Source organism: Sciurus carolinensis, chromosome 12 (genome assembly GCF_902686445.1).
Source record: "Sciurus carolinensis chromosome 12, mSciCar1.2, whole genome shotgun sequence".
Taxonomy (NCBI): domain Eukaryota; kingdom Metazoa; phylum Chordata; class Mammalia; order Rodentia; family Sciuridae; genus Sciurus; species Sciurus carolinensis.
The window spans coordinates 25,614,946-26,761,214 of NC_062224.1; the positions used below are offsets into that span (position 1 = coordinate 25,614,946).

The following is a 1,146,269-nucleotide window of genomic DNA, read 5'->3' on the forward strand; positions in this document are numbered from 1 at the left end:
CCAGACTATCAGGGCTGGAATTTCACTTCCTCCATAATAAACAATCTTATAGCATTAGTTTCCCATGTGTTGAATGTTGAGAATTTTATAGTAATACTCTTACTCTTAATACTCATAGCAGTGGACTAGATGAGTTAATTCTGTATACTTAAATTTTTTCCAAGTTTTCCTAGCAATAGCTTTTCTTGAAGAGATAGAACTAAATTAAATTATACATTTGTTAGTGCTAGCAAATGTAGATCCCTATTCTTGTCCATGACATTCTATACTCTGAAGAGTTTATGAATGCTAACAATAGGTACCCTAACTTGACACAAAACTCCCTGTAACTGAGTCCAGATAATCAATCTACTCTCAATTTGATGCCATAAAAGAAAGTCCTCATTGGAAAGGGAAGTTAAGGGTTTCCCTAACATGATACTTAATTTGCTCTTTATTTTAGAGCAATAAGTGTATGCATTTAAACACCTAAACATGTCATGCCCATACCCTTTATCATGTCAAGACCCTGCTCTCTCTGGCAACTGAATTCCCTCTCCCAACTGTACTTAAGAAACTTGGTTCTTTATTTCTGCTCAGCCAGGTGTATTTGATTTCTATGTGATGTTACATAAGAAATTGAGTACCTAGTAAAGTTACCTGTTTAACATTAAGTCTTCTAACCACAGCTTGATAGTATTTTAATTGATGGTGATTTTTTTTTCTTTGCATCTTCAGTGAAGTGACTACTTCCTGAATCCATGTGGAAAGCTTCCTAGACCCTTCCACACAACTCCAGTTTCCATGACAGGCAATATTGGGGAACCTATTAAAGATCTCTTCTTTAACCTGGGATATGTCCCCCTTCTTTCCCAACAAGGGGGAGGAAAATATGTGTTCCTTCTTTCTCTGAGAAGAAACAAGTCCTCACCTCTTCCTACTATCATTTTCTTTCTCTTGCCTTTCATTATTATATATGCAAGTTAGCAGTGTTTATTTTTCTTTTATTTTCTTTTTTTTGGGGGGGCGGGGGGTCAGTGATGTTTTGCCCTCCTGGTTGATGCTATGTATATTTTGTGCATGGAAATTTGTTGCCAAAAACTGAAATGGAGCCAAAGGATAATTCAGAGATAATCTGAGCAGTCCTGTTCTTTTCTGTAATGTCACTGGTACTATTTAATTCCATTGTTTTACTTCCATCTTAATCTGATTCTGAAAAGCACACATAGAAAAAACATAAGTATGGGAGAAGATACAACTGAGGAAGTCAATCATGTTTGATGGTATAGTTCTCAGAACTAACAAAGATTATCATTATAATAAACAGGTTATAAAATTTACTTTAAAAGTCAACCAACAATTATTTGTAAAAATGTATTTTGCCTTCAGATGTAGCAAGGAACAAGAAAGAAAATACAGGGAGGAGCATATATTACTTTGGAAAGAGCTGATTACTCATATAATTCTGGCCAATTAAAAGTAGTATACTTTGTGGCCTAATTTGTTGGAGTTTGCCATATACATTTCACTATAGTAGAAGTGTCTATTGCACTTTCACAGTGACAAATTGAGAAGTCATTGTGGAAAAAGTTACATCATCTTTCATCTGACATAAGAGAGGTATCGTAAGGAGTGGAGTTTGCTTCTATTTACTACAGATATAGGAAAGGAGGAGCTGGTGCTTTTACTCACCACCTTAATTTGAGCTACTCTCACAAGGAACAAAAATGACTTAGGAATTGTAAACATGTAGTACTTGTTCTTTGTCCATGGCAAAGATCTGGAATTCACAGGACATTCTCTCCTTTGAGATCATACATCGGGATCATTCTTAACAACACAAAACTCTGAGCAGACATTGGACTTGAACCATTATCTTTGCAGATTTCAAACTGTTTACAATCCCTTATTTCCACCCACCAACCCTCAGAGCTATTTTCACACATTCAAATGCAATTATATATGTATTAAAGGTTCTTGCAATTAATCATCTCATCTTACCTCCAACTCTAACAATTTTTTTTTTCTTAGGAACTGTTGTAAATTAAAACTTGGCTAACAGGATGCTTAAGAAAACAGTATGTCCACTTGGTTTAAAAAAAAAAAGATACAATTTAAATATAAACTGCAGTATTCTGCATCTATTATGATTTTTTAAAAATTATTTCAGGAAATAGTTCTTGTCCATTTTTTCAGGATTTTTAAAACTTTATACAATTGTGATCAGATGAAAGGAAATTGCTGTTAGTGAATTGCTTTGATTTGGTCCTAATATTATGATCTTTCCTCTAGGTCTGTGGTTTCCTCTCCCTCCTCATTTGATAGAGCTAATTGTTTTACTTTGACTATGCAGTTACAACATTCTTTTGTTCATCTTGGCTGACTTGCTCTCAGTGTCAACTGGGATCTTTTTATACTGTTCCAGATAGATATTTCAGATGTGGGGTCTTATAGATTTAAGTAGAAAATTTTATGAACATGGTATTTTTTTTTAATCAAATGAACATTAAAATGTTTACCTACCAGTTAACACTCTTTATTACAGGAGCATTTAACATGCAAGAATACTTATTGGCTCTTAGCCTCATATCAATGCTACATTTATTTTTTAGATGAAATTAACAACAATTATATTTGGCACATTTATGATGAAATAATACACTCTATAAAATGGCATGTGTGTATATCAAAGTCCAAAAATGAACAACTCAACATGGTAGAAAAGAAAATTAATGAAATGAAACAGTATACTCTTTAAAAGGGTAGGGGCATTATCTTACAGTTCTTTTTAAGTAGCACCGATGCATAGTAGAAACATAGCCCTTATTGCAAAATTACTGGACTCAAAGATAGGTTAAACTCTCACGGGGGGAGGAAAATGGGCAACTGCTTGACAAGCACTTAGTGAATTAAAAAATACAGTAAATGTGTTGAAGAATGTGCTGCCCAATGCGTAATAATGAAGCATTTAGAAAATCACCCAAGTGCTTACTGTGGACTTGGTTATCCAGATTTTTCTGAACTGATTAAGAAACCACAGGGAATAGGATTCTCATGTCAACCCCAGGAGAAGCTGTGTTTCTGCAGAGCCTCTGGTGGAGGATGCTACTCTTGGCATTGGTCACTGGGTTTCTCTGCATTGGTTGCTGGAGTGCCCTGAGTTACCCAGGGGCAACCACTGCTGTGATCTAGCCTTTCTGTCTTGTGCTGCAACTCCTTTCTCATCTTACAATCTTCTTTTCCTTTGTCCTCAGTTTTCTCTCTTTTCATTTCCATCTCTTTCTTTTTTCTTTTTTTTTCTTTTTGGTGGTGCTGGGGATTGAACCCAGGGCCTTGTGCATGCTCCATCCTTCATTTCCATCTCTTTGAACTCTTTACTGAGGTACAGTTCACATGGTTTAAGTGTCACCCTTTTAAAAGTATACAATTCACTGGGTTTTATTATTCCCCCAGGTGATAGGACCCAAACTTTCATCTGATTCCAAAAACCCCAAAAAGAAAAACCATGCCCACTAATGATCATTTTCCATTCTCTTCTCTCAGCCCAGGGCAAACACTAATCTGCTATCTGTTTCTATGGATTTGCCTATTCTGGAAACTTCATATAAATGGGGGTCATAGAAAATGTGGCTTTTGTGTATTGCATGACTTTTGTTTAGTGCAATGCTTTCAAGGTGCAGTCATGCTAGCATGTATCGGTATTTTATTCTTTCTAATTTCTAAATGATATTCCATTGAATGGACATAGTACATAAATACTATGGGGAAACTGTGAACATAAGTTGTTGGACATTTGGATTGCTCTTACTTTTTGGTTATGATGACTTATACCCTTATGAATATCCATGTACTATTTGTATAACCTGTGGGGATATACAGGAAATACAACTATTTACCTTTATGAGGAAATGAGAAACTATTTTCCATTGTGGCTACAACTTTTGACATTCTTAATAATGTATGGTTCTTCCAAGTTCTCCAAGATCCTTACCGATACTTATTGTTTTCCTTTAAAAAAAAAAATATAAGCATCCTAGTTGGTGTGAAGTGGATCTCACTGTGGTTTTGATTTGCATCTTCCCAATGAGTAATGATGTGGAGCATCTATTTTTTCATATGCTTATTGTCCATTTATATAACTTCTTTGGAGAACAGTCTAACCGAGACCTTTACTCTTTTAAATTAGATTTTTCTTTTCTGTTTGAGTTGTAAGGTTTTTAACATGTTGCAGATGCTAGGCCCTTACCATATACATGAATTGCAAATGTTTTCTCTCATTCCATAAACTGTCTTTTCATTTTGTTGATAGTTTTCTTTAATGCACATTTTTTTTTCTTTTGGATCAACCCAGTCTACATTCTTTTCTTTGGTTGCTTTTGCTGTAGGTGTCATATCTATAAGCAACCCCTGCCTAATCCAAAGCCACAAGGAGGACTTATGCCATTTTCTTCTGAGAATGTTATCATTTTAGCTTTTGCATTTAGGTAAAGTTTTGCATATGATGAGGAAGGTGAAAATTTATTCTTTTGCATGTAGATATTGAGTTGTCTGCCAAATATTGGAAAAATTATTGCTTTCCGATTGAATGATCTTGGCATCATGGTTGAAAGTCAATTAGCCATCAACATCTTGGTTTGTTCCTGGAGTCTCAGACCTCCCCTACTGGTTTATCTGTTTCCACCCAATTTTTGGTTTCTTATAGCTTTTTGGTTAGCATTGAAATAAGGAAGTGTTACTATTCCAACTTTGTCATTCTTTTTCAAGATTATTTTGGCTATTCTGAATTTCTTGCATTTCCCTATGAAATTTAGAATCAGTTTGTCCATTTCTGCCAAGAGGCTATTGGAATTTTGACAGGGATTGCACTGGATCTATAAATTAATGTAGGAATTATTGCCATCTTAACAGAATTAAGTCTTCTAATCCATGAATTGTTTTCTCTTTCCATTTATTTCGGGCTTTTTGAAATTCAACATTTTCTCCTAGGTTTTTAGTGTTAATATAGTAGTCTTACATTATTTTTTCTTGTACTTACCCCTAAGTATTTTATTCTTTTTGATGCTTTTATTTTATTCTTTTTAAAAAATAAAATTCTCTTAATTTTATTTCTGGTATGTTAATGACTAGTAGGTTGATTTGCTAGGGCTGCCACAACAAAATGTCAGACTGATGGCTTAAACAACAGATATTCTTTCCCACAGTTCTGGAGGCTGAGAGTCAAAGAAAAATGTGTCTATGAGTTCAGTTTCTTCTGAAGTCTGTCTCCTTAGCTTACAGATGTGCAGCTCCTTGTTATGACCTCACGTGGTCTTTCCTCTATGCACCTAGTGTCTCTCTTTTTGTCTAAATTTTCTCTTCTTATAAGGGAGTCAGTCAGATTGACTTAGGGCTCATCTTAAGGTCTAGTTTGACTTGACCTCCTGTATAAAGCCCAATCTCCAAATATCATCATATTCTGAGTTCTAGATGTTAGGTCCTTAAAATATGAATTTTGGAATTGGGGGAGAGAATTCAGCTTATAATCAACTGATATTTATTTGTCTTATATCGTAAAACTTTGCTGAACTCCTTTATTAGCTCTAATAGTGTCTTAATATTCTTTAGGACTTTTTATTTGTAAGATGGTGTTATCTGCATAGTTTCTCTCATGTGTGTTATATCAGTTTTGCATTGTGGTGACCAACATATCTGACAAAAACAACTTAGAGAAGGAAAGATGAAGTTCAGTCCATGGTTGGCTGACTTCAGGACAGAAACATCATGGTAGAAAAACCACAGTGGAGGTAAGCACATGGCAGCCAGGAAGAAAAGGGGGAGTGAGGAGTCAGGGACAAGATATAGTCCCCAAAGGCATGCCTGCAGAGACCCCCTTCTATCAGTCATGCTTGACCTGTCTACAGTTACCATCAAATAGTTCATTCAAATTATTAATCCATGAAATGGATTAATTATGAAATGGATTAATCCACTGATGAGGTTACAGTGTTACCATGCAATCTTTTTCCCAAAACACTACCTCTAAACCTTGCTGCATTGGGGTCCATGCTTTTAAAACATGAGATTTGGGGTAGGGGGAATTTCTCGAGCCAAACTAGATCATAACTTCTAATACACATTCCTTCCATTTTATATTGTTGCCTAAATTACCCTGCTTGAACCACCAGTACAAAGTTCAATAGTAGCATTGAGGGTAGATATGCTCGCCTTGTTCTTGATCTTAGAAAGTTTTAACTTTCTCACAGTTACACAGGATGTCAGATGTGGAGTTTTTGTTGATGCCTTTAATTAGGTTGGGCCAGATACCTCTATTCCTAATTGCTTAGTATTTTGTTCTTTAATTGTTGTTAGATTTTGTCAAACGCTCTTTCTGCATTAACTGATAATATCATGCATTTGTTCCCTTTATTCTCTTTGTATGGTATATTACATTGATTGGGGTACTGAAACAAACTTGCATACATGAGCTAAATTCTTCTTGGTCATGGGAAAAATAACATGCTTTAAAGAAAATCAAGTTCAATTTTCTAGTACTTTTTGGAAGATTTTGCTCTATATTCATAAGGAATATTAATTTGTATTTTTCTTTTCCTGCAATGTGTTTGGTTTTGGTACACAGTAAAACAGGCCTCAGGAAATGGGTTATGAAGTGTTTTCTTCTTTTGCATAATTTGGAAGAGTTTGAAGAATTGGTGTTTTTTTTTTTGTTTTGTTTTGTTTTGTTTTAATCTTTTGGTAGAATTCACCAGTGAAGCCATCTAGGTATGGAATTTTCTTTGTCAGAACTCTTTTAAATTATTAATTCATTGCTTTTACTTATTTTTAATCTATTCAAATTTTCTCTTTGAGCCTGTTTTATTATAAATTTGTACATTTGTTATCTAACTTGTTAGCATATAATTGTTCATAACACTTCCTTGTAATAATTTTTATTTTCTTAAGGTTGGTAGTAATATCCACTCTTTCATTTCTGATATTAATGATTTGGGTGTTTTCTTGTTTTCTTAGTCAATTGAAGTGAAGCCTTCATTTTGTTGATCATTCAAAGAACTTTTGATTTTTCTAATTTTTGAATTGTTTTTTATTATCCATTTCATTTATTTCAATTCTAGTCTCTATTATTTGAGTCCTTTTCCTTATTTTCGGGGAGATTGTTTTTTTTCTAACTTCTTAAAGTTACTGATGTTAGATCTTTTTAAAAATGTGGACATGTATAGCTATCCCCTTCCTTCTGAATACCATTGTCATTGAATTTCACAAGTTTTGATATTTTTTTCATCTTCATTCATTCATATCCAAAATATTTTCAATGTACTCTTGTGATTTCTTCTTTGATCCATTGGTTATTTAGGAATGTGTTGCTTAATTTCCACATAGTAGTGGATTTCCAGATTTCCTTCTGCTATGGATTTCAAACTTCATTCTATTATATAAAAAGAACATATTGTGTTTGATGTCAGTTGTTTCATACTTATCAAGACTTGTTTTATTGCTTTGTCAATCCTGGAGAATGTTCAGCGTGCACTTGAGAAGAATGTATTTGGCTGACATTTTACAGATGTTTTACAGATGTTTACAGATACATAGGATATTCTCTATATGTCTGTTTGATATAGATGGCTTCTGGTTATGTGTAAGACATCTATATCATATTTGATTTTCTGATTACTTGTTCTATCTACTTGAATGTAAAGTGAAATTCCCAACTATTATTATCCAATTGTATTCAGTTTCTTCAATGCTGTCAGTTTTTGCTTCATGTATTTTATGTTCTGCTACTAGGTTCATATACATCTATAATTTTTATATTGTCTTGGTAGATTGATGCTTTTATCATTATTAGATGTCCTTTAATCTGTGATAACAATTTTTGTTTTAAAGTCTCTTTTGCCCCTCTAATATGGTTTCTCCAGTTATCTTGATTACTGCTTAGACTTTATATCTTTCACCATTCTTTAACATTCAGTTTGTGTCACTGAATCTTAAGTCTTAAATCTCATATCTTATTGTCAGCATATACATAAGACTCTTCAAAAATTGATTTTGCCAATTTTCTTTTAATTGGAAAATGTAAGCAATTTATATTTAGTATAATTACTGACAAGGTAGGCTTTATAGCTATAATTTGTGATTGTTTTCTGTAGGCCTTTTTGTTCCTGTAAACCTTATTCTGTATTAAATACATATATTTTCTGTAGTAGCATCTTAACTCTTATGTTATTTCTTTTACTTTATAACTATATTTCTGTGGTTGTCTTGGGGTTTGCAATGAATATCTTAGCTTGTGCTGATCTGATTTTAATTAATCCCAAGTTAGTTTCAACTTTGTACAAACATTTTGCTCGTATGTAGTTGTTACTCCCCCAGACTCCAATTGTCAAAATTACATGTTTACACATCAGGGTCTACATGGATTTATAATTATTGTGTAATGCAGTTTTCAATCAGATAGAAGAAAAATTACAAAAAAAATTGCACTCATACTGTCTTTTATAATTATATATGTAGTTGCCTTTACTTGTGTACTTTTTTTGTTGTTGTTACTGGGGATTGAACCCAGGGGCATTTAACCACTGAGCCACATCCCCAGCCCTTTTGAAATATTTTATTTAGAGACAGGGTCTTGCTGGGTTACTAAGTGCCTCATTTAAGTTGCTGAGGCTGGCTTTGAACTCACAACCTTCCTGCCTCAGCCTCCCAGGGTGCTGGGATTATAGGCATGCACCAGCACTTGTGGACCCTTTTTATCAATGTGGATTAGGATTTCTATCTAATATCCTTCCACTTCAGCCTGAAGAACTCCCTTCTGTTTTTCTTGCTAGGTAGATCTTCTAGTGATGAACTCCATCAGTTTTGTTTATCTGGAAATGTCTTCCATAATCCTTTAGTTTTGAAAGATAGTTTTGATTGAGACAGAATTATTGGTTGACAGGTTTCCTTTGCTCCTCCACCCTCCTCCAACCCCCAGAATTTGAACACACCATTTCATTGCCTTCTGTTCTCCATAGTTTCTGGTGAGTAATCAGTCATCAATACTGTTGAGAATCCTTCACATTTGATAAATCTCTTCTGTCTTGATTCTTTCAAGATTCTTTTTTTTTTTTTCTTTCCCCAAAGTTTACTTTGGATGTGTGTGGACTTTACACCAGTTAGAGTTATTGGGTTTCGTGGACATGTAAATTATTTTCATTGAATTTGGAAAATTTTTGGCCACTACTTCTTCAGACATTTTTTTCTGCCCCTTTTCTCTGTCCTCTCATTCTGGAATCCTATTGTTGCTTTTGCTATTGCCGCACAGTTCTTTGAGGTCTATTCATTTTTCTTTAATCTTCTTTTTTTCATCCCTCAGACAAGAAAATGTCAATTGATTATCTTTTTTTGCTGATTTTTTCCTTCTCCTTACTCAAATATGCTCTTGAACCCCTCTAGTCAATTTTTCATTTCTGTTAAAATTTTCCACTTGAAAATTTCTCTTAGGTCCTTTTTATATAATTCTAATAATAACACATCATTCTCATACTATTTTATGACTTATTGAGGTATAGTTTTCTTTCGTTCTGTAAATATAAATAGTTGGTTTACATCTTTTGGACAAAACCAACATCTGAGTTTTTTGGAGACAGTTTTTATTGATTTCTTTTTCCCTTGGCATGAGTTAAATTTTCTTATTTCTTTGCATGGCTCATAAATTTTTGTTGGGAACTGAACATTTTAAATAATATAATAACTCTGTAAATCAGACTACTCTTTTCCCCAGGGTTTGTTCCTGCCACTTGTTATATTTGTTGTTGTCTGTATAGTGACTTCTGAACCAATTCTATAAACTGTCTGTTCTTTGTCATGTATAACCATTTAAGTCTCTATTCCTTTAACTTAGCTGTCAGCTAATGATTGGAGAGAAATTTCCATATATGATCGAATCAAGTAATCCTCTTGGTTTCTGTAAAGCGGCTGTACATTCATGTTGGGATATTGTTTTCACACTCAGTCTGACAGTTCACAACTCTGCCTTAAGCCTTTGCTTCTGGCGTGTGCATGGTGTTGTGGCCAGTCAGACATGAGCAAACCTTATGCCTCATAAGGTCTTCTCTATTCCCAGGATGTGGCCTTCTGTATTCCCAGGAATATGTTGGCACTTTTCAAAGTCCATATAGGCATCTCATTTCTCAGTTTTCCCTTTTAAGCTTTTTGGTTAGTCTATTACTTGCCCCAGTAGTTATCAACTCCCTGAGCAATCACAGCGGTGAAATACCTGAGCCATAATTAGTTTTTGAAAAATGCCCCCACAACTACCTCCTCTAAATCATCCCCCATGAGGGAGGAAGATTTTAACCCCACAAGCACAAGTCAGTCATATAAATGGGTCTTTCTGGGATACTTAAAACAGGTCAGATAAGGACATATCTTTGTAAATAAGTCATTGAAAGAGCTCCATATCCATTAACTCCAGAGGCTGCCAAGCTGTGCCAGGAATGTAGACTTATTTTTCATGGATACCACTGAACTGGAGAGCAGGGAACATGGCTAGAACATGATAAAAATGCCACAAAATTGACTGTTCTTTTTGAGATTAACTATTTTTTCTCGAAGAAATATTCTCTAGGTTTTTGCAAGCCTTTGCAAAGTTGCAGAATTCTGCCAAAGATGATTCTGATAACTTGCTAGTGAGAGAAAATTTTTTGAGGTTCTTTCTCCACTACTTTTGCTGATAACACCCCTGCACCTTTTTAAGCAGTGTGAAAACTTTTGGAACTTTATACACAAATCTGAAAGAATAAAGGATCACAAGGCAGAAGGTGTTCTATGTACATTTCTAAATGTGGTTTAACTTTAATATTAAAATAAGTTCTTTTAAAATATGGGGAGGACAATTTTACATTGGTATATTATTTATACTGAAGAACTTTTTTAAGATATTTAATAAACATGGTGACTCTCTCCTAGCTTTTATATACCTTGGTTTTAGAATTTTAATATGTCATATCAAAAAGTACTCATCTTTAAGCTCATTAACGTCATGTAGCCTACTCTCATACAGTGAAGCACTGCCAACTATGGCTCAGCACCCCTTTGCATAATTTTAAACTAAGTAATTATTACCTTTTAATCTGTAAGATAAAAATAAGCCCCATACAGGGAATTTGACTTCTGGATCATTAGAAATCTCAGCAAATAATTCAATCTAAATTTATTTTCTCACTTGATATTTATGAAAGTATCTTTATGAAAACTTTTAAAAATGTTATTAATTAGTTCGGTTTCACCTAATAAAAAGATAATGAGTATAATATAATAATCTGAACATTTCTTAAAAGAATATTGCATTGAAGAATTGTTATACAAAGTCATAAGTGACTCATTAAAATAATTAATTTTATTAGATTAAAAACTCTTTCAATACTAATTGATGTCAACCTTAGCCCCACTATTTATTTGCTTCATTTTACTCTTTTTAGCTGGATTTAACCATGTTACTGTGTGACCATAAGATCCCAAATGAACTAAAAGGTGTTTTAAGCTCTCTAATACCTTTTGCTCATTGTGGTAAAATAAATATAACACAGAATTTACCACATTACTGTTTTTAAGCAGTGGCATTAAGAAAGTTGACACTGTCATGCAACTAGTACTACTATCCACATCTGAAAAAATTTTTTTTATCAAAGTGCAACTTTGTACTTGTTACACAACAATTCCCCATTCCTCCCAATTCACACAATTCTATTCTATTTTCACTTTTTTTTTTTTTTTTTTTTTTTTGCAGTGCTGGGGATTGAACCCAGGGCCTTGTGCTTGCGAGGCCGGCACTCTACCAACTGAGCTATATCCCCAACCCCTATTTTCACTTTTGATGCATTTGACTGTTCTAGGTACCTCAAACAAATGCAATCATACAATTTTGTTCTTTATGGTCTGGCTTATTTCATTTAGTATAAAATTCTCAAGGTATATTCATGTTATGTAGCCTATTTCAAAATTTGATTCATTTTAAGACTGAATAATACGTATATGTTACATGGATTTTTACATATAATATATATATCACATTTTGTTTATCCATTCATTCACTGACAAACATTTGTCTAGCCTTCATTTTTGAGACTGTTTCAATACAAGTCATGATATAATTAGCACATATATGTTCAATAAGAATGAGGTGGAAAATTATGTCAATAAAGGAAAAACAAAACATTAACTATGCATTCCTTAGGACATAAACCATATTATAATACCACACTTATGTGGCTAATATGTGGGTAAGACAGAATTCTTCATCTGTTTACCTGGATATTGATATGGTACTGATTGATGTCTGAAAACTGGCATTCACCTGATCTTTTGTTTCATATTAATATTCTTTGTGTAAAAATCTAATTATTCCTAACATTAGATTTTATAAAACATAATGCACACCAGAAAAACTACTTGATAAAGTATCTTTTATGGTACTGATCTTGCAACTAATTAATTTTAATTTGTTAAGAGACAAATCAATTTTCTTTTAATCTTGTTAATTTGGTTTCATTCTTCATTTTAACTTAGTTTTCTGCTGTTACTTATTTCAGAATTTCTCTGGAAATCTAGTTTTCCCCTAGAACTTTCCTTTGGTTCCTTAAATAAGGTATCAATTTTTTTTTTCTTACTAGAGATTGCATTTCCATTTCTATTTTATGTTTCATTTAATGATCTATTAAAATACCATGGAGTTGATTTATGATAAACATTATATTACTGGTAGGAAGGAAATTAAATATCATCACAATTACAAATATGCACCACTTAAATTTCAAAGATGTTATTGAGTTATCACCACTACAGCAACATTTATTAAGGAACGAAGGCCAAACCACACTTGGAATGAGGATGATTAAATAAACATATGCAAGGGGCAGGGTTACTCATGCAATGTGATGCAAAGGCTTGAGGAGGCAATAAAGGGGTGTGGTGAAAACTCTTAGCTGTAAACTACCCACTGAAACTAGATGGACCCAGCAAGTTTCTACACACCCACATAAACAGGCCAATGCCAGCCACAGTCATCTCAGGGATTCTGAACTGTGCTCCTCTTAGTTTTGGCATGAAAAGGAAAACCCCAAATATTATGAGATCACATTGACTTCATACTTGATGCCCAGCAGATATGAATGAATATTTCTAAACTTAAAAACAAATTTCTGTTCCTTCTTGGTTAGTTAAATATCAGGTAACTACTGCAACAGAAGAGAATTAGACGACTGATATATGAGAAATCAGTTTGAAGTAATCTAATGGGCAAGTACCATTTCAATGGAAAAAATTGAAAATAGTTTTCAAGTAGAATTGATGGAAATGACATGGGCAAGGGTATTAAGACTCCTTTCTAACAATGATTAAAAGCAGATAAAACTAGCTTGCATCTTTCAGGAAGGAAAGAGTCAAAATGTTGATGGAGAAGGCATGGTGTTTCAAAGATCCAAATTTGTCATTTAAAATTTTTAACTTGTGAAATATGGTATAGACCCATTCTGGACCCATTCTACTGAAATTGTACAAATTTCAGGAAAAAACGGATAAAGGAAAGCATCAAAACTTTAGTATTATATAGTGAATACACACCTAGTACTGCCCTACTAATTAAACAAACAAAAAAGGATGAGGAATATTTCAGAAAATATATGGGAAAATACTATGTTGATTTAATAATTTGACCAAACACATGAGAGCAACAAAAGTAATATGTAACCTTCAAGGAACACATAATTTTGAGCTTTTCTCCAGATTCCTATTTAGTTTGTAAGGGCCAGGTACTTTTAAATTTTCAGAATTTTGTTGCTGTTGTGTTTTGTTGTAGAACATCAGTATTATTTTATCGTAATTGATCTATTAAAATATGCAGTATGTACTGAAATTCTGCAAAAGATGAAAGAATATTTAAATGCTGGTATTCTATGACCTAGTTAAAATGATAGGCAAATTGCAGTATAATTTGTATATTAAAAGGCAAATGAAAGCTTTAGAATCTCTTAGATTTTTTAATGAATGCTAATGTGCTATTGTTAATGAATGTCTTTCCCACATAACTGGAAAAGTCTATTAGTTTCTTTTAATATTTAGAGGATTCCATTTATTATTAAAGAATCCAATACTCATTTTTTTCCTAGCTCTCCAGAATTTGGCCTGACACATTTTACTACCTGTATGCATTCTCTCCTTCTGATTTAATTCACATTGTCCTGATTAAATCATCCATCATTTTTAGGGAGAATTTTCTCCCTAGATTTTGGGACTGCCTTACTAGCTCTACCTATTTGCTACTTTTTCTTCCTGATATGTCACTTTAAAATATTCCAGTAACTTCCTTAAATTAAATTTTATAATAGCATTTTAGTTTCAGTTCATTCTTCTATTTCTTATACTTCTTGTTTTTATACTTATACTCCATTTTTTTTCTCATCAGAAAATATGACTTAGGCTTTGAAAATTTGGATTTCTGTATCTATTTAGGACCCTCAATAAAATAAACAGCTCTTCCTTGAAAGAAGTGTTATCCTATTGGCATTTTTAACCTGCAAATATTCTATAACCTCTTAAATAAGTGTAAGAACTTTAAGGTGTTGGATTTAGATGATGATATTAGCTACTTATTTTTCTTGTTTTGTGACTAGGAAGTGATTGAATTAACCTGGAAAGACCAAACAAAATTTGAGTATGTGTATAGCATGGAAAGTAAGCAATTATGCTTTTAGGGACCTGAGAATTAACTTTGGAATTTACCTGATGAAGGCTAATCAATACCAAACAAGAAATGTTTGTACCATAGTAAGGAGGAAGTAAACTACAGTTACTTTGGCAGCATCTGTCTGTGGAGATAGAGGATGTATGAAGATAGAGATAAGGAAGTCTATGCCTGAGTGGTGAAGTTTTCCTCAAAAAAAAAAAAAAAAAACAAAAAAAAAACAAGAGGTTGCATTTTAAAGACTTAGAAGGTCTCTGAGAAGGAATGAAAATGGAGCATGGTCTCTATAGCAATGTTCACAGTGGCCTTTTGTGTCCATAGTACCTGTAATGCACACTTAGAAATTTCTTTTCTTGTCCTTTCTACTATACCTTAAGGAAAACAATATAACATCTACATAGCATTTACATTGTATTAAGTAGTCTAGAGATGATTTAAAGAGTATGGGAAGATGTGCATAAGTTAAAAGTAAACACTATACCATTTTATGTAAGGGACTTGAGCATCCAGTAATTTGGGTATCCTGGGGTAGAACAGAGGGATCCTGGGGCACTTCAGGATACTACAAAAGTATCATTACATTAGCAAATGATAATCACAGATAACTGATATGTGAAATAATATACAGAGTTTCTGAAGATAGCATCAAAGAATGATTCTAGATCCAGGACAGAGAGATATATACAGAAAACATGATTTACGGAGAGTTATGGAGTTACAACCACTTAATTATTGACCCTCTTCTCCATTCTAAATGATGCTCCAGAGTCCTAGTATCACCTATGACTTAAGAATTCATTCTTTTAAACTATAAAATTGAGTCTAAAATCAATAATGACAACTTGGATCAATGTCCAAATTTTCATTTTAATAATATTTTATATAAATGTGATTCTTTACAGGATGAACTCATGTTTTATATCCTATAGGACTGAGGCCATCTTGGAAAAAGGAGGCTATGCAGATTGAAGGAAAACCTAATGTTATAATTTTAAATTAGGAAAACAAAGAAAAAATTTATACCAAATTATAAAAAAAAAAAATACTATTCCAGTTAAGGGGAAAGCGAAAAAGATAGAAATCCTAACTGGAGCTGGGGTGTAGCTGGCATGCTTCAGCAAAGGGCATATCAGAATCTTCAAGGGAAAGGAATGAGACTTTTATGTTGACGGAAGAAGGACATGAAATAATACAGAAAATAACATCAGTACTGTATAATGACTAATCTGGGGGTATCACTCACTCAACAGTGTACAGGAGTTAGCATTTAAGTAGCTTTGAAAGGTCTAGTATCAAATTGAGACTTGGGTTAATTTAATATTTTACAAATCTATATTGATTTCTATCATTTTGGACAGTTCCACAAATTGTCAATCATTCGTTTTTTTTAAAAAAATTCCACAAAATATGCAGTAGATACACATCCTCCATTATATTGAAGTCTACTGTATGTTAAAGACACTCCACAGGGGGGAAAAAAAAAAGACACTCCACAGAACAAATCTTAGGTAAATGTGACATGACCCCCTAAATCAGGGCTGCTTGAAGGCCCCTCCAGGACGCTCTCCCACAGTGTCGCCAGCTAGGCTTGTTTCTGTGCAGGTTTCTGAACCACGCCCTGCCTGATGACTCTGATTCAGTGAATCTGACTTGGGGTGGAACGTGGGAAACTAAGTTTTTAATAAGCTCTTTAGCTGATTAAGTAATACAAGTCATCTTCCCATCACACTTGAGAACAGTTCTAGGTTGAAAGTATAACAATGAAGATCCTTTTCAGCACATACAGAAATGCCACATTGTTTTCCCTTTACTGTCTCTCAAATGTTAATAAGTGACAGTGGACTTAAAATCTATCCCATAAAACAATAATGCATGATATTAAAAAAATCTTCTCTAGCATCTTTATTTCTGATGTTGGTTTTATTTGGATTAGAAAGAGGCATACATTACATACAAAGCACACTCCTCTAAAATCAAATCCATTTCTATAATAAGGTCAACACCTTATTATTCAGAAGATGGAAAATAATAGCCCAATTGAGGACCAGCCCATCTCATTAAGTAGCTCCTCCTTGGTTATGAGTTTACAGGTCAGAGAGAAGATCCTTCAGATTGTAAAAAATAGTTTTATCTATATAGGGCTTTTTAGAGGCATTTGTGGGTACTTTTTCTCATCTTTGCTTCATTTGTCATAATAAGTAAAAAATGCCTACATGGGGCAGCACATTGTTCATATATTCCTATTATTTTAAAAAGGGATGGAATTTCGATCTTGGAAAAAGACCAGTTGATTAATTACAAATACAATCTCTTATATGTATCATTTTATCTCAGAATTTTAAATAAATAAACCACATTGTTCCTAGCTTTATTTTGCGAAATGTAAGAAATAAATATCTTATGTTTCCCATATTGTACAAATGCTAGTTTTTAGCCTCATGTAGATTTTTGGTTATTTAGAATATTTTGCAGGAATTAATTCAAAACATGTATTATTTGTACAACAGTATTTTGTATTTTATCATTCTTAAATAAATTATATTATCTATGATCTAAAAATCTCAGTATTACAATATTTAGATTAACCAGGGTCAAAGAATTATTCTTCCAGGTGAATGTAAATGATTTTTAATAAAAACTGAGTGTGATGTATACAATTTGAGATGCAAAAGCTATTAAAAACTCACAGACCTTGAGAAATCTTATATTTGAGTCAGTTTTATTTGGTGATCTGTTCAGTCAAATCCTCAGTTCTGTAATATTCTACAACTGAAATGAATCCTTGTCCTCATAATTCAGTTGTGTTCTGTGTTTGAGTTTTTGCCTAAATTATGACAAAGCCTAACAAAGGGACCAATTCTCAAACTAGATTGTGAAGTAGGCACTCTGGCACCCTAATAAAACAGTCGAGTTACAGTAAAGGAAACAATATCCTTTTTTTATTGCCTTTCTTTCACAGTTCAAAACACAGGCCAGATCTGACTAATTTGGGAACTGTGACAAAATTAATAATGACTTGTAAATGCATAATTGAAGATTTTATACATTTCAGTGACATTTTAATACTTTGTGAATAAAATCAACAGAGCAAGTAAAAAGTACATCTAGAAAAAACAGATAAGTTTCATTTACTACATTTACTATTTAATTTTGCTTTTCTTGTTTTTCTCTTTTTTTTGATTTTTTTTAAATTTTGTACAGACTGCATTTTGATTTATTATACACAAATGGGGTACATCATTTCATTTCTATGGTTGCCCACAATGTAGATTCATACCATTCATGTAATCATACATGTACATAGGGTAATGATGTCTGTCTCATTCCACCATTTTTCATACACGCCCCCTCCCTTTCATTTCCTTCTATATAATCTAAGCTTATATTATTTTTTCCTTTTCCATGAAGGTTCATATATTTGAGTCTAAAAGGGTTATGATCATAAAGCTATAATTTATAACCTTGGTTACATTTCATTTTTTTTTTCATAATAAAAGAAAACCCCAGTGCTGGCTTTGTCAACAGGTACATTAACATTAAATGGGCCTGAGAAGATTCACACTGTCCATGGGCAAGGAGGGTTCACACATTTCTAATTCATTCCATATTTTTCATCTTTGACTCTGGGGATAGAGGTAGGGAAGCAAAATTGAAAAAAGTTTAGGTAAAAGGCCCTTAACTTCTATCACCAATATTTTATTATATAAAAGCACATGTGTTAGTAAATATTAATTTTTGTGTAGGAACATAAGTGTTTATAAGTATGGATATTCATTTCAGAATTATTCACCATAGGAAAAAACAACCTAGAAGTTGAACAATATGGAAATGGTTAAGCAAATGAATAATCGTACAGACTCATGTGATTATGACATATTTATTGGTAAATCTTTATTTTCTGTATTACTTTACTATTGATACTATAATAAAGTACCACAAACTCTGTGACTTAAAACAACACAAATTGATTGCCTTGCAGTTCTAGGGTCAGAAGTCTACAATTGGTCTCACTGGGAAAAATCCAGCTTTCCAGTAGGTTTGTGTTGCTTCTGGGGAGAATCCTCTTCCTGTGAGGCTGCCTGTGTTCCTTGGCTCCTGGCCCTTTCTAGGCATCACCCCAACCCTCGACTTCCATTGTCCCACCTCCTCCTCCTGACTGATCCTCCTGCCTTTCTCTTATAAAGACCTTTGTGATTACATCGTAACCCCCACCCCACAAGTGATCCACATAATCGCTCTGTCTCAAGAGTCTTCAATTAATCACATCTGCAAAGTCTTCTGGGGGGCTGTTTTCAGTCTACCACATTTGGAAAGCAAATAAGGACATATGAATATTTAAAGTGCTTAAAGAGTGCCTGACACAAAACAGGCAATCATGATTTATAAAATCAATGAGTATAAAAGTAAACCTCTCTGTTTCCACAGCCAAATCTAAGCCACCCTCGCCTCTGACTATTGAGTTAGTCCAAAAGTGTCCTGACAGACCCCCAACTTCTGCTCTGCAAGGCAGCCTGAGGGATCTGTTTAACACGTACATCAGATTGTGTTTTTCTTCTGCTCAAAACCCTACATGCATCTCCTTTCATGCAGAATCAAGTTCAAACTCCTTAGGTAGCCCAAAAACCCTAAACTATGGTTTCTCTCAATGTTACCTATGTAAGCAAACTACTCGGTCCCAGATATGACCTGTTGCCATCAGTTCCTCAAAGAACTCTTTTCCTATTAGTGCTCTCAGGTCCTCTTTCATTAGTCTTTATATCCTCAGCAACTTTGTGAACCATAAACACCCTGATTTCCATGGCATTTTCCACTTGAGATGGGATCCAATGAGGTCTGCTGAAACATGGCCAGGAGGTACAGTATAGGAGCTCAGTGCCACGAGGAGGAGAGGCCCTTGCTGGCAGCTTTACACTTTCTCATCTCCTTGCTACATAGCAGCTACACCGAAGGATTAGAAGAAACACTCTGATGACACATCATTGCAGACAGTTTTGAAATCAAAGCGTAGGTGGTGTTAGAACAAGGTGGCTGATAACGTAGTTTTCTAGTCTCAACTGTCATGCTTCCCATAGATGGGATGAGCAAAGACTGGAAGCTGATCATTTCATGTGCTACTCCAATCAATTCTACTTTTTTCTACTATAGTGAATATTTTATTGAAATTACCAGTGTAGGTATTAAAGAACACGATGTACCTATGTTCACTTTATTTATTTATTTATTTATTGCAGTGCTGGGGGTTGAACCCAGGGCTTCATGTTTGCTGAACAAGTGTTCTACCACCAAGATACATCCCCAGCCCCAATTATAAAGAAGCATTTTTTAAAAACTCTAAATTCAAAGAATTTCAACCACGTGAGTCCTATCACCAATTGTATCCTCTTGGTCATTTAAACCTTAGCAGAGACTTTTCCTTTACTTTTTTTGAGAACTATTATAAAAGTCACATTTTTTCTTATATACTATTCAAACATTTCAAAAGGACTTAATCTTCCAAAGCATCTACTATTTTCTATATTTTTGCTCTGTGTTACCCTTTTTTCCCATTATGTAAAGGGCTTTTTAAAAATAATTTGGAAAGGCATCTGTGTTTTTGAAATGTTGCTAAAGTCTGACCGGTTTCATCCACTAATGTTGTACTATTTTCAGACATAGTTAAGTAGCTAGGTTCTGATTATACTGCCAAGCTAATACCACGAGTGTTAATGAGTCACAGTTAACTACTTATCAGATGAATTCATTTTTACTTAGCATTATTTTCTAATTCCATATAGAAATTATATCTTGCGTGAAGTCAGATATATATCCCACATCACTAAAGAGCTGATAAATCATAATGCTTTATGCTGATTTTTTAATGTTACTAGTTTCAATTAAAAAGCCTGAGATCTGGGTTTAACTTGTTGGCTATGTATCCTGGAACACATCACCCATACTTTCTGAGCATCATTTTTTCCATCTGTAAAACAAAAAACAATTCTTGCCTATTTGAGAGGGTGGTTAAAATGAAATAGTATGGAGGCACATTGTAAATACTATGAGCACATTGTACTGTTATCTAAAGCAATTAGAGGTACAGTATTATCTTCTATCTGAGGTATTAAGTGCTTGTATAAGCATTCTAAATTTATTATTTCAGATGTTTAAAACCTTGGGACTGGATTGTTACAATTATTAGTAAATTACACCTCTGCCTATGATCTTTCTTTGCTCTGTGGCCAGTATAATTTTCTTTAAGATGTTAGGCTCTTTCCCATCATTAAATCTACTAGAGTTCTTGGGCTATTCCTGGAAGCTAGCCTCAATAGTGTTCACCTTCCTGGGTTCTTCTAGTAGCCCTAAAAACTGACAAGTTGCTCTTCATCCTAAAACTTATATATTATTTTGTGTGTTGGGGTCTCTGCTGGTCTGATCATGCCCTTCCTTTAGTTTCCTAGAAACCTCTTATAGCAACTCCACTTCTTATCCTGTGCATGACTGAAGACCTCACTCACCTTTTGCCTTTATGAGAGAAGCCCAGGTGCAGAATGTGATCTTTCCTATATATGTCCACTGCTTTTTAAAATACAGCTTTTTTCACAACCATACAATGGTTCCCCATTATCTGAGGTTTTGCTTTGTGCAGTTTCAGTTTCCTGTGGGCTAACTACAGTCTGAACATATAATACAGTGAAATAAGATATTTTGAGAGAAAGGAAGAAGCTATATTTATATGACTCTAACTACTGTCCATTGTTACAGCTTTTCTGTTTTATTATGGAATGTTGTTGCCAATCTCTTATTGTGCCTAGTTTGAAATTAAACTTTATCTTAGCTATGTGCATAGAGGAAAAACAAAACCGTATAAGTAGGGTTCTATAATACCTGCTATTTCAGGCATCCATGGGGGTCCTGGGATGTATCTCTGTGGATAAAGTGGGATGACTGTAGTTTGCTTTTGGAACTTATATTTTATCTATTTAACAATGTTGATGCCAAGCTCACGCTTTCTCGAAATGTCCTTATATGTGTAGAAGCAACAGACTGGCTAGTAATAAAAAGAAATATGGAGGATGAAAAGAAAGAGTGCGGAGAAGAGGTTTTAGATGTTGGGGAAAGAAGTCACTTGCTAGGACAGAGGAGAAGGAAAACAATTCTGGGAGGAGAAAAAGAAATATTTTTTAAAAACAATAAAATATACATAATAAAGAAATGAAGTGATTCCTGTGACTGTTGACTTTTGTTTGCTTCAGGGGTTCCCCTGTATTTGCCCTTGAAGTATTTGAAGGCCTAGACACTGCTGGGGAAGTAGAGAGAAGCAGACTTTCAACACTTCCTGTTGCTTAATCTTCAACTGTAAATTCTTTGAATCCCACTCTTTCTGAAGCATTCCTTTGTTTCATTAAGAAGGCATAATGAGAGTAGGCACCATTCAGTACTATGAGTTCCAACAATCCGCCAACATCTTGTTCATTGTCATCTTTTTAAGGAAGAGGTCTCCTTTCACAAGTAACAAACACATTGTCTTAATTATCTGAGCTTTTGTCACTGATTCCTAAGGCTCCACTGTTGAACACTTAGGAATTGATTAGTACTTTCTAAGAGATCAGATGAAAATATGGAAAGAAAGACAAGTTTGCTTTTAATTTTTAAGGAGTTTTGCAAGGAGAATTTTGAATTTCATTTAGTTGTTTCATGTTTTAAATGTAACAATTTAGTCAAATATAATAGAAAAAATAATTATTACAATTTGCATCATGGCACTAATTATAATACATACCATTCACTGAGTATCTACCGTAGGTCAACCTGATGCTTAATATACATAAACATGTAATCCTCACAGTAACCTGGAGTGAGTAGGATTCTAATACATATTTCACAAATGAAGCTTCTTGCTTCCTAAGTGGATAAGTAATTTGTTCAAGGTTATATAGCCAAATTTTTTTTTTGCGGTGCTGGGGTTCTTCGTGCTTGCGAGGCGAGCACTCTACCAACTGAGCTATCTCCCCAGCCCTGAGCCAAGGTTTTGATCCAGAACAAACACACATACACATTTTTTTTACTATGATATTCTGCAATAGTCAAGCATTTCTAAGATTATCAAATTTCCTCAAACTCTGTTTAACCTTTTTCAGAAAACGAAACAAAAGCATATAGGCCTCTAAATACCTAAATTCCTAGTGGAGGTCAACCAACTCCAACTTCTCAAGCTCATCCTGAGTCATGCAGTGCCTGAGGCTACCTCTAGGTGTCACTAGCAGGCTTAATGCATAAGCAGAAAATGCACAGAACTAGTAGAGATAAGAAATAAAGAAAAAGGGAGCGACAAAGGGGAGGCAAAGTAATAACACTGGCTACCAGAGACCCCACCCCCTTAGATGAATCTACTTCCTGCTTAAAGTATTTTTGAAAAGGTGTGGAAAAGCTCAAACACAGTAGACAAGTAATAGTTGAATATGGGCAGTTTCTCTTTCTCTTTGGAGAATTTTTTTTAAAAAGTTACTTTTTGTTAGACTTAATGATAAAATTCCAATGTTCCACAAAAGTTCTTAAAGTCAGTTTTTGGTTTTAATTTAGCAACCGATGGCATGATAGACCTGCTTAAATCTAATGGGAGTCTGGTGCGGATAAAACTCTTTAAAACTTTTAAAACGGTCTATCACTACCTAAAATGCATTAAGCGTAGGAGAACTGCCGTCCCTGTCAGCCGAGTCAGCATGTTTTATTTTTTATGTTCATATTTTTCACGAAGTGATAAGGGCAAAACACAATAGGATTAAAATAATTACAAAAACCCTGGAGCACATCAATGGTACTATCACTGAAATTGAACCAGAACCTGGGAAGGTTCACAGCTCTTGGCGAGAGCTTAAAATATTTGTCCAACAACTATGAAAGTCTGAATTCAGGGTTCTGAAAGTTGTTTAAGGTCGCTGATGTACAATGTGTAGAAATTAAAACTCTGTGGAAGATGAACACAAAACCCCAGTAACTTCCTGTGATTACCTGCCTTGTCTCCTGGGTTGGATGTCTGATGCCATTTAATGAAAGGACTACTTTTTTAAACCTAAAAGAGTCAAAAGTTTATTTCATTTATTCTTTCATTCATTCTTTCTGTTCTATATTCATCAATTTTATTTACTCTTTGTTAGGAAACAACAAAGCAAATGTCCTTTTCTAGACACTATGGAAAAATCAGAGAGTTCCCTCAAATGAGTACAAACCCTAAACTTCATGAGAAAGAATAGGTTTGTTTGTCATTACTGAATTGCACTAGATATGTGACTGGTCCTGTGCCAGTAAGCTTTCAACAAATATTTGTTGAATGACAGTCTAAAGAAGGAAATGTGTGAAAGAAAGAGAAAAGGAAAAGGAAATAGAGGAAAGTGGGAAGAAATTTTAAAAAGAGAAAAGGTAGAAGAAATAATTAAAAAAAAAAAGGATTCACAGTTAGGGGAACCTTAATAATTAGTCTATTTAAAAAAAAAAAAAAAAAAACTGTCCAGGGTACCCTATTTAATAAGTGAGAGAGTCAAGAATGATATCTGAAATTTCTTATATATTGATATTTGCAGTGTTTTCTAGACAATAAAGTAAAATAAACAATTACGTATTAAATACCTAAGATGCACCCAAGCAGGATCAGGCTTTATAAAGGACAAAAGAAAAAAGGAATTGGATTGTTTGCACAGTTCAATATTTGCACAAGTGATATGTATTATTACTTGGTAGTTCATTTCTAGAATTCCGAGAGTGACTCATATTAATAAAACTATAGCTACAAATACCTCCCAAGAAGTAACAGGAAATTAAAAGAAAAAGGAATCATCAAAGTGAATTTAAAAAACCACCATAACGTTTGCTAAGGTTTGCAATTCTTTATATGATATTAGTCTTGGTTCTTATAAATAAACAGCTTACGGAGCCTCTTTCAATGTCATGAAGCATTTACTCTTTAAGATAAACTGAGGCTTTTAAATACTTCTTTTTCCAAATGCAGTTCTACCTTATCTCTAGTGTTCTTTGGAGGCCTAAAGGTTTTCAGCTTTGATTTTCTAATGGTGCTTTTCCCTGAGGCTGTTATCCCGTAAAAAAGGCAGATTAATCAGCATATGTCAAGTAAGCTGCTCATTTTTCCTGAAATAAGCTGAACAGCATTCCTCAGTTGGGCCAATTGCTAGAAAAGTGCTTTCCCAATACCAGCACAGCAATAGCAACCATCTTGGGAACTTGCTTCAGAGTACTGATTTTCTTTGCTAATTATCTGTTTGGGTTTTTTGCTGGTTCTTTGTTTTTGCTTTGGGTTTTGTTTTGGAGAGAATAATGAAAAAATGTGAATCAGGATGGAAAAATTTTTTCCTGCTATATGAAAAAAAAAAATCAAGCAACAACTAGAATTTATTGATATGACCCTGTTACAGCTATACAGGGGACCGTGTTCTTATACTATAGTATACCAGTTGCTGGAGGTGGGGCAGAGGATTTCATGTTGTAGTAATTCAAATCTAATCTTTTGTAGTATTTGCAAAGACCTAGGTTAGAATGTAGATAACTTTAGTTTATTTCTTAGTCCCCATTTTAGAATCATAAGTTCCTTGCTATATTGTTTGCCTAATTTGTTACCCAAAGTTCCTAGACCGTATCTTACATATTGTAGGTACTGCTACAAAATATTAGTTGATTAACTAATTAGTTAACTTTGGACTCAGTAATTATACACTACAAATTAATGTAGTCACTAAAATAAACTTTTTTAACATTCAAAAGCAATTCATGTTTGCAAAAGAAATATTCAGAGGATAAGAATAGACTGAATGTCATAATAAGAAATAAAAATCACTCAAAGTCTCACAGTGGTTTATTTTTTTATTTTTTTAAATATATTCATCCATTATTACTGAGCATGACCAGGGGTTAGTGATGTCCTATTCCAGGTTTGTGTGGAGACCTTGGACAGGGTTTCCTTAAAAACAAACAAACACTCTATTTTCTAGCAGTGGGAGGCAAATTATAAATGAAATAAGCAAATGAAATGAACAAAGCTAGAAGGAGTACATTCTGGTGCAAAGATCCTGAGGTGGGAAGGAATTCAATGTGTATAAAGCTTTTGTGGCTGGAGCAGAGGGTACAGTGGGTCAGGGTGGTGTGTATATATAATGGTGGCCATTCAGGCTATTGCTAAGAAATTACACTTTTACTTCATGTACAAGAGGAAGCTTTTGGAAGTTTTTAAATTGGCAGCTATCATGACTTTATTGGAAAAAAAGCAAAACAAAACAACTACTACAAAACCCAGCAAATCACAACCTAAACCAAGTCAAACCACCCTGATTTCTATCTGGATGACAGGGAAGCAAAACTGGAAGAAATGAGACCCAACAGGAGCCCTCTGCAATGGTATATGACATATGGCTTACATTAAGGGGATAGGACCGGAGAAGAGGAGATGACAGATTCAAGATGTATCTTCAAACTAGATCTGAGAGGACTGGCTGATGAATTGGATGTGAGGAGGAAGGAAGGATGACCCTGGAATTCTATATGAAGCACTAGGTAGATGATAGTTTGATTACTGAGATGGAAAAGGCTGAGGTCATATGGCAGAGACTGCTGCTTGCCACACAGTATCAATTTTCTCTTTCTTTCTTAGCAACAATTTAGATTTGATTAAATGTTGAAATGCATCCACATAAATCCATTTTTGCCTTCCCTTCTTTGCAACTGTGTATGTGGCTCTTTTGGGGGTGCAGGCTCCAACTCTGGAAAACTGATTCAGGATTCTGGAAGGTAGAAGATGATGCAAGATGCAATTGGGATAGTAGACATTTTTTATTCAGAGGTGGCAGCAGCACCCCAGCCTCCAGCTCCAGCCCCATTTTGCCCCACCAAGTTCCATTTATCCCTGATTCTTTTCCATAGGACCTTTTTTTGAATATGCAGGCCAGATGAACAGAGCACATTGTCGACAGATTACATAAGTGGACATATACTCACGAGCAGGTGTTATGACCTTGAGTACATACGTTGAATCAGGGTGTTCATGACCTTGACTACATGCTAAAAACATAGGCCACTGGAAACCTCAGGGAGGGAACCTAACTATAGTCATCTTGGGTCTGTACTCTCTAGCCCTTGACTGGGTTATGGTCAATGAAATATAGTTGAATGAATTATGTGATATTTTTGGAAAGGTTTAACTGATGTGCTCTTTCTGTATTAAAGGTAAAGGTAAGCATTTATTTATCCTTGTAGATAGTACTTCTATTCTTAGGTATACTTAGCAATATATATATATATATATTAAATAAATATATATATATATATATATATATTTTTTTTTTACCTAGAGGCATACCCAAGGTTGATCAAAATATCATTACTCATATAATTCCAAACTAGAAATGAACCAAAATGTCCATGAACAGTAGAATGGATAAACATTTTTTGGTATGTGCAGTCAATACTTTTCAACAATGAAAACTGCTGCAAATGCCACAAAATAAATGAATTTCACAACTATATTGTTGAACAAAGAGTAAGTACAAAGGAACACATATTCATGATTCCATTTATTTAGAAGAAGTAGAATGAATAGCATATGGTGTGAGGAGTCTTTGGAAAGAAGGCAAGGGTTACAAATGGGAGATGCTGTGGGGAAGTTTTTTTGGGTGCAGGTGCCATTCTGCATCTTGATGTGTGTGCTACAAATGAGTGTTTGCTTGCTTCTGAATTCCTAGCACTTTGCAAATATAATAGGCATTCATTAAAGATATTTCTGAATAAACTTTTGAATTTAAGTTGAGAAGGAGAAGCCTGATCAAGAGAACATGCCTGTTGTTTTACTGCAGTCCTCCTTTATATCTGTAGCTCCACTAACACCAAAAGATCAAGTGTAGATTGTACTTCATTTGTCTTCTTTAAAGCTAGGAAATGCTTGTCAACCATAGATATTTTCCAAATTACAAATATCTAAGTTAGCAAATTCTGAATTTCTGGAAATTTTTTTATTCAGATAATTTCTTCCCTAGTGATTCTCAATTAACTAGGTCATGGGAATGAAAGTATATACCGTAGAAGATGAATACACTAACTTGGTTCCATGTGGTAATAACCAAGAGAGAAAAATGATTTTCATTGGATGTTAGAAATGTAATATTAAAGTTAACTCTGAAAATTTTAGAAGGTACCAGGAGGGAAAAATAGGAAAACTTTAAAATGTCCCTAAAGTACAAGGCTTTTGTGCTGCAGTTGTGCCTACTATCTTTGCTTGGGCTGATATCACAAAATGCCATGGATGAGTGGCTTCAGCACCAACATTTCTTTCTCACAGTTTTGGAGGTGCAGGCAGATTCAGTGTCTGGTGAGAGCTCTTTTCCTGGTTTGCATATCCTTAGGTGAGGAAGGGAGAGAGAGAGAGAGAGAGGAAGGGGAGAGAGAGAGAGAGAGAAGGGGAACAAATACTAGCCTCTTAATAGATTCTAAAGAAATAATTGGATTGCTTAGGAGTTGTTACAACATGACAAATGAGAGCTTAAATATTTCCTTCTTCTAAATTTTCTTGAAAAGCAAACAATGATAAACACTTCCCCAAGAATCACTAAGTCATACAATTCAGAACATTTTAAATTTGTGAGATGTTAAAGCCAAGAAGTATTGCATCTGAAAAATTTTTTTTCTAATAATCTTGTCTCCATAGGAAAGAAAGTGAACAGATTTGAAAGGCAAAGGGGAAAAAAACCCAACAACTTTTCACTTTTATGTTTTGCTTTCCTATAATTAAATTTCAGGACTTCTACTTGCAGTTAAGGAATGGATTTCCTTCTGTATAGTAAGGTTGAGAAGAAGAAAATCACTGGGACTTTCAATAATACTTAAAAGTAGACTCCAATTGTAATAGTACTCCGTAAACATTCACATATCCTAGAAAGGCTGCTAGAAAACAGTTATCTTAGACAACAACAACAAAAATCCTTGATGTTTCATTGCTATAGAGGACTCTAGCTCAAGGTAACCATCCCCTATAAAGTTCCCCTGCTCAGGAACAAGGGATAGAGTGTGATTTAGTTCAATGAAACCCATTAAACTCATTGAAAAATAACCCAAATCATGTGCCTTATTAATGAATATCTACAGTGCTATTTATTATTGTTATTGTTAACTATGGACTGCACATCGGGAGAAACAGTAAGGTCTCATAGTTCATTATACAATTTCTTGACCTACACTGACTTTGACTTCCTGACTCTACCACTTGTAAACTGTGGTTCTGAGCAAGTTGTTAACTATTTGGGGCCATCAACAGTGAAATGGGAATAATACTGTATCTACCTCATTTAACTACAGAGATTAATGAGGTAACACATGTAAGAAAATGCTTAGTATCTAGCACCTCAGTTCTAATAAATGTTAATTGTCATCATTGTTATTTTTATCACTCCTTCTGGGTAATCAGATGGTAGAAAAACTCAAATATTTGTGAACTTGTCCCAAATGAATCCAAGTAATCAAAACATACCTTTGGGCTGCTGTGGGAGCCCAAGTGTGGAAGAGAGACTCGGTATCCAGAAAGGCCTTCTTCCTCACTGCTAGATCTTGAGGGTGCTTCATGCACTGTAGGAAGTCAGCAGAGCCACACTTGCCACTTGAAGGGAGATGAATACACCATGATCTTGAGAAGAGTGACCTTGAGGCCAGGTGCTGCCAGATCATGGTGCTGAGTTAATCACAGGCAGAGGACCCAGGTGAGGCCAGTGGAGAAAACTCCCTCACCTGTTCAGAGTCTGGCAACTAAAAACTTCGAGGAGTTTTAACAACACTTTGTCACACTTGGGCTATCTGCTTGCCCACCCCAGTCATGATAGAAGTCTCAAGTCCTTGCTGGCAACCATGAGGTTTAGGATCCAGCCTCAGCATCTGCTTGGGTTCCTGACTCTACTGTGCGACTTTAGCCAAAGACTTCAGGTTAAGGACTTGTGGTAGGAAAAAGCTGCAAGTCTCTAGATTTAATAGCTTTGATTTTACTAAAGCTGGTGACAAACAGTGGAAATTCAGGCAGTTTATTTTTGAGCACCTGGGAACAATACTGTCCTTGGTTATATATTTCTGAAATACTTATAACTAACTAGTCAGAGGGTGAATGGTAAGCATGGGGTGTAGGGCCATATATTGCCCAGCATTTTTTAAAGGTCTCCCATTTAGCTCAAAATGTCAGAATATCTTGTACATATTGATGAGAAAAAAAAAATTTAAGGATACAGGTTCTAATAAATGAGCCTATACAGCACAGAGTGCTTCTTTGCCAGGACCCCTCTCTCTTCCCCTGCTCTTGGTGCATTCCCTTGCTTCCAGGTTCTTCTAAGTGTGCTTGACTTGCGCTCCAGCGGTGTCTACTATCTTTGCTTGGGCTGCTACCACAGAACGCCATGGCTGGGTGACTTCAGCACCGATATTTCTTTCTCACACTACTGGAGGTGCAGGCAGATTCAGTGCCTGGTTAGGGCTCTTTTCCGGGTTGGCATCTCCTTGTATGAGAACAGGGTGAGAGGGAGAGAGAAAGGGCAGGAAAGAAGAGAGAGGGAACAAAGGCCAGCTCACTAGTGCCTTCCTTGAAGGGCACTATTCCCCTTGTGTCCTCATCTCAACCTAATCACCTCCCAAAGGCCCCACCTCAAAACACATTGGAGATTAGGGCTTCAACAGATGAACCTGGAGGGAACACAAACATTTAATCAATCACATGTACATATGTATGCTTGCTTCCATTTTGCTAGTAGGGTAGAGAGGGAAACATGGTGTGAAAATACAATGTCTTTATCTTCTTCTCCTTTAATTTGTAGGTGGTCCCAATTTTCTAAGCTTCTCCCTCCTTTTCTATTTGCCCCAATATTGAACTTGTTTTGCTACTGAGCCAGTTATGGGACTGTCAGACACACGAATAGACTGCTGTAAGTGGCCTCTAAATGCAAGAGCTGACTTGCCATATGAATGCACACTAGCGCAAACCCTCTCTATCAAATCACTGAGCCAGTATTTCTTAAACTTAGAGCGGGATGCATGCTTTACAGAAGGCTGACAAGAAACAACAACAAAGATTTCACAGAGTATTTTACACAGGCACCATGCATATGGTTGTGGACACAAAGATATGCAAAAGTATGAAGTAATGCAGAGGAAACACAAGGAGTCAAGAGAAGAGATGTGCTCCTTCCTGTTATATAAACGTGTGAACTCAGGACATTTGCTTAACCCCATTGGGTGGGCCTCAGTTTCCACTTTCATATGACAGGGTTGAGTTGATGAACCTCTGAGGTTGTTCCCTCCCCCACTTCTAACTCTTGAAATCAATCCAACTCCAGGGGTCAAATGTATGCACAGGAAACTTGGCCAACAATTTCAGAATATGAAGGGGGTTAAGTGTGTGTTGAGTGTTATCACTATTGTGAGATTTCAGAGGAAAGGACTCTCTGCAGCTGAGGGAGGCACAAAAGGCTTCCAGAGAAGGGAGGACTTCAGCTGGATATTCAAGACAGAGTTAGGCAAGCGGAAATAGGGAGTTTTAATCATTACATATGGTGGTGGGATAGTGGTGATAATGACTGGATGCAGTGACAGGAAAGGAAAGTGAAGAGTCGGAAAACACAAGATAACACTGGGAAAATATGCTGCAGTTTGACTGTGATTCAGCCTTTCCCCACATTTCTATGAAAAAATCTCAAAGACAATGTGGTGTATTGGAGAGACTCATTGCGGCAATGGTATTGTTTATTTTGTAATTTTGTAACTATGTCATGTGTTTGATAGAATGCAAAACTGAAAAAAAAAATTACCCTTTAAAATGTTTTCCATTTTAAGTCATTTTCTTAGAGTAAATAAACTTTAAGTCAATGGATAATACTGAATCCTAAGTGAAAAATATCAAATAATGGTTGTGTGACATATAATTGCTTTGTAGGTCAATACATATTCTTAAGTCAATGGATAATACTGAATTCTAAATGAAAAATATCAAATAATGGTTGTGTGACATATAATTGCTTTTTAGGTCAATACATATTCATCTGGCTCTATCTGCCAGGTTCTGTGATAGGAGTGGGTTAGTAGATAAAAATAAAACATGCTCCCTGAATAGAATAAGAAACTACTAGTTTTGGGCCTGAGAATAACTCAGTCAATAATCTAATTTTAATAGATCTTACTGATCAGAGTGTGCAATTTATATGTACTCTATTCTAAAGAAACCTAAAGCATATTTTACTTTGATTTATTAACACCAAATCAACAATTATTGATATGTAACAATTAATTTTACTCAACAAATAAATTTTATAAGTTCGATTCAGAATATTTAAATTATATTGATCTTTCCTAGCTTGTAGAGGTGACCAAATTTATCATGTAACTGAAGTATCCATTTAGTAGAAAGAAGAGAATAAAAACCTTTAAAGTCTCATAAATGTCTATGAACTCCATTTCCTCATCTACAAAATAAAAAGGTTGTGATAGAATTTGGACATTATTTTCTGTGAGAAAATTTTATGTTGCTATGAATTTGACAGGGCATACACTCAATCCCACCCACTTTTAGAGTGGTTTTTGATTTTCCTTGTAAAAACAAAGGCAGTCACACCAAAAGGCTAACCACCTAGCTCCTTCTCAGGAAGAATGTTTTGAAGGGATAACTCTGATGTACACTTCTCATTTGTTCTCTCTATCCCTTTCCTACCCACTGTTCAAGGATTTTGCTTCTGTATTTAATTTCTCCAGATCTATGAAAATGTCCATTGGCTTTCCCCTACAAACGATGATAAATGTTCAAATTTTAGTTTTCTCACCAGTTTCAGGTGAGCATTAGTTATGATGTTTCCTTATGGGGTGCTTTGGGGATGAAATGGGGAGATGGATGGATGGGGATGGGGTTGTGGGGGTTGAGAGGTAGAAAGAGACTCCTCACTTCGTACCTTTTAATGCTCTCTGGTGTTTGAAGCACATAACTGTAACCTCCTAACAAGAAACCAAGTAAATACCTAACCACCAACAGCACAACTGCAACAAACAAACAAAACAAAACAAAAAATCAAAGTAAAAGTATGTTTCTGGTTTCTTTAGAATAGAGTCCATAATAAGTTACAATACTCTGGAGCTATCAGTAATTGTTATCTGCAAATAACAAATACTTAAAAGAGCAACAATAACAAAACTGGAAAGAACAAAATTTGTTCTTTAGCATTTCTAGGATGATTAGTTATGGAGCTACTGAGAGATGTAGTATGGGAAAAAACTCTATGTCTATAAATCAGGTAAGAAATTTCAATTGTTGACTTTCCCCACATGACATTTGGCTTATATAGCATTTTAAAATTCTGTGCTTACCATATTTTAAAATATTTACCGATTTGCCACATTTTATGCCATTAGTCATCTTTGCCAGCCCCAAATGCCTTGGACGATGCTGCTGGAACTCATTGTATTTGCAGGAAGAACATCAACCCCCAAATTCCTCACAGCTTGAACTGGGGATAGTATTGCATTGTATCAGTCAAGTGTGATTTTACATATGACAATTCACAAAGAAAATTGACATTTCTCAAGTGTTTTCCATTAAAAGAAAAGCTCTTTGTTAATGCTTTCTAAAAGCAAAGAAGGAAGGAGTCCTTCTCATCTTCTTATTACATACTGTTTTTCTAGTAAAGAAAACATTTTACAAACTTCTACTATTCCTGGGTTCAGAGAAAAGTAGTAGATAAAAAGCAATGGGGGCTTTAGTGCCTTAAGTCTCTAGAAAGTCTTCCATATGAAACTTCAAAGATGTTGCATTTATAGTATTACAGTTCAATCTTTGTTTCATGAGTAGGGAAACAAATGCTGAAGAGGTATAGGGACTTCCCTGCAACCAGACTCAGTGGGGATGCACATTTGGGGGTGGACCCTCAATCAGGTCTTTGCTAATCATAGCTGATACAGGGTAGAGGGAATGGCTTATGAAAATGCAGAAATGCACAAATCTACAAATGATTAATCAGCAATGTTAGTTTTTGGAAAGCTTCTGTTATAGTCTGAATGTTTATGTCCTCCCCAAACCCATATTTTGAAACTATCCTCAATGTAAAAATATTAGGGTGTGGGGCTTCTGTGGGGTGATTCAGTCACGAAGTCAGAGCCTCTTATGAATGGGCTCCAGAGAGCTCCCTCATCATTTCCACCCTGTGGGGACCCAGCAACAAGATAGCGATCTGTGAATCAGGAAGCAGAGCCTCACCAGGCACCACATCTTCTAGTGTCTTGAATTTGGACTTCCCAAACTCCAGAACTGTGACATCTGAATTTCTTGTTGTTTCTAAGGCAGCCTGTATATGGTGGACTAACATAGGTTCCTATTTAAGCCTATATCACCCCATAGCCTATGCGGGAGTTGGATCCTATGGCTGGAATGTCTTCTTTCCAGTGTTTCACTTCAGGGGACACAGAAAACAGTGCTTGAAGACTATGAACTTTTCAGGATTATGAGAAAATATTAGAACATGGTATGAATATATCTGCTATGTTTGGATAAGTCTCCCCCAGAGGCCCATGTGTTAAAGGTGCTATTGGGAGGTGGTAGAACCTTTAAGAGGTGGGGCATAATGGGAGGAAGTTAGATTATTGGGCTGTGCTTTCAAAGGGCATATCAGGGCCCCAGTCCCTTCCTATCTCTCTTTTGCTTCCCAGCCACCATGAAGTGAGGGCTTCTTCCACCATATACTTCCACCATGATGAGCCACCTTACCACAGGCTCAAAAGCAGTGAGCCAACCCTTAAGGCACTAAAACCTTCAAAACTGTAAGCCCAAATTACACTTTTTTCTTTCTAAGGTAATTATCATAGGCACTCTGTCACAGTGAGAGAAAGCTAACACAATATCATATTAAATATATGAAATAAATCACAAAATTGAGTTGATAAACATTTAATTGTCTGTAAAAGGCATCATTTTGTCAAAAGCAACTCAACTCATATGATTATACATGCATTACAAATTATACATTAATGTCAGGTCTGGAGGCAATTTTAAGATTTTTGAGGTATCATTAAGCACCTCAAAATACCAAATGCCTATAAGAGACCTAAGATCTCTATTCATCTGTCAAATGCGGGTTCAAGTACCACGTCCTCAGACACAGGGAATGCTATTCTGACTTTCTGCTTTCTCTAGAAAGTTAAGTACTTATTGCTCTCTGTTCTGATGACAGTGTATTCACATTATTCTTGTAGTTTTTGGTTGGTGGGTTGCTTTCTTGGTGTACTTTAACTGCCTGGATTCTAAGTGTGTCTAAATCAGGGACCAGGTATTATTTAGCTCTCTATATCTAATAGTGAATCCGGGCAGGTAAGATAGTATGTGTCCCACAGTTGTTTATTGAAAAAAAATATTTTCTGTTTAGATGCCATGACACCTAAATTCTACCACTATAGGAAATTTTCTGAAATATACCTATGCTTATTATAAAATGCACATAATCTTGAGAATTACATTAGAGTGTATTTCCCAGATCATTTTGCATTCCTTACTTTTCCCCATGACTGGCTAGTCATAGAATATTAGAAACACAATAATTTCCTTTTCCACAGGAATGACTAGCCTGAAACTTTCCAAAGGGGTCTCTCTCCTCCATTCCTTCTTTCTATTTCTTCTCTTGATCACAGTAAATTTTTTCTCTTTACTCCACTTTTAAGGACCCATGAATAAGTTTATTTTACTAAGAACAGATTTCTTAAATGTTGTTTATATAAAAAATCTGAGGCTTTAAGATTTTCTTTCATATGAACCTTTTCATAATTTACTCATAATTCTAAGGTATTTGTTTTCTCTTTCAGTGGAAGGGAAGAAAGGAGAGACAGCATGCTTATTCTCATCTGTAATATTTTTACACTTACCCATTCTTGATTAATTACAACTATAGGCTGCAGATGTCCAGCATAAACTGGATCATTTAATGTGTAATTATAGCTTCTAGATGAAGCCTAGATCTATTGCTGTTATTTTGCATGGACTGGTGCAGTTATGTGCCTGAACAGAATTAAGTTCCCATCCTCCTGGGTCATGGAATATTATCTCAGGGAGGATGAAAAAGAAATCGAAGCCAGCTTGAGGAGAAAGTGTTAAAATAGCGAAAGTGGCACTTTTATGAAAGCTACAGGTTCCTCAAAGGAAGGAAACTGCCGAATGATACTATTAACACCCATAAAAAATAAACTCCATTTTACAAATGATCGAACTGCTCACATGATAATAAGTAATATCATCACTAGAGGATTAAGTTTTCAAGAACTGCTCCATGGCCTTGGTAACAACAACAGACACTTCAGCTTTCCTCATGTTACAAGGACATTTATCTTTTAAACCCTAGAAAAAAGTTTATTGTGTTGAAGGCGTGAAAGGATAAAAGGAAGAAAAATCTATAGTATAATTTTTGCTTTGTTTTGAGCTTTATCATCTTGGCACAAAACTAACAAGGTGTGTTAGTTTTCTGTAAGGATTCCTATTATTCACGACAGCATTGAGAATATGTGGGTGGACTTTTTAGAGACAACAGAAACCTTTATGTAATTGGTTAAGTATAATAATAGCATTAGAATTTCAGCACAGACTTTGAAATAAATAATATCACTTTTGTCTACAAATTATGTAATTGAATTGTGTACTTAACACCTTAATTGGTTGTAGGTTTCTATTTCTTCTCTTTCTTGGAAATGTTTTTCTAATAGGGGTGATAAGTACCAAAGTAATACATTGGAGCTTCCTTCCAAGGACAGTAATTCCTAGAGCTATTTTGTTGAGATCTAGGGTAAGTTTCAGAGCAAATGTTGACCCAGGTGAGTGGCAAAGTCAGAAGCCAGACTTCCAAGATCATTTTTCCTCACTATACCTTGTGCTTGACCTTAGGAAGGCCAGTCATGAACTACATTAAAGTGCACTGACATTATCTGTTTCTAAGGATGACTTTGAGAATTTGAAGAAATTGTACATGGGTGGGCTCTTTGAAAGTGCAAAACAGTACACCAATTTCAAGCTCTAGATTTAAATTTTTCTCCTGCTTTGTCATCCTAAGTATTAAATTTGACATAAGGTTGAAGTATTTTGTTAATTCACAAAACTGTACTTTGAAGCACTGTGATGGCCCAAACTTCAAATACATTAAACACCTTGAACAACCCTAATCCAAAATTCTGAAATTTGACATACTCCAAAATTTGAAAGTTTTGGGTGTGGTATGATGGCACAAGTGGAAGATTCTACACCTGGTCATTCATGATAGCAGTCTAAATTTAGGTACTCTAAAAATGTATAAAATTATTTTCAAGTTAAGCATATAAGATGTATACAAAACAAATAAATTCTGTGTTTAGGCTTGAGTTGCATCTCTAAAATATCTCATCCTGTATATGCAAATATTCCCAAATCTGGAAAAATCCAAATCCGAAACACTTCCTGCTTCCAAGCATTTCAGATAAGGGATACTCAATTGGTGTATTCTGTCTGGATGATTTCTGTTAGTCCACACAGTGACCCTGAAAAATAAATAACATCATAAAGTCATGATTGATTGAGACACTACGTACCTCTCATCTAATCACCCACCAAATACTCTATTCGGTAGCTAGTATTATCTGCACTTTAAAAATGAAATTAAAATAATGTGTTCACGAAAACCAGGAAATCAAAACCCATCTATTTCCATTTCTCATCAGACTGGAGTTACACACCCATATTTGTTGGAAGCAGCAAATGAACTGTGGGTGAGTCTGAACCATCTCTAAGTGGAGGTGAGCCCCTGAGAACTCTCAGGGTAATCTAACCTATCTGGGACAGCTTCATTGCCTTGGCAAAGATCCTGCTCAAAGAGAATTCTGTGGTACCCTGGAATTTATTGACTCAGACAGCGTTAGATTTAAACGCAACTCCCCGGAGTTAGAGAGAGATACCAGTGCCCCAAGTAACCTTGAGGCGCCAGCTGCCGGAGGAGGAAGAATTACTGGTCAGATGGCAAATCCCTAATCAGGTCAGCTTTCCCACAGCCTCCCGCTTCTTTTTTTCCTTGAAAAACCCCTCCCACAATAAATTCCTTTGGTGTGTTTCACTATAAATAAAGCATTGGTGGACTTTTTCCCCTTTGTTAGGATCAGACCCACCAGGTCTTTCTACCCGTCAAGCCCTCACTTTAAAAAATATTTTCCATGTCTTTTGATTTATTTCTTGATGTTACTTTCTCAGACTTTTATTTCCAGTGGGCCACACCTCTGAAGGTTACTTATTCGCTCTCTGCATAAGCCTAGGCTGAGACATATTACCTACTGCTTTTAGAATCTTCGTTGAAATATCCAGATGACCCACATTTAACATGTTTAAATCTGAACCCAATATTTTCTTTCCTGATTCAATTTCCTCCTGCATCCATAGTCTAGGCCATTACATCAATATCCCCTAAGCCAGGAAACTACATTAGTTTACATTTCTCCCTTTCCCCAATACATGGTGGCCACAGAGTCAAGAAATTGCCACATCTATTATAAAAGTGGCTCTCAAAATCTTTCTCATCGCACAGTCATATATTCAGTCCAAATTCAGATAATTCTTGGTCCATATGACATCCTTCACATCAGTCTAGCCGTTACCATTTGCTCCCTATCCAAAGCTATTGATTGTATAGAAACTATAGCTATTTTACTAAAATAATAAAAATAAAAATGTGTGGTCATGCCATTTCCTTATTAAAATAACATCTATGAGTTTTCTGTCAAATATAGACAAGACTCAAAACTCCTATAAAGACAGTGTCCCTTAATAACTCACCTTGACCTATGCTTCCTACCTCACTTGCATCACATTTTTCTAGAAATTATCCAATAATTTCTATTTCTATACTGTTGTTCTGACTTTTATCTTAATGGACTTTGCCAATTTCCTTGCCATAAAAACTTTTAGTCATCTTTAAGATCAGATGTAAATGGTAAATCCCAGAACAACAACCAAAAATCCTTAAAACAAAGAAAAAAAAAAAAAAAGAACTTATTTTAAAAATTAAAATAATACATTAGAAAATATTTGCCTCGGTGGGAGGGGTGGGAGGGGGGGAGGGGTGGGGGGGAGGGGAAAAATATAATAAACATCATTACCCTATGTAAATGTAAAAAAAATAAATAAATAAAAAAAAATAAAAAATAAAAAAAAAAAAGAAAATATTTGCCTCATGCAAAAGACACCACTAAAGGAATAGAAGAAAATGAGAGATGCAGAAAAAAAAATAGTAACATGGCAGATGTAAATTCTTATCTGTAATTACATTAAAAATATAAACTTTCAAATTGAAGGGTAAGGATTGACAGCCTGAGTAAATAAGAAAGTTCAACTATATACTATAGGAGAAAACTTTATTTTCAAAATAGGAATAGCTTGAAAGCAAAAATATTATATATATATATATATGTATATATATAAATAAACAGCAATGACACTAAAATTGGAATAAATCAAAAAGTCCCAAAATATCAAGTGTTGCTACGGATGGAGAGAAAATCAGAGACCTCATACACTAACTGCTAATAATGTCAACTTGTGCTTTGGAAAACAGTCTGACACTTCTTCAGATGACTAAATATAAAATTTTTCTATCACTCAACCAGTTCAACTTCCAGGTGTTTTTCCAAAAGAAATGAAAACACATATCCACACAAAAACTTGTACAGTAATGTTTATAGAGCTATTTATAACAGCCAAAATGTAGAAATGTTCCAGATGTCCATTAGCTGATAAATGAATAACATGTGGTATGTCAATACAAGGGAATATTATTCATCCATAAAAAGGAATATAATAGTGATACTTGCTACAACATGAGTGAATCTTAAAAGAAGCATGTTAAGTGCCAGATGCCAGTCATGAAAAGAACACCTGTTATATGATCATATTCATATGGGAGTCCAAATATGTAAGGACACCTATAAAAACAAAGTAAATTAATAACTCCTTTGGGCTCAGGTGGTAACTTGTGGGAGAAGTGGTAGCTCAAAATGCCTCAGAAAATGTTCTTTTTGAGGTGGTAAAAATGTTCTAGAATTGACTGGTAATGGATGCACACATCTGGGAGTACATTCAAAACTACCGAATTGTACCCATTAAGTGAATTGGTAAAGCACTTGATCTATATGTCCATAAAGTCATTAAAAAGAAATGAGGTAAAATTTTAGTCGTATTTTGAAGGGCCCAGTGTGAGCTAGCATGTCAGCTTGTAGGACCTGGAAATGTAAGGCAAAGGTGAGATCAGTCACTTAGAAACTCTCCCACTGACCTCCATCCAGTGCTCATGAGGAGGTTTGGAGGTAGAGAGAAAGACTGGAAATTCCCCTTTGGTGGCAACGAGGTGATGAGTCAGTGCTGGAGAAAGCTTGGTATACCACCACTTTTATGAACTCTTCTTGCTGCACTGTAGAAGCCTTAAGTTACAGGAAGAGGGGCACCAATCCTTCTCCCCTGCCCCATATCAAGAGCTCAAATAGAAACAAAGCCCACCTCTCTTGTCTTTCAAGGCAAAGATCCATTGCTATGGGGGAAAGGGGAAAGGACATGTATTAATTTGCTAGGGCTACCATTCCATAGATCAGGTGGGTTAAACAACAGAAATTTATTTTTTCACAGCTCTGGAGGCTAGAGGCCCAAGACCCAGGTACTAGGAGGGTTGGTTCCATTTAAGATCTCTCTCCTTGGCCTGTGTTCTTTGTGTGCTTCCAGTTGGCCTGTTGTCTGTGCCTGTATACATCCCTGTTGTCTTTGTTTGTAGATTTCTTTCTTGATGAAGACACCAGTCAGATAGGATTAGGGCTCATCCTAACAACCTCATTTTAATTTAATTCCTTCTGAAAAGTCCCTGTCTTCAAATACAGTTGCATTCTGAAGTACTAAGGGTTAAGACTTTCACATATAGAATTTGAGGACACAATTTGGTTCATATCAGGGTAAAAATTAAAAGCTCTGCTCCTTAGATCAGAAAACTGTCTGGTCTGAATCAATATTCAGAAGAGATCTGCTAATGCTGGGCTAGGGTGGGGGTAGGGGCTAGTTATCTGAGGACGTGTCAGACTCTTTTCCAAAGCACTAGTTGACATTATTACCATAGTGTATGAGGTCTCTGATTTTCTCTCCATCCTTAGCAACATTTGATATTTTGGGATTTTTTGATTTAGTGTCATTTAGTGTTTAGTGTCATTTTATATATATATAAAATATATATATATTTTTGCTTTCAATCTGTTCTCATCAAGGCCAATGCCACAGTGAAGATACCCAGGTGTGCTGAGAGAGCACCAACCTTCAGTACCAGACTCTCAGTATCAGCTTAACCCTGAGGCCAGAGGTGACAGTAAATTTCCTCTGCCACTGCTCCCACCCTGAATCCAGTACCAGCTGAGAAAGAAAAGTAGAGGGACTCATTTTTCATCTCAGACGCGGAGGTACTGCTAAGCATGAGGTGGAGTATGAACATTGAGAAAAAAATGTCTTGAATGTCTCCTTTCAAAGCACCGGATACAACAGCCAACTGCTGGAGATATTTGAAGTCTGTGGGGGACGGAAGGCCGTGAGATCAGCAAGGAAATGCAAACTGGAAACTTCTGATTAAAATACTAAGACTGGGGGCCATCAAATTGTCACTTTCTTGTTCCTAAGAACTGTTTAAGCTGTTTTTCAGGACTCAGGAATAGTATCCTAGAACTGACCTAAAATGACCTTGAGAGCCTGTTGGAACCAAAAGGCTCAGAGGAGTAAGCAGAACCTGAGAAACAAGAACAGGTCTCATAACCTGGGTTAAAAGTGAGGGGTGAGGTCCATAGTTGCAGGGCAGATTAGAATGATGGAGAGTCTGGAAACTTCCCAGTGACAAAGCATCCACAAGTTCCCAGAGGGCTTACTGGACAGCAAGACTTCAGCTAGGACAAGTCAGCCCTACACTTACCTTAACTCCAGGTGGCTTCAATTAACCCTGGATTTGAGCGTGCCTCCTGTCACCTGCTCAATCTGTTAGCCACTTAAAGGAGGCAGGCATCTTTACCAGCAAACTCCTAGGCTTCCCCGGGAGAAAGCCACCACCCCTTTAAAAGATGGTCATGCACCTGCTAAGTGGTTTTTTGTTTTTCAGTCAAAACCCTTTGGAGAAATTTCAAGGAGCCAAGGTCACCAAGTCACTGTCACTCCTTTTAGGCGATCTAGAGTAAACTAGGCTTATTAAAATACTAAACCGAGCATGCCCACCCAGTAGCATAGATGTCCCGCATGTTTTCCTGTTTGAACGTGTAGTTTATGATCTTCACCTGAACATGCTCAGAAAGTACACTTTAGTCTGAGCATGCTCAGGAATTTGCTGGGTTCTTGTCTGTGCTTTCCTAAATGAATATGGATAGACTCCCTCAATAAAATACCCATGCTGCCTTTGGGGAGAGCAATCCAGTACTGCCCTGGATTGCTGGGAGTTATAAACTTTTCTCATGCTTCTATCTTCTGCTCTTACTCATTGGCTTCACACATTGTATTTGGTTACAGTTTGAACTACTATTAAGATCTCTCTCTCTCTCTTTTTTCAAACTGGTGCCACAGTTATCACCTTCTGTGTGCATTGGGCAACAAGTTCTTGTTCAGTATCAATCCCTTAATTCACACAGTAATGTCATAACCAATGACAAGCATGTCTATTTTCAGGCATAAATGTTATTCCACAAGATACCCAGCATTCAATTTAAAAAAGAATATCAGACATACAGAAAAGCAAGAGAAACCAATCAATCATGAAGAGATAAAGTAATCAACAGATCAGTAGTCAAAATTCAGACATTAAAATTCTCTGATATAGAATACCTATGATTCATAAGGATCTTGTGGAAAAGTGAACAGTATATATGAGCGGATGGGGTTTTTAGCAGACAGGAGGAAACCATTTTTAAAAAGCCAATGAAAAAAAACTAAACAATGACATGTATTATTGGAGAAGAAGAATATCTTCTCAGCAGACTAAGCACACCTGAGAAAATCATAAATAAAATTAGGGAACAGGAGCAAGGAAATAATTTCATTAGATGTATCATTAGAAACTCAGAAGAAAATGGAGTTGACATCTTTTCAAAAAATATTTTTAGTCATAAATGGATACAATACCTTTATGTTATTTATTTATTTTTATATGGTGCTGAGGATTGAACCCAGTGCCTCTCATGTGCACCATTGAGCTACAACCCCAGCCTTGGAGGTGAGACATCTTTAATGAAAAAACAAAAACAAAACAAAACAAAAAAACCCTTCCATAAGACGAATATTCAGCAAAAAAAAAATATATATATATTTTTTTATGAATGTAGCCAGGTCCAGTGATGTGCACCTGTAATCCAGCTACTCAGGAAACTGAGACAGAAAGATTGCAAGTTCAAGGTCAGCCTGGGCAACTTAGGGAGACACTGTCTCAGAATAAAAGATAATAAATAAATAAAGGACTGGAGAGGTAACTCAGTGGTAGAGCATCTCTGGGTTCAAACTGAAGTACCATATGGAAAAAAATACATATATAGAGATAGTAGAGATAGAGATATATATCTACATATATTTCTATACATATATACTCCTCCATGCAAATAAAAATTTATAATTTATAGCCTTCTGCTGTTAAGGAAGTTCATTAAACAGTAGAACATGATATCAGGTTGAAATCAGAAACTATTCTAAGAATTTGTGTGCTGGTAAGGATAAAAATAATGGAAAAACATACTAGATTTTTTTTTCATATTTTCAATTACTTTAAAGGATAGTGCAGAAATAGTAACAATGCACTGGGAAGTTTGACATATATAGATTTATGAAGTGTGACAAAAACAGTACATAAAACAAGAAGGAGGAAATGGAAGAATAGTATTTTAAGGTCTGTGCGATGTATAATGTACAGTGTGTACAATGTACAATGACATTTTAAGTTGATTATATAAGTTAATGATGTACATTTTAAACTTGACAGAAATCACTTAATATTTATCTATAGTAGGATATTTAAATATTTTTAAAATAAAAAGTGCTGTAATTTAAAGTAATTAGTGAGAATCTAATGCTTTCATAAAATATTTGGTACAAATGGAAAATCAAATATGTTTCATGAAAGTTTTCAATTATAAAGTCAATAAACTTACCTTTATTTATGCTAGGTTCTCTGCATAACCAAGATTACTATAGTAGAAAATCTTGTGGAAAGGTGAACAATATTTTATTCTATGTATACTCTTCAACACTATCAAATATAATATTAGAAGTTTAGAAGTATTTTGTAAACAGAAAGCAATAAGATGAATTCTTGCACTTTCCTTGCTTACTACGGTAGGAAAACAATAAACTTGCAGTATAAAATTACTTTCCAGAGCATCATGTTTCAAAATGCACCCTTGAAAATCTGCAGTGTGAAAAGCTCCAGGCACTGAGGAATTTTGCATGTAGATCCTTTAATGGGAAGAAAAAACAGTCTTTCTTTCTAATTGTTTTTACTTCATTTTTATTGATACTTTGGATCTACAAGAGGAAAACAGAATATTTTCCTTTTTAGTTGCCCTCAAACACATGTAGTTCCAATACAAAATAAAAATGAGCTTTTAATTCTCATATCAGCTTTGCTATTTTTTTTCAACTTTCACATTATAGTTATTGCTCTCATGTTTATATAGAAACATATCAAACACTGGTTTATTTGCATCAGTTAATGTACATACATTCTTATTTTGGCTCAGTGGTGATCTTATGCTCTGCAATGGAATTAGCAGGGATGGGACTGGTTTTCTGAAATCTCTTTCCATCCCCTTTCTTCCTTTTCATTTCTGTTTCTAGATGCCATAATAGATCAAAGTACCTCAAGAGCACCAACATACTCTCTGTCTTTCCAGTCATGCTGTGATAGACAGTGAGGAAAAGGTAGGCTGAGACAGGAAGATGTTGAGTTCAAAGTCATCCTCAGCAACGGTGAGATGCTAAGCAACTCAGTGAGACCCTGTCTCTAAATAAAATACAAAATAGGGCTGGGGATGTGGCTCAGTGGTCGAGTGCCCCTGAGTTCAATCCCTAGTACCTCCCAACTCCACCAATAACAAAGAATGTTTGGAGCAGTGACAAGAATATCTGTTATCCATCACTCATAAAAAGATGAGCTGAATTGTGGATGCTTTTTCTGTAACACCAGATAGAAATAATCATTTGGAGTCAGGTGTTCCTGTGTAAGATCACTTCTCTCTGGGATGGGGTTTTCAGTGTAGTAGGTGGGTACAGTTAATGGAAGGTTCATCAAATGAGGAATTCAATTTCAAAAGAATTGTTTTTAGTTATTGCAGCAATATAAAATGATCAAGCATTGAAATGTATAATATCAAGCCCTGAAATGGCAGTCCTTTGAATCAGAGATTGACTATTTCATATTTCTATCTGGTGAGAAGCTTAAATGTGGAGAAATACAAATGCTTCAGAGGACCACAAGTAGGTATTTGACAAGTAGGCATCCATTAAGGAAAATTTTCTAGTGTTCTTGAAAATCAGTGAAATTCATTTTCAGAAATTTCTAGGTCACAAAAATCCTTGCCACATGCATTATCTGTCTTCTCATGCTCCTTTGGGAAAAGGCTACTTTGCATCACTTTCATCTGCAAATTTTTATAATTTGAGTTGTAACTATTTATTGATTTATGTGGGTACTTAGGATTGAACTCTGGGTCTCATAAACGAGAGGCATGCATTCTACCAATCCACCTGTTTTAAAATTTCATTTATTTTTAAATGAGAATATTATTTTATTCTATTTAACTACACAATACAATAGCCCTGATTATGATGTACTTCAAAAATGTGCTTCAAAAATTTAATTTCCCAATATCTTTTTTTTTTGGTGGGGGGTACGGGGGATTAAACCAAGGGTCGATCTGACACTGAGCTACCTCCCCAGTTCTTATTTTATTTTGAGACAAGATCTCACTAAGATGCTCAGACTAACCTCAAACTTGTAATCCTCCTGTTTCAGTCTCCCAGGTTACTATATTTATAGGTATGTGCCATAATGCTTGGAACCAAGATCTTTTTCTAATATTAAAAAACTTCAGGGGAATTCATTTTGTAGAAACAGGTACAAATTTATTAGAAACTATTAGGATTTTTGTAGCAAATAAGGCAATATCAAAAACATTTTCTACCAGGCACATTATTAAGAATGAAATAAACAAATTTCACTATGTGAAAGCTGAATAAAAAGGACTTAAAATCAGCATACTACAGAGATACAGCCACATCAATGTTCATTGCTGCTCAATTCACCATAGCCAGATTGTGGAACCAACCTAGATGCCCTTCAGTTGATGAATGGATAAAGAAACTGTGGCATATATATACAATGGAATATTACTCAGCCATAAAGAATGATAAAATTATGGCATTTGCAAGCAAATGGACGAAATTGGAGAATATCATGCTAAGTGAGATAAGCCAATCTCAAAAAACCAAAGGAAGAATGATCTCGCTGATAAGTGGATGATGATACATAATGGGGCGTGGGAGGGGTTAGTTTTAGGGTTAGAGTGAGGGTTAGGGAGGGGGGCAAGAATGGGGGAAGGAAGGACTATATAGAGGGAAAAGAGGGATGGGAGGGGTGGGGGTAAGGGGAAAAAATAACAGAATGAATCAACCAACATCACCCTATGTAAACGTATGATTACACAAATGGTATGCCTTTACTCTATGTACAAACAGAGAAAGAACATGTATCCCATTTGTTCACAATAAAAAAAAAGAATTAATATCATTTAAATGAATACATTTCCTTATTACTTCAGCGGGGGAATGGGTACTAATTTTCAGGCACACTGACATAAATTATTATCATTTTAGATATTAATGTGATTATAGTGTCAAGTTCTATTATAGTTCTGCTTTGATTTGGCATTAAGTACCTTCTACTTCTTGAAAATTGTTTCCATGAGAAGATTAATAATGAAGAGTACTGAAAAACCTTTATTTTAATGTGTTTCCAAGTTTTATACAGTTCTTGCATCTGAAACAAAAATGAATTGTTTCTTGAGGAATAACATATTACTACCTAAGAATATTTCACCATGGAATATTTATTAGGAAAGTTAAAGTTCATTGGAATTGTGTTTAGTGGGTTCCAGGAGATGAAACATAGGCAAAATCGTTACTTATCTTAAAAGCAATTTTAAAAACCTTACTAATTTAGTATTAATTAATCTTTTATTAGTTATAAGATTTTTTTTATCCATCTCCTCATATAATCTGTTCCCATATCACAGAATGTTTTCTGAAAATGTTTTGAAATCATGACAATTTTGTTATGTTAATGATTATTTTCAGAAAACTTAACTTTTTAATGATTAATCCTTGTTAATGAAAACTGCAAAGATGTATTTGAAGAAGGGGTGAAGGAATCATTGGAAACCTGAAGGGATACATTTTCTTAACATGCTCTCTGTCTTCAATCACAGGTAACAATCACATCAGAATCTGAAGTTTACTTTTTTATTCTATTATATTCTCAACCAAATCATAATATATTTCCCACACACATGATCTGTGAACTAATAATGAAAAAAATGTGTGGATACCATATAACAGCTCTGATATGAATTGAATATTTGTGTTCCCTCTGTATTCAAATATTGAAGCCCTAGCCCCCAATGTATTTGGAGACGGAGACGTTGGGATGTAATTAGCGTCCAAAGAACTTGTGAGGTTGGGGCCTTTGTAATGGAGTTAGTGCCCTTATAAAGGGACATCTGAGGTTTTGCCCTCTTTCTCTCCCAGATTGTGCAGAAAGAGGTTATGTGAGCACACTGTGAGATGGGGCCACCTACAGACCAAGAGGACTTAGAACAAAACCTCCTTTGTTAATACCTTGATCTTGTACTTTAAGCCACCCTGGGCATGGTGGTTTGTTATGGTAGATAGAAGGAAGAAAATCACCAATTTCTGCTTCAGTTGGTATTCTTTGTTTGTTAGCAACAGAACCTAACCTTGATCCAACTTAAGCAAGAAAATGGGACCTATCGGAAGAGTACTCGGGAACTCACGGAATTAAAGAAAAAGCAGAACAACCAGAACCTGTGAAGGGTTTGAAGCAGTTTGGCTTTGAGTATCACATAGCAAAAGTAAGTTCATCATCGTTCTAGGACTTTCGATTACATGCCTCAGTCCCTATTATTTTCAGTCCAAATTCCTATCAAAGATAACTTACTGGGCTTACATGGGAGTTGGTTTAATTCAGGATTTTGTTTCAATTTTTAGAAGGAACATCAGTCAAAATTATATTTTTCTTTGCTAAATTCTAGTTTTGACTCTAGCACAAATGTAGATATTATAATTGAAAAGGGAATGATTGTATCAAATAATTTAAATAGGAGTCTATTTCTAAAATATTTGAAATAATTTCCTTTGACACTATTTGCTTTTTTGCATGTCAATCCATACTGTGTTCATTTCTTCCTTGTTTCTATAACTTTTTGAATCAATATTTTCTTTTTTTTATTGTAAACAAATGGGATACATGTTGTTTCTCTGTACATGGCGTAAAGGCATACCATTTGTGTAATCATAAATTTACATAGGGTAATGTTGTTTGATTCTGTTATTTTTTCCCTTCCCCCCACCCCTCCCACCACTCTTTTCCCTCTATACAGTCCTTCCTTCCTTCTTGCCCCCCTCCCTAACCCTAACTCTAACCCTAACCCTAACACCCTCACCCCCCCATTATGTGTCATCATCCACTTATCAGCAATATCATTCGTCCTTTCTTTTTTTGAGATTGGCTTATCTCACTTAGCATGATATTCTCCAATTTCATCCATTTGCCTGCAAATGCCATAATTTTATCATTCTTTATGGCTGAGTAATATTCCATTGTGTGTTTATATATATATATCACAGTTTCTTTATCCATTCGTCAATTGAAGGACATCTAGGTTGGTTCCACAGTCTGGTTATTGTGAATTGAGCAACTGTGAACATTGATGTGGCTATATCTCTGTAGTATGCTGATTTTAAGTCCTTTGGGTATAGGCCAAGGAGTGGGATAGCTGGGTCAAATGGTGGTTTCATTCCAAGTTTTCTAAGGAATCTCCACACTGCTTTCCAGAGTGGCTGCACTAATTTGCAGCCCCACCAGCAATGTATGAGTGTACCTTTCTCCCCACATATTCGCCAACACCTGTTGTTGCTTGTATTCTGTTTTTTTTTTTTTTTTTTGCGGTGCTGGGGATTGAACCCAGGGCCTTGTGCTTGCGAGACAAGCACTCTTACCAACTGAGCTATCTCCCCAGCCCTGATTGTATTCTTGATAATCGCCATTCTAATTGGGGTGAGATGGAATCTTAGGGTGGTTTTGATTTGCATTTCTCTTATTACTAGAGATGTTGAACATTTTTCCATATGTTTGTTGATTGCTTGTAGATCTTCTTCTGTGAAGTGTCTGTTCATTTCCTTAGCCCATTTGTTGATTGGGTTATTTGCATTCTTGGTGTAGAGTTTTTTGAGTTCTTTATAGATTCTGGAGATTAGTGCTCTATCTGAAGTATGATTGGCAAAGATTTTCTCCCACTCTGTAGGCTCTTTCTTCGCATTGCTGATAGTTTCCTTTGCTGAGAGAAAGTTTTTAGTTTGAATTTATCCCAGTTATTGATTCTTGCTTTTATTTCTTGTGCAATGGGAGTCCTGTTGAGGAAGTCTGGTCCTAAGCCGACATGTTGAAGCTCTGGACCTACTTTTTCTTCTATAATCTGCAGGGTCTCTGGTCCGATTCCGAGGTCCTTAATCCATTTTGAGTTGAGTTTTGTGCAGGGTGAGAGATAGGGTTTTAATTTCATTCTGTTACATATGGATTTCCAATTCTCCCGGCACCATTTGTTGAAGAGGCTATCTTTTCTCCATTGCATATTTTTGGCCCCTTTGTCTAGTATGAGAAAATTGTATTTATTTGGGTTTGTGTCCATGTCCTCTATTCTGTACCATTGATCCACCTTTCTATTTTGGTACCAATACCATGCCGTTTTTGTTACTATTGCTTTGTAGTAGAGTTGAAGATCTGGTATTGCAATACCCCCTGCTTCACTCTTTCTGCTAAGAATTGCTTTAGCTATTCTGGGTTTCTTACTCTTCTAGATGAATTTCATAATTGCTTGCTCTATTTCTGTAAGGTACATCATTGAGATTTTAATTGGAATTGCATTGAATCTGTATAGTGCTTTTGGTAGTATGGCCATTTTGACAATATTAATTCTTCCTATCCAAGAACATAGGAGATCTTTCTATCTTCTAAGGTTTTCTTTAATTTCTTTCTTTAGTGTTGTGTAGTTCTCATTGTAGAGGTCTTTCACCTCTTTTGTGAGATTGATTCACAAGTATTTTATTTTTTTCGAGGCTATTGTGAATGGGGTAGTTTTCCTAATTATTCTTTCCAAAGATTCATCACTTATGTATAAAAATGCCTTAGATTTATGTGCATTGATCTTATATCCCGCTACTTTACTGAATTCACTTATGAGATCTAAAAGTTTTTTGGTGGAATTTCCTGGTTCCTCTAAGTATATAATCATATCATATCATCAGTGAACAGGGATAGTTTGAGTTCTTCTTTTCCTATTCGTATCCCTTTAATTTCTTTGGTCTGTCTAATTGTTCTGGCTAGAGTTTCAAGGACGATATTGAATAGAAGTGGTGAAAGAGGGCATCCCTGCCTTGTTCCAGTTTTTAGGGGGAATACTTTCAGTTTTTCACCATTTAGAATGATATTAGCTATGGGCTTAGCATAGATGGCCTTTTCAATGTTAAGGAATGTTCCCACTATCCCTATTTTTTCTAGTGTTTTGAGCATGAAGGGGTGCTGTATTTTATCAAATGCTTTTTCTGCATCTATTGAAATAATCATGTGATTCTTGACTTTAAGTCTATTGATATGGTGAATGACATTTATTGATTTCCTGATGTTGAACCAATCGTGCATCCCTGGGATGAAACCCACTTGATCAATGTGCACTATCTTTTTAATATGTTTTTGTATTCAATATTTTATAATTTGAATTTTTCTAGGGAATTATTTAATTTTATCTAAGCTTTAACATTTGTTAGCATTTATCAGTACAATTTAATTTTACAGTTTCAAAATTGGGTCAGTGTAAAAGTTTTCTTTTCTCATTCTTCATTTTCATATTTTTTTGTTTCTTTGGACTAGTAAGTGGTTTATCTGTTACTATTAGGGCAGCACATGGGTTCTTTATTGGTCTTCATATATGTATATGTTGTAATTTGTGAAATTTCTCCTTTGGCCTTAATTTGTAAATTTTAATGTAACCCATAGTTTGAATTTGTTATTCTTTTATCAACTTAAAATTGAATATAAGAATGTATCAAGTTACCAGTATGTTTACTGGTAAAGAGTCATTAAAGTAACAGTTTTTCATATTCATACGATTTTAGTGACATCTCACATGTAGTTTCTCTTTGTCTCACCCACTCACATACTACAAATTGAGATGTTATTTTATCTCATCTTCCAAATAATTCCAAAGACAATAAAAATATTCTGAAGTTAGATACTGGTAGTGAATACCTAAAATTTCAATTTATTGAAAAACCATTGAATTGTGTATTTTAAAAGGATAAATTGTATGGTTCATGTGTTATTTCTCAAACAATTTTGAAATGCAAAACTTCTTGAGTAATCAAAATAATGCTTGTGTGAAAACATCTAACTCAGAAAAGTAGGGCATTGGCAATGTACCTTTCAGGTTTTCTTTTGGTTTTAGTACCTAGACTTGCAGACTTTGGTTAATATGGTGCTTTAAAAAAAAAAAAAAAAAAAAAAGCATGGCAATAATAATCAAGATTTTGTACAAATTATGTTCTAAGTCTCTGTAGGAGGTTTACTCTTGTGCTTTTCACCTCTAATGAACAATACAATCTAACTGGAATTGATTTTCATGTGAAGTATATGGTGGGTGTAAGGTTTAACTGATATCTTCCTGCTTGGAAAGAGAAGTTTCAGCCCAGCATTAAAATGGCCTCCTTTCTGAACTGTTCCACGGTACCCCATTTGTTGAGAATCAGTTACCCATATATTGGTGTTTCTCTCTGGGATGCTCTTGTGAATCTGATTTTTGATGTATTTCCCTACCATTTTGCACCAATGATTCTACTTTTACTGATGTCCAGTAGAAGTCTTTGTACCACTTTCTGCAAAATTTTCTTGGCTATGTTTAGGTTACTGCATTTCCATATAAGTTTTAGAATCAGCTTTTTAGGACTTCACTCTCTCATAGGAATTTTATTGACTTTCTTCTACACATCAACTAAGGAAAAATGGAACATTGTGTATGTTTCTATTTATATGTTTTTATACTATCACTCAATAATATTTAGATCATTTGTAAGATTTGAAAACATTTTTAATTTATTCTAAATGGCTTCATACATTCATGGTGGAGTTGCAAATTGGTATAGCCACTCTGGAAATTTCTGGAGATTCCTCAGAAAACTTGGAATGGACCCACCTTTTGACCCAGTTATCTCATTCCTCGGTTTATACCCAAAGGACTTAAAATCAGCATACTACAGTAATGCAGCCACAACAATGTTTATAGCAGCTCAATTCACAATAGCTAGATTGTGGACCCAAACTAGATAGATGCCAAGCAACAGATGAATGGATAAAGAAACTGTGGTATATATATACAATGGAATATTATTCAGCCACAAAGAATAATATTATTGAATTTGCAGATAAATGGATGGAATTGGAGAATATCATGCTAAGTGAAATAAGCCAATTCCCAAAAAATCAAAGGCCAAATGTTTTCCCTGATAAGTGGATGATGAGGCATAATGGAGGTGGGGGCGTGCAGAGTAAGAGAAGAATGGAGGAACATTAGATTATGTATAGGGAAATGAGAGGGGAGATGGGGCAGGGGTATGAAAGATGGTGGAATGAGACAGATATCTTCACCCTATGTACATGTATGATTACATTAATGGTATGAATCTACTTCGTATACAGCCACAGAAATGAAAAGTTGTACCCCATTTGTGTACAATGAATCAAAATGCAGTCTGTAAAAATAAAAAAAAATTTAAAAAATAAAATAAGTATATTTTCTGTTATTTCAAAATATATAAATTAATATAATAATTATATATTTCAATTTTAATATATACAATTAATATATTAATATTATATAAAATATAAAACTAATTGTGTATCTAAAAAACTTGTTGAAGTCAATAATTTTTATAGTTAACCTTGAGAATATTCTAAATTTTTAATGTATTGAGTCATATCATCTGTAAACATGACAGTATTATTATTATTTCCTTTTCCAAGCTTAGACCTTTTACTTCTTTTATATGTCTTATTCTGTCATTAGGATCTCCAATAAACAGTTAAAATATTTTAAAAGAAATGTCAATAAGGGTATTCTTAACTCACTTCTAGTGCAAGTGAAAGTTTTCAACATTTTATCACTACATATAGTTTTTGTGAATGTCTTTTATTGCATTAAGAAAGTGCACTTTCCTTCCCATTGTTATACTTTTATTATGAGATATTTTATTTTACCAAATGTTCTGTATGCATCTGATAAATGATGTCATACTTTTTTCTCATTTTGTTAATGTGTCCTATTACACTGATTTTCAAAATTAATTCAAACTTGCATTCAAGGAATAAAAATGAAAACATCTTTCTTTATGAGTAACATTGGCCTAAAGTTTGCCTTTCTAAAATTGGTCAAGGTTTGTATCAAAATTATGCTGTCTCATAAAATGCATCAGGAAATATTACCTTGTTTCCTACTTTTGGAAATTTTTGCATGAGTTTGCTATTATTATTAAACATATTATAAAATATGCTAATGACTTCTGAACCTACAGGTTTTTTTTTTGAAGGAATAGTATTAAACATGGATCAGTCACTTTTTTTATAGGACTACTTAAGTCTTCTATTTCTTCTTATGTTTGTTTTAGAAAATTGCATTTTCTAGAAATTTTTTTCCTCTTTAGACTTTTTTATTCTTGTTTTTATAATATTATTCTTTCAATGTTCACTAACTTTTGCAGTGACTTCACCCTTTCCATTTCTGATATAGGCTATTCGGGAATAATCTTTTATTCTTTGATTCATTTCCTTTGGTGTTTGCTATTCACATTATAATTTATTTCCCAGAGACTTAATATTTTTGTTTCATGAGTGATTTATTATTCTTTCCAAAGAAACAACTCTTAGTCCTATTGATTCACTTCATTTTGTATGTTTTCTGTCTTGTTAATTTCTTACCTTATGTACTTGAATCTATTCCAGTGCTAGCTACATCAGGAATAATTTTGAGACTAGCATCTAGTGCAGGGTAGAAATCCCACAAGACCATTCCACACATTGTGTCTCCATTCTTACTGTCTCACTGTTTTCTCATCTTTCATTGTAAATATTATTTACAAAGATTTGTTGAACAAATTAGGGGCAAGTCTAAGCACAGTGACTAAATGTAAATCTTTTCAATACTTACTAGTTTATGATTATTAATAGGCTAAATGTTTACTTAATATGTATTGTTAAGTTAAAAAAAAAAAAAAAAAAACACTGAATAGAGAACCCAGATTTGTTATTTCTAATCTATTAGGTTGGTATTTCTTTAGTTGACTTAGATCAACAGCAGATAATTATGCTAATTTCCTGAGATGACATCTTAGTAAAGCAACTCTGGGCAAATATTCTGAAGTTCTAAAGAAGTTGTCTCTAAAAGTGTCAGAACCAGGCCTAATAAGCAAATATTTTTAAAATGGGAAAAATAAAATCTCTTTAGTATTGCTTCCACATTCTACAAGAGAAAATGTGCTCTTTCATCTGCTTCACTCTCTCAGAATGTTTAATGACATGTGTCAGTATGAATTTTAAGTAGATCTCAAGTATTATAATTATTTATTTTATGCATGCTTTAATTGATCCATAGGTATAAATTTCTTTGATTCAAAATTTGACATGTACCAAGTTTCATTGAAATTTCACAAAGTGGGTGCTTATAGAAATTGGTGCCATTCCACTTGTAATTAATTAGAGTAAGATCTTGATTTGGTTACTTGTTTTATATGTTAACCCTTGCGGTATTTTTTGTAGACATGTTAGCAACGAAATGAAAGAATACTTTTTAAGTTGATACAAATAGAAACGGAATAACATTAACAATCACAAAGCTGTCACATACTTGAAGTCTTATGCTTTAATGTCAATGTGAATTTTCTCTGGTTTTTATTTATAAGAGTGAAGTTTAATACTATTTATCACAAAAGAAATTTCCCTGAATATAGTAATTGGTTTATCAAAATGCGTGCTTTATGTACTAAGCACAAGGCAGTTGTTATTTAAAGGCAGATTTGAATCTTTTGTTTTCGATGTGATAAATATGAAGAATGATTGAAGGTCAAGAAGATGAGATGAGAAAAGCAAATCATTATAGTTTTTTCAAGGTGCCATCTAAATGTAAAAATGGAATATGTAAAGATGATGTGGATATACTAGAATTATATGTGACATTTATATAGCAAGAAAGCATTATTAAAAGGCACTTTATCACGTAGGTTTGCTGATTTTCTTTAAGCTAAAACACTTTGTCTTATTTGTAATTTGTTATTGTGAGAAAATTGGCAACTTTGAGTTAAAATATAGATACTGGGCAAATCTTTTAGTGCTCATTAGATATGCAGAGATCACTACTGTACAGTATATAGCACATTATTTTAACAAGGTTCTAAACCAATGCTTTTCAAGAGAACTTACTGGGACAATGGAAACACTCGTTTTGTTGCCTAATTCAGAAGCCACTAGCCACAGGTGGCTGTTAAGCTCTTGCAATGTGGCTCATGCAGCTTAAGAACTATATTTTAAATTTTATTTATTTTTAATTAATTAAAATTTCATGTTAAATAACTACATGTATCTAGCAATAAGTATAGCATACATCACATTTCCATTTATCAGATAAAATATATAAAATACTTAGAACAATATTTGGTAGGTTTAGTATTTACTGTTGCTGATGCTATTAATATTAGTTTATGCTTAAAATGTATTTTAGGAAATAAGGAGGTTATTTACGTGAATCCAGTTAAAATAAAGATGTTGTCTTAAATATTTATTCATTAAATGCTTTAAAAATCTGTTGGGATACATTTTCTGGATATCCATCAGTTTCAACAAATTCTATACCAGGGTAAAATTTCAGATGTTGTAATGCCCTAAAGCCGAGTTACATTAATTATGGACTCTGCATCCGGCTTATTGTTCCTTCTTCCATCTTTACCTAATTTTAAAATTGCAATGGTACAAACTTGGACTTATACCAAAGAGTTTTCAGAGGAAGAAAGATGCAAAGAAAAATAGTTTATTCATTCTGAATCTCACATTACAGTTGGAAAACTGAGCATGCGTACTTACCTATTCTGCTTATTGGATAAGAAAAATCAGTTTTATTCTTTTGGTTTCATGTAATTGCCATGTGTATTTTTAACATCTTACAAAATGCTTGACTACAACATTTTAGGGTGTGTATAACTTAACTGGTACCTGTAGAAAAATGTAAATACTTTTCAGACTACTCACATTTTTATTCTTCGTTGATTTTCTATCTTCACTCACAACCTGCAGCTCCCTATACATCATGAATTCTCACAGTATTCCTATCTAACAGGCCATTTTAGTTGAATAATTACTTTTATTATCACTTTCATTAAAAATTCTATGTTTCTTACATTTTTCACATAAGAGCCTTGAATTCTTTACTTAGAACAATCTGAATTTCAACTCAATGCTTTTTAAAGAATCCTGTATACTTAGGCAATGATCTTGAATATGTATAGATGATGATTTTAAGCTAACATAAATTAAACTTCCAAAAATGTATATGTCCCAAAATGTTAGGGGCCAAATGTATAAAGAAACAATGATTGCTGATCTTTTCTTGTGATAATTTTTTTAGGATCAGAAATTTTGGTGTCATTATGAAAGTAGCAATTAGAAGAAGATATTAATATTGAGAAAAACTACACTTCAGGTAGTGGGGTTCAAAAATTCTCAAATAAAATTTAAGGTTGATTTATTCCAAGGTTAATAAGAAAATAATATTTTTTAGATAGTCTGTATTCTCACAAAATAATAGTGAAACTTAGACTGTGTATCACTTCATCCTTCCTAACAATTTTGTACAAGTGCCTACCCCCCAGCTACTTGACAATGTGCTCCACAGATCTATTGTCAACACCAGGGTAAAAAGTGAAGGGTCCTAGTCGATCATGGTGGCCTCCTACCTTTGAAGCGATTGGCTTAGCACCAGGACCAGGTCTATCGTGGGCAATGAGAAGAGAGCTGTTGATGGAAGTGCATGCTGGGATTTCCTGGGTAGTAAAACATGATACACAGAAAGAAACAGACCCTTCCCTGTCTCAAGTTTATTGTGAACATGATGCTGCAGCTTGAATAGCCATAGTCTAATCTGTGGAATTGACCTTAGAATAGAGTGTGGGAAGTCAGACTTGTAAAGAACCAGGGTCCTTGCTGAGGTCATGCAGTTCATACAATAACCCACCAAATAGTTGCCCTATCTCCTGATTTGTGGAATAAATAATGGTTGGTTACAGGGTTGGGGCTGTAGCTCAGTGGTAGAGCGCTCGCCTAGCACATGTGAGGCACTGGGTTCAAACCTCAGCACCACATAAAAATAAATAAATAAAGGTATTGTGTCAATCTACAAATAAAAAAAATTTAAATATTACATTATTTAAGCCATTCAAATAGGGATTTTTCAGTTTCTTGTAGCCCAATACTTCTTTTTTTAAAAGATTTTTTTCTAATACTTCTTAACTCATATTTTAACATTATTTCCTATGTCTATATAAGTGTTAACATGATTATTCAAAACAAATCAGTACAGAAACATTTATCACACATTTTTTCAAAATGCAAATACATTTACTATGGTTATATTGATTAGTATTATAATGATTTGCCCATTTTTTCTTATTTGTATAGCAAGTCAAATTATTCTGGTTTCTATGCTGTAGGCTAAAGAAATTTCAAGACTTCTTTATGTTTAGTGTCTGAAACAACTAGATTCATCACTTTGAGAAATAACCAGGACCGGGATTGTGGCTCAATGGTAGAGTGCTTGCCTCACATGCATGGGGCACTGGGTTCAATCCTCAGCACCACATAAATAAATAAAATAAGGTATTGTGTACATTTACAACTAAAACAATAAAAATTTTAAAAAGACAACCAGTATAAAATCACAGGGAAACAAGTAGAATATTTTATTAAAATACTCAGATATACAATGAAGATAGTTACTGATTCTGATTCCATGAAAATATTCAATATATTCAGTGAGACTGGGGGGTGGGGTAAAGGTCATAATTACACTAGCATTTCACATCTCTTCTGTTTTGTCTTTGCATGAGTTTAGAAGATGCAGTTTTCTATAAACACCCAATATTGGATCAATCTTGATCTTGATGCTACTATTTGAGATGATGAGATACGGTTTCCAGGCTTCCTGATGTTGTGCCATAAAACGGATTTGAAAAGGAGTATACAGAACTCTAAGGAGGAAACACACATTGAAAAGGTCAGGAGTGCAGGCATTAAATAGGATCATGCAGAATGCAGTAAGTTCCTGGTGGATTTCCTGTGGAGGAGCTACAGGAGCATCCCTTAGTCTTTTACCAACACCCCCAGCACATGCTGCTGAACCTCTAACACAGAACTAGCCAGTGTGTTCCCAGGGTCCTCTGGACAGAGGTCCCACTACCTCATTCTCACCTCTGGTAGGATGGAGGAAAGCAGTGAGGCTAGTATTTTGAGGGATTTTTTTTTTTTTTTTTTTTTTTTGATGCTGGTTTCACTAAGCCTACTATATTGAATTAAGTTAGGTTAAACAAAATAAACAAAAGTATTTTTAAAAATCAACAGCATTAAGGGGCTGGGGAGATAGCTCAGCTGGTAGAGTGCTTGCCTTGTAAGCACAAGGCCCTGAGTTCGATCCCCAGCACCCAAAAAAAAAAAAAAAAAAAAAAAATCAACAGCATTAAGACAGTAGAATTCAGGGTTACAGAGTATATCAGAAAGTCTACAATATGGGAACTTATAGAGAACAAACTTTTTTTTTAAGGATAGTAGAATGAATCAGACATTATTATCCTATGTACATGTATGACTACCTGACTGGTACGATTCTACATCATGTTCAACCTGAAGAATGAGAAGTTAAACTCCCTTTTTGTATGATGTTTTAAAATGCATTCTACTGTCAGGTATAACCAATTAGAACCAAAAAAAAAAAAAATACAAAAGAGAGAGGGAGAGAAAATGGAATCTAGAGATTAAAAGAGACTTAAGAGATTTGAATGTATATACCTTACATGGATTCTGATTTTAAAAATACAGTCGTAACAACAAACATGCAAACCCCAACAAAAATCTCCATCCTTATTTGTGAGACAACTGAAAAAGGTTGAACACTAAATGTTTGGTGGGACCAAGAAATTATGGTGAAATTTTCAGGTATGACACTCTGGTTATATTTGTTCAGAAGTCATTTTTTTTTCTTAAAGATACAAGTAAGGTTTTACAGATGAAACTAAATGACATTTGGAATTTGCTTAAATATTTTCCAGGGGTCAGGGAGCAGGTGGTAGGAGAAGTTAAGCATCATTCTTCTGGGTTGGTCATCTTTGATGTTGGCCGCTGGGTGCACAACAGTTCTTTATACTCTTTCAATATCTATAGCGGAAAATAACTTTAACCGGTCTTCTTTGAATAAAGTCTATTTTGTTCTGTTATAATGTCAAGGAAAGCAAACTTAGCTCAATTAATATAAAATCATTTCTTTCTGAAACAATAGAAATCAAAACAGCAACAAAGGTTAGAAGATATGACAGGTTTTCTTTCTCTGCTTTTACTGAAAAGAAAAAAGGAATGTGAAAAAGGGAGTGATTTTTCTTTTATCAGAATAGAAAATAACAAGAAATCGCTTTGAAGTTTCCCAAGAGTCATCGATTGCACTGCCATATGTATACACAGTGAAAACTAGCTGAAAAGCACACTGAAAGCTGTGTCTTTGATTTAGATCTCTTCCTGTGTGTGCTGAGAAGCACAGACTAGAACTCTGGAGAAGCTGTCTTCTCAGTGGAAAATAAAAAATACATATTCTTTATTATTCTTCCAAGCCACTCTTTAATTACTGCAAGTTTGGGAGATATTAGTGTTTTAAAAAATGTAAAAGAATTCCACTTAAATTTCTATAACAGTTGTGTCTATCAGCGATTAAAAGTTAATCTAAGTTGAGGGTAAAAAAGATGACATTTCCTTTTCTTTACTAAAATTGAAAATATGTTTATATTACACCTTCCTACTTAGGTTCCTTAAACAATGTAGGCCTGTATTTATTTATTATTCATTAAGTAGGGACAGACTTCCCTTTTACTCTTGTCTTGATTCACTTGACAAATCAAATTAATTCTCTCTATGTCTGGGAAATATCTTCCTTCTTATTTTTGTTTCCTGCCAAAACAATACTAAACATGTGAATCACATCATTATTGAAGAAAATACAGAAATTAAAAATTCAAGGGTTATATTAGACTTCAACGACATCACCCAGTCTCTGAAACTACTAGAAACCATCTGATCTGATCCATTGCTACTCATTTTTCAGCAACAACAAAATAACAAATTGTTTATGACTTATTTTCATTAAAAATAATGAGAAATAAAACTTTGGTTTTCTATATCCTCGGTTTTACAAGAGAAAGAATCAAAGATAATAGTTCTGAACCCAGATGTAAGTCAACACTCATAGACAGGAGGAAGAGGTGTGTCCTGACAAAACATATTTCATATCCAATGAATGCTCATATTACCTATGAAAGAAAGGGAAGTGATGTTGGTCAAGATGTACAAAGTGTCAATTATTCAGGATGAATAAGTTCTGGAGATCTAATGTACAGCAAAGTCATGATATTAACACTGTATCATATACTTGGGATTTGCTGTGAGAGTAGATCTTTAATATTCTCACCACACACATGAATTGAGCATGTGAGGTGCTGGAGATGCTAATTAGCTTGATTATGGTAATCACCTCACAACGTATTTGTGTTTATTAAAAATCACTTTGCATAACTTCAAAATATACAGCTTTCATTTGTCAATTGTACCTCAGTAAATCTGCAAAGAGATAAATCAGACAATGAAATAAGGAAAGAAAAAAGGAAAGGAAGGAAGAAAGAAGGGAAGAAAGAAAGGAAGGTAGACAGGAGGGAGGAAGGGAGGGAAGGAAGAAGAAAAGAAAAGAAAGGTGAATTTGTATGTAGGTAGCAGAGAGATTTTCCCTGACATTTTTTCTCTAGCCTGACAGGGGAACCCCGCTCCCTGCTACCCCCCCGCAAAGGGCCAAGAAAGATGTAAAGCATTTCCATTTTTGCTTTCCTCTTCGTTATCAGGTAATGACCCTCACTAACCACACTAAGTTTAAAGTGACCACAGAGTGTGATCCTTCCTTTAGTCTTTTGAGAATAAACTAAAGAACACTCAATGAAAAGTTATTGTGAATAGCTGAGTAATTCTCTGTGGGTTAAACTGATTTTTTCCAGATTTCTCTCTTTGAGTATGAACAGTGACCACAAAGCCATTTAACAGTGAACTGACTTTACAAGGAGATTGAAGCTGTCCTGAAATGGAAAATTCTCATTGCACATTTTTAGAGACTGAAACTCCTTTTTTAACCCCCAATCTAAATAACTCCACTGAAACATTTCTCTTAGCCCTGATGCAGAAACACATCCAAACAAAATTAGCTGGGTACATGGGTTTTTTCTCTCTCTGTGTGTATATGCGTGTGTACATATGTCTCTGTGTATTTTTGCCTCTGAAATAATACTCTTTATCATTGCCACTTACCTCTATTTTCTCAGGGTTGCTCCAGTTCCCATAAACTGGATTGACAAAGGCACAGTTACCACTTCCCTCAGTTTTCCTTAAAACACACAGAACCAACAAAAATAAATGTTAATAAATAAGTATTGAAATGCAGCAAAGGAGAATTGCAGGTTGTTGTTTGTCAGAAACCTTTGAGAGACACATTGTCTAGCCAGCATACTTATTTTCATGAATTTATTACCATAAGTAAAGTTTTATTTTTTTATAGGACCCCAAGACAACCAGCAAATGTAATTTGAACTCTGAGTATTTGGATCCAAATAAACCCAAGCAAATAAAAGTGGCATAAGCCGGTCTTAATATTGATTTCTTAAAATATTACTCAAGTAATTCAAATAACACAGCATCAGACAGAACAATGTAATATGTGGCTGAAATGGTTATAGGGAAAGGCCATCAGAAAGTTCATTAGACTGCAAGAGAGCAAGACCACCACTTCGTGAAGATGATTTTCTATGACAGTGGCTATTGTAGAGACCTGTACCATGTGAGCCCTGGTCTTCAATATTTTAGTCAGTAAATTTAAATTTGGGTGTTTTTCAGATTTCTTCATGTTAATGTTTCCTTTCATGAAAATCATAAAAAGACATGTCCTCAGTAATCTCACATATTGGACTAGATCTGTGTAACTCACTATAATTATCTGAGTGCCTAAATGATGAACATTTTCTTTTTGTACTTCTTAGACTCCTCCATAAATAAGTAGCCCTCAGTATTTGTTATAACCAATGAAGAAAAAGTTTGCATCACAGGAACAAAAATAACATAACCAATAACTAAATATACCCTAAATATAGACTTAAAGAGGGTTCCATGCATGCATGTGCTTGTGCACACACATACACTTACACAGACACACAACAGAGAATGGAAGACCAATTTTGGGATAATTGCTAGTGTCTTAAAGGCAACTAGGAGGAAAAAAATATATAGTGCATGAATATTTTTGTCTAACTGGGGAATAATGACAGTCAAATTTGTTAATAATGTACCCCTAAATCCAAAATGAAAAGGCAGTAAAGAGGAAGTTCTTACTTGTTTTATTTTTGTTAAAGAAAATTCCCAGAGGCTTGACTTCCTGTTGTCATCTATCAAAACCACAAGGTCCTTTTCTAAGAAATAATAGCATTGCTGAATCTAACAGTCTAATCTGTGTAATTATGTTTGACTGGCAATACAGTCTCCCTCAGGAGTCAGTGTCTTCTCAGGTTCTGATCTCCACAGTTTTTAAGCAATTGGCTTAAATATGGGACAGATTAAATATTTCACCCTCAGTGAGGCTACATTTTGGTTATTGATGAATAGCACTACATGTAGCTATTTTGTGGGTTATGTGAAAAGTCATAGTTGCACACTTAAATGAGTCAACAAGTATGTGCTAATTCCTTAACCACTAATGGAATACTTATGAGTTTCTCCAATTACACTGAATAAATCATTTTTGACTCTTCCAAGTCGAGTCTATGTTAAGTTCTCAGAGTAGTAAACTCAGTAAATGGTATGGTTAGTGCATTCAGTAGGCAGGGTTATTCTCAAAGTGGAGACTAGGAAGGAAAGAGAGGGCAGTTTGGAAATGTGTCAAAATGCTAAAGCAAGAGCTTGTCAAGAATGATGAACATGAAGTAGGAAAATCAAAACAGAATGGAAATTAGCAAGTAGGTAAATATGGAACATCCAGAGACACCAAGGACTGAGGAAAAAATTAAACTAGGCTGAAATCAGGCATGAAATCAAAAGCAGGAGGAAACTCAGCCATAGGGCTAGACGGGACAGATGGTCCAAAGTCCAGGCAGGCAACTAGAAACTGAAGGGACAGGCTTGGCAGTCGACTGCATAGAATTGAGGCACAAATAGCTTGAAGGGTCTTAATGTAAGGCAATCATTTTGGCTTTGGACTGCTGAGACCCCAGATGACCCAGGCCAAGACTGGCAAGTAGAAGTCAGGTAAACTGATAAAATATTCCAGCCATGTTAATTTACTATCAAAGCTACTTTTCTTTTGAAAGGATTTTAAAGTTTTAAATAATTTTCTATGAAAGTAAAAATATTGAAGGTATCGGATTTTAGGGATTGGGTAACCCCAAAGTAGGAAGATGGCCTGAGGGTAGAAACAGAGGAAAGGGTCAATGTGTGAGTAGTGGAAGATGACAAATTATAAATTCCTCCTGCTTCAAACTTTATTAGCAACCTCAAACTACTTTATTTTTCCCAGATCAAAGGTATGACTCTCCATTCTTGGAAATCTCGGGATTATTATGTTAAGTCTCAATGTGTTTCTATTTATAAGGTAAAATATCACACACCAACCATAGATACTTGCATGAAGTAAAATTTTCATGCCATTCTACATATTTACTATTTTGAATTCTGCTATAATTTTCCATCTTCATAGATCATCTCTTTGATAACCAAATAAAAACTTCACTTAAACAATAGTTCCTTAGATGAAGGAAAACATACTTCTTTGATTATGAACTTTTCTGCCAGTTTTTACCCTGAATAATGGCAACGGTAAGTCTACATCAGGCTAAATTTCACTTAACTCATTGTATCCGTCAATAGGCTCCTAAAGAGATGAGGTTCTAAAAAATATAACCATCTTGGGAAATGAGCAGGTAATTGACACAGAAATTCTGAGGGAGGAAAGAAAAATGCATGGATCGCATTGGTTTGCCCCCCATAACTTCTCATGATTCACTGTACATTATTATTAAGATCCTTTCATTTCCAGTGTGTGCAGCATTTACAATGTGGCTTTCTGTGTGGGCTAAAGGCACAGAGGCAGGCCAGTGCGGAACTAGGATAATTCTGATGGGAATTTCCAATTTTAATTTAGTGAGTATATGTATACATCAAAAGGAATTCACTTCATGACTTACTGACAAATTGTTTCAGTGTTGACAAAAACATGGAGGTATTCCTAATAATCTGAAATTATTGGAAATGGGCAATGAAGAAAAACAAAAAGAATAAAACAAAAACCCATGTATGTTGCATCCAGTAAACAGAACTTTGAGATCAATGTTTAGTTTATATTATTTGTTCTCCAAAGTTTTATTGAGATATAACTCATCTACCATAATATTCACACATTTCAAGTATATAATTTTATGGTTTATGGTAACATGATTTTTATTATTTTTTGTTACTAAGTTTGAAAATTGCAAAATATAGTAACCCCCAAATTTTCCCTTTTAACTGCTTTTAAATTAAAATTCAGCATCATCAATTACTTTTGCAGTATTGTGCAACCATCACTTTTGTTTCCAAAATGTTTTCATCACTTCAAACTGAAACTCCATATTCATTAAGCAATAACTCCCCATTACCTTCTCCAACTAACTCCTGGTGACCTCTAATCTAATTTCTGTGTTGGTGAACTTTCCTATTATAGGTATCCTATATCATTGGAATCCCACATTTGTCTGACTTATTTCACTTAGCATAATGTTTGCAAGATTATCAGATCTTCAATCTGTCCATTGTTTAACAATATCCTACTGTATGTATATGCCACATTTGGTTTTATTCATTTGTCAATTGATGGACACTTAGTTTATTTTCATCTTTCAGATCTTGTGAATAATGTTGCCATGAACATTGGGGGATAAATAACCATTTGAGTCTCTATTTCAGTGCCTTTTGTTATACACCAGAAGTGAAATTTCTGAATCACACAGGAATTCTATTTTAAGTTTTTGAGGACCCACCAAACTGTTTTACATTATTCTGTACCATTTTAGTTCACCTCCATTGATTTGTGAGGATTTCTATTTCTCCCCATCTTTGCCAACATTTGTTGCTTTCCATTTATTACCGTTATTCTTGTTGCCATCCTAGTAAGTGTGAAGGGGAATTTAGCTATCATTTGCATTTCTCTAATAAGTAATGTTGAATCTCTTTTGATACGTCTATTGACTACCTGCAAATTTCTTTGAAGAAAATGTCTATTCAATTATCTGTTCAATTACTTTGCCCATTTTAAAACTGGGTAGTCATTTTGTTCTTGAGTTATAAAAATTCGAGAGATTTATCTCATCAGATATATGATTTTCAAATATTTTCCTCCATTTTGGCTCTTAAGAAGGTTTTGATCCATTTTGAGTTAATTTTTATATATGATTTGAGGTAGGGATCCAAATTTATCCTTCTGTATGTGGAAATCAACTTGTCTATTAAAGAAATTATTCTTTTCCTATTAAATGGAGTCAGTACCCTTTTTCAAACATCAATTGGCATAGATTATATGAGTGTATATTTGGATTCAGTTACATTCCACTGATTTATATTCCATTTTCTCTTGCTAATACCAGTTTCTTTTGTTTACTCTAATTTTGTGGTAAGTTTTGATTTTAGGAACTGTGATCTTCCCAGCCTTGTTATATTTCAAGGTTACTTTGACTATTTAGTATCACAGCAATTTCACATGAGTATAGATTGTTTTCCATTTTTATAAAAAAAGACTGTTCAAATTTTTAGAAATATTTCCTGGAAGCTGTATTTTGCCTTGACAACATTCCTGTCCATGAACTCAGGATGGATTTCTATTTACTTAGGTTTTTAAATTTTTCTTTCAGGAATACTGATTAAATTTATTCCCAAGTATTTTTTTTCTTTTAGATGCTAATTGTCAATGAAATTACTTTCTAAATTTGTTTTTCTGATTGTTCATGGCTGGTAAAACAAAGCACAAATGAATTTTGAGAGCTGATCTTGTATCTTGTATGTTTACTGAATGAATTGCTCAACTCTAGCCGTTTTCCTGTGGATTTGGGACTTTCTGTATATAATGTCATTTGTGAATAGAGAATTTTATTCTTACCCTTCCAATGTGACTACGTTTTATTTCTTTTTCCTGTCTATTTATACCAGGAAAGTTTTCCTTTCTGATAAACACCTTTATCTCTGGCTTAGAGGGACTATAAAACATTCCCTAATATAAACAGAATTCTAATTCTAGTACAATGGGGAAAACTGTCATGTCAATGCTTGGAGTTTTAGAGTAGAATCCGTTTGCCAGTTAATGTGAAAATCTTTAGACTTGGTAAGTAAATAAATGTTTATCCAGGCTGAAAAGGAAACAGAAGTGGTAGTGATCACAGTTGTCACTCTAAATGTTGGAGATTGACTCTCAGGAGGGTGACAAGGGAAGAGTGACAGGACAATGCCTGAGTTACAAGTCTATACTTCAAGAGAAATATCCCTATATAAATACTGTACTTTTATCAATATTTTAATCTACTTTATAATTTATCAATATTATTTACTAAAGTGCCATTTTTAGTATGAATGCATGGTTTAACAATTTTTGTTAATAACAGACACATTTTTTTAAAAAATGCTTTTTTAGTTGTTGATGGACCTTTATGTATTATGTGGTGCTGAGACTCGAACCCAATGCCTCACGCATACTAAGCAAGCGCTGTACCACTGAGTTACAACCCCAGCCCAACAGACACACATTTTAGTAACTTACTAATCTGCCATTTTGTATATCTGAGAAACTAACTGGTCCATCTGGTTAGTCAAATCCACCCAATACCTATGCCCCTCTGCCATCTCATGGGAGTAGAGCTATCACATATGTTCATATGTTAGAGTCGGTTCAGAAAATGGTTAGAGAAAAATAAACTAAAAAAATGAGTAGAAACTTTAGAGGTTAAAGGGAATACCTTGAAGAGGGCCATGGATGGTGTTTACTACTACATCGAGGTAGCTCATGTTATAAAATTTTACTGTCAGTATCATGATAAGTGAAATAAACCAAATCCCCCAAACCAAAGGCTGAATGTTCTCTCCGATATGCAGATGCTAACACACAATAAGCAGGGGAGAGGGAAGAATCGAAGTTCATTGGATTAGACAAAGGGGAATGAAAGGAAGGAAGGCAGGATGGGAATAGGAAAGACATTAAAATGACAGACATGACTTTCCTATGTTCATATATGAATACACGACCTATATAACTACACATTATGTACAACCACAAAAAAGAGGAAGTTCTACTCCATGCAGGTATGTCAAAATACATTCTACTGTCATGTGTAACCAAAAACAACAAATTAAAATTTAAAAAAAATTTATTGTCAAAACCTGTACACTTAGACATAGAACCACAGTTTCTGAAATTGGAATAATTATGACATAGACATTACAGGGATTTGAAGGAATAAACAACATAATTCATCTATCAGATGATATTTGTTGTATATATATGTGTAGAGGAATTTGCTCTCACACTTTCACTTATGAACTAATTTCTATATATTACTCCTGAGAGGCCAGATAATATCTTAAGATCCCAGACATGACTGCCATGAGTCAAGTCCCTGAAGGAAACTGATGCTCTACAATGTGGTCACTCATTCTTTAAGATGGTGGAATGACAGAATGTTATTGATGTTATTTATCATCTTTCAAATTTATTTATTGAAATCTATCCAACATTTCTAGGATATATATTAAACACTGTACTAGGTCTTAGACTTACAAATTTGATCAGTACAGGGCTTCTAGGATTTCTTTTTAGAGGGTGGGAGCTGCTAGATTCTGTCTCTTAGATGAAATGAGATATTTTTGCAATGCCCACCACAGGCTTGAGGCTACTGATAGTTGAGAGCTATTCTTTTGACCTTCTTTGTATTCTTTTCTCCTTTTATAATTTAGAACTTCTTTTAAATTTCCTACTTCTTTCTCCTGTCCCCTGAGCTCCTGTCCCCTCCTATCCTGTCTCCTGTCTTATCTTGCCCCCTCCACCCCCAAGCTTGGAATCAATGAAATCAAATTCAGGTAAGAGAATACAAAGACATAAAAATTTGTAATAATAATGATAATAATAATGATAATACATCTATTCGCTAATTTAGAGCTAGAAAGGATCTTTGCAATCATCTTGCCCATGACTTTTTGTTTTTTAACAGATGGGACGATTGAGAGTCTTCCCTCACTGAACTATAAGTTCTTTTGAGGATGACATATCTGCTTTGCATATCTCTCTGTTCCAGAATGTAATGAAGTGCCAGAAACACAGTAGGAATCAACAGAAGGTTTGCAGAAAGAGGAAGTTAATAAATACCTATGGTCTGAAGGTCTAATGATGGAACTTCATCCAATGATCCCTGTCTGCTCTGTACCCTTATCCCTACACCCAAAAATATCAGCCCCCAGAGAGGAAAGACATTTCATTTTTACTATTCTAGTAGATGTATATTCATATTTAGTTTCCCTTTCCACTTTGCCCAAGATCTTAAATAATCCAGGAGCCTATTTTGTGCTGTCTTTTCCCATTTCTTTTACATCTGGGTATGTGGCAGCCCAGAGCAGTATCTGGGGTTTTCCTGAAGAGGACTGAGGACAGTAGCATAGGCAGAATTTTTCTCTTTCCATTACCTGGACACTGGAAAAGTCATATGACTAGAGAAAAGCTAATGTGATATTAATAACTCATTTTATAGCACTTAAAAGTAAAGATCTGTGTCTCTTATTTGTATCTTGATAAATGAGGTGTATGGAACATCCATGTTAAAATATCAAGGTCATCTAGTGAATTTTCAGGCTATGAAGCATTTGATTTATTACTACTGGTGAAAGATGTTTTCTATTCATAAAAGTAATGTGACATTTTTTGAAGGATGGATCTACATTATGAAATATAATCAATTCTCTGGTGGAAATGGAATTAATTTAATCTGGGTATCATGTTTATTAATGGTGAATCTGAGGATGTCCCAGAGAATTAAATCTCAACTCTACTCTCCCCATTTCTACTTCTGTCATTTCGAATTCTTAAATTTCTCCAAATTTCTAGTTGTAGGACTTGAGGAGTCTTAAGCCTTGCTGAATAGGCTAATCTTTCAGATAAAAGAAATATAAAATACAAATTTCAAATAAACATGTTTCTATGGTTCTCCTTTTACACACCTTTTTTTAGTGTTCATTAAGCATACTTTCTCTGCCAAGAAGAGATCTTTTTAGAAAAACTTGTTTGTTTGTTTGTTTTTAAACCAGGGTGCTATTATTAGTTATTTTTCCCATCTATTCCTAACAATCAGAGTGATGATCTTTCATTTGTCTGTTTTTACTCCCATGTTTTATAACCAAGGAAATAGGGTTTCTTGGTGTGTTTGTCTGCTCCTTGTTAACTTGGAATAAATGTAGGAGACTGGGGCACTGTGGTTCCTATGCAACTGTTGTTGTCAAATGATTCTTGTGCATCATCTTCTCTCCAAACCTTAGACAAGTTTTATTTTACACCTGGTTTCTGATCATTTACAGAACACATTTTAACCTGTCTAAATAGACTCTTTTTAAGGAAAGTTATCTAAATTTTATCCAAACTTTAAAATTTAGAGACAGATTTATGGCACCTTGCAAAAAATAAGCACCATAAAAGATCATAGAGCAAGAAACATGTAGGAAGTTAGAGGAAACTGAGAGCAGACAAATAGAAATGAGTCAGAGGCAATAAATAAACAGGACACAAAAGAGCTATCGTCAGAGTCTATAGATCTATTTAATGTAGGATATAGCTTTGACTTTAAGATTAGGGAATCCAAATTCAGTCCAGACAATCAATTACACACATCACACTTTCAAAAAAGAAACAAGCCAGGTGCTCAGAAGCACATCTAACATTTACTGTGTGGATCCCATTACTGTAATCTAGTACAAAAAAGGAACAAGGTCCCTAGAACATTATTTTAGGAAAGCAGCATGGTTTTTACTAGGTGGTTGCAACTAATGTCTTTCAAAATCAGACTGAAACTTTGCCAAAGTGAACTTTAGGTAAAGCTACATCAGAGAAACTGTTGACAAGGAGGGAGAAGAAACTTCATGGAGATCTTGAAGCACAACAGTGATGTAGAGAATTTAATTTGGGGAACTTTTTCATATGTTCACATTTATGATTTTAAAAAGTCAACATCTATAATTTTTAGTGCACAATTACAATAGGGTACATTAAATCCGTCATAAGAATCTACAGGTAAAGTAAAATTGTACAGGCTTATGATATTAAAAGAAAGAACAAGTTGAGTCTACTCATACTAGTGTGTATGTCTCTAAAATGCCATGTTATCTGACTACTGATAAAGAAAAAAAAGACAAAATCATAGGGAGAAGAAAATGGAAACAATCAACTATATAATGGTCTGTTTTTCCTGCAAGTTAATGATTTTCATTTTTTAAAGAAACAAACAATCTGGGGGAAACAAAAAAAAAAGAAAAGAAAAGAAAAGAAAGAAAGAAAGGAAACAAGCCAATTTGAAAAGGCAAAGATAAATTAAAGGAAATTTCTATGAGCTTAAGTTTTCATTCCCAAATCCTTAAGGACCAAATGTGTGGGTGAAAAAGTTCAGAAAGAATTGAATTTTCACACACAACCAGAAATGCCGCAAAAGGGAGAGGAAAGGATTAATCACCCAGAGCCACAAAGCCAAACAATTGGGATACCAAATTTTGCTGAACTCATTCACATGATACAACAGCTGCCATATTTTTCTGACACTCTTTTCAGGCAGGAAATAAATACACTGACCACAAAACCTGTCACTGTTTAAAGCACTCTTGCTGTGGCAGAGTTCTTTAATGGGAACATGCCCAGGAATATGGATGCAATTAGTATGAATAAAGCTGACCCAGGTTCCTGTAACTTAACCTTGAGGAAAAAACCCAGGCTGCCAGTGGGAACTCACTCAGTCTTGACTCTGTTTCTTGAGTGCAGCGTTAGCAAATTCACAACCACCTAACATAAACCAGATGCAGAGGAGAGTCCCTTTGGACGTAGATTTGAAAGCATGCTTTGAAAATCTTTTCTGACCTAGTAAAATTAGCAGGAGTCATTCATTAGGAAATAATTGGGAGGAAGACAAAGGAAGAAAGAGGATGATCACAAATTATCAATAAAAATAATGAAAAATTAGATATGACTTCAAGGTCTAATAATAAGAGAATGGTTAAATGGTGATACATGCACTTGAGACAGCACCATATAGCCCTTTCAAGAAATGCTTTAAAGACTATTTTGTGGTAGAGGACAATGTGTCTCAGATAATGGTCTGTGGACCCCTGAGTATAAAGACCCCTTCCAGATTCAAAACAATTTTCATATTAATAACAAGACATGCAGGTAAAAAATTCATTCAAAGTTCAAGACAGATCAGTGTTTTTTAATTAGAATTATTCACTGGGTACATTTTCACTGATGGTTTTAATATAGTAGAGGGAAAAATGACTGGTGTTTTATTATTCATCAAAATCATAGTGTGAAAATGTATGTTGCATTCTTTAGGACTATGTTTGCAATAAATATTTTTAAAAGTCACTTTGATTTGGATAAAGTAGCAAACATATTAACTCTCAACTCTTCAGTACAAACCTTTTTTAGCATCCTGAGAAGTATGCATAAAAGGCATTTTTATGGAATATTAAATTACAGGTATATTTTTTTGTGGGAAAGCACTGTGGGAATGAGTTGCATGCTAAACTAACCACTTTTTTCAAGGAGTAACCCTGTTACTAGGAAGAATGATTGACAGATATGGTTATTCTAAGTAGGGCACTTGGCAGACATTTTCATAAAGACAAATAAAGCAAAGCTTGTAAATCAAGGAAAACACTTGAGAATATCTATTGATGAGAAAATTCGAACTTTCAAACAAAAATTAAAAATTTTTAAAAACTCCTCTGTTTTCTACCATAAGTATGATGTTTCCCAATACTTTGAAGACTTGACTGACAGCTATTTTTATTTTATTGCATAATGAAATGTATTAACACTTGACAAACTGCATAAACCACTGAAGTAATATTTTCTAAATGAAAAATGTATGATATTACAAAATCACACATAGGTAAATAACCCATTTCAAGTAGATATAGACCAATAAACTTGTAATGATACAAAAATCTTATTGGTGGTGTTTCAGATTCCACAATACAAATATAATTTAAACATCACAATGTCATGTTTTGAGTAGTGTTTATTCTATTTTAATTACATGCCAAATGATTAAGCTATACCTCTCTTTTTTAAATATACTTTTATATAAGGTTGAATTTTTTATACTTCAACAAAACGACATATTTCAATGGTTTTAATTGCAGAACGAGATATTAGAAACCCATACCAACCCTCAGCAAAATTATGATTTAGTTTGAGAAGCTTTGTTTTACTGGAGGTTTAATTGACTCATTTAATTGACTAACATACTTTTCCTGCACTAAATTTTTGCTAGCTACCTCTTCTGAAAATAGTTTCTTTCTTTTCCTTATCTTCTATGTATGTGACACCTCAAAGCCTCAAAGTTGGTAAAGTTCATTTTCCAGAAAATGTTAATTACCTACACTTTATATATTATAATGTACACTTTCATAATACTTCTTTTGATAACATATAGTAGATTCATTGACATAGTAAATCAATAAATATGATTGAAAATATTTCTCAGTTTTAATTTCTCTAATGGTAAAATTTGATATATATGGACCACATTAAAAATGTTCTTTGGGATCCTTGATAATATTTAAAGCTGTAAGAAAGGTATCTTGAGACCAAGACGTTTGAAAAATGGTCAGCATAGGGAAATAAGGAGAAAAGAAAATCACACAAAGTAATTTCAGATTTCAAGGTGACAAGCGTGTATGTGTGTGTGTGTGTGTATGTACATTAATAAAGTTAAGAAAAAGATACATCAAAATGTTAATGTTGGGGTCAGGAGATTAAATGTTATTAAAAACAAAGCCAAAAACTTTCCCTGGTACTTGGTTGGATTCACTAAGTTGTATTCAGAAGGTGGCTGTATGTCACATTCTCAGATAGGGGACGGTTTTACAACTTGGAAAAGATCACAGGGTGTTTATGTTGCATGAGCTCTTCACCTCCACCCAGGTCTGCTTCTTCTAAGTTATTTACCTAAGAGCTAAGATATCACTCAGGGCTGAGATCTTCAGTTTCCCTTTGTCGCCCCTCTCTTATCATCTCTAGTTGCCTGCTAGTCTAAGGGCGCTCGTCAGAGTTTCCAGATGGGTCAAATTTTTCTGATTCCTGTGTTTATTCTTGAATGCCCTCCAGAAACTTTGCTAACTCTGGGGCCAGATCAACCAGTTCTCTGTACTCTACTTTGTATTCATTGTGCATTTTATTATCAGGATGTATAGTACTTTCTCTTGTTGGCATGAAACATTTTTCCAGCTAAATTGCTGTATGTGAAAACTATTTCCAATTTCCTGATTTAATTCTCTTAGGTACATAGTTTCTTTGGTTGAAATTGGATTGCAATAAGGCTGTCTTCATGATTATCCTTAGCAACCATTTGTAACTTGCTTCTTTCTAAATTGTTTAGACAATTTCAACTTGACAATCTATGTAAGAATCTGCCTAGAAAAATGGACTTAGTGACATTTATTTATGTGCAATCATGTCTCTTACACTTGAAGATTAACTTCCCATGGGAAAATTTATTTATGAAATATAACATTACTCAACTATCCACCATGTACTGTACTTCAGAGCTACTCAGGGTGTGGTTTGTATATAGCTTTGGTTTTATCTATTTATTGTTTCATGATGAGATTAAAAAATCAAGAGAAAATATTTAGCAACATTTACTGCAATTTGACAGAATAATTTTGTATCTGCTAATGCTAAGAATAAGAAATCTGGACTAATATTTTGTGTTTTATTTCATTTTTTGAATATTTATTTAAAATAATATATTTTAAAAGCATTGGCATATGATTGATTATAAATAAAAATAAAAACAACTTTTTCTTACTACATAGTTTGAGCAGCCCCATTTCATAGCAGGATGTGTGCTAATATTATTAAACAATCATTTACCTGGTTGACTTTTACTTTCCATTCAATAAGTTTTTGATAGCTACCTCATCTGAAAATATCCTTTTCTTCTCCTTTCTCCTTAGGAATGTGATACTTCAACATCCCACAGTCAGAAAGGGCTAAGTATTTTGCAACTTTCTCCAACCAGAATGAAGTATTTTTCCATGTAAATTACTCTATGTGGAAACTCAGTCTAATTTCCTTATTGAATTTTTTTAGACACATAATCTGTTTGATTGAAAACTGATTGCAATGTTGAAGTTAATTATCAGCCTCTGTGATTTCCCTTAGCAATTGCCTAGCAACATTCTTCTTTCTCTTTTAGACAATTAATTTTAAGTTGACGACCCTATGTAAGAATCTATCTAGAAAAATGATCTTATTTCATTATAACTCCTGAATATATCAAATTCCTCTAAATATGCCCCATTTTGAATTTATAATACATTTAGTTAAAACTGTCCTGGATCTATGAATAATTTCAGCTTGTAAGACAATTAAAAAAAATTGGAAAAGCAATAAAATTGCATTTATTTGTAGATATTTTAAAACTATTTAAAAATAATAAAATAAATTATCACACAAGAATATAATTAGCTCTTTATATAGATTTCTAAAAATTATTATCTTAGGGCTATAGCACAGTGGTAGGACACTTACCTAGCACGTATGAGTCTCTGGGTTCCATCCTCTGCAATTGCAAACAAATAAAGCAAAACTCTCCCTGTTGAATTCCTATTTATTAGCTCACCATTTTTCATATCTAACTTATGTTTTATTTCGTACTAACCACACTATTCTTGATTACAGTCTGTGCCATTACACACATTCCATTTTCCTGACATGTCTTCCTTAGTTGTTTGTTAGATTGCAATCTATCTGGGTGATACAGCACCTCCCCACTAAGTCCCTCCTCAATCTCCCTACCTGATTACCTTTACCTCCAAAACATAGTTCCCTTCTTCTTTCCTCTGCTTTCTGTGGTGAGACTCTGCAGTTAGCATATGCTTACTGCAACATGGGATGACTTGCTTTCACATATACCTCCTTTACTAGATGTAAACTACTATTAGTTTTTATATTATTAGCAGCTAGCATGGTGAGTAGCACTTACTAGATGCTTAATAAATATTAGCTAACAAATGCACAAATGAATTGCTAGAGTTTCTTATCTTGGTGCTTTTTCTTTTTTTTTCCAAGGATGAAAGCAAACTGGTCTTGAAGGGCTATTGTCAATTTATCCTTTGATTCCTCAGTGAGTTTGGAATTCCAACACAGTAAACAGGATCTGAAATTTTAGGCAGTCCTTGAGAACTTTTTTTTTTAAGGAAAAATGGTGTGACCTAAGATTTGAAAGCCAAGAGTCATTCTGGAGAATAACAAAGCAGATAATGAAGAAAAATTAAGAAACCAATCTCCCCCAATCTCTATTCACTTAGCAACATTAATAAATCATAATATGTAAAATTCTGAATCTCTATTTAGAGGTGCTAAATACATTTGCTACATGCTATGGTGAAACGATATGATTTACTGCTAATAAAACACCTCCCTTACCTTTACTGCCTTCCTGGACTTTATTTAAACCGGTTACCTCTTCGAAGGAACATCTGATTCTCCTTCAATACGTTTATCTACTCTGACTGCTTAAATATGAAGAAACAAATGCAATTTAGAAATCTGTCAGTGGCTGGAATACTGTGTTCTTGCTATGTAAGATTTATAGTCAACAGAAGGAAGATGTTAAAAAGTGCCTGTCCTACTGTCCCATCCTGCTAGAGATATTATACAGGCAAAGTAACAACGATGAAATGATTGTCTTCAAGCCAAATAATTAGAATATGGGACTGTTAGAGATTAAAGTCATCTTTACATTTTTAACATAGACACGATTCCTTAGACTATTTGGAGTTTATGTCCAGTGACAACAGAGTCGAATAAGATACTTAACAGCAACAATAGCAACACACAGAGACATTTCCACACACCAGTAAAGTTTGCATTATTTCATACTTGTGTTCCTGAGACACTGTGTGCACATTGATTTTGTATAATCAAATAATGCCTTAAATGATCAGGTAACTGGTTAAGCAATAGTAGATATTTACTTTAAATGGGAAGTCACTTTGAGTCCATGTGAAATTTCTTTTATGGGGTGTGGGGGTGGTAAATATGACTAACTTTCTTGAAAAGAGTTACTCTTAAAGTCATTTGGAAGTGAGCTCTCTAGAAAAATAGAACAATAAGCAGAATTCTATAAGTAGAATCTGCAATCAAGTTATCAGATATAGGCTGCTTTAAGAGACTTCAGGAAAAAACTCACATACATGACTGTCTAAATTAAACAGTCTAGTGTGAGGACAATATTGAACAGACTGAACATATTCATTTAACAAAGTAAATTTCCTGCCTCCATAAAATATCCAGATATTTTTTGTGCTCTGTTTTTTCCATAGATTATGAATATTTATACTTGTAGGTTTTTGGTACTCTCTCCTATCCCTCATTAAAAGTCTAGGATTTACAATTCTGATCATGGACTAAAATTTAGCCCATCATGGAGCCCAGTAACAACTCTGCCAAGTGGCGTACAGGTAGGTATCAGTTGTCAATTCTTTAGACTTCCTTATATCAACCATATAACAGGAAGATCATCCAACTTTGAAGAAAATCCTTCAATATATCCAACAAGGATATCCCAACTTTTTGAGTCATCTACGAGGATTCTTGTATGAATAAATTCTGGAGCATTAAGGCCAAGTAAAGTATTGCCTCTGGAAAATAAAGTGTTTATTTGGGCTCCAATACCCAAGTGTAGACAGACTGAGAAATCAAATTTTAACAAATATTTACTGAGATGAATTCCTCTCTGCCATTTGTTGAGCTTAGGGATATAAATATGAATAGGACAAGGATCTGCCATCAAGATGCTCACAATCTGTTATGGGAGAAACTAAACTAAAAGTCAGTGAACTGGATGAAAACAAGCTTGAGAACAAAGTACTCTGGAAGCTCAGGAAGGAATGGTTAATTCTTCCCATGGTGACCAGGAAAGGAGGGCAGAGTCACTTGTTTTGAACATGGTCTTTGTGAAAGAATTACTGTTATGTGTTTTATTTTTATGGCAAAGAAAAAAGTAAACCCAGCATTTCTGGAAATTTGTTCTATTCCCCCTTTGATCAATAAATCCTCTGTGTTCACGATTCATCTGGAAAGATGGCAGTTGGTATCACAAATTCTATGTCTTGGACCTATTCAGCCCACAGAGACTGAATCCAAGACTTTGATGTATTATTGCAAATCTGCAGGTCCTACCCATCTGATTTTTCATTTGCCCTACATATTATTTATGAAACACTCACCATATGTTAAGCAAGGGGCAAGACAAAACAAACAATGCTAACCCAGAGATTTTTCAGCAAATAAAATTACAACCTGGTCCCAGACATTGTTAAGCATCAGCCAATTGTGTGGGCAAGACCACCCTGCAGATTTGCCAAGTGGCTCATCTAATCTTGAATTATAAGTTAGATACCTAATTTTTTAAATTAAGTGTTAACTTGGGGAACTGTAGTACAAAGATACTAGTAGTAATTCAGTGAAATTAAAGGTATTCTAACAATTGAAATGCTTAATGCAGTTGCATGATAAGCAGAGAATATTTAGGCCCCCCAAAACTGAGCACAATATTCTATTGCAATCAGACAATTTCAAGACTGGGGGAAAATACTTTAAGATAATTTAATTTATAATTTCTCATATGTAACCAGCATAACACTGGTTGTATAAGAGGTTAATTTAGACAACACAAATATTTTAATTACATAACTGCATTTCATACTAAAGGTATAATAGAAAACATTAATAAATGGCATATAAAATCCATGATTTCATGAATATTTTTATTTTTATTTTTATTTTTATTCATGAAATGATTATGCAAAAATTAATAAAATTAAATCTGTTAGAAAAATATCATTTTAAAAAATACATTTACAATCTAAACTCTAGGAATAGCCCAAGTATGATAGAAGTCTGGGGAAAGCTGCTTTAGTCCAATTTCATCATTTGATATGTAAGAAAATGTAGGATATCAAAACATATTTCTCTATTACCCAAACATATTTTCTTCCTGAGTTTTGGGGTCTCAGCATTATCAACCATGCAAGTGTAAAACCCTGGAATCATCATGAATACTTGCTTTTTTCTGACCCCCTCTAGTGTCAGTCTCCCCAGTTTTCTAGGCTCATCTGAATCTCAGGAACAGGCTTGTGTTTTTAGATTGACAATCTCTATCTTCACATTTTCTAATCTACTTTTAATACTATGCCTTCTTTTTTACAAACCAAGTTATTTTTTGTCATTCTTTTACTTAAGACACTTTCCTGGGTTGTATTAGGCAGCGTCCTGGTGGGAAATTGCTGACACTCAAATTGGAAAATTTGAGGAGTGTTTGATAAACTGACAATTTACAATGATATGACCAGAATATAGAGAAATTATAAAGGATGGTGCAGTACACTGAGACAGTAACATCAGGCTTGTCACCGCCTTAAGCTGGAAGCAGAAAGAAGAAGTGGAACTAGGATAAGACAGTATAGAATCTACTGACAGACTCCTCACTTTCAGCAGCCAGCTGTAGGGAGAAGGTTAGGAATACCCAGACCTTCCTCCCTTTCCTCTCCCAGTATGTTCAGCTTTGACCAAATACAACAAAGTCAGAGGACAAGAAGGCCTGTTGGTGGAATTTATAAAAGCCAGTTTTTACGAATGTCCCTCTCCATTCTATTTTGGAGGATGGATTTATTAGGGTAGACAGAAGATGATGCTTGCCCTTTTGTTTCTCTATTTAAAAAATAAACTGAAATCTCTCTAGTGGGCATTTAAAGTCCTTAACAACCTCTCTACAATATACTTTTACAAGGGTAATCTACTTGATTGCCTTCCCACACTCTATAGCTACTTGTACCATTTTTGAAACCACAAGGTTCCATGTTTTCTTTTATGCTTTGGAACCCCCTTTACTCATTCACAGGTTTCTGGAACTTCTGCCTTCAATGATTCACATTATCATATCAATTCTGGAAGAGAGAATTTAATATTATAGGCATGGATATTTTATTTAGGGACCATGTGCCACTCATTTAAGAATTTCAAAGAATTTCAGATCTAAATACAGATGCCATCTCTTCTTTAGAGCCCTCAATGCCTCCATCTCAATTGCTGGCTACCACATGGCCTTTAGATAATGTATCAAGACTTGTCCTGGATGCCTCTCACTCCGCCTCTAAATATAAGTTCTACCTTCATCAACTATCTGGAGAAGAAAGAAAAGTTTTATGAGTAGTAGTCAGTTTTATGAGCATGGGAAAAATATTTTCTTTTCTTTGAGGCCTCTCTTGTGGCTCTTTCTTCTACTGCTATAGAACAAGAAAACAAGGGTGGGAATTAAGGGAAAATGATCAGAGAGCAGGTTGCTTGGGGCTTCCTTTAAAATAGGAAAGAAGAAAAAGAGAGAAGAAGGAAGTAAGGGAGAAAGAGGAGAAAAAGGAACCACATTGGTGGTCCAACCCTTTTTTGAAGGGTAAGATTTGAAAGATCTGCTCTCAATTTCTTTTTTCTGGCTCTAAGTTAACATTTGACAGGGTTGTCAGAGTGTGGCCGAAATATGCTCAGGGGATTGGGATTTGGGAGTAAAGTTTGTGGATCTCAAACTGTGAAAATAGCTGTATTTCTTGTAGGTGAACACAGGTGTGGACATGTGGAGAGATCACAGGTTTTGTATGCATTATGAAACCACCTTAACCATTATGCTACTGGAGTTCCAGTTTGTTAATGCTATGTATTCATTTCTGGGACCAGGCCAGGCTTACTAGTGACACTCTGGCTTAAAAAGCAGCTGAACGCCTTAAGGCATAGAGTAAGCAAGGTTTCGATTTTTGCTAAGAATAAATATTCATTGCTGGACCTTGGTTGGGCCTATCCAGGGATCTCAAACTTGAATAGCAGCTAAACTTCTGCCTTCAAAGATTCACATTATCATACCAATTCTGGAAGAGAGAATTTAATATTATAGGCATGGATATTTTATTTAGGGACCATGTGCCACTCACTTAAGAATTTCAAAGAATAATCTGTACTCTCCATTGGTATATGGGCAGCAGGTCTAGGATTTGGGATTCTAATCTTTTCTCCTTCTTTTCTTATTAAAAGCACAACCAACCATCATTCTCTTTCATTCTTTCCTGTAATGTTATCCTGTACGATTTTAGTTTACATTTCTATCATTACACTCATCAGAATCAAACAATAAAATTGAGTATGAGCCAGAAAGTTGGGATATTAATGAATTTTTCTTTCTGCCCTCTGAAGACTGGCACAAAAGAAAAAAATAAATAAATGTTTGTGCAATTGAATTAGGAGACCTACCCAAACTTACATGCACAGCTTATAACATCCTACCCAAGAATCCTTCCAACGTGTGCATACTTACTATTATACACTAAATGTATACACTGAAGTCCTAATCATTAAAGTGATGGTATTAGGAGGGGGGCTTCTTCAAGGAAACTAGGTTTACATAAGGCCATGAGACAGAGCCACCATAATGAGATTAGTAAGAAAAGAAAGAGACACCAGGTCTTCCTTTCTCTGCCCTGTGAGGACACAGCAAGAAAAAATCTACAAGCCAGAAAGAGAGTTCTCCTCAATACTTAAATCTCTGGTACCTACATCTAAAATTTTACAACCTTCAAAACTGTGAAAATAAATGTCTGTTGTTCAAGTCACCCAGTCTATGGTATTGTGTTATGGTAGCCTGAACTAATTTAAATTCTGTGAAATTATTTAGAAATATTTCAGGCCTAAACCTTTCAAATAGTTATTCATATAGACACTTTTATTTCTTAATATAGTTAAATATGTTTCTTTATTTTTAACTTTTATTATTTATTAAGTTAGCACAATATTTCAGCAGCATATGCCCCAATGCAGGGTAAGGAACAGTTATTTATTGTGATTTTTGTCCTAGGCAAACACAATAAAGTCCTAAATAGGAAAACAGCAATTGTAAACCAGCTGCAATCAAAAGAAGAATAAATAGTTCACTATTTGTATCATTTAATCTTGATTTCTGGGTATAGATTTGATGATCACATCTCTTTTCTCTTACTATAAACAACTTTTAAGATCACCATGTTTGATGAGTCCTCTAAAGTGTCATGAATAAAATTCCAGTGCCTTTTGGACCAGATGTAGTAGATACCTTACAGAGATCTTTCACATTGATCTTATTGGCCCCTCCTCACCACTACAGGACCTTGAAATGGTCTTCCTGTAGTCATGTGACTGTTATTTGGTCCTGCCCCATATTTTACCCATATGTGTGTGTGTGTGTGTGTTTTGTTTTGTTTTGTTTTGCTTTTTTATCAGAAATGGGAATTCTACCCAAGTTGACTCATCAGAAGGTTTTCCTCTGGAATATGCAATGTGGACAATAAGAGAAAGAGACCATCACTCTACATGCCTGGGAAGGTGATATAGGACTAACACTCATACTTTAGTGAATACCTTTTGTTATAAGGACTGTAGAGGAAATACACCTACAGAGAGAATCACAAAGCAGACCAACAAAAAGAGGCAGAGGAGAGAAGCACAAGAAGAACTGAAGTGTCTTAGGTCTTCCCGAGCCCCCAACTCATTTATTCTTACCCTTGAGCTCTATGAGGCATACTGTGTCTTTCCCCTAAATTCTTTATTTTGATTAGGATGGCTGGAGCTGTGTTCTTTTTCCTGCAATCAAAGTGGCAAGTAGCTAACAGAAGGGTCATGGAAAGTACACTAAAATCCAGGAAATCAAACTTCTAACAGCAACTTTAAATGGCTTGTTCCTGTGCTTAGTATTGTCTAAGCATACAATCTTCATCCTATGTTCTTGAAAAAATTAATTAAAAATTTTCTTTCAAGTTACTGAAGGATCTCATGTGCTATAGATTTTTTTTTTTTGGTACTAGGAATTGGACTCAGTGGCATTTAACCACTGAGCCACCTCCCCAGTCCTTCTTATTTTTTACTTTGAGACAGTATCTTGATAAGTTGCTTAAGGCCTCACTCAGTTTCTAAGGCTGACTCTGAACTTACAATCCTCCTGCCTCAGTCTTCCCAGCCACTGGGATTACAGTAGTATACCACCAGTCCCACATGCAACAGATCCTTTTTATAAAATTTGATAAAAAAATCTTTTGGTTAAAGTTTATTTTGAGAGGATGATAATTTCTTGCTCACATTAATTACTGAATCTTTAGGTTTGGGCATCATTCTCAATGTGAACCACTGTTATTTAACTATCGCTTGGTCAAATGTTTCATATAACTTTAGTTAGTCAAATGTTTCATATAACTTTAGGAAAAACAGACTTGTTTGGAAATTCAATGTGTAATATTTTTATTTGAAAGTAATCAGTGGGTACAGACAATGGTTTTTGGTGATGCTAAGTATAAATACATCTCAATAAAGTTCAGGTAATCTTTAATAATCACACATTGGGTACTAATTAGCATGCAATGCTAGGGTCTTGGGGAAAGGAAGATAAGGATTATAAGGAAATAGATAAGTTGACTATGTAATAAGTGTGGTAACCCTGTTGTTCAGAACGATGTTTTGAGTGACTAACCATGACAGGATGGCAAAAAATGATTGCATGGTTTAAAAAATATACAACTACATAGCAGAGGATTTGAAAAGCCACATGCTTTTGGGGAATAGTGAGATTTTTCTCAAGAGCAGGGTGCAGAAGAGTGGAAACATCAGAAAATTAAACTTGGTTAGCAGTCCTTAAACTTTGTCATGTAAGTGCTCCCTAAAATAATTTTGCAAAATTATGCATCCCCTTTTACATGTTAAAGTTACTACCTAACATTTATAAATTTGATCTTTCTAAAATATTTGATATTGCAAAATTCTTCAAATACATTTTCATAAAATTTTGAGAATTTAGGTTGAACTCCTTAAAATTCCAGAAATTATTAACTGGGCCAACTGACATAAATGACAAAGCCAGTCCTGTTATCTATCCAATTGTCTCTATTAATTGTGATTTATAATTCTAAGTGGAGGGTTGGTAGGGAAGGGTGGTAAGAGAGATGGAAAAGAGAAAAGAAAACAAAGCAGAGCAGAGTAGAAAAGAACAGAGTGGAATAGAGTAACTTGGAAGAAGTTTCTATCTTGTTCCCCTTTCAATATTGCTTGTCTCAAATCTGTCTCTCTGGGGTGGATGCATTCTCATATTATTCTTCTGTGCCCTCCCCTCCCCGGGGGATATCTCTCTGCCATAGATGAGTTATTTTAGTATGATTGATGATAGGTGCTGGATAAAGAGGAGAATACCTGAGAAAAAGTGAAATGAGAAAAGAGATGGGCCGGCCAGATGTACCTTTCTTACTCAGATTCCTTCTGGGAGGGAATGTATGAAATCTGACTATCTGCAAAAAGACTCCTTTGAAGTTGTCTGTGCCACTGACCCTTGAGAAGTCTCTGAGGCCCCAGGGTAGGCATCCTTGCTACTGAAGAGGATGGTGGCAGAGGAGTGGTAGAGGTTCTGGTTTTGCTTGGCCTTTACTGGGACCAGGCTAGTCTGTTTCCTGGGCGGGGTGTGGAATGGGTGACTAAGGAGATGTTAAGAAGACACAGAATCCAGTATGGAGTGATATCTGATTTTGGTAGTAACGGGGAATAAAAACTTTTGTTTGGGATTTTGGAAATCAGAGAGAGAAAATATCACAGAGACCAGAAGAGAACAAGGAGGTAAACCAGAGGGTCAGAGACAGAGATGCTATTTTGGATCTCACCTACTACACTATATGTGGAGCCCAAGACTGGGGTTAACCAATCGAGCTATCTAAAGAATTTTAAAAACTTTAAAGTGCTTCTATTTTGTTGTTGTTGTTGTTTATTTGTTTGAAGTCATTCATTCCCTCCGTATTCTATCAGGTGTCTTCCTTCTTGACCCAGCTCACTTATCTTAGGCAAATTTCATAGTTTTATGGTCACTTTCAATGATTGACATTTAATCCAATTCATTTTAAAGCTACCAAATAATATCAGATTCCATTCTCTATTTGTCTCCTGTCCTTCTTCCACTGTAGACTTATAGTTAAACCAGGGCTGCTGCTTTAAATAAGGAAGAGGGTGAGGTTTGTGGTTTGAATTGAAACAACCCATTTTAGCTCTATGGTAGACACAAAAGGTTGGTTGTGAAATCTTCTTATCAAATTAGTCACCTATCAAAGGTAGGGATATGCCTCCTATTGCCTAATGGGTTAATGTAGTTCTGAAGTGTTAATGTGTGTGTGTGTACCTTTTCCTTGTCAAGATCTCCATGATGCTAGTGTATAGATTTCATGTATATGTGGAAATGAACTTCACTTTGGTCCCTTCCATTATTGAACACCTTGAAAAGACAGCTTTGTCAGAAGAAATACAAATGGGCAACAAATATATGAAAAAAAATTTCAACATCCCTAGAGATCAGAAAAATGCAAATCAAAACTACATTGAAATTACATCTCACTCTGATTAGAATGGCAATAATCAAGAATACAAATAATAATAATAATAAATGCTGATGAGGAGGTGAAGGAAAAGGCACACCCATACATTGTTAGTGGCATGGTAAATTAGAACAACCACTGTGGAGATTTCTCAAAAGACTAGGAATGGAACCACCATATGACCCAAATCTTCCATTTCTCAGTATTTATCCTAAAGATCTAAAATCAGGGTACTATAGTGATACAGATACATCAGTGTTCATGGCATCTTAATTCACAAAAGCCAAGTTGTGGAACCTGCCCAAGTGTCTGGCAACAGATGAATTAATTAAGGAAATGTGATATAAATACACAATGGAGCTTTACCCAGTGATAAAGAAAAATGAAATGAGGTCATTTGTTAGTAAATGAATGAAACTGGAGAACATCGTGCTAAGTGAAATAACCCAGATTCATAGAGTCAAAGGTTAAATGCTTTCTCTCATGTGTGTAATCTAGAACACAGAAAGGGGAAAATGTGTGGCATGAATCTCATGAGAGTAGAGGGAAGATCAATGGAGTAGAGGAAGGAGATTAAGAGGGAAGGAAGAGGGACAGGAAAAGGAGGAAATGCACAATGAATTTGACAAAATTATACTACATACATATATGAATATACCACAGTGAATTCCACTTACATATATTTATCAAGTACCAATTTTTAAAATAAATAAATAAATAAAAGGAAGGTCTATAGAAGAAAGAAAGGGCAATAGGTAGAGAGGCAGAATAAAGGAAGCACTGGGGACTGAAATGGATTAAATTCCATGCATGTATGAGTAGGTCAAAATGAACCCCACTATTATGTATAATTCTAATGCACAAATAAAAACATTAAAAACAAAAAGATAGCTGTGTCTACCTTCAGCCCAATGCTTATCCCAATACCCTTTCCAGTGCTATCACGTTACCTGAACTGGTAGCTCTATGGATAACCCTACAATCCCAATTTATCTCTGTTCTTTTTGCCTCTTCAGATGGACTAAAGGAAGTTTCCCATCTTCTGAGAGTTGTGCAAAACTGGGATATAGTATGACTTGCCACTCTCCTTCCCCGCCATTTTTCCTAGATACTCTATCACCTCATCACCTAGCTATCAGCTAGTGCAGTTTATCACCTAGCTAGTGCAGGACACTATTGGCCACCCCCTTTTATAGTGGAAACTGAAAGTTTTAAACTGAAAGTTGTGTTGATGTCCATCTGCTGAGGGTACACAAGTCAAACACTCTTGTAGGCTCTGAAAGCAGAGCTGAAGATTTTTTTTCACATTTTTTTCTAGACACAACCAATTGTGTCTATTAATTGTCTTGGAGCTCTTCTGTTATTTAGCTTTGGGGAGTACAGCTGGTGATATCTTCCTCCCCTTCTCCATTTCTTCCCTGAGAAAATGGTAAAAACTTCTCACCACAAATACTGGCCTCCTTCAAAGACAATGACTTACAAGAAGCCCTTCTTCCTTTCTTCCAGGTCTTTCCTTAGACTAGAGAGATGAGAGACTGAATTCCAGCAGTGGAGATGATTCTGCTCCCTTTAGTAAGCCTTAGTGAGTTGTGTCTTACTCCAATTATTGGTAGTTTTGGCAGTTCATTAGAAGGTATGGTACTTGGAGCCTTCTACTTGAGGGGTGTGGGCAAATTTCATTCCATTTCTGCAACATTTGTGCCAAAGGGATTGTTCTTTTCAGATTAGAGTTCTGATAGGATGATAAACTCAGCTATATTTCAGCTTTTCATTTCAAATAATGATCTTAGCCCTTATCCTAGGACTTCAAAGGTAAGCTTCAGGATATGGAAATGATGGGCACTAACCTCAAACGGGTTAAAGAAAAATTTCATAGAAAAATGTTCAGCAAGTGGTTGAATGTAGGTTGTGGATCTGGAATTCAGAAAAGAATTTCAGTGTGAGAAAACTGACTTAAATCCATTCACATTCAGATGGCATTTGAAACCTTGAAAGGAAATGACATCTCCCATGGAGAATGTGCACATATGCTTGTGGAAGGAAAGGATATAGATAAAGCTGGGGGTGTGTCAATAAGTGATGGGAAGAAGGGGAGATGAAGGACAGGCAGGTGTCCACAGAAGGAAAATTAAGGTAAGATGGACAAGGAAGTAGGCAAAAATAAAACAGAAATAAAGTTTAACAAAACAAAACAAAAAAAAGAGGTGAGTAGCAAAGAAGAGAAAGAATGCAAATGAATGAAAGAAATAGAAGAGAAAAGAGAGGACGGTGGCTTTGTCAGACTGTGGCATAGAGCTGCTGACATTTGCCTGGGAGCCTCTCAATAGCTCAAAGTATAGGTTTCTAATACGAATTTGGAGGAGAGAAATTTAGGACTCCTTCCAAGGGCTCTTGCTGCTTGTTGGATATGACAACTTGTTTATATATTAGGATGATTAACTTTATGTGTCAGTTTAGTCAGGCTATGGCACCTTGCCTGGTTGGTCTAGATGTTGCCGTGCAGGGTTGTTTTTTTTTTTTTTTTAATATGCTAAACATTTATAGTTGACTGTAAAGTCAACTGATTGAAAATGTTCAAGTAAAGCAACTTACTTTTTTACTCACCCATAACATGGGTGGGCCTCAAGAGCAGAGACTGAAACTTCCTTGAGAAGAAAGAATTCTGACTCAAAACAACATAGAAACCCTTTCCCTGTTCCCAAGCACCTGCGGGCTTGCCTGGCAGATTTTGGATTCAAGGCTGTACCATCAACTCTTGAATTTCCTGTCCTACAAGGTTCCTGCTTGCCAGGTCTTACAACTGTAAGATGTAGTTGTTTAAAATAAGTCAAGCTCTCCCTCTTCCTGTGTTTGAAGAGCTAAATAAAATATCTATCTATCATCTATCTCTATATATATCTAAATTCTGAAGAATCCCAGCTAATAAACATGTCTATTCTAGTACACGAGCAGTATTTCATTTATGTGTCTCTTTCTCCCACTAGATTAAAAACTTTTTAAAGTTCAGATTGCTTCTCGCTCGTGTCTCTCCTCACATTTCCTGACATATTTTAGGCATATAAAATTTTTAAAATGAATACATGGTAAGATCTCCTTAATGATAACAGATTGATAGTCTGGGCAAGGGACACCATAGTTCGGTAATAGCTCTCTTTAATTCATGATATCAAGATGTGTATTTGCTAATTAACATGATTTCAGGCTGGAGATCTGAGGAGAAATTACCAGGTGGGACTACAAGTTGACACAAGGAAAATGATTTGTTAACATGTCAATTTGCAGTAGGTATAAATCTCTGACCCAAAACTCAGGTGTGCAGGAAGTGAAGCAATGCTTTAATTTCTTAAAGTTTTATGCAATCTTATTATGAGCTCTTATTTTGCTGAGTTTATGGAAAAGTCAAGTATTTCATTATTGGGGTGAACTGTAACCTATACTAATGATGAGAAGATGGCTGAGGGGTAGAAAGCTTTGGATCCTAAATATCTCTGTAGATTGTAAGGGCCTCTGAGTTTTATGCATGAGCCCAGGATGCAGATTTTCTTCAGGCACAGCTGTTCTTGGTCTCTTCTTTGAGTATTGCTCATGCCATGGGAGTCTTGGCTTAAAACATCGGTGCTGAGAGGCCAGCCATTCTGTATAAGCCAAGAAAGGATCGCTGTTGAGGTTCTGCTGTTTCTCAGGTACCATCAGGATGGTACACATAGCTCCTCATCTGTTTTTAGTCTGTGAACAATGTCATAGTTTCTCTCTCTCTCTCTCTCTTTCTGGTGTCTTCAAAAAGGCTCCCAACATTATCTTAAGGCTTTTTACTAAAATATATAAGAGTGATCATTGTTAGGTAGCTTTTGTTTCTGCCCACAAAAATAAACCTGTGCAGTATGGAAACATAGGAATTTCATGCATGTAACGCAGGATAAAAAGAAAATACAGCAAGTGAAAAGTTTCAGAAAACTCTTCTGTTACTTATGCTTCATTGAACAATTAAAGGCATCGATTACCTTACTGGTTCTTTTCTGTTTGCAAGACAACACAAGATGGTAAGGATAACATGAGTCATCAGGAATGCAAATCCGATACCCAGAAGTGGCCATATGTCTGGAATTTCAAACAGATTAAAAAAGTAAATATATATAGCAAAAAACATTAAAGACCCCAAACCAAGCCATTTTTTAGTCATAATGTCACCTACTGTTCTGACTGTACAGGACATCTAAAGTAGGAGGATTGAACTTGATGTGGCATCGGTTTCCCTTCCATCCTTGTCCACATCTGGAAACAAGAGAAAATGGGATAGTTGAAAATGAACAACAAAAAAAATAATAATAATGGAAACATAGTTGAGCAGAATTTTCATGAGATAAAATGATGAAAGTCAATAAACAATAAGATACCAGAAATATGGGTAACTTTGATAAGGAACCAAAAATAATAAGCCAAAAGAAAGCAAAATTAAATTTTATTATTTTCATATTATGGTATGGGATGATTTTAAAAATATCTATCCCTTTCTTGACTTTATCAGAAAGAAAGAAACCTGGTTTCCACATGTTCCTTTTTTGTTGTTTTCAAATATTGACTCGTTTTTCACCAGTATCCAATATCATTTACTTAATCATCAATCAACTCAAACCTATCACATTTTTTCCAATTGTGAGCAGATTTAAGTTCTTACAGATAACCAATAAAGTCTATTGAAGTTGTATATTAACATAAATATAAACCAGAGAACATATTTCTCTCTCACAACATAGGAGTGAAACTTCCCGTACCTATATTTGGAATCATGTTAATTATCTCACTTGGTGTATTAGTAAAAAAGTAAAATAAAAAAAAAATCAGACTCCCACCATCAGGGTTTTAATACCTTTGCTTTATTTAGAAATGTAAATGATGAAACATGTAACATTGATATGACTGGTACTCAGAAAGTTCAGAATTGAAAACTAGCTTGTGCCTCTGAGGGAGATGAAATTCATTTCTAAGTGGTAAATGTGTCCAAATTTTTCTGGTACCATGGGCTTGCATATGTGTGTGAAAGTTTATATACACGTGCTTACTTACCAGAAATAATGGGGTACAAATCAAGGTGGGTCTGGCTGAATTTCCTTCCAAGTTTATAGAAAAATAGGATTAAAAACTAGCTTTTGAATGTGTGTATTTAAGAACTATGTGTTAGAAGCAATGCTTATTCAGCACAGACTTATTGTATTTTTTTTTCTCAATCTCTCTTTTAAATGTGGAAAATTATATGCTTAAAAGTAATTCCTTCAAAAAGCAATCAACTTATTTAAATAGTAAAAAACTTAAGAGGTTCTAGGAAGTCTGTTAGACTGTCTTCCTTTGCTAAGTAAACATTCTTTAAAAAGTGGAAACTAAAGACAATTTGATGGTTTTGATGTTTCTCGAACTCAAATTAAAGTAAATTAGAATTTTTTAAGATTCGAGTATTTGGTTTTTATTTTCACAATCCTCAAGACGTGTTCCTTGTCAGTCGCCATTTGACAGCATGAATCCTTTGTGGCAATATTCCACATGTGTACACATTGGTGTGGTTTAAAGATAAGGAACACTTTTACATTCTGAATTAATTTGGTCCCTTTAGATTTTGGAAGTACCACTTCTCTTGTCAGTTTTACAGTAATTTCCACCTTAGGCAAATAATATATATTTGATGTGCCTTTTAACATACATTCCAGTGGAAAGTATCTGGGGATGCCAGTTAAAAAATAATGGCAGAAACCCAAACCCTGTCTATCATCTATCTATTTCTATTGTCCATCTTTTTCTCTACATGTTTCTATATTTATATAAAACTTGGTGAAGTGGACAAGGTAGAAGAGAAGGGAGAAACATTTTCTGAGTTGCATAAAGAAGAAAGTAGGAATACTAACATATGTTTTCACCTTTTATGTTAAACTAAACCTCTATGGAATATCCAATGTTCAAAGTAATGATGACAATTTGCTCCCTAGACCTCTTTAAATTCTCCCAGACAGGGGTCTCCACATGCCTTGAAATGCTATTCTGAGGACAGCAGGAACAGCAAGCCAGAATGATGTTCTGAAGTTCTGCCCATCCATTGAGCAACAGCAGTGAAATAATTTTCTCCTGTCATCCCCTTCAGTAGTGTGGGCTGGAAGGGAAAGCAGAAAATCCTGTCTGTTCTAACAACAGTTGGATGAACCTATTTCCTCCAAGCTGACCATAAATCTCTATTGAACATCATTAAGACATTTTAAGAGGAAAATACTAGAGTCATTTTCTCCATTGTTTTTCATAAATAGTCTGGACGAAGCAGCTTAGGTATCTCACTTAACTATTTTCATTATTACAAAATTGGCATAACACATGAAAATTAGGAGAATTCCTGATCCTCAAGGATATTTTTATTTATTTTTTTGGTAATGCATTGGGTATTTTTGCAGTGACTGGAGGTGAAAGATGAAAGCTTTTGTGGAAAGAAGAAGAAAGGGAAAGAGGATGAGTTTCAGGGAAGAATTCAGAATGCTTGTTAGATGACTGCCAACCAAAGAATACCAGTCCAGGTGGGGACACTGGAGGCATAGCCAGGGTCCTGGGGAACTGGGTGTTTGGTCAAGTGGCTTGGTGGGTGTGGAGAGTACTGTATGCTTGTCTGAGGCTAGATTAATTTCTAGAGGAATCGGACAATGAGAATTACTTTATTAGCTTGACAAGGATGAGAACTGCTCTCACAGGTAATCTTTTAGGTATTTTGTGACTCAACAAAATTGAAATGCAAATGTGGTTTTACCTCTTGTGAAACCCAAAGGTTCATAAAGATCTTTAAAATTATTTAATACTTGTGCTAAATTTGTAGCTTGGATTTTTTCATTTGTTTGTTTTCATTTTGAGAAGGAAAAGAATAATGTTAGATGTGATGCAATTACTTTGAATATTTTATAAAATTCTTTTATTTTCATAATGAATCATTAGAATTGGTTTCACAAAATTAATGGCAGGGAAAAATAATTTTTTTTATTCAGATAATATCCATCTGAAAACACTGCGTTTTTAAATTTATTTAGAGCTCTATGTGGCTCTGGCTTTTACCACTTATTTCATTTCCACACTGGGGAATTTCAACTTTACTCTAACACCTCTAGAAGTTCAAACCACCACCCAATTATAGTGCAAATTCATTTAATCACCTATCTTCCTTCCCTATCTTCTACCAAAATTGTTCAGAATTTCTGATTGGTTGGGATCAAACTCTCCTTGAACTCTGGGCTCTTCCCGTTCTCTTGGTTGTAGGAACTATCCATCATCACCTAGCATTTCTAGTTAGCAGGGATTAGTTCATAGATAGAAATGGATATGTGTCAGTAAGAATTTTCTCACCAAGGGATGCATTTCAATGGATATTTGTGGTAAGAGACTTCCCCTTCTCAACTATGATGTGAAAGAAGAAGAAAGTAGCCTTCTTAAAATCAGGTAGTCATCTGCTTTCTGCAAAAGCCATCCAGAATATAAAATCAAGTGTAGGAAGATAAAGCCCTGGGTAATCACTGGGAGATGGAGCAACAACTTTAAATGGCATCACAAACTCCTCTAATAGTTCATGATTCAATTCTGCTGTACATTTAGACTTTTAGTTACATAAGTCAATAAATTCCTTTACCATTTTGGCCACTTGGAAGAGTGGGTCTTCCATTATTAGCACACACATACACATACATACATGCACACAAACATCAGTTTTCTACTCATCTATTTTATTTGTTAAAGTTCTTCTCATTAAATTATTAGTAAGAAGAAATATTATTCATAAAATAATGAATGTGTACTATGTACAAGGCCCTCTACAAGATATAGAGAGGTTATAAAGATGAATAAGATGTGGTTGAGAATTTATAGAAGCATGAAGTTAGAGAATAAAAATACATTAGAAAATAACTAAGATACAAAATAATAATGAAATATAAAGAAAGTCAAAGAGAAGTACAAAAATAAATGATGAAATAATTGTTTCATGAATCTTTATTTTTCCAGACCCAGAAAGTGAATAATGTGCAATGTCAACTGGGCACTGAAGAAACATGAGGTATAGTAAGTAATATTTCCTTCAAAGAATCAAGTGTTTATATGTATTATATGACAATGGTTCAGAAAAATTGGTCATCCAAGTAGATAGAAATCATCTAAAAATGACTGGATCTGAAGAGATGTGTTCAAATATGAGCTAATAGAATCCCAAACTAACCTTCAGATTTTCCAATTTTTTATTATCACTTCTTTTTCAACAATAATTTAGTTGTGTCATTTTGAAAGATCTAGAAGGAAAATATCTTCAGTATACATTTTGAGTATATAACAAATTAGATTTACCATTTAGCATTAGAAATGGTAGGTTTGTTTCCTTTTTATTAGGCATTTTTATAGTGACACATTATGACTATTAAATTTATGTTTTTCTTTTTCTGTGAGGAGGAGCCAGTATCACCCCACATTTACAGTTCACACTTTAGAAAAGTGCCAAAATAAGCCTAGCCAATAAAAAAAGAGAATACCTGCTGAGCACCTAATATGGTTTAAAAAGACTCTAACTGCTTTAATAGATTATTTTTAATATAACAATGTTACGAAATAGGGATCATTTCCCCATTTCATTGTTGAGAAAATGAAGGCATGGAGAAGTTGTATTCTAAGTAACCCCGGGTGCATTTCAAATGAAATGTTCAATTTTGACTCCTAAGACCATGCTGTGCAGAACATGGTTTGGCTTCCCATACACTTTCTAAAGTTGGAATATAGTTATATGTAATGGAGTTGGTTTTATGACTTTAATCTTTTAGGAAAGCAATACTAGGTGAAATGTCTGGATTTAATGGTCTGAAAATTCCATTTATCACATTTAGGCCTCACCCTGAAACATCCTGCAGAGATGTCAGCTGAGGTGCGGGAAGAGCAAGAAATTAAGTCAGGGTATCTGCTGCTTTCTTGCTATGTGACTTTGGGAGTGTCAACAAATATCTTTAGTTTCCTGTTTATGAATAGCAATAATTATAACCTATAGAATGTGTGTAAGAAGCACATAAAACAATGCATATGTCAGTACATTGTAAAGTGCAAATGCCATGCCAAGCTGTTCAATATACACAGTTTCTCTGATTTCAGGTATAAATTCTGGTCATGACTGTATCTGCTGCCCTTAAGCACCCAGGCCCTAACAGTGTGGTCCTCCTGAGAACTAGATCCTACAAGAACTAGATCCTACAAGTGCTGACTCCAATCCCTCCATGAATTTAAGATTAAAACTTAGAGCAAAAAGTCAATGCCACATCTTCTCATTTCATGACTTGTCGAGAGTGCCATTAATTAATTTTATTTTTTTGTACTGGGGACTGAACTCAGGGGCACTCAACCACTGAGCCACATCCCCAGTCCTTTTTTGTATTTTATTTAGAGACAGGGTTTCACTGAGTTGCTTAGGCCCTCGCTAAGTTGCTGAGGTGGCTTTGAACTTGTGATTCTCTTGCCTCACCCTCCCAAGCAGTGGGAATTATAGGCATGTGCCACTCATATCTGGCAAGAGTGCCATTAAATAAAACAGTTTAACATGAATATTCCTCAAGGATCTTGATGCATTGTCGCCGCCCTTGGCAATTTGTTACCGCCTGCAGCAACAATTGTGCGGGTATTTATCGGAGGTGGACTGGAAACTGAGCCACTTCTATTATCTTTCTCTTTAGTGCGCTGCCTTCTTGCTTGCTTGCTTATTCGCTAGTTTATAGATGATAGAGGAAATGAGGCTTACTTGCTTTGAGAGGAGAGAGAGAGAGAGGCTTTGCATAAGAGAGAAAGAGAGACTTTGCTTAAGAGAGAGAGACTACACTTTCAGAGATCTATATCTTCTTAGTTCTGCTGCTTCTTCTTAAAGGTGCATCCTGCATCCTGCGTCCTTCACTCTGCTATCTAGAGGTGTGGCTTTACTTCTCCGTTCTGCAATGTGCAACCTGCTTTCTGCCATCTATCAGAGGTGCTGCTTAACCGTGCTTATCCGGTTATCCCTCTACTAGCTGCTTATCCGATGGTGCTTCCTATAGGTGTGTCTTATATACCTAAGGCAGCCAATCAGTTTAGGATAAAGTAGCATGGTTGGAGCATGCACTACAGTACTAGTTAAGAATGAGGAACATCTGTTGACCACTAGCACAAAGAAGACATTAACTAATTAGGCAAAAGTAGATCACTCTGTGTTAACACTAATTATGCGCCACACCTCTTAGCTCAACGCCAGCCGCCATCTTAGGGTTACCCAAACATGTCTTCTGCAATGCATTATACAAGTAGGGGAAGAAAAAGCAGATGTTGATGTTCAGTGCTTGCCACGCACATTCCCTCTCAACTGCATGAGGATCCTACCCCATCAGATGCGCCCCAACTGGGAAAAAAGGTAGAGATGCACCCACTTAACCTGAAGGCTTCTGCTCCAACCCACAACCAAACATTGTCTGAGCCACGTGCTAGCCTCTACCAGGAGAAGCGAGTGAAAAATTGAGACGAACTCTTCACAAGTCATCCTTACTATCATGGGTGAATTCATTGTAACAGAAAATGAGTAAGCAGGAGAAGCACTAAATAATCTCTAAGCCACAAGACAACGAAATTCCACAGTGAATACCAGTGATTAATTTGCTTAGACTAATTTCTCCCATGACTAATTAGCTCCAGCATGTTGTATAATATTTATAAGTATTCAATAGAGCCCACCTGACAAAGAAAGATAAACATCCCACTCCATCCTGCATTAGGGCCTGTTTTCTTAACACGAAGAGGAGAAACAGAGAAATAAAATATAATTAGATTCTTTCAGACAAAGCCAACACCCTAATCTTTCCTAAATTCTAACAGGTTTTCTGCTATTACTAGGTTGTTACTGAGGAGTTATTGAAATAGCTCATTTCTGGGTGTGCTTGGTAACACCCATTCATTACTCACTAACACCTGGAACACAAGCTCCTCCCCTCTTGATTGTCATTTGTGTGCAGGCCCCAGCTTCTTTGTCTCTTTGCCAGGGAAAACAAATGAGGAGCTGCACGCTTACTAAGCTGTGTTCATGAGCTAATTTGTTGGGAACTGACAGAGGGTTTACTCTGGCTTTGTAAATGACTTGAATTGTTTAATAAGTCTAAAGCAATAAAATTGTTTTATTTATTTATAACCATCCTAAAAAGTCTGAAGTAAAACACAGGCTAAAGCACAGGTATGTTTATTTCATAAGCATGTTTGCATATTCAAATGTAGAAGAAATTATACATGTCAATGAGAAACCTTATCCAACATTTTCATTGATTTAGGCTAATGTGGGGAGAACATATTTGATTGTACAAGTTCCAGTATTATGAAACTAAAAGAAATCTTAAGCCTATTTTAAAATATGACATTCTAAGCATCAGAGATAAGAATTTTGTGTTTAAAAATAAAAATATTAATAGGTTTAAAAAATTATCTTTCCATGTCCACTTTTTCACTTCATCTCAATCACCAAAGTTGGATCAGTTTTACCTCCTAAATGTTTTTTTTACCTACCTAACCTTCCCCGTTCTGATTCGGCTGTGTGGTCAAAGGCCCTTGTCATTCTGGTATTGAAACATGCTCTTTACAGGATTTCCTGCTTCCAGACTGAGGTCACATCATATAATTTCAATCCTCAGTTTCTTCCATGTCCAGTGTGGGTGAGGGAAAGGGTTTCTATTGGAGGGATGGGGTGACTATAAATTAATCACTAAGATACTTATTTAATAGAAAAAAAAACATAGGAGACATTTCTCTCTTTTTAATCAGGGGCATGACTGATTGAGCCATGCTAATCTGACTCTAATAATATGGAAGAGCCCACCTGACCTTTATTTATAGTCATACGGGTAAAAGGGGGGACCAGGAGGAGCTTCTTCAGTGAGAAACAGGATAGGGTGGAGTTAAGGAAGCCATTTCCTCCAGTGGGTTATCCCAGCCAGACCTGCAAATCTGGTGGTGAGCCACTGCATGGATACCACATACTCCAGGCAATCTGGAACAATCTCTTAATGATTGCCAGTTCCTGTGAGCCAGATTTCCATGTATGACAGCTTGACCAAGCCTGATTTTGCTAGTCATAAGTGGCTTCCTGCACATTTCCTTGACTGAAAACCTCACCACTTTCTTAGAGCTTGCAGAATCCTGTCCAGACCAGGTGATTACATAAGGAGGGGCTCTTCTGATCTGGCCTCTGGATGGTACAACTGGTTTGATCTCAATTCCTCTTTGGCCCCAAACCCTATATTTTTATTCAAAGTTCCTTCACCTAAGGAACACTTTTGGACTTTCCATGACATACATTTTCACTGACTGGAAGGTGGTTTCATTTATCAATCTGGCTAGCTGATATTTACCCCTAGGCACACAGACTAATTGTGTGACTAGACTTACCAACTTTGTCTTCAAGTCTCCCTGAGAATCCTCATGACAGCACATACTCAGGCAGTACTGAAATGTCAGTCCCTTTTAAATTTTTCTAGGCCATAAATTTACTGAAGGTCAGGCCCTTACCTGTTCAAACTTGTATGCTACCATTAGTACAATCCTGTGCATAAGTACTTGCTGAAAAATATTGTCATCACCATAATAGTAGTTCACACTTGGATGATGTGTTACAGTTACCCAAATGCTTTTATTTTGTGCTTAATTATCTCATTACACCTTTAGAACAGTCATTTACAACTTTGGTGTGCTTCAGAATCACCTGGGACATTTGTTAAAACTTAAGAGTGCTGAGCCCCACTTCCAGAGTTTCTGATTCAATAGGTGTAAAGTGACCTGAGAATTTCATTTTTAAAATCTCTTAGGTGATGTTGCTTCCGCTGGTCTGGGGGCAGACCGTCTAAGAACATCCCCTTGAGGTTAAGGATTATTTTACCCAATTTTCAGAGGAAACTGAGGCTCAGAGAGCAATGTTTTTGTAAGCCGTGGATTCAGGTCCTTTGAATTGCTGGCCTTGTCTTCTTGTCACAGCATTGCAACAATAAAAGTGAGGGGCTAGGGCTGTGGCTCAGTGGCAGAGCGCTTGCCTAGCCTGTGTGAGACACTGGGTTCGATTCTCAGCACCACATATAAATAAATAAAATAAAATAAAGGTCCACGGACAACTAAAAACAATATATATATACACATGTGAAATATTTGATATATTCCAATCCCTTATAGATGGCAGTTACATATTATCAGATTTTGTCCTGGGGATGATAATTTGAAAATTAAACCACGTGCATCTTTGTTGCTTTTATTGCAATTCTCTCTTGAATTAGTGGTGAAGTTATGTAGAATAGAAGGGAGGCATATTCACATATTCTTTCAAATATTGCAGTCCAGTAAAAAATTAACATTAATTACTTTTGCATGGAAACTAAGAAGATAAAATTGGTCTTCTGTCTCCCTTTTTTTCAAACAGATTGGTGTTGTAGCTGACATAATTCTAAAAAAAAGTTAATTTCTGAAGTTTATTCTTCGACTTTCCATTTCTCCTGTTTTTTTTTTTTTTTTTTTTTTTTTCATTAGCCATGAAGTAATATTTCCCTGGAGTTGGATGGGAAACAAAATTAAAAAAGAAAGGAAGAAGAAATAGTAGAGAAACTAAATAATTCACAAACTGGGCAGTTTAAAATGGGCTAGAAGTCAATAGAAACTCGTATTTTTTTAAGATGAATAAAGCAAAGGTCTTAAACTTTTGTTGTGGTCTGTAGTCCTCACAAGAAATAGGTTTTTGAAATGTTTCTTCTCTACATGGAGTCTGAATTTCCCTTCAAAACATATATTCTGCCAGGCACAGTACCACATGCCTGTAATCCCTGTGGCTCTGGAGGCTAAGGCAGGAGGATCATGAGTTCAAAGCCAGCCTCATCAAATGAGCGAGACTCTCAGCAACTTTGTGAGAACCTGACTCTAAATAAAATATGGAAAAAGGACTGGGGATATGGCTCAGTGGTTGAGCACCCCTGGGTTCAATTCCTGGTCCAAAAAAAAAAAATACATAAATACATATATATTCTCATCTGAGTTATAGCAAGATCTTAATCATGCTTTCTCTTCTTCATATTGAAATCTACATGAAAACACACAAACACAACATAAGAAGGCTAAAAATGAGAAAGAACAAACAGTGGATTGTTGGGCTCAGGCAGGAATTTCTGTCAACGCCACCACCCACAAAAGGTCAAACTGTGGGGGGTTCTAAGACTCACTTTGACATTTTGGTAAAGAAAAAAAGACCTTTACTTGCTATTCAAAACCAGGAACCTTGCAATGGCTTTCCATCAAAGTGAGAAGGAAGTCTAAATTGTGACCTCTTTGTTTATGGGGTAATTGGTGAGCACCTTCCGTTTGCTAGACTCTCCTCTAGGTTCTAGACCTCACAGTCTACCAGACTACATGCTTCTGGCCTCCAGTCTCACTCAAGATTGTGTTATACCTAAACACACTAAGCTCATGCTTGCCTTAGTGGTTTTACAGTTACTGTTCCCCATGACAGGGGAACTCTGTCCAAATCTTGGAATATTTTCCATTTTCACAGAATTGTGGTTTGGACTCAAGTTATGCTCTCTCGGAAAACCTTAATCAACAAGTCTACTATATATCACCTGCAACAAACCCATCCCCTCCCTTTCTAGCAATCTGCTCACCCACAGTATCTTAGCTTGTAGCATTTGTTATTATCCACATGTGCACACACATCTGTATTGTATCTATATATGTATCTCAAATATATCTGTAAATATATCTGTAAATATCTATGTATTTTGTATATGTATATACATAATATGTACTAAACTATAATGAACACAAATCTGAAAACCTGAATGCAATGAATAATTTTTCAGATACAATATAAATTCTAAAATTAATCTGAGCAGTGCAATAACACATTTGATATTTTTTAAACACCTTCAAACATTTATAAAATCAGGCCATTCTGTTCTTTCAAAGGTTATTCTCATGCTATATATACTGTTTTAGAAAATAAGCCAATATTTGCCTGATGATGGAGCCTCACAGAGAAAACCTGAGAACAATGTCATTTATAAATGCTGCAGTTCTAAGAAAAAAACAGCAATCTGAATATAAGAGCAAATTGTTCTGTGGGATTCAGTTAACACTGTCGCTTGCCTTGTGCTGTTCCAATTCATAAAGAAAAGGCAAATCAATTTGTATAAGGAGACTTATGGGCAGGAAGTACAAATAGAGGAGAAAACCTATTGTTCTAAGTTACCAACAGAGTACCTCCAATAATATTTCCACATCAAATCACTGTGCTGATGAATTTTTAATGCTGTTAATGAATAAGTAATCCCAGTTTTGTGTAAGCTCTTCTGAATATATAAAATGAATAACAATCCAATTTATTTTGTTGCTAATGAAAAATCTCCAAAGATATTTCCTGGTCTAGATCAATTTACTGGCAAATTCTCAAATTTTTGATAAACAGTCTCTCAAGTTTTTAATGATTCCCAGGTATTAATAATATATCATTGTAAATGTGAAAAGATGAAAGTTGAGCAATTTGTTTCATAAAGCTACATATCTCTATTATGTAAATCAAATATAACACATCCACAAAAATCATAGAGTGATCTTACTCAAAGTTGTACAAAAATCCCCAAATAAAATACAGTTGACCCTTTGTATCCCTAGGATTCACATTTGGGGTTCACCAGAAGCAGATAGAAAACATTTGATTAAACAATTCCATCTGTAACTGAACATGTACAGACTTTTTTTCTGGTCATGATTCCCTAACCAATATAGTATAATACTTATTTGCATAGTGTTTACCTGGTATTAGGTATTGTAATTAACCTAGAGATGATCAAAGTATACAGAGAATGTGTTTAGGTTATATGCAAATAATAAAGCACTTTACATAAGGAATTTGAACATCTGTGCATTCCAGTATCCACAGGGTCCTGGAACCAATCCTCTGGATATTGAGGGATGACCATAGAGTAGAAAATCTCTTATTAAGGAGTGTAGGAGCAGACAATATGGTTCAGAATAATTCCACTGTTCACATGTCTCCATTGTTAGATTCCATTATGATCTCTTACACTTCACAGCCTTGGACAAAATGAAGGATGATGGTCTTTAATGTGCAGCACCTGGGGAAGATGGAGCTGGAGAAGACAGGCTGTATTTGGCACAGAGGCAACATCCCTGGAATAAGAACAGGGTGGCGAAGCTAGCGATGGAAGAAAAATGACCCTGTTAAGGGCTATTTGATGTTGTGAAAATCTCATAAATTTTAAGGACAATAGGTCATTTAGCACCTGGCTGGGGATACTCTAGGTGGAGAGGGTGAGAGAGAATTTGTAAAAATAAAAGACAGAGCCAGAGAAGGCAGATGGTACCGATGGCTCTTTACCAAAGAGATGTCGCCCCATCTTCTTAGGTTTCAATGCTTTCTGTCACAATAAATCCTGATAGCAAATGATTTTTTTTCCACACCCTAGCTACAGAGCAAGAGGCATTTCCTGTTAAATTAAAAATGTATACAGTTTTAATTATTTCCCAAGCACTTTCCTGCATTTTTCAAGGAACAACAAATGCACTGAAATTCTTAGGCCATTTTTTATGCCTTGATGACTGACATGTAGCATATATTGGTTGGGTTTATATGTCTGAAATTATGATTCTTGTAGCATGCTGTGTTTGAATATATATCATATGCACAGATTGGCATGAAATAATATATATTTTTGCATTTGATTTACATTGTATATTTACATTAAATAAAAGGGTTTTGATTTAAAAAATTGATTCAAGTAATTGTTACACTGTATGTCCCATGTTGTATACCATATATGATGTACTAAAACATCTTAAAATTATTGTTTTTTTAAATAGATATTTTATACTTGATTCATTTGCTGGAAACTAATTATTGAGGTCCAAAGCTATATCCTACATATTAGGACAGAAGCACAAAAGACAAACTACCTGAGCTTACAAAGTTTACATTTTATTAGGAGAGTGTGTGTCTGTGTGGGAAAAGACAATAAAGAAATATCTAAATGGGTGGTTGCAGTGCCCAGTCACGGGTCTAGTTGGAGACTGTGAATGTGAACAATTCTTTCAAGAAATTTTGTCATGAAATGGACAAAGACAAATCTGTTGAAAACTGGAATAAAAAGTGGGGGAAAAAATGAGGGTTGTTTTGCCTTTTTCTTCAAGGTTAAATCTGTAAGAGCATATTTCTTGGTACTTCTGGAAATGATTCAGTGATGAGGCTGGTGTCTAATGAAGAGAGCAATGACATAGAAGAAATCCTTGGGAATTGGGGAAGGAATGGATTCCAGAGCCCTTAGGGGTGCAGGGTCTTTTCAGAGAGAAAATACGCGACATGACAAGTGAAGGCTTGTTTATAGACTTGCTGATGGAGTGACTTGACAATTTCTGATAATGAATCTCTTAAAGAATTTAAGGGGAAGAAATTGGTAGTGATTTGGTACTGTGTGCGGGAGTCTTGGGCTGTGGGGAGAGAAGAAAGCATACAGGTGAAATAATTTTTGACTTGGAAAGCAACAATACCAGAAATGTGTAGTAGTATTTTCAATTTTGAGTGCCTATTTAAGGTTATAATTCTGAACATATGTGGTGGAGGGAGAAAAGAAGAGGGTGTTTTGCTACATCTATGTATTCATTTAAATATTTGTGAATGGGCTAGGGAGTAGTTCAGAGGTAGAATACTTGCCTAGTGAGCATGAATAGTGTTAAAAATTTCAAGTTACATTAGATGTCATAAGATGCAAAGAAAATATAATGTCAATTTAACTCTTCTAGTGTGACCTCCATTTTTGTAAGTAATAAGATACATAAATGGTATTATTTATTTTTTGTTAGAGCTAAAACTTCCTCTGTATTATATACCTAGCAACTCCTTCCTGCCTCCTAGTAGCCACCTTTGATCAGTCAATATAAGAAAATTCATATTCAAAGTTTATTCTTACTATATAAACAGTATTATTCATGAGTCAATAGTACATTATTATTATGATCATTCAGGTTTTTGAATTTTTTTTCTGAAATTAATTATATAATTTATTTTCATTTCATCAGTTTGCTATATTTTGTGGATAATTCCTAAGTTCTCCAACAGCTTCTCTGGAATACTTATTAATAATTATTAATTATTTTGGTGAAAGTGACTGAAGAAAAAAATAACAGCACATTAAAAAATGAACTCTACTCTCTCATTATCCACCTGAAAGCAGAACAATATTCCCCTGTGAAGTTACATCCTCAGGCTTCCTGTTCTCATAAGGGGAGGCCAACTTACCCCGAGATGAGATGGCACAATAAAGAATAGACACAAACTCAACTTAGTAATTTTCATCTGCCTCTAGTTTCCCTGTATATTTGCATTCCTACAATCAGGCATTCTAGATGCTTCAAATTCTTTTCTTGCACCTAGTCACTTCTCCATAAATTTTGTGTTCTTTTATTTAGGTGCTATATGAGCACAAGTTCTAATCACCACTTTTGATTTTCCAGAATGTATTCATGATGCATGGACAGGTTAATAAAATTCTGTTTTGTTTTGTTTTTTAAAATCTTGTTCACCTATCTTTTGTCAGTTTCATTCACAGGTATCACTCAAGGAACCTAAGATGGGTAGGAAAAAAATTATTTCCTCCACTAAAAAAGGAGTGAATACAATTAATCCTAATAGGCTCCCTTTATTAACTAAGACTTGTAATTTGCTCTGGCTTAAATGGAAATGTTCAATGATAGATGAATAATTAATATTATTTAAAATAACTTTGTTAAATAAATAAAAAAAGTTACAATGAAAAGAAAAGACAAAAAATAGCTTCCCAATGATATTCAGAATATAAGATCCTAATTTTAAAAATAAAGCTATGTTGGCATTAGTTTTGGTTATTTCTGAGATTTGAGTTATTAGCCTTGAAGAACTTATGCATTAAGAAATTATACTAAATAAATAAAAATATTTATTTTAAATATAGAAACACAAAATTCTTCCAAAACATCACAACTGCATGAACTGAACCTTTTTTTCTTATTTAGCTATGGACTTCTTTTAAAAAATAATGTTATTCTTGAGGTCCTTAGATTAATAAGCAAGTTTTGCTTTTGATATATGCAAAGGTCATAACATTTTCATCCTAGAATTGAGTTAACACTTTAAGTCAATTACTCACAAAATGGACTCATCATGAACGCCTAGGAAAGCTATTAAGAGAAGAAAAAAAATAAACAAAGAAAACCATTAGATATCATAGTGCCACCTGAGAATTACTAGATCAAAATTTCCTGAAGTGGGTAATCTTTGTGAATAGATAATGTTTTGGAACTAGTCTTGCAAAATAATACAAAGCAAAAGAAATTAAATTAGATCTCATTAATCACTGAATTAACAATCTAAATTAGCAGGCAAATCGAAAATAGTGACCATGTTTTTGTTTTTAATTTTTGTAATTTAATACTGGAGTCTTAAATGGAGTAAAGGTTCTCATTTTACTTCTTTGACTAAATACAAGATAAAAATCTGGATAAAATATGCAAGTCACCTGTAAGAAGACCATGAAAGGTGGAGAAAAGAGAAATATTGGCTAGGAACCTCAGGAGATCAAGGAACCACCTGGGGTGGGTTTTCTTGTTGTTTGTGCTTATTTGTTTGTTTATTTTTTTCCTTCCCTCTTAGGTATCCCTGCTTAAACAGTAGAAAAGGCCACAATCTAAAAATTCACTGTGGGTAAAAGTTCTCCCTAAAGTCTGATCTCTTTAGCCAAAAGCACTGGTCAAACTGACCCAGCAGAACAGAAACCTGTTAGTCTTATTGGCCTGCTGTCCAAACCAGGGAAAGAACTCTGACATTCCTCTATCTCAACATGGACTCTCTCTTCTGAAATAGTCTGAAAGCACTTCAGTTTTTATGCAGATGCAGGGCATGACAGCTGGTGTCTCTCTCAGAGTGGGGAAATCTCTGCAGATGAAGCATCATTCTTACTATGGAACCAGAATTCTGCTCCTCCTTCTAAGATTCCACTAAGATTCCTGACTCTAGTCAGGCACAGTGGCACACACCTGTAATCCTAGAGACTTGGGAGGTTGAGGCAGGAGGATTGTAAATTCAAGGTCAGTCTCAGCAATTTAGTGAGACTCTAAGCAATTTAGTAAGATCCTGTGGCAAAATAAAAAATAAAAAATAAAAAAACAAACAGGCTGGGGATGTAGCACAGTGGTTAAGCAACCCTGGGGTCAACCTCTGGTACAAAAAATAAAAAAACTAAAAAATTACTGCTCCAGGCCCTCTCAATTCCACATTGACCCCATGGAATGGGGGTCAACATTCCATGACAGGTGGAAAGGGGCCTCTTCTCTTGAAGATGTTTGCCTTCACCTCTTCTACTCCAACCTGTTTACCTCCTCAACTCACTAATCAGCAGATCAAGAGGTATCAGTGAGATTTCAGAATGTGTTTGGTCACTGTCTTTACCCTTACTGCTTTTGTAATAAACAAGATGCAAGTGAGGGGCAAAGCCATTCCCTGACGGACCATTATCAGGAATCGTGTTTTACTAGGTTTCATACACAGCTGCACCAAATAGTGTGAAAACACAAGCAGATGGAGGTTTGAAAACCTGACTTTGCTCCTCAAATAACTGGATGACTTTAGTAAGTCATTTAAATGTGTATTTTTGTGTGTACATATCACTGTATCCTCTCTGTATCTCCAAAATGTTATGGATATTGTTTCAAGAGTAGGAAAATATTTTGAATTCTTTTAAAAGAATATAAGCACAACAACAGTGCTTATTGTTCCTCAATAGCAAATGATGAATAAATGGATATTTCTCTCTCTGCTTTCTTGTCTGCGTAGGCAGCTACTCTGAAATGTAGTTGTTGTACTTGTTGTTTTCCTTTAAAATCAGGTTAGGTAGAGCCTCAATGAATACTTTTGTCTTAAGGTTCTTCTAACTTCCATTCAAGCCTTGGCTTTGCTGTACACATTTTGTTCCAAGTATTAAGTTGATCTACATATTCAGTTATAAATACAGTATATGCTGGTATTGAAAAGTGCATAATCAATAGCAAAAACAGATGGTGAAGGTTTGTTCATTCAAGTTTCTCCTTCTGAGGACTCAGAACTCTATATAATAATTGCACATCTTTCATATGAATGTAGTCTGTGATTTTATTAGTAGATACTATTTTGGGGGTGTTGAAACAAACTAAAAGCTTGAAGGAATGAGTGCATCCATGAGTCCATCAATAGGTTGGAAAGTCAATTCAAAACCTAAAATGTTTTCATTCTGAAGTGCCTATTTTGTCACCTTCATGTTAGCCATGGTACTTAACAGATGCATCAACCACCCCCCCTTTGGTACTGAGGATTAAACCCAGGGTGCTTAACCACTGAGTCACATCCACGGCCCTTTTTGTATTTTATTTAGAGACAGGGTCTCACTGAGTTAAGTGTCTCACTAAGTTGCTGAGGCTGGCTTTGAACTTGTGATCTTCCTGGCTCAGCCTCCGGAGTCCCTGGGATTACAGGCAGGCAGGCGCCACTGTGCCCGGCCAGATGCATCATTTCTGACAACAGCACGTGAAGTTGTTTTCCTTGGTTTGTTCTCCGAAATTACATTCTTGTTCATATTAATTTGCCATTTGTTTTCCTTTCTACCAAAGAAAAGTTGCTTAGTGTATTAGGAATTAGGACACAGGGAGAACTGTAGCATAGCCACCTCCTTCTCCATTACAAAAGAGCAAGCTAGCATTAGGGGGAATAGAGAAATACAACACACTTAACCTTAAACCAGTTCTATGATCATTGTGGCTAATAAGGTTTCCCTTTTATGAAAATGTAACAAAGTGGACAGAACTAATCTTTCTTGAATTAATGCCATTGGATTTTGACAGTAAGGTATTTTGTTTGATTAGATGCTTATGGGAGAAAATATTCAATGCTTTCATGTGATTACAATAGCTCTAGACTCTCAAAAGCAAAGCAAAGCAAAAGAAAAGCCAACAGGACTATTTATTCTCATGGAGAAAAGTGAAGGTAGCTTATACAATTGTTTGAGTATCTTACGATGATGCTTGACTCCTGGAAATACACCTAGCATGTTGTCCTTCAACTTTCATTACATTTACCGTAATAATGACATTAGAAAAGTGTATGCTTACCTTCTAGCCTCTAAGGCCCATGTAGGCAGCAGTAATGCTATTCTGTTTTTTCTGCAGGAAGCACTTAGTGGTCATCCAATAGTATATGTGTTTTGAATTAAATTGTGCTGAATTTCTTTTGTATATAACTCAGAAAGTAAAGTCAGAAACCAAAGACCAAGATTGATATTTCACCTGTTGCCAAGATTAGGGGAAATTTCTTCCAATCATAAATCAGTTAGCTTAAGACAAACATTCCCAAGTATTCAATTTCTGTTGCTATAGCTGAATCCCACAGACTGGATAATTTATAAAGAATAAAGATCTAGTTGGTTCATAGTTCTAAAGGCTGGGAAGCTCAAAGATTGGGCAGCTACTTCTGGAGAGGTCCTTCTTACTGATGGAGACTCTCTGAAGAGTCCCAGGGCAGCACAGGAAATCACATGGCAAGACAGAACGACCTTGCTAACTTGGTCTCTCTTTTCATAAATCTACTAATGCAGTCACATGGCCCCACCCTGAAGACTTCGCCTAATCTTAATTACCTTCCAAAGGATATACCCAGTACCAGTACTTACACCTCTTAATGGGGATTAAATTTCAACATGAGTTTTGGTGGAGGCATTCAAACCACAGCACCAAGCTTCAGGATACTGTGTAACCAGATTTTAATCATAAATTTAGGGTCTGTGCCTCAGAGGGAAACAGAAGCCATTTTGCCACAGTAAAGATGTGCTTTTATCTCCATGTCTGGGAACCTCCAGATAGCAACATGGTTCAAAGATATCAATTGGGACACGTGATGCACAGCAAGTTTTTAGTCTTCATAGGTAAAGATGCTTTACAGGTTGAAACCGGGCATGGTGGCACACACCAGTGACTCAGGAGGCTGAGGCAGGAAGATCTCAAGCTCAAAGCCAGCTTCAGTAACTTAACAAGACCCTGTCTCAAAATAAAAAAAAAATAAAACGGGCTGGGTTTGTGGCTCTGTGGTTAAGTACCTCTGGGTTCAATTCCCAGTAACAAACAAACAAAAAAAAGAATAGAGTTAGGGAGACATCTTCATGATAGCTCAGGCTCAGGTTGTGCACTTTATTTTATAAAATTCGGAATCTGCTACTTATCAAGAGTGAATTGGGACAAAAAGGCAGAGGACAAGAAAAGGTCCTACCTTAGTACTGCAATACTAAGTGTGGGGCTGAAATGGAACCGTACATAAGCACCCGCACACCATGGGATTTGAGAAGGGTGTGCAAATCGCTCAGTTGAAATGAAGCAGAAGCATGCATACCTTATACAGTCTGTGTATAAACTTAATGTATAAGGAATGAAGAGAAAAATAAATATGCAATTTGAAAGTCATGTTAGAAAACATTGAAAAGAACATAATCCTGAAGATTCAGGCAACGATCTACCATAAGAAGAAATGGCTTCTATGAGGCACACAGCTGGTAGAAAGAGAACAGAATGAACAGGAATAAGATAAGGTGGTTATACAGTAATTAAGAACAACTAAGTTTAAAAAATTAAAGTAGAATATTTATCATGGGTAGTGAATATTTAAATAGGTATTGCATGAAAATATTTATTGATAAAGAGAATAAACGTGGGCATCTTTCCATATGTAGAAAATAAATACAACTGCTTAACTGTGTGCTCCAGGGTCCTCATCTATAAAGGCACCTATCTTTTAGGGCTATTGTATTGACTCATTTAATATATGTAAGTGCTTAGAATCGAACTGGTACATATTAAGCATGCTATGAATAGTAGCTATTATCATAAACAAATATTAAGCTCTTAATGTATACAGCACATAGTGCTAATTATTAGAACTATAAAGGCTACAGCAACTGACATTTTGATAAAAAGTTAATCAGATGACTAGTGGAGTAAATATCAAAAGACTTAGATGGAAAAGAGCTCTCTGTCCTAAAATAACCCTGGTTGCTAAAGAGCAAAATGTAGGAAAATACACAGATTAGCCATTTTTATGGTCAGTTTGGTAAACAGGCAGTTTGTACTTTGCCAATTAAAACACTCACAAGATAACAAACCATTTGTCTTCCAAAGCAAACACTTGACTCCATTGATTTTTCATTTCTTTCTTTTAAAAAAATCGTGATTGTTTTTAATGGCATCCCTCTGAAAGGTCCACATGACTATATTATTTTCAGAGGTAAGCCACACAGAGAGATCCAAGGTGCTTTTCAACTGTGTCCAGTGAAAAATAAACAGTATGAAATTAGAGACTGTGCCAAGTTCCATGATAGGTAAATAGAAGAAAGCAATGAAAAAATGCATGCTGAAATGGTCCTTCATTGCTCTTCTGGTCCCATTCCCTGTCCTTATCCTTCTTGATTTACATGTAAGGAAATCTGAGATCAAAGGAGTGAGTTAACCAGGGAGAAATGATCTGGCTTGTGACAGAAGCACCATGGTAGCTTCAAGTATCAAGGTCTCTCAACGCCTTTAGTGTCAAGGTCTCCCGAATATCACAAACTGTTGTTGTCTGAACTATTCTTCATTGGAAAATGGAATAGAATGAAAAGACAATTTCAAGGACCACTTCTGTTCTGTCAGGTTCTGCTGTGAACTGGCAAGAATATCAACAACACAGGCAAAAGATCTGTGTTAGCACATTGTGTGCATTTAAGGCAGCATTACTACCTTGTGCATATGATTCTCAAATCTGTTCTTATCGTAAAAAGAAAAAAATCAGATACCATATACTTTTTCTGGGTACCAAAACATAGCACCCACACAAAAGAGTGAGAGCTCAGTCAACGAATATTAGCTGGTCATTGTGCAAGGAGCAAAGCAGATACCAAAAAGAATAAGAAATACTTCTTCTCTTGCCAAACCTGATATTTATTTGATTCTTTCTATGGGCATGATAGAATTTCAGAGCACTTCTATACTTAATATTTCTTTTCAGTCCTCAGACTATCCCTAGAAAGAAGCTAAGGTAGATATTGTTATCCTGTGTTAAAGATGGAAATGTCAATATTTGCAGAGGTCTCACAAGCAATAATAGCAGACAAGAAAAGTGTAACTCAAACTCTTGGTGACAGTTTAAGATCATGGAGAGTCTTAGTGAATCATGACTTCTACAGTTTGAAATTAGTGGCATATTCATTTAATTATATCATATGTACATATATAATCTATTCTGCTCACTCTTCTTTCTTAATTCCTTTTTTTCTGAAAAACCAATGCAACCCCACTAGACTTCCAGTCTTTACCATCATTTCTTGGTACCTAGGCAAGGGTCCTCCTCAATGGAGTTTGCATGCGTAGATGCAGAGGCCCCAGTGGGGATACCTCATTCCGTTCTGGGGAAGTCATTCTGAACTCTCTTAAGAAAGAGAAATATAAAATAAGAGGCCAGAGGATTGAGTGTGGGAGAATGCACAGTGTTAGGAGAAGGGAATTAATCTAAAGAAGAATAAAAATTCAATACATGTAAAAGAGAGATCACTACAAAACAAACCTTGAAAACAATTCAAAAAGAGAAAGGATGGGATTAAATGATTGGGAGAATGGGATTGGCCACTGAATACCTGCAATAGCACACAAGATCTCAAAGGTCAAGGAATGAAAAGACAGTGCAAGCTTTAGGATAGCAGGTATGGTCTACAGATGGAGATGTTTAGTGATGGAAGAAAGTAACACAGAAGAGATTGCTAACGACTTTGGGAAGATATTATTTGACTTATACCTACATGGGCATTATGTTTTAGTAGCAACTATTCTTAAATTTTCTAAATAAAAAATATGGATGGATAGATACTTTAGAATGGAGTTGCAAGTGTTGTTAGCAGGAAAAACCATTAGAGAAATGAGATTGAGAATGTCATAAAGAGAAGTCTCCCAGAGAAAGACGCTTCCTGAGGACAAGGTCAAGAGGACTGCTGGACAATTTGATGGACAGCTCTAATCAATACATTGTTGTCTGCTGTGAAATCATCATGCTGCTCACAAAGCAGGTAAATAGCTGAGAACCATTTCCTAGAATGCCACGTTTCTATCTCTCTGGGAAGATTTTAAAAGAGCTCATGGAGGCTACAGATCAACAAATACATAGGACAGAAGGTTAATTTGGGTCAGGCAGGAATATTAAATAAATAAAAAGTTTGGCTCTGTGAAATATTGCCAAGATCTGCTGCACCATAACAGTAAAAGAAGTACTGAGAATGAATGGAGGCAATTCAGCAATGAGTGATTGTTGTTTGATATTATTTTAATTGTATTTAATAAAGAAACTATTTATTTATAGAATTAGTAAATTGGAAAGTTGAAATGGACATGTTCTTGTTCTCACAAAATGTAAGAACAATATATTGGCTTTTGTGAACAATATAAAATAAAGCACTCCAAGATCATGGATCCCTTATAGATGGGTTTCAAATATGAAATTATAAATGGTTAGAGTAATTAAACACAGTTTTGAAATCCCTATGCATCTCAAGATTCAGAAAGATAAATATATTTGGGTCAAGTCATTACTCTACTTTTTGATAAGATCTATGAAATGGTGAAGGTTTTTCTTGGTACCAATTTACCAAAATTATTTAACAGCTTCAAGAATTGAGAATTTACTATATGGTTGGTATTGTTTGGGTGTCTTACCACTATTAACCTATTTATTGGGTGTAGTTAACTAAAACGTGGGTACTATGACTCTCTATTTATAGAATTATGAAGAGAATTAATTAATGTGACCAAACTCATGGAGTCAAGTAGCATCAGAGACAGAGACCAACTTAGACATCCTGACCCCAAGTTCTACACACTCAGTCATGACACTCTCCTACCTCACACCAATTACAACAAGCCTGTGACTCTCTAATGGAGCAGACTTTGTACAAATCGTGAGCAGGTAAACAAGACCCTTTCTATCAACCCACCTTTAAAAAATGAGTCTTTCTTCCACTGTTTTTTCTTTTTTCAGCAATGGGTATGTCCTATGTCTAGATATATCTCATGTGCCAATGACAAATATATTTTATCTCAGTTAAGTATGATGAGAATAATTGTGAATAATACTTTTGTCTTATCTCCACAAATATGCACAAGTTTCTTGGATCTCTAGGTTCTCTGATACAAAGGTTATCTTCAAAACGGTTATGCTGAAGAAAGTTAGGACCCAGAATATGCAGAAATCAGGGTCAGAAATGGTGTACAAATCACTTTTCACTTCTTGCCATTCAGAAATGTAGAGGGTAAACTCCTAGAAACAGATGCCTTGAATAATTTTCAGTGTAGAAATTTTTAAAATATTCAACGTATATTTCATTTTTAAAATTAATTTGACCAGAAGACTATAGGAGAATTAAAAAATATATGCACACATTTCTTTTTGATCTCAAATGCAATTTCTATAACTTTTATAGGATTATTCCGACTATAGATTTCCACTATTTGTGATTCTTAACCCTCAGAAAAGGGCAAAGTACTGATCAACTGCAACTTGTTTGTCAGCCTCTAAACAAGTATTTGGAATTATATATATATTTTTAATCTTTAATTTTATTTGTTCTAATTAGTTGTACATAACAGTAGAATGCATTTATACATTTTGATAGATCATACATAAATAGAGTATAATCTCCCATTCTTCTGATTATACATATTGTAGGATCACACTGGTCATTCAGTCATACATGTGAATGAGGTAATAATGTCTGTTTCACTCTACTACATTTCTTCCCCCATACCCCTTCCCTTCCCTTCACTCCCCTCTACATAACATAAAGTAACTCTATTCTTCCCAACCCACTTATTGTGAATTAGCTTCCTTATATCAGAGAAAACATTCAGCGTTTGGTTTTTTGGGTTTGGCTTATTTCACTTAGCATGATATTTTCTAACTCCATCCATTTGCCAGCAAATGCCAGAATATTTCATTCTTATTTAAAGCTGAGTAATAGTCCTTCATATGTATATATATTTTTTTCTTTATCCATTCATCTGTTGAAGGTCATCTAGTTGGTTCTATAGTTTAGCTATTAGGAATTGAGCTGTTATAAACACTGATGTGGCTGTGTCACTGTAGTATGTTGCTTTTAAGTCCTTCATGTATAAACTGAGGAGTGGGATAGCTGGGTCAAATGGTGGTTTCATTCCAAGTTTCCTGAGGAATCTCCATACTGCTTTTCATAATGGTTGCACCAATTTGCACTCCCACTAACAAAGTTTGAGTGTACCTTTTTCCCCACATCCCCACCTCACCAACATTTATTGTTGCTTGTTGGAATTATGTTTTGTGATCAAAGTTATTATTAAAGGAGCCTGGCGTGGCTGTGTATGCTTATAATCCCAGCTGCTTGGGAGGCTGAGGCAAGAGGATTCCAAGTTCAAAGCCAGCCTCAGCAATTTAGCGAGGCTCTAAACAACTCAGCTGGACCCTGGTTCTAAATAAAATATTAAAAAGGGCGGGAGATGTGACTCAGTGGTTGAGCACCCCTGGGTTTAATCCCCAGTACCAAAAAATAAATAAATAAATAAAATAATGAGTCATTATTCAAGAAGAAGTTATTATTAAAGGATTTTTTTTTGCAAAATAAGCAGACCAAAAAACTTGCAATTCTTTACTCTTTAGCAATTCCAACTACCTCAAATCTTCATAAGATTTTTATGCAGCAGGTGGGGCAGGAAGTTTGAAACAGCACATAAATATTCAAGAATCCAGTCCCAGAACACACTGATGGGTCTATCTTTTACATTTCTTTTTGGCATCTAATTCTCTTGGTACTTACTTCCTGATTTTCTCCCCGAATCTGGATATCTTCAACTTCAATTTTCATGCTGTCTCATTTTGTTATTTACTGTATTCAACAGAGAGGTAGATTCTTTGGGGATCTTTGTTTCCTAAATGCTTTTACTTTAAGAACATTGAATTTTAGATTGTACTGAAAAGTTATTTGTTTGCAATGGAGAGTAAGTGAAAGCAAAGCAAGGCAGTTATTTATTACAGCAAATTTTTCCTTCTCAAAATACATCGAGAACAAGAAACTGCACTACTTTGTGCCTCATCTATGTGGAAATATTGATCATGGTCATTTTTGCCCTACCATTGGTGCTCACCTTATAAATCAGTCAAGCACTGACAAAATAAAACGGACCTTCACTTACAGGCGTGAATGATGACTGTGGTTGGTTAAATGTGTTCTGCAACACGTCTTGTTAATAAAATGCACTAAAAAACTCACATTTTTTTTTTGATGAAATTTTTCTTTCCCTTTTCTTAATCTTAGGTTAGTCTTTTATTCATCAAAACTGTTTGTTCTCACTAGAGGGAGTTTGCAAGGGACACATTGCCGGTGGATGCAGTGCATACAGGAGGTGATAAATCATTTTGTCACTTGAAGAAAATCACAAATTCATTTGTTCCCACAGGAGACAATATTATGCTATGGACTCCTACAGCTGTCTATTCTGAATGCTGGACATGTCAGAAGCGACTCTGCATTCATGATAACCCTGATTATGGGTAAGAAAGAGCTTAATTATAAAGCTAACACTTGTGATTACAGTTCTACTTGAATTTAGTCATCTGGGTGATTCTGCTGGGAACTAGGATCATTTCTCAACAACAAAGGAACACCCTAGTTATTTCGACTAAGTTTTCAAAAACTGTAAAGACAAAAAAAGATACAATAATGGGGGGAAGAAAACTACTAAAACAAGCCACCAAAGAATACCTTAGATATTATTCTGAAGTTTATATAGAGTATATGGAAATTGCCTTTGATTTATCTGCATAGAAGAACAAAGTCCCCTAGAAGTACATATAGCACAAAAATAAGAAAAGAAGGGAAAATTTGAATGAAAGACAAATGAACTTTAAACTCTTTCCCAAGGATTTCATCTTGCTTTTTAAAAAACCTTTAAATTTCATAGGAAATAGAACTTAGATCTGAGGAAAAAGTATGCTTAATAATTATCTAGATTTATTCTTGACATACAAAGGATCTGATTTTCATTTTCAAATTGAAAGTAATTTTCAGGATCCCCATATTAAAGATAAGCCATGAGCTTCTAATATTTTATTTTGGACAATTCATTTTTGAAGCACACTGTCATATCCATATTTCATGCACCTGTCCAGTTCACTGGGACTCTTCTAGTCAAGGTTGCTGATCATCTGCTGGCTGCTCACAACTGGACAATTTCTGGACCCTTCCTTACTTTGTTCTTCACCATGTGGCAGTGCTGACAAATCAGGCTCAAGTTTTTTCCTCCTAGGATGTCACAGTTGCAACTCCTCCAGTCATCTCCATTGCTCAGATTCTTCCCTCTTATATTCCTTTCTGCCTTCTACTAGGGGTTCTTGCATTTATACACTGATGACTCCAATACTGAAACCTCTAGCTCTGTGGGCTGTAGATGTGGCTCAGTGGTACTACTCTCAGCATGCATGAGGCCCTGGGTTTAATCCCCAACACCACAAAACACCTCTAGTTCTACATGCTTAGCAGGAAACTTTGTACTGTGACACGTGGCCTGCGCATTTTCTAGCTCTTTATCTTAGAGGTAGATGTTTTTCTCATTGTATTGATGAAGAAACTGAGGTTCACATAGTTTAAGTAACTTGGTTAGATCATACAGCCTGATTTTTAAGATATTTAAACCAACTGGGTGCAATGGTGCATTCCTGCAATCCCAGCAGATTGTGAGGCTGAGGCAGGCGAATTGCAAGTTCAAAGTCAACCTCAGTAACTTAGTGAGACCATGTCTGTAGATAACATATGTATTTTAAACAAGGGTGGGCATGCTGCTCAATGGTTAAGAGCCCTGGGGTTCAATCTCCAGTACCCCCGCCTCTGCAAAAAAAAAAAAAAAAAAAAAAATTCAAACCAAAGAAATTCTGACCAAAAGGTTTAGTCCCTGCCATTGGACTGTATTGCTTCTTTCTCAACAATCTTGCCTAAATCCCAGACATTCCTAAACAACTGTCCACTGGACATGATCACATGAATATTCCACAGGCATTTCAAGGTCAGGTGAATTCAACATCATCTGCACAACTCTCTAAGGTATCTGCCTCTCTTATTCAGAATTATGATTATTCCTAGCAACCTGGTTATACAACCAGTGGTCTGTTATCTTGTCATTCATTTTCATTCATCCCTAGATCTGATCAGTTTTCAGATCTTGCTGATTTATCTTTTACATATTTCTAGATATGTATCTCCTGCCCTGTTCCCATAGTCATAGCTATCATATAAACACTCATCTTTCCTTGCCTTAATTTAAATTGGTCTTTTGACTGAGTCATCTTACTTCAGGGTAGTACTGATCCACTACTGATTCCAGAACATTGGGGAAACCAAAATATTTCTCCTCCATATATAAAGGAATGCTGAGTTGGGGACAATCAAGCTGTGGGGGAAATCTCTACCCTCTCTCTGATTGTCTAAATGCACCACAGAGATTCACAAAGACAAAAGGGCTTCCTAAACTTTTGCCCCACTTTTCCTTCCTAAACACTGAATGTACTTTCTTTACAAAGTTTACTTATAAACTCAGAGATGGTGGGGCCAGAAGAATCTCGGAGCCGACTTTCTTTCTGTAAATTTACCTTCTAACAGGTTTTTCCATCTCTGAAGATTGGGATTGCTTTCCCTTTGTCTTGTCACTTCTCTAAAATTTATTTACTTATTTAAACACTGTTTAAGGCACGCTCCTTAGTCACAGCCTTCACTTGCTTTTCTCCCACAGGACGCTCACTGCACAAGTTGATAAACTTGTGTATTTTTCTCTTGTTAATCTGTCATTTATTATAGGAATCTGTCCCAAGTACAAACTTATGAGTTGAGGGGAAATAATAATGATTTCTTATCTTTGGCATCTTCCATGGTGACAGTGACTTTTTATAAAACTCAGTTCCTGACCCTAACCCTAACGCTAACCCCTCCCACCCCCCATTATATGTCCTCATCCGCTTATCAGCGAGATCATTCGTCCTTTAGTTTTTTGAGATTGGCTTATCTCACTTAGCATGATATTCTCCAATTTCATCCATTTGCCTGCAAATGCCATAATTTTATCATTCTTCATTGCGGAGTAATATTCCATTGTATATATATGCCACATTTTCTTTATCCATTCATCAACTGAAGGGCATCTAGGTTGGTTCCACAATCTGGCTATTGTGAATTGAGCAGCAATGAACATTGATGTGGCTGTATCTCTGTAGTATGCTTATTTTAAGTCCTTTGGGTATAGGCCAAGGAGTGGAATAGCTGGGTCAAATGTTGGTTCCATTCCAACCTTTCTGAGGAATCTCCATACTGCTTTCCAGAGTGGCTGCACTAATTTGCAACCCCACCAACAATGTATGAGTGTACCTTTTTCCCCACATCCTCACCAACACCTATTATTGCTTGTGTTCTTGATAATCACCATTCTAATTAGGGTGAGATGGAATCTTAGTGTGGTTTTGATTTGCATTTCTCTTATTACTAGAGATGTTGAACATTTTTTCATATATCTGTTGATTGCTTGTACATCTTCTTCTGTGAAGTGTCTGTTCATTTCCTTAGCCCATTTGTTGATTGGATTATTTGTATTCTTCGTGTAGAGTTTTTTGAGTTCTTTATAGATTCTGGAAATTAGCGCTCTATCTGAAGTATGAGTGGCAAAGACATTCTCCCACTCTGTAGGCTCTCTCTTCACATTACTGAGAGTTTCCTTTGCTGAGAGAAAGCTTTTTAGTTTGAATCTATCCCAATTGTTGATTCTTGCTTTTATTTATTGTGCTATGAGAGTCCTGTTAAGGAAGTCTGATCCTAAGCCAACAAGTTGAAGGTTTGGACCTACTTTTTCTTCTATAAGATCAGGGTCTCTGGTCTGATTCCAAGGTCCTTGATCCATATTGAGTTGAGTTTTGTGCAGGGTGAGAGATAGGGGTTTAATTTCATTCTGTTGCATATGGTTTTCCAGTTTTCCCAGCACCATTTGTTGAAGAGGCTATCTTTTCTCCATTGCATATTTTTGGAACCTTTGTCTAGTATGAGAAAATTGTATTAGGGTTAGGGATAAGGAAGGTGGTAAGAATGGAGGAAAGAAGGACTGTATAGAGAGAAAAGAGGGGTGGGGGGAAGGGAAAAAATAATGAATCAAACATCATTGTCCTATGTAAATTTATGATTACACAAATGGTATGCCTTGACTCCATGTACAAATAGAGAAACAACATGTATCCCATTTGTATACAAAAAAAAAAAAAAACAAACAAAAAAACTCAGTTCCAACAATGTTCCTCCTCATTTATTTCAGGATAGACCTTACAAGCTTCAGTGTGGAATACATAGTTTTTCATGATGTGTGCCTTTGGAATACTACCTTTTATTCCTCTGAATAGGGGCCACAGAGACTACTTGCAGTTTGGAAAATACATCTTTGCACATTTGGTTCCTTCTTAGAATATATATCTCTTTTTGTATTTGGTAAACATCTATTTATTCTTCAAGAGTCATTTAAAAGCAGTTAATATAAGCAGGGTGGAATAGAAGTTCCTCTCCTGATAAAGTTGAATACACTTGACAATGCTTTTCTAGTTTCCATGTCAGCCAGGGTATCAGCATGTGACACAAGGAAAATCTCTCACCCTGGACTTGAACTTGGAGCTGGTGATGCATCATGGGTATCACTGGTCACATGGTAGTTTCAGCAGTTGTCAGTTTCTGGGACAATATTGCTACAAGCTTAGCTCTAGTGTCAAGTGGCAACAACACTGGTATGCCTTCTCCATTGTCTCTGTGACATGAATTTGGTCCTTGTATCTGACTTCAAAGTGCCTGAGCTTTAGTCTCCAACCCTCCTTGGTTATGCAGAGCTTTTCTTTTCTTCTTCTTCTTTTTTTAAAATCATAACTTCATACTTAAATCCACCCGAATAATTTCTGTTGCTTGTAACTGACAGCTTTGATTGCTGTGCCCAGGCAGGATAAAGCAAGACCCACACTCTGATCTGAGAGCATTCTCTGCACCGGGCAATTATGCACATATCTCATCATATTCCAGCTCTATTGCTTATCTGTCTCTCTCACTATATTAATCATCTTGAAGCTATAATAATTGCCTTCTTTATGTTTTTATCCACATCCATCACAAGTCTTGGTATCTACTAGTGCTCAGTAAGTGTTTGTTTTGAATGAGGGAACTACTTAATGAATAACTAAATAACTGCTGTTTTGAAGTAGTCTGCTTTTCCCCAAGATGCTTTTTCTTCTTAAAATAATGGCCCTCCTTTCAAAATTAATAATGAAACCCAAGTAGGCTAAATTTGCCTATAGTGAATTTCATGATTTTAAGTATTTTCTAAGGATAAATATTTGAGAGATCAAACAATCCTCTTGCTTGTCTGTTAAGAAACCTCTTGGGTTAAATAAGAGATATAAAACCATAGCACATTCCAGCAGCTTCAAGAATGTTCCAGATCTGGTCAGTTTCACTAACTACCATTCAATTACCAAGAACATCAATTTCCTAACCATGATAGATTTCTGCAAATTTACTGTAACTAAAACAATACCTATATTTGGACTTATGATCATTTAATTATTATTATTATTAACAGTAGAAATGATACATGGTATTGTGTAAAATATTTCATTATTGATTTAAAGTATCCCATTTGGGCAAAAGCAGAGACCATCCTCTGGCATAGACAAGAGGTCCAGAAAAGAAGGGGAGACTGGCTTCCTATTGTCCACCCAGGGGACGTGGAAACCACACCAGAGCATTTTCTGATTTTCTGTACACTCTTCCACTATCAGGATGGTCTGCGAGATGAAGTGGCTCCCACTATCACTATCAGTAGAAATTGTACCTACATATTTAACCTAATGGAAGTCAAAGGAGGCTGACTATGGAGGCTGAATGGAAAGATGTTTAAATGTTGTTGCAGAGATATTAGTTGAGGCTCCAATATACTTTTATTGAATTTACAACTATGTTTCATAATTATCACCATTCTCCACCATTCATTCACCTTGAGAACAAGAATGCTGTTGAGGGGTTTTTCAAGATGGTGGACTAGGGGGCAGCTGCATTTCATGTTGCTCCAGGACCCAGGATTCAAAACAGGAGATAGTGAGAGACTTGGGACCAACTCAAAGCTGCTGGGTGAGTCTCTCCCTTTGGGGAGGCTCCCGGATGGGGCGGTAGCCCCGGAACGCAGGGAACTTTGTGAAGTAGAGTTGCTCGGCAAGACGCCCCTCCCCCCGCTGGAGCGATAAACATGGACAACTGGGATCATCGTAGAGGAGGCGGCTCAGCACAGCGCTGGGACTCGGAGCAACCACTGGGGCTCCGGGCAGCTGCCTGAGGAGGAGCTGCGTGGCGAGCTGTTTAGACCCAGAACGACCGCGTCTGAACACCGGGGGGTTGGCCGGAGGAAGAGGAGGAGCGCGGCGGGTCGCTTGGTCTAGGAGTGACTGCATCAGAGCCACAGGCAGTTGCCAGAGGAGGAGGAGGTGAGTGGTGAGTTGATTGGACTAAAAGCGACCGCTCCTGAACACTGGTGGCCTGCCTGGAGGAGGAGCGTGGTGGGTCACTTGGTCTTGGAGCCACCGCTCCTGAACACCCGGGGGGGCTATCCCGAGGAGGAGGAGGAGGAACAGGGCGGGTCACTTGGACTCGCAGTGACTGCCTAGGGCTACGGGCAGTTGGCGGGAGGAGGAGACTCGAAGTGAATTGCTTGGGCTCCTAGTGACTGCGTCGGAAACCCGGCCGCTGTCCAGAGGAGGAGGTGTGTGGCAGGTCTCTGGGTCTCGGAGCTATTGTACGGGGCTCCAGGTGGCGGCTCAGAGGAGGGGCCGCATAGCCAGGTGATTAGTTGCAGAGTAGGGTCCCAGGAGCTAGGTGGCTTCTTGCTGGAAGAGCCACACAGAGACACGCCTAGGGGCGGAGCGAAGTTTCCAGGACTGCGGGCAGATTCTCTGGGAGAGGCAGCCTAAGGAGACTCGCCTGCGAAGGGTGAGGCTCCCAAGCCCAGGAGGTAGGTCCGGGCCCCTGGGAACGTTGCAGAGGAAGACAGCCCAGCCCAGGCGGTAGTTGTAGATTGAGGGGAACCTCTAGGAGGGGAGCTGGCCAGCGAGACGTCCCCACCGAGTGAGTCTTCCCTGCTGGGTGAGGTTTTCCCACAGGGACGGTAAAACCAGAGACATAGGCACAAACAGGACTTGCCTCAGCCCGCAGCCTAGTTCCCTGTTGGATGACCATTGGTCAACAAGTGGAGGCACCTCTGCCCACTAGCAGGGAATATACGCCACCTGAGGGTCACCACCCCTAGAGAGGCAGCTTCTTCGTGGAGCTCCGCATTATCAACTTCCTCCAAGACTTCAGGCTACTGAAGGATAAGAGGGGATATACTAGCAATCTTCAGGGACATTATAAGTCGATAGAGGAAATCTGCAATATCTTAATGACCCACTGATTCCTGAACAATATGAGAAAACAAGGGAAGAAAATACCCAAACAAATCTAGATGTTACATCAATAAAATCCAACGACAGCATGGCAGAAGAAATGACAGAAAGGGAGTTCAGAATGTACATAATTAAAATGATTAGGGAAGCAAACGATGAGATGAAAGAGCAAATGCAGGCATTGAATGATGAGATGAAAGAGCAAATGCAGGCATTGAATGATCGCACCAATCAACAGTTAACAGAGCAAATTCAGGAAGCAAAAGATCATTTCAATAAAGAGTTAGAGATATTGAAAAAAAGCCAAACAGAAATCCTTGAAATGAAGGAAACAATAAACCAAATTAAGAACTCCATAGAAAGCATAACCAATAGGATACAACACCTGGAAGACAGAACTTCAGATATTGAAGACAAAATATTTAACCTTGAAAGCAAAGTTGAACAAACAGAGAAGATGGTAAGAAATCATGAACAGAATCTGCAAGAACTATGGGATATCATGAAAAGGCCAAATTTGAGAATTATTGGGATTGAGGAAGGCTTAGAGAAACAAACCAAAAAAAAATGAATAATCTATTCAATGAAATAATATCAGAAAATTTCCCAAATCTGAAGAATGAAATGGAAAATCAAGTCCAAGAGGCTTATAGGACTCCAAATACACAAAATTACAATAGACCCACACCAAGGCACATTATAATGAAAATACCGAACATACAAAATAAAGACAGAATTTTAAAGGCTGTGAGAGAAAAGAACAAAATTACATTCAGGGGGAACCCAATATGGATATCAGCAGATTTTTCAATCCAGACCCTAAAAGCTAGAAGGGCCTGGAACAAAATTTTTCAAGCTCTGAAAGAAAATGGATGCCAACCAAGAATCTTATACCCAGCAAAACTTACCTTCAAATTTGACGATGAAATAAAATCATTCCATGATAAACAAAAGCTAAAAGAATTTACAAAAAGAAAGCCAGCATTACAGAACATTCTCAGCAAAATATTTCATGAGGAAGAGATAAAAAACAAAGAAGCATATTAGCAAAGGGAGGAATTACCCTAAAGGAACTGTCAAATAAAGGAGGAACCAAGATGTGTCAAAAAAGAAATAAATAAATAAATAAAATTTTAAATATGAACCAAATGACCGGGAATACAAATCATATCTCAATAATAACCCTGAATGTTAATGGCCTGAATTCATCAATCAAAAGACATAGACTGGCAGATTGGATTAAAAAGAAAGATCCAACAATATGTTGCCTGCAAGAGACTCACCTCATAGAAAGAGATACCCATAGACTAAAGGTGAAAGGATGGGGAAAAACATACCATGCACAAGGGCTCAGCAAAAAAGCTGGAGTATCCATCTTCATTTCAGATAATGTGGACTTCAAGCCAATGTTAGTCAGAAGGGATAAAGAAGGACATTTCATACTGCTTAAGGGAAGCATAAATCAGCAAGATATAACAATCATAAACATCTATGCCCCGAACAGTGGCTCATCCATGTATGTTAAACAAATCCGTCTCAATTTTAGAAACCAAATAGACCATAACACAATAATACTAGGTGATTTTAACATGCCTCTCTCACCACTGGACAGATCTTCCAAACAAATATTGAACAAAGAAACCATAGATCTCAATAACACAATCAATAATTTAGACTTAACAGACATTTATAGAATATACCATCCAACCAAGAGCAAATACACTTTCTTCTCAGCAGCACATGGATCCTTCTCTAAAATAGACCATATATTATGCCACAAAGCTAATGTCAGCAAATACAAGAAGATAGAGACACTACCTTGTATTCTATCAGATCATAATCGATTGAAGTTAGAAATAAATGAAAGAGTAAAAAACAGAAACTACTCCAACACCTGGAGATTAAACAATATGCTATTATATGATGAATGGATAACAGAAGATATTAGGAAGGAAATTAAAAAATTCTTAGAGGTAAACGAGAACAAAGAAACATCATATCAAAATCTCTGGGACACTATGAAAGCAGTACTTAGAGGAAGATTTATTTCATGGAGCGCATTTAATAAAAGAAGTAAAACTCAAAAAATAAACGACCTAACACTACAGCTCAAAGCCCTAGAAAAAGAACAGACCAACACCAAAAGTAGTAGAAGACAGGAAATAGTTAAACTCAGAGCTGAAATCAACGAAATTGAAACAAAAGAAACAATACAAAAAATTGACAAAATAAATAGTTGGTTCTTCGAAAAAATAAACAAAATTGATAAACCTTTAGCCACACTAACAAAGACGAGAGAAAACCCAAATCACTAAAATTCGGAATGAACAAGGAAATATCACAACAGACACGACTGAAATACAAAACATAATTAGAAGCTATTTTGAAAATCTATACTCCAACAAAATAGAAAATTTCGAAGACATCAACAGGTTTCTAGAGACATATGAATTGCCTAAACTGAACAAGGAGGACATACACAATTTAAATAGACCAATTTCAAGCAATGAAATAGAAGAAGTCATCAATAGCCTACCAACAAAGAAAAGTCCAGGACCAGATGGGTTCTCAGTCGAGTTCTACAAAACCTTTAAAGAAGAGCTCATTCCAATACTTCTCAAAGTATTCCAGAAAATAGAAGAGGAGGGAACTCTCCCAAACTCATTCTATGAAGCCAATATTGCCCTGATTCCTAAACCAGACAGAGACACATCGAGGAAAGAAAATTTCAGACCAATATCCTTAATGAACATCGACGCAAAAATTCTTGACAAAATTTTAGCAAATCACATACAAAAACATATTAAAAAGATAGTGCACCATGATCAAGTGGGTTTCATCCCAGGGATGCAAGGTTGGTTCAACATCAGGAAATCAATAAATGTAATTCACCATATCAATAGACTTAAAGCCAAGAATCACATGATTATTTCGATACATGCAGAAAAAGCATTTGATAAAATACAGCACCCCTTCATGCTCAAAACACTAGAAAAAATAGGGATAGTGGGAACATTCCTTAACATTATAAAGGCCATCTACGCTAAGCCCATAGCTAATATCATTCTAAATGGTGAAAAACTGAAAGCATTCCCTCTAAAAACTGGAACAAGGCAGGGATGCCCTCTTTCACCACTTCTATTCAATATCGTCCTTGAAACTCTAGCCAGAGCAATTAGATAGACCAAAGAAATTAAAGGGATAAGAATAGGAAAAGAAGAACTCAAACTATCCCTATTTGCTGATGATATGATTGTATACTTAGAGGAACCAGGAAATTCCACCAGAAAACTTTTAGATCTCATAAGTGAATTCAGTAAAGTAGCGGGATATAAGATCAATGCACATAAATCTAAGGCATTTTTACACATAAGCGATGAATCTTCAGAAAGAGAAATCAGGTAAACTACCCCATTCACAATAGCTTCGAAAAAAATAAAATACTTGGGAATCAATCTCACAAAAGAGGTGAAAGACCTCTACAATGAGAACTACAGAACACTAAAGAAAGAAATTAAAGAAAACCTCAGAAGATGGAAAGATCTCCCATGTTCTTGGATAGGAAGAATTAATATTGTCAAAATGGCCATACTACCAAAAGCACTATACAGATTCAATGCAATTCCAATTAAAATCCCAATGATGTACCTTACAGAAATAGAGCAAGAAATTATGAAATTAATCTGGAAGAATAAAAAACCCAGAATAGCTAAAGCAATCCTTGGCAGAAAGAGTGAAGCAGGGGGTATCGCAATACCAGATCTTCAACTCTACTACAAAGCAATAGTAACAAAAACGGCATGGTATTGGTACCAAAATAGAAAGGTGGATCAATGGTACAGAATAGAGGACACGGACACTAACCCAAATAAATACAATTTTCCCATACTAGACAAAGGGGCCAAAAATATGCAATGGAGAAAAGATAGCCTCTTCAACAAATGGTGCTGGGAGAATTGGAAATCCATATGCAACAGAATGAAACTAAACCCATATCTCTCACCATGCACGAAACTCAGCTCAAAATGGATTAAGGATCTCTGAATCAGACCAGAGACCTTGCATCTTATAGAAGAAAAAGTAGGTTCAGAGCTTCAACATGTCGGCTTAGGACCAGACTTCCTCAACAGGACTCCCATAGCACAAGAAATAAAAGCAAGAATTAATAACTGGGATAGATTCAAACTAAAAAGCTTTCTCTCAGCAAAGGAAACTATCAGCAATGCGAAGAAAGAGCCTACAGAGTGGGAGAAAATCTTTGCCAATCATACTTCAGATAGAGCGCTAATCTCCAGAATCTATAACGAACTCAAAAAACTCTACACCAAGCATACAAATAATCCAATCGACAAATGGGCTAAGGAAATGAATAGACACTTCACAGAAGAAGATCTACAAGCAATCAACAAACATATGGAAAAATGTTCAACATCTCTAGTAATAAGAGAAATGCAAATCAAAACCACCCTAAGATTCCATCTCACCCCAATTAGAATGGCGATTATCAAGAATACAAGCAACAACAGGTGTTGGCGAGGATGTGGGGAGAATGGTACACTCATACATTGCTGGTGGGGCTGCAAATTAGTGCAGCCACTATGGAAAGCAGTGTGGAGACTCCTTAGAAAACTTGGAATGGAACCACCATTTGACCCAGCTATCCCACTCCTTGGCCTATACCCAAAGGACTTAAAATCAGCATATTACAGAGATACAGCCACATCAATGTTCATAGCTGCTCAGTTCACAATAGCCAGATTGTGGAACCAACCTAGATGTCCTTCAATTGATGAATGGATAAAGAAAATGTGGTATATATATATATATATATATATATATATATATATATATATATACAATGGAATATTATTCAGCCATAAAGAATGATAAAATTATGGCATTTGCAGGCAAATGGATGAAACTGGAGAATATCATGCTAAGTGAGATAAGCCAATCTCCAAAAACCATTGAACGAATGATATCGCTAATAAGTGGATGATGACACATAATGGGGGGTGGGAGGGGTTAGTGTTAGGGTTAGAGTTAGGGTTAGGGAGGAGGCAAGAATGGAGGGAGGAAGGACTGTATAGAGGGAAAAGAGGGGTGGGAGGGGTGGGGGGGAAGGCAAAAAAATAACAATGAATCAAACAACATTACCCTATGTAAATTTATGATTACACAAATGCCTTTACGCCATGTACAAACAGAGAAACATCATGTATCCCATTTGTTTACAATAAAAAAAAAAGAATGCTGTTGAATGTTACTGTTCATCTTCATAGGTTTAAAGATAGTGTTTGGCACATTTTTAAGAATAAATTAGTCATGACAGGATAAAGACCATCAGTCAATTCCCTTAGAAACAGTTTAAAAGCTACTTTCTATAATTAACTATAATTTTTTTTCTATTATCCATTTGATGAATCAGAGACCATTCCATAGCATTCTTTTTTTTTTTTTTTTTTCCAGTACTAAGGATTAAACCCAGGGGCACTTAACCACTGAGCCACATCCCCAGCCCTTTTTAATATTTTATTAAGAACCAGGTTCTCGCTCAGTTGCTAAGTACCTGGCTAAGTTGCTGAGGCTGGCTTTGAACTGGCAATCCTCCTGTCTCAACACCCCGAGTCTCTGGGATTACAGGCATGCACCACCACACCTGGTCATAGTATCTAATTCTATTCAATGATTTTATGTTGCCTCAGTTTCTCTTTTGTTGTTCTGAGAGATTCTGAATGATGTTTTTATTTATTTATCATGTTAAAAACCTAACATCATGATCATAGTTGAAAACTAATAAACATATACAAACTTAAAATTTTTAATCAATGCTAATAGATGTGATATTATTTATTAACTATAAGAAATGCCTAAAATATTGAATTGATTCTCAAAACTAATGTCTTTCTCAAATAACTTAAGAGCACTCAAAGACTAGATGGAAAACAAAGTATATAAAATACCCATTTTTGTAAAAAAATCTCTATCACAGGAAGGTTTCTGATATTAACATTGAAGACATTCATTGTTCTTAATGAGTATTGAGCCTAAATTGGGCCATAATTCTAGCTTTGCTTGAGATAAATTACTTCCCTTCTGTAAGCTTCAATTTCCTCTTCCATAAACTGAGGCTCTCTAAAGTATTAGAGCATTTCACTGGAAAGCTTTAATGATTAATTAATGAATGAAAATGCCTGGCCTTGACGACTCTAAAAATTTTTACCATCTGGTTATGGTTTGAACATGAAGTGTTCAAACCCAGAAGGTCCTGTATCAGGGCAGGACTATTCACAGGTGAAATGATTGGATTATGAGAGCCTTAACATAGTCAGTCCACCCTAGTGTGAATGGACTGGCTAGGTGGTAACTTCAGGCAGGTGGAGGAGGTGGTCCCTACTTGTGTGCCCTGGAAGGGTACATCTTCCCTGTGGTCCCTCGTCCCTTTCCCTCTTGCCTTTCTGCTTCCTGACCTCGCTATGAGCTGAGCAGTTTTCCTCTCTTGGGTCCTTCCCCCATGATGTGCCACCTCACCTTGGGCCCAGAGCAATGGAGTCATTTGTCTGTGGATGAAGATCTGAAACTGTGGGCCCCAAATTAACTTCTCCTCTTCCAGTTGTTCTTATCAAGTATTTTGTTTATAACATGAAAAGCTGACTAATACACCATCTAAATCATGCAGATACCTTTGTGGAGACAAAAACAGGTCTGTTTTTTGAGAGGAGGATAAAAACCTGTATTACTAGAGTATACCATGTAGAAAGGATTCTTGTCACTCTTAATACAGCAATAATAAGTGTGTTTACTCTAAATGGAGAGCTTACTATTTAAACAGAGCTGTAACATGCAGTTGGCAATAAAGTACCTGAGTGTAGTTAGGAATACAGGAAGAATTTTACTGTCTAGTCTCCCCGTTCATTCTAAATTGTAAAATGCTAACATTGGTAGTCAGCATAAGAGTTTTAAAGCAATCCCAGAAACCTTCTTGAATTATGTAATTGAATATGTTTGAAACAAGTGTTATTCAGTTATTGGGTGCAGTGTTATATAGATATCATTTAGGTCAAGATGGTAAAAAGTATTGTTCAGATAATCTTTACACTTATTAATTTTTTTTCTTCAATTATTGGAAAAACGTTTTGGAAAAGATACATGGACCTGGAGTATAAGTTTTGAAAATACTTTAAACTATGAGTTAATTTTTAAAAATATTAAAACCAACAAGATTTTTCATTTTTTATATCTTGTTTTATAAATGATATTTTCATGTGATTTAGTTATTTTAACTAAATATGTTTAAAGTTATTTATAAAATAATCTTATTTTTATACTTTACTATAAACTATTACTTTTGGTGATACTTACTAAATTTTTTTGTTTGTTCTATCACTTATGGAGAGAGTGGGGTTTAAAATCTTCCACTATGATTGTGAGTCTATTTCTCACTTCAGTTTTGTCACTCTGCTTCATGAATTTTGACACTCTCTTTAGATATTTAGAGAGTAATTGCCCCTTTATGTAATTATAGATACTTCTCTTGAAGTTTTCTTTACCTGGTACTAGCAAAGCAGAGTCAGTTTCTCATTCTTACTGTCTACAGAGTTGATCATCTATTCTGTTACTTTCTACTGATTTGTGTCTTTAAATTTGGTGAGTATCCCTGGTAGACTGGATACAGTTGGGTCTTGCTACTTGCTTTCCATTAGGAGATTTATTTACTTCTTTATATTTTTACTGATTCTTCTAATTCTTCCTGCTTTTGAGTTCTCTGGGTTAATTGAATGTTTTTTGATAATCTTAAAGGGTTCCTCTCAAGGTTTCTCAGCTATATCCTTTTAATTATTATTGTTAAGTAATTGCGCTGGGGTTGCAAATACGCATCCTCAACTGATTGGTTTCTGATTAGGAAGACTTCACACTTCTACTTTCCATTTAAACTTCCCACTTTGCAAATATGATAAACCCGAAACAGTACAGTGCCAGTTGCTCCCTACACCCTGGCATATTTTGCTACCAATAAACAGTCATTTGTCTGTTAAGGAAAAATGAAAAAAAAATCATAACTTTTTTTTTTTACTTATCCCTTAATTCCTATTCCCAGTGCCCTTGCTTTATCCCTGTAGTTCCAAGTTTCCATCTCCTATTATTTTTATTCAGCTGGAATATTCTTTAGCATGTCTTAGAGTATATGGCTGCTGATGATAAATTCTCTGTTGGTGTTTATCTGAAAATTCTTTGTATTTCACATTTGCTTTGGAAGATATTTTTACTGGACAGTTAAAATTTCTTTCATCACTTTACATTTTGATTGTCTTTTTGCTTTTATTGTTTGTGACGGAAAGTCACCTTTTATTTGAATTACTGTTTCTCTGTGTGTAGTGTGTCTTGGTTTCTCTAGCAGCTTTTAAAGTTTTTCTTTTCAAGTTTTGTTTTTAGCAGTTTTGCTGTGACATGTTAGATGTGGTTTTTTACATTTTTAAAATTATTTTTTCTTGCTTGGTGTTTGCTGAGGTTCTTAAATCTGTTAGTTGATGCTTTTTCATGAAATTTGGTCAGTTTTTGTTCCCATGTTTTAAATATGTTTATGTTCAACTCTCAATGTCTTATTAGAAATATGTAAACCATTTTTATGTCATGTTACTTAACATGTCCCTAGGCTCCATTCATTTTATTTGTCAGTATTTTTCCTCTATGTTTTTAAGACAGGATGATTTTATCTTCAAGGTTACAGAATCTTTCTTCTGTCATCTCTATTCTTTTCTTGATTCTATTCAGGAATTTTTTAAATTTTAATTTTTTTAACCTCTCAGTTCAAAGGCTTCTATTTTGCTCTTTGCTGAATTTCTACATCTGTTTTTATATTGACTATTTTTTCTTTAGTTCTTTGAGTTTATTAATAAAAGATGCATTACAGTTTGCTAAATACAGCACTTGGGTATTTTGGTATTAGTTTCTATTGACTTCATTTTTTCTCAAAAGGGGATCACCTTTTTCTGCCTCTCCATAAGCCTGCTCGCTGGCCACTGTGGAATATGTATTATGGACACTCTAGTACCTTTCTCTGAAGAATGTTGATTTCTTTTTTTTCCCAGCAGACAGATGAATTACTGGTTACTTATCTTGAAACTTGTGATGGTTTCGTTTTCAGCTGTGTTAGGGTTTATCTGTGATCTTGAATTTTCCCAAGCTCCTTTAACTTGGCAAGACTCAACTTCCAAATTTCTCTCTCCTGCACATTAGCTATGTTTGGTTTGAGGCTTTTTCAGGATGATCTAGAACAGACATCATTCTGAAGTGCAGTCCTTAATCCTATGGTAAGGCTTCATCTCATAACTGTTTTATGTTTTATGCATCTCAGATGAATGCTGATCATGTCAACAAAGTCAAAATGATGTCTTTTTACTATGACTGGGGTGAACTTCCAATGTCTCTCAGTATTGCTTGGTCTCTAGTAATTATTTTCTATTTGTCATCCCATAACAATTGATCTTTGGTGATCCACAAATGGTTTTGCACTGTGTACATGACACCCACACATTACAGACTTCTAGGTTTTTTCCTGTATGATTCCCTCCTCTCTGGTGTCCTGCTTTGGAAATTCCACTAGTTTCAACTTCTCTAACCATCATGTTCTGCTTAAATACCTGATTTCCATGCCACAGTTGGGGAATGGCCCCCAGGCATGAGAGTCTGCAAAATCATGGGGGCTTTCCCATGATTTAAAATGCACAAAAATGAATAACTCTACCATATATTTCGCTCAGTCTTATAGCTGTTTGCAATGAGACAGCTAGTCTGGTGTCAGTTATTCCATAATACAGTTGTTCCCCATTATTTATGGCTTTCCTGTCCATGGTTTTAGTTTCCCATGATTAACTTTAGTCCAAAAATATTAAATAAAAATTCTAGAAGTATTTCATAAGATATAAAGCACATACCATCTTGAGTAGCATGATAAAATCTCTTGCCATCTTGCTCTGTCTCCCTCATAATGTGATTCATCTCTTTTTCAGAGTGAATCCACACTGTATATACAACCTCCCCGTTAATCACACAGTAGAGATTGCAGTTACCAGGTCAGTTGTTGAGGCATTGAAATGTTTGAGTTCAAGTAAACCTTACACAGTAACCTAACTATATATCACAATGCCTATGTCATTTACCTTACTTCATCTCATCACACAGGCACTGAGTCATCTCATATCATCACAAGAAGAAGGGTAATTAAAGATTATTTAGAGAGAAAGGGAAAAATCACATTTACATAACTTTAGTATAATATGTTGCTATAATTGTTTTTATTATTTTACTTAATTATTGATCTCTTATTGTGCCTATTTTATGTTAAATTTTACCATAGGTATGTGCATATAGGAACAAAGAGAAATACAGTGTTCAGAATTATCCACAGTTTGAGGTATCCACTGAGGGCCCTGGAATAAATCCCCATGGATAAAGGGTAACTACTACAGTTAAAACAAAAGTTTTAATATTTTAGAATTTTAATTAAAACACTCCATTTAGTCTACCTCTTGCAAGTCTTGTTACAGAAGATGTCTCTATTCCAAGATAAACTCTCTTGCTTCACCAGTTGCACAATTTACTTAGAATTTCCATGTATAAATTAGATTACCATAAGTTCTGGTTTACTTGGGTAGCCTTACCTAATTTGTCCTGACTAAATTGAGTCTGCTTTCATATTCATGTGTGCTTCAGTTTAGGAAAGACATTGCTGGAAACCATACATAGCTGTTTATCCTTACTTAGGTAAAACCATACCATGTTTGCCACTTTCTCATGGAAAGCCAATGGCATGTAGTCCCAATGAGACGGGTCACATGGCTTTACTCCAACAGATTGGTATAAAAATTGTGTTCTGGGGAATATGTAAAACATGATAGAAATGGCATACATAATGTGGGGGGACAACAATTCTAATAAAAGAGTTTGGAAAACATTGTTATATTAAGAGAAATACAAACATAACATGGTGCATCCTATAATTTTGCTACATTCTCCTTGAAAAAAACAGAAGACTATCAAGAAATGTCATACATGCAGGGAGCTGCTTCAAGCTCTTACTGAGATTTTTCCAGGGATATGCAATTGTTTCTTTTTGCTACTAGCGTTCTTCTGGTTTTTTTTTTTTTTTTTTTTTTTTTTAATATTTGAGGAGCGCTTCCAAGTCACATGAAGAGACTCAGAATATTTTTCAAATCTCATTCAGCATTTAAAAATTACCTCTGTGCCTTTTCCCTCACGTCTAAGTACCTCTCATACGTCTTAGGTTATTCAAGGCGCGGCAGAGCTCAGATTTAACTTATCTGTTAAGAACAACACATCCAGCATATTTATGTCTACAACAACAAAGTGATACATTCTTCTGCCCCTCTTACTTCACAACCAAGAAGAATGAAAGTCTACTTATGTTATCTCATTCAACACACAGAACAGCCTTATGAAAACAATTATTAATATTAATTTTTTTGGCAGTGGTGGTGATCAAACCCTGGAACTTGTGAATGCAAGGTAAGCACTTCACCACTAAGTCACATCCTCAGCCCCTAGCATTACAGTTTTCTTAAAATACCCATTTTAGATTGTTCTGAGTATCAGAGATAGAAATAAACAAACAGTATCCAGTCATTGTAATTAAGAATCTAACGGTCTAATAGAAGAATTTTTACAACCTACTTTAAGCTTAAAATATTTTATATTCCACAAATATCCTGGGTCATTGGTTAACCAAAGTTGGAAATAATGCTGCAGATGATACAATGGAATGAGTTTTCCTATTAATAATCTCAGCCAGCAACCACATGCCAGCACCCTCCCTAATGAACTGCTGAGAAATGCAATGCTAACCTTTAAGCAGTTTCAGAGAATATAAACAAGAGAAAAACAGTATCATGATTTTAAAACTAAAGAAAATTTGGGGATCACTGTATCCTTATTTAACTTAACAAAACTTTGTTTTTCCTTATTTTCATGAGCTTTTATAAAACTGTATGAAGTCAACAAAGAAAATGAAAATGAGGAAAACCAGAACATGTTTTTGTAGGAAAAAAAAACAAAAGATAAGTTGTTGTTTAATGTACTATTTAGATGTTAAAGAAATAATTTGACTCCTACCCACAGTTTTTTTTCTTTTTGGGGGGGATTTAAATCAGAGGTGTTTAACCACTGAACCACATCCACAAGCCTCCTAATTTTTTTATTTTGAGATAGGGTCTCACTACATTGATTAGGGTCTTGCTGAGTTGCTGAGGCTGGCTTTGAGCTTAGGATCCTCCTGCCTCAGCTTCTGGAGCCACTGGGCTCATAGATGTCTCCACCACACGTGGTTCCTACCCATTTTTTGTATACTGAATTAAGAGGTCATTGTCTAAGATTTTAAAGACACAGAAGAATAGAAGAATCTATTCTTCTATGACACACGATAAAATTATGGAAACTCTCTGACAATTTCTTTCATTAGGATTAATACAGGGTTTACTCAAAGTTCTAACAAAAAATTGCTTACATATTAGTATTACAGCATAACTAATTTTTATAGGATCCATTAAACATACCACATGGACAATAAATAACTTTATGAACTATTGTATTTTTACATGAACCAAGAGGTTAATTATGAGGGTTAAGGATTAACAGCACATTATCGGTGGCATATGCCTGCAATCCTAGTAACTTGCAAGTTCAAGACCAGCCTCAGCAACATAGTGAAGCCCTGAGCAACATAAGTGAGACCCTGTGTCAAAATAAAAAATTAAACAGGTTAGAAATGTAGATTAGTGGTAAATTGCCCCTGGTTAAATCCCCAGTTGCCCCTAACCCTCAGAATGAGTAAATTATTATATTATTTATAGTTAGATTGTGTCCACATTCCAATTTTGCTCTTTGTTAGCATATGACTTTAGGAAAGTTCCAGAATCTACCTTATTCTCCAGTTCATAATCAGCAAGTAGCACCCTCATTGATTTGCTTCCTTGCAAATAAATGAGACAATGGTATCTGACCTATACTATTTAAGTGGGGTGATCCTTTATGTTATGAGATGATATACTATCTGCTAACACAATTGTTCTGATGTTGTCGTGGGATCTTACGAGGAATGAAATCACCTTGTAAAGTACTTGTCTTTAGGGTAGTCCCTATTTGAGCACTCCGTTTCTTTGCTTAAATCAGTTGCTCTGCTGTATGTGCGCCGAAAGTCATGTAAGCACATAAACATTACCTGCCTCCACATTGCTGCATATAATCTAGCTAAATGAACTACTCCCTCTTGTTGATCTCTAATGCTCATAAGCAAAGCATTTGGAAAGTGTAAGTTCCTTTAAAAAAAAAGTGAATAGATCATCTCCTGAGCTTTGATGCAAACTTCAGTGTCTCTTTTAAATGAATTATGATGCAATTTGTTCAAATGAGTTCAAGAGGATTGTATACCACAGAATTCCTGGTTCCTGTACTTAGGGGAACGGTAAGCCTTTAGTGCATTACCTTAGACTCCTCTTTCCTTAAAATCAAGAGCTTGGGGTGAAGAGTTCAGTAAATGGGCATAAAACAGAGCACAGTCAAGTTGGGTTATTGAGGAGAGCCCGTGAAAGGGAATGTTTTCAAAAGTGAAGCAAGCTTAGGCAAAGCAAGAAGCATGGAGCAGAACTCCAAGATCAGAAACAGCAGGAAGTGAGTGCTCTTCCAGAAACAGACCTGTGGCAGAAGAGGGCTCAACAGAATGTAGATTCATGGAGGCTAAGTCAGCCTGCAGAGGGCCAGGAGGGAGGGAGGCAAGGAACCAGGGGAAAAATCATCTCATTCTCCCTCTATCCTCTAATCTCCACCAGTGAATCCCACTGCCTGAATTCAATTAGAAGCCAGAGGGCAAGGGAGCCCGCTGGTACAGTCAGAAAGGTCAAAGCTCCAGGCACACAGTGTGGGAAAAGAAGGGTGGAGAACAGATTTGAACCTTGCTTCAAAGAAGGGGACAGACAGAGTAAGCAGCACTTCTAGTGTTGACCTCTATTTAAAAAATGTTAGTGTCTAACATTTAATGTAGACTGTTAATGGAGTTTGGTGGGATGGGGAGTGGCTAAAATTAGAAGTCCAAATGATGCTGATTTTTCTCCTAAAGTGTCAGAATTAATATGAGCCCCCATTAAAAAATATGCTGAAATCATTGAGCATTCAAATGATGAATGAACTCTGGTTAACTGAATATATAATATACAAAGTCTTATTCATGTAGGCTTAAATATTTTTATTTCACACAGATTAGTAGTAATTACCATACCAGGTGGTATATTTCCTCAACAAAGAAAATATACAAAGGAGATAAAAGATAAGGTAGACTTGATCACTATCCACCAGGGGGTGATAAGAGAGCTATGTACAAACTACAAAATTTCTAGAACTATCAAGTCCTGATATAAATCAAGTTGAACGAAAACATGAGGTAGAGAGAACTTTCTGGAGCCAAGGGTAAGGTACCCTCCCTGAAACCTTTCAGAAACATTTTCTCCCATGCCCTCTCTCTAACCGAACGCCTCTAACCCTCAAGCTGGTGATACAAGAATACCAGTGACCTTCAATGCTTTTACGTTAGACTCTCAAATATGAAGCCATGCAGCACTTTGAATTTTAGAAATCTCATGCCTTCTTATAAAAACATTACCTAAGTTGAACTTGAGCATTTCTATGCATAAAGGGGAGGGGGTATTTTGGGTGGTGGTTGTTCTTAGATCTAATTTATTTAAAGTTTTGTATCTTCCTTTAGAATTAGATTTGTCCAGATGGACTGTATATGTATTTACATAGTCTATTTTTTATACTGTTTATTTTTATCTCTCACTTTTGTTGAGGAACGGGAAGTAGCAATGTAAGAGGGTCAACTGTGCAGGTAGACTGAATTTCAAATAAAAAACCTCGGATATTATTGGTTGGTCTTCATAAGTACTTTCCGTACTTCAGAATGTATTTCGAGAGCAGAGGCACAAAATATTGGTCAAAAATTTAGCCATTTGCTAACTTTGGAGATCAGAGAGGCCAAAACACCTTCACAGAAGATTGATAAGATTAACCACTAGACAGATCAATAGATATTCTGGAACGGTCTGTCATCTTCCACAGTGAGTGGAGCCAATATGGGAGACATAAAACCAAACAAAATTGTTTTGCTGAAAACAAAGTAATCATGAAGTTTTGATGAATTTAGTCTGAGATTGAGTTTGAAATTCATCATTTGAAGATACCTTTTGAAGATATTTACCAAACAGTAAAGATTAGTTTTAAGGAAAAAATAAGTGTTAATTTTTTTTTTTTCACTCAAAGACAATCTCCAGATCCTAGTATTATAAACCTGTTTTGTTATTACCAATAATGAAATAATAGCATTCAGTTTTGTGGGTTGTAACACAACCCACATTTAGCATGTGTGAGTGTTGAATTTACAATTTGAATCTGGGGAAGTCATGTCTAGTGATTGCGAAATACTGTGTAAAAGGCACTTGTGATTAAATTTAGGCTGCTTATACCAGCCATTAAAAATCAACAAGAGAGAGGCAAACTCACAATAGATAGTAAATTGGGAAACATTGCTAAAAAGCTAATTCTATCTTAATAAAGGTTCTTGACTCCAAGAGTTTAACAAATGACTTCTGTCATCCTTGATGATAATTTATATGTTGGATTATATAATATATAATGAAGATTTAGGGTACCACAAGGAGTTCTGAACAAAGTCCAATATTGTACAGGGAAAAATACATTTAAATAAAACCAAATTATGAATGTCTCAGCATGGATGTCTTTTGCTTGAAAGAACCCTTTGATAAAGTACTTCCAACCACCTTGCTTCCTTTTTATATCAGAAGGCTGCTGGTTTTCCTTCCACATGTAAGGTTTCTGATAACCAAAGGGCAATGATGTATGTGTAATTATTGCTTTATACTCAGAATGCATAGTTTAAAATGCCTTTAGTGTTGTTATTACTTTAATCATTTTATCTGAGATGAGACTCTTTTGGGGGGAATTGAGATTTTGAATACTAAAGAAAGTCACTATGTATGACTCACTGTTTATCAGATTCATCAACTAATACATGCTGTCATATGAAAACATGCCCCACCATGTTTTGTACTGTATTGTACTAAATATGTCTTTAGGATATTTATCTGATCAACTTATGCAATAGTCTTTTTATTTTATTTAAACCTATTTTTTTCTTGCATGAGATCATATAGTAAAAATGAGCGTCTGAATTGCATTAAGATGATAATATTAAGGGTAGAAAGCAATTCTTAGATGATTTCAGATTGGGCTTGAAAAAAGAATGAAAACCGTATAGCACAAATTTTTCTTTTTTCAAAGACAGAACTCCATTATCCTAACAAATTCCTTACTTCTTTTTTCTTTTCCTTTGAAACACAAAATTTATTATATAATTTCTATCTCTCACTTATTTTGCTGTGTGTGCCACGGATACAGTTATTTCTGGATCCTGTAGAAAGGAGGAAACTAGATAAGTTCAAGAAATGAAATGACAGGAACGTTTTAACCACAGGGTAACAGTGACCCAGAGAGAGATACATTTGAGTTAGATGCTGTTGGAGACCACTTTTTCCAAAATAGTCTGGTGCTAGGAGACTCCATAAAATATTTGATACAGAATACAGTGAAGGTAGAAAGCAATACCCACAAATGCTCAGATTCAATTAACATTTTGTGAGTCTGTAGACATGCATTTATTTTTTTTTAAAAAAATAAGCACTCTTTCTTTTCCTGTTTCTTTCTTTTACAGGATTGAAAAAAATCATTTGGAAATTACAGTAGGCTATAGCAGTAGAATCCAGTTCTACATAATTTGAACAGGAGAATCCAATGAAGCACTACTCTATTGGGTGTTATAGTCAACGAGGGGCACATGAAACCTATGCATTGCACGAAAAAGAGAGGAATTAATTTCAATCTCATTTGCACAGCTTAGCTGTGAATATAACCTCCATCAACACAATCATCGCTCCTTAAAAAATTCCACCTGTACTGATACACGTGATATATACATGTGAAGCACATAGTGACCCTTCAGGGCCATAGTCACTCCCAGTTTAGTTAATGGTGACTCAAACTAGATTCTGTCCTGTTGAATTAAAAATGTTCAAATTATTTAGATTTTAAAAATGATACTGTACATATAGTTTCTGGTCTGAGGCATATATATTGGAAATAAGGTGAGAGAAAATACTAAAGTCCAATTGCTGTAGATGTATATTCTCTAATTTAGTTGCCACTCTCAATGAAATAATTTGCCTTTATCATTTCTCACACTAATTACAAAAGAAGGCTGGAGATACATGCCTGCTAACAGTTCCTGTGCACTGGAGGCAGGGGCCACTGAGATTTAACTGATTTGACTGACTCAAGCAATAAGAGGCAGGAGATATTCCAGTTATGAATTGTTACTATTTATGATTTACAAATTTTTCAAAATGCATGCAGGGAGCTGAGGAAATGTTGTAGTATAGGGTATGACATCTCCCTGAGTGGGAGACCCAGAGTTATATCCCAAACTCGTAGAGATCCAAGTGATGTGTTTGCTGTATTTGAACTTCATCTCAGCCAGTTTCCTAATTGAGACCATTTATGGATGATTCCATCTTGCTATTTTCTAGAGACATATATACACATGTGTTTTCTAGTTATGGGTTGATTCAATTCTATGTACAGTTGAACCTTCCCCAAGCTTGTGATAGATGATTTTTCTGAAATACAAATAAATACTAAATTGTCATTTACTTTTGGCTGCACGTTTTTTTTTTTTTTTTTGGAAGGAGAAGAATGTTGCTCATTTTTTATCTGATATGTGTTCCCATATCTACACTTCCATTTCTTAATTTCTACTTTTCTGTTTATTTGTATGTCTTATGGAGTATACCCCCACCCCTCGTTATTTCCCCAGGTAAAGCAAAGTTTGAGAAGGGAGTATTCATGAGGCTTTATTTAAAAAGAAAAGAACGACAGCAACAAAACAGCCTTTCTGCTCCTCTGGTCACCCATATAACAAAAAGTAAGTTCAACTGTTTGCTGACATGCCTCTCATGGTTTAGGTCTGAGCTTCCTCCACCAGGAGTCCTGCCAAACAGCTTCCACAGGCAGTCTCCTGTGGGTGGTGACCTCATTGGAATCTGAGAGCAAAGGCTAAAAAATATGTCATAATAACGGCAAATAAACCCTCATCCTGGTGAAGGACTGCTTGTTTCACATTCCTGTGGTAGCTTGCAGGACAGTTTAATAGAATAGTGGGTCTCTTCTCTTGTAAACACCACTTCCTTCAGTCATTCAAGTTCCTGCTTACAGTACCAACATCTTCCAAGTTATTACAAAGGCTGAGGCTACTTGGATTTTTTTCTTCTTATTTATCATCCCTCACTCAGACTCAATTGATTATTAAGTTCTAAAATCTCTTCCAAAATCAATGTTCTGATATTCCTTTAATGCAGTATCATTTTACTTTTAGGTAACCAATAGTGAACCTGAAACTTTTATTATGAATTCCAGACTCTAAGCATTTTCTCTACTTTGACCCCCATCTTCCTTTGTTTTGTTCTGTGCCTTTAACACACTTGAAATGTTTTCACAATCCTTGGAGGAAAACCAGTGAGGGAAAAAAAACAGTGGCTTTTGACCTGTGAATTGATTCACAGCTTTTGTTTACATGTTACCCTATAAAAACCTGCATTTCCTTTTGTTGACTAATTAGGACCCACACTTTTTTGCCTTCTCTCCCGAATCCTTGGGTCTGCCAGGTGTGCTGTTATTCAAGTGTTCATTGGTCCCTTTTCTAGACACCTGAAACTTGTTTGGGAACAGCATCTCCTTTTGGTATTGTATATGGAGGCTGTCTTTGGTCCAGGTGTCCAGTTGTCATATGATTGGTATGTTTGCTTTAAAGGCAATAGAACATTAACTCTACTGAGATGGATTTTGGTAATGTGACAGATAAGGTTAATAATCATCAATGACTCCCCTGTGACTTTCATTCTGGTCCAAGTAGACGTGGTATCCAGTGTTGCCATTAGCAAGAACTTCTTTATGACTAAGTTCTTTATCTGATAACCACTGATTAATTTGGTTTGCTAATATTTTACTTTCAAGTTTTTTACACTTAAGTTCATAAGAAAAATTGATATATGCTTCCTTTGTTCTTTCTTGTTTTGTTTTTTATATCATTCAAGTGATACTTATTGAGCCCTCACTATAAGCCAGGTACATGGGGAACCCTTTAGTCCATCTTTATTCATTGTGGATATAAACTCTATTCTATCTCACCAAATGAGTATGATTTTTTTCCAGTTCCTTTTCTATTACTGAAGTAGTTGGCATAAAATGAGGGTTATTGTTCCATGAAAACTTGGTAAAACTAATTTTTAAAACTATCAGAGATGGAAGTTTATTTTGTGATTATTTGTCAGGTCTCTTTCTATAAATATCTTTTTTCTTCATTTTTCTAAATGTCTGATGTATTTCATATTAAATTTTTAAAAACCCTGGTTTCAATGATCACTTGAATATGTTTTTAATTAAATTTATTTAATGTGGTTAGTTTACTTTTATTTCATCATGTCATTAAATTTTCCAGATAATTACTGATGTTATGAGGTTTTGAAAATTTATTGACCAAGTATTAGAGTAACTTTGTTGTTTGAAAGATGTACCCTATCCAAATTTATATATTCTTATTTTTTTATTTTTAAATTTTATTTATTTTATTTATCTTTTTTTACAGACCGCATTTTGATTCATTGGACCCGAATGGGGTACATCGCTTCATTTCTATGGTTGTGCATGATGTAGATTCATAACATTTATGTAATCATACATGTACATAGGGTAATGATGTCTGTCTCATTCCACCATTTGTCACACCCCGCTCCTCCCTCTCATTTCCCTATACATAATCTAATGTTCCTCCACTCTTCTATCACCACCACTCCCTATCCCCATTATATATCATCATCCACTTATCAGGGAAAACTTTTGGCCTTTGGGTTTTTGGGATTGGCTTATTTCACTTAGCACGATATTCTCCAATTCCATCCATTTATCTGCAAATGCCATAATATTATTCTTCTTTATGGTTGAATGATATCCTATTGTGTATATATACCACAGTTTCTTTATCCATTCATCTGTTGAAGGGCATCTAGGTTGGTTTCACAGTCTAGCTATTGTGAATTGCATTTTTAAATCATTGAAATGTATTTTCCTTGTGATTTGACCAATTTTTGCTATATATATATACTTATTTTGAGACTTCATAGTTATATCCATTTGAGTTCATTATTTAACCTTTATCCCTACATCATACTTTCTATTTCTTTTCATCTATGTTTTTAAGGATATTTTTATTTTTTGTACTGTCATATCATTTTTATTTTGATTAGTTTTTCTTTTCTATCTTTTCCCATTAACTCTTCTTCAGACCTTTTTTGTATGTGTATCTTAAAGCAACATAAAACTGTATTAAAAAAAATATAGCTCATGCTATTAAATATTTTTTATCTTCTTAAATGTATTATAATTAATGATGCTTTTATATTTCTATTTTGTTTCAAGTTTAATATTGTTTTTCTTTGTTTCTCTTTTCCTATTTTTGGGTAGTAGGTAGATTGTTATTTATGTTCTCTTTTTTCCTCTGCTAAAAGGGAAAGTTATACCTATTTCTACTCTTTAATGGTAATACTTACATTTATTTATTTATTTATTTATTTATTTATTTACTTACTTACTTACTTACTTACTTACTTATTTGCAGTGCTGGGGATGGGACCCAGGGCCACACCTGTGCTAGGCAAGCACTGTATCACTGAGTTACATCCCAGCCCTTACATTCTAAGATATAGTCATCACTAATACTTTCCAGATCATTCCTGAAGTTTTTTGGAACATCTATATTCTGAAATTAAAAGGGATTTCAGCACATTTCAGAACCCTTTGAAGCATTCTTTCTTCTTTTCAATGCTATTTCTTCAAAAGCATTTTTAACTTTACTCTTTAAAATACATTTCAAAAAAGAATATTATATTTAGAAGTAATACATTTGTAGAAAGAGCTTATGGACTTTATTTATAAAACCATTGTTTTATTTATACTCACTTTCCCTTTGGGAAAATTGTTTGTTTAAGCTATCACCAAGCAGTATTTATTTTACTAGAAAGTCAATGGGTAGTAAATATTCCTAATCTCTGTATGGCTGAGGATGTCTTTATTCCATCCTCATGCCTTATTAAAAACAGTTTGGGCATAAAATTCTAGCTTGAGATAATATTATGAAACCTATTGTTGTAAGAAAACACCATAGTCAATTAAGTTGTGAAAACTTCATAATTATATTTTTCTGAGATGCTTTTAAATTACTTTCTATCCTTTGTTTTCTTGTAATTTTACTATGACATATCAATGATTTTTAGTTCTGGTTTGCATGTGTTTTGCATACCCATGCATATGTGGGTAGCACTTTGTATATTAATTTTGAGGTCATGGTATTATTTTAAAAATTCTCAAGTATTTTATTATCTCAATATTGCTTTTCAGATGTTCTAGTCTAGGTTTCTAGAAATCTCAGTGATCATGGGTTGTAACTTTTCATATGTCATACATAGCATAACTGGTCTTTTACATTTTTAATCTCTTTGTATGCTGAATGAATATTTTAATGATGTCTTCCAATGTTTTCTCTCTTCAACAGTATTTAAATTAGAATCATATTTTATTTTAAAATTTCATTACTAGGTTTCATGTACAATTTTTCTATAATCAGCTCATATTTTTGCTTTTTATTTTGTTGTCATTTTCTTTTTGTGGATTATCGTCCTTCCTTTTCAGTCTTTGAGGATCTTAAACATATTTATTTAAACTTATTTTTAGTTCAGATTATTTTATTTCATCAGGGATGCATTTTCCTACTAATGATTCTATTACCTTTTTTACCATGAGATTTGCAATTGCCTTGGAGTTTGTGAGCTTATCTTGAACTGGAATTCTCTCTCTCAAGATGATTTTCTGTGAAGTGCTCTTACAGTTACTTTCCTTAGGTTTCTCCACTTTCCAAACAAGTCTTTCATTGTTTCAATGCCTCTTATAATCTCAGGGATCGAGTCTTGCTCCCATAGAAGTCTGATCCAAGTACTCATTGTAGGGTAATCTGTGGTCCCGCTAAGACAGGTATTCAGCTTTATAAAAGGGGGTGGGAAGGGTTAGTGTTGGGGTTGGAGTTGGGTTTAGGGAGGGGGGCAGGAATGGAGGAAGGAAGGACTGTATAGATGGAGGGGAAGGGTGGGAGGGGAGGGGGGGAAGGGGAAAAAATGGCAGAATGAATCAAACAACATTACCCTATGTAGATTTATGATTACACAAATGGTATGCCTTTACGCCATGTACAGACAGAGAAACAACATGTATCCCATTTGTTTACAATTTTATAATAAAAAAAAAAAAAAGAAATACAGAAAAAAAAAAAAAAAAAAAAGAAAAAGCTGCAAGACAATAATTGCACCTTTTCTTCATCCTGACTTCAAGCTGCAGAACCTCATTTGCGCGCCAGGTTTCATGTGCTGGACCTTTAGTCCCCCACTCAACTGGAAGTACTGTAGGTTCTGATTCTTTTATAGGAGTCAAATATCCAGCCAAGTTTTGCCAATTCAACAGTCCTAGAGTCAAATAAGTACTACATATATTTCTTCTTAGAAGGTTTTTACAGCTTTCTTACTTTATAGTACCATATTATTTTTAATGGTTTAAGATCCCTGGTCTAGTTCCCTGCTCACTTTGCAGATGAGTAATAAGAAGACTGCTGGAGGTCTAGCCTATTTATTCTCTTCTTTCTTACTTACAGAACCCTCAGCAATGCATAGTCAAGATGCTACTAAATCTCTATTCTGCAAGCATGGCTTTTGGAATACAACAAAAATGGAAATCAATTTTATCTTCTATGGTCTTTAAACTCACTACAACTAAATAAAATTTCTAGTAGCCTAATGATTTTCCTACCACTTAAGTATGTAAGAAATTTGATGAACACTCTAGGTCATTAAAATCAGTCTCACTTTGGTGATTTTTATGCTCAATCTTCTGGAACAATCAAAACCTAAATTTAGCTGCATTTTTTTGACACCCTTAGCAGAGGTCAACTTTGGGAAAACTGATCACCCTCTGAGAAGAGCAAGTTGGCATTTCCTGTCTCTCAGCTCCTTCTGTCCTAGCTGCTTCTTGTCCATCTGGTGCTGGAGTCTGGGGAAGGCAGTGGTAAAGGAAAGGAGGAACATTCTGATTTGCGTGTCTTTCTAGTTCTCTGGGTCTAACAAGTGTTTAAAGGACAATCTGTGGTTGGTTTTGTTTGTTTGTTTGTTTGTTTGTTTTGTTTTGTTTTTCCAGAGACTGTTTAAAAGTTTCTTGAATTTGAACATTCTTCAACTACTGAGAAAGTTGTCTTCAGAAAGGATTTTTAAAATCACCAGGTGACATTGCTAACACGGGTAAAATATTCTGTCACCAGGATTTGTACATTTTTGACCTACTTTTAAGGAGAGGCATGCAGGGTCTTCCCAATGTTCCAGCGACTCTCTTTTATTGTGCCATGCCATATAGGACAATAACCAGAGCAACTGTCTTTAGACATCTCATACGCCTGGCAGACACTAATCCTATGTGGTCCTCAGTGTTCTAGGAGAGGTCTTTTGAAGTCAATTTCATGGCATTTTTCCTTGAGGGATGGAATAAGACTTGCAGCATGGTCAAGAGATTTTCATAAAGATTTCACTCACTTCTTAAAATTCTTCTCTCACAAGGCTTCTAAAAAACTAGTCTCATAATCTTGATAACATGTTATGTAGTGATCTTTACACCTTAATCTAAATATCCATTTTACTCCTTATCTCAGTCTATGCATCAGAAAAGTGAGATTTTTGTAGAAATTGTTGCATGGGGTCTTTAGCTAAGCTTTTTCCTTTTTTCTTCTTTTTTTGGCCTATGCCCTATTTGATTTGGGATTGTCTGAAAAGCCGTATGGTATGATTGAGTTTTGGGTCCTACGTGGAAGGTTAGGAGAGTCCCATTTGTTTCTGACATCCTTTGTACAAATGAAACAATCTTCGTAATCATTTATCACAAGACTTTTTATTTTAAGAGAAATAATTATTCCCTTGGCTTTGAAGCCACTGTAACCAGATCTCCATCACTAGAAACTGGATGACCTTTCTAGTTGATACCCTTATTAAGATGGAGATCAGAAGATTTGCCCCTCTCACCACGCTGGTCCAGAGTTCCTTCTAATGCCCTACTCTGTGCCTAGGGAGAAAGTCCTCAGTGACTCGCTCTCTGGTCCTTTCTGCTTTGCTGTCTGGCTTTCTGTCGAGAGAGCAGTTGGAGTTGGGAGGATGGAAGGAGAGAGAATTTAGGATACATTTTACCTCTTCTTCCACCTTCTTCACTGTGCCAGTAACTGTGGGGTTCCCCAAATACAGTTCCTACTATGAACCTCCTTTACACCGTTCAGTTTTCACTGGGAACTGGTTACCCAAGATCTGTCCCTTGTCCTTATGGGTTTAGGTTTCTATTGCTAGCAATCCCTAGGGGCCCTGATATCCCATGTTGTTTTTTAGCTTTACCTGTACCTTTGTTAAAACAAGAAGTCACTTCATGAAAGCTTTGCTGTTTGGATTACTGGGGTGAATTCTCCTGGGCCCAGACTGCTATTGCTATACTATTAGTGAGTGTCACTGAAGCAGATAAAAATTTGTCATTCACATATCTGACAGTTAATGAATGACTACTTTTTATATATTGTGATGTTTTTATATAAAAACAGAAACAAAGGCAAGTACCTGTCAATATGAATATATATATATATATATATATATATATATGATCACTAGGCTGAATATTCCTAGTGAACTTATATACTAAAAAATGATATATTTGTACCTCTCATCAACACATACATTTTTATGCATATAAATTATATTCTTTTGGCACTACAAAATTCATAAACAGTAGCGAAATATATTACTATATACATTGCTACAGAAAAACTTCTTAAAACATTTTTAATTCTAACCAGTGGAAAAGAATAATATATGTAAAGCCTTATTTCTTATTACTGGAGTCTTTATTCAAATGAAACAAATTCTCATACTGACACTCTAGCAAAAAAAAGAATGTTTTTCAATTTTATCTGCAAAATGAAAAATGCAGATATTAGAAAATGTTCTCATTCCAAAGTTAGAATTCTCCACATATATTCAGAAAGCATGCCTTGTTAGTCCTTAAAGTTGGTAGACTGTGGTGGCATTAAAATGAAGACTAGCCATGAAGTGATAGTCTATGTCTACTTTGGATTCCCAAATGATAAATTCAAAAGAAATGCATCTTTTAAATTTAATATCAAGTGTATGTTTATATAAAAATATATAAAAAAAATTTAACCACTGATCATGAATAGTCATGGTTTAATCTTTAGTTTGAGGAAATGAACCATTTCTATTACCTCCTTCATTTTCCTGGTAAAAACGAGGAAAACAAATCATTTTATGAAGACTACAAAGGGATTCCCTACATCTTGGAGTTGCAGGACAGCAGATTAGTGCAATAGCAAACATAAACTGGTGCTTTCAGAGGATAAGAAAAGTCCCACGGGACTTTCAAAATTAAAATGCATTGAAGTACTTAGGTCTGTCAACATTTCACTAGTAAGGGGGATAAGTTCAAAAAGTTCTACCTCATTTGCTAGATTTTGTTTCTGTAAGGCAGAGATCAGCCACCTAGCAACAGCACAAAAGATTCTACTCTGACATAGTTAAACTCATGCTGGCTGAGCAGGAAGAAAAGCTGTGTAGGATCAGGGCAGAGTTGGATGGCCTGCCGTTCAGTGCCCCTGGGGAGTCTGGTTTGGGAAATTGTAAAATTCAGTCTGAGGAATGACTTTTTGTCAGCATTCTTAGAAGCTCAGGTCTCTGAGCGCCTCCATTGGGCTGTGTCTCTAGCTCCCATTCAATACAGTGCATTGGACACATACACACATCACACCGCAAAGAAAGAAAAGATGTCACTTTCAACCCACCGCTCCCTCTTTAAAGCTTGCTTGTGCACTCGCGAGGAAAACTGATAAAGCAAAAACAGGGTTGATGAAGATGAAACATTTTCCTATGCAGCTGGTTAGGATGGGTTAAAGGAGTGAGCTTTTTGAAACTCCTGATTCTTATACCATAGACAGCTATCTCTTGTTCTCTCTTTTAAAGCAATTCCTTTGGCATGAGATACTGCCCCAGAAATAACCCTCTACTTTTCTTCTCGGAGGACAGAAATATCCACTTAACAGTCAGGTCATACCAGAGACCTTGGAAAATATCTGGATCACAAATCCCTGTCAGCAATGACCAGTGAACAAAATCTGGGCCAAGTCCTTCCTTGGATAATGGCCTCCCTGGATGAGCCAACAGGTCATGCAGGAGGTACGTACCTCAGATTGCCAAAGAAATGCAGTTTTCAGAGATGAAAGCTGACAGCTGGCATGGGAAACCTAAAAAGAATTTAGGAGCTAAGTGTGCAAACACATCCAGAGGTTTTCTTTCTGGCAAAGGAGCAGAAAAGGAGCATTAGGTATCACTGAGCTTCTCATTTTCACGGCTCTGTGTTAGTCTATGTGATGAAAGGGGAGTCTAGCTTCAGGAGAGAGGCAGGAGAGGAGGGGTTGGTGATCTTGGTGATAGCTCTCATTCCCTTCACCTTCAATCACATTCCTGGTATGTCCTTCCTGCTTGGCTCTGTCTGAGGCAGAAAGTGTGTAATGCTTTGTGACAACAGGGAAAGGAACCTGAGGGAGAGGCACATGCATCTGCAGGACACTTGGTTAAATGCAGCCGGTCGGTACTGCTTCTTACATATTGTAACTGTTTGTAAGAATCTAGTTTAAAAAATGCTTTTCTCAGTGACAAGAACAGTCCCTGTTAAAACAAAAACACAGAAACTGAACTATAAAAATCTCTCTGCCACCCAAAGGCCATCTTCTTTCAGCTCAGTGACGGTTCTCAGGAGTTTGTTTTGCAACCTGCCAGGCTTCTTTGTGTTTTCACATACATGCGTTTGTTTCACATACATACGTTTTGTTTTCACATACACAAAACACTTTCTCCCCCTTGAACCAGGATTTAATAAGCATGTTATTTTGGAGTTTTCAGTTTTCATCTATCATCACAGAAACTTTTCTATGTCAGGGTTTCTAGCTTCCATTAAAAAATGTTGCACAGTATTGCACTGTACCGTATTGAACGCTTAAGTTGGTTTTCAATGTAGTGCTCTTGCTTAACAGCCGGAAATCATGGGTTTATTTTTATATTCCTTATGAATATGTTAGTAGGCTAGCTTCCATGGAGTTTGCTGAGTTAAATTAAAGAATGGATTTTATTACATTAATATTTTGCATAGATACTGCCACTTTCTCTTTCTGAAGGCTTGTCTTTCCTCCTATGCATGTTTTTAGATTCCTTTAAAAAAAAGTAATATCGATCCCCAGTACCACCAAAAAAAAAAAAAAAAAAAAAGGTAATGTGCAGAAAAAAGCCAGTAATTCTACATCCTCATGAACAGTGACTATTTCTAAATGTTGTGGATTTTTTTTTTTTTTTTTTGAGAGAAAGGTCATCTTGACAAGTAAACCAGGAATCCAAGGGTTTACCTAGTACTTGCTTATTGAGACTGAATTATTTTCAGGTGTGTGTTAGTCACTTATATCCCTTTATGAATAATCTTCAAGTTATATTGCATAATTTTTATTTCTTTGAGGGAAAATTATCTGTATTACAGCTAATCATTTCTGCAGTATTTACTATATATTTTTCTCCAGAATTACTATTTTTTTCATTTTGTTCATAGTGTCTTTAACCATATTATAGTTTTAATTTTAAAAACCATCCATCTGGTTCAATTTTCACATTTGTTCATCTTTTCTTTTATGGCTACCTAGAAATGACCTTCATACTCAAAGATTTTAAAATATCCTCTCATAATTTCTCTAGGAATTTTATAATATATCTGTGCTCATACCTTTAATAATTATACAATTAATTCTTGTGTAAGACCTTAATAATATTTCACAACTGGCTAACCAATTGTCCTAATACCAATTATTGTATAATCTAACCCATCCATTCTCATTAACTCGAAATGTCACCTATTTAATACTAATTTCATGTAACTACATTATTCTATTTGAAGGCTATTTTATTCTAATAGTCTGTCTATTTTGTTCCACTTTCACAATATAATGACTTCATAGCAAGCTTTACTATCATCTACAGAAAATACTAACCCTTAATTTAGGATTTTAAGTTTTACATTTATTTTAGGTGAACTTTAAAATCCATTTATCTGATTCAAAACAAACACAAGTATAATATATTGATCATATTTAGTTGACCAATATAATTATTTGATTGTCATTGGCATAATACTGAATATGGATAGTACTGGGAAGTGCTTTGTCCATATTTTTCCTATTCATTTATTCAAGTTAAACATTTACAGTAAGTATAAACCCATATAAATTGTAATTACTACTGCTGCTTCAGAATGTAACTCTTAACTTTTCAATTGTTGTTAGTACTGGTGAAAAAGAAATTAGCCCAGTCTTGTATATTTATCTTGTATCTTTCTACCATGGCTTTTATCATTTGAACAGTACTGCAGTTAATTTGTTTGGATTTCCTAGACAGTGAATATTTGCAGAAATATTTGTGTTTTCTCCTTTTCAGTATATATATATGTAGTTGTAGATGGACACACAATACCTTCATTTATTTATTTTTATGTGGTGCTGAGGATCGAACCCAGTGCCTCACACGCGTAAGGCAAGTGCTCTACCACTGAGCTACAACCCAGCCTCTCTTACTTCTTTTTTGCTTTTCCCATTACCTAAGACTCCTTGACCAAATATACTATAGTTCAAATGCTGGCAGACTTTATTAGATTTTTTTTCTTATTTCTGGTTTTAAGGAAAAAATGTCTCACTAAAAAATTATTTATTTTAAATTGGTAGATAAAATTGTGTATGTATGGTATACAAGATGATGTTGTGAAGTATGTATACAATGCAGAATAACTAAATCCAGCTAATGAACATATATATTAGCTCACATAATTAACATATTTTGGGGGGTGGTGGGGAAAACAATTTACATTCACTCAGCATTTTTCCAAGAATACAACACATTGTTAACTATACTCATGACATTTTCAGGTTTTTGACAGAAAAATATATTTCAATTTTGGAGAAAGAGAAACTACATCTTTGACTTAAATCTCTACTGTGGCAAACAGTATATTCAACTTTTATGACTATTCTGGGGCAATTTTGGTAATTTATATTTTTTTCTATAAAATCGTCTCTGCTACATGTTGAACTTGAAAAAAATATATTTGCATGGCCTCTCAATCTTACAAATATATCTAAATGCTTTCATCTTTAAGTTGACTTTGTAAAATTTGGAATGATTTTCATTTGCAGTGCACTCGAGTGTTCAGAGTATACTCTTTAGCCTGAGGCACTTGATACTATGTTTGAAAAAATGACAACAGATGCCATAATCTTACATTTTGATGATGAGTTTTATATTTTACTTTTTAAAAAAGTATTATTCATTGCTATAGATATAATTAACATAATGCTAGATAAACAAATGGCAAGTAGATTACTAGCGACTGCCAGGGAGACACACACATTTCTAATTATTTTAAAGTAAGTAAAACAATTATGAATTATCCACTTCAGCAATACAAAAAAAATCCTCTTTCAATTCATAGTTCCATCAGGGTAATGAATGTTAGTTTCTTAGCAAATGTCCATTTTCTTCCTCTTCCTGAGAAAGAAGTTATGTAATTTTTTTCAAAGTCATGGACTTATTAAGTGTTAGAGCACATATCCAAACTCAAGTGCACCTGGTTTTAGAGTCATACTTCTGTCCTCCTTTATACACTTCATAAAGTTATAATTCATATACATGTGGGCTCAGGGAAATTTCTAGAGCAGAGATTTTTATGTGATTTGAGACCAAGGTATGAATCAAACTGGTCAGGTAGTCAAAATGGGAAGGTGTAAAATGGGTAAGAGAAACAACATGCTTATGGGAATCAAAGTGTACAATGTGCTCAGGAGGTGCAAACAGTTGAATGCAAGTAAAGCTCAGTTCTAGATTTTTCTCAAGTCATTTGATTCAAATCTATATTCCTACAATCATGCAATCCTAGAATCATGAGCTATCTAGTCAAACTCCAAAGAGGCAACATACTACAAGGTTTGAGAACCTCAGAGGATAGATTCTGGCCCAAACACCTGGGATTGAATCAGGTTACAATCTGTACTCCACCAGTCTCTTGCTTTTTGTCTCTGGGGAAATTACTTACTTCCACTCAAGTCTCACCTCTTTAAATGCCAAATTAGGCATCTTATCATTTGCTTTATAGGTTTATGTTAAGTCCACAGGTATATAAAATTCTAAAATGGTAGCTAACATGCAATTATTGACAATATCATATTCTTTCTGCTATTATTTTTGACACTTGAGTCAAATCAAAGAAAAACTATAGACTAGTTCCAATGTCTTCATTCTCTTTTGACTTGCCCCAGGCAGTGCTTGTTCTAAAGCTGGCCCAAGAGACGATCCTTACCTGTTCCATATTCCCACTGTACTGCATTGCATAGATCTATTATGTTGATGCAACCACTTTCCATATGTGGGCATTTATTGTGTTACCAATTTTTTAAATTATAAAAATGCTTCACAGAATAGGCCTTGTGGACATGCATCCCCAGATTGTTAGAGTTGTACCAGCAGAAAAATATTCCAGAAATGAAATTGTTAGGTCTAAATGTAAATGAATATATGGTTTTGTGAGAGATTGCCAAATTCATCTTCATAAGAATTGTGACAGTTTGCATTTCCACCAGCATGTCGTTCAGAAAAGAGCTGGGAAATAGCATCTCCATACACATTTATTTGATTTTCTTTATGAATGCCGTTGAACCTCTTTTTTTTTTTTTTTCATGTATATAAGTGCTGTGATGGTGAGTTTATGTGTTAATTTGAAAGAGCTAAGGGATGCCCAGATAACTGGTAAAATATACTTTCTAGTTGTGTCTGTGAAGTTGTTTCTGGAAAATATTAGCATTTGAATCAGCACAATGAGTAAAAAAGATCCATCTTTACTAATGTGGGTGAGCATCACCCAATACAGTGAGGGCGGAACAGAATAAAAGGGTAGAGAAAGGTGAATCCATCTTTCCTTCTTGTGATGGATGGAAGGACCACCTTCTCCTGCCCTTGGACAACAGAGCTCTTACTTAGATCCCTGGCCTTGAAACTCTGGGATGTACATTAGCAGCCCCTGATTCTCAGGCTTTTTGCCCTGGACTTGAAGTTACATCATTGAGTTCAGTTTTCAAACTTAGACTGAATTCTGCCATCTTCATCTCTTCTAGTTCTCCAGCTTACAGAAGTCATTTTATGAAACTATTTATGTGAACCAATTCCCATCTGACATCTCCTTTCATCTCTCTCTCTCTCCTTCTCTCTCTCTCCCTCTCTCTCTCCCCCCCCCCCTCTCTCTTTCTCTCTTTCTCTTTTTCTCTCCCATTGGTTGTATTTCTCAGGTGAACCCTAGTCCCTAATATTAACATCATTTTATATATTTTAAAAGGAATATTTTATCAATTGTTTTGCTATGATGTTGGGCTTTCTATGAATTTTAAATAGTTCTTCATTAGGGATATTTAAACTTCTTCTGATACATAGGATGCAAGTATTTTCTCTTAGGTTACCATTTGTCTTTTGATATTACAGTATATATTATATTGCATACATACACCTATATACACACATGTTTATATTGTGTACATATATTTTTTCCATGAAAAAGGTTTTTTTACATATGTATTTTTACATAGTTAACTTGTATCAGTACCTCTATCATTGACTGCATTTGGATTCAAGTAATTGACAATTTTTCCTACAGTCAGGTTATAGACAATTCACTTATTTCTTTAGTGTGTGTGTGTGTGTGTGTGTGTGTGTGTGTGTGTACATGTGTATACGCATGTTTTATTCTATTGGATATGGATTAACATAGGGAAAATTAACAGCTTTATGATGTCAACTCATCTAATGTACCTTTCCTTGTGTGTGTGTATATGTTTGTGCATACATGGTTCTAATTTTAAAGTATGAGTCCAGTTTCATCTTTTGCCTAAATACCTAACTAGATGCCTCAACACTCCCTTTAAAAAGGTTTATCTTCATCCAGGGATTTGAAATGTTATCTTTATCATTACTAAATTCTCAAAGGCATTTGGATGCATTTCTAGGCTTTCTATTCTATAATGCTAGTCTGAAATGTCCGTAATGTCTACTCAAGCACATATACCACAATATTTTAGGAATAAAGGCTTTATTCTGTTTATACTAGTATGGTTATTATAGACCCTCATAACTTGGCTGTTGTTCTATGCTATTTTTCCATAACTTATGTCTAATTGTTTACCCCCACAATTGTGACATTTCTTGTTGAGAGTGTGTTAGAGTTATGCATTAACATGAGAGAACTAACTTCTTTAGGATGTTAAGTCAGTCACCCAGTGGGAGAAATGTCTTCTACTTGTTCATATTTTTGGAATTATTTTTATCACATTGGTTTGCTTTTATTTTATGAAATCTATTTCTATTTTTTAAAAATTTGTTTGTTACTGAGAATAGGAATTTCCTGGACTGGGGAGATAGCTCAGTTGGTAGAGTGCTTGCCTCGCAAGCACAAGGCCCTGGGTTCAAGCCCCAGCACCGCAAAAAAAAAAAAAAGAACAGAAAATATAAAATAATTGAGAATAGGAATTTCTTTTTCATTTTTCTCCTCTAAATAGTTTTACTTTTGTGTATATAAACTATTGACTGATATCCTCCAAACTTAAAGGATTGTTTTTATTGTTGGAATTAATTTTTGTCTTTGATTCTCTGGAATTTCCAGGTCTATTACCATGATAACTTCTTTATATATGTATATATTTTAAAAAATTTATTCAACATGCATTCATTATCATCAGTACTCATAGTCTCTTTTTTATAAAATATAGTTTTTAGTTGTAGATGGACACAATACATCTTACTTAGTTATTTTTATGTGGTGCTGAGGATCAAACCCTGTGCCTCACACATGCTAGGCAAGCACTCTACTACTAAGCCACAACCCCAGCCCTTATAGTCTCTTCTTTTTTAAAATGTTTAAATTTTGATTCATTGTATACAAATAGGGTACACCTATTGTTTCTCTGGTTATACACAAAGTAGAGTCACAGCATTTGTGTAATCAAACATGTACATAGGGTGATAACTTCTTTTTAAATTCTCTTTTCTTTTTTTTTCTTTTTCTTTTTTGTCAAATTGTTTTGATGACTACCTCTGGCACAATATGAACCATCACAGAAGGTAGTGGACCACTTGCCTTTGTTCCACCAGAAGTGCCTTTTGTGGCTCGGGAGGCTGAGGCAGGAGGATCTTGAGTTCAAAGCCAGCCTCAGCAAAAGCAAGGTGCTAAGCAACTAAGTGACAAACAAATAACAACAAAATAACAAACAAAATAGGGCTGGGGATGTGGTTCAGTAGTCTAGTGTACCTGAGTTCAATTCCCAGTACCCACCCACCTCCCCCCAAAAAGAAAGAAGCTGATGAATCTGAAATAATTCCTATGTACAAATATGAATACACCATAATGTATCCCACCATTGTGTACATCCACAAGAATGGGGTCCTAATCAGGATAAGACATATTCCATGCTTGTATAATTATATCAAAATAAATTCTACTGTCATGTATAACTAAAAAGAACCAATAAAAAGAAGCTTCATTTAGAAGGAAGGTATATATATTTTATCATTTTCTTGGATTATAACATTAAATATTAGGTCTGTTCCATTGCTTTGTTTTCCTTTGGAGGGACTCCAAGAAGCTCCTACAAAGGAAAGATGCATGTTCTTGATCTTCCATTTCAACTACTTCCTCTTTGATTCTTTTCAGTTTATCTCATTTTCATTTCTTTGGTCATTTTCCTGCCTTTGTTTAAAATGTCTTGACAATTTTATATTTAAATCTATGTTCCCTTGGAAAATTATTTTTTATTTCATTTAATTTCCTGAGTTCAACCAGTTCAACTGATTGATTCAATTAATTAAATTCATTTCTTTGGTTAACCTGATAATGTTTTGTTGTCCATTTTTGCACCTGATTAAGGAGTTATGGGCGCATTTTAAATTTTATCCAAATACTGTTTTTAAAAAATATTTAATTCAGAATTAATTGAAATTATAGTATTTTCTTTTTGTATCTTTGTTTTGGGAAGGAAGGAAGGAGTGAATTTGTAAGCTGAATTTTTTTTTTTAAAGCAGTGGCTTTGAATAGGTGGAAATCGTATTTGTCTTTTTATTTTGTGGCTGGGGTTAGGAATTTGTGATAGTTTACAATATTCCTAGTTTAAGAGCACCCTCTTCTGTCATTGTAGCAAAGTAGAATTTCTTTAATTGATGACTTTTTTGGAGTAGTTTCTCTAAAATATAAGGAACAGATTGTATACTTAATATATTTCTTGCTGCATACACAGAAATTGCCAAATAGTTCGTTTGTGATTGCTAGTTTTGGTTTATAGTAAAGTCATTAACTTCGATCTCAATACATTTAAGATCACATTTTAAAGTACTTGCTTTTCCTTGAAATTTCAGGACTTCCACTTGCATTCATTCATTTATTCATTCATTCAATCTTCAGTCAACACATTATCCAAAGAGCTTTTGCAATATCATGTATTTATTACATACTGGTAATAAAAGGCTCTTGCAAACATAACCCTTCTTTTCTGAGAGAAAGAGTGATCTACTCTCATATTGCCAGGTTTTAAAGGCAAAAAATGAGGAATTATCATTTCTATTACCGTTTAAACTCCAAGTTAAAGTGCCTTAACTATGAGAATTTTCTAGGAATGCAATTTTGAGATCTCAAAAAGTAATTTTTTCTTTTATCATTTCATTGTGGATTTCTTGTTTTATTAGGACAAATACATATTTTCTGAGCAAACACTTCTAGAATTTTATGAAGGGTTCATTTTGCATCAAATATCTGATGACACTGTCAATGTAATTCCTGAATATAAGAATTAAATGTGTTCTTTACAGTCATAAAGTAATACGAGGTAAAAATGTGAATGCATGTGTACATATACATAAAATTTTGGGGTTTTTTTTAGTGTATTTTTAAATTGATTATGACTTAGAATATTTAGGAATAATTTTTGCCTTCAATTTGTTTTACTATGTTGTTTGAAACATAAACATTTTGCCTGTTGAAATATTTGAGTGTTTAATTCCACATTATTTCTCCTTCAAATGTGTTTATATTATATCTGTTTTGATATTTGTAATGTCACTACTATTTATTTTCATTTCCATTTAACAAATTAATTTGTTCTCATTTTTTGTTTTATTTGTTCTTCATGTAGATCTATTTCTTATTTAAAATTAAGTATACAGAATTAAAGTTTTGTATGACTATATATATTTACATACCTATATATTCCAATTAAACAGTCTGTTTTGATTGACTTTATCATTTTTACAGTTGTGATTGCTGATATATATGAATATACTATTTCTACTTATTTTTGACAAGTACTTTTTGAAATACCTTCCTATTTCTCTCTTTTGCCCTTGCAGACTTACAGTTGTTTATTTTGTAATTCTTTCCTCCTTTCTATATTAATTTGGAATTCATAATATATGCTTTAGTCTATTATTCTAACAGATATATTGATATATAAAAATAATATAAGGATCTAGCTTCTTAGGTAAGGAACATTTTCCTTTGTCCACTCATTGTTTGCATCCTTAGCCTTCAAATTCCACCCATTGATGCTTCTTAAGTAATGGAAAGCCATTGCTTACCAAGTGGTCTCTACTCTCACGAATAACTAATCATAACCCCCCTGTAAATCGATTGTTCTATAAAACTCCTCTGCTCTGGGATCTGACAGGTACCATCTGGAGGTCCTTTCTCAAGGGAAAATCCAAAGGCCTTAGTGATAGGACCCTTATGGAACCGGGAAATTCCTACATTCCTGAATGGCCTGGATGAGAAACAGGCTTTGGTCTTCTCTACTTGTTTCTTTGGCTACCCCCAAGTGACAAGGATAATGAAGTTTCACTCTTGGGTATAAGACAGTAGGGCTTGACATAAACCCACCATGTTTCCAGGGTAACCCTATAGTTACTCTAAAGCATAGTATTCTAAAGCTGAGTTTTCATTTAACCTTAAATTCAAAAAGAAAATCTGTATATAGTAATGAACTGGACACTAACTTTAAGTAGAAATTAATTTGACACTAACTATAATTGGAAATAGTTTATGTTGTTATTTGGTATTTTACTAACATGTTTAAATTAAGGAATTGGGCAAGGATAAATGAAAGGATAGGTATTAGGACCGTATTTGTAAAACCAAGTATTTAAGAATTGAGTGTTCGTTAATAGGACATTAATGAGGTTAGTTCAATTATGATATATCCATACATTGAATATTGTATGCTACATAGCATAAAAAAGTGACATAATAATATTGATGCCTAGGATTCCTACAATATCTTTTGTGTGTCAGGCACTGTTCAGAGTGTTTTACATAGCACCCTTACAACCATCTTATGAGGTTGGTACTATTCGCTCTTTCATTTTACTGAAAAAGAATTAAAGACACAGGAGAGTTAAGTTACTACTATAGAGCCAGTAAGTGGTGGCCCTGGGTTCAATGTACTGAAACAGAAGACTAGGCATGGTATTTCATGAGAGAGAATAAAATCAAGGTGCAATGCAATATGTAAGGTATAATTCACATTGCTGTAAAACACATGAACTTTTGTGTGTGCATATGCTTGTAAAGGGAAAAAGACCATATCCAGGTGGATATAAACCATACTACCAAGGAGGACTTGGGTGAATGTTCTACTTTTTGCCTTATAGACTACCTTTGACTTTTATAAAATGTGTTACAATACACATACAAAACTTTGTACTGCACAATTTTAAAGAAGTACAGTACAAATAAAGATACTATGGAAAGTTTCAAAAGTAATGTTTTCATACCTATATATATAGATAGCACCTATTGCAAGTATTTGTTTATAAAGATGGTCATTGTAGCTATTTTTATTTTTAAAAAGTGTTCTTTGCTTTGAAGAATAATACACTAGAATATTCAATGGACCTCCTGGTGGAGAATTCTTTCCTATAGTTTGCTCCATTGATTTCTTTTCTTGAGTCTCAATCTCCTCTGTCAAATCTTCTCCCCAACCCTAGAGATTTCTCATCTGAGAGAAAACAGTTCTTCCCCATTTGGGTTTCAATTGCCAAAGTTTATTTAAGTCCATAAGGATGCTGCCAAGAATACAAAGCCCTTTGCTTGCTTAGCTGAAACTACTGAAAAATCTGTGTGCTTTCTAGCCTGATAGGGTTAGAGAGGACAAAAATGCAAAACTTCTTACTGTAAAAAGTTGACATCGAGTGCCATTTTCCACTTAGATGACACTCAGTAAACATCATGACGTCATTCTCAATATATCTCAGGAGATCATAGCAACTAATATTATGCATCCTATTCTATCAAGTAATAGCTTAGGATGAATTGATTTTCACTGAAACTGATATGGGAAATTTTTTATAATTTTGTTGAGATATGAAATCAAATATACAATGAATTTGGGAGACAAAAGACTTCAAGAAACTCATTAGTAACTCAATTTCAATAATGTTAGAGCAGGGTCTAAATATATCTTATGATAAAATTGCTGGTGTTTTAATTGGCAGAAGTACTTATATTTTTAGGAATAAACTACTTTTCCTAAACTATAAGTCTTGACTCAGAAGGATGTAAGGGTTAAAATAGGTATTAATCAATGCTTTTGGGTATCTATGTGTTCTGATCTGATTTGAATATCAGCCTTCAATCAGTTTTCTAATAAGAAAAGTAATATATCCATTGGACTGCTAGATTAAAGAGTCACATAAGCAACATAATGGAATATGCATCATTTCCTTTGGAGTCTGAAACACTTTTGCGCAACTCCCTACAGGGTGATAGAAAAAAAAAATCAAGCAATCCTGGATATGCAATATAAGTAATTCCCCAAAGAAATCACAAAACCTGTTTTTGTTTATTCTTGCTTTGAGTATGCAAATGTATTCCTTATCTGTACCTTAAGTTTACTCATAAGCATCCTTTACATAAACCAGAAAAGGGTCTTATTATTTATTTTATCCTTTGTTGTTAGAGAAAAATGGAATTTAAAATAAACAGTGAGGAAGGAGATACAAACCTAAGTTCATCTGCAAAAGGAGAATATCCATATCAGAGAAAAATCTTTTAAAAACCTGATATAAACATTCAAAACGAGGAATAATGAATATTATTAAAATGATATTTCACATAATGGAAAATGATGAAAAGCATGCAAATCACATGAAATCATTGGTATTTTTGAAATACACTCCAATCTTCTTTTTATTTTGTGCAAATAGATAAATACAGATAGCATCACTATTTTTACCTTAATAACCTTATAAATAACCATAAATTGATTGATGTTCTATTATGTCATCCTCAAATAAGTAAGCCAGCTGCCATAAATGTTTTAAAAAAAAATGTTCCTTACCTACAAACAGGACCACTTTTCTCCACCACACAAATCCCACCATTTTTGCAATAATTTAATGGACACTCTAAAACAAAATATCAAAAAAGAATAAGTTAATTATAAATATTATTAGGAAGAAATGTATATAATGGTTAGTTATTGGATTAAACCTAATCTCTGAGAGTAAATGGCTTCCAACTAGGTAATAATAAAAAGAATTCTAGGCTAATTTCCTAACCCCTAACATTTCATCGGGAGTTCTTTCCATCCTGGGTGAGTTCATGCCCTTCATGTGCCTGAGTGAGATGACTTTCTGTACCTTCTTCTCAACTGGATTAGGTACAACCTACCTATTTAGAATATGTCTTCATGACTTATTTGTGATTATACTGAAATCTTTTGTTTATTATAACATTTCCTTCATTCCACACAATAGTCACCACATCATGGCTGATTAATACTTATCATGGGAAGCCTTGTCTTTTTGGTAAAATAAATGACTCATGCGCATGCATATATCCTACCTCTTCATCCATGCAGATGGTGTAGCTCAAGCTAATCCCTCTGGCCCAATGCCCTGTTTCATTGCTTGCATCCCTAGTTCTTGTTTAGCAAGAGCATTTATTTTCAAAAGTGGTTTTCTAATGGGTCAAAAAGAAGCTAAGTATTTTCACATTGCTTCTACTGTGGACATAGTTAGCACTTTCAGCTCCTCATACTGCACTCATTTACACTGCCTCCTTGTATTCTCAATACACAATCCTGATCCACTAAGAACTGCCAATTTTTCTGTTCTCTTAAATCCTGACTTGAAATTCCTGACCTTTTTTTTTTTTTTTTTTTTTTATCACCTCTTTTTCTTGCAGGATACCAGTCTTTCCTTGCTGGGTTACTTTAACTCCAATACTTGGGCGAAAACCTCCACTGTCTTTAATTTTTAATACAACAAAATATTCTGAGTACTTCTTGAATGTCTGGCACTGAACTGGACACCAGAAATGTAATAATTAATAATACTGGCAGCTTAAAATGGTTGCTAGTGTGGCAGACACTGGAGCTGACTGCCTGAGTTGGAATCTTAGCTCAACTTATTAGTTGTCTAGTGCTGGGGAAGGCAGTTAATCTCTCTGTGTTTCAGGTTTATCTCTATAAAACAGAATTAAAAATAATTCCTATCTCATAAGGTTGTTGAAGTTCTTAGAAGAATGCATAACTCATAGTGTACATTTAATAATATAAATACACAGTCATGGTTTCTATTGTGATTGACATTCCAGCCTCACAGAGAATGCAAAAAAGAAAGTAAGAAGGGATTAAAATATGGTATGAAAAGTAATCTGGTGGGATGGATTTATCAAAGGTGGTAGGGGCCCCCAGGAGAATACCTCAGTCAAATATGGGGAGTAAAGAAAACTTTCTGAGGAGAATTAGTAGCATTTATTTAGGTAGTTGTATGTTTGTGTGTGTGTGTGCTTAAAGACCTGAATACTCTAGAAGAACATATAATGTGTTGGAGGAACTGGAGGAATTCCAGTCTGGTTGGATTGTTGATAATATGAAGAAGCCATGACAGAAGGTCAGAGATGCACAAGTTCAGAGTACATAGCCTCTAGTGAGGCTAGGATTTTAAGAAGAGGAGTGGCAGGCTTCATGCTTTAGAAAGATAATTCTGGCTAGAGTGTGCTCAGTTAACAGAAGGGTCAAGATTGAAACTTAAGAGCTCTGTTGAGTCTAATAACGATCTAGGAAGAAATTATGGTTGCTTAATTGAACTGAGTAGGATGGGGTGGAGGATGAGAGTCGTAGGAATTAAAGAAGTATTTAAATGGTGGCAATGTAACATCCTGGTGATTATTTGGAAGAGTCAAAGATGATGTTCAAATTTTTGGTTGGACCACGGACAAGTGATATTTAAATTCACTGAGTAATTTATGGGGAAGGAAGATTTTAAAGGGAAAGATGATGCTAGGTTTAAATGTCCAAGGGAGTTCCAAGTGGAAATATTTCAGGGGTATTGAAATCTGCAGATGTGACCCCAGATGAAATTCAGGTTAGAGATATAAACCAGAAGATTCTCTTCAAATGCCTCCTTTTGATATCATTCCTTTCTACACTTGCTCCTCAAATCATTTTGAGATCACTGTTTAGAGTACCAGGGAGTCACAAAGACATTGTCTCTATGGCAGTAGACCAACCTTAGTAGAGGGAGAGAAACCCATTTACTTGGGCAGAGAAAAGATACTTATCATAAAGAATAGTTAAAAAAAAAAAAAAGAGCAAAGAAAAGAGATAGAGATTCCATTCAGGTAACATTCACTGAGGTAAATATTGGAGGAAAAGGTGTCCTCAGAGAGTAGATTTTCCAGTCAATCATTCAGCACATGGAAAGACATGGCAGAGGCATTAGGAAAGAAGAAGTCAGGGAGAGAAGGAAGTTGTAGTTTGAGGTCAAAATTGAAATATGTCACGTCTAGTATGATTTTTGGTTTCAAAAACTTTCAGCAATTTGCTTTCCCAGGAGCATATTTTCCATCTTGGCCTTTTTCAAACTTCTTTATTTAACTAACTAATCAAAGGAGTAGAGCGTTGAGAATAAGAGTAAAGGGCAGACCCCTCAGGCATGAGTCATGGAATAGAATAGATAGGAAATTTCCTTCATAAACAAGATATGAGCAGGTTGAACTAAAAAAAGCCCACTAATATGATGGAGCATAAGTAGCCTTAAATCTTGTTAGATAAACGTTTATGGTTTTATGGTTATTTTTCTTAAGTATAATTTTAGTCTTCCTCAAATGATGATTTTATTCTATGAAAAAGAAACAAAAACAAAAAACCAGCCAAGCGTCTGATAGTGCAAAACATCAGAATACATAAAGCACAGTACTGCTGCACATTTTCTTCCAGAGCCATTAATTTTTACTTTGATTAGAGAGGGTAAAACATAGGCTTGCTTTATATCAGAATGATTATTTGGGAATTGAAATGCCTTTTCTTGTACTGTACATTAGAGCACCAGATAAAGAACACAAATGTTGAACGGAACAGGGAGGTCAGCCTGGTGTTTTGGAGGGCAGAAGATCTGTAGATTGTTTCTGGAAGAAGTTTTTATGTTTCTGTTTTATATTCAGGTTCTTTATCCATAATATGGAGAGATGCTGTAAAGGCATTTTTGTCTTTAATTTTCTCAAAACAATTTCCAGTATTGAGGCTGGGGAAGGGGATGGATATGACTACTTAGTAATGAAGAGGCTCAGTTTTTCTTATATATAATAAGTAGGGATCCATGGGGGTAGCATTAGAATTAGCACAGGTCATGGCTTGTTTTGCTACAGTAATGTCTTACTGACTTGTTCCCTGTTGAGTTCATTTTTATGATCATGTGTCTAAAAGCCAAGACAACTCACACTGATTACACAGAAACCTTCTGGGCAGAATTCACATTCAGTACCATTCTGGACAAGTTATCATTTTGGACAAGCAGGAACACACATATTAAAAGCAAATGTAACTGCTAAGCTTAAATATGCAACCAGGCACCTATTTTATTTTCCCTTACTGCATACAGAGACTTGGAATGTGTCAATGTTACATGGAAGTTTGGGGGAAGATGTAGAATCACATGAGCCCCGATTTTCTCTCTGATAGCTAGCTCAAGCATTTATGAGTTGTGTGACTTTGGGACTTTAAGTCCCAGGTTCCTCATGTATAAATTAAGCCTCATGTCACTTCTTTATAGGACTTCTGGGAAGAAGGAATTAAATTTACTAAATTTATTTGTGACATTTCTATATTAGTAGATGGTATGTACAAGGTGTTAAATAATTGTTCTCATTCATCTATGTTGGTTGGAGTGGTTCTCTCAACTACCTGGGTAAGCTGATTTCATGACCATCTCTGTCCTCCATCCTCTCTTCCTCTTCTTCCTCTCTCCCCTCTAGCATCATCTTGCTCATTTACTGATGGTTTTCCATGTGTCAGCACTCTCCAAAGAGTTTTACTGTATTCTCTCACTTGAGCCTCATAACATTATGTGGCACATACAATAACCATCTTCATTTTACAGAGGAGGAAGCTGAGACTTCAAGTCATTAACATAACTTAAGAGCAAAGAACCATTTAAACTAGAGTTACATCCTGTTAATCTAAAAATGTCAAGTGATATGCTATTCAGCTCAGAATCTCTATAACTGCATTTGATTCTTAATATGATAGGCTCAGGAACCCCTCTGAGTCATGGGGCATCTATTTGCTATCACAGATAAATAGGCACATGTACAATAATCTGCATAAGGTGTGAAGAGATATAGGGATCCCTATGTGTCCACCAGAAGAGTTTGTGCAGCAAACTAGCTTCCAAGTGGGTAGATATTGTTTTCTTCATCTTGAAATCCCAGCACAGAGACTAGAGGAGATATTGCTTAGTCTCAGAAACTTGAAATGACTCCATGGTACTTGCCTGAGAAGATTTTGTGTTTTTGTTTTGTTTTGTTTAGTTTTTAAACCCTTCTGAAACTTTATTAACCCATATCATCATCATCATCATCATCATCAGTATACATTACAACATATATGAAATTATATTTGTAATATTCCAGTCTACGATTTTATATTTTAATGTCTTTTTGTGTGTTTGTGTGAACTGGAGATTGAACTCAGGGGTGCTTTACCACTGAGCTACATCCCAAGCCCTTTTTACTTTATCTTTTTTTAAATTTTGAGACAGGGTCTTGCTAAGTTGCTGAGGCTAGCCTCCAAATTGTAATTCTCCTGCCTCAGCCTCCCATGTTGCTGGGATTATAGATGTGCACTAGTACATCTAGCTTTAATGCCTTTTTCTAATTCTCTTTCAAATGCATGATTATCAAAATTAGAGTATCACCTTGGCATCAATTTTATTAAACTCTACCACTGCAAATACCTAGCAAAACACTTCCAGTTAAGTTTAGGGAGGCAAATTCTGATCAATAATTTTCTGTTTTATATGCAACTGAAACTTGAAAATAATCTGCCTTTCTAATGTAACTTAGGAAGACACAGGATTCATTGAAATATACTTAACCTGTCTGAGCTTGATGGTCTTGTTAATGTCTTAAACCCTGAGGTAGGTGAGGCCAGACGTTCGCCATCTGTTATGTTACCGTTATGGGGATTACTAGATGCTGTAGGGATTGGGCTCATAAAACTCCATGAAATACTGAATTACCTAAAAGGAATGTGATGTTTGGAAAGAAAGAAGAATATGCAACATACACTGACAAAACTTTGGCATGGATGAGTCTTAAAAGCATCTGTAAAAACAGAAGCATGGACTTTATCCTATTTGATTGATAAACCTCAAGGCATATAAAATGTAAATAGAGAAAACACAATATACTACAGAGTTTATTTCTGAAACCTGTGTTTCACTTGTTCTTTATTTTACTCTAACCCAAGAGCTGTGTCAATATGACCTGCAAATGAACTGTAAGTGATTGGTGCTGGACTGAAATAGCAGAGTAACAAAAACATGTCCTCCAGTATTATCTACAGGTTGTCTATCGCTTGGCATGAGTGGCAAGACTTCTGTTTTTCTGACCCTATTTTTAAAGGTAGATTATGTCAAAGCAGACAATAACTCATAGCATGTTTTGACCTGTGCTCAGAAAGGACTATTCCAAAAAAAAGAACTTACTGTTATGTAAATAATTGGGAGTATCAGATGTCAGTACTCTGTCTTCAAACTTTCAAAGAACAAAACTATCTCACTTACAGCTTTTTTACTCTTTAAAGAGAGTAACCAGATTTCCTTTTGGGTTCCTTTATCTGAAGTCTAAGCATTCCTGGTACAGAAATAATGCCAAAGAGCATTGTTTTTGCAAATTATCTTTGCATATTTTATAACACCATATCTGCTCACTTCTTTATTTCCTATCATATTCATAAAATTCAATGTTGTGTGAGTACTTGCTTATACTTATAAAAAAATAAACGTTTTTTGCACTATGATTTGATTATAATATCATGCCTTTGTCATGTATAGTGTTCTCAGGTCTTGAAGGATAAAATATATTCTTACTCAATTTGACAGAAAATATTTCCAATTTATTTAGGAGCTATGATTATATAAGAATAGCAAAACTATTCACAGTCTTGGCAAGGTGGAGTACAGCTGTTAGAAGAGGTAACCACCAGAGTTCCATTAGAACAGTTCTTAAGATTGAATATATCTTTTATTATTGATTTCTATTATCTTTTAGTTGTGATGGAATTACATTGCCCCTAACTGTTATTTTATGTATCCTTCATGAAATAAAAATTCAATTACTCAGGAGAGATGTTAACAATGGACTATAATAAATTTGATAATTTCAAAGCAGTTTTGATAAAAATATAATCACATCTACACTATCAGCTTTTATTCTGTGTAAGTGCTTCAAGATCAGAAGAAAGAAAAATGAGAGTTAATCTGAAGTATTATAAATTCACTTTAAAATACATGACTTGGACATGTAAATAGGAAGCTCTTATGAAGAAGTAGGGAAAAATACAAGTTCTTAAAATTTAATAATATTATATTATATAGGGTTTTTTTTATTATGGAAACCAAGAAAATTTCAAAGATTACTAAATACTAGCATTCTTCCATTAAATTTAAACTATAGTCTTTTCTTTATAGACTATTGTGTGAAATAAGCATGAGTCCATTATTTTATGTATTTATGATTTTTAAATCTAGCAATTAATATCAACAATTTTCCTGATCCAAAACAAACCACAGAAATTTAATTATCCAGGTAGGGTGGGACATATCTTTAATCTCAGTGGCTCAGGAGGCTGAGGCAGGAGAATTCCAAGTTCGAGGCTAGCCTTAGCAACTTAGTGAGGCCCTAAGCAACTTGGCAAGACACTGTCTCAAAATTTTTTTAAAAATTAAAAATTAAAAAAGGACTGGAGACATGGCTCAGTGGTTAAGCACCCCTGGGCTCAAACCCCAATACCTCCCCCCAAATTCAATTATTCCATGTTTGCTATATTTAGGTCAACTTTTAATATTTTTATACTGTCTGCAGGTTAAGTTACTGGTTAATACTACAAAGAATATTTGAATGTAAATGAAGTACCTGAACAGCTAGACTCATCAAGTTGGAAATCCATGCAGTCAGCAAAGCCATCACAGCGCTGGTGAACTGGGATACAGCTGTCCGAAGAGGTGCACACCAGCGCTCCATCAGAGCAGTTCTTATTGGCTAAAAATAAAGAATAATGACCCTGGTTATAACCATGCCTTTATTTTTTTAAAGCATTTCTCTTAATCAAATAATAAGACAGTTGATGATATTAGTGTTCATTTTTTCTAGACCTATATTTTAGAAAAACAGTTCTTTCTAAGAAAATTTTCATTAGGTTGAAAATTTCTGCAAAAATGTTGTCGGTGGAATCATTTCCCAAATCTGTATTTTTCTAAACTGAATTGTACATAGCTTCCCCCAATTGATGTTGAATGCAATTTTATTTGGAGATGGGTCCTTTTAGGAGGTAATTAAAGTTAAGTGAAGTCATCAGGGTAAGGGCGTAATTCAATATTACCGATGTCCATACAAGAAGAGCAGTACTGGAGACGTGCATGCATAGAAGAAAGGTCATGTGAAAACATGGCAAGAAGACAGTCATCTACTAGCCAAGGAGAGAGACCAAAGGAGACTTCATACCCTCTAGGGCCTTGATCTGGTCTTCTGACCTTCAAAATTGTGAGAAAATAAATTTCTGTCATTTAAACCATCCAGTCTGAAGTATTTTGTCATGAAAGCCCAAGCAGAACAATACAAGAACTATGTTGTACTACACATAAAATGTATTAAATGCACTATAAAGTCTTAATTGATTTTAGGAGTCAGTTAGATGCCTTTGTGGAATTTTCTTTCCTCTTCTAATGTCTCTAATATTAAGTGCAATTAATCGGACAAAAACTGCAATTTATTTTAATGTTCAGTTTCCAAATGGGGCATAAATCATGGGTAGACACTGGAAATCCAGTAGATCTGAGTGATGACATACAATGAAGTTCAATGCACTACTATCTTGTGTCTCTACAGCATCGTGATCATGCATCATGGAAGTACAGTGGTACTTCCAGAGATTCTTGCTGGAAATCATAAAGAGTGTGACCTGACTGCAAGGGATAAAAATATTAATAGGTTAGAGATGCCATGCTCACAAGACTTTGCTTGTTTTCAGAAGAAAAACATCGTTATTGATGTCCTTCAGGAGTATTGACAACTGTTCAATGCCAAGTGAGTTCTGCAAAGACTACCTCCCTTGGATGTTAACTCTGCATTAATTTAATTATATCTTCTGTATCCATTGGAAAGCCCAGTTCTTAGTCCTAAAACTGAATTCTCATACACTTGCTTCCTCTTCTCTAGTGTCTTTAGGATTGAAGCGTACTATGAAACTTTGGTTTAGACCTGTTTGATGAGTGAGAGCTGAAAGAACTCCTCATTTCAGACTGCCATCATGTGTGAAACCTGGTTGGTCTCTGCTGTTTCAGCAGGCCTGAGGAAAGGCCTGATCTATGTTTTCTGCTTCTAATCTGAGTCCATGCCAATGTTTATGTTCATCTTCTCTCTGAGACTTTTTATAGGGCAGTCCTATCTAGCATTGCTATATGTCTGGGGCAGGGAACCTATGTCCAACGATGAACCCACTGCACTATTTTGTCAGAGAGTCTGGATACTTTTCAAAAGCACTGAATAATAATGATATTGATTTTCACTTCCATTCCAACCCTGCTCTTTTGAGTCTTTGGGTACAGAAAAGATAATGTCAAAGGCAGCATTAGACACAGAGCTCTCTGGAACGTAATTCAGTTCAATAAGAACAGCTCTGACTTAATTAATAGTTTCATACATAATACCTTATTTGAACATTTAGTCCATATCTGCTACTAAAACTTTAAAAGAGCTTGGTCTGGAAAATTTCTTGCACTAGAATAAAGAATATTAAGCAAATCTTTTCAAGGAAAACAGATAATTTCCATGACCCGGGAATGAATATGCTCATGCATGGGTCTTGTATTGATTTTATCAACATGTCACTTATTACGTTCTTCAAGTATATTGGGTCAGGAACAATGTTTATTTGCATGTTTTGACACTATTTAGTTTTAAGAACTGCGCATAAAAATTGATTGTATTGTTAGACATGAAAAATTATGTTTTTAAATATGTACTTGACTGAAAATCCTGGCTATGTAACTTTAAGTGATACTCTTTATTGAACAATTGCTCCTAAGGTGCTAGAATATCAATTCACACCAATAACTATTATTGAGTTTCCACTACATGTAAGAAACTCTGCTTTAGCACTTAGAGTAGAGCATGTAGGAGAGAAATTTTAAAATGAGAGGCCAGAATATATGTATGTTTATATATATATATATATATATATGCATACATATATATGTATATGTATACATTTATAGATATATATGTAAAATAAGATAACAAAATAGTCATGATCAAAGTTTACAATGATAATAAAAGACTGCCATAAGATCAAACTTAATTGGCAAAACCTTGGTATAGATAAATATTATACAAACAAGGATTCTTTTAGTTTTGGTAGGTCTATAAAAGATTAAAGTAAGAGTAGAGTCTTGAAATGGTTTAAATTTTAATGTTTTCAGAGAAAGTCATTTAGGAAGATGAGAAGGAAGTCTATAGATGGATAATCAATAAGGTTCGATATAGCAGTTTGCCTTTAGGGAGTTTGAGTCTGGAGGTAGTGTTGATAAACCTATAAAAGAAGGCTAGAACCAGACTGTAGAAATGACTAAGGTCTTAGGAGATGGATTTCTTTAAGGTTTTCGAAAGAGTTAAATCACTTTAAGATATATATTGTCAAGATAAATTACATTGCAAAACAAGTAAACCAGGAAGATGAATAATCTTCCAACTCCTACCAGATGCAGAAATTACTTGTAAAAAATCATATTATTAGAAATGTATATACATGTATCTATGTATATATATATGCATTATTTTTGTGAGTAAACATATTTATGAATATTGTTTTTTCACTGCAAAGGACTGAAAAATCAGTTGTTAGCATCAACTAACATTTTGAAATTCATATACATAGATGATAGATACTATTCATATATCTGTAATGCATATATTTTGAACCCTTGTATTGGAAATACTAATCTGTTCATATTTTCTCATCCAATTTCCAATTTGATGGATTCTTAATTTTAAGTTGACTGTATAATAAAGAGCTATAACTTGTTAGTGACAAAAACACATCTGTGACACAAATAGTAATGAAACATATAAAAATAAGAAAATAAATGGTCTACATTTATTTATTAAAAGTTTTACTTTTTTATTAGAAAGTTAACAGTTTGGGTAGCTAAAAATTGCCATTACTTTTAAATTTAAAAACAAAAATATAAGTTTTGGTGGCATTTTAAAAATAACATTAAAGATAATGGATATTCATAAATTTTCTCTTTAGAAGTAGATAGCAAATAAATTGTGAATACAATTAGTATTTATTGGCATTCAGAAAGCAAAGGACATTATATTAAATATAGAAGAATAAAATGGGCCATTTTCTATTTCCTCTCTTTTATTAATACATATATAATTAAGAAACATTCTAAAATTTATTGCTACATTCTCTTTCAAACATTTTGGTTTGTTTTTTTATTTCTAAATGGTATTTATGTATTTATTTATGGTTCAAAGGATTGAACCCAGGGACTATATTTCCAGCACATTTCTTTTCTTTTCTTTTTTTCTTTTTTCTTCTTTGAGACAGGGTCTCACTAAATTGCTGAGGCTGGCCTCAAACTTGTGATCCTCCTGCCTCAACCTCCAGGCTCATTGGGATTACAAGTGTGCACAACTGCATCCAGCCCTTAAATATTATGTTTGAATGTCTATAGAAATTCTTACTCCAATCCATCATAATTTCAGACAGAGGTTGATATTCTGTCTTACCAAAATAGGTAAAGTAATACAGAACATTTTGTGGCTTTAAGCCATTCTCTTAGATAGTTGATACTTTAAAATCATCTTAGGAAAAAAATCCATTCTAAATCACCAGATATGACACTAAACTTCACAAGACACAGCTACAGGTTTGATAAGAAGGTGAACAGCCTGCCTCCCTGTTTTTCACCTTCTCATTCATCATTAATGTCTCATACATCATTAGGGTCTCCTGAAGCATTCTCTATCTTCTATTCTTGTTCTGGGCCCAGGGAGTCAGAAGCACATGGAGAGTTCTACAAGCTTCTTTAATTTTCATCACATGGTTGTGTCGGCTTAAGGGGTAGCACAGGCAGTAGATCAACAGAGAGGGAAGAGGAGGTGAAGGTGGCAAAGATTAACTGCTTCCCTTAACCAAATGCTAATCTCTTTCTAAAAAAAATGTAAATGTTAATTGACATGAAGATATTGGACATATTTATGGGGTGCCATGTGGCACTTCACTACATGTAGCAAATGTGTCATGATCAGATCAGGAACTGGAATATGTGTTACCTCCAACTTATATCATTTCTCTGTGCTGGGAACATTCAACATCTTCTCTACCAGCTCTACTGAACTACTTATTCTATTTTTGTCAACCATTGTTATTCTGTTCTGCTATAGAATATTAGAAGTTATTCCTCCTACCCTGGGACCCATTAACCATGCTTTCTCCATCCCCTCCTTCCCCCATTCTCTTACCCAATGGATCTTTTTGACTACAGTTTCAGGCAGCTGTTCCATCCTCCCACACCCTTTGGTGTGTGGGCAATTAATGGTCCAGTCCTACTACATCTTGTGGCTTGCTTTGTATACAGGTTCTCTCATAAACCTTCTTAATATAGTCTCAACTATGCAGTATCAATGGATCAACTATCTCTTCCCAGGATATTGACTGATAGAAATACCTGATGAAGTCTTGAAATCTTCCTGATGAAGATTGCTATCAGAGTAGTACCAGAGAAAAAGAGTGACCCTACTTCTGCGCTATCCTTCCCTAGGATTTAACCATGCTTATTTTTTTTAATTTTTTTTTGAGATATAGGATTTTTTAATAGAACTACCATTTCAGTTTATAAAAATGGGCATGTTTTAATGGTAGGACAATATGAACTATGAATTAATTTGTGTGATGGGCTGACATATCTGGTTCCATGAGAATGTTATAGGCCAGACTATGAGGGAAATGACTAAACAGACTCAATTTTGCTCTGAGACTCCATGTTATGTAGGAAATAAACTTCTCCCATGGGAACACCCTGCCTCTGTCCCCATCATCAGTTACTTAGTGTGACGTGTTTAGCAATACAGAATGATGATTCCTATGTAAAGAAAAATTGCTCTCTTTTGATTCCTATTGCTCCTAAACATTGTATCATGTGAAAGGTGATTGTGTGGATGTTAGTAACCATTCTTTAGTTTGTACCTAGATAAGGGTCATTTGACCCACTTCCCCCTCTGTTGATGATCTCATGATGTCAGTTTGTAATTTCAAATCATAGCAACAGACACTTATGATTGATGTGATTTTTGGTATAAAAACCCCTATATCCCTATGGTCAGAGCTGTTCTCCCAATAGCCATTTTTTGGGGCATTGTGTGAGACAGTCAGCCAGCTGGCTTAATAAAGACTCTCAAATTTGGACTTCTCAGTGGTGATTGGTCTGTTCTTAAGTCGCGTCCCATAACATGTGGAATGTTGAACTCATCACAAGTTTGTCTAAATATTCTGATCACTAGAAAGTTTTGTTTGTAAAAGTATAAGGATTTAAAATGTCAGTTGCTATTGATTTTGCTACCAAACCTTGGAAATATCTCGAAATCCTTATTCTGAAAACATATAAACATGTGTGAAGCACTGAAAGCAAATAAACCTATTCATTTATCCTATGCCCCACTCCAACACCAACTTCTCAAAAGTGTTCTCTAACTGATTTCTCTTTTTGTTACTTCCCTTTTGCTCTTCAAAAAGATTAACTTTAGAGATCTGTCCTCTTATCCACAGAAAATTCTCTCTCCAAGATCCTCAGGAATCACTGCTTTTCCTAAATTATAAATACTTAGGCCTAATCTTATTTGATCTCTCAGAGACATTTCAACTTACAAATACTCCCTTATGAATACGTTTGATTTAAGATCATTACTTTTTACTGATGCCCTACCTGTACCTATAACAATAAAAGGATTAAAATATGCTATTCTGACACATCGACCATTTAAGTTAAAAACACTTGAAAGGGATCCAAGATGGTGGACTAGAGGGTGATTGCATCTCCCGTTGCTCCAGAACTCAGGTTTCAAGAAGGGGAGGTATTGAGAGACTCGGACCAACATAGAGCCGTGGGGTGAGTCTCTTCCACCGGGTGAAGCTTGGCTCGGGCGGCAGGCCCGGACAGGGGCAGCTTCTCGGAGCAGGGCAGGGCAGCGAGAGTCTTCCCCAGGTAGCCCTGCTCTCTCCAGCAGCATGCACCATCCACAGCCAGCTTCTAGGAGCAGGTCCGCCCAGTGAGAGTTTTTCCCCACAGAGCCAACCCCAAGCCCCTAACCCAGCGGCGGGCCTTTGCCCGCAGGTGGCTTCTGGGACCAAGGCAGGACAGGGAGAGGATTTCCCCAAGCAACCTTGCTCCCTCAGGCCAGGGCAGGCCCTGTCCATAGCCAGCTTCTAGGAGCAGGACCGCCCAGTGAGAGGATTTCCACGCAGAACCAGCCCCCAGCCCGGCTGGGCAGGTTTCTTCGGAAGCACTGCATTATCAAGTTCCTCCAAGACTTCAGGCTACTGAAGGCTGGGAGGTGATACACTGGAAATCTACCGGGACACTATAAGACAATAGAGGAAATCTGCAATATCTCAGAGTCCCACTGATATCTGACCAATATGAGAAAACAAGGGAAGAAAATGTCCCAAACAAACCTAGATACTACATCAATAAAACCCAATGACAGCACAACAGAAGAAATGTCAGAAAGGGAGTTCAGAACGTACATAATTAAAACAATCAGGGAAGCAAACGAGGAGATGAAAGAGCAAATGCAGGCATTGAAGGAAGATATGAAAGAGCAAATGCAGGCGTTAAATGATCACACCAATCAACAGTTAAAAGACCAAATACAGGAAGCAAAAGATCATTTCAATAAAGAGTTAGAGATACTGAAAAAAAAAAAAAACAGAAATCCTGGAAATGAAGGAAACAATAAACCAAGTTAAAAACTCCATAGAAAGCATAACCAATAGGATAGAACACCTGGAAGACAGAACCTCAGACATTGAAGACAAAATATTTAATCTTGAAAACAAAATTGACCAAACAGAGAAGATGGTAAGAAATCATGAACAGAATCTACAAGAATTATGGGATATCATGAAAAGGCCAAATTTAAGAATTATTGGGATTGAGGAAGGCTTAGAGAAACAAAACAAAGGAATGAACAATCTATTCAATGAAATAATATCAGAAAATTTCCCAAATCTGAAGAATGAAATGGAAAAACAGGTACAAAAGGCTTATAGGACTCCAAATATATGAAATTACAACAGATCCACACTAAGGCACATTATTATGAAAATACCTAACATACAAAATAAAGACAGAATTCTAAAGGCTGCGAGAGAAAAGAAACAAATTACATTCAGGGGGAAACCAATAAGAATACCAGCAGATTTTTCAATCCAGACCCTAAAAACTAGAAGGGCATGGAACAACATTTACCAAATGGATGCCAACCAAGAATCTTTTTTTTTTTTTTATTGTAAACAAATGGGATACATGTTGTTTCTCTGTCTGTACATGGCGTAAAGGCATACCATTTGTGTAATCATAAATTTACATAGGGAAATGTTGTTTGATTCATTCTGCCATTTTTTCCCTTCCCCCCCCCTTCCCACCCCTCCCCTCCATCTATACAGTCAATGTTGTTTGATTCATTCTGCCATTTTTTCCCTTCCCCCCCACCCTTCCCACCCCTCCCCTCCATCTATACAGTCCTTCCTTCCTCCATTCCTGCCCCCCTCCCTAAACCCAACTCCAACCCCAACACTAACCCTTCCCACCCCCCATTATGTGTCATCATCCACTTATTAGCGATATCATTCTTCCTTTGGTTTTTTGAGATTGGCTTATCTCACTTAGCATGATATTCTCCAGTTTCATCCATTTGCCTGCAAATGCCATAATTTTATCATTCTTTATGGCTGAGTAATATTCCATTGTATATATATACCACGATTTCTTTATCCACTCATCAATTGAAGGACATCTAGGTTGGTTCCACAATCTGGCTATTGTGAATTGAGCAGCTATGAACATTGATGTGGCTGTATCACTGTAATATGCTGATTTTAAGTCCTTTGGGTATAGGCCAAGGAGTGGGATAGCTGGGTCAAATGGTGGTTCCATTCCAAGTTTTCTAAGGAATCTCCACACTGCTTTCCAGAGTGGCTGCACTAATTTGCAGCCCCACCAGCAATGTATGAGTGTACCTTTCTCCCCACATCCTCACCAGCACCTGTTGTTGCTTGTATTCTTGATAATCACCATTCTAATTGGGATGAGATGGAATCTTAGGGTGGTTTTGATTTGCATTTCTCTTATTACTAGAGATCCAACCAAGAATCTTATACCCAGCAAAACTTACTTTCAGATTTGACGACGAAATAAAATCCTTCCATGATAAACAAAAGCTAAAAGAATTTACAAAAAAAAAAAAAAAAAAAAAAAAAAAGCTGGCATTACGGAACATTCTCAGCAAAATATTCGATGAGGAAGAGATGAAAAAAAACGATGCAAATCAGCAACAGGAGGAAGTAGCCTAAAGGAATAGCCAAATAAAGGAAAAACCAAATCATGTCAAAAAACAAAAATGAGTCAAATGACTGGGAATACAAATCATATCACAATAATAACCCTGAATGTTAATGGCCTGAACTCATCAATCAAAAGACATAGACTGGCATGTTGGATAAAAAAGAAAAATCCAAAAATATGCTGCCTGCAAGAGACTCATCTCATAGAAAGAGATACCCACAGACTAAAGGTGAAAGGATGGGAAAAAAATATACCATGCACACAGACACAGCAAAAAAGCTGGAGTATCCATCCTCATTTCAGATAATGTGGACTGCAAGCCAAAACTAGTCAGAAGGGATAAAGAAGGACATTACATACTGCTTAAAGGAAGCATAAATCAACAAGACATAATAATCATAAACATCTATGCACTGAACATTGGCTCATCCATGTATGTCAAACAAATCCTCCTCAATTCCAGAAATCAGCTAGACCACAACACAATAATACTAGGCAATTTTAACACACCTCTCTCACCACTGGATAGATCTTCCAAACAAAAATTGAATAAAGAAACCATAGATCTCAATAACACAATCAACAATTTAGACTTAACCGACATATATAGAATATACCATCCAACAAAGAACGAATACACTTTCTTCTCAGCAGCACATGGATCCTTCTCTAAAATAGACCATATTTTATGCCACAAAGCTACTGTTAGCAAATACAAGAAGATAGAGATACTACCTTGTACTCCATCAGATCATAATGGATTGAAATTAGAAATAAATGACAATAAAAAACAGAAACTTCTCCAATACCTGGAGATTAAATAATACACTATTATATGATGAATGGATAATAGAAGACATCAGGATGGAAATAAAAAAATTCTTAGAAGTAAACGAGAACAAAGATACATCATATCAAAATCTCTGGGACACTATGAAAGCAGTACTTAGAGGAAGATTTACTTCATGGGGCGCATTCAACAAAAGAAGTAAAAATCAACAAATAAACGAATTCACACTACAGCTCAAAGCCCTAGAAAAACAAGAGCAGACCAACACCAAAAGTAGTACAAGCCAAGAAATAGTTAAAATCAGAGCTGAAATCAATGAAATTGAAACAAAAGAAACAATTGGAAAAATTAACAAAATAAATAGTTGGTTCTTTGAAAAAAATAAACAAAATTGATAAACCCTTAGCCACACTAACAAAGAGAAAGAGGGAGAAACTCAAATGACTAAAATTCGGAATGAACAAGGAAATATCACAATAGACACGAGTGAAATACAAAACATAATTAGAAGCTATTTTGAAAATCTACATTCCAACAAAACAGAAAACCTCGAAGACATCAACAAGTTTCTAGAGATATATGAATTACCTAAACTGAACGAGGAGGACATACACAACTTAAATAAATCAATTTCAAGCAATGAAATAGAAGAGATCATCAAAAGCCTACCAACAAAGAAAAGTCCAGGACCAGATGGGTTCTCAGCCGAGTTCTACAAAACCTTTAAAGAAGAGCTCATTCCAATACTTCGCAAAGTATTCCGTGAAATAGAATAGGAGGGAACCCTCCCAAACTCATTCTATGAAGCCAATATCACCCTGATACCTAAACCAGACAGAGACACGTCGAGGAAAGAAAATTTCAGACCAATATCCTTAATGAACATCGACATAAAAATTCTCAATAAAATTTTAGCAAATCCCATACCAAAATATATTTAAAAGATAGTGCACCATGATCAAGTGGGTTTTATCCCAGGGATGCAAGGTTGGTTCAACATCTGGAAATCAATAAATGTCATTCACCATATCAATAGACTTAAAGTTAAGAATCACATGATTATTTCAATAGATGTAGAAAAAGCATTTGATAAAATACAGCATCCCTTCATGCTCAAAACACTAGAAAAAATAGAGATAGTGGGAACATTCCTTAACATTGTAAAGGCCATCTACACTAAGCCCATGGCTAATATCATTCTAAATGGTGAAAAACTGAAAGCATTCCCCCTAAAAACTGGAACAAGGCAGGGATGCCCTCTTTCACCACTTCTATTCAACATCTTCCTTGAAACTCTAGCCAGAGCAATTAGACAGACCAAAGAAATTAAAGGGATATGAATAGGAAAAGAAGAACTCAAACTATCCCTGTTCGCTGATGACATGATTATATATATTTAGAGGAACCCAGAAATTCCACCAGAAAACTTTAGAACTCATAAGTGAATTCAGTAAAATAGCAGGTTACAAGATCAATGCTCATAAATCCAATGCATTTTTATACATAAATGATGAATCTTCAGAAAGAGAAGTTAGGAAAACTACCCCATTCACAATAGCCTTGAAAAAATAAAGTACTTGGGAATCAATCTCACAAAAGAGGTGAAAGACCTCTACAATGAGAACTACAGAACATTAAAGAAAGAAATTAAAGAAAATCTTAGAAGATGGAAAGATCTCCCATGTTCTTGGATAGATAGAATTAATATTGTCAAAATGGCCATACTACCAAAAGTGCTATACAGATTCAATGCAATTCCAATTAAAATCCCAATGATGTACCTTACAGAAATAGAGCAAGTAATTATGAAATTCATCTGGAAGAATAAGAAACCCAGAATAACTAAAGCAATCGTTGGCAGAAAGAGTGAAGCAGGGGGTATTGCAATACCAGATCTTCAACTATACTACAAAGTAATAGTAACAAAAATGGCATGGTATTGGTACCAAAATAGACAGGTAGATCAATGGTACAGAATAGAGGACATGGACACAAACCCAAATAAATACAATTTTCTCATACTAGAAATGGTGCCAAAAATATGCAATGGAGAAAAGATAGCCTCTTCAACAAATGGTGCTCGGAAAACTGGAAATCCATATGCAACAGAATAAAACTAAACCCCTATCACTCACCCTTCACAAAAATCAACTCACAATGGATCAAGGACCTTGAAATCAGACTAGAGACCCTGCACCTTATAGAAGAAAAAGTAGGTCCAAATCTTCAACTTGTTGGCTTAGGATCAGATTTCCTTAACAGGACTCCCATAGCACAAGAAATAAAAGCAAGAATCAATAACTGGGATAGATTCAAACTGAAAAGCTTTCTCTCAGCAAAGGAAACTATCAGTAATGTGAAGTGAGAGCCTACAGAGTGGGAGAAAATGTTTGCCACTCATACTTCAGATAGAGCACTCTTTCCAGAATATATAAGAAATCAAAAAACTCTACCCCAAGAATACAAATAATCCAGTCAACAAATGGGCTAAGGAAATGAACAGACACTTCACAGAAGAAGATCTACAAGTAATCAACAATCATATGGAAAAATGTTCACCCCAATTAGAATGGTGATTATCAAGAACACAAGCAATAGGTGTTGATGAGGATGTGGGAAAAAGGTACACTTATACATTGCTGGTGGGGTTGCAAATGAGTGCAGCCACTCTGGAAAGCAGTATGGAGATTCCTGAGAAAGCTTGGAATGGAACCACCATTTGACCCAGCTATCCCACTCCTTGGCCTATACCCAAAGGACTTAAAATCAGCATATTACAGTGATACAGCCACATCAATGTTCACAGCTGCTCAATTCACAATAGCCAGACTGTGGAACTAACCTAGATGTCCTTCAATTGATGAATGGATAAAGAAACTGTGGTATATATATATAATGGAATATTACTCAGCCATAAAGAATGATAAAATTATGGCATTTGCAGGCAAATGGATGAAATTGGAGAATATCATGCTAAGTGAGATAAGCCAATCTCAAAAAACTAAAGGACGAACTATCTCGCTAAGTGAATGATGATACATAATGGGAGGTGGGAGGGTTTAGTGTTAGGGTTAGGGTTAGGTTTAGGGTGAGGGTTAGGGAGGGTGGCAAGAATGGAGGAAGGAAGGACTGTATAGAGGGAAAAAAGGGGTGGAAAGGATGGGGGGAAGGGAAAAAATAATAGAATGAATCAAACAACTTTACCCTATGTAAATGTGTGATTACACAAATGGTATGCCTTACTCCATGTACAAACAGAAAAACAACATGTATCCTGTTTGTTTACAATAAAAAAAAAACACTTGAAAGACAGGTGTAAGCAGCTCACTTCAACTTTTGTGCTATTTCTAAAAAGCAGGAAAGGACACTCTTTAGATAAAAAAGAAAGGCAATGTCCTTATTTTCAGGGACAAGACGTTGAGACCACAGTAATGCAGTTTGGACCTCTTCAGCCTGCCTCTTACCTTTTAAGTCTCCCCACTGAGTTGCATTTTCACAGTTTACCATTCTTTGTTCACTCTGGCATATACATCATTCTAACTGCTTCTCTGGGTCTTCATCTCTTCACAGGTGCTTTCCTGCCACGTAAAATTTATACTTTGCCTTTCTTTTTCATGTATCTTAATGTCAACTCAAGCACTGGACCCAGCTGTGACCCTAAGGGGACAGAGGTAGCTTTCTGCCTCAACAACCGTATCTTCTCAGTGTCTTTTTAAGTTTGTGTTTTCTTACTTGTCCCTTAGAGGTTCCCTTAGATTCTGTCTGCCATATTTTTCCCATCTGTACACATGGCTTCAATCACCATATGTGATGGCCAGGTATTGTCATATATCTTGCTTTATCTTTCTCCTGAGCTCCATATATCCATTTCCAAACATGTTTGGCACATTTCCACAACTAGGACATGTCTAACATTGAAACTACAGTCTTCTCCTCAGGTGTGATTTTCCTCCTGTATTCCCAGAGCAAGAAGTGGTGCATTAGCTGTCCCAAAGCCAAATCAGAAACTTGAAACTCATTTGTGATCGCTTTTTATTCCTCATCATCTGTCTTACATCTCCTCACAATCTTCCCCCCACACCAAGATAGAGTCAAACCCTTTATATCTGAACTTCAACATCCTTTAACCAGTTCCTTTCCCCCCTCTAATCCACTCTATATACCACTTAAAAATGGTTGTGCAGTAAGGGTTTGACAGCTGGGGCTCTTCAAGATCTGGTCTCTGCTTATCCCTTCAGGATTCTTTCTATGTTTCTTTCCCTAACTTGACTCTAGTAATAAAAAATATACTTCACTCTAATGATTTATTCTCTTTTCTGGAACATTCCTTACTTGAATCAAGCATCTCCATTTTACTTGTCTAGTGATGATTTATCTTTCCAAGTCTCTCTCTGAAGTGATATTTTTTTCTTTTTAAAATTTATAGACTGCAGCACTATAGTTGGGAAGTATGCTATGTGCTCTACAGCATGATGTGTTTATCCCTGTCATAGAACTTACCATATAATGTTCACACTTTTGACTTACTTTCTCCTTCAGTGATGTATAAAAGCATCTACAACCTGACCCGGGACAGTGTCATATCATCTGTATCATAAATGAATGAATGAATAAATAAATGTTGAGTTTACAGAATGCCACTCTAAATCAATAGGGGAGCCCAGAAATAAACTATTATGCTTTCAAATGTTTAATAAATTGTGATCATTCAATGCTGTATTCTGTAATTTTGCTGTAGAATTTTGCCTTAGTTGTTACAGTTTGCATCTGGAATGCCCCACAAAAGTTCACGTGTTGAAAGTAATGCAGCAGTGTCCACAGGTGGGACTTTTAGGAAATAATTAGTGAGGACTCTAACCTCATCAGTGGATTAATCCATTTGATGGGCCAATAGTTGAAATGTACCATTGGGTGGTAACTGTAGCAGGTGGGAACTGGTTGAAGGACAAAGGTCACTAAGGGTGTAGCCTTGGGGACTGTATCTTGTCCCTGGCCCCTTTCTCCTCCTGTCTCCCCCTCCTCATCCTCATCCCCTACTTCCTGGCTGCCATGACCTGAGCAGTTTTACTCTACCACACCCTCCTGCCATGATGTTCTGACTCACCAAAGGCCCAGAGGAAAGGAACTGCTAACCATTGACTGAAACCTTGGAAACGATGAGCCAAAACAAACCTCTCCTCTGTTAAGTTGTTTATGCCAGCTATTTTGTTCACATTAGTGTAAAGTTCACGAACATTAGTCTATTCCTAATTTGGACTTGTTTCCCTTTAGAAATAGAACTTTATGTGACCTTCTAGTCAAACTCCACCTTTCTAACAAATACCTAAAATTACAAGGACACAGAACTTTCCTAAGGTTCTCTTTAAAAATAATTCTTAGTTGAAGCCAAATACCATGTGACTATATTGAACTTAATATGATTTATGTCAGCCAAATTACATTACAGCCCTGATGGGAATGGGGAGAACTAATTTGGCTAGGTTAGGTTTCTTCTTTTGATTCACCTCCATTTGCTTACCTTATCTCTAAGAAAAGATTACAAGACCTGGCAAGTTGTCTTCATCACAAAGAGAAGATACAAGTGGAAAAAAACAGGGAGGCAGATCGCAAATCTACAAGCCCAAATCAAAAGAAGGATTTCACTGATTAAGACTAAAGTCTAAACACTCAAAGGCTCTCTCCTTTTTCTTTCATTTATCTTTACTCCATTTCGATAGTCTAAATGCCCACACTAATTAGGACCCTGAAATAGACTTTTATTTCTTTTCCTGCTTCCCTCTTACAAGTACATTCCAAGCTGATTTTTATTATTAAAAAATGTATGATCATTAACATGATTTATGGATCTGTACCCCTATAGCCCTTGCCAAAAGAATATAATAAAATATAAAAATAAGCAAGCAAACAATTAAATAAGATGTTATGTTTTTTGGACCTCACTATGATTAGGTACTCATCTTTAGAAGTATGTAATTACTTCTTAACTAACATTTTTCTTTCTCTATGTGACATGGGTTAAGTATAATAAAAATAGAAGGTCAATGCAGGACTTGGGTTGCTTAAATTCTCAGTGTTCTAAGTTAGTATTACTGACCCCATTACATAGATGATGAAACTGAAATTGGCAGCATTCAAATTCCTTTCTAAGATTGCACAGGCAGTTCATGTCCTTAGGATTTATTTTTCCATGAACCCTTAGCAACATGATGTCTACCTAGGTCTGGACCCAACCCCTACCTGTATGTATTCATTAAAATCAATATTCAGCTATAGTTCTTGATTTGAGTCATCCTGAATCTTTAAGGTAAGAAGAAATCATAATCATACTTTTAGAACCATTTCTATAAATGTTTTTAAAAGATAAATATAAATATACAGAGAGCCATCCTTCATTAGAATGACCTAGATACAAATGGAATAGGAAATAAGAAAGTTGTAACAGAAATTATTGTAACTAGAGTGCTGCTATAAGTGGTAAGTAAGCAAGAGCCACAAGCTTTGTTTAGCAACATAACATAAAAAAAAAAAAAAAAAAAAAAAACCTATATTAGGAGCTGGGGGTATAGCTCAGTTGGTAGAGTACTTGCCTTGTAAGCACAAGGCCCTGGGTTCAATTCCCAGCACTGCAAAAAAAAAAAACCCTACATTATTAATAATAGGATCATGGTAAGACTCTGGAGAACTTTGTTTCATCTGTCAGGCTCTCTCTATCATTTCAAAACAGCATTTCTTCCCTGGCACACTGAGGCAGTGAAAATAACTCACAGCAGCTGGATTCATCTTCATTAAAGTGACAGTCGGGCACTCCATCACATAGCAGAAGGGATGGGATACACTGGTCTGCAGAGCACTGGAACTCCTTATTGCCACATTGCTGAGAGGGCCTGAGAGGACAGTTCATTTCATCAGATCCGTCTAGGCAATCTTCCTGTCCATCACACTTCCTCGAGATGGGGACACACTGGAGTGTGTAGACACATGCAAACTGATCAGCTTCACAGAGTGATGGCTGTATCGTGATGGGACCTAAAAAAGAGAGCAAGTCAAGTCATGTTGGCATTAAGATAGTTTTCTTGGTGTCCAGTATTGAAACATTTCAGGACTTTCTATTTTTGTATAAATATGAAGCATTTTGGTAATTTAAGTCCATTAATGTCCAGTTAGGAAAAATGATCCCTACTATATGCAAGTGTGGAGAGAAAGTATGCCTTATTTTAATCTCACCCAGCAGCAATTTTGAAAAGGAAATGGTGGACAAGAAAATTGCACTTTTAAATGAAAGAAGAAATATTTATTCAGGTAACTTAAATCTGACCATGTAATCAGATTTCCAAGTAAAGATACTTTTTCACAGTAAATCAGGTATTTTGGAAAGATGCACTTATAATTTTAGAATTTAAGGGTATTGTTATTATATCCATATATGGTTTATTTACTGTCTTTTAATGCCTGAACCTGGAGAATCTAGCTCCTGAGACTCTGGTCAGGGTAGGGTCACAGAAGTTGCAGTTTGCCATGGTTTTGTCCCAGTGTATTTTGCTGATAGATCTTGATTCCTGCCCAAAGGCCACACGTTGTCATATCTAACATAGAGATAAAATCACAGTTCAATCTAAAATATTGCACTAGAAGAAATCTTGAAGGTTAACCTGGTTCAAAACCAGGCAATTTGTTTTACACATGAGGATGCTAAGTCCATGAATTTAAGTAGCCAAGGACTCAGTGCTACTTTTATAATCTTTCGTTACATAAAGTTATTCTGTGGCAAAATTTGAGTCTACATTAAGTCAACTTCATCATGGACCAAGATTGTTGGTCCTAGAGTTGACTAACTGATGTTTCTTGAGGTCAGTGAATGTAGATGAATATGGAGGATTTTTACTAATTTATTGGAATATTGCTACTGCGGCTGTTCTTACACTCTGTGTTGTTTTTGCACTAATTATTCATGAACTCATGACTCTAGAGGAAAAATGAAAAACAGAGCCACACAGCAATGGGATCAGTTCAGGAAGTTTGTTTTCTGGATATTTGAAGCTACTTTTAGTTTTGGATTTTATGAGTATAGTTTGTTTTATACAGAAAGATGGTGTGGTGAATTCATTTTAAAAATGAGATTTGAAAATTCCTTTCCTTCCCTACTTACACAGTAATGGAGATATAGCTAGACTCTAGTTAATCTCTATTGTTATGATCAAAGTCATGTGTGGGAGACCTATCTGGACATCCTTCAAGAGTCTGTGTTTATGGAAAATGTCATATGTAAGTGAGGTAGCAATCACATGATTGTGAGACACAATACCATGTTCTAATCTCACTGTATGAGATCATGTTAGCATATACAGGTGAAGTGTTCCAATGAACAAATTCCAAACTCAAACTTATAAAGTAAATTGGATTTAATAAAATTTAAATTTTAGACCTTTATGTGTAGTTCTTTTAATATTTAATGGTGATCAAAAATAGTTTTGTTCACTCTTTTTGTTAGATTAATCTCACATTTTAGGAAGGGCAGACAATCTTCATCATATTTTTTAACAAAATATTTTATGCATTAAAATTTCATCTTTGTTAATTCTCCAATGATTGAAAAAGTTTAACAGTTTTTTTTCTCATGTGATGAAAATCTAGAGCCATCTTTAGTAATATACCTATGATTTAGTTAAGGCAATATGCTAATCTTTTCCAAATAAACAGACAAACAAACCACCCACAAAGATGGTAATTTTATTTAAGACAAACACAGATTCCTATGCTTCCCAGACCCTATTCAGAATTTATGTATTATGTATTTTTTGTGTGTATGTGTTACATATTTTTCCTTATATCAGAAATGCAAATATAAAATTCTTCTTTATTTGGAGATATAAATTGCATTAAATTCCATAATCGTTTTAATCTAAATGTACTCAGAACTATTTGTTCCAGGTTTTTCTGTTCAAGGAAGCCAGTGGGCTTGTACAGCCTACAATTGATCCGGTCTTGTGCTGCTCAGTTTAGCCTTTCAAGATCAAGGTGTGCTTCGCTCACTTGCTCGGCAAGCTGCCAGATTGCAGCTCACAGTTGACTCCAGCTCCGGGCATTGCCCTCCAAAGTTATATACCTTTCCAAGAACATCTTCATTCATTGACTTGTGTATTGGGGATAAGACAGCTCAGGCCCTGTACTTCAGTCTGAGGCGTCTACAAAGGGACAAAGCAGCTTCAGAGCTCCCCACAGCATCGGCTGAGGCCACATTGCACCTGCATCACAGGTTAACACCCTCCACCCCAGCACCACACAATTCTGCTTCCTTCTCTCCTTTGCAGGGGATACTCCCGAGAGAATTTCCAGTACAATTGGTTTGGAGGAATTTGCCTCAAAGTTGGTTTCCTAGGGAATCTGATCTAAAGCACTATTCAGTCTTCAAAATGTATCTTGTTTTAAATTAAATCCCCTCTGAATTGCTTCTCAAATTTTCCATTGAAATATTTCTGATATTTGAGGAACATGAATTTTTCCCTCCTAAGGGAAAATGCCTAGTCAGGTTCCTAGCTAGAAACAATTCTCTATTAGCTCAATATTTCATCTGAGTCTTTTGTTTTATCCAAATGAAAAATTGGCATTATACTACCTATATACATTTTCAGTTTAAATGGTTTCCTCCAGTATTCCAACAAAACTAAAACTCCTGGAAGATGTACTATGCTTACTTTTTGATTTGAGTACAGCTTGCTACGCGCACTCTGAGAAAAGTTGACAGTGAAGAAGGTTCCCTGAAATTGTCATTTTAATGGATTTATTCTTAGGTGTCACCTATGGAGGTAGCAAATCATTAAAGGTAAAATCTCTCATCTAACTCTGTAAAATAGGAACAATATTAATAGTTTTCTTTCTATAATCTGAAAAATGTCCGCACTGCCTTAAATTAATATTACTAAGTGAAAGAAGACGATCAGGCAGGCTACATATTATATGATTTCAACCACATGACATTATGGAGAAGGCAAACTGGGTTAAAGAGATCAGTTACTGCTAGAGGTTGGGGTGAAGGTAGGAGTAGGGGTGAGGAAGAATGAGGAGGAAGAGTACAGGATTTTACAGTAGTGAAACTATTTTATATGAACTAGTCTAAACTATTCTATAAACTATATGAATAGCTTCATTCTCTATGAAACTATTGTTCTATACATGTCATCATATATTTGTCAAAAATCTATAGAATTGTCAATACCAGGAGCGAACTCTAAAGTATAAACTTTGGGTGATAATGATGTGTCAGCACAGGTTCATCTCTACTTTATATAACAAATGTACGACTTTGGTAGTGATAAATAAATTTGGGGAAGCTGTGTGTATATGTGGGGAAACTCTCTATGCTTTCTGCTTAATTTTGCTGTGAATCTAAAAATTCTATAAAAAGTATTTGCATATATATACACATACATGTATATATGTACATACATACATATCTTTCCACACCTTTCTTTCTTTATATATATATAGATAGATAGATATATAGATAGATAAATATTAGTATCTTCTAACTTCTTTAAATCCCTTTTAAAATGCAGACATTTTAAAACATACAACATTTAAAATGCACAATACCTTGATAAATTCAGTGTGCACTAATGAAGCACATTGGTCCTCTCTTACCATGCCCAGCAAGCAGCCTAGACTGGCCACTTAAAACCAATGGCACTGAGGTACAAGGCCAGTGACTACATAGGAAATGGTGGCAGATCAGGCTTACCCATAGTTAGCTTACTTGGGAATGTGTATTATTGTTCATTGTATGAACAGGTTACTCCACACAAGAGTGTAACAAGTTCAGTGTAATCCTGACTTGTGCATCAGGGAATCAAACTGAAATAGCATGGACTGTAATGATAAAAAGAGTATGGGTAAAATAGAAGGATAAAGGAAAGTAATAAAGAAATAGAACTGCTAGTGATTGTGATGGAGAAAAAGATGAGAGGAAAGATAATTCAAAAATGTTAATTCATCTTGATGCCAATGGATTCATTAGGTATCTTAAGGGTGTTTTGTTTTTTGTTTTGTTTTAAGTCAACGTTTCTCAAACTACATCTGATCATGGGTAACATACAGACCCAGTGCTATGGGCAGGAGGAATAAAGAGACTTCTATGAAAACTTAGTTTATAGGCTTTAGGGGAATGTTTCTCAAAAAAGAGGATCACAGATTTCAAGTGAGTTGGAATCAACAATAAAATATATCTCATCTATAGTTTGCAGATGATTTATTCTTTCTGTGTTGGAGATCATTCAAGGCTGTACCAACAATAAAGTTTCTCTGACTCACTTGTATCCTACAAATAGCCTTCCTTCAGTAGAGAACAATGGTGTGGATTTATAGCTATTATCTGGAAATTGCATATAAGGCACTACTCTCCGGGGTGCATTGCACAGCTGGTGTGACAAGCATATGAAAATCAGCCATCATATGTTTCAACAAGAAATGGTTTAGGAAATGCTGCTTTAGAGTTCAGGGCAGTGGTGTGCAAATTAGTTTGAGAAAAAGGATTCTGAAACAACAGAAAAATCCCATAATCAAAGGTACATAGTATCATCAAGAATTGCAACTGAATCACTACAATGGCAATTTGCCAAGTTTTTTACCTGACCAAAGCTCTGAACTCACACAGAGCCAAGACACTCCAAATTAGGGGCAAGTTTTTACCCCTATATGAGAACACAGTGATATCTCAATATCCAATAGAGTTAAATGACATTAGGCATGTGTTCAATAAATATTTCTTACGTCGATGAATAATAAATCAATGGTTTAAATATTAATTATACTTTCCTTGAGAACAAATGTGGAGTTAAACAAAAATAGATGAAATACAGAATGCATTGACTAATTGACCAGTTCTGTTGATTTAATAAACACACTGTTGTAAAAGGGCAGATCAGCAAAACAGAAACTGGAAAGGTCTTTCAAAAGATGACTTACCTGCTATATTTAAATGTGGATCTATGGGTTAGTAATTAAGGCAATCATTCATTTCATATTGATGCTTATGGGCTTTACAAATTGTTTCAGAAGTTTTATGGGGTTTTACATATGCTTACCACATTCCATTTGATTTTGTCCTATGCAGACAGTTCCGATCCCTGACACCTGTGTTTCTTTGTCTTTCCACAGAATGCTAAGTTTCCTTGTTCACTTATATTTAGATGGCAATGAAAATATATTTCTTATAGCAAGAAAAATTATTTCCTACTATTAACTTACCCAGAAATTCAATAAAACATTCTCATGAATTTCATATAAATTCATTAAAAGCCTAAGGTGCCCAAAGACAATCTAATGAATTTTTATATTTATGATTAATATCTTTAGTCAAGGCAAAATTGACTTGTCTGTTTTAAAGAAAAATGACAGGCACATGAAAATTTAGTATCAAAGAGCAGAAATCAGACTGTTGCCAAATATTGCCATAATTGGTAACATAGATAGTAAAATTGATCAGTGTAGTATATTAACAGATTAGTTACAAATTGGTAATTATCTCTGATGTATTTTATTAACAACAGTCAAAAATATCACAAAAAACTATGAGGCAGAGAAGTTTATAGTTTCTTGAACTATAAAAGAATTCTTGGTTTCAGTTAATTTTGAATTGTGATTTTGTCTATATTTCTGCCAGGGTGCCTCATAAAGTATATAATATTATTATTATTATTTTAATTTAAATCCTCTCTCTCATGGGGAGCCAAAACAAAATCATTCTGATGTTCTTATTTAATTGCCATACATCTAATAGCTTTTATTTTCCCAGGAAGATGGAACATGACCTACAGTTTGACTAAGAGTCCTGGTACACAAATACCTGCTGACAGCACATGGAATGTGTGGGCCAGGGGGGCTTGCTTGTCTTCTCAGAAGGCCACGCATAACCAACAAATCAAAAGTCAGACAGAAGAGACAAAAGTAAAAGAAACTGAAAAGTTTCCCAAAGTGAGAACCGTTGTGAAAGCTGATAAGTATCTGAGAACAGATGTCAAATACAAAGTTATAATTATTTTCAAACTGAATAGCCACAGCTAACTAAGACAAAAGCTAAGCTAGACTAAACAGATTGGTGAGAAGCAGCAGAAATGCTAAATGTATAGAGACATACTAGCGTGCATTTATATATGTGGGTGCATGTGCGCAAATATATGTACATATGTGTGAGCACACACAGGCAGGTTACTTGAAATCATGAAGCTACTCACTAGCTATAGAAAGCTTAGAGGATAAATTATGGTTGTGGGCAATTAACGATATAAACAAGAGGAAACTCAATGCCGTGGTTTAATTGTGAGGTGTCTCCCAAAAGTCCCTGTGATAATGCAGGAATATTCAGAGGTGAAGTAATTGGACTGTGAGTTGTAAGCTAATTAGTCCATTTTAGTTTGAATGGACTGACTGGGTGGTAACTGTGGGTAGGTGGGTTGTGGCGGGAGAAGGTGGGCCACCAGGATGTGCCCTAAAAAGGTTCATCTGCCCTGAAGCCCCTTCCCAACTCTCTAACTCTGCTTTCTGGCCCCCATGAGCAGAGTAGCTTTCCTTCACTATGTACTTCTGCCATGATGTTTTGCATCCAGAGCAATGGAGTCAACTGACCACGGACTGAACCTCTGAAACCGTAAGCCAAAATAAATGTCTCCTCCTCTAAGTTGCTCTTGTCAGCTAAGTAACATACATGAGGTTGTGGTACCGTATTCTCAGAGTCTTCTCCTTTCCCTAGTGCATAAAGATGCTAAAGACTTGAAAGAAAATCAAGAGCTGAAGAAACGGAACATGTTAAGAGGCCTCAAAAGACTCTCATTTTTATTCACACCAATATGAGCCATTACTATAGAGACCCAAAAATAGTGATACTGCAGCAAATGACTGAAATGGTTCACATAATAAATGTTCTGTCTTCAAAAACCCAAAACAATCTAAAACTTATGTGAAGGTAGAAAATACATAAAAAATTTGCAGTGTTAGTCTGGTTGCTGGTCATTTCTCTCTTGTATGAGGCATGGAATGCATAGAGCCTCCAGTGGATCACTGATTCCTTACTACTTTATCATTTCCAAATGGTGCTATTGTTCCTAGTCTCACATGACTGCATTCATGTGGCTTCATTTACATGCAGCATTGGACCAGGTTACATACTTGGCCTAATTTAATGTTGTTATTCACTGATGGCCCATACTAACTAGAACTTTCCCTAATAGCTAATGAATTCCCCTAATCCTAGACACTTGACTTCTAACTGTAGGGCCAACTTCATTAAATACATTTCTCTTAATTCGTTCTTCACATTGCTTTTAGTACACATTTCCCAAAGGAAGAATTCTTCTGGAAAAATGGTTTTCCAAGCCCTGACAGGGTTAAGTCTAGTCTTTAGTTGGTTTTCAGTGAATTGACATGTGATTCTGTCCAACCTGTGCTCATGTTCTCCCCCATAAAAACCTCAAGTTGCAGAGGAAAATGATGAATCTTTCAGATGATGGGACATTTTACTCTTGGCTCACTAGCGTGAGGCCAAGGAAAAGATCATCATCAAGTCCTATGGTGGGAAAGCTTTCGCTGACAGAAATTGTGAGCCAGTGTCTCAACACCAATCAATTATTAGATAGATTTTTCTTTTAGTAGAGATGGTCTGAGCGGAGAACAAAAAGCCATCTCTCTATCATAGACCACAAACATGCACAATTGAGGGAAATAGAGGGGTTTAGGCGATCTATACCTGAGGGAATCGTGTTAATTTCACAGGGACTTTAGGAACATGTGTTACACCTGTTAGAATGTTTTATCATGGTTTATCAGAGACCTTCCAGGTATAATTTCTCAATTACCTTTATGATCCAACCAAATAGAACCAGTGAATGTGTGATACTAGAGTTCCAGGTATTAGGGCATTGGCAAAGACAAATATAGGTATATTCAACTTTATAGTGACTTTTAAGGAATATGAATAACAACTTAACCTAAAGTTTGGCATATTGTACGACTATACTTTACTAAAATACACATATCCCCCACACACACACCCACACCCACACACACACACACACACACACACACACACACACACAGTTTCTTTGTCTAATTCCTGCCTTCCTAATAGAAAAAATAAAATATGAACACATTAAATTGTGTTAGGTTATCTTGTCCCATTAAAATTTTGTGATCATGGAGATTGTTGGTCAGACCAGGCAGGCTCAAACATGGAGATGTAAGCTGAAACACATACATGTGAAAGCCCACAGGAGGCACATATAATCAGCATTACAATCAGAAAGATCCTAGAGTACAATCCAGATATTTGAGGCCTTGGATTTTTCTCCAAATTGGCCCATTATCTGCTGTGCTTAGCAGAGAATACCCAGTCTTGTCACTTCTTTGGACCCCTTTTCACCAAAACCCAGTCATCTATTTTGAGCAGGTTTATATTACTGAAAAAATGAAGACTCGTGTATTTATACACAGTCCTGTTTTGAGCCAAGAAAGATTTTTTTTCCTTTCCCATTTCCACCTATTTCCTTTATGAGTAACCAGTCTCTTCTCAGTGAAATGATCTTATGTTCCAAAAACATGTTATTCAAGAAAAAAATCAGTCATTCTGTTGAAGTCATTTGTTATTCTGTTTGAAAGAAAAAAAAATATTTTTGTAAAAATGAATATTTTAGTGAAGCAGTGTCATGTTCTTGTGCTATTTCTTAGGCAACAAACACACTTGTTTGTTTTTATAAGGTTTGGATACTTTTCAGCCAACAACATATGTGTTTTAGGGAATGGGGGAGGGGTCTTAATAAGAGCGATGCTATTAGCCCAAAACAGCCAAACAGGGCCAGAGCCACTCTGGCTGAGAAAAGCTCCCTGGATCTCTCCAACACACTTGGCCTGGTAAAACACGTGGACATGGATGAGCATTTCTGCATGAACATAAGAGTCAGCAAGGGTTATGATAAATTTTAAAAGTGAAGAGGAATTTAGCAATTGATAATTTTTCCATAGAGAAATTCCTAAGTTACCATTTGATACTTTATTTTCTATATGCCTTATATTACGTTTGCATATATTACATATACATTTACACACTATATGAAAAATATAAACTATGCACATATATGTGTATGTAGCCAATATCATTGGTTTGCATAAAAGCATTTGCCTTTAAGACAAAGAGTTGAGACAGTGATTTGTATTTTATCTTCAGGTTCAGTAGGAGATGCTTGTCACACCCAGGCAAATGGGGTATAGTTCATGCTGGGAGAGATTTTTCCATGGTTGTCATTTGGATTTCTTTCCCCTAATTCAACAAAATTCCTTCCAGGCTGATGATCAGCAGGAAACCAAGAAAGAACCACCTCCTAGTCTAACAGGCAAACTCCTCCAAGTATTGCCAAGCAGAAAATCAAGGTTCTGCTCCCTTGAGCCTGCATGGTATTAGCTTTTAATGACATTTTATGGCTCTTGTGTTTTTGCCTTCAAATCTAATATTCTTCTAGGAGTAAGGAGGAATTACTCCATCCTCCAACAAACAGTAAGAGCTTCATGACCCACAATAATAGATTTTAAACCTCATAATATTCCATAATTCAATAAGTCAATTAGGATTGACTGATAATGGTTTTCTTCCAGTGTTTTATACATTCATTACCGCTCATTTTTAAATGAAATCTTACGAACCAAAATTATGAAAATGAGCCATGCATTAAAACCATATTTTAAATAATTTATCAACAATGGCTATCATATACAATGCAGTACACAATGAATATCTATTTCCTACTGACTCGAAGTTTATATTTTTCCCAACCAATCTTCAAGTCAAAGATCATTCATTCTTGTTAAATTCTAAAAGAACAAAACAAAACAGGGTAATGACAATGGGGATTTTTCATTGTAGCAGAACTAAAAATGACAGAAAACAAACCACAGATATCACAAAATAAACTGTAGCATACACTATAGGAGAACTGCAAATTTAAGGCTAATAGCATCTGAAATGGAGAACAGCTTCCTGTGGGGAGGATTAAAGATAAATTCTTGAAGAAGACAGCTTTTGCTCTGTCCTTGAAATTGGTGAAGGATTTACATAGAGGAGAGATAAAGGGCAGGACATTCCCAGACAGAGAAGCAATAGGACTTATGTCAGGGAGATGAGAGGGAAGGGGTAAAGACTAGAGAAAAGGAAGGGGTGATCTTTGAGGGGGTCATTTGTATAGACAGAGACAGACAGATGTTAGGGGTTGTGCTAAAGAATAAGAAACTTACTTAGTAGGCAACTGAGAACCTCAAAGCATTTTTCTTCTTTATAACTTGTATGAATTTATGTACTTTAATTTTTATTAGCTCGCTCTTTCCATATGCCATTAGAGTATAAATAGAATCTTTATTGTTGCTGGTCAACATTATAATTCGGTCTAAATGTTGCAGAATTTACAAGCTGGATGGTGATAAAATGAGAAGACAAATGGCCATCAGCCCGAGAAGCGTGATATGGAAATTAGGTACAATGGAATAACTAACGAAGAGTAAAACGTGGACACAGATTTAGGGTTGGTCCATGGTATGCTTCAACGAGCGCTTTCAACTTCAGTGGACTGACAGAGGGCCAGTTAGTAATTACTCACATTCATGGTAAGGAAGGAGACAGCCCAGTTCCAGTCACAAATATTCAAAGGCAGTGGCATCAGCCAATCTGACCCTCTAATGGCATCAATCTCACTTGCTTCCTGTTCATTTTTCTGACTTGGATTCTCAGACTTTTGAATTTTGGAGCTATCCAATATCCTTTTAATAAATTTACTTTTTGTTTAAGTTAGTCCAAGTCAGGTTTTGTTGCTTGTATAAAACATTCTTTCAGCTATCATGGTAAGTAAGAAAGTTGAGAAGTCTACCCCTACAATATAATCGGGACTAGAAGACTTACTTGCTATATATATGAGAAAATTAGATAAATCAGTTAGGTAGCCATTCCAGAGATTCTACTGAGTAATATAAGGTCACAAAGTAGAATTTGGAAAGTGATCTACAACTGAGGAAAGAAAAAAAAAAAAGGTCAAATCTACTGAGCTTATATACTAGTGCACTGAAAATGAAGAGATGGAGAATTCAGAAACCAAATAACTGGTTTCAAAGTGAGTGTTTAGTAAAAGAGAGGTACTGAAAAGTTGGTTATTTATAACCAAGAGACTCTTGAGGTTTTATTAATTAGAACAAAGGGTACAAATACCCTTCTTATGGAATAGCTTTCATTAGCAATGCTCTCAATTCATAAAGCGAGGTCAGTGTGCTCACTCTAAGCCTCTGAAGCAGCCTCAGCTTCCTGTCCACTCTCTAGCTGGGAGAGAGGGCACACAGGAAACCTGAGCTCCTCCTCTGACCTGTGTGTGCCACAGGCTTCTTGCACTGGCTCATCAGCCATCATGGGCATTTCTTCTCATTCCACCTTCAGTGAAATCATACTGGAAAACCTGAAATCAACCCCACTGGGAATATTCACACCAAGGATACAGGCAAATGCTGCAACTCTGGGATTCTTTCCTACCAGAGCTAGTTTATCAGCTGAGCACCACTGAACATTGCTCATGAAGAGTTCACTCATGGCCCAAGAAATTACTTTGTATACATGAAGCTGCCTCTAGGTCAAAGGAATTCCTTCTAGAATCACAGATTTCATTCCTGAGAGAGTTTTGAATTTGCTTTATACTTCCAGATATACATAGTTATCCCAGTATTTCCCCAGATTACAAAATCCAGAAGAGCTGGGGTCATTATTACATTTACATCTGTAATGCCAATTCAAATCCAGGGTAGCACACGGGAGTTTCTCAACAAATATTAACCAAACGAATGGCAGACTGAAATTCACAAATGAACCAAGTAGTGAGAGTTTTTCTGTGTCTAACTGCAGTGACATTTCTATCTTACCTGCTTTCCCTGGTCCCTAGACCCCTTTGAATTCTCCTCCTCCTCTGTCCCTTCCTGTTATTCTCTGCACCTTCCTTTTATATTCCTAATCCTCTTCCACAAATCCAGTCCCATATTATAAAATGGCAGCATCAGAACGGGATTAAGAGACCATCTATTTTATTGCCCTGATAATAAAATATGATCTATGGAGTTTAACCAGGTCCCCCAAATTGTACAAGTATTTAGTGGAACAGAAATGATTTAGACTCTAAAGTTTAAATTCAGTGTTGTCTTTTCATGACTCAATACAGTCACACAGAGCGTATTGGAAAATTCACAAAACTGACTCTACCTCTCTCACTCTCCCCCAAACAAGGGACTGGGAACAATGACGGAGGTGGCAGTGTGGTGGGTGTCAAGGATACTGTGTGTATTCAACTAATGATGACATTCACTTATTTATCAATTCATTCAACACATTTATTTGTCTACTTGTAAAATATATTTTTTGAATTTCTACTATTATATATGCCTAGAAGAAGACATATATAATAAAACCATTGAACAAAACAAGCAAAGGTCTCTGCCTTTAAGTAATTTGCATTCAAGAGGTTATGCCTGACCTGAAATTGTTCCTTGGATTTTCTGTTCAAGTCTAAAGATATAAAGCAAGAATGGAAGTCTCTATTCTAGAATGTGAAGAGAACTATTATTGTTTATCAGTGATATTATTAAAAAAAAATTTGTAGCTTCCTATTCCCCTTGAATTCCTATGAATTTCATTATTTATTCTGTTGGCATCTTGCTACTTACTGTCAATTTATATTTACCAAGTCAAGATAAAAAGGATGCCCAAGGATAATACATCTTTTCTTTTGAATCTGTATTCACTCTCTGAAGATATATTTTCTTTCCATTCAACAAAAAGAATCTAGGGGAAAAATTGACCATAATGTTAATCTTCCAAACTGGTATTTTCTCAGTTTTTAAAAACATAGCGGCATATCTTGACATTTACTATGTTTATGTAAGGGAGCATCATATTCAGTATATTTCAATAAGGTTGTTAATCTGTGGAAGACTAGATGTGTTAGATCATGTAAGAATTATTTTTAGGTTTTTCAAAAGTGTTTCTTCATATGAAACACTGCAAATAGTTAATGCAACTTGATGAGGAAAGGCATATTACTAAATCCTGATAATAATCAGTTCATGAATGAGAAAAATTGGGTCAAATGCACAGAAGGTAAGGAAGATTTGTACACAGTTCTTTGTTAAAAGGGGTTATAGCTCAGTGGTAGAAGCACTTGCCTCACATGTGTGAGGCACTGGATTCAATCCTTAGCACTACATAAAAAAGTAAAGATAATGTGTTCATCTACAACTAAAAAATAATAAATAAAAAAGGTAGACCTCAATATTACTAGTTATATTAGTTTCCTGGGGTTGCTGTAGCAAAGCACTACAACCGGATGACTTAAAACAATAGATGCTTATTCTACAATAGGTGTAGTAGGCAGAAGTTTGAATTCAAGTCCTTTTCAAGACCATGCTGTCTCTCTGAAGGCCCATGGGAGAAGTTGGCCCATTCCTTTTTCTAGCTTCTTGTTTTGCTGAGCATCCATGGCTTGTAGATGTATTATGTTAATTTCTGTATCCTTTATCACGTGGGGTTCTCTGTGTATTTGTCTGTATCACTTCTCTTCTAATAAGGACATTAGTCATACTGAATAAAGGATCCACTCCACTCAAATATGACCTCCTCTAAACTTGAATGTTAAGTACATCTGTAGAAACATCATTTCTAGCTGGGCACGGTGATGCACACCTGTAATCTCAGTGACTCAGGAGGCTGAGGCAGGAAGATCATGAGTTCCAGGCCAATCTGAGCAACTTAGTGAGAATGTCTTAAAATAAAAATAATAAAAAGAGATGGATATGTAGGTTCCTGGTATAGTTTGATCCCTGGGTTCAAATTCCATGACCACAAAAAAATTAAAAATAAACAGACAAAACCCTTTATTTCCTATTTGAGTCACATTCTGAGGTTCTGGAAAGGCCATTGTTATGATTTAGATCTGGAATATTCTCCAAATCTCACATGTTGCTTGTTCCCCAATGCAGCAATGTTCAGAGGTGGGAATCTTGGGAAGTAAATGTATTATGAGGGCTCTGACTTCATCAATGGACTAATTCATTGATGGATTAATAATTTGAATAATTTGATGACATCAATGTGCAGTGGTGGAAACTTTAGGAGATGGAGCACAGTTGGAAGAAGTAGGTCACTTGGGGCTACTATAGAGGGACATTTTTTTCCCTGCTCCCTTTCTCTCCCTCTTTATTTGTTCCCTGGCTGCCATTGGCTGAGTGGTTTGCTCTTCTACATCATTCCACCATGATGTTCTGCCTCACCTAAGACCCAAAGCAAGGAGCCAGCCAACCAAGGACTGAAACCTCTGAAACCATGAGCCAAAATACATCTTTCCTCTTTTAAGTCATTTGTGTCAGCATTTTAGTCACAGTGACAGAAAGCTGACAAATACAGATAAGGATTTGAGGGAACACGTCATTCAACATAGCAGAAGAGCACACTTCTATGTGGAAATAATCTGATTCCTACCTGTGGTTCACACCTCCTTATGTCTTTTGGTATTCTCCTCCTTATTAGTCAGAAGTGGACAAATGTGTCTTAAGTATTTCAGAACCCATTGCTGCTTTGGATACTTTAAAACTTCCTACATAGTTTTAAAAGTTTCAATATCCCCCCAGCCTTGTGAAATGTTTCTTCATCCTGGGGACAAATGTAATATTCCTTATTTTAAATGACAGAAAAAAAAATACCTTCTATCCTTGGAAACTTACATACAGAAAGCAGACTCTGTGAAAATAAATGCATTCTTCTGCTGACTCAGAATTACTGGAGATGGTTTACTGCATGGAGTCTGTCTCATTTACAAAATGTTGCCCAGGGAAACCTAAAGTGATTAAAGGAAGAAAGAGAAGGGATAATGTGGTGTGTGGGGGCTGCTATTTGTACAGCAATGTTCAAAATGGGAAAGACTGCAGGTAACTTGAGTGATAAATGCTCCTTCTGTGTGTGTGTGTGTGTGTGTGTGTGTGTGTTTATAGTGATGAAAACAAGAGCCTAGTATGAAGTTGAAAGTTAGCCATTTTTAATCTTAGAATGTTAATCTGAGCATGAGAAAAATGCTGCTCTGTTAAACTTATGTACCTGGATGTTATAAGATCTGAAGAAAATCAAGGCTGAGTTAACTAAGGAAAGATGGTCAAAGAAAGTAGTTTTGATGGTATAGAAATTTCCATGTACACATAAATGAATACTAGAAAAAAATCTATTTATACTTTCTTCTTTTGCTTTGTTCAGTAAGCATTCATTTTGACAGGTTCTTATTATCAGAGTGTTTAAATTTTTCAACTATATTTCAGTGGAAAACTGTATCCCATTTTGGGAAGTTTCAATTAATAAAATAGAAATTTCAGAGTTTATTAAAATTTTATCTATTTTATATTTTTTGCAAAATAATGCTTTATTTATCTGGAATTACTAGAACATGACATTGTACTAACACTTTCAAGGTCAGTTTAACCAATGTTTTTGAGGCATATATAACTGCTTTATTTCTGCTTTCTTGAAAGTCTTCAAAAGTTCCGTATGAGTTTGTTGACTGTTTTCTGGAAAGGTAAAATTAATGCTAGAAGACTCATGCTCACATAGTACAAGGACTTTTGTCCCACTACATGATAGAATAATCAAATGCCTGAACTACTCTAAGAATAAATCTTCCATAAGGTTTAATTTGCCTGCTGTTAACCCTGGCAAGTAAAAAGGGCTTAAGTGTAATCCGTTTTCACACTTTTCAGAGCTTCAGAAAGAAGGGTAATTATTAATTGGAATAACTCTTTGAAAAATACAGGATTCAAACTAAAACCATCAATGCATTGGCTTCCCATATTAATTCTAATAATTTCATTTAGGGAAAAATTAAGACAATGATTGTGGTCTAGGGATGCAGCTCAGTGATAGAGTGCTTGCCTAGTGTTTTAGTCAGTTTTTTTTTTTTTTATTGCTATGACCAAAAGACCTGACAAGAACAATTAGAGGAGGAAAAGTTTATTTGGGGGCTCACTATTTCAGAGGTCTCAGTCTATAGATAACTGACTCTATTCCTTGGGGTTCATGATGAGGCTGAACATCTTGGTGGAGATTGTGGTGGAGGGAAGCAGCTCAGGATATTACCAGGAAGCAGAGAGAGAATCCATTAGCCAGATAACAAAATATATACCCCAAACGCATGCCCCTAGGAACACATCTCCCTATCCACCTTCAGTTACCACTCAGTTAATCCCCATCTGCGGGGATTAATTCACTGATTGAGCTAAGGTTCTCATAACACGATCATTTCACCTCTGAATGTTCTTGTATTTGTCTCACACCTTAGTTTTCAGGGGATATCTAATATCTAAACCATAATAAATAGCACACCCTAGGCTAGATACCAAGAAACACAAAAAAATAATTAATAATAAAAATAAGTAAAACAATGATTGTCCAAAACATGTAACTTTTAATTATACTTACCATTACCTTATGACCTCATTTTATAAAATAATACTATTATTTTACGCAATTAAAAAATACAATTCCAAACAGACATTTAAAAATAAAATAAAAACAAGAAAATAAATATCATTCACAATTCCATTTCTCAGTGATATATATTATTATATTTTGTATGCTCTTTCAGGTTTCAGAGATTGGTATCATTTTTAAAGATGGCTTATTAAAATTGGTTTCATATATTCTTTATTATTTTTCTACACTTGTCAATATGTGCTTGTATTGTTTATGTCTTACACTGGTTATACCTTTCATATCCATCAAGATATTATTAATTCTGCCTAATCTATGACATAATTTTTCAAAGTATGAATTATCTATTTAACACTCTCAGAATTTTCCATGATACTATCACAAATCAGGGATGAGGGTATCCGTGCTAGTGCTACAGGACCAATATTTCTTTTTTTTTTTTTTTTTTTTTTTTTTTGTGATTCATTTTTTTTTTTTATTTATTTTTTTTACGTTTACATAGGGTAATGATGTTTATTATATTTTTCCCCTCCCCCCCCACCCCTCCCACCCCTCCCAACCCTCCCACCCCTCTTTTCCCTCTACACAGTCCTTCTTTCCTTCATTCTTACTGCTCTCCTTAGCCTAACTCTAAACCTAACCCTAAACCTAATGCTAGCCCCTCCCACCCCCCATTATATGTCCTCATCCGCTTATCAGCGAGATCATTTGTCCTTTAGTTTTTTGAGATTGGCTTATCTCACTTAGCATGATATTCTCCAATTTCGACCATTTGCCTACAAATGCCATAATTTTATCATTCTTCATTGCGGAGTAATATTCCATTGTATAAATATGCCACAGTTTCTTTATCCATTCATCAACTGAAGGGCATCTAGGTTGGTTCCACAATCTGGCTATGGTGAATTGAGCAGCAATGAACATTGATGTGGCTGTATCTCTGTAGTATGCTGATTTTAAGTCCTTTGGGTATAGGCCAAGGAGTGGGATAGCTGGGTCAAATGGTGTTTCCATTCCAAGCTTTCTGAGGAATCTCCACACTGCTTTCCAGAGTGGTTGCACTAATTTGCAACCCCACCAGCAATGTATGAGTGTTCCTTTTTCACCACATCCTCGCCAACACCTATTGTTGCTTGTATTCTTGATAATCGCCATTCTAATTGGGGTGAGATGAAATCTTAGGGTGGTTTTGATTTGCATTTCCCTTATTACTAGGGATGTTGAACATTTTTTCATATATCTGTTGATTACTTGTACATCTTCTTCTGTGAAGTGTCTGTTCATTTCCTTAGCCCATTTGTTGATTGGATTATTTGTATTCTTCGTGTAGAGTTTTTTGAGTTCTTTATAGATTCTGGAAATTAGCGCTCTATCTGAGGTATGGTTGGCAAAGATATTCTCCCACTCTGTAGGCTCTCTCTTCACATTTCTGATAGTTTCCTTTGCTGAGAGAAAGCTTTTTAGTTTGAATCTATCCCAGTTGTTTATTCTTGCTTTTATTTCTTGTGCTATGGGAGTCCTGTTAAGGAAATCTGATCCTGAGCCAACAAGTTGAAGATTTGGACCTACTTTTTCTTCTATAAGATGCAGGGTCTCTGGTCTGATTCCGAGGTCCTTGATCCATTTTGAGTTGAGTTTTGTGTAGGGTGAGAGATAGGGGTTTAGTTTCATTCTATTGCATATAGTTTTCCAGTTTTCCCAGCACCATTTGTTGAAGAGGCTATCTTTTCTCCATTGCATATTGTTGGAACCTTTGTCTAGTATGAGAAAATTGTATTTATTTGGGTTTGTGTCCATGTCCTCTATTCTGTACCATTGATCTACCTGTCTATTTTGGTACCAATACCATGCCGTTTTTGTTACTATTGCTTTGTAGTAGAGTTGAAGATCTGGTATTGCAATACCCCCTGCTTCGCTCTTGCTACTGAGGATTGCTTTAGCTATTCTAGGTTTTTTATTCTTCCAGATGAATTTCATAATTGCTTGCTCTATTTCTGCGAGGTACATCATTGGGATTTTAATTGGAATTGCATTGAATCTGTATAGAACTTTAGGTAGTATAGCCATTTTGACGATATTAATTCTGCCTATCCAGGAACATGGGAGATCTTTCCATCTTCTAAGGTTTTCTTGAATTTCTTTCTTTAGTGTTCTGTAGTTCTCATTGTAGAGGTCTTTCACCTCTTTTGTGAGATTGATTCCCAAGTATTTTATTTTTTTCGATGCTATTGTGAATGGAGTAGTTTTCCTAATTTCTCTTTCTGAAGATTCATCACTTATGTATAAAAATGCATTGGATTTATGAGCATTGATCTTGTAACCTGCTACTTTACTGAATTCACTTATGAGTTCTAAAAGTTTTCTGGTGGAATTTCCAGGTTCCTCTAAATATATAATCATGTCATCAGCGAACAGGGATAGTTTGAGTTCTTCTTTTCCTATTCGTATCCCTTTAATTTCTTTGGTTTGTCTCATTGCTCTGGCTAGAGTCTCAAGGACGATGTTGAATAGAAGCGGTGAAAGAGGGCATCCCGGCCTTGTTCCAGTTTTTAGGGGGAACGCTTTCAGTTTTTCACCATTTAGAATGATATTAGACATGGGCTTAGCGTAGATGGCCTTTATAATGTTTAGGAATGTTCCCATTACCCCAATTTTTTCTAGTGTTTTGAGCATGAAGGGATGCTGTATTTTATCAAATGCTTTTTCTGCATCTATTGAAATAATCATGTGATTCTTAACTTTAAGTCTGTTGATATGGTGAATGACATTTATTGATTTCCGAATGTTGAACCAACCTTGCATCCCTGGGATAAAACCCACTTGATCGTGGTGCACTATCTTTTTAATATATATTTGTATGCGATTTGCTAAAATTTTGTTGAGAATTTTTGCATCGATGTTCATTAAGGATATTGGTCTGAAATTTTCTTTCCTTGATGTGTCTCTGTCTGGTTTAGGTATCAGGGTGATATTGGCTTCATAGAACGAGTTTGGTAGGGTTCCCTCCTCTTCTATTTCATGGAATAGTTTGAGGAGTATTGGAATGAGCTCTTCTTTAAAGGTTTTATAGAACTCGGCTGAGAACCCATCTGGTCCTGGACTTTTCTTTGTTGGTAGGCTTTTGATGACCTCTTCTATTTCATTACTTGAAATTGGTTTATTTAAGTTGTGTATGTCCTCCTCGTTCAGTTTAGGTAGTTCATATGTCTCTAGAAATTTGTTGATGTCTTCAAGGTTTTCTGTTTTGTTGGAGTATAGATTTTCGAAATAGCTTCTAATTATGTTTTGTATTTCACTCGTGCCTGTTGTGATGTTTCCTTGTTCATTCCGAATTTTAGTAATTTGAGTTTTCTCCCTCTTTCTCTTTGTTAGTGTGGCTAAGGGTTTATCAATTTTATTTATTTTTTCAAAGAACCAACTATTTATTTTATTAATTTTTCCGATTGTTTCTTTTGTTTCGATTTCGTTGATTTCGGCTCTGATTTTAACTATTTCCTGTCTTCTACTACTTTTGGTATTGGTCTGCTCTTCTTTTTCTAGTGCTTTGAGCTGTAGTGTTAACTCGTTTATTTGTTGATTTCTACTTCTTTTTTTGAATGCACCCCATGAAATAAATCTTCCTCTAAGTACTGCTTTCATAGTGTCCCAGAGATTTTGATATGATGTGTCTTTGTTCTCGTTTACTTCTAAGAATTTTTTTATTTCCCTCCTGATGTCTTCTGTTATCCATTCATCATATAATAGTGTATTATTTAGTCTCCAGGTATTGGAGAAGTTTCTGTTTTTTATTCTGTCATTTATTTCTAATTTCAATCCATTATGATCTGATAGAGTACAAGGTAGTATCTCTATCTTCTTGTATTTACTAACAGTAGCTTTGTGGCATAAAATATGGTCTATTTTAGAGAAGGATCCATGTGCTGCTGAGAAGAAAGTGTATTCATTCTTTATTGGATGGTATATTCTATATATGTCCGTTAAGTCTAAATTGCTGATTGTGTTGTTGAGATCTATAGTTTCTTTATTCAATTTTTGTTTGGACGATCTATCCAGTGGTGAGAGAGGTGTGTTAAAATCGCCTAGTATTATTGTGTTGTGGTCTATTTGATTTCTGGAATTGAGAAGGATTTGTTTGACGTACGTGGATGAGCCAATGTTCGGGGCATAGATATTTATGATTGTTATGTCTTGCTGAATTATGTTTCCCTTAAGCAGCATGTAATGTCCTTCTTTATCCCTTCTGACTAGTTTTGGTTTGAAGTCCACATTATCTGAGATGAGGATGGATACTCCAGCTTTTTTGCTGTGTCCGTGTGCATGGTATGTTTTTCCCCATCCTTTCACCTTTAGTCTATGGGTGTCTCTTTCTATGAGATGTGTCTCTTGCAGGCAGCATATTGTTGGATTTTTCTTTTTAATCCAATCTGCCAGTCTGTGTCTTTTGATTGATGAATTCAGGCCATTAACATTCAGGGTTATTATTGTGATATGATTTGTATTCCCAGTCAATTGACTCATATTTGTTTTTGACATGATTTGGTTTCTCCTTTATTTGGCTATTCCTTTAGGCTAGCGCCTCCTGTTGCTGATTTGCATCGTTGTTTTTCATCTCTTCCTCATGGAATATTTTGCTGAGAATGTTCTGTAATGTTGGCTTTCTTTTTGTAAATTCCTTTAGCTTTTGTTTATCATGGAAGGATCTTATTTCATCGTCAAATTTGAAGGTAAGTTTTGCTGGGTATAAGATTCTTGGTTGGCATCCATTTTCTTTCAGGGCTTGGTATATGTTGTTCCAGGCCCTTCTAGCTTTTAGGGTCTGGATTGAAAAATCTGCTGATATTCTTATTGGTTTCCCTCTGAATGTAATTTGATTCTTTTCTCTCGCGGCCTTTAAAATTCTGTCTTTATTTTGTATGTTAGGTATTTTCATAATAATGTGCCTTGGTGTGGGTCTGTTGTAATTTTGTATGTTTGGAGTTCTATAAGCCTCTTGTACTTGGTTTTCCATTTCGTTCTTCAGATTTGGGAAATTTTCTGTTATTATTTCATTGAATAGATTGTTCATTCCTTTGGTTTGTTTCTCTAAGCCTTCCTCAATCCCAATAATTCTCAAATTTGGCCTTTTCATGATATCCCATAGTTCTTGGAGATTCTGTTCATGATTTCTTACCATCTTCTCTGTTTGTTCCACTTTGTTTTCAAGGTTAAATATTTTGTCTTCAATGTCTGAGGTTCTGTCTTCCAGGTGTTCTATCCTATTGGTTATGCTTTCTATGGAGTTTTTAACTTGGTTTATTGTTTCCTTCATTTCAAGGATTTCAGTTTGGTTTTTTTTCAGTATCTCTAACTCTTTATTGAAATGATCTCTTGCTTCCCGTATTTGGTCTTTTAACTGTTGATTGGTGCGATCATTTAATGCCTGCATTTGCTCTTTCATCTCCTCCTTCAATGCCTGCATTTGCTCTTTCATCTCCTCATTAGCTTCCCTGATCGTTTTAATTACGTACATTCTGAACTCCCTTTCTGACATTTCTTCTGCTCTGCTGTCATTGGGTTTTATTGATGTAGTATCTAGGTTTGTTTGGGACATTTTCTTCCCTTGTTTTCTCATAATGGTCAGTTGTCAGTGGGACCCTGAGATATTGCAGTTTTCCACTATTGGCTTATAGTGTCCCAGTAGATTTCCAGTGTATCACCTCCCAGCCTTCAGTAGCCTGATGTCTTGGAGGAATCTGATAAAGCAGCTCATTCGAAGAATACTGCCCCTAGCCCCCTACTGGTTCCACGTTTTGGAACTGGCTCTGTGCGGAAATGCTCTCACTGTGGGCCTGCACCGTGCAGCTGGCCGTGTGGGAAGAGCCCACTGCCGGAGTGTGGAAGACTACCTTGGGAAGACTCAAGCTGCCCTGCCCGGCTCTGCTAAGCCACCTCTATCTGGGCCTGCCACCCGGGCTGAGCTTTACCCAGTGGGCAGACTCACCCGTGGCTCCACTTCAGTCCGAGTCTCTCAATGCCTCCCCTTCTTAACTCCTGGGTTCTGGAGCGACCGGGGGTGCAGTCTCCCTCTAGGCCGCCATCTTGGATCGCCCCGTGAAGAGAGCCCGCAGCCGGAGTGGGCAGAGCCGCCTGAAGAGGTCTCCGGCTGCCCTGTCCTTATCCCTGAGGCTGATTGCAGATCGAGGCTCTCCGCTGGTTCTTTGCAGGAGTACACTGCACTGCAGGGGCTCCGGGACTCGGAGCGTGCTCTGTTCAGACAGGCTCTCACTAGCGGGCCAGTTCCGTTCCGAGAACCTGGAGAAGCTGGCTGTGTGGGCGGGGCCCACCGCCGGAGTGCGCTGGACTGCCTGTGGATGACTCTAGCTGCCCTGCCCGGCTCCGATAAGCCACCTCTATCTGGGCCTGCCACCCGGGCCGAGCTTTACCCAGTGGGCAGACTCACCCGTGGCTCCACTTCAGTCCGAGTCTCTCAATGCCTCCCCTTCTTAACTCCTGGGTTCTGGAGCGACCGGGGGTGCAGTCTCCCTCTAGGCCGCCATCTTGGATCGCCCCGTGAAGAGAGCCCGCAGCCGGAGTGGGCAGTGCCGCCTGAAGAGGTCTCCTGCTGCCCTGACCTTATCCCTGAGGCTGACTGCAGATCGAGGCTCTCCGCTGGTTCTTTGCAGGAGTACACTGCACTGCAGGGGCTCCGGGACTCGGAGCGTGCTCTGTTCAGACAGGCTCTCACTAGCGGGCCAGTTCCGTTCCGAGAACCTGGAGAAGCTGCCCAATATTTCTTTCAAGTTGTTTCATCTACCTTTGGCATTCCACTCTATAACTCGTGTGAGTATACTTCACATGTCAGATAACACATTAAGTGTTCTCCCCAAATCTTCAAGTAAACCCAATGAAGTTGTTTCTTTGGTGATATTTCATACTCTCTGGCACATTATTATGGGGGATTTGTGTACCCCACTTTGAGAACCACTGGTGTGATTTAAGATTTTCTAAAAATATCTGGCTGACTCACCAATGCAGCCTTGCTATAGAAACTGCCCTGAGATGCTGTATTTAGAATGAGAGGAGGAGGCTTGGAAGAGGTACATCTATGATATAAAGTGGCAAAGAGAAGGTGTGTATGATTTCATGCCAAAAGTCTTGGTGCGGGTGGTGTTTTATTTTTTTGAATCATCTTTACAGTAAACTCTGTTCTATAACATATGGGGGAAGAATCAGTTTATACTGAGGTTGATGTTAGTGTTGCTATTCACATCAAGTGTGAGTGTTATAATTACTTTGAAAAATTTATGGCAAAGTTGATTAGAACAAAGTCTTTAACTCTTAACTACATCTACATCTTTAATGTACGAGTAGGATGACTTGGAAATAAATTCCTCTGAATTAACAAATAACTCTACTTTCTGAAGGAATCACTTACCTCCAGACGCACACTGTGGGGTGAAGGAGATGTCATCAAGGGCAATAAAGATATTCTCATTTCCATCCAAATCAGCTTCAAATGCCACCTTAAATGGACTGTTACTGGAGAGAGGTACATGCGCGTATGTCCATCCAGTTCTTTTATTTCCAATCACTGACCATACAAGGATGTTTAGTCCTGATTCCTCAATGATATATACCTAAAAACATAATAACAATCAGAATAAAACCCACAACTCTTCATAATTGGTTGTTAGAGATAGCTGGGCATCCAGCTATTGATAAATGAAAGAATGACGACTATCAGTGTGAAAGCTTAATTCATTGATTACAGTATTTTCTTTTCTTTTATTAGGGGGGTACCGAGCATTGAACTCAGGGGCACTCAACCACTGAGCCACATCCCCAGTCCTATTTTGTATTTTATTTAGAGATAGGGTCTCACTGAGTTGCTTGGTGCCTCACTTTTGCTGAGGCTGGCTTTGAACTGTGATCCTCCTACCTCAGCCTCCTGAGCCACTGAGATTGCATGTGTGCCCGACTTGAATACAGTTTTTTCTATCTATAGAAACTGTGGGTTATATAGTGAGCAATGTATATTATATTATATTTGATTCTGTCATACCAATTTCCATATACCATTTTAGACATGGTCAAAACCAAGACCATCTTAAGAATCCAAAAAGTTAGTAGAGATATAGAACTAGAATGTGTCATTGCTAAGGGATTTCATCTATGTTAGACTTTAGAAAAAGAGGACCCTCACTATAAATGCATATGAGATCATACAAGTCATTTCAGAAATCAAAGTAATATGTAGAAAATATTTAATATTTAACAGGTAGAAAAATCTTCCTGGACTAACTAACATCAATATTCCACAATAAAATTAAAGGATCAATAAATGCAACACATAAAAAAGTGAAATATAAATAGAATTAGCTTTGAAACCAACAACCGTATTAAGTTCTAGTAATTTCTAACAATGAAAATAATTCAGAATAAATCAAACAAAAAATACCACTCTAACATTCTTTAACAAATTCTGTAAACAATAAGAAAAAGGTAAGATTGAAAGATACACATATTATATGTGTGTGTAAATATACATATGTATATATATATAAAATGTGTATGTATCTTTTCAATACATATATATGTATGTATAGGTATCTGCAAATATACATATATAGGGACATACATATACACATATATGTATATCTATATATCTGCATATATCTGTATATATACATACATTTTCTTTTTGCAGTGCTAGGGATTGAAGGCACAGTCTCATGCATGCTACACTCTATGACTGAGCAACGACCTTAGTCCAAGATATTTTCTATATTCTCCTGTACTGAAATTTCAGTTATTTCCTAAGTTGGTTGCTAAGACTATATATATATATATATATAATATATATATATATAATATTTATATATATATACATAATATTTACATATATATATATAAAATATATATATATGTAAAATATTGAATTATTTTGTCTATATATGGTTTGTAATGTACTTCAACAATCATTTACATAACCCTTTCTTTCATGGGAAAAATAAGAACCAGAGAAAAGAAAACATGTAAATAGCAATTTTCTTCTATTGCTATACTGTTTTTTTCCAATAACCTTCTTACCCACTGAAAAACTTTTTCACAAAACATACTTTTTCCCTTTTTTCTTAGTGTCAAAATTTGTATATAGGTAGTATATCTTCTAAAATTTATCCAAAATAATACCACTCATTTTATTACATGCAATGAAATTAAATTGACATTCCAGAAATAGTGCCAAGAATTATCAAATATCCCCAGAAAAACTTCCCAGAAATTAAGCATGTTGCTAATGGCGATCAGTATAAAAATCTAAGATCAAGACATAAATCCAATTGTTGACGGAAGTTAAACAAAATCAAAATAAATCAAGATTTTCAAAAACTAAGTAAAAAATTGAAAAACTTGCCCAAAGTTTAGAAGCCTGAAACATGAGACTTTAACACTCTATAATAATCAAATTGAACATCTAGAAAGAGTAGTTATTTGTCAAGCAAAAATCACTTTTTATATTGATACTGCCCTTAGTGAGACGAACTAACATTCAATATTGCCCCTTGACATCATGCACCCCCACAACAGTCCTCCATGACACCCCTACGTGTTCATGCTGCAGGGGCCAGCAGACACTCTCCGCTGTATCCCTTCCTGATGTTGATCTCCATCTCCCAACCCTGTCCATGGATTTCATCCAAGGTGATAGGTGGTTCCTTGCACAAGGGGAAAGAAAAGGGGAAGGAGCAATATGATCCCTCTCTCCTTAAGACATCCAAAGAAATCATTTGAAATTATAAATCTCCTCTGGGCAGTAGTCTATATTTTTAAGTTTTGTCATGCATTGACAAGAATCTCTGCTTTGAAATTAAATTGTCACAGAATAAAGAATTTAAACACTCTCACACAACACGCACATACACACACAGATTTTCAAAGACTAAGTAAAAATTGAAAAACTTCCCTGAAGTTTGGAAATCTGAAATGTGAGATTTAATACTATAATAAACTGAACATCTTGCCAAGCAGAAGTCAATTTTTGTATTGATACTTCACTTAATGAAATAAGTTAAGATTCACTGTGAAAGGAATTTGGGTCTGTTGACTATTCCAGGTCTCCCATTGGAGCACACATTTCAAAGAGTCTTTAAATTCATCCATTTGTTTTCCATTTCTTAAAAATTAGAAGAAATGAAGTTTTCAATTCAATTCAGAGATAACGGGGCCACTGAACAGAATCTAACTAAAGTGAGCTTTTATTTTTTTCTTGCATAAATCCTGGTTATAGCAAAAGATTTGAAAAGGAATGAATTCATTATTTTCACTTTTTAATGCCTTTTTCTGAAAAAATTCAATGTAGAAAATGAAACTAAATGAACATGTAACCCCGAGTTTTCTGTTTCCCCTAAGTTATAGCATATATGTATTTTATGTATTAATGTGCTTATTTCTACTATTTTTACAATTTATTTTTCTCTTTGCATCCAGTTTTTCAGTTCTCACTCTATCTTATGTGCTCTTTCTAAATACATTTCTTTCCATTGTCTTCTTCCTCTACTTCTCAGAACTCCATCATGACCCCTGTTCCAATCATGAGCATTAAACTCTGGAACAAGTGTCCACATTTCTAATCCCATTGTTTGACCATACCATTACTCTAAATTAATTCTGGTCAACTGTACTAAGTTGGTTCACCTAATTTAGCTCAACGAAAAATTTTCACAGGATTATCAGTTACTTTAACAGTAACCTATATTTACAATTCACCAATGTGTTAAATTGAACAATTCTTTGCTAAGTGTTTCTGTAGGCATAGTGCCAATAGAAAAATTAGGACTATTGTTTAAGAACTCCACATAATGCTGTTTATTCATTATCACTTATGGGAAGTACAGGAAAGGCTAAAGTTATAATGTATATTTCTGTGTTCCAATAGCAATAACATTTATTTTATTCTGATGGTTATTTTTCATGATAACTCTCTAAAAATTTATTTTTAATAACTTTTAAAAATCTATTACTTTGAGCAAAATGGCTAATATTCTTGAAAAATGATTGATTCTAACTTGATTTGTGTCTGATTTCACATTTGAATAAATAAATTTTACTGTAAAGTCAATTCATGTCACAGTAATAGTTTTTTATTTGAAATAACTTTCTAAAAAAAAAAATCAATTGCTGGATGAGTTTACCTGGATATTTTAAATTCTGGTTGAACATGGGCCCAATAATATATCAACAGTTAATATTCTATATTATAAAGTAACAGTTTTTATGCTTATTTTAGAAATAACATAGCATCAAGGAATATATAAGATACTAAATGATAATAAACCTTATGCTGTAATAAAGTTAAATGTATTCAAATATTATAAACAAAGTAACTACTTATAAGGTGGTTCAGGAAAAATTGAAAGAGAACATACTAAGTCAAAACAGGAGAAAATAATGAGGCCATCTAACTACAAATATTATATTTCCAATTAAATTTAAGATTTTTTTGACAAAGCGACTTCTCAGCATTTATTTAGAGATATTCTTTGAAGGAAAGCATTTGACAGATATGAAGAGGTAATAAAAAATAAAAGCATTAATAGTTAATTTCCAGAACAGGAGGGATATCAGAGACCAGCTACTCAGCAATATCCATGTATTTAGGTGGCCAAGGTGAAGGTTTGAGAAGAATTGATTAGTAGTTCCTCTCCTGCAGCTATTCAGAAACTCCAGGAGGCTGTGACATTGAAGGTGGGTCACTGGCACTGACCTGGATTCTTTGAGTGGACACCTCAGGATATAAGAAATACTTCATCCATTTCATTAAGTATTAAGCTCATTAAAACTAATGTATGAAATGCATCGGTGGGAGGAAAATATGACTTTACGTGGCTCCCGGCTGCTCTCAGCTGTTCTGCTAGGGCTCCACTCTTTAATCACCACTGACAGGGCAAAGCAATGAACTGAACTCCAGCTTCATCCTTAGAAGATCATAGTTTCACATGGTTTCATTTGCAAATACACGAATTTTATATGGAAAGAAAGAAAACATCAAAAAATAACAGAAAAGGGAAATTTCTCTAAAAAAGTAAGAGATCCTATGTTTTAAAATAAATGGATAAAGTACAGAAATAATAATAATGCTGCCCATATTAATAAAAAATTAGCCCATTCACTTTATATGAACCTCAATTCATATGTGACTTAAGTTAATTGCACTCTACAGTTCTGGAATTCAAGAAATAGAGATTAAACAATTCATTAAACCTATAGAGCACAAACATGCAATGTTTGGTCCAGCAGGCAAAGGGCTTGGAAATTGTCACTTCAGTTTTCACAACAAGGAAAAAAACAAACAAACGCTGAATAATCTGAAAATCAACAGTTCTTAGAAACCTCAGAGAATTGAGGCTGCAGAGAAAACCAATGCCTCTAAACCTGGAGAAAGAGTGAAACAGACACATTGAATCACAATTATCTGAACAGAAGCGCAGGGCAGATACCCTTACTGGCATTTGCATAGGGTAGAAACATCTAAATTGCAATTGATGAAGTATTGGAGGTTCAGTGTAGACAAGCTTGAAAGTTAAATATTCTAGGGGTGAATTCTTAGGGAAACCCCGCACTTAGTGAATTTTACTTTCAGGAGTCCTACCAGATTCTCACAATGAAGATCAGGAGGAAAAAACAAAACAAAACAACCAAAAAACCTCATGTTTCTGGCAGGAAAAGAAGGAAAGTAGTTAGGAAATCAACAATCATTTTAAATGAAAATTTAGCAACTAAAAGAAGATATTTTTCAGAGTAGAGTTAAAAAATAAGACCTAACTATAGACTGTCTAGAAGAAATCCATATTAAATATAGATTAAAAGTCTTGGGATAGAGAAAGATATACTATGTTAATGCCAATCAAAGAAACCTAGAGAAGTTTTATTAATTTGGGGCAAAGTAGACTTTAGAGAAAGGAAAAATATCAGGGAATAATGAAGAATTTGCTACAGACTAAATGTTTGTGTCCTTCTCCCAGATTCACACATTGAAACAATCCCCAAGTGATGGTAGTAAAAGGTGGGGAGGTGAAGAGGTCTGAGGGATCTGCCCTTGTCAGTGGGATTAAAGCCCCTATGAAAGATATATGCAGTGAGTTTAGGCAGACCTTTGATTATGTTAATACAGTGCTAGAAGCACATTCGAGCTGTTTACAAATTACCCAGTATAAGGTACTTTGTTATTGCAGCCCCCAAAGGACTGAGATAACATTATATGATTTTAAAAGGGTCGATTCTCCAAAATGACACAATAGTCCATAATTTATATGCATCTAATAACAGAACACCAAATACTTAGGCCAAATGCCATAGAACTGCAAGGAGCAATAAACCAATCTACTATTACAGTTGCAGAATTCAACACTTTATCAATAATTGACAGGTCAAAGGGTAGCAGACACATTCTTCTCAAGCACACACATGACAGTCACTGAGATGATGATATTTTGGGCCGTAAAACACATGGTAGCAAATTTAAAAGAGCAGAAATCATATGACATCTGCTCTTATATTACCAAATTAATCTCAAAATCAATAACAGGAAGCTAGCTGAAACATTCTAAATTCTTCGAGATTTTTTTCAGCATACTTCTTAGTAGAACAAGGGTCAAAAAAGTTTCAGGTGAAATTAAAAGATATTTCAAAAAACTGAAAATACAGTAATGAAATTTTGTGGGATGAAGTGAAATAGTGTTTAGGGGAAATTTTATAGCATTGAATGCATACAGTAAACAGAAAGATCTAAATTATGACCTCAATTATTATCTAAAATTCACAATCTAAGCTAGTTCTTTGAGAAGGTCATTGCTAAACCTCCAGCTAGATTGCTTTTTTAAAAAAGAAAAGACACCAATTGTTGATAGCAGAAATGAAAGAGGAGCCATCACCACTAATCTCATAAATATTAAAAGGATAACAAAGGGTTATTATTACCAAATCTATGTCACAAGTTTGATAAACTAGACATAATGGATACAGTAAACAGAAAGATCTAAATTTTTCAAAAGGAACATTTACCAAAACTCACACAAAAATAGTTAATCTGTATTGGAACATTTCTATTAAAGATATTGAATTATTTAAAATCTTCCAAAACAATAGAAAAACTCAAGTTAGTACTAGAAATGGCAAACTGTGCTCCAATATCTCTCATGAATATAGATGCAAAACTACAAAACAATCAAATCTAACAAGGTAAAAAATAATTATATATCACAACCAGGCAGGATTTATTCCAAGTATGCTAAGCTAGTAAACCTTCACAAATCAATTAATGCAATCTATCATACCAACAGACTATGGAAAAAAATTAATATCAAACATGAAGAAAAAAATAAGATGAAAACCAACACCCATTCATGCCACCAACTTTTTGAAGCTAGGAATAGAAAGAAATTCTTCAGCTTGATAAAGGACATCTACAAAGAACTATAACTAACATCTTTCTCTTTTGTTATTTTTTGGTTATGTATAATATTAGAATACATTTTGACAAAATCATAAAAGCATGGAATATAATTTGTTCTAATTCAGTCCCCTGTACTTTCCCTTTCCTTACCCTCTTCCCACCCCCTGTTCCCTTCCCTCTACCCTACTAATCTTTCTACTTTTTACTTACAGTTTTTTTTTTTAATTAGTGTCTCGTGGGTATATGTGATGATGAGATTCACTGTGGTACATTCATATACATATATAGAAAAATTAGGTCCAATTCATTCCACTGTTCTTTCCTTATCCCATTCCTTCTCCCTCCCCTTCAATCCTTTTTGACTACCCAATTGATTTTTCTTCCTTTTTTAAATCCTGTTCCCCATTTTGTATTAGCTTCAGCATATCAGAGAAAACATATGACTTTTGATTTTGGGGGACTGGCTAATTTCACTGAGCAAGATATTCTCCAGTTGTACCCATTTACTGGCAAATGTCATAATGTCATTCTTCTTTATGACTGAGTAATAGTCCATTGTAGACATATACCACATTTTCTTCATCCATTCATCTGTTGAAGGATGGCTCCATATTGTGAATTGTACTGCTTTAAACATTGATGTGACTGCATCAATGTAGTCTGCTGTTTTAAAATCTTCTGTATATATACTGAGGAGTGGTTTAGATGGGTCATAGAGTGGTTCCATTCCTAGCTTTTTGAGGAACCTCCATACTGCTTTCTAGAGTGGCTGTTACAGAATGAGAGAAAATCTTTGCCATCTGCTCCTCATAACTGTGCATTAATATCCAGAATCATATCTTTCTTAATGGCGAAAAATTGAACAACTTCCCACCATAATCAAGAACAAGCAAGTATGTTCACTTTCACTATTCCTACTTGACATTGTACTAGCAGACCTTGATGACATAATACCAGAAGAAAATGTACTGATGATGAAGGAAGAAATAAAACCTTCTTTTCAGATGACATGACTATCTAAAAAATCCTCCAAATCAACAACAAAATAATCTCTGGGAACTAATAAGCACAGGGTTAACATACAGGAGTTAATTGACTTTCTTTTGAATGAGCAAGGAACAACTGGAATTTAATTTAAAACAAAGTAATTTTTATTAGAAGCAAAAAAAAAGAAGAAAAGAAAGAAATATATAGTTATGTGTTGCTTAAGAAGTTGGATATATTCTGAGAAACATGTCAGGGGATTTTGTTGCTCTGAAGATATCACAAAGGGTACATGCACAAATCAGAAAGGCAATGAGCCAGGTAGTGGTGGGTGCCTGTCATCCCAGCAACTCAGAAGGCTGACCAGGAACATCGTAAGTTCAAGACCAGATTCAGCAGCTTAGCCAGGCTTTAAACAATTTAACGAGACCTTGTCTCAAAATTAAAAAAAAAAAATAAAAAGGACTGGGGGTATAGCTCAGTGGTAAAGAACCTCTGGGTTCATTAGGCCATAACATGCTTAAAGAGATCACTGTCATATACACAATCTGTCACTGACCAAAATGTCAGTATATGACATGTGATAGTGTATGCATAAATCTAATAAAATTGATATATGATATACGGTAAATACTAAAAAATGTTGAAAGAATACAAAGATAAATAGAAGGGTAGATGATATTTTATGAGGAAGACTCAATATGGTCAAGATATAATTTCTTCCCAACTTCATAATCTATTCAATTCAATCCCAGTCAAAATCCCAGTTTATTTAGAGGATACTGACAAATTCATTCAAAAGTTTGTAAGGAAAAACAAAAGACCCAGAAAACCCAACATGATATAGAGGCAAAACAAATTCAGAGAACTGCAAAGTACAGAGAAAGCTGTAGTGAAGGAACCAGTATAACATTGGTAATAAATAAGGTAAACAAATTGGTCAATGAAACAGAACAGAAATCTCAGAAACAGACTCACACAAATGTAGTCAATTTGATCTCCAATAAAAATCCAGCAGAGAAGGAGTGATCTTTCCAACAAAGAATGGAAACAACTAGACTCAATGTAAAAAAAAAAAAAAAGAAAAGAAAAGAAAAGAAAAAGAATCTGGTCACAGACGATCTATGTTTCATCAAGATTAACTCAAAATGGTTCATAGATGTGAATATCAATGCAAACTATAAAACTTGTAGAATATAACGCAGAATATAATGTAGGTAACCTGGGGTTTTGTGATGACTTTTTAGATAGAGTACTACATATAAAACATTAGTAAGTTGGATTTCATTAAATTTAAAACTTCTGTTGCATGAAAGATACCAGACAATGAAAAGACAAGCCAAAGACCGATGGAAATATTTTATAACACATATCTCTTAAACAACTGTATCTAAGATATACAAAGGACTTGTAAAACTCAAAAATAAATAATACAATCCTAATTTAAAGAAATGGGAAGATCTGAATACACATCTCACCAAAGAATATATTCAGATGGCAAACAGACACAGAATCAAATGTTCACCATCATAGTAATCAGGGAATTTCAAACTTTTTTTAAAAAATGAGATACCACTAAGCTTATATTAGGAAGGCCTTTCAAATTCCTGACAATACAAAATGTCTCCTAAAATGTGGAGCAGCAGAAACATTTCTGTGTTGTTCCTGGGTATGCAAAATATAGTACAGTCAACTTTGTAGATTGAAGGACTTTGGGATTGGGGAGGATCTAGTCTAAATTTCCTAGGGAACCAGAGGGAATAAATGACTTATCATGTCACTCACTGTCAATTAAGTGAAGTAGAATCTCATGTTTCTCCCTGAGCATTTTCTACCCTAGCAAATTCATCATTATGTTTTAGGACTGAGTAAGCTGTTTCTTACAAAACTAATACCATAGAATCTAGTAGTTGTGCTACTTGAAATGTATCCGAGGGAGTTAAAAATGTGTGTCCACACAAATCCTGCACAAAGATGTTTATAACAGCTTTATTTACAATTGTCTAAACTTATGAACTGTCGAGACAGCTTGGAACAGGTGAGTAAACAAATGTTACATTCATGGAATTCTTATTCAATAATACAAAAGAAATGAGCTATCAAGCCACAAAAATATATGGAAGCTTAAATGCATATTTCTAAGTGAAACAATTCAATCAGAGAAGACTTTAGGAAAAGGAAAATCCATGACAACACTAACAAAAAGGAAGTTCCCAGGGTTTTGGAATAGGGAGGTATGAATAGGTGAAGTAAAGGGTGTTTTTTGGGCACTGAAATCATTCTGAATGATATTGTGGATATACATAATTATACTTTTGTCAAAAGCCATGGAATGCACAACACTGAACTTTTGTGAACTATAGACTTTATTTAATAATAATGCATCAATATCAGCTCTTTAATTACAACCAAAGTACCACAATAAAGATAATAATAGTGGAGACCAGGTAGGCCTGGGGTAGGGAATATGTGGAGATATATTTTATGTGAACCATTTGTTCTTTCTACTTGTTTTTTTTAATAGACCTAAAACTGCTAAAATATCAAGTGTATTAATTTTAAAAATTGATTAAAAAAATACACAGTACAAAAATGAGAAAACCAGTATTGAATTTTCCTTTCATTTTTTATTTGATTCAACCAGTTGCCTACTTAGTTGGAAAAACACAAATGTCTCATCCATTTCAATATCAATTAAAGCAATTATTAAAATAAGCACTTGGTTCTCTAAACACGTTAACCACTGATTCCTTCTCCTCCTCCTCCTCCTCGCACCACCCCCCTTCTTTCTCTCTAGAATTTTGACTATTTTAAAAGTCAGTGACAAGCCATCTTTAACCTTGCCAATGTCGATCATATTCTCTAATTCTATTAAGACCAAGCAATTTTGTAAGATCACAGGCAAGAATTATCAAAGTGCCAGGCACCTGAAGCTATGAGAGGAGGCAATTAGAACTCAGTCATAGCTTTTATAGATTTGGGTTCCAGAATCACAAGTAATAAGAATGTCTTTATGATAGTATAAAACTTTTTTTGCTTTAAAAATGAAAATAAACTAATGGAAACCATCTACTAAGTAAGAGTCATACAAATTTTTTAAAGTTTCATCAAGTTCTGTCTCCCATTTTCCGTTCCTCTGTGTCTGCTTTGCGCTCTCTCCCTCCTTGGTCCATCCTCACCAACCCTAGGAACACTTCCAGGCTGGGCTTTGCATTGTTTTCCTCTGTCAGACACATTATCCAGTGCTCAACTCCATATTTGCATGGTTCATTTCCTTGCCTCCTCCAAGTGTTTGCTCAGAGTTTCACATTCATGATGAGGTCCTTTCTGACCATGGTTTTGAAAATGAACTCGTATCCAGTTATTTCACTCTGCTTTACTGTGTTTCATAGTCTATAATTGCACTCCACGATCTATGTATTATATTTACTAGCTACTATCTGTTTGCTCCACTGTAACCTAGTTACAGAGAAGGCAGGGAGTTTTGTATGTTTTATTTATTTACGTGGTCTAAACACTAAGACCATGGCTAGGCACATAATAGGTGCTCTACAAGCATTAAAGAATGAAATAGGAAAGTGAAGGATTGAATAGATTGAAGGACTTTGGGGTTGGGGAGGATCTTGGAGACCTTCTAGCCTAAATTTCCTAGGGAACCAGAGGGAATAAATGACTTATCATGTCACTCACTGTCAATTAAGTGAAGTAGAATCTCATGTTTCTCCCTGAGCATTTTCTACCCTAGCAAATTCATCATTATGTTTGAAAAGGAAATGTATCTACTTACAAATATCAGGATTATTCGGGTACTGCTGTGAGAGTTTGTAATGCTCTTATTACTGTGCTTACCAATAAATACTTGTTCCAATAAAACACCACCATGACTTCCTTTTCTGGCTTTTGGATATCACTGAGCTAGTTGTACATAAGCTATGGTATATAATATGACATATAAAAAGGAATTAGTGATCATAAATACAAAGTTTGGAACACAGCATGAGAAGGGAATCCTCTGAGTTGGCTCAGTCACAAATGGTTGAACGAACAGATTCCTCTTGTCCTTTTTTCTTTGCCATTCTCATTTAAAAAATGGGAAACGGAAAATTCCATTTGTTTTCTAACACTTCAAAGACAATTAGATGAGTTCACCTGTACGTGAAGTAATTATCCAAATTGTAAAGGACTACCCGAATTTTCTTAAGTGTTTGTGGCATAGGGAGGAAATTCTGGTAATCTCTATCATATTTAAAAAGCAGGGCTGGAGCTACTGCTCAGTGATAGAGGCTTGCTAGCATGGGCAAGGCCCTGGTTTGATCTTAGCAGCACCAAAATAAATAAAAATAATTCAAATAAGATAACAAAATAAAAAGCATATAACTTTCAAACAGTGTTTCATCTACTCAGCAGTAAGAAGACCAAACAGCTCAGGGGCTAAGACACAGATTTTCTTTCTAATTGGATGTGTTGGGCCAAAATATATCACCTTTTTAAACTTCTATTTCCTTCTTTATTAAATGAAAGAATTACTAATATCTGCCCAAAATGCCTATTTTTGGGCTTAATGTAGAATGATGTATATGGTTTGTATCAACACTAAGTATATTTACTTTTTAAAAATTATGTACATGATTGCTATTGATGAACATAAATCACTTATTGTGAAAGGGGGTTCATTTAGTGGGGTGAACCTGTTAATCAGAGATTGATTAGGTAATTTCATTGTGAGGAGCTAACACTTTTTTGTAAGATTCAAAATATAATTATAAGGTGTAATATTAGGTTTTTTGAAACTTTTTTCCTTTAAAAATATTGCTAGTAATATTGTAAACCAGGGAAATGAGAATCAGAGAGTTTAGGAATTTTCTGAATGTTCAACCCTGGGACTTAAAAAGGTGGGTCTCTGACACAAGTTTTCTTTGTTCCAGTTGGGTAATATTTCTTGCACATTGTCTGGTTTATAAGCATCACTGGATGTATCAAAAGAGGAAGAACTCAGAGAAAGCATAGCTACTATGCATGTAGAAGCTGAGATGGCTCTCCAGTATCAACTCCACATATTCAGAAAGAGACAATCTATTTAGAGGAAATCCGAATAAAGCACTGACAACATGCCTCTTCATAGTAGAAAAACCTGCTCATTATTTGGTACTAGCCTAATACTTGCACATTTCTCCCAGTTAGAAATATCCCTATATAGACCATCTTCAAAATGCCTTCAAAACACCCCTCCTTCAAGTGAAGGAAAATTTAAAGTACAACACATCAAGTAGAAATGAAAATGGACCTTTGGGTGGATTTATTTCACTTTCAGAGTGTTCTGCAAAAGTTGTAAATATTTGGAAAATAGTTTCTGGTTCTTACGCCTAACCAAAAACAGAGGCTTACCTATACTCCCCAGGAATGTTCTACTATGAAGACAGGAAAAAATAATGACATAAATCCCCAGAAGCCCTGGAAAATCAGCAGCACAGCTACCATCATGCAGAAACATTCAAAGTTTCTGGAAGTTTTAAGCAAAGTGGGAACTGTTTGATAAATACACAAAAATAGAACTGAAGTACTTGCAAACACCCACAAGTAAAAGAAGACTACACAACAAAAACAGGTGAACTTTTTCAGTAAAATTCTGGAATAACTCAAAGAGATGGGGACAACAAAAAAGAACTGTGCTTAAGTTACCAGATAGTAATTAATCAAAGAATTCCCAAAGAAACCAGGTCAGTATCCTGTGTTAAGAATCGCTGATTCTAGCATTTGTAACCAGAACACACAGGGTGGGTAAATATTGCAAATGTGCAGATCCAACACAGGTGTTTCCAAGAGTGGGCCCTGGGACCAGGGAAGTGAGGTAATGTCCCCAGTGATTGCCACAAAGAATGTGTACCACCCTCAACAAACCAGCACATCATAAACACAAGCCTACCAAAAACAGCTCCTCTTTGACACCAGTGTGACATAAAGTCAGAAAATGAAATTTCTTACAGGGTCTAAGGAACTAAAATACATGTAGTAACACTACTCAATTTAGTTTCATATACATGCACGAATAGAAAAGCAACAGTGAGAAATCAGACGATTGAGGAAAACTATAGAAGGAGACACTAAATTGGACAAAATGCAGAACATCTGGGAAGATTGCTAATAAAAACAATTGGAAAATAAAGAAAAAAAATGTAGTTTATTCCCTTGAAAGATGTGGGTGTCAGTCATATCTAACAGGTGAATAAGGAAGAAAAGCATTCAGTGTTCTTGGAAATTAACAATATGATTGTTCAGATAAATCCAAGGAGTAAACTGAATAGCACAAATGATACAGATAAAATACAAAAAGTGAGTCGAAAATGGAATAAAGTGAAGTCAAATTGAGGTGAAAAATGAAGAGAGCCCACCAAATTTCCAAAGAAATTTATAAACTCCTAGCTTGAAATCTGAGTGGTGTCCTCGTTAGAACAGAATATTTGAACCCAGGAGGAACACTAGGGTTGTGCTTCCATGAAGAACATGTGAGGCCATGGTGAGAAGGTTGACAAGGGAGGTTACAAGTTGACAAGGGAGGCCTCAGGAGAAATCAAGTATGATGACACCTTGATCTTGGACTTTAAGCTTCCAGAACTGTGAGGAAATAAATTTCTGTTGTTTAAGCCACCTACTCTGTGGTGCATTTTTGTTCTGATCACCCTAACAAAGTAATATGTCAAACAAAAATAATCCAATATGGTAGACTGCATAGGAATCAACAAAGACTAATGAGGGAAGATAACTATAAAATGTACAGTTTGATTTAATGTTAATATATTGTGAGGTCTGAAGCATTTTTATGAACTATGGTAGCCAAGAAAGTAGACAAATTATTTATAACTTAGATCTAAAGTTCCAGTCAATTTTAATGCCATATAGGTAGACCTGTAAAATTTTGCCAGAGGCCTTCTTTTATTTGGGAGATGGAATGGTAAGAAGCATGCGATTAATTTTCAATGATAATGGGTAAATATTTTAAATTGATGATAAAAATGGATCTGATTTAGAAAAAGAGACAAAAATCAAACTTCTGAACACTGGGAATAAAGAAGAACAAAGGAAATTTAATCAATCCAACTAAAACACTTGTATAGGAGGAAAGTTGTGAAATAAAAGACAAACATAAAACACCTAGAAATAGGTCTATATTATGATGAAATAGTAACCCAACATTTGTGAGAGGGCTGAATTGATTTATTAAAGAAACCTGGAAGTTCAGATTGTATTAAGAAATCCAGTCATGTACAGTTTATAACTGATATAACTAAATCCAACTATCATGTTATAAATGAAGGGTGGTTAAGAAGTGAAGGAAACTACAGAAGAGACAGTAAGAAACACATATTATTAACAGCAAAAATAGAACTTCCAGAGAAAGTATAAAGAGGGATACTGAATATTGCGGAAACTGTAATTCCCTAATCAGACTAACTGTCCTGAATTGTCAAGCATTCAACAATATAGTTTTGACATATGAAAAGCTGAGACTGATAAAAGCAAAAGAGAGACTTCAAAAATTATGTTTGAGAATTTAAAGCACCTTCCTCCTGACTAGACAAATTAAGAAAATGTGGTTTAATCTATCTCTGTGTTTCTGCCATCTCTTTATACATCTATGTATATCTGTATCCAACTGAGAAGCAATCTTTCTCTCATACATGTAATAACAACTGACATATGCATATATGAGTTTAACAAATCATAATGGAAACCTGTTATATTGATAGGGAGAACAAACAATGGAATCAATGGTTTTGGAATGATTGGATTGTTATCATTCTTACAAAAAACATTATAAATGACTAATCAGTTAAATCTAGAAATCAGAATTCTATAATAACTAAAATAAATGAGAATATTTTGTTATTCTAAGGCAGGAAAGGGCTTCCTAAGCAAGACATTAAAGTCTAAATCTATAAGGAATATAAAATTGATAGATTTCACCAAATAAAAATGTTAAAGAAAACTTGCTTTAGCTTTGAATATGTTAAATAGTTTTTTGAAGAAGTCCTCTATTCAGCTTGGGACCCAGACTTCCAAGCAAAGCTGATTTTGGTTCTTTCTCAAGGTGACTTTACACCTAGCCCTTTTATAGTCAGGTGTAAGAAATGCCTTCTTTTGCAAATTCCCACATCTCGGTCTTAAAACTGTGACTTGATTTTAATTTTTAGTGGTATAACTCTTCAACTGGAGGTCACTTTTCTCTTGCTACTTTCATTATACAGTGAAGGGTAAGTCTAGTTTGAAGGTCAAGTTAAATGAGCTCCTTCTCTTGTCAACCTTTGCTTTTTGTGTGGCGCCTTCCCATCCCACCTAATTTATAATTTAAGTGCAACTTATAGCACCATTTCTTTTGCCATTCTAAGGCTTATTTTTCTACTATCCACGAGGGAAGATACAGGGCACATTTCAGCATAGTTTTCTCTATCTTAGCTGCCAAAGTACCAGTTTGCTGTCAAAATCTACACACCTACCTTTGCTAAACTGTTAGTATATGAGTCCATTACAGGTGATAGAGAATATTCCTGTGCTTGACACTCATAGGTGTATCCTTTCACAGGATCCTTAGTGTCCCCTGGCACACCAGAAAGAAAAAAAAAAAAAAACACCAGACTTCCTCATATGCGCAATAAAACATACCAGGTTAACACATGGAAATCTGATAATATGTAGGGAGAATCTTGCATATATTTTTAAAATTGGAACAAATCATGAAAAAGTATTTTGGTTCATTTTCACTATTGCTTTATAATATTACCAGTGTCACCTCGTATAATTGGCTGCAATGCACCAGTGGACATGAAAGGTTGAGATCTCTTGCCCTAGTATATCGCATTCCATATTTCTGCTTGAAATAGTAAAAAGCTCTCTGACGTAGGATATTTTTTAGGTTTCCTGCAAGTATATTTAGAGGACAAAAATTTTCTCAGTATGCTCAGAAACTATTACTTCTACTTCCCTAATTTTTACACCTGGGGATATTCACTTGTATTATTGTTCCCTCTCTTAAGCACTCTCTAATATTATTCCCCAATGCTGTACTTAATTGCCAGCCTAATACGACTTGTGAAACAATGACCATCAAGTTCAACATAAGTAGGACAGAAAGAGAACTGGTTCATCTGGAAAATCAATTAAAATGTCCTTTAGAAAAGAATAAAATTCTAGAGAGAATACTGATAGTGTCTATCAATAACTTTTATAATAACAATATAAAAACACAGTTTTACTTTAAGCATCCATAATAAACTAAGGAATAAAACAAAAAAGCCCAATCTGTCGGTGACTTTTAAGCCCATGTTACACAATCTAGCACCTATTTACTTTTTGAATATACATTTTCTTATAAACATAAATCTAAATTCAACTTGGCACATTTTCCCTTTTCAAACTTGCAATTGTTTCCAACTCCTTTTTTCCCCATTTCTCTACTCGACACATGCCTGGAAAAATATTATGTAGCACATGTGAATATTGCAAAATGGGCCAGGTCTTTGTATATGTGGTGACGTCCTATGGGAATAACCAGAGCCTTCTGAGTGGCTCATTTTATAAATTATGACTTCACTACACTAAATGATAACCTAGTGCCTCGATTAAGTGGACATAAATCTCAAATGCATTTCCACTATTATTAGGAACTCTTTATGTGCCATATATCATTGATTCATTATTTAATTATTCATGTTATTGTCATTATTTATGGTTGGTGAGGATAGTTGCTGAATGGTGTAGAAGAAGGCCTTTCTTTCTTTTTGCTACTGGTGATTGAACCCAAGGGTACTTTACCACCGAGCTATATACCCAGTCTCTTTTATTTTTTAATTAAATTAATTAATTAATTTATTTATTTATTTTTAGACAGGGTATCACTAAGTTGCTGTGGGCTTAAGTTGCTGAGGTTGACTTGAAACTTGTAATCCTCTTGCCTCAGCCACCTGAGTCACTGGGACTACAGGCATGAGCCACCAAGCCCAGCTAAAGTCTTTTTTGTCTTAAAGGTCCTGTTTACTGCTGGTGCTATGTGTCTCTGTGCTGTACCTCAGAGAATCCATAGTCACTCTGTATTTCAGATAAAGGCTGTGTTAGGATGAGACGCTTTTCCTTCTCTGCAAATTTGTTACTCTGAAATTCACTGGTTTGGGAAAAGAATTTCCTCTTAACACTACCTAAAGTTGTGCAGGAAGGAATCTAAAGCTCTAACAACTCTAACAGACAACTATAGATTCAATAATAAACTGTAGATGATTCCAAATCTACCAGAGAAGACCTCAGTCTGACAAAGAGGATGCAGTCTTGGTGGCTCTTGTCCTTGATTGCTCTTTTAATAATCATCAAAAGCAGCAGAACAAAAGGGTTAAACTATAGGTGACACAAGTACCTACAGTGTCCCCTTCCCCTCTTTACACATGCTGCATGTATGTGAGAACATCTGGCTATTTAAGTCTTCACTGTGCCACGTAATTGTGTGTTTTGTAAAATTAAAGATTCAAGCAAAATTTATACAGAAAACTAAAATATGCAGAACACAAAATATGCAAGGTCTCTCTTTATGAAGTAAATTTCAATAACTATTGGTAGAAAAGTTTTATAAAATGATTTTGGATAATGAAAATGTAAATATTATGCCATAAAATAGCACTGAATGCCTAAGAGACAGGAAGACAGTGGTGATAATCAGAGACTGGGGCCACCAGATCAGAGGGATCTCAGGCCTGCCACCTCTTAGTTCTCTGACTCTGAACAAGTTTCTGAAACATTCTTGATCCCATTCTCATAATTTGTTAAGCTACTTGCTTCATTGGATGTCATGAGTTTTACTCCATTAATATATGCAAAGGACTTCAAATGGTGTGTGGCATATAGGAAACACCTGCTATTATTACATCTGATATTATTCTCAGGTTTCTGCTCTGCTTTTACTATCTCCCTAAATATTATCTTAAAACAAAATTTCTAAATACTTGGCCACCATAGAGTCTTTCTGATAAAATCCTCTTTTCTGTGGCAACAGGGATGAAACCAGATGACATTAAGTGAACTAAGCCAGGTGCAGAAAGACAATTTCTATATGTTCTCACTCATATGCGGAAGCTGGAAAAGCTGGTGTCATAGAAGTAGACAGCAAAATAGTGGTTATCAAAGACAGGGGACAGTAGGGGACAGAGAGGTAGAGAGAGACTGGATAGCAGGTAAAAATTACAATTAATAGGGGGAATAATGTTCTCGTGTTTATAGCAGAGTAGCATGACTATAATTAACAAAAGTTCATTATATATTTCAAAATAGCTAGAATAAAGGATCTTGAATGTTTGCAACCCAAGAAATAATAAATGTTTGAGGTGATGGATATGCTAGTTAACTGAATCTGACCATTACGCATTACATACATGTATAAAAATATTATCCTGTATACTCTAAGTCAATTACTCAATTATTAAGTCAAATAATTAAGTCAAATACTCAATTATTACATGTTGATAAAATAAAACATAAACATAAACCCATGCACACACACAAATTCAATAGTTGGGTTGGGCTGATGGCTGACATTAGTTCAAAGTTTCCTCAGGACCATAAGGGAGGAATCCCCAACAGGGAGGATGCCCAGAGGCAGGAATCACTCACAAGGGTGATTATCAATAGGGAGAAATAGGGAGGAATCAAGAGGAATGACAACAGAAGGGTCAGTGAGCAGCTGAATCCTATGGGTCTCCATGGTAATTATGCTCACATAAATCAAAAATTTGCGATTTCAAAAATGACAGTAGTAATGGTTTCCTGAACTGGAACATTTACATACTAAATGTCACATCTCGTAGGTTTTCCTAGAAACCACTTAGGTCTAAAAATTCAACTCTAAGCTAAAACCCATTTTAGCATGGTAGGCTAATTGTTATGAAGTATGAACAATAGGCTTCTAGAATCCCATTTAGATATTATTAATTCATGTGTTATCAAAGAAACACATTTTAGGAAGTCATTCATTTTTCCCCTGAGAATTAGAAATTCCCATTAATTAAAAAGAGTTATGAAAAAATATAAAATGAGTTTGGAATAATAAAAGTATATTAATCATTCTTTGAGAAATTCTCTTGTGCCAAATTTTGCCTCTTTTCATAGACATTAACTAACTTAAAAGAGATTGCTTTAAATATGGACGTAAGACAAAAACTAGGAAACTGAGTTACTGGGACTAAATTGATCTACATGGCTATTTTGGTCATGTAGACCAAAAGTGACTACTAGCATTTTAAAGAGTACTTTACTTCCATATGTGTGTAGGTGGGTAAAAGACAAAAAAAACCTTGTCCTTTGTAAGTTTTACAGTATTGACAGAACTAGAAAATATGCAATTATTAAGGAAGTAGAAATTGATACTGTTCTATAATTTCCTGAGACTTTGAGTCAAAGGATACTTATACCTATATAAACATTTCATTATTCTGAATACTATCCATTTATTATCAAAAGGTATTAAAGACTTCCTGCTTCCTATGAAATATTTGCTTCTTCTTCAATAACTTGGATAAATCAGAATTGTTTGGGTTTTCGGTTGTTGTTGTAAATGCAATGGGAAAATCCATGTCTGAATCTCAGCTTGAATCTCATCAGCTGTATAAGACATCATTGACTGCCTTAGCTTTATATGACGCACTGCATTAACAGGCTTATAAAACTTAGAAATGCTTTATTTTGAAAATCTCAATATCCCAGTGAAGTTCTAAGTCCAGTTCATTATTTTCAGACATTGCTTTCCACTATATCCTTATGCTCCACTTTAAATCAAGCTACTTCTCTGCCATGGACTTCTGAAATCATTTCTAACTTGTTTTCCTGTGTAACAGACTATTTATGACTTCCCCAAATTCATGTATTGAAATATCAACTCCCAACTTAATGGCATTAAGAGGTGGGGTTTTGGGGAAGTCATTAAGTCATGAGGGTCAGACACTCACAAATGGGTTTATTGTTCTTCTAAAAATTTCCCAGAGAGCTTCGGACTCCTTACACCATGCCAGGTTGCAAAGAAGCAGTGCTATCTATTTACCAGAAAGCAGACCCTCCACAGACATAGACTCTACCAGCCTCTTGATCTTAAACTTCCAGGACCCAGGACAAGCCTTCCTTTTCTCTTTCTCTTTGTTTTAGACTAAATTTCTGTCTCACCAAAATTTTATCAAAAATTATAAAATTGCCAAACCACGAAAAAACACTTTTTCATTGTATCATCTACAGATTGTTAACCATTGTAATGTGGATCCTTCATTTCTTTCTTTAACCTTTCATATATGTACATAGAAATATTTGTTTATACATACACAATTAGATACATTTTTAAAAATGTCATTCTACTGTACATGTTCCTTAATAGTGTGCTTTGGTCACTAATAAATCTCAAGTACTTTTCTTCATCATTAATCATTGATTCAGAACTAACTGCTCCATGATATTTCAGGGTTAAGAGTAAATGAACTACATTTCACCAATTTCCACTAGTTGATGCTCAGGTAGTTTCTAATATGAAGAATAATACAGAGATGGAAACCCTAATGAATAAAATATCATGCATATGTATTTTTATTTCCTTATAATACATAGAAGATATGAACTGTTAATTAAATAATATAAAAAATATAAAGCTTTTAATTGCTAAAATGCTCTTCATAATTGCAAACTGATAGCCTGACTAGCAATGACTATCTATTTCTCTACAACCACACCAATAGTGGATATGACCAATTATTTTATTCTTCTAAGATCTCTTTTCAACATAAAACATAGGTTATTCTTTCCCACCACAATTCCAGACAATATTAGTTTGACTTTTGGCATCAGTTACTTGTGAAAATAGATGTACAGCTTCTCAAACCCTTTACAAGGAGTGTTCTGTCTGCAAAACTTGTCCATGCAATTCCTACAGTTGCAACACATCAGTTAAGAACTACTGCCTGAGAAAATGTGGTAACATGCAATAGTGTATTACCCAAATTAGAGACTATCAGAGAGCACAAAAGTCTCATACAAAAGAATAGCATGTTGATGGAAAACCTCAATCTGAAGAATAGGGAAAATAGACTTCCACTTCATTGGTCCATGCACATGTAAAATTATTGCAGGCTCAGAAAGGGTTCTAGTCTGAGAATTATTCAAGTTTTCCCAGAGCAACAGTTGGAAAAATCAGACTTGTTCCAGTTATTATGATCCATCACTGACATATGATCACCTCATGAAAACAAGTTCTACTCAGTCTCTTTAGTCTCAGTCTCTATGACTTTTTCAATACCAACTAACAAAAAGAGTATTTTATTGGCTCAAGCAAAGAAGGATCCAGGACTTAACTTCTCTTTATTTAACTCTCTGTGCCTCTGTGTGCTACCTTCTTTCTGTCTCCTCATGGTGGAAAAGACTGCCTGAAATAGCCCCAGACTTAGCCCGTATTCTCACAGTGTCTGAGGCAAAAGAAATTCTATCATCCTCTGCATCAAATACTAGAGAAGACTATGACTGACCCTGCCTGGATTGCCCAGAGTATTGCTACAGTAAAGTCACTGTGACCGTCAACCCCATCAAGACCAGTTAGAGCAGGGGATTTTCCTACAAAAAGTAGGTATCTTGCTGACTGCTCATTTCTCTCCATTAATCTTTGCAGTCAACCTCTCTGAAGACTTGCCCAGACCATAAAAGCACTTTTGTACTACAGTTGATACCCTCTACTCTAGAAAAACTTGTAGCCACCAAAAAAAAAAAAAAAAAAAAAAGGCACCTGAAATCAAGACTGAGGTCAACATTTCTATTTTAGAATCTGTTTATAGAAACATGGCTAAAAGCAGGGGGCCATTTAACTGGGTAACTGAAGGGGCCAAGTGACCAGCTGGTGAATAGTGAAAGCACATATGAAAGCTCTTTTTGAATTAAGGAAGCAACGTTTTGTTAGAAAGTGAGTGAAATCTGCTTGTGTTTCATTGAAAGATCCATTGGCCTTTCCATTGGCGTTTGCTTTCATAAGTAACAAATAACCACAGGCTAAGGGCCTCTACAATCATAGCAATCTATGTTTCATAATATGAGTGGGGCCAGTGGTTATAAATTACTCTGGATAGAATTCATCATACACAATAAATTAACCTACTGAATAGACATATATTATATGTAAAAATGAAAAACAATTCAAAATTGTCACATGTTCTGCATTTACACATATATCCCTACACTGTTAAAAAAAAATGACTCTTACTCTGTTGTTTTTACTGGGTTTCGTTTGGGAAAACAGATGTTCACATAGAATAAGTGTAAATTCCCCATTCTTTTTGGGTATTTGCACTTTTACTTGACAAGAGCTCCCTTTTCTGTCAGAGATTAGAATTGATAGGGCCTTTTTACTTTCTCCCTACGACCCATGTTTCTCCTCAGACTTCTTGGTAGACCACAGAGAACCTGAGAAATAACACTGAGAAATGGATGTCAGGTATCTGAAATCATATTTTAGCCTATTGGAAAATTTGCTACACTTCTTTGAGTCTTAAATTTTGTATTATACAATTGGGGAAATATGCCCTTCTGCAACATGTGAATGAGAGAATTAAAATTGATAATGTGTATAAAATTTATATACCCTGTAAATGTGCATATCCTGGAAGATAGTAAGTGCTTACTAATAGATGTCATTACTGACAAGGGAAAATATTTGAGATAAGAAAATAATTCTAGTTGAAAGGACAAGTGATCAAGTAATTACTAGACCAGGACACAAATGTTTCTTTCTAATATATAAACTTTTCATTACAACTAGATCTCAAAACCGGTTCACAAAGATTAAAAAACTCATTAATCTTTCCTAAATGAGCAGTGCACATGCAGCAACTTGTTTCTTTAAAGACATTTACATTTGGGGTAGATTCTTGGTTTAAGTTCATTAAAATGGAACAGGTATCTTATTTTTACTCTGAGCTGATTTCCACTTAAAAATCTTAAACTTGCTTTGTCTTTACTTTGTTATGGAGAGAAAATTTTTATCATCATTATTCTTCACATCACATTTTTTCAGGGTCCCCAGCTAAGGTGTTATTATAAGATATATAAAGAATCTACCCACACTCTTTTATCTCCAGATAATCTTTTAAAAAGCATGCACCATAATTGAGTTCAGGTGGCAGTCATCAGTGAGCTAACTCTTGACTGAGATTAAGATGAATGACAGCATTGCATGCCCAAGACCCATTGCTCCCGCAAGAAATGAGAAATTAATAGAATCAGTATCAGTGGTGTGACTACAGGAAAAAAAAGAAAGGAAGGAAGGAAGGAAGGAAGGAAGGAAAGAAGGAAGAGAAAAGAAAGAAAGAAGAAAAGGAGGTATGCTTAAACATATATGATGAATATTTCAGTGAACAGAAATCTGTTTTCCCCTGTACCTTTAATATCCCCATATTCCTGGGATCGACCATATAGAACCAGAACCGAACAGTGCACATTCCAAGGCTTGCTGGGAAGTATTTGGTGGTAATAATTCTCCCAGTGGATCCTTTTCTGGGGCTGGAAGAATTGATGTACAGGAAGTGCCGTCCACTACCTTGAAATAGATAAATACAATATTTTTTCAGAAAATATAATTTTATATTTTAGAGTATGACACAGAATATGTTTTAATACATGCACAAATATCATTTTTCCCTAAACAAATACATACACAATGAAACAAAACTTTTTGTCAGATAGAAATAACAATTCTTTTCAAGCAAAATAAGAGTGCTGCTATGATTGGGTGATTCACAAAATTCACTTTGGCACATGACTCGTGCATAAAGTGACGAAATATTTGTGTTGACTATGGAACTGTGCTCCTTTTCTTCTAATTTGCTCTAACCTGTCATTTTCAGGTAAATAAAGTATTTTATATGCCGTTCATCGAGCTGGTACAGAGTAGTTATTGGGGACTGGATGATACTGTTTCTTCAACTCATTCCCTCTGATGGATGCACTGACCATAGTAGAAGTGAATGGCTATAATTGCAGTTACTAATATTATTGATAGTTTTTGGCCATTAATAACTTCTGTATTTCTCAACTGCATTAGTATGGAAAAGATACCTGTATTTAAACACAATTGGATTTTTTTTCCTGTTGATATCATTGTCAAAATTTATCAAAAGCTACTATTCCATTTCATGACTAACACTTGGGTAAGGTATACAAATACACATAGTTCCAATTTAAGGCTATTAATGTGTTTCCTAACTAACATTCCTGTGACTTTTTAGAGCTCATAGATTGGCAATGATGCTGCCCTTTCATTTTTGATAACAATTTGTGTTTTCCTTTCTTGATTTAGTTAACCTGGATAGAGGGGTTTGAATTTTATTGGTCTTTTCAAAGGACTGGATTTTAGTTTTTTTGATTTTCTCTATTGATTTTCAATATAATTTCATTGACCTCTGCTCTAAAAGTCTAATATTTCTTATTTCTTTCAGTTTTCTTTCCACTTATTGATTTAATTGGTGGGGATCAAACGCAGGACCTTTCACATGCTAGACAAGTGCTCTGTCATGGAGCTACGAAACCAGAATTCATTCTTTCTTTTATTCAGCTTACTTGGGTCTTAAATTATTCTTCATTTTGTAGTTCTCTAAGCTAGAAGCTTATTGATTTTAGGTCTTTCTTCTTTTCAAATATATACATTCAATGTTAAAAATTTCCTTGTTAAGTACTGTTTTAGTTGAAACCCAGAAATTTTGATATCATGTACTCTTTTAAATCTGGTTCAAAATAATGTTGGATTTTCTTGAGTCTTCTTTGCGCCATGTATTACATAGAAATTTGGTGTTTGATCTCCATGTGTTTGGAAGTTTTACAAGTTTCTGTTGCTCATTTCTAGTTTAATTCCATTGCAGTCTGAGAGCATCCTTTGCATGAATTCTATTCTCTTAAATTTGTAAAAGTGTGTTTTGTAATGTATTGTATCTTGGTGCTTGTTACATATGAACTTGAGAAGATTGTGCATTTTGCTGTTGAATAAAGTAGTCTATAGACATCATTATATCCAGTTGATTGATAGTGCTATTCAGTTCAACAATGTCTTTCCTGACTTTTTGTCTCCTGGATCTGTTCATTGGTGATAGACAGTTTGAGTTTCCAGCTATAACAGTGGATTCATTTATTTCTCCTTGAGTTTCTATCAATTTTTGCTTCACAAACCTTGATGTTCTGATGTTAGGTACTTACATATTAAAGATTGTTGTGTCTTCTAGGAGAAATAGTCTCTTTATCATTATGTAATGTTCCTCTTTATCCTTGATAATTTTCCTTGATCAGATGCAAGTCTTTGTCTAAACTCCCTTGTTCTTTTGATTAATGTTAGCATGGCATATCTTTCTCTACGCCTATACTTGTACTCTGTGTCTTTATATTCAATATAGCTTCCTTATTGACAATAAAATATATTTGGGTATTTTTTCTATTCTGATCATTTCTGTCTTATAACTGGTGAATTTAACCTACTAGTGACTGAAGTGATTATTGATATAGGTGAATTAATATTTATTATGTTTGTTTCTGTTTTGTATTCATTACTCTTATTTTTTGGTTCTTTTATTTTTTTTTATTCTTTTACTGTCTTTTGGTTTAATTAAGCATTGTATGTGCTTTTGTTTCTTTATCTTCTCTTAGCATATCTTAGCATATTTTATTTCTTTATCTTCTCATAGCGTTTTCTGGTGGATGACCTTGAATTTGCAAAATACATTACAACTGATGCAAATCCTCCTTCAAATGTGTTATGCTACTTTATGTTTAGTGCATGTATTATATGACAGAGAATTCCCATTTAGTTCCTCCCATCTCTTAAAATATCCTTAGGCATTTCTATTCCCCTAGATCAGTTAGATTCTGGTAAAATAGTTTCTTTTTAGGACAGGTCTTATTAAGAAGAACCAAATGTTCCACAAATATTTCAAAATAAGTGCTTTTCCTCTTCCCTGACTGAAAGCTGAGAAACTCAGTCTTTCACTGTGAAAACTTGGTGTCTTTCCCAATTTTGGGGTAGTTCTCTAATGGGTCTAAGAAGAGATGTTGATTTTCAGATTTTCAGTTGCTTAGCTTATTTCTTCTTATGGGATGGGAATGATGCCCTCTGGCTTCCTTCCATGCCAGATGGGAACGGGAAATGACTGGCATCCCTTTAAAAAAAATTCCTTATCAAAAATTTCTTTCTACCTCAGCTTTATAAATGCTGGCAAAAGAATAAAAGGAAAGAAAATCTTAATCAAATAAATAACAAAGAAACATGAACTGATAATTACAATAGCAAAATTTTCCTTAATATGAAAGAGTAGGAGTGGCCTTGGTATTTATCCAAAAGAATTAAAATCATCATACTATAGAACCTGTGGTATACACAGGCACTTCAGGGTCTGTAGCAGTGCAATTCACAATAGGCAAGTTATGGAATTAGCCCAGGTGCCCTTTAACAGATGATTGGATTAAGAAAATTTGGTTTATACATGATGGAGTTTTACTTAGACATAAGGAAGAATGAAAATGGCATTTGCTGGTAAATGGATGGAACTGGAGAACATCATATCCAGTGAAATAAGCCAGACTCAGAAAGTCAAGGGTCAAATGTTTATTCTCATATGTGGAAGCTAGATGAAATTAAAGGGGGAAAAGACCAAGGACAGGTGGATTCCATAAAAACAGAGGAGGGATCAGTGAAGTAGAGCAAGAGGATTGAGGGGGATGGAGGAGGAACAGGAAATGTGAGGCAATACGCAATGAATTGACAAAATTATGCTATTGCATATATATACATATACACAGTGAATCCTACCCTTATGTATACCTATAAAGCACCAATTAAAAATAAATAAATAGAAGGAAGACCAGTAGAGTAGAAGAAGGGGAGTTAGGGGAAGGAAAGAGGGGAGGGAAAGGGGAAGCATTAGAGACTCAAATGGAGCAAATTATATTCCATGTATGGATGATTATGTCAAAATGAACCTCACTATTATATATCACTATAATGCATTAACAAAAGCATTTTTAAAAAGAGAAAGCAGATTACAAACCCACATGTATAATATAGTGCCAATTTTGTGAAAAGAAAACATTTATAGCTGTGCCTTTGGAAGGATGTATACCAAAATAGTAAAATAGTCATTGTTAGTGTTGGAATCATGGTGGGGAAATGGATCATGTTTATTTTCTTTTTATGTTGATTGCTTTTTCTTAAAGTTTAAAAAATTTTTTTTTAGTTGTAGATGGACACAAACCTTTATTTTGTTTATTTATTTTTATGTGATGCTGAGGATTGAACCCAGGGTCTTACATGTGCCAGGCAAGCAATCTGCCACTGAGCTGTAGCCCTAGCCCCCTTTCTTAAAGTTTTTAAAACAAGTACTTTTCTGATAAAAATTATGAGATTCATTTTTAAATATATATCTAATGCATGACTTTTCTTTGTTTTAATAAAGGTATACTTCCCCTTTGTTAAAAAAAAAACACTCTTAAAAAGTGTTTTGTTCCAAGGATATCACTTTTTGTTTCCTTAGTTGGAAAATAGAGACGTATGTTCACAAGGCCAAGACATACCTAGAGTTCATCAATCAAAACTACTAAGAATGGGGGCTTAATCTTTTTAAGAACATACTTTATTTAAATCCATGCTATTTTTAATTAAATAAGCATACCTAGGTTCCTCCCTCATCTGGTTGCTTTCTATATACTTTCAGATTTTTGATGCATTCTGACTATACTTTACTAGACAAATTTTAAACATTATCCTAAATAAGAAGATTTAATAAGGTTATATTGGGCATAACCCAATGAACAATAATAAATTTTCTTTTCTGGCTCAATTGAAAATATAGGATCTATTTATTCCATACTGAATATGAAGAAATATTAGTGAACCTGTCTGAAGTACCTAGCTAATTAAATAATACACTTGTATAAAACTACTTTATATTTCATAGCTAAGCACTTAAATAGAATAACATAATAAGAACTAATGTGCTTCAATCTCAAAAGTAGATCATGTTTAATTCGAATTTTGAGTACCTTTTCCTATACTTAGTGCTAACCTGATGTTGAAAGTTAAATATTTACAGAAGCAGGAAAAGCAACAACTGTGTCCATTGATGCAAATTCAATAAATTTTTACAAAAAATTGAATTAGTTTAAAACCTTGTATTTTGGTAAGTTATTCTTCTAATTGCACAAATACATTTTTGTATTTGTTCACCATTTCAGGTGTTTCTTGTGATTAACCCTAATTGTATATTTATTTTTAACAGGTTTTAAGTTTGCACAGCATCTTGAACTAAGTTTAAATGTTCTGACCGTCAACATGACCTACATGCTCCTAAAGTAATTCAAATTACAACAGCTTCAGTGTTTCACTAATTTTTTCATGGTCAGAGATAATATCCTGATTTTAAGTACTGAAATCCAAACACGTTAATCTCATTAACACCCCCACAACATTGTAGGATCTGAAAAAAATATATATACAGATGGATATAGAAACTTTTCATTATTTTATTCTTAAATAGCCATAATTGGTTTCTAATGAAGTTTGTGCCTGATGAGCACTGCAAAATTTCTAAAATCTTGAATTCAGATTGAATATCATCTCCTTTATTTCCTATTTTGCATTAATTTTCCCAAGTATTTAACTTTTGTCAATAGCAACTGTCAAAAAACAACTTGGCAGAGATGTGACATCATTGAAAGGAATATCATAAAATCTAATGTTTTTATTTTAGTCCTACATCATGAAACATGCTGTAAAAAGATAATAATTCCTTGGGGATTATCTACAATTTCACTACAGCAATTATTTGAGTGTGGGACAAACAATGTCATGTAAGGCTCCACATCAAAACTTGCAATTCAATTATTAGTTAGGGGACTCTGGGCTAAGTTTTCAAAGTATATCCCACATAGCCTCTCCTAATTTACATATTCAATTTTGAGCTTACAAAATCCTGCAGTGGCACACAAAAAAAAAAAATCAGAAAGTCAATTGCTGACTGAGGTGTTAATGCATGTCAATGTGAGATTGTATTCATTTTAAAACAAGAAGGCAAAAGTTTAACCACAAATTTAGAAGTCACTATTGCATATTTAGTCTTTGGTGATTTTTAATTTACAAATCTTCCATATCTAAGTTGGACTCTGTAAGCAAACAAAATGTTTCAATGCTATATTTTTTCTTGAGAATTGTAAAGGTAAAATGTTGCTTAGTCTCATGAAATTATTAATAGAACTATATAAATTTTCCAGAAACTATGGACTGTAACACAAAGGTATAGCATCTTACATATAATATACTTTCAGAAATAGACTCATTCTTTATCTAGTGAGCTCAGACTGGACCTGCTTTCAAACATTTATAAACTTTCAGCTGCTTCATTGAGAACTACCTATTTATATCTAGCAAAATCCTTGGGGAAGGTCAATATAGTTTCCCACACAGTTAAGAAACTGTTAAAGCAGAAATCAAATCTCAAAAGTCTCATCTGACACAACATATTTCGAATTTAATGGTAAAACATTAAACCAGTTCACTTTTTTATTTATATGTGATTCTGTAGAATGATCAATAAACACCAAAGGACAGGTATTTATAGAAGTAGAATTCTTTTGCCTATTTATTTGATTTAGGACCATTTTACAGCTATTTGCCATTTTGAAAGATTCTTAATTTTCATACAATAGGTCAAAATGCATTCAATTAATTTTGCAAAATATATCATACTTTAATTAAACACCACCAGATGTAGTAATCTGGAACATGGTGTTCCTTAATATGCCTGAATTTTACCTCTTTCTGTACTCTGTCACAAAATAATTTCTGCACACTTCCCAATTCAATATTACATTTTTTCTTGTACAGGCTTTCTGATTTTGAGTTCTTAAGATTCTTAGGATATGGGTTTTATATTTCACATCTAATCAGCTCAGATCAGGCACAGGTACAGGTTTCCAATTAATATTCAATTTTTACTTCAAAATCTTTTTAAAGTATTATTCACAATTTTGAAAGTTGGGGGTCAGTCCAATACAAGCAGTGTAAATTCAACAACAAAGTGTACTTTGCTTGAAATCACAATGGTAACTTGAAATCAGAGTGCCAAAAATATATTAGCCATATTCAGAACACATCACACGATTCATGGACAGTCTTTGGAGTCAGCAGAGAGCAAAGAGTCTAATTTGTCTTTTATATATGATTGGCTACAACCTTAGTTTTTGAAAATGTTTCATTGAGTTATTGTGTTATAAGATAATAAATGCGACATTTCTTTTTATAAAGGACAGTTAATACTTTTAAAAGAAAGTTATATTTTTACAGGTCCAGTGCCCTAGGAAGAATTATACTCATTTGCACTAGGGTCAAATCATAAAAGACAATTTCCCACTTGAAATGATCTGAATTCACTCCCTGCTTTCAATTGGAGGCAATTTTCATCTTTTTCTTTTTTTCCTGCTCATGAAATAAAGCTGCCTAATGGTTTTTAAAAATGCTATGTAATATGCCTCTCTTTCAAAATAGTAAATTCTCCCTTCTTCAGAATGAGACTTGCTCTGCCTGTCTCACCATCCTCTATAATTTCTGCCTGTCCCTCACTCTAAAATAGAAGGGTACATAATGACTATCAGTTGAAATGCCCTCAATCTCTTTTCATACTTTCATTTCCCCCCCAGATTTTCAAGGTGCTGGTTATTTGCATCTGCAATTTTTCAAGACTGTGAAATGTAAACATGTTCAGAGAGAACAAAAGTTTCTTTGGAACTGTCAAAATGGAAACCACAGATACAGCATCTCTGAAGTGAAATGAAATTTTCTCATGGTATTTAATAAAAATCTCTGTCATGACTTTACTTCCATCTGTTTTCTGAGGAGCCATACAATGACTGGATTATGTTGTTTATTTTTGCCTTTTCCAATAATGTATTCTTTAGGCATTATTCTCCTTTGAGACTGATTATTACCTATTGAGATAAGAAACACTTTTCACCAGAATGTCTCATTTTAATACTATTAACCTTTACCAAATTTGATGCTATAAATTTTCCCTTTGAGTATGCATTAATTGGGTATGAAAATGAATGGGTATGAAAATGAAGCTTGTATTTGTGACATGCCAATATGGATATATTCATTTTATTTTGAAAGCTCCTAATTTACTCAGCAGTAAGGAAACCTGGGTCACAAAATGATATATGAATGGAACTGATTGGCATCTCCTATCTAGGTAGATACAGGGATTCTGAACTGCTTACTTTTCATACTGGAAGACAAAGAACTTCTTCATGTCATTTATCTGTCAAAATGTCTTTGGGAATCTACATGGGCTTAATAACATTTGTGTAATTTGATGTCATTTGCCAATTGAGATAATGAAGGAAACTTGTTTTGTAATCATGCAAGAAGAACTAATAAAGTATTAACCCTTTTCTTTAGGTAAGTTATAAATGGTAACTTATAAAAGAACCTGACTTCATTTAGATTTCAGATCTACTTTTCCTGAAAGACTATAGAAAGCAAATAGAAAAAAATAGTTTTCACTGAAACTGAAAATTAGATTATCTTAATAAATATGGCATCAGAAAAAATTATAGACAGAACTGGCCACTAGTTAAATGTATGAACTGGAACTATAGGCTTCAATTCAAATTCCCCTCTACCCCTTATTAGGAGCATGACCTTGGACAACCTATTTAAATTCTATAAAACTCAGAAGCAATTAGAGATAATTATTGGTAGCACTTTAGGGATTGTGCTAAAATTAAGTGATACACTACATGTAAAGTGCTTATAAAACAGATGCAAATTGGTGCTACTCCCCTGGGAAATTTAGAGAAGGGATATAAAGATGTTTCTAGCATGGAAATAAGTTATTGATTGGATAACTACTACAAAGATAGCATTGTGTCTTCCACTTGGATGTTAGAGGGATGGGTAAGGTAGGATAGGGAAAATATAAAACATATACCAAAGAATCTTACAATAAAAGGTTACAGTGGGTACAGTTTAGACAACAAGCTCTGGTTCAGACAACCTGGATTTAAATCCAGACTGACACTTAGAAGTTTTGTGATTTTAAAAGCGTCACCAAATCCTCAGTGTGTCTCATATTCATAGTCTATCAAGAAGGGATAAGGTAACAGTGCATAGGGGTAATACAGGATTAGCATGAGCTTATGATGCCAAATATTGAAATAGGGTATAGACGTATCTCAATTGATAAAAGAGGGTTTAAATTTGACAGAAGGGAAACGATTTCATAAAAGAATAAAGAATATATTATGAGGTGTATGACAAGTGAAAGCCTTCTATCCTGCATTTATGAAGAAACCTCTACGGAAATTTAAATACAATAAGGGAAACAAACAAACAAACAAACAAAATGATGCCACAGGAAATTTGACCTTATGACACCTACTATTGTAGCAGACCATAAACACATTCTGACTCTTGGCTAGATAAATGTATAACCTCATGCTAAACTCCAATTTACCTCAGTTCCTTTTGCTCAGTATTTAATGTTTGCAGTCAACAAAATATTATGTCATACCAAGACAACGATATGACCCAAGGTTGATATTTTTAACACCCAAAGTCGACCTGAGGTGTGAAAGAACAGATTTAGTGGAAAATAACATATGAATTAAAGTTCAAAATATAATTTGATGCCAAAGTAAAGGGCAATGAAGAGGCGCTGGTTTTTTGAGGGGCCAGAAATCAGCATTTAGGGCTATCAATCCTGCATCAGTGTGAGGAATGGCCTGGTTTAGGAGAATATTTGCATTGTGGATAAGTTTCTTTGATGTTTGCAATAACCCAGGAGTAAAGTAGATGACAGAAATGGGAATGCAAATAAATGGAAATACATAATGAGTTGAGCATGAAGAGCTGACAGAGCTTGAAATTGAGAGAGAATCAACAGTGTTCGTGATGAGGCAGGTACACCTGAGGGTGGACTTGTGACTTGGAGACACAGGCGATCATCTAGTTGGCAGCTAAAAGCATGAACCAGAATGTGGAAGCAAATACTGGATCCAGGCAGGAACTAGCAAAGTCTAGGCACTGACAGAATAAAAATTCTAAAGTAATCAAGAACTTCTAAGAAGAAGTGTCAAAAGAGTCAAATCAGAACATTAGGTAAGAGCCACTTTTAAGTTTGAAAAGGAGGAAGAAAAAAAAATTTAAAGACAAGATTAGGAGAAAAGTATCACTGTAGAAAAAAATACAGGAACTCTCAGAAAAAGCATATGAAGATGGAGATTGATCAACAGTCAAATGCATATCATCCTAAGAACTGGATCACCATGGTCATGGTATCATTAAAGTCCTTGAAGAAAGCTAGATGCACATCCATGAGGCCAAGGACTGTATTGCATGTTATAAATAATTATCTCTACAGTGTCTGTACAGTGATCAGTAATTATTTGTTGAAGAAATAATATTTTTGCAGAAGAAAGACTGTAGGAAAGTAAAGGAGGTGTGAATAGTGAGGATGAAGATATGAACAATGTATATGGAATGACAACTGGATATAAAAGTATACAAAGCAGCAACAGTTAGAAGAGAAGCTAGGCTAAGTGTAGGTGTTTCATTCTGTATTATTATTATTTTTAGTCAAAGTAGTAGAGAACTGTGATACTTGCAAGCAAAAAGTATGATTGTAATGGTAGAATGGTTTAAGAATACTCAAAAAGAGAAGTAAATAGAAGGAAACAATGCTTATGAGAGATCAAAAAGGGTAAATTTAATGGCTCGTTATTTTACTAAGAAAGTCTACAAATCAGTATGCATTTAGTAAATCTGAAAGACTACAGAATGAAACAACCAACCTAAAAGATTTTTAGATTACTTATTGAGGGTTTAATCTTGCCTTCCAAGATTCATAAGAATTGATTCATTAATATGCTTTTCACTTGATATCATATCTCACACATTTTGCCATGATTCTTGTTTTTTTCTTTTATTAAAGCAGACATCAGTTAGTTCTTACTTGATGCAGATAATGAGTACTGTTGGAATACTTTAAATGAATATAGATAAATAAACTAAAATAAAAAAGAGTAAAACAAAATTCAAGATTGTGTTTCTCCAGGGGGAAGGAGTAGAGGGGGAAGGGAGAAGTACTGGAGACTGAATTAGAGCCAATTTTTTTTTTCTTTTTTTTGGTACTGGGGATTGAACTCAGGGGCACTCGACCACTGAGCCACATCCCCAGCCCTATTTTGTATTTTATTTAGAGACAGGGTTTCACTGAGTTGCTTAGCACCTTGCCATTTTTGAGACTGGCTTTGAACTCACAATCCTCCAGTCTCATCCTCCCAAGCTGCTGGGATTACAGGCCTGTCTCACCCGTACCCAGCGAGCCAATTATATTCCATCTTTTTATAAATATGTCAACAGGAAGCCTTATATTATGCATAACTACACACACACACAAAAAAAAAAACAAATAAAAGTAAAAAACAAACAAAAATTGTTTTTTATCTTCTTTATTCTGTGTTAAAACTTCCTGGCTCAGGTTAGCAGGGTGAAGCCCATGGACCATCTGGCCTGTCACCTGTTTCCATATAATCCTTGAATTAAGGAAGCTCTTGTTTTCAAATAATTGGAAAAAATAATTCAAAAGGATAATTTTTATGACATATAAAATTATGTACACTTAAAAATTTAAATACAACTTTTTTTTTCTTTTTTTTTTTTCTTAAGCTTGTTTCTCTGCCTCTGGTGCAAGAGCAGCATTTCTTTTGGCAGCAAAATGGAAATCACTTGTCAGATCTCGGGGATGTTTGAAGAAACACACAGCAGTTATTGATGACTGGGGTTTTCTCTTAGTGTTGTCTAATATAATCAAAATCAAGTCAACCTTCTATCTCAGGGAAAAATAAGTGGAATAGGAAAGACCCTGGTCTAAACACGCAATAGGATTTCATGGAGACAAACACTCTTATTTTACTTCTGGTTAACTAGAAATCAGTGGGTACATTTATTTACTGGCTTTTTGTGTTGAGAAACTAGATCTGTAAAATATGTTCTGAAGCTTATCAGCCAACAGTCTCCCTATTCTCTTTCTTGGTGGTAGTGTGTTATTGGGAGTGAAATATTTGTATTTATAAAAAGTTAAACAAGACAAGGAGAAAGATAATACTGAACGAAGAGGAGAAAATAGCAACTGGAAGCAGAGAGAAAATGTCCTTGTTGTTTTGAGCCATCTGATAAGAACAAAATGCAATAGAAAAAGTGATATCATTTTAACTTTAGACATTTCAGAAAGTTTTGAGAAAGTCTTATTAAGCTGTAGAGAACACTGGTTAGAAAAACAGGCTTTTGCCTCAGACATCCGTGGTTCCCAATGCTAGATCCAACAAGTGCCATTCATGACGCTGGGGGCGAGTTACTAATCCTCTCTGCATATCATTTCCTTCTCCTGTAAAATCCTCCAGGACGTTGTGAGGATTAGATGAGAGAGCCTGGTTAAACCCAGGTGTACCACGATTAGCGCTCAATGAAAAGTACCTACCAAGAGTCACATCAGTTTTTGACAAAATGTGCACTATTGAGGCAGAACTAACAATTTTCTGTTGTATGTTATTCTTTAAAAATTAACAAACAATAAAAGCTTTAAAGATGTTGCAGTTTGTCAAATGATATAGTAAGATAACAAATATCAGTTTTGTTGTTCATTATTACCCATTTTTTTTCTAATATTTCAAGTCGTTCTCCTTCATAAAATCTCCTATTCTAATGTTTAAATGTCTTGGTGATATTAGAAGAGAGAAGTCAGAGAAAAAGAGAAAAAAGAAGCATAAAGAGGGCAAAATGAGAAAAAATATTGATGCTAACGAAGTGCATAAATGCTGTCATGCATTACTTCAGCATGCTGATGAGAAATATTGGCAATGAAAGAAAATAAAATAATACATAATTTGTGGTTATACTAAACACCGAGAGGATTGTTTCTATGTTAAGTCAAATAGATGAACAGTTCTAAAATTAAGTAGAAAAAAGAAAGCTTTTAAAATAATCTGAAATAAATTCTTACATGGTTAAAAAACAAGATCCCACAGTGCAGAAGACCAAACTTCGGGGTAATGCTGTCTCATGCATTGTGAGAGCATAGCACTCAAAACAAATCAGGTTGGTGACTGGTGATGTCCTCCTGGCCATCTTGATGGTCGTGGTTAGGGTGGTAGTAGTGGTGAGATTTGCTGGATTAGCACCACAATCCAATCCAATTATACAAAAAGATAACCTCTTTCTCTATTTAAGGAACATCAGAATATGATTGTATGTTAGTGAAACAACTAACCATTTTATTAAGGAAAATCATTTTGCTGACATGGATTATTGCATTTCAGTACTTGTGAAAAAATTTTCAGGTCCTATAAAAATTAGGTTAAAAACTTAAGATATAGTTCTGGATGGTGTTGTATCATTACATGTGGAGATGAGATATGCCATCAGAGAGATATTATCACATACCTAACAGGGTAGCAGAGATTCTGCAATTTCAAGAAAGTAATTAAATATCAACTTAGGAAAAGAAACTCTCTAATTTCAGCAATAGCTTAGAAAGCTACATTTTTGGACATTGTACTAGTATTATAAGAAGATTGTCACATTATAATCTAATTATTAGATGTACTTTGTGAATGTGTGAGGTAATATTAAGATAATACTTTCGATGAGTTTAAATTATTATATCCCTTTGCTTTTTAGACGTTCTCTCATTTTCACAAACCCTTTACTTATTGGAATTTAAATACATCATCTGTGCAGTTTCTGGTTGTCAGTGTGTGAACCCATATGCAAGAGATTGCCCATCTAAGATGACATCCAGGGATGAATGCTTTTCAATTTTTATTTAATAATTGCAGTGCATTATTTACTTGGTAGAAAAAGCTTTCTCTAAATTGGGGAACACCTTTCTTACATATACTAAGTAAAAGAGTACTGTTCAATAGCAATGCAATGTGACTCACATATGTAGTTTTATAATTTTTAATAGCCACATTTTAAAAAGTCAAAGAAATGATGCAATTATTTTATTTAACCCAATATATCTATATACAAAGCACTAACAAGATTTTTTTTTGTAGTATATCTTTGAAATCCAGTGTGTATTTTACCCGAATAGCACCTCTCAGTTTGGACTGGCCACAATCCCATGCCTCCATAGTTCCAAGTGACTGGTGGCTAACACATTGGACCACAAGGCTGTAGAAGAACTGTTTTGAGTTAGACAGTTTGGCCTTCCAACCTGCTTGCTCAGTCATCCATGCAACTTGGTTGTTTTTTAACCTTTCAAAAAATACAGCATGTTGTACATCATAGTGTTTTGAGAGTATTAAATGAGTAACATATGCAAATCTGTTTTTACCGTTTCTGACTCAGGAAACATTTAACAGATGTTGGCTCTCTTTCTCTCAATACTCTGTAATTTCTCTTTATTTTGTTTGAAAAAAATTCTGACATTTGGATTTGTGTGAATAAATGAGAAGAGCATCTATTCAATGTGCATCTATAGCCTTTGTAAGACCTAGAACAGTTTCATGAAGGTATTCTCATTCTAGCATCTCCCTGTGAATTTTTCTTTAACCCTTCTCTTCACCAGCCCCTTAGCAAATCCACCTTTCCTTTTATTCCCATAGCATTTTTCATCTTCAACTGACTACCATTTTTTTTGTAAAGGTTAATAATAATCTATACTGATTTTTCTACCTCTCTGCTACAAGGTCAGTGACATGATGGCAGAGACCCTTCTCTGATTTGATCAACATGGACTCCAAGTTCCAGAACAGTGCCTGGCAGAAATGGGCTTCAGTGAATATTTGTCAATGAATGAATGATAGTATATCATTTTATGACTGTATCACTCACCTATGTATATTTTGCATTTATTCACAATGTTCCTAAAGTGGGCTGACATCAGATACACTACAGATGTTTCCCTTTTATACTCTTCTCAGGCTTCAATATCTTTATTATTATCAGCAGTGGTAGTTATAGTAGTAATATATTGATAATTCCACCCTTGGAGTATACAAACCACCACTAATCAAAGCAGAGATCTCTCCTGAACTCGCATGATAATAAATTCCAATATATTAATTAATGATCAGATAAAATGAAAGGATTTGCATGTCATATTATTTGATATATCTCTGTATTCCATGAAAACCTACTGAGATATTTTTAATTATTCTTTGTGTCTTTACTTCTACTTGTAAATAACTCTTCTGGATTTTCTCATCCAGTTTTTATTCCATGCAAGATTTTACAAATTTTTAAATTTTACTCTTTATTTTATATATTTAAGGTGTACAACAGGATGTTTGGATACACATATACACAGTGAGATGATTGCTACAGTCAAAAAATCCATTAATCTTTGTGTGTGTATTTGGTAAAAGTAAAATCTACACCTAACAAAATGTCCAGTATATGAGACAATATTAACTGTAATTCTCATACTGTACTTTAGGTCTCTAGATTTATTTATCCCTTTGACCTCCTCCTCATTTTACCTATCCCCTTGCCTATGAGAACCACATTTCTAAGAATTTGATTTTTCCATTTTTTTTTGAGATTCTACATATAAGTGAGATCATGCATATGTTTCTTTGTATCTGCCTTACTTCACTTAGCCAAATGCCCTGTAGGTTCATCCTTTTGTTGCCAATGACAAGTCCTCCATTTTGAACAATATTGCTGAACAATATTTAGTACACATACATACATATATATATGCACACACGTATATGTGTATGCTTTATATATGAGTGTGTATCTATCTATATATCTCTATATCTGTATCTATATCATAATTTACCTGTCCATCCAAAGAAGGACACTTTGGTGGTTTCACACAATGGTCATGTGTGACATGAGGGTGCAGACAGCTTTTCAAGGCAGTGATTTCATTTCCTTTGGCTAGGATTTTTAATTTCTCTGTATTTGTTTTTCACAGTGACTGTACAAGTCCACCTATCACCAATGTTGCACAAAGATGACCTTTTCTCCTCCCCCATGGTTGTTTCCTACTATCTCTTTGGTAATAGCCATCAAGTGTGAGATAATATCTCCTTATGGTTTTGATTGCATTTCCTTGATGAACTGGGATGTTGACAGCATTTTGTCATATACCTGTTTGTTAGCAAATTTTTTGTCTTCTTTGGAGAAATGTGTTTTTGCATCTTTTGCCCATTTTTTCAATCAGGTTATTTGAAATTTTTATTTTTGATATTGAGTTGTGTGAGGTCTTACACATTCATACTTTGTGGGGAACATAATTTTAAACACCTTTATTTTGGAAAATTTCAAATTTATATCAAATTAGAACAAAGATGATGAACTGCTATCTATGCAAAACCCAGCTTCAACAATTTTCAATCCATGTTCAGGTATCTTATTTCCTGTATATTTCCACCCATAACCTCAATTTGATTGGGTTATTGGAACACCATCCTGAATATTGAATTACATTATCTCTAAAGATACACATTTCTATAAGATAAAGACTCCTTTTTGCATAAAGAGTTTGTTATACATCTTAAAATTATACTTTCTCATTAAAATAGAATAGCCAATAGGAAAAATATTTCATATGAATATATATATATATATATATGGGACTATATAGTCCTGATATTTTTGTATAATAGTGCACAATAAAATATACTACTAGCAAAGTGTGTCGAGGTAAATGAGGAAGATGGTTGCTGCTAGCCTCCCGAAGTCTTGCACATGTGCATCTGATCGGCAGGTTTTATCCTAGTACAGAGAAAGTGAGTGGCATAGGATTCCTGAGGCTTGATGATAAACAGGCACAGGAACAGTTTTCTAAAGAGTAACAGACAGCGTAGGTATGACTTTTGTCTAGTACACCCAATTATCTATTTCTTCCAGGGAGGACTGTTCCCTTTTCACATCTCAACTTGCCCTTTCAGTTGTCTTTAAATACTCTGTGATTCTTGATAATCCATTTTGAATTTATTTATTTATTTATTATTTATTTATTTATTTTTTATAAAAAGGAGATTTATTAGATTGGCTTACATGACCAGAAGTTAGATAGTTCACAATGGCCATCTGTAGGCTAGAGAGCTGGAAAAATGAGCAGCTGCACAGTCCAAGAGGCAGAAGTCCCAGAACAAGAGAGATCAACAGTGCTACCCTAGTCCAAGACCAAGGCTTTTGAAAACTACCTGGATAATCACTGGCAGAGTCTGCTTTGGAAGAATGAAGAAGTGAGAGTCCAATATCCGATGGAAGCAGCAATCAAGAACTCATTCGAGAATAACTGAGCTTGCATCTGCATCTGCTTCCTTGTTCTTTCAACTTTTATTCCATCCAAGCCACCATCCTATTGGGCAGTGCTGCCCATGCTTAGGAAGGGGCTCCACTCCCGTTCACTCTCCGTTCCAATCATTCCTAGACATGCCCTCATCGACACACCCAGAAACCTCTTAATCATCAGTATCTCTTAATCCAATCAAGTTGACAATTCACCATTTTAAATTTATTAATGAAAGACTTTATTGTTTATGAAAGAATAAACAATGTTCATAGTAGTTTTACAGAACCGTATTCTGGCAGATCTCTCCTTTGATTGGGAGAGTGAATGGCAGGTGATGTACATACACATAGGCAAGTAGACTTGGAGGTTTCCCTCTGGGGCCGGGCTCTCAGTCTCAGCTTATAAAATTCAAGAGAATTTTATAAGCTCTTACAAATCTTGATGCCCTGACCACAACCTGCAGCAATTGGATCTGAATATTTAAGAGTGAATCCCAGATATTAGTACTTAAATAAAAACAAAACTCCTTAGATGATTCCAATATGGAGTCAAGGTTGACAATAGTGTGCTTGGATCTGAGCCCAAGGCGTAGGCACGCAGGTAAACTGCAATGCCTTAAGTGTTTATTCTTGTACAGTTAGTTATATTTATCTCACCCCAAAAACCTACTATGCTGATCCTATGTAACCCTAAGCTTGAATCTGTCTCTTTTTCAGGTTGTTATTATCTCAAAATCATTCCTTACCAGGAAGATTCCAATTATCTGCATAGCAGTTCTGATTTTTATCCTGAGGGAAAAGGCTACTCCTGTGGGTAGCTGAGTTTAGAAATAGGGGTCACTGGTAAGAAACACACATGGCAAAGCCACTTCCCCATTCTCCCGGGTGTTTTGACTACTGTTTCTAAGTGAATTACCCTGAAGAATTCATCACAAACTTTATTTTTATTTGCATTAGTCTGCTAGGGAAGCTATCATCAAATAACACTGACCAGGAGCCTTAAACCAAAGAAGTTTATTTTTTTCCTCACGATTCTGGAGGTTAGAGGTTTAAGGTCATAGTGTCAGTAGATTCGGTTTCTCTTGAGGTCTCTTTCCTTGACTTGCAGACAGTCAATCTCTCGCAGTGTCCTCACATGGCTTTTCTTCTATCTGTCCAAAGCGTCTCTCTCACCTCTTCCTTTTATTATTGGGATATCAGTCCTGTTGGATCTGGGCTCCACCCTTCGACTTCATTTAACCCTAATAACCCCTTTCACATCCCTATCTGCAAAACAGTCACATTGGGGTTTAGGATTTCAACATATAAATTGGGGTGTGGGACAATTCTTTCCTTAATAGTATCTTTTACTTTTATTTCAGGATATCTGTTATCTCCCCTGGAAAGACCTATAGTGAACCCTTTTCCCTGGACTGAGATTTATGCTGTTTGTACTTGGTTCATTCTAATTCCATCGGCATCTCCTCCTCCTTCCCCTTCTTTTCTTCTTCCCCTTTTCCTACTCTGTTCCCTACTTTCATCCTCCTCCTTCCTCTTCTTCTTTACCTTCTTTTATTCCTCCTTCTCTGTCTCTTCCTCTTCAGAATTCCTCAAAAGTTACTGACCCAAAGATTGGAACTTTTAAAAATGTGTAGCAATATAGTCACTATCTGGTTTTTTGTATGCAAGTGTGTTGTTAGATTAAATATATATGTGTGTGTGGGGGGGGAAGAGAGAGAGAGAGAGAGAGAGAGAGAGAGAGAGAGAGAGAGAGAGAGAGAGAGAATGTGAATAAGAGCAGAACGATTCCAGATTAATAGTCTGGTTGACATGTGAGGGAAGACTAGTTTTAAATGTCAAAGTCCATACCCTTGTGCTGGATACGGGAGTCTCCATGTACTCTCCCAGAGACCAGTGAGAGATGATGATAAAAGCCTAGAATGCAATTGAAGTCAGGGAGCCCTGAACAGGGAATTTAAGGGGATCCATGCAGAACTAGATATAAGAAAGCAAGATACATTAATGTCCTGGAAAGGGACTTGGAGTAGGCATTGTGCTCCAGAGTTTGAGCTCAGGCTTTGTTATTTACTAGACAGGTTTACATTGTTGAACATCTGTGGTCCTCATCACTAATGTAGGAAGTACAGTATCCTGTCTGCCTGACAGAAAGGACAGTTATCATGTCCTAATCTTCTGGACACTGCCAACCAAGTATCAAGGTCAGTTATGTGTATTGAACACATCATACCTTAAATTGCTGTTATAGAAATGAGACTCTTATCAGTACTAAGATTACTAGAGGATTTTTTTTAACTTGGATGGTGAATACATATTTGCACAATAGTAAGCATGTGGGTTTTATATTGGACAGCAAACTCTACTTCAGAAACTTTTCAAACTAGTTAACATATACCCTCAGGTTTCATTACTACCAGTGTATGGTAGTTGGTAAACACTAAGGAAATACTTGGTGTATTAATTAATCCAAAATACTTTGCCACTAATGAAAACAGAAGGGGATATATCTAAGTCTCATGTGACCTACAAAGACTTATCAAGTGTGATTCTATTTGATTTTAAATGCTAGAGAGAACATAAAAATCACAGAAGATGTGACGTCTGAGCAACTAGAATGTATGACTTAATTGCGAAGATTGTCAACTATATTATTAAAAAGAAAACAAAATTATGAAGGAAAAAAAATAAGGATATAGGAGCCTTGTGCATGATACTTTCATTTACTCATGTCACGGAAATGTCACTCTTGCCATTAAATCTTGTATATATTAACTATCAATGCTATTCATAAGTAGACTAGAGAATGGATTGATGATGTTTGTGGTTTCTCTCTACAGCTGGGCAATGTCTCTAAAATGGCTCATAAACAGGCCTGGGACAGACATTGAAAATGACTTTCTTATGTATCTAATTCTTCATCTTGGTAACAATATGTGAAAAGATACATAAATACAGTTTTAATTAACAGCAATGTTGTGATGCTTAGAAATAGACTGCAGGCTCTTTAATCTGTTGGCCTTCTTATAAAGAATTTTGTTTTTCCCAGAGGGTCAAAATTAATTAATGTCCTTACAATTTATTTAGCAGCCCATTGTCTCAGAGATGCTTCAACAAGCTCACTGAGCCATATTTGTGCACCAAGAATGACACAATCAAACTGCTTTGATGAGAGCACTCTAAAAAATATACTGTCTCAATTAGTGATTAACAAGGAAGATAATAAAATATCCTGTCAGAATGATCTTTCTTTATCAGTGAACAACATACTGGTACATGATATTACATAAATAACCAGATTCAAAACTTTTTACATGGACCTCAGTGAACTTGCACAAGTGATAAAATTTGAAAAAGGAAATAAATATTCCCACTAATAGTCTTTAATAAGTTCCATTAAAAGGTATCATTGATCACTCTTCTCGAACAGTGAACGTGACCTTTCTCCTATCTATTGACTACTGTCTTTTGCTCCCTAAGTTTATAATATTTTTGTACCATTAGTAACATTAAACTAGTAGAAATGTGCTTAGTTTTCAAATACCTTCTTAGGATCAGGGAAGATTATTCCAGTTGGATCTGAAGAACTCCAGCATTTGCATCTATAGGTTATTATCTGGAGCTTAGCAGCAAAACTGAAAATCAGCTTATTTTTCATAATTTCTCAAGGAAACAAAACCTATATTCATTCTCGGAAATTACCATAAAAGTAAAAAGAAATCCACTTAAATGTAGATTCATTGTTGTGAATGCTTACTGTAATGGAAATGTTCTAATTCATCATTAAATAATTTTATAAATTTGGATCTCTCCTCAAAGTGGAATACTATAAGGAAAACTACCTACTACAAATATTCACAACATATAATCTTCTTTGACTTTATTTTTTTCAATTACTAAAATAAAAAATCCTGTTTTATTTGAAAATGTGTACATCAAAAAGGAATGGCAGTATGTATATACAAAGATAATACTTATCTTCTTTCTTTAGTGTTCTGTAGTTCTCATTGTAGAGGTCTTTCACATCTTTTGTGAGATTGATTCCCAAGTATTTTATTTTTTTCAAGGCTATTGTGAATGGGGTAGTTTTCCCAATTATTCTTTCCAAAGATTCATCACTTATGTATAAAAATGCATTGGATTTATGAGCATTGATCTTGTAACCCGCTACTTTACTGAATTCACTTATGAGTTCTAAAAGTTTCCTGGTGGAATTTCCAGGTTCCTCTAAATATATAATCATGTCATCAGTGAACAGGGATAGTTTGAGTTCTTCTTTTCCTATTCGTATCCCTTTAATTTCTTTGGTTTGTCTAATTGCTCTGGCTAGAGTTTCAAGGACAATATTGAATAGAAGTGGTGAAAGAGGGCATCCCTGCCTTGTTCCAGATTTTAGGGGGAATACTTTCAGTTTTTCACCATTTAGAATGATATTGGCCATGGGCTTAGCATAGATGACCTTTACAATGTTAAGGAATGTTCCCACTATCCCTATTTTTTCTAGTGTTTTGAGCATGAAGGGGTGCTGTATTTTATCGAATGCTTTTTCTGCAACTATCGAAATAATCATGTGATTCTTAACTTTAAGTCTGTTGATATGGTGAATGACATTTATTGATTTCTGGATGTTGAACAAAACTTGCATCTGGGATAAAACCCACTTGATCGTGATGCACTATCTAGAAGATGGAAAGATCTCCCATGTTCTTAGATAGGCAGAGTTAATATTGTCAAAATGGCCATACTACCTAAAGTGCTATACAGATGCAATGCAATTCCAATTAAAATCCCAATGATGTACCTTACAGAAATAGACCAAGCAATTATGAAATTCACGTGGAAGAATAAGAAACCCAGAATAGCTAAAACAATCCTCAGCAGAAAGAGTGAAGTACGGGGTATCGTAATACCAGATCTTCAACTCTACCACAAAGCAATAGTAACAAAAACGGCATGGTATTGGCACCAAAATAGACAGGTAGATCAATGGTACAGAATAGAGGACATGGACATAAACTCAAATAAATACAATTTTCTCATACTAGACAAAGGGGTCAAAAATACGCAATGGAGAAAAGATAGACTCTTCAACAAATGGTGCTGGGAAAACTGGAAAACCATATGCAACAGAATGAATTTAAACCCCTATCTCTCACCCTGCACAAAACTCAACTCAAAATGGACAAGGACCTCGGAATCGGACCAGAGACCCTGCATCTTATAGAAGAAAAAGTAGGTCCAAATCTTCAACATGTCAGCTTAGGATCAGCCTTCCTTAACAGGACTCTCATAGCACAAGAAATAAAAGCAAGAATCAACAACTGGGATAGATTCGAACTAAAAAGCTTTCTCTCAGCAAAGGAAACTATCAGCAATGTGAAGAGAGAGCCTACAGAGTGGGAGAAAATCTTTGCCACTCATACTTCAGATAGAGCACTAATTTCCAGAATCTATAAAGAACTCAAAAAACTCTACACCAAGAATACAAATAATCCAATCGACAAATGGGCTAAGGAAATGAACAGACACTTCACAGAAGAAGATGTACAAGCAAGCAACAGATATATGAAAAAATGTTCTATATCTCTAGTAATAAGAGAAATGCAAATCAAAACTACCCTAAGATTCCATCTCACCCCAATTAGAATGGCTATTATCAAGAACACAAGCAACGAGGATGTGGAGAAAAAGGTACATTCATACATTGCTGGTGGGATTGCAAATTAGTGCAACCACTCTGGAAAGCAGTATGGAGATTCCTCAGAAAGCTTGGAATGGAACCACCATTTGACCCAGCTATCCCACTCCTTGGCCTATACCCAAAGGACTTAAAATCAGCATACTACAGAGATACAGCCACATCAATGTTCATTGCTGCTCAATTCACCATAGCCAGATTGTGGAACCAACCTAGATGTCCTTCAATTGATGAATGGATAAAGAAACTGTGGCATATATATACAATGGAATATTACTCTGCCATAAAGAATGATAAAATTATGGCATTTGCAGGCAAATGGATGAAATTGGGGAATATCATGCTAAGTGAGATAAGCCAATCTCAAAAAACCAAAGGACGAATGGTCTCACTGATAAGCAGATGATGACATATAATGGGGGGTGGGAAGGGTTAGCATTAGGGTTGGGTTAGGTTTAGGGTTAGGGTTAGGGAGGGAGGCAAGAATGGAGGAAGGAAGGACTGCATAGAGGGAAAAGAGCGGTTGATGGGGTTGGGGGGAAGGGGAAAAAATGGCAGAATGAATCAAACAACATTGCCCTGTGTAAATTTATGATTACACGAATGGTATGCCTTTACTCCATGTACAGAGAATCAAAATGTATCCCATTTTTTTACAATAAAAAAACATAAACAAAACAACAACAAAAAGATAATATTTATCAAAAGTTATATCATTGCACTAGGATTATAAGAAAAGTTTTCCTTTTTATGTATTAATATTCTGAAACTTTTAGGAAAAAGGTATATTACTTAGCAATGGAAAAGTGAAAAAAGAAATCTAGAAGAAAGATAAATATTAAAAATCAGAAGCAATGGTTTAGACTTTCCAATTGGCAACCCTTAAAAGTATTCACCACGTTTTTCACAAGTACATAAATGTATTACCATCATATATGATAGATTTTATGTTGACGTGAAATTCTTGTTTCCATTTACTTATTTTTGGATTTATTCCTGTTCTTTTCAACTCCAACTCTGTCACCCACCTAAGTAATCCATGATAAAAAGCAAGTGTTTATCCTTTTCTCCTTTTCTTCATGTGTAATCATTACGGAAATATTTATGGGTAGATTTATACATATATATAGAAATATGTGTGTTAGTTGTTTGCTTTAGAAAAATTGGATGAAGCTCTATGTCATTTTTCACATTGTTTTACTCATTGACAATATCTCTTGGAAATCTCTATAAATCAGTTATGTGGTACTAAACTCATTTTAGCAGGGACTTGATACTGCATGCTGTGGATATCATGAGTGACTTCTGCTTCTAGACTATTTTGGGTTCTCAGTGGGGGTGATTTTGTCCCCCAGGGGATAGCTGGTGATTTAATGACAGTTTTATTTGTAAAGACTCTCTAGAGAGAGGTATTCTTCCGGAAGCTGGTTGATAGAGACCAGGAGTTCTACTAAACATCTCACAGTATTTAGGAAGGCCCCCGGCAATTCATGTGAGTGCTCCAAACGTCACTAGCCCCCAGTTGGAGAAATCTACCAGGCAGTCTAATCTACCCCTGGCTGGGATACTCTTTCTGTGAGTATTCTTGTGGTCCCTTCCTTTCTCCTTGGCAGTCTTTTTTGGGAGTGGCATTTTCTCCTTGGCTTATTTTGACCATCCTATTTACGTTGCAATCACCAACCAAGGTGCAGACTCTTCACTGGACTTTCCAACCCGACTTCATTTTTTTCTTTTTTCCTCACTGAACTTCTAACAAGCCATATAATTTATTTATTCTTTTTATCATTATCTTTTTCTCTCTTCCCAGAATGCAAGTTCCACTGTGGCTGAGATTATTTTTTTTCTGTTTCATTCACTGATGTATATCCTCCAGAGCTAGAATGGAGCCTGGCATTTGATACAGGGTTTGCAAAAGAATACAAATGATTGTATGAGGCATTCACTTATGTCCCCATTTTTGGCTACGAACATGCCAAAATCAATGTCCTCATGCACAAATCATTACGAGTTGCTTCTTATGTGTCTAGGTGGCAGAATGCTTTTTAAATTGGCTTTAAAAATTGACTAATAGGGTTTTGGAAGGTAGATCATTCCTCTCAAATGCACATAATTAGTCTTTTTTTTTCCTTGCAAAGCATTTTGTTTTTATTTGTTACATTCTAGTCTTTATTCTATCTGAAATGTAGGTCTCTATATGACATAGGACTGGGATTTAATTTCATATCCTTCCAGGTGGATAACCAGATATGCAAGCACCAAATTAAATAATACTGATTAAAAATATTAAACAGCACTAATTCTAATGCCCACTGGATTAGAATACCCATCTTGGCTATAAATAATAAAATAAATTTGCTCTTTTCGTTAGTCATAAAACAGTTAAACCAATCTTACATATTTTTGCTTTGAGAAGTTACTTGAGTTTTTCATTATCCTGTTATTTTTCATTGTACTTGTGGTCCAGTTGTTCTGAAGAATACTGTATTAGGGTCCTCCAGAGAAATAGAACCAATATCATGCATACATAAAAAGAGATTTTTTATAAGGAATTGATTCATAGTAGTTGTGGGGGCTACAGACTCCACAATCTGCAAAGGGGACTGGTACCTGGAGAAGCAGGAAAGTTTATAGCACAGATGAAGTTCTCAGAAAGTATATTTAGGAAATTTCTCACTGAGGAGGATGGTATTTCTTGTACTATTGGGACCTTCAACTGATTGGAGGCCACCTATGGACAGCAATCTGCTTTCCTCGAAATTTGCCAACTTAAATATTAATCTTTTCTGAAAATATCCTCCAGGTGGACACACAGAATTATCACAAATATCTCAGGCTACTTCTCATTCATAAGAAATGCTGTAATTTGTTAGAAGAAAACTTACATTTTACACCTAAGAAAAGTTAGACTCTTAAGTGCTGAGTCTGCAGGATTTCTCAGTAAGAGCAAGATTATTAGCTCACTTCTACTTTGAGTCTACTGACAATGAAGCCATTGAAGGTTGCATTCCTCTCAAATTGTAGAGCAGCAAGCAAAATGTGTCAAGATGTTGTTGGTGCTCACTTGTTCCATCACCACTTACCTCGTCCATCTTCACTTCTGCGTTTCAGAGTGACGGGAATGGTGTTCCCTGACTGTCCATTGTGACAGGAGGAGAACTCTCATCACTATCAATTGCCTGTGATGCTCACCTATTGCACCCATTCATTGGAATGCCACCCACCATGCCTGTCCCAATTGGGTACTTTAGAGATACCTTTAGGGTAGAGTGAAAAAAATCTCTACCTCTTAAAATAAAAGTCCTGGGATTCCTTGCTGTGGCAATGTCAGCTTTGGGTCTATTTAATAATTCAAGGGTTAAAGTAGAAGGGAAATGCTCTCCTTCCATTAAGCCTATGGGGCTCTAACCCCACATGGACATGAGAAATGTCCTCTTACCTTCACACAGTAGAGGCTTACTTGACCTGGGTATTCCTACTGGACTCACCTGGTGTGTGATCTGAGTCCAGACTCAAGGCTTCAACAGGAATTTCGCTGCCAATGTCCCAAACCAAGTCATTCTCAGAGTCTTGAGTCAGACCGCAGGCCATAGTCCAGTTTCCTGAAGTCGTTTCAAAATTGCAGCTTCCGGTTGTACTTGTGTAAAGTCCTAGTGGAACAAACATGTTCATGGATGTGACTAGAGATATTTATCACATTTCCTATGATACTACATTCATGATGATTTAAAATTAGTATTTGCATATATTAATTTTTGTAAACACATGTATATAATTGATGTATTCATAATGGTACATAATATCAGTTATACACTGCAACTTATTTTATCAATGGATTTAGAAGCAGTGCATGAAAAGTATCATTTATGTCTCAAGGTATTATCTGGACTACTAATATTTGTAAGTGACAGATAAAACTGTCTGCACATGAACAATGAACATAGCATTATGATAGTACAGATAATTCAGGTTGAATAAACAGCTTCCACCATCTGGTTGTTCAGTGCAGTCCTTTGGTTGGGTCTGCTGTTTGAACAGCACAGGACTTGAGGTGGGCAGGCATTTACAAAAGGCAAGTCACCTTTGGGAAAAGTAGTAAAAAGTATAGGACATAAAAAGTATAGGTACCATACCAATCACTGGAGCACATTTCAGAGCCAGCCACTAAATAATGAAAGAAATTCTCTTCTAAGTATTGATTGATAACTCATTAAAAATTAAATTGTTCACAATGAGAAAAATTAATAGATGATCACTGAATGTCTACTCCTAGTCATCTGTGAAAAGTTCCATAATAATATCCTGATATCTAGGCTTTCATTTTTCTTTCTTTTTTTTTTTTTGGCACAGCAGTTATTATTTTTGAGCACTCACTGTAAAATCTGACTGTGTTATACAGACAGAATGAATGATTGGGTTATTTAATCAGTATGAATCTACTGAGATTGTCATTGACTTTTCCTTTCTTTTTGAAAAGATGAAGTTGATGTTATTATAAAAAAATTTTTCTCCATAATCTTTTCTTAACATAGAACTAATGTTAGCATAAAGAATCTTAATCAGAAAGAAAACCTTGCCATTACATGAATGCCAAACATATAACAAACAGCTTTAATGTTTTTATACCAACTTTTCTGGACCTCTGAGAGGATTTTTGCTTTTCAACACTACACTTCTTAAGCATTACTGCATCGAATACCTAAAAGCAAACTAATTTTTAATCATATACATTTTTACTATTCTACATGACTATATAATTCATTCATTTTAATATTTTTATTTATGGACTATATGCATTTTATGCCTGTCATGCCAGTATTCTATAATACACAGTAGTTTATAATATGGAGACAAGTAAAACTTAAGTTTTTAGTGGTTAGCCAATACATCTGCAAATACTCAGTATTTTCTAATGCACATGTAAGACCACCATTATGCATCCTTTAAAATGATGTCACATACAAGGTTCTATACTAGTTTACTTCCACATAACTAATTTACTGACATACAAACCCTATGAAAATTATTCTACATCCTTTTTCATGCACTACTCCTCCTGTTCCACCTTACTTAACATGTGCCTTTATTTTCAACTTTAAAGACACCTAAACAATCAGGATAAAGTCTCATATTTCATTCTCTCCATCTCAAAATAGGTCACTTTCCCTTTTCTCTTTCCTAAGGTTAATATACTCATGTTCTCAACTCCTTGTCAAAATACTGTTATTTTATATACCACAGTTTTATTTCCTTCAAGGTTACATAATTTTTCTCTATCTTTTAATTGTAGATTCTCTCCTAATTTCATTTTTATAGCTTGTAATCACAGTCAGACGACCCCTCTTCTTTTTTAAATATACATATATATCTTTACTGGCTTATTTCCCATTCTTTATTTTCATCATCACTCATGGTTTCCTGTGGACCATTACATGTTTACATGGATGACCTGAGTCTACAACCACAATGAACAGCAGACTAATATCTTCAAATGCTCCTTTTTTATTAGCTAGATAAATTGTTCTTATTATTCTCTTTTCAAAAAAAATGTTCTTTTTGATATATTTCACTTGGAATATACAATTGTCACTCGAACCCTAAATCCCAAAATAAACTCATTATTCACCACTCTAAGGGTTCTTCTCTACGAGATCATGACTTCATTTCATAACATGAATCTTATCTCTTTTAAAAGACTCAAAACTTCAGAGTCACTTTTGATTCTGTATTCTGCGATTCACATTTCTAATGTTCCACCAATACCTGTAGAATTTCCTTGAGAACTTGTTGAGTCTCTTCCCTCCATTACTGACCAGTAACCATCACACTGGTTCTAACTGCGGGCTTATTTTAAGAAACTCTCTTTAATGCAGGCTTCATCCTATCAACCTTAAACCCAAACCACATGAGCATTTTTAAGATTGCTCCTGTGTTACTTTCTCTTTCTGAAAATATTCCTTGTTTTTCACACTTTCTGAAACTACTCTCACAAATCACTAGCCTTGAATACAATAACCTTTACTTTGAGGCAAAGTATTTTTAGGATGAAATCTGTCTCATGTTCAAAATGGTCTTTACTCCAATCAAATTTTTCAGAAGATTATATCTTAAAAGTAAACTTGCTTTTTTAAAACATTCATGTTTCAGACTACTTCTCTTTCTCTTTTTTGGATATTTTCTCCAGCATGGTTACTATTTTATGACCATTCTTTCCCTATCTTGTTCAAGATACACTTTTATCTAAGTATCCCCTTTGTTTTGCTCAGGTATGCACAGTCCCTCCTCACCTCCAGAGGTGACTCATGGATCATCTAACCTGCTGTGATGAGATTTTTTTTTTCTCTTTTGTTCCCTTTGTTAGCTTAGGTACAGATTAGGAACACAAATCTAGATAATGAGACTTACTATGGAAGGGACATCTAGGAAAATCTGCCTCATTCTTAAAAAGAAGTCAAAAGGAAGAAAATCTATTTGTTTATTCCTAGGATATGGTTGCAAATATAAAAACTTATACATGGAGTTAATTCTATAGCAAAGAGAGTTATCTGAGAATAAGAAACATAAAGAAGACAGGCATCTGTGCAGTTCCATATATTTGATGACAACACAAGCTACTGAATTAAACAACTTAGAGCTGCCAACAGCTTAGACTTCTTGTTATTTGAGATAATACATTTTGCTTATTGTCTGTATTAGTTAGAAAAGTATTTGGCTCCAAGCAACTAAAACTCCAACTTACAGTAACTATAAACAGACAGGAATTAATTTATCTCAGTTAATGAGAAGTCAGCAAGTTGTCATTTTGAGATAAGCACTGTGGCTCAACTTCGTGATCTTTCATTTAAAATACCTTTTCCTCCCCTGCTCATTCATGGTTGCAAGATGACCATGTACTTCCTAGTACCACGCAGATTCAAGGCACAGAAAGAGAAAGAAAGAGGAAAGGTTACAAAAGAAAGAACATTTTTTGACTATTCTAGTCTTCTTTTTTTATGAAATAGATAACTTTCTCAGATTTCTATATAGAATTCATTGGCCTCTTGTGACTGGAAGAAAATTTGGAGAAGATGGGTTTTGTTGCTGATCACAATGGTGTCAAAAATAAAGTCATTCTGTTATTAAGAGATGAAAGGGAATGAATAGGCACCTAGCAGATGCTGATAGGTTGTTTAAACTGCTCAAGATCAGAAATTCTGCCCTAGGCATCTTAACTAACATATCTTCCTTTTTTTATGCTCTATATCCACTATTACTCATCTCTGAATATCCAACTCAAGTCCTATTTCCCCCTTCCCAGAGCACATCAGTTCTCAGGGTGGTGTTAATTAAAGACACTTACCAGCAGTTACAGTTGTTACCATACATCTGGAAGTCCATTACTTTCTCATTTTGCATTGCCATCTTAATTGATCAGCATTAAGCTACTATAAACATCTCTATGTGATCGGGTATTATTACTGAACCACATTATATACACAAGTGGTTCAATAAATATCCACTGAAAGATGGATGATCTGAAGAATATAATAATTCCTGATAATGAATATGTATCGGTCTTTTCAAAATGGCAGTTACTTTGGAAAAACCTACTTTTCAGATTGTGATATTTGTCATGATCCCTTGAACGGACAAAAAGCATTCCTAACACTCACAACTGGCTTTTTCCCCAGTGGCTTAATACTCAGACACATGGCTATATGATCAGTGCAAATACTGATAAACTTGTATTTTTAAAGACACAGTTCCATAGTTTATTATTTTTAATTCCTTATGTCCAAATAGTCACCTCATTTTGAACATATCGTAATGCATGGTACAGAAATATTAATGCCCCCTCTAATGAAAAGTATTTTTCACTGTGAAATGGCTTCTTGAAACTCTGCAATGAGACAGATTTTGAAGAATCTGGTTATAGTAGGAAAGAGTGACATGACTAAATAATGATGTGGATCCACACTGTAAAAGGGAGAAGAGCACCTACCCATGTACTGACCCAGAATACTATGATGGTTGAATACAGGCAGTAGATAATAATTCCATGGAGGAAAAAAACATATTACCTAACATAATTATTAATTTTTACAAGATAATTGATCTCATTTGTTGGAGACCATGCATTTATGCAAAAGGGGGCAGAAATGCAAAAGAAAATTTATCTTTGTTCATATCATACAGTAATATTTTACTACTGAGGAATAGCACCATTTCTTTTTTGATTGTAATAAAAACATGTAAGACATGAACTCTCATTGACAAATTTTGAAAGAATATAAAAATGAATTGGAAATGGCGAACATTATACATTCCCAAACACTGAACAAATATTTAATTTAATTCAATATATTCATTTATCCAGCATATTCATTATTCTATTAGATGGATATTATTATACTTATTATACAGGTGAGGAAAATGAAATCTTTGAGAATTTAAATAATTGCCTAACAAGTGAGGACTTTAGTCAAAATGAAGATTTCAGGTTAATAATCACAAAAGTCAATTCATTCTCTATATTTCTCTAAAGATCATTTTGAAAATGTGATCACTTATTCCATTATACACAACAGATGATCTATCTGACTGCAGGAATTCAGCTCTAATGCCTGTAATGCATCCAAAAGAACATCAATAAGAAATACTGATGAAGTTGATTTGCAGAATTAATGTCTCCTGTATGTCTATGTGTGCTGTGCAGTTCGTTTTATGGATGTGAACAAAATCCATCAAGAGATTTTAAGAAAAGTAACTATTCTATTTCATAACATACTGCTTTTGTTTTAATAAATTTAAATACTTCCTGCAGCGGTCCATCAAAATTGTGGGTATAACTAACCATATTTAAGTATGTCATTGACTTCAGTTTCTGAAAATCAAAATTGCCCCTATGTGTTTTCACATCAATACCTCAGATAGCTGTGGGAAAAATTAAAATCACATAAGGCAACCTGAAAAGAAAAATGAGAAAAGCAAAAAGAAAATGGGTCTCATTTATATTTGAAAAACCAATATAGTTAGTAATTCTTCTTTATGTTTTCAAGCTTATATTTACATTAGTAATTCTTATGTTTTCAAGCTTATATTTACATTACATATACAGACACGTGAATATAATGCTCACACACATTATTCTTCATTTGTAGTCCCCAAGTAAGGTTATAACATTATTGGAAGCATGTTCTTTATTTTAAAATTAACCAGTAATCTTTTCATTTATGAACAACTTATATAATAAAAATCAAAGAATATTATATTTTAATACTTTTCACCCAAGGTTTTTTTTTCCACATTATAAAGTGAGTTTTTGAAAACTAAAATAAAATCTTATGCATATAGAGGTACTCAATTCTTAGAAAGTTGTTCCTAGCACATAAAAGGAATAGGAATAATTGGAAGAATATTGAGTTTATATTTTTAATACATGTGCATCTTTTAGTGAAACCAACATAATATCTATTATAACCCTGCATGTACATGTGGAAGTTGCCATTTTTTTCTTCACTGGGTTATGGATGTTAATGCCTCCATATTTGAATTATTTTGCCTTAAGAATTTTCATAAAATTGTTCAAGATTTTATTATTTGTGAGTGATTATCAGATCCTCTACTTGCTATGTATTTGTGGAGAAAATGGTGATTTAACAAATATTTAAGACTTTCTTTTAGAACTTCATTGGAATTAATTTTTTTGTAGACAGTATGAGAATATTATCTTGGTGCTTTTAAAAGTAGCTAGAAATAGCACTAGAAAGTGTTCAGTGTATTATGAATATAATAATTTATTTATGAAAAAAACAGGACATTTTATAAAATTACTATTATAATGCTATGGTATTCATATAGTACAAACCTGTGCCAGGCACTTTTGCTTCCTTTTAGAAATTCATTTAAAATTAAAATATTAAATAAACATGGGAGACATTATGCTAAGTGAAATAATCCAGTCACTGTAAGACAAATTTTATATGTGTCTACTTAGATGGGGTGCATAGAACAGTCAAATTCATAGACAGAAACTAGAACGCTAGCTGTCAGAGGTTAGGTAGAGGATTGGAGTTATTAACCAATGGGTAGAATTTAAATTTTATAAGTTCTAGAAATGGATGGTGGTGACAGCTTTACAACAATATAAATGTACTTAATGCTACTGAACCATTGCTAACAATTATTAAAATAGTAAATCTTATGTCACATACATTTTATCACAATTAAAAAAACAACAAATACGTAAAAAAGAAACAATGAAAGAGAATCTTTCAGAAGCATCATCACTATAAGATGTCAAGGAATAAAAATGATATTAAGCTAAGAAACAAAAATTTAAATAAGCTCCTGTGGTAACTCATCTCCAAAAATCCTTCCTTCTCTGTAATAGGTGGCATTTTCCCTTTGAGAGGTTAAAGTCTACTTTCTCTCTTTGAATTGAGCCTAAACTTTGTTATTTGCTTGTCCACTAGAATGAATTTGGTATACATCCTGGAACATCTCAGGTTAAGTCAAAAGGCTCTTTGCTGGTTTTCCCGGGGCTCTTGGAACACTAACTCCAGTAAGAAACTAGTCCCATGTATGATGGCTGACAACCTGTTCTCTGTGGCTGCCATGTTCTGGGAACCTCAAGAACACAGAATACCCTTGGAGAATGAGATGCTCATCAAGTAGGATGATGAGACCAAAGAGTTCCAAACCTGGAAGGGGAAGAAGCTATCATAGAAGTGACTATCTAGTCCCACTATACTAACTCATATCATATAAAATAGAAAGCAACAGCCTGGCCTGAATTACTGACCCACAATAGTTGACCCCAAATGAAACTAATGTATCAGTTAAGATACATGAAAAAATTATTTGGACTTAAATATATCCTATATTTTAAAATGATGTACTTGATTTTATACATGACTTTAAAAAAGTTACTTAAATGAAAATTTGAATAGAAGAATTAGTGGAGTACTTCTAATCCAATATAATTGATAAAATCAGTTACTAAACTGATATTAATTTAATGAGCACATTTTAGCCTCAACTATAAAATAAATCTTTTTTGGAAACAGAACTGGAAAAAGAAATAAAAACAAATGAAACATGTAGACAGAGTTCAGTTTCTGGTCATTTTAGATATGATCTTTTATACATTTCTGCATAAATATTGGTGGAAATTTTTTTGTCATATATTTTGTTACAGTTTTCAATATAAAAGTATAAAGAATGAGAAGGCTACCATTTGGATGTTTATGTAGAAAAGTTGGGGAAAATATTTTCGTGATTCTAAATCTATTCTTGTGCATGAAAAATAAAGTTATTTTCTCAGCCACCAGAGCCCAGGTTTCTTTATTCATAAGTCAAAATCTGAGTAAACTGGCTACAATACATCAGACAGATACACTTACCACAGTGAGCTTCGTCAGATCTGTCAGAGCAATCTGGCTTATAGTCACAGACAAGGTGGCCTGCAATACACTTCTTGTCCTGGCACAAAAAATCAGTGGCTTCTGAGCAAATCTCAGAAGTCTCTCCAACTAAGGAAAAAAAAAAAATTATTTAGTCCATGTTTTCATTACATTTGAAGAGTTCTCTTGTTCTATAGATTCCACACTATTAAATAAGGTAGCGATTTTAACAGTTGTCCAAGATAAGCTTCTATTTAACTGCCTGTCTTTCAACTCCACCTGCAATTGTTCAGAAAGTTACACAAAATTACTTTTGAAATACTTTTTAGTCACTCAAGGGCTGACCATGATTACATGATTACATAAACCCAAACTCTTGATCAAGGTATTAAATATCCTTTATTTTTAATTATAGCTTTACTTAGTTTTCCAGTTTTATTTTCTGGGAGTCTTCTCATAAACATCTGCAGATAAATTATACCCTGCGACTGAAGATTTCACAAGTGTGACATTTAATTTTCATTTTTCCATGCATCTACACAGGATGCCTGATCTACTTAAACAGACCAGTTCCTTTTAGACCCTAGACAGTCAACTGTTCAACATCGTACTCAAAGAAACAACTTTCTTTCTCTCCTCTTCTTCCCTATCTTTTTGTCCTCTTATAATCATTTTATTCCTATATTTGAATAATCTCTACTTACTTAAGAGTTGGTTAGACATTCTGTCTGTCCCTCTAAAAGTCCAAACTCTTGACATTTTCATGGTGTTCTCTTGGGCATGACATAGCACTTAATATACAGTAGGTGCTTATTAAGTGTAGGTTATAATAACTTAAGGTACTGGTTTCATTTGAAGGGGGCCTAGAAAAGTGTATTGACAGAACTTTCAAAGGATTCATATATTTGAATATCATCTTAACTGATATGTAGACAAATGATAATACTTCACAGCTTTACAGTCACTTTAGCTCAAGTTCTAAAATTACTTTTAAAATCAATCTTAACAAATTAAATAAAGGTCAGCAATTTCTTTATTATATAGACTATTCCATAGTCTTGTCTGTTATACCTGGTGTTGGGGTAATTTACTTACAGAAAGAGTACTTCCATGAATGAACAGATTAAAACTCTATAGACTTGAAGAAAAGTATGTATCTATTATCTCCAGATCATTCCCTTAAAACATAGCTAAAGCCTGTATAATTTCTGGGAATAACTTACTAGTAAAACTTAGAAGATATAAATGTGAAAAATGAAGCAAGGGTATCTAAGACAAGAGCAAATATTTAACTATGGGCATTAGTAAGATGAAGACTCAAAGGTCATGTTCGTTGAGTAGTTTATAAAGTTTGCCACATAATTTTAATTAACTCTAGTGAAAAATTATGGTTAACTCAGAGAAGTATGTGGACATTGTTTAGTATGCAAGTATAAGCAATTGAGCTTATTTTATTTGTCTAAGCCATTAAGATGAGAAGCCATATAATTACTCCACAGGAGAAATGCATTTTGACTTAAATCTAAATAACTGGCTCATTAATTCTTTAAAATATGACTAAAAAGACTATATTTCTAAATGAAGCTTAATTTTTCCTTAATAATACAGAATTGCAAAGACATGGTGAGAAATCAAGTCAGTGTTTTGAACTGCAGTACATCAAACAATAATTAGAATTGCTATGGTATATTAGGAGCACGAGGAACAAATAAATTAAAAGAACCTGCAATTCCAAGAAAGGTAAATTTTTAAGACAAGACTATGGTAAACTGAAAAGGTAGATTATTTTAGTTAGTGGATGCCTTGCACATGTTTAGTCATTTATTCCTTTATTCAGTCAAAATGATCAGAACAACAGCTAGTAAACTAGTTGGCAAATATGTGAAATGAAAGACAGCCTCACATCTTCTATAGTTGGTAATATAAGAATGGAAAAAGCATTAGTGCTTTTAATAGAGAGTTGGAGATATCCTGGCTAGCAGCATATGGAATGTAAAGACTACACAATTATTTGTAGAAAAAGGTTGATTATGAGAGTTCTAAAATCCTAAAGCTAAAGCATGATAAATTGAAAGATCCCAGAAAGAACAAATGACTTGCAAAATAATGTGGTCATAAGAAATATACTTTTCATCTAGTAAAAGCCTGGCAACATCAGACCCTTCAACTGTGGACTGGAACAACCAGTAAACAGCTTGAAAGTGACACCAGTTGAAAACTGGCTTAATTCTATTTTGAAACAGAATTTACAACCAAAGAAGTTCTTGACTATATATATTTTGATTTAGATTAAAATAGGTGCTCTCCCCACCCCTGACCCCAGGATGTATTTTACTGAACTAGGTAGAGTCATTCTGTAGATTATATTTACTGGACGTACACTTGTGTGATTGTCTTCTTCAGGCGATGATATTCGGTACACCCTGAGAGTTCAGACTGTGAATGTCACCCAGCTACACATTTTAGGCACCTTCATTTCTCCATATAGAATACTAATCTGAAGAAGGATAGGGAAGACAAAATGGGCACACATCTGGTCCTTGTAGACCTTAATTAACTAATCAACACATTTGATTTGGGAATCAACTGCAAACAAAACAAAACAGAACAACTTGGATTTCTAAGCTGCTATCTACAAATAAAAGAGTAAGTGAAATCTAAACAAAGAACTTCCCAAAGAAATATAAGAAGTCAGGAAAAATATCCAAAAAATTGTATTTGTCCTAACCAAATAAGCATCTAGACGCACAGAGAACACGTGGTTATATAACAAAAAAAGATTTTTTTTTTTTTTTTTTTTTTTTTTTTATGAACAAAGACTCAGAGGTGTTCATGAGTAAGCAAGGGTAAATAAATTAGTCAGCTCTGCCTAGGCATGTTGCTCCCTGAAGCACTGAGAAACTAGGTCTTTTGGTTCTCAAAATGCTTCTAACTTTTGACTTAATACGATAGGTGAATGAGAATTCTGAGTTTTAAAAAGTATCTTGTTATAAAAATAATTTAGATACATTATGCAAAATGTAGGTAAAAGTCCTCTTTCACACAAGTACTTTTAATATTTTGTTGTATTTCCTTTCCCTGTTTTAATATTTTTGGAAAATATAGTAACATACACTTAGAATTTTCTTGTTTATCAAGAAGATATCATATAAATATTTTCCTATTTTGTTGTCTGCACTTTAGTTATTATTAACACCTACAAAATACATTGAACACTGAATATACCTTAATTTACTTAACAATTCTATTGTTAAATTTTCATAAGAGTTTTCAATAATTTTATATTTATAAAACTGTATAAATTATGCATAGTTGGGAATATTTATGTGATTTTTCAATTATGGAATATGCTCAATATTATCTCTCCAAATACCATCTTTCTCTAATTCTCAGTTCTCTGCTCCTTGAATACCCATTAGAAAAGTGTTGGATTTATTCATTCTATCCTTGATGACTCTTAATCTCTGTCACATAGTTGTTTTCTCTTTACCTTAAAGTGTCACATTCTGGTGAACAGACTCACATTTATTTAATGGTTTGTTTTTCTTCTGTGTCTCTAATCTATTTAACTTTTCCTCTGATGTTGATTTTTAATTATAAATTTATTTCTTTTGAGAAGTTAAATTTAGTTATCCCAATTTAATATTCAGACTATTTTGCATGCTTTCTTTTTTCTGTTTTATGATTCTAAAAACATCATAAATCCTACCTTGTCCTTGAAGTTCAAAATTCTCCAGAAATTTTACTATTCATTTGTTGTTTTAGAATTTCCATCTCACATCTTATACTATAGTATGTGTGGTGTGGCACAAGTTTTGGCTTTGGCTCTCACATTTATTTTTAATTCATTCCAAGTCTCTGGACTGGCAACAGATTTCCTTGTGAATTTCCTGTTGTAAAGGGAATTTTTCCAGTCATAGAAAGATTGAGACATTAGGCAAAGGGTTCAGGTCTAGCTCTCCAGTTCTCACGTGGAATTAAAAAACCCAGCCCCAGATTCCATATTCAATGTACAGAGCGCCAAATTGTTTAGCCTTCTGGAAAGTACGTTTTTACCTATAATTCATATTTTAGCTTTTGGTAATTGAACTGGGAGATTTTCTTTTTCCCTTTAAATTTTAGTTAAGAGTAATTAATCAGGTGGATCCAAGATGGCAGACTAGAGGAAGGCTGCGTTCCTTCTTGCTCCGTAACTCCAGTTACAAGCAGAGGATATCTGTTTCTCGGTGAGGCAGTTTTTGCTGCTTATCGATTCCCTGGTGTTTACCCCATTTGTCTGCTGTGATGACCTGCAGTCTGCCAGCATATTGACGCATTTTTTGAGTGTAGATTGCTCACTGTCAGGCACCTATCATCCCCCATTTGCCTGCCTCTCGCCTGTCCATCGCCTGCCTTACACCTATCCATCACCCAATGCAGGAGGTTCACCTCCCAATCGTCCAACAACAGTCAGCAAACTGATCGCTGACCGCCAGTGGTGCAGCAGCTGCCTGCTGTTGCCCGGAAGTTCACTGTTACAGTACCTGCAGGTTGATTACACATGGCTGCCACCATTTTGAGAGAATAGCCAGGCCTCGTAGGACCTCTGGCCAGACTGACTGAGCCCCATCTCCAGGAGCCCTCAACCCGACCAATCACTCCCTGCCTCTGGGACCCTCACATCAACTGACTGCTCCCTGCCGCCAGGAACCCCAGACCAACTGACTGTGCCCTATCACCCGGACCCCAGACCAACTGATTGCACCCGGCCTCCAGGATCCCACAACCACAACAAACACACCCGACCTCCAGGAAACCTGCCTGACCAACCACATCCTGCCTCCAGGACCTCCTGCTGACCACATCTACACCCTGAGCTGCAGCTCCCCATTTGCAAACACATTTAGAAGCCAGAGCAGTCATCTTGGATAATCCTGGAAGCCATAGCTCCAATCTTTAGGTGGGGCAAATCCCATCCTGAGATGCCTGCTGGAGACTTGAAACTCAATGTCAGGTACTTCTCATGCATCAGGCTACTGAACACTGGGAGGTTTCATTACTATATGACTGTTACACTATAGATTTTCTTTTTTCTTCTTATAAAAAATTTTAGGTTTTTATTTCTTTACTTTTCTTGCTCTCTTTTCCTTTTGCTTACCTGTTCCCTCAGAGTCTCTCTCTCCCTTTTTTGCATGCTAACATCCAATTTCTTTTGATAACACTCTCACATTTTCTATTATCTAGAACTTCTGTATAATCTTTTCTTATCCAATTAACAGACACATTCTACATCCCTCTGCATCCTCTTTGTCCTCCATTAGAAACTGCAGACCTTATTGCAAATGTGTTTGTTTTTATTGAAGATAATATTTGAACTCATTCTGTTTATTATGACAATTTTGTTATTGTCCGCATAGGGGCTATTTGGTCTAGGATTGCATAGTGTCTGAATTGGGCACTGCTAATATTGATCTTCCCTTAAAGAAAGGGTTTTGGAAACCTATAGGGCCACTATAAGCCTATAGGGGGAAATCTGCAATACCCCAGATCTGCACTGCTAGAGGGGAAGATACATGAGCAACATGAAAAAACAAGGGAAGAAAATGATCCAAACAAATCTAGATTCTATATTAATAGAATCCAGTGACAGTATGTTAGAAGAAATGTCAGAAAAGGACTTCAGATTATACATGATTAAGATGATTCACGAAGCAAAGGATGAGATAAGAGAGCAAATGCAGGCAATGAATGATAATGCCAATAAGCTGAAAGAGCACCTGCAGGAAGCAAAAGATCATTTCAACAAAGAGATAGAGATTCTCAAAAAAAAAAAAAAAAAACCAAATGAAAATCCTTGAAACGAAGGAAACAATAAACCAAATAAAAAAATTCAATGGAAAGCATCACCAAAAGACTAGACCACTTGGAAGACAGAACCTCAGACAATGAAGACAAAATATTTAATCTTGAAAATAAAGTTGCCCAGAGAAGATGATAAGAAATCATGAACAGAATTTCCAAGAACTATGGGACATCATGAAAAGACCTAATTTAAGAATTATTGGGATTGAGGAAGGCACAGAGATACAAACCAAAGGAATGAACAACCTATTCAATGAAATAATATCAGAAAATTATTCAAACCTGAAGAATGAAATGGAAAATCAAATACAAGAGGTTTACAGAACACCAAATGCACAAAATCACAACAGATCCACACCAAGGCACATTATAATGAAAATGCCTAACATTCAAAATAAAGATAGGATCTTGAAGGCCGCGAGAGAAAAGCCTCAGATTACATATAGGGGAGACCAATACAGATAGCAACCAACTTCTCAACCCAGACTCTAAAAGCTAGAAGGGCCTGGAACAACATATTTCAAGCTCTGAAAGAACATGGTTGCCAACCAAGAATCCTATACCTAGCAAAACTAACCTTCAGATTTGAAAATGAAATAAAATTCTTCCATGATAAATAAAAGTTAAAAGAATTTACAAATAGAAAGCCTGCACTACAGAATGTTCTCAACAAAATATTCCATGAGGAGGAAATGAAAAACAACAATGTAGGTCAGCAAAGGGAGGAACTACCTTAGAGAAAAACCACTCAAAGGAGAAACAAGCCAACTTAAAAACCAAAAATAAGTCCAAATGCCTGGGAATACGAATCATATCTCAACAATAACCCGGAACGTAAATGGCCTAAACTCATCAATCAAAAGACATAGACTGGCAGAATGCATTAAAAACAAAGACCCAACAATATGCTGTCTGCAAGAGACTCATCTCATAGAAAAAGACATCCCTGTACATCAAACAAATCCTTCTCAATTTCAGGAATCACATAGAGCACAACACAATAATTCTGTGTGACTTTAACGCACCATTGTCACCACTAGATAGATCTTCCAAACAAAACCAAACAAAGAAACCATAGAACTCAATAACACAATCAATAACCTAGACGTAACAGACATATGGAATATTCCATCCATCGATGAGTGGATTCACTTTCTTCTCAGCAGCACATGGAACGTTCTCAAAAATAGACCATATTTTATACCACAAAGCAACCCTTAAGAAATGCAAAAAAATAGAGATACTGCCTTGTGTTCTATCAGATCATAATGGACTGAGAGTAGAAGTCAATGACAAAATAAAAACCAGAAATTACTCTAACACCTGGAGACTAAATAATATGCTATTGAATGAAACATGGATAACAGAAAACATCAGGGAGGAGATAAAAAAATTCTTAGAGGTCAATGAGAATGATGATACAACACATCAAAATCTCCGGGACACTATGAAAGCAGTACTAAGAGGAAAATTCATTGCATGGAGCACATTCCAGAAAAGAATGAAAAGTCAACAACTAAATGACCTAACATTACAGCTCAAAGCCTTAGAAAAAGAAGAACTGAATAACAGCAAAAGTAGTAGAAAACAGGAAATAATTAAAATCAGAGCTGAAATCAATGAAATTGAAACAAAGGAAACAATTCAAAAAATTGAGAAAACAAAAAGTTGGTTCTTTGAGAAAGTAAACAAAATAGACAAACCCTTAGCCACACTAACAAAGAGAAGGAGAGAGAAAACTCAAATTACTAAAATTCGTGATGAAAAAGGAAATATCACTATTGACACCACTGAGATACATAACATAATTAGAAGCTACTTTGAAAATCTGTATTCCAACAAAATAGAATCTACCAAAGACACTGACAAATTTCTAGAGACATAGGCTCCTCCCAAACTGAACCAGGAGGACATACACAATTTAAACAGATCAATATCAAGCAATGAAATAGAAGAAGCCATTAAAAAACTACCATCCAAGAAAAGCCCAGGACCAGATGGATTCTCAGCCGAGTTCTACAAGACCTTCAAAGAAGATCTCATTCCAATACTTCTCAAAGTATTCCAGGAGATAGAAAATGAGAGTACCCTACCAAACTCATTCTATGAAGCTAATATCACCCTCATACCCAAACCAGGAAAAGACACATCAAGGAAAGAAAATTTTAGACCAATATCCTTGATGAATATAGATGCAAAGATCCTTAACAAAATATTGGCAAACCGTATCCAAAAACATGTTAAGAAAATCGTGCACCATGATCGAGTGGGGTTTATCCCTGGAATGCAAGGATGGTTTAACAACGGTAAATCAATAAATGTAATCTATCATGTCTATAGACTTAAGGATAAGAATCATATGGCTATTTCAATTGACGCAGAAAAAGCATTCGACAAAATACAACACCCCTTCATGCTAAAAATACTAGAAAAAATAGGGATAGTAGGAACATACCTGAACATTGTAAAGGCTATTTATGCTAAGCACATGGTCAATATCATTCTTAATGGAGAAAAACTGAAACCATTCCCTTTAAGAACAGGAACAAGACAGGGATGTCCTCTTTTACCACTTCTATTCAACATTGTCCTCCAAACTCTAGGCAGAGCAATTAGGCAGACTAAAGAAATTAAAGGGATACGAATAGGAAAAGAGGAACTTAAGCTGTCACTATATGCTGATGACATGATTCTATATTTAGAGGATCCAAAAAACTCCTCCAGAAAACTTCTAGACCTCATCGATGAATTCAGCAAAATAGCAGGCTATAAAATCAACACGCATAAATCTAAAGCATTTTTATATGCAAGCAACAAAACAGCTGAAAGGGAAATGAGGAAAACAACTCCATTTGCAATAGCCTCAAAAAAATAAAATACTTGGGCATCGATCTAACGAAGGAGGTAAAAGATCTCTACAATGAAAACTACAAAACATTGAAGAAAGAAATTGAGGAAGACCTTATAAGATGGAAAGATCTCCCATGTTCTTGAATAGGCAGAATTAATATTGTCAAAATGGCCATACTACCAAAAGTGCTATACAGATTCAATGCAGTTCCAATTAAAATCCCAATGTACCTTACAGAAATAGACCAAGCAATCACGAAATTCATCTGGAAGAATTAGAAACCCAGAATAGCTAAAATAATCCTTAGCAGGAAGAATGAAGCAGGGGGTATTGCAATACCAGATCTTCAACTATACTACAAAGCAATAGTAACAAAAACAGCATGGTATTGGTACCAAAATAGACAGGTAGATCAATGGTACAGAATAGAGGACACGGACACAAACTCAAATAAATACAATTTTCTCATACTAGACAAAGGTGCCAAAAATATGCAATGGAGAAAAGATAGCCTCTTCAACAAATGGTGCTGGGAAACTGGAAATCCATATGCAACAGAATGAAACTAAACCCCTACCTCTCACCCTTCACAAAAATCAACTCACAATGGATCAAGGACCTCGAAATCAGACCAGAGAACTTGCATCTTATAGAATAAAAAGTAGGTCCAAATCATCAACTTGTTGGCTTAGGATCAGACTTCCTTAACAGGACTCCCATAGCACAAGAAATAAAAGCAAAAATCAATAACTGGGATAGATTCACACTAAAAAGCTTTCTCTCAGCAAAGGAAACTATCAGCAATGCAAAGAGAGAGCCTACAGAGTGGGAGAATATCTTTACCACTCATACTTCAGATAGAGCACTAATTTCCAGAATCTATAAAGAACTCAAAAAACTCTACCCCAAGAAAACAAATAACCCAATCAACAAATGGGCTAAGGATATGAACAGACACTTCACAGAAGAAGATCTACAAGCAATCAACAAACATATGAAAAAATGTTCTATATCTCTAGTAATAAGACAAATATAATCAAAACCACACTAAGATTCCATCTCACCCCAATTAAAATGGCGATTATCAAGAACACAAGCAACAATAGGTGTTGGAGAGGATGTGGGGAAAAAGGTACACTCACACATTGCTGGTGCGGCTGCAAATTAGTGCAGCCACTCTGGAAAGCAGTGTGGAGATTCCTTAGAAAACTTGGAATGGACCCACCATTTGACCCAGCTATCCCACTGCTTGGCCTATACCCAAAGGACTTAAAATCAGCATACTACAGAGAAACAGCCACATCAATGTTCATAGCTGCTCAGTTCACAATAGCCAGGTTGTGGATCCAACCTAGATTAGATGTCTTTCAATTGATGAATGGATAAAGAAACTGGTGTGTATATATATATATATATATATACACACACACACACACACACACACACAATGGAATATTACTCAGCTATAATGAATAATAAAATCACAGCATTTGCAGGCAAATGGATGAAATTGGAGAAAATCATGCTAAGTGAGATAAGCCAATCTCAAAAATCCAAAGGGCAAATGATCTCACTGATAAGCGAATGATGACACTTAATGGGGGGTGGGAGGGGGGCAAGAATGGAGGAAGGAAGGACTGTATAGAGGGAAAAGAGGGGTGGGAAGGGTGGGGGGGAAGGAAAAAGTAACAGAATGAATCAAACATCATTACCCTATATAAATTAATGATTACGCAAATGGTATGCTGTTACTTCATGTACAAACAGAGAAACAACATGTATCCCATTTGTTTACAATAAAAATAAATTAAAATAAAAAAGAGTAATTAATGAGTACTTTTAAAACTTATTTTCATGTATCAATAAATCCGTTTCTATAGAATCACTTTCTATAAAGTGAGTTCACTAATTTTTCTGCATTCTAATTGTCAATGTAGGTGGTATTTTAAAAATTATTACATTTTATACCATACATCCTAAAAATAACCCAAAGAAACCCCTCACAAATCAATTTTTCACAATACTCCTTTCCTAGATTACATTTTAGGCTAATTGCATATTGCCCAATGGTATCAGTACTTTAAAAAATAACAAAAACTGACATATATACTCTCTTTTCCTTCTGGTTACATAAAACTTTATAGATATTAATGAGTATCTGAGTGTATTAACTAAAATATAAATATTAAAATGTATGTTTAGTGACTAGAAGAAGCAACACATATAAGCATGTTTTCTTTTTACTTATTAATACATGGATTTTTCATCATCCCTTACTGATTTTGTTTTGATGAGTTGTCTTTAAATAGTTTATTTGATAGATATATTTCAAAAGTTTTGATATTATAAATAACAGATTTACATCTAGTTAGAGTTGATAATTCTGGACAGTAAATAATTGCTAATGGGAAGTTCAAATATGTGGACCAAGATAATCATTTGAACCTGAGTTCTTTAAAAGCTCTTTAACCCTCAGTAAACCATTCAATGTTGGTCTTAAATGACAATAATAGTAATCTCCCTCTTATACAAAGTACACTATGTTTGCATCCAGTGATAGTATCAATTTAAACCTTCCATTTATTCATTTAGAAACATGTTAAACAACTGTCGGACACTTTGAAAGTTATTGAGATAGTTCCTACCTTCGAGGGATTTATAATCTACCAATAAAAACTTACCAAATGGTGTATTTAGTGCTATAATTGAAGATATTTATGGGTTGCTGTCAAAGAACAAAGTAGTCCCAGCTTGTACTGGTGTGTCAATACATATTTAGTACATTTATTCAGAGGGTTGCCTTTCAAATGACCTATCATCCCAGCTAGAAATTGAACCAAACAGAGAGATGAGCTAGAACATAAATAAACATATATGGAGATAATTTAAAGGAAAAGATATAAAATTTCCTTATAAAACTCCATTCTTCTCAGTTTGTTTATAAGCAAGTTTGGCAACACAGTAAAAATTAGTGTGACTAGAAAATCCACATTTATTTAAAGGAAGAACAACATTTGGGATAATAAAAGGGAAGCTTATTTCAGAAAGATCATGCACCCCAAACCTTTATTCATAGATGACTATTTCACTTCAATGTTCTCTTGTTTAGAAAGAAATACCAGGAGCAAGTTTTAAAATAGAAGAAAATCTCAACACTAGGGACAATGTGATATTATATGACCTACATTTTTCAAATGTCCAGAAAATAACAATACCTTTTATCCTTTTTATTCACCATGATTATTTAAATCTATCTTATGTTCAAAAGAATCGCCAGGTTTATAAAAGGTCAGCGTGTATATCAGGCAATTTATGGCAACACATCTGAAATTGTAACCTTAGTGATCTCGATGACAGCAAAGTTCAGTTTGTGTCAAAATTATCAGAAGTGCTATCAGAGTTACTGGGCCGTGTATCAGTGTATAGCAAGAGTTCAGGGAAATATAAAAAAAAAAGTGATTTCATTTACACAAAGGCAAGGTGCCTGCTAAAAGGAATATATCCTGAAGATCAGCTTTTGACGTTTTTAAAATAAAAGGTGACTTTGTAAACCTTTTGATATTTGAAATAAAATTGTAGATAGCAACTTCTCCTTTCTCACATGAAACCCAGATTTTTACCTTTATATTTTTTATATATGGCTATATCTTAAATATCTAGTTTTGTTTATGAATTGTCTATATGACTTATAAAAAAGGTATTGCAGAATCCTAGGCTGTATATATTTCAAATCACTGGTTTCAAGGATTTTACTACAACAAAAATAATGTTTAGAAGACCTAGGAAGAAGGAAGAGGTGAGAGTAAGAAAATAAAACAATAAGACCAACAAAAGGCAGAACCAATGCACCTGACAAGGACCCTGTGATTTTACATGAAAACTTTTAGTAGTCTAATGATTCAGAAGCCCCCAACCACTCATTACCTCTTTGCACCTCCTACTAGTCCACTCAAAAAACCCTGGCTCAGATATTTGATGATTTCCTAACCATCATTTTAAAGGACACCCCATCTCTTTCTATTCTGGACTCTAGAGATACATCTGGTGCATGACCCTCAATTCTCTTAGCCTGCTGGCATTATGTTCTTGGTACTATGCCCACATTTCTTGACATGCCTTCTCTTTTGGCTCCTTTTCAGTCCAGGCCTTCCTTCAAATGCCAGAGGACAATCATGTTTCTGTCTCATTTTCATTCACTCTCACCTAAGGGTCATACTTACTGCCGTGATTTTAACTTTCATCTGGGGTTGACGGGACATCTACCTTCCAATCTGTTCCTTTTGTTAAGGTCTATGGGATTTCTCTATGGCATATCAGATATACTACTAAGGACAAAATTGAGATTTTTTTTTTCTCCCTACTTTACATTCCTCTCCCCCTAGCCTCACAGTACACCTTACAATAAACATCTATTCATGGTCCACAGATGCACAACTTTTTTCATCTACCTTTGCTTTTCTCAAATGTTTATGCCCTCGTCCTTCCTCAGTCATGTGGTGGAGATGGCTGCTTGCAACGTACATGCTTACCCTTTTAATACTGCATAATTATTGCTGGGGAGTGGTTACTTGGATAGACATTTTATTTCTCAGCTCCATTTGAGAAATAAGATGGTCTCTGGTGAGACCATGAGACTGACTTCCAGCCTGTGATGTGTTCCACCACCAGGTGAGGTCATACAAACTGTCACATGCTGCTCCCTATGGTCTGTTCCTGAACTTCCCAGATGGATAGGAAAGTCATAATCTTCCTGAACTTCCCAGATGGATAGGAAAGTCATAATCATTATGGTAGATATTGAAGGCCACAGTCTGAAAATCTGCCAGGGTCCTTGAAAAAAAAAATGCATGAAAAAAGCTCTCCATTAATCTGTTCATTAGGTAATGGCTGTAAAGTGAATAAAAAGTGAAATTCTTAAATTGAAGTGTTGTTTTGGGGTCTATTTCATTATAGTGGTAGCCTAATGCAATAACTGTGCCAACGCTGATGCTGATAAAGATGGTTGTTCCAACCCCTGTGGAAAAGGTGTTACATCCTTTGTTCTGTATAAGCACATCACATATATTAATTCATGTAATTTTATACAACCCCATGAAGTAGGTACTAGAGTTTTTTAAAAAATTAACTTACTTAGGGTCACACAGCTATTCAACAGCAAAGCCAAAATTCATGCTTGGGCTACAAAGCCTTCACGCTTAACCAGCAAATCATTACATCCTTTCATTCTACTCAAATGACCAATCCTATAAACCACAAGTTAAGTGCTGTGTCTTCCCAAACTGACCTTGTTCAGGCCCATTTTATCATCTAGCTCTTCTGGTACTGTGGCCATTCTAAATTTAAAACAAGTTATGGATTTAAAGGATGATAATACATTTTCTATTTGCTTTCTTCTCTACAACAGACAAGCTAAACCCCTTCTGAAAACATTAAAGAATCCTTAAAGAAAGAGGTGTATTATAGTTATCATTATATAATTGACACAGAGCACAGAGTCCAGGAACATTTTGAGTGGGCAAGTTCTATTTGTCAAACTGTGTTATTAAACTTGGTAAAGCTCATTAGGCTTTTACAACAGACTAGGTGGCTCTTTTAAACTGAACATATTCTAATATGCTTAAGTACTAAGGACTAAGTACCACATTTATTGAATTCAAACTATATCATGTAAAAAGATTCCGAGAATACTGTGCAGTTAAAAATGATTTTAAGAACACCCTTAACCATTGGAAATCAAAGAATCAATAAGCTGGGTGATAATGATTGGCACGGCCTAAGACAAATTCAGAGATATGGCATATTCTTTGATTTTGATAATCTATGTAAACACAGACAATGAGGTAATTCATTAATAGCTGAATATAAAAGAAGACCTATGATACAGAATGACAGAAGACAGAAAGGAAAGACAATCCAAGCAGATATAGGCTGAAACTAATGTGGGGTATTGAAACTATGAATATTCCTTGTGAGGAAGATGAATTTGCTAGGAGATATAAAATTGCAAGAGAAGGTGAGAAATCACCCTAGGAAACTCTAGTCATCATCAACAGACATCATTAAGGATGTCTATTCACAAGGGGCATTCCAACTCCAACTTGAAGAAGGTTGTAATGGATGCCACATATCATGTCTGTAGACCTAATTACAATTTTCCAGTTGCTCTACTGACAGGGAAGTACACTCTTTGCTCAAAGTCTATCTCTGTTTCATTGAACGTGAAGTGTAAGAGGAAATCTGTACAACAAAGCATCAGTATCATATACCTCCGCCCGAGAAGGACAAAATAGAAAGTAAGTTCAAATGATCAGTTCATTTTCGTCTCAAGAGATGACTTTTTCTTATGTTCAGGTAACTTTCATTTAGGATTTATAAGAATAATAATGTAGGAAAGGGATATTTGTTCAATTAATTTTGTTACTTGATAAATAGTTGTACATTCTTACTAGGTTGAAAACAGCTTTTTTTATATCTTACCACCAAATCAACAAATATTGTACTGAGTTATCCATATGTATTTTTTCATTTCCAACCACTGTAGAGTAGCAGAATAATCATTAAACTGAGAGTCAATAAATTCCACATTTGTAAAATGCCCAAAGTAACCTGAAATAATTCTATTACTCTGGATCTCTAAATTCTAGGGCATTTTGAATATTACCTTGAAGGTACTAACTTAATTTATTGGATATTGGTACTAACTTAATTTATTGTTTTTAAAATTTATTAATGCAAATACAAAAATGCTATGAAAATTAACCTAAGCATAATTATTCTTTCCAGCTTCACAAAAACATAAGTCTTGTATGAAGTAAAATGTAAGAGAAAAATTCCTTTAACATTGTTGGGCATTAGGAGGTTAAAACTATACTACCCTTGTAGGGGGCTTTGGCCATAGGCATCCCTATCCCAGCATGTATACTTCCACTGGAGTGGAGAAATCAAGTGTCACATACAACCTAAAGGTTTATGTCTGCTGACCTTTTCAAAATGAGCTGGAAAAATCAAAATGTTAACATTCTTAGTACAAACTATATAAAAATAATTAGGCAAAAAAAGTTGGGCTATTGAAATGGAGTATTTGAAAGTGTCCATTGCAATATACAGTGATGTTTCTGAAGTGTACACACTCCTAGGAGAGGGTCACGGATCTTCTATGTTCAATGTGTTAAAAACTGCCACATGGTTAAAAAATGTAACAGGGAAAGTTTTATAAGTTCTAGTCTTTGCAGCCTGGAGTGGTGTTCAAAGCAAATACAAGATGAATGGGTTTCCCAGTTCACAGCAATTGCTCAGTTGATGACTGTAGGTCATAATGTATGCTGGGACAAAGCCCATTCTCATCTTCATAGTCACCTCGTCACCATCCCTCCAGCCCACGGGATACACACCATTCAGAAGGGAAGGCTGGGGAAGAGGCCTGCAAAGACTCTTGTCTTGGTACGTGGGCTTATGTCTGCATAATCAGAGACACCTGAATCTGGATCTCTATAGAGCAGGGAGCATAGACACTGAGGGGCCTTGTCCTCTTAGCTCAACAGACTCCTTACTAAGTGCAATAGGAGTGTTACCCCTGGAGGGACAGAATAGAGTTCCTTACACAGGATGATAAGGTGGTACAACATATTCTATTCTATCAGAATAGACAATTAATCAAAGATAGACCAACAGGATTATTTCATTTTGGATTAACTTTAATCAAGACACCTAGAAATGGCAGGTGTAGGGAACACAGATATCTCAAGGGCAACTCATTAGAGCAAATTTTCATGAGCTCTAACAGCTTAGGTTATTGGAGCCTGCTGTTCCCAAGAAAGGCTTAGGCCCTGGCTTCTTCAATTCTCTGACCTGCCGTTCCAGAATCTTTAGTTAAAAAAAAAAAAAAAAATGTTCTTGATTATTTAGGGTAAGTAAAATTGATATCCAGAATGTGTATTATAAATGATAAATATTAATCATATCTATTGTTAAACTGTGTTGACCCTTTTCTAGAAGTTGGGGGAAGGACTATAGTGACAATCAGCAATATGTGTAATAAAAGAAAAACAATCTCACAGTCAAGAAAATGTATGGCTTTCCTAAAATGATAAGATTCTAGAACCCCTCTGATTTTAATACCATCAGTGGGCTTTAATGAAATACAAGAGCTTTTGAAATGCTGAGCATCTGATTCAGATCTTTTAATTAGCCCCTCTTATCTATTACTTATGTAGTAAGGTCACCTCAGGACACTGTTATATAATTTTCAATTTATGTGCAAGCTTCAGGGTCAAGCAATGATCAAGTTATGTTTTTTCTGAATAAAATGAACACAAACAAGTCTAATCAAAGGATAACATTATCTTTGACCATTTCTATTGAACTTTCTTATATTTGTGAAGTGTGTAAAAATTTAATCTGAAAGCATTTCTCATATGGAATTTCAATCAGATCTCTAGAAATCAATGGGCTTACTGTGGACCAAGGATAACTGTTGAAACTGGAACTCAAGGTGTATGCTCTTCACCTTACATTCTTTACTTCACAGTTATTAAAATACATATTAGCTATTAAAATTTGTTGAAATAAAAGCTCCCTAAAATCTGTCAAAACAGTTTAATCAAGAGAAATTTAACTAACTGATCCTTCCAAACCTCAGATTTCTCATTTGGCATGGCTACTATGTGGCTGATTGATCTAAGCACAGACAAGTGATCAAAGATGGGCTAACAGGATTATCCCATTTGGGATTAACTTTTCTAAGAACACACCCAGAATCAGCAGGGTTGGGGGCCACAGGCTTCTAATAGGCAGCTCACTGAAGCAAATTTCCATAAACCCCTCCTGCTTAGGTTCTAGGAGCCTATTGTTTCCAAGAATAGCTTATGCACTGGTTTCTTCAGTTCTCTGACCCACCATGTTGAAGTCCCCATATGAATAAAAGGTGAATGAACATGAAATGAACTAACATATGCAAGATGCTCTATTAACATTAGTTTTTCCAGTTTTTCTTCCTGATTCTTGATTACTTGTCTTCTTAGACTTTTACCTTCTTTGTCTGTAAAAGGGGTTCTTGAAATATTTAACTAAGGTAAGATACATAGAGTTGGCAAAATGATCTTTAACTTGGAAGATTTTGAAACTTCTTTTTCCTTTCATCATGGGCCAGCATTTCTCCTACCACAAAATGTTGCTTTGAGGAAACATTAATTACATTTTATATTATCATTTACTTTCTAGAGTTATAAATATTTATAATTAATATACTAATTTTCAATTTAAAATGAGCTGCACCCTTGTAATGACTTCAGAGATGACATGGCTATGCTTAATGAATGCATATCATGGCAGAAACCACTGTTCTACAGACTGTCAAAAATTACAGTACATTAAATAACAAAAGCTATGCCTTAGAACAAACAATACTGTGTTACTAATGAGGTTATAGAAAATAGTCTTGCCTATTCTATTAAAAGACTGTTGAAATATATATGGACATATTTACTCATCTATTTTGACTTATATTGGAACTAGAATAAATTTATAAATCCATATATATGTTTATGTATATACATATATGTATATACATATATATTCTGATGTAACAACTCAATGACAAAGCAAAATGGTGGTCTTATTGCTTATATTCATCTTTCTACTCATTTAAAAAATAACCGCATACAATTTCAATGACAACATTAAAAAACAGACTGATTAAGAAAGAGGCAAAGAGGGAAACAATAGGAGTTCATTGGATTAGACAAAGGGGAATGAAGAAAAGGGTGGAGGAATGAGAACAGGAAAGACAGTAGAATGAATTGGACCTAACTTTCCTATGTTCATATATGAATACATGACCAGTGTAACTCCACATCATGTACAAACACAAGAATGGGAAGTTATATTCCATGTATATTGGATATGTCAAAATACATTCTACTGTCATGTATATCTAAAAAGAACACATAATTTAAAAAAGGAAACAACATGAATAGACATTTTTCAAAAAAACTCAAATGAACACATGAAAAAAAAGCTCAACATCACTAATCATTAGGGAAATAAAACTTAAAGCTGAAACAAGATACTACCTCACATCCCCTAGAATGGTTACTACTCAGAAACAAAAAATACAAGTGATGGTGAGAATGTAGAGAAACTGGAATCCCTGCTCACAGTCGAGAGGAATGTAAAATGCTCCAGCCGCTGTGGAAAATAGCGTGGTGGTTCCTTCAGACATTAAAAATATAATTCCAACCTAATCCAGTGTTCTTTCTGGGCAAATATCCCAAAATACTGAAAGCAGGGACTTGAAGAGAAATGTTCATTGCAGCATTATGCATAAGAATGAAAAGATGGAGCAAGCTTTCCACTGAGAAATGAACAAACAAAACCTAATGTGTGTGTACAATGCAATATTAACCACAGAAGGAATGAGGTCCTGTCACAACACAGATGAACCTAGAAAATACCCTGCTAAGTGACATAAGCCATTCACAAAACAACAAGCACTATTCCACCCATAAGGACCCAATCAAAATTACAGAGACAGAACAGAATGATGTTGCTGAAGGAGAAGGGCAGGTGGGAAATGAGGGACTATTGCTTAAAGGGTACAGAGTTTCAGTTCTGCCAGATAAAAGAGTTCTGGAAATAGATGGTGGTGACAGAGGAAGATGAAGTGAAAACATTTAATTTCACTGTCCCCTTAAAATTGATTAAGGTGGTAAATATTATGTTTTATGCACTTTAAGACAATTTTGAAAAAAATAAAAATATATTTGCTGACTTTCTAGTATACTAGGTACTCTCCCAGAAGCAAGGCTACAACAAAATTTTATGTTCAACTTAAATCTGGAGGCATCTTTATTGATAAACTTTGAAGGCTAAAATGCTTTGTCTTGATTTGCATCAGGATGCTGCCATCAAATCTGGTGAATATTATCATCTAGATTTTTAAACTTGTATATTTTTAAAGATCTATGTGAGGAATATGTGATAACTTCATTTTTAGTACTGATTGCATCTAAAAGTGAGGGAGAAAATGATTAAATCCAAAATAAATGCAATAGACATCAGAAAAAAATTAAAAGGATCACAGAAACTGAGTCACTTTTTTGAAAAGATGAATGAAATTCACAATCCTTTGTCTGGACTTACTAAGAAAAAGGATAATACGAAAATGCATAACATTATAAATGAAAGAGGAGATATTGTGTCTGATACCACAGAAATACAAATGACCATAAGATCATGTAATTGTTCACAATTGTATGCTGACAAATTGAATAACCCTAAAGAAATGGATAAATTCCTAGAAAGAGACAAAATCCTAAGAATGAGCCATAAAGAAATGGAACATCTAAAGAGAGAGATTGAATCAGCAGTCAAAGACCTCTCAACCAAAAGAGCTAAGGACTAGATTGATTCACTGCTAAATTCTACCAAACATTTAAAGAAGAATTAATAGCAATCCTTCTTATTATGTTCAAATAATTGAAAAGGAGGGAACACTGCTCAATTCATTTCCCAAGACCTACATTTTGCTAATATCAAAGTCATAAAAGGGAACTATGGGAAAAGAAAATGACAGACCAACATCCCTGATGAATATGGATACAAAAATCCTCAACATAATACTAGTAAGCAGAACTCAGCAATGTACTAAAAAGATCATACACCAAGCCAACTGAGATTTAAACATGGGATACAAAGATGTTTAAATATACATGAATCAATAAATGCCAAACACCACATTAACAGAATGAAAAAATCACATGAGCATCCCAATGGATGCAAAAGAGCATCTGATGAATGATAACATCTTATCATGACAAGCATTCTCAACAAACAGGTAGAAGGAATGCACTTCAATGTAATGAAAGCCATATATGAAATAAATCCCACAGATACCACAACACCCAACAGCAAAAAGCTGAAAAATATTTCTTTAAGATTGGGAGCAAGATAAGAATACCCATTATCACCACATCCATTCAATGTTATACTGGAAATTTTAGGCAGGATGAATAGTCATGAAAAGAAAAGAAAAAACCATCCAAATCTGAAAGGAAGAAGTAAAAATATCTGTTTGTAGATAACCTCATGTGGTATTTAGAAAAACCTAAAACCTCCACAAAAACTATCAGAATTAATTTGAAATCTAGTAAAGTTTTAGGACAGAAATTGACACACAAAATATCAGTTTTGTTTTTGTACAGTAACAACAGATTATTGGAAAATAAAATCTAGTGAACAATCCCACTTATACTATGATCAAAGAAATAAAATAATTAAGAATAAATATAATCCAGAAAGTGAAATATTTATACATTGCAAACTATAAAACACTAATGAAAACAATTAAATATGACACATTAAAGATATCTTATGTTCACAGATTGGAAGTATTAATATTATAAAACAGCCCAGTTATATCAAAGTTATCTATACATTCAAAGCAATTCCTATCAAAATTCGAATGATATTTTCACAGAAGAAATCCAAAAAAATCTAAGAACAAAGCTTCTTCATCACACTTCTTGATTTCAAAATATATTATAAAGCTACAATAATTAGAACAGTATGGCACTAAAAGATTCAAACATATAGCACAATGGTATAGAATAGAGAGCTCAGATGTAAATCTGCACATAGACAGCTGAGTACACATGGGGTATACATCCTAAGGAATTGAAATCAAAGAGACACCTGCATACACATGGTCATTGCAACATTATTCTTAATAATTATGGAAACAACTTGAATGTCCATGGGTGAATGAATGCATAAACAAATTTGGAGGGTATTGTGCAATATGAAACTAGCCAAACCCACAAAATGACAAATAGTATATGATCTTAGTTATATAAGGAATCTAAAACAATTAAATTCATAGCAGTGGAGAGAATAATGGTGCTGGCCAAGGTCTGGGGTAAGGGAGCAAGAAATATGGAGGTGGTGATTAAAGAGTCTGTTTCAGTTAGGCAACATAAATAAGTTATGAAGTTGTTTTATACAGCATAATATCTGTACCTAACAACATTGCATTGGATGCTAACATCTGCTAAGAAGGTAAATCTTATGTTATGTGTTCTTACCATTAAAAACAGCAGCAATGATAATAAAGAGGGTGAGAGGCAACTGGGATATGATGTATGTGTTTATGACCTTGATGGTGGTAACTGTTTCATGGGTGTGTATTTATCCCCAAATTTGTGGAGTTATATACATTAAACATAGCTTTAATATGATGATCATATTTAAATAATGTAGTTTCAGAAAAAAGTCAACTTTTTTATTATGGAACATTGATTTTTTTGCTTGTAACAACTTTGTCGTGCCATATAGTTTCTAAACTGGAAGGACAGCGTTGTAACAAAACTCCTATCTTAACAACATCACAATCTTGAATGAGTTTTTCCTTAGTATCTACTTCCATAAAAGCAAAAATTAGAAATAGAATAAATTTTTTTCTTACTCTAAGAATATTCATCCAAGACAACATAAAATAATTAATGAAAGGAATGAGTTACAATTTCCATGCCTACTGAAGAATCTTAAAAACATAAAGCTCCAAAGGAAGCAAGTTACTAAAATACATGCCATTTTTTGTGATGATTCTGTCTATATAGGACAAAAAAAGTAGGAAAATTAAGTAATATTATTTAGGAATATAATAAGTTGTGCAAAAATTAAAAGAGAGAGTAAATAAAGATCACTATCATTGAAGGCAGGGAATTGATTTCCTCTGACAGAAGAGAAAAGCACATCATTACAGAAAAGTACATGAAAGATTACCAAAGCACAAAAATATACTTAATTCTGTGCAGTAACAAGGGATCATATTTTTTCAGTTGGAAGTGCACATTCAAAATTCTCTTATATATACTACAAGGACTCACAACACTGTGTATTAGAATTATGTGAAGCTTTAAAATATGTGGATACTTGGATCCCACACCCAGAAAGAATGAGGTAATTGCTCTGGTGTGGTGCTTAGGCAGGGAATGTATTTTAAGCTCCCCAAGAGGTTTTAATGTGGAACCAAGGTTGAGAATCACAATCAGTGATGACTTTCACAATAGGATGTAAACATTATTTAAAAAAATATTAAAGAAAAGGAAAGAGCTCAGGAGGGGGGAAAGAGAAATGGAAGAACACAGGAAGGAAAATAAGATTTGCCCCTTGAGAGAAATGATTTGTTATGTGAATTAATATCACAACCAATGAGAGCTAAGAGAACAAAATTCAGCAAAGAATATATTTCAGGAAAGAGGCTTTTTGGGAACCTGGAGAGCCAGAGACAGAATTTTTCAGATCATCCGAATACCCATGGTTTACCCCTCTTTGGGGCCGTCAGGTAAGGAGGTTGTGCTCCTGTGTCCTCTTCCTGACATTTTCCAGCTCCTTGAAAAGTTGCATCCAGTGCACAAGGAAAGTTGTATTTGCTCAGACTTCATTTCAAAGTGTTTAGGATATTAAATTCATATCGAGATATCTTTCAATCAGTGACTTCACTCAAAACCACACCCAGGCTTTAAACAACTTACAGAGAGGATGATCTAGAAATAAACTAGAGTAAAAACCCAACCATTGAGTGATAAAACTACTCTCTTATTTGTATTTTCATTTCTTTTCCTGTTTTCCTTTTAAAAATAGTTCACCTAACACGTTTATTCTTGGTGTGGATTAAAAGAACCTTTTAATACTTTGGACCATGCTTATATGAAAGCAATTAAGAAAATGAGAGCATCCTCCAGCCAAGTGGATTCCTGTGAGTCCTTGATAATCAGGATAATCACCTAATTCCACATTTCTCTTTCCACCAGAGGGGGACAATTAAGAGAATTCTAATTAACCATTAAGAAATAAACAACTAAAACGAATCCAGGGTGTTCCCCCAGTGCAAAGCACAATAGATTTAAAAAGAAATATGTAGGTTATGCAACTAGGAAAGTAAAATGTAGCAACATTTTGTAAAGGGGAAAAAATTTAAAAAGACACACACACACACACACACACACACACACACACAACCTTTAAGGCTTTAAGGCACATTTTTAGAGAGGGACTTGGGAACAACCAAAATTATAAAGCATAATTAAATTTAAACAAAATCTAAGTGGTGCTGACAATATCATGCAAGAACTTTTAAATATAAGCACTGTAGTACTTTGTAGGCTGAACTGTCTCCCTTCTTCCCCCATGTGTGGGATTTCCACGTGCTGAAGTCCCAACTCCAGTATGTCAGATGGAACCATATTTGAACCTGAGGACTTTAAAGGGTGGTAAGAGCTGTCCCCACTTATGCACAAAGGGCGCTTTCCAAGATCCACAGTGTGTGCCCCAAATCAAAGATATTACTGAACCCTACATACACTGTTTTGTTTTTTTTCCTATACATATGTACTTTTGATAAGGTTTAATTTATAAATTAATCACAGAGATTGACAACAGTAACTGATAAAAGAACGATTAAAACAATATACTTAAAGTTTTTTGAATGTGACCTCTCCAATATACTTTATTGTACTACAGATCTTAGCAACTTCAGCATATGATTTTTTTTTCCTTATTAAGTGGAGAACTTGAACTCTTCCCTTTTCACTCAGAAGAACCATGTTGTGGTTTCTCTTGGGTTATCCAAATTGCCAGCATCACTACTCTTGCACTTTGGGGACATTATTAAGTAAACCAAGGGTTGGTTGAACAATAGTGCTGATCCTGGGGTTGGCTGCTGGTAACAGAAACTCCAGAAAGGGAAACCTCCAATAATGGGGTGTACTGAGATCATATGAGTGGACTCTAATCCACAGGATTACATGTGGAGACAGGGCTTTCACAGAGGTGATTAATTGAACTGAGATATTTAGGACGGGTCCTAATGTGAAGACTGGTGTCCTTGAAAGATGAGGAAAGGTGTCACACATGCACAGAGGACAGTACACGAGCACATGGCAAGAAGTTTAAACAAAACAACAACAACAACAAAAAAGGAAAACTCTGACTGAATTAAGTGAATTGTATAAAAAAGTTATCATCAATAATAGCAGAAATAATGTGAAAAGACAATGGAAACCAGGAAAAAATATTCACAATATACCTCATAAAAGGGTAAATAGTTCACAAAGGAAGACTACCTCCAAATCAATGTAAGGGAACAAATAGATCAGTAGAGATGCTTGGCAGAAATGAAGGGGCAATTCTTTTCTTTCTTTTTTTTTTTTTTTGCAGTCCTGGGGATTGAACTCAAGGCCTTGTGCTTGCAAGGCAAGCACTCTACCAGCTGAGCTATCTCCCCAGCCCTTGAAGGGGCAATTCTTAAAAGAAGAAAAAGGAAGGCCTATTAACAAGCATATGGGTTTTTTTTTTTTAATTTAGGTTCATTATTAATCAAAGATTTAAACAAAAAAATATACTATTTCATCTACAAGGATAGGAAAAATTTCCTTGTTAAAAACTTAACTAAAACATTGTTGATGAGAATTTAAAAAAAAAAAATTGATGAATTATTTCACCTAAATTGAAAAGGGCAAAAATTTTTGATGAAAATGATGGGTCATAAGAAATTTTAAGTTTTTTGAATTATTGAGATAAGGAAATACCCCAAAACTGTGGCAAACCAAGCAGTAAGCAACCTCAACAAAGAAATATGGAGAGACATCACAGAATACTGGATTAAGTGGAAATTTGCTTTCTTATCTGAGTTAATTGAGACTATAGTTGTTCCACATCTGCATGTTTCCCATCTGCAGATTCAATCAATCTCTGGAAAAAATTTAAGTCTGCACTGAATATATACAGAATTTATTTTCTAATGATTATTCCCTAAATACAACAGTGATTTATATAACATTTTCATTGTTTTAGGTAATGTAAGTCATCTAGAGATGATTAAAAGCATACAGGAGGATTTGTGGTGGTTATATGCACATACTATACCATTTTATACAAGGAACCTAAGCATCTATGATTTTTTGTTATCAATGGAGGGTCCAGGAACCAATCTCCAATGAATAACAAGGATGTCTATACATTAAACTATTATAATTTTTCATATTCTCAAACTTCCAGGAAGTTGTGGTAAACTATTAGTTCTAAATGCAACTATTTCCTTCCTCTTCCCTTATAATAAAACTTAGTTTTGAATAAATACATTTCCTAGAATTCCTTATGCTTTGATCATGCAAATAAATTTTTGCTAATTAGTTCTAAGTATAATTGATGTGCAACAACTTCAAGGAAACATTTTTAAAGGTAGCTGGTATGTACTCTTTGCTTCCTTCCACATCTTATTTTCTCCTGCCAGCTGGAAGGGAGCCATAATGACTGGAGCTAATGCAGCCATACTGAATTATTATCACTCCCACAATATTTCATGTACTCATCTCCCTTTCCCTATTCCCAATGTACTACTCTAGTTCAGTTCTAAGTTTTTAATGAGACATTGGACTAGCCATTTATTACAAAAATCAGCTTATCTTTGTAATATCCTTCAATGCTTTATAGGAAGCACTGTATTAATATTTGCTGAACACATGATCTAATGGTCTAAGAATATATTTATTGTGTACTTGTTTAAATATAGGCTTCATTATTATGTAGGCATAGTGAGGCCAACAAATGGGGATATGACTCCCACTGAAAAGATTGTTGTACTCACAGATCCCAAGAGGAAGTGGACATTATGCTATGAAAGTCTAGGGTTGGTCTGGAGGCAGGAGATGGGGGAATTCTGGATAAGAGCATTTATTGTTATTGTGGAAGGGGCAGGTTTCCAGTCGGTTAGACTGGATAATTTCAGTAAGCTCTGCGGCATAGTGGCTGCTCCTAATCTCTGGTACCTGGCCCTGGAATGTTAGTGGCAGGTGGATAGTGACCTAAAGTGTAGGAGTTCCATAAAAAAAGTGGCTGGGGTAGCAGACTCTGGACTGGTTGATTTTCATTTGAAAAAAATACACTCAAGAGCAAGTGGCTTCCTCTATCTAGGAAGCATCAGAAGACAGAAAGCAAAAGACATGGTTAATATAACCTGTATACCCAGCTCCCCTTCATCAAGATGGCACCAAGGTTGGGCTCCAGTAGGCATGTATGTACAATGTATGCCTGTTCTCTGACTGTTGTGGTTTGGATATGAAGTGTCCCTCAAAAGCTCCTGTGTGTGACAATGCAAGAAGGTTTAGAGGAAAAATTATTGGGTTATGAAAGCCTTAACCCAATCATTAGATTAATCCCCTGATGGGATTAACTGAGTGGTAACTGAAGGCAGGTAGGGTGTGACCGGAGAAGGTGGGTCCCTGGGGGTGTGCCTATGAGCTATATATTTTGTATTTGGCAAGTGAAGTCTCTCTCTGCTTCCTGATCACCACGTAAGCCACTTTCCTCCACCACACTCTTCCACCATGATATTCTGCCTCACCTGGAGCCCTGAGGAATGGAGCTGGCCTTCTATGGACTGAGACCTCTGAAGCCCTGAGCCCCTAATAAACATTTCCTCCCCTGAAATTGTTCTTGTCAAGTCTTTCAGTCACAGTGGAAAAAAAAAAGCTGACCAAAACACTGACTATGGTTAACTAGTCTAAGGGTGCATTTGACCCAAGATATGATATCTGAGAATTTACAACTATAATAAGAGTCTTCCAGGCACTTAAACTCTGTTCAGTCATGTTTTCTGCATGCATAGGTTGAAATTGAGAAAACTGGTTACACAGAGAGGGGAATGCAATAGATAACGGAGAAGAGACAGAGACCCAGGGACAAAAGGGACAAATGCACAGAGAGATCACCCTTGAAATTTCCTGTCACTTTTCAGTCTCTAGTTTTAAAGTCATCCTGAGAATGATCTGCATTCCTGATCTTGGGTTTCATAAAATTTCTCGTATCCTTAAAAACTCCCTTATGTTTGATGTTATTGGTAATTACAGCAGACCTCATTAACATAGAAATTTCCTAGGAATTATCATGAGAAAGTATAAAGATCCCAAAATTGAAAATTAAGCCAATAGAAAGAACTCCAGACAACACTTATTTTCTTTTTCTGAGCTCCTCTCTGACCTTCTAATCAACAATCTCAAACTCTTCATTTCCCAACAATTCTGAGGCAGTTTTCCAGACAGTTTGATTCATTTGACTCAACTCCTTTGAGATCCATTCTGTATTAAACACCTTCATTCCCTCCTTAATGGCTATCCTGTATGTAGTTTTTTTGACCTTGACTCCCATTCATTCTTCAACATACATTTGTTTCTTTCTATTGTCTTGGTTTACATTTATCCAAAGCACATTTCTGTAAAAAAATGACGTTCACATGCATGCAACTGAGCAATGGAGGAAGTGGGTCCTTATAACACAGAAATCGTGTTGATTGCTACAGGAATTTTCCCACAATGGAACCAAGGCACAGCAGACAAAAACCCAGGGAGTACACTCAGCTGAGCTCACAGTAAGTCACAGGGTGGACTTAATTTGTGTGTCACTCACTCTTCTTTGCTGTGTTTCTCCATATGCTGCCTTGAGGCAGTATTTATTTATTACATGATTCTCCCTACTATTTGGATATTTTTCCTTGTCTCCCAAATTCTTCAACCTCAACTGTTTTATACCACTCTTCCATCAAGATCTCTTACCTCCCACCCACCTCACTTTTCCATAAAGTTGCACAGTTATAAAGTTGTCTATCAGGAATTTGGGGAACATTAAATTGCATTAGGATTTTAATTGTGTCCATATTAGTGCTGTTTGACTATTTAAATATGATTATAGATTTCCCAAACTTATTTTCCCTTAAGCCCTCTTCTCTTCATATTCTTCAAACAATAAATTTTTTAGAAACACACGTTATAGAAAATATTCTCTGTGTATGTCTGTGTGTTCGATCAAATATAATGGACAAGAAAATTAGTTTCTAGTCCTAACTTAATATTTGAGCATATATAAATATCTATGGATTTTATTGTAACCTGTTTATATTTGGTCCAACTAGATATAACTTTCTTGAATTCCACATCTACTTATCTTATGTAGCATACCTGAAGCTTTTATTTCTTTTATTTTAATATATATTCATACCAATATTTCAGGACTGAAGAGTTCATCTTTTTTGTGCCATGGGAAATAAAAACTACAAATACACAAGAATAAATGAAAGTCATTGATAACTATTAATATTTACTTAGAATAGAAAATGAGTAAAATATACATCGATAAAAATTAAAACACTATATTGTCACCAATACTTTATTTAATAGTCTTAATGATCTAGGTAATAAGTGTGGAGAAGTTCACTATGAAACAAATTCTAATTTAGAAATTACATGAATTGAGGATAATGTTAGCATTCAGATTTATAGTTGTCTTCATCTGAATCTAGGGATATTTCAAGGACTATTTAAGACTTACTAAAATGTCTGCTCAAGTAATTACTTTTTCTTAACGTTATGAATGAGCCAAGTTATATCATTGTGCTTAGATAATAATAAAGCATAAACACATTAATTAGAATATTTCATTTGCGATTATGATGATTAAAATGACATCTTCGAATTGTAGACCTTTTAACATTAAAATGCTAATTTTCTCAATTATTGAAAGATAAAGCAGTATCTGATATTTTCTAGGTATATAACAAATGGTTTACTTGAATTCAATATTAAAGTAATTAGATCCATCCATGGCTTTGATTTTTTAATTTAAAATAGCTGATTAAAGATATAATAAACTCAATCACATAGTCGTTTTGTTTAAGAAATGGCATTGGGCTAGGAATAAGAACTATTCCCCTGATTGTATGAGAAGTAAATACTCTAGCTGTGAGGCCTGAGGAAGAGCAATGAGCTTGGTTGGCCACAGCAATGAGGCCTCTCTTCTGAAACCTGTCTCAAATCAAGGGCAGCAGGAAAGGAAAGTGAGGGGGGTTTGGCCAGGCAGTGGCGGGAAGTACAGGGTTAATGCCATAGGACCATCTTCACCTCTTAGTGTGAAATTTTGTTCCTCATTAACCTTGTTCACCTGAGTACTTTCCTCACAAGGCAGGGACCAAGAATGCCAGAAGGCCTTTCTTATCGCATTTAGACTAACAGAATCTGAAGGTAAGTAGACTCCCTCCTACATCTTTAGGTTGAATAAACCTACAAAGGATTAATAATTTGGTTGTCATTTCCTTTCTTTCATTATTTAAGCAAATGCAAACCTTAGGATGTAGCCTGAAGTACAATAATGTACTTGCCTCCAAGGTTAAAATGCTGGGTAACCCAATGTCAAATGCAACTCTGCATATACACAGAATGACTATACAGTAGCTCAAGTAGTGTCCCTCTTTGTAACATTGGAAATTGTATTGTGTGTTAGGATGGACTGTATTGTATCACACATTAAAAAATAATCCATGAATCTAAAATAAATAAATAAATAGAATATATATATTATATATATATACATATATATATATATATATATATATATATATATACACACATATATATATATATCACTCAGTTATACATTACCCAAAACAAGTTGGCTGAGAGAGTGAGAGGGACTCTTCTAAACACACTGAGCCGGACTGGTCAGATACAGATATGCCATCTGGAACAAGAGGTTCCTTGTAATACACAAGGGGGATCTGAAGAGATTTGTTTTTGTATTTGCAATAAAACAATTCTGTAGCAATGGGGATTGCACATCAGGTTTTTAATGCTTCAAACTGGAAGTGATATATATTGCTTCTCACAGAACACTGGCCAGAACTTATTCACATGAACTCATTCTCATGAACTCACTTAAATGAAGGGAGATAAAAAAATGCATATTTTGATAGCAGTAAATATCTCTGTCACATATGGCAGTATGTTAAAGCGATGTAGTATTTTTTTAATAAATCAATGTCAATGATATTACCATTCATCCTTTGTAATAAAGAAACACCTGGGGGGGTGGTACTGGGGTTGAATCCAAGGGCATGTAACCACATCCCCAGCCCTTTTTTGTATTTTATTTAAAGACAGGGTCTCTCTGAGTTGCTGAGGGCCTCACTATGTTGCTGTGGCTGGCTTTGAACTTGTAATCCTCCTGCCTCAGCCTTGCAAGCTGCTGGGATTACAGGTGTACACTACTGCACCAGCCAAGAATCACAATTTTGAATCAATAAAAATCAGTTACTTTCATGGACCAAAATGTCAAAGTTACTAATGTTTTCATCAACATATAATATGTGCTAATTAGTGACCACAAAGAGTCACTATTCAAAGGATACTGCATGTATTGACTTGTTAAATCTTTATAGAATATACACTTATATATGAAACATGTTATTGATGAGAAAATATAAGCAGGATATGTTAATTTTAACAAAATCTTTTTAAACATGACTTTTTTGACTTTTTGTTAATCCATAAAAGATATTTACAAAACTACAGTTACTTTGACTAAAACTAATTTTTTTTCACTTGAGAAGCATTGGGCATTTCAAATAGCCAATAAGTCAAGCTTAATTTAAAGCACCAGGTTTAATTTAAAGATAGGAATTGGCTCTGACATTTAGAGTATATTTTAAATTTTTTATCAACTCAGGCAGAAAATCTTAGCTGTAGGTACAAAAGGTACACTGCAGTGTATTAGAAAACCTAGAATAAAAATAACCCTATATAATCAGGTACAGAAAGAAACTTATGACTTGAATCTGGTTCAAGTTTTATAGCAATTACCGGGTTCTTTTCTTTTCTAATCTCTCCTTCCTCTTAAAAGTTTTCCTGAATCCAAAACAAAACAAGTTTAGAACAATGACAATTCCTTGAATATTAAAAAATTTAAAACGGGGATGTACGCTGTTTTAAATATTTTAACTAATATCACTGAAACAGATATATCTGTTATCACCTATTTCCTTTCAATGCCATTTGAAATAATTGACAAACTAGATATTGCAGGATAGTTCTCTTGCTGGATGTCCTTCAATATTTTGGCAAAGCATGTCCTGTTTCCCAAGGGTATAAACCTCAGGAGGACTTCTTTCCCAGGTCCCTCAGCTATGGTGCAACTGATCCACCATCCTGGGCAGCTTCCCTGAGCAACATGGGACCCGCTTACCATGAACTCTAGGCTTCTTTTGTTCCTTGCTGTCTTATGTAAGTAATACATAATTCATCATGTGTGTGAGTGTTCTGTCTCACTGGACTCAGACAAGTTGGTAACTACTGTACTTTGAATTTACTTTTCAGACATATTGGTGCTGGGTAGCTGCTTTTATCATGTACTTATCAAGATTTTGGTAGTATCCTATCGTACTAGAGCTAAATATGGCTAGGTTTTGGCACCACAAAGCAACAGTAAGGAAATCAACAGAGCTGGTATTACTTAGTATGACTTCTAGGCACCTCACTTTTCCAGTTGTTGGGATTAAATTAAATTTGATGACAATAATGACAATCATGGTGATGCTAATCATATCTAACATTTATTAGGTATGATAATACCTAATAAATCAATGATGAAAAGTTACTGTGCAAAGCACAGGGTATTTATTAATTTCAAATCCTCATGATCACCTAATAAAGTAGGTTTTGTTTTTATTCCCATAAATACAAGGAAGCACAGATTTGATGGGATTTGTGCAATGTCATGCAGCAAGTAAGTGGTAAAGTCAGGATTTAAACCAAAAAGACTCCAAAGTTTGATTGCTCAATCCCTACACTGTGAGAAGTGCCTTAGTAAGAAGCAGACATTTCTGATGACAAGGTTCTTCACGAGGAGAACCCTCACTAGTTCACCATCCTTGTTTCTGCTTTAGCAATGTATTCACCTCTCAGCAAATCCACCTCCCAGGTCCCTAGGCCTGGATTGTTCTTCCCTGAGATATTTGCATAGCTGCTTTCTCATTTTACTTAGGACTTTTCTCAACTGTGTAATCTTTAAAGAGACTGTTTCTGACCACTCTTATCAAGATAGTCATTCTCTGTCACTTCTTTCTATATCATTCAGAACACCTGTCACCATCACAATATTACATATTACTTTATTATGTGCAACTGCCAACAGAATGTAACTCCTCCAGAAAAGGAACTCTTTCTGTCCTCAATGTTCACACTTATAACAAGATTTGAATACATATGCATATTCTCTATGAATCCAGCTATCTGTCCATCCATCCATTTACCCATTCCTCCATCTGTCCACCTTCCATCTATCCTTCCTTCCACCCATCTACCTGCTCATCAATCATTTTTCTACACTTACAATATAAAGTGCTACACATTATTTAATCATTCACTATTAAAAATAAGGCACTTTTGATTACTTCATTAGGGTAAAATGTTTATTATCTTTTCTGCTTTTGTTTCTTTTTCTCATCCTCACTTCAAAAGAAAATCCTGAGCAATCTGAATGCAACACTTGGAACACTCATATGTTGAACAGAAATATAGCTTTTCATCTTACCTAAGTGAAGAGGGTAAGTTTTAAATTCAAACTGTACAGGGTTCTGTTTATACATTTATTTATTCTTGAACTTTATGTGGCAATCACTGTTTTGTGATCTCCCAAGTTCAATTTGAATCCAGAATGATACTGCACTGAAATCATTACCATCATGCCACTATTTTTCACTCCAGATCAATTACTGTTTAAAGGACACTTAGGAGTCATACATACAGTTTTTTAAGAGGAAAAACTGAAAGATGTGAAATTGGCTATAATAAAAGAGGATGTCTTTTCTAAGTATGTGTGAAGACAATGGATCAGACATCTAAAATTGTAATGATGCTGGGTTCTTTTATTTCATTCTGAAGGTATTTCCTTCTTTTCATATTTAAGATTATTTGGGGGGACATGATGTGGTTTTCTGTGTATGAATTTAGAAAGAGACCAAATAGCTACTATCTACTTAGTAGATTTTATGGACTTCTGGATACATTTCCTATTCCCAAAATTATTTCTTCTTTTTCCCTGAACTGAAAACTGGTCATCATTCAATTGAATTTCTAGATTTTCAGTGCAAGGGGCAATATCTTAGATAATTATTGAATCCTATCCCAAACTCCCTGGTTTACCAGTATCTTGAAGGCAGTTTACAGATGAGTCTTGGAAATAGAAAATCCAGGGGTGACACACTACAGATGGGGGAAATGCCAGGAGTCAAGAAAGGGGCACTGAAATGGGAAGTGGAAAAATCCATGTGATCAAACCTTGTGGAACACACACATTTCAGCTCTTCTTTTTTCTTTATTTCAGCCCTTCTTTATTTTTATTTTTTTTATTTTTATTTTTACAGATTGCATTTTGATGCCCGTCTTGGAGGAGCCATAAGCAGTATATTGCAAAGAGCCCAGACAATTGAGAGGTGTTTGCTGAACCCGTAAAACTGAAAGAATCAAACAGAATCAGATCCTGAATGTTGGTATAAAATGTTTCACTTCTTCACTGTTGTTCATGTATCCTTCTTAGCTTACACATATTAACATGCTTACTGTCTTATGCATGGGTCAAAGCACTTCATACAGTTAATAATTATCTCAAGAAGTCTAAGAAATGGAAGCATTATTATTATTACTACTTTATAAATGAGAAAAAAAAAGCAAAGGAAGATTATGGAACTTGACTTTAAAACACAGAGTAGCTGGCAAATAGGTATGCTAGGGTTGACATCCAATAGTATTATTGCAGATCTGGGCTCTTAACTAATGAAATAAAAGCTAATTGGTATTAACAACAAAGCCAATAAGCATCAGGTAAATAACACTTGAATAAATAATATTCTGATTAAAAACTGAGTAGTCATTCAAATTTAGAACTTTTATAATTACAATGATGAAATATTCCTTTCTTTCTATATGAATGCTCTCCTTCTTTGTTCTATGGAATGGTGGTTGCATTTTTTAAAGATTTGTGTGCAAACCATTTGCAAACCAACTTGAAAAAAAAGAGAAAGGCAGATATCAAATTCATGTTTTGTCAATTATTTTTCTATGAATAAGATACTTGTTTCCTTATTAGCTTGTCCAAAAAAAGGAAGAAATGTTTCTTAGTGTGTACTTGGAACACAGGAAATGTCCATGTTTTTGCATTAGTTTTTCTTTTAGAAAATACAATAAATTTGATAGTAAGTTGAAGATAGTACCATCATGTATTTATAATGTTAAAAAATAAAAAGGAATATATCTAGCTTTATTCTGACCATTTACTAAATATTGTTTAATAAACTGAGTTGTAAGTTTATAAATAGAAAGTAAAATATACATATTAAACTCAAATAACATTTTATTTGCAGGTAAAGTAAAAAACCACTAAATATATGGTATGTATATGTGTATGTACATATATATGTATGTGGTATGCATATATTATATTATATATATTATATACCATATATCTTTTCTCATTTACACTCACAATTTTAAATTTTAATCTCAATGATTTTGAAATTTGAAATATATACATTGGGACCTCAGATTTAAGTCAGATAATCATGGAGCAATCACAGATCATGGAGAGAGTTCACAGGTCTACACTGTTCCAATCCCATAGACCTTGTCCAGATCCTGAGGATCCATTAGTTCTCCTAGTGAATAAAATCCTCCTCAGTGTTGGCTGCTACCCTCAAACCACCTGGCTGTGTTTTCCAGTGATTCTGTGAGCTCCTTCCCCATTCTTCTGCCTTTTCCCTTATAGACCCAAGTAGCACATAGGTCTTGCTGCTGTTTGCAGGTTGTTTCCATTGGTTTGTATTTGGGGCTTTAGAGGAGTGTATTCTCAAATAATTTTGTGTGTAGGTTTTTCCACGGCTGTTTGACTTTGCTAACCAGGTGCTCTGTTTTGATGAGAAGACTTGGGAAACACTAAAAGCTATTCTGTCACTTTCATACCATCTTTCAGAATTCTCTGTCATTTCTTAATATTTTAAAGAGCTCCATTGATTTACAATTTATAATTTACAATTTATGATTCATAATTAGATGCCCTTAAGTTCAGCTATATAAAGTCATATATAAAGTTTAACATTTAATGACTTTAGTGTATTTATGAAGTTGTACAAAAATCACCACAAACAATATTATAACATTTACATCTTCTTCTAAAATAAACCTTATAAATCATTCCCTCAGCCATACATAATTTCTAATCCACTTTTTATCTATACATTTCCATAATTTGGACATTTCATATATGAGGTATCATAAAATGGACATTTCATATATGAGGTATCATAAAATGTATGGTGTTTTTCTGTGTTTTAGATGGAATATGAAAGAAATAAACATTATTTTTTAAGTTCTTTATCTCAACTGGAGAATGGTAACAATCCACAATAAATTTTATGATGACCTATTTATATGCGATTTCAAGTCAGTTTCCTAATAAAGGGCAATAAAGCAAGCTTTGAATAGGTAATAAAGTAACTTTAGGATATAGCAAGACTATTCCAAGATCTTCACATGTGTTAATATATTTAATATTCACAGAAACTTATAAAGGGACTCTTGTTTATCATCTTAATTTTACTGATATGAAAACTGAGGCAAAGTGAAATGATGGCATTTCCCCAAGCTAAGTGGCACAGCCAGATTCCACACTCAGGTATTTTGCTTCAAAGACTACTTGTTCCTAGCCAAGTGCCTCTCTGACTTATAGGTGTTCTATCAAATACCATTCTCTTCTAAACTGGCAACAGAGGAAAAGAACTAGGGGCAAAATACTCAAAGCTTCTTCCCATTGACTACAGACATGAGAGTGGCATATATCTTAAAACTAAATCTTGAGCAATCTGAATGCAATACTTGGAATACCCAAACTAGGGGATTTACAAAGTCATTGGTTTCAGTTTCATTCATAGTTTCCAAAAGTTCTCATAATACTTTTTAAAAAATTATTTCTATCTTAAGTAAGAAATACTTTTAAAATACTCATTATTGTATCACACTAAGTTATTGAAAACCAATGGCTGCTTTTTCCTAAAGTGTATTCAGTATAGATTGATCATATTCAACTGCAATTGACAACACAATGGCTTCTTATTGAAAACATAGAATGTTAGACTTACAAGTAATTTATCAATAACTATAAGATATTAAAATACCACCCAGTAAGATGAGTATTGGATTGAGTGGAATAAAATTACTTATAATCATGTTAACTATCAAATTACTTTAAAACAGGGAAGGGAAGAAACAGTGCAAACTTTGACATGAGCCAGGCAAAGCTGGAATAATAACTCTCAGTTCCCTTCTGTCCTGAATCAACCCACCTAGGAAGTATTCTCCTTCCCTTGAGAGGAAGGAATTCTTGTGGAATAAAAACTTCTTTCTTTCTAAAATCTTAGAAAAAAACTTTTGAAGAATTTTTCCTTTTCAAGTTGCCAAAATCATTTATAGATTGAGTTACAAACTATAATAGAAAATCTACATATTACTAGAAAATTGACTAGGAAAGACTTTAAGAAGCATATTCTCACATCTAAGGTTCCCTTTTCATGATTGTATTTGCAGAACCCCATTTCCTTTTGTCATGGAACCCTACCCAAAAGTGCTCTCATCTCAGATTTTGGCTCCTGCATGGCAACAGATACAGAGTTCTGTGCTCCCTGGATCCTCAGGTGCACATGAGTTCTGATCTTACGTAACACATATAAGGTAGCTGAGTAGCATCCACCTTTGCTGGAAAGCAGGATTGGTGGGGGGGGGGGTAAACTTTTAAAGGTTCTATCTCTTGTGAAGCAGAATCCTTTGAAGCAGCACTGCTCATAAAAAGAACAGATGCTATAACATCACTGAAAACCAAAGTCGCATTTTTGAACTGCCTGAGTGAAATGATATTTTAATACGAGAGCAACAATAAAATTAAATAGCATTCAGGTTTAGCTCTTCAGTCCCAGAGGCTCGCCGCCAAGTGAATCAGTATAGCAAACCACAGAAGGCATAATCTTCATTGGCAGAATATTTCACACAGGGCTATTTTGGAAATCAAATGGAATAATTTCCCCTAAAGAACTCTGCAAACTATGAAACTGTACAAATGTATTTATAATTATTTTTGACATTTTCTGCATAGTTTTATAAAGAAAATCTGAGTGTAGTTATACTTCACATTTAGAAGCATGATAAAAGATAGCAATTTTTTTTTCAAGTTATTGTTCCTTCACATGCTGGAATAGCATTTTTAAATCTCCTGAGCATAGTTTTCAACATGAGTTTTGCTTGAATTTATTTCTCATATATGCACTAATGGCCAGCTTCTAATTTTTTTTAACTGGTTCATTTATCACTAATTTAAATTTTTAAAAATGAATGTAATTTTTTTTTTTTTTTTTTTGCTACCAGGGATTGAACCCAGGTGTGCTTAACCAGTGAGCCACATCCCCTGCTCTTTTTACTTTTTATTTTGAGACAGGGTTTTACTAAGTTACTTAGGACCTCCCTGAGTTCCTGAGGCTGCTTTGTACTTGCAATCCTCCTGCCTCAGCCTCCCTAGCAACTGTGATTACAGGTGTGCACCACCGTGCCCCACTGGATGTAAATCTTATAGTTACATTTCACATTGTGTTGAAAAAACAAATTTAAAGAATACTTCTACATGTTAGGGGACAGTGTGGAAGGAAGAGGGAAGTCACTTCTGCAACTAAAGAATGGAGAGGTATTGCTATGATCTGCATATTTATTTCCTCCTCAAATTTAGATGTTGAACTCCTCTAAGGTGATATTATTAGGAAGTGAAATGTCTTGTGAGGAGTTTAGGTCATGGAAACTGAGTCTACATTAATGGAATTAGTACCTCTATAAAATAGGCCCAGGGGAGCTCATTTTCCCTTCCAGGATGTGAGCACACAGCAAGGAAGTTCCATGTATGAGCCATGAAACAAGCCCTCACCCAGCATGAAATCTGCCAGCCCCCTGGTCTGGGATTTCCCAGCCTCCAGAACTGTGGGAAATAGTTTTCAGTTGCTCCTAAGCCACCCAGCTCATAGTATGTTGTTACAGCCTCTCAAATGGACTGACATAGGTGTTATCTCTTAACATGTATTGCAATTTTACAATTATGAAGCTCTACTTGTGAAACAATTTGTATGTGTATAGGAAGTACACTACAGAGCCTTTTATAACTGTGCTTCCAAACAGAAATGCTTTCCAGAAACTTACCAGTTGTGCAGTTTGTAAATTCAATATCATCAATTGCAGCTCCTCCTCCCAGGTCCCTTGTCCTGATACCTTGAAAGATGACTTTAAAGTTCCTCCACTTTCCTAGCAGGATGACAGCTTTTTGCCAGTGATTACCAAGGTTCTGCCTACTTTCTTGCCATACTTCTGAGAGTCCTTTTTCTGTCTGAAATTAAAGAGGGAAAAAATTAAAAACAACAACAATAGCAGCAATAAAAACAATAATAAATACCCAGTTATTTGGCACAAAATGATTTGACCAATGAAAATTGGAAAAAAAATTGGAACTCTGATAAAATGTACATTTTTTTCTCACTAAAATACATTTTTATCTCACTAAAACACAGGCATAGTAATCTACCAATGTTTCCCAACAGCAGTTCTAGTAAGATTAGCAATAAACTTGTTTTGGTATTTTCAGAGAAACTATCATAGCATCCTGCTCAGTTAAATCTACCTGTCCTTTCATGTACACAAAATTCTTAATATTGGATGGAATCTCAACAATTTATAGAGAAGAGGTGGGTTTATAGTTCTGGGTGCCCTATCCCCACTTTCTAATCATATTCTTTAATTATTTAGTTTGCACTTTCCTTCCAGGAGCCTAAATCACTGGCCCAGATAAAGAGAAAAGAGATGGAAAGGAAATGTGGGAAAAATCACTTACTCCTGATGTACTTGGTTAAAGATTTGTGTTGTGAATTGAGCATGGATGGAAAATGGTAATTTCTGAAATAAGCCAGATTTCAAAAATCCTATTATTACATAATTACATTATTTTTCAAAAGTCCTTTTCCTTTGCAAAATTCTTCAATTATAAAAAAGAATTAATTTTTCTAAAACTTTTATCTAAATAACTCCTCTGAATAACTGAGGCTGATCAACTAGTAGTACAATATTTTAATACATGAACAGCCCTAGTGATGTAACAAGCCACAAAATGATACATAATATAACCCTAATGATCCAGTAAAAATCATCCCTTCATTAAATATGCAGATATGCCAGTTGAGCACGTGGTCTAGACTGGGATCATATACATTGCTTCTTTGGTGTTCTAGGACTAGGCCAGTTTGATACTCGGTGATGTAACAAATCTTGATCATGGATATTTATCAAAGAAAAAGAAACAATACATTGCATTGCATTTATGGTTAGTACCCAAATAAAAAGTATTTGGTGCTAGGTCATTGTGTTTTCAGGATGAATATAAGACCATTATCTCAAGCTTGTAATCAAAATATTGGAACAGAGGGGAGCATTTAATGGAATGGTATCCAACAAATGAGATGTCCCAACAGATTCATACCATGCAACTATGAAATACATAATTTACAGTTATTTTAAAGAATATAAAACAAAAGCAAAAAGAAAAATAAATGTTTAAAGAGGGGATTCAAAAAATTACACATTCATGGTTTCAAACTTTTGGGGAATTAGTGTTAATAAATATGATTAATTTCTTGTTCTGTTGAGGGAGAAATAAATATTGTCATATGATTTTTTTGTGTGATAGAAAGTGTAACTATGTATCAATTAACTTAAGATTAACTTTGCAAAACAACTACCTATATATATATATATAGATTCTTCAGTATCTGTCTGAAAACAATGATGAATCTTTACTCGCAGAGTCAAGTGACTTCTACATTGAAGGGGATGGGAAATTCACAATTAATGGAACGTCATATCTTTCTGACAACTAACGAGAAGTTCTTTTCAAGGTTAGTCTTTGATTTGCAGTGATGTTTTAGTGATTTTGAATCAAAGAGATTATTAGTTAAATTAAAGATTAAAGTAGAGGGTATCTGTCTGACACTTAGCAATATTAGAGGCATGAATATTGATGAAAGCCTGTCTTAATTCACAAACTTTATTAACTTCTCCTATGCATCTGTCTCCAGTTATAGAATCACTTATGAGGTATATGAAGGCCCCAAAGATTTTCAATAAAAGGGACATATTTTCTTTAAATCAATGAAATTTGAACCATTTCTTAAATCTTATAACTAGGCTTCTTGTAAAAGAAAAAGAAAAGAACAGACTTAAATATTCACTGTGATTTTATGTGATAGCAAAGAAAACGAGGGTAAACATCCATGAGTATAAAATAGAATTCTAATATATTTGCAATTATTCAACTTTGGATCTAACACCAACTCTTATCCCTATAATTACCAAAGTATTCATCCAAATAAACAAGGAAATGTATTTATTTATCCATCTATTTATTCAGCAAATATTTAATGCTTATATATTGCTAGTTGTAGATTTAGATACTTTGGGTAAAAAGTGAGAAGATATGAAGCCTACCCTGTGGAGAAATTAACCTAATGAAAATAAAAATAAAATAAAAATAAAAATAAAATAAATCACTGTGGAATTGCTTTCTCTCTCTCTCTCTCTACACACACACACACACACACACACACACGTCCTTAAAGAAGAAAACATTTTTAAAAAAGTGATCATGTAGTCAACTTGCAAATATTTCTCCTACTTACAGAGATCTTTATTTATTGATATGCTGATTTTGATTCATTTTGAATGAAGAAAAGATAAAACTCTCTCACTTCTAACCCATGATTTTGCCACTAAGAAGTTCATCTGACATTCACGTGGACTTTATTGCTTTAGTTCTTCCAGAGATTGAACCCAGAACCTCCTGCATGCTAGGCAAGTGCTCTACCACTAAGTCATAACCTTAGCCCTTTAAACGCAAGACCTCAAGAAAATAAACATATGAAAAGTGATTGAACACACTAATAATAGTAAAAAAATAGTCATGAACACCAAAGTGGTTAAATTATAGAAACTGGAGAAATCTTATCTATTCAATTTAATATTTTCAGCAACCCAGAATTGATTTCCTACACAGTGTGCATATTGGCCCCGTGCCTTATGCATTGCACACTTGCCTTTGTAGTCCAAGTGTTAGCACTATTCTTTATACCGTCTTTCCTTTTGGTCATGGGAAAGTAAGTAATCAAAAGTACTGAAAATGTAGAGCCACTTCAAATTATAGAGACATATTAATATAACCACCTGGAATTTCTGTTTCATGTTTAAAGTGAATATATAAATTTTTCACAAAGAATTAGTCAATGCTCTGAAGCCATTTAAGCAATCCTTCCTTTCTCCACTTATATCTTTATCATATTATAGATGCTTGTGGAGTTTCTATGTCAGTCTCTGTTCTGGTCATCCGTCAGTGTCATACCTACTAAGTTCCTTATTACCATTTTCAGGAAAGATTTTAGTGGAGTTGCTTTTTCATGTTGCTCCTAGACATTACATATAATTATATGAATATCTAAGGAGACTGAAAATTAGAGAGAAGAAGGTAAACTTGCTGGGGACCTCAAGTTCGAAAAAAACCACAAAATGGTGAATTGCCTAAATTTTCTTTTTTCATCATGCATCCCAAGTAAAACATTAAAAGCCAGCAAACTGGAAACTCTCTTTCTAGCCAAAGAACTAGGAAAGGGCAAATCTAATAAGAAACAAAATACTTGGAAAATAACTGTTCTGTAACAGCCAGACATCACTGGAAAACCAGCCTGATCTCTACCAGCAGCACAGCAAAGGTTGAGCAGAGAAGTCCAGATTTCCATCCATGTCAGGTTATAACAGGGTCCCAAAGACTTCCCAAGATGTTCTCAAATAAAGGAAAACTAAGAAATTTATCACAGTATTGTGGTCTTATCTTTTTGGGGTAAATGTCATTTATTTCTGCAATGGAACTCTGCTTAAAACAAATCACACTCTGCTAATATTTATAGCCATTTTCATTTCACTTTTTGTGGTGCTGGGGATTGAACCAAGGATCTCACCCATGGTAGATATGTCTTCTGCCACTGAGTTACATTCCTACCCTACAGAAATTTTAATGTTTGAATAATTGGCATACTCTTCCTCAAGTGCTCCTTTATATAAAATTGCCATGACATTCTGGAAATTCGAAAACTATAGAAAGGTAAAGAATTCAGGAACTGCCAGTGGTTTGGGGAGATGGAAAGAGATTTCAATAGGAGAAGTACAGGGGAACTTTTTAGGAGAGGAAAACTTCTTTATATATTATGCAATGATAAATTTAAGCCATTGAGCCTTTGTCAAAACCCATGTCACTTTATAGCACAAAGAGTAAACTTAGGGCATGTGATTAGAAAAATAAAATCACTTAAAAGTGTGAAATATTTCTGGAAAAAATGCAGAATCTGACAAATCAGTCTAAACATGACAAAAGTGTGAAAAACCTCACTGAGGAGTCTTGGGAATTAAATTTGGAAATGAGTGACGCTCATAAGAATAAAAAGAAAAGAAGCTGTACGTAGACATTCTGGAAAGCTGCTTCCCAGAGAGGTATAAATGACTTAAGAGTTCTGAAATCCCCTGAAGATGTTTACTAGAACTGAAAAAATAATTAAATTTTTGGAAGATGATGGGAGACAGGTTTCTCTGTGTTCCAGTGAAATGTTACAGATAAGCTGAGGGAGAAGGCTGCAATGACCCACACGGTAAGGGACTATATTTGAAAATGGCAAGATTTGATATTTAGATTACTAAAGATGCAGATGGTTACATACAGAAATATTTATAGATACATGCATGCATGCAGAAATACATATTTACAGATTAGTAAACACATACACATGTGCATGTCTGTCAGCTGAGAGACCCTACAAGCAACAACATCTGACTTAGTGCCCAGACCTGGTTTCTAAAACCATTTTCCAATAAAAAGAACTGGGGTCCTTGGAGAAATGGCAGATTCTAGAAACTTCCTCAGGAAACACACATGAGCCTGAGCCAGAAAGGAAACAAGGGCTTAACTAAATACCCAAAATGACTGGTGGTATGTAAAAAGGAATACAGAAGTCAACTAAAAGTGGTCTCAGTGCCCAAAGCAAGAACAATTTAAGCAACAAAATAAATAAAGTATATTGGATTACAATGTATTGTGTACAATAAATATCAGTGGATCCATGCCGATATAAGTAAATAATAGGAAGAATGGATAAACCTCCCACACTGAAGGAATCTGAATAATTTGCATAAATATTCCAATATTAAGCAGGTGGAGTGTAAATTCCCACTCCTTCAGTGTAGACTGTACATAGTGACATTCTTTTAAAGAGGACAATGTGGAAAGGAGTGGACAGGAAAACCTGACAAACACTATTTGAGGCCAGGTAAAGTTGATGTTACCAGTTGTATCTCATTTTGGTAGCATGCCTCCTTGATAGATTGTAAAAACAACGGGATGACTGTAGTCTCACTCTCCCAAACCTATTACCAGATCCAGAGAGAAAACAACGGATTAAATACTAATGAATGAACAGTCTGCAAAATATCTGGTCAGTACTTCTCAAAACTGTCAAGATCATCAAAATGAGGAAAATCTGAGACACTACCACAAATGGAGGCCAGGCAAGCATGAGTAATACAAGAGAAACAGGACAGAGGGGTAAAGGAGGAGATCTGGATTAAGTATGGACTTCAGTTACTAATGATGTCTGATATTGGTTTATTTTTTGTGACTAATGTACCATTTTAATGTAAGATGTTGATAATAGAAGAAAAAAAGTATGGGTGTACCAGAAATCCTGGAACTATTTTCAAGATAGTTAAATAAACCTAAAACTGTTCTAAAATTTAAAAAATGTATTAAACAAATTTTTTAAATCTTCTCTTATTACATATTGATTATAGATATTATGAATATTTTATATATGTAAATTATGTAATTCTCATGAGAAATGAGAATTTATCAACTTGCATCTGAGAAAATCAGTAAAAGTAAGTAGTATTTGACCTTTATTCAATTTTAATTAAATACAGCTCAATTCATCATAGTTAAAATATAGAACCAAACTAGAAGCCCTTTAAGAGATGATTGGATAAAAAAAGTGGTATATATATATATATATATATATATATATATATATATATGATGGAATATTCCTCAGCTTTAAAGAAGAATGAATTTCTGGCATTTGCTGATAAATGGATAGAGTTAGAGAATATCATGCTAAGCCAAATAAGCCAAACTCAAAATACCAAAGGCCAGATGTTTTCTCTGATAATGCAGATGCTAATTCACAATGGGGAGAGATAGGGAAAAATAGAGTTACTTTATATTAGGTTGAGGGGAGGAAAGGGAGGCGCAGGGGTAGGGGGTAGAAATGATAGTGTGAAACAGACATTTTACCTCATGTACATGTATGACCGCATGACTGATATGATCCTATAATATGTATAATCGGAAAATGAGAGATTACACTCCATGTATGTATGATCTATGAAAATGTATGTATGCATGCATTCTACTGTCATGCACAACAAATTAAAACAAAAAAAATTTAAAAACATGGTTTCTTTTTATTTTATATTTTGCCTTTGGTGAGCAAGTTTTTAAAATTTAATTTTATTGTTATTTGTTCTTTTTTATGTATACATGACAGTAGAGTGTATTTTGATACGTTATATATATATGGAACATAACTTATTCTAATTAGGATCCCACTCTTGTGGTTGTACATGATGTGGAGTTTCATTGGTCATGTATACAACACATATATAAGGATAGGAAACTAATGTCTGACTCATTCTACTGTCATTCCTATTCCCATTCTCCCTCCCTTCCCTTCATTCCTTTTTGTCTAATTCAATGAATTTCTAATCTTCCCCTCCCTACTCTCCCTTCTTATGGGATAGCACATGGTTTCTAAATAATCCAATAAATAAAACTTTCTTTTGTGTCTTCTAAACCCATGAATTGTTTTTGCCATAATTTTTTGAATTCCATCAATAGAAAAAAAAATGTTATAGGAGTAGAGAGACAGTAGAATAAATCTAACATAATTTTCCTATGTACATATACAAAAATACACAAGAGAATCCCACCATGGTGCCCACCCACAAGAATGGGGTCCTAATTAGAATAAGATATATTCCATGTTTGTATAATTTTATCAAAATGGATTCTACTGTCATGTATAACTAAGAAGAATGAATACAAAAAAAACCCGTTGTATTTCAATAAACAATGCTCACAAAATATTAAGCTATAACTGATATGAAACAAGACTCCATGCCATACAAGAATCTTTCTATATCTAAACAACAAAATAAAATAATTTCATCTAAGTTTCAACTGAAGCACTGTATAGGCCCCTGTTTTATTACCTGACAAAGGAAAGACTAGATTGTAGAATATCTCAAGACACATAGATGGTTTTACTGGCATTAAAATCCTTCACATTTAATATATTTAAAATATCCTTTAAGAAATGGAAGAGTAGCTACAAGTTTGAGTGTCTGTATCTTGCAAATACATATATATATACATATATATAATTAGTTAAGTCATCTAAAATATCAACTATCTGAAAAAAATGAGTACCTGTAATACAAAATTTTAATTTCTTAAATTGCAAATATATCAAAATGAAGTTTATATATGTGACTGCTATTTTGATTCTCAAAAATAAAATGAAAGCAAGTATAGAGTATTTAAAATTTGCATAAGATCTTTAACTTGGAAATATCTTACCATCAGCTAATACAATTGAAGAGAAATATGAAGTCAGTGACTCTAATTTTCACAGAAAATTTTCTACCCAAGAGAATAACTATGAGGGTTAAACAAATTTACTCTTTGGGTAGATGTGTGCAAATATAAACATATATAAAATATTTTACATGTGTTATAGAATTATTTTAAACAGGCAGAAGATCCTCACTTGTTTGATAGAATAGAATTCCTTTAAATTCAAAAAGTTTATTTCCTCACAATTTTCTTCAAAGATGTAGAAAACCAAAATAGGACCCGCAGGTGACGAAGGCATTTTAATGCAAAGCATTATAAAGATCAGTGACACTGAAGTTGTACAAATCATTTTTGTAATTACTTTCCTTTTTTTTTTTACTATACTAATCTTTTTTCCCCAGGATTTCCAACTACAGAATCATAAACTCTTTTACATTGTATAGGATCGAAAATTTAGCTTGTTTCCATTCTCACAAACACACAAATGACATAATTAGCCCTATATACATCTCTATATGCTTTTGTAATATCACAGATAGAAAAGCCCTTTGAAGTTGCTCCTTTAGGATTAAGAGCCACATTATTTCAGGGGATTTTGTTTTTGTTTTTGTTTTGTACTGGGGATTAAGCCCAGGGGCACTTAACCCCTGAGTCACATCCCCAGTTCATTTTATACTTTGTTTAGGAACAGGGTCTTGCTAAATTGCTGAGGAACTTGCAATCCTCCTGCCTCAGCCTCCCAGGCCTCTGGGATTACATGCTTGTGCCACTCTGCCCAGTAAAAGTCACATTCTTTTTTTTTTTCCCAACCAACTACTTTTATTTTTTTTCTCTTATTTTTTTATTTGTTCTATTTCATTATACATGACAGCAGAATGCATTTTGGTTCATTACACATAAATGGAGTATACTTTTCATTTCTCTGATTGTACAGTGTAGAGTCACACCATTCATGCAATCATATGGATGGATGATATCCAGCTCATACCACCATCTTTCTCACACCCTATCCCTTCCCCTTCCCTCATTCCCCTCTGCCTAATCCAAAGTTTCTCCATTCTTCACTTACACCCCCCCCATTATGTATCAGCATCCACTTATCAGAGAAAATATTTGGCATTTGGTTTGAAGGGTTGGTTTATCTCACTTAGCATGATATTCTCCAACTCCATCCATCTACCTGCAAATGCCGAAATTTCATTCTTCTTTAAGGCTGAGTAATATCTGATTGTGTGTATATATACCACAGTTTCTTTATCCATGCATCAATTGAAGGGCATCTAGGTTGGTTCCACTATCTAACTGTTGAGAATTGAGCTGCTATAAACACTGATGTGACTGATTAACTGTAATATGCTGATTTTAAGTCCCTTGGGTATAGGTCAAGGAGTGGGATAGCTGGGTCAAATGGTGGTTCAATTCCAAGTTTTCTAAGAAGTCTCCATACTGCTCTCTATAATGTTTGCAACAATTTACACTCCCACCAGCAAAGTATGAGAGTACCTTTTCCCCATATCCTTGCCAAAATTCAATGTTGCTTGTATTCTTGATAATTGCCATTCTAATTGGAGTGAGATGAAATCTTAGTTTGATTTGCATTTCTCTAGTTACTAGAGATGTTAAACATTTTTTCATTCATTTGTTGAACTATGGTATATCTTCTTCAGTGAGATGTCTGCTCAATTCCTTAGCCCTTGTATTAATTGGGTTCTTTGTATTTTTGGTGTTAAATTGTTTGAGTTCTTTATAAATCCTGGAGATTAGTGCTCTATCTGACTGTGGTAAAGATTTTCTTCTACTCTGTAGACTCTCTCTTCACATTATTGTTTGTTTCCTTTGCTGAGAAAAAATTTTTCAGTTTGAATTCATCCCATTTATTGATTCTTGATTTTATTTCTTGTGCTTTGGGAGTCTTGTTAAGGTCCTAGGTCAATATGATGACAATTTGGGCCTATTTTTTCTTTTATTTGGTATGGGGTCTCTGGTCTCTGGTCTAACTCCTAGGTCCTTGATCCATTTTGAGTTGAGTTTTGTGCAGGGTGAGAGATAAGGGTTTAATATAATTTTGCTGCATATGGATTTTCATTTTCCCCAGCACCATTTGTTGAAGAGGCTATCTTTACTTCACTGTATATTTTTGGCACCTTTGTCGAATATGAGATTACTGTAATTATGTGGGTTTGTCTCTGTGTCTTCTATTCCGTACCATTGGTCTACCTGTCTATATTGGTTCCAAAACCATGCCATTTTTGTTACTATAACTCTGTAGTATAGTTGAAGGTCTGGTTTTGGATGCCTACTGCTTTACCCTTCTTAGTAACAATTACTTAAGCTATTCCAGATCTCTTAGCCTTCCAAATGAATTTCATGATTGCTTTCTCTATTTCTATTATGTATGCCATTGGGGCAGATTGCTCACTGCCAGGCGCATATCATCTGCCATTTGCCTGCCTCTCCCCTGTCCATTGCCTGCCTTGCACCTGCATCACCCACCACACGAGGTTCACCCACCACACGAGGTTCTCACCTCCCGATCGACGGACAACAGTCACCAAACTGATAGCCGACTGCCAGTGGAGCACTAGCTGCCTGCTGTTGCCTGGAAGTTCACTGTTACAGTACCTGCAGGTTTGATTACACATGGCTGCCACCAGTTTGAGACAACAGCCAGGCCCATAGGACCCCTGGCCGGACTGACTGAGCCCCGTCTCCAGGAGCCCTGAACCGGACCGATCACTCCCTGCCTCTGGGACCCTCATATTGACTGCTCCCTGCCGCCAGGAACCCCAGACCAACTGACTGTGCCCTATCACCAGGACCCCAGACCAACTGATTGCACCCGACCTCCAGGATCCCGCAACCACACCAAACATACCCGAACTCCAGGACCCCTGCCTGACCAACCACATCCTGCCTCCAGGACCTCCAGATGACCATGTCCACACCCTGAGTTGCAGCTCCACATTTGCAAACACATTTCAAAGCCAGAGCGGCCATCTTGGATAATCCTGGAAGCCATAGCTCTGATCTTTAGGTGGAGCAAATCCCATCCTGAGATGCCTGCTGGAGACTTGAAACTCAATGTCAGGTACTTCTCATGCATCAGGCTACTGAACACTGGGAGGTTTCATTACTATATGACTGTTATACTGTAGATTTTCTTTTTTCTCCTTATTAAAACATTCTACGTTTTTATTTCTTTACTTTTCTTGCTCCCTTTTCCTTTTGTTTACCTGTTCCCTCAGAGTCTCTTTCTCCCTTTTTTGCATGCTAACATGCAATTTCTTTTCATTACACTCTCACATTTTCTATTATCTAGAACTTCTGTATAATCTTTTCTTATCCCATTAACAGTCACATTCTACATCCCTCTGCATCCTCTTTGTCCTCCATTAGAAACTGCAGACCTTATTGCAAATCGGTTAGTTTTACTGAAGATAATATTTGAACTCATTCTGTTTATTGTGACAATTTTGTTATTGTCCTCATAGGGGCTATTTGGTCTAGGATTGCATTGTGTCTGAATTGGGCACTGCTAATATTGATCTCCCCTTAAAGAAAGGGTTTTGGAAACCTATAGGGCCATTATACGCCTATAGGAGGAAATCTGCAATACCCCAGATCTGCACTGCTAGAGGGGAAGATACGTGAACAACATGAAAAAACAAGGGAAGAAAATGATCCAAACAAATCTAGATTCTATATTGATAGAATCCAATGACAGTATGTTAGAAGAAATGCCAGAAAAGGACTTCAGATTATACATGGTTAAGATGATTCACGAAGCAAAGGATGAGATAAGAGAGCAAATGCAGGCAATGAATGATAATACCAATAAGCTGAAAGAGCACCTGCAGGAAGCAAAAGATCATTTCAACAAAGAGATAGAGATTCTCAAAAAAAAAAAAAAAAAAAAAAAAAAAAAAAAAAAACAAACGGAAATCCTTGAAATGAAGGAAACAATAAACCAAATAAAAAAGTCAATGGAAAGCATCACCAAAAGACTAGACCACTTGGAAGACAGAACCTCAGACAATGAAGACAAAATATTTAATCTTGAAAATAAAGTTGCCCAAACAGAGAAGATGGTAAGAAATCATGAACAGAATCTCCAAGAACTATGGGACATCATGAAAAGACCTAATTTAAGAATTATTGGGATTGAGGAAGACACAGAGATACAAACCAAAGGAATGAACAACCTATTCAATGAAATAATATCAGAAAATTATTCAAACCTGAAGAATGAAATGGAAAATCAAATACAAGAGGTTTATAGAACACCAAATGCACAAAATCACAACAGATCCACACCAAGGCACATTATAATGAAAATGCCTAACATTCAAAATAAAGATAGGATTTTGAAGGCCATGAGAGAAAAGCATCAGATTACATATAGGGGGAGACCAATACAGATAGCAGCCAACTTCTCAACCCAGACTCTAAAAGCTAGAAGGACATGGAACAACATATTTCAAGCTCTGAAAGAACATGGTTGCCAACCACGAATCCTATACCCAGAAAAACTAACCTTCAGATCTGAAGATGAAATAAAATCCTTCCATGATAAACAAAAGTTAAAAGAATTTACAAATAGAAAGCCTGTGCTACAGAAAGTTCTCAACAAAATATTCCATGAGGAGGAAATGAAAAATAACAATGTAGGTCAGCAAAGGGAGGAACTACCTTAGAGAAAAACCACTCAAAGGAGAAACCAAGCCATCTTAAAAGCCAAAAATAAGCCCAAATGACTGGGAATATGAATCATATCTCAATAATAACCCTGAACATTAATGGCCTAAACGCATCAATCAAAAGACATAGACTGGCAGAATGGATTAAAAAGAAAAACCCAACAATATGCTGCCTGCAGGAGACTTATTCATAGAAAAAGACATCCACAGACTAAAGGTGAAAGGATGGGAAAAAACCTACCACGCACATGAACTCAGTAAAAAAGCAGGGGTTTCCATCCTTATATCAGATAACGTGGACTTCAAGCCAAAGTTAGTCAGAAGGGATAAAGAAGGACATTTCATACTGCTTAAGGGAACCATAAATCAGGAAGACACAGCGATAGTAAATATTTATGCCCCAAACAATGGTGCATCCCTGTACATCAAACAAATCCTTCTCAATTTCAGGAATCACATAGACCACAACACAATAATTCTGGGTGACTTTAACACACCACTGTCACCACTACATAGATATTCCAAACAAAAACCAAACAAAGAAACCATAGAACTCAATAACACAATCAATAACCTAGACTTAATAGACATATATAGAATATTCCATCCATCAGTGAGCAGATTCACTTTCTTCTCAACAGCACATGGAACCTTCTCAAAAATAGACCATGTATTATGCCACAAAGCAGCCCTTAGGAAATGTATGCCATTGGAATTTTAATTGGAATTGCATTGAATCTGTGTAGCACTCTTGGTGGTATGGCCATTTTGATAATATTAATTCTATTTAACCAAGAACTCATGAGATCTTTCCATCTTCTAAGGTTTTCTTTAATGTCTTTCTTTAGTGTTATGTAGATTTCATTGTAGAGGTCTTTCACCTCTTTTGTTAGATTCCCAAATATTTTTTGAGACTATTGTGAATAGGGTAGTTTTCCTAATTTATTTCAGAGAACTCATCACATATGAATATTATGCTTTAGATTGATGAGTGTTTTATATCCTACTACTTTGCTGAATTCATTTATGAGTTCTAGAAGTTTTCTGGTGGAATTTTTTGGATCCTCTAACTATAGAATCATGTCATCAGCACATAGTGATAGTTTGAGTTCTCTTTTCCTATTAAAATCCCTTTAATTTCTTTGGTCTGTCTAATTGTTCTGGTTAGAATTTCAAGGATTATTTTGAAAAGAAATGGTGAAAGAGGGCATCCCTGTCTTGTTCCAGTTTTAAAAAGGAATGCTTTCAGTTTCTCTCCATTTAGAAAGATGGTGGCCTTGGAATTAGCATAGATAGCTTTACAATGTTGAAGTATATTCTTACTATTGCTATTTTTTCTAGTGTTTATAACATGAAGTGGTGCTGTATTTTATGAAATGCTTTTTCTGCATCTATTTTTAAAAATATTCTTTTATCCGTCCATGGACCTTTATTTCATTTATTTATTTATATGCAATGCTGAGGATCAAACCCAGGGCATCATACATGCGAGGAAAGTGCTCTACCACTGAACCACAACCTCAGCTTAAGCTTTTTCTGCATCTATTAAAATGATCATATGATTCTTAACTTTAAGTATATTGATGTGATGAATTACATATATTGATTTCCAAATGTTGAACCAACCTTGCATCCTTGGTATGAACCCCACTTGATCATGGTACACTATCTTTTTAATATGTTTTTGAACGTGATTTGCCAGAATTTTGTTAAGTATTTTTGCATCTATGTTCATTAGGGATATTGTCTGAAGTTTTCTTTCCTTGATGTGTCTTTGTCTGGTTTTGGTATCAGGGTGATATTAGCTTCATAGAATGAGTGTGGAAGGGTTCTCTCCATTTCTATTTCATGGAATACTTTGAGGAGTATTGGAATTAGTTCTTTTTTGAAGGTCTTATAGAATTCAGCTAAGAATCCATCTGGTCCTGGGCTTTTCTTGGTCGGTAGGCTTTTGATGGCATCTTCTATTTCATTACTTGAAATTGATCTGTTTAAATTGTGTATGTCCTCTTAATTGTGTATGTCCTCTTGATTCATACATATGGGTGGAACATATGTCTCTAGAAATTTGTCAATGTCTTCGAGATTTTCTGTTTTACTGGAGTATAGATTTTCAAAATAGTTTCTAATTATGTTTTGTATTTCAATAGTGTCTGTCGTGATGTTTCCTTTTTCATCATGAATTTTAGTAATTTGAGTTTTGTCTCTCTTTCTCTTCATCAGTGTGGTTAAGGGTTTATCAATTTTGTTTATTTTTTCAAAGAGCCAACTTTTTGTCTTGTCAATTTTTTGAATTGTTTCTTTTGTTTCAGTTTCATTGATTTCAGCTCTGATTTTAATTATTTCCTGTCTTCTACTTCTTTGGGTGTTAATCTGTTCTTTTTCTAGGGCTTTGAGATGTAATGTTAGATCATTTATTTGTTGACTGTTTCTTCTTTTAATGAATGAGCTCAATGCAGCGAACTTTCATCTTAGTACTGCTTGCACAGTGTTCAAGAGATTTTTGTATGTTGTATCAGTGTTCTCATTTACCTCTAAGAATTTTTTATCTCCTCCTTGATGTCTTCTGCTATCTATGCATCATTCAATAGTGTATTGTTTAGTCTCCAGGTATTGCAGCAGCTTCTATTTTTTTATGTTATCATTGATTTCTAATTTCATTCCATTATGATCTGATAGAATGGGGGGTAGTATCTCTATTTTTTTGTATTTACTAAGAGGTGCTTTGTGGCATAACATATGGTCTGTTTTAGAGAAGGATCCATGTGCTGCTGAGAAGAAAATGTATTTGCTCATTGATGGATGGAATATTCTATATATGTCTGTTAATTCTAAATTATTGATTGTGTTATTGAGTTCTATAGTTTCTTTGTTCAGTTTTTGTTTGGAAGATCTATCCAGGGGTGAGAGAAGTGTGTTAGTCACCCAGTATTATTGTATTGTGATCTGTGTGATTCCTGAAATTGAGTAGGATTTGTTTGATGAACATAGATGCTCCATTGTTTATGATTATTATGTCTTGTTGATGTATGATTTCCTTAAGCAGTGTGAAATGTCCTTCTTTTTCCCTCCTGACTTTGACTTGAAGTCCACTTTATCTGATATGAGGATGGAAATCCCTGCTTTTTGACACAGTCCATGTGCATGATATTTTTTTTCCCCCATCCTTTCACCTTCAGTCTGTGGATGTCTTCTCCTATGAGATGAGTCTCTTGAAGGCAGCATATTCAGGGTTATTATTGAGGTAAGATTTGTATTCCCAGTCATTTTGGCTTATTTTGGTTTTTAACTTGACTTGGTGTCTCCTTTGATTGGCTTTTCCTTTAGTGTAGTTCTTCCCTTTGCTGACTTATATTATTGTTTTTCATTTCTTCTTCATGGAATATTTTACGGAGAACATTGCAGTGCAGACTTTCTAGTTGTAAATTCTTTTAACTTTTGTTTCTCATAGAAGGTTTTATTTTGTCATCAAATCTGCAGCTTATTTTTGCTAGATATAAGATTCTTGGTTGGTAGTCATTTTCTTTCAGTGCTTGGTATATATTGTTCCAGGATCTCCTAGCTTTTAGAGTCTGAGTTGAGAAATTTGCTGATAACCAAATTGATTTCCCCCTGTATGTAATCTGATACTTTTCTCTTGTGGCCTTTAAAATTCTATCCTTATTTTGTATGCTGTATGTTTTCATTATAATGTGCCCTGGTGTGGATCTGTTGTAAGTTTGTACATTTGGTGCCCTATTAACCTCCTGTATTTGATTTTCCATTTTGTTCTTCAGGTTTGGGAAATTTTCTGATATTATTTCATTGAATGTGTTGTTCATTCCTTCAGTTTGTATCTCTGTGTCTTCCTCTATTCTGATAATTCTTAGATTTGGTCTTTTCATGTTATCCTATAATTCTTGGAAGTTCTGTTCATGATTCTTACCATCTTCTCTGTGTGGTCAACTTTATTTTCAAGACTAAATATTTTGTCTTCATTGTTTGTGGTTCTGTCATCCAAGTGATCTAGTCTGTTGGTGATGCTTTCTACTGAGTTTTTAATTTTGTTTATTGTTTCCTTTATTTCAAGGATTTCTGTTTTTTTTTTTCTTTTGAGACACTCTTTTTATTGAAGTAATCTTTTGCTTTCTGCATTTTCTCTTTTAACTGTTTATTGAAGTGATATTTTGTTGCCTGAATTTGCTTTCTTATTTCATCATTTACTTTGCAGATCATTTTAATTATGTACACTCTGAACTCCTTTTCTGAATTTTCTTCTGCTATGATGTCAATGAATTCTGTTAATATAGCAACTTGGTTTGTTTGGGGTGCTTCCTTTTCCTTGTTTTTTCATGTTGTTCATGTGTCTTCCCCTCTAGAAATGCAGACCCGAGGCATTACAGTTTCCACCCTATAGATTTATATTGTCCCTGCAGGTTTTCAATACCTCACCTTTAAGGGGGAGATGGATATTAACAGTACCCAATGCAAACAATATGCAGCCCTAAACCAAATAATCCCTATTAAGACATTAACAGATTTATTGCAACAAAGAGATGATATGTCTGATTATTATCTACAACGAAAACAATAGGTTTGCATTAAGTCTACAACTTCTAATGGTGGACAAAGATGGAATGGGGGAGGAGTATAGGATGTGATGTTTATGAGGTGAGAGGTGAGAATTTAGAGGTATTAGATCATAGGAAGAGTGACAGGGGAATCAAAAGAAGTTGGTTGTTAGCAGGAGAAAAGAGAGACTCTCCTTGAGGAAAACATAAGAAGAAAATAGAGCAAGGAAAAGAAAAAGAAAATTGTAAAAATAAAGGAATCTACAACAAAATTGTAATACACTATTCAAACCTCCCAGTCCTGAGTAGCCTGATGCATGAAAAATACTTGATTTCAAAGACGTTGGGAATGTGAGAGTGGGAAACGTAAAAAGAAAAAAAGAGTCTTGAAGGAAAATTGAACAGTTTTTTTTGTTGGAGTTCACTATCTTCTCTGCTTCCCTTGTCTTCTATTAGGCAGGGTGGTCTGGAGTCTTCTGGTAACTCCAACTCAGGATAGTGAAAGTTACTAAGGTGGGAGGATTAGACTTGGAGGTTGGACTCCTGGAGGCAGGGTATAGCAATTGTTAGTCCCACTGGAAGACTGCACCCCAGGACTCTCCTTTGGGGTCCACTCATGTGACACAGGAGCCTGGTCATAGCTCCTTCCCTCACCTGTGGACCCCACAATTCCTGGTCTGTAATTTAGTCTCTAAACTGTATCTCTCCTGTACCTGCTCTTTCAACTTCCCAGTCAGGAACCTCTCTCCCTGGAGGTCCTGAGGGCTGAGCACTGTGACCTGTGTGCCTGTCATGGAAAGCTGTTCTGTTTTGGTCACATCAGAACCAGGTATTGAGAGCTTTAGGCCAGTCACATAACTGCAAGCACTGGGCTGGGTTGGTGGCTAGGGGCTGGTCGGGAGACTGGGGATTGAAGAACTATTGATTACCAAACCAGTCAGGCCCAGGTGAGTGGTGCGTGCCATACCCGGGAGGGAGTTGTGAACCAGGCTGATGTCAGGTCCCAACAAATGCTGCCTGAGTTGCCCCTGGGAACCCAGTGGGTGCTGGGCTGGTTGGCTAGATTGGCCATGATCAAGATGCCCTCAAATCCTTTTTCAATCTATCGACCACTTGCAAGTCTCTTTCCTGCCTCTGTAGCCAGATGCTGGCTATTAGCAAACCTAGAAGGGATACTTCAGATGTAACCACATACAGGGACCTTGGTAATGTTCTTTTAGGTCCTGACTGTTATCTCTAGATGGAAGTGGCTACATACCAAGTTGGTGGTAGCAGCAGTGGCAAACCTGTAGGTGCCTTGATATTGGGCTTCTAGTTGCCTGTAGGTGACCCAAGAGGAAAGCTGCCCCAACTAAAGATGGTGGTGGTGGAAGTAGAGGTAACCCAAGATGGTGGTGGTGGTGTCCCAAGATAGAGGCTACCAAGAGTTGGTAGATGGAGAGATGCAGTGTGGCAGCCGTTGCATTGATCTTCAGGAGTGGGAGTGGGGCAAATGCTACATTCTTAATAAGTTCTATAGAGACACACTGTAGGTTGCATCTGTCTAAAAAGCAGTCATGGTATCCTCAAGCACAACTCATTTGATCCTTTCCATTTCTACACAGTTATTCATTTTTTCCCTCATGTTCATATGATAACATGAACCATGTTCCTGTCTAGAAGTCAACAATACAACATCTGAAAACTCTTTAGGTCTTCAAACATAGCTAGTGAGGTTAAATCATTTTTCTATTAAAATGACTTAAAGCATATTGTCACATATACTGAGTCTGCACCTCAGAGATGACACAGTATCTCTGGCCCATGCTCACTCTCTCATCCACTAAATGTATCATCAAGATATCCTTCAAGTGTGAACCCATGGGCCCTGATGTTCTGTCTGGTAGGGTAGCTGTGGCATGGACCCGTCTTTGTAGAGGTCGTGCAAATTATGTCTACATAAGTGGTGTGCATATTCAATTAGCACTATCCTTGATGTGCCCATTGAACAAAATGGGTCTATCAAGTGATCTTATGAAATTAATGCCCATAATATATCTGGAGGATGCTAATGATCAATGCAGACAACATGATCTCAGGTTAAAGGGGCTCAGAGGCCTCTCTGCTCAATCTCATTTCCTACCAGTCTTCTCTTTATTTTTCCTGCTCCACTTATTTCCACCCTCCATTACTCCTTCAATGCCCAAGCTCCCTCCCATCTCAGAACATGAAATACTCTTTCATTTTCTCCATTCCAACCTAGCTTATTCCTATTCACATTGCAGTCAAATCCTCACTTCTCGTGGCAGTCTTTATTGACACCCTTATCAGGAGCATACCTTCCTGCCACACACTCTGAGAGCACAGCATACTTCTTAATAGCACTTAACACAGTTGCTGTTATATATATTCTTCCCTGGCATGGAGAATTGATAACTATAAGTCTCTCCTATTAGATCAAGAGATTACAATGATGGGGAAAAATCTGGTAAAAAAGCAGAAACACAGTGCTTTACACATAGCAAGTGTTCAATAAATAATTACAAATGAAATAAATTCCTCCACAAATACATGTGTGAAGAGGAACAGGACTCAATTATATAACTGAGTTTTGGAAAACAATTTGCAAATATATTTATTATAAAAGAACTTAACTATCTATTTCTTTTTCAAACTGTGGACAAGGGCCTTAGGATAAGTCTAGGGGAGGAAGAGGAGACATAGCAGGAATTCACTTATTGGAATTATAGGAAAGTAGTGTTTAGGGACTGGATTTTTCCCTTTAAATGTCTACTTCAGAAAACATTTCAAAAGTTTCACATGTTCCCACTCATATATTCCCACTCATATGACACGGATTTGTTTTAATATTTATAGCAATTTCCAGGTCTCACTTTCCAAAATAGTATTAATTGTCTGTCTTCCCCACCACAGTTTAAAGTCCCAGAGGATACATGAGGACAGGAGCCTTCTTCATCTCATTCACCTCTGGATCCTGCATGCCTAAAAGAGAGCTTGGCCTAGTGTAGACACTGAATATTCATTTGTTTAATGAATTCATGTATATTTAATCTAAAGTCTGTGAATTAAGGTGCTAAATGAAGTTGCTACCACTGGCTAAAAATTGATTCAAAAATTCCCTAAATGACTATGAGACTTTAAATTCTGTTTCTGATATTGGTAAAAACTAATTTTAATGTATTTAAATTACATAACCAAGTTGCATACATGTTAAAATAGCATTTTAAAACTCACCAAAGGGTATTTTTTCCCTAAACAATGAGTTATTACAATTATAAGGAAAGATTCCTAGAACAAACTGTAGTAGATCTAAATCTTAGAAAATACAAAAAGGAGTGAGAATTGTGTGTAATGTTGAATAGGTCATGAAGCTGATTGTTCTGACAAAGTATCTTTCAGAGTGACTCTTGCAAGGTCTTTGCTATGCTCTTTGTATAGAAAAGGCTCACTAACCCAATTAAGATCCCTCTCTATGATATTCAAGATGATTTCCTACTTAGAGGTTGATGGCCGATTTCCACTGTCTTTCACACTACATTTGGTTTCTCAAGGAGGAAAAAAAAAATCATATGGTCGAACATAGAAGAACAATGGGAAAAAATAAAAGAGGAAAGTCCTTAGGAAGCACCTGACAGGAAGAATAATAAGAAAAGGCAGCAAGGTCAAAAGCAAGATGTCAGTTATGAATGGTTCTATCTGTCTTGTGGCATGCTGTCATTCATGAAGGTTGATAACCATTCAATGCAAACAGAAGAACAGCATTTTACAACAAAATTACTGGATAAACTCAGCTCCCTTGTCTTCCTCAAAGAATGGAGAACAATGAAAGAGAAAATAAAACAAATATATGCATGGGAAAGAGCAATCTTTCAATCTCAATAAACAAACCGCAATCTTCAAGCTAAGATGCTTATACAAAATTCTCTGTATGTGTAAAGGAACAACTGTTTACATTGTTTATGAAGCATTAATGAAAATCTTTTAACAAGTATTAAAAGTAAAATTCTCAATATTAATCTTCTGAAAACCAATACTAACAGTAGACACAGAATAAATTTATAAAGGCATTAGTACTCAGCAAAGTATATATTGTGTATGTGTAAGAGAAATTTTTTGATTGAATAAATTATTGCATTCACCAAAACAGAAATTCTCTTTTGTTTTTTCTTAACAATAGACAAATCAAAATATCTAAATTGACTGAAGACTACAAATAGTCTGTCAGTTTTGTCAGATTTGATGTCAAATGAGTTACAATTTTCAAAAAAAATTTTAGATAGTTTTAGACTGAATTGATGAACCGGGTAGTTTGTGGACTGTGAGTCCTAATACATAGCACGGGATGGTTTAAAGAGATAATATGGGTAAAAGACTTCAGATATCCACAAAATAGCGCTTGTTATATTGCTGATGGTGCTGATAATGATGGAGAAGAAGAAGCAGAGATGAGGAGACTAAGGACTTGGGGTTCCGTGAGAAAAAAAAACAATGTTAGCAATTTGAGAAATAAAATGAGAGAAGGTCTCAATCAGGGGTTAGAATTTCAAAGATGAAGAACTCAGAATCTGAGAGATTCCAGGTGGAGATATGTTTCTGAGGTAGTTGCATAAATTTAGAGGTTAAAGGGAAGAAAAAGGACAAAGTAAGGTAAGCATTTGCAGGAATGTTATAAAGAAGGAAGAACTTTGATAAAATTAACCAAACATGGAACATGCAGTAAAAGCTAAGAAAAACTTTTGGAGACCAACCACTCACCTCTTAATGACCAACACCCCATCTCCCAAAACTTCCCTCCCTTCCCCTCACAAGAATGTGGGCAAAGGGGGAGAGTGATATTGGGTCAAACTGTTCTTTATTCTGTCCACAAGGTGGGGTCGTTAACCTAAATCAGTTGACTTGCTCAGAGCTGAACAGATGAAGAGAAAGAGGCCAAGTGCATACAGCTCCTAATGCTTGCAATTCAGGAAATGACCACAAGGAAAATGTGATGTTTGGTCTGCTTGTATGCTTATGTATGTAGAGTTACATGTAGCATACACGTGTTCCCTACTGGGATGAGTTCCTTCATGGCACATTTCATGTCTTATAGAAGTCTTCCTTTATCAAAGTTGCCTAGTACAGTATCCTACTCAGAGATGCTTAATAAAGTAATCAAAACCTTCTGACTTTCCTATGTGAATGTACTATATATGAATTAGAATAACACTAACATAATAATAGCTGTAACTTTATTAAGATTTTAGGTATAGTCTGTACAATGTTAATATCAATCCTGAAATTTATGTTATTAATCCCTTTTACAAACAATGAAACAGAAGCTCTGAGTAGTTAGAAAACTTAAGACTAAGACCACATAGCAAGAAATGCAAGGCAGAACAGAGATGGGACACAGACTTATCTACGTCTGATATCCATGCTGCAACTACCACTACCTAGAACTGGGAGTTGTGTTGCAAAACACCATCTACAAAGCAGGTCTCAAGTCTCTGCTAGAACAAGTGTTATGTGGATTCCTCTTTAAAGGGGCAATAACAATATTCATTTTATCATTTATATTGTGGACATTTTAACTACTGAAATGCCAGAGTAAGAATGAAAAAATAAAATTTCAATTTGGTTTAGTCTCTAAATTTATTATGCATATAAAAATTATGAAAGCCAGCCTCATTAAGGTTTAATATAATAAAGGAGCTGTGCTCATCCCTTAAAGGCTTGGGCAACAGTGCTAAGACTTAAATGCTCATGAATAATGGAATTAATTATCAATATATGGTAAGATATTTACTAAGGACAAGAATACTATACAGAAAGAAAAATTTTTGCATTTTATTTATTCATATCTTTGTCCCAAGGATTAAAAAATGGAGATACTGGAGAATAACAAGATAAAACTAAGTGATAAAACTGAGACAAAGTTCATGTGGTAAAAATAAGTGAATCTTGGTACTATACCATGACTTAGATATTGACCACAGACATTCTTCATGGTCACATTCATTAGTTAAAAGAAACTGCAAATATACACATGCTCACACACTTACACATCTCTATGGGTATAACTGAAAGGAAGGTAATCAGAAGTGTTAGAATATACCGAAAAGGATTGAAAGGATACAGAATTCTCTCCATACACCTGAGGTGCCAGAGTTCCTTCTCATTTATCAAAGACCGACAATTCCAAAACTGCATGTGAGCTTAGCAAGAAAGAATGTCATAACCAATTAGTGATGTCTTTCATGAGAACTGACTGGGAAACAGTGCTTTTTATAGGTATCTCCCTTCCCTTCAACCCTATGGAAGTGACAAATGAACTAAACTCTTCTACCACTTTCAAACTCGACTCATCAATATTTACCTCATTTTGAGCTCAATGGAATATCTTGGAAATAACCCAGTTCTCCACTAATTTGATATATTGTTCACCACTGTGAGCCTCTTTTTGCTCATTTTGACAGCATGACAACTGTCAAATTTAACTTGCAGGTTTTGGTGAGCATTGGGGATTATACTGCCTGGCATATAGAAGGCTTTCATGTTTTAATGTTGAAAATTATTTTAGCTCCAGTTTTTGAAACATATCTATAAAGAGACATGAACATTTATTAGGATTGTGTGTATAACTAATTAGAACAACTTAAAAAAGTTTCTTAAAAATTTTACTCCTAAAATATAAATTGTAATCATTTTAAAAATATCATCTCATTCTATTTTCTTTGGTGAGAAATACTTTGGGTGAGAGAAAAGATGAAGAAAAAGAAAACCAAGAAAAAAATTATATACATTTCAATTTCTCATGGATTTGATCAATGCTTTGGGATTTGGGCAGGAAGTGAGATTAACGAATGAACCGGTAGCCTGTGGATCGAAGGAAACCCCAAAGATAAATATTTACCCAGCAATTGCCCTATTCCACAATGTCCTGGACCAAGAACTGTCTACACTAAACTCATGTGCACTATCAAGAAATGGAGGCCCCTCTCCCTTTCTAGTTCTAACCATCTCTGAAGAAAGCCTGGATCCTTACATAAGGAGAACTGGCAGAGCGTCATCTCCCTATGCTTCTACCTTGCAGTTCACTACAACTCATGGGGAACCACCATGTCCTTCCACTAATCCACACTTGTCTCCAGTTTAAATACATAAGCAGGAATGTATGGATGCACATGTAAACCTGTGCACACACACTCACAGGCACACCACGAAGACCCATTCAATGCTACTATTTCTTGAGAGTCACCAGAAGCCATTTTTCCCCCAATAGGTATGACTCATTAATGATGAAGGAAAGGAAGAAGGGGAAATCATGAGTAATGTGTTAAGATTAAACTGAGATAAGATGTCAAAAGAAACAGCCCAAACTCTATTATTAAGGCCAATACAAAAGAAGACTGATTTTTGAAGGCTAATAAAAAGGGTTCAGGTTTACTTTTCAAATTGTCATTTAATAGCTGTTAAGGGCACATAAGGCTCTCTTGGAAACCAATTCCAGCATATGAAAAGACAGGGATGAGAAAACCCCAGACACTTTTTAATGATGTCATTTAAAACTATAATAATTTAAAAGGCAAACCCCAAAATAATTCAGATCAAACTATTAATAAGGTTTTGGAAAAGTGGTCCCTCTCTTTTGATCCTACCCTCTTTTGCTTTGTATCATTTTTCTTTTTATTTCACTCTTTGGTTCTCTTGACATTCAGTTTTAAAAGGCTACCCTTCTGTCAGCTAGAGACCCACAATTTTCTGGTACCTGATGTTAATTTGGTTGCTGGTATCTGCTGCCAAGCAAACTCAGGTCGGAGTTTTATTGCTTTTGGACACAAGCCATTTCAAGACTTGGAGAGCAAAAACTAATGTGATTTTTAAAGCAAATTTTAATATTTAATGCCAAACACAATTGGAAGACTTTCTGAATTCCAGAGCAGGTAATATAGAATTGTCCATTTCACAAAAGCAACAGAATTTTACAAACTGTTCATTGTATCCTTGAAAATTATTTTAGCTCCAGTTTTTGAAACATATCTATAAAGAGGCAGATCTCATTGTAATGTATGCTTTGTATAGGAAAGTAAGTAATGTTTCCTTTATACTATTGTTTTATAATTGAAATTAGTTAAGATTACCTTAAGGAACAGTCAGCATCAGTCCAGAAATATGGGCTAGAGTACCAAACTCTTAGTTCAATTCCTTTAATTAAATATATATATATCCAAACAAATTCTTGGATTTTTTTTTTAAGTTTTAGTTCAGACCATGCATCTTTATCAATCTCTTCTTGAATTGGTTTCATTTATAATTTTACATGTCATCCCTGCGGGATTAACATCTTACATGAATGATCCATGTGACATCACCTCATTTTGTTCTTGTTAGATTCAGCTTGGCCTCTCCCTGTGTCAACCTGCTCATTGTGAGGATGGTCGTCCTTATGCTGCCTGAAATCAGGCTCCCTGCTGCATCCTGGCCTTCACCAGGAGCAGAAGGAAGTGCTCTGGGGTAACATGAGGCTGCCAATTATATAAGTCTCTTTTCAGCTTTGTTACTAGGAAGGCATTGGGCATCATGTGGGGAGGAGCCCACAACCTTCCTGCTGGGGTTTCAATCCCTGATTTCTCCTCCCTTCATTCTCGGCAGCTGAATGGGTTGTCTCATTTATTCACACATGACAACCCACCATCAGGGTCCCCCAAAAGTACCACCTGCACCATCCTGTCTATACACCAGTAGCTAAAACTATTTAGTTTAAGTTTTGCACCATCATATGCCTAGAATACTCAGGTTTTGTGTTTAGTTGTGTGTGTGGGTGCATGCGGTGGGTGTGCAATTTCTATGTCATATTAAAGTCTATCCTTCTTAAATTTGGTCTTTTGAATTAAAATAAACCGCCTTATCCACAGCATAGCTAATCCTTGTTACATCTGTTCATAGAGTACTAATAACCTTTTGTCCCCAGAGAGATAATTTTTAAGTAAAATTTAGCAAATGGGATTGCATTTTATTAAGGAATGCGAGTGTATACAATATTCTAGGTTTGTGCTATGCAGGAATAACATAAACATTTATAACCCATAAAATTCTTGATGCAACCCATTGCTTAACCTTCTTATAATAATTACAGGCTTCCTCAAACTTCCTTAATCATGAGCACATTTTTTGGTTGATTTCAGTCTCTCCAAGGGACATCTTTCATCATGGCACCATGACTCAGACAACCATGAGTTCATGGCGAGCACCCTATGAACCTGAGAAGCTCACTGGGGACTTCATTGCTTAGGACAGCAGTTATGATACTACTAGAGAGAGGATAGACTGCTTACTGATGACACTGCCCTACCATAAGACAGAGAGAGAACAGATCCAAAGTACTTCCCTTGGGATGCACAAGAAGTACAAGAGTGAAGAATGAAAATGATATCATTATTTGGCATTTTGCATTCTTCATTGAAATTTCCAGCCCAACTTGTGGGAGGTTTCAAAAACATTCCACATTGAAGGAAAAATGAAAATTTACCTGAAGTAAACTTCAGGAATGAATTCTAGAGAGAATGTGAAATCCAGCTTAGAAGATCATCTAATGTGAGAATTATTTTACGTTGTTCTGGTAAACCTTAGATACATCTACATCTTATTATTGAGTATAAAAATGGAATTCTCATTTGTTCAGTTTTACTCTCAATTCCAGTATCTTGAGCCAAAAAGCAATTACTACTTTATGCACAAATAATATGGAGTAACAATTATCTTTGGTGTTCTTAAATCTTCTTTAATATTTTATCTAATTAGTCTTCAAAATTGTTTGTCTTCCTGTTGCTATGTGTTGCTGTTCATTTTCTGTGTGTGACATTTGTAATATTTAAAAGACATTTATCTTGCCAAGATCTTGGTTATTGTTTTGTTTGAAATTCATTTCTCATGCATTGATTACTGTGTCCTGGCATAAAGGTATTTTATTGATCATAAAGCTGAAATGATATTGCACAGTGGCATTCCATCTTAAAGCTCCATAGTCAGTTTTGCTAAATAGTATTAAAACCAACATAAAGACAGGAAAGAAAACTACATAAATGGGATAGAGCACATTTAGAAGGAGTGAGACATTTCTAAAGGTTAAATAAATGGGTTTTCCTTTTCAAAATTTTTTCCTGAAAGAAATGCTGTTTTTCTGCACCAGCTCCTTCTCTAGTCTTCCAGAGGATTTTGTTCATTATGGGGATCATTCACTATCCTTTGTTGTATTTTAATTATTTTTTGTTGCATCATCAAAGGCAACTGGCTACAGATGGGCCCAGTCATCTGCTCCTTGCATTCTTCTTCTTGGCATTCATTTACTAACTTTGGCTCTGATCTTTGAAATCCCTGTACCTAAGCCAAGCTTTCAAAATGTCTTTCAAGTTGAGGGCTTTAACCCTGTAGTCACCAAAGATGGTGGATGGGGGAAGCAATAGCACTCTGCCTTTGAAGAAGATAGAGAGAAAAATGATGATTTATCAAAATCTCTTTTGTGAACTACTGACAATCCAACACTCTGAGAGTGAAAAAAAAAAAAAAAAAAAACCCACAAGGATAATTTTAACTAAGTCAATGTGACTAGAATATATAGTATGTGTTGGCCACAGCAGCAATTATTCATTCACTGTGTTTGGTCACATTTGAAATAATAAAATAAATTCTTTACACCCTTCAGCATGTGAAGCTTTTTAACATTCTGTAACCCTGTGGTAATTATCTAGGGAACATTAAACTGGGTATCTATAATGTCTCAAACTTATTTCATTATAGACTCAAACCAAGAATTTAAAAGCGCACCCTTTTAATTCACTCATCTTTACCTACAATGATCTCAAGTGAATCGAGTAGTACTTGTTATTCCCTCTTTAATTTAGTAATTGTCTCCCTTCATTGCCACGCCCAGCATGATAAGGTCAGGGCTTAGAATCAGAATGTATCAGAAAGCCAGTGCTGAAATCTTGGTTTTCATTGGCAGAATTTCTGAAACACAGAACAAATTCCAGGTTTAAAGTATGCACACACACGCACACACCAAATACACGGCCAGTGACGAGAGAAGGTAACAGGTAGCAGATACATTGTTTGGGCATATTTGAAGGGAGCCATAACTCTTTGAAGCCAGTGATCATACAACAAGATCTTTCCCATTAGCTTAACTTCTGTACCCCACAAGACCTTAGCAATATTTATTTTTATCTTGCAGAGCCAATTATGGACAATATAGAGCCATTCTGCACATAAAATGGAGGTGTAGTCAGGTAAGTTATGTTGAGTAACATAAAAGGAATTGAAACTCAAGAGAAAAGTGGACTTGCTTTTCCAGAAAATGAAATTGCACACGTCATTTCCACATGCCCACTTACTGTTCTCCCATAAGAGAGTCTGTGAACCTTCGATGATATGCCACCCTCTCTGCCCTATTGTATATCTCTTCATCTCTGGAATTTTATTTAAGAAAATGTATTTTTTTATTTATGATATTGCTATCCAGGTTGGTGGATAAAGATCTGACCCAGGTAGCAAGTGTGCGGGCACAAAGACTCTAAGAGACATAATAAGAGGGCTTTAGAAATGACATGCTCCATATCTGGTTGCAACCTGATTAAATGGCTCAAAACCCAGAGCATGAATCTCTGATAAGCATAAGTTAAACATAGAGGTGACTTTAATAAGAAACTTTATTTCCCTCTTCTTCCTATTGGATGTTGAGAACAGTGATTCCACAAATAAGACACCATGAAAGCAAATATATGATTGCCCTTCATTATGAAGATGACTTTTATTTTTCCATGTAATAGAGGACAATGAAAGTGACATGTGTTTATGTCTGATTTATATTTACTTTTTTATTCCTGTTAGCAGGATGGCATTTAGTGCATTGATTCATTCAATAAACATTTATCATGCCTGACCCAAGTCTTATGAATAAAAAAGTTCACTGCCTTTCAGGAGTTCAGCATCTATTTAAAAATATATCCATAAAATACAATACTATACACAATAGCAGCATGAACACAATGCCAAGAGTACTCTTTTTGATTGGTCTATTCCAGAGAAGTAGTAGTACAGAATTGGTTTTGGAGTGTAAAATACTTTTTTTCCATTTAAAAGACATAAGATCATGCTAAGAGGACCATATATAAAACAATGAAAGTGGAAAGGAATATGTATTATTAAGAGAAAAGTAAGTATTAATAGATGAAGAGTGGCTGGGACACAGATCATTCTCAGACAAGTTTTTAGGATCCATTTCCTTATAACTTGAATTTAACTAGCACACTTATTATCTTGTTTTGTCTTATTTATCTGACCTATTCAAACCAAAGATTCAGTAGAACTTCTAGATCTCAATAGATTATAATAAGGACTTCAGAATTGTTATGGTTTAGATATGAGGTGTTCTCTGAAAGCTCCTATGTGAGACAATGCAAGAAAGGAGGTGAAAGGAGCAGGTTATGAGAGCTTTAAGCTAATCAGTGGATAGATCCATGGATACAGATTAACTGGATGGTAACTGCAGACAGGTGGGGAATGGAGGAAAGAGGTGGGTCACTGGGGGCAAGCCTTTGGGGTTCATATTTTGTCCTGGTGAGTGCAACTCTTTTTGCTTCCTGGTGCCATGTCCCCAACTGCTTTCTTTTTCCATACCCTTCCACCATGATGTTTTCTGTCACCTCAAGTCCACAGCAATGGAGTCGGCCATCTTGTCATAACTTTTGGTCACAGTGATAAAAAATAATAAGAGTAATACAAAAAAACCTGACTAAAAGAAGTATTTTCTGGAATTTAGGCAAATCAGTTCTTTATTTGGATGGCATTTTTTTTTTCTTTAAAAGACTACTTCAGCCATGTGTGTTAGTGCACACCTGTAATCCCAGTGGTTTGGGAGACTGACACAAGAGGACTGCAGGTTCAAAGCCGACCTCAGCAACTTAGTGAGGCTCTAAGTAACTTAGGGAGATCCTATCTCAAAATAAAAAGATAAATAAATAGAATGGGCTGGTGATGTGGCTCAGTGGTTAAGCACCTCCAAGTTTCAATTGATGGTACCAAAAAGAAACAGAAAACACAAATGAACAAACAAACAAACAAAAAAACCCATTTTATTTAACAAATAAATATTTAAATATTTGAATGTCTCTCTATACCAAGCCCCATTCTTAATGTTTGGAATTCATGTGTAAACCACACACTCAAAAATTAATAACCACTTTTTAAAAAGATTTATTGTTTAGAGACCATCAGCACACACTTTCCTATTGGTAGTATTACATTACCAAGGTTTTTCAATTCTTAAAATTCCTACTTTTTTCTATTTAGTATGAAAGTTGCCTTAGTGTCTTCTTACAAATAGTTATCAGGTGCAAGTCTGCAGAAATCATTTATTCTTAGGACCCCTTTCTTAAAAGAGCATATTCATGAGTTTAAGAACCCAACCGTTAAAATTATCTCATAATTTGAGTGTGTCCTATTAAGAACAATCCTGTTTTCCAAAATACTCTACATGTTGAAACCACTTGTTGTCATTTATAACATTTACTTAGGCTAATTAACTTAGCCTGAAGAAAGCCTACAGATACATTATATATGAAAATATAAATTGTCTTAGCCAATAGCTGCTCAAATATTAGAGGAATTTTATCTTTAAATGGTTGATTTTTGTCAGGAAGTGAATCCCAATACCATTAACTATTTTTATGGAAAGTTTACATAACCACTTTCATTTAAATGAAAACAAATCCAGCACTAATCTGAAAGTATGATCCTCAGTAGAGGAATCTTTTAATGAATGTGCCATTAATAGGTGTGCTCGCTGGCTGGCAGTCCAACTGGGTGGCCTCTGGGGTTCCTGTCCTCACCAGGCCTCGTATATAACCCACCACCTTCTCATCATCCTTTATATTCAGTTGGTGAGTGATCCTTTCACATCCACAATACCTGATCTGGATGCCTGATTCTTCACATCCCAATTCTACTTTTTTTGGTGTAGAAGGTACATAGCACCACAGACACTTATAAAAAGATATCTCTCACCATGCACGAAACTAAACTCAAAATGGATTAAGGATCTCGGAATCAGACCAGAGACCTTGCATCTTATAGAAGAAAAAGTAGGTCCAGAGCTTCAACATGTCGGCTTAGGACCAGACTTCCTCAACAGGACTCCAATAGCACAAGAAATAAAAGCAAGAATTAATAACTGGGATAGATTCAAACTAAAAAGCTTTCTCTCAGCAAAGGAAACTATCAGCAATGCAAAGAAAGAGCCTACAGAGTGGGAGAAAATCTTTGCCAATCATACTTCAGATAGAGCGCTAATCTCCAGAATCTATAAAGAACTCAAAAAACTCTACACCAAGAATGTAAATAATCCAACTGACAAATGGGCTAAGGAAATGAATAGACACTTCACAGAAGAAGATATACAAGCAATCAACAAACATATGGAAAAATGTTCAACATCTCTAGTAATAAGAGAAATGCAAATCAAAACCACCCTAAGATTCCATCTCACCCCAATTAGAATGGCAATTATCAAGAATACAAGCAACAACAGGTGTTGGCGAGGATGTGGGGAGAAAGGTACACTCTTACATTGCTGGTGGGACTGCAAATTAGTGCAGCCACTCTGGAAAGCAGTGTGGAGATTCCTTAGAAAACTTGGAATGGAAACACCATTTGACCCAGCTATCCCACTCCTTGGCCTATACCCAAAGGACTTAAAATCAGCATATTACAGAGACACAGCCACATCAATGTTCATAGCTGCTCAGTTCACAATAGCCAGATTGTGGAACCAACCTAGATGTCCTTCAATTGATGAATGGATAAAGAAAATGTGGTATATATATATACAATGGAATATTACTCAGCCATAAAGAACGATAAAATTATGGCATTTGCAGGCAAATGGATGAAACTGGAGAATATCATGCTAAGTGAGATAAGCCAATCTCAAAAAACCAAAGGAAGAATGATATCGCTAATAAGTGGATGATGACACATAAGGGGGGGTAGGAAGGGTTAGTGTTGGGGTTGGAGTTGGGTTTAAGGAGGGGGGCAGGAATGGAGGAAGGAAGGACTGTATAGATGGAGGGGAAGGGTGGGAGGGGAGGGGGGGAAGGGAAAAAATGGCAGAATGAATCAAACAACATTACCCTATGTAAATTTATGATTACACAAATGGTATGCCTTACGCCATGTACAGACAGAAAAACAACATGTATCCCATTTGTTTACAATAAAAAAAATAAATAAATAAATAAATATACATTTCTAGATGCAAAAAAAAAAAAAAGATATCATCAAGGGAGGCAAGAATGATAATATCTTTTTATAAGTGTCTGTGGTGCTACATGATCAGTTCTTTTGAGCAGGCCACTAGAACCCTCCAAAATGTTTTATGTCCCATAGTTTAATTTATACCTCTAGGGAAAAGGGGTTGGCTACAAGATTGAATTACTAGGGGAATGAGTCTCTCAGGGTAGGAGGGGCCACTACAATGCTAGGGATGTCACTGTAAAGACCTAGGACTCAGTTCAGATACCTCCTGGTACAAGAGCTGGTGTCTAGCTAGAGAAACACAGTAAAAAAAAAAAAAAAATGTAAAAGAAAAAGAGGAGAAAAATGAAGGAGTCAGGCTCCTCCACTGGAGGAGAGAATAATGTAATGAGGAAATTACAGGATACTAGAATATAGAAAATTAAAGGAAGGAAGAATAAGAAGGAATTTTAACTGTGAAAAGTCAGGGGATTTGGATAGTTAGAAATGTTAATGCTTTCAAATGAAAATAGTTCCTTCAATTATAGTTTAAACAAACACAATGATTCTAATCATAGTGGTGAGTAGTGGTGAGAAAAGTAAAATGATATGAGTTAAAATAAAAGTGACCGAAAAGTAGCATAACTGCTAAGGGCTTAGAATTTGCCCCATGAATTTTCCTCAATGCCAATCTCTCCCTTTGCCCATATACTTCAACACTTCTCAAATAAATTTAATTGTCCTCAGTTAAATTGGCTAACATCCAAAAGTAAATCTAAAACCTGTTTTACTCAAGGCACATTTTCAATTAGTATTAGTTATTTCCAATATATCTCATTAAAATTTTTTCTGTCCACAGAAGTTTATTTTGCCTCTCCCATGTGATTAATTATATTTTTGGTGTTTAAGTCAAAAAAAGAGATTATTTTATGCCTATTATATTAATTTCAAAAGTTGAGGTACCTTACAGTTTAAATAGGGTTTTATAGACTACTTGGTAAAACAAACCATGATTTATAGCATTGTTTCAATGGCAATAAAACTTACAAGTTCCACCAGTTGATTTGCTGATCTATAGGAAGCAAACCATTTATATATTAGGGGCTTCTTGTTATCAATTTCAGAATGAAGTATCTGACTTGTAGTGAAGAGATACACTGAGATACTTTGTGCTCTTTTTGTCATTGTGTGGAAAGCTGTGTGTTTATGAATTTTTGAAGAAATTTCATGAATACCCCAGTTGTCTAGGAAACTGTGAGCTTGTAGAGTGCTTGAGAGAAGAGGTACCTCAGAAGATGCCATTTATCCTACTGATGATCAACACTTGCAAATTGCACTTATAAATTTCTTAAAGAACAGCAAAGGAAATGATTAAGCATGTGAAGAGAGAGAACGGAAGATCTACAGAATGAGAGATCTTTGCCAGCTGCTCCTCTAACAGGGGATTAATACCCAGAATATATAAAGAATTTTTTTCTTTATATATTTTAGACCTAACACCAATGAAAAGAAAAAAGGAAAAGAAAAAAAAAAAAACATAACCCAATCAATAAAAGGGTAATAGAACTAAACAGACACTTCTCAGAAAAGGAAATACAGGCTGGGCCTCATGGTACATGTCTGTAATCCTAGCAACTCTGGAGGCCAAAGCATGAGGATCGCAAGTTCAAAGTCAAGTTCAGCAACTTAGCTAGGCCCTAAGCAACTCAGTGAGCTCTCATCTCAAAATAAAATATAAAAAGGGCAGGGATGTGGTTCTGTGGTTAAGTGCCTCTAGGCTCAATCCCTAGTACCAAAAAAAAAAAAAACAAAAAAACAAAAAAAAATAAAAAAAAAAGAGGAAATAAAAATGTCCAACAAATGTATGAAGACATGTTCAAAATCCCTAGTAAGCAGGGAAATCAAATAAAAACTATCTTGAGATCTTGAGATTTCATGTTACACTAGTTAGAATAAAAATTATCAAGAAAATAAATAATAATAAATGCTGGAGAGGCTATGAGGAAAGGTACATGCCCACACGTTTGGTGGGACCACAGATTAGTACGACCACATTGGAAAGCAGGAGAGAGATGCCACGAAGGAGTAGGAATGGAACACCATATGACCCAGCTCTCCCTCTCCTTGATATTTATCCTAAAGAACTAAAATCAGCAGCCTACCGCCACACAGGCACATCAATGTTTAAGGCAGCAAAATTCACAAGAGCCAAGTTCTGGAGTCAACCTAGGTGCCTGTCAACAGAAGAATGGAAAAAGGGTCAAATGTTTCTTATATGTGGAAGCTAGAGTCAAATAAGGAAAAAATAGTGGGGGAGATTCCAAAAACATAGAAGGAGGGGATAGAGGGGAAGGGAGGAAGGATGGGAACAGAGAGGAACTGCAGAATGAAATTGACCAAATTATGCTATGTACATGTCTGAATATACCACAGTGCATTTCGCCATGATATACATCTATATATAGACTAGCAGTTTAAAAAATCATAAAGGAAGAACAATAGAGAGAGGAAAGGGACCAAGGGTGGGGAGAAGGGAGGCAGTACTGGGAGCTAAAGTGGAGCAAATTATGTTCCATGCATGTCCAATTATGTCAAAATGGACACCAATACTGTTTTATTCAGCTTTTTCACTGCTGTGACTAAATGATCTGACCAGCACAATTATAGAGGAGGAAAGGTTTATTTGAGGGCTCTTGGTTTCAGAGGTCTTAGTCCATAGAAAGTTGACTCCATTCCTCAGGGCTCTAGGTGAGGCAGAACATCTTGGCAGAAGAGTTTGGCAGAGAGAACCTGCTCACATCATCAGGAAGCAGAGAGAGACTCCAGTCTCCAGATACAAAATATATACCCATAGTCACACTCCGATTCCCATCTCCTCCAGCCACACCCGACCACTCCAATTAATCCCATGAGGGATTAATTCACTGATTGGGTTAAGACTCTTACAACCCAATCATTTCTCCTCTGAACCTTCCTGCATTGTCTCACATGTAAGCTTTTGGGGGACACCTCACATCCAAACCATAACAAATATTTCGTATAACACATAATAAAAACATTTTTAAAAAGTTAAAGGTGATTTGCAAAAGAGAATCAGCACAATATGATTAACAGCCCCTCACTTTCAAAACTATTTAGCAGTAGTTGATCGTCATCTAGGATTGTGAAGTCAGACAGATTTAACATCTTTGAATCTCAATGCTGTTTGTATAATGAAGTGAATAACTGCTTTGTAGTACTCAGAATTAGATTCCATCAGGTACACAATGGTGCACTTGTACTTAAGAGGGACATCACAATCACTATCTATTCTTATTTTTGTTTCAACTAGATCCAGTCAATTCAATTTGTATGAATATAATGATGTTGTAAAAGATATCACACAGGGATTTTACCCCCTCCTCTGTGAAATGGAAATGTCTGATGTTCATAGTAAGGGACTGGAATTTGCTCAGTGCCTTAAGACTCTACACTTAACTTTATGATCAGAGAACACAGGAATCACAGATCATCACCGTGAGAGTGAATAGGGTTTTCTTGGAGAAAGATGGCAAGATACAAGCTTGAGGAGTGGAAATGAAATGGTGAACCTAGGGTTTCAGGGAGGCTGACTGCCTCCTGGTGGCCCATACCCCACATCAGCATGTCACTTTTACTATGAGTTCCTTGCAGGAGTCTGGATGTCATTTCTGTATGCTAACAGGGTTTCAGGGTCCACCCGAAAGTTCCAGTTTCCCTACATTTGTTTTAAAGCAGATTTTTAAGCTAAGTATTTTTCCATTATGCAGATAATATGCATTTAGATTTCCTATTAAATTACTGTACAAATGAATTTTCAAATTATTTCCAAAACTGTTTTAGGCCCACATGAGACTACTGTCAGATGACAAATTTTTCCATTTCCCCTTTCCTGGTCGATAGAGTTTTCCAGCAACATTTGCACTAAGTATTTACTTTATGCAGTCACTTTGTATAAACCCAAACCCATTTGCCCTCTTGAAGAGAAAAAAAAAAAATTTCTATTATAACCTCTTTAATACTTTTGCGTAGCTTGTAATATTTTGTAAGCAATGATCAATATGCAATAAAAAATATCTAAAAAATGAGGGCATACTCAGATCTCATGAGACTTATACTTTTTAAAAAATTTTATATATTTCTGTAATAAAATGATAAAATTTTCTTACTAAACTCCAAATCACCGTTATGGTTAAAGAATTCTAGGAAAATAGAAATGTCCTTTGGTTGTTTACTGCTAGATGTTTGGTGAAGGTTGTGTGTGGATTTCACAAACCTCTGAGTCCTTCAACATGAGTGCCAATTGAAGGTTGTGGTTAGGAACTTGAATCTTGGAGCTAAGCTAGCTGTAATTACACACAGCTCAACCTCTTAGGTACTAATGTTAACAAGTTAATAAGTATTCTGGAACTTTATTTGCTCACCTGATAAGATCACGTTATAATAGTGCCTTTTAGGATGAAATGAAATCACATATTTATATTCAGGGAGGAGACTGCCTAGTCCACAGGAAGAGAGAAATAGGACTTTGCTACCATTTTTTGTTCCACATTGCACTGACACATTTATTATTTGCCTCTTATGTGTTATGTATTGTTTGGATAATACTGAAACTAGAGAGTACATGATAAGTGCTCACTGTTGCTGCTATTGCCGATTTATAGGACTAGAAATATGTATTCACAAATCCAACTATTTTAGTTTGTTTTTTGTATCTTTACTTGGCTTGGTAGGATGATGGAGTTCAAGTGATACATTTTTTTATAAGTTTGAATTTATACATTCAGAAGTGGTTCTACATCATCATTGACAATTGCTACAGTATAATTTAAAAATTGTTTCTTCCACATACTGTTACCTAAGACATCTAAAACAGTGATCTGGTATTTAACTTAATCAAAGCATTGTCAAAACTGATATTGTATTAATCATATGTTCATTGAAAATGGCTTCCTGGAAAAATTGTAGTACAATTATGAAGAAAATATGAGTGACCCAAGCTAATCTAAGTTATACATCTTTTCAAGAGGGACTACATGTGGCAAGGAAACACTTAGGGCAAGAAGATTCATTTTTACATGTAGATTTGATTTTTGACAGAGCATGTGTCTAACTAAACCTGTGACCTTTGAACTATAAACTACATGGAATTCTTAAAATATTAAATTAATCATGTATTTGCTGCTAACCTGTGATATTTAGTTCCAACCTGGCTTAAAGTAGGTCCTTATTAAACAGGAAGGAAGGGAGGGAGGGAGGGAAGGAGAGAGAGAGGAAGAAAGGAAGGAAGGAGGAAGGAAGGAAGTAAAGAAGGAAGGAAGGGAGGGAGGGAAGAAAAGAAGTGAGTTCTTTAGCTTCTATATGTTTCCACTCTCACAGTATTGATTATGAAGGTCATTTCCCGAAATGCACAATGTTCACACTTAGCTGAGAGATTTAATTTAGATTTTCAGAGGTTGAGAACTGGACTTGCACTATGCAAGTCATTTGGTTTGAAATGCCTGAGTACAGCCTCATTCCAAAGTGAAAATTATTTCACCTTTGTTTTTAAAGTAGTGAGAAAAAATGTCTGATTTCTAGACTTGACATACATAAGGACTACTTCAAGGTTCATTTAGAGTAGTTTGTAATTAGGGCTAAAAAAATGACTAAATTGAACTTGGGTACAAAATATCAAAAATCATTTACATCATTACTAGCTAAAATCTAAAGTTTCACATGCAATAAAATAGGTGATATGTGAAGAGACAGTATAAAAATAATACATTTGTAATTTTATAAAGAATTATTTAAATAGGGAGGGATAAAATTGACAAGAAACTCTAAGCAGTGGGCAAAGTTATCTATATATTAATGAAAGGATATGCTTCAAACAGATACAGAATAAACTATTAATTGAGTTAAATATGAACTATAGTACACTAAGATTAATTGGGTACCCATCTGATGATAATATCATGAACTTTAGCTTCTACAGATCTGTCAGATTAAGAGAACAGAAATACTTTCATAGATACAAATTATAAAGTTTAAAATGAAACAAAATCATTATTAAGATTTAAGTTTCAGGGGCTGGGGAGATAGCTCAGTCGGTAGAGTGCTTGCCTTGTAAGCACAAGGCCCTGGGTTTGATCCCCAGCACCCAAAAAAAAAAAAAAAAAAGATTTAAGTTTCAAAACATATAATTATCTTAATTAAACTTTTTATTTAGGGATAATTGTAGACTCACATGCAAATTTAAGAATCATAAAGAGATTCCCAAGATACTCTTTTTTCAGTTTCTCCAAAGGTAACATCTTGGAACACCATCGTACGATATCACAACTGGAATATCAACATTAACACAGTCAACAGACATTTCTGTCAATATATGGATTGCTCTTATCTCTCATGTGCTCATGCTGTTCTGAAGAGCTCCACCCACTTCTTTCCCCAATCTTCTTTAACTATTGGCAATCATTTATCTGTTTTCCATTTGCTATAGTTTTGTCTCTTCAAGAATGTTGTGTGAATGGAATCATACAATTTGCAGTCTCTGGGAATCATCTTTGGCTAGTATAATTCTTTGGAGATTTGCCCAGTTTATTGCATTTATCAACAACTTATTCCATTTTATTGCTGAATAATATTTGATGGTATGGATGGACCACTGTATGTTTAACCATTCATTCACTGAAGTTTGGGGCTGTCATAAGTAATGCTGCTGTATACATTGCATGACCAAGTTTTCATGTGAACAAAATCTTCATTCCTCTGGGATAAACAACTAGGAATAAAATTGCTACATCATAACAATAGTTGCATGCTTAGTTTCTTTTTAAAAGAAGCTGCCAAAATTTTCACTAGAAATGTATGAATGACCTAGGATCTGTGTTTACATCATTACAATTTATTTTAACCATTTTGATAGGTGTGTAGTGGCATTGTATTGTGAATTTTGCTTGTATTTCCTAATGTCTAATGATGTTTAATGCACTTTGGTGCTTGTCATTTTTTCCATTTTTGTATTCTCCACAGTGAAATGCCTCTTCATGTCTTTTCCCCATTTCCTAGTTATATGTTGATTTTTTTTTTTTTTCTGTACAAGGGATTGAACCAAGGGGTGCTTTACCACTGAGTCACATCTCTAGCCCTTTTTGTTTTTTATTTAAATACTGGTCTCACTAAATGTCTCAGGGCCTCACTAAGTTGCTGAGGCTGGTTTTGTACTCATGGTCCTCCTGGCTCAGCCTCATGAGATTCTGGGATTATAAGTGTGTGCCACCATGTCCAGCTATACTGTTTAATTTCTTATTTGGTGATATAATTCAATAAGGTATTATTTTCATCATCTGAACATATCACACAATATTTAATGGACTCTATTTGTTGAAGGGATATAATGTGTGATTCTTCTTAAAGAGAGAGTCAAACCTGAAGGGAAGGACTGAGGGTGGGAATTAGTTTGTACTGATGGAGAGAATCCACGTGGGGAAGTTCAACATCTGACCTCCCTTTTATGTTAAGGGAACAACCACATTCAGTTTTCCACCCACTGAGTGACATTCAAGTTGGTCATAGTTTATGGCTTTTGTAAACTCCCTGCTTTGAACACTTTCGTTTGTTTCTCTGACACACTAACAAATATTTTTCTAGAGAATATACAAAGAAGGAATATACTATGTAACAAGATATGTATACCCTCAATTTTACTTACTGCCAAAGTATTTTCCAATATTGTTTTACCAATTTAAATTCCCACCAAGAGTATAAAAATGCTTTCATTGCTTGTTTAACACCCATGGCAATCCCTGATACTGCTTTTTAATTTTTACCCAACAGTTGGGCATAAAATGATCTCACTGCAGTTGTGATTTGCACGTTCTTGATCAGTACATTGGCAGAGCATTTTTTCAATATGTTCAGTGGTCATCTGAATTTTCTCATTTATGTAATACCTGTTTATGTCTTTTCCCTATTAGTCTATGTTTTGATACTGTGCAGGAGTTCTTCATTTACAGATGTAGTCACTGTATGGTGGTTAAGAATACAGGTCATGAAGCTCAAAACCTCATGATTTCATCTGACTCTTAGCCAGATCCTGGGATGAGGATAGAATAAAGTCTAGAGGTAGAAGAGTCAGACTTCATCAGGAAGATAGACCCCTCCCATTTTAAAATAGTAAGCCACACACATGTTCAGAGGTGAGAAGCAGACACCAAGGTTATACATGTGAAAATTTAAAAAATGATCTAATATAGTATTAATCATTTCATTACCCTGCTTGTATTTGGTGCTTTTATGGAGAATTGGCACTTGGGTAACAAAGCCAGGATGTATGCTTCCTCAGTACAGAGTTCCTAAACGAGTTGTGGGTGGCACTCTGTTATGAGAACATTCTGTCTGTGAGGTGTGGTGTTGGTTTAAACTTTCATCCTGTGAGAGAAGGAGGATAATTTTTTTAAATGCAACATGTCCACAGACCTGAATGTTCTTTCTTTGTTTGGAAAACAAACATCCTAGTTGTCTCTGGATATTTGTTTATCATGAGTTTCCTACTCTCTGACCACTTCTGCTTTTCCAACATTATCTCCTGAAATGACAGACACCTTCAACCAGGTCATGGGAAGTAGACAAAGGTGCTCTAAAGTTTAAAGTCAAAAGTGCTGTAAGCTTAAAGTCTGACAGATATCGTCATGGCTCAGCTCTCAGTGAATGCACGAACAAAGCTCTACACACAGCAATTTAAACAGACAACGTGTAAGAACAAACACATAGAGTGAGATCAGCCCTCAAAGGGAAGGGTGTTCAGGTGGAATAGCAATGAAAACTGCCATTTAGAAAGTAACAGGTCACACATTTTTGGATGATACATCTATTATTATTGTCTAATTCATTTTTAACAGAAGAACAAAATAAATATTCTGAGGATTTTCCCCTCTCTTTTCTATGTTCACTTTTCTTGAGGGATTAATAGGAAAAATTAATTTTGAAATGCTTGTTTCTAAAGTACATACTTGACACATTATTATTGCATTTGATGATCCTGACAACTATTTGTAGCTCATATGATGACCATGATTTTATATATGCAGAGAAGGAAGCTTAGAGATGCTAAGTAATTTACCCAGATAACAAGTACTAAATGGTAGAACTGGGATTCAATTCTAGGTCTCTCTGAATTCACAGCCAGTAATCTTTCATCATATCCAGAAGCCTGCTATGGTACCATGTCAATTAAATACTTCGCACTTTGGGAAATGAACTGCAGAGGTCGTAGTTTCTTTCTTGTTCTAGTTATAAGGAGAAAAATGCACCCAAAGACAAGAGTAATCTTTATGTAAAAGGGATGTGTTACCTGAAGATGGAGTCTGTCTATGCATTGGAAGAATAGAACATACGATTTCTTGAAAAGATTCAAAGGAGGATCAAGATTGAAGTAAAAGAGAGCCTGGGAATATTACATTAGAGAAAATACATGTGTATATTTTCTTTCTTTTCTTATTCTGAATAAAGTCATAGTCTGTTTCTAATTTTCTTGTCTTTCCTAGTTTCTAAAACAATAGTTAAACTCAACCCTTCTGTAAAAGAATATGAAGTACACCCGAGCATTACATTGGTATTTTTGTTTGGATTTAATGAAAGAGACTGAAATGCGACATGGTCTTTTCTCACCATACTTCTGTCGAAGGCAGTATGTTCCTATAGCAGATTATCAAGCCAGAGGTCTCATGATCTCAGGCAGCAACCAGAACAAAATAATCAATGGCTCATGCTATTGTCAGGATTTCAGAAGAGAGTCATTGTTGTAAGGCAGCTCTGAGTGAACCACTCAGTCATGGCTCTAAAAATATTCTAAAAAAATATCAAAGCATAGTGGTATTTCAAAGGGAGAGAAGGATAGACTTTCTTGATAGACATAAATATCCAAAAGGTAATGATTTTGTTCATACTGCTTTCTCTACATCCCATTAATATTTCTTATTTCCTTCATCAAAATAACAGGAAGATGTCTGCAGTGTTCTTGTCAAATTAAGAAATATTAAGAAAATTAGGGTAATGTCATATGTTTTAGATGCCTCATTTCTAATGCCTCATTTTCAATGGTAATTATTTTCACAAATTTTACCTTTCATAGGATTTATTTATTTATTTGTTTGTTTGTTTGTTTGGTGACACTATGTACTTTCTGAACAAAATCCTAGTTATCTTCATGAATCCATACATAGGCCATGTATTTCCATGAGTGTACTCATAGAAACTTGTAAGGAAAAGAAATTAGTAAATTTACTGTCTCTTGACTGTATATAGAATTTCATATACTTCAGAGAGATAATGATATATGAGAGGGTATAAATGGATGAATTGCATGCCATGTCTTGTATAATTCTGATTTTAGACTGCCACACTGAAGTTGCTAAAGTTAACAGAACTTTCTTGAAGTACTGCCTTTGAAAACAAAGTATTTCAGAAACAGAATTTTAAGCAAGTTAACAGAACTTTCTGGAAGTACTGGCTTTGAAAACAAAGTAATTATTTCAGAAACAGAATTGTAAGTAATTGCATTACAGATGTGTAAAGTAAGATATAATGTAGACCTACCATTTCCCCCAGAGATCTAAGAAAATGAAATGACTCTAGAGTAGAGATTTGTCAGTCATTCAGAATAACACACTACTGCTTTACCACTGTTGGCTCTGTTCCCTGTCTAGTTATGTGTGCATTATTAATTTTTTTTCCTAGAAATTTAACAGTATGTAAGAAACTTTGAAAGTATATATTTGTGACGGGAAAGTTTAGAGAAAAAGAGTGTTATTTTAAAGGAAGGAACATAGGTCAGAAGTTCGAATAAGAAATAGAGGATACTACATCTTAGCCAAAGATGAATTATCTTGAACTTCGAGTCAACACTCCTCCCTTAATTATTTTACAAACTTTATAGACATATTTCAAGTACTGAATTATCTGTTTAAAATTATTCTATAAGTTCTCCCAATGATGTTTATTAGCACTATATGAATAGAGCACTAATAAAAAAGCAAAAATGCATTCTAAAATCGTTGCTAACTATATATCTGTAAAAATAAAACCGTTAACAGTCTCTCCACAGCTAAGTAAACACAGTAAATTGCAAAGTTTCATTTGTATGCTCCCATCATAATTTGTTTTCAAATGGAGAAACAAAATGCAAAAGGAAAAATGTTCCTCTAATTTTGATTATTTATGTTCTTAATTTATCTTCCACTTAGACATTTTAAAAACTCAAAAGAAACAAAATTTCTTTGCAAAAAGCTTAACTTGTTTAATGTCATTTGAAGCGTTACTTTGTTTTTCAATTTGCATGAGAGAGAAAAAGAGAGAGAGAGAGAGAGAGAGAGAGAGAGAGTTTCTTTTGACTACAAAAAAAAAAAAAAAGGAGCTTCAATTTTAGAAAGCCAATAAGGTCTTTCATTTCAATGTTCTACCTTATAATTTGGGAGATTTTCTGAAAACAAATTTAAATGCAAACAAAAGAAGACTAAAGGGTTTCCTTAACCATTCTCTCATTGTTCAGGAGTCAAATGCACCTCTAACTCTGGTAAGATTTCATTTGCTGAATGACCGCCCAGTGAAGTCAAAGAGAGTCAAAATAACTCATTAAAAATATGACCCCTAAAATCCTTGGGGCTCATGAATGCTGATGAAAAGAAACCCATGAATTCACTTAAAAATATTATTTTACCCTTCTTTATAACCTCAAGCCTCTTTGTCATTTCAGTTGCTAGCACTCAGAATAATGATTCCCCCAGCTCATAAATCTGAAGCACTAAGTATGTCCTCGTGCCACCAAGAGGTGGGCATAAGAGAGGACAAGGCAGGGCACAAGGGTCATCTCTGGGATGCAATAAATAGCACAATGTGAATGGAAAATAAAACTTATCAGCACTTGAAAGCCATAACAAAGGCTTCAGTGATTTATTCACAGAATTTCTAATGGTAAATCCTTAGTACATATGGTCTGGTCCATAAAGGAAATCCATAAATAGGTGGTCTAATTCATAAAAGAAATAATAATTCAGTCAAGTCCACTTTCAATAGCTTTTATTTTTCCATTCTTGAGGGAGTAATATTGACCACTTCATGATACTGGGCTTTAAATCATCACCATGAAAATAGTATTTTTATAGAGAACCTAGATTCCTTCTAGACTGCATAGGTAATTCCATTGCCAGTTCTCATTTAAAACTTTCCTACAAAGCTCTTACTTTGTAAATTATTTTTATTATGTCTACATACTTTTCTATCATTTATATATAACCTCCTTTAGATGTGTTGAATATGTCTTATTGTTTTCCTACGAAATATTGTATGTGCCTACAATAAGTCACTCATAATGGGAACACAAAAATAGACTATAACTGTATCGTGCCTTCAAGACAGTGACAGAGAGCTAAGGAGCACCACGAGAGAGAATATTTAAACTGAGTTTAGAAAGATGTTCAGGATTTGAACATGCTAAGGGGGAGAGAGAGAGAGACTCCGTGTGTGTGTGTGTGTGTGTGTGTGTGTGTGTGTTGGGGAAGAGACCATAGGAAGTAGGAAGAACAGAGTCTTTCCAGGTGATAGAAAATACATTGATTTTAAAAGGGCAAGGATAAAGGAAAAGGGTGGGTAAGGACATGGAAAATAAAAGCATACATATAAATATGTGGTCACATTTGCTTGATGAGAAATATTTAAATACTAAGTTTAGTGATGCATTAAGTTGAAGAGCTTGCTCTCTGAGAAGATGAAGAATGATGTCCCTCACAAGAGAAAGCAGGTTCCCAGAGCACATGGAGAGAGGCACATAGCACCTGGAGCATGCACTCCTAACGAGAGCTGATATTGCCTGCAAGGGTCCAAAATCAATTCTTATGGGAGAAAAATCTCAGCTATCAAAGTAGATTATGTGCTGTCCAAGCTTGATATTATCCCAAAAGGTCTTATTCCCCAAAATTTATCTTGTTGGATTTTCTTAGAGATCACAAGAGTAGCTTTGACACAGAGATCTTAAAAGTGCAAACAGTGTGTGCAATGTAAGTACTACAACATGTTGGCAAACAGATGGCTTTGACTGGCGGAACGTCTGTTGAATGATAGCTCTCTCTCGACTTTATATCACAGAAGTTGACCTTGTGCACTTATTGGCTGCCATTGACTGTTTTATCAATGGTATCTATGTTTGATCCTCTGACTTTTTGTGCAACTTGGGCTATTAGAATTAAACTAAAAATTTATACTTTTTTTATACTTCATAATTTATATCTCATGATGAGATCCAAGATGGCAGACTAGAGGGTGACTGCATCTCTCGTCGCTCCAGAATCCAGGATTCAAGAAGGGGAAGCAATGAGAGACTCGGACTAACATAGAGCCCCTGGGGTGAGTCTCTCCCACTGGGTGAAGCTCGGCCCGGGCAGCAGGCCCGGACGGGGGCAGCTTCTTGGAGCAGGGCAGGGCAGCTAGAGTCTTCCCCAGGCAGCCCTGCACCCTCCGTCGGCAGGCTCCTTCCACAGCCGGCTTCTTGGAGCAGGCCGCCCAGTGGGAGCCTTTCTGCGCAGAGCCAGCTCTGGCACTGGACCCAGCGGTGAGCCCAGGAACGCAGGCGGCTTCTGGGACCAGGACAGGGCAGTCAGAGACTTCCCCAGGGCAGTTCTGCTCTCTCCGGCGGCAGGCTCCTTCCACAGCCAGCTTCTTGGAGCAGGTTGCCCAGTGAGAGCCTTTCCACACAGAGGCAGCCCCCAGCCCTGGAACCAGTAGTGGGCTAGAGGCAGCTTTCTTCGGAAGCACTGCATTATCAAGTTCCTCCAAGACTTCAGGTTACTAAAGGCTGGGAGGTGATATACTGGAAATCTGCAGGGACACTATAAGCCAAAGGGGAAATCTGCAATATCTCAGAGTCCCACTGATATCTGACCAATATAAGAAAACAAGGGAAGAAAATGTCCCAAACAAATCTAGATACTATATCAATAAAACCCAATGGCAGCACAGCAGAAGAAATGTCAGAAAGGGAGTTCAGAATGTACATAATTAAAACAATCAGAGAAGCAAACGAGGAGATGAAAGAGCAAATGCAGGCATTGAAGGAGGAGATGAAAGAGCAAATGCAGACTTTTAAATGATCGCACCAATCAATAGTTAAAAGAGGAAATACGGGAAGCAAGAGATCATTTCTATAAAGAGTTAGAGATACTGAAAAAAAAAAAAAAAAAACAGAAATCCTTGAAATGAAGGAAACAATAAACCAAGTTAAAAACTCCATAAAAAGCATAACCAATAGGATAGAACACCTGGAAGACAGAACCTCAGACATTGAAGACAAAATATTTAATCTTGAAAACAAAATTGACCAAACAGAGAAGATGGTAAGAAATCATGAACAGAATCTACAAGAATTATGGGATATCATGAAAAGGCCAAATTTAAGAATTATTGGGATTGAGGAAGGCTTAGAGAAACAAACCAAAGTAATGAACAATCTATTCAATGAAATAATATCAGAAAATTTTCCAAATCTGAAGAATGAAATGGAAAACCAGGTACAAGAGGCTTATAGGACTCCAAATATACAAAATTACAACAGACCCACACCAAGGCACATTATTATGAAAATACCTAACATACAAAATAAAGACAGAATTTTAAAGGCTGCGAGAGAAAAGAATCAAATTACATTCAGGGGGAAACCAATAAGAATATCAGCAGATTTTTCAATCCAGACCCTAAAAGCTAGAAGGGCCTGGAACAACATTTACCAAGCCCTGAAAAAAAACAGATACTAACCAAGAATCTTATACCCAGCAAAACTTACTTTCAGATTTGACGACGAAATAAAATCCTTCCATGATAAGCAAAAGATAAAAGAATTTACAAAAAGAAAGTCGGCATTACAGAACATTCTCAGCAAAATATTCCATGAGGAAGAGATAAAAAACAATGATGCAAATCAGCAATGGGAGGAACTAGCCTAAAGGAATAGCCAAATAAAGGAGAAACTAAATCATGTCAAAAAACAAAAATGAGTCAAATGACTGGGAATACAAATCATATCACAATAATAATCCTGAATGTTAATGGCCTGAACTCATCAATCAAAAGACATAGACTGGCAGATTGGATTAAAAAGAAAAATCCAACAATATGCTGCCTGCAAGAGACTCATCTCATAAAAAGAGATACCATAGACTAAAGGTGAAAGGATGGGGAAAAATATACCATGCACACGGACACAGCAAAAAAGCTGATGTATCCATCCTCATTTCAGATAATGTGGAATTTGAGCCAAAACTAGTCAGAAGGGATAAAGAAGGACATTACATACTGCTTAAGAGAAGCATAAATCAGCAAGACATAACAATCATAAATATCTATGCCCCGAACAATGGTGCATCCCTGTACATCAAACAAATCCTTCTCAATTCCAGAAATCAAATAGACCACAACACAATAATACTAGGCAATTTTAACACACCTCTCTCACCACTGGATAGATCTTCCAAACAAAAATTGAATAAAGAAACCATAGATCTCAGTAACACAATCAACAATTTAGACTTAACAGACATATATAGAATATACCATCCAACAAAGAGCAAATACACTTTCTTCTCAGCAGCACATGGATCCTTCTCTAAAATAGACCATATATTATGCCACAAAGCTAATGTTAGCAAATACAAGAAGATAGAGATACTACCTTGTATTCTATCAGATCATAATGGATTGAAATTAGAAATAAATGACAGAATAAAAAACAGAAACTTCTCCAATACCTGGAGATTAAATAATATGGTATTATATGATGAATGGATAACAGAAGACATCAGGAGGGAAATAAAAAAATTCTTAGAAGTAAACGAGAACAAAGACACATCATATCAAAATCTCTGGGACACTATGAAAGCAGTACTTAGAGGAAGATTTACTTCATGGGGTGCATTCAAAAAAAGAAGTAAAAATCAACAAATAAACGACTTAACACTACAGCTCAAAGCCCTAGAAAAAGAAGAGCAGACCAACACCAAAAGTAGTAGAAGACAGGAAATAGTTAAAATCAGAGCTGAAATCAACAAAATTGAAACAAAAGAAACAATTGGAAAAATTAACAAAATAAATAGTTGGTTCTTTGAAAAAATAAACAAAATTGATAAACCCTTAGTCAAAAAAAAAATTATACTTTGCTATGAAACCCTACAAGTCATTCAATTTGTCATTACACCAATTCTTGCTAATAAAATAATGTTGACAATGTTTGAATGAATATCTAGTAGCAAAAATGGAAAGTTCATGAAAATTATCTTCAAGGATTTAATTTTTCTATAGTTTTCTTTTACTGTTTAAAAAGATTTAAATTAGTTTTAAATTTAATTCCATTGCTATTACTAATTTTATACTAATTGCTATTTTGCATGTAAATTTGATAATTGCAATATATTTAATGTAAATACTTTACATGAAAAGTTATTAAAGAAATATGGCCAAGAAGTCAAGTTAAAGCTAAAGAGAAGTTAAGTCACATACCTTTGAAAATTACAAAAAACAATACAAGTAAGCAATTGTGTTAAATAACAAAAACAGTCATAGTCTTAGTTATACAAATATATGATATAAATTATTAAGGGGTAAAATAAATGCTTACTTAACTATTTTATTTTTATCAATATTATATCCTTAATTACTATCTGATATTTGGTAAATTCAGGGTTCACTGAATGTATCTTAGAATTTTCTACATCTCTCACTTAAAGTAACCTTCCTTTTTTCCTCTGTTAATCTAAATTCAATTTGTCATTCAAGATCCATTTTAAATGTTTCTTATTTCCTCTATACACTTTAAGTCCACAACTACATTAACAGTTTTTGCATTTCTAAAATATTAGATGGCTTGTTTTATGTAGTTGGCATTTAATTATAAACTGCCTATACAGTCACTCTTTCAATGAATTTTTTAAAAATGTACATAATACCTACTCTGTGCCAGGCACAAGGCTTCCTGTTAGAGGTGGGAGAGTCCATAAGACAAATACAGTTTTTTGCATCATGAAAACCATCTGGTCATAGAACTTCCACTTAAACAGTCATCATGTAGGATAGTGAGGACTGATGACTAACGATAAGGAACGGATGATGTGGGAACACACTGCCACATTGATTTGGTCCCAGAGTGACCAAATAAGTGGAACTCAGAGAGGTTCCAGTACTACAAATGCAACACAGGAAGTCATAGCCACCTTTTCAGAAAAAGAATGATTTTAAATACTGAAAAATGCTCTGATTAGTAGGGTAGAGTTTCTTCTGAGTCTGAAGGAAAGACTCAGGGTCATACTTATGTTTTTTGCATGCAGGGAGCCCATTTTAAACTATCAAACTCCATGACAGCAGAAGACGTACTCAGAAAAACTCACAAAATATGTTTGAATGTATGAATGAACATCAAAGGGAAGAGCTGGCATTGAGCTAGAAACTCAGCACTCACAGAGGAAAGTTGTCCAAATTAAAGGACTGCAGGTTAGAAGCAGTCCAAATTCCAGATAGTTGGTGGTGTGTGATGGCACATGTGTGTAATCCCAGCAACTCAGGAGGCTGAGGCAGGAGGATCATAAGTTTGAAGCCAGCCTCAGCAACTAAAAAAGACCCTGTCTCAAAATTGAAAATAAAAAGGACTGGTGATGTGACTCAGTGGTAAAGAACCTCTGGTTCAAATTCCAGTACAGAAATAAATAAGCAATAGTACATAATTATTTTTATCTTTCACGTAATCCACAGAGGAGGGAAATCACAGCAATGAGCTTTGTTGACATAATTAATAGATTATACGAAAATATTCCTAATTTCTATAGAAGATATGGAGAGAGTCTCTAATCTAGGAAATGTAACTTCACGAGTATTTATTCCTTTTTAACAAGTTTTAAACATCTATTTTTACTGAAATTTATCCAAATTACAAATAGAATAGTGATGCTTCTTCATCCCTTACAGAGCTAAGATAACAAGAGTTTTGGCATTTTAATTGCTCATTCTGTTAATGCATATGAAGGAGAATCACAGGGATTTTCATTCTAGTCCAACTCTGATTGATGATTGGTAGAAACAGACTACCAATCTTAAAGCAGCATCTGATTCAGGGGTGTGAGTCAGAATGATCTGCTCCCTGATAAGCAATTTTCATCTATTTTGGTTGAGGCATGGGTTTCAAACTCTAAAGAAAACGAATAGAGTAAACATTTAAAAATTTAATTGATGAGACCATACAGGGAGTTATGATCAATTGCTGAAAACGATAAACATTTTTCAGGCAATTCCCAGAAAAAAATGAGAATTGAAAAAGGAACGTTTTACTCTGACATACTTGTTTGGAATAGTTAAAATACAAATATTGTCTGTAAGCAAACAAAGGTTGAACTGAATTTAACTGATTCTCAGGATTCCTATATAGAGCAATTCTGCTCCCGACAATTTTACCTACAAATTTTCTGTGAGTAAATGAACAGTATCCATGTGAAGGAATTGGCCAATTGCATCTGAAATTAGGTATTAAACTTAAACTACACCATTGCTTAGCTTCCTTTCCTTCCCTCAGATTTTATGATACATTAAAAAATCAATGGCTGTGACTACTTAGGACATTTGAAGAGACACTACTGAATCTGGGTGACAAATCTCTCCATACATTAATCTACTAGTAGTGATTTTTAAAGTTGCTGACTCTACTTGGCTGCAGGCCTGATGCTGGTCAGCTCAAGTACCTCTTGGCTCTGGCAACCCCTTGCCCCATTTACCCTGTCTGCTTTGCAAGTGACTCCAATGAATGTTACCTTCAGGAACAGTATGTATTTCAATATTTGGAAGCTGTTATTTTTTCATGAAGAAAAAAAATCCTAGTGAAGGCCCATTGTTTTTGTTTTTGTTTTTTTTAAGTTTATTTTTCAGTTGACCAAGATAATTGTACATATTTGTGAGGTACAATGTTATGCCTTTCTTTTTAAAATTTTTTTGGGGGTACAAAGACGCTTTACCACTAATGCTAGATCCCCAGCTATTTTTTAATTTTTATTCTGAGGCAAGTTCTCACTAAGTTGCTGAGGTTGGCCTCAAATTTGCAATTCTCCTGCCTCAGTCTCCCAACATGCTGTGATCATAGGTATGTACCATCGAGGCTGGCACAGTGTGATGTTCCAATGCATGTATACATTATGTAATGATGGAGTGTAGGTAGTTAGCATATCTGTCACCTCAAACACTGATCGTTTCTTTGTGGTGAGAACATTGAGAATTTTTTTCTAGTTCTTTTTAAATATTGGTAACTATAGTCACCCTGCTATGCAAGGGAACGCCAGAACCTACTTCCCCTAAGTGCTATTTTGTACCTGCTGACCATTATCTTCTCTCCCCTTTTTAGGTTCTGGTAGTCACTAGTAAGTAAATGTAAAAACTGACCATGTAAGATAGATGCCCTTATAAAATTTAAAATTCTCCAGGATCCTTATATAGAGAATATTGATTTTCAAGAGAGTTGTAACATAGGTGGAAGAAATATATCTTTATGGTTACTAACTTCAACTAAAATTTGGTATTCAATTTATAGACATGGGAGGCAAATCATGGATAGTAGCAGTACCAGAGACTGTCTCACCAATAGTAATGATAGATGTTTTAATATCATATTACAGTAGCATGAATACCTCAAAAATAGTGTTCTTAGCAATTGTCTGAAACAATGGTAGGTACTTCATTTTCCAGTAGGTCTTGCTATGTAACTAAGTCACAATCCTAATTTTAACCTTTTTTTTTTTTTTTTTTTTGGTGCTGGGGATTTGAACCCAGGACCTTGGGCTTGCGAAGCAAGCACTCTACTGACTGAGCTATATCCCCAGCCCTACAATCCTAATTTTAAGAAAAGGATTTCTAAAAAATATTTTGATAATTACTATTCATTTGACTAGTTTTTAGTTCATTCTTTTCTCATCAATATGTAACTATTAAATGCAACTTCAATTTTTTTTAAATTATATTGGATATGATGGAGAATTATTTAGATAAACAGGATTCTATTATTAAATGACAAGCTGGGACAGTAAACAAATACTCTAATCACAAAAACAAAAATATGGAGGGGGGCAGGAATGGAGGAAGGAAGGACTGTATAGATGGAGGGGAAGGGTGGGAGGGGAGAGGGGGAAGGGAAAAAATGGCAGAATGAATCAAACAACATTACCCTATGTAAATTTATGATTACACAAATGGTATGCCTTTACGCCATGTACAGACAGAGAAACAACATGTATCCCATTTGTTTACAATAAAAAAAAAATATGTTTTTGAGAGGATGGTAACGTAAATATCCTGAGTGGGCCATCACACAATGTTCACAAATACTGAAATATCACACTGTGTCCTACAAACATGTATAATAACTACTTGTCAACTAAAAAATTAAGTTAAAAAGAAAGCAAATAAAACTGCAGAAACTGATGAATACAAAGCACACCTCTCCTCTATCAACATATGTGAAACAGGTCTGTGGATTATTTAATATTTGGGAGAAGGAAATCTCATTTGTATGATTTCAGAACCCCTGGAGAACTTTGATGGACAGTCATCTCTCTACCTCCTAGGTATCAGAGTGTTTTAAATTCTAAGGGCAGGAGTTGAATGTAATGGTAAAGATCACAGATACTGGGGTCAGAATTGACTTTTATTCCTGATTATACAATTTTATGTGACCTGGACTTCAATTTCATGGTTGGCAAAGTTGGGAAAAAAACTATCTCCCTTGCAAGCTGATTTTAAAAGATTAAATGAGTTAATATGGGAAAAAGATAGCACATTATATGGAAAAATGATTCAGTTAGTAAGTAGAAGTTGGTGACAGTATTAATAGCACAGGTGGAAATAGAAATGAGACAAGAGCAACAGTAATAAAAATATATTTCCTTAGAACTAACCATGTGATTTTCTTGTAAAGCAAAAAACTCCTGGGATCAATTAAACTAAAGTGTTAACATATTAGCAGAATTTTTTTCTTTTCGACAAAAGAGACTGTGATAAGGCTGCTTAGGATCCTGCTTGGTAGCAGTAGAGATTTGTGAAAGGTGAAGGACATGGGAAAAGCATTTAAAAGAAAAGTCAAAAAATTAGGATTCATATCCTAGTTTTTTCTTAAAATATTATGTGAACAGAGGTAAGAAATATAACCTCTTACTCTTACTTCCATCTTCTGTAAAATGAATAGCTTATGCCCCAACAAAGATTACCATGTTTGCCAGGATGATTAAAAAATATGTATATAAAGCAGGGCATTGTGACTTCATGATTTTGATAACATACAAGAATGTAGCCTGAAATGCAAAGGTCACCTTTTTATCTATTCATTTGGTCAAATTTAATACTGTTCTACATCCAAAACTATGCAGATCAGATTGTTATGGTACAGAAACAATTCTAAAATGGATAATTAAATCTGGCACTAAAAATTTAGTTTAATTGATATACAGTTCAAAATCCATGTCAACTCTTTGCAAAACTGATTTCTTTCCTATTCAGATTCTATTTATTCTTTTAAATCTATATTCTCTACATCCATTTTTTAAAAATTTTATTTTACAGACTGCATTTTGAGTCATTGTACACAAATGGGGTACAACTTTTCGTTTCTATGGTTATATATGATGTAGATTCATACCATTCATGTGATCAATCATACATGTACATAGGGTAAGGATGCCTGTCTCATACTATCTTTCCTTCTCCTGCCCCTCCCCCCTCATTCAAAGTTCCTCCATTCTTCTCTTACCCAACCCCACCCCCCATTATGTATCATCATCCACTTATCGGAGAAAACATTTGGCCTTTGGTTCTTTGGAATCAAATGCCAGTGTGCCTGAAATAACATTAGATATTCAGTGTTTTGAAGAAATCAAAATAAGACAAAATTAAAAACAAACAAATAACCTCTCCAATGTACCCTAGTAGTTTGCCACATGTATCATTTTCAACTAGTTGTAGATCTCACATGGGGGTTGTAGTGCGCATGAGTGAGAGGTGGTTATTTGAGGGTTGAAGCTTAGAGAGCTCTTGCCTTTAAGTCATTAGATCCTGTGTCCAATTAAGACACACTGTTTGCTACTTTTAGGGCAAAGTTTTTCCCAGCATGACCACAGTCTTCTAAGAAAGCAATGGAAGCCAGTCTTTTGTTTAATCATTTGACCTTTTCCACAGTCTTCTTAGCAAAATCTATGTAGTCATTCCTCAGTATCCTTGGGGGATTGGTTCCCAAGATAAAAATCCATGGATACTCATGACCCTCATATAAAATGAAGGAGTATTTGCATATATTTAAGTACACCCTCCCATATACTTTAAATTATCTCTAACAGTGTAAATGCTATGTAAGTCAATGTTATGCTGTATTGCTTAGGGATGATAATAAAAGTAAGTATGCACACAGTTTAGTATAGGTGCAATTTTCCTTTAATGTTTTGATTCATGACTGGTTGAATCCATAGATGGAAACACATGATAGGGAAGCTGACTGCATTTCCATCTTGAATATGACAATCATTAGATAATATTTCCAGAAAATCAATTTAGAAGTCAGAAAAATTGGATTCATATCCTAGTTTTTTCTTAAAATATTATGTGAACAGAGGTAAGAAATATAACCTCTTACTCTTACTACCATCTTCTGTAAAATGAATAGCTTAGATTAAATTTATTTTGAAGAGCCCAGCCCCACAAGCTCTAAAAGTCTCTGTAACACTAAGCAAGATAAAACAATGAACTAATTTAATTATGGCCTTTCAGCATAACTAGGTTGTTTTATCAGGAGAGCTCTCCTGAAATACATTATTTTTCTCCACTTCTGGCTTGAATATATTATGTGTTCTATCATGACTGCATAATGGATAGTCCTGAATGCCTTCAATTAAATATATTTAAATTCCCCAAAGCATGCAGTCATCTTGATTAAAATATCAACAGTTTATTACAGATGGAGTACTTCCAAAGAAGGGTAATACTCCTCAGATAGCAGGTGTTCCTGCATTTTATTCAAATGGCTAGCTGAAAAGATGCAAAGGTCTTTTGTTTCTTGATGAGGCTAGATGGACTTTTAACTAAAAAAAACTAAACTGTCAAACACAAAGCAAATTTTAAAATTTCACAAAAATTCTTTTAGTATGTTCACATCTGCATGTCATTTGTCCTTAATTAACCCTATCAGAAATCAGGTAACTAGAAAAATAAAATGCAGGGAGTAAGATTAAATATATTTCTAAACCTAGCTAATGTTTATGCTGCAGAACCCTTTTCTACTGCAAAATACTTGTTTTATTTTTGTTTTAAATCTTCAATGGTCTGAAAAGTATGCATTTAAATTTAATGAGAAATTTAATACTGAATGTGAATGAGTTGAAAGGTAGGTAAAAATAAAAATGCTATCAAAAGGGAACATACTACATTAAAAATAAATTCTCACTGAATTCAGAAAAGGCCATTGTCTACTTATTTCTGATTAACAACATTCAAACATCATCCACTGAAAGACAGCAACCAGATTGGTTGTGTAGCATTCCCATCTAAATTTCAGAATACTTGAGTTAAAGTCCTAGTTCATTCACTTGTGAACTTAGACTTACTACTTAACCTCAATTAGCCTCACTTGGCTGACCCATAAAATGAAGAGTAAGAGATCATCATTCCTTCCCATTGACTCCCACTCATAAAGGTTTTGGGTTGGCCCAAGCAGCGAGTGAGGGAAAGCTAACCTATTTAACTCTTTGATACCTTAAAAAATTACCTGTATTTTAAAAAATTATTATTAATTTTGAAAGTTATTAAAAATTCCATATTAAATTTCCATTTATAACTAAAGCAAACATCAAAGGAAAAATAATAGTTTCTCAATGAATTTTTCATTTGTAATCTGCCTATCATCTTGATTTAAGTTACAAATATCACATTGTTTCAATTGCATCTATTTAATAAAAAGTAGCTGTCATTTGACTGACAGTAAGAAATATAGGAAGAAAAGAAGAAAATATGCAATCTGTAAAACAGTACTGCTTTTCACTAAATGTTCTCTAAAGAAATAGCTTTGCTTTTCTGGTGTTTCCCTGTACTCACTCCTTATTACTAGAATAGTTTAGATATCGTATCTCTCCATTCTAAGAACTATTATCCATTTCACTTTTCTAGAGAATTATTTCATGCAATATCCATAGGTCTCAGTTAAACACAATCTCCATTTCATTGTTAGAGTCAGTGTGGAATACTTGGGAATGAAGGTGGGGAAGTTGGTATGTCAGTTTTGGGTGTACACATACCTAGTTTCAAATTCCCACTGTGTCACTAACAGAGTGAGTCATCAAGTGGTTAGGGTTCATTAGCTCTTTAGTAAAATGGGACTCACATTAACTCAGAGGGTTGTATCAAGAGTGAAATGAAATAATATAGATCTGATGTTCAATAAATGGTATCTGCTACTGTGCATAATTGCTGCAATCTGTAATCAAGAGTACCCCATATTAACTATGCTACCATTAAATTATTTTTCAATTGCTGCATGTCTTCATGTCCACTTGCATGCATATATTTCAGATTTCAATTACAAATTCTTCAGATCAGACTTGAAGACCATGCACGTAATGCATCACAGTCATTCTGTCACAGGGTTACTCTTAACAAGGGCCTCTGAAAGGCACCACCCTGTCTTGCTTCATTCAGTGAGATCTAAGCAGGACATGCAAAGACTAAAACGTCAGTGCCCTGCTCTCAAAATTTTGCAATTTGTTTGTTTAAATAGAATAAATATGAGTTATCAACCATTGAACTGTATTCATTCCCAGAGAGAACACTCAGAAAATGAATGATCATGGTAGGCGAAGGTGGTCAAGGAAGATTTTGCAAAAGGTTAAATGTTCCAGACTGTGTTGGACTTGGTATGGGGGGAACACAGAAAGGGACCATCCTGATAAGCAGGGAACACTGAGTCAGAGGGAGCATACCCATAAACTGGAAATATTTTAAAAGATGAAGGTAAAGCAGAATTCCTGCCCCTGTTGAATTGGTCATTTGGCTAAGATGTTTTCAAACTCAAGAGCAAGGAAAAAATCTAACATGGTTCCACACAGAGAAAAGCCAACCAAATGATGATCAAAAATATGGATCATGTTACTGAAATAAAATGATTTTCCTATAACTCATGGATATAAACTTAATACATTTTATGGAAGATTTCTGTCCTTCACAATCCATGTGACTGTATGAGAGTAGGCATAACTGATTGATTGATTTTACAGAGCTGGGGATAAAACCCAGGGCCTTGTCCATGCTAGGTAAACACTCTACCATGGAGCCACAAGCCCAGCTCCAAGAATAAGCTTACAATTTGAAAATAAACATGTGTTCTTTTGTTTGTTTTTGTACAGTAGAAAGACTGGTGTTGAAGAATGCAGTTAAATTTTCACAGGAATCAATCAGAGGAAACGTAGGAGATCTACACGTCTTGATAGGAATGTTAATATCTCAAAATGGCTTAATTTTTCTATTTTATAGTAACATAAAGTTTGTCCCTAAATTGTAAAGACTGTTGAAGAGTAAATATGAATGAAGTAAATAATAAAGCAGATTCCACGGAACCCTGCCAAATCCTCCCACACAGTGCACACCACATAACCAAGTATCACATTTAAAAGAATACTTGTGAAATTCTCCTGCAAGAGCGTTAAGCTTTATGTTTCTGTAAGTTTCCGTATTTAAAAGTAAGAATAAGTTGCTGTGGTTATTTGCTGCATGTGTCTTACTTGGCTGGCTTTTCTGTATGGCTCTAGAAAATCCTAAGTTATAAAGTCAATTCAGGTTTCAATAAAACATGAACTATGCTGCTGTGAGCTATTCAGACACATGAGCAGACACACGATCCTTTGGCATTTGGGTCAGGCCCCTGCCATCAGTGCTGGGGTACTTCATCTTAATCTCATGTGTGATAAAATAGCAGTGGCTACTATATCATGTTTTAAATAAGGTTTGTTGCAATTCTAACTGGATTCTTGAAATAAACATACATGCCGACATACCTCCTATTTGTTGCTGTTTTAACTTATTAAAGAGTAAAGGTATTTGAACCAGGTCTCATTAATATTAATATTGACTGTTATTTTGTTCCCTGAACACTGTTGCTTTGTTATACTAAATTAAAGCTCTGACGGAAACATCCAATTAATCCTCAGTAAGAAAATGCATTAGTGTGTCACAGTTAATAAGCAGTTCAATGTAATCATACCTTGATTATTCTGAGCCATTCAGTCCTTTGCACAGGGTGCTTAGAACCAGAATGGCTATTATTAGTTCCCTTAATGATTACTCATACAGGAGAAAAAAATGGATCGTTGCTCTCCTATCAGATAGACAAATAATCTTTTTCTCTTTCTTTCTTTTTTTTTTTGAAAAAGATAGGGAAGGAAACTAAATAGAAAGAATTAGATTAGTATAATCTTAGTATAAAGGGAATCTCTGGGATTCACAGGGTGTGATGATGAACTCAAAGTTCGTTCCCATGCCCCAATCTACCAAACCTCAGAGCACTTGGGCCATAGGAACAGTTTTTGGGAATGAAATGAGGCTTCTTCTGGCCAGGTCAAAAGATCCATAAAACACTCTCTGAGACTGAGGGCTGCCTGCAGGAGCCTCAACAAGCTCAGAGGCATAGGAGCCGAGATCCTACCTTAATGAGAATCTGAATGGACCCCGTGGCTTTTGCAGATATGAAGTACCAGAAGCTCATGGTGCAGGCAGCACTGGATTCTTGCCAGATGGCACTCTTGAAGTGGGCTTTGTCACCCCGAAGGCCCACTGGTGTGGCCTCCAGATACATGAAGTGCCCTAGAAACAAGGATGGGATTCAGATAGGACCAAAATAACAATGAGGTGATTATTTTAGTTTTTCCATCTTAGTTAGGGTTTTTAATTACATTTCATAAGATCTGAGCTGCCAACACCATTTCCATCTGAAAGAGAGAATAAATCTAATAGCCTTGTCCCTAGCTCACTGACAGGACAATTTCCAACTGTCTGTGCTTTTAGTGAAGTGCTTCACAGTGTGCAGATTAACTGATCTGACAGGATATTTATGCCATCAGATCAACAAGACAGTTATAGAAATCATTTAATGGACTCCTTTAGCTATCCAGTTATTATAAAACAATGCCACAGTTCCCTGTGAAATCTAAACAAGGGGATATGATGTGTTTTCAAATATTCAGTCACCTGATGAGCGTGTAAATAAAATACTGAGAATTTTAATATGCAACATGAAAGGGAAGGTATTGAGTTTATTCTTATGTATCAAAATTTTGTGTATGGAGAGCTGAGTGTTTGAATGGGATTTAGGTCTTCCATTTCCTGACTTGGTAAACCTCGCTTAGTTGATTTTTTAAAACAGACCTATGGAATATCAATATTTAAACATCTTTTCACAATTTTGTAGTACACCCTAGTCTCCCTAGTCTTGGATCTTTCTGATGTTGTTCACTCCTTGAGCAATGAGTCTGAGTTTTATGGCAAAAATAATCCACATCCGATACTCTTAACATATGTGGTTTTGCAGTTACATTTTCACAGTCTCTCCACAGTTTACAAACACCTTTCCCCTTATATACATCATCTCCTGTGATCTGCACAACCTCTGCTAGCTACACAGTGACAATTTCTTGATGTCCATCTGACAAATGAAGAATCTGAATTTCTGAAAATTAAGTGACTTGCTGATGATCAAACAAGTGTATGAATTTAGGGTTATGTACTACAAGTGCATGCCATTTGGGAATGATATCTAATGACAGCATACTTTATCACCTGTCTATCAAAACAGTGGTTGACATTAGAGTTTGGCTACTCACTGTTGTGGGTTGAATTGTATCCCTCCCCACCAAAAAAAAAAAAAAAAAAAAAAAAAAAAAAAAAAAAAAATTACTGAAGTCCTAACCCCCTGTCCTTTTAAATGGAAATGGGGACTTGGTTGATGATGAAGTAAAGATGAGGTTATCTAATCCAATATGATCGCATCCTAATAAAAAGGGGGAATTTGGACAGAGAAAAACACATGCATCAAAAGAAGACAAATATGAAAACATAGAGGGAAGCACCATCTGCAAGCAAGGAACATTTGAGACTTTTAGAGCCAAGGAGAGAGGTATGGAGGAAGGACCCTCAGAAGGAAACAACTCTGCCAACAGTTTGATCTTGGACTTCCAGCCTTCAGCACTGAGTCAATAAATGCCTCTTGTTCAAGACACCCAGTCCTGGCCATGCCCAGTGTTACAGCAGCCACAAACAAACACTGTGTGCTGGACTGACTTGCAGAGTCACCGTGGTTGTCTCTCCAGGTACTCTCATGGAAGACAGGAGATGTGCCTTGTGGATATGATCAGGGTAACCATAACAATCTAATCACCTACCATTTTCATTTCCAAGTGTGTGGTCTTTGGGAGGTCGGAGACTTTGATGAGAGCCAATCCCCAAAACCCAATCAAAGTTTTCAGTCAGGGAGTTCTTCCAGCCACACCAGCCTTTTTCAAAAGTACAGGAGCCACCACATTCATTTTCATCAGTATTATCTCCACAGTCGTCTACAAAATCACAGCTTTGCTCTGCTCTGTAGCATCTGCCATTTTGACATTCCCGATAGCCATGTGGGCAGTAACCTAAAAAAAGAAAAATGGAAAAAGAGGGATGGAATATTCCAGTCACATTCAAGTGAGGTGTAAGACAGAGTAGATTCATTATAATATATATAAAAAATATGGTGTTCTTAAGAAATTGAGGTATCTGACCCCCTATCTCTTTCTTCTAAGCTGCTCCAGAGTTCTGGCCTAAAGATCATTTACAAGTGAAAAAAAATTTAAAAAGTATCACCTTATTGATCCAGGAAAGTACCCCAAAACTCCCAAAGCTGCATTTAAGAATATTAATTATATCTGAGAGTCAAAGTGAAGTCTTCCATTTTTTACCTTGAAACAAAATCTTTAGGGTGCTAAAGAGCTCATGCATTACAGGGAATTTGGAAGTACATTCAGGCATCCATTTACTCCAATGTTTCTCAGAAACCAAACATATACAAGATGCTTCCTCAGAAGCAGCATCATAAATATATAGCTAATGCACGACTTCCAACAAATTTTTCTTTAAAATGTGTATTTATTTGTCAGCTGTTTGGAATTTTAGAAGCAATTTCCCTGCAAAGCAATGCCAGCCATAGATATCTCTTTACAAAATCTAACAGAAAGAATACTTTGGAAGACTGTTGATGTTTATTAGTTATGTGACATGGTTCATACTGGTACTTGATGAATTTTAGGTTCCTTGTCTAATAAGAGAGACAGAGGGAAAAAGAGAAGCAACATCCTAGAGAAGTTAAGCTAGCTAAAGAGATTACTGATCAATGCCTAGAATAATGCCTGGACCTTAGCAGGTGATCAGTAAATATTAGTCAAATAAATGAATGAGTGAAATCAACTGCTTTGGAAATGATAAAACATTTTAACATGGACTTTGAAGGTATCACAATTACACTCTTCCAATATTACAAGAGAACATAACCATGATAAAGAGCAAAATTTCAGAAGGAAAGTTTCAGAAACTTTTCCAACTTGAGACATTAGCTTCACATTTGATCTCTGACAACACGGAATCAGAAATGCTCTTCCTGTTTTCCCTACCTGGCAGGAGAGGAGCTGATAGTACTACTTCTTGCTTTATTTCTTAAGTGGTGGCTCCCACGGCTAGAGGCAAGTTGCCTGATGGTTGAGGCTGGTGTGGTTCAGAGGTAGTGAGTAATGTTTCAGGGGTTTATTGTAAGGTGGTCTGGGAACTTTTTCTGGTAAAACCTCTGCTATAATTTGGGTGTGAGATGTCCTCTAGAGACGCATGCTTTGGAGAGTTGGTCCCCAGGATGGCACTACTGGAAGGTAGTAGAAACTTTCAGAGTTAGGGCTCAGTGGAAGGTCTTTATGTCACTGGAAGTATTACTTTAATAGAGATAGTGGGACTTTAGTCCCTTCTTTTCCTTCCTTCCTTCCTTCCTTCTTTCCTTCCTTCCTTCCTTCCTTCCTTTCCTTTCTTCCTTCCTTCCTTCCTTTCCTCCTTCTCCCAGTCATGAAGTCAGTGCTTTTCCTATGACATTTACTTCTGGTATGATGTACTGCCCATCACAGGCCTTAAAGCAATGGAACCAATCAATCATGGACTGAAACCTTCAAAGTTATGAGCCAAATAAACCTTTCCTCTTTATATGTTGGTTATCTCAGGTATTTGTTATAGTGACAGAAAGCTAACTAATACGACCTTATCCAAACTCCTCTGTCCTGAATCAGCCTCAAATTTTAAACAACAGATGGTCAAGAGGAAAGAAGTAGAAGAGTAGTGGAGTTTTAGATAGAAAATGCTGGGAAGGAAATGTGTTCTGAGGCTTGTACTCATGGTTTTTCCTAGACTGCTTATTAACTGCTTGACTAAATGGTCTTTCCTTTTGCAAACACTTTTAAGATAAGTTTCAACTATGCATTCTGTCTCTAACCAAACTTTTTCTGTCTGGGTTAATTAATTGCTAACATTATCCTTTTAGCAGTATGGGATTAAACTTTTTGTTTAGATGCCTGGTTCATCTTAGTAGATTGGAGGTAAGACAAAAAGATTTGCAATGATGCTTCAATTACACAGCTTGGTTCAGAATGATGACATTAAAGCATTTTCAAGCTACACAGAAATGGAGGTCATTTACATCAACTCTTTCGTTTGGAGATGAGAAAACTCAGGATTCACAAGCTAAATGACTCCTGAATTTTTCCAAAGTAGAAGTGTGATTTAGAAGCAGGTCTTTTGTCTTCTGAATTGTTTTTTAAAAGCCATAGATTTAAAAAGAAGGGTAGTGGATAATAAGAGCATGTCAACTATCTCAGGGACACCATCACTGAGGACCAGGAAAGGTGGGGTTGGCCACTAGATGCATCATTTCTAAAGGAACTGTTGAGAACCTGAGAAATTACTAGATCATTTAATTTTATACAAGTTGGCATTTGTATTGATTCTGTCAATTTCAATTTGTTTGAAGATAAAAAACAAAACTGGTTCTTATGATGCTTTTCTCTAAAGTGACTGAATTAAGCTACAACCCAGTTCTTTCAAAATCAACAAGAAAAAAGTTTGGACAAGTTTCTAAACAGAAACATATAATGAATTCAGACATAAGACACAAATCAATACAGCTAATATTTTAGAATATAATAAAGTTTTACACTTTAAGAGCAAAAATAGCTGCATGAATGAAATATATAATAATTTAAATACTGTACAAACCTAAATTTGAATACAGTTTCTACATTGATTTAAAAAATCACTTTCTTAATTTTTCAATCTATAAAATAATACACAATAATATTTTGGTAAATGCCAAAGAAAATTATCGACTGATATTTTTTTACCTGTTTCCAAAATATTTTCCATGTCTTTGTTTTGTTTTGAAAAAAAAAGAAAAGATAAAAGAAACCAAAAAGAGAGAGAGAGAGAGAGAGAGAAAAGCTAATTAAGAGTAGGGCATGTATCTTTAAGTGATTCTCTTTTTAAAATTCTTATGAAATTATGCAGGTTTGATTTTTTTGAAAAAATAATATATTGCTTATGTTAGGCAGAGACCATGTTGGTAGGACATTCCATTTTGCAAAAAGGAACAAATTATAAAATTTGAGGACCTTCAATGTGTATCCTAGAGTCATCTGAAACAACATGTTTAATCTAAACACTGACTCCTCCTCCCTGAACTTTCACATGAACAGTTTTCTCCATCTCTGGGGATGGCAGCTTTATACTTTGAGTTACTAAGGAGAAGAAATCTTACAAGCAGCACTGTGTAATAATGAAGCTACGGAGTTGTTTTACTTTACCTTTTTTTTTTTTTTTTCATGTTTGACTTGACTACTGACAACCTCTAAGTTTCACTCTTTTCACTCTTTTCCTCCCGCTTTGTGCCTCACATCTAGGAAACCTGATTAAAAAGTCCAAGAGCTGTCTCCTTGAGCAGGAAGTTCAGACATCTTAAGCCCTCACCTGTATGTAGGTCCACCCCACTAATCAACAGAAAAATTCCTAGCCAGCTCCCCTTCCATACTTTCTCAAGTTATTTTGGGACATGCTTGAGAGTAAACTTGGTTTTCCCCTAAAGTCCCATTTTAAAACTTTTCAAGACTTCTTGGTGTGTATATGATGTCATCAGTCTCAATATCCAGCCAAATTTTGGATGTGAGTTCAGTTCACATCTGTTGATGACCACAAAGCCATAGGGAAATAAAGTTATCATATGTAAACTTTTAAAATCTCATTAATTGCTTGTAATCTTTTAGCAGATTCTGTCAATTGCCAACCCTACCATCTATAGATATACTTTGGTCAAAGTCGCTATTATTTTATATGATTTTATTACCTTGCTTTCCTAGCTAATCTCTGTGCCCCTAACCTAACACCCTCACACCACATTGGCCTCAACCTATAATATTTACAAATAATTCTTTCCTTTAAAGAACCAAGTCTTCTTGAAAAGATTGTCTCTTTTGTGCCGAGGAAAACAAAGTTCAAGATGAGCCTGGGATGATGGGTGTGTGCACACACGCATGCCAAAAATCAAGAAAATGCTAAAAAAAAAAAAAAAAAAAAAAAAGAACATCATAGTAAATAATGAGATAACTTCTGTTTCCAGCTATGAGGAAGTAAGATAGGATGAAATTATCCTCCAGCTAAAAGCAATTGGTACCCAGGGCAAAATACATTAAACAATTGTTTCTCAACATTGAACAACAGGAAGCACAGGACTATGATCCCCTAGAGAAAGGACACAAAGCCAGAGCCTATCATCACCGGGACATATGCTTAGAGGTACTTTCCAGGCTTAAGATCTATAAGAGAAAACGAAGAAGAAAAGAGGTTTCAGCAAATAGAGGAGACAGAGGCTGGGATGACTGGAATTTGCAAGGCAGAGCGGTGGAGGAAAAGGAACTGTGTATAGGAAGAGATTCAGAGATGTGCTGAGTCTTTGGCCGAATTCCAACTGCATATGTGTAGGGCAGAGTTCACAAAGAGAGAAAAAGAATAATTTCCAAGAAAACAATAACTAGGAGCTAGGAGCTAAAATATTTCTGGTGTTCACAGAAAACCAGACATCTATGAGTTTCTACCAGCCAGAGTGGATGGTCATTGATAAATACATAGGATATTCAGCAGGAACTCTAGAAAGAATCCATGCTACTAATGGGTCCAAGTAGTCCTAGAATGAAGTATTCTTTAAATTATGGATTGGAAAACTGCAATGCCAAGGTCAAATCCAGTCCAGCACCTGTTTAAGTAAGTAAAATTTCATTAAGACCTAGCATGCCCACATCACAGGTTTACATATTAGAATACGGCTATTTTTAGATTGAGCAGAGCTGAACAGTTGCAACCAAGACTATGTGACCTGTAAGAAAAAAATATCACGCTGGAACTTTATAGAAAAAAATTTCCTCATTTCTATTCTAAACCTGCCCTGAAAGAAAGGTTAAAAACAAGTTCCAAAAGGACAAAACACAACCATGAGCAAGTTAACTTCCTTCCAGGACAAATTTCATCATGCTTGAAAGAAAGAATGTACCAAACTGCAGGACTCAGCAACACAGAATTCAAAATTTCTGAAGTATCAGGAAATATGATCTATACCAGGAAAAAAAATAACTAATAGAGGCAAATGTTGATATGACAGGGAGGGGGTGGTGAGATTGGGAGATGTTGGTCAAAAATTAAAATTTTGTTTAGACAGGATGAATAAGTTCAGGGGACCTATTGTACATTGTGATGACTACAGTTAACACACTGTATTCTTGAAAATCATGAAAACAGTAGCCTTCAAGTGTTCTCACTACAAAATATAATATGGATGTGAGGTAATACACATGTTAACAGGTTCAATTCAGTCATTCTACAATGCATATATATTTTAAATATGCTATACTTGATAAAGATATACATGTCTTTCCAGTTAAAATAAAGAAAAAAGAACATAAATATGAAGCACTGAGAGAATTATCAGAAAACTTAACATAGCTATTATAAATAAGTTCAATGCATTCATTTATGATTTCACAAAATCTATAAAAGGCTACTAGCACTAAGTTAAGCAAGAGTATGTATCATCACTGTACAATGATCAATTACATTTATATATGCTAGCAATAAACTAGAATCTGAAATTCAGAAAATTAAAAATTTTTTCAATAACACACCAAAACATGAAATCCTAGTTATAGAATATAACAAAATTCATACCAGTTCTTTATACAGTGAAAACTAAAAAACATTCACAAATAAACATAAAAACCCCCAAATAAATAAAGATTTTTATATCTGAAACAACTATAAATTATTCAAAACTCATTCTCATCATTTTGATATAATTCTAATCAAATATTTAGAATGCTTTTTTAGAAATTTGCAAAATTATTCAAAAATGTATATGGAAATTCAGAGCTCCTAAATCAACTGAAGAGTTAACCATTTTATAGTACCTGATGTAAGGACATATTATAAAGCTACAATGATTAAGATGAAATGATATTGATTAATGAATAGACAGATTAGTGGATCGGGATAATATCATGATCAACTGATTTTAAATCAAGGAAGTTTGCAGTATTTTCCCAAATATACATAAATTGACTCTAATTATGAGGAGAAATCAACAAACAAATTGAGAGATAGTCTTCAAATTGAAAGCCTCATCCTTTCCAAAGATATCAAGGTCAAAAAAGACAAAGACTGAGCACTCTTTTAAATTAGAGAAATAAACAGGCATATCAAATCTACGTCACTTGGTAGGTATGGATTCCTGGATATCAAAATTTATGGATGCTTCAGGTCTCATATATAATGTGTAGTACTTGCATATAACCTATGTGCATTCTCTTTTATACTTTAAATCATGTAGATTCCTTATGATGCCCAAGATATTGCAAAAGTCATGTAAATAGATGTTTATATTATATTGTTTATGGAATAATGAACCAGAAGGAATAGTGTGTACATCTTCAGTGCAAATGCAACCATCAATAGCCTACCTCTATATTATAAGTCATTAACTACAAAACTTTTTTTTTTCAATTGTTTTTGATTCACAGGTAGTTGAATTTGAGGAGGCATCATAAAAGTGATGGCCACTTTTATGGTCCATCATCCTACACAGGATCCTGAATGAAGTAAAGAAAAAAATTACACGATATTCCCTTGCCAGACACTTATGATCCCAGCAACTTGGAAGGCTGAGGCTGGAGGACTGTAAGTTCAAGGCCAGCCTAAGCAACTTACTGAGATCCTCTCTTAAAACACAATTTTTGAAAAAAGGGAGTTGGAAAGCACCTCTGGGTTCAATCCCAGTACCAACAAAATAAAAATAGGATATTTTTAGCACAGTGGTAAAATGTGAATGATGTATCTGTAAGTAAGATAATGATATGCTAGTATTTAATATACTAATGCCATATTTCTTAATTTGATGACTATGCATATAAGTGAATATCCTTCACATTAGGAAACTGAATTATTTAGAATAAAAAGGCATGATGGTATCTTCAATTTACTCTGAAATAATTCAGAAAATGTCAGTTTTCTAAAAACAAGTGGAAAAAATGATAATTTGTGAATCTCTGTGAAATGTAGACATAAACTCTCCTACAATTCTTAGAACATTTCTGTGAATTTGAATTATTTCAATTTTTTAAAAGTCATTAAAAATGTAAAAATTTAAAAGTTAAAAAAAAAGAAAAACCTCCAAAGGTATCATATTGACCCCCATTTTCTTTCTTATCATTGCCCTTCATCCAAAGACTACCAGAAGCACACCTGTACTTGAATGAGTTGGGTTTATTACTTCTTGCGGTAATGGAGGACACACATGTTAGGGAATTCTGGAGCATTCAGTTAAAGGATTTTAATATAACTTGCTATGGGAGTGAGGCTTTGGTCCAAGGAAGCGAAGGTTTGCTCTGAATAGAGTATATGAGGAAGCAGGGACCATACTATAATTGCTATCTTAATAAGTCTTATCTAACAAAGGCAATATCAGAACAAGCTAGAGTTGTACTTGGTTAGAGTTGGCTTTCACTCGTATTGATCAGAATAGGGTTTCTCTTGGTCTTGCTTTTAGCTGAGACAATGTTCATGTCTGATCTATCTTCAAACATACTCACAAAATGATCTTGATTTTTTTAAAAATTTTCTTAGTTGTAGATGGACACAATACCTTACTTTTGTTTATGTGGTGCTGAGAATTGAACCCAGCGCCTCACATGTGCTAAACAAGCACTCTACCGCTAAGCCACAACTCCAGCCCTGATCTTGTTTTTATCTTGACTCAACATGATCCCAGAATAGATTTGTTTGATGATGAGGACTTGAGAAATTGTTCATTTTTGAACACAAAAGACTAGCCATAAACCTCAGACCAGCTTATAGCAACATCAAGGCCTCATCAATTGTACCAGTCCAGGTCCTGAATGTCAAAGACTGGTTTTCTTTTTCTCACTATGCAATTTTATTTATGTGGCAACAGAGTTAGATGAACCTCTACATGGTGAAACGAAATCAATTAATTGATTATTCTCTTCTGGTTATTCTCTTGACATACACGTCAATCATCAGATTGAGAGATCTTGAAACATTTTAAATGTCTTCATATTTGTGACTTGTGAAATTTTCTTCCTTTTTCCCCCTTCGTCATTTGCCACAAAAATTTAAAAAATATGAAGGTGCGGTGGGGCCTACTTTACAAGCAGCAAGTAATGTTGGAATGTTAGCATGGAAGGAACTAATATTCAAAAAGAAATTCCAGAAAATATTGATGATAGTAGCCTTAAAGAAATGAAGTGGGGGAAGGGGAGAGACTTACAATTTTCATTAAAAAAAAAAAAAAAGAAAAGGAAAATTTAGAAATAAACCTAGACAAGAAAAGAAAGCTTTGGGTCTCAAAGGAGTAAAGCCTAATGTGGGTCCCACCTGGCTTGAAATTGCAGTATGGCAGAGACTGGTTCGTGCACAGGGGGTTTCTGTGTTTCTGTTTCCTGGCAATGTTTACTAGCCCTAGGCTCAGCTCTCAACCAGAAACAAATTGAAAGTTCATCCAAATAATGTTCCTACTTCCTCCACCTTCTTTATTCCAAATAACATCAAATCAAATATTCAGAGTACTTTCTAAAATCTTGATCAACAAGACAAAATTTACATGACCAAAGTTACCACTGAGGGGGGCAAGAATGGAGGAAGGAAGGACTGTATAGAGGGAAAAGAGGGGTGGGAGGGGTGGGGGGAAGGGAAAAAAATAACAAAATGAATCAAACAGCATTACTCTATGTAAATTTATGATTACACAAATGGTATGCCTTTACCCCATGTACAAACAGAGAAACAACATGTATCCCATTTGTTTACAATAAAATAAAAAAATAAAAAACAAAGTTACCACTGACGTTCATTTAAAAAGACATTTTCAGAAGCAATGGCTTATTCCTTCATTTTAAATAGTATCCAGTTTTAATACCTGGGACTTCAGAAATCTTTATATTGTATGTTAACATAAAATTAATTCTTATTCTACAGTGACTGAGCATTCTAGCAAGAAATCCAGTGATACCCAGAAAAGCAAAAGTTCCTTAATGATTCTAACTTGGAGGAACTTTCTGATGCCTTGTTATGAATGATTTGTTCCCACCAACTTTCTAGTTTTGTATGTTCATGCAGGTAAGACATGAGAGTGATCCCCCAAAATTACTATTTTCTGAAATTTTAAACTAGGAGAACATGAAGAAAATCCAGCAAATTCCTTTTTGCTGTCAATAAATGTAAAACATAATAGTTTGTCATCGTGTTTCAGAGAACCTGGTAGAGGCATAGAATATTCCAGGAGAATTGGTTTTATCTTCAGTCTCACAAACGGAGCAGCTTCTATGAGACAAGTTGGAGCTTGAAGTATGATCTTAAGTCAAAATCATTTTAGCAAAATTATATTTTCTGTTTTGTGGAATCAAATTTGTCAATATTTCCTTTTTATGGTTTTAGTAATCTAATATTAAATAAAATTCTCTCTCTTTTTTTACAGTACTGTATGATTTCACTTGTTTTTGTTTGTTTGTTTTAAACCTTGATATACCTGAAATTTCCTGGGGCATTTGGAATGAAGAATGGTTAAGATTTTTTGAGTGAGAATGAAAGATACCAAGGAGAGACTGATGCTAGTATGTATATATACAGAAAAAGAGGAACACACATACACACTCTCTATATATCTACATACATACTACTGTATTTATTGAAAGTCTCTGGAAAGATACACAAGAAATTAGTAATTTCTCTGGAAATAAGAACATAAGCACAGAAGTCATAAAAATTGCATGTGTATTAAACAAACATTTGCTTTTTGTAAAAAGTAATATAGTGGAACTAGAACAATGTTCTACCAGGGGGTCATTCTAGGGCAAAGAAAGGGTTGAAGGAAGCCTGGATAGTTTTCTGGACACCATGGTTTGTGAAGAGTAGAAGACAGAACACTCCACTCTAGATGGCTGTGGAAGGAATCCTGAAGTTAAGAAAGAATCTGCTTTTGTTGAGAAAAGGAGATTTAAGAAAAGATATGCTCTGTGAAAACATCTAGGATCTGTACTAAATTTTTAGTGGAACACCAGAATCCAAAGGTAAAGCAATAGGAAAGTCAAGAGAAGTGATATAAAAGAACTGAAGAGGACCTCAGTAGTTATCCTTGTTACCTGTTTCTCCCTCTTTTCTTATTCAATTGGTCACCAACACTTTCCCATTTTACTTCCTAAATATCTCTTATATCATCCACTTCTCTCAAGGGACTTCAAGGGATAACCATCTCTCTCCTCAATGAATAAATAGCTTCCTAATTGGTTTTTCTGTGTCCATTCTTGCCTCCTGCAATTCCTGTCCTTGGTCAACAGATTGATGACTTTGAAATGCTAATTAGATCACCACCATGCTTCAAAGTCTTTAATGGCTTCCTATCACAAACAGTTTAAAAATCAACTTCATTATCATGACACAGAATCAATTCAAAGTCTGTGGGTTACTCACAGATCACAGTCTCATCTCTTGGCCCGGACTCTCCACCAGAGACAAAATGGCCTTCTTGCAGCCCTTCTAACCACAGACACTTAAACATTCTGGGCCACCTGCCTCCAAGACTCTTTGAAATTCTAGCACATTTCAGCCTCATAGATCGCCACTTCCCTGAAGAAGCCTCGTTTCTGATCCCTCTATTATAAACCTGATGGCACCAAGTACTTCTTCACAGGACTTTAATAAGATTAGTGCTATTTTTGTTTGCATGGCTATTTGCAAATTAAGTATCACTAGTTTGTAAGGTCCATGAGTGATAGAAGATGGCTTCTATTTAGAAAGTACTACCTGCATATTTGCTGAATGAAAAAGAACAAAATGAATGAATGAATGAATGAGCTGAATGAATCAACAGAGAGGCACAGGCCAGTGAGTGAGTGATGGCGTGCTTGCAGATGGTTGAATAAAAGATAGATCAGCACTTTCGTTGTTAGACAAGGATGACAGGGATTGGGGCAGGAGTGGATTGAAGAACTCAGGGATACCAAGATGAGGGCTTGACAGAGAAGTCATCACCTATGACCCATCTACTGCAGTAAAAATGAGCAACATGGGGTTTTCAACATTGACAGCAGCTATTCAATTTCTTCAAAATATACATTTCCAAAAGTTTAAACAAAGTTTTCCCTATTATGTCCATAGAATTCTAAAATCCCAATCCCAATTTAATAATGTCTTTCTATAACTTGATTCTGTTGCTAATGCAGGTAAAACAATTTTGTGTAAAGATAACAGAGATAATTACCAAATATAAAAGGCAAAATAAAATAAAGAATTTAAGCTAAAGTCTATTATTAGGGAAAAAAATCCATAGTATTTATGTGTATAAATGCCACTTCCATTGGTGTAGTATATTCTAAAATTAATTAGGATAAATTATGCTTGAATTTATTTCAGTGCAGATATTTGTGACTTTGTATTTCATAGCAAGTGGTACAAAATTCTTTTAACAGGATTAGCACATGGGCTCCCTGTCCCTAAAATGTTTATCATCTAACTAGGGTAAAACTTTTTCAGTATTTGTGTGTATGTGTGTGTATGTTTGTTAGTATATGCATATGTAGTGCACACATGTATATATTATAGTGCACATTTACTACATATAGGTATGTGTCACACATATGTATGAAATTACTACATATACTTATGTACATATGAATAAAACCTATTTAAAAGCAACAAAAAAGTTATTTTAAGTGAATAATAGAATTAGTCATAATGATAACTATTTATTAATCGCCTCCTATATGATATCTCTTATGTTAGGCATTTAAAAATATTATATCTGATCCTCATAACCACCATCAGGAATGTTGGTTATCTATCTTCATTTTTAAGAGATGAAGTTAAAGATAAGAAAACTAAAGTAAAAATTTCCAAAGCTCTAATGTAGAGTGTGTCTGACTTCAAAGTACCTAATTTTATTAAAACTTATCAAAAAGAAAAAGAAAACAGCAAAATCTATTGACTCTTTATTCTGCTTGGCCCTCTGGGAGAGTTTACTGTGCTTGTCATATAATCATCAAAGTCACTGTACGTTACACATACCAAATATTTATTATCATGCTTTTTAGGACCAGGCAATAAATTCATAATATTAAATAGCTAATCTGATAAAATCAACTCAATCTAAAATATTACAGGAAAAGGCTTCATGTCTTACTCTCATGTCTCCCTTTCAGCTGGACACCATAGCCCAGTTTATATTGCTGTGCCCACTGATAACTCAATACAACAATAAGAAGAGTATGACTGTCACATTGTTTCAGGCAAGAACAACAAAGAGACCTTTGTAAGGCCCCTGGTTAACCCTGAATGGATGGCAGCCTCCATGAACACAGGAGCCCTGGGCCTGCTGTGTCGTGGAGACTCTCCCAACAGAGTGCAAGGATTGACAGATATGGAGTCAGTTTTGCTAGAATCACCAAGTATTTCATCTGGTCAGCTTTAGCCTCTAGAATTGAGGGCAAGTGGTTTGTGTCTTAGTTTAACACCTGAAAAGCTTGTACATGTTTCAAAAAATGAATAAACAGAATTTCAGAGAGACTGGCACAGACAAATTTAATTACTATTTTTATGTTTTATTTATTTTCCATATGAATTCAAGTGACCAAACTGGTATATTCATTGAATCAGTGGATAAAAAGGGATTACTGGTACATTAAATCTAAATATAACTTCAGAACCTAAAAACGGTCTTACAGAGATAATAAGTAGGCACAAAATTACTCTGAGAGTACTGTAAGAGGGTGACTATAAGATAAAATCATACCATTTGCTTAGGAGTAACATGGTACTTCTGACACAATGTTGGAAAGAAATTTCTTCCGTAGATCTTCAATAACATAAAGAATACATTTTAAAAATAATAAATTGCTTTTTTTTATAATTGTTTTATTGTAAACAAATGGGATACATGTTGTTTCTCTGTTTGTACATGGCATAAAGGCATACCATTTGTGTAATCATAAATTTACATAGAGTAATGCTGTTTGATTCATTGTTATTTTTTCCCTTCCCCCCCACCCCTCCCACCCCTCTTTTCCCTCTATACAGTCCTTCCTTCCTCCATTCTTGCCCCCCTCCCTAACACTAACTCTAACCCTAACACTAACCCCTCCTACCCCCCATTATGTGTCATCATCCATTTATTAGCGATATCATTCTTCCTTTGGTTTTTTGAGATTGCTTTATCTCACTTAGCATGATATTCTCCAATTTCATCCATTTGCCTGCAAATGCCATAATTTTATCATTCTTTATGGCTGGGTAATATTCCATTGTATATATATATACCACAGTTTCTTTATCCATTCATCAATTGAAGGACATCTAGGTTGGTTCCACAATCTGGCTATTGTGAACTGAGCAGCTATGAACATTGATGTGGCTGTATCTCTGTAATATGCTTTTAAGTCCTTTGGGTATAGGCCAAGGAGTGGATAGCTGGGTCAAATGGTGGTTCCATTCCAAGTTTTCTAAGGAGTCTCCACACTGCTTTCCAGAGTGGCTGCACTAATTTGCAGCCCCACCAGCAATGTATGAGTGTACCTTTCTCCCCACATCCTCGCCAACACCTGTTGTTGCTTGTATTCTTGATAATCGTCATTCTAATTGAGGTGAGATGGAAAAAAAAAAAAAAAAAAAAGAAAAAAGAAAACTTGGAATGGACCTACCATTTGACCCAGGTGTCCCACTCCTTGGTATTAACCAAAGGACTTAAAATCAGCATTACTGCAGTAACACAACCACATCAATGTTTATAGCAGTTCAATTCATAATAGCTAAGCTATAGAACCCACCTAGGGACCCTTCAACAGAAGAATGAATAAAGAGAATAATGGAGGAACTTTGGATTATGTAAAGGGAAATGAGATGGGGGAGGGGGCAGGGGTATGAAAGATGATGGAACGAGACAGACATCATTACCCTATGTACATGTATGATTACATGAATGGTGTGAATCCACATTGTGTACAACCATAGAAAAGAAAAGTTGTACCCCATTTGTGTACATTGAATCAAAATGCAGTTTGTAAAAATAAAAAAAGAAAAGAAAAGAAAAGAAATAAAAAGAATAAATTGAATCTAGTGGATTTACATTTTTCAACAAGACAAAAAAACACATCAGAAGAGTTTTTATGTCATTATTTCATTATACATTGTGGTTGGGGTCCAGAATGACCACCCATGTCATGTGTTATGTTCAGAGGTGAAATGAGGGGCTTCATTCTCATCAGTGGCTTAATCATTTGAAAGAACTACTATAGGAAGATGGGATATGGCTAGAGGAGAAGGTCACTCTGAGCCATGATGGTTCTGCATTAGTGTTCACTGAACATGGACTGAGAGCTCTCAAACAGGAGCCAAAATAAACATTCTCTTTCTCTAAGTTGTTATTTTATCAGATATTTTGCCACAATGATAAAAAGCGAACAGGCTCTATGTAATAAAAACTGGCCACCACTTCTATGCCACGCACATTTCCCTGTCACAGGGAGTATAGTGGGAAAGAGGACAGGTATTGGTCCTCATGGTATTTGTTCTCTAGAAGTAAAAGATTATGATCAAGTATACAGAGAAAATAACAGTCAAGTTGAACTTCTGGGGAAGAAGGGATATCTGATACTTTGATGGTATTGCTATAGAAATAACATTTGAGTAAAGAACTTAATTAAGTGAAGGAGAAGCCCTGCAGAACAGGGCGAGGGATTTGTAAATGCAAGAACTTATGCAGGTGAAGAGTTTGCAGTTTTGGAAACTGCACACATGGTCAGACCCCAAGGAGCAAAGTACTGCATTTCAGGAAGAGAGTCGGGTCAGCAGGTAGTATCTGCAGTTTTTATGGTCCATTGTAAGGCTTTTGGTTTGCTGTGAGAAGAAGAACCACTGATAAGTTTTTGTCTAGAATTGTGGGAGAGTTACATTAAAAATAAACCTGTGGATGGCACATAGAAAATAGTCTGTAAAGAATAGCATGTGTAAGAGACCCATTAAGAGGCTGTTATAATAGTCTAGTTAGGCAGTGAGTTAGAATCAGACTCAAGGCATTAAAAATATTAAATAAGGAGTGCCTGGAGTGAGTGAGTACACAATAATGTAAACCATTATCAAAAGATAATAGTAGCAGTGTTGACAATAAGAAGTAGTTAAATAGGAAAATATTTTTTTAAATAGAGCCCAGAAAAATATCTGGTAGCTTCAGTGTAGAAAAATAGAGAGATGCTTTTAGGTTTTTTGACATGAGACCCTGGTTTAATTATCTAAGCATTCACTGATATAGGGGATAGATAGAAGTCTGAAGCAGAATAAAGATCTACCTTAGCATTTGTAAAAAAGAAAAATTAGTTTTATACACTCTTTCTATATATATATTAGTATATGTAATTAATATTATATTATATATGTAATTAATTTATTAGTATGTCATATAGATAAATTAAATATATATTAAAATATATACACACATATATAATGCTTATATAATATTATATATATCTAGATATTGTTTATATGAAATGTTCACAGGACATTGACATGTATTATTTTATATTGCCTTCATTACAATTCACTGAGAAGTTCGAAGACCAGGTTCCAATTGTATGAAATGAGAAATTGAAATTGAGAGAAGTCTAAATGGCTTCTAAGCCTACAAATCAGCCAATTTACATCATCACAGCAAATCACACATTGGTAAATATTGACCATACTATTGTATTCATCTGACCTCACAGAAGATAGGTAATCCTAAATCTTCCTCCAAGTGTACTATTGATTAGCCATATATATGATGTATTTATAAAGACAGGAGGCATAGTACTAAATGACTTAGAATAGATTGAGAAATGGATCAAAGACTGAAAGAAATGAAGTAATTAGGATAACCAAAAGCAAATGTAAATTATTTCCTCCTAAAGTTTTTGAAAAATGCAAGAAAAAGTTTAAATAAAAGGAAAACAAGAATCAGTGTAGGGCTGAGGTTGTGGCTCAGTGGTAGAGTGCTTGCCTAGCATGTGTGACGCATTGGGTTTGATTCTCAGTACCGCATATAAATAATCAATCAATAAATAAATAAATAAAGTTCCATCAACAACTAAAAAAAGTATTTAAAAAAAGAATCAGTGTAAAAATGTTCCATTTTTTAAAATATTGTCAAATAATTTTGATGAATACAAGGGAATGCCAGATAGTTTTAGCAATGTGAATCTACTTTTACAAAGACAAGATTAATTGCAGGAAGCAAACTGGTCTAGTTAAATACACAGGACGTAAAGTCACCCCATTAAATTCAATTCACAGGCCTTCAGTGACTCAAAGTCTGGTCTTAATCAGATCACTGAACCTTTCTATATAAAACTTTTCTATTTCTAAAAAGTTCTTAATATATTTGTTTCCTCACTTTCAAACCTGTTTTGAAATATAAGTAAATGATTATATTTTGTTAATTCACTGTATTAAAACGAATTGAGGTTAACACATGCTTGATTAAAACTAGAAAACTTTACTAGTTATCACTTTCACTCCATAGCTAAAATTATTGAATGAGCCTGTCTTATTATATTAAAAATAAATACTACCTTTATTTCATATCAATTTTTTCTTCTTTTTTCTTTGTAGTACTTGGGATGGAACCCCAGGTCTTATACTTACTAGTCAAGCACTTTGTCATTGATATACATCCTTAGTCTATCTATCTGTATATATATATATGTGTATATATATATATATATTTTTTTTTTTTTTTTTTTTGAGATTGAGTATTACTAAGTTGCCTAGACCAGCCTCAAACTTGCAATTCTCCTTCCTCAGTCTCCCAAGTAGGAGTAGCTGGGACTTCAGCATAAATCACCACTCCTGGCTATACCAATCTTAATTAACTTAGGCAAATAAACCTACGTTGCTGTTATAGGAGAGATATGGGATTTAGATGCAGGTGTATCTAACAATGAAGTTTGTGTTCTTTTTCATAACAAGAAGCAGAAGAACATATTGCTATTCTGATAGAAAGCATGAATTACATCCATGTTTTAAGTTATATTAAAGTTTAACTAATAATATAATTCTCCATGTGGTACTGAATGATGTAACTAATGCTAAGAAGGATCAATGATATCAGGAGAAGAAGAAACTACTAGTGATGATTCCACAGCTGAGTTAGTTACCATACTGCCTTAAAAAATAAGCAAAAGTCGTCAGACAAATACAGAGAATGAAAATAACTTTCCAGAAGCTACAAGATGGCACAAATGAGAGGAATGATCTTATATCATTTTTGTAGATAAGAGTTAAATAAGTTTGGGTATTCATCCAAACTAACATTTTTATAGTACTTGATAATTTACAAAGAATTTTTACGTGTGTGCACATATAAAAATATACACATAAGTACATGTGTCTATTCATACACGTGTGTCTAATAATACTTGTTCTGCACAAAAATTCAAGAGCAGCTATATAGAGAAGAAACAAATCAATACTGAAGTCAGAACTCAAAAAAATCATGTTCTGTCACCCCCAAATTCATGTACAGAACTAGTGGAGATATGCTTAAACAGGATACTAAATTGCCTGACACATTTCTTCATTCAACATCTGCCATGAGATTTGGTCTAAAAACTAACAAATCAAAAAGTTTAAGAAGTCAGTCCCAACCTGTATTTCTGGGAATATTTTTTCACTTTTTCCCTAGATCTTTCATTCATACCAGATATATCTCCATTCCTCTAAATACACATGGGCCTTTCTATACCTGAGCCCTTGATTATATTCTTCCTAGTTTTGAATCTATATTGCCTTCTCTATTAAAAACCTACAATTTCTTCAGTTCCAACTAATCCAACTTGATCAATTGTGTCTATTCTTTGGGGAAAATGGGATAAAGAAATTGGTTTCATAGAATAAATAAGAAATCGCCAAAGACATCCACCCCCCCAGTCTGTAGTACCTCTGACTATGATACAGATGGCAAGAAATAAGTGATTTAGCATATGTTATTAAATTTGAATATGTTGGGATGGGAATAGCATTCTGGGTTATCCAGGTGGGTCTACTCTATCACCTAAGTCCTTAAAAGTAAAAGGGGTGGTAGACAATGATCAGAGCAGGACAAAAACTGAAAAGGGGGAAGAAAAAGTTCAAATTATGAGAGAAGACTTTACCCACTGTTGCTGAGTTTGATTATGGAACAAGGGTTCCCTAGATAAGGGATATGTTTGCCGTCCTCAGGTTATGTCTACCATGGAAATGGGGATGTCAGTCCTACAGTCACAAATAACGTAACTCTGCCACAACCTCAATGGTCAAAGAAATGGATTCTCTCCTAGAATTGCTAGGAAAGATCACATTTCTAGGAACACCATGATTTTGATCCAATGAGCTCCATGTCAGATATGTGACACACAAAACTGTGGAAAAATAAGTTTGTGTTCCTTTAAGCTATTACATTTGCAACCATTTGCTATTACATTCATGTAAGCTGAGCATTTTTGCAAGAAACACATCTAAAATGCCTACCAGTGACCTGGTATACTTTGTATGCTAATCAGACTGTCAGTAAATGATATCTGCTATCATCATTATTATCATAATAATTAGTATTGTTATTGTTTTGTTTTTGAGGTCCTTATAACACTTAGAATTATCACAATACTAGAGCAACATTATAACTTATTTTATCATATATATCAAACATATATTGAGTTGAACCCAATTGGAATACCAATCTAAGAAGCATGAACTTTTTACCTTAGGCATAGGGAAGTTACTCAGTAATTCTTAGCGGAGAAGGTTTATGATCATGGTACTGTTCTAGCAAGTTTAATCTTTTATGAGTACAACATCAATTTAAATTGGGAGTGCCCAGAAACCACAAGATTAGTTAGGTCTCAATTAGTTGGCAGTTTTCATTTTGTACTTAATATTAGGAAACTGACACAGAGAGGTGAAGAGACTTATTCAAGGCACTATTTTTAATTCTGAGAAAAAGGCCTAAAATCTGTGTTCAAAATTTCAAGTCCAAGTTTCCTTCCACTATGTAGCATTGCTAGTTGTAGTTCTGAATCCATTAGTGAACTTAATATAGAACCCTAAAAAAGCAATATAACCTACAAACCATTACCCACTTTGCAAAATGATAGGAGGCTAACGAGGGATAGCATCCCCTAGTCCCACTTAATTTCCAAAGAAGTACTGTTTGAGAAGGCCGAAGCTGCTCATACAGTCATGTAACGCTATTCCCATGAATCTGACTACTGTATTTTCTGTTTACATTAAGACTCATTAATATTAAGAATTATAAAGAACATAGAATAAGAATGCAATTCCAATTAAAATCCCAATGATGTACCTTACAGAAATAGAGCAAGCAATTATGAAATTCATCTGGAAGAATAAAAAACCCAGAATAGCTAAAGCAATCCTTGGCAGAAAGAGTGAAGCAGGGGGTATCGCAATACCAGATCTTCAACTCTACTACAAAGCAATAGTAATAAAAACGGCATGGTATTGGTACCAAAATAGAAAGGTGGATCAATGGTACAGAATAGAGGACACGGACACAAACCCAAATAAATACAATTTTCTCATACTAGACAAAGGGGCCAAAAATATGCAATGGAGAAAAGATAGCCTTTTCAACAAATGGTGCTGGGAAAATTGGAAATCCATATGCAACAGAATGAAACTAAACCCATATCTCCCACCATGCATGAAACTAAACTCAAAATGAATTAAGGACCTCGAAATCAGACCAGAGACCTTACATCTTATAGAAGAAAAAGTAGGTCCAGAGCTTCAACATGTCGGCGTAGGACCAGACTTCCTCAACAGGACTCCCATAGCACAAGAAATAAAAGCAAGAATCAATAACTGGGATAGATTCTAACTAAAAAGCTTTCTCTCAGCAAAGGAAACTATCAGCAATGCGAAGAAAGAGCCTACAGAGTGGGAGAAAATCTTTGCCAATCATACTTCAGATAGAGCACTAATCTCCAGAATCTATAAAGAACTCAAAAAACTCTACACCAAGAATGCAAATAATCCAATCAACAAATGGGCTAAGGAAATGAAGGGGCCATTTCACAGAAGAAGATCTACAAGTAATCAACAAACATATGAAAAAATGTTCAACATCTCTAGTAATAAGAGAAATGCAAATCAAAACCACCCTAAGATTCCATCTCACCCCAATTAGAAAGGCGATTATCAAGAATACAAGCAACAACAGGTGTTGGTGAGGATGTGGGGAGAAAGGTACACTCTTACATTGCTGGTAGGGCTGCAAATTAGTGCAGCCACTTTGGAAAGCACTGTGGAGACTCCTTAGAAAACTTGGAATGGAACCACCATTTGACCCAGCTATCCCACTCCTTGGCCTATACCCAAAGGACTTAAAATCAGCATATTACAGAGATACAGCCACATCAATGTTCATAGCTGCTCAGTTCACAATAGCCAGATTGTGGAACCAACCTAGATGTCCTTCAATTGATGAATGGATAAAGAAAATGTGGTATATATATACAATGGAATATTACTCAGCCATAAAGAATGATAAAATTATGGCATTTGCAGGCAAATGGATGAAACTGGAGAATATCATGCTAAGTGAGATAAGCCAATCTCAAAAAACCAATGGACGAATGATATCGCTAATAAGTGGATGATGACACATAATGGGGGGTGGGAGGGGTTAGTGTTAGGGTTAGAGTTAGTGTTAGGGAGGGGGGCAAGAATGGAGGAAGGAAGGACTGTATAGAAGGAAAAGAGGGGTGGGAGGGGTGGGGGGAAGGGAAAAAATAACAATGAATCAAACAACATTACCCTATGTAAATTTATGATTACACAAATGGTATGCCTTTACGCCATGTACAGAGAAACAACATGTATCCCATTTGTTTACAATAAAAAAATAAATTAAATGAAATTTAAAAAAAAGAATAAGAATGATAACTAAAGACAATAGATATAAACAGAGATCATACAGTCTAATGAAATTCTTTGAATCAAGGAGACAAATTTCTCAGGAGCCAAAACCCAGGTCTACCCTCAGTACATCTAACTGAACAAAAATGTCATGGGGATCTGTGCCATACATAATAGAATTTACTTCTCATCATCTATTCCCAAATCTTAGTCAATGAGGAATTTAAATATTCCAATAACAATAAAGTAAATGGTTGTTTGGCCTTATCACTGTTTTTAGAATAATCAGGTTACAAATAAATTATATCTTTTAAATACATTGAGCAAAATATAAAAATCTTTCAAAATAAATCAAGATTCAATTTATATTCAGCTAAAATAAATTATAAAATTCTTTAAAAATATACCTTTTGAACTGGGAAGCTACGTTCTTAGGTATTGACCTGGAAATATGTAGAATAAAAAAACCTGATCCCTGGGGCTGGGACTCAGTGGCACAGCACTTGCCTAGCCTGTGTGAGGCACTGGGTTCAATCCTTAGCACTGCATACAAAAATAAGCAAAGGACTGGGGATATAGCTCGGTTGGTAGAGTGCTTACCTGGCAAGCACAAGGCCCTGGGTTCAATCCCCAGCACCAAAAAATAAATAAATAAATAAATAAAATAAACAAATGAAATAAAGGCATGTTGTCCATCTACAATAACAAAAAAAAAAATAAAATAAAATAAAAGGAAAAAAAAAAAACTGATCCTTGCCTTCTTTGGGCTTAAAATCTTTTGATTTAAAATAAAACCTTGAGGATACGGGAATGTAGCTCAGAATAGAGCCCTTGCCTCGCACTGAGCCTTGTATTTTATCTCTAGCATCACAAAAGAAAAAAAAAAAATTCAAACCTTAAACAGAAAAGACACAGCAAAGTCTCTTTTGCAGATTCCTGGACTAAGAGTAAGAATCCTCCAGAGTGGTTCTTGGGGCTGGATGTGTACTGCCACCCAGTGGACACTAGCAGCTTCTAGTTTGACCACGCCATCAATGAACCAAGCCCAAGTACCCTGGAGAAATTCTTGGAAATAAGGTCCCAAGGTAAGACTTCTTGTACCCTTGTCAGGGGGAGGGTAAAGGGCTCATAAAAATGTGATTGTGATCTTCTTGCATGAGGATGAGACACCTGCAGGTCCAGATGGGTTTCTCTCTGGAATTTACCCTCTACGTCTAATAAGAGAAGACTATTGAGCCTCCGCAACTCTGCATTAAAGTGACTACAACCCAAGATGAGACTATCTGTGCACAGTGTTACCTGGAAGTCTGCGAGAGGTAGTCTCCACAAGTTCTCAGCAGCAGTCCCGTAACTATTTCTCAAAGGAACTCTATTGAGCAGACCTCTTAGGGAGGCAGAAAGTCAAAGACCTAGAATCCTCCAAGCAGAATCTACCTCTCTTTGCCAAAGAGAGTCTGATTAGATGAATAATTTTTTACTATAGTTGGGACTACAGGTTTTCTTTTTTCCCTTTTTTGTCTTATGGATCAATATTTGAGTCTCAGCTGCCATTACTCATAAGAATTTGACATGGGTGTCCAGGATTGTGGACAATCCTGGGATTTTACCCTACATTCAAGTTAATAAGCTAGCTTGTCACAGTTTCATGAATGCTGATAGAAAACACAAGATTCCCTGGTCAGAGATAAAAGACAGTTATTATTCATAGTAATAATGTTAGTCAGAGAATGCCCCCCCCATACCCCCCAGTTCTTAAATTCTAATTTCCACAGGGTGACATGACGGGAAGAGAAACTAGACTGAATTACATGGGAATTTTAAGGAACCAGAATATTTTATAATGAGATGCTTGTCTCCTGCTATAGAGAAAGCAGTAATCTTGACCTTCCAAAGGTGTTAGTAAACCCTACATTATACTTGGGAGGGAGATAAGTCTATATCTTTCAACCTGTTTTTATACACAAATTCATGGAAAGATAGTCCAAAAAGGAGACAAGTCAGTGCCTTGTAAAATGTATAGATAAGTAAGAGACACAAGGAGAATTGCCTCCTCATATTTTGAGACTGGTCCTGCCTTATACCTTATTAAGATTAATAAGTTATTCCTGGGATCTGATGTTAATATCTCCTAAAAAAAACATTGTCATTTGCTTTTTGTTGGAAGTCTATCAGCATATTATCACTATGGGTGAAACAATTAGCCTTTCAGGATGAGGGTATTTTTTTTCTCTGTCTCAGTGCAACCATTGGTGGTAATCAGGAGAGTTCAAATATTTCTAGGCAGCACAGTAAATATGTCTTGAAGACACAACAAGATGGAGGCAAACTGATCTTGGTCTGGTACCAGAGGGATCAAGACAAAGACATGAGTAATGACTGTGAAGGCATTCCAGATGCTATCAGTCGGACATTTGATTCACTAAGTATCACAATATCTTAAAAATCTTGAACCACAGCTACCAGGGCTAAACTCAGTTGGTGACATTCAATTTTACATCTTTAACTGGCCACTCAGGGTTAACATATTAAGTTACTCTACAAATGAATTTATTGTGTTGAAGCCCTTTCCTTTTTTTTTTTTTTTTTTTTTTTTTTCTTCATGGAATGCTGTTCTGGACCTAGCTGTGGCAATAGGTCCACTATTGGCTCTATATAAGATGCTCTTTCCAATTTGGAAGGTCCCACCTAGATGTAATGAGCATTCACAATACTGGGAGGTACAACTTTCATACCAATTATATGCTCAGAGGTGTCTACCATGGCGAAAAGCTGGGAACTGAATGATTTTACCCACATGGTTCAAGTTACTTCCCTTATTTTATTCATTTCTAAATCTAGCCAGTTGAATTACTGCTCTCACCTCTTAACATAGTCTGATATTCGACAAACAGGAAGAGTTTTATCTACGGCTCCCATTACCTCTCTGTCGCCCACTCTGCTGCTGCATTTTACCTTCACTTGTATGCAAGGTCTTTTGTCCCACAGGAGTTGGAGATACCTCAGGCCCACTCTTGGTCTCCCTTTTCCTTTAAGAGCTGTCAAAGGAGTATGCTCAAATCCAGGCTCAGAGAATAGAGGAGCTGCAGAAGTGTTTTGAGAGACATGTGTCTGACTGCTCAGTTCAGTGGAGGAATAATGATCTTGGTGGAAGAATTTGGTTCAATAGAGGCACTTTCTCTTTCAACCAGAAGGAAAACGGTTTGAATCAGATCGTGGATTTCATTTGATTCTGGGGAGGGTCTATCCTAGTCATCTTTTGACTCAAAATCATCAAAGGCCCCTACACAGCATCTCTGAGTACTAACGGCAAAGTTAGAGGTGTCCTCCACATGAGAGGATGGGATGGGTGAAGCTGGTCTTAAAGTTATCATTCATTTTCTGCATGAGGGACTCATCCTCAGGGCCATTATTCTGTCAAATTATGTGAAGGTATGAAGCAACTTTGACCAGCATCCTCCATGAACTTCATGGATTTTCATTGAACCTGGGTAGGTGTCTCCCTGGTAGTTATACAGTAGTCATAGATATGGAAATTCAAAGTAGCAAACTTTTGTTGTGGGGCAGATTCCAGTTCCAACTTCATCAGTGACTTGAAGCAGAAAGACACATATGAGGAGTTGAAATCCATCCTCTAAGAACATAACTTTTCTCTCTCTTCTCACAGAGGCACTAGCCAAGACTAACCAAGATTCTTAGTCTATTACCTAAAGTAGACATAGATCTCCCTTTCCTTCCTTGTATTATAAATCATAAACTCAGTAGGATAGAGGCATGACATCCAGGGATGGTTCTAGATGGGCTGCATCTGCAGTACCCAGGAACTAATGGCCCACTCCTTCTATAGCAAGCAGGAAAGAACTAGGCCCTCTAACCTGAGGTGGAATCAGTCATATGACAATCACTCTGTATGACTGTGATCTAGTTAATTACCTACATGACTAGCTCCAGAAACTGTTCAATATGGAGAAACAGTTCTGTATATTCAGCAAAGAAATTAATTAGAGCCAATGGTAGAATTTCTCTGCTCCAAATAAGTTAAACTTGGGAATAGTGGTTGAATTATTTGTATAAATAATGGTACAACAGAGGAAACTATATGGATGATGTGATGTGAAACTATTACATCCTACTTTTCTGGATTTTATTTAATATTATATAGTAGAATGACCTGGAAAACTTGACATGTTAACATAATTCAATATAAACAAGTATCTGGAAACACAAAAAGCCTTTTTTTTTTTTTTTTTTTTTTAGTTAACAGGTGATTTAACAGAACTGCTTTAAGGGAGCATACAAAAATAACACAAACATAAACCTAAGAACATATGAATTTTCTCCTTTGCACTAAGTAATGACAAATTCCTGCTTATGTGAAATGTATTTATTTAACTCTCTCCTCAACTTGAAGACCAATTCCAACACTATTCTTGACACTAAAAGTCATGAAAATAAGCAAGAACAAAAGGAAATCTCCTTTGTCTTTCCCCCATTTATTTCATAAGACAACAGCTTAAACAGCAACATCTGAGGCTTGTATTCATGCCACATGAAGCGATCCCATGTAGGTTTTAAGTGTATACTAGAATCAGTAAAAACTTTCAATCACACATTCAAAATAAGGACCATTAAATATCATGTATTTTTTATGGATCATCTAGAACCAACATTCCATTTTAAAAATTATATATGAAAAGATAGTGATTATGGCTCACAAGTGGCTTGTACATATAGACTCTCAAAATACTTCATTAAACTGTAATTCAGACCTAGGAATATTCACAATTTTGATGAGAATTGTTTGTATAGGAATAGGTTAGCTTTGGAGAATACCAAATAAGTAAAAAGTGAATAACACAAAAACCAATGAATACTAGTTTAACTATCACAAACATCATCACCTAGAAAACCACTTTGAGAGCTACACTTTGCATCAGGTCTGCAGTTAAAGATGCCTTGGGGAATCTTATGATTTATGTACCTGTGCTTTCAGTGCAATTCCCTAAGTGGGTAAAGGCCATGATTCCAGTTTTACTATCACATAAAACATGTATTCTTTAAAGAGAAGAAGTGAGGAAAGAAGAGAGGAAGGGGGAAGGGAGGGGAGTTTTAAAAAACTTGCTCTTAGTCTTTTATTGCTGAAATAAATAATATTAACAATCAAGAAAAAATGGTAAAATGATATACAATGGCACCCCCAACCATTTCTGTCTTCCAACCCACTTATTTCTGTAGCTGCTTCAGTTAAGAGTTCGGTGTTTAGAGTGTTTTATGGTTTCTCATTCTTCAAGCACATGAGGCTTACTGCTATTTTCTGTTATGGAGTTGCTAAAGAGAAATATTTCTCCTCTATAAACATGCCTATCATTTAAGGGTTCTTTCAGAGAAGAGAATGAATAGCAGCATAACTACCACCAGGTATTTATCTAGAAGTCCATTGACTAGCTTTAGAATAAAAGACACACTACTCTGTGTTAAGTTTGTAAAAAAAGAGCTTCTGAGTTGCATCAAGACAGAGTGGAGCAGCTCACTGAATGTGAAGCTTCCTTTTCTATTACTTTATAGTAAAGGAAAATGCTTCTACTCCAAACAATGGGCTATCCAGAGAAGGCAGGGAGCAATCTATCTTCAAAAGAGATTGGAATTAAGAGAATCTAGGTAAAACTGAAACCTATTTAAAGTTCTGACTGAGAGGGGTATGGGAATAGCAACTATTACGGGAATTTTGATAGGTTATATTTTCATTTCAATTTAGTTCCTCATGTTTTTAAGCTTCCCTTGTGATCTCCTCTTTGATAATTGATTTTACTTAGAAGGGTGTGAAGAATTTTAGGGTGTTTGGAATATTGAAGATGTGAAAATTTTCATTTCTAATTAAATCCCATTGTGTAAAGAGAACATACTCTGTATAATTTGAATTCATTTAAATTTACTGAGAGTTGTTATAGTATTAAGTTTTTGCTGAATATTTCATATACATTTGAAATCAAGACTTTTTTGTTCTAATTGTATGTGAGTTTTCTATTGCTGTGTTGTAGATTGTCACAAACTTGGCTGCTTAAAAAATATTCATTTTATACTATGGCTTGTCCAAGTCTTCAAATATGCAAACACTAAAGCAAAACTAAAAGAAATATGAAGATTCTGGGAAATACGACACAATGAAGATAAGATAAATCTTCAATGACTAGCTGTAAAAAATTAAACATCTATATTTGTCAAGGAATTCAAGTTGTCTTAAAGAAGTGTAGAAATTGCAAAAAATACAAAGAAACAACTTAGTGAACTCAGGAAAATGATACATGAATCAAATGAGAATATCAACTGAGGAAATATGAAAAGGAACTGAATAGAAATTCTAGACCTGAAGAATGTAACTTCACTGAAAGATTAAGTAGAGAATTTCAACTGTAGACTTGCTCAATTAGAAGAAAGAATCAGGAAACTTAAAAACAGATTATTTGATGTTACCAGTTACAAGAGAAAAAAGAAAAAAAGAATGAAAAACAGAAACAGATTGATGGCACACTATTAAGTAATTTATAAATGCATAAGGGGAGTCTATAAAGGAGGCAAGAGAGAAAGAAATGGAAAACTTATATAAAGAAATAATGGTCCCAAACTTCCCAAACTGGGAGAAGAAAATGGACATGCAGATTTACAAAACTGAAAGGAACCAATATGATAAAATTTGAGAAGTATACATCAAGATGCATAATCAAGTTGCCAAAAGTCAGAGATTTTTAAAAGCAAAAAGAAAAAAATAAATCATCATGAGCAAGAGAACCTCTGCAAGTTATCAACAGATTTCTTAGAAGAAACTGTGTACACCTTGTAAAGAGAGTGGGATGATGAATTCAAAAGAGTCAACCAAGAATACTATATCCACCAAAATGGCTCTTCAAAACTGAAGCCAGAATACTGGAGTTTACCACTGCCATGAAAAAGCATGTGGAAATATAAAACTCACTTGCTAAGATAAATGTAGAATACTGTAATGGTAGTTCATAAATAAATTTTAATTCTCCCAAATCAAAAGACATAAAGTAGCTGAGTGAAAAATTGCATCCAACCATACACTTTCCATGATACATTCTAGGTTTAGAAATAAAGAAATCTAAACTGTGTTCGTGGTAATATGTAATAAGGAGGTTCCCCCCAAAATAAGTATTAAAGTTAAAAGAGAGTATTCATAACTATAAATATAAAATTTGTCAATGGATTAATAAGTTCGAAATCTATATTCATTATTGTTCAGCTTAAAATATTTTTTTAAATTTCACTATCAATTTTTGAACTATATTAAAAATTAGATGTATATTGTTTACCTCTAAGAATTTGGAAACTTCCTAGTTACTTTTTATATAATACTTTTAGTTTAAGTAATGACAGATTTTCTATGATTTCAATGATTTGGTATTTGTTGGAGTTACAGTAAAGCCCATTTTATGATCACTTTTAATAAATGTGCCACGGATACTTAAACTAGAATGTATATTCTGATGTGTCAGGTTCAGCACAGAATACTTGTCAATTTGATTAGGTTTGTCAGTTATGTTGTTTAGATCTTCTTGCCAATATTTTATTCTGTGTCTATTAGAATTTGAGAAGTAAGTGCTAAAACATTTGCATTATCATTTTCTGTTTTCCTTTTGCTAATTCAATTATTTATATATTTTTATCAGAGCATTATAGTGATATATAGTATTTGGGTTAATTTTGACAAAATCATGTATGCATGGAATTTGAATTTAGTCTCCATTCCCTCCACTTTCCCTCACCTCCTCCCTCTACTGACCTTCCTTTTGCTCATTTATTTATTTTTGATTGGTACCTTCTACCTATACAAATTCCCTGTGGTACATTTACATATGCTTATGATGTGATTTTGTTATAACATAATCCTCCTACGTACGTATATGAAAATACTTAAGAGAATCCCACCATTATGTATACCCACAAGAATGGGGTCCTAATTAGAATACAATATATTTCATGCTTGTATAATTTTATCAAAATGGATTCTACTGTCATGTATATTAAAAAGAACCAATAAAAAATTAATTCCATATTTCCTCCTTTTCATATCTTCCTTACCTCCCTCTTGGGTTCATCTATTTTAAAGCCAGTATACATTTAACTTCAAAATTGTTTTGTCATCCTGAGTAATAGACCCTTTTATCACAATAAAATATTCCATTTATTGCTAGCTGTTTCCTGTCTTATTAAATATCACTTTGATATTAGTATAAATGCAATCATTACTTATTTGCTTATTTTTTAAAGTAGAGTCATTAAATTTATTTTCTATTGATTTGCAATAAAATTATCTGAGTTTCTAAGATGTGTGTTTGGTAAGATGCATAAATTTGGTTTTGTTTTCTTCTTTTCCTCTAAATTTAGTCTATCTCTAACTTTCAAAGGCACTATGTAAATATCTCATGTAGTTTCTGATATATTTGGGTTTATATCAACTGAAAAATTTTCCTGTTTTATATAATCTCTTTCTTTTATTATCTTCTTTATTATCCCTTTCCCCTATTTACTTATTAGTCACAAATTCTTTTGATATCATTTCCAATATATTTCCCTGACATATTAAAATCATATAACTTTATTAAGTAATTATATTTTAATCTATTTATTTTCTTCCTTTGTATGTTTTTATTTTACATGCATTTAAAACACCCTGCCTCTTACTCACATATGCACATACACAAAAATAACAAGAAAGCACTGATTGTTTCATATGCCATTATTCATTTTAGTTTCCAAATTTATATTTTATGGTCTTTTATTCTCTTTTATATTTCTGTGCTTTTGTCTCCTGCCTGAAGAAGTTTGTTTACTAACTTTTTAGTCTAGTTCTTCTGGTATCAAATTCCCCCAGCTGTTTGACTGCAAATGTGTATATTTTGCCTTTGATTTTGATTTTTAACTTTTTATAGGTCTATTAGTTGGGTTATTGAAGTATAGAATCATATCTCCAGCCAACAGATAATTTAACTTCTTTTCCTACTTGCATACATTTAATTTCCTTCTCTCCTTAGAGTTTCAAGAACTATGTTGAATAGGAGTGGTGAGAGTGGACATCCTTGTCTTTTTCCTGATTTTAGAGGACAGTTTTTTCCTATGATTTTGCCTTTGGGTTTGTTGTGTACAGCCTTATGATGTGGAGGTAATTTCCTTCTATCCCTGGTTTCTTCAGTGTTTTTAACATGAACGGGTGCTGGATTTTTGTCAAGGCTATTTTTGGCATTTATTGAGATCATGTGATTTTTTTTCCCTTAATTTTAATTTGTGATGAATTATAATTATTGATTTGTATATTTAACCAACCAAAGATTTCATCTCATCAATAATTCTCCTCCTTGTGCATGGTACATTTCCTTTGAAATTTATTTTCGTGTATTATTTTCTTTTTGCTCTCCACAAATATTTTTTAAATATATATTTAGTGCATTAAATCCTCTTGTTACCTATGCTCTTAATTATTACATCTTAAATTTATAACTTTTACATATATTTTGTAGACCCTTGCTGTCTAGTGTATCTCTTCATCTGGTTATCTATATTCTTGGACATAATCAGTTATTTTAAATATGTTTCTGATAATTACCAAAACCAGACACTCTTCAGGTCTTTATAGTATCAATTTTTTTCCTTCTTTATTTTTTTTGTTTTGTTTTGTTTTGTTTTCCTGGTAATTCTTGGTGAAATGCTAGACCTTACGGCTGAAAGATTGTAGAGTCTGGAGGTTTCTATCATGGAAGGGTTGCCCTATCTTTTAGTTAATAAAGACAGGATACAATTCAGGACCAGTATCATTAAATGTCAATTTTTGTCTTTCCAGGCATAATGTGGCCTAAATCTCAGATAGCTTATCTGAGTCTTATCAGGAGTCTACATGCAGCTTCTTTGTATCACCTGCTCTAAGAATTGAGAAAAACAGTTTCACATAGGTAGGTTTAGCAATTTGTGATTCCCTCCTGAGACCTTGTCTCTTCAAATTCTAGTTGACTAATGAGGGATTATTGTACTTAGATTCCACAGTATGCACCCTAGGAATTGTTAGACTTCTTAATCTTGATGGCGCCCGGTTATATTACTGCCTAGCTCTGGGTTTATGGATTAAATGTTCTCCTGAATTTTGTTGAAAACTTCAATCAGAACTTTTACAAAAGCATTATTTATTGCAAAAATTCTATGTTATAACATAATATTTAGTTTATGTTCTTCCAGAAGGTGACTCAAGGAAAGACTTTTGCATTTCAGTAGTTTATTTGGGGAATTTGAGAGGGAAAGCCAACTCCAGTAAGGGAATAAGGTTATTTCCACTGGAGAAATGTGAGGAAAGAGCACTTATTTCAGAGGTATTTGCTCTTCTCTACCACATGGGACTGAGAGAGCAGGGTATTTACACATCAGTCATTGATTCCAGCTGCTGGAGGAAAGCATCAATTTCCTGGCACTTGCTAATTGACCAAGACAGCTTTCATAGGTTAAGGAAGCTCACAGTCAAAGCCCTCAGACTCTGGCATTTGGAAGTTAAGGTTTTTGTGCCTTTTAGTGCTGAGGATTAGAGGAGGCAAGAGGCGGGGCAAACTGGCTGCCTCTGCTCTTTACATTTCTCAGTGTTAGGTGATTCTTTTGAGTGGAGACATTTTGTACACACACTTCAATCTTTAGCTCTTTTAGAAAGACATTCTACATTACTGGATAAAACAAAATGCTATCTAGGCAGATATTGCCTAGATAATATTGATAATTTAATCCATCTCTCTGAGATTAATTCCTGTAAGACACAGGCTCATATAAAATAGTCAAGAGTTTCTTGGCCATATTCTGATTCCTGTCAGGGAACTTATGAGAATGTTCAATATTGGTTTGGTGGTGATAGAGTCTGTCAGAATTGTATGGGTCCTTATTTGAATTTTTAATGACAAATCCAGGGTCCTTTGGTGGTGATAGGGACTCTGCAGGGCTGAGAGTACAGAATAGAGAGAGCTGAATTTGAGGGTAGTTATCACCTGGAGCATCATCCTTGTGCTTCAAGTGTTTTGTCTTGTTTTGATTTTTGGTTGGTTGTTGGGGTCACCTTCTGTGTTTGAAATGGTCAGGAACATTATTTGAGGTCCTATATTTGCACCTGTCATGAATGTTTCAATTAACTAAAGTACAGAGCACCATTGCACAATCCCTGGTGTTTCCAGCCACGTGTCCTATTAATACTCCCATCGCCTCCTCTATTCCACACCTCGCTCCAGAGAGTGGTGACTGTTAGGGGGTTTCTTCAGGAACCAACATTATGTCCAAGGAAGGTATAGAGAGCACAGGATGAGCTAGCCCTTTCCTCAGTCTGTGCCTCTCTAAAGTAGACCTTGATGAAGCATCCAAGTGTTACATGGAAACGCTGTTCTTACCCACTTTCCAGAGCTCAAGGAAATTCCTGCTCCCAGCCACAGTATCCAAAGAAGACTTCCTTTATTATTTTAAAATATATTGATCTAAAACATAGCAAGCAGTACTATGCAGTTTTGTGTTTAAATCCTTTTCACCCATTTTCATATTTAATATTTGTTTATTCAATATTCCGGTACGCTTTTTAAAGACTAGGGCATATTGTTCTTTTTATCAAGGTCAAGCATAGAAATGTTCATAAAGATAATTGTCAATGTATTTCATTTTTTTTGATTCAAGATATTTTATTAATATCTACTACAAACAGTAAGATAACTCAATTAGATTAACAAGTACAAAATCAACATATAAAAATCAGTAGTTTGCATTTCATTATTTACATTAGATTTTTTTCCTTTTCTCATTGAAGATGAGTTTTCCTATTTGTTCTGCCTGAAATACAGTATACTTCATTCCTCTAGAAAATATACTTATCATGGGCCTTATTAAATATTAGTCCCATAGTTTCCAGAGAATGGTCTCCATCAATTTTAAAAAGCTACAAATTTGTATGGATTTAGCAATTTATAAATATCTGAAGTTTCTTGTTATTCTGGTACTTATAATGACCAGCAGATTGAATATCACTCTCATTTGATACCAACATCTTTTTTTTTAGTGTTTGAATATCACTATCATTTGATACTAACATCTTTTATCTATTTATTCTTTTCAATTTTATTTTTTTAATTTATTTTTTTTATTTTTACAGACTGCATTTTGATTCATTGTACACAAATGTGGTACATATTTTCTTTTCTATGGTTGTGCATGATGTAGATCCATATCATTCATGTAATTATACATGTACATAGGGTAATGATGTCTGTCTCATTCCACCATTTTTCATATCCCCCCATTTCCCTCTACGTAATCTAAAGTTCCTCCCAACATCTTAAAGGAGCCATATCAAGCTATTATACAAAAATATCACTAATCATCTTAAAGCAATAAAATAACCATAAGATACTAAGTATGGTTATTATTGAATCATTGACAACATCAGGTGCAGATGTCTCTACCTCAACTGCAGATGGTATCATCATGTTGTCTTACATTCCTAGGATAAAACTAGAATGCTGAGTTATCAATACATCCCTAATTAATATAAAAAAACTGTTAAGGAATACATGCTGAGCATGTGTTAAATATGTTAAACCTCATAGCTGTAGAATTTGTAAAAATAAACTATTCCTAATTAAAAGAGATTCCAAAGGACATGGTTAACCCTAAGTACCATTTAAATGAAGCCCAGAAGTAAGCATTCCTCCAGGTGAGGAAAAGTTGGACAGTGTCTCATGTTGCCACATTCTGTTTCAAAGCTTCCATTGTTGATATAATCTTGAATATTCTTTTGCAAAATAATTGCCCAGTACATATATATATATACATATATATTTATACATATATATGTATACACACACACACACATATGTACATCAATGTACCAAAAGTCTTCTTTTATGTTCTAAAAACATTAGATTAAGGAATTAAAAATCACTACTTCTACTGAGCAGTCATTTCTATTAAAGATTCCCAAGAAAGGAACTAGCCAGGGTAAAAACAATATTAATCATGAACAATGTTTTTCTTCCTGTATCTCAACTAACTGTGTTGGCATCTAAGATCTCAGCATGAGTCTATTCCTTTTTACACTTAGAGCAAAATATTTATCTTTACATCTTCCTATTTAATGTCATCAGCATCACTTTGTGCCCATTTTCTTTGCTTTCCAATTTCACACTATTTCTATATTTATGTACATTCTTCTGGCAAAAGAGTTCTTCAGTCGATATTGTGACAATACTCCTGTGTTTGTTGAGTTTAGTAAGAAAAGGAGCTGAGCATTCATTAAGAGTAATTGTATGCTGTTAAACTCACTCTAGCATTCCTATAACAAACATTGATTTAGGTCTACTCTTTGTTCACAGCAATATTAGACACAATGCTTAAAAACAAAGGAAAATATTCACTTGTAAACCTGGTTTTCTCTAGTGCCTTAAAAATTACATCAGGGATTATTTGTGTCTACAGTGCCTTATTTATGTTTGGTTATAAATATTTCTGAGACTTTAAAAAAAATCTGCCATGTCTATCACAAGATTAAAGCATATGCCTCTCTTTAAATAGTCATGCCACCCAGCCCTTCCTGGGTACAACATATTTAACTGATGGCCTTTCTGAAAGGCTCAGCTCATGGTAAAAAGGAAAAGAAAATTAGCTATAAAATTTGGCAGCCTCTTGAGTCTCTGGTAATTAAGTCCCCATATGTATGTTATGTGGGGAATGTTGGATATTTTCAGGTTATTCCTATGCCTTTTATTTCAGGCCTGCAGTCATTTTTTTTTTTTTTTTCCCTATCCTTTTAGCTTGGCATGCTTTCATTAGGCAAATAACTCATACAAAAACATTGCTTTGTAACTCTGTTTATGCCTCTGTCATCGACTAAAGGTTAAATTTACCAAATTGTTCAATCTCTCCCTTTTTTTCATTTGTGTAAGTCCCAATTACACTTCTGCACCTCACAAAGCAAGGCTGTTAACAAGAAGCCACATGCACGTGACAATCCTGAAGGTGGAAGAACTAGTAATATTTTTTGGTAAAATATGTTTGAAGAGGAATTGTGGTTTGCCTGTTTTGTGTGTCTTAATCTGAATTTAACATTTAATAAGATGTCTTTAGTAAAAGTGATACCTACTATGGTGGCACAGAAGTAAATTTAAGACAGGTAATTTATTTTTTTAGCAAATATTGCTAAAACAGTTACCCATTTTTTATTATTCTTTCATCCTCCTGTCATTCTCTTGGGGAAGGTACATCCCCATTTTGATGCAACTATAGCTACTATTTATTTATCTGCAAGCCATCCAGATTTCTAGGGTTATTATGTACTTTAGGATGTAGAAAAGAGACTAGATTAAGCTTCCAAACCAAGTACTACAGAAAATACGGAACCCTCCTCAAGATTTCTCTGGATTATAAGCATTTATAATTAGTGGGTTCTTCATCCACAAAAAGTTCTACCTCTTCTCTTAGTAAGACAATAACACTATGTTGCTTTTAAGTCTGAAATGTAAGAACTGTCTTGATTGTATCCTGGGTTCTGTAAGTCACTAGGAGCAACTGCTTCTACAAGTTAAATATTTCTGTTCCTTACCATAGTGGCCAATGATTAACTACCTTCTGGCATCTTGTTTTAAGAAAAAGCATATAAAGCAGGGCATGTTGGTGCACACCTGTAATCCCAGTGACTTAGAAGTCTGAGGCAGGAGGATCTTGAGTTCAAACCCAGTCTTAGCAAATTAGAGAGGCCCTAAGCAGCTTAGTGAGACCCTGTCTCTAATAAAATATTTTTTCAAAAAAGGACTGAGGATGTGACTCAGTGGTTAAGTGCCCCTGGATTTAATTCCTGGTACAAAAAGAAAGAAAAGAAAAAAAAAAAGAAAGAAAGAAAGAAAAAGAGAGAGATAGAAAGAAAAAGTATAAAATACTTTAGAATAAAACACAAAAGAGGATTATTTGTCCTTCCAGTGTCAGACTGGGGTGTTAACAGACTAATCATTGTTTGATTTTCTAGGAGAATGTACCATTTGGGGATTTACTATTTACTCTGAAGGGACTGACTTTCTGAAATTACATGAATTTATAGCATAGGTATGAAGTTAGGACATTAGCCAGATCTTTCTCTAACTTAAAAAAAAGAACAGAGACTATTCAGTTCTTCAAATACTATATGAACTCACTTTAAGATTTTAATATGTTGCTCATTAAATAAATCTGAAATGTATATTTTCTATATTCCCATGAGAATTGTTTAACCTTTGAAAATTATCCTGTGATGACATAACAATCTCTGTTCCCTATTTTTATCTGATTTTCACACTGTTGTTGAGTGATATATTTTCAAAGTAAATCTCACTGTGGTAGCTGTTCCATAAGACATTCCAATGGCCTTCTGTCTTCCTTGGAATAAAATGGCTTATAATTTGGCTTCTATCCACCTCTAGTGAAGATGGTATTATTTATTCTTTTGCAATCTCTGTGTCTTTTATTATTTATTTATTTTTCTTATTCTAGTGCATTGCCTAAGACTTCTAGTCAGTTGTGGAAAGGAATGTTGAGAGGGATGGTGCTCCACTCCTTCCTGATCTTAGCAGGAAAGCTTCAAGTTTCTAACCATGAAGTATGATGTTAGCTGCAGCTTTCTGTAGATATTCTTGATCAAGCTGAGGAAGTCCCCTCTATTCCCAGTCTGCTAAGGCTTCTGTCATGACTCAGTACTGGATTTTACCAAAACTTTTGCAACATCTATTGACACACTTAAGTTATTTTTCTCCTCTGGCCTGTTGAGATGATGGATTACATTAATTAATTTTCTAAGGTTTAACCAGGTTTATATACCTGGGTTAAACTGTATTTGACCCTGGTGAATAATTCTTTTTATGTATTTGATTTGCTAACATTGAGGATTTTTGCATCTATCTCAGAACAACATTGTTCTTCAGTTTTATTTTCTTGCCTATCTTTGGCTTTTGTATAAGGTAATAGCTGGTCTCATGGAAAGAGCTAGCAAGTATGCTCTATCTTCTGGAAGAGATTGTAGAAGACTGGTTTACTTTCCTCCTTAAATGTTGGGTATAACTTACCATGCTACTGCGGCTGATTTTTTTGTTTTTGTTTTTGTTTTAAGAGAACCAGCATTTATTAAGTGCATAGTATTTTGATATTGTGTGACTTTTTGTTTTGGAAGGGCTTACTTACTGATGTTAATTCCTTTAATAGATAAGTCTTATTCAGAATTATTTATTCTTGTATACATTTTGATGGATTATGTCTTTCTAGGAATAGTCCCATTTCTTTTTTCTTTTTTTTTTAATTTATTTTTATTGTAAACAAATGGGATACATGTTGTTTCTCTGTTTGTACATGGAGTAAAGGCATACCATTTGTGTAATCATACATTTACATAGAGTAATGTTTTTTGATTCATTCTGTTAACAGAATAGTCCCATTTCATCTAGGTTATGAAATTGTGAGCATAGGATTATTCATAGTATTATTTTATTATCCTTTAAATTTGTATAGGATCTATAGTGATGCCCTTATCTCATTTCTGATATTAATAATTTATAAAAAGATTTAATAATAGGTAGCAGATCAAACAAATTTGTTACTAAAAGGTCCCCAGAATGTAATTATTGAAGAAATAGTGTACATTCTTTGAACATTCCCAGAAACATTGAGGAGCATGAGTATAGGATGAACTCTTTTACTTGATGGAATTTTATCATGTGAGTTTCTATGTTAGATATTCAAGTATACTACACAAAGCTACTTCCAGATGCTTCTGGTTATGAAATTAAAAATTCTATTATAAAAACCACAGAGTTATCAAAACTAAGAGACAAGTAAAATATGACATATTTGTGATCATATAACAGTTCTTTGATAAGCTAATATTCAGCTATTCTAACATTAGTGACAAAGTTCCTTTTAATATACCTACCTTCATACACGCATACATGTGTGCGCGCGCACACACACACACACACACACACACACACACTTCCACCTGTCAAAGAATATTAGATGTTAGCATATGCATCACATTGCAGTACAAGTAGATCAGGCCTATTTTGAATTTTGGACTTTAATTTATTTTACAGGTATGCGGGAAAAGATGTTAAAACACTAGTGTGAAGATATCTTGAGTTATTTTTCTTTTTTCTAACACAATTAAGCCAAAGATTCTCAAAGAATTAAAATGAGCCTTAATTGTTAAAGACAAGCATCATTTAAAACACTGGACAAGTTGTTGATACTCAGGGTAGGGACTGAAAAAGTCTTTGGAAAATCAGTCAACTCTATGTTATTTCTTACATACATGTACTTGAATATATACACATAGAAGTTTGTGGGAAATAATCTTCTAATAGATAGAGGGAAATTCAATAGAAACTTCTCTCACTTGTTAATACATTTTCCCAAACTCTCATATTGCTTGTTGTTAAATAACATTAATGAAAGTCTCATTTTAAAAATGAGGTAATAATGAAAATAACCTACTATAAATGAAATACCTACTATATACATGTAAGGAGAGCTATTTATAGATAAAAAACATTTGGCTAATGTGCCTGCAACAAATCTTGTGGCTTAATTCACTACTGGTGTCTTAATTCACTAGTGGGAAATGAAATTTATTGCCAGAATTTGCTCAGCATCCTTTCCTTCAGACTAGGTGCAGTCTGGATCTTATGAAATATGTAAATGATATTTACATATCCTCAATCTTTAATGTAAGAGTATGAAAGCAACAGAGTCATGGTATAATCTATATTGTGTTTTATGAATATTTCATTAAGATGAAATGGCTATGCTTCCTAATATATATCTGACATCATTTTTATTACCTCTGACTCACAAACTTTAGTTCTTCAGATAAAAATGAAAGGGATTGTATAAAGGAAAAATTAAAACAATAAAAAGTGGAGCTGAAATTTTTGTGTTTCATTATGTCTACTCCCTTTTCTTTTCAAATGCTAACTGTGGGAAAAATATTAGTTAAAACCAATTTTGATCTTAGCAGACATTTCAGAAAATAAGAAATTATAATATTTTACATTTTAAACAAATTAAAGTACTGCAATGGTAATATGTAGTTTATAATAAGGAAAACTCTTAATTATTTTAAAAATCTGCCATATATCCCATTTTGCCACCATACTATAAATGTACATGTCTCTTTTTCTGAGAACTTAGTCAATAATAAAGGTCCATTATATTAGAGGAAAAAAGCATGAAAAAGTAAAGGAGAAAAATTCTTCGCAGTTTACTAATAAAATATGCATTGCTGTTGAAAATCCCCATCTCTCAAATAGAAATCACTCAAGGAGTTCTTTTGCAAGGAATATAATGTGAAAGAACTTTAGGGGCTTATGCCTAAACAGAAAATAATTGTATGAGTCATAGGTGCAACTGTGTAGATACACAATAAAAAAAAAATCACTGTGCAATGCATGGAGATTAAGACACAATGACTTGGGTTTATGCAATTTGTACATTATAATGTCATATAGCATGGTAGTATAACTATGGTTGACAATAATTAATGGATGATTTCAAAATAATGACTAAGAGGTATTTTGAATGTTCCCAGTACAAAGGAAGGGGTGATAGATACTCTTGTTTTCCCTGAGCTGATTATTACACATTGTAAATATATATTAACAAGTTACATTGTGTCCCATAAAATACACAATTACTGTCATTTAAAAATAATATATATTTATATATATATGTATATATATATATATTTAAATATCTGGTACATTGTATTATACAATTTGAAATTTTAAGTAACTGAATCTGTACAAAGGCTTGGGCAACCCAAGATACACTGAAAGGTAATGAGCCAAGACATAGCAAGGGCAAAGATAGCAAGTGGGCCTGACATGATGGTGCAACCCTGTAATCCCAGTAGCTCTGGAGGCTGACAGGAGGAGCGTGAGCTCAGGACGAGTGTGAGTTCAAAGACAGCCTCAGCAAAAGCGAGCCCCTAAGCAACTCAGTGAGACCCTGTCTCTAAATAAAAAACAAAATAGGGCTAAGGATGTGACTCAGTGCTTCAGTGCCCCTGAGTTCAATCCCCAGTACTCATAAAAAAAAAAAAAAAAATAGTAGATGGCAGCTGGGTTCAGATCTGAATGATGAGAACATGCTAATCACCGATGACAGTTTCTTCCAAAGAACCAGAGGATTCACAAGCCCAGAAATACACAAGTGTGAGGCAATGACATTGTGCCTAGGAAATTAATGCTTTGTGCTGATCGCATGTGCAGATGTGTGGAACACCGTCCTCAGCCTCCTGTACCAGGTGTGGGCAAGAGGAGTAGGACCAGGGCTTAATGAACACACTGAAGGAGAACTAATGCTGGGGCAGTGTCTGCATTGGTTTCTCCTATGTCAACGTGGGGTACAAGTTCCATGTAATGTTGCTGGCAATAGATAAGGATTAAAAGAAAGCAAAACTCAACCAACCCCTGGATTTTGTTTACCTTCTTCCATACTTTCTATAACATTCTATAACCTCAAACAATCCCACCAAGTTAAGGAAAGGATTCCTGAACAATATCAAAGTCAAACTCTTAATAACAATCTGTCTCTAGTTTTCCTCTTTTAATTTCAACTTTCACTATAAGTAGACTCATTTTCTTACTCAAGGTTTCAAGTCCCATTGAAATCCGCTGACTCCTTAATCAAAACCTGCAGGCATCTTTTCTTTCCTGAGCTGAAGATTTTCTGTGTCCAACAGCTTAAGCTATTTCTCTACCTGAACATCTCTCAAGAGATACCTAAAATTCAAAATGTCTTGAATTTCAGGGTCTGTATTCTTAGCAGCAATTTATTAACTTCTGCAAAGGGTCCAAGAAAACCTTAGATCTATCATGGTCAATTTTTTATTTGCCCATAACCATGAATCTCTATTATTTCTACCTAATAAAGCCCTTCATCCCACTGAAGCCAGAATTAAGGATAGGTAGTTAGTGTAGAAATAGGGAATTGGGTCAATTCGAGGAAATGAAGCCATGAAGCCATCTGCCTCTGGAAGTTGGAGACTGCCCCTGGGAGAATGGAATGTCAAGGATCTCCGGAGCCCATTGATGACCAAATTTACCTGCCTTTATCAAGGACTGCAAGCAAGAAGCTGCTAATTAATGCCCCCTGGGCCCTTACCTGCCTGAGTCACCCTGGCCCTCCCCTTGCCCATGGTTTCTCAGTTAATGCAAAACCAGGCCTAGTCACGTAGGCAGGAAGGAGAGGGAGATAAGGGGGGAGAAAACTGGAGAACAAAAAATACTTTAACCTATAAAAGATGTAGGGTGCACTCACTTCTTGGGACTTTAGAACATCAGCCATGGCCCCCTTCTTCCTGCCTGGAGAAGTCTGTATTATTCCCTTTAAATAAAACCTGCTTAATATGCTTGCCTTGGCATGCTTCTCTAGTGTTCAATCTTCAACATTAGAAGGAGCAGAACTCATTACCAGTAAACGGCGGTATCACCACCACCCTGCCTAAGTTCAGACCTTCATGGTATTTCATCTGGAATATTCTACTAGCATTTTCCTTTCCTCTAATGCACTTCGCATGTTGTCAACCCTTACTATCTTTCTAAAGAACACAGAAATTACATTACTTCCAATTCTAAAATACTTGACCTGAAAATTACAAAACTCCATAGAATTCAAAGATGGAAGTTCACATTCTTTAACATATCATTTAAAATGTTACAGTCAGTACCCAAATTACTGTTTCAAGGTCTAAGAACACACTTGAGAAAACTTGCCATTTTCCAAACACATTATCATTCTCTCTCTCCCTTCCCCTCTCTCTCTCTCTCTCTCTCTCTCTCTCTCTCTCTCTCTCTTCCTCCCTCCCTCCCTCTCTTGTGGCCGGTGAGACCCGGGGCCCAGGGTTACACCACATGCATCCAAGATGGCGACTGGCAGAGAGCCAAAGGCAAGCTGAATGCGCCTTGAGAAAAACAGGAAGCGATTACCATTGGCTGTATGATAATTAGTTCAGCCGCCTAGCGCGTGGACAGATATATCTTACGTGTATGCTTGAGCTCGTGACTGCTTGACCTTTAATGGGATTGGATGGACATATCTGATTACAATTGCTTATGCATGAGACTGCTCATATATTGAGGGTGTTATCCGAATAAAGCGGAAGCTGCTTCGTGAATTTCTGAAGAGTACGTGTCGTTTGTCCCGCTGGTCTGCAGCAAGTGGCAAGTGGTGGCCCGTTCGGGGAGCGGTGAATGGCTCAGATAAGTAAAAGACAGTTTCGCTAGCGTAATTAACAAGAAGGTTTCCCTATTTGAGGAAACGGGTGCCTTAAGGTTTTAATGGAAGGTTTCCCTAGAGAGGGAATGTAATGATAGGCTGTCCCAAGAGACAGCGACATCCTGTAGTAAATGAATATGTGTAAGGTGTTATTTGTGTTACCTTTTCTTATTTCGTTTCTGTTTGTTGTTGTTGTGGCAATATGGACATTAGTTCGTTTCTGACTTCCAAACAACCAAAATTTCAAGAACAGTTAAGAGAAGGGGAAAAAAGATTAGAAACTGTAAAAGAAGAACAATCAAGTCGAGCTTCTGAAAGAGAAAGTAGGTGTTCAGACTCAGAACAGGGATGTAACTCTGAAGAACAGGAGCTGAGACAGAGCTAGAAAAGAAGTTCTCTCAGTGGCATTTAACCCCTACTGTGCCACGCCCTCCAGCGTATAATCCAGATCACCACTCTTTTCCAAGTTGTAGGGGCGCATGTCCTTGCTGCACAGGGGCGGCCCCCAGTCAGTGGGCTGATGTAGGATCTCAATCAGTGTTCCCAATATTCCCGGTATTTGAAGATCAAAACAATCAGAGATATCATCAAATATTAGATATAAAATTAGTAAAACAATTAAAAGAGGCAGTTGTGTCCTATGGAGTACAAGCTGCATTTACCTTTTCTTTATTAGAGAATGTTGCAAGTCAAAATCTTACTCCGACTGGGTAATTTGGGTAATTTAGCAAAGGCATGTTTATCTGGGGGACAATATCTCATGTGGAAGGTGCCTAACCAGGAGTTATGTTCTGATACTGCCCGACGTAATGCAGTTGTGGGAGCAATCCTCAATGGAATCTAAACATGCTGACAGGCCAAGGACCATATGAAGGGCAAGGTAATCAGATTAATTTCCACCCCGATGTGTATCAACAAATTAACCCTCCACTTTTAATCTATCATTATATGGATGATATTTTGCTAGCTCATAAGGAAAAACCTGTCTTAGAGCAATGTTATAATTCCTTACTAAAGTCACTGGAAAGATGGGGCTTATATATTGCCATTAATAAAGTACAAATGACAGACACCAAAAACTTCCTGGGATCTATCATAAATGCAACTATGGTTAAACCCATAAAAATACTCTTTGGGTGGACAAACTTAGAACTTTAAGTGATTTTCAAAAACTTTTGGGTGATATTAATTGGATTAGACCTTACCTTTACCTGCCTCGAGTTTGGGCCCCCTGTTTGATATTCTTAAATTTGATTCTGACCCCCTTTCTAAGCAGGTGCTTACCCCTAAGGCTCAAACAGCTCTCAAGCTTGTTAAAACAGCTATGGAAAAGGTTCATCTTGATCGTATTGACCTAGCTAAGCCTTTATCATTCATTGTCTTGGCCACAAATAAGTTATCCACAGGAGTGTTTTGGCAAAAGGGTCCTATTCTATGGGTTCATATGAATTATGCCCTAACAAGGTCTTATCCTTGTTTACTGATTCTGTGGCAGAATTAATCCTTAAGGCATTAAAAGTATCCCTTTCCACCTTTGGATCACATCCCTCAACAATCACTACTCCATATACTACTGATCATATACTATATCTTATTAATAATTCAAATTCATGGGCTATGGTCTTTACTAGTACTTCTGCTGTGTTTGACAATCATTTGCCATCTGATCCTCTTCTCCAATTTTGGAGCCAACATCCTATAATTTTCCCTAAAGTCACCTGAAAAGAACCTATTGTAGGAGCTACCCTTATATTTACTGATGGATCAAAAAATGGTACGGGTGCTATTACTATAGATAATGTTATAGAAACATTGCTATTTAATACTCTATCTGCACAACAAACAGAACTATTAGTAGCTATAGAAGTATTCAAAACCCACCATGAGCCTTTTAACCTATTCTCTGATAGCAAATACGTTGTTAATGCTATTCAAAATTTAGAATTAACTGGTCTGATTTCCCTCACCTCCACTATTACTAAATATTTACAATGCTTACAAAAACTTATCTGGGACAGAAAAGATCCTTTTTTTTATTGGGCATGTTCGGGCTCATACTGGCCTTCCAGGTCCTCTAAGTTTACACAATGATTTAACAGACACAGCCACCAGAGACCCACATGTCTTTGATGCACTTGAAAATGCAAAAAATTTTCATTCAAAGTTTCATGTCAATGCTTCCACTCTACGTACACGCTATAAAATTACTAAGGCAACAGCTCAGGACATAGTCAAGTCTTGTGCTAAATGTGCTACACTTATCCCTAACCCCTTGTTAGGAGTAAATCCAAGAGGGCTTCAGCCCAATCATATTTGGCAAATGGATGTAACTCATTATTCAGAATTTGGAAAACTACAATTCATTCATGTGTCTATTGATACCTTTTCAGGATTTATTATGGCCTCTGCTCATACTGGAGAAAAAACCAAAGATGTAATAACACACTGTTTACTCTTTCTCCATCCTGGGGGTTCCCAAACAAATTAAAACAGATAATGGTCCTGGATATATGTCCCAGGCCTTTAAACAATTTTGTTCCACCTTTGGTATTCAACATGTCACAGGAATTCCTTATAATCCTACTGGACAAAGCATTGTTGAGCATGCCCATTTAATGCTTAAAAACATGCTTTATAAACAAAAAGGGGGAATAGGGGCATCATACAGATCCCCAAAAGACGAATTATCTGTTGCCTTGTTCATCTTAAATTTTTTAAATCTCAATTCTGAGGGCCGATCAGCTGCTGACCGTCATTCAGAGCCTAATAAAAAACATCTACCTCAAGTGCTCTGGAAAGACATTCTATCTGGACAATGGAAAGGCCCAGATCCGGTGTTAATCTGGAACCGAGGATCTGTTTGTATTTTCCCACAGGACGCACAATCGCCAATTTGGGGGCCGGAGAGATTGGTCAAGGCCTCAACAGAGACCCCAAAACAGGAAGAAGATGAGGAGGCTTCTCCTGCTGATGGTGTTGGCGATTTCTCATCAAGTTAATGGAGGAGACTCACGTGAACTATGGGGGATAGTAAAGACGTGGCCCTATCCTGTACCCATTACCAACTCTTCTATTCTATATCCTCCTATTTTTACAACAATTCGCCACATTTCTCCAGTCTGCTGTTCAATGGAGAAAAGAATGGTTTGGGTTTTTGTCCGTGGGAGGTTTATTGTGTGTTGTATCTGTTCTGTGCATATAGTGTTTATACAAAACGCGTATACATTGGTGCAGAGAAACAGCCATTATTTGCCAAGCTCTCATCGCAATTGATGCTGGCTCATCCCCCCAATCTGGTTAAATATGCTAGACCAGTAGTCAAAGACAGGTAAGATTCATGGGGAGCTCATACCAACCTAAGACAGGAAATGAGGGCTAGAGCCTCATTGTCCGATGACGGGTAAGGATGTTGCTCTGCTGTGGACAACCTAAGACAGGCACGGTCTCTTTTATAAACAGAAAGGGGGAAATGTGGTGGGCGAGACCCAGGGCCCAGGGTTATGCCACATGCATCCAAGATGGAGACTGGCAGAGAGCCAAAGGGCATGCTGAATGCGCCTTGAGAAAAACAGGAAGCATTTACCATTGGCTGTATGACAATCAGTTCAGCCACTGAGCGCGTGGACAGATATATCTTACATGTGTGCTTGAGCTCGTGATCGCTTGACCTTTAATAGGATTGGATGGACATATCTGGTTACAATTGCTTATGCATGAGACTGCTTATATATTGAGGGTGTTATCCGAATAAAGCGGAAGCTGCTTCGTGAATTTCTGAAGAGTATGTGTCGTTTGTCCCGCTGGTCGGAGGCAAGCGGCACTCTCTGAAAATTCCTTTTTTTTTTTCATTATAGAGTGGCCACTTGGCATTTCTACTGGCCATTCTTCAAGTTTCACTTCAGATATTACCTCTGTTCTGTAACATTTTACTGTCACAGAGAGAAAGGTTTTGTTCATTCTCTGCAGTCCTGTGGTATACTGCCCATATGATTAGTGCTTCACTGAACATGTTATATTGAAAATAAATATTTCAAGTACCTTAAATAGTCCCTACCACATTATAAGGGTTGAAAATGCTTCTGAATGAACAAACAAATGAATATGTGAACAGTGTCTCACTATTAAAGAGATAATCGGGAAACCTGAATTACAGTCATGTAAAAGTTTAGCAGGGTACTTAGAACACAGTAAGTAATTAAAATTGGTTTTTATAGATACATATTATCAAAATCATCATTCAATGAACATAAATTCTGACTCCTTTCAAATAACTGGAAAATTAGATAAAAACAGAAGAATCACTTTCTAAAGAAAAAAAAAAAAGATATAACAACACCACCATCAGAATATGTGTTGAAGAATTGCAGTACTGAAAGCAGATTGAATCTGATGACTAAGCAATCAAACAGAACAAAGAAAATACATGATGCAGAAATAAAGGGTGACAAAACAAATACAAGGAGATTTGTCTTAGCTGCTCTTTACTCACTTTAGAATCCAAGCATCCCTGTTTTAGGCCTGTGGTTGCAGATTCTTCAGTAACATCTCTTTAGTGATTACAAGAATACTCCCTGATGCTGATGCTTAACCTGGGTAAGGTTTTTTGTTTTGTTTTGTTTTGTTTTGTTTTTTTGCAGTGCTAGGGATTGAACCCAGGGTATCTCCCCAGCCCTGGAAATGCTGTTTTTGTAAATTTTATGGACTTAGAGTCTGAGAATATACTGCTACAGCATTTAGAAATATTTACAATCATTTAAAATACACAGAAACCTGTTTTTACAGAGATGGAGACTTTAAAAACCTATAAATGAAATCTGTTGAGGTCAATGGAGTTTAGGACATGGTATCAGAGAATATTCCACTTTGCTATTTGAGAAAACAGCAGAAGCAGGAAAGCCATTATCACTTTCTTCAACCCTTTTCCCCTAGAGCATTTCATAAGACCCATCTGTGAGAGGTGGCACCCTGTACCCAGAGAAAAGGATCATCCTTATCTCTGTAGATATAGGTCACAAAAAACAATCCCAGTAAGCAGGAGGTACTAAGTTCCTCCTGCTTACTACCTGATGGTGATCATACCCTTTGTCCTCCAATAATTTGTTCATGACTATCCACCATACATCAAGCCTAGTAATAAAAATACACAAGTTTACCTGTATCTTTGGGTCTTCATTTCTGAAGGATCCCATGTCAACATAAAACATATATTAAATAAATTTGTATGCTTTTCTCTTATTAATCTGTCACTTATTATAGGGTCCTCATCCATGAACCAAGCAACAGATGAGAAAAAATATTTTTTGTAATTTCAAGAAGGTCAGGGAGGGAACAGGAAGAAAATCTAGCAGCAAAACTGCTAAATATACTGAGGAAAGAGAAACATGTAGATACACTAACACAGTATTTCTCAACCACTTTCACCTGGTGTCACACATAAACACACACACACACACACATACACACACACGTATGTTAATGTTTTACACTAGTAAATAGTTGAGACTGATTATAGGAAGCAACCAGACTATAAGCTCTGACTCTCCCATTGCAATAGACTTAATGTCCTTGTCATCTGCCACTCAAACTCATATGTTGAATACCAATACCTAATACCAAGGCAATGGTATTTGAAGCTAGGTCATGAGGGTAGAAACTCAAGAAGGGAGGAATTTCTACTCTTATAGGAAGAGGAAAGAGAGATAGGTAGCTCTCTTTCTGACATATGGAGACATGGTAAGAAGACAAGTGTCTATAAATTAAAAAGAGAACCTTACCATGGACCCGAACTTGTAGGCACCATTCTCAGACTTTTGATCCAAAAACTATGAAAATAAATGTCTGTTCTATAGGCAACCCTCTTCATTTTATAGAAATGTGAGCCAAGATATCCAGTGCTCTTCCTCCTGGCTTGAGGGGGTTCATGGTTCAGCATACCCAATCCACAAAGCAGTTCTCCCTGGAGAATGAGTTGGTCAGCCTCAGTCTAGGGCAAGGAAAGGAATACTTCCAGTGTAAACAGGGACATTTTACAATGACAAAATGTCACTTAATCCAGAAAACATAGCAATCCCAAGTGCTTATACATCTGCTATGGTTTGGGTCTGAACCATCCCACCAACATCTATTTATTAAAGCCCTGGAGCCAGCTTGGCACTGTTGGAAGGAAGTGAAATCTTTTAGAAGTGGGACCTAGTAGGAGACCTGGTCATTGAGGGCACGTCCTGGAAGGGGATAATGGGACCCAGCTCCTTTCTCTTTCTTCCTCTTGCTTCCTGGCCATGAGGTGAATGATTTTGCTCCACTGTGTGCTCCTACCATGATGTGTGGCCTTACCAAGGGTCCAAAGGCAATGGGGCTGATGGGTAATGGACTAAAACCTCTAAAACTGTGAGCCAAAATAAACCAAATTAATCATCTCCAGTATTTGATATAATAATGAAAAGCTGACTAATACAGAGTGTCAAAGAAAACAGAAACTGTTAGAAGAAACAGGCAAATCTTCAACTTCATTTGGAAGCATTACCAGTTCTCTCAGTTATTGATACAAGTGTAAGGATAAAGAAGACTTAAACTCATTCCCAAGGGAAGTAACCAAGCTGGCATTTGTAGTATACTGCAACAAAGGAGCAGAATACACACTATTTTCAAGAACATGTGGAATAGTTACCTAGATGGATCATATCAGGACCATAAAACAAGTCTGAACAAATTTAAAAAATGAAAATCATACAACAGAATCAAATTGGAAATCAGCAACAAACAAGATATCTGGAAAACTCCCCAAGTATTTGAAACCCGAAAGGAGAAGGAAGGAAGAAATAATACAGGTAAGAGAGAGCAGTGAAATTCAAAACAAAGAGTTTAAAAGATCAGTGAAACCAAGAGGTGTTTCTTGGAAAGTATCAGTCAGATTGATGAAACTCCATTTATACCAAGGAAAAAATTAGTGAAAACAAGAAACACATCCAAAAGGAGAAACAAAAGGCAGGATATTACTATGTGTTTTATGTATTTTAAAGGGATAATAAAGGACTATTGTGAATATGTTTATAACAAATTTTGGCAACTTTGGTGAAATACATACATTTTCTCAGACAAATTACTAAATCTAACTCAAGAAGAAACAACGTGTGAATAGCTTTTACATATATAAAATAAATACAATCCTTAGTTACTAAGTTTTCCACAAAGAAGACTCAAGGGAAGAGGATAGCTGGTGAATTCTATCATGCATTTAAGGAAGAAAGAATATCACTATATTCTTCTGTAAATGAGAGGAAAAGGGAACACTTTCACTTGCCCTTTATGGAGTTTCTATCACTCAAATACAAAAAAAGTTGTAGAAGACATTGCAAGAAGACTAGGCCAATATTCTTCATGAACAGAGGCAGAAAATTCTGTGCTAATTAGAAAATAAAATTTGGTGGTATAAGGGATATAATACTTGAGCCAGGCATGGTGGCACAGGTCTGTAATCCCAGTCACTCGGTGTGATGAGGTAGGAAAATGACATGCTCAAAGTCAGCCCCGGAAACTTAGTGAGGCCCTAAACAAATTAGACCCTATCTCAAAAAGAAAAACAATAAAAAGATCTGGGGATATGTTCAGTGGTTAGGTGTCCCTGGGTTCAATCTGAGTTCCTAAATTAATTAATTAAATAAGAAATAAAAGATATAATATTTAATGATCATGCTCATGTGAAAGTGTAAGGAATTTGAATGTCAATTAATAAAAATAACCATAAAGCCCAATAAGGTATATACAAGGGCTTTTCAATGGATCAAAAAGAGAGATTAAAAATAAAAAATAACATTTGCAGCTAGATATCTTAAGACTAAGGATGGACCTTGAATTCTTCCAAGTACAGGAGAACAACATGATCATAGATCTTAGGACTGCACCTGTGCAGTCAAGTATTTATTCCAAAACTGTTATAGAAATACTATTTGAATCTGGAAAATATCTGTTGAATAAAATGGCATCAAATCAAGAGGGTTTGGAATGCACAAACAAGCAAATCCACTTTAAACAACAGATTTCATTTCATCATCATAAGCATCAAAAATGCATCTATCTGATAAATTACAATGGAGAAATCTCTTATCTTCAATGAAGCATTGGGAAATTCAAAATTAATTTCCTCCTTCATTAACACAAGACCTATTATTTAAGGATCAATATGGCTCTAGGTCAAGATGCACAGGAAGCTTTTTATACTGCCTTTGCATAAAATAAAATATCATGTTTGACCATTTCAAGTGTTGAAAAAGTCATATACATTTTAAAAAGTTAAGTAATATTTTCTGATAAAGTATCTAGTGGTGTCAGGAACAGAAAACAGAAACTTATCCAATTATGCTTTAATATCTATATGACATGTTTATTTCAGTATGGAGTTTGTGATAATCCCTAGGGTGAAAAACTGGGGAAAATTATGAATTTAAAGTTTTGGGGTTTTAATATTGGCAATTATCAATGGTGTTATAGAGGAAGGCAGGCTTACTCACATGCAAAATTTTAAAATCCACTCAGAAGAAACTGTATCTCAATATTTGTCAACTTTAAGTTATTTATCATGCTGGCAATGCAAACAAAATACTCAGAAATAATAATATACTATTTCTTGGGATTTCCACATATTATACCTGATATTTTCTTTGGACAGATGTGCCCATTGTAACAAGCTTGTTCTTAACTCATCCATGGTATAGTTATCTATTGCTAGAAATATTGAAAATTTGTCAATGGAAAATACCATCAAACCTTGAACTAGGTCATTGGTTTTTCTATTGAACTGGTTATTGGTTGTGCATCTTCCTAGTATCAAACAACCACCATGGACCATGAGGATTTTGAAATGTGAAGGGCTGCCTAGGAGAGGGAGTTAGCAGAATCTGACTGCACAGGCCATCAGCTAAAGATCATGTGTACATATCTGCATGTGTGCACTTAAACTTCGCTACACAGATGTATTGTTTAAATGCTACCTCAGATCACTTTAGAAATATAGTAAAGCATATAATTGCCTTAAAACTTCGCACAGAGCTTCAGAAAATATACTAACTAGGTTAGCCACAGCCTGCAAAAACAGCCTATAGTAATGGACTACTGGGCTTTGTACCACTCACCAAATCTTTAATGTGAACATTTGTCATGAAGAATATTACATTAATGTTTTAATTTATTTGAAATAGATCATAGTATGAATATAAATTGAAATCTGAGCCATATATTCTGGCAAGATTATACAACACAATTTCTAGAATATAAAAATGCTCTACATATTACAAGAAAATGGATTTCTACATCAGTACTTTATTGTACTATTCATGCAGTCTAAATTACTAAGGCATTTAAAAATAGCAGTGTGTTTATATGTGCAGACTAAGTGGTTGCAAACATTTTAAAAGTAGCAAGCCCATGCACATATTTAAATGAACTTTATTTGGAAAGGCAATAAAGATGACAAAATTAAAGTCCTTTCACAAATAGCTGTTCAAGCAATTTCCTAGTACAAACAATAATTTATGCTAAGTGAATAGTAAAGAATGGATTTCATTCAGTTCAATTGCTTTTGCACTATCAAAGGTGAGAAAGAAGCAGGTTAGTTACAAATTGTTCTGAATTGATAAATGTGTGCTCTTGTATGTTCAGTGCAAATATAACCGATAGAAAATTCCAATTTTTCAATTTCCATCTGACCTCTATTTTCACCCTGAAGCCTGGGCCACAACCATGAAACCATATAAAAACTGCCACAGCAACATCTGGTCACGTCCTCTGTATTGCCCTTCCATGGCATTTTTCAGAACACCAAAGTCTACCAATTATATTTGCAAAAGAACCTGAGATTTTTCTTGTAGTACATTGCATAAAATAACTTGAGTGAGTTTTGGGTGGTGTAAACTTATTTTTCCAATATAAATGTTAGCCAAAAAGATAAAACACACACTGGGTAAAGTAAGACGTGGGCCTGTTATGAAATTTGGGTATTAAAAATTGAGATGTTCTACTAAGGGAACACTAATTTGGAAAATATTTTAAAGTGTGTCTGTACATATAAAGATGAATTTGTCTTCTTCCCGACCCACATTGTACCCAAACAAGTCACCAACTTTTGTGCATCTCAGTACTCTTTTACAAGGGTTTCCAGGTTTAAACATGAAGCCACTCTAATCTCATCTTTGTCTCCTTTATCCATCACTGGTTGTCATGTCAGTCTATCTCCAGATTTTTTATGTGACTGCTCATACTTCTCCCTTTTTTATTATGAATAATAAATTAACCACCACAAACAGGCATTTTGGGACTTGTGTGAGCAATTTCTTTGAAGGGAAAAGGAAGGGCAAAGGAGATCTGAACATTAGCTTTGAGTAATAAATAGGACATAAGGAAGGAAGCACAGCAAATATAGTACATGCTTTTAAGAACTTTTTACTTATATATAGTGTAATTTCATAATCTCTGTAAAAAGATAAAGGAGAAACAAGAAGAAAAGAAAGTAACAAGGAACCCTACCATATTCCAAGCTTTGGTCAAGACATGCTATTTATTATCTTGATTATTTTCCAAATCATCAAATAGAATCCAATAGTCCTGTGGATACAGAGGTAATAAGGACTGTAGAATTAGATTTGGTGACATCCCATAGCTAGGTAGCAAAGTAGAGATCCAAGTTCATGTGTTTATATCTCAGAACTCATGCACATTGCACTAATCATCAAGTACAAGGGTTGCTAGATAATTGAGCCACATATAATCAGGACTCTGAATTTCTATGCCAGCTTTCTCATCAGTAAGCAACGGTCTTTAAAACTACTGCCAAATATTTCAGGGAAATGAGTGACCTGAAAGAGAAGCTAACCCATTCAGTCCCCATTGATTTGCATCCATTTTTTTTTCTTTTAAGCAAAGGTTGATTGCCATGTTATATGCCAAAATAGTTTTATTGTATAACTCCTATTTGGAAGTAGCTGTGGCGTTAAATACAAACTCATATACATATATAAAACTTGACCCTGCCCTCATAGTACTTAAAGTTTATTCAATATCTGTAGATAAATAGAAAATAAAGCAGTGATTGAATTTGCATGTGAACATTCAGAAGAGGAATGCTAATTGTCTTTTTCTTATTAAAATTCATTAAACAATTATTTTCATCCTCCATCATTTAGTAATTAACAAAATTGCCATCGAAATAAGCTCTTAAATATGACTTCTAGGGATTCAATAATAATTTAATATTACTTTTGCTAATAGCCCTGGGTCTATTTTGATTAATTAGAATCACTGATTCCAGATTCAATTAAGTCACATCTTACTAAATATATATGTTTTGCCTCCTCTTGTCCTGGCTATTTTAAGATCTCATTGATAGAGCTGTTAGACCGTGCACATGAATATAGATGAAAGGCTAAGTAAATACTTGTCATTTCCAAAAGTTTAATGGATATTGCCACTGCGTGTGGAAATAATACCATATATTATTGTTCGATTTGGAAAAGATCCAAGTTAAGTGGTTTTACAGTAATGAGAGAATAAGAATCATTAAATATGTCAAATATATACACATTCTTTATTTGACATCAAAATAGACATTTTTCATAAATAATTATTGAATGAATTTAGTGTGATATATAAATACTTATATGCTTGTGATCTTTGCAAAAAGTAATATTTTTCCAAAGGAGAGAGACATTTTCATAATAAAATACAAATAGTGGAGGCTTAGTCTTAAATGTTTACACTATCTCAAGAATATTGATAAAGATGCTAAAATGTGGGATAATATAAAATGATATTATTTTTATTAAACAAATGTCTACTATATGCCAGACATTAGACTAGGCTAATTCATAGAAAATGGGAAATTATCTCTTTTAATTCTTAAGACCCTTAGGACCTAAGGAATAAGTAGTTATTCTCTCTGTGTTGTAGATGAGGGAATTGTCTCAGGTACAATATGGAACACATAGCTAATAATGGGAGAGTTCTAATTAATTCCTAATCCACTAGAATTGGATGCTGGCACTTTCACATTTGACCTCAGGGCACATTATTATTTTTTTTGTAGTTCTATTTAAATAAAAATGTAACTTCAGTTCTTGGAAATTCACAAATTTCACCCAACCTAAAGGAGTCCTATGTCCCCTGATACTCTCTCCATGGGTAAATCCAGCAATAAATGGCTATGGAGCAATTGAAACGTGGTCCAAATGGAGGTATGCTATGAGTATACCATATACACTGGATTTAAAGACAGTAAAAAAAAAAACCATATCTTCCATTGATTTTGTATTGAAATGATAGTATTGGGATAGATTAAAGAAAATATATTAAAATCAGTTTCACTTTTTAAAAATGATCTACTAGAAAACAAAATTGAATATGTGGCTTACATTTATGTTTCCCTGATGTCTTCTAACTCTCTTGTACCAATTTTCATGAAGATCAAAGAAAGTATGGAGGAACTTTGGATTGTTTAGGGGGATTGTGTGAAAGGGGTCTGGGGTGAGGGAAGGAAAGGAGACAGACATCATTACCCTATGTACATGTATGATTACATAAATGGTATGAATCTACATCATGCACAAACATAGAAATGAAAATTTGTACCCCATTATTGTACATTGAATCAAAACATAGTCTGTAAAAATAAAAAAATAAAGAAAGTAATTTGGTTTTTTATTTGTTTAGGCTATCAATCTCCCCCTCCCCACAAAACAAACAAAAAAAGCCCAAAACAACCAACAAAACAAATAACATGGTCTTTCCATAAAATGTCAGAGAATCCTCTGAACGCAATATGAAGGCATGGCTTTTCAAAAGCATTTCACAATTACCGACTTTGCAAAGAGTAGTATTTTACTCTTACCAATATATACATGTATACTTTTTAATTTCTGAATGCACTTAGATACATTCAATATTTCATAGGAAAGTGAACTTCATTGCACTTGTATTTTTCATTTGCTTCAATTGAATGTAAGCAACAGAGCCAAGGTAGCTATGAAAATAATGAATTATTTTACCTCATTTTTCAGAGTGCTCCCAAGAACAGAAATAAAGCCATTCAGGTTTTCTTCTTGGAGTCTTCTACAACAACCATTCCTACCAATTTTAACCCTTTATATAAATGAATACTTTTTCCCTATTTCTATATAATAAAAATAACTTTATCAATATATTAATAACGTATTAACTATTTACATTTCATATTAATCCTTTCTTATTTTTTATTTGTGTGTGCACTTATGTTTGTTTTCTAAGATCATTCAACATACTTTCAATGTATATTCCTTTTAGAGAAAAAATTAAACTAATACTCAAGGTAGTTGCCAGTTTAGTCCATTTCCCTGGATTGTCTTAGGTGTTCAGTTGCGCCAGGTGCCTGCTTCTGCCGAGTTACGACCCACACTCCACCTTCACAGTCTGCCTAACACCATCTCTTCTCTCTCGTGCCATTTGGTCTTCCCACAGGGACCTCTACCATATTCTTCATCTATTCCTTCTTTGTTCAGATTCAGCCACCACTTCCCTACAAACTGGAAGGACCTTTCCCTCCTATGAGTTCCAAGTGTAGTTCCAAAGTTCTGAGCATTGTATGAATTAGCCTCAAACTAGATACAAACTACTTATGTTTTATAGTCTCTACATTCTCACAAAGGTTTGGCTTGGCACTGACTTGTCATACCCAATATTAGAGTTTGCAGGGAGGGATTTTTCCTATTCCCGTTTGCCATGAAGAGTTCTTAAGAAGAAAGATTCTTTTATTTTCTCTTCATTAAAAATTTTGATACAACATCTCAAATAAAATGAAGATTCATAGCATTGTTCATAATTGCCATTAGTTTGATAATTAATATATAACTGGTATAATTCCACAGATATGTTTTTGTTTTCCTCCTGGAAGTTTTTTTAATGACCTTCAGATTTTACTTGTTTAAGATCTTAATATCCCCAACAAAATTAGTTTATTCCTTTTGCATCATATTTAATAGCTGCTCATTAAATGTTGAAGTGGTTCAACAGGAATTAAAAAACACTTTTACTCCCTCACTACTTGGATGCTACGATGAGATAATTTTTATTATGATCATAAAGTTACTATTCCAAAGACCAGATCATTATAACCAGTATAGTTGTGATCCAAACATCCTATCCTAAAAAAAGTAAAGTTTTTCTCAAGGAAGTAGATTAGTCTGAGGAACCTGAAACACATTTGCAATAAATCCATATGAGTATATGTATCCCTCATCAGAATCTTGAAATGTTTCTGTGTTTTCACCCTGAAATGCTTCTATGTTTTCCTCTATGTTATTCCAGAGAGTTAGAAGCTTGTCAGGTGAAGAAACTGTTTAATCAACTAGGAAACATATATAGAGAAACTTCATTTTATCCATGTTAAAATACTCACATTGAAATGAATGGAGAAGTAAAAAACAGAAATTGGAATGTTCTCCATCCTACTTGCCATGTTAAAAGTCAGAGAAAATAAACAAGCTTATTCCTAATAAAATTTTTGTTTTTATTAACTATGAAAGACACAATTTAGGTACCAATGAAAGTGCCCTGTTTTCTACACTAAACTAATGGTTTACATATTAATATCTGTCACATTATCAATTGATGGAATTTGCTCTTTTGTCATTTAAATAATATATTTTCATCTCATACCTCTAATATATCATATAGATTAATGGCACTGGCTATTTTCACTTCTTACAATGTTGTCACTGCATGTATTATATCGAACGTCTGCCAACTCAACATTTTGCTATAATTCTTTAGACAAATTACCAGAAAATATTTTAGGTTAAAAGGACATATGAACATATTCCATCATCTAAACTATTGCAATATATAAATTCAACCACTCAAGTTGACATACTCATGGGTCTGCAAAGAATAAGGCACACAGAGACAGGTCCTGATTTATACTGATCCAAGGAAAATTCTTCAACATTATGATGGGAAGAAAGCAATATGCATTCAGTGGAAGCCATACTTAGAATTGCAAATTGTGAGCTTTTTATGGGCTCCCAGTTTATGATATGATGCTTTCCCTGAATGCTGGGCCTCAGCCATGAACCCTAGCTCTCCATCAGTCACACAATCATGAGGGTAAGCAACTGACGAGCTACAGGGTACTGCAGAGCTGTGCTGTGGGTTAGGTATATTAAATAACCTTTGGATTTACAATATTTTCAACTAAATGATGGGTTTCTCAGGATGTCACACCATCATAAGTCCAAGAGAAATTGAATATAACCACAATGAAGTCTAATTAAAATGGACTAGCTCTGCTCTTGATTTTCTTACATTTTGTTAAAAGTGAATGGAAGTTTGTGTAGGATTGAATTTTTTAATCAAACTGTAAACATAGGAGTCATATTGATCTAGATGGAAGCAGATTAAACTGAGAACTCAGGAACTAGTAAGTATAATAAAGGTTTAAAGAAAAGTTGGAAGACATTTTTATGAGTAAAAGTTTGAAAATAGGTTTTTAGGTTCAAAAGATAGTTTTTTTTTTTTTTTTTTTCTTTATGAAGCAATGAATCTCTGGGTGTTTATATTACAGCTTTTCCATTTTCTTCCTTCCCACCATCTACCCTGCAAAAACACCAAGCAAACACAAATTAAAACATACCTGTTGGAAAAGGCACAGTCAGTTCTTCTTTCATAGAAGGATGAGATGATATACAACTCTCTGTAAGCACAATATCATCAAGTGCAATACTACCATGGTGACCTTTGCCAACTCTACCTTCAAATTTGATTTGGAAGTCTTCATCACCAAACAGTGATAACTTTTGTTTCCGCCAGAAATTGCCTTGTTCTACAGTGAGATTAAGTAGGACCTTCGTTTGGTTTGAGACTGATACTTGAATCAAGGTGAGGACCCCAATGCCAGTTCCATACATGTGATAATAAAAAATGATCTGTAACCAAGAATAGGAATATTATATATTATTAGTACACTTAATTATAACAACTTTATGCTTAATTATATTATAATAACTCATTTATTAACAGATCTGAGAGGAACATTAGAACAGTATATTCCATTGCTCTGTAAGCACTGTAACACAGAGTGAAGTTAGGCAATTCTTGAATTATATATTGTGATGTACAACAGCTTACTAGTACAGTAAGGACTGAATAGACATTTAATAGAAAAATGAACTGCGTTTACTTTCTATGACTTCTAAATGTGAGATTCCTTGAGGTTATAGTTTCAATGTGTCCCACAAAATTCCTGTGTTGGGGATTTAATTCCCAAAAGAATAGGACTGAGAAAGGACCTTTAAGAGGTGATTAAAGGTTCTGCCTTCATGAATGGATTGGTGCCATTATTGGGAGAGTGGGCTCATTATCGACAGAGCGACTTAAATCATTTTCTTAAAATCAGAGAATACTCTCTTATTTCATCACATTCTTGTAAAAACATATTTCAGTTCTACAAGATCCTCAGGGTTTCCCTCTATATAGCAAAACCACCAGAACAGCAATTATCCAAATTTTACTTGAAATGCTAGAAACAGGTCTTAGAAGAACAGCCTCAGGATTTTCCCCTGAGTGAAAATTAATAGAAGTATTTTGCAGGGTTAACATTTCAATGTGTCAAAGAAGAATTTTACTAGATTTTTAGTCATTGTTTTAGAGCAGAAGAAATTCAGGGAAACTTCTGGGGAAAAGAACAGAACAAATGAGCAAGAGAAATTCAGAACTGCTTAGAGGTCTTGTCTTATCATTGCATGAATGAGAGACGGGGTATAATTTTCATAGAGGGAACAGACCCTGAGAATCTCACAGCCACATATATCCTATTGTACTTTAGAGAAAGAAAAACGAATGTGTTTAAAAGGTAAAGAATTAAGCAATATATGCAGGGCATTACTACAAAAAGCCTAGACCAAGAACAGGTACACCAGGTAAAGTGGCTACTCCAATTTCCTAGCTGATAGTCTTCAAGTTTTCATTTATGATCCAAAAATATTTCTTCAATTGATTAACTTCCAATATGAATTCTTTGGCTCTTTGTCCTGGGACGGATACAACCTGGATGGAATTATTTATTTGAGTGATAAATAAAAAGGCCTAGGGCCAATCTTATGGGCAGTATCAACAGACACTGATCAGGCCCAGCTGATCCACTTTCATTTGGATCCCATGCACTCAAAGACAGGGTCGGCTATGTTTCTGCTTAACATCTGTACCTGTGCCACAAATACCAGGTCTATGTTTTGTGTCTTGGTTCATGCTTCTCCATCTGAAGGTCATTTTATGAATGATCCCATCGGATTTATGTGCAAATAAACACACCAACATTTCCATTTTGAGGGACCATACCTGATGTCAAGATAACCTAATCTCAGGGCAACAAGAGGGAATGAAAATCTGCTATTAATTCTTCAAAGGGTGTATTTTTTACTGGAAATTCTCATTATTCATAGATTTGATCTCTTTTCCCATCAATCTCTGTCTGTTTGCCTCCCATCCACCCACCCTCCAAAAACGGAGAAAAAAAATCCAATTTTCTTTGCTTAAAAGTATTCCAGAGGGTGAAAGGACAGAGATGATTCTTCTGTAAATTTGTGAGGTCACTACTTACCTGATACACATATTTATTATATGAAAGACCCAATAACTCTTAGCATGACCTTTCCTTAACTCTCTGTATTCAATCCATATCATAAATATTCACAAAATGAACATCAATTATTAATTTTTTGACTGTTCTTCTATATATACTTCATTATTCTCATACAGGTGATTAAAAAACTGGGGACTATGGTTCTGGGACCAGGGGGAGATAAGGATGAATGAAAGCCTCAGCTAGCATAGTATGAAAAAATAATCTTTTGAACATTTTCAGTAGAAGTATTTAAATAGAAAAGCTTGGAAGTCAAATGAAATTATATGTACATATATTATGTTTAATGTTTAATTATTTTTCCAAGACTAAATCTTATTTGCAATTTTCTATAGATATTTAGAGCTAGATACATAGATTCAACATTTATAAAATCTTGTGTGTCTGAGTTTTATTTCTGAGAAAGTATTCAGTCATTTGTAAGACAGAGGAATCATAAAATGATGTTTGATTAAAACTCAACTTTTAACTAACTAAAAGTTTAATACAATTTCTGTGACTTGTTACTTCCATTCTAGACTACTGACCAAATTCTTTTTCTAAAACTCTCATCTGATTATTACATCACTTTTATTTGTGGAAAATTCTCACAGTCTTAGAGATGAGGTTGCTCTATGGGTATGATACCATAAAATCACATGAAGATCAGACAGAAAAACTGTGATAAAGTTTCACATGTTTGAAGACTCTAACTGGTAGAATATTGAAGGCTGGTCAGTGTGTCTTGTCCTGCTATGGACACAGGTGCTTCAGAAGATTGGATCTTGAAGATAACAAAGGTTTAAGTCATGTAATCGTCTCCTAGTCTGACTTGGTCCACAACTTGCTGAACACAGTTTCTTTTTAGTTTTCACACATTAAGGAATACCATAGTCAGAGCCCCTGGGATCAGATTTTATGGAAACTGCATTTCTCATCATAAATGTAAATAAATAACACATTTGTTTGTGGACCAGTTTCTCAAAAGTGAGTTCTCTGAGTGCTCAGTTTATATTACATGTAAAGGTAACTTTAGTTCCTAACCTAGCTGACTCAAATCTTTTGTGGAGTATAAAGAAACAACTAAGTAGGTGTGAGACGAACGTGGAAACCCCTACGTAGTAGTAGTAGTCATCATATGAGGCTCTTCGGTCTAAGACATCATAAAGTTGAATTTATACTTTTAATACTTCACATTTTCTTGAAATTTCACAAGCTAAGGACTAAGTCACATTTCCTTCTTGCCCACAGAAATTCTTTTTTTAAGAACCAAGTTCATTCTTTCCTTTTCTATGAAATCTCCTTCAACCCCTTTATCGCAATTCTAACCATCTCTAATACTAATTCTTAGACATATTTAATCGCATCCTGCCTATTGTTTTTTTATGATAAAATTCTCATATTCAATAAGCACTAAACTCCCTGAGGGTAAGCAACTAGTATTTTACTTCTTTTGTGTTATCCATGGTCATGAATAATTAACCATGGAATTTCCCATTGTTTTCCAAAATTCCAATATTCATGGGATTTATACATAGGAGAAAATTTTCCAACATTTCTACCAATCCTTCCCTTTCATTCTTTCTTCTTCTTTTCTGTCCCTCACATATCCCAGTTGAACAAGTTAAAATGCATATTTGCATATAATAACCATTCTATTTTCTGTATTTGATTTCATGAACAGTCATTCTCAATATGTCTTGAGTTTTTTTCCCTCCATACCTTGCAGTTTTTGCTTCTCTTACTTATTATTGGGCTTGATATTCTGGCTGTCCTCAAGGGTTGCTGTGGGAAAAAGCTCTTTATAAAGATGTAATGTCCAGATGAATTGCCTAAGGTGTGGTCCACAGCAGGTTCTGTGCTTGTAGGTGGTATGCTGCTAGGTTTCAGATTCCAGTCAAAGTCCTCATCCTTATCCTGCTCCCAGGCACAGAGGTCAAATTCAAAATCACAGCGCCCATTAAAGGTACCTGGAAAACATTTTCAAATTAATTTTAGAAAGAATGGAAATCCACTGTCTTTAAAGTTTGCAATTCAAAAATACAGTGATCTTACTATATCACGTAGTATTTCAAAACCTTACATGCTATCCTGATGGCAGCATTTAAATAGAACATGTTAGTTTGTTCTATACAGCTATTTCCATGGCAACGTAAGTTCATTTCTCCACAAATCTGGTCCCGGTCTCAAAACTTGAGAAAAGATTTTAGCATCATATATGCTTTCTCCTCTCAACACCTATTTTTTGATGTAATGTATTACTTTTCTTTTCTCCTCTTTGCTTCCCAGGTCTTGATACTAAATTCAGGAAATTTATGATTCTGCCATAAAGTTTAGTTTAGGAAATATTGCCCCCCAAAGCTACCATGAATCATAATTATTTTAGAAATTAATAGCTTTAGAGATGAGAAAGTTATAAAATGAAAAAGGCATAAAAGATGTAATAATTTCAATTAACTTATTGTAATAAGTTGCAGAAATTAAATATGTTAAGTTACATTGAATACCAAACTATCTTCCAGGTGTTCTTTTAAGTTTGTTTAATTTACTTTTTCTTCCATTTCCTGCATAGGAGGAATTACACGGACATTTCTTTATAATTCTAAAGTTAGCATTAAGGCTAACAATGTTTGTGCAGATGTTACAAAATACAACACTGTGGTACAAAAGGTCATTTTTCATAAAATAAGTTTGGGACACTTTTGATCATCCTTATTTTTAAGTCAATAGTATGATCCTGAATAAAGCCAGTGAATGATTGATCTGATAAATAGTAAAATGTTCTGTTTAGAATTATTTGAAAATAATAAGTCTTTATTAATTTCTGCTAGAATATGGCAACTAAAAATGAAGATCTGTAAAATAATAATTATATGAAAGATGGGGTCCAAAAGTAAACATACTTGAGAAGAACCTATGGTACAGTGTCAATAAGTATTCAGATAGAGAACTTTCAAAGTTCATTTGAACAATTGCTCAAATTCCTTAAGGTAATTTTATGATCATAAAACATTTGTCACCAAAACACTAGGGTTGGTTCTTCAACACACTGTCCAAAGGAAAACAGAATCCATAAAAATTCCTGGATAAAGAAACTATTTCATTCTATCACATATTACCTTAAGAATTTTGAAATTCTGTTATGCTTACCAGTAAAATAGTGGTTTTCCTTTATGGACATATTCTTATCGTTCTCACAGATCAGAAAAAAAAAATTTTAAACAAAACAAACTCCATATTCTTTGTAGTTAATAAGGTGGAAAATATGAAATGTATAGGTTGTATACATTTCTATGACATTTTATAGTATATAAAATGAAAGTTAAAATTAACATAAACTTTTCTATAATTTGTATAATTGTTTCTGTGTCCTTTTATAGTATATAAAATGAAAGCTAACTATATCACATCTCCCACTAAGAAACTTGCCCAACAATGAAAACAGGTTTAAAATGATCATTTTTAGCTTAAAAATGGTAAAGTTAAGAAAGTGTCAGGATGAATATTCTTTTTAAAATGGTTTAATTTAACAGCCAGACTAATACTAATTTTTAATGTTTTTAAGGATAGAAGATATTTTTCTTTTGAAATTTTTATCATCAAATCAATAGAATGGCATTTTATATCCAATTACTGAGTTTTAAAACTACATTTGAGATGCATTTTATAATTTATTCTTCCTAGAATAGACCATAATCTTATAGATCTTTTAGTTCAGAATACTAAAGTTCTCCTAAATTTTCTTTGAGAGGGCTGGAAAGGCAATCTCACTAAAGTCATAATAAACCTAAGTCAGCACCAAGTTTAGAATCTGAACTATGGTCTTGATTAAGAATTATATCAGGACTGGGGTTGTGGCTCAGTGGTAGAGCATTTGCCTAGCATATGTGAGTACCTGGGTTTGATCGTCAGCACCACATAAAAATAAATAAAGGTATAAAAAAGAATTATATCATGAATTAATTTACCGTCATTGTGTTAGAAAATTTAGCAGCCCATAAGGATCTGATTACCATACAGACCAGTACCTAGAGGAGCCATTCCAACAAAATGTAGCTGCGGAAAACAGATTTGTTTAAAAACAAAAACCCTAAAATCCCTGCTACACGAACCTCTCTCTATAATGTAAATCACATCTTTATTTTGATTTTTATTATAGTTTTGAAGATATGTTGCCTTAGAAAATTTAATTCTGACATATCAGCCGGGAAAACAGAACAAACGATTGAAGTTGTTGGAATTTCACAGCACTGTGGTAAGAGGGAACACCTTTAATTTCGCATTTCATTATTTCCCATGGGTGCCAGGTGAGAAAAGTTGCAAACATTTCTGTGAGCAGATGTCGATTCTTGGCATTTCATGGTGCAGTTAATGCCAGTGCCAGACAGGTGTGCCATAAGGAAGGAAGAAAATTATCACCTTTGTGTATAGCCATATCATTAATCAAGCCAATTTTCTCATTTCTACATGCTATAATGATCAATATCTTCCTAACTGTAAAATATATATTTCTTTTAAAAAGACATCATTATAATCTTATAAGATCCTACACATTTCTAAAATTAAGAGTTCATCATTCTATTTATTTAGTCAACATAAATTTGAGCCTATTCTATAAATTAAGTATATTAAGAAAAATAGAAAACAGACTGGAAAATGGGTGACTGCGTATTGAACATAATGTGTGCCGGTTCTGAACATTCTCTTTATACGTGTCTTCATTTAATTCTCACATCACTGTTTTCATTCTTCTTTTGGTTGTTGAGAAGGCTGAAGTTCAGAGTTAAACTTTGCTTAATATTATATCATGAGAAGCAGAGTCATGAGTTGAAGAGTGACATGACAAGGTCCCTGGAATGTCACCCTTGATAAGTTAGTATGCCTGGCTGAGGTGAGTGTTGCAATGAAACAAATTTGCAAATTTACAAAAACTGCAGCATAAGGAAGTACATGTGACTGTCAGGACATGAGCTAAGCATGCCCTTCCTGTGGGAGAGCCGTGAAGACTACAGCTGTCCTGCTTGGCTTGATTATTCCTGAGGTAGAGTGACACAGTTATCACTTCTTTAATTGTTCATGTGAATACTAATTTCCCAAGAATGTCAGTTTGTCATTCAAAGGCAGAAATTTCTGCAACCAAATGAATGGGATAGATCCTATCAATTATATCCTTCTTTGAAAAATAATTAAAAAAAAAAAAAAAACTAGCACATTAAGGGCTCTGAGAATTTCCACGACATAGGAACTATTTCTTCACACAAAAAAGTATGTTCTCAAATTTTCTAAGGAAATATTTGTTTGCAGAACTTGTTGCAGAATAATATACTAGTGATGCAAAGGACAAGATTTTCAAATTCTGCTATTAAAACAAACTCTAAAAGTCTGTGATTAGAGAAGCTGGCTTCCAATTCTCAGTGGGCACGTTTTTAGCTGCGTAATTGAGAACTGATCAGTTTCCTAGGGCTATTCAACAAACACACAACAGGGTAGTTTAAAACAGTAGAAATGCATGATCTCACAGCAGTAGCAGACTGGGGGACAGCAGTCAGGGTGTTGACAGTACCCTGCTCTACGTAGGAGATGATCCTTCCTTGCCTCTTCATCAATGCTGTGGTACCAGCAATCTAGTGTCTTTGGCTTGGAGATGAGTCATCTCCACCACAACGCCTTCTCTCTGTGTCTTCCCATCCTCTTTCCTCTGGGTCAGTGTCCAAATGTGATATCAGTCACTGGATTAGGACTCCTCTTAATCCGGTCTGATCTCTTTTTATTTCAATTACATCTACAAAAACCCTATTTCCAAAGAAAGTCGCTTCTGAGGTTTTAGGTAGACCTTTTTTTTGGAGGAACACTCACATCCAGATGCACCTAAGTTTGCGGGGTAGGATAGTTTACAACCCAGCGGTAGATTTTTTCCTTTTTTTAAGGTAAATCTTGGACTTTTAAGATGTACATTCATATTCTAAAATAATTACTATTTCACATTCTTTCATTTCATCTTATATGTTACATACTGATCAAAACCACAAAAGAAATAATAGAAAATTTAGTAGTATATATTCTTGACATGTCCTTGATTTTAATAGAAATATTTCCATAGTTTCCTACATTCACTTGATAGAGTATCTTTAGCCTATTAAAGTCATATTCTGTGCATATTGTAAGAAATAGTTGTTTAATTTAAACATATTTTTGGCATATATTAGTTTGATTTTTTTTTCTCAGTTACTTATCTGGTTACATTTAAGTCATTATGTTAAAACATTCTTAAAATGTTGTAAGATGTGCATGATATAATATCTCTGAGTTTAGTTTGCTATCATTCTAAGTTTTTGCATATCTACATGCATAGAGTTTGATCTACAATGTTCTTTTTAATTTTTGGAAGCTTCATTATCAGTGATATATGAACTGCATAAAATAAACTCTATTATTTTATATGGCTGGAATTGTTCCTATGGACATAATCACTTCATTAAAATTTGATAGAACTCAGCAGTATCTATCCCAAGAGACAAAAATTGGAGAACATTTGTTAATAACTTTATCTGATAGTTAATCTTCTAATCAAGTTTTCTACTTTATAAGGTAATTTTGATCATTTTTCTTGAAGAAAATTAACCATTTCATGGATATGTCCAAACTGAGAGTTATTGGTCTTCAAATGATTATTATTTACCCTTTAACGAGGCTAAACTTATGGAATTGTGAGGTTTTTTTCCTTTTTAAAATTAAAATTTGTTGGAGTTCTATCTACTTTTAAAAATAACTACCCTTGTATTTACAATTTGCATTTTCTGTTTTCTAAGTTAATATTTATTCCCTCTGATATTCTTAATATTACCTTATTTTTGTAATTATTTACTTTGAAATAATTGCAAACTTGTAAAAATTAATAATACAAATTATTTCCTATCCACTCTTTAACTAAATTTATAAATGTTATATTTTCCCATTTGCTCCATGTGCATATCTATATATGTATTTTTCAGAAGCATTCAAACATAAATTGGAAGACACTGTGCCATTTTATCAAAGCTTTTTTATTTCTTTCATATTAAAAAGGATATTTTTTTGTACAACTACAGTAAAAATCACAAAGACAGAACATTTAACATTATAAATCTACAGTCCATATTTAAATATCGGTTATCCTAATTAGCTGTATCTCCCCTTGGTTAGAATCCAATCCTAACCTCCCATTTGGCTTCCATGACCATTTAGTCTCTTAATCTGTAAGTGCTTCTTATTTACTTTTCTTTCTTAGCCTCAGCATGTTTGATGAGATGAAGGCAGTTATTACAGAAAGTACTTGAATTGAATTGGATTAGTCTGAGGAATGCTTGTCATGAGACACAGGTTCTGCATTTCAGCAGGAAGACCACAGAAGTAATCTTGTACCATCTCAGCACATCATATCCAGAGGCATACTCTGATTTATCCTAAAATCCATGATGTTTACTTGAGTATCTGATCAGAGTCCACTACATTTCTCCACTAAATGTTACACTTTCTCTTTTAATTGATTTTTTTCCTTTTTTTTTGGGGGGGGGGGTACTGGGGGATTTAGCTCAGGGACTCTTTATCACCGAACCACATCCCTACCCCTTTTTATTTTTTTTTATTTTGAGACAGGGTCTCACTAAGTTGCTGAGGGCCTCACTAAATTACAGAGGCTGACTTTGAACATGTGCTCCTCCTGCCTCAGCCTACTGAGCCACTGAGGTTACAGGTGTACACCACAGTGCCCAGCTAAAATTTAATTTTCAAACAAATATAATTGTGACTATAAAAATATTAAACATTCAGCAATCAGTTATGACTCTCACTATTTTCTTCCTTTCATTCTTTTTCTTTTCTTTCAGTTGTAGTAAGAACACATGAGATCTTCCTCCCAGCAAAATTTTTAATGTATGCTACCATATTGTTATCTATACATCAGCATTAAGTCATAAGGCAGATCTCGACAGTTTCTAATTTCTTCCAACAGTATTTGCAGTTTCAACTTGCACAAAGTAGATTCACAAGTACTTTATGCTTTTTGGCACTACTTACTGCCCTCGACTGTGTTTTAAAAATACTATTATTCTAAATTAAATACATTTTATCCAATAATTATTTAAGAATATCTAATTGGCTCAGCATTTTAGTTTAAACCTTTAGTTTTACTGTGTTTTGGTCAAGTAATATAGCCTATATAACTTACACTACATGAAATTTTTAAAAATTGTCTTCTAATTTGTAACTGATACATAAATATACCTAATATGACTGAAAGAAATGCTCAATTTTCCAAGGCTCAAAGTTCAATATATGTATATTTATTTAACCGTCCCAATCATATTTTAAAAATACTTCTTGACTTATATTTGTTTATCTGATTAGAAAAGCCTCATGGAATTTTTTATAATATGAATTAATAACTGGATTTTCATATTTTTTACTATTCTAATGGCTTTTTTAAATATATTTGGATAAAACTACTAAATTATATCTTTATTCTAGGTTTCACCTTTAAACACTCTTATTTTTGTTATTTTTATTATTTTGGGGGCAGGTACCAGGGATTGAACTCAGGGGCACTCGACCACTGAGCCACATCCCCAGTCCTAGTTTGTATTTTATTTAAAGACAGGTTCTCAGTGAGTTGCTTAGTGCCTCACTTTTGCTGTGACTGGCTTTGAACTCATGATACCCCGCCTCAGTCTCCAAAGCTGCTGTAATTATAGGAGTGCGCCACTGTACTTGGCTCAATTATTTTGACTCAGAAATTAATGTTAAATTGATGTACTACTCTCTTTGCAGTATACATCTTTGTCCATCTTTTAAATATTTTTATGCCATTATCTATGATAGCATTAAGAACACTTCTACATCATGACTAAGTTCTTTATTTTATTTTAGCTCAGTTTTATTAGCTTACTTTTTATGAAACTATCTTTCTAATATATATTATTCACATTACATATTCATCATCGATTTTGCATAAAATTAATATTCATCCTGTCATATCTATTATTTCTTCAGTATTTTCATCTCATTGAACTTTTCTCATTATGTCAAGAAATATTTTGACAATGAATCACTCTTCCATAATATCATATAAAATATGATGTCAATAAAATATCAGGAATATTTTATTTAGGAATATAATTGATATTTCTACACTTCATCTTTGTCTTACCTAACTCCATCCAAATTTTTCTTCTCATTTCTCTTATCACTTTCTATTCATATTAAACACAATTCTTAATTTCTTATATGTTCAATAATGATATTTAATATACATTTGATTTATTTAATTATAATAATTATATTTTAGGAGAATTAGATCACTCTGATGGTCCTAATTTTTGTCTTTTACCAGAATCTATTTAAATAACATGTCACAGCTGTTTTTGCCAATAACATTTGTAGCTCCTCTGTAGCTCCTTCATTATTCTGTGTTGATTTGTGGAAGCCCTCTCCAAGAGGTCATGCACTGTTCATATTCCAATTTCCAGTACATAATAGATTGTAATTAATGTGACCCTTTATGATGAGGTAGAACTACTTCTCACTCCACTTACTGGTCCTAAGATTCTTTAACCAATGAAATGCAGAATAGTCGCAACGGCAAGAAACCCAAAGACCTTTCACCAATTTGCACCCATTTCTAGGATCTTCCTGACTATACCCCTACCCTGCCCCTGTCCTTCAATTACCAGTGCCAGGTTCTCCCTCTTCTTACAGAATCCAAAATGGAGCTTCTTTTTGTGCAATATTGTTTCTTAATTCAGGGAGGCAATTATTTGAAGATAAAGAAAATGCATATAGATATTCTTGTGTTAAAATTAGAAGAGGAAAACTGACTCCTAAGATGTTAACAACTAGTTTCTGTTACTAGAAATCTAATTTTATGTTGACCATTGAAACTCAGAAACTATGTATAGATATATAATATTATTTTCTCTTTTTTAAGTGTAGAGAAAGCACACATTTGTTTCAAAAATACTTAATTGCAGGAACATATTTGAAATATGTAACCACACCGGTCAATTGTCTATTTGTGCTGATTATATTAGTCTAGATAAGCTAAAAAAATTGGTAGAAACCATAATAGAATTTTAATGTGAATAGCAAATCATGACTTTCAGTTTAAAATCTAAATAATGAGGTAAGTGTGATCCAGGGTAACTATAGTGGACAACAGAAGAGACACCATTAAATATGAAAAGTAATCCCATACCTAAATTTCTATCACTTCCTAAAAAAAACAGTGTTTATTGATTGCCAATTTCCCCCTTGTTATTAAATCTAATAGAAGTTTTGGAGTACTTGTTATTTAATTTTTGCACATCTAATATTGACTACTGCTTTCAGAATTATAACTCTGTCTCCTATGACAACAGAGTCTGTGTCTCCTTTTCCTTCTGCCTGTTTTCATCTCCTCTGTAACCATTTTCCTTTTAAATACTAAGGGTCTGACGTTGGATTCTTGATGTTATTTGATGGTTGCTAATTTTACATCTCTGCAGAAATGTCCTTTTTAAACTTAAAATCTATATAGCCAGTTGCCAACTGGATACCTATTTATTGTTCATCAGACACATGTCAAACAAAAGAGTAGAAATGAAGTCATGACCTTACCAGCTTCCTCATCCTTTTGCATCTTTAATTAAGAGTGAATAAAACTGCCAGTTATGTACTTGCCCAACCCAGAAAACCTCCAGAGTTAACTAGTCATCAGATTTATAGACTTATTCCTTCCAAATGTTTATTCACTTCATCTTCATTGAAAGCAACTTGACACCATGCATGTCTTGAATGGAATATTAGTCTCCCTGTGATGTCCCACCTTCCAATTTGCTCCCGTGTACACTGCTGTCAGTGATGTTTCTAAGATGCAATTTTGATTTTATTATTTCTGTAGTTAAATGTCTTCCTAGAACTCTCAAGTTAAAGCATGCATTTCTTTTTCTAATTTCTATTTGTTCTTTTTAGTTATACATGACAGTAGAATCTATTTTGAGGCATTCATACAAACTTGGACTCTATCATATTCTAATTAGGTTCCCAGTCCTGTGGATGTACAGGATATTGGGATTCACTATGGTGTATACATATATGTACATAGCAAAGTTATGTCAGATTGATTCCACTGTCTTTCCTATCCCTGTCCCCGCTCCCTTCCCTTCAATCTGTTTCTTAGCTTGAACTATCAAGTACCCCTGCTTGTCTCTCTGGACTCCTAGCTATTCCTTTCTCTCAGATCAAATGCTAGACAGGCTACATGTTAGGCAAGATAACCATGCAACACACCATGATCGCTCTTGCCTCTGGGTCTTGGCTACCACCTTTGTAATTCATATCATTTGGAACTCTTTTTATCCATTCTTGATTAACCACCTCTTCATCCTTCTTAGACATGATTGGCACAAGACTAACTGAAAAAATAAAAACTAAACTACTGAAACTCTTAGGCCATATCATTTTCTATGGTAGGCAAGAGAGAGGGGAGTTGAGAGGGAGAGAAAGATATATTGTGAATCGGCTATAATCTACTCTAACATTTCCTGAATATTTATTTCCATATTTAAGGGAAAATTTAAGAACTTAAACTATCCATTAAGAAGAGTAGATAACAGCAGTCTTTGGATCATGTATATAAGATGCTATTAAAGAATTCAAGAATATTTTTATTAACTTCATGACTAAGAACGTGAAAAAAGAAAATGTGAAGAGATGCAATGTATATAATTGATGGTAGCTGTTTTCTAATACTTAAGTTTTATTATTAAGGAGAAGTACAAATAGGAAGATGTATCATCAAAAACTCATACTGGGAAAATAGGGACCGATTGATTCAATATTATGAAAAATATTACAATAAGGGGTACCTGACAGTTGAGAAAGCTTTTTATGTGAGGCAGTGTATACTGGTTCATGAAAGTGTTTAGCAGGCCTCAATTCTCCCTTCCCATCTCCACTGTCTACAAAGTCAGGGAAATGATTTCTTTATGTGTGAGTACTTCATTTGTCAATTCATCCAACAGCAATTTGGTAGATGTTGAGGTTGATTTGTCAATAAATATGTGCTAGTAGAGTTCTCACATTTTAATAGAATGGAATAAGTGCTAGGACAGAGAGAAAAAGTTCAAGTTTAATTGTAATTGAGTAAACTAAATCCTTCACACAAGTCTTAGATTCTTATTTAAGAGAGCATGAGCTAATGTCCATGATCACCTCCAACTCTTTATGTAATTCAATTACCAGAACTCTGACAAACTGTTTATAAGGTATTAACAGATGCATCCCTTATTTCTCAATTTTTCTTTATTTAATTGATCCTCCCTACTTAAAAATAATATCAAAGAAAGAGAACACACAGATTACAGCAGCAGTAAAACATGGACTATTATAGACTCTGTACTATCAAAAGTATGATACAAGAGTTCTATGAACATCTGTATATGCATAAACGTAACAACCTGAATGGAACAGACCAGTCTTTGCAAAGCACAAACTTACTTAGTGCAAAGTAGATAATTTAAGTAGTTTTGTAGCTACTATGAAAATTCAACTAATGATTTAAAAATGCCTAAGAAAGAAATTTCTATTTCAATAGATCTCACTTGAATGTTTCTACAAAATCTTCAAGGAACACAAAGCAGAAAATAGAATTAAAACTGTCCCTATTTCAGATGCCATTATTGTCTACAAAATAAATCTCTACTGCAAAAATCAGAACTTTTATGAGCCAATAAGGTCTAAGGACAAAAGAGTGACATAAAAATTAATTTTTATTTATATACTATCAATGAACACATGAGGACAAAAATTAAAAATATAATATCAATTATAAGCCTTCAACTATCAAATATTTAGGTATAAAACTAATATAACATGTATAGGATTTGTATGCTGAGAACTACAAAATACTGATAAAAGAAATCACAGATCAAAATAGTAAACTCACACTATGCTCATTGAAATATATTGAAGATTTTACTTCTCTCCAAAATTTTACTTAATGCAATTCTCAACAAAATTACTTCAATATTATTTCTAAATACAGATGATGTATTTATAAAATTTATTTGGAAAATCAGAGGAACTAGAATAACCAAAATAATTTTAAAAAGTAATAAATGCAGAGGTGTCACTAAATAATGTCAAGATTTATTATACAGTTTTTGTTATCAATATTGTGTTGTATTAGTAGAAGAAAAGACACTTTATGGTAGTGAATTTTCTATTAGTGTAATAAAAATCTTGCATAAAGAATCTTTAAAAAAAAGATTTATTTGTCTCACAGTTTTAGAGGTTTCTGTTTATGATCCATTGATCCTGTTGCTCTGGGGCCTATAATGAGGCAGCACATCATCGTGAGAGAACACGGCAGGGAAAGCTACTTACATGGCATTAAGGAGGCAAAGAGAGAGGAAGAGACCAACATCCCAGATCCCCACTAATGACCCCATGACCTAATAAACTTCCACTACTCGTTCATCCTAACATTCCACTACCTTCCATTGTATCAATCTGCAAACTAAACCTTTAACACTCATGGGCCTTTGGGGGGACATTGCAGATTCAAACTATCGCAAACTTAGATGTCTATTCTGATAGAGAACCCAAAAATAGCTCCAGAAAAGTAGAATGAACTAATTTCTAACAAAATGAAGAAAGCAATTAAACCAAGGGAGTATAGACTTGTTCGTGGTATTAGAGCAACTGGATAGCCACCGGGGCTGGGGGGGTCATTATTGACCTAATTCTAAATCTTACAAATTATAGACATAAACATAAAAGATCATAAACTTGAATGTAATATATTATGAAACTTTAGAAGAAACAGAAGATTTTGGACCTAAGACTTGTTTTTTTCTAGACTATATCTCTATCTATCTATATTATTTTTTATTTATCTTTGATATAAACAAAAATAGTATCAAAAACATGATCCTTAAAAGGAAATATCAGTGCATAGGATTTCATCAAAATTAAAAATGTTTGCTCTTTAAGCAACACTTTTAAGAAAATGGAAAGGCAATCTGAAGCTTGGGAGAAAATAATTCCTGGTCACACATCTGTAATGTACAAAGTATTCTCAATACTCAACATAAAGAGACATTTCAGTCAAAATGATGTACAGATGGCAAATAAACATATGAAAAGATGTTAAACATTACTAGTTATCAAGGAAATAGGTGCAATATTACTCCAGAGCCATCAAAATAGCAAAAACAAAAATATAATAATTATACTACCAAATGCTCACAAGGTCTTGAAGAAATGGGATCACTCAGACATTGCTGGTGGCAATGTAAAATGATACAGCCGCTCTGGAAAACAGTATCATGGTATGCTACAATTTTACCATAGAACATGACTCGGCTATAATAAAGAACAAATGGTTTATACACACAACTTCAATGAACCTCAAGGGGATTCTACCAAGAAAAAGAGTCTCGAAAGGTCACATACTATATGGTTCCACTTGAAAAACTTTCTTAAAATGACAAGTATAGAAATAAAAGAAAAAAGTAGTGGTTTCCCACAGTTAGGGAAGGAATGGTTTATGGGAGATCTTGGTGGAGATGGAAAATATTGATTGTAGTGATGATCAAACAAATTACACATGTAATAAAATATGAAACTATACACACATATTGGAACAACATCAGTTTTTTGGTTTTGTTATTGTACTACAGTTATATAACCACTGAGAGAAACTACATGTAGAGCACACAGAATTTTCTATATTAATTTTGTTAATTTCCCATGAATCCATATCATTTCAAGATTAAAAGTTAAAAAATTAATATCATTTACCCATTATCTTTGGGTTTTATCATTAGGAATTTATGATAGATTTATTTCACTTGCATTTCCCTACTGTTTCCATAAAGTAATAATAATAAAAAATTCTAACCAATACTTTCTGAACTGTGTTTCATGGGAACAAAACCATCATTCTACATGGGGTGTATTTGCTTCCACACAAAAAAGGTTTTAGAGATAAAGTAATCTGAAAAAACTCCACTGATAATGTCAATCTTTTGAAAACTTACAATTGTTATATACAAAAGATTTAGAAAATCTGATTTGGCCCATGAATGATCCAGAGAAACTCCTCACACACAATTTCTTCTTCCATATTGACTATCTCATTTCACAACTTGGAAAATACTATGTTACATAACACACTGGGCAAGTAAGAACAATGATAATTTTGGAAAGACAATGAAAGGTTTCCAAGTCCCAGTCACCACTCAGTTGCAGCCTGCAGTAGGGAGTGTGTGAAGCTTAGGATGGCTGGTCCTTCACAGGGAGCCTGGCTTAAGGACACTGTGATTCCTGACCCATTCTCTAGCAACATCTCCCACAGAAAACAAAAGTTATTCAGAGTCCATGGTCAACAAACTTCCTAAAAACACATTTGTTTTTTTCAAGGTGATGTATCACTTTTTTTTTTTATTTTATTGTAAACAAATGGGATACATGTTGTTTCTCTGTTTGTACATGGCGTAAAGGCATACCATTTGTGTAATCATAAATTTACATAGGGTAATGTTGTTTGATTCATTCTGTTATTTTTTCCCTTCCCTCCCACCCCTCCCACCCCTCTTTTCCCTCTATACAGTCCTTCCTTCCTCCATTCTTGTCCCCCTCCTAACCCTAACTCTAACCCTAACACTAACCCCTCCCACCCCCCATTATGAGTCATCATCCACTTATTAGCGATATCATTCGTTTTTTGTTTTTTTGAGATTGGCTTATCTCACTTAGCATGATATTCTCCAATTTCATCCATTTGCCTGCTAATGCCCATAATTTTATCATTCTTTATGGCTGAGTAATATTCCATTGTATATATATACCACAGTTTCTTTATCCATTCATCAATTGAAGGACATCTAGGTTGGTTCCACAATCTGGCTATTGTGAACTGAGCAGCTATGAACATTGATGTGGCTGTATCTCTGTGATATGCTGATTTTAAGTCTTTTGGGTATAGGCCAAGGAGTGGGATAGCTGGGTCAAATGGTGGTTCCAAGTTTTCTAAGGAGTCTCCACACTGCTTTCCAGAGTGGCTGCACTAATTTGCAACCCCACCAGCAATGTATGAGTGTACCTTTCTCCCCACATCCTCGCCAACACCTGTTGTTGCTTGTATTCTTGATATTCGCCATTCTAATTGGGGTGAGATGGAATCTTAGGGTGGTTTTGATTTGCATTTCTCTTATTACTAGAGATGTTGAACATTTTTCCATATGTTTGTTGATTGCTTGTAGATCTTCTTCTGTGAAGTGTCTATTCCTTTCCTTAGCCCATTTGTTGATTGGATTATTTGCATTCTTGGTGTAGAGTTTTTTGATCTCTTTATAGATTCTGGAGATTAGTGCTCTATCTGAAGTATGAGTGGCAAAGATTTTCTCCCACTCTGTAGGCTCTTTCTTTGCATTGCTGATAGTTTCCTTTGCTGAGAGAAAGCTTTTTAGTTTGGATCTATCCCAGTTATTGATTCTTGCTTTTATTTCTTGTGCTATGGGAGTCCTGTTGAGGAATTCTGGTCCTAAGCCGACATGTTGAAGCTCTAGACCTACTTTTTCTTCTATAAGATTCACTGTCTCTGGTCTGATTCCGAGGTCCTTAATCCATTTTGAGTTTAGTTTCGTGCATGGTGAGAGATATGGGTTTAGTTTCATTCTGTTGCATATGGATTTCCAATTCTCCCAGCACCATTTGTTGAAGAGGCTACCTTTTCTCCATTGCATATTTTTGGCCCCTTTGTCTAGTATGAGAAAATTGTATTTATTTGGGTTTGTGTCCGTGTCCTCTATTCTGTACCATTGATCCACCTTTCTATTTTGGTACCAATACCATGCCGTTTTTATTACTATTGCTTTGTAGTAGAGTTGAAGATCCGGTATTGCGATACCCCCTGCTTCACTCTTTCTACTGAGGATTGCTTTAGATACTCTGGGATTTTTATTCTTCCAGATGAATTTCATAATTTCTTGTTCTATTTCTGTAAGGTACATCATTGGGATTTTAATTGGAATTGCATTGAATCTGTATAGCACTTTTGGTAGTATGGCCATTTTGACAATATTAATTCTTCCTATCCAAGAACATGGGAGATCTTTCTATCTTCTGAGGTTTTCTTTAATTTCTTTCTTTAGTGTTCTGTAGTTCTCACTGTAGAGGTCTTTCACCTCTTTTGTGAGATTGATTCCCAAGTATTTTATTTTTTTTTGATGCTATTGTGAATGGGGTAGTTTTCCTAATTTCTCTTTCTGAAGATTCATCACTTAAGTATAAAAATGCCTTAGATTTATGTGCATTGATCTTATTCCCACTACTTTACTGAATTCACTTATGAGATCTAAAAGTTTTCTGGTGGAATTTCTTGGTTCTTCTAAGTATATAATATATCATCAGCAAACAGGGATAGTTTGAGTTCTTCTTTTCCTATTCGTATCCCTTTAATTTCTTTGGTCTGTCTAATTGCTCTGGCTAGAGTTTCAAGGACGATATTGAAAAGAAGTGGTGAAAGAGGGCATCCCTGCCTTGTTCCAGTTTTAAGGGGGAATGCTTTCAGTTTTTCACCATTTAGAATGATATTAGCCATGGGCTTAGCATAGATGGCCTTTACAATGTTAAGGAATGTTCCCACTATCCCTATTTTTTCTAGTGTTTTGAGCATGAAGGGGTGCTGTATTTTATCAAATTCTTTTTCTGCATCTATTGAAATAATCATGTGATTCTTGACTTTAAGTCTATTGATATGGTGAATTACATTTATTGATTTCCTGATGTTGAACCAACCTTGCATCCATGGGATGAAACCCACTTGATCATGGTGCACTATCTTTTTAATATGTTTTTGTATGTGATTTGCTAAAATTTTGTTGAGAATTTTTGCATCGATGTTCATTAAGGATATTGGTCTGAAATTTTCTTTCCTTGAGGTGTCTCTGTCTGGTTTAGGTATCAGGGTGACATTGGCTTCATAGAACGAGTTTGGGAGGGTTCCCTCCTCTTCTATTTTATGGAATACTTTGAGAAGTATTGGAATGAGCTCTTCTTTTTTAAAGGTTTTGTAGAACTCGGCTGAGAACCCATCTGGTCCTGGACTTTTCTTTGTCGGTAGGCTTTTGATGACTTCATCTATTTCATTACTTGAAATTGGTCTATTTAAATTGTGCATGTCCTCCTCGTTCAGTTTAGGCAATTCATATGTCTCTAGAAACCTGTTGATGTCTTCGAAACTTTCTATTTTGTTGGAGAAACAAACCAAAGGAATGAACAATCTATTCAATGAAATAATATCAGAAAATTTCCCAAATCTGAAGAATGAAATGGAAAATCAAGTTCAAGAGGCTTATAGGACTCCAAATACACAAAATTACAACAGACCCACACCAAGGCACATTATAATGAAAATACCGAACATACAAAATAAAGACAGAATTTTAAAGGCTGTGAGAGAAAAGAACCAAATTACATTCAGGGGGAAACCAATATGGATATCAGCAGATTTTTCAATCCAGACCCTAAAAGCTAGAAGGGCCTGGAACAACATTTTTCAAGCTCTGAAAGAAAATGGATGCCAACCAAGAATCTTATACCCAGCAAAACTTACCTTCAAATTTGATGATGAAATAAAATCATTCCATGATAAACAAAAGCTAAAAGAATTTACAAAAAGAAAGCCAGCATTACAGAACATTCTCAGCAAAATATTCCATGAGGAAGAGATAAAACACAAAGAAGCAAATCAGCAAAGGGAGGAAATATCCTAAAGGAACTGTCAAATAAAGGAGGAACAAAGTTGTGTCAAAAAAATAAATAAATAAATAAAATTTTAAAAATGAACCAAATGACCGGGAATACAAATCATATCTCAATAATAACCCTGAATGTTAATGGCCTGAATTCATCAATCAAAAGACATAGACTGGCAGATTGGATTAAAAAGAAAGATCCAACAATATGTTGCCTGCAAGAGACTCACCTCATAGAAAGAGATACCCATAGACTAAAGGTGAAAGGATGGGGAAAAACATACCATGCACACGGACACAGCAAAAAAGCTGGAGTATCCATCCTCATTTCAGATAATGTGGACTTCAAGCCAAAGTTAGTCAGAAAGGATAAAGAAGGACATTTCATACTGCTTAAGGGAAGCATAAATCAGCAAGATATAACAATCATAAACATCTATGCCCCAAACAGTGGCTCATCCATGTATGTCAAACAAATCCTTCTCAATTTTAGAAACCAAATAGACCGTAACACAATAATACTAGGTGATTTTAACACGCCTCTCTTACCACTGGACAGATCTTCCAAACAAAAATTGAACAAAGAAACCATAGACCTCAAAACACAATCAATAATTTAGACTTAACAGACATTTATAGATTATACCATCCAACCAAGAGCGAATACACTTTCTTCTCAGCAGCACATGGATCCTTCTCTAAAATAGACCATATATTATGCCACAAAGCTAATGTTAGCAAGAAGATAGAGACACTACCTTGTATTCTATCAGATCATAATGGATTGAAGTTAGAAATAAATGAAAGAGTAAAAAACAGAAACTACTCCAACACCTGGAGATTAAACAATATGCTATTATATGATGAATGGATAACAGAAGATATTAGGAAGGAAATTAAAAAATTCTTAGAGGCAAATGAGAACAAAGAAACATCATATCAAAATCTCTGGGACACTATGAAAGCAGTATTTAGAGGAAGATTTATTTCATGGAGCGCATTTAATAAAAGAAGTAAAACTCAAAAAATAAACGACCTAACACTACAGCTCAAAGCCCTAGAAAAAGAAGAACAGACCAAGACCAAAAGTAGTAGAAGACAGGAAATAGTTAAACTCAGAGCTGAAATCAACGAAATTGAAACAAAAGAAACAATACAAAAATTTGACAAAATAAATAGTTGGTTCTTCGAAAAAATAAACAAAATTGATAAACCTTTAGCCACACTAACAAAGAGAAGACGAGAGAAAACCCAAATTACTAAAATTCAGAATGAACAAGGAAATATCACAACAGACACGACTGAAATAAAAAACATATTAGAAGCTATTTTGAAAATCGATGTATCACTTTTATGCAAGCCTATTTTGGATTAGTATTTAAAAATGACTTATCTTCTTTTGTCCCCTGCGGAAGTAATTTGCACTTAACTCTCACTCAAATTGTGAATGTTTATGTATCTATCTCTTTTATTAGACAAGGAGCTCTAAAATTATTCAAGGCAGATCTTGTTTTTCTTTGTTTTTGCTCCAGGGCCAATTATATTGGAGGTACCCAATGCTTACCAAATAAACAAACAAAAAGGAAGCAAGGAACTAATATGTCAAGTAATATGAATGTTAATTATGAAATATATGTTCAGATTTTAAATGACTGTTGACAAAGACTGAAGTGTAGAGTGTCTAACTTAGGATAGTTTGACTTAATTTTTTTCTTTTTTTTAAACTTATGATGTGTGGAAGAGATACACATTCAGTAGAAGCCACATTTCAAATTTTGAAAGACGATCATTTCCCAGGCTAGTGATAAGGCAGTAAGAACTCTCTTGCAACTCCCAGTCAGTCATGCAGTCATAAAGGTAAACAGATAGTACTTTATAGCGTACTGTGTTGCAAAGCTATAGCATATTAGGTATAATAAATACCTTCCCTACTTAAGGATACTTTCAACTGACAATAAGAGTATTGAGATGGAACCCCAGTATAAGTTGAGGAGCATCTATAATTAAAAGATTTTCAGTATCCAAGATAATGTACATAGGCACCCACAGAAGACAGTGCATGCTGTTAAATTCATTTTTGCCACAATTTGGTGAAATTTCTGATATAATAAAAAGTTTCAGATGGAACATTGAACTAAATACAATACAGAGGTTCCATATATACACACACATATAGACTATAATCTTACTCTGAGTAAGGAGTAGCAGATAGAGCATCATGATACCTTCTACTTCCCAATTCAAATTCCTCCTGAAAATTTTGGAGAATTATATCATGACAAACAAGAGAGGGCAGTCAGGATATAAACAAGTCAACTCAAAAATAAATAAATTATAGAAGTCCTGAAGGATAACAACCTGGGTGGTAAAATGATACATATGCATTTATAGAAACCAAAGGACATAGTTACTATTATGGTGCTAACCTAAAAAGGAATGTGTTTTAATTATTGTTGATCTTGAAAACATACTTTTTGAAAGAGCCCATCTACTATAGCACATACCACTTTGCTTGATCAGTTTTTGATTTTTTCATTCAATATCAATTTCTCAATGAGAACTTATATTGCTGCCCTATTTAAAATTGTAATACACTACTACTCTAAGCATTTTTTCTCACTTTTCCCTATTTCTTCTAATAGAACTTATCCCCATGAAATACATACATTGTGCTAATTTATTTGGTTTTTCCTTATTTGTAACTACTGCATTATTTTATTTATTTTGTTTTATGTTTAGGTCATCCATCACTGCCACTAACCAGAATGGGAGCTCTATGAGGACAGATTTGTATCTATTTTCTCCTGCATTATCCCAAGTAACCAGAACAAAAAGTGTGGCATGTAATAGATGGTCAAAAAATATCTGCTAAATGAATAAGTGAATTATCATTTTAAAAAAAATTCTTAGAGAACGTTCAATAAATTATTTCAGAAACCTGAATATATACATGCCCATACAATTTTGACTTGAAATATTTGAATCAATAAAATGCAAATTATTTCCAATGATTAAAATTAAGAAGTATTTGCTCATGTTGATAAGGAAATTAAAGATATAAAACTGCTCACCAGAAAGCTTCTTCAAACTTTTGTATGATTTAGATTGGGGCTTCTAAATTTTAATGCACATATGAATCACCTGAGGATCTTGTTAAAATGTAGTTTATGATCCAGTGTGTCTCGAGTGTGATGGCCAGATGCTGACAAAATATTGTCTATAGACTAAGATTTGAGTTACTAAGTTTGATTTTTCAACAACATTAAATTCTGTACTGACATAACATAAAAATAATTCTCTTTTGAAGAACATTATATTCAGTAGGGGGTGAAACTTTAAAAATACTCATATCTAGGGCTGAATCTATACTCCCAGCTATCCAGGGGAAGAGAGGCACAAGAATCTTTGAAACCCCAGAGTTTGAAGCCAACCTGGGCAATATAGAACTAGTCTCAAAGGAGAAAAATAAATAAACAAATAGATAGATAGATAAAATACAACCCTTGTAATAACTTTAGTAAGACTGCTATTAAGGAATATAGTATGTTTGGTTTATTAATGTCTAATATTCCTTTCCCTCTTTTTCCCAATCTAGGAAGAATATACTTTCCCATTCAATTGATTTGGGGTTTAGGTATGAGAGTTGTTATGGCCCAGGGGAAATTTAGAGGCATGATTCAGGCAGGAACTAGACATATCCTTGCATGTGGGGATGGAGTCCTTTTACCCCTGTTATTTGACCTAAGAAGAGTGTGCCTTAGGGAACGTGGAATATCAGAAGCATCTGAGCCAGGCCAGGGCTTTACTCACACCTTGAGGCTACAAGCTGAAAATGTTAGAATTGATTTTGTCAAAAACCTCATACACAGTCAAAAGTTTACAAGGGGAGTCAAATGCTCACCAAAGATAGCAACTTAAAAATGTTAGGAAGAGTCTCTATAACTTCTTCCACAATATAGATGCAAAATTTTCAACAAAATGTTAGCATATGTTCAACAATGTATTAAAGTAATTATACGCCTGACAAAATGAGATCAATCCCTGGTTCAGGAGGATGAATCAACACTCAAAAACCAAAAAATTTAGTCTATTATAGTAACAGTCTGAAAAACAAACATCATTTAATTATATCAATTTTATCATCAGAGAAAAAGCCTTTGACAAGATGCAACATCTATTTATGATAAAAACTCTCAGAAAACTAGAGAGGGAAACTTACTCAATTTTATAAAGAACTGCAAAAAAGCCTATAGATAGCATATTTAATGGTAAAAGAGAAAAAAAAAAATCAAAACAGAAAAACCCCAAAACTCTAGATGCTTTCTCACTAATATCAGAAGCAAAGCATGAATGTTCCCTTTCAAAGCTCTTTTTGAACATTACACCTGACATATCGGCTAGCAAAATAAAATAAGAAAAGGAATCAAAAGTAAATAAATAAATAAATTATCTTTGATACATAAGACATAATTGTCTATATAGAAAACTAAAAAACATCATCAACAATAAAAGTCTGGAATTAGTAAACAATTCTGGGAATTTCAAGATTCTAAACAATCCTGATTTTAATAAGCAAAGTTACAGTTTTCCAGATTAATATTCATAAAAAGTCAGTTACTTTCCTATATAACATCAGTAAACAAGAATTTGAAATTAAAAAACAAAAATACCATTTATATTAGCATCCCTCATAAAATGAAATACTTAGATAAATGCCCCCCCCCCAAAATAACCTGTACAAGATTTATATGAGGAAAATTACAGAAATGTTGAAAAAAAGAAATCAAAGAATTAATAAATACATGGAAAGATTTTCATGTTCATGGACAGGAAGATTCAATGTGATTAATAAGTCACTTCTTAACCAATTTGGTTTTTAAATGCAATCCAAGTGAAATGCTGCAAGGTATTATGTTGACAAACTGAATGTAAGAGTTCCTATAGAGAAACCAAAAAATAAAGTATGTCAACACAGTAGTTAAGAAGAACAAAGGCAGAAGACTGACATTACTTGACTTCAGATCTTTCAATAAAACCACAGTAATCAAGACAGTATGGTACTCACAAAATAACAATGCTGATGATGATAGATAAACAGATTAATCAAAGAAGATATATAGTCCAAAAATATGCTCAGCTATATTTTCAATATAGAGTCACAAAAATATGTTCAACTGGTATTTTAAAACAGAACAAAAACAAAACAGAGAAAGGATACTTTTTTCAATAAATGGTGCAGAAAAATAGAAATCCAAATGCAAAGCAATGAATTTGGACAAAGACCTCATACCTTTCCCAAAATTTAACTCATAAAATATTATAAATCTAAATGTAAAACACTAAATGATAAAAATCCTACAAACTAAAATATGAGAAAAATCTAGGTGTTCTTTTGTTATGGAAACTTTTTAAATGCAATTACTAAAGGAATAATTCATGAAAAAAATATTGATAAGGTGGGCTTTACTAAAATTAAAAACTAAGGCTTTATGAAAGACACTGTAAAGCAAATTAGAAGACATGCCACAGACTGAAAGAAACATATGTAAAACATACGTGTGACAAACTCTATGATTCAGCAATCATGCTTCCCAATATTTATCCAAATGAGTTAAAAATTTATATCCACAAAAACCCTACACATGCATATTTATAGCAGTTTTATTTATAATTGCCAAAACCAGGAGCAATTGAGATAATCTTCAGTGAGTACACAGATAAATAAAATGTGGTATGTTCAAACAGAATATTATTTCAATATCATTCAAATAGAATATGATTTAGTCATAAAATAAGTGAGCTATCAAGCCATGAAAAGACATGGCATAGCCTTAAATGCATATTAATAAGTGATATAAGTTAATCTAAAAAATCTGACTACTATATTTTTCCAACTCTATCACATTGTATAAAGACAAAACTATGAAAACTATTTAAAAAAATCAATTGTTGCCAGGGGAAAGGGAGGGAACAGACATAGGTACAGGATAGATATTCAGGACAGTGAACTTAATTTTATGATACTGTGAGAGTAGATATATGTTATTTTACATTAGGTAAAACTCACAGAATATATAACGCCAAGAGTGAAACTTAATGCAAACTATGGACTTTGGGTAAGAATGGGGTTATCATGGTAGGTTCATCAACTGTCCCTATTCAAAGATTCTGGCTGAGTGCAATTCATTGTGCTTTCCATTCAGCTTTGTTATGAACATTAAAGTATTAATAATAAAATTTTTAAAGAAACTCTTACAGAATAAGATTACATTTTTTGCAATATATATGTGTGTGTGTATACACACACACATATATATATTTAACAATGCTTTAAAATCCATAATTATAAGGTATTCCTAAACTCAACAACAAAAGTTATAAAACAATCCTACAAAAATGTGTCAAAGATTTTAACAACTACTTCTCCAAAGATGCACAAGTGGCTAATAAGCTCATGAAAAGATGCTCATCATCATTAATCATTAGGGAAATGTCAATTAAAGTCACAATTAGATTCTATTTATACCCACTAGGATGGCTATAATGAAAAATTAAAAAGGAAAAGAGCGGGTCCCAGACCTCTTTCAAGAATTAATTTACTTCATTCATCTTCTCATCCAGACCTATCCTTATCATGTTATTTATACACACACACACACACACACACACACACACACACATATTTTGTATTTATGTGTGTTCCTGTGTGGTTGCATATGTATCTATAGAATAGTACATTTTCTGTTTAACATGAATATATGATATAGAATAATGAAAAACTTTTATTTACTTATGTATAGTAGGTGTCTTAAACATTGCCTGATATGTAGTAAGTAGTTAATGAATATGTATTGAATCAATTTTATATTTCTATCTTTTCTGTTTCCCTTCAGTTTTGGTAGGATTTTTAAAAATTTTATCGGTCTTTTAAAACCCTTTCTTAGAAATATGTTCTTTTTCATTAATTTGTGTTACTAAATAGTGTCTAATATGAGGGTTTAAGGTTAAAAATTTTTCTCTAAGTATTACCTTAACAAGACCCCACAGGTTTTGTTAGGAAGTATTTTATAACTCTTTGTATGCTCTTGCAGAACATTTTCTGATTTTATTGTGATTTTGGGGGTAGACATGAGTTTTTAAAGGTATGTTTCAAATCTTCACCAATAGCGATTTTCTAGGTATTGTCTTGTAAATGATTTTCCACCTAATTCAAAACACATTGTAATAAGAATTTAATTCATCAAAAATTTTGAAATGTGCTTAATACTTAAAAATGGCCATTTTATTATTATATAATGTTCTATGTGTGTTTAAAAATAATAGCTATCTGCAGTTGGTACATAGTATTGTACATGCCCATTAGGTTCAGGGTACTAACCAATTACGTCAATCAAATATCCTGCATCCTTACTTATCACGATGCAGAATTAAATTATTCAGAGATTGCCTAAAGTACTCAATTATATATCAGCAATAAAGTTGTTAATTAAAACTATAAGGAAGAGGGCACAGTGGTGCATGCCTATAATCCCAGTGGCTTGGGAGGCTGAGACAGGAGCTTGTGAGTTCAAAGCCAGCCTCAGCAAAACTGGGCACTGAGTACTCAGTGAGACCCTGTATTTAAATAAAATACAAAACAGGGTTGGGGATGCAGCTTAGTGATTGAGTACCCCTGAGTTCAATCCCCAGTATCAAAGCAAAGCAAAACAAAACAAAAAAAAGTATAAGGAAACAAAAATGTTCATTCTTCAAATGAGTCTTTATGTCAATGGTACTTATGTTCAAATAAAAATTTACCGTTCTTTACAGTTCTTAGATATACAAATAATTTTCAATATCTCCTATATTTTAGAAATGTTATTCAAACTATAAATAAAAATTCATTTTTTTTCTGATAGATTTTGGTTTCAGAGTCTACATCGATCTATAGAAAATTAAAGCAGCAGGTACTTTTATAATTGATTGTTTTCTTCTCCACCAGACATAATCTACATCTTTAAAAAGAGGGTTTTTTCATTCTTTCTGATAGTTCTAGATTGTACATTTCTACCTAATCATATTTCAAAAGTTTTGTCTAGCTGCAATACATGTTAAACCTTAGAATTCTCAAAATGAAAGAAATAAAAGAAAAATAACAAAAAACAAACAGTAGATATTAAGCTCAAATACTTGATTGGTTGCCAGCCAATCTTCTGAAATCAGTTGCTATGGTAATTCTTTTAATTTTTTCTTCCTATTCTTCTGGGCCTCATTAGAACATCAAGGTTTATAGCATATGCAGGATAATAACACCACTCATAATTCCAATAGCAGGTTCTAGCAACTCTATAATTAAAACATAACATTTAAGACCAGTAGACTGGGAATAGGATTGATCTTTTAAATGCACAATAAAAATAAGCAATGCTATATAAAAAGAAATTATTCTTATATAATAAAAACCAATGTCACAATTTAGGTTACTTTTAGGTTTTCATTTCTAACTTTTGTTTATTTGTTCTAAGAAGTTCAGAAAGTTTTCCTTTTTCTATGTAGGGTCTGGAAGTAATTCAGCTTTCTTGCTTTGGTGTTAATGATATGAGTAGGTCCAATAAAAACTTAAAGAGATTTTGTAATTCAGTTCACTAAAAAGTACTTTCTGCTACAACTTTCCCTCCAAAGGGTTAGAGTAGTTTAGCATTTATGTTTCTTATAAAACAATTACTAAGACAAAATTTTTCAATACATTTTTGATACCGTTAATTATCACCATATTTTCCCAAATAGAGAAATACCTAGAAATACTCATGACTTCTGAGCCTGAATATAAAAAGAAAAATTTAGCCATAAATTGATATTTGAAGTACTGAAAATTGAAGTACTGAAAGTCACATTTAATTATATCTCTGAGAAAGATACGTTAGCAGCCCTACAAATAAAAATCTAAAGCATAACATCTGATTTATTTAACAACCTAATAGATCTGTGTGGCATTGAAATCAAAATGGTAATGAAATAACTGTAAAAGCATTTGATGCAAAATTAACTAAAATCTAACAGAAAATATTTAAAGGTAAGGATCAATGCTAGTACAAAATTCAAGATAAGACAAATATTTTGCTTGGCTTATATATGATACAAGTAGATATTTGACTATGATAAGAAATGAGACCCACAATTCAAGTAACAAATAGCTATTCAATTTAAAGAGAACTACATCATCTTTTAAAAACATTGGATTGTAACACAGAAATATAGTAGCTTGGGCAGAGTAACAGATCATAAATCAAAGTACTTGGGTCCTAGGACCAACTTTGTTAGCATTGGTTGTATGAAGTTCTGAAAAAAATCTTAACCATTCTTATTCTTCTTCTTCATCCATGAAAAGCATAATTAATATCTGGCCCACTTACCTCTCAGGGCTTCTGTGAAGATCAAGTGGAGATCAGTAAAAGGACTTTGAAAGTTAAAAGTTCTACAGAAGTAGAAGTTTTTGCTATACTGAATTAGTTTTTGATAACCCTCACCTAGGTTTAGTTTCAAGAAGCAAGTAAAATCAAACTGCAATATCCTGGCTCAGATATTATTATAAGTAATAGTGGAATAACTTGTCAACCTTCTTTTTGACGATTTATATGCACCTCATTTGCAACTAAATGAAGCAGCAATTGGACTGTGGTACACAATTTTATAGGCTTACTGGGATGAGCACATATGCTCCATTTAGCTGAGGGTATTTTAATAGGTAGTGTTTGTTTTGCGTTGATCTCCTACAACAACGGTTTTACATAGCTGATCTAAATCTCCACTGGGAGATCACTTTGTCCATTTGATATATTATTAGAGTATATTTTTGTTTATCAGCTTATCACATCTGATAATTTGCACAAAGAAACGACAACCCTCTGAAATGCTTCAAAGTACAGAGACTCACCAACCTCAAATGAATTGACTTTGATGGATGTTTTGCTTCTTTTTTCCAAAAAATTTCTTTCATATAATAAATATTTATTTCTGTTCTGTTTTTCTTTGAAGACAGCATTCTAATTTAACTCCAATTTAACTCCAGTTACTTCATATATACACATAAAAGTCATCAATTACTTTGAAATAAATTATGGCTCAAAATGAGGTATTAAAGGGGAGAAGGGAATGTATCTAAGCAGATAAATCACCTCGCTGAGATTTAATGCTGAGATGTACCTACACTTTAAATTTCAAAAAGGAACACACCACCTTGAGTAAGGCTGGGGAGACTAAAACATAAGGAAGAACACAGAACACTTGAACTTACTGCAAATATAAGTAGTTTCATCTGAATTATCAGCACAGTCATTCACAAAATCACACAGTCTCTCCTTTGCAATGCAGTGCTTGTTCGCACATGTGAATTCTTCAGCAGTACACTTTCTGTCTGGGCTAAGTAAGGGGGAACAATCTTGAAAGGATACATCATCCACTGCTACATCTCCTATGTAACTGACACCACGTTTTGCCCTGAAGACAATCTTTAAAAAAGAAAAAAAAAAAAAAAGAGTCACTTAGAGTTGAAACTGTCAATCAAGAAGTTCAAAAGATAGAACCAACACATCAAGCACATCAAACTGGACTCTGATAAAAATGCCTCCATAATGAAAGTGATCCAGGAAACTTGAGGCTCATCAAAGGCTTCTGTCATCCTCAACATCCAAGAATGTGAGATGGGCAACAATATTGCCACGTGCCTAGATGGTTAGGAAACACAGCTGAGAAAATTGGCCGGAGTCACTAACCCACTACCCATGCCTCTGCCAGAGCTCAGGTCCAGAACGAGACCTGCTGGTTTCTTAGAGCCTCAGCACACGTGGAAGCAGGAGAACCATCAGTTGACCTAAAAGTACCAAGAGAAACAAAGTACAAGCACATCCTTTATTTTGCTCAGTTCTGTTTATTCTGCAGAGCCAACCACCCCAAAGGATTTGAGAATAAAAAGACATTAAGCCTCAAAGCCATGAGTTTTGCTAAAATCAGCCAAATCTTTGGAGTTGAAGCAATTTTGATTTGCCTTTGATTAATGTATGTGATGAATGGAATCTTACCTGTGCTATTTTTGAAAATAATTTCACATTTATATATACTTCAGTAGGTCAGAAGTGATAAAAAATAACAAGAGATACTAAATTTTTCAGAAAATCTATCTTTGATGTGTAACAATACCTAACTGCTTGGAATGACAAACAACACTGTTTCATAGAACATAAAAAGTCACACATTGTTTATTTTCAGATTTGTAAGTGGAACTGATTTAGTGTTTCTCTTAAATTCCACTGTAAGCTATCTATGTGTGTATGTGTGTGGTGTATGTGTGTGTGTGTGTGTGTGTGTGTGTATGTGTGTGTGTGTATGTTAAAGTAAGAAATATTTTAAAGTTAATTTGAACAGTTAGAGAAGATTTCCCTTATTGATTTTACACAAACTACTTAGTTATTAATCTCCTAAACTTTTAATCAATTCTGAAAACAATGTTTATTCTTGAAAAGAAAGGTTTATAGTTTTTCCTTAAGATAGGATATGCTTTTATATTTGTGTGAACATGAGTGTTCTCTTTACAAGGTGAGAGGACAGAACAATTGAAAACATGTTCCACATTATTGAAAGAAAATTATAATAGTTTTTGAATATTGAATTTACATAAAGGAAAATTGTTCTTCTTAGCAGATGAGCCAGAAAATATTTTTTTAAAAAACTGTAAGATAGACGAGGAGCTTGGAAGTCATCAAGAAGTGAGCTAGAAAAAATGATAGGAACTACAACTCTCTTAAAAGGGAAATTGAGCCCTGGAAAAATATTGATATTCAAAGTGAAAAAGATATTCTATTATCTGGATTGACCAAAAATTTAAATATGTGACATGATGCTTTCTGAATATTAAATTACATTAATTAATGACTGTTTCACAATTAATTTGTTTACCTGCTTTCCTCCCAACAGAATCTCAGTTGTCAATCATGTTCAAATGATTGAATCATTATTTCTCAATGTTTTATATAGTTTGGGTTTGAATTTCATAGACATAGTATTGAACATGATTAAATGTCCTTTAAAATAAGCAATTGTAGTGCAGAGTAAAATCTAGGTCAAATATTTTATTAAATTTGAAGGGCAATATAGCAGAACAGTTGGATTAGAGGTGGTCTGCCTGCGTTTCAAGTCTGTCTCTGCATTTGATACTTAAATAACTAGTGCAAGTTACTTAACTTCCAGGCATTTCTGTATTTTTATCTTGAGAATGAAGGTATAGTTTTAATAATATATGCTTCATAGAACTATTGGGCAAATAAAATGGGTCAATATTTTTAAAGTCATGGAAAATGTACCTAGTATTTAGTAAGTACAGTATATAGAAATTTTCTGATTACAAAATTATCATAATTAAAGATTTTTGTTTAAATTTAAGGGTTTCCAGATAAAACTATACAACTTCCAAGTTCTGCTTTAGTATGCAATTTCTTACATTATGTTTTTACTCAAGGGTTAAAGCCACTAATCTTTCTGAGGCTAATGAAAATGATTATTATACGAATGGAAGAATTGTGAGCAGAATGCTAATTCATCACTGTATATTCCATGAGTTCTAGTGCATTTTGCACATAGCAGATGCTCAATTAGGGCAGAAGTGAGTCACATGAAAAAGCAAGAGTTCACAAGCTATTAGTACTTAAATATTCAAAAAACTTGAGTATAATTCTTTCATCAAATTTTAATATGTGAAAACTTCAAATTTTAGAAAAGTCAAATTCATAATTGATTACACTTGCCAAAATCCCCCTTTAGGTTATTTTGAACATACGTTTTACCATATAAATAATCCATGTGCCAAGAATGAAGAACCAAGAATTTATTGCCTGGGACGGAAACCTGTGTCTGCTAGCAGCAGAACTGTCTACAAATTCTTGCTAAGGATTTTTCTTGCCTCAGTTTAAGGAGTAGAAGACTGAATATCTGGACTACTTTTAATAATAAATTTTGTATTGTACAAGGACATTAAATTGCTATCCATTCTTTATATGTTTAGATTGGACTTCATATCCTAAATTAGCTACAAATGATTTACAAAGAAAATGTATCTATAGTAAGAGGAAAATGTCATGGGATTTACCACACATATCATTCTGGGAAATCGGACATAATGCTATATCAATGTAAACCACTCTGTCCAGCCTGGGTTTCCACTGGAGTTGAAGGGGGCTCACCTATCAGAGAAAGCTCATGTTCATAGAATGTTGCTGGAACATTCATAGCCATCATGATTATCTGTGCTTACACACACAGAAGAGATATTTAGAAAAAATCTCAGCCCTTCTATCTAGAGTCAAGTGATTCTTATGTCATCAAATTAAATTCCAGATAATTAAGACCAAAAGAAAATATTCTCCTAATAAATAGCTCTGGATTCTTACTCTATTTATCCAAATCTTAATAGCAAAGCTTCATCTTCCAAGAAAATGCTCATGAAAGCCATGGCCCATGGGGCTCTCGTTTGCTTGATAATCCATAAAAAATAAAACTTGTACCAAATATCTGGGCACACAATTATTTTAAATGGCAATATTTTAATCTATGTACCACTTGAATTTTAATATAATTTGCATGTCTTAACCCCTAATATTATTGTAATCTACGTAAGGTCAAATGTTGTATAACATAATATTATGACTTTCCAAATAATTTTGAATTATATAACTCTGTTACATATAATAAGGTTCAATCCTATAAAGTGCTTTCAGAAAATTGCCTTTCAAATCACATTTGGAACAATTTTACCAGTCTCTGAGAATATATTTTCAGAATCAAGGGAGGTGTGTTCTTTACAAGTGAGAAATGGACTGGGGAGTAAAATTGCCATTCAAATTAAATGTTCCTAGAAGTATGACTGTCTAATTGGGAGAAGTTAGGGTTTTCTAGAATTGTAAATTCCTTATGGAAAGTGCCATATGGAGTGTTAAATGCTGGGTCTTCATATAACTTTCAAACTGAAAATGGGAAGACTCAAAAATTGCGTGGAAGAAATAAATTAGCATGAAAGAAAAAAATTAACAAAAGGCTTTCTGGACAAAGTTATTGGATTACAAACCTGTGTGTAGGCATGAATGCCTAAAAAGACTTCTACTTTCCTCCACTGTGCTCCTTGCTGTCCCGTTTGAGCCCACACTTTAGAAGTCACATTGCCTTTCTTGATGAGCACCTGAGGAGATAAATCAATAGGTATTGAAATATTTTGTCTTAATAAATTTTAAACGTGGAATTTTCCAAGTTTTTCTTAAAATTTTTAATATCTACCTGAGGTTCCTAAGAGAAAAGACGAGACATTTTTCATTTGATTTTGACTGGAATGGTATAGTACTGTGCCCTCAGGATATCTCAAAAGCTTTGAACAATAAAGGTGTACATGAATATCTGTCAATCAAGCACTAAGGTATCTGGGTACTATTTTATTAGGAACTCAAATACATTAGTTGTATAAGATTTGACAGGAGTTAACAGTTGATATCTTATATACTTAATAATATATGTGTTTAAATGGAAAACATATGAAATTACTTCCTAACATACTCTTTTGAGAAAGACTTTTCTTATCCATTAGGTTAAAGGAGGCAGTAACATTACCATGTAAGTCATTCAGCTAAACAGGACAGATGAGTGATACGCATACATATAGCACTGTAAAGTAAGAGTTCCTTGTCTTACAGCCTTGGAAAGGACAAATTCCCATCAGTACCTGCTATATAGTTTGAATATTAAATGTTCCTCCAAAGTTCATGTGGTAAAGGTGTGGTCCCCAGTGTGGTCTTACCCAGGGGTCAGAAAACCTTTAAGAGATGGGACCTACTAGGAGGTCTTAGATCATTGTTGGAGTGTCATTGAAGGGGATAGAAGGACCCCAGCCTCTTCTTCTTTCTCTCTTTTGTATCCTAGGCATGAAGTGAGCCATTTTGCTCTACAATGAACTTCTATGATAATGTGTTGCCTCACTATTGGCCCCAAAACAATGGGATCAATTGGTTATGAGCTGGAACTTCCAAAACTGGGAGCAAAAGTAAAGTTTTTTTTTTCTATCATTTGATTATCTCAGGTATTTGTTATGGTGATGGAAGCTGATAACTCTCAACTCTAAAGGAGAATTCACATTGGTTTCATTAGACAAATAATTCTGGCTCTTCTTTTAGAATGATACAAAATAGGCCATCAAGAGAGTCACTGATGATAATAGGAAAGAGCAGAATAGTTCTATATCTGAAAATAACCAACTAATAGGGCCTACTTAATACTTCACAACAGACTTTTAAAACTACAGTTTGTACAACCAAACAATTATTCAGATAGGGTTTCTGAAGGTTTTGACTTTAATTTTTTATTTGTTCTTTTTAGTTATACATGACAGTAGACTGTATTTTGACATAACATACATACATGGAGTTGACTTTCAAAAGTGAAAATAATTTTTAATGGGATTATGATTTTCTAAGTTAAAATCACATGACTTTATATGACTAGAACTTCCAAAGTAATTGTTGCTAGGAAAAAAGTCACCAAATTCTTGGCCTATAAAATTCAAGGTAACGAAAAATATTATCAATGTCAAAAAAATAATAATTTCTTACCAATAAAGAAAATGATTTTTGAAAAATACAGAAAATAATATATAGAAAAAAGATCTTTGTATGAATATCACAGTAGTACAAACTACTAAGGAAAAATGCATTCAAGCAACATATTATAATATAACACTTCAGTTATTCAGTCATACATAAAAATACGGATATGTATTGCCATTTTAATTTTCTGTTAGTTGCTTATAAATTTTTAATTCATAATATTTCACTTACTAATATAATATTTTATTCTGAAAAGATAAAAGCATATTTATGATCATTAATATCAACCAAACTACATCAGGTAAATAATTTTCATTTTACTAACCTGTACTGTAGGCTATATTGATTGTTTTGCCTAAAACCAATTTTAAAAAATCAATGCAAACCAAAACATAACTTATAACTTCAATCCATAAGACTATGTGAACACTGAAAGACTATTAAACACACAGGCATATATACACACAAATATACTTTCAAACAACTTTTGGTAAGACATTTTACTTATCAAAGAGTCCTAAATTGATTTATGAAGTTTATTATTTCCAATTTTTATAAAATCTGCCAGCATTTTTGAAGATGTTTATATTTTTGAGAAAACTAATATTTGATAATTGCCAGGAAAATTCTAGAAAATAAACAATAATAAAATGGAAGGGGAAATTCTCAGTATAAAAACTGCAATAAATCTATTGGGAAAGAAGTGGTTAAGAAGCAGGTCAGCAGTCTCTTTCTCTGTATTGAATAAAAAAAAAGTAGGTAACCTAAGTCTCATCTTATAGCAAATATGCTAAACACAAATTTAACTGGCAAAACAAACTAACAGAATTTGAAAGGGAGAGTGCCTTTGTGGCTTGCTTCTAGCAAGATTGCACTGGTCTAAAACTATGCGTGGTAAACAATTCTGGAATTTGTGTATTTATTTTTCAGATATGGCTGCCTGGAAAACAATGCATAGGCTATAAAAATGAGTCTGAATGGAGATGCTACAATAACTAGTTGGCTTCATCTATGTAAGTCTGTGTTTATGCACATTACCAAGGAATCTTATCCTGTCCTCTATTAGTGCATGTCCAGGATGGAAAAACAGGACTTAGGGATCCATATTAAAATTCTAGAAAAATCTCTCCATTTTGCCTGTTTATCTTAGTCTACCAAAAGAAAACAGAAGCTAACCAGAAATAGTCAGTTCCAAAGATATGGCAGGATGAAAATGAGTTTGAACTTTATAAGTCAAAAAGGAAGAAAATGTTCAAGGAATAATGAGGCTTTTTAAGGAGACCTTGAGGCCAGTTTAAACAGACTCTTATGACCTAATCTGGGACAATTTGAGGACCAAATAAAGAATAATAGACTGTAACACATTGACTACAATAGGAACTCATTAGTCCATACCAATATAAAACAATGTGTGGAAATAGAGAAATGAGAATATTATTTTCTTTACAAGAGAAAGGGAAACTTCAAATGTAGATCAAATAATAGAGTTATAAAATCACAATAAGCAATCATCTGAGTAAAATTAATTCAGGTAAAAAGCACTAAGGGAGGCAAAAACTAATGAGAGAATTTGAGTCAAGATCAGGATTTCATATACCCTTAAATGTTTCTCCCCAAATATTAATAAAGGAAACAAAACTAATGGGATTGATAGACATTTATTACTAATGAGATGCAATAAAAAGAATATAATATTGGTGCTGTTACAACAAAATATGCACAGAGTAAATCCAGCTTGAGAGATGATTTACAAAATGATAGACTTCTTTAAAATAGTGTAAAGGAAAGGTTAGGAATCATCCATTTGAAGAGCAGTAGAAAGAAAGAAATTGGTGCAATATGTGAACTGTATTAGATATTTTTGCTGTAAGGGACATCATTGGTACAACTGGGAAATCTTACTGAAAGGTATATGGAATTTGTCTCTGCTATTCATGAAATATTTTATGATCTGAAACAGTTTGATACTTTTTCCTCAAAGAAATAATTTGAAAGAGACTGTCGGAGAATACAGCACTACTACTTTCCAAGAAAACAAGGATGCCTATCCAAATATCACCAAAGTGTGTACATTTGATTGTTATATGCAGAACAATGACACTGAAACTTTCAAGTATAAATTAGTATTACACAGAAGCTGTGAACTCGGAATATAATCATAAATTAAATAAAAATAAAATTACCAATCACTAATGTCCAATTCTGCTAAAGCTTTTCCTCAATTATATCATTATGAAACTAGTCAAGTGTTAATAACTGTCCATTTCTATTTGTTATAAAAAAAATGTTGAAATGACACTGAATTAGGCAGCGTGCATGTTCACAAAGAGAATGAAGGAAACACCGTTGCCTAAGCAGTACCTGAAGAGACCCAACCGTGGCACCATTCATGTGAGTCCAAAACAGCAAGGTACATTTTGGTCCCGTGAGTGAAATGACAGGAGTGAGGATGTCGGCCAGGTCACCAAATTTCCCGTTTGAACTGTCAGCATACAGGTACCAGCCATCTGTGGTATTTCTGTGGAAAATATTTACCAGAGTAAAACAGAAGAAGAAGATCATAAAACATAACACAGCTTGTCACTGACCATATTTTATTATTGTACTATTTCTCCAAAAAGTGCAAAGTTTTATAGGATAATTATGGTCTGTCACCATCATCAGCAATAATTCTACCATTTTGATTTTGAATTCATGGTCCTTGTAATGAGATCCATTGGTAGAAGGTGTATAAATTATGGTAAAGACTGAAATGACCAAATTAGTAATAAAGTAGTTAATATTTTTTAAACAATGGTATTATGAATATCCTCATCTGCCTTTAGAACTAATTTTCATGTGGGTAAATGAGTCCCTGAAACATGGAAAACCTCTAGAGGAGGCATAAAAGAAGAAAATATACAAATAAAAAGGCATGTAAAACAGAAATAAAACTGGAGTTCAACTCATAAGTCTAAAAGGGTTTTGGTTCAAATTTATTCTCTCCCTATTAATCGAACAGGTAATTTTAAAGAGTGTTTTTCCTTTCCTAGGCCCAAAGTATAAAAAGGAAAAAAATATAAACAATTAAATAGAAATGAACTCTTGCAATAAAAGACAAAAAGTTTACACCCCTACTTTAACTATCAATTGGAAAAAGAAATAATAAAACATTAAGACACACTAGGTTATACACAGGCTTTTAAAGTATTAAAGAAGCAATTCTTCATATTTTGAGACCAACTCTCTTGTTCTCTTTCTTTTATTAACTTGATTTCTTTCCACTTTCTAACATAAATACAGTTGCTAGATATGCACAGTTTAAGCTTGCTATTTACTAAATTCATTTTAGTTTGAAAGTTTTATCAATTTTTTGAGAAATGTGAATTATTAATAGCAAATGGGAAAACAGACATATTCATTCAGTCATGACATATTTATTGAGTGTTCAGCCTTACCAGACTTGCCAGTGGCTATCCAAGTCACTGGGGATATAATTGTCTGCAAAAGATTTGACGGGGTCTGGCCTCTAGCCTTGTCATTTACTAGGCAGGCAACTTCGGGCAGGCTAACTTCTCTGAATGTATCAAGTTCTACATTTTATAAAATGGGATAGTTCTATGTAAGATCTTAAGAATTAGCATTAAATATGTGGAACATCTAACGAAGTACCTAGTTGATCTTAGCATTAAGTCAATGGGAGTTGTAATTTGTACTTATGTTTATGTCATTAGTTGTTACTAATGAAATAAGTTTAGTGTCCTACAAACCACAGAGGGTATGAGTCTAGACAGTTAAGAGGCAGAATTATTAGGATTACTATGTTAATTTGTCTTTATTGCATCTCAATGAAAAAAATCACTTTTCACTTTTTATTTTTTGTGGACTTAATATCCCAGTATCCCAGAGACATCAAGAACAAAGACAGACTTAGACACTCAAGCATGCAGAAGTAAGATCAAGAAAACAACCTTACACATTTCTGTGTACATCATTCATTTAATCTGAGAATCTTTAAGTCACTCTCAGACTTATTACAAATTTAAAGATTTTATTATAAAAATGATTTTAAAGTAACTAAAAATCTTCTAAGATACAGCTTGAACTGTCCATTCCTCTCTAATTTTAATGCCATCACCTTAAAGCAAACTCATCTCATCTCTTGCCTAGAATCAAAACTTTGCAATGGGCCTTCCCATTTCCACTTTTGATTCACTGCATCTACTCTTCACACATCACTTGGAATAATCTTTTGAAAAGTAGAAACTGGATTGTATTATATCCACAAATCCACTCCTTCAAATCTACTAATGCTTTGTAATGAACTTAAGATACAATAATAATATTTAATATGTCAAATAAATCTTTATAATACCTTTTCTTTGCCTCCACATGGGATGGGAGTTGAGAAGAAATGTGTCCCATCAACTCTCCTAAACCAGTACTGCCCAATTCCAGCAAAGCACTGTGTATGTGAATTGAAGGTCTCCATGTTTAAATGTCAGTTCTTCACCAATTGATACACAGATCTATCAATATCCCAACACACTCACAACAGAATTTATTTATCAGAAATTGGTAAGCTAATCCTAAACTTCATATAGAAATATGAAGAGAAAGCAATGAACTGTCAATATTATTTAGAAGGAGTATAAAGCTGGTGGACTCAATCAGACTCATTAGGAACATGTAGTAACCAAATGATATGGTATGTTTGTGCTTTGATACTAAACATCAAGATAATGGCAATACACAGACCCTCACCAGTCAGTTTGCTGGCTCTTCACCTTGAACTTCCCAGTCTCTAGAACGATAAGAAAGAAATGCCTCTTGCTTATAGGCTACCAGCGTGTGGTATTTGTTACAGCAGCCTGAGGAGCCTTAAGACATTAAGACAGCAAGAAAAGAAAGCCCACAGAGCTGGAAGAAATAATCCTATAACAGATCTTAATTTATCTGGACACTTATTTTAAGAAAAGTTTCTCTTCAAAACAGTAAAAAAAAGGATACTTTTTATTTATTTATTTATTTATTTTTTTAGTAAATGAACTGAAAATATTAGGTATCCATGAGGGGGAGAAATTAAACTTGATCTGTATTTCACAGTAGTCAAAAAAAAAAAAATTCCAAGTAGATTATATTTGGAGTATGGGAGGTAAAACAAGAAAAGCCCATGTAAGATAATATAACAATATGAGCATGATGTGGGAGTAAGTTCTTAAAAGTATATAAAAATCACTGACTATTAAAGGAACTATTGAAATGGAATCCTTAATTAAGGATTTCTGATTTCCATAGATACCAATGTGATGATCAAAAGGTCAATGAGAGAATGGGAGAAAATATTTGTACCACATTTAATGAAAACAATAATCACTGAGTGTTTCCTATATACCATGAACTAGGTCAAATGTTCATAATGTTTAGATATAGGTATGTATGTGTAATTTACATATACAAAGCAGGTAACTACATATATACATACAATAACTGAATCAGATATCCCATGATGTTAATATAGTTATGCTTCTGTTTGAGAGTAATATCAATTTTGTTTCCTATACCATTCTTTGTACAGGTTAGATCCTTAAAAATCTACATAAAAGAGTTGAAAATTATTAAAACACATGTATAAATAAAAAGAATAAGAAAGTGACAGAAATTGTAGACCAGACAAAATTATAGCTGTCTCTCAGCATCTATGAAGATTGATTTCGGGACCCTTGCTGCCCCAGTCCCCCGGAAATACCATAATCCCCAGATGCTCAAGTTCCTTATATCAAATGTAATCATATTTGGATATAACTTAAGCACATCCTCCTGTATACTTTAAATCACCTCTAAAGTACTTATAATATCTAATATAATGTAAGTCCTATGTAAATAGTCATTATACTGTATTGTTCAGGGAATAATGACAAGAAAATAATTCTGTTCAATAAACACAGATTATTTTTTCAAATATTTTTGATCTGTGGTTGATTCCTTGGATGTGGAAATCCTCACTTATGAAGAGTTGATTAACATTAAAAAAAAATTGGTCACTATTCCAGGCTGGGGCAAAAACAAAAACACAGCAAAAAAATGAAACAATACAAACGAAAAAACAATACAAACAAAAGAACAAACAAAAAGTACCCAGAAGAAAAGATTGAGTAAAATTAATAGATACAGAGACCAAGGAGGAACTAAGAATCTTAAAGTCATAGTTATGGCAATGACAAAAGTGATTAGTCAATGGTTCTTTAAATAGTGCTTTCTTTGTTAATTTCCTAAAAACTATACAAATGAAAAAACAAAATGTATGCTTCACTTCCCTAATCAAATGTCATTCTTAAAAATTCAGTTGCAAGGACAAATATAAGATGACTTATGAAAACAATGCTCTAAGAGTCTACATCCTTAAAATATCCCTTATGCCTGCAATGAACGGGAAAGGGGGAGATATGTCAGGAGATCAATTTGAAAAATGCAAACAGCAGAAGTGCATTTGTGTTTTTATATCAAACTGAGCACACAGCACCAATGTAAAAGTAAATCATTCGGTCGCCAGTGTTACAGGTATTAATTGGGGGCACATGATGTATGTATGATTCCTAATGGAAAAATGAAGAATTACACAAACATTGGCCTGTGTCTGGGATGAGATTATTCAAGCCTGTACCTGCAGAGGAAATCAGCTCCCCTTCTAGAAGGAGCAAAGCCATAATCAGCACAACCCACAGTGCCGTCACCCATAAAATATCAGTGTGTCTCTACCAACCTTCGAATCATCTTTTCTCATACAGAGCAGGAAAGAGGATGTTTTATAGAAACATATCTTTTCCTAATAAAACATATCATAAACCACATTGTAAAGTTTTTAAGAAAGTTGTGACTATGCTTTCAAATGTTTCAAAACAGCCAAGGTGATGATGTACAAGTCATTTTAAAAGTCATTATAAAAAGTATTTGATTTATAATGCATAATAATGTTTAAAAACCACCCTATAGGATAATCAATTTCTAAAGTCTTACAACACAGATTAAGTAAGTAAAAGATTGTTTTTTTCCTTAGTTGAGAATCTCCTGAGGAGTCATCCTAATTAAATTATAGGAGAAAAATACCCTGCATGGTCGAAATTGTTAGTAAGATCATTTAAGATTTGAGTTGTACACATACAGTAGAAGAGTGACATTCTCCAAACTCATTCTTTGGGTTGAGATCTGCCCTTTGATTCACCACAACACTATAGGTTCTTTTACCATAATTGTGTGGAAATGATCTACTAAAAGTTGCCAGAAGCTTTATTAGCTTCTTGAGTAGCAGAAAATATAAGGAATTTGCTATGGTCTGGATGTTCATGACCCCTAAAGTTCATTTGTTGAAATCCTAGTGCCTAAAGTGATAGCATTTGTGAGTACAGTCTTTGGGTTTATAGAATCATGGGTGGAACCCTCCTGATGAGCTTAGTGCCCATCTAAGAAAGGACCCAGAGAAGTAGTTCATTTCTCCACCACATTAAGACAGGTCTGGAAGGCAATGAAACAGAAGGTCCTCATCAGATATCAAATCTGTCTCTGTCTTGATCTTGGAATTCCTGACCTCCAACACTGTGAGAAATAAAAATTTGTTGTTTGTAAGTCACCCTGTTCATGGTACTTAGTTATAGCACTCTGAATGGAGAGTGTACAATGGTGCTTGTATTCTACTGGCTTCCATAGCGTAACCTTAGGATCTATGGTGGACCACCTTCATTGCTCCAGAACTTCTCCACACCCCTATGGCCAACACCATTGTGTGGGATGAACAAAGTCCCTGACCTACCATCTGCTGGAGTGAACAGGCCTCATAAACAAGCCAGACCAATTCCAGGTCTTTTGTGGGACTTTACAATGTAAATTAAGGGAAAAGAAATATTCTTATCAGTCCATATTGTGTGTCAAATCTCTTTACTAACTAACTCCAAACTCTCTATACCCTGCTGTGGAATTTCAGAAAACACAGGAAGGGCTTCCAGGTGCTCTTATTGGTCCTTTCTAAAAATAAACATCTGATTCTATGCTTAGAAATGTATAATACATCTTCACTGCCTCAGAGTGAGGTCCTTGAACTAAACTGTATGTAATTGGCATTCAAGTAAAAAAAAAGCATCATTGTGATAAGAAGCAATGTACTACGCATGCTGTCCATACCAGCAGATAGTTTTTTCTTTCTTATTCTCCTTCCCTCCTTTCCTCTCTCCTGTTTTTTTTCTTCCTTCCTTTCTTCCTTCCTTTTCTTCCTGTTTTAAAAAACCAATTAATTTATTTTTCTTATTTTTTTCTTCCTTACTTTTTTCTTTCTTTCTTGTTTTTTAATTTTTATTATAAACAAATGGGATACATGATGTTTCTGTTTGTACATGGAGTAACAGCATACCATTTGCATATTCATACATTTACATAGAGTAATGATGTTTGATTCATTCCGTTATCTTTTTCCTTCCCCCCCACCCCTCCCACCTCTCTTTTCCCTCTATACAGTCCCTCCTTCCTCCATTCTTGCCCCCCTCCCACCCCCATTACGTGTCATCATCCGCTTATCAGTGAGATCATTCGTCTTTTGGATGTTTGAGATTGGCTTATCTCACTTAACATGATATTCTCCAATTTCATCCATTTGGCTGCAAATGCAATAATTTTATTATTCTTTATAGCTGAGTAATATTCCATTGTATATATATACCACAGATTCTTTATCCATTCATCAATTGAAGGGCATCTAGGTTGGTTCCATAGTCTGGCTATTGTGAACTGAGCAGCTATGAACATTGATGTGGCTGTATCTCTGTACTATGCTGATTTTAAGTCCTTTGGATATAGGCCGAGGAGTGGGATAGCTGGGTCAAATGGTAGGTCCATTCCAAGTTTTTTAAGGAATCTCCACACTGCTTTCCAGAGTGGTTGCACTAATTTGCAATCCCACCAGCAATGTGTGATTGTACCTTTTTCCCCACATCCTCTCCAACACTTATTGTTGCTTGTATTCTTGATAATTGTCATTCTAATTGGGGTGAAATGGAATCTTAGTGTAGTTTTGATTTGCATTTCTCTTATTACTAAAGATGGTGAACATTTTTTCATATGTTTGTTGATTGCTTGTAGATCTTCTGTGAAGTGTCTGTTCATATCCTTAGCCCATTTGTTGATTGGGTTATTTGTATTCTTGGTGAGGGTTTTTTGAGTTCTTTATATATTCTGGAAATTAGTGCTCTATCTGAAGTATGAATGGCAAAGATATTCTCCCACTCTGTAGGCTCTCTCTTTGCATTGCTGATAGTTTCCTTTGCTGAGAGATGGCTATTTAGTTTGAATTTATCCCAGTTATTGATTCTTGCTTTTATTTCTTGTGCTATGGGAGTCCTGTTAAGGAAGTCTGAACCTAAGCCAACAAGGTGAAGATTTGGACCTACTTTTTCTTCTGTAAGATGCAGGGTCTCTGGTCTGATTTCAAGGTCCTTGATCCATTTTGAATTGAGTTTTGTGCAGGGTGAGAGATAGGGGTTTAGTTTCATTCTGTTGCATATGTATTTCCAGTTTTCCCAGCACCATTTGTTGAAGAGGCTATCTTTTCTCCATTGCGTATTTTGGCACCTTTGTCTAGTATGAGAAAATTGTATTTATTTGGGTTTGTGTCCATGTCCTCTATTCTATACCATTGATCTACCTGTCTATTTTGGTGCCAATACCATGCCGTTTTTGTTACTACTGCTTTGTAGTAGAGTTGAAGTTCTGGTATTGAGATACCCCCTGTTTCATTCTTCCTGCTAATGATTGCTTTAGCTATTCTGGGTTTCTTATTCTTCCAGATGAATTTCATGATTGCTTGCTCTATTTCTGTAAGGTATGTCATTGGGATTTTAATTGGAATTGCATTGAATCTGTATAGCACTTTTGGTAGTAAGGCCATTTTGACAATATTAATTCTGCCTATCCAAGAACATGGGAGATCTTTCCATCTTCTAAGGTCTTCCTTAATTTCTTTCTTCAATGTTTTGTAGTTTTCATTGTAGAGATCTTTTACCTCTTTGGTTAGATTGATTTTTTTTGAGGCTATTGCAAATGGAGTTGTTCTCCTTTCAGCTGTTTTGTCGCTTGTGTATAAAAATGCTTTAGATTTATGCATGTTGATTTTATAGCCTGCTATTTTGCTGAATTCATTGCTGAGGTCTAGAAGTTTTTTGGAGGAGGTTTTTGGGTCCTCTAAATATAGAATCATGCCATCCGCAAATAGTGACAGCTTAAGTTCCTCTTTTCCTATTCATATCCCTTTAATTTCTTTAGTCTGCCTAATTGCTCTGGCTAGAGTTTCGAGGACAATGTTGAATAGAAGTGGTGAAAGAGAACATTCCTGTCTTGTTCCCGTTTTTAAAGGGAATGGTTTCAGTTTTTCTCCATTAAGAACGATGTTGGCCATGTGCTTAGCATAAATAGCCTTTACAATGTTCAGGTATGTTCCTACTATCCCTATTTTTTTCAGTGTTTTGAGCATGAAGGGGTGTTGTATTTTGTCGAATGCTTTTCCTGCATCAATTGAAATAACCATATGATTCTTATCCTTAAGTCTATTGACATGATGGATTACGTTTATTGATTTACGAATGTTGAACCATCCTTGCATTCCAGGGATGAACCCCACTTGATTGTGATGCACTATTTTCTTAATATGTTTTTGGATACAGTTTGCCAATATTTTGTTAAGGATCTTTGCATCTATATTCATCAAGGATATTGGTCTAAAATTTTCTTTCCTTGATGTGTCTTTTCCTGGTTTGGGTATGAGGGTGATGTTAGCTTCATAGAATGAGTTTGGTAGGGTACCCTCCTTTTCTATTTCCTGGAATACTTTGAGAATTGGAATGCGTTCTTCTTTGAAGGTCTTGTAAAACACAGCTGAGAATCCATCTGGTCCTGGGCTTTTCTTGGATGGTAGATTTTTAATGGCTTCTTCTATTTCATTGCTTGATATTGATTTGTTTAAATCGTGTATGTCCTCCTGGTTCAGTTTGGGAGGAGCTTATGTCTCTAGAAATTTGTCAGTGTCTTTGGTAGTTTCTATTTTGTTGGAATACAGATTTTCAAAGTAGCTTCTCATTATGCTCTGTATCTTAGTGGTGTCTGTCATTATATTTCCTTTGCATCATGTATTTTCATAATTTCAGTCTTCTCTCTCCTTCTCTTTGTTAGTGTGGCTAAGGGATTGTCTATTTTGTTTACTTTCTCAAAGAACCAACTTTTTGTTTTGTCAATTTTTTGAACAGTTTCTTTTGTTTCAGTTTCATTGATTTCAGCTCTGATTTTAATTACTTCCTGTCTTCTACTACTTTTGCTGTTATTCTGTTCTTCTTTTTCTAGGGCTTTGAGCTGTAATGTTAGGTCATTTAGTTGTTGACTTTTCATTCTTTTCTGGAATACGCTCCATGCAATGAATTTTCCTCTTAGTACCACTTTCATAGTGTCCTAGAGATTTTGATATGTTGTATCATCATTCTCATTGACTTCTAAAATTTTTTTATCTCCTCCCTGATGTTTTTTGTTATCCATGTTTCATTCAGTAGCATATTATTTAGTCTCCAGGTGTTGGAGTAATTTTCCTTTTTTATTTTGTCATTGATTTCTACTCTCAGTCCATTATGGTCTGATAGAACACAAGGCAGTATCTCTATTTTTTTGCATTTCCTAACATAACATAGGAAATAACACATGGCATAACACATGGTCTATTTTCAGGAAGGTTCCATGTGCTGCTGAGAAGAAAGTGAATCCACTCGTTGATGGGTGGAACATTCTATATATATCTACTAAGTCTAGGTTATTGATTGTGTTATTGAGTTCTATGGTTTCTTTGGTTGGATTTTGTTTGGAAGATCTATCTAGTGGTGACAGCGGTGCATTAAAGTCACCCAGAATTATTGTGTTGTGGTCTATGTGATTCTTGAAATTGAGAAGGATTTGTTTGATGTACAGGGATGCACCATTGTTTGGGGCACAAATGTTTACTATCATTGTGTCTTCCTGATTTATGGTTCCCTTAAGCAGTATGAAATGTCCTTCTTTATCTCTTCTGACTAACTTTGGCTTGAAGTCCACTTTATCTGATATAAGGATGGAAACCCCCACATTTTTACTGAGTCCATGTGCGTGGTAGGTTTTTTTTCCCATCCTTTCATCTTTAGTCTGTGGATATCTTTTTCTATGAGATGAGTCTCTTGCAGGCAGCATAATATTGGGTCTTTCTTTTTAATCCATTCTGCCAGTCTATGTCTTTTGATTGATGAGTTTAGGCCATTAATGTTCAGGGTTATTATTGAGAAATGATTTGTATTCCCAGTCATTTGGATTATTTTTGGTTTTTAACTTGGCTTGGTTTCTCCTTTGAGTGGTTTTTCTCTAAGGTAGTTCCTCCCTTTGCTGACCTACATTTTTTTTTTTCATTTCCTCCTCATGGAATATTTTGTTGAGAACATTCTGTAGTGCAGGCTTTCTATTTGTAAATTCTTTTAACTTTTGATTATCATGGAAGGATTTTATTTCATCTTCAAATCTGAAGATTAGTTTTGCTGGGTATAGGATTCTTGGTTGGCAACCATGTTCTTTCAGAGCTTGAAATATTTTGGTCCAGGTCCTTCTAGCTTTTAAAGTCTGGGTTGAGAAGTCGGCTGCTATCGGTATTGGTCTCCCCCTATATGTAATCTGATGCTTTTCTCTCGTGGCCTTCAAAATCCTATCTTTATTTTGAATGTTATGCATTTTCATTATAATGTGCCTTGGTGTGGATCTGTTGTGATTTTGTGCATTTGGTGTTCTGTAAGCCTCTTGTATTTGATTTTCCATTTCATTCTTCAGGTTTGGGAAATTTTCTGATATTATTTCATTGAATAGGTTGTTCATTCCTTTGGTTTGTATCTCTGTGCCTTCCTCAATCCCAATATTTCTTAAATTTGGTCTTTTCATGATGTCCCATAGTTCTTGGAGGTTCTGTTCATGATTTCTTACCATCTTCTCTGTTTGGGCAACTTTATTTTCAAGATTAAGTATTTTGTCTTCATTGTCTGAGGTTCTGTCTTCCAAGTGGTCTAGTCTGTTGGTGATGCTTTCCATTGAGTTTTTTATTTGGTTTATTGTCTCCTTCATTTCAAGGATTTCCATTTGGTTTTTTTTTTTTTTTTTTTTTTTTTTTTTTTTGAGAATCTGTATTTTTGTTGAAATGATCTTTTGCTTCCTGCAGGTGCTCTTTCAGCTTATTGGTGTTGTCATTCATTGCCTGCATTTGCTCTCTTATCTCATCCTTTGCTTTGCAAATCATCTTAATCATGTATAATCTTAAGTCCTTTTCTGACACTTTTCTAACTTACTGTCATTGGATTCTATTACTATAGAATCTAGATTTGTTTGGATCATTTTCTTCCCTTGTTTTTTCATGTTGTTCATGTATCTTCCCCTCTAACAGTGCAGATCTGGGGTATTACAGATTTCCCCCTATAGGCTTATAGTGGCCCTATAGGTTTCCAAAACCCTTTCTTTAAGCGGAGATCAATATTAGTAGTGCCCAAATCAGACACTATGCAATCCTAGACCAAATAGCCCCTATGTGAACAATAACAAAATTGTCAGAATAAACAAAATGAGTTCAAATTTTCTTCGGTAAAACAAACAGGTTTGCAATAAGGTCTGCAGTTTCTAATGGAGGACAAAGAGGATGCAGAGGGATGTAGAATGTGGCTGTTAATGGGATAAGAAAAGAATATACAGAAGTTCTAGAAAATAGAAAGGGTGAGAGTATAATGAAAAGAAATCGGATGTTAGCATGCAAAAAAGGGAGAAAGAGACTCTGAGGGAACAGGTAAACAAAAGGAAAAGAAAGCAAGGAAAGTAAAGAAATAAAAACTTAAATTTTTTTAAAAAGGAGAGAAAAGAAAATCTACTGTATAATAGTCATATACTCATGAACCTCCCAGTGTTCAGTAGCCTGATGCTTGAGAGGTACCTGACAATGAGCTTCAAGCCTCCAGCAGGTGTCACAGGATGGGATTTGCCCCACCCAAAGATCGGAGCTATGGCTTCCAGGATTATCCAAGATGGCTGCTCTGGCTTGAAATGTGTTGGCAAATGGGGAGCTGCAGCTCAGCAGTGGACGTGGTCAGCTGGAGGTTCTGGAGACGGGATGCAGTTGGTCAGGCAGGGGTAGTGGAGGTCCAGTGTGTTTGGTGCGGTTGTGGGATCCTGGAGGCCAGGTGTAATCAGTCGGTCTGGGGTCCCAGTGATAGGGCGCAGTCAGTTGGTCTGGGGGTTCTGGCAGCAGGGAGCAGTCAGTCGATGTGAGGGCCCCAGAGGCAGAGAGTGATCAGTCGGGCTGAGGCTAGGACCCCTGGCTGTTGCCTCAAAATCGTGGCAGCCACGTGTAATCAAACCTGCAGGTATTGTAACAGTGAACTTCCAGGTAGCAGCAGGCAGCTGGTGCTCCACTGGTGGTTGGCGATCAGTTTGCTGACTGTTGTCGATCGGGAGGTGAACCTTGAGTGTTGGGTGATGGATAGGAGTAAGGCAGGTGATGGACAGGCGAGAGACAGGCAAATGGCGGATGATACACGCCTGACAGTGAGCAATCTGCACTCAAAAAAGGCTTCGATATGCTGGCAGACTCACCTCCTAGTGCTAAGTAGCTTTAAAAGCCTTATCTTTCTGAAGAGCAAGAGCCGGCAAGCGGGCCACCTCAGGTGTTCGCTCCTCCTAGCCCCAGGACGCAGCCCGTTGACGCTCCCCAGGGACTCGGCACCAAGTTGCTGTTGCTGCTGTCCCCAAACCCAAGGAGCACAAGAGCCGTGCTGCAGCCTCCCTTACTTTTTTCTTTCTTATTCTCCTCCCCTCCTTTCCTCTCTCCTTCTGTTTTTTTTTTTTTTTTTTTTTTTAATTCCTTCCTTCCTAGCAAGACCTTCCTAGTAAAGAAAGGAATGAATTAATTTTCATTCTGATGAAAGCTCTTTGTCTGTTACATACCTGTAACTAACAATCAACAGATGGTAACTTCAAATGCACTGGTCTATCACTAAGGTCAGAGAAATTTTTTCCATTAAGTAAAAAGTAAATATTTTAAACTTGGAGGGATTTATGATCTCTGTTACAACGATTCAACTCTACCTTTGGACCACAAAAGCAGCCAGAGAACAATGTTTAAAAGAATAATTACAGTCAGATTCCAATAAAATCAAATTTAAGAAATCAGGCATCAAGCCAGATTTGGTCCACAGGCAATAGTTTGCTCAACTTTTTTCTATGGATAAAGTCTCAACACATCAGGATCTGAGGAATGACTTTCTACACCACATGTGGGTTTAATTTTCATACATTACTTTATTCAGTCTCCTAGATTTATGCCCATTTCTTGGGTTCAGGACATTACTAAAAATACATCATGTAATTTCTATTCTCTGTGTCTCCCTTTAATTGGTCTTTCTTCTGGCACACTTAAAACCTTTGCTACTGGTCTTTCTTCTGCAATACTTTAATTGATCCTTCACAATATTATCTTCAAGTCTTAGATTACTAGACCCTAAATTCCTATACTCAAAATTACTTCATGCAAACTTACTCCCTCATCTAAGAACTCTGTAGTAACTTCTACATAATGTGGAAATGTAAATTTAATATGGAATTTAAATGAGGGTTGGATTTCTTAGTCAAAGTTATCTGAAAAACAGAATTGTATCACTGCACAAATCTGGGATAACATTCACTCATGCACACCACACACACATAGAATTTGATGTAAATATTTCTTCTAGAGATATGGACAATTGTCCACTAATCTTTCCTTGGATAATCACACACATGTATTTATAACCCTTATAAAAGTATAAATATTTTGGGATGTACAAAATAAACACAGAAATTAGTTTTTTAAAAAAATTCACTACTACCCTAATGTATTCAACCAAAAATACTATGCCTGGCATATGGGAAGCCTGTAATAAATATGTGTCAAGTAGGTGACTGAAAGAAAAAAAAACTAAACACTTATTATTTTCAGAATCACTTATATAACTATTAAATTTTAATAAAAGTTTTTGACCTGACTTTCAAAACATAGATCAGAGTAATTTGAATCATCAAGAACTTTTAAATATTTTTCAAAATTAAAAAAATATATATTTGGTTATCAGCAATGACTATGACAGAATTTATTCACAGTTTATTGTGAATCAAAATTCTATTTGTCAAACTTGAGGTTCCGCTTAAAATTTAGAAAACTGAAAAATGCACGACCTCACCCCTGAACAAAAGAATATCCTGATAACCTATAAAATCACAATTCTTCATACACTCATCAGAAATAAGCAACTGTCAAAAATCTAAGGAAACACTTGCTCTTTCAAGGAAACCCTGGATATAAATCATTTCTTACTGGGCAGACACCCAAGTGTCATACAAACTGTTAACATTTCCACCAAAATTTGAGTGAAGCCTAAAGCTGAAATGTGTGAGAACTCTTGGGAGTCACAGTCACCTGGAGAATTGGCAACCACTGACAGCCTCTTTACCATTAACCTCATGAGGTATTTATAAGAACTACTCAAGGCAGAGCAAGTAAATAAAGTTGTCCTGGAAGGTATAAGCTCAAACTGTTCTCTCCTGGAAGAAGGGCACAACAGCACTCACTTAGGACATGACAGAAATAAATCTATCAAATTTTATTATTAAAGACAGCATTACCTAACCAGGCACGGTGGCACACACCTGTAATCCCAGTGGCTTGGGAGGCTGAGGCAGGAGAATCACCAGTTCAAAGTCAGCCTCAGCAAAAGTGAGGCATGAAACAATTCAGTAAGACCCTGTCTCTAAATAAAATACAAAATAGGGCTGGGGATGTGGCTCATTGGTGGAGTACCCCCAAGTTCAATCCCTGGTAACAACCCCCAAAAAAGATAGCATTACCTCATCCCTTCAACTAACCAGGAAAATATGCATTGTAAGAATAAAACAGAACTTCATTGAACTATCTGCTTTCATTGAACTATCTTCTTTCCACTCATTTTGTAGTTTAGTAGTTTGAGTTCAAATTAAATATTTTAAAATGCACTATTATCTTTTAAACACATATTTGGTCTCATTCATTTTTGCAGTGATTGCTGGTGAAACAAAATACAGTATTGTTCCTACCTTCTAGGGGACTATAGATTTGTGGTTTTACAGGAGGAACCAACATATAAAGGAATAAATTCAACAGAAGTCTGTTTGAGAGGCTGGAAGTTTTGCTGTGAAGAGCCAGAGAGTATATATTTTACACTCTAGTCCATGGAGTCTTCATCACAACTACTTAAGTCTGCTTTTTGTGCTGCAAAACTAAGCATAGATAGTATATGAATGAATGGACATTTATATGTTATGTTCACTTAAAATGGTATTTCTAAAAATAGGCAGTGGGCTATATTTGGCCTGCAGGTCACAGTTGGCTGATTCCCTCTCTACTATGTAACAATGACTGTAATAATTATCTGCTCCTGTAATAGAGACACAAAGCAGGATACCACCAAGTGCCTTCAGATGTTTCAGTAAACAGTCTACAACTGACACAGCAAAGATAAATAAGGAAATTCCTATAAGGATGGGAACCACAGAGAAGATGAGCTACATCCCTGCCAAAGTCTTTGACTGACCACCACGATGAACAAAAATAACAGTGGAAAGTCGTATAAACACAGCAGAGATATTAGCGGTTATATACTGCGGAGTAAAGTTTACCAGTTTAAATTCAGGCAAGTGAACTCCTTAATAGGAAAACAACAACAAACCTCAGAGGAACATGACAGAATCCAACCACTACAACTTATTATCAACCAGATTCAGTTTTCAACGAAAAGTTGTTAGAAAAGCAGAGCAAGCATGATCCTTATGGATTAAGAAAATAAATAGTCAATAGCAACTCACCACAAGTGGGTCATTATTTTGCATAAGTCAGACAACAATTTTACAATTTATAGTAATATGCATTCTAAGAAATAAAGGAAAATACATTCAACAAATCAAAGAAAACTTATAGTATTGACGAGTAGAGAGGGAATCCTGAATAAAATGAGAAATCTGATGTAACTAAATGTAAATTTTGAGTTGAAAAATATAACCGAAGTTTTACCAAAACAGGAAATGGGATCAGAAGCAGATTTATGGCCAAAGAAGGAATTAACATGAAAATGTATCTGTAGAAATTATTAACTCAGAAAACAGAATGATGGACAAAACTGAGCAAAATCTCAGAGACTTGTAAGAAAATAGCAAACAATCCAATATGAATACAATTGGAATCCCAGAAGAAGAAAAGGGGGTGGGAAAATTATTAGAAGAAAGAGTGACTGAAAAGTTGAATTTGACAGAAAATGATACACAGATCCAGGAAGCTTAATCACTGGGCTACATCCCCTCGTCCTATTATTTTCTACATGTTCTATGTCATGAAAAAATGAGACCCTCAGTGATATTCCTATTTCTTTCCTATTTCTTGACTATTTCATCACAGGACTGGCAGCCCTTGATTTTCAGTTTTACCTCCATTTCAGTAGTGGATAGATTCTAGACAATACTTCATTATACTCTGTTCCCTTACACAATAGCTTCCTGCCCTTGACCTTTACCTTTGGAAAGATATTGGGTTTTTACAATTACCCCCTAACTTTCTCCTTCGGGCACGGATAGTACCCTTCCTTTGGCATCCATTCACATCTATAATGAATTCTAGCATTTCCTATGTGCCTGCTTTTGAAAGGCAGCTTTAGTTATTCTATCCTCTAAAACCAATAAGCAGCCTACTAGTCCAAAGGAATTAAGAAATTCACAAGCAGTCTATTGGGTAATAGGCTAGCCACAGTGAAATGATGACTTCAAGTATTTATCTTTGTCAAGTAAAGGTTTTCCAGTCACATTCTTATTCTTTCAATATTATCAGGATCTTAAAAAATAGGGAAGTTGTCCTATGTTCCAAGTCTAAAAGGTTTATCCATTTGGATGTTCACAAATGGAGACAGTAAATGTTAAAGATTATGCTACCCTGAGATTCTAAACACTTCTGCCTTAGAACCATTAAAAAAAAATCTGGACTGTATTGAACTAGAAATTAATTTAGTTACAGAGCATAAGGAGTTAATTGCTATGATGTCTGAGACTATTGCTCTACTGTGTTAACACATAGAACCAACCCTTGGACTGATACATTCACTGAAAGAACGGAAAGTTGGTCCTAGGTCTGAACCTCCTCACAATCAGACTAATGTGAGATTCACTTTGCTGTGATTTGCCATCAGAGTTCAGTATCACTATTTCAATGCCTTGTTTATTTTGTTAAAGAAGATCATGAATTATCATCTTTGACCTTTGTATTAGTCTACAGATTTGCTCAGCAGCAATTGCCATTATTGGTTATTTATAGTATCCTGGCCTGTGATGGAAAGGCCAGTTGGAATTTTGAATATATAAAAGATGTAGATCATCTTAGAAGTATTTTTAAATGTAAATAAATACCACCACAGTGTTCTCTAGTCAAGTCCCTGTGTTTATAATAGTACAAACACAAAATGTCACCACTGGAATCTATTCTAAGGCACTGCTAGTAACAACATGGAAATGGTATAAGCTATGACATTATAAACACTGTTAAGAGGTAAATCTTTTCTGATTTGAACATAAAGAGTAAATGGCTCTAATCTAGGATAATATAAAAACAACTTTTTTTTCATTTCATAAAATAATTTACTTTCATTTTTACTCTGGATTTTAAATAACGTTGATTCTATTGATAAAAATAATATAGGATGTTCATATTTATGTTTTAGAAATTTTATGGATAAAAATATTGAGTTCTTTTTTTTTTTTACAGTGCTGGGGATTAGAACCCAGGGCCTTGTGCTTGCAAGGCAAGCACTCTACCAACTGAGCTAGATCCCCAGCCCAAAATATTGAGTTCTTGAATGCTAATAATTTACTATTTTAAAAATAATGACAATAATTTTTAAAAATCAACTTTTTAAATTAACTCACTAAAAGTTTTCATAGAATACTAGTTTGAGTTCATGATATCCTGGCAAAGTTTTGGTTAGAAAACTTTGTATTTAATTTAAAAAAGAATGAAAAGTAATCCCTGGAAGGAAATTTAGAACTTAAAGAAAACAAGAGAAAATTGACTTTTAAACCTAGCGATTTCCCCTAAGAAATTCCAGCTCAAGACTTTTCATTTTTCTTCTTTTCTACAATAATTTTTATATGTATCCATGTAAAATATAACCAAAGTTAATAAAAGTAACATATTTGCACATATGAGTTAGGAATATAACTTATAAGGAATTGATCCATATGGTATTAAAACTATACTTCAGAAGCTTAGAGAATTAATTTCTCAATTAATTAATTAATCCTCAAGATGTTACTGTTGTCACCAGTTTCCTTTGCCTGCATCATAAGCTTCTGTTTATCGCACAACAACTGCTTGTCCAAATTCTGGGTATTTCAACTTTGTTTTCTTTTGATCATTCATAGTGTCCTCTCCTTTCTCAGAGACACCTAGCACGAGACCAGAATCATGATAGGAGTTGACTCACAAGGTCCTTTCCCTGGACATGGCAAGAGAATCAAGAGGGAATTAGACAAGAGAACTACTGCTGATGGTATTCTGAGACATGTACTGTAATAGAGATAATGCTCAGAAAACAACTGTTCACTCAGATTAAAGGGGGTGGTTAGGGAGAGGACTATGGAAGACTTGACTCACAGATTAATTTGCAAAGATGACTAGGAGATTGTTGAAAGAAGTCACAATGGCATGAAGTTGTCACAGTTGCAGAATAGATTAGCATGGATGCCAGAGTGGGTGAGCGATGAGGCCAAAATAAGACGCTCAGGTCAACAAAAATGATCTTAAGATCAAGGTAAGGAGATGGTGAACATCTACTTGGAGGTTTTCTAGGTTCCTTAAACGAATGAATTCAAAAGTAAGATGGATTATCTTCTGTTTCCACAGAAAGTTCCTAGTTGAACTTTTCCAAGATTTAAAATGATGTTCATGAACTGCTTTAGTTTTTCACCTTGCATTTCCCATTAATCACCAAATTGCATTGTTTTTATATCATAAATGTATTATAGTTCAATCTAGAAATATAGTCTTTTTAGTCTTCCTAGTAAACTCTTTTTGCTTAAATTCTTTGTGCTATCCACTGCCTGAGCTCAGAAGAATATAACTCCCATCCTACCACCTACTCATCTTAATTCTTTGTACTCCCTATTATTCTGCCACAGGTTATTTAGCAACACCATAAAGAAAAGCTACATTTTTACATTTATTCCCTGATTTTCCTTAATCTATTAATTCTTCTTTGAAAACTTTCAACTTGCTAGTGCATCTAATTTTTCTGCATTCAGGACAAATGCCACCTTTGCATCTGTTCACACACTCTATATTTACCTTCACTGTTCTCTCTTACCCAAGCATAAACTATCATTTTACCCACCACCCAGTACAGCAACTGGCTCAATGTAGCTTCCGTTAAATATAGAGGCTCATCACACTACAATGGATATACTGTAGAGAACACCTCATAAAATAAATATCAATTCAAAAGGTATAAACATGTTCAGATAAATAGATATATTTTGTTTAAACATCCTTCTCATCTTTTATTTTAAAAAAATGAAATACACAGAAAATAATAGACAGATTATATAATTTTTGTTCTGTTATGGTACTAGTCAAAAAGTTAAAGTCACCACATTAAAGATGTTCCAAGTTCTACACTGATTGTTATCTCTTCACTAAAGAAACTTTAATGCCCCAAATGTTGCCCTTGTCAAAATTTATCTCTCCCACTAAAATTCAAGTGGCAAGCAAACACACAAAAGAAATTCTGATTCATGTAGCAATGATGTAAGAACTATTAAATTTAGATTTATGGTAATAGAACAAACTTTAAAGTCCATAATTTCCAATGCATTTGTGTTTCTTAATCCTGGATTGCAAAACAAGCTCAAAACCCAAAATGGAGCATCATTTTTTTTTCAAGGATCTAAAACATGCAAAAACAATCTTAACTGCATACAATATTAACCTATTGTAATACCTTCTTAGTTCAGCTATCCTGATTTATCACATTCCTATTAAAAACACAAGAATTCTTTCATTAAGATTAAATTGCATTCCTTTCTTTCTCTGAATTTGGAGATTTACATTTGTTGAGCTCTTTTGTTCCAAACAATGCACTAAAGCCAGAGGCGCCTGACATAGAAAAGATAAATCTCTATCCTTAAAAGAAAAAAAAAAAAAAAAAAAAACCTCATGGTATACTAGGAGAAATGTGATTTAACTCCTCTGTTTGTTTCTGATGTTATTCTTTTACAGTGCAGGGGATGGGACCCACGACCTTACACACACTAGGCAAGGGCTCCATCACTGAGCTACATTCCAGTCCCAAGAAATGTGTTCTGAAGCCAATAATTGTGATCAGACAAGTGCTTCCATATATGCTATTCATTTCTATGACATCATGATAAACCTACTTTGGGAATAAGGCAATATGTTAACATATTAAATGAGTATAAAAAAGAGAATTGAAATACTATCTTAGAAGAATAAAAGAGTCTGCAGAGGCTATTCTCCCGGCCAGACTAACCTTAAAATCACTCCCAGTACAAATTTATTCTAATAATTCTGTTCACTTCTACTAATCATTCCCCAATGGATTTCTTAACTGTAGCTTTAACAAATCTACAGAAAATCATCTGGAATGTTAGGTATATCTGACTGAAAAAGAAAGATGACAACTGCATTTGGGAAAACTTGCTGCTGAGGAGGGTATTGGGCTATGAATGGAATGTCTTCAATTTTCAGGAAAAAAAACAAGAGCTAAGCAAAAGTCTAAGAATTGCTGTTCATTTAAAAATTAGAATATGAACAATCTGCCATATGCCAGCAATTTTAGTAAGCAATGTATGCATTTTCCAACTGTCCCCCTAACAAATGAGGTAAAGTTTTCTTTGGAATGTGATGGAACTAAAGTTTAGACTAGATAAGGTTTGTAATAAATGGCACAATTCTAATTTAATTCTTTTGCATTCCAAACCCAATTCTCTGTCCAATAAATATTCCCTCTATAGGAAAATACTATGCAAAATGGCATGGCTTTGTCATAAGCTCCAGCATATTATTTTCATTACCAATTTGCATCAAAGAGCTGTCCCCGGTAACAACATTCCTAAGTGTTTTCCCTTAAAAATTGTCATCCTCAGCACTATCTCATTCATACTTACTAGTTATATATTACTAAAACTGTGTTTTATAACTGAGCTTGTCAAATTCTTATTAATTTTTCACATCTCCTAAGCCAAAAAGTTTGAATTACTAGCTGTGTTCAGCTCCATATCTGATGGATGGTCTCCCTTATGACTCTTGAGCAGCTCACAGAAATTGTGTCCCGGCAGAATCACAGCATATGCTACAGACAAGTCATGGAGTTGGGCAGAACTAATTCATCAAGTATCTTTCTTAATGACAAATTAATGTAATACAGATAAAAATCCAGTAGTTCAGATGAGTTTGATGTTTCTATACCTGAGAATAGTTTCCTTCTACCAAAGTTTATATGGTACATCCCAATTATCCATTGAGATATGTTTTAGGATCCCCCCAGTGGATTCCTGAAATCACGGATAATACTAAATCCTATATAAACTATTTTTCCTACACATATGACAAACTTATGAATTAGGCACAGAAATTAACAACAGTAACAAATAAGAACAATGGCTGCAATAATAAGGGGTGCTTGAACACATCACTGAGATACCTAAAGAGTCAATCTACTAACAAAGATTACTGCTAAGTACAATGTGCATTGGACAGCAGGAAGATTCATGACCCAGACAGAATAAGATGGCATAAATTCCATCGAAAACTCAGAATGGCACATAATTTTAAAGTTATAAACTGTTTATTTCTAAATTTTTCTACTTACTATTTTTAGATCATGGTTGCCGCTGGGTAGCTAAAACCATGGACAGCACAACGGAGGAAATGTGAGAACTACTGTAATGGCTACCCATTCTTACACAATGAGTGTGCAATGCATTCTAACTCAAGAAACAATAACACTGTTCATGTCCTCAAGGGCAGGCTCCATGCAACTTAATTGCAAAAAAGTTCCCTTACAATTTCTTATTCACTGACGTGTACTCACAAACTCACTGTTCAGTATGTTTTGATGGGTCTCCATCATTTAACATTTTTGGATATTTTTGAATCATATGTTTCTCAAACAAAAATTTCAACTAGATAAGAATTACTTTCTGTCACAACAGATAGTACTCCATCAATGTTAGCTCAAACAACAGATTTTTTGGCATTTTTAAACAAGAGACATTTCCCTTCTTAATATGTCATTGAATGAGACATATTAAAAATAGATGTGTGCAGCTTTCTGGGGCAGATTCTGTGAAAAATTTCATGCACTCAGTTCCATATATCCAAAGTAATACTAAGAATCACCCCAGTTTGTGGAACCATTGAAGGAAGTAGGAGTCAATTACTTTAACGATTGTGCCCTCTTTGCCCATATTGGTCAATTGAATTGTGGAAGAGTTTCTTTAAAGATTTACTGTACTGTTAACTCCAATTCAAGATTGTTTTGCAAAATAAGAGTGTTTGACAAATAGTCAATAGTTAAAAAAAGAAAAAAGAAAAAAGCTATCAGTGTGATTTACATTTTCTTACTATGGGCAAACAAACTAAATTTGAAGCTTCAAGGGGGGAGAAAGAAAGTTTGTGACCTTGATCACAAAGTGACAGATGTGAGAATCTATGTCAAAATAGGTTCTTTTCATAAAAAAAGTCAATAATAGGGCTACATATTTTTCTATCATAAGTCAATATGCATGTTAATATAAATACAACCGAGGGCATTACACAAGTTGACTACAAATTGCAAATTGACTACAAATTTGCAAGAAAATTTTGAAGAATGCTTTGTTGGCATGTAGGGTTGCTTTTCAATTTGTGACATAACTCTTTGAAATTGATGTTAATAATGTGAAGTTGTGCAAGGTTAAGGAATTTCTTTAGCACATATAAATTTAATTTTGAAACTGATGCTCTAAGAGTTGAGGTTCTCTGGAGAAACAGAACGGGACCCACACACACAGTCTCCAAATAACAACAGTTAGACATGATTTTCAACTTTGCACATTCAGCTAAAACTATAAATTTAAAATTCTGGTCTTTCCTATGCTAGAAGTACATGGTGCAATGCTCTTTCATAATGTGGGGCAGTAACAGTTTGTCATGGCTCCCGATCAGCCATATAATCACGAGGGGAAAGAAAATATTGGTTCTCAGAACTATGTTGTCAATGTATCTTTGATCCAAGTATTCAATAAATCACATAAGACAACCAATAATTTATTATAACACAGGCTTGTGTTAGCTGATTTTGCCAAACTGTACTCTAATGGAAGTTCTTCTGAACATGTTTAAGGCACAGCGATGCTGAGATGTTTGCTAGCTTAGGTGTATTGAATGTTTATTTTTCATATGCTATTTTCACTTTCTGAGGGGTTATCAGGTACATGACTCCACCATAAGTCTGACAGCATCTGTAGACAGGTAGATACACCTGAGGAGAATTATAATTGGATTAGATCATGCAATTTTGGTGGCCAAAAAGTTCCATGATATGCATCTGCAATCTAGAGGACCAGGGCAGCCAGTGACCTAGATGTTACAATTCTCAGTCTGAGGCTGAAGGATTGAGAACCTGAGAGGCTACTAGCACAGGACCAGGAGTCTACAGCTGTGAGAACCCAGAATTCTAAATTCTCAGGGAGATAATGGGTGCATCAGTTCCAGAATGGAGAATGAATTTGCATATCCTCTGCCATTTTGTTCTATCCTGACCTGAGTGGACTGGATGGTGTTTCCCTTCATTGGTGAGGGTCAGATCTTTCTTATTCAGTCCAAAAAATGACAATCTTTTCTGGAAACACCCTCACAAGTCTATCGAGATATAATGCTTTACCAGCTATCTGGGTACCCAGCCCAATCAAATTGACACATCAAATTAGGTATAATATTACATAAATGTCAAAATTCTTCTAAAAATGATAAACCAGTCTTTTGATATGAAATAAAAATAGCATTTTGAGTATTGGACTTTTATATGTATTTGGAATGACTTGAAAATATGAATCTACTTTTTCAATTGTAAATTTTATTAAATCTAGAGAACATTTTTGATGGAAATTTAGTGTTGAAATTTCAATGCAGTATGCAAAATTAGCACTTGGACTATAAAGATTAATCATGATAAAGAAAATAAAGTATCTCAATTGAGCCATAAAATAAAAAGAAAAATTGTTATTATGGTATACCATGGATAGAATCTGAGAATAATTATCCTAAATTAATGAAACCAAATAAAAGCCACACTTGAGGTTATGTTGATTACATATTGAAATGAGAAGCCTGATAGATTGTTTTAAATAAATATATTAAAAATATCACCTGTTTATGACTTTGTTTAATATGGTGAATAGAAAATTTAAAAGCAACATTATGCTTGTGAATTGTACTAGCATAGAGTTTTACATATGTGAATTAATTTGTTTGGTATTTGTATTGTTTAATCTTATGTTTTGCTAATTTTTGTCTATTTGTTTTCTCTCCTTCACAGAGAAGTGTGTCAAAATCTCCCATTTTTATTGTGGACTCGTCTACTTATATCATGTCTTTTAATCATTCCGTCCAGTTCTTATTTGTAATCTGAAAAATAAATTATAAGAGATAGTCAAATTTGGAATTATAAGCTATGTTTGGTATAATGACTGGTTACAAAATGATCTTCTATCTCCAGTGGTATTTTTGACCTAATGTCTATTTTCTCAGATATTGACATTGTTTTATCAGCTTTCTTGTTTTGGTCTTCAGATATTATTTAAGAAAAAAAAAAAAAAACATACTGTTTTCAAACTTGCCTAGTTCTTTTACCTAATGTGTTTATATTTTATAGACACAATATAGTTGGGTTTGGTTTGTTAGTGTTACCTTTCATCCAGTTGGACAATCTTTGACTCTGATTTTAATATTTAGCCTAAACATACTTATAAATGTTGCCATTTTAGGGCTTCATCACACTGCCACATCATTTTCTTCTCTTTGTTCCAACTGTTTTACATTTCTTGCTCTTCCTTTATTCTGTCTGCTGAGTTGCTAAAGGTTTTTTTATGCCACTTTACCCTCTTCGTAATTCTGCCAGTTACAAAATCTTTTAAAGTGAACATTCTTTTAGAAATTAAAGCATATATGATTTCACAGAGTCACAAAACTCATTCCTCACCTTCTTGAATGATGGAATCTAACATTTATTATATTCTTTTTTAAAACAAATAGTTTATTAAGAGATAATTCCTATATCATAAAGTTTATACTTATTAATTTAATAATTCAGAGGATTTTAGTATAGTTACCGTGTAGCCAATGTACCATTATTTAAATCTAATCTAGAATATTTTCATCATTTCAAAGATAACCCCTTAACCATACCAGTTTCCCGTGTCTTGGTAACACTTAATCAACTTTCTGTCTTGGTGGGTTTAATACATTCGGGACATAACAATGAAATAAAAGAATGTGGCCTTGTATTTGGCTTTGTTTAGGAAAAATAGTCTCAGAATCCATCTGTGAGGTACCATATAACTATTTTATTTTATGGTTAAGTAGTATTCTACTATGTGGATGTACTACTCTCTGTTTATCCATTCATAACATGATAGACATTGAGTGTCTGTCACATCTTGGCTATTAGTAATGTTTCATTGGATGGAATTAGAATCATTGCCAAATAATACTGTTATGAGCATTCAGGCACAAGATATTTTATAAATATGTGTTCAATTCTTTAGGTATGTACCTTTGAGTAGAAATGCTGAGTCATATTGTAATTTGGTTTGCTGTTTCAGGAACTGCTCCGAACATTTTACATTACCACTCAGATAAGCAGGAGGGTTCCAGTTTCTCCATATCTTGTTAATGCTCATTACTCATTAATGCCCAATAACACTTCCTACTCATTGATGTGCATTGTATCTTGTGGTTTTGATTTGAAGTTCCTGGTGACTAATGATGTTGATCGTCTTTCATGAATTTGGAAATTTGCATATTTCCTTTGGAAAAATATCATTCAAATAATTTGCCCATTTTAAAGTGGGTTATGTGTCTTTTTTGGTTCAGTAGTGCTATTTTGATATTCTTAGGTACTCTGAATACTAGATCTTTATCAGACAATATGCAAATATTTCCTCCTGTTATGTGTGTTTTCAGTTTCAATTTTTTTTTGGTGGGGGGTGGTGCTGGGGATCAAACCCAGGGCCTTGTGCTTACAAGGCAAGCACTCTACTGACTGAGCTATCTCCCCAGCTCCCTCACTCTCTTGATATTGCCCTTTCATGCATGTAAATTTTTTGTATTTGATGAAATTCAAATTATTATTTCTTAGATTATATGTGCTTTCGGTGTCATATTATAAAACTGATGCCTGATTTAAGGTTATGCAAGTTTTCACTTTTATAGTTTTAAATCCTACATGTTTTTGATCTAGTTTTAATTAATATTTATATGTGACATGAAGCAGGGATTCAACTTTATTCTTTTGCATGTGATTATCCTGTTGTCTCAGCACTGTTTGTACCTTTGAATGGTGTTGGCCTCTTTGCTGAAGATCAGTTGGCTGCAAAGTTTGGGTATAATTCTATTCTGTTGCTCTGTAGGTATATCCTGATTCAAGTACCACACTCTTTTGTTTTTAGTAGCTTTGTGATAAGTTTTGAAACTGTAAAATGTCTTTCTTTATTTCTTTGTGAAGAAAAATTTTGAAACAATGTTTTATAGTTTTCAATATATATATATCTTGTACATCTTTTGTTCAATTTATTCCTTTTTCATTGGTCTTGAAACTTTTAGAAATGAAATAATTTCCTTAATTTCTTCTCTGCACTACTCATTATAAAGTACATAAAAAGACAATTAATGTATGTATGTTGGTCTTGTATCCTATGACCTTGCTGAACTCATTTATTCTAATAGTTTGTGTGTGTACACTTGTGATTCTTGAGGTTTTGCTATACACAAGGTCATGTCATCGTTGAATATAGTTTTAGTTCTTTTCCAGTCAGGAAATTTTTTTTTTCTTTTTTTTTGTGGTGCGGGGAATTGAACCCAGGGTGATTGTGATTGTGAGAAAAGCACTCTATGAACTGAGGTATATCTCCAGCTCCTGAAAACTTTTTACATAGTTTTCTTGCTCAACTGTTCTGACTACTACCTACCCAACATCAACACTAGAACAAACACTGCATACATGCTTGTCTTGTTCCTGATTTTATAGGAAATTAGTCATTCATGATTAAATATGTAAACTATGGAGTTTTATATGTGGTCTATATCAAATTGAAGAAATCTTCTTTGTTCCTATTTTTAAGTTTTTTTTTATTGTGAAATAGTGTTCAATTTTGTCAAATGCCATTTCTATATTTATTGAAACATTGAAAAGAGCATGTAGTTTTTATACTTTATTCAATTAATAAAATATGTTTGTTAATTTTGTATGCTAAACCAATTTTATGTTCCTGGAATATATTCTGCTTGTTTATAATGAGTAATCCACTTCATCTATAGCTAGGTAAATCTGCTTGCATTTTCAGTAATTTTGCATCTGTATTCATAAAGGATATTGCTCTACAGTTGTCTTGTGATATCTTTGGTTTTGTTATTAGAGTAATAATATCATAGAATAAACCACAGAGTGGTTTTTATTGTATTTCTTTAAAAGTTTACAAATAATTACTTTAATTCTTCCTTAAATTTTGATAAAATTTACCAGCAAAGTCTTCTGGGAAATTACCTGATTACCAACTTAATCTTTGCTGTTGTAAGTCTATTCTTATTTTCTACATATTAAGTAAATTTCAGTAGTTAGTGTCTTTCTAGGAATGTGCCCATTTCATTGACATGACCTAACTTATTTGCACACGTTTGTTCACAGTATTACTTAAAATTCTTTTCATTTTGTAGGGTCATTTGCAAAACATTTTCTACCCATCTCATTTTAATAACTTCTTTGATAGTCTTTTCTCTCTTTGCATGGACATTCTAGACAAAGACATGTCAGTTTCTCTTTCAAATGAACCAGGTTTGGGGTTTATTTTTGTCTTTATTATTGGTTATTGAGTCTCTATTTCATTTATTTTTACTCTAATGGAATTTTCCAGCAAAAACTAACGAACAGGTAAAATACTGGTGCTTATCTGGGGCTGTGGCTTTGGCATCCAAACCCTTTCAGAGTCTTCTTAGTCACTAGTTTTCTATTTGTTTTATTTCATTTTGTTTTAAGCAACTGAGATTGCAAGGTTGTTGGTTTTGAGTTGGCTGTGGATCTGAGAAAATGTGGATGTGGTTAGAAAAAGTAAATAGAAACACCATCTTTCTTCAACATTCTTGGATTATTGCAAGACTTTAAATTAGAGAGTTCTGAAAAATGCATTTGACAGTTTCGACAGTTTTTATGGAGAAGCAGATTGCCAAAGGTACTTCTGATGCAAAATGTCCCCTTCTACTTTTTATGACCTTAATTTTAGGTGTTTTAATATTTTATATATTTTAAATTCATAAACATTATTATTTTATGTAGTCTCTATTCATTTAAACTAATTTGTGTTGTCTGTTGGCTTTTCATTTGCTAATGCAATCCTCATTTCCATCAAGGACAATTTCCCTTTGGTTGCAGAATTTCCTTTAGCCTGAGTCTGCTGGTGACAAATTCCCTTGGTTTCATTTGTCTGAAAATGTCTTTATTTTGCCCTCATCTTTGAAGAGTATTTCTTCCCGGGTATAGGTTTCCAGACTCCTTTCCCCATAACACACTGTATCCAGAAATAGGCAAACAATTTGAGCCTGGAAGGTTATCTTCTTCCCAAGAAGACGTATATTTACTTCTGGCAGACAAAATGTCTAGCAGCAATTCATCTCAACTCAGTAGGCTGTGAAATGATAAAAACTGGACATCCAGGCCCCTTCTCCCTGTGAACCAGACTTTTAACCTACCAGCCACACTCGCTGCTCAGTATCTCATCCTCTGCATCAGTTTACTTTCTTGTCTGTTTTCTACTCCTGCTGACATTTAGAAAGGTATTCTCTGAGGTTCTATAGCCCTGCTCCTATCTTACAGCTGAGTAATTTCATTTCTCCCTTGACATCAAGGATTTCCTAAGGTCACACGCACTCTTGAGGGACTGCATTTGCCTAAAACACAATAGAATTTTCCACCTGGATAGCTTTTTTTTCCTTTCTTTCTTTCTTTTTTTTTTTTTTTTTTTGTCTTGTCCTTCTTATCAACTGTCTTGCAAATCATCTCCTCCTAGTAAAAATTTTGTTTCTGGTTTTGGTACCTTCTTCTCCAGGGACTAAGGCACTGAATTCCACTTCCTTTCCAAGCATTTGCTGTTAAGTTTTCATATACTAAAACTATCACTTATCATTCCTCTAAGCTTATATAATTATAATGTAATTTTTACTTGATGAAATGCTATGCTGCTCTTCAAAGTCACATCAAATTAGTTTTCTTTGTACATGATCAAGCCATCCTCGTCAGTGCCCCACCGGCAACATTTACTTTCTTTACTGTCCTTATATTCTATTTTAAATGATATCTTAACTTTTTATCTTATCTAGATTTTAAAATCTTTGCATCTCCTGTTACTTATGTAAATTATTTATCTTAATTGCTATATAAAAATAACTGTTAAGTTGCATTTTAAGATGTCTTCAAAGCAACATTTCTTAGGAAATAGAAGTGAGGTTATAAAGCTAGTTTATGCATTCATGCAGCAGTGGATGCAGTCACTAGATCCTTATGAAAACGTAACTAAACATATTAAGAAAATCTTAAAAATAGCAATGACACCCAAATTTTATTATCCCAAGAAACTACGTTACTTGTGCTGTTATGGCACAAATAAAATATCTAAGTGTTTTTTTAAGTTAACTAAAGAAAACACCATTTATATATATTCCCTCATTTAATCTTATAATTATAGAAGTTTAGTAACTCTTTAATTATTTTATGGTGAAAATAATAATGAGAAAACTGGAATTACTTTATAAAAATGAAAATAATTATTAGTAAATAATAAATGATTCCAATTAAAACAGGTTCACAGAACTACTATATTTCTAATAGTCATTAATATTGCTTGTATTTTTAAAATTTTTTATGTATCTGAATCTCACCTTGTTCTTAAGATTTAATGCTATTTACAAAAATACAGAAAATATTGCAATGTTACAAGAGTATGGGCCTCCCTTGAAACAGAGGCAGCGCCAAGGCCCTGTCTTCACCCCAGTTCTTAAGATCAGGCCAGAAAGATGTCAGAGTGACAGACATGCATTTATTAGGAGGATAGGAAAGGGGAAAAGGGGACACTCTTAAGGGAGAAAGTAGATTCTCTTAGACAGAAAAGGGATGCTGTGCCCTCCTGCCCTCCAGTTTTATTGGGAGTCCCAGGAAATTTTCAGAACTCCATCTGCTGACTTTTGACTGACAGCATGGAAACTACATGGACTACCTCAAAGAGATGGTGTGGTACTCACAGAAGAAATTAAGTCACCCTGTTTTTGTCTTAATTTCCTGCCCTCTTACTCAGTATATTACTCTCTGAACAACCCTCAGCAAGTGTTATGGTTTGGATGTGAGGTGTCCCCAAAAATGCTCATGTGTGAGACAATGCAAGAAGGTTTAGAGAAGAAGTGGTTGGGTTATGAGAGCCTTAAACCAATCAGTGAATTAATACCACGATGGGATTAACTGAGTGGAAACTGAAGGCAGTAGGGTATGGTTGGAGGAGGTGTGTCATTGGGGGCATGCCTTTGGGGTATTTATTTGCATATGGAAAGCGGAGTCTCTCTCTCTGCTTCTGTTCATCATGAGAGCTGCTTCCCTCTGCCACACTCTTCAGCCATGATGTTCTGCCTCACCTGGAGGCTAAGGCGTGGAGCCTCCTGTCTGTGCATTGAGACTCTGAGCCCCCAAATAAAGTTTTTCTCCTCTAAAATTGTTCTTGTCGAGTCTTTCAGTCACAGTTGCAAAAAAGTTGACTCAAATAGCAAGCTTTCATTGTGAAGGTCTTGATGTTTTATTTTCCAGGGGATTGGAGTTTGCCATGGTTTCTGTGATAAGAGAGGGTCTGAACCACCAGGTGGAGTGTGATCTGATCTTGAGACAACAGTTTTTCTCAAGTGGGTATAACTGTGGTGGGGGAGGGTTGACATGCTAAGCCCCCATCTTCCAGGTGCTTATCTGTCAGATATGTGGATCTCAGTGACCCTTCACTGTCTTCTTCTGCTCACCCATTCAATGCTAACTACCCAGCAGTACAATAGCATCCGCTAAGAGTTGCATACACAAATGTGTATACACACATACATATACATATCATATATTTTACATACTTGATATATATGCTCTATAAAGATAAGACCAAGACAAGACCATGATAAGGACTGAGGCACTAAGGAAGTTGAGGATAATACTAGATAACAAATGTTTTCTAGATATTTACAGACTTACTAACATTAAATCAAAATTTGGTCTTAAGCTTTCTGTAAGCCACTAGGAGCAGTGAAGCATTATGAGCAATATAAATCAGGACTTTAAGTAAACAAAACAAAACCAATTGTTCAGTAAAATTACATCATGTGCTCATAGCAGACTGGAAAATAATTTCTCGCAGAATAGAAATAAATTAATTAACACTTCAGTCACATTTTTAAAATAGAAAATGAAAGTCTTACAAAGGGCTATTTTATTTAGCAAATACCCATAAACATCAATTTAATAAATCGATACACAAGTAACCCATAAGATAATTAACTTTGTCTTTTATAAATGAATTCTGATTTTCTTGATATCATAATCCTGACAGAAATTTATAGTTGAGCATATGACTTATATCTAATTCCTCTTAATATTTAAATGTTGGGGGAAAGTCATTAAAACTCCAAATAATCTTAAATTATTCTTGAAAGATTACTCCACAAAATGATAAAAACCTCAGTAGTTGTCTCTACTGGAGGAACCATTTCAAAGTTTCTTGCTCCTCACATAGGAGATCTAGTTAGTAAAGTCAAATTATCAATTTGCCAAGTAAGACACCACCAAGCATTTCATAAAATAACAAACAGCTAGAAATGCTAAAGAATGTAAGTGTAGGAAAGAAAGTACTTACCTTTGAGAGATGTAAAAATGTCCTGCTGGTGGACCCATACACAGGATACAGATGAAAAAGTCGTCAGGAAAGAACCTGATATTTGCAGCCATTACTATGGGACTAAGCAAGAAATATTTATCATAGTTTGTGTTTTTTGATTTTCAGCTTGTTATGGATGGCCGCTTTTCCAAATGCTTTATAAAAATACAGTTAGGTCCACCACAAATACTTGATTTAGTCACATATAAGAAGGCCTGGGGTTATATCTTTTAGTGATGCCTTCAGGTCATGTGCTTCCAACTGCCAGCACCAATTGTAAATAAACTAGTGGTCTCAAAGTGAGGATCCCAGACTAGCAGCACCAACATCACCCGGGAGCTTGTTAAAAATATAAAACCCTAGGCCCAACCCAGATGGCTCAATAAGAAAACATAGGGCTAGCGCAAGATTGTGTTTTTACAAACCCTCCAAATGATTCTGATGTGTATTTGGGAAATGCTGGCTAATTACCTAGCAAATCAGAATGAGAGTGCCTTAATTGGCTCATATCACCAAGATATAAGGAAGAAAGCAGGAAAGAACAATTTGGGGCATTGGACAATTCCTAGAAACTGTTTGTTCTCCTTGTTGCCCTGACTCACACACTTTGCCTATCTTTGCCTTTTGGGTCAGATTAGAGAGTACCCATTTTCTATCTTTTTCTCTACATGCAAAGGCATAAACCTGCAATAAAGGCATATCGAAAGTCCTTCAAATATTTGGCTTTTAGGCAAACTGGACTCACAAGATGTAGACTAGTGTTTAAGAACATGGACTTCAAATGCCTGTGAGATCTGAATGGAAAGATCACAGTTCTCAAGTTTACCACAGGTCGTATCACAGGCAAACTGTCTAACATCTTTGAGCCTCAGTTTATTCAGCTGTGAAACAGTGATTATTACCCCACCTGAAACATTCACTGAGCGGACTCGGTGTAATGATTTATGAGAGTCAATTGCACAAAGCCTGTCATATAGTAAACACTCCTTGAATATTGTTCTCATTTCTAGATGCTTCCCTATATAGAAGCAACTGTCAGTTGTGTGTTGCTGGGGAGGACAATGGAGAACATATACCTACTTACGTATATAAAATCCATTTATAAACTTGGCATTTTCCTCCATCTTCATTAGAAGTTCAATCATCAACTCTTTAGCTACTGTTAAATAAAGTTGTTGGAAGCCAGGAATTTGAACAAGGCACCTGCACTGGGCCCAACAGACCAAACCTGTGCAGAGTTTAACAACAATCACTAAGCTTTGGTTGATTTCAAAAGACCTTGTAGGCAATTAACCAATTAAGCTTTACTCAACTGACTCAGAGACTAAGGTGTAGTCAAGTGAGTTGTCTTCTATGCTTCGCTTCAGTTTCTCTATAAATGCTGTCAGATCACATTTGTAATTATAGTTTTCTACACATGCTTTGGTTCTGGGAACTGCCCGATTCTTGAATTGCTTTGGTCTTGTTTCATTTTACTTTGTTTTTCTATGCTCAAATAAAATTTACTAGATTTTCTCAGTCTAAGGAATTTTCCTTTTAATACTGGTTAGTGATTATTCTTTGAAATAGGCAAGTAAAGATAGATTTTAAGTATAAAAATTTATTTCTGTCCTATTGACATTTACTTATAATTCACCCAAAGTATTTAAAGAATGATTTTAAAATAATTGATCTAATTTAATATCTTTCCATTAGCCAATAGATTTAGATTACCTAAGAATTGGCAAGTAAATTTGTGTATCTATTACGTATATAAATTTGTTAGTATCTATTATATGTAAGACTTTGTGCCTTTTACAAATACGTAGTTTATTTTTCACCAATACATTTTAATAAATACTGTTATTAATTCGTAGAAATATATATGCATGCATTTGTGCGTGAAAAGATTATAGTTCATCTGTTACTTATCATGCCAAACACTGACCTCAGTCTTCCATTATTTGATTAATGGTCTTTATAGCTGAACAAAAATATAAACAGATATTTTAGTTTTAGTCTGAGCTGCCCCACTTGATAACTGAGTCAAAATGTCTTCATAGATAGTAAAGTCACAAAGAACTTGAAGATCATTAGTTTTGAATGATAACAGTGTTGAAAAACCCCTTGGGACTAAAGAACTTATGTTTGGAGTTCTAAAAGCTAGTCCCTGTAAGATGAATGTAAATTGTACCTAGGAGGGCACGTCTGTGCCAGATAGGATTACTAAAGGAAAACTACCTTAGCTCCTAGTTTATGGTTTAATTTGAATATCATATAAACTCTCAGGAATAATTTATATTCCTAATGTCAGAGAACTGTGGATCGCTACGTTAAAGTCACATCTTCCTGCAAATAAATATCTTTTTAATATGCAAAACACAGCATCACATTCAAGCAGAAACTTGTACACCATAAAGACAATGCAGTATTCCTCCTTACTCCTATTCCTATGCCTCCTGAATGAACACACAACAATTGCAGGAGGTAACAGAGCTGCCTTCTCTGCTCTATTAAACCTCACAGTATATTTTTATACTGAGCTTTATGTATACTGTACTCTGTTAACTTTTGTTCAATTTATTTTATTATCTCAAAATCCATAGAGAAGTTTAAATTCAATTTAGTGAATTCCTTTTTAAAGGATAGAAATTTTAAAATCCACTTTTATAGTGATCCTTGGTGATAGGAAACCTTAAATTAAATGAATAATGTTTATAATAAAGGTTAAAATGCCCAAACGGAAAGTAGAACTAAATCTAGCAGGAGCAGGTAAGGAAATGTCTCCATTAAAAATAAGATTATCTAAGAAGTTTGCAGATTTCAATAAAAGATGAGTTTAGCTAACCAGGAAGACACTTTATAAAGCAAATGCAAGGGAACTGCCTGCAAAGCTGTTTTATTTTCCTTTAATTAGGTCCCAAAGTCCCTTTAGAGACAGCTACAAACTCTAGCCCTGCCCTGATGGAGCTATAGGGAATGTGGTCATGAATGTTGACAATGTGTCTTCCATAGGCGTTTTAGTCAGTTTTTTCCAGGTTATGACCAAAAGATCTGACAAGAACATTTTTAGAAAAGGAAGTTTATTTGGCTTGCGTGGTTTCAGAAGTCTCAGTCCTAAATGACTGGCTCCATTCCTTGGGGCCTTAGGTGAGGCAGAACATCAGGGTGGAAGGGTGTGGCAGAAGAAAGTGATTCAGAACATGATACCAGGAAGCTGAGAAACACAATTCCACTCTCCTGGGACAAAATAGATACCCCAAAGGCATGCCTGCAATGACCCACCTCCTCCAGGCACACCCCACCTGCCCTACAGTTATCACCCAGTTAATCCATTAAAGTGGATTAACACACTGTTAAGGCTCCCATAAAGCCCTCTTTCACCTCTTAGCTTTCTTGCATTGTTTCACACATGAGCTTTCATGGGACACCTAACATCTAAACCATAACAGCAGGACAACATCTTTATCCCGGTAAATGGCCTAATAGCTAAGTGTCTGACCAGGTCTCCCTCCAGCAGGAAACTCTCATTTTTCCTGGTAGTTCTCTGTGGCTCTTGTCTGAGCTGCACTCAGTTTATTATTACACAAAGAACCACTCCCTAGGAGAGCCCTAACTGGTAGAAGGGTTGGTTTCTGTGTGTTAGTCTGGTGAGACCTCAAGGAAGCAGCAAAACCAAACCATGAAATAATACAGTTTTATTATTTATAGATCCACAAAGAAGTAGGCAGCATGCCCTGCAGGGTATGAAGAGTGGGGATGCAGTATCCAGGACACCCTCATGAAGCAGAAGGGGAACAAGAGAACAAGGAATGACACCTGTTCTTAAGCGCCATGGTCCCTATCCCTTTGGCTTCCCTGGGGCATGTGCATTACCTAGTTTAAAGAACACATACATGAAGGCCGAAGTTCTTTTCATGACTCTGGAATTAACTATTAGGTTGTACTGTGTTTGGCAGCTATGGGTGTGTTAGTTTGGGGTCAGTGAAATGAGGAATAAGCAGACCACATCACAACCACATCAGGAAGGAAGGTTTTAACTCATTCAGACACATTATGTTCAGAACTAAAAATGAATGTTGTTATGGTTTGGATGTGAGGTGTCCCCAAGAGCTCACATGTGAGACAATGCAAGAAGGTTCAGAGGAGGAATGATTGGGTTGTGAGAGTCTTAAACCAATCAGTAAATTAATCCCCTTATAGGGATTAACTGAGTAGTAACTGAAATGGTAGGGTATAGCTGGAGGAGATAGGAATTGGGGGGTGTGGCTTTGGGGTATATATTTGCATATGGCAAGTGGAGACCTCTCTGCTTTCTGATCATCATGTGAGCTGCTTCCCTCTGCCACACTTTTCTGCCATGATGTTCAGCCTCACCTGGAACCCCAAGGAATGGAGTCAGCAGTCTATGGATTGAGACCTCTGAAACCATGAACCCCAAATAAATTTTCCTCCTCTACAATTGTGCTGGTTGGTTCTTTCAGACATAGCAGCAAAAAATTAAAAACTATCTAAAACAGATGCCGAGGCAGCAACTCTGTTAAATTTATGGCAAAATCATTTTTCTTAGTGCTAGAATCTGAGAATATAGCACAAAAGGAAAAAAGTTAAGGTCAGTGAATTTTCATAAAATCCTAGTAGGAGAAACAAGATAAACTCAGATGAATACATCCAGAATACATCCAGAATATTTTGCTAATGGACTTAACACAAATATTTGAAAAGTAAGGATATTCATAAAGTGTATTAATAAAATAAATTATAACTCTAAAGGAAAAAAGGTCTCTCCACCTCAATACCCATGCCTCCATTTGCATATAGCACAGACTTGGCAGAATTTCTAAAATTTAAGTTATATGATTTTCTCCTTTGCATGCTGATTATAGTAGCCCGCCACTATCTCCAGCAAGTTCTTGTCAAAGATCTCATGTGATTTAATTCTGAGACATTCAGTGGTTTTAAACCTTAATGTGATGGCATTGGTTTGGCAGATCTTTAACATTATCTTTTCTAAGACATGAATTCCATCCATATTATTTTTCACACACTGTCTTCTACTACCATCAAAATATGGTGTCAACTGGGTGTGATCCCAGCGACTCACAAGGCTGAGGCAGGTAGACTGCAAGTTCAAGGTCAGCATCAGCAACTTAGTGAGGCCCTGAGTAAACCAGGAAGACTCTGTCTCAAAATAAAAAAAAATAAAATAAAAGTCCTGGGGATGTAGCTCAGTAGTAAAGTGCCCCTGGGTTCACTTCCCAGTACCAAAAATAAATAAACACATACAAAAATAAATAAAATAATGTGATTCCAATCTCAGAAATCAAAGCTACTTGCACTTCTTTCCCTACAGTGATAACTTTCTTTCATCTATTTTTATTATATGACCACCTTTCTTCTTGTGAATTTCCTGCTTAAAGACCCCTCCTTTTCCTACTATGCCTGGAAATAAATCACAGTATATGGGAGGTGGAATGCATGCTATGAACACAGCAGGAAATTTGTCACGAGTATTCTCAATCGCTTATCTTCTATTTGGACAGAACTCATACCTAAAGAAGCCTATCTCACATCAGATAGTTCTCATTACAGAGATTTAAAAAAAAAAAAAAATTTAATGCAATGTTGAAATTTTCATCAGAGTAAGCCAAACATATGGTCTTATCTAGGATAATCTAGAGAAAATAGGGCAAATTCCATCCTTGTTCCATAGACGTGTTCAGGTAACCCCCTTAGAATTCTCTATTTACAGTCTCAAGTAGGCCTCAAGTGCATTACAGAGACAATTCCCTGTTTTAAATCCTTTGCTGGAACTCAGAGCCAACCTCATCCTTCAACACTCTCTCCGGTACTATAATGGCTGAGAAACATGAACTTATATTTCTCAGAGTCCCTCATTAGCAGGGTTCTGGCTGAAATCCTTCAAAAAGTAGTGAAACCCATGGACTGGAAGATGAAAGAGAAGCCACTTTTGCTCTTCCGATACTGGCAGGCAGGCAAGTGGTCTTTGACAGGAGTGAGACTCTGTAGTCGTTTCTAGGCATTCTCTTTGACTCTCTATTCACTGTTTTCTAGAAATGAGATCATAAACAGTTCCTTGCCATCCTTTCAATTTTCTGACTTTCTGAGATTCTTGGCAGCTTCTTTGACATTGCTCTCCCAACCCTTTCAAAGACTTTGAAAACACCTTAATCCCCTGCATTTTAGATCTTTTCCTGACGAGAATTCCTAAGATTGGTGCCTGTTTTCCTTTGACCAAAACCTGACTAACAATGCACAATCTTTGTTAGTTTATCTACTTTTTTTTCTTTGCCTAGATTATTAATCAGGGACAATGACAGAGCTGACAGTGCTAATAACTTATATCGATTACATTACACTATTGATTCCTACAAAACTGTATTCAATCATAATCCCAAAGTTATATTCAGGCCATCTGTTTCCAAAGAAAATCATGCATTTTGTGTTTTTGATGTGTTTTTCAAAAAAAATTATGAGACAATACTAAATTCCTTCTGGTGGTATGGGATATTAACAACTTGAAGTGGATTTTAAATATTTATTAACAGGTACTCATAGAGAAAACAGAACAGGTAGAATACGTTTGGTTAGATACCAAGACTACAGTGGTTTTTAAAAAAGACTTTCCTTTTACCCTCTTAGAGACTGTGGTCTAGAGAGATACAAATTCCTTGCTTTCCAAAGATTTTCTTTCTCTTTAGTTCATTTACATTAATGTCATTGATAATTTTCACAAATTTTCTTTCTTTAAATCCTGTCTACATGCAAATACCAGAAAAATACTGTAATTCATTTCTATTCATCTTATGATTCACATCCAGCAACAGCTTCTGAATGTGCCCCTCCATGTTATATTCTTTAGTAGAATATTTAAGGCTCTTTTTAATTTAATCCAATATCCTTTCGAACTTATATCTCAAAGTGATAACTAACATTTAACACTGTGTTATGAGACATGTGCTTTGATGAGTTTGAAGGCATTTTCTTATAGCTAACAATAAGCATATAAGGTCTATACTCTAAGCTTATTTTTTTTCAGATAATGAAATTGAAACTCAGAGAACTTGTATCATCATTGAAGCCAATGCAGATAATTAATTCTGGATATGGGATTTAAACCTAGTGCTATTTGATTCTAGAAATGAAGCACTGTAATAAGCTAAGAAATAATCCCCAAAGATATAAGATCCTAATACTAGAAACTTGTAACTGTTACTTTACATGGAAAAGACTATTGAGATGGGATTTACGGAACAATCTTCAGATGGGACAATTGTCCTATATTTCCTGGGTGGACCCTAAATGCAATCACAAATAAGATGATAAACGAGATGGAGGGGCACATTAGACAGAGTATACAGAAATGAATGTGGCCATCACAAATCAATGAATATGGGTGGCCACCAAAATGGAAAAGGCAAAGATTCTCCTCTGGAGTCTTTAGATAAAGCACAGTCCTGACAGGACTTTGATTTTGACCTATTAATTCTGATTTTCAGACTTTTGTCTTCAGGTTTGGGGGAAAACACACTTCTGTTGTTTCAAGCCACCAAGTCTGTGATAATTTCTTATAGCAGTCAAATAAAACTCATACAAGCTCTCAAATAGATGATTCTCCCAGAGAGCAATTAAATAAACTAAAATCAGGACTAAATTAAACATAAGACAAAACCCATATGACAGAAAATAACAAACATCTATTCATAATAACACTGAATATAAGTGATTTAAGCACTTCAAGGAAAAGACACAAATTTGCAGAATAGATTTTTTAAAAAGTTTTAACTATATCTGGTCAGCAAGAGAGTCATCATATAGGCAAAAATATCCACAAGCTGAAAGTAAAAGAATCTAAAACTATGTTCCATGTGAATGGAGTCCTAAAAAAAAGCTGGAGTACCTATTCTCATATCTGACAAAGCAGATTTCAAGGAAAAAAAAAATCAGAAGAGATAAAAATGGTTACTACATATTGGTAAAGAGAACAGTCCAACAAGAAGATATACCAACAGCAAATATTCATGCCCCAAAGGTCAGTGCATGTAACTACATAAAACAAAGACTTCTTAACATTAATTCTCAAATAGACCCCAATACAATAATACTGGGTGATTTCAATACACCCCTCTCACCAGTAGACAGATCATCCAGATGTAAAGTAGCAATAAAGCTACTTGCAACCTAAATAACACCATAAATTGAATGGACCTAACAGATATCTACAGACTATTTCATCCAAAACAGCTGAATTCACTTTCTTCTCAGCAGCTTCAAGACCTTTTGAAAAATAGACTATATTCTACATCTTAGCAAAAAAGCCAGTCTTAGCAAATACAAAAAAAAAAAATAATCCTATGCATCTTATCACGTCATAATATAGTGGAATTAGAAACTGACAGTAAGAAAAATTATAGAAACCACATAAGTGTATGAAGATTGAACAATACTTTTTTAAATGAGAAGTTGATCACAGAAGAAATGAGGAGAAAGATTTAAAAATTTCTATAATCAAATGAGAATAGAGATGGAATATATCAAAATCTCTGGGACACTATGAAAGAAGTTCTAAATGAAAAGTTAATAGTATTGTATCTCTATTAAAAGAAAAGGAAGGAATATTTTGAAGAAAATCTAACACTACATATCAAGGTCCTAGGAAACAAGAAAATAATTAAGAATAGGTACAAATAATAAAGGTTAAAAACCAGAGCCAAAATTAATGAAATTGAGAAAAAAAAAGTACAAAGAACAAACACAACAGGCTTAGTTCTTTGAAAAGACAAACAACATCAATAAACCCTTGTACAAACTAACCAAAAGAAAAAGAAAATCCAAATCAATACACTAAGAGATTAAAAAGGGTGATACCATCACAGACATTTATGCAAAACAGAAGATCATTACAGACTATTTTGAAAATGTGTATTCCAATAATTTAGAAAAATATTGACAAATTTCTAGATACTTATGACCTACCAAAATTGAACCAAAATTATATAGAACCAAACCAATCTCAAACAACATAACTGAAGTAATAATAAAAATCTTTCCACAAAGATAAATTCAGGACAAAATGGATACTCAACTGAGTTCTTCAAGACTTTTAAAGAACTAACACAAATTATTTACAAATTATGGCAATTCTTCAAAAGACTAAGAATTGAAACACAAAGGGGGGGAACAATCCCAAATTCATTCTATGAAGCCAATATCACCCTGATACCAAAACCGGATAAAGCTACATAAAAACAGAAAGAAGGATCAATATCCTTGATTTACATATATGAAAAATCCTTAATAAAATATTAGCAGATCACATCCAAAAAAGGTTAAAAACCAGGACCATCAAGTTGGATTCATCCCAGGAATGCAAGATAGTTCAGTATATGTTAACAAATAAATATTATTCATCACATAAAAAATAACAAAGACAAAAATCACATGATCATATGAATAGATGCAGAAAAAGTCTTTGACAAAATTCACCATCATTCATGTTAAAAACACTGAGGAAACTAAGGAGGAACAAACCTAAATACCATAAAGGCCATATATGACAAACCCTAGCCATCATCGGAATACTCAATAGAGACAAATTGAAAGCATTTCCTCTACAATCATGAATAAGATAAATATGTCTACTCCTATTCAATGCAATTCTTGAAACTAGCCTGAGCAATGAGGTTGAGAAGAAATTAAAGAAATACAGTGGAAAAAAAGAAATCAAGTTATCTCTGTCTTAGAATATCCAAAATCTCTACCAGAAGACTTCTTGAGCTGATGAACAAATTCAGCAAAGTTCCTGGATACATGATCAACACAAAATAATCAATAGCTGTTCTATACTCCAATAAGAGTCCCCTGAGAAATCAAGTAAAGCCGGGCACCATAACCCATGGCCCACGCCTGTAGTCCCAGCAGCTTGGGAGACAGGGAAATCACAATTTCAAAGTCAGCCTCAGCAATAGTGAGATGCTAAGCAACTCAGTGAGACCCTGTCTCTAAATAAAATACAAAGTAGGACTGGGGATGTGACTCAGTAGTCAAGTGTCCCTAAGTTCAATCCCTGGTACCCACCAACCCATCCCCAAAAAAGGAATCAAATAAACTATTTCATTCACAATAGCCTCAAAAAATTACTTGGAAATAAATCTAACTAAGGAGATGAAAGACCTCTACAATAAAAATTATAAAATACTAAAGAAAGATATTGAAGAAGACCTTAGAGATGGAAAGTCCCACCATGATCAGGAATAGGTAGAATTTGTGTCATTAAAATTACCATACTATCAAAAGCAATCTCCAAATTCAATGCAGTACCCATCAAAATACCAATAACATTCTTCACAAAAATCAAAAAAGTCCTAAAACTTACAGGGAAAAATAAAAGACCCTGACTAGCCAAAGCAGTCTGAACAACATGAATGAGGGTAGAGGTATCACAATATTTTATTTTTATTTATACTACAGAGAAATAGTAATAAGAACAGCAAAGTATTGGCATAAAAACAGACAAACAGATAGGAAGGCCAGTGGAATAGACTAGATGACACAGAGAAAAATCCATGTAAATATCTGATCCTTTACCAAGATAAGCAAACGCTTGTTCTTTCTTTCTTTCTTTCTCTTTTTTCTTTCTCTTTCTTTCTTTCTCTCTCTCTTTCTTTGTTTTCTTTCTTTCTTTTGTATTGGGTATTAAACCCAGGGGCACTTTACCATTGAGCTAAATCCTCAGTCTTTTTATTATTATTATTATTATTATTATTATTATTTTGAGACAGGTTCTCTCTACTAAGATGCTTAGGATCTCACTAAGTTTCTGAGGATGGCCTTGAACTTGCAATGCTCCTGCCTCAGACTCCCAAATCTCTGGAATTACAGGTATGTGCCCTGGTGCCTGTCAAAAGGAAAACCTTTTAACATATGGTTCTGGAAAAAGTGAATAGCCATATGTAAAGAAAGAAACTAGGTCCCTACTTCTCCTGCACAAAAATCAACTCAAAGTGGATGAAAGACATAGGAATTAGGTCAGGAAAAGTGAAAATGCTAGAAGAAAACATAGGGGCAACACTCCAGACTCCTTGATAAAGATGCCTCAAGAAATAAAATGAAGAATCAATAAGTTGGCTAGCATTAAATTAAAAAGCTTCTGCACATGAAGGGAACAATTAGAAATGTGAAGTAAAAGCCTACAGAATGGGAGAAAATCTTTGCTAGCTATTCCAATTGGGAATTACTAATCCAAATATATAAGGAATTCAAAAATCTTAACACATAAACACACACACACACACACACACACACACACAAATATCATAACCCACTTAATAAATAGTCAAAATATCTTAAGAGACATTTCTCAAAAGAAGAAATACAAATGACTCATAATTACATGAAAAGAAGAGTTCAACATCCTTAGTAATCAGGGAGATGGAAATAAAATCTACTCTGAAATTTCATTTTACCCCACTTAGAATGACAGTCAACAATAATACAAATTAGAATAATTGTTGGCAAGAATGTCAGTTAAAATGTACATTTATACATTGTCGATGGGACCACAAATTAGAACAACCACTTTGGAAAGCAGTATGATAATTCTTCAAAAACTAGGAATGGAACCACCATATGAACCAGGTATCCCACTACTTGATATTTATCTAAAAGAATTAAAATCAGCAATACTTTGCATACCAATGTTGATAGCATCACAATCCACAATAACCAAGTTATAGAACAAGCCTACGTGCTCATCAATAGATGGATGGATAAAGAAAATGTGGCACATATACATGATGTAATTCTACTCAGTCATGAAGAAGAATTAAATTATGTCATGAGCTGGTCGAACAATGGGACCAGAGAACATCATGCTAAGTGAAATATGCCAGACTCTCAAAGTCAAAGGTCAAATGTTCTCTCATATTCAGAATAAAGAGAGAAGAAATGAATTTAGAAAGGGGATTTCACACAAATAGAATAGAGACAAAAACAGATACAGAGCAGTAGAGTAGAAATAGAAGACCAAGGTGGAGGGAGTTTGGGAGGGAAACAAAATATTGAGGCATAAAGTTGACCAAATTATGCTATGTGCATCTATAAATATAACACAATGCATTACAATTTTATATGTAACTCTAATGCAACAATTTAATAAAGAAATAAATTATTTGGTTAAAGGAAGATCAATAGAGTAGAGGAAGGGGATCAAGGAGAAAGGAGGAGAGAAAGGTATAGTACTGGTGATTGAACTGAAGAAAATTGTATACATTTACGAGTGTCAAAATGAACTTCACTATCATACATAACTAAAATGCACTAAACATTAAAAATATATTAAATCAACTGGCTTATTATTAACCCAAATGACATTCTTTTCCCATAATCATTTTAACATATTAAATTACCAGGTGAAGTGAAGATATAATTGCAACACATCAAAACTATTGAAATACAGTAGAAAATGAAGGCAAATTTTAGATATACTTAGAATGGTGAATGTCTAAGCACAAAAAGGTAAACCATAAAGAATTGGCAGACAATGGTGTGTAACTTAGGAATTTTGAGACATGACAAAATAGGACAAATGGTAACAAAAGGCCAATAAAAACTTGGGGAAAATCTTTTTCATGATAGATTTATACAAATTACTGTGCCTTAAAATATTTTATAAATCAATGAGAAAAAAAAGCACCATATGCTTCAAACCAAGCAAGGTTGTGCAATCAGGAAACACAGTCACAAAAATACAGTTAGAAAAGGTACAGAGAAAACGACAAGTAAACATCATAAGTATCAAGAAATTTAAAAATACAGAATTGGGTGCTATTTTAACTTATCAAATTATAAAATGTGAAAAATATTGAAATATGTGTTATAAAACATACCAGAAAAACAGACACTGTCATATACTGCTAGCAAAAATAGTACATTTAAGTTTATGAATCTAAAATCTTAAAATAAGGATGATAATTAACATGAAAATTGTACTTCATGTGTTTTCTTTCTTCTTAGTATATAATCTGAGAAGTGGGCAAAGCCACATGTTATTCACTGAAAACTGATTGAAATTGGTCATCACCAAAGTCAATTTATGAACAGTGAAGAACTGAATTATTCATTATGGTACCTGCATTTAATGAAATACTATTGGCCCATTAAAAAGTATTGCTGAATAGTGAATCGCAGATTGTATATTAAATTAAAAACAGATTAGAAAATAATGCAGTCAGTATAAGCATTTCTATTGAAAAATACATCTGCATATATGTACAATGCTTATGTCATAGTACTAGGATTATGGGTGCTGTTATTGCTTTTCTTTCTTAGCTATATTTAAATATTTTCAAACAGTGAAAATGAATTTCTCCTTTTGTGGTAAAAAAAAAAGGATTTTAGCAGCTTAAGAGTTAAGAAATTATTAAAGGAATCAACATCTGGCCTTTAACCATGACATTATTTAATTAATGTGTATTATTCAATAAAATCCAAAGCACATATTATTTAAGATAGACACAAGTGGGCTGGGGAGATAGCTCAGTCGGTAGAGTGCTTGCCTTGAAAGCACAAGGCCCTGGGTTTGATCCCCAGCACCTCAAAAAAAAAAAAAAAAAAAAAGATAGACACAAGTAAGCATGTACCTCTGATAGGTTGTTGCCTAGGGGCCCATTCTTTGAGCAAGAAAGACTTTCTATCGAGCACTACATGACTATTCATGTATGTGCTGGCTCCATGTCTAATGAAGCTTTCTCTTCTCAGTGGTTCAGGAAACCAATGCTTAATATAAGAACAAACCGTAATGCTAATTGTGAATACCACAGCCTTCAGGGCAATAAAGATCATTGGTTTGAGGAACTGATGTATATGTATCAATCACTGTATCAGAAGATCATATTGATGGTATAAAAATGATTCATATGGGATACAGCATGTTCATACTTTCAAATTCTTGTCTCAATAAAGATAATTAAGGTAAAGGGCATTTGCCTTTATGTAGTTGAGGAATGTTTCTCTCCAAATTTTGTACAACCAAAACATTTCTTTCTATCTATGACCTAGACTAAACTCACTTCTTGGTGATGTGGGTCACAGGAAAAGCATTTTAAAAATTTACACAATTAGACAAATTTTTAAATTTTTGAATGCAATGTGACTGATATAAAAGTTATAATTTTGTTATATAATCAAAAGTGGACTGTATCTTTAGCAACATAACATGAAGTCACATATTTTGAATGTCTTCTTAAACTTTACCTTCTATAGCAAATATGCTACTTAATCACTCTTTACTTCTGTGTTATTTTAGAATAGGTAGGCAGTCTTAAATTCAAGTCATTCTAACCCATTTTAAAAACTACTTGTAAATTAAACATTTTTGAATAAAATTAAAACTTGTAATTTAATTCACTTAATTAATGATTTCTGTTGAATTACTGATATGTGTAAAAATGTAGAAAATGAGTTCTTAACTCCAGGTCAGTCTAAAATAATGGCATTTTTCTTGTTTCTTAGAGGTATAATCAATGACCTACATTCAGTCTGTGGTAATTTAGTTAGAATGCCATTTGCCTGCAAGTATTAAAACAGTTAAAAAAAGATGTCTACACTTAATTGGGATTTGAAAATTTTAACCTTAATATTTATTTCAGTAAAACAATAAAAACTGGTATTTATTCATTTTTTCAATTAAAAAATTTGGATCTGTCAGATATTTTGTTGGGAGAATATAAAGGCAACTAAATTGATCTATAAAATAGGAGTTAATTTTCTTACTAAAGAAGGTTCTATGCAGACAGTAAATCTGGTAATGATCTCTAAAGGATTAAAGTTTTAAAAATTGTTATTCTAACAGAGCAGAAAATATTACACTATTATCAGTTTACTGAATATCCATATTAATATCCATATTAATATTCAACACTAGATAGATAATTATATACGGAGTTATCACACAGATACGGATTGCACTTTTATGTGACTTTTAGTTTACAATGTCAAGAATGTTCAAACATACAATATAGATAGGGATGTAGGTACACTTGTGGAGGTGGGGACTGGGCCTCATTTGCCCCTGAAAAATTGTTGCCGCCCACGGCAACAATTGCGCAGGTATTTATTGGAGGGGCCTGGAAATAAACTATTTTTCCTATATTCACTAATTTATAGAGGAAGAGAGACCTTGAGAGAAAGATAGGCTTTGCTTAGCAGAAGAGAAACTTTGCTTATCAGGAAGAGAGACTTTGCTTAGAGGAAGAGAGACTTTGCTTAGAGGAAGAGAATTGCTTAGAGGAAGAGAAACTTTGCTTAGAGAGAAAGTTTTAGAGAAAGAGAGGCTTCTACGCTTATCACAGATCTATTTCTTCTTAGTTCTGCTGCTTCTTCTTAAAGGTGCGTCCTGCATCCTGTAAACTAAGGGTGCATCTATCTGAGGTGCTTCTTAGTGATGCATCCCGCGTACTGCGATCTACCTATCTGTGATCTAGAGGTGTGTTCTCAATTCTCCGCTCTGTGATCTGCCTTCCCCCGCTGCCTGCTGCTTCTCTCTGCGAGCTGCTTCTATCTGCTTGCTGCCTTTTCTTCTTCCTTTCTGCTAGTGGCCTCTACTCTGCTTCTTTCAGCTAGCTGCTGCTCTTACTCTGGTGCCCCCTCCCACTGCCCGCTTATATTCCCTCCAGGAGGTGGAGGGCAGGGCCACGCCAGTTGCAATCAGGCAAGGAGCCAGCTGCCCCATCAAGGCAAAGGTTAAAATGAGCAGGCCCGAGCAGGTGCACTGGGGAACACCTATGCGCGCGTTGTGCGTGTGTACTTAACTGAATACAACCAGTGATAAATCACCTGAGTGCGCTTATGTCAATTAACCTCCTCACTGTGTGATCAGGCGCCATCCGCATGGCACAGCCCCCAACAAAAAATAATGATTAGCATGATGAAACACAAAGAAATATCCTAATATCTGTGCTTCTCAAAGAAGAAAATTTAAGAAATTGTGTTCTCATCTGTCTAGCAATTTCAAATGACAGCTCATCAAATAAAGTTTCTCAACAACATGCAATCCAGCCCTGAAATCCCAAAGAGTTAAAATATCTGTTATCCCCAGATAATCAATAAGATTTCTATGTTTGTTTTAGTTTCAGTTCAAAAGAAAGACAAAGTCATTTTAATTAGAACTTCAGAAATAAGAAAATATATAGGCAAAAGTATGAGAAAACACACTGGGTATCATAATGAATGAGGTGAGCTAGAAGGTATCATGAAATTAAGTTTTTAGATTCATTCAGACTAAACCATTTTTTCCCAAACTATTTCCCAATTATAATAGTTACTTTATAATATATAACTTTGATTTTATGTTTTAAATGCAGTTACCCTGGAGCAATATTTTTCTTCTGAAATATTTTGTTCTTAAAAAGTAAAAAAAGTGGGGTTGGGGATATAGCTCAGTTGGTAGAGTGTTTGCCTTGCAAGCACAAAGCCCTGGATTCAAATCCCCAGCACTGCAAAAAAAAAAAAAAGAAGAAGTAACTAGACTTACAGAAAAATGAATCTACTCTGATCAAAACTGGCATCAGGAAGTGGGAAAGCTACTCTTTTTAAGCATTCCTTCCCCTTCCTGCCATGGAAATTCCTGAGGATAGGTATGTTCTCTCATCATCTAGGAATGATAATAAAAATAGATTTCCAACTCTATTCCCAGAGATTTCAATCCAAGTGTTTCAGAATCTGCATTTATTTGTGGATATATATATAGATAATGTGTATATATACATTTTTATATGTGTTTGTATGAGTGTGTGTGTGTAAATTTTCTATGGTCCTTGATCTACATCTTGAGAAATTTTGTCCAAATATTCTACGAGCACAGTTAGAAATCACTATGTATAGGTTTTCTAATAGAAATCATTCTATGTGAATAATGAACTCTGGAGAACTTAGTTTTGCCTAAGGGGGAGACTTCTTCCCCCTAAGAAATCTCATCAACCTCATGATAGGCATTTAGTCAAATAAAATGGATTTTAGGATCAAGGACATTAAATTGTGTTCTCTTTAGACCTCCAGCAGTAGAAATAAATAAACTGGGCTAAACAAAAGCTTTTTCTATGAAATAAAAATGATCGTAAAGCTATGGTACTTAGCTATGAACCAATATACTTAATATTATAGAAAGAATGCCTGGACCCAAAGAGTTGGTCAATTAAATTGATTTTGAAAGTCCGAGTACAAGATTCTGAAATCATGAAATTACAACACTGCCAAATTTATAGTACTCTAAGCATATTTAAGCTTGAATGAACTATATAAGCTCAGATGCTGGATGATCTAAATATATTGATTCAGTAATGTGAAAATAGCAATTAAAAAAAAATTCAGCTGAGGAGAACTACTATTTTTGCCAACCCTCCTAGTAGTTGCTAGAGCATGAATAGGTACAAAATCATTCTGTTTTTATTTTTTAAATAGATTATGGGGTTTTTTCCCCCCAAATACCAAGAAACAAATTTTTTTCTATAAAATGTTCTCTCTCATTGCATAATTTACAGGAAATGGAAAATTCATCCATTCCCAATCTCAAGAGGACATAGAAATTGCAACTGATGTTATCTTCAACAAATGAATTTTGCTTTGTTATTTCATTGAATTACTGTTGAAGACTGTTTTCATTTTTATGTATCATGATTACAATATTAGGAAAACACAAGGCCAGGCATTCTCATATGGGCCCTGCTGAGCAGGATGCAGAGAGAATCCACACATCAAGCTCTGTGCTGCATCTGCCTACCCTTAACAGAAGAGATAACTTTTCTAATTTATATAAGGCATTGAAAGAACTAGCTGTGTGGAGTTGGGTCACTCTCCCAAAAGACAACTGAAAAATAAAAACGCAATCCTAATTTTACAACTCAGAGTTCAATTCCAATGTTCAAAGGCTAGTCCGTTAAAGTATGAATATGGAAAAAATATGTCATTTCAAATTTCACTCCATTTAGCTTATATCATTTCATTTACATGATGAAAAACACACATGCTAATACCCTATGACTCAACTACACAGTGAAAATTTCCCTCCTCATTGCTACCCTACCGTATCTCTTCCAGACATTGCTTCGTTAAGTGTTTAAAGTGGGAGAATAATTTGAAATTAACCAATGTGCTTTTTTCCCTTCTACTTGCTTATAAATGATCTTTCCCATCCTGAGCCAGAAGCAATCTTTGCCTTAGGGAAAGCTGAGTGTGTGAAGAGAAAGAAATAATTGACATAAATTCTTCTTGATTTTTAAGACTGGAGTTTAAAACTGTCTTAGAAACAATGGCTTTAAAAATGTGGCTTTAACTCTGCTGCTTAGAAAAAATATGTGGCTTTAAATTTCTAAAGCCAGACACCAGAAGAAAAAAAGCATCTTCTAAATTAGTATAGCTTGCCTTTAAATATTAAATATATAAAAAAAAACAAAACTTGGAAAACTGAGCTTGGAGTTTTACTCTAAGCCACAGAATAGGATGTAAGGTGCATAAGACTATTTTCTACCACAAAATAAAAAATACCAACACTTCTTGACTAGAGAGGAGGGGAGAGAGAGGAAGACAAGAGGAGATACAGATCTAGAGGTCACTCCCTTCTTCATGATTTATTGTCATGGAGAACACATCCATGGAATGTTATCTGACTACTAAGTATTCCTATTTAAACTATGTTTAATTTTGTGGCTTTTAGTCTGTAATCATAAAATGCCAGACATTTAAAAATAATGCAACAAATGGGAAATGCTAGTGCCTAGGATTCCTCCAGTATTTGCATCTACTGGAGGTGGCGGGTTGAGGGGAGATTCAAGCAAACTACTGACTTATATAACATGCTGACTTAAATCTATTTATACTTCAACATTTACATGTTAGATCCTAGTCCAGCCTACCTCTTTTTTAAAGGCAATATAGATTATTAATGAGATGTGGTTTATTTACATAAGCCATAGAAACTTTCTGAAATTTGCTTTATTGTGAGTCAGAAGCAGCCCAAGGGAAATTGGTATATGAAAATTCCAAAATACCACCTGTCAACTGACAAAATATGATTAAAACAAAGCAGTATTAGTACCTGCTACTGTGTATAGTTTGGACAGATATGCTGCTAACATTTAAATCAAATGATGGTAAAACCAGAATCATTTTAATAAAAGAAAACCATAGAAAAAGAGAACTTAGAAAAGAGGAAAAAAAATCAGCCCAAGAAATTACTGGATAGCAAAGATCTTATAACTTCCATTGAATACAAGGCTATCTTAGCCACAGCAATCAGGGACAGGATAACAAACATGCCATTAGTTTTCTTTGAAGCAGCAACTGCAGAAGTTGGGGGTTATGGAAACTTAACTGTAAACAGGAGTAAAAAGTATGGAGATTTTAAAAAGATTCTCTGTGGAATGGGGATTCCCTTTGTTGTCCACCATAATGTTTCCCTGAAATCAGAATCAAATGAAAAAGGGGGTGATGTTGCAGGACTTGAGCACTGAACAATGTTTTGAACTATGAAATAGGGGAAAGTATCAGTTATTGAAATCTGAAAGAAAAGACCCAAATAAATGATAAATATAAAGCAAAATGAAAGGACAAAGCCCAAAATTAAAATAAATATTAAGTGGAAATATGAAGATAAAATGAACAGGAAACGTTATGGAAAAGGTAATAAAAACCGCATATGAAAAAGAAAACAGAGAAAGATGAGTACTTGAAAGATGGAAGCTGGAAAATTAGAAAAAAAAATTCCACTAATAATTGGAAGATATAATTGAAGTTTAATATTATATTGTATAAATTTTTTAGCTCATAAATTCTCCTAAGTCGACGCCACTCGTTCTTTATCCTCCCTTTTTAAATCAAAAAAAAAAAATCTTTCTTCCAAAGTCGAATCAATACTTCCATCAGTATCTTAGATTCTGACCCTTGTAAACAGGTTCAAATGCACCAGATTAAATGAAAGTGTGAGGGTGGGGGATATATATGTATAGAGTGTGCGTGTGTGTATGTGTGTGTGTGTGTGTGTGTGTGTGTATGTGTATGTGTGTATACAAAATAGCTACATAATTTAAGGTAGGATTTTCTAAATAGAGAAAGTAAGGAAGAAAACATTAGGAAATGACAAATTTAACTACATTAAATAGAAAACATCCATATTTGAAAAATCACCATGAAGACATCTGATAAAACATGATGAATGTATCATCCAACAGTGAAGACTACATCAGGATCACACATATAAACCTTCAAGTTAACTTTTAAGGGCCTTATTCTTAACATTAATGGAGATCCAAGGATTATCAAACAAATGGGAAAAGTCTCTAATATACAAGAGAGACATCCAAACAAACAGTAAAAGAGGGAAAAAAAGAAATGGAGATAACGTAGAAAGGAAAGGTCTTAAACAAGAAACAGAAAGTCATGGTGCTTCGGAAACCAGGGAATCAGCACCATATAGTGTCTGAAGAAATGGGTCAGGAAGACAGCTGTGTTGGCAGATTAGGCCTTGACAGAGAGGCCTTCCATAAGAAGTGGGAGTGGAGAGATGAGCTTATGCATTAGGACAACTGGAAGATAACACTGATGTTGGGGAAAAGAACACTAGGTACATAAAACATCTATGGAAAAATTTTAAAAATGAGGCACTTGTTAATTTTAATGTAAACTAAGATAATATAAGCAATCATCATGTAATATCTATCAATTTCCTATGTGCTATATCATGTACAACCAGAAGAATGAGAAGCTATAATCCATGTATGTATAATATGTCAAAATACATTCTACTATCATGTGTAACCAATAAGAACAAATTAAAAAATAAAGTTTTTGAATCAAGACATGGTTATATATTATTTTGTAAATAAGGACCAGTCACCTATAACCAGTTCCTAATAAAAGTTAGAAGAGCATAGATGCATTGAGTCTTAATGTATAAGAAGAAGATATCTCCAGGAAATTGGATTGGACTGGAATCATTGGAAGAAGTACAGTTATTTGTCATTATAAGACTCATTCCTCCTTCACTTTTTAGACGATGCACATGTATTCCCTGTGATAAAATGTGTAAAATGTGATACACATAATAAAAAGGAAAATAATCAAAACAAAAGAGTTAATCTATAAAAGACACAAAACATGCCTACAAAGCTGTAAAATATTCACACATATCCAAAAATGAAAAAAAAATAACAAAAAAATTAATAGTGAATAAAGAAAGAAATACATTTGATATCTAGTTTGTCCTTGCTCTATCTGCCCCAGCCACATGGTCTTCCTGCAGAGACCCAGAGCAGATCATTTCCATTTGAACTCCATTAGAAGAGTCCATTCGTTGCACACTAACCCCTTCCTTGTTGCCATTTTTCTCTGTAGCACTTGTCTCCATCTGGGGTGCTCTATATTTATTGGTTTAATAAAGTCTCCCTATGAGAGCAAGAATCATCTGTTGGATTCACGGGTTTATCTCCACAGGAACCATATTTCTCCCATGGTAGGCAGTTTTCTTTCCTGTAACTTTACAATTTTAAGGTAAAATAAATTTAACTAGGATGTTCACCAGTTGGGAACCGAGTAGTAAATCATTGATCTCCTTACAGTAAAATGCAAATGAAGCTGAAGATAAAATTTAATGGCATGACTTATTACAAAGTGAAAGAATACACTCATACATCTATGTAGAAAATCTGGACATTTACTTGTATTCATATGTATACAATAAACACGTAAAAGAATAAGAAAAGAAAGTGAAAGGGGAAAGAGGGAAAGGAATTGAAACAGGAAAAGACAAGAATGAAGAGAAGGAAATGGGAGAGAAGAAGGGAAGGATTTGAAGAAGGGGATGATGAACAGATCTTTTTTAGAGCATTATAGTTACATATAATAACTGGGTTATTTTTTTAAAACCATACATACATGGAATTTGCTTTATTCCATTTCAGTCCCCAGTGTCTCCTGAACTTCCCTTTCCTCTTCCCTCCCCCTGTTATCCTTCCTCTTCTCTACTTCATCTTCCTTTTACTCATTTATGCATTTGTTTTTGGTTGGTGATTTATACATACACATAACAGTAGGATTCACTGTGCTGTATTTGTATTGCACACAGAGTGATTTTGTTAAATTCATTCCTCATTTCATCCCCTTTCCTGTCCTTCTTCCTTCCCTCCAGGTCTCCTTCTCCACTTATTTTCCCTATATCTTTATGATATTTGAGTGCCTGCCCCCCCCCTTTTTCCTTGTTTTGCTCTAGCTTCTGCATGAGAGAAAACATTAAAACCTTGATTTTCTGAGTTTGGCTTATTTCACTTAGCATGGTGTTCTTCAATTCCAACTATTTATTGGCAAATGTCATAATTTCATTCTCCTTTAAGGCTGAGTAAAACTCCATTGTGTATATGTATAGATATAGATTTCTTATCCTATTCCTCTACTGATGGGCATCTGGGCTGGTTCCATAACTTGACTATTGTGAATTATGCTGCTATAAATAAATATTGAAGTGGCTATATAACTATAGTATACTAAATTTAAGTGTTTGGGGATAAATACCAAGGAGTAGAATAGCTGGGTCATATGGTGCTTCCATTCCTAATTTTTTAAGAAATCTCCATGCTGCTTTCCAGAGTGGTTGTACAAATTTGCAGTCCCATCAACAATGTATGAATGTACATTTTTCCCCACAATTCTCACAGAATTTATTTTTATTTGTATTCTTGATTGCTATTCTGACTGGAGTAAGAACAGATGATTTTTAAGCAAAACATTAACAATGCTTTTCAAGGTGTGGTGAAATTAAAAACTATTTTTTTTTATTTATTCATGCTTTTCTCTAGTTTCTATGACATGCACAAGAACATTTGTTGCTTTTTATTTTATTTTTTTCAATACTGTATGAAAGAAGACATTTGGAGCTCTCATTTTTTAACTTCAACATTCACCTTTACTGTATAGCACTGACCTACAACACTAATTTGAAAGTTGCTTGATAAATATTTTCTGCAAGAGATGTTAAAAAATATGGGGTTACTTACTTTGTGTGATCTACCGATGGCCTATGGTTTTCTTCCCCATGACGAATACTGTTTCCATTACCAAGTCCCCACCTGAATATATTTGAATCTTGTTGTGAATTTTCTTGGAATGGCAGATACCATCTACACAATTGTTTTCTTTCAAATGTGCAAACTTCCATAACTTGAGAGAACAGAATAAAGAAAAGAAAAGTGGGTCACAATAAATATGTCAATAAAAGTCAATTTCTATCTCTACATCAGTTTCTAACTCTTGACTTCTAAAATAGTCTAAATCCTAAGCACAATTAAAATGATTAACAAGTGGTTTGTATAATCACTAGAAGAGTTTAAAAAATATCTAGGTTTATTTTATTCCAAACTTGATAGTAACAGCAATATGGGAATAACTGCATTTGCTAATAATCTACTCATATGCAGAGGTAAGATGTTAATTGGCTTCTACCAGCAAAAGAAGTATTCTGTTGCAACAGAAGTCTACCAGTCTTCTGTCACAGCACTTTGGTGCTCATATGACTTTCCAGTTTGAAAGAGTATATTCTTCTTTATACAGTAATATTATAGAGCAAAATTTTAGTTCACTCTCTAGAGTGGTTATAGCAAATTTCAAACTATGTAAGTTCGAGGCAATGTGATTTACAATGTTTGATATTGCTTTGTTTACTTAAAAGTTTTTAAGATTCTTACAATGATCATATTCTAATATTATAGAAAATAACAAGCCTAGTGAATTCTTTGGCTATGTCAGTTTTATGTAAGAATGCTTTCTAAATTTTTTCACTCCCTCTGTCCTTTTGCTCCCTCTCTCTGAATGTGAGCACACATCTATCTATCTAAAATTCTCTGTTACTAGAGTAAAAAACTAATTCAATGAATTCAAATGTGTACCATAGAAAACCTGAGGTGCACTCCCCCTTTTGAAAGTCATTAGCAGTAACAGTGCTACTTCCATCATTTAGAAACTTAAGCATAAGTCCCATCTGTACTAAAATTGTTTTTATTATGACCTCTACATATTGATATAGTATTCACTGTTATATATGCATTTTGGCAATGGCCAAATTTGAATGAATGAATCTAATTGAAGGGTATTACAATGCTTCTTCTCTAAATAGTCCCTATTTAGTGGTATGAGGATTAGCTACAAAAAGGGAAATGGATAAAGAATGGGTAGTAAATGGTAATCTCTGAGTTGAGTACAGTAAAATAAATATTTTTGAATAAAAAATATTAACCTAAAGACACTTTCCTGCTTGGGGTCCTGCTAGAAAAGTGAACGCTGATTCTTCTATTATAATTTTTATATTAATAGAACTCACATTAAGAAGTACTCTAAGCCATGTTGAAAATGTTTATGACATTCGACTCTGTTGCTTAAGATCATACTAACATTTTCTTATCTATTTTACGGTTACAGTCAATACAAAATTTAGGAAGTCACTTACCACAGGATAATTCATCTGATTTGTCAGGGCAGTCGTACCTAAAATCACATTTCTGAATTTTTTCAACACAGTGACCATCAGATCTACAGACAAATTCATCATCTGTGCAGTTGTGTGGAGGTAATGTTATTGGCACAGAAGTTTCTGGTGGAGATGGAATGTCCTCTGGCAAATTACCTGAAGAAATAATACAGAGGCATTGTTCAGGTATTCTTCCATTTCTTTAAAGATTTTACACACTGAAGATTTCCAATTATGTGAAAAAAACATTCAGAGCATTCCAAATAAATGTGATCCCCAAAGACTTGGCATGGAAGATCGGCAGGAAACAAAGAGAGTTCTAGATGCTGGTATTGAGAAGCACAGTCAAGGTCTGAATAAACCTTCTAATCCACTAGGTAAATAAACTCTTCTTCCACTGCTGCGATGAATTTAGCACCTCCTCAATTTTATTCCCAATATTCTCCCATATTTAAGACTCAAGTTTGCAGAACAAACCTGAACCAGAAGTCTTCATCTATATGTTTGGAACAACTAAGTTTATAACTTCTGCAATTACAGAAGTTGGAAAATATTTATAGAAGTTGATTAGCTATACATTAAATTGTTTGACAAACATGTATTTGTAACATATCTGGGCCAAGCACATGGCAAATGCAACAAATCTAAATCCAAAATACCACCTTTGCCAAAAGAAATTTTTCTGACTAGTGAACAAAGTAGTCAAATATATTTTTCATAACTGTTCTATTTGATAACTTTTTGACATTAATTATAACTCCACGGAAGCAAAAATGACATCTTTCCTTTCACCCCTGTATTCATAGCACAATTTTTAGAACATTGTGTGTGGTAGTTATACAATCATTGGCAAGCGAATGGATGAACAGATGAATGGATGAATGGAGGAAAGATGAATGGATGAATAAGACAGAATTAATGAACAAAAGTAAAAATTAAAAATGTATTAAAAGAATGCAAAGGAGAAGCATGTATCAGATGGGATTAAGATTTCTTGGCAAGAGGGCACCTAAACTAACAAAATAAGTTCATCTGGTTAGATGAGTAATAATACAAGTTCTTTATGGCAATGAGGAAAAAATACCCTGTTTGATGGCAGAGAAATACATTGACCTGTTTCTCCATAACACTGAGAGAATTTGGCTTGAGGATATCTTGTATATGATTATTGAATATATATGATTGAGTCATTGGATATGAAACTAGAGGATATACATTTACCAGGTCAAAATAGGTGAAACCAATTTGGGAGTTAGTAATAAATTCAAGAGACCTTGGAGAAATATCAAGATACCAAATTTCTATTTCAGTAAATATTTTATTCTGGTGTTAGTGTGGAGTATGAATTGGAGGTAGCACTGACATGGGGAACCTAGAACAGTTATATGATTTCTTTCATTCAGGTAACTAATAAACCAAAGCAGATATGGTTTAGAGGTAAGAGCAAAGACCTGAGAAACAATAAACATTCAGTGTCTATAGGACTTGGGATTTGGGTGATTTGCATCATCTTTCTTTGTTCCCCTTGGGACATGAATCATCCATTTGCCCAGTGTATCCATGCTGTATACACTACCCACCTATTAGTAACTTAGTAACTATGTCAGTTATCAGATTGACTGTCACATTATCACAATGCTTATATTCAAGTAATCCTTATTTTACTCACTAATGGTACCAATGCATAAGAATAGGGACATTTGTAATTTGCACATGGCAAAGAGAAGATGTAAGAAACTTCTTTAATGTGAAAAGGTAAAAGTTCTCAACTTAATAATAGGAAAAAGAATCTGCTGAGATTGATAAGAACTATGATAAAAATAAATCTACCAGTCAACTTGTGAAGAAGGAAAAGGAAACATATGCTAATTTTGTAATCACACTTCAAATTATAAAACATGACCATAATACGTGCTTAGTTAAGATGGAAAAAGGTATTAAATTGATGGGTGGAAGACATGAACAGAAAATGTGTTCCAACTCTCAGTACCATTTTATACCAAAAAGCATTATCCTATACAAAGAATTCAGCAAGGATTCCCCTGAAATGAGAGACCAAGTTATTTACTGCAAGTAGGGGATGGTCACACAGATTTAGAAACAGATTTTGATTAATAAATATAAAAATTACTGGAGAGACTGCATCTGTCAATGTAGAAACTGTTGCCACATTTCTGGCAGACTTGAAGAAGTTGATTAAGGAGGAAGGATACCATCCAAAGCATGCCTTCAATTGTGATGAAACTGAGTTCTTCTGGAAAAAGCTGCTCAAAGGGACCTATATTTAATAAAGTGCACAGGAGACAGTAGGCATAAAAAAATAGAAAGAGAAATTACCTCTGGTGCTATGCGGCAATGCTGCAGGGTGTATGATAAAGCCAGACACAGTGTACAGGGTGTAGAATCTACAAGTTCTCAAGCAAAAAACAATCTCTGTTCACATTCTGACCATATAAGGAGAAAGCATGGATGACAGGCATCTGGTGTGAAATGGTTCCACCGATTCTTTATTCCAGAAGTGAAAAATTATTTGAAAGAGGAAGAGCTGGAATTTAAAATTCTATTAATAATAGACAATGCACCTGGTCATCCTGAATCTGTTTGCTATGAAGATGAAATTTTTGAGGTTATATATATATATATTTTTTTGGGGGGTGCTGGGGATCGAACACAGAGCCTTGTGCTTACGAGGCAAGCACTCTACCAACTGAGCTATCTCCCCAGCCCCTTGAGGTTATATTTTTATCTCCAAGTACAACCTAACTGCCTCAGCCGCATCCACCAGGGCATTATTTAATTTGTGAGAGCCACATACACAACTCGGTATTTGAATACATTTGATCAACATTTGATGAAGACCCTAGTCTGGACATAATGCAGTGCTGAAAATCACTCATTACTGCTGATGCAATAACACACATCTAAGCTGTAATAAATGAACTAAAACTAGAAATTGTAAATACCTGCTGGAAGTACTTATGAAGTCAAGTCAGGAATGGCTTTAAAGGTTTTCAGGGATGACTGGAGAAATTAGGAAAAGTATTCACCAAGACATATTGGTGAAGAAGAATTTGCTAAAAAACTTAATGAAGAAGTTTAAGAATACATTGCAGTGTTAACAGATGAGGAATTGGAAGAACTTGTTATTTACAGAGGAAAAAGGAGGAGGAGGAAGAGGAGCAAGAGGAAGAATAAGAGGAGGAGGAGGAGGAGGAGGAGAAGCAGTATCAGGAAGAGAAGCAAAACCAGCAATGTGGACATTACCAAAATGAGCTAAATTATTTCATATTGAACAGATATTAAAGGAAAAGTAGTCGAAGGCTATCACAGTACCTGAGTCACTTACCACACTTTATTTCCCCACCGAGGCACTGTGACATCTCAAGTCTCATACTTTACAGTATAATAAGGTATTTTGAGAGAGAGAAAAAATGTATTCACATAACTTTTATTAAAGCATACTTTATTAAAGCATATTACAATACATGCTTTGCTTAAGTTATTATTCATTATTGGATAAATTAAACTTTTTGTAGATATATATAAAACTTTTTATAAACTTTTTATATATGTATATATATATATATATATAAAACACACACACACACAAACGCATATATATATGTGTGTGTATTCCAGAACTGCAAAACTATTTGAAAAGAGGAGGACTATAATTTAAAATCCTGTTAATAATAGACAATGCACCTGGTCACCCTGAATCTGTATATAAGAAAATATAGATTATATTGGACTCTGTACGTAATGAGACTTCAGGCATCCACTGGGACCTCTACAACATATCATCTGTGACTAAGAAGGGGACTGCACTATACAATTTACTCGCTCTGATTTTATTGTTTTTCACTCCAGAGAAGAGTAATTTTAGAGCAACTAGTAGATTGAGTGTCACTAGGTTTGTGCAAATTCAAAGTACTACCCACTTGAAAGAAAAGAGATTATATATGTTTCATGTGTAATAACATCTTCATACTTCCAGACTGGTTTTTTAATTGTGCCTATTTATGAGTCACTTTAAACATTAAAAATCTTTAAGAAAATAATATGATAGATACAACCTCACCCCAAAGATGAAAGGAATTGTTATTATAGCATTGTTTGGGATTCTTAGGCTAAGAAAAAAATGGAGAAAAAGAGAGAAATTTTATATAAAACCCATTTTCTATTGTTCCTTTTCCACTACTGTCTCATTGCCACCAGAGACTACTCTTACCCAAATACTATACTGTACCATTTGTATTGTCTATGAATGTTGTCTGATTATTATTTTATGGTGTTAAAACCCATATAATATTAAATTCACTATCTTAATCATTTTAAATATTAAACGTTAAGCATATTCACAATGCTGTACAACAGACCTTCATAGCCTCTTTATCCTGCGAAACTAAGACTGTATCTACTAGATATCACTATCTTCTCCCCCACCCTTGCAAACCACCTATGTCTCTTTTTATGCTTTTGACTACTTGAATACTTGATATGAGTCAGAGCATACAGTATTTGTCCTTTTGTGACTGGCTGCATTTAATTTTGATGACATCCTCGAGGTCCATCCTCTTAGTTCAGGCTGCTGTAGCAGATCATTGTAGCCTGGGAGGCTGACCCCACCACCAGCAGTTTCTGCCATTGATCACCATTTGTTCTGGAGGCTGGGACACTCAAGGTCAAGGTGCCAGAAGACTGGTATCCATTGAGGGCCCACTTCCTGGTTTGCATGTGAATATTTTTCCTTGTATCCTCACTTAGTAAAGTGAAAAAAGAGAAAACACAAGCTCCTTCCTGTCTTTCCATAATGGCACTAATTTCTCTCAAAAAGGTTCCATCTTCATGACCTAACTAACTCCTAAAGGCCTGGTATTTTACACAATCACATTAGTGGTTAGGTTTCAACATGATTGGGGGAACAAAACATTCAATTCACAACATTCACACTGCAGCAAGTGATGAGATTTATGTTTTAAGGCAACATAACATTCCAATATATGTGCATGCTACATTTTCTTTATTCATCTGTCAGTAGACAGCTGGGTTCTTTCAGCAACCACAATAATGATAATAGCAATGATAACACCATAAACATGGGGTGGGCAAATATCCTCAAGATCATGCTATGCATTATGGAGATTCTTCAGAAAACTTGGAATAGAGCCACCATTTGACACAGTTATCCCATTCCTCAACTTTCACCCAAAGGAATTAAATTCAGCATACTACAGTGATGCAGCCACGTCAATGTTTATAGCAGTTCAATTCACAATACCTATATGAACCAACCCAGGTGCCCTTCAACAGATGAATGAATAAAGAAAATGTGGTATATATAAATGTTATATTTATATATATATATAAATATATATAAAAAGATGGAATATTAGTCATAAAGAATGAAATTATGGCATTTGCAGATAAATGAATAGAACTGGAGACTATCATGCTAAGTGACATAAGCCAATACCCCAAAGTCCAAAGGCCAAATGTTCTCCCTGATATGTGGATGCTAACACACAATAAGGGGGAGGGGGAAGAACAAAAGTTCATTGGATTAGATAAAAGGTAATGAAGGAAAGGAAAGGGGGTGGGATTAGAAAAGACAGTAGAATGAATCAGACCTAACTTTCCCATGTTCATATATGAACACATGGCCAGTAAAACAACCACAAGAATGGGATCCTACTTAGGATAAGTTTGACTCCACATATGTGTAATATGTCAAATTATACTCCACTGTCATGTATATTTAAAAAGAAAAAGGAAAAAAAATTAAAAGAGGATCATACATTGGATTATTTTGGATATATAACTGAAAGTGGGTTGCTGCGATTCTAGTTTTACTTTTTTGAGGAACCACCATATGGTTTTCCAGAACGCCTATGCAATTTTACCTTCCTACTAACAGTGTGCAAGATTTGTCCCAGCCCTTCCCAACACGTGGTATTTTACATTTGTTTGACAGTGACCCTCTATCACTTGGTAGTGTTTTATCTTTTGATTTGCATCTCCCTTATGATTAGTGATGTTGCATTATCTTCTCACATACTCCTTGGCCATTGGTACATCTTTTCATTCTCTGTGGTCCCATTCTGATACCCGCTTCCTGTCAGCATATAGATTTAGATTCAAACAAGACAGAAGCCATTCTGAGAATAAACCACCAAAAAAATCATAATGGTGAACATTTTACCCTTCTTCATTGCACCCAGGGGAGAACCCAGAAGGTGAAGTTTGCTCTCAATCACATGAAACTGTGCTGGTGCCACGGCTGTGGTGAAACAGTGACACAGATCTTCCCATGGACTCTCTGTGATTGACTTAATGCTCACTTGAGATGCAGAACTCATTTAACTGGTTTCCATATTTCTCACAAAGCCCACTGTCCATGCATCATGATTAAGTGGTATCTCTGTAGTATAAAGAGGGTATGGGGCTTTCCATTCAGCCTTGTGGATGTCACTCTCTTTTGTTAAGTTAAATATTTAAGAGGCTTGAATTTTTAGAGTAGTTCTAGATTCACAGCAAAATTGAAGTACAGAGTTCCACATACCACATACCCCAATATCTTCACAGCTTCCCTATCAATACTCTGCCTCAAAATGGCACATTTTATCACTGAGTGAACTTCCATGGACACATCATTATCACCCAAAGTCCATGTTTTCCACTGTAGTTCACTCTTAGTGCTATAAACTGTACAGGCTTTGACAAATGTATAACAACACGTATCTACCATTACACTGTCATACAGAACAGCTGCATTTCTCTAAAAATCCTCTGCATTCCATATCTCCATCCCAACCTCTCCTCAACACTAACCACTACCAATCATTTCACTATCTCTGTAGTTCTGACTTTTTCAGAATGTCATATTATTGGAATCATCTAGCATGTAGTCTTTTCAATTGTTTTTTCACTCAGTTGTAAGTATACAAGCTTTCACCCTGTCTTTGGTGTCTCCATTGATAGCTTGATTTAAATTTTTCATATGGAACAATATTGCATTCTCTGAATATGCCCCATTTTATTCATCCATTTACCTACTGAAGGGCATACTAATGTTTTGCAAGTTCCAGCAGTTAATAAACAACCTGCTGTAACTATCTGTGTGTAGGTTTTTGTATGGCTATAAGTTTTTCATTCATTTGGGTAGATACCAAAGTACATGATATCTGGACCTTTTGATAAGAGGATGTTTGATTTTATAGGAAAATACCAGATTTCTTCCAAAATGATTGTACTATTTGGCATTCTCACCAGCAACAAATGAGAGTTCCTGTTCATCCACACCTTTGCTGTCATTTGGTATCACTGGTGTTTTAGATTTGGGCCATTCTAAAAAGCAGGTTGTGTATCTCATTTGTGTTCTGATTTTCAGTTTCCAAATAACATATGATGTTGAGCATATTTTCACATACTTTGTCAACTTTACAACTGCAATGAAGTGTCTGTTCAGAATTTTTGCCTGCTTTTTAAATCATGTTTTCATTTTCTTATTGCTGAGATTTAAGAGTTTTGTATATTTTGGATAAAATCTTTTATCAGATATATGTTTGGCAAATATTTAATCCCAATCTATGAATTATTATGGTGTTCTCTTACCAGCCTCTTTCACAGAGCACAGATTTTTTAATTATTATTTTAATGAAACCCAGCTAATTTCTTTAGAGATTTCCTTTTGTGCTTTTGGTATTGTATGTTAAAAAATTATCCTCAAGCCAAAAGCCATCTAGATTTCAGCTTATTTACCTTCCAGGAATCTTATAGTTCAGGGTTTTACATTCAGGTCTATTAACCATTTTGATTCAATTATTGTGAAAGTAATAAGATCTGTGTCTGAATTCACCTTCCCCACCAATAAGGGATACCCAGGTATCTATTCAGCACTATTTGTCTAAAAGATTCTTTTTTGCATTGTATTTCCTTATTCCTTACTAAGATCAATCAACTACATTTATATAACTCTATTTCTGGTCTCTCTATTCTGATGCATTCATCTATTTGTCCATTCTTTCACCAATACCAAATAGTCTTTAATACCACAGTTTTATAGTAAATCTTCAAGTTGGGTACTATCAGTCAGTCCTCCAGTTTTGTTCTTTCTCCATGATAAGGGCTCTCTCTTCCTGGTTGTGTCCTCACAGGGCCTTTGCACAGTAGAGAGCAATCTCATTTATAAGTTCTAATCTAACCCTAATTACCTCCCAAAGGTCCTAATTCCTAATATCATCAAACTTAGGATTAGAGTTTCAACCCATGAAATTGCAGGGAACTCAAACATTCAGCCCATCACAAAGCTTATGATTGGTTTTGTTTTGCTTTGTTTGCCTATAATTGTTTAGAATAAGGCTAATGTTGGCCATAATGACCAGTTTGTCTCTTTAAAAAAAAAGGAAAACCAACGAAAGCTGCTCATATGAAATAAAAATCGCAAAGGTGAAATGCATTCAGTAAGATGCAGAGATTCGTGTGGTTTGATCTCATCTTCTTCAGCATCCTTAAGCCACAGGGAAACCAAACCACCTGCACATCTGTCATATGCAAGGTTTCCTAAATTGATGGCTGGAGCTCCAGATGGACCTGGAGCTCTAAATCCTTGCTCTGTGAATTCATTGTGACAAATATAATAAATTTCATGCTACACTAATAAAATGTTTTGGATAAAATAGATTTTTAATATTGTTTTATACTAGAAGGCCCTCCCTACTGCCATTCCCACAGTGATGATCTGGTAGATAAAACCAATATTTTAACCTCTCTAGTCCATGAAAAGTAATTAACAGCTTTATATATATATATATATATATATATATATATATATATATATATATAATAACTGTGTGAACTACTTGACTAAAATGCATAGTGGTATAGGTGTATATATGTGTATGTGTATATATAGATTTATAAACATACATATATATGCACAATGCATGTTTTTCCTGTGACCTGTGATGTTAAGAAATATATTTCATTTAAAAAGTAAGTCTAATGGAGGTTTAAAATCAATCCTCGAAAAACTGAAATTTGAGATACATATAACTCCTAGGAAATGGCATAAATTTGTCCTGTTTCATATAATAACAGGGTTATATTTATAAGCTAATAGCACTACATTTAGCATGATCACACTAAAGCGTCTTAGGTTCTCTTTCTAGGACAGAAGATTTTATCGAAACATAACAATTCACGGACTATTATCTATAACAAGTATGTTACAGCAGTTTGCCAAATAATACTTTTTTTCCTGTACCCAGTAGCAAATTATATTTTAAAATACTTTTGCTTTAAAAATATCCAAAGAAATTTTTTATCTTTAGAGATATTCTACAATATTAAAAAGTGAAAGAAAATGGCATGTAGTAGCAACTGGAAATCCAAGTATCTTAATAGCCTTAACCATTTTAAGTCTTTAGCATTTCCCTCAATTAGAGGTGACAAAATTTTTTAAAGTTTTAACTTTAAAATAGGTAATTTTCTAACTTCAATTTTTAAGACCACAATAAAGTTTCTAATTTGAATGCATCATGAGCTTTTTTCAAAATGTTTCTTCTCTATAAATATGCTAAATCACTTTGTAAACCTACATAAAAGAAGCTAAAACAAGAATATTTAAGGTTATAATCACTGAGTCTCACTTTTCTGATTTTTGTCTTAAAATCATATATTTTAAAATATTTTTATAGTTGTTGATGGAACTTTATTATATTTATTTATATGTGGTGCTGGGATTGAACCCAGTGCTTTGCACATGTGAGGCAAGCACTCAACCACTGAGCTACAGCCCCAGCTCCAAATCATATTTAAATGAAAATCTTTCCAATAATGTGGTATTTTCTTCTGAGTCTATTACCTCCTTTTTTAAAAGTGTAGAAGAAAAGAGAATCTCAAAACATGGTACCTTCATGAAATTTGTTATTCTGTGACAAATATAATGGATATGTCAACCAGCTTAGTATTATAAAATAAAAAACTTAGGTGTTATCTTAAAACTGAGATCAATAGTACTTACACTCTGCCTTCCCCTTTTATTCACAAGGAAGGAAACATTAATCTTTGCACAAAGAATGGAGATCTGAACAATAGTTATGTAAACCTAGTGAGACCCTGCTAATGAGGAGGGGTGCCAAAATTTCATCAACCCAGTTCAACAACAACAAAACAACCCATTCAGTGCTTAGTAGGTAGGAAAGACTGTCATACAGTTATTCTTAAGGATTCTGAAAAATTATCATGTTTTACCAATTTTAAGCTAAATTAAAACTGACCTGTTTTAAGATGAGGCATTGCTTTAATAACACTTTTTCTAGAAAAAATAAAATATGAAAGCCTTGAATATGGATATTCACATATTCTAATAATTAATCATTTTAGTAAGTAATGACTAACATGAATGCTGAGTCCTGAGATTTTAAAATAGGATAAAAAGCACATAGGTACACTTTTCCAGCTTTCAAACAATATTTTGTGATGCCCTATAGTGACTGTTTATTTTTTCTTAATAAACCAGCTATGATACTAATCATCCTTGATGTCAGAAAGAAAAGCTCATTTATATATATTTAGTTACATCCTTCCTGTTTTTCTGATGGATGACTGAAAGAAAGAATGTAAATCAAAAGCTTCCTTTGAGATACGAACTTTTAAATCTTAATATCTGGAAACAATTTTTTATTAATAATCTACTCTGAATATTTGAGTCAAAGAAAAGTCCTTTAAATGTGTCATCATTTTCCACCATTATTTCCTCATTATACATTGATGCAAAGAATCATAGGATTTTATCATTAAATTTTCCTATTTTCAATAAAAAGGCACATAATTTTGCCTGAAAAGTCTTTTCTTTAGCATTCATGTAGATTAGACTGAAAATAAGGGTCTCTTTTTATATTGTGCATCCATTAGCAAACTAGTGTAGGTATAGTAATTTAAATACATTCGTTGTTAAACTTTTATGCTATTATAAGTGATTTACATACCAATTACAGTATTAGTATATTTTTTATACTAATATATATTATATATATATATTTATATATATATAATTTACTATTTATACTAATATAATATATTAGTATATTAGTATATTTTTAGGCATAGTTTTTCTTTGAAGGCAATCAAAATATTACTATTAAAAATCATAGAATCACAAAGGAAGATAGAAGAGTAGGAAAAAGAAAAACAATGACCTACAAAATAGAAAATAATTAATGACATGGTAATAGTAAGTTCTTAACTATCAACGATTACTATAGGGGTAAATAGATTAAATTCTCAGATCAACACACATGGAGTAGCTAAATATATTCATACATACAAAATAAATATATTCATACATATATAAGAACAAAATAGACCCCAAAATATGCTTCCCACAAGAAATCCCAGTTTTGAAGACATCCAGGCTGAAACTAAAGGTATGAGAGAAAATATTGCAATCAGTGTACAACATAAGCATGCAAGCAAATGTAACAGTGAAATCCAATAATTTGTACAAAGTATGCTAATAAAAATAAAAATATCCATGACAAACAAGAAGGTATTTCATGCAAATGGATACCAAGAAAGAATAGGAATAGCTGTATGTATGTCAAAGAAACAAAATGTAAGACAAAACCTTGAATAATATCATTATAAGCTCATGAAGAGGATTTAATAATTATAAATATATATGCCTCCAATAATAGAGTATGTTACTATACAGAAAATATTAATAAGTATGAAAGGAAAAATAGAAATACAATAATAGTAGAGGAATTGACTAAACACCCTCCAACAATGGACAAATCATCCAGACAGAAAATCAAAAAGGAAACATTGGATTTGAATCATACTTTGGACCAAATGGACCTAATGAGGATTTATAGAACATTCCATCTGACAGCAGTAGAATACATATTCTTCTCAAGTACCCAGGGTACATTCTCTATGATGGATCATATATTTAGTCACTAAGCAAGTCTCAGGAAATTTAAGAAGTTTAAAATCATATTAAGCATTTTTCCAATCATTATTGTATGAAATTAAAAATAAATGATAGGAGGATATTGGAAACATCAACATGAAAATGAAACAGTGACTACCAGAGATTGACAAGGGTGTGTGTTTGAGGGAAGGATAGAAAAATGGAGGTTAGACTGGATCAGGGCACACTATGTAAGTTTGTTAATAACACGCTGAATCCTCTTAATATGTACAGTTAATATGGGTTAATAAAAAAAAAGAAAAAGAAAAAAGATCTCAAAGAAATAACCCATCCTTACACTACAAGGAACCACAGAAGGAGGAGGAGAGGAAGGAGGGGGAGGGAAACAAACTAAGCCCAGTGTTACTAAAGGAAGGAAATAATAAAGATTAGAGCAGAAATATATAAAACAGACAAAATAAATGGAAAAGATAAAACTGAGATAGGTTTTCAAAAAAGAGAAATGACACTGACAAACCTTTAGATAAACTAAGAAGATAAACATTCAAGTTCATAAAATCCTAAATCAAAAAGACATCACAGCTGAAATACAAAGGATTATTAAGAGATGATGATGAACAATAACATGCCAAAAAACTGGATAACCTAGAAAAAACTGATAAATTCCTCAAAACCTACAACCTACAAAGATTGAATCACAAAGAAATCAAAAATTTGAACAGACTGATTATGAGTAAGGAGACTGGGTCAGTAATGAAAAATCTGTTATGAAAAAAAAATCCAGGGCTTAATGACTTTACCAACAAATTCTACTAAACAATTAAACAATTCATAATAATCCTTATCAAGCTCTTCCAAATACTGAAGAGAAGGAAATGTTTCCAAACTCATTTTTTCAAGACCAGCGTTATCCTGTACCAAGCCACACAGGGACTTTACCAAAAAAAAAAACAAAACAAAACAAAACAAAAAAACCCACTATAACCCAATATCCCTGATGAACATAAATACAAAACTGCTCAACAAAATACTAGTAAACTGAATTTAACAAAACCAAAGGCTCATACACCATGATCAAGTGGAATTTACCCCTAAGATGCAAGGATGACTTAATATACAAAAAACAATAAGTGTGGTACACCACGTTAACAGAATGAAGAATAAAAATCTTCTGATCACTCAATAGTTGCACAAAAACATTTAGTAAAAATCAACACATTTTCATGATTAAAAAAAAAAAGTCTTCCAACAAACTAGAAATAGAAGGAATATATCTCAAAACAATAAAGGCCTTATACAACAAGTTCAAAATTAACACCATACTCAATGGTAGACTAAAAAGTTTAGGAAAATTTTGTCTACCATCAGAACAATACAGAGATACCCACTCTCCCAGTCCTATGTACAGTGCAATAATATAGAAAACAAATAAATAAACGCAATAATAAAGAAAAGTGTCTTCAGAACAAAATAGTACGAGAGGGCCTACCTAGGTGATTACTCAAGGAAAATAAATAAAAGTGATTCAAGTTAGGAAAAAAAGGCAAAAATGTCACTAGTTTATGACTTAATTTTATATATTAAAAACTGTAACACCTCCATGAAAATGAAAATTAACTTGATGGAGGAAAGAAATAGTTCGATGGAGGAACATAAAGAAAAGACAAATACATGGGAAGATCCCCATGTCCATGCATCAGAAGAATATCTATCTTGAGTGAGAAGAATAAAGCTAGTGAAATCACACTTCCTGATTTTGAATCATATCACAAAGTTACAGTCACCAAAAAATAGGGTACTGGCAAAGGAATAAACACTGATACCAATGAAATATAATAGAATGTCCAGAAATAAGTCCTCAACAAATGTGTCAAGGATACACAATGGAGAAAGGATGAATTCCTTGATAAAAGACTGTAGGAAAATTAGATAACCATATAAGAAAAAAAGAAATTCTACCCTTATCTTATACCATCCATGATAATCAGCTCAACATGGATTAGACATTTAAATGTAAGACTTGAAACCATAAAACTCCTGGAAGGAAATATAGAGGGAAAGTTCCATGACATGACTCTTTCCAATTATTTATTTTTATGATATAAAAAACAGTAAGAAAAGTAAAAATAAACAAATGCAATAATATAGAAGTGTCTTCAGAACAAGTGAAACAATTAACAGAATTAAAAGGCAAACTATGGAATGGCAGAAAATATTTTCAAACCATAAATCCAATAAGGAGTTCATATCCAAAATATCTAAGAAACTCATCTGACTCAATATCCAAACATGAAAATGAAAACATACAGCCCAGTTAAAAATTGTGCAATGAACTGAATAGATATTTTCCCAAAGAAAGCATATGATTAGCCAACAGATCTACAAAAAGCTTCTCGACATCCCTAATGATCAGGAAATGTGAATCAAAACCATAATGAGTTATTGTCTCATATCTGTTAGGATATTTTTTTTCAAAAGTCAAAAAATATCAAGTGTTGGGGAGGATGTGGAGAAAAGAAAACCCTTAAACATTGTTAGTAGGAATGTAAATTAGGACAGACATTATGGATAACACTATTGAGGTTCCTCAAAAAATTAAAAGTAGAACTACCATATGATCCAGCAATTCTACTTCTGGGTTCATATCCAGAGAAAATAAAATCACTATCTTCAAGAAGTCTCTGCATGTCTCTGTTCAATGCAGCATGGTTCATAATCACGAATATGGAAATAACCTAAGTGCGTGTGAATGGATGGATGAATGACTAAAGAAAATGTGGTATACAAACTAGAGCGTTAGTTTTAAAAAATCACAATACCCTACCATTGGGGTATTAGCATAATGCCACGTCCAACATGTCAAATTGGTTGGATTTGTCAAATATATCTAATCAGGCAGACACAGCAAGACAGATACTGCCATGATGTCACTTATTTGTGGAATCTAAAAGAGTTACTCACATAACAGAGACTAGAGGGGTAAGAAACATGGGTCAAGGGTTGGGAGAAATCAAGAGGTATTGATCAAAGGGCACAAACTTTCAATTGTATAATGAGTAATTTCTAATGACTACGGTTAATAGTTAGGTATTATATACTTGAAATTTACTCACGCACACACACACAAAGGTAACTATGTAAGGCTACAGATATGTTAATTATATTGACTATGGTAATTGTTTCACATATATTCATGTATCAAAATATTACATTGTATGACTTAAATATATACAATTTTGTGAATTATACCTCAACAAAGATGGAAAAATTTAAGACTATTATCAAAGTATTGAAAAGCCTAATCCATAACTAAGAATGATTTGAAAATTAAATTAGAAACACCTAGAAGATAGAGCATAAAAGAATAGACTTGGAAGAGCAAATGACAATATTTGAGGGCAAAGTGACAAGAAACTAAGTAGTGACATAAAAGCTCCTGGGGAAAAATTATTAAATTTTACTGTTAAAAGGTTCCCATTCAAGTCAATACTATCTTAAATGGGTCATGACAGAGGTAAGGGGAAAAAACAGGCAGATGTGAGAAATATTTGGAGCTGTAGTCAGGATTTGCAACTAGGCAAGTTTAAGAGAAGGCCAAAGGTGATGGTGGAATTTCAGTCAGGATGGCTAGAGTGACATGATTAAAAGTAACAAGGAATCCATGGTAGAAAGAGAAGTTGAATGTAACAGATAGAGATGGAATAATCACCTTTCCAGTCATTTTATATAAAATAATAATCATGAGTAATGTAAAATCTGCACTTTGGAAATTAGGTCAATATTTTGTGTTTTTGTGTATGTGATTTTTGTTTTTTTGGTTAACAAGGAAAAACGCCATAGGTAATCAATTAATATTGAAAGCAAATTGATGTCTATAAGTGAACTGACCAGCATTAGTCTCACCTCAGCTAACATGACAGGATGCTATGAAAAACACTGATAAGCACCAAGACCAATATTTTTATTGAGTCTAATTTGTATTTTGTGTTTCATCTTAGGGTGAGATGTCATCAAATTCCTTTATAAAACCTGTGCCTTCAACAGGCTTTGTGGTTTTAACCCAAAATTTAATTTGTGATGAAGCCAATACAGAAACCACACAGTTCAGAGGGTATTAAAAGTTTCATATTTTTCTTCCAAAACCTGAACCAGAAAATTGGGACTAACGGTCTGGAACTGATATTTCACTTCTGTCTGTGCCTCTGGCAACACCTCCACCTCCACCTTGGAACTATCGGCCACAGAACAGATTTCACAGGATAATTGGGGTTATCAGTTCCAGTGATGATTCATGTTGCCTTTGAGTTCATTTTTTCTCCTCTGCCTCCGAGGTCACAGTGATTCTCATACTGGGAAGGGATGTGGGAAAAACCCTGGCCATTAAAATCAGGGGAGCTTAGGTGATAATCCCATTCCTGCCTTTAACTGTGTATTCTCATCCAGGTCACTTGTGCTAAGTTTCATTTTTCACAACTGTAAAATGGAATTTGTTACCTCTTCCTTATAGCGTTAGTGCATTTGATGAGCAGTATATACTGCTAGTGGTTGACATTATGGTACCAGGATATAGATACGGTGGTTCTGCTTCTTTTATTACAGCTCGGCACCATTTGGGAGGTTATCTCCTCCTCAGTTTTCTCCATAAAATGGGGAAGACTAAGGCACCAATTCTGTTCAATAATCAACATCTGTTCATCTATAATGGACCAGGACCTATTCTAGATTCATAAAATGTAACAGGATTTAGTGAGATAGCACTTGAGTGATTGATTGCATTATTATGCCCATTTACCAGCTCCCTCTCTTATAAGGAATTTCTTTACCACCTCCCCAGGTTCCAGGAGCTGGAGAATACTTACCTACCCCAATGTTACCCTTGACCAAATGGTTTTTTTTTTCTGGCAATGAAAATGGGCAGAAGAGATGTATACCATGCCCAAGTAAGAGCTTAAGTATGCTTTCTTTTCTTTTCTTTCCTTTCCTTTTCTTTTTGTTTTCCCTCCTCTGTACAGAATGTCCCAGGAAGGGGATATGGTCACTTAGCTGTGGTCCCAGACAGGAAGGACATATGGAAAAAAGATACAAGCTTAGAAGCATATATCATTGCTATTATTGTTCTAAGTCAAACTACATACTTGCAGGAAAGAAAGAAATGCTTGTGGTTATAAGCAACAGAGATTTGGCTTTCAATAAATCCGACTGACACATAACATAGTATCTTGCACATAGAAGTACTAATACTTTAGCAAAAAGTTAAAATTGAAAACCAGGGAATATAAAACACCTAAAAAGACAGACATCTCTCTAGCTACCTGTCCATCCAACAAGTATTCATGGGTACTACCATGTGCCAGATACTGTGTCAGCTACTAAAGATAAAACAATGAGCAGGTCCTATTGAATTAACATGAACTTGGGGATGGGAGGCAAGTTGAAATTTAACCATAGAGTGGCAAATGTTATGGAGAAAAATAACACAGGGAACAGACATAGAAAATGCCAAGGAAGAGATGATATGGATATAATGTTCAGGGAAGGCTTTGCTGCAGAACAACCTGTTGGGTAGAGACCAGAAGGAATTAAGGGAGGAAGTCAAGTGGATATCTAGAGGAAGTGTACTCTAGGAAGAAAGGAGGAGCAGGTGGAAAAGTCCTGACTGTAAATTGGATACTGCTCAAGAATTAGGCAAGAGGCCTTTGAATTTGGGAGAAATGAACTGGAGGCACAATAGGGGAAATTGAAGTCATGAAGTATGAGGGAATGGGTCATTTATTCCTTCTAAGCTATTAGCCAAAGTTTGACATTTGCTCTGAATAAGAGAGAAAGTTATAAGAAGATTGTGGTAATAGAGTGACATGATGTTACTTAAGTTTTAAAAGGTTCATTCAGCCTTCTGTTTTTAAAATAGTGTATCTGGTTTGAGGATTGAAGCAAAGAGATCATTCAAAAAGCAACTGCAATAATCCATGCTAAAAGGTGATGACTTGAACCAAGGAGTAATTAGTGAAAGTGATGAGCTATAACTGGTTCTGAGGCTAATGACTGCCTGTGGAGAGCAGTGACTTGGAGCATGATCTCTGACTGCCTAATGGCTGAGTTTGTGCTGGGAACTTCCTGTGCAAAGGTTGAGGTCAAGATTGCCCCAGTTGCTACGATGATGCCCAGCCTGAGGAAACTGTGCAAAGGTAGAGTTATATCAGTCTGGACCTTGAGGTCAGACACCAGCTCCCAGAGAGAGAATTCTGAGCATAACAAGATAACCCTAATATCTCACCAGTGTTTTGTCCTTCAGTCTGCCTACTTTGCAGAAAATTTCCCATAAATAACCTTTTAATGATAAAAACCTATATAATAAACATGCTCAGCTAACTCTGGGTCACTGTTCCTCCATCAGAGGACAGTGTCCCACCTGGTCCCAGCTTTTTCTATGTGTGTGTGTGTGTGTGTGTGTGTGTGCGTGTGTCTTTTCTCAATACCCCATCATCCCTTGTCTGAATTAACAACCATGGCAGAGCATGTCACAGCAGCTACCCAGATTTGTTAACATGGAATAAGCAACTAGAAATAAACTCATTTCCTGAGATAGGAAAGTTAAAGGAGTACAGGAATAGAGAGACACTTGTTCATCAGGTATTTCCTTTCAGATGTTGATGGTAAGCGTAAACTTGGTCAATTTGTCCTGCTTCCTGGCCTTGAGGGTTTGGCTTTCTGTGAGTTCTATGTAAAAGACAACACAGAGGGGTGAAGGCAACCAATTTTGCCAGAATGCTAAGGAGAAGGGGAGACCAGGAAGACTAGAATGATGCCCCTTAGCTATGCCTGGGGAGGGGCTTACCCTCTCCTACCCAGTGATGCTTGGAAGTTTAGTTGTCAGCAATTGAGAGTGCTGTGGGGTGTCAGCCTCTGTTCACTCCATGGAGGAGACTGTGTCCCCTTCTTATGCAATTTACAAGCCTCCCACCTGAGTTCGAGGACCACTCTCCAAGAGTTTAACTTCCAGTGCACTATCCAGAATGAGTTTCCCCCAATGATGTGATTTCATGCCTGGACTGTGCTTAAGTTATTTTCCCTAGTTATCTTTGAGATGCTTATTAGACATCCAGCCTGAGATGTTGAGTAGTATATAAATCTGGAGTTCAGGGGAAAGTTTGGGAATAGAGATTTAAATCTGGGAAACACATATTGTGTTTTTAATAGATATAAATCTATAATATGGGGAAGATGAAATGCTGCCAACACTAAGAATCTTTAAAGTGTACCCCAGGAGTGAAATATAACTGAAGGCAACTGAGAGATGAATAAAGTCTCAAACATAATGTAATTATGTTTGCTTATTTTAAGCAATAATATAGTACCAGTTTGCTTATTTTAACTCCTCAAAGATAAGGAAATTACATTGTAACTTCTGGCATTTCTTCCTAGCATTTTACATGTGATAGGACACAGATATAAGTGACTCAAATATCTTTATTTGTTTATAAACATTTTAAAATAACTGCTAGAAAAGATTTACAATGATGTTTCTACAGTTAATTATTTGAGAAACAATAGAAGTGACGGCATTTTAGGATATTTTGCAAAAATGAAATATTGATTTCCGTGTCAGTTTCTCCAAGTAAACAGGTATAGAAACACATATATCAAAGTGTTCTTTCTTACCTGGGTAGAGGGTACAGTCCATGAAGGATACATCATCAATTGCAATATCTCCAGTGATGCCATCTCCCACAGAAGCCTCCACCAAAATCTAAGCCAAACAAAAGAAAGTTGCTGATGTTGCGATGGGCATTAGGTTATGGACGCTCATAACTAAAAAGGAACTCAGAATTTACCTGAAGATAAGACTTTTCCAAACCTTTAAAAAAACACTTTGCAGTAGTCTCCAAAGTGGTCATCTTGCCTCTTCTTGGCTTCTTCCAGTAACTGGATATACTATTTGGGGGCCCATTAGACCCATGGAGCACATTCTAATTCTGATGAGTTTTAATTTTCTGACATTTCAATATTTCAGATTAGTGCTACTTTCCTATCACTTTCAACCTTAATTCTGGATTCACCTGGTTTTCTTCTGAGCCTTTAGGTGTTTGAAGGCAATTTATTGCTCCCAGTTCCCACTTTGGCTTTTTTTCTATCAGTAGTTTATCTATTTCCAAGAGTCAACTTCCTCATCACTCTAGAAACCCAACTGCTCCCAGGCCAGGATATACATTTTCAAGGGATTTAAAATTTTTCTCACATGGACTTTATTCAGTAACACTTTATGAAATTGGCTAATCCTTATTAGATCTCCTTCGGAGCCACATTAATCACAGTGAACTCGGATGACATTTGTGCGGTTACCAGAGCTGCTATTCCACAAAGCTACAGTAAAGTATGAAATATGGACAAACCACTATAGTATATGGCACATTGTGATTAAGGCTGAGATTTACTATAACAGTATTAATCATGATGAATTATTTTAATACTTATGCTAATGTGTTGCATACTTACTAGGAATCTCTGCATAATTTAATGATAAAGAACTTGTACCAAACTCAAATTTTAACATGTTCTTTTTTCCACTATTATATGAGCATATGTTTCCATTTTTTTCTTCACCAATGCTGTACGTGGGAATTGAAATTATTTCATTTTACAAATTCTATTCTCCACTAAAAGTTACTACATAAATTGCCTAACAATGTCCTAGTCAAAGGGGAGTTATAAAAGGTCAAATTATTGACCTTAAACCTCTTGCTACTTTGCCTCATCATTCCAGGATTTCTTGAGGACTATCAGGACTGTCTCCAGGATTGTCATGAAGGACATTAGTCAACTTGAGAAATGTTTTAGCTTAAACCTGTTAACCTGATATTGCCTGAGGAACATTTAATAGTGTTATTTATACAGGAATGTTCCTGCTGCCTTCCAATGAATCACTCCAAGTATAAAATGTGTTTTTCTTTTTACCACCATCATGATTGAAAGAAATAGTATAGGCAGGAAAAAAAATGGAGAAAAATGCCCAGTACCAAATCACACAATTATTCTCAATAGAGAGAAATCTGCCATCATAATTTAGCAGAACATACTATAATTTTTTTCTTTTAAAGTAAAAAGGATCTGCAAATGGTTAGAAAAGAGGAAAAGGCACAGCAAAGAAAAATTAATTACTAATAATAAATTAATTGGATCAATATTCAGATATCACTCTGCAATATAACATAAACATGTTAACAACTCAGAAGAAATGCCAATAGAAAAGTCACATTTGTGTAAATGAGAATAAACAGAATGACTAAGCTATGTTCTTCATGTTATTCTAGTTTATTAATGAGAAAGGATAAAAAATTGATAACATCCCCACATCAATGGAAGGGGTCATTTTTATACATCTATAAGCTAAATTTAGTGATATGTGTTCATTTTAATTTGTGGGCTCGAAAGTCAACAATTTAAAGTATTGGCCATTTATGAGAATTAAAGCAAAAAAATCTGTAATCCAGAACAGGCCATACCAGGTAAGCAGCACTTTCTAAGGGGATTGTGTTTGTGTAAGTTTATTTCTATTTTAGTTTTCTTCATATTACATGAGAAGCTTATTGTTTCTATCAACATTCATTGCCAGTGGGAAAATACAGAAATAATCCCAGAGAGAAGAGAGTGGGTCTCACTCTATCATATAAGTTAATCATAATTTTTACCAAAACATCTTCAACATGTTAATCCCCTAAGTGTGAGGATTCTTGAGAATTAATGGACAATAGGTTCAAGTTGAGGTGCTAAATATGTCAAATTGTATGTCTGATTTGCAATCTCTGTCTCTTTTGAATATTAACTCAGAAATTCATTAAAATAAAAAAGCCTCTTGGTAATAGATCATACCTCAAGAACAAATTTTTAAATGTACAGGTTTACCTCTATTTTTGCCTATATTTAATTCAAGCTTATATAAAATCTTTGTAAATTACGCTAAGAATCTAGACCTAAGAAAATGGTCACTAAAGAGAATAGGTCCAAGTGTCTCTATTCTGGAAAATTCATTTTCATTTCTGGTGTTTGTCTCAGAAAAAATGGAAGCATAATAAAACACAAACATTAAGCATTGAATGCAAGATAGAATTGCCATTCTGGAAATTAGGGAAGTTGAATCTTATGACTAAGTACCATTAGTACATTACTGAATGACTTAAAGGGCAATTGAAATATCAATTTAGTCTAAATGGCCTGCCTTATCTGTAGAGGCCAATTCTACCTGCATCATAACCATCACTGGCCTGGACATTTTGTGAAGTTGACTAACTCTTCTATGTTGTTCTTTCCATGAGTTGCTGAATGCTTCAAATAAAGATGGATTGGCCTTGTCTCCTACATAGGGACATTTAGCCTCAAACATTAATAAGGCTCTAGGGACTTATCTGAAGTGATCATCCTATATATTAGGAAACTGAATTTTTGACCCCAAACTTTAAATGATATGGAAAGTTTTGTCATCACACATATGCACACATGCACACATGTTAGTTTCTTTAAACGCTTAAGAAAAATGGAAATAATTCAACCTGCCACCCAATTTCAATTTAGCAAACACATTTTAAAAAGAATATTCAATCTGCATGTGATATATCAATTTTAATATAATTTATCTTCATGAAGATTTAAAAGAAAGAAATTGCTGTTTAAAATTCATAAGAAAGCATATTGTCTATGTGAAGCAACTGCCACTCCAATGCATTGGGATGGGAATCCAAACTGCTATAGACACTTTGAAAACTGATCTGGTAATTTCTTTAAAAAATTAAATAATTACATCCACATGACCTGGCAATCTTGCATGGAGGTATTTGTTTGCCCAAGAGAAATTAAACAAATAACAATTCACCAAGTTTATATAAGATTCATTTATAATCTCCAAACACTGAAAACCTATATACTCCTCAACCGGTGAATAAACAAATGGTGGTATATTTATACAAGGGAATACCGCTCAGCAAGAAAGTACAAGTAAAGATACATGCAACAATAGGTGTGAATCTCAAAAGCACTGTACTAAGTGAAAGATGCCAGATTCAAAAGGCTATATGCTTTTATCAGTTCAGTTATCTGACGGTCTAGAAAGGTTAGAACTACAGGGGGAGAAATCAGTGTTGTGTTGCCAGCAGCTGAGGGCAAAGGGGTTTGGACAGACTGCATAAATGAATGGGAGGTTTGAGGGTAGGATGCTGTTATGATTTTTATCTTTAAGAGCTTCCAAAGGCCCATAGGCTAAAGGTTTAGTCACCAACCTGTGGAAATACTGGGAGGCAGTGGAACCTTTAGAAGGTGAAGCCTAAGTGGAAGGAAGGTAGGACATTGGGGTAATGCCTTTGGTGAGGACATTGGGACCCCAGGGTCTCTGTCTGTCTCTCGTCTTTCTTTCTCTCCTTTCCCCTCGCCCCCAACCCCCTTTCTCACTGTAGCCACCATGAGGTAAAGTCTTCCTTTGCCATGAACTTCTACCACTATAACATACCATATTGCTATAGACCCAAAGTGACCAAACTAGGCCAAGTGACCAAGGACTAAAACCTCTGAAACTGTGAGCCAAATAAGTATTTCTTCTTTAGGTAGTTTATCTCATATATTTTGTTACAGTGATGGAAAGCTGAATAAAACAGATGCAAATATTCTCTGACTTAATTGTTTTGCTTGGTTACTCAATTGTGCACACTTGAAATTCATAGAACTGCTCAAGTAAACAGGATGAAATTTACTATTGTAAATTACATGTCAATTAACAAATAAGCATTTATTTTATACTTACTGCCATAAGTCATCGATATCTCAACTTCTACATTTTTTCTCAATTGCTAACTTTGTGCATAGTTATTTACAACCAGTATGTGCTAACATTAAGCATCACAATCTATTTTTCAATTCAGCTATGAAAAATCACCCCTTGTTATATACTAATAATTCTCCAGAGAATAAATATTTATATTTTTTACTTTTACTTCTAAATGGTATCCACTTACTTTTCATTTTGTTTTCCAATTAAGAATGCAGGGGAAAAAATGAAAGGAATTACAATAGCTCTCTTTTACCCTGATTTTATACTTGACTGAAAGCTGATATAGTTAACTACTATAAACACATTCAGACAACTATCCTATATTTTATGACATAACCTGCAATCCTTGAGGACTCCTTGAAAGTCAGCTTGGAGTCGTAAACTTTCTAGGCTAATACTTAGGGAAGGATTTGCTGAACTCAACATAAAAGGGTTTTCAATCATCTTTAGAATTGTTTACATAATCTTGAAACCATTCTCTATGAAATAAAACTCAGATTTGGTCTGAAAAATTTTACGTTTCTAGTTCCATTTCTGGTCATATTGTTTACACAAAATAGTACAGAATAACTGGAGTTTTTCAATTATTATGCCAGATATGAAAAACCATTTATCATTAAATATGGATCATATAAACTGGATTTAAACTGTGGGAGAAGTTAGGCATGGAAATAATAAAAATATAATAGTGGTACTAGTAGAATTAAAAGAAAATTCTGAGACAGATAAGTAGACCAAGTACTGTATGAAGATTGCTTAAGAGAAAAAAACATGATGTCTACCTTATCTGAGTCCTTATTTTAGGAGAAGCATGACAGAAGTTTTATCAATCTTTTGGCATCATATTATATTTCTTCTTAGCTAATGTCTGGCTTTTTAACATACGGTTAGCTAAGAACTTTTGATTCAGAAAAGAAAAATGAGTGTCTAGTTAGGCATTGTGCCAATCATTTCTACAGTTTCCAAGAAGTAAAAAGTTTATGCCTGCCCTCAAGTATCTTACCACTTAGAATAGAGAAAACTAAATAGTGACCCTGGCTTAGACAGGACTCACTGGCATTTAGTTTAACACAGTGTTCTCAAGTTCAATATGTTGCCAATTCTTTAACAGTAGGTTTTTTCACAAAAAGAAGTTGCTCTTCAGTTGCAGCAATCCCTATTACCCACCAAATATTAATGCTAATTTTCAATTACCATTATCATCTTACCCCTGACATACTTCTGTCAATTAGGGTTAGGGTTCATCTACCCTGCCTGATTCTCATAGGTCTTTGAGTTTACAGTTTTGGAGGCCTCGTTAAGTCAGACTCTGTGAAGGGTCTGAGTATTTATGCTTCTTGCAAAGTAACAAGTTAGCTGCAAATATTTCATATACATAGACTAACAGAAGACACGAGACCCCAATTTAGATGATAAGAAGCAACAAATGAAAGAAGTACCTTCCATTGATATCCCAGTTCCCTCAGGGCAACATGACGAGGCCAGATTCACTTGCACATGCAGTGGGTCACACCATATATGAGGAACCCTGACATTAGCAGACTCTAGTTGTCAGAGGTTGCTGGCATATTTGACATTTTTCCTCCAGACAGTGAATGGTGAGAAGAGAGCTTATTTCTACTATGGAATGCATGCAGATGTCTTAAGGTTAAAGTCATTCAATTCTGCTCTTTGCTTCCAGGCTGAACTGTGCTGAACACGAGAAACCCATGCATGGAATTGTCTCCCAACAAATACAGTTGAGTGGTGCTATACAGTTGGAATATTTAATTTGTGCAAAGCATTATGGCTCCCAAATTCTTTCCTCAATATATCTGTATAGTGAAACGTTCAGATAGTGCAGCTTCCTTTCCCCTTACATAATGCCTCATTTTATACAATTTTGACCTGAACAAGTCTCAGTTGTAAGAGTCACAGAGATGGCCACCCCTCTGCTGTTTGCCCAGCTACAATCACACTTAGCAAATCATTTCCCAGGAGGGTCTCAACAGCGTTGAGGGAGAGAGAAAAAGGTAGAGTGACTGAGGAAAGAGAGTCACTCAAAACCCCAAACATGCTTCTTTGTTTTACAGAGAATGTTTTCAGCTAATTTTTAATGGAAAGGCACAAAAATATAATGCTCACAATATGCATACATCATCTTCAAGTATTCAGAGAATATGAGATTAATTTATGGTGGTTTTCATTTCTTATTTGTTTACATATTTATTTATTGGTACTGGGGATTGTACCCAGGGACACTTTATCACTGAGCCATATCCCCAGCCCTTTTTATTTATTTTTTTTTATTTTTACACAGGGTCTCACTAAATTGCTGAAACTGGTCTCAAACTTGCAATCATCCTACTCAATCTCCTAAGTTGCTGTGACCAAAGGTGGGCACTTATAGAGCCAGGCTTTCTGTGGTTATTAAAGAGTTCAAAAATCAAAAAGTTAATTGTAGTTCTCTGTCCATTTAGATTTACAAGAAGGGACAAAAATTATGAAAAGCAGTATGGAGATTCCTCAGAAAACTTGGAATGGAACCACCATTTGATCTAGGGATCCCATTCCTCAGTTTATACACAAAGGACTTAAAGTCAGCATACTACACTGATGAAACCACATCATTGTTTATAGCAGCTTAATTCACATAACTTAACTATGAAACCAACCTAAGTGTCTTTCAGAAGATGAATGGATGAAGAGAACGTGGTATATATATTCGATGGAATATTACTCAGTTTTAAAGAAGAATGAAATTACAGCATTTGCTAGAATGGATGGAGTTGGAGACTATCACACTAAGTGAAGTAAGTCAAACTCAAAATAAAACCAAAGGCTGAATGTTTTCTCTGATATGCAGATGCTAATTCACAACACAGGTGGGTGGTGCCACGGAAGACTAGAGTAAAGGGGAGTGAAGGAAAGGGAGGGGATATGAGGATAGAAAGGATAGTAGAATGAAACAGACATTATTACCGTATGTACATATATGACTGTATAACCAATGTAATACTACAACATGCACAATAAGATAAATGAGAAATTATACCTCATTTATGTGTGATACATCGAAGTGCATACATATATTCTACTGTCATGTATAACTAACTAGAATAATTTGAAAAAGTTAAATGAAATTTTTTTGTTGTCATTGTTATTTTTTCCAAAAATTTTCACCTCCAATATTAAAGCAGTGTCTTTCTAGAACTTCCCTAAGTGGATCTTAAAGGGACAAATGTTGATACATTTAGAACTAATTTGCTACTTGGAAACTGCAAATTCATATGCCATTTCCAAAGTATTCTCTGGAGACTCATGCCATGTAACCTTTCTCACATCTGCTCTATTATTTGAATGAAGACAAATAATTCTGCTTCTCTAGTTATGAGAATTCAGACAGAACCTTTTTGATTGGAGGTTAAAATGAAACACTGAATTGAAAACAGACTGATTGATACTAGAGAGGAAAAGTATTAGAAAAATTGGTTAAAATATTCAGAAAGTTTGCTTTTGTTATTTAAAAAATGATATAATAAGATATAAGATTTCAACCAAATACAATGTAATAATGTCCAAATGACTGTTTCACAAAACAAACTTCTCATTTAAATTCTCATTTAAGGATTGTTCTAAAATTCTTAAATGTTTTCTTCAAACAAATAGATTAGTTCCTTGGCCCATTTGTTGATTGAGACTAGTCTATTTGTTTAAAGAAAACATTTAAGAATTTTAGAACAATCCTTAAATGAGAATTTAATTTTGGCTTTTGTGAGACAATCATTTGGACATTATTTACATTTTATTTGGTTGAAATCTTCGGAAACTATAAAAAATATATACAGGTGATTAATAAACATATGAAAAAGTGTTCAACATCTCTATTAATTAGAGGAATGCAAATTAAAACAACCCTAAGATTTCATCTTACTTCAATTAGAATGGCTATTATCAAGAACACAAGCAATAATAGGTATTGGTGAGGATGTGGGGAAAAAGGCACACTCACACATGCAAATGCAGTTGCAAATTGGTGCAGCCACTCTGGAAAGCAGTGTGGAGATTCCTTAGAAAACTTGGAATGGGCCCACCTTTTGACCCAGTTATCCCACTCCCATAGAACCCCTAGGACTTAAAATCAGCATACTACAGTAACACAGTCACATCAATGTTTATGGCAGCTCAATTCACAATAGCTAGATTGTGAAACCAACCTAGATGCCCTTCAACAGAAGAATGGATAAAGAAACTGTGGTACATAAACACAATGGAGTATTATTCAGTCATAAAGAAGAATAAAATTATGGTATTTGCAGGTAAATGGATAGAATTGGAGAATATCATGCTAAGTGAAATAAGCCAATCCCCAAAAACTAAAGACTGAATGTTTTCCCTGATAAGTGGATGATGGGGTTAGAGGGGTGGGGGAGTAAGAGAAGAATGGAGGAACTTTGGATTATGCAGAGAAAAATGAGAGGGGGAGTAGGGGTATGAAAGATGGTTGAATGAGACAGACATCATTACCCTACGTACATGTATCTTTACATGAATGACATGAATCTACATCGTGTACAACCATAGAAATGAAAAGTTGTATTCCATTTGTGTACAATGAATCAAAATGCAATCTGTAAAAATAAAAAATAATTTCAAAATTAGAAACAAACATATTTGCAGATATTTAGATACCTGATTTTAATTAGGATAGAACATTTCTTTAAGTAGGAACAGAATAATTTGTATAATTTGATAATGTATCATGTTTTGACAGGTTTTTAATTTGAAAGAATTAAAAACAAATAACATAAAAAAATTAAAAAATAAGAAATAAAAAATAAAAATAAAATGGGTGTCCCTGGGATAAAATAAACAGACTAAACTTTTTCTTTTACCTTTATCTTTTTATCTAAATTTTTCTCATTTTTCTTAAATATTATCTTAAGGATAATATTCAAGATAATTAAAGGGAGTCAAACACTATTTAATAAGTAGGTTTTATAAATATTGTTTTGTTTTTATAAATATTATTTTATTATTTTCAATTATTCTTCCCCTTGAGAGGCATTTACCTACCCTCTCTATGTTGCAAATTAAAACTCTCTTAGTTATCTTAACATTAGAGTGGCACATTTCCAAAGTCTGAAGGAGGAGGATTGCAGGTTCAAAGCCAGTCTGGTCAACTTGGCAAAACCCTGTCTTAAAACAAAGAGAAAGAGCTGGGGACATAGCTCAGTGACAGAGTACTCGCCCAGCATGTGCAAGACTCTGGGTCCAATCCCCAGCATCAGACAATTTAAGTAAATAAGTCCTAAGAATAGCTAGCATTTCTCTAGTCCAAAATCCTATAATAACCACCCATGAATTATGATGCATTGATAAATCCCATCAGAAGACTAAGTTTAAATGTTAACTTCCTCAGGGAAGTCTTCTTTGACCACTCAAGTTGAAGCTGCTCCTTGACAAACTCATCTTGGTTTTAATTATGTAACTGCTGTGCATTTAAATGCTGGTCTCTTCTATCAGACTCCAAGGACAGGTTCCAAGAGGGTCACTGAGAAACATACAGTGCTACATACAACCCCTACCACAGTGACTAGCAGGGTTTAAGTACGTGAGTATTGTAGGTAGAAAAAACATGTTTTAGAATAATTAAATAAAGAATTAGTGCATTCATCTATTGAAGGGCATCTAGGTTGGTTCCACAATCTAGCTATTGTGAATTGAACTGCTATAAACATTGATGTGCCTGCATCACTGTAATATGCTGATTTTAAGTCCTTTGGGTATAAACCGAGGAGTGGGATAGCTGGGTCAAATGGTGGTTCCATTCCAAGTTTTCTAAGGAATCTCCATACTGCTTCCCAGAGTGGCTACACCAATTTGCAACCCCACCAGCAATGTATGAGAGGATAAAGAAACTGTGATACATATACACAATGGAATATCATTCAGCAATAAAAAAGAATAAAATTATGGCCTTTGCAGGAAAATGGATGGAGTGGGAGAATATGCTAAGTGAAATAAGCCAATCCCCCCCCCCTAAAAAAAAAAAAAAAGGCCGAATGATTTCTCTGATAAGTAGATGATGATATATACCGGGGGAGGGGTGTGGAGGGAGTAAGGAGAGAATGGAGGAAGGATGAATTATGCAAAGGAAAATGAGGGACAGAGAGTGGGCAGGGGGAAGAAAAGATAATAGAGTGAGAAAATATCCTTACCCTAAGTACAAGTATGATTACACAAATGGCATGACCCTACTTCATGTACAACCAGATAACTGAAAGTTATACCCCATTTGTGTACAATGAATCAAAATGCAGTCTGTAAAAAATTAAAAGCTAAATAAAAATAATAAAAAAAGAATTAGCACAAGATATGCTAGTTTTGTACACTACCATCTAAACTTGACAAACCCTGCTTCCTTCTGCTTTTACAATTCTCCTATGTCTCTGTCTTCCTTACACAAACTTGTGCCTGGATTCCACTTTAATTTCTGCCTGTCTATATAGTTTTACTTAGTTCTTCCTTCTTTTTTCACACCTGAATTTACCTGTGTTTGCATTTCCACATCCTTCCCTTCAATCTTTGGCTATTTCTCAAGCATCACTTTCTATGTGGAATAATAATCTCATTTGTTAGAATTTAATGCATATTAAAGTATATATTATATGTTATATATAATATAGAGGAATATAAATTATATTATAAAGTATATATTATATGTATTATATATAATAGAGAAAGTTTAAAATTTTTTTTAAATCTATCATCTAAACAATTAATGAAGTCTCATAAATTGAATTTGGAACCCAAAGTCCTCATTTTATATTGAATAAATGGGACTTAGAAAGTTTAAATAAACAATGTCTAAAATATTTAAGGAAGCATCAAATTCTGATTTTAAAAATTTTAATGCTTTATTCAAATGTTCACTTCTCACTTTTTCTTTTTATGTTTACTAGGCTACCAGGAGCTAAAGGACAGGGAGGCCATGCAAGTAGTTTAAGACCTGTTCAGGTAGCTCTTTGTATTTAGATAATTTCTTACTTTTGTACAACATTGTAACATCTACTAAATATTTAACACCAATATTACCAACTTATAACATCTCTATATGTCACATTTCTACATTTTTAGGCACTGGATACTCATACAGTTATCCTAAAAATTCCTAAGATAATTGAGGACACCCTATATACTAAATGTTCTCCCAAAATAAATGTATTTACAATTCATATTTTAAAATATTATTGGAGTTAAAATAATAGTTGTTTCTGAAAGAAAAGTCTTAAAAACATTTTGTTCTTTATAAAAGGGTACTTTTCAAATATACCTTTAAAGTACATGTTGTCAGATTCTTGTCTACTTGATGTTCGATCTTAAAATTTTACTTCCTTTATGGGACTGGGGCTGGGTCTGTAGCTCAATGGCAGAGCAGAGTGCTTGCTTACCATGGGTGAGGCACTGGGTTCAATCCTTAGCACCCCATAAAAATAAACAAATAAAATAAAGGCATTCTGTCCATCTACAACAACCACCAAAACAAAATTTTAAAAATTTACTTCCTTGAAATTAAAAGCAGATTTTAAAATTCTTTCATATCACTTTACATGTGGAAAGTAGTTGTCAGTCACCCTAAACCATTGATTCCCAAAGTGGCATTTCAGGGTACTTTGATAATTAACACAATGTGCACACTAGAATGCACCTTATGGGGAAAAAAACTAACTCAACCAAATCCATGATTTAATATGTATTCTTGATTAGGATAAGGCTAACATGTAAAATAGACCTTAACATTTTACCAGACCACAACTTACAAGAATTGCCACACAGGAATAACCATAAATTTTACAGATCCTTTAGTACAATACTTAAGCATTCTTTCAATTGCTTAGAAAAATAATGAATGATTTTTCCCTTTATTCTTTATTTTTTGGATCAGTGGGGCTTTTTACCACTGAGCCACATCCTCAGCCCTTTTTTGTATTTTATTTAGAGACAGAGTCTCACTGAATTTCTTAGGGCCTCCCTAAGTTGTTGAGGCTGACTTTGAACTGGCCATCCTACTACCTCAGCCTCCCAAGGAGCTGGGATTACAGGCATACATCTCTGTACATGGCTAAAAGAGATCATTTTAATTACAGAAATCTAGAGTTAAAGTTACTTAGTGTTTTACCTTGGGACTTTCTCACAACCCAAGTTATACCCTAATATTTAAGAGATTTTTTTACTGCTATATAATTTCCTAATATAGTAAATGATAAGAACATTTTTATGAAAGAAAAATTTGATTACATTGTGTCTTTAATTTCCTGAATTTTTCTTTGTTTTGTTCTTCGTTTGTGAAGAGGTGGCAGTTAGTACAACTGATTACTATTTATGAAAGTTCCTTTTCTATGGAAAAATCATTATTCATCTATTGCATTTGCATGAAGAAATTTCTGGCTCTTGAGTCTGTGAGATTGAATGCATTATCTACACTGACTGTGCAAATTAAATTTTCTTGCTTAATATACTTGCACACGTTTTGCTAAACTCTTTCATGATATTTTCACCAAATCGGGTGACAGCCTTTCTCATTATACACACTTGCATGACAGGGTTCTTGATGTCAGTCAATATCAAAAGAAAAATGAAAAAAAAAAAACATATTGATTCAGAGCGATATCTTCATATCAAACTGACAGAAAATATTCCTTCCTAACTGATAAAATTGCTCATGAGCACATTTTTCAGACTCATCAAGTCTAATTTTTTTACAAACAAAATATCAAATACTTATTTCTGACAAATATGTTGCATCCTCTGAAAACAGGAATCGTTTATCAAAATGTTTCTGAATCCTACTCTGGCAACTCAGCAGGGTAGTCTTTTGCCCCAGTTTTGCCTGAGGAAAATATTCAAGCAGAGTCACCTCTGCTTCATCTGACACAAAACAAGCCTGAATTCTCTTTTTCACTCTTGTCCTCTGGTGTCCAGTCACTGCCTCAGGGTCCTATTTAAAAAGATAAGTTAGTCTCAAGCAGTGCTTCGAATCAGAAATCCCTTTAAAGTACTGGGTCAGAAATCCCAGATCAAATGGCATTTGGATTTTTCTACCTCTTGCTCAAGCCTTCTACAGCAGAGTGCATCATGCCAGCCTGCTCACAGGGACTGCTCCTATGTTTATTCACCTTGGGTCTGATCTTTGGTGACCCAGGCAATTTCCCCCATAATGGAATATAAATTTAAAAATGCAGGTACAGTTACATAAAACAAAAATACAACTATAAATATGTCCAAACTCTTATGCTAGCTGCTCATAAAATTATGCTTGTCAGGAAGGGAAATCTACTTGAATAAAATCAAGATTGGAAGTGTATTTGATAAGAAGATAGAGTGGAGGGAAGGAGATGTTGAATATTCTGAAGAAATAGTAACAGTGAGCTATAGAGACACCTACCTTCCAGTAGAAAGGGAGAGCATTTTGATGCTTCTCTTTCATACAGAACTAAAAACAGATAAAATATCTGCCATTAACAAAAGTTTTTATTAAGAGTATAAAACATCATGACATTATATTGGGCTATCTTCCATTAACTACATTTAAGTTGACATCATTTTAATGCAATTTAAGGAGAGAATATAATCTTTAGGCTGCTACTTAGGAGATAAGGTAGACTGAATTGCCACATTTCCAATTCATCTCAACATATTTTTAAAATGGATTCAGACATTAAATAACTGTGGCACCTAATTTAGACATCATTTAATCTAATATTTCCCAAACATCTTACCCTCAGAATTACTAAGGGCTATTGTTAAAAAGATAGATTCTTAGTGCTCTCCTCTGCAGTTCCTGATACGGTTCAAATAAGATAGAGATTGGGAACCTGTATTTTTTCAAAAGATTACAGGTGATTGTGATAATTAGAAAAATTTGAGAACTATTAATCTAAATCAAATTCTATGTTTCAAAGGAAAAAATATGTAAAGAAATGTAGAGTCTTTTGCTTTATAACTGAGGTATTTATATATACATATGTATGTACAAACACACACAAATAAATATCCTAGAAATGTAAATTATTCTGCCTGGTAGCTGAGAAGAGAGAGAATATATCAGTGTCTCCTAAACCACGTTTCTGTCCATTCAACCATGCTACCTAAAGAATATTCATTATGCATAGATTTATCTATTTTATTGCTCCAAAGGAAATTTGTACTATTTTCATACACTTTTGAGGACTCTAAGTTGTGCCTTCTAGCCTCTTAAGGTGTGCCTTCTAGCCTCTTCTATACCAAAGAAAGCCTTGATAGAAAATTAATTTCAATTGTGATGAGTTCCCATTGGTTTCTGCTCCCTAAGAATCCATTGTTTTCTCTAGTTCTACATGTCACTTATGCTATAAATAAAAACAATGTTGAATCTCACAGTGAACTCTCAGTGTTTAAGGAATCTAAGACTCTTTCAATGAGAGCATTTTGATGCTAAAACAAACAGAACTAGCAAAGCCTAGAAGTCACTTAGTGTACATTTATTTCTACCTGTTTTTCCTCCCTAGATTTTAAAAGGTTTGGTCACAAAATGCTGCAAGCTTATTGAAATCATATCATAATGTAACTTAAAGTCAGCTAAAATACCATTTCACTGCTTCTCTGCTGATGGCCCTGCTTCACTGCCCCCTGTGGGAGATTCAGAAACATCCACCTGACAGGAATAGCTGTACAGTCACTATTGATATCTGTAGTGAGTTGGTTCCAGGACCCTTCAGTATACCAAATCTGCAGATTTTCAAGTGTCTTATATAAAGTGACACCATATATGCCTAAAACCTGGGCACATCCTCCAATAAGTCATCTCTAGCTTACTTATAATACTAAATACAGTGTGGTATGGTTTGGATATCAGGTGTCCCCCAAAGTTCATGGGGGAGACAATGCAAGAAAATTTAGAGGAGAAAATTGGATTATGAGAATCTTAATCTAATCAGCACATTAATCCCAATAGAGATTAACTGGGATGGTGACTGTATGCAGGTAGGTTATGACTGAAGAAGGTGGGTCATTGCAGGTATGCCTTTGGGGTATATATCTTGTCCATGATGAGGGAAGTCTTTCTCTCTCGGCTTCCTTTTACCATATCCTGAGTTACTTTCCTCTGCCACAGTCTTGTTCTGCCATGATGTTCTGCCTCGCCTCAGCCCCAAGGAATAAAGTCTGGCCGCCTGTGAACTGAGACCTCTGATCATGGACCCACCCCAAATTGTTCCTGCTAGGTCTTTTGTTTGCAGCAACAAACAGGCTGACTAAAGCATAATGCAAATGCTATGTAAATAGTATTGCTATATTGTTTAGAGAACAATGACAATGAAAAACAATCTGTACATATTCAATACATATGCAATATTTAAAAAAATATTTTCAATTAGTATTTGTTTAAAATCACAGGTACAGAAACCCCAAATACAGAGGGCCAACTATACTTGCTTTAAACTCACACCCAAACCTAAAAGGTTTTCCATGTGTTAAAGAGACCATGACACAGAATGAGTAGTCAACATTCTATCTGGTCAATTATCTCTGCAATATTTAACTGTCAAAGTCAATCCGAAATCTTTGTATGTGTGTGTGTGTGTGTGTGTGTGTGTGTGTGTATAAAATCTTGGTTTTTTAATTCTATAAGCATGGCAGGAGAGGTAAGAGAGCCTGGGTGAGAATCCAGTCTGGGAGTAAATGTAGTAAAATGTGTATAATAGTATAATGTGATGCAGTGATGTAAGTGTCACCCTATGCAAATTATTAAAGTGTTTCCTTTGACTAATATTAAGGTAGGACATTCAATTCCATAAAATTCACAAGAATCTTAGAGTTAAAAAAGTAAGGTTTCCTTTCCTAAATCCTCACTTTCAGACCCTTTTGCATCTCCTGTCTGGCGTTAATACCCTTTTTCCCAACCTACTGTATTAAGTAAGCCAATGAAAACAAGTATTTTGCTTTCAACCTCATCAGAGAACAATTACCCCACCTCCCAGCTTCCCATAGAGGCAGACTCAAGCTTGTTTTCATTATATATTTCTACAGCCAAATGATCAGGAGGAATTGATAAAATTGTCACTGTGGCTTTCAGTTAATAATCAGTGTGTTCTACCTCCAGCCTAAGAGAACAAAGATCTGAGGATATTGGTTATCTCATTGCACAGTCATCGAAACAAACCTAAATACATATCAATGCATTGAAATTCTCAAAAGTCATGCTCACACTACTAACCAGCAACTCTGTGAGGCAACATGTACAGGGACAAGAACAAATACCCTTTCAGAGGATGACATACACAATCCAAGGTCAACAACAATAGCAAAAATTCCTCCACTAGAATACTGAAAGTATATAATGATCTCATGGAATCCATGTGACTGGTTGCAAAGAACAAGCATCAGAAAACTTGTAAACAAAAAGATATTTCTTTTTAAATTGGAACCCTTATGAAATAAAGTTGGTGTTTTGCTTTGTTTTATTTTTTAATTGGCACAGTCATACCAATTTGCTGGGCTGCTTTTGCTGACATTTGAGTAGTGGTGACAGAGACTCTCTGGCTCATGGAGCCTGAAACATTTACCTCCTAGCTCTTCTGAGGAGTAGTGTGCATTCATCTATATAAATTAAAAATCTCTTTGCTGTCAGAATCAATAACCCAATAACCTTTCACAATCTTTAATTTTTAAGTAAATAATTTTAAACTATAAAATATGTTAATGTATGACTTAATATCGAGAAATTAGACTAAATTGTTTGAAAGTTGCCTTTTTAAAAACTGTATTTACTTTCTTAAAGGTTTTCCAATCGCCAAAGCAAAGTTTAAGAGCTCTGCGCATGATTCAGACCAAAGATTGGAAAATAAATGTGTTAGTAATTGTGATAGATTTTCTCAGTTTTAAATGAATCTTAGCTAAACTTTCAAAATACAAAATATGTTTTAGTAATAGAGTCTTAGGCAAGCTCTTCTCTTAGGGAAAGTTTCTTACAAAAGGAAAGGCTTATTTGAAACAAGAGTTTTAAACATTTGTGAAGTTACATCTCAATCTTTAAAGACAAAATATTTCTATTGACCTTCCTTTTTATGTATCTTGATGGTTTTATAGGTTTGGGATATATAAATGGAATATAAAAATATTTTCCCTAATGGGAGGTAAAATACTGAAAGCAGGTATCTTATCTGATAATTTAGTTCAGGAAAAGAGAGAAGTAGAGACAGGGCAGGAAGGAGGGAAGAAAGATGAAGGAAATAAGAATGCCTTAGCAAGTAGACTGGACCCATTAACAGACTATCAGAGGGGTCCTACGACATCATTTAAGAGTTCTGTTCTTTTTTCTTCCTAATTCTTTTCAGATATAATACAAGTATTTATTTATTTAAGTTTAAAATATACAGAGAACATCTGTGGAATTGCTAAGCCCTACCACTATGAAAAAAAAAAAACACATCAATAATCTGATTCCAAATTTTTTTGCATGGAGGAGATCATACAATTTATTCTTTAATATATATCGCAATAATAAATCACAAAAGTTATATTTATCTTTGCAACTAGAGATTGGATGAGTAGCATCTCCTTCAACAAACTCCCAACCCCACCACCTGAAAGCTTTACCTGCCCAGGTAACTGAGGAGCAGGGCATTGATCAGTGGAAAGTGACTGCTAAAAAATTAAGAGAAACTGGATTCAAACACATATATCTCACCAACTTAGCACAGAAAACTTAATAGCTTAAAATCTTTGGGCCATAGTGTGTTACTCATCTTTTCTTCTCTGACAAAGAATTCTGTTCTTGACCATAACATCTGAGACGCTCCTGGATTTGGCTTCATACTTTTTGAATCTCCTATTGTGTGAACCAAGCATTCTGGAACTACTCAGTGGTCCCTTTCACAACAGACTGCCTCCTCTGTGCACATTTTCATAATCCTTCCCATTTCCAGGGACACCTGGCCCAGCCCTAAGAGGGACCATCTCCATCCACTCTTTAATGAAAGGGACTTAACTTTCCTGTGTACATACATGAAAACACCATGGTGAACCTCCACAAGTACAACCACAAGAATGGGATCCCAATTAGAATAAGATGTACTCTATGTATGTAAAAATGTACTCTATTGTCATAACTGAAAAGAATAAAAATAAAAATAATAAAAATAAAAAATACGTTTTTTCACCTTTGATTAAAAAAAAAGATTTGTATCAGACAAGGTTTTGTCTGAGGTGTTCCTCAACATCGCCACCATGCTGAGTCTAATGTAACTCCCTTCATACTACAGTTATTTGCTTGATGTCTCTGTCTCACTTTGTCCCCTCCAGGGTACACACTCCTTGAACACAATGATGATCTACTATTTGTGTTTGTATCACCATCAAGAATCACAGGGCATCGGGCCAAATATTCATGATCAAACGAGCATTTCTGTATCTATAGACATGAATTAACACTTATTTTATAAGATAGGTTCCTTTTGAACTAAGTAACTATATACAAAGGAAATTACACACACACACACACACACACACACACACACACACACACAAATCACTTGACTTCTTATGTTCCATTTCTTTTAGGCAGTTAATTCATTGTTTACTTTTGGTGACTAAAAGAGAGACACAGGGATTAATGAATATCTCTAAAATATATAATGGTTGGGCTGTCGCTATCTATCAGTAAAATTTAAATTATTTGAAAGCAATTAAAAAAGATTCTGATCTCAAATGCTTTTTAGGGGCTCAAAAATAATTGGAATTTATGGGCACTTATACTGAAAATTGAAGAAAGCATTTTTTAAAGATATGAAAGTAAATTACAACATTCAAGAATAATTATAGAGTTCAATCGATTGTGAATTTAAAAGATGAGATTTATACAATTTTATAATTAGAAATAATTTATAGATCATTTCATTATTGTAATGAAGAAGCAGGTCATTAGAAGTTTAAGCAACATTTATAAGTTCTTTAGATCCATTAGTAGAAAATTTTAACTTCAGAACTCAGGTATTCTAATTTCTGACTTGATGTAATTTTCACTTTATCATATTGTTTCCCAGGATTTGTAAGAATCAAAGGTGGGAAATTAATCTGTTTCACATGTAGAACATCAAATGTGAAACTCAGTCATAACATCATAACTAACACATGCACCTATCGAAAAGAAAACAAGAAAACTGCATATTAAAAGTATCTCAAAAGTTAATAGCTTCATCTAATGAAAAACCTCTTACAAAGGCAACCCCCCTAAACAAAAAATAAATAAAAAACAGGATAAATTCTATGTGAACATGATGGAATATAAACTAATTCATTTTATACCAATGCTTCAGATTCAAGCAAACTGACTTCAGAGTTATTTTCTTATTACATTATACTATAGGTTATACTGATAATAAAATCAATTTTTTCATCTTAACACATGCTAGAAATATAAAGGGTTGCTATGTCGGAGATTAGCAGGAAGAATATTTGTTTCCGAGTAATTTTTTAAAGATTATTTAAGTTTTTCAAAAAAACAAGATTATTGAAACTATTTCAAAGTTTTAAATGAAGTCTTACTTAAATGCAAGGATTCTTCCTCATCCCTAACAGTGGGGACTGAGGGAAATTAGGAAGCATCTTAAGGATCACAAACTGTTAAAGATAAGATGCTATCTACAAAAATTTTCAGGGGACAAACTGGCTGTCTGAACAATGTATTCTGCCTTTAGAACACTGTCAAGGCAAAAGGAACCAGGGTGGGGGTCAGATTCCATTATTATTTGAGCATTGTCACCACTGGATCATATAATTCCTCTGTATGCTTTGCTTACATGCTCTTGACTTTAGATGATACAGCAGAAGTTATGTGACATTGTTCCCTGGTTTTTGGCAATTACAATCTAAATTCTAATGTTAAATCAACAATTTAAATAAAGTGCATGTATCCACAACAAAACATTTCAACTGATTCCTGCCTAGATAAACATCCCACGTTACCAACAACAAAAAGCACATGTCTGTCACTTTGCCTTGGTTTACATTCAAGAGAATTGTTGTTTTAAAGGCAGTTTAAGTCTTACTAAGGCATTTAAACTCTGAAATCACAGTGAAATTCTCAACAACCTAGTTCTACTATTTGTTGTAATTTTAATTTTTTATTTTGACTTAACTTTAGAAAAAGATGCAAAAATACTATTTCTTTTATCCCTTGCCCTACTCCCCACCCCACACAAGGTTTTTCATTAGATGAAACTATTAACTTTTGAGTTACTTTTAATGGCAGATTTCTTGTTTTCTTTTCTATAGGTGCATGAGTTAGTTATGATGTCATGGCTGAGATTCACATTTGATGTTCTACATGTGAAACAGATTAATTTCCCACCTTTGATTTTTACAAATCCTGGGATACAATATGTTAAAGTGAAAATAACATCAAGTCAGGACATCCAAAAGAACCATCAGAATGTCGTACCCACAGAGACTAGAGAGCTCTGGTTGCAGACGCCTTCTCGATTTCTAAAACTAAATTAATAAGAGGAAACCCAAGGAAGCACTGTTAAATATTAAATACAGCCATGACACAGCAAATTTTGAAATAAAATGATTCATCACTAATAATATACTTTTGGTATAAACTTGTCTCGGCATTTTAGGAAAAAAATAAAACTTTAATCAGTTTCTTCTTTAAAAAAATAGCTTTCCTAAATGAACTTATCTTTTCTTTATATAATATTTTCAATATATTTTTACAAGGGTTAAAGATGTTCCCAACTCATGCCATCTGAAAAGCACACAGAATTAAGCAGCCATCCAATTTTTTTTTTTTTTTTTTTTTTATTGTAAACAAATGGGATACAAGTTGTTTCTCTGTCTGTACATGGCGTAAAGGCATACCATTTGTGTAATCATAAATTTACATAGGGTAATGTTGTTTGATTCATTCTGTCATTTTTTCCCTTCCCCCCCTCCCCTCCCACTCTTCCCCTCCATCTATACAGTCCTTCCTTCCTCCATTCCTGCCCCCCTCCCTAAACCCAACACCAACCCAACACTAACCCTTCCCACCCCCCATTATGTGTCATCATCCACTTATTAGCGATATCATTCTTCCTTTGGTTTTTTGAGATTGGCTTATCTCACTTAGCATGATATTCTCCAATTTCATCCATTTGCCTGCAAATGCCATAATTTTATCGTTCTTTATGGCTGAGTAATATTCCATTGTATATATATACCACAGTTTCTTTATCCATTCATCAATTGAAGGACATCTAGGTTGGTTCCACAATCTGGCTATTGTGAACTGAGCAGCTATGAACATTGATGTGGCTGTATCTCTGTAATATGCTGATTTTAAGTCCTTTGGGTATAGGCCAAGGAGTGGGATAGTTGGGTCAAATGGTGTTTCCATTCCAAGTTTTATAAGGAATCTCCACACTGCTTTCCAGAGTGGCTGCACTAATTTGCAGCCCCACCAGCAATGTAAGAGTGTACCTTTCTCCCCACATCCTCGCCAACACCTGTTGTTGCTTGTATTCTTGATAATTGCCATTCTAATTAGGGTGAGATGGAATCTTAGGGTGGTTTCGATTTGCATTTCTCTTATTACTAGAGATGTTGAACATTTTTCCATATGTTTGTTGATTGCTTGTATATCTTCTTCTGTGAAGTGTCTATTCATTTCCTTAGCCCATTTGTCAGTTGGATTATTTACATTCTTGGTGTAGAGTTTTTTGAGTTCTTTATAGATTCTGGAGATTAGCGCTCTATCTGAAGTATGATTGGCAAAGATTTTCTCCCACTCTGTAGGCTCTTTCTTTCCATTGCTGATAGTTTCCTTTGCTGAGAGGAAGCTTTTTAGTTTGAATCTATCCCAGTTATTAATTCTTCTTTTATTTCTTGTGCTATGGGAGTCCTGTTGAGGAAGTCTGGTCCTAAGCCGACATGTTGAAGCTCTGGACCTACTTTTTCTTCTATAAGATGCAAGGTCTCTGGTCTGATTCCGAGATCCTTAATCCATTTTGAGTTTAGTTTCGTGCATGGTGAGAGATATGGGTTTAGTTTCATTCTGTTGCATATGGATTTCCAATTCTCCCAGCACCATTTGTTGAAGAGGCTATCTTTTCTCCATTGCATATTTTTGGCCCCTTTGTCTAGTATGAGAAAATTGTATTTATTTGGGTTTGTGTCCGTGTCCTCTATTCTGTACCATTGATCCACCTTTCTATTTTGGTACCAGTACCATGCCGTTTTTGTTACTATTGCTTTGTAGTAGAGTTGAAGATCTGGTATCGCGATACCCCCTGCTTCACTCTTTCTGCCAAGGATTGCTTTAGCTATTCTGGGTTTTTTATTCTTCCAGATGAATTTCATAATTGCTTGCTCTATTTCTGTAAGGTACATCATTGGGATTTTAATTGGAATTGCATTGAATCTGTATAGCACTTTTGGTAGTATGGCCATTTTGACAATATTAATTCTTCCTATCCAAGAACATGGGAGATCTTTCCATCTTCTAAGGTTTTCTTGAATTTCTTTCTTTAGTGTTCTGTAGTTCTCATTGTAGAGGTCTTTCACCTCTTTTGTGAGATTGATTCCCAAATACTTTATTTTTTTCGAAGCTATTGTGAATGGGGTAGTTTTCCTAATTTCTCTTTCTGAAGATTCGTCGCTTATATATAAAAATGCCTTAGATTTATGTGCATTGATCTTATATCCCGCTACTTTACTGAATTCACTTAGAGATCTAAAAGTTTTCTGGTGGAATTTCCTGGTTCCTCTAAGTATACCATCATATCATCAGCAAATAGGGATAGTTTGAGTTCTTCTTTTCCTATTCGTATCCCTTTAATTTCTTTGGTCTGTCTAATTGCTCTGGCTGGAGTTTCAAGGACGATATTGAATAGAAGTGGTGAAAGAGGGCATCCCTGCCTTGTTCCAGTTTTTAGAGGGAATGCTTTCAGTTTTTCACCATTTAGAATGATATTAGCCATGGGTTTAGCGTAGATGGCCTTTACAATGTTAAGGAATGTTCCCACTCTCCCTATTTTTTCTAGTGTTTTGAGCATGAAGGGGTGCTGTATTTTATCAAATGCTTTTTCTGCATCTATTGAAATAATCATGTGATTCTTGACTTTAAGTCTATTGATATGGTGAATTACATATATTGATTTCCTGATGTTGAACCAACCTTGCATCCCTGGGATGAAACCCACTTGATCATGGTGCACTATCTTTTTAATATGTTTTTGTATGTGATTTGCTAAAATTTTGTTGAGAATTTTTGCGTCGATGTTCATTAAGGATATTGGTCTGAAATTTTCTTTCCTCGATGTGTCTCTGTCTGGTTTAGGTATCAGGGTAATATTGGCTTCATAGAATGAGTTTGGGAGGGTTCCCTCCTCTTCTATTTTATGGAATACTTTGAGAAGTATTGGAACGAGCTCTTCTTTAAAGGTTTTGTAGAACTCGGCTGAGAACCCATCTGGTCCTGGACTTTTCTTTGTTGGAAGGCTTTTGATGACTTCTTCTATTTCATTACTTGAAATTGGTCTATTTAAATTGTGTATGTCCTCCTCGTTCAGTTTAGGCAATTCATATGTCTCTAGAAACCTGTTGATGACTTCGAAATTTTCTATTTTGTTGGAGTATAGATTTTCAAAATAGCTTCTAATTATGTTTTGTATTTCAGTCATGTCTGTTGTGATATTTCCTTGTTCATTCCGAATTTTAGTGATTTGGGTTTTCTCTCGTCTTCTCTTTGTTAGTGTGGCTAAAGGTTTATCAATTTTGTTTATTTTTTCGAAGAACCAACTATTTATTTTGTCAATTTTTTGTATTGTTTCTTTTGTTTCAATTTTGTTGATTTCAGCTCTCAGTTTAACTATTTCCTGTCTTCAACTACTTTTGGTGTTGGTCTGTTCTTCTCTTTCTAGGGCTTTGAGCTGTAGTGTTAGGTCGTTTATTTTTTGAGTTTTACTTCTTTTATTAAATGCGCTCCATGAAATAAATCTTCCTCTAAGTACCGCTTTCATAGTGTCCCAGAGATTTTGATATGATGTTTCTTTGTTCTCGTTTACCTCTAAGAATTTTTTAATTTCCTTCCTAATATCGTCTGTTATCCATTCATCATATAGTAGCATATTGTTTAATCTCCAGGTGTTGGAGTAGTTTCTGTTTTTTACTCTTTCATTAATTTGTAACTTCAATCCATTATGATCTGATAGAATACAAGGTAGTGTCTCTATCTTCTTGTATTTGCTGACATTAGCTTTGTGGCATAATATATGGTCTATTTTAGAGAAGGATCCATGTGCTGCTGAGAAGAAAGTGTATTCGCTCTTGGTTGGATGGTATATTCTATAAATGTCTGTTAAGTCTAAATTATTGATTGTGTTATTGAGATCTATGGTTTCTTTGTTCAATTTTTGTTTGGAAGATCTGTCCAGTGGTGAAAGAGGCGTGTTAAAATCACCTAGTATTATTGTGTTATGGTCTATTTGGTTTCTAAAATTGAGAAGGATTTGTTTCACATACATGGATGAGCCACTGTTTGGGGCATAGATGTTTATGATTGTTATATCTTGCTGATTTATGCTTCCCTTAAGCAGTATGAAATGTCCTTCTTTATCCCTTCTAACTAACATTGGCTTGAAGTCCACATTATCTGAAATGAGGATAGATACTCCAGCTTTTTTGCTGAGCCCATGTGCATGGTATGTTTTTTCCCCATCCTTTCACCTTTAGTCTATGGGTATCTCTTTCTATGAGGTGAGTCTCTTGCAGGCAACATATTGTTGGATCTTTCTTTTTAATCCAATCTGCCAGTCTATGTCTTTTGATTGATGAATTCAGGCCATTAACATTCAGGGTTATTATTGAGATATGATTTGTATTCCCAGTCATTTGGTTCATATTTAAAATTTTTGACACATCTTGGTTCCTCCTTTATTTGACAGTTCCTTTAGGATAATTCCTCCCTTTGCTGATTTGCTTCTTTGTTTTTTATCTCTTCCTCATGAAATATTTTGCTGAGAATGTTCTGTAATGCTGGCTTTCTTTTTGTAAATTCTTTTAGCTTTTGTTTATCATGGAATGATTTTATTTCATCGTCAAATTTGAAGGTAAGTTTTGCTGGGTATAAGATTCTTGGTTGGCATCCATTTTCTTTCAGAGCTTGAAAAATGTTGTTCCAGGCCCTTCTAGCTTTTAGGGTCTGGATTGAAAAATCTGCTGATATCCGTATTGGCTTCCCCCTGAATGTAATTTGGTTCTTTTCTCTCACAGCCTTTAAAATTCTGTCTTTATTTTGTATGTTAGGTATTTTCATTATAATGTGCCTTGGTGTGGGTCTGTTGTAATTTTGTGTATTTGGAGTCCTATAAGCCTCTTGGACTTGATTTTCCATTTCATTCTTCAGAATTGGGAAATTTTCTGATATTATTTCTTCAAATAGATTGTTCATTCCTTTGGTTTGTTTCTCTAAGCCTTCCTCAATCCCAATAATTCTCAAATTTGGCCTTTTCATGATATCCCATAGTTCTTGGAGATTCTGTTCATGATTTCTCACCATCTTCTCTGTTTGTTCAACTTTGTTTTCGAGGTTAAATATTTTGTCTTCAATATCTGAAGTTCTGTCTTCCAGCTGTTCTATCCTATTGGTTATGCTTTCTATGGAGTTCTTAATTTGGTTTATTGTTTCCTTCATTTCAAGGATTTCTGTTTGGTTTTTTTTCAATATCTCTAACTCTTTATTGAAATGATCTTTTGCTTCCTGAATTTGCTCTGTTAACTGTCGATTGCTGCGATCATTCAATGCCTGCATTTGCTCTTTCATCTCATCGTTTGCTTCCCTAATCATTTTAATTATGTACATTCTGAACTCCCTTTCTGTCATTTCTTCTGCCATGCTGTCATTGGATTTTATTGATGTAACATCTAGATTTGTTTGGGGCATTCTCTTCCCTTGTTTTCTCATATTGTTCAGGAATCAGTGGGTCATTAAGATATTGCAGATTTCCTCTATCAACTTATAATGTCCCTGAAGAATGCTAGTATATCCCCTCTTATCCTTCAGTAGCCTGAAGTCTTGGAGGAGGTTGATAATGCAGAGCTCCACCAAGAAGTTGCCTCTCTAGGTGTGGTAACCCTCAGGTGGCGTATATTCCCTGCTAGTGGGCAGAGGTGCCTCCACTTGTTGACCAATGGTCATCCAATGGGGAACTAGACTGCAGGCTGAGGCAAGGCCTGTTTGTGCCTATGTCTCTGGCTTTACCGTCCCTGTGGGAAAACCTCCCCCGGCCGGGAAGAGTCACTCGGTGGGGATGTCTCGCTGGTCAGTTGCCCTCCTAGAGGTTCCCCTCAATCTACAACTACCACCTGGGCTGGGCTGTCTTCCTCTGCAACGTTCCCAGGGGCCGGACCTACGTCCTGGACCTGGGAGCCTCACCCTTCACAGGCGAGTCTCCTTAGGCTGCCTCTCCCAGAGAATCTGCCCGCCGCCCTGGAAACTTCGCTCCGCCCCTAGGCGTGTCTCTGTGCGGCTCTTCCAGCAAGAAGCCACCTAGCTCCTGGGACCCTGCTCTGCACCAATCGCCTGGCTATGCAGCCCCTCCCCTGAGCCACCACCTGGAGCCCCGTACAATAGGTCCGAGACCCAGAGACCCGCCACACACCTCCTCCTCCAGACAGCCGCCCAGTTTCCGACGCAGTCACTAGGAGTCCAAGCAACTCACTTCGGGTCTCCTCCTCCCGCCAACCACCCGTAGCCCTAGGCAGTCACTCCAAGCCCAAGTGACCCGCCCTGTTCCTCCTCCTCCTCCTTGGGGTAGCCCCCCGGGTGTTCAGGAGCGGTGGCTCCGAGACCAGGTGACTCACCACGCTCCTCCTCCAGGCAGGCCACCGGTGTTCAGGAGCGGTCGCTTTTAGTCCAATCAACTCACCACTCGCCTCCTCCTCTGGCAACCGCCTGTGGTTCTGATGCAGTCACTCCCAGACTAAGCGTCCCACTGCTCTCCTCCTCCAGGCAGGCCACCAGTGTTCTGGAGCAGCTGCTCCGAGTTCAAACAGCTCGTCACGCAGCTCCTCCTCCGGCAACTGCCCTCGGCTCTGATGCAGTCACTCCCAGGTCAAGCAACACGCCGCGCTCCTCCTCTTCCTCCGGGCAGTCCCCCGGCGCTCAGGAGCGCCCACTCTGAGTTCAAACAGCTCACCACGCAGCTCCTCCTCTGGCAACCGCCCGTGGCTCTGATGCAGTCACTCCTAGACCAAGCGTCCCGCCGCGCTCCTCCTCTTCCTCCGGACAACCCCCCGGTGTTCAGAAGCGGTTGTTCTGGGTCCAAACAGCTCGCCACGCAGCTCCTCCCCAGGCAGCCGCCCGGAGCCCCAGTGGTTGCTCGAGTCCAAGCACTGTGCTGAGCCGCCTCCTCTACGATGATCCCAGTTGTCCGTGTTTACCGCTCCAGCGGGGGGAGGGGCGTCTCGCTGAGCGACTCCACTTCACAAATTCCCTGCGTTCCGGGGCTACCACCCCATCCGGACGCCTCCCCAACAGGAGAGACTCACCCGGCAGCTTTGAGTTGGTCCCAAGTCTCTCACTATCTCCTCTTTTGAATCTTGCGTCCTGGAGCAGCGTGAAATGCAGCCGCCCTCTAGTCCGCCATCTTGGCCCCCCCCCCAATTTGTTTTTGAAATGTATACCAGCATGCTCTCCTTTTTTATTTTAAATATAATAAAAATTTTTGATAATATTTTTCATGCTAAAATCCTCACTAAAAATATTTAAAATTTTCAAATGCTATATACCTGCTCCATGCATACATATATTCTTCATACCTGCCTTTTTAAAGTCTTCAGGTATTTATTTTATGTACCCTTAATAGTAAAAGAAAGAAGAGTTGTACATGTGAACTGGGTATTTAAAAATATGCTTAGATTGTTAGAAAAGTAAAGAAATTTAATTAGAGACTACAATACAGAGTAGAGTCTTAGCTATAGCGACATCCTAAGAGAGAACTGATTGAAATGTTCTGGAAGAAAATTCTAACCTTTTTGTCAACCCTTCTGAAGTTTGCTACTCAGCAGATTTCTACTGTATGTATATTAAAATAAAAAAAAAAAAACCCTGCTGCTCTGCAGATTATATTTACAGAAGAGCTCCAAACATTTTTACAGTCTTAAGCATAATTTTTATACCTTAAAATCCTTCCAGTTTAAGTGTACAGTTTAATGAGTTGTGGTAGATGAATATCATAACCACAACCATGCACAAGATACAGAAAATTGACATCACAAAATGTTCCCTTCTGCTCTTTTCCAATCCACTGCCTCCCTTACACCTGGCTGTAAGCAACCACTAATACACTTCTGTCCCACGAGTTGAGTTCTCTAATGTGTCCTTTGAGTGGAATCAGATCTTGATGTCTTTGCTGTCTAGCTCCTTTCATTGACATAATGCTCTTGAATTCTTTCATATCACTGTTGTAACATTGTATCAGTTTGTTCCTTTTTCTTTTATAATTTCTACATGGTATTTCACTTAGGCACTTACCACCATTGGTTTATCCATTTACCAGTAGGTAGACACTATCCTCTAAGAACTTCAAGTATGAGTCTTTGGGTAGATGTTTTTATTTCTTTTGAGTAGGAACAGAGTTGCTTGACCATAGGAAATTGCAAGTTTAATGTTGTTATAAAGTGTCAAATGACTGTACCATTTTTAACATTCACCAGTGATGTGAGTACTAATTGCTTCCTATCTACACTGACCCTGAGTGTCAGTTCTATTCATTTCAGCCAGTCCACTGCATGTTGGTGGTACTTCACTATGGTTTTAATCTGCATTTCCCCAGAGACAATTGTGTTAAGCATCTTCTTTTTCTTGCTGATTGGTCACTCTCATTTTTTAAATTAAAATGTCTGTTTAAATATTTTGCCAATTTTATTAGAGTTTTCATTTTTTAATCATTGTACTTTTATACTTATTTATAAAATAAATATATTTTTTCAGGTATATTTGTAATTTTCTCCTAATCTGTGCTTTGTCTTTTTTTTTCTTATTGGTATTTTTTTCATAGTCAAAGTTTTATAGCCCAACTTGTGATTTTTTCTGTTTTCATCTGTGCTTTGCTTTTCCAATCTAGAGCATTGTTGCCTATAACAAGACAAAAAATAATGTTTTTTTCTTCACTATGCTTTATAACTTTTATCTTCACATGTGTATGATACATTTTGATTTACTCTGGGGTATGGTATGAAATAAGTATGAAGTTTATATTTTTCATGTTGTATCTATTTTAATAGCACCTTTTTAAAGACTATTATTTCTTTATTAAATTACTTTAGCAACTTTGATGAAAAACTAGTTGACAATATAAAGATAGATCTCTTCCTTTTTTTTTTTTTTTGGTTTTGCTGATACTATGTCTTCTTTATGCCAATTCTATGCTGTGCTTGTTGTTTTAAGGAGCTTCTAAATATGTCTTGAAATCTGGAATGTAAGGTTTTCTAACTTTATTCTTTTGAAAACATGTTTTGGCTATTCTAGGACCTTTGCATTTCCATCAAAATTTCAGAATAAGCTTTGTAATTTGTCCAAAAAGCCCTATAAAGTTTGACTAGGATTGTACTGAATTTATAGATCAATTTGGGGAGAATATCATCCAATAAGCATTAATGCTTATCCATAAATTCGGTATATATTTCCACTTATTTAGGTTTCCTTCTATTCTTAGAGAGACTTTGTTTAATACAATCAAAAATACAGTGAATTTCTAGGCCTGGAGTTTTTTCTCTGTGAGGTTTTAAATAGCAAATTAAGTTTCTTCAACGACTACAGGATTCTTTGAATTTCTATTTTTTCCTAAGTCAGTTTTGGTAACCTGTATTCATTTCATCTGACTTAATCAATTTAAGCCCATAAAATTCTTTGTAAAACTCCATTACTATCTTTTAAATTTCTATAGACTCTCTCATTCTGCCCCCCATAATTGGTTGTACTGTTGTTCATACTATCTTCATACCTACCCTTTAAAACTCTTCCTGTGTGGTAAGAGAAAGGACAGGCAGCACACAGAGCTACAATGAAAGAAGAAGTGGCTTTCTTTGTTTACAGATGCATGCTCGAATAGAGGAAATGGCTTCTAGCTCCTTGACCATTTAGAAAATGGGCAGAGATCACACATGTTTTATTCTAGTTTAGTGACAAACTTTAATTTTTATATTTCGACTAAAAAAATATTTATTACACTGTATTTATTATCATCACGTATTTGTTATTACAGTTTTATTGCTATCATTTGTATCATTATTATACAACTGCTAAGTATTTCATATGAATTAACACATATAACCTTCATAAAAACTCTGCAAGATAGGCACTATTGTGATATTTAATTATAGATGAAGAATTGGCAGCACAGAGAAGATGAATAATTTTCCCAAGGCTGTGCAGATAATAAATGACAGAGCTAGGATTTGAACTTAAGGTAATTTTACCCCAAAGTTCATAATGCAACCTGTTCAATAGCTTATATTCACACTCTGAGACTTAAAAATGAATATATCATACCAAAAAATACAGTAATAATGTCTAAAATATAGTTAATCTGAGCTATTCAAAATGTAAAATAAAATGCAAGAAGACATTGTGATTTGCATAGACTACTACTACTAATTATTGTTCTGAGCTGCATAAAGTTTACTTAAGAGAATGACACCCATTTAAAACACCACCTCTGTCAGTAATTAGGTGACTAGGGATAATACCAGGAGTTAAGGGACTCTGTCATCATCAGTGGTAGCCAAGAGAAGGAGAAGCTGAGAGGCCAAGTATAAATCTTCAAATGGGATCAAACCAAAGATCAGAAAGGCAGGGGAGAGCAACAGTGAAGAAACACGAGTGTCTTCAGGTTCAAAAAATGCCAACACTGGTAAAGAAAAACAATTTCCTATTTTAAGACAGGGACTAATAGTTCTCTGGATTTTTTGATGCTTCTCAATGGATTATGATTCCTTTGAACTATGTTATAATTTAGATGAAATGAAATCCATGGACACTGTGAGTCAAGGTTGACTCCACACAGAATGAAGGAATTACAGAAATACTGCAGCTAAAAGGATAATCATCAATATACTGTAGTCATAGTAACAGTACATCCTAATGATCATCATAGATAGCATCATGTAAATATATGAAGGGAACTGTAAATTTAGTGATATAGAAGTACATAAATAGCCTACACATGATAAAATGTGCTTTACACAATAACACACATCCCCAATCCTCTAGAATTGTTCTCATTTTAAATAGTCTAATACATCTCCAGAACCATCTCAAATGTGCTAGAAGTTTTCATGGTCAACATGTGTCATCAACTCTTTCTGTTGATGTAACACAATACTGCAGACTGAGTGATGGATAAAGGGCAGAGATTTATTTCTCACAGTATAAGGGACTGGGAAGCCCAAGATCAAGGTCCCTGCATCTGGAACGGCCTTGCTTCCCGCTGATCATGACATGACAAGAGGCTCCACAGAGTGAGAACAAGTGTGTGAGTTCTTGTGAGAGAAAGTACACATGAATGTACAAGTGCTTTTCTTCACTTCATTTGTTCTAATTAGTTATACATGATAGTAGAATGTATTTTGACATATGCATAAATGGAGTATAACTTCTCATTCGTCTGGTTGTACAGGATGTGGAATTACACTGGTTGTGTAATCATGAGTAGCTTTGTGTACTATCCTATGTGCAAGTGCTTTTACACAAAGTCACTCCCAAGAAAACTCGCCACTCCCTTGATAAGGCATTAATCCCTTTGCAAGGGTGGTACCCTAAATCCCTAAGAATCTTATCACCTCTTAATGGTTCTGCCTTTAACATCATTATGGCAATGAAATTTCAACTTGAGTCTTGCAGGGGATGTTCAAACCACAGCAGTATGTAAATGGAATTTATGTTCAGTAACTAACGTATAATTGGAAGGGAAAAGAAATTTTGTCAGATTGTCAGCATAAATAGAGGTTTTTAGGTACATCGCAGAACTTCCCAATAGATCAGAAGCTTAGAGTTACTCAGACTTGCAGACTGGGTTCTACGTTTTTTCCATTCTCTTGAACTTTTCTTCATTTTCCTTCTCTACTCTCATCCCTCTTGGAGACTAGTTCAGGGAACACTAAATATCCTCAACCATTTCACAGTAACATTATTAACATTTCATTAATTCTTATTATTGCTTTTCCCTCTGGATGGTACAGGTTTTATACCATAAAATGTAAAGTACATCTTCTTTGCAAGTACAAAGTAGACCTAACACTTTTTAATTTTAAAAGTTCAAGATTTTATAAAAATGAAATATTTTGTTTTTAACACTACTGAGGACATGATAAAGCAAGCTGGAATGTATACTTTGGTTCAAAATATTACTTAGAAGAGAGTACCATGATTCTCTTCAATGAAACCTAGTTTTTTTCTTTTCTTTTTCCCTTTTTTTTTTTTTTTATGCTGGGAATTGAATCTAGGGGTGCTTTTGGCATTGAGCTATGTAACTTAGCTTTCACAAGATTACAATCAGATTTCAGTTTTGCAAAAGGTGACAATGAAAACAGTTCTAGAAAATAGTCCCTAAATTGGTTCCAAGTGGAGGTCCCAATATAGGACAGACAATTGTTATAACCAGGTTATTAAGTTTCTTTTTAGATCTGGAAATTCTGGGAGGCACTAGAATAATAATTGCTAATAGTTTTATCTTTAAAGAAATATTTTTGCTAAAAATGTTAATTCAAAAATTTGGATATGAACCAAATCGTCAATCTGACACTTTAAGAAAGAAGAATGCATTGTGTTCCTAATCTTTTGTGTATAGATATATTCCATAAAGAATCCTGGAAGGAGGCTGCCCTCAGAGCATAAATAGGTATAGATCACTTTGCTCTCTCAGATAGCAACACAGTATTTTCTGCTGAATGAGAAAAAGTTTGAGGGCATAAATCAAGATACAGCAATCATCTGACAAAGAATTACAAAGAGGCCCAGTACCTTTTTCTTAGTGAACGCTATGTGACGCATCGATTTTCCACTGAAGATAAAAGCCAAAATCATGTGTTATCAATATAAGCAAGCAAAACTATTTGGTTCAATATGTTATAGCACTTTGGAGCAAAAACTTGCAGAAAGAAGGCAAGTCTGAAATGTTTCACACCATTAAGACAAGAGTGGATCAGCAGAGACAAACACATTCAAGAGATATTTCAGAGTTTGTCCCTCGAGAGTGAACAGGGCACCAGAGAGCAATAAACTCCTGCTTTTTTATTTGTCTATCTACAGCGTTTGCCAAAGAAGATTCATACCTGGTATGAAATTTGAACATTTAGTTTTTAACAAATTATTTGAGCCCTGATGATCGAAGACAACTGTCTTCATGTCACACTTTCACAGAAGTATATTTAAATATTTCCCTGCAGAGGGGAGTCTAGCTGGGCAGTTTTTTGCGTATCCAGCAAATTCATGCCAACTCCTAAATGACAAAAAAAAACCCACAGTTGAGATTCAATGTCTTTTGGCATCACACAGCTGGATAGCGTCCTGCCTCCTGGCAAAATCAGCACACTCAGACGTGGCCATCATAAAAGTCACTTCTCCATTTCTTACTCCATTCTCCCAAATCTAGCCAGAGAGATGGGCAAAAGGATTTGGCAGTATCCATCAGCAGAAATGGCCCTAATGGCTGGTGTACATGACACCAGTGACAAGGGAGGGAGTGGAGAGAGATGGTTACATCAAGTTTCAAAACAGGCCACAGATGAGAAGGGTTGAAAACATACTAGAATTAAAACATTCACGTCCACACTTAGTATTTTTCTTGGCCTTTTTACCAACCAATTGACAATATAAAAAATTTCATTCCCTCTTGGGGTTGGAGTTGTGACTCAGTGGTAGAGTACTTGCCTGGTGTGTGTGAGGCCCTGGGTTTGATCCTCAGCACCACATAAAAATAAAAAAATAAAGTAAAGATACTGTATCCATATATAACTAAAAAAATATTTTTAAAAAATTTCACTCCTGGTAACTTAAATATTTTTTTCTCTTCTCCTCTCTCTCCTTCTTTTCAACATAGATTGTATAAATATTTGGATACCACCATAAGTACATTTAATGCTATAATTTCTCTGTATATTTCCAGTTAAGATACTGCACAATATTCTATTACAACTTGAGGGGGTCAAAATATTAGTTTATATCTATGGAAATCATATAAGTCTAACAGGAATAAAATAATGGATTTGAGAAATTGAACTTGTTTTCTGGCCTGCAAACTCTTTAATTTGCTTCTGCCTGACTCTTTCCTCTCTTCTTCCCTAGGGATGGTTCTCCATAAGCTCATCACTTTGCACCACAGTTTGATGAGGAGGTGAGGTAATAAGCTGTGTCTCTATTTCCAATTCAGCTCAAGATAGCCTATGAGAAACTTTAAACTGTGAAACAAGATTTAGTATGCAGTTTATAGGCAAAAAAACTATGAGTGTTGTTCACACAGAATTCGTGCCAGCAAACTCCATCCAAAACTTTTCAATGCAAATTCTAGCAAACTACATACACTTGGAAGAAAAATGTTATATGAAAGACATAAAATTTACACCTTCAGAATTTATGTATATAATTTCAGGAAAAGTGGGTTGAATTTGACATTATTAAATATGGGCCTGCTTTATTTACAACATAACTTCAGAAACATTTTCCCCCTAGGACTGCTGAAAACTGATGTACCATTTAGGATTTAAAGGCATACCCCACACATGCACAACCCAATTATGATTGTAAACAAGATTGGTTTAAATTATGCCATCTCTCTCACTGCAAAACCTGAGAAGAATCTCTCTCTCCTTATTATTGAAGGATATTATCAGAACCTAGTGGAAATCCTTCCAGATTGAATCAGAAGTTTCTACAGAGTTGTGAGATCTAGTTGAAAAATGTTTTCTTTGAAGGCCCATGTTCCCTTCCCAGGGCTACTTCATACATAAATATTCTCTTCAAAAAAAGAGATGAGATCATGTAGGAAGACTATAAATCCTAATTCTTGTGGTGGTACCAAAGAATTAAGAAGTTGGGATAAGCTGGGGTTTGTAACACTTATCAACAACTGCCAGTGATACTAAATCCATGCCAAGAAACTCAACCCTGTAAGGGAAAAAAGCAGAAGGAAGAGAGATTTCAAGTCAATTCCATCTAAGTATTGTATTTTATTTTATTTTATTTTTTTCGAACCCAGGGCCTTTGTGCTTGCAAGGCAAGCACTCTACTGACTGAGCTATCTCCCCAGCCCTCAATTCTGTCTAAGAAAAAAGTTTCTGTCATCAGATTCAGAGGTAGGATAGAAAACCACATGAAGCAAGAGAGTTCTCAGCATTGGTAACACTAGAGTCCACCTGGATCAAATTCTTGGTGAGAAAGTTGTTGGGCTACTTTTAACATAAATAATTTAAAATGCCACATTCTATGACTCTACTATGTGGTGAGTGATCAATCAAGGCAACTGGAAGCATTGTAAAATGGTTTCCTATGAAATCTTCATTTTCATTAAGTATCGAAATACTCATTTAAGTATAAATAACAATGTGACACAAAGGTGAGAGCAGATGTAACAGAGAATCTTCTTGTTAGAAAATTTCCTTTCAGAAGGATCTTAGTCAAGACCTCCTTAGCAGTCTTAATCTGAACTATTTCAAAATAGGTGTGAAAAAGTGTCCCTTCCCTCTCATGTTTGTTTAACAGCCTCTACAATTTGGCATGGCCCAAATGCCCTTCCTTGTTGACGGGACTCCCTCAGGCACTCCACATAGGATCTGTCCTACAGCACGTGGCTGAAATGAATTTTCATGGAAGTCTCATGCTGGTAGTATAGAGAAAGGGAACATGCTGGGAAAAGGAATTAGAAAAGTGTTCTAAGAAATTCTAGGTAACGTTTAAATATGAAACAAGCCTTACTGAACATGTTAGTTACCACCAGCATAGATGAGATAGAGCTATGAGTTCTCCAAGGGGTAAAAGTAAATTTTAAAGAGTACATTTTATGGGACTGCGGTTACAGCTCCGAGGTAGAGCGCTCACCTAGTGTGTGTGAGGCACTGGGTTCAATCCTCAGCACCACACAAAATGAAGGTATCCACCTACAACTAAAAAATATTAAATATTTTTAATATATATTTTAAATATATATTTAATATTTTATTAAATATAAGGTATTAAATATATATTTAATATATAATATTGTATTAAATATAAGATATTAAATATTTTAAATAAAAAATATTAAAAAGAGTACAACTTATAATATTAAGGCTACCAATCCAAGAGTTATTAAAGACAACAGGTACAGGAGTGTAGACCAAGCCCTGAGTTCTACTGCTAGTAAACTACTGTTAGTAGTTCCAGTCTTCTGGTGGTAGTGCTCAGAAATGAATAAAATACTTGCTGGTCATGTCTGAATACATCCTGAAATGTCAGCATGAGGAATCACACATCTACAGGCACAATCACACCCTCAAATTCACACTTTCAAGACTATAGCATCTGAAAAGAGAACTACCCAAGAGAATATCTCTTGGAAAAGGACACATGTTAACATAACCTATAATATCCTCATATAATTGGTGTCCCTGCAGTATTCTACAGGATTTCATTAAGACCAATGTTCAATTTAATAATCCAGTATGGTATATGTATCATTAGTATCAGTGTAGCACATTCTTAAATAATTAGTCAAATAACCCATCCTGCAACAACCAAAGATACTCCAAAAAGCACTGGGATCTTCAGATGTCTAAAGGCCATTATTCTCTGTCATAAAGTTATGTCATAATTTTTTCTGTACCAGAAAAATCCAAAAATGTCCTGTAAAATATATTTAGAGAAAATACGAAAAAATATGCACAATTTCACCTGACTCATGGTTCTAAAATTACCTTTTGGAACAAGTCAGACGTTTCCTGTGGCACATATTTTTTTTGGACTACCAGGGAAGCATTTGGAATAGTCAAAATATTAGATTACTAACTTGTGACCTTATTGAAAAAAAATGAGTTATTCAATGAATCACTGGAATTATTAATGTTTGAAATATTACATTTTGCATTTGAAAATCCAAGTATTCAAGATAATATTGTGACATTTTTCATTATAATGGCTCCTTAGTACTTCTTATCTAATATGTAATTATGTTTAATTATGTGGGTAATGTGGACCAAAGATATTAGTGTCATGATCACTGAAATGGGGATCCAGAAACCTGAAGTCTAGTCTTTATCTTAAAATACCTGTTAAGACATTAATATGACATTTCTGGACCTTAATTTCTTATCAGTAGAGTGAACGATTTAGATCAAATGATCTCTTTCTGCCTATATATTTTCTAATTCTAAGTCTGAGTTTCCACTTGGAAAACAGTCTAAGTCCTGTACCAATTAATGATGGCAATAAAGACTGCTATGTCCTGTGAAATTAACCACATAAATAGTAATGTCATTTGCTCAGAGGGATTTAAAATGCTGGCGACACAGGAATTTTGAAGCTCTAAAGAACTAAAACCAAAAAATACAACAATCTTCACATTTCCAAAGAAGATTTTAAAAATGTATATGAGCACAGTAGCTTATTCACTAGAAGAAAGTATAGTCTTAAATATTCAAGGTCTAACCAAAATTTGACTACTTCAATATAAATCTAAAATGACATTAACCTCAATGTCATAATAGACACAAGTAAATTTTAGGTGAACTCAGCTTTGTTTCATATAAAATGTAAATAATAATAATCCAAACAGAGGAAGTTGATAAATTTTCCTCCTGTTGAAAGGGAAATAAAAAGCTGGGCATGGTGATTCACGTCTGTAATCCTAACTGCTCCTGAGGCTGACAGGAGGATCCCAAGTTCAAAGCCAGCCTTAGCAACTTAGCGCTAAGCAACTCAGTGAGACCCTGGGAGTGTGGTTCAGTGGTTAAGTACCCCTGAGTTTAATCCCCTGTGCTAGAAAAAAAAAAAAAAAGGGCAAATAAAAATTCATAATTACTAAAGCCTCTGCCTTTAACCAGTCATTGTTTACATGATCTAACAAAATTCACCAAATAGTTTCAAATCACTAAGAAACTATTATAAACATATGATAAAAAAACAAAATTAAGTATAAAGAATAATAATCCTAACTTTCTACTTATAAAATATGAATGCAACCATTTAAACAGTCATTCAACTTCTAGACACTACATGAGGTACTAGGGAAACAAAGCTGAAGACTGGGAGAAAATATTTGCCATTCACATACTGATTTCCCTACAGAACATATTTTTTAAAAATCTCAATTCTCTTTAATTAAAAAAAACTTTTTAAAAATTGGGTGAAAGGCTTGAACAGACATTTCAAAGTAGACATTTGTTAGGCAAATAAGTACATGAAAATGTGTTCAACATAATCGGTGCTAGGGAACTGCAGTCCACACTGAGATGCAATTATCTACTTCAGAATAGCTAAAATTAAGAAGACTGATAGTAATATGCATTGGTTTGGTGGTGGAAGAACTGGAACCCTGACACACTGTTGATGGGAATGAAAAATGGGAAACTTTGACAATCTGTTCAGGAGTCCCTGGAAAGTTCCACTTATTTCTACCCTATGACCCAGTCATTCTACTCCTGGTTATTCAGACAAAGGATAGAACAACAGATGTTCATGTAAAGATGTGAACATAATTATTCATAGTGAATTCATTCAAAATAACCCTAACTAGAAATAACCTAGATATCAATCAATATGTGAATAGATAAACTGTGTTTTATCCAAATGAATGACTGATACCTACAGTAGCACCAATAAATCTCAGAACATCTGAGCCGAGTAAAATAAATCACACCAAAAAAAGAGAACATACTGTGAAACTTCCTTTAAATAAAATTTTGGGATATATAAATGAATGTATAGTGGCAGAAAGCACATTAGTGATTATTGAGGGGTCAGAGGGAAGGATTATAAACAGACATTAGAAAATTTTGGACGATGAAGCTTATTTCCATTATCTTTGATTTGCATTTTCCTAGAACTAATGCAATCAAGATAATGAAAATATATAACCATCTTGATGGTTTCAAAACTTTTAATAGGTGTAGTTTATTACATATCAACTGTACTTCAGTAAATCTCAAAATAAAAATTAGTTAGAAGTTTGTAATGAAACTTCATATGTTTATGATTTGCTGAGACTTAACTGACCATGCCACATACAAGAGTTTTGGCTAATTATTTCAACTGATATTAACAAATAAAACTAGTTCTTATATGCAGCATCTACCATCTAGTACTATCATATTTACCTCATTTTAAATGAGTGATCCTGAAAAGTCTTTGGGTTTTTCTTCAAAGTAAGCATTGAATGCTGGGCATAATGCTATGTGAGTTATCTTATAATACTACAGTTAATAAGAGTGTGGGTTATTACTGCTGCTCTTTCTCAGTAGAATGGAAATGGAGAATATCCATTTCTTAATGGAGGAAAAACATCTTGTTGCATAAATTGGACCCTCTTTTACTACTTTGAATGATTCATCCACACAGCATGCAGAATCTCTAATTTCATCATTTCGGGTCTGAATTTTATTTAAAATAAAAGGCTAAAAGAACTCTCAGAGAGTCAAACAGTGCACTCTGCGTAACCCCTGGTGGGTTTCATACTCAATTTTTATATTTATATTCATGACCACAGGATTCCTTTGTTAGTTGCTTGTTTATCTGGCTGTGAAACTACTGCGCTGCAAATTTGATTTTCTTCTGGAAACCAATTCTTGAGTAAATATCATAAGAAGAGTTGATCCACTAAATACTAGTATGGTCCAAATTACAAGTGACCTGATTAAAGAGTAAGAATTAATTTGAAGTGGATGAGCCATTATTAAATAAAAGTTAGGGAAAAAAAAAGAAAAAAAAACCTCTTCAATTTCATTTCACACAATGACATGCATCTTACGTGTATTGGAGCTAAACAGAAAGATAGCACACTACATATGGCACACTGGGTCTCATTTATGTCTCCCTGGACAAATTACCATTTCTAATGTGTTCTTCACTGATTAAATCATGTAAAAAGTGTAGGTATAAAGGTTAGAAGTTCTCAAAAGGAAGTCTCGAGTTTTATTTGGTTACAAAACTGTTATTTAGACTAAGATCTTTAGATAGAGTCAGTGCTTAAATTTGGGTAACAAATAATTTTAATACATGCAAAGAAAAAAACATTTTGTCCAGGGATAAGTAAGAAGATTTTTCCCTGTATAATATACATAGACTATCTGCTAAAGGGATAAATAGCATATATTCAACAACTGCATGCTAAAGTCATATGATATATTGGGAAGGCAAGGAATGACAATTATTTAGAAATGGTGGGTTCCAGCATTAGTTCCAGTTATGCTGTCCACAAGCTATTTGGCCAAGGATAAACAACCCCTCTGGGCTTCTTTCTCCAAAAATGACAAAAAGAATCTCTGACTTTCCAACTTTGGGGAATTGCCAAATTGATTCAAATATATCACATGTGTATCTCTCTCTCTCTCTCTCTCTCTCTCTCTCTCTCTCTCTCTCTCTCTCTCTCTCTCTCTCTCACACACACACACACACACACACACACACACACACACTTCCTTTACAAAACTGTGAAAATAACATATGCATTTGAACTGGTTCTTACAAGCTGGCTTTTAGGTGAAAACAGGTAAGATTTGGAGTAAAAAATATTCCACCAGTAGTAAGGAGATCTGGATTTAAATTTCAGCTCTTCCCCAGAGAAGCTGCAATTTTTGAGCAAAGCATGCACTGGATTTCAGTTGCTTACCTATAAGTAGTTAATATGTCAAACGAAGTATTCAAAATAATAGATTTACGAGTCTGTGCTTTTAGCAGAATCTCAGAGATTGTGCTAAACTCATTTCTTTCCCACGGATTTTTCATTTCAGTAGATCACATACTTAAAATTGAAGGCAACTGCAGCTATTTCATGATGTGTTCATGTTTACAGGTTCTAATCATACAAGATTGGGGATAGTCAAGGAAGAGGCAACTTAAGGAAATTTGGTACACCCTTAATTAAATGATAAATGCATGTCAAAGTAACTTTGACCAAATTCCACTAGCTTTCATCTCAGGATTATAGTGAACTTTCACAATGCTTAGACATTCTGATTCAAATACATATTCACATATGCTTTATGAAACCTATTATCCATACCTGAAAAGGCTGCCGGCTGGAAACGTTGAGGTGTTTCCTTATCCATCTGTTGTCTTGATTCCCAAATATCTGCCACAGCAGCTTTCCCCTTGAGTTACTCCAGATTCGCTGGTAGATAGCCAACCTATGAATGTGCTTTCCAAACATGTGGTAGTATAAGCGGAAGGTACAGCCCTCTGTGTCAGTGGCGTTAAAGATGGGGCTCAGTAAAACAGCCTTGTTTTGGAAAACCTGTGGCTCTGAAGATTCTATGTAGAGATAGTGTCCTTTAACTGTGCCCAAAGTATTATCCTTCATGGGCCCTGTATTAAGTGTTGAAGTTGGACCCTGGTTTCTGGTCCAATCAAAGTCATCCTCTGTCTCTTGTTCCCAGTTACAAATTCCATTCTCAAAGTCACACTGTAGTTCAGGGACTGAAATTGGCATTAAATAACAGCAAGAGTTAATTAAGGACAAAACTAAATGTGATTAAGAACATTGACGGACACTTTTGTCATGCAAAGGCAAGCCATTTTAACTTCAAAAAGCTTTGTTAGTTTTAAAAAAAAGTTTTAAAATGCCAGATGATGTATCAAGTAACAACATTCCATGGCCTTGGACCTTATTTTCCAAATGTTTGTTTTTGCCCCTTCCTCTTCCAGTTCTGTTATCATCACTCTAAGCAAATGATCATGACATCATGGCTGGTGCAGTAAGAAATTTCTGGCTCAGTGCATTTCAAAATCAACTGAACATTCTAATCAGAAGGGAGCATTCTAATCAGAAGGGAACAAATACCAAAGCCCAGAGATACTGATTTAGTTGCTGAGAGTAGTGAAGCCATGCATCAGAATTTTTTTATAAGCTCCCTTAGTGATCCTAATAAAGCTAAGAACAATCATATTTTAGTGAGTCTCAAGATTTAAGAATCACTAGGAGTTCAAGGTAGAATTGCTTACTTCACAAAAAAGCCCCCAAACAAATACTAGTTTATGGAGTGAAACTTACAAATTCAAATTTTTAACAAATATTCAAGATAATTCTTACGTAGGTGATTTCCAAACCTTAGCCTAAACCTATATCCTGCCCACATTTAGTGTCCCTAAATGTCAGTGCCAGAATAACAATCCTTCAGTAGCAGTAGTACCACTTTTTTTCTTTATTCAAAATTCCTTTAATCTAAACTTTAATATCCTCCCCAAGTTAAAATGCACATTACCCTTTGCAGGCAGTATCTTCCTATGCATCCTGAACTCTGACCCTGTCTGTCTTTGCACCTGATGTTCCAACCTCTGCCTTGTTACTCTCTGCTGTATCTCATCAGTGGTTGCCCTTCTTCTCAATGACCTGTAGCTCCTCTGGCCTGGCCTATTTAAACTTCTAACTTCCTTCAGTCATTAGAACAATTTTGACTTTAAAGGGATTGACTAGCCCAATTAAATGTGCTACCCCAATTTCCAGGGCAATACAGGAATATGTTCATTTTTCAAGGCATGAGGATTTTGTTGACACCAAGTATTTGCTTTAGAATAAGTGGGATAAAATACTCAATTGTCAGTATTTGGGCTGAGGGGAATGGATTTAAAATTCGCAGGTAGTTCCACATTTTAGCTTCATTTACATAAGTTAATATTTAAAAAAAATAAACGTCCACTGTCCTTTAACAATTCATCTTCGTAATGGTACTTAGTGCCAAAGGTGAACAAACACCCTGAAACAATAAATAAAAGCGTGTGTGAATGAAAGCAGCCAGGCGAAAACAAATCATCTGTCTCTGAAAACCGTGGAGCAGGCACTGAGACCTAATGAAGGGAACCAAGTGGGTAAATGTCAAATGGGAGATGAGTTTTCATTTGATATTTCCTCACTTGTGACTAATCAAGCCCAGCTGTGACGTGAACTAGGGACATGCAATGTGTTCTCCAGGTGTCTGTCTTTTGCTGTGGAGCAGAAGGAGAATGTCAAGTTGCTGAGTTTTGGACATAAAACTGGCACTAAAGCCAACAGACTTTTTACATTGTCTGTCTTCACACTGACTACACACTCAATCTTCATTTCAGAGGGAATTTGTGTAGCTCCACCCTTCGATGTAAAACCACATCTCTAAACATATTTCAGGAGATACAGCCTGGGATTCAGGACATCCAGTGCATACTATGTAATAAAATCGCATGCCACCTTGCAAAGCTGTGAGAAGCTGCCATTCTCCTGACACCATTATTTCCTTTCCGCAATACATCATCACAAGAAGCAATTCGATGTTATGTTTGTACTCCCAAATTCCTATACTGGGAAATTTGAAGGAAATTTACTTATTTTTAGCAGTAGATCAAATTTAGGATTTAGAGAACAGGAAAAAGATGAAAAGGTTTTTCAAATTTGCAAAAATAAATTAGCTCTAGGGCAAGTTCCACTTCTTATGATGGCCATTGTCAAAATCATCAATGTTAATGCCATCCACTCAAACATCAGTTGTATAAATTTCATGAGATGCATAGTAATTCTGACTTTAATATGCCTGACTTCAATATGCCTTTGATAATATGTGTCTCAAAGTCTGCATACTTACAAAGCTCTCTGCAACAATTTACAAGGAAATTTCTTAATGTAATGTTTCCTATAAGGGTACCAAGCATTCTATGATTCTACCTTGGTTTATAATCTGCTTCCAAGTTTAATAAACACCTAGCTTGAAATTTGAAACTGTTGCTATTTCTGGACAAGGAATCTGAGTCCAAGAAAAAATGTAAACTTTGCTGACATATTTTTGAAATGAAAATAAAATACTATTAGCTTTTCATTCATTTCCAGAAGGGCATTACTGAGGCTAGGTACATTAAATGGCAAGGTCCACATAATCATCAGATAATACAAACTTTACAATTTAAACCAGAGAGCCAAGACTGGTTTTTGACACCTCACTTTCTGATGCCTAGAGTCAAAAGAAGTGTCCAAAATAATCAATGTATTGCCTAAATATTTTTCCTAAGCCTCATCCCTCATCTCCTTCACTGTCAACACAATTCACTGCCATCCCCTCTCCTATAGGCTACTTGCAAGAGTTCCTTGCTGGATCACTAGAATCCAGTCTGCTCCATTTATTATATCATAGTCACAGGAACATTTTAAAACCTGCCAATTTGGTTTTTTTTTTTTTTTTTTTTTTTTTTTAAATCCCCCTTTTAAAAAACCTTTCAAACAAAGCAGATTTCTTGAGCCTGGACTGCAACGATTCGCCAATCCAGCCTCTCCCATACCTCTTTCCCTATGTTATACCCTCTTGCCAGCTTCCCTCACTGGAGCTACACAAGCTGTCTTTCATCTGTCTTGCAGTCACACGTCAGGGCTTTTGGATATACACTTTGACTTATTATTTTTAGAATCTCAGATAAAGCAAATGCTATTATTATATAAGGTCCCAGCACCCCTCTTCATAGCTCCTGGCAGATTTGATGTTTTATATTTATTTACTAAATATTAGAATATCCATCTTTTCAGTTAGACTATAGACTCCATGAAAGCAGAGATTCTGCATAATTCAGTTCTTCCATGGTATCCCTAGGATCTAGTTAATAAATCTCCAAAATAAATGTTGATACTCCTGATTAATTAATAATAATATAATATCTGATATTCACTAACCAGGTAACTATGCATAATGGCACTGAATTGATTGGCTAAAAAGAAAATCGTGAGCTAGTCTAGGTCACTACCCTCAAAATAAGTCAGAGGGACCAAAAACAATAAAACAGAGAAATGCCAAAAAATTTACCACAGTCAACTTCGTCAGCATAGTCACCACAGTCATCCACCAGATCACATAAGCGAAGCTTTTCTATGCAAGCCTTGGTGTGGGGACACCAGAAGTGATCTGGCTCCTCGCAATTCTCAGCAGGCAGAGGAAGGGTACAGTTTTCGAATCTGATGTCATCAATAGCTGATACCCCATCATAAATGCCAAGACTGACTTTATCCAGTGTCAAGTAGAAGGGCTGGGTCAGGCGCCCCAGCTGGATGTTCACCTCTGACCACTGGTTGCCCTGGTTGTATAGCACTCTCCAGAGAACTGTTGAGTCACCAGAGTTTTCTGTATGTAACTGCAGCTCAGCTGCTCCCACTGACAGGCCATAGTTATAAAACCTGAAAAAGAGCAAACACAAGAAGCAGGCATAATTTATGAGGTACCCTACATATTTAACCTTTGAACCCTTCCACTTGGTCAAGAGCCAATTAATAATTGGTTGTCATAAGGGACACCATTGTTTCCCGCAGTTAATCTTGCTGCCTGTTTGAAAGAGCTTATCTGCTGAGGTACATGCTCTGTGGCTCTCACAACCCTGGGAACCTTTCTTAAGGGGCTTCCAGAGAATAGAGGAAAAGTCTGAATTAAATTATAATCAACTGATGGAGGGAAAACATCCCTGTCAATAAGAAAGAAGAAGAAAAAAAAAAAAAAAAAAAACTCATACATGCTCCTAAGTTAAATCAAAATTGTGTGAACTTAATGCAATAGCAATTTTTAAAGTAAAACCAGAACTAATATGTTCAGGAGTATTTCTGCAACCTCTAGGCCAAATTACTGTTGCTAGGGTAATTGATGATTGTTTTTGGTATTTACCAGAAAGAAAGTATGCATCCAGATCCTGTCTGGCTGAAAGTTGGGCTCTGGAGTTTAGCAACTTGGGACAAACTGCTTCTATTCTTCAGAATGAACATAAAATGGCCTATTGGGATACAAAACAAATCATTAGTTAGCCTATTGGAATTTACAATAAGACAAATGTCTCTTAACCCTACACTGAGTAAATTTAGTATACAACTAAAATTATAATTATATAACACAAAAATCAGTGGTGATTGTTAAATTTGCTTTTACAAAAACACTGAATGATATAAAAACAATTGATAACTTTGGTTAATCCAGCCTAAAATATATCTATACCCCATCCATACCATGCATAAAGCAGTCATTTCATGCAGACCAAATATCACTATGAACAGTATTCAGCTGTCCTACTGATGCTTGTGATAGCATTGAACACATCTGTGTCTCTTTCCCATCTGGAGCCAACTGAACAGTACATATAAGTAGTTAGCAGAGCCTCCCTTGCTTCTTACCTTGAGTTGTGTTGTGAGTATGATCCTGAGGTGGGGCCTGTTGCTTAAAAGCAGCAGAAAGATCACTCTGGGAGCTCCATATCCAGTCAAAATTGTCACCAGCAATTGCTTCAAACCAACCGCAACTGTTTGCTTCAAAATCACAACTGGAAACTGAACAACCAAACAGTGGCTCTTAGACTGACTCTCCACAGCGTTCCCACACTTTGAAAAGGTAGATTTCAAATGGAAACAGCCTTACTATGAATCTCTCACTACACCAAGGGGACTACATGAAAGGACACCCTTGAGGGGAGAAAAAAAAAAAAATATATATATATATATATATATGTGTGTGTATATATATATATATATATATATATATATATATATGTATACTTTGATTTGAAAAGTGGATTTCTGTTTTTCATACTAAATATTGAAAAGGCAGAATTTTGTTTCTCAATTTAAGAAATTCAGGTTTTTTTCTAAATATGCTAATAAATAGAATCATTCAGCCTCATTGTTTGTTAAATTATTAAGGTTTTGTTAATTTGTTATCATAGCCATTTTAGTTTCCCTCTTTTTACTAGACTGAAAAGCAACTACTTATAAAAAAATCAGTATTTGAAAAACCCCAGATTCACTATATAATAAACTGTGTAGCCTTCATTTGTATATAGTATTTCACAAATCATTGCATCACCTAATTGTACAACAAAGAAACTTTTTTTTTTCAGGTAAACATGCAGAGAAATGAGTTAATTTCCACAGAGACATTATAGAAAGGATGAGATGGGGAAGAAGAGAAAGGGAAGTTATAAATATTAGCAGTGTAGAATTATAGCTAACAGTTACTAAATATCTTACATAATGGACTCTGTGCCAAATGTGTTACATAGATCCAACTTTCAGAACAACTCTAGGAGACAGGAATTATTACTGTTGTTGCTATATTACAAAGGTAAAAAGTGAGGTTAGGAGAAGTTATTAATCTAGCCAAGGTCATATACTTAGGAAGCTGTAGAGTAGAATGGGAATTCAAATATTATGGGATTCTTTATCTAATATTCTTTCTGCAACTCTTGACTGTAACCACTGCTTGTCATTATATTGGAGGAAGGATAAACCAAAAAGACTTCATAGGAATGTACTAAGTGATGATGTTCAACTGTTGCTACACATACCAATGCAAAATGTCATTGATTTCCATTGATGATGATTACACCTGGATCCTTGGCTATTGTCTGCTTTTATCCAAAGATGTAGTTATAAACTGCATAGATATTACCTTGTAAGAGGAATTAGGAAGAAAGCAAGATGTTTCAGACACAAAAACAGAAAGCAAATTACTAAATGAGATTAAAAATTTAGTAAGTCACTTTACTTAATGATAAATCATTTTATATTTTAAAAATGCTACTTCTACATGGAAAGGAATGAGAGGTAATGTTAGAAACATCTGATTTTTTTAGTTTCTACAAAAAATTCCAATTTCAAAAATACAGTTTCCCTCTAAGAAATTTTCTGCTTGGCCAGTCCAGTGCATCCAAATGTAATCAAAACTCAATAAGAATGTATGAATACACTAAAATAAGTACTTCTAAAACTTTGATTCTAATTAGAGATAGCTATATTTCAGTATGTGGATATAATTAGAAATAAGCAAAATGAACATAGTTTCTTCTATATTTAGAATAAAGATTTCTCAAGTTTAGAAATCTGTAGTGAAGCAAAATTAAATGCTACTCAACAATGAAAAACAATAATGATAAATATTGCAAGTTATGGATAAATATGAAGAAAGTTTAAGTCTTTATTTTTATAGATCATCTCTAAGTATTTAATACACATAAAAAGATAGATATAGACAGGTAGATAGATAGGTAGATATAGAGATATAGAGATACAGATTGTGGGGTTTCAAAGCATGTAGATATTTCAGTCTCCAGGAAGCTGAAGCTTTGATTCCTATTTCATGCAATCTGCAGAAGATGTCCAGGAGTTCTTGTTACACAAAGAAACAAGTTGTTGCTACTATATAGTACCTATCCAGCACAGCTACTAGTAATGGGAAACCTGGCTATCTGTTATCCAGGAAGATACCGCTCTAGATGTAATCAATATTACATTACTACATTATGGTAGTAAGATTTTTAAAAATCACTGCAGTTACATTGTAGATCTCTTACAAAAGACTGTTTAAAGTTGATAGGTTTTTATTTAGTATATCAAAGAAGATGTTCCCCTCATGTTTATTGCAGCATACTTCACAATAGCCAAGAACTGAAAGCCAGATACAGAAAGACAAATACCACATGATCTCACTTGTATGTGGAATCAAAAACAATCTCAGAGAGGCTGAGAATAAAATAGTGGTTACCAGAAACTGGAGGGAGTGGGGAGGCAGGTGGTATGGAGAAAGTTTAACCAAGAGGTAGTAAGTTACTTTAAAGAGGACTCAGAAGTTCTGGTGTGTTATTTACCACAGATAATGGTAATGCACTGTATATTTCAAAGCTATGAAAGGTGTTTTAATGATTACACCACAAAGAAATGATGAAAGTTTGAGGAAACAGATGCTTACCTCAATTTGAACATTACACAACATATAAGTGCATTGAAATATTTCAAGGTACCCCACAAATATGTACAATTTATATGCCAATAAAAACGACTTTTTTAAAAATAGTGATTTTTTTTAAAAAATGCTGTTAAAATTCAAATGTACTTTTTGAGTATACTTTGTTCCTATGTAGATTTCTATACACATTTTAAAACCCCAATCATAAATGTAATATTCAATGAAATTAGTCTCCTAGCTAGCCATAATTGAGTATGTACCTCACTAGAAAGACAGGGAAATTATAACTGTGTATCCATTTCTGACTGAGAAGTGCAATACTATGGATATGTTCTAATAATTGAGATTCAAGGATATCTCACTGCTTATGGATCATTATTGATTTCCTCAATTATTATCATCACAAGCACCATCGTTCACAATAACAATTGCAGTTACTGTTTACTCAGAGTTTAGTGCATAGCAAGTTTTGTGCTGGGGGCTGTTACAGTCATAATAGGATGCCTACTGACAGAGTTTCTGAAAAGTGTGTTTATCTGTTCTATGGCTCTGAGTAGAAAAGCTAATGACTCTACAGCAGTTTTTAATTATTGTGAGAAAAATCACCTGATGGCCTGTATTAATTATGCAAATATAATTACATTAGTTGACCCTGGGACAAGGACATGAGGAGATAGCTGGTGAGCTGCCAAAGAGGTCCTCCCTGCCGTTTCCATAGCATTTCACTGAGGCAGAAGATGATGGATGGATGTAGTTGCCAAGGAAGCTTATGAGGAAAAGAACCCAGAATCAGGTCCCGCTTCATTTCAGATTGACTGTCTTAGAACTTCTCTGATGGTTTAGATGACCCTGTTGAGGTTTATTTATAAGGAATAAGCACAAAATGTATAAAACGCAAGTCTGAGCTCATAATGTGGTCCTCACAAAAACATCTAAAAGTTCATAAGAGGAAATACATCCTGTGATGTCATGTGGTTGAACATCAAACTCTCTCTGGTCTTAGCTACATAGGGAAGATTCCCATGTTAAGTTAAAAAAAGAGGAGAGGGGTGAGCATATGACCCGTGATTTTTAAAAAGTTAGTACCCAGAGTCTAAGCAAGGGTCACCACTGGGATTACAGAGAGATCTGAACCAGCAAGACACCAGTACAGTGTGAGAACCACCTGCTAATATGCATGCCATCTTATTTAATCCTCAGGAAATATCTAAGACAACATTATTATCCCTGTTTTAGATATGAGAAATATAAGATTGAAAGAGGAAGAACATAATTTTTCAATGCTCATTAGCACTTACACAATCCCAATCCAGACCTGAAGTCAGAGCCTATGCTCTTAAAAATGATTATTTCTACTGGTTCATTAAGTAATAATAACAACTTTCAACAATTATTATATGCCAGGCACTGTGCTATGTTTTTTCTCATGGACGATCACGCAAAATCTTAACCTGTATGATTAAAAGACATGCTCAGAAGTAGATTTTAAACTATATAATAATATTAGTTAGAAGTCTATTACACTGATTCTCCTTGTTTCTTCACAAATTTTTCCTCTAGATTTCATGACCCTCCTGAAAGTTGTAACTAAGTTAATTGAGTATTCTAGTATGTTCACTTAGTTCACTAAAGTTGCGCTTTGATTATGCATTTATTATAAATTTCAAATGCATTAATACACTCTTCCATATTTTGGAGCATGTTCTCTATGACTGTAATTGTTTTGAATTTTAGGCTTTTCTATGCCTTCAGATGGTTATATGTTTGGAGTTTATGATAAGGTTGAAGTAACTGAACTCTAGACTTCATCAATAGTTAATATTCATTAACAACTTAAAATGAAATGTAACAGCAAGGGAGTGCTTACAAAATAAAAAAGAGGAAATAAAAGATGTCAAAATAAATGCATAGAAATAATTATAAATCTGCTATAGGAATACCAACTCATAAATAGCATAACGTTCAAGATTACTACATTTTAAATAAGAATGATTAATTATATCATTGGACATATAGTTTTAAAGGTCTTCCTTTAAAGGTCTCTTAATATGGAGATATATTTATGTGTGTGTGTATATAGATATACACACACACACACACACACATACACACACACACACAGACAAAAAGACACTATTGGAAGAATTCTCCATGGGTCTTTTATGTTTCTGCACAGAATTTACTACCCTTTCAAGGACAGTCAAATAGCACACAGCCATGAAAAAGAGATAGTGACTTCCTCTATAAGAGGGAGCAAGGTATCATTCCATTTAGTAATGATAATGTCTCCCTGTAAAACAAAGTTCAAATGAGATTTTTTTTAATGTTTTTTTGTTTTTCTTTTTGATACTGGGGATTAAAGCAATGGGTTCTTTACCACTGAACTATGTCCCCAGTCCCTTTTATTTATTTATTTTTATTTTATTTTTGAGACAGGATCTTGTTAACTTGCTGAGGCTGGCCTTGAACTGGGATCACAGGCATGGGACTATGCTCCCAGCAAAGGTTGAACAAGTTTGTATGAAGCCCATTTTAAAAGATTTGGTTTCAAAAGCATAGCCTCCTTAGTTGCAATGCAAACCCACTTCGTACTTACATACACCTGATCACCTCTGAATTACCCTATTACAAGAAACTAATGGAGAGACAGAAGGACCAATGCAAACATGCCCCCTGCTGTTTGCTCTACCATGAATCATAAAGTCCTTTTTGTGTGACACCAGTCTCAACTCTTCTGCTAGCATCTATGAAACAATAGCAGTCTAACTTGCTACCTCGCCAGCAGGGTAGTATTTCAGATCTTTCATGGTTCTTGATACATATTATATTACCTATTATAATGCCTGCCATTAAGGAACTTAGAACTTAACTGTGGAGAATTTATAAGCAAGTAGATCATTATGATAGAGCAATAACTATCATGTAATCATTCATTTACTACTCATTTGAAAAAAAGTTATTTAGTACATATTAAAAGTATGTACAGGTATAGGGCCTAAGAATGTAGCAGTAAAAAAAAAAAGACAGGAAATAAATTTCTCCTCAGGGATATTATATGTTGGAGTGGGATGATAGGAAAAAAACAAGATAAATAAGCTGATACTTATTAACAGTGATACTGCTAAGAAAATAAGAAAATTGTGTTAGAAAGATGCATTGCAATTTTATAGAACAGAATCAAAGAAAGTCTTCAGATAAAAATGAACATCTAGGTGAACACCTGAAGGAGATGGGTGTAAACAAAGCCATGCAGCCATGTAGAGGACCCAACAGAGAAGGAACTTTGAGGGCAAGAGCCTTAGGCATAACAGGCTTCTCATGATCCAGACGAATCAAAGAGACCTCGAAGTTTCAAGGACAAAGTGGAAGAGGACAATGTGGGGAGATGAAATCAGAGAGGTCACCTTAAGTTTTTGACTTTAATTCTGAGTGAAATGGGAAATAATTGACATGTTTTCAGCAAGTAAAAAATTTAGACTCAATCACTCAAGCTGCTGTATTGAGAAAACACAGAAATGGAATGGGGAACAAGGAAAGAGAATGTTATGTGAAAGTCCAAACAAGAAGTGGCATTGGTCTGGGCTGGGTGGTAACAATGAAGATAAGAATGAATTATTCTCAAGTTAGACATGATAGGATTAATGGATATCAGATGAGGAACATAAGAGAAGTTAATATGATCTCAAAGTCTTTGATCTAAGCATTTGAAACAATGGAGGTATCCTTTATAAAGCAGAAAAGACTGTGAAGAAGTGGGATATGGGGGTTGTGGGGGAAACAGGACCTTAATTTTGGATATGCTATATTTGATAATCCTATTAGGTATTCAAGTCATCATGTCAAATAGAGAACTGGATACATGAATCTGGAGTTCAGATGAGAAGTCCTGGCTGGAGATATAAATGAGAAACTCATCAAAGTGACAAAAAGAAGTTATAAAAGCAGGTGGAAAACCAAGAATTGTACTTAGTGTTACAGAAACCAAGCCAAGTATTTCAATGAGGAAGGTTATACCATCTCATCAAATGCTACTGATAGGTTAGATGAAGATAGAGAATGGAAACTGGATCTAACCCTTTCATAACTTTGACAAGAACAGTTTGTGTTGAATGGGAACAGCTAGGGCTGATTGCATTGGGTTTAAAAGAGAGAATTAGAAGAGAAAGGTGGAAAACAGTAACTAGAGCTAATTTTATGAGGAGTTTTTCTGTAAAAGAAAAAATGATGTGGTAAGTAAACAGAGAAGTGGGATCAAGGGAAGATCTTTTAATATGTAAGAAATAAGAACATGTTTTTATGTTATTGAAAATTCGGGTACAGAGGGAAACTTGTCAGAGCAATGTTACTGAAAAGACAACAGAGATGGGTTCAAGATGAAAGAGCGGGATTTACCAGTGGTAGGACTGAGAACGATGTTCCCAAGGTACAGAGAAAAGGTAGTTTATGGTTGGACAGGAGCACTGTGGGAGCTTGTGAAAGTATTTCTCTGGTTATTTCTATTTTCTCAGTGAAACCAGATATAAGATTATCAATAGAGGTTAGGAAGAGGGAAGAATAAAATAGATTTTTATTGAATGACAGTAAGGCAGTTGAAGGTCAATGTAAGGCCACCATTAAAATATTGGACTTCACAAGAAAGGAAGTGAGTGTATGAGGAAATAAGGGATATGTGAGTATTGGTATGATTGATGGATTTTAAGTATTGGTAGCACAGATATATCATTAGAATTGTGGCATTAAAGGAAAAGAGAAAAATAGAAAGTAAAAATTACATAATCTGTGTTTGGATTAGAGGGGTACTAGTTACTGGTAAGAAACACAGAATCTTTCGTTAAAAAGGAAGAACAATGAAGAACATGGAATCAAGAACCACAGAAGAGAATCAAGTCAGATGGCAAAGCCAAGAACACATCTAACAATCTAACTTGGGAACTCCTGCTGGATTTCAAAATTGCTTTTGACCAGTGATACTTTTTAGCTTCCAAACACATCCCATTTTTAACCAAGATATCATCTGCTATCCCGAGTCTGTTCTACTATTGTCTATTAGGTTGAGGTTGATTAGAGGTAGATACCTTGTCTCTAATTTCACAAGTCAACAAATGGAAGGAATTGTGTCCTGGAGCTGTTCCTAATGCACAACTATGAGAAACCTCCCCAAACCTGATTATACTATCCAGGTAATAATACAGTGATATCAATACATTGTTGAGATTTTGTTGAGTAATTAAACTGTTTACTGAGACTTTAATAGAATGACATCATTGCAAACTCGGGAGAGGGTGAAAATATTTTGCTTATGGAGGAATGACAGTGGTCAGAGACTGAACTATTGTAATAGACAGAATTCTACTACATGGAGAACCCCCATGAACTCCTTCTTCTTGTGTCATTCCAGTGATTATACTGTTACATGGCAAAAGAGATTTTGTAGGGGTAATTAAGGTTGTTAATGGTTGATTTTAAGATTGTAGATTATCTGGAGGAGGCTATCCTAATTAATAAACCTTTTAGAAATGGGTTGTTAATGGTTGATTTTAAGATTATAGATTATCTGGAGGAGGTTATCCTAATTAATAAATCTTTTAGAAATAAATTTTTCTACAAATTATTGCAGATTCAGAGAGATTGAAAGTGTAAGAACTTGAGATGCCATTAGTAGTTTAAACTGGGAAGGGGTCATCTAGACAAGTGAAGAAAACCTAAACTCAAAGCCACCATCAGAAATGATACAATAAAGATTAAAGCAGAAATAAACAAAATGGAGATTAGAAAAATAATAGAGAAAAATTAAAGAAAAAAATTGGTTCTTCAGAAAGTTCAACAACGTTGACAAATTTTTAACTAAGGAAAAAATGACTCAAATTACTACAATCAGAAATGAAAGTGGGAATACTGTAACCACTTCTGAAGAAACAAAAGGATTATAAGAGAATTCCTTGAGCAATTACATGCCAAAAAAAAATGTATTACCTAGATGAAAGAGACAAAACCCACCAAGACTAAATTGAAATGATAGAAAATCTGCATAGACCCATAACTAGCAAAGAAATTGAGTCAGTAATAACTATCTCCCAACAAAGAAAAGTCCTGGACCTGATTTGATAGCTTCAATGTAAAGTCTACCAAACATTAAAGAAAGAACTGACCAATACTTCTCAAACTTCCAAAAGTGAAATAGAAAGGACATCCAAGACTGTTCTGTGAGGTCAGCAGTGGCCCCAAGTCAGGCAAATGCACCCCAAGAAAAAGAAAGCCACGAATCCAAGAGCCTTAGGAAGACTGATGCAAAAACCCTCAACATAAGAGTGGGAAATTTAATTCATCAGGGTATCAAAATAACAGAAATTTTTTTTCTGAGATGGAAGGATGATTAAAACATGAATATCAATATAATAGATTAACAGAATGGAGAAAAGTACATGATTACCTCGATTGATGCAATAAAAGCACTTGACAAAATTCAATCCATGATTAAAATATTCAATAAACTAGCAGTAGAATAAAACTACTTCAACATAGCAAACGCTATATACGAAAAAACCCACAGCAGATATACTCAATGATGAAAGACTGCAAGCTGCTTCTCTAAGGCAAGGGTGCCCCCTTTCTTCACTTTTCTATAACAAAAGACTGGAAGCCCTAACCAGAGCAATTAGGACAGAAAAAGAAATAAAAGGTATCTAAATTAGAAGGAAGCAAAATAATCTCTGTTCACATATAATATGATCTGCAAAGTAGAAAAATCTGAAGTTTCCAAACTACCATTAGAATAAATAAACTCAGCAAAGGAGGATACAAAATTAACATGCAAAAAATGTTTGCACTTCCATACACTAACCATGAACACCCATAAAGGAAGTTAATAAGCCAATTCTTTGTAATAGCATCAAAAAGAATAAAATACATATAAATTAACCAAGGCAGTGAAATGCCTATACATTGAAAAATATGCAACATTTTGAAAGAAATTAAAGAAGCTGCAAATAATGGAAAAGCATCTCATGTATTGAGGTATCCCCCAAAATCATTTAATGTATGAGATGATGCAAGAAAGTTCAGAGGTGAAATGATTGGGTCATGGAAGCCTTAACCTAATCAATACAATACTCCACTTGAAGGGATTAACCGTGTGTAACTGTAGGTGGGTAGGTTGTGGTGAAAGGAAATAGGTCACTGGGGGCGTGCGTTTAGGGTTTAGGTTTGGTCCCTGGAGAGTAGAGCTCTCTCTGCCTCCTAATTTTCATATCCTGAGCTGCCTTCCTCCTCTACACCCTCAGTCATCATGTACTGCCTCTCCTTTGGCCCCAAGCAATAGAATCAGCCATCTACAGACTGAGACCTCTGAAACAGTGAGCCCCCAAATAAACTTTTCCTCTTCTAAGTTGTTCTTGTTGAGTCTTCTGGTCACAATGACAAAAAACTGATTAAAACAATATGATTATAGGTTGTAAGAGATATTAAGATATCAGTAGTACCCAACATGATATTTAATTCCTATCAAATTTTAATAACATTTTTGGCAGAAATTGAAAAATCCATCTTGATATTCACATTGAATCTCATGGTCAAAATAACCTTGAAAAAGAGGAATGAAGGTGAAGGACATACACATTCTGACTTCAAAAACTAATACAAAGTTACAGTAACTGAAGCAGTATGGTACTGGCATAGAGTAATATAGACCAATGGAACTGAATAGAGGTTTTAAAAATAAACCTTTGTATATATGGACAACTGAGTTTTGATAAAGGTGTCATCACCATTCAGTGAAGAAAGGTCAGCTTTTTAATAAATGTTACTGGGAAAAATGAGACATTCACAAGTGAAAGCATGAAGTTGAACTCTTACTTAATATTATCTACAAAAACTAACTCAAAATGCATCCTTACCCTAAAAGGAAGATATAAAGACATAAAGTTCTTAGAAGGAAACATAGAGCCAAAATGTTATGATATTGGACTTGACAATGATTTCATTTATGACACTAAAGACACAGGCAACAAAAGAAAAACAACAGGCTAATAAGACTTTATAAAATTCTTAAGACCTTATACATCATAAAAACTAACTAGTCAGGCTCAGTGGTACACACCTATAGTTCCAGCTACTCTGGATGCTGAGGAAAGAAAATGGCAAGTTCCAGGCCAGCCTGGCCTCTTATTGAGAACCTGTCTCAAAATTTAAAAAGATTTTAAGGACTGGAAAGCCGTGGGTATAACTCAGTTGTAGAGTAACTAAGGGCTCAATCCTCAATATCACCCAGATAAAAAAACACACCATTAACAGTCAAAAGGCAACCCCCAGAATAGGGAAAATATTATCAAATCACATACCTTACAAAGGACCAGTACTCAGGAAATACAGAGAACTCTTAACACTAATAAAAAATAAATAAAAAATGAATCAAGTGTTTGAATATATATTACTCCAGATAAACCTATGTTCAATAAGCACATGAAAAGGTGCTCAATACCACTAACAATTAGGGAAATGGAAAACAAAATTACAATGAAATATGACCTTGTAGCTAGTAGAAGGCAACAATCAAGAAAAAAAGAAACCAAGAAAATAACAAGTGTTTTGAAAACAAAGAAAGTAGAACCCTGTGCACTATCGATACAAATGTTAAATGGCACTGCTGCTATGGAAAATAATACGTAGTGCCTCAAAAAATCAAATCATATGGTGCAGTAATTCAAGTCTTGGGTATGTACTAGAAAGAACTAGAAGTTAACATGGGTATAATTTTATACCCATGTTCACAGATGTATTATTCACCATAGCTAAATATGGAAGTGACCCAAGTATCCATCAATAGTGAATGGTTAAACAAAATGTTGAACATACATACAATGGATAGTACTCATTCTTTTTAAAAAGGAAATCCTGACATGCTACAATACAGATGAAATTTGAGAACATTCAGTGAAATAAGCCAGTCACAATAGGAAAAATACCATAGGGTTCATTTATATGTGGTTCTAAGAGTAGTCCAAATCATAGAAAAAGATAATAGAATGTAAACTGCCTAGACTGAGCAGAGAGAGGAATGGAGAGTTAATAGGTACTGAGTCTCAGTTTTGCAAGATTGAAGAAGTGGATGTTGGTGACATATGTATAATATAAACGTACTTAGTACAATAAAACTTGTTAGCATACTAAATTTTATATTATGTGTATATTATCATAATAAAGAAAATGTGGAGGAAAAGAAAATAAGAAATACTTGACAAGCCACACAAGAAGGAATACAGACAGCATCCAGGAAAGGAAGAAAGACCTGAGCAGATGGCAAGAAATAAAACATGGACCTCACTCTTGGAACTACAAGAAACTCAGTTCTGCCAACAGTTCTTCCTGAAAGATCTAGGAAGTAGATATTTTTCCCACAGCCTCCAGATGAGACCATACTGACAGATATTTTGATGACAGGCTGTGAGACACTGAGCAGAAAACCAATGACTTCATCCTAACCTTCTTACCCACAGAATTGTGAGATACAGTTGTCCTTTGGAGTGGAGGGATTGAGTCTGAGATTCTCCACTTCCTCCCTACCTTTCAGACCCTCATACCAAAGTCCTCAGAGGATTAAGTATTCACTTAACATCTATACATCCACCCATATACTTTCAATCATCTTCAGATTACCTATAATAACTGATACACTGTTTGTATTATATAATAGTTGTTACACTGCATTGTTTAGAAAATAATGACAAAGACAAAAGTCTATACATTCAATATAGAAACATTTTTTTACTCCAATATTTTGATTTGTAGTTTGTTGAACCAGTGGATGCTGATAAGGAGAACCAATTGTAATAAATGAGCATTGTCTTAAGGAACTATATTTGTGGTCCTTTGTTACATAGCAACAAAAACCTGATAGAGACTAATAGAAAGTAAATGCACTGGATCACAGTGGAAAACAAATTCGTTGGCAGTTATTTTCTTCCAATGCTCTAAAGATAACATCCCATGTTGCTGGTTTCCATTCTTTCTATTAGAAAGCTTAATAATTATTCTTTGAAAGTGATTTACACTTTTTTCTAGCTGCTTTAAAGATTTTCCCTTTGTTAACAGATTACAGTAGTTTCACTGTGGTGTGCCAACATGGGTTTTCTTTTTATTTCTTTTTTGTCTTCATGGGGCTTCTTGAAATATGCCTTTATAAACTTTCAATTTTGAAAATTCTTAGAAATATTCTTCAAACATTTCTTTAGCCCCTGGAAACACTGTAATTTCCTTAATGAATTCTGAAAGAAGGCCAGCATTATTTGACCAAATAATCAACAATGTAATTGTGGGTGGAAATGGGACAAAGTCATAAAATAACATAATATCAGGCATACATAATCATAAAAGGGAACCATTAAATAGTGCTACAGATAGGAAAGTATTAATGAACTTTGACTTCAGTTGGGTTTTGAAAATGAGTAAGAATAAGTGATTCACAGGGGACTGAGGAGCAGGATAAGCTAGGAAATGAAAGGTCCCTGTGAATCATAACGAAGCAACTTGAATTTCAGCTTAAAATATTCCTGTTTTAGCTCCTTGGATAATTGGGTTCTTACCAATAAGTACAAAACATTTTAGATCATTAGCTTAGTCTGAGAAAAGATATATTCTAACAAAGATGATATGAATCAAAATTTAACAGGACAGAAAAAGATAACCCCTTTAAAAATGTATCACTAATTTCTACCTATTCTGAGGCAAAGAGTAGTAAGTTATTTAACATATCATATTTCCTGTTCATTTATATTACTATTACTATGATATGGTTTTAATGTGATTTTTATCTCAAAAATTATTCTTTGTCTAACAGCAATCTATTCTATCACTAGAGCACTCACACTTTTATAAATATGATCAGAATATTGGCTTCTATTGTTAACATGAATTCATTAAAACAATTTCACAACTTGAACCCAATGCTGGATGTTTCTTAAAAACCCTGATGAGCTGAAGGTAACATATTTACTTTTAAATACAAATATAACTTAAGAAAATAAATATAGTTCTTGGTGAGTCCATAAAAAAATTAATGAGTAGGTACATATTTACCATTTTCTTATTGAAACATTTGTAGCACACTGTTGACTCCTCATGAAAGACACTAGAGAAACAACTCCAAGTTGAGAATATTTAATTCTCAACTACAGAATGTTCTCTTCCTTTTCACTGTCAGAATCTTCAGTATTTACCAGGTGACTTCAAGTATTTTACATTATCGTCCATCTCTAAAGTTTCCACAATTATCACCACCATTTCTCTCCAGCTCTTGCATCTATCCCCATACCCTCCACCTTCCCTCTGGTACCCCAGATGAACTGCCAAGGAGTTTAGGTATTTTCTACTTGGGCACAAGATCCCATTCTCTAGTGACCACTTAATGGCATCTCTCCAACAAGTCTACTCCCCATAAGTCTAGATAATATCTTTTGACCCCTAACCACAGAAAAAAAAAATTCCATTTTCTTTTATAAAGTCTAAGAAAAAGGTTGTTAAAAGTTATCATCTTCTCCAATTTTCTCTTCCCTTCATTCAGAACTTTATCACTCTTACTAAGGTCTCCAATTACCCCAGACTGTTTTATCCAAAAGTGAATTCTCAGCCCTCATCTTACCAGCAATATTTGGTAAGATGCGTTCTACCTCCTCAAAACATTGTACTCTCTTGGCTTCCAAAACAGTATGTTCTGTGTACATCCCTCATTCTTTTTGAGTTGCTCTTTCTCAACTTCTTTGCAGGTTCTTCCTTTTACTCTAATGTCTGGATTCTTAAATGTTTTATCTTCCTTACTTTGGAGAATTCTTCTAGACTTAGGCTTTTAAAGCCATCTACAAACTGATGTCTACCTAATTTATATCTCTAGACTAAACCTCCTCCTGGATCTTCAGACTCATAGATCTAATTCTCCACCACACATCTTTCCCTGGATATCTAATTGTGATCCCAAATTCAACATATCCAAATGTGAGCTCCAGAGATTTTCCTCTTATATGTTGCTCAAGGTCAGAAATGGCAACATGGTACTCTAAGTTGTTATACACAGAAATATTGGAATCCTCTTTAACTCTCCTCTTTTTCACCTGCAGTATGTCCAATCAATAATCCTTCTGGTTTTACCTTCAAAACATATACATAATCTGCCACTTCTTCCCATGTCCACTACTATCACCCAGGTACAGGTCACCAACATTTCCTCTCTCAAGTTTTGGAGTATCCACCTAACTGATCTCCTCATGGCTTCTATTCTAACCCCAACAGTCATCACTTGGCACTTGACTGGCACTGTCAGCTAGACTTCGATGCTGCTAGAAGCTGGACTGACCATAGCAGTTGAACTATAGAGCTCTCCTGTTGAATATAAAATGTTCACATATCATCAACTTCAAACAAGGCCATTCTATAGACAGAAAAAATGAAAAGAGGGTCAATCTATTCATGTCTGAACACAGACAAAAAGATGATTGTGCAAACTAAAAAGTGCTCAAATATTCCACTGTCCTGACTGGTGCATCTTAACCAGTTATATTCATTTATAAAATGAAATTAGTAAAATAAAAATTGGGGAGAATATAGAATTTTCTTAGGAGCACAGTTATAAAATTATCCTGGTTTTTTAAATCATCCAATCGGGAGCAAATTCCTATTTCCTGGAACCCTTCAGCAAATCATCCAATGTGAGCCCCAAGTCTATAGCATATTTCTCCCAATACCCTCTTGCTGAGACTTTCCAATGTTCCTCATATTGTCATTATTTTTCTTGCTGAGCAGGTATCAACCACAAATTTGTTAAAGGTATTGTTGGTCTTTGATGTTATTGGTGGTCTTTGATTGAGGGGCATCAATGCCCCCTTCTATCTATTCTCAATATAGTAAGCATAGTAAGTCAGATCCTGTAAATTCTGTGTTCAAAATACTCATATGGCTCTTGATCTTACTCATTTAAAAGTCAGTGTCCTTACAATGACCCATAAGACCTGAACAGAATGGTCCTCAATCTTGGTTGTACATTGCCTTCAACTAGAGAGCTTTAAAATTTATGAATGTCTGAGTTTCAAATCCAGCAACTGTCATTTAATTGGTCCCAGAATCATGATTTTCAAAAGCACTCTGGGTGTTTATGACAAGGAGCCAAGGCTGAAAACCACAACTCTAGGTGAGCTCGTCTTGTTTCTCATACTTATTTCCTATTCCTTTCTGCCACCATCCTCTCCTACAGCCACACTGATCCCCTTGGAAGTTCAGGCTTTCCAGGTTCAATCCTGTCTCATTCCCTTAGTTTCTTTCTTTTCCCTGCCTACCTCACTTTCCCTGGAATACCATCGGGGCCTGTTTTCTCAGCTTCACAAGTCTGCCTTAAAGTCAGCTTGTCACCTTGATTTTATATTCAACAGGAGAGCTCTACAGTTCAGCTGCTGTGGTCAGTACAGCGTCTAGCAGCATCAAAGTCTAGCTGATTGAAATTGCAAAGTCCCTCCCATTCCTCAATTCCACACATTCTGCCTATTTTTTTTCCCATTGCACATAGCTCTTAAAATTGCACATCATATATTCATTTATTGTAAGTTGCAGTCTCTTCCTCACTGGCAGAATGCTCCAACAGGAAAGGAGCTTCTTTTTGTATTTCCCTGAAAATAAATTTATTTGGAACAATTTAAACACGAGGCCAAGAGATTATCGGGTAGAGATATGATATGTGTGTATTTGCTTTACTTACTGTAAGGTGTTACAGTGATTCAACAGTGCTTGAAATATAGTGAGAATTCAAAAAACACTTGTATTAAGCCAAAGTGACCTTTCTTTTTTCAATATAAATTTTTGTCATTTTTCATTTACCCCCAAATTCTTGGTTCCATTACAGGGTTAGACTTACTTTGTTGGTATTCCACAATCCTATTGAATAATTAATTCCTAGTTCTTTTTTTTTTTTGCCATTGACTTTATATTTCCTTATTTATATTTAATTATATTAACTTTCTGAAAGGCCTTGATGAATCTGGAATGGAAAACGAAGTGATGCCGCCATTGTGGTTTCAATGATTGGTTCCCACTCTATATTCCCTCCCTGCTAAACCCATCTGAAATTGAAGCCTTAGCTGCTTTATTTCTGTCAATGACTTCAATCATTATTTCTCCAACCCTTTGCTTCCCTCATAGTACCAGAACTGTCAGGCTGCAGACAATGACAACCTTCTCCCTCAACTCTGGAGGGAACTCCAACTCATTCACTTATCAGGTGACTCAAGATAAAAAGTGAAGGAGCATATTTAACTATCCCTCTTTCTTTTTTCCCCAAAATTCAATTACCGAGTATTCCATTGTTGTAACTGATTTTTTAAATTATGATATATGATTCAATTTAGACCATGATAATCTCCCAACGTTACTCTTAAATTCTCCCAACCAAAACCATTTCCTCTATACATACCCCTTCAATTCATTCCACACACTGTATCCAAAGTTTAAAAATAGAAACAATGTAAGTATTCAAACTTGGTATCATATAATTTCTTCTCCATTATTCAGTCTAATTCCCAAAATCTTTAACACAGTTGATGTTTATGATTAAATAATCCAATATTCTCTTTGCATCCTCCACACCATTTCTTCTATCAGGTATTAAATATCACTGTCATTATTGTTAATGATTTGATTGCCCCTTTTATGTTCATATGTTTAGGTTCACTCAATGGGTTCCTTAGTAGAGGAACAACTCCTTATTGTATCTACCATATGAACCAAAGATACTCTTAAAACATAGAAACACTAAAATTTAAGAAACAGGCTATTTTAATTCCTTTCTTTTAAATACCCACGGATGTAAGGAAATTACATTATTTGAGAATCCTATAAAGTTAAATGCCTTTGAAGGCTTAGTAGACAAAATGAAAATGATCTCTGAGATCTGCTTTGCAGTCCCACCTTTACCCCAAAATGTGTGACCACAGACGGGGCCCTGACACTCTCTTGATGCCTCCCTGACTTAGCCATAAATTAGTTATTGCATATAAACACTGTCAGATACAAAATAAGTGCTGTAGAAACATGTGAGTGAAGATGGTTATCATATGGTCTTTGCAAGCCTTTCAGTGGCTACCCAAGAACAGGTACATGTTGACATCAGGAAGAAATCTTAGTCTCCCCAGCTACAGTGGTGAAGGTCCCGAAATCAAACTGGACAAGAGTTGTAGATAGATGGGAAAAGAGAAGGACTGAAGTAGTTTAGGTTTATGAGGAAAAAGTGACAAAATTCTCATTTGTAATTTTGATACTGAACAATGGCCTTCCTGAAAATAAAATAATATCTCAAATGATCTCTAAGTAGTGACACAGAAAAACAAATTACTCTCTCCATAGATATCATTTGTAATATATTAAAATTTAATCTTAAGTGATCATGGAAAAAGAATTCCTTAATAAATAACCAGATTTTAATCTCAATAGAATTTTCAAATGTGAAAGAAGAATCACTTATTTTTCTCTACCATCCTGAATTTCCCTATTTCACAAGATAGTTATCTGCAGCAAAGACTGATGAAAATATCATGGGTTATTTACCAGATTTTATTTGTCTAGAAAAATATTTTTCATTTTTTTTTTAGTGATGAGAGTTTCATAAATGTGAATTAATGGACTTTTTCTCCATTTCTTAGTTTTATGTCATAGAATGATGAGCCTTCTTCAGAATCAACTTCCCATTAGGTTTTCACAATTACATCTTTCTAGATGAGGTTTTCTGATGAGGAAAAAAGTGTCTAGATTTTAAATTTGAGGACAAAGAGAAAAATAGAATGAGAAGCACTTTCACTAATAAAAACAACTAGATAGCCTTTTTTCTATAAGGACTATTTATCTATATGCATTTAATTAAAAAGGAAGGAACTCAAGAAGTAGCAAATGTAGGTTTATTTTGAGATACCTCTTTTTCCTCTATATTTAGGCTACAGAAAAGAACACAAGACAGAGCATAGAAAACAGCAGCTAATTTTTCTTTTATTAAAATAAGAAGCAACCTGTACTTTTAAAGAGAAATGCATTATAGGAAGGTTTTCATTTTATAACTAAGTTTAAATATCTTCAATCTCACCCAAAAAGATATTTTTGAAAACACTTTTCAGGATATAGGCAGGAAAAAAAAATGGCCCCAATGCAAAGATGCACAAAGACACACAAAGACTCTGTCACACACATTCTCTCTCTTTCAAAATATAAAGCAAAAGAAACTGCTCTGGGAAATTCAAGTCCTCTCCCAATCCATTTATGTTAAGAGGGGGGAAAAAAAACCACATCTCAGTGCAGAGTAAAACAATTACTATTGGTCTGTAATGAATACATAAAATACATGGGGATAGCTTACAAAGCATCAATACATACAAAATCACTTGGGACCCGTACTTCATCTCAGAGATGAAAATACCACTGTTAATGCACATATTTCTGCATTTAGCTGATAGAGTGCTTTGGGGAAAATATACAACCAGCATCTAAGTTTGAAGAAATACATCAGAAAAATAACAAATCACTCCTTTTTCTTGATCTGTTCAGCCTGTCTTTCTCAAGCTCTATTGAATTTAGTACTAAATAGGGACTTAATACGGTGTGCCCAAAAGCACATAGAAAAGTAGAAAATAAGAAACTGTTTAGGTCTTTAAAAAAAAAAAAAAAAAAACCACACACAGTTCTGACTAAATAGTTTTAAGACAAACAAATTATAAGTTCAGAAAATGTTATTTGGAAATATTAAAATATCTTTACAACTTACAGTGCTGTGTAAGTAAACCTTGACTTACTCACCTACATTTTATAGCATGGACAAGAACAAAATGATTTATATGTTTCTATGTGGGTATGAGAAAATATATCATTTATATTTCCTGACACACAATCTTCATTATTGAGTGTACAAGTAATTTTCTGGAACTAAACAAAGCACTTTGTAAAGTAATAGTGAAGCCAGAATTGAGGACAGGCAGTTAGTGTAGAATAGGGAATCTGGTTGAATCCAGGAATGGAGGCCATCTGAATCTGGGAAGTTGGAGACTGCCCCTGGGAGACTGGAATGTCAGTGTCTCCAGAGCCCTTTGGGTCATCAAGATTACCTGCCTATACTACCCCTCCCAAAAGATTGCAGACAGGAACAGGAAATTGCTAATTAATGCCCCCTGAGCCCCTACCTGCCTGAATCACTCCATTTCACCCTTCCTCCTGCCCATCTGCTTCTCACCTTTTTGCCATCTCACCAGCATCTCTTGGGCCTAGTAGGTAGGAAGGAGAGGGAAAAGTGGGGGCAGGGATAGCAGGAGATGATCTATAAAAAGAGCAGGATACACTCACTTCTTGGGGTTGTAGAACACTGGTCATGGCCCCCTTCTCCCTCCCAGGAGAAGTCTGTGTTACTACCTTTAAATAAAACCTGCTTCATATGCTAGAATCTCAGCCTAAATTCCATGTGCTCCTTTTAACATTTTTACTGAAAATTCAAGGGGAAAAAAATCATTCTTCCAAATTCTTCCCTGCTCATTTACCTCACCTCAACTCACTGCCAGAATCTTTAATGAAAGGATTCATAAAAACGGAATGAAGAATTAGCATTTCTATGGATAAACAGATTCAAAGCATAAAATTTGCTCTCAAAACATAAAAAAGAAAGCAAATCAAAATAAGACTGTAGAGATCTGGATTTCATTTGATAGTACTTTAAACTGAATTTAGTACAATCGTGACTCTATTGTCCTGAGAGTGATCTTTTATTTTTCTATGCATAACACTGTCTGTTAAGTCCCTGAAACACACTAGAAGAATCAAAAGCAATTAAGTTCATTCAGATTTATGACATGTGAACTAGGGTCTATAACTCAGCAGAACACTTTCCCCAGCATGTGCAAAACCCTGGGTTCATTCCCCAACACTGCCTACCATCCCACAAAATTCAGATTTAGACACAGAAAGTGATTAAAGAAATAATTACCAAGGAGAAAGAATTAAGTATTATATTTTGAAGGATTTGGATTCCTTAAACTTCCATATGACATTCACTGTTACCAACTGGCATCCTAAGGAACTAAGAGTACACTTTCTCCTCCAAAAGTCAAGTCTTGAACATGGGCTTCAAACTTCCTATTGCGCAAATCATTAGGAGCACAACTCTTCATAAAGCTTCTGACTGATATCATTCTCAATGTCATGATGACTTTGAAAAGATAGAAAGGTCACACAGTGTGTGGTTAAGGGTGTGGGTTCTGGAGACAGACTGCCTGGGTTTAGAATGGGGTTCCACAATTACGGACTACGTAGTATTGAACAAATGTGCCAGTTGTAAGTTTGCTGTATCTCAACTCCAAATCCACCCTGCTTTAAGACACCAGAACTGCACCTTGTCAACACTTCTTTTTTGAATAGCTCAGACAATGCCAAACTGGGTTAGTAGTAAAGAAAGGAGTTGCTTCTTTAGGTTCTGTGTTAGTGTGCTTGGGCTCCCACACCTTGGCTGCTATCAATGTAAAAGAAACACATCATAGAAATTCTTCTGTGAGATTTGCAAGAATCTTGGTGGATGACCTCTCCCTTGGCCCACTGGCTTTGACCAAATCTGGCCCATGGCATCCCAGTAGATTATTCCACTGGGCCCTCAGTCATTAAATAAGGTCTGTCTCAGTGTTGGGAGGCATGCTCACTCATTCATGTCTTCCTTGGGTTCTATCTCAGTCCTGGAGGCTAGTCTTTTTTTTTTTTTTTTTTTTTTTTGAGGGGGTGGCTTGTACCAGGGATTGAACTCAGGAGCACTCGACCACTGAGCCACATCCCCATCCCTATTTTGTGCTTTATTTAGAGATAGGGTCGCACTGAGTTGCTTAGCAACTCACTTTTGCTGAGCTTGGCTTTGAACTTGCAATCCTCCTGCCTCAGACCTTTGAGCCGCTGGGATTATAGGCATGCGCCCACACCCTGCTGCTAATCCTTTTTTTAAATTATTATTATTCTTTTCTACTTCTTTCTGTAGTTAGCTGCTTTTACTACCCAATGATTCTTTATTTTAAATTCTTTATTCTTCTATTATTTTCCCTGTTTAAATTATTAAAGTGGTTTTCTGTCTCCTGAATGGACATTGACTGATAATATTGTCTATAAAATGTAGATAGCAGTGCCTACCTCTTAGATTTGGGGAGGGGGTGGATTAAAAGAGTTTATATCAATAAAGTTTTTAAATCATGTACATTTAGTACGTCATAATGCATGTACAAGAACCATTAATCCCTGACAGAACATTCCATAAACAAATAGCTTCATAGGCAGCAATAAAAAGGAAAACATTTTCAAAATTCCCTGTTGAGAAACTACCTTCTATTGACTTCATTCTCCAAATCTCTAGGTTTAATAGCTACTTGTTTACACCTCTGTTCTAACTCTATTTATAATAGGACACTATTAAAGTTAAAGTATTTCTTATTTGATAAACATTTCTTTAATTTTAAAATAAATTTTATTATCTATAGTTAAGTATACAAAAAAATGTTATGGGATACTCAAAGATAGTAGTATGGTAAATCAAATTTACACATCTATCATCCGACATTGTTACCCTTGTGTATGTGTGTGTGTGTTAAAAAACTGTTCCCAAGTTTTCAATTCTGTGAACATTTCGCCAGAATTAAAACATGTGCATTAAAATAGGTTGGAAATCATACATGTATAATATCAATCAATATTATTATTATTATTGTATTACCATATAATTACATTACATATTATGTCATATAATTATGAATTACATACCAAATTTAAATTTTTATGGGCATTCCACATCTGGGCTATAGGACAAAACATGTTAATGGCAAAAGCAATTAAATCTACTCATTTAGCAAGAATCTCAGCTAAGGCCCATATAATATCACAATAGACTTGTTCATCACACATATCTGCTACTTTGTATCCTCTTTCCTATATCTCCCCATTTCCTCTTCTCTAGCCTCATAACTGCTGTTCTATTCTTCCCTCCCTCTCTCTCTCTCTCTCTCTCTCTCATATATATATGACTATAAAAGTTAGATAAGGAAGATCATGCAATACTTTTCTTTCAGTCTGGCTTATTTCACTTAGTACAATATCTGCCAGTTCCATTTGCATTATAGGATGAATAATATTCTATTTCATACTCACACACCCCACAATTTATCAATTTATCTGTTAATGGATACTTAGGTTATTTCCATATCTTGGTTATTATGAATAATGCCATAGAGAGTTGAGGATATAGTTATTTTTACAAGGTGATGATTCCATTTTCTTTGGGTATATACCCAGAAGAGAGATTGCTAGGTCTTAATTTCTTTAAGAACCTCCGTAAAATTTCCCCTAAAAAGGTCACCAATCTATCTTCTTACCAACATAGGGATAGGGGTTCCTTTTCTCACACCCTCACCAGCATTTGTTATCTCTTGATTTTTTGATGGAAATTACCCCAACAGGTATAGAGTGGTATTTTGTTGTAATTTTGATTTGCATTTCTGTGATGATTAATAATATTGAGTACTCTTTCATACATGTTTGGCCATTTTGTCTTCTTTGGAGAAATGTCTATCCGGGTCCCTTGCCCTGTTTTAATTGGGTTGTGTCTCTGCTATTGGGTTCAATGAGTTCTTCATAAATTTTGAATATCCACCCCTTTTTTAGGTATAGAGTTTACAAATATTTCTTTCCAAATCTGCTGGTTACTGTTTTATTTTGTTGGTTATTTTCTCTACAGTTACTGTCCTGTTAGTCCATATTATTGGATTAATCCACTAACCAGGTTTCACCTCTTATAATCATTTCACTTCTGAAAATTCTTGCACTATCTCACACGTGAGTTATGGGGGAACACCTTATATCTAAACCACAACAGAGTCTCTCCAACCCTGTGTTCCAGCACACCTCAGAAATATGTGTATGCTTCTCCACTGTTTTGACTGAACTTTTTCTTGGCTTTCATCTTGAGTAGGTATAATAAAAAAATATGATTCCTGTAAACTTTCCTCCTGCCTTTCTTCCTTGCATCCAATAGAATAGTTATTTAGGTGCTTTTGCAAAAACTAATCCACCACAGACACCCCTTTTTTTCTTATTTATTAAATTTTCAGGATGCTAAAATAACTTTAAAATTATTTAAGTAGAATGCAGAAAGAATGAATATTCTGCTCTTGAAAAGGAAAAATAAAAGAAGTCTTCAAAGATTTAACAATATAAAAAGCTAGGCATGATCTACAGCTTATGGCCATAAAACTATTTATTTATTGGGGAACTATTATCAAAAGACCATTCTTGAGAATTATGTAGTCCTCTGCTATGAATTACACTGAAATGGCAATTGTTTAGAATAAGAGTAAGTAGTACATTATCAAAAAAAAACTTCAGCAAAGGAGTATTTATAGTATATTCTCCTTTAAAATTTTATCTTATTATAAGAAAAATATAAGATTTACCCTCTTAAAAATTTTAAGTGTATAATACATTGTCATTGAATATAAGTACAGTATTCTACAGCAGATTTCTAGAACTTACTAATCTTGAATGTCTGAAACTTTATGCCTATTGATTACTAACATCATTCCCTCTTTCCACCAGTCCCTAATTACCTCCATTCTATTCTTCTATTCTATGAATTTTGACTATTTGAAATATTTCATCTAAGTGGTATTATGCAGCACTTGTCTTTCTGTGCCTAGATGTACTACATGCTTGTTCTTCCTGGGTTCTATCTTGCATTTATTTCAAATATTCTATTTTATATACACACCCAACAATTTATCAATTTATCTGTTGATGGATACTTAGGTTATTTCCATATCTTGGTTATTATGAATAATAACCAAGAGCAAAACTGAACTTTAAAGAGGTGCCTTTGTTCATTGGTCCTGGTTTAAGGCTCATCTGGCTTGCTCTCCTTGGCATTCTTCAGCTTGCATTTGCAACCTGTAGTTGTCTCTCTTCTGACTATCTTCATTAAACAACACTCATTTGAGTAGTATGTATTTACATTCAGAAAGTAAATATGTACACATAAATATCAGTTGGATGAGTTGGTGCTTTTGCTCATAATTGGCTTCACCAACTCTATTAGGGCACTCAGGTGTGAAAATCACAGACCTTGCTGGATGAAATACAGCTCATGTCCTCTTGTGATGCAAACCCAGCTTCAAACTGAGATGAAGAGGATAAAAATCATTCCTCCTCTTTCAACAAATAAGTAGAAGGCATAACTGTTTCACCAGCACTAGTTTTTAAATAGACTGATGGTGAATAAGCTTGATAAGAGGCCAAATCAGAGGACCACCTGCTGGTTTTATCATGTATGCCTTGCTTCCAGTATAAATATGAGGCCACTGCTCCAAAACAGATCAGAAGCCGTGAAGCCATCTGTATGCCAGGTAAGGGACATTTTTAACTTCCCCTTACCAGTCTCTAAATTCCAAAATGGAGATACTAAAATTACTTATTGGACATATTTGCAAAAAGAATAAGAGATTTTTCATTTGTGTAAAATCATTGATCTTTCAGAAATAATTTGGGCAATTTTGGTCTAATTACATTTACATTCTAACCAACTGATTTGGTGTTTGGAGTGACATACACATAAATGCATTCTGAGTTAATTTAGAAAGAGGTATCCATAAGAAAGATCAAGTCCTCTTAGAAATTGGCCAAAATTTGCTTTAGTTATCACTTAAAACTTTTACCCACACTGTGGCTTGTCAGAGCTCAGAAAATGATATATCTAACTACTTTGAATTCAAGGATATTGGGAGGGCCTCAGAAGCAAGGTCACTCTGACCTTTCCTTCCTTTTTGTGGGAGAGACATTATCTGACCACCTACATCAAACCTAAGCGTAAAAATACAAAGTTTCCCTAGGTCTTTGGGTTTTTCTTTCTGAAGGCTACTGTATCTCATAAAACTAATTAAATAAAATTTTTAGGCTTCTCTCATTAGCTTTCTATTGTTACAGGAGTGTAGGCTGTGATCCTTAGGGTGGGTGAGGAAACTTACCTATCACACCTGTCTGTTCCCCACAACTTCTTACACTCTTAAATGTCAACTTTAATGCCTTTCTATCATTCCAATTCTGATGATTTAGTATTTGATCAGAAAAAAGAAAATTTTTAGTTGAACCTAGAAACAAGGTAATGTAATTCTGATTGACACTTAAAAGCTCTTAAGTCCTTAAGCAAATCATGAAATCTGTTCCTTTGAATTCCCTGTATCTATCAAAGCCACGTCCAGGCACAGAACTTAGAAAGGTTTACTATGCATGTAGGACATACATTTTGAATAAAGTAAATGCATATTAACACAAGTTATCACAGAATTATATAACCTATAAAATAGAAGTTATCTTTAATAAAGGAACTTTAATTACAAATACTATTCGCTATAGCTAAACTTTGAAATCAACCTGCCCATCAATGTATGAATGGGTAAAGAAAATGTGGTATATATATATATATATATACATGTATATATATATATATATATATACATGTATATATATATATATATACATGTATATATATATATATATATGATGGAATACTATTCATTCATAAAAAAGAATGATACCCTATTTGCAGAAAAATGGATTGAACTGGAAGTCATTATGTTAAATGAACTAATTCAGATACAAAAAGACAAATACCATACGGTTATCCTCATATGTGGATGTTAAATATAGTTGATTGAAATATGTAATAAGGATTACTAGGGTCTGAGAAGGGTGAGGGTGAGGAGCCTAGAAGAGGGTTATATAATTAGTACCAAAATTTAAATTAGTAAATTCTGGTGTTCTACAGCACACTGGAGTGACTATCATTCACAATAAACTTATAAATTTTATGAATTACTAAAAGAGACTAGCTTGAAGTCTCCAAACACAAATTAATGATTAGGAGATAGAAACATTAATTGCCCTGATTTGATTAGCACATAGTATACATGTGGATTGAAATGCTGCAATGTGCCATGTAAATACAATTACAAGTTTTTTAGCAAAAATTCTTTAAAAAAAGGGAAGTGTTAACTATGCTGATTGGATCACTCTACACTGTATACATCTGTCAGATTTTACCATTGTCCCCTATAAATCTGTATAATAAAATTTTAAGAAGTAAATTTTTAAAAGATTCTCTAATCCAGTCTCAATCTAGAATTGTGTGCTCTGTGTCCTCAGCTCCTGTCAGCACATAACACTTCCACTCAGTAAGTAGGTTGTTAAAGGAAACATAACCGCAGAGAACATGACCTGCCTGATTTTCACATGCAAATATTTCTGCTTGTAGGGATTAAGAAAAATGAAGTGGGACAGCTTTCAGGCCACATTTTTATTAAGACCCAGGGGCAGAGATGGTCAGAAAGAAATATCAATTAGTGTTAGAACTACTAAGTCACTGGAGACACAGTGTACTCCCGGAATCTAAACAAAGAGTGCATTTCCAAAATATCTATGATGATTTTGGACCCATTTTCTTTAATGACAGTCTTTCTTTCCCTTAATTGAAATTCTCTGCAAAAAAAAATTAAGTCAAAGAATAAGCCAAACTCCATCTGCTACTTGAAAATACTACATTTTGAATGTAAACACACAATTTTAAGGTCAAGTTTTAAGATTTTGGCTGTCCCTAAGCCATGTTTTAAACACCTGGGGGATACTGAAATATGAATTTGATTACATGCTCATTTGAAATACAAAATAAAATTAATGGAGAAGTGAAACCTTATAGGAGAGTCTTTAAAACAGGAAAAATAATTATAATTCTTCATAATTTTTATAGTTAAGAATCTGTATGTGACAATTTTAGCTATAAGATTAGAATCTACATTCTTCTTTTTCTATACTATTGAAAGAGAGGCTTAAGCACTAGACAGTGATACACCATATTGCTATTTTATTTTTAAAAATTATATGTTTTAAGTGTCAAGGACATGCAATACACTATACAGCCTATACTATTATTAATGCTGATGTATTTAATATTTTCATATCATGAAGGCCTATTGAATTTCATGCTTGATATTTCAATGATCATAAGGAAAAACGTACCTTTGTTTCCTATGCTGCCCCCTGGGAGAGACTCATATGAAACTTCACATTCCTGGGATATACTGATGTCATCTATAGCAACAGAAGCATTTGATGACAAAACAGTGGCTTCTAAAATTAACTGTAAGTACAGAAAAAATAAAATTAGTAAAAATTCATCATGAAGGTAAAAACTTCCAATCATATTTCTTTGTAGAAGGGAATTCATTTGCCTTTATTCCATTTTCCAATCTAATTTTAGAAAATTGTTTTGACCAGAATATTTAAATTATAATTTTAACTAAGTCATAACTCCTTTGACAGCATCTTATATAACCTTAATATCTTAGGTAACCTTGTTTCAATTAAAAGTTGTAGCATTCATCACTAGTGAAGGACTCTCTTCCACTGGAGCCATTAAGAGCCATATGCATTTAAAATGAGCTCTTTGGGGTAATCAACTATGAGGGTTACAACTCAGTTTAATTGAGATAGGAATTCATTTGTAATGGTTCTGCTGGAGTCCTCTCATTTCCATCTCAGAATATTTAAATATGAGTATATATTATACATACATATATAGAAACATACTTAGTGTGGTAAAGCACACGATCAATAGCCACATACAGTGGTTAATTATATTCATTTGCTAAAGCACTCGGAGGCATCAATTTAAGTGCAATTTATTCTAACACTCTGAGTAATTACTGATATAATTTGTTTTCTTCCTCTTAATCACTCACATTATTATGTTGTTATTCTACCACAAAAGAAAGAAGGAAAAAGGGAATGGAGGAGGAAGGGAGAAAACCAGAACAAATTATTTCTGGAGCCTAAGGACTTGAGTGGCAGACCATCAGTCTAGACATAGCTATTTGGTACACCTCCATACTACCAATTTGCTTGTGTTGGGGTTCAGGAGATACTTCCCCAAAATACAGCACCATGGAGGTCACTCTGCCCTTCCCTTGCCTTTCTGTGGAAGAGCAGATCACAAAGGAAATCTATGATCACTTCCACTAAAAGCTGGTTATAAGACCTCCACATGAAAATAGTACTGTCCCACATCTGAAAGAGTGGAGTCCCACACAGAGAGGCCAAGAGAATTGAACAAATAGGCTTGCTATATTTATTATCATTAGTTCATACATTGTTTTTGTCCAAGCGTACTTTTTTGTAATTTCCCATTTATCATTGAACCTAAACATAAAAATAGAGTAAATTTTATGTGGGTCTTTATTTCTATAGGCCTATGTCAAGTAAAGCTTAATGTTTTGTTTTTCTCTTGCTACTCTGTCTCCCTTTATAGGGGTGTCAGCTATGATCCTTGTGAAGATAAGGAAAGGTATTGTTTTTCTTTCCTATAATTGACATAATATGTTAACAACTAACCTACATTGTAAGTACAGGAGTTAAGAATAAGACACTAAGAGAATCAAAGGAAAACACGCCATTGTTTCTACCAAGAATGTGAGACTGAGAAAATGGGGAAAAAATTTGGTGGAGAGGCAATACTAAGCCTCCGTTACAAGAGTAGCTGAGGACTTTTCCTCAAGGAACTGAGGTAACAGTCCAAGCAAAGGCAAGGAGATCTGAAAGTGCTGGGTAACTAATTGGGTATTATTGGGATGTAGGATTTTAAGAGGACATCCACATAATTGGATAATAGATTAAAAGGATCAATTGCATGAATTAGCACAGCCCAAGCAGAGACCAACATAACAGCATCTATTCAAAAGAGAAACAGCACAGGCTACAAACATTTCAGCCCACTTCCCAGATACTCAGAGGTATACACAAGAAAATCTGTGCATGGATGTTGGCTTCAATGCTGGCTTTGACAGCAAATGACTGGAAACAAAAGCAAATCCATAAATAAATGGTGACATAGACCATGGATACTATGCCCACTAAAAATAAAATACTGAAAGATTAAAATTTCATCATTAATTAAAATTATCAAGTTTTTAAAAGAGAAATGGCTCTTATGAATGTGTAACTGTAAATAATTATCATCTTGTGATTCCAAAATCATCTTGATTATTCCTACTTTTTCTTGCTTATTTTTCCAACCTGATCCTTTTGAGTTGTGACCAAAGGCAATTTCCTTTGGGAACTATAATATCAGTGAATAATAAGTGAGAAAGAGGTTGCTTGGAAGAGATGTTTCAACCATGGATGAAGAAAAAAATAAACACTTTATTTTATAAGATTTTCAAGGTAATTTGAGAATTTCAATTTCAAATTAAATGAAGCTGTTCCCTTCTAAATCTTTGATTTTTGTTTTATCCAATTATCTTACTCCCTAAAAGAGCAAAATGATTTCTTGCTTTCACAAACCACAACAACTCATAAATGTTTCACCAACAAGTGATTACATTTGTACATTTGCAAAACTGAGAGAAGCTTTCCTAGAAAAATATTCATCTAATATATTTATGTATCTTGTCTTATAAACGATCATGGAAATAAATATGAATCTAAGAGGAGAGAAATACAGAGAGAAGTAGACAGAAATTAGAATACAGTAATTTCTGAAAAATGATGTTATCAATGCAAACAACAGCCAACTTTTATTCAGCTCTTATTCAATACAAGGCAAATGCACTTCTTTTAATCTTGTGAAATGGTAGCATATTTGCATTACCATCATTTACTTATTTATTTGTTTGTCGGTTGGTTGGTTGGTTGGTACTGGGCATTTAAACCAGGGCTTATCACTGAACTACATCCCCAGTCTTTTTTTTTTTTTTTTAATTTTGAGACAGGGTCTTGCCAAGTTGCTTAGGGTCTCGCTAAGTTGCTGAGTCTGGCCTTGACCCTGTGGTCCTTCTGCCTCAACCTTCTGAGTCATTGGGATTACAGACATGTGCAACTGCATCCGGCTTGTCCTCATGTTAAAGTGAAAGAAAGAGAAGTTTAGAGAATAGAAGTAACTAATTGAAAGTCACATATCTATTAAGAAAAATATGTAACCTGAGCCAATAATGATTATGCTAATGACATATTGCATTTCTACAATAAAATAAAGAGATAACTGAATCTCAGGAGATACTGTGAAACAGAGCTACCTGGCAAAACAAGATTGAAGAAAACCTTAGACTAAGAAGGCTGAGGACATATCAACTTTACAGAAACTAGGTCAGCTTCTACTTTAGCATTATAAATCTTACCCTTCACTGAATCTTCAAATAATGTCAGGAAATTGTTATTGATTTATATCATTGACTCAAATAAAGAGTGAATATGGTATTAATAATCACTGTGGAAAAATTCAGAGTCATCTTGAGATGATATCTAAAATATGATATAATTGTGTTTAAATAGGAACTAGAAAAATGCAGACCAACTTGAATCAATGGGCTGTACTCAGAAAAAGTATCCCTTTAGATATTAAATGGGAGAAAGCAGGTGTGGTGGCATGCCTAGAATTCTGATTACTCTGGAGGCTGAGGTAGGAGGATCACAAGTTCGAGGCCAGCCTGGGCAAAATTAAAAAAAAAAAAATTAAATTAAATGACTGGGTATGTAGCTCTACAGCAAAATGCCTGACTAGAATATGTAAGATTCTGGGTTCAATTGCCAGTCCTGCAAAAGAAAAAAAAAAAAAATTGAGAACAGCAGTTAGGGAAAAAATAAAATGAGAATTAAATTAATATATTCATGTGAAAAGCTGAGGATAGCTAATGAGCAGATCAAGTTAAAACAGAACGGAAAGATTATTGACTATTTGACCCAAATTCTTCCAATAAAACTCATCCAGGTAATTGAGGGAATATCAAAATGTTAATGTAATGTTCTTACAGAAAAACCAGACTAATTCTTTGTCAGCAAGAAGAATAAATGTCCTACTGGGGGTACTTATTTCCTAAGAAACTCAAAAGCAATTTGTATTCTGTTATGGTCTACAATTGACATCAAAAGAACCACACTGAATCCGAATTTCATGGCTAAAGGGAACATAGAGGTCACAGAGTACAATGCCTTTCTTCTTTCCAATATTTGGATTGGATTGGATTACACTGTATAAATATATTCAGGGCTTAGTTACATTGAATTGATGGCTATACAATGACTAAGGTCACCCTTAAATGACGCAGCCCACTATCTTAAAGTGCCCAAATCCTCACCTTGTTCCAAGAAGACTAAATTTAAATATTTTAATATTTAAACCCTACATGGAATATTTGTAGGTATAATAGCATTTTCAGTTGTGTTCGACAAAAGACTGATGTAGAACTGCACCTCACTAGAATCCTCATGCACATTTTCATGCTTTTAAAAATACGTTTGAAAAAATTAGGTTAAAACCAACATAATATTAGCATTTGTTTTTCCCGCAGAGGACAAACAATGGGCTGGAAATTGACACAAAGAAGTCAAAAGCTACATTTATATACGCAAACATAACAGGTTGCCATTAGTTAATTCTGAGGTGGGAGTACATGTGCCTTCCTCTCTGTATTTAGTGCCAGTTTCAAATATTTAACATATGTACATCATGTTAATGTATTAAATACCATGTGTGTATTTCTGAATGTGTATATTCATGTAATGTATGTGTGTGTGTGTGTGTGTGTGTGTAAAATCTGGACTGTTTCATAAAAAATGCCAATGCATTTCCATAATTCCTTATCTAAAGAGTTTGTGGCCAAGTAGGTTTTGACATTTGTATACTTCAGAGTGGGCTGTTGATATAACAGTGCTAGTGTTTATTACATGATACCCTCAGGAAGACCGGGAATGACATTGTAATCAAACCCATGATTAAATAAACTGCTGAAAGACCTCATATTGATTTAGGTCAGGTTTCATTTTGCTTCTTGATTTGTTTTTCAAAAACTTATTGCTTTCCAAATTTAATTGTCGAAATTACTGACTAGAGATTGTAGACCTACAATGGTAAAATTTGATGATGAAATCTGAGGGAAATTTTTCTGGTGTATATTTTTTTTTACTTTTTTATAGTTTCTAAAACAAACACGTGCTGTAGAGGGTCACCTCCTAACAAGATTAAGAAAGGAGGAGGGTGGTCACAAAGGAAAACTCTACCTTCCCTGGAGTTAATTAAATGCGTGAAGCCCTGTGTGAACTCAGCATCAAAGCAGATTAGAGGGCAAAACCTACAGATGGAGCCGAGTTACCAGGAGGGAACTCAGAAAGGAGTAGCAGAGGACAGTACTGAGTCAGAAACCATAACAGTCTGCTTACAATGACACCACCTAGTAACAGCCTCCCACCAAACCACCGGCCATTCTACCTCCTAGTTAACACACCCTCCCATGATAAGGAATCATCTCAACTTGCAACATAAAGCAGAATCAAAACTCAAACCCCCCCAAACAAAGAAAATATTAAAGAGAAAAATCTACACTATGAGAAACTTCAATGATCATAGTGGGTCAATGGGAGCTTCCAGTGGCAAGCACTTCAACTCAGTGTTTCTCAAATGACTAGTCCTAGCCAATGACATTCTGCTTTCTTCTCTTGATAGAGCTCCTTTTTTTAAATTCTAACTAAATATAAACCTAAAGAAAACCATTTTATACAGAATATTATAGGAGGTCAGGGGTCCAATTGCTCTGATTTTTCCCATCAAGTCGCACAGGATGGAGACTGATATGGAGATGAGTACATGATCAACCTTTGCATCCAATGCTTCCCAATTAAAAGTTAACAAGGGTGGTCTCTCCATTGAATGTGGGAACCCAATCATACATTGATGTCTGAAGATGAGGGGAATCTGTATAGCTCCTTGGAGTGTAAAAACCTCTAATGACTAAGCTTACAAGAGTTCTGTCCAAGAATTTTTTTCCTTCAAATTGAAGGAAGAATACTAACATCTGTTAAGAACCTACTTGTCCCAGACAACATACAAGTAATTACCACAGAAACACTAAGAGCTGACTTGTGCAAGTTCACTCCATGCCAGTCTCTTCTATATGCATCTCACACACAAACCATTCAATCCTTATGGCAATTTTATGAAGTAGAGACGACTCATGAGCTGATGTCATTCCTCCTGATTCCATGGGAAGGAAATTCCCTGCAATTCCATGGGGAGGAAGTTCCCTGCAATGAAGTACTCCTTACTCTTTTGTTCTGGGCGGGGGGGGGGCTGGGGGGGTGGAGAGCAGATGTATGTGACTGGAGATGCTTGAGGAACACACTAGGCATGCTCCACTCACCCTCCTCTTCCACTCAACACTCCCCTTTGGGAGGCAGCCTCTATTCCTCCCTGCTAATGATAAAAGGCTTCCCCTAGAGGAAGAGTCCTATGTTTCTCTAGCAGAGTCTATTGCTCTCTGGGTAAATGTATTTATTGTAACATTAAGGATTATTTTATATATGTGGCTGCAGATTTTAAAGATTTAAAAATATTTTGAGATTCTGCACTAAAATATTTTTTTTTCAGTCTGACTTTTACATTTATCTTAATTGGTCCAGAAATGAGAACCAGATGAGATAGGTTACTTATCAGGGACCCTAAAACCCCAGTAGTCATGCTCCCAGCCCACAGTGATAAAACGACAGAGGGTTTAAGAAACTTCCCAGTGATCATACACCAGGGCCTGAACACCAGACTCCAGAGCGCATGTGCCAAGCCAACATTTTAACTACACTCTCTTTAATACTCAGACTCCCCTGAGTGTTGCTTTTATCACCACTGTGGTTCTCAGAGATTAGGTAATAGAAGGCTCGAAGATAATATTTGAACATAGACTAAAAAGCTGGAGCAGAGACTGGAACATGAATCCCCTCACTCCAAAGGTAGTGTGCTTTCCAGTATGTTCCATCATGTGATCTACTTTCTAAAACTGCTCTTTTCAAATATCATCTGGAAGTGCTCATATCCAGGAGGACAGAAACTGGAGCAGCCCTTTAATAAGCTACGGTGGTCTTCTTTTATTATCAACCAAGAAAATCTCATCAAAGGCTGATCAAAATCCTCAATGTTAATGGACAATAGAAAATGAGGTAATAGGATTAAAATGTGAGAACAGTTCAAGTAATATTTTTTCCCACTACTCTCTATAATCCACCATCTCCACTTAGAAAAAAAAAAATTCTTTTAACTTACTCTTTTTATGGCATTCTATTTAATGCCTCTCTCCATTTTTGTTACTTTCCACACATACGTCTTGAACACTTAAATAAAAAAATGGTCTATTTATCCCTGATCATGAATAGGCTTGCTTTATGAATATTCAATAAATTCATGGGAAACATATGCTATGCTATTGTCAGACAGAGTAACATTAAGTATCTTTAGCTGAGTTGTATTAATTTCTTAAGTGCTTACCTGAAAAGGCAGACTAGATTCTCCAGTTTTTGCATAGAGATCGATTTTTGCTTGGCTCCACTGAGATTCAGAGAATCCGATTACTTCACCTTGCTTTTGCAAATTTCCGTCTAGCGATGTTCTTGTAAAGACCGAGAGATGTGAATGCTCAGATAAATGATACCAAAACCGTACCTGTTGAAAAATGTTTTGGATGATATAAATATTTCATTTACCTACCTCTTATAGTTTTTCTATAATTTAAAACAGCCCCAAAAATAATCATTTTTTCAGTTCTTCCTTCCTCCAAGTGTTCAACCCCAGAAAATGTTATTCTTTACATTCCTCCCTTAAGAAAAGACTGAAGGCATCTACACTATTATTTTTTAACACATTCCAGAGACACAGGTCTGCAGACATGTAAATACATGTCCACATAGTCATAGGTAGCACCATGTTGCTTCCAATGAAGTTTCCCAGGATCCTTCTCTCTTGCCTCTTATAAATTTGATAGGAATGCATCATGATTCAAAGTTACAAAATCAGGTGTTACTATACATTCTTTTTGCTGTTTGAAACACCAAACCAAGAAAAAGTTTCCTTGGAAAATTGCTTCCTCAGGAATCAATTGTACTGAACACTTTTCATTAATTTCTTCTCTGTTGTGACATTATCCAGCAACTTGGGAGTTCACAGGATACTGTTGGTCAATAATTCAAGCAAAGTAAGAAAACATTCTTTGTGAGACCAGCAAGTCTGATCATTTCACTTCCTCCTCACCATCGATGATGACATAATCTAGAGGTTTGACAGCTGAGCTTCATAATGAAGAAAGTGGGGAGGATCATGCCTACTGCTGACAATAGCTCTAATGCAGAATTCAGCACTCACTTATTCTACCAATATTTACTGAGCACTTTCTAAGTGCCTGGTAATATGCCAGGGAACAATGAATTGCCTCAAATTCAACTGGATGTTGGATGATTCACTCTAAAACATGTCAACAAGACTTCCATGAAACCAAGTTCAGATACACTGCATCAATTTCCTCTTCTTCTCACTGTCACTTATAGTCCAAATTCTGCTATTTGGAATGTAAATCAAAATTCAAAGACAAAGCTCCTCAGAAAGGATCCTTATCATTGGCTTCAAAATGACTCTTTTTCAGTTTCATTACATTTTAAATTCCTTTTTTCCCTTCGTCATATGCTTTTCTCCTGTTATATGGACAGATATCAGTGTATTAGATGATGCAATTTATTTCATTGTTAGGATCCATTTCAGTGATGAAAGCTGACAAAATGTTTCCAATGTTCTTCTTTGTCAGTTCAAAATCAGCATTCTATGCTCCAAGGATTTTTTCAATGTCTACTTAATTGCCAGCACCTAGTCAAAAATTCCTTCTGACTGTCTATGTCATTTTAGATTTTATTACCATGCTCACCTAAATTCAGATCTTGACAGGTAAATTATAAATGTAAAGCCAAATGGAAGTGTTTAACTGAATACCATGGAAAAAGAGGATGCATGCTCCCCAATTGCAATTAAATTTTAGATCCCTGCTGAAAGTTTCACATTTTCCCAGCTTATAGATATGCAAAACGGAACTTTAAACCTAGTTGTGCAAGAGATGTGCATGCCCCGTCAGGATTTTGAGCTGTCAAACTGTCACTCAATACCTCACCAGTGTGAAGTTATTTTAATAGTGTACTAAGTATAAATGCCAATGGGATCCACAGTCAACAGGAGAAGAGCTTAGAACTTATATTTAATTTACTCTTCTAACAGATTTGCATTGTAGAGAGTTAAAGTCTTTAGCTTATTATACACCAAGAAATCTCCCATAATCTTTTCAAATTTAATAGTGTTAAAGGGTGAAATCACTGAACAAAAGTTATTATAGCTATGATTTCACCTACATATTCATGAAGCATGCAAACTCTGTGAATCTTAGTCTAATTCACACTAATAGTAGGGAAGCAGACCAGAGACTCCCACCCAGAAGACTCTTACTATAATTAAGTACAAACCCCCACTATATTTGTAACATGTAAGTTTCTCTTCTTGATAGTAAAGCTGTTTACAGAGGGTATCAGCAAAAACTTCTGCAGAGGGCATTGTGACTTGTAGTTTCCTCTTTTTTGTAAGTGCCAGGTTTTAAGAAAAAAAAAAAAAAACAACTTGTGAAACCTCTTTCCAGTTTAAAAAAAACTGGAACAAAAAGCACTTGTCATCTTGTCATGTAAACCTTCAAACCCCTCTTCCCACGGGGTATAAAGTTCAAAGAGTTTCCAGATTGGAGTTCCAGAGAATTTACAGGCAATAGTACCTCTGGACCCTGCAACCAATAAATGGGGTTTCCTGAAAATTCCTCAGGTGTTCAGCCTCTTCTGTCCTACATAATTAGGACTCTAAATCATAAACTCAAAATCATGGTCATTTTAATTTCCTTATAAAACATATTAAGGGAATTTGTAATTGCTAGATAGTCTATTAATATGTATTTAAGAAGGAAGAAGAAAGGAATAAGTGGACTTTTAGTATTGCTTCTTGAGTAAATATCTATAAACAGAGAACAAATCCACTCAATGTCAGAGAATGCATAAAGCATCAGGTGTCCTTAGAAACCCCGGAGTCTTTGGAGGAAAAAATAAATAAAAGCAAAGGAGTTCAGTAGATTAGACAACAGGGGATGAAGGGAAGGGTGAGAGGATAGGAAAAGGAAAGATGGTGGTTTGAATCTGATATAACTTCCCTATGTACATATATGAACACACCACAGTGAATTTCAACACAAGACTGGGTCCTAATTAGAATAAGATACATTTCATGCTTGTACAAATATATCAAAATAGATCCTAATGTCATGTATAAGCAAAAGGAACAAATAAAAATAAAAATGATAAACAATTAGAAAAGGGACACTTAAATATAATGAGTAGAATGGAAAAGGCACAGAAAAATAGGGCTATTTAAATGTAAATTGATTTAAATTATATAAAATGAAAAATTTCATTTCTCAATTATATTAATCACATCTTAAGTGCTAAGTATAGTGAGTAGTTAGTGATTGCCACATGGAACATAACAAAAGAAGTTCCCATTATCATATAACATGGTATTAAACAGAACTATATAGCATGTAAATTAAAATTGAGCCAACCATTCAAAATGTGTTTACTACTTATAATTTAGAAAGGAAATTTTTTTCTAGGTCCATCAAAAAGCAGTCACATCAATGTTTATAGTAGCTCAATTCACAATAGCCAAACTATGGAACCAACCAAGATGCCCTTCAAAAGATGAATGGATTAAAAAAATGTGGCATATATACCCAGTGGAATATCACTCAGTCTTAAAGAATGAAATTATGGCATTTGTAGGTAAATGGATGGAGCTAGAGAATATCATGCTAAGTAGAATAAGCCATTCCCAAAAAAACCAAAGGCCAAGTGTTTTCTCTGATATGCAGATGCTAATTCACAATAAGGGTTGGGGGACTAAGGAAGAATAGAGGTATATTGGATTAGGTAGAGATATGTGAAGAAGGTGCAGGGATATAGGGTTAGGAAGAGTAGTAGAATAAATCGGACATTATTACCCTGTGTACTTATGTTTACACCACCAGTGTGATTCTACATCATGTACAACCAGAAGAATGAGAAATCATACTCCATTTATGTATGAGGTATCAAAATGCATTCTACTGTCATGTATAATTAATGAATTTTTAAAAAGCAGTTTTAAAATGTTAATAAAAAAATACCCAATTTTATCTTAGGTTTTCACTACAGTTTACACATTTTATATGCATTGTGCCTACTTAACACCCTGAATCAATGTATTCAAAGGACTGTCATGTGGTCAAAAGACTCCCAACAAAGAAGGGTCCTTAAATTAAAAATCAGAAGCTCAAATTATTTTATTCTCTTTAATTGAATTCTGATTTTATTTGTACAAAGACAGAAAGAAAGAAAGTCAAATATCAAGACAGTTAGGAAGAAAAAATTCATTTTACTCTGGGAGGGTCCATCCTCACAGGTGACTTTACCAGTCACTGAACACAGTAAGTGCCTTGGAGTGTCATATTCTCAGACGACTGTTGTTTGGTCAGAGGATAGCCCCTCCCACAAAGCAGTCCTAAGGTTCTTCCATATTTGCTTCTGTGAAAGATGCCCCAGGATATTAGAGGTTTTCAAAGATTTCTTTCCTATTTCTCTACTTTCTTTTTCATTCCATTTTGATCTGCCTCCAAGCAAAATTCGCCTCCTCAAATCTAATGCCTTTCCCTCACCTTTCCTATAACCTTTGTCCAATGGCCTCCGCATCTCAGAACTCTAGAAACAGATCATCACATATTACTCTTCATAGTTTTCCAAACCCTCAGTCACAGCACTGTCCCTGGATCACAATGCACCTAGGTCTCGCTTGGTCTGATTTTTGCTATCTCTGAACTATCTTTCAAGAATCTTAATAGTAAGAAGATCTAAAAGAACAAGAAGAACAATCAACAAAAAAGTCAAAAGAAAACAAAGATTCCTGTGGGCTCCTAAAAATTTAACTGGAAATCAGTTCATGTGGGAAGGGAGATCAGCATCCCTCGGGAACCCCTGCCTCTTGTTAGGACTGTCAGGTGTTTAGGTTGTCGCTGTGTTCCTGGCACTGAAGACTAGGGATAGCACAGAACAGCTGAGGAAGCTTCCTATGATGAACCAGAGCTAGAATTTACATTGCTATCATTCTGAGCACTAAAAGAGGTCTTGGAGAATTATTTTTGATTTTGGAATTTTTTTTAACTTCCTTGAATTTGAACCACTTGAGCTCCTCCCTGCATTGGCTGCTGGGAAATTTAGAGTCATGTGTTTCCTGGTCCCAGTAAACTTTGAGAACCCACCCACCTCTCGCATCATTTATCTTTGTCCTGATTTCCTAATACACATTTATATGAATTTTTTATTTTGCAGAAGTATTAAAATAAATTCAAAACAAGTTGTATAATTAAAAACCAAAAGGAATGACGTTTGTACAGGCAGATTGACAAAGGCATTTGGCCCAATGAAACTGAATGAAAAGACAAAGATACAATTTTTTTCTAATTTTAGGTTTTCATTTTTTTCACACCATGGTCTATTTTTATGTAATTTTATTTATTTATATTTATTTTATTTTGTTTTTATTTTTACAGACTGCATTTTGATATGTTGTACATAAATGGGGTACAACTTTTTATTTCTATGGTTGTACACCATGTAGATTCACATCATTCGTGAAATCATACATGTACATAGGGTGGTAATGTTCGTCTCAGTCCACCATCTTTCATACCCCCCCTCCCTCCCCCTCTCATTTCCTCTACTTAATCTAAAGTTCCTCCATTCTTCTCTTACTCTCCACCCCCACCCCCATTATGTATCTTTAAGGTGGGCTTTTCATTTAGAAATCATTCCCTCATGTTTTAGATTCCAATAGCATTTTGTAATAAGTGATATTGTTAGCATCTAATCTGCTTCTCTTGAGGAAAACGAATTTGTATTTGCTGCATTTACTATTATATGTAAGATAAAGAACAATTAGAAGAGGTCTGCTTTCATTGGCATCTACTAGTCACATGTGTATGATGTGAGAAAGAGTATTACATCATATCAAGACAGTTTGCTATGTTCATATACTAAAGCTCATTTACAAATTGAAAAAGAAAACCCAAAGGGAAAACAATAAGCTTACAAACTAACGTTGAAAGCAAAAGCTTCATGTTATCTATCTTCTTATATTTAATTCTAAAAGTAAATTGTATTTTTGTACAGCAACATAAATATGAAGAGTCAAAAAATAGTAAAGTTCACATTCATCCCCATCCTAGTTGTAATTCCTAGTCAACTATAAACAATAACTTCATTTCAAGATTAATAAGAAATAGTAACGTCTGTTTCCCACATTTTATTTGTCCTATCTCCCATTTCAGTGAAAACAAAAAAATGCCAAGTTTCCACCAGTGGCCAAAGTGACTTTGAAGCTGTTAAATTACAGTCCACATCTTGAACAATGATTAGTTTCAGGAACAATTGTGCATGTTCATGCCATGTGTTGGCTCTATACTAAGTACGAGGTAATTCAAGCAAAATGACCTTAAAAGTGTGCTGTTAGGAAACGCAACTCAGAAGAAAACTCATGTTCCTTTAAAGTCCTTTCAGAAAATACCCTTAACTGTATTAGTCTGATATGATGGCATAGTAGGAAAAAAATCACATAATTTCATAAAATGAAGGCTTTAATCACATCAAAGGGCCTAACTCAGATTATCTCACTGCTTTTCTTTATCATTTTATAATAAGAACATTTGTTCCATGAAAACAACCATTATCAATATGTTCCAAATTGGAGGCTTAGCTGCATTTGCCAATTATCCAAAAATGGTAAGACTTTGGTTTCCTTATTCTGTAACTTTATGAAAGAAAGTGCCACATGTTACCATGAACTTATAAAAAGATCATATATGCTGTGGAGAAGTCCTTTGAGGGAAACATTAGCTATGTGTATCTGACTGCAAGTAGCTTCCCCTAACAGGTGTACTACTACTTCCTAAGCTGGAGAGTATGATGTCATCCCAGTATGCCTTCAACTCAAAGATTACTAAAATTCAAGTAGATACTGACAAAAGGGATAAACAAATATTTCTCTGGAAGTCTGTGTTAGCTCCTTGATATATTCTCAGTTTTTAAAATATAAGTTAAACTATTCAGTCAGAATCTAAAGCCTGTGGAGATTAAAGCTTTGGCAGAAGATAAGCTATCAAACATCTAAACTGTCCTGAACATTTTCACTGAGCTCCCATCTAAGGAGATTCCACAACAAGGCTACACATTTGAGCAAAAATAAAGCAAAGTGTCTTCAAGTGGAAATGATGACAAATGGAACATCCATCCCAATAATCATAAATTAGTAGCCATCAGCAAGTACACAGGGATCATCTTCAAAAAGAAAGAAACATATATATTTTTTTCAGTGATGTTCAGTAAGTTAAAGGAATTTCTAATAAGCGTTTAATGTTTGTTTCCCAATATATATAAAGCAGACCAAATTAACACATTTTATTCCTTTGCATTCAATGTCTTTTATGTATACAACTCAGTGGATGACCTTTAAGTTAAGTTAGCCTGTAAAGTACTTTTTAAAGCACTAAGTGCTTCTGGGTTCTTTTAAAAAATCTATATCTTTCTATTACACAGGATTTAATTAAAATAAAGTTGGGAACAGGTAGAGGGCATTCAGATGAGGTGGAAATCAAGACAGGCAGTTGTTTTATTTCTTATTCCCACACAGAAATTGAGGGAAAGACAAAGAAAAAAAAAGAAAGAAAAGGACAACCTATTAAGAGCTCTGAACACTCCCATTCAGACTTACACTAATTTGAACATATAATTAGGTTTATAACTCTAAATGATATGTAATTTATCATCAGGAATGCCTGCATCAACTTTTGTAACACTACATTTATACACAATGAGTTCCGTGTGCTGAAGTATTGATCTCTTCATTATTTTCTGATAAGTAAAGACAAATAGATAAACTGAAATCCTAAAACATAAAGACATGTTGGAACTCTTAAAAGGACTGAAAAGAAAGCAGGCTGAACAGGAACATATGATTTAGGTGTAAGGTTTGTGGAAAGTAAAGAAGTCACATTCAGTGAATACCTACTATGAACTCAGTATTTTGATCATGTTTTAATTCTCACAACCACATGAAGGAGACAGACCCATGGTTTTTGCTCCCAGTATAGAAACTGGGCCTCAAAGAGGGTACACAATTTATGTATCAAAATTAGTAAGGAGAAAAACTGAGACATGAATCCTTGCTGATTCCAAAGCCCTGCTTTATTCTGTATTGTGCTATTGAAATAAAATATTTTAAAGCTTGGTGTGTGTTTATCTGGCATCAGAGGATGAACTGAAAAATAAAATTTCAGTAAATGCAATTATTTTTCCTGAGCACATTTATCTTTTTGCATTCTTTCACCTTACTTTCCACAAGCACTTATTTAACTGATTTTGTGTACTCAATTCATATTGTTGGGTAAAAGAGCAGATCTTGGCAATGTGTATCCATTTCTAGATTCTGGAAAGATCCATGTGAAAAGTATATAAAAATGGCCAAAAGTTTCTTTAAAACCCACCACCCCTTACCAAATGGTGCAGGGTTATATATTGCAAACGGTCTTTTGCATGGCATTTTGTGCTGAGATAGCTTATATAGTTTTTCTCAATTCATCAGGAAAATGGTATTAAAGCATGGCAGACATTTACTAGCAGAGTAACCCAAACTTATTGGTTCACAACCACAGAATAGCCATTGGAAGCTCAGAAGAATGGATTACCTGACATGGAGTAGAGGCAGTGAGCAATTTTGTGAGGACAGGACTTCCAAGCTTCGCCACCCCAGGGGATTGATGTGCCCCCAAATAAATAAATGATCCTGTAAAAACAAATGTAGTCATATGGATACAAGTTCTGTTGTATAAGTCAAACTTCTTTACTCATGTTTCTTATCCTTGCACATATTCAACTATCAATCAGATAAAGAAACTTACACTTTTACTTATTTACCCTTTAGCTCTGTGGATAACCAAAAGCATTTTCAGAAGTACAACATTAAATATCTAAAATAAAATTTGATTGATTAAAAAGAAGCTCTTGATCCAAATCACCTAAACAAACAATTTTCTTGCTTTAACTCACATCATAGAGTTTGAAATTAAATTAAGTGAAGCCTCTAAACTTACAATTATATATTCAAAATGCCCTTATAAAATTCCCACAAGAGTTTCATTTTTAAGTTTCTTCACAGGGTACTGAAGGATCTGAGCCTATGGAATGAGTCTGGTTTCTCCTGGGGCTTACATATTTGACATTGTTGTCTGTGCTAGAGGGGATGAAAGTTTAATTAAAGATCTAATCTGAACATTAACAAAATAACTGCTTTTAGATTTTAACTACAGAGGATGTGCTCATGGCAAATGTACAGGAGGATAACATCTCTTTGCAGCTCAAAAGATCACACATCCTGAGCTGTTGTCAGGAGTAGCTTCATTGAATATTGAAACCTTACAAGGAAGGCTATGCCAAACAGTGTCAAGGTCTGATCCTGCCCTTTGATAATCACAAAGTGATGGGCAACTTGAAAAAGAAAGCAAGTATTTTGACTGAAAAAATACCACATTCAGTGATTTTCTTGAATGTGGATCAGTGCTGACTAAACAAAAAGGAAGGTTTTCAAAATTAAAATGCATTATTTTATAGATCCCTTCACACATTTTACCAAACAACCAAGGGTAACAATATCCACATCTGCCTTGACCTCACTTTTTGAAAAGCATGTACCCCTTTTAATGCAATGGCCTGCAAGTTATACCACACAACCCTCAGAAAGTTAGAAATCAGTCTTTTTAGTGAATATAATGCAAAAATAAGAAACAAACATTACTCTATAACATAAGGAAATAAAATAAAAACAACCCAATGAAGTTTTGCTTAGGAACGGCAAGAGTAGTTTACTATTTGGAAAATCAATTTACATTGCAGAAATGTCCATCTGATGATCATGTGATAATGACAACAGAAGCTGAAAAAAGCACTTGACAATTTTAACTTACAATCATTATATTTTTTTAAATGTAGAACATCATGAGTGAAAGACACATTCTTATCTAACAGAAACAACAATTTTTCAGCAAACATGGCACTTAAGGTTGAACTATTGACAGCTTTTCCCCTGAGATAGGAACAAGACAAGTCGAGCAGCCATCAGCAGTTTTACTCAGCAATTTCCCAGAGGCCTTATCCAGAGAGTGACAGAAAACAGAAAAGAGAAAAAATAGATAAATACAAACACACACATTCATGGTTTAAGATGTAGAAAGAAAATAAAATTGTCTTTATTAGTAGATAAAATAATTGTGAACCTAGAAAATAAAAAAATACACTCTTAGCTATAACAAATAAAATTATCAAGGCCATTGGATACGAGGTCAATATTTTAAAATGTAATTGAATTTGCTATATACCAAGCACAAAGAAAAACATGATTTTAAAAAGGGTCATTTATAATAGCTGCAAAAAACTAGGAAAACATAGCAAAATATTTTCAAAACTTCTACTCTAAAAGTTATAAAATATTACTAGAGATCAAGTAATTAAAAAAACTGGAAACCTTAAGATTCTTTTTCAATGAAATATAAGTAATGGTTACATAGAAGAAATCATTTTATAACCACAAACTGGAAACTATTTTTAAAGAATTGCAATTATTAAAATAATTTTTTTAAAAAAATTAAATTAATTAAAATTTTTAAAGAATTGCAAGTATTAAAATTTGGGGAGAATCTATCAATATTTATTAAAAGTATACATACATATCTTGCTTTAAAAATACAGAAGCCTCATTCCTAGCTACCTACTGCATCAAATTAAAATCATTCTAAGTAAGGCAAAGGGTACAAGAACAAATTTTTCAGCATTGTCATGATATTTATGTCACTGGATGACTACAGTCATTATGCATATCCAGGTTAAAGAAATTAAGCAAATATCATGAATTAGGCTGCTTCTACTTCCAGAGAAGACTAAGTATCATGGACCAGATTTAACCTTCTGATTTCAATTAGGAAAAAAAAATTTTTTTCAGAAACAGATATAAAATAATGATTTTCAAACAGGGAGAAACAAATGTGCCAAGGCACATGGTCGCAAATAGTCTTCCCAGCTCCCTGCCTAGATGGAGTGTCCAGGCTGCTATGAAGGGAGGGGGACATAGGAGAAGCGTGTGGTCTCTCTGAGTTGAAAAGATGGTGTTGGTTCAGTGGGGAGACCCTAGGAGCTGGAGTTCCTAACAGAGTGCAGTTCCCCTATTCAGATTCTGGAGCTCTCTCCTTCCAAGCCGCAAACAGAGCAAGCTCCAGGGATCTGCTGAAATCTCCCCAAATCAGCACCTGAATATTGACCAGTCCTTGGATGAGAGAAAACTACCTGAGGCTGAGGGGAAAATACACTGAAAGGGGCAGATGTTACAAGACATCACCACGGGCCAGAAACAGGATTCCCACACCAACTGGAGTGAAAAATTATACATGGGTATCAGATAGCGTGCTCAAGCCAAATGAGTAAGCCAAAAACACATGTGTGAAAGCTATAGTGTTTTTACTCATCTTCACCAATATTGGAACAATCCAAATGCCTTTCCACAGTTAAGTGGATACATGAACAGTGGTCCATTCACACAACTCAATGCTACTCAAAGATACAAAGGAAGAAACAATTACTGTATTCAACAACAGTTGATTATGTCCCCAATCAAAAACCTCAAATCAATTATACTAATTGAAAGAAGCCAGATTCAGGAGGCTACATACTGTCTGATCCATTTACATGCCCCCAGGAACAGGCAATCTCTCAGGGACAGAATTCTTGTCAGCTGGTGTCAGTGGCTGGGTGTGGAGAGGTGTTCACCACAAAGTGACAGGAGAAATGGGTGGGATGAAACCATTTTGATTCTTATGGTGGTTACACGATTGTCTATATTTGTTAAAACTCAGTGAACAGTACACTAAAAAGGTTGAATTTCACTGTATTAAATTATTCTTTAACATATAAAATGAAAAATATAAATTATACTTGATGATTTGGAGGAAATACCATGAGTTATATTTAGAAACAAGATAGGGACACTATTAATAATACTTCAAATTTTTGTAAAAAAACACAAAAATACTTATGATTTCAAATATGTACATATCTATCAAGAGTAAGTTCTATGAGCACACATAGAAGTAGGAGATAATTATGAGAGTTGCCTATTTGGATGTTTAACAGGATACCAGAAATGGGAAAAACAAAACCAAGCAAAGAGGGAAGAAAAATCAAGACTTAGTAACAACAACAACAAAACCACACACACACAGACACATCAACCCATTCAGTTTTTGTGTAAAGTTTCACATTGAAGGTGCATGAAAAATAAAATAAAAAAAAATACTAAAGATTAGTTTAAAAAGCTGTAATCTATAAACTCAAAGCAAGAATCAAATAGACTAGAGTTCCATTGCCTTAGACATGGAAAATATTGAACTCTACTGAACTACCCTAAAAATTTCCTTTTCACTTCTTCCTGTCTCATTGTGGACCTAATTTTCTTTCTTTCTCATCTGAGATTTAAAACACAACTGATTACTGATTATCTTCAGGTTTTATTAATGGCAATCATGGATAAAGAGGTGTTGAGTCTATGATTCAGATTACATATATGTAATATACGTTTTATATATGTGTATATATATGTATATATGTACATATACATATACACTCACACACACACACATATATATACACACACACACACACACACACACACTAAGTATACACACACACATATTTGAAAATGGTGGCACATGCCTGTAATCCCAGAGGCCCAGGAGCCTGAAGCAGGAAGTTTGCAATTTCAAAGCCAGACTCAGCAACTAAGTGAGGCTAAGCAACTCAGTGAGACCCTATCTCAAAAAGGGGCTGGGGGTATAGGTCAGTGGTTAAGCACCCCTGGGTTTAATCCCCAGTACCAAAAACAAACAAACAAACAAACAAAATATATATATATATATATAATATATATATATATATAATTTTATATAATTTTATAATTTATATATAATTTTATAAATTATATATATATAATTTTTTGCTGGGCCCTTTATAAAGTGAGAAATACTGCAATTCAACCCTTTTACTATGAATGATAGATAGGAGCTCCTCCCAATTTTATCCATTATATTGTTATCTCTCAACATTATTTGCATCACAGGAAAAGATGACTAGGCTTTTCAATATTTAATACAGAGGCTGCATCAAACCTTTCTTTAGCACAAATTATAAATAATAAGATGGCAAATGTCTGAAGGTGAATTATAAGTGTTTTTTAGTCATGTACTTAGTGAGATTCCTGCATTCCTACTAAAATGAACAAAATCTATTCATGTTTATTGAACTCTTACTCTGAAAAATCTTAAGAATGATTTATCTAATTCTCATAATTCTCCATGAAAGTATGTTTATTTTTCCTTATTTTCTAGCTAACAAAACTGAAGTACTTTGCGTGCAGTGTCAACACCATGACTTAATCCAGGGCTGCCCATGCTCTTCATGACCCTACAAGGATAAAGGTCCCATCCGACCACTAGAGTGTAGATTCCCAGCTTCCTCAGGGGAATCACTGCCTTCATTATCTCATTGACAGTTCTTCAACACATCCATATCTTTTCTACCCTCTCCTCTTTGCTCTTCTGCTTTTAGAACAAATATGATTGGTCACATGCTTTAATCTGAGGAATCAGGTCTCCATTATCCTGCAGGCAAATTTCAAATTCCTAGGCACCTCTGCATTTATTTTTATACTCCATGTCTCATCATATGCATCTCACCCAGAACTACACACAGCTCTCCCATCCACTTTTAGTATATTTCCACTAATTAGACCATGTTCCCCACCATCTCCCCTTAATTCCTTACATCTGCCTTCCTGACTGCATTACATTTCCCATCAGTGCTCAGTTCAGGACTCATCTCCCTCAGTAAGGCATCTCAAATTCACTTTAATCAATCTCCATGCCCTGTAAAGCATTTATCATACCCTAGGGCAAACTTTACTCATCTGCTTCATCTACCATGGCTTCCACGCTCAGGTCTAGTCTCTGCTGTGTACTCAATAATGGGTTTAAACAAAGAAAAATGAACCAAACATCATATGAGCTAATGTACCATATAGTTCTAATTTCTGATATTCTCCTTTCTTTTAAACTTTAAACTTAAACCATTCTGCCACAAAATCTTACAGAAAAAAAAAAAAAAAAAAGACTGGCACAAGAAACAACAATCACATGCTATTAAAGAATGACTGTTTAAAGTTGTAACCAATGGATGATCAGTTTCTCTCCCTATTCTTTCACAACAATCCACAAACCCCAATTTCCAATTATTGTAATTAAAAAATCGCCAACATTTATTTTTGACACATTTCTTTGGAAGTTTCAAAAGTGGGATAATGCTCACTGAACTTGAAAGAGGATCGACCATACTGGTATGTGATTACAAAGTTAATATGAAACTATAGCATATGAGCAACAGTATTAGATGCCATAAAAAAGTAAACAAAGAGAAAAAGGGGAAAAAAGTCTGATTTTCTTGGAGTTTCACAAACCACTTTTGGAATGTTATATGTAGTTATAGCTCTTCAATTTTCAGAGGAAATGTAAAAAATATAATGCTGGTTCAAAATATATGAGAAAGAAGTTCGATTGTTTGTTATAAAGAAGTCTCAAGTGTGATTAAATTGCATTCAAATATTTTCAGATTTATTTTATAGATAGTGCTAAATCTCTGCTCTGTTCCCAAAGAGAAGATTAGACTATTTTTCTTTTCTGTTTTGCAAAAAAAAATTGGATTGCTCAAAAGGAAAGCAAGGCTACTAAACAGGATTCCCGAGTAAAAAAGGGAATTATCAGAAAACTTCTCTCCCCATTTAAACCTTCAATCCAACCTTTTAAGAAAACGAAAAATGTTCATTATTAAAAAAAAAAAAAAAGTTCCTTTTTAGAAGCTCAAGTAACAACAAATTTTTAAGTTGGGCAGGAGGGTTCAAGGCAAGACAAACCACAGTCACATTTGTATACTTTGTAGAGAGAAATGAAAATACACAGTATCATTATTCTGCAACAAGAAAGAACAAAAGTTAATTTTTCAAAAGAGGAAGACGTCCTACCATGATTTGTGTTTGCTATGAGATCAGCTTTAGGAAAATGGTGCTCTCCATTGCTCAATCCCTTCACCACCTCCCAGTGGGACTCTTCTGTGAGAAATGGCTCCCAGCCACAGAAACCAGACTCAAAGTCACAGGTGAGATGATTCACTATTAGAGAAGGAAAAGAAAACAGGTGAGCAGAAATGAAGTTAGGTTGTTGGTAGAGCACACACTCTAACCTATAAACTTGGAGGTCAGTATAATCATTCTGCTTTGTAGTAAACATTTTCTAATGATCAGAATAACTTTCCTTTTTCTGATCTCACACGTTTAACACGTTATGTGTGAAGCCTGGCTCTTCTACATGCTTCTATCGACACGTCTGGCACATTTCATCCTAACTGGCTGTGTCCATTGTATTTAATGACACCAGGTGAAACTCCAGAGCTTTTCACAGAGTTACTAATTCACCTGTCAAGTAGAAATCTCCTGAGATGATAGTTTTAAAAAATCCATTTGAAAGAGGGGAATTTAAATTAATCCTGGACACCTGAAGAACTTGAGGTCCGTATCTCAATTCTTTGTTTCATTATTCCATTTGTAACACGTCTTCCAAATTAAATGTCTTGCCATTTTGGAATTGCAGAGAAATTAGATAATCTGAACTTTGCTTTTCTTCTCTTAATTTATAATTAGAAAGTTGGCAAATACTTAAATTACTACACGTACTATTAAAGAACTAGTTCTAAGGGAAGTCCAGGTTTAGGGTAAGTGTAATAGACATCTTTGCCAGTTCTGACATCAAATTAGTGAGGAAAACAGCAGGTTCCAGAGTACTTGGTAATAAACTAGAAATTCCAACAATTTAAGTTTCTGAGAAGTTAGCTCTGATTGCTTAAGTTTCCTTTTCCTAGAATAAGAATCATAGTAACAGCCCATCTTAGGTATTAGTTTTGTGGATAAATTAATATTATTCATTTTAAAACTTATTTCTGAAATTTCCCTTTCATTACACAGAGGCATTTTGTAACCATGAGGAAAGAAAGAGAAATAACATAATCATTTGCTAGAAAACAACAAAGTTTTGAAAATCAGAATGCTGTCATCTTAAATAACAATAGTCACTTGCCACTGCACTCCAAATATGTGTCAGAAATTTTACATATGTTAACTTTCTATCCCACAAGTATCGTGTATAGAAAATACAATTTTCCCCCAAAGAGCAAAATGGAACTCAGAATTCCAAGCAACTGACCTGTGGTAAGTTTTAGTAAATAGCACACCTAGACATTGAACCTGCGACTCTCTGACAGCAAAGCTTAAACTATGAATTGTCCCTAAACGAGGTCCCCTAATTAAAAAGACTCATTACCATGTGCTTACTTCTGACCATTATTTTCAATTTTCAATAGTGTGCCCAATTTGGCTGGCCTATGGAATAAGCTCATCACACCTTAATACTCAAAGGCAGTGAAGGGAAGGGGCAGCATAGACAAAGGAGATGGTGTTGCGGGGGTGGATAAAGACATTAAATAAAGAAGAATTGACTTGGGGTAACCTGTGGGTTGGACAGGAAGTCTGATTTTTAACAGACACAAAGTCAGTAGGAGGGAAAGAGAATCAGACAAAGCAAATCCAGAAATAACTTCCACAGGAGGGGAAGCATTTGGGGTGCAGAAAATGACTTTCGGAGAAAGTGACTATAGCAGCATTCCCCACTGCCAGGGAAAGCAAGAGCTTGTCCTGCCAGAGAAGAGACTTCCAGTGCACCTCTGTGTTGTGACCTGGGAGAGCATCACCAGGGGCACCAGGAAAAGTGGCTGCCAGCTGAGTTTCGGCAGCCTGGAAAGTGTGTGCTCAGTGCTACCTGAGAGGGCGGCCATCTGCTCCCTTCCTATGACCAGGGAAAGATTATGCTCATGCGGCCACATGTCCTGCCTGCAAAAGTGCCCCAATACCCAGCATGCTGCCACCACCAGGAGATAGGAGATAGGGAACTCTAGCAGATGACCAGAAAATTCCCAGAAGGTGCCTGAACCAGAGAAATTGAAACCAACACAAAGAAAATTTTGCCTGGACCATTCAGGATCTGGATCCCAAGGGAGAAATCTCCCATTGTTGCTGGCACTATAGCAGATGCAAGGGAGCATGTGCACTCCAGGCAGATACCAGGTATTTTATATTTAGAGCAATGAAGGTGAAACCTGTGGAGATTTTGTTCTGACACCCTTAAAGTGAATTTTACTAGAGATCCAGACGCTCTGCAGAGACCAGCATCCCCCTGCCACAGGTTTGGGGGAGATAGAGCAATTCTCAAACACCCACCAAGCAGCTCCAAAGTTCCATCTAGACTAAACCCCAATTACTGAAACCTCCAGTTTATAACTGCAATACATCTACCTTGGAAACACAATTCGCCAATACCCAAATTGTGCAACCCCATCCTATACCAGGAGCCTGGAAGCTGAGATCTACCACAACCAATTTTTCCTCCTAACAACAAAGGCTTAACAGCCCCCAATGCCCAACTCAAGGTCTACAAAACCAAAAACAAATACCAAGAGAGAAAAATCCATCCTTACCAACGGTTTCGATCACCACATCAGAAATAAGCCCTTTATTTCTCAGCAAGAATTTTTATTTTCTAATTTCTTTCTTTCCTCATTCCTTTTGTCTTTTCTAAATACTCCATCTTTTAATCTATTTTTGTTCTATTTTCTCAATTTTAGCTTTACAAATTCTTTTCAAACATCATTTCATTGTATTACTTTTACTTTTTTCCATTATGTATGATTTTGTGTGCATGTATGTGGGTGTGTGTTGGGGGATGTGTAGTCACTATGCAGATGGATTGGAAAAGTGTATGTATATTCATATATTTTCACTTTCACTAATTGCTTCCTTTAGCACCTGGTTATTATTAAGTCTTCATTTGTCTTAAGTGGGGTTCAATTATACACGGGTTTCAGCTATTTTGATCTTGTAGTTGCTGGTTTGTCCATATCTCTGTTCTTATCCCTCTTATCTCTCCATCATCATTCTCTTCCTCTACTAATAGTCAAATTTTCCTGTTCTCATGTCCTCTCTTTCTTTATTAGTTTCTATAAATCTTTTATTCCTCCTTTTTTATAGTCAACATCTAGTACCTACCACCTGCCTCTTGTTTGATCACTTCTTTAAAATATTTCAAACTTTCACCTTCCCACCCTATTTTCTTTTTGCTTAAGAAAATGTGATCAAATTAAATAACAGAATTAGATAGTTTATGTATTTCATACACCATTCATGTTGATTAATAAAGTGGATGACATAATGGATACCTAAGGTTGAATGCCTGATCTAGTCCACAATATTTTATTGCCAGTATTGACTGATGTTAAATTCAGATCCTCCATTCCTATATAGGTGGCAATTATATAACAGATGTCAAAGTAGACATGTACATTTAACTCAAAACTAAACTCCCCCCACCAAGAGGGACTGGAAAATGATTGCAACTGTTTAAGGCCAGAGATCCTGCTGCCAAGAAACACTCTCAACCCAGTCAAGCAACAGTGAATCTCACACCACACAAGATCTAACTCCACCTGGGCCTTAACATTACTTTAGCTTATAGAATTGGGGAGCCAAAAACCCCAAACCAAAAACCAGGCCCCAAGGAGGAACAACCAGAGGGAACTTTAGGCCCCACCCCTTGAAATCTACTCATATATCAAAAATATAGAGAAATCCTAGAATAAAAAACTACAAATGTAAGAACACATACATAAAGAAGAAGGGGAATTCATCTCAATTGTTGCTCAAGTCCAGGACCTCTGAAAACATGAGGAAACAGGCAAACAAATCTTCCCCTAAATATCACAACCACCCCAACAAAGGACCCCACAAATATAAAAGTGGATGACATATCAGAGAAAGATTATAAAAAATGGATTATTAAAATGTTCAATGAAGTAAGAGATCTAAATAACAAATTAAAAGAGCAAATACAGGAGACAAAAGACTATTTCAACAAAGAGGTAGAAGTATTTAAAAGAAATCAATCACAACTCCTAGAAATAAAAGGTACAATGAATCATATTAACAATTCACTTGAAAGCTTCACCAATGGTTTAGATTTCATAGAAACTAGAAGTTCAGCTCTTGAACATGGAACCTCAGGCTCTGAAGACAAGATATATGCATTTAAGTACAAAGAATACAGTAAAGGGGAAAATATTGGAACAAGATCAGAATACACAGGAACTCTGGAACAACATCAAGAGATCAAACCTGAGTATCTTTGAGATACCAGAGAACATGGAGATACAAGCTAAAAGTATTAAGAGCATTTTCAATGTGACAGTCAAAGAGAACTTTCCCCCATCAGAAAAGAGATAGACATCCACATACAGGAAGCATACAGGACCCCAAAACTTGTTTATAAGAAAACTTCTCCAAGACACATTATAATCAAAATGACTAACATAGAAAATAAAGAATATTAAAACTGCAAAAGAGAAACAACAGGTCACATTTAGAGGCAAACAAGTCCCACTTCTGACTTCTCAACTCCGATAATACAAGGAAGGAGGTCCCAGAATGAGATTTTATAAGCTCTCAAACAATTGCTAACCAAGATTTCTATGCCTAGCAAAGCTCTCTATCATATTTGATAGGGAAATAAAAAGTTTCTATGACAAGAATAAACTATAAGTATTTGTGATACCAATTCAACACTATAAAGAATTCTGAAAGATAAACCGAACAGAGAGGAACCAAAAAACAAATCCCAAAACTCCCAAATAGATGAAGAACAATAGATGACTAATCATCTAAACAAGAATCAAGACAGAATTAAACATACTAAAAAATCAAAATGGCAATAAACCACAATACATATGCATAACAACAGTGAATATAAATGGTCTCAACTCTTCAACCGAAAGACATAGATTAGCAGAATGGATCAAAAAACAAGATTTGACTATGTGCTATTTGAAAAAGACTCATCTTATAAGAAAAGGCATTCTCAGGATAAAGGTAAAAGGATTGAAAATAATATTCCATGTGAATGGAATCTGTAAATAGTGGGAGTACTTATTCTCATATTTGACAAAGTTGATTTGAAGCAACAATTAATCAAGAGACAAAGACCAATACATCTTGGTAAAGGGAACAATCCAGCAAGAAGATATAATGGATAATAAATACATATGCCCAAAATGTCAATGCACACAATTACACTAAAAAAATACTCCTGGACATTAATCTCAGATATGCACCCAATAAAATAATACTGGGTGACTTCAAATTAGACCATATTCTGTAAACCTTAGCAAACACAAAAATTTTAAAAAATAAAAATCCATATAATCCCAGGCATCCTATCAGCCCATAACAATACTCTTTCAAATTAAGAATGAATCAAAAAAGAAATGAAAGAAGATATACAGAAATTCGTAGAAACCAATGAAATAAATATATAACATATCAAAATCTCTGGGACAGAATGAAAGCAATAGTAAGAGGAAAATTTCTTACATTGAGCATCTATATCAAAAACAATAGATCACAAATAAATAAGCTTATGATCCACCTCAAGGCCTTAGACAAAGAAGAACGACTAACTCCAAAATCAATAGAACACAGGAAATAATAAAGATAAGAGACATAATTGATAAAATCAAGGATAAAAACAATACACAGGATCAATGGAACAAAGAGTTATTTCTTTTAAAAGATAACTTGGATTGATAAATCCCTAGACACAAAACCCAAAACAAAAGAGAGAAGACCCAAATCAACAAAATCATAGATGAAAAAGGAGATGTCCCAACAGACACTTCTGAAATTCAGAGGATCATTAGAAACTATTTTGAAAATTTATATCCAAATAAACTGCAAAATCAAATAGACATTTACAAATTTCTAGGCACATATGACCTGCCCAAATTGAAACAGGAAGATACAGAAAATCTAAATAGACCAATATCAAGTAATGAAATTTAAAAAGCAATTAAAAGCTTACTAACAAAGAAAAGTCCAGGAAAAGGTGGATTCTCAACTTAGTTCTACTACCCCTTTAAAAAAGAGCCCCAGTCTTCTTCAAATTATTCCATATAATTGAAACGGAAGTAACACTCCCAAATACATCCTACGAAACCAGTATAACCCTAATTACAAAAACCAGACAAAGACATATGTAGGAAAGAAAACTACAAATCTCCATGATGAACTTAGATTTAAAAGTCCTTAATACGATATTAGCAAACCACATTCAAAAACACATTAAGAAGATAATACGTCACAACCAAGTGGGTTTCATCCCAGGGATGAAAGATTGGTTCAGCCTATGCAAATCAATAAATGTATTTCATCACAGAAATAGAATTAAGAACAAGAACCATATGATCATCTTAATAGAGGCAGAAAAAAGTCTTTGAAAAATAAAATAAATATTCATGTTAAAAACACCTGAGACACTAGAGATAGAAGGAATTTACCTCAAGATTAGAGAGGCCATATATGGGAAACCCAAAGTCAACATCATACTGAATGGAGAAAAATAGAAAGCTTTTCCTCCAAAATCAATAACAAGTTAAGGATGTACACTCTCACTGTTTCTATTCAATACAGTTCTCAAAACTCAAACCAGAGCAATCAGACAAGAGAGGGAAATTAAAGGAATACAAATACAAAAAGAAGAAGACAAACTATCACTGTTTGCAGATGACATGATACTAAATCTAGAAGACCTAAAATATATCACCAGAAAACTAGTAGAACTGATAAATGAATTTAGCAAAGTAGCAAGATACAAGAACAATACTCATAAGTTAATAGCTTTTTTAAGCTCCAACATTGATTCAGCTGAGAAAGAAATCAGAAAATCACTCCTTTCACAATATCTTAAAAATATGTGTATACATACATACCTGGGAAATAATCTAACCAAGGAAATGAAAGATCTCTACAATGAAAACTATTCAACACTGAAAAGGAAATAGAAGAAGACCTTAGAAGACAGAAAGACCTCCCATGTTCTTGGATAGGCAGAATTAATATTGTCAAAACGACCATACTACCAAAAGTAATTTACACATTCAAGGTTATCCCCATCAAAATTTCAATGACATTGTTTCAATGACTAGGGGGCGGGGGACAGTTCTTAAAGTCATTTGGAAGAATAAGAGACCCAGAAGAGCCAAAGCAATTTTGAATAAGTAATGCAGGAGGCATCATAAAATCCATCTCAACTCAGATTCTGCAGAGCTGTAGTAGCAAAAACAGCATGGTATTGTCATCAAAATAGACATGGAGACCATTGGAATAGAATAGAAAACACAGAGACAAATCTACCTGCTTACTGTCATCTGGAACTTGATACAGGTACCAAAAATATATGTTGGAGAAAAGATGGCCTTTTTTAACAAATGGTGCTGGGAAAACTGGATATCTCTAAGTAGTAGAATGAAATTAGATCCCTATCTTTAACCCTACACAAGAGTCAAGTCAAATTGAATCAAAGATTTAGGATTTAGACCTGAAACCTTGCAACTATTAAAAGAAAACATAGAGTCAACAGTTCATCATATAGGTATAGGCAATGACTTCCTCAACAAGACCCCTAATGCTCAAGAAAGAAAAAAAAAAAAAAAAAAAAGCCATGAATCAATAAGTGGGATGCCATAAAATTAAAGAGTTTCTACACAGCAAAGGAAATAATCTAGAGAGTGAAGAGAGAGCCTATGGAATGGAAAAAAAAATCTTTGCTAGCTACTCCTACCAATATTTAAATGACACAAATTATTTTTGTAAAGAACACAGAAAACTCAATGCCAAAAAAAAAAAAAAAAAAACAATAAATGGACAAAATAACCAAACAAAACAAAGCAGCATGGAGATTCCTCAAGAAAACTAAGAATGGAACCACCATATGACCCATCTATCCCACTCCTTGATATTTATCCAAAAGAACTAAAATCAGCATACTACAGCAAAACAGCCACTACAATGTTTATAGCAGCACAATAGCCAAATTATGAAATCAACCCAGATCCCTATCAATAAATGAATGTACCAAGAAAATGTGGGATATATGCACAATTGAGTTTTAAATTGAGAAATAAAGAAAAATGAAATAATGGCATTTGTCATAAATGAATGGAAATGGAGAAAATCATGCTAAATTAAATAAGCCAGACTCAGAAAAATTAAGGGTCCAAAGTTTTCTCTCATGTGGAAATTAAAACAAAATAAGGTAAAGAAGGCATAATAAAGTGGAAGGGGCTTGGATGTCATAAAGGTACAAGAAAGATCTGCAGAGTAGAAACAGGAGAATGAGAGGGAGGGAGTAAAGAAGGGAAAGGGGAAAATATGGAATGAATCAAATGCAATCATATTATATACATATACAAATGTACTAAAGGGAATATTTCCTTCATGCATATGTAGAAAGCACTAATCAAAAATAAATGCACAAGGGAGTGAAAAGAAAATCAGTAGAGTAGAGGAGGGAGCAAGGGGGTAGGAAAAAGAGGTGAAGAGGATTCAAATCAAATTTTTGTATGTATACTTTTGTCAAAAGGAACCCCAAACAATGTGTAATTATCATAGTCTAATAAAAAAAAAATGGAAGAACCAAGGTTTGCCAGGAGTTACCGGAAGTTTACCAAGAAGCAGAATAGGATCCTTCCCTAGAAACACTAAGGGAACTTGGCCTTGCCAACATCATGATTTCAGACTTCTGTCCCTCAGAATTAGAAAAAAAAAAAATTACATCACTTTAAGTCACCCATATTGTGCCATTTCATTACAGCAGCTCTGAGAAAGTGATATAGACAGCGTCAATCCCATTTTCACTATGAGTTTTCTTTGTGATCTGTTTCATGAAAATTGGTCTTGTGGTAAACCCTAGCCAGGGCCTAGGAAAGATCGTTGTGCCAGGCAGTAAAATAGGAAGGACTCTAAATAATGTGATAACAAAGGAAATGGAGAGGGGAAGCTGGTCACTTCCCATGTCTCCAATCTTTAGATGAGGATCAAAGTAGAGCAAATTTGCTGAAAAATAAATGAATGTACTCAAATAGAAAAAAAAAATTCAAGTAACGTACACAAATGACAATGCACTTAAAAAAAAATCTGCATGTCAAGGAAATGTTAAGATCTCAAAGCCTTGCTTTTTCAGTCATATAATGGACATATGACAAAAGATTTATTTGTCTTTATAAGCAAATATTATTTTCTCCTCTGAATGAATTTCTCCCAAAATAAAAACAATTAAGCTGACTACCTTACAATAATGAAAATGTGTTGCGCATTACCAAATGGTGCACCAATATGGCGAGAAAGTGAGGTTCACATCTACTTAACTGGAAATCTATTGCTCCTGCATGTGTTTTTCTTTTCTCAGTTTTGGCTACAGCGTTCATAGGATACCACTGTTGATAAATGTTACACCTCAAAGGAAAGTCTGTTCTGTTTATTGACCCAGTCATAAGCACCTATAAACTAGCTGTGACTATCTCCTTGGAAATTTAAAGCATCTTCTGCTCAGTGCCTTGGTCCTCTGTGAGCTTTGCCAATGTCTAGGCCACCTCACATTTCACTTAAGTCTGTTGGCGGAGATCGGCAATATTCAAGATTCCCAATATATACCTGACTTCCAAAATATGTTAGGCATGTTTCAATGTCTTAGCTGTGGATTTAGCCAAGAAATTCTTCCACTGATTCCCCAGGGCATACCTAATTCTTAGAGACACACTTCCCTAACTTAGAAATATTCCAAGGATAAAATGACCACATGTCAGACTTGAGCCAGGGTTGGCCCAGTTTCTTCTTCTTGTTCTAGCATAATAATATCTCTTCTTTACTCTTTCACTTCCCCTGCTTGGGTAATAAATTTAATATTGCCCTGTTTGAGGTGATAAGTTATATATTGCTGCACAAAGGAAACAAGTCCATATAAACAATAATCTTCACTGCAGGAGACTGCTGAAGTAGACATTCTAATTCCTCAATAAGGCACTGATTTGAAAAGCATTAAGACCAATGAGAGTGAAAAAGGAAGGACCCACCTGACAGATGCATTGTCTATCTCATTCAGTCACAAGACATGAAAAAGCTTGCAAGTAAAAATAATTTTGGATGAATATATCTTGGAATTTTGGCTTTAGGACAAAAGTTCAAACCATTTCTTTGACTGACTATATGTTTTATCAGTTAAAATGTCAATCATGCTTTCCACAGAACACTAAACATCGCTGTCCTTTGAAAACTGAAATTAATTTTTAAAATCCATCTCCATAAAGATTTGTGACAACAATATAGTGCAAGCACCTCTGTAAAAGTTTTGGTGAATTGCTCAGCTATTTTTACCTCTGACATTTGTTCCAGTACATTTAAAGGAATTTTTTTTTAAAAGCTAAATATTCTAGAACTAAACTGCACTACAAAATATAAGTCCAATTCCAGTCCCTTAAGTTGAGGTTCTTCAATTAATAATATTTCCCCTACATAATTCAAAAAGTCGAAGGTGAAGTAATAAATACCTGAAGAAAGCCAGGAGGATCAAATGCATACTGGCAACTATTAACCACCCATCATATTAAGTACATTAAATATTAGTGAAATCTAAAAACTATGATCTGTGTTATAAATAAATTGCATTACTTATAAATAGGCGTTTTGATGATTTTGTGGCTTTTCTTTTAATTTTCTTTGATTATTGAATAGACTTCATTATCTCTAAACAGAGCATGAGCTATGATGCTATTCACCACTTCAGAAAAATTTCTCTTAGATTTTATCATTTAGAGCAATGTTCTCAGATTAAGAGAAAGCTATCTCTTACATATTTAACCATGGTAGCATATGGGCACAAGAGAAATAATTTCACTGTGGCAGCTGAGAAAAATTCCAGATCATAGAAATTAAAGTATTTATGAATCCTCCAGTTCAGTTCTCTATTATAAAAGAAATAAAAGCTATGTATGGGAAGTGAATGGGGAACATGTCATTAAGTGAGCATGTATTAGATTTTAATGAATATAATTATAAATATTTTGTTAATATTTATTGAAAATTCATAAGGATCATTGATATCTGAAACTATATAGATGAATATAGTCTTTCCCTTCCCCTCAGGAAATATTTTAGTATTCAACAATTATTTTTTCTAAATGTGAGATACTTCTAATGACAATATGATAGTTAAAAATTAAATGCATTGCATTTAATTTACATTTATTTCACTTGAATATTATGCCAATTTCCTTGTGAATATTTACAAGTCATACTAACATTTAAAATTATCTGGAAGTTCCACATTTCAAAAAAAGTTGTTTCCCACAGAATTTCCCAAACCATTTCAGCTTCAACACAGATCTATCCATCCTTCCATATTTTTTGGATCACAGTGGAAAATAATTTATATATAATCTTTTCCACGTATCATTATTGAAAATCGTGTGTGTGTGTGTGTGTGTGTGTGTGTGCGCGCGTGTGTGTGTATGAATATATTTTATTGTGGTGAAACTTCCATGACAAAATTTACTTTTAAATAATTATAAATGCAAAGTTCTGTAGCATTAAGTATATTCCCGTGACTGAGGAACCATTCCACATACATCTTTAGAACTTTTATCTCCTCAAACTGAAACTCCACACCCATTTAACCCCAACTCCATCATCCCTTCCCCTCAGTTCAGCAACCACCATCTAACCTCCTGTTTCCATGAAGCTGACTAGTTTAGGTTCCTTTTAAAAACACAACCATACACTATTTTCTTCTGTGTCTGAATTATTTCACTTACCACAATATAGTCAAGGTTCATCTATGTTGTACTATGTGTCTGAATATTAAATCTATTTCATGTGTAAATTGTTTATCTCATGTAGACCTTTAGATCTGTTTGGCACATGCTATATTTTAATTATTCTGATAGAAGTGTTTTTAAACCTATTTCATATATTTTATTTTTTTCCAAGCTCATTGATGTATAGTGGACAACACTGTATATATGTATATACATTATAATTATATATGTGTGTGTGTGTTGTGTGGGTATAGTGAACTATTTACCAAATCAAGTTAACTAACACACCCATGACCTTTTGTACTTTGTGTTTGTGTACATGTGTGTGCACACATGTACACATGTGTTGAGAATACTAAGATCTGCTCTCTGAGCAAATTTCAAGTGTACAAGAGTAATACTAACTATACCACCATTCTGTACACCAGATCATCAGAATTTCATAAATCTGTTCCTGAAAGTTAGTACCTTTGACCAACATCTCCCCATTTTCCCAACCCTCAGTCCCTGGCAACAACTGTTGGACTTTGTTTCTGAGTTTAATTTTTTCGAGATGCACCTATACATGCTATCATTTGGTATTTCCTCTGTCTGCTTCATTTCACTTAGCGTAACGTCTTCCAGATTCATCCTTGTTGTTGCACATAAAGGGACTTCCTCCTCTTCATTAATAAATAAAATTCATATGTAGCTCCCTTTTTGATTCCCAGGCTGAGGTTGTCACCATCTCTTGACTACAGGGAGTCAGGTTGAGGTGAACACAGGAATGCAGATATATTTGAATCGTCACTGTCTTCATTTTATACAGGATCCTGCTAATAAACAGTAGGAGTCTATTGTTTGGTATTACATGACACTCTTGGGGCCTGGTGAAATCATGAGTGTAGACTTCGGTCTTGAGAGCCTTTTGACTATTTTGCCTTTAGTTTTTATGTGAATGTTTTTATATGCCATCTGTTTCTTCCTTCAGCTGTCCTCATTTTCAAAGTCTCTTTGGCACAGTGGTTCTCAAAGTTTAACATTCAAATGCATCACCTGGGACACTGTTACAACGCAGATTTTCGATCTAGAGAGTTGTGTTAGAGCCTGAGGTTCTGTCTTTTTGAACCTGTTCCCTGATGCTGCCGCTGCTGGAGTCCATGTAGTTACAGGACAGCAGCAAAAACATCAGCAATCCCTGCCACCCTTTCAGTTACCTGTTTTTGAAAAGCCGCTGGGCTAGAAGCTCAGAAAGTACATTTATCAAAATAGTCCCTGAAAGTAAAGACAGCTTGGGACTGAAAGAGAAACGGAGTGTGCTGTTCAGGAAATGCACACTGGTTACAGAGCACCAACTGACAATCTTCGCAAGTTTAGTGTTTACTAAGTCCCCAACATGTGGAAAGTATTCTTGGAGTTCCTTAAGTTGTATATTTGAGCTATACCACCTTAGACATTCACTCTAAAGTGAAATAAAAAGAAAAAAATGAAGGCATTTTGTTTGTGCTCTAGACACTTGGAGATTAAGACAACAACAACAACTTTGTACTACAAATTCAAATTTGTAAAACATAAATTTAGAAGTGTATGTAAAATGTTTCAAAGTGTTTTTAAATTGAAGCTTCTTGTTTTATAAGACTATATATGAATATATGTATATATCTATATGCACAATTATATTAAATTAGTACAAAAAGTATGTATCTATATCAATTCTAATAATTGAATTCTATGTAATTTCCCCAGAGCAAAAGTAATTACACAAATATTTATATGAAAGATTCATTTTGGCATCAAAATATGTGAATACATACACATAAAGTATATGTTATATGACTGTAATTTTATGTCATATCCCCTCTATTGAGTTGATCTCAACCAAGTAAACATGAGAAGTTTTCATTGGACAAGTGAGAGGTTACATTATTGGGGACGCTTAAAAGACCAAGTGAAACTATGTTGAAAAACAGCTATCTATCCTGCATTCACCTAAGGAAATAGCAGGATGATACTGAGATCTACTGTATTGAAAAAAAAAATGCCAGTTTAGCAGTCAATGAAACTTCAATAATGTAGAGGAAATTGAACACTATGTCCAAACATCAAGTGCTAAAATCAACTAATACTCCAGACAGGAATTTTACTAAGAAAACCTGTAAAAGGAAGATAACATAGAACCATTTACTACAGGGAAAAAGAAAAAAAAAAAAAAAAAAAAAAAAAACAGAAGGAAAGAAGTTAAGTTTCCAAATGTTTAATTGCAAAGAAATATGTAGTTTTTCAGTTGTTTAAATCAAGAAGCTGTCAAAAAGATGAATTTCCCCAACAGAAATGAACCAAAATGTCTCTTAAAAAATTTAAATTTAATAAAGCATAGAAAGGAATATGACATATTTCAGAGAAATAAACTCTCCTCACTTTATTCTTTTTGAATGCAAGAAGAAAGCTACCTAAAAGCTCTACTGAGATCACATTGGTCAGTAGCTTATTTGACTTAATAAGTGAGGTGTTTGAAAAATAAATTGAATTGCTGGTTACAATCAGGCCAGAGGATTTCTCCCTTGTTTTCCCATCATCTCCTTGAAGTGTCCCTCTTTACTGCTCTTAATAAAATCCTTACTTCCCCCACCAGGAGAAGCATACAGTACAAAGATCTTTTCATTATAAAGGTGACATTTATCTTACTGCAATATTTCTTCCTGATCAACAAAATATCTCACTAAAATGAAGTGCAGCAGCTAAATAAATGACAAAATTTTAATATATTTTTTAAAAAACCCTTACTTGTGGTACAGTAAGAATAGATTCATTTAGTTGGAAGTCATGGTTGCTAAAAAGACACAAGAATCTGAGTTGCTAAGTTACCTCAGATAAGACCCTTCATGTGCGTTGTAAATGAAATTTCATTTTATTTGAAATATGACTGGGTTTGAATAGTAATGGGATCTCTTGTCATCCTTCCTATCAAAGACTCTTCGTAAGAGGCCTGAAAGGAAGGTGTTGGTCTATTTTTGCCCTCATGACTGCCAACGGTATCTGAAGTGATTTCTATAGTCACAGTGACTGCCTTAGAGACAATGGTAGCCCTTCTCCTCTTTATTCTCTCTCTACTTCCAAGAGGAGAAAGAAAGAAAAAGAAAACATTTAACAAAGGCCAGCAACCCATAATTTGTGTATCCAAAGGGAAAGTGCAGAGGTTCCCTCTCACATTCATCTTTTTCTTGAACCAAAGTACATGTGCATTCACACACAATGACACAACATTAATTATAACTATTTATTTTTTGAACAAATAGGTTCTGCAAACTTAGCAACCAGCACCACAACATGAACATAGACACCACCAAAGGAATAATGCTAATAGTTTTAGAGTGAGAATGCATATTCATCTATGTCATAGAAATTGACTTTACCTTGATAGAAACCAAGGTTACTTAAAATTCAGCAGTGGTGGGGGAAAAAACTGGTCAACAAGTAAACTATTAGTTGACTTACAGCAAGTTGCTGCGTCTTCGTCACTCCCATCAGCGCAGTCCTGTCTTGAGTCACAGACTGAATCTTGGGTGATGCACTGCCCACTGGCACAGGAGAATTCCTCTGCAGAGCAAAGCTTTCTGGAGAGGGTCCCTCCACAGGCATAAACCCATAGCTGGTCAAGTCCAATAAAACTTCTCTGGCTCAAAATAACACCTTCAAAAACTATCTGCAGGGGAAAAATGATCAATTTATGAATTTATGAGCACTTTTAAAAGACAAAAACAAAAGCTAAAAAAGGACAGCAAAAATGAAATAGTAATTAAGAAAAGCTCCTGTTTAAAAGCAACCAAATGCAAATGATAACAAAGTTCCAATTTGAGAAATTTGACCCATACTCCTAAGACTAATGGGCTCTACTAAGGCCTCTGAAACACCACCTAGGATCACACCAATTCAGCATCTCATTTAACCATCTAAATGTTCTTGACCTGCAAATTTGTTACTTGGGCATCATCTTTACAGATCTTTCTTTCATTTTCAAGGCAAATAAAAACACTTTCATTACCTATACACAAAGAGTTATAACTGTATCTCTTTTTTAACTACTAAAATTAATATTTGAATGCATGAAAAGAAATATCAAGAAAATGAAAAGGGACACAATATGAAAAAGACAATTTTAGAGAATATAAAAATCAATCTTGCAGAAAAAACATGAGGGATATATATTTAAGAATTATTTTAGATTGACCTAATTTGCAAATATATTTAGTTTAGAAGATAATGTTGCATCTCAATCATGTTTAATCATAAGAAAACTTTGTTTACTGCTACACATCTTTCCATAATTAGTATCATATATACAATATATGTACACACATATTTTATATATATAATTGGGTTGACAGCTGTGCATTTTCACAGTAACAAAAGATCAGATATGCAAAATTAATAAGATTTGGGTTTTCAAAACTAGTAGAGATTAAATGTAAGTCTCGAAAGTCTGCCATTATTGAAAAACACATTTCATATGCATTTAGAAACCTATAATGACTCCCCAATTTATTTTCCTTACATTTTACTTTCTTTTACTATGAGTCAAATAACACTACAAACTTTAATCTTTGGTTCGGGAAAAGGAATGAAACTCATTGAGTATCTCTTTCCAAAGTTATAAAGATGAAATATCAGCTTAAAAAATTAAAATGGTGTCAAAATATTAACTTAATAGAAAATGATACGAACCTCAACTTTAATGGCCACAAATATGCTATGGTTCAGAAATTCCAAGTTCACAGCATATGGGATTCTAAAAGTCTACATAGTAAAATCTCAGTATTTTGGGGATTCATCCCTTTAACACATGGGAAACATATGAATGTGGTACTACTATAAAGGAATGAACTTGGTTTCTTAAGCTTTACACTGTGATTATTTCATACTCAACTCCAGTACACAAAATTGCAAATTAACTTTTTAAGGGATTAATCAACAGTCTCTCATTAAGCACGTGCATGTTGCAGATATATCTTGGTATAGACACAGTTATCCATGTGTTATAACTCTATGAACTAATATATTCAAAATATATGCATATATTCCACTGATTTTCAATACCACTTGAGTATCTGCTTCATAATGCAAGATGCTTTTCTGGGTGCAATGCATGGAGCTGGGGGCGGAGGTGGAGGAATACAAAAAGAATGAGCAAGCTTTGATCAAGAGTAGACACTCTCTTTGGTTCTTCTGCTCATGGGAAATTTGACCTGCTAAGGGTCAGGTCTAATGAAAAGAATGCAATTACTGTCCCCAAATGTACAAGTGTACATTTCTAATTTAAATATTAATTTAAATTTAACAATGGATGATAAATTCACTGCTGCAAAGCTAAATGTTAAACTTATGATAAAAATATTTGTTTATTTCCTGTGATACCTTAAATGTCTTCAGACCTTCTGGTATTAACACATTGGCTTTAGCCCATTTGCCATGAGTTGATGTATTAGACATCCACAATATTTCTTCTTCCTTTGATTTGAAGAAAAATACATTAGGCACTACTCAAATTCTAGCCTCACATTCATATATGTGCTCTTTGAATTACATTATACTATAGATTTCCTATTTGTATGGTATTAAATACTAGGAAATTTAAAATATTGATGGTAAGAAGGAATAAACAGAACAACATTTTTTAAAAACCAAGAATGTAATAAATGACTATATATTAAAGCTGCTTGGTCATTCAAGAGTATTAACAGAACAAAACTTCAAATGGCATCTCAAAAGAAATAAAGTAAACATACTGGCGAGGATGTGGGGACAAAGGTACACTCATACATTGCTGGTGGGGTTGCAAATTAATGCAGCCACTCTGGAAAGCAGTGTGGAGATTCCTTAGAAAACTTGGAATGGAACCACCATTTGATCCAGCTATCCCACTCCTTGGCCTACACCCAAAGGACTTAAAATCAGCATACTACAGAGATGCAGCCACATCAATGTTCATAGCTACTCAATTCACAATAGCCAGATTGTGGAACTAACCTAGATACCCTTCAATTGATAAATGGATAAAGAAACTGTGGTATATATATATATATATATATATATATATATATATATATATACAATGGAATATTACCCAGCCATAAAGAATAATAAAATTATGGCATTGGCAGGCAAATGGATGCAATTGGAGAATATCGTGCTAAGTGAGATAAGCCAATCTTAAAAATCCAAAAGACGAATGATCTCACTGATAAGCGGATGATGACACATAGTAGGGGGGTGGGAAGGAGGTAAGAATGGAGGAAGAAGGGACTGTGTAGAGGGAAAAGAGGGGTGGGAAGGAGGGGAGGAAAAATAACAGAATGAATCAAACACTATTATCCTATGTAAAAGTATGACTACACAAATGGTATGCCTTTATCATGTACAAACAGAGAAACAAGATGTATCCCATTTGTGTACAATAAAAATAAATTTTAAAAAAAGTCTTTCAAAATACAAAAAACAAAAATAAAGAAATAAAATTCTAAATGGCAATTGGTAATATCAGCAATTTGAATGTTGATTTCAATAACATTATTACATGTTCCAATATTTTCATGATGGTAGAAAGGGAAGGAATAACAGGTAAACATTTAATGTAAAGGTTAAAAAATAGTGTTTAAAAGCATTTTTGCATCATCTCAATTAAATTTTTTTCCATGGGAGAATTCAGTCCAAGTTTCAAAAAACACAATTATTTTCTGGAGATTGTGTTCCTACAGTGTGACTCTTTTGAACATTCTACCAAAAGTCTGTTTACCTCTCGTAGAACATACCATGTTATATACTATATAATGGTCATTTTCTAGGTTACCAAATGTGTAAAACTGCACTATACACTTTGAAGGAAGACATTTAATCAAAATCTATAAGGTGCTCCATAATTGTGTTCATGGTTTTGGTTTCTAGGGTTTATGACCATGCTCTGAAATAATTCTGCTTTTCTTCAGATTTTTAGCAAGCATTCTTTTTTAAAAATTCTTTTTCTTTGCAAATGGACAAAATATCTTTTTATGTGTTCATTTTTATGTGGTGCCAGGATTGAACCCAGTGCCTCACACACGTGAGGCAAGTGCTTTACCACTGATCTACTACCCCAGCCTAGCAAGCATTCTTAATTTGATATTTTCTTGGGAAAGATAGACCAATAGGATGCATTTATTTTTTGTGAATCAATATGGTGAAAACATGAAGAATGACATACATATGTTTCAGAATGAGCTTTGAGACAGGCCTTGCTCGCCTTCTAGTGTGAAACAGAAAATAATCTGAGAAAGTGTCATTCAGTTGTAATTCTAATGACACAGGACATTTTTTCAAACTCTTGTGTTCACCTCCTCACTCGCTTCACTTTAATCACATCCAAGTTTTTCTAAAAATTAATTTTTTTCTACTTAGTCCTATACTCTCTGATGTGTATTCCGAACTTCCAAGTTCTTCATATTTCGTCATATAGTCTAAGTCATTTGGAAATTCACCTTATGTCATTACTCATTCATATCAACTGCTCAAATTTCCAAAGAACAGCAAAGCACAGGAGATAGATGGATTTTTCAGCTCATGGATTCTATGTCATATCAGGATGAATTCATTTAAAAATGTTGAGACATACAACAAAATTCTTTCCAATTATTTCCTGTACGACTTCAGTTATTTAGCATCAAGACCTACACCTCTCCATAATGCTGCTGGTCACATCATTTGGCAAACTGTCCAGCAGTTCCCTTCACATTCGTTTTATGAGAATAATATAGAGAAATTCTTATCGTTCACTTCACAGTGACTGAGTTCCCTCTGTTCTACCTGAAAATGAATAGGCATTGTCTTTTTATTTTTAAATGAGCAGTTATTTCCGAACTTGCTTTTCATGTACTAAGTTAATGGTATATTATGAACGAGATCCAGATCTGTCTTTTTTTCCACCATATTCCCCTGTCTTACAACACAAGCAATGATAAATAAAAAGAGTTAATCACAACTAAAAGAGGGCAGCTTTCGTCTTATTTCTGTTCTTATTTTCAGACTATGTAGGTATTTTTAACAACAACAGAAAAGTAATTCTCAGCCTCAAAAAATTTTTCAAGACTTTTCTAATTTTCTATTATCTTAAAATCAATCAATCGATTAAAAAGACCTTTAAAAATATCTTTGCTCCCCCATACCAGGATCAATAATGCTAATTAACCTTTCAAGAAAAATGTTTATTACCACATCTCTTAGAGATATCAGCTTGTTCTTCTCTCTTCCCCTGGAGAAATCAAAGCTACAAATTCGAGGTTGTTGGTTTTTATTTTCTTAACTACTTTTGATTGTATCCATGACAGAACCTTACAATTTGGTAAAGACCTTCTTTCAAAGAAAACTCATTTTGGCTTTAACGCTGTGTCATGCAAGAAAGCAAAAGAAAATATTCTAAGGCATTTTCTTTCCAGTGTAAACCACATTCATCATCTTTGGCATTGTAAGTGGTACCACAAGCTGCTTACTCCACTATCCATGGCTTATTGGCCAGGAAGCTCTCCTCAAGACAAAGGCTAGGTCATTGCTATGATTATTACTATACAGATAATGGATAGAGTACTAATGTCAGAATAGCTAAGTAATACAAACTAGAAATGCTGTACACTTCAGCAGACTCTAAAACAGTGAACTGCACTTCACAAAGTGCCTTCACCTGTACTTCTGGCTTCCCACTTCTCTGGAAGGCATAAAAATGACCTTAACCATTGTCATTAGATCCATCTTGGTTCATCTACATATTCCCACATTTATTTACAGATACTCAGAGTGAAGAAGAGCATTCTATTCATGGAAGATGTAATGTTCAAAAATAGGGTTTTTTAAATGATAGGTTTGGAATTTTTCTGAAATACGTGATAAAACATCTACTTGTGACTTAAATGTACTTTAATGCACATTTTTACATTAGTAACCAACATGCTCTATATATACAGTACAGCAAATAGGGCATCAGAAGAGAGGATATCTTGTAAAACACTTGGTCTGCCAATGAGTCAATTCTGAATCAGTATTCTAAATGGTACATCCAGTTGGTTCTGATTAACAAACTAGATCAGATCTAGTTGGATTTCTTTTCCTACTATGTGAGGCACAAAAATCTTGGTAACTCTTTTATATGATATGTCACCTAAAGACAATTTGTTTTCAGTCTTTTCTTGTATAGCCCCAAAACCACCAGAAGAATAATATTGTTCATTTTCAGTAATTCATAACTCTATTACATACATATATTGAAAATTTAAATACCCATCGCTGATGTTCAGATTTAATTAAAATTCTCCAAATTAGAACATACATGATTGAAAATTTGATTTAAATTTGGAGAAAAAACTCTTTTGGCATGTAAGCAAATATTAATTACTTACGAAAAGCAGTATCATAGGATCATATTTTAAAGCATCTTTATAATTTAAACTCTACAGAATTATTGTAAGTTATTTTCACTATGCCTTTGTTGAAAGACTAAATTAGAAATCATAGAAGGTTGATCATGGTGCATGATTTACATGGCAGATGGCAATATCTTAAAGATTATTGGAGCATGAATGGCATAACATACCCAGATGAAGTTTAATTTGTGGCTTTTGGGAGGATTGTTTAATTTTTATGAAATTATTTCCATTTATATGAAAAGTTTATAGTGCTTCAGAAAGGGTAGGTAGGTGTTGTTCCCTTCCATCCCTCCCCACACACCTGGCCTAATTGATGGAAAAGGATCCAATAAATGTGTGACAAATGGTTGTCAACTACCACTCCAAAAATGTCATAAAATACACAGAATGCTAGACATTGTGCTTCATAGCAAATGTATTGTACTATCTAGTAAGATTGCTGGTTCAACTTTATGTCTTAGTACTCCAAGAGTATTCCTGAAAAGGCAGAAGAAAGAAGACCAGATATCATGGAATGGTACAAAAAGCAGAAGAAGAGGTAAAGAAAAGGATTCCTACTCAATGTTCAAATATTTTGCCAATTAGCATTCTGATATTTGAGGATTAATCATGATGCTATTCCAAACTTCAGAATAGAAGAGAGCAGAAGAAAATGCTACTAACAGATTGTTAGTGTCATCGAATGAGCACAGACGATGAGTAAACTTTTGTTGAAAAATGAATCTGACTGATAAGAAAGTTTCAATTGCACTAACTCCAAGTATCCTAAGCCAGAGGAAACTTGCTTAGATGTTTTCCTGTTTCCCTTTCTTCAACAGTCAGAAGTCCTGCAGTTATGGCCAAATGTTTCCTATTTACCCTGTGTCTTGTTTATTCGCCTCTATAAATTCATTACTTTTCACAACAGAATTCCTCTGAGTGTTTCATGTATTTTCGCACTTGTAGGGGGTTGCTTCCAGTTAAAGTTAGGTTAAAAGAGCCTGAATTGGTTTATACACTAGTATAATCATTTCAGCCTTCCCTTCACTTAGTGAAATATATTTTTTTAATCCAAATGACTCATTTGTCTGTATTTAATCAGTAACTATCAGTTTTTGAACATGCATCTACTTATACCAAAACAAATAACTTACTTCTAATCATATTTATGCTTCTAATGATATATAGATCTAAAATCCAAAAGGAGTCACCTCAGAGCTTCAGTGCAGAGCTAACAATACAGAATCCCAGATATCTCTTTTTATTAGACTACAGTTCCTTAACTATACTTTCATGAATTTTAAGTTTATAAAATAATATTCTGCCAATCATCACGTGAACTTTTATACATCATGGTACTCTGTAACCTGGCATCTTAATTATTCTTTTAAGAAGTATTGTCAAGACAATGTGTACTTAAAGTCTACAGCCTACACATAACTGAGAAATAGAAGCACTAGTTAGGTGCCAAGAGTAGAAACTGCACTTATTCATTGAATTTGAAATAAGTACTAGCTGCTTCTTACCTCATTATGGTACAATCCCACTCTCAGGACACTGTTTTCCATGCAGTAATAGAATTGAAGGTGGCAGTTCTTGCCCGAGCAATGACACAGAGAGCTGTTTAAAAAAGCCCTGCTGTCTAAATGGCTAAGAGTAAAAGCATGTGTGGCCCCTACAAACACAAAATAACCTGAAAAACAGAGGGAAGAGAAACAGTTTAGGGAAACAGCTGCTTACTGCTGAACAAAATGTGGTTTTTCTTAAGGTTTCAAAACCAGGATTAAAATGTTTTATTTAAGAGTATGTGATGTTTAAGAATTATTACATAAACTACAAATAACAGGTATTTATTTTCATATGTGATTTGTTAAACAATCTCCTAATTCCTAAAATCAAAATTGGATGGCATCTTCAATATTGAAATTCAATGTTCTTTTTTGTTAATTTGTTTGTTTTTTTGTTGATTTGTTTTGGTTCTGGGGATTGAGCCCAGGGACACTTAACCACTGAGTCCCACCCCAGCCTGTATTATTTTTTATTTGGAGACAGAATCTCACTAAGTTGCTCGGGGTCTCACCAAATTGCTGAGACTAACTTTGATCTTGCAATTCTCCTGCCTCAGTCTCCCAAGCCTCTGAGATTATAGGCATGTGCCACTATCCCTGGTCTCACTATTCTTTTTCTTAAAAAAGTCTGTGATATACCATCAAATTACTATCATTTTCTTTTAAATGTCAAAATGAGTTTTTTCTGACTCAAGAATTCCTCCTTTTTCTCCCCAGAATTCTTTCCCCTTTTGATTGTTTTTCTACTTTTTAAGTTTAAAGACATTTTTGTAGTTTAAGGCAAAACAATTTAAAATGATCTCTTTCTTACCAAACAACATGAAAGTATCAGAAAGCTTCAGTACTATTAAGCTGCATCTACAGGTTTTATAACACATAAAAAATATTGCCAATTGATTTTTTTCTCATGTGATATTGAAAACTAATTTAGACTATTCCTCAACTCAATAATATTAGCATTGCAGAAACACAAAGAAGTTTCTATGTTTTTTGTTTGTTTGTTTTCCAAAGTAAATTCTGCAATGTTTCATTTCTTTGTAAGATAATAAATACTCCTGCAATTTCTGAAAACTATAAACTTTAATGAAACTCTTACTCACTAAAAATATTAGACTTTAAACAAAATACTGCAGTAAGTTAACACTCTGATTTAAACACAAAGAAATGAGAAACAAAGTAGAGATCAAAACAAGACAAAACATTTTACAAAGTGAAGAAAGAACAGTTATGCCAAGTGAGGAACAGAGCCGAAGCCACAGAACTCTTAGTCTTTGGCATCAGAAGAAGCTTGTGGTAGCCTGGAGTTGACCAATTAAAGTGTCATAAAAGAGAAATGAATAGAGTCAAACTCAATGAAGCCAGACACTAAGACTAAGGAACCCTATTCACAAAAAATTCACCATCCTGAACTTCAATCACAAAAATGGGCAAAACTCCAAGAATTATCATAAAGTATGAAACCCTAAACTTGTACTGTTACTCAGACAAAGTTTTGAGGAGCTAAGTAGTGTTTACAAACAAAACAAAATCACTAAATAGGAAGGGTTTAAGGCAATCAGAAAGAGCTAGAAAGAATAGAGGGGATGGAAAAAGTACAAATCTCAATTAAAAGGAAACTGCAAATTTTGCAGTTTGGGGACCAGCGTGTAATGAATTTGAAGGTTGTCAGTCTTATTCACTTTACAAGAAAAAACTGAACAAACAGAAAAATCAACAGCTCTCCATAGATCCATCCAAGAAATGAGGTCACCAACCCCATAACTGGAGAGGCATGTGAATACAGAGAATCACAACTTCCTAATGCAGAAACCCAGAGTGCAAAACTCTGTTAAAATCAGAACCTGGTGGGCTGGGGAGATAGCTCAGTTGGTAGAGTGCTCACCTTGCAAGCACAAGGCCCTGGGTTCAATCCCTAGCTCTGGAAATAAAAAAATATCAGAACCTATATGGGAAAACTTGGACAACTGAGTGTGAATAAGTTGAAGAGTTAAAAACTTTAAGGGAGCACTGTTCTGAATTTTACCTCCAGGAGTCCTATGAGGTCCACAGTTAAAATCAAGAAAAGTTCCCTCAAGCTTGCATCCAAGAGAGAGGAAAAGTAACCATTTTGAAATACTCCTAGACTATTCTATTACTCTCAACAAGCCCTGAACTCAAGAGAAACTATTTCATCACAATGTAAATCACAAGGGTTTAGCCAGAATCTAATTGGTTAAAGGGAAATATCCAACTCCAGTTCATTTTAGCCTTTCCACAGGAGCAAGAATTCCCAGATTCAGCTCCCTCCAGCTTTCATTTCTCCCTAAGTTAAGGCAAGGGGAGTCATAAAGAAACACTTTTGAAGGTCATACAACAGGGACTCAGGCTCACTGAAAGATGGAGGCCCACTCAAGTCTACAGAATGTTCCCCTTCCCCTCACAACATACCACCATGTCAACAGAGCTCCTGGATAATAACGGTGGGATACAACTGCAAGAGCTATGTGTCTCAGATCTTATGTAAGAAGTCTACAAGGGAATTCAAAGACTACAGAGAGGACAAAAACAAGAAGAATGTCAGGCAAAATTATATCTATATTCTCAGATATAGATAGCTACAGCAAAGAGTAAGCAGTCTAACACCTAGCCAGATAAAAATAACAGCTCACATCATTTACCTTAATGCTTTGTACACAATAAATCACAGATTTTTAAAAATTTGTTCTTTGCAAAAACATTACAAGGTGTACTAAAAGGCAAAACCACAATTTGAAAAGAAAGAGCAAGCATCAAAACCATACTCAGATATGGCAGGAATATTGGAATGATCAGATGTTTAATTTAAAACAACTATGACTAATATGCTTAATGTTCTAATAGAAAAAGTAAGATAATATAGGCAAAGAGAGGGAAAGAGTCAAAAACTCTAACAGAAATGAAGACTGTGTTTCTGGATTCATTAGTAGACTAGACCTGGTGAGAAAAGATTGATCTTGAGGATATGTTAATAGAACTTCCAAAACTGAAACACAGAAAGAAAACTGTGGGGAAAAACAAAAAAGAAATAGACTAACCAAGAACTGTTGAGGAAATGCCAAAAGGTGCAATGTATGTGAAATAGGAGGATAAGAAAAATAAAGGAACAGAAATCTTATTTGAAGCAATAATAGTTGACTGTGGGTTTCTCCAAATAGTGTAAGTCATGAAATCAAGGACCCAGGAAACTCAGAAAATGCCAGGTAGAATAAATGCTAGAAAAAAACAAACAAAAAGAAAGAAGAAATTCCACAAATATTCAAACTGCAGAAAATATCTTGATAGAAACCAGAGGAAAAAGTATATCTTACCTATAAAGGAGCAAAGAAAAGCAAACAAGGAAAGAATAAAGTGAAACATTTAATGTTAAGACCACCCCCCAAAAAATCACCAACTCAGAATTCTGTTGTCCTATGAAATCATCTTGCAATATGAAGGAGAAATAAAACTTTCTAAAAACCCAAGGAATCTGTTCCTCAGCCCTGCTTTGCAGGAAATAAAAATAGTTCTTCAGAGAAAAAGAAAATACTGTAGGGGAGAAGATTGGATTTACAAGAAGGAAAAAAGAGCATTAGAGAAGAAATATCAAGAATAAATCAATAATTTAGTTTTGTTTTGTTTTTTAATTTTTATTGTCCTAAAAGATAGCAGTTTGGTCAAGAGACCTGCATTACCATAAAAGTACAGGATCATGAATATGCCAGAATCAACCCTACTATTATGGATAGCTCTAATACACTAAATAGAAAAGAAGAAGGGAAACTGAAATAAGGCAAGAAGAGCATCATTAAGCATGCGCACACACCCAAAGTACAGGAATTAAATGTCCAAAAGAATATAAACCAGACTAAACATCGTACACAGAAAAAAGTTGTGTTTCAGGAAGCAGGACTGAAAATAAAACTCAAAACAGACTAAATAGCATAGAAAATTTTAAAAGGGCAGTGAGGTTACAAAGTATGAATTAATAGTGCCTCTTTAGTATATCTAATAAGAACCAAAGAAGGACAGAACAGAAGCAGTGAGGATCACTTGACCAGAATAACACTTTCCTGAAGTGATGAAATCACGTAATGAGCACTGAAAAAATTAAAAATACCTGCGTTCACCACAGTCAAAATTTCAAACCTCAGAAAGAGACATTGTAAGATATCTGTTTTAAATTGAAATAGATTAAGTGGACTCAGGCTTCTCAATGACCACAGTAACTCTTGAGATAAAGAGGGACAATCAACAGGAACTTAGAAGGAAAACATAGTTCATTCTAAAATTGTCTGACCAGATAATTTCTTACCTAAGAGTAACACCAATTCAAAAAGATCTTAAGTTTATAAATACTAAGGGAGTTCATCACTATTGCTCTTTTCTAAATAAAAGAATAATTAATTAAAAAAAAAAAAACAAATAAAAGAGAATCAAGAGGGACAATAGGAACTTTGAAAAACAATAGCAAGAGCCTGGAATGTGACTCAGCAGTTGAGCACTTACCCACCTGCAGGAGGTCCTGGGTTTGATCCTCAGCCTTCCAAAATTACATAAAAATAAAAAGCAGTAGTGAAGGAAGAATACAAAAAATACCCAGTGGTAATGATTATAAGCATAAAAAATTAATATACTGACTTGAAACTCTTCTGAAAATGCTCAACTCTAACTCAAAACCAGAAAAGGGTAAAGGAGTGGTTAAATTGTGTCAAGTTCTTCATCACAGTCAAGAAAACACAGAAATGCTGAATACTTTAGGTTTGGGTAATAAAACTTAATAATGAAGATAGGCGTTAAATTAAGAATAGACATAATAGTAAGATATATAAAGTTGCAAAAAAAAAAAAATCAACGTAGAAGGATAAAAAACACTCCCCTCTCACCTCCAAAAAATGACAATGGGGAGAAAAGTAAACATAAAATACAAATTTGAATATGAAGAAACTCATTGACAGAACTGTGGTGATAAAAAGTCAGTAAATAGACAATAAAAATCAACTGATCCCAGCAACTTGGAGGCTGAGGCAGGAGGCTCTCAAATTCAAAGTCAGCCTCAGAGATTCTGTAAGACCTTTAGCAACTTAGTGAGACCCTGCTACAAAATAAATAAAATCTTAATATTTTTATTTCTGTCTATACAAAACCCAATATCTCCTGACAATAAGAAAATAACAAATTTGCAGACAAAGATAGTTAATATAGTATAATTTTTCTTTCACAGCACTGAAGAAATGATTGCTTTTTCACTTTCAATAGCTACAGCATAAGATACTTCCAATAAAATATGCAATGATCATCAAGACCCCACTTTAACTCTTATCACTAGTTACAACAAAGCAGAATTCTAAGACTTAGACATAAAATATATCATATTTTATTTGCTACCTTCATCATCACTAATAAGATTCTGCTGAGGTGCAGATTCTATTGCTGTGAAGTTGCTGGCTTTTGTGCGCATCCAAGAAATTTGCCCAGCAGATGCTTCTGCTGTCCAGTCACACATGTCAAAGTCAAATCCACAGGGTTGACACACTGCAGAGGGAAGAGAAGGATTTCACTGGACTATTACAGTTCACCAGAGTGTTATGGTTTGGATATGAGTTGTCCCCAGAAGCTCACATGAGACAATGCAGGAAGGTTCAGAGGAGAAATGATGGTTTGTTAGAGTCTTAACCCAATCAGTGAATTAATCCCTGATGGGATTAATCAACATGGCAGGATGTGACTGGAGGAGATCTGAATTGGGGTGTGGCTTTAGGGTATATATCTTGTATCTGAAGAATGGAGACTCTCTTCTTCCTGATGATGTGAGATGCTTCTCTCTGCCACACTCTTCCAACATGATGTTCAGCCTCACCCCGATCTCTGAGGAATGGAGCTGAGCTTCTATGAATGAGGACCTCTGAAACTGTGAGCTCTCAGGTAAACCTTTCCTCCTCTATAATTGTGCTGGTCAGACCCTTTTAGTCAGAGCAGCAAAAAAAAAAAAAGCTGACTAAAACACAGTGACTGCTCAACCAGGGTTATATGTGTTAATGAACTCAGAGGTGCACAGACACACACACACACACACACACACACAATCTGGAAGTTTGATCTGATAAGCTTAGAGCATACCAGATCTCTATTTACCAAAGGTCTTCAGTTAATCCAACCTCCCAAGTCACTGAGTCACTGGGATTACCGTCTTGTGCTACTGCACCCAGTTTACTTTGGAATTTTAAAGGAGAAACATTGTGTGTAATTTCAAGAGGGTCTTTAATGGGTTTTTTTGTTTTTTTTCTTTTTTTTTTTTTTTTTTTACAAAACATCACCTTCAATAAATGTACTAGTGTTTTCCACTGTTTTAATAAACCACCAATTCCAATAGAGTGCAGATATAACTAGGACATTAAGTCAACAAAGGCAAGCATGTGCATAGTCATATGATTTATCTCTGAGTCTCATAAATTCTATCAACACCTACAAAATGGGCATCTCAGCTTAACACTTACTTCTTGATTCTTCATCTGTAGAATCAAATCTACAGAGACTCCTATTTGGATGACACGGTTCCTGCTCAGTATTCAATGCTTCTTGACATGGTAAAACTTCATCTGTTAAATTTAAAGAATGGCAAGCTGTGAGTGCAGGAACTCAGGAGATGCTCAGGTTTCTTTTTTTTTTTCTATCTTATATATTTATTTTTTTAATTTTTTGCAGACTGCACCTTGATTCATTGTACACAAATGGGGTACATCATTTTGTCTCCATGGTTGCATACCATGTAGATTCATACCATATGTGCAGTCATACATGTACATAGGGCAATGATGTCTGTCTCATTCCACCATCTTTCATACTGCCCCCCCATTTCCTTCTACACAATCCAAAGTTCCTCCATTCTTCTCTCACTCTCCACACGCCCACCCCCATTATATTTCATTCTCCACTTATCAGGGAAAACATTTGGCCTTTGGTTTTTTGGGATTGGCTTATTTCACTTAGCATGTTATTCTCCAATTCCATCCATTTATTTGCAAATGCCATGATATTGTTCTTCTTTGTGGCTGAATAATATTCCATTGTGTGTATATACCAGAGTTTCTTTATCCATTCAACTGTTGAAGGGCGTCTAGGTTGGTTCCACAATCTAGCTCACTGTGTTACTCTACTATGCTGATTTTAAGTCCTTTGAGTATAAACCAAGGAGTGGGATAACTGGGTCAAAAGGTGGGTCCATTCAAAGTTTTATGAAGATTCTCCATACTGTTTTCCACAGTGGGGTACCAATTTGCAACTCCACCAGCAATGTAAAAGTGTGCCTTTTTCCCTACATCCACACCAACATCTATTATTGTTTTTGTTCTTGATAATAGCCATTCTAATTGGAGTAAGATGAAGTGAAGCAGGAGGTATCACAATACCAGACATTAAACTATACTACAGAGCAATAGTAACAAAAACAGCATGGTATCGGCACCAAAATAGACAGTCAGACCAATGGTACAGAATAGAAGACACAGAAACAAAACCACATAAATACAGTCATGTTTCTTAAATCGTTAAGGTTCTACTGTGTACTCTCCACCAAACTCCTCTCTATGGTATGGCATCATAATTCCTTAGGCAGCCTTACTTTACACACACACACACAAGCACAACATACATACACATATGTCAGGAGAATAAAACACCCGTGTGGATGCTTCTGTATTTTAACCAGAACTCCATGGTGTCTGGCAAGCCCTAAACACCACAAAAGTAGCTGACCTGCCTTAATTTTGAAACTAAGAGCTTATCATTATAATAGTTAGTGTGTCTGATATAATAGATGGTGTCCTCTAACTGGAAACTAGATCTGCCTTACAACTACTTTCTCTGATGCCTTCTTAAAATGGTGCCTGTATTTCTGGGTTGTGGACTTGAAAAGGACATGAGTGGGGACTCCATGTCCTTCTTGCTCCTATTGCTACTTCCAGACAATTCTTGCTCTCCCCTTCCTAAATACCAACAAGTTTTGACTCTTAATATCAACAAGCACCAGCTTGTTGGAGTCATGTCAGACATTACCTCTCAATTCCTGAAGATTTGGGTTTTGGCTCACTTCATTCATTTCAATATTCATTTTCACTTTAATTCCCAGTTTCTTGATTTCTTCTTATTGATGATCTCAAAGGAGAACTTTGATGAAAGATGTCCTGCCACCACTTCTCTAATTTATTATTGTCATGATGATATTTCCTTATCTTATGTCCCAACCATTTCTCTATCTTTCTAGTTCATTCCTTTTAGTATCTCAACTCTAACAATACAGTCATGTGATGCATAACAACATTTCAGTTAATGACAGACAATTTATAGAACAGTGGTCCCACAAGATTATATCACCCAATGATGCCATGAACATCTTAGCTTATGTAAGTATGCTCCATGATGTTTGCACAACAATGAAATTGCATAATGATGCATTTCTTAGAATGTATGTATGTCACTAAGCATATGACTGCACTTTGACAGCACCAGGACCTACAATTTCAATTCCTTTCATTCACTATCACTTTCTTATTTCTTTTATTACAGATGTTAGGAATTCATTCATCGGCCCTTTCCATGGTTTCCCATACTTTCCTGGCAAAAAATCTGGTAAATACAGCCCTGCACTGAGTTCAACCTATATTTACCACATGGGCGTGGAGAAAGTCCCATGATGAAGCTGATTGATGGCTTCATTCTCGTGCCCGCTCCCTCCATTGGAACATGCCAATCCCAATTCTTCCTTTTTCTTCAATTCCTAGAAATCTATTCAAAACTTTGTATTCCTTCCTTAAAATTTCAGAGATTCCTATCATATCATTATTCTCAACTCTTCATCTTGCTGTATGTTTCACTGGGAAATGGGAGAAATCAGAAGCAACGTCCCCAGGTCTCACACCTCTCCCTACCATGCTGTCCATGTTCCTTTTCTGTAATGGGCCAGGTCATGCTCCATTTGGGGTCACTCTTTGCACCTGTACAAAATCACATCTCCCCTTGCCTATTGAAGGATTCATTCCAGCAATTTTCTTCCCTCTCATCTACATCCACATGTTTACTTTCTCTGTGAGATAATTTCTTTCAACACCCAATAGCCAAAATTCATCTATCTTAAGAAAACCTTCTATTATTGACCCAACCACCTTCAATTAACTTCCAAAAGCACTATTTATTCTTAAGACTCCAATTCTTCTCTACACTCTCTTGACCTATCCCAATGAATATTTTAATCAAGGCAAAATTCATACTATATGAAATTCACCATTCAGACCATTTTACTTTTTGTCATGTGTCTGCTGCTGGTGATTGAACCTAGGAACTCACACATACTAGAAAAGTGCTCTACCACTGGGTTACATGCTCAGCCTTCAGAGAATCAATTTTAAAGTCTAATCAATTTTAAAGTCTACAATTCAGTGGCCTTTTGTACTTTCATAGTGTTATGCAATCATCACCATCATCTAATTCCAAAACATTTTCATCACTATAAAGTGCATTCCATACCCATTAGTAGTCACTCTCCATTTGTTGTCTGGATCTGGTTCATGTGTTGGAGACTTGGTCTGCAAAGCAACAATATACTGATTTGGGGCTTTGGGTAAGTGATTGGATCATAAGAGATCTAACCTCATCAATGGATAAATTCATTAGTGGATTCATAACTGAGTGGAATACTCAGAGGTAGTAGAAACTGTAGGAGGTGAGACATAGTTGAAAGAAGTGGGCCCTTTGGGGAATGCCTTTGAGGACTACACTTATCCCTGGCTTCTTTCTTGCTCTCTCTCTCTCTTTCTCTGCTTTGTGACCACCAGGATGAGTATGCTCGGTTGCATCACAGACCTACAGTAATGGAGCCGGTCAACTATGGACTGAAACCTCTGAAAACCTGAGCCAATATAAATCTTTCTACCCTTAAGTTGATTTTCTCAGATATTTTGTTAAAGTGACAAAAAGTCGATTAACACATTATCCATTCTCTCCTCTCTTTCAGTCCCTGGTAACCACTAATCTTATTTTTGTCACTATGGATTTGCCTACTCTGGACATTGCATATAAATGGGAACGTATACTAAGTGAATTTGGGAGTCTAACCTTTTCACTTAGCATAATGTGTTCAAAGTCCATTCATGTTACAGCATGGATTAGTATTTCATTCCTTTTTATTATTATAATTTTCCCTCTACCATTCCACTAAAACTACATATACCAAGGTCAACCTCTGTATAGCTATATCTAATATTAATTTTTTTCCTCAACCTACTCATTTACTAGTAATATTTGAATATACTTGATCACTTCCTTCTTGAAATATTTTCTTCTCTGTGCACCAGCACACAATTTTTTTTTCTAGTTTATATTACTAGTTGTTTTTACTCAGTCTCCCTTGTTGGTTTTCCCTCAGCTCCTCAACATCAGATTTCTTCAGAGCTCAGTTTTTGATTCTCTTCCCTTCTCTGCACACTCACAATCTTGTTAGTATCATGCTGTCCCATGCCTTTAAAGTTTTTCCTGAATGCTGATGACTAAAATTATACCTGAGGCTCAGATGTTTTGCTGGATATCAGCTCAGATATCCTGGATGCTAACACTTGGATAGCTAACAGGCATCTCAATACAAATCAGATTAAATCTAAGCTTCTGATTTTTCTCTGCCCAAATTTTCTCTTACAACAGTATTTCCTATCTAATATTCAGCTAATGACAACCCCATCCTTCTAGTTCATGCAAGAAATTTGGAGTCCTCCATGACTCATCTCTCTCACATAATATATTTTTCTTCAGCAAATTCTTGTTTATCTGCAAAATGCATTCAAAATCTTATATCACACCACTTCCACACTACCCTCAGCTCTGTCTCAAGGGAACATCTATTTCTGGATTATAGCAATCACTTCTTAATTTGACACCTTGTCCTTGTCCTCTGCCCCATTACTATCTTTAGATATGTAAGTTAGATTATGTCTCTTCTCCCTTGAAACCCCTCCATAGGATTCCATTCTTTGTGAAGAAAACATTCAAGTCTTCCCCATGATCTTACTCATGCAAACTAGGCTTTCTCTTGCAGGTCTTTGCATTTAGAGTTTCTTCTAATAAGCACAGGCTTGTTCCCTCAACCCCTTGGGTTTTCTGCTCAGTCAGTTTGCTTTTAATTGGGACATGATAATGATTCTGTTTTAAATTTACCATCTCATCCTCACCTTTGGAACTCTGTGTCTCAGTTTTATGTTTTCTTGTTTTTAAATATCACCACTGGACACAAAATATACTTCTTATTTATTTCTTATATGTTTCATTTCCTGATTAAAATGGAAAATCCATGAATGTGATGATTACTATTTGTTTTTTCACTGCTGTTTCTCCCATTCCTGAGAAAAATTCATGGCTTAATATAGGTGCTAAATATATATGTATTTAATGAATAAATGACTTAAGAAAAATCTGCAGAAAAATTTTTAAAAATATTATAGGCTCTATATAAATCATTTATATTGTATTTGTGATAAGTCTGAAGCAATTGGTTATGAATATTATTTACTAATACACCCATAATCTGGTTTCTCATCACAGGAGTTTACAAATAATGAATATGCAAATTCTTGAGTGTAAAATACACTGAAAATAAAACAACAGGCAATTAAAACAATGTTTGCAATAAATGAAGCTATGATTGCAATAATGATTATGAAACATTTAAAACTGTAATTTTTGTAGATTCATATAAGAGCTACAAATCTTTTGCCCTTGAGAGATACATAATTAAATATTGGTCATAGTTCAATTAAATGTTGTATATCAGCTCTAATTTGCCACTAGGTTTACAAAATTAAAAAGTGGTATAAACAAAAGTAGCAAAATAGTAAAGGACAAATTGCAAATTGTGCCAATTGGTATCCAGTATCAACTACTTTTAGTATCATTGGCCCCCAAACTGGAAATTATGATCCAAAAACATGGTATGTGTTGTGGTGTGGCATACATAAATAATAAATCTCCCAGACATATCTTTTTATTTGAATTCATTCAATCCCAGGGTCTGAAGCTTTTTAAACATATCACTTATTTATATTGATATTCATATTCATTCATATTTTGCCTCTTTCTCTCCATCTCCCTCTCTCACTCATTCTTACATTGAACCATGGTTTAGGAAAATATTTGGAGGGGGTGGTTAAAATCCTTCATCAATGATGTCTGATGAATAGGAGGAAGCTTTGCCAACTATTTCAAGGTCACCATACCAATGAAGTCACACGTCTAAGGGCTGTCCTCCTTCAAATCTTATCTTGTACAGATTGTGTGAAACTCGCTAGAAACTTGAGATGTTACAGAATGAAGTCCAAGTCTCAAGGCTATTGCAGTAAAAGTTATAATTGACACCCACTTTTGGCCTCAGAGTTTTTAGGATTTCTTTGTCAATTTTTAAAAATTGATAATAGATTTCGATAAATACTTGTTGGGTTTTCACATTTAACCAAAAGTTAAGGAAAAAGGTAATAAGGTCTTTAGTTATTTAACCAGATAATATATACACATATTGTATATATATCATGAAGATTCTAATTAAGGGATGACTTACGTATTTGTGTCATTTTACAAATAATTGAGGCATGGACCTGGAAAGCCAATCTAAAAATATTCACAAAATTTCACAATATTCTGATTATGAGCCACAGCAAGCAATCTTTGTAAAAATTATAATCAGCAATTTATTCAAGAATCAGTGTTATTCAAGAATCACTGATTAAACATTCTTATTTAATCACAGTCACAAACCTTGATTTCTTTTTTACACTTGCAACCTTGATAGAGTCTAAAGCAATTCACTTTCCAATAGATAGAAAATAAATTTTTACTTCTTGGAAGGGGGAGAGGCTACAATGGGAGTATTTGAAGGTGTGGAAGCAGTCTAAAATACTTCTCTAAAAGTATAAAGAGAACTTAATTTTATTTCTCAACTTGCAAAGCATTCAGACACCAGGAAAATACCTATAACTAAGCACTTAAAAGTTGTTTACATTTTTGTAGTAAACAGAAATACACATATACATCTCTCTATATATACTTATATATACTAAAATAATAATGTTTTTTCTCTAGCACATGAATTAAGCAACACATAAACTTCTCACCTCAGTATTTCTTCAACTTTAAAAAGTGAGTATTACTCTTTGATATCTATTTCTAAATATACCTACAGTAAAATTAATATTTGGTTCTTCTCAATGTCTTTCAACAGTGTTTTGTAGTTTCCCAAATACAGATCTGGCATATTTTGTTAGATTCTTAAGAAGTAACTTTGATTCTATTTTATGTGGTTTCATTTTCCTTATTTTCATTTCTAATCATTCATTGACATTATGTGAAAAAAATTTGATTTTGTATTGATTTTGCATCCTGCTACCATGATAAATTCATTTACTAGTTTTAGAAATTATGTAAAAATAAATCTGTGCACACTTTAGCAGCACATGTACTAAAACAGTAATAATACAAGGGAGATTAGCATGGCTCTTGAATAATGGTGACATGCAAAATACAATGTTCTGTATTTTTAAATTAAGTAAATTCCATGAGATGTTATGTATAGAGACATTTCCTCCTTCTGTTCCAATTAATTGCCTTTACTTAAGAATATCACCAGATCTCCAGTATGTTGTTGAATGGAAATGATGAGTGGATCCCAAATTTAGGAGCAAAGCACATCATTGGGTGTGATGTTAGCTGAAGGGTTTTTGTACATAACCTTTATCAAGTTAAGCAAGTTCATAGTTTTGCTGAGGTTTTTGATCATGAATGTATTTTGAATTTTGTCAAATGCTTTTTCCGCATCTGCTGAGACCATCACATCTTTTTCTTCTTCAGTCTGTTAATATGGTGAATTACATTGATTAATTTCCCAAACATTGTAATAGCTTTGTACTCTCTGGATGGTTGCACCATATTATCTTTTTATGTATTGCCGTGACTCTGAGAATGTTTTGTAGAAGACTTGAGACCTGAAGTGTTCTTGTACTTTGGTTTAGATATTTTGTTAGGGCCAAGTCATTCTTGCAAAATAAGGTGATGAGGGTTTTCATCATTTCTGTTTTCTGGAACAGAATGTATACAACTGGTGGCAATTCATCCCTACATATTTGACACAACTTGCCAGTGAAACCAAGCAGTTCTGGAATTTTCTTTAATAAAAATTTTCATTGAGTCTTATTCAACAAACACGAAACTCTTAAGGTTATTGCTTTCTTCTTAGTGATTTGGTACTTGGAGGCTTTCAAGAAATTTGTCCATTTCATTTAAATGGTTGAATTTATGGGCATAGTTATTTTTAGTTTTCCCTTATTATTATTATTATTTTAATATTTGTAGGTCTTTTTCATTAGCTCATATTCCATTTTTGGTATTGGCAATGTGTGTCATTTCTCCTTGTTCTTGGTCAGTTCAGCTAGAACTTTACCAATTTTATTTATCTTTTAAAATGATCAACTTGTTTTTCAATAATGTATTATTTTATTTACTACTATATGTATGTGTAATTTTCCTACTAAAGTGAGCTTTACCTTGATCTCTTTCTGCTTTCTTTAGATAGATAAATTACTGATTTGAGATTACTTTCTCCTTTCTTAACAAAAACATATATATATATATATATGTATCCATATATATATACATTTCTTTCTAAGTACAACTATAGCTATGTTATACTATTATACAAATTTTAGGAAGTTATATTTTTATCTTCATTTAGTTCAAAGGACTTGGTTATTTCAAAGTATGTTTTTAAAAGCACAATATTAAATTTCCAAATAATTATGGATTTCCTGGCTTTACAACTTGATTGCATTATAGTCAGAGTACCTATTTTATATCATTTCAGTTCTTTTAAGATTCTTAAAATTTGTTTTGTGGCCCAAGTGTTACGATTTTAAGCCATATTGGAGCCTGATAAAATTTAATAATACTGATCCCATCTTGAACTTTCTAATGTTTTGTTTGCCATTGATTTTCTATTAGTCTTGATTTCTTAAATGTTACATCTAAATATACTTTATCTCCATTAGTAAGTCTGCCCAGACTGCCATTAAAAAACACCCCAGATTAGGTGGCTTCAACAACAGAATTTTTTTCCCCTACAGGTGTGGAGGCTGGAAGCATGAGATGAGGGGCCTGGTAAGGGTTCTCTTCCAGTACTGTACTGCTGTGCTCAGTGTTCTCACACAGGGGAGAAGGACACACAAGACACACACACAGCAAGAGAGACAGCATCTTCCTTTTCTTATAAAGACACTGTAGTGACCCAGCCACAAATGTTTATAGCAGTTCGATAACAGCTAAATGATGGAACCAACTTAGGTGTCCTTGAGCAGATGAGTGGATAAAGAAAAGGGGAATATTACTATGCACTATTACTCAGGTTTAAAGAAGAATGAAATTATGGCATTTGCTGGTAAATAGATGGAGTTGAAGAATATCATGCTAAGCAAAAATAAGCCAATTCCAAAAATCAAAGATCAAATGTTTTCTCTGATATGCAGATGCTAATTCACAATAAGAGGGGTGCTAGGGAAGAATAGAGTGACTTTATATTAGGTAGAGGAGAGTGAAGGGAGGAGAAGGGTAGGGGGTAGGAAGAATAGTAGGGTAAAGCAGTATTATCTCATGTACATATATGACTGCATTACCGATGTGATGCTACAACATGTACAATCAGAAAAATGAGAAATTATACTCCATTTATGTATGATTTATCAAAATGCATAAATGCACTTTACTGTCCTGTATAAATAATTAGAAAAAATTAAAAAAAATAAGACACTGTAGAAGCAAATGAGGCTGCACCCTTAGGATCTCCCTAAATTACCTCCTAAAAGTTCAACCTTCCCATTACAGTCACAGGAGCTTTAGGACTTCAACACAGGAATTTGGTGGAGATGGAGGATGCAATGTAGTCTCTAGCAGTAAACTTTTACTGCCTTCTTAAATTTTGTCCTTCCCCTCTATTGCTCTGCCCTTGAACCCTTACTGCTGACTATCAATGGCTAGTGTTCCATTTACACATTCTATTCTATTTGTACTAATATGTATTATTTTAATAAATATCAATTATATCAAATTAGTGGATGATTTCATTCAAATTTTCTATACTCTTGCTGATATTTTTATGTACTTGTACTGATTAGTAACATATATATATATATATCAATAATATAGATGTCAATAATATATATATGTCTCCTGGTATAATTTTGGATTTATCTAATTCTTCTTTGAATTCTAATAGTTTTGCCACATAATATTTTGGTGTACTCTTGTTAGTTGTGTACATGTTTAGAATTATATTTTCTTAGTGAATTTACCCTTCATTATTATATAATATTCCTATTTATCCCTATTAATTTTTCTTGTTCTGAACAACAGTGTTTTGTCACTCTACCTTTCTTTGATTTCTATCACAAGAAAACTTTCTGCACCCCTTTATTTTTGATTAACCTTTATCATGTTTAAAATGCATTTTTATAGTCAGAATAAAGATAGTTCTGATTGTTGATCCAATCTGATACCATCTGAGTTCAAAGTGGAATGCTGAGACAACTTATATTCAATGTAACAATTTTATGATTACAATCTGGTAATTTTATTTTTTAGTTGTCTTCTCTGCTTTGATTATCCTTTGTTCCCTTACCACCCTGACTCCACATTTCTGTCTTTTCCATCTAATTCTCTTTGACTTTAGTGTATTATTTCAGCATTTGAATATTCTGATATGTTCAATTTTGTCATTAACTTGTGTTTAGTGTTTGTTCTAAGGATAATGCATCCCTTAGTTTAACACTCAGAGCTGGTTAACATTTCAAATGAAATATACAAGTACTACAGTCACAGAATTTTACATTCCTCACTTTATTCTATAATTAAATATGTATAATTATATATATATACATATACATGTAATCTTTAGGAGAGAAAAGTATTCTATTTTATTTAGATATTTGTGACTTCAGTTGTTTTTCCTTTATTCTTGAAGCTACAAGTTTTCCTCTGGTAAGACATTTTGATTTTGGTTTGGGTTTTGGTTCCACCTGAAAAATTTCCCTAGTATTTATTTTAGAGTAGGTCTTCTGGTGATGAATAGGCCAATGAATAAATGAGGGAATGTACGGGAGGGAACAGATTTGGAGGAAAAAATTATAATTTACTTCTAAACATGCTGATTTTGAGTTTCTGTCACAAATACATTTGTCCATTCAATCCGTAAACCTCTTCTCCTTGCCTTTCTTTATTCCAGAGCCAATATTCACTTTTATTGCCTTCTCTAGTGACTAAAGTCATCCAAGTAACCATTGTCTAGCCAGTGACATGGCCAAAAACATACCCACTTCCTATCTTTGCCATCTTTCTGCCCTAAATTTGAGACGTAAGAACTCTGATGATTAGCTTATGATCATTAGGTAATAAGCATAAGGCAAATGCTAGAAAATCACTTAGTCCTTGACTTTAATAGAGTTGGAGTAGAAGAACCTATGTCCCCAAACTGTCTCTTTCCTCATTTTTTGAAGTCACTTTAAGCAAACCTCGTCTGATTTCTTACATCTAAATGCATTCCTGACCTTATCCTTTATTGGGATAGGTTTTGCTGATTGAAATGCAGAGATTGGTTTGGCTTTGCCTGCAGGCCTCTGATGCTCCACCACCCAGGACAGCCTGAGATTGAAATCACAGGTTCTAGTCAGCTGGGACTCTGATCCAAGGCAGTCATTGCCAAGTACGACAATCAGCAAGGAATCAGGACTCATGGTTCCTAGATGCTAGTCCTGTTCTTTGAACTTGGTGTTGCTCTCTTCACAGAAACTCTCCTCTTATTTAAAATGCAAGCCACATGGTTCGTGACTCCCATGTAGCAGGTCTGGAGGGAAGCCCAGAATCAATCATTCCCCCATGTGATTCTGATGATTAAATAGGTTTGTTCTGCTATGATAATGCCTGAACTGGACTAGAGATTCCCACTTGGAAATTTAATGCTACTTCATTTTTCCATCTCTCACATTCCTGTCATTTACAAAATATAACAGCATTCAAATGCCAATGCTATCCTATAATGCTTTATGCGTTTTCTCCATTACTAATATTCCATAATGCTGTGTTTTCCTTCTAAAAGTTTAAATATGCTTTCGATTCTTTTTTTTTCAGGGGGAGAGAGGTGATTAAAATCCCCCTGCACCCTCACCTCCAGAGAATACACCAGGTGACCTTACCTAAATCTTGCCTTTCTCCAGAAGACCACTTTGCAACTTTTTCAAGATGTGGCATGTTTTTCTAATGCTCCATAAAACACAGGGCCTAAAATTAAGGTTATCATTTTTCTAGATACCTAATTTTGCTTCTACACAATTATTTATACTTCCATGTGCAACACATCTTGGTTCATGACATCCACTTTATCATCACTGATATCCATGCAGGTCTACCTTCCACTCTCATTGAGTTCAGTCTTGGATTTCAAGCTTCTCTAGTCCTGACTCTTCTCATATGGTATGACTTTAACATGCACATGAAAGGCAGAGTCAATCAAATTAGCCTTACAATTCACTGATGCCTCATCTCATTAGTAAATTTCATTTCCACACCATCTCAAATACCTTATGATTATAATGATGTCTAGAACCATTGTCTTAGAAATTGTAAACCTCAACATTCTTCAATTTGACCACAACCCACAAGTATCCCTTGAATGTTCAAATTTCCTGATGTTTACACTCCAAGTACAACTGCTTTTTTTATTTTTATTTTTTACCTTCAGTAGTGAATTTTTAGAGGTCTTTTAAGCGCTTACTACAAAATCTGGCATTTGTCTTCTGAATATTTACTATGGCCCATCTACCTTGGCCTTTATCCCAGTATGTGGATCATGGGTAATTAGGGAAATAACTTTGATTCCCAGGACCAATGATGGAGAGAAAGTTCATGTCAGAAATGATAGTGGGGTCTTATTATGGGCGATGTCAACTCCCAAGCTCCACCCAAGAATGTTCCTGTATAAATTTGTAATGTAAATACAGTTTCAATGGCAGCAAACCAGCGGTAAAGAAATCCCAGCTGATAGCAATTTTCATTGCCTGTTTTTCTTTTGAGGGTGATTAGCTAGACTGGCCAATGAACAGGGCTAGTTTGGCAGGCCCAAATTTCTGCAGAAACTATAAAACTGAGAGGTATAAAAATATTGCTAAAGTGATCAGGGTCAGAAATTAAATGTCTCATTAAGTGTCAAGCACAGGCTGGCTGTGCCCTGGATCCAGGAGACCACGCAGGGTAACAGAAGGGGGAATATTAGGGGAGATGCAAACTTAAGAGCGGTCAGCAGCTGGGTTGGCTTTGCCTGCAGCTAACCCTGTATTCTACACTGATAAATTGAATCTCTTCTGATAAACATAATTTTCTTTTAGTGAAAAGGCATTGAGGTTGATGCTTCAATTATTTACTTCTAAAAACGGGAGAAATCTGCCATCTGTTCCCTGAAGTTCTCTATTTCAATGATCTGTCTTTCCGTTTATCATATTGTGTTTATTTCCTTATATATACTGATAATACGAGGCTAAAAAACATCTTGACATGCACCAGTGTTAGAAGGGGCTGGTACCTTGGTCTGGATGACAAGATACACATATCTGTAAGCTCTACCTTACCAGCAAGAGCGCTGTTTAAAAATCCAAGCACAGATACTGAGATCTGTCTCCGGAAAGCCAACATATCTTTTTCTGGTTTTTAAAATATCAGTTACCACAACTGCCATATTTTTGTATCAAATTAGAACTTGGAACCTTTCTTAACAAAATGGCTAGGATGGTTTGGAAATGGTTTGATTGTGTACCCAAGGGTGCATGTGTTGGAAACTTGGTCTTGAGTGTGTCCATGTTAAGAGGTGAAGAGACCTTAAGAGGTTCAAATTAGTGGGAGGTCACTGGATCATTGGAGACACTACCTTTGGCAGGAGTAGATGTAGATATTGTGGGATCCTGGTTAGTTCTCATGAGAGTGTTGTTTTGAGAGAGCAAGCCTGCTCCCTCCCCATCTTTCTTGCTTCCTGTCTCATCATAAGGCTCTCTCCCTCTTACTTCCTCTTACATACTTTCCTGCTGTTATACATTCACCATGAAGTGATTCTTCCTTAGAGCCCTTACCAAAGTCAATCAGATGGTGGCACCATGCCCTTGAACCTCTAGAACTGTGAGATAAAATAACCTCTTTTCATTTTAAAACACCCAATCACAGGTATTTCATTATAGTAACAGAAAATGGACTAAAATAGCTATCTTTATTCTTTCATTATACTACAATATAATAAAATTTTCAGGAGAAACACCTGTGGTATGTATAGACACATACACACATATGCTTTTTAGATTAAATTCTTATTCTTGTTAGATTAAATTTTTTTATCCTAACCAAATTATAATTTTAATAATAAATTTTTCCTTTGGAAACTGGGTAAATGGGGAATTGATATTATTCAGTAAGGTGAATAAAATATATTTTAGATATATGTGATTTTTCAATGTATTTGTTTCAGTCTTTTTTTTTTTTTTTTTTTTTTTTTTGCGGTACTGGGGATCGAACTCAGGGCCTTGTGCTTACAAGGCAAGCACTCTACCAGCTGAGCTGTCTCCCCAGCCCCTTGTTTCAGTCTTAATTGAAAATAAATTAAAACTAAATTCTCCCTCTGTTTTGTGTCTTGCACTAGAAGAATTAAGATAATTCTCCAAGAAGACAATTTCAAGTATATGAAAGCCAGTTTTTCTACCAGCCTCCTGGAAGGCACAGAGTTAAGAATTAACCAGTCAGTATAAACATTGCTTCAAGATTTCAAATCTGCAACAGAATTACCCCATTCCGTCCTTTATAGCATCAGAGTCTGTGAAAAATAGCCTATCTTCACTTTCAATATAGATCTAATCACTGTTAAACAATGTTTTAGAACAAAGGAAAAGAATCCCACACTAAAACATCAGGCAAAAATAGACAGCAGTTCAAAGTCATGACAATGTTTAAATTGCACTGAATTTATTTTACACAATAAGGATCACAATGAAAGAAAAAGTTCTTACCACGAGCAGGCAAGCAGCCTGAATTGAAAGATACATCATCAATAGCTATGACTGCATCCTGTTCATGAGTTGCAATCATTTGACCTTGAAAGACAACCTGCACAGGGAAAACAAAATAGAACAAAAACACAAAGCAAAGAACATCACTGTGACAGTGTCATAGAGCTCCCACAAATAAGAAACATGCCACTTCCTAGAAGCACTATGAGTGACCATGACAATTCCAAGAAAAAGGAGTCAAAGCAAATACTCTGTAGACCATGAAAGTGTGCAGTCATCACTGTATCACAGATGTCTTGCACAGGTGAGGTAACGTGTTTGTGAATTGAAACAAAGCTTATCTGATTTCTATCCTACAACCATCTTCCATGTTTAGTCCTCATGTATCCTGTCCATATATTTAGCAATTACCAGTTTTTGAATGTAGGTTTCATCTTGATCTCTGGTTCTTAGTATCTTGCAACCACGCCCCATTTTCACTGCCAATTCTCCATTTTTTATTCCCAGTCTTTCCTTGGATGTCCTTGTGTTGTATTCTTGAACATTCTGTGCCATTACTGAAACACAGCTTTGGGATATTGACTGAAAATGGGTTGTTCAGTAACTTGTTAAAAATGACTGACTTTTATATTGTGACATGAGCCAGCCCGAGTCTATCCTGTATGATGAATCCAAGAAATCTAGAAAGAAGTCACTGTCCAATTTCCAATTACCAAAATCAATAGAAAGTTGGGGTGTTGGTAGAGTTTTATCCTGCCTCACTAATGAATATTAATGCTCTTTGAAGCCTCATCCACAGATGTCTTAAGAGCACATACTTATTGTTCAACCTTGCTTATTATAGAAACACTTTTATTTCAGAAACTCAGTGCTACTTCCTAGGTTACAGTAAGCCACAGCAGATCATATTGCTGTGTTGTATTCATTTTTTACTATCTAACATGCCTTTCTAACATATTTCTTTCCAAACAGGAGTTACTTCTAATTCACAATATGCTTTTTTTCCTCCTCAAATTGAACCACCTACCTCACTCATGTTCCAACAGTAGGACTTGAAGGCTGCTACTCTGCAATGTTCAAAACTCCAAAATGACCTTTAGAATTGCATTCTCTTCTGGTGCCATGTCCAATCAGATCCCTTAAGCCTATTTTCCTTCCAGTCCTACCACCACTTCGGTTCCCTCATGCCAAATCTATTGAATTTTAAATTACTTTTTGCTTTAATCCTCTCATTAGGGTTTGCAACAGGTATTCTGCACTTATTCTGTTAAATTACATGTTAATTTGGTAAAATGGAAGAAAAGTTATTGTGAAAATTGGCTGCCATTTAAGCCCTGGGACTCAGTAAGAGAAAAATATTTTTTTTTCCTAGAAAAAGAACTATTTCTCTATGTGTAGAGAGATTTACTAATAGCTACAAAACACAAAACCTATCAGGCAAAAATAAATAGCCTAGCTAAACAGATTTTCAAAAAAGATTTTCCAGGGATTTAGACAAGGATATGAAAAAATAGTTGAAGATACAGGTCCCATGGAGAGCCATGGTCAGAGGCTGTGCTGGCTATAGGTAGTAGCTTTTCTAGGAAAAATGGTATCTCTCATTTTTTTTTTTTTTTTCTAAAATTTTAGCAAAGATTTTTCCCCAAACAGCCACCTCATGTTGGTGGTGTTGGAGCTAATTTTTTAAAAGGAGCAAAGTAGCACCAACAACAAAAATAATAATAATAATCATAATAATAATAAAAACAAAGAAAAAAAGGAAGAAAGGAAGGAAGGAAGAGAAAACACACACACAAAGCAAAGTAGTTCACAAGGGAGATAATGGAGATAGGAGATTGGCAACATCACAGGGATCAATCAAAACCCACACTGATCCAGAGTTAACATGAGACAAATTTCTTTTCCCCTAGGTATTTTAAGAAAAGATGACCCCTGAATGTAGACAGGGTGTCAGTGCCAAACCATTTGATTTAGAGGAAGCTGGGATGGAATATGAGTCCTGGATGTAGGGCCACTTAGATTAGATGAGTAACAACATGACTAGACACTCATAATTATGTGTATTATACTAAGCTGTGGGTATTGGTAGTATGCATTCAATTTCTTTCTGAAGTCAACCTTTGAAACATCTGAAGATTACAGTAATTTTTCCCCATCATGTGCTCATACAGTAAATATTCTTGAATTAGAAGGTAAAAATACCTAGATTATAATTTTGAAAAAAGTGAGGGTAGAATTTTAAAATTAAGGGAACAATTGATATTTTTAATGAATAGCTCATTTTTTGTTTTTTGTTAATAAAGTCTATTCTTTCCAAGTAGAAGGCTGCTGAGAGCTCTTCAGCAGTTCTAAATAAAATATCAAAAAATTACAAGGAGATAATAGCATATTTAAAATGCTGTTTCAGGACTGGGGTTGTAACTCAGTGGTAGAGCACTTGTCTAGCATGATAGACCCTGGGTTCCATTCCCCCCCCGCCAAAAAAAAAGTTATGTCTACAATTCAGGTATTTACTATCATTTAGTTTACCAATTCAAACTACCAACTTGAAAACTAAAGTGATATGTTAGTAACATAATATTTATTCCTTCCTATCCACAAAACCAATATTTAAGATTCCTTCAACAACCACTACCAAATTAAAAAAAAAAAATCTGGGGAAAAGGGAGTAGGGAAGATTTCATTTGAATTTGTAACTGAATTTTACTGTATGTTTGATTTGTTTTATTCTTTGCCTTCTTGAAAATTTTAGGATAATATGAATTTCACTGCTTTTGTCTGCAAGTTTTATAAACGTGATTGAGATTCCTCAGCATCATGAAATGCCTAACAACATTTCTCCCAACATGGCCAACAAAAGACAAAAGAATATTTAATGAGTTAAATGCATCAGATTTGACCCTCTGAAGGCTTTGTTTTTTCTCTTTTCTCCCATATTTTCTAAATTCCCATAATGCTTTAACATGATATGGAAAATTATTATGGTTCAGAGACTAAGTGATTATCTGAAATCAAAATACCCTAGATGCTAATCTGATATGGAATTTAGTAGGTTACTCGCCTCCTGAAGCTCATAATCTTCATGTTAACAATACTTTAAATCATCATTCTACCTGGGAAGATTTTCTTGAAAGGCCTATGTGTACAAAGGACTCAACGTAATTTCTCATACATAGCAAATGCTAGTTATTATTCCTTTCATGTCTTCAGAAACTTTCTGAAATGTTGTCACCTATGCCATCGCTTGTTTATAGAGTTGTATTTTTCCAGAAATTAACCTCCCTCAATTTTATTAAGGGATAAACCTGGTATTTTACAGATGAATGCAATAAGGTCCCTAAATGAGAGCCAGCTCCAGACGCTTTTCAAAAAGTCCATGCTAAGCTGGAATCTAGCTGGGCTTTTAAGTACCAGAAGTCAGCATGGAGGGGAAATTACAGAAAACAGAATAATTCTCAGGGGTTCATGAGTTGATGAGGCAGCAAAGGCTGTGTGGAGATGCTGATTACAAAATTCCCTCAAGTAAGCCTCTGACGAAAGCTTTTCAGGAATAAGATACTAGAGGGTGGCCGGCCGTATTACAAGCCCAGCACATCTCTGCAGCCCACCAAACAGCAGCAAATGAACACCTGCTCTCTTGCTGACTGGAGAAACCCAAAGCATACCTGCAATCTTAAAAGATGGGCACAGTCAAAGGCTCCCAACAGAATCACACAGTCTACTAAGTTTTACAAAGTCTTTAAGGTAGAAGTACTGCTTTCGGTCAGCAAAAAAAAAAAGTATTTTGGGAAATAAATTAATATACTGCAAGTGCATCTGCTGAAGTAGAAACCACTGCTGCATTTAATGCACTCAAATGTATAAGCTGCACGCCTCAGCTACGCATGAACTACCCTGAAGATGACATATTCTAGAATTTTATGTTTTATATTTATCTTCTGCATAATAACCTTAATCATTAAACGCCACAATATTTGAGAATAAGCAGCTAAGGAAATTATTTTGAAAGGTTCAGACCATGAGATCCATCAGGCAATCAGCTTTGCGCATGGGACATCCAAATCTCTATTATGCTGCTAAGAGAAGCCTTGAACTAAAGATATGGGCAGTTAGATTTAAAAAGGCACTAAGCTTGACAAAGAGTTTAAAATTCTTTTATCATCAACTCTGTTTCAAAGTTGAAAAAGGTGTATAAATAACAATAAAGCATACGTGGAGACAGGATTCTCATCTCAGTCCTTCAAGTTTACAGAATTTTGGAAAGAAAAGGCAATTCAGCCAATTCTCCAAAATCTAGTCAATGTGACTAAGTCCCCACAAAAGCAATCTTGGTTTTATTTTTTGCTTTTGTTGTTGCTGTTAAGAAAAGACAGACACAGGAGACCAAGAAGAGAAGGAAAAAAACTTGAAACTTCTCAGTCAGTTAGTAAGAATTATTGGTGTTCAGAGGAGTTCATTCTGCACACCACACCTCACCAAAGCCACAGATGTGTTCAGGGTCCAGGGCCACTAGTACTGCCTCCCCCAAAACATCAAACATCTTCTCTTAACACGGCACAAAGGACCTTCTTTGCCCAGTGTATCCCAAGTACCCCAAAAGAATCCCTCATTTGTAGGAAGACTTGACTGCCTAATGACTTCAATGCCTCTTTCCCCCAACAAACACACATGGATATTTGACTCCAAGAGAGTAAAAAGTCTCCAACTTCAGAATTGTGATTCCTCTTGAGTTGAGGTTCCATTGGACCCCCTACTAAATGGTCTATCTACTTTTTAAAAAAAGATTTTTAAAACTTGCTTTTGGTACCAAGTTAATTTACCAATGTCAGAAAATTCCAAATTTGGTGATTTTATAATGTCTATTAAGAAAACAGACATTACTATATCTTCTAATTTAATCTTTAGAGTAAGAGATCTTGCTTATTTGTCCATCCTAACCCTATTAGTTACCCAAAATAGCTGAAGACAACATTGAATTAAATTCCTTCCCTATTTGAAACAAGTACTAAATTCATCACATATCAGATTATTTGCTGTGGACTGAAATTATTATTAAATCATAAAATCAATAATTATATCATCCTAAATTGATAAAGGAAAACTGTAGGGAGTACATTGATCTATAAACCAGGTTAGGAAGCAAATTCATTAGGAATAAAATACTTTAAAATCCCATTTTTAACTGGAAAATTTTGCTTGGCTGTCCCAGTGTTAAAATATGCAACACTTTTCCAAGAACCTTTGTAATAATCATTAGATTAAGCTTTCCACTGTGCCTAACTTTTATTAGGCTGCATAAAATGTTTGTCTTTTATAGGCTTGCATTGGATTTAATTCTCAAAATTATTTAGGAAAATAAAGACTGTGTTGAATTGAGCTTAACCATGAGATAAATATGACAATTACTCTACTTCAACAACATTTGGAATTAGTATTTAAGTCAAACAGTCTCTTTCCTCATTACCAAACATTATTCTCTTCTCTCAAAAGCATGAGAAAACTCTGAAAGGAAAATGATTCTAGGGAAAAAGAAATGAAAAGAAAGAGGAGGTTATAAAAGCAAGGAAAACAGAAAGAAATTCAAGAAATTGAAAAATGACATTACACTTTACAGATACATTTATATATCAACTTTAACTTATTACAGAAATTCAAGACCTTGATTTAAAACTTTCTTTTATTTTGGGTGACCAACCCATGTGTTCATTTTCAACACTTTAAAGTTCTTGGAGATGCCTTAGACCCTGGCAAATTGAGCTAGTCACTTTATTTTTTATTCACCTGTGTTAAAGATCTGGTTCTTATCATTTTCCCTTCAAAGACATAGTTGGAGCCTGGAATACACATACCTGAAAGCTCTGTGAGCTCTGGATTTTGATGACATTTCTTTCCCATTGATTTTGGAGCCTGGCTGTGTTTTGCCATAAGTTCCCAACAGGACCACTACATTCAGTTTGAAGACCTACCATCAATTTACTACTTACATGGCTAAAAAAGTGATAAAATGTAATCTGCAAAAAAAATAAAGAGAATTAGTACCCAAATGATTACAATACAGAAATCTCTAAATGTGTTCAAAGTATTTAAAATGCTGAGTACTTTCAAATACCTGACAAGCATGTTGGTCATTAGTTGGAAGGAAAACTCTGCTTCTCAAGTCTGAGGAAGTAGCATCCACTCTGGAAACCAGTGAGAGGAAGTGGGCTGAGAGAAGCAAGAGTCAGGGCAACAGAGTCAGAGGGATTGCTGGCAAATATGTTCAAGCCACCAGTGGTGATTCAGGCCCACATCCCTATTAGGCCAATATAATTTTGTTTGAAGAATGAAAAATTAAACCGCACTATTTGCTTTTGTAAAGAGCCTAACTAGTATTTTTACTTCTATATGTTGCCCAGTGAAATAACTAATTGTGATTATATTCTCTACAACATTACTATGGGCTACAGCCCTCAACCCAATTTATCATATCTGATATAAAAAATGACAACCCTGCAAAAGCAGTATCCAGTGCGAACATTATACAGAGCTTGCTTACCAAAATAAGCACTTCAGGGAAGAATTCAAAATAGATCATTTACTGTGCTTTTGTTGCAAAAGGGTTGGATCAAATAGTCCCAGCTTTTTCCAGGAGTCTGAGAAATTATGCTAAGCCCTGACATTCTCGGGTTTGCTACCATGCAGATAAAGCCAGTGACTGTCGCTGTTTAGAAGCCGTAAAATAAATGTTGAGCTTTCCCTGGGCTTTCATAGATTTCCTGCAATGCTTTACAAGGGTTCTAAGTGTATAATCTGAGAAACATTGTTTTCTGCTAACCACTAATTGGTCTATTGCTATTTGCCAAAAACCAGAAAATTAAATAAAAGAGAAAAATGTTGCTAATGATGATTATGATGACATATTTATCCAAGTTATTGAGTGGTATGTTAGAGCTGGATTGGAAATCAAATCTAATTGTCACATCATTAAAAAATTTGATTGTAAAATCATGAAACTTAAAAAAATTCTTTCCTATTCTTATTCCAAAATTATATCCTAAGCAGAAAACTGTGATATCATTGCATATATATATATATATATATATATATATATATATATATATACACACACATAATTAAAATCACTATGCTAAGAATTTACTCTGGAATTATTATATATGTAATTTATACGTAGAGCTGGTAACATGGTGATATAAGTGGACAATCATTAATTTGCTCTTGCAGCAAGCAAAAAAATATTAAGCAAGTAAATAATCAAATAAGCATAATGAGCCATATGGATATATATATTGTTTTAGGCTTAAATAATACAATTAGCAGTGCAAATAGTAATAACATTTAGTAAGTTTTAAATTACTGTTAATAAATATTCAGCTACTTAAAAAAATCATCTGTCAGATATCCAGAAAAATAATTTTCATTTGTAAAGGATATTAATCATATTTATTTTTTAATTTTGGTGTTACAAATCAGCTGTGACACATTAAGCTTTTAAATAATAAATTAGCATTTGCAATAATATTTTTCAAATCACACAAGAATAAATTATTTAAATTTTTAAGCACAGCATTTCATAAACATAAACTGTCATTTGTTACATGCTATAACACTACAAATTATCCTGTATTTAGTCAAATATTAAATGAAGGTTAATCCTTAGGTTCTAGGAGAAAGCAGAGTTTTAAATCTGGAAACACCTTGAGTTCTTTTGACGTTTGCTCTGATAATAAACTTCGTCCTTTCATGAGAAGGAGGAGCAGCAGTAGCGGTAGCAGCAGTGACATTAAAAGTACACCCAAAAGCAAGACCTTTTTTCTACCCTTAATTCCAATTTAGGGACAAGAGCAAGTGTTTTTTAGGGTACACTCTATTTTACCTTGCATCTTCTAATAGAGTACAGGATTCAACTCATAGATGGTGATGTTTCCTGGAGAGGACTAGCAACTAACAAAACATGCTCTGGTTTTCCAGAGGACATTATTCATCATGTTTACTTGTGAGAGAGAGAAACCTTTGGCAACACAGCCTTTTTCACTGATGCCAAGGCTCCATCCTCCTGCTAACTCTGACCATCAGAAAGAGACTATGTGACGCTCTTAAGTAACAAATATGCATCATGTATCCAATATTCTCTCCTACTCTTGAACACAGCATACACCTATTATACACACAAATCACACACACATCCTTCCTCATCACCACATATACTGTCCATCTCCATGCCACACCCTTTTCAGTTACTTATATGATCCATGTGTTTCCATTTTGTGCCTAAATCCATAAAAGCAAATGCATAACATACCTTCGAAACTCATATTTTAAAAAAATCTTTATGATAAAATGTTAATTATTAAAATGACAAAATAGGAACACGAACACCATGATTTCATGTATAATTTTTTAAAATTTTATCTTGGTTGTAGGTGGACTGAATACTTTTATTTTTAATGTTTTTATTTTTATGTGATACTGCCAAGGATTGAACTCAATGCCTCACATGTGCTAGGCAAGTGCTCTGCCACTGAGCTACAGCCCCAACCCCCGATTTCATGTATAATTTTTTTTTTCAAGCATCAGTCAGGATTTAATAAAATTAATAATTGCTATTATTTCATCAAGTACACTCATAAATCTGGAAGTGAAAAATGCAATGTCTACCTGTCAAGTTTAACCACTGTCTCTACCTGTGATGAGATACCAACAGTTTTCTCCATGGTTGTTTTTATAACATCAGTGGAAGTATTGCCACAGCAAAAAAGGCAAAAAAACAACTTAGTATTTTTGAGAATAGTTTGGATTTCACAAACTTCTGGAAAGTAATCTTGGGAATGCCCAGGGCGTGTGGGATATTAATTGAGAACCAGTGCAAATACAATATTGCTTGGCTGAAATTTCAAATACATGTGGAACATGCCTGTGCTTTCTCTACTTGTTTAAAAAAGGTTGATTGAACTGGCCACGGTTCAGCAACTGAGGCAGGTGGATTGCAAGTTCAAAGCTAGCCTCAGCAACTTAGCAAGATCTTGTCTCCGAAATAAACATAAAAAGAACCAGGGATGTGGTTCAGTGGTAAAGCACCCCGAGTTCACTCCTCATACCAAAAAACAACCAAAAACCAAAAAACAAAAAATGATTGATTGATATTTGATGAAACAGTGTCTTGTCATGGGCTTAAGTCATCCTCTTGGCCTCCAAAGTAGCTGGTATTACACCATGCCCAACTAAAAAGATTTATTTTTGCTGTTCAAAAATAACATAAACCTATAATAGAAGACCCACTAAAGCAAATAAATGACAATAAAAATTACCAATAACTTCACTGTCTATAAAATAACTATTAGTTAACTATTAATATTTTGCTATCTATGCTTTCAGGTAAATGCCTATATCCGCATCTAACTATCTAGCATACTTTCTTTTTTTCATTGTTTTTTTCCATCGGAGAACTAACCCAGTGCCTGGCTTTTTAAATGCTTAGGCTAGATGGCTTTAAAAAATATTTTTCTCAGTAACTGAGTATTGGAATGAAATTCTAACATAACCAAGTTGGATGACACAAAAAGGGAGTAGATAAAATACAAAAGCAACAAATATCATGAATCAAGTTTTGAAAGCTAAATCCAATAACTTTGGTAATGGAACCCAGCAACCTTGACCTTCGGGAAAGATAAAAGAGGGTTTTCAGTTTCATTTTCCCAACTCTACATAGGAAGACTTGCATTTCCTCCTTTTCCCAAGTTCTGAGTGATTCATGGGGCTGAATGCAAGCAGAAGACACATAAATCCTATCACATGTGATATTGTAAGTAATTGGCTCAAAGTAGCTAAAAAAAATATTAAAAAGCTTAAAAAAATTGAGCATTTTAACAGTGAGATAATATGAATTCTTAAGAATATTTCCCACAAAACCTAAAAACCTAACTGTAGAAAGAGATCATCACAACAAGATCAGTGCCTGAGGCAAAGGTTTTATAGTGTCCAACTTTATAAAGATGATAAAAGTATGTTCATCATGGACAGAAATATGGTTGAGTTCAGATAACAGAGAGGAAATAATAATTTCAGATATAAATTCCTTCAAGTTGTAATTTCTAATTATTCCTGTTTCTGTCAAATCCTAAGTTTTTTCTTACACTTATTCGTTAAACTCACAAAGCTCTATACTACCAGATAATATTTGTGAAAATTGTATCTCTTAACAGATAAGTTCAAATAGGCATCCCTTGTCACTGTTGGCATATGCTCTCTGAGTGCTGCCATATCAACGTCTGCCTGCCATCGGTGACAAAGGGCAGGGTGAGCCACTTTATAAGATCATAAAACATGTAATAAAACATGGAGATGATGTAGTGAAAATAACAGAGTAAAGACCTCTGGAAATTTTCTCTTCCATACAAGCAATTTTTAAAATGGTAATAATGGCCAGAATTAACTTTTACAGGCCTCTAGATAATAGCCAACCTGGAGATCTTTTAGTCAAGAAACAGCTGAATCTCAGTAAAAATAGTGAGTTTATTTGTTTTATTGTATTCACTTTAGCTTGCACTCGTTTCATTGTACACTTTTGAGTTCCACAGTAACTTTGAAAAAGAACATCCAGCATTCTCATGTGACCTGGAATCATAAAAATTAAAATGGAGTGAGAGTTTGCCAAAGCCTCATTCCCATATAATTTCCATAATTTGACTTGTCTGGTAGATTTGTGACAGACGTCACTTCAAATGCTGTTGAAATTTACCATAATGATAGCTCTCTCATTGCAAAATATTTCTTCATGGAAAGGATTTGCTAAAAACAACTAGTGGCAAGTGTTTTAACTTCACTGTTGTGTGAGGCATGTGTAACAGTTGAGCAAAATGATAAACTAATTATAAAATTCATGGGAATGAGATGTTGACAGGGGCTTTGAGAAGTTCCAATATATTCTTGCAAATCTGAAAGGATGAGTGAGTGCATGGGTAGACCTTGTACATACTCTGGAAAGACCTGAAAATCTAAACTCTCATGTCTAGCTGACCTTGAGGCTTTATGAAATTAGCAAATGAAAACCAGGCAGAGTTACCAGTTCATAGTAGGTGTTGACATTATAGCCCAAGACACACGTTGTTGCCGCCCGCAGCAACAATCCCGCGGTAATTTATCGGAAGTGGACTGGAACTGAACTACTTCTATTATCTTTATCTTTATCTGGGCTTTCTTGCTTACTTGCTTGTTCTACTAATTTATAGAGGAAAAGAGGCTTTGCTTACTTTTAGTTTTAGAGGAAGAGAGGCTTTGAGAGGAAGAAAGACTTTGCTTAGAGGAAGAGAGACTTTGCTTGCTTTGCTTACAGGAAAAGAGACTTTGCTTAATTTTAGAGAATGCTACTCTTTCAGAGAGGCTACGCTTATCAAAGGTCTACTGCTTCTTAAAGGTGGGTCGCTTCTTGGAGGTGCGGCATGCAGTGAGTGGCATGCGGTCTGCGGCCTATGTCCTACAACCTGCGACCCCCGCATTCTGCGATCTAGAAGTGTGGCTTTAGTTCTCCATCCTGCAATCTATCAGAGGTGCTGCTTATCCGAGGTGCTTCCTATAGGTGCATGTCTTATAATACCTATGGCAGCCAATCAGCTTAGGATTAGCACAATTGAAGGATGCCCCTCAGTACCAATCAAGAAAGAATGAGGAATATCTGTTGACCACTAGCACAAAGGAGACATCAACTAATCAGGCAAAAGTAGATCACGCCGTGTTAACACTAATTATGTGCTACCTCTTGGTTCAACACCAGCAACCATCCTAGGGCTACCCAAACATGTCTCTGCAACACGTAGGAATCCTTCAGCAAGTGCTGAGATATTTATTGGTTCTGGGATGCTTTGGTCTGAATATTTGAGGTGTCCTTCCCAAAACATGTGTTAAAACCTAATCACCAATATCATAGTAGTTAAGACATGGGGCCTGTTGGAAGTAGAGTCCTGAGGGCAGAATCCTCATGAGTGGGAAAGGTGTTCCCTAAAAAGCTATCTTGCTCCTTCCACCACATGAAGAAATAGAATGCTGCTATATCAGCTAGGAAGGAGCCTTCATCTGATGCTGAATCTGCTGCCTCCTTGATTTTGGACTTCCTAGTCTCTGAGACTATGAGAAATAAATTCTTGGTTTTTATAAAGCTACTCAGTTTATGGTATATTGTACTAGCTATATTGTTTAGTGACTAAGACACAAGCATTCAAGGAATACTTTCTGAAATAATTTCCTGATCAGTAAGCTGACCAAGTAGAGAACTCAGTGACCCAAGGCAAGAATAAAGACCCTATAGAATTAGTTCAGAAAAGTCACTAAATTAAAGGGAAGAAAATTGAGCAAAAACAAATACAGTAAACAGCAATAACAACAAATCTGGGGGAAGAGTAGGAGGCATAAGATTTTCACTGGAAACATTGTTTAAAATATTAAGTTTAAAAAGTAAAACAACCTGAAAAAAAGAAATAAGAAAGAATGATCCATGCAGAGAGAAAAAGCTATCAATAGAAAGTATCTTTGAGGTAGGCTAATCTCATTGTGATGGACTGACAGATCTGGCTCCATGAGAATGTTATAGACCAGACTCTAAGGGAAACAACTAAGCAGACTCCACTTTGCTCTGAGACTCCATATTACGTAGGAAATAAGCTTCTCCCATGGGAACACCTTGCCTCTGTGCCCATCCTCTTTTACTTAGTGTGACATGTTTAGCAATACAGAATGACAATTCCTATGTAAAGAAAAATTGCTCTCTTTTGATTCCTATTGCTCCTAAACAATGTACCTTGTGAACGGTGATCGTGTGGATGTTAGTAACCATTCTTTAGTTTGTACCTAGGTAAGGGTCATTTTGACCCACTTCCTCCTCTGCTGATGATCTCATGATGTTAGTTTGTAATTTCAAATCATAGCAATAGACACTTATGATTGATGTCATTTTTGGTATAAGAACCCCTACAACCCTATGGTTGGGGTTGTTTTCCCAATAGGCCATTTTGGGGGGCATTGTGTGAGACAGTCAGCTGGCCGGCTTAAAAAAGACTCTCAAATTTGGACTTCTCAGTGGTGATCGGTCTGTTCTTAAGTTGTGCCCCATAACATCATGAGTCAAAGACTTTAAATCAACTATCACAAATATTTTTGAAGAACTCTAAAAACATGTCTAAAGAAGTAAGAAATCATCAGAATTGTGTCCCATTTAAGAGTGACACACCAGCTGAGTGATGTGGCACATACCTATAATCCCAGCTACTGGAAAAGGTAAAGCCAGGAGGATCACAGGTTTGAATCAACCTCAGCAATTAAGCAAGACCCTGTCTTAAAAGGAAAAAATAGAAAGGACAGGGAATGAAGCTCACTGACAAAGCAACCCTGAGTTCAATCACCAGTACCACCCCCACCGTAAAAAAATAGGAACACATTTAATGGCTATACCACTCAATAAAGAGGTATATAATAAAAATCAATAATTAATTATTATAACTGTCATTAATAGGTACATATCACTAATTATGATTTAGCATTGATGAACACAAAATACATAACGATATAGTTTTTGGCAATTACATTACAGATGAAGAAAGAATGGAGTAGCACAAGATCATATTTTTTGGTATTCTCTTGGACCTAGTTGGTATTAATCCATATTCAGTTGCTTCAATTAAGATGTTAAATATAAGCTGTGAATTAATTACTAATAAAATAATTCAGAAATATAAAAATGTGAGTAAAAACTGAGAAAAAAATTAATATGACAACTAAATTATTAACATGAAAGAAGAGAGTAACGTAAGGGAATAGTAACACAAAAGACAAGTCATACAGAAAACAAATAGAAAAAAATGGCAGATTGTAAATCATATCTCATCAGTAATTATTTTATATGTAAATGGATGACATTCTTCAATCAAAAGTCAAAAGTGGCAATATTTTATAAACATACAATCTAACCATAGGCATGAGATAGTTTAGATTCAACTACACAAAGTGACTGAAATTAAAAGGATACTAAACACATACCCTACAGATAAGGAGCAAGAGAGCTGGAACAGCTCTATAAAATTCAGAAAAAATAAGATTTTAGATAAAAAATGTTATTAGAGACAAAAAAAGAATTTTCTATAATTACAAAATAATCAACTCCTCAAAAGATAGAACTAAAGACATATACCTAAAATTGGAGACCCAAAATACATTAAACAAAAACCAACAAAATTGAGCAAAAAATAATGTACTCAATGATAATCATTGGAGACATTAATACTCCACTTTCAAAAATAAAACAAGTTGATAGAATATCAGAAAAGAAATAAGACTTGGACAGCACTATAAACCAACTAGAACTAATAGACTCCACCTAACGACAGAGTGTGTATGCTTCTAAAGTGCACATAAAACATTCTCCCAGGATCTTATGTCATGAAAATAACCTCAATGCATTTCAAGAATGAAAATCATACAAGTAAGTTTTCAAATCATGATGGAATTATTTAAATCAATAACAGAAAGACATGGGTGAGTTTCATAAATGTGTAGAAATTTGATAATACTCTCCTAAATAACAAATGTGTCAAAAAAGAAGTAACCAGAGAAAATAGAAAATAGTCTGAGATGAATTAAAATGAAAATGCAACATGCCAAAATAACTCAATCAATAAATGGGCAAAGGAATTGAACATGCACTTCCCAAAAGAGGAAATATGAATGGTCAACAAATACATGAAAAAATTTTCAACATCTTTAGTAGTTAGAGAAATACAATTAAAACTATACTGAGATTCCATCTCACTCCAGTTAGAATGGAAATTACCAAGAATACAAGTAACAATAAATGTTGGTTAGGAGGTGGGGAAAAGGGTTCACTCATACATTGCTGGTGGGCTGCAAATTAATGTAACCACTCTGCAAAGTATTGTGGAGATTTCTCAGAAAACTTGGAATGGAAACCCTAGTTGACTCAGTTATATATACCCAAAGGACTTAAAATCAGCATACTACAGTAATGCAGACACATCAGTGTTTATAGCATCTCAGTTCACAATAACTAAGCTATGGAACAAGCTTGGATGACCTTCAACAGATGAATGGATAAAGAAAATGTGATATATATACACAATAGAATATTGTTTGGCCATTAAAAAGAATGACTTTATGACTTTTGCCGGTAAATGGATGAAACTGGAGATTATCATGCTAAGTGAAATAAGCCAATCCCAGAAAACCAAAGGTCAAATGTTCTCTTTGATTATGCACATGATAACAAAGAACAAGGGGGAGGGGAAGAACAGAAGTTCAATGGATTAGATAAAGAGGAATGGAGGGAACGGAAGGGGATCAGGGATAGGAAAGATGGTAGAATGAATCCGACTTAACTTTCCTATTTTCATATAGGAATATACCACAGTGAATCTCTACATCATGTACATCCACAAGACTGGGATCTTAAATAGAATAAATTATACTCCATGTATGTATAATCTGTTAAAATATGCTTTACTTTCATGTATATCTAAAAAGAACAAATAAAAAAATTAAATGAACATGCCAAAATGTATATGATGCAGTTAGATCACTGCTTAGAATACAATGTACAGCTGCAAATACCTAAACATGGAGGAACTCTGGATGATGTAGAGGAAAATGGGGCAGGAGGGGGTAGGGGAAGGAAAGATAGTAGACCGAGAAAGACATCATTACCCTATGTACATGTATGATTACATGAATGGTGTGAATTTACATTGTGTACAACCATAGAAATGAAAAGTTCTACCCCATTTGTGTACAATGAATCAAAATGCAATCTGTAAAAATGAAATTTTTAAAAAAGACACATAAAGAATAGAAAGATATAAAAACCAACAATCTAACCTTTCACCTTAAGATGTTGAAAGAAGCATGTGCCTATAATCCCAGCAGTGTGGAAGGCTGAAGTTGGAGGATCATGAGTCCAAAGTCAGCCTCAGCAACTTAGCGAGGCCCTAAACAATTCAGTGAGACCCTGTCTGTAAATAAAATATAAAAAAGGTTGGGGATGTGACTCAGTGGTTAAGTACTCCTGGGTTCAATCCCCAGAACCAAAAAAAAAAAAAAAAAAAAAAAAAAAGAAGAAGAAGAAGAAAGAAGGAGAAGGAGAAGAAGAAGTTGTGTTAAATGAAGAGCAAACTAAACCTGAAGCAAGCAGAGGAAAGAACTAGTGAATATTAAAGAAGAAATAAATGAGTTAGAGAGTAGGAAAAATTAGGAAATATTTTTTAAAACAGAAGTTGTTTTTCAGAAAGATTGATAAAATTGACAAATCTTTCACCAAACTAATAAAGGAAAAGGAGAGAGAGAAGACACAATTTACTGAAATGAAAAGGGAAATGGGGGTAAGAGTGCCAACCTTATAAAAATAAAAGGAATTATAAAGAGATAATATGAATAATATCATGGTAATAAATCAGATAACTTAGATGTGATACTGGCTCCAGAAGAAATAGAAAATCTGAATGAATGACACATAATGGGGGGTGGGAGGGGTTAGTGTTAGGGTTAGAGTTAGGGTTAGGGAGGGGGGCAAGAATGGAGGAAGAAAGGACTGTATAGAGGGAAAAGAGGGGTGGGAGGGGTGGGGGGGAAGGGAAAAAATAACAGAATGAATCAAACAACATTACCCTATGTAAATTTATAATTACACAAATGGTATGCCTTTACGCCATGTACAAACAGAGAAACAACATGTATCCCATTTGTTTACAATAAAAAAAAAATAAAATTGATTAATAATCAAAAACATTCCATAAAGCAAGACTCAAAAATAGAAGCCTTAACTAGTGAATTCTATGGAACATACAAGTAGGATTTACAGCAATACTTCACAAACTCTTCCAAAAATCAGAAAAGAAATGAGCACTTTGCAGCCCATTCAAGAAGGCCAACCCTACCTTAATACAAAACCAAAGACATAGTGAGAACATAATAGACCAATATCTCTAATGAATATGTGACAAGTAGCATGATTATTCACCATGATTAATTGGAATTTATTCCAGGAATGCAAAGTTGGTTTAGCATATGAACATCAACCAATAAAAACATCATATTGATCAAATAAAGGACAAAAACCACATGATCATCCAAAAAGGTGAAGAAAATACAGTTGACAAAATCTAATATGCTTATGTGATTAAAGCACTCAGCATACTAGTTAAGGAAGGGAACTTGGTCTTCCTGATAAATGGCATCTACAAAAAACTTAATAGTGAACATGATACCTAGAGGCCAAATATTGAAAAACATTCCCCTAACAGGAACAACTTAAGGATGTCTGCTTTCGTCACTTCTAATCAACATTGTGCTAGAGTTGCTATCCAGCAATGAAGCAAGAAAATAAAATGAAAAGTACTCAGAATGTGAACAAAAAGTAAAACTATCTCTATTTACAGATATCATGAGCTTATGCATAAAAGAACCACCAAATAATAAAAATTAAGACAAACAGAGCTATACATAAGTTTGGTTAATTGTAGAATATTAAGATTACTATGCAAATCAGCTGCATCTCTCTACACTGGCAATGAAAAACTTGAAAATGAAATTAAGAAAACAATCTCATTTACAATAGCCTCAAAAAATAAAATGCTTAGAAGTAAGTTTACTAAAAGAAGAGCAAGATTTGTGCAATGAAAAGTACAAAACAATGTTGAAAGCAATTAAGACCTAAATAAATGGAAGGACATCATGTGTCATAGGTTGGAAGACTTCATGTTGTTGAGATGGCCCATAGTGATCAAACTGGTCTTTGGATTCAATGTATTTCTTCTTAAAATCCAACAACCATATTTGCAGAAATTGACAAGTGGTGATCCTAAAATTTAGATCCTAAAATTTAGATGGAAATAAGAGAAACCCAGAATAGCCACCCCTGCAATGTCATGAAAGAGAATAAGATTATAGAACTCAGACTTTAGTAGTTAATTTCTTATTACAAATTTGTAGTAGCCAAAGCAGTGTAATACTGGCAATAGAACTGAGAGTTCAGAAAGAGACCAATACTTCTGTAATAAATTGATTTTGAAAAAATAGTTAACCTATGGTTGCATTTTTGTGATTGATAAAATGTTGAACACTTTTTCATACTTCATTTGAGAAGTGTCTTCAGTTAATTTACCCATTTATTGATTGGGTTATTTCTTTTTATTTATTTATTTATTGGTATGAATTATTTTTTTACTTCTCCCTATATTCTGAATATCAATTTTCTGTTAGAATAGTGACCAGCAAAGATTTTCTCCCATTCTGTGAGCTATTTCTTCACTCTTTTGATTGTCTCCTTTGCCGTGCAGAAGCTTTTTAATTTGATGTGTTGGTTCTTGCTATTATTTCCTGAACTAATGGAGTCTTATTTAGAAGTCATTGCCTGTGCCTATGTCTTGAAGTGTTTCCCCATGTTTTCTTCCAGAAATTTCAAAGTTCTGGATCTTAAATTTAAGTCTTTGATCCCTTGTGAGTTGATTTGACTTCATCAAAATTATACAAGCTAGGGGAGGAGAGGCAAGAGACTTCCTAAACTTTGAACGTGCTTTAGAGAAAGGCAATGAATATAGCGAAAAAATTGAAAAAGTAAACATATACCAAAAAAACCCATGAATTGGGACTGCGTAAAGAGAAAAAAATAAAGTTCAGGTATTTGTCCCCAAATCATTCTCCTAATTAGTGTTCAAGTAGGGACAAGAATCCTATGTCTTCAGACTTCAGATGTAGACTTTCTTCTATTTAATCAAATAAAAGGGAATCTTTAAATGTTAAAAAGTTAATTGTAAGCATGAATGGGTGATCAAGAATTATAAAACTTTCTTTTCCTAAAATCTCACAAAATTAGCATGCTCGATTTTTATGGCTGCCATAACAAATGACCACACATTTAGTGGCTTAAAACAATACAAATATATTATCCCACAGTTTCTGCAGGCCACAGGTCCTAGCACAGGGTGACTTGATTGGTTCTTTGCTTAGATGCCCAAAAGGTCAAAATGAAGATACAGGATGGCTGCACTCCTTTCTAAAGGTTCTGGGGACAAATCTACTTGCAAGTTCAGGATTGTTGGCAGAACTAGATTTCATGAGAGAAGTCCCTCTTTTCTTTGCTGGCTGTTAACTGGAGATGGTTCTGCACTTCTACTGACTCCTTCATTCCTTGTCATATTGTCTTGTTTCTCCATCTTCAAAGTCAGCAATTCAGGTTAAGTCCTCAAACTCCAATCTTTCTGATCTTCTCTTCCACCTCATCTTCTCTGCCTTCCTATTTTGTTTTAAAGGACTCATATGATTGATGATATTGGGTCCCCTGGAATAGTCCAGGGTAACCTTTTGATTTTAAGGTTAGCTGATTAGTAATGTTAGTTAAATTTATAAAATCCCTTTACAGAGATACTGTGTTTGATTACATAACTATGAGAGGGGGATCTTGAGAGAGAGTTTTAGAATTCTTCCTAACACAATTAGGTAGAAACTGATTTGGTTGTATTGTTTCACTTTCTATACTTCAATATGTTGAGCAAAGTTTATAAAGCCTAAAAGTTACTTGAATCTCTATACATGTCCTTGACTGATTCTCTTGTAGAATATGAAAAATCCAAGTGAGTACTCATAACAATTTCCAAAGTTCATATGCAAAGCAATGACATCTGCTTGGCAGTTCCCAGCCAATATAATTGGTAAAATTCGCTATCTCCCTTATTTGGCAGAATTTCATTATAGTGACCTTTAGTCATTATTCAAAAATGTATCTCTTTAAATTTATAAATATTTAATTTAATTTCAATATACTATTACTCAGTTTTATGTATTTCTATTGAATATAGATTTGTTTTCACTTGTGGCTAAATTAATTTTAAGAATATATACTCATATAAATTTAACAAGTAAACAAACCATCTGCCCATAAAGATAAAATTCTGCAGAAAAGTAAATGACATAGAAAAACGTTTCTATATTTCAACAGAGAAATTATAGACTGTACCAATTTTAGCTCTCATCAGTAGAATAGTAGTATTTACTTTCAGATATTTCACAGTTTGACTAGTAGATTTTAAGGCAAAATTTCACTGACATAATCTCAGTTAATTTAAGTATCTAAATTGTCAACAATGATTCCCACATTGACATATAATTTAACTTGAAATAAAAAATTAAAATATAAATAGATATTATCCAATACACAATAGAGGTCAAGTTTGTTGAAGAACTATGAAAACCTCATAGAGTTTAATCATTTCAAATGCACATGCACACACATCAAGGACCCTGATACTGTTAGATTGACAATCAAAAACTTTGTGGAAGAAACTAAAGCTTTCTTCAAAATATTGCTTGAGGTAGAACTAATTGTTAAGTGTACCAAATGAATATGCATGCCTCTGAAACCCCTTCTACTGCCTGGATTTGTGGTGCACACCTGTAATCCTAGCAACTCAGAAGGCTGAGGCAGGAGGATTGCAAGATAGAGATCGGTTTCAAGAACTGAGGGAGACTCTCAGCAATTTAGTGAGAGCTGTCTCAAAATAACAATAAAGAAGGGTTGAGGGTGTAGCTCAGTGGTAGAGTTCCCCTGAGTTAAATTTCTAGGGCCATGAAGAAGGAAAGAGAGAGAGAGAGAGAGAGAGAGAGAGAGAGAGAGAGAGAGAAGAGAAGAGAAGAGAAGAGAAGGAGGGAGGGAGGGAGGAGGAGAAGAAGAAAGAAAGAAAGAAGAAAGAAAGAAAAGAAAGAAAGAAAGAAAGAAAGAAAGAAAGAAAGAAAGAAAGAGAGAGAGAGAGAGAGGGAGGGAGGGAGGGAGGGAGGGAGGGAGGGAGGAAGGAAGGAAGGAAGGAAGGAAGGAAGGAAGGAAGGAAGGAAGGAGAAAGAAAGAAAAAGAAAGAAGGAAGGAAAGAAAAAAGAAAGAAGAAAGAGAAAGAAAGAAAGAAAGAAAGAAAGAAAGAAAGAAAGAAAGAAAGAAAGAAAGAAAGAAAGAAAGAAAGAAAGAAACTTCTACTACTCCTCAGTCCCTGCTATTCATCTCACTTCTACTGCCTGTTTGGTCAATAGCGGAAATAGGATTCTCAACTGTGAAGGAGTTTGATTACAGGTGAGGAAAGAACTGAAGGAAATGATACTGATGAGAAAAATCAGTAACTTTGGGGTGACATAATCCATGACCTTCCCAATATACCTATCTAGCCTAATCTTCATTTCCAAACATAGTAACTTTTAGTCATAGCAGATTGCTATATCACTTCCCGAGCACACCTACTATCTCTACTTGGTTCTTAAGTTTGTTTCAGTATGAAATACCATTTCTCTCCCCTCCCTACAAACTGAAATACTACTTACTTTTCAAGTCCATTTTCAAAGGCCCCTCCCTTTTAAATCACAATTTACCCCTAGTCCCAGAGCAGTATGCTCAAACCAATAGTACAACAATTTTTTATAACATATATACCAAAGAGATCAAAAACACTTTGATATGCATTCTTTAAATTAATTGTCTTTGTAGAGTTCATTGCATTTATCATGATGTCTTATATAGTAGGGTTAATAAAAGCTTTCGAATTGAGATTACCAACAATTACCCCATATACAATATATATACACATAAATATGTATACATACATATATACAAGATAGTTTTTCTTTATTTTAGTCTTTTTAACTTCTACAATAATGTTACTACCATACTGAAAATGAGACAAGTAGAAAAATGTGCTAAATTCTACCACATAATACATTTTATTTGTACATTTACTCTACGAATCAGGATGACTCCTTAGTCCCCCTTTATCCACAGTTTTGTATTCTTCAACTTTGGTTACCCATGGTTCACTGAAGCCCAAAATTATTGAATGGAAAATTTCAGAAATAAATAAATCATAAGTTTTAAATAACTTTTAATATAGTATAATTATTCAATTATTACATTTTATTAGTTATTACTAATATCTTCCTGTCTCTAGTTATAAATTAAACTTTACCAAAGGTATATGCAGGGAAAAAATACAGTATAAAAAGAGTTTCAGGTATCCATTGGGGGTCTTGGAATGGATATCCCATAGATAAGGGAAAACTACTATGCTATCAAATCTCTTTTAATTGAAAGTTTACATGAGTTTTTAAATAAGAGTATAATAAAGCTAATTCTTATGTAGAATCAAGGTGTGCTTCATTTATGTTCGGTACAAATGTAGGCAATGCTTTATTGAAATTTCTCTGGTTAAAAATAATACAGATGCTCTCCAACAATGTTGGCAAGACAGACATCCACATGCACTTTATCCTTGTCACGTTGTGGGTTTTTAAATAAGCGCATGGTGCCATGAGAAAAGCTATTGAATGTGTTTTTACTCTTCATATATAATCTTAAAAGTAATGTTTATGTCTTTATCACTAGACTGAAAGCTCACTGGGGAAAAAAATGTGTTCTTCTTTGTACCTAGAATAACATGTGGAGCAAGGTAGATGCTCAATAAAGATCTTCTAAAATAACAAATATCCATAGAAAGGAATTTCAAAACAAGCATATTCAGACTATAAAGGTTGCCAAAAACATGATCTAGAAAATAATAATGTGGATGGATTGTTCATCCATTTTTACTCATTCTTCCTAATAAAATAATCCATCTCACCATCTATGTAGCACAGTCTGCCTACTATTGAGGAATGAACTGTGGGTCTAGGTGCCCTTGAGAAAGGGCAGTATAGAGCAGATTAGGAGAGACTGGTGCTCATCAAATGAAAAACCCAGGGATGAGTATAATGAGCACATGCACAAGGAAATCCTAAAAGCTGAGACTGCAGGAAACTTTAAAGATAAACCAAAGAGGCATGTTTATTTTTAAAGGAATAGAAACTTGGAGGAAGGAATTAAAGTAAGTTAGATTGCTTCAGACTTTGGCTTGGAGTTAGGATGCAGTTGCAGCTGATATGTATGCAAGATTCTTAGAGAAAGACTGCTGGCTGGGAAAATAAAGAGGGAAGCGTAGAATAAACAGGTCTGATCTAGGAAAGAATTCTAGAAAGAAAAGAGTCAGAATAAAAGATGTCCCATTTCTATGAGTAACTCTATCCAAGCCTCCGGGCTAACACTGAAACCTGCAAGTATAGGGAACACTTCTGGAGACTCAGATCAAAAGAACTGAACTGATCCTTGAACAATAGCCCACAACAAACAAGACAGAGTTTACAGCCTGAATCTACGCAAGTTAATCGCCTGCTTAAATAAATCATCCCCACTCTCTGAAAAATACTCCTGAATACAGAATCTACAGCCTTTACAATATCAGTTTTCAGAACGTCCAGTATAAAATCCAAAATTATTTTACAGACAGTGAATCAGGGCAATGAGATCAGATCATGGGAAACGACAATCAACAGAAGGCAACCCTGAGATGAAACAGACAAGGTTTTGAAGACTGCTATTAAAATTATGCACCACAGAGTAAGGAATATACGCTTATAATGCATGGAAAGTGAAGAACTTTAGCAGATGGCAAGAGTTGTAGCTCAGTGGTAGAGCGCTTGCCTAGAATGTGTGAGGCACTAGGTTTGATCCTCAGCACCACATAAAAATAAATAAATAAATAAATAAATAAATAAATAAATAAAATGTGTTCATCTACAAACTAAAAAAAAAAAAAATTAAGGAATTTTAGCAGAGAAAATGTTTGAAACTTAAAATAACAAATTTAATTTGTTAGATTGAAAATACATTTGATTTTTTTAAAAAATTCATAGGATGGGTTTATGAGCACAATGAAGATGACCAAGAAAAAGAATCAAAGAAATTGAAGATGGAGCAACTGAAACTGTCCATTCTGAAAAATAGATAACAAAATCAAAATATACAAAAAAACTCATCTAACAGTGTGTTTGATGACTGAAGTATAAGAAGGAAAGGAGAGAAAGAACTGGACACACAAAAAAAATCTGATAAATAGAGGCAGAATACTTCCCAAAACTGGCAGGAAAAAAAAATTCATTTCAGATTCAAAAAGTTTAGCTAACTAAAGTAGGATAAAATTTTAAAATTTCAAGCTTGAAACCAAAGATAAAGATCAAATCTTGAAAGCATCAAAACATCAAAGGTATAAAACAAACAGCAAAAGCAATTTGAAACTATGAATGTCACATCAGAAAGTAGGGAGGCCAGAATACAGTGAAATAATATCTTTAATGTACCAAAGGGAAAAGAAAAAGACTAAAAAATTCTGCATCCAGTGAGAAGATATTTCAAAAATGAAGACAAAATAAAAACATTCAGAGAAAGAAAACTAACAATTTATCAGCAGCAGAATTATTCAAGCAGAAGAAAAATGATACCAGAGACAAACTCAGATAATCAAAAGGCATGAAAGTATTGCAAATAATAAATATGATAGAAGATTGTTTTCTTGTTTGTTTTTAATACTGTTTAAAGCAAAATATCATGACATTGATTTGTAGGATTTATAATATATGTAGATTATATATGTTGTACAAGTCATCACCTCAGAACAAAATATCAACGTTGGGTTTATTTAAGAGTATGTATGTTTCATAATATATGGATTTTAGAACTTGTTTAACAATAGATCAAAATGACAAAAGCCCTAATTGTTCTCATTTTAAAGTAATTTTAAATACCCAAATAAGAAACCAGCATTCTGTAGCATAAAGGGAAATGTAAACTTTACAAAGAAATTATTTTTTTCTTTAGTAGTCTATATATACTTTAGATTTCCAGTGAATCATACATCTTAAAAGCATCTAGATCACCCTTGATATCAGCCGAATTATTTAAAACTTTCATATTCTTACTACTGTTTTTAAATAGTTACACCATCACTGCAAAGATATATTTGCACGGGTTTTAGTGATACTATTTTATCCAAGTGCAATGCTATACGCTCTTACAAATCAATACTACACTTTAATCCCCCTGCCCCTGAGCTTTATTAGATTCCAAATACTGACAAGAGTGATGTTTTTAATGTCCTAATAGATATTCAAACTTAGCTCTGAAAACTCAAGGCATTGATTACATAATAAAAAATCTTATTTTGAAGCACTAGTAAATTATTTCAAGAGTAAGTGAATCGAAATTGTATTAATACCAATAAAATAGGATTTTGAAATGGAGAACAGGCTTCAAGATAATTTTTCTACAAATATTTTCTAACATCTATTATCTAAAGCCAGAATTTTCTTACTTAAAATTCCTATTAAGGCATACTCTTAATTTAACATTTAATTATATTTATAAAAGATGCATGGCTACTATTAAAATCACCAAGTTTCAATTATTTATGCTGGGCAATAATTTGCCTCTTAGCCCTCTGTAGCTTTTGATATTATTTTCATCCATATTTTACAGTATGAGGAAACAGACCTGACAAATGGTCGGAAGCTAAATTCCTATCTACTCTCACTCCAGAGATTTAAAATCACCCAGATGATGTGATTAAAGGATATATATCCATACAACATCTCATTTTTCTTTAATATGAACTGCCCCCTCGTTTCGTCTCTTGATGAAACTATCCCCAAAAATAAGCGTAGAAAAATGAGGAAAAAAAAAAAAAAAAAAGATTTCAAGATGGCGGGCTAGGGGGCGGCTGCATTTCACGTTGCTCCAGGACGCAAGATTCAAAAGAGGAGATAGTGAGAGACTTCGGACCAACTCAAAGCCGCCGGGTGAGTCTCTCCCATTGGGGAGGCATCCCGGATGAGGCGGTAGCCCTGGAACGCAGGGAACTTTGTGAAGTAGAGTTGCTCGATGAGACACCCCTCCCCCCGCTGGAGCGGTAAACACGGACAACTGGGATCATCGTAGAGGAGGCGGCTCAGCACAGCGCTTGGACTCAGAGCAACCACTGGGGCTCCGGGCGGCTGCCTGAGAAGGAGCTGCATGGCGAGTTGTTTAGACCCAGAACGAGCGCTCCTCAACACCGGGAGGTTGCCCGAAGGAAGAGGAGAAGTGCGGCGGGTCGCTTGGTCTAGAAGTGACTGCATCGGAGCCACAGGCAGTTGCCAGAAGAGGAGCTGCGTGGCGAGCTGTTTGGACTCAGAACGATGGCTCCTGAACACCGGTGGCCTGCCTGGAGGAGGAGCGCGGCGGGTCACTTGGTCTAGGAGTGACTGCATCAGAGCCACAGGCAGTTGCCAGAGGAGGAGCTGCGTGGCGAGCTGTTTGGACTCAGAACGACGGCTCCTAAACACCGGGGGGTTACCCGGAGGAAGAGGAGAAGTGCGGTGGGTCGCTTGGTCTAGGAATGACTTCATCAGACCCACAGGCGGTTGCCAGAGGAGGAGGCGAGTGGTGAGTTGATTGGACTAAAAGCGACCACTCCTGAACACCAGTGGCCTGCCTGGAGGAGGAGCACGGTGGATCACTTGGTCTCGGAGCCACCGCCCCTGAACACCTGGGGGGCTACCTCGAGGAGGAGGAGGAACAGGGCGGGTCACTTGGACTCGGAGTGACTGCCTAGGGCTACGGGCGGTTGGTGGGAGGAGGAGACGCGAAGTGAGTTGCTTGGGCTCCTAGTAACTACGTCGGAAACCCAGCCGCTGTCCGGAGGAGAAGGTGTGTGGCGGGTCTCTGGGTATCGGAGCTATTGTGCGGGGCTCCAGGTGGTGGCTCAGAGGAGGGGCCGCATAGCCAGGCGATTAGGTACAGAGCAGGGTCCCAGGAGCTAGGTGGCTTCTTGCTGGAAGAGCCTCACAGAGACACGCCTAGGGGCGGAGCGAAGGTTCGAGGACTGCGGGCAGATTCTCTGGGAGAGGCAGCCTAAGGAGACTCGCCTGCGGAGGGTGAGGCTCCCAGGCCCAGAAAGTAGGTCCGGGCCCCTGGGAACGTTGCAGAGGAAGACAGCCCAGTCCAGGCGGTAGTTGTAGATTGAGGGGAACCTCTAGGAGGGGAACTGATCAGCAAGACGTCCCCACCGAGTGAGTCTTCCCTGCCGGGTGAGGTTTTCCCACAAGGACGGTAAAACCAGAGACACAGGTACAAACACGCCTTGCCTCAGCCCGCAGCCTAGTTCCCTGTTGGATGACCATTGGTCAACAAATGGAGGCACCTCTGCCCACTAGCAGGGAATATAAGCCACCTGAGGATCACCACCCCTAGAGAGGCAGCTTCTTTGTGGAGCTCCGCATTATCAACTTCCTCCAAGACTTCAGGCTACTGAAGGATAAGAGGGGATATACTAGCAATCTTCAGGGACATTATAAGTCAATAGAGGAAATCTGCAATATCTTAATGACCCACTGATTCCTGAACAATATGAGAAAACAAGGGAAGAAAATGCCCCAAATAAATCTAGATGTTACATCAATAAAATCCAATGACAGCATGGCAGAAGCAATGACAGAAAGGGAGTTCAGAATGTACATAATTAAAATGATTAGGGAAGCAAACGATGAGATGAAAGAGCAAATGCAGGCATTGAATGATGAGATGAAAGAGCAAATGCAGGCATTGAATGATCGCAGCAATCGACAGTTAACAGAGCAAATTCAGGAAGCAAAAGATCATTTCAATAAAGAGTTAGAGATATTGAAAAAAAACCAAACAGAAATCCTTGAAATGAAGGAAACAATAAACCAAATTAAGAACTCCATAGAAAGCATAACCAACAAGATAGAACACCTGGAAGACAAAACTTCAGATATTGAAGACAAAATATTTAACCTCGAAAACAAAGTTGAACGAACAGAGAAGATGGTACGAAATCATGAACAGAATCTACAAGAACTATGGGATATCATGAAAAGGCCAAATTTGAGAATTATTGGGATTGAGGAAGGCTTAGAGAAACAAACCAAAGGAATGAATAATCTATTCAATGAAATAATATCAGAAAATTTCCCAAATCTGAAGAATGAAATGGAAAATCAAGTCCAAGAGGCTTATAGGACTCCAAATACACAAAATTACAACAGACCCACACCAAGGCACATTATAATGAAAATACCTAACATACAAATAAAGACAGAATTTTAAAGGCTGTGAGAGAAAAGAACCAAATTACATTCAGGGAGAAACCAATACGGATAACAGCAGATTTTTCAATCCAGACCCTAAAAAGTAGAAGGGCCTGGAACAACATTTTTCAAGCTCTGAAAGAAAATGGATGCCAACCAAGAATCTTATACCCAGCAAAACTTACCTTCAAATTTGACGATGAAATAAAATCATTCCATGATAAACAAAAGCTAAAAGAATTTACAAAAAGAAAGCCAGCATTACAGAACATTCTCAGCAAAATATTTCATGAGGAAGAGATAAAAAACAAAGAAGCATATCAGCAAAGGGAGGAATTACCCTAAAGGAACTGTCAAATAAAGGAGGAACCAAGATGTGTCAAAAAATAAATAAATAAATAAATAAAATTTTAAATATGAACCAAATGACCGGGAATACAAATCATATCTCAATAATAACTCTGAATGTTAATGGCCTGAATTCATCAATCAAAAGACATAGACTGGCAGATTGGATTAAAAAGAAAAATCCAACAATATGTTGCCTGCAAGAGACTCACCTCATAGAAAGAGACACCCATAGACTAAAGGTGAAAGGATGGGGAAAAACATACCATGCACATGGACTCAGCAAAAAAGCTGGAGTATCCATCCTCATTTCAGATAATGTGGACTTCAAGCCAATGTTAGTCAGAAGGAATAAAGAAGGACATTTCATACTGCTTAAGGGAAGCATAAATCAGCAAGATATAACAATCATAAACATCTATGCCCCAAACAGTGGCTCATCCATGTATGTTAAACAAATCCTTCTCAATTTTAGAAACCAAATAGACCATAACACAATAATACTAGGTGATTTTAACACGCCTCTCTCACCACTGGACAGATCTTCCAAACATAATGGAACAAAGAAACCATAGATCTCAATAACACAATCAATAATTTAGACTTAACAGACATTTATAGAACATACCATCCAACCAAGAGCGAATACACTTTCTTCTCAGCAGCACATGGATCCTTCTCTAATATCGACCATATATTATGCCACAAAGCTAATGTCAGCAAATAAAAGAAGATAGAGACACTACCTTGTATTCTATCAGATCATAATGGATTGAAGTTAGAAATAAATGAAAGAGTAAAAAACAGAAAGTACTCCAACACCTGGAGATTAAACAATATGCTATTATATGATGAATGGATAACAGAAGATATTAGGAAGGAAATTAAAAATTTCTTAGAGGTAAATGAGAACAAAGAAAAATCATATCAAAATCTCTGGGACACTATGAAAGCAGTACTTAGAGGAAGATTTATTTCATGGAGTGCATTTAATAAAAGAAGTAAAACTCAAAAAATAAACGACCTAACACTACAGCTCAAAGCCCTAGAAAAAGAAGAACAGACCAACACCAAAAGTAGTAGAAGACAGGAAATAGTTAAACTGAGAGCTGAAATCAACGAAATTGAAACAAAAGAAACAATACAAAAAATTGACAAAATAAATAGTTGGTTCTTCCAAAAAATAAACAAAATTGATAAACCCTTAGCCACACTAACAAAGAGAAGACAAGAGAAAACCCAAATCACTAAAATTCGGAATGAACAAGGAAATATCACAACAGAAACGACTGAAATACAAAACATAATTAGAAGCTATTTTGAAAATCTATACTCCAACAAAATAGAAAATTTTGAAGACATCAACAGGTTTCTAGAGATATATGAATTGCCTAAACTGAACGAGGAGGACAAACACAATTTAAATAGACCAATTTCAAGTAATGAAATAGAAAAAGTCATCAATAGCCTACCAACAAAGAAAAATCCAGGACCAGATGGGTTCTCAGCCGAGTTCTACAAAACCTTTAAAGAAGAGCTCATTCCAATACTTCTCAAAGTATTCCAAAAAATAGAAGAGGAGGGAACCCTCCCAAACTCATTCTATGAAGCCAATATTACCCTGATACCTAAACCAGACAGAGACACATTGAGGAAAAAAAATTTCAGACCAATATCCTTAATGAACATCGACGCAAAAATTCTCAACAAAATTTTAGCAAATCGCATACAAAAACATATTAAAAAGATAGTGCACCATGATCAAGTGGGTTTCATCCCAGGGACGCAAAGTTGGTTCAACATCAGGAAATCAATAAATGTCATTCACCATATCAATAGACTTAAAGTCAAGAATCACATGATTATTTTGATAGATGCAGAAAAAGCATTTGATAAAATACAGCACCCCTTCATGCTCAAAACACTAGAAAAAACAGGGATAGTGGGAACATTCCTTAACATTGTAAAGACCATCTATGCTAAGCCCATGGCTAATATCATTCTAAATGGTGAAAAATTGAAAGCATTCCCTCTAAAAACTGGAACAAGGCAGGGGTGCACTCTTTCACCACTTCTATTCAATATTGTCCTTGAAACTCTAGCCAGAGCAATTAGACAGACCAAAGAAATTAAAGGGATAAGAATAGGAAAAGAAGAACTCAAACTATTCCTATTTGCTGATGATATGATTGTATACTTAGAGGAACCAGGAAATTCCACCAGAAAACTTTTAGATCTCATAAGTGAATTCAGTAAAGTAGCGGGATATAAGATCAATGCACATAAATCTAAGGCATTTTTATACATAAGCAATGAATCTTCAGAAAGAGAAATCAGGAAAGCTACCCCATTCACAATAGCTTCGAAAAAAATAAAATACTTGGGAATCAATCTCACAAAAGAGGTGAAAGACCTCTACAATGAGAACTATAGAACACTAAAGAAAGAAATTAAAGAAAACCTTAGAAGATGGAAAGATCTCCCATGTTCTTGGATAGGAAGAATTAATATTGTCAAAATGGCCATACTACCAAAAGTGCTATACAGATTCAATGCAATTCCAATTAAAATCCCAATGATGTACCTTACAGAAATAGAGCAAGCAATTATGAAATTCATCTGGAAGAATAAAAAACCCAGAATAGCTAAAGCAATCCTTGGCAGAAAGAGTGAAGCAGGGGGTATCGCAATACCAGATCTTCAACTCTACTACAAAGCAATAGTAACAAAAACGGCATGGTATTGGTACCAAAATAGAAAGGTGGATCAATGGTACAGAATAGAGGACACGGACACAAACCCAAATAAATACAATTTTCTCATACTAGACAAAGGGGCCAAAATATGCAATGGAGAAAAGATAGCCTCTTCAACAAATGGTGCTGGGAGAATTGGAAATCCATATGCAACAGAATGAAACTAAACCCATATCTCTCACCATGCACAAAATTAAACTCAAAATGGATTAAGGATCTCGGAATCAGACCAGAGACCTTGCATCTTATAGAAGAAAATGTAGGTCCAGAGCTTCAACATGTCGGCTTAGGACCAGACTTCCTCAACAGGACTCCCATAGCACAAGAAATAAAAGCAAGAATCAATAACTGGGATAGATTCTAACTAAAAAGCTTTCTCTCAGCAAAGGAAACTATCAGCAATGTGAAGAAAGAGCCTACAGAGTGGGAGAAAATCTTTGCCAATCATACTTCAGATAGAGCGCTAATCTCCAGAATCTATAAAGAACTCAAAAAACTCTACACCAAGAATGCAAATAATCCAATTGACAAAGGGGCTAAGGAAATGAATAGACACTTCACAGAAGAAGATATACAAGCAATCAACAAACATATGGAAAAATGTTCAACATCTCTAGTAATAAGAGAAATGCAAATCAAAACCACCCTAAGATTCCATCTCACCCCAATTAGAATGGCGATTATCAAGAATACAAGCAACAACAGGTGTTGGCGAGGATGTGGGGAGAAAGGTACACTCTTACATTGCTGGTGGGGCTGCAAATTAGTGCAGCCACTCTGGAAAGCAGTGTGGAGATTCCTTAGAAAACTTGGAATGGAACCACCATTTGACCCAGCTATCCCACTCCTTGGCCTATACCCAAAGGACTTAAAATCAGCATATTACAGAGATACAGCCACATCAATGTTCATAGCTGCTCAGTTCACAATAGCCAGATTGTGGAACCAACCTAGATGTCCTTCAATTGATGAGTGGATAAAGAAACTGTGGTATATATATACAATGGAATATTACTCAGCCATAAAGAATGATAAAATTATGGCATTTGCAGGCAAATGAATGAAACTGAAGAATATCATGCTAAGTGAGATAAGCCAATCTCAAAAAACCAATGGACGAATGATATCGCTAATAAATGGATGATGACTCATAATGGGGGGTGGGAGGGGTTAGTGTTAGGGTTAGAGTTAGGGTTAGGGAGGGGGGCAAGAATGGAGGAAGGAAGGACTGTATAGAGGTAAAAGAGGGGTGGGAGGGGTGGAGGGGAAGGGAAAAAATAACAGAATAAATCAAACAACATTACCCTATGTAAATTTATGATTACACAAATGGTATGCCTTTAAGCCATGTACAAACAGAGAAACAACATGTATCCCATTTGTTTACAATAATAAAAAAAATTTAAAAAAAAGATAATAGGCAAAGCAGAAATAGGCACAATGCAAGAGATAGAGGAAAAGCAGACATTCTGTTTATAAAGAAGGCTAGGGTAAGTAAATGGAGGCTGTGAAAAACATTCTGAATACAAAGAAGAAACAATACAGAGTTACTGAAGGGGAAATAGGCCAAATCAGCAATCCACGAGATATAGCAATGGCCAAAGTTTAGAAGCAAAACGCAATATCACTCCTTTTTTTTTTTTTTTTTGTCAAGGGTTTGAACCCAGGGGCACCTAATCACTGAGCCACATCTCCAGTTCTTTTTTATATTTTATTTAGAGATAGGGTCTTGCTGAGTTGATTAGGGTCTCACTAAGTTGCTAAGGCTGGCTATAAACTTTGCATCTTCCTGCCTCAGCTTCCCAAGCTGCTGGGATTACAGGCAGTCACTATCACCTTCTAACATTACCAAATCTATAATAAAATCCCCTGTATTGCAGTTAGTGGTTGATCCTATCGGTAAAACTGGTTTCTTTTTGCGATAAAGTTGGTTTATTCCTAACAAATTATTAAAATTTCTAAACAAATGTATTTTTTACATCAAAATCAACAAAATAAAAAACTTCATCTTGTTTATAAGGAGTTAAGAACAGCAACACCAGAATTATTCAGAATTGTAGTGAACATCTACTTTTTAGGGCCAGGTGTTCTATGATAAGTTTTAACAACAATATCCATTTAGCTCTTAAAAACAACCATCCTATGAACTTAGCATCACTATTCTCCCTCTTATACTCAAAAAAAGTAAATATTTGAAAATCTTACAGGTAAGGACTAAGAGAACAAGGATTCTAATTCACATTTTTAATATTAATATAAACATTTCCAAATTAATATTAAAGTCCTGAATATTTGCTTGCTTTAAATTTTCCCCAGGGTACTACCCATATTTGAATATTTATTGTATTTATTTGAGGAAAATATCGCTGTTATAAAAGAAATCAGTCTTTGATTAGGCAATGTGGTATCTCTCTTTATTTTGTGCAAAAAACTACCAGATGAGAGCAAGCATGGAATTGATTTTTGCTCACTAATATAAATTAATCACTGTGCACAATGTTGAGCAAATGAAATTCATTAACTAAAAAATGAAGAAAGGAATAAAAGTTTGGCTCCAGAACCACTTCAAAGGCTAAAGGGCTGCTGTCGGGGTACTGCAGACCCCCAGCCCTTCGGCGTGGCCAAGATGGCGCCTGGCAAGGTGCCAAGGAAGTGCTGAGAACAAAACCAGGTACCTCCAGCAGACTAATACTCTCTGCCAACAAGTGGCGTATTTTGAGGAAGTTAATGTGATTGGCCATGGGTCCTCGTGGACACTGCATGATTGCTATATCCACACTATTGTGCTCCATTACTGTCCATGCTTTCCCCTCGTGATCTCTAAGCTGATTGGTTGTTGTATGTAATGTAAGGCGCTTGCAAGAGCGGCCCGCGGCTGCTGGCCAGCCAGAAGAAGCAGACTGCAGAAAATAAAGAACTTGCCCTGATCCGGTTTCGTGTTTCTCTGCGGGCAGGGGACGCGATAGATGGTGCCGAAACACCCGGGAACGAGAAAAAATATAAGGGTAAGTTCACATAAGTTTTCAAATCAAGAAAAATTAGTTTGAGAGTTCAAAAGGTGAGACGTCTCGAGGTTCGCGGAGCAGCGACAATTCATTACAGGAGGTTCCCCAGCAGAGGGACAATTCATTACAGGAGGTTCCCCAGCAGAGGGACAATTCATTACAGGAGGTTCCCCAGCAGAGGGACAATTCATCACAGGAGGTTCCCCAGCAGAGGGACAATTCATCACAGGAGGTTCCCCAGCAGAGGGACAATTCATTACAGGAGGTTCCCCAGCAGAGGGACAATTCATTACAGGAGGTTCCCCAGCAGAGGGACAATTCATTACAGGAGGTTCCCCAGCAGAGGGACAATTCATTACAGGAGGTTCCCCAGCAGAGGGACAATTCATTACAGGAGGTTCCCCAGCAGAGGGACAATTCATTACAGGAGGTTCCCCAGCAGAGGGACAATTCATTACAGGAGGTTCCCCAGCAGAGGGACAATTCATTACAGGAGGTTCCCCAGCAGAGGGACAATTCATCACAGGAGGTTCCCCAGCGGAGGGACAATTCATCATAAGAGGTTCCCCAGAGGAGGGACGATTCATCATAAACGGTTCCCCGTGGGAGGGACGATTCAAGTGGTACCAAACTGTGTGCGTGTGTGAGTGAGCGTGTGTGCGTGCGCGCGCCTGTCTTTTGTTTGTGTGTTTAAACTAGTAAACTACCTCGTAGTCATGGGAACGGATCTGTCTAAGATTAGAATGCAACGGCCTCTTAGAGAACTTTTAAAAAAAAAAATCACGGAACACCATTGAAGGCAAACACGGCCTTCAAGTTCCTAGATACTGTAGAGAAAGTCTCTCCGTGGTTTTTAGACGAGGGATTATTAAATCTTCCTCAGTGGGAACAGCTAGGAGAGGATTTGCGTGACGCGGAGAGACGCGAGCCTTTGCCAATGGGAACTCTGGCAATATGGTCACTTGTTAAATCTTGTTTGATACAGCAAGGTAAATCAAAAAACCCTTTTAGGGATTTAAAGGGGCCTTTAGAAGAAGGAAGTCAGATCTTAGAAAAAATTAAAGAGGAACGATCATATTCTCAGACTTCAGAAAGAGTGGGAACATAATATAGTAGCCATAGTCCCCACAAGTATTGGGAGATAATTGTTTCATGATTTTCTACATTCAAACCTAATCTGATTTCTCAACCAGGTAAAAAAAGGGTTAAAAAGTCCTGGGTGATCCTCCCTCCCCCCTGCCTGGCCTTGTCAAAGCCTACAATGGATTATAAATTACAGCAGTCTCAGCGGGAAGGAGGAGGGGTAACCTAAAGAAAAGAAAAAAAAAAGGGGTGTCCGTTTTAAACTTAACTAACTTATTTTCTAGGATTCTTTGTTTGTTTTGTTTTTCTTTAATGCTGTATTTTTGAGCTCATAATTTTGATCCTACATACCTAGGTTAATGATTTTTTTCTTTTTGATCAGTTCTATTTTTTATTCAACTGAAGTTTTTGAACATCTGTTTCATTGCAATGAACATTTACCTATAAAGTTACAAGGCCTTTGATTTTATGTTATCTGTATGTCATGCTGTCTAATGTCATGTTTTGTCAAAACTGAGCGCTCTTAAAATTAAAATTTAAAAATGGATCCAAATACTTTTATTCACATGATTTAAAAAGGTTCAATTTAAATTGGGTAAACTAATGAAAGTAAAATATCTTTAAAAATAACTTACAAGTCTCCAGGCGGTCAAACTAATGAAATGTTAATGTTAAACAATGTCTAATATCAATTGCTTCTAGGACTTTTCTTCAGCAGGAAAGAGGCAACGGATCCTGTTCAGGACACTTGTCTGATATCTTGGTTTTTATAAAATAAATAAATTGGAGTTAACATGTATGGGATTACTTAAATGTGTTTGTAGAGATGTCTGGTTAATTTACAAAGTTAAAATGCTAATTGTTAAATAACATCAAATACTTTTAACTTCTTAAATTACATGGGGTAACATACTTAACTAAGTTGGTTGTATGTATGTAAAACAGCTAAAGCTATTTAAGGTTTTTCCTAAGGTGAAATACTAATGTTCTAATATAAGCCAAAGTTTAATCTATATGGTAAAATGACATGGTAAAATGACAAGGATTTCTTAGAAACACTAATTTACTCTTAACTTTGTGTCTCTTAAGTTTTATTCTTTAGAACAATTAGTCTTGAAAATTGGGGTGTATACAATTATGGTTAAACAACTGTTAAAGTATTGTACTGTGTTACAGAGTCTAAATTTTTCTTTAAAAACTAAATTTGGTAAAAAAAGGTGTCAAGGTAATTGTGAAATGGTTTCTAGTTGTATATTAAATGTGTTCATATTTTCCAGGTATACAAGTTTTTAAAGCAGGAAATTTATCAAGCTGCTATTCTCCAGATAAACTTGTCTGTAATGGTAATTTTAAGCTTATAAAGAGTAAATTTCATTGGGGATTAATTTCTATCATTTAGTGTTCTATTAGAGGACCTGTTATCAATAGGATATATGTAAAATTGGTTATATTTTACATTGAGATAAAAAATTTCAAATGTAAATGTATTTCTAAACATTAGAGCCTGACTTGTTTAAAGGTTAATTTTGTGAAACATGAAAATATTTTGCCACTTTGACACACAAAAGGAAAGTTAAAAGCTCTCTCAGCCTTTCTTTGATTCATGTTTTAGATACAATGTTAAATTGTGTTAATTATAAAGTTTGTATAGACTCAGGAAACAGTATATGTAAACTACTTAATGATATTTAAGAAAGAAGCAAAGATCAACATCAGAATTAGAACACTTAAGATCTATAAAGAGTCACGCCTTACCTGAGATAAGGCTCTCCCTCTCACCTTACTACATGTTAGAGTGACTCCAAAATAAGTCAGACTTCAGCTTATTTAAAGTTATAATCAAAAGATTGGTTTTTGTTGTAAAATTACTATGATCTCAAATAGGAAATATAATGTGGTTCTCAGTCAAAATTCAAGATAGCTATTATACAAGCAGAATATATTTTTACTCTTGCTAATTTCATTTTGTAAAACTGTTACCTGTTAATGTTTTACAAAAGTAGCTGCTTCAAAAACACGCAACCTAGGTAACTTATGATAATAAGCCATCACCTATAAAACAGATAGTGGTAACTTCCAGAACTAATACAGACTCCAGTTAGATAAAAGGGTAAATAACTGTAAAGTTATGAACATTAAAGTTAAAGCCCAGTACTCTCACTCTATGACTGGTAAAACTGGCTTGCTGGATGATTAAGATCAAACTTAGAGATTGGAATTAAATACAGAAGGCAAGATAGGCCAGTATTTGGATCTTTTGCCCTCAGTCAGCCTGAACCCAGGGAATAAGAGGACTTCTCTAAGGAGTGCTGCAACTCTGGGTCACACAACCTCCTGATCAAGGAGATTGTTGAGACTAGAGGATCCTGGACACCCAGCAAAACAGTAAAAACCAAAATATAGCCATTCTTGGGCATTTAAGAGAAATAATAATTAAATGTAACTTAAGATGTACACTTATGTTAGTCCACTAGAATAAAGACTGGAAGCTACAAATGAAAGAAAGATTCTTCAGCAAATGTGCCTGATAACAATCAAGAGAAACTGCCAGAGTCAGAAGTTTTTAGTCAGTTTAAGGCCTGCAGATCTTCCTAAGCTACACAGGTAGACTTAATCTATGTTTGCTCGTATGATTACCTAGCCCTAAGTAACAGAAATATAGAGCTCTCTACTAAACACAGGTTATACCAATAAAGGGATATTTTACACAATCAGATGACTTAAGTAGCTTAACTATATTTTTTGGGATATCTATGACATTAAGAGTTAAATGTTGTGTTTACATTCCTGATAACCTGGACTATGTTAAAGTTCCCAAATAAAGGCCTTGTCCTTTCCAGCCTTTGCTAGGTCTAGTTATGGGAACAATTTCTCAGTTCTTCCACCTCCTGGTGAAAGATTGACTTCTGTCATTTTCATGATACTCAGTGGCATGTTCCAGATGCTGCAACATTTACTTTGTACTAATTTCATTTCAGTACTCATGTCTTTTTGTTCTTCTATCATAGAAACACCCACCCCCAGATGACTTTATAACCTGCTCCTCCCCAACCAGACTTCTACCTCGGACCCCTCGATTGACCCGATTTTTAAAAAAAAGGAACTCCAAACTGCTTGCCCCTCACTGCCCCCTTTCAGCTTCGAAGCAGCCAGAACGACCGACGCCCCCTTTTCCTTAAAGCAGTTGGGAGTTCCTATAGCTAAAGCGGAGAATGAAGCCAAAATTAAGGACAGGTAGTTAGTGTAAAAATAGGGAATCGGGTCAATTCGAGGAAATGAAGCCATAAAGCCATCTGCCTTTGCAAATGTCAAGGATCTCCGGAGCCCATTGATTACCAAATTTACCTGCCTATAGGGGATGTAGGGTGCGCTCACTTCTCGGGACTTTCAAAATATCAGCTTTCTCCCTGCCGGGAGAAGTCTGTATTATTCCCTTTAAACAATCCAAACTATGGTCCTTACTCAACAGTACCAAATGATTAAACAAACTGGTAACCAAGGCAGGATAGACAAATGGGTATAAGATTCTATCCATGATAAACAAAAAGGGGGAATAGAGGAGACCTTCAGGTCCCCTAAAGATAAACTTTCTCTTTGTCTCTTTGTTTGGGTTTTTTTTTTTTTTTTTTTTTTTTTTTTAACTCTGGGTAATAAGGGTAACCCGGTGCTTTACTGGAGCTGCGGCTCAGTTTGTGTGTTTCCACGGAATAAACTAACTTACAACCTCTTTTTAGTCTCTTAGGAGGAACAGTTCAACTATGTAACAAAACAACTGCTTCTCTCAATTGTACTTCAGATTTGTGCTATCTCTCAATGTTAAAATGCTTCTAGGTTCCTGCTGGCAGACTTAATGTGTGTTCCTACCTTCCTACCAGTCCCAGTCTCTGTTACAGATGATGAATTGCCAGTATTGCTTTCCAGAAATAAGAGGGACTTTGGAATCACCGTAGCAGTCATTACCACCATAGTTGCATCAGCAGCAGCAGTCGCCACAGCAGCTGTAGCCTTGACGACATCAGTACAGTCAGCAACTAAGCTTAATGAAGTGGTCCAGCAGACAGCTACTGCTCTGTCTACTCAACAAACAGTGGATCAACACCTAAAAGCAGGACTACTTTTGGTGAACCAGCGTGTGGACTTACTTCAAGAACAAATGGACCTTTTGCAAGAACTGTTAAGCGTGGGGTGTATTTATCATCTGCCGGGACTGTGCATTACACCTGTAGCTTATCATAATCTTAGTTATGCAGCAAATTTGTCTAAACTCATATCTACTCAGCTACGTGCCAATTGGTCTTATAAATTTGATAATCTTACTGCCATTCTTAGATCACAAATTGTTAGCCTCAATTCTACTAGAGTTAATATAGCCCCTATATCTGAAATGCAAAATTGGTTATCCTCTTCCTTCAGTTTTGTAAAGCAATGGGCAGGAATGGGAGCATTGTGTGTGTTAATGATTATTACAATTATCTTCCTCACACGCTTTATCATGCGTATACGCCAAGTTCATGCCAGAGATCGCATCATTTTCCATCAAGCCATGATGGCCTTAGAGGCTGGCAGCTCTCCTCAAGTCTGGCTGAGCATGCTGGATCGGTAGTCAATGACGGGTAAGGAAGGAGGTAACCGCGTACCGACCTAAGACAGGAGCTGTAGCATGCTCTGCAGTTATCCGATGACGGGTAAGGACGATGGTTGACCACTCCGCCTAAGACAGGCACGATCCCAAGCCAGCATTCTTTTAATAAATAAAAAAGGGGGAGCTGTCGGGGTACTGCAGACCCCCAGCCCTTCGGCGTGGCCAAGATGGCGCCTGGCAAGGTGCCAAGGAAGTGCTGAGAACAAAACCAGGTACCTCCAGCAGACTAATACTCTCTGCCAACAAGTGGCGTATTTTGAGGAAGTTAATGTGATTGGCCATGGGTCCTCGTGGACACTGCATGATTGCTATATCCACACTATTGTGCTCCATTACTGTCCATGCTTTCCCCTCGTGATCTATAAGCTGATTGGTTGTTGTATGTAATGTAAGGCGCTTGCAAGAGCGGCCCGCCGCTGCTGGCCAGCCAGAAGAAGCAGACTGCAGAAAATAAAGAACTTGCCCTGATCCGGTTTCGTGTTTCTCTGCGGGCAGGGGACGCGATAGGCTGCACATAGAACTTTCTAGTCATCCTGATTAAACCAATACTATTAGATAGAGCTGAAATCAGTCCAGTCAAAAGCAAAAAAAAATTGTAGAATATATATAGTGTTATCATATTTACATTTTACAATTTCACAAGGTGTCAAATTTTTAAAAATCCCAGTTATCACCTAGGTAGACCTGTTGGAATCCCAGGAACCCATTTATGAGAATCTGCTGTAATATTTCAGAATCAGAAATATTTTTAAAATGATCAAAAAATACATAAAATTAGATAGTATAATTATTAAAATGTAAATGTCAGTCAGGGCTCAACTTACCTAATCAAACACTTGGGACAAAAAAGTAAGGAATAAACAAATGAAGAAATTCAAAGTAATTACCAGACATATCACCATTGTGATCATGAAATGGTGGTGATAGATCAGTCGTTCCATTTCTCTTTTTCCAACCAAGCTTCACACTCTGATCTTGTTTCATATTACAGAGCCCGTCCTCAAAATCACATCTCTCATAGTTTGAGCCTAATGAGAGAGAAAAGAAATTAGCTTGCACAACCTCATTTGACTTTGCATTAGTAAGCTTGTTATCACTGTGACCGAAATACCTGATAATGACCACTTAGAGGAGAAAAAGTTTATTATGGCTCATGGTTTCAGAAGTTCAGTTCATGGTCAGTAGGATTCATTCCTCTGGTCACAAGGTAAGGCAGAATATCATGGCAGAAGGAAAGGACAGTGGGAAACTGCTCAGCTCATGTCATCCAGGAAGCAGAGTGAGAGCAAGACACCAGTGATGAAATATAAACCCCAGAGGCACTTCCCTAGTGACCTACTTCCTTCAATCAAATCCTACTTACCTACAGATACAAGCCAGTACAGTAATTTTTTCAAAACAAACTTTTTTTTTTTTTTTGTACCAGGACTGAACTCAGGGGTGATTACACACTGAGCAACATCCCCAGTCCTTTTTCCTTTTTATCTTGAGACATGGTCTTGTTAAAGTTGCTTATGGCCTCACTAAGTTTGAGGCTGGCTTTGAACTTGCAATCCTCCTGCCTCAGCTTTCTGAGCTGCTGGGATTACAGGCATGCACCATCATGCCCAACTCCTCAAAAATTATTAATCCATCAAATGAATTAATCCACTGATTAAGTTACAGTTCTCGAAATCTAATGTCTCATTTGAGATTTGAGGCAAAATCTTGACTGTAAGTCCCTGTAAAAATCAAAAGCAAATTACATATACCCAATATAAAATGATAAAGTTGAACATTTCCATTGTGTAAGGAAGAAATAAGGGCACAGAAAGAAAAACTAGAACTATACCAAGACAGAAACCCAGCCAGGTATATATTAGGTCCTATAACTTCATATTTAGTGTCTGGGGCAGAAGGTGGTGATACATGAGTTCTAAAGGACTGGGGCAGTCTTGCCTTTATGGCTTTCACAGTTGTAGCCCTTGAGTCCTCTATCTTAGGTTAGCTCTGTCCAGTCAGCAACTTTCCTCAGCAGACATTCCACTTTACTGGCATCTCTTAATTCCTGGGGTCTCCATTTCAGCTCTGGCTTTATTCTCACAGCCTCATTTATCAACCTCTCAAGGGTTACTACAGGAATTATGACCTTGCTACATTCTGCCTGGTCTACCAGGTTGTCCTTTGATATCTTGATGGAAGATTCCATGACTCCCTATCTCCAGAATTCTGCATTCCTGCAGAACCAGAACGGTATGGATGATGCCAAAGTCTTCTGACAGCTCAAGCAGTAGCCAGGTTCCCTTGAACCACGGCTGCAGCACTCTCTACATGACTTTGAAGCTGAGCACAGCGAAACCAATCCTGAGGAAACAATTTCCTAGGCACCCATGTGCAAAGCAGAGTACCCCCAGTGTTTCTTAAGTGAGTTCATTTTTACATCTTGAGTCTGCCATGAGTGTGCTCTGGGTGATTACTGAGATGGCTCAATGTATCTATCCTATTATCTCTCTGCAAAGTACTTAGTTTCTCTTTAGTGATAACAATCTCTCCAGCAATCAGATCTTCCTTAGCCCCAGTTTTCCAAGTGTTTTTATGGTCAACTGCATATTTTTTAAATCTTTCTCCTCTCTCTCTCTCTCTCTCTCTCTCTCTCTCTCTCTCTCTCTCTCTCTCTCTCTCTTTTTCTTCCTCTTGATTCAAACAGTAAACCTCACTAAAAGCTACCAGCATACCCTGATACCACCTGAATTTGGTGTTGCCTTGAAATTTCCTCTGGTAGATTAATTAATCCATCACCTTTAAATTCAGTCTTACAGAAACTTTCAGGATCTGGGCAAAATGTAGACAGGCTCCTTTCCAGGATATATTGTGAATGACCTCTAGTGTAATTCCCCATTAAGTCTTTATTCCTCTCTGAAAACTCATGTGCACAGTTTTTACTGTTTGAATTTTTCTTGACATTCTGGGCTTCTGAACTCTGCTAGAATCACCTATTAAACTCTGCTTACAACATTCTAAACCTTCTCCAAATTTTCCCATACTCTTCCAGCAAACCAGATCCCAGTGCCTCTGAACCACATAGTCAGGTTAGTCATAGCAATGATTCCACTCCTAGTTTGAAAATCTGTATTAGTCAGGGTTCTCTAGAGATATTGAAACTTCAGGATAAATGATTTATTAAAAGGGGATTTATTAGATTGGATTACAGAATCAGAAGTTGGATAGTCCTACAATGGCCATGTGAAGGCTAGAGAGTCAAAGGAACAAGTAGTTGCTCAGTCCTAGAAGATGGAGCCTCAGAAGAAGAAGGACCAGTGATATAGCCCATTTCATCACTAAAGTCCTGGAAACTCCCTGGAGAATCACTGGTCAGAGTCTGCTTTGGAAGAGTGAAGGAGCTAAAGTCTGATTCCTCAGGCATCTTCTCAAGAAGAATCAAGCTTACATCTACCTCAGCTTCCTCCTTCTTCACCTTTTGTTTCATCCATGTGCGGAAACTGTTAGACAATGCTACCCACATTCAAGGCAGATCTCTCCACTCAGTTTGCTCTCCCACATGACAATCATTTCAGAAAAAACCCTCATCAAAACGTCCAGAATTCTCTTAATCTTAGGCATCTCTTAGTCCAATTAAATTGCTAATTCACATTAACCATCACAGGCTTTGCAAGAAATAAGACAATAGTAGAAAAAAGAAAGTTTAGCAATAAATAACAAGATTAACCTAAGGGGTTATTTTTCATAAATCTAAGTCTAATTTATTAATACAAAGTTTTTTGTGGATGATATTCTAATAAATTACTGCACACCAAAAACAATGTGCTAAAACAGAAAGAATGTTACATAGGGTCAGACAACTGGAGATCTACTCCTGATTTGGATTCTTATTAACTAAGTCCCTTATTTAAACCATTCAATCCCTTTCCTTCACTTGAAAGTTTAGAATAACATCCTGCCATCCTATCTACCATCTCCCTTAAATAAATGCTAGGAAGATCTAATGATGTTATGTACATAATAATATTCCCCAACTCCCAGATTTCATTCCTTGAAACGTAAGAAATTATTATTATTACATCTTTAATTCAACCTTGATCTTCCTGCCACTCGGTCATATCAGAATTGTAGGTTTGGGAAAATTAAACCACAGAGGCCTCTCTGCTTGGGGTTTTGATCAAGACAGAGGCTTTTCAGGATCTTTTTTCTTTTTTTTTTTTTTTTTTTCCTGGGCATAAAGAATCCAAGAATTTTGGGAGAAGCAGAAGGATTGAAGCACTTGGTTGTTCCCAATAACCAACCATATATGCTTTATTCCATTATACAATATCTGCAAATGTCACATTCTAAAAATATATGCTCTCAATTGCAAATAGCTATTCCCTGGTTTGTAGGCCTTAGCAACTGTGGAGATTGTCCTTTGACAAGTTCTCTTTCCCTGACTCGTTGAATTGTCCCCAGTGGCAGTAAATGTGTGAGCTAATAGTGCTTGGCAATGCAGTTGCAAGAACATAATCATTATTTGATCACCTTTTCACACAAAATACTGTTTAATAATAATTCTAATAATTTATCTGGTGCATTTTCTTGAGATCATCCATGAGAATTGAGAGCTGATTTAGAATTTTCACTTTTAATAATTAACTAAACCTGCCTCAATGCCGGTGGTCTATTTTATTAACTTTATTCCTAGATTCCTTATTTTTTAATGATTTTGCTAATCATTGTATTGTGTTATAATAACAGGAATCCTCATTGCTATGATTGATTGAAGTTATTTGTTTTGTGCAGTGGTTTATTTATTTCTTATAACAACAGCATGAATCAGGCATTAATCAATTTTAAACTTGAGGAAACTAAGACAATATCTTGTAGACATTAGGTAACTTTTATAAGATAGGACAGTGAGTGAATGCTATGGTTAAGTTGGAATCCAATCTTTTTTTTTTTTTTTGCGGTACTGGGGAGGAATCCAATCTTTTTGATTCCATGCTTAAATTTACAATTTCTCTAAGCCTTTTGGAGTATTTAGAATAGCTAAAATACCCCAGTTATTATCTTAAGACCCCTGGTGATCAAAGGAATCTGGTTGAACAAAAATGAACTAAATTATATCAGTCACTATATCTATATCTATATCTATATATATATATGTGTGTGTGTGTGTGTGTGTGTGTGTGTATGCAACACTTAACAATGTTTCAGTTAATTGGGAGCCACATTTAGAACAGTGGCTATACCATGCAGCCTAGATGCATAGCAGGCTATACAATCTAGGTTTGTGTAAGTATTCTCTATGATGTTCATACAACAAAGAAATTGTCTAATAGTTCACCTCTCAGAATATATCCTGGTCATGAAACAATGCATGATTATATTTGTGTGTATCATTTAATGGGTTATGCATGTATTTACATAAATAGGCATCTATTTTCAAGTTTTATTTTAAGTTCTCAGCAATTTTGCAATGATCTATAATTAGAAAATATTCTAAATGATTTCATCACCATATTTCAGCAATTATGTTGTTTTGATTTAGAATGAGGTGTCCCCCCAAAAGGTCATGTGTGAGACAATGAAAGAAAGTTTAGAGATGAATTAATTGTTAAAAAAGGTTTAACCTGATCAGTGCATTAATTCCCTAACAGGGATTAAGTCATAGCTGCTTTCCTCTGTCATCCTCTTCCACCATGATGTTCTGCCTTACCTCAAGCCCCAGGGAATGGAGCCAGCCATCTGAGACCTCTGAAACCATAAACTCCTAAATAAAGTTTTCCTCCTTAAAAGAGTTCTTGTCAGGTCTTTCAGTAATGGCAGCATAAAAGCTGACAAACACATGTATATAAAATGCACACACATTCTTACATAGGTGACAAATATTTTTTAAAAAACAAGAAAGTACCTCCCAGCACAATGTTTTAGTTGGTAATCTGTTTGCAATGTTCTTTGTTGTTTTTAATATACAGGCTAATGATCATGAGTTCTGGAAGTGTTAAAACAGGGAAAAAAAAAAAGCTAAATGAAGCATTTTTCCCTCTGGTCACAACGGGGATTCATTTTGTTATAAATCTGTTCACATTTAAAACTATTTATTTAAAAACACAATCATGAACTACTGGATTATTCAAAAATCAGAAAACTTTCTAAGTATTCATTTGCACCCTCCCAATAGAGAATTGTACATTTTTACCATTTGAATAGTTCCCTATGTATTGTGGCTGCTCTGCTTTCTCATTTCATATACAATATAGCCACATTCGACTCTGAAACTATTTCCTATAATATAATTGGTTGCCACATAGATTACTACTACCACAACCATCCCTAACATACAGTTAGACCATATAAAGAGCAATGAGGAGTGGCATACAGAAAATCTGGGTAGAATCAAGTTCCTGAACTTTTTCAACTTGTGAAGCTCATCATTTTGTTTTCAATTTTATGATCTAGACAGTTAGAGCTACTGCAAAGAGGGAGGATGCCTCCCCTAAGCATTTTAAATACTGCTTGAAAGGCACAATTAACTCCTGAATTGGCTTCTACAGCATCAGATTCTCTCATTAAAGAACCACTGAAGAATATCCCAGAGATTCCATCTTTAACACCAAACTGGACAGAAAAATATTAAATTATATCCCAAGTAACAACTTGGGCATACGTCTCAGGAAGCAGGAAGTTTTAATTGTGATGATAGTGAAAAACTAAAATAATCCAGAACTAAGGAAAGTAAATGTCTGGGTAAATCAGTATGACATGGAGTCCTTAGAAGAGAGAGCACAGTGTAAGAATTAGGAAAGTTCTAGAAAGCAGAGGGGGAACTTGAAGACGTTAAATCAAACCACACTTAGCTCATGATGTTACCTCATCCAAATTAGGATTTCTCTTCCTTCTGAAACTTCTGTGAGATTCAATAAGTGCTACACATTTTCTATTGTGGTAAGATATACATTACACAAAAGTTTATCATTTTAACAATTTTAAGTGTATAGTTCTGTGTGTATTCACATTGTTATGAAACCAGATACAATTCATCTTAAAACTCTTCATCTTGCAAAACAAAAACTTTATATCCTTCAAACACTACCTTCTCATTTCTTCCTATCCCAGTTCCTTGACAAACACCATTCCACTTTGTCTCTATGAATTTGGTTATTCTGGACAATTCATACAAGTACAGTAATAAAGTATTTGTCTTTGGTGACTTGCTTATTTCACTAAGTGTAATGTCTTCAGGTTAATCTATGTGTCAGAATTTCCTTCCTTCTTTTTTTAAGACTAAATAAGAATGTAAATATAAAATCACATTTTGTTTATCCATTCATCTGCCAGTGGATACTGCATAGCTTTTAGCTTTGGACTGTTGTGAATAATGTTACTTTGAATATAGGTGAACAAATATCTATTCAAGTTCCTACTTCATTTCTCTTCCACCCAGACATGGAACTGCAGTAGCACATAGAAGCTCTACTGTTAATTTTTAGAAGACTTGCCATCTGTTTTCCCAAGTGGCTACAAGATTTTACATTTCCATCAGCAAAGCCAGTTTCTCCACATCTTTACCAACACATGTCATTTTCTACATTTTTGCTTGTTGTTTTTACAATAGTCATCCAAATGAATGTGAAGTTCTGTTAGTCAGCTTATGGTCACCATGACTGAAATACCTGATATGAACAACTTAGAGAAGAATACATTTATTTTGTCTCATAGTTTCAGGTTTTTCCATCTGCAGCCAGTGATTCTATTACTTTTGGACTGAGGTAAAGCAGAACATCATGGCAGAAGGCAGTAGCAGAGGAAAGCTGCTAAACTCCTGTTGGCAAGAAAGCAGGGGGTGAGGGAACCCCGGGACCTGCAACAAGATATAGTCCCTAAAGCCAAGCCCCCATGACCTGCTTCTTCCAACCATGTTCCACCTGCCTACAGCTCTCAGCACCATACAGCAGTGAATTCACCTATCCATGGGTTATTCCAACTGATGGTGCCAGAGCCCACATGATTAATCACTTCTCCAAAGTCCCATCACTTGACATGCTGGACTGAAGACCAAGCCTTCAACACATGAGCCTTTGTGGGATATTCCAGATCTAAACCACAACAGGAGTAATCTCATCACAGTTTTGATTTGCATTTCTCTGTGGTTGGTAAAGTTGAGATTTTTTTTCATGTGCTTATTGAATATTTGTACATCTTCTTTGGGGAAATATCTATTCAAGTATTTTGTCCATATTTAAATCACTTTGGTTTCTTTGCTGTTGAATTGTAGTTCTTTTTTATAATTTGGACATCATATCAATCCCTTGTCAGATATACGATTTGCAAATATTTTCTCTCATTCAATGAACTGCCTTCTCACCGCATTCATAGTGTACTTTGATAAATAATTCTTTTCATTTTAATGAAATTCAATTTATCTATATTTTGTCACCTATACTTTTGGAGTCATATCCAAGAAATCCATATCCAGTATCAAGAAGCTTTCTCCCTTTTTTCTTCCACAAGGTGGATATTTTTAGCTCTAATATTTGGGTTTTCAATTAATTCATTTTGAGTTAACCTTTTGTATATGGTGCAAGGTAAGAGTTAAAGCTCACTCTTTTTACATGAAGATAGCCAGTTTTCCAACCACCTTTTCCTGAAAAAGTCTGTCCTTTCCTCACTGAATGATCATGGCACCAGTCTCAAAATTTACCAGAAAAAATATGTGAGCATTTATTTCTGGGCTTTATATTCTATTCCACTGGTCTATATGATTGCTTCATATCAGCACCATATTTCTAATTACCATAGCTCTGTAAAAAAAAAAAATGTGAATCAGAAAGTGTGAGACCTCTAATTAGTCCCTTTTCCAGATTGTTTGGTCTACTTGAGGTCCATTGAGATTCCCACATGACTTTTAAGATGAATTTTTACTATTCATGCAAAAAAAATTGTTGGAATTTTGAGACATCGTAACAATATTAAATATTCCTATCCATGAATATAGAAGGTATTGTCATTAATTTGTCTATTTAAATCTTTCAGCAATGATTTGTTATTTTCAATACACTCGTCTTTTATCTCTTTTACATAGTATGAAGATCATGTTCTCTGTAAACAGAAAACATGAACAGAGATACTTTAACTTCTTCCTTTCCAATATTTTTTTTTTCCCTAAATGTACTGGCCAAGACTTCCAGTACCATGTGGAATAGAAATGATTAAAGCAGGCATACGTTTTTGGTTCCTGACCTTTGAGGAATCTCTTTCTACCTTTCACCTTTTAGTATAATGTTACTATGGGTTTTTCATGTTACACCTATTATTTTGTTGAGGTCTTTCCCTACTATTCCAATTTTGTTGAGTATTTTTTTTTTTTGGAGGAAAGCTGTATATTACATAGTCATAATTTTTTATATAGAATTCAAGTTAATTTTATTGCTTTGGGAAATTATTACCTTCATGTGGAGAATATATAAAAATATTTTCCTAAAGAATTATCTCCCTTATTCTCAATGTAAAAAGAAATTAATGACCAGTTCCTAAAAAGGATGAAATTAATCCAAAATATTCCAATGAAATGAAAGTAGAATTAAATAATTCTCAAAAATAAATTTAAATGAAAGACTACTATCTTTTGGCTTAGCATTTTGAAAATGTCAATTAGTTTTTATCAGAGAAATTCTTATCTTCCACACTGAATTAATTTTATTCTTTTAATTTACACAGTTTGGAGAAAAACCCTAACTCACAAAGATATGTGAAAGCAAATGGAATTAGCACTTTTGCAGTTCAAACAAGGACTATCCAGTATTACTTAAGCTATGTTCTTGACAAATTGTTGCCTTTAACCTCAAATCATCTTGAGGTTAATATCTTTGACAAGAATTGCGTCATTGATGGTATTTATGTTAATCAGAAAAAGATTATCAAACCATGCTTCAAATTTAACAATGACTTAGGATTAGTAACATTCAAAGGAAGTCTCCAGTGTTTGTTGATGTCTGATAATTTCTCTAGAAGTATTAACAAGGTGTAGAATTCACTCCAGCTTTCAGCAGAATACAATCAAGGATTAGAAGTGTTGCATAGTAGTATACATAGAATTCTGTATTTCAGAGTAGCAGTCAGCCCAGAAAAATCTAATGACTTTTCAGTCATTTCTATTAAGATGAATCCAGGACTTTGAATGAAAAGTTGTATCTGGTGCATGAAGACATTTTCTATTAAATAAGCTAATTGTTGAACAAATAAATTTATGCTTTTTTCCTAAAAAAAAAAAAATTCAGTTTCTCTTAAAAGAGGTAAGATTTCCAAATTCAAGCAAGCATTTTATGATTTACCCATTGGAAAGTAACAATTATTTCTGGGCAGTAGAAAATATTACATTTTAGTCATATTTCTTTAATGGGAATTCACTTAAAAGCTATATAATTCAAGGTCCTTGCTTTTGTAAATTTGGTACAAGCCTTCTCTCAGGATTCCTAACTAACATGCACAGGTAGAAATTATGTTTATTTACAAATATGTTTGTTTGTAAAGAGAAATAGGAGCTTGACATAAAAGCATCACAGGAATTCTATGAGTATACAGATATTGGCCTCAAAATACATTTTGCTTGGGGAAGAAACAGTTCACCATTTGATATTGTAATTGTCAAAATCAAAAAGCCAAATATCCTTCCTGCATCAGCTTGTATATTTGAAGCATAAAACAGAAGAGACTTCCTGGAAAGGCTATGTAGTTTTATCCAATTCCATACTGAAAGAAAAGAATGCAACTGAGGATCCCTCCAATTGTTTAGTCAGTCAGTAAACCAGTAACCAATCTATCTAACACGTATTAACTCTTACGTAGCAATCAGTCTTCTAGAAATGGGAGAGCTAGGGAAATTTTCTGCCCTGATGGAAACAATATTTTGATTTTTTTATGATCTCCTTTAAAATATTAAAGGAACTACTTGTAGTTCAGGAAGATGTTATCCTTTCAGAGAAGCATGCTTAACTCTCTCTCTCTCTCTCTCCTCTCCACTCTCTTTCTCTCTCTCTTTGGCTTAAGAAAATCTCACCAGATTCCAAGGCCCCATCGAGTTCTTCCTAATTGTTATAAGGCTTCTTTTGTTGGAAATGTGACAAGGAATCCGGAAGAACACGATAAAAAATGATTCCAGGAACATTTTAGTTTCTACCTGGAAGAAAGGTTCAATGACCAGCCAATTTCCAGAATGTGCTGGGAATACTTCTTTTTGTTGTTTTCATGTTTTCACAGACAAGAAACGTGCTATTTTTGCGCAGAATCACATTCAGAGATAAAAGGACAATCCACATTACATATGGATTCTCTTTTTTCTTTGTATTTCCATTACCCATTATGAACAAAAACAGTCTGCCACTCTGAAACAATTCTAGATATCAAAATATGTTCAGGAAAATGATTTATATCACACAACTGAGCATACCACCATCCAAGTCATAAAATTTGCCAAAAGTGAAAAGTTCCTAATAGTGTTATTTGACATGAAAAATATTTTATGAAGACTATTTCCCAAATAACGCAAGAAATCTAATAACACACATACAAAAAATAATAATAATAAAAAAATAAAAAGTCACTTCCTGTTCTAGTTCTTTCTGAAGCTCATATTTGGAAGGAAGACTAAGAGAAGCTCTCTTAGAAGAAAGTGTTGGAAGAAAGAGAAAAGTTAGCACATAAATAATAAAAACCCTCATGAACATATTTATTCTAACTAAAACCAAAGATAAAGGTCACACATTCATACTATTATTATTAGTTGAAGTGAGTACTCCTTCAACTTCCCCATTTACTATCTCCTGCTCTCTGAATAATTTTCAGAATTTATATCAGTAAAAAAATTTCAATAAGGAGTTGGTTAATTCACTTTATCTACATATAAAAAAGGTTTACTTTTTGCCAGGCACAGTGGCACACGCCTGTAATCCCAGCAGCTCGGGAGACTGAGACAGGAGGATCAAAGCGAGCCTCAGCAAAAGCAAGATGCTAAGTAACTCAGCGAAACCCTCTCTTAAAAAAAAAAAAAAAAAAAAAAAGAATACAAAATAGGGTTGGGGATATGGCTGGGTGGTCAAGTGCCCCTGAGTTCAATCCCCAGTACCCACCCCCCCAAAATATACTTTTTGATAAATATTCAAAGCCTTCATCAGTTTGTGAATCCAACATTCTTAACTCCCTTCTCCATAAGTCCTATCTACTACCTCCTCTGATTTTAAAGCTACCAGTCACCTTTAAGCAAATTCCAAAGGCCTTTCATCATCCACATTGAGAACAGTGTACGGGTCTGTGTGCTCAGTTTCATTCTTTTATTGTCTTTGTAAAATTTTGTGCTACTGTCCACTTTATCTCATTACAAGCACACACTTTATCTCACTACACACAGCGACTTGTTTTTCTAATCCATCTCAACAGAATCATTCTACAGTTTGTGGGATTCATATATAACAAATCTGAAATTCTTTGGGTCCACAGTAATGTATAAATAAATAAAACTTCAAATACTTAAATGTCATTGAAAAGAAAGACAGTTTGGGAGAGATTCAGGTACATAAACAAATGGTTCATTCTGTTTAGAAAATTTACTATATTTTATAATATCTTTTAAAATTGCCCAGTGCATGAAAACCAGATTTTTAAGTACTGATCTAAGGTAGGCAGTTACTCCTATTTCAAACACAGTTTGCATAGGAACCTAGCTTTATCTTGGATCACCATTAAACAGTTATTATGTGGGGCTATTGACCCCTAGTGTGGTACCTCACCTCCTTCACATTGATAAAATGAGTCTGATGACCTAGAAGAGCTTAAGGACTTTACTCCTGTATGATAATAATTGCTCTAAGATTATGACTATGTACTACAATCATCCAAAGGATCTACAGACATTAATGCAAAATGGTACTGAGTATCCATTGTGATAAAAAAACATTTTACTTTTTTCACAGAACAACCCATTATAGTCTAAGTTGTTATATAGAATTATAGAACAGATCATAGTACACATACGCTGAGTGAAAATTTTAGGCATTTTCTACAAACACTTTAGATGACTTTGTATAAGCTATATGAATCTAGAACCTCCCTCTTTGTTCATTTGAAAACTGAAAACCAGGAATGAGGATCTTTAGAATACGTTATCTAGCATAGGAGAAGTTGAGATTTCTCTGGGCCTGCTTGGAAATTAGAACCCCTGGAAATTTGGATTACAAATTCCAACTCTCAGAATTATGGAAGAGATTCTTCATGACCTTTCCTTTTATGACCCCTAATGCAGCACAGAGGCAGGATTCCTGTGCTGGACTTTCCAGTTTAGTGATTTTACTATATATTTTAGTGTATTCCACAGTTAGTGATGTCTGAAAGAACTTGCAGATTTAGTTCCATTGCTAGAAAACCCAAACATCTTATTTGATAGCTTGAACACATGCTGCACATAGATCTTTACTTTCCTCATCAAATGACCTTCCAGACCACACAGAACCCATCTTCCGTTGGCCCCTGGTCCTCTGTCCCTCCAGTGTTTCTTTTCCACTTCTCCCACACACATGGTCTCACACACATGGATTGGACAGACAGATGATGCTCTCTTCCCATGGTTCTTGCTCCTTCCAAACAAACCCATTAGAGATGGAATCACCTCCTTCCTGAACATCTTATAAACCTGCTTTGAGACTCTCAGAATCTTTGGGTAGATCACTTTGGCAACAAGTCTTGAAATCTTGAAGTCTTTTTCTTTTTTTCACCTCCCAGTATAACCCCCCTCTGCTCTTTGCACCTTGAAGAGTTAAAAATCACTGCAACTAGAATGTAAGAAAAAACAGACATTGTTCAGTTTTGACTAGAAACTGGTTCTTGAATAGCAGACAGGACATAGAATTTGTGCCAAAAGATTTAAGTTGGAAAAACCAGTGGGAGAATGAGATGACCTCACCCCTAGGAGGCTGGGCAGGGGAAGATGCTGGAGAAGAAGATGGGCAGTAGAAACAACATGGAAGGAGGTAAATCGGGGTTAGAAGAAGGGAGGAAAAAAGTCCTGACCTCCAGGGACCACAGTACGGACTGTGTTAATCTGTGTGATGATCAGTATCAGGGAGCTGCAGGGAAACTGAGCACAGGTCAGCAGATAAGCTGTTGCATTCAAAGAAGCACCCCACAAAGGAGCCACTTGAGGTGTCCCCGCTTCAGTGAGATGAGGTCCGTCCCTGATGACTACTGCATGGGTGGGCGGCTCATCAACAAGAGAAGCTGTGGGTACTACTGGGCACACATGTGCATGACCAGGCGTGCACATAAACATGCACATGAAAGAGAGTGCCCTGTCACTCTGCTCTAAAATAAAGGAAAAAGGTCCGTACTCCTGTTACCTAGATGGGAAGCTGTGCTGGGGAAAGACAATTGCCAGGCCCTGAACATGAACAGGCCTGAACAATGATAGGATTTACTCCTGCTACACAAGCAGTTGACCCTACCTTTGCTTATCGAACTTGGATGTGTTATTTTACTAGCAAATTTTCAATTTTCACACTCTGAATACAAAATAACATCTACAACAGAAAGGAAAACAAAATATCTTTCATTAGTTTTGAGAAAAAAATAGAAAGACAAGAAGGAATCCTGTGATGTAGCTTAGATGCCTAATATTACCACCTTGTTCTCATTTCTAGAACACAATACTTAATGGAAAGTCTGGATATTATATTATTATAAAATTATATTTATTTTGACAATAAAAACAATAGAAGCTATTTTAGAGATATCAAGATATACAAAAAGAAAAATCAAGTGTAAGCACAATATAGAATTAGTTTCATCTACTATTTTCTATTCAATGCCAGGCCATATTTTTAAGAACACTTCTTGATTGTAATCATAATTTTCCACAAAATATATATCATAAACATTTTCCCACTTTAAATAACATCAAAATTACGACAGATGGCTGCACAGATGTCTGTAGCATAGCTGTATTATAATTTATTTAAACATGAACCTAATATCATAAAATTAGATTATTCTTAATTCTACCATATTCAATTAAGTTGTGAGATTTTTTTTACATGAACTCTTATAAATTATTTCTTAAAATAAATTCCCCAAATTGAAATCTTTTTCCAGAGTGTATGAACACTCTCTAAACCCTATTCATATTACAAAAATATTATTTAAAATGTATGAGTTGCCAGGCACGGTGGTGCACACCTGTAATCCCAGCGGCTTGGGAGGCTGAGGCAGGAGGATGGTGAGTTCAAAACCAGCCTCAGCAAGTGAGGTGCTAAGCAACTCAGTGAGACCCTGTCCCTAAACAAACTATAAAATAGGGCTGGGGATGTGGCTCAGTGGTTGAGTACCCCTGAGTTCAATCCCCAGTACTGCTCCCCCCAAAAATGTAAAAGTTTATAATATTTTTGTCTACAGTATATAATAATGTTTATCTTTCTCATACTCTTCTCAACAATGACATTCATTTATTATTTGTGCCTATTTCACTTTTAGAAATTAGTGACAGGTCTCTGCTTTCCTTGGTGGTTTATGATTAATGGCGAAGTTGCTCACGTCCTCATGTGTCTTTGTCTTTTTGTGTGAGTTGCCTTCTTGGAACTGTTGCCCATTTTTCTATGAGAAAACGCATCTTTTCTTTGATGTATTGGCCGGGAACACAATTATTTTTCAGATATATTGCAAACATTTTTCTTCTTTCATCTTACTTGTGGTGCTTTCAATACACTGAACATTTTAATTTAAATAGTCTAATTTACTGATTTTTTAAAAACTTCCTTTATCCATTTTCTGGATTAAAAAGCCCTTTCCCATCCCATTGTTTATACTGCACCAATATTCAACAAACACATTTTGAGGATTTGTTACACATCGAAATAGAAGAGAAACTACTTTTCAATACTGATTATCAAGAACTATAAAGATTTTGGCCTTATTGTTAACATTTACCATTTTATGTTTAGAAAATTTTGGTATATAGACCAGATGAGAAATTTATTCCATGAAATTGCCTTATAGTCATTTGTCGTACATAATAAATAGTATTGTATAATGATGAGTATGAAGGGTTCTAGAATCTGACAGAATTGGTCATGTATTCCTGTTCTGTCACTGCATAACTGTGTCCTTTGACACTTTAGTTTTCCTAATCTGGGACTTATTTTCTTAATCTTTAAAATGGGAACAATACCACTGTTTTGGAATTGACGAAGATTAAGTGAAATACCATGTAATAACTGCCTAACAGTGCTGGGCATACTATATGTACTGTATACCTATGAGCAGAAATGATTACTGGCTTCTATTCAATCTCAGCTGACTTCGAATGCCACTATCATGTATTAAATATATTGCAGATATGTTTAAAATTACTAAAAATCATACTTTTTTCTAATTATTAATTCTCATAATGTTGAAGTAGTTTTCAAGATTTATTACTATATTCCAATTAAAGAAATTTCTTTCAAAATCATCTTTTTTTTTCTTTTTATTTCTAGCTATTTTCCAGTTGAACTTCCAAGACACTATCAGGTTCTAATATTTATCCTGGTCAGACTTTTGTACAAGAATGTAATCAGCAAGTAAATTAACTTTATGAAAATATTCCTCCATCTATGCTAAGCCCATGGCTAATATCATTCTAAATGGTGAAAAACTGAAAGCATTCCCCCTAAAAACTGGAACAAGGCAGGGATGCACTCTTTCACCACTTCTTTTCAATATCATCCTTGAAACTCTAGCCAGAGCAATTAGACAGACCAAAGAAATTAAAGGGATACGAATAGGAAAAGAAGAACTCAAACTATCCCTATTTGCTGATGATATGATTGTATACTTAGAGGAACCAGGAAATTCCACCAGAAAACTTTTAGATCTCATAAGTGAATTCAGTAAAGTAGCGGGATATAAGATCAATGCACATAAATCTAAGGCATTTTTATACATAAGTGATGAATCTTCAGAAAGAGAAATTAGGATACCCCATTCACAATAGCATCAAAAAAAATAAAATACTTGGGAATCAATCTCACAAAAGAAGTGAAAGACCTCTACAATGAGAACTACAGAACACTAAAGAAAGAAATTAAAGAAAACCTTAGAAGATGGAAAGATCTCCCATGTTCTTGGAAAGGAAGAATTAATATTGTCAAAATGGCCATACTACCAAAAGTTCTATACAGATTCAATGCAATTCCAATTAAAATCCCAATGATGTACCTTACAGAAATAGAGCAAACAATTATGAAATTCATCTGGAAGAATAAAAAACCCAGAATAGCTAAAGCAATCCTTGGCAGAAAGAGTGAAGCAGGGGGTATCGCGATACCAGATCTTCAACTCTACTACAAAGCAATAGTAACAAAAACGGCATGGTATTGGTACCAAAATAGAAAGGTGGATCAATGGTACAGAATAGAGGACACGGACACGAACCCAAATAAATACAATTTTCTCATACTAGACTAAGGGGCCAAAAATATGCAATGGAGAAAAGATAGCCTCTTCAACAAATGGTGCTGGGAGAATTGGAAATCCATATGCAACAGAATGAAACTAAACCCATATCTCTCACCATGTACGAAATTAAACTCAAAATGGATTAAGGACCTCGGAATCAGACCAGAGACCTTGCATCTTATAGAAGAAAAAGTAGGTCCAGAGCTTCAACATGTTGGCTTAGGACCAGACTTCCTCAACAGGACTTCCATAGCACAAGAAATAAAACCAAGAATCAATAACTGGGATAGATTCAAACTAAAAAGCTTTCTCTCAGCAAAGGAAACTACCAGCAATGCAAAGAAAGAACCTACAGAGTGGGAGAAAATCTTTGCCAATCATACTTCAGATAGAGCACTAATCTCCAGAATCTATAAAGAACTCAAAAAACTCTACACCAAGAATGCAAATAATCCAATCGACAAATGGGCTAAGGAAATGAATAGACACTTCACAGAAGAAGATCTACAAGCAATCAACAAACATATGGAAAAATGTTCAACATCTCTAGTAATAAGAGAAATGCAAATCAAAACCACCCTAAGATTCCATCTCACCCCAATTAGAATGGCGATTATCAAGAATACAAGCAACAACAGGTGTTGGAGAGGATGTAGGGAGAAAGGTACACTCATACATTGCTGGTGGTGCTGCAAATTAGTGCAGCCACTCTGGAAAGCAGTGTGGAGACTCCTTAGAAAACTTGGAATGGAACCACCATTTGACCCAGCTATCCCACTCCTTGGCCTATACCCAAAGGACTTAAAATCAGCATATTACAGAGATACAGCCACATCAATGTTCATAGCTGCTCAGTTCACAATAGCCAGATTGTGGAACCAACCTAGATGTCCTTCAATTGATGAGTGGATAAAGAAACTGTGGTATATATTTACAATGGAATATTACTCAGCCATAAAGAATGATAAAATTATGGCATTTGCAGGCAAATGGATGAAATTGGAGAATATCATGCTAAGTGAGATAAGCCAATCTCAAAAAACCAAAGGACGAATGATATCGCTAATAAGTGGATGACGACACATAATGGGGGATGGGAGGGGTTAGTGTTAGGGTTAGAGTTAGGGTTAGGAGGGGGACAAGAATGGAGGAAGGAAGGACTGTATAGAGGGAAAAGAGGGGTGGGGGGGCAGGGAAAAATAACAGAAAAAAAATAAAAAATAAAGCATTGTTCAATCTCAAAAAAAAAAAAGAAAAAAAAGAAAATATTCCTACTTATACTATTGAAGTGTCATATTAAGAAGCACACTATTAGAATGAGTCTTTCTACATATTTATAATTTCTTCTAATTTTCTCAAGAGAGACCCTACATACTTATTACTAGATTTCTTATGTATACAATTCTGTTGTGCTATAGAATGAATATGTATGTTCCCTAAGATTCTTAAGTTGAAGCCCTAATCCCTAGTGCAATAATATTTGGAGGCAGAGTTTGGGGGGATAATTAGGTCATGAGAATAGAGTCATTGTGATGGAATTTTTACCATGATAAGAAATGCATGAGAAATGTATTGTCTCTCTGCCACATGAGGACTCACAAGAAGGCAACCATTTGCAAGCCAATAAGAGAGTCTTCAGTACAAACTTTGAGTACTTCAATGAACCAATGACTTTTAAAAGTAGTTGACCTTTATGTCATCCTATTGAAGAAATACTGTTTGTTCTTATCATTATTTGGTTAAATATTATCATCTCTCAAATTCTAAAAATGCACTAACACAATTTCTACATTTCACATAGAAACTTAGATATAGATAACATAAAGATATTTCAAAAAAAAATGTTCCTAAATTCAAAAATGCAAAAGAAATTAGGTATAACCTCAAAACTTCATGCTATATCCCATCAAATGATAAATATAAAACTAGATTACTACTCCACATAAAATACCAGCATGAATAGAAATGTTCTGAAGCGTGATACATGGCAATGGAGAAAAATGTTCAATTAAATGAATATATTCTCTTTTGAATCATAGTAAATTTGACTCTAAAGTTAAATATGTATAACAGCTAATTTTAATACCAACTTCAGGTATGCAAAAGGAATTCTAAGGATATTTTCTGGAATTTTAAGTAACTGATAATACTCTAATGATGGTGATCCATTGCATGGGATATTGCTCCATGCCACATGAATAGTACATTTCATAATCTTCTAGTTCATTTGGATCTAAATGGTAGCAACAAAAATAATACTTTCTACTTATTGTTAAGCAAAAATAAAGCAAAGTCAAATAATTTTGAGCAATTGTTAGTAAGAGAAACTAAAGTATCTTTGTATGTTGTAAAATGACTCTGATATTTAAAAAAAAATAAAAAACAAGTAAAAAATAAAAGAGTAAAGGAGGCATGGGAAGAATGTCAGCAAGATGGCAGAATAGTTTTTGTCTTCACGTCTTCTCTCAAGTAGCAACTATCCATAGACAATACCTTTATGGAAATCCCAGAATATGAGAGTGAGGCTGAGACCCTTCTTCAGTTGGAGAACTAAGTCACAGTTGAAGAGTAACAGGAAGAGTTTCTTTAACTGTCGTCCCTTAACCAAGCCAGGGCAGTGCCATACACTGAGGATTGCCCACGTCCATGGTTTCTACAGTGGAACATAGAGAAGGCAGACTTGTCACTGGAGCTATCACCAGGACTAGAGCATCTGGGGTCAATTAGGAACAATAAGCTCAGGGATAGGGCTCACGTATACAGATCAAGGGGATGCTTCTGAATTCCAGATAGCAGAGCTGCCACATTAGTCTAGCCAACACACTGCTGTTCAGGAAGCATGGGCTCTAGGTCTTCCAGGCTTTAGTCCCTAGCCAGCTTCTCCACCCAGCCCTGGGTCTTGCCTTAAGCCATTCCAAAGCAGGTCAGCAATTATCTGAGGATGGGAGAATCTGGTCTTTCCCTTTCCCAGCAGTCACCCAGTGATTCAACCAAGCCACAATGCTCTGCTTCAGCTTCTCAAGGCCTGGAGACAAGTCTGAGTCTATGTGTATTTATGGAGCCTGGACTCTAGCTTTGTCTACACTGGGTGTCTAAGTAAAGACCTGGGAGGCCTCATCCAGTCTCACAGGCAACACATAACTCTTCCCAACTATAGATTCCAAACAACAGCACAGCCAGGGAAGACCTTGCTCTATCTGAGGCCATTGAAGGGCCTAGTCAGCAGCTCTACCTGATACAAAGTCCATCCAATAGTCTTACTGGACCACAGAGAAAACCAGCAAGTTCCACTTGACCTCAGAGCACAGACAGTGGTCCAACTCCAACAGAGAACTGGACACCAATGCCTGTCTGTCCCAGATCATTACCAGAATCCCAAGCTAGCCAGAAGCAGTGGCACTTGCCTATAACCCCAGTTGGTTCAGGAACCTGAGGCAGGAGGAGCAAAAGTTCTAAACCAGCTTCAGCAACTTAGCAAGGCCTTAAGAAATTTGTCAAGCCCCCAAGACCCTGACTCAAATAAAAGTATATTAAAAAGGGCTAGGGATGTAATCCAATGGTTAAGCACCCTGAGTTCAATTTTTAAAAATTAAAAAATAAAATAAAACTCGATTTAGAATAAATAGTAAAGGTCTAGCACCACCAAAGAACAACTGGCTGCTTTCTAAAATGCACAGATGTCAGTGCAAGCACACAAGGATTATGAAAACTCTCAAGTGCTCATAGAACATTCTCCAGAACAGGTCATGTTAGACCACAAAATAAATCTTACCAAATTTAAGAGGATTAAAATCATATCATGCATCAAAGCCTGAAACTGGAAATCAATAATAGGAGAGATCTTGGAAAATTCACAAATATGTGAAAATTAAGCATGCTTCTGAGCATCCAATAGGTCACAGAAGAAATCAAAAAGGCGATTAAAAAAATACCTGAGACAACTGAAAATGGAAACACTACAGAACAAAAGTTATGGAATGAATAAAAGCAGTCTTAAGTGGGAAATTCATAGGGATAATCATCTACGTGAAAAAGAAGATTTCAAAGACACAATTTAACATTATACCTTAGGAACTAGGAAAAGAAGAACAAACTAAAGCCCCAAGTTAGGAGAAGGAAAAAATAATAAAGATGAGTTTTTAGATATAAACATAAGAGCATGGCCAACAAAAGCAAAAATAGACAAACAGGATTGCATCAAGTTAAAAAGCTTCTGCACAGCAAAGGAAGCAATTAACAAAGTAAAGAGATACTCCACAGAAAGGGAAAAAATATTTGCAAAGCATACATCAGATAAGGAGTTAATATCTGGAATACATAAGGGACTGAAACAACTCAATGGCAAAATTAAAAGAGAAAGAAAGAAAGAAAAATAAAAACATAAACAATCTAATTTAAAGTTGGGTAAAGGACCTGAACAGACATTTCTCTAAAGGAGACGAATGAACAGCAAGTATATGTAAAAAGGTTCATCATCACTAATCATTAGGGAAATGCAAAATAAAACAATGAAATTTCAGCTTGCACCTGTTAGAATGGTGGCTATAAAAAAAAAGATAAAATGTGAATGTTGGCAAGAATGTAGAGACAGGGAAAATGAGTACATTATTGATGAGAATGTAAAGTAGTATCACCATTTTAAAAATCAGTTTGGGGATTCCTCAAAAAACTAAAAATACAACTACCATATGGTCTAGCTCTGATACTACTTGGTATATATCCAGAGGAACTGAAATCAATATGTTGAAGGGGTATCTGTGTTCCCAAGTTCACTGTAGCATTCTGCATAATAACCAACACAGAGAATTTACCTAAGGGTTCATGAATGAATGAATGAATAAAAAATAATTTGGTATGCATACACAATGGAACATGATTCCATCTTTAAAGAGAAGGAAACTGTGTCACTTGTGATGCCCTAGTTAAACTTGTAAAACACTATGCCAAGTGAAATCAACCAAGCCAGAAAGACAAATAACTCATGATGTCACTTACATGTGGAATCTAAAAAGGTTGAACTCTTAGATGTTGAAAGTAGAGCAGTGATTGCCAGCGGTGTGGGGACAGGTTGGGAAGTTATTCATCAAAGTTATTCATCAAAATTTCAGATATGCAGAAGGAATAACTTTTGAGACCTATTGCATAGCAGGGAGAATGCATTCAATGTATTGTATATTTCAAAATAATAAAAAGTAAATTTCAAATGTGTCATCACTAAAAATAAGTAAGAGAGGTGATATATATGTTAATTTCATGATTTAATCATTACACATTTTATACATACAACATCCCTATGTGTCCAAAATGCAATCATAATTTTTCAATTAAAAAAAATATTCAGTCAGGTGTGGTAACATGCACTTATAATCCCAGGCACTCAGAAGGCTGAGGCAAGAGGATCACAAGTTCAAGGTCAGTCTTTGCAACTTAGTGAGACTCTGTCTCAAAATAAAAAATAAAAAGGGTTGGGGACATAGATCTGTGTAAAATGCCCCTGGGTTCAAGCCCTACTACCAAAATCATCATCATCATCATCATCATCATAAATAATAGCAAAAGACAAGGAAAGAATAAGGAAGCAGTCAGTATGGGTCAGCGAGCGTGGAAGCAAAAATTGCAATACTAGAAATAAGATTTTTAAAACAATGCACAGGCCAGTACTGCAACATTTATTTACCTGGCTAAGGATGTCAATAAATTCTAATAAGGAGGGATTCTTGTCAACACTAAACATGAACAATTGTTATATCTACAATTTATTTTTCATGTTCTCTATATATTAAGTGCTTTTAATATTGTCTGCAAATAGAATTTATTCCATTTTGAAGATGTGATTTTTCTACCTAATTTCTTAGGGGGAAAAAACAAGTTAAAAAAAACAGGTTCATGTTTTCTTAAGAAGAAGTCCATCCCGCCAAGTAAGAACATTTTCAAAAACCTATTCATAGCGTCAGTTGCAACAGAAATCCAACTTCAACTACGTCAATTTTATTAAGAAAAGTCTTACATATTAATCTATTTCTTTAAAGGTCACACCACTTTAAAGGTGGCATAGATTGATTTTTTTTAAAAAATGTGGCTACTCTATCCTCATTATACAGTTAGATTTTAAAAACTCTATACATTTAGCGCCACAGGTTGTCATGGGTGAAATTGCTAGGCCATCATTATTCCTTCACAACATTATCGCTCTAGCACGGCATACAAAAGAAAGAGTTTAAAGTGAGTTTCCATTTTATCTACAGGTTCTTGCCCACATTTTAAATAAAATACCAAAGTGGAAACATCTCAGAAAAGAAAATGAAAAGCAAAAAAGCCAAAAGGTGACCTCCCAATGTAACATTTAAAATGAAATGTGTTTATTCGACAGATCCATGCCTTTGCTTTCCTCTGAGGCTGAGTTATTAGAATTTTTCATGCAGCTGAGACCTTTCCCACTCCACAGCTTTCTCCTTCCTCACATTAACCTTTTCCCTGAAGCAAGAGCATGCATGTTATCGCAGCAAGAGTGCTAAAGGAAGCTTCATAGAGATTAATAATAGAAGAAGCTTTGCACTTCTTGTCAAACCAACTGGGTGGTTGCTCTTCGCTGCTCACTGAGGAGCAGTGAGGGCTTTCCCGGACAGGCTAGAGCAAGGGACAGCACACCCACATTTAGCCTCTCTGGAAAAATTGGACAAATACAAATGAATCCTGTCCTTGGTTGTGCTTTGTATTTAATAGTTACTAAATATGAACAGCATGATAGATATGGGGAAAAATATCATTAGCCTGTTTCCTTCCACAAGAAGAAATTCTTCAGTAATCCTATTTTATTGTTTTAATGTAATAATGATAAACACGTAAATAGAAGGCAAATGATAACATCGAATGTGTACAGCCTTATTTTAGTAGAAGAAAATGAAGAATTGTTTAAACACTGATTGATATTTTATCTGAATAAAAATAGAAAATATATGTTTGAGCAAAGTGACTTACAATAATAGAATTAGTGACTCCAGATAATTAATTGCATCAATAGCTCTTTGAACCAACAACAACCCTAATGGTGATTTTATGAAAATGTCATTTGCAGGTTATTGTATGCAAGAATGACACTAGTCTCCATTGCCAAATGTAGTGTTCCTCCAAGTTTTAACATCACAGAAAAATATATGTCATTGTCTTATCTGCCTTTGGTAACCCGTTTCCTGTTCATTACTGCTATTCCAGGAATGCAATGGAGTATTTTCCCACCTGTGAGAGTTTTTTCTCACTTTCTGATCTTTTATAATAAAATGCAGATTCAAGATCACAGAATTAGTGAATGGTTCACCCAGGACTCAAATGTAGGTCCTGTAGTCTCTAAAGTCTGTCCTCTTTCCATTATATTGAAATCAAAATCACGAACCAAAGTTGTGCGACAGGTTTCATTGCTACCAACTCCCTCGAAGGTAGTGCTCTATAAATGAAAATAAAATCTACCCATCCAAGCTAAAATTCATTTCAAATATTTCCACATAAATTCAAACTTCAACTCATAATTCCAATCATAGCATTTTATGACTGCATTGATGAGTTTATTTTGAATTTTGCTTCACTAATACAGCATTAAAGCTTCACTTTTGCTTATCGCTCCTTCTTTACAATCAGGATAAACTGACTTGAAATACATTCCACAGTTAAAAATATTACTGATTTCATATTCATTAAAATAATTTTTAAGCATGAACCAGATCTTTATTAAACACTATTTTTTAGTTTCTAATTTATACTAAATTGTTTTAAACAATTTATACTCAAGGCATATAAAATAAAATCCATGCAGAACCAGGAATCTAGATGAATCTCCTGGGCTACCCATAAGCCCCTGGTTTGAAGATGTTCAGGGAACTGAAATTGGAAGAAGAGAATTACACTTACATTGCTGCTCATCACTATTGTCCCCACACTGATCTGTGAAGTCACACACATTGTCAGGTGGCAAGGAGACCCCATTGCCACACTGAAAGGCTTCCGTTCCTTGCTGATCCAGCAGAGAAATGAAAACACAGGAAATCCAAAGGAAACAAAAAGCTCCATTCATTGGGAATGCTGACATCGTGGCCAGGAAGAAGAGCATTACTGTTGTTGTGTATTAAAGATCAGGCAGTTGTAATAGGTGAGTCCATAACTGGAAACATTCTTTTTCTTTTCTCTCTTCTTTGTTTTCCAGATTTGCTTCTTAGGATTGGATACTGTTGGTAACTAGCTGCAACTCTAACAAATGACTCCTCGGGTAGTTACTTGACTCTTTGAGAGGCGTACCTTTAGGAAATATTTAACTTGAGTAATTACACCATTTCTGTAGCTAACTAAACATGGATGTTTATTGCTCTATGTGTGCCATGTTCAAACAATTTATGGTCATGCTATCTCGTGAAAGAAAAATTCAAAAACAAAGGACAAGCACATAAATGGGTTAGGGTGGGAGAGAACCATAATAAAATTCTAAATTACATAGAAATGTTCTACCTTAATTCCTGTGCTCACTTAATCCTATTCATGTAATTAGAAACTTATAATTTCTAAAATATTTTCAAATATTTCAGGTGCCATTTTCAGAATTGCTCAAGAGAATGAAATGGTTTTCCTCTTTAAATCATTAGAACCTCATCTTGCTGTACTAAGAACCATAGATCTTTAAAATTGAAAGGACATTGGATTCTATTTTATAAAAATCACATAATTTGGGTCCAAGGAAATTATGGGATCTGCATGAGAAAACCCAGTAAGTTGTTGTTAGAAAATAGAGCTCAGCTATCCTGCTGCTGAGCACTGAGCTTTCTTCTACAGCACTCTCATTTACCTGTCTGTTCTTTACAAATCAAACACACACTCCAGGGTGCATATTCAGAGTGAATAGTATAGAAGTTGAAATTACATGGAAACATTAAGTATAAAATACTAATAATTGTAATAGTTTATGAAGGTAAACATTCAAAATATTTCTTTATGTATGATTTCTTGAAGGCATTTCAGAGTTGTTTTTTAACTATTTTAATTTTTATAGTGTAACTCCAATAGCCAAAGATAACCCACAAGCCTTTCAGAAGCAGATAGAGAATGTGAAGGGGAAAGACCACAAATTAGGGATAGAGAATATATCTGGGCATTTTTTTTAATGTTATAAAAGTAAATTTCCCCATATTCTAGAAAAAAAAAAAAGTCATGAAAATATTCAGGGTGTGAGCATTTGGGATTCTGGAGGGGAGGGGAGTCTATAATTTTGTAGTCCACATAATCTAGGATTCCCATGTTCTATTCCATTCCATTTTCAGAAATATCTCTTCTTCATAACTTCTTTCATAATTTTCCGTATGGAAAATGAATGCTGATTAATGCCTGCTCTACCTCTTTTTTTCACTTGTCTTTTAAATGTTGATTATCCTTATAGTTCCATGTAAAAGCCCCTTCTCTGTTCAGATTATGCTTTTTCTTCTCTCCCATGATTTCGAGAAGTTTATATTTATTGGTGTCTTCTAAATCTCTACCTGCAGTCTCAGTATACACTTCTCCATCCTGTGCACACGCACACACACACACACACATGCACACACCCATACACATGCAACGCACATACACACCTACCCTAATTGACATGTCTACTTGAATCAATAGTGAAACTCATCTTTCCTTCACCCACACAACCAAACAGCTATTACTCCCATATTCTGTATTTCAATGAATGCTATCTTTGTCCAACTGCCCAAATTCAATATATCTCTGGTCCCTGGACTAGACTCACCCATTCTATTAATCACTAAGTCTTATATATTCTATGTCAGTTAAAGTTTTGTCAGTTCTCATCTCCACAACACCCCAAACTGGATATTTCTACTACCTTCAACTCACTTTCCATGCTTTGTGTGGAGGGATAATTCTAAAGCACAAATCAAATCCTACATATAACCTCCCTCTGAAGTCAGTGCGAATGTTACTGCTCAGTGTGGCTTAAATACGGGCTTACCTTGTTTCCTCCTGGCTTAGGTTTTGCCTTGTGTTACTGAACTATTGCTCTGGCAGTTTTCTAAACACATTGTTGCCAAAACCTCGGTCCTTGTCCCCAGTGTCAATTAATGCCAATTTAATAATGAGGACACGGTTTTGAGAAAAAGGAAAAAGTTGTTTTATTGCTTTGCTAGTAAAGGAGAAACAGAGGTAACTCCTGTCCCTGGGACTGTGATTCTGCCCATCAGGAGAAACAGGGACTTTTAAAGGAGCGCTCCAAAGGTTCCATTCCAGGTGTGCCCTGACCAGGGACCCAGGGTGCTTTGATGGTGTGTTAAGGTTCACTTGTTAATTTGTTCCTTCCTAGATCCTCTGGCAGGCATCCCCTTCCTGTGGAGCACAGATAACTCAAGGTAAGCTTGTTCCTTGCCCCCAGGTTAGGGAGGAGGAGAGGGAAAAGAGGAAAAGAAAAGGTGTCCCTTTTTAAAAAAGCCTAGAGCTATACTCAAAAGTGAAATAGACACTGTCACAATACCCTCTCTCTGGTTCAGATCTGAGACCTCTCCCCGCCCACCCCCAGTCACCAGGTCCATAGTCACTATTTACATTTCAGTTTAGAAGACTTTCTCTAAGGTACCTTGGGTGGCTGTCCCAGAGTGGGTTATTTCATTCCTAGGTTGTTTCCCAGCCTTTAACACTTACCGATTCTAACACCTGCATGTCCAGTGTGGTCACAGTCTGCTTACTTAAGTGACTATTAGCCTGTAAGAACAAAGCCGTTTGTATATTAGGACTCCAGACTTGCTCAGCCTACAAATCTGATACTTTGTATTCTGACCTTCTGATTCACCATTTTCCCCTCCCCCTATGAAAAATCAGTTATATTTCTTTTCAAATATAAAAAGTATATAAAATCAAATACAAAAAATAGTTGTTATCTTTTAGATTATATATATGTGGAGAAATCATGCAATATTTTTATTTCTGTATCTGGCTTATTCCACATAGAATAGAGTCCTCTTTGCCATTCATGTTGTAGCAAATGGCAGGAACCAATTTTTTTAGGACTGAGTAATACTCCATTATACATATGTACCACAATTGCTTTAGTCATTCATCCATCAATGGTCACTTAGATTTTTTTCCCTTTATCTTGGCTGTTGTGACAAGTCTAGACCTCTCTAGGACTACAGGTAATAAAATCGTTTCATATATGGGATTCTTGCTGAGTTAGTAGATTTTAGCTGCCCTTTTTATAAAAACAAAAAAATAAATGGGTAACCATGTGAGATGATGGACTTGATAACTTGTTTCACAACTTGCAACCTTTTTACTCTCTATGTGGATTCCATAACATCATGCTGTATACCTTGAATATACAGTAAAACGTATTTTTAAAAGAAGAAAGTAAAATGGTAAAACATTATAATAAATGTACTTGACTAAGAAAAATTTAAAAATCTTACTTTGTAACTTGCTTTGTCCCCCTAGAATATTTGATTGTTATACTATTAAGTTTATTCTATATCCATGACAAAAAAAAGGGGGTGGGGAAGGGAAAGGAGCAGGATTGTGACTTTTTAACTGTTGTATTCCCAGTATCCCTAGTTCCTAGCACAGTTGCTGGCAGATAGCAGTTTGTCCAAACAAATCATTTCAATTGCTAATTGAATAAAATCCCTCATTGGAGGGATCACAGTCATCTCAACCTTTGCTAGGAATATGTAAATAAATGCAATAAAAATGTGAAAGTTGAAAATGCCACTAGGTAAAAGATAAACACTTTGTATTCAGTGTTACTATCCCTTTTTTTTTTTTTTTTTTTTTGCTGTGCTGGGGATTAAACCCAGGGTCTTGTGCTTTCCAGGCAAACACACTACCAACTGAGCTATATCCCCAACCCTATTTACCCATTTTTAAATCTTGGATTATTTTAAAAGATCCTTTGTATTTTGAAACCTTAACTTCACATAACAAGACACTCCCCAATAATAATAAGTAAGCGAATGATTATACCATGACAAAACTTATTTCTGATTTTCCTCTTTAGAAAAGAAAGGAAGGGAAGGCGGGAGGAATGGATAAAAGAAGGGAGGGAAATGAAGACATAAAAATTAGTAGGAAAGAAGAAGAAAATAAAGGGAATACCAAAGACAAGGCATGTTAAGTGACCTGAGAAGACAGAAACATTTCAATTTTATATTCTGATTCTAAATTCGGGTCACATAGCATTTAATATGTTCATGCTTTTTCATTTTGAAAAGAAAATCATGTATTTTGTTGCTGTTATAGCCATTTATTGCCTAGTTTCAGATGGTAAACTGCTTTATTAACTGTTACCACCTACTAAAAATAACATTGCCCTATGGTGTTTCAAGGGTCATTCATCACTTAGGCAAGACATGGACCCGAATGGTGGCAGTCAAGGTGCATCAGAGTAACCCAGTCAAAGGATTCTATAAGACAAATTTATATTTTGTTTTCAAAAGCTAAAATTAATTTCAACTCACACTACCACTGTTCGTTTTTCTCCAAAGGCCCCAGAGGGGCAAGGGATCCTGACTTCACCTGTGTTGTTTTACACAGGATTTTGAGAGCGGGGAAAGTCTCATTGAAGCCAGCACTCTAACACTGTTGGGAGTTTAATCCACATTGTCACATCAAACTTAAAAATACCCTCTTGTGTTATTCCCTACTCTTACTTCAGAACCTATTATTCCCATATAGCAAGGACTTGTCCATAACTATTCAATGACAGCGCTCAGAGGTGAACCTCAGAAAAAAAATACAAAGTGCCCATGGAGTTGTAATTAAATTTCATTGCCAGTGATTTTCATCATGGGTTATAAAGTTACTGAGTGAGACTTCTAAGAGGCAAAATATTCAAAAGTAACAGAACAAATATCTTAAATACATGGTTTTTCTCTTTAACAAAGACAAAACTGAGCAGTGATTTTACACTAAACATTGGAAATAGGTTAAAGGTTGAAGGGACAGTTGCAGTGCAGAACAAGGCGGTGACCCTGATTTTAAAGAATCAACAACTTAAAGAAGGGTATGTGAAGACATTTACAAAAAAATACATATACACAGTTTTTAGTTTTGCAAAAATAGTTCATTGCATTTCTGTTTACAAAAAGACAATTGTCTGATAAAAAAAGTCATATGCTGGATCAAATGCAATATATTTTAAGTGTATAAATGCTAGACTTTTAAAGGGTAAAGCAAATTTCGAGAGTCAAAAATAGGAGGGAAAAATATAGAATGGATACAACCACTTATTACTCAAAGAACATTCTAAAGAATATTTTAAGGAAAATTCCAGAATGATTGACAGAAGGTATCAAATGCAAGAAGAAATGGTGAGTTGAGACTGGAGCCACGTTTGCAGATCCTAATATTTAAAGATGGACTGGACAATGTGATAAAAATATGTGAATCTTCATAGGAAGGGGAATTAAACAGATAGCCTTACATAAAACCAGAGGAAGAATTTACCAGGAAAAAATTGGGAGCACCTTAAAAAAGCCACTGTAGAGTCCCAAATAGTTTATGATCATCCAAAGAAAAGCTCACAGTAAAAATCAACTATATTGCAGGAAGGGTCTTTGACAGAGTCAATACAAACAAAGGCAGAAAATAGATTCCAAGGATTTTATATATTGACTGTATGTTATAGTGAACATAAAGTGTGTATCAAATATTTAAAAAATAAATATTAAAAATAAAAACAAGAGACTAACAAAAATAGACTTAATTTTATAAAAGACTTATTAAAATGTAATCCCAAAACTGTGTTTCTATGTGTGTGTAAATATGCCACATACAAAATTGAGATGTGCCAATTAGAAACATAATCATGGAAAAGAAAAAACAAAGTAGATGGTATAAACAGAAAAATCGCAATAAATACTAAAAAGAAGTTGGAACATAGAATGACAAAGCCCAACATTTGATTAAATCAAGATTATAGGAAGGATAAAAGAGAAAATAGAGAAAATCAATATTTGAAAGAAAAAATTTCCAGAAAAGAAAGATGGGCACCCTGAGAATAAGGGTATAGGAGAAATAAAAAGAAATATTTTGTATAGATACTTTGTAGATAAACAGAAGAATTCCAAAGAAAATAGAAGCTTTTAAAATAAAGTAGAAAGAAAAAAAATGTTACTTTCAAAGGAAGACTATTTCTACTATCAATTTCTCAACAGTAATGATATAAGCAAAAAAACAGAGGAGTAATGCTTTCATAGAGGCAAGGAAAAAAAGAGTCACCATTAGGCTTAAACTGAATAGCAGCCCAAATGTTGTTTTCAAGGATAGGAGACAAAATAAAGAAATTTGGGGACAAGTAAAAACTGAGAGAGTTTATTCCCAACAGCCCCTAAATAATGGATATATTTTAAATATAAAAAAGCATGGAGATAAAATGCTGGTTCATAAAACTAATTTCAATGTCTTTCAAAACTCAGTGTTACACAGATGATTTTCTCAGATGGCAATGAAAGTTAAAAAATAATGAAATATAAGAAACTAAGAAACAAATTGAAAAAAAAGACATAAAAGGAGAAATTTAGGAAAACAAAAAGAAAACATAGATAAGTGATATAACTGTGAGCAGATGCAATGGAGAGTGGGCCATCTGCTTCTGGAATTTATTCGAGATTCTGGACTTTCTCAAGTCTGGAGTGGCATATACTGCTTCCACTGAAGATCGGAGTGCTCCTTGGCACACTCAAATTTATAATTTATACCTTGGCGGATCATATTAATTCAATTTACTTTGAACAGCTCCAATGGCAGGGTCATTGGTGTCTCATGGTCAGGATTTAGTCTCTCTCTGTACCCAATATTTATTTCTCAAGAATAGAACAGCTATTTTCTGGATTTGTTCCAAAATTAGATCCCAATGTGATTCTCTCACAAAGTTTGACATAGTTTCACAGAGCATATTAATCTTCCACAGACCCTTAACTGCAGTGTTAAATTAAAAACATATTAACTTGTTTCAGGTACCACACAGATTCAAGTTTTCCTTCAAATACAACTTGGTCAAATAATTCAAATAAGCCAACCAATTTTCTAACTCTTCCTTAGAGTTATAAGATACAAGATGGAGCAAATTGGCTTCTAGTTTGAGCTATTTTCACTCCAAGTAACTTCATAAAAGTGTCAAAACCCTATGTAACCAAGGAGCTTATAACTCGGCCTCTGTTACAGATGGGTTTCGCCAAGGTATTTAAGGCAACCTGCTAATACACCCTTATAGATATTGTCAGAGTAATGTGATGTCTATGGTGGCTTAGCATGACCCTGTCCAAGAATGAGGCAATCAAAACACTTGCAGACCTTTACGAATCAGAGCAAGTGATCTGATAGTGCTTTGAGTAACATAGTGAAAGCATATTGTTATCTTCTTAATTGGAAACAAAATATTACTAGAACTCTCTGCTTGTTGGGATAAAGAAAGCAATATATTTTCCATATTGATATCTGTGCAGAAACTTGCTTATTTGTTTCAGTACAGAAACTGCATCTGGAGAAGCAGCTGTTATCAGAGTCACAATCTGATTACATTTTCAATAACCCTCCACTATTTTCCAAGACTCATCCATCTTCTGCAAAGGACAAAAAGGCATGTCAAATTAGCGGTGACAGAAGTTAGTGCTAATGGTGGCACTCATCTCTCTGCTCCCCCAGCAGTGAGGCTATGCTTTATTCCATTTCTTCCTGTGCAGAAAGAGTTAACACAGCAGATCTGAGTGACATCTTTCGAAAGTCTGTTTACAAGGCTGGCCCTTGGCTAGCATCTGGGATCTTGCATTTCAGGGAGTTTCTTACCATTCCTTAACCGTCTCCTCATGCCTAAACTCTTTGCAGAAACACTGCCTTAGGCTAAAGACCTGCTTTTCTTCCAGAGTCTGGAATTTTGGTATGTGCCAGGCAGAGTCTGCCTGTATGATCAACCCCTAATAAAAATCCTGGGCACTGAGTCTCTAAGGAGAATTCCTGATTGGTAACATTTTACCATGTTGTCACAACTGTTTACTGGATGAATCGTGCATGTCCTGTGAAATCCCACTGATAGAGGACTCTGGAAGTTTGCCTCTGGTCTCCCTCAGGTTTTGCCCCATGCACTTTTCTTCTCTACTGTTCTTTCTCTGTATTCTTTCACTGTAATAAATCTTACTCATTAGTACAACTCTATGCTGAGTTCTGTGAGCACTTCTGTATTAGTCAATTTGGGCTGCTATAACAAATTAATTACAAAATTATTTCTCACAGTCCTAGAGAAAGAGAAATTCAAGATGAAAACGCTGGCAGATCTGGTGTCGACTGAGGACTCATTTCCTGATTTGCAGACAGCTGCCTTATTCTATAAATAACATTACCCTGTGGTGTTTCAAGTGTCATTCATCATTTAGACAAGAAATGAACCAGGATGGCAGAGACAGATCATCTTTCATGTCTCTGCTTATAAAGGTATTAATCTCATCTTGAGGGCTTCATCCTCATGACCTAATTACTTCTGAAAGATCCCCACCTCTAAACACCATCACACTGAGGATTCGGCTTCAATAAATGAATTTTGGTGCAATGCAGACATGTAATTATTATTCATATTTACTAACAAATTATCAAAACTGGAGATGGTCTTAGAGATCTCCTGGTTTATATAGAGCTCATTTATTGAATCAGGAATCAATGTGAAGATAATGTCAGTTACAGAGCAGATCTCTGCCAACTACCCATTTAGCAACTTGAAAAAGAGTCCCATGGTGGTTTTCTGTAATGAGTGAGCCCACTGAGAAGTGGACTTAGGCCTAAAGGTCATTAATCATCCAACTTTCCTAAGTATCATTTCTGATCAATGAGCAATGGCGACTTTCTGGATATCCAGGGATTAATGTCAACTTAGAATCAATGTCAACCAGTCATGAAAACTATGAGTATTTCTCGTTTTCCAATAAAACCTTACCATTAAACAGCCATGGACACTAACCCAGGGGTATTGTTTATTGTTGTATCAAACTACACAGGATTTTAATGAAAGACCCAACTATTTTACTTCTGTGGATTTAAAGATCGATTAGCCATGACTTGGCTTTGCTGATATATTGTGGTAATCATGTTAACCTCACCCTTGAGAATTTGGTTATTTGGTTACTGTGTGAGCATCATTTTAAGATATCATCCTTTCTACTTCATTGGAGACTGCTAGAATCCTTATAGTCTCCTCAAGGAATTTCTACACGTCTTACTACACAGGATTTTCTAGGTCATCTCAAGGCACAGGTAATAGAATGTAAGTGAATGTACCACACTAAAAATCTCATTGGATACTTCTTGGTAGTAACTACCAAATATTTTACTGTGCCATTCTTACTTTTTAATTCTTGAATTACTGCTTCTTCATTATTGGCATTTCAAATATACTCAATACCAGTCTCCTTGGAGTCTAGGACTCAATTCAGTTAGTCTAACTGAGCAACCAGAACCTATTGTAGATGATCAAAAATTAACAAATCTTCATCTTCATTCAAAATTGTGTTTCTCCTTACCTGACCTTTGCTCCCATAAATACTCCCCAATTTCTATTGAAAGGATTTTACAAAACATTGAAGTCCTTTTGGTGCATCAGTCTGTTCTTCACAGGTCTGCTTGGAAGTCAGGAACTAGTGAGGTTGATGGGAATGAACTGTGAGCGAAGCTGGTAACTTCTCCAAATGAGGGGATTGCATATTGCTGGGCAGGTGGGACCATGCTCATGGGATGGAGGAAGGGCTACTTCTCTTAGCAAGGCAAGATTAAAGGGTTTAAGAGGTCAGAGGTACCTGCCACTATCTAAATCCTCCTCAATTCCCCATTCTAATTCTTAGGGTCCTACACTCTTATAAACAATGCCATAATTTTTATATTAGAACTTTAATAAGTCTATGAATTCAAACCACCTTTAAAATCAACAACTCAGTTTACAAGCAAAACAGGGTTATTTTAGGAAACCATGAAAGTATTTGCCTTGCCTCAAAGAATTCCATAGCCTGAATTTCATTTTCTTATATTCCTCATTTTTCAGCCACAATGGTTTTCATGGCAGCAACTTGTTCTGCCAAAACCAGACGTCATTATACCACTCAGTCCATATTACCACAAATGAAATTTAGTTTGACATAAAATAGTAGTGCCAAATCCTTTAATGCTGATAGTATTTTCACTGCCTTTAAACCCAATCAGGCCAGATATCTTATCCTAGATGCCAATTTCTTTAAAAAGCTTTATTAAAAAACAACCTATGAGCAAGTACAATACCAACTTATGGTCAGAAAGCAACAACAGATAGCATTCTATTAGGTTAAGGGAAAAAAAAAGTAATATATTACCAGTTTTTAGGTCACTTTACAAATAATAAGCAAAGTCTAGAGGAGTATATTTTAGGAGACATTTCCAGAAATTGCTCAGAGATTCAAAATCACAATTCTGTTTTGGAGTCTGCTTCTCAGAGGACCTGGACTAACACATTCAGTGTAAAGTAAAACCAAGGAAATGTTCATTGGAACTTTGGGAAATGGCTTGGAGAATAATTATGGTCTATATTTTTCATTGTGATGCAAAATTTTTCCTTTTAGTGACCTGCCCAATGGCTTCCAGATATAAAAAATGGTTCAGTTAGACCTATATCAAAGAAACTGAGTTGCTGCTTAATGACCTTCCAAAACAGAAAGCACTAGCCCCAGATGTTAACAATGGTTGATTGTGCCAAACATTTAAGGAAGAAATGATGCCAGAACTCTATAATCACTTTTACAAAATAGAAGGATCACTGCCTAACATTTTATGAGATATAACCCTAACAACCAGACAAAAATGTTACAAAAAAGAAAATTACTCTTCTTTACAAAATTACTTTTGTTTACGTTGTAATTAAGAAAATTACATAAAAGAAAAGAAGATTGATATTCTTAAGAATATAGATGCAAAAATCCTATTTTAACAATGCAAAAAGAATTCTACACAATGACCAACGAGTTTATTTCATATATGCAAGACTGGCTTAACATTTCAAATTAACAAATGCAAACTATCACATCAATAGACTTAAGAAAAGGAAAATCATATGGTCATAACATAAGTGCATAAAAAGCATTCACAAAACTTAATCCCTTTCCTAAAAAAAAATTCTCAGAAAACTAGGACTAAAGAATTGTCTTAACCTAATAAAGAACATCTATCAGCAATTTACCGCTAACATAAGACTTGTTGGTTAAAAATTGTATGTTTTACACTAACTTTGGAAACAAGACAAGGATACCCATTCTTACCATTACTACTCCAAATCAGACTGGAAATCCTAGCAAATGTGGTAAGACAAGAAAATGAAATAAAAGATAAGTGGTTCGAGAAGAAAGAAGCAAAACTGTCTTTGTTTACAGATGACATGATAGCTATGTAGAAACAACATAGAACTAATAAGGGATTACATCAAGGTTTTATGAAACTGGAATAATATACAAAGTCAATTGCTTTCCTATAGACCATCAATGAGCAATTGGAATTTGAAATTAAAATATCCTGTTTTATTATTATCAACAAATAAAACACTAGGGTATAAATATAATCAAGATATGCTCAAGAGCTTTATACAGAAATCTGTAAAATTTCTCATGAAAGAAATCAAAGAAGATCCTAACAAGTGGAAAGATAGTACATGTTCATGGATAGGGATAAACATTATTCCACTTACAGTTCTTCCCAACTCAACATATAGATTTAATGCAATCCAAATCAGAATCCCAGCAAGTTATTTTTTAGATATTAACATGCTGATTCTAAATTGTATTTGGAAAGGCAAAAGTCCAAGAGTAGCTAACACAATAAAAAAGAACAATGTTGGGAGGTATACACCCATAATGGCTAGGAAAATATGCTATTGGTGAAAGAAAAGACAAACAGATCAATGGAACAGAACAGGGACCTTAGAAATAGACTCAGATAAAGTCAACTTGTCTTTGACAAAGGAATAAAGGCAATTCAATGGAGAAAAAGTCTTTCCAACACGTGGGGTTGAAACAATTGGATATACATTTGCAAAAAAATGAATAGAGATGCAAACTTTTGACCTCTCACAAAATTTAAAATTGATCACCAGCCCAAAAAAAAAAAAAAAGTGTAACTCATAAATTTGTATAGAGTAATGTGAATACAACTTAGGGGACTTTGGGTTTAGCAGTTTAGATCTGACACACAAAGCATTATTCATTAAAAATGCATATGTTGGATGTCATTAAAAATTAAAATGTTCTGCTTTCTGAAAGACTATTAAGAAAATGACAAGGGGAATAAAGTACAAAATAAGACAAACCATGTGAAACACATATCTAATAAAGGACTTCTATCCAAGATGCACAAAGAACACTTAAAACTCATCGCACAAACACAAACAACATAATTAAAAATATAAGCAGATGAAAAAGATGTTCAACATAATTTGCTTTCAGGAAATTGCAGATCAAAAAAATGATATCTCATGACCTGCCTATTAGGATGTTTAAAATCCCAAACATTGACAATACCCAATGTTGGCAAAGATTCCTATTTCCTGCTGATGCGATTTCAAAATGGTATACTTTGGAAGACAAATTGGCAGTTTCTTACAAAACTAAATATATACTAAACCACATAATCCCACAGTAGTATTCCTTGTTATTTAAAGAGTTGAAAATTTTGTCACACCAATATTTATAGCAATTTATTCATAATCACCCCAAACTAGAAAAAACAAGAAATCTTTTAATAGGTGATAGTAAAGAAACAATGGTATATCCATCCATTGATAGAGTTAATATCACCAACATAATTTAATAACAAGAAGAAATGAGCTACCATGCCATAAAACAATTTGGAGGAAACTTAAATGCTTATTCTAAGTCAAGAAGTTAGTCTAAAAGCTACATTCTGTGTGATTTGAGAATATAACATTCTGGTAAAGGGAAAATTGTGGGGATTGTAAAAAGATGAGTGGGTCATTGGGACTTAGTAACTTAGAAATGAATTAGTAGAATATGAAGATTTTTTTAGGGTGTTGAAATCATTCTATAGAATATAGTATTGGTGGATACATGATATTATGCATTTGTTAAGACCTATAGAGCTATACAGCACAATGAATGAATCCTAAAGTAAACCATGGACACTAATTAATGACAAACCAGTAATACTGGTTCATTAGTTGTAACAAATAAACCACACTAATACAAGATGCTAACAACAGGGAAACTAAGGTGGTGGAGGGCCTGTAGGGGGTTGGGGTGTTAGAAACTTAGTCTTCTTTCTGTTCAGTGCACATTTCTTTGTAAGCCTAAAATTGTTCTTTATTTTAAAGGCTATAAATACGAAAAGCAAATAGTATGAGTCCAGGAACTGAGCAGGAGATTATGGTTTCTATTGGACCACCCCATCCTTAAGCTTCTGCTTCTCCAGTTTTGCCTTTATGATACAAGATGCTAAGCAGCATTCCCATTTGCTGCCCATCTGCTCTCCCCCACAGTTTCCCCCTCCCTACAGAAAGATTCTAGAGAGGATAGAAAGCTGGGGGTTGGCATTTAGTTAAAGGGGCATCAACTACAGGAGGTAGTAACTAGGTAAGGCTGCTGCAGCCTCCATGGGAATTCACTAGAGCTGCCCTAGTAAGAGACTGAATGCACAGATAATGAAGAGAATATAGGGTCATAGAACTCTGGCCCACTACTTACGCAGCAACCAGTTTAGGAAGCCAAGCTCTATTAGCCATCTCTACAGCTCCCATTGGGTCGAGCCCCTTTAGCTGCCCTTCTGCTCCTGAGAGCCATTATGAGTTAGTGTAGTCTTTTGGTTCCCAGTGGTTGGAATTCAGTACTGAACTTGGTGTAGCTGTTGTCCCTGGCACTTTCCTCATGATCTTGGCAACTGGTGGTGTCCTCTGGGTCCTCCCAACACTTTCTGATATATCTCTCTCTGCCAGAGAACCTCAGGCATTTCCATTTCACTCCCTGTTGGCCATTTCTTTCTCTAAGCTCATAACAGCCACCCCAGGAATGACTTCTGCCAACCTCCTAGGCTCTTGGGTTTAAATCAGATATACCCCAAAAGTTCTCCCAAGTCACTGAATTATTGCCTATTCAGTATTAGGCAATTTCTTTCTTTCTTACTTTCTTACTTACATTTCTTACTTTCAAAATCCATTCCCAGAGGTTCTCTTTCAGCTCTGGATGGTACATACTGGCTAATTTTTGCAACCTCTAAAGTGCATAAATTAATTCTTCCCTCATCGGGGCCCAGCCCATCCATGGACAGGTTATGCTGAGATTCAACTCTAGTTATGGACCTGGGCAACAAAGAGCAGAAGTGAGGACAACTCCTTAGGAAAGGAGGGAACAGAACACCCATTACTTAATGAAGGAGCATTCTCTGCAACATGGGGGACATGCCAGCTCTTGTACTGATCCTCCCAACTTCAACCTCCCCCACAGTTTCCCCCTCCCTACCCCAGGGCAGAAGGGAGTGGGACAGAAGGGGAACCTTCTCTGACCCCTTGATGATGCCACATGATCTATAAGATCTGAGGTTTGGAGGAATTTTACAGAGCAACCATCCTCATGAATTATCATACACATGTACTTTCCCCAAGTTTCAGGATCTCAAGTTTTCCCAACCAGGGCCCTGAACCTGGCATAGCAAACCTACCTTGTTGGGATATTTAAATGCCTCTGAAGTTCTACAGCAGTAACTACGGATCCTCCTGTTTCTGGCTCAGCCAGGTTCACTCTTGCAGCTTGCATTCCATCTCTCTTAGCCTTAATCTACTTGCTGAGGGGCCTCATTCTCTCGCCAGCTCTCTGCAGGGCATGAGCCCCACTTAACAGTAATCAGCCAACGCTACTGTCTTTGAAAATATTGTCTATCCTACTCCTATCTTTCAAATGCTCTAGACATTGCATCCCATTGGGAATTTGCTTCTCAGCACACTACTGATAAAATCTTTACAACTGGGATGCTACCTGGTGCCAGGGACCGTCTGTGCCCCACATACCTCAGGATGGTGATTATTTTGCCCAAAAAGTGATAAGTGCAACAGTCCCATGGAGACTATTCATCATAGAGGAAGAGTCTTTTAGGACCTGCGAGACAGAGGGGAGGCAGGAGAAAGAACTGAGTATGAAAATATGGGACCATAACAGAAACTTCCAGAAACACCCTCTTAACCGTTTAGATGTTCTTTCCAAACTAATGAAACCACCTTAGAGAAACTGCTCTGTGTTATAATATCCATTATTTTTTTTCCAAGCTAAACATAATTTTTGCTGTTAAGCCTTGAAAATATTTTGTTGACAATTTTGTTCCCCCAGGTCTTGGGCATATAGTGTGATGATCAATTTCCTAGTTGAAGAAGAACCATCCAGAGACTCTGGAGTAATCAAAATTGTATGATCTCGCAAACTGCTGGGTTCTATTGCTTTTCTCCACAGTGGGGTGGGTGTTTGCTATTATTGGTTTCTGCCATGAAAAAAAAAAATACAGCCCTATAGAGAGCTAATTGTGCAGAAGCGAAGAGAGGTCAGATTTCCAATAAGCACTAGAGTTTCTCTTTTCAAGGTATCTGTGAGCACACAAACTTTCTCAGACTGTTCACACTCAGGGCTTTTTACATTTTGACATTTTTCCTCTCCAATAACCAAGACAGTTTCCACCAACACAATGGTCCATACTTGAGCTCCTCCCAGCAAAACCAGAAGCCTGGTCTGAGCAAGGCAAGGTCTATCTCTCATACCACCTCAGGAGTGGGGATCTGTATTTCATAAGGATGAGTTGCAAGAACAGATTATTGCATATGCTATGCAATAATCATAAGCAAACAAGGAGACTGAGAAAAAATGAATTGTTTTCAATATCCCTTCAGTCTCTAAGTTCTTGTGATCTTCTTATTGTCATCCCTCCCCCAAACCTTCCATCTCTGTCACTATCCAGACACAGAACAAATATATATATATATTTATTTATTATATAAAGTTTATTAATGTGAGCTCCATTCGGAATTTGGAAGTGGTCTCTTCTCCCTGCTCCTCTTCCATCCAGTCTCACAAACACAGTCTCATGTCATTGTGGCACCCCAGCTAGTGCTCCAGCTCCTTGGCACTCAGCTCTTGAAACCTTTCACCTCACCATCTGAATCTCTTTCTGATATTTCCTAGACTTTTAGAGAGGCACCCTCTGACCCTCTGATATCTCTGATATATTAGTTCACAATGTGGAAAAAATAAGCTCCTAGAGATTTTTCACTACCTAAGGAAGCTTAATAATAAAATTATATATATATATATATATATATATATATATATATGTTATAAATATATATATTTTGGTGGTGGTGCTGGGAATTGAACCCCAGGGCTTTGTGCATGCAAGGCAGGCCCTCTACCAACTGAGCTATCTCCCCAGCCCAAAATAATACATGTCAATGTGTAAAATTTCGAACAATGTTAAAACTTTAAGGATTCCTGACTATTTGGGGATGATAATTTCCTTCAGGACAGATTACATATGAAACCAGACTTAACTGATGTTGACATAGATGAAGAAATTGCTGTATAATATTGATACCAAATACACTAGAGATATTTTGGTTTCCATTCTTTGGGCTGCTAGTAAAAGAGCTTTACCAAAGTTACCTGCAAAAATGGGTGAGGGAAAAAGATTCATTGGAAATGTGCATTAGGCCTGGAATTGTTAAATCAGTTTGTTTTGTGGTACTGGGAAACAACCCAGGGGTGCTTACCACTGAGCCACACACCCAGCCCTTTTATTTTTTGAGGCGGGTATGTGTGACCAAGGCTGGCCTCAAACCTGCAAGCCTCCTGCCTCAACCTCTCAAGAAGCCAGGACTACAGGCACGTGCCACCAGGCCCAGTGAAATCAATCACTATTTCATTGATTACCAAACACTTTTCCAAGTATTACAGGCACAAAGATAAATTGACAAATATCTTGTTTTCGTGTGCTTATCTTCTAATAGAGAATAGGTCAATGAAAAATTAAAGAAGTAGTAATACAGAAAGAAGAAAAATAGAAAGGAAAGAGAGAAGAAAGAGGGACAAAGAGAAGGAGGGATGCAGCAGGGAGAGAAGGAAGGAGAGAGGAAGGGAAGGAGAGAAGGGGGCCACCATCTTGCACCTCCTTGGGAACACTCTTGAGAGTGAAGCAAATGCAGATGTTTCCTGAGCCAAGGGATGATGATGAACAATCTTCTACTCCTAAGTCCCCAAATACAGCTGTGCTTGCTAAATCCAGACCCCAAATTCTTCACTTCATAAGCTGATTTTTTGATTGATTGGATTTCTTTGCCAGGCAACTAAAAGCCTTTGGATGAATAAATTACATTTTTTTTTCTTTTATTGTCTGTCATATGAATTTTGAATTTAATAACTAAGATAAAAATACTGATCTTGAATTTAACAAACATAAGGGGGGAAGGTACATTTTAGCATGAACCTCTTCTAATTACTCTCTATTTTAATGAAGTTTTGTTTTATTATTAAATTTGTCATTTTCTAAAACTTATAACCAAGTTGGTATCTCACATTTTCTAATAAGACGCTATTTAAAAGAATGTTTTGAGTGAGGAGGCACTGAGGAATGACTGATCGAATTGTTTTGTTCATGTACAACTATGTAATAACAAAATCCACCATTATGCACAATTACAATACACCAATAAAAATGGTCTTTAAAAAAATAAAGCCAGGCATGGTGGTGCACATCTGTAATCCCAGTGGCTTGGGAGGCTGAGGCAGGAGGATCTCAAGGTCAAGACCAGCCTCAGCAACTTAGCTAAGTGCCAGGTAACTTAGTGAGACCCTGACTCAATCAAAAAAATAAAAAGAACTAGGAATGTGGCTCAGTGTTTAAGCCCCTCTGGGTTCAATCCCTGGTACCAAAAATGAATTAATAAATAAGAAGTTTTTGTGAAAGGGGTGGGGAACACATAGCTTAGGCTAAGTAACCAACCAGTGTTCACTGACCCATGGATACCAGAACAGGAACAATGGCCGTGCATGAGGTTCAGTGTACACATCAGGATCTCATGCCAAAACAGTAAGGAAGTTAGATGGAAAACAGCCCGCATTCCCCAGGGGCATAAGTAAGACAACACAACCATGTAAGACCTGGGATTTGTCAAGGAAGGAAACAGGAGAAGGCAGCCATCTGCAAGGTTACTGTATCTGGATTTACTTCATTTATTTAAAGCTGCATCCAATTGCAAATGGCACACTAGGAATAAATTCTTTCTGATTTAGTATCCTAGATATTTCCAGGTAAAAATTCATACCAAAGAAAACTGGTAGTGTAGGAAATCCTTAAATTAGGCAATGGCTGAAAACTTAGAAAAAGAATCTCACCGTAGGGTGTGTTTACAAGAGACCCCAGGAGTGTGGCGGGAGGGAGGAGTGAAGAAAAGGGAGGAGAAATGGGTGCTAAGTTACACTAGAAGGACCCAAGGGGCTCTGGTGTGCTGCTGTAGAGTAGTGTGATCACAGATAATGATCATATACGGTGCATTTCAAGGAGCTAGGAGAAAGTATTTTGAGAGTGCTCATTATAAAGAAATTGTAAATGTTTGAGGACATAGGTATGTATAATCTGATTTGTGTGTTGTAGATTATATGTATGAATCTAAATATCACATGGTACTCCATTAATATGTACAACTTTCATGCTTTTATGTATCAGCTATAAATTTTTTTTTATTTTTACAGACTGCATTTTGATTCATTGTACAAAAATGGGGTACAACTTTTTGTTTCTGTGGTTTTACACGATGTAGATTCATACCATTCGTGCAATCATACATGTACATAGGGCAATGATGTCTGTCTCATTCCACCATCTTTCTTACCCCCACCCCCTCCCTCTCATTTCCCTCTACGTAATATAAAGTTCCTCCATTCTTCTCTCACTCCCACTCTCCCATCCCCATTATATATCATCATCCACTTATCAGGGAAAACATTTGGCCTTTGGTTTTTTGAGATTGGCTTATCTCACTTAGCATGATATTCTCCAATTCCATCCATTTCTCTGCAAATGCCATAATATTATTCTTCTTCATGGTTGAATAATATTCCATTGTGCATTTATACCAGAGTTTCTTTATCCATTCATCTGTTGAAGGGCATCTAGGTTGGTTCCACAATCTAGCTATTGTGAATGGCTGGGTCCAGCCCTAGCAGTGGTCAGGGATCCTAGGTGGATGGGAGTCGTCGGCACAGGGGAGAAACAGCAGAGACACCAAGTATTCTGAGGCTGACTCTCTCTATTTTTTCACAAGTCTTTTTATTTGGTTAGTACAAGGAAATAATAAGTGAAAAAAAAATCTTCAAAAGTACAATTTATGAACTTTCCCAAGGAACATATTCTTTCTGCATGATAGCTGAGATCAAAACAACCTTGTTCCCAGCAAGATTGAGGGCACCATGCTCCATTTAACCCTAAATTCCCAGAATGAAACTCTATTTTGATCTTTAAAGCACTAGACATAAGAAAAATACAAATTATATTTATGATTAACCTGTATATTTGTATTATGTAGGTAAAGTATCCTTAAATTTAATCATAAACACTAAGAAAACTATGAAGGCCAAATACCACATCTAAGCTCAGAGGAATACATTCTTATTTACCTATACTTATGATTTTTAGAGAAATTTTTAAACTAAGGAAATCACAGGCTCTTCACAAATTTGAGCAAATTATAATTGCTTATTTATTATTTTATCTATGTATTAATATTAAACTTTATTATATGTTATTTTGTGTCTCAATACAGTGAAACCTCCCCCAGTATGTTTTATAATCTGAATCTAAAGATGTATTGCTTATTAGTATTAAAAACAATTGTATATGGGTATGTGCCATGCCTGTGACCCCCAGGAGGGAGGATAGTTTTTCAACAGATCCCTGTCAATATTGAGTCCTCAATTCCAACAGAACCTTGTCAGTTGTTGGATCCTCTATTCCAACAGAACTTTGTCAAGTGTTGGAGTGGTGGGAAAGAGATGCAGCAGAGCTGCTATAAACATTGATGTGGTTGCTTTACTGTAGTATGCTGATTTTAATTCCTTTGGGTATAAACTGAGGAGTGGGATAACTGGGTCAAAAGATGGGTCCATTTCAAGTTTTCTGAGGAATCTCCATTCTGCTTTCCAGAGTGACTGCACCAATTTGCAACTCCACCAGCAATATAAAAGTGTGCCTTTTTCCCACATCCAAGCCAACATCTATTATTGTTTGTGTTCTTGATAATAGCCATTCTAATTGGACTAAGATGAAATCTTAGAGTTGTTTTAATTTGCATTTCTATAATTACTAGAGATGTTGAACTCTTTTTCATATATTTATTAATTACCCATATATCTTCTTTTGTAAAGTGTTTGTTCAGTTCCTTGACCCATTTATTGATTGGGTTCTTTGTACTTTTGGTGTAAAGTTCTGTAAGTTCTTTATAAATTTTAGAGATTATTGCTTAAATACATTTTTTAAAAGGAAAAAAATTTCACTTAAAAAATAAATGAAGGTACATTTACAAAACCTTCACACAGATGTTCTAAATAATTTAGAAGAATCTCACTCCAGTCTTTTCCCATTTTTGTACTTAAATCACACAGGCGGACCTCTAATAGAACTGCATTCATCCACATGGCAATTACTGAATATCTTCTATTTGGGTGCTGGGTACTAAGAATTAACGATATTCTCCTGATTTCACAGAAAGCGTAAATCCTCAAGAACTGCATACTGACTCATTCTATAAAATATGAGCTTTATATATTCAATCTTATGATAGTCAACTTTCCATAACTCTAAGAAATACCTGAGATAAAGAGGAAATGTTTATTTTGGGTCACAGTTTTAAAGATTCCAGTCCATCATGAATTGTCTCTATTGTTTTTGGACCTGTAACAAAGCACCACATCATGGTGGGGAGCTCATGCATGGTAGAGTATGCTCTCCCATCTTGGCGGCTAGAAAACAAAAAGAAAGAGCAAGAGACTAGGGTCACACACTCACTCGGAGAGTACACCTCCAATGACCAGAAGACCACCCACTAGCCCCCACCTCTTAAAGACTCTCTCACCTCCCAATAGCTCCACGGGCTGGGAGAAGGACTTTAACACACGGGGCTTTGAGGCACAATCCAGATCCAAACTATAGTCGATCTATGTTTACAATTTATCTGAAATTCTGCAGAAGATGCAAAGGAAACCTAGAAGAATGCTATTGGGGTTCAATATCGACCGATCCCCAGAAAGTCAAAGTGCACACACGGTAATGCAAGTCACACAACCAGGTTTTATTCAAAGCAAGCTCGAGCCTGGACCGCGACCAGCCTCTCAGACCACTACAATGGCTGAGTGGGGAGCCCCAAGGGATAAGAAAGCACTCTATTTAAGAAATTTCCAATCATTCACATACAAAGACCTGTACATTATTGGTTAGCATTCGAACAGCTAAACATTTGTTCTCTTTTGGTTGGGTCCCTCCAATTTATTTGAATCTCTCTGGGTCCCGCCAAAACTGAACGGTCCTGGAGGAAGAAGGGAGGAGGGAGGGGGTGAACTACACAGAAGATGAGTCAGGGCTAGGCCTCCCGCACCCCATCCTTGATAGATAAGGTTTCCAGGCAGCTGCCCATTTCTAAGCCTTGATAAACTCCGGAAGACCAATATGTCCTGTTTGTCCTGTATTGGCTCTTGAGGGTAGCACCTGCCTGTATCCTGGTGGTTAAGATAGTTCCTCATTTCTTAGTGTTTGTGCGCCCTTTCCTGGGGTGGGGGGGTTTACGAGTCAGTTCCCGAAATGGCTTGTTCATACAACATGGCTACACAGATGTCACCTTGTTCTCAACAAACCATCTGTTTAAGTCCAGAACGTGCTTTGTCTTCTCGATATGGAAGCTGATATATTTGGTTATAACAATATGCCCAGAGCAATATTTTCAAAAACTTTTGAAAGATTTAGCTCTACTGAGTGACATAAATGGTGCTCTGTACACAAAATGCGGCCAGCTATTGAAACCATGAATTCACTAAACCAAATGAAAAGAATCCAAGTTTTCTAAGGTCATAACGCTTTCAAAATGTTCTTGAAATTTATGACTTTTGAACACTTCTCTTAAAATCAAAAGTCCCAATGGGTTTTATCCATCCCATTTATTTAACTCTTGAATGGAAACTTCATACTCTGGTCTTAGAATGCAGAACCATTATTGCTGTGAGCTTATTTAACTGAAACAGATCAGTCTACATTTTAAGGTTTCTGTTTAATCCCTATCAGTCTAAGGCTTCCAGTCATCGACTGGGAAATGGTAGTGTCACAGTTCATGACTCTAAGGTTCAGACTCTTCTAGGATATAAAAGTAACCTGAAGAAAATGTCCTAGTCTAGCATTTTTGCACAGTTTTTAAGTAGGTGGGTGCTTAAATAGGGATGCCACACAGAGGAAAACCTTGCCTTGTATGAATTTCATGCTAATTATCAGAGCACACTGTCGTGGCCAACTGGTTCTGTTTCCCACCAGAATTGAGGACAGGAATGATATCTTCATCAATGTATCCATGTTGCATAGATACCACCGTTTTAACGGTGACCAGTTCTGCTCCTTCTAATGTTGAAGACTGAACACTAGAGAAGCATGCCAAGGCAAGCATATTAAGCAGGTTTTATTTAAAAGTAATAATACAGACTTCTCCCGGCAGGAAGAAGGGTGCCATGGATGATGTTCTAAAGTCCCAAGAAATGAGCACACCCTACATCTTTTATAGGTTAAAGTTTGTTCTCCAGTTCTCTCCCCCTTTATCTCTCCTTCCTGCCTACGTGACTAGGCCTGGTTTTGCATTAAGTGAGAAGCCATGGGCAGGGGGAGGGTCAAGGTGATTCAGGCAGGTAAGGGCCCAGGGGGCATTAATTAGCAGCTCCTTGCTTGCAGTCCTTGATAAAGGCAGGTAAACTTGGTAATCAATGGGCCCTGGAGATCCTTGTCATTCCATTCTCCCAGGGGCAGTCTCCAACTTCCAGAGGCAGATGGCTTCGTGGCTTCATTTCCTCGATTTGACCTGATCCCCTATTTCTACACTAACTACCTGTCCTTAATTCTGGCTTCAACATGACAAATAACACCATGGAAAATGTACTTATAACAAATTAACAATGGGTACCCCATAAACTGCAGACCTAGAGTTGGCAGCAATCCAGGAAAATATATTAAGAGTCCAAAGAAATAGTCCTGATTTCAGCTAGTCTTTTGATGACCTCTGATATTATTGGGATTTAATGGGGAAATGTGTTTGATAAAATTACAGTTATTTAGAACAGACTGTTTATTGAAGACATTCCAAGCGATTCTAAAATGCATGACGTTAAAATAAAAGTAGATAAGCAATTGCATGTTACTGCAATCTGCTCTGTTCCCACCAAAAGATTAGATGAGGAACTTCTGAAAGCATTCTCCAATAACAGAAGTCAAGGAGAGTAACTGATTATTTGTGTGAACAAACCAGAATTCTATTTTTATGTATTATACTTAGCTTAACAAACATCATCAATGTGTATCTTAAAACTTTAACCCAACAGTTGTACTTCTAAACTTTTTCTGAGAGAAGAAAATTACTGAAAAAGATTATATACAATTTTCATCCTAGTGCTTCTTAAAAGGGGAAAACAAGAATAGTTTAAAAATGTTAAGTTAAAATGGTCCATTTATAAACAGTGACTGAAAAAATCAAGATAATGATCAGGGATTGGATAAAGTCAAGTTGTCCTAAGGCCTATTTTTGTATAGCCTGCAAGCTAAGAAATATTTTCTACACATTTAAAGTATTATAAGACAAACAATAATATCGACAAAATAAAACACACATAAAAACTACACATCAGAGACTGGTTAGTGCTCACAAGTCCAAATAAATCTTTTCCTATCTAGACTTTTACAGAAAAAGTTTACTCACCTCTTACAAATCAGTACACATTGACATGGAAGGATATTTATGCAATGGGAATAGCACGCAAGATAGTATATGCAGTATTTAATTTCATAAAGTGTTGCAAATGCATGTATATAAAAATGTAAATGTCCAGAAGATAATGAGCACAATTCTGATAGTGGATTCTCCAGGGGATAAAATCGCACTTATTCTTTATTCTTCTCATTATAGATGGTTTCTTAAAGTAATGTACATATCTCATTTTTATAATCAAAGGCTATTTTCTTTTTGAAAAATAGAACTTCGTAAAATGTAGTAAGTGATAATACTTTTATTAGGCTTTTATTATATGCCAGGCACTGGTCTCAGGACTTGGCATCCATTTGCTCACATGAATTGTCAGAATAGAAATAGGCAATTTTAAAATCCAATTTTTAAATTTCAAAACTATCAGTGAATTAATTAGCTGTCTATGTTTGCATAACTAGTAATTGACAAAACTGAGGTTCAGATCTTAATCCTAAAACCATGTGCTTAACCACTAGACTGTATTTCCACATATGAATCATGTGTGACCTTGCTTTCCCACAAAACACTTGGGGAAAACTTCTGGGTCTTTTGAATACTATGATTTATAAAATTTGAGATATAGCATTTAGGGAAAAGCAATTCAATATTCTGTTTCACAAATAATATGCAGGACTACTGAAGTTACAGTTCAGCTCCCCATGTATAATGTCCAAAAACTCTGACAATTATATTCAGTTCTGAGTATCCTGCTTGAGAAGAAATATCAACACTAAAGCATTTCAAAGCAATAGAATAAGACAACAAATCTGGATGGCAAAATAATCAAACTGTTTGTCCTAAAATAAATTTTAAAATTCTCAGAAGAGATAAATCATGGGAAATCACCAGTTATCTCCAATGTTTGAAGGTCATTTGTAAGGGAGGGCTGAGTCTTGTTTCCTGTGATCCCAAGGAATAAAAATCGGACTATTAGTTATAAGTCATGAGGAAGTAGCTTTCACCCTTGTACATCTGAAAAGGTCTTTTCTTAACACCTGTAGCAGTAGCATAAAAAGTGGTCTACCACTTCCCTAAAGAACAAAAACAAATGCAAAAATCTGTGATGCTTCTTAAAGAGGATTGGGATTGGGTGTGCTCTTTTGGATGACAGCTACCAATTATAATGTAAAAACAGCCATAGGCAAAAGTGTAAAATTGTTCCACATACTAGATACAGCTTGACAATATAAAAAGTCAACCAGAGACTATCCTGGCAAATACCTACCACTGGATAGAAAATTATCAACCTCTCTGTTCCTAAAGGGAATATGGAAAATCACATTCATTTTTAGCTATTTTAATTTTTCAAGTACGTAGATAAGATAGAAGAGCCAAAATTATCAACCCCAACTCTCAGTAGAACACTACATATTCAAACCCAATAGTTTACTGTCTTTATTAGCATTTTTTTATTATTATTATTCCAGGACTATCCTCAGGGTTATACCCTCAAATACTTTGAATCTCTGTCTCAAAATCTTCTTCACCTTATTGTTTCCATCAATCCTGAACTGTTCCATTTTGATACTTACCCAATACTGCTCAAGTCTTTGCATTCAAAGACATGCTGTGACCCAAGTTCATATTCTCAATGTGTTTGATCTTCTCTTTCCTCTTTCTGGAGTACTGCCAAACCTTTTTGTTACTGTTCTCCTTTTCCATAGTAAGCAATAAACTCAGCTTCATCTCATCATTAGTTAACCTTAGAGTATTTAGAAAATATCTAGAGAAAAGTCACACAAAATAACAAAGATTGCAGAGATAAAAATATTAGGAACTGACTAATGAGAAAAATAATGAACATAGTAAGGTATGACAATCTTGGCAACATCACAAGAAAGATGGACTCTAAAGTGATGAGTCCAGGAAATATAAGATTATTAATAAAGGAAACAAATCGTGTATCCATAGATGTGTGTGCTTAGAAAAAAGTAGCACTAGAATGATACAACTTTCATCATCTAACAAATGACTAAAACGCTCATCCTCCCCATGACACATGGACAACCTGGCATTGAAAGCTTAAAGATAGAATCTAGACAAATGAGTCAGATGTGGAATATACCGAATGCTGTGATTGAATTTTGATGATGCACAATGCTTGACATTTGCCTTTGTACCTGCTCTTTACCCTTTTTTCCCTCTGGCAAGAGTGCAGAGGTGAAAGTGAGGGGAAGAGAGCCACTGGATGAGCTGCTTGTCATATATTACAAAACTTTATAGGCTTGGGTTTCAAAAGCTTGAAAGAGGACAGAAGGTGCCCAAGTGAATAATAAAGAATGAATTCAATGGTAACAAAGCCATGTCTGGTTTTTCTTGTGCTTGTTCTATTCACCATCTTTCACATCTTTCACCCTGAACCACTTTTGCTTCAAACTTTTAAAGGTCTGGATTTGTTAGGAGAGCAGAGAATTACGTTGAATAAAATCCAGAGTCAGAGAATATTTGTTGTGTATGCCGTTGGTTTGAGGTGAGAAGGTATGGGTCAGAGGCACCGGCAGCAAGAAACCAAAAGTTAAGTTCAAGGCAGATGATCCACAAAAGCAAGTAGAATGAGGAGAGAAACAAGATAAGATCAAATCACCAGTAAGAAGCTGGGATCACACTTATATTGAAGGCCACATATCTGTAATAGTTTAATAGAAAATAGAATTAGAAAAGGGAAAAAAAATACCAGCACTTATTTTATGTGAATATAATGGGAAAACATAAATAAATGCTTCTGAAATAATCCAAAGGCATATAATTGGTGTAATTTAACACAGGACATAAATATAGAATAGTCAATAAGAAACATGGTTGTAGAGTAAGATTGTTGTGGACAAGTCTGCAATCTAATGATGAGATATACAATATTTTTATCAAGGATATGTTTAGGTGGGTTATACAAAACTGTGAATGATATTCTTAGAAGAATTGTGCGGAAAGAAAGAAAAGTAACACTCCTGAGGGATATAGCAGTTAGACTGCCTGAGATGGAAGAGGCAATAAGTGAGAAACAAAAATCCATCCACTGGCTCTTACTTCCAGTTAGTGTTAGTTTTGCCCATGGGTTGCACTAATATGTGTGAATAGCACATGTAGGAAGGAAAGTCTCCCAGTGGCACAAAGATAAGGGGCAAAAAAAAAAAAAAAAAAAAAAAAAAAAAAGGAAGGAGAGTATAGGTGGAAGGCAAGCGGAGATGTATCAAGTGACATTAAAGGTCTGGCACAGTGGCACATGCCTGTAATCCCAGTGGTTCAGGAGGCTGAGGCAGAAGGATCATGAGTTCAAAGCCAGCCTCAGCAATTTAGTAAGGCATTTAGCAACTCAGTGAGATCTGTCTGTGATAAAATATTTAAAAAGGTCTGGGGATGTGACTCAGTGACTAAGCACCCCTGGGTTTAATCCCCAGTACCTAAATTGAGAGAGAAAAAGAGAGAGGAGGGGGGGTGGAAGGGAGAGATGAGGATCTGCAATGGTACACAAGAAACAAGGATATACCAGACAAGCAGAAGGCAGAAAATTAAGAAACAAAATTGATTGGAGATGTAACAACTGGGGAGTTTGGGTGAAAGTCAAGAGAGGGTGGAATTTAAAAACAAAATTAAGCAAGGCATTCAAGGGGAATCTGTGATGTCAAATGTGACCAAGAGGTCAACTAAGAAAAGAACCGGCCATGGCATGTAACCAAAACGAGACCAACAGGAAGAGCCTACCTGGAGTTCAAGACAGAATAGGAAGAGAGGAATTAGGGGAAATGATTATGGGTAACTAGAGTAGGTGAAGGAAAGCTGTGGGTCAATGATGATGCTGCTGCTTTTAAGAATAAAGAAATGATAGCATGGTTATATACTTATGAGGATAACCCAGGAGACGGGGGAAATGAAGCGTCTAAAAGGAGGAAACTGCCAATGGATTATCCCTGAGCAGATGAAGAGGGATACACTCCAGTGGCAGGAAGGGGAGAGGCAGGACCAGACTGCCCACAGTCTCTGGAGATGAAGCCTAGTACAGGCTCACCCATGGGTGGAGGGTAGGCAGTACTGGTGGAGGCTAAGGAAATCACCTCTGCATGCTTCAGCTTTCTTAGAGCCAAACTGAGCTCCAGGGTTGGAGAGGAGCCCTGGAGGGCTGTTTCCTGTCTTCTGGGTTATTCTCACAAACATACAAACATTCTGTAATTTCTTTACTCTTAGAAGAAGCAGTTCCATAGACCCACCCATTTTTTTTTTTTCTCAGTCGGTCTTCCATTTTTTGGATGTGAAAGGAAAGGTACAAAATAGTCCTACAGGAGAGAAGGAGAGAGTAAATGCACTAGGGACAACCATGGTAGCAGGACAGCATGAGGAGCCCATAGGGGAATGAGGACGGTCCCACAGAACAGATGGGATGGAGAGACTGACTAAGAGGTCCACTTCCACAGCTTTTGGTCACATGACCTACAAAAGGGAGTCGTCCTTCTATTCCTGCTCATGAAGGAGAGCATTCTGCACTAAATAGAAGATTAGAGAATATAAATATATTAATTATGTATTATTATTCATATATATTACATATAATTTTATTATTCCTCATATATATACATACACACATATATATCATATAGAGAATTGAGTCTCACAGTTTTACATGAAATAACTATAATTTAGATTACCATTAATGGAGTTAAATTCAAGACAAACACCAAAGATCAACATTTATCAAAGTCACTTAGCTCCTCTTTTCTCCCACTTAGTAAGTTTCACATTCCTGTTAATTTTAAGAAAAAAAAATACATTTAAATATCAGGTTGAATCATGTGAAATTGCTGATATTCAGTTGCTGGGCTTCTATAAAAATTATACATAGTTCAACTCATGAGGTTCCTTAATTCCTATCAAGCCAACAGTTGTTGAGCAACCCATGTCTTCTATAGGATGATGTACATAGTGCTTTACAAGCAAGTTTCTTTAAATGCAAGACTCAACTGCCTTTGCAGCCTTTCCATATATTTTTCTGTATCTATTTCAATTTTCTTCCTAGAACCTCATGGCACTCAGACATACACACACACACGCCTTCTAAAAACTTTCTTCTAAAAAAAAAAAAAAAAAAATCACTGGCAAAGAGTATTTTTCTAAATTGAAGAAAGAGGCATCTAAGTTAGTTCGGAGAAGAATGAGCAATGAACTGTCAGAAACCGAGAGGAAAGTGATGGATCCACTGTACAGAAAGATCAATTAAGCCCTGGAGGGAGAGCAGAGAGCCTCAGCAGGGACCACCCCCAGGCTCCAGTCTGAAACAGAGATTTCCCTGAAAACATGAACAATGAACTGCTGGATGAACAATGGATCTCAGGAGAGACAAAGGCCTGACAATAAACAAACAGAAAAATCTTCGAAAATTGTCAACTCTCATTAAAAGAAAAAACCCTCAAATCTAAGACAAAATGACTTACATTGTTACTCTTGCAATACATAATGCAGTGAGTCCCACTCAATCAAACATTCCTTCCATCCTGAAAACTTCAAAACGGTATCACACATTGCAGTTACTCCAGATTCCATCAAAGGAGTCAATTAAAAAGGAACCTAAACACTTCTGAACAGACTTATATACTGGCTGGATAATAATTTACCTTTAAAAATATGGCTATGGTTTCTGAAGAGTGAAAATATCATTTAAATTCAATCTGCTACTTGAATTGCCAGGGAGCCGATGTTTGCTGGATCCCCTGAGCTACCAGTCTTTTAAACAGAGAGAACACCAGAGCTGGTGTGCAGGCTGCGAAGTCTCCCTGGGCTCCATGCTTAAGGGCAGCATTTCACAGACATAATCAATTTAAAAATATGCAAACTTCTGCCTATGTTTACACAGGCACAATTTTATTTTTTAATTTAAAGTAGCAAAACTAAGTTCTATTTCCAGAAAAATTCAGTACCGAATTACTTCATTTTGAAGTTGAGGTGCCAAGATGCATAATGCATATGTAATTTGTGGGCTTTCTACACATTTTAATTGCCAAATTCAAATTGAATGAACTATATTAATGAATACCCAAGCAGTTGCAGTAAACCTTGGCTTAATCCATATTTAACAAGTATTGACAGGCATTTTTTGTATTAAGAAGGCAATAATCACACACCATCTGCTGCCAGTTAAATGGAACTAATTCAATTGTTAAATTACAAATGTAAGGACCAAGTTATAAATATGTTTGATTAAAATGGATATTGGGCAGATTTTTCTTTTTTGGTAGTGTCTGGTGCAGCCGATTCTCAATTATTGCAGGGTGAACAATTCAGTTCCTTTGCTTCTTCCTCTCTCGTGGTTTGCAATTTCAGCATATTAGCACTTTTGCCTGAGAATGAACAAAATAAGAAATAACAAACATACATTTATTCATGGCATCTATGTGACTCCAATGTTAAAAAAACCACACATCATTTGGACTTGTTTAAAAAAACAAATAATGATCAAAATACTATATAATAAGCACCCTTTGCGTAACCACAGAATAGATTTTTCATAATACCATGTAGTTTCCTGATTAATGAATTTCTAGACTTAAGGACATGTGTAGTAGATGAAATTGTTTTCATAAGTTTCTTAATTTATTTAATTGTCTCTAAGTCAATATATAGTCTTAGTCAATTTATAAGAACAGCAAAGAATCTTAGTGACACATAGCAGATACTCTATTCGATTCCTAAGTCAATTAATTACTATGAAACAAAAGACAAAAAATGCACGTGTACAAAGAGATTAGGAAAGAAGATAACAGCAAAAATTCAGATCTCAACAAAGTTTTGAGTGATGGAAAGTAGATGGAGAATTACAAATCACTTAACAGAGAAGTGGAGGATAAAAAGTACTTTTCTCACAAAGATTCTGGGACTCTCACCAACATTTAGTACCAAGGGAAGCAGAATTGAGTAGCAGGAATAAAAATTAGTACTTATTAAATATTATACAAATAGTAGATTCTCAAATCTCTTTATTAAGAGTCAGATCACTGCCCTTTATTCTAGAAATTCCTCTATCTGCCCTATAAAAATGTGAGGACTACACTATGAAATGATATTGGCCAAATTTTATTGTTATATTGTGTGCATGCATGAACATGTAATAAGAAATTCCACTATTGCCAGTTGCGGTGGTGCACACCTGTAATCGCAGCAGCTCAGAAGGCTGAGACGGGAGAATCTCAAGTTCAAAGCCAGCCTCAGCAACTTAGCGAGGTCCTAAGCAACTCAGCAAGACCCTATCTCCAAATAAAATACAAAAACAGGGCTGGGGATGTGACTCAGTGGTTAAGTGCCCCTGGGATCAATCACTGGTACCAAAAAATAAATAAATAAAAATAAAAACCCCACTATTATGTACAAGTAAAGTGCACTAATAAAACAATATGGGGGGGCAGGGAAGCAAAGACTGACCTCCAGGAAATGCTGACTCTCCAATTTGGTTCCAATTGCAACATTTATAATTGAATTGATAATCAAAGATCACTCATACTTTAAGAAGACTCAGTGCAGGATATTCACCATTTGGCTCTCCAGAGACATGTGCTTTCCTTCTCCACCCTGCAGTGTGAACTAAGAGCCTGCGTCCTACAGAGTGGATCAACCAGGCTTCCTTGAGTCTTGGCTGCCAAGTGGATTAGGTGAACAGGACGTAACAGTCATAGCAGTTTGCCAGGGGTACAGAGAAGAAGTCTCTCTCTCTCTCTCTCTCTCTCTCTCTCTCTCTCCCCCCTCCCCCCGCTGGGCCACAGTTTGGCAGGAAAATGATTGAAAAAGGAAACAAAGACTATATATAGCCACTTTCAGGCAACCTTTCCTTTGATAGCAATTATAGCTATAATCCCTCCAAGTTCCATTAATCTCTCTTCTCCTCTGGGCCTGGGGACAGTAACAGCTCCCAGATGAAGTGACTCCTGCTTTTTTGCCAGCCCTCTTTGTTTTCTCTTAACCCTGTAAACAGGTCTTTCAAAGAAGCCTTTTCATTCTCTTGCCTGAGTGTGACTGCTGGTACCTACCAGGAGCCTGATTCAGTCTCTGACTCCGAAGAGGCAAAAGAGACAGATCAAAACAAATAGACAGAAGCAGAGACTTCTGCAAATAGGAACAAGAACAGATGATATAAAAATAATATCATAGAAATAAGAACGGATATTTCTGATGAATATCAGCAAGAACAGAATGCTAGAGAACAAGAATGATCAGAGACAACTCTTTTGGAAGTTAAAGTTTTAATTAATTGAAATAAAAATATAATAGAGAGGACAGAAGATAGATAGAGGAAAGAGAATCAAACAGAAAGTAGAACACAAAGACCCAATCAGAAAAATGAGAGAGAAAGCTGGGTGCGGGGAGTAAATTATTGAGGAAGTAATCTAAGAAATTTAATTTAAGAGGAAAAAGAAGGAGACACTTTTTTTTTTTTTTTTTTTTTTTTTTTAGGTTTGAAGAGCACAGATCTCTAGTCCAAAAAGATCCACAGATTGTCTGGTACATCATCATGAAATGGGAATGTCTCCAGACTAAACCAACAAGATTGAAGGAAACTGACACTAAGTACAGTGTACTGAGAAACTAATGCAGAATATGATCCTGGATGTGGCCTGGGTTAGGAACTATTTTTTTATTTGCTATAAAAGAGAGTTTGCAGATTAGATAATAGTACTAAATCAAAATTCATTTCCTCATCAAGAAAATGGTACTGTGGTAAAAGAATATTCTTGATTTAGAAAATTTGAACTGAAGAATTTAAGGGAAAAGGAACATCATGTCTGCAACTTACTTCCAAATGGTTCAAAATAATAATGTTGTGCAGATCAATATGAAGAGAAATTGATAGAATGCAAGTTGCAAATATTAAAAATTTGTAAGAGGGAATCTGGGTGAAGAATATATAAGAATTATTTGTATTACTTTTTCAACTTTTTCATGAGTTTATAATTATTTCAAAATGAAAAGTTTATGTATATATAATATGCATACACACCTAAATACCATATGTAAAAATTTGCTCAGATATATGTATTCAAGTATGAAAAACATGTTATATGCAACAGATCAGAATGACACTGAACAATGAACTCAACAGCAGAAAGATGAGTTTGAAAGCAATGAATCGATAATGTCAAAATTTTATGGGAACATAATTTTCAACCTAGAATTCTAAAACCTAGAATTTTAAACCCAGTCAAACTGTCAATCAAGTTTCAAGTGTAAAATAAAGACATTTTGAAACATGTTAAGGACTAAAATTTTTTTAAAAATTAAACATTGATGCTGTCTTCCTTAGAAAGCTACATGAGAATATGTTACAGCAAAATGTGGTAGAAAACCGAGAGAGGAAGACTTGGGGTTGAAGATGATTTCTCACATTGGGGTGGGACAGCAGAAGGCTCAGAACAGGGACTATGCAGCAGGTCTGGAGCTATCATTCCAGGAAGGAGCAGAGGTAAAGGGCTGCAGCAGGAGGCTTCCAAGGAAAAGAGAGGCAATTGCAGGTTCATGGATAGGCAAATGTAAAGAGAGAGAGGAAGGGAGAGAGAACGATCGCTCAAATGCCCCAGTCATCAATTCTAGAAAGAAAAAAAAAAAGTTATGGTATACATAAAAGAATAAGATAAATACCAACTATTGGTGTAAACCAAAACTGAAATACAATTACATCAAGACAATAGGGGGGATTGATAAGTGAGTAAAAAGAGACATATCATCAACCACCATATCAGGAGACAAAGTCTAAAACTGATAATCAGGAAGTAACATTTGCACACTGTTTAATAATATCGATGTAATACCAGAACAAAGAGCAAGGCCAAGTGGGGTGAAGAGAGCAGAATCATTATCTAGAGTAAGTTTTGCCTTTTAATATTTAGTGCTTATGTTACTTTAATAAAAATTCACTTAAATGTAAATGTAAGTACTCCATATAAATTTTATCATTTAATGGTAAAATGTACTGATGCCTATATTTATATCTACATATATAAATATATTTTGTCATCTTCAAGAAACTTTATGAAACAAATATCCTGTGGAATGGAAAATCATGATGTACTTTGAAATCATCTAGATTCATCCTCATCCAATTATACTGCCTTAGATTTTACAGAATAGCAATCATTTCAAATATTAAATCACATTATTCTTATAAGTTTGCTTATACTTGTCAGACATAACAACCTGATTTTCTGATTGAACTTTATTGTTACTCTAAATATCTTTAATAATGTATCTTTACTATATCATAACTTAACTTAGGCATATCAAAGAATATAACACTATGCTGTGCTGTGAACTTTCACACAAGATACAGAAAAATCTATTGCTTACATCTTCAGTGTGATAAAAGGTCACCTTCCAACAAAACAATCATTGTGCTGTTTTACCTTGGCATTTAAAGAATTACACCTACCATCCTAGAAATATGGATCTATTTTGAAATCACCTGCTCCAGTTTGCTTAACCTTTTCAAATAGCTAAATCATAAAGTGTGTTGCAAGTAAGGTACAGAACTTTAAAAAAGAATAAATAAGTGGTGGGCAATAAGGCTTGAGGTTGAGGGGAGAAACAACAATACATCCATCACTGAATTCTCTTAACTGAGCAAAATGGGTCATCCACACTTTACAGATGAGGAAACTAAAGTTCAGAAAGACTGTGACTTGCCAGGGATTATACATTGATTTAAATGAACAACTATCAAGCAATCACCATATACCATTATAAACTAAGAATACGAAGGCGATGGTTTTGAAGAAGCTTACAAAGTTAGAAAAACAGATGAGAAAAGGGGTAAGAAAGGGATGTTCTATGTGCTATGGAAACACCTGGAAGGGGCAAATGACCCAGGGGAAGCTTTTCCTGGAAAGTAGGCAGCTGAAGTGAAACCTAAAAGAGAAGTAGAAATTAGGCAAAATGAGTTATTTTAAGGACATTCCAAGAGATAAAATGCAATACATTTAAAGTCAGGACTAACGTGACTCCAAAATCATTTGAATGAAACTGGAACCATTATTTCATCCAAGTAGTACTGTTTTAGTATTTATTGCTAAGTACTTAAGTATGTAATGCATGACTCCAATCTGTTATGGACCAAAGGTTTGTGACCTCCCAAAATTCACACACTGAGGCCCTAACCCCCTATATGATGGTATTTGGGAGGTGGGATTTTCAGGAGGTAAGCAGGTTTAGATGAGGTCATGAGGGTGGTACCTTTATGGTGGATGTGTTAGTTAGCTTTTCGTCACTGTGACAAATACCTGACAAGAACAACTTAGAGGAAGGAAAACTTATTTGGGGGCTCACAGTTTCAGGGGTCTCAGTCCATGAATGGCCAACTCCATTGATCTGGATCCTTCAAGGTGAGGCAGCACATCATACCAAAGGGCCCAGCCGAGAAAAGCTGCTCGGCTTATGGCAGGGTCAGGAAACAGAGAAAGAGGGAGGTGGGAAGGGATCATAGGAAAGATGGACCCTTCCAGGGCACACCCCCAGGGTCCCCTCCTTCAGCCATGCCCCACCTGCCTATAGCTAACTGCCATCAGTCGATTCAAATAAAGATGGACTGATCAGTCTACAGTTCTCATAATATAATCATGTCACAGCTAGATACTCCTGTGTTAACAGAAGCTTTGTGGGGACAACTCACATCCAAACCATAACAGGGGGATTAGGGTCCTTATGAAAGGAGGAAGAGATTAGTGCTCTTCTTGTCTTCCCACGATGTGAAGATATAAAGAGAAGGTGGTCTTCTGAAAGCCACAAAGAGGTTCACCAGGAATCAGGATCAGAATGGGCCAGCACCTTGATCTTGGACTCCCAGTCTCCAGAACTGTGGGAAATAAATTTTTATAGTTTAAACCACCCAGTAATGGTATTTTGTTATAGGTGCCTAAGATATCATCTTCTATAAGGCTCAAAAATCTACCTACCTTGAAGGCAAGATAGAATCACAAAACATATTAATAAGTGTAAAAACAGGCAGAATTGGACCCAGTGAAGAGCAGCAGCTACAGTCAAAATGAATTGGTTTGGGTTCCAAATTCTTCAAGTGACTAAACTCTCCAAGACAGTTTTGCATCTCTAAATTGGTAATCATACTTACCTCAGAGTTGCTGTGAAAACCGAATGAGATAATGAATGTGGTCCCTGTACGAGACTCAAGGAAGGAGAGACATCACTTTAACAATAATAACAGACGCCACAGCACCATATCCCATTGATAATTAGTTGATAAAGAAAAGCATACACTCATCTTTCTTATTAGCATCTTTGTTCTTCTATCCTTTTGGAACAAACTACCAGTTCCTCCAGGTCCGATCCCTCCTCATCTTTTAGCTGACCTCCATTTAATTATCACTTCCTGTGAGGAGCCTTCCAGACCTTCCCTGAGTTTAAAGAGCCCTCTCTTACCCTCCCCCTGTGGCATTGCCTAAGGTCCTTATTTATTTATTTATTTATTTTCATTTCTGACAAATCAATTTTTCTATAGTTTCAAAAGAGGTTAAACTGACAGGAATATAGTACTTAGAATTTTTTAAAAGTTCTTAAATAAATCCAAGGACCTCATGTATGCCAGGCAAGCACTCTACCACTAAGCTACTTCTCCAGCCCTGTACCCTGTCCTCTTAAAGGACTTAACCCTGCATGAAGTTAACCATTTTAATTGCATAACTTTATTATCTGTATCTTTCTAACAAAGTGTAAATGCCACAAAACCCAAGGCATTTCTTATTCAGTGACCCACCCCAATACCCAGAAAGGATATCTGGCACAAAGTACCATGTCACCAAACATTTTAAACACATTAATGAATAAATGCTATTAGATTGAGAAATTAAATCAGATGTAGAAAATTCAATCATATCATAGGGAAATGGAATGTGTGTTCTTTTTATACTTGTGTGTGGTGCTAGGGATTAAACTCAGGAGTGCTTTACCACTGAGCTGTGTCCCCAGCTATGTTATTTTATTTTAATTTAATTTAATTTTATTTTATTTTATTTTATTTTATTTTATTTTATTTTTTGAGACAGGGTCTGCCCAAATGTGCAGGCTAGCCTCCTGAGTTGCTGGAATGACAGGCATATGTCACCATGCCCAGCTCATCTATGTGGAATCTAAATAGTAAGTGTAAGATTCACCTCAAGGAGAATAATATTCTATCCAGAAAGTCAGTGCCCCCAAATTTGGCAGATGCACTCACATAGCACAGGATTTATCTCAATCTTATCATACAGTCCATCAGCTTGAGACTTCTTCATTCCACCCAGTAGTTTCTGACCAGGAAAAATAGTTCCCCCTCAGGGCATATTGTTTTGTTTTGGCTGTAGGGTATTTTTTGACAAATATATATAATGAATAGTACCTAGAGAGTTTTTCTGGTACATAGGCTTGAAAATGAGAGATGCCGAATGCCGTGCAAGACATTGGGAAAAATCCCTCCTATTAAAGAATTTTCCTGACACAGTTCCCTGTACAGCAGAGATACTGTGGGGCTAATCTTCACAGCTTCCTTGGTTGCTAAGGCTGGGAAACTGAGGGTGTTCCCCTTTTTGAACCCCTATACCTGCTTGCTGCCTGGCTGAAGAGTCCTATTCCTTCTGCTCCTGTGTTTATCCTTAGTCAAGAAAGGATTCGTGAATTTTATCTCTTCCAAGAAGTCCTCACATTTGATTTAGATAAATTTCCCAGTTGTAAATCCTATGCTTTTATATCTGCAACATTTAGTGACTATCTGACAAATCAATTTTTCTATAGTTTCAAAAGAGGTTAAACTGACAGGAATATAGTACTTAGACTTTTTTAAAAGTTCTTAAATAAATATCCTAGGTTAGTATTAATCTATGTTAATAGAACTTGTGTAGATGTAGACAGTAGGAAGGGGTGATTTAATTAGGTATTTCATTTACTCCATGCCAATTTTATTGATTCCCTAAAATGTATAGGCACAGGGCTAAGGACATGGGTGACATAACATAAATGGGACTTGATCCTAGCATTAAAGACATTGAGAGACAATTTCCCAGAGGTAGATCATAATACTACATATTATGCTGGCAGAGGAACTAGCTGCCTTTTGTTAGAGACAATTATGGTTTGGATCCAAAATGTGTCCCAAAGGCTCAGGTATTGAAGCCTTGATCCTCAACACAGCAATGGGAGCTTTTGAGAAATAATTGGGTCATGAGGACTCTGATGGCTTCAGTGAGTGATCCACTGATGAATGAATAATTTGATGGCATTATTGACAGGTGGTGGAAACTGTAGGAGGTGGGGCCTAGTTGGAGGAAGTTGGTCCCTGGGGGCATTTCCTGGAATGGTCTTTGGTCCCTTCCTCCCCCACCCCTGCTTCTTGGCTGCTATGCCCTGCCACTGTGATATTTCTGCCTTGCTACTCGCCTAAAAGCCATAGGGTTGGCTGACCAAGGACTGAACTACTGAAAACATGAGCTAAAATAAATTTTTTCTCCTCTGAGTTGTTTTTCTCAGGTATCTTGTCTCAGCAACAAAAAGCTAATACACAGAATGTCTTTTCAATTTTGTTTTTGTTTTTACACATGAAGCAAAGCTTTTAATGCACTGTAACACCTTTTGCTTAGAACTTCAGCTATCATTCCAGGTGAAATTCTGCAATCTTCAGCAATAAATCCTAAGGTTCTTGGTGCTAAAACTTAAACCTCATCCTAGAAGCAAAAGTAACTTCTCCCAGCCCCCAGCAGAGGAAGGTGGTCCCAGCAAGTCCCCAGACAAGAATGGAAATGGACAATGGCACTCCTCAAGGCACAAAGGCAAGGCCAGGCCATGTCCTTCTTGGTTTCTCTGGACCTCAACAGGGCTGCAGAGGCTGACTGGTTGTCCTGGCCAATGATCACACCATGAGTGGTTCAATCCCCTTCCTTCCTCAGACTGTTAGGTGGTGTTATTCCACCGCTCTGGAAATTTTGTGGTAGGCAGCAATCATTTCCAAGGATCTTGTAAAGGTCACCACATTTTACAGTTTTCAACAACTGACATATTGGACACCTCCTGGCATAATGAGTCCGCTCTACCTCCTGCTTGGAGGAGGGCTGGCCTCACACGCGGCTTCATTCTGCATGAGGCCCTGTCCAGTGTCAGGCTATTAATCATTGAAATGTTCATGGGTGAGAATGCTGAGCTTTCAAAGACCACTGAATAGCCAAAAAATTGTCCCTTGTGCTTTTAGAAATATTCTAGGCTGGTTTCAAGATAAAGGCAACTGCATAACTAACTCTCAGATCCACACTCTCAGATCTGACTCTCAGATCAGCGCTCACATGCATGATCAGTATCCTGCTAGCTCACTCCTTAGTTCTGTTTGCTCAGCTCATTATACCATTTTCTATCCAACAAGTTTGTGAGAACACTTATTTAATTGATATGTATAAATTGTACACATTTATTGAATAAATTTAATGTGATATTTTGATATATGTATCATTGTATCATAATTAAATCAGTTGACATATCAATCACTTCAGTTAGTTGTCATTTTTTTGGTAGTGAGAACATTTAAAATCTACTCTTCTACAAATTTAGCAGTATACATTATTATTAAGTACAGCCCCTGCGATGTGTAACCACCATTGTACTCTCTACTTTTATGCATTCACTTTTCTAGATGAGCCTGGGAGACATTGTGCTAAGTGAAATAAGGCAGGCACAGAAAAATTAACACTACATGATCTTACTTACATTTGGAATCCAAAACAAAAAAAAAAAACATTCTTTGAAATTATAAATCAGATACCACTACTCTTTCTTGAAGCCTTTCAAAGGCTTCTGATCATATGAATATAGAATAAAAACATAAATTCTGCCGGGTGTGGTGGCACATGCCAGTAATCCAAGAGACTCAGGAGGCTGAGGCAGGGGGATCACAGGTTCAAAGCCAGTCTCAGCAACTTATCAAGGCCCTAAGCAACTTAGAGACACCCTGTCTCAATATAAAACAATGAAAAGGGCTAGGGATGTGACTTGGTGGCTAAACGCCCCTGGGTTCAATCCCTGATTTAAAAAAAAAAAAAAAAAAAAATTCACAAATTCTATCTACTCCAGTCCTGGGCTACCTTCCCTCCCTCACTCTATTTCAATCACAATGAGCACTCACGCTAGTATTTTCTTAATGCTGTACAGTCTGTTCTCATTAAGTTTAAATGAGAGATATCTTCTAAACACATTATCTGTGGTCCAACAGAGAGTGACCACCAGCCAGAGCTGCTGCAGCCCACAATTCTGTGAGCAACTTTGACACCAAAACCAACCTGAATGACACGCTGGAGCACACCAATGCATAACCAAGTAGATAGAGGAAGCACCCCCTTTCTTCCACTGTCGTATCACTTACTACAATGTGATATTTTCCTGTTTTTATCTTTGATTGTTTATGTCTATCTGCCCTACTTGGATACAGCCTCATAATATTATTGTCTCGATTTTCTTAGGTCTATCACATCATGTTATGAACCTTATTTACTATGCCTCAGATGAACTGAGACATACGGCAATGACCGATACTAGTTCACTCCTATTATTTGGCATTCATTCATAATACATCAGACAAAGTTTATTGTAATAAGCTTATACAACTTTTTGCCAATTGGAAAACATACTAGGTAAGGAGAGGTCAAGTTTGCTACAAATTTTCTCAACTAATTGAGAATGTATGATTTTATAAGCCATATGCTTTTAAAAGCACAGAGTCACCGTACAGTCACAAATTTGCAAGATTCTATGTAATGCAAACAGAAGTACAGTCACCTATGTTTTCTAATACAAATTGTAACTATTAGGACTATTAGAAAGAAATATGGTACCTGAAAAGTTGCTTTAAATTACTGTAAAAATAGCAAAATAGTTTGGTCATACTGACCTTCCTACACAGTTTAGAACCTGGAGGAAAAATCCACATATTATTATTCAATGTACTCTGTGTGTGTGTGTGTGTGTGTGTGTGTATTTGCTATGGTTAATACCAATGTACCACAAACTGAGTGGCTGAAACCACAGAAATTTATTGTCTCAAAGTTCTGAAACCACAAGTCCAAAATCAAGATGTTGGTGGGGACATTCTCCCTCCAAAGCCTCTCAGAAAGGAATGTCCCTTGCCTCTTCCAGTTGTTGGTAGCTCCAGGTGTTTTTTTGGCTTGTAACAGACTAACTCCAGTTCTACTCTATCTTCATATAGTTTTTGTTCCTGTGTCCAAATTTCTCACTTCCTGGATTAAGAATTCTCAGGAGTGAAGGGAGGGGAAGGAGGATGGGGGTAGGAAAAACAGTAGAGTGAAACAGACATTATTTCCTCATCTACATATGACTGCATGACCAATGTAATCAAACAATATGTACAATCAGAAAAATGAGAAATTACACTCCATTTATGTATGATTCATCAAAATGTATAAATGCATTCTACTGTCATGTACAACTAATTAGAAGAAATAAAAAAATAAAAAATAAAGAAAAAGCAAAAAAAAATTAATTATTTTTTTAAAAGAATTCTCAGTTCTTGGATTGAATTTCTCTCAAATTGAATTAAGGGTCCACCCACCTTCTCTGGCATGAATTCATCTTAATTAATTATGCCTGCAGTGGAGGAATACATAAAAAAACAATTGGACAGAAACTAGGATAGAATCTACTCTGAAAACTGAACAGCAAGAGGTGAAGTTGGTGATTTTGCCATCTGTCCTGGGCACATGATTCAGAGTATACACTCTTCCAGTTTGCCAAGATTTATCGGCTTGGAATGTCAGAGGTTAGATTAGGGCATAGAGTCTTCTTTTACGGCAGAACAACCCTAAGGTCCAGATGGGAGTGGAATTCTGAAGAAAAGGAGGAAGAGGGAGCCATGGAGGTGCTGAGCTGCCAAATCTAAATATAAAATTCATTCTACTCCTTGGTATTTTAGCCAACTTTTTAGTTGCTGTGACTAAAAGACCTGACAACAACAATTTTAGGTCTCACAGTTTCAGAGGTCTCAGTCCATAAATAGCCAGCTCCATTCCTCAGGGTTTGAGGTGAGGCTGCACCTCATGGAGGAAGTGTGTGGTGGAGGGAAGCAGCTCAAGACATCACCCCAGGAAACAGAAAGAAAAAGACTTCACTTGCCAGATACAATATATGTACCCCAAAGACACACCTCCAATGACCCACCTCTTCCAGCCACACCCTACCTGCCTTCATTATCACTTGGCTAATCTCTATCAGTGAGTAACTCATAACAATCATTTCACCTCTAAACCTTCTTGCACTGCCTCACACATGAGCTTTGGGAGGACACCTCCCATCCAAACCATAACCCTTGGCTAACTTCTAAGCTCTCTGTGCTTGAGTAAATGGTGAGGAGGACCCAGGAGACTTGGGAGAAACAAAAAACAGCTCCTGGGAACAGAAAAAATAGAACTCAGATGCATCTGCTTTTCACTATGAAAGAGACATAATAGGGAGTTGAACCCAAGTGAATGACTTCTGGGAAGAAAGAAAAAAAATAATTCAAGAGAAAAATAATAAAACACAGATGACTTACTGTATCCATCATAATGTTAAGTTCAATTTAAAAAAAATCATTTTGCATGCAAAGAAACAGAAAAATATACCAATACCCAAGGAAAAAAAATAATCAATAGAAATCACCCCAAGATGGATGACATTTTGCAATTAGCAAGGACTTTATAGCAACTTTCTTACATATATTCAAGGAGGAAGTATTCATCATGAATGAATACATTACAATCTCAAAGAAAATGAAACCATAAAACACATGCCTGTAATACCAGCAATGCAGGAGGCTAAGGAAGAAGGATCACACCTCAACAACTTAATGAAACCCTCTGTGAAAATAATAAATTTTTAAAAGGGAACTGGAGATGTATCTCAGTAGTAGAGCATCCCAGTACTGTAAAAACATGCACATGCACACACACACACACACACACACACACACACGAACAAAGAGCAACCAAATAAAATTTCTAAAACCAGAAAATGTAATAGATGGCATAAAAAAAGTTCACTAGATAGGGCTGGGGTATAGCTCAGTTGGTAGAGTGCTTACCTTGCAAGCACAAGGCCCTGGGTTCAATCCCCAGCACCGCCAAAAAAAAAAAGAATTTACTAGGTAGGCTAAACACATCAGAGACAGCTAAAGACTCAGTAAACTTGAGAATGGATCAATAATGATTATCCAATTTGCTGAAGAGAAATTAAAATGAGAAAAATAAATAGAGAACTAAAAGATATGTGCATGATGTAATGATATCAAGTGATGTAATGTATTGTATTTAAAGTCCCAGAAGGCTAGGAAAGACAAATTCACTTGGGATAAAAAGTAAAATTAAAAAATTAATGACAAGCTTCCAATTTCTGGTCTACTTGAACCTGTGGTCTAGCATGTGAGGAGCTTAGAAGGCATCACTTCAACCTAACAACAACTAAAAACCTGAATAAAAAACTGAATAAACTGAAGAACCAAAAGCTCTTCTTAGCTCCATCTGAAAATGGAGTCACATGGTAAACTGACCCTCAAAATGGAGACACAAACAGGCTAACACAATCCCAACTTACCAAAGCAGAAATAAAGTGGATCCATCCGAGAATAGGAACACCTGAACTGTGATTGATGAATTACTGGAGGCTTGTATCGAGAGCCTGAGAAATGGAAATTCCAGGGGATCCAGGTGGAGGGAAGGAAGCTCATACTTCCTGTCAATTTTACCTTTGGGGACCCAATTAAGCTCTCATAGTGAGATGGGGTGAGGGGATCTACTTGAGTTTCTAGTAAGCAAAACAAAAGTAACCAGTTTTAAATATGTCTGAGTATTCTGCTTGAAACAAGGTCTGCCCTCAAGAGAAACTATTTTAATAAATAACCTAAATAACTGGGATTGACCAAAGTCTAACCTACTCAGATAAAGGGAAATACCCAACTGCAATCCCTTCTAGGCACTCTGTGCCACCCAGGAGGGTATAAAAAAAAAAAAAACCAAGAAACCTCTGGAGGCTTCGGCTCAATAAGACTGAGACCTAATCATGAGAAAAAAGGATAATTCCCCTCCCTCCACACCTTACTACTTCCTGACAAAATGCCTATCTACTGCAGTTCCTTTCAACCAATACATTATGTTCAATCTTCCACAAAAAATTTACAAAGATGCTAAAAGTTAAAAAAAAAAAAAAAAAGTAAAGAAAGTTTTGAAGAAAAATCGAGCATCAGAACTAACTGGAGATTTTTGAACCCCTAGGTAATTGATAGAGCTCTTAAATTATCAGTTGTCTTGAACTTATTGAAATTTATAGGCAGTATATTCTCAAACAGCAGAATATATTTATTTTCAAGTGCATGCCTACATTCAGCTAAATAGACCATATGTTAAGCCATAAAACAATATCAATCATAATTTCAGCAAGAAAGTTTTATAGGATTTAATCAGGTATTTCTAAACTATATATAGGACAACTAAAACAATCCTGCAAACAAAAAACACAGTTGAAAAACTCACACCGGCTGACAACCAAATTCACTATAAAGATCAAGAAATCCATCTGGATTCAAAAGAAACATAGATAAATTTTGGAACATAATATTGTCCAGAAATATACTCATACTTGCAAAGTTAATGCATATTTGATTAAGGTGCCAAAATAATTGAAAGGAAAATCTTTTCAACAAATGGTTCTAGAACAACTGGATATCCAAGTTCTTTAAAAAAGCAAATAACTTCCAACCCTATTTCATGCCATATATGAAAACTATGCTGAAGTCAATCAGAACCCTAAATGTAAAGGATACAATCATAACTCTTAAAAGTAACACACAGAAAATTGTCTTTACAGACTGAGGTTAGGCAAACATTTCTTAGAAAGCTGAACTAACGAGAGAAAAAAAATGCTAGGCTACACTCTCTCAAAACTAAAATATTGTTCATCAAGAGATATCATTTAGTGGGGGGAAGGAAGAGGGATGGAAATAGGAAAAACAGTAGAATGAATTAGAACTTTCCTATGTTCATATATGAATGCATGACCAGTGTAACTCCACATCATGTACGACCACAAAAATGGGAAGTTATACTCCACATATGTATGATATGTCAAAATGCATTCTACTGTCATGTATAACAATGACAAAAAGAACAAATTTTTAATTTTTTTAAAAAGAGAGACATCATTAGAAAATTAATAGCAAGCTACCGAACAGGAGAAAATATTCATTCACAAAATGTGACTGACCAAGGTCTTATATTCAACACATTTAAGGTACTCTTACAATGGATACTTGACAAATGAAAAAAAACAAGTTCAATCTCATTTGCAAATTAAAACCATAAAACATTGCTAATGGAAATGGAAAATGCTATAACTACTTTGTACATGTATTTGGCATTTGTAATATACAATTAAACATGCACCTGTAATTGGGCCTAATAATTATACTCCTAAGTATTTATTGAAGAAAAGTGAAAACATATGCCCCCCAAAAGAATTGTACAAAAATGTACACACCATCTCTTGAAGGGTAGCTGGAAATATTTTATTTCAATTGCTTACAAAATTCTCAGCTAGATAGACCATGTTGGGCCATAAAACAACAGAGAGTCTTATTAGGAGAATGAAATGACAAATTGCTTTATACTCAATCAAATACTGTTCAGCAATGAAAAGGGACTAGCTACTAATACAAACAAAAGCAGGAATGAATGTCATAGACGTTGTTCTAGGTGGAAGCCAACAGAAAGAAATGACGACTCCCTATTAAACCAGATTAGGTTAAAAGAAATCAGAATAGTCATTACCTGACTTGAGGTGGTGGTGACTGTCATGGAAGGGACATGAGGGAACTTTCTAGGACAATGGAAATGTTTGTAACCATGATAGAACTATGGTTTACTTAGGTATAAACATTTGTCAAAAACTACAGATAAGCTATATGCATTGCAATACGTGTGATTTCACCTGAAAAAATAATAATTGAGTACCACTCAGTTATTGTTGAGTAAGAAATGGGTGAACTGGATGATGTAAGAATAGTAGAATGATGGACATTGTTGAGCTTGGTGATTGGCATAAGGGATTCATCATACCTGTACTTTGCATTTGTTTGATATTCTTCATGTTATGAATTTTAATTTCTGTATACTAATACATTCATCCAATAAATAGCTCTTTGTACTCTTCTCAGTATACTTCTGAGCTCTGATGATAACAGCAATCAATATAGCAAACATGACCACTGTAGGAAGACAAATAATAAACACACCAGTAAATAAATAAGTGGATAAGTAAAGCATAAAGCATAGCAGATGGTCATAAATGTTCTAAAGGGGAAAATAGCGGGAGGCAGCAGAGTCAGGGACAGCAGCAGGAGGTGCAATTTTAAATAGAGTGATAAAGGACTGACTGAGAAGGAGACATGTACAGACCATGGGGTCGGGTGAGAAGTGACAGCAAAGGCCCTGAAGTGGCAGCTCCCCTGACAAGACCAAGGAGCAGCAAGGTGGGGAGGAGGTCATTTACAACCTTGTAGGCCAGTGTCACACCTCTGACTCTTAATTACAATGGGATGTGAAACCACTGAAGGATTCCAAACAGAGTAGTAGCTTGATCTTATTTACATTTTAATAGAATAGTTCTGGCTCTTGTGCTGAGAATAAATTTTCGAAGGCCAAGGTGAGATCAGGGAGAACATTCAGATAAAAGAGAATCCAGATAAGAGGATGTTGGTTTGGAGGAGGGCTGTTGCTCCGGAAAGTATGAAAATGGTCAGATCTGCAGTATGAAGTCAAAGCTGCCGAGTTTTGTTAAAGATAATTTCTGGCATAAGAGATTATGGTCAGAATTGGTGGGAAGAAGGAAGCCAGATGAAAGCAGTTGTTATTAGGAGATGGAAGAACTAAGAACACATTTGGGGAGAATTCAGAGGAATGGGAAGCAGGGAATGAGAAAGGAAAGGAGAGATGAGTAGAGGGGAGGGAGGGTTCAGGATGACACAAGCAATCACTGTTTTATGTTACTTCAAATACTTTGCAGAAAACCAAAGCCAGACATCTTTTCTTAACACTACTTCCAAGTTTACCTCTGGTAGCTGATGGTTTCTCATCAACATCATCCCAGTCCTTTCCCTTCTTCTTTTTTGGCTGAATGTTCTCACAGTATGGCTCCCCTCTCCTCCCTCCAAAATGTCTTCTTTTATTTTTCTGCATCTGAATGCTGCTACATGGGAACTTGGTGCTTAGAGCCGCCACAGCCATCCTGTGACATGAGGAAGACAGCCAACGCCGTGAGGATGCTACAAAATTAAAGAAAGAGCTTGGGCCTCCATGACCCATTTTGCCACTGAACTAACTCTGGGACTTCGCTTCTGGGTTTCTTCTTATGGGGGAGAGATCATTTCTGTTGTTTAAGCCACTTGAATCAGGTTTTCCATTACTTGCAGCCCAAAGCATCCCGCCTGAAAGCATTTCCTCTGCACCTGTGGTTCTCACAGCACCATCCCTGTAACAGCAGCATAAGCCTCATCAGAAAGCTTTACAGAAATGCATACCCATGGGCCCCTCCCCAGTCTCAGATTGATACTGATTTGCCTATGGTTGGAGAATCACTGGTCTGTACCTTATTGAGTGGGAGCAGATGAATATGGAAATCTATATTTCATCCCCCCCTACACTCTGTTCCCAAAAAGTAGATTCTATCAGGGGATCACTGAGAATTTGAAAGATCTTCAATTTGAAAGATCAATTTGAAAGATCTCTGCTGAATCTCAGAAACTTCAAACAGTGAATCTATGGTCATAATGATGAAAAGCTTGAAGTATCTGGTGGTCTTTGCCATCATTTTATCCTCCTAAGAATAATTACTCATGAGGGAGAATGAAAACTTAGCCATTGGGAAGAGAGGACAGTTTTAAACCCTGTTATAGACTCGAGAACGGTTCTGTCCCTCAACACTCCATGTCATGGTCAAAGCTAATTTCACAGCCATGGCTAATGCCCTGTCTATATTCATGTTTTAACTATTTCACCTGTAATTCCCATACTTGGTTTCCACTGATAATTTATATATCACTTGCTGGCAGCAGGTAAGTTTTTTAAGCATGGCCAATCACATTCCATAACATTCTGAATTTAAAACATTTGAAACTAATTTAATGGTTATGTCTAGCATTAGATTTTTTAAGTGCAGCAATAAACTCTTATTGCTTTCCTGACTGATGGAACATGTAATACCATTGCCACTGTGTATTTTGACTGTCAAAATGATTCATTATAACCCATATAAAACTTTTCCAAAGAGAGGGAGGTTACATGAAATATTTTGAATAAAAATTTAAACCCAAGGTCACCAAAGTGCTTGAGACACCTTTTGGAATTAATTGGAATGCAAGTGCATTCTCTGAAATGATTTGAAGTCTCTTCCCAAATATACAAGTTGTCGAGAAGTTAAACTTACCACCGTGCTAACTGAGCTGTTACACAATTATCAGTGGCAGTTGTAGTCAGGGTTATGCCAAGCAGGACCTGCACAGATGACCTCTTTAATTCTCTCAGCTGACAGTTACTGGATTAAAAATTGGCATAGTTCAGCCAGCTCTCCACTATTTGTTATGACGGAGTCCCAGACTGCAGACTCCACTGAGCATGCACCAAGCGCCAAGGTCTATGCTACATTAATTTACAAGCCTCACTTCACAAGACTTCAAGAAGAGGACCTCAGAGCTCAGAGAAGGGAAAGGGTTTCCCCACCACTCTAGAACAATCGAAACTCAGATATCTCTGAGTCAAAAGTGTTTCTTCCTTGGATAGCACCATAGGGCTTTGTATACAATAACTGACCCAGTTCTTAAAACTCTCCTATGAGAAACCTATATCCCAACGTGTAAGAAATAAAACATCTTCCATGTTTCATTGTAAATTTTAGACTTCTCCTATTGTGGGGTCAGTACTCAACTAAACCATATGTGATTACACTAATCAGTAAGACCCTCCACCTTCTCCTCCTCCTCCTCCTCCTCCTCCTCTTCCCCTTCCCCTTCCCCTCCTCCTCCTCCTCCTCCTCCCCTTCCCCTTCCCCTGCCCCTTCTCATTAGATTTCTCCTATTGTGGAGTCAGTACTCAGCTAAACCATATGTGATTACACTAATCAGTAAAGACCCTCCACCACCACTATCATCCTCCTCCTCCTCCTCCTCCTCCTCCTCCTCCTCCTCTTCTTCTTCTTCTCCTCCTCTTCTTCTTCATCTTCTTCTTTGGTGGCAGGTAGTGGAGAGGTAGGGAAAGAGTGGATGCAGAAGGAAAGCAGGACTCAAGCACTGGAGGAGTTCCTATTGTGTGCCAGCTATGGTGCCTGATAATCTCTGCACATATTATCTCATTTAATGTCATTCTTTGCCTTCCCGGGGTAGGAGATACTTGTTCCTGTGATGCAGTTGAATCAACTTGGTGAGATAAGCACCCAGAGATTACAGAGGTACTGAAAGGAGCAATCAGGATTAAAATTTAGTTCTGCCAGATGAAAAGCAATTACTTTTCCCATTACATATTTAGGATATATATACTCTGCCCCTTTCCCTATGCCTGGAATAAAACTTTAATAATTGAATTTCAGGCAACCGGGGATCCTCACAATTCCCATGATGTTGACAAATGCCTCTTTTGGCCACCCTCACTTTGGTCCCTATTAATACTGAAAAAGATATGACTGCATCACTCAAAAACTTCATTTTTAGCCAAGCACTTTAACTGCTATCCTTCCTCTATCTCTTCACTACCGGACTCTGTGGCTGAGTTTCACCACTGTTAATTTCCCCTGGGCATCTTTCTGATGGATGTACTGTGAACTGACTAAAGATTAAAAAGAGGAAAACAACCAACAGAAGAAGTTTATAGTATTGTGATTGGAAAAATTAAATGCAACTCCCTTAACTACACTCTCTTTTAAAATGAAAATAATAATTACAGATTAGCTTACTTTAAATATTACACAGGTCTTTATACTAAGAAACTGCTAGGTCATAGCCCTTCATTCACTTATCAGATAGGAACTTTTCAAAATCTAGGATGCACTAAAGAGATTACTCCATATAACAGAATAGGAAGTTTTTCATTAGAACATTTTCCCTCATTCTAACAAGCTTCTCAGCTGTTGTCAGTGCTGATTTATCAGTGCACATTCATCAAAATAAAAGTTTAGACCTCTGCATACCATTAATCTGCAATAATTGACAAATGTAGTCTAATTGATTTAATGCCAATTAAAATTCTGTTTTGAAATATAAAACACTCAGATAAGTAATAAATGATCAATCACCTCACACAATCAGAAAAATCACATTGATTATAAATTATTCAAAATGAAATGGAGTCTCAGTAAAATCTTTAACCCATCTTTATCTGAGAGCTAAATAAATAAGGAAGAAGAAAAATCAAAAATTTAAATGGATTTTTCATGATCATATTGGTACCGTGCTTCAAATTCATATTGTTACTAGAAAATAATACTAAAGCAATCCTTGGTATTTATATTAATTTTGTTATATTTCTTTGAAAAAAATAAAATCAGGAATCATCTATTAAAATTATGAAAATTATTTATTTTGAGATTATATGTTAGACCAGCTACCTTTCCAGGAATCTAATATGCTATGAAATTAATCTAGATAAGCCTAAGGAAATTTTCAGGTAAAACAACAGAATTAATTAAGTACTTATTGGGGGGGGGAAATGGAAGCAAGCATACAAAGTTCAATACATTTTAAGCACTGAACTCTTTTAAATATTTCTCCCCCACTTTCCTGTCCCTCCTCCTCTCCCCTCTTCCTCCCTTTCCAGGCGTGCGGAAGGTGTGGGTGTAGGAGAGAGACATTTGGATGAATGGATGGGATGGATGGGAGATGAGATCACAGTCTTGAAACACTGCAAATACTTGGCATCTGTGGCAGTGGTACCTGTTGGTGAAGTACTGTTCAGATGATAATTCATAAAACAGTTGGATGAATCCAATGGCCGTGTGTAATGGGGTGGATGCAAGCCAGATCATAATTGGACTATGGCTTCTCTTGGGTTATGTTAAATATGCAGGTTTATTCAGTGAAAATCAGATACACAAATCATCTGACACATAATGAATGTGTCACATATTCATATACAGGAATTGATTTATTTAAAAAAAAAAACCTGTGTCAATGCACAATGTTCATTGCAGTTTTGCTCAGCATCCCTAACAGCATCACTGTTATATCCTTGAGCAAACTCACTTCTCCAGGTCCTTTTGGGGTGATATAACCCTCCATAACTGAGGTATAGTTTAATTAGTTACAGTTATTCATTCAGGAATGGGTGAGTGACTCATTTTTTGTCAGTAAGATGCAAGAAAAAGGTTATTGTGGAGTCTAAGAAAGATGTCTACCCCCTATTCTGAAGTGCTTCTAGAATGACCCTTCTGTCTTTCTAGTATTCACAAGGAAACATGTAGCCCTGGGAATAGTTGGCAGCATCATTAATTAAATGACACAAAATAAGAACGAAACTGACACTACCAAAGACAGATCGAGACATAAATTCAATCCTTGATTAACTGAATGAACCACTTTTGCAAATCAGGCTCCAAAGACTCTTTCTACCTTTACTCTTTCTAAAAGGTATATGGGCCAATGAACCCTCCTTATTGTTTAGGTCAATTAGAGGTGGTTTTCTTTTACTTGGAACCAAACTCATTCAAAACGACGTACTAACTTTAATCTAAAATATTTATTCAACTTCTTCTTTCACAAGGGAACTAAAATTTATGAAAAATAAAAAGATTCAGTACATCTAAACTAGATCCAGACAGTAAAATAAGAGGACCCCTGTATCACTTTGTTTTTATTAAGCTACATGATGCAGGATTATTTCTCACCTGTGTGACATGTTCTTTTTGGGTCTTTCCTATGTTCTCTTCATTCTAAACACGTTACTGTAACAAAAGTAAAGGAATCATACAACTGCTCCTGAAGTTTTTATATAGACGTGTTGAGGGGAAAATTACACTGACATTTCATAGACCGAAGGAAGTCTGGCAGGAAAGTATGATGCAGCATGAACTGACGAAAGGCATGTGAATAACTGAGCATGATAAGAGGTGATATCACGTACCCTACCAAATGTTATTTTTATTTTAAAATTTTTCTTTACAGAAGACATACGTGACATAAACATGCAGTGTAAAAATAACAAATGAAAAAGCAAGAAGAAAATGAAATGACATCTTTCAACTGCTAAAAGACTAGAATCTTTTCCCTAATGAAATATCCATCTGTCTGGCTTATTTTACTTAACATAATGGCCTCCAGGTTTATCCATTTGCCATGGATGGAAAAATTTTCCTCTTTTTTAAGGTTAAATATTTCAGTGTGTGTATAATACCACATTTTCTTCATTCGTTTCTCAATGAACATTTAGGCTACTTCTGTCTTGACTATTGTGAATAATGTAATGAATATGGAAGTGAAGACATCACTTCTTCCAGATTCTGATTTCAATTCTTTTTGATAGACAAAAACTGTATGATCATCCTCATATCAGGAATCTAAAATAGTTACACTCACTGTAGCAAAGGACAGTGGTTAACGGGTGGAACAGGGGAAATGGAGAGGTATTGGTCAAGGGGTAAAAGTTTCAATTATGCAAGATGAATCCATCCTACTGTACAATTTGGCACCTATAGTTAACAATACTAAATCATTTGCTAGATCCTAAGTGTTCTTATCACATACATTCTTTGTGATACGTAAAAAGTGGCAGAGGGTAGGAGGGAAAGTTTGGAAGTGCTGGATATGTTTACATATAAATTTAAGTGATCAGTTCATGGTGTATTCTTACCTCCAAAATCATCAATTTATATACATCAAAGATGCACAGATTTTAATATGTCCATTGTGACTCAAAAAGTTATTTTTTAAACTATTGAAACATAATAGTTTTATGGGTAGCAAATGTAATGACCTGTGTCTTCTGAATCTAAGTGAGACAAGGTTATAAGGCTACTGCGTGGTTCTTTTAGCATGCTCAATAGGAAATCAGTTACCCTGTAAGAATTTGTAATACCCTGAAACCTTCCTGCTAGGGAAGTCATGTGTAGGAACAAGATGACTGCCCCACCAGAACCCATCTTTTCAGGTATGCCTGCAAAGGTCCCAGACATATGAGTGAAGTCAACTTGGATACTCTAGACCATTCCATCTACCAGCTAACTATACTTAGAGACTCATTCGACTATATAAATTGAAGAAGAATTAGCTATCAGAACTCTAAATGATGTTCTGATGTACAGAATGCATGAGATACAATAAAAGGGTTGGTGCTTTGAGTAACTAAGTTTTGGGATGGTTTGTTATGCAGCAATAGTAACTGAATCACACAGGCATATATTTCAGTGTAAATTAGTTTTACTTTGCTGTCACTCAATGCATGAATTTGCTTTTACAACAGCATTCAAGGTATTGTTCACGTACGAATTCCAGTCTCCCCTAACAAAAATCAAACCTGAACCTTTTATTTAAAACTTAATATTCTGCTCCCTGGCTGGATAACTGATTCATCTCAAGTCTTCTGTACTTTAAATTATTCTACTGATATATAAAAAGTTCAGCCTTGAAGCAATCACAAATTAACAAAAGGTAGCAATCAAGTTCTAAATGCAAAGAAGAATATCGTGTTTACCCTAAGCATCATTTTGGTGACAGAGAGCTCTCTTCTTTTTGGAGATAAGTTTGCCAACTAAGTTTACTGTATTCACCCTGTTAGACTAATGAAAGAAGTAGACATTTACAATGGATTCTCAGTGGTTGACTTTTGCAGGTAAGTTTCACTGAAAGCATTATGAGATATATAGGAGAGATTGAGAAATTTGGAGTCTGGTCCAATGATAATTCACCTTCTACTATAAATGTAACTATTAAAAGTCTATTTCTGGGTTTTTCAAGATGGCAGACTAGAGGGTGACTGCATTTCATGTCGCTTCAGGACTCAGGATTCAAGGAGAGGAGGTATTGAGAGACTCAGGATTTGAGAGACTCAGGATCAACTCAGAGCTGATGGGTGGGTCCCAGGCTCCCTGACTGGGACCGCAGTCCCGGAAGGCAGGGAAGGCAGGGTGGAGTTGCCCAGCGGGGCTCCTAGGCCAGGGCAGCAGGATTGGGCCACAGGCAGCTTCTCAGAGGAGGGCCTTCCATAGAGAGACTCTGGCAAAGAGGGGGGCTCCCAGGCCTGGGTGGTGGGACCAGACTGCAGGTGACTTCTCAGAGGAGGGCCGCTCAGCGAGAAACTCACTCTCAGGGTGAGAATCCCCAGTCCGGGAGGTAGGTTCAGACCCCAGGGAACATAGCAGAGGAGCTGCCCAGTCTAGGCGGTAGTTATGGAAAGAAGGGAAGTTCTCAGGAGGAGAGCTGACCAGCGAGACATCCCCACCAGGTAAGTTTTCCCTGTTAGGCAGAGGCTTTCCCACCAGGGCGGTAGAACCAGAGACCCAGGACCAGACCAGCCATGCCCCAGCCCACAGTCTAATCCCCCTTTGGCTGACCATCAGTCAACAAGTGGAGATGCCTCTGCCCACAAGCAGGGAATATACCCCACCTGAAGGCCACTACCCCTAGAGGGGCAGCTTCCTTGTGGAGCACTGCATTATCAAGTTCCTCTAAGACTTCAGGCTACTGAAGGATAAGAGGTGAGTTATTGGAAATCTACAGGGACACTATAAGTCAATAGAAGAAATCTGCAATATCTCAGAGTTTCACTACTAGAGGGGTAGATACCTGAGCAATATGAGAAAACAAGGGAAGAAAACGTCCCAAACAAACCTAGATGCTACGTCAATAAAATCCAAAGACAGCATGGCAGAAGAAATGTCAGAAAGGCAGTTCAGAATGTGCATAATTAAAAATGATCAGAGAAGCAAACAATGAGATGAAAGAGCAAATGCAGGCATTGAATAATTGCACCACTCAACAGTTAAAAGAGCAAATGCAGAAAGCAAAAGATCATTTCAATAAAGAGTTACAGATACTGAAAAAAAAAAAAAGACAGAAATCCTTGAACTGAAGGAAACAATAAACCAAATTAAAAACTCCACAGAAAGCATAACCAATAGAATAGAACATCTGGAAGACAGAACCTTAGACATTGAAGAAAAAATATTTAATCTTGAAAACAAAGTTGATCAAACAGAGAAGATGATAAGAAAACATGAACAGAATCTACAAGAATTATGGGATATTATGAAAAGATCAAATTTAAGAATTATTGGGATTGAGGAGGCACAGAGAAACAAACCAAAGGTATGAACAAGCTATTCAATGAAATAATATCAGAAAATTTCCCATATCTGAAGAATGAAATGGAAAATCAAGTACAAGAGGCTTATAGGACTCGAAATATACAAAATTACAATAGACCCACACCAAAGCACATTATAATGAAAATACCTAACATACAAAATAAAGACCTAAACCAGACAGAGACACATCAAGGAAAGAAAATTTCAGACCAATATCCTTAATGAACATAATGTAAAAATTCTCAACAAAATTTTAGCAAATTGCATATAAAAATATATTAAAAAGATAGTGTACCGTGATTAAGTGGGTTTTACCCAGGGATGCAAGGTTGGTTCAACATCCAGAAATCAATAAATGTAATTCATCATATCAACAGACTTAAAGTCAAGAATCACATGATTATTTCAATAGATGCAGAAAAGCATTTAATAAAATACACATCCCTTCATGCTCAAATACTAGAAAAAATTAGGGATAGTGGGAATATTCCTTAACATTATAAAGGCTATCTATGCTAAGTCCATGGCTAATATCATTCTAAATGGTGAAAAACTCAAAAACATTCCCCCTAAAAACTGGAACAAGGCAGGGATGCTCTCTTTCACCACTTCTATTCAACATTATCCTTGAAACTCTAGCCAGAGCAATTAGACAGACAAAAGAAATTAAAGGGATATGAATAGTAAAACAAGAACGCAAACTATCCCTGTTTGCTGATGACATGATTATATATTTAGAGGAACCGGGAAATTCCACCAGAAAACTTTTAGAACTCATGAGTGAATTCAGTAAAGTAGCAGGATATAAGATCAATGCTCATAAATCTAATGCAATTTTATACATAAGTAATGAATCCTCTGAAAGAGAAGTTAGGAAAACTACTACATTCTCAATAGCCTTGAAAAAAATAAAATACTTGGGAATTAATCTCACAAAAGAGGTGAAAGACCTCTACAATGAGAACTACAGAACACTAAAGAAAGAAATTAAAGTAAACCTTAGAAGATGGAATGATCTCCCATGTTCCTGGATAGGCAGAATTAATATTGTCAAAATGGCCATACTACCAAAAGTATACAGGTTCAATGCAATTCCAAGTAAAATCCCAAAGATGTACCTCACAGAAATAGAGCAAGCAATCATGAAATTCATCTGGAAGAATAAGAAACCCAGAATAGCTAAAGCAATCCTTAGCAGGAAGAGTGAAGTAGCGGGTATCACAATACCAGAACTTCAACTATACTATAAAGCAATGGTAACAAAAACGGCATGGTATTGGCACCAAAATAGACAGGTAGATCAATGGTGCAGAATAGAGGACACAGACACAAACCCAAATAAATACAATTTTCTCATACTAGATGAAGGGACCAAAAATATGCAATGGAGAAAAGCCTCTTCAACAAATGGCACTGGGAAAACTTTAAATCCATATGCAACAAAATGAAACTAAACCCGTATCTCTCACCCTGCACAAAACTCAACTCAAAATAGATCAAGAACCTCGGAATCACACCAGAGACCCTGCATCTTATAGAAGAAAAAGTAGGTCCAAATCTTCAACATGTTGGCGTAGGATCAGACTTCTTTAACAGGACTCCCATAGCACAAGAAATAAAAGCAAGAATCAATAAGTGGGATAAATTCAAACTACAAAGCTTTCTCTCAGCAAAGGATACTATCATCAATGTGAAGAGAGAGCCTACAGAGTGGGAGAATATCTTTGCCACTCATACTTCAGATAGAGCACTAATTTCCAGAATATATAAAGAACTCAAGAATATAAATAACCCAATCAACAAATGGGCTAAGGAAATGAACAGACACTTCACAGAAGAAGATGTACAAGTAATCACCAGATATATGAAAAAGTGTTCAACATCTCTAGTAATAAGAGAAATGCAAATCAAAACTACTCTAAGATTCTATCTCACCACAATTAGAATGGCAATTATCAAAAATACAAGCAACAATAGGTGTTGGCAAGGATGTGGGGAGAAAGGTACACTCATACATTGCTGGTGGAGTTGCAAATTAGTGCAGCCACTCTAGAAATCAGTGTGGAGATTCCTTAGAACACTTGGAATGGAACCACCATTTGACCCAGCTATCCCACTCCTTGGCCTATACCCAAAGGACTTAAAATCAGCATACTACAGTGATACGGCCACATCAATGTTCATAGCTGCTCAATTCACAATAGCCAGATTGTGGAACTAACCTAGATGTCCTTCAATTGATGAATGGATAAAGAAACTGTGGTATATATATACAATGGAATTTTACTCAGCCATAAAGATAAAAAAATTATGGCATTTGCAGCCAAATAGATGAAATTGGAGAATATCATGCTAAGTGAGATTAGCCAATCTCAAAAAACCAAAGGATGAATGATCTCGCTGATAAACAGATGATGATACATAATGGGGGTGGGAGGGAGGCACGAATGGAGGAAGGAGGGACTATATAGCAGGAAAAGAGGGGTAAGAGGGGTGGGGGGGGAGGAAAAAAAGCAGAATGAATCAAACACCATTACCCTATGTAAATGTATGATTACACAAATGGTATGCCTCTACTTCATGTACAAACAGAGAAACAAGTTGTACCCCATTTGTTTACAATTTAAAAAAATGTCCATTTCCTTCTCTTAATTTCTTAGTGTGAAAGAAATGAAGGGATTATCACTACACCATCTTTTTTTTTTTTTTTTTTTTTTTTTTGATGGGTGAGGGCTTTTATTTTCCATTAGGTATTTTGGTTCTTTTTAATTTTTTAATTTTTATTTTTTATGTTTACAGACTGCATTTTGATTCATCATACACAAATGGGGTACATCATTTTGTTTCTAAGGTTGTGTATGATGTAGATTCATACCGTTCATGTAATCATACATGTACATAGGGTAATGATGTCTTTCTCAATCCACCATTTTTCATGTCCCCACATTTCTAAAGTTTCCCCATTGTTCTCTCATTCCCCGCCCCCCCCCCACTCCCTTTATATATTATTATCCACTTATCAGGGAAAACATTAGGACTTTTGTTTTTTGGGATTGGCTTATTTCACTTAGCATGATATTCTCCAATTCCATCCATTTATCTGCAAATGCCATAATATTATTCTTCTTTGTGGCTGAATAATATTCCATTGTGTATATATACCACAGTTTCTTCATCCATTCATCTGTTGAAGGGCATCTAGGTTGGTTCCACAATCTAGCTATGGTGAATTGAGCTGCTGTAAACATCAATGTGGCTTCATTACTGTAGTATGCTAATTTTAAGTCCTTTGGGTATAAACTGAGGAGTGGGATGACTGGGTCAAAACGTGGGTCCATTCCAAGTTTATTTCACTTGGGAGCAGAGAGAACGAATGTTGTTTTAATATGTAGTTGAAGATGAAAAACAAAAGAACAAAGTTGAAACACTTTTTAAGTCAATTTTATTATCAGTTCAAGAAAACAAGCACCGTGATATGGTGCACGCCTGTTATCCCAGCAGATCAGGAGGTTGAGGCAGGAGGATCACAAGTTCGAAGCCAGTCTCAGGCACCAGTGAGGCACTAAGCAACTCAGTGAGACCCTGTCTCTAAATAAAATACAAAATAGGACTGGGATATGGCTCAGTGGTTGAGTGTCCCTGAATTCAATCCCTGGTACCGCCTCCACAAAATTAAGAAAAAGAAAAATGTGTGACCAATAGTTACGTTTGAATCAGAAATGATTTTACAGTAAATATACTTGATCTACTTTGAATATACCAGCCATAAAGATGGATAGTTATAAAATTCTGAATAGAATTACTATGTACTTAAAATAGAGCAGCATAGAGAATATTCTATATTTTTTTATTTGGGGCACATGTGTTTAACTCTGTTATTTTAAGTCTTTTGTTTATAGATTAAATAAGGAAAAGCTAATTTTTCCTGCCTATACGCCTATCTAGGCTTGAATTTAGATGACCCCCACAAGCTTTTATGCAATCTTTTTTTTTTTTTTTTTTTTTTTTTTTTTTTGAGTACCAGGTATTGAACTCAGGGATTACAGGTGTGACTTGTGCACTCATTTATAACATCAAGATGAATAATGGAACTCATAGCACTGTGCACAGCTTAAAGAACTCAATCTGTGTTACCATGGCTAGCCCATGACTTCCCTACTAGTTATGAATTCAGTCCATAACCATTTGGTGAAGGATTTCAGAGATCAAAATTGCTTCTTAAGGACATAGTGGGTTTCATGTTTCAAGAACTGTATGCAAAGAACACAAACTTGCAACACCTTTCGATAAGGAGAGAAAAGAAAACTCTCAGGTAAACAGAGATTGGAGTATCAACCTCTGCCCTACACCAAAATCCATCTTAATATGAAGATTAAAAGGCTTTTAAAAGAAAACTCAGACATACAAAAAGAACAGAAGAAGAAATTTTAACAGAAGAGAAATGTCAGCAGAATACTAGGTGGGAAGAGGTGGATGACAGACAGTAACCCACTAAGAAGGCAGTAGAATCTGAAACCTCAGGGCTTGGTAGAGAGCCCAGTGAGAAGGGAACAACATCCATCACAACTCAGAGCCCATAGCATGTGACTGAAAGCTGAAATCGTGTGGGGTGGAAATCAGGGACCTGTTAAAGGAACAGTCCAGACTCTCGCGGTTGATGCAGACAGATGACTGCCCCAAACCCAAAACCAAAGGAAGGAAAAACTACTCCTTAGAGATGTTGAGCCAGAGGCTCTCAGGACTCAGAAAATTAGGAAAAACTGGTTAATAACCGAGGGTAATGGTGTTTAAATTTTAAAATACCATATTTTAAAACTAAAATCGGAGTCAGTTTGCATGATTATGGTGCCTAAGTAGGCAAATCCAAAAATCTGTAGGGCAGGCCATTATAGAGGGTGGGCTAGAATTCTTGAACACAAGCAGAAGCTGCTACTTATAGCTCCTCCTTTAAGGAAGTCTTAAGTTCTGCTCTTAAGTCCTCTCAACTTATTGAATCAGGTGCACCCAGATCATTTTAGATATCTTCCCTGATTTAAAGACAAATGTGGACTTTAATCACAGTAATGAAATTCATTTATAGCAACACTTAAATTACTGTTGATTGAATATCTTGGAACTGAAACTTAACCAAGGTCACACATCAAGCTGACCATCATATCATTATGAGAAGGATGCTTCAATGAAAGACCAGAACACCATCCTAAGGCCTCAATTTGATTAGCAATACCCATGCACACAGAATATCCAGCCAGATTTGTAGGGTTTCATTGATTAAAAAAAAAAAAAAAAAAGATCAGTAATGAGTACTTTAAAAAATGTTAAACAGGAAAGTAGGGATGAAAATAAAGAAAAACTTGAACAGAAAAAATTCGGAGAGAAACAAAAATACTTTTGAAATTATATGTATATTTGTGTACAATAAGAAAATAACTTTTATCATGAAATAAGAAATGAATGCTATTTTAAAGGAATATTCATAGAATTTTAAAGGGAATGTGGCATTTAAAATTTTCATAGCATAAATGAAGATTTTAAAATAGAAACAAAAACTACACAGATTTTCCCAGAGATGAATTATATCATAGATAGGAAGTAGAATAAATTTCAAGGAAACAATGTCATAAAGTGTTCAATATTAAACAACATGAGTTTTCAAAATAAAAAATAACTATGTGCTCCTCAAAATGAGTGATAAAATTCTACACTTGATATATAGCACCAGAAATTTCAGAATACCATGGACATAAAAGATCCTAAAATTTCTCAGATGAAAAACAACATTCATACAAAAGATTGGGATCCACATATGCATGGAACTTATGAACAGCACCCTTAAAAACTAAAAATAATTGTGTCAGGGCTTTAGAACTATGAACTGAGAATCATTTTTAACCTTGACTCTTCTGCAACATTAAGCAAAGTTTTTCAGGGAGAATAATGATATTTTCAGACAAACAAGGTCACAAAACCCTTACTTTCAAAGTGACTCTTCTCAAGAAGCAAATGGATGATTCACTTTACAGAAAGCAAGAGGGAAAAAAATAAAGATATGGGATCCAGAAAGTAGCCTCTACCCAGGAAAAGCAAAATTCCCAGATCATAAACAAGTGCAGAGTAGACCCGGAGAACAGAAGTGTGCACCAGAAGGAAAGTCCCCAATGTCATTTCATCAGATCTCTGGTCTAATCTTAGGAGTCACAATCCCAGGGAGAAGATGGGGTCAAGTGTGTCACCAGACATCCAAGTAGTTCCCAGAGAGAGGACTTAAGTGGGGTTCTTGGCTGGTGATGGAAAAGAACTTCAGCGGCACCAGTTGGAGACACAGTAAAAGGTTTATTTAAGAAAGCAGAGGCTCATTCAAGGGAGAATGTGAGCCATCTTGAGAGTGAGAAGTTTTGGGAGTAAAGCAAAGAACACTCACTCAGGGGAGAATACAGGCCATCTCCACAGGGAGAGAGCAAGATTATAAAGGGACAGTTGCTCTGGATGGATTAGAGGTGGAATCTGGGCAGAGGTACCCATTTCACATCAGTTTTCCCTTGCCTATGTATTGCCCTCACATTACTTTTTGCAGACAGGGATGTGGGTCAAGGGTATGGGTCAAAGACTAGGGCTGAATTGCTCAGGTGTTGCAAGGGTTCATGGGTATTTTGTACATTTCAGGGATTCATGGGCAGTTCTTTTGGTTCCAGTCTATCTTTCCTTTCCTGTGTCCCCCAAGGAGTTTTGCAACTGGGTTAGAGGGAACCATACAAAAGGAGGGAGAAGAGGAAGGCAATTATCTTCAAAGAGAAACAAAATTGTGTATCAAAGCAAATATTATAATAGAATACAAGGTAATTCAATAGCCAAATGTACATGTTATGTACATTTCAAAACTACTTTTCTGACATGTCTTCTACCATGCTGTCAATGGATTCTATTAATATAGCATCTTGGTTTGTTTGGGGTGCTTTCTTCCCTTGTTTTTTCATGTTGTTCGTGTATCTTCCCCTCTAGCAGTGCAGATCTGAAATATTACAGTTTCCTCCTATAGGTTTATAGTGTCCCTGCAGGTTTCCAATACATCACCTTTAAGGAGAGATCAATATTAACAGCACCCAATACAAACAATATGCAGCCTTAAACCAAATAGCCCCTAATAAGATGTTAACAGTATTGATTATTATCTACAGCATAAACAATAGGTTTACAATAAGGTCCACAATTTCTAATGATGGACAAAGAAGATGGAGGAGGGGTGTAGGATGTAATGTTAACGAGGGAAGAAGTGAGAATGTAGAGGTACTAGATCATAGGAAGGGTGAAAGCAGAATCAAAAGAAGTTAGTGGTTAGTATGAGAAAAGGGAGAGACTCCAAGAAAACAGATAAATAAGAGGAAAATAGAGAGAGTGAGAAAATAAAAATTAAAAAAAAATCCACAACAAAACTGTAATATGCTATTCAAACCTCCAGTCTTAGGTCACCTGATACATGAAAGGTACTTGATTTCAAAGATGATGGGGATGTGTGAGTGGGAAACAAAAATAGAAAAAAATATAAAAAATGGAGAAAAGAAAAAGAAAAAAGAGTCTTGAAGGACAATGGAACAATTTTTCTGTTGGAGTTCACTATCTTCTGTGCATCCCTTCTCATCTGGTGGGTGGGGTTGGCTGGAGTTTGCTGGTAACTCCACCCTCAGGAGGATGCCAGTTACTAAGGTGGGAGGATTAGACTTGGAGGCGGGACTCCTGGAGGTAGGGTATGGCAATTGTTAGTCCCACTGGAAGACTGCACCCCAGGACTCTCCTTTGGGGTCCATTTGTGTGACACAGGAGCCTGGTCAAAGCCCCTTCCCTCACTTGTGGGCCTCACAATTCCTGGTCTCTAATTTAGTCTCTAAATTGTATCTTTTCTGTCCCCCGGGTCTTTTGACTTCCCAGTCAGGAACCTCTCTCCCTGGAGGTCCTGATAACTGAGCACCAGGACCTGTGTTCCTATTTCAGAAAGTTGTTCTATATTGGCAAATCAGGACCAGTTGTGTTGAAAGCTGTGTGCCAGCCATGTCACTGCAGGCACTGGGTCAGTTGGTGGCCAGGGGATGGTTTGGAGACTAGGGATTGAGCAGCTGAAGGGCCCTGTTGGCTGCCAAACAGACAGAATCAGGTGCTCTGTGGAGTAGTGGACCAGGCTGATGTCAGGTCCTAACAAGTGCTCCTGAGTTGTGTCTGGAATTTCAGTGGGTGCCAGGCTGGTTGGCTGAATGAGCCAGGATCAAGATGTCCTCACACCCTTTTCCCATCTACCGACCCCTTTCCAAGCTCTCTCCTCCCTCTGTAGCAATATGGTGGCTATTAGCACACCAAGTAGGGATACCTCATATGCAACCAAGCCAGTAGGGCCTGGCTGGATATAAGCGGCCACATTCCAAGTTGGTGGCAGCAGCAACAGCTAAACTGTAGGTACCTTGATAATGAGCTTCTAGTGTCTGGCAGGTGTCCCAGGATGGAAGCTGCCCCAACTCAAGATGGCGTTTTCATTGTCAGGGATAATCCAAGATGGTGGCAGAGGCATCCCAAGGTGTTGGTGGATGGGGAGTCACAGCGTACATCCACAGGGAGCATGGCAGTGTTGGAGATCTGTGCAGGGCTTGGGATGGTGCTGGAGATCCACCTGTACATGTTATTAACATTATATTAACAATACTATCAGAGAGTTGGGTCAGGGAACTGCTTTTTACAGTTATCATCCCTATGGTGATACTTGACTTTTTAAATACTGTAGAGCCATGTTTTTTGATTTAAAAAAAAAAATTAAATTTAAATTAAAAAAAAAAAGAATGAGCTAAATTCTTAAAATCCTTTACAATTTTCTTATTTTATTTCAAATAAGCTTAATTTCCTATCTCTAAAATGAGAAGCTGAGCCAGTTGATTTTCTATGTTCTCACTTATGTTATTTATTCTATGACTGTATGCATCCATCGATGTGATTTATTTCATTCCATGTTAAAAAAGACTTATGAACCTACAGATTCTTCTTACAAAGAAATATGAACACTGAATTCACTTTTGGAGCTGTTTCCCAGACATCGCCTTTGCTGAATTAATAGGTTGTTTTCAAGACCCATCTGTCACTGCAATGGGGTCCTAGGAGGTTCCACAGAGTTGAAGAGACCTCTGCTGGAACCTTCCAGGTTCTTGACCATGTCACAGGAAAGAAGTTAAGGACCTGTCAGGTATGAGTATCAAAGCAAGAGAATTATTACAAAGGGAAAGTAGTGCATAGGATAATGGGAGTGCAGGCAATCTCAGGGTGTGTGAGTTTTCTGTCCTGGTCTGGGGCTTTGACCCATAGGGACAGTAGCTAGGGCGCTGAGTCCATTTGGGGTTATTCAGTGTCACACCAGCTTTCTTTGAGCTTGTGCTGTGTCCTTGCACCTTCTAATCATGCTAATTTCTATACTGCATGTTTCTTTAGTAACTTAAATCTTTTCTGAGGAGTATGCTTCTTACTATTATAATGAAATCAGGGTATTCCTTGGTCACCAGTCTTTAATGTGTATATTTCCTTAAGGATGTTTCCTCCAGGGGCCTTGTGGTTAACTTGCAGCTTTGTTGCTTTTTCAGCCAATCAGCAACCTGCAGACAAGGATGCAGGTGGAAGGACAATGGCTAGGTTGCTCAGGGGTTGTTTGTTCTGTATTCCAATGGTTTATGGGCTTTTCTGTTTTGAGACTCAGCACTGTCGTTGAATGTGTACATTCTTACCTCACATCTAAGCTTCATCCTTGATTATAGCTAGTGGAATATAGCTACTCTTCATCTCCATATCCCAGTTTTTAAAAGACGGTAGACCTTTAAAAGGTGGTGAATGTCCAGCAAAGTTCATACTAGAATGATCCTCTAAGAAAGTGATAGCTCCCTGGAATACGCGATAGTTCCCACTCCTGCACATGCCCATATTATCTCTAAATAACTATCTCTAAATAACTCCAAATATATATATATATATATATATATATATATATATATATATATTCTTTTCCTGAATTCATTAGTTATATTTTTTAAATGAATTTTGCACTAAAAATTATTATACAGTATAAGAAGTCATGCCTGGTTTATGATAAGGTGAATTCCAAAATCAAAAGAAACATGATTTGCTTTTTCATATTACAGGGTAAATTTACAAAATTGAAGGTAAAAGTTTGCTTACTGACTTTATCAAGTAAGATCTAGATGTATTGATTTGATCATTTTGATTGGCAACCCATCTATATAGAATGTACCCTACCAGGAAGATTATCTAATGCTATCTTACATCCTCCTAACAGATACTAAAGCTTAAGAAGGCAGAACTAATTTGGCATAGTCCTGCATAAAATCTTTAGAATATGTGAACTTCAACATTTTTATAGAAAGCATCTTAGAAAGCAAGAGCAATTATATTTGAACCTTCCCATTGAGACAATTAGGCCATATTCTCGAGATGATCGTTCAAATTTTACACATATATTTTATAACTGAATCAATCAACTAATTTTAACCTAACGACTACTTTATTTTTTTCCTTTAAAGTAGAAAACAAATCTAGAAACACAGAGGAAATGCAACTTATGTATATTTGTAGTCAAAATATTCTGACAACATGAGAAGGCTATATTTTATTATAACTATTGTCAAACTTAAGCAAAAACGTAAGCAGCCAGAAGATGTATTAAAGCTAATACTGCAGTCATATCTGAGTATCTCCTTGGTACGTTCTCCTTAGTGAGACTCTATGGGGCCAAGATTAAGTCCTCTACTACATCAGGAAGAATTCCTAATAGATTCCTTCTTTGAAAATAAACCATTACTCTCTTGCTTCTGTATCATGCTTAGAAAGGTAATAGATGAGATTTGATGCTATTGCAGTCTTTGGTTCTGAAATTCAGGACATAATAAATGGGCACCTATAATCTTAGAAGCCCTTTAGTGGTAAAAGTAAAAACCCTCAATCAAATTGGCCCTTAAAACTACATAAAATATAAGAGGAAGTTATTGTTTATGCAGCTGAAAAGTCCCATGCTAGAGCAGCCATAGGACTCCATTTCCATCTCTCAGCTGTACCTCCCTGTGTTGGCCTGATTATCAGATTTCATCAGTGGTTCTGAACTCTGCCAGTTCTGCATCCTTCTTGGAAGCAGGGGATCCAATGGGCAATGAAACACATGCTTGCCTCCCCAGCAGTCCCAGTAGATGTGCCCTTGACTTTGTGAGGTTTCAAGTCCATCATAAAGCCAATCCATTTTACTGTGGCCATTTGTCAAATGTACCCTTTGGAGAAGCCAAGGCTGAGTTTGAGGTCTATCCCCTCAGCACATGAATGGAGAATGAGAGGACACTGTGGTTCTTCACAAGAATGCTAGAGAAAAATTAATGGATACTGCGTGGCAAAACCAAAAGTCATCAATTACGTGCCCATCTGCTCTTTTATTCGTTTTGTCCTTAAATTGTAACTCCCAATTTGCACCGTAAGTCAAGAAAAGATTTTGTTCACCGTTAAACTTCTGTTTTCCACTTCTGTGCCTGAGAAAGCTAATCATCATCTTGATTCACAATTTCACCTAAAACATAATTTCTGTTTGTCATTCCAGTTCATCCTAAAGTAATCTTAAAATGCATAAATGCAATTCTTTATTATGACAATGATATAATATTTTGGTATATTCTAGTTAGAATTTCTGGAACAGATTGCCATTTTGAAGATCTAATTCTTTAATGAAGAACTAAATGTTATAGTATCTCAGTTTCAGAATATATATTAATTTTTAAATAAAACATTAATAATTACTAGTTTCAAAGCATATTTCTACTTTAAAAAGAAATTGAGTTTCTTAGTTTTCAAAGTTTCAATGTATTTTATATTACATCCCTTTGTTCTTCAATTTTATTTAAAGAAATAATTGCAAGCATTCCTGTTTTGGTTTTGGTTTTGGTGATGGTTTTTGTTTTGTCTTGTTTTCTTTGCAGTGTTGGAGATGAAACCCAGGACTTCATTCATAAAAGACAAGTGCTCTATCACTGAGCTACACCCAGATCCATAATTGCAAAGATTAGCCTAATTTTTATAATGAAACATGGCCAAATTTCTTAAAAGATTATGCAGTAATTAAAGCCTAGAAATAGTTTTTAGTATGGCAAATATATTCTAATATTCATTTAATCAGTGATAATTTGGATGGCAAATGACACCTGTATTTTGTTGTTCCATCTCTGTACAAAGAATTGGATTTCAAAACCTTTACATTACATATATTACGTATGAATATTACATTATATATATTACATTATATTTGTTATTCATACACATGCATACACAAAGTATTGTGCATATTGATTTGGGGGTTACGCATAAATTTTATGAAAATTGCTAATATGGTATCCATAAATAATGACAATGAACTATATCTTCTATGACTTTCTAAAAATTCTTCTTTAACATTTTATTATGTCTTTATTTTGCTATCCACTATATAAGCCAATGTTTTGTTTGTTCCAGATCAATTTCTTTCAAAACTTTCTAAGTCAGCTTCCAATTATTCCCTTCTGCTATTCTTTTTAAGGTTTGAACAAAGTGTTTTCATTGTTTCATACTCCAAGTCCATCTTAGAGAAATTAGAAAAAATGTGTATAATCATATTTGTCAATACATGTCATTTTGTCTCTGGTTTTTTAGATGCCATTTGCTTCAGCTTTGTAATCATAGCCCATTTTCAAGCTGCAAATTGTACATTGATTAGTTGAAATTTTTAGGCTTCTCTAAAAAGGCAGCTTCCTGGTGCCTGAAACCAAAAGGAGATTTGCATGATCCTGCATTTAGAGGTCAGAAGCTAAGCTGGAATTGAAAGGTTATTTGTGAGCAGCCTCTCTATTGCTGTCTCTTCCTTCTAAGTCCAGGAGGAAAACAGAATCAACAAATTCCTGAGGTTAGAAACATGAGCCCAGTGCCAACTTGAAAATATTTCAATTCTCCTTATATTGAACGCATTTTTTTTTTCTTAACTTCAGACTAGGAAGAGCACTAACCTATCAGAGCCTTTAAATTAGGTTTCAGAATATATTTTAACAACAGCAAAAAATCTTTTCTAACTGCCTGGCCTAATTAGCTACATAGAAAAAAAGTGAGAGAAATATTTACTACCTTTTTAGGAAAAGATAAACTAGAATTTCAAGCACTCTACCATTTCTACATACCAATCTATTTATTTATAAGGAATCAAATTAATTACTTTGTGTATAGTCCAATTTATTGAAGTATTGGCACTAAGGGATGTGAAGAGAGGCTTCTTTGACTGAAATGATATCAATAGACTTGCTTGTATTTTCTTCCCAGCTCCTGATTGTTTAATAGCTTTCTTTCACCCTCTCTCCCTCCCTTAGAAACATGGTTTCTTTGCCTTGTGTCATTTCATCTGCCACTTAGTGAAATTAAATTTCTATCATGAAGAAGCAACAGCACATCGAAGTTCAAAGTTATGTTGCTTTATCTTTGTTCCTTGTGTCTGAACTTTGCCCTAATAATCCACAGCACTAACTATAACCACAGGGAAGATCACTTCAGGAATAAGAGTTAAGTTAGTGTTGTAAAAGAATCAAAAAACACATTGATAGCGACTTTGATTTTATAGTTGTCCCTCTGTAGGTGGTTCTTATCAAAGTGGCGGTTGACTGGTTATTAAACAAAGATTTTCTGTTTTTTATGTAATCCATTCTTTGGGGAAACTATCTCTTTACTGCTAAAAATTATCTTGGGAATTACTATGTAATTATCATTTCAGATTTTAATAGTGTAGGTAAAGAGGTGATATAAATTCAGAGTAAGAATGAATACTAATCTGGATTATTTATTTTATAAGGAACCTCAAAATTGTGTTTTATATTACCATAAGGACAGAAAAATCTAATGAAATCACTTTGTTCATCTTTCAGCTTCACTCACATCTGTCCTTCTACCATCTCAGACAGTCGTGTTAGTCAGTGTCCTGCTACTATAACAAAATACCTGAGGAAATAAACTTGTAAGTAGAAATGGTTTACATTGGTTTACAGTTTCAGAATCTCAGTCCATGGTCACTTGTCACCATAGCTTTGAGCCTGTAGTGAGGCAGCACATCATGTGGGAACATACTGCCAGGATACAACAAGAGAGAGAGGAAAAGTGAGGAGCCCAACATCTCCTGTAAGGGCATGCTCCCAATAATCTAACTCCTTCCATTAGGCCCCATCTCTTAAAGATTTGCCATATCCCAATAGTGCAAAGACTGTTGACCATGTCTTTAAAACATGAACTAAACCAGAGCACAATCAGAAGAATCACAGTTATCACGCTGTTATTATTCAGTCTTGTTATAGCCCGGGAGTAATCCATACACTATGAAAACAAAAGTCACATCTGTTTTTACTCACAGTTATAGCCCTATCACCCATCAAAATGACTTTTACATAGTAAATAGTTCATCATTTAATGAATTGGTCAATTAAATAAGTATGTAAAGATTGTACTTATTTCACCACATAAAGCATATGTTAATATATTTTGTCATTTTGATCTAAACTTCTTTTGACAACCTAAGTCTTTTATGCACAATATAATAAAGAAACAGATTTGTGTGAAGATTTTTCTATCATCTTAGGATTGTTTCTTCTGTATTTTCTCTCCCTTAATTTTCCTCTGGTTTTGGTTTGGGAGGAAGGGTTTAGACCCTAATTACTAGTCTTGTTCTTCCCTTCCTTGGATGTTCATTCAGAAAGCCTTATCATTTTTTCCATACAACACCATGCTGAATGCCTGAGGGGCTTAAAATGGAATGAGGCACAGTTATTACCACGAAAAGTCACCCTGTGTTCTTGCCCATGAATTTCAGACGTCTTTTGTGCACCTAGTGAGGAAGGAAGGCACAAGACAGGAAAAGAATAGTGGTTTCCAGATGACTTTCTAGTGAGCCAAATAACAAAGTGCTGTATGTACAAGATTTTGCCTCAGGCAAGCATGAAAACAACAGCAAGAAAAAAATACCTGAAGAGGTAAGAATACACAGAAATGAAAAAGCCAGAAGCATCTGACTAGGAATGAAACAGATGCATAATCACCGGCATCATCATTAAAATCACATTTTACAAATGGCCAATCATTTCCACAATCTTAATCTAGGAACATCCTTTTTAACACACATTACCTATATTGGGCTATAGCTGCAGGAGTCTGCATTTATACCAGGAAACTCAAGACAGCCTTGCTCCCACACTGCATTTAAGTTGTTGTTGCTGTTGCTATTATTAACTTAGACATTTATTTTGTTGGGGCTAAATGTAGTCGACACTCCAATGTCCTCCTCATCTGTAAATATAAAAATGTAGAATTTCCAGCATCCTAACTTACATGAATATTGGAGAAATGAAATACAATGGTGCATCTGAAAATACACACATACACACTGACTTGATGTCATTGAAGAGAGAAACCTGAGAGGTCACTACATCAAGAGAAATATTTTTTTTATGAAAACAAAAGAAGTGTCATAAATTCTGCACACCAAAAAAAGACTATTTCAAGTTATTGTCAGCCCCAGAATTTGCTCTTTTCTTCTCCAAATCCTATAAATTCTTCCCACTGGCACAGCATAGATCAGAGAGATCACAGAGCAGAAATTCAAAAAGAAATTTATAGTGGATGGAAAATCATTCCTAGGATAATAGACTGCAGGTACATCTCAGGAACATTAATGAAGGACAGAATCTTCTTATGTAGTTTCTTTGCTGAGAGACTAGGTGACTCTTTAGTAACTTGCAGAGGCCCCACACTTAAATCAGCCCTAATGGTACAACACTGTGCTGATACAGATGCGTGTGGACCCCAGACATGTGGACCCCACAGCTGAAAATATTAAGTTAGAGCTGAGCTTTCCTGTGTGTGTATTAAGAGCTGACAAAAAAATAAGGGGCCATAGGATGCAAAGAAGAGGATCAGAGGTGGAAAAAACAGGATCGAGACACAAAAGCAGGACCACAACAAAGACAATATTGAGTCTCCCACTGATTTTTAAATGCAGTATATATTTGCTTTCTATATGATTGTGTGTGTGCATGTATACAAATTCATACATATTATTCATGTCAATTATGTAATCAATAACGGTAAGGTAATTTCTGAGTAAAAAAAAAAAACTTGTTTCTTTGAGTGGGTTCAGTCATTCAACTGATTTTAAGGTTGGCTTAAGAATTCCTACATTAAAGTGCTTCTTTTTCTTTAGTGTCCTAGATGCAGGGCTAAAATTAAGAATGGCATCAGTTGTCCCATCTGGGTAGTGAGAATATCTAGATAGCTTGCGGAGCTAGGAGGAAGAGGAGTATCAGATAAGCAACCTTTTAGCCATTAGTTCAGTAGCCATGCACTGCACAATACTCACACAAGATGGACTGAACACGTGAAGCTGACCACATATGCAACAGCCTCATTCTCACTGTATTCTAATGTGACCGGGAGAGAGAAGCAAGCTCTCTGTCTCTTCTTATAAGGACAGTAATCCTAACGTGACGGACCTGCCCTATGACCTCATCTAAACTTAATTATCTCCCAAATATTTCCAAATATCATTACATTGAATGTCAGGTCTTCAACATATGAATTTTAGGGGGAAACAACTCAGCATGTCACATTAATAAGGCCCCCAAAGCACACACACACACACACCTAACTCAGATGCATCAAAACAATCAAAGATCTTGGTCCATTAGCCTTCTGGTCTAACTACACAAAATCATCAGATACGAATTTTTATACTAAGGATAGACTTGAAAGTTAACCCACCCACCCTAGTTAGCCTTCTGGTCTAACTACACAAAATCATCAGATACGAATTTTTATACTAAGGATAGACTTGAAAGTTAACCCACCCACCCTAGTTAGCCTTCTGGTCTAACTACACAAAATAATCAGATACGAACTTTTATACTAAGGAAAGACTTGAAAGTTAACCTGATTACAATCATATTTCCTCAAGAATATTACCAAAATACAGTATCCCCAATTCCCAATGCCAATGTAAACTTCAAAAGAATTAAGTGGAATTTTTGTAACAATTTTAATTAGCTATGATCATTAAGTTTTATCCTAAAGAATATTTCTCTTTAGAACAAAACAAAACTATGTAAAATATGAATGAATATAGTTAAATTGGGAAATCATTCACTGTGTAATGGAAGTACCAAATGGGTTTGTAGATGGAAACTAAATGAACTGGAAATGGAGGAGTAATGTACTACGAATGCTATTCTTCATGTACAGTGTTTCTTGTGTCTGATGCAATCTGAAATGACCACCTTGTCAGTATCTCATGAGATAGAAATAGCAGCATAGAGGGGAAATGTTAGAATTAAAATCTTTGTTATCCATGGTATTCACTCTGCTCTTACCATACAAAGCCTAAAGCATCAGTTATTATTCATTCATGAGTATACTCTCTTCCTGCAATTAAGCTATAAGCCAAGTTTCTAGAGAATTAAGGCCATAGCTCAACAGAGCATACCTTTCATTTTTAAACTCATGCAACTGTTTCAACATTAAAGCAATTAAGAATAAATAACAACTACCCTTATTTCATCGAACTAACTCTATAGGTATTTTTCTCCCTTTGAACATTCTTCTCCATATCCACATAGATTTATTACTATCCTGATAGCTCAAATACAATTTTATGATGCCATGTGCTATAGTGTCTTCAAATATCCATCAAAGTGATTTAGAATTTATATGCCATTTCTCTTTGTCCATAACTTACTCTCACCAAACTTTTATATTACAAACGAATCTATGAAGAGCTAGTCCATGCAAATGGTTTTATTTTATTCTAAATTATGTCTGCAAGGTAAACTTCCAAGTGAGACACATTTTCTGCATGAGCACAGAATCGGTAACTGCTTTCTTTGTACACAGTAGGAGCACAATATATGTTTGCTAGTAGTAGTAGGAAATTTTGACAAATATATAAGTAGGCCAAAATAACTTAACGAACAAATGGGAACTGGGTTTATGCATGTAAATTGAGTTAAAAATCGTGACAACTTTTTAAAAAAATTATGACAATTATAGTGGGCCTAAATTATTTAGTTGGTGATATAAAAAGACTCTATCTATTGTTGGCTTAGGCAAATTTGCTTTGCTAGCAAGGAATACTCAGTTTCAAAATCAGATCCACTAAAGTCAACTTTCTCTTAAAGTGAAATACCCCTTTAATGTTTTCAAACCCAATATTTAATTACATAATTCTGACTCGCAGAACAAGGTTTTATTTGAATTTTGCACATAATTCCACTCTTTAATTTATTAATTTAGGCAAGTATTCAGACCTACCATACATAAGGCCCTTTACTAGACAAGTGAGTTTCAAAAAGATGAATATGACCTCTGGTTCTTTCCCACAAGACCTGCTTCACTGTGCACCCAAGACATAGAAATAAGTGCAATAGTATTCAATTTGTATTCTTGAAAATCACAGGGACCATTATAGTGCTCTTTTTATTTATTTTTCTCCAAGGGTGAGACAGATCAGATTCCTTCCTGGTATGATTACTTAGAACTACTTCATCTGCATATTCTTTGTTTCTGACCTATTCTTAGTGACTTTAATGAGTTCACAAAATGACCCATATCTTTCCTAAACCACTGTTGCACCCAAAATCTTCTCTAAAGACCTATTACTCTCTGTAATATATCTGAATATTTAGTAGAACCAATATCAACAGAAAAACAAAGACATCACAGTAATTTGCAGGGCTAGTTAAATGCCAACATTAGTGCAGACTTTTTAAAGAATTATCTGAATCTGAATTAACAATCTGAAAATTGCAAAAGAGATTAACAGAAAATGGAAAAGGAAAAATCCCAGGAAAGGGTAAAATATTAAATTGTGGACTCTGAGTTGAAATTGGAGTTTAGGGCTGTTTATGACAACATAACTTTGAGTGAATTCATGTCTTTTTCTAATTAATATACGCAAAGGTAGCAGATGAGTGTTCACTGTCCTATAATTTTCCATGAACCACAATATATTTATATTGGCAAATAATATAATCTAACTGAACACATTTTTGCTAAGAATATACCAGTAAAATATATTTAAAAACAAGTAAGATACAAAAAATTTTAATGATATAAATATATTCTTCTCTGTATGCATTGTATATACACATAATGAAAATTTTCTCCAAGAATACATATCTTTAAGGACAGCACTCCCATTTTTGGTGCCTAATTAAAATGACTCAATTCCTCATTTAAAATGCTATAAGGAATCTTAGTTTGTGAAGTTTTAAGATTAGCGACTAAGATTTTTCATGCAAATATATTTAAGAATCATCCCTTCAAGGAATGTTTTATTCTCCCCCAGACTCTCCCACTTCAATAAGAGTTAACAAATAAGACCAGTAAGATAAATATGTTTTGATGGGTAGGCCTTCATGGAACCCTCCAAATGGCTTCTAAATGGCCCACATAATTTTAAATTTTAAGAAGGTAATTTTAGAAAAGTCCATTTTTAGGTAATATTAATATTTCATAAATAAATCCTTCAAGAAGTCAACAAAGGGGGTTTTTCAAGATGGCAGACTAGAGGGCGGCTGCATTTCACGTTGCTCCAGGATGCAAGATTCAAAAGAGGAGATAGTGAGAGACTTGGGACCAACTCAAAGCCACCGGGTGAGTCTCTCCCGTTGGGGAGGCGTCCCGGATGGGGCAGTAGCCCCGTAATGCAGGGAACTTTGTGAAGTAGAATTGCTAGGCAAGACGCCCCTCCCCCCACTGGAGCGGTAAATGGACAACTGGGATCATCGTAGAGGAGGCGGCTCAGCACAGCGCTTGGACTCGGAGCAACCACTGGGGCTCCTGGTGGCTACTGAAGAGGAGCTGCGTGGCAAGCTGTTTAGACTCAGAGTGACCGCTTCTGAACACCGGGCGGCTGCCCGGAGGAAGAGGAGGAGCACGGCGGGTCACTTGACCTAGGAGTGACTGCATCAGAGCCACAGGCAGTTGCCAGAGGAGGAGCTGCGCAGCGAGCTGTTTGAACTCAGAACGACCACTCCTGAACACCGGTGGCCTACCTGGAGGAGGAACGTGGTGGGTCGCTTGGTCTAAGGAGTGACTGCATCAGAGCTACAGGCGGTTGCCAGAGGAGGAGCTGCGCGGAAAGCTGTTTGAACTCAGAGCGACCGCTCCTGAACACCGGGGGTTGCCCGCAGGAAGAGGAGAAGTGCGGCGGGTCACTTGGTCTAGGAGTGACTGCATCAGAGCCACAGGTGGTTGCCAGAGGAGGAGGCGAGTGGTGAGTTGATGGACTAAAAGCGACCGCTACTGAACACCGGTGGCCTGCCTGGAGGAGGAGCACGGTGGGTCACTTGGTCTCAGAGCCACCGCCCCTGAACACCTGGGGGGCTACCCCGAGGAGGAGGAGGAACAGGGCGGGTCACTTGGACTTGGAGTGACTGCCTAGGGCTATGGGTGGTTGGCAGGAGGAGGAGACTCGAAATGAGTTGCTTGGACTCCTGGTGACTGCCTCGGAAACCGGGCGGCTGTCCGGAGGAGGAGGTGTGTGGTGGGTCTCTGGGTCTCGGAGCTATTGTACGGGGCTCCAGGTGGCGGCTCAGAGGAGGGGCCGCATAGCCAGGCAATTAGGTGCAGAGGAGGGTCCCAGGAGCTAGGTGGCTTCTTGCTGGAAGAGTCGCACAGAGACATGCCTAGGGGCGGAGCGAAGTTTCCAGGGCGGTGGGCAGATTCTCTGGGAGAGACAGCCTAAGGAGACTCACCTGCGAAGGGTGAGGCTCCCAGGCCCAGGAGGTAGGTCTGGGCCCCTGGGAACATTGCAGAGGAAGACAGCCCAGCCCAGGTGGTAGTTGTAGATTGAGGGGAACCTCTAGGAGGGGAACTGACCAGCGAGATCTCCCCACCGGGTGAGTCTTCCCTGCCGGGTGAGGTTTTCCCACAAGGACGGTAAAACCAGAGACACAGGCACAAACACACCTTGCCTCACCCCGCACCCTACTTCCCTGTTGGATGACCATTGGTCAACAAGTAGAGGCACCTCTGCCCACTAGCAGGGAATATACCCCGCCTGAGGGTCACCACACCTAGAGAGGCAGCTTCTTCGTGGAGCACCACATTATCAACTTCCTCCAAGACTTCAGGCTACTGAAGGATAAGAGGGGATATACTAGCAATTTTCAGGGACATTATAAGTCCATAGAGGAAATCTGCAATATCTTAATGATCCACTGATTCCTGAACAATATGAGAAAACAAAGGAAGAAAATGCCCCAAACAAATCTAGATGTTACATCAATAAAATCCAGCAACAGCATGGCAGAAGAAATGACAGAAAGGGAGTTCAGAATGTACATAATTAAAATGATCAGAGAAGCAAATGATGAGATGAAAGAGCAAATGCAGGCATTGAATGATGAGATGAAAGAGCAAATGCAGGCATTGAATGATCGCAGCAATCGACAGTTAACAGAGCAAATTCAGGAAGCAAAAGATCATTTCAATAAAGAGTTAGAGATATTGAAAAAAAACCAAACAGAAATCCTTGAAATGAAGGAAACAATAAACCAAATTAAGAACTCCATAGAAAGCATAACCAATAGGATAGAACACCTGGAAGACAGAACTTCAGATATTGAAGACAAAATATTTAACCTCGAAAACAAAGTTGAACAAACAGAGAAGATGGTAAGAAATCATGAACAGAATCTGCAAGAACTATGAGATATCATGAAAAGGCCAAATTTGAGAATTATTGGGATTGAGGAAGGCTTAGAGAAACAAACCAAAGGAATGAACAATCTATTCAATGAAATAATATCAGAAAATTTCCCAAATCTGAAGAATGAAATGGAAAATCAAGTTCAAGAGGCTTATAGGACTCCAAATACACAAAATTACAACAGACCCAAACCAAGGCACATTATAATGAAAATACCTAACATACAAAATAAAGACAGAATTTTAAAGGCTGTGAGAGAAAAGAACCAAATTACATTCAGGGGGATACCAATACGGATATCAGTAGATTTTTCAATCCAGACCCTAAAAGCTAGAAGGGCCTGGAACAACATTTTTCAAGCTCTGAAAGAAAATGGATGCCAACCGAGAATCTTATACCCAGCAAAACTTACCTTCAAATTTGACGATGAAATAAAATCATTCCATGATAAACAAAAGCTAAAAGAATTTACAAAAGAAAGCCAGCATTACAGAACATTCTCAGCAAAATATTTCATGAGGAAGAGATAAAAAACAAAGAAGCAAATCAGCAAAGGGAGGAATTATCCTAAAGGAACTGTCAAATAAAGGAGGAACCAAGATGTGTCAAAAAATAAATAAATAAATAAATAAATAAATAAATAAATAAAATTTTAAATATGAACCAAATGACCGGGAATGCAAATCATATCTCAATAATAACCCTGAATGTTAATGGCCTGAATTCATCAATCAAAAGACATAGACTGGCAGATTGGATTAAAAAGAAAGATCCAACAATATGTTGCCTGCAAGAGACTCACCTCATAGAAAGAGATACCCATAGACTAAAGGTGAAAGGATGGGGAAAAACATACCATGCACATGGGCTCAGCAAAAAAGCTGGAGTATCTATCCTCATTTCAGATAATGTGGACTTCAAGCCAATGTTAGTTAGAAGGGATAAAGAAGGACATTTCATACTGCTTAAGGGAAGCATAAATCAGCAAGATATAACAATCATAAACATCTATGCCCCAAACAGTGGCTCATCCATGTATGTGAAACAAATCCTTCTCAATTTTAGAAACCAAATAGACCATAACACAATAATACTTGGTGATTTTAACACGCCTCTCTCACCACTGGACAGATCTTCCAAACAAAAATTGAACAAAGAAACCATAGATCTCAATAACACAATCAATAATTTAGATTTAACAGACATTTATAGAATATACCATCCAACCAGGAACAAATACACTTTCTTCTCAGCAGCACATGGATCCTTCTCTAAAATAGACCATATATTATGCCACAAAGCTAATGTCAGCAAATACAAGAAGATAGAGACACTACCCTGTATTCTATGAGATCATAATGGATTGAAGTTAGAAATAAATGAAAGAGTAAAAAACAGAAACTACGCCAACACCTGGAGATTAAACAATATGCTATTATATGATGAATGGATAACAGAAGATATTAGGAAGGAAATTTAAAAATTCTTAGAGGTAAATGAAAACAAAGAAACATCATATCAAAATCTCTGGGACACTATGAAAGCAGTACTTAGAGGAAGATTTATTTCATGGATCGCATTTAATAAAAGAAGTAAAACTCAACAAATAAATGACCTAACACTACAGCTCAAAGCCCTAGAAAAAGAAGAACAGACCAACACCAAAAGTAGTAGAAGACAGGAAATAGTTAAACTCAGAGCTGAAATCAACAAAATTGAAACAAAAGAAACAATACAAAAAATTGACAAAATAAATAGTTGGTTCTTCGAAAAAATAAACAAAATTGATAAACGCTTAGCCACACTAACAAAGAGAAGACGAGAGAAAACCCAAATCACTAAAATTCGGAATGAACAAGTAAATATCACAACAGACACGACTGAAATACAAAACATAATTAGAAGCTATTTTGAAAATCTATACTCCAACAAAATAGAAAATTTCGAAGACATCAACAGGTTTCTAGAGACATATGAATTGCCTAAACTGAACGAGGAGGACATACACAATTTTAATAGACCAATTTCAAGTAATGAAATAGAAGAAGTCATCAAAAGCCTACCAACAAAGAAAAGTCCAGGACCAGATGGGTTCTCAGCCGAGTTCTACAAAACCTTTAAAGAAGAGCTCGTTCCAATACTTCTCAAAGTATTCCATAAAATAGAAGAGGTGGGAACCCTCCCAAACTCATTCTATGAAGCCAATATTACCCTGATACCTAAACCAGACAGAGACACATCGAGGAAAGAAAATTTCAGACCAATATCCTTAATGAACATCGACGCAAAAATTCTCAACAAAATTTTAGCAAATCACATACAACAACATATTAAAAAGATAGTGCACCTTGATCAAGTGGGTTTCATCCCAGGGATGCAAGGTTGGTTCAACATCAGGAAATCAATAAATGTAATTCACCATATCAATAGACTTAAAGTCAAGAATCACATGATTATTTCAATAGATGCAGAGAAAGCATTTGATAAAATACAGCACCCCTTCATGCTCAAAACACTAGAAAAAATAGGGAGAGTGGGAACATTCCTTAACATTGTAAAGGCCATCTATGCTAAACACATGGCTAATATCATTCTAAATGGTGAAAAACTGAAAGCATTCCCCCTAAAAACTGGAACAAGGCAAGGATGCCCTCTTTCACCACTTCTTTTCAATATGGTCCTTGAAACTCTAGCCAGAGCAATTAGACAGACCAAAGAAATTAAAGGGATAAGAATAGGAAAAGAAGAACTCAAACTATTCCTATTTGCTGATGATATGATTGTATACTTAGAGGAACCAGGAAATTCCACCAGAAAACTTTTAGATCTCATAAGTGAATTCAGTAAAGTAGCGGGATATAAGATCGATGCACATAAATCTAAGGCATTTCTATACATAAGCGATGAATCTTCAGAAAGAGAAATTAGGAAAACTACCCCATTCACAATAGCTTCGAAAAAAATAAAATACTTGGGAATCAATCTCACAAAAGAGGTGAAAGCCTGTACAATGAGAACTACAGAACACTAAAGAAAGAAATTAAAGAAAACCTTAGAAGATGGAAAGACCTCCCATGTTCTTGGATAGGCAGAATTAATATTGTCAAAATGGCCATACTACCTAAAGTTCTATACAGATTGATTGCAATTCCAATTAAAATCCCAATGATGTACCTTACAGAAATAGAGCAAGCAATTATGAAATTCATCTGGAAGAATAATAAACCCAGAATAGCTAAAGCAATCCTTGGCAGAAAGAGTGAAACCGGGGGTATCGCAATACCAGATCTTCAACTCTACTACAAAGCAATAGTAACAAAAACGGCATGGTATTGGTACCAAAATAGAAAGGTGGATCAATGGTACAGAATAGAGGACACGGACACAAACCCAAATAAATACAATTTTCTCATACTAGACAAAGGGGCCAAAAATATGCAATGGAGAAAAGATAGCCTCTTCAACAAATGGTGCTGGGACAATTGGAAATCCATATGCAACAGAATGAAACTAAACCCATATCTCTCACCATGCATGAAACTAAACTCAAAATGGATTAAGGACCTCGGAATCAGACCAGAGACCTTGCATCTTATAGAAGAAAAAGTAGGTCCAGAGCTTCAACATGTCGGTTTAGGACCAGACTTCCTCAACAGGACTCCCATAGCACAAGAAATAAAAGCAAGAATTAATAACTGGGATAGATTCAAACTAAAAAGCTTTCTCTCAGCAAAGGAAACTATCAGCAATGCGAAGAAAGAGCCTACAGAGTGGGAGAAAATCTTTGCCAATCAGATAGAGCACTAATCTCCAGAATCTATAAAGAACTCAAAAAACTCTACACCAAGAATGCAAATAATCCAATCGACAAATGGGCTAAGGAAATGAATAGACACTTCACAGAAGAACATCAACAAGCAATCAACAAACATATGGAAAAATTTTCAACTACTCTAGTAATAAGAGAAATGCAAATCAAAACCACCCTAAGATTCCATCTCACCCCAATTAGAATGGCGATTATCAAGAATACAAGCAACAACAGGTGTTGGCGAGGATGTGGGGAGAAAGGTACACTCATACATTGCTGGTGGGGTTGCAAATTAGTGCAGCCACTCTGGAAAGCAGTGTGGAGACTCCTTAGAAAACTTGGAATGGAACCACCATTTGACCCAGCTATCTCACTCCTTGGCCTATACCCAAAGGACTTAAAATCAGCCTATTACAGAGATACAGCCACATCAATGTTCATAGCTGCTCAGTTCACAATAGCCAGATTGTGGAACCAACCTAGATGTCCTTCAATTGATGAATGGATAAAGAAACTGTGGTATATATATACAATGGAATATTACTCAGCCATAAAGAATGATAAAATTATGGCATTTGCAGGCAAGTGAATGAAACTGGAGAATATCATGCTAAGTGAGATAAGCCAATCACAAAAAACCAAAGGATGAATGATCTCGCTAATAAGTGGATGATGACACATAATGGGTGGTGGGAGGGGTTAGTGTTAGGATTAGAGTTAGGGTTAGGGAGGGGGGCAAGAATGGAGGAAGGAAGGACTGTATAGAGGGAAAAGAGAGGTGGGAGGGGTGGGGGGGAAGGGGAAAAGATAACAGAATGAATCAAACAACATTACCCTATGTAAATTTATGATTACACAAATGGTATGCCTTTACGCCATGTACAAACAGAGCAACAACATGTATCCCATTTGTTTATAATAAAAAAAAAGAAAAGAAAAAAAAAAGAAGTCAACAAACACAAACCTATCATTGATAAAGAGCAAAGATAAGAATTGCATTTGACTCTTCCTTGAAAACCAAGCAAGTAGGAAGAGAGTAAAAGAAAACATTTAAACACTAACAGAAAAGTCCCACCAACCTAGAGTTCTGTAGCCTATGAAATTTTCTTTCAGATGAAAAGGGTATAAAAGATTTTATTCCACAAACAGAACGGAAGGAATTTATTGCAACAGATCTGACATGCAAAAAATGTTAAGAGAATTTCTTTAGATAGAAGGAAAATAAAACTCCTAAGGGTTTTGAATAATTAACAAAAATTGCTTTGGGGGAACATAGATAAGTCGTCTTGGTCAATACTCTAGATTAAAACAGATTATTCTAAAATTTTTTAAATTATTTCTAAATACAGATAAGAATTTCTTAAGTATGTCTGTGCTTTTTTCATTATCTGATATTTTTTCTTTGATAGTGGGAGTTTGAAATGTTGGGGAAATATCCACTATAAAAGGGAAGATCATGTTGTAAAGTCTTAGACACATAGTTAAAAAAAAAAAAAAAGAACAGAAAACACCCAACTCAATTGGGTATAAGCCACTATAGTCCTTTCTTTTCTCAGGTCACTGGAAAGAACATGGGTGGGCAGAACCCAGGAGTGGCCCATCAGGGGCAGTTCCCACTGGCTCTGCTTCCAGGACCCCAAACATTATGTCAGCTTCAACCTCAGGCTGAGAGACAGCAGACTGGCCTCACTTATGAATCCCAGAACAGACAGAAAGAGCAACACTACATCCCAGAAAGCTCTAGCAAATGTCTTTGAGGCTTGTTATTTCAGTTTAGAGCACATTAATTAACCCCTGGCCAAGAGAGTGTCATGAACTAACCAGCTGAAGGTTCCCATCCTGAACTTATCACAGTGATAGGAATGAGCAAATTGCTTTACCAGCATAGATTAATAAGTAACTCCCCTTTGAAGTTACCTGCACACTAAAGAAGAAGGATAAAGTAGATGCTGAGAAACAACCATAGTAATACATAGAATTCTTTATTTTATATCCTGGAGAAAGAACAAAGTACCCATAGTCCAATATCTCTGCTTAAAAAAAGAAAGGAAAGAGAAATTCAAGATGACAGATTAGAGGAAGGGTGCATTCCTAGTTGCTCCATGGCTCAGAATTCAAGCAGTGAGAGTACTGCTTCTCAGCAAGATGGGTCAAAGAAGGATTTCAGCAAAATTTTAATATTGGATAGTCATATTGTCTTGAAGACTCAAATATTTGGGTACACTGAACACAGAACAGGAAATAACACACTGGAGTCACGTCAGTTGCAGCGACAGCTGAGCAGCATTACCAGGTCGTCAAAGCAGGGAGAGATAACACAGAGAGAGAAACACAATGGACAGATTTGGCATAGAAAAACCTATAGATCAGAAAAGCAGCCTGAGCTTAGCTGATCCAAAAGCCGCATGGTGAACTGGTGTTTGAAAAGTGCTCTGTATTTCTCAACTGGCAAATGGAAAGTTGAGGCAGGAACCATCTTGAGGAGGCCATGCTGCACCTACTGCTGGTGAACCCAGGAGAGCATAGCAAACATTGCCAAGGTGCCCCAGCAAGCAAATAATGTGTGGCCTAGAAAGCATCTTGCAGAACATGAGCAAAGCAGGCACTAGGAGGAGGGTATCCAAAGGAATTCAAGTCAGAAAATTGAAGCATAGTTCAACTCATTTTCTCTTTGAGTCTGCTGGCTCACATGACCAACTGAAGAGGGTCAGGAATCTGAATAGGCCGATGTGAATACACTCAGGGACTAAACCTGGGGAAGCTGTGTTCATGGGCAGCAGAGTATGTGGAGGACTTGGCTCACTGGCCTCTCAAAGAGATATCTTGGGAGGCTCCTAAGATTTGGCTTCCCAAAAAACATAGGAATCTGCCAGACTAGCGGTGTGTTGATCTAATCCCTCCAGAGTAGATACCAACAAAGCCCCTAGTGCCTAATTAGACCTAGATCCAGCCACAGGAACATCCCTTATAGAGGTGTAGCAGCCTCACAGTGGGAAGGTATCCATCTGGTCTGTTCAGGCAAAACTCCAATGGAGATTACTTCCCATCCATCCATCCTACTTTATATTGGTGAGAAGAGAAGCCAAGAGCTATTTCAACCAGCTTCTGGTTTAGCCTGCTCCAACTGGCCACTTGATGAGCAACATAAAAAGAGGAAGGGGTTAAGGGGTTAATTAACCCCAGTCATTGTCACTTTCTCACTTTCTCACTACGTAGCCACAGAAGAAATGGAAAGAAGGACAGTTGGGCACAGACAATGACCATCAATTCTCATTGACTGTTTTGATCACTTCATCAAAGATGATCCTTTTATTTATTTATTTTTTGTTATTCTTGATTTGCTGATTGGTACATGGACATATATTCCAATACATATGTTTCTTTTTTCTCATTTTTTAGCATTTTTAATATAGTCATTTTTCTTTGCCTTCTCTTTTGAGGGTTACAGGTTTGGATTTGTTTGTTTTTGTTGTTTTGTTTTGTATTTGTTTGCTTCTCTTTCCTTTATTCTCCTATTAACAGCCAAATTCTCTAGTTCTGTCTTTCTTACTCTCTTTTACTTGGTTTTTCCTGTTTTTTCTCCTCCCTCTTTGTAGCCAGTCCTGGCTACATATCTTCGACATTAACTCTGTTCACATTTTAAACATTCTAAGTTCTTTTTTACCTTCTTATCAGATGATAAGAACTTATGAACTCAAGGAACTATATATTTACCATCTTTTACATCTATTGCAACAACAGTCATGTTGTTGCAATTATTACTACTGTATAGGAGATAGTTGACACCTGCTGTTTATAATAATGCCAGATCTAGATTATTGTTACTCATTGTTTTTGCTGTTGGCAATTATGTCCCCACCATTCCTGTTTAGATGATAAAAATTAGTGTTGTAGATGTCATAGCAGGAACTGCATATTTATTTTAATGCTATATATTGCTTGCATTGATTTTTACTATCATTTGTTTCCCCATTTCTATGTGGTGTCGGAAATCTACAGGGACACTACAAGTTTACAGTAGTGTTGCTGCTGCTGAATTCAACTCGGTCAAAGGACAGAGTATTTTACTCCACAAACAAATTAATACAAAGATTAAAAGAGACAAAAACCCAAACCAACAACCAGGCCCTAAGTAGGATATCTAAGGGTAGGACATTCATTCTTATGGAAAAACAAAAAAACAAAAAACAGAATTAACACAAAGGCTGTGGATACCACACTTATGAGGGAGTCTCAATCTAGATCATTCTAGGACACTTTGGAAAGAGAAGGCTATACACAAGAGGGATGAGAAATCCATCTCAATTGATGCATAGAACTTGATACAAAAACACAAGAAATATGAAAAAACGAGGTAACATGATACCTTCTAAAGTTCACAATTCACAAGCAACTGACTGCAAAAATATTGAGGTGGATGAAATATCAGGCAACAAATTCAAAAAATGATCATAAAGATGATCAATAAATTCCAAGAAAATATGGAAAAATAACCGATGAATTAAGAAAGAAAGTATAAGATATGAATGAAAAATTTAAAACGGAGAAAGAGATGCTGAAAAAGAATAAAACAGAAATCTTAGGAATGAAAGATACAATATATCAAATAAAATGGTTAGCTGAAAGCCTCTCTAATAGAGTAGACCATGCTGAAGACACAGTCTCATAACTGAAAGACAAAGGGACCAAACCTGAACATTCAGACAGCATTAAAGAAAAGAAAATAAGTAACCATGATCAGAATATTCAAGAACTCTGGGACAACATAAAGTGACCAAATTTAAGAATCATAGGAATCAAGAAGGGTTGTTAGATGCAGGCTGAGCACATGGAACCTCTTCAGGGAAATAAAACAGAAAATTTTCTAACCATGAGAATGAGATGGATATCCATATATAGGATGCATTCAGAATCTCAGCTAGACAAGATCATAAAAGATTCTGGCTACAATACATAATAATTTAAATACCTAAAATACAGAGCAGGGAAAGAATTTTAAAAGGCTCAATGGAAAAATGTCAAGTCACATTTAGAGTGAAGTCAATCAGAAATACTTCTGATTTCTCAGCACAAACTCTAAAAGCCGGGAGGACTTGGAATGATGTGTTCCAAATCCTGAAAGAAAATAATTGTCAACTAAGACTGCTATATTCAGCAAAGTCATCCTTCAAAATTGAAGAAGAAATAAAAACCTGCCAGGATAAGCAGAAACTAAAAGAATTCATTGCGACTAAACCCGCACTACCCAAAATACTTAAAGAAATACTTTACACAAAAGAAATCAAAAACAAACCCCAGAGCTCAAAAATTAACAAATCACTTTTGAAGAATAACTAAGCAAATAGGAAATAGGACCAAATTAAACACTAGAAATAAATCAAAATGGAAGGAATTAGTAAACATCGCTCTATAATAACAGTGAATGTAAATGCTCTCATTTCTCCAATTAAGTTATTGGCTGGCAGAATGGATTAAAAAGTAAGACCCAATGATTTGTTTACAATGGATTCATTTACAGACCAAAACAGCCACAGGCCCAAAGTGAAAGAATGGAAATTGATATGCCATGTGAATAAAGCCCCCAAATAAGGCAGAGTAGTTACTCTCATGTACACCAAAACAGAACTCAAATCAAAATTAATCAGAAGAAACAAAGAATGTCACTTCACACTAGTAAAGGGAAAAATCCAACAAAAATATAAAATAATAGTAAATGTTTATGCCCCAAACATTTGTGCACCTAATTACATAAAAGAGACACTACTTCAACTAAAGCCTCAGATAGACCCCAGTACAATAATACTGGGTGATTTGAACACACCTCTCTCACCAATAGATAGGTCATCCGGACATAAATTCAGTAAAATCTCTTTGGACATGAAAAAATATTATAAATTAAATGAATTTAACAGAAATCTATAGATAAAATCTCACATCCCCATCATAAACAAAGTATGTTTTTGGTTATGGAATCTAGAGAGACTGCAGAGGTTGGAGAAGTTTATAAAAAAGAGAAACCCCTATATAATTAGAAAGAAGTGACCCAAATCATGAATTGCAGGATGAAGACCAATGGGGGCCCAAGGAAACATAAATTGCTTATGAGAGAATATGGCAGAAATGTATTACAGATCAATCATTTCTCAACCACTACACACTTAAAGGATTCGTTTTCAAAGATCTAACATCAATATCATTTTACTTTTCAAGTTTGAAATTTTTCAGATTGTTCTATAAATTTTATAAAAATTACTAATTTAATATTGAATCAACTATAAAGAAAAGTAGTAATAGACATGACAAATTTATCCTTCACATGATGTATTAGCTCTTTAGGTACTTATAAAAATCTTACAATTCTTGGTGACCTTCACATTTACAGTAGCACGGTCACAGTAACCTTTCAAATATTTTCTTTATTGCAAGAATTTAAAAGAAGGTAGTAATTAATGTGATTTAATTTTCACTATTTTTGGTAATCAACTTTTACTAGAGGACCAAGAAACATGCCAGAGAGAAACAATAACTTGGGAGGAACATGAAAAAATTCACAAAATATATAATCATCTTCTGCAAAGTGAAAGTTGCCTTTAAAGTAGTGGTCATTTTCTAATAAAGAAAAAAACAGAAAAATTAATTATTCAAAGTATCCTGTAGCTGCTACAATATAGCATTATCTCATACTAATATGGAAGTCTCCTTGAAAAAAATAATACACATTCAACCTTTGACTTTTTGGCACTGGCTTATTTCATTTAATAAGACAGATGCCAGTTCCATCCGTTTACTGGCAATAGCCATAATGTCATTCTTCTTTATGGCTGAGTAATAAATACTCCATTATGTATATATAACAAAGTTTATCCATTCATCTGTTGAAGGGCACCTAGGTTGGATTCATTTGCACGTTGTGCAAATATAAACACTGATGAGACTGCATCGCTATAGTATGATGATTTTACATTTTTTGGATATATATCTAATAGTCAGATAGCTGGGCCATATGGTATCTCCATATGTATTTTTTGTTTGTATGTTTGTTTGTGTGTGTGTCATGGGATTCTTTGTACCAGCAATTGGACTCAGGGATTCTTAAATACTGAGCCACATTCCCAAATCTTTTTATGTTTTTTGTGAGACAATGTTTGCTAAGTTGCTTAGGGACTCACTAAGTTGCAGAAGCTGGCTTTGAACTTGTGATCCTCCTACCTCAGATCTCAAGCAACTGTGATTACAGGCATGTACCACCAAGCTGATCCCATTGGTATTTTTTTGAGGAATCACCATACTAGTTTCCAGAGAGGTTGCACTGATTTGCAGTCCCACAAACAATGTAAGAGTGTACCTTTTCCCCACATTCTCACCAACACTCATTATTTGTATTCTTGATGAATGCCATTCTGACTGCAGTGGAATGAAATCTCAATATATCTTTGATTCGCATTTCCCTGACAGCTAGAGATGTTAAACACTTTTTCATATACTTGTTGATCATTTCTATTTCTTCTTTGAGAAGTGTCTGATTAGTTCTTGTGCCCATTTACTGATAGAGTTATTTGGGGGTGTTTTTGGTGTTAAGTATTTTGAGTTCTTCATATATTCCATATATATATATTTTTTTTTTTTTTACATAGGGCAATGATGTTTATTTTTTTTTCCTTCCCCTCCACCCTTCCCACCCCTCTTTTCCCTCTATACAGTCCTACTTTCCTTCATTCTTACCGCTCTCCTTATCCCTAACCCTAAACCTAACCATAAACCTAATGCTAACCCTCCCACCCCCCATTATATGTCCTCATCTGCTTATCAGCGAGATCATTCGTCCTTTAGTTTTTTGAGATTGGCTTATCTCACTTAGCATGATATTCTCCAATTTCGTCCATTTGCCTACAAATGCCATAATTTTATCATTCTTCATTGCAGAGTAATATTCCATTGTATATATATGCCACAGTTTCTTTATCCATTCATCAACTGAAGGGCATCTAGGTTGGTTCCACAGTCTGGCTATGGTGAATTGAGCAGCAATGAACATTGATGTGGCTATATCTCTGTAGTATGCTGATTTTAAGTCCTTTGGGTATAGGCCAAGGAGTGGGATAGCTGGGTCAAATGGTGTTTCCATTCCAAGCTTTCTGAGGAATCTCCACACTGCTTTCCAGAGTGGCTGCACTAATTTGCAACCCCACCATCAATGTATGAGTGTTCCTTTTCACCACATCCTCGCAACACTATTGTTGCTTGTATTCTTGATAATCGCCATTCTAATTGGGGTGAGATGAAATCTTAGGGTAGTTTTGATTTGCATTTCCCTTATTACTAGGGATGTTGAACATTTTTTCATATATCTGTTGATTACTTGTACATCTTCTTCTGTGAAGTGTCTGTTCATTTCCTTAGCCCATTTGTTGATTGGATTATTTGTATTCTTCGTGTAGAGTTTTTTGAGTTCTTTATAGATTCTGGAAATTAGCGCTCTATCTGAAGTATGATTGGCAAAGATTTCTCCCACTCTGTAGGCTCTCTCTTCACATTGCTGATAGTTTCCTTTGCTGAGAGAAAGCGTTTTAGTTTGAATCTATCCCAGTTGTTGATTCTTGCTTTTATTTCTTGTGCTATGGGAGTCCTGTTAAGGAAGTCTGATCCTAAGCCAACAAGTTGAAGTTTTGGACCTACTTGTTCTTCTATAAGATGCAGGGTCTCTGGTCTGATTCCGAGGTCCTTGATCCATTTTGAGTTGAGTTTTGTGTAGGGTGAGAGATAGGGGTTTAATTTCATTCTATTGCATGTGGTTTTCCAGTTTTCCCAGCACCATTTGTTGAAGAGGCTATCTTTTCTCCATTGCATATTTTTGGTCCCTTCATCTAGTATGAGAAAATTGTATTTATTTGGGTTTGTGTCCATGTCCTCTATTCTGTACCATTGATCTACCTGTCTATTTTGGTACCAATACCATGCCGTTTTTGTTACTATGGCTTTGTAGTAGAGTTGAAGATCTGGTATTGCAATACCCCCTGCTTCGCTCTTGCTACTGAGGATTGCTTTAGCTATTCTAGGTTTTTTATTCTTCCAGATGAATTTCATAATTGCTTGCTCTATTTCTGCAAGGTACATCATTGGGATTTTAATTGGAATTGCATTGAATCTGTATAGCACTTTAGGTAGTATAGTCATTTTGACAATATTAATTCTGACTATCCAGGAACATGGGAGATCTTTCCATCTTCTAAGGTTTTCTTGAATTTCTTTCTTTAGTGTGCTGTAGTTCTCATTGTAGAGGTCTTTCACCTCTTTTGTGAGATTGATTCCCAAGTATTTTATTTTTTTCGATGCTATTGTGAATGGGGTAGTTTTCCTAATTTCTCTTTCTGAAGATTCATCACTTATGTATAAAAATGCATTGGATTTATGAGCATTGATCTTGTAACCTGCTACTTTACTGAATTCACTTATGAGTTCTAAAAGTTTTCTGGTGGAATTTCCAGGTTCCTCTAAATATATAATCATGTCATCAGCGAACAGGGATAGTTTGAGTTCTTCTTTTCCTATTCGTATCCCTTTAATTTCTTTGGTTTGTCTGATTGCTCTGGCTAGAGTCTCAAGGACGATGTTGAATAGAAGCGGTGAAAGAGGGCATCCCTGCCTTGTTCCAGATTTTTAGGGGGAACGCTTTCAGTTTTTCACCCTTTAGAATGATATTAGCCATGGGCTTAGCGTAGATTGCCTTTATAATGTGAAGGAATGTTCCCACTACCCCAATTTTTTCTAGTATTTGCAGCATGAAGGGATGCTGTATTTTATCGAATGCTTTTTCTGCATCTATTGAAATAATCATGTGATTCTTAACTTTAAGTCTATTGATATGGTGAATGACATTTATTGATTTCTGAATGTTGAACCAACCTTGCATCCCTGGGATAAAACTCACTTGATCTGTGGTGCACTATCTTTTTATATATATTTGTATGCGATTTGCTAAAATTTTGTTGAGAATTTTTGCGTCGATGTTCATTAAGGATATTGGTCTGAAATTTTCTTTCCTCAATGTGTCTCTGTCTGGTTTAGGTATCAGGGTGATATTGGCTTCATAGAACGAGTTTGGGAGGGTTCCCTCCTCTTCTATTTCATGGAATAGTTTGAGGAGTATTGGAATGAGCTCTTCTTTAAAGGTTTTGTAGAACTCGGCTGAGAACCCATCTGGTCCTGGACTTTTCTTTGTTGGTAGGCTTTTGATGACCTCTTCTATTTCATTGCTTGAAATTGGTTTATTTAAGTTGTGTATGTCCTCTTTGTTCAGTTTAGGCAATTCATATGTCTCTAGAAATTTATTGATGTCTTCGAGGTTTTCTGTTTTGTTGGAGTATAGATTTTCGAAATAGCTTCTAATTATGTTTTGTATTTCACTTGTGTCTGTTGTGATATTTCCTTGTTCATTCCAAATTTTAGTAATTTGAGTTTTCTCCCTCTTTCTCTTTGTTAGTGTGGCTAAGGGTTTATCAATTTTATTTATTTTTTCAAAGAACCAACTATTTATTTTGTTAATTTTTCCAAGTGTTTCTTTTGTTTCGATTTCGTTGATTTCGGCTCTCATTTTAACTATTTCCTGTCTTCTACTACTTTTGGTATTGGTCTGCTCTTCTTTTTCTAGCGCTTTGAGCTGTAGTGTTAAGTCGTTTATTTGTTGATTTCTACTTCTTTTTTTGAATGCGCCCCATGAAATAAATCTTCCTCTAAGTACTGCTTTCATAGTGTCCCAGAGATTTTGATATGATGTGTCTTTGTTCTCGTTTACTTCTAAGAATTTTTTTATTTCCCTCCTGATGTCTTCTGTTATCCATTCATCATATAATAGTGTATTATTTAAGCTCCAGGTATTGGAGAAGTTTCTGTTTTTTATTCTGTCATTTATTTCTAATTTCAATCCAGTTATGATCTGATAGAGTACAAGGTAGTATCTCTATCTTCTCGTATTTGCTAACAGTAGCTTTGTGGCATGAAATATGGTCTATTTTAGAGAAGGATCCATGTGCTGCTGAGAAGAAAGTGTATTCGTTCTTTGTTGGATGGTATATTCTATATATGTCATTTAAGTCTAAATTGTTGATTGTGTTATTGAGATGTATAGTTTCTTTATTCAATTTTTGTTTGGAAGATCTATCCAGTGGTGAGAGAGGTGTGTTAAAATTGCCTAGTATTATTGTGTTGTGGTCTATTTGATTTCTGGAATTGAGAAGGATTTGTTTGACGTACGTGGATGAGCCAATGTTCGGGGCATAGATATTTATGATTGTTATGTCTTGCTGATTTATGCTTCCCTTAAGCAGCATGTAATGTCCTTCTTTCTCCCTTCTGACTAGTTTTGGTTTGAAGTCCACATTATCTGAAATGAGGATGGATACTCCAGCTTTTTTGCTGTGTCCGTGTGCATGGTATGTTTTTCCCCATCCTTTCACCTTTAGTCTATGGGTGTCTCTTTCTATGAGATGAGCCTCTTGCAGGCTGCATATTGTTGGATTTTTCTTTTTAATCCAATCTTCCAGTCTGTGTCTTTTGATTGATGAATTCAGGCCATTAACATTCAGGGTTATTATTGTGATATGATTTGTATTCCCAGTCAATTGACTCATATTTGTTTTTGACATGATTTGGTTTCTCCTTTATTTGGCTATTCCTTTAGCCTAGTGCCTCCTGTTGCTGATTTGCATCATTTTTTTCATCTCTTCCTCATGGAATATTTTGCTGAGAATGTTCTGTAATGCTGGCTTTCTTTTGCAAATTCCTTTAACTTTTGTTTATCATGGAAGGATCTTATTTCATCGTCAAATTTGAAGGTAAGTTTTGCTGGGTATAAGATTCTTGGTTGGCATCCGTTTTCTTCAGGGCTTGGTATTTGTTGTTCCAGGCCCTTCTAGCTTTTAGGATCTGGATTGAAAAATCTGCTGATATTCTTATTGGTTTCCCTCTGAATGTAATTTGATTATTTTCTCTCGCAGCCTTTAAAATTCTGTCTTTATTTTGTATGTTAGTTATTTTCATAATAATGTGCCTTGGTGTGGGTCTGTTGTAATTTTGTATGTTTGTAGTTCTATAAGCCTCTTGTACTTGGTTTTCCATTTCATTCTTCAGATTTGGGAAATTTTCTGATATTATTTCATTGAATAGATTGTTCATTCCTTTGGTTTGTTTCTCTAAGCCTTCCTCAATCCCAATAATTCTTAAATTTGGCCTTTTCATGATATCCCATAATTCTTGTAGATTCTGTTCATGATTTCTTACCATCTTTTCTGTTCGGCCAACTTTGTTTTCAAGATTAAATAATTTTTCTTCAATGTCTGAGGTTCTGTCTTCCAGGTGTTCTATCCTATTGGTTATGCTTTCTATGAAGTTTTTAACTTGGTTTATTGTTTCCTTCATTTCAAGTATTTCAGTTTGTTTTTTTTTCAGTATCTCTAACTCTTTATTGAAATGATCTCTTGCTTCCCGTATTTGCTCTTTTAACTGTTGATTGGTGCGATCATTCAATGCCTGCATTTGCTCTTTCATCTCCTCATTAGCTTCCCTGATCATTTTAATTACGTACATTCTGAACTCCCTTTCTGACATTTCTTCTGCTGTGCTGTCATTGGGTTTTATTGATGTAGTATCTAGGTTTGTTTGAGACATTTTCTTCCCTTGTTTTCTCATATTGGTCAGCTGTCAGTGGGACCCTGAGATATTGCAGTTTTCCGCTATTGGCTTATAGTGTCCTGGTAGATTTCCAGTGTATCACCTCCCAGCCTTCAGTAGCCTGATGTCTTGGAGGAATCTGATAATGCAGTGCATCCGAAGAAAACTGCCCCTAGCCCCCTACTGGTTCCACGGTTTGGAGCTGGCTGTGTGCGGAAAGGCTCTCACTGTGGGCCTGCACTGGGCAGCTGGTCGTGTAGGAGGAGCCCACTGCCGGAGTGTGGAAGGCTACCTTGGGAAGACTCTAGCTGCCCTGCCCGGCTCCGATAAGCCACCTCTATCTGGGCCTGCCACCCAGGCCGAGCTTTACCCAGTGGGCAGACTCACCTGTGGCTCTATTTCAGTCCGAGTCTCTCAATGCCTCCCCATCTTAACTCCTGGGTTCTGGAGCAACTGGGGGTGCAGTCACCCTCTAGGCCGCCATCTTGGATCGCCCCATGAATAGGGCCTGCGGCCGGAGTGGGCAGATCCGCCTGAAGAGGTCTCTGTCTGCCCTGCCCTGATCCCAGAGGCTGCTTGCGGATTGAAGCTCTCCGTTGGTTCAGGGGACTTGTGGCTGGTTCTATGTAGAAAGCCTCTCACTGGGCGGTCTGGTCTGAGAAGCTAGCCTTGAAAGGCACCTCCCACCGCAGGGGTCCAGGCTACTTGGGGAAGTCTCTGGCTGCCCTATCCTGGTTCCTGAAGCTGCTTGCATGCCAGAGTACGCTGTGCTGCACTGGCTCCAGGACTTGGAGCTTGTTCTGGTCAGAAAGGCTCTCACTAGCGGGCCCGCTTTGGGAACCTGGAGAAGCTGGCTGTGTGGGCGGGGCCCACCGCTGGAGTGTGCAGGACTGTCTGTGGAAGACTCTAGCTGCCCTGCCCGGCTCCGATAAGCCACCTCTATCTGGGCGTGCCACCCGGGCCGAGCTTTACCCAGTGGGCATACTCACCTGTGGCTCTATTTCAGTCCGAGTCTCTCAATGCCTCCCCTTCTTAACTCCTGGGTTCTGGAGCGACTGGGGGTGCAGTCTCCCTCTAGGCCGCCATCTTGGATCGCCCCTATTCCAAATATTAATGCTTTATCTGAGGAGAAGGTGGTAAAGATCTATTCCCATTCAGCAGGCTCTTTCTTCACACTCTTAATTATTTCCTTTGCTATGAAGAAGACTTGTAATTTGATACCATCCCATTTATTGATTTTTTAATGGGAAAACTGGAAAACCATATGCAATAGAATGAAATTAAACCCCTATCTCTCACCCTACACAAAACTCAACTCAAAATGGATTAAGGACCTTGGAATCAGACCAGAGACCCTGCATCTTATAGAAGAAAAAGTAGGTACAAATCTTCAACTTGTTGGCTTAGGATCAGACTTCCTTAACAGGACTCCCATAGCATAAGAAATAAAGAAAGAATCAACAACTGGGATAGATTCAAACTAAAAAGCTTTCTCTCAGCAAAGGAAACTATCAGAAATGTGAAGAGAGAGCCTACAGAGTGGGAGAATATTTTTGCCAACCATACCTCAGATAGAGCGCTAATTTCCAGAATCTATAAAGAACTCAAAAAACTCTACACGAAGAATACAAATAATCCAATCAACAAATGGGCTAAGGAAATGAACAGACACTTCACAGAAGAAGATGTACAAGTAATCAACAGATATATGAAAAAATGTTCAACATCCCTAGTAATAAGGGAAATGCAAATCAAAACTACCCTAAGATTTCATCTCACCCCAATTAGAATGGCGATTATCAAGAATACAAGCAACAATAGGTGTTGGCGAGGATGTGGTGAAAAAGGAACACTCATACATTGCTGGTGGGGTTGCAAATTAGTGCAGCCACTCTGGAAAGCAGTGTGGAGATTCCTCAGAAAGCTTGGAATGGAAACACCATTTGACCCAGCTATCCCACTCCTTGGCCTATACCCAAAGGACTTAAAATCAGCATACTACAGAGATACAGCCACATCAATGTTCATTTCTGCTCAATTCACCATAGCCAGATTGTGGAACCAACCTAGATGCCCTTCAGTTGATGAATGGATAAAGAAACTGTGGCATATTTATACAATGGAATATTACTCCGCAATGAAGAATGATAAAATTATGGCATTTGTAGGCAAATGGTCGAAATTGGAGAATATCATGCTAAGTGAGATAAGCCAATCTCAAAAAACTAAAGGACGAATGATCTCGCTGATAAGCGGATGAGGACATATAATGGGGGTGGGAGGGGTTAGCATTAGGTTTAGGGTTAGGTTTAGAGTTAGGCTAAGGAGAGCGGTAAGAATGAAGGAAAGAAGGACTGTATAAAGGGAAAAGGGTGGGAGGGGTGGGGGGGAAGGGAAAAAAAAATAAACATCATTACCCTATGTAAACGTAAAAAAATAAATAAAAAATAAATAAATAAATAAATAAATTTAGAAATATTTACACCATAAAAAAAAAATTTTATTTCATAAAATTAAAGGAATCTTGTTAATCGAGTCAGTTCCTATGCTGACATGTTAGAGAGTTGGGCCTACGGTTACTTCTAGCAGGGTTTCTGGTCTAATTCCCAGGTCTGTGATCCACTTTGAGTTCACTTTTGTTCAGGATTAAATTTCATTCTTTTACATTTATATTTCCAGTTTTCCTGGCACCATTTGTGAAAAAAGCTATCTTTTCTATCTTTTCTTTAACATACGTTTTTTGCAACATTTGTCTTGTACCAGATCACTGTATTTATATGGGTTTATCTCTGTGCTTTCTATTCTATTCCAGTGGTCTTCATGCCTATATTGGTGCTAGAAACATTGTTTTTGCTTCTATAGCTCCCTAGTATAATTTGAGGTCTGGAATTGAGATGCATCCTACTTCACTTTTCTCATTAAGGATTGCTTTGGTTATTCAGGGCCTCTTATTTTTCCAAATAAATTTCAGAATTGTTTTTTCTAGTTTTGTGAAGAATGTCATTGGAATTTCGATGGAGATTACGTTGAATCTGTACAGCTCTTTGGTAGTATGGTCATTATTAATTCTATCCAAAAACAGGAGTTCTTTTCATCGGTCAAGGTCTTTCTCAATTTCTTTCTTTAGTATTCTATACAGGTACAGGTCCTTTACCTCTTTTGTTAGATTAAATCCCAAGGATTTTATTTTAATTTTTGAGGTTATTGTGAATGGTATAGTTTTCCTAATTTCTTTTTCAACAGCTTCATCATCATCATTGGTACACAGGAATGCAATTGACATGAGTGTTGATTTTATATCCTGCTACTTTGCTGAATTCATTTCTAAGCTCTAGGCGTTTTCTGGTGGAGTTTTGTGTCTTCCAAAGATATGATCATATATCAGAAAATAGAGATAATTTCTTTTCCCGTCTTAATTTCCTTCTCTTGCCTGATGGCTCTGGATGAACTTTCGAGTACTATGTTGAATAGGAGTGATAAAAGTGGGCATCCTTGCTTGTTCCTGTTTTTAGAGAAACTGCTTTCAGTTTTTCTCCATTCAGCATAATGCTGGCCTCGGGTTTGTCATGTATAGCCTTTACAATGTTGAGGTAAGTCCTTTCTATCCATAGTTTTTCTAGTTTTAAATATGAATGGATGCTATACTTTGTCAAATGCTTTTTCCTCATCTATTGAGATGATCGTGTGATTCTTGTCCTTTATTTATATGGTGAATTATATTTATTGATTTCTATATGTTGAACCAACCTGCATCCCTGGGATGAACCCCACTTGATCATGGTGCACTATCTTTATAATGTGTTTTTGTACGTAGTTTACCAATATTTGATTAAGAATTTTTGCACCTCTGTTCATGGAGAATATTGGCCAGAATTTTTCTTTCCATGATAGATCTTGTCTAGTTTGGGTCCCATCATGTTGGTACTGGCTTCTTCGGATGAATTTGACAGTGTTCCCTCCTTTTGTATTTCATGGAATAATTTGAGGAGGATTGATATTTATTCTTTTTTAAAGGTCTGATAGAACTCACCAGAGAATCCACCCAGCCCTTGTCTTTTCTTTGTTGGAAGGCATTTGATAGCTGCTTTAATTTCATTTCTTGATATTGATCTGTTTAAGTTTTCTATATCCTCCTGGTTCAATTTGGGTGGGTCATATGTCTCTAAAAATTTGTCAATATATTCAAGATTTTCTAGCTTACTGGAATATAAATTGTCAAAACAGTTCCTGATGATCCTCTGAATTTCAGTAGTATCTGTGGTGATAATTCCTTTATCATCTCAAATTGCATTAATTTCAGTGTTTTCTCTATTTCTTTTGGTTACTTTACAAGGGTTTATCAACCTTGTTTATCCTGTCAAAAAATCAACTCAGTTTCACTGATTTTTTTTTCTTAATTTCATTGATTTCAACTGATTTTAATTATTTCCTGTCTTCTACCAACTTTGGAGTTGGTTTGTTCATCTTTCTGTACAGCCTTGAAGTGTAATGTTAGTTGTTGTGGTTGTCATTGTTGTTGTTGTTTTGGTGTCTTTCTTTTCTTTTCATGTATGAACCCATTGCTATAAACTTTCCTCTTAGAACTGCCTTCATACTATCCCAGAGATTTTGATATGTAGTATCATTATTCTCATTTACTTCTAAATTTTTAAAAATTTCTCTGATGATTTCTTCTGCTACCTATTCATCACTCAAAAGTACTATTTAACCTCCAGGTGTTATAGTGGTTTCTGTTTTTTATCCTATCACTGATTTCTAATTTCATTCCATTACCATCTCATAGAATACACAGTTTTAGTTCTATTGTTTTGTATTTGCTAAGATTTGCTTTATTACCTAAAGTGTGGTCTATTTTAGAAAATGTTCCATGTGCTGCTCTGAAGAAAGTTAATTTAGTTATTGATGGATGAAATACTATGTATATTTCTGTTAGGTCCACATTATTAATTATATTTTGAGTTCTAGAGAATCTTTATTTAGTTTATGCCTGGATGATCTATCCAGTGGTGAAAGAGGTGTGTTAAAGTCACTGAGCATCATTGTATTTTGGTACTTCTGATTCTTAATATTGAGAAGGGTTTGTTTTATGTACATAGATGCACCATTATTACTTTGGGCAGAAATATTTACAATTATTATTTCTTACTTTAGTTTGATTCCCTTAAGCAGAATGACATGATCTTCTTTGTCTCATCTGATTAATTTTGACTTGAAGTCCACTTTGTCTGATATGAGAATAGCTACACCTCCTGGTTTACAAGGGCCTTTTGAATAGTATGTCTTTTCCCATCCTTTCAACTTCGGGCTGTGAATATCTTTGTGAGATGAGTCTCTTGCAAAGAGCACATTGTTCAGTCTTATTTATTAATCCAATCTGCCAACCTATATCTTTGATTAAAGAGTTTAGATGATTTACATTCAGTATTATTATAGAGAGAGGATTTTTATTTCCTGTCAATTTGATTTCTTTCTAGTGTTTGAATCTGACTTGATTCTCTTTTAATTAACTATTCTTCCAGTGTAATTCATCCTTATGCTGGTTTTCATTTGTATTTTTCATTTCTTCTCCATGAAATATTTTATTGAGTATGTTTTGTAGTGCAGGCATTCTGGTTATGAATTATTTTAGCTTTTGTGTATCATGAAAGATTTTTATTTCATCTTTAATTCTGAACCTTAATTTGGTTGGGTATAGTAATCTTGGTTAGCATCCATTTTCTTTGTTGAAATCCAAATTGATTTTCCTCTAAATGTGACCAGCCATTTTTCTCTTGCAGCTTTTAATATCCTATCCTTATTCTGTATGTTAGGCACTTCCATTATAATGTGTCTTGGAGTGGCTCTATTATGATTTGGCATATTTGGAGTCCTATATGCCTCTTGTATTTGAATTTTCATCTCATTCTTAAGGTTTGGAAATTTTTCTGTTATTATTTCATTGAAAAAATTTGTATGCTTTTAGCTTGTATTTCAGAGCTTTCATCTACTCCAATAATTCTTAAATTTGGCCTCTGGATATTATCCCAGAATTCTTGAATATTCTGGTCATGGTCTTTTAACATCATTTCTTTATGGTCAACTTTATTTTAAAGATTATGTATTTTGTCTTCAAGGTTCAAAAATCAAACTTTGGAGTGGTCTAATCTATTGGTAATGACATTGAATTTTTTATATGGTGGTTGATTATTTCATTTCCAGGAAAAAATATACTTCATTTGAGAAACTGCTCTGGCAAACTATTGATTCTTCTAGTTTCCCATACTTTTAACATTTCCCCAAAGATGTTATTTCACCATCACATTTTGGATGTTTCCTCCAGTTTAAAATTTTAAGTTTTTTTCTGTTTATTAATTGCTAACTCCCACCAACATACAAAACAAAATATATTTTATATTGTAGGGTTCAGTAATGGAAAAGTTTCCAAATTCAATTAAGTTGAGTTTTTCCTTTGAAGATATCCAAACCAATGAAATCCATGGCAGAGAAGTAATTCCACATGGATTTTGTAATTCTAGGATAGGAGTCAATAAACTTTTTCTGTTCCGGGTCAGATAGAAAGTGATTTATGCTTTGTTTGCCACATAGTCTGTACCAAAGCTATTCAGTTCTGCTGTTATACTATCAAAATAGTCTTAGACAACATGGAAATAAATGGATGTAACTGTGTTCCAGTAAAACTTTACTTATAAAAACAGATGATGGACCAGAGTTGACTCATGGCCATAACATGTCCATGCCTGTTCCAGTGTATTACAATAATGTAAAATTCATCAAAACAATCTAAATTTGATGTTTGAAGTTTAAATGAATTGAACAGAATATTTCTCCAAGAAGAAACAATAGTATATTAGATTCAATGATTTCATCTATTTTTCTCAAGCAACAGGTAAACCTATTTACTTTTTAGTCTGGATAGTTCCAAATTATCAGTATAAGGGCTTGTTACCATGACTTCATATGAAATAAGTAAATATTTCTGCCTTTTACTTGAATCTCATAGAAAAACAAATTGTGTTCTATACATACAATGGAATATCATTCAATTATTAGAAGGAATTCAGTGCTGATACATGATAAAACTTGGATGAACCTCAAAAAAATTTTAAGTAAGAGACACCATCTAAAAATGATGAATACCACACAACTCCTATTACATGAGATATCCAGAACAGAAAAGCCTATATAGACAAAGCAGTGTGGTGCCTGCCAAAGACAGGGGAAAGGGAGGGTAGGGAGTAAATATATTGTGGGTTTGGGATGTAATTCTGGGGTGATTAAAACAATTTTTGAAACAGAAGTAGGCAAAGTTTTAAACTATGTCTAGACTTCATCTCATCAGCCCTCTGATCTAATACTGTTCACAAATGGCTCTTTTTCCTGGGAAACCTGCTTATAAGTACACACATGATTTTGTCTGCAGCTCCATTGAAACAAAAAAAAAAAAAAAAAAAAAACATTTCTCTGCTGGTTATTGATAACTAATGTGGTCCCTTTGTCCCTCCAAAGTCCCTTGCATCATGGAATCCCAAAATGACCAGAGTGCCTTCCCTTTACAGATACATATGTGCCACACTTGAAAGGCATTGGTTCTATCTGTATACAGCAGAGGGAAAGTGGTTATCAGGATAATGCTCAAGCTTCTGGCACAAACTAGCACGTAGATCCTTTTATCAACCACTGAATGGGTAAGCAGAAAATACGGAGCAGGGAGAGGGAACGTAAGTAAAAATGACAAGTTCACTTTTGCATATAGTCATGCACTGCATAACAATGTTTCAGTCAATAGGGGACTACATATGCAATGGTGCTCCCATAAGATTATGTTGCCTAGTGACATCATAGCCATCTTAGTCTGTATAGGCACACTCTGTGATGTCACTCGATGATAAAATTGCCTAAGGGTGCATTTCTCAGAAGGCATTCCTGATGACATGACCCCTGACAGTATGGCAATATATACACATGACATATGACAATATAGCGATGTTTATCTGCCAAATGAGAAGTAATGTAGGCAATTAGATATGTTGATCTGGAACTCAGAGGAAAGGTCAAGGAATGGAGGATAATCTAGAAACTGCGACTGTGAATACAGTAAATGAGAGCAGGTAAAAGTGAAGAGGACACAGGATGGAGCTTTGCTGAGTTTCTTTATCAGAAAAAAGGAGGAGCCAGTAAAGGAAACTGAGAAAGAGTGGTTAGGAAAGTAAGAAAGAGAATGTGTGCGTCTCAAAAGAACCAAAGAGAAAAGATAATTTCAAAAATGTTGCGGGGACCAGCTATATAATATAACATTCTGCTGAGACAGCGAGCAAATTGAGGGTTGAAAATTGCTTCTCAAATTAATCCATAAGGAAGGGATTTGTGATCTAAGTCTATTTGATTTTATTCAGCAAAACTCATCACTTAGACCACAAGCCTAGGGGGGCAGTGAATAATTGGGTTCATGTGGAATTGGGACTTTTGCCAGAAGTTTTGGTAAAGGTTAGAAGGGGAATAAGAATTTTACTCATTTTTAAGAATTTAATATTATATATGATTTTATTTTCTTTTCCTTATCTTTGGATATTGTGGTATAGTAGGGAGAAAAAGAGTGAAGAGAGGAGGCAGGAAGGTGAAAATATCTAATTTCTAATTTTGCTTTAGTGCTTCCTAGAGGGAGGACTTAATGGGGATGAAGAGCAGACAGTCAAAGTTCGACTCCACTGCAAGGCAGGGTCCAAGAAGGTAAATAACATGGTGTTCACTGCTATACATTCAGCTTCACACATGGATGGCAGATAGTCAATAAGTGCTTGGGAAATAACAGTTCCAAGCAGAGTGGACACCATGTGCCACTTTATAGGATCTTGGTAAGTGAAATGCAGGTGTTGAGATTTTTATTGTTGTGATTTCTTTCTAATTTGGTTTCGTGGTCTCCCTGCTCATAGTGACCAAAAGCCAGGTGGGACACAAGAAGGTGAAACCAAAGTGCATGAAACAGAAGAAGTATTTTACATAGAGATTCCAGAGTGTGCCAAAGGGAAGTCTGGTGGTAACAATGAGCTCCAACAGTCAAGGAGGAAAAAGAGAAAACCGTGGGGTGCTCTGCCTTTCTCAAGGTCATGGAAATTGTTTTACCCCTGCGACCAGAAGAACTTAGTGGAGGAAGAATTTATCTGGGGGCTTAGATTTTCAGTCAGTTCCTTTGCTCTGGGGCCATAATGAGGCAGAACTTTATAGCACAAGGGTGTGGCAGAGGAAGGCAGCTTAGGACATGGTACCAAGGAAGCAGATAGAGTTCCACTCACCAGGTGCAAAATATATACCCCAAAGGCACACCTCAGTGACCCACCTCTTCCAACCACCCCCTACCTGCCTACAGTTACCACCCAGTTAATCCCTATGAGGGGATTAATGCACTGATTAGGTTAAGGGCTCTCATTACCCAATCATGTCACCTCTGAACATTCCTGCACTGCCTCACAATGAGCTTTAGGGGAGACCTCATATCTAAATCATAACAGGAAGCGTCCCTTGAGTTTTCCAGAAGGGCTGTGGATTGACTGATTTAAAATGAAACTCATGTGAAGGGGAACTTATTTACATGACTCTGATGTTGACCAATAGGTGGTATCGTAACCAGCAGCTTTGAGGTGTGTTGGGCTTTGGGCCAGTGGAATAAGGAACCAGTGGGCTTGGCTAATCACACAGGAAGTAGTGTCTCAGTGAGGCCAAGGGCCATGGGATACAACAGGGTTTCAAACAATTTATGACAGAGGCCTAAAAATAGGAGATGGGGAAGCAACTATAAACAACTTTATGACACCACATGGCTATCCCAAACATGTTTCAGATTACTAAACTATATGTGCTTCTGTGAACACTGAAAGTTCTGTTTTCTTCCATTTAGATCTGATGTAAAGCTAATAAACAGAGCATACACATCGTTTTTGTGAAGGACTCATACTGTATGCATTCAACAACCCCGTCTGTAAAATGCAGAGAAGGCAATATTTTAAAATAAACTGGAAACAATGTTTTGAAAACCTTCGAAGATATCCAAATATTAACTTTACTTTTTAGGGAAACTCAAAGACAATACGAGGGGCAATAACAGGAAACCCGAAAAAATTTTTGTCCCTGGGACATACAGCTACTGCCAACAGTAGACACAACCTAAATGTCAAAGTTCAACTAACGGTCTATTTTCATTTCTTTCTTTTACCTTTGGACAAAACATGACAAGAAATGCTGAAAACACAGACAAAATAAAATAAGCACTAGAAACAGGGTTACAGGGCACAGATTTTGTAATTATCAGGCAGAGAATTAAATGACAACAATTAATATGCTAAGAGCTTAAATGAAAACACAATAGTGAAGGAGAGTCAACTCAGAGAACTGTCAATCCTGATGTCAACCTATGATAAAGCTATTACAATGGAGACAGTATGGAATAGACCAGAAAAGAAAAGAAAAAAAAATAGGAAGAAAAAAGAAAGAGAAATAGGAAAATAGATAAATGGATTGATGGAATAGAAAATATCCAAAAATAGATCCATACAAATATAGTCAACTAAGCTTTGACAAAGGAGCAAAAACAATTCAAAGGAGAAAGGGTATTCTTACCAAAACATGGTGCTAGAATAACTGAACATTCATATACACTAAAATATATTAACACAAATATTAATTCAAACTATAACAGAGATCTAAATATAAAATGTGAAACTATAAAATGTCCAGAAAATCTAGGTGATTTCAGGTTGACAATGACTATCTGGATAGGATAACAAACAGCTCATGGAGAAAAAAATTAAGTTGGACTTGATTAAAATTAAATACACTCTAGTAGTCAGAGTCCTAGGTATTTACCCAAAAGAATTGAAAAATTATATATACAAAAAAACCCTTACACAAATGTCTACAGTAGTTTCATTCATCTATGTCAAAAATTGTAAATAATCAAGATTTTCTTTATCAAGTGAATGGCTTTATTATGGTACATCCATGAAATGGAATATTATTAAGCAATAAAAAGAAATTCTCAAACCACAAACAGGGAGAAATCTCAAACATGCATTGCTAAGTGAGAGGAGACATATACTATATGATTCCAGTCATGTGCAATCTGGGAATGGCAAACTATATGCACAGTAAAAAGAACAGAGGGTTTTTTTTTTTTTTTTTTGTACCAGCATTGAAGAATAGGGTACTTAACCACTGAGTCACGTCCCCAGTCCTTTTTACTCTTTATTTTGAGACAGGGTCTTGCTAACTTGCTAAGGACATTGCTAAGTCGCTGAGACTGGCTTTGGACTTGTGATCCTCCAACCTCTCAGACCTCCTGAGACACTGGGATTGTAGGCAGAGCCAGGGGTTTTTCAGTGAGATAAAACTTCTCTATATGACACTGTAACGGCAGGTACATGATATTATACATTTATCAAAACACTGAATTCTACAACAAAGAGTAGATTTTAATGATATTCCATGAATATTAGTTCATCAATTGTGACAAAAAACTCAAAAAACTTAATAGTAGAGGAAACTGCAGGGGAAAGAAGGAGCTTTTGGGAACTCTGTACTTTCCGCCTAATTTTTCTACAAGCCCCAAAATGCTATACAAATATATTGTTAAAAAAACAAAGGAGTAAAATCAAGGTAATATTTTTGTTATAGAAAATATGTAAGATATCAGGGATAACATTAAAATCACTTTAAGTAGTATCCCTGGGAACAAAGCACTGAAAACTTTTTCTATTTCGATTCTTCAATCCTAGCTATATACTAAATAGGTCGTGCTACATATTTACTCCTGTATTATGCTTTTCCCATTTTACATCTTACCTAATAGGTTTTAGCATGTAAAATAATGTGCAAAAATGACAGTTTGATAGATTTTAGTTTTTAGCATAATTGATTATTCCTATCATTGAATATTTGTGTCTCTAAGCATATATAGACACCTATCTTCACCTTAAAACAATTTTACAGTAAAACTCTTTGTCCATAAAATGCTGCCTAATATCTCTAGTTTTTGTTTGTTTGTTTGTTTTGGAAAAACACATTCCTAAAGAAGAAATAGTGGGACTAACATTCAAGGAATTACTGAAGAGGCTGTTGTGCTCTCTTCTTGGAAAAACATTTACGAACATTTTAACAAAAAAATTAAGATTTTTACATAGAGATACTACTCACATTTGGCACAATGACAGCACATGTCCTTGTGCTCTGATGCTTGCAATTCCTTCTTGTTAATGAAAATGCAAAGCTATTTAATTACTCAAATATTCATTGTTTAATATTCTCAATATTCATAAGTGAATAGTTTCTAAATAGCTATCTGCTTAAGTAAATTTTAAAGTATCAGATTTTCAAACCATATTTTTGTCGACAGTGGATATAAAGCGATAAATGAGATCAAGAACGAACAAAAAAGAGAGTGAACCTTCAAAAGAGCTAAAATTACAAAGTGCCTGGGTATTTTCATTCTGAGAGTGGTCAAAAGGCCTATTGTTAAACATTTTGGTCACATTTTCAATTCAGCCTCTCCAATTATGACAATCACCAGAGTAAAGTTTGCAAAATGGTTTCTATTAAACTTCCCTGTTTTCACTAGCATATAGTTCCTTTAAACAAACTCTGCTGATTTTTACACTTTACCTTTCTAGTTATAGCTGGATAAATATTGGAGAGATGTGGTGAAATAAGCTGCATTAGTTTTACTTGTTAGATCTACTATTGTGACATATTAACAGACTCAAAGTGAGATTTTTATTTTCTTTTCTCATTTTGTTTCAAATGCCTTGTCATGGTAATATAACTAAATGTTGATAATTTGAGGAAGAAATTAAATTGAATTAGGAAATATTACGAAAATATGTCAGGTATGAACTGAAGTGCTATTAGTGTTTGAAAGGTGGCGACAGGTATCATCATATGACACTCCTACTGTAACCCATGATACCAGAAAAATCTATTGCATCCACTTATTACACAGGGAGTACTTACTGCTTACAGAGTACTATGCCAAGTATTAGTCATTATGTGCAGACACTGATAAAAATTCATCTTGGCCTTTAAATAAAATATTTAATGTCCTGATATGGTGATTGCAATAGAAAATAACTTTAAAGTGTCAAAAGACAAAACTACAAAAATAGTTTAATGATCTGAGTTGCTTTATTTTTTACTCTAGAATCATGTAATACTTCATTCTATAAAAGAGAGTAAGTGTTCCAATGAGCCAAGCAGAGGACTTTGGTTCTATAGACCGTAAAGACTGAAGAAAGCAGAATCAAAAATGAACAAGCAGATTAGTCATTACAAAAGTGGGGACAGGAGGCAGAACAACAGAAAAATAATGGATTCATTAACATCAAATTATTTCAGGTTTTTGTTGTTGTTGCTGTTAAAGGATTGAGACAGAAAGAGCTTCATTACCATGCCTGTTGAGACTGGCCTGTTAGGAAATATAGCTAATTTCTCAGGTCAGATAAATAGATTAATGTCAGCGTAGTGATGGAACTTCAGTATGGTGACCCCACTTTGAGTTTTAGCCTACTCTTTTAGGGCCCAGTACAGAAGGTTAGTCCAAAACAATGAACTCCTGTAATTTTTATTCAACCAAGTTGTTGTTATCTCAAATGAAGACACTAATGACCACTGAATTCAAGTGACTCTCCAGGACATATTCAGCTATTTAACATAGGTGAACATTAATATGGGGACATTAAGAAGGAGGCTTCCTGTTGATTTCAAATATTTTACCCTATCCCACCCTCCAAACCTCCACCTTGGAATCACTGGGATTTTTTTTTTTTTTTTTTTTTTTTTGCATTAGATATCATTAAAAAAAAGGAAAGAAAAGGACTAATGGAGATTTCAAAAGAAAAGGGTCAAAAATACATAAGATAAAAAGAACAAAGCTCATTGCATCACTATCATGTTAAGATTTATCAGAGGAAATCAAAGAACTGGGCTTAGCTATAGAAAAGTTCTTCCTTTGCACTTACATTTAAGGAAGGCTGGGTTCCTAGCAGAAGATGCACAAGGAGAAAATGATGCGAAATCTTGCAACTCTTTCAGTGAGGAGCAGGTCTAATAACTACAGATAATCTGCCTTTTTTGTCGAAGAACAACAACAAAACGGCAAAGAAGTGTCTTCTCTATCTTTGCAAATTTGAATCTATCTTTTCATGTTTTCCACCAGGGTTTATTATGCCTTACAGACTAGTCAATAGAAAAGAGGTCTTTATAAAAACTTGCATCAACACATTTTATAGATGTCAATTGCAGCTTTAGTATTCTGCCCTTGCCTGAGCAGTCCCAGGGTTCTGATAACTTTGCATGATCAGTTTCCTAGAGGACGGCCTCTCTCCCTTATTGTAGGTGAAACAAGCCCTGTCTCATGGTTTTCAACCTCTATCTATGGGGCATAACTTTTCTAATAGATCAGGTCAAAAGCGAATGCTCAGGGCTTGGGTATCAACAGGCCCTTTTCCCTATGTCTTACATACACACCAACTTCTCATTTCCACCCCTGACTTTTCTTTGACTTGCCCCTTCTGGAACTCTCTACCTGCTACCTCACCTAGTAGGCTCATCCTTCAAGTAAATGCCATGCTTCCGAATTACACTTGCCCCATGATCCCTAAGTGCACATCATGTTGTAATTTATATACTTCCTTGCCTTCGTGATTAAATTATTCATCTTCTTTTGCATTTCTGAGTATCTAATATGGCAGCAACCAATTAAGAAATCCTATATGACTGATTTAATCTCAAGATAATTCTTTGTTTCATGCATGCATTCCCAGGTACGTGGTGGTCTTATTTGATTAAACATGGAGAATAAAATCACACTGTTCTTTTTATAAGTATAAATTTTAAACACTCATCTTAACATGTTTTTAAATAAAGAAATTGCTGTTCTACTGCACCTCAGAATGATTTAAAATCTTACTGCTTTCATTTCCAGAAGTCAGATAAAACTAACCCTTTTATTTTTGTGTGTGTTTACTTCAGCTCTATTACTCCATTTCTTTCCATATAAGCATAATTTAGCTGAAGTGATCTGTGGGGTATTCTGTTTGGGAAGGGGATAAATAAAATATAATTCTACCTTAGCCTCAAGTTAACCTTTTTTACTTGAATTAGTTCCACGTAGATGCAGAATATACCACAAAAAGATTTAGAGCATGAGATTACATGATTTGCTTTAAACTTGTTTTGTTGGAAGAAAAAAATTTCCTTATAAGCCTAACATAGATATATTTCATTATGGTGTGTCTATTTCTTGATTATGAAAAAATAATTCCCAAATTTGTTAGAAATATTTTATGGAAGTGTCTTTGGATAGTGCCTCAAATAATTCCAATAACTGCAAATTCTTTAAAAAGCATATTCAAAATTGTAGAAAACTACAACTTTTAATAATCATTGTAAACTATAGTCATTTCAATTAATATTGTTATAGGCAGCTGAGCAGAGCAAAATTATAAGCTTCACAATGCCCTTGCCACATTTGACAAACAAAAAAGTAAGACACATAGCAGCTTATTACTTGGAAAGATACTGAAGCTTGAAGCATATGTATTAAATTTGGGCAGTCTTGGTGAAAATGAGAACTGGTTTCCTTATTATACAATCTGACATCCTTTATCTAAAATCGACTGGGATAATAAAGGAAGAGAAACGAGAGATATTTTCTGCATAAAGAACCATATAATCCTTTACCTCATTTAAATAATAGATTTATAATTTTATTCCAGCTAAACTATTCTGTGACACATGAACATGCTTAACAATGCCACATGCTCAAAAACATGCTTGATATTTCTGGAGAAATATGTGCACAGGGACTCACCTTTTGATTTTCATCTGGTCATTTTTATATTTTTTCACGTGCCATTTACTACAAACTTGAGAGTATAACAAGATAATTTTCCAAAAATGGGATGACAAACTACTTTTAATATAAAATCAAGTCAATGAGACTGAACTGACAATACTTAATGCATCTGTGAAAATTTTAAAAGAACTAATGTACACCATTCCTAGAATATCCCATTAAAACAGGACTTTTAATTCCTAGAGATGGTCTTAAAGAATCAACTCAAATTTAGAAAGATTTAATGGAAATATATAATTATACGCTAAACACAGTTGCTTTATTATTGTGTTTAAATTCTTTTCCAAATTCTGAAGCAAATTAGGTAATAGACACATAGATGTGCTTCCCTATTATCTCTATGCTTTTCTGTTTACTTGAAATCTTTCATTATGTGAAAATAATTTCAGGTACTTTAAGAGTTTTCATTCTACAAATATCAAGTTTCTGAAATAAAATTTTTTGAATGACTATACCTCCACAGGCAGATATTTAATACAAAAAAAAAGAATACAAATTTCACAAGACGGTATGTTATACTTAGTACTGTACTATGCACTTATATGTGGAGAAGCAGACACGTTCTTATCTCACCCACCTTGCCAATTTCTACCTCAAATTCTTAAAAGTACGTAAGAACGACCATACTTAGCTTTCCAAAATTATCAAGGCTCTTAAAATGTTAGACCACCTAAAATTTACACAGAAAGTTTTTGAGGTTACAAAACAGAAATTCCATTATTTGGTTCAGCATAAAACAATGATTAAAGATAGGGACCCTCTCTCTAGGAATTCAAAATCAAATGAGGCCATCATAATATTATAGCAGGGGATATTTATGAAACTAACAAGTTTTTATGTTCAGTAACTTGTTAAATAGAATTCACTTTTATTGACCTGGGGGGGGGTGGAATCTTGACCTCCAAAACAAAATAAAGAGGAAAAGGGACCCGCCCCCATCTTTGGAGTTCCCATTCTTACTTGTGAAGGCAGGGAACTTAGTCCCCAGAGAGGGACAGTAACACTATCCCCTTTCTTTATCCTACCCAATAAGCACTATTGAAGTTATCTCTAAATTGAATCCCTCTCTATTCAAAAAATCCAGAATGTTTTTTTTTTTTTTTTTTCTCTGACGGACCCTTCTAATAGTGCTAGTTGGAAACAGATCTGCCTGTTTTATTTTTAGTTTGGCTGTATAATGGGTGTATGTGAAAGAACATGGAAAACTGTGAAATGCATTATAATTAAAGACTCTTCTCACTTGTTATCTTATAAAAGCTATATAACATAAATGGAAGTAGGCAAACACAAAAACAAGTTGAGTCTGAAATAAAAGGCAATTGCACAATGCATTATCTTCCAAGCAATATATTTTCATATTCACAGCCAACATGTGCAGCCTCTGTTAGGCGAATGGAGGACAATGAGCTTTGGGGGACTTTTCCTAAAATGAAGTCCCAGGTAGGCATCCGCTCTCGGATAAGCAGCCCTTCAACAAAATTCTTGTCAGGAATAACTGCAGGAAGCTCAGTTCCTCCACAGACCGCATAATAACTGCCCAGAGCAGTAAATAAAACAGCAAAACTGAACATGCTAACATATGTGTAATAAAACTTCATATGAAACTAGGACAAAAAGGTCAATATTTAGGTAGGTCACTAGAAGTTAATTCTATGTATGAAAATCCCAGGAGAGTGTGAATAACGCTTCATGGATTGTTATTCTTCTATGAACTTTTCTGGTGAGTACTTTATTAGATAAGAAATATTATGATCACATTTACTATCTTAATAATGTATTTTAATAAACCTAGAATTCATTCTCCAGGGATTTAACTCAATATTGATTGACTTTTTTACTATGTACTAGGAATTCTGAATATAAAATCAAACAGAAAACACACCGATTGCCCCAGAATACCATGGTTTCCCCCTTAAACAATGATCTCTCTAGCAAGGTTTGAATTTTAAACTATGAAGATGTAACATTCATTTGTAAAGAAAGAGAGCTTAGTTTGTTCTCAAAAATGATACTTTACATGAAGCATTGATTTTATTTACCCAGCAAATGATTATACTTAAAATGCACAGGAAATTTATCTAACAGTGACGTGTTCATAGGAAAACTGTTGACCATTAACATGTAAAGTGATAGAAATTACAAAATCCAATCATCTATCAACATATTTCATTACTTTAAAAATTGGTTGAAAAAGCACTATTAGATAATAAATATTCCTTTCCTTTTTCCTATGTGCTATGCACTGTACTAGACATGGTGCAAAGGAACCTGACATAGTGCCATCCCAAGGGACTCGCAGTCCAATCTAATCTACTTTCACATGTTAAAATAATTCATTTTAAGGCTTTCGCTGAAAGAAGAATGCAATGTTCTTATTGAAAATAGTAATAATTGACTGTTATCATTTCCCACACAATGCTGGGTACCAGTGATGCCTAAAACAAAGGTCTTTGCTCTTCTTGCTTCCTTTCATCAACAGGCAAAAGCCTATTTTCAATTCAAGGAAAAAGTATATAATGACTCTTTACTTTGGTTGGTGCATTTTTCTTAACAAATACATATTATAAAACTCATTTCATAAAAATTACAGTCTTTTTGGCTTAAAAGGTAAAGAAGAAAATGTAATTTAAAAGAGAACAAATTGTCACCTTGAATTCATCCCAGTTCTCCTTTACTGCCAAATTTTAATTGGCTTCAGTGACTTGTGAAAGGAAAGACTTGGTCATTTTAACCAGATATTTTGAGTAACTTTAACCCACACTCATGGCCAGGTTTTATACAAGCAAATGTTTTTCTAAAAAACAAACCAAAATATTGATATACACACAACTATTCCTAAATCTCCATAGTCTAGTTGCCCTGGACATTTCTTTTATATTTGCTTTTATTGATCAATAAACTTTCACGTTTACATAGAAATTCTCATTCATTGATAAACTGTGGACTGACCACAATGGTCAGTTTTACTATGGATTAGTTGATCAACCTTCGTTAAACAACTATGCATTCAGAAGAGATTGCATTTGACAACAAGCTACACTCTCTGCAATTGATTTATTTCACAGTGTGAACTGGTGAGCTACAAGCAGAAAATGTTTATTGTTTGATTATTCTTTTCCTCAAAAAAACAAATCTCTGATTTCAAAAATGCTTTTTGGGCTTTCCTTCTCAAGACAATAAGACAGATTCTATAATTTATGGGTGTTTTAGCTTACTAAAGTCTGTATATTCTTCCAGTAGTAGTAGAGTGACTGACTCTGCCATAGATAACAATTATAAACTCAAGATGAAATATGAATTAAAATATTCAGTTTAAAACATTGGAGAGTGAGCAAAGTTCACAGAATTTAAGTGGTGGGAATCCTTGAAAGAGAGTAAGTGTGCTGGGAAAAATTATTATTTTGCAGCTCTTTATGTTTGGATATTTCCCTGGCAGAGAAGCTAGAGGGCATTCTGAATGCAGAGGAGGGAGCTCAGGTCTGAAGGAGGAAATCCCCAAGGAAGAGAACTTCAAAGGAGTGGGACCAAATCTGTTCACAAACCCTATTTACCTCCTTGGTTAATCCCTGAACTATATACACTGCAGGGCTCCAGGTGAAAGAAATAGATGGAGACTCATAGAACTGAGGGGAAATTTCAACTGCTTTGCCACCACAGGAAGAACAGAGTTAAGTGTTATAATTTAGCTAAGTTAACTCTCTGACAGAACAAGAATTCAAGATTCTTGATTGAAAGAAAACAACATCCAAACTCCCTACAATATGTCAATCCACAATGTATGATGCACAGCTCAAATACCTGACATTAAAAAAAAAAAGCAAAATCAAAATAAAAACAGAAATAAAATTGTCCAATTATCAAGAGAAAAACCTGTGCATAAACACCAAACCCCAATCTCACACAGATGTTGGGAGGAGTATGCACTTCAGAACACCTACTGTGAACATGTCCAAAATAGTAAGGAAAATATTATCAAAAATAAACAGATTGAGAATGTTAAAATTTGAAACTATGATAATGAACAAAAATGGAGACTACAGTATTAAATTTTACAATGTCTAAAATTAAAATGTGAATGGATAGGCTGATGAGCAGACTCGAAATACCAAAAGAAAAACACAAAAAACTTGAAAAGAGCAACTATGGTTTGGATACGGTTTGAGTGTGTCCTTCAACAGTATGTGTGCTGGATGGTTGACCCTCAATGTGGAGCTGTAAAGAAGTAGTGGGACCCTTTAGAGATGGGGACCTGTGGAAGGTGATTCAGACCTTAGAGGCATGCACTTAGAAAAGATTAACGAAGTTCTCAGGGGACTCTAGTTAGTTTCTGCAAACACAGGTTATTATAAAAAAAAAAAAAAAAGAGCTACACTCTCCCTGGAATCCCTCTTGCTTCCTATCTTTCCATATGACCCCCTTCTCCATCTTACACATCCCCCCGCCCCATGAAGCCATCCGCCATTTTGTCATGTAGTCAGAAGGCCTTCACCAGAGACTAAATACATGAAGTCCCCCAATATTGGACATTCAGCCTCCAAAACTGGGAGCTTAATTAACCTCTTTTTTTTAACAAGGCATACAGCTTTAAGTATTTTGTTATATAAACAGAATAATGAACAAAGACAAGGGATAACTAAAAAATATTCTCATCTAAGGAACAGAAGAAAAAAGTGTATTGAAAAAATGACTAAAACATAACTTCAGTATTACAATGTGGGAGAATACTAGTCATATTATACAATTGAAATTAGAGTCTTAAGAAAAAAGAGGAGAGAAAGGAAAATATTATTTTGAAAGCAATAGTTGAAGTTTTTACTAAATTTGGTGAAAATCGCAACTCAGAGATAGAAAAAATTGCATCAAATACCAAGTAGGATAAAGGGAAAAAGTACACAAAACATATAGGTGCATCATAGTCAGATAGCTAAAAATCAAGAGGAAGGAGAAAATATTAAAAAACAGCCAGAGAAAAATGAACATCACATACAGAGCAGCAATAATACAATAATACAAAATTAGCTGCCTTCAACTTATTGACAGCCAAAACACAATGGAACATCTTTAAAGGGCTGAAAGAATAAAACCATCAATGCAGAATGCTAAGTACACTGAAAGTACCCTTTAAAAAATGCCAGCAATGACTCAATTTTAAAAGTGACAAAGAACTTAGAAATCTATTTCTCCCAAGAATATAAAGAATATATATATATTTTTATATGTGTATACATATACATATACATATCTTTGTATCCTTGATGTATATAGAGCAATATATATTCTTTATATTCTATATATATATGCATATATATATATATATTGCTAATAAGCACATGGAAAGATTTGTGACATTAATCATCATTAGGGAAACAAATCAAAATCACAATGAGATATAACCTCATATTTATCAGGATGGCTACTATCAAAAGAACAGAAAATAATAAATATAGGTGAGGTTGCAGAGAAATTGGAAACTTTGAACCCTATTGGTAGGAATGTGAATGGTGAAGTCAATATGGAAAACAATGTGGAAATTTCTCAAAAAATTTTTGATTACCATATAACCTAAAAATATCACTTCTGAGTATTATCAAAAAGAATTGCACTCAAGATCTGAAAGAGATATTTGCACACTTACGTTCAAAGTAACATTATTACATTATCAATAGACAGACTCAACCCAAATGTCCATGGACAAACACAATAGAATATGTAGAATATTATGCAACCTTAAAGAGGGAGAAAATCCTGTCACATGATACAGTAGGAATGAATCTTGAAAAAATTATGCTTAGTGAAATAAACAGGAACAGATACAAATACAAGAAATGAAATACATGAAACAAAAGAACAAATACAGTGTTGTATTACTATACTCACATGAAGTATCAGAAGTAGTCAGAATCAAGGAAGCAGAAAGTCCAAAGATGATTACCATAGGCTGAAGGGATGAATGAGGAAGAATTAATGTCTAGTGGGCAGAATTTCAGTGCTGCAAGATGAAAATGTTCTAGAGATTGTTGCACAATACTTAACACTACTGAACTGTACACTTAAAAATGGTTAAGATGATAAAGTTAATGTTTTTAACCATCATAAAGGGAAGATGACAGAAAAAATAAATTTTCAGACTTAAAAAATTATGTCTGCAGCAAAAATTCCATGAAATGGAATTCCATGAAAAATTCCATGGAATAGACCATATTCTATGCTATAATACAAGTCTTGAAATTTTTAAAAATATTTAAATGATACGAAATACATATCTGGCCAAAATTGAGTTAACTTGGTAATCAATGGAAAGAAATGTGAAAAATCCTTAAAGTTTTTGCAAGTAAGCAATACTTCTTTAAAGATCACAAGTTAAAGAAATCACAATAGAAATTTTAAAATCTCAAATTAAATGGGAAAAAAAACCCACTACATAACAACATTTAAGTAATGTAACTTTTCATATCACCCTGTTCGAATTGTGCCTAAGAAAAACTAAAAAACTATGCCATAAAATTATTAAACTATACCTACTGCTAGTATTATAACGATAAACTGTTCTTTGCCTCTAAACCAGGAGTCTTATATATTTTTCAAGTGTCCCTTAAACTGTAGCGAGCTTACTGATTAACTCAGCAGAGCGAAATCTCAGACCCCCCTTGTAGTTTTTGACCAATATCTGCAAAACATAGTCTAGAAATAGACCTAGTATATTTGCAGAGTTTATGTTTGACGAAGAATTTTAATTCAGTGGGAAATTGTGACTTAATTTTTAAAAATGGTATTGGAACAACTGGCTTTCCAATCAGAAGACATTGAAAGTAGACCCATTCTTTTACCATATTCATAGAGAAATTTCAGAACACAATACTTAAATGCAAAACAAACCAATTCATGCATGCTATACAATCAAAAGAGATCTTTACCATGGATAAAACACCTAGTATATTAAAAAAAACTTATTTGAGCTATAAAATTTGAAAAGTATATCAGTAGATACCATAACCTCACAGATGAATGAGGAAGCCTGAAAATATTACAGTGCAAACAAAAACACTTAACATAGATAATATATATTGCAATATATAATATAATATAATATTGAATATATAATATATAATAATGTAATATAATATTGAATTCTTAGGAACAGCAAGGATGAGATAAGCTACCTTGTAGAAAATTATACTAAGAATATGGAAAGGCAATTCACAAAAGATTCCATGCAAGGGACCAAAATATGTATTAGAAAAATATTCAATTATAATAGCAGTAAGAGAAGAGCGAATTAAATTTGCTATGAGATATCTTATTTCCAGAGGCAAAAATTAAAAATTATTTTATCATCTCTTGCAGGTAGCATGTAAGGGAAAGGGAATTTTTGAAGGTTTCCTGTGGAAATGTGACTTGTCACAACCATTTTTGAAAAGGTTTTGGAAAGAAAATCTATCAATAACTATTACAAATAATAACACTGCATTTATACCCTTTTAAGACAGCAACCACCTAAAGGTATATGTACAAGAGTGCTAATGGCAATACTGTTAAGAATGACTAAAATTGAGAACAAACTGAATGCCCATTGTCAAGGGCATACCGAACCATTTACAGTGTAGCTGTATCTCTGAACAAAACTTTTTACACATTCAAAGAAAAGAACCAGTAAGAATCAAGCCCCTGAATTTAGAGAGATTTTGAAACTGCATTGTTAAGTAAGAAAAGAAATATAAAGAGAAATGAATATAATAGCATATAATGATTTCTCATATTCATATGTGTGTATTTTATGTGATTGTATAAACAAGAAGAAAATAGTGTTGTTCCTGTGGGAGAACGGTACAGATGGAGGGTCAGGTTGATTTGATGAAGAGGGGAGAAAAGGGGGAAGAGAAATGCAGCAAAAAAAATATGGGCAATGCATAATCTGACAATTTAATTTATGCAGAATGTGTGGGTGTATGACCACTTACGTGTAAAATATAACCACCAAACAAGAGAGGAGTTTGAACAAATTGTAGAAATGAATAGACTCTCCAAGTCATTATGTTAAAAGGGAACATGTATTCATTTCTATTAAGTGAGCTGGCCCCAGATTTTACCTTTGCCCATTACTAGACTTGCAAATTTGTGGAAGTTAAATAATCTCCCTGAGCCTCAGTTTCCTCATCTGTAAAATTTAAATAGAAATGCCATTTATCATTGACTTTCACAGGGTCATTACAAGTTAGATTATAAAAATATAATAAAATTTAATAAATTATAAAATTTGCACTGCACAAGTCATTATTGTCTTATATTTAGAATCATATCACATCTGATATTTCATTCTGATATCTCCATAAGGCACCAATGTTATTACTATGCAGATATTATCCAGCCTTACTTCCAAAGTAAGCAATATTGGCAGCAAAATAGAAATTAATGATAAAAATCAAAGACATGAATGGACAGTAATTTACCATCCACTTTCCCTATAACCACCAGCACAAGCACCATCGTTGCTGCCTATTCCCAAATTTTTAGGTTACATCTTGGCCAACCTGAACTGCATTCATCAGAACTGTTGGCCATGTATAATTTGTATTTGATTATGTTCATAATAAAATGAAATATTGAACAGGTATCATTGTGCATCACTGCGTTCTCATCTACTCAGTTAAACATGGAAAAGCAAGAGTAAATAGGAAAGATGAAGAAACCACCAACAAATCACTGTAAACATCCAAGTGCCACCCACTAACAGAGCAGTCTCTGCTACATTGCAAGTCTTGGATATCTACCGTGTGTTGCCCAGACTGGCTATACCAGCATCAGCTGGAAGCTTTTTAGAAATGGAGCATCTCTGGTCCCATGAAGAATCTGCTTCGTTACAAGTTTCTCTGGGTGATTCATTTGCACAAAGGAAATTCCTAAGCTATGTCTATCAAGGAAAGTTACATATGTCTGTGTATTGATGCTTGAACTGTGGGAAGGTCACGTCAGAAGGTGGTTTTCCTGAGCCAGTACAAGAGTCTTTTCTGAACAGAGTTGGCAGGGGTATGTGCCTGTGTGGGCAGTGGGTGTGGTGGGTTCAAGGGAGGAAAGAGGGAGAAGAACATGGGTAGCATCTGCTTGCTGTAACCCGCTTAGCCCTAGAGATTCATATCCGGGTCCTAAGGGAAGGGATTTCAGGCCAGAATGGAAGGTCTGCTCTTTGGGGAACCCTAGGAGACATTAATTCACTAATAGGGCATTTTGGGTTCCAGTATGTCACAGACGAGGTTAAGGAATTCAATCTTCATACTTCAAGGTGGAATAGAGTCTGGTGATGGTCAAAAGGTGACTTCAGGAAAAACTGCACCGTTGTACCCCGAGGGTGATCATTGAGGGAGAAAAAACATGCCCACATGAGTTCTGTCAGCCCCTAGCAATATCCTGGGCTGCCAGCATCGGTGAGGTAAGATTGGGACAGTGTTGGGAAGAACAGAAGGAGCTGGGTACCAGCAGCAAAGCCTTACTCTTGACTCCCTCTGAGGTGCTGCTAAAGTCATGGGGGAAGGGCTCCTGGGCTCTGTATAAGCGAGGGGTGTTCAGTCAACAATAATGGGTGATTATCTTTTAAGAGATCCCCTTGTACCCTCATGCTACCTCAGGTACCTTCTGAGACTTGGAGAAAAACAGAATATGTTATGCAACAATTCTGATTTTTTCCCCCATATAAAACAGCATCTACATGTGGTTAAAGCATTATTTCTCAGTGACTTCTAAATTTCTAGGAAAAAGAGGTCCTAGGTATTTAACCAATTTGTGCACTTGGAAGCACAAATATAATAGATTGATTCATATACTGCTAGAGGTAATATTTATAGTTAATGAAAGAATCAGCTTTCATTTTTTTTAAAGCTGTTTTTCCCGGATGGCAAAATATGATTGCTAATATGTTATCCTGCTTCAGACTCCATTTTTTTCTTGTCATTGACAATGAAAACATGCTGTTTTTATAGACGGCAGATTTAAAAAAATGTTTTCTACGTTCCTAATTTAATTTGGTGATTATATAATCATTTCTCCTCTAAGGGAGACCAATGGCACTATATTTTTTTTTTCTACTTTGTGAACTAAACTCTTACAATCAAACAGAGAGGAAGCAGGGCAAAGTGTCTATTCATTTATAAGTAAAATAAATTGAACCTTGACTTATTAGGAAATTCAATTTGAGAACAGAAAAAATTACTTTCTTCATATAATGGCTTGGCTTTCTCATCCTTGCATAAATCTGTTCCCTTTAAACTCTTTAGCTTTTAGGCCTCAGCTGTTCTCATTATAGTTAGGAACATTGTCTTCAATTACATGACCCCAAACAAGGCCCTGGGCTCTTTAAAAAGTCATTTTTAATGTGTCAATCTTTATTCTGCACCTTAAGGACTCTTGTAGCTAAGACTGAATGAAACTGCATAATGGCAGAGAATTATTATTCCCAGCATTTTAAACACTGAATGAATAGTCAAACAAAAGAGAATCCTTATCTATGGAAAACTGACTCCAAGAACCTAAAATCACCAGATTTCCTAGATCTCACATATCAATCCACATTCTTCTGTCACATAATCTCTGTTACAAAGGACTTACTGTGCAGGTTGTAACCTCTATTTAGCATTTATTCAACACAAAATTTGTTAAACACCTACTACGTGCAAGGAACTTATCCATATAATGGAGTTTGAGCATGAGTATGATAACATGGAATTGTTGATGATTATAATCTGTTTCAATGTCACTGTTAGTTAATTTCATTTCTATTTGTAGATCCCAGAAGGAAAAAAAAACACATATATTTTTAAGCCATGAATAAGGTATTGAGAATAAGTAAACACAGAATAAATTTCAGTATTCACCTGAAATTATGTACAATTCAGTTCCTTAGTTCCTACTTATTGGACCTACTTCAAACCACCAAGAAAAATAAAGGAGAGATGCTTGCTCTTTGCTCTTCACTGATTGAATAACAAGTCCAAACCCTAACTTGTGGGCAAAACACGTTACCTTCCAAGGCAGAAAGTAGTGAACTCAGCAAACATAGTCTTCTTGTATTTTGGTAAAAGGTATTTTACTATACACACTTTGTTTTCCTTTTAATGAGAAACAAATTTCTAGATTTTCTTGGAAGAAAAAAATTAAGTGTGAATGTGAAATATGTGTTTGAGCATGTTTGTCACAGCGATATTTGTATGAGTGAAAACTAGCCATACTCTCCACATCTACCATGGGATTTAGACTAATACATTTTGGGATGACCATATTATACAATCCTACATAGAATCAGAACCATACTGTATTCAGGTAAATTGTATTAATGACCCCATTTTTTTTCCATTTACCACTATTCATATTCTTTATTCATACATTCCCATGCTTATGTGGGCTGGACCTTGTGATGCGCTTCTATTGATAGGCTTACAGTTAATTTGGTGCCTACAAACATTTGAGAAAACTCCTGTATGTTTCTGCATGAACTCTTGGATCCCTGCCTGCACAATTAGATTATGACTAAGCTAGCCTGCTCACATATCTCAGAGAGAAAAGCCAAGCTTTTCAGTGGAGACCGTCAGAGACCTGCCAGCTCCTAGCCCATTTGCCAACAAGTACATGAAAAAAACAACTAAGATCAGTTTTTAGCCAAAGAACTACCAGCGAACTACATGCTCATAAGAAAAAATAGATGTCTATTTTTGTCTGTTTGTTTTTTTGTTGTTGGGTTTTCCTTTTTTAAGTTTTTAGTTTTTAAATTTTTTTATTTGTTCTTTTTAGATATACATTACAGTACAGTATATTTTACTTACACAGAGTATAACTTATTCTAATTAGGATTCCATTCTTATGGTTGTACATGACATGGAGTTTCACTAGTTGTATATTCATATACGTACATAGGAAAATTATGTTCAATTCATTCCACTGTCTTTCATATTCCTGTCCTCTCTCCTTTCCCTCCTTTCCCCCTTGTCTACTCCACTGAACTTTTATTTCCCAGCCCCTGCATTGTGTACTAGTATCCACATATCAGAGAGAACATTCAGTGTTTGGTTTTGAGGGATTGGCTTATTTCACTCAGCATGATAGTCTCCAGATCCATCCATTTACTGGCAAAAGTCATGAAGTTATTCTTTCTATGGTTGAGTAATATTCCATTGTGTATATATATACCACATTTTCTTTATTCATTCATCTGTTGATGGACATCTAGGTTATTTCCACAATTTAACATGATAGGAGCATGTATTCTTGCTGCTCACTTCATGCCTAGACTCCAAAAAAGAAAAGAGAAAGAGACTACAAGCTCATAATCTGCTTGAAGTCATGCCCCCAATGATCTAAAATCTTTCACTGTGTCCCACTTCTTACAGTTTCTATCATCTTCCAATTGTAATACACTAAGAACTAAGCCTTTAAGCCTTTGGGACATATTCCAGATCTAACATGTAGCATAGCATTATGCTGGTCATCAATAATAGAGATGTACTAATTAACATGTAACAACCATAAAAAACAATAGAGCATTGAGTCATAAAAACAAGCCACAGGAAAATGATTATGAGATTGATTATATTTTATTTAAATATGCCTAATTCAAATGTAGAAAATATATAGTGTAGAAGGACATATTCCAATATTTATCATATTTGTCCCTAGGTAGAGAAGTAGATTGAATACAGAAGCTATTATAAAGCCTTAGTTTAAAAATCTGTATCATCCTCTGGCTTTAAAAAAATTCCTTAGGGAGCATATTTTCATGTTTTACTTATGTAATTTAAAGAACCTCTTCGATTTAAAACATAGCTGTAGGACACGATTGCAACAAAATTCATTTTCTTTCTGCTTACTTCATTTATTAAAAGGACATTAACTTTTGGGTGATAGATATCTTAGTGAAATATCATCTGGCTTGTAGAATACTTTAAACGTCTAGGTATTTGAAAGAGTCTTTTCAGTGCAGACATAAGATAAATAGGAAGATAGCTAGCCTACGAATAAGGAGCGCCATTGGTAGCATACAGTACTTACAAAAATAGGTCCCTGGCTTACCAAATTCTTAACACTATTCAATAGTGTCATTCACTGGGGTGGAGGAGAGCAACAAACACTCAGGATCCTCCTGGACCACCTGTAAGGCTCCACATCACTTGAAATAAATACTGTTTCCTCCATTAGATGTAACTACTATTTTCTTAAGCCCAAAATTGGTCTGAGGCATCAATTGTGGGATATATATCATTTTAAAATATGATTTACATTTGGAAAATAAAGATATAGTGTAGAAGGACATCTTCTACCATTTATCATATTTGTCCCTAGGGAGAGAAGTAGATTGAATACAGAGGCTACAATAAAGCCTAATTTTAAAATCTGTATCATGTTTGCATTAAAAAAAATTCCAAATTCTTAAGCATCTCTATCAAAGAAATTTCAATTATGAGTTCATTGCTTAAGATTGGGGAATCCTAAAGTATTTATAACTCAGTTTGGTCACTTTTTACATTTTTTTGATTCTAAATTTTTAATCTGCTAAAAGGCACCGTTCTACACTTACAGAAGATACTTGTGAAGATCAAACAAGATAATTTCCTCATTCTATGATTCTACCATTAAGGCACAACAGGTAAATCATTCACAGAGTGAGATTTCAAGAAAACCAGAGATTATTTTCCTCACCCTAAATAACATCCCTTCTCATTTATTTTACATCATTGAAATTTTGCTTTAGAGGATCATTTATTTGGTTTAAGAATGTTTACTTGAAATTCAAAAATTCTCAGGAGGGAATTGAAACCTTAATGTTAAGACTAGTGAGACTAACTGTCACTAGCCATGGCATGAGGACTACAATAAACAAGTTATTTTGCAGACCAGTGGGAAATGAGATACTTGAATATAGCCATGCCTAGCACAAAGCTGGCTCATATTAGGAGCAATAAACATTCTGTTGGTCATTCTGAAAAATCCATTCATGCTATAGTAGATCCCTAAAGCCTTTATAAATTACTCCAAAAACACTAGTTCAATCAAACGATATGCAGTCAAAGTTTAGTATCCACAGGAAATGGTTCCAAAACCCTCATGAACTCCAAAAGCCACAGATGCCCAACTTCCTCATATAAAATGGTGTGGTATTTGCATGGAACCTGCACATATCCTCCCACATACTTTAAATAATTTCTAGATTATCAATAGTGCCTACTACCATGCAAAAGTTATGTAAATAGTCATACAGTACTGTTTAGGAAAGAATTATAAGAAAAGAAAGTCTCTACATATTAAGTACAGATAAATTTTTTAAAAAATATTTTCAATTCACAATTGGATGGATCTGTGGATATGGACTTTGTGTATAAGGAGGGTAGAACTAGATTGCTATCAGATGAACTATTTTGATAAATTTATTGAGGCTCTGTCATTCACAAAGTACTATAATAGCTGTAAGTTTCCAAAGTCGAATAAAATAAAAATTACTGCCTCCCCCAAATTCACTATGAGCAGAAAAAAATAAAGAAATAAGTCATTCAACAGTGCATTAAATGCAATAACACAATTGTGCTTAGGGTGCTATGGAACTAGCCAACATGACAAAGTTAGATTTCTAGATTAGACCTATCCAACATGCTGGCCACCAGCCACATGTACCTAGTGTGACTAAAAGACAGAATTTTTATTTTATTTAATTTTTAATAATTCAAATTTAAGTTTTGAGCCATAAGGAGCTCACAGTTTCCATATTAAACTACATAAATTTAAATATCTCTTTCACTACAGAAATTTCCATTGGAAGATGCTGCTCTAGACAAAGGAGTGGCAATTCTTTTTCTATAAAAGGTCAGATATGGAATAATTTATTCTTTATGAGCCATTTGATCTCTGTTATAGCTGCTTAGTTTCGTCACTATAATTAACAGCCATAGACTATGTGTAAACAAATGAATGTGACCATATTCCAATAAAACTTAATTTATGAACACTGATATTTGATTTTCATGTATTGCATTAGTCTTCCTTTGATTCTTCATCAACCATTTGAAAATTTAAATAGACTATGGGAATGATTGGTCCTTTGTGTCACACTGTCTGTACTCTAAGAATGTATCCCAGAGGGATTTTATATATTGAAAACTTAGAGAACTAGCACTCAATGGACTAATTATGTTCTGGAATAAGATAGAGGAGTAGGAAAAGAATGGCCTAGAGAAGGTGAAGAAAAGGAAGAGGAGGAGGAGGAGAAAGGAAGCCTAGAAATGAGGATGAAAGAGTACAACACATTCAGGGAACTAAATAAAACAGTATGTAAGAGAGAGGTTGAGAGTAGCTGGAGATAAATGTGATAAGGGACAGGAGGAACTTGGACACCACTGCAATGTCTCCTCTTGCTGATCTTTGCATTTGGCTCAATAGTCAAGCCCACAGTCCTATAAAAGTTTGCACTGGGCATGAGATTAATGAGGAGGACCTGAACCTGCCAGTAGTCCAGTGTCAGGGAAGTTTCCTTTGGAGGAGTCTTCCCAGCAACCCACTCTCCGGTCTTCTCTGTTCCCACCTCAACTAATGTTTCATGTGCTAAGGAACGAGATCTCACTGGGAATGTGATTCAGTAACCTCATACCCCAAATAGGAACCAATGTACCTTGTAACACTCCTATAGACCTGTGTCTATGGGGATCCAGAGACATGCCCACTTAGAACCATCTTCACCCTTAAGGAGCAAAACTATGGTTTTGCTACTGATAATCTCCTTGACCAGGTACAGTCCATCAATGATCGGTCATTGTTACCATTAACAGCATGACCCAGTAACACAACTGGACATTTCTTCTTTATTAGGTTTTCCAAGGAAAAGAACTAGAAGCACTTAATTCAAGATGAATCCCTCATGAAGAAGGAAAAAGATTTTGTTAATCCTTTACTCACAACTATGCTAAGGAACTTGGTCTTTATCTTATAGGCAACAAAAACCAACCATACTTCATTTTACAAAAAGCATTCTGGCAGCATCACAACAGATGGACTAAAGAGAAAGGGGAGACTTGGATTTTTGAACAATGACAACAACAACAGATGAAAATAAAAAGTGTAATCCAAGAGACCATAATGACCAGAACTAAGGCAGACATGATAGAGAAAAATTTGAAAGGCTCTGATGAAAAATTAAAAATGGGAAGTGAAAAGAGGGATGTCTCAGAGGTAGCTCCCAGATTTCTGTCTTAGAGGACTAGGAATTTAGTGGCATTAGTTGCTGAAACAGAAAATACAGAGAAAGGAATGCAGCCGAAAGTTGTTTTAACTTTACAAGAGAAAATAAGTAGAAATTTCTCACCACCTACGAAAGAAAAACACAAAGTAATCTTGATTTATGTAACTTATTTGATATCTTGACCCAGAAAGGATGATTAATTTTCAGGCTTTGAGCTATCTAAACACGGAGAACCGTGTTACAGAATACATCCTCCTAGAACTAAGCAAAGATGATATTTTTTTCACTCAACTCTGACCTACAAAAAAATCTCTATTAACCAAACCTATTTGATGAGATGTTTTAGAGGCCAACTCATTAACAGGAGGCCCAGTGATGAACCTGATGCTGAAGGGAAATCATTCCTGCTACTTCACTTCTATTCCTGTTCACACTCCAAATCTTGGTGTTTTTTTCTTATCATGGACACATGTGCTTTGTCCTTGAAAGGTCTCTATAGTAAGGGACATAGCCCAGTCATAGCCTTAAGGAGGCAACAGGAAGGTGTCAATAAAAAAACCAAACAATATTCCTTGTCTTGATCACAATTCCTTGGATTAGTACTTCTCCACAGTTTGCCAATCATGGAATACATATGACAGGGTCATGTTTGCAAGGAATTCTAGGATACATGGGAAGGGCCAATCTGGCAACTCCACAACTAACTGGTTTGGAAGCACTGTGCTCGATTACACATGTAAATTTCACTTTCTAGTATTCCCAGTTCCCATTGCACTTGTGACTCATGACCAATCATCACCAATCATAGCCCTCTGTTCAGGGATAGATTCTTCAAGCCCTGATGGGCCTCGGCTTTGAGAAACATCTCTAGATGATCAACAAATCCATTCCTTTTCTGTTCTGGCTGCATGTGTAAATACATTTCAATGTCCCAAATATCAGAAAGGCAGGAGAATAGAATCCATTCCAAAAATGAAAAGTCTTACTATTTTGGCTAATCCTTCACACTCATGGAGACTACAATAATGCAAAGAATAATTCTTTCCTTAAGGGAGTCATCTATTTTTATCCACAGAGTTGATTGGAATGGATTCTCTACAGTATTTAACTCACCCTACCAGCATTTTAGTAGTTCAAGGCAGACTTCCACCCTGCACCCAGAAAAATGGTACCCTCCCTTTGCATTTAATATTTGACTGGCAGGTACAACCCAAAACTTCTCCCAAACTCTTACTGACAGTTAACATGTTTCAATATTTAGATATTTAAAACAAACTTTTTACTACAGGTTCATGGTACATTGAAATCTATAAATTGCTCCATTCAGCTCAACATACCTACTTCTTAGCTACCTAACAGGTTTTTATTTAGCACTTTAAATAGTTCTCTTTTCCCCATTCTATGTTAGGCAGATGTTTCCACATCCTACAAGCTGCTTCCCATCTGACTTCTTTTCCTCCCCTTATCAAGGAAGATAATCTGTTTCTATCAAACTTTTTTTTTATTATTTTCTTTTGTTTATTAGAGAAACAGCCTTTAAAAGGTAGAGAATGGGAATGAAAGAGGTAGGAAGACTACTGGAAGAACTCAGAAGAGATATTAGTTTCAATAATGTTTTTTAAACATCATGTTTTTAATCTTGGGAGAGAATGGGAATCAAGACAAAAATCTACCCTGGGGCTCCTGGCATCTCTCATTCCTGGAGAATGGTCAGCAAGGTGTGTCCATTGGCACAATCACAGCACTTTCTCACAAACGTAAAGGTTGCCTACAGCTTTTATCTGCTGCTTTAGTGTTTCCCTTTATACCTGCAATGGAGGGTGTCTACACGTTAACAGTTCTTACTGCTGAGCAGTAAACATGCATTAGATGTTTCTCTTTGCTACTGTGAGGGGAAAGGGCTTCTCCACCACAGGCAGGAGTCTAGAGACCACCAGGGGATGAATGGGTACTGTAGGAACACTTCTGCACAAATCTGCCAAGATGGGGATGAGAGGGTGAAGGCTAAACCTAAACCTCACGAGACCCTCTCTCTCCAACTGAAGCAAGTTGGGCTGCTGTATTAGCCCTGTTTCTAGTTTTTCTAATCTTGATGCACCAACAGCGGCCCTACACGTGTGTGTTGCACATGTCTTGTTCTAGACAACCCAGTGACATCCTTGAATCGTCTGGCCTTGGTCTTCTACCGCCCTTGCCATCTTTTTCTCCTTAGGAGTCTTCCTCCTAGGATGCACTTTTTAAATATATATATATATATAAACACCAAACCAGAATCCATACCCCAACCATTACTGTGTTCTCACATTCCAGGTCTCTAGATGTCTTCTTCAACGACACAAGGGCCAGATACTATATCACCAGGGAGAGCCTCTAGATCTCAGGTTGCTGAAGCTATTTGAACAAGTCAATCTGAGGCCTACTTACCCTACTTCCTGTGTTCCTTTCTGAGAAACCACCATAAAATCTCTTTCCCCACAGTTCCCTCTTCTCCCTTTGCTTCAAGACCATTTCCAGTGCTAACCCTTGTGATGCCTCATAGTTTGCTATACCCCCAGTCTCTTGGGAAACTTTAGTAATAAAGGTTTAGTAATAAAGATAGTAAGAAACTATCTTTTCACAGCAGGTAACTACTGATCTGTTGGCCTTACTGTACCTTAAATTTTCTATGAATACACTATATTTTAGAATAGCAATTGGCTCTCCCTATAATAATATAGCACAGAGGAGAGAAAAATCCCAGTAACTGAAAGGGAGAATGTATAGATCAGGTGCTAATATTAATATGCCCCTCCCCAGTAACTGTCTTTGAGGGGAAGGCTGGTAGGGAGCTGCCCATCTCCCAGTGGCCCCATGCTGTGAGCATCACCTCATCCTTCAGAGGGACTGGAAAAGGTACCAAGAGTCACACCACTCCAGCGTACAAGCCCGGACTAGCTCCGTTTCTTCTCTAACTTATCAGTTTCCTTTACTGAAACATAAATAAGATAATGGTTTCAAACTCATGGTGTGTGTGAGAATTAAACAAGCTACCAATATAAAAATCCTGATCCAGCACTTGGCACACAATACTTACCCAATAAATGGTTAATACTGTCACTGGTATTATTAATGTCATCATCATTATTTTTAATTTTGAGTCTACTGTCTTTCTTGATACTGAAATGGAACTTCACATACAATCAATTTCCAAATTCTGAATTGTTTCAAAACAAATTGAAAAATAAATAATTCTTCCATAACCTTTAAAAACGCAAGATATATTGCTTCTTCACTCACGAATATTCTGAAAGACAGAATTTCTCTGCCCAGGCAAGAAATCACTAAGTATTCAGTAATAAAAAGACTTGATCTGAGTTATAAACACTTTCTAATAAAACATTTAAACATTAATAAATTTCAGTCAAAAACATCAGAGAATATAAACTGGCTGTATATAGTGTTAGTGTAACATTTCCGTACCCTGGCAGTTAATTTGCGTGTCAACTTGATGGACTATGGGTACCCAGATAATTGGTCAATATTTACTTAGATATTTATTCTGGGTGTACCTGTGAGGGTGTTTGGGGGTAAGAGTAAAATTTAAATTGGTAGATTGAATGAAGTCGATTGCCTTCCCTAACATGGGTGGGCCTGAGTTGAAGGCCTGAATAAAGCAAAAGGTTGACCCTCCTTTAGCAAGAGAAAAATCTCTCCTCCCTGACTGCCTTTGAACCAGAAATCAACTTTTTCTTGCCTTCAGACCAGTATGAAACCACCTATTCTCCTGGGCCTGCAGTTTCTCATCTTACCCTGGAGATCTTAAGGCTTGTCAGCCTCCCTAATTGCATGAACCAATTCAGTTTTAAAAGTTCTGAGTGTGTGTGTGTGTGTGTGTGTGTGTGTGTACACAGATGTATATCCTGCTGGTTGTTTCTTTGAAAATTCCAGAAATACAAATACCCAAGAAACTAATAGCAACTAATAACAAGCCCTTTAAACATATTTCCTCAGTCCCCACAAACAATCCTTAAGGTTCAGGATTTAAATGCATATGCACTGTGGTTCCAGAATCTGTGCTTCTAACCACAATGATGCCCTTTCTCTTTTTTTAAGAAACAAAATACTTTGCTCGAGCTGGACCATCACTGAAAACTCAGTACCACTGTGGGCAGATCTGTGTGACCTCAGCACCATATTCTCATCTTCTAAAAAAATTATTCATGGGAATTTTATAAGAACTAAATATCCAGCTCATAATATGTAAAATGCCTACTATACTCTCCTCACACACAGCTGGTACTCAATGATTGTTACTTCCTTTTCCACTAAGAATGAAATTTCCTTGATTTTGTTTCCATAAACCTGGATTATATTAATTTAGCAGTATTTCTCCTTGCAGAAAGTAATACATGCCTGTTTTCTTCCTTTGTTCTTTTGATGATAAACCTTTCTAGGCTTTCAAAATTAGTAGTAAACATGAAAGCAGCTAAGTTTTAATATCCATATTTCTGTCAAGTTGCAACATGATTTCCCACGTTGCAAAATAAATTTTCATAATTTCATTATCATAATAAGCTGAGAAAGAATTTGCTTTCTGACATTAAAATAATATACCTTCTCTAAGGGCTCTAACTCCAGTTTCACAAACGTGACAGATTATTTTCTTATTCTGTTCATGCTTTATGTGGGGAATTAACTTGCAATTGAAGTATATACAAATTGCATTGTTCTTCATTATTCCTGATGACAAACTACAAGAACTCATAATTTTTATAACATTTAAATTGATATCAATAGCATTAATGTTATGTATACCTTGTATTTCTTTACAGAAAGCAAACTTACATTAGCACCATTACCACATTTCATCTAGAAAGCAGTCAAGGACATACCTACAGGCTCTCTGGCTACAACTGTGGAAGTACCACTGTTTTCCCTGAACTGTTTTCCTTCCTTGATTTCAATTTGTATCTAGCTATCTAAGCAACACAATTCTTTCTTTTTTAAAGAACTTTATTGAATAATTGAAATATAATAATCTGTACATTTTAGCATATACAGTTGGCGCTCCATATCCATAGGTCCCACATTCACAGATTTAGCCAATATTGGATCACAAATATTTAGGAAGTTACATAGATATTCCACATGTACAGACTTTTATCCTTATTGTTATTCCCAAATCAATGTATTGTAACAACTATTTACATGACATTTACACTGTATTATGTATTATAAGTAACCTAGGAATGGTTTAAAGTATACAGGATGATATACATAGGATAAATGCACAAGCACACCATTTTATATGAGAGACTTGGACATTCTTAGATTTTAGTAGCCATAGAGGTCCTGGAACCAATCCCCATGGATACTAAAGAATTACTGCAATTTAATAAGTTTTACCTTATTTGTATATCTGTGAAACAACCTCACAATCACCACAATTAAGATAATGGATGTATCCATTGACTCCACAAGTTTTGTTGAACCCCTTTGTAAATCTACTCCTCTCTCATCCTTTCTGGTACTCTTTCCATCCCCAAACAAGGCTGGAAAAATCTCAAAAGAGGGCTCTTATTGTTAATTCCTTCCCAAAGAACGTGTGCTGAACCTGAGACTTGCTGATCACCAAAACAATGTGGCCACAGTGGCACATGATAATGCAGCACAGATTGAAAGGAGAATCTCCACTTTGCTGGTTTCAAGAAAGGAAGCCGCCACTATGTGAACAGTCATAGGGAGAGAGCCATTAGTCAAGTAACTGATAGCATTCTCCATCAACAGCCAGAGAGTAACTCACGAGTCAGTCCAGCAACCCACAAGGAACTGCTCAGCATTAACAGCTGCACATATTGGAGACTGTCTTTAACCCCAGTTTAGCTACAGATGAGAAGCCAGTCCTGGCTAAACTTTGGTTGAAGACTTATAGCAGACCCAGCTAAGTTCTGCCCAGATTCTTAACCCACAGAAAATAACAACATAGTAAATGTGTGTTATTTTAATAACTGTGTGCTATTTTTTTACATTTTTTACACAGTTTTAGAAAATTAATGTTCCAGGTGATGTAAATTGTGGGACAGCCTTTAGAATTCTGAGTCACTGCACCAGTTTGCAGGGCTGGGTTAGGATTCTCCAGGAGGCTATCTGTGCTCTGAGTCAGGGTCCAATAGATGATATTATTTTTCACTGATGGTGGGAGATTCACAGGCCAGGCAATCAAGGGGTGGAAATGGGTGTGGCACCAGTCACTACTACCCCCTGGTGACTCATTAGCCAAATGTTTGCTTTCTGTTCCCACAACCTTATACTCTGCTGCCCTGGGGTCTTTGTTCAGAGTGAGAAGTTCTTCCACAAGGACACACAACAATGATTCCACTGAACAGGAAGTTAAAACTGCCACCAGTTCATGCTCTTCATGCCTCTGATTGACAGGCAAAGAAGGGAGTGACTAGGCTGGCTAGGGTGAATGTCCCTATCAAAGGAAAATTATACTGATATTCCACAATGGATATAAGGAAGAGTACGTCAAGTAAAGAGATACTGTATACTTTGGATCTTGAGTGTCTCCCAAACACACATATTTTAAAAGCTTGATCACCAGGAGGCGACTGGGAAGTAAGGGAAACTTTAGGATGTCATTTAGAATGCTGAGTCCTTAGGTCACTGACAGCATGCCCTTAAAGGGAATTGTAGGACCCAGGTCCATTCCTCTTCCTCTTTTGCTTCCTTGACATGAGGTGAGCAGATTGCTCTACCACATGCTCCCCAACATCGCCATCTAAAAGCAATGTCCACCAAGTAATGGGCTAGAAAACATCTACAACCGTAAGCCAAAATAAATCTTTTCTCTTTGTAAGGGAATTCTCTCAGGTATTTTTTAATATGGATGGGAAACTAACTAACATACATGACCTGTGATGTAAATGAGTGAAAACTTAGAACAACTCAATCAAGGCAGAACTTCTAATATAGACTCTTTGAAAACAAAAATCTGAGTCACCAGACCAATAAGGAATAACCATCAACTGAGTCTTTGTGAAGACAGAGAGTATGGAATAGACAATGAAGCAAAGTATTGTAAATACCAGCAGTGACCACATGACAAGCTGCTGAAGTGCAGACTGTAATTTTAATGAGTATTTCCTTCTTATGCTGTTAATAATATATGTATGCATAATTATCAGATATCTTTGTTTTCTTTTCTCCTTATTGTCATACCCAGTTGAATAAGATGTATTGACTTCACATCAGAGTGTTTATGTTAAGGCATGCCAAAGAGAAGATAAATATCACTGAAGGACTTTACTTCCTCTTCCTGGAAAAGTATTAGTAAATTTTAGTCATACACAGGATATTTGTATCATGCTAAGCAGATACTGATTATTGCCTTTATTTGAATAGTAAGTATGGTTTAAATATTAAATGTTATTTCTGGGTGTGTCTAAGAGGGTGTTTCTGGGATGAGATTAGCATTTGAAACAGGAGACAAGTAAGACAGATTTCACTTCCCAGGGCAGTGACATCATTCTAGTGAGGACATTCCTTCTCTCTCTCTGCCTGGTTGCTAAACATTGGTTTTGTTCTGCCCTCAGACTGAAACTCACACCACAACCTCTCTTTGATCCTCAACTTGCCAACTGCAAAAATCACATATGCTACTTCCTGATACTCTAGCTAGCTAGCTATCCATCTGCCTAGACTACTGGCTCTGTTTCTCTGGAAAATCCACAATAATGCATCAGCTATCCACCAAACTGCTTTCAATCACCATGGATTATTTTGCATTTTCCAGTTTAACGTCAAAGAAAATACAGAGCATGCACCCTTTTTTTCTAGCTCTTTCACTCACCATACTTATTTGACATTCAACTATGGTGTTGGATGGTCAATGGTTCATTCTTTTTACAGCTCTGAAGTATTCTATTATGTGTATACACAATATGTTATCAATTCACCTGATGAGGGACATCCAACTTTTTTCCACTCTGGGGTTATTTTAAGCAAAGTTGCCATGAAAGTTAGTGTGAAAGTCTTTGTATGGACACACACTTAATTTTTCATGGGAAAATCTTTTAGGCTTGAAATGGCTAGGATCAAATGGTTAGGTTGCATTCCTTTACATTCTCACTAGGATTTGACATCCTTACTAGGACTTGACATGCTTGACCAGCTTAATCTTTAATTGAAACTACGATTTGAAGCTGGGCATGATCTCAAGTTCAAGGTCAGCCTGGGAAACTTAGTAAGACCACTCCTTCACAAATAAGTATTTTTTTAAAAAAAAGGCTAGAAATATAGCTCAGTGGTAGAATACTCCTGGGTATCAATCCCAGTACTGAAAGAAAAAAAAAAATACTGCAATTTAAATTTCTGTACTACTACTGATTTTTAATATCTTTTCTGATGCTTTTTCATTTGTCTGTTTATCTTATTTGAGGAAAAGTCTGTTCAAATTGTCAGCCTATATTTTATTGAATTTTTCATCTTATTTATTTCAAGTTTTTTTAATATACTATGAACACAGGTTTTTTTTTTTTTTTTTTTTTTTTTACCAGCCATGTTAATAGCAAGTATTTGCTCTGAGTATTTTTAAATTCTTGTAACTATGTAGTTCAAAAAGCAAATTGTCTTAATTTGTTGAAGTATAGTTTATCAACTTGCTATTTATTAAATCATGTATTAGGCATTATATCTAATAAATCTGTTTAACTCAAGATCACAAAGATTTTTTTCTTAAGTTTTCTTCTATAATTTTTATTCTTTGGAGACTTACATTTAGTTTGATCATCCGTTTTGACTTAATTTTCGTACATGAGGTATTTACATATGAACAGACAATTTTCCAGGATCATGTCAAAAAAGATTATCATCTCTCACTGAACTCTGCATCTTTGTAGGAAATCATCTATCCATACATGAGTGACTCCGATGCCTTACTCTATATAAACATTATCACTTTACTTGTCTAACTTGGCCCTTTATGTTATTATTCATGTTGTTTTCTCTTGCTTACCTTCTTGCTCCCCCACCATAAAACAGGTGCTTATTCTTAACCGTCTAGCCTCTGTCTCTCCTGTCCAACCTATTTTCCATTCAGCCCATGCCAAACCTTCCAGACCAATCAAATTACTCATCTCCACTATGTCACAATCCCAGGGATCTTAACACTTTATCCTCCTATTGACATAAATCTTGCCACTATTTGATGCCATTATTCATGCCACCATTCAAATTCTGCCTCTATTTTGAGACCAAACCACATCATCAATGATGACTCACTCGGAATCCACAATGCTTAACTTTAGTGGTTTCCAACTGTACATCACCTATTCAGTCAAGCATAGTGATTACCTCCTAAAGTCTACAGAAGCCATGACCTTGTCTGCTCAGGAGTGAAAGTAAACCTGATAACCAGTAAGCGACCATAAAGTATAGCCTTCTTTCTTATTTTGAAAACTTGATGCTAGATGAGAATCTAGTAATGTCATCTGTCTATGATGATGATCAGTAATAAAAAAAAAAATACAAGAAGGGGAGACACATAGCAAAAGAAAGGAAAGGAATTGGTGGGGACATGTGGTGACCGCTTCTTTCTCTACCAACTTAGTGTGCATTCTTTACAATTTGCATTTACAGTAGTACACAGTATTTAAACACTCTCTGTTTCTATGCAGTTCTTTATGACTAAGAACCCTGAGACTTAAACTGTCAAAAGTCCTTAGAAAGTTTGCTGATCTCAAATCCACAGTTTGCACTTCCCATCAGGTGAGGTCAAAATCCACATCCTGAGTACTAACTATATGATAGTTGCTGGGGGGTAGAAGACAAGTAGGAATGGTCATTGACCTTGAAGAAATTTTATTTGCATATGATATTTAAATGAGGTAGAGAAAAAGACCTAATTAGATTTGCTTAAAGTTCAACATTATAAGTTAAAAAACAGATATATGGAAATTTTACTTCTTCTACTGAATGCATTCCAATCCTCCCTAAACAGCAAAACATAATTAGATAATTCCGAAGCAGTGTGTTACAGTACAATGACAAGGACTTAGTGTTCACCTCGTAGGCAGCATCTGTGGAGATACATTTTTTTTCCCTAGGTTTTATCAGAAATATTCTTATGCTATCCTCTTGGTCTTAAAAATCTGCAGTCTTATCTAGGACTAGAACCACCACAGACGCCAGCTATCCTGCTCCTCAGTCTACATCCAAAAGATCTAAAATCAGCATACAATAGGGATGTAATCACATCATTTATAAAAGCTCAATTCACAACAGAAAAACTATGGAATCAGTCCATATGCCAACATATAAATAAACAAAATGTGGTGTATACACACAGTGGAGTTTTAGTCAGTCATAAAGAAGAATGAAATTATGGCATTTGCTGGTAAATGAATGGAAATAGAGAGTACCATGCTAAGTGAAATACACCAGACCCAGAAAGTCAAGGGTTGAATGTTTACTCTCAAATGCAAAAGCTAGACCAAAAAAAAGGAGAAAAAAGAAAAAGGACAGGTGGAATTCCATGAAAATAGAAGAGAGATCAATGGAGTAAAGAAGGGGGCTTGTTGGGGAGGAAAGAGGGAAGGGAAAAAGGAGGAATGGTGGAATGAATCTGACCCAACTTTCCTGTACATACATGCATATACTACACTTAATTTCATCTTTATGTATATCCATAATGCACTAATTTTTTTAAAAGCAATTAAAAAAACCCTGCCACCTTCTAATATAAGCCCAAAATCAGAATCTATACACTATATGATAAGGAAATCTCAGGAAAATTTTAAAGAGAAAAAATATCACACAATCCTCTTTTGTTACTATCCTCACAGAATCTTATCTCTATACACCACAGAAGGTCCATATAATCTGTAGAATGACCGATGATATTAAAATATGGTAGAGAAGAAGCCCTAATTAGATTTGTTAGAAGTTCAATATTATAGGTCGAAAGACAGATATTTGGAAGTGTTACTTCTCATACTGACAGTCCAAACCTCCCTGAACAGAGACCCTGGAATCATGTATACAAGTTTTTGTTCATTTGTTTGCTTGTTTTTAAGATCTATAATTGGCAACTGTTGTGGTTTCACTATGGTTTGACCCCTTCAAAACTCATATTGAAGTTTAATCACCACTGGGAGGTAGTAAGAGGGAGAAAAATTAACTATGGCGTTTATGGTGATTAGGAATATAGATAAAATCATGAAGGAGAATCCCCCAGTTAAAAACTGTGGCTTTATGAGAAGAAGGGGAGAGACCAGAAGACACAGCAGGGTGCTCCCTGTCTATCTGCTTGTGATGCCCTGTGCCTCTTCAGGAGTGTACCTGCACAAAGGCTATCACCTGCCCCTCGACCTTGGACTAGAACGGTGAGCCAAATTAAACCTATTTTCTTTATAATTTTCCAGTCTTTGATAGTTTGTTATTAGCAACAGAAATGAATGGCTAGCAAGGCAATTAAAAACACTGCATGCCAAGACCAAGCAAATCAAGGTCAAGGAGGGGGTGTGAGGATCCCTTTCCCTGGAGAGACTTTCTAATTTCAGAGGTGGCAGATAAGAGGTGGAATCGCTGAGCAGGGAGTTACAAAGACTCCAGGGGCTAGACCACCAAAGCTTGGAATGCAAGACGACTAAGAAAGGATTGAGGGCCTTTTTGTGTGACCTTTCCACCCGACTTGAGCCTGTCCCATCTTATTAACTAAATTCCAGGGGGAAGCAGCTCAAGGGTAAACATAATAAGAGGCCCAGGTGGAAGCTGAAAAACCTTGCTGTGACCTCATCTCTGTAGTCATGCAGCATTCTGTTTGGTATATTCTTTTCTTTTTTTAAATTTTTTTTAGTTGTCAATGGACATTTACTTTATTTATTTATATGCAGTACTGAGAATCAAGCCCAGTGGCCTCACACATGCTAGGTAAGCGCTCTACCACTGAGCCACAACCCTAGCCCCATGTTTGGCATATTCTACTTGCAAAAATTTGGTCACAAGGTTAGTCAGGTAGGAGAATACACTCAATGTCCTGAATTCATTTGGGAGGGTATCTTCGGGGGTTGTTTACTGTCCAAGTTATGGTTGGGAATTAAAAGCATTAACTTATATTGTGTACATGTATGAATGTGTAACAATGAATCTCAATGTTATACACAATTATAACACACCAGTAAAAAATCTTTTTGAAAGAAAAGCATTTACTCTGTTGAAATTTTCAGATGGCATCCCAGCTAACAACCAACATCAACTTCCAACATATGAGGGCACCATCAACACTGTTGGGGGGTGGGGGGTCAGCAGAGAAGGGGAGATGCTGCAAAGGGACAAGGTCTCAGTTACACAGAATGAATAACTTGGTGATCTATTGTGAAACATGGGGACTGTAGCTAGTAATAATGCATCATATACTTGAAAATTACTAAGAATACAGACCTTAAATGTTCTCCCAAAACAACAAGAAAGAGGCCAGGTGATAAATGTGTAAATCAACTTAATATAATCAATTCACAATAGATGAATATATCAAAATATCATGTCGTATATCACAAGTAGATATAATTTTTATATGTCAATTATAACCTAAGAAAGCTAAAAAATAGAAAAATAATTCGTTTGATAACTATCCCTCACAATCAGAATGTGAAAGTTGATTTCAGCATGCACAGAAGAAAAGAAAATTAGAAAATATGGGAAAATACATTAAAATATCGAGAGGATAGACCTGTTATGTAGCTCAGTGGTGGAGCACTTGCCTAGCATGAGTGAGGCACAGGGTTCAATCCTCAGCACCACATATAAATAAATAAATTTTTAAAAAGTATTGTGTCCATTTACAACTTAAAAAATTAAAAAAAAAAAAAAAAAGTAGTTGAGTCTTCAGATGATTCTAGCCCTAGTCATCACTTGACTGGAGTCACCAAAAAGTAAAGAAAAAAAATCTCAAGTGATAATTGTCCAGGTAAGCCTCATTTACCCCCAGAAACATGAAATGATAATAAATTGTTGGTTTATGGCATCATTTTCTGATAGTTTATTATGCAAACATAGCAGAAACATCTTGCTTTTCTAAGCAATGAGAATAAGAATCTGCATTATAAGCTCTTAGTTAACCTCTAAAGGAGCCAAAGAATGACTATATAACTAAAAGCCATTAGGTAGGTGTAATACAAAGCTGCTCCCCACTCTTTCCGTTGCATCACAACCTAGCTTGTCAGTCTGAAAGCTGCTCTCCCCGCCCTTTCCAGTGCAGCCATTTTCCCCGCCTCCCAACTACTTGTCAGTCTGTGAACATCCTAGCTAGCTATTGGTTCATCAGTCAGCTTGCAAGTATCCTTCTCCATTATTGGTCCCCTGTTAGCCCTGCAGAATTCAACTGCTTAAGGGTAGCTTCCCTGCCATCTTTTTTCATGCTTTCTCTCCCCCTGACTCACTTTCTTTCTCCTCCTCACTTTCCACACTCTTTCTTGCACACGCCCTTTCTCTTTTCCTCTCATTTTCTCTCTTACCCTGTAGGGAGACACTCTGTTTGCTTAATAAACTCCCTTATGTGATTTCCTGTGTCCGGTGTATTTTTTGTGGGTTTTCTTACAGCAGGGAAAAGAGGGACAAAAAAATGACTAACCCATTCAGATTTTAGTCCCTACATTTGATGTACTTTTCACACCAGAACAAAGCTCCTACAGTCATTACTAAAAAAAAAAAAAAAAAAAAAAAAAAAAAAAAAAAAAAAAAGATCATTATATTACTGAAATGGTATTTTTACATTATTTGAAATCTGTGGAAGAACAAAAATTTAGAGGAAATAAAATCCTAGGTAAAAGTAGATAAGAGGGAAAAGTTTGTGAGGGAAGCTGATAATAGCCATGTTTTCTTCCCATTGACGTGAGCTAATTTCAGTTCTAGACTAATGATCTGCTTTGTCCAAGCTCCAGGCTTGCCTAAGCACAGAGCCTCTAATGAGGGAAACGTAAACCAGAAAGGCTCTTAGTACTTACAAAGGAAATAGTGTGGCAAATTGAAAACTTGCGGGGACTGAAACAATAGCTGATGTCCTCGTGGGACATTGTGTGCCTCCTGATACTAAAAAGGAATAAGGCGATGTAGGTCACATTCTTCTAGAGGCAGACCAAAATTCTCTCAGTTGCTCCATGCTGAGAAAATATAAACTTGTTGCAAGCACATTATCCAGTTTCTCTTTAAAATATTTGCCACACTTTGGAAAATATGCAGGGTGTGAGCCAAGAGATCTGGGTTTTGAAGCACAGAAGTAGAAATACCACAGTATTTCACACCTGAGGGGAAAAAAGATCAGCCAGGCGCTAAATAAGAACTGTGGGGGAGCTGCTTCCTAAAGACAAAGAGGAAGCAGGGGTTGAGCATGTATTCGTATAACAAAGTCTGCTCTCACCCAGCTCAAATTTGCATCAGATTCCACTGAGGAGATTCGCAGGGAGAAGATGGAACTCTCTGTAGAAATTTAGAAAATTAGGATACTCTGGTTCTGCACGTGTCCAACATAAATACATGTTCAGGATACAATAAAATATTACTATATTTGGAAAGGAGTGATAAAATGTTACCTATTTTAAAAGATATGATGGACATTGGAAACATATATATAAAATCAATGTAAAATTAGCAGAGTTCATTTAAAACAACTGTAATATGTTCACAAAATGAAAGAAATTGTGGCTCAATTAGGATGAAGGGATGAAAAAATTTAATGAGAAATTGGGGTCGACAGAAAGGAATCAAATGTATGTTCTGTAACTGGAAATATAAAAAGAGAATATTCAAACTAAAGAAGTCTGTTGAGAAGTTTAGTAACAGATTGGATTCAGCAGAACACAGCAATCATAAATTGGAAAGTAAGTCAATAAAAATACTGGGTAAAGCATGGTAAAAGGAAGAGATGGGGATGGCAGAGGACATAGCATAACCACCAAATGAGACATGTTAAAAATACTATCTAGTGTATAATTGGTGTCTGTAAGAGCAAGGAATGAACCAGAAACAACATTTGAACAGATTATGAATGAGCTAATTCCAAAGCTTATGAGAGACAGCAATGTCCAGATTCAGGAAACTCTATGAACCCCAAACAGGATAAACAAAAGCTAAAGAGGAAATCATAAAAGTAGATAGAAGTGAGGAAATGTAGCCTTCCTTAAAGGAACAATAATGAGGACAACATGCTTCTCAGCAGGAATAGTGAAAACAAGAAGGAAATGCAAAGGACTCTCCAAAGGAACAAGAAAAAACACCTACCAATCTAGAATCCTATACCAGGTGAAAATAACTTTGTAAAATGAAGGTTAGTATAAGCAAATGTGCAGACAATACCTGAGATGGCTTAATTTCAGCTTCCACAACAAGAGAAAATTACCGAGGGTCTTTCAGGTCAATGAAAATTTATTCTAGAAAGAAACATGAAAATACAAGAGGAAGTGAGGGTCACCAGCAAAAATAAATATAAATGAATAGTGGATATATATGATATGTACTAATAAATAGGAATACTATGTATATAATATATGTGAATAATGATATGGATAAGCATAACAGAGTATTGACTATAGATAGCAAATATTGCAATATTTTGTGAAATTTTAATCTATTACTACCATCAAAAGTAGGATAATATTAAAAGGTAGGGAAAGACTAGAGATTCTAAAGATTTATAACTCCCTTAGCGTTGATTTTCCTGGAGAATTGTTTGGCATCAGTGTCAGAGAAAAATTAAAATTAATACCTTGCATTAATCTGTAGTAAGACAATGATATGTAATTTCTATAGTAACTATAGAAAGCTGTAAAATAATGTATAACTAATTTTTAATAAAGGGAACTTTAATAACATATCTAACACAAAAGAAGAAAAAGGAGGGCTGGAGTAATGGCTCAGGGATTGAGTGTTTGCCCAGCACGTAGGAGGAACTGAGTTTGATCCTCAGCACCACATAAAAATAAATAAACAAAATGAAGTTATAAAAAAAAATTTGAAAAAGGAAAGAAAAGGAATATTACAAAGGTGAATCAAATGAAAATGAATAATGATATGATAATTTTAATCCAACTATATCAGTAACTGCATTAAATGTGGATGGACTATACTCCAAGGAAAAGCCTAGTGATGTCAAACTGAATTTTAAAAGAATAATTATAATTTTAGGTTGCCTACAAGAGACCAACTTTAAATAACAAAAAAATATGGGAAATGGGGCTTAACATCATTCTTACCTTTATTAGCTCAGGAATATTAAAATTAAAACTGTAATGAAACACCAGTAGCTACCCACTGGACTGGCTAAATTTTAAAATGTTGACACCCTCCCCCCAATTTTGTTTATGATGTGGAAAAAATGGGAACTCTCATACATTTCTGGGAAAAGTATAAATTAGTGAAGCAATTGTGGACAGTTATTTGGTTTTATCCACTAAAGCTAAACATAGTTCTTCTTATAATGCAGGAATTTGATTCCTAGCTATGTACCCCTTGGAATAGTATATGCCTGTGCATCCAAAGACATGTACAAGAATGTCCATATTAGTGTTATTCATGGCAGCAAAAATGTTGGGAACAACTCAGATATTAAAAAGTAGACTAGGTTGTCTTTTACTCATATCATAGAATATATGAAATAAACCCAGCTAGTTGAAAAAAATTGAGTGAATACCATAAATATAGTACTAAGCAGCATCTAACAGACTCAAATAATACACAAAAACACATGATCCCATAATTTCAAAATACCAAAGCTAATAAAAATTAAGCAGAACTACAGAGTTGGAGGTCAAAGTTGTGGTTATTTTTATAGAGAAAATAAAAGATTAGGAGGGGACATTAAGAACCTTCTGTGACATTGGGAATGTTCAATTTTTTTACCCGGATGGCAGTGGTTCATTAAACTGAGTATATAAAATTCACTCTTTTGTGATAGGTGTGTCAATAGAGAAATTTCAAAAGCCTTAGATATAGATTTGTTTTTAAGAGTTAACAATTCTTAAAGTTCTAATGGATGAGCTGAGAGACTAAGCAAATATTTTTTAAATAATTCTAGCAGATATCCTTTTGGCAGACAAATATAAAAGAAAAAAAACAAAGTGGGAATTTATAAACAAAGGATAAAAGGACAGTTCCATGGAGGAAGATAGCTATTAATGCAAATCTACGATATTTTCTCCATATCAGATCATAAAATAACAACACAAAAATAAATTAAAAGTTTTAACTTACCATTTAGGAAAATTAGTATTACAAATTTGTTTTCTTATCTACAGAAATTCATTTGACTAGTCCTGGTGACATAGTCTGTTACTATCTAGCGTCCAATCACAAGTTTATGGCTGAAAATTATCTATTTACTTGATCCACACACCAAAGATATTACAGTTAGAAAGGAACATAACATTGATAAGGCCAGTATCTAACTTTTACATACTTATTTAAATGGTTTTGTCTGTATTTGGCTTAACAAATGCTAAAAAGACAAAAAAGAGGAAAGTTGCATAGATTTCACTTATAACTTTCTTACAGAAAGTCATGACTGCACAAAATCAAGTCTCCTGGTCCCCAATTCAAATATGTCAGGAAAGGAGGTACAAGGAAGCAACACTGACCATGTACAAGAATGTGACAACAAATCCCCATCACATATGATTATGATGCTCTAATAAAGATAAATATAAGTCTAGAAAAGCAAATATATCAAGAAAACTTCATTTATTTGCCAAAATAACAATATTTACAACATCTGATATCCCTGGCACAACACTGCAGTAAAGATACAAAAACAAAATACGTTACAACATGGTTTTTAAAATATACGACCAGTATATGGAAATAAGAATAATTAATCTTGGGAAAATGAACTGTGATGTTCTAAGAAACTGCCACAAAATCATATACTTGTGTTAAATTTTAATTAATTTAAAGTAATACATTTTAATCTTATTCAATCAATTCTTTTTAGCCATGTATAACATTAGGGTTCATTAGGGCATGGAATATAATTTGCCCTAATTAAGTCCCCAGCATTCACCCTTACCTGCTGCTCCCTTACTCTGCTCCCCTCCCTAAACTCTACTGATTTTCTGGAATTTATTTATAGTTGTTTTTTTTTTTTTAGTTAGTGTCCTGTGGATATACTGGATATTGAGATTCACTGTGGTATATACATGTATGTGTATAAGAAAGTTTAGTCAGATTCATTCCACTGTTCTTCCCTTATCCCCCCCTTATTCCTCCTTATTCTTCTCCCTCAATCTACCTTACTGATCTTTCCTCTACTTTGACGAAATTCCCTCTACCTTTTATTTAGTTTTTTACTCTCTTTCTCTTTCTTTCCCAGGCCTCCTTATTATGGATTAACTTCTGCATATCAGAGAAAACATTTGACCTCTAACTTTAGGGGACCAGCTTATTTCACTTAACATGATAGTCTCCAGTTCCATCCATATACAGGTAAATGCCATAAAGTCATTCTTCTTTATGACTGAGTAATACTCCATTATGTATATGTATTCATTTTCATCTGTTGAAGGACACCTAGGTTGGCTCCATAACTTGGCTATTATAAATAGCCCTGCTGTAAGCATTGATGTGACTGCATCACTATCTTATGCTGATCTTAAATCTTTTGGATACATATCAAGGAGTGGAATAGCAGGATCGGATTGTGGTTCCATTCCTAGTTTTTTGAGTAATCTTCCATACTGCTTTCAAGAGTGGTTGCACTAACAAACATATGGAAAAAATGTTCACCATCTTTAGTAATAAGAGAAATGAAAATCAAAACTACACTAAGATTCCATCTAACCCCAATTAGAATGGTGATTATCCAGAATACAAGCAACAATAGGTGTTGGAGAGGATGTGGGGAGAAAGGTACACTCATACATTGCTGGTGGGGCTGCAAATTAGTGCAGCCACTCTGGAAAGCCGTGTGGAGACTCCTTAGAAAACTTGGAATGGAACCACCATTTGACCCAGCTATCCCACTCCTTGGCCTATACCCAAAGGACTTAAAATCAGCATATTACAGAGATACAGCCACATCAATGTTCATAGCTGCTCAATTCACAATAGCCAGATTGTGGAACCAACCTAGATGTCCTTCAATTGATGAATGGATAAAGAAACTGTGGTATATATATATAAAATGGAATATTACTCCACCATAAAGAATGATAAAATTATGGCATTTGCAGGCAAATGGATGAAATTGGAGAATATCATGTTAAGTGAGATAAGCCAATTTCAAAAAACCAAAGGACGAATGATCTCGCTGATAAGCGGATGATGACACATAATGGGGGGTGGGAGGGGGTCAAGAATGGAGGAAGAAGGGACTGTATAGAGGGAAAAGAGGGGTGGGAGGGATGGGGGAAGGGAAAAAAGTAACAATGAATCAAACATCATTACCCTATATAAATGTATGATTACGCAAATGGTATGCTGTTACTCCATGTACAAACAGAAACGACATGTATCCCATTTGTTTACAATAAAAATAAATTTAAAAAAAAGAGTGGTTGCAGTGATTTGCAGTTCTACCAGCAATGCATGAGTGTACATTTTCCCTGATATCCTCACCAAGATTTATTACTACTTTTATTCTTGATAATTGCCTTTCTAACTGGAGTGAGATGAAATCTCAAAGTAGCTTTTGATTGGCATTTCTCCAATTGCTAAAGATGTTGCACATTTTTTCATATATTTGTAGGTCATTTTTAGTTCTTCTTTAGAGACGTGTCTGTTTAGTTCTTCTGCCCATTATTGATAGGGTTTTTTTTTTTTTTTTGGTGTTAAGTTTTTGTGAGTTTTTCTGTATATTCTGGATATTATCCTTATCTGAAGAGCAGGAGACAAACATTTATTCCCATTCTGTAGGCTTTTGCTTCACGCTCTTGTTTCCTTTGCTGTGCAGACGCTTTGTAATTTGATGTCACCCCACTCATTGATTTTTTTTTAATTTTATTTCTTACACTTTTGGAATTTTGTTAAGGAAGTCAGTCTCTGTGCCAATATGCTAGAGTGATGGGCCTACACTTTTTTTCAGCAGTTGCAGAGTTTCTGGTCTAATTTCTAGGTCTTTGGTCCAATTTGAGTTGACTGTTGTGCAGGGTGAGAGACAGGAGTCAAATTTCATTCTTCTATGAATGGATTTCCAATTTTTCCAGCACCATTTGTTAGAAAGACTACCTTTTCTCTAAGGCATGTTTTTGGCACCTTTGTGTAGTATCAGATAACTGTATTTATGTGGGCTTGTCTCTATGTCTTCTATTCTATTCCGTTAGTGTTAATGTCTGTTTTGGAACCAGTACCCTGCTGTTGTTCTGCTTTGTTTTTACTATAGCTTTGTAGTGTATACTGAGGTTCGGTATTGTGAGCCTCCAGCCTTGCTCTTTTCTTAAGGATCACTTTGGCTATTCTGGTTCTCATAGTTCTCCAAATGAATTTCAGAACTGCTTTTTCTAGCTCAGTGAAGAATGTTATTGGTGTTTTGTAGGGATTGTGTTGTATGTGTATAGCACTTTGGGTAGGATCGCCATTTTGACATTATTAATTCTGCCTAACCAAGAACATGGGAGCTCTTTCTGTCTTCTAAGGTCTTCAGGGTTCTTTCGTTAGTCTTCTATAGTTTTCATTGTAGAGGTCCTTCACCTCTTTGATAGATTGAATTCCAAGTTTTCTTGTTGTTGCTGTTGTTGTTTTTAGGTGATTGTGAATGGGATACTTTTCCTAATTTCTTTTTCAGCAGTTTCATCCTGGGAGTATAGGAACATAATTGATAAATGTATGTTGATCTTGTATCTTGCTAGTTTGCTGAATTCATTTATCAGCTCTAGAAGTTCTCTAATGGAGATTTTGTTTTGTATTGTTTTATTTTATGGAGGGGTCTTCTTTTTTTTTTAATTATTATTTACTTATTTTTTTATTATTCTACACAAATGGGATACATGTTGTTTCTCTATTTGTATATGGCGTAAAGGCATACCATTTGTGTAATCATAAATTTACATAGGATAATGTTTGATTCATTCTGTTATTTTTTCCCTTCCCCCCACCCCTCCCACCCCTCTTTTCCCTCTACACAGTCCTTCCTTCCTCCATTCTTGCCACCCTCCCTAAACCTAACTCTAACCCTAACACTAACTCTTCCCACACCCCATTATGAGTCCTCATCCACTTATTAGTGATATCATTCTTCCTTTGTTTTTTTTGAGATTGGCTTATCTCACTTAGCATGATATTCTCCAGTTTCATCCATTTGCCTGCAAATGCCATAATTTTATCATTCTTTATGGCAGAGTAATATTCCATTGTATATATATACCAGGGTATCTTTATCCATTCATCAATTGAAGGACATCTAGGTTGGTTCCACAATCTGGCTATTGTGAACTGAGCAGCTATGAACATTGATGTGGCTGTATCTCTGTAGTATGCTGATTTTAAGTCCTTTGGGTATAGGCCAAGGAGTGGGATAGCTGAGTCAAATGGTGGTTCCATTCCAAGTTTTCTAAGGAGTCTCCATACTGCTTTCCAGAGTGGCTGCACTAATTTGCAGCCCCACCAGCAATGTAAGAGTGTACCTTTCTCCCCACATCCTCGCCAACACCTGTTGTTGCTTGTGTTCTTGATAATCGCCATTCTAATTGGGGTGAGATGGAATCTTAGGGTGGTTTTGATTTGCATTTCTCTTATTACTAGAGATGTTGAACATTTTTCCATATGTTTGTTGATTGCTTGTAGATCTTCTTCTGTGAAGTGTCTATTCATTTCCTTAGCCCATTTGTCGATTGGATTACTTGCATTCTTGGTGTAGAGTTTTTTGAGTTCTTTATAGATTCTGGAGATTAGCGCTCTATCTGAAGTATGATTGGCAAAGATTTTCTCCCACTCTGTAGGCTCTTTCTTCGCATTGCTGATAGTTTCCTTTGCTGAGAGAAAGCTTTTTAGTTTGAATCTATCCCAGTTATTAATTCTTGCTTTTATTTCTTGTGCTATGGGAGTCCTGTTGAGGAAGTCTGGTCCTAAGCCGACATGTTGAAGCTCTGGACCTACTTTTTCTTCTATAAGATGCAAGGTCTCTGGTCTGATTCCGAGATCCTTAATCCATTTTGAGTTTAGTTTCATGCATGGTGAGAGATATGGGTTTAGTTTCATTCTGTTGCATATGGATTTCCAATTCTCCCAGCACCATTTGTTAAAAAGGCTATCTTTTCTCCATTACATATTTTTGGAACCTTTGTCTAGTATGAGAAAATTGTATTTATTTGGGTTTGTGTCCGTGTCCTCTATTCTGTACCATTGATCCACCTTTCTATTTTGGTACCAATACCATGCCGTTTTTGTTACTATTGCTTTGTAGTAGAGTTGAAGATCTGGTATTGCGATACCCCCTGCTTCACTCTTTCTGCCAAGGATTGCTTTAGCTATTCTGGGTTTTTTATTCTTCCAGATGAATTTCATAATTTCTTGCTCTATTTCTGTAAGGTACATCATTGGGATTTTAATTGGAATTGCATTGAAATCTGTATAGCACTTTTGGTAGTATGGCCATTTTGACAATATTAATTCTTCCTATCCAAGAATATGGGAGATCTTTCCATTTTCTGAGGTTTTCTTTAATTTCTTTCTTTAGTGTTCTGTAGTTCTCATTGTAGAGGCTTTCACCTCTTTTGTGAGATTGATTCCCAAGTATTTTATTTTTTTCGAAGCTATTGTGAATGGGGTAGTTTTCCTAATTTGTCTTTCTGAAGATTCATCGCTTATGTATAGAAATGCCTTAGATTTATGTGCGTTGATCTTATATCCCGCTACTTTACTGAATTCACTTATGAGATCTAACAGTTTTCTGGTGGAATTTCCTGGTTCCTCTAAGTATACAATCATATCATCAGCAAATAGGGATAGTTTGAGTTCTTCTTTTCCTATTCGTATCCCTTTAATTTCTTTGGTCTGTCTAATTGCTCTGGCTAGAGTTTCAAGGACGATATTGAATAGAAGTGGTGAAAGAGGGCATCCCTGCCTTGTTCCAGTTTTTAGGGGGAATGCTTTCAGTTTTTCACCATTTAGAATAATATTAGCCATGGACTTAGCGTAGATGGCCTTTACAATGTTAAGGAATGTTCCCACTATCTCTATTTTTTCTAGTGTTTTGAGCATGAAGGGATGCTGTATTTTATCAAATGCTTTTTCTGCATCTATCGAAATAATCATGTGATTCTTGACTTTAAGTCTATTGATATGGTGAATTACATTTATTGATTTCCTGATGTTGAACCAACCTTGCATCCCTGGGATGAAACCCACTTCATCATGGTGCACTATCTTTTTAATATGTTTTTGTATGCGATTTGCTAAAATTTTGTTGAGAATTTTTGCGTCGATGTTCATTAAGGATATTGGTCTGAAATTTTCTTTCCTTGATGTGTGTCTGTCTGGTTTAGGTATCAGGGTAATATTGGCTTCATAGAATGAGTTTGGGAGGGTTCCCTCCTCTTCTATTTTATGGAATACTTTGAGAAGTATTGGAATGAGCTCTTCTTTAAAAGTTTTGTAGAACTCGGCTGAGAACCCATCTGGTCCTGGATTTTTCTTTGTTGGTAGGCTTTTGATGACTTCTTCTGTTTCATTACTTGAAATTGGTCTATTTAAAATGTGTATGTCCTCCTCATTCAGTTTAGGCAATTCATATGTCTCTAGAAACCTGTTGATGTCTTCAAAATTTTCTATTTTGTTGGAGTATAGATTTTCAAAATAGCTTCTAATTATGTTTTGTATTTCAGTCGTGTCTGTTGTGATATTTCCTTGTTCATTCCGAATTTTAGTAATTTGGGTTTTCTCTCGTCTTCTCTTTGTTAGTGTGGCTAAAGGTTTATCAATTTTGTTTATTTTTTCGAAGAACCAACTATTTTGTCAATTTTTTGTATTGTTTCTTTTGTTTCAATTTCGTTGATTTCAGCTCTGAGTTTGACTATTTCCTGTCTTCTACTACTTTTGGTGTTGGTCTGTTCTTCTTTTTCTAGGGCTTTGAGCTGTAGTGTTAGGTCGTTTATTTTTTGAGTTTTACTTCTTTTATTAAATGCGCTCCATGAAATAAATTTTCCTCTAAGTACTGCTTTCATAGTGTCCCAGAGATTTTGATATGATGTTTCTTTGTTCTCGTTTACCTCTAAGAATTGTTTAATTTCCTTCCTAATATCTTCTGTTATCCATTCATCATATAATAGCATATTGTTTAATCTCCAGGTGTTGGAGTAGTTTCTGTTTTTTACTCTTTCATTAATTTGTAACTTCAATCCATTATGATCTGATAGAATACAAGGTAGTGTCTCTATCTTCTTGTATTTGCTGACATTAGCTTTGTGGCATAATATATGGTCTATTTTAGAGAAGGATCCATGTGCTGCTGAGAAGAAAGTGTATTCGCTCTTGGTTGGATGGTATATTCTATAAATGTCTGTTAAATCTAAATTATTGATTGTGTTATTGAGATCTATGGTTTCTTTGTTCAATTTTTGTTTGGAAGATCTGTCCAGTGGTGAGAGAGGCGTGTTAAAATCACCTAGTATTATTGTGTTATGGTCTATTTGGTTTCTAAAATTGAGAAGGATTTGTTTAACATTCATGGATGAGCCACTGTTTGGGGCATAGATGTTTATGATTGTTATATCTTGCTGATTTATGCTTCCCTTAAGCAGTATGTAATGTCCTTCTTTATCCCTTCTGACTAGTTTTGGCTTGAAGTCCACATTATCTGAAATGAGGATGGATACTCCAGTTTTTCTGCTGAGTCCATGTGCATGGTATGTTTTTCCCCATCCTTTCACCTTTAGTCTATGGGTATCTCTTTCTATGAGGTGAGTCTCTTGCAGGCAACATATTGTTGGATCTTTCTTTTTAATCCAATCCGCCAGTCTATGTCTTTTGATTGATGAATTCAGGCCATTAACATTCAGGGTTATTATTGAGATATGATTTGTATTCCCGGTCATTTGGTTCAATTTAAAATTTTATTTATTTATTTATTTATTTTTGACATATCTTGGTTCCTCCTTTATTTGACAGTTCCTTTAGGATAATTCCTTCCTTTGCTGATTTGCTTCTTTGTTTTTTATTTCTTCCTCATGAAATATTTTGCCGAGAATGTTCTGTAATGCTGGCTTTCTTTTTGTAAATTCTTTTAGCTTTTGTTTATCATGGAAAGATTTTATTTCATCGTCAAATTTGAAGGTAAGTTTTGCTGGGTATAAGATTCTTGGTTGGCATCCATTTTCTTTCAGAGCTTGAAAAATGTTGTTCCAGGCCCTTCTAGCTTTTAGGGTCTGGATTGAAAAATCTGCTGATATCCGTATTGGTTTCCCCCTGAATGTAATTTGGTTCTTTTCTCTCACAGCCTTTAAAATTCTGTCTTTATTTTGTATGTTAGGTATTTTCATTATAATGTGCCTTGGTGTGGGTCTGTTGTAATTTTGTGTATTTGGAGTCCTATAAGCCTCTTGCACTTGATTTTCCATTTCATTCTTCAGATTTGGGAAATTTTCTGATATTATTTCATTGAATAGATTGTTCATTCCTTTGGTTTGTTTCTCTAAGCCTTCCTCAATCCCAATAATTCTCAAATTTGGCCTTTTCATGATATCCCATAGTTCTTGGAGGTTCTGTTCATGATTTCTCACCATCTTCTCTGTTTGTTCAACTTTGTTTTCAAGGTTAAATATTTTGTCTTCAATATCTGAAGTTCTGTCTTCCAGGTGTTCTATCCTATTGGTTATGCTTTCTATGAAGTTCTTAATTTGGTTTATTGTTTCCTTCATTTCAAGGATTTCTGTTTGGTTTTTTTTCAATATCTCTAACTCTTTATTGAAATGATCTTTTGCTTCCTGAATTTGCTCTGTTAACTGTCGATTGGTGCGATCACTCAATGCCTGCATTTGCTCTTTCATCTCATCATTTGCTTCCCTGATCATTTTAATTATGTACATTCTGAACTCCCTTTCTGTCATTTCTTCTGCCATGCCGTCGTTGGATTCTACTGATGTAACAAATAGATTTGTTACTAGAGTTTTAAACATGAATGGGTGCTGTACTTGGTAAAATGCTTTTACTGCTATCTTTTGAGATGATCACGTGATTCTTGTTCTTACTTCTATTTATGTGGCGAATTACAGTATTGATTTTCACATGTTGAAACATCCTACATCCCTGGGATGAAACACACTTGATCACAAGGCACTATCTTTCCAATGTGTTTCTTGTATGCGGTTTGCCAATATTTTATTGAGAATTTTTGTGTTCATCAAGGATATTAGCCTGAATTTTTCTTTCCTTGCTATATCTTCATCTGGTTTTAGTATCGGAGTGATGCTGGCTTCATAGGATGAATTTGACAGCATTGCCTTCTTTCCTATTTCTTGGAATAATTTGAAGAGGATTGATATTCAGTCTTTTTTAAAGGTCTGGGAGAATTCAGTTGAGAATTCATTCAATACTGAACTTTTCTTTGTTAGAAGGCTCTTGATAGCTGCTTCATTTTCATTTCTTGATCTTGATCTGCTTTAGTTTTCCATATCATCATGGTTCAATTTGGGTAGGTCATTCGTCTCTAGAAATTTGTCAATTTCTTCAAAATTTTCTAGCTTGTTGGAGTATAATTTTTAAAATAGTTTCTGATGATCCTCTGGATTTCAGTACAGTCTGTGGTAATATTTCCTTTTTCATCTCAAATGTTAATTTGAGTGTTTTCTTTATTTGCTTTGGTTAGTTTGGTAAAGGATTTATTGATCTTCTTTATTGTTTCAAAAAAATCAACTCTGTTCATTTTTAAAATTTTTTTAATTCCCAGTTTCATTGATTTCAGCTCTGATCTTAAATATTTTCTGTATTCTACTGATTTGGGTGTTGTTTTTTTTTTTTTTTCTGGAGACTTGAAATATAATGTTGAATTATTTATTTGGTATCTTTCTAATTTTTTAATGTATGAACTCAGCACTATAAACTGTCCTCTTAGAACTGCCTCCATATTGTCCTATAATTTTAGTGTGTTGTATCACTATTCTCATTTGTTTCTAATTTTTTTATATCTTCTATGATTTATTCTGCTATTCATTCATCATTTAAAAGGTATCACTTAATCTCCAGGTATTAGAGTGGTTTCCGCTTTTTATTCTATCATTGATTTCTAATTTCATTCATTCCATTATGATCTGATAGAATGCAAAGTATTATCTCTATTGTTTTATATTTGCTAAGATTTACTTTGTGCCCTAAAATATAGTCTATTTGAGAAAGTGTTCCATGTGCTACTGAGAAGAAAGTAAATTCAATCATTCATGGATTAAATATTGTATAGATACCTGTTAGGTCTCTATTATTAATCATATTTTTAGTGTTATAGAATCTTTACTTAGTTTATGTCTGGATGATATATCTAGTGGTAGTAAAGTTATGTTAAAGTCACCCAATATTATTATATTATGGTCTATTTGATTCTTAATATTGAGCAGGGTTTGTTTTATGTACATTAAAGCACAATTGCTTGGGGCATAAATATTTAAAATCATTTTATCTTGTTATTGTATGATTCCCTTAAGCAGTATGAAGTGACCTTCTTTCTCTTTTCTGATTAATATTGGTTTGAAATACATTTTGTCTAATATGAGAATAGCTACGCTTGTTTATTCAGGAGTACCATTTGAATGGTACATCTTTTCCAATCTTTTCACCTTTTGGCTGTGGATGTCTTTGCCTGTGAGATGAGTCTCTTGCAAACAGCACATTGTTGGATCTTGTTTTTTAATCAAATCTGCCAACATATGTCTTTTTATTGAAGAGTTTAGACTATTACATTCATTGCTATTATGGAGAGATACTCCTTATTTTATGTCATTTTGATGTAATTCAGATGTTTAAATCAGATTTGAATCTCATTCAGTTGACTATTCTTCTAGTATAATTCATCCCTATGCTGGTTTTAATTTTAATTTTTTATTAAATATAATTTATTTAATAATTTAATATTTTATTGAGTGTGTTTTGTAGTGTAGGCTTTCTGGTTATGAATTCTTTTATCTTTCATATATCAGGGAAGGTTTTTGTTTCATCTTTAATTCTGAAGCTTAATTTTGTGAGGTATACTAATCTTGACTGGCATCCATTTTCTTTCAGAGCTAGGTTTATATTATTCCAAGCCCTCCTGGTTTTTAGGTTTGGGTTGAGAAATCAATTGAAATCCAAATTGGTTTACTTCTAAGTGTGACCAGCCATTTTTCTCGTGCAGCCTTTAACATTCTATCTTTATTCTGTATGTTAGGCATTTTCATTGTAATGTGTCTTGGAGTAGATCTTTGATTCTGTCCATTTGGAGTTCTGTATACACCTTGCATTTGAATTTCCATCTCATTCCTTAGAATGAGAAATTTATTCAAATATTATTTCACTAAAAAGATCGCGCATTGTGCATCCCATGGTTTATCCTTCATTTATCCCCAGCATGTCTTAGATTTGGTCTGTTGATATTGTTCCAGATTTCTTGAGTATTCTGGTTCTTGTTTTTTAATTTCATTTCCAGGATTTCCATTTGGTTCTTTTTAAGTATTTGTCTTTATATCCTTTTTTTTTTTTTTTTAGCTCACAGAGAATTTTAACTATGAGCTTTCTAAATTCTTTCTCTGACATTTACTCCACTGTAGTGTCAGTAGAGTCAGTTGTCAAAGCATTACAAGCTGTTTGGGGTGGTTTTTTCCCTGACTGTTTTCATATTGTTTGATATCTGCGCATCTATTGGAATTGTTATCACTTCTTTTAAGCAAGGGTTGGTTTTGTGAGTTTCTAAAGAGCCTGGGTTGGGTGAATATTCAAATATTGATACTTTAACTCAATGTGTGGCCTCTGCTGATTTCAATAGCAGCACTACTTGGAGAGATACCACTGAATCCTATTTAGTATCACTTCAGAGACAAGCCTTGTACTATTCAACCTTATGAAAAATGAAAAACTTGTTGATATTGTTCTCCACAGCTCTTCAAATCCAGGAATAAACTTGTACTAATGTTCTGGAACAGGTCAAAAAATTACTTACTAAATGAAAATAATGAGTGACATATGATCAAAGTTGATGTTATTTATAGTAAACTATGCCAAGCTGATAAAATCCTTGCTGAATCTTAGTTTGGATTTCATTGGGATTTTGGACATGTAGCAGATGTCCATCATTCTTAAGCTGTGGATCTCCTCTAGAGGTGCTGGGGCACAGCAACCACTTCCCATGTTATACTCTATGCTCTTGAGTTGAACGAGATCAACTTTTACATTCCACATATGAGATCATATGATATTTGTCTTTATATGTCTGGCTTATTTCATGTAAAATAATGTTCTCCAGGTTCATTCAGATTGTGCAAATGGAAGTATGTTCTTCTTTTCCTTGCTGAATAGAATTCTGGTGTATGTGTGTGTGTGTGTGTGTGTGTGTGTGTGCGTAATTTACATGCATTATATATTTCCACTTTTTTTATTCATTCATGCAATGGACACTTAGTTTTATTCCATAACTTGTTTATTTTTAATAACACTGCAGTGAACATTGAAGTGCAGATGTATCTTTCAATATAATAACCACATTTTCTTTGGATGTATTCCCAGAAGGGAAATATGTTAGCCCAATTTTTTAAATTTTAGAGGATCCTCCATTCTTTTTCCAAAATGGCTATACCAATCTACAATCTCACTGACAGTACACCAGTGTTCCCTTTTCTCCACATCTTCATCAATACTTTGTCTTTTGTCTTTTGTATAAATGCTAGATACCAGCTGTGAGGTGTTATTTCATTTCACAGATTTGTCAGAAAGTCAAAAACTCCATTATCTCACTGACATGAAGAATTGGTAGAAAAAGTTAATTTCATTGAACTAGAGAGATTAGAATGTGGTTACAGGGACCAGGATAATTAACATGGACTAGGGGTGATTGGGAGATGTTGGTTTTCTTTCAATATTTCTTTTTTTTTTTTTTTTATTGTAAACAAATGGGATACATGTTGTTTCTCTGTCTGTACTTGGCGTAAAGGCATACCATTTGTGTAATCATAAAATTACATAGGATAATGTTGTTTGATTCATTCTGCCATTTTTTCCCTTCCCCCCCTCCCCTCCCACCCTTCCCCTCCATCTATACAGTCCTTCCTTCCTCCATTCCTGCCCCCCTCCCTAAACCCAACTCCAACCCCAACACTAACCCTTCCCACCCCCCATTATGTGTCATCATCCACTTCTTAGCGATATCATTCTTCCTTTGGTTTTTTGAGATTGGCTTATCTCACTTAGCAAGATATTCTCCAGTTTCATCCATTTGCCTGCAAATGCCATAATTTTATCGTTCTTTATGGCTGAGTAATATTCCATTGTATATATATACCAGAGTTTCTTTATCCATTCATCAATTGAAGGACATCTAGGTTGGTTCCACAATCTGGCTATTGTGAACTGAGCAGCTATGAACATTGATGTGGCTGTATCTCTGTAATATGCTGATTTTAAGTCCTTTGGGTATAGGCCAAGGAGTGGGATAGCTGGGTCAAATGGTGGTTCCATTCCAAGTTTTCTAAGGAATCTCCACACTGCTTTCCAGAGTGGCTGCACTAATTTGCAGCCCCACCAGCAATGTAAGAGTGTACCTTTCTCCCCACATCCTCGCCAACACCTGTTGTTGCTTGTATTCTTGATAATTGCCATTCTAATTGGGGTGAGATGGAATCTTAGGGTGGTTTTGATTTGCATTTCTCTTATTACTAGAGATGTTGAACATTTTTCCATATGTTTGTTGATTGCTTGTAGATCTTCTTCTGTGAAGTGTCTATTCATTTCCTTAGCCCATTTGTCAGTTGGATTATTTACATTCTTGGTGTAGAGTTTTTTGAGTTCTTTATAGATTCTGGAGATTAGCGCTCTATCTGAAGTATGATTGGCAAAGATTTTCTCCCACTCTGTAGGCTCTTTCTTTGCATTGCTGATAGTTTCCTTTGCTGAGAGAAAGCTTTTTAGTTTGAATCTATCCCAGTTATTAATTCTTGCTTTTATTTCTTGTGCTATGGGAGTCCTGTTGAGGAAGTCTGGTCCTAAACCGACATGTTGAAGCTCTGGACCTACTTTTTCTTCTATAAGATGCAAGGTCTCTGGTCTGATTCTGAGATCCTTAATCCATTTTGAGTTTAGTTTCGTGCATGGTGAGAGATATGGGTTTAGTTTCATTCTGTTGCATATGGATTTCCAATTCTCCCAGCACCATTTGTTAAAAAGGCTATCTTTTCTCCATTGCATATTTTTGGAACCTTTGTCTAGTATGAGAAAATTGTATTTATTTGGGTTTGTGTCCGTGTCCTCTATTCTGTACCATTGATCCACCTTTCTATTTTGGTACCAATACCATGCCGTTTTTGTTACTATTGCTTTGTAGTAGAGTTGAAGATCTGGTATCGCGATACCCCCTGCTTCACTCTTTCTGCCAAGGATTGCTTTAGCTATTCTGGGTTTTTTATTTTTCCAGATGAATTTCATAATTGCTTGCTCTATTTCTGTAAGGTACATCATTGGGATTTTCATTGGAATTGCATTGAATCTGTATAGCACTTTTGGTGCTATACAGTATGGCCATTTTGACAATATTAATTCTTCCTATCCAAGAACATGGGAGATCTTTCCATCTTCTAAGGTTTTCTTGAATTTCTTTCTTTAGTGTTCTGTAGTTCTCATTGTAGAGGTCTTTCACCTCTTTTGTGAGATTGATTCCCAAATACTTTATTTTTTTCGAAGCTATTGTGAATGGGGTAGTTTTCCTAATTTCTCTTTCTGAAGATTCATCGCTTATATATAAAAATGCCTTCGATTTATGTGCATTGATCTTATATCCCGCTACTTTACTGAATTCACTTATGAGATCTAAAAGTTTTCTGGTGGAATTTCCTGGTTCCTCTAAGTATACAATCATATCATCAGCAAATAGGGATAGTTTGAGTTCTTCTTTTCCTATTCGTATCCCTTTAATTTCTTTGGTCTGTCTAATTGCTCTGGCTAGAGTTTCAAGGACGATATTGAATAGAAGTGGTGAAAGAGGGCATCCCTGCCTTGTTCCAGTTTTTAGAGGGAATGCTTTCAGTTGTTCACCATTTAGAATGATATTAGCCATGTGTTTAGTGTAGATGGCCTTTACAATGTTAAGGAATGTTCCCACTATCCCTATTTTTTCTAGTGTTTTGAGCATGAAGGGGTGCTGTATTTTATCAAATGCTTTTTCTGCATCTCAAAATAATCATGTGATTCTTGACTTTAAGTCTATTGATATGGTGAATGACATTTATTGATTTCCTGATGTTGAACCAACCTTGCATCCCTGGGATGAAACCCACTTCATCATGGTGCACTATCTTTTTAATATGTTTTTGTATGCAATTTGCTAAAATTTTGTTGAGAATTTTTGCGTCGATGTTCATTAAGGATATTGGTCTGAAATTTTCTTTCCTCGATGGGTCTCTGTCTGGTTTAGGAATGAGGGTAATATTGGCTTCATAGAATGAGTTTGGGAGAGTTCCCTCCTCTTCTATTTTCTGGAATACTTTGAGAAGTATTGGAATGAGTTCTTCTTTAAAAGTTTTATAGAACTCGGCTGAGAACCCATCTGGTCCTGGACTTTTCTTTGTTGGAAGGCTTTTGATGACTTCTTCTATTTCATTACTTGAAATTGGTCTATTTAAATTGTGTATGTCCTCCTCGTTCAGTTTAGGCAATTCATATGTCTCTAGAAACCTGTTGATGTCTTCGAAATTTTCTATTTTGTTGGAGTATAGATTTTCAAAATAGCTTCTAATTATGTTTTGTATTTCAATCGTGTCTGTTGTGATATTTCCTTGTTCATTCTGAATTTTAGTAATTTGGGTTTTCTCTCGTCTTCTCTTTGTTAGTGTGGCTAAAGGTTTATCAATTTTGTTTATTTTTTCGAAGAACCAACTATTTATTTTGTCAATTTTTTGTATTGTTTCTTTTGTTTCAATTTCGTTGATTTCAGCTCTCAGTTTAACTATTTCCTGTCTTCTACTACTTTTGGTGTTGGTCTGTTCTTCTTTTTCTAGGGCTTTGAGTTGTAGTGTTAGGTCATTTATTTTTTGAGTTTTACTTCTTTTATTAAATGCGCTCCATGAAATAAATCTTCCTCTAAGTACCGCTTTCATAGTGTCCCAGAGATTTTGATATGATGTTTCTTTGTTCTCGTTTACCTCTAAGAATTTTTAATTTCCTTCCTAATATCTTCTGTTATCCATTCATCATATAGTAGCATATTGTTTAATCTCCAGGTGTTGGAGTAGTTTCTGTTTTTTACTCTTTCATTAATTTGTAACTTCAATCCATTATGATCTGATAGAATACAAGGTAGTGTCTCTATCTTCTTGTATTTGCTGACATTAGCTTTGTGGCATAGTATATGGTCTATTTTAGAGAAGGATCCATGTGCTGCTGAGAAGAAAGTGTATTCGCTCTTGGTTGGATGCTATATTCTATAAATGTCTGTTAAGTCTAAATTATTGATTGTGTTATTGAGATCTATGGTTTCTTTGTTCAATTTTTGTTTGGAAGATCTGTCCAGTGGTGAAAGAGGAGTGTTAAAATCACCTAGTATTATTGTGTTATGGTCTATTTGGTTTCTAAAATTGAGAAGGATTTGTTTAACATACATGGATGAGCCACTGTTTGGGGCATAGATGTTTATGATTGTTATATCTTGCTGATTTATGCTTCCCTTAAGCAGTATGAAATGTCCTTCTTTATCCCTTCTAACTAACATTGGCTTGAAGTCCACATTATCTGAAATGAGGATGGATACTCCAGCTTTTTTGCTGAGCCCATGTGCATGGTATGTTTTTCCCTATCCTTTCACCTTTAGTCTATGGTTATCTCTTTCTATGAGGTGAGTCTCTTGCAGGCAACATATTGTTGGATCTTTCTTTTTAATCCAATCTGCCAGTCTATGTCTTTTGATTGATGAATTCCGGCCATTAACATTCAGGGTTATTATTGAGATATGATTTGTATTCCCAGTCATTTGGTTCATATTTAAAATTTTTGGCACATCTTGGTTCCTCCTTTATTTGACAGTTCCTTTAGGATAATTCCTTCCTTTGCTGATTTGCTTCTTTGTTTTTTATCTCTTCCTCATGAAATATTTTGCCGAGAATGTTCTGTAATGCAGGCTTTCTTTTTGTAAATTCTTTTAGCTTTTGTTTATCATGGAAAGATTTTATTTCATTGTCAAATTTGAAGGTAAGTTTTGCTGGGTATAAGATTCTTGGTTGGCATCCATTTTCTTTCAGAGCTTGAAAAATGTTGTTCCAGGCCCTTCTAGCTTTTAGGGTCTGGATTGAAAAATCTGCTGATATCCATATTGGCTTCCCCCTGAATGTAATTTGGTTCTTTTCTCTCACAGCCTTTAAAATTCTGTCTTTATTTTGTATGTTAGGTATTTTCATTATAATGTGCCTTGGTGTGGGTCTGTTGTAATTTTGTGTATTTGGAGTCCTATAAGCCTCTTGGACTTGATTTTCCATTTCATTCTTCTGATTTGGGAAATTTTCTGATATTATTTCTTCAAATAGATTGTTCATTCCTTTGGTTTGTTTCTCCAAGCCTTCCTCAATCCCAATAATTCTCAAATTTGGCCTTTTAATGATATCCCATAGTTCTTGGAGATTCTGTTCATGATTTCTCACCATCTTCTCTGTTTGTTCAACTTTGTTTTCGAGGTTAAATATTTTGTCTTCAATATCTGAAGTTCTGTCTTCCAGCTGTTCTATCCTATTGGTTATGCTTTCTATGGAGTTCTTAATTTGGTTTATTGTTTCCTTCATTTCAAGGATTTCTGTTTGGTTTTTTTTCAATATCTCTAACTCTTTATTGAAATGATCTTTTGCTTCCTGAATTTGCTCTGTTAACTGTCGATTGGTGCGATCATTCAATGCCTGCATTTGCTCTTTCATCTCATCGTTTGCTTCCCTAATCATTTTAATTATGTACATTCTGAACTTCCTTTCTGTCATTTCTTCTGCCATGCTGTCGTTGGATTTTATTGATGTAACATCTAGATTTGTTTGGGGCATTTTCTTCCTTTGTTTTCTCATATTGTTCAGGAATCAGTGGGTCATTAAGATATTGCAGATTTCCTCTATCAACTTATAATGTCCCTGAAGATTGCTAGTATATCCCCTCTTATCCTTCAGTAGCCTGAAGTCTTGGAGGAGGTTGATAATGCAGAGCTCCACGAAGAAGCTGCCTCTCTAGGTGTGGTAACCCTCAGGTGGCGTATATTCCCTGCTAGTGGGCAGAGTTGCCTCCACTTGTTGACCAATGGTCATCCAATGGGGAACTAGACTGCGGGCTGAGGCAAGGCCTGTTTGTGCCTATGTCTCTGGCTTTTCCGTCCCTGTGGGAAAACTTCCCCCGGCTGGGAAGAGTCACTCGGTGGGGACATCTCGCTGGTCAGTTGCCCTCCTAGAGGTTCCCCTCAATCTACAACTACCACCTGGGCTGGGCTGTCTTCCTCTGCAACGATCCCAGGGGCCCGGACCTACCTCCTGGGCCTGGGAGCCTCACCCTCCACAGGCGAGTCTCCTTAGGCTGCCTCTCCCAGAGAATCTGCCCGCCGCCCTTGAAACTTCGCTCCGCCCCTAGGTGTGTCTCTGTGCGGCTCTTCCAGCAAGAAGCCACCTAGCTCCTGGGACCCTGCTCTGCACCAATCGCCTGGCTATGCAGCCCCTCCCCTGAGCCACCACCTGGAGCCCCACACAATAGCTCCGAGACCCAGAGACCCGCCACACACCTCCTCCTCCGGACAGCCGCCCGGTGTCCGACGCAGTCACCAGGAGTCCAAGCAACTCACTTTGGGTCTCCTCCTCCCGCCAACCACCCGTAGCCCTAGGCAGTCACTCCAAGTCCAAGTGGCCCACCCTGTTCCTCCTCCTCCTCCTTGAGGTAGCCCCCCGGGTGTTCAGGAGCGGTGGCTCCGAGACCAGGTGACTCACCACGCTCCTCCTTCAGGCAGGCCACCGGTGTTCAGGAGCGGTCGCTTTTAGTCCTATCAACTCACCACTCGCCTCCTCCTCTGGCAACCGCCTGTGGTTCTGATGCAGTCACTCCCAGACTAAGCGTCCCACCGCTCTCCTCCTCCAGGCAGGCCACCAGTGTTCTGGAGCAGCTGCTCCAAGTTCAAACAGCTCGTCACGCAGCTCCTCCTCCGGCAACCGCCCACGGCTCCGATGCAGTCACTCCCAGGTCAAGCAACACGCCGCGCTCCTCCTCCTCCTCTGGGCAACCTCCCGGCACTCAGGAGCGCTCGCTCTGAGTTCAAACAGTTCACCACACAGCTCCTCCTCTGGCAACCGCCTGTGGTTCTGATGCAGTCACTCCCAGACCAAGCGTCCCGCCGCGCTCCTCCTCTTCCTCCAGGCAGTCCCCGGCGCTCAGGAGCGCCCACTCTGAGTTCAAACAGCTCACCACGCAGCTCCTCCTCTGGCAACCGCCCGTGGCTCTGATGCAGTCACTCCTATACCAAGCGTCCCGCCGCACTCATCCTCTTCCTCCGGGCAACCCCCTGGTGTTCAGAAGCAGTTGTTCTGGGTCCAAACAGCTCGCCACGCAGCTCCTCCCCAGGCAGCCGCCCGGAGCCCCAGTGGCTGCTCGAGTCCAAGCACTATGCTCAGCCGCCTCCTCTACGATGATCCCAGTTGTCCGTGTTTACCGCTCCAGTGGGGGGAGGGGCGTCTCGTCGAGCAACTCCACTTCACAAATTCCCTGCGTTCCGGGGCTACCGCCCCATCCGGGACGCCTCACCAACAGGAGAGACTCACCCGGCAGCTTTGAGTTGGTCCCAAGTCTCTCACTATCTCCTCTTTTGAATCTTGCGTCCTGGAGCAGCGTGAAATGCAGCTGCCCTCTAGTCCGCCATCTTGGCCCACCCCCTTCTTTCACTATTTCTAATGGTTAGTAATATTGAAATTTTTTTCATATATTTGTTGACCATTTGTATCTTTTTTTTTTTTGGAGAATTGTGTATTTAGGTCTTCGGCCCATCTTTTAATGGGTTATTTTCTTGCTTTTGAGTTAATTGAGTTCTTTATATATTTTGGATATTAACCCCTTGTCTGATATATAGTTTATAAATATTTTCTCCTGTACTATAATTTGTCTCTTTGTTGGTTGTTTTCTTTTCCATGCAGAAGCTTTTTGGTTAGATATAATTCCATTGGCCAATTTTCACCTTTGTTATTTGCCAAAAACTATTCCCAGACCAGTCTCATGGAGCTTTTCTCCCAGTTTTTTCTTATAGTTTCAGAGATTGGGGTTTTCAATCTATGGCAGATCCATTTTGAGTTATCAATCAATGTATTTGAGCCATTGAGTTGATTTTTGCATATGGTATGAGATAAGGCTTTAACATTCTTCTGTATATAGATATCCAGTCTTAGTGACACCATTTATTGAAGAGGTTTTCCTCTCCCCATTGATACTTTTGTCTAAAATCAGTCCAGAATTTAGTTCTGGACTTTTTATTCTGTTCCATTGACTTGAATTTATGTCAGTACCATGCTGCTCGGATTACTATAGCTTCTTAGTATATTTTAAAGTCAGGTAGTATAATGCCTCCAGCTTTGTTCTCTCTGTTCAAAATTTTTGTGCCCATTTGGGGGCTTTAGTGAGTCTATAAGAATATTATGGAGCTGGGGAGATAGCTCAGTTGGTAGAGTGTTCACCTCGCAAGCACAAGGCCCTGGGTTCAATCCCCAGCACCACACACACACACACAAAAAAAAAAGAATATTATGATTGCTTTTTTCTGTTTCTATAAAGAATCCCATTGGCATTTTGATGAGAACTGCATTGATCCTGTGCATTACTTTGGGTAGTGTGGACACTTTAGTAACATTGACTCTTATAACCTATGAACCAGATTATCTTTCCATTTATTTGTATCTTCTTCAATTTCTTTCATCAATGTTTTATAGTTTTCAGTGGACCAAACTTTTACAGGGCTTTAAACAATCTATTCTCTCATACCTCTGAAGCCCAGAAAATGGTAATCAAGGTGTTTGCAGGATTGGTTGCTTCTGGAGACTTTTAGGGAGAATCTGTTCCTTGCTTCATCTGGTTTCCAGTGGTTTCCAGCAATTCTCAGTGTTCTTTATCTTATAGACACTTAACTATGATCTTGGCATCTGTCTTCACATGGCCTTACCTAGGTGTATCTCTGCATCTTTACATAAGCTTTTTTTTTTAAACAAAGAACACAGTCACTGAACTTACAGCCCACCCATTCAACATAACCTCAACTTATTAATTATGTCTAGAGATTTTATTTCCAAATTAGACCCCATATTCTCAGGTTCTAGGTGAACATGAAGTTTGGGGGAGAACAATTCAACCTCAAAGAGTTGTTATGCCCTGAAAGAATAGACTGCATTTCTATACTATAGAAATTCTCAAATTCATTATTTGTATTGTTCAGAGGCCATTCAGGAAGACAGAATCCTCTCTAAATATTTAAAAATAAAAGCAATTAAATAAAAGTAATTGCTTACAGTTGCAATGTTGCTTTTGGAAGAGTGAAGAAGTCAGAGGAATGATAAAGCGACCCAGACATTGGCATAGAAGGAAGACACTCCTAGACTGCCGTGATAAGAAGAGTGGTGTTCTCAGAGTCTAGAAATCAGAATCACCCAGCAGCAACTAGAGTGACCGTGAGTGTGCCAAGTCAACATGGGAGTCCCTGAGAAGAGAGAGCAGCTGTTTGGGGCAGATTGGTTGAGGTGTGGGGACAGAGAAAACAGCAGGTGGAGATACCCTGGCTTCTCTAGCTTCCCACCCAGCCTCCCATTAGCTAAGTCAGTTGGAAGGCAGTATTACAAGGATAAAGGGGACTGCAGGAATTGGCCTCCTTGTGTCCATCAAGAACAACTAAGGAAAGTCTAGAAGGGGTTAGAGAGAAAACAGGCCAGGACCAGCCCAGTCAACACAAAGAAGGGTTAAAGAAAAATCCTCCAGGTGTAATTTTGATGGAGGATTAAAATCAAACATTTTAACAAGGTATGTGTGGCTTCAAATGTTTCCAGTATTGGAGACTTCTCCCTGAGAGGAAATTTTGCTTTACTATTAATTTTTAGAAAACTGACAATCTTGTAAAATGTGTTTCATGGACCTAGGAAAATCTGTAGAAGAGCTTAGTGTACTTTTTGAAGCGTTGGCTATTGTACCCAACTCCATATGATAAATATTGATCTAAGATTCTAAATACCTATTTTCTAATTTGACCTCTTCCTTGGGCTTGGTTTGAGCTTTTATTAAAGCATTCTCTTGTGTGAGTAGCCACATTAATAAATTGAAAATAAAATGTTTCCTATTCCCTTCCTCCTTCTTCCTCATTAGAATTAAGAAAGAGACATGAAAAAAAACCTTGGAAAAAAAACACTATTCATTCATACTCCAACTTTCCAAATAATTCTAAAGTAGTTCCAATTTTTTTTGATTCTGTTACACCTTGAAAGAAAATGTTTCGACCATGCATAGAGCAACAAAGAGTACAAAAACATTATCATTGCTGACACTTTGTAAATTGCTTATAACTAAAGGACAATTCAGTATATAAAGAAAAGTCTTTTAAAAAGATTTTTTAATAAATTGATTAACTCCTAGGGTATTTAAGTCCTTCACATGTTGAAGAGATAACACTTAGCTCCCTGTCCATTTAAAATACTCATTGGTATTGGAGCAGCTTGAATGCAAACCAGTCCCAGGAATGATGCATAGCAAATTAGGATTGTTGGACTTTTAATGATGGTGATTCAACATGCAGAAAAAACAAATTGGGGAGGCTGAGACACAGACTTTGTTGAGAAATTTACGACCTAATACATAATTAACAACATCCTTGGCAGATGGCACAGGGTTGTCCAGTAACTTTTGGAAAATAGCAAGGGATTTATTTAAAGCTGCCCTTTAGATCTTAAAAGTTGACAGACAGTAAGAACTCACAGGCATGGAGTTCTTTACCAGCTAAGCCTTTACTGATTATTTTCCTCAATCTCAGTAAAAGCATAAATACATGGTTAAACCAATGACTAATGTATTGCATAATGATGACATTCATGAAAAGTATCGATGAAATTATTTTTCAATAAAATTATCCAGAGAAAAATAATTTAGACAAATTCACTGTCAAGCTATCTTGAAGAGTTTCCTAAAATTTAAATAAATTACATAATTTCATGCTTTCAGACTACAAAAGAGATGTGTTTGAACATTGCTCTGTGATCTCCAAAGGTAAAAGTGAAGCACAAATTAACAGGCTTTTAAGTCCAGCAAAGTGCTTTCTTTCTCTTTTACTTGTGGAAAGATGTGGCATTCACATTTAAGACAAAAAGTATTCTCGAAGTAAAGAGAGGCAATGAAAGAACTATCTGAAATATAATTATAATTTGTTGATCAAACAAGTAATTTTACTGCACATTTAAGCACTTTGTTACATAGCAATTTAGCAAAATTGAATTATGCCTTCAGTATGAATTGCTAGTTGTTTTGAGGGATGGCTTACACAACCAGGAATGGGTTTGTACAGGTTGGAAAGCTAGGATTTAGGATCAAGTACATCAAGAAACTGAGCTCTACCATTTGCAATCTGTAACTGTGAAAAGTTATTTAAACTAAGCTTTAGTTTCATTATTTTTAAAATAATTGTACCTTATACATTTCTTCTAAGACATAAATGTCATGTGCATATAACCCACTCAAAGCCTGACACTAATTGTTCAGTGTTTAGTCTGTTTTCTGCTGCTATACCAAAATACCACATACTGAAATTTTTATTTTACAAATAGATATTTGACCTACAGTTCTGGACGCTGAGAACTCTAAGATAAAGGATCTACATCTGATGACACCTCTGATGAGGGCCTTCTTGCCATGTCACAGTATGGCAGAAGGTATCAGATGGCAAGAGAATGAGTGAGAGGAAAAGGGAGCCAAACTCCCCTCTCTTGTAACTAATCCACTCTTGCAATAATAAATTTAATCCATTTGTGAATCTATTCATGCCCCCATGTCTTAATCACCTCTCAAAGGTCTCACCTTATAATGCTGTCATGCAATAATTAAATTCCAACGTGAGTTTTGGAGAAGACACTCAAACCACAGAACTCGCTAAATGATTTTACTATGAGGCACAATTTCATAAAATTTTCAATTATCGGGTTGTTCCAAACTGTAGCTAAAACAAGTGACTTCAAATGTTAATCAGGTCAATGCACTTCCAAAGTATGTTCTTAAAATAACCAAAGACAATCTTTTATAAGAGGAGAAAACCCAATAGATTCTGTACTGAGAATTCCGTTTGTTTAAATTCTCAGAAGCTTCTAAGAAATAGGTTATGCTAACGGTGCAGCAGGGCAGACTGTTCTGCTGATGTTGGGTGGAAAATTTGGGTTTAACAAGAGGTAAGGAGAAATATCTAGGGATAAAAGTCTTGCAAAAATTATACAGAAAAATGTTTTAGTCCTTTAAGGTCTTTTATACTTCTGATTTTAGGATGACAACAAAGTGGCTCCTTCAAAACTACTGAATTCACATTGGAGAATGAATGATAGTGAAGCCAGAATTGGGGACAGTCAGTTAGTGTAGAAATAGGGGATCAGGTCAAATCAAGGAAATGGAGGCCATGACAGCCATCTGCCTCTGGAAGTTGGAGACTGCCCCTGGGAGAATGGAATGTCAAGGATCTCTAGAGCCCATTGATTACCAAATTTACCTGCCCTTATCAAGGACTGCAGGCAGGGAGCTGCTAATTAATGCCCCCTGGGTCCTTTCCTGCCTGAATCTCCTTGGCTCTGCCCCTGCCATCTGCTGCTCACTTTTTTTGCTATGTCACCAGCAACTCCTGGGCCTAGTCACCTAGGCAGAGAGGAGAGATAAGTGGGGAGAGAACAGAACAAAGGAGACCCTAACCTATAAAAGATGTAGGGCAAGCTCACTTCTGGGGAGCACTTCTAGAACATCAGTCATGGCCCCCTTCTCCCTTCCGGGAGAAGTCTGCATTATTACTACTTTTAAATTAAACCAGCTTAATAAGCTTGCCTTGTTCAAATCAGCTTAATATTCTTCTCTAATGTTCAAATTTCAACATTGGCGGAAGCAGAAGTGTCCCCGGCAAATGGCGGTATCGATAGTTGGCATCCCTCTGTATCCAAGGATTCCACATCTGTGAATTCAATCAACGATGGATAGAAAATATTCAGAAGAAAAATAATAATGTGTCTATACTAAACATGTACTGACTTCTTTTTTTTCCCCCCACAAGAGTATAACAACTATTTACAAAAGCATTTACATTGTATTTGGTGGAAGAAAATGAAAGAGAATACAAAAAGAAAAAGAAATGGAGACTATAATGTACAAAGCTGCTCTCCCTGCCCTTTCCGTTGCAGCCATTTCCCCGCCTCCCAACTACTGTCAGTCTGTGAACATCCTAGCTAGCTATTGGTTCATCAGTCAGCTTGCAAGTATCCTCCTCCGTTATTGGTCCCCTGTTAGCCCCGCAGAATTCAACTGCTTCAGGGTAGCTACTCCGCCATCTTCTCTCTTGCTTTTCTCTCCTACTCACTTGCTTTCTTTCTCCTCCTTGCTTTCCACTCTCTCTAGAGTGTACCCTTTCTCTTTCCCTTTCTTTTCCTCTCATTTTCTCTCTTACCCTGCAGGGAGACACTCTATTTGCTTAATAAACTCCCTTATGTGATTTCCCGTGTCCGGCGTGGTTTCCGTGGGATCTCTTAGAGACAGACCTCAACAGATCAGCCATGATTTATTAAGCAGCAGAGGGGCACATTTTCAAGAGATAAATGGCGACTGACTGCAATGAGGATAGGGTTAGCAGGGTTGGTCACAGGAGGAGTTTGCCAGTTACTTTTTGGCGGGCTTACTTTTGGCAGGCAGGGGAATTTGAGCAGGTAGGGGAATTGTGAAAAGTCAGAGTCCTTAGTTTCCTTTTTACCTGAGAGGTTCTAAGTTTCCATCTCCTTCATTTAATATTAGAAAAAAACTAGAGATGATTTACAATATATGGGAGGATATGTGTAGGTTAAATGCAAATATGGCACCATTGTATGCAAAGAAATTGAGCATTCTCCAATTTTGGTATGTGCAGGGGATCCTGGAACCAATCCCCTATGGATACTGAGAGAGGACTGTGTCCTAAAAATACTGCAGTTTATAATTATCAGTGTTAAAGCAGTCAAGGGTAGAACAGGAAGAATAGCTAGATAACTGAGGAAAACAGTTGGAACAAAATATTTAAAACAAAGAGGGAAGATGAAAGGGATGTTTTAAGGTGAGGGCTGGTGCACCCATCGGGATCACATTAGTTTTGTTTGTTTTTCTCATCAGATTAAAAGCAGAAGCTCTGGAGTCGGGCACAGACATTTGGATACCTTGGGCTAACCTTCAAAGCCTCCGTTTCCACACTTGCAAAGTGGGAATAATAATAATCTGCTAAGAAATTGCTTCAAAATTTAAAGGAGGTAATGTATGAGAACTCTAGTAGAAGACATTAGTCACTCTAGTGATAACTATTATTCCATTCTGTGTCAGCCATTGATGTGCTTCTATAATTCATGTTGAATTTTTCAAATTTGCATTTGAAAGGAATAATAAAAGACTCTCCACCTCTTGAATTTCCTCCATTCTCAAGGATTATGCAAGAACTATTAGGAACAAATGCAACTAGAAATGACCCATTCATTTCTCTTCTAGTAATATATCCTAGGGGAATAATTTGAAATATTAGCAAAGGGTTTATGTACAAAGACATGAATTGCTTAAAAATTGTGCTTACCAGGAGTTTTTATAACTACAGAAAAATTCTAATACTGCCTAAGAAGAGTAAGATTCAAATTTTTATCTGCAGTCTTGGCAGCTATTCTTAAATGCACAGAGAAAAAGGACAGAAACCAAAATGTACTTTGAAATTGACCTCTACCTTCCAAAAAATATCTCCTACCACAGACTTTTTCCTGTATGTGGTGAAAACTTTTTTAGCTCTTCCAAGCCGTAGGCAGGGACATGGTGTTTTCTGTGCCAAACATTGCCTGCAAGAGTCTCTTACATTGTTTAGAATCTCATGCTTAGTTTGTTTCCTACATATGACCCAACTCCATTAGCTGATACTAAAAATGGTTTGCTACTACAATGGTGCATAGAAATAAATGAAATTGTATTTATTCCATGCACTAGAATAATTTGTTCATTCTCTGGCAAGAAAAATCATTGCTTTTCTCCAATTCCTTCTGTTCCCACTATTTCAGGGGTGTCTCAAACACAGGCTGTTGAATAGTTTCATCACTACTGTTCTATTAATATGCTCAACTCCCTCATCCATTGTGCAACTATGGGAAATAATCCATCCTAAATCAGTTTTTAATTCTATTATTCTCATGACAGATGCCTATTTCTTTATTAGAAAAACCTATACTTTTTGCCATTTTTGCCATAGATTAGTCTCAATTTTTCTGTCATCCCTTCCCCAGAACACAAGATTACTGCTAAATCTGAATTCCTCTCCATTATCATGGAACACAAGCTAGACAAAAATGTGTCAGATGAATAAATGAATAAGCAGCTTTTCTGAATACAATAGCCAGAATGCACCCTTCGTTCTTTTGCAGTCCCATATAATTTAACTTCTGCACATGCGTAGACCCTATCAAACTGCACTGTAGTGTAACTATTTATGCCCCAATGTTCTGTACCAGCTGTCAATTACGTGAATGCAGAAAATGGTTTATATTGCTTTTCTTTGATACGGTAACAATTCATGTTTTTCTCTACTCATGTCCTTGATTGTCTCATGCATGAATGACAGTCTCATCTCTAAATAGGACTATTTTCACTTCTACTCTCCATCAACATATGGTGTGCCTAAGGTGAGTCACAGCTTCTCTAAACTGCAGTTTCCCTGTCTGTAAAAGGAGACTGTTAGAGCAAGTGATTACTAAAACCTCTTCTATCTCCAACGAGCTATGATTATCTCTGGGTCTGAAGGTAAAGGACCATGAAGGCAAAAAGAGTCCCCGTTTCCAAATGACTTTCCACTCAATGCACTGAATTCCATTAATATGCAAGTTTTAAAGTCAGTTTTTATGCAATGCAGGTAAAACTTATTTATATTCAGAGCATTGGGGAAGATTCCATGTAAAACATAAGAAATGTCTAGCATACCAATGAAGTTTCTGTCCTCTAAGGACTCTCCAACTTGAAAAACAGAACAACAAAACCAAAGAATTGCTAGAGGTAAATTGTGTCAATCTTTTATGTCTTAGGGTAAAGACATTAAGGAGCTTCCTACTAGACATAAATAAAGGCTTTTAATGCAGGTAGAGTTTTATAGTCTCCACTAATGATACAGCTCAAGAAAGAAAGGAAAATGCATTAATATGAGATGTAGAATTTCCGAGACTTTTGTATTTGTTTTACTTTAAAAAAACTACCTAATATTAATTCACTATGTACTTAACATACATATTTACTGAGTGTCTACTGCATCCTAGCTCTGGGTTCTGCATCCTCACTTTGTGAAAGTTTTTAAAATTTTTTTATTTGTTCTAATTAGTTATACATGATAGCAGATTGCATTTTGACACTCTGTACACAAATGGAGAACAACTTCTCTTTCCTTTGCCTGTAAAGGATGCAGAGTCACACTGGTTATGCAATCATAAATGTATATAGGGTAATAAAGTCCATCTCATTTCACCATCCTTCCCACCACATGCCCCCTCACCTCCACTCTCCTCACTCCCCTCTGCCCAATCCAAATTTCCTCCATTCTTCCCTACCCTCCCCCCACCATTATAGGTCAGTATCCGTATATCAGAGAAAACATTTGACCTTTGGTTTTCTGGGATTGGCTTACTTTGCTTAGCATGATATTCTCTAACTCCATCCATTTACCTGCAAATGCCATAATTTCATCCTTCTTTAAGGCTGAGTAATATTCCCTTATGTATATTATACAACATTTTCTTTATCCATTCACCTCTTGAAGGGCATCTACATTAGTTCCATAGTTTAGCTATTGTGAATTGAGCTACTATAAGCATTGATGTGGCTGTGTCACTGTAGTATGCTGATTTTAAGTCCTTTGGGTATAAACCGAGGAGTAGGATAACTGAGTCAAAGGGTGGTTCCATTCCAAGTTTTCTGAGGAATCTCCATACTGCTTTCCAGAGTGGTTGGGAACTTAAGCAAATCATTTAACTTATTTGTGGTTCAGTTTCCTCATTAGGTGAATGCAGGTAAGGGCAGCACCCATTTCATGGGTTGTGTGGGTTAAATGCACTAATATTTGCAAAACCACAGAAAAAACAAGCACATAGTTAATATTTAAGTAATATATATTATTCTTGGTGTTATTCTAAATAAGGCACTCTGCTGAAAGTGTTAGAAGATTTAAAAGCTATCACAAAACACAATATTCATGTCTTGCCTCTCAAAATCTTTGCGATTGCAGGGAAGATAAAGGTGCTAAAAAGATAAAGCACTAATGTCATATAAAGATAAAGTTTCATGAAAATTGGAAAAAGAAAGAACTATTTGTATAAATTTCCATTATATCCCTTACAATATCATCTGCCTTCATGTGCTTTTGGTCTCTCCTTTCCCCTCCTCTGTCACCCCATTGGACTCAAAGTCACCCGGAATGTAAGTTCCATTGCTAATTCATCTCTGACTCATCTTGCCTTGTATAAAATGCGATCTAAAGGAATTCTTTAGCAGCCAGATAGAAATGTCTAAGAAGGAATTAGTAATAGCAATCAATTCAATTTCTTAAATGAAAAAAGAGTCACACACTGAGTTTTTTCTTCTTTCTTAAAGAAAATATTCTGATGTTATCTGTAGAATGAACTGGAAAACAAAATTAAGGCAGGAAGTCATTTAAATTCTCCAGTGTTATTAAAAAATTTAACTCAAAATCTTTTCAATGTCCCTTGCATTTTACATATTTATTAAGAATTACAGAAAACACTTCAATTCCATTATTGAAGTGGCCTTATTTGACTCATTATTAAAATGAAATCAGTGCTTTCTAACTGTGAAGTCATCCAGTGAATATTGAAGTTACATAAATTCTTAGGTAAAATTTGTGTTGTAGATACTGTCAGAAAGCAGAATCTGAGAACAGAGACTTAGCTAAGAAAATTCTATTAGGAATTCTATGATTGAGGATTTGACCCTAATGTATGACTTTTCAAATATAATATAGGGCCATGACTTCACTGTTACACAGAGAGAAGAGAATGAGTGAGTCAGTCTCTTCCATTCTGTAGGCATTGCAGCTAGATATCACTAAAAGGTATCTAGCTGTGGTTAAAGGAAAATGTTACCCTTTAGAGATATCCAGTCAGGCCTCCACACCTCCCTCCATGAAAATTTTGAGTCTTTTGCAATGTACTTTCCCACATTTATTTCCTTTTTCACGAGGAGCTCAAAGTTGTGGAAATATTGTTTCGTTTGTATTTCCAAAAATGTGGTGAGACTTGTTGCTGGCTCAACAATATTCTGAACAGTCTATGAGAATCCATTGCATAAAAAATTGGATACTAAATAAAATGCCACTCCCCCAAAACCATATTTTTAAATGCATTGCTAATCTCAGAAGAAAGTTGGGAAAAATTCCCCAAAACAAAAAAGTACTAAAAGTTGGGTGAAAAAAAAAAAAAATGAAGCTAGAAATATCCTGGGAGCAAATACTAAGAACAGGAGTGTGGAGCTTTCCTGACAGAGGTTCTTACCCTGCTGACAACAGGATTAGACTGTGTGCGTCTCCAGGAGAGAGACTCCTGGACATAGAACCCACGGCGCTATCAGGGTGGAAGGATGAATTGGGCAATGTAGTCCTGACCCGAGCAGCCTAAGAGAACGAAGAAAAAACCTACCTGACCCAGCCCCTGATCCAGGAATGGAACAAAAATAGTCTCATAAAAAACTTAACCACAGACCTACCACCACACACGTGTGACTGAGAATGTGTCTCAAGGGTTAAAAGTCTCTGGTACCAAAAAAGAAAAAGAAAAACAAAACGAAACAAAACAAACAAAGAACACAAAAAGAAAATTAATTAAGAATATCTGTCAAAATTGTCCAATGCATCATGTATAAATAAGATAATTTAAGAGGTTCAGAGAAGAGATTGCCAAACTTTAACGTACACGAATCATTGTTCTAGACAGAACGAAGACATGAGGGTACGGGCAATATCTAAAGAGAGATGTCTAAAAGGTTATGAGAGATGTCTAAGAGTTTTCTAAAGATGACAGAAATATTCAAGTAGGGTTTTTAAAAAAGAACTTATGAGAGATGTCTAAGAGTTTTCTAAAGATGACAGAAATATTCAAGTAGGGTTTTTAAAAAAGAACTTACAGTCTAGCTATATAATGGTAAACATTTAGAAAATCAAAGAAAAAAATCCCTTAAAAATCATAAAAGGACAGAAGAATAATACAAAGGAAGATAAAAACAGGAGATAATCAATAGTAGGATTATATGAAACAAATCAGATACAGATATACAATATATTCAATTTATCCTTGTCACACCAATGAGCATAAATTTCACCCCAGGGATTTTCAGGAATAGATAGCCCCAAAGTAGACCCTAGATACATGGAAACATACATAGCACAGAAACGGTTTCGGTGCCCGTTCATTAGGGATGACCTGAAGCTCATATGAGGACATTGAGGAAAACAGATGACAAAAAAAGTGGTGCTGGAATAATTGGTTAAAAACATTTTTTTAAAAAAGTAGAAACAGAAACACCAGCTCACACCATAATGAAAATCAGTCAATTCTAGGAGATTAAAGGCTTACATATGAAAAAATTTTAATTTTAAAAACATATGGGTTATAACTTGACCTGGAACTAAGGAAGACTTTCTCAAACAGAAGACAAAGGCACCTGTCATTGCTGAAAAAAATCAGGAAACTTAACCATTAAAATTAAAGAGTTTTATTTTAACCAAAGATATGTTAAAAGAAAATGTAAAACCAAATCTTAAACCTTGAAATTTTCTTGCAGTTAGTAGTCTACAAATCAGACTACACAAACCATTCTTACAAAAGAAAAGAGATAAATGATGAATTGAAAACTGGAGATAAAGGAGAAATATCAGCGCCTTAATATATTAAGTGAAAAACACATCCAGTCTCATTTTTAATCAGAGTTATGAAAATAAGGAACATTTTACACACATCAGATTGACAAGAATTTGAAACTCCAACTTTTCACATTATTTTATAATGCCCCTTCTATAAAGTGATTCTATTTCTCCACTAATAACTCAGAGCTATTCTTTGTATATTTGCCCCCAAAAATGTTTTGAACAGAAAAAAAAAAAAAAAAAAAACTTGGAAACATGTCACTTGTCCATTGAGAAAAGAGTACCTAATAAAATTACCTTTTTCCTCTTCTACCTTTGTAAAGAGGTTTGCTTGGTTAACAGGTGTATTTCTCCAAAGAAAAGAACCAACTGAGAAAGATTTATTTTAAGAACTTGGCACACATGATTATGAAGGATGAGAAGCCCAAAATCTGCAACAGGAACCAGCAGGCAGGAAGCCTGGGGAAGAGCTTAGTTCCACTCCAAGTCTGAAGGCTTGCAGGCTGGAGACAAATCAAGTCCGCAGGCGGTTAGGAAGAGACCCAGGCAAGAGCCAATGCTGCAACTCAAAACTGAAGCCCAACTCCTGGCAAAATTCACTCTCCATTAAAGCTCAAGTCTTCCATTCTGCTGAGGCCTTCAGCCAAGTGAATGAGATACACCCACTTTATGGAGGGGACTCAAAGTCCATTCGTTTAAATATTAATCTCATCCAAAAACTCTTCACCCAAACATCCAAATTGATGTTGAACCATGTGTCTAGGTGCCCCATTGCAACAGGAGCTCTTTAAAATTGAAAGATTTAAAGAAGTACCCTGTACTATCCTGTTTTCTCTGAGTTGTACTTTCAGCTTCATCTTGCGGTATAACAGAAACTTCTCCCTCCCCCAAGCCCTGGTACCCATGGAACCAGACTTACCATGCATCTCGTACCTCCTGGTCCCTGCTTTTGGTCTTCCCCTGTATATCCCCCAAGCTGTTGTTAGTACTGGGAAGACAGTTTTCTGGACTAGCTGCCTTCCTGATTTGGTCAATCTGAGAATAAACTCCTTTCTTGCTTCAATATCATTCCTGTCTTTGTTAATTAGATTCTAGAAGCAGCAGGTAACCTCATCTGATCTTTTGGGAACCTCAGGGTCAACCTCTGACCAGGGTCCCTGATAACAACATGACCCAGTCAAATTGACATATAAAAGTAACCATTACCAGGTGCACCTGTTTCACATTAACACCTATACACAACTTTTAAAACATATTAATCTCCAAATAAAGGTAATTACAAAATCATACTTTCTTCCTACACAATTGTTAGGGTTTAGATGTGAGATTTTTCCCAAAATCTCATGGGTGAGATAATGCAAGAATATTCAAAGGTGAAATTATTGGGTTCTGAGACCCTTAACCTAATCAGTGGATTAATCCACTGATGTAGATTAACTGGAGTAACTGCAGGCAGGTAGGGTATGGATGGAAGAAGGGGTTACTGGTGACGTGTCTTTGGGTTTATATTTTGTCCCTAGTGAGCAGAGAGTTTCTCTCTCTCTCTCTCTTTCTCTCTCCCCCTCTCTCCCTCTCTCCCTCTCCCTTTCCCTCCTTCCTAGTTTCCAAGGCCTGAGCTGTTTTCCTCTGCTACAACCCCTTCACCATGATCTTCTGTATCACCTCAGCCCCAGAGCTATGGAGTCAGCCAATCACGGACTGTAGTTATGAAACCATATGCTAAAATAAACTTTTCCTCTTCCATGTTGTTCTTGTCAGGTATATTGGTCATGGAGACACAACAGTTGGTTAAAACAACAACAATGCTGCATAGAACCAAAAACATGCTAACCCTTTCTCCAGAAGAGGAAAGGTCTTGAGTGGTGTTGCCTTTTTTTGATTTTGATCCTATGACTTAAATACTATGTCATAAATTTAATAGCACTTAAATACTATGATAAAAAGTCAATATATCTTATGTTACATAATAAGGGAATAAGAGAAGAAAGAAAACAAGATATCATGCACACACACATATTCATAAGAAAATGAGGAAGAAATACTCATGACAATTGTAGTCCTCTTTTCTCCAATCGGTCTCATGGTTGTAGCTGGTATTTTAAACCACCTTTTCCCATTCCTCACTCCAATTCCTTTGCCCTAAAGTAGCACCTCAGGTAGTCATAGTTCGTGACCTGAAGGGTAACCCAAACCTCCACTCCTGAAAGGTCTGGGCCATTGGTAGTCTTGCCTAAATTGGGTTGTTTGTGTTTTCCATTGACCTTAACTACAAGGTAAGAAATGTCCTGGATAGCCTCCTGTATTCTGCCCATACAATTCCTTTCTTCCATTGTGGAAATGCTGTCTAGTTTCCCCTTTATAGTCAGAATCAATAACCCCAGTCAACACTATAACTCCCTTCTTGGCCTGTGACTCAGAGGGTGAGGAGCCCAAAGTGGCTGGTATCGGTTTTAATTTAGAGTTGAGTGAATTTATTGTCGCATGTCCTGGTTGAAAGCCTTCCTCCATCTGAACTGAAGACCCCTAGACCAGCAGAGAACAAAGTCATAAGAACAGAAAGCAAACATTTTGCTAGTGGATCACCAGAGGTGATAGTTAAAGGTGCTACTTCCATTTCCACCCCAGCATTACCGGATTCGTGAATCCTGGCTAGGAGAGAAATAGCACCATATGTGAGTTGCTGATTCAGAACATATATATCCCTCTGGAGAACACTGCTCCAGCCCTGCAAAGTATTGCCACCAGCTGATACTGCAAGTCTTCAAAAGATCATTTCATAATTCTAACAAGACGACTGCTTCAGGATGGTGGAATGTGGAAAGAACAGTGAATTTTATGAGCATAGGCCCATTATATTTCATTTGCTGTGAAGTAGATGCTTGATCAAAAGCATGATGGCGGAGAAGGCATTTTATTTTATAAGACCACAGATGGTAGTTTTGGCAGAAACATTGTGTACAGGGAATGCAAATCCACATACAGAAGGTCTATTTCAATAAGAACAAAATGATGTCCCCTGCATGATGGACGTAGTCCAGTGCAATCAGCCTACCCTCAGGTAGCTGGCTGATCACCCCAGGGAGAGGTGCCATATCAGGGACTCAGTGTTGGTCGCCACTACTGGCAGATTGGACACTTAGCAGTGGTTATTATCAGATTGGCCTTGGTAAGTGGAAGTCATGTTGCTGAGTTCATACATAACTTCTATTTCTGCCACCAGGGCCACCTTGTCCATGAGCCCATTGGGTAATGACAAGAATGGCTGGGGAAAGAGATAACTGGCATCAAAATGGGACATACTAGACTTAATTATTAAAATCCCCCTTTATTAAGGTTACCCTCTAGTGAGCATTCATGTGGGACATAAATATCATCATATTTTAAACCCAATTAGAGAAATCTAGCTAATTATCTTTTCCCTAGACTTCTCTGTCACCAATTTTCCAATCATGTTCCTTCAAACTCCTGATCACCTGGCCAAGCCACTGGCTATAACCAATTAATGAGCACACAATTATGGGTCTGGGCATTTCTCCTTCCAAGCAAAATGAAGAACTACATGTATTACTTGAAGTTCTGCCCAGTGAGAGGATTTCTTTTTACCACTGTCCTTCAGGTACATTCCAGAAAGAGATTGAATTGCTGCAGCTGTCCACTTTTGAATACTGTCTATATATCATGCAAAACCAACTACAAACCAGGTTTAATTTATTCTTCCTCTCTCAACTGATCAGGAGTAACTCTTCTAGAGGCCACAGGTGCAGGATGGAAGAGAAAAGTAATTGTAGCAGGAATAGGGACCACAGGAATTTGGGCCATTTCTTCATGTAATTTATTCCTGCCTTCAGGGCATACTCAGATCAGATCACATGTATTCCTCTTTCAGTTGATGATGAAATGCTACTGTGCATGTCCAACTTTATGACTTGGTATATCAGATAATGCCGAGTTCATAATGGGAAGCTCAGTTTACATAACTGGCTAATGGTTTACATCTGGCTAATGGTTAAGCATTCAGTCTTTTGTGCAGTCCAATTCAGTATGTTTAATAAGAAGATAGTTCTTACTAAGAACTGCCCTTAGGCTTCTAAGAACTATCTTCCAAAAGAAGACATGCTATCTACTTTTTATCGCTGTGACAAAATACCTGGGGAAAACATAAAGGAAGGAAGATTATTTTGGCTCATTGTTTCAGAGGTTTTAGTCCATGGTCAGCCATCTCCATTGTTTTGGCCTGAAGCTAAACAGAACATCATCACAGAAGAGTATAGGGGTGGAAAGCTGCTTACCTCGTGACAGCCAGAAAGCAGAGCAATTGCAAGAAAGGGACTGGGGACAAGATATACTTTTCCAAGTCATACCTCCAGTGATCCACATCCTCCAACTAGGCCCTGCCTCCTACAATTTCCACCACCTCTTGATAATGCCATCAAATTATGAATCTGTCCATGGATTAATTCAGTGATGAGGTTACAGCCCTCATCATCCAGTCATTTTCCAGAAGCCCCACATCTGAACATTGCTATACTGGGGACCAAGTGTTCAATCCTTGAGCTCTTGTGGGACATTCTAAATCTAAACCATAACATTCACACAAGTGGATAGGACTTTGTTTCCACAACCTAAAGACCTGTGCTGTGATTCACTCATAGGGGTCAATGGCACTAAACAGTACCTCTATCTGCCACCAGTGTTTCAAGTATCATTGGATCCATTGGATCACATGGCCCAAGCAGCTGGCTGTGGACCCTGTTCTAAGAGTCTTCTCTTTTCATGAGTCTCATTGAAATATGCTGACTCCAAAATCCATAAAAAGACCCACTAGGCCTCGGACCTCTTTTTTTGGTTGCTTCTGGGGCCAGATACAACATATCCTTCATCCTAAAAGAAATATCTTGACATGTCCTATACCACTGGACCCCTAGAAATTTCACTGAATAGAAGTTCCAAAATTCTTAGACTAATTTCTTTTCTACCCTCTTACATGCAAAAGATTTACCAATAAGTCTGTGTAATTCATACTTATTTCACACTAGAATCATAATGTCATCAGAGTAGTGAACCAGTGTGATATCTTGTGGAAGGGAAAGACTATCAAGATCCCTGAAAACTAAACTATGACATAAGACCGAAGATCTGATATACCTTTAAGGTAGGACAGTAAAATTATATTGTTGGCCTCGTCAGCTGAAAGTGAACACTGGTGAGCAAGTATGGAGGAAAAGGATCTGCATATCACATACCAGGAGATGTGTTAATTTATTCAAGCAATAAAATCACAGCATCTGTACTGAAACTACAATTACAGTCACCACCTTGTTGACAATAATCAACTGTCATTTTTCAAGATCCATTTGTCTTCTGCACAGGACAAGTAAGTAAGTTAGATACAAGTTAGTAAGTGTGGTGGGAATCACCACCTCTGCATTGTTCAAGATTTTGATGGTGTCACTGATCTCTGCAATTTATTCAGAAATGTGGAATTGATTTTGGCTTACTATTTTTCCTAATAAAGTCCATTCTAATTGTTTACCCTTGTCTTTTCTTATCTTTGTAGCCCTCACTCCAAATGTGAAGGACTCAGTGTGGGGATTTTGCCAGTTGCTAAGTATGTCTCTTTCAATTATAAATTCCAGGACTGGCAAGTAACCACAGGATGGATTCAGGAATCCACTGGGCCCACAGACCTGAGCTAAAACTCCATGATCTCCCAACCTCAAGTTCCTATTCTGACTGGGAGACCACAGTGATACTTTAGGTTTCCTGAAACTAATGTTAGTTTACTAAGTGTCCAATAGTCTCCAAAAGATCTGAGTATTACATGTTCCCTCATGCATAGCTATTATGATATAGGGTTTAAGTCATTTTGGAAAAGAATAAAAATATCAGTATATATTTTTAGCAGAGAACTTGTATCATTCTTCAAAGGACTCTTTCCTTCAAGGGGTTCTCTGGGTCTATAAACTTGCTGAAGTCCTGGGACTAATTGAGGACAATGACTCTATTTAAATAACTCAGGTTAGACTTTTGTTCTCTTGACATAGAACTTTTCTGCATATATTAAGTAAGGATTTAGTACTATTCCTAGTTATTTTATCTCTAGGAACACAATGTTTAACTAGCCAAAGGTACAGGTCTGCATGTGCCTAACTCATCTGAAAACCTAACCCAAATATCACCCCAAAAGGGACTGAAACACAAGTCTCACAAGGGTTTACTTTAGAAGGAAGGGTATTGATTTAAAAATGGGAGTTGGGATTCTGAAGTTTGAAGAATGTGTGAGGAAATCATGATGAAGTTGGGAACATTGGGCCACTAAAATCTGATGAGTCTTCCTGCCAGTAGAAGCAACCCCTCCATCGCCAAGAACCCTGCCTTAAAGCTGTGAATATTGCTGACACTCTTTGGAACCCTCCCAAACCACTCCTCTTTGCTTCTCAGCCTATAACTAGAGTCAAGTCTTACAGCCTCCTAAAGATGAGGTACAAAGTATGACCTGTGAGGAGGTATGCTGCACTCCAAAAGAATTACCTGATTTTTAAAATTTGTACAAATAAATTTGTGGAAGATGTGTGGAAGAGTGGAAATGAATGGTGTGAGAAAATGGTTGAAGGAACTTCACAGTAGTTCAAGCTGAACTTATTGATATGGGCTCTAAAGTTACAGAGATTTTTAAAGTTACAGCTCAAAGAGTTAGAAAGAGCTCTAGCAGTTTGGTTGGTTGGTTGGTTGGTTGGTTATTTGGTTGGTTGGTTGGTTGACTGGATGTTTGGTTGAAACATGTAATAAAAAGTGGCCCCCAGGGAATAAATTTGAAATGCTAAATCTGCCTTGTTTTACTGTTTAGACATCTGAGCCTAAATAGGTAATTCATTGACTGGATTAAACCAAACAGTCTCTCTGTAAATTCCAGGAATTCAGAACCCAGACACCAGACACTGTAGTATCGTACTTCATAATAAAGTGTATGATTTTGCACATTTTATCTTTTAAAATCATAATGCATCTTACAGTAGCATGTATATCATTATGTGACATATAGCATTTTGTCTTACTAATACATAAAGTAATGAGACATTTCAGAGTATTGAGAATAGACAGTATAGATCTAGTATGTGTCTCTTGAACACTTGAGTAAAAGACCACTTGTCTGTTCCTGCAACTGCACTTTCTGTACACATAAGAAGGCAATTGTATGAGGAGAAAGGAAATAATGAAGCAAATAAGGCAAAATCAGAGAGGAAAAACATTGTGGCCCCAAAGATAGACAAAAGAACATTTGTCTGAAGTAGTGGGTTCTGCTACATTGGCTCCTGACAATATTTCATTTTTTTATCAAAGCTTTTTGTAACCTAGTGACATGTTCATCTTTCAGCTCTGCAAGTTACCTTCATACTTTAAGTTAGACTTGCACAGCCACCTCTTTCCTCCCCACAACTCCTAAGGGAGACAGGTGAGAATAGATGCCTTTGCTTATGGTTTATATGTGGATTTAGTGTCCTCCAAGTGTCTATGTTTTAGACAATTGGTCCTCAGGTGGCAGTACTGGAAATTTTGGGAGGTAGAGCCTAATGGGAGATTCATTGATCATTGGCAGCATACCCTGGAAAAGGATTTAGGTATTTCTTTTTTTTTTTTTTTTCCACATACATTCTTTAATCCAGAAACTGATATTTCATGTTATCTTGGTAGGACTAATATCATAATTGCTCACACTGCATTTTGTCCTGTTAAAAGTAAATAATTTCATTTTGTTCTCAGTAATACAAAATCATTAAACATTTTGTAGCCACTAGTCTCATAGTCAAGGTATATAATATGAAAGAGCAGGTTGATGAATCTTCCCTCTTTTCAACCTCTATTCTCTGCACCTACCATTCTTTATAAAATGAACATTTCCCCCAAGGCACCAAGCAACTTTTCTGTAGGCTGTACTAATGTCCTTCAAATCTGGAACACAAGAAATTGGAGAGGGGTATAATTTTTGGAGCTTGGATGAAAAATAATTTACAAATTTGTAATTCAGTTTTACATTTGATCGATGATAAATTTTGTGTTAATTTTTACACAGATTAATTTTTCCCCAAGGTATGGAATTACTCCTTTTGGTTTTTTTTTTTTTCTTTTTTTTTTTTTTTCTTTTTTCTTTTTTTTTATTGTAAACAAATGGGATATATGTTGTTTCTCTGTCCGTACGTGGCGTAAAGGCATACCATTTGTGTAATCATAAATTTACATAGGGTAATGTTGTTTGATTCATTCTGCCATTTTTTTCCCTTCCCCCCACCCCACCCAACCCTCCCCTCCATCTATACAGTCCTTCCTTCCTCCATTCCTGCCCCCCTCCCTAAACCCAACTCCAACCCCAACATTAACCCTTCCCACCCCCCATTATGTGTCATAATCCACTTATTAGCGATATCATTCTTCCTTTGGTTTTTTGAGATTGGCTTATCTCACTTAGCATGATATCCTCCAGTTTCATCCATTTGCCTGCAAATGCCATAATTTTATCGTTCTTTATGGCTGAGTAATATTCCATTGTATATATATACCACAGTTTCTTTATCCATTCATCAATTGAAGGACATCTAGGTTGGTTCCACAATCTGGCTATTGTGAACTGAGCAGCTATGAACATTGATGTGGCTGTATCTCTGTAATATGCTGATTTTAAGTCCTTTGGGTATAGGCCAAGGAGTGGGATAGCTGGGTCAAATGGTGGTTCCATTCCAAGTTTTCTAAGGAATCTCCACACTGCTTTCCAGAGTGGCTGCACTAATTTGCAGCCCCACCAGCAATGTAAGATGTACCTTTTTCCCCACATCCTCGCCAACACCTGTTGTTGCTTGTATTCTTGATAATCGCCATTCTAATTGGGGTGAGATGGAATCTTAGGGTGGTTTTGATTTGCATTTCTCTTATTACTAGAGATGTTGAACATTTTTCCATATGTTTGTTGATTGCTTGTAGATCTTCTTCTGTGAAGTGTCTATTCATTTCTTTAGCCCATTTGTCCATTGGATTATTTACATTCTTGGTGTAGAGTTTTTTGAGTTCTTTATAGATTCTGGAGATTAGTGCTCTATCTGAAGTATGATTGGCAAAGATTTTCTCCCACTCTGTAGGCTCTTTCTTCGCATTGTTGATAGTTTCCTTTGCTGAGAGAAAGCTTTTTAGTTTGAATCTATCCCAGTTATTAATTCTTGCTTTTATTTCTTGTGCTATGGGAGTCCTGTTGAGGAAGTCTGGTCCTAAGCCGACATGTTGAAGCTCTGGACCTACTTTTTCTTCTATAAGATGCAAGGTCTCTGGTCTGATTCCAAGATCCTTAATCCATTTTGAGTTTAGTTTCATGCATGGTGAGAGATATGGGTTTAGTTTCATTCTGTTGCATATGGATTTCCAATTCTCCCAGCACCATTTGTTGAAGAGGCTATCTTTTCTCCATTGCATATTTTTGGCCCCTTTGTCTAGTATGAGAAAATTGTATTTATTTGGGTTTGTGTCCATGTTCTCTATTCTGTACCATTGATCCACCTTTCTATTTTGGTACCAATACCATGCCGTTTTTGTTACTATTGCTTTGTAGTAGAGTTGAAGATCTGGTATCGCGATACCCCCTGCTTCACTCTTTCTGCCAAGGATTGCTTTAGCTATTCTGGGTTTTTTTATTCTTCCAGATGAATTTCATAATTTCTTGCTCTATTTCTGTAAGGTACATCATTGGGATTTTAATTGGAATTGCATTGAATCTGTATAGCACTTTTGGTAGTATGGCCATTTTGACAATATTAATTCTTCCTATCCAAGAATATGGGAGATATTTCCATTTTCTGAGGTTTTCTTTAATTTCTTTCTTTAGTGTGCTGTAGTTCTCATTGTAGAGGTCTTTCACCTCTTTTGTGAGATTGATTCCCAAATACTTTATTTTTTTCGAAGCTATTGTGAATGGGGTAGTTTTCCTAATTTCTCTTTCTGAAGATTCATCACTTATGTATAAAAATGCCTTCGATTTATGTGCATTGATCTTATATCCCGCTACTTTACTGAATTCACTTATGAGATCTAAAAGTTTTCTGGTGGAATTTCCTGGTTCCTCTAAGTATACAATCATATCATCAGCAAATAGGAATAGTTTGAGTTCTTCTTTTCCTATTCCTATCCCTTTAATTTCTTTGGTCTGTCTAATTGCTCTGGCTAGAGTTTCAAGGACGATATTGAATAGAAGTGGTGAAAGAGGGCATCCCTGCCTTGTTCCAGTTTTTAGAGGGAATGCTTTCAATTTTTCACCCTTTAGAATGATATTAGCCATGGGTTTAGGGTAGATGGCCTTTACAATGTTAAGGAATGTTCCCACTATCTCTATTTTTTCTAGCATTTTGAGCATGAAGGGGTGCTGTATTTTATCAAATGCTTTTTCTGCATCTATCGAAATAATCATGTGATTCTTGACTTTAAGTCTATTGATATGGTGAATTACATTTATTGATTTCCTGATGTTGAACCAACCTTGCATCCCTGGGATGAAACCCACTTCATCATGGTGCACTATCTTTTTAATATGTTTTTGTATGCAATTTGCTAAAATTTTGTTGAGAATTTTTGCGTCGATGTTCATTAAGGATATTGGTCTGAAATTTTCTTTCCTCGATGGGTCTCTGTCTGGTTTAGGAATCAGGGTAATATTGGCTTCATAGAATGAGTTTGGGAGAGTTTCCTCCTATTCTATTTTCTGGAATACTTTGAGTAGTATTGGAATGAGCTCTTCTTTAAAAGTTTTGTAGAACTCGGCTGAGAACCCATCTGGTCCTGGACTTTTCTTTGTTGGAAGGCTTTTGATGACTTCTTCTATTTCATTACTTGAAATTGGTCTATTTAAATTGTGTATGTCCTCCTCGTTCAGTTTAGGCAATTCATATGTCTCTAGAAACCTGTTGATGTCTTCGAAATTTTCTATTTTGTTGGAGTATAGATTTTCAAAATAGCTTCTAATTATGTTTTGTATTTCAGTAGTGTCTGTTGTGATATTTCCTTGTTCATTCCGAATTTTAGTGATGTGGGTTTTCTCTCGTCTTCTCTTTGTTAGTGTGGCTAAAGGTTTATCAATTTTGTTTATTTTTTCGAAGAACCAACTATTTATTTTGTCAATTTTTTGTATTGTTTCTTTCGTTTCAATTTCGTTGATTTCAGCTCTCAGTTTAACAATTTCCTGTCTTCTACTACTTTTGGTGTTGGTCTATTCTTCTTTTTCTAGGGCTTTGAGCTGTAGTGTTAGGTCATTTATTTTTTGAGTTTTACTTCTTTTATTAAATGCGCTCCATGAAATACATCTTCCTCTAAGTACTGCTTTCATAGTGTCCCAGAGATTTTGATATGATGTTTCTTTGTTCTCGTTTACCTCTAAGAATTTTTTAATTTCCTTCCTAATATCTTCTGTTATCCATTCATCATATAATAGCATATTGTTTAATCTCCAGGTGTTGGAGTACTTTCTGTTTTTTACTCTTTCATTAATTTGTAACTTCAATCCATTATGATCTGATAGAATACAAGGTAGTGTCTCTATCTTCTTGTATTTGCTGACATTAGCTTTGTGGCATAGTATATGGTCTATTTTAGAGAAGGATCCATGTGCTGCTGAGAAGAAAGTGTATTCGCTCTTGGTTGGATGCTATATTCTATAAATGTCTGTTAAGTCTAAATTATTGATTGTGTTATTGAGATCTATGGTTTCTTTGTTCAATTTTTGTTTGGAAGATCTGTCCAGTGGTGAAAGAGGAGTGTTAAAATCACCTAGTATTATTGTGTTATGGTCTATTTGGTTTCTAAAATTGAGAAGGATTTGTTTAACATTCATGGATGAGCCACTGTTTGGGGCATAGATGTTTATGATTGTTATATCTTGCTGATTTATGCTTCCCTTAAGCAGTATGAAATGTCCTTCTTTATCCTTTCTGACTAACATTGGCTTGAAGTCCACATTATCTGAAATGAGGGTGGATACTCCAGCTTTTTTGCTGAGTCCATGTGCATGGTATGTTTTTCCCTATCCTTTCACCTTTAGTCTATGGGTATCTCTTTCTATGAGGTGAGTCTCTTGCAGGCAACATATTGTTGGATCTTTCTTTTTAATCCAATCTGCCAGTCTATGTCTTTTGATTGATGAATTCAGGCCATTAACATTCAGGGTTATTATTGAGATATGATTTGCATTCCCGGTCATTTGGTTCATATTTAAAATTTTTGGCACATCTTGGTTCCTCCTTTATTTGACAATTCCTTTAGGATAATTCCTCCCTTTGCTGATTTGCTTCTTTGTGTTTTTTCTCTTCCTCATGAAATATTTTGCTGAGAATGTTCTGTAATGCCAGCTTTCTTTTTGTAAATTCTTTTAGCTTTTGTTTATCATGGAATGATTTTATTTCATTGTCAAATTTGAAGGTAAGTTTTGCTGGGTATAAGATTCTTGGTTGGCATCCATTTTCTTTCAGAGCTTGAAAAATGTTGTTCCAGGCCCTTCTAGCTTTTAGGGTCTGGATTGAAAAATCTGCTGATATCCGTATTGACTTCCCCCTGAATGTAATTTGGTTCTTTTCTCTCACAGCCTTTAAAATTCTGTCTTTATTTTGTATGTTAGGTATTTTCATTATAATGTGCCTTGGTGTGGGTCTGTTGTAATTTTGTGTATTTGGAGTCCTATAAGCCTCTTGGACTTGATTTTCCATTTCATTCTTCAGATTTGGGAAATTTTCTGATATTATTTCTTCAAATAGATTGTTCATTCCTTTGGTTTGTTTCTCTAAGCCTTCCTCAATCCCAATAATTCTCAAATTTGGCCTTTTCATGATATCCCATAGTTCTTGGAGGTTCTGTTCATGATTTTCACCATCTTCTCTGTTTGTTCAACTTTGTTTTCGAGGTTAAATATTTTGTCTTCAATATCTGAAGTTCTGTCTTCCAGCTGTTCTATCCTATTGGTTATGCTTTCTATGGAGTTCTTAATTTGGTTTATTGTTTCCTTCATTTCAAGGATTTCTGTTTGGTTTTTTTTCAATATCTCTAACTCTTTATTGAAATGATCTTTTGCTTCCTGAATTTGCTCTGTTAACTGTCGATTGGTGCGATCGTTCAATGCCTGCATTTGCTCTTTCATCTCATCATTCAATGCCTGCATTTGCTCTTTCATCTCATCGTTTGCTTCCCTGATCATTTTAATTATGTACATTCTGAACTCCCTTTCTGTCATTTCTTCTGCCATGCTGTCGTTGGATTTTATTGATGTAACATCTAGATTTGTTTGGGGCATTTTCTTCCCTTGTTTTCTCATATTGTTCAGGGATCAGTGGGTCATTAAGATATTGCAGATTTCCTCTATCAACTTATAATGTCCCTGAAGATTGCTAGTATATCCCCTCTTGTCCTTCAGTAGCCTGAAGCCTTGGAGGAGGTTGATAATGCAGAGCTCCACGAAGAACCTGCCTCTCTAGGTGTGGTGACCCTCAGGTGGGGTATATTCCCTGCTAGTGGGCAGAGGTGCCTCCACTTGTTGACCAATGGTCATCCAATGGGGAACTAGACTGCGGGCTGAGGCAAAGCCTGTTTGTGCCTGTGTCTCTGGCTTTACCGTCCCTGTGGGAAAACCTCCCCCGGTAGGGAAGACTCACTCGGTGGGGACATCTCGCTGGTCAGTTGCCCTCCTAGAGGTTCCCCTCAATCTACAACTACCGCCTGGGCTGGGCTGTCTTCCTCTGCAACGATCCCAGGGGCCCGGATCTACGTCCTGGGCCTGGGAGCCTCACCCTTCGCAGGCGAGTCTCCTTAGGCTGCCTCTCCCAGATAATGTGCCCGCAGCCCTGGAAACTTCGCTCCGCCCCTAGGTGTGTCTCTGTGCGGCTCTTCCAGCAAGAAGCCACCTAGCTCCTGGGACCCTGCTCTGCACCAATCGCCTGGCTATGCAGCCCCTCCCCTGAGCCACCACCTGGAGCCCCATACAATAGCTCCGAGATCCAGAGACCCGCCACACACCTCCTCTTCCGGACAGCTGCCCGGTTTCCGACGCAGTCACTAGGAGTCCAAACAACTCACTTTGGGTCTCCTCCTCCCGCCAACCACCCGTAGCCTTAGGCAGTCACTCCAAGTCCAAGTGACCCGCCCTGATCCTCCTCCTCCTCCTTGGGGTAGCCCCCCGGGTGTTCAGGAGCGGTGGCTCCGAGACCAAGTGACTCACCACGCTCCTCCTCCAGGCAGGCCACCGGTGTTCAGGAGCGGTCGCTTTTAGTCCAATCAACTCACCACTCGCCTCCTCCTCTGGCAACCGCCTGTGGCTCTGATGCAGTCACTCCTAGATCAAGCGTCCCACCGCTCTCCTCTTCCAGGCAGGCCACCAGTGTTCTGGAGCAGTTGTTCTGAGTTCAAACAGCTCGCCACGCAGCTCCTCCTCTGGCAACTGCCTGTGGCTCTGATGCAGTCACTCCTAGGTCAAGCAACCCGCTGCGCTCCTCCTCTTCCTCCGGGCAACCTCCCGGTGTTCAGGAGCGCTCGCTCTGAGATCAAACAACTCACCACGCAGCTCCTCCTCAGGCAACTGCCTGTGGCTCTGATGCAGTCACTCCTAGACCAAGCGACCAGCCGGGCTTTTCCTCTCCCTCCGGGCAACCCCCCGGTGTTCAGAAGCAGTCGTTCTGGGTCTAAACAGCTCTCCACGCAACTCCTCCTCAGGCAACCGCCTGCGGCTCCGATGCAGTCACTCCCAGGTCGAGCAACCCGCCATGCTCCTCCTCCTCCTCCGGGCAACCTCCCGGTGTTCAGGAGCGCCCGCTCTGAGTTCAAACAACTCACCACGCAGCTCCTCCTCAGGCAACTGCCTGTGGCTCTGATGCAGTCACTCCTAGACCAAGCGTCCCGCCGCGCTCCTCCTCTTCCTCCGGGCAGTCCCCCGGTGTTTAGGAGCGCTCGCTCTGAGTTCAAACAGCTCACCACGCAGCTCCTCCTCAGGCAGTCTCCTGGAGCCCCAGTGGTTGCTCCAAGTCCAAGCGCTGTGCTGAGCCGCCTCCTCTACGATGATCCCAGTTGTCCGTTTACCGCTCCAGCAGGGGGGAGGGGTGTCTCGCCGAGCAACTCCACTTCACAAAGTTCCCTGGGTTCCGGGGCCACCGCCCCATCCGGGACGCCTCCCCAATGGGAGAGACTCACCCGGCGGCTTTGAGTTGGTCCCTAGTCACTCACTATCTCCTCTTTTGAATCTTGCGTCCTGGAGCAACGTGAAATGCAGCCGCCCTCTAGTCCGCCATCTTGGCCCCCTGGATTTAGGTATTTCTCATACAACTCATTGGTAGTTCTGGTGAGAAGGTTGTTATAAAGGGAGTAAGCTCCCCATGTTCTCCCTCCTCTCCCTTCCCTTTCTAGATAAATATATGATTGCTTGATCCTACATCACTTCTACCATGACAGGACACCATTTACTGTCCTGACCAGAAGTCAAACCAATGGAGCCATCCAATCCTGAACTTTAAATTTCTTAAACAATGATCTAAGTAAACCTATTTTCTTCATAGATGACCTGACTCAGGTATTTCATTATGGTAACCAAAAATCCAATAAATATTAGTATCATAAGAATCTTCATGATTTAACTTTGGCTAGTATTCTCAATATCTAAGATTAATTAGACTTTCCTCTCCCACATATGCACTCCTTCCAAAAATTTCATATTGAAATACAAAGCTGCTCTCCCTGCCCTTTCCTGGTGCAGCCATTTTCCCCACCTCCCAACCACTTGTCAATCTGTGAACATCCTATTGGTTCATCAGTCAGCTTGCAAGTATCCTTCTCCGTTATTGGTCCCCTGTTAGCCCGGCAGAATTCAACTGCCTCAGGGTAGCTACCCCACCATCTTTTTTTCTCTGTTTTTCTCTGCCCCTGACTCACTTTCTCTCTCCTCCTCGTTTTTCCACTCTCTCTAGCGTGCACCCCTTCTCTTTCCCTTTCTTTTCCTCTCATTTTCTCTCTTACCCTGCAGGGAGACACTCTGTTTGCTTAACAAACTCCCTTATGTGATTTTCCCATGTCCGGCATGGTTTTCATGGGATTCCTTACACATATCATCATCTATTTTTTAATATCAGGTTTATATATCTTCCAGCCTTACCTGTTCTAAAATTGTACTAAATCTGAAACTGTGCTCCAGTGAACATTTCAAAGGCCTGGCCAATCAAGTCATTCAGTTTCTTCACTTTCACTATTCTCAAGCTGCTCAGAAATCTGACTACCCACCCAGAACTAAATTGATGAAGCCCATTCTTTTTCAATGTGTAGATTACTTTTCCACCCTTCATTGGCACTCCTGCCCTTTCTTGTACAGGATGCTTATCAGTGAGTGGCATCGATAACAATGGTAAGAATGTGCTCACACATATTGTATTTATGTAGCAATTTATCAAAGACCAACCACTACCCCTGCTCTAGGCTTTCCTTTTGATGATACATTGATGTCACATTGAGAATTCCTCAGTAACATGTTTTATTTTCCTTACTTCATGTTGTACTACATACATTTTTATAAGTGCCTTAAATAACTTTGAGGCAAGTGACAACAAATAGATGGGATTTTTCTTCTATCTTCTAGTTCTTTGTCCATTTGCTTCATATAGAAATTCTTAAATAAATACATGAATAATGACTATAATAGTGAGAGATCATCAGTGATCCCTATCAAGAGAAATTCATATTTTAAAGGAAAAAAGTTAATCAGACATTAGAAATGCTATTTATAATGATATGTAATTTGGTGCCAGTGGTTCAGAAACAATTTACAGTGCATGATGGCTTTTATAATGGTGTCCAAATTTTTTGACACGCCTCTCATTCAAAGATATTATCTGTTCCCTCCTCTTAAATTGGGACTCTAAAAAAATTTGAAAAACAATATACTCGGTTAGCTTTTCATCACTGTGACCAAAATACCTTATGAAAAAAATTTAGAGGAAGAAAAGTTTATTTTGGCTCACAATTTCTGAAGTTCAGTCCATGCTCTACCAACTCCATAGCTCTGGGCCTGAGGTGAGGCAGAACATCATGGCAGAAGCATGTGGTGAAGGGAAGCAGCTCAAGACATGAAAGCCAGGAAGCAGAGAGAGAGCTCTGCTCATAGGAACAAAATATAAACCCCAAAGGCATGTCCTCACTGACTTAATATCTCTAGCTACACCTAACTGCCTTCAGTTACCACCCAGCTAATCCATACTGGTGGATTAATCCAGCAATTAGGTTGACCTCTCTTAATCTAGTCATTTCACCTCTGAAATTTATTGCATTTTCTCACACATGAACTTTTGCTTGTGTTATGTGTATATATGTGTGCATGTGCATATATACACACATGTATGCAGGCACACATATGTGTGTATGTGTGTGTGTATACACATACACATATTTTTTTTTTGTTTCAAGCCACTATGCCTTAGGGTGATTTGTTTTACATCAGTAGAAGCTAAAATAGAGAATTTTATAAAAATAACAATATGTGTTTAAGAACTACACAAAGGCTAAAAAGAAATAATATTAACTAGTAACCAAAGAGGTTATAAGCATTCATCTGTTTTAGAGATGTTCATGTGTTCTCACTGTAAATGAGAGAATGGTTACAAAAAGGTTAAGAGATTTGCCCACAATTAAGGATTTAATGAGGAGAAGCATTAGGATTAAAATGCAATCCTCCAGCCTTTGACTTTGATGTTTTGCCAATAGCCTGTGCTCCCCTGCACACAGCCTGTGTTTGAAAGATGTTTGTTTTCTAGGGAAGGTCTGTACTTAATTGGCATTCTTCAAAAGATAACTCCATTGCTAAGCAAGGCAAAGAAAACACACTACACTGGAAGTCAAATGCATGTCTCAGGTGTAAACATTTATTTTAGGATCAAAGTTCCTTCCATAGCCTTAAGTAATAGTAGTATTAATTATTGGCAGCAAGAATCTATCCAAACATCTGGGTAGTACAGTCAATTATACCATTAAGCAAGGAAAACAACAACATTTACTCCAGAAATCACAAAAACAATGGCCAACCCAAATTAAAAAATTTAAAGGTTAGCAAAACAAACTTGAGAATATGCTGACCTACCACCACAACAAATAAATTTTAGATAGAAATAGCCACTTGCCATCCTAGAAGATATCACTGGATGTTTCTATCATAAATTTATTGAGAAAGGACCACATGTAACCAGTATTTTCTACAGTGCTTAAGTCTCATTAACACCCAGTAAATGTACACCAACAAAATCAAAGAAGAAAATTCTCAGTGGAAGAGAATAGCCTAGCCTGATAAAGTCAACCACACAAAGGAGAACTTGTAATCAGACTGTAAATCTTCTTTGTATATAGAACATCACTGCTCAAGACTTCCTTCCACACCAAGCCAAGGAAACAGGCAATCTTCTGCCCTTTTGACTAGCAAAATAAAATAACCTCTTCTTCTATCTCTGTTTTGGCAGATATTAATCAAACAAATATATAAGCCTAAATCATAGCTCACATTACTGGCTGCTAGAGCCAAACAATTTCATCCACAAATAGAAAATGTCCAAGACTACATGAATGTCAATTTCTTTTTTATATTAAATTTCTCTCTAAAAGCAACTTCTATAAGAGCCATGAAAGATACCACTTTTCTATGGATGTTCTTTGCTTTGATTTCTCTGATGTTAACACACTGTATGGTAGTCTGTTTACAAGAAATAGTTGTTGACTGAATTTCTTCCAAAAATTCTGAATACTAGATTAAAAATATCTGTTGTTGATTACACCATGTACTTCTCATATATTTAATAATGCAGTGGTTATCAATAGCATTGGTACTTTTCCAAACCCTAATTAGCATAAATTTGGACCAATAGCTTTGACTAAAGTGCTATATAAACCCCTAGACTAGCACACTCAAATGGCAAACCCTACCAGGGTCACCTCTCATCCCTGAAAGAGATCTGTTTCTATTCTTCACACTTGAATAAAACCTATTTCCTTGAAAAAATGATAATAATATAGTGGTGAAAAATTCAGGAGTATGAATATGAGTATGAATCCTGACTTTCTTCCATGAGCCCTAAAATATTTGGAGAGATATAAAGTTCTCTAATCTTTGTTTTGTGATGATTAAGTTAAGGTAGAAAGAAATAAATTTTGAAGATTTTTTAAATCTTTATTAAAATCTTTAATGAAGAAATCAGTGACAAAACACAATATTGTTACCCAATTAGTGGTAAAACTCAATTTTGTCTATCTCCAGAACTCTAAGACAAATATACCATTTCTATAAACATACATGAATTATACGCTGAAGCACATGGTTCTAAATAGGGATTTTTTTACAAAATATAAATATATTGTTATTATAAAACTTATGCAAATTAGCACCTTTTTTTTAAAATATATAGTACACTCAGTATAAGTACTTCTCCTGAGAAAACATCCCCTCACTATAACTGCTAGAAAACAATTCTCCTCTTCTGTATGCCTTCCAAGTAAGGTGCTAACTGCCCTTTGTTCTGAAATATCTTTTCAAGGAACCCTGCATTAAAAAAATAACCTTGAAAGACAGAGATAATTTCTCCTTCTGGAGCAAAGAGCAATTTTGCCCCTTGGAAGGTAAAGATAGTGTCTTCCTCCAGAGCAAAGGGCAGGCATGTTTACTAAATAGTATAATAAAAGTACTCTTGCTAGGTGTGGTGGTACATGCCTATAAACCCAGTGACTTGAGAGGGTGAGGCAGAAGGATTGAAAGTTTTAGGCCAGCCTCAGCAACTTAGTGAGAACCTGTCTGGAAATAAAATAAAATAAGAGGAAAGGAAGTAGGAGGAAGGAAGAGAGGAGGGGAAGAGGAAGTACTGGGTACTGAATTGGAACAAATTATATTCCATGCACATATGGATATGTCAAAATGAACCCCAATATGATATATAACTATAATGCACTAATAAAAACATTTTAAAAGGACTGGGAATGTAGCTCAGTGGGTAAAGTGCTCCTGGGTTCAATTCGCAATAGCAACAACAACAACAAAAATGTTCCCTCTGGAACATGGAGCAGCCATGCCTACTGCATTTTACAAAGGAATCTGTTTCCTGAACTCATCATTCCTCTCCTGTAGTTCAACTCATTGTGTGTGCAAGTGTCATTTCATTCTCTTTACATCACAGTGTGAAAACTGGGGCTTGGGAACTGATGCGAAAATGCTCATAGTCTTGCTACTTCTATTGCTGTGAGTAATAAACTCTCTTTCATCTCTGACCGGGATGTTTGTTTGCTCTGCCGAAACTGCCATAGGCTAACTTGTCAGTCTTCCAGTAGGGTAATATCTCATACCCTTCACAGTTCTTAAAACTACATACTACATATTCTTTTTTAGTATCGTGCTTTAATTTTTGAAAACGTAGGCAATTACAGAAAGTTGAGTCATTGATTTCCTCATGTGGCTAATGAAATAAATAAAAAAGAGTCAACTCTCAAGAGAATCACAAGCAGTAATCTACTAAAGACTTAATAAACACTAAACTAAAAGATTTCAAGGAATGATTGGTTAAGGGAAGAAGTACAAAAGATTTTTGGTTCTGTGTGACCATTAGTCTCACTGTCAGCCCTTGGAAAGTTTACTAGTAAGAGAAAAGATTATGAAAAACTCATTATTATTCTCAATCTGAAAAGAAACTTCTTGGGGAAAAAAGAAAGAATTCTCAGAAATGTTTAAAAGGAAAAAAAAACGCTCAGAAGAAAACGGAACTACAAGTAACATAGGATATTTACGTTTACAATGAACACAGGCAGGATTCAGCATTTCCCTGACTGCAATGGGTTGAATTGTGTCTCCCAAAATATGTTGAAACCTTAGCCCCAGACTTCAGAATGTGGTCTTCTTTGGAAATAGGATGACTGCAGGTGTCATTAGTTAAGAGGAAATCATACTGCAGTAGGGTGAGTCCCTAATCAAATATCATTGGTTTCTTATAGGAGCAGAGAACACAGACACAGAAGAAGATAGTCATGTGGAAACAGAGGCAAATATTAGAGTGATAACATCTACAAGTCAAGGGACATCACGGATTGCTGCCCACCATCAGAAACTAGGATGAGGCAAGGGAGGATTTTACCCAATGTCTCAGAGGAAGCATAACAATGACAAATCAAAGGAAATGAACAATCTGAACCTTGAGGAATATGTCCATGAGGATGGTTTATACAAAGGCTGAATAAAACCCAAATTGAACTCTCCAATATTCCCCCTACCTACCTTGCCCACACACTCTATCCTAACACCACCTCAGTAAGAGAGAAAGAGAATACAATAAAACTTGTTGCTCTGTGCAAATTAAAGAAAATATGTCTTAGGTCAGTCTCTTTTTCTCACTCCCCACATCCCATCCATAATGAAAACCTACTGTATCAAAATACATATGAAAGTTTTCTACTCCTTACTAACTCCACCAATAGCACCTCTTGCGTCCACCATGTCTCTCAACTTATTATTGCATTTCCTTTAACTGACCTCTCTCTTACCCTCTTGGGTCCTGGATAGTCTATTTCCATACTTCGATTATAGTAATCCTATTAAATATAAAATAGATCTTGTCTTCCTGCTCAAAATTCTTCAGTGACTTCCCATCTTTCTCCATCTAAAAACCTAAGTCCTCACAAACCAGAATCAGGCAGAATCAGGCTGCCTGCTACTCTCTGACATCCTTCCCTACTGTTCTCCTATACTGTTTTCTGGATGGTTGTCAAACATGCAGGACCACTCCTTTCTCATAGTACGCTCATCTGCCTAGAAGATGCTTCCTCTAGATAACTGGATGGTGTGTTCCCTCACATTCTGTAGGTCTTTGATCAAACACCTGCCCTTAACCACTCAAAATCAATGGCTCTTTCTTTCTTGTACTTCCACTTTATTTTCCTGACATATACTTACCCACCTAAGCTCTAGAGATATTGGCTTACTGATTAATGATTATTAGTTTATTGTCTGATTATACATCTAGGTTGTAAGCCATTGAGATGAAAGATTTTGACTACTTTTCCCACTACTATCTCCCCAATGCCTAGAACATTACCTGGAACATAATACTCATTGAACAAATACTTGTTAAATGGGTGAAGATTATCTTTGTGTATTATCTAATGAATCTCCTTGTAAGAGTAACTAGAAGGTCTAGACAGAGATGTCCTACATGGGCTGAATAAGATGAAATACGTTTCAGTTTTAAAATATAAAAATAAAAAAATACAGAATATGGTCTATACTCTCAAAAATAACGAGAATAAGACAGAGGGTATGTCTTTTCCTTGAGTCACAATTCTTACTTAAAATATATTTAATAATTCTGTTTTGTGAAAATCACCAATTTTGTTCTGCTCATCATAGAAACAAAAAGATCACTGGGAAAGTAATACATTTCCCTTCCCACAATTTATATGTGATGGTTAATTTTAGGTGATAGCTTGACTAGGCTACAGGATGCCCAGATAGCTGATAAAACATTATTTCTAGGTGTGTCTGTGAACAATATTCCTGGAAGAGATTGGCATTTAATTCAGCATAAAGATCTGTTCTCATCATGTGGATGTGTCTCAATCAGTCCCTTGACCAAACAAGGGTAGAAGGGCAAATTCTCTCCTCTTCTTGGGCCTAAATATCTATTTTCTCCTGCTCTTGAACATCAGAGCTCCTGGTTCTCAAGCCTTCAGACTCTCTTATTCTCACATTGTTCTCAGTCCTCTAGCCTCAGACGGGGAGCCATTTCACTGGTTCCCCTGTTCTCAGCCCTTTTGACTTGGACTGTTCATTCCACCAGTTTATAGATGGAAGTTGATGAGAATTTCTGCCTCCAAAATTTTTTGAGTCAATTTTCATAAAAAATCTGTGTATGTACACATCTTATGCATGTACCTCCTAGTGTTTCTGCTCTTCTCAAGAACCTTGACCAATAACACTGTAACTGTTTTCCCTCTCACAAAACAACCAGTATTTTTAATAATTCCCTCAGTCATAATCCCACTTAGTGTCCAATACAAAAAAATTAATCCTCTGCAAAAACTGATTATACAGAATAAAATCACAAAACCAATATTGCAATATCTTGTATGCAAACTCAAGAAGTATTTCTCTTTCAAATTCGATACATAACCCAAATATAACTTATATTTGGTATTTCCTGTTATTTATTAAAATGCCTAAAAGAAATGCCTAGTATGTTAACTATCCACGATAATATAATTCATGTTTCTCAAAATCAAATTTACTTTTCTCATTCTCTTTAATAACTATGTATGTAATAAAATAAGTTAATGTTTCTCTATACTGTCTTCTCATTTTTATTAGCCATATGAAATGCCTGATTTCTCTTAAAAGAATTTTGAGAGATAAACACTCTAAATTCATCAAGCTGTGTATATTAAATATGTACAGCTTCTTATGTGTCAATCATACTTCAATATAATGTTTTTTGTTTTTTTTAAAGCATGCTAGGTAAGGAGTGGAATTTGCAATCATAGTCTTCAAAATAAATTCTGAAATTTTTTGAAAACAGTAGAGCGGTCTTCAAAATAATTATTTCAAACCTTGAAATTAGGCAAACCAACAAAATAAAACCAATGGGTAGTGTGTAAAATTCCTCTTGCCCAAAGTTAATGTATAAACTTGTCAAATACAATAATGAGCCAGACACAATGGTGTACATCACAAACCTAGCAAGGCATTTACAAGTGTATAAACTGTTGGGATAAATTATTTCCTTGACTTCTTGGATTACAATGTTATTGGAACTTGGCATTTGGGGGAATTGGAACTTAATGAACTTTAGATGAACTGGGATATGGGTGGTTGCCTCTAATGAATCACTGTGACAGAGGCTGCTTTCCTTCCTTCTTTTTTTAATAAGAAAGTGAGCTGTGTTGAGAGTTACAGTTTCTCCCCACAGAAAGCTCAATGAGAGTTTGCAAGGTGAGTGAGAGTATAAGACTTTGTTTTGATGAATAACTAAAAGGCTCACTTGCTGAGCACTAGGTATCCAGTGGTTTGCCGAGCATCTAGAAAATATAACCTTCCATAGCAGTTTACAAAATATACCTGGAAGCAATTGAAAGTACATTTCTCCCAAACACTTCATCAGTCAAAAGCAAACTACTCTCCACTGACATGTCCTGGACTCCAAGAAAGGGGACAGCCTTTCAGTTCCGGATATGACTAGGAGGTTTTGCTTGAATTTCTAAGGAAAAAATTCAAGACAAAATAAATATGTACTAATTGCACAATTCTGGACCTCGAATCAGGAGATACAAAATCTAACATCAACTGACCCCATAAGAAGACTTTCAGTTGTGACAATTTCAATTACACAATGTCTAACTCACAGTATCATGATTCTTAACAAAGGAGAAACAATGCATTCTATTTCTCACTCATTTAATTTTCTCTCCTTTCTTCTCTCCTTCCCTCTTCATACCAACACTGGGGCTATAAGTTTGCATCCCCATCTATTTGCCTTTGAATTGCAGGGTAACAGAGCTGGCATTTAGTCCCCAGGGCAGGGATGAAAATCACTGCTAATCACATAAGCAATTAATCTGAGTGTATGTCACATACTATCTGAATATCCACGGGGAACTGAGAAAATAAATCAAAAGGAACATCTCCTTCCTGGTGCAGTTTTTTTCTATTCTTCACTACTGCAGATAAAAGAACAAAACCTTTTAATGACTGAGTTATTATTTAATTTAAAGTAACATGATGATATGGTGAACATGCACCAGATAAAGCCCAGCTCATTGGAATTCAGCCTGGCTCGAAAATGTCTAGCTGGCAGTTAAAGAAAACTCCAGTGTTAATACCCTGAAGGCTTTTCTGAAGCTGGCCTTACCAACTCATACTAAACGTGTCCAATCATACACATCATTTGCTGAGCAGAGTCTTAAAAACTAGCAGACTGAAGTCTGTCATTAACTTGTGAACTTGCTCTTCTTTCTTTTTGACTTAATTATGCAAGTTTGGGAATGATAGAACTACACCATGCTTCTGATAGCAATGAGGTTCCTGTCACACAAATGTTTACTCTCATTGAGAGATTCTGTATCTGGAGATGTAAAACAGAAAGACAGCACAAGGAGGTGCTGACTGACCAGTGAGACCAGAAGGTGTACCTTCCAGATCCTTCGATCACATCACTAACCATTCCATACTACTGATAGGTCATTCTCCCTACCTGACTGTACCAGTTCCACAGTCAGATCATGTGGGTTTAGAATTTCAGTCTTACCACTCTTAAGCAACTTGCTTATCCTCTCTGTGACTCAGTTTCCACATCTGTAAAATGGAGGTAATAATTACTAGTCTCAGGATTGTTGTAATGGGTGAGTTAATACCTGTAGAAAAAAATGGCTAACAAATACGTCTTGCTACTTATGGTGGCAGTGAAAGGGACCGGAACTCATAATTGTATTATTTCTGATAAAGTTCTACAATTATACTTTCATTTTAAAAAATTAATGTTTCAGAAATATGATTGATTGGGTATAATAAAAAATAGCCTTTCAAAACAGGCTTTACAAACCACAATGCTCCCTCATCACCTCCAAAATGCATTTAGCTCTAATATGAATACAATTATATCACTGAGCTATGTTAAGACATTTCATACATTTTTTAAAATGTTCTAAATTAGTGCTATTACACTGTTAACACGACTATCTAAATCGCTCTACGTAGCACACACCAATACCAGTAGTGTAAATATAAATGTTTATTAATAATGATATAACTGTGTAGGCATATGACTTGCAGACAGAATAATTCATTTTAAATGGTTGCAGAAATGCTTCTAAAGAAGAAATTTTCACAGATAATGGAAACATACCCTTTTAAGTGCAATCATCTTTTTAATTGCCAGACCTGGATGACAAAATATGCCTTGGCAAGTTCCTCCTTTATTTTAGATTATCCTTTCGAAATATAGGTTTTGTACTGCTTAAAGTTTTTTTTTTTTTTATTTCAATATGACTGTGACAGACTAAGAACAGGTACAAAATCCCGAGATGCAAGCACCATATCTTATCACTGCTTCCCCTGAAGTTTAATCACAGGAACAGCAGTAAGAGCACACAGATTGATCTTTCCTATTTTTTGAGACTACATGAGAAAAAAGAACTTTTCTAGGGTAACTTAAGTCCAATCATAAAATTTTTCATTTCAACTCAATATCTCAAATTGCAACTTGGATGTGAATCACAAATCCACAATAATGTGGATAAGCCTCATATTTCTTACAGAAATGGATCAAAATGTCCATCTTCAAGGAAAGGCGCTAGTCCAGAGATGTCATAAGGTCTTTTCTTAAACAGAAAGGAAAATCTGAAAAAGAAAATAATACATTGTATGATTTTTTTGGTTGATTGGTTTTTATATATTTTATATTTTTACTTTATATTTTGTGGTGCTGAGGAACAAACCCAGGGCCTTGTGCATACTATGCCAGTGCTCTACCATTAAGCTACACCTTCAGACCTGTGTGACTTTTTTAATAGTACTAAAGGGGGGAACTAACTGTCCAAGTACCATAGAAATACTGTTCTCAATTCTACTCAGTTGCTATTTAAGGAAAGAAAAGGTAGAAGCCCTAACTAACACACCTGTACTATGAAGTTAGTAGGTATCAACCACCAGGTATTATCATGATGGAACTATCACCAAGTACTGTGATAAAAGTCTCTGGCTAACAATTTAATCAAAGTCAAATCTCTGTTATTTTAAGATGTTCGAGGTGGTTCCCCTAAAATTACACATAGAACTTGGGAATAGACTAATTACATTGATTGACATTTGTGCCCTATCCCATATTAATTTTAAAGACACTTTTTGAAGTAGCCCTGCTCCCTCCAGCGGCAGGCTTCTTTCACGGCCAGCTTCTCGGAGCAGGCCGCCCAGTGAGAGCCTTTCTGAACAGAGCCAGCTCCAAGTCCCAGAGCCAGCGGTGAGCTCCGGCCCACGGGCAGCCTCTGGGATGAGGGCAGGGCAGCCAGAGACTTCTCCAAGCAGTCCTGCGCCCTCCGGCAGCAGGCTCCTTCCACGGCGTGATCCAAGATAGCGGACTAGAGGGTGAATGTATCTCTTGCTGCTCCAGAACCCAGGATTCAAGAAGGGGAGACATTGAGAAACTTGGACTAACATAGAGCCACTGGGTGAGTCTCCCCCACCGGGTGAAGCTCGGCCCAGGCGGCAGGCCCAGACAGGGGTGGCTTCTCAGAGCAGGGCAGGGCTGCTAGAATCTTCCCCAAGTAGCCCTGCTCCCTCCAGCAGCGGGCTACTTCCACGGCCAGCTTCTCAGAGCAGGCCGCCCAGTGAGAGCCTTTCTGCACAGAGCCAGCTCCAAGTCCCGGAGCCAGCAGCGAGCTCCGGCACGCAGGCAGCTTCTGGGACCAAGGAAGGGCAGCCAGAGACTTCTCCAAACAGCCCTGATCCTTCCGGCAGCAGGTTCCTTCCAAGGCCAGCTTCTTGGAGCAGACAGCCCAGTGAGAGTCTTTCCGCACAGAGCCAACTCCAAGCCCTGGAACCAGTAGGGGGCTAGGGGCAGCTTTCTTCAGAAACACTGCATTATCAAGTTCCTACAAGACATCAGGCTACTGAAGGCTAAGAGGTGAGTTATTGGAAATCTACAGGGACACTATAAGCCAATAGAGGAAATCTGCAATATTTCAGAGTCCCACTGATATCTGACCAATATGAGAAAACAAGGGAAGAAAATGTCCCAAACAAACCTAGATACTCTATCAATAAAACCCAATGACAGCACAGCAGAAGAAATGTCAGAAAGGGAGTTCAGAATGTACATAATTAAAACAATCAGGAAAGCAAATGAGGAGATGAAAGAGCAAATGCAGGCACTGAAGGAGGAGATGAAAGAGCAACTGCAGGCATTAAATGATCACACCAATCAACAGTTAAAAGAGCAAATTTGGGAAGCAAGAGATCATTTCAATGAAGAGAGATACTGAAAAAAAAATCCTTGAAATGAAGGAAACAATAAACCAAGTTAAAAACTCCATAGAAAGCATAACCAATAGGATAGAACACCAGGAAGACAAAACCTCAGACATTGAAAACAAAATATTTAACCTTGAAAACAAAGTTGAACAAACAGAGAAGATGGTAAGAAATCATGAACAGAATCTACAAGAATTATGGGATATCATGAAAAGGTCAAATTTAAGAATTATTGGGATGGAGGAAGGCTTAGAGAAACAAACCAAAGGAATGAACAATCTATTCAATGAAATAATATCAGAAACTTTCCCAAATCTGAAGAATGAAATGGAAAACCAAGTACAAGAGACCTATAGAACTCCAAATATACAAAATTACAACAGACCTACACCAAGGCACATTATTATGAAAATACCTAACATACAAAATAAAGACAGAATTTTAAAGGCTGCAAGAGAAAAGAATCAAATTACATTCAGGGGGAAACCAATAAGAATATGAGCAGATTTTCAATCCAGACCCTAAAAGCTAGAAGGACATGGAACAACATTTTTCAGGCCCTGAAAGAAAATGGATGCCAACCAAGAATCTTATACCCAGCAAAACTTACTTTCAGATTTGACGATGAAATAAAATCCTTCCATGATAAACAAAAGCTAAAGAAACTTACAAAAAGAAAGAACATTCTCAGCAAAATATTCCATGAGGAAGAGATGAAAAACAACGATGCAAATCAGCAATGGGAGGAACTAGCCTAAAGGAATAGCCAAATAAAGGAGAAACCAAATCATGTCAAAAAACAAAAATGAGTCAAATGACTGGGAATACAAATCATATCACAATAATAACCCTGAATGTTAATGGCCTGAAATCATCAATCAAAAGACATAGACTGGCAGATTGGATTAAAAAGAAAAATCCAACAATATGCTGCCTGCAAGAGACTTATCTCATAGAAAGAGATACCCATAGACTAAAGGTGAAAGTTTGGGAAAAAACATACCATGCACACGGACACAGCAAAAAAGCTGGAGTATCCATCCTCATTTCAGATAATGCGGACTTCAAGCCAAAACTAGTCAGAAGGGATAAAGAAGGACATTACATACTGCTTAGGGAAGCATAAATCAGCAAGACATAACAATCATAAATATCTATGCCCCGAACATTGGCTCATCCATGTATGTCAAACAAATCCTTCTTAATTCCAGAAATCAAATAGACCACAACACAATAATACTAGGCAATTTTAACACACCTCTCTCACCACTGGATAGATCGTCCAAACAAAAATTGAATAAAGAAACTATAGATCTCAACAACACAATCAGCAATTTAGACTTAACCGACATATATAGAATATACCATCCAACAAAGAACGAATACACTTTTCTTCTCAGCAGCACATGGATCCTTCTCTAAAATAGACCATATTTCATGCCACAAAGCTACTGTTAGCAAATACAAGAAGATAGAGATACTACCTTGTATTCTATCAGATCATAACGGATTGAAATTGGAAATAAATGACAGAATAAAAAACAGAAACTTCTCCAATACCCGGAGATTAAATAATACACTATTATATGATGAATGGATAACAGAAGACATCAGGAGGGAAATAAAAAAATTCTTAGAAGTAAACGAGAACAAAGACACATCATATCAAAATCTCCGGGACACTATGAAAGCAGTACTTAGAGGAAGATTTATTTCATGGGGCGCATTCAACAAAAGAAGTAGAAATCAACAAATAAATGACTTAACACTACAACTCAAAACTCTAGAAAAAGAAGAGCAGACCAATACCAAAAGTAGTAGAAGACAGGAAATAGTTAAAATCAGAGCTAAAATCAGTGAAATTGAAACAAAAGAAACAATCAGAAAAATTAATAAAATAAATAGTTGGTTCTTTGAAAAAATAAAAAAAATTGATAAACCGTTAGCTACACTAAAGAAGAGAAAGAGGGAGAAAACTCAAATTACTAAAATTCGGAATGAACAAGGAAATATCACAACAGACATAAGTGAAATACAAAACATAATTAGAAGCTATTTTGAAAATCTTTATTCCAACAAAACAGAAAACCTCAAAGACATCAACAAGTTTCTACAGACATATGAATTACCTAAACTGAACGAGGAGGATATACACAACTCGAATAAATCAATTTCAAGCAATGAAATAGAAGAGGTCATCAAAAGCCTACCAACAAAGAAATATCTGGGACGAGATGGGTTCTCAGCCAAGTTCTACAAAACCTTTAAAGAAGAGCTCATTCCAATACTCCTCAAAGTATTCCATGAAATAGAAGAGGAGGGAACCCTCCCAAACTCAATCTATGAAGCCAATATCACCCTGATACCTAAACCAGACAGAGAAACATCGAGGAAAGAAAATTTCAGACCAATATCCTTAATGAACGTAGATGCAAAAATTCTCAACAAAATTTTAGCAAATCGCATACAAAAATATATTAAAAAGATAGTGCACCACGATCAAGTGGGTTTTATCCCAGGGATGCAAGGTTGGTTCAATATCCAGAAATAAATAAATGTCATTCACCATATCAAGACTTAAAGTTAAGAATCACATGATTATTTTGATAGATGCAGAAAAAGCATTCGATAAAATACAGCATCCCTTCATGCTCAAAACACTAGAAAAAATTGGGGTAGTGGGAACATTCCTTAACATTTTAAAGGCCATCTATGCTAAGCCCATGGCCAATATCATTCTAAATGGTGAAAAACTGAAAGCATTCCCCCTAAAAACTGGAACAAGGCAGGGATGTCCTCTTTCACCACTTCTATTCAACATCGTCCTTGAAACTCTAGCCAGAGCAATTAGACAGACCAAAGAAATTAAAGGGATACGAATTGGAAAAGAAGAACTCAAACTATCCCTGTTCGCTGATGACATGATTATACATTTAGAGGAATCTGGAAATTCCACCAGAAGAAAACTTTTAGAACTCATAAGTGAATTCAGTAAAGTAGCAGGTTACAAGATCAATGCTCATAAATCCAATGCATTTTTATATATAAGTGATGAATCTTCAGAAAGAGAAGTTAGGAAAACTACCCCATTCACAATAGCATCGAAAAAAATAAAATACTTGGGAATCAATCTCACAAAAGAGGTGAAAGACCTCTACAATGAGAACTACAGCACACTAAAGAAAGAAATTAAAGAAAACCTAAGAAGATGGAAAGATCTCCCATGTTCTTGGATAGGAAGAATTAATATTGTCAAAATGGCCATACTACCAAAAATGCTATACAGGTTCAATGCAATTCCAATTAAAATCCCAATGATGTACCTTACAGAAATAGAGCAAGCAATTATGAAATTCATCTGGAAGAATAAAAAACCCAGAATAGCTACAGCAATCCTCAGTAGAAAGAGCGAAGCAGGGGGTATCGCAATACCAGATCTTCAACTCTACTACAAAGCAATAGTAACAAAACGGCATGGTATTGGTACCAAAATAGACAGGTAGATCAATGGTACAGAATAGAGGACACGGACACAAACCCAAATAAATATAATTTTCTCATACCAGACAAAGGGGCCAAAAATATGCAATGGAGAAAAGATAGCCTCTTCAACAAATTGTGCTGGGAGAATTGGAAATCCATATGCAACAGAATGAAACTAAACCCATATCTCTCACCATGCACGAAACTAAACTCAAAACAAATTAAGGACCTCGGAATCAGACCAGAGACCCTGCATCTTATAGAAGAAAAAGTAGGTCCAGAGCTTCAACATGTCAGCTTAGGACCTGACTTCCTCAACAGGACTCCCATAGCACTAGAAATAAAAGCAAGAATCAATAACTGAGATAGATTCTAACTAAAAAGCTTTCTCTCAGCAAAGGAAACTATCAGCAATGCAAAGAAAGAGCCTACAGAGTGGGAGAAAATCTTTGCCAATCATACTTCAGATAGAGCGCTAATCTCCAGAATCTATAAAGAACTCAAAGAACTCTACACCAAGAATGCAAATAATCCAATCAACAAATGGGCTAAGGAAATGAATAGACACTTCACAGAAGATCTACAAGTAATCAACAAACATATGGAAAAATGTTCAACATCTCTAGTAATAAGAGAAATGCAAATCAAAACCACTCTAAGATTCCATCTCACCCCAATTAGAATGGCGATTATCAAGAATAGAAGCAACAACAGGTGTTGGCGAGGATGTGGGGAGAAAGGTACACTGATACATTGCTGGTGGGGCTGCAAATTAGTGCAGCCACTCTGGAAAGCAGTGTGGCGATTCCTCAGAAAGCTTGGAATGGAACCACCATTTGACCCAGCTATCCCACTCCTTGGCCTATACCCAAAGGACTTAAAATCAGCATATTACAGAGATACAGCCACATCAATGTTCATAGCTGCTCAGTTCACAATAGCCAGATTGTGGAACCAAGCTAGATGTCCTTCAATTGATGAATGGATAAAAATACTGTGGCATATATATACAATGGAATATTACTCCACCATAAAGAATGATAAAATTATGGCATTTGCAGGCAAATGGATGAAATTGGAGAATATCATGCTAAGTGAGATAAGCCAATTTGAAAAAACTAAAGGACGAATGATCTCGCGGATAAGCAAATGATGATATATAATGAGGGGAGGGAGGGGTTAGCATTAGGGTTAGGGTTAGGTTTAGGGTTGGGGTTAAGGAGGGTGGCAAGAATGGAGGAAGGAAGGACTGTATAGAGGGAAAAGAGAGGTAGAAGGCGTGGTGGGGAAGGAAAAAAAATAACAGAATGAATCAAACAACATTACCCTATGTAAATTTATGATTACACAAATGGTATGCCTCTACTTCATGTACAAACAGAGAAACAAGTTGTACCCCATTTGTTTACAATAAAAAAAAGACTCTTTGTCTTTCAATTTTTTTTTTCAAAATACATAGCTGCACGTTTCTAATTATTTAGATGACTGCAAGTTTACATGAAAATGAATATTTCAGCTAGATCCTAAAGCAGCGTTTCTCAGAGAAGATGATATTGGTATCTAAGGAAGAACAGCTCTTCAAAGCTGGTCCAGTCTTAACATTACTTCACTGGAGCAGAGGCCTTGTGATGGGTTCCCAGGGGGCTGGACTGTCAAGGAAAAGGCAATCAGCCAACTCATCATTCCATGTTCTTTTTCATTCCTTCAAATCCCCATCATGACCCCAGCCACCACTGTCCTACTTATCATTACTACAAATTAGTTTCCATTTTTAAAACTTTTATATAAATGAAATCACATGGTGTATAATGTATTTCTCTGGCTTGCTTCACTCAGCGTAATTATTTTGAGATGAACCTATGTTATAGTCATAGAGCAACAGTTCAACGTGATTTATTGCTGATGAGTATTCCACTATATGGCGCCACCATAATTTAACCATTGATGTGCTGACGGACATTTGGATTATTTCCAGTTTTTTACTATTATAAATAAAGCTCTTACAAACATTCACTTACTAGTCTATGATCATTAGCTTTATTTTCTGTTTGCTATATAAGAGGTTTGTGATCAGTTATATGCTAAATATGTACCAACTTTTCAAGCAAATTCAAGTGTTCCAAAGTGGTTGTAATATTTTTGTATCTCTAATAGCTCAGGATAAGAATTTCAGGTCCTTGACATCCTGCTACAAGTTTTGGGGAGTTTTTTGATGCAATTTTAGTGGTATTTTTGGTTTAAAGTTCCAACTATTTACAACTGATTTTTGCATTTAGCTCTTATATCTTGAAACCCTGCTAAATTTACTTATTAGTCCTAATAGGGATTTGTTTTTTAAAGAATTCCATTATATTTTTTTTAAATAGATGATCAGGTCATGTGTGAATAGAGATGTTTTTATTTGTTTCCTTCCTTTGTCATTCGTTTTTCTATCCTATTCCTGGTTTATGGCACTGGCAAGAAGCTCCTGTGTCATGCTGAAAAGTGGAGAAAGCAGACATCGTTTGTTTTGTTCCAGGGCGCTGGAGAAAAACAATCTGCCTTTTTCTGTCGAGGATATTTGTGGACCTTCCTACCTATCTTCATCAGTGTATGGATGTCATTACTCTCCTTACAGAGAGTATTTAATAGAAAGGATGTTGGGGTTTGTTTAATGCTGTTCTCTGTATAAACTGCGTTGATCATATGGCTTTTCTTTTATAGCTCGTACCCTAAATTACATTGGCTCATTTTCTAAGGTAAATCAACCTGGTTTTGATGAAATAACATCCACTAACACATGCTGCGAGACCCTTTTCATTTATTATTGCATTTGCTAATATCTTGGGCAGGGTTTTTGCATACATGTTAATGAATGATGTTTGTAGTTTTCTTTTCTCTTAATGCTTTCAAGTTTGGGGATAAGTATATTGCCGATCTCACAAAAAAGGTTGGGAAATAGTCCCTGCTCTTTAATTTTCTTGAAATATTTGTGTAGAATTTACTTCCTTGAATGTTTGTTATAATTCACTAGGAACCATCTGGACTTAGGGTTTCTTTATAAGAAGGTTTTAAACTATAAACTCAATTTATAATTAAATATAAATAAAACAAACATAGGGTTACTCTGGCTATGTATTTCTTCCTAAGATTTATAATTATTTATTTTGTCCATTCCTTCTAAATTGTTGAATTTACATGGACATATGACTGTTTATATGTATATTATAGTATTATCCTTTTAATATCTGTAGAATTGATAGTGATTGTCCTTCTGTATTGGTAACATCTCTTTCTTCCTTCTTTGTTTTCCTGATGAGTGCAGCTAGAAATTTGTTAATTTTCTTAATTTTCTCAAAGAATCGTTGATTTCTGCTCTGAAATTTATTTTCCTCTGTTTACTTTGAGGTTCATTTGTTGTTATTTGAGTTTCTTAAGATAGAAACTGAAGTCATTGATTTGAGAACTTTCTCTAATAAAGACATTTGGTGCTAAAAATTTTCATGTTTTGCTTTTTGTTTATTTAGTTCAAAATGTTTTCAAAGTTTTCTTTCAGTTAGTTCTTTGACTCATGGATTATATAGAATTGTGTTATTTAGTTTGCAAATATTTGAGAATTTTCTAGAGATCTATCTGTTAGATTTCTAGCTCAGTTCCATATGGTTAGAGAATATTCTTTGCATGACTTGAACTGTGGCTCAGAATGTGCTATATCGTGGCAAATGGTCAGTGTATCTTGTGTATTCAATTCTTGTTATATGAAATTCTCTGTGTCAATTAGATAAAGTTGATTGAAAATGTTCATCAAGTCTCCTATATCCTCCCTGATTTTCTGTCCTTTCTACAAAATTGGTATGATCTTTTAACAAAATGACCATTATTTATTGGCAATATTCTTTCCACTTAATTTTATTTGTCTAATTTTAATAGAGTCATTCTCTTTAAACTATTGTTAGAATTGTAGATTTGTTGTTGTTGTTGTTCTTTTAACCTATTTATGTCTTTGTGTTTAAAGTGGATTTTTTTTTCAGTGCTGGGACTTGAACCCAGGGTCTTGTACATGATAGGCAAGCACTCTGCCACTGAGCTACATCCTCAGCTGAAAGTGAATATCTTGATGGCAGCAGAGAAATGGAATCGTTTTTGTGTCTGTCTTTTATTGGGGTGTTTGGACCATTTACACTTAAACGGTTAGTGGTATAATTAAGTCTATCAGCATACTATTTATTTACTATTGACCTCATTCTGTTTTTGTTCCTTTTCCTTCTTTTTCTACTTTATTTTAGATTATTATTATGAATCCATGTTATTTCCTGGCATATTAGCTATAACTTTTGTTCTAATATTTAATGGTTATTTTACAATTTATAGTTTACATTTATAAATTACCAAAATCTACCTTTACCAGGGCACAGGGGCACATGCCTGTAATCCTAATGCTTCAGGAGGCTTAGGCAGAAGGATTGCAACTCTGAGGTCAGCCTGGACAACTTAGTGAGATCCTGTCTCAAAATAAAAAATAAAAAGGTCTGGGATTGGGATTGCCACTCATTGGTAGACAACATCTGGGCTCAATCCCAAGCACTACGAAAAAAAAGAAACCCTCAAATATACAAGGTAGTACTACGCAATAATAAACTTAATATATTTTAGAAAAGTTATAATAGTATATTTCAATTTCTTCCCTCCTGGAGGAGTGTGTGTGTGTGTGTGTGTGTGTGTGTGTGTGTGTGTGTTTTAAATATTTGAACATATTTTAAAACCCAAAATAAGTGTTTTTATTTAAACAGTCAATTTAAGAAATTTAAATAAGAAAAAAAAAAAAAAAAAGAACTTAAGTATGTCTATTATGTTACCATTCCCAGTGCTCTTTATTTCTTAGTTTGGGGTTTGTTGAACTTCTTTGCTCTAAGAATTCAGTTTTCATCAAATTTGTAAATCTTTAGCCATTCTTTTTTCAAGGATTTTTCCACCCATCAACCTTTGGGAACTACAGTTGCATGTATATTAAGCCACTTGAATTGACTCATTGTCCACTAATGAAAATTTTTGTTGTTTTTGTTTCTTTTTCTGTTTTTCATTTTGAATAGTCTTCCTGATATGCCTTTAAGTTCACTAATCTTTGCTGATATTAAATCTTACTTTAATTCAATTCAGTGTATTTTTTAACTTATACTTGTAGTTTTGATCTCTTTAAGTTTTTTATCTTCTATATCTCCATGTAAGTTTTTTAATATTTGAATATTTTAAAATGTTTACCTTAGGGCCAATTGTTCCACACTTTGGAAGCAAGATCCTTCTGGGTAATCTACCAAGGTCCTACTAACTGTAAGGTTTTCCAGGCTGCTAGGAACAGGTGCTCTTCAACCTTGATTAATGACCAGGGTCTGATCCTGCTAATTCTTTCCAGTAAGTCTTTCCTGGACACTGGTTCACTGTTCACTCACAAGCATATGACAATCAATGCTCTGCATACTCTCTGGGGTTCTCTTGTAGATATCAAGACTTTTTTCTTTCAGCAGTTCTCCCTTATCCAGGGACTGTCCTGTGGTCTCCTAGAGGATTTGACCAGCATGAAGTCTCAGCTGCATTTCTTCAGCTCAGGATGTCCATGGACTCTGCCAGAGTTCCTCCTCTCCACACTGCATTCTGGAAATTCTCCTTAGGATCGGCAGCCATCACAGGCCTTCCCTCCTGCATTTCCTGTCTCTTAAACATCAGTGTTTTTCATGGCCTCATACCCAATGTCTTCACAATTGTTGTTCATTTGTTTTACCCAGAATGTAATTCAGTAGGGATAAAAAGGTTTTAGTTTCAGAAGTAAAATTTTGCTCCTGACAAATGATGGTAGGAACTCCAACTTCCCAAGATAACTGGATAGAGACTCCCAGAATTTCAGTCTGGGCAGAAGACAAATTGGACCCACCAAATGATTGTGTAGAGATTACTAGAGGGAAAAAAAAATAGATTACCTCCCACAAGTAGTCCTTGTTCATCATGCCAAACTACTAGAAAAACTTTGATAACCCCAAGTTTGGGGTTCACTCATTTATTCCACCTTGGATTACTATTACCATAACCTCACTTCATTCAATAACTGTGAAACATTTCCACAGAATGAGGCATTTAGTTTTATCTTTGGAAGTTTTTCCAATCAACATTTTCTGCCCATCAGCTATCATTTGAACTTAAATGAAACCTGTTATACCCTGGTGATATTTACTGATGTAACAAAAGGGTTTGATAATGGAAACAGGCTTCATCCTGCAAGTTGTTTCTGTAGGGCCACAGATACCAGAATCTTTACAACACTTACAAATTGGATTTTAGCTCTCCAGACACTACTTGATAGTCCTCTGAGGTAAACCTATCTGGTCTATGTCTTTGACTCCGTGGAATCCTTGAGTAAAATATTTCAGTGAGGAAATTTACTGTAATACAATAAAAATGTTTCCAAAGGAAAGAAAAACAACTTTGGGTAAGCTCATTATTGTATAAAAATGGACTTTTGAATGTTTTCCTTGTTTCTATTATTTTTTCAGAATTAGTATTGCACTTAAAGCACCCTACAAGAGTTTAAATACCTAAAGCTTCAAATATGTCTATTAAGCATAAATTAATGATGGGCACTATGCTGTACATTGGGAATAGAGGATAAAGTAAGTTCCTTCCACCTTTACAATGCTTTTAGGATAGAATAGGTCTCCATATTATACAGACAAATAAATGAGCAATTAAAAAGATCTGTTTTATTTCCATTACAGGTCACACACATGAAGAACTGTTACAGAATGTTTAAAAGCTTATAAAATCATCAAGTTGAAAAAATTAGATAGAGTTCACTTATTATTCATTCTTCTAAACCCTATCAAGCAAATTTTTGTGTCTTCCATGGGCTAGTTATAACAGACTAAAAGTCAGCTATTGTAGCCCAAGGACCAAATTCCTCCTTCTATTGTTCTTATAAATAAAGATTTATTGAAACACAGCCATGATCTTTTTTTACATATTGCTTCCAGCTGTTTTTATCATGCCACAGCGGAGTTGAATAGCTGCAACAGAGGGGACGTGATCCTCAAAACTGAACACATTCTTAATCTCTTCTTTACAGAAAAGGTTTGCTCTGCAACAAATGAGTAATTTCTCAGTCCTGCATCTGAAAAAGAGCTCTACCATAACCAAGATTAAAATTCAGTTGTTTTGAAATCTGCAATAAAAGAAACTAGAAATCACGATAGCCAATTTTGTGTTCAACAGTTTGACAAGGTCTTTCTTTACACATAGCCCAGTCTTTTTTTTTTTTTTCTTTTTCTTATTTCTATCATGCTAATTGCCTTTACTCCACTTAGTGGAATTAGAGAACATCTGACCATTAAATTCTTCCTTATTGTCCTCCTTAGATATCTGCATCTATTATTGCTTTTCTAAAAAAAAAAAAATATTAAATATAAATGTATTTAATATTTAATATTTATATTTATATATATAAAACAACCTCATATATACACACAAGGTCCTTAGAGTTATCATAATGCAAATGGCAGTGAGAATCTTGATCTCAACTCCACCTGCCATGGAACTCCATGAATAAGTGATTCTTGGCAAATATTCCTTTGCATTAGCCCAATTTGGTAAATATCATTAAAAAGTGTCAAAGATCACTAGTATTATTTTCTCAGAAGTTTTTCTTAGAATCCTTTTGTCAGAAGGAAAATATTACCTCAAAATCAATTTCTCACATTCTAGTTTTCTTGCTTCACCTTTTTTCCAATAACACAGGTGTTCCTGATTGTTTACGAATACTTCTTCAAAACAATTTAACAATGGCATAGCACAGTTCTTAATGCCATTCCATTTAGAATTGCTTCCAGCAGGTAGAACTGCATTAAAATGTTACCAATTACTCCCAAATAGATTGTTAGGCAGCTGAACAAGCTATAACAATTTAAAATATCAGCAAATCTAGAGAAAAATGTATTAAGAAAATAGTTTGGAACTATAAATAAGCTTCCTTCAATATTGTAAATCCTTGGTGTTAACATATGTATTTCTCATAAAAAAAAGTAGTGCAGAAATTGTTTATTTCATTTTTCTATTTGGATAGCTTCAAACTGGTAGTAATTAACTGCTTACATTAAAATGCATTTAGATAGGAAATGTCCATCCCTAACAGAACCCACATTTATAGGTGAGCTTTATTTCTATGATTAACGTATTCTTTCCAAACTACTTCTGGAGTCACAAAGCCGACTTTCAAAAATGAAATCTGCCAAAGCTTCCCCCAATGATGTAACTTGAGAGAAAAATCTAGATTTCAACTTACAAATTTGAGTCAGTCATTGAGCAAGCTGACAAGCTCAATGACTTATTTCCCATGCCTAACAACTGTGTTCTTTAAACATAGAGACATTAAATGCCTTTGTGTAGTTTCAGAGAGTTTCATGCAATAGCTCCCGTACTATTATACTTTAGCCATCTCTTAACATTTCAACACTTTTTAACAGTGCTATTCTCTGATTTATTCATGTTATTTTTTAGAATAGTAAAATAATACACTCTGAAGTCTCCAACCTAAAGGCTCAGAACTAGTCTTCTACTTAGTAACTAGCTTGTAGTGCATAATTAATTAACAACTAGTGGCTTAATTAATAACTAGTTTAGTTAATAACTAGTTTACTTCAAGACCAGGTAATAAGAAAAGTCCAACTCGATTTTTTGATTTATATTTTTATACAGCAACCCTTATATATATTATGTATAATAATATACAAAAATAAAATGAATGCAATTATTCTAGATGCTATCTTAATTGAAAAAATATTCCTCCATGGTTTTACTCCCCAAAATGCATTGTTTATTTAGTAATTAGTTTACTATGAATTGATTCTCTTTTAAATACTCATTTTAAAGTAAGTCTTTCTCTTTTTATGTTAAGCACCACTCAACTATCCTCAAAAATTCATTGCTACACCGAGGCTGGACGCCATTGCTGAGCCTGCCTGCCTGACGCCTACTGCTGAGGGACCCTGCACTTGCCTCTGTGCTGACTCAGTGCACCCTCGCTGGGGTTCCCCAGCTTCCTTGGAGGCTGGTGCAGGTATTTTGAATTATTACTGAGGGCGTGGCCATCATAATCAGAAGGGTGGCTCCCTTTCTGAGACACCTACAGGAGACTGGAAGCCCATTGACAGGGATCAGGATTCAAGAAGAGGAGGTATTGAGAGACTTGGGACCAACTCAGAGCCACCAGGTGAGTCTCTCCCATTGGGCGAGCTCCCCGGCCAGGGCGGTGGTCCGGAATGCAGGAAACTTCATGGAGTAGAGTTGCCCAGTGAGACTCCCCTGCCGGAGCCATGATTCCAGACAACTGGGAACATTGTAGAGAAGGGCTGTGCAGCAAGAAGCTTCGGCACAGAGCAAGGGTCCCAGGCACGGGCGGCAGGACCAGGCTGTAGGCAGCTTCTCGGAGGAGGGCTGCCCAGCAAGACTTCCCCATCGGGTAAGTCTTCCCCATTAGGGGAGGTTTCCAGAGACAGGCCCAGAACAACCATGCCCTAGACCACAATCTAGTCCCCCTTTGACTGACCATCAGTCAACAAATGGAGGTGCCTCTGCCCACTAGCAGGGAATATATTCCACCTGAAGGCCACCATCCCTAGAGGGACAGCTTCCTTTTGGAAAACTGCATTATCAAGTTCCTCCAAGATTTCAGGCTACTGAAGGCTAAGAGGTGAGTTATTGGAAATCTACAGGAACAATATAAGTCAATAGAGGAAAGCTGCAATATCTCAGAGTTTCACTACTAGAGGGGTAGATACCTGAGCAATATGAGAAAACAAGGGAAGAAAATGTCCCAATCAAACCTAGATGCTACATCAATAAAATCCAATGACAGCATGGCAGAAGAAATGTCAGAAAGGGAGTTCAGAATGTTCATAATTAAAATGATCAGAGAAGCAAATGATGAGATGAAAGAGCAAATGCAGGCTTTGGATGATCGCACCACTAAATAGTTAAAAGAGCAAATGCAGAAAGCAACAAACATTTCAATAAAAAGTTAGAGATACTGAAAAAAAAAACAAACTGAAATACTTGAAATGAAGGAAACAATAAACCAAGTTAAAAACCCCATATAAAGCATAATCAATAGGATAGAACACCTGGAAGACAGAACCTCAGATATTGAAGACAAACTATTTAATCTTGAAAACAAAGTTGAACAAACAGAGAAGATGGTAAGAAATCATGAACAGAATCTCCAAGAATTATGCAACATCATGAAAAGGCCAAATTTAAGAATTATTGGGATTGAGGAAGACTTAGAGAAACAAACCAAAGGTATGAACAATCTATTCAATGAAATAATATCAGAAAATTTCTCAAATCTGAAGAATGAAATGGAAAATCAAGTAAAAAAGGCTTATAGGACTCCAAATACACAAAATTACAACAGACCCACACCAAGGCACATTATAATGAAAATACCTAACATACAAAATAAAGACAGAATTTTAAAGGCTGCAAAAGAAAAGAATCAAATTACATTCAGGGGAAAACCAATAAGAATATCAGCAGATTTTTCAATCCAGACCCTAAAAACTAGAAGGGCCTGGAACATTTTTCAAGCTCTGGAAGAAAATGATGCCAACCAAGAATCTTATACCCAGCAAAACTTACCTTCAAATTTGACAACAAAATAAGATCCTTCCATGATAAACAAAACCTAAAGGAATTCACAAAAAGAAAGCTGGCATTACAGAACATTCTCAGCAAAATATTCCATGAGGAAGAAATGAAAAACAACAATGTAAATCAGCAAAGGGAGGAACTAGCCTAAAGGAATAGCTAAATAAAGGAGAAACCAAGTCATGTCAGAAAACAAAAATGAGCCAAATGAACAGGAATACAAAATATCTCAATAATAACCCTGAATGTTAATGGCCTGAACTCATCAATCAAAAGACATAGACTGGCAGATTGGATTAAAAAGAAAAATCCAACAATATGCTGCCTGGAAGAGACTCATCTCATAGAAAGAGATACCCACAGACTAAAGGTGAAGGGATGGGAAAAACATACCATGCACAAGGACTCAGCAAAAAAGCCAGAGTATCCATCCTCATATCAGATAATGTGGACTTCAAGCCAAAGTTAGTCAGAAGGGATAAAGAAGAACATTCCATACTGCTTATGGGAAGCATAAATCACCAAGACATAACAATCATAAATATCTATGCCCCAAACATTGACTCATCCATGTAGGTCAAACAAATACTTCTCAATTCCAGGATTCAAATAGACCACAACACAATAATACTAGGTGACTTTAGCACACCTCTCTCACCACTGGACAGATCTTCTAATCAAAAACTGAACAAAGAAACCATAGATCTCAATAACAATCAATAATTTAGATTTAATGGACATATATAGAATATACCATCCAACAAAGAGCGAATACGCTTTCTTCTCAGCAGCACATGAATCCTTCTCTAAAATAGAACATATTTTATGCCACAAAGATACCGTTAGCAAATACAAGAAGATAGAGATACTACCTTGTACTCTATCAGATCATATTGGAATGAAATTAGAAGTCAATGACAGAATAAAAAAACAGAAACTATTCCAACACCTAGAGATTAAATAATACGCTATTGAATGATGAATGGATAACAGAAGACATCAGGGGGGAAATAAAAAAATTCTTAGAGGTAAATGAGAACAAAGAAACATCATATCAAAATCTCTGGGACACTATGAAAGCAGTACTTAGAGGAAGATTTATTTCATGGAGTGCATTCAACAAAAGAAGAAAAAATCAACAAATAAATGACCTAACACTACAGCTCAAAGCCCTAAAAAAGAATAGAACAACACCAAAAGTAGTAGAAGACAGTAAATAGTTAAAATCAGAGCTAAAATCAATGAAATTGAAACAGAAGAAAATAATCAAAAAAATAGACAACATAAATAGCTGATTCTTAGAAAAAGAAAACAAAATCAATAAACCCTTAGCCACACTAACAAAGAGAAAGAGGGAGAAAACTCAAATTACTAAAATTTGGAATGAACAAGGAAATATCACAACAGACACGACGTGAAATACAAAACATAATTAGAAGCTCTTTTGAAAATCTATACTCCAACAAAACAGAAAATCTCGAAGACATCAACAGGTTTTTAGAGACATATGAATTACCTAAACTGAACCAGGATGACATACACAATTTAAATCGATCAATTTCAAGTAATGAAATAGATGAAGTCATCAAAAGCCTACCAACAAAGAAATATCAGGGACGAGATGGGTTCTCAGCCGAGTTCTACAAAACCTTTAAAGAAGAGCTCATTCCAATACTTCTCAAAGTATTCCATAAAATAGAAGAGGAGGGAAACCTCTCAAACTCATTCTATGAAGCCAATATCACCCTGATACCTAAACCAGACAGAGACACATGGAGGAAAGAAAATTTCAGACCAATATCCTTAATGAACGTAGATCCAAAAATTCTCAACAAAATTTTAGCAAATCGCATACAAAAACATATTTAAAAGACAGTGCACCAAAATCAAGTGGGTTTCATCCCAGGGATGCAAGGTTGGTTCAACATCCAGAAATCAACAAATGTAATTCACCATATCAACAGACTTAAAGTCAAGAATCACATGATTATTTTGATAGATGCAGAAAAAGCATTTGATAAAATACAGCATCCCTTCATCCTCAAAACACTAGAAAAAATTGGGGTAGTGGGAACATTCCTTAACATTGTAAAGGCCATCGATGATAAGCCCATAGCCAATATCATTCTAAATGGTGAAAAACTGAAAGCATTCCCCCTAAAAATTGGAACAAGGCAGGGATGCCCTCTTTCACCACTTCTATTCAACATCGTCCTTGAAACTCTTGCCAGAGCAATTAGACAAATCAAAGAAATTAAAGGGATACGAATAGGAAAAGAAGAACTCAAACTATCCCTGTTCGCTGATGACATGATTATATATTTAGAGGAACCTGGAAATTCCACCAGGAAACTTTTAGAACTCATAAGTGAATTCAGTAAACTAGCAGGTGACAAGATCAATGCTCATAAATCCAATGCATTTTTATATATAAGTGATGAATCTTCAGAAAGAGAAGTTAGGAAAACTATCCCATTCACAATAGCATTGAAAAAAATGAAATACTTGGGAATCAATCTCACAAAAGAGGTGAAAGACCTCTACAATGAGAACTACAGAACACTAAAGAAAGAAATTAAAGAAAACCTTAGAAGATGGAAAGATCTCCCATGTTCTTGGATAGGAAGAATTAATATTGTCAAAGTGGCCATACTACCTAAAGTGCTATACAGATTCAATGCAATTCAAATTAAAATCCCAATGATGTACCTTACAGAAATAGAGCAAGCAATTATGAAATTCATCTGGAAGAATAAAAAACCTAGAATAGCTACAGCAATCCTCAGTAGCAAGAGCGAAGCAGGGGGTATCGCAATACCAGATCTTCAACTCTATTATAAAGCAATAGTAACAAAAACGGCATGGTATTGGCACCAAAATAGAAAGGTGGATCAATGGTACAGAATAGAGGACATGGATACAAACCCAAATAAATACAATTTTCTCATACTAGACAAAGGGGCCAAAAATATGCAATGGAGAAAAGATAGCCTTCTTCAACAAATGGTGCTGGGAGAATTGGAAATCCATTTGCAACAGAATGAAATTAAACCCATATCTCTCACCATGCACAAAACTAAACTCAAAATGGATTAAGGACCTCAGAATCAGACCAGAGACCCTTCCATCTTATGGAAGAAAAAGTAGGTCCAAATCTTCAACTCGTTGGCTTAGGACCAGGGTTCCTCAACAGGACTCCCATAGCATAAGAAATAAAAGCAAGAATCAATAACTGGGATAGATTCAAACTAAAAAGCTTTCTCTCAGCAAAGGAAACTATCAGCAATGTGAAGAGAGAGCCTACAGAGTGGGAGAATACCTTTGCCACTCATACTTCAGATAGAGCGCTAATTTCCAGAATCTATAAAGAACTCAAAAAACTCTACACCAAGAATCAAATAATCCAATCAACAACTGGGCTAAGGAAATGAACAGACACTTCACAGAAGAAGATGTACAAGCAATCAACAGATATATGAAAAAATGTTCTACTTCTCTAGTAATAAGGAAAATGCAAATCAAAACTACCCTAAGATTCCATCTCACCCCAATTAGAATGGCGATTATCAAGAATACAAGCAACAACAGGTGTTGGTGAGGATGTGGGGAGAAAGGTACACTCATACATTGCTGGTGGGGCTGCAAATTAGTGCAGCCACTTTGGAAAGCAGTGGAGACTCCTTAGAAAACTTGGAATGGAACCACCATTTGACCCAGCTATCCCACTCCTCAGCCTATACCCAAAGGACTTAAGATCATCATACTACAGAGATACAGCCATGTAAGTGTTCATTGCTGCTCAATTCACCATAGCCAGATTGTGGAACCAACCTAGATGTCCTTCAATTGATGAATGGATAAAGAAACTGTGGCATATATATATATATATATATATATATATATATATATATATATATACACAATGGAATATTACTCAGCCATGAAGAATGATAAAATTATGGCATTTGCAGGCAAATGGACGAAATTGGAGAATATCATGCTAAGTGAGATAAGCCAATCTCAAAAAACTAAAGGATGAATGACCTCGCTGATAAGCAGATGAAGACATATAATGGGGTGTGGGAGGGGTTAGTGTTAGGGTTAGGGTTAGGTTTAGGGCTAGGGTTAAGGAGGGTCTAAGAATGGAGGAAGGAAGGACTGTATAGAGGGAAAAGAGTGGTGGGAGGGGTGGGAGGGAAGGGAAAAAAATAACAGAATGAATCAAACAACATTAAAAAAAAAGAAATTGTTGTATACATGTACAATGGAATATTACTCAGCCATAAAGAATAATAAAATTATGGCATTTGCAGGCAAATGGATGAAATTGGAGAATATCATGCTGAGATAAGCCAATCTCAAAAAACAAAAGGACAAAGGATCTCGCTAATTAGTAGATGATGATACATAATGGGACGTGGGAGGGAGGCAAAAATGGAGGAAGGAGGGACTGTATAGAGGGAAAAGAGGGGTGGGGGGTGGGGGGAAAGGAAAAAATAACAGAATGAATCAAACACCAATACCCTATGTAAATGTATGATCACACAAATGGTATGCCTCTACTTCATGTACAAACAGAAACAAGTTTTACCCCATTTTTTCACAATAAAAAATTTCATAAAAAAAATTCATTGCTATCTCATGTTTCTAAATTTATTGTTTTAAAAGTCACTGACTAAAAGTCACTAGTTTTCTTTATGTAATTTAAAATTATTTTGGCTTGGCCAAAAAAAAAAAAAAAAGTAAGAATCATGGACTACTTTCTTCTAAGAATTTTACTTGTTAGGACACAATGTGGTCTATGCCAAAGAAAGCACCACGTAGACTGCTTAAAATATCAGTATTGTACTCTAAGCACTGATACTTCAAAATAGCAAGTCGGACCTTATATATGGATTTTGACATTGATTATTGCCTCCAAAGTGACTTCCTTTAGTGCACAGACAATCCACTAATATAGTATTCATATTCAAAATACTTGTGCAGTTTTATTGGAAATATTAGTATATGTAATGGAAAATATAAACCTTTGTATTTCTAGTAGTATTTACCTGTGCCACTCTGAAATCTTACCTTTTCTTTCAGAAATTATCGTTGTATATAGAAAGGATGGAAAATAATAGTGATAACAACAATAGCTATCATTTAATAAGCACTAAAACATACCTAACTTGTAATAGGTACATTAGACATCCATTTATTCTTCACAAAGATCCTACTAATAGTTCCTTGTATACATAAAGAAATTGAGAATCAGAGAGATTAAACACAATGATTGAAGACACAAAGCCAAGATCTAGAATATGCGTCAGTGCCTGAGTCCCCAAACTAAACCTAACATTATCTCATTAAAGGGACCACACTTAGTTTGACTGCTTATGCCTTCTACATTAATTCCAAAATGTTCTGAAAGTGAAACTGTTATCAAAGAATAGGCTAAATATTTCCAGGTAATCCATTATAATCTCAGTAATTTAAAATAGTACCGAGTAGTTTAGGAAATCCAAATGGCCGATTTATCTTCAGAGGAGTCAGAATCCATCATGGGCATCTCTCACTTAGTTTCTTATACTGAATGTAAACATTTCTTAAGAAAAAATTTAGAATGTAAGACTGGATTGTCTCCCATTTGGAGTTTTAGAAATATCTGTAAATCATTGTACATTTAGCAGACCCTCCTGATATATCTACTGCACCTTGTTATTTTTTTTTAATTGTAAACAAATGGGATACATGTTGTTTCTCTGTTTGTACATGGCGTAAAGGCATACCATTTGTGTAATCATAAATTTACATAGGGTAATGTTGTTTGATTCATTCTGCCATTTTTTTCTTCCACCCTAACCCTCTCACCCCTCTTTTCCCTCTATACAGTCCTTCCTTCCTCCATTCTTGCCCCCCTCCCTAATCCTAACTCTAACCCTAACACTAACCCCTCCCACCCCCCATTATGTATCATCATCCACTTATTAGCGATATCATTCATCCTTTGGTTTTTTGAGATTGGCTTATCTCACTTAGCATGATATTCTCCAATTTCATCCATTTGCCTGCAAATGCCATAATTTTATCATTCTTCATGGCTGAGTAATATTCCATTGTATATATATATACCACAATTTCTTTATTCATTCATCAATTGAAGGACATCTAGGTTGGTTCCACAATCTGGCTATTGTGAACTGAGCAGCTATGAACATTGATGTGGCTGTATCTCTGTAGTATGATGATTTTAAGTCCTTTGGGTATAGGCTGAGGAGTGGGATAGCTGCGTCAAATGGTGGTTCCATTCCAAGTTTTCTAAGGAATCTCCACACTGATTTCCAGAGTGGCTGCACTAATTTGCAGCCCCACGAGAAATGTATGAGTGTACCTTTCTCCCCACATCCTCGCCAACACCTGTTGTTGCTTGTATTCTTGATAATCGCCATTCTAATTGGGGTGAGATGGAATCGTAGGGTGGTTTTGATTTGCATTTCTCTTATTACTAGAGATGTTGAACATTTTTCCATATGTTTGTTGATTTCTTGTAGATCTTCTGTGAAGTGTCTATTCATTTCCTTAGCCCATTTGTCTATTGGATTATTTGCATTCTTGGTGTAGAGTTTTTTGAGTTCTTTATAGATTCTGGAGATTAGTGCTCTATCTGAAGTATGATTGGCAAAGATTTTCTCCCACTCTGTAGGCTCTTTCTTCGCATTGCTGATAGTTTCCTTTGCTGAGAGAAAGCTTTTTAGTTTGAATCTATCCCAGTTATTGATTCTTGCTTTTATTTCTTGTGCTATGGGAATCCTGTTGAGGAACCCTGGTCCTAAGCCAACATGTTGAAGATTTGGCCCTACTTTTTCTTCCATAAGATGGAAGGGTCTCTGGTCTGATTCTGAGGTCCTTAATCCATTTTGAGTTTAGTTTTGTGCATGGTGAGAGATATGGGTTTAATTTCATTCTGTTGCAAATGGATTTCCAATTCTCCCAGCACCATTTGTTAAAGAGGCTATCTTTTCTCCATTGCATATTTTTGGCCCCTTTGTCTAGTATGAGAAAATTGTATTTATTTGGGTTTGTGTCCGTGTCCTCTATTCTGTACCATTGATCCACCTTTCTTTTTTAGTACCAATACCATGCCGTTTTTGTTACTATTGCTTTGTAGTAGAATTGAAGATCTGGTATTGCGATACCCCCTGCTTCACTCTTTCTACTGAGGATTGCTTTAGATATTCTGGGTTTTTTATTCTTCCAGATGAATTTCATAATTGCTTGCTCTATTTCTGTAAGGCACATCATTGGGAATTTAATTGGAATTGCATTGAATTTGTATAGTACTTTTGGAAGTATAGCCATTTTGACAATATTAATTCTTCCTATCCAAGAACATGGGAGATCTTTCCATCTTCTAAGGTTTTCTTTAATTTCTTTCTTTAGTGTTCTGTAGTTCTCATTGTAGAGGTCTTTCACCTCTTTTGTGAGATTGATTTCCAAGTATTTTATTTTTTTCGATGCTATTGTGAATGGGGTAGTTTTCCTAATTTCTCTTTCTGAAGATTCATCACTTATGTATAAAAATGCATTAGATTTATGTGCATTGATCTTATATTCTGCTACTTTACTGAATTCACTTATGAGTTCTAAAAGTTTTCTGGTGAAGTTTCCTGGTTCCTCTGAGTATATAATCATATCATCAGCAAATAGGAATAGTTTGAGTTCTTCTTTTCCTATTCATATCCCTTTAATTTCTTTGGTCTGTCTAATTGCTCTGGCAAGAGTTTCAAGGACGATGTTGAATAGAAGTGGTGAAAGAGGGCATCCCTGCCTTGTTCCAATTTTTAGGGGGAATGCTTTCAGTTGTTCACCATTTAGAATGATATTAGCCATGGGCTTAGCATCAATGGTCTTTACAATGTTAAGGAATGTTCCCACTACCCCAATTTTTTCTAGTGTTTTGAGGATGAAGGGATGCTGTATTTTATCAAATGCTTTTTCTGCATCTATCAAAATAATCATGTGATTCTTGACTTTAAGTCTATTGATATGGTGAATGACATTTATTGATTTCCAGATGTTGAACCAACCTTGCATCCCTGGGATGAAACCCACTTGATCTTGGTGCACTATCTTTTTAATATGTCTTTGTATGCGATTTGCTAAAATTTTGTTGAGAATTTTTGTGTCAATGTTCATTAAGGATATTGGTCTGAAATTTTCTTTCCTCGAGTTTCTCTGTCTGGTTTAGGTATCAGGGTAATATTGGCTTCATAGAATGGGTTTGAGAAGGTTCCCTCCTCATCTATTTTATGGAATATTTTGAGAAGTATTGGAATGAGCTCTTCTTTAAAGGGTTTTGTAGAACTCGACTGAGAACCCATCTGGTTCTGGACTTTTCTTTGTTGGTAGGCTTTTGATGATTTCTTCTATTTCATTACTTGAAATTGGCCTATTTTAATTGTGTATGTCCTCCTCGTTCAGTTTAGGCAATTCATATGTCTCTAGAAACCTGTTGAAGTCTTCGAAATTTTCTATTTTATTGGAGTATAGATTTTCAAAATAGCTTCTAATTATGTTTTGTATTTCAATCGTGTCTGTTGTGATATTTCCTTGTTCATTCTGAATTTTAGTAATTTGGGTTTTCTCTCGTCTTCTCTTTGTTAGTGTGGCTAAAGGTTTATCAATTTTGCTTATTTTTTCGAAGAACCAACTATTTATTTTGTCAATTTTTTGTATTGTTTCTTTTGTTTCAATTTTGTTGATTTCAGCTCTGAGTTTAACTATTTCCTGTCTTCTACTACTTTTGGTGTTGGTCTGTTCTTCTTTTTCTAGGGCTTTGAACTGTAGTGTTAGGTCGTTTATTTTTTGAGTTTTACTTCTTTTATTAAATGCGCTCCATGAAATAAATTTTCCTGTAAGTGCTGCTTTCATAGTGTACCAGAGATTTTGATATGATATTTCTTTGTTCTCATTTACCTCTAAGAATTTTTTAATTTCCTTCCTAATATCTTCTATTTTCCATTCATCATATAATAGCATATTGTTTAATCTCAAGGTGTTGGAGTAGTTACTGTTTTTTACTCTTTCATGTATTTCTAACTTCAATCCATTATGATCTGATAGAATACAAGGTAGTGTGTCTATCTTCTTGTATTTGCTAACATTAGCTTTGTGGCATAATATATGGTCTATTTTAGAGAAGGATCCATGTGCTGCTGAGAAGAAAGTGTATTCGCTCTTGGTTGGATGGTATATTCTATAAATGTCTGTTAAGTCTAAATTATTGATTGTGTTATTAAGATCTATGGATTCTTTGTTCAATTTTTGTTTGGAAGATCTATCCAGTGGTGAGAGAGGCATGTTAAAATCACCTAGTATTATTGTGTTATGGTCTATTTGGTTTCTAAAATTGAGAAGGATTTGTTGACATACATGGATGAGTCACTGTTTGGGGCATAGATGTTTATGATTGTTATGTCTTGCTGATTTATGCTTCCCTTAAGCAGTATGAAATGTCCTTCCTTATCCCTTCTGACTAACATTGGCTTGAAGTCCACATTATCTGAAATGAGGGTGGATACTCCAGCTTTTTTGCTGAGTCCATGTGCATGGTATGTTTTTCCCCATCCTTTCACCTTTAGTCTATGGGTATCTCTTTCTATGAGGTGAGTCTCTTGCAGGCAACTTATTGTTGGATCTTGCTTTTTAATCCGGTCTGCCAGTCTATGTCTTTTGATTGATGAATTCAGGGTTATTATTGAGATATGATTTGTATTCCCAGTCATTTGGTTCATTTTTTAAATTTTATTTATTTATTTATTTTTTTGACACAATTTGGTTCCTCCTTTATTTGACAATTCCTTTAGGATAATTCCTCCCTTTGCTGATTTGCTTCTTTGTGTTTTTTCTCTTCCTCATGGAATATTTTGCTGAGAATGTTCTGTAATGCCAGCTTTCTTTTTGTAAATTCTTTTAGCTTTTGTTTATCATGGAAAGATTTTATTTCATCGTCAAATTTGAAGGTAAGTTTTGCTGGGTATAAGATTCTTGGTTGGCATCCATTTTCTTTCAGAGCTTGAAAAATGTTGTTCCAGGCCCTTCTAGCTTTTAGGGTCTGGATTGAAAAATCTGCTGATATCCGTATTGGTTTCCCCCTGAATGTAATTTGGTTCTTTTCTCTCACAGCCTTTAAAATTCTGTTTTTATTTTGTATGTTAGGTATTTTCATTATAATGTGCCTTGGTGTGGGTCTGTTGTAATTTTGTGTATTTGGAGTCCTATAAGCCTCTTGAACTTGATTTTCCATTTCATTCTTCAGATTTGGGAAATTTTCTGATATTATTTCTTCAAATAGATTGTTCATTCCTTTGGTTTGTTTCTCTAAGCCTTCCTCAATCCCAATAATTCTCAAATTTGGCCTTTTCATGATGTCCCATAGTTCTTGTAGATTCTGTTCATGATTTCTTACCATCTTCTCTGTTTGTTCAACTTTGTTTTCAAGGTTAAATATTTTGTCTTCAATATCTGAAGTTCTGTCTTCCAGGTGTTCTATCCTATTGGTTATGGTTTCTATGGAGTTCTTAATTTGGTTTATTGTTTCCTTCATTTCAAGGACTTCTGTTTGGTTTTTTTCAATATCTCTAACTCTTTATTGAAATGATCTTTTTCTTCCTGTATTTGCTCTTTTAACTGTCAATTGGTGCAATCATTCAATGCCTGCATTTGCTCTTTCATCTCATCATTCAATGCCTGCATTTGCTCTTTCATCTCATCATTCAATGCCTGCATTTGCTCTTTCATCTCATCATTCAATGCCTGCATTTGTTCTTTCATCTCATCGTTTGCTTCCCTGATGATTTTAATTATGTACATTCTGAACTCCCTTTCTGTCCTTTCTTCTGCCATGCTGTCATTGGATTTTATTGATGTAACATCTAGATTTATTTGGGGCATTTTCTTCCCTTGTTTTCTCATATTGTTCAGGAATCAGTGGATCATTAAGATATTGCAGATTTCCTCTATTGACTTATAATGTCCCTGAAAATTGCTAGTATATCCCCTCTTTTCCTTCAGTAGCCTGAAGTCTTGGAGGATGTTGATAATGCGGTGCTCCACAAGGAAGCTGCCTCTCTAGGGGTGGTGGTCTTCAGGTGGGGTATATTCCCTGCTAGTGGGCAGAGGGGCCTCCACTTGTTGACCAATGGTCATCCAAAGGGGAAGTAGGCTGCAGGCTGAGGCAAGGCCTGTTTGTGCCCGTGTCTCCGGTTTTACCGTCCTTGTGGGAAAACCTCACCCGGCAGGGAAGACTCACCCGGTGGGGAGGTCTCGTTGGTCAGTTCCCCTCCTAGAGGTTCCCCTCAATCTACAACTACCACCTGGGCTGGACTGCCTTCCTCTGCAATGTTCCCAGGGGCCCGGACCTACCTCCTGGGCCTGGGAGCCTCACCCTTCACAGACGAGTCTCCTTAGGCTGCCTCTCCTCAGAGAATCTGCCTGCAGTCCTGGAAACTTCGCTCCGCCCCTAGGCGTGTCTCTGTGCGGCTCTTCCACCAAGAAGCCACCTAGGTCCTGGGACCCTGCTCTGCACCTAATCTCCTGCCTATGGGACCCCTCCTCTGAGCCGCCACCTGGAGCCCCATACAATAGCTCCGAGTCCCAGCGACCCGCCACATGCCTCTTCCTCCAGAGAGCAGCCCAGTGTTCCGACGCGGTCACTAGGAGTCCAAGCAACTCACTTCCCATCTCCTCCTCCAGCCAACCGCCCGTAGCCCTAGGCAGTCACTCGGAGTCCAAGTGACCCGCCCTGTTCCTCGTCCTCCTCGGGGTAGCCCCCCGGGTGTTCAGGAGTGGTCGCTCCAAGACCAAGCGACCCAACGAGCTCCTCCTCCAGGCAGGCCATCGGTGTTCAGGAGCAGTCGCTCTGAGTCTAAACAGATCGCCGCGCAGCTCCTCCTCTGGCAACCGCCTGTAGCTCTGGTGTAGTCCCTCCAAGTCCAAGCGACCTGCCACGCTCTTCGTCTTCCTCTAGGCAACCCCCCAGTGTTCAGAAGCGATCGCTCTGAGTCCAAACAGCTCACCATGCAGCTCCTCCTCAGGCAGCCGCCCGGAGCCCCAGTGGTGCTCCGAGTCCAAGCGCTGTGCTGAGCCGCCTCCTCTACGATGTTTCCAGTTGTCCGTGTTTACCGCTCCAGCAGGGGGAGGGGTGTCTCACCAGGCAACTCTATTTCACAAAGTTCCCTGTGTTCCGAGGCTACCGCCCCATCCGGGACACCTCCCCAACGGGAGAGACTAACCCAGCGGCTTTGAGTTGGTCCCAAGTCTCTCACTATCTCCTCTTTTGAATCCTTTGTCCTGGAGCAACATGAAATGCAGTCACCCTCTAGTCCGCCATCTTGAAACCCCACACCTTGTTATTTTGCTTAGCTATTCTTTTACTTCTCTGTAAAGCTATCTGCTAGGTCATTTCTATCGACTTCTAGAAGGTAGCATAATACATCTTTGGATCCACATAATAATATGCATTAAGTGTAGGTGGACTAAATAATGTGTTTCACACATATATTTATTATATTTCAAGTTGTCACAGATATTACTGATTCATAAATTACTAATTATTTTTTTGTTCATAGCGTTTTTCTCATGTCAGCCACCATTTAAAAATATAAATAAAATAACAGGAAAGTTTCTATTAATTTCTTTCTTACTTTAAGAAGAATTCCTGGGCTGGAGATGTATTTCAGTGACAGAGAGCTTGTCTAGCAGGTGCAAGGTCTCAGGTTCAAGTCCCAACACTGAAAAAAAATTCCTCATAGTTGAAAAAGTTGAAAACACATTAATTTAGTATTATATACACACATTATTCCCTAAACAGTAAAATTTACATTTTACTTGTCTATTGTAATTTTGTCAGTTAAAATATGGGAGGGAATATTTTCTCCATAATTATTCAAGACTTTGGCATTACACAAAAGGGAAAAGAAAAATAAGAAGCCTCTGAAATATAATATTTCACCACCTGCACTCAAGATATTAATGCAAGAACTTAAAAACAAAAACGTTCCAATACTGATGTTTAGGATACACTTCTACCCTCTTTCCTATTTTAAGTAGTATTCATGGGTGCATTCCTTTGGTACAAAGAACTGAGTTGAAAGGCCTGAAAAAAAATATAATCTGCTCTGCGTTTTCTCCCAGTTATTAGTATGAGCTTTTCAAAGAAATCAGCAGTGTAAGAAAGTGAGGCATAGATATTTTAAGCAAAATATGCAAGAGTCATTTTTTTAAGTAATATCACCAAAGATACTCGAACAATAATAATAGTAATTAGTGTAAAAAGCCCTAAGGAGTATGAAGACTTTGATTATTTATGAAGCTCTATTTTTTCAGCCTTTCATTTCACTTGCTCAAATTGATTCTGAAAAGATATGTAAAAGTGTGTGCCTCTAGAATAAAATGAAATTTTTCAAGACTCCAGTATATTTTCATTGCTAGAAATTGCATAGATACTTGCTGCATAGTCAGAAGAGATTAACTTTGATGAACACTGAAGTAATGGGCCCTCAACAGTTATTTGAGGAACATAATGAAGCTAACCCCTTGTCCAAGATCTGGGAATGGCAGATCAGACAGGCTAGAGCGAGGGCAGTAAGCATAAGCCCCAGCCATACAGAGACCGCCATACCAACAGGGTCTAAGGTCAGCAAGCCAGGGTGCGCTGACCTTTCCCACCCCCACAGCCTGGCCCAGGCTGGTGCAGATGCCCATTCTACACAAGGCCACAGTCCCAGAGGTCCAAACATCCATGATCCACAGGGAAGCTGGGATTGCACATCAGCCGGGAGAAAATGGAAGTGGGGCAGACTTGAATGGAAATTCAGACTCAAGGGTTAACCAATAGTGCTAGTACTTTCCCTTTCCTTTATTAGTATAAATTTGGACCAATAGCATGGACCCAAGTGCTATGTAAAACCCTAGACTCACACACTCGAGCAACAACCTCTTTTGAGTCCCCTCTTGACCTGCAGACGTTCTGTTTCTATTTCACACTTGAATATAATCCTGCTGCTAGACTCACGCATCCTCATCTGTGGATTCATTTTTCAAATTCACCAGATGATAACCCAGAAAGAATAAATGGGTGGTGAGCTGCTGGGGTCTGCTGCAACACTGGAGGGCACACCTGCCATTAAGGACTGCAACATGTGGACCTGCAGCTTATGCAGAACCCACCTGCCAACAGAAATGGAGAATCGAGGGACTGGGTTTGTGGCTCACTGGTAGAGCGCTTGCTTTGCATGAGTGAGGCACTGGGTTCAATTCTCAGCACTGCACATAAATAAATACGTAAAATAAAGGTCCATCAACAACTTAAAAAATAATTTAAAGAAAAGGAAATGGAGAAGCCAGTGTCATCTCAAATTCCAGTTTCAGTTGAGTGTTTGCTGACCTTTAACCCAAGTAATTTGCCTTAGTCTTTTATTCTGAACTAGTAGAAAGAAGTTAACTTTGAACCTAGACCTACTTGCTAATCCCTGCTCCATTACCTACCATTATATTATGTAATGCAAGTTGTTCAACTTCCTTGAATTCCCTTTCTAGCACATTTACTTCACTCCTAATAAAAATTACAGTGGAATATTTCTTTATGCACAACTGACATAGTAGGATTGAAAACACGTGGTTTATTTCCTCAAGTCATCCATATCCATACCCACTTTTCCATAGACTTTGTATGAACTCTGTTCCACAACTCTGAACACTTGGCTTTGATTTCATCCAGGAAATCTGGGGATTGACAGGTATCAGCTGGAAGATGAGGCTGTGAAATCCTTATCAAGGGGTCTTTGCCAAACCTGTTCACAGTAGTTTCTCTTCATTTGTTTCATTCACCCTCAATGTTTCTTCATGTTAAGAAACATTCAAATAAATGTTAGTCACAACATGACAAGATGAAATTCACAGTTGTTTCAAATCCAGTCAAATAAGCTAAAACCTATTTTTTTCATTTGTAATACCATAAGTTAAATATTTTTAATGTCAAAATAAGTGTTTCTGAATTTTATGAAAGTTAGGAGGTAAATGTTTGAATACTCTTGAGTCAGCTATGCAAAGAATATGCACAAACTTATTTTTCCTTAATTTCCTCCAAAATAGAGACTTGAGAGCTGGGAGACCCCCCCTGAATCCAGTACACCTGGGTTTTGTAAGGGGAAAAATGCAACTCAACTTGGGAACCGCAGCGGCTGCATGATCCTGCTGAACTGCTGCTGGCTCGCTTGTCTCAGTTGCGGCTGGTCAATAGCTCCCAGAAAAAAATGCTCGGCAGACACGAGGTCTCATGCAAGAGACTTTATTTATGCGGACAATTAACACGTGCACTCAGGGCGAAAAGAAGGGGAAACAGAGAGAAAGATGGCATGTGGCTTCTCCCAGATATTGGAATCTGCCGGGCTGGAAGGAACCAATAGCAGAGGAGAATTCTTGCAAGTTGACTGATGAACCAATAGCATGTTAGGACATAACGTGGGAAGCAGGAAAAGGGCTACAGCGGAAGTTGGAAATTCCTCTAACATAAGAGGCGGGCAGAGCGCAGATTGACAGGTGATGGGGAGGCCAGAAATTTCTGTAACGGGAGAGGCAGGCGGCTTTATAGATTGTAGGTTTAGCCATTCATCTCACACCCAATCAATAAAATATAGGTAGAATTCACTGGATAATTTCCTTTAAAAAATGAACAATGATATAAACTGTAGCATTTTGTTTTACTGGTTTTCCTTTCTCCTTCTGTCCAGAACATGGAAACAATTCATAGAGCTATAACAGCTGTTCTTAAACCATAAGGATGAAAAACATAATAAAAGAATAAAAAGAACCCAGGTCAATGATGAAACCACTAAACTACCAGAATAAAACATTCTACTTTCAAATTTCTTACCACACTAAAAAATACCCCTTTTATTTGTTTAACCATAAATAAAAACTTCACTGAATTGAATTTTCTGCTACTTGGGGTCAAAAATTATCCCAGCTGTTGCTATTACTACTATTTTATCCCAGCTATTACTACTTCTAGTAACTTGCTCCATTTTCTGAGAAGCAACTTTGGTACTTAATCCAGAGCACTTTCAGGGAGAGACCCTAAATAATCAAAGCAAGAATTTTTATCCCTTAAATGCTTAAGAAACTTTCAAATATGTTAACCTCTTTATTTTATATTACCCACCAATAGCACTTGCAAAATCAGCTGTTTTAGTCAAGGTTTTTGTAACAAGATATCCAAAACTGAGTGGCTTAAACAACAGAAATTTATCTCAGTTCCGTATCGCACTCCCTGCCCGCAGAGAGACACGACACCTGGTTCTTTTCAGCTCTTTATTGCGCACGTCTGCCGTGGTTTTCTTTCTTGCTTCTTCTTTGTTCTTTCTTTGTTCACTCTTTGAGGAACTTACACTCCAATATATACAGTACTTGTAACCAATCAGCCTTTGAGCACGAGGGGAGAGCATGCACAGATACAGGCAGCAAAGGCAGGCATACAGTGGACCTGCACTGTCCATCAGGGAGCTCAGCCAATCCCTCGAACTTCCTCAATACGATGTCAGTTGTTTATGCAAAAGTTAACTGCTCTGGCTCACTGCCAGGCGCCATCTTAGCCTTGCCACACCTAGGGCCAGGGGTCCGGCCGAAACCCCGACAGTTCCCCCTTTTCTCTTTTAAAAGAAAAGGAAAGCTCGGGACCGTGCCTGTCTTAGGCGGAGTGGTCAACCACCGTCCTTACCCGTCATCGGATAACTGTAGAGCATGCTACAGCTCCTGTCTTAGGTCGGTACGGTATCACCTCCTTCCTTACCCGTCTGGCTAGCGGTCCAGCATCGTGAGCCATACTTGTGGGGAACTGCCGGCCTCTAGGGCAGCCATGGCCTGATGGAAGATGATACGATCTCTAGCTTGATCTCGGCGCATGCGCATGATAAAGCGTGTGAGGAAGATAACAGTAATAACCATGAGGATAAATAAAGCTCCCATTCCTGCCCATTGCTTTACAAAGCTGAAAGAAGAGGATATCCAACTTAGCACTTCAGACATTGGCGCTATATCGACTCTAGTAGCGTTAAGGCTAACAATTTGAGATCTAAGAATAGCAGTAAGATTATCAAATTCATAAGACCAGTTGGTACGTAGCTGAACAGACAAGATTCTAGACAAGTTTGCTGCATAGCTGAAGTTATGGTAAGCTACAGGTGTAACGCACAGTCCTGCCAGATGATAAATACATCCCACGTTTAACAGTTCCTGTAAAATGTCCATTTGTTCTTGAAGTAAGTCCACTCGCTGGTTTACTAAAAGAATCCCTGCTTTTAGGTGTTGATCCACTGTCTGCTGAGTAGATAAGGCAGTAGCAGTCTGTTGAACCACATTATTGAGTGTAGCTGCAGACTGTACTGACGCATTTAAGGCTACAGCTGCTGCAGTGGCTGCTGCCGCTGATGCAACTACTGGCGGTAATGACTGCCTGCAGGTGATTCCAAAGTCCCTCTTATTTCTGGAAAGCAATACTGGCAATTCATCATCTGTAACAGAGACTGGCATAGGCAAGAAGGTAGGAACACACATTAAGTCTGCCAGCAGGAACCTAGAAGCATTTTAACATTGAGAGATAGCACAAATCTGAAGTACAATTGAGAGAAGCAGTTGTTTTGTTACATAGTTGAACTGTTCCTCCTAAGAGACTAAAAAGAGGTAGTAAGTTAGTTTATTCCGTGGAAACACACAAACTGAGCCGCAGCTCCAGTGAAGCACCGGGTTACCCTTATTACCCAGAGTTAAAAAACCCCAAACAAAGAGACAAAGAGAAAGTTTATCTTTAGGGGACCTGAAGGTCTCCTCTATTCCCCCTTTTTGTTTATAAAGAGTATTTTTGAGGGTGAGATGTGTATGTTCGACAATACTTTGTTTTTGTGGGTTATAAGGTACATCTGTGGTTAGAGTTATTTTAATTTTAGTGAGGAATTGGTTCTTACCAATTTTAGTTTTTAGAGAAAAATTTAGACTTTATAACGTAGTACAATTTTTAACAGTTGCTTAACCATAATTGTATAAACCCCTATTTTTAAGACAATTGTTCTAAAGAATAAAACTTAATAGACACAAAGTTAAGAGTAATTAGGTGTTTCTAAGAAATCCTTGCATTATATACCATGTCATTTTACCATATAGATTAAACTTTGGCTTATATCAAACATTAGTATTTCACCTTAGGAAAAACCTTAAATAGCTTTAGCTGTTTTACATACATACAACCAACTTAGTTACACACCGACTTGTTGAAACTTGCCCTTTATTACACACAGACTTTTTTATCCAGAAACATTTCCTTTTACCTTTTACTAAATATATTTCTATACCCAGAACCTTTTATTTTTTCTTTCCTATTTGTTGACCCCTTTTTGTTCACATTCTGAAACAACTCTTATGAAATTTCTGAATTTAGATAAATCACCCTATTTTAATAAGATTAAATATTTTGTTGTTTATAGTACCCTTAATTGAAACACAGTTGAAACTTTTGGGACCCTTTATATATAGAATTCCACTTGTTAGGACATAACTTTTAGTAACCTTGTTTTTAGTTTAGTGATGACACAAAGCAAGTTTAAACCCTTTTTATTTACCAACCTATGAAAACACCAATAATGTTTGAGTATGATACCCCATGGAATTTGAGGAGTTAAGAGTACTTGATGTTATTTAACAATTAGCATTTTAACCTTGTAAATTAACCAGACGTCTCTACAAACACATTTGAGTAATCCCATACATGTCAACTCCAATTTATTTATTTTATAAAAACCAAGATATCAGACAAGTGTCCTGAACAGGATCCGTTGCCTCTTTCCTGCTGAAGAAAAGTCCTAGAAGCAATTGATATTAGACATTGTTTAACATTAACATTTCATTAGTTTGACCACCTGGAGACTTATGAGTTATTTTTAAAGATATTTTACTTTCATTAGTTTACCCAATTTAAATTGAACCTTTTAAATCACGTGAATAAAAGTATTTGGATCCATTTTTAAATTTTAATTTTAAGAGCGCTCAGTTTTGACAAAACATGACATTAGACAGCACAACATAACACATAACACAAAATCAAAGGCCTTGTAACTTTATAGGTAAATGTTCATTGCAATGAAACAGCTGTTCAAAAACTTCAGTTGAATAAAAAATAGAACTGATCAAAAAGAAAAAAAATCATTAACCTAGGTATGCAGGATCAAAATTATGAGCTCAAAAATACAGCATTAAAGAAAAAACAAAACAAAACAAGAATCCTGAAGAATAAGTTAGTTTTGTGTAGCGGCCCAGGAGTTTAAAACGGACACTTCTTTTTTTTTCTTTTCTTCAGGTTACCCCTCCTCCTTCCTGCTGAGACTGCTGTAGTTTACATTCCATTGCAGGCCTTGTCAAGGCCAGGCAGAGGGGAGGGAGGATCACCCAGGACTTTTTAACCCTTTTTTAACCTGGTTGAGAAATCAGGTTAGGTTTGAATGCAGAAAATCACAAAACATTACTTTTTACTACTTTTAAGGAATGGAGCTGCTGAGCTCTCTGCCTAGGGGGACCCTCCCCTAAACTGATTTCCCTCTTTCTAACAAGTTGTTCCTTACACCCACTTTTATTTTTATTTTGTTTGTCCCTGATCTTATTGACGCCCTTTTTGATGTTTTAGACCTTTTTTCTTACATTTTCTCCAAAACCTGACTGACCTCAGTCAGAGGCTCCACAAAAGAGTGTCTTTTAACTATTGCCCACAGGTCTCGAGTCTTCACCGGTGTCAATGTCATCATTAATAGGGCGCTTAGACTGCATTGTTAGCTTCCCAAATGTCCTTTCTAGCTCCTCCCCTGAAAGTTCCTCTTTTGAATCTTCCCCTTCTGAGTTATTATTTCTTTCTGAGTTCTGAGAACAGAACCGTTTCTCTTTAATCTCTTCTAAAACCTGACTTCCCTCTTCCAGGGGTCCCTTTAGATTTTGTTTATCTTTATGTAGTAAGCAAGATTTAATCAGGGACCAAATGGCTAAAGTTCCAACAGGTAACAGCTTTTGCTTTTTTGTTATGTGTAGATCCTCTCCCAGGTGCTTCCACTGAGGAATATATTTAACAACCCTTTATCTAAAAACCACGGAGAGACCTTTTTTATGGTATCAAGGAATGCTCAAGCTGTTCTGCCTTCAGCGGCGTTCCGTGATTCCCCAACAACTCCCTAAGAGGCTGCTGCATTCCAGTCTTAGACAGTTCTGTTCCTATGATTAAATCTTACAGCACTAAGAGCTCCAAGCACACAAACAAGCCACACAACAAACACAAAAATAACACACACCACACAAACAATCTGGTACCACTGCATCTATCTATGAAGTTTTAATTTTTTTCTGGGTTCTTTACCCTTCACTGCCGGCTACCAATGACGGACTCAAGGTCATAAATGAAATACCAATGACGGACTCAAGGTCATAAATGAAATACCAATGACGGACTCAAGGTCATAAATGAAATACCAATGACGGACTCAAGGTCATAAATGAAAATAAATAATTACCTTTTACTTTATCTGTAGATTCCCAGGTTTCAGCACCACCTATTGCGCTCCCCGCCCGCAGAGAGACACGACACCTGGTTCTTTTCAGCTCTTTATTGCGCGCACCCCCATCCTCTCAGTTCTTTCTTTTTTCTCTCTTTGAGGAACTTACACTCCAATATATACAGTACTTGTAACCAATCAGCCTTTTAGCACGAGGGTAGAGCATGCACAGATACAGGCAGCAAAGGCAGGCATACAGTGGACCTGCACTGTCCATCAGGGAGCTCAGCCAATCCCTCGAACTTCCTCAAAGTAATGTCAGTTGTTTATGCAAAAGTTAACTGCTCTGGCTCACTGCCAGGCGCCATCTTAGCCTTGCCACACCTAGGGCCAGGGGTCCGGCCGAAACCCCGACAGTTCCGGAGGCAGGAATGTGCAAGATCAGAGTACCAGTTAAGTTTGCTTTCTGGTGAGGGCATCTATCTTGTCCCTATATAACCTTCCCTTGGTGTGGGTGGTAGGAGAAAAGAGAACAGAGGAGAGTGAAGGGGAGGAGAGCTCCTGTCTGTCTTCTTATAAGGGCACGAATTTCTATTATTAGGGCTCCCTTCTCAGACTTAATCACATCCAAAGGACTTACCTTCAAATGCCATCACACTGCAGGTTAGGGTTTCAAATTACAAATTTAGGAGGGATGAAAATATTCAATCCATAGTACCAATTAATGCTGTAAAGAGTAGTAAACAATCCCCAGCATCCCCTGCACCTGTAGAGTAGCTCAAATTTAACTTCATCATTCTATCCTCCATTCTATTCAGTGGAAGAATCTGTGGACTTTAATTTGGGCTTCCCCAGAAGCAGATACTGATACAGGCATTTAAGTGCAAGACTTTGACTTGGGAAGGAATGTGGGTTGGGAAGTGGAAAAGCCAGTCAAAGAAAGGAAGACATTCAGAAAGAAGATTCCTGGAGTTTGAGCCAGTGGAAAAATCCCTAGATTTAACCAGTGGTGGAGGGATCTAGTAGGTTCACACACCAACTCCATCAGTCAGAGGCTGGGAATCACTGGTGGGCAATATCAATTCTCCTGCTCTTTGGGCAAGCCCTGGGCACAGAGAGAATTTCATTCTTCAGTTTCAGAGGGTTTCCTTTTTAGAATGCAGCATCTGGCATGCACCAGAGTGGTGAGGCCTAGGAAATATGAGCGGACAACCAACAGCAACCCCCACAGCAAGCACGGGCTCACCAATGACCAAGAGTTCAGTCAGTGACATTCTAGTTCTGCAGAAACTAAAAAAACTTTCCCAAACACAGGAAGAGATGAGAGACAGAAAGACTGAAGACTCACCGATAGAGTAAGACTCTGACTTTCCTTTCTTTGCTGTACTCTAGAAACCAGATATGGAATCCAAAATCACTCTAAAAAGTAATAAAGAAGAAATACTCAGATGGGCTTGCTTTTATAGTAGTCTATATTTAGTCAGCTTCATGTTGCTGTGACCAAAATACCTGACAAGAACAATTTAAGAGAGGGAAAGTTTATTTTGGCTCAAAGTTCAGAGGTTTAGTCCATGGTCAACCTACTTCACTGCTCTGGATCAAAGGTGGGTCAACACATCATGGCAGAAGGGCATGGTGGAAGAGACTTCTCCATTCATTGCAGCCAAGAAGCCAGAGGAGGGGTGGTACAGGGAGGATAAAACCTGCTAGGGCATGCCCCTAGTGACCATTTCTTCAGTCACCCTGCCTACAGTTACCACCCAGCCTATTCAAACCAGGATGGACTGATTAGGTTACAACTCTCACAATCCAATCACTTCATCTCAAATATCCCTAAATTAACACAGGAGCTTCTGAGGGACACCTCATTTCCAAACTAAAACATAGTCCAATTGTCACAAGTGCCCAAATGGATTAAAGTTAAAAAAAACTCTTAGTGAAATTAGCAATGATTGGCCTTATTCCTTTCACTTTTAGCAAACCCAAGAAGAGAAATCAAACTGTGTGATCTATGTGGCAAAAAAGCAGATCCAATACTAAGATGAGAGGCTAATATCTTAGCGAGGCAAGATTGAGGGGAAGTTTGTCTTGGTTCCTCAAATGTGCTAGGAAATTTTACAGTCCTAACTTGCTTTCTTTATTTAACAAATACTAATGTAATATTTCCTATATGCCAGACTTTGTTCCACAAATAAAATAGGATGAGATTAAAATAAATCAGAATGAACTAAACAAAAGCAAATAGAATAAAAATGAAACTTTTCCTAAGTCTGTGAAGTATTTACAATTCATTCCCCTTTTATAGATAGATAAGACGTTAAGTAACATCCCCCCAAAAAATTTACCTTCAAAGTATAGTCTTTTAATTATTATAAACTTCTGCCTTTGACATGGCATGAATGAGAAATTGATAGATGTTGGGAATATATGGTTGTACCTAGCATCCCTCTGATGAGGTGACAAATAGCATACAAGTTTATAAGTGTCATTAGCCTATCCTCAGATTACAGAGGGGAGGTCTGGAAAGTCGGTTGGGCTAAATGTAATAGTGTCCACCTTTGAAGTGTTTGATATAGCAGTAATAGATTCAAGGGGCCAACTGGCTAAAGTAAGAGGAAAGTAACTGAGAATCGCACTGGAGAAACTTGAAGGCCAGCTGACAAGTTTATATCCTGTAACAAAGAACCATCAAGAAATATGTGTAAGAACTTAAGAGCATGTCCATGTGGACCAGGGCCAGTCTGAGCAACAAAAAGAGCGGATGTGTAGTAGTCAGTGGCAGGCAAGAGGGATTTTAGGAAACCACAACTGTGTAGAAGGGTCCACTGAATCACAAGGGTTAGCACATCATTGCTACTGTCTGTCTAGCCTTGTAAAAAGCAAAAACACCGTTAAGCAAACACAGGTAGATTCATATGATAAAAAGATGGTTCAGGATTTTAGTGTGAAATTCATAATCACAGACACCAATTGTGTTCTCTGTGTGTTTGAATTGATTCTCAAAACAAAGAGAAAAATGCTATTGTCTTTCAATAAGAACCACCTGGAAAAAGAGAGGTAAACGTTCTCTCCTCGAGGATGTGGTCAAGCTAGGGACAGAAATGTGTCCTAGGACTATTTTTCCGTGTCTCCATTCAATGCCAGAGACACTTGTTCAGTACTTGCCTTGGCACTAATGGACTTAGGACTTGGTAGCTTGACTTATGTCTCTAGTGATATAATTTCTAAAGGTGATCATCACCATTCTCACTTATTTTCACACTTTTCTATGTTAAAAATATACCATAAAATTGCCTCCCAGAGACAACTACACCTCAGAACTCTATGGTTTTCTTTAATACATGCTCAGTTTCCAATTCCAGGCATTTTGATTGATGGGTTTGGGGTAGAACCTGAGCATGTACATTTTTTTCAAACTCCACAGGTGACTGTAATGCACAGCAGGACTCAGAACTATACCACTGAGGTCAAAATCATGATGGTTGGTAACACTTTTTTGCATGCTTGCCATGTGCCAGTTACCCTGCAGAAGAATTTTCGTGTCTCAATTCATTTGACCTTCATCACAACCTGGTGATGTTGAGACTGTTTTTATCTCTATTTTTCAGCTAAAAATTATGAGACAGATGCATAACCTTCCCAAGGCCACCTAGCAAATTCATGGTGGAACCAAAATTGAAATCCTGAGGGTTTGCTGTAAATACATATACCTATTCCTTATGCCAAACTAGGGAAGACAACGTCTCTCTGTAGCCCAAAAGATAGCCCAAATTTTTTTTTTTTTAATGGTACCGGAGATTGAACTCAGGGGCACTCAACCACTGAGCCACATCCCCAGCCCTATTTTGTATTTCATTTAGAGACGGGGTCTCACTGAGTTGCTTAGCACCTCACTTTTGCTGAGATTGACTATGAACTTTCTATCCTCCTGCCTCAGGCCCCTGAGCTACTGGGATTACAGGCATGAACCATCACGCCCGGCTGCCCAAGATCTTAATTCTTAAAATCTTGAAGTTTAAAGAATTTAGGACCTAAGTGAGATTGGGTAAGAGAACTTAGGATCTAAGTGAGATTGGTTTGAATCTCTACAATATTCTCTGCAGAAAGTCCAATGAACGCCACAAGATTTCTACACAGGGCCTGACAGTGGTCTGTTGTGACTCTACATTCTGGCTTTCACTGAATTCATTCCATTGGAGCAGAATCTTGTCCACCGACTTGCAGTTACCCCAATTTCATCCTCTACTGATCCATTAGACAACAACTTATAGCCATCAGCCATTTCCCACAATTAGAAAGAAAAAAAAAAAAGAGAGAGAGAGAAAACAAACTAAAGTTATAAAATTTCTGTTGGATAACATGCAACAAACTTCTTTACTGATCTCTTGGGTGAAATATAGAGTTTAATACTTTTTTAATTGTAGCAAGATAAACAACAAAAAATTGAACAATGAGGTCCTATCATTAAAATTTCCCCAGCCACCTGACTCTGCTGGTTCCTCCACCATTCCCCATTGTCTTCTTTTATTCTCCCTCCCTTTCCTTTCCCTCTATCTTCTCCATCCATTTCTTTCTCCACCCTGTTCTCCATCCTTTGCTTTCCCCTCAACCGTGAATTTCTCCTTATTTGTAAAACAAGGGCTTTTAGCAAATGCACTGACTGCCTCAAGGGTGGTTTTTGGCTCATATCAACTCAGTCCCATCTGGGATCCAATTATTCCTCCCCTAAACTACCTGCATTCTAGATGCAAAGGTCAATTCTCCGTGCAAGAACATAACATCACACAGAGCCTCGAAATTACAGTTTTCACACATAACAACTACAAAAAAGTCATTTCTGTAAAATGGGGATAGCAAACTTATCCTATACTCTAGTTATGAGAACTGTAGAAGAGGTCTGTAAATTAGCTGTCACATCAACGCTTAACAAATGAGAACTCCACTAGGAGTCAATGAGAAAATATTTATGCAATAAATAATTTTTAAAACCCCTCCTTTTATTCATTCTGTCTTCCAGAGACATTGGAGAGCTGATTAATATTCTTGCCTCTATTATACGAAAAAAAGGAACACCAGTATCAGGACTTGGAGATGGATGCTTCTATCACTTATATCTTTTCTTGATATATCCTAGGCAAGAAACCAGAAGTCAGCAAAAACAATAGTTCTACATTAGTAAAACAAACACAGCTTGAAAAGCACTTAAACCTTGCTTTTCTCGCCAGTGTCACTGTGTCAAATCCCAGGCCATTCTGTTTATAATTAAACAAAATTTCTGCATACAGCATCACAACCTAATGTTTCATAATCAAGAAAAAATAATTACCTCTCTCTATGGGTGTCCCTTAATGACTGAACATGGAAATGCATTATCTGTGCTTTTAAACCCCTATGTTAAACTTCACTCAGACTGTCAGAATATAGTGTCAATATTAGGAAATTAAATGTACTCCAAATTTTTTAACTGTTTTACAAACATTTGAGCTCTTATTTTTATTTTTTGATGTAAGAATTGTGCTTTGATCTTTATACTCTAATGACTAAGAATATTAGGCATAAGAAACCTAAGAGTCAAAAGCAGTCCAGGTAATACTAAATTTGAGTAGAATAAAGACTAAAAGGAATAGAAACGTTGGCTTCAATTTTACTTGTGCCATTTAGTCACTGAGTTTTTAATGTGACCTTGAGCTAGATTTGAATTATCCTAATCCTACTTTGAATAGCTTCCCAAGATTTTAGAAACATAATAACCTGAAAAAAATGTATTGGTAATATATATAAGATACAAAAAAATTTGAGATTACAGGGTTTTTTTAATTAAACAAACAGTTAGGTACATCATGAGTTAAACCATGATTGGCAACTATTATGTCACAAGCACAACATTGGCAGTGACACATTTGAAGGGGGTACAATAAAAGAGTTGGAAGAATTATGACTGAGTCATAATTTTCTTATAGTGCTCACTCTGGAGCTAAAAATAAGGCATTTCAAAAGTATGATTTTCCTAAGAACAATATAATTATTGTACTGCTTGTGATAAATTTCTTTTTCCAAAAAGGACAAAGAAAATTGAAAGATGCAACCAAGGTCCATGACCTCTGTCTGTCTGATGAGTGCCAATAATCAAATAAACCATGAAACAGACAAGGAGACACAATAAAAAAGAAATGGCAATTATCTGCATTGATAGTGTTGAGTGGCATTTGTTTTATCAGAAGGGATTTTTCTGATGACAGAAAAATCAAATATTAGATACGTGATTTTAGAGGAGTTTTAAAAAGTCACTTAATATTAAAATACGTCTGAGACTTGAAGACTACTATAATACATGATAGTAGTTGAATATTTTAACAAGTGGAGAACAATTTTTAACTGAAAGCTAATACTTTATAATGTTTTAAGAAAGCTCCATCTTAGAGTAGCAAGAAAAACTTTAAAATATCTAGAAATAAACATGAGAATTGAAATATACAAGAGATACATAAAAAGAAAAATATTAAGTTAAAACTTTATTCATGGACAGAAAATAGAATCTAAACACATAGATTCACATCATGTTTTGGGAATTGAAGGCAAAAATACTATACCAAGTTTTCACAAATAAATCTATAACATCAATGCAATCTTAAACTCAAACCAAAATTTTATGGAACTTTACAAAGTTATCATAGAAAACAATTGAAAAATGAATAGACAAAATAGGCAGTGAAAAGGAATTAATTGTAATAATGACATTTCAGATAATGGGGAAAATAGTATTAAAATAATTAGCTATATACTTGAAAAAAACAAATCAGTATATCACTCATTCAGAAAAATTAATTCCTGCCCCACTGAAAATCTAAATGTAAATAACAAAACACAAACTTTAGGGGAAAATATAAGAAATTATATTTTGACATAGAAATTATTCTTAAAAATAATAAAACTCAGTCATAAAACTTTATAATTTGACTAAGGAAAAACATCCTAAACAAAACATCTTAAAGTAAAAATACATAAGAACAAAGATTATAGTGTATAAAGGACTTCTACCAGTTTATTTTTTGAAGAAATAGAAATGTCTTTAGGATGTGTGAATAAGGAGTTCACAGAAGAATAAACACGAATTTCAAATAAAAATATGAAATGTTGACCAAATCATTAGGAATCATGGGAGTTTAAATTCATCATCACCATAGTATAAATGTTAAAAACTGATAAAATTCACTGTTGGCATACCTTTGTAGTACTGAGAAAAATTCAAAATAGCACAACCAATATGGGGTACATTTAGCAACATCAAGATTAAATGGCAAAAAGTTATGGCCCATCTACTTTATAACACTAAACTATGTACCTAACAAATCTGATACTGTCAATAAAATTATCATTTAAATCATAGTATGTGTGTAACTGACCCTTTATATTGACTTTTATTAACACAGAAGGAAAACAATATTAACATGCATCTATAAAAGTATAATCAATAAACAATTTTCTTTGTGTTTTCATTTAAGTTTCCATTTTTTGTAGAAATAGAACTGTGATGTTTGATTCCAGGTGAATAAGCAGCTATTAATGAAGTAAAAATGAAACCAAGCTTAAAATCATCATCTTTCTCATTAATTCTATAATATTCAGATTCAAAATTGATCTTCTAAATAGTAAAAAGGTTATCTTTACTTATCTTTAAAATGGTTGTTTTACTTTTATATTTTGGATACATCCATAGGTTAACTTAAATAATAACACTCTATTTCACATTTTTATTTTAATCAATATTTCCATGCACTTTAAAGAGACTAGCTGCATATGCTATAATAACAATCTGAAATTGGCCATAATGGGTCCTCCAAATCTTTACAGTAAATACAATCCCAATCAAAATCAATTTCCAACACATGTTTCTTTTTGGATAGAAAATTGATATTAAATTTCATGAGAAAATAAGTATTCAAGAACAGCCTATATATTTTTTTGAAAAATAGTGAGAAATACCAAAACTTACCATAAAAGTTCAGTAATTAACAGTCTGACATTAATGGAGATATACACCCACAACTACATTATTTTATTATTGAATTAAAAAAATGAGCCCATTCTTAAAATTTTATATCTATCAAAAATTTGAAGTATAATTTCTAAATAAGTCTAAATATATATGCACACTATAATTGCTAATTTGAATTGTCACTTGATTGAATTAAGAGATGCTGATGATTAAGAAGTTTCTGGGTGTGTCAATGAGAGCGTGTCTAGGAATGATTGGAATGTGGGAGAGTGAACTGAAGTGGAGACCCTGCTTAGGTAGTGGGCAGCACCACCCAATAGGATGGTGGCTTAGACAGAATAAAAGCTGGAAGAACAAGGAAGCAGATGCAGATACAAGCTCAGCTCTTCTTGAACAAGTTCTTGATTGCTGTTTCCATTGTCTGAGTATATCAGACTCTCACTTCTTCACTCTTCCAAAGCAGACTCTGCCAGTGATTCCTTAGGTAGTTTCCAGAAGCCTTGGTTTAGGACTAGGGTAGCACTGTTGATCTTTCTTGTTCTGGGGTTTCCACCCCTTGGATTGCACAGCTGCAGGTTCTTTCAGCTCTCCAGCTGCAAATGGCCATTGTGAACTATGCAACTTTTGGTCGCATAAGTCAATCTAATAAATCCCTTTTTATAACCATACTTCCTGTTGATTTTGTTCCTTTAGAGAACCCTGACTAATAAACACACTCTAAGCAAGCAATTTATCTTTAATGATGTAATAGACATTAATTACTTGCAAAGACAAATATTTCAATAGAAAAAATGGACAAAGACCGTAAGTTAGCAATTTAGCAAGAAAAAATGTGAAACTTTATATGTGAATGACCTTTGAGTCAGCCAATTTGCTTCTAGAAGTGGATTTTAGTGAACATTAGCAGTTAGTAGTGAAAGGGAAGCAAACAGAGACCAGTTACTTTTCCTCATGCATAGACCAATACTCTTTGAATTTTTATAAGCATATAGTTTTGCACTATATTTTTAAAGTTGAAAGCATTAAAAACTAAAAAGTGAGTCAGGAAGTAAAAGAAATGAAAAGTACCCTAATGAGCTTGTCTTAGTTAAAAGATTAACATATTAGCTCTCATCCTTTATATTGAGATTCATGGTCAACTATTTTTTTTCATTAAATATAAATGCTAGTGTAATTACAAACAGGATGGATATATTTCAAAGCATTACAGAAGACAAATCAAGGAATATTTAACCCATATAATAAAAGTGGGGGGAAATTTTCAAAATACATAATAAAAAGACATCATAAAATAAATACAAATAAAGATGAAATGTCAATTGTAGAACAGTAAACTGATCTGTAAAAAGAGAAGAGCCGGGTTGAGGTAGAACAGAAGACACAAGACAGGTGGGAAGGGGACACATGGGACAGAAGAGCAATCATGATTTAAAGGTCAGTTTTCACATGGCTTAAAAGTTTTAATTTAAAGGTCACAAACAGCACTATTAAATCAATTATTAGACCTTATCCACAGGTACACCAACCTACTAATGTGTTCACAAAGCAGAATGTGTCAAAAACAAGGAAACAATACCTGTCATGGTTCGTATATGAGGTAGCCCCCAAAAGCTCATGTATGAGACAATGCAAGAAAGTTTAGAGGTGAAGTGATTGGGTTAAGAGAGGTTTAACCTAATCAGTGCATTAATCCAGTTGAATGGATTAACTGGGTGGTGACTGTAGGCAAGTAGGGTGTGGCTGGAGGAGGTAGGTCATTGGGGTATGTCCTTGGATTATATATTTTGTCCCTGGCAAGTGGAGTCTCTTTCTGTTTCCTTGTACCATGCTGCCAGCTGCTTTCCTCTGCCACACACTTCCACCATGGTGTTCTGCTTCATCTCAGGCCGGAGGAATGAAGTTGGCCATTTTTAGACTGAGACCTCTGAAACTGTAAGCAACAAAATAAACCTTTCCTCCTCTAATTGTTCTTGTTGGGTCTCTTGGTTACAGTAAAGAAAAAGTTAACTAAAATAGTCACCCATCCCAGTAATGGTTCAGTTAACAACACAAAGGAGAACTCTCTTAGATCAGGTCCTGTACTACTGATCTTACATGTATAAATATGCCTATCTAAGTTGTAGCTAAGGTATTCTTGCCAAAACCTGCACTCCACCCTGTTTACTCTAAAATTCAAAGAAAAAGACATTTGGTGTCAGAGGATTAGGAGATCATAAAAAAATAGAATTCAAGAGGGAAAACATATATGATAAATGATCCCAAAAAGATTTGTTTTGTTTTTAACAGAGGACATTTTTCCAGTCTTAAGATGACACTGTTGAATCTGCTCTTTAACATAGAATTAATGTTTATGACATGAAGGCTTTTAGAAAAATAAAAAGAAATTAATTAAAAAATCTTAGAATTATTTGAGATTTTCACATATTTCAATTTTTCATCAAGTAGGCCAAAAATATACAGGTATAAATAACAATTTAATGATATTTTAATAGTATTGATTCAATGAAGATGAAAACATGTTTTACTACTTCTCATCCCTGCTATAATTGTAGAACTGGACCCTGAGGTCTCTGGAAAATTTTAAGTTTTAATCCTCATATTTCTAATAATTATCAGAGAATTACTCAAATAAACAAGTGCACATATTTACTCAATCATCACATGATATTGAGATATTCTTCCTCTCTTCCTGAGCTGCCTCCTTTTATGAAACATTCTACCTCAACTATCAAGTTGAGATATGGATAGAGCAGTCATCTTTTTTTCCTGAATGCACAGGAGAAAACATTTAGCTGCTTCTGGTAAACTATCTTTTAATACAGAGAAACATAAGGGAAATCAGCGAGAGTATGATATTGATACACCCAGGGGGTCGTAACTTATACCTGAAAAAATTAAAATGTAGAAAAGTCTTGCTGTTCAAAAAAGTTTCTGAAACATGACCTGCTCTGGAAATTTCTGGTGCATTAGCCAATTACTCTCTGTTATCATTTAAGCAAACTTGATGGACTTTTTATCACCAGACTTCTTAATCGTCTTAAACAAGAAGCTAAAAATCAAAATGTTTTAGTGGAAAGTGGGAGAACATTTCTTTAACTTTTTTGTTCAACATTAAAGATGATTAATTTGCATCAAAATTTTCTTGCCTTAAACATATTTAAGTTCACTGACAATTCTATAAAATGAATTTTAATAAATAATACATTTTGTATCAACTCTTGATTTATAATTATTTCCATAGGTAATATCTGCATGCCCTTTTGTACTCTGTCTTATATAAATGTGTGCTACTAAAAATTATGCATGAATAAATCACACATGAATTTTATCACATTAAAATTACAATATGGTTTGTGTTGTTTCACATTAAAACTTTAGAACTAAAAATAAGTAATGTGGATATAGTCTACCATATGTTATGCTTCATAAAGATATCAAATTGGCTTACATTAATTTCATGTTAATGTATAAAATCGTTCCAAAGTCTTTGGATTAATTTCACAACATTACATATGCCTTGAAAAATTAAGCTTTCATCAACAATTGCCCACTATTAATGTTTAAAGGAGTTTTAAAAATGTGCCATTGTTCACACCTTCATTATATTTACCATGTATGCCTTTTACCAGTTCTTGAAATCCCTGAGCTTTTTAATTATGTACAAAAGGTTTATACAATAACATATTAGTATCAATGACAGCAAGATAATTATTTGTAAGAAGGTTTAATCAAAATCTTACTACAACTAAGAAATATGTTAATTTTGGTTGTCATATAGCTGAAAGGCTAATTTATGGGTCAAGGAGAAGAAGAATGAGGTCTATTTTAGAAACAGAAAATTTATTAAAATTTTGAATTTCCAGATACAATGAATGATGTGAATACTTAGTAAACTCTTTCTGATTACAGAAAAAATAAGCAGCAGTATAAATTTCCCTAGATCATCCTCAGTTCACTGGACCACTGAGTCTACCATTGCATTCATATTTCTAATAATGAAAGAACTTGTCTCTGAATATACTTTCCCTGAGAAACCCTAATGACTTCTAACCCTAACTATTTCTCTTAGTTTGAGTTTCTCCTGGAAGCAAAGCCTCAGGCAAAATCTTATGTGCAGGTGGGTTACTTGAAAGATGATCACAGAAAGTGAAACCATTAAGAAAGTGTATGGTAAAGGGAGTGAAACCATTAAAAGGTGGGCCCAGGAGATATTGACCATTGACTGACTCCCATGGGCAATCCTCTGAGGCGCTATGGAGAAGGAGTCTTGATATTGTCCTACCAGAGGGATTCTGTGCCGTGTCTATTTTCCACACTCTAACACTTGACACGGTTCTGTTGGAATAGAGGATCTGACAATGGACATGGTTCTGTTGGAATTGAGGACTCAACATTTGATGCAGATCTGTTGAATAATTATCCTCCCTCTTGGGGGTCATAGGCATGGCATATGCCCATATGCAGTTGCTATTAATACTAATAATCAATATATCCTAAGATTCAGATTATTGAGAATACTGTCAAGGTTTCAAGGTGTTGGGATGCAACAAAATAATAAACAATAAAGTTTAATATTAATACTTAGATGAAATAATAAATAAGCAATTATGATTTGTTCAAATTTGTAAGGAGTCTGTGATTTCTTTAGTATACAAATTCTCTAAAAGTTATATAGAGGTATATGAGAATGTATTCCTCTGAGCTTTGATGTGGTGTGTGGTCTTTATTGCTTTCTTAGTGTTTATGATTAAGTTTAAGGATATTTTTCCCACTTAATAAAAATAAATAGGTTAATCATAAGTACAATTTGTATTCTCCCTATGTCCAGTTCTTTAAAGATCAAAATAGAGTTTTAGTCCGCCATTGAGTACATGAAATAGAATAAATATTAACTATAAGCTGATTCCTCTATTCTCTGTTAGTAATAACAGGAACTTTCCACTATTAATAACTAACATTAGAGCTCATGGAAAGGGTAATTTCTATAAAAACTTAATGTTGTATTCTTTCTGGGAAATTAAAACTAAACAGAGCATGGTGCCCTCTATCTTGCTGGGAACTGGGTTGTTTTGATTTAAGCTATCATGCAGTAAGAACATGTTTCTTAAAAAGATTATTAATTGCAGAGACATGTTTGGGTAGCCCTAGGATGGCGGCTGGCGTTGAGCCAAGAGGTGGCGCATAGTTAGTATTAACACGGCGTAATCTACTTTTGCCTGATTAGTTGATGTCTCCTTTGGGCTAGTGGTCAACAGATATTCCTCATTCTTTCTTGATTGGTACCATGGGGTGTGCTTCGATTGTGCTGATCCTAAGCTGATTGACTGCCTTAGGTATATAGGACATTCTCTTCACCTGGGCAGGGGTCACAGGTTGTAGGACGCAGGACGCAGGACGCATGCCGCACCTCCACGAAGCAAACCACCTTTAAGACGCAGTAGACCTTTGATAAGCGTAGACCTCTGAAAGAGTAGCACCTCGAAAATTAAGCAAAGTCTTTCTTCCTCTAAGCAAAGTCTCTCTTCCTCTAAGCAAAGTCTTTCTTCCTCTCAAAGCCTCTCTTCCTCTAAAACTAAAAGTAAGCAAAGCCTCTTTTCCTCTATAAACTAGCAAACAAGCAAATAAGCAAGGAAGTAGCCCAGATAAAGAAAATAGAAGTAGTTTAGTTCCCGTCCACCTCCAATAAATTACCGCGAGATTGTTGCTGCAGGCGGCAACAAATGGTGGCCCATACGGGGAAAAGGAAATTGGCACGGTGGGAAAACTGAGGAACCTCACAGGTATAGGGTGAGGGAAAATTCCCAGTCCGCATCCAGGACTAGGCACGGTGGATAAACTGAGGAAACTTGCAGGAATAGGGCAAGGGAAAGTAGGAGCCTCGCATAAGTCTCTGGCCAGAGCGGTTTAAGGGTGAGGGATAGTAAGAAAAAATGGGGTCGGAAATTTCAAAGACCCAAATGATTAAGTTAAAAAAGATGTATTAAAAGGTAATGACACGACGGTGAAGGAAACTGTTCAATAAAGAGAACAAAGTGAGGAAGAATTAAGTGGTAGTGACTTAGAAAGCAATTACTTAAATAATTTAGGAAAAACAAAGGGAAAAGGTAGGAGAGAGCTAAATCTAATACAAAGAACCCCAAAAAGGAATAACTGAGTGGTAGTGAAAACTTAAGAACAAGGGGAAAAGGTAGGAGAGAGCTGAATCTAATACAAAGAACTTCAAAATTCGTGGAACCTGCCCGTATTTGAGGACCAAAATAGAGATACCATCAACCATTAGAAAAACTTTAAAGAGGCAATAATGACTGATTGAAAACAGCTATCCAGAGCAGTGTTATCTGGAGGACAATATCTGAACTGGAGAGTTCAGTGGCAGGAAATAGCTGTTGAAACTGCTTGCAGAAACACAGTAGCAAGGTTTCCTGGTAGAAATGTTGGTATGTTAATAGGAGAAGGCCAATACACTTCAATAGATAGAGACAATGCCCTAACAAAAGACAAGAGATGACTACAGTAATATCTGTTACACCTTGTGCCCCAGGTCTTTGCCCAAAGTGCAGAAAAAGAAAACATTGGGCTAACGAGTGCAGATTAGTTACTGATGTTGAGGGCAAGATGTTACAAAATAATTCAAAAAACAGGGCACAGGGCCCTTGGCCTCGGGGCCCACAAATGTATGGGGCTTTAGAGGGGAACAGTATCAGATCACGAATTCAGATGGTTCCTCGCCACAATCCTTCCTACCCGTTGACTCCCTTATCAGAGGAACAAAAGGAAGTGCAGGATTGGACCTCTGCTCCATCACCCGAATAGTATTAACACCTGAGATGGGGGTTCAATTGATTCCTACTGTAATCTGAGGACCCCTCCCACCTGGCATGGTGGAGCTTCTCTTAGGGCGGAGTTCAACTACTAGAGCAGAGCTTCAAGTACTCCCTGGAGTTATAGATTCTGATTTTCAGGGGGAAATTAAAATAATGCTTAGTTTCCCTCATGGTATTATTGCTGTTAACCCTGGCAACAGAATTGCTCAATTACTCCTCCTTCCTAGTCTTCATGAATCACTTAGATGTTTACCACAAGACCAAAACAAAAGAGGCTTTGGCTCCACCAGTACAGGACCTATGGTTTGCTGGGCTCAAAATTGTTCAAAGAGACCTATGTATAAACTCAAAGTACAGGGAATTGAATTAGAAGGACTACTTGATACAGGGGCTGATACTTCCATTATCAATTCTCAACATTGGCCAAAACAGTGGCCTTTACAAAGGGCATCGTGTACTCTAAAAGGTCTTGGATATTCTAATAGCCCAGAACAGAGTGCAAAGATTTTAAAATGGGAAGATGATGAAGGACATCAGGGAATGTTTCAGCCTTATGTTTTGTCCTGTTTGCCAGTTACCTTATGGGGAAGAGATGTATTACAGCAATTGGGAGTACGTCTTACCACTGAGCCTATAGGCTCGAGTGATGAAGGTTGGATGTTAATGAAAAAACAAGGGTATATTCTAGGCAAAGGACTAGGCAAAAATTTACAAGGAAACCTTGAACACATTAAGTCCAGAAAAAATAGGCTCAGGCAGGGTTAGGATATTTCCCTTAGGGGCCACTGAGATTAATATCTTGAAAATACCATGACTTTCTAATAAACCAGTTTGGGTCCCTTAGTGGCCCCTATCTAAAGAAAAATTACAGGCGGCCCAACAATTAATACAAGAACAATTGAAAGCAGGACATATAGAGCTTTCCACTTCCCCCTGGAATTCACCGATATTTATCATTAAAAAGAAATCAGGGGAATGGAGACTTTTACATGACCTTAGAGAGATTAATAAAACTATGCAAATTATGGGTCCTACTCAGCCTGGACTTCCTAACCCTATAGCCATTCCCAAGAATTTTCACCTGATAGCTACTGACATAAAGGATTGCTTCTTCTCTATTCCTCTACATCCTGAAGATGCTCCCAGATTTGCTTTTACAGTTCCTTCTATTAATCATGAAGGACCAGATCAAAGATATCATTGGAAAGTTTTGCCTCAAGGCATGACAAATGGCCCAACTATATGTCAGGTTTTTGTAGACCAAGTTTTACAACCCATAAGAAAAAAGTATCCAAAACTCATCTGTCTCCATTATATGGATGACATTCTATTAGCTCATCCTGATCATCAGAATCTCCTTGAGATATTTGGGGATATGGCTATCAGCCTAAGACAACATGGGTTAATTATAGCAGAAGAAAAAGTACAAACTAGATCCCCTATCTTGTATCTAGGATTTCAAATTATGGACACATTCATCAAACCTCAAAAAATCCAACTCAGTAAAGATCGGTTAACCACTTTAAATGATTTCCAAAAACTACTGGGGGATATTAATTGGCTTCGGCCAACTTTGGGCCTCTCCACAGGAGAGTTAAAGCCTTTATTTGACATACTCCATGGGGATCCTGATCCATCTTCTCCAAGATTTTTAACTAATGAAGCTAGAGAAGCTTTAAGTAGAGTAGAAAGGGCTATTGAGTGTGCCCACTGTGATAGAATTAATTTCTTAAAACCACTTCTGTTTGTAATTCCTTCTCAATATACGCCCAGAGGTGTTTTCTGGCAAGAGGGACGTTTGATGTGGATACATTTGTCTGTCTCTCCAAAAAATGTAATTGAACCCTATACTTCTGTGGTAGCACAACTCATTCTTTAAGGACTTAAATCTGCAATTAGAGTATTTGGAATTCAACCTACTACTATTATCACTCCTTACTCAACCCAACAAGTTGAATATTTATGCGCTAATGATAATGATTGGGCTGTAGCTAAATGTTCTACTTTTGCAAATTTTGATAATCATATTCCTAAATCTCCCTTATTATCCTTTTGTTTAAACCATCTTGTTATATTTCCTCAGGTAGTTAAAAAACAGCCTATTCCTAGAGCATTAAATGTTTTTACTGATGGAAGACAGATAATGACCCTGCTTATTCTTCATCATCTTTTACTCAGTTTTGTCTCAAGTTTCAAATTACTCATAAAACTGGAATTCCTTATAATCCTCAAGGCCAAGGCATAGTGGAACGTGCTAATCAAATGCTCAAGCTCTTGCTTTTAAAACAAAAAGGGGGAGATTGGGTTACCCCCAGAGATAGATTGGCTATAGCTCTTTTTACTTTAAATTTTTTAACTGTGGATTCAGAGGGTTATTCTGCTGGAGACAGACATTGGAATCCTTATCAGCAAAACAAATCGCTAGCCTGCTGGAAAGATGTTCTTACAGAGACATGGAAGGGTCTGGACCCAGTGTTAATATGGGGGTGAGAATCTGTTTGTATCTTTCCACAAGATGCAACCTCTCCGGTGTGGGTGCCAACAAGATTCGTCAGACAAGTTAATGATCACTCAGCCATTGGTAAACACCAAGATGATGCACACTTGCCGCCTTAGAAGCCAGAACTGCTTGGTTGTCTCAAATGGACAGCTGGCAGTCAAAGACAGGAAAGTCTCATGTGGCTGACATATCAACCTAAGACAGGAGCCAAGAAGATAATATCAAGCTTCTTGGTTATCTGATGACGGGTAAGAATGTCAGTAGGACATGTGGACACCTAAGACAGGCACAATCGATCCAGATGTAGTGATAGCCATCACGCATCCATTAGAGTTTTCCTCACCTTTTTAAAACTAAAAAGGGGGATATGCGGAGACATGTTTGGGTAGCCCTAGGATGGCAGCTGGTGTTGAGCCAAGAGGTGGCGCATAATGAGTGTTAACACGGCGTGATCTACTTTTGCCTGATTAGTTGATATCTCCTTTGGGCTAGTGGTCAACAGATATTCCTCATTCTTTCTTGATGGTACCGTGGGGCGTGCTTCAATTGTGCTGATCCTAAGCTGATTGGCTGCCTTAGGTATATAGGACATTCTCTTCACCTGGGCGGGGGTCGCAGGTTGTAGGACGCAGGACGCAGGATGCACACCGCACCTCCAAGAAGCAAACCACTTTTAAGAAGCAGTAGACCTTTGATAAGTGTAGACCTCTGAAAGAGTAGCACCTCGAAAATTAAGCAAAGTCTTTCTTCCTCTAAGCAAAGTCTCTCTTTCTCTAAGCAAAGTCTGTCTTTCTCTAAGCAAAGTCTCTCTTCCTCTAAGCAAAGTCTTTCTTCCTCTCAAAGCCTCTCTTCCTCTAAAACTAAAAGTAAGCAAAGCCTCTTTTCCTCTATAAACTAGCGAACAAGCAAATAAGCAAGGAAGTAGCCCAGATAAAGAAAATAGAAGTAGTTCATTTCCAGTCCACCTCCGATAAATTACTGCAAGATCGTTGCTGTGGGCAGCAACAATGAATTGTACTCTTAAAGATTTTTTACTTAACATTTCTTTGTATTAACCATGAAATGATGTAATCAATACCAAAGGAAAAAAAATACAAAAAGATTCTGGGAATAATAAAGATTTGGATTCAGTCTCAGAACACTTGGTGTCTCTGTCTGCTGTTTCTCCACCACATTGACACCTCCCATCCACCTAGGACCCCCGACCTCTGTTAGGGCTGGACACCAGCAATTCTGGACCATTTGCCCATCCTATGTTGGTCAAGAGTTTCCCCTAGTGCATGACCTCTCTTTGAATTTCAAAGTTGCATCTCTTTGTAGCTGAATAAATTTTCCAGGTTTCAAGAAAGCAGAGCAAAGGGATGACCACAACACATGGTGAAGGAAGTAGACAAGCCAAAAGAATGGAACTGTTCACAATATGAGTGCTGAAGTGAAGTAGATTAAAGAACTAAAGGAATTTGCATCACAAGGTTCTCTCATGTAATCCAAATAGAGGTCTACGAAGAAAGGGGGAAAACTACATACTTATTTTAGCCTATTTATTTAAAAATTCATCTAATGCCTATCTGAACTATCCAGGTGCCTGGGAAACTAACAAAAAAGAAAAATTATACATAACAGTTCACTCCACCAAGTCAAACTGTCCATTCAGGTGTGACCAGAGGTGAAGTTCATTTCTCTCACAAAGTCCTTTCAGACACTATTGTGGCACAATTCCCCATGACCACAAGTTCTGAGTCAAAGACTCAACAACAGATCCCACCCATTGATGAGAAAAGTGGAGAAAGTCACAATATAAAGTAGTGTGCATGTGGAAATGGAAGAACTGTGTAGCCATTTTTATAATATGCCACGAGGAAAAATATATCTGCAGTGAATCCAAATTTCTAACTATTTAGATTTACCTAATCCTGGGACTACTAGAAAGATAAGGTTTTGTGATAACATGAAATATGCTTTCTATCTCCCCAAAATAATTTTAATGTTCTGATTATTTGAAGATTTTCCACTTCAAATATTATCCCTGAGGAATTCCAGAGTTCCTATGACCATGTGAACTGCAATCTGTAAAGTATGTGGAGATTAGACCATTAAAGAGTAGGTTAACAAAATCTTTTTAAAATTGGTCATTTTCTGCCCACCTGTATATGAAAAGAAATGTCTGTAGTCTACAGCTGTGAGTAAAGAGTACATTTATCACTTGAGAATATATATACATCCTTCACTTCATCATTTTCACTCCAGTTTGATACCTGTCCTCTAGGCAACAGAGCCTGCAATGATAGAAATAGCAATCACCACAGAAATTGACCAAAGCATTACACTTTTAGCAAAAAAAAAAAAAAAAAAAAAAAGTATCCGAGGCAGTGTTCTAATAAAACAGAAAAGCACCTTCAGTGTCCATAGTGGAATTCCCCTTGAACTTTTTGCCCAAAATTCAGAAATAAAAGTTATAATATTTAGTCATTTGATACGACCTTCAAAATAACATGTAGATTATAATGGACTTCATGGTCATATCTGTATGCATTTTTATTTTTTAATAATTGAATGTGTATCAATGGGATTCATTAATTGGACAGCAATAGAGAAGTATAATAATATACAAAATAAGCATTTGAAACAAAATTAAAAGCTTCCCCTCCATGAGAGAGATGTATTCTGGATTTGTTATAATTTTGTGTTCTCAAGAATGGCCTTGAAGTCACAAACTGTCCCCTGTCTACCTTCTGATTCTCAGATGGGGAAAAATAAATCTTGTCAGAAATGCTGTTAGAGAAGAAGCAATCAACATGCTTAAGCAGAAAAGGTAAATTGTTTTATAGATTACCTATTGCAGGGAGGCTACTGAAGAGAACATCTGACTGTTTAGAATAATGGTTTGTAAAGTGTGGTCCAGATTGGCAGCATCCATCAGCATCACCTGAGAGCTGATTATAAATGCAGCTAATCTGATGCACAGCCTACTCATTGAATCATAAACTCTAGATGTGAGGTTAAACATTATTCCAATAAGAAGGACATACATGAAGTCAACTAATTCTGATAATTTTAAACTGTTTCAGCAATCTTCAGAGTCCAATAGATATTCAATCAGGAGTTTTCAGTTATAGGAACACAAGTTGACTATCAAAAATTAGTGACTGACAAATTGCCATGTTTTGCATGATTCTCCCATTTTTTTTTCAAGTTAGGTGGGATCAGTGTAGTTAAGGAAAAAGTAGTTAAGAAAAAATTAAATAAACAAAGGACATGGAAATAAGATAAAAATTCCATTTTTTTCAATAGTTTTCAAGAGATGTGTATTTCCTGTGACTACCTAAGATTAATTTGGATGAAAACAAGACTAACAAAAATTCTGTTGTCATACCTTTAGAAACTAGAAATCACACAATATGAATTCAGGAACTTACCCAAAGAAAAAAGAAAAAGTTAAAAGTAAATAAAGACTTGAATTTTTAGCAAGAAAGACAGGAAAAGAAAGCTAGCAAGATATTTTGAAACTCAATTTAATACAATTTGGTACAAAACGGTTGTTGGAAGATAAGCTTGACATAATGTGGGGTATGAAAGAGCTCTGGAAGTTTAAGTTCTTTCTTCTTATGTGGAGGGGTCCCATGAGTTTACAGCTGTTCATAGTTTTACTTTCCTGTACCTTTGTGGGAACATGAGTACCAGGATGTCATTGGTTTAGATCATACGCTGCTTTTCAACCAATCTCCCATCTCCAGTCTCTATGTCCTGTTTTCATTCTTGGACAGGGCAATAGATAGAGAGAATGATGATTGATAGCTAGCTAGCTAATTAGATGATAGATAGGTAGATAGATAGATAGATAGAAAGATAGATAAATTCAAGGACTTTCCAAGAGAGAATTAATTACAATCACTTTCTAAATACTTCTATACCTAATGAAGTTTGTGCATAACATTTCCAAATGCATTTAACAGTCTATTAAAAATCTTAAGCACGAATATGGTAGGGTAGAAATCCTAAAGGAAAAGATAATTCTCAAAGGAAAAAAATACTCTTTTTGTGCATTTTATACAGTTGATCATCATAGAGCCATAGATAATCAACATAGTTCAAAATGTGCTATTGCTAAGATTATGGTGTCTTAAAATAAAAGTGGAAATGAGGGAGCTTTACTTAGTTATCTAGATTAGTACAAACCTAAAGCAAACCACCACCAATTAGTGTTAGCCTCAGAAACTCAGAACCGAAATTTCTTTTCCCAAAGTAAATCTCAAACTTGGATGATATTTTATGTAAATTCTTAGAAGAAATGACCCAATCATATTTATATTGCATAAATGATTAGTTTTTATATCTCTTACAGAAAATCAAATTAAAAAGTTACACTAAAGAGATGAGATATTTGCTGATGTATTTTATGATATGATGTTTATTAAAAATAATTTTTTGTTATTTTATAAGCTTCATATATGAGTTACAGTAATCCAGCAACTATGAAAACATTAAAGCAGACTTAAAAGTTAAATTTCTCTCTTACTTTTTCATGTCCTTTTTCCTAAGATCCCTCATTTTTTCCTGGGGCAAGCCAGAAAACTAGAATTCTTCTTCCCAATGGTGGATCATAGAAACCACAATCCATCTACACGAAACCAGCCATAAAACTTAAAAATATTACTCTAGCTTTTCCTGACCTTTCAGTTTAAGAGTTGTCCATAAAGAAATTCTTTGATCTATCTTATTTCATTATAGGTTATAAGACCCCCAGTCCAGAAAGCATCCTGTCCAATAACTGGAAGGAAGAAATGCTGAACAGAAAACAGAGGAAGAATCTTATAACAGGCAGATCTTGCTAAGACTCCCCCCTTAGTCTATTTTAATTAGATCATACGCTTTTTGTTAATCATATTTCTCAATGGTTGCCCATGTTTCACTGACCGTAAGTAAAAAGTCTTTGATTTTTCAAAAAAAAGTCTTCTGTATCACACCAAGAAAAATCCTATGATCAATCAAAATTTATTTTGTTTTTCCCTTGTCGATCTGTCTTTGATATAGAGGTGCCAGTCATGACCTTTTATGATGGGCAGAAAAGGGAACACCCTTTTTCCACTCCTGCAGTATAAATAAACATATAATAACAAATATAATGTGTATTATAAATAAACATAAAAATAAATAAAAATACTCAAATATGATGTGCAAAACCAAATATTAATTTTCCACTTACTGAGACAACTATTTAATAAATACAATGTATAGAAATTGATTGTTAATTTATATTAAACATACAAAGGAAAATATAAGCAAAATAAAAATGGTAAACATATTCCTCAAACAAAACTTCTTCATGTTCAGAATTCAATGCTTCTGAATCATTTTCCATTTACCTAATGATATTCATGTTTTCTCATACAGGTATTTATAGAAGGATTTATTCTTCTTCCTAAAATCCCTTCCAACCTGCTGACACTCATTATGCAAGATTTGATGCCAATGATTTCTTGATCTAACCTGAGGACATCGGGAGTAGGTTTTCAAACAACTAAAACTTAGATTTTTCTTTCAGATGATCTTAATGATATGTTGCTTGTAACATCAAAAGGTTACCATTGCCCTCTTATACCAACAGGAATACTAAGCAAGTTGCATGATTCAGCCCGGGGTGACTACATCACCAGTGTTGCCCAGATAATATAAAACGTGTGCAATTTCAGAGTGAAGATAATATACACCAATCAATAAAACATGGTGTCTAGTTTATTTTCTTTCATGAATCTGAGAGGTCATGATAATGGCTTTAAATCTATTTCCATTTGTAACGATTACTGATGTGTGGACTTCTTTCTGCCATTCATTTGTTGCATGTTTAAAATAGTAACAAAACATCAATGAAAGAGAAAGAGAAAAAAAAATCAAAGCATATCACTACTGAAAGTCATCATATAACAAAGGAAGGCTTCAAGAAATGAAGAGAGAAACAAAAGGAAAGGAAAATATGGCCAGGCCTGGTGACGCACTTCTGTAATCCCAGTGACTTGGGAGGCCAAGGTAACAGGATCACGAGTTCAAAGTCAGCTTCAGCAAAAGTGAGGTGCTAAGCAACTCAGTGAGACCCTGTCTCTAAATAAAACACAAAATAGAACTGGGGATGTGGCTCAGTGGTTGAGTGCCCCTGAGTTCAATCCTTGGTCCTGCTCCTGCCAAAAAAGAAAGAAAAGAAAATGCATAACAAAATGACAGTACTAAGTTCTTACATAATATTAGCTTTGAATGTTTAATGTCCCCAAGAGTTCCTCAGGTGGCACATTGGGAAGTTATGAAACCCTTGGGAGGTGGGGCCAATTGGAAGACTCTTAGGTCATTGGGGGCATGCTGTCAAAGAGAATTATTGAACTGTAATCTCTTCCTTTTTCTCTTTTGCTCTCTGACTTGTAATGTAAACAGTTTTGTTCATGCTCCTGCCATGATATACTGACTCACTGATGGTAAAAGAAAGAAACCCAAGCAGTTTTGAACTGGAACCTGCAAAATTGAGCAAAAATAAACCTTTATTCTTTATAAGTTTATTACTTCAGGTATATAATTATAGTAATTGAAAACTGACCAATGAGCATATTGACAAGTGCTAATGCAATAAATACCCCAATTAATAGCTACAGAATCTGTGAATGGCTTTTTTTTAAGTATCTAAATTTATGCTATCTACAAGAAACTCACTTTACATGTAAGAACACACATAGGCTAAAATTGAAAAGACAGAAAAGTAAGTACAGATGGTCATACTTATATTAGACAAAATAAATTTTAAATCACAAACTTTCATAAAAGTTTTTCATTATACAGTGAAAAAAGTGTCAATTCAACAAGAAGACATTACAATTTTAAATATATATTCAATATCAGTGCACTTAATATATAAAGCAAATGTTTACAGATACGAAGGAAGAAATAGAAATAAAATAAGAGGAGACTTCAATTCCTACAGGAGCATGGGTGCAAAATTTGTCATCAAATTAGCAAAGTGAATTCAAAAGCACATTAAAAGAATCCTCCATCATGACCAGATGGAATTTATCCCTGGAATGCAAGTATTAACACATGAAAATCAGTCAGTGGGATATAGCACATCAACAGAATAAATAGGATAAAAATTACATGAGCATCATAATAGGTACAGAAAAGGCATTGGACAAAATTCAAAACCCTTTCATTATGAAAAATAAAAAACTCAATACAATAAAGCTGCATATGAAAAGCTCATAGCTAACATCAAACTTAATGGAGAAAAACTGAAATCTTTTTCTCAAAGGCCTATAACAAGACAAGGATGCCCTTCCTTACTACTTCTACTCAATATAGTAACTAGAAGTTCCAGTCATAGCAATTAGGAAAGAGAAAGAAATAAAAGGCATACAAATAAGAAAGGAAGAAGTAAAATTACATTTGCAGATAACATGATCCTATATGTAGGAAAACCCTGAATACTCCACAAAAAAATGTTAGAAAAAATGGGAGAATGATAATCTCTTTGATAAATGGTGTTGGGAAAACTGGATATACACATGCCAAAGAACAAAACAGCTCTTATACCAAACCCAAAATGACCTTAAAATGGAATAAAGATTAAAACACGATACCTGAAATCATAAAACTACTAGAAGAAAATATAGGAAAAAATCTTCTTGATATTGGCCTTAACAATGGTTTCTCACAAATGGTACCAAAAGCACAAGCAACAAAAGGAGAAATAGACAAGTGAGATTATGTCAAACTAAAAAGTCCTTCATCACAAGGGGAACAACCAACAAAATGAAAAATCAACCTATGAAATGGAAAAAAAAAAAAAAACCGTATGAAAGATTAGCATTCAAAACATGGGCAGCTTAAGAGCAGGGAAAAAAACAATAAACAATCTCATTTTTCAAATGGGCAAAAAACTTGAAGAGACATTTCTCAAAAGAAGACATACAAATGGTCAACAGGTACATAAAAATGTACCCCAAATCACAAAATATCAGGGAAATGAAAATCAGAACCACAGTGAGATATTACTTCACGCCTCTTAGGATGGCTGCTATAAAAAGGAGGAGGAGGAGGAAGAGGAAGAGGAGAAAATGGAAAGATAACAAAGGTTGATGAGAATATAGAGGAAAACAGGAACATTGGTATGTTGTGGGTGGGAATGGAAATTGGTGTAAACACTACATAAAACAGTACACATTTTTCTCAAAAAAACTAAAAAATAGGACACAATATGAACCAGCAATTTCACTTCTAGGTATAGGTCCAAAGGAGCTGAAATCAGGATCTCAAAGAAATACCTGAATGTTCATGTTCATTGCAGTGTAATTTGCCATGGCCAAGATACAGTAGCCACCTAACTGTTATTCACTCACCATGGATGAATAAAGAAAATGTGGTATATACATAACATTGGAATATTCTTCAGTCTTTAAAAAGAAAGAAAACCTTACCATTTAAAAATATCACATAGGTGAACCTGGAGGACATTATGTTAAGTTAAATAGCCAGACACAGAAGGACAGATGCTACATGATCCCACTTATATGAAGAATCTAGAATAGTCAAATTGTACAAGCAGGAAGTAGAGTGATTACCAGGGACTGGGGAGGGAAATAGGAAGGTATTTGTCGATGAACACAAAATTTGAGTTATGAAAGCTGAATAAATTCTAGGAACCTACTGTACATATAGCAAAAGTTAATAAAATTGTATTACTTAAAAGTTTTACTAAGAGTATAGACCTTATGTTAAGTGTTCCTATAACAAGACATGAGTGAAGGAAAGAAGAAAGGAACGGAGGGAGGAAGAGAGGCAGGAAAAGATGGGGAGAATGGAGGATAAAGGGAGGCAGAGGGACCAAGAGGAAAGAAGGGACATAAGAAAACGTATTTGATGGATAAGTTTATTTACTGGTGCTGGTGTCATGGACGCATACTCGTCTCCAAACTCACAGTATACATTTACTATGTAGTTTTGTGCTTGTCAAGCAGACCTCAATAAAATTGTTTTCTTTTCAAATATTAACAAGAAGTTTCCACCTCTTTTGAATCCAATATCTCTGACAGAAATTTTCTAATATCTACAACTTTTTACCTAATTCCTAATATATTATAGAAAACAGATTTTCGAGATTTCCTTTAATAATTTGTTGTATCAAAATAGCTCAGTTCTTGCCAGCTGTGGTGGCAAATGCCTATAATCCCTGAGACTCAGGAAGCAGGGGCAGGAGCATCACAAGTTCAAAGCCAGCCTCAGCAACCTAGCAAGGCCCTAAGCAACTTAGTGAGACCCTGTCTCTCAAAAAATTTTTTAAAAGGGCTGGGGATGTGGCTTTTTGGTTAAGTACCCCTGGGTTCAATCTCTGCTACCAAAACAGGAATAATAACTCACTGCTTAATGAAACCCCAAAGTTTTATTCAACATGTGATGGAAATTAAAATCACCAAATAATTTTGTTTCATTATTCAGATGTAAAATGTGTAGATGGAGGTCTGAGATGTAGGTCAGGGGTAAACACTTGCTTAGCATGCTTTTGGCCCTGAGCTCAATCCCCAGAACTCCAAAAAAAGGAGGAACTAACTATAGTATTGCTTTCAAGTGTAGCTCAGGTCTAAGAGGTAAATTTCTCCGATTTGTGAAGTGCCTATATTAAGGTGACTTCTAGTAAGAATGTACTCCCTGTAAAAATAAAATTGATTGATTTGAGTCTTTATGATAAGTCAATGCAAATAAAATGTCTCTTCAGTGAAAACTTAATATCTCCCCTTCACATGGGTTTAATTAACTGCGTTACCCTTTTTTTTCTGAATAATATCCATAAAAAGATAAGAGTTCAGAAACATTATAAAATTATGAATCCAAAACTGAAATTTTATTTGAATTCAGCTTGGAGAGTAAATGTCATCTACCCACAGGAGCCATTAGAATGTGTGCAGTTGCTATTTACTTTAACCATGACTGTGTTTTTCAGGCAACATTAGAGCAGGAAACAGTCATCATTTTCCTTGAGAAAAATGCAGCTTTCCTCTTATGATTTTCCAACCCAATCTTTTTGCAAAGGAAGAACATTCCGCTTTTAAATACAATTTGTGCTTGTTCCCCAAAGCATGCAAAGAATGGTGTAAAGCAGGAAAAGATTATTATTTCCACTTTGACTATTATTCCCTCTACTTATACCACTAAGGGTAGAAAAAATGGAAGAATTTTAAGGAGCATCACAAGCAAGCACAGAGAGTGAAAAAAACTATACTGAAAAATAATACCCAGCGGGCAAATTTGTCTTCTCACATTCGGGGACCCATTACAATGCTGTTTAATTTTAAAAAGTTTGGCAAGTTAAAATGCATCTTTTCCATTGTATCAGATATTCTCTATACACTGCATAGTCACCGGATACCAAAACCCACAGACTCTCTAAAGATAAAATCTTAAGAGATGACCATTCTCTATTTCTCTCAAAAACTGTGTCAAGCTAGGAAATGAAAAAGTGTGAAGTCAGCCTTCCTATAATCTCTTGGGATTGTAGAATCATTTCAAAGTTCCAGAATGATCTTTATATAAATTCTTAAGGAACTAACGAACTCTCCCATGATATACAATGGGGAGAATTCACACACACACACACACACACACAAAAAAAAAAAAAACTAATGAAAAAATCACAGTAAGTTTCTTTCAAGCAATATTTTGATGAACACTGCCTTACACAGATCATGCTAGATTATTAATTCATGTTTGATGTCTGTTGTTTGCTGAAAGAATTTTCACCTGAGCGGGCCCAAATACATAGGAAAATGGAGACCGTCCTTCTCCATCTGGTTTTCACTCCTTTACACAAACATACAAGTAAACACAAAGACTCACAGCACTCCACCCAAGAGAAGTTAGCAATAATTATTTTGTTAATTCTCTCTTCCTCAAATTTGGCAACTACATTTCTGTTTTCCCTCCCACGCAGCTTTTTACATTTCTCTAATTAGGCTGAGAGAGTCAAGGGGACAAGGATTTTGGTGGAGGAGCCTGTCTGTTTGAATGGTACTATAAATTGCTTCTGACAATGACATTTACACTTGCCAGAAATGCAGTTAGGCAATATGACCGCAGTGGCAATGTCGATTTATTCAAACCTATGTAATTACTGATGATGGAGGAAAAGATAATTAAACTTAATATTTGATGAGAAAGACAGAAAAATTTTGATCCCTTCTAGTCCCCAATATGCTAGATTCCCAACTATCAGGATTTAAAGCTGAATTTCACAATAAAATGAAAAAGGTAATAACAGTGGCAAGTGTCATCAAGAATTAAAAACTAAGGCCAGGCACACTGGTACACACCTGTAACGCCAGCTACTAGGGAGACCGAGGCTGAATAATTGCAAATTGGAAGCCAGCCTGGACGACTTAGTGAGACCCTATCTCACAATAAAATTTAAAAGGACTGGGGATGTAGGTCAGTGGCATAGCATTTGCCTAGCTTGCACAAGGCCCGGGGTTCAATGCCTAGTACCACAAAAATGAAAATTATAAACCAGCTACAGGAGAGATGGAAACCAGCTAAAATCAAATAATTGGTCCAGGAAACGCAGCCAGGTCAAAACCAGAATACACAGAATGTTAAAGACGAGACAGAAGCTGGAGACAGGGATGGCGAGCGGGTGGGGTGATAACGGCCACTCTGCATGCCAGGATTACACACACAAGCAGTTTTAGCCAATAGAGCACAGAAGGTTGTTCATTTCCATTTAAATACACACTGGCCAGCGGTCCCTGTTCTATATGTGCAACAGAACCCAGGATGGGCACCTGGCTGCTGGACTTCAGATGTGATCAAATCAGCTTGGCAAGTTCACGGGGGTTTGTTCTGGACATGTGGAAACCAGACCACCCTTGGCACCACTGCACTTGGATTGATTCCCCGCGGCTGCTACTTCAGTTGAGAAAGTCTTCAGTATTAGCAAACTCTCACCTTCCAAAGTAAATACCATTTTACACACACGTCCATTCAATTGAGCCTCACTAAGCCAATTTTGAAATGAAGAATTTGCTCTTATTAAATGTTGTAATATCAGAAGCAGAAGCTTTTTGATATGAGTGGAGTTTAAAAATAAATACAATTTAAATATCATATGACTGTGATTATAGAGATGATTTTTCTGAGTCCATAGCATTCTAGTATGCTAATATTTAATCATCGCAAATTTGAATATATCTGTATTTGGTTGTATACTTTGCAAATTTTTGCTAAAAAAAAAGATAAACATAGTGAGGTACTTTTTAAATTATTATTATTATTGTCCTTTTAAGTGTTTAGTTAAGGTCTTTGTTGGACTTGATTATTTCTTCTCCAGTGATATAAAAATTAATAATGGTAATGCCATGAGTTAAATAATATATTGAAAAGAATATTGATATATATAGATGATAAATAGATGTTTTATATCCACATCTATACATATAGATATAAAAGTACATTTAATTTTTATCCATCTGATCCCAGTTCATTCTAATTTTATGCTGGCCAGATTCCACGAAAAAAACCAATATTTATCCTTGTAAACAAGAAGCTTCTATTTTGAATTTGCTCTCCTTAGACTGTATGGTCACATCTGCCTCAAATGTGAAGGAATCTCTCAAGAGAATTGGCCAGTAAGATACTGTATCAACTTCACAAATGCCACACCCTCTCTTTTTACCCTGGACACAACTGCAATAGTTCCTGTTACAGGATCAAAGACCTATCTTCCCATATAGGCTTCTTTCTATAAATGGCTTCCTGAAGAAACGCGAACAAAATAGCTGATATAAATGGGGGTCTTCATATTGACTCTGAAGAAATACTAAAGATCCTTTGATCTCATTGAAGCAAGAAAAGTGGTCTCAAGCTCAGATCAATGAAGTAAACCTGAAAGGTCTTTCATTCTCTTGCTTTAGTGTATTAGTTCCCAATGGCTGCTACAACAAATAACCACAAGTTTGGCAACTTAAAACAACAGGAATTTACTGTGGTGACTCTGGAAGCCAGAAAGCCAAAATCTACATCATTGGCCAAAGTCAAAGTGTTACATCACCACACTTCTTCCAGAAGTTCTAGGGAAGGACTCATTCCCTTCCTCTTCCAGCTGCTGATGCCTGCCAGCATCCTTCAGCTTGTAGCTGCATCACACCAATCTCTGCCTCCTGCATCTCTCTGCCTTCTCTTCTGTTTGTAATCTTCCTCTGCCTCTAACAAGGACACCTTTAGGGCCCACCTGAATGGTCCAGGATAATTTCTCCATCTCAAAATCCTTCAGTTAATCACATCTGCAGGAATGTTTTTCCTATACACAATAATATTTCTAGTTTCCAGAGATTAGTACTCAATATTATCAGGGACCATTAATAAACGTATTATATTACATTGCCTAATCTTTCAAAATATGCTTCAAATTCAGGACTTCCCACTAACACAAGAGCCCATATCCCATAATAAGAGGCAGGAACATTATTGAGAGAAGTGGGATAAATGATGCCTCTGCTCCCACTTCAGAGACATGTATCCCTAGAGGACCTATCCAATGATTTTCTTATTATATCAATTATTGGTTTTGGATAACATGCGACTATAGCCAACCTGTTCTGAAACAAAGATCCAAAGTCTGGGCACTAGGTTTATCTGACTTCAGATACTACTGAGGCCATATATATCTTTACAATCTTCCACTAAGGTGGTTAAAGGTGAAGATTCATCCCCCCACTTTCCTGCAACTAGTTTTAACCATCTAGATCAGTGATTCTCTTAAAGGTTCTTCACATATTGCTTTGGCCATAAAATGTTAATAGATGTTAATGAGGAAAGATACGATTCACAATCAAGTCAGAAAAAGCCAAGGCTAGGAAACATTAAACATCCATTTTCTCCAGGTCTGCAGAAAGTCTTCAATGGGCTGGTGGCTGGTGGGACTCTGCAAGACAATTTTGGTATATACAATGGATTCTAGTTGTGGAACCCATTAGTTGTGGGATTAACATCAAAGGAGAGTGAGAATGGGTAGATAATAGTTTGTGAAACTCTCATCTGGACCATATAAATGTTTAAACGTAAACATAGAATAGTTGTTTCTATAAAGAAATGCAAGATGTTAGAGAGTTGAAGATATATTGTTCTAAATGCTTGGAGGAAAACCAGGTCTAGAGAAAGTTTAATATATTTCTTGACTTCATCTCTCCACCTCTTTAAGTTTGATGCTCAGTATATTTACCCAATGTTGTTTAATCCATCACCTATTTTAGCTTGGCATGCGTGGTCCTAGTGTAAAGAATAAAAGTAATCCAATTCTACTAATTACAAAAATCTTGAAAATATGCAGTCTGATATATCAATACATATGGTGACATAAATCTCTGAATGAAAGTATTGAGAGTGATCTGCAGAGTGTCATAGTCAATTTTCACATTATGTGGCAAAAGAAGAGAAAGTGTTCAGTAGTCTTTGGTACCTAGAGCACACACAGTTCAGCCTGTGACTTGCCCACTTATTTTGAAAGGTGGTCTAATTTTAAAGAACTTAAAAAGTTATAGCATATCTTTAGGGATGGTGGACTAGAAGCATTCAGTGCTTATTGACTGCTTCCTAAGATTGAACCAAATCAATAGTATGATCAGGTAGGAGAACACTGGAGTGCAACTTGGGAGAATCAGTGACCAGGTGAAATATTGGTTTTTAGAATAATAAGAGAAAAGAGTGCACCAACACCAAAGGTGTGGTGGCTCATTGGGGGAGGTTAACTTCCCTTTTGTGAGCTGAAATGGAAAATTCCAGTGATTGTAAGGAGCATAGACTCTACTATTAGGCAAATATGCCATCTAGCAGATAGTAGCCTGAACTCTTCCTAGTGAGCTGGCACAGATGAAAAGCTTCCCTGTACTTCCCTGTGGGTTCAGATGTAGGGGAGACCCCATCCCCAGGTACAAAAGTATTGAGTGTGATCTAGCTATGCTGGGGCCAACTTTCCCTTAGCACTAGATGGTGAACAAGAAGGGATGGCATTCATCCTACAGACTGCCCTACAGACTCAGCCTGTTTGGGCTGGAGCTGAGAAGGAACAAACTGAACTTTACTTGCATCCTACAATACCCACCCCATTCCTGGTGAATCTGAGATTAGATGTCCGAGGAGGCAGTACTTCCATTTTAAGGACCTCAACAGGGGAAATTTTAGTCCTTTTTTGTTTTCACGTTCTCTTTTTTGTATATGGATTTGTTTTCCCTCACTATTTGTTCTGTCCTATTATTATCTAATTTTAAATATTTTAAAAAATTTTAACTCTTTCTTCTTTCTCTTTTCTTCTTTCTCATTTTTATTCCCTTCCATTTTCTCTTTCTCTCTTCGTTTCTTCTTTTGTCTCTCTTCTTTCTCTCTGCCTTTTTTCTTGTATATTTTAGTATTAATTTTACTATCATTAATGCCTAATTTTCACCCTATTTTATGTTACTACTCCACCTTTTTTCTCATTAGTTAGTGGAGTTGTAGAAATCATTTTAAATAAGTTTATTATATCCTTATATATGGTTTGATTTTATGTTATCAGCATTACTGGTGGTTATTCTTTCCTCCCAAAGTGGTGCTGGGGACTGAGCATAGCACTTGAATACACTGAGTGGGTAATTTGATGCTGAGATACATCCCAGCTGAAGACACATTGTCAAGAGAAAGCTGCTAACTGAAAAAAGCCCTCACATCATAGTGGAAAAGATATCAAAACCAACTGATGTGAAAATCTCAACATAAAAATACAGGAAACATGAGAAAACACGGCAATAGCAGCTCATGGTACATCTCCAAAATAGATCAATGTTAGAACACAACACAAGTCTTAGCCAATACAAAAAAAAATTTTTTTTAAATAATTTCTTGCAACTTATCTGATCATAATGGAATCAGTAATTAACAGCAAGAGAAATTATACAAACACATGAAGACTGAACAATACAATTCTTAAATCTTTTTTTAATCAGTGCATTATAGTTATACATAACAGTGAAATTTTTTGTTATATATTTGTACTTGCACACAATATAACAATTCCGCCAGTATCATTCCTTAGCACATTCCTCCTCCCTTCCAGCTTCCCATCCCTAGTCCCTTTCCTCTATTCTACTCAGCTTCCTTTGCTTTTCATAAGGTCTGCTATCCCGTGGCCCAACTCCTTTCTTTTCCTTTATCTTCTCTCACTTTCACATATGACCTTCTGAATTTGGCTAATTTCACTTAACAAATAATCTTGAGTTCCATCCATTTTCCTGCAAATGTATGATTTCATCTTTTTATGGCTGAATAAAAATTTCACTTTTGAATGATCAGGAGGAAAATTTGGGAAACACAATACACCAGGATCTGTAGGATACAACAAAGGTAGTTCTAAGAGGGAAGTTTATATCTATGAGTACCGATATTAAAAAATGATACATCTCAAGAACTTAGAGAAACAAGAAAAAAAACAAACCCAAAACCAGCAGAAGGAAACAAATAACAAAATTAGAGCTGAAATTAATGTTATAGAGACAAAAAGAACAATACCAAGGATCAATGAAATAAAGACTTGGTTCTTTGAAAAGATAAACAAAATTGATAAACCCTTAGCCAAATTTACCAAATGAAAAAGAGGATCTAAATTAATAAAATTAGGGGATAATAAAAAAGGGAATAGGACAACAGTTACCATTAATATGCAGAGGATCATTATTTTGAAAACTTATATTCCAATAAATCAAAAAATCTAAAAGAAACACATGAAATTCTAGACATATCCAACACCCCAAAATTTAATATAAAGAACACCTAAACAGACCACCACAAGATTTTTAGATACGATAAATAAATTCAGTAAAGTAGCAGGATACAAAATCAACATATAAAAACAAATAGCTTTAAAACTCATATTCTAAAGCCCATTTTCTGTGTAATTAAAAAAATATACAGGAAAACCAATGCATAGTCTATTATGCTTCTGTAGGCATCAATAAGCCCACTGAGAAAGAAATCAGGAAATAATTTCATTCATAATTGCTTCAAAAAATAAAAAACCTAAGAATAAACCTAACCTAAGGAGGTAAAAGACCTCTTCAATGAAAATCACACAACACTGAAGAAATTGAAAAAGATAATAGAAGTTGGAAATAGCCCCCATGTTCATGGATAGACAGAATTAATAGGCCATAATACCAAAGTGACCTATGGATACATTGCAATAACCATCAAAATACCACTGACAATATTCAAAGAACTAAAAAAAATTGCCAAAAGTGATAAAATGACCCAGAATAACCAAAACAATCCTGGGCAAAAAGAGCAATGCTGGAATTTAAAAAACTTAACACCATAAAAATAAAGAAATAACCCAGATGATAAATGGATAAATGAGCTGAACAGACACTTCTCAAAATAAGAAGTACAGATAGCCAACAATTACATGAAAAAAAAAATCAATATCTATATTTAACCATCAGGGAAACACAGTTCAAAACAATACTGAGATTCCATCTTACACCAGTTAGAATGTTCATCATCAAGAATATAAATAACAATAAATGTTGGTGAGGATGACAGAAAAATGGAACACTTACACAATGTTAGTGGGAATATAAATTAGTACACCATGCTGTGGAAATCAGCATGGAGTTTGCTCAAAAAACTAAAAATGGAACTACCACATAATCTAGTTAGAGCAACTCCTCAATATATACCCCCCAAAATTAGCACACTCTAGAGATACCTACACACCCAAGTTTATAGTGGCACTATTCACAATAGCTAAGTTGTGGAATAGCCTATGTGTTTGTCAACAGATGCACAGAGTAAGTGTGAAATATATATACACAAGGGAGTATTATTCAGTCATAAAGAAGAATGAAATTATATCATTTGCAGGAAAATGGATGGAACTGGAGATTATGTTAAACAAAATAAGCCAAACTCAGAAAGTCATGGTCGTATATTACTTTCTCTAATAAGTGGAATTTAGAAAGAAAAAAAAAAAAAAAAAGATGACTTGAATGTAGAAGGAAGAAACTAGTGAAGAGGAAGGAGATCAAGGGGAGGGAGTTAGGGGTAAGGGTTGGTAATGCAGTGAGAGAAATGATCAAAATATATCCATGTAAAAATTATGCCACAATAAAATTCATATTCTAAAGCCCATTTTCTGTGTAATTAAAAAAATATACAGGAAAACCAATGCATAGTCTGCTATGCTTCTGTAGGCAAGTGGATAAGTTCTTTTGATTATAAGATCATATTGTTAGTCAATATACTCAATAACAGAAGTAAGTATGCAGATATTACAGACATACCAAAATCTTTTATATAAAAGACTTTTTACCTGTAAGGAAAAAATTCAACAGAATTTTTCAAAAAACATTAATCCCTAGAGTACTAAGGACAGGGACCTTTGTAAGAAAGTAGCATTGGAACCCTTGTGTCTTAAGAGTGGATCTGGTCAGTGAAAACCTCCATAGAAGCACTCAGACACATGGGGGCATATAAAAAAGAAAACGTAATGTTATTTTTATTCCATCCACGCATTTCAAAAGAAAACACTGATAGCAAGGGTCAGACAGGAAGAATCACTGTGTATTAGACAGGACCGACTAAATAATTTGCAAGACCCAGTAAAAATGAAAATGCAGGGCCCTTGTTCACAATGCTGACACAAAACTTTCTCCTCTAAGTCTTGTCCCTTGACCCACGTGGTGTTTTACTTTAAAAAGTTTAAAAAGTACTTTTTTTCTGTTTAACTTTAAACTTGCTATTTAAAGTTGCACTAGCCCAACTCCACCCTCCCCACACTTATGTCCAGGTCCCAGGTGGAAGTGACCAGCAGTTGCCAGGAGGGGCAGCAAAGCAAAGGATTCCATCCTGAAGCAGCACAGGAGTGGACCTCACATGAAGTCCAGTTCTGAGTCCCTGATACATAAGGTCATTGGTGTCAGGGGCAGGCTCTGAGGGCCCCAGAGCCGCACCCTGGCCTGATCTCTAAGATGGCGCCTAGCAGTTTGCCAGACATAGCTGCACTCATATTCAAGTTTTAGGAAGTAACTCTGGTTGGCTGTTGTACATGAGGCAATCCTGGTATCTGCCTGGAGACTGTTCCTTGATAGGCTGACTTTCCTGGTAGTCTACTCTCTGATAGGCTGATGTTCTCAATATAAGTCTGAGACTTGTAGAATAAAGTCCTTTTTGGTTCCTGTGATCAAGAAGAGTGTACGCAGGCGGTGGGCGATCACAAGTGGTGCCGAAACCCGGGACCTGGAGTTATAAAGAAGAAACTGATCAGGTAAATACAGGGAAAGTAAAGTACAGTCTGGCCAGGTTAAAGTTCACTGGATAAGCGACGAGTTAAAGTTCGCAGGGTAAGCAACGAGTTAAAGTTTGCAAGGTAAGCGACGAGTTAAAGTTCGCAGGGTAAGTGACGAGGAAAAGTTTGCTCGATAAGCCACGAGTTAAAGTTCGCTGGATAAGCGACGGAGTTAAAGTTTGCGGGAAGCGACGAGTTCACGGGTTAAGCGACAGAGATTGTTTGTAAGTGCTTTCGCTTTTGTTTTGCTAGTTAAAGTGCTTTGCATTCTGTTAGTTTAATAGAGAAAAATGGGCACTGAAATGTCACGAATGCGCATGGAAGGTCCCTTTAAGGATTTGCTCCGGGCCAATGGAATTCCTCTTGAAACTAAAACAGCCCGAACCAAATGCAGAGAGGCCATAAAACAAGGGGAAGAGGTTTTGGAGGAAATAAAAGAGGAAAGGTCTAAAGCATCAGAAAGGGCATCAATAAGATCAGAGACAGACAAGGAAAATGAAACGGTGTGAGGATAGTTCAGATGAAGAGGAGGATTTACTATGTAAAACAAAAAATCTTGCTATTACAGGATCTACTAAAGAAAAGATGGGGCAAACACACACCACACATGGTGACCCTGCGCTCTCAGCTCTAAGACTCATGCTGAAGAGTAGCAGCCTTGAGTGGTCTGATACATAGGCGGAAAAAGCCTGGGACACCTTTAAGAGGGAAATCAGTTTAGGTGAGGGTCCCCCATTAGGAGTCTGCCCTACGTTATCCGCCCTTAAGGCCTGCTTCTCTCCAGGACCTCCCAAAGGGGGCTCCAAGTTTCTCCCCAAAGAGCCACCACCTAAAGAACAGCCGGCTCCTCCCGTTGCATCTCCTTCCAGAAACTTGCCACATAGTAAACAACATTGGGAGACCTTTAATAAGGAGCCCAATCCATCTCAATCCGCTCCTCCCAAGGTTGAGGAACCACGAGGGCAGCCAGCCTCTACACATAGGGAGGGCCCACTACCGCCCCGGGGAGGATCATTGCTGCCATCTTGTACTCTGGGGCCACATCACACTCCAATGAAATCCCTCACCCTCCTCCTTCCGGGTGGCGGGAAATCTTCCCGGTGGCCATTTTGTGATACTGGGCAAGAACTCACAGACTCTAACCTCCCCCCTCCCTGTAGGGCCTTCCCGGTAAATGTTAAAATGTTAGTTTGGGAAGGAATGACTACCAATCACAAATTGGCCTGTGCAGGGATGAAAGATGGTTCCATGGGAAGGTGGATTGTGGCTACCAAAGATATTGGCACACGGCATCTGTGAGCGAGTGGGCAGATGGAAAGGGATTCCTTATCTTCAAGTCTCTTCTTTCTTGCGCTTCTCTGCTCTTCCTGCAAATGCCTCCTTCTTCTCCCCCTCTTAATCCCTCCTCCTCCTCCAACCTTGTCTCAGCTGTTTCTACTTCCATTCCCCAGTCCAGCCCACCTAGTCCTCCTGCCATGAGGTCCCACGTACACCGGTGGGTAGGGAGTAACCAGCCCAACCATCAGTGGCATGTCCTAGTAAGGAGTATGATATAGTAGCCCCAGGCCCCACAAGTATTGGGAGATAATTGTTTCATAATTTTCTGCATCCAAACCTGAATTGATTACTAACCAGGATTAAGGGTTAAAATGCCCTAGGCATCAAGTTTCTGCTGGAAAATTTTAGCTCCTTTCAGATCCAAATCTCAGTCAAGGCTTACATTGAAATGTAAATAGAGAAAGCCTGAAGGCTCAGTAGGAGACTGGTCTCAAACCCAAAAAAAAAAAAAAAAAGAGAGAGCAAAAGTCTTACCTGAACTCCAGCAAAAGTAAATTTTATGGTGCTTTACTAAAGTAATTAACGGCCGTAACATTTTCCCAGGACTCTTGTTTTTTCTGCATTCTACATTTTTTTTTTTTTGAGCTCATGACTTTTTGATCAGTTCTATTTTTTTTTTATTATTCAACTAGAGTTTTGAACATCTGTTACATTGCAATGGAGATTCACCTATAAAGTTTCAAGGCCTTTGATTTTGTGTTATGTGTATGTTGTGCTGTCTAATGTCATGTTTTGTCTGTATCAAAATTGAGCACTCCTAAAATTAAAATTTAAAAATGGATCCAAATATTTTTAATTCACATGATTTAAAGAGGTTCAATTTAAATTGGGTAAGCTAATAGAAGTAAAATGTCTTAAAAATAACTCGCGAGTCTCTAGGTGGTCAAACTAATAAAATGTTAATGTAGAGTACTATAAATAACAAAATATTTAATCTTATTAAAATAGAGTAATTTTTTTAAATTTAGAAATTTCATAAGAGTTGTTTCAGAATGTGAACAAAAAGGGGTCAACAGGAAAGAGAAAATAAAGGTTCTGGGTATGGAAATATATTTAGTAAAAGGGAAAAGGAAATGTTTCTGGGTAAGAAAGTGCTTGTGCGATGAAATAAATGAGGGTCTAAGTAAGTGCTAAGAAAGTCTATGTAAGTAAAGGGCAAGTTTCAACAAGTTTGCCTGTAACTAAGTTGGTTGTATGTATGTGAAACATTTAAAGCTATGTAAGGTTTTTCCTAAGGTGAAATACTAATGTTCTAATATAAACCAAAGTTTAATCTATATGGTAAAATGACATGGTAAAATAACAAGGATTTCTTAGAAACACTAATTTACTCTCTTAACTTTGTGTCTATTAAGTTTTATTCTTTAGAACAATTAGTCTTAAAAATAGGGGTTTATACAATTATGTTTAAGCAACTGTTAGAGTATTGTACTACATTATAGAGTCTAAATTTTTCTTTAAAAACTAAATTTGGTAAGAACCAATTTCTCATTAAATTTGAAATAACTCTAACCACAGGTATACCTTATAACCCACAAGGACAAGGTATTGTTGAACGTGCACATCTCACCCTCAAAAATACTCTTTATAAACAAAAAGGGGGAATATGGGAGACCTTCAGGTCTCCTAAAGATAAACCTTCTCTTTGCCTCTTTATTTTAAATTTTTTAACTCTGGATAATGAGGGTCGCTCTGCCACTGAGAGACATGACAATCATAAACAACATGATAGAGTGACGGTAAAATGGAAGGATGTTCTTACAGGACAATGGAATGGCCCGGACCCAGTGCTTTACTGGAGCCGTGGCTTGGTTTGTGTGTTTCCACAGGACAAAACATCGCCTATCTGGGTTCCTGAGTGACTAACTCGACCAGTGCCAATGCTACCAACAAGTAACTCAGACCAACATACTTCTGATGCTCGTAGCCCCCCTTGAACTAACTTACAACCTCTTTTTAGTCTCTTAGGATGCTATCTCTCTCAATGTTGGAATGCTTCTAGGTTCCTGCTGGCAGTCTTAATGTGTGTTCCTACCTTCCTACCAGTCCCAGTCTCTGTTACAGATGCGGAATTGCCAGTGTTGACATCACAGCGGCCGTGGTCGCCACGGTAGCAGTCTCTGCAGTGGCAGCCGAAACCGCAGCAGCAGCATTGACACAACCATACAGACAGCAACAACAATCACTTGGCCAAAAATACAGCTGCAGTCTTACAGACTAAAGAGACCCTAAACCAACATCTAACAGCAGGCATACTCCTTGTAAATCAAAGAGTGGACTTACTACAAGAACAAGTGGATATCTTGCAAGAACTTTTGGAACTGGGATGTGTTTATCCTTTAAGAGCAGTGTGTGTCACCCCTATTGCTTATAATAACCTTAGCTCTGTGGTTATGTTATCTAAAAAGCTCTCTGTCAACCTTACTGGTAATTGGTCATCTACGTTTGATAATTTAACCAGTCAGCTATGAGCTGAAATACTCAGAGTCAATGCCACCAGGGTTCAAGTGGCATCGGTATCCGAGATGTTCTCTTTGTTATCTAAAGCCCTGGGATTGACAAAACAGTGGGCTGGAACAGTAGCTGTTCTGATTATTATCTGCTTAGGGATAGCCTATGTTATACGCAGCCAAATCAGAGCTTGCCCAGATGCCCGACGTCATTGATGGGCTATAGTACAGACTTTGACAGCCATTGAGACAGGCACATCCCCCCAAGTATGGCTAAGCATGCTGGACCAGTAGTCAAAGACGGGTAAGATCCGTGGAAATGCATACCAACCTAAGACAGGGTTCTGACGCCTGAAGGTCAGAATTCCAATGACGGATAAGGATGTAATTTGCTATGGACAACCTAAGACAGGCATGGCCCAAGTCATCTTTTTCTTTATTTAAAGAATAAGGGGGAGATGTCAGGGGCGGGCTCTGAGGGCCCCAGAGCGGCACCGTGGCCTGATCTCTAAGATGGCGCCTGGCAGCTTGCCAGACATAGCTGCACTCATATTCAAGTTTTAGGAAGTAACTCTGGTTGGCTGTTGTACATGAGGCAATCCTGGTATCTGCCTGGAGACTGTTCCTTGATAGGCTGACTTTCCTGGTAGTCTACTCTCTGATAGACTGATGTTCTCAATATAAGTCTGAGACTTGTGGAATAAAGTCCTTTTTTGGTTCCTGTGATCAAGAAGAGTGTACGCGTTGTGATCGCCCACTGCCTGTGGCGATCGTCAGATTTCTCCTACAGAGTTTAAATTCGAAGAATAAATTGTTTGGTATGTTGAGAAGGAGATTTCAGAGTACTAAATTTCAAGAGCTATGCAACTGCATGGTCACGTGCCCAGGAAGCCCATCATGAAAACTGCAGATCGTCTAAGCCAAGGGCATGATGATAAATGTGAACTGAAGGAGCCCGTGGAAATGGCTCATCTGGCACCCCAAAATCCTCCTTCCACATTTTACCTTGCTCTATAGAGTTTTAAAAAAAGGGCTGGGGAGATAGCTCAGTCGGTAGAGTGCTTGCCTGGCAAGCACGAGGCCCTGGGTTCGATTCTCAGTACGGCAAAAAAAAAAAAAAAAAATGAGATTTAACCAAATCTGTAAAGTAGGATCTCTCATTTTCCCTCCTTATTTTTGCTGATACACTTGATTAGTTTTGCTCTTACTAGATAACTATTAAAATATTTCAGAAGTGAATCTTTTTTTTTTTTTTTTTTTTAGCCAGTTTCTGCCTATTTTCCTTAAGGCAAATTTACTCTCTTTCACTATAGTGACAATGAGATCTACAAATTTTAATATGATTTTTCACTGAATTTAATTTTCCCTCTAATTAAAAGTTAACTGTTGAAGAAGAGACAGAGGAAAAGGAAGTACCATTCTAAGAATTTTTTTATTAAAAATCAGACAGTGTCTCACTGTGTTACCCAAGCTGACCTTGAACTCCCAGGTTCAAGCAATCCTCCTGCCTCAGAGTATCATGCACCACCAAGCCTGGCTTGGTAATTTTGCCTGTTTATTTTGTATGTTTTCTGGGGTTACATAAAAAAAATTTATTTGGCTGAATATTTTTATCTGCTTAGTAAAAATTCACAATACCAAGATTGAGGCTCATAAATTTTGGAAACAAGAAATTAGTGATTTTTAATGTAAGGGTTCTTTGCCAAATATGGAGATTCTAGAGCACATTAAGTAAGTCATCAAAAAAGATTAAGTCCCCAAAGCTAGAGGAGACTGTCAGTAACAAAGGTTGCTAACGAGACTGGCAAAGTTTTATTATAACTTCTTACAGTACTTTCGAAATTATGAAATGATTTATAATGTTCTGACCAGGGAATAATATAGCATCAAATGCAGTCTTATTAACTGTAAAGCATCTAATTTTTGAACAGATGTCCTATCCCTATTCAACTACCTCCAGGGACTAATTCAGAACCACAGGGTTTAATTTGAGGGAAAAAGTACTTTTTTCTGTATAATATCACAGTTTCAGCCTCCTCTGCTTTAATTAAAATTAAAAGGAGAAGAACATAGAAAAATAGCACTGTTTGTGTCCCAGCAGCAAAGGAGATGAATCCTTCCTAGAGCTTTTGTCTGTTATTTTCAACTCAACTGTAAAGATCTGGAAAGATCAACATAGAGTTTAAAGTGGATAAAAGTATATTGGAACTGGGCTTGTCATGGGGCAGACATTCAGCAGGAGACAGAATTCATAATCTTTGCAGAGCCAGCTGATAACATAGGATTCCTAGAACGAAAAAAAATAGGAACTGTGTTCTTTAGAATGAACTCTTGAGAGTAGCCTTAATTCTTTCCTTTTAATTTCAGGTAGAACAAACAGAGCGAATACAAGCGTTGATTTACAGGTGGTAAGATTAGCACATCTACAAAGATAAATAAAGGTGGTGAACCTCAGCTGTTGAGATGTGCTTCAGAGATAACATGTTTGTTGAACACCTGTGTCTCCTTAATCACTATCATTAAAGGAAATATTAAGTACCCTGATCATAAAACACAACTCTAAAAGCTAATCTTTCCTTCAGGAAAGATCCTCCAACTCTGATACGGAGCATTTATTACCTGCTCTTTACCCTATTAGAATATATTATGTTCTCTGGAGGAATGTTACAAACTATTCATGAAGATCCCTAAGAGAAAGTTCTCTTAGGCTCATGTACAAAGCAGAAACATAGATATATTTTATTAAGTAAATTGCTTCTTTTTTATTTTATGATTATTAAAGATCATGTAACAGCATTATTAGTCATTGGGGAAACACAAATCAAAGTCACCGTGAGTAACCATTTCACATCCACTATGATAACTAGAATCAGAACATCAGAGAAGCATGGAGGAATATATAGAAAAACTGGAAACCACTTTGAAAACAGACTGGCAGATCCTCAAATGATTAAATAGGGGGCTACCATATGATTCAGCAACATATGAGAACATATGCCAGATAGAAACTGATATGAATAATGTTGCTTTAAACAGTTGTACATATTAGCCAAAATCTTTTTTTTCTTTATATATATATGTATTTTTTATAGCCAAAATCTTAAAACAAACAAATGTGCACTGATGGATGGATAAACAAAATGTGGTATATCCATATTATAGAATATTATTCAGTTATAAAACAGGAATGAAGTGCTGAAAACATGCCACATAAACTTAGTGAAGCCACCAAAATCACATACTATGTGATTCCTCAAATAAAAGCCCAGAAAAATGTAATCTATAAAGAAAATAAGTTACTGAGTACCAATAGCTGAGGCCCAGAAGACAATCTGAAGGATAGACAGATTAAAGCTGACATGGGCAGAGTCTTTTCCAAGGTGACAAAAATGTTCTATGATGGATGCATATATTTGTAAATATACTACAACCACCAAACTGGACTTTTAAATGTGTGAACTGCAAGGTACAGAAATGATATATCAATAAACTTAATTTTTAACTTAAAAATTGCATAACCTATTTTATTTCCTACTAAAAAGGAATGAGACACCAAGTTCTGTCCGACTTCAGCAAATGCATAAACTTTATAGATCGTTTTCAAATACCAACTTCATGTGCACTTTGGCTTCCATTTCCTGATCCTTGTCTTTCCATCCATCTCTTCTACTACCAGCTTCTAATCTTGATTTGTCCGCTTATTTGTTCTGATTTTGTCTGGAAATTCCAGATTCCAGGGTCGGGGAATTACCTTGACTCAAGAGCAGGGCTTCTGTATCCAGGACTATAGCAGCTCTGGGAAGCTTGCACATGGATTGGTAAGGGAGGAAGAGGACACTGCCTAAATAGACAGACCAGCTGAATTATCCCTGGCAATCAATGGGGTGACAGACGTCTCAGCCAGAGCACACTCACAACCCATTTATTTGCTTTGCACTTATTTGTTCTCTAGATAAACTGGTGTATTACCTCATTTTCTCTTTGGAATGATATACACATTAATCATTAATTAAACTGTCATTGTTACTATTAATGTAATCAAACTTATCTTTTTAACTAGTTTGCTAGAGCCAAACTAATATTATAGTAACAATATTGACCAAATTTGCAATTTCTTTTTAAATAAAACAAAATATTCACATAAAATTTTAATTAGTTGAGCTTTGCTTATTTGAATTTATTTAGTTCCAGGGTCATCTTTTCCTTTGTGGCTAGTATTTAGAAAGCCTTGGTTATATCTACTATCTCACCAAGCTCTTCATGTTTGAACAGAATCAAAAGCATTCTATCTTGAAGCTACCAACAGATTGCTTAAACACTGTCGTTTTTTCTGTGCTCTTTGATACATACATTTTCGACAGGTAATGCAAAATGAACACAGCCTGCTCTAGAACTGGTTTTCTTTTGTTCCGAAAGCATTGTATGAAGTTAACCATAACTTTCAAATGAACACATACTACACAAATTAAACAGAAGAGAGAGTGTCACAATTCAGCTCTTTTTCTTCGGAAAAAAAAATTATACAAGGATATTTTTGTCAAAAGTGTAAACATTGGCACCACCGCACTCCTTTTCTTGAAAATCAGATATACCTCCCAGCAGTTCAGCAGAAAAGAAAAAGCTACGAACTTCCTGACAGTTAACATGAATAAAACAATATTTTATTGCCACATTTTCTTCAGTTTGACAATTTCAGCCTCATGTCTCAGTTCATAAAAGCAAAATGCCAAGATTCTACTGAAACAAGGCAATTGATCCTGGTGCCCAAGGTAGACGCCACTCTTTTTTGATTTTTTTTGCCCTTTTGTGATATTTTTACACCATAACAACCTTGTGAAACGTTAGCACTATTGAAAGTTCAGCTAACACACTCCCTCTGCTGGTTAATGTCTGTCTTCCTCAAACTTAAGGACATTCAAGTTCATTGTCTGCTTGAATATATGGTTCCTTTACACAAGAATTTTCTACTTTATGCTTCTTTAAACAGAACCAAATTCACTAAATTACCTATGAATTAACAAGTAAATGCAAATTTCTTAGTAAAGGATTTTGTTGAGCCCCTTATCTCTGATGTCATATTCCCTCTTGGCTAATTCCAACCATCCTAAGGAATTTGATAGTTTATCATATTTATACCCTCCCCCTTCCTCTCTTGTGAATTAATCTGATGAAAATTGCTGTATTTTTTCTTCATTTACAATGACTACCTCTAAAACTTTTTAATAAATTATTCCTGCTTCTAAGATATTTCACTACATAACCTCTGATATAAAATGTTCCAAAAATATTTGGAACATTAAATATAAAAATCAAAATGTGCATACACAAAATCATTCATTATATTCCATCTATTTAAAAACTCACCTATGGTTAATTAATGAATAATATCTTTCTTTTACAGCCTAATATTCATGCCTGCAGCTGCCTTCCCAGTACAAATTATCTTTTCGTATTTATATCCTCTACTTCCAGGGCTTTCCACACACGAATTATTCCAGTTATACTGCTACTTAGAAAATTTCCCTAAACTAGGAAACTGTCCATAAAACCTTTGTAATAATTTCATTCCCCTGCTCACAAATCTGCAGTTATTTTGAAACAAATCACATATGGTTTATGTCCTTCACTAGCTTTAAGAAATTTGTAAAGCCCTAAAATTAGAAAAGTTTGCATATATATGCATTGCTCTGGAAGAAGGTTTGTGTAGTTTTCATTTAAATGCCAATAGGATTCATAAAGCCATTCCAAAATGCAAGGGCTCCTTTCTTCTCTGAACCTGCACATACCTTGCCCCAGTAAACATAAGGGTGATGCATATGTCTCATTGGTACCTTCTCTCTGCTGTCTTTCTGCATTTGTCTAAGTCTATCCTTCCTTCAGGAACGAATAAAAGACCACTTCCTGCATGAAACTTATTCCAACTGCTTTAACTTGTACTGGACCCTCTGCTTTCTAAATTTCTATTACCTTTAAATAGCACCAGTTTGTTGACCACTTATTTATTCTCTAATAATTTCCCAATTATGACCTAAAAAATTTTGCTAATATTTATATTATGCATATTGGTATGTAATGGATTAAGAGATGCTGATGATTAAGAGGCTTCTGGGTGTGTCCATCAGGGCGTGTCTAGGAATGATTGGCATGTGGGACAGTGAACTGAAGTGGAGCCCCTCCCTAAGAGTGGGCAGCACCACCGAATAGGATGGAAAAAAAGCTGGAAGAACAAGGAAGCAGATGCAGATGCGAGCTTGGCTCTTCTTGAACAGGTTCTTGGTTGCTGCTTTGGTCATCTGAGGATTTTGGACTCTCGCTTCTTCACCCTTCCAAAGTGGACTCTGCCAGTGATTCTCCAGGTAGTTTCCAAAAGCCTTAGTCTTGGACTAGGGTAGCACTGTTGATCTTTCTTGTTCTGGGGTTTTTGTGTCTTGAACTGTGTGCATAGTTACTGATTCTTCCAACTCTCTAGCCTACAGACAGACATTGTGGACTCTCCAGCTTCTGGTCATGTAAGCCAATCTAATAAATTCCTCTTTTTTAATCATACTTCCTGTTGATTCTATTCCTTTAGAGAACCCTAATACATAGTATTAGTTCCTCACCTAGACTACATACACAGAATCTCCATCTTATCTACTTCATTCATTCAACTGTGAATACCCTTGTGCAGAAAACTTGCTATTTATAACCTTCTTCTCAATCCCCAATCCCCAGCATATCTAACATTGGCAATCCCTAAATGTTTAATGAGTAATAAAGTATAAGTTCTCACAAGGAAACAAATAACTCATTAGTTTCCTTCCTTCAATTTATATAGGTGTTTGAAAAAATATTTAAGGGTTTTTAAATCATTTGTTAAAATATTCACATTCTAAGTTTTTTCTTACTTGGAATGTAAATGAAGTATTATAGGATTTCATTGTATTTATGCTATGGGCCCATCATGACAGTTTTAAGTGCTATTTCACAGAAGAAGAAATAAGAATGGTCAACAAATATATGAAAAGTGTTCAACATCTCTAGTAATTAGAAATGCTAATTAAAACTACACTGAGATTTCATCTGACTCCAGTCAGAATGGCAACAATCAAGAATACAAGTAACAATAAATGTTGGTGAGGATACATTGCTGGTGGGATGGAAATTGGTGCAACTACTCTGGAAAGCAGTATGGAGATTCCGCAAAAAACTAGGACTGTAACCACTAATTGACCCAGTTGTACTACTCCTTGGTATATATCCAAAGGAGTTAAAATTGGCATACTATAATGATGCAGCCACTTCAATGTTTATAGCAGTTCAACTCACAATTGCTAAGCTATGGAGCCAACTTAGGTGCCATTCAACAGATGAATTGATTTAAAAATGTGGTATATATACACAATGGAATATTAGTCATAAAAAAAGAATGACTTCATGACTTTCGCTGGTAAATGGATGAATCTGGAGAGTATCATGCTAAGGGAAATACACCAATCTCCTAAAGTCAAAGGTCAAATGTTCTCTCTGATATGTGGATGCTAACACACAACAAGCGGGGCAAGGAGGACAGACACTCAGTGGTCTTGGACAAAGCGGGCATGAATGGAAAGGAGGAAGGATAGGAAAATGAAAGACAATGGAATGAATAGGACATAAATTTCCTATGTTCATATGTGAGGACACCACCAGTGTAACTCTACATCATGTACAACCACAGAATGGGATGTTATACTCCACATATGTTGTGAGTGTCAAAATACACTCTACTGTCATATATATCTAACAAGAACAAATAAATAATAAAATAAAAAAGTTGTAAGGCTTAAATTCTTTAGTTTCTAAGGTAGGTACATAGTTCACTACAAAAAAATTGTGGAATTCTACAGAAAAAAATGAATGGCAAAAGAAAACCCAGAATCGTGGGAACTACAACCATATTTCCAATGAATAATGGTGATAAGTGATCAGGTTGCAAAGCACCAAAAAAAAAGAAATGTCTTATAATGCTCTATTTTTGGTCTCCACGCAACAATTGCCACCTCTTTAGAGGCTAAAAAGTAAGAGGAATAAAAATAACAATTCAAAAAAGACAGAATGCAAAAGACCTCATTTGAGTTTAAAAACCTGGCTGCATTAATAACAAACGAACAACAAACTAGTTATATTCAACCCTGAAAATCATTAGAATTACCTGGAAAGTTTTCCGAAAAATTTAAATACGAGGACCCCCAGGTCCAGAATTAATTATGCAGGGTGGGGATTTTGTAGATTTTCAAAGTTCCCCAGCTAATTCTAATTAGCTTTGAGAATCTCTGCTCTAAACCTAACCAAAATTGTATCTAATGTTTTCTGAGATAAATTATACAATTCAGTAAAGCTAAATTCTGTAGTACAGATTGTAGGCAGGAATGAGAAAAGGAGAGTCAGGGAGTCAGAAAAAAATAAAAAAGAAAGAAAGAAGGAAAAAGAAACAGAAAGGACTAGAAGTGTCACATTTGAAAAGAAGGTAAGAAAAAAAAAATCATAAAATTTGGCTCACTGTCCTTAGTCCAGTGACTTGAAAAAACATCACTGTAGAATTCTACAGCTTTCCAAATGTTAGGTTGAGGTACTGACCTTTCAAAAGTCCTTTTATTGTCTCCTAAGTCTTTCTTTCAAAGTCCCTGGATATTTCAGATGAGTTTTTCCCAAACCTCGTGGATGATCAAATTCAATTCAGACTTTTAAATTTTAAATACAGATTTCTTGTCCTAGATTGTTTCAATAAAATTGCTTATTATTTTGTTGATTAAAAACAGAATAGAAGTAAATAAATGCTAACTACAATGGGTTTCAAAATTTCATATCATCAGATGATTTCCAGGAATGTCACCCTCAGTGCTACTGATGTACATTATTGAATAAAGAACTTTTTGAAATCAAAAGTGTGCACACTGCAGGGTTTCTCAAGTCTAGAATTTTTTTGAAACATACACACTTAGATTCAACCTAAGAGACACTCAGTCAGGGCAAAATGTCTGGGCTGAGGTGTTTGCATTTTTAAAAGTACCATAGATCATTCTGAAGGACCCAATGTGGAGAACCTCCAACATAAGAAACTGTAAACTGTTGAAACTATTTCAAGGAATAGCAGCTGAAAAAAATCAAAGAATGATTGCTTGAAAATCCCTGTGGCTTTTGTCTATTTTTATTCTTAAACAGTGCCTTCCTTTTGATTTGTAATAATATTTACAATCATTTCTCACTTTGGATACTAGATAATCTTTCACTGGTATTGGACTCTTACTTCCTAGGTAGACTTGCTGAAAACCATGACCCATCTGTCTCGCACAGATATTTTCTTCCTGAAGCCAGAATTCCAAATGGCAGTGGACGGTGTCATGCCTAAATCCTGCCTAACCTTACTCCATTCTTCAAAGAAATCACTGAAAAAACCCATCTTTAGTAGATATCTTGGAACAAAATGTATGGCTTGTTCATTTCCCAAGTCCAGTGTCAATAAATCAGGAGAATTCCACAATAATTTTCAAACTTATCATATCATCCACTTATCCAGAGGGTGTCTTTTATTTTATTATCCAGAGGGTGTTTTTTATTTGTTCTAATTAGTTATACATGACAGTAGAATGCATGTTGACACACCATACATAACTGGAGTATAACTTCTCACTCTTCTAATTTTACATGATATAGAATCACACCAATCATGTAGTCATATATGTACATCGAGTAATAATGAGATTGTGTTTTATTAAAAACTTTTCAGTAATTCTATGATTAGGCAAATTTTGAAAACACCAAACCAGGGGAAAAATAAAAATCAACCAAGACCTGAAAAAGAAAATGCAGGATAACCAATCCAATAAATAAAGAAGGGAAGATAGGCATCACATTATTCAATATAGACTGAAAGGTATTAAAACAGTGCCTTCAATGTAAAGAACAAAGAAAGCACTATTTTGCCAAAGCATGTTAGACAGCAGTTAATGGGTGCAGCTTTAAAACTAATCATCCTTCTTAATTTTGCTCATTCCTTTCATTTCAATACATGATTTAGATTCTCTGAGCTTCCTGGCAGCCAAAGTAAAGAGGAAATTTTGACATGTCACATAACTGTCATTGTGCAGTAGAAGAAAGCACACAAATTCCAAGGAGAAACATTTTCTTAAATTTGCATTTTAAGAAAATTTATCTCAAGGATCTTAATATAAGGAACTCTGAAAAAATATTAGGCCATGAACTCTAAAGTATCGAAGAATAAAGAGTGCTATTCAACACATGGCTATTTATAATATCAAAGATTTGGTGAAAGCAAAGAGCAAAATGATTTTATAAAAATATAAGAACTTCTGGTAGCTTCCTCCAACAGAAGAATGATGAATATCAATCACATTGTAGCTCAGAACACCTTGAGAAATTAAGTCCATTGAAACTGTGTTTCCCTAAATTAATCATATTGAAGAATCACTCATTTGCTATTAAAAAATGCAAATTCCTATACGGTTGCCTAGAACTTCAGAGTTGGGAACTAGGAATCCATACACAGAATAAATGATTCTCGAGTGATGTGACTCCACCTTTGGAGAGCCACCTCCTAGAACTGCCACTTCCAAAAATCAGTTGTGGGCTGGGGATGTGGCTCAGTGGTGGAGGACTTGCCTCGCATCTGCAAGGCCCTGGGTTCCATCTCCAGCACTGCCAAAAAAAAAAAAGAAGAACTAATAATCAGTTGTGGCTGCTGCAGAATTATTCTAATTCAAGATAATAGAAGCTGATGAGGGACTGGTTGGCACATAGTTGGAAGTAAAAGAAACCATGATCTCTGAAATCAGCTTGTCCCAATTGTAGCCCATTCCTCTTGAGAGTATGCCAAAAATATAACAAATTCCTCTTACTGGGGAAAAAGGCACACTTTTACATTGCTGGTGGAGTTGCAAATTGGTACAGCCACTCTGGAAAGCAGCGTGGAGAATCTTCAGAAAGCTTGGAATGGACCTACCTTTTGACTCAGTTATCCCAATCCTCAGTTTATACCCAAAGGTCTTAAAATCAGCATACTACAGTAACACAGCCACATCAATGTTTATAGCAGCTCAGTTCACAATAGCTAGATTGTAGAACCAACCTAGATGCCCTTCAACAGATGAATGGATAAAGAAACTATGGTATATATACACGATGGAATATTATTCAGCCATAAAGAAAAATAATATTATGGCATTTGCAAATAAATGGATGGAATTGGAGAAAATCATGCTAAGTGAAATAAGCCAAGCCCAAAAAACCAAAGGTCGAATGTTTTCCCTGATAAGTGGATGATGATATTTAATGGGGGAGGGAGGGAGAGAAGAATGGGGGAACTTTAGATTATGTAGAAGGAAATGAGAGGGAGAGGGTTATAAAAATGGTGGAATGAGACAGACATCATTACCCTATGTACATGTATGATTACCCGAATGGTATGAGTCTACATTGTGTATGATAGAAATGAAATGATGTACCCCATTTGTGCACAATGAATCAAAATGCAGTCTGTAAAAAATTAAAAGATAAATTAAACAAACAAAAAAATTCCTCTTACCCCAGAACTGGATTCCCTATCTTATTAGCAGAATGTGGGAATCTGCATTTCAATTAATGCAATTGCACAATGAAGCTTAGAACCCTCGTTCTCTCTACTGGGCATACAAATTTGAGAGAAGGGATAAAAAATACTTTTTTATGAAAATTGAAACTTGGAGGAGTTCTCATAAATAAAGCCAAGATTTCTCAGAAAGCAACTTCATATGTAGTCAGTGCTCTAGCCAGAAATAAGCAGAATTTGTTGTACCATCCATGATAAATAATTAAAATTCCTGGCACCTTTTACCTCTAGGAAATATCCGAATTTAGTATGTTGGCACTCCAGACCTCTGCTTCCAAATATCACCCTTCCTCTGAAATCCTTAACCACCTCCAGAGCCAAAAGAGACATTTCCATTCATCTTATTAAATTTTCTCAATGAAAAAAAAAAATCTGAAGACAACGTCATGCACAAGGTGACCTGGCTAATTCAGTACATGTATCTCAAAACTCTAGACTTTAGAAACAACCTTAACCAGTTCCTTCAATTGCAAACTTGCTAATTCAAATCAAGGTTGTTACTGGATTTTTTTAATGAAAGGCTTAAACTAGGGGCTTTGAAAGTAAGAACTTAATTCTTCTAATATATTCTAAGATGCTAAGAAGATACTGGTCTATCCTCAGTTGGAAAAAAATGTTTTGTTTTTTCTTAGGAGATGGGGTTTGACTTAGTTTTGGCTTTGATTTTAGTTGTTTGTTTGTTTTTTGGGGGAGGTTGGGTTTTTGGGGGGAGGAACCAGGGATTAAACTCAGGGACACTTCACCACTGAGCCACATCCTTAGCCCTTTTTTGTGTTTTACTTAGAGACAGGATCTCAATGAGTTGCTTCGTGCCTCACTTTTGTGGAGGCTGGCTTTGAACTCTCAATCCTCCTGCCTCAGCCTCCTGAGCTGCTGGGATTATAAGTGTGCTTGCTTATTCCTCCTGAGTCTTGCCTTGACCTTTGTGGTTTAATGGTATAAAACCAGCATGGCTCTGCGTCAATCCAGAATCTACACCTTCATAAAAACAGCTCCTTCCTGACATTTTTCTAACAACACTGCCCAGCTTTCCTCATGTGAACAATCCTGCCTGTAAATAAATTTTGCCCAAGTAACCCAAATATAGATCTAACCCTGGCATTACACATTCTGACTTTATGTTCAAAAAGAACTCAGAAAGAATGATACTTTTACACGACTGTCTTTATCTACAACTGCATTATTCATGTCTTCCCAATGAGCTATCAATCTTTTTTTTTTAAATAAAGAGCTTAAAGCAAACACTGCTTTTCTGAAACTTTTAGTGAAGTTATGCATGCCTGCCTATACATTTTCCTTTAACATGCATCTGAGCAAGGGCTTCATTAGAGTTTAATTAGCAAGGTCCTGAAAGTCTGATAGGGGCTACTTCAAGGAAAAGCAAGTATTAGGCCACATCAGGGAAAACAGACTTAGCAAAGAAGCTCCAGCTCTCACACCAGACTGAGCAGCTCTGGCTATTAAGTGCTGAGACTATGTTCAAGGAAAGGACATTTTACTTAAATAATGTGAGGACAGATATGCCTTCACTTGGCTTATGGAATTTAAAGAAAAGCTATCCAATGAGGCAATCATACTGAACAAGTTCCACCAAAAAATGAAAACTGATGTGATTTGCCAACTAGGAGAGGTAGAAAGATTCTTGATAATTTTGATTCATATTTTTATTAGATTTATAGAAGATATAGCCCAGATATATACATAGTTAGCAGAAAATATATTTATTAGCTGATCCTGTTGGCTCTAACTTTATACCTATTGGTCACACACTACAAATCAATTAATTATTCACTGGTTGCCAAGCATCCTTTCTCCTACCAGAGAAAAAATCCATCATATCCATTTGACAAACATTTCCCATAAGTCTTCTTTGACTCTATGATGCAGAATACAAAATATATATATATAAAATCTGAGCTCTTCCTGTCTAGCATTTGTAGATCTGTTAGAAAACAATCACAATTCCTTGTGGTAAGTACTAGGAGGCATTCAGGTGCTAAATAGGCCCTTGAAACAATCAGCTCCTTTCCTAGGATGAAAACACAGATTTATTTCAAAGCCCTCCCCAAAGTGAGGTTGACAGAAAGAAGATTGTGCAATCCTGAGAAGGCCTTCCTTGCAGAGAGAAAGCAGGACCACATATGCAAAGGAGAGTCATGAAAGGGCTTAGCATGTTCAGAAGATAATATTTCTGTGTGTACATGTGCATGCATGTGTGTGTGTGTGTGTTGGAGGGGGGATGAAAGGAGATTATGGGGGCTGGGGTTGTGGTTCAGTGGTAGAGCACTTGCCTGGCATGTGTGAGGCACTGGGTTCTATTCTCAGCACCACGTATAAATAAATAAATTAAGTTCTATCAACATCTAAAAAACTATTAAAAAAAAGAAAAAGAAAGGCGATTAAGGCACAAAGAACAAACAGGGATGCCGGATTCTAAAGGGTTTTATATACTCAGTACACTATGCAGTGACATTAAAAAATGTTATTCCATGAAGTGTTGGCAATAAATGAAAACCTAAATTAAAATAGTGGCTGAAGGCATAAAGAAGATGAAAAACATATATAAAAGATACTTATCTTGTTGCACTCTGTTGAGGTTAGCAACAAATATGTCCTGGTTTCTGAAGTTACACCTGTGAACAAAGGTATGAGAAATCCTTAACTTTCACAGTCATGGTGAATTTATTACAAAACTGTAAATCTGGGGATGTTTTAAGGACTACAGATGATAGCCACACTGTCTTGAGGCTAATATGTATGCATTCACCAGTCCTGGGCATTTCTCTCCTTTCATGCCTGTAGTCCATCTCTGTTCCACATTTCATCTTTCTGCATTCTGCCTCCTATCAGTATCCTGCAGTGGGCCTCAAATGGGTCTGAGTCATCCCTCTTCCTTAGCATCACCGACAGACTTCCTCTGTAAGGCAGATCAGGTGAATGTCAACCGAGCACTCATCTAAAAATAAAATAAAAATACATAAATATGTATTGAGCACTTTAAACAGCAAACTGTAAACACCCAATGCTAAAACAGAACGTAAATGTAAAAATGCAATCTGTAAGGACTTTTCAAGGTCTAAGGCAAGTCATTGTCGCAGCACACTGATTGATGAAAGTATTGACTCCCAATCAGGTCCTTCCAGGGTTATTTAAAGTTTGGAACTTTCCAAGGACCAGTTGCAGATTTTCAATCCATCCCCTACCTTACTGCCTGTTTTACACACACACACACACACACACACACAGACACACACACAGATAAGAGGAAGTTAGCAAGGCTCATCAAAAATGTCAAGTTCATCTGTTCTTTCCTGACTCCATGGCTCTTTAACATTTCTTTCTTTCACTGATAATTTCTCAGTCTTTTTTTCTCTCATATCCCCAGTGATAATTGCTAGCGTGTTCTATTGGCTCTGCTTTTAGGATCTTTCTGGAAAATCTGACCTCTTGCCATCTCCACTTGTATCTTCCTTTTCAGAGAATTTTGTCATTAAAAAAAAAAAATACAGGAAAATGAGTAATGAAGGGAGATTATGAAAGTTGCATTTGGTGGTGTTCCTTCTAAGCCTTCTCCCCTCACACGTGGTGGCCTCCGTGAGCAGTCTCTCTTCACCCAGTGCTAGAGCCCCTGACATTCAGTCACTAAGTCCTGTTCTTTCTACCTTTGCATCATCACATCAATAGTGCATTAATTAGTTTCTGACAGGGAGCAGATGACACGCTCAGGAAATTGGAAAGGAGGTTAATAAAGATCCCAATACAGCAATTTGGGAAGAGCGAAGAACCTGTCACTAGTCCTAAATCTGAAGGGCCAATAAGATGAGGTAAGATTAATGAGGGAGGAAGCTACAGAGGATGCCTGACAGGAGCTATGGCCTTGAGTCACAGTAAGATCAAGACAGTCCCCTACAAAAGGCCCTGGGGCTGTGGGTGGGGATTATTAATATCCTGACCTCCTTTTCATCCTTCCAATAACCATAGAGGACATGTCATTACCAAATGTCTGATATGATTCTGCTTCTTCCCTGACATATACCTGATCTGAGTGATAAGTTAAATCCAAATGAAAGAAATAGACCTAATGTAACCTAAACTACCAAAGAGACAATCAAGGCATCCACTTTTCCCTGGTACAAATGAGTATGTATACCAGAAGATATGACCATTGACAGTGTCTCTTGGTTCCCAACATCAATACATCACATCTGCTACTGTGCTGTCCACTCAACCACTGCCCAATTCCAAGCTATCCCTGACAAGAAGATAAATGGAATGTTTTGGCAAGTGCAGAAGAAACTCAATATCATAATAGATCTCCTAAAAAGATGAAGGCCATAAATCAGAAAGTCCAGATTGAGGTCCATCTCAGAACATCTGATCTCTATAGCCCTGATAGAGTACAAATGCTTGACTAACCTGGAGAAACCCTTGTGTTCTTTCTCAGGTTTCCTTCATGGCTACCTCCATGAAAATCCAGCCTATGTTCCACCAGACCCTGCAAGTTTGGGTCTATTGGAAGTCTCCATAATAGTGACAATTCCTTGGTAGGATACTGAGAATGGTAAGCAAGGCTAGAAGCTGTAAAACAGGTTTTAGAGCATTTTAGGAATTGGGATCCTACTTCTCCATCACATTCTTTCCATTCTTATATTGTTTGTCAGTAAAAACCAAACCCAGTCCAGAAAATCTTTAAAACTCGTGACAATCAGTCACACCAATTAATAATCACTAAATTATTCTTCAGCAGTTAACAGAACTGAAGTCACTAATGTTACCTGTGACTGCAACACATCATTTTGCCATATAAAAGCCTGGTTTATCAACCAATTGACCTCCATTGCAGATCAATGTCCAAACGCATTTGCATCACTCTCAACAGCTTGGGGTAAGGGACACAGCACCTTCACCTAAACCCCGAGGTGACTGATACAAAGGCAGCATTGGAAAATAATTACAGAAGTGGAAACATAAATTAAATTATTCCAAAGTCCATTATGTGCCAGTGTGTCATTTGTAGAAGGCTAAGCAAAAGTGTGAGGGTAAGTATACCGTGTGGAGTTATTTATTGCAATGAAATAGAAAGCACATTTTCTAGCCTAAAGTGACATACAATTTAATGGAAGAAAGTGAATGAACAAATAAAAAACTAAATATTGTGGAAAAAGAAAACCTCAGTACAGCTATATACAATTACCCATCCTTCTGTTTTCATATCAAATACCAGTTCTTCAGACAACTCTTCCTGACCACAGTGAACATGTACCTTCCACAGCTCTATAATTTCCTTCTTTTTGAATACCTAGTTGTTAACTTTTTTTAATTAATTTTTATTTTTATAGACTGCATTTTGATCCATTGTACACAAATGGGGTACATCTTTTTGTTTCTATGGTTACGCAGGATGTAGATTCATACCATTCGTGTACTCATACATGTACATAGGGTAATGATGTCTGTCTCATTCCACCATCTTTCATACCCCCTCCATCTCATTTCCCTCTACATAATCTAAAGTTCAATATTTGACTAATCTCTGTCTCCCACACTGGCCTGAAATCTTCAGGAAGGTGGAATCCCTGCTGCTGGTTGCTCACCATTGAGCTCTCACTACCTAATCTAGCACCTGACACCTCAAAGTACTTCTCAATAAATACTTATGGATAAATTATTAACTGGAAAGTATCTTCAGCATGTTTTGTCATTCAAAATTATAATGCGATATAATCCCTGGGGCTTGGGAGGCTGAGGCAGGAGGATCATAAGTTTAAGGCCAGCCTCAGCAACTTAGCAAGATCCTAAGCAAATCAGTGAGACCCTGTCTCTAAATAAAATATGAGAAAGGGCTGGAGAGTTGCTCAGTGGTAAAGTGCCCCTGAGTTCAATCCCTAGTACCAAAAGAGTAATAATAACCAAAATTATAAAGTAGGAATAGTATAGAATATGGAAAATATCCACTATTAAGCTAACACTAACTTATTAGGAAACTCGGTGTGATACTTAATTTTAAATGTCAAACTGACTGGACTAAGGGATGCCCAGATGGCTCATAAAACATTACTTCTGAGTGTGTCTGAGAGGGTATTCCCAAAAGAGACAATCATGTGAATCAGAAGACTATAAAAAATATCCTCTCACACCAATGTGGGTGGAAATGCCTTCCATAGGGTCTCGAAGAAAAAGACAGATGAAGGTGAATTCTCTCTCTTTTTGAGATGGGTCATCTGTATTCTCCTGCTCCTGGCCATCTCAGGTCTTTTGAGTTCAAGAATTATATCAGCACTCCATCCCCACTCCCCCACCCTCTGATAATCAGGCTTGCGGAGGCAGATGGAATCACACCACACCACACACTTTCCTTATTCTCTAGCTTGCAGAAGGCAGATGGTGGAACCTTTCAGCTTCCATAGTCACATGAACCAATTCCAATTGTGTGTGTGTGTGTGTGTGTGTGTGTGTGTGTGTGTGTGTGTGTTTTCAGAGTATATCAGTTGGGGTTTCTCTGGTGAACCCTAATATGTGAGAATGTTACCCCCCCTATCTCTTTGCCTGTTTTTTCTTGATCTTCCTAAAATGAAGATCAGAAATATCTGACCAATCTACTTTTTCTTCTGTGGTTGCTGTTCTAGTTATTCCTGCTGTGTAACAAATCACTCAAAACTTAGAAGCATAAAACAACAATATTACTACACCCACAGATCCTTTGGGTCAGAAATTCAACTAGAGCAGATTGCACTTGGTTGTTTACAGGCTTAGCTGGAAAAACTTCAAGGTTGGAGGTGACTCAGTTCCTGTGAACTGAAACCACTCAGAGGTGTCTTCACTCACCTATTTGGCAATTGATGCTGGTTGTTGACTAGGACCTCAGCTGGGATGTTGACTGGAAAACCTACCAGTGACCTCCTCAGTGAGATAGCTTGAACCTCCTTTGCATCATGATGCATGAGTTTTAAGAGTGAGTATCAAAAGGAATTCTGGCTGGACCTGCAGCATCTTTTATGGTCAACTTTAAAAGTCACATTTCCTCTCCTGTACTTACACAGTCTCAAGTTTATTCAGGATCAAGGTAATGGAGTTATAGACCCACTCAATGGGATTAGTGTCCAATTCACATTATAGGAAGAGATTCTAAAATGGAAAATATTGTTGTGGCATTTTTGGAATGCAAAATCTTCCACAGTTGCTGTGAGGGCCAAAGAAGATAACGAGAAAAATGCCAAACTTCACCTTTAAGAATCACTTTTCGCTTGGATCTTGACAATGTTAATCTAACAAAATCCATTATACATTTCTGAGGCTTCCTCGTGGCATCTATTGGCAATTTTATGCTGCTGGGTTAATTTTTCCCTTGAAATTCAAAACCAGGAAAAAAACTGAAACCCTGAAAGAAAATGGATGAATATAAATCACCAAACACAAAGAAGAAAAACAGCAGATAAAACTATCAAATTAAATGTGAGCTAGGCACTGTGTCACATGCCTATAATACCAGTGACTCAGAGGCTGAGACAGGAGGATTGCAAATTTGAAGCCACCATTAGTGAGGCACTAAGCAACTTAGTGAGACCCTGTCTCTAAATTAAAAACAAAAAACAAAAAAACTTAAAAAGGGCTGGGGATGCAGCTGAGTTGATTGAATCTCTCTAAGTTCAATCCCCAGTACCAAAAAATAAAAGTGAAAAAATGTTTAAAAGATTTTTACCAGCCAAAATAATTGAAATACTGGTAACATTGGGCATTACTTATTTATTGATGTGTAACAAATTATCACCGAAAAGTAGCAAATCTAAACAATCATTAATTATCTTACCAATTTCTGAGGTCAGGAATGGATGAGCTGGGTGGTCCTAGCTCAGGGGCTCTCCTTTGGGGGCCATCAAGACATGATCAGGGCTGCTTGCAGGACTGTTCACTATTATGGTTGTTAAGTGGAGGACACGGGTTCTTCCCAGCTCCTGGGGAGGCTTCTGCTCAGGGCTGGTTAAGTGTTCTCATAGCAGATGGCTTCTTCCAGACAGCACATCCTAACAAGATTAAAATGAATGCCCTATCACCATTTCTATAATAGCAGATTGATGTACACAGTTTGTCCCTAGGTGTTATAAAAAGGGCTCTGCCAGGGCATAAATACCAAAAGGAAGGTATGCTCGGCAGGACCACAAATAAGTTGGTATATCCACTCTGGTCAGCAATGTTACACTATGTATCAACAATCTTAAAAATGTTTAACAGCACAAAGTCAGCATTCAAAAATATATTTGCTACAGAAATTATTACATGAAGAGAATACTAGTAGTTCCAATTCTAAGAACAAACCCAAATGAAATAATGAGATGGAGATTATAAGTATTTATATGTCAAGGTGGTCATTATACATCTTTAATAGGAAATAGTGTCCAAATTATGAAATATATAAATTGTACATATTATGGCTTGCTTACTTTTAGTAATTAAAAATTAAAATTTCAAAAAAAATGTAATATGCTCCTGATATGATGTTAGGTGAAGAATGAATACAGAAAAAGAATAATTAAATATGATCCCAATCAGTTGCCTTCATATATGAAAATAACACTAGGAGAAAATATAAAAAAGATTTAATGGTGGTGGCTTCCAGGTTATGAAATAGTTTTTTCTTCCTTCTTTCTGTTTTTCTGTACTTTCATGTTGTAAATGTATTGTTTTTATAACCAGAGATATTTCGACGTTTATTTGTTGCTCTTCCTTTCTATGTACTTTCTTCCCAGCTCATTTAGCCCTATATACCTTGGCAATAAGATCATAACCAAACTTTTGCATAGGAGAGTTAGAAATATACATAGAAACTTATCAGATTAGTTTTGCTATAATAAATCTGACCTGCTTTTATTTACATGACACAAAACTACTATCTATTCAAGAAAATCAAGTTATCTAAGTCATAGAAATCACCACTTGATTAAATACAATGGATATCATTTGGGGACAAACAGGTCTTTTGTTCTGGTTTGGTTACTTCTTTCTTTTAGCTTGCTCTACATAAGTCTAGCATGACTAAACTTTACAAAAATCAGCCTGATATTTTATCTTCTAACAATTCTCAAGTTCATTTTACCTGTTCTATCTATACATGCAGACAATATCTAAAGTTTTTCACCCAGAAATTCCAAGTCTTTGAACAAGAATTTGGTTTGAGCAACCATATTCCGCCTGGAAATAAAATCATTTGATCGCATAAGTACCATAATGCAAACAAGAGTTAAATGCCCAAAAAAAATCTCCAAAGCAAATTCCAATCAGCCCTAGAAAGAGGAAGCTTTTTCCCTGAAAGACAGGCCTCTTTCATCAAGAGTATTTAATATTCTTGTCCTCTTTTCTAAATAACTGCAAATGGAAGAAAGAACTTGAACCTCCTTGCACTAGAATCGCCAGCATGTCCAAAATAGCTTAATACAACAGATGAAAAATTTGATCTGATTAAAGTAAGTTGCTATGCTCTATTACACATTAATAAGAGCCTTTTCTGTTCTTTACAATTATAGTTAACTCATATGTAACCTCCTTGTTTGAAGTAAAATAAACTTGTAACTCGAAACAAAGTTAAAAGAAATTCTAGTTGGGACAAGATCAATAAAATGTTTTCATCCATCTACTTTGAGAGCCTTAATATTTTCCCTTTACCATCATTAAGCTCAGAACTACAAATCTAGTCATATGACATATTCATTAAAATGTTCCTCTATCTATCTGTGTTCATTAGTTATTGTCATAAAACTATTAGGATTTTATAAAACAACTTAAAAACTTCCCCTAAGGAAAGATGGAAAACATGTATTTAATAACAGATGTGAAATGTGAGACTGGCCTCTCTTTAGAGGTGTGATTCCCCACTTAAATAAATGGTAACAGCTGAAGAACTGATTAAAATACTTTTCTCCGAATGTCTTTTTCTGTCTGTAGAAATGAGGACTGAGTCTCCTTACTGCAGTGAAGCTATAAACCTGCTATTTATTGGCACATTACTAAGTTACTCAAGCTTCTTGGCAAATTGCCCATCTTAGAAAAGAAAATGTTTGGGTTTCACTACAAAACATCCAATCTATTAATCTGATATATAAAAAGGTCTCATCTGTGTTCTGTGCATAGTATGAATCAATCATTTTGCACTTAAAATTCCATTGCATTACTGATAACCCAACAAATAAAATGCAAAATTTATTTCTGCAAAATATAAATGCCTATCATTTTGGAGGCATTTGAATGGATTTAATTATCTCTACTCTTTTCAAAGCCAATTAGAGAAATTGTAAAATTGATCTCCCAACGGTCCCTTTAAAAAGTCTAATATCCATCCTTAACTCAAAAACAACACTCTATGTTGAATAAACAATTTAAAGTTACCCAAAATATAATGCTGCTGCTACCTGTCCTCACATGCAGTATAGATTTTGCAGATACTATCTATATTTTTTCATATACACTCCTCTTGTCCATCCCAGAGACAAGGAGGGTTAGCAGGAGAAAAAACAGACTGTGTACTCAGGTTGCCTCCTTGGATCCAGTCTCTCCCTCCCACTTAATAGATATGTGCCGTGGAAATGTTCCTCCACCTCTCATTGCCTTGATTTTCTCATCTGTAAAATGGGAATAATTATAATAGTACAAACCTAGCACAGAGATTTTACAGAGTAAAAGAATAATACAAAGAAATAATAATAGTGAAAGACATGAAAAGTACCCTATCATAAGTTCTATAAGTTAACTATTATTTTTTCTGATCATTCCTATTCTCATTGCCAAAGCTTTAATCCAAAAATATTTCATTCCCCCAGGACTGCTGAACCAGCCTTCCAAATAGTCTTTCTTTTCATAAGTCTCCCTCCTTATGCCAGGCAGGGAGGCACATGCCTGGATTCCCAGCTATTTGGGGGGTTTAGGCAGGAGGATCGCAAGTTCAAGGCCAGCCTGGACAATTTAGTGAGACCCTGTCTCAAAATAATTAATTAGTTAAAAAGATTGGGGGGTGTAGCTCAGTGATAGAGCACCTCTGGGTTTCATCCCCAGTAACACAAATAAATAAATAGACACAACGCTCCTTATTTCCAAAAAATTAACAAATAAATTCACCCTTTCACAAGTTTCCTCGTCAAACAACAATTTTTAACTTTCCCCAGGGCAAAAAAACAGAGAAAAATCATCTTATCTCTACAGTCTTCTACCATTTAACTGTAATATGATGGCATTCTCTGCTGTTATAACTATATATATATATATATATATATATATCACCTGCATTATCACAAAAACACACAGATCTGACCTACCTATGCCACACACACACCCACACGCACATAGAAACACTAAAGTTCCTTATCTTGGGTCCTTTACTATATATTGCCCTGAATTTTAGTGTTTTACTGCAGGCGAACACAAACAGTATGTTCCCAATTTTTAGCATCCTCCCTAAGCAATTAGCCTGCCTCTCTGGGGATCACGACTGTTGCTCATCTTTTATTGGAGCTTCAGTGGGAACATAACAAACACTACATGGAATTGATTAGGGTATTTATGATCTCCGTGCAGGCAGACTTCATCTCATTAGCATCCTTCAAATAGGGTGATCTCTTGTCACTGAAAAGACAGGAGTGATTTTCTGCTGGGAAAGCTCATGAAAAAGTACACAAAATTAGCTTGTTGATTATCTCAGGTTTGTATCTGGGGCCAGAGGAGCATATCAGAACACATGCAGGAAGCCTGAGCTCAGGCCGCCGACGGGTAAGTAGATCTATGCTAGTGCGCACAAATCCGTTCCTGGTGGGATAGATTTCACCCAGTCCTGTCACACTGATCCTTGTCAACAGTGTGAGACTGTGACCCCAACAGCAGCACTGCGACTATTGTAATTTATTCCTGTAAAAGACCAGAATGTCTGGGTTTCTTCTTTCCAATACTTGGGTTGTTTGATTGAAGGGTTTAGTTGGTTTGCTATTGTGAAGGTGGTTCCTTCAGGTTCTGTCTCCAGGCCTAGAAGAACAGCAAGGAAAGTTCTACCTCAATTGTTCCCCAGAAGGGCAGGTGTTCTCTGGATCTGCAGCCTCTGGATGGAGATGCCACTCCTCACTCCTCCCAGCAAGCCCCTTCCCACTGTCTTCCAGCAGCAGTACCCAGCTCAGCTGTTTCCCTGCACAGAACTTTCTAGCAAGCACACACTGCGCCAAAAAGGTAAGTGGAAGGTCGAGCCAGGTTCATGTTTAAAATTGAAAGAAACTGTGAGAAAGGGTTTGAGTAAAGGCTTAATAGACATACATTTCAATTATATTTTTAAATTTTTAATACAATTGTATATATTTATGGGGTATGATACTTGAATATATGTTTATAAGTTTTAAATGATCAGATCAGTATAACTGCCATATCCATCACTCAAAACAGTATTTCTTTGTCTTGGGGGCATTCAAAAATCCTCTTTACTAGATCTTTTAAATTGTAAAATTAATCATTGTTAACCACAGTTGCCCTGTGCTATAGAATATCAGAAGCTATTCTTCCTGTCCAACTAAACCCCTATACTTATGAACCATCCTCTCTCCCTTCCACCCAAACCCTCCCCCAGTCTTTGGTGACCATTATTCTACTCTCTACTCCTATGAGATCAACTTTTATTAATATACAGAACTTTAGAGAAGGAATTTTAGATGTAGCTCATTGGCTATAGTGGTAGATATTAAAGATAGCATGGGCAAGCACTGCGTTTAAACCTCAGCATCAAAAGAACAAAAAGATTGTAAGACTATACCATTTTACGACTTTCAACTTTCAGCATTGAATTTTTTCCTTTATTTTCCTATTGACCAGTTATATCTTTGACTTTAAACTGTAACATTTCTGAAAAGTCTCTTGGGAAGTGATACATGTAACTTGGTTGTCTTCTTCTATGCAGATATGGACCCAAATACAAGTTGAAGAATTGAACTGAGTTCCCCAGCTGGCCATTACACGGAAATAAGGAGGAATGTTAACCCAGCAGGAGGTGGAAGGAGGTCTGCAGGGAGCCACAGCAGGGAATAAAAAGAGTCTTAGGTGAAGGATTGGACTCCACACCAGGTATGAAGATTTCACCTAGGTGAGATGTTAAAATCTAAGAGGAGACAGAATCATCAAGTAACAAACAGGCCAACAGAACAATAATACTAAGCCAGATCTTCCCAGAAGAGTCATATGAATTGATTAAAAAAAAAAAAAAAAAATGTAGTATAGCTGTCACTTTCTAGAAGAGGAGCTGGGCTGGAACCACCCAATCCTGACACCCTGCCAAGACACTGGGCTCAATTCCCAGCTGGGTACTAGCGTCTGAGGGTGGGGAAGAGGAAGCTCTTGTTCCCTCTTAGATAGGAGTAGGCAGCAGCCCGGCCACTCACAGCAGAGATTCAGGATGAACTGCCTGAGTCATGTTCCTTGTCAAGCTACAACACCAAATTACCTTGTGCCTTGCCCTGGGCTCTTGGTTAAGCTGGCCCCCAGGCCTAGACTTTCAAACTGTTCTTCTTAAATTGGGAAAACTGCATTTATCTTTTAATCTTAAATGTAAGCCTCTCCCCCCACCTCATGGATAAGGCATCTTTCCTATGTGCTCTGGTAATATTCACAGTGTAGGAAAGTTATATATTTATTTAGCACTACTCAATAGACCAAATGTCTTGAGGTCCGAAATGATATTTTTTTCTCATCTGTGTACCCTCAGAAATGCCTTGCACATTGTGTTCAATGTATGTTATGAACAAATGAGTAAACCAACAAATAAAAGGAGGAAGGGGTGGATGAATGCATTCTTCAGCATGTGTCATTTTAGACAGACAGCCACTGTTCTGAATGCTGCTGAGACTGAGAACTTAAGAGTAGGGGGACTGAGGACACTGGATGCAGCCCCCTCACTGATCATGAGCAGAGCTGCCTGAGACATTCAGTAAAACAGAGACTGCAGTGCTGACAGCCCCTCTACTAACTATAAGACTTCTCAAAGACCTACAATCTCTTTCCTTTTCTTCCTGTCTCCAACCAGTTAAGGAAAAAGCAACCATGCACTATGGATATTTCTCATTTAGAGAATTTCACGCTGGAGTGGACTTTCCTGCTTAGGTTTGGTAAAGCCTTTGGGAAATGACTACAACTCTATTCTGTACAGCAGAAAGCATGTTATCACTGCAGAGATAACAGCAATACCACCTCTAAGCTTAGTGATAAGAAGTTAGTTTAAACTTCTACTGAAAGGACTGAGACTAAAGAGAAGAATAATTATGATCTTTGGGGGCAAATCTGTTCCACAACCTTGAGTAAGAGGAAGAGAAAAGACGATAAGTCATCTCAATAGTTTACCAGCCTCTGCAGTCAATGAGTTGAAATGCAGTAACGGTACTGTATCTTTAACAAGTGAATTCTCGAACAAGACCTAGGGTGAAGAAAAAAATGATTGTTTTATAATAAGAAGGGATGATTGCTGCCAAAACTGGGGACCTGATTCTTTTTTTCATTCTTTTTCTATTAGTTTGCTCAATGTTCCCTAGAACTCCTGTTTAGACACATCTCATCTGACTCCTCCACCTCAGAAAGCACTTCTCTGTCGTTCTATCAAATGACAGTCATCAGACCATATAAGAAAAAATTCATATGGCTAGTAAAATTACAAGTCCCACAAACAGAAATATTAATGGTATTATTAGATCTTACCATTTGCATCTATTTCTTCTATATGAATGAAGAAATTATCTTTCAAAAAGTTTAATATTTTCACTTAAACTATAAAAAACCAATAGTAAAGTCCAAATACAATCCACTTTTTTCATCCCCAATCTAAAATACTCCCTAGGAGGAAATAAATATACAGAAATGTGTATATATATATATATATATATATATATATATCTTTTGATTATAACAAAAACAAGTCCAATGTTGTCACTATGTCTTACTGGTTAGAAAATTTACATTTGGAATTGACTAAGCAGGATGTCATATGCAGTAGAATAAGATTTGATCTTTGAATTAATGAAATACAAGTAAATAAAAAGTTCTGATAGATCAACTTTTATTTAACTATGATATTATTCAAATTTTCTAGGGTCTTTCACTAGAAATAAAATGTATAAATAAATAAGAACATGATTCACCATAAATGTTTAAAATGGCACAAACAAAGTCATTTTTAACAAATGATGTGAAAGAGCAAATAAGTTCAAAGAGTCCATAATACAATGAATACATCCCTTTGGGCAGTATTTTCCAAACTTTATTCTTCACAACACTAGTTTTGCAGGATGTAAAGAGATATTATTCACAATTTAAAAAGATTCAACAAAATCAGTTGTGTATCCATATACTAACATTAAATAATCCAATAAAAAATTAAGAAAGTAATTTCATTTATAATAATATCCAAAACATTAGGCCATAATAGCCTTAACCAAGGAAGGCAAATGCTTGTACTTAAAAACTATAAAGCATTATGGAAAGAAATTGAAAGAAGCCACTAACACTTGAAAAAACATCCTATGTTTATGAATTGGAAGAATAGATATCTTTAAGTCATCAGTGTAAGAATCCAGAAAACCACACCGGACACGGGAATTGGCATAAGAGGATTTATTAAGCAAACAGAGTATCTCCCTGCAGGGTAAGAGAGAAAATGAGAGGAAAAGAGAGAGAGTGTGGGCAAGAGAGAGTGTGAAAAGCCAGGAGGAGAGAGAAAGAAAGTGAGTAGGAGAGAGAAAGCAAGAGAAAAGATGGCGGGGAAGCTATCCTTAAGCAGTTGAAATCTGCCAGGCTAACGGGACCCATAACGGAGAAGGATACTTGCAAGCTAACTGATGAACCAATAGCTAGCTAGGATGTTCACAGACTGATAAGTAGTTAGGAGGCAGGGAAATGACTGCAGCAGAAAGGGTGGGGGAGCAGCTTTATATTATATTCCCCCTTTTATAAGAAAATCTTTTGTTCTCCTGTTCTTTCCCACCTTGTCTCTCCTTCCTGCCTACGTGACTAGGTCTGGTTTTGCAGGTGAGATGTATAAAGTCCATTCTCCCAGGGGCAGTCTTCAACTTCCAGATTTCCAGAGGCACATGGCTTTCATGGACTTCATTTCCTCGATTTGATTGAGCCCCTATTTCTACACTAACTGCCTGTCCCCAATTCTGGCTTCATTCATCCCTCTAATTTTAGGAACTCCTCTACTGCTGTAGGGAAAGGGGGATGACTACCGCTCTGGCTTCTTCAAGCTGGAAGGGGGCAGCGTGGGACAAGCAGTTTGGAGTTCACTTTTTAGAAATCGAGTCAATCGAGGGGTCCATGGTAGAAGTCTGGTTAGGGAAAAGCAGATTGTAAAGGCATCTGGGGTGGGTGCTGTGTAGCTTAGGAAGGTCTGTAGGTCTTAAACTGACTAATTTATGGTGTTTGCTCTTGAAGCAGTACTTCTACAAAATATTAATCAGGCAACAATTAGAGTTTAACTATTATTTCTTTTAAATGCCCAAGAATGGCTATATTTTGGTTTCAACTGTTTTGCTAGGTGTCTAAGATCAAGCTGGTCAAAGTGAACAAAGTGTTTCTGTCTGTTAAAGAGTCAGCTGAGTTCCCACAGGGGTCACTTGTAGAGAACTTGAGAGCCTTAGCTTTAGTGCCATCCATTAGGCAGGGTCTCCTTGATGAGGTGGCTTCCCTTGAAAGCACCAGGGATGTCTCCCTTTTTCCTTGACCTGCCTCTGCAGCAGGTGCACTGATTGGCTTTTCATCCTCTAGTGGCCTCATCAATCTCCCTGATCAGGAGGTCATGTGACCCAGAGTTTCAAAGCTCCTTAGAGAAGTCCTCTTGTTCCCTGGGTTCAGGCTGACTTTGAGGGCAAGATACTGGTTTTTCTTGGCCTCTGTATTTAATTTCAGTCTCTAAGTTTGATCATAACCATCCAGCAAGCCAGTCTCACCAGTCATAAAGTTAAGAGTGCTGGGCTTTAATTTCAATGTCTATGACTTTATAGTTATTTACCCCCTTTCATCTAATTGGGGTCTACATTATCTGTCCTATAGGTGATGACTTACTATTTCAAGTTAATTTATGGTGTTTGCTCTTGAAGCAGTACTTCTGCAAAATATTAATCAGGCAACAACTAGGGTTTACAAGGAAAATACAAAATGGAATCACCAACAGTAAAACATTTAGTTTGTGCAATAGCTATCTTGAATTTTGGCTGAGTTATTCATTATATCCCCTGTTTGAGATCACAGTAATCTTTACAACAAACATCAAACTTTTGAACAAAACTTTAAATGAGTTAAAGTATGGCTTACTTTGGAGCCATTCTAACATGCATCAGGGTTGTGAGGCAGAGCCTTATCTCACATAAGGCAGGGCTTTTCACAAATCTTAGGTAAAATGTTCTAATCCTGAAGCTAATTTTTTCCTCTTTTGCCATGACTAGCATGACCAAATTCTCAAGTTCAGTGAGGGCAAAGGAGTATTAGAAAAATAAAGGTTTATAAACACAGATTTTGAAGATTAAGCTGAGATCAGATGGAGCTCTGTTCTCTGATGTAAATGTAGATCCAAAGAGTTATGTCAGCAATCTTTAGATATGTATGTAAGCATTTTTCTTTGTTTTGAGAAAGTTACAGAGACGAGGACATCTACGTAACTTTTTTGACAGCTGCAAAGTGCAATGTTAGGAGCTCTCTGTACATATATTGATTCCTGAATCCATATGAACATTAGTTAACACAATTTAACCTAGATTTGTAGGATCAAAATTATGAGCTCAAAAATATAGCATTTAAGAAAAACAAAAGTCCTAGAAGAAAAATGATAATGGCCATTAATTATAGCATGAGAGAGTGAGAAAGAGAAGGGCAGAGAGAAGAGGTGAGAGGGAGAGATAGAGTATTATGTGTTGTAGCCCAGGAGAAATTTAAAATGGACACTTTTTTTCTTGGGTTTGAATCGGCTCCCACTGCGCCTTCTGGCTTCCTCCACTTACATTTCAATGTAAGCCTTGACTGAGATCTGAAAGGAGTTGAGATAACAGGTTCTAGCAGAAACTTGATGCCTAGGGCATTTTAACCCTTTTTTCTAGTTGGTAATTAACTCAGGTTTGGATACAGAAAATTGTGAAACATTATCTCCCACTACTTTTGAGGAATGGGGCTGCTATATCATACTCCTCACTGGGACATGCCACTGTTGGCTGGTTACTCCCTCCACACTGGCCATCTCCCGTAGCTGGGACTGGAATATGTATGCAGGACCTCATGGCAGGAGGACTAGGTGGGCTGGGCAGGGGAATGGAAGCTGAAACAGAACGGGGTAAAGGAGATGGAGAAGCAGGTGCCGGAGGAGCGTCTGCCACAGCAGACCAGTATAAGGGTGGTCTGTTAGCTGAGTCGAACTCGGAGGAGGAGGAGGGATTAAGAGGGGGAGAAGAAGCCAAAAGGAGGCGTTCAAGTTTGCAGGAAGAGAAAGAAGAGACTTGAAGATAAGGAATCCCTTTCCATCTGCCCGCTTGCTCACAGAAGTTGTGTGCCATTATGTTGCCATTTTGGATTGATTATCTAAAGGGTACTGTGGCCAAATGTCAATAAGTTTTGATGGCTTTAAGCCAGGGGTCAGGCGAAGGGTTCTAAAGTTGTCTAATCCCAGGGGTGAATCTGCCGGAATGGAGGACCCAGATCCCATGGTGGAGACTGATACAGCCGAGTCTGTGCCCCTGGGTCCCGAGGTCACAGATTAGTAGACTGGAGACAAGAAGGCAGCACAATGATGGGGTCATCACCCAAGCATCAACGTGGGCCAGGAAAAGCCAAGAGAGTTGAGGACCTGACGTCAGGGTTTTCAAGAGTGAGTGTGAGCGTGAAGAGGGGCCTCAACCCTGAGAGAGAATCTCCACCATAAAATCAGGAATCCACCCAGCAGATAAGGCCAACTAAGGGGGCCAGCCATAACTATAAAAGTTGTGGCTGGGGGTACCCCCACCCCACCCCTCAGCCACCTCGAAGGCCCTGGACACTCAACGGTTGCTTCTCAGGTTGGCAGAGGAGTGCTTAAGTCGGCCTAGAGGAACCCACCTAGGGAACTCACCAATCTGAAGTCCCGTGATGAATGCAGAGCAGTGTCCGGGCAAAATGGAAGGTGAGGCTGTGTCTGGGGGGCACTGGGGTGTCAGATGGGGGTCTACTTGCTTAAGAGACAGTGGAACAGCCCATCCGAGTCATGGCACCAATGTAAGAACCCAGAAAACCACGCCGGACACGGGAATTGACATATGAGGATTTTTTAAGCAAACAGAGTGTCTCCCTGCAGGGTAAGAGAGAAAATGAGAGGAAAAGGGAGAGAGCATGCACAAGGGGGAGTGTGAAAAGTGAGGAGGAGAGAGAAAGAAAGTGAGTAGGAGAAAGAAAGCATGAGAAAAGATGGTGGGGAAGCTATCCTTAAGCAGTTGAATTCTGCCGGGCTAACAGGGGACCAATAATGGAGAAGGATACTTGCAAGCTGACTGATGAACCAATAGCTAGCTAGGATGTTCACAGACTGACAAGTAGTTAGGAGGCGGGGAAAATGGCTGCAGCGGAAAGGGTGGGGCAGAAGCTTTATATTATAATCATCTCTATCCAAAATGAGCTGCAGACTTACTACAATCCCTATTAAAATCCCAGCACCATTTTTGTCAGCAATGGGAAAAAATTATCCTAAAATTTATATGGAGTCCCAAGGAACCCTGAATACCAAAATAATCTTGAAAAAGAATGAAGTTGGAGGTCTCCCATTTTCTGATTAAAAATTCACACAGTAATCAAAACAGTTGTGGTACTGCCATAAAAATAGATATGTAGACCAATGGAATAGAACAGACAACCCATAAATATGATTTTGACAAAGGTGACAAGACCATTCAGTGGGAAAAGGACAGTCTTTTCAACAAATGGTGCTAAGAAAGTTGGATAGTCACTTGCAAAAAGAATAAAGGTCTACCCTCATCTTACACCATAAACAAAAATCAATGGTGTGGATCCAAGGCCTAACCAGGAAAGCTAAATTATAAAACTCTTAGAAACATGGAGCTTTGTGACATTAGTTTGGTAATGTTTTCTTGGATGTGATGTGAGAAGTTCAGGTCACAGACAAAAAGCAGATAAATTAAACTATGTCAAAATTTAAAACTTTTCTGTATCAAAGGACAGAATCAATAGAGTGAAAAGGCAACCCAAGGAAGGGGAGAAAGCATTTGCAAATCATGTATCTGATAAGAGGTAACTATGCAGAATATATAAGGGACTCCTACTGCTCAGTAAAAACAACAAGAAAACAATTTAAAAGTGGGCAAAAGACTTGAAAAAAAAATTCTCCAGAGAAATTACAAAAATGACCAGCAAACACATAAAAAGATATTGAATTAACACAATAATGTTCAGTATTCATAACAGGGGGTGGAGGGAGTAAAGGAAGAATGGAGGAATGTTGGATTGTGCAGATGGAAATGAGGGGAAGGGAGGGGGTGAGGGAAAAGAGAGCAGGTGGAATGAGACAGGCATCATTAACCTGTGTACATGTATAATTATACAAATGATATGGCTACATCATGTACAACCAGGAAAATGAAAAGTTGTGCTACATGTGTACGATGAATCAAAAGGCATTCTGCTGTCATGTATAACTAAATGGAACAATCTTTAAAAATGTTCAATATTCACTAATTAGGTAAATTCAAGTCAAAAAACACACAATACCACCTTACACCAATTGAGATGGCTACCATTAAATAAATAAATAAGCAAACAAAAAATAACTAAAAGATTTGAAGAAATCAGAACTCTTGTGCACTGTTAGAATCAATATATGGTGTATAGCTACTGTGGAAAACAGTATGGTGTACTGAAAAACTATTAAAAATAGAATTACCATATGACTCAGCAATTCTACTGCTGTATACATACCCAGTGAATTGAACACACATCTCAAAAGGATTTTATATATTCATGTTCATAGAAGTATTTTTCATGACAGCTGGAAGGTGTCCATTGCTAAATGAGTTTCTAAACACAGTGTAGTTATACATGCAATGAAATATTATTCAGACTTTAAAAGGAGGACCTCGTTGGCACATGCTTCAATGTGGATTAACCTTGAGGACATTATGCTAAGTGAAATAAGACAGTCAAAAAAAGATAATATTGTATGATTTCACTTACACCAGGCACCTAGAGTAATCAAATTCATAGAGACAGAGACTAGAACAGTGGTTGCCAGAGACAGAGACAAATGGAATTAGGAGTTATCATTTAATGGGTGGAGAGTTTCAGTTTTGCAAGATGGATAGAGTCCTGGAGATGGATGGTGGATCCAGTTAATGTCACTGAACTGTACACTTGAGTATGGTTGAGATGGTGACTTTATGTTTGTGTACTTGATCACAAGTAAAAATAAGAGACTATTCCACTCCTTGATTTATACCCAAAGGACTTAAAAATCAACATACTCCAGTGATGTAGCCACATCAATGTTTATAGGAGCTCAACTCACAATCGTTAAACCATGGAACCAACCTATGTGTCCTTCAGCAGATGAATAGATAAAGAAAATGTCGTACATATGTTGGAATCAGGCAAGGAGCGGCAAATGGCACTTGAAGAATGGGAGAAACCAAACTTTATTTTACACCAGCGGGCCCAGAGGAGACCAACACTCCAGATTCTGAGCTCTCCTTACCAGTTTTCACGATATTTATAGGCTATCTAGTGTCATAAATTTTCTAGTATAAAATGATACATAGTTGCGCACAAGGTTTAAAAAAAACATATATGATTGTGTGTAAGAGTTTTCAAGCAGGAAACAGGTTTACAGAAGCAGAGTGCAATAAGGGAACTGGCTCCTCTTAAAGACCTTCCATAAATGTCTAGCCAAATCTCTAGCCTTGGGCCCAGAGCCTTCACAGGGGCATTTACACTTCAAAGAAGTAGTTAGGTCCTAGGAAAAGTCCTTTACAATCCCAAAGGAAGGAGTGAATGGTGCTAATTAGGTCCCAGCTGGTGGGAAAGGAGAGGGGAACTTTTTCCCTTTCCCAGGCACTAATTTTCACAGACAGTGTCCTTAGCTTATTTTGTACCCAGGTCTGGGTCAGTTACCCACTACACATATACACAATGGAGAATTACTCAGCCTTAAAGAAGAATTAAATTATGGCATTTGCAGGTAAATGGATGGAACTGGAGAATACTATGCTAATAGAAATAAGCCAATTCCAAAAAAAACCAAAGGCCAAATGTTTTTCTGATATGTGGATGCTAATTCACAATAAGGCAGGGACTAGGGAAGAATAGAGGTACTTTAGATTAGGTACAGGGGAGTGAAGAGAGGGGAGGGGATGTGGAGGTAGGAAGAATAGTAGAATGAATCAGACATTATTACTCTATGTACATATGTGACTACATGACCGGAGTGATTCCACATTACATACAACCAGAAGAATGAGACATTATACTCCATTTATGTATGATATGTCAAAGTGCATTCTACTATCATCTATAACTAATTAGAACAAATATAAGTAAATAAATAAAGATGACCTAAGTTTTAAAAAAAATTCACCAAAACACACAGAAACCTAATAATAATAATAATATGCAAAGTAATACTTTTTTAAAGGATTCAATTGCCAAAGACTTTGAGAAGTACAAAGTCCCATTATATCCCATTGCTCTATATATGGAACACCTGAATGACTTCAATTTATGAACAAATACACCACTTAGGGTAACTTTGAACAAAGTATTAGTTTTTAGAGTTCCATTCTTCTGAGAAAAATGACAGGGGAATGATTCATGATGATATTTATTAATATCATTAGTGATAATAAATTATATAATAAGCTCTAGGTTATGATCTTCAACCTACCGTAATGCACCTGTGTCAATTTTATTGAAATATTCACAGAACAGAAAGCTTGGGACCTAACTGTTTATTTACTATAAATACCAGTTTCTTATTATGCTTGTGCCTCAGCAAAAGAGAAGAATTATTAGGCTTCATAACTCAGTAAAAGAAAGAGATCATACTCAGTGTTATTCAACCTTTATTTGAACACACATTATTTAATTGGCAGCATTTTCATCTATGTTATTGTTCCATGGAACACTTTGGAAAACATTGCCTTTGGGGATGCTGAGGGAACAGCACACAATCAGAAATAGAACTTTAATATCTAAAATGAATTTTTTAATGGTAGAACTTGGGCAATATGGAGAAGTAGAGATAGTCATAAAAATGATGAATGACAACACTGTGTACTATATTAAAATATCCCTGAGAGGCTGAAGAATAAGTTTTAGAGGACAAGTTCATAAGTTTGATCCCTTTGTAATACAAATAATTTTGCATCACTCTGTACCATTTTCTAAGTGCCTTCCATATATACCCACAATATTAGGCACATCACCTGTACTACCTAATTTAACAAACCTTCCAACAATACCATGAATTATTTTTTGATCACCATTTTCTGAGTGGAAAAAAAAATGATACTGATACTACAGTGACACAGCCACATCAATGTTTATAGCAGCTCAACTCACAATAGCTAAGTTATGGAAACAACCTAGGTATCCTTCAACAGATAAATAGATAAAGAAAATGTGGTATATGTATAGTGGAATATGACTCAGCCATAAAGAAGAATGGAATTATGGTATTTGTTAGTAAATGAATGGAACTGGAGACTATCATGCTAAGTGAAATAAGTCAATTTCTTTAAAAACTGAAGGCCAAATGTTCTCTCTGATATGTGAATGCTAACCCATAACAAGGGAGGATGGGGAGGAGAATAATGGAAATCCATTGGATTAGACAAAGGAGAATGAAGAGAAGAGAGGGGGGAAAAGAATACAAAGGACAGTAGAATTAATCAGACATAACTTTCCTAGCCTTGTATTTGAATACAAAACCAGGGTAACTCCAAGTCATGTACAACCACAAGATTGGGATCTTAAATAGAATAAGTTATACTCTACGTATGTATAATTTGTCAAAATAAATTCTACTGTCATCATGTAAAACTAACAAGAACAAACTTTTTTAAATGATGCTGAAAGAATTTAGCATGAACCTTAAAGATACTAAGACAAAATAGAATAGATAGTAAAATGACCAAGCAGTCAGAATAATGGGCCCCATTCAACCACACCTGGAGGGTAACTGGTAGATATACTGAGGGGCACCATAAAGGCGAATTTCAAATGGAAAGGACTTTGAGGCTCACCTGTGGGAACACCTCCAGTCAACTCCTTTGTCCCAGAGGTGGAAAACAAGATGGGGGTGATTTCAACTGGAAGTTATAGGAAGGAAGGTGGGCGTGAACCCTCATGATAGTCTTGATTCTTTTTCAATGCCTATTTTACATAGATTTTGTCCCATGCTCGGCCCTGAACCATATATACATTCCTAAGCTGGCACACCAAAATGGGTTTTTCTGCCATCAGACTCCCTCCAGCATGGCAGGAGTTCTCTCTCATCTCAATTAAATAAACCCTACTTCATTTACTCTTCTCTTCCATGATCATCCCTGGAATTTATTCTTCAAAATTAGTGAGACAAGAACCCAGAGGAAAGTGGTGAAGTGGGGAAGTCTAGTCTTATCTCAAAACTCCAGTTTCCATACTATGCTAAGTGAAATAAACCACTCACAAAAAGACAAATGCTGTATGATTCCCTTATATCAGGAACCCAGAGTAATCAAATTCATAGATTAATTTCAATTTCATGTAATTTATTGAGATCCAAAATGGGCCAAGCTAAAAGGAAAATCTGTTTCCTGGCTATATTCTAATGGCTAATTATAAAATAAGTTAAGTGCAATAAATCACATGGAAATAAGAAGCCCACCTAGACAGATTGGGTCAGGTGTCTAAGGGCATGACCCTTCTATTGTGTTTGATCTTCATTCAGGGTCCCACAGAGTCATTATAGTGGTACCCCCTTCTCCACCAAAAATCTTAATGAAGCTTCTCCAGAGACCTTCACCATAATTGTTCTTAGACAATCTGCAAGAACTTCTGCAAAAGACTTCAGATGTGATTAGGCTTCCTATTTCCCATTGCTCTGTCTTGTAATAACTAAATTTGGCCTTGGGCTTCACGATGTCACTTCTACATTTTTGGTAAAGTGTGTAAAAATCTCTGAATAATAAAAAAAAATTAGAGAGGAGGCACTTTCTGTGAACACAAAGGAAAAAAAACTACTTTTATATAGACTTCTGCAAATTGTGAGCCTCCAAGCCCTACCACACTTGCAAACTGGGTATAAAGTTCTAAAAATTTCTGGACTCAGGGTTCAGAAAGAAAAACTGATTTAGGCAAAAGCCCCCCTCTGGTCTGGCTGCAGCCAATAAACCTGCTTCCCGCTGATTCCCTGGTGCTCAGTCTCATCTGTCCTACATCATCATGATTCACCATTAGTATGGGGATATTCATTTCTCACTCCAAGGCCTTGACTATACAGACCCAATCCATGCTATACTCTTGCTCTGAGAACAGACCTGAAATATTTATATCTTCAGAAAGAACCACTGAACTTTGGGTTTATCTTAAACTGCTTATGCGACATCTCCTTACGACTGGTTAGTAAACACTTTGAACTCACATTTCCAAAACCAAACTTTTTATCACACACACACACACACACACATACACACACACACACACTTCTCTCACACTCTTCTGCATAACAGGAAATGGCAGTCCTCTTCTATCAGTTGCTCAGACCACATGCCTCAGATGTCCTTGTCTTTTCACCGAATATCACATTCCACATCCAATCCACCAGAAGACCTATCTGCTCATCCTTCTGAATCTATCCTGAACCTGACCACTTCTTCCATGTGAAACCTATAGTTACCTCTCTTCTGTACAGAATGCAACTGGCCTCCCTTTTTTGTGTCTTACTTAGCCCACTTTCCACGCTAGAGTCATTCTTCAAAAACAAACTAGAGAGGCTGGGGTTGTGGCTCGGTGGTTGAGGGTTCACCCTGCACGTGCAAGGCCCTGGGTTCGATCCTCAGCACCACATAAAAATAAAATAAAGGTATTGTGTCCGACTACAAATATATATATATGAAACTAATGTCTCTCCTTTGATCCAAACTCTCTAATGGATTCTTATCTCACCCTAACTAGAAGACTAATGTCATTAAAGTGGTCTGTCATCTTCCTTCCTGTCTCACCACAGGCTATTCCTAACTTTGTTTTTTTTTTTTTTTTAGTCTTTTTTTTTTTTAATTGTAAACAAATGGGATACATGTTGTTTCTCTGTTTTTACATGGCGTACCATTCCTAACTTTGTTTACTCTGTTTTAGCAACACCTGCTTTATTGCTTTCCTCAGGAGATACCCAGTATGTTTCCAGCTCCCTCGCTGTTCTATCATCTAGAAATTCTTCTCCCCCGTAACATAGGCTTAGGTCTGAATTCTATTATCTCAGACTTAAAAAAACCTTCTATACCACCCTATATAAAACAGATATGCTTGCAAAGTTTTTAGTGTTGTTTTATTTTTTCTGTTGTGCTAACAAAAATTTTAAATTTTGTATGTGTTTTTGTTTAGTGTCTCTTGCTCTATCAAGAATATAAGCTTCAGAGTATATATCCTCAAGAATTGTGCCTGACAATTCCAACTGTGCCATAGAAAAGGCACAAAAATATTATTACATGAATGAATGAACTAACTCATATTTATACACATAATTTACAATTCATGTAATTTACAATTTGTTTCCTTGCTCCAATTAAATTCATAAGATTGATTTTTATCATTTGGGTCATAAATGACCACAGCTGGACATAAGCAAAAAACATCAGCTTGTAAATTACAAGAGTCACTGATGAAAAAAGGGATAATACAATTGGTCTTTGTGAAACTGCCTTACAATTTAGATAAACCTTTGTTCCAGTGCTATCTTGGTCATTTGGCTGTGAAAGAATCTAAAGATAACAGATTGGTGCTCAAAATATTGTCATTCCTTGGTATTTTCTTCATGATTTAATGACAACAGAACTGAGAAGCAAGGTTCTGACTTCACTGATTTGAACCACTATGAGCACAGTCAGCCTCATTTATTGTAGAAATTTTCTGATCAAGTAAACTGTATTATTTTTTTTACCCACACTATGATATACACTGTGAATCAGAAACATATCCTCAAACTTCCTTCAACAAAGACAAAAAAAAAAAGATAATAACTTGCTGCTGTTTCTATTTATAGATTCTTTCCATGTCTATACAAAATCAAACTTTATACAAATCATGTTTTTATACCCCACCCAATAATAGATATTCTGCTGCAGAGGCATATCCTTTCTCACATAAGATCCTTTCTCAGGATCAACCCACAAGATATGGTCTCTGAGGGTGAGACTGGTTTTGAATATTCTTTTGTGTCTCCTGTGTTCAAAATGCATTTCTCATATTTTGGCTAATATAATATGCTAACTAATTCACCACAAGGTATAATGGTGAATGACAACTTTACATGGAAATTTTGAAATGAGAAATCTTTTTCGTCACTACTCTAATCATACCACACAGGGAGATTATTTATTATAACTAAATATTGTAAGTGCCTACTCAGAAAGCAAACAATGTGACTGAGTCCAGCATTTGAATAGGAGATTAAGGGCAGAGGGAGTAGCTGAGTGGCCATGCACATGCTTAGCAGCTCTAGCTTCAATCTCCAGTACTGTGAACACACATAAAAAGCAAATTATAGCAATCAATGGAATATTAACTGAGCATTAAAAATTATATTCATGAAGATTGTATAACAAAGTAGGACAATACATTTCAAATGAAAATCATAAATATTAAATTGCATTTGCCTTGTGATGTTTGTCTGTGAAAAATATATGCATGGATTGAAATAAGGTGGGAAAAAACGTGAAAGAAAATGCAGTTTATGTGTCAGAATGTTCAGATTTTTTTCTTTTAAATTTGTTATTGATTTAATAGTAACTTTAAATTGAAAACTATAGTTTTAGGGACAATCTTTAATGGTTTCGTGATAATATGTTGTCTTCTACATTTACTTTTGTAACTTCTTATATTCTTCAAAAAAAAGTCAATATGATAATATTTTGACTTTTCTAATCTAATGAACTTTAGGATATATCATAAAATCTAACAAACAACTTACCTACTAAACATGGAACATTTTAATGAATGAAATAACATACATTAATATTTATTAATTTTATAATTTGTGATGTTTATTTGGAGAACTATAATAAACTCCCTGTTGTAATATTTATTCCATTATTATTTTTCTGTCATTAGCATTAATGATATCTTTTACCAAAAGCAATTCTTATCTCAAGCAGTCTTTAAAATTATTTGACAGTGGCATTCACTACTAAAGAATCACATATCTTTATCAAATATTGAAAATTACCTATAATTTCACCTGCCTCCAGATTCATTTGAAATAGTAGATTTAATTTAACTTCTGTCAAACTGTAACTTGAAGAGATATATATCACAAAAATCCTATAAAATCTTGAATTTCTACCAGTAAAATGCATCCCTCTGATTGACATTTTATTTTGACTGCAAGTGATTTGATAAGCACTAAATATCCAAAAAAATAAAAAATATTGACTCCAAGGTCAAATGTGGACAATTTCTTTACAGAGGAAACATTTCCAATTTAACCTTTATTTCAGAGCACAGAGTATTTTAAACACCTTTCCCTATCATCCTACACACACACAAACACACACACATACACACACAACAAAATAATGATTCTACACCAGTGGGTTCCAGAAAATAATCAGATGGGCATGAAAATAAATCCTCTGCTCTTGGGAAGAAGTGACCATAGAATCCTGCCCTTGTTCGATCCCTGATCTATTACTGCTGAAGTAGGAGAGATCATCATTGGTGTTGCTGAGGAGCCTCTATGGCAATTGTGTTTCCCAAAAGTGGTAGATTGGTTTTTCAGTAGAACTCCAAGCAGGAAGAGATATTTCAAGCAAAAAGCATTTAGCTGACCCTGCCATTATCCTTGCATGAGCTCAGCAGAAGAACGTGAAATGCTCAGGGTGAAGCTTCCTAGAGTTGATTGATTAATCTTATCACTACAACCAGCATGTATTAGATTACATGTAAGGAAAGACAAACATTTCTGTACCAACACACTAAAAAACATTCATTCTTTGAAAAAATTATTTCCTGAGCCCAGTTACTTGTGTGAATCAGGCACTCTCCCAACACTGAGGATGTAGCTTTCAAACATGAAGGCAACATGTCTGCCATTAGAGTCTACATTCTACTGGAGAAAGGAAGCTAATAAATCAACTGAATCAACAACTAATTAATGCTGATATGGCCTCAAAAGAAAATGAAGGTGGGTAAGAAGATGAATAATAGCTAACTGGCTGACAGATTCCATGTTTTTGATGGAGGACCAGAGAATTACTCTCTGATTGGATGACATTGAGCAGACACGTGGGTTCTGTGAGCATACACTATGAAGCTATCTGGTGCATGTGCTTCAGACAGAAGCAGCACCATGTACTAAGGCCCAAGCAGACTTGGCATGATTGAGGATAAGCATGGCTGAAGTATGTGAGGAAGGCCAAGAGAGCTAAAAGACACATACAGAGAAACAGGGAAAGTTTGTTTCTTAGAGGACATTCTATGGCATGGAAAGCTCCCAGGTTTCATGAGTAAAATTGTAAATCATGGTTGAGGCTCACCTGAGGGCAGGAGGGGAAGCCAGGAAACTCAATAAAAACCAATTCAAATAGACCAAGTGAGCATTGACAGGGCCTTGGACTAAAAATATTTAATTGATAGGTCAAAATTAGAATACATTTTGAGTGTAGAACTGAAAGGCTTTTCTGATCATTTCAATTATTTCAAGGTAAGGTAAATAATTCTTCCCCCTTCCCCTGACCCTCTCTCTTTATGTTGCCCAGGCTGATCTCAAACTCACAATTCTCCAGAATTTGCTTCCTAGGTAGCTAAGATTACAGGTGTGCACCACCTTGCCCAGCTAGAAGATAACTTTGAGAGTCAAATCTCTGGGTCAAGATGAGATAACCAAGTAGGTTAAAATAAATACAGATTTTTTTAAAACCGTGAAGGCTCTACTCTGGAAGACTTCAATATTTGAGTTCAGGAAGATGAGTAGGATCCAGCAAAGTAAACACAGAAGCAAGAGTTCAATGAGTCAGATAGAAAACAGAAAGAGAATATTCCAGTGACTAAGTGTAGGCATTGCTTTGAAGTGGAAAGAGAGACCAAAGACATCAGATGTTGCCATTTGGTCAAGGAAGATGGGGATTAGGAAGTGACCACAGAATGTAGCAACACAGAAGACAAGGACTAGGAACAGATATATAATTATGGGGAAAGAGTCCTATTGGAGGGGTTTCTATAGAAAATAAAGACAGAAGTACAAACGATTTCAAAAAAGTTTTCTAGAGATAGACAAATTAGACAAGAACAAGTGGGAAATGAGGGTATAAAGAAAAAGTTTGGGGGATAGGAAATATATTAAACTGCTTTTATATTTTCAAAGATGTAAAAAGGTCCATCCTTATCATGTGTCAAATACCAGACTGTATAGTTTATTATAATGTCATTTTTAAGTAATAAATTAATTAAAAACAAATAGATATTTTTCTAAAGCCTGTAATTTCTATGGCAATCATTAAAGCACACTTTTAAGTGAATCTTAAGATTTAATTCCTTCATAAAAAGGTCATTTTGCAGGGTTGAGAATGTAGCTCTGTGATAGAGCATGTGTGAGGCCCTGAGTTCAATCCCCAGCACTGCACACACACACACACACACACACACATACACACACACACACACACACACACACACACACACAATGTTTGGGGAAAACAATACATACACACATATTCAATTTTTAATATAAAATAAGCAAAACACAAAATTTAACATTTGGTTTCCCCACAAAAATAAGAATTGGTAATGTACCTTAGCGAGAGAGTACTATTCCAGCATATGTGAGCTCCTAGGTTCAAACCACAAAAAATAAAAACAATAGCTGGGTGTGGGAGCAGATGCTTGTAATCCCAGCAGCTCAGGAGGCTAAGGCAGGATGATGGAGAGTTCAAAGCCAGCCTCAGCAAAAGCAAGGCACTAAGGAACTCAGTGAGATCCTGTCTCTAAAAAAACACGAAATAGGGCTGGGGAAGTGGTTCAGAGGTTAAGTGCCCCTGAGTTCAATCCCCAGTACCAAAATAAATAAATAAATACATTAATTAATTAAATAAATAAAAGTAATAGCTTCAGCCCTCTTCACTCAACATTGCCTGATTTTGGGGGCCTGTTCCTGTTGAGATTTGTCAACAGGGTGGTCATCTGCTCACCCTTCCACACAAATGACTATGCTTACGATGTGACCTCTTTCACTGGAAATATCAAAAGCCTTCTCAAAGAATGGAGGAACTTTAGATCATGTAGAAGGAAAGGAGAGGGAGGGGGCTATGAAAAATCATGGAATGAGACAGACACCATTACCCTATGTACAAGTATGATTACACAAATGGTGTGAATCTACATCATGTACAATCATAGAAACGAATGATGTACCCCATTTGTGTACAATGAATCAAAATGCAGTCTGTAAAAAATTTAAAAATAAATAATTTAAATTAAATTAATTAATAAATAAGCCTTCTCAAAAACAAAATATAAATCTATAGCATTTCCTACTAAAATAACAACTACTAAACGAGTTTATTTCCCTATGGAGAGTATCTGCTATTTGTTTGAAATTCAGAAGGATGCAGGTGTGCCTCCTACACTGTCCTACTTCTTCAGAAGTTCAGAACAATGGGCAAAATACTTGGCTTAACTTTTTTCAACCCTATAATTTTCTCCCAGTGCAATCAAAAGCAGGTACCCAGTAGGATGCAAAGTCCCTTCAATGTAATCATTTTACAAAAATAAATCTAAAAGAGAAACATCTTGCTATGAAGTGACGGGGGCTAAGGTCAGGCTTCTAAAAGAAGTTTCTTTCGGAGCATGCAGTTGTGCTGGGGAAGCTAGAGGGAGAACGAAAACCCTATGCTGGAGCTGAGAAGGGATGGAGAGACTCTGAGAAGACTTATTTACACTCCCATAACCAGCATTTCTAAGCCCCGTGAAGCTAAGAACACCCACAAAAATGAAATACCATCAATGCCCAGAATTTAGTCAAGTATATTTTTATCAAGTACCACAGCTCAGAGTGAAATGAACTCACAGAGGGATTGCAGTCCAGGCTGAAAAGCTTTAGATCACCCACATCCCAGTGCTAAGAAAGGACACAGCATTCATGGTGCTTCAGGGTAGAGGACTTTTCAAATGTGTGACTCCTGGCAAGCTTGGGCTTTTACATTTCTTCACAATTAATACATGCATATATATAATAGAGAATTTTTTTTAAGAAACAACTTTTACCATTAAAGAAAACAAAGCAAAGATCTTTGTGGAGTTTGTACTGCCTAGAATAAACGTATATCAGGCTGGGATTGTGGCTCAGTGGTAGAGCGCTTGCTTCGCATGTGAGTCACTGGGTTCCATCCTTAGTACCACATAAAATGAATAAAATAAGATAGAGGTATTGTGTCTATCTACAACTAAAAAAAAAAAAAAAAAAACCTATATCAATCAGAGACTGATGAATAACCTTGGTCCCTTAATAATTATCTGGTGGAAACTTAGTCATCAACTCTATAACTAATCCAGCACAAAACTACACATGCATGTGTGCAAACACGTGCAACTTAGCATATCCAACATCACATAACTGCTCATTTTAAAAATGAAAAGCATTGAGGGACAAGAAGAACAAAAGGAACATCTTTTGGAAAAGATTCAATTCAGACTCAGACAGTTGATGTAATAATGAATGGTTCATTGCCAGAGAAACAATCCCATTACAAGTTGTTATAACTGAAAGGTCCACAAGTTTTTATGATCACTTTATTATGGGAATGCTTACAATGGGCCAAAGCAGTGATAGGCACTGTGACTCAAATGCTTTTCTCTGTGTGTGTAGTCATATTTGTAGAATCTCCTCCTAATACCTTACAATACTATGAATAGGAAATCACAGAGAATATGGTCAACAATGACACACTACTTACGAAGGTGGAGTTCATTTAGGGAAAGTAAAATAGAACTGAAGAATCAAGGGTCAAATTCAAAACCAGTCTGTTGACAGTAATGTAAATGTCCATATCTCTTTTTGCTCACAAAATAATTCTTCACAAAAAGATTCTGGAGATTCAGACCTTGAGGACTTTGCTCTAATGGCCATGAAAAGCATTCAAAGAGTTTTCACAAGGATAGAGAAGTACAATGTTTAGTTTAAGCCAAAACCAATTACCCTAATGATCTCTAGATTCTAAGGAGCTATCCACTTTTGGGCAGATTTCTCTCCCTTATCATTTAAAGAACGGCAAGCAATGTAGGTAGTACCTTCATGACATATTAGATTTGTCCATATGATCCTGTTAGGCAATTTTCAGTCACTATTTGTGCAGAGGGGAGTGAGGAGAGGGGGTGGGGTAGTTGGGATGGGAAGGACAGTAGAATGAGACAGACATTATTACCCTATATACTTGGATGAAAAAAAATGTAAATATTTATTATCACTGTCAGAATAAAAAATAATGAAAAATTTTTTCAATACCACCTATTACTTTACTAAGATTCCTCTGAAATGTTCACATTTTCCCTGTTCCCAAATGAAATTGATGTGTACTTACTAAGAATAAAAAATAAAATAAAATAAAAATTTCTATCACTGTAATAAAATACTTGAAACAACTGGCTCACAGTTTTGGAGGTGCTCTTCTATGACAGATTAGTCCCATGTTTGAGTCTGCGATGAGCAGAACGTCATGGTGACAGCACATGGCAGAGCAAAGCCATTTATATCACAAGCTTGGGAGCAAATAGGAAAGGACCAGGATTCCACAATCTCTTTGGGACCACGTTCCCAGGGACCACAGGACTCCACTTCTCAAAGGGGCACCATCCTAGGGCTCAGCCTCTGAACACATTCAGAGGCATTCAAGATCCAAGCTGTAGCAGAGCCTTTATTGAATATAGTAGATCAGGTGTTCATCTTCTCTGTCTGAAGTTTCAAAACAGTCTGTCACCTGCATTTCCTGCTGCTTGCCCTTGACGCTTCCTGAACTTCACCATGTTCATCTTTCACACATATACACCTGGATTCATCATGGTCCTGCTAAGGGCTCCAAAGTTTTTCTTTTGTTTTGTTTTTTTTTTTCTGTTTGCCCTGCCAACAGAGCAAAACTCAAATTTTTTTAAATTCTAGACACTTTGGGACTAACCTAATATTTTAGCCTAATTTCCCTAATCTTAAATATGTGCATTTCTATCCACCTGAAGTACCTCAAATCCCTCAGTAGTTTCCCAAATACCACAAAATCACTCCTTTCAAGACTTTGTGATATTTTTCTTCCTAAAATGCCTTTTCTCACAAGTCCCTTGAAACTTCTACTCATTCTTCAATTCACAAATTAAGTACTGCTCTCACTGTGATGTCTCAGGGCTTCCAGAAAGAACAAATCAGTCTTTTCTTTGTTTCTACAATGTTTGACATCTTTGTCTTATAGCAAGATACTGTAGCTGTTTGTTTTTTCAGTTTGATTTTAAAATCCTTGGGAATAAAGAATTCATTCATTTGAAATACTATCCTGATTATATACTAAATAATATTTATTATAATTAGTATTTGGTTCCTCCTACTAGCTGGGCACTATTTCTAGGGCTGAGGATACAGCAATGAGCAAAACAAACCAAATCTCTATCTGATGGAGTTTATATTCTAGAATGAAGAGAAAGACAATGAACAAAATAAAAAACAGTATAATAGAAGGTGATCAAGATTATGAAAAAAGTTAAGAATCAGAATAAGAATACTGTGAGTGATAATTTTAATTTTAATTTGGGTAAATAGGAATGCACCAAGAAAGTGATGCTTGAGCCAAGATATAAAGATAGTGAAACAGAAAGTCAAAGTTATCTAGAACAAGCTGGTTGTGCTGGTAAACACCTGTAATCCCAGCGGCTTGGTAGGCTGAGGCAGGAGGATCATGAGTTCAAAGTCAGTCTCAGCAATGGTGAGGTGCTAAGCAACTCAGTGAGACCCTGTCTCTAAATAAAATACGAAACAGGGCTGGGAATGTGGCTTAGAGGTTGAGTGCCCTTGAGTTCAGTCCCTGGTATCCCCCCAAAAAATGTTATCTAGAACAAACATATGGTAGAAGGAACAGCAAATGCAGAGGTGGCCATGTTCAATGGCCACCTGTACCTGCCACATTCAAGGACCATCAATGAAGCCAGTGTGACCGGAAAGAAATGATCAAAGGGAAAAATAGTAGGAAATAAAGTCAAAGAAATGGTACCAAATCAGACAGGCCTCATAGTTCATGATACAGATTTAGCTATTTTTCTGAGTCATATTGGAAACCATTAAAAAGTTTAAACCAATAAAGCAATCTGATACTTACATTTAACCATGTATGCTATGTGTTCATCAAATAACTTCACTTCCTCCCTTTGCACACAGCAAGATGATATTTCTCAATTTCCCTTGCTAGATAGGACCATGCAACTAACTTCTAAAGGAAAGTATTCAAAAGTGACATGCTACTTCCAGTCCTGACTTCTGAAAAAACCCATGCACACTCTCTGCAAGATGCAGAAAATCCAACAGAGAATTAATTCCATGTCATAGATAAAAATGGATACACTATATGGAAGAATACTATGTCCCTGAATGGCCACATTGGCCAGAGTCCCTTCACCCTCTCTCTTTCATAAGCAAATAATAAAACATGTATTGCACTAAACCATTCAGCGTTTGGAGTTGTGATGGCAGTTAGTCTCATGACTAACAAAAGAGGCTATTGCAATTATTCAAGTCTAGCATTATGTTGACCTGGACCTGAGGGGATCATGGGTAGAAGCAATCAGAATCTTGACATATCTTTAAAAAGAACCAATAGAATTTACTGATAGATTCTATTTGGGATTTGGAATTAAAAGAGAAGACTTCAGGATTGTTGGCCTGAATTTGGCCAACTAGAAGGATGGAGTTGCCTTTCCTTGTGCTGGGGAAACTTCTTAGAGGATCAGGCTTTGGAGACAATCAGGAGCTAAGTTTAAGAAATGGAAGACTTAGATCCAAGTGTAAATGTCATGTAGGCAGTTGGATATACAAGACTGTTGCTTAGGGGCAAGGTCTGAGCTGTAGATATAAATTTCAGCACTATCAGCATAACATTCAAAGCACAAGACCATATGAGATCTGTAAGGAGGTTGGTGCAGAGGGAAATTAGGGCCAAGACTGAGCCCTGGACATTTCAATTTTCAAAGGTTGGAGAAATTTTTTTCAAATACAGTAGGTAAATAGGAAAGGAAAGCCAGCGAGGTAAGAGGAAACAAAGGCAGGATGAAAACTAAATAAAGGGTTTCAAAGATGATCACAGAGTTCACTGCCTCAAGCACAGATGGTCGATCCCTTAATAATATTGTTAACATTCTTTTACTCTTTAGCATAGTACCTGATACATGACAGAAATGAATACATATTAATGAATTTTGAATGACTTTAAACGATAACTATAAATTTACTTCAAGCAGAGGGAGAGCTGAAAGAGCTGTTCAAGGGTCACAATAGGTAAGAATTACCCCGAAGGGAAGTGTTCAAATGAAATTTGCTTAAAGAGCTATTCTTTAATTAAATGGGAGCTTCACCAATCCCCTTCAGCAAGACATGTTTTGATTATCTAAACAGTAAGAGACGTTGTTTATTTGTATGGAAGGAAGTTTGAAAATTCACAAAATACTCAATGCTAATAAGCATTGTGATTTATAACGTCAGAAATTTTCTCTTTTGTGTAATTTATTATTTTTACTGTTCTGAAGAAAACTACAATAATTGTTTCTTAAAAGGTTGGCTGTTTGAAACTGTAACAGTTTAAATTTTATGTGAGTAGGTAATTATGTCCTTCATATCCCTGTCTTCTCTAATGGCTACCATTATTAAGTTTTCCAAATTTCCCTTTCTCCTTAATTATGTTGAAAATATGACACTGAATTGTAAGCTGAAAAAGTCCTAGAAAATTAATGTAGCATTCATAGAATGTTGTACATAAAAGAAATGTTATTTAGATGAATTATCTATTAACCTATAATCTGAGACCCAAAGAATATGAAGAACTGAAAAATACTGACAAATAATAAAACTAATTTAGAAAAATAGAAATAAAAGATCAGAAAAAATACAGATATATCTAAACAATAAGACCAACCATTAGTAGATACTTACTGATGACATAGGCATTAAAGTTATAAGATTGGGCCCAAATTAGGCCTCAAGTTTCCTAAAGGCCAACAATGCCCCAAAGAATTAATGCTTAAATCTATAATTTTCCATACTTATATAAATCTTCATAAAGGGACATTGAGTAATATAATAACAACTTTGATCGCTTCCCTCAAATAAATGCAAGAGTAGATGCTTTACAAAAATATATGCATCTAAACAGTGTTAATTGGAGGGCATAAGCAAAAGAAACTTAAAAGAAATTTTGGGGGAAAAAAATAATATTGCTCTGTGATGTTTTTTTATCGAACAGAAAGGAATGGGCTGCTTCAAACAATCCTCCATGGAAATCGTGGTTTCCAGTGGGACTGAATTTTTTTTTTAAAATACAGAGGTCTTGAAAATTCACTGTGGGCAGTCTTCTCTTTAACACCTGTATTAATTGTGCAACAGTTGTAAATTTCTTAGAGATGGGGACTTTCTAATTATGAGATAATTGTGTCCAGTGCCTAACATGCATCTTGCAGAAACAGTTTTTCACAAAAATCGAAAAGCATTCATTCACCTAGAAAGTTTCTCTGACAAAATGTGATAGAGTACCTCCTCTTTAGTGAAGGTGGTTCCTGTCATTTTCACAACTGGCTGCATTTTATGATGCTCCTCGATTACCACACAAGAGAGTAAATGGAATGGAGAGAGATTTCCTGAAATTAGAATTTCCTCTTATGGACCCTTAGAAAACTGTCACTAAATGCTCTACCCATAAAGTCATTTTTACAACATTAAGCATAACTCATAGCTCCCCCTAGTCCTTGCTTACAAATTAAGCTTGAGCTAATGTACAGTTGCCCCCACCAAAAAACCCCCTCATTTTTAAGTACCTATGTGATAGTCATTGCACATATTTTACTTAACTAGTACACATTATAACCCCTATTTGGTAGATAATATTCAACCCATTTTAGATTTGTGCTACTTAAAATTTGTACAGATAAAATCCTTTTTCTGGTGCTTTGTACAGGGTAAATAAGCCTCAAAATCCATATTCATTTGTGAACCTCAAAATCTGTAGACATTTTTTTACTATCCAAAAATAATAGTTTTACATCATTAAAGCAAAAAAATCTGTTTAATTTAAATTTGAAATTTCTGTTTAATTTAATTTCTTTTCAGAAATAAAAACATTGCTAATTATAAAAACATATATGGAGTTTGGTGAGTCCATGTTCCGCCATAATCCAACATTTCCCTCAACTTTCTAATTTATATTAACTTAAGAAATTTGCAGCAACGTTTATAAAATAACACTTTTTCAGAATTATAGTCTGATATAAAGCTCTCAGCATCTAAAATATGAATGCAGAACTACAAACCTTAAAATGCATGGCAAGAGGTAACAACTTGAAATGTTTTATTTTTAAAAAGTAAGAAACTCAACGATCCAAGGTGGCAAGATTAGAGGAACATTAGAGGAAGGCTGCATTTCTAGTTGCTCTGACTCAGGATTCAAGCAGCAAGAGTACTGCTTCTCAGTTACATGGTTAAAGGAGGAATTTCACAGAAATTCAGTATTGGATAGTCAGAGTCTCTTAGAGACTCAGGAATCCAGGTGTGCTGAACAAAGGACAAGAGAGAGCACACTGGAGCCAAGTTGGTTGTAGCAGTGACGGTAGCACTGGTTCACTGCAGAGGGGAGGGATAACACACACACACAGAAATTTGGCATGCAAAAACCTGCAGATCAGAAAAGCAACCTGAACTTACCTGCTCCAGGGGCTGCACAGCAAACCAATGATTCAAAAATTCTCTGTATTTCTCAACTGGCAAGCAGAGAGCTAAGGCAGGAGTCATCTTGAAGAGGCCACATTGCAGCTTGCTGCTGTGGGAGCCCAAGAGAGCATAGCAAATATTGCCACCCTGTCTTGATAAGGGCCTACCATGTGCCTACTGTGCACCTAGAAGAATGTGAGTGAAATGGCACAAAGACGATTGTACCCAGGGAGACTCCAAAGATACAGAGGGAAGTGCTACCCACTTTCCCTTTGATTCTGGAAGCTCATGTGACCAGCTGAAGAGGGTCAGGAAACTGAACAGGTGGGCGTGATTGCACTCAGGAACTGAACCTAAGAAGGCCACATTTGTGGGTGATGGAATGTGAGAGACCTGTGAAGGTCTGGCTCAGCTGCCCTACAAGTAGAATGCTTAGGTGTCTCCTGAGATCCAGACTCCCAGCAGAGACTTCATCTTCCCAGCCCTAGGTTTGTGTTGATGTAAATCTCTCCAAAGCAGGTACCACCCAGCAAGTTCCCAAAGGCCAGTTAGATCTAAGCCCCATCTGCCTGAACCCCCGACTTAGAACTCTGCAACAGCAGAGTTTGATTGGTGAGAGGACATCAATCTGACCTGTCCAGACAAAACTCCAATCTACAGTGCTTTCCATGGCATCCTACCTTATACTGGTGAGAAGCTGAGAGTCATTTCAACCAGTTTTGGTTTTAGGCTACTCCAGCTGGCAGCTCAGTGAGTAACACAAAAAAGAAGCCCCAGTCCTGGCTCTCTCTAAGGGATATATAGCCCAAGAAGAAATGGAAAGGAGTCGGGTATAGACAGTGCTCATCCATTCTCATTGATGGATTTGAACACAGCACTGGAACCAATTTTGTCATTTCTCATTAAGAACTTTTTTCTGCTAGGAGAAGCAGCAGCTCAAGCCATGTAATCCCAGAGATTTAGGAGGCTAAGGTAGGAAAATGGCAAGCTTGAGGCCAGTCTCAGCAACTTAGTGAGACCCTGTCTTGAAATAAAAAATAAAAAGGACTGGGGAATGTAGCCCAGTGGTAAAGTACCCTTGGGTTCAATGCCTGAGGGAGACGTAGAAGGGCATAGGCAGCCAGGGCAAGATGGAGAGGAAGTCGGGGCAGGTCCAACCAAAGGAGCATGGAGAGGGTTTTCCAGTGAGGTCAAATTCCCAGCTGATGAACGTGCTTATGGACACAAGCTGGGCATCCAATCAGATAGACAGTTCTGTACTGGCTCCTAAGTGGGGGAGATCCAACAGAAAAAGTAAAATAGACGCATGGACATGGGGAGGGACACCAATGAACTATAGTGAGGAGAGCGTGGAGAGGTGACAAGATAAGGAAAGGAGGAAATTCCAGGGACCATAAAAAGAAAAGGCCAAAACTTCCCCACCAGAATCCTGGCACTGGTATCTCTTTTGTTCGAAGAAGTCTATTATGTCATTTTGCAATAAACCTGCTGCTTGCTTGCTCTCTCTGTGTCCTGTTCTTCAGTTCTTTGCTAAGCAGAGACAATAAACCTAAGACCCCTAGATGGTAACATCCCCAGTACAAAAATGTAATTTTTCCTTTTGTATGTGTGTGTGTGTGTGTGTGTGTGTGTGTGTTCATGCTATGATGACTGGCTCATGATTATTTATATACATATACATATTTGTTTTCTTTTTCACATATAAATATTTGTTTTCTTTTAATCATTTTTAGAATCTTTTATGATTGTTATTTTTATTGTCTTGCCTTGAAGGGCTTTTTGTTTACTTTGGTTTTGTTTGATTTATTTTTATTTGCTTCTCTTTTCTTTCTTCTCCCTTGTTATGGTTCAGACATAAAATGTTCTCTAAAAGCTCATGTGTAAAACAACACTAGAAGATTCAGAGGTAAAATGATCAATTATGAGAGTTTTAACCTACTCCATGGATTGATACACTGATTTGGAACCGGATGGTATCTGTAGGCAGGTAGGGTGTGGCTGGAGAAGGTGGATCGCTGGGGATGTGCCTTAGGGTTTATTCTTGACCCTGGTGAGTGGAGTGCTCTCCTGTGTGGGTCCCCTCTCTCTCACTTTCTCTCTCTCTCTCTCTCTCTCTCCCCCCCTCTATCTCCTTCTAAATTATCATTTCCTGGTTTTTTTCCTCCATCATGATGTTCTGCTTCACCTCAGGTCCAGAGATATGGAGTCAGCTGTCTATGGACTTAGACCTCTGACACCATGAGCCAAATAAACTTTTGCCCTCTCCGATTGTTCTTGTCAGGTCTTTGATCACAGTTGCAAAAAAAAAGCTGATGAAAACATCCTTCTCATATCTCCATCTCTCTTTACTTACTTTGTTTTATTATTTTTTATTTTTTTCCTCCTTCATAACACCACTTGCTACATCTCTCCTGATTTCTCTTTGTTCACATTTTGGAAATTCTAGATTTTCTTTTACCTTCCTATTCTATTTTCTTTTCTCTTCATGAACTGTATCTTTATTATCTTTTAGAATAGTTTGGTTTATATAACTCCCTCCCCCACCATTCATGTTGTTGGAGTTATTATACTACAGATGACAAAATTGACATTTGATGTTTACTTAATGCCAGATCTAGTTTATGGCTATTTGTTGTTTTTGGTTGTTGGAAATTGTTGACCCCACAATTCCTGTTTTTGTGGTAATTAGTGTTCTAGATGTCACATGAGGCATGGGGCATTTATGTTAATTCTGTGTATTATTTGCTTCTGTTTTTTCTAGTGTTTGTTTCCACCTTTTCTGTGTGGTGCTAGAATCTACTCTGATACTACAAGTTCACACTGCTACTGAGATAAACCTAGTCAAGAGAGAGGACACCTTGCTCCACACACAAATTAACAATACTCAAACTTCAGCAATATAAAGCATAGAAGAGACAAAACCCCAAGCGGATGACCATGCCCCAAGTAGGATTGACTAAGGGGGCTCCTAGAGATCACACTCATGAACATTCACTCCTACATTAAAAACAGGTGGATACCAAATCTATCAGGGGTCTCAATCTAGATCACTCCCATATGCCCTTAGAATATACAAAATTGCTGAGTGAAGAACAGTCATAAAAGGTGTAGCCCCATATGCCCTTCTGTATACAACACAACTGTCAGATCTACAAAAAGTACCCCACTCTTTTGAGGTTGACAGAGAAAGAGGAATCCTCAAGTTCTGACACAATATACACTGAATCAGAACACACTAATTATAACCAAATAATCAACTGGAAAATTATACTACCAAATATATCTGTAAATATATTGGAAAATTCATGACAACCTGATATCCCAGAATACTTTGGGAAGAGAAGGCTGTGCTCTAAAAAGGCCCACACAAAAGAGTGGAAGAGAAATCCATCCTGACAGATGCATAAAACCCAATACAGAAATACAAGAAATAGAAAAAGTAAGGTAATATTGTGCTCCCTAAAGTTCAAAATTCACCAACTGAACTCAAAAATATGGCAGTGAAAGATATACCAAATAAAGAATTTTTTTATTTTTATTGTAAGCAAATGGGATACATCTTGTTTCTCTGTTTGTACATGAATTAGAGGCATACCATTTGTGTAATCATACATTTACCTAGGGTAATAGTTTTTGATTCATTCTTTTATTTTTTCCTTCCCCCCCCCCAAGAATTTTTCTAAGATTATAAAAATGATCAATGAATTCTAAGAGAACAAAGAAAAACAACTAAATGAATTAAGGAAGTCACTATTGGATATGAATGAGAAAGTAAATAAGAAATTGAGATACTGAAAAAGAACCACACAGAAATCTTTGAAAAGTAAGACACAATAAACCAAATAAAATGTTTAGTTGAAAGTCTCTCTAACAGAGCAGACCCTGCTGAAGAAGAATCTCGGAGCTTGAAGACAAAGTGGCCAGTCTTGAACATTCAGACGGTATTAAAGAAAAAAATAATAATAACCATGACCAGAATACAGAAAAATGCTGGGACAACACTAAGAAACCAAATTTAAGAACTGTTTGGTTGAAGATGTTTGCAATATCCAGGTTAAGTGCTTGGATAACTTGTTCAGGGAAATAATAACAGAAATTTTTCCAAAATTTGAGAATGAGATGAACATGCAGATACAGTAGACTTTCAGCATTTCAAATATATAAAATTAAAAAGAAGAAAAGAACTGGTCTACAACACACTATAATTAAAATTTCTAACATACAGAACAAGGATAGAATCTTTAAAGCCTCAAGGGGAAAATGTCAGGTCACATTTAGAGGCAAGCCAATCAGAATTATTTCCAGTTTCCTATCACAAACTCTAAAAGCCAGGAAGGCTTGGAACAATGCATTCTAAGCCCTGAGAGAAAATGAGTTTCAACCAAGAATGCTATATTTGGCAATGCTATCCTTCAGAACCAAAGAAGAAATAAAAACCTTCTGAGATAAGCAACAACTAAAAGAATTCATGACTACTAAGCCGACACAAATGAAGATACTTATAGAACTACTATAAACTGGAGAACAAACCCCAGAGATCACAAATGGACAAATAACATTCGAAGAGTAGCTATACAAATGGGAAATATGGCTATATTAAACATTAGAAATAAATCAGAATGGCAGGAATTAAGACACAATCTCTATAATAACAGTGAATATAAATGGTCTCAACTCTCTAATTAAAAGCTATAAGCTGTCAGAATGGACCAAGACCCAAATATATGTTCTTTGCAGGAGACTCATCACACCAGCAAAGACAGAAACGGGATAAAAGTGAAAGGATGGAAATAAATATGCTATGCAAATGGAACCCCCTCCCCCAAAAAAGGCAAAAATAGTTACTCTCATATCCAAAAAGCAGAGTTTAAGCCAAAATTAAACAGAAGAGACAAAGGAGGTCACTTCATACTGGTAAAGGGAACAATCCAACAAGAAGATACAATGATAGTAAATATTTATGCCCCAAAAGTTAGTGCATCCAATTACATAAAACAGATACTACTTAACTTAAGGATTCAAATAGATAGCAGTACAATAAAACTGGCAATTTCAACACACATCTTAATAGGTCATCTAGACAAATTCAGTTAAGACTCTTCAGAACTAAAATGTATTATAACAGTTATCTATAGAATATTTCATCCAGCAACAGCTGAATTAATTTTCTTCTCAGCTCTGCATGCAAACTTTTCCAAAAATGGACCGTGTTTTAGGTCACAAAACAAATTTAAAACTTAATGTGATTTCTTGCATCTTATTGAATCATAATGGAATGAAATTAGAAATCAACACTAAAAATATCTACAGAAAATATATAAACCTGGAAATTAAACAATACACTTTTGAATGATTTGAATGATAAATGGATAATAGAATAAATTAGGGGAGAAATTCTTTTGAATTCTTAGAATCAAATAAGAGTTGTAATACAACATATCAGAACCTATGAGACACTATGAAGGTGGTTCCAAGAAGAAAGTTTAGAGATATGAGTACCTACATACAACTTTAAGATCTCAAACAGCCTAATGATGTATATTAAAGTATCTTTAAAAACAAGAACAAACCAATTCCAAAAATAATTAATATCAGACTAAAATTAGAGAATAGTAGAAAACTAACACAAAGGATGAATGAAACAAAAAAATTGGTTCTTTGAAAAAAATAAACAAAATTAATTAACACTTAGCCAAACTAACCCCAAGAAAAAGAGAGAAGATCTCAATTAATAAAATTAGAGATGAAGAAGGAGAAATCACCACAAGCATCACAGAAATCCAGAGTATCATTAAGGACTATATTGAAAATTTATACTCCAATAAACTGGAAAAACTGAAAGACAGGGATACATTTCTAGACACAGATGTCCTGCCAAAATTGAATCAAAAGAACATAAAAAACCAAACAAACCAGTAACTAGCAATGAGATAAAGCAGTAATAATAACTCTTCCAATAAAGAAAAGTCCAGGACCAGATGAATTCTCAGTTGAATTCTACCAGACATTTAAAGAAGAGCTAATACTAATGTTCCTCAAATTATTCCATGAAATAGAAAGTGATGGAACACTTCCAAATTCATTCTATGAATCCAGTATCACCCTCATACCTAAACCAGATAGGAACACATCAAGAAAAGAAAACTATAAACCAATATTCCTGATAAAATTAGATACAAAAATTCCTAATAAATTATTTGCAAAGCATATTCAACAATAATAATATTATACACACTATGACACATAGTTTTTAATCCCAAGGTTGAAAGGATGGTTTAACATACATAAATCAATAAATGTAATTCACCACATAAATAGAATCAAGGACAAAAATCATGTAGTAATCTTAATCACTGAAGAGAAACCCTTCAACAAAATTCAACACACATTCATGATTTAAAACATTGGTGACCAGCAGCTCGGGAGACTGAAACAAGAGAATTGCAAGTTCAAAGACAGCCTTGGCAACTTAGTGAGACCCTACGCAACTTAATGAGACCTGGTCTCAAGATAAAGGACTGGGGATGTGGTTCAGTGGTTAAGAACTCCTGATTTCAATCCCTGATACCTCATCCCCAAAAAAATAATTGAAGAAAAGGAATAGAAGAAACTTACCTGAACATCAAAAAGGCTATATATGATAAACTTAAGGCCAGTAATGCAGTGAATGGGGAAAAACTGAAAGCATTTCCTTTAAAACCTGCAAAAAAATAAAGATGACAAAGTTTCTTGGGCTCACCACTCCTATTCAACATTGTACTAGAAATTCTAGCCAGAGCAATTAAACAAGAGAAGGAAATAAGAGGAATGAAAAGAGGAAAGAAAAAAGACAAATTATCACTGTTTGCAGATGATGCGATGTCTGCTGTGTCCCGTGCAGTGGGTGAACAGTTAACTGAACACAGGCTGTGAGTTGGCTTGAGAAATAAAAGTCAAAAGAAATATTAAGAAATAAAGACAAAGGAGAAAAATAGCTGAACAGCTGGATCTGGTGGCAATCTGGCTCTGATGGAGTACAAGTCTAAAAAAGAATAAGAACCTGTGTGTTTATTTATATAGGTAGAAATGCCAAAGGATTGCAGTGTGAAGAGAATTCTTAAGGTAAAAACAGGATGAAATTGAGCAAAACATCTTGGTTGGGGCTCAGTAGTTTACACCCATCTCCTCTATCTCCAGGCAGCTGGGATTGGAAATCAAGACTTTTGAACTAGTGAATTCCATATGAAGCATGGAATTCTCCCTATCAGTGGGAGTCATCTTGCAAATAGGCATTCCTCTAGGCACTCTTGCACCCCAGGTTACACAGAAGCAGCCTCTCTCTGTCCAAAGTGAGATAGTTCAATACAATGATTTATTTATTGCTCATGACAACATGATTCTATACTCAGAATATCTAAAAAACTTCACCGGAAGACTGCTAGAGCTAATAAACCATTTCAGCAAAGAAGTAGGTTACAAAATTATCATACAAAAATGAATAGCTTTCCTCTACACCAATAATGAATCTGCTGAACGTATCAGGAAAACAATCATGTACAATAGCCCGAAAAAATATTCAGAAAGAAATCTAACCAAGGAGGTGAAAGACCTCTGCAATGGAAACTATAGAACAGTGGAGAAAAAATTAAAAACAAGGGAAAAAATGAAGAAGTTGAAGAAGACACATGAAGATCAAAAGACCTCCAATGTTCATGGATAGGCAGAATTTATATTATTAAAATGACCATTTTACCAAAAGCAGTATACAGACTCAATGTAATACCAAAATTAAAAAAGAAAAAAATAGTCCTAGAATTCATTCGAAAGAATAAAAGACCCTGAATAGTCAAAGCATCCTAAGCCAAAAACATAATGCTGTAGGCAACAAAATACTTGACTTCTAACTATACTATATCACTAGAGTAACAAAAGTTCATGATACTGGCATAAAAACAGACACATAGACCAATGGAACAGGATAGAAGATACAGAGACAAACTCACACATCTACAGTCATCTGATCCTTGATGAAGTGCCAAAAACATAAACTGGAGAAAAAGACATTTTTTTTCACAAATGGTTCTTAGATAAGTAGTTATCCACAGGTAGAAGAATGAGACTAGATCCTTTTCTCTCACTCTGCACAAAACTCAATTCAAAATGATCGAAGTCCTAGGAACTGGACTAGAAACTATGCAACTCCTAGAAGAAAACGTAGGGTTAACAACCCCAACATGTAGGCGCAGGCAATGACTTTCTCAATAGAATCCTTAAATCTATGAATTAATAAATGGGATGGCATCAAATTAAAAAGAATAGCAAGGGAAACAAGAATGTAAAGTGAGAACCTACAGAATGGGAGAAAAATCTTTACCAGCTACTTTTCTGTCATAGAATTAATATGCAGAATATATAAAGAACTAAAAATATTTAACACACACACACACACACACACACACACACACAAAATAATCCAATTAATAAATGGGAAAATGAGCACGAGCTAACCAGACACTTCTCAAAAGAAGAAATACAAATGGACAACAAATATATGAAAAAATGTTCAACCACATTAGCAATTAAGGAAATGCAAATCATTGCTATCCTGATACTTCATTTCACTCCAATTAGAATGGCAGTCACCAAAAATACAAACAATATTAAATGCTGGAGAGGATGTGAAGAAAAAAGAACACTAAACTGTTGATAACATGGTAATTTAGTACAACCACTATGGAAATCAGCATGGAAGTTCCTCAAATTACTAGGCATGGAACCACTGCATAACCCAGCGATACCACTCCTCAGTACCCTAAAGAATTTAATCACACTATAGTGATACATGCATTCACATATTTATAACAACACAATTCACAATAGTCAAATTATGGAACGAGCCTAGATGTCCATCAGTGGATGAATGGCTAAGAAAATGTGGTGTATCTACACAATGGAGTTTCATTCAGCTATGAAGAAAAGTGAAATTATGGCACTTGCAGGAAAATGGATGGAACTCAAGAACATTACATTAAATGACATAAGCCAAACTCAGAAAGTCAGTAGTCATGTTTTCTCTCACATGTGAAAAAAGGAGAAGTTGATGTGGATCTCATGAAAATGAAAGGGAGATCAGTAGAGTACAGGAAAGGAGCAAGGGGAAGGGAGGGAGGAAGAGAAAGGAGAAATACTGGGGAATGATATTGACCACATTGATATGTGCGTGCACAAATAAGTAGCAATTAATTCCACCATTATGAATAATTATTAATGTACCAATAAAATATGAAAAAATGAATAAATATATTCAGTTTTTCTCCAGAAATTTAAGAATCTCTTTCAGAATGATACAAAATGAGATATAAATTCAAAATTCCCTTCCTACATACTAAATACTGAACAACAAACATGTAGGATTTTCACAATAGTAATAAAAGCAATAGACATATTAGCTCCTTTCCAGGGTAAAAAATTGTGACTACTGCATTGACAAACGTGTGTGTATCTGATCAATTTCATAACATAAGGTAGTTATTTACTTCGAGATTTGTGAATCAGCTAAAACTGGCATAAGTAAGCATATTACAGGATGATTGACCAAGGCACATCAGGAATGCCAGTGCTCAAATTCAGTCACCACCTCAATATCTGAAAGTTAAAGGTATTATAAAGTAAGGTAAAATTATCATGAAGTCACACCAAGCATCAATTTCCAAAATATTGAGATAATTACTCTATTGAATAAAAGCTGAAAATCAGCATGAATTGAATAATAATGAAATCAAAACTTTCCATCTGTAAGGACTATCATTTCTGAAAGATTACTTTGCTAAACTAGAGAAAAATATTGTTCCTTTTTCTTTTACCATTGCAACTGTCTCAAAAGATTTTCTTCACAGCTATCAGATTTTGTTTTGTGTAATTCTGAGTTCATTCTGAAATGGAGATACAAGTTTCTAATGTGAACTGTTAAGAAATGGTATACTTTTCACAATCTAATCTTCTATTTAATGTGAAATATCTCAGGTTTCATTGCAATTCATTGCAAGTGCACCTTAGGTTATTCAATACCCCCAAAACAAAACCTCCCTGGTTGTGTTTTGTGTTAATAAACTCTTTTTCAACTTGCAAAAACAGCTGAAACTAAATTTGATCCTGATCTATGTAGTGATTAAGGAAATATTGGTAAAGAAATAATTTAAATATTCATGGCTACATTGCAATGCAATATTTAAAATCGAGTCAACTGTACCATGGAATTCCATTATCTGACCATGCATACCAGGTTCCAAAATAGATCCTGCAACTGAAAAGAAGTTAAAATACTAACAAAAAAAGTTTTTATGTCTAAAAATTCTATATCTAGCAGGAAAACAGGGAATGTTCCAGATGGCAAAAATTAAATAAAGGCAGAAACCCAAAAAGGTAAGTAAAGAATTTCAAACAAATTGTTCCTTGTAGGAGGTCAATTTTTGTATTTAGAAATTTAAACTTCAGTTTCCATGGCTTTTAAAAGATTCGGAGACAGAGCAAGTTACACAAGGCACACCCAAAGGAAGGAGTTTAATAGGAAAGGAGAAAGAGAATAAAATATAAAATAGTTGAAGGAAAAATAACTTCGAAGTTTATAAAATGTATGGAAAATCCTTCTCCACAGATCAAAAAAGCATTATAAAGGGAACCCACTGTCACAAATGACACAAAAAAACAAAGAAAAACAGAAGTTCTAAATACAGTCAAGAGAGGAAAGTCAGAGCACCTTTTAAGGAATGACAACTACACTAATACCTGACTTATCATTTGCAACAATGGAACCCAGGCATGAGATTATATGTAAAGCAGAGAAAAATTACAAGCTAGCATTCTAAACCAAATGAAGAAATAATCACATTTATTGAGGTATAATATATTTGAAATAAATTGCATTAATTTTGTTTGTCCAAGTCGGTGAGTTTTGGTAGATGATCACACCTGTGAAACCAATTCTATAGCCAACTGACAGAAAATCTGCATGAACACCAAAGATGCTCCAGGCCCTCGTGCAGAAAACCCCACTCTCCAACACTGATGCTGGACAGCCAGCGGTGTATATTTCAACTAGTATGTCATTTTCAACTCTTGTTACATGAACAGCATAATATTTATTTTTTGGATTTTTTTTATATTAAAATTTATTTATTTAAACACTCACTACATTGTTCTTATTTCTCTCATTTCATGGGAATAGGGATATAGACTAATGAATGCTTTTTTTTTTTTTTAAACTTTTTTTTTTTTTTTTATTGTACACAAATGGGATACATGTTGTTTCTCTGTTTGTACATGGCATAAAGGCATACCATTTGTGTAATCATAAATTTACATAGGGTAATGTTGTTTGATTCATTCTGTTATTTTTTTCCCTTCCCCCCACCCCTCCCACCCCTCTTTTCCCTCTATACAGTCCTTCCTTCCTCCATTCTTGCCCCCCTCCCTAACCCTAACTCTAACCCTAACACTAACTCTTCCCACCCCCCATTATGTGTCCTCATCCACTTATTAGCGATATCATTCTTCCTTTGGTTTTTTGAGATTGGCTTATCTCACTTAGCATGATATTCTCCAGTTTCATCCATTTGCCTGCAAATGCCATAATTTTATCATTCTTTATGGCTGAGTAATATTCCATTGTATATATATACCAGAGTTTCTTTATCCATTCATCAATTGAAGGACATCTAGGTTGGTTCCACAATCTGGCTACTGTGAACTGAGCAGCTATGAACATTGATGGGGCTGTATCTCTGTAATATGCTGATTTTAAGTCCTTTGGGTATAGGCCAAGGAGTGGGATAGCTGGGTCAAATGGTGGTTCCATTCCAAGTTTTCTAAGGATTCTCCACACTGCTTTCCAGAGTGGCTGCACTAATTTGCAGCCGCACCAGCAATGTATGAGTGTACCTTTCTCCCCACATCCTCTCCAACACCTGTTGTTGCTTGTATTCTTGATAATCACCATTCTAATTGGGGTGAGATGGAATCTTAGGGTGGTTTTGATTTGCATTTCTCTTATTACTAGAGATGTTGAACATTTTTCCATATGTTTGTTGATTGCTTGTAGATCTTCTTCTGTGAAGTGTCTATCCATTTCCTTAGCCCATTTGTCTATTGGATTATTTGCATTCTTGGTGTAGAGTTTTTTGAGTTCTTTATAGATTCTGGAGATTAGTGCTCTATCTGAAGTATGATTGGCAAAGATTTTCTCCCACTCTGTAGGCTCTTTCTTCGCATTGCTGATAGTTTCTTTTGCTGAGAGAAAGTTTTTTAGTTTGAATCTATCCCAGTTATTAATTCTTGCTTTTATTTCTTGTGCTATGGGAGTCCTGTTGAGGAAGTCTGGTCCGAAGCCGACATGTTGAAGCTCTGGACCTACTTTTTCTTCTATAAGATGCAAGGTCTCTGGTCTGATTCCGAGATCCTTAATCCATTTTGAGTTTAGTTTCGTGCATGGTGAGAGATATGGGTTTAGTTTCATTCTGTTGCATATGGATTTCCAATTCTCCCAGCACCATTTGTTGAAGAGGCTATCTTTTCTCCATTGCATATTTTTGGCCCCTTTGTCTAGTATGAGAAAATTGTATTTATTTGGGTTTGCGTCCGTGTCCTCTATTCTGTACCATTGATCCACCTTTCTATTTTGGTACCAATACCATGCCGATTTTGTTACTATTGCTTTGTAGTAGAGTTGAAGATCTGGTATTCCGATACCCCCTGCTTCACTCTTTCTGCCAAGGATTGCTTTAGCTATTCTAGGTTTTTTATTCTTCCAGATGAATTTCATAATTTCTTGCTCTATTTCTGTAAGGTACATCAATGGGATTTTAATTGGAATTGCATTGAATCTGTATAGCACTTTTGGTAGTATGGCCATTTTGACAATATTAATTCTTCCTATCCAAGAACATGGGAGATCTTTCCATCTTCTAAGGTTTTCTTGAATTTCTTTCGTTAGTGTTCTGTAGTTCTCATTGTAGAGGTCTTTCACCTCTTTTGTGAGATTGATTCCCAAGTATTTTATTTTTTTCAATGCTATTGTGAATGGGGTAATTTTCCTAATTTCTCTTTCTGAAGATTCATCACTCATGTATAGAAATGCCTTAGATTTATGTGCATTGATCTTATATCCCGCTACTTTACTGAATTCACTTATGAGATCTAAAAGTTTTCTGGTGGAATTTCCTGGTTCCTCTAAGTATACAATCATATCATCAGCAAATAGGGATAGTTTGAGTTCTTCTTTGCCTATTCGTATCCCTTTAATTTCTTTGGTCTGTCTAATTGCTCTGGCTAGAGTTTCAAGGACGATATTGAATAGAAGTGGTGAAAGAGGGCATCCCTGCCTTGTTCCAGTTTTTAGAGGGAATGCTTTCAGTTTTTCACCATTTAGAATAATATTAGCCATGGGCTTAGCGTAGATGGCCTTTACAATGTTAAGGAATGTTCCCACTATCCCTATTTTTTCTAGTGTTTTGAGCATGAAGGGATGCTGTATTTTATCAAATGCTTTTTCTGCATCTATCGAAATAACCATGTGATTCTTGACTGTAAGTCTATTGATATGGTGAATGACATTTATTGATTTCCTGATGTTGAACCAACCTTGCATCCCTGGGATGAAACCCACTTGATCATGGTGCACTGTCTTTTTAATATATATTTGTATGCGATTTGCTAAAATTTTGTTGAGAATTTTTGCGTCAATGTTCATTAAGGATATTGGTCGGAAATTTTCTTTCCTCGATGTGTCTCTGTCTGGTTTAGGTAACAGGGTGATATTGGCTTCATAGAATGAGTTTGGGAGGGTTCCCTCCTCTTCTATTTTATGGAATACTTTGAGAAGTATTGGAATGAGCTCTTCTTTAAAGGTTTTGTAGAACTCGGCTGAGAACCCATCTGGTCCTGGACTTTTCTTTGTTGGTAGGCTTTTGATGACTTCTTCTATTTCATTACTTGAAATTGGTCTATTTAAATTTTGTATGTTCTCCTCGTTCAGTTTAGGCAATTCATAGGTCTCTAGAAACCTGTTGATGTCTTCGAAATTTTCTATTTTGTTGGAGTATAGATTTTCAAAATAGCTTCTAATTATGTTTTGTATTTCAGTCGTGTCTGTTGTGATATTTCCTTGTTCATTCTGAATTTTAGTGATTTGGGTTTTCTCTTGTCTTCTCTTTGTTAGTGTGGCTAAAGGTTTATCAATTTTGTTTATTTTTTCGAAGAACCAACTATTATTTTGTCAATTTTTTGTATTGTTTCTTTCGTTTCAATTTCGTTGATTTCAGCTCTCAGTTTGACTATTTCCTGTCTTCTACTACTTTTGGTGTTGGTCTGTTCTTCTCTTTCTAGGGCTTTGAGCTGTAGTGTTAGGTCGTTTATTTTTTGAGTTTTACTTCTTTTATTAAATGCGCTCCATGAAATAAATCTTCCTCTAAGTACCGCTTTCATAGTGTCCCAGAGATTTTGATATGATGTTTCTTTGTTCTCGTTTACCTCTAAGAATTTTTTAATTTCCTTCCTAATATCTTCTGTTATCCATTCATCATATAATAGCATATTGTTTAGTCTCCAGGTGTTGGAGTAGTTTCTGTTTTTTACTCTTTCATTTATTTCTAACTTCAATCCATTATGATCTGATAGAATACAAGGTAGTGTCTCTATCTTCTTGTATTTGCTGACATTAGCTTTGTGGCATAATATATGGTCTATTTTAGAGAAGGATCCATGTGCTGCTGAGAAGAAAGTGAATTTGCTCTTGGTTGGATGGTATATTCTATAAATGTCTGTTAAGTCTAAATTATTGATTGTGTTATTGAGATCTATGGTTTCTTTGTTCAATTTTTGTTTGGAAGATCTGTCCAGTGGTGAGAGAGGCGTGTTAAAATCACCAAGTATTATTGTGTTATGGTCTATTTGGTTTCTAAAATTGAGAAGGATTTGTTTAACATACATGGATGAGCCACTGTTTGGGGCATAGATGTTTATGATTGTTATATCTTGCTGATTTATGCTTCCCTTAAGCAGTATGAAATGTCCTTCCTTAACCCTTCCGACTAACATTGGCTTGAAGTCCACATTATCTGAAATGAGGGTGGATACTCCAGCTTTTTTGCTGAGTCCCTGTGCATGGTATGTTTTTCCCCATCCTTTCACCTTTAGTCTATGGGTATCTCTTTCTATGAGGTGAGTCTCTTGCAGGCAACATATTGTTGGATCTTTCTTTTTAATCCAATCTGCCAGTCTATGTCTTTTGATTGATGAATTCAGGCCATTAACATTCAGGGTTATTATTGAGATATGATTTGTATTCCCGGTCATTTGGTTCATATTTAAAATTTTATTTATTTATTTATTTATTTTTTGACACATCTTGGTTCCTCCTTTATTTGACAGTTCCTTTAGGATAATTCCTCCCTTTGCTGATTTGCTTCTTTGTTTTTATCTCTTCCTCATGAAATATTTTGCTGAGAATGTTCTGTAATGCTGGCTTTCTTTTTGTAAATTCTTTTAGCTTTTGTTTATCATGGAAAGATTTTATTTCATCGTCAAATTTGAAGGTAAGTTTTGCTGGGTATAAGATTCTTGGTTGGCATCCATTTTCTTTCAGAGCTTGAAAAATGTTGTTCCAGGCCCTTCTAGCTTTTAGGGTCTGGATTGAAAAATCTGCTGATATACGTATTGGTTTCCCCCTGAATATAATTTGGTTCTTTTCTCTCACAGCCTTTAAAATTCTGTCTTTATTTTGTATGTTAGGTATTTTCATTATAATGTGCCTTGGTGTGGGTCTATTGTAATTTTGTGTATTTGGAGTCCTATAAGCCTCTTGGACTTGATTTTCCATTTCATTCTTCAGATTTGGGAAATTTTCTGACATTATTTCATTGAATAGATTGTTCATTCCTTTGGTTTGTTTCTCTAAGCCTTCCTCAATCCCAATAATTCTCAAATTTGGCCTTTTCATGATATCCCATAGTTCTTGCAGATTCTGTTCATGATTTCTTACCATCTTCTCTGTTTGTTCGACTTTGTTTTTGAGGTTAAATATTTTGTCTTCAATATCTGAAGTTCTGTCTTCCAGCTGTTCTATCCTATTGGTTATGCTTTCTATGGAGTTCTTAATTTGGTTTATTGTTTCCTTCATTTCAAGGATTTCTGTTTGGTTTTTTTTCAATATCTCTAACTCTTTATTGAAATGATCTTTTGCTTCCTGAATTTGCTCTGTTAACTGTCTATTGGTGCGATCATTCAATGCCTGCATTTGCTCTTTCATCTCATCATTCAATGCCTGCATTTGCTCTTTCATCTCATCGTTTTCTTCTCTGATCATTTTAATTATGTACATTCTGAACTCCCTTTCTGTCATTTCTTCTGCCATGCTGTCGTTGGATTCTATTGATGTAACATCTAGATTTGTTTGGGGCATTTTCTTCCCTTGTTTTCTCATATTGTTCATTAATCAGTGGGTCATTGAGATATTGCAGATTTCCTCTATCAACTTATAATGTCCCTGAAGATTGCTAGTATATCCCCTCTTATCCTTCAGTAGCCTGAAGTCTTGGAGGAAGTTGATAATGCAGAGCTCCACGAAGAAGCTGCCTCTCTAGGGGTGGTGACCCTCAGGTGGCATATATTCCCTGCTAGTGGGCAGAGGTGCCTCCACTTGTTGACCAATGGTCATCCAACGGGGAACTAGGCTGTGGGCTGAGGCAAGTCCTGTTTGTGCCTGTGTCTCTGGTTTTACCGTCCCTGTGAGAAAACCTCCCCCGGTAGGGAAGACTCACTCGGTGGGGACATCTCGCTGGTCAGTTGCCCTCCTAGAGGTTCCCCTCAATCTACAACTACCGCCTGGGCTGGGCTGTCTTCCTCTGCAACGTTCCCAGGGGCCCGGACCTACCTCCTGGGCCTGGGAGCCTCACCCTCTGCAGGCGAGTCTCCTTAGGCTGCATCTTCCAGATAATCTGCCCGCAGTCCTGGAAACTTCACTCCGCCCCTAGGCGTGTCTCTGTGTGGCTCTTCCAGCAAGAAGCCACCTAGCTCCTGGGACCCTGCTCTGCACCTAATCGCCTGGCTATGCAGCCCCTCCTTTGAGCCGTACAATAGCTCTGAGACCCAGAGACCCGCCACACACCTCCTCCTCTGGACAGCGGCCCGGTTTCCGACGCAGTCACTAGGAGCCCAAGCAACTCACTTCGCGTCTCCTCCTCCCGACAACCGCCCGTAGCCCTAGGCAGTCACTCCAAGCCCAAGTGACCCACCCTGTTCCTCCTCCTCCTCCTCGGGGTAGCCCCCCGGGTGTTCAGGAGCGGTGCTCCGAGACCAAGTGACCCACCGCGCTCCTCCTCCAGGCAGGCCACCGGTGTTCAGGAGTGGTCGCTTTGAGTACAATCAACTCACCACTCGCCTCCTCCTCTGGCGACCGCCTGTGGCTCTGATGCAGTCACTCCTAGACCAAGCGACCCACTGGGCTTCTCCTCTTCCTCCGGGCAACCCCCCAGGTGTTCAGAAGCAGTTGTTCTGAGTCCAAACAGCTCGCCACGCAGCTCCTCCTCAGGCAGCTGGCTGGAGCCCCACTGGTTGCTCCGAGTCCAAGCGCTGTGCTGAGCCGCCTCCTCTACGATGATCCCAGTTGTCTGTGTTTCCTGCTCCAGTGGGGGGAGGGGCGTCTTGCCGAGCAACTCTACTTCACAAAGTTCCCTGCGTTCCGGGGCTACTGCCCCATCCGGGACGCCTCCCCAACGGGAGAGACTCACCCGGCAGCCTTGCGCTGGTCCCAAGTCTCTCACTATCTCCTCTTTTGAATCCTGCGTCCTGGAGCAACATGAAAAGCAGCCGCCCTCTAGGCCGCCATCTTGAAACTCCTATTTTTTGGATTTTTTTACTGCATTTTGTTCATCCATTGACAGACATTTAGGTGGTTTCCACTTTTTAGCTAATGTGACTACTGCTATTAGTCTGCACTCATGTTTTTATTTCATACTTCGAATAAAATGCCTGAATCATATGACAGGTGTATATTTGCCTCTTAAAGTATTTGACAGTCTTCTAAAGTGATAGTAAGTATAGAGAGTTCCAATGGCCTCATATTTTCCCTAGTACTAATAGTAACTTTACTATTAGCTGTCTAATGATATGTAGTGTTATCTCATTATGAATTTAATTTTAATTTTCCTCCTATTGATGTCAAGTAAATTTTATGTCTTATTGGCCATTGTTTTCTAAAGTATCTTTTCAAATCTTTTTGTCATTGTAAAATTGGGTAGTTTTTCTTCTTATTTTTAATTAGAAGAGTCTTTACATATATTCTAGATATAACTTCTTTGTCAGAAATATATGTAGCAAATGTTTTATTCAGTTCTATGTCTTGACTTTCATTTTCTTAATGGTATCTTTTGAACAGTGAAAGTTTATAATCCTGATTAGGTCCAATTTATCAATTTTCTTTGTTTATAGTTCATTTATAGTTTTTTTTTTAATATTCAAGAAAAATTTCCAACTCATATTGCAAAGAGAATTTGCCTTATGTTTTCCTCTAGAAGTTTAGACTTTTAACTCTTCTATACTCCACTTCAAATTATTTTTGCATGTGTTCGTTTTTTTTCCATAACAGTGTCCATTTATTCAAGAACCACTTGATGAAAAGATTTTCCTTTCCCCCATTAAACTGCTTTAGCATTTTTGTTGAAAATAGTTTACCATACAGTTATGAATTTATTTCTGGACTTCCTATTCTGTCCCATTGATCTATTTATCTAATCCTTCTCAAAAACCATACTGTGGGTAGAATATGCAGAAAATCATAAGATAAAAGTGTATATTGCAAATATATTAGCAATTTAAAAGTATATGGACTAAATGTTCAATTTAAGAAAGAAAAATTAGAAACTACATATTTTAAAATTCAGCAATATTTTGTTTAAAAGCAATATATAAAACATATAGAAAGATGAAAATAGAACAATAGAAATTTATTCTAAGCAAATACTAAAAATAATTCCATTAATCCCAATTTGTTTGTAAACCAAGAATATTAATTTAAAAAGACCAATTCATAATGGTCAAAGATTCAATATATATAAAAGAGTACCAGTTTCAAAATCACATGTAACTAATGGCATAAATTCAATGAATATAAAGCAAAAACTTACACATAAATAGAATAAGAAACATAAAAACCTACCAACATAGTAGGGTATTTTTAATATACCTCTCCTACTAATCAATAGCTACATCAGGAACTGTTATTGTTTGGATATGAGGTATCCCCTCAAAGCTCCTGTGTTAATGCAGGAGTATTTAGATGCAAATGATTAGATTATGAAAGCTGTAACCTAGTCAGCCCATTCCAATTCGAATGGACTAACTGGGTGTAACTGTTGGCAGGTGAAGCTCCTTCCCATCTCTGTTTCCTGACCTCCATGAAGAGAGGAGCACTCCTCCACCACACCCTTCTGCCATGATGGTCTCCCTTGCCTTGGGCCCAGAACTATGGAACTGGCCCACCCTGGACTAAATCTCTGAAGCCATGAGCCAAAATAAATTAATTTTCCTCAAAGTTGATCTGGTGGGGTATTATGGTCACAGTGATGAAAACCTAATATAGGCACCTTATAACAATCTTAGCCCAAATGAAAGTACAAAAAGTGTTCCTAAAAACCATAGGTTAAAAAAAAAAAAGACTTCCCCAAAATGCCATATCCAAAAATATCTGAAACCTTCCACCCTCATGGGTTTATCATTCCCAACCTCGTTACATACCTGAAAACGATTGCTCCTGTTCAGGTTAGGATAAGTAACACAAAATGTGGTAATAAACAAATACAATAAATCTCACTTGCCTAAAGAAAATTAAAGCTTATTTTTAATTTGTTTTACAAACCAATCGAATGAGGAATTTTTGTGGCTACTTAGGAACCTGGACGATGTTCATCTAGTGGTTCCACCATGTCACAGGATTTTAAAATCTGTTACTGAACTTTCCACATCCATCTAGAATTTGTAGGAAGAGATAGAATAGAGGGTTGTAAGAGATTTTTATGGGCCAGTTCTGACAGTGGGATTCATAACTTGTACAGGATTTATTCTCATAGCCAGACATAACTGCAAGGGAGGCTTGAAATTATCTGATAGTATGCTCAAGAGGTAGACAAAATAGTTTTGGAAACACATAGCATACAATAAAACCACCCTTTTTAGTGGACAACTCTAGAAATTTTGACAAGTATATATAGTTGTATGACTTGCACTGCTATGGAGATATAGAACAACAACAACAAGAACAAAAAATCCCTCCTCTGTGTAGTTGATTCTTCTGGCTCTACTCCCACCCTCATCCCCTAGCAACTACGGATCTATTTCCTGTCTTTTCAGCTTTGTCTCTTCCAAAAAATATTACATAAATTCAATCACATTATGTAGAATTTTGAATCTGGATTCTTTTACTCAAATCAGTGTACTTGAGATTTAACCATGTATTTCTATGTATTAACAATTTCTTCCTTTTTGTTGAGTTCAATTTGACCCCAAAAGTAAAATTCATAAAGAAAAAAATATTGATGCATTTGACTTCAAAAAGAAGAATCTCTGATCTTTGAAAGACACTAAACGTATTTGCAAATATATTTGATAAAAGTCTTGAGTCCAAGATGTATAAATAACTCTTTAAGCCCAAGATTTTTAAATTATTTAATTTGCAAAATAATTGACAAAACACTACACAGAAGAAGATAAACCAATGGGAGTAGGCACAGAAAAAGGTCCTCAACATCCTTAGTCATGATGAAAATGAAAACTAAAAGCATAATGTGTTATCACTACCCATCTCTTACCTATAATAACCATGATTTTTTGAATTGACAAAACCAAGGGTTCAACAATATGTAGAACAACTGGGAATGCAATTCCTCAAGTGGGAATACAAAGTGTATACCCACTCAATTTGGAAAAGAGTTTGGCAGTTTCTTCAAATTTCCACATAGACTCGCAATGCAACACAGCAATTCTACTCCTTGGTATGCTCACAAGTAAAACAAATAGGATCACATCAAAACCAGCATAAAAACATTTACAGCAGCATTATTCATAACCACCAAAAAGTGGAAACAATTCAGCTGTCCCTTTACTACAGAAAGGATACACAAAAACTATCATTATTCAATGACAAATTGGGAAATGTATGGACATCTACCAAGGGCTCCAAAGTTTGGTATATGGACAAGTCTATTTTATCTCATATCAAACTCTAATCTCTGTTCTATACTTTTGTTTTAGAAAGTAAAGTTTGCTATTTTGTTTTCATTTTCTCATTTCAATGAACTATCAGTTCTCCTCAAGGCAACAGTAGAAAGAGAATAGAGTTGATATCCATTTGGCGAATGTATGAGATTGAAATATCTATTAACCTAAAAAAGATTGTGAGAAAGATTACCCCAAATGAGACAGTCAGTCATTGGTGCTGAGCAATTTCAGCTGTGTCCTAGATTCCAAAAGCAAAGTCAATATTGGACACAATGCTTCTTCAAAAACCCACAGAATGTCTTATTGACTATTGGGCTCTTATGATGCATATCCATTATTCGACATTCAGCAAAAGTTGCATCTAATGTATTCTTTAGTAAAATAGGCCAACAACCATTTTAAAGATAATTTTACATGTAAGCCTCTCAGATTTTATGCCAAGGTATAAACCTAAAGCTACTTGGTTTTAAAGAAATGCCTGTGAAATGTTATCTTTGTCACCCTTGAGGATTGATGTTATTCTTTAGTCTAATATTTTATTGTTTATGTTTTACTTTTTGTTTTTAATTGTTTTCTAACTATTATTAAACAACCTCAATTTAATTCTCCCCAGCCTACTTTCAGAGGACTATATAATATGTTGAGAAGTGAAAAGTTGGTCACTGAGCTGTTATGAAAGTGTTGACAAGACCTATATCTAATGCATTCACAGAATTCTAGGGAGGTGGTTGGACAAAAGTACCAAAAAAAAAAATCAAGTTCAAGAGACAAAGTGAAAATGAGGCTGATGGAATGACGGAAGATGGAAGAATCTCATCCATACTCAACGACCATAGTTCAAGGACACACACTGGGGCTGGGGGATCAGTTTTACATCCTAGAAGGAGTATCCAAAGCAGAATGAGAGAGTTTGGTGGCAGTGCAGAGGGGGGTCGGTGGGGAGGGGATTCAGACCATCAGCTGTTGCAAGAGACTGCAGTTGAGAATCTCAGTGGTTGGTGTCAAGCACCTGCATAGAGGCACCTTGCTCAGGTAAGTAATATCAGCAACCAGACTGCAAAGAAATACTTTGCATATCCGTAAGCACAGCATTGAAGAGGAACTGGCATTAGCTCCAGGCCTCAGATTCTTAGGGGAACTCAGGTGAGTATTTCAAGTCTGACAGTGCTGACCTCAATTGGAACAAGGAAAATGAATTGCAGTTTATATAAAATTGCAATGACGACCAATCCCAACCCAGACAGGGGAAGAAATTTACACAGAGGTTGTCCCAGAAGAGGGGGAACTGAGCCACAGAATGCAAGTTTCATCCATACCTGACTCTCAGAGTCTCAAAATTTTACATGGCCAGAAGCAATAGCTATTAGAATAGCAACATTTATTACTACTTAGTATTCAGCAAAAAGCACCCACTTGATTCAAGTATTTACTTGGACTACATACAGAGTAAATAGCTCTCAGAAGATGTTTCCCAAAGCACTTTGGGCTTTTACTCACACTAAAAGAAGTTTAGGTTTTAAAAGGTAGAGCATCTAGGGTCTTTGTACCCACATTTTATAATTTATTTTAACTTCTACAATGTAGTTGGAAACTGGTCACATTTCTTAAGGTTGAAAAGTTATTTGCTGAGGGCACAAGTCGGCCAGCACAGGTTAACACACTATTTTGTCTGTCTTATTTAATTTTTTTTAACTTTTTTTAACCTCAATTTTATTTATTTATTTTCTTTATTATGTGGTGCTGAGGATCAAAACCAGTGCCTCACATGTGCTAGGCAAGTGATCTACCACTGAGCCAAAACTCCAGCCCATTTTGTCTGCTTTTAAAAATCACCTATACCTCTGGGCATGGTGGAGCACACCTGTAATCCCAGTAGCTAGGGAGGCTGAGACACGAGGATCAAGAGTTCAAAGCCAGCCTCAGCAAAAGTGAGACATTAAACAACTCAGTGAGACCCTGTCTCTAAATAAAATCAAAATAGAGCTGGGGATGTGTCTCATTGGTTGAGTGCCCCTGAGTTCAATCCCCAGTACCCCAAAAAAGAGAAGAAAAAAAAAAAAAAAGGTCAACTACACCAACTTAGGATTTCTCCACAGATAAAACAGTAGATGTTTTTCTACCATGACTAACTTTCTCTTAGAATGTACTAGGTGAGAGCTAGGATTGTAGCCCAGTGGTAGAGCACTTGCCTAGCATACACGAGTCCATGGGTTGGATTCCTAACATCAGACTCACACAAAAATATGTATTGGTTAAATTATACCAGTAGACATAAGCTAATATGCTCATATATTTTAGATATATTTATTGTTTTATACTATAAAAAATGAAATTAATTCTAAAATGTACCTCTTTTCTCAAAAATGATATTTGGAAATATCATTCAAAATAAAAACTCTTTTCTATTAGCTAAAACCATCAGAAAAGCAACTGTATTCTGTTGTGAAGAGGTTATATATCACAGGGTTAATGACAATATTTGAGGATAGTAAATTTTAAATTGAAATTGAAATCCTACTTCTTCGTAATACCTCAAATTATGTGTGTCTTATTTGGCAATTTACTTCTTTACTCTAAGACTCTAAGCTTTATTTTCCCATGGGTAAGATAAAACAATATTTTTATTTTATTTATTTTTAATTAATGAATTTGTTTTTATTTAGTTAGTTTTTGGTGCAGGGGCTGATCCCAGGACTTGGCATGTGCTAAGCCCACCTTCTAACACTAAGCTACATCCTCAGTCCAGTAGTCCAATCCCTACCTACTTCACAGCTAAGCAAATTAACTAATCTCCAAGAACTGTAGATCCTCTGGCTGTAAGAAATGGGCTACCATTTAATTCTGTCCTCAGTTATTTTAAGACTGAAAGAAATATGCTAAGATACATGAAATGTAAAGAATTACATAAATAACACAAGTTATTTCTTATTGTGAAAATGGTGTTACATAAATTAAGAAATTAAATAAATACATGATTGTTAACACAATTAGTCAATAGACTGATCTAGTCAATTCTCTTACCAGACAGGGTCTCAGGCTGTTATACTAATTAGAAAGCCACATTTGGGGGGCTGGGGAGATAGCTCAGTCGGTAGAGTGCTTGCCTTGTAAGCACAAGGCTCTGAGTTCGATCCCCAGCACCCCCCCCAAAAAAAAAAAAAAAAAGCCACATTTGGAAATGGCCTGATACATAGTATTCTTGACTTTATATCATTGAATGAGTTCATTGTGGAGATAAATATCCAATAGGTATGAACAGACGAGTTCACTTTACCTCATGACTGGCCAAATCTGAATGCAGGTGGGCATGTGAAGTCAAAACACAACTGACCCTTGGTACTACTTTTTGTCTCATTGATTTTCAACTCAGGTCTTTTCCTAAAAAAAGAAAAAAAAAAAAGGCTTATTTTGTATTGCTTCATCTCAGCCTCTCAAACCCTAGAGTACAACATTTCTAGAGATTTCTCCACAGCTATTATAATTTTTTCCACACGGAAACAACTTCTCAGACCTTTGTTGCTATTGTTCTGACAGATTCCTTATATCTCTTTCTTCTCCAGACACCAATGCTAAAGTAGAGGATGGATGATTTAAACATTTTTTACTCACCTTTTTAATATCTGATTGAAATTATCCAGTGCTGCCTTTTGAATAAAATTCTATTTGTGTCAGTCAATAACATGCTCTGCAGTCTTAAGTTCAACTTACAGGCATTTAAGAATTAATGCTTAATTAAATATAAGATTTGCGTTTAAAATTTATGCCAGCATGAAGGAGTAAAATATCCGAGTTCTTGTCCTGCTAGTCGTTAAATTTCTGCTTTCTTATCTATAAAAGGATTTATGCCAAAATCTAATTGTGTGTGTGTGGAGTGTGTATACATGTGCACACATATGTACACATATGCACAGATAAAGTTGTATATAAAAAGGTAAGGTTAAAAGCAGTTTGGTTACCTCTAAAATTTCCAAATTGCTCTTGAAATATCCCAAATTATATCTCTAGTAAATATTATAATAATACATACTGCCCCCCCCAAGAAAAGCTACTTGCAACCAAAAGGATTCATGTATTTAGCACCAGTTACAGAACAGATTCAGAAAATATTATTGAATTAGATACTGCCTGCCTTCAAGAAGCTCACGGCTCTTCACAGACATGCTCACTGTTGTTACCACGGATACTGCAAAGTTTTACAAGGATTGCAGAAAGTATGCATGTCTTAGAAAGCAAAATGAGCCTTAATAAAGCACTTAATAATGTCTAGAATGCTCACAATATTGTTGTATGATTTCTCCACTACTGACCAACACACCCTGATTTCAAGAGGATCTGCCTATAAGTTCTTCAGCATACCTCCCCATCACTCCACTAACTCATGATTGTTAAAAGGCACTCTCCAGGTATTATGTAGCAGTTCCAGAGAAGGAAGGACAAGTCTCACCTATGCCTGGTAGTAGACCTTCAAGGGCCCAGACTAACAAGGTAGCCTGAGGTCCTCACCTTTCAATATGAACCACTTTTCCCTGTCCATTTCTACTTTCTCCATCTATAGGTGTCCCCTCCCCAAGACATAACCTGAGGAGTGAGAAAGCATTGTTATGGGTTAATTTGTATCTCCTCAAATTCATGTGTTCAGGTCTTTACCCTAATATGACTATTTTTTTTAATTTATTCTTTTTAGATATACATGACAGTAGAGCATATTTTTACATATCACACATACATGGAGTATAACTTCTCATTCTTGTGGTTGTACGTGATGTGGAGTTACACTGGTCATATATTCATATATGAACATAGGAAAGTAATGTCTGATTCATTCTACTGTCTTTCCCAATATGAATGCTTTCAGAGATAGGATCTTCAAAGAGGTGAAGTTAAATGAAGTCAGAAGGGTGGGCCCTAATCCAGTAGGACTGCTCATACATAGAGAAAAGGACATGTAAGGATAAGGAGATGGCAGCTATCTGCAAACCTGAGAGAAAGACCTCAGGAAAACCAAACCAGCTGACCTTTGGGTAGAACTCCAGAATTTCAGAACCATGAAAAAATAAATGTCTATCATTAAAAATACAGTCTGTGGTATTCTTTCATGGTGGTCTTAGAAAACTAATACAGGGATTTGTCAGACTTTTGAGTCAGTGTTCTTTTGACAGATGCAGACAGCCCACTCTCCCTGCCCCCTGCTTTACCATCCATCTTCCTGGAAACTGATGCCTTCAGTTCTTTCAGAATCCTGCAAAGTGCATGGGCAACCTTTATATCATTATCATCTGCCTTTGAGAAATTGACTGTCACCTTTTTATTCTCTACTTAGTCAATTTCTATCTTTATTTCTTGTGATTTGAAGCTAAGCTATCCCTTGTTGTCATCAAAAGTGAAATTCCATTTTCTTTTTTTTTTGTGTGGTGCTGGGGATTGAACTTAGGGCCTTGCGCCTGCAAGACAAGCACTCTACCAGCTGAGCTATCTCCCCAGCCCCTGAAATTCCATTTTCTAGCTCTGATTCTTATTTTGGAGATGACTTCCTAGAAGAGAAGGGGAAATGACATTTTGCACTCTGATAACTGAAACCCAGAAGTTCTCTGAGGATCAGGGTTGCTAACTCTTGGGGGTGCTGGGGCAATAGCATACCCAGACAGGGCAGGAGGCTCAGCACCTTCCACCATGCCTTTTTCTATGCATCTTGCTGTTGCTGAACTGAATCCTTTGTAATAATCTGGAAATCTAAGAAGTAAACTGCTTTCTGGAGTTCTGCGAGCTGTCCTAACAAACCATCAAAACACAAAATAGGTTAGAGGAATCTCTGATTTGTAGCTGGTCAGTCAGAAACACAGGTGCCAACCTGGAATTTCTATCTCCAGGTAGATTGTGTCAGAACAGTGCTAAACTGCAGGACAATCAGCTGGTGTCAGAGAATCAGTCAGTATGGAGGGGGAGAAAACACACATTTGGTCACAAAAGTGATCTGTGTTGGTGTCAGAGAAGTGGGATTTACTAGAACAGCCTTGACTTCAGACACAAGGGTCCTGAAGAGAAAGGATGAAAGGTGGCGGTCAGGAACCTCTTGAATTCTGGGTGGCCATCAGGTCAACCACAGTGTAGAGCAGCAACTGTACTGCAATCAAATGCTAAAGATAAATAGTTACCAGTGGAATTTAGGTATGCCTCCAGCTCCTGCAGACCTGGTCCATGTGATGCATAAGGAAATATAATCTAACAAGAAAAAGGCAAAATCTCCATTGCTTTGATGATTGTTATCCGTAATAACCAAAATGAACATAAAATAAAGTGCTATGTCAGATATTGATGCTAGACCAAGCTCAGATTTCAGTTACTCTGAAAGCTACCCCCAGGGATAAAAGTCTGCAGGGATAATAGAAAGCACCCTCTCTGGCCCCCATGTGACCAGGCAAAACCAAGAAAATACTAAAACCAGGGGATATAGTATGAAGGTATGTTTTTTATTTTATAGAGGGGTACTGAAATCAGCTAAGGCCTGGACACACCTAGACACAAATTCCTCAACTTGTCTTCCAGGAAAAACCTTTCTTCCTTTCATCAATGATTTTTACCAGTTTGGAACTGAATTTCAAGAATGGACATGAACAAAATAAACTGGGTCAATTGGTCAATGACATCACAAGCTCAAAAATCCATTGTGCACAAACTAACTCTCTCCAAGAGAAACATGCCTGTCCTTCTCATTTAACCATCAGAAGCTTTACCTCTCTCTCTTCCTATAAATTTCCCTACTACCAATCAATGGCAAGCAGACCTGGACTTTTAGCTCCTGAACCCCTTGCCACTTGAGTTGGCAATAAATCTTTTCTTTCTGTAAAAATCCAACGCTGTAGTATTGGCTTCTACCCAGGTCCAATAGAAAGCAAAGGTGGTGACAGTATCATTTGTTTCCTGAGGAATCTGTATTAAAACAGATTGCCAGAATAATTCATTCAGGAGCAGTATCCTTGGTTTAAAATATTGCAGAGTGGAAGAACACATGTGGATTGATACAGTACCCACCACAGCTTGCTATGGAAAAATCAGAGATGGACATACTTGATCTGTCCAGACATGAGGAATTTATTTTGAGACTACATCCAGGCTAGTGCACTGGATAAAAGCCACTGTAAAATCTGTTTACCTATAAAAGGAAAATTGTTCATCTTCTCCCATAAATACCAATGGAATATTTCAAATGAAGCAACTAGTGTGCTTCATTTGCAAGCCATATGGTAGCCATATTGATCCACTGGATATGCCTGCTACCCAAGTTATGGTAAAGGCTATGGTTAAGAGTGCTCCATTTTACAAAGATACCCTAAATAACCATACTGCTAAAATTGATGAAAACCCTGAATAAACCTTCTAGCTTTGCTTTCTTTACCACCAAGTTAGAGGTCATATAGCTAAGTAGTATACTCCTGTTAGCTTTGCTATAGATATCACCTTTGACATATAGGTCTCAGTGGTAAGGGCTACCTAAGTTGTCTTTCAGGAACCTGGAGGTAACCTACCACCCTTCACTTGTGCACAGAACAGCTATTACTTCACTTTTCTTTACCTCCAATCACCTGCCCACATGCCTCAGGCCACTGTTTCTTTTTTTTTTTTTTTTTTTTTTTTTTTTTTGCGGAGCTGGGGATTGAACCCAGGGCCTCACGCTTGCAAGGCAAGCACCCTACCAACTGAGCTATATCCCCAACCCCCACCCTATTTCTTTATCCCATTAATACCCCCAAACCCCATCTGTGGGGAGGTGGATTTAAGACTTGGGACTCACTCCTCCCCACCTTTTGCCACTTCATAGTAATCTTTCTCTTTTACAAAAGTCTTCACATCACTGCTTGGCACACAGGGTAGCTGGCAAAATGAGCCTCCTTTGTTAACACTGCTGCAAAATCGAGAGACAGTTCAGGAAGCTTTATCAAATTTGCTCATTCAACTTACCCTCAAGGTCTTGGAGATGCTAATAAAAATAAGTTATTAACTAGAGAATGGGGGGAGGGGGTAGAGTCAACTCTTTCCAAAAAAGTTAGAACATTGTTTAAAGGTTATTAACAAATAAGGAGAGTAAAGCAAATATTGACAAGAGCAGAACAAATAGGAAAGAGAAAAAGAAGAGACAGGACTATTCCCAGTGTGGTGGAATCTTTAGATAGTTACTTAGAAATGTATTAAAACAAAAGTTTTAATACAGTGATACAAAAGGTCGGGTAAGCCAATAGATCTCCTGATTCTGCTAACATTAAGAGACCCCAAACAACTCTTGTCTGTTTACTCAACTTTGAAGAAATTTAAGAAGCCAGCTTTCAATGAGAAAACTGACTTGCAGATCCCTTGGAGGAGATGGACAGGCAGATTAGTCAAGATTTTTCAATTATTTTAAGTTTTTTTCAAATAGTTCTCTACAGTCCCTTTTATTAGACTGTTTTTACCCGAGTTTACTTGATTCTTTGCTAAACTGAAGTTTTCAATGATTATTACTTTTTTTTATTTTGAAACAAGCTCTCTATATGTTGTCCAGGCTGGCCTTGAACCCTGCCTCAGCCTCTTAAGTAGCTGGGATTATAGGCATGTATGGCCATGCCCAGTTAACTCTTCGATTATTTAGATAGTCATCTGGAATTTTCTATTTTTGGTTTTTGTTCTATTTTTGTCTTTTATTAATCTGTCCTTTGTTAATTTTGCTATTTTCTTACAAATTTATAACCTGTCCTTTTTTTTCCCCACAGCTACTATATGGCCATTGGAAATATTGACTTTCAGGGATATAGAACTTAACTGGCAGTTTATAAATTCTAAATTGTCACATGCATCACATGTATACATGTATATTCTCTAGATTTTTTTTTTTTTAAATGAGATCCCGACAATGTTGCCCAGGTTGGCCTCAAACTCGGCTCAAATGATTGTCCTGCCTGTAGAGTTGCTAGGATCACTGGTATGAACCATCATACCTGACTTTATGCTCTAGAAATTTTAATATTCAAATTAGAACGAAACATAATAAATGGCTAATCCAGCACCTTCAGATTACAGGTGAGAAGACGTCACAAGTCCCAACCAAAGAAAAACTATGCAAGAAAGACAGTAGCATTTGATGACTGAATGCCTGCAGTGTATTAGATGCCAGAGATTCAGACAGCATTCTATGAGATGATACTCATTGAACAAGTTCAACAATAAACCAGTAAACAGTGTAACATAATAATTGCAGTGTGTGATGTATGCTCTGAAGAAAGTTCATACAGACCAAAGAGAGAGAAGCTGGAGAGGGAAGGTGGTACTTGAACTAGGGTGTCAAGCTGGGCCGTTCTAAGCTGATGATATTACAGCAGAAATGTCTACAAAGTGAAGGAACAGGCCACCTGTTTCATCTTAGAAGAAATGACAAGTTAAAAACCAAAATCCCTAGTCAGGCACAGTGGTACCTGTAATCCCAGTGACTCTGGAGGCTGAGGCAGGAGGATCATGAGTTCAAAACCAGCCTCAGCAACTTAGAAAGGCCCTAAATAGCTTAGCAAGACCCTGCCTCAAAATATAAATAAGGGCAGAGGATGTGGTTCATTGATTCCTAGTATTATGCATTTATTATGTGTGAGGTTGTGGGCTAAATTCAGTCCTTTATGTGAATTTTCCCTGGTGTTCCTCAAATAGTCCTTTAAATGATTAATATGATGTCTAGTTCAGAGATGAGAAGTCAGACACTCAGAGAAGCTAAGTAGCCCAAATATTAGTAGGAAAGTCAAGGTTCCCACACATCCCTGACTTCCACCCCGTCACCATTCTGGTGGCATCCTGTGCTAGTCCTCACTTGACCAGAACATCCTCAGCCTTTTTCATGCTGCTCTGTGGCCACACACAAGTCTTCATTCTATCTTTTATTTAATGAAGGTTTACATGATGGCTAAATTTATGCAAGAATCTTGTGATGCAGTTTAGCATTGCAATTTTTATTTCAATTTCTTGTTTATCCATTTATCTTCCTTAAGAAATAATATTTATAATTATTAGGTGGCAGCCTATTGGGAAAACTTTCTACATTCTGTTGGACAAAAGTACTTAGTTTTAAACTGATAAGGATAGCAATATGAATCAGGGTTATAGTTCAGTTCTCCCCTTTATTTTTTAAAGATAATGAGAAAAATTTAAAAAAACAGTGCCTCGCTCTCTAGGTAGGAGCAGGTTTGGAACTCATAGATAGGACTTGGTGTATCCCTGCAGAACATAAACAATTGTAAAACAATCAACATCAGGAAAGGACATTCTGTAATTGTGATGAATCAAGACAAAAACAAGATCACTGTGTTTTTCGGAACCCAGGCAAAACATGAACGTTCCCAAAAACCACATTAATGATTAAATGTTCCCTAACCTGGCTGATAGGGGAGTGAGTACCTTGCCCTAGCCCGACCTTCTAGATAAAGTTGTTTGCGTGTGGTTTTATTTTTTTTACTCTTTATCTATTTTTTTTTTTTTTTTTTAAGATACTTGTCATGGCCAGGTGTGGTGGCCCATGCCTATAATCCCAGCTACTTGGGAGACTGAGACAAGATCACAAGTTTGAGGCCAGCCTCAGCAACTTAGCAAGACCCTGTCTGAAAATAAAAAAATTAAAAAAAAGAACTGGCAATGTGGCTCATGATAGACTACACCTGGGTTTAATCCCCAATATTGCTTATAAAAAGTAAAGAAAAGATACCTATTATGGGATGAACTTTGTGCCCCCAAATTCTACATGTTGAAGTCCTAACCAATAGTATCTCAAATGTGACTGCATTCAGAATGTTAAATAGGTGTGAGCCATGCAATCAAACTAATTTTAAGGAGGCAGGAAAATTCCCAAACAGACCCATTTTTCCTAAAATCGGGAGATCCACAGCAACCCAGTCAAGCCGAACTGGCATGATAACAAAGTTTCCTTTGTTTTCACCCTTTCAAGAAAAATAACCTAGAGTACTGTATGACCAATCTGCTCTTTTTTTTTTTTCTTATTTTGTTTCCAAAAATTCCTCAAATTACTTTTACAAAAACCAACTGTTCTGCCATGCCCAGTGGAACACCTTTTCTAAGTCTTTAGATGAGATGCTGACCCTTTCATGAATCGCTAATAAAAGTCAATTAAATCTTTAAGTTTGTAAAAAATTTGTTTTTTCAAATGGGAAATAGGGTCTCTAAAGAGCAAATTAGTTAAAATGAGGTCATCGAGGTGAGTCCTAACTCAATAGAGCACAGGCTCACTTCACAGGGAAGGCCCTGTGCTGATAAAGAGAAGGCCACCATCTTCAAACAAAGGAGTGAGCCCGCTGAGGAAACCAGCACAATGACACCTCCATCTTAGACTTATGGACCCCAGAACTGTGAGAATAAATTCTATTGTTCTAATCTGAGGTAATTTGCAGTGGCAGATCTGGCAACGAGATACAATACCTAAGCATGGAAGGTTCTAGGAGGAAAGCATTGGCAATACCTTGAGTTTGAGGTTTCCTTGGTGAGTTACTCTAAGATGCTCTGTTTGTATTTTGGCTGACTTACAAGACATTTTACCACCTCAAAAGCTGCAACACAAATCTAAAGGACTCACAGCTTGAAGAACAACCCCCACCATCTCACACACCCATTCAGCAAGAGACAAGCACAGCAGAGTCACATTGTGAAAATATTCTCAGCACTCTTTGACAAGTCTTCTTGCTCAGATACCAGGCCAGGTGTTTTATATAACATAAATATATAGTAGATATTTTCAACAATCCTCTGAAACAGACATTACCTTCCTCAATTTTAGGTGAAGCCTGCAACAGTCAAAATAAATGCTAAGAGGCTATGGTTGTGACTCAGTGGTAGAGTGCTTGCTAGCATGTGTGAGGTACTAGGTTCAATTCTCAGCACTGCATATAAATACAAAAAATAAAGGTCCATTGACAACTTAAAAAAATTTTATAAATAAAAAATTTATTTTTTATACTAAGACAGATGTTCAACTGAGCTCTAACTCCGAAGTCCAACAAGGATTTCCACAAAACTTTGTTACCATAAAATAACTGCTCGAAAGGACACTTCTGAAATTATGGAAATGACCCATTTGTTATTGGAGGATAATTTGCTATCTTCAGTAGTTGCCAACTACATTGAAGAAGTAGCAAAGGGAACAGATAGACACTAGGGTCACAGTCAACAAATGAACAAAAAGAATTTCCTTAGCTCTTTTTATTCCTATGGTTGTGTGTACTGCCCAAAAAGTTCCCATGTTGAGTGGGAGGAAATAGTCACAGCAGATTGATATGTAAAGTACTTTTACAGATTATCATTGAAATGAGATTAACTATTAGAAAGCTTTCATTAAAAGAGTTTTCAGTAAAAACAAATTTTCAAAGAGTAATAAACAGTTATAATTTCATATCTCATACCCACAAAAATCCTCTTAGATTAAGAAAGGGAGAGTAGCCCCCCAGAGTGATACTTTCTGATGCAGAAAAAAATCAGTTTGCTAAGGGTAAGAGAATCACTTCTGCAATTTTTGCTTCAAAGACAAAACCATTCATTTTTCCCTACTGCTTACAACATAGCTTCTTTTCTATCAAACAGACATTAAAATGTATCATTTTATAATGTAGTGCCCTTTTCTTTGATCAGCCTACTTCTGGCTATCCAAGAAAGGAATAGAATAATACTTGAGATATAATAAATATTGTCCATTTACTGATTAAAAAGACATCTATTTTCTGATTAAAAATAATTTAAGTATGTGTGCTTATGTTTATAAAGTATAAAATCATAATGGTTTAATAGTAAATCAGTTTGCAAGATTACTGAGTTTTTCATTTAAATTCATCAAAATTTTAATTGATAAATACTAGAATGATTGCTCCTCTTTGGTTCTTCAGGGCACATCATATCCTGCAAAATCTTGGGGAAGGGCAGATGATCCGCCCAATTACTCTTCATGTGGTTTACTGAAGACTCCAGATTAATGGTTCACTTCCTTTTTAGAATACCAATGCATTCTGTCTGTTTGATTCCAAACATCACGAACAAAATTTCAGATGTGAGTGGACCAGAGAATAAGTCCATGAAGTTCATGCAGAAATTTTTCAGGCATCATGTAAACCATTAGAAAGGTCCTTCACAGATTGAGCAAATTATTATGAGTAAATTATTCCTGACCTAAATAGTGAGAAAATTATACTTGATGGGATTTCCTATCTCAAGATGTTTTAAGAATAGGTTTTCAATTTTATGTAGAATTTTAATATTTCTGAATGGATTCTGAATCACTCTTGATACTCCTATTCTTGAATCTACTGCTTTAAATTTAGTCAGATTAACACAGAGACCCAGGTCAGTAAGTACAGTGTTTCTGTCCCACCGTGTCCCAGCTACTTGTGGAGGTAACCAGCTCCCATATAAAACTGTACATAGTTCTAGTCACATTGAGAATAATGTTAGAAAAAAAAAAAAAAAGTATGGTGTGACAAAGATTCTGAAATCTATTCAGAACATCATAACTGATAACATGATTTCATAATATTGTCAATTTTGTAATATATATAAGTAAGTTAGCATAGGCTTTCTAAGAACAAAGTGCTCTAAGGAGGTAAGACTATGCCTAAGAATGCCACATTTTAAAATGAATTTTTTTATTTTGAAAGTACATAGAAAAATAAATAAAAGTGTTCAGAGGAACTAGAATTTTATGGTAAAATAGTTATTTTGGCATGTGCAAAATTCTAGAACTTTTCACGGACTGCTCATGTGTGCACACATAGACACGTATATAAGCACAAATACCACCTCCTCCCCAGAGAAAAGAGTTAGAGTTAATAGACAGTACATTCAGTGTCTGTTGCAATTTGCAGTTTCTTAGAAAGGGAATAAATACTATGTGCTATTCTCAAACTGACCATACGAAACCTGGAGAAAAGCAGAGACACCAGCAAAAATTATTGAAAAAAATTAAGACAGGAAAGAAAGAAAATTAAGTCCTTGAAAGTCAGGTTACTCAGCATTGCAAAGACATTTCTAAACTCTGACATTCTGCAATGCTCTCTGGGTTCTACGAGAAAAGAACAGCTAAAGTGAAGCAGAGAATGACGTGGTGATGCACATACTTGAGACTAGGAAGGTCACAAAATCTTGATGCCTGAAGATCAGCAAAAGCCAAGTGGCAATTGAGTCCCAGAGCACAGTAAAGCCTGGCTTTGGCCTCATGGATCCAGGGAACAGAGGCAGCCTATTCTAGAGAGTGCCACGAGGGCAGAGGGGGGAGATCTGCTGCTGTTAGGACCCCCTCAAGACTGGCTGGGACTAGGGGGAGTTTGAGTGACAGTTGACTTCGAGATTGAAGTCTTTTCTTATCAGATAATACGATGAAGTGAACAGCCCAAGAGGTTTCCACAGAGAATCTGTGGGGTTCATTTGAAGGGGCATTCGAGTTGGTAAGGTTTATACCCTCTGCCCTGAGAAGTGTCATCTGAGAACCTGAGGAGAGGAAATTAAAAGAAAAAGAGTAGTGTAAAGGATTTTCAGCTCCTGCTGACTCAGATTAATGGAACCAGTTCCTTTTTTTTTTTTTTTTTTTTTTTTTTTTCTATTTTAAGTAGGTCATTTTGGTGTGATACAAACTCATCGGTCTCTACGTATCTTTAAAATGCCCACAAAATTCAGAAAGAAAAATTCTCTAAACATCCAAACTGACCCTAAGGTTACATAGCTCTCAGAAAAGAAAAAGTGTGCTTTTCTTATCTGCTATTGAATTGGACATGCTGTTTCTCATCTTATCTTTCCAGGGTAGAAAAAGGATAACATCAAGCTATATTTATGAAATCTGATTTGCCCAGTGTCTAGGCAACTCCTAGGAAGAAGAGGAATGGACTTTTTTGGACCTATGTGGCAATGATTATTTAAAAGACTCCCCGTTGATTTTTTTTTTTTTTTTTTTTTTTGTACTAGGATTAAACCCGGGGATGCTTAACCACTGAACCACAATGATTTTTAAAGTTAATGTATCAACTGCAAATACTCAAACACTAACTGAATTTAAGGAGCCACAAAAGCATATTGGTACTTCTGATTTCTGATATGGGACTACGACAATTCATTCCACTCAATATATCAAAAATTTTGAACCCAAATTTCTAAGACAATAAACACCTCATGTTTTATAATGAATTTCCAATAGACACTTGTGAGTTTTCACACACTAAAATTTCACTGAAAGAGTTGTTCAGTGTAACAATAATTGAAATTATAGGTCCCCTGGAATTACTTATTATCAAACCAGTGTACCCACCATAAAAAGCAGATCAGCAATCCTTTTGCCCTTACTATGAATGTTAAATCCACTGACATTTTTAAAATAAGGGTAAGAATAAAAATGTTTTTCCAAAAAAAAAAAAAAAAAAAAAAAAAATGTTTTTCCAGTGCTTATGGTGGCATGAAAAGATATGGAGAAATTACACATTTCAACACTGCCATCAGACTCTCAGCTTCTAATAGTAGTTAGCATCTATATCAGAAAGATGACATTTTCTCTCTATTTCTCTCCTTTAAATTGTTTACTATCACAATGTCAATCAAAAGCAAACTTATAGCCCAGACAGGTGCAAAGAAAGCCTTTTCCATACTATTTTTTAGAACAATGAGCCATTTGTTTATTTATCAGTCTATAGTCTTATTCATGCTGTACCAGGAACACTTATTTCAAAATTACTAATAGCCATAGTTAACTTCAGAGGAACAAGACAGTTCTCCCCTACACTGTGAATTACAAATTTACCAAGCTGCACAAAAGCTTTTGGTAGCAATTTTTTTTTCCATTGGTGGATCTAGAAGTCCTCTTGATTGTTACTACCTAAAAGAAAAGCAGTAAAATTTTCTCCTAAAAAGGATACTATTAGACACCAGAGTAGCTTGCCTTTTTCAAAAAATCACAAATCCTGAGCTGAGGATGTAGCTTTGTGGTAGACCACTGGTCCAGCATATGTGAGGCTCTGGGCTCAATTAAAAAAATATATTGCCCCCCGCCCAAAAAAAAAATCAGAAGAAGAAGCAGAAGAAGAAGAAGAAAGAAAGAAAAAGAAAGAATTTTAAATGAATAAAAGTCATAAATAAAAAGAAGAAATTAAAAAGAATAAAAGTCATAAATTTTAAAAGAAAGAATTAAAAGTAAATAAAATAATTTAAAATAAAATAAATAAAAGCCACCCCTTTGGAAATCCAAGAAAAAGTTATGACTGATTTCCATGGCTATAAACATATAAATAAATAAATATGTGTGTGTGTGTGTGTGTGTGTGTGTGTAGAGGGGTTGCAGGGAGACTCATCACAATCCTTTGCATGGAGTTTCAGGAATTCCTGAAAGTTGGTATTCCTTAAATTCTTTCACAGACTCTGGGTTCACTTGCCCAGGGTTTTTGAAATGGATTCGGTTGCACAGGGAGGTAATTGCATGACAGTATTTTGCTGTCAGGTCTCACAGTGGCTCAAGGTGACCCCTGGGCAGAACACGTTTCCATCTGTTAGCTGTCTATAAAATGACCAAGGTTTTATTTGCCTGCAATCAGTCTCTGACTCTATGTCCCATTTCTCCTCTTTCATTCTCATTAAAGACAAAGTTTGAGCCAGCCCCTTCCTCCTTCCACCCACAACCTTCACTTTCTTTTTGGAAATATATTTTCCCTTCCAGGAAACTCAGACTCATTTTCCAACACTCTATGCATGACGAGGTCGCTATGTCCCCAACTTTTTCTCTAGTAGAAAATTTCCCCTCAGCATTCTTTGCTGGTTATTTACTCAGATTGGCTTTGTCACTCTGTACTTCACAGTACTCAGTATTCCTGGCCCATCTAGAGACCATCGCCACCAGCCTCTGACAATGCCCCTCAGGTCTCTCTCCAGGCCTTGCAATGAGAAGAATTGTCATGGCTACTCTATAGACACAGCTACCTCTGACCTCAGCCAAATTCCCTACTTAACCCTTTTTTGACATGTGTGTTGTCTGATGGATTGATCTGAAGGGAATATATTATTAATAAATCAGTATTTTTTTTTTCTAAATTCAAAGGTCTACTCTTGTTAAGTCAAAGTCCAGATGAACCTGATCTCCTGGTTGTTGATAAAGGTGATGAGGTTCAGGACACGCTACCCCAAAATATGGCACCTCGGCATATTGAAGAAAAGAGCAGAAGCAGTAAGGTTAGCTGACCTTTTAGGATATTCTGAAGCAGATTATAAAACCTAGGAAGAATGTTCTGACCTTCCCCTGAAGCTGGTCATAAGACCCCCAAGTGAGAGTACCCTCCCTAGGCCTAAAGGAAAGAAGAGCCCTATTTCTGAAGAAGGGACACACAAGAATCTGAAAGCAGGCCTTGCCAGGTTCCCCCAGTTTATTACCATTAAGTCATACCCCTTTTTCCTACCCATACTCTGCACAACTGTCTGCTCATCATCAACACTTAATATAAAAATATACAGGTTGACTGTTTCTTTGGGTCTTTGAAAGGTCCTAATGAAAGCTCTGCATTGCATAAAACTTACATTAAACAAATCTATATGCTTTTCTCTTGTTAATCTCTACATTTTCCTTTCAGACCCAGCCAGGGATCCTGAGTCAAGGAAAATCTCTTCCTTCCTCCCCTCCAAGAATGATTGCCAAACTGTGCATACAAAATTGTTGAAACACACATAGCTTAGTATGGTATTGGTGGACTGTCAGTTAACCAAGAAAAGAAAAATGTGTTTATTTGCTCATTCAAAAAATATGTATGGCATTCCTGCTATATGCTACACACCGTTATCAGTCTGGGTGTGTGGGAGGCGGAAGGAGAGACAGATAATGGAGATTGCATCCTTGTGAGGGATGACAGACAATAAACAGAGGATTAAAGGAGATGATTTCAGATAATGAAAAATGATATTAAAAACCAAACAAGGCTGTCCCTCTCTCTGGAGAGGTCCACTGTCTCCCTTGAGTGTGTGTTCCTGCATTCTCCCTTCAACGTGTATTTTTTACTTTACCCCCATAGATATGTCTCCCTTGAGACAGGCACATACAGGTGTGTGCCACCATACCTGGCTGGAAGTTTGAATTTTAAAATACAGTCAGTCTTCCAGAATCACAGGTCCCACATCTGCAAGTCAAAAACATTTTGGGGGAAAAAAATCTGTACTGAACATGTGGACTTATTTTTCTTGTCATTAATCCCTAAACAACACAGTACAGGAACTATTTATGTAGCACTTACTTTGTGTGAGGTATTTGCATCATCAAGAGATAATTTAAAGTGTGTGGTAGGAGGGCTGGGGATGTAGTTCAGTTATAAAATACTTGCCTAGCATGTGTGAGGCCATGGGTTCAATCCCCTATGTAAGAAAGAAGGGAGGGACAGGAGGGAGGAGGAGGGAGAGAAAGAGAGAGAGAGAGAGAGAAAGAATACAGGAGGTTATGCATAGGTTCCATGCAAGTCATATGCCATTTCATATACTCAACTTGAGAATTGGCAGATTTAGATCTTGGGCATTCTGGAACCAACCTACCACCAATACAAGGACAATTATGCAAAGAAAATCAATCAAGAGACTGAAGTATAAGGTGTCATATTTTACATCAGTAGAAGATCACCCTCATTGCCATGTGCAAACAGACTGTAATAGGGTAAGAGTATAAGCAGAAGATGAAAGAAAGTTTAGGTACTCCATACCCAAGAGAGACTATTATTCCTCATCTAGCTTTTGTTTGTTTTTTCCGTATTAGGAATAGAATCCAGCTACCCCTGAGTTACATCCCCAGCCTTTTTTATTTTTTTTTCAAGACATGATCTCACTTAGTTGACAAGACTGGCCTCAAACTTGAAATCCTCCTGCCTCAGGCTCTTCAATAGCTGGGGTTACCAGTGTGTGTCACCATGCCCGACTTTCTCACCCAGTCTTTAAAAAGTAGATTTTTGTTGGCATTTTAACAGTACAAATCCTAACAACAAAGAATCACTACCAAATAATTACTTGATAAAAATTTAAAACTCAAGTTGGCACCACCATTTAATGAAACGCTACTGAATTTCAAATAAAAACATGGGGTCCTTTTTCTATGACCTTTTCATCTAAGTGTTCTTGGTAGTTCTTTGGAGCACTTAACTTTCAGATGTAATTACCTAAAGCTAATGGCTATGTGGAAGATTTTATTGCTTGATTCACTTGAAATAAGATACTCAGATTTTAGCTGTGGTTTGCATATATCTTTGAGGCTTTATGTAACAGTAGATTGCTTATAATATCATGTAATTAGATACTAACTTCTTAGGAGTTACCTGCTATTTATGCAGAACAAGGATCTCTGAGTAAAACGGTTTCTACACGACTGCTATGCTTTATTCATATTAATTGCATTTTAAATAAAAGAAATAAATAGCAGTTATGGCTAAGAATTAAAAATAAAAAGGGCAAAATAAAATTATTATTATAATATAGTTGATATAATACAAAAACCCATTTTTCATTCCGCACACCTGAAGATCTGAATTGTCAAGATTCATAGCTAGAGCTTTTATTCTGGAATGATCCGTATATCTGTTTTTGCCCCTTCTTCCACTTTCAGCTGAACTAACCTCACGTTTGTAATCACTGACTATTATCCAGAGTACCCTCATTTCTTTTTCGTGAGTTTTCCCCACTACCGTCAGCGAAGCAGTTGATTTAGAACTTTAATGGTAATTAATAGTTTAGATCTTTCTCTGTCCTGATATCTAGGGTATTTGGAAATTCAAGCTATGATACAAAATGATGAATGTTATTCACTGAAATTTCTAGAAGCACAGGGACACAGAGGAGCCCCCAAGCACTGTGCAGATGGTTCGAGGAAAGCCCTACTCAAATCCTCCATGGAAGAGTACCTTGTAAATCTCCCACACAAGGACAACGCTCAATATGTGGACTAACTGGAGGATAAACCATGTAATAAGTATCACCAGATTTTCCTCCCAAGTTCAGAAGTTGCTATCTTTGTAACTTTAATAACTCTTTGTCCTCACCTATTCCTTTCCACAGATATTCTTTCTGAAATCTCAACTTTCTGTGCCTAATAGCAAAGGGCACAAATTCAGTACTGTAAATTTTTCAACTTACTAGCTACTTTCATGATTCATATTTAACAGGCCCAGGTTTTATTTGTAATTCTATTTCTGCCTCTGATGACATATAAGAAAAACCAAACCATGGTGAAGCAGCTTTGCCAGTGCTTAATGAATACCACCCCAAAGGAATATCCTGATTTATCTATTTTTCTCAATGGTCCCACCCTCCAGTTTTACATTAATCTGCTCTGCATTAAGTTCTAGAATTGCAGACAAAGGCTTTCAAATATCGTACTCATTCTCCAACCTGCTGTGCTTAGTGATATTTCTTATAGACATTGAGCAATTGTTAGTTGTCCCTGAGTTTCACCAACTCCCTGCAAATAAATCGATTGCTGCTATGTTCACCTGTAAGCTCTGGATCAAGAATGATCCATGACTCAGTGAGTCATAAAAGCTTAAGAAAGTTCAGCAAAGGGTGGTGGCAAAGGTAAACAAAGCTCAATTGAAACTGACTCAGACGAACCTGCTAGATTGCTGCCTCCACCCAGCTCTGGTTTTGAGCACAGACTTCAGTGAGAGTGTCTTCAATATTCGCTTCTGACTTTTAAGCCACGTTTGTGACATAGGCTGTCACAGGCCCTTGGAGCCAGGGTCAAGGTGGATTTGATGAGAGACAGGAGCATATACACAGGAGAGCCAGGAATAGGCTAACGGGCTGTTCTCATATCAAGCCAACAGGTCTCCTACAAGGAAAGCGGCTGTTGCCTTCTACCCAGAAGCAGCTGGGATGATCTAACAGGCAGGTGACAGAGTTGGTCCTAATCAGAATTTCAAAGTGGGCTATTTGTTGAGACCAAAAAGAGGGGTCAATGTAGAGTCTGCTTGGGATATGGACTCTACCCACATAGAAGTGACCTCTGGAACTATTGATCGCATGAGAAATACATTTGAATCTGAAATAAATCATTCCTAGTAGCTGTGAAGCAACACCTGTCTTAATAAGTGAACATGTCTAAGAGGAAGGTTAACAGGAGAAAACCTGAGATTCTGAATTTTTAAATGTAACTCACATTTGACTGAAAAACCTTCATAGGAAAGTCATGTTGCGGGGTGGGTTTAATTCTCTAAGACTGAATCCCAAGATGGCTGTGTGGCCTGTCTTGATTTCCATCTGTTGAAACACAATCTCTTCCAAGTAACAAGGGGCAAGCAGCAGCACAGAGGTTGAGGAAGGGGAGGGGAGGAAGGGTGGAAATGTTGAGTTAAGGCTATAGCAGCAGGTTGGGAGATTGACATCATAGAGGGAGGTCAAGTAAATGAATCAAGTTATTAGGGTGAGTGGGAACCAGGTTTCTCACTGTTGGACAAGGAATTTAAAATTATAAAAGGCAGAAAAACCATGAAGAACTCAGGTCAACTGAAGTCTAAAAATATTAAAGAGAAAACCAGAAGTTTAAAAATTCATGTTTAAAATAATTTTATTACAGTGTAATTATTCTATTTTATTATTCATTATTGCTACTAATCGCTTACTGTGACTAGTTTATAAGTTAAACTTTATCATAGGTATGTATATATAGGAAAAATACATAGTGTATGTAGGATTCAGGGTTCATGCTTTTAGGCATCCAATGGGGTGTCTTAGAAAGTATCTCCTAAAGAAGCAAACTCTGTGTGTGTGTGTGTGTGTGTGTGTGTGTGTGTGTGTGTGTGCGCGCACGCATGCTCATGTGCATGTGCACAGGGAGAGAGATAAAAACAACATATTCATAGGAAACAGGTATTGCTATATTTCTTCATATGTGCACATACATCAATGTACACATTTAAGCACATAAACACTTATTTTTCTAACCAATTATAATTGTGGGGAAGGGAAAAATACAAGATGATCACTTTTTGGTAGCAGGAGGTAAGAAAGCGCTGAAGATAAGTTTGAAAAAAAAGTGGGGACATGTGAAAGGAACAAACCTCCCAAAGCTAGAAAATTTTGAGCAATGAACTAAATTTAGTATGGAATATAACCCAAAGAATAAAATAAATATGTACAATATAAATAAGTGATCAAATATATAAATAAATTGGAAAGAGGGACAAATCTTTTTTATAGATTTCCAAATGGTAAATGTAGAAGGAATGAGAGAAATATAAACCCATCATTAGTATCCCACAGCAATTGTTTTTGCAGGTAAATTTCAATAATGAATGTGGAAATTAGTGATCAAAATTTTCAGGGAAAACAAAATATTTTCTTAGTCTCAAAATATCCCCAGAATTAAAAATTAGTAATACTTATTATTTTCTCTGATGTCTATTAATTACTGTGATTGAAAGCAGTGGGGCTTGATTACCCTTCTTTGAGGGTTTTAATTTAGTGACTAGCTTCTACCTGAAAGAACATAAAGCAGGTAAAATAGTAACTCTACAGGAAAGAAATATGGCAGGCACCACCTTAACCCAGAGATAAAGGTTAATGTTGATATTATGAGTCATGTTGATATCAAGTACCCACTAAGATGTGGACATATTATGTCTGTGGAATTCTTTCCCAAATCAATATTGTGAACTCTCACCAGACAAACAGGGAGGTAGTCTATAAAATATACGACTGGTGCTTTTCAAATCTATCAAAGTCATGAACAACAAGGAAGGACAGAAAGCATCAAAGATAGAAGGGCAGCTGGGAGCGGTGGTGCATGCCTGTAATCCTAGTGGCTTGGGAGGCTGAGGCAGGAGGATAGAGAGTTCAAAGTCAACCTTAGCAAAAGCAAGGTGCTAAGCAATTCTGTGAGACCCTGTCTCTAAATAAAATACAAAATAGGGCTAAGGATGTGGCTTACTGGTCAAGTGCTCCTGAGTTCAATCCCCAGTAACCTCCCTCCCCTCAAAAATGATTGCAGGGCAGAAAGAAGACATAGCAGCTAATGCAACACAGTATCTGGAACAGAAAAAGGACACTAGTGGGAAAGCTACTCAAATCCTTATGAAGTCCAGAGTTCAGTGAATAGTGTTGTTCCAGTGTTAATATCTTAGTTTTGATCTTTGTACTATAATTACATAAGATTAATATTCAGGTAAAATGGGTAAAGGGTAAATGCTAACTCTCTTGTACTAATTTTGCAAGTGTTCTGAACATTTTAAGATCATTCTTATTTTTTATTTTTTAAAAATTGAACTAGAAAAAGAAGCTACTACCTCAGTATTTTACACACCTCATTGCCTTAAAAAAAAAATATGTATACAACCTCCTTTGGTTGTTCAAATGCTATGCTTTGTTCCCCTGTGGGATTTTCTAATTACGTTTTTTATTTTTAATTTAAAAGGCTGACCTGAGTCAAGAGAAAGAGAAGACAAGTCACAGAGTGCAAAGAAATTTTTGTCAAAGATGCCTCTGATAAAGGACTGATATCTAAAATAAACCAAAAAACTCTTAAATCTCAATAATAAGAAAACAATCCACTATAAAAATGAGCAAAACATCTGAACAGACACCTAACCCGAGAAGATACACAGAGAGCAGAAAAGCAAATGAAAAGATGCTCAATATCATAGGACATCAGGGAAAGGCAAATTAAAACAGTGATGAGATAGATGTCACTACACAATTATTAGAATGATCAAAATTCAGAACATTGACAGTGTCATTGACAAAGGCAATCTGAAAAGGCTTGATTCCAACAACATAATATTCTGGATAAGGCAAAGCTATGGAGATAATGAAGGGATCAATGATTGCCAGGGATTGGGGGCGTGAAGAGATGAATAATCATAGCACAGAGCATTTTCAGAGCAGCAGATTTCTGTATGATACTGAAACTGGGATCAAGGACAGATAGAATAGATAATGAACAATCAGTTTGGAAGATGGGGGTCAATTCAAAGAAAAGGAAATGAAATGCTAACACCTCCAAAGCACTTCCTTATCGCGTTCCCTCTGGCCGCAGAGAGAGACACGACAAACGTCTGAAGCTTTGGAAGTTTATTGTGCACAGTCTTCCTTTCTTTCCCTCTTTTCTATCCCTTTCTCTCTTTTCTTTCTCTCGCTCTCTTTCCCTCTGCTTAACTCTCGCCTGCTCCGGTCGCTCCGCTCCTCCCGCTTGGCTCACGCCTACTTCGGCCGCTCCGCTTCTCCCACTCGGCTCTCGCCCTTGCTCGCACACTTCTTCCTCGCTTTTTCTCCTACTCTCAGCTTCTTCTTCTCTCAGCTTCTTCTTACTCCCAGCTTCAGCTTCAGCCGCGCTTACTCCCCCACCCACCAAGCTTATATACACTTCAACCAATCAGGGGAGAGCACACGAGGTAAACGCGCAGACAGCTGCAGGCATAGAATAGGTACATGAGGGGGGCATGCTCTAATCACATCGTTAACTAGCCAATCATTGGAATTCGCTGGTTGTTTACTGTATAGCTGGCCGCTTTTGGCTCAGCGCCAGGCGCCATCTTGACCGTGCTCAAGGCTGGGGGTCCCGGGAACCCCGACACTTCCTCCCCCTCAACTGGTTACCAAGGTTACCTGTTCCACCAGGGAATTGCTCCTCTGAGCACAAGGAATTGCTAATGAGTACCCCTGGGCTGCTCTTTTCCTGCCTTTTGGTCACAAAGGCAAGATAGGAGGAGGGGGCATGAGAGGAAAGGAAACCTGAGGTCTATAAAAATGTAAGATACCCCCACTCCCACAGATATCAGCTCTGGGTCCCCTTTTCTCCAGAGAAGCAGATCTCCATTCTATCCCTTAAATAAAATTTATTTTCTTGCTTATCTTCAACACTGGGGGAACAAAGACCCAGTCCTGATTTCCAAGACTTGTATCAATACTAGTGACACTGGTGAATGCTTAGCATTATACAATTGTCCAAGCCCATCCAATTCATCATGTTCATTGATCCTAACAATTGTAACCACATTGAGGTGTGTGATGGCGGAGGAGGCTGTGCATTTGGAGAATTCTGTACTTCCTGTTTAACTTTGCTGTGATCTTAAAACTGCTCTCCAAAACAAAATTTATTGTCACGTTTAGTGAAATAAGCCAAATCCAGAAAAACAAGTATTACATGTATCTTATATGTGGAATCTAGCCAAGGGACATGCCATGAAAGAAAAGGGAAACTATTAGAGAAGTGGAAATCTCCCCTCTCCAGGGAGGGGAAGGAAACTATTGGCAGTTGGATGATCAAAGTATGTTGTATGCATATGCAGTCATGCTGCAATGAAGCCCATTATTCCGTATAATTAAAATGCACGAAGAAAAAAAAAAGATTGACCTGGGATAATAAGTGAAGAAAATTTATTGAGGAAAAAAAAAATAGCTTAATCCTTTTTGAAAGGTGATACAATTACCTGAACCTCTGGGTTATACGCATTCAACAAGCTTTGCATACATAATTATACTTAATCATTGCAACATTTGTAGAAGTAGCTACCTTTATAATTACTACTTTACAGATTAGGAGACAGATTTAGGGAGGTTAAGTAACTTGTTGAGAAGGCAGAAAACCACAGGGACTGGTAAAGACTGGCTTTTACTTTCTGGAAAAATGAAAGACAGTTGTCTTCCTAAAAAATTAACTTTTTCAATTTAAAAATATAGCTGAATTTTGGGGCATTAAACAGAGTCCTACTCATAATAAGCACCTTGAAATTTTATGCTTCTTATGCTAAACTGTAAGACTGACTGAAGGATCAAATTATACATGGAAATACAATATCCATGTATACCCAACAGAGACTCACATTGTTTTTCCATGGAGTCAGAATGCGGTTTTTTTTTCCATACCTCATTGCCTTAAAATTGTGCTTAGCTTGCATAACAAAGGAGCACTATCTCAAAAGAATGCCTATTTTATGCTAATATAAGCAAGTCAACAACTAATTAGCCTGGTTGATGGTCCAACATTGACCAAAGGCAAACTTGATCTATTAGGTGTGTATACATTCAAACTAATTGTGGAAGAAGCTCAAGTCATTAGAACATTTATTATAAAGGATGTTCTCTTTGCACCTGTCATTTAGGATTCCTAATGTAAGTTAAGAGCACAGTGAATATCAGAGGACACACAATACTCCTTTCCCAGAAAGCCACAGCAAGTCTAGGGCTAAGGCAAAATGAAAGGTTAGGTAGGATTGATCAACTGTTTTTAATGAAAAGCAACTTTTCCATCAGTGGTACAGATAAAGAAGGAACAAAACAGATGGAACAGAATAGGAAGAAAAAAAAAAGTTTGATATTTCTCCTCCTAGTTCTTCACTTTTGGTGACTTCTCATTACCAGCAAAATAAGTTCCAAAGTCTTTAAGATAGTTCTGACACTGATTCCTAGGCTGTCTTTCTAGGCACGATTCCCTAGGTTCCAAGTTCACAAAATTACTGAAATTCTCCAGATTTCATTTTTTTTTTTTTTTTTTGCCTTCAAATCTCAGTGTCTTAGCTCACATATTCCCTTATCTTAAAATGTCCTCATGCAAAGCCTGATGCAAAGACCACACTGGCTGAAAATCTTTCCCAGGTCATATTTCATTTTGCAATCGAAACTTACCTCTCCTCTCTCTTTCTGTATTACCCATGCATTTTATTCATACGTAAAAGTCCTTATTGCATTCTGCCTCACGCTTCAATTAGCGGAGACTGCCCCCTGTCCTTTGCAGGGCTGTAATCTGACAGCAGAGATCACATCTTATTCATCTTATACCACGCACCTTGAGAACATGGAATTGCAATGACTGAAATGTACAAGAACCCCACAATCATAAACTCAGAATTGGAAGGAAGCCATTCTTGCTTGATGAAAAATGAAAGATGTAGGGAAAGGCTAGGAAAAGTTAGTTGGAAAGAACCATAATCATAATAATAAAAAAATCTTATTTATATATCTCATATAATTTTTATAACAATTCAACAAAATATTTGTAAGAGGCAAATAAATGAGGATAGTGGGAACACAAGGTTAAGAGAATAATTCTATAAAATGAGCCAAGGTACTGACTCCCCACATGCTTTCTTTGCCAAAAAGCAATCTGCCTGCAACTCCGCCTGGCCAGAGGGGACAGGAAATGTAACATTCTGCAACAAACTGAGGCAGTGGGCAGAAGGTCTGGCAGGCAGTGTAGGTAATGAATGATGAAGGTTAAAAAGATGAGGGCTGATTTGCAAAGAAAAGAAAATGGGTTGTTAACAGCTAACCTCTGGGATCCCACTTGCCCCACCCCATGGGTTCCTAACACGTCCAGATCAGACACAAGAGTTTACCCCCTGCGTTCTGGGGTCTATAAAAGAACAGAACACACCCAATCCCCTGGGCACCCAGCTCTGGGCCCTTTTCTCTCCAGAAAAGTCTGCTACCTCTGTCTCTTTCTTAAATAAAACTTGTTTTCTATGCTTGCCTCTGCCTCCAAGTTTCTTGGCTTTTTAATCTCCAACACTGGAGTCGGTTCCTGATCTCCAAGACCTGTATCATTCTTACCATTCTTATTTTAACAGATAAGCAAATAAAGATATAATATAATTTGCCAAGGTAGAGCAGCTAGAGAATGATGGAGCCAGAATTCAAACTCAGGATGTTTATGCCTGTCAAATTGACCACTAGACACGAATGTCTATGCCTGTCAGTAAAATATGGTTTAGTAAAGGTGCATTTCATACAGGGAGAAAGAATCTTCAGGAAGCGTGGGCAAATGAAATATACTTTCCATTCTGCTAAACTTTGGATATCCATACTAAGTATACTGAGTGCAATCATCTTAAAAGTCTTTACCCAAAATGGTCAATATTCACACAGTGCTACAAAACATTCTTATTATATGACATTTTTAGAAAGCATCTTTCTGTGATTTTTTTTTTCTTTCTGTAGTACTAGGGATTAAACCTAGGGCCTTGTGCGTGCTGGGCAAGTGCTCTACCACTGAGACACATCTTCAGCCCCTTCTGTGATTCTTAATGCACAAATCCCCATGAAAGAAACACACTTAGCGACCAACCCAAGAATCATAGCCACAATGGAGGAAACCCAGTGATTTAATTAAAAGCATGTACTCTGCCATCAGGCCCCTTCAGGAATGCTTACTAGAAAAACCACATGGAACTTTCATTTTCTATCATCTGGCCCTAAAGTATCCTTTATTTCTTCTGCTTAGTAATTATTCAAAGCAGGTTGCCTGTAGGAATAATTTTTTAAAAGACTAAATTTTTATAACTTCAGTGCTAGATACATTTTTCAAAATTCCCCATTTTAATCAAAGCTCAATAAAATATTTATTATCTACTGAGGTTGGTGGTTTATTTCTAAATTTTTAACCACAATGGAATAACACCAAGTATTGATGTCATGAATATTCTCTGTGGTCACAACATGAACATGTTAAGTCCATTTGACTTTAGGGAACGTATGAATTTGTTCACATTTCCAAAATCTCTTTAACCCTAGTCCAGTGTAATAATAGGGCAAACTTTTAAATTTGAGCCTTAGAAACTGATTAAGAAGTATTTGATAAAGAAGCAATGTATGTCCTCAGTTTCAGTTAATCTTCAATTGCATGTGTGTGCACACGGTGCACACATACTCATACACATACCTTGGCCCAACTCCCTGCCCACCACTATTTGGAAGTTCCCAGGGGTACCATTCACACTGTAGTTTAAGAAAATATTTCAACTCTGGGTCATTTTCTTTCTTGGTTATAATCTGTCCCATCATGTGACCTCAGAGTGTCCACGTTTCCTAGGAAAGCCAGATCTCTTGCCTTTCATTCATATACTAATATCAGGTCTAATTTAGGGCTTAAAAAATACCTTTCTTGCATTTTAGCAGGAGGTAAAAAAATATATTTTGATAGTGTAAGAGCTTAATGCTTAAGCCTTGAAACTTCGGGCACTGGTTTATAGATAACTGAAAACATCTGGGGATATCCAAGCATCTCATCCTTTTTTTTTTTTTTTCTTCCTTTGTTCTTTTTAGTTACACATGCCAGTAGAATCTATTTTGATCTATTTATTCAAGCATCATTCTTTATAATACATCATATAAATGAGTACCTGACCCTTTTAAATGAAGCCAGCCCTGCTCCTTATTTTTCATGAAGTTTCAGGGTCCTTTGTCCCCCTGTTTTTGTTGGTAAACTGGAAATGTGGTGTAGCCTAAAGACAGGTGGGTAGAAAAAGGCCTAAATCAATTGTCGCTTCTCATGAGTCGCTCCAGCCTCAGTTTCCCCATCCTTGGGCACTGTATTTGTAGCTTATTATTCCTTCATTTCATACTGATAGAACTCCAACTGTAAACTAAGAATGATGATAACACTATTTCATGGGACTCTGATGAATTTTCACCGAATCGACACATGTAAGCATTTGAGGAAATTCCTGTGACATCCCATAAAGGCACGTATTAGTATTTCTAAATCTCAACCAACGAATATGGGATTCCATCTTGCCACGCCACTTGCTTCCTGTTTACAGAAGCTTACATTTACTCTGCCCCAGGTTTTCATTATTTTCTCCCACCAAGATGACAGGATCCCAGATGTTGTTTCTCCTTTCTCAAATTGCATAACACCTCTGATACTTCACTTTCAATCAGGCCTAATAGGCCCTAATTGCAAACATTATCGGTGCGAATGGTGCTGCTTCCTGATAGCCGAGCTGCCGGCACTGGGTGTCCTGCCACAAGATGCAGATTAGCACAGGGAAAGTAGTGTCCTTCCACAAATCACTCCTGGCACCTAGGACACGGCTGATGGCACCTGGCAGTCTCCATGTTCCAGGCCACATTGCTTTTCCAGCAACTGGCTGTCATCAAGGAATACTCTATGGCACTATTCTATGGTTCACTTTTGGAAAGAGATCATTTCTAAAATAATCCAGCTGATTTACTCCCAAGTCACTTACAAACAGAGTTATGTCGAGCAGAGAGAATAACAACGTTTTGGTGACTCTCACATGTTCTGGGATGAGATTAGGAAAAATAAGAGACTGTGTTTTGACTGCAAGCATTTCCGGAGTCAAAGGGCAGATACACACACATGGCTTTGTAGTGATATATTTTACAAGGATTCAGAATGAATCCTTTGATTAACGTTCACTCTAGAAATTAAACATATCTTTACCACAGAATTTATTTTGCAACTGTTTAAAGCTTCAGTATTTAACCTCTCAATTTCACTGACATGTTAATACATTACAGATGATTTTAAATAAATAGAAAGGCTTAGGAATGGGAGGTTGAGCCAAATACAATAACCATTGCCAGCAATGAAACTTGGGGGGGGGGGAGTGAAAGTGATATCTTTGATCAAATTCATCTTACAGAACGTGGACAATATGGAGGAAAGTAGTGAAGATCAGGAAGGAAAAAAATACCTTTTAGCTTTCGGTTGAATTTGGAAGCCTCTAGCCAGGGAATCTCTTTTTTATCAAGCTTCTCTGACCATGTGAGATGTTGTTGGCCAGGTAAGGCTCTGGAAGATGCATCTGCCTCTGGGCAGACTGGTTTTATTTCAGTTCCTCCAATTCCCCTGAGAGCCTGGAACATTCTGCATGTCCTCCTCATGGCATGGACTCCTGCTTGTGCTTCTGTTTCATGCCCTAAAGGATTATCTCTGACACAGTGTCCCCACTTGGATGCCTTTGCCTTGTACACTTATGCTATCAGTGTCCATCTTCCCCGTGTCCATGATGACTGAGACCAAGTCTTCTGTACCTTAGTGTTCTGAACATTTGACACGAGGCCTGGCACCTTTTAGACCTGAATACATGTTTGTTGAATTTGTTGATTAATCAATGAAAAAATGAGCCCTATTACTTTGATATTCCTTTACAGGGTGGATATGAATTGAAAGCAATAGACTTTAGAAATATGTCAGGAAGGATTCCCAGGTCCCTCCATTACAGATTGCATGTCTAGAAAGCCAGGTGTAGATATAGCTTTAAAGATGAAAGTGAAGCCAAAGGCCTACACTATGCTCTGGCTATTTCTACACCAATCCTCAAGACTAATAGGCAAACTGCTTCTTTAGTAAAGATCATAGTTTTTTTTATATTAAAGCACATACTCTAGCCATTGGTCATTTTCTAAAGAAGGAATAAGAAAATGTATAGAACTAAAACAAAAATGAACATATGAAACACAACTAAAAAGACAGAAATCCCAGTGTAAATAAACTGTTTATTGAAGATGAGAAGAATAAACAAGTGGCACTGATTTTCATAGACACAGTCTTCATTTAGATCCATCTGGGATGTTTAGCTAGACCACTATGGAGGAGGAGAACCTGTCCTACAAATTGAACTAAAGATATTGTCTCCATATACAGAGAGAAGTCAGGATACCTACACACTCTTATTCCAGTGTTCTTTGCAATGAAATATTGGGTATAGTAACCCAGATATGACATGATTGGTAACAAATAAACCCTGAAATGTTCATGTTAAATAAAATGTAAGTTTATTTCTCCCTCTTTTCAATACTTCTTCTACCTGGGGATCCCATCGTCTTCTGACTTACGGTTTAACTAGAAAGTAGGGAGAAGGAATCAACCCAGAAGTAATAAAGTTTACTTCCACACCCACCCCATGGGACAGTACTAGTTGCATGGCAAAACCAACTCTGAACAGGATGAGTAATAGGCAGGAGCTCACAGATATGGGCAGGTGTTAACAGTCTCTACCACAGCATACGTGGGGATTATCAAGCACTTCTGCTTTTGGACACATGGTTTGGCTATTTAGCTAAGAAAACCATTTCCCTTAAAATAATTAGATTTAATCCAGATTCTTTAAAAATGTACTTTCAGGAAACTCCAGCTTTGCATGTATATTCTTTGGCATTGTGTTCTAGCATACACTTAAGATATTGTTTTGCTTATTTATTTCTACATAAATTACCTCAAGATTTAGCAGCTTGAAATATCAAATTTTTATTATCTCATAATTTCGGCATGCCCAGAATACAGAAGGCTAAGTTGTGAAGCTCTGGCTCCGGGTCTTCCCTGAAGTTGACTCACATGGTTACTACAGGAGGATCTGGTGCCAAGTCCACTCACGTGGTTCTGGGCAGGATTCAGTTCCTCACAGGCTCTTGGGCTGAGGGCCTAAGCTCTTCACTGGCTGTGCATCAGAGGCCTTTCTCAGTTCTTTGCATGAGGACTTCCTCAAGGGTCAGCTCACACCAGGGCAGCTGACTTCCCTCAGAGCAAGTGAGCAAGACAAGAGAGAACAAAGATGGAAGGCACAGTCTTTGATAACCTAATGTCAGAAGCGACTGCCTTATTTGTCATTTGTCATATTCTATTTGTTAAGGGAGAATGGCTAGGACCAACCCACTCAGGGAGGGGACTTCATAACGGCATGACTACTAGGAGGCAGGACTCACTGGGGTCATCTCCATAAGAGGCTGCTTTCCACAGATGTTCTTCTGGGCTGCCTCACTTTTGACTAGCTTATTGCAACTTTTTAATTTTGTTCTCTCTTTTTCTCTCTCTCTTTAGGTTTAAGCAAATAAAGGTACTTTAGTGCTGAGAATCAGATATGTTTTAGAACATTGAGTTGGGCATTTTTGTCAGGCCATGCTCTTGACCATGGCTTATAGGTGATGGGAACCGTAAAGAATCAATACATGAAAACTGCACTAAGTCTAAGTAGTGCAGTTATCTAAAAATAATCTTTCTTCAGATACCTAGTGGTATGTTATATACATTTTGCTAGTTAATCTCTTATAGGATTGGCTAGGTTTTTAAAATTCCATCTGATACTGAGCTCTCAATTTAAGTATCTTTGGTTAAGTGAAGTGACCTATTAGTAAATGTGAGTAAAACATGATCACTTGATAACAATGTATTTCCACTCATAGAAGACTTTGTTGCCTTTGTCAGGGGCTAGGTTATACCCAGTGACAATCAACCTCAAGTGTATGTGGCATAATATTACCAAGATTCATTTCTTGCTCCTGCCTCATGTTCTTCACAGTTGAGATGGAGGGAGTTGGGGGTGGAAGATTGATCACTGATGTCACTCAGAGACCCTGGTTAATTGAGAAATGCTGTTGCCAATGTTGGTCACCATGTAAGAAGAGGAGAACTCTGGAAAGTCTTACACCAGCAACTGAACATTTGGTCAAGAAGTGACAGGCAATATTTACACTTTCAACTGGCCAGCCAGAACTACTTTACAGCTTTCCAACCTCAGGGAGTCAAGAAGTCCAATTTTCTATGTGCCAGAATAATGACGAACTCTTCGCAAACAACACCAACAAGAAGCCCTGTCCCACCATCAAAAACCACTATGAACAAATCTTTGATCTTTGTTTCCAACTTGAAGGTCCAACAACCCTATTCAAATATGGGTTTATAACAATAACAATTAATAGTCTTTCTTCAACACCCCATATATTCTGGGAATTTCTAACCAAACTGCTTGGAACTTCAAGTCCCCAGATGTAGATTTGGCTAAGAGCTAGAACATCTGCTTGTGTCATCCATAATCTCAAACTAAGCATCATCTCAGTCTGGTAAATGGGGCCTGGTGTTTCTTCTCTGAATATCTCAAATAAAAAAATCCCTGAGTTTTGTATGTTCTCTGTGCTGTATGATATAATATTGACTATGAATATTTGAGCTAGATCAGACAACACGCAATGAAGGCTAATTAGCTTAGAATTTCTTAACATAAAGTTTTAATCTCTTATAATTTTGATAACAATGTACACAGTTGTACATAAACTATAAAATTTTTAAAAATATAACTGTTTATCTCTTTATAATACAGTTTTATTTTCTGATGTCCATGCTTATTCTAGTTTCTCCAGAGTCTAACCGTATCAGAATGAATCTTTTTAAACAAATTCAGATTGTATCATTTCCCTGTTTACTAGTTCCTCTGTTTTCTCCAGTATCTCCCAAAACACTTTAAATAAAACTTAAAGTCCTTATGATGGCCTATCTTGCTACATCTCTAGCTGCTTCTCTCACTGCCCTCCACTGGAGTTCAAAACCATGTGGTCTACTCCATGGTAACTGCACTCTAAGCACAAGCCTCTTAACCTTAACTCTTACACAAGTTCCATGACCTTTGCCCTTGTTGCCCCTCTGCATCCTTCCAGTGGGTCTTCAGGAAGGTCTTACTGCTTTTCATGCATCTTTCTTAAAACATTCAAACTCCAATGCCCTCAATTCTTACCTTCTGCTTTTCTCTATATATCAGTGACATTACACTATATATTTTTTCATTGATTCTTCCTGCTAAAATGAAAGAGCTTCTTTTGAGTAGGAACTTTTAGTCACTGCTGCATCCCAGCACCTAGAATAAGAGATGAAGTATTATGAGAGTCAAGCGGACTTAGAAGATCCATTTTAGAGAAGACTCATTTAGTGATTTTATAGACACTCAAATTCAAAAGAAAACTCCAGAAGGGCAAGATCTGTTTCCTCAGCACTGTAAACTTCCATACTTAACAAAGCACAATGTTACTGAATACTCTTTTATGTAAGTATCTTTTGTTAGAATTAATGAATAAATGCCAGAATTAAAAATAATCATCACGACTGGTGCTTAAAATGAGTATTAGAATATTTTTCTTAGCTAATACCCTCTATAAGAAATGAAAACAGACAGGCACAGTGGTGCATGACTGTAATCCCAGAAACTCAGGAGGCTGAGGCAGGAGGACTGCAAGTTTGAGTCTAGTCTCAGCAGCTCAGCAAGGCCCTAAGTGATTGACGGAAACCCTGTCTAAAAATAAAGGGGGAAGTGCTGGGCATGTAGCTCAGTGGTAAAGTGTCCCTGGGTTCAATCCCTAGTACCAAAAAAAGGAGAGAGAGAAAAAAATACCAGAAAAACAAAAACAGAACACGCAATTGCAAAGAAGCCTGGCAAAGACCTCTTGGGGGAACTAGTCTAATCCTGCTAACAGCCACATTGCTGAGTTCCTTTGAAGAAGTGAACTTGAAATCCCTCTGATATCACAGCCAGAGCCTGAAGGAGAAGGCAAATTCCTGGTGTACTTGCCTGCTTCCTACTCTTCCACCACAACAGAAAATGATCATCAATCACAATGTCTTTTGCCTTGACTCCAGAATCCTCAGCAAAGTTCTCCTGGAAGCCGTGACTGTCAATACTCCAGACAACATATATTTGTCATTGCTGCTTATACGTATTAGTCAGTCTTAGATAAAATTACCAGAGACTGAGAAAGCACAAATCATTAGTTTTCTTTGTTGTTAAAAGTAACATTACAGACCTCAGACCTCAATATAAATTTAAAATCTAGAAATTAGTCTTTGTTACCTTATCCCTTCATTAGTAGAGTGACCTTCATTTGGGAAGACATGAGATCCAAGTTTTTTTTTGTGGGAAAAGATGATCCCTATTAAAAAGAAAGATTAAAATTCAACTTCTGGAGTTCATCTCTTTATTTAATTTTATTTTTTGTTTATTTGGGTTTTAGTTTTATTTGTTTGCTTTTTGATTTTGTTTGGGGTACTGGGAATTGAGTCTAAGAGCACTTTACCACTGAGCTATGTCCTCAGCCCTTTTTATTTTGTTTATTTTGAGATGAGGTCTTGCTAGGTTGCTGAGGCTGGCCTCAAACTTGTGATCCTCCTGCCTCACGCCCCTGCACCTGGCTTGAGTACATCTTTTTAGAAGGTTCAAATCAAAGCAATGAATGTGACCAGTATTCAAGTGAATTCAAATTCATAAGAATTTATAGAGTGTCTGCCATACGGCAAATTTATTCCCAAGAAGGAATAGGTTATTGAGAGATGAAAGAAAGCTAATAGATTCCCAATGGCAACTATAATCATGGTATAATAAATTTCATAGTATGACAAACTCTTATAAATAAATGATGATTGCTTAAAGGACTTGATATAAATCCTATCTTTCAAATGTGACTGATTCAAAATTCCTGATAACTAAGCCAACTATATTCTGAAGCTTAGCTTCAAAATTTCTTTGGAAAACAATGTGTAGTAAGCAAATTTTTAACACAGAGGCAATTGCCACAGTATATTTCACCTGCATAAAAGGATCATTTTCAAAGACTCCAGTAATTTTCATTAAGTAACAACAATAAATGTCAATTAATAACAAGTCTTATCTATCTGGTAGAGCCAGTCCACAGGGCTCTTTATTTTGGCAAGATAATTAGCAATTGATTCAATTGAGTACAGGTTGAGTATACTTAAAATACAAAATATAAAAATTTTTGAGCACTGACACTACACCACAAGTAAAAAATTTTATCCACACTTGAGCTTTTTTGACAGGTCACAGTCAAAATGCAAGCTCACAGCTGGGTGTGGTTGGTGGCACACACCTATAATCCTGGTGGCTCAGGAGGCTGAGGCAGGAGGATCACCCGTTGGAAGTCAACCTCAGCAACTTAGCAAGGCCCTGAGAAACTTAGCAAGGCCCTGACTCAAATAAAAAAAAGATAAAAAAGGATTAGGGTTGCAGCTCAGTGGTAAAGCACCGTCAGGTTCAATTCCCAATATCAAAAAAAAAGAAAAAAAGAAAGTAAACATAAAATAAAAATCAAAAAACCAATGCAAGCACACTAAAAACATTGTACAATACTCAGACTATGTAGAAAAGGTGTGTATGAAACATAAATAAATTGTATGTTTAGATCCAAGATATCTTATTGTGTATATGCAAATATTTCAAAATTCAAAAATTCTGAAATACAAAACACTTCTGATTCCAAGGATTTTGCATAAGGATACCCGACTTGTATAGGAAATTCAGCCTATCAAACATTGCATTTTTTAAAGAATTCATTATTTAGATTTTTCATGAATATATCATGGCTTCTACTTCTTATGGCATTGTATTGATGAGGTGACATTTGTATAAAAGTTTATAAACATCTTGGTTACTAAATAATTAAAAACTTTGTACAATGGCAAATCTATAATTAAAGAGCCAAGAGGCTTCAACCGTGCAAAATGAAATCCTATTCTGCCATCTAGAGGACACACACTAACTGGATAGGAAATAATTCACTTCTAGATACTCTGGTTTCAAAAAGGGATATGAAGGGAGTTGAGAGGTTTATGTATTTTTCTTTTTCTTTATCTTATTATATCAGATTTGATCACAGAAAAAAATTACTTATTTCAAAAAGCACTTTTTAAAAAAATCTGTGGATTAAACAAGCATCAAGTTGAGTTTTTACACCTCAAATTAGGGGCTCTACCTGGTCTCAAAGGCTTTGTCACTTGCAAATGCAGAACTCCAACCCTGCCCCAAGTCCTCACACTGACCCAGTCACCCTAGCACATTAGCATGGCCTTGGTGGTGACAGCCACAGGGGAATCATAGCTATGATGGTCACTCAAGTTTAACTTCATTGGTCCCAATCGTCACTCTTTCAAATATCACAGCTGATGTTCTCACTGACTCTGTCCACTGAATCCTGAATTCCTCCAGTCAATTCTCATATTTGATAGTATATGTTCCATTCAGTATTCACCTGAATTCCTCTTTTAAGATTATATCTACATTTAAACTCCTCTGGAGTTCTTAGTTAAATGTCAAATGACAAAAAAAAAAAAAAAAAAAAGAAGAAGAAACAAAAAGAGCAAGAAGGCCAAAAAGTATATGCTTCAACTTATTCTATCATGGGTTTGCTGAATCTTGCCCTCACCCAGCATATAGCAAAGAAAGAGGATGAAATAGAGTGAAAGAAAAAGATTAAAAAAAAAAAAAAAAAAAAAACGAGATGGGAAAGAAGAGAGAAGACAAGACTGAGAAAGAAGAGAGAGAAAAGGAGGAAAAGGAAAAAGGAAGGAAAGAATAAAAACCTAGATCCTCTGATTACTGATAGTGTATTTTATTGCTAATGCTTCAACTTACAGTATTCACTATGTTTAAAATTATTTAAATTTTCTTAATGTATATCTACTTTTAAATAGTACTATAAACTGTAATGTATCTATTTACAAAGTATGTGCTTTTCAGGATATTACATATATGTGCATGTTAGCATATCAGTCATGGTTGTTTCAAATCCATAGTGGGATATTTGCAAAAATTTTGTCATAATTGTGTGTTTGATGCTGGCTTTGTGCTTTCAGACTGTTAATTTTGTTTTTGTTTTTCATCACACCTTGTTACTTTTTTTTTTTTTTTTTTTGGTACCAGGGATTGAACTCAGGGGCGCTCAACCACTGAGCCACATCCCCAGCCCTATTTTGTGTTTTCTTTAGAGACAGAGTCTCACTGAGTTGCTGAATCCCTCAATTTTGCTGAGGCTGGCTTTGAACTTTCAATCCTCCTGCCTCAACCTCCTGAGCCACTGGGATTACAGGCACACGCTACCTTGCCTGGCTCCTTGTTACTTTTTATTGAAAGGCAGACATATAGTATTTGTAAAAGAATTTGAGATGATAGATTTTCAGTGTGAAATTTTGTTTTTCTGGTTAGGATTTAGGCCACGTACACTGATGCAGTTGTGGTGGTGAAGGCTGAAGTTTCCTATAGTCCTTGGTTTCGTCTCTCTAATTGTTTTTTGTTTTCCTTAGAGACTCCTTTTTAAATATGGTTTGGGGAAGCCGACTTCTCCTCCTGGTAAATAAATGGTGATTTATTTCCTACACTTATTGCTGCATCAATTTCCTGCCACTCGGACACTTGACACGGTTCTGTTGGAGTAGAGGATCCAACACTTGACACAGTTCTGTCGATCGTCCTCCCTCTTGGGGGCCACAGGTGTGGCATGTCTCCATGTGTAGTTGCTTTTTAATATTAATAGTCAATATATCATTAGAAAAAAAAAAGAAAAATATATATCATTAGAAACTTACTGGGAAAACATTGGGAAGGTTTTACTGTATTGAGACACAAAATAATGCACAATGAAAATTTAGCAGTAATACATACGTAAAATATATGAAAATAAAAAATTGTAACTGTGCTCGAGTTAAAAGGAGACAGTGATTGCTTTAGTACAATAATTTCTGAATATAGATGGATAAAGAGGCATTCCTCTGAGCTTGGATGCGGTGTTTAGCCTTTGTTGCTTTCCTAGTTTTAATAGTTGATTCTAGAGATACTTTACATAATAAAAATATTTAGGTTAGTTATAAATATAATTTGTGTTTTTCCTATGTTTAGTTTAATTCTTTGAGAATCAGAATAAGATTATAGCCCACCATTACATGAAATAGAATAGATTAAATATTAACTATAAGTTGATTTCTTTGCCCTTTAATAATAGTAAAAACTTTTTACTGTTAAACACTGGAGTTCATGGCGGGGTAGTTTCTCAGAAAATCTAGCGTCGTGTTTGTTCTGAAGGTTAAAGGCTGGCAGATTGTGGTGACCTCAGTTTAGCTGGGAGACGAGGTTGTTTTAATCTAGCTGGGAAATAAGGTTGTTTGGTCTGGGTTGTCAAACAGAGGGAATGTGTACTTTGAGAAGAGGCATAGATTGTACTTTTGAAGGTTTTTCTTATTTTAAATTAACCATAGAATGATATAATCATTACTAAAAAAAAAAAAATCTTTAAAAAGTCTGGCAGAAAAAATAAAGACAGATTCAGCCTCAGAACACTTGTTGTCTCTGTGTGCTGTTTCTCCACTGCGTCGACGCCTCCCATCCACCGAGGACCCCCGACCCCTGCTAGGGCAGGACCCTGGCAACTTATCTGTCTCACCATTTGGGGAGCCGCTGTTTGCTTTGTGGCCTCAATGCCCTAATGAATTAGAGAAAAGTGGTTGGTTTTCAGGTTGCCCCACTGTTTGCTTATTGTGAAGTGGCATTCATTGTTATATATTCATACATGCACAATGCATGATTTGGTCACTTTTGCTGCCCGGTAACTTTTTTCCCTTCTCCTCCTCCTTCCTCCCATCCCTGTCCTCTACTCTACTGATCTCCCTCCTACGTTCACCATCCCTCCTTTTTCTCTCTAGCTTCCACATGTGAAAAAAAATATTTCACTTAACATGATGTTCTCCGCTTCCATTTTCCTGCAAATAACATAGCTTCATCCCAAGAACATTTTTTTAGAACTAAAATCTTATTGCAAAGAGGCTGTTTTAAAACCCACCCATTATAAGGGAAAGTTCAAGTAGATTCTGGCACATCACACAGAGTTCTGAAGGATACAGGACAATAGCCCTGTTCCAACCACCTGTTTCTACTAATTTTGTTCAATGTCAGTTCAGAATTTTAATGTTTTTGACCAAATGCAGTTAGGATGCTACTGAAATGAGACAGAAGTTGTTAAACTTCGTTTTCTATAGTTCAAAAAGAACTATAGCTGAAATATGTTTCAAAGCATGATGATAAATTACATTCCAAACGCAATTCCTTAAGTGAAATTTTAAAACTGATTCCTGTGTGTTCGTTTGTTTGATATGGGGTATTGAGCCCAAGGGCTCTCTATTATTAAGCTACATCCTCAGCCCTTTTTATTTTGAGACAGAGTCTTACTAAGTTGCCAGAGGCTGGCCTCAAACTTGCAATCCTTCTGCCTCAGCCTCCCGAGTTGCTGGGATCAGGCATGTGACAAGTTCCTGAATGTTTCTTTAGACTCTCATACTTCAGTGTGCTTTCAAATTGCCTAGAGGTACCTGTAGAAATGAACCTCCCTGTGCTCCACCTTCAGAGATTCAGTAAGACTGAAGGGAGACCCCATAATATGCCTTTTGACCAACAAAAGCTAGGTGCCTGGGTGATCTGATGATCAGTCATTAAGAGGATATAATAAAGCAGTGGATTCACTATCAGAATACTGAATTAGAATTGTAGTCCCGCCATTTAGCAGTATTAGGCATGTGGCTAATATATGAGATTTTTGGTGCAAAGATGATAATACCTGCCTAATTACAGTAAAAACTAACATTTATTTAGCAATTAATATGTTCTAGGCATTGCTCTAAGTGTTCTTCCTGACATACTTCATTTAATGTTTTCAGTAACCGAAGGTTTTTGAAGAAATTGAGGCACAAAGTGTAACACAAAATTATACATAGCTAGAATGTAGTAAAGCCATGATTCAGATACACACAGCCTGCTCTTTACCTCTAAGTGCACCATACTTCAGGTTGTCTGGATCAGTTCACTCACTCAATAGTTCTTTGCCAATTCTGTAACCTTATTGGGTCTCCACTCCATGATAACAAACTATTGCATTTACAAATTCATTATACTCTCAATTTTTCTGTGAGAAATTTATATTGATTTTAGAAGCAACTGATGCAAAAGAGTTCATGAATTATGAATATGTCCATGTCAGAATTTTGCTTTTCTAAAATGCTCCTTGAATCTACCTTGGAAATAATATCCTTAATAACTTTCTGGCATGGAGTATGTAGAAGCTGCTGAAGCTGTATTCACAGAATCATATGGCATCTTTTTTTTGTGTGTGAAAATAAGTGGGAGACATATGGTAATTAGCAGGATGCAGGGTGGTACCGGTGCACAAAGTAGCTGTTTATGGTATTGTGGTTAATCTTTTTTCTATTTGGTTTCAGCCTCCACCAATTTCCTGTCCCTCCCCACCACACCCACAAACACACTCACACACATTCACGCTCAAATTTGCATATACTTCTGCTGCCTGGCCAGAAGTGGCTACCTGACCCATTCTGGGCCAATCATAGTGCTTCTCCAACATGCTGGAAGGAAAAGTTCTTTCCTGTGCTCTTAAAAGTTGTTGGAATGTGAATCTAGAGTTGTTGGCAACTGGGTCTCTGCCATAGGAAGGAGAAAAGTCTGCAAGTGGTAGGAGAGAATAAAGAAGTGATCGCCATAGTCGAAGAGAGAAGATCCTCTTGGTGTCTGCTCTCTGGATATGTTGTCCATAAAGCCTGCCTTCCCTGAGATTTGGTTATGACAATCAAAGCTGTCCTCTTCTTTTTCGCAATTTTTTAAATATTGGGGATCGAACCCAGGGGTTCTTAACCACAAGTCACATCCCCAGTCTTTTTTTTATATTTTATTTAGAGACAGGATCTAGTTAAGTTGTTGAGACTGGCTTTGAACTTTCGATCCTCCTGCCTCACCCTCCAGAGCCGCTAGGATTACAGGTGTGCATTAGAGCCTGGTTGTTTCTCATGAATGTTTGAGAAAACTTTCTCATCAATGTTCCTGCCGTTTGCAACCAGATGCTCACAATGGGCATGGAAACAGAGTTCCCTAGATTGGTTAGTGAAAGTTAAGGCTGACTAGGAAATGTCATCGTGTCTGAATCTCCTACAACATTTGGAGAAGTTTGGAACAAATCATTTTGCTCAGAGACTTACTCTCAAAGATTATTGAGGCTCAGTGCCATTGCGCATGCCTATAATACCAGCAGATAAGGAGGTCGAGGCGGAGAATTACAAGTTGAAAGCCAGCCTTAGCAACTTAGGAAGGCCCTAAACTAATTAATGAGACCCAGTGTCAAAAAAAAAAAAAAAGGGGGGTGGGTGGGTGGGTGTGCTGGGGATGTGGGTGGATGGTTAAGTGCCCTAGGTTTAATCCCCAGTACAAGAAAAAAAATTAAAAAAAGAAAAAGAAAAAAGAAAAAAGAAGATAGTTGAACTGGGCCCCATGGCACATGCCTGTAATACCAGCAACTCTAGAGGCTGAGGCAGGAGGATTGCAAGTTTGAGGTCAGCACAGGCAAAGTAGTGAGTTCTTATCTCGAACATTTAAAAAAGGGGGATATAGGGCTGGGGATATAGCTCCTCTGTGTTCAATCCCAGTATTAACCAAAAAAAAAAAGAAACTAATTGAAAAAAATGAGGGAGGAGGGGGAGGAAAGGAAAGGGGACTGAAATGGAGCGGGTCACATTCCATGTGTGCATGCATTTGTTGGGATGAACACAGCTACCACGTATAACTAGAATGCTCTAATAAAGATAAGAAAGTGACCTTAAATTCATGAAAAAGAAATTGTTGAAAATTATGATAATTGTACTAGTTTGCTACAACTGCTAAAACAAAGTATCATACACTGGGTGCCTTCAATAACAGAAACCTCAGTTCTGGCAGCGAAGACCAAAATCAGCGCCAGCAGGATGGATTTCTTCCATTGTCTGGAGGAAGGATCTGATCCAGGCCTCTTTCCTTGGTTTGCAGAGTGTTGTCTTTTCATCATCTTACCGATCTAAATATCTGTGTCCAAATTTCCCCTTCCATAAGAACACCAGTCACAGTGAATTAGGGCCCACTGAATAGCCTCATTTTCACCTGATTATCTCTGTAAAGACTGTTTCCAAAAAAGGTCAAATCATGAGGTACTGTGGGTTAGGACTTCAACACATAAATTTTAGGGGAGACACAATTCAACTGACAACCCAGTCCTATTAACCTTATAACAACATTATTGCACAAACTTCACTGCTCACAGATGGATGTGTGGTTTTGTTTTAAATAAACTGATAACTGTCCACCAAAATAAGTTCAACTTCTCAGGTAGTTCTTTCTGTACTTCCCTCCTAAAAACTATGTCTAATTTAGGAAAATGATTGTATGTGCTTAATATGTCTATTATTCAAAACTCACGGGTGTTGCAAATGACTCTGGCCAAATTAACTTACCTCTAGCAAACACAGGACTTTGGTGTCTGTTACAGTTCTGATTTTAATTTCCTTACCTCTCCACCTAGATTGTAAGATTCCACAAATGAAAGGTTCATGTTGGAATTTTTCCCATTATATGTATCCCCAGGGTTTGAACAAAGGTGGGGCTCAATTAATACTGGGGAAGAAATTTTCTTCTAACTTTACTCTTAATGCCACAGGCTCCAGCACACAGAAGAGATGAGTGGGAGATCAAACCCTCCTTTTTGGCTGAGGCAGTGGCACACATCTGTAATCCCAGTTGTTCTGAAGCTGAGGCAGGAAGACCACAAGTTCAAGGCCAACCTGGGCGATTTAGAGAGACCCTGTCTCTAAATTTTAAAAAGGGACTTGCGGATGTAGCTCAGTGGTGGGCGCTTGCCTTGCATGGCAGAGCCCGTGTCCAATACCCAACACACAAAGCCTCTTTTACCCCATCAGATATCTTCTTATCACAGCAATGTGTTCTTGGGTTATTCTGTGGTTTTAGGAGAAAATTAGTAACAAACCTAACCCCATACCAGGAGCCCTTGGATATGAAACACTCACAAGTACTCCTGAATGAGGGTGTTAACCACAACCACAGGAAACGGTCTCATTTCTAGGGATACTGAAGACAGTAAGAAGTGGTAGGTGCACATATGTTCACTTGTTAAATTGCACACACTTTTAAGTACTTTATGTAAGGTATGAATTTATAAAAGAAAAAATTAAAGCATTGATGAGAAAGGAATAAAGTTCAAATCCAGGATGATCTCCCCCATGTTTAGATCCTGCCAGGCATAAGGTAATAGGCTCACATATTCTGGCTAATGACTACTTTATGTTAGCTAAAGAGGTATCAAAATATATCTGCTATCCTGGCACAGGGCCACTTTCTGAATCAATTTTAATTTAATGTAGGGAAGGCAATAAGCAAAAAACTGCAGAGTTCTGTAGTTTGGCTTCCCAGAAGTTACTGTCTGAACCATTGTGGGGTTTGGAACTGCTGAAGTTAGTTTATTCAGCACTACTTAGTATTCACACTGGACTTCATGGGCACCAAAACAGGTCTGTCTCCTGGCTACTTACTACCTTACCTGAAGTTCATTTTGACTCATATTTTGATGAGCCAGTATTTTAATAAAAGGTTTTCCTATTAAAAAAATTATCCCAAACTTGGACATATGGCAAAAAGATAACTGTCCTTTCAAATGCATACTGAGAAACAAAATGAAAAACAAAAAACAAAAAACAAACAAACAAAAAACACCCAAAATCATGCTAGGGCACTATCAAGTTTACTTAAACATCTACTCAATCTCAGAGTAACCGAGAACAGATGTGTATCACCTCCCAAGCCAAAAATGTATAATTCTGTTTGACTTTGTATTTACTACCAATTTGAGCCTAGACTATAAAGTAAAATGTTAACATGGAGAAATAATAGGTCCAAATTTTTCAGATGTATCCTCCTTTGAGTCAGCTGCATTGTCTGCTGGGTCCCTAAATATTGAGTTAAGTAAATCTTTGACAAGTGCCCACTATATATCTTGTTTTAAGAAAAAAAAAAAAAATATATATATATATATACACACACTCGGGATCGAACTCAGGGCCTTGTGCTTGCAAGGCAAGCACTCTACCAGCTGAGCTATCTCCCCAGCCCAAGAATATATTTTTAAGAAAATAAAAGGGTAAGCCAGAGACTGGGAAGTAACCACAAATTATATGATCAATTACTTATAGCTAAAATATACAGACCAATATAGAACAGAAGACAGAGAGAAATCCACATAGCTAGTTAACTGATTCTTCACAAAGGTCTAAAAACAGGACAAAAGATAACCTCTTTTAACAAATGATGTTGGGAAAACTGGATATCCATATGTAAAAGACTGAAACTACATCCCTCTCACCTGCACAAAAGACAACTCAAAATTGATCACTGACCTAGGAACAAGACCAGAAGATTTACAACTACAGAGGGAACATAGAGGAGAACCCAACATCTTGGCATAGGCAGCAACTTCCTCAATAATACTCTTATAGCTCAGGAAATAACACCAAGAATCAATAAATGGAATGGCATAAAACTAAAAGGCTTCTGCAGCAAAAACCTACAGACCAATGGAACAGAAGACACAGAGACAAACCCACATAAAAAGTTACCTCATACTAGACAAAGGCTCCATATTCATACTTGGAGAAACAATAGCCTCTTCAACAAATGGTGCCGGCAAAACAGGAAATTCATATGCAGTAAAATGAAACTAAGCCCCTATCTCTCACCCTGTACAAAACTCAACTCAAAATGGATCAAGGATCTAGAAATTAACCCCGAAACCCTTCAACAAATAGAAGGAAAAGTAGGCCCAAATCTTCATCTCATTGGCTTAGGACCAGAATTCCTTAACAAGACCCCCACAACACAAGAAATAAAAGCAAGAATCAATGAATGCGGTAGAGTCAAACTCAAAAGTTTTTTCTCAGCATAGGAACTAATCAATAATATGAAGAGAAAGCCTATGGAATGGGAGAAAATCTTTTCCACACACATTTCAGACAGAGCAATAATCTCCAAAGTTTATAAAGAACTTAAAAAACTTTACACCCAAAATACAAAGAACCCAATCAATAAATGGGCTAAGGAAATGGGCAGACACTTCACAGAAGATATACAGGTGATCAACAAATATATAAAAAGTGCTCATCATTACTAGTAATTAGAGAAATGCAAATTAAAACCACCCTAAGATTTCATCTAACTCCAATTAGAATGGCTATTACCAAGAACACAAGCAATAATATGTGTTGGCAAGGATATGGGGAAAAGGCACACTAATACATTGCTGGTGGAGTTGCAAATTGGTGCAGCCACTCTGGAAAGCAGTGTGGACATTCCTCAGAAAACTTGGAATGGACCCACCATTTGACCCAGCTATTCCACTCCTTGGTTTATACCCAAAGAACTTAAAATCAGCATACTACAGGTGATGCAGCCACATCAATGTTCACAGCAACTCAATTCACATTAGCTAGACTGTGGAACCAAACTAGATACCCTTCAACAGATGAATGGATAAAGAAACTGGTATATATATATATACCAGTTATATATATATATATATATAAAATGGAATATTACTCAGCCATAAAGAATAATTAAATTATGGCATTTGCTGGTAAATGAATGAAGTTGGAAAATATCATGCTAAGCGAAATAGGCCAAGCCCAAAAAACCAAAGGCTGAATATTTTCTCTGATAAGTGCATAACAATATATAACAAGGGAAGGTGGTAGGGGGAAGAGAAGAATGAAGGAACTTTGGATGGTGTAGAGGAAAATGGGGTGGGAGGGGGTGGGGGACAGAAAGAATGAAACAGACAGTATTACCCTATATACATGTATGATTACATGAAAGGTGTGAATCTACATTGTGTATAATCATAGAAATGAAAAGCACCCCATTTGTGTACAATGAATCAAAATGCAGTCTGTAAAAATAAAAAAGATTTTAATAAAAAAAATGGGCAAAGGAACTGAATAAGTACTTCACAGAAGAAATATAGTCAAAAATAAATGAAAAATGTTCAACATTTCTAGCAATTAGAGAAATGCAAATTAAAACTACACTGAGATTCCATCTCACTCCAGTCAGAAATGGCAACTATCAAGAATACAAGTAACGGGCTGGGATTGTGGCTCAGTGGTAGGATGCTTGCCTAGCATTGTGAGGCACTGGGTTCAATCTTCAGCACCACGTAAAAATAAATAAAAGTATTGTGTTCATCTATAGTTAAAAATTTTTTTAAAAAAAGAATAAAAGGAATAATAAATGTTGGTGAGGATGTGGGGAGATAGGTACTCTCCTACGTTGCTAGTGGGACTGCAAATTGATGAAACCACTCGGGAATGCAGTATGGAGAGTCCTTAGAAAACTTGGAAAGGAACCACCATCTGACCCAGCTATCCCACTCCTGGGTCTATACCTGAAGGACTTAAAATCAGCATATTACAGTGACACAGCCACATCAACGCTTACAGCAGCTCAACTCACAATAGCCACCGATGGAAACAACCTAGGTATCCTTCAATGGATGAATGGATAAAGAAAATGTGATACACACACACACACACACACACACACGGAATATTATTCAGTTACAAAAAATGAATGCAATGATGGCATTTGCCAGTAAATGGATGGAACTAGAGAATATCATGTTAAGTGAAATAAGCCAGTCCCAAAAAACCAAAGGCTGGATGTTCTCTGATATGTGGATGCTAACTTACAAGGGAGGGTGGGGACGAGAATAGAAGTCCACTGGATAGACAAAGGTGAATAAAGGCAAGGAAGTGGGGAAGGGAATAGAAAGGACAGTAGAATTAATCAGACATAACTTTCCTAGTCTTATGTTTGAAAACGCACTGAGGGTAACTCTGCATCATGTACAACCACAAAAATAGGATCCTAACTGGAATAAGTTATACTCCATGTATGTATAATATGCCAAAATATATTCTACTGTCATGCATAACTAAAAGGAATAATAAAAAAGAACCTACAGAATGAGAGAAACCTTTGCTAGTTACTCCTCCAACAGAATATTAATATTTAGAATATATAAAGAACTAAAAAAATTCAATATTAAGCTGGGCAGGGTGATGCACGTTTGTGATCCCAGCTACTTGGGAGGCCAAGGCAAAAGGATCCAAGTTTGAATCCAACCTGGATAATTAATTAGATCCTTTCTCAAAAAAAAAAAAGAAAAGAAAAAAAAAAAAGCCTAGGGATGAAGCTCGGTGGTAGAGAGATGCTGGCTGGGTTCAATCTCCAGTACTGCATAATAAATGAATGAATGAATGAATGAATGAATAAATAAATATTTAGAGCAAGCAAAAGGAACTCTTATACCCCATTTGTGGGAATGTAAATTAGTACTACCACTATGGAAATTAGTATGGATGTTCCTCTAAAGACTAGGAACAGAATCACCATATGCGGCTATACCACTCTTTGGTATTTATCAAAAAAAAAAAATTAAGGTCAACATATATAGAGATACATGCATACCTATGTTTACAGCAGCATAATTCACAACCACCAAATCATGGAACCAGCTTAGGTATCCTCAACAGATGAATGGATAAAGAAATTGTGATCTATATACACACAGGCACACATACCGTGGAGTTTTATTCAGCCATAAAAATGAAATTATGTCAATTCCAAGAAAGTAAATGATACTGGAGAGCATCCTGTTAAGTGAAATTAAACTCAAAGTCAAGGTCATGTGTATTTTCTCTCATATGTGGAAGTTAGAAAGGAAAAAGGGGAAGAAAGCAGGGGGAATCTCATGAAGTTATAAAGGAGTTGGACATGGTGGTGCATGCCTGTCATCTCAGCTACTCTGGAGGTTGAGGCAGGCGTATCACAAATTTAAGGCCAGTTTTGACAACTTAGCAAGAATCTGTCTCAATAAACTAAGAGGGGTGGTGATGCAGAGTACCCCTGAATTCAATCCTCAGTACCACCAAAAAAAAAACCCAACCAAACAAAAAAAAAACAATCAACAATTCTTGAAACTCAAAATAAAAAACCAATTTAAAAATAAGTAAAAGAGCAGGGTGAGGTGGTGCACACCTGTAATCCCAGCAGCTCAGGAGGCTGAGGCAAGAGGATCTAGAGTTCAAAGTTAGCCTCAGCAAAATCGAGGAACTAAGCAACTCAGTGGGCCCTGTCTCTAAATGAAATACAAAATAGGACGGGGGATGTGGCTCAGAGGTCAAGTGTCCCTGAGTTCAATCCCTGGTGCCAAAAAAAAAAAAAAGTAAAAGATATGAACACTTTCTTAGTGTATAAGAATGAAATGATTGTCTGGGATGGAGCTGGAGCTCAACAGTAGAGCACTAGCTTAGCATGTGTGAGGCAGTGTGTTTGATCCTCAACACCATATAAAAATAAATAAATAAAATAAAGGTTATCGTGCCCAGCTACCAAAAATATGTGTGCGTGTGTGTATAAAAATTCTGTCTTGAACCCTTAAAGGAATTCACATTAAAGCCACAATGAGACACCTATGAGAATGTCTAAAATCAAAGAAAAACCAAAAAAAAAAAACAAAAAAAAAAAAAACCAAAAAAAAAAAAAAAAAAAAGAAAAACCAGTCAATTGTTGACATCATGGAGCAATCAGAACCCTTATGGGGAAACAGTGGAAATGTGAAATGGCACAACCACTTTGGAGAAGTTTGCATTGCCGTAAGAATTCAAATGTACATTTACCATTATGACCCAGTCTCCGGTAGAAAGAAAAATGAAAGCAAATTTTTACATAAAGATAATATGTATGAATGTTCTGGCAGCTTTATTTGTAAAAGCGCAACAATTCAAATGTCCACCACCCTGTGAATAGATAAGCAAATTATGATACATCCATAGAATGGAATATTATTCAGTAATACAAAGGACTGAACTCCCCTTCCCCTGCAGTACTGGGAATTGAACTGAGGAATGCTTTACACTGAGTTATATCCCCAGTCCTTTTTAACTTTTGAGGCAGGGTCTCCTTAAGTTGCTGAGGTTGGCTTTGAACCTGTGATCCTCCTGCCTCATCCTCCCAAGTTTCTGAGATTACAAGCATGTGCCACAAGCCCTGGCTCATCTCAACTTTTTAAAGAACGTTAACTCAAGTAGACACGAAGTGTAATGATCCTGATCACATCCCATAATGGAATATGTACATCCACTTGGATTTCCTTCCCCAGGGACTCTCCTTCTCTGATGAATGTACCTTCCACTTAGCCACTTGCTTGAATACAGAGGGTAACTGACTCAATGCCAGCCGATAATCAATTTTCCTGGGGAATATGGAATTGCATCTAAGAATCTAACAATAGTCTGATTTCTCCCTTACACAAAGATAAACTTAAGACATTATCTACCATGTGGAGGAGGAAACAAATCCAGCTGGAAGACTGAGAAAGAGATAAGCAGGGGAAAAGGATAACTTGCTGGTTTCTCTTCAGTGTTGCAGTCTGGTTCCAGTCTGTTCTGGAAATCTAGAAATCTGACCTTGGGTTTCATGATTCCTTACCATGTGACTTCTATAATAAAATTCAGCCTTTGTGAGCTTAGATGGATTTCTATCACTTCCAACAAAAATACTGTTAAAACATGTTTTATCATTTAAAGAAAACACTGTGTTCACTTCATATTGGAAAAGTAATTATTTATTATGACAAAAATAAAACTGTTGACTGAAAACAAATGAATGTTACACTATATTGCACCATGATTGCAAATGACCCAAAACCTGTCTAAAAGATGAACATTCCAGAGCAAACAGCATCCTTTTACTTGGATAAGTAGGCATGCAAGCAACTCATTATAACATAATTGTAGAAATAAAATCATGAGAACCAGCCACCTGAACTTAAAATATAAAATGCATTTCACAATAGTAATGAAGTATTAAAATGACAAAAACATGTCTTTTAAACAACCCACCATCAGAAGAACATGCTTTGAACCATTTGCAGGAAGTAATGATGTGAATCATTAATTAGCTTTGCCATTTTCTTGGTTAATGCTTATAATCTTGAACCAATGGCACACATTTCAGTTGCTTGGTTAGGGTTCAGAACAGTTTGTGGTGTCAAAGACATTTTTCCTTTCCTCTGAACTACAGCAGTGGATCCACAGAGAGATATGACTCACAATTTTGACCTTATAATACCATTTGTATTTGACCCAGGCTGATTAGCTAAGATATACTGTTAGAGCTTTTGCGGAAAGCTTGAACCTTGATGGATACTATTTAAATTTTAGGAAATGAACATAAAAACAAATATACACATTTTAATGTAGTTGTACATTCTGAGGCAAGAAGTATATTGAATACAGGACTTAATGCTTCCTCTTTAATGCTCTAAAGCACCAATTTATGTTATGATGGCAATGTGTGATTATAATCATTATACTCTGATGAGAATAAGTGCAAGAGCAAGGCAAACTATGCTCTGTGGAACAGATGAACATGGCAAAGTTTGTAACTATCTAATAACTGGAAAAAAATAACCATCATTTCACACTTTCAATGAAACAGCAGCTAAACTTCTTTAAAATCAAAATTAAAAATTTTCATAACCCATACTGAAAGTTTACTCCAAGAGAATAAAAGAGGGGTTTCAGAGTCCCTGAATTTTCCGAGGGAAAATGTAAGATCAAAATGATTATAGTCTTTTATGAATAGGGATAAAACGTGCAAAGAAATCATACACAATTGTGATCTAATGATAGTCACTTGCTATTTTAACCAATATTGATGGAAATATATTCACAGTATACTACAACCAATCAAATTAAGAGATTTTTCCTTTCCCTTATTCTATTTAACTAATCAAATATTGAATAAGCATTGGCTCATTTGCTTTAATGAAAATCATATGTGAATCTGATATATTGTGTTAGTTCTGCTGGTGGTAAATAATTAAGAATAAAACAAAAATC

General features: G+C 35.6%; 1 protein-coding gene and 1 non-coding gene across 2 annotated transcripts; one reads left to right on the forward strand and one right to left on the reverse strand.

Annotated features, from left to right (window-relative positions):
* Positions 1-58,090: 58,090 nt before the first annotated feature.
* Malrd1 (MAM and LDL receptor class A domain containing 1) lies at positions 58,091-744,137 on the reverse strand. Its single transcript, XM_047521295.1, has 40 exons — positions 743,939-744,137; positions 719,479-719,619; positions 684,895-684,989; positions 684,635-684,796; positions 678,786-678,882; positions 664,170-664,271; positions 663,061-663,207; positions 657,637-657,803; positions 652,101-652,193; positions 650,184-650,391; positions 634,933-635,079; positions 628,508-628,605; positions 620,155-620,328; positions 612,873-612,993; positions 585,227-585,379; positions 584,727-584,832; positions 583,881-584,248; positions 580,130-580,542; positions 538,727-538,814; positions 519,109-519,285; positions 517,664-517,826; positions 462,669-462,825; positions 458,786-458,896; positions 454,967-455,180; positions 427,640-427,887; positions 423,932-424,223; positions 365,811-366,056; positions 364,079-364,236; positions 305,252-305,435; positions 266,459-266,587; positions 258,563-258,724; positions 232,476-232,633; positions 208,045-208,246; positions 183,872-184,132; positions 167,600-167,725; positions 160,518-160,584; positions 89,318-89,397; positions 89,127-89,223; positions 61,702-61,777; positions 58,091-58,343 (listed from the first exon to the last, which is right to left on the reverse strand). The coding sequence occupies exons 1-40, from the start codon at positions 744,135-744,137 to the stop codon at positions 58,263-58,265; spliced, it is 6,468 nt and encodes a 2,155-aa protein (XP_047377251.1). The 3' UTR covers positions 58,091-58,262.
* On the forward strand, positions 671,141-671,244 carry LOC124962469 (U6 spliceosomal RNA). The gene has a single exon (XR_007104487.1). It is a non-coding gene; the product is annotated as a U6 spliceosomal RNA (small nuclear RNA).
* Positions 744,138-1,146,269: the final 402,132 nt, after the last annotated feature.

Excerpts from the sequence above, each read along its gene's own strand:
- Malrd1 (XM_047521295.1), bottom strand. The coding sequence starts at position 744,137 with ATGCTCTTCTTCCTGGCCACGATGTCAGCATTCCCAATGAATGGAGCT. Across the intron at positions 652,194-657,636 it reads TGGGATTGTACCATAATGAG|GAAGAAGAAATATTGTGGAT; the intron begins GTAAGAAGCAGC and ends TTCAAATCAAAG. Across the intron at positions 650,392-652,100 it reads AAGGTCTGAAGACATTTAAG|ATAGTTTTTGAAGGTGTTAT; the intron begins GTATCACAGGAA and ends TTTCCCCTGCAG.